General features: G+C 40.4%; 2 protein-coding genes and 1 non-coding gene across 7 annotated transcripts; 2 read left to right on the plus strand and 1 right to left on the minus strand.

The window, feature by feature from the left end:
- Positions 1-5,653: 5,653 nt before the first annotated feature.
- Positions 5,654-940,305, minus strand: CNTN5 (contactin 5). 5 transcript variants are annotated; one of them, XM_089512785.1, is made up of 27 exons: positions 940,234-940,263; positions 939,830-940,032; positions 666,437-666,569; positions 492,445-492,574; positions 346,472-346,696; positions 319,946-320,069; positions 313,823-313,998; positions 266,139-266,234; positions 224,983-225,186; positions 194,749-194,851; positions 178,266-178,447; positions 162,994-163,130; positions 160,352-160,481; positions 158,455-158,605; positions 91,709-91,836; positions 88,912-89,087; positions 78,893-78,970; positions 77,901-78,021; positions 62,459-62,617; positions 61,711-61,860; positions 40,508-40,578; positions 35,296-35,530; positions 25,497-25,606; positions 12,830-13,016; positions 12,243-12,355; positions 8,419-8,587; positions 5,654-6,180 (listed from the first exon to the last, which is right to left on the minus strand). In XM_089512785.1, the coding sequence occupies exons 4-27, from the start codon at positions 492,497-492,499 to the stop codon at positions 6,077-6,079; spliced, it is 3,384 nt and encodes a 1,127-aa protein (XP_089368911.1). In that variant the 5' UTR covers positions 492,500-492,574; positions 666,437-666,569; positions 939,830-940,032; positions 940,234-940,263; the 3' UTR covers positions 5,654-6,076. The 5 variants fall into 5 exon arrangements, with proteins under 5 accessions (XP_089368911.1, XP_089368912.1, XP_089368910.1 ...); XM_089512786.1 differs by having other exon boundaries at positions 61,711-61,854; positions 939,830-940,305; XM_089512784.1 differs by having other exon boundaries at positions 939,830-940,305.
- Positions 586,951-589,749, plus strand: LOC149320023 (uncharacterized). The gene is made up of 2 exons (XM_089512783.1): positions 586,951-587,943; positions 588,530-589,749. Exons 1-2 carry the CDS (start codon positions 587,908-587,910, stop codon positions 589,598-589,600), a joined length of 1,107 nt encoding a protein of 368 aa, XP_089368909.1. The 5' UTR covers positions 586,951-587,907; the 3' UTR covers positions 589,601-589,749.
- On the plus strand, positions 915,830-915,940 carry LOC149320024 (U6 spliceosomal RNA). The gene has a single exon (XR_016280348.1). It is a non-coding gene; the product is annotated as a U6 spliceosomal RNA (small nuclear RNA).
- Positions 940,306-1,153,433: the final 213,128 nt, after the last annotated feature.

Here is a 1,153,433-nt window from a genome sequence, read left to right on the forward strand (position 1 = left end):
AGCTCAGTATATATATATACAAACTTACATAGGAATAGGTCCTATAGGATTCTAGCAGTTGTTATTGTTATTATTTGGATTATGGCCAAGAACCAGTGGGACTGCTTGTAGAGCATTTATTTCTGCTGGTGGAAGATAATTACCCCATTGTTGTGTGTTTGTGTGTGAGAGAGGAATAAAAAACCCTTTGTCTTTCCTGGGTGTGCAAGGGTAACCAGATGACTCCCAGGCATAATTCCACCCCACAACACTGATTGATCATGATGGTATGCCTGGATGTATCCTGGCTGCCTTTGTGTTCGCAAGCAAGAAAAAGTAGCCTCTGCTCCCCATCTTCAGACGGGGTGAAAGTTTCTCCTTTTCTTGGTGCCGCCCCGATCCAAGGCAGCCCTATGAACAGTTTGTGTTGGAGGAAGGTGCAGAGCTGTTTTTGGGAGCCATGCAAGATTCATTGGACATCCAGCACAGAGACATTATGAAAGGAGGTATGATAAACCTCCATCCTCAATGCCTAAAAATGTACTGGAAGCTCTGCCAGAATAAATTGCTAACAGGATTCTAGTTGAAACTCCCATTATCCTCAATGCTGCCAGGAAAATTTTGGAAGTTTTAATATATGAAAAAAGCAAGTTTCCCACACTCAAAAAGACAGTTAGTCAGGAACTCGGAGAATATAAACACACAGGAGTTCCATTTGCTGATACTGCAATGCCCAGATATGTTTTATAGGGACTTTGGGGACTTTCACACTGTATAGATGGCATTAGATAAAGTGTTTTTAATAAGCCTTTCTCCTTAGCTGATTTGCTACCATTGCTCAAAATCCAATGAAAGGCAAGAAAGAAAGCATACAGGACTTTTGCAGGAAGTGGTAGGAATATTCACCTTGCTCTAATCTAATTAAATTTTAATGTCTTTTGAGGGGAAGAACCCAGCAACAGCCAGATGAAGAGGACATCCACAAACCATTTATTTCACGGATGTAGAAATATTAAAAGCATTCAAGATTGGGGCATACTGTGGCATCTTTGTACCTCACCTCTCTTACTATTGTTAGGACCCTGGTAGTAATGGCAGCAGAGAGGGTGCACTTGGAGTGGCCATGTATCCTGCCTTACAGCAGACAATACTCTTAAAGCGAAAGACTCCTAAGGGGAAAAAAGAGCAGGGGTACTGAGGATGCCAATATGAAGTTAGCACCTGGGAGCATACAGGTAGTCACCTGTTCTTGGGAAATAAATCTTTGCTAATTGTGTTCCCAAAAGAAATAGTGAGCAATTTTAACAGTTTTCTTCCCACTCTGAGAAAGTCCTTGTCAACTGTGCCATTTTGGAAGATTACTTCATCACAATTTAAGAGGGATATTGACAAGCTGGAATCTGTCCAGAGGACAACATAATGAAAGGTCCTGTAACTATGCCCTAAGAAGAGCACCTTAGGGAGCTGGGTATATTTAGTCGAGGGTAAAGAAGGTTAAGAGGTGATAACTCTGTTTAAATATTTGAAAGGGTGTCATATTGAAGATGGAGCAAGCTTGTTTTCTACTGCTTTAGAGACTAGGACACAGAACAGTGGATTCAAACTACAGGAAAAGAGATTCCACCTCAACATTAGGAAGAACTTCCTGACAGTAAGAGCTGATTGATAGTGGGACACACTCCCTCAGAGAATAGTGGAGTCTCCTTCTTTGAAGATTTTTAAACAGAGGCTGGTTAGGAGTGCTTTGATTGTGTCTTCCTGAATGGCAGGGGTTTGGACTAGGTGGCTCTTGTGGTCTCTTCAAGTCTAGGATTTTATTATTCTGTACTTGTTATTCTGGACTTTTCTGTACAAAACATCCATTTGGTTTCTTTGTGGGAATAGGAAACTGCCCTTTCTGCACAGAAAAGAAGGTTTATGTGCAGGAAATGCAGCTTTCTTCACAAGAAAGGCAGTTTTATATGCACACCCCCTCCCCCCACACACATATGGCTTCTTACATAGAAGCCGTGAATGGCAAAGATTCCCAGTATGGGAAAAATCTCACTTCGTCTTTATACTTGGGAAACATCTTCTTTAACGCTTGATAGAATATTTTCAAACATTCTTTCCATGTCTAACCTGGCCATACTCCTCCCCACTATGCTGTAATCTACTGTATACTTATTAAAAGTATAGTAACTGGCCTAAATCTTGATCTTCTTGGAAAGGCGGTATATAAATAATAATAATAATAATAATAATAATAATAATAATAATTGCTTTATCTCTATTAGACTAGACAGACAGAGCCAACAATTGAATGATAAGTCGATGCATCAATATATAGGCATAACTCACTGAGTGAATAGATCTATTGTAGTCATAACTCACGATAGGAAACAGGCTTTTCTAAATGCACATATCTGCCTTCTTTCTTGTTGGGTGGTGCATTTCCTCCTTTGAGTAATGGTGAAGTAGGTATGTGGTTGCTGATAATGTCACCAAGGTCCCAAGTCCTGAAAGTTGCTGAGTTTGCCAAACATCTGCAGGATGGTTTAGTCTGTTCATTGTATTCTAACCCAATGCATGACTTTACGAGATTGGCTGCAACAACTTCGTAAGTGGTAGAATGGGATGGATAAACAGTAGGAAGATTGGACACATCTAGGTTCCGGTACACATCATCACATTTCTTTGTATGTGTACCAGGAACCAGATTTGTCAGCACAGCTTTGGATTTGTGTTTGGAGGTTTCTGAATGTGGGATGTCAAATCATCACATGTGTATGAGTTTACAGCCAATGAAGAAGGGACAATCCTGCCATATCTTTGCTGGGCTATGACAATTATACTGTTTGTTTTCTGTTGTCAAGTGAAGGATTTTGCTCCTTGTCATTTTAAACTTGTATATTGTCTCTTTGTATACCATCACCCAGTGCACCTTGCAGCAATAAGATGGAATAACTTTAATTTGCATTTCATTCAAAGGACTTGGTAAACTTCTATTTATTTAGATATTTATTTTCAAAAAGAAGAGACTTAGAGGAAGCCTTTATCTTACCTCTAAAATCTGCAGCACTCAAGTTAGCCTTTGTACAATGGCCTAAGAAGTACAGTACTTAAATGATTTCCTCCCTTTCTAAGGGGTGATGTGCATATAAAAGTAAAATCAGGGGTTGACATAAAGCTAATTCTCTTTCATCTGCTTTTGAGAGTTGACCTTATTGGGTTTGACAGTGAAAGTATGAAGAGAAAACCTGATCTGAGCTTTCAGTGCATTTTTTTAAAAAAAAGGTAAGCATTCTTTCTTTGCTTAAGTGACTTCCCACCGTATTTGAGACATTCTCAGAAACAAGCAAAAACATATTTCTGAGTCAAAGAATCACAGTAGTTAGACCCAGTACTAGCAATTTACCAATACTCAGATGAAGCATGATTTCCTCAAGATATATACTATGGACCTGGGCAGGGCTAACCTAAGGCATTTAGTGAGCAGATAATGGTGCCCCTTTCTCCTGCCCTACCAAGTCAAGGTACATAATACCAAAGGAAGGTTAAGTTGTTCTGATATCTGAAGCCACAAATCTGGAATGTACCTTTCTCTCCTTTTCAGGAAACATACAATCATAACTTAAGTAACAATCTGCTGTCCTTTCATGACACTCAGCATCTCCCACCTGAGGCAGCTGCTTCATTTTGCTTAACAGTAGGGCCACCCCTGGCTTTTGGTATATTTCCTCTAACATACAATTTAAAATTGCATCCCTCAGTAAACCACACTCACCATATTAAAATGAACCAGCAAACAAAAAGAAAGACATTTTGGCTTGGGCACTCAAGTCATGAAAAGCCTTTAGAAAAAGAAACAGAATCTCTCTCTCTCTCTCTCTCTCTCTCTCTCTCTGTTAAAAACCGGGCATGTGTGGTACCACAAAAGAATTTATGCGATTAGACCTGGCAACCATGGTCCAAGCCATGGTAACTCAAGACATTTTGATACTTCTGGCAAAGGATAAGATGGTGTCATCTGCCATTTCATACACAAAAGCTGACTCTTACTGGCAGTTGAATCTTACTTCAGCACTGGACATGGGACAACATTGTTCACTTCACCTGAAAGTAGTATGTCAGTTTCACCAGAAGGTGGTAGATTCAGGGAAGGCTATCTATCACAGACCTCTCTGTTTGCTCCCTGTCCCTCAACACTGGCTATCTAAAGATGCTCCCTCACTCTGCCAAATGGTAGGGCTGGGCTTAGACTAGGCATTATAATGCGTATTTATGTAGAATAGGCATAATAATGCAGACATTAGTCTTCAGATGATGAACTGTGCTTATGAGCTCAATTGATACCTAATTGATAATTGATAGCTTAATACAGGGGTAGGCAACCTTTTTGAGCCAGGGGCTGGGTTGCTGTCCCTCAGACAACTGGGGGGCCGAAGCCAAAAAATAAATAATTAAATATTTTTTTAAAAAAATTTAAATAAATAAATAAACCAGGACAAATGTAGGACAAAATTTTCAAATGGTGGACACTTTTTAAAAAAAAGTGGAGGACACGCGAAAAAATTTGCTGATTTTTTAAAAAATGTTAATATAAATGCATGTTTCTGAGGCTTCTATAGACAATTGCCCCTGCGCACGAGAGGCCAAAGGCCCCGGCGGCAATCGGCGGCAGGACCGGGCTGGGGCCAGTCCCAAGGCCTTGCTGGGCCACATCCGGCCCGCGGGCCACAGGTTGCCTACCCCCTGGCTTAATACCTAATATAGTAACCAATGTGTTGTGACGTCTGGTTGGGAAATAAAAAGAATGATAGGGGAAGGGAGATGCTAAAGTAAAGGATAGAACTAGATGGACAAATGTAGAAATGAATGAAATAATTCACAACATTTCAGAGTAAAAACAAACAAGCACACACCTGAAAGTGGATCAAGTGTTGCACGTTGAGCTTGAAGATGAGATATGAATCTGGAAAGGCTAAACATTTAGATAGTGGGAAACACTGGAGTAGCTATTCCAGTAGGTTTTGGATGCAGAATTTGATTTATTCTGTATTTTGTTGACAACAATCTAGTCACCATGATCCTGTTCCAATCTTAATATGCTTTCTGATATCGTTTCATTTAATCACCAAATATAGACAGTACAGTACCATACAAAAATGGACTACAAAAATAAAGGTCTAAAGACTGAAAGCTGTTTGGGGATAACAGCTTTGTATCTTTGCATTCATTTTTTCCCCTTCCAGTTTGCACTTACTGGAGGGTATGTTGAAGTGTCCGATGATAGTTTCACTGCCATTTGCATTCTCAATCAGCTGTATTCTTGCTATTAAAAAATAAAACATTTCTCGCTCATTTATTAAGGTGGACAATAGCCGAGGCAAAACAACAGGGCTGACTTTTCTTCTCCATTCATGGCTTCAAATGTAACATGTAGTGACAAGTGGTTCATTATGCCCAGAAAATACAAACAGAAGAGATGAAAAACATCAGAAATTACCATATTTTTCCAACTTGATGTCGCATCTTCTTATTTTTTTTTTAAGACATTTGCTACAGTAATTGTGATGAAAAGTTTGTTATCCTGCTCTGTCAATTTGAAAAAGAAAGAAAGACGTATAAAAGAAGAGAGAAGATGGTGGTGACTCACTAGATTGCAAATATCTTTCAAATTTTCCTTTTCTTAAACAAAAATTCATAACAACTCAAATGAAATAGATGTACTGTACTAGACATCACAGTTCAAACTGCTAATGATACAAGACTGGTGTCAGCTAATATATAAACATATATTAAGGAAAGTAAATATAATTTGACAGGAATTTCATTTGTTCGTAAAAGTTCATTTCATACAATCTGCATATTTTCTGCTGGGCAATAAACATCCCCTCTCCCCCAAAGAGGACATGTAACAAAACTGAAGAGAAGAAACCTGATGAATTACTTTAGAATCCCACCCAACACTCTTCCTGGTGCATTGCAGGTATTTCCACAAGTCGTTGACGACTAGACCTTCTGCCTCCTCCGTAGACACAGGGTCTCATCCCTTGGTATTACTGGCCTATAGCAACTGAACAGATGAACGAGAAAAGGTCCACACAGTTCTTTTTCACCATGAGGTTGAAGGGACCATCAGTACCAAGAGAAATGTCATAGTTGATGAGGATGTGGAGAAAGCATGTAGGCTTGACTGAGAACTTGTGACTTTCCCCCCTGAAATGGTGAAAACCAAAGGTGAGCAGAAAGAACAAAATAGTCATTGTAGCACATGGGGCTCAGTGAATTTTAAAAAATGTAACGTTTGCTTTGGTTACAATAGGTCAGAATTTGTTTTCAGGTAGAATGTCTCTGCTAAGTCAAGGTGCAAAAATGCAAGTAACTTTCTAGTTTGCAAGAACTCCTGAGAGTAAATAACCTGTCTTGCTTTTCTATTTAATTTGAATGTCCTTTTTAATCTTATTAACCATTGATATTAGTTATAGTTAATCAATGCAAGCATAAGCAATGTACTGTGTCATTCTTTCTTTTTAAATTAGCACTTGTAAGATGGCCTGTTGGCTGGAGCTGCAGATCTGAACTGGCAAGGTAACATCCGTCCATTCTGAAATATTCTTTTTCTTACTCATGCATTCTTCACATTATTTGTTCCATTCCTGGTGCTACATCTGTGAGTGCCATTGCTTATGTACCCAAAACAGGTGCCAGAATTCTGTATCACCTTTTATTTAATTGACAGGGCTGAATAGACCGCCCCTAAGGGATGGTCTGCAGCTGCCCCTTTCAGCACCGGATTGGGGCCGCAGTAATTACATGCCGCAGCCCTGATTTGGCCTTTCTGCAATGCAGAAAAAAGCAGAGCTTTTTGCAGCTCCTTTCTGTGTCACGGAAAGGGCATCAAAGCCGTAGCTTTTCTGTGGCACTTTGGTGCTGTGTCATCTGGACTCAGCACCAGAGGAGCACCATGATGCCACCCACCATGTAATGGGGCATCATGCCAGCATGGGGGCAGAGTCGGGGTGCATGTCGTGCGGACACCATGCCCTCACTCTGCACCAATGCTGGCTTTTATGGCTGGTCTATTGAGGCCCTAACATTACATATACTTAGCTAAGTAGCAGAAACATTATGTAGAGAGATCTTGTACATGATTCATGTGTTGATTTATCAACTTTTATATTCTATTCTATATCATAACATCTCAGGGTAGCATGCAAACAAAATCTGTTTTAAACAATTTAAAACAGTAAGGAGTAATTTAAACAATTTGAAGTAGGTGAAAAGCATATACAATAATTTAACCAATATGGAACCATTTAAAACACGTTAAAGCAACATGCCTTTATGGATTCAGACAAGATTTTTAAAAATCTGTTTACTTCTACTTTTCTACAACAAAATGAGGCTCATTCCAAAGTAAATGTATTCAGTATCATAGTAGCAGACATAAACTCTACTTATTATTGCAGAGACAATGGTGCTATGATACGCATATTGGAAAAAAACTGAAACTAGACATATACATTTTCTTTCTTTCATGTTTAAACTAAGGATGCAAACAGTGTGTGTGTGTGTGTGTGTGTGTGTGTGTGTGTGTGTGTGTAAAAATTTTGGTGGGCAAGGCACTAGAAGACAACTTAATTGTATTTCACAAATGAAAGAATACACTTTGCTGGGAAGGGTGTATTATTTGGAGTGAGATCCCATTTAAGTCTGTGGTCCAAAATTCCCTAGCTATAACAGTAACTGGTACTTCATACCATTTTTTTGCCTTTACTTGTCCAAGAGAGGCATGGCCTTGGCCTGCATTGAGATCCCTCCAGACAACAGACAACATCTCTATAAAATGTAGACCTATGACTCCAATGCTGCCACTCTTCCTTCCTCCGCTGATGAAGAAGCCAGTGGAAAGCTTGCATTCCGCATTTTGTGCATTTTGACTGGCCAATATAGGTATCATTATTTTGTGGATATTGGATTTTGTTTTATTTAGAAATATAGTTTAGGCATCCAAAGGAAAGGGGCAGGCAAAGTTAATGATTTTCAGTGTCTCACTCTGTGCAACACTAGAAATTTGGGGATTGAAGGGACATTTCATTGGGGGAGCAGAATTTTAATTGGGGGTGAGGCAATGCCCTCATTTTGTCTGCCATGTAGCTACACCAGATCAGAGAATGGGTAGCTGTGTAGACTTCTCTAGTCCAATCTCTGAGCCAGCATCATACTGGAAGGACATAAGGAAGGTGACTCCATTACCTACCACCACTGTGAATGCCAGGTACATAGACTACGTTATTGAAATGAATGAATATCCCCTTGCAAAGATTTCTCCCAGCATGACATTGTTCAGTGTGATCCTGCAGTTGACAAACAATGCCAGATCATGTTGATATGAAAAGTCACTTTGGGGCAGGGTGATTAGCTCAACACTGTGCTTTCTTGTTAGATACTTACCTGAAAAAGATGGTACTCTGATCTGGGAGCTGGGTGTTCCATCCCCTCCTTCACTGACAGCACGGACTTCTATGATATAGACACCTACATCAGGGAGAAGCACCACTGCAGATGTTTTCTGTGTTTCAATGACTTGACTGTTGCTATGACCTTCTTGTCTAAACAGGACCTGTGAGTGACATGAATAGGTGTAGAATATATGACATCTTATGAATTTCTGATTTCCCCTCTGGGAAATGATAATTAAGGACTAAAGAAGTTATAATTCAGCTGAAAAAACACATTAGGGAGCAGGGCCTGCATCCCTATTAGCCTTTCCTTGTCTTTTTCAGATCCTTGTACAAGTCCCATCCTCCCTCTATCTTTGTTAATAAATACAATCTCTGAAGACCTTGGCAGGTTACCTTTGTGGTCTTCTCCTGGCTGCCAAACTGCAGCTTGATTCTCTATAATATATCCTTGATCTAGCATTTTGCTTATTCAGTTTAATATTAGGAGCATTACTGTTAATTTCCATGTTTTAAAAATGAAAATGAAAGACTGCTGGATAAAGATCTTATAGCACTCCCATTAAGTTATGCAAGATTAGAAATCATGAAATCATGAAAAACATTAGAAGATTTTTCAGCTCAAAAGTGGATAAATAATGTGTGGTCTATAGCAATATTGGAACAGCTAACATCTAAAATGTGATTAGCAGGAGGAGAATTTAAAGAAGACAATCTGAAGAGATTTGCAAGCCCTTTATTACTTCTGTTCCTCAAATGAACTCTGGACTTAAACCTCTACCTGATCAAAGTGTTCTCTGGAAAAGTATATTTTGTGTGTAAAGAATAATATACAATTCATTTGTCAGCACTTTGAAGATGAGTTAGATCCATGGTGGTAGATAGTGATATATATTTAGGCTTATTAACTAAAAAGGGAGGTGAGTGGGAGGAAGGGAGTGAGGAGAAGAGGAAATTGAGTGTTATAATTCAGAGATATAGCTGTGTTATTTTGAATCAGTATGCCATGTAGATGCAGCCTCAGTCTCAAAGGTGCTACAAGATCCTTTTGGATTGTTAAAATACAACTGTAAGTTAAAGAGTATTTGTAATGCTAAAATTATATTTATTTATTTATTTTTTAAAATAACCGCACCTTCATGTTACTTTGGCATCTCCTAATATAGGCTGAGCACTGAGTTGGGTTAAACTTGCTGTACTGAAGCCCCCAAAACAAGGGGTTCATAATTTATATAAGATATGAAAGAGAAAGCTCTATTTTACACACACACACACACACACGTAAAAGATAAAGGTAGTCCCTTGACATGAATGTCCAGTTGTAACTGACTGTAGGGGGAGGTGCTCATCTCCATTACTAAGCTGAAGAGCCGGCATTGTTTGAAGACTACTCTGGTGGTCGGGTAGACAGCTTGAGTGCACCAAATGCTGATACCTTCCTACTGAAGTGGTACCTATTCATCTACATGCATCGGCATGCTTTCGAACTGCTAGGTTGGCAGAAGCTGGGACTAGTGATGGGATCTCACCCCATCATGCAGCACTTGGGCCTCCAACTGCCAAGCTTCTGATCTTCCAGTCATCAGAATTGGCAACTTAACTACCAAGTCAACACGTGTGTGTGTGTGTGTGTGTTGCTGAGAACATAGAGACAGCCTACCCAATTCTAAGCAAGATATGAGAATATAATTCAGAATCGACCAAGAAGAAGGCACCATGTACAGAGCAATACCTAACTATACCTAATGTGACATCACCTCTGGGGGAGAAACTATTTGTTTATATGAACAAGGTGCACTAAGCATTTGTTATCCCATTGGACCAGATATGGCAGCTAATTAGACTAGGAAATATGTAAAACAAGCCAAGAAGGGAGAGAAGCCAAACTGCTTTGCAGCCTACCCTACATGAAAAAACAAACAAACCCTGTTTCTACCCCAGACATAGAATAATAGAATCATAGAGTTGCTTGTCTATGACTAATAAAGATGAACTTAACAGAGTTGGAATATACAATGAGGGCCATCCGGTTCATCCAGTCCCACTGCCATACAAGAAAACACTATCAAAGACATGTACTAAATTGGTAAGAGAAACAATTAGGCTATCTACCTATATATCTACATTGGTGTTTATGTAAATAGATATATTTCCCGTACGATTGTAATAGATGCCCATTATGAATGTTTATAATAGATATGTAATGAATGCGGCTAAATATCCCAGTGCTCAATGATATTAAAATGTTGGCTGCTTGTGTGTTCACAGATGTCTGTTTAGAGATGTATAGTTCCTCAACAGAAAAGCGTTCATTCTTTGGTGGATGTATGGTTGAGTTATATTATTTAAGATGGCAATACAGTGCACCCGCGTCATATGTGGGTGCGTTTTACATGGCTTCCAGCATATGCTGGAAGCCACGCCGGAAGGAAGTGAGCTGCACACCGGAAGAAAACAATGGCACGCGCTCCCCTGGCATGTGCCCTGTGCACTACTGCTGTGCCACCGTGGGTACAAGCCCATTCATTTGAATGGGGCTTGAGCATCCATTTTTTCTCTTATGCAGGTGTGTGTGTGTATGTGTGTCCGGAACGGATCCCCCGCGTAAGAGAAGGGACGACTCCATTCCTCAATGTGTGAACTACAGAGAAGTCTTCTGGAAAGAGGGAGCAATAAAGATTCAGTCCTTATGAAAGTGTAACATCTTGGGGACAAACAGACCAACAAAGCCAGCTTCCAGCCAGCTTAGGGGTGTGATATGCAGATGACGCATGCCCCCAAGACACCTGGAAGCCAGCTTCATGCTACCTGGTTGCCCACATGGTGCTTCCGGGTGCTCCGGTGGCATGCTGTTTACATGCTGCACACTACCAAAGCACCTGAAAGCCAGTTGCCATCTATGGCAGGGCAGAAAAGCTGGCTTTTTGCCCATGCATATGACTAAGAGAGAGAACTCATACATATACATTTTGGTGCAGTCCAACAGCCACTTTCAAATGACATTTTAAAGAGTAGCTCCTTCCTCACAGTGCCCAAAATATGAGAGGAAGCTGGATGTTATGAATGTGGATTGCTGAATATCTGCAGCTAAATCATAACAAATCTCAGTCTTTGCACAGTGTTATCATGGCTTTCACCACAGTCTGCCCCTACTATAGTGAAAATGTGATAGTGGTAATGGCATCAAATGGCATATATTGCCTAGTTTAAAATCCCTGGTCAACAATCACTTTATTTAAAACATGCCAGCTAAAGAGTAAATGTATTACATTTAATTTTAGCTCTCTTCATTCACTTCATTTAAAAATTGCTTTTGTCTGACTCCTTTTTTAAAAATAATCAAAATAGTTTTTTACTTTGGGGTAGAGGGGGTTGACACATTTAAGAAAATACCACTTGCTTCATTAGTGTTGCAGCCATGAGAGAATTGTGTCCCTGCAATACCCCAGCCCCATTCCTAAGGTTACTGTCAAAGATGTTAAAAGCCATCAACATGGTCCCTGGATTTTGCTAGCCATGGGGGGGTGGAGGTGGGAATGGGTGGAATAGAACCCCTGAAGATATGAAGAGGCAATTGTATTTACTGATAAAAGGTTTTATCTGTAACTGTTTTAATCTTTGAATTACAGTGCTGGGGAAAAGGCATAATGATGATGATAACGATGAACACACACATGGATTGAGGCCTATGGGTTTAGTACTCTGACTGTCAGTGCTCAAAGATTCTACTATAGACAGGATGAGTGCACAGCATAACAATGTATGAAAGGCATTCATGCTCCAGATAACAGGATGGTAAACATATGGCAAACTGACCTTGTATCCCATGACATCAGATTCATTTGCTAAAGGTCTAACAGGTTCCCATCCCAGGGACACATGGGAGCCATCTTGTATCCACATAATATTGCTTGGTGCTTGACTAGGAGCTGAGGAAAGGTTAAAAATAAAGAGATAAATACATGATACATTGTTTAGAAATACATTTTGGAAGGTTTTGAAAAAAGAAACAAAACAACCAAGGGGCAGTTTAATTTTTTATTAGGTTTATGTTCAATTGCCAACAGAGCTAGACAAAGTTCAGCTGTATAGCTTCTTGCTGAAAATGTGTCATTTTAATAGCTATTGGGCAGCCCTGCATCATTTAATCTCCATTTGCTGTTCTATGTCAAAAACATTTAGCCTTGTTTTCCAGAAAGCTAACCTTGCCTCTCATGAATGCCAAATGTTCTTGGTCACTTTTTAGGAATACAGATACTTTGAAGTGAGCTCATGAATCACAACAACACCACAGTCCTGTTTGTTATTCGTTACATATCTCAAGAAATGGGGAAAAGAGAAGAAAGAGAATGGAAACCTTTTTAGAGCTACACATATGAGGAGAACAGAAGTTGGGAACCTACGGGATTTCTTGGTAGCAGCACGAACGACATTGCTAGGTGGCCCGTACCCCGCTGAGTTGTACGCCTTTACTCTCAGGTGGTACAGTGTGTTGCCTTCTAGCCCTGTCAGAATGATGGATGACTCATTTCCTTCTGTCCTGGCCTTTTCAGCTGCTTCTTCTTGTTCCATATCTTTCCAGTAACCAACCTGCCAATGGAAGACTGTATGAATGATTGACCAGCACATTTGTGGGGTCCTCCCCTTAATTATGATCATTCATAATGTCTATACCATGTTTCAAAAACTCATCAAAATAACTTGTTTCCACCACCCTCACAAAAAACCTTTCAAATATTGTTGAAACCTGTGAAATAGTAGTATGCCCAGTGTCACTTGGCACTTGGAAAAAATATTATAGAATCATAGAGTTTGAAGGGAGCATAGACGCTATCAAGTCTAACCCTCTATCAACAGGAATGCACAAGTAAAGCATGCCAGAAAGATGGCCATCCAGCTTCTGTTTAAAGATCTCCAAAGATCCAGCACTCTTTGAAACAACCTGTTTCACTGTCAAACAGCTGTTGCAGTGAAAACATTCTTCAGGTTTAGTTGGAGCCTCTTGTCTGGTAATTTTAATTTATTGGTTAATATTATAGTGTCTGGATCAGCTGAAAACAATTTCCTTCTTCTATATGCCCCACAGGCATTTCATTATAATTATTATATTTCCTCAGTCTAGTGCCCTTCAGATATGCTGGACTACAACTCCCATAGCCCCCAAATCAATATACCCAACACATCTGGAGGGTGCTAGTATGAGGAAGGCTGGTAGAGTTTCTGCTGAAGAACTAGTTGCTCAGGATGGTTGTGGCAACTGAACTTATCTGTAAGGCCAAGACTACCAACAACCTTCTTTCTCTCCATTGGTTGCCTGGATGGGCAACTGAAGAAAGTCAAAACAATTGATTTGCTCAAGGGTCTTCAGCTGCTGATCCTTTATATAGATTAGTAGTATACTCAGAGGTCAAATTCCAAAATAAAAACAAAAAAAGTGAAAATAATTTTAACAAATAAAACAGGCAGTGGCCAGAATCTCAATCCTGTTTTTTTTTTTTAAGTTATTTCATATCCTGCAACATTTCAGATATGAAGACTGGGATACTTGTGGCCAAGCAACAGCAGAGTGTGATCAAGATGGCAAAAGTTCTTAATGAGTAAGAGCACACAAGCTAGGAGTGGATGCAGCAGTTTGCCTTTGTCTAAGCCTACTGGGTAGGAGAATATCTCACAGTTCCTTTACTGTTTGCTGAATTGAGTGCAAACTATTTTTGCCATTTGAACTCATGCGGGTTATAGACCGCCATTTCGGACGTCCTCAGGATGTCCCATTTTAAAAAGGGGGTGTCTCTTCTAGACGCCCCTTTCCCTATCACGGACTCAGTCCGTGACAAATGGCAGCGGCCATTCCACACGGCCGCCACTATGTTTATGTCTTGGACGCATAGCGTCCAGATGGGTCACAGCGGTTATGACGTCGTGGGTGCACCATGGGCGCCTCGCAACTTCATAACGGCGTCGCAGGAAGAAGCTCCATTTTGGAGCTTCTTTTTTGCTCCGTGAGGGAGTCGCGCAGTTTGTATGCGGCGACTCCCTCGTGGAGCAAAGAGCAGCACCGGCAGACCGCCACAAAGCGGCGGTTTGTAACGCCTCCCTGTCTGCAACAATTGAAATTAACTGAGGATAAAAACAGGCAAGTGGGAAAAGGAAAGAGAAACTGGGGCATTATAAAAGCTGCTGGGGGAAAAAAGGGATGGTAGAGGATTAACTGGAGCTGTCCCTGTAAAGTTGGGACAGTTGAAAACTATAGTATTTATTGATGTTAAACAATAATGACAGGGGGAGCTGCAATGTATTTAAAAGATGGGTTTAAAGGCTTTCAGGATGGAGGGAAGACTGGCCATAAGAAGAACAATCAGGGGAGTCTTGATGGGTTCAGAACCACCAAAACAGTGTGCCTCCCCTTGCACACTTCCCCAGGGCTACATTTTGTCCACCCCATCATAGACCTGCAATCACCTGGACTTGGGTCAGCCCTGGGTCTTCAATGATCCCAATGTGACACACACATATATATATATATAATGTTTTTTGAAACTCCCAAACCACATGTCTAAAGGCAATTCAGCTCCTCCCCACAATTCTAAAAAGGAATAAAATGTGTAGAAATGAGAACCGGATATAATTAGAACATCACTTCTAGTTTTGAAAAGAAATGGTGATATAGAACACATTTATTGGGAATAAACATAATTTTTGATGTGGAAAATTGGGAGAGAGGAGCATCAGTGGTGTTGAGGTCCCAACAAAACTTTCTGCTAACCCTAAAAATGTTTGTTTTTGGTCCATCTAACTTGTTGGCATCTAAATGTGACCAGCAGTATGACAGAAATTGAATATGGGATATTTTGTACATAAAGCACATGCTCTGTCACTATGTGTCAACTCTTTCTTGGGTTAGGCTGAAAGACAAAAACTGACTCAGTGTCATTCAGTGACCTTTCATGGGTTGGTGGAGAAATGAACCTGCAATCCAACTGCCATGCCATGCTGGCTTTTGTGCACTGCATTGCATTCTGAAATGTGCTAGTTTTGTTGTTTTTGTTACGTGTTTTTCTTTTCTGTTCAAAAATATGTTCAACTGAGGAAAAGGGGTTCACTCTGAAGTGGCGTTTCACATTTTCAGCCAGCTATCCACAGGGTGTTATACATTTGACATGCTGAAATGCAGAGCAACCCAGCTTTGGCAGTATGGGACACCATAGCGAGACTGGACAAGCAAGAATGAGTATTGATGAGAAGTCAAAACCACTTCAGAACACTTAAAGACAGCCCACCTCTGGTGGGTTTTCAAAGAAATTTACTATTCAGACCTAGCAAGCTTCAGCTGAATTCTGTGAGAAAGTGGCATGAGCAATATTTCCTTCCTTGGCGAGCACAGTACACAGCAAGGCAGCTCTTAGCCTGTGTAATGAATTGGAGATGACAGAACACCTGAGGAAACCTTGTAGTGGGTTAATAATACCCAAGCAGCATCGCTGGGAGACAGTGAGGAAACCTGAGGGTTTGGTTTGAGTTACTGTGATAGGAACAGGTTTCTGTCAAATATAATTCAGGAAGAACCCTCTCTGTGGAGTGGCTCCCTCCTCATTTCCACACAAAAGCCCAAATCGTTTTTGATGTTTACAAGTCTGTGGCAGTTGTTGCTTGCCTTTGCTGGGTTTTCCCAGTCTCTGGAGGTTGTAATAACAATGCATGAATACTGAACAGCTCCATACTTATGCTCTCAGTATAGCCACCATCTTCTTGCAAACACTGGTTTTCCAGGGAGCAGAAATACTTGAGCAAGTTTTTGGCACTGCACTTTCCAGAACGCCCCCCCCCCCCCCCCCAGGTAGTATAAGTTCTCTGTGGTCATTATTGTTTTTTTTTTTTAATGTTCAACAATAGGTCTGCCTTTGCACTTTCTTCCTTGATCTTTCTTAGTAGTTGTTCCATCATCATATTGCAGCTTCTCCCTCATTTTTTAGAATTTGGGGTTCATCTTCATATGGCTCTTCTTTCCATGTGTCCTTAAGTTGACTCAGGGCTGAAATAGATGGCTCAGATGGGGTGGCGTGAAACCGCCCTACCCGAAAATGGATTGGTGTGATGTCCTCGCTCTGTTTCTTCTATCCTGACCCCTCTGCAATGTAAATAAATACTCTTAGGGATGTCTTTCCAACTCTTCTCTTCTTGCCAGTCCTCTCTCAGCTCTGGCAGTTTAGATTAGCACCTTGCATAATTTCCCTATCAGAATGGAGAATGGAGCTCCTATAATAAAGCCTTTAGTTTGTTTCTCCAAGCATGCACTCTCTGTTAGTTTCCTACACAGAAAAAGCTGTTCTTTATACAAACACATGCAAAATTTGTGCAAAATAAATTTCGAACTGCAAAGATTTTCCTTAATTCAGAATTTTCCTTGTCTGAGACTGCTGTCATGCTGCAGAATTAATGCAATTTGACACCGCTTTAACTATCATGGCTCCATTCTATGGACTCTTGGGATTGGTAGTTTGTTGTGGCACCAGAGCTCTTTGACAGAGGAGGCTAAATATCTCACAACACTACAAATCCCAGATTTCCTTAGCATGATGCGGTATCAAGCTGTAGATGCAGCCTGAGTTTCCAATGCTCAAGAAGCACCTTTTTTTTCCTGACCATTTAAAAATATTTTCAAATATTCTTTCCATCCCTTATTCTTCACATGACTTTTGGAAACAGCCTCTGTTGCCTGCTTGTTCTCCTCTGTGCATTCCCGTTTGCACAAAAGGAGAAGAAGCGGGCACTCTGGCAGTTGGCTGCACAATGTTTTTGCTAAGAAGAAGTGTGTTGTAGTGCAACCAACCATGTAACTGCATGAGTGTAGACTAAATCATGCAAGCACGATATAGGAACTCAGCTGATTATTTTAGTGTTGAAGCTAAGTTTTAAAAAACCCAGTGAAATTCCTCTGATGAACAGAAGAACATTGAGGAGTCCTTCAAATCTACCACCTTTCCTTGGGACTCCTTGGACCATGTATGGGACAGTTGGTTTGCAGGGAGTTCTGGCTTGGGCAGTAGTACTCAGACCTTTTACCCTTGGGACCCCCTTTACATCTACATGTCGATGTTACCTCCCCACACTCAATGTAAAATATGAATAAAAATATTTTGTTTATTTAGTGTGCATATTTTCATTTGCATATTCACATACATTCATATTTTAACATTTTAAAGAAAATAACATTGTTCAAATCAGAACAGCTTTATTTAAGTAAATTCAATATTTAACTCAATGCATGTGTAAGCTTTACACATAAAAAGGTTTAGGAAGAGGAAGAGAAGGAGGGATCAGGGTCCCCTTGAGTAATTCTTATGCCCACCCTGCGGGTTCCACCCCACCATTTGAGACCCACTGGGCTATGGATTTAGAACCTCATTACTTGTTATTATTTTGGTTTCATTTATCTGCTAAGCTACTAAAGCAGTCTTATATAACATGGCCTGTTCTCCAAGATGTACAATGTGCATGGAATTTTGCCAGTGTCAGTCTATTTGCCTTTTTCTCTCATGTTCCTGGCCTCTTTGGAGGGCACTGCATTGATTCCAAGTTTATCCAGAGGCCTAGTGGTTCTGAAGGAACAGCTCATAATTATCTAGACAACATTTCCCCAGAGAACAAGACTTGCAGCTCAGTTGGACAAGAAGGTGCTGACATGATGGTTTACTAATCTACGCAGTAGCTCCTCACATAGAGACAATCTGCAGTTGCAAGCACTTTTTCAGGGAAAGTGGGGCAAATATGTGAACCTCCCTGTTCATGTTCCTACAGCTAAAGGACTCTTGTAGGCCTTGGCTTCCCAGGTAAATACAGTGGAAATAGGACAAATCAACATAATTAAGAAAATGCCAAGTATAAAATAAGGCATGTTATGCACCCATTAGAATGAGAACACAACATTTTAACCCTAGCCTTTAAAAGTCAAAGGACTTAGGAGGTTTTTTTAGAACTGGAGGACCAAAATCAGTATGCAGAAGGATCTTGTAGCACCTTTGAGATTTACTGAAAGAAAGAGTTAGCATGAGCTTTCGTAGGCTTCAGCCTACTTCTTCATGCTACCAACTTCCTTCCTTCAGTTAGTCTCAAATGTGCTACAAGATCCTTTTGCATACTGATTTTTCCAGACTAACATGGCTATATCTTTGGAGGACTGAAAGATGGCAGTGCTGGTAATCTTAAGGCTGGACTTCTGCAATGTGTAGTACATTGGGCTGCCTATATACCCAATTTGGAACCTTCAGTTAGTTCAATACATGGTGCTCAGACTGGTTACTGGTACATCTAAGGGTGACCATATTACACCAATATTAAAAAACACTCCACTGGCTGCCAATTAGTTTCCAAGCAAAGTATCAAATGTTGGTTATTATCTTTAAAGCTCTACATGGTTTGGGTCAGGATTACCTACAGGATCACCTTCTTCCATATAATCCACCCTGCACACTCAGGTCCTCTGGTAGACATCTACTTCAGTCACCCAAAATTAGGCTCGCTGCAACCCAGAAGACACTTTCTTCAGCTGCCCCCATACTGTGGAATGACCTGCTGGAAGAGATTTGTCAGCCTGAGATGCTGCCTGAGTTTAAATCAGCAGTAAAGACCAGTCTCTTCTGGTAGGCCTATCCAGATGGTGTTTAAATTAGGATTTTAAAGTATTTATTGGTAAATCTTAATATGTATTTGATTTATATGTTTTTATTTATAAAATCATGTATATGGTTTTATATGTGTTGGTTTTTGTTCCCTGTGCTGATCCACAGGGAAAGGCAGGTAAGAAATAACAACAAGGACTACTATTACTACTACTATTAAAAGGTAAATGTTTCCCCTTTGACATGATTGTCTAATTATGTCTGAGTATAGAGGGTGGTGCTCATCTCTGTTACTAAGCTGAGGGAACCAGTGTTGTCAAAGATGACTCTGTGGTCATATGGCAAGTATGACTAAATGATAAGGTGCATGGAATGATGTTACTTTCCCACCAACAAGGTACTTATTTATCTACTTGCACTTTTACATGCTTTCATACTGCTAGGTTAGAGGAATCTGGGACTAGTGACAGACACTCACTCCATCACATGGTACTTAGGTCTCAAACTGCCAACCTGCTGACCTTGTGGTCATCAGAGTCGGAGTCTTAACTGCTAAGCCACTGCATCCATATACTGCTGCTGCTGCTACTATTACTACTCTGTTATTTTACAGACAAGAACATTTTACATCTCTGTGTGGAGGAAGAAGGAGAAAGGAGGTGACCAAGAACTTAAACCAAGAATTAAAAGGAAAAGGAATCAAGTGCCCAAAGCTTCTTTGTTTTAAAGGATGTGTATCAAGCTTTTTACCAACAGTAATACAACCCATTAACAGCTAATACCAAAAAAACAAAACTGTACTGCAGTTGTTTAGTTTGGGTTGAGGAAGAGGGGAACAGAATTGAGAACATTAACTATAAGCTAGGAAATATACAAAGCAACCATACTGGACTAGAAGGGTGGGGACTGTGTGTCCCTTCCAATGTTGTGGGACTGCAATTCGCAGATTATTTTTGCCATTGGTTATACCAGATCCAGTGACTCCTGAGCCAGGAAATATTGAGACAATGTAGATTTTTTTTCTGTGCTGAACACTCCTTCTGGATGAGTCCTTGTGCACACTGTAGTTCATACCCTCCATCTGTCCTGATTTAGCAGAGACAGTCCAGATGTCTGTCACACCACTTTTTAAAACTGCTTTTAAAATGTCCCATGTTCTCTCGTCTTCTCACATTTCCCTTTGGTCCCCATCATAGTTAAATTGCTGCAAACTGAGTTCACATTGCAAATGCAATTTGCACTCAGTTAACTCAGCAGTGGGGAGAGGAGAAGAGGGGAGGGGAAAGGGTAGAGTCTTGGCCTTCTTTGTAGGCACAGGCAAAAGCAAACTGCTGCAGCCTCTTCTAGCGTGCATGCTTGTCTTCATAAATAACTTTTTTATTATTTAAATTATTACAAAAGCCATTATTGCAAAAAAACAAACAAAAAAAAAACCAAACCAAAAACAACCAACTAACAAACATACTATTAACTACAAATACCACTACATAAATGTGACATATAACACATGACATAGTCAGACTTGCAATACTTGTATATTAAGTATTGCAAGTCCATAAATACTGTAACTTTTGCCTTATTGACCACACTCTGATGTTGCTTGACCCACATCTCCTGCTTTTCATCTGTGAAATGTTGGAAGCTATGATAGTAATACATTTTTGGAAGGGTGGGAATTGGGAAGAAAAGAACCAGGTGGACTCTCCAGAGTATTGATAGATGCTGCTCTAAAGCAGCCTGCAGCATCAGCATCAGGGACCAGCAGCACACAGTAAAAACAACAAACAATTGCTTTAAAGACAGCTCCCTCAATCTGAGATTCTTCCACTAGGAACCTCTGTTGGAGCAATTTTTGTTGAGGCTATTTTTCCAGGACAGTGTTTACAACTATGCAAGTGAGAGTGCCACAGAAATCTTGCATTATAGATCTAGTTCTGTGTGAATTCCGCAACAAAACATGACTCTAAATGGCTAAAGTGTATAAGTACTGTGTTGTACACTTGTGTATAAGTATTAATATGAGTTGTAGATTAAACAGCTGCCTTGTAAATCTGTCTGAGCATTCCTGTGCTAGAAATGCAGGAATGCTCAGCAATTACAGAGTTAAAAATGATTTAGAGAGAGCAGCTGTGATAAGGTTAAGTAGTTTCCAGTGATCCAAAGTCTCATCACTTCTTATCCTCCTATCCTAACTACTCTGAGATGTAAACTGATCCTCTTATGGATTTTTCCAGCTTGCCCCTTGATTTCCTCACTTCTGCAAAAAGTCAAACTAGCTTAGTTTGGTGTTAGCTTAGCACCCTTATGAAGCTTTCCTGTCTTTAACAGAGTACTTACAATAAAGCCTGGGTTTGTTTCTTTAGCCACTGATGTCATGGCTCCTCAATATGAATTGTTAGCCACTGCACATATGCACTGTCTATCATTTTAAACACTCACAAAAATATATGCTACAGCAGTAGAGGATTTGCTGGGTGATTTAACCAACTTTCAAGGTTGGGAACCACAAAAGAAGTCAATTTTACGGGGGGGGGGGGGAAGCTGCCAACAGATAGGAAAAAAGAGCTAAGGTGAGGGGGTGTCACTGACAAACCTACATTAAGATCAGAAATAATGACAGTCTAGAACAATTTTTGCATAAAGCCTGAGCAATTCCACTGGCAATGCCATCTACCATCCAAGGATGCTTTTGAAACTAAGCAAATTGCTAGGACTGTTCCTCAGTTCAACATGCAGCAGACCCGCATTACCAAGTAGGTCATGGAAGATTTATCCCTCCTGTCACTTTTGTCAATAAAACAAAGCAGGAGACCATGGTGAAAGAAGAAGCGGGTGAGTTAACAAAACAAAACCTGAAAAGGAAATTGCCCAAGGCATAATATTATTGCAAAAAAGGGGGCAAGTTATCAAAGGCTAGGACCCTCATCTATCCTGGTCAGGTAGGGGTGCCAGAGTCTCCAGTTTTTGTGGGCCATCTCTAAGTGGGAATTGTTGTTATTGTTTTGTGCCTTCAAGTCATTTCTGACTTATGACAACACTAAGGTGAAGCTATCATGCAGATTTCTTGGCAAGTTTCTTTAGAGGTTTTTTTTTCCATTGTCATCCTCTAAGGCTGAGAGCATGTGACTTGCTCAAGATCACCCAGTGAGTTTCCATGGCCAAGCAGAGATTCGAACCGTGATCTCCAGAGATGTAGTCCAGCACTCAAACCACTACACCACACTGGCTCTCCATGTGGGAGACAAGGTTGTAAATTCTCCAGTTTTGGTGAGCTCAGCTCCAAGCAAAAGGAAAGGGCTTTGTGAAATCTCCAGCTCCATCAGTTTATTACAGTTTGCAAGACTTAACTGGTTTATTGCTGCAACTTGAAAAGAGTTCTGTGGGTCTCTGTTTACGTCATTAGCTTATTTCCTCCTTCCTTGTTATAATGCCAGGACTCACCCTCAACTATGCTTTGCATTCACCTTCTAGCTAGAAGAAAGTTCCTTATCCTATCTCTCTGTGTAGGCAAAACAGAATAATCCCCTCATTTCACCTTGATCTGGGAACAGCCCCTTTAGTAATACGTTTTATTTATAGACCGCTATTCTGCAATGATCATAGCGGTGTACAGTAAAAATTGCAATACAATACAATACAAAACACAAGGTGACAGTTAAAGGAGGGAGAAGTCTCGTCCTTCAGGCTGTCCCTGATGAGCTGGGTCTGCCTGATCGCTCACTCTGAGGCCAAGATGATAGTTAAAAGAGGGAGGAGCCTCTTCCTTCAGGCTGTCCCTGATGGAGCTGGGTCTGCCTGATCGCTCCCCCTCAGGCCAAGATGACAGTTTAGCTAAGATTTCTGTCATAATTTCCAAACAGGAAAACATTTTCTCTCTGCATGTGCGTGTGTTTGAATTACTACATAATGCTGAATGACATTACCATCCCTAGGTTTTAGCCTGGAACCTCAGGACTTGAAGCACTCTTGAACTAGTAACCCTAAAACCAGGGCAAAATTAGGCTCAGGGGTTATGTGTGATCCCCCAAGACACCTGGCTCATGATCTCTTGATCTCTCCAAACTTCCTAGACTACCTCCTTCTCCCCTTCTCTTTGCTAAATGTGGAGGAAGAGAAGATAAATTCCTGGAAGCCCTCAGATGTCTTTGGCCCGTTACAGACGGGCCTTAAAGTACGTGCTGAGCACGTACTAGGGTTAGGAAGCGGCGGTGCTTCCGCACCCCCCCCCCCAACCCTAGTACATGCTCAGCACATACAAAATGGTGGTGGCCGTTCCACACAGCCACCACCATGACTACGTCATGACCGTGCTGCCTCCAAATGAGGCAGCGCAGTTGTTACATAGTGGGGCTGCACGAGGGCGCTTAGTGCACCCTTTCCGCGGCCCCGGAAGGAGCTCCGTTTCGGAGCTCCTTCCAGGTTTGTGTCGCTGGGTGCAGCCTTTAGATGGCTGCGCCCAGCAACGCAAAGGAGAAAGGGGCCAAGTGGCCCCTTTCTCCTCCTCCCCACCACCATCGGGTGTCCTCGGGGCTTGAAGCCCCAAGGACACCCCTTTCCAGGCCTGTGGTGATCCCTGGGGGAATTAGCCCTGTGTGTGACTATTACTCCCAGGGAGTCCCCTTTTACTTTCCTTCTAGGACCCCTTGAGGTCCTGTTTCCGCTGCCACCACTCAGTGAATTTTCCAAACAACCTTCCCCCAAGCACACACTGAGACTTGCTAGGGATATCTAAATTCCTTCCTTGCTAGCTTACAGCACCCAGTAGACCGAGCTTAAGACGCGTGTCCAGGAGCAGAGAGAGCCAGCAGATACTTTTAAAGAAAGATATTTATTTTAAAGAAGTAGAACAGAATAGGAGGATATCATTCATGCAAGGCCTCCTTGCCTTGCAGGTCAGAAAACACAGTTACAAAGATGTTCATTTCAGGCAAGCTATTAGATAACATAAGAAAACCTAAGTGCACTAACTAACACATTCCCTATCTACTCACACAGTGATGGGATTTGCAGTCCGTGTTGAGTTTTTGGATGCAGAGAGCTGGCCCTCATGGCCTAGCTCTTTTGCTTGCCTCCGTGCAAGCACACAGCTGGTTTCCCCAAACAGACACAAAGATGGAGAACAAAAAAAGCATGGTCCTACAGGGTATTTTTAAAGTCCTCTCCTTGAACCTTCTTGAAAAGGCCGCTCTGGCACTGCTGATTGGCCAGGTGAGCCTTACATCAGCTATAGTGTAGCTGCTCATTAGCATGTGATGTCAGCTCTCATTAGCATGTACCTCCCCCCAGATTAACCCTTTGTGGTTCAGGGGAAGTCCTCAAATGACTGGAGGGCCCAGTCATCACAAGGCCGCGGGGAAGCGGCCTTTTGCCCCTTCCTCACGGCCCGGAAAGCGGTGGATCGGGGCCTCAGAGGCTGCCGTTGTGGCAGCTGAGGCCCTGATACACCAGGGAAAGGAGCGCCTACAGGCCATGCCCCCAACCCGGTGCAAATAGAACCAGCAAAACATGGCTCCTATTAGCGCCCTAGAACAGGCACCATAAGCGCCATGACATGGCCTTATGATGTCCCTTGTGCACAGCACCATTTCGGCACTACACGTGACGGACGTCATCAAGGTGTGTGCCATCTGGATGAGCGCATGCCATGATGGCACCCACAGTACGTGGTAAGGGCTTAGAGCGCGTGAATGCTCAGCTGTATCTGAGCCCTAGTTTGTGTGCAGGCCAGCATAAAGTTCTGATCTGTACACCCACTTGGTGACCATATAAGACAAAGACCTACATGAGACCAGCTCATCTACTGTCCTGCTCAGGTTTTCCAAACTCAGAGTCAGTGGCTTCTTTGATTGAATCAATCCATCTGTAACATGGCCTTCCTCTTTTGCTACTTCTTTCCACTTTACAAAGCATTCTTACCTTTTCTAGTGAATCATGTTGTATCATGAGATGTCCAAAGTAGGATAGCCACTGTTTAGCCATTATAGTTTATATCACAGTCATCAGTGGGGTGCAGTGATGTGCACCACACTGGATGACACCCCAGAAGGGAGTGTATCTCCAGTAGGATGATGCACCCAATGGGACTGGTGTGACTGCTGGACAAATGAGAAAGGGCCTCATCTCCCATTCCTAGTGACCTTGAACAGGTGCTCTGGAGGCCATAATACTGCCTCCCTCAGCAGCAGTTCCTGTAGGAGGGACATGCCTTCCATTCAGAGTCCAGTACAGAGTCCAACATGGGTGAGCAGCCACACGGGATCCTGAATGGGTGTTCCGAAGGCTGCAGTGCTGCTACTCCAACAGCAGTATGGTTAGGTGATGGCTAGCCAGCCAGCCAGCCAAGAAAGTAAGGTGAGTAAGGCAGTGGCGGGGGGGGGGGAGTGCAGGGCTGCCTGCCCCCCTCCTGACATTAGGTGACATCAATTGCAGAGAACCCAGTGGTTTATATTTATACCTCAAATCCTCGAGGTCTTCCGAGACTTTCTTTACTGTGTTTCCATGCAACAAGAATTTCTGATACAGACAATCCTGTAGCTTTAACATCAGTTGGAGCAGTGCTGGGTTCTGCAATAAAAAAAAAGAAGAAGAAGAATTGGAATAATAAAGTTCAGTTATAACAACTTGTACCTATCAAAAATACTAGAGTTGAATTTGTCAGAGACTTTCTCCTTAGGATAAAACTTCACAGTTGTCTTGCCTATCAGAAAAGTAATGCCACAGAAGTCATTATTTCCACTGTATTTCTTTATGTCTTCTCATCATGTTCCTATGTCGGATTCAACTTCTGTGAATCAGATGTTGTACATGTGGATGTTTCTCAGCATCTAGCAAAATGTGAAGCATTACGAAGGGTACAACATGAGTGAAGAGAACGTTGGCATGGTTGATAAAACATCCATACTGTGCTATTAAAAAAAATCCTCAAGCTGATGTACAACAAAATAAGCACATAATCCCCCTTGTAAACATAATGCACCTCACATGTATTTCAGCAGGTCAAGCTCTTTCATCCACTCAGTCATATGCAAAACTCACTTTCCAGATTTCCTTCCCCTCCTGCTAGCAGATTTTGGGCAGGAAATAATATGCAAAATAATACTATTTTTTTAAACAAGGCATGCTATTACAAACTGGTGCTAAAATGCATTATTGCTATAGTATAGATGTACCTTAACTTTCTTCTAAAAGGAAGCAATGAATAAATTTTAACAATTTTCTACCTGTTGCAAGAAGATCTTACAAAACCACAGTTTTAGAAGTCTATTGGTAACTTTGCACAGGAAATAGCATTTTATGTGCTGGAAATAGTGACTGGAATTCTGCTGGGGACACGTTGCTGTGTGAGACCTTACGTCAGCAGAAATTAGTATTGGGCAGTTTTCTAATGTCCATATCCAGTACAGGGCTACTGTTATGTTGAATGAAGTGACTGTTGAGCATTGGGAAAGATGCACAATGGGACCAATGTGCATCAGTCCAGTTGTGCACTGGTCTTGTTGTGCATCAGGACAGTGGCTAGGGAGTGCTGATGGGCATTGGTGAAACCTGATGTACATTAAAACATTCTTTCCAGTATCCAGTTATGCATGTTCACAATTCACTAACAGGGTTTCTTAGTGACTCTGCTATGAAGGCCACAGACTAGAACACTGGGGACCATGATTTGAACCCTGCTTTGGCTGTGGAAACCCACTGGGTGAACTTGGATGAGTCATACGTTATCAGCTTCAGAAAAACCCCTAGGTTTGCCTTAGGGCTGCCATATGTCGGAAACAACTTGAAGGCATACAACAACATATATAAAGTTACATAATGTAGACAGTGGTATAGGACTCCAGCCAACATTTCTGTATAAAAATATTATTTTCTACATAGAAAATGGTGAGTTTTGCATACAAAATGATGTGTGCAGAATAAGCCCCAAACTATTAATATATCGGTCAGCCCATGGTTCTTCTCAGCACTAAAAAAAAACATCCCAAAAATGTTTTTTTCCTTTTTACCATTTTGTGAATATTTTCCAATATTCTTTCCATCCTTTGTGTGTTTGTATTGGAGGCAAATACATCCTTTGTAGGTTCCAGGTTGCAAGTAAAAAATTCTAGAGAGACTAATTTTGTCATGGTTAATTAGTCACCAATGTAAGAAGGTGCCATATTTTCCTTTTGAATTCTGCTGGCAGTACACTGCTTGGATGGTGTGTACCAAAGACTCTTTGTGACCTTGGGCCAATGAAAAAGCAAGCACAAAGTTTCCCTTTGCCCAGTGATGGCCCCTATAAAAGGAATGTGAAATAAGAACTGGAATAGTAATTGAAATGCTGGAAAAATGACATAAAAACCTCAAAGTACCAGCTTTCAGTAGCACTGAAAAACATTTCCCAACATCTAGGCATGAGAAGAAGCTTTTCAAGGAAGTGTATGCACCAAATTTCTCCAACTCTTCTTTGTTGTATTGTTTTACTGTAACTTTACACAATAGTATTGCATCAAGAGTATTCTTGCATGATGTTTTAATAAAGCACTCCCCTGCTTTGGTACAACACTACACCAAAATCAACTGACTAAAACAAGACATCAAAAAAGTATCTTTATAAACATCACATTGCAATTACATTCATGTACTGCTTTTATCAATGTGTAACGTCAGTGATTTATCCCTCAATCCTTGTATTTGATCAGGGGAAATTTAGAAGTGTGTGGTACTGGGGAGGCTGGAGGGAACTAGCTACAGAATGTTCTGTGCATTGTGCTCTGTATAAATTCTGGAAATAAATATTGAAAACTCTCTCTGATCCTGTTACTTTTAAGCAACAGGAACAGATAATGCAGGGCCTCCAAATCTGACAGAAATTCAGGTAAAAATTAGTGAATACCTCAAATTGCTGATACCCACCACACCTAGATACAGATTATATTGTTCTATCTTTCTATCTATCTATCTATCTATCTATCTATCTATCTATCTATCTATCTATCTAACACTGTATCATATAGGTAGGATAATTTCTCCATCATAATAACTGATATTTTCAGCTCTAGCTGGAGATTTTGCAGCTCTTTTGATATCTGAGCATTTTCCATGGAGTTGATGGCGATAAAACTTAAGACCTTCTCCCTGAAAAGCATGTGTGCTTTACCATGTACTCTATGACGTGCTCTGCAGTCTTTTCCTCTTGTTTTCCCCATTTCCAGGAAGCCCAGGAGCTTCTCTAGATGGAATGTTACATCATGAGATCACCTGGCAATTTGAGAGTCTACAGACCCTTCCTTCTCATTACATCTCAGAGCATGTGAAGTAACTGTCTAGAATCGTGTTGGTAACACAAGCAGTCATGATGCTTGCTTATGTCTTTTTAGGATAACTGCAGAAGGAGCATCCAGCATGGTTTTTTGTGGGTTTTTCAGGCTATGTGGCCATGTTCTAGAAAGTTTTCTTCCTGATGTTTCGGCAGCATCTGTGGCTGGCAACTTCAGAGAATGCTTTCCCTGGAAAAAGTTGGGTGTATATATACTGTGTGAGACTGGGAGTGCAGGAGTGATTTGCATGTGTATTGTTGTGTGCTGATGGCCGGCCTCAGGCTGGGAGGCTAATGCAAAAGAGGATTAATGTCTGCTAATTGGTGATCATTACCTGCTGGGAAAGCCTCTGATTCTGAATGGTTTCCCATTTGTCAGGCAGCAAGCCAAGTCTTGGGCAGCATCTCTATACTGAGATACACAGAGCCATCCCAAGATATTTAGCTACCTGAGATGGAACAGCATAAGATACCTCAACCCACCCAGCCAATTTAAAGCACATAGTGCTCAATGCCAGTCTAATTATTTTACCAAAGGTATAAATCCCAGAAAAAACTTTACTATTAGTAAAAAATATAAGGATCATAGGTGCGAAAATTTTCTAGAACATGGCCACATAGCCCGAAAAACCCACAAAAAACCATGGATGCTGGGCATGAAAGCCTTCAACTTCAGCATCCAGCATCTTTTTTATACAGTGTCCTTAGGATGTGCAACACATCTTTCTGCCACTATGGCACTTTCTCCACAGCCATTTTGTGGGCAGGCAGGGCAGAGGGATAGCCAGATGTGTCCAGTTTCTGCAGCCAGGCATACAAAGACCATGGGATCATCCTAGACCTCCCAGATGTTCCTCTGGAGTACTAGGAAGAGGATCTTTTCTTCATTCATCTGGCTTCAGAGACACAGCCAGATGCTTCCTGGCCGTGCTCGGCTGGCTACTAGATGTGTGGGGTAACCTAGTGTCAGAAAGGTACATTGTGTATATGGCAAGAGAAGGTGGAAGAGGAACTACACCTGGTGGAACATTTTGCTTTGACTTTTAAGTCTCTCCCCATTTTCCTCCCTCCATGCTATTTGCAACCTTTTGGCTGATGAAGAAAGCTGAAAATCTTGAAAGGTTGCACACTTTTTTGTCACTTTGCACCTACTAGATGCATTGTCACAATATAGTTTTTAGATTTGGTTGCTTACAGCTGACATGCTTACTTCTCTTTTATTTACCCTGATGGCTCAGTGTCTCCTACCAGTTCTAGAATTTGAAAATGTTTGTTTTTTCATGACCAAAAATGAGCTCTCTTGTTTTGAGAGCATAAAATGAGAAATTTTCACAGTCAAAGAAATATTGTGCTTCAGAACTTGCTGGCCAACATGATTTTCTGTGCAGTAGGCATACCTTGTTTTCCGTTTTATGCATTATAAAGATTTGTGCATTGAAAGCCATTTCCTGAATTTTATATCAGTGAAGCAATTACCTTGTTGTCAGGGAAGATTGCAGTGGGACAAATAATTTGCGATCAATGCAAAATGTTGGGTGGCAGTTTTCTATAAATGTAAAAGTCATTTCTCTCTCATGGATCTCTATTGCTCAGGATGAAAAGTAAGCAATGAAAAATAAGTAGAAAAAATATAAATAGCCTATTTGCAATGTGAGAATAGAAATCAAGTATTTTTGTTTAATATGTGAAACGAATGTGTTTTTGTGTGTATGTGTGTGTATGATGCATGCAATTACGCACTAGGATTTTACTGATATTAGGCAATAAAATGCAAATTTTCAGGAAAAGGTTGGGGATGTACCATCTATGAATAAGCTAACATAATTTCCTGAACATTCATAGAGTTGAAATTGTCATTTTTATTGATTTGAACTGGGAAAGAGCATCAAATCTGTTATAATCCAAACTAGCCCCTAACTCAGTATGTTGTTGAACATTATTTGACTATGGCTAATACTAAGATTGATATTCATTTGGTTTTCCTATAATTGTTGCCAGGATTATGATCATAACCCTTTATTAATATTGCAGTGTCAACTTCCAACTATAAAATGCCTTTGCAGTACTGTGTGGGTAAAAAAGTCCCAGATCTATAAAAGCTCTTTTTATAACACTGAAAATATTTTGTGCCACATATCAACCACACTGTTTTCTCATTTGCAAAGCCAGCATCTTGGGTTCTATATTTAGTGTGCCATATATTAAATTTCGCAGTATCTAAAATCTAAATGAGTGTTCTGCATTCATTTAGTTAAAATGCATTTTTTTTAAAAAAAGGAATCGGTTGTTATTTGCTGTTGTTATTTGCTGTCAAGTTGGCTTTAACTTATGGTGACCCTATAAATAGGAGACCACCAAGAGACCTGGTCATTGATTGCCCTGCTCTGGTCCTGCAAAGTCAGGGTTGTGGCTTCCTTGATTGACTCAACTCTTCTGTAATGTAGTCTTCCCTTTCCCCCCTGCTTTCAATTTTGCCAAGCATTATTACTTTTTCCAGTGAATCATACCATTGGTGCACTTGTGATGTCTTGCCCGCGGTGCAAAACAAGGTTCTTTTCCCCCCGGAGGGAAGCTGTGCGGTTTGCCGGCGGCTGCTTTCCTCCAGAGGGAATTAGGCTGCCGGCAGGCCGCCCTTTTGGGGCGATCTGTCCTGCGCCTATAATTCTTATATTTTTTACTAATAGTAAAGTTTTTTCTGGGATTTACAACTTTGGTAAAATAATTAGACTGGCATTGAGAACTATGTGCTTTAAATTGGCTGGGTGGGTTGGGGTATCTTATGCTGTTCCATCTCAGGTAGCTAAATATCTTGGGATGGCTCTGTGTATCACAGTATAGAGATGCCGCCCAAGACTTGGCTTGCTGCCTGACAAATCTCTTTACACAGAATACTAATGAGATAAGGCTTTGTATATGTTCCACTGAAGAAGATGCTATCCTTTACTTCTGAAGATATTAATTATCTCCCCAATGTCTCTCTTACCATGGAGGTAGGAAATGGACAGGCTGATTGATAGAACAAGGGTTCTGTAAGATTAAAAGTTTTAAAAGGCATTTCCATGCTCATGAATATAAATGGCACATTTGTAATAACAGTGGCAGAGCAGCTGGAGTTTTCAAAATAATAGGGAGTGTCACAGGTATTGGTGGGAGGGAGTAGTGAATATGGATCAGCTTGCAAAATTCATTTGCATAACACAGACATTAGATAAGCCTTGGTTTGGGGGGGGTACCATTTTCATAACCTATCAACCAGGAATGTAACTGGTATGGATGAGTTGGATATGGATGGATAATCCATATAAGCCTGCTCTTGGAAAAGTCACTTTTTTGGATTACCACTCTCCCAGTCCTCCAATCACCATAGCTCTTGGCCATGGTGATTGGGGGATTCTGGGGACATTATCTCAACAGCCTGCTGTCCTGCCACAATTGCACTAATTTAACAATGGAAGCATACCAGTTTGGCATCATTTCTTATCATACTTTTTTTCATAACAGCGCTTTGGCAATCCATGGTCACATGATCTGTTTTCCTCACTGCCAAATGACACCTTCTGGAAGAAAGGGGGAGGAGGAACAAGTGATCCCAGCTGTCAAAAGCCTCCTGAAGCTGGCTGCTATGTAAATGTACATACAGCAGCCCTGTGCTTTGGGAGAAGTGTGTGTGTATGTGTGCAACAAGTGATCCCAGCTGCCAACTGCCTCCCAAAGCTAGCTGCTGTGTACACACACAAAGCAGTCCCTTTCTTTGGGTGGAAGAAGGAGGGGGAACAAGTGATCTTAGCTGCCAACTGTATCCTGAAGCTGTCTGTCATGTGAATGTGCATACAGCAGCCAGTTTTTGGAAGGCACTTCCAGCTGTGATAGTTGCAAGGAGAAGGAAGAGAGGAGAAAAATCGTGCCCACTCACACCACGTGATTGCCTGAGAAATGGAACTGCAGTAGAAGGGACCTACTGTATCAAGGCAGAAAATAGTATAGCAACAAGGCTGAGAGCCTATTGACAGCTTTTGTGCATCAATGAAAAGGTGCACAACAGTAACAAATGGAATGCAAAGCAGCTGCAGATGACATTGTGTGATAAGTACCAAACAAATGCACCTTTATTCTTGTCATGGCCAGCCAAGAAGAGGACTCAGAGGAGGTCTTGGCTCCTCAGGTGCAGGAGGTACCTGAGGCTGTGCCAGGCCCTAGTTCTGCCCTGCCAGCTCTGCTCTCCCAGTCTCAGTGGTTGTGGCTCAGCCAGACCTTAGCTCTGTTGGGTCTCCTCCAGAGGAGCCTGAGGCTCAGCAGCCCAGTCTTGCCCCAATGGAAGTGCCAGACTTAGGAGACTTAGAACAACAAAGCATGGCGATTCCTCCCTTTAGCCAAAGGAGAGCTGAAAGGGCATGCCTGCGGCATTCTAGGAGGCTTGCAGAGAAGCATTCTGCAGATAAGAAACAGCTGTGATAAAGGAGTGTTTCTGTGATTTAAGGCAGCTGGAAAACCCTGACCCTTTGTCAGAGTTTATTACAAGTTCAATGTACTGAATGCTGTTGGCTCTGGCCCCTCTGTTCTTGTTCCTGGACCGTGGCGTCCTAGATCTGTGACTACCCTTGAACCTACGACTTCAGTATGGACTCGGCAACTTACCCCTCTGGCATCCTCGACCTTGGACTGAACTGGCATTTGTGACTTCTAGAATCCTGACTCTGGCTTTGGTTTGTGGCTCACTCTATTCGGACAGAGGAAAGGTCTGTAAACTGTCTGTTGGCTGCCTAGCTTGTTATTTTCACTGTGCCATTGTTATCAGCATGTGTGAGGAGTCCTGGTGGCGCAGTGGTTAAATGCCTGGTTAAATGCCTGGTTAAATGCCTGTACTGCAGCCACTCACTCAAAACCATAAGATTGCGAGTTCGAGACCAGCAAAAGGGCTCAAGCTCGACTCAGGCTTGCATCCTTCCAAGGTCGCTAAAATGAGTACCCAGATTGTTGGGTGCAAATTAGATTACAGTTGTAAACCGCTTAGACACTGCTTAGGTGGTATGAAGCGGTATATAAATGAAGCTTGCTTGTTTTGTTTTTGGTTGAGTGTGTGCTGGCAGCATTCCCGGACAATTCTGTTAAAGCTGCTTTTTAGCCTCTTGTCATAAAGTCCTGGGAGTGATACTCCAGAAAAGGGCAATGCAGATGTTTCCCTCTACTGATGTGACCCTACCACTCTTCCCTTTGTGTCTGCCAAGCATTGTGCTTAACACCATGACCATCATTCACATGATAACATTGTTTGGGTGTTGGTCTGATGAGCTACAACCCTGAAATCTGGTACACAGGTAGTACAAAATATTATTTGAAGTCAATGCAGAGAGCCCTTGGCCCAGCACAGGCATCTCATCCAAACCCACAAAAATAATGCAGTTACGTGCCATTAGTTGAAACTGTTGCTGTTATTGTTGTGCCTTCAAATAGTTTCTGACTTATGGTGACTCTATTATGGGGTTTTCCTGGCAATTTTTTTCAGATGAGGTTTGCCATTGCCATCCTCTGAGGATAACAGAGTACGACTTGCCCATGGTCATCCAGTGGGTTTACATGGTCAAGCCGGGACAAGAAAAATGGTCTCCTCAGTCTTAGTCCAGCACCTAAACCACTATACCACATTGGCTCTAACACTTAACAAACATTTGTTAATACTTTCTGTTCTCTATGTATTTGGAAGTGGCTTAGCATTTTTCTAGGAAGGAAATTGGATCACCTGATATTCACAAAAGAAAGAGGAAGAGGAGCAGGAAGGGGAGAAAGAGGAGAAGGCGGAAGCTGTTACTGCTGTGTAGACCATAAGAAAAAGTTCAGAATCCATGCTACACTGGTATATTTATTAAGCCAACACAAGGGAACAAAAAAGTGTGTTAGCTTTCAAGTACTCTAGATATTTTCATCAGGCAAGACGTTGAAGAAAACAGAAAAAGTCAGGGGAGGGAAAAAGTGGCTAAAACCACTGAGGCTCCGTTTAGGTAGATATTTGCATGTAGAAGATCTAAAGTTAGCACCAACAATGTAGGAGGCAGACAGTCGGCCTCCAATGCAAAGGGAGATGGAGATGAATCTGAAATTAGATAGTTTCAACAAACTAAGTGCCAGAAACATCTGAAATTAGAATACTGTAAAAATAGCTGACCATAAACATAAATGAAGAGTATTCTATTCGCTATTAAATAAAGCTCTCCTGCATACTGTTAAGTTAGCAGAATATAAGCAGCCGTATAAGACTGCAAACCAATGAAATTAAGTGTACTTTGCAAAATGTCCTAAACAGAAGATTAGACATCACTTAAATTTTCTCTGCATGTTGAGATGATGTGAATAATTCATCATATGAGTTCAAGTTGTGATTATGGAAATATTTTGCAAACACAATTTCTGGTACTGTTTAGTTGATTATATTTTTTTGCAATAGATTCAAGGCTAGGCTACCTCCCCAAAACCTCTTGGCAGTTGCCAATTATTAAATGGGGTAGCATGACATAGTGATATATCCTTTCTCACGGAGAAGAAGAATGTCTGCAAACATTCTTTAAAAGGTAAAGATAGTCCCTTGACATAAATGTCTAGTTGTAACCAACTGTAGGGGACAAAGCTCACCTCTGTTAATAAGCCAAAGAGCCAGCGTTGCCTGAAGATGACTCCGTTGGTGATGTGGTCAGCATGATTGCACTGAAGTGGTACCTATTTATCTACTTGTATTTGCATGTTTTCAAACTGCTAGGTTGGCAGAAGCTGGGACTAGTGATGGGAGCTCACCCAATCATGCAGCACCCGGGCCTCAAACTGTCAACCTTCTGATTTTACAATCGTCAGAATTGGTGTGTTAACCATTAAGCCACCACATCCCACAAACAAGCTTTACATTTCTTTTTATATCTGATTAAGATTGTTTAAGATTAGATCCATGTTTAGTAAGATATACACTCACCTCCTTCAGCAGAGCAAATAACAACAATAGGGCTGAATGGACCATCTCCTTTGTTGTTGTAAACTCCAACTTTCACTTCAAATGGAGTCAGGGGAGGCACACTCTCATCTCTGTAGATGAACTTGGAGGCATCTGAAGAGGTGACCATTTTTTCCTTCCAGCCTCTGGTCCCATTTGGCCTGAAGGCTACAATGTAACCAAAGCCTTCTCCATTCTGAAACTCTTCAGAGACTGGCTAAAGAAAGACAGGTTCATTTATTGTCCTTTAGGTTTATTATGACTCAATGAAGGCAAAGGTAATTTGCCTGGTATCTTCCAACTCTATGATCTCCCAAATAATCTCACCTAGACCCAGGCTGCTGCCACATTGGATGACTAAAGCAGTCTGACACCATTTTAACTGTCATGACTCAATGCTATGGAGTTCTGGGATTAGTAGTTTGGTCAGAGCACCAGAGCTCTCTGACAGTGAAGGCTACATATCTCTCAAAACTATAAATCCCAGAATTCCATAGCAGTGAGTCATGACAGTTAAAATGGTGTCAAGCTACTTTAGTTCTGCAGTGTGACAGCAGCTGCAGTTCTCCAACTTTCACAGACAGCCGATGGGAAGATGAAATAGAGTTGTCCTCTGTTGTCCTTTTGGGGCAGGGAAGATGCATGATGATGGTTACGCTGATATGATTTCAGGCTTTGTGAAAGAAGAAAATATGTATGTGTGTGTGTTTGTGTGTGTATGCATGCATGCCTTTAAGTCACCTGTTGATAAATGGTGATCCCATGCATTGAATAGGGTTTTCTTAGGCGAAAAATGCTCAGAAGTGGTTTTGCTGGTTTCATTTTCTGAAAGATAGCCTAACGATACATCTGTATCATTTAGTATGTTTCTAGAAGAAGAAAATTATTTTTCTCCTTTTGAAAGCTTGTGCTGTTTTATTTTGAAAAATAAAGAAAATTTCCTTAAACACTGAACCCATACTATACTTTTGACTCACATTATCCTATTTGAATGGAAGAGTATATCCTACAAAATATATAACTGGACAACCATTTTCGCTGCCATTTCACTTATTTCAAATCTCTCTCTCTCTCTCTCTCTCTCTCTATTTAAAGGACACAAATCCTTGTCTGAGTATAAAATGGCATTCTGCTTTTTCAATGATGAAATTATGGTGAGATTTCCTGTAAGGACCATTATTCAAAAAGTCAAATAATTCCTGGCATATCAGTAATTATTTCCTGACCTTTTAAAAATTAGATTCCTATATATCACTCAAGTTAGGCATTCACTATTCACAGGCTGTGTCCTATTTCAAGGTAATTCTTAAAGACCCTGCAACACAGAGAACTAAGTAAAGCTTCACTGGCATCATTTGCAAGGTTTTTGAAAGGTTTAGGGCTGACTGAGAGTTACTATTTTTCAGTAGTGCCAGGGAGAATTTCCTTTGTATTCCAAATAACATGAACCAAGTGTGTGTGTGTGTGTGTGTGTGTGTGTGTCAGGATTACAGTGGAAGAAAGGATTAAGCAGAAGCTGGATGGCCATCTGTCAGGGATGCTTTGATTGAGAGTTCCTGCATGGCAGGGGGTTGGACCGGATGGCCCTTGTGGTCTCTTCCAACGCTATGACTCTATGATTAAAATCCCCTGCTTCCCTGCTACCATCCCTGTAGGGTTTCCCCCATTATTACTTTCCTGCTATTTGTTTTCATACAACTACTCAAAGCTAGACAGTATGAATGCCATGTTCATAGGGTTGCCAGATTGGAATCAAGGCTTCTATAACTTTAATCCATAGTGGTGCCCTCTTCCATATTAAACATTTATAGCAATGTGATTCCACTTTAACTGCCATGGTGGTATCCTATGAAATCGCAGGAATTCTAGTTTTGTGTGGCATTAGAACTTTAGCTTGGAATTCTATTTATCCCTCCATAAACTGCAACTTCCAGGTTCTCACAGGATGGATATGGCAGTTAAAGTGGGATCTCATGGTTAGATTGAATCTCCCTTATCCTAATTGCTTGGGACCAGAAGTGTTTTGAATTGTGGATTTTTTAAAATTTATTTTGGATTACCTGTTACACGATGATATATCTTGGAGATGAGACAAAAGTCTAAACATATAATACATTTATGTTTCATATACACCTTGTACATACAGCCTGACGGTAATTTTATATATTCTAAATAATTTTGTGCATGAAACAAAGTTTGCATACATTGACAATCGGAAAGCAAAGGTTTCTCACTCATCCATGAGAAAAGTTTTGGTTTTTGGAACATTTCAGATTTTGGCAATTCTGGATAAGGGAGACTTAACCTGTTGTGTGAAAGGGTCTGTGTCTCAGCAGAGGTATTACCACATATGATCTGAAACAGGAGGAGTTGGAGGAGGAAATTCTTTTGTATCTGAATTGTGTCAAAGTGTAACAATCTAGTTGAATGAAACCAGACCCAACCTCAACCACATACTGTAAATTTGGGCAGGAAGCAACAATGGAGGTTGCTTGTCTTATTTTCCAATGACTCTAGCTGGCTCAAAGAGTTACTGTTTTAGTTCTTATACACCAGAAAATTATTTTTTAAAAAAACTTGGAGAAAATGAATTCTGAGTTATTTTGTGATCCCAATGAGAATTCCCATGTTCAAATGAGTTTTGTATATATACAGAATAAAGTGTTTCCCTTCTAAACTTCCATATCCAGAAAACAAGGTAGGGAAGAGAAATAAAATCTGAAAAATAAATAAATAAATAAAAGTAAAACAAACATTTTTTATAATGTTGAATATTTCCTGACTTCAGTGAAATCCCATGTGCCACCAATGGAAGAGATTTTGATTCCTTCTGAATGGATTTAGCCAAGTGAGAATGAAACCACATTTTTTTGGCTTTGCCACATTGTAGTTCATCCAAAAGTGGCACTGGACAAAAAAGTATCCAAACAATATAAATAGATCTGTTGTGTTATTTTTTATTTCAGCTGCTTGTTTTTCTTTTTCAAAAAATTGTATTTGTGGACAGTGGCTGAGATCCAACATTAAGCAGCAGTTACACTCTGCCTATGTATGTCCATGTCTTCCTGGGCAAGTATAAAGTCCGTTCTGCTGCTGCTTACTTGTGGGAAGAGAGGGAGACTATTTAGATAAGGAACAAGCAGGAGGTCTTGCCTCACATGGGGAAAGAAAACAGAGTGTGCTCACAAATGGAGTGCATCCTTCTTTCCCTTCCCCTTGGAGCCCAGTCCAGCATATCTTCATTGTTTGAATTGCTTCTCTCTTTCTTGCCTCCCAACTAGTAAGTAAGGGCCGGAACAGACGAGCCAAAATAAAGCTGCTTCGGGTCACTTTGGAGGTATGCTGTTTAAATGACACACACATCTTAAGAGGCCAAAAGCTGCACCAAAGCTGCACTCCAGTCCTTAGCTTTATTTTGGCCTGTAGTTCGGGCCCTAAGTATCAACAGCCACTTTCAGGGAATGATGGCTATGGGCGAGGGAGGGTTTTAATGGAACACAAATTCTTGAAAGGAGGAATACAGACATATATGCAACAATTTGTTGTTCTAGTAGTTGTTATGTGCCTTAAAGTCAAGTAAGACTACTTATGCTGACTCTGCCATGAGGCTTATTTGGCAATATTTATTCAGAAGAGGTTTACCATTGTCTTCCTCTAAAGTTGAGAGTGCAACTGGCACAAGGTTACCAGTGGGTTTTCATGGCTGAGTGTGGATTAAAACCTTGTTCTCCCAAAGCAGTGGTATCAATGGGCAGGTGTCAAGACTGTGGACCACACTAGATGACACCCCACAAGACAGGTGACACTCTAGTGAGGCCCTCCTCCCACTGTGGTTGAAGGGTGAGCATGCCCCTCATGGCTTTGTTACTGGCCTGCCTCTCTCCCCAGGGAGAGAGCCAGGCTGTTGATGACACCACAAGGGATGAGCAGCAGGGGTAGGGAGTGATGCCATTGTCCCAGAGTCCTAGTCTAACACTCAAACCACTACACAATGTTAGCGCAAGCCACAATGACTTGTGCTGATTTCACTATGGGGATCATAGCCATTGCTGGAAGCTCTTCCAGTGATAACATTGCAGAATGCCTACATGGTACAACAAAATATTACTCTAGTGCAGTAGTCCCCAACTTTTGTCTTCCAGGTGTTTTGAAATTCAACTCGCGGGAGCACCAGCCAGCTTAACCAACAGTCTGGAATTCTGGGATCTGAAGTCCAAAACATCTGGAGGGGCAAAGGCTGGGAACTATTGTTCTAGAGAATGAAAGTCTGACATTCTGATGATTCTTCCCAAATCCAATAGACCCATTCAATCAATCAATGAATGGTGAATCAACACATAAGTAAATCCCTTGATTCAATGGGTCTATTCTGGCTAGGACTAACAACAGTATTAAGGCCAAAATGTTCCATTCTAGTGCATTAGAGTTAATATAATTTACATCACTGATTCTTATCTAGCATTGCTGTGTACTACTGTGAAAAATGAAGGAGGCATTCAGTGGTGAGTTGGTGAATAGGGGATTGGTGAATCTACTCTGGGTTTTTAAAGGAATTAACCAAGAAGATGAAGCTATTTTGTGTATATGGCTGTGCACCTTTAAAGTTTAGACTAAACCCCAAAGTAGATTTATCAATGCTCCACCATGGAAGCCACTAACTGCCAGTTCTGAACACCCTACTTGGAGCTGCCCAGTAATGTTGTCACCACTGTCAGACAAATCCATCAAGGATGCCCATTGAAGTTGTGGTGATCCAGCACAGAACACATTGCCAATACTCCTCTCCATCTTGGAACTCCAACTTAAAACTAGATTACGGACATTCAGTCCATGTAAAAGCTAGTGCGCATCAGGGTAGAGGAGGCAGGGGAAAAGGGATAGCTGGTTCCCTGAGCCCACTGATGCTCTTGAATCATGGCCATGCCAAGTTCAGATGACATACTGAACAAAGTGGAGGCAAAAACAAAATTAGTTTGAGATTCTGCCATGAACACTATGTTCCCCAAACAGCCAGTATGTTTTCTTCACTTTAAATTGTGACCCACAGGGAGATTTTAAACAGGCATTTAAAAATGATCTTTTGTATTCTTCTCATGACAGGCTTTGCTGTGGGGAAACCTCAGTGCAGACCTCCATAGCTTGCCCTCAAAGAAGTCAACATGAAACAAGGACTTTAATCAAAAGAATTCCTTACCTCCCATGCTATTACTAATTCATGCCGTCTTCCACTTCTGCCACTTACATTAGCAGGAGCTGTCTTTGGAACTGTGAACAAAAAGAGAAAGAGAGGGAGGGGAGAGGGAGAGAAAGAGAAAGAGAGATATGAGAGCATCCAAGTTAGTGAAGTTTCCCCAAAGTAAATCCTTTGTCAAGAAGTTGATGTGCCCTCGGCAAACCAGGTCAAAAATAAAAAGACAGACAGACAGATGTTGTTCCTGCTTCTGTTTCCAATTTTGTTTTGCAGACTGTGACAGTTAAAGCCATTAACTGCAAGAGCACAAAAAGAATGAAGTACAAGATGAATGGAATAAACAAAATATGTTATTTAAATACTGTTTTTGAGCATTTTGATTTTTTAAAAAATAGATTTGAAAAGATGATATCCTGTTCTATCACTTTTAAATGAATACCAAACTCAGTCAGCCAACAGCTGTGTCAAAAACATTGACTGCCAAGCCAAAGGAGGCTACAGTGGGCCATAAATATTAGATAAATCTCCTTTTTAACTCCTTCTGCCTGGAATCTTAAAAAAAAAAAAAAAACTGGAAAAATGGGGGGGGGGATCCATTATTCTATGCTGCCTGCATTTCAGACTTTCATCTTGTAATTTCATTCCTAAATTTGTGAAAAAAAGTATCATAAAAAAGTGGTTACATATGATAGTAATGGTTTGACACATGATCCTCTCCCTAACCAAGTCTATGCCATAGAAAAGCTTGATGTTAGTGGTGGAAAACAAAGCATACTAGGTCCAGGTATCAACTTCCTGATCTTGAGATCCTTGATGGACTGCCAAGAATGTTAAAAAAACTTCTCAAACCAAACCACACCCCAGAAGAACCTAGAAATGCAGGATGTTTTTAGACATTCAAGAATGCCAAGGGGTCAGCACCCTTGTGGCAAAACAGAGCACCCAGACAGAGTGGCGTCCCGGTGCCCCTTTTGGTGCCGGATCAGGGCACAGCAACCACATTCTGTGGCCCCCATCTGACAGTTTGCCACTCTAAAAGAAGCAGCAAAATGCTGATCCTTTTTAGAGAGGCAAAAAGCTGCCCTTGTGCCATGGCAGTGGCTTTTTGCTGATTCTTTGGCACAGCACGTCTAAATGGGGAGGAGTAGGGGCTGCTGGTGTGAGGTCACCACAACCCTACTCCAGCCCAATGCCAGCATTTAGTGGCAGTCTGTTTAGTCCCCTAATTAAGAGGGAGATTGCCACTCTGGAAGGTTTTCAAGGAGAAGTAAATCTGTTAGAAAACTGATTATGGTTTTGGTTATTTGTGGTTAAGAAAGTTTAGCAGCAGCACTCCACAGGTATTTGGCAAAAACAACTAGATCTCAGCTTCAGGTAAATAAACAGGATACATTGGTAGGTAAAAAGAAACTTACTTTATTGCTACATCTAGTTTCTACAAACTAACTAATCAGCAGAGAAAACTATACTTGGTAGAAGAGACTCTAGATCTGACTATCATGTGTGTAAGAAGAAAAAACATCTTTAGCAGCACAACCTGGTTTCTGCATCCATAGGGTTTTCTTAGGCAATGAATACTAAGAGGCCGTTTGGCCTTGACTTTCTCTGAAATACAGCCTACAGCACCTAGCATTTCTTGGCAGTCTCCCCTCCAAGTACTCACCAGGGCTGACCCTGCTTAGCTTCCAAGATCAGATTGGATCTGGTGCCTTCATGGTATTTAGGCTTCACCAGATCCTAAGTTTGTTATTACCAGTAACACCAAAAGATTCCTTTAGTACTCCTTTGGCTGATCACAGAGGTGTAGTGAAATACATTAAATCAGAGCACACTATTTACTCTCAGGTTCTTGAAAGAATTGCCTATCTCCTTGGTACATACAAGGCTTGTACCTTATTTATTTACCTGTCATTTCTATTGATTTAGAATACAGCCCCTCTTTGAAGTATCTAAGCCTATGGCCTTGTTTGTTACTTAGCTGGAAACCAGCACCTTTTTAGAGGTCTGTTGGCAATAGCCTTGTAGACTGAAGCCCTGCTTATATGAGTAAATGTTAAAAGAATAAAGCTGTCCAAAGAATGGATTTCCTTCTGCCCTAGACTGTAAAATACAGAGACATACAGTGAAACCTCTTGGATGGATAATCCTTGCAAAATAAATATGTCAACACAATATTTTTTCCTCTGCATTGCACCAAACCAACAACAACAACATACCATCAGAGAAGGCACACACCTAAATGAATAATTGTCCAATGAAGAAAACTATTAAAATAAGGCATTTCCCCACCTCCAGCCACTGGGACTGTATATTTGCAGCTTTCTTTGAAATGTCTTGTAATATTATGGAATATAGTTTTATACCAAGAACTATTTGCCCATAAGCTATGTTTATTACCACATAATTAGTACCTTGTTGCTAGTCTAGATATTAATTATGAGCACAGATACAGATACTGGCCAATAAATACAGAAATGGTGTAAAGAATCCAGGAAGAAGTAGTGAGTAGTGAGGCGAATAATTTCTCCCAGATCAAATAGTTAATGCCCTCACTTCTGAATGTAACATAAATGTAGCAAACCCGAGCTGCTTCTGATGAGCAAAATGAACAGATGGGCCTGTTACAGACAGCCAAAATAAAGCTGCTTCGAGTCACAGTGGAGGTATGGTGTTTCAATGATGCATGCATCCTAAGAGTCCAGAAGTCGCACCAAAGCCACGCTCCAGTCTGGAGTGTGGCTTTGGTGCGGCTTCTGGACTCTTAGGACGCATGCATCATTGAAACACCATACCTCCACTGTGACTCGAAGCAGCTTTATTTTGACTGTCTGTAACAGGCCTTAATTTACCATTCTGCTGATTTGTTGGGCATTATTCTGAGGAAAGCATGCCACTTGGTACAAATATATGCTGGAATCTTGTTGGTATCATATGCACTCAAAGTTCCCTTACACTTGTGGTTGTACTTTTTGGGTTATTGTACAAATTCAATTCACAGTTGCACAGATGGTGTTTCACAGGTGTAACTGTGCAATACAGGTGCACATTCTTGGATGGCACATAACTATTTGCTAGTGCCTAAGAAAGTATCACTTGATTCCTTAGAATTGTGGAGACAGCAATTGTTAAGTACCTGTTGCACAAGGAGGAAAGAACAAGCTCACTGACAGATACGCAGTGTTATTTGATAGAATGGTGAAGTAACACAACAACCATTTAACTACGGGGGTGAAAAGGTACGTGCAGCCATCATTTCTACATGTTGCATTATGCACACTTCAGATGAAAAAATTGTTTCTTATCTGAGGATAGGGAGTGAAATAATATTTGGAAATATTTGAAAAATGGTTGGAAAACATGTTTTTCAAGCTGTGAGAAACAGATGAGAAGAATCAGAGACTGATTCAAATTCTCACAGTTCAAGACTTATTCCGCACAAAATCCGAATGTGGTTGTTTTGCTCAGAAATCCACATCTTTGTCATAATAAACAGCCTTTCTGTGTTGGAAATAGTAATTCCAATAGTAATTTCAATAATAAAATGTCTATTCCTGCTCAAAAAATGCTGTTTTTTAAATGCACCTATGCATGAATCAGTATTTTCCATGCAGAAAAAACTGTTTTCTATGCAGGAAATGCGGATATCTGCACAAAACAACCATGTGTTTCTTTTTTTCCCCACACAGAATAAGTCCCAAATTATGAATAGCCTTTGAAGACTGGAGGTTTTGAAGACTTTCTCCCTGCAGGAAGAAAATTGTTGAAATTACTCATCACTTCTTTTGAAAGAAATTTAGTGAAGAATTGCTTCTCTGCTTAAGGACCCTTCTAGGAACAAATCTGGAGTACTCCAAGTGTGTTAATAATATACTGCTGAATAGAAGGGTTTCACAATGGATATGAGACATCAGGCAGTTCTGGGAACTATCAAATTTAAGTGATGAAGAGGTTTTTAATGGATTTTACTAGTGATGATAAGAATTTAATTGAAGCCAAGACTTTCATTGGAAGTATCCATTTTGCATCTCCCAAGACTTCTTGTGACTCAAGACATTCCTTGCTTTAGAAAGTAATACATTTATGAAAATACCTTCTAGAGAAATAAGCTATGTAAAGATTTTGAAAACATCTACTAAAAATACATCTACTTCATTAACTGTGGTATAACTATAATTAGATATCCCTACCACATCACTTTCTCCTCACAAGGACAACGACATTGTCAAACGATTCTAGAACTTCCTACTTTTTGGAAATGTAGGAAGCACTGAACTATATTTGAAAGATCCTTCAAACTACAGTTTGACAGGCTGAAAATGAGCTCACTTGTTCCCCTTGCATGCTGTGATTCCTTCCCAGATCTTGAGATTCATCCAAACTGTTGTTCTGTGTCTTCAAGTTGTTTATAACTTATGGAGACCTTAAGATGATCTTATGATGGGCAAGATTTGCCAATTTATTGGCAAAATTTGTTCAGAAGGTGTTTGCTTTTGCCTTCCTCTGAGGCTGAGAGAATGTTATTTGCCCAGGGTCACCCAGCGGGTTTCCATGGCCGAGTGGGGATTTGAACCCTGGTCTTCAGAGCTATAGTCCGGCATGCAAACCACTACATGATCCTAACTCAAACTACAGGTTGCTAATGCATCCTGTGGGTTTTCAGATAGGAGGGGCACCTCAAAGCCCTATCTCATCTCCACAAGCCTCCAAACTCTTGAAGGTACTCAACAATGCTTGATTTACTGATGTTTCTTTATTATAGTTTTTTGAAATATATATCATATTTTCCCACAAGAAAATAAGTGCTGGTAGCAGTAAACAAATATCATTAAAACCAAATTAAACCATTTGCTTAATTAAAAACAAATAAACCAATTAAACAAAACCATTAGAATCACTTGAAAGAGTTTAAAGGGTCAGAATGGAAAATTGTGCCTTCACAAACTTCTTCTCCTGCTCTTCATTCAGGTCACGGCCAAGTTTTTTCCTCCAGGCTCAAGTCAATGAGGAGCCATTGGCTGAAGGAGGACTGAGGCTCTAGGGAATAGTGTCAACTGGTAGGTCTTCCTGGCTCTCTTCTCATGCTGGACCCTCCCTGTGAGGATCTTACCATCTATTGCAATCCTCTTAGTCTCTGTATCAGCTGTCTAGGAAGTCTTGCTACCTTGCTGGTTGAGCTTTCTCCTTCTCCTGCTCATCCGCCCAGCCATTTCATTTTATTTTTACATATTCTTCCTTCCTTCCTACATGTTCCAGCTGGGAATCTGGAGAGAAGATCTTTGCTTGGACATACCCTAACTATCTTCCTAACCTTTCACTCCCTGAGTAGATCAGGAAGAAGTGAGATTCTTGAAAAAGGAGCATTGAACTAAGTGGTCTTCTGTTTCACTTTGTCTTTCTTTCCTTTTTTTTAAAAACTCTTCTACAAGAGATCTCTGCCCACCACCAACAACCCCTTCATACTAATTTCTGGTTTATTTGTTTTAGTCTTGTTTCCCTTCATCCACCTCCTTCCATGTTCATTTCTTTTCTCCTTCCTCTTTCCATCACAGCTGTGTCTGCCGCTACCTCCTATCCCTCACACTCTCTAGCCTAATTCTGGGTGTACATTACTTCCCTAAATTCTGGGTTTGTTTCCAGTCTCCTAAAATGTGCCATTGGTTTAATCTTCAACCAACAAGGCATGGGAAATCCTGATGCTTGATGGTAGATGATGCACCCAGATCAACAAACAGTGGTTTGCATCCTTTGTTAGACGCAGCTGAAAACTTGCTTCAGACCATGATTTCCAACTTTAGTTTGGATCATTGTAGTGTATTGTTTCAGTTTCAGATGTCACAGTAAAACAAGGCTGGGCTTTACTCCATGTGGCCTCCAAATGCTAGAGTGTGGACCCTGAAGTCTTCTGAAGCTCAAGACCCCCATTTTTAAAAACAGCTTTAGACAATTTTGTGTCCATATGCTCAAAATGGGTCAAAACCAAGGCTTTGCCCACTCCATGCCTCCAAGCCCACCATGTACTCCAAAACAACAAAAGCACAATCAACAGCAACAACAATGGCTTAAAATGGAACCAAGAGTGATATGACAATTTTGAATTTTGTTGGGTACGCCAGTTATGGCAGAGGTGAAAAATGCACCCAAAATGCTTTGCATTTTCTCATTCCCTAAAGTATGGTTGGCAATCAACAGGAAATTGGAATTAAGTCAGGCATGAAAGAAACAGATTAGGAAGAAATAATATACCGGCCTGTGTGGAGGTTTAGAAGGTTGTTGGAACTGAGCCAACAATATCTCTAGTTGAAACTACGTATTGGCTAATCTGTGTGTGGATGTACTTCTCAATTTTTTTAAAGCTCCACATTTACTGGAAAGGACATATTCAATTGCAACATGCTCATGCATGTTTATGTATATACAGAGCAAAGTGACTGCATAGGCAGTCTTTAATAAATGATTAAGAATGAGTGTTGTGTCCCTCTCTTGTTTTGTCTAAGGTCATGCAATGGTGTATCTCATGTGCTAAGACCTTTCTGATGTAATATAGCATTTGACTTTGAAATCTTGCTTTAATAACCTATGAGCACCAGTCTTAATCCAAATTGTACTGTGTTAAACACTGGCTTAAAGTATATGTGTTCTAGACCATCTTTTGCTAGTGGCATACTGTCTCTGACCTCGGTCAAGTCACACAATTCTTCCACTATGCTGTAGCCTGTCTTGGCAATTTATCACCTTCCAAGATATTATGTTCTCTAAACGTCAATATAGGTTTTATCAAGATCAGACAAGACAAGACCCTGAAGTAAAGAGCACCAAGTTTAAAGAGACTAATCTAGAGAGAAATGTGGAAAAATCTAGCATGCTGTGAGCATTCTCTGGGTCCCCTCCCTCTCTTGCCTGAATTGGATGGCACCCCTTCATGAAGAGGTCACCTTTTACCTAAAGAACTTGATGGAATACTCCTTCCACACTGGGATGGTGCTGGGGAATTCCACTGGCACTTCCCTTGCCAACCAGAGGGAAGAACTGGGCCAAACTATGGCATGTGAAAAACGAGTGCAAGAGAGGCAAAGTACTTTTAAAAGAATAGAAGCAACAGCAGCTTCATTTATATACTGCTTCATACTGCACTGAACATTCTCTAAGCAGTTTACAACTGTAAGCTAATTGGCCTCAACAAGCTAGGTACTCATTTTAGTGGCCTTAGAAGGATGCCAGGCTGAATCGACCCTTAGCCCCTGGCTGGGATGGAACTCACAACCTTGTGGCTTGTGTGTGAGTGGCTGCAGTACCAGCGTTTAACCACTGTGCCACCAGGGCTCCTTTATTCTGAGATCTCTCTTCATGAACAATCTTCTTGTTCTTCAGGCATGGATAGAATGTGTAAATTACAGAGCCAAATCCATTCAGCCAAACCAGGAAAATAAAATCAAAAGATCCTAACATCACTGACTGCTACCTTATCCTAATCTTATTCACAGATCAGATGTGATTTGTAGTCCTTGCTGTTTCTGGATGGCTGGAAGTTTGGACTAGTTGTCCAGCTCCACCAGGCTCCCAGTTCCAGAACTCCATGGTCTGCTTAGCGACAATCAGAGACAAAAGTAGAGCAAAAACATTGTGGTGCTTTCAGCTTTTTAAAACGTTTCCTCAGAACCATCTCAAAGGTTTGCACGTCTCCCCAACTGCCCATCTCATTGGACAGTTGCTATTTCATCACTTATGAGATGCTGCCTCTCCACACATTTTAACCTTTTTTTTCTGGGAAGAAGACTCTGATAAATGGAGGAACTCCCATTTATTACACACAGACCAAATATCAGTCGTTTTGCAAATGCTAAATGCTAAAGAGAAACAATGGTGGTTAGCATTTGGCTTCTACCTCTGAGCATCAACTGGTGAAGAGGGGGCTTAATGATGTAAGAACCCAGTGGCCTGGGAGTTGCCACTCTCATATTGTTTGTCATGGCAAGGACTGGGGGCAGGACAGGAAGCCTCAATTGGTTGGGGCCCTGGAAGAAATGTCCCTTCCAATCCAGTGGTAGTTACAGCCCTGGGAGACAATGGATTATATGGTGCTGGTTTTACACTATTGCATGGCACAAGATTACTTAGTCCAGCTATAGCCCTGGGAGGCATTGGATTGCATGATGCCGATCCTGATGGGCCAGCAACATCCTCCAGTGTGAGCTGCTTTGGGCACAGTTATGTGGAAAAGCAACATATAAATAAACAGTATGCAAAAGGATCTTTGAGACTAACTGTGCAAAAGAAGTTGTAGTATGAGCTTTGGTCTTGGTCTACTGAAGGAAATGCAAAATCTGTATGGTGATGAGGTGACACCATACTAGTGATCCACAAGTTTTGCATTTCCTTTGGTATTCATCCAGTCGATAAAGGTTTTCCCTGGTCAATCGTTCACTCCATGCATCTGAAGAAGTAGGTCAAGTCTATGAAAGCTCATGCTACACAGTTAACCTCAAAGATGCTGCAAGACCCCTTTGCATACTGATATTCCAGACTAACACAGCTATATCTCTCAGTTCTACCCCTATATAAATAAACAGATGACGATGAAGATAAGGATGGCCAGTGATGTCTGCAGTCTATATAGTCTAGCTGTCTGCTGTCTTTGCAACCCTTTCTTTATTTGTGTATGTAAATGTAATGTTAAGAGTGACATAGCATTAAACCCTATTCTTCATAGTGTTGGGTCTCAGTTAAGAAACTAGGTTTGTCAACACCTTGCTATAAATTCCAGAGGCATGGATGCAAATAAAACAAATAAACACCTTTGCAATTCAACCCATCACTGAATTTCTTTGTTGTCATATTCTTTCCTTTCCTTTTTTTAAAAAAGAGATTATTATATATATTTTTGGCAGCACACATCTAAGAAGCCAGTAAATGTTAAGTGAAAACCCTTTCACAGTATGAAAGGGCACCCTGTGAGTTCTCACCCTCCTAGGAACACATTTCACATCTCATCTCTTCTGGAATTAGATGTGAAAATGTGTCACGCTCTTTCAGAGGAGTCAGACCAAAATATTTCACACAAATGGAAAACAATAAGGGGAAATTTCAGGCTCTGGTTTGACACAACTTGTCGTGCTGCTCAGGTGTTTGTTCTGCTTCAGTGCTGAAGACGTTCTGATTCTCATTATTTCAAATACAGCCTTGTTTCACCTTATCATTCTTGGTGCTGCACTATGTGCAGGCCATGGCTGTTGTGCCATATTCTCCATTTCAAGACTTTCACCATGGGATCCATGTTGAGGAAAAACAGAAACCCTCTTTCAGATGTTCTTATGACTGTAAATGGGGGGGAGGGGGGAGACAGTGTTGCATTTGCATATTCATTATTAGAGAGAGGCATAGCTCTGTAGCAAGAGCCACTGTAGTTTTGTTGTTTGATAGTTGGATTAGGATTCAAAGAGACCAACATTCAAATTCCTGCTCAGCACTGGATAATCTTGGAAGCCATAGCCTCTCACACCTAGAGGTCAACAGTGGCATACCTTCCTTGAATAAACTTGCCAAAAAAACCCTGTGATGGGGTTGCCATAAGTTGACATCAACCTGAAAGCACATAACAACAAATAGTTCAGTCACAGACAGATGTTTAGCATGCAGATGATCTCAAGTCCATCCAATGGCATCTCCAAGCAGGACTAGGAATGGATCCTTTCTGGAACATAGGAAAGGCGGTTTTGAACAGGAGGACCAATGGTCTGATTGGGGCATGGCAAAACTACTTTTTTGGGACTTCCAAAATCCCCTAGCCAGCTTTCTATGCTCCTATCAAATTTCTAGACAGTAGTAGACAACTGAATTCTTGCAATATCCACAAGATGGCTGCTTTTCAAAAGTCTCTTATTAAGTCAGACCTCTAGGAATCTAAGCCCACCAGCACAACTCTGCCAGACTTTGACTATAGCTTTGTGCTGAAGGACCTAGAGATCATTAGTGATTGCTAGATATTGCTAGAGACTGCCAGAGAAAACACTTCTCTAGGTATTTGTAGGTCCTCCAGCAGGATTCTGTGGCAAACCTCTGGCAGATGTTGACCACAGAGTTGCACTGGAGGATCTAGAGATTCCTAGAGAGATGTTCTCTCAAGTGGAAGAAAATAGTGTTTTTTTATTTGTGGTTTTTCCACTTTCACTGGGGCCCTGTGACCCTAAGCCCAGCAAATGTATTGTTCTGTTGTATGCCTTCAAGTCATTTCTAACTTATGGCGACCTAAGGTAACCCTATCATGGATTTTTTATCAACAAGATTTGTTCAGAGGAGGTTTGCCATTGCCTTCCTGTGAGGCTGAAAGCATGTGACTTGGATTTTATGGCAGACCGGGAAATCGAACCCTGGTCTCCAGAGTTGTAGTCCAACATTTAAACCACTACTATGCCATGCTGGCTCTGGCCCACTGCATACTGAGACACATTTATAAAATTATATATACAGAACACTTCATAGTTGTTGTTATGAAGGCAGAAATATCAAAGATAGGGAATATCTCTCCATTTCGTTTTCTCTATTTCAATTAAGTGTGTGTGTGTGTGTGTGATATCTTAACATTCCAGTGGCATGGGCAATTTTCATGTCATTGGGGTGGTTAATGTATTACCCTGGGCTTTAGCCTGTACTTTGAAATAGGTATACAAGTTAGTGAGCTTGACCCCCCCCCCCCATGGGTGCAGTAATTTTGAATAACTAATTTAAAGTCTGAAATAAAATCTGGAGCAGCTTCACCTCCACACTGACGGGGAAGCCACCAGATGCCACAGTTTCCCCCTGAAGCTGGTGGATTCTTCGAAGTGAAACTGAAACGAATATCTTCCCTTTTTCAGCTGACCATAACATTATAGTCATGGAGAGGACTGTGTGACACTGTCTTAACGACAAGCACAGGTACTTAAGCCCTTAAAACTTTCCCCTCCAGTTGTTCCAGAGGTCAGAATTCTTTTCTTCAAGCAGATATTGAAACCCCAAATCCATCTTCCTTTTATGGACGCTCCCCATCTGGACCGCCATGTAGTGGCCAGTGGAGCATGGAGGATGGCTGAGGAGCATCTGGCAATGTGAGTATAACCAGACACGCCTCTGATTTTTTCCCCCATCAAACAACTGGTGACAGTCACATAGCAAGATGGTTCCTGTAAGACTTGTGTCCAGAAGTATATGTGTTCATATTTCCACCTTGGTCAGACTTTACAATAAATCTCCTTAGATGGCTTTGGTCTAGGTTATTTGAAAGACTATATATCCCTTTATGCATCCATTAGAAAGCTAAGATTGTCTGGAGAGGCTCTTCTCTCTGCCCTATCAGCCTCTCAGGCTCACTTGATGGGAAGAAGGGAGAGGTCCTACTCAGTGGCTGCTCCCAGGTTTTGGAACTTCCTTCCTAGAGAGTTCAGAATAGCTCCATCCCTGCTCTCCTTTTAGCTGCAGGTAAAAACATTATTGTGCTGCCAGGTTTTTTCAAATTCATGAGTTTTTAGATGCAGATGTTAAGGTCTTTAGTACATATAGTCTTTAATACATTTTAATATTTTAATGTGAAATATTTTTAACTTTTTGAATTGTTTAATTGGTTTTTAGACTTTATATTTACACTTTTAATACTTTTATATTGCTTTTGACTTGTACTGGTTAAAATATGTTGTTAGCCACCTTCAATCCCATACTGGGAGAAAGGTAGGATGTAAATAAATAAATAAACCCAATGCAGCAGCTTGGCTGATCACATTGTACTTACCTTTTATACAGGTGTCTCCCATCCATCCATCTCTTCCTTTTATTGTTGGGCTGGCAGGAATGTGTATTTAGAAAAGCATAGCACCCAATACGCTCTCAGCATTAGTTACATGTATATCTAAATTGTAGCCTTTTTAAAAAATCAGATGTTTGGAAATTCCTAGTTCAGAATACACTGAAAAAGAATGCATGTTCTTTTCAAACTTGGGGGTGGAGTAGAGGGAATGTTTTCCATTAATACCATTTTGACTCCTTACTCTTTAGCGATACTGGTAATTTCATAGGGTTTCATATTAGCTAAAATCAGTGTCTTTAACCAGGCAAAGTACAAAACAAGCTGGTTTGAAGGCCCTCATTATTCACTATTTTATTCTTTGGAAGATCTAATTTGGAATCAGGCCTTCTCTTCACCCTTCTTAATTCCTGCACACATGCTGCTACTGATAAATGTCACCAGCTTATTAGCTCATGGAATCCAGTGTGCATGCATGATTAGCAGGGTAAACTCTGATTCTACTCAATTTTGACTCTTACTTTCCCATGAATAGATAATGTAATTGATGCCGTGCCCCAAGGCTCCAAATGCCCAGCTGCTTTAGTGGAATGTCTTGCATGTTTAAATTCATGTTATTGGCTCTTTTAAAATGTAGGCCGGTAAAATATGTGTCAAAGCCAGAAAAGATGGGGATAGGGCAGCCTTTGCTAGAAAAATGAGGAGGTAGTTTGGAAAACTGTTTAATTTAGTGGTGAGACCATCACCATCACCATCACCCCCCCCCCCCCAGCTTTAACCAATAGTTCTTGGCTGTTTTAGTGATCTATTTTTAACCTATTGATTTGGAATATTCTTCTATTTTGCAGAATTATTATATGCTGCACTTTCTTCAAGGTGGCTGGTAGCTTCCATGTCAGGGGTGCAGTGCCTCCATTCTGGGTTTAATTCCAAGCTTTTCAAGGAGCTCTCCATAGTGCTGAATTCTATTCCCAAATAATTTCAGCACCTTGGACAGTTTCTTTAAAGTCTGAACAAAAAAGGCCCTACAGACATTATAATATTATAATATAACCATATATATATATATATATATATATATATATATATGAGAATGATAGCATGCTTTAAAGCTCTCATTTAACTCCTTCATAGCTCTGTTGTACCCTGTAAGGATGCCTTAAATACTACTATAAGCAAAGATGAAGATAATATGAGATAAGATGTTGATAAGAAGCTCTCTTTAAAACAGGCATCTTACTCCTGCTTTAGTCTTGGGGGGTGGGGGGAAGGAAGAATGGGAACTACAACTCTCCAAAACCTGTGAGTGTCATCTCACAGCTATGCCAAAGTTTCAGTTGAAAGGATGCCAGACCACTTTCTTTGTTTTTGTTTCACTATCCTTCCACCATCTAATTGTCATCAACAAAGCTACAACTTGTACAGTTATCCCTCCATATCTATGGATTCTGAAGCCATGGAATTATCCAACCATGGTTCAAAAATGTTCACACACACACACACACACACACACACACACATCCCAAAAGCAAACCTCAATTTTGCCATTATGTATAAGGGACACCATTTTACTGTCCCATTGTATATAATGGGACTTGAGCATCCACGGATTTTGGCATTCACAGGATGGTGGTGATGACATGCTCCTGGGACCAAATCACAGCAGATACCAATGACCCACTGCATTTTCTCAAATGACTTCATTTTATTTCAGTGTATCCTTTGAACATAAACTGAACAGGAGCTGAGTAGATCAGGATTTCCATAGGAAACCATGATCCCAAAGCACACACTGACATCTGCAGCAATTACGTATGATTGTGCAGTTATGGTTGCCCACCAACTAAAGGGGGGAGGGGACAACAAACATATCAACAATGGGATTCTGGAATGACGGATGACTTTAACGTCAGCATTGCAAAAACAAAAACAAACCCCAAAATAGATGGATAAGAAAATTGGCTGGGAACACACAGGGGGTAGGCAGAAAGTATTGGCTCACTCGCCTTTGCTTTTGTTTCTAATATGAGATGACATATGGAGAGCCTGGGGAGAAGGAAGGAGTGATCAGCAAATCCATTTAGTCTAGTATTAGCCTTGGTATTAACTAGGTATTCCACATGTCTTTGGGTATAGCTGTCCTTTCTATGGGAAAATCTTGTCATGTTCCAAAGGTCATTGTGACCTCTTAAGAACATGCCTCTTTCCAACTATAATGTGGGGTATGTTGAGTATGCTAACAATATAAGGATATAATTCTTCACCAGTTTTCTTCTCAAGGGAAGCAATGAGTAGCTTTACCAATTTTCTTCTCTCTGTGAGAAAGCAGGAAGCAAAAACTACATGTTTTTTGAAGCCTATCTGCAATTCACTACTTATTTTGTGCAACATTTGCATGCACTTGTTTTGTGTAGAAAAACACATTTTTATTTATTTATTTGCTCAGGAAGCAACATTTTCTACACATTTTCTATGTAAAAATGTTAGCTCGCATTCAGTATTGCAGTTATAGATTCATAACCTAGAGTTATGGAACCATAACTGGTCTGTGTTCAATAAGATAATGTAAACTTACTGTAAAAACATGGCAATACCACACCGGCCCACCTTAAGAGCTAGAAGTCAAACTGGACCAAAGAGGTCCATTCAGCTTCCATCTGAGGTGCTAGGCAGAGGATGTTTCCACCCCTCCTCCTGCCAGCAAGTAAAATCCAACGATCAGAATCAGGATTTCTATTGAAAATCTTTATTGCAGCATCACCCTCTGACAGGAGAGGGTGGGAATGTTGTACTTCTTGAGCCCAATACAGAAGCATAACAGATCTCCTTCACCTGATGCAGCTGCTGGCTTTTAAGGTGGGTGGGGTTGAGCCAGGATATGTTACTTTGGGCTGGTACAGACTGTCACAATACATTGCCTTCCTGGTGGTATGGGAGCATGGGTAGGGACAATACATGCCCTGAAGCTGCCCCAAAGCCGGCATCCCACTACCCTGCAGCTTTTTGGCGCTCCAGCACTGCAGTGTTTAGATGCTGTATGCCACAGGCGTGCCGAAAAGCTGTGGCGGAGGCAGAAAGGGCTGCTTTTTTCTGGTGCAAAAAGGAGTGGCATTTTGACGCTTCTTTTTGGGGCAGAAAAATGCCAGATCGAGGTTGCAGCATATCGTTGCTGTGGCCCCGATCTGACAATGATTGTTAGATTTTATAATTAAGTAGCTAATGTAGAATATTGATGACTATTTTCTGTGCATAAAATCCTGTTTCTTTCAAAGAAAATGCTGTTTTCTGTTCAAATAAAAGATCTGCTAATTTTCTGCAGAATATGTCCCCTATTACAGCTTTTTCTGTGAAGGAAACCCTTTTTATTTCTATGCAGAACATAATATTTTAGTTTAGAAATATTATTTTCTGTGGAGAAAATGCTGCTTTCTGTGAAAAACAACTAAATGCATTTTTTTTCACAGTGTAAATTGTGAAGATTATCATCATTCCAGGATTTTTCTAATCAGGGTTTCATGGTAACCAAAACACTTTTTAAAAAACCATCTCCTCCCAAATAATTTCAACTATATTTTGAAGTTAGACATTTTGGTCATCATACTACAAAGCTGTAGTGATCTTAGCTTCTTTTCAAAACAAAACAAAATGGTAAGAACAAATAAACAAAAACAATAACAACAAGACAAAAAGTCTTATCACATCTAAATAACAGCTTCTTATGGATTTTATAGGTCAAAATCAGCACTTTGAATTGTGCCTGGAAACAGACTAGGAATCTGAACTTTGGTCTTGGGAAAAGTTGGATTTATATTATACTGGTTGCATCTAGATGGATGGATGGGTGGCTAGCTGGCTGGACAGTTGGTTCATTGGCATGAGAGACAAGAAAATGGAAATGGGAAAATGGGAATGAGGTTTGTTAATTTTTGAAAAATTAATTTCATTTCATTGAGCCAGCTGTCAAAAGAGTAAAAACTGATGTGATAACCCACATGGGGGGTGAAACCTTAAAATACTCCATGCAGATCTGAATAATGGGAAGGGGAATACAGTATATGAAAAAAGATCAAATCAATAACCTGGACAAAGAGAAGCCCAGAGAAATAAAATAAATAACAGGTGCCAAAGAGTGCATTTTTTAAAATTACGGAGACAGAAGGATAACATAAGATCTTTTGTCTGCAAAACAACAGCCATGTGGGAGTAGAAATACCTATACAAAATTAGAGCAAACCAATGTCATGAAACTTTAAAAACCCAAGTTGGCGTGAAAATTATGTGCTTACAGCTTAAAACACATCTGGCCCATTAAAACACAGAACTTGCCCTTTAAAATGCAGGATATGCATTCCTAACTCCGAGAGAGAACATGGGCACTGGGACACAACCTATTACCTGAGGTAAGCTTCCTGCTCTGTGTCTGTGTCCTCCTTGATTTGTGCTGCCTGGCTAACTTGTTCAGTCTTTGCCTTTGATCGAACAACTACATATGGTGCCGAGGAGCCATCTACATCCTATGCTGGGTGGTAAAAGCTTTTCCAAACACGCTTTTCAGTGGAGGTACTCATGTATTTTTAATGTTGTTTTCCTTCTTTCCCATAAGACTGTAACAGAGCAAAGTACACAGATTACTCCCTTTGTTGGAAAGAATCTGAACCTCTGGGTAACTTACAGGTGCTATTTTAAAAGGAAAAGCAAAACAAAACAGAACAGGAAGAGCTCAGAGATGATTTTCAAGGAGCTTTCACCTAGTTTATATTTGCAAACAGCTGCTAAAAACTGATCAGCCCACTGACTAACTGGTAAAGCGGTCTTGGGGTTGTGGTAAATAGTGCAATGAAAACACTGGCCCAGTACATGGCAGCTGTGGATAAGGTGAAATTTCATGTTGGAGAACATTAGAAAAGGGCCAGAAATTAAACAGCACAGGCTGGGTATCTCTTATCTGAAATGTTTTGGACCAGAAGTTTGGGATTTCAGCATTTTTTTTCCCCTGGATTTTGGAATATTGCATATACATAAAGAGATATCTTGGAGATGGGAACCAAATCTAAACATGAAATTCATCTGTTTCATATACACACATAATATGAAGGTAATGTATACATCACATTCTCTTTTCTTGGGGATTGGAATGTATATTGAGTGTTTCCAATCTGTGGGCCATTTTTCTATTTTCCATATTTGTTGAAAGATTTTAGTTAGAAATGGAGTAGATCCTATCTCTGTTGCTTGAAACAGCTTTATTAGTATGCCACCTATTTCTGATAATTTATTTATCCCAAGTGCTTTGTGTCTTCCACTTCACTTTCTAAAATTATGGGTTCATCTTCAAATTGTTCTTTCTTGAATGGATCTGTCATCCTTTCATCTCTTTTATATAGTTCTTTAATGTATTCTTCCCCATCTTTTTTATTTCTTCCTGATCATACAATACCTCCCCCTGTATTTAGAACATCCCTACTCATGGTTTAAAATTCTCTGAATTCTTTGATCTTTTTGATCGTTATGTATGATTCTGAAAGATGGATAATGGAGAAAACTGACAGGGAGAAAATCAGCTCATTTGAAATATGGTACTATGGATACCACATATTCCTAAAAAATACAAACAAATAGATCTTAGAGCAAATCAAGCCAGGACTCTTACTAAAAGTAAAGATGTCTAAACTGAGGCTGTTGTATTTTGGACAAATAATGAGATGTGACTCATTGGAGAAGATGATAATGCATGATAAAATGGAAGGCAGTATGAAAAGAGGGAGTCCACACTATAGATGGATTTATTAGATCAAGGAAACCATAGAGTTCTGAGTTTGCAAGGTGTGATCTGGGGAGTTGATGGCCTGGACTTTAGGAGGTCTCTCATCCATGTGGTTGGCATAAGTTGAGATCAATTTGACAGTAAATCACAACAACAAGAAAGAGTGTTAGGCATGGATGAGAGACCAGAGTTTGCAAATCAGTACCCGCCAGCCTATTCTTTTTCCAGGTTTATTATGAAAGCTGAAATGACATATAAACTTATGAGCACTGTTTCAAACTCCATAATAGAAGTTTAGGCTATTTATATGTTACTATTTATATTCTGTTTTTCTTCTAAAGACAGGTAGTGAATGTATGGCACTGTAGGTGTTGGTGGTTCGCATCAACCTTATGCAGTGGCAAGAGATGATAGGACATGCAGTCCAACATTATCCTCAGCCTTGCTCTATAGAGCTCCAAGAAGTTTACATGAGCTTCCTAGGAGACCTTTCAAATTTAGACTTGCCTCATATCAGCAACAGAAATTCATCATGTGTGTTCATCAGATCATTGTCTGGGGTAGAAATGTGATAAACAACAATTTATACAACTAAATGATAACTAAACAAATGTAATTGCTACAGTATAATTGTGACAATATAATTGCAAAGCAAGCATAACAAAATAATGGAATGTTAGAAGCAATGTTAAAATGTGCCTCAGAAAGCATGAATACTGCAACAGTAATGAGTGGTTTTCTCATGGGGAAACCTCCACCACTCAGAAACATTTCCAGTAGTTTCTACATGGCAGGCATATCGTAAAAACCAGCCCTTAGTGACTAAAGCCTTGTTAATATGTCACACCAATAAGGAAGAGAGCCAGTATAGTGCTGCGTTTTAATTTACCAGGTGCGTAATTGTCCAAGAACCAGAGTAAAGCTAATTGAATGAAACCAACTGTTAAAATCTAATATAAATTTATTTAAGCTGTATTATTTAGAAACTGCCAACATGAGAACCAGTTTTTGAGGGGACTCCAGGTGTTTCCCCCAGACCATCTGGGGAGTTGATATATGTTACTTTGGAGTCTCACAAACCAGAGATCATTAAAAACATTATTTATTAATTCAAATATTTGTAGTCTGCTTTTCAGTCCTTTTATGGCCCCCTCAAAGGACAACTAACAAGGTAAATTAAAGCAATATATAGGAAAAGCTAAGCAATAAAAGCTATAGATGGAAAAATCAGCTTAAAACCTCTGGAAGAGAGGTGTTAAAACAGCCAGGGGCAGCTTAAAATGTTTCGCTGTCTGAGGAAAAAACAAATGATGTCCCCCCCATCAGTTCAAGTCAGGATGCTTATTCTAAGAAGGCAGAAAATCCCACAAATATATTTCCCTGTTCCTGGCAGTAAAACTAATTACTAATTACAAATTAGTAATTAAAAATTAAATACCTAACAATTTGCTGCGTTTTTGTGATGATCTAAAACCTGCTACTTTTGGCAGTGCCTAATGTTAGGACTGAAATCAACAATATGCAATATGATGCATTGACCTGCCTCAAGTAGTACCATGAGAGGAAAAGTAATATACAGTATTACAGATAGGGAATGTATGAGTCATGGGAAGCAAGTGGTCCCCAAGGCTTTTTTTGTGACCACCAAACCCCCTAATTCTGATTTTTCGAAAAATAAATCCTCAAAATGTCTCCAGCCCCTTCTAGGTCTGGACTATCTAAGGCTCAGAAGATTCTTCTTCCAAAATATGAAGTGATTTCTATTCTATTTCCTAGTCTGGGAAAATTTCACTCCTAGAACTGTCAGGATCTGAGTCCCTCACATTTCCTGTCATAGTTTATAGATATACGCTTTAAGGCTTACAGCATTTTAATACTGGATGATTGGCTATGTTGTCATGGATTAATGATGGTATTGGCAGCTACATTCCTTGGAGTGACTACGAAACTATGTGGGGAGTAGAGATTGCTCTGGGTGCTTCATGGCCAGTCCCATGAAAATGATACAGAGTTGGAAGGAGCGGCGACTCTGGGAATTAGGTAATACAAAATTATTTAGGTACATCAGCAAAAGTGGTGTAAGCCCACCTGACATTTGAATTCCTGGGTATTACACAGTCCACCCTTCATATCCAAGATGGATCTGTTCTGGACCCCCCCCCCCCCCCACTGCACACACAGAGAGAGAGAGAGAGAGAGAGAGAGAGAGACAGGACCTTGAGTCCCATTGTTCTCAAAGGCAGGTGCGACATGTGCATGGCCACTAATGTGGCCATGAACATATACTCCCATTGAAATCAATGGGTCTTGCTGTCCATGGATTCTTAAATCCATGGATAGTAAGCCAAAGGGTATCAAGAGTTCACTGTACCTACGTAACTGCTGTGCTTTAATCCTGACAACATATGTTGATTGTGCAGAACTTTAGTTTCTAAATAAAGTTTTCATGCTTTACTACTAAAGCTTAAATTTCTGAACTGAAGTGATCCCGTACATGGCAATTTTCAGGACTCCCTTCTACCCTAAACTGATGCAACATGCATTTGCCTGAGGAGAATCGTAAACAACGTGTGTGTTTTTTTGCCAGTTCTGGACTCAGCACCTTACTTCACAGAAAAATAAAAACATTTCTCTGAAGATGCCAGCAACAGATGCTGGCGAAACAGCAGGAAAAAACTCTTCTAGAACATGGCCACATAGCCCGAAAAACCCACGAAAAACCATGGATGCTGGCCATGAAAGCCTTCGACTTCACAATAAAATTAAAGTATCAATAAAATTAAAACCAGTTAAAATGTAACCTTTAACAAGAAAACAGTAAATAGACAATAGAGCTCATTTTGCAAGGCCCATTACCTCTGGACAATTCAGCTTGCCAGTACAACCAAGTCTTCATCTGTATGTAGAAAGACAGCAAGGCTAAACTCTTTAGAAGTAGAGTTATAAAGTCTGGGAGCAGCCACCAAGAAGGCCTTCTCCCATATTCCCATTGGATGTATCTCTGGAGGTGATGGGATATAGAGAAAGACTTCCCCAAAAGAACCGGGGGGGGGGGGATCCCAAACAAAAACAAGGAGGCATGCACAGTCCAACAGATAGCATGGATATGAGCATTATAGGCCATAACTAGCACTTGTAATTTGGTTAACAATTTGACTACAGCTCTTTAGACTTGGTAAAGAAAATTGCTTGTGTAAGGGATACTAAATAATCCCTACAATAACTCCTGTGAAATATTCCCAAAATTAAGATCCTACACTGGAGCTGAATGATATAAACCTCTATATGTGGAATTATGCATTAATTGAGCTGTGCAGCACAGAATTGCAGTGGCACAATTGAAGATGTCAAATGTACAACCAAATGCAAAATCAACTGTGGATACACATCAATGCACAAAACACATGCATGTGATTGTACATCCATGTGTAGTGCATATCCATAGTGCTGCATGTGCAACTCTTCTACAACCTTGGCCTGAATGTTGATGTTCTCCATTGTGCAAATATGTCCAGCTCCTTCTGTAGGAGAACATAAGCATGCATAAGACACCAACCAGATTCTGGCTAAAACTTCAGATAAGTTTAGCAAAGAAGAAACAATGAAAGGTGAAGGGTAATTCTAAAGTTTCACAGTTAGTTCAAATCTTTTGTTTGCAGCTGAAGTTCTTACCTGCTTCTTTTGTCCGGATCACTCTGGATGGTGCACTTGGATCTCCAGTTCCAATTTTGTTAGTTGCTACAACTCTAAATTCATATTCCACCCATGGGTTCAGTTCAACAGCCATAGCAGACTCCATGTCACCACTGATGTTTTCTGGAACTATAAACAGTGAGTAAATTTGAGTAACATTTTGAAGGCATGCCGTCCATGCACAGCGTATGATGATGGTGTCACGCATGCTTCACCTCCACATGGACCGGCATGTGTGTGACATCACTGCGCCACTGGAGGGCGTTTGCAGAGCCCTATCTGCAGTGCAGAAAGGAGCTCCGAAATGGAGCTCCTTTTGGGCACACGCTTCATTCCCGAGGCAACTAGACATCCCATGGCTGCGCCTGTCAGGGTGTCCGGGGGCATGCAGCCCCAAGCATACCCCTTTTCCAGGCCATGGGGAAGCGGCTTTTTGCTGCTTCTCCATGGCCTGGAAAAGCGCCGGATTGGGGCCACAGGGTCTGCTGGTATGGCTGCCCTGTCCCCAATCCTCCGTGGAAAGGGGTGGGTGCAGGCCGCCCCAAACGGGCGGTCTGTACCACACCTTAAATACTCATTAATTTTAAATGGGAATTAGAATTTTAAAAATTAAAATTTATTAAATTCTGTACATGATTACCTGGGAGTAGGCCCTATTAAAACCAAATAGATTTACTTCCAAGTATGTATGTGATGATTTAAGTTTTTTTTTTTTTAAAGTTCTTACCTGTTTTCACAGTTTGCCAGCCAAGAGAAAATGGACTTCGGGCTTGCAAGTTGTAGGAAGTTATGGGGCTGTGATTGTCAGCCCCAGGAGTCCATGAAAGTGTGGCTGTGGTCTCTGTGATCTCTTCGACAATCACAACTCCAGGAGGCCCTGGTGGACCTGACAGAGAGAGCGAGAGCGAGAGCGAGAGATTGAAACTAGAATGCATTACTTTTTAAATCCAATCTCTATGAATAGGATCATATCCATGTCTTCTGCCCATGAATACCAATTACGAACTGCTGATCTCTTTAGTCTTTATGACAGGTTGGTGGGCTGGCTGCCATTTCAGGAGGGCAGTGAATCCATTCTAGGTTTTGATCTGAATTTTAAAGCAGCTATTACTATTGTTATTGTGTGCCTTCAAATAGTTTCCAATTTATGATGACCTTGTCACTGGTTTTCTTGGCAAGAGGGGGCATTTGCTTTTGACTCCCTCTGAGGCAGAGAGTCTAAGGTCTGACTTGTCCAAAATCACCCAGTGGGTTTCCATGGCTGAGTGGGGATTCAAATCCAGATCTCTAGAGTCAAAGTCCAACACTCAAACCATGACATCACAAGGGCTATACAAAGCAGCTATACAAGGGTAGATATCCTACATTGCTTCAGCATAACATAAATATCTGCCAGCTGAGTTATGTTAGGTAACACTTCTATTGCATATCAACACAATGCAATGAATGTGGATCAATGGCCAGTCAATATGGCTTACAACCCATTATGAAATTGCAACACTGGATGTTCAGAGGAAATGTGCTTTAAAAATGCATAGTCACATACTGGAGGACGAAATTGGGGGAATACTTATCAAATTTGCAGATGACACCAAATTAGGAGGAATAGCTAATACTCCAGAGGACAGGATCAAGATTCAAAATGACCAGAACAGACTAGAAAACTGGGCCAAAGCTAACAAAATGAAATTCAACACAGAGAAATGTAAGGTACTGCACTTAGGGCAGAAAAATGAAAAGCACAGATATAGGATGGGGGACACCTGGCTGAATGAAACTACGTGTGAAAGGGATCTAGGAGTCCAAGTAGACCACAAGTTGAACATGAGTCAACAGTGTGATGTGGCAGCTAACAAGGCCAATGCGATTTTAGGCTGCATCAATTGAAGCATAGTGTCTAGATCCAGGGAAGTAATAGTGCCACTCTATTCTGCTTTGGTCAGGCCCCACCTGGAATACTGTGTCCAGTTCTGGGCACCACAATTCAAAAAGGACATTGACAAACTGGAGTGTGTCCAAAGGAGAGCGACTAAAATGGTGAAAGGTCTGGAAACCATGCCCTATGAGGAGCGACTTAGGGAGCTGGGGATATTTAGCCTGGAGAAAAGAAGGTTAAGAGGTGATATGATAGCCCTGTTTAAATATTTGAAGGGATGTCATATTGAGGAGGGAGCAAGCTTGTTTTCTGCTGCTCCAGAGACTAGGACCCGGAGCAATGGATGCAAGCTGCAGGAAAAGAGATTCCACCTCAACTTTAGGAGGAACTTCCTGACAGGAAGGGCTGTTCGACAGTGGAACAAACTCCCTCGTAGTGTAGTGGAGTCTCCTTCCTTAGAGGTCTTCAAACAGAGGCTGGATGGCCATCTGTCGGGGATGCTTTGATTGTGATTTCCTGCATGGCAGGGGTTTGGACTGGATGGCCCTTGTGGTCTCTTCCAACTCTACAATTCTATGATTCTATGATTTTAATGTGTTACTGCATGTGTAACAGCCTTGTTTCCATAACTGTACTTATCCTGCTGTCAGCTGGATATGACCATTGCACGGTTTCCAAAATAATCTGCTCTGCATGTGTAGCACAACTTCTCTCTGTATGAGACATTAACAGGAAGTTAACCCTTTAAAGCTGAGACTAGTCCATGGATGGGGAAGCCATCAAGCCACCAGTGCATTACACATTGTTATTGTTGTGTGCCTTAAGTCATTTGCTTTTCTCTGAGGCTGAGAGTGTGCAGTTTGTCCAAGGTCACCCAGTAGGTTTCCATGCTCAAGCTCAGATTCAAACACCCTGGTCCCCAGGATCATAGCAATGCTCAAAGCACTGCCCCATATCATCTCTTTCATCACAATTATAGTTTAAGTTTCTTGAAACATATTCCCCTACTCATTTATTTTTATGTTTTTCTTTGTGTCTACCCAATAACAAAAGCTCTGCATGGTACTTATATGATGAAATAACAAATGCAGTACATAATTAAAGAGCAATAAATCAATAACCAGCCCAGGAATACAATATAAAATGTATGAAAGCAATCCTTCCAGCACTTTAGAACTTCCTTTTAACACAGATCACTTTGAAATTGGACTGGAACAGGCAAATAACGGTAAATAGAAAACCATCCACACCCTTGCATATGTATTGACACAAACATTCACCGCAGTCATGACAAATGTAGCATGGCTAGATATGCCCTGCCTATATAAATTGGAATGAAGAGAGAGGGGGAGAAAACACATTATTAGATTTAATGTTCAGTTGTAAGGAGCCCTGGTGGCGCAGTGGTTAAATGCTTGTACTGCAGCCATTCACTCAAAACCATAAGGTTGCGAGTTCAAGACCAGCAAAAGGGCCCAAGCTTGACTCAGGCTTGCATCCTTCCGAGGTCGCTAAAATGAGTACCCAGACTGTTGGGGGCAAATTAGCTTACTTGCTAATTAGCTTACTTGCTGTTCACCGCTATGATCTTTGGAATAGCGGTATATAAATAAAAAACAAAAACAAAAAAATTAATCATTTACAGAGTCAGAGGAATGGTTGGTTAAGAAAGCTTTCAGTTTTCCTGCAGGCTTGTGTTATTCTTCTCTATCCCCAAGACAATAAAAACAAAAAAATTGAGAAGAGCTAATTCTGGGGAAATCTATAGTCTGCTCAACTGTGGGCTGGTTTGCTCATCAGAGGCAAGAACTGGCTATAACAATACGTGTAGTCAATGTTTTTAGAGGAAGCAATCTGAGCTCAGTGATCCAGTTGTGATGTAGTGGCTTGAGTGTTGGGATATGCTGGCTGTCTTGAATGGAGTTCTGTAATATAAATACAGGAGATCTGCATTCATTCATTCATTCATTCATTCATTCATCAATCAGTTTACATTCTTTCTAGAACATAGCCCGAAAAACTCACAAAAAACCATGGATGCCGGCCATGCAAGCCTTCGACTTCACATTACATTGTGCAGCTTACAAGGTTACAACTAAATACCTGATTTTTTTTTTTAAAAAAACCTGATTTAAAAATCAAATTGAATTAACAGTCATATTAAAATGCCAATAATTTAAAACAGTCTTAAATAATTGAATAATAATAGAAAATAAGAATAAAAGTGCAGCTTTCATTAAAAGACCCTGTGTGACCAAATTTAAATAAAATAAATAAAATTTAAAAATAATAAGTCCATTAACAATTACATGAAAAGTGTGATATGGATGGCATCATTCCTATGTGAAAAAGGTAGATGGTTGGTCCCAGTATGAAAGGAAGGTTTGAAATGCATTTTATACATCTTTTATTGGGGTAGGGAAATATGCCTTTTGGTTTATTAAGTAGAATACACTAGTGTCTTCTTTAGCTCTTATTAAGTTCAGGAAAAGTTCCCATAGCCTTGTGTCTAATATTTCATTGACTCACTCACTGAATAGGATATTCCCTTTAACCCTTTTTAAAGTTCTCCCAGCACTCAGGTTGTGTTTTGATCTTTTAAGTTCATCTGTGGTTGTATACAAGTTCTTTGTGCATGACATACATTATTTTCTGTGCTGCAAGCTGGATTTTCATTTCAATGTACTTTAAAAAAAAAATTTGGGGAGAAAAAGTAAAGCACATTCCAAACCAGATACAATCACAGTAGCTCCAATGAATATATTATTAAGAATTGTCTGGGTGAATTGACACACACACACACACACACACACACACACACACACATTTAATGATGCTAACTTTGTTGCCTTTCCAGCGCTTAAGACAAATTTAACAGTGGCAGAAATAGCCCCCAGATAAGATTTAATATCGAATAGGAGTGTCTGTAAGCTCCTGATACAAGATTCAAAGTTGAAAAATAAAACCAAGAGTTGAGTTTTTGTGCATTTTGATTTTTCCATGAAAAAGTCTCCCAGGAAATGCAATTCCTCAACTTCTATAACAAATATGGGCAAGTTAATCTATACACTGAGCTAAATTGTTAATGAACTATTACTTTTTTATTTTGGCTATTAATGCAAGACAGATCTTGGTTGTTCACTTAATGCTCACTTAATGCACTAAGTGAGGCTGCTCTTGAAAAGCATTTGGATACCACAGCTAATACAAACTGTGGCAGCGGTTGTCAAGTGTCTCTGTAACAGATCATATAATCACTGGTCTTACAGAAACTGTGTTGGCTACCAATTCTTTGAATAAGGGCAGGATGTAATATAAATGAATACATAAATATCCCTTGAAAGTTGCTCAGCTACAAAATAGAGTGAACATCCTCTAAATCAGTGACCTTCAACCTTCAGTCCGCCAAATGATTTGGACTTCCCCAAAAGTTCCAGACAGCATGACCAATGGTAAGAGATTCTGGTAGCTGAAATCCAAAATATCTGGAAGACCAAATATTGAGAAACACTGCTCTAAATCATGCAGTGACATTCTCTGATCTCCCTGTGACCCTCTGGACACTGTGAAATCATCACTGATAATTTGCTACTCCTCACCCATCCTCGAATAGTATACAGGCAATGTAGTCCATTTACTTATAAGGTGTAATGTTGCATACGACTTGCAATCATGCTTTTTGCATCTAGAGTCATCGGGCTTGTATTTTGTTCCTGTTTCCTAGTAATGGCATATTTAAATTAGTCCATAACTGTCCAATAAACTATGGGTTTCTATACTCTGAAACCCCTCCCCTTGCCCTGAAAGTCTGCTCCATAACCTGAATTTACAGGGAAGGGCAAGATTCTTCCCTTTCCTTTTCTTCCCACACCCCTTTTGCGTTAATAGACTACAAACTATTTACAACTCAGTTTGCAGCAGTTGAGCTAAGCTGATGACAAAGGGGGAAAGCAGGAGGAAAAACAAACTGGGTCATTTTAAAAACCAGTTTGAAAATGAAAGGAAATAGGTTTAATCAGCACTGTCCCTGCCAAATCAGAACAGGTGGAGGGTCTCAGCCATAATAAGAGTTCTTGCTAAATCAGACCAAAAGCCTATCTAGTCCAGTAACCTGTGTCTGATAGCTTATCATTTAGGTGAGAGAGTGCCAGAAAATACCAGAGGCAACAAAGTAATTTAGAAGGAAGGCAATGATAAACCACCACTGTACATTCCTTACTTAAGAAAACCCTATGAAATTCATGGGGTTGACATAAGTTGACAGATCACTTGAAGGAAGGAGAGCAGGTGGGTATCAGAGAAGTGCCTGTCTATATCCCTATATCCAGACAGAGAATGATGAAATCATCTGTTGAGACCTCCAAGAATCGGGGGCACTTGCAGATAAAACATGGGTTAAGGGTAAGACTCAGAGGGGAGATGCAACATACTTCTGCATGCTGAACTTTTATGCCAAAGCCCTGTCATGCAAGATCTCAGCTTCCATTGTTTATTTTTAGGGGTATTTTTGCCCCCAGTGTGGCTATTCAAGGGTTCCGGTTTCACTGTAACTGCCCACCTTGATTGAAAGTTTCACAGGCGGATTACTGGAATAAGATGGAAGCCTCCATGCAATGTACTTAGGGGAAAAATGAATGAGAGAGAGAGAGAGAGAGAGAAGGGGGGAAGAGACAAGTCAGAAACACACCTTAGAGACTGAACATTTAAGCAGAACAGTCTAAAGTCTGATCATTTGTTACAGAAGCACTGGCTTCTGGAGAGATTGTGGTGAGACAGCTCATAAGGCAGCTGGTCACATAAAGTGCAGTGGAGTCGCTTAGCAAAGCCAACTATCAGCTTGGTGCTAATGCGCCATGAGCTGAGTTTGCTAAGCAAATATAAGGAGCTTCAGTTTTAGACAGGGCTCCAATTCTAAAGTATACTTTGAGACAATCAGATAAGTAACTGTTCCATCTCCAGATATGACATGAAAGAAAAGTGTACTGGCTTAATACATTTCAGAACAAAAAATGAGAAACTCAGAGACTGTGAAGAGAGGAGCTTGGCAAGCCTGAGTAAAGGTAGCCAGTCACAGCCTTTGAGATGATATTGTGTGTGTGTGTGTGTGTGTGTGTGTTTAATATAAAACCAGGGGTTAAACTCCTAGTTAGGGCCAGTTAGAAATAGACATAAGGACAAGGACAAATAGGAAAGGATTAAATCTTGAAAAGATGAAACAGGGCCAGTCAGGAACATAGAAATGATAAAGGCTAGGGATTTTAATTTGGAAGCTGCTTTGTGTTCCAATTTGGGGGTAAGGATAGAAGGAAGATAATAATAATGAAAAGAAGATGATGAAAATGAAGGAGGAGGAGAAGGACAATAAACAATAAGTGAGAGAAGTAACTTTAATTTGATGGAACATGAGATGTGGAAAGAGTGAAGGGAGAATTGTAACTTGAGTTTTTTGTGGGTTTTTCAACCCTCTCACAAGTGCAGGAGTCCACCACATACCATGCAGCTGTGGACAAATCTATATGGAGACCCCAAATGCAGTGTGCAAATGCAAATCAAGGAACATGAGAGACACTGCAGACTGGGCCAGACAGAAAAATCATCAGCAGAACACATTATAAACCATCCTGGCATAAAATGCTATTTGAAAACACTGAATTTCTGGACCATGCCAGCAACTATTAGTTCAGAATGCACAGGGAAGCCACTGAAATTCACAAACACCTGGAGAACATCAACAGGAAAGAAGAAACCCTGAAAGTAAACAAAGTTTGGCTACCAATCCTGAAAAACACCAAAATCAAGACTCAGCACATGCAAATGAATATCACACAGGGTCAGGAGGTTTCCCAGCAGACAATGGATCACTAATTAAGCAGACACAAATCCTCCTCACATATCCTCTCACTCTGAGGCCTTGCCATCACCAACAGACCAACACACAGATTAACATGTAAATCACTTCCTCTCAAGCAAGGATCACACAGTGTATATACCCCACACACCTCCATGTCACCATTCTCTGAAGATGCCAGCCGTGAAAATCTTCGACTTCACAATTGTAACTTTGTTTTAAGTGAGATGCTACATTATACTGTGCATGTAGCCAGGATTAGGCCAAGATGTTTAACTTACTTATTGTACAATAAACCTTTTGTTGCTGCTATTGTATGTCTTCACATTGTTTAAATCTTCAATATTATTTTTATTTTCTACATCAGCATTTGGGTGTTTTAATTTAAGAATTAATAATGAACAGTCACTTACTATTACACTGACCCCAAAAACTCACACATACACTTGTCCACTATAAGTGTCACTTTGGAACCCAGTAACCAGATCCAGGAAAGGGTTTTAGAGGGAAAAGATCAGGATGAGTGATAGCAGCCCTATAGTTGGAGCTATGGGGCCAACCTGGATAGAGGGTGTGTCACAGAGACCCATCAGCCTCATGCTTTGATCTTTGGACAATCCAGATAAACACTCTGGTGTGTGATGTACAATTAGACTTCTCTTAGGTAAGACAACTAAGGGCAAGAACTAGGGGTACTCTTTATTTTTATAGTTCTTTGGGGGGTGGGTTCCAAATAATACTTGTGCATGTTTGAAACACTAATAAAAGAAAATTGACATTTTTACCATGGTGAATTCCTCATTAATTGTTTACAAACTAGTAATCAATATGGATAATTATAAACTAATCTCTGATTGATGTGAGTCGATGGGAGAAATTTCATTCACTGCCTGGTTAATGTGCATGAGCACAGAGGATTGGCTCAGCTGTATATCCTATGGTGATAGATCATCACAACTGAAGTTCTGAAGCCTCTAGAGGTCCATATATTCCCTATGCTAGTGTCAGAACTTCATATTCTGATTTGTCCTATATTAATGGATTTCTCCTTTATCTGTTTCATAGGGAATGAAATCGTAAATAGCAGAAAATGCAACGAGGCTTATCAGTTATATTTAAAAAGTAACCAAGCTAAAAAGAAATAACTAAATCCCACTGTATGATCACGCCAACTGAAATACACCAGAAGCAGCTGAGATTTTAAAATAAATAAAAGCTGGCAGGCACAGGTGCCAATCGGAAAGGAAAATGTGCTTTGGGATCAGAACCAAGAATTGGACTAATCATTCACTGACAGGGAGCAAGACTTGATTTGCCATCATAAAGTGAAATCTGACAAACAGAGGCAAACAGTTTTTCACAGTGTCATAAGCAAGTGTACTCTGTGTGAATACCTTGGTTCATTTGAATTAGGTCTGGGTTTTTTTCCCCCCTCTAGAAAAAAAAATCAGTTTGCACTAGGATTCAAAGAACATTAAGCACAGTGAGCAGCAATGTCACAACAGAAAATGATTTTTGAAAATATGGCTCATTCTTTGCAAGCTGTGAATGAAAAACTGACTGGTTGTATGGGAACATTAGAATGGCTGGGGAGTAGTTAAATGGTGGAATGGAGATTGCCAGTGTTTCATTTCTTTCCTTTCCTTTTTTTTTTTGGCAAGGATTCTGTGGCTTTAACATTTATGCAACAGGCAAAAATGCCTGGAACTGCTCCTCTTCTCAACAAATTTATGATGTAATTATTTCTTTCAAATCCCTCCTCAAAATCTACCTTTTCCTCAGGTCCAGGTCCAGATTCCAGTTTACTTCCTGGAAAAAAAGGTCTTTCTTGGACAAATAAATAAATAAATAAATAAATAGTTCATTCACCCCAACATGGCGAAATGGACCTCAACTCCTAGGCACTGGGGCATTTTTAGTATAATAATTCCTTTTTTCCCCATTTTATTTTCAAAAATGGTTTGGATACTGTGGTGGACCCTGGGGACCTAAAACAGCTTTAAAGAGGCACATGTTGCCCATGGAATACACTTTCCCCACCCTTGGCTTATTGGAATAAAATCTAAATTTGGGTAATGGAATGGTAGAATCTTTCTTTTTACTCCTTAGCATGCTTTCCGGATCTCAAGTCCTGGCCCCAAGTCTCAGGACTTAAACATTTTTCTCCAGTATTCAGAGCAAGGGGTATAAAGTGCATTGAACAAAAATATGTGCACAGGATATTTTCCTCTTGGTGTTTTTTTTTTACCTAAATAGTGTATTCTGTGCAAGTATGGTTTATGCATAATGTCTCATGCTCAATGGAACCAGTGTGATGTAGTCGTTTGAGTGCTGAAGTAGGACTCTGTAAGACCACAGTTGGATATGGATACCCACTGGGTGAGGTTGGTAAGGTCACACTTTCTCAGTCCGAGGAAGGCAATGGCAAACCCAACCTGAACAAAACCCAGTGATACAATCCTGCAATAGGTTCACCTTAGGGTCTATATAAGTCAGAAATGATTTGAAAGCAAACAAGAAACAACTCATACTTATTGACTTCACTAGTAGCTGTCTCCTGTGTCACATGAGGACATTTATAGGTCTCAGCCCTGAAACCTGAGGTTAGCTGAATTAATCCAGGTTATCCATGTGGTTAAAGATGTTACAGCCAGATCACCATCAAGGGCCTGGGATAGTCCTGACCTGGCAACCCTACTCCTTTTGCCACTTTCCACCCCTTCCTTTGTCATTTTTGTGTTGGATTTTAGATTGTAAGCATCTCAGGGCAAGGTATATTTTTCCAAATGTGATTTCATAGCATGTCATGGACAAGCTTTGTAACTCCCTCCCTAGGGAGGCCAGGATGGCTCCATCCCTGCTGTCCTTCCAGAGGCAGGTAAAGATGTTCTTGTGTTGGCAGGCCTTTGCAAATCGATAAGTTCTGGGAATGTTGTGCTAGTTAAATTTCAAAGGTTGTATTGTAACATTTGATTTTAACTCATAACTGTTTTAACTTTTAAAATGGTTTAATTGTTTTTCAAGTTTTATATTTATACATTTTAATGCTGTATGGTTTTTAAATTGTATTGTTTTAAATATGCTGTTCATCAGATTGAGTCCCTTTATTAGGAGAAAGGCCTAATATAATAAAGTAACAACAACACCATGAAAATTAAGGCACACTTCTTGCTTGCTTACAGTGGCCTATATCCTACTGTCAATCCCAATTAGGCAAAAGCCATTGAATCAATGGGATTTGTGAATTATTTACCTCTGATTCAATGGGTTTTGTCTATGTGTTCACTCAACATTCAACTTTAACCACCCTCTGCACAACCCTCAAATTGTTGGGACTAACCAGCAGGATTCAACCCATTAGGGTTTTAACTTAAAAGGAACAATTTCACTCCTTTTTCAGTGTTGATGATGATGATGATGGGAATTTTTAAATTGCTTTTCTAGAAATGCGTATAGCCCCACTCAATGGTGAAGGAGGAATATCATATGGTGCTGTCTGCTAGTATGTTTTATGCTCTGTTTTGAGTCTTGTGGCATTGAAGAAGTGTACAGGAGGAGACTGGTTTGTGCTTTCCATGCCTGAAATATATTTCACTGGCTCTTATAGGAATAGATATGCATAGAACTGAGCCGTGTTCTCCATGCCTGGAAGCTATTGCACATGAGCTTGCTAATGGAAAGGAAAGCCACTGTGCTGGACTTTACATAGTAAGTGGGAAAATGCAAAAATTGGAAACAATTACACCTGCCATAGTGCCATTTGGGCTTTCCACATCTCATATTCAGTCAGAAAATTCATTTTCCAGAGTGGAATTTGGGTCTCTGGGATGAAAAAGGTTCCCCATTTATGGATAATAAGATATGCCAGTTGCTATTTTGGGGGCTAATATTGCTGTTTGTTTTTCAATTTAAAACTGCAAAATATTTATTATTGTACGTGCACATTCTGCTTTTAGAGGACTCATATGTGGTTTCCCTCTGAGATAACAAACTAAGTCTAAACATGCTTACTTCATTAATGCTACAGCATCTGGTGTTCCCAGGACATTCACTTAACTCACTGCATAAATGTGTTAATGCTGGATTATTTTAATATTCTGGATTTCTACAAAATTGCTGCTTTACTTTCTTTAATGTGCTGTAAGTAGCCCCAAGGGCTTTTAAGGCCATGTAGTGAGAGTACAAATGTAAAATAAATAAATCTCTGTAAGCCAAAAGAAGTGCTATTTTACAACAAACCGAGTCTGATGGGCAATTTTGTCTGCATCAGACTTTGGCAGAGGTGATTTAACACTTGTGAAGCCAATATCATAACCAGTCTTTCACTTCCATGCCTCAAGAAGGAAAAAAGGAACATAATAAGCCCAAGATAATGTAAAACTGATTTATGTTCACAGTCTGTCATAATGTTCACTTTCAATAGAATGTTAACAGGGTGTTTAAACACAACACTTCTAATACTTAAAATCCTGTTTGAGTCCTACATTCAAATGCAGCATCCAGTGACGAAATCTCTTTAACAATAACAATTTGACTTTTGTTACAAAGGGTCAAGAAGAGAACTCAACACACAGCTTTAATTGTTTTGAAGGACCAATGCAAGTGTTGCCAAGTGAGAAGAATATTTCATGACTTTTAGGAACATTCTTGGGTCTTCAGACTTTTAAAGTTTACATTATCAAGGCCACTGCCCAGTCTCAAATCACTACATTTGAATTCTAAGAGAAAGACTTATACAAGGATTCTTATTTTAAAATCATTACTTTGAAAAAAATTCTTTATTCAGAAATACATTGTACAATCATATGAAACCTTTTATCCTGATGTTCCTGCACATCTCCAACTTTTTCTGGTGTAAAAAAAAAAGTGGGGGGAGACTAGCTCTACTTCATAGAAGAGCTACCCGAAAGGGCTTAGGATGTTATGAAAGGAATAGGAAATGCAAAAACCTCATTCCCCTGCTCCCAAGAAGCTCTACTTTAGTTACTTTTAAAGACAGCCTTAAAATAGATTTACAGCATCAAAATTTCACTGTGTATACTATATTGTGTATTATTGGTGGAAAGATAGTACAGTAGGCCCTTGGTATCCACTGGAGCTTGGTTCCAGGACTCCCCATGGATACCAAAATCTGTAGATACTCAAATTTCATTAAATACAATGGCATAGTAAAATGAGAATTCCTTATATAAAATGGCAACATCAAGGTTTGCTTCTTGGAGTGTGTGTGTGTGTAATATTTTCAAGTTGTGGATGGTTGACTCTGTGGACAAAGAATCTGTGAATATGGGGTACTGACTTTACAGAAATTTCAAAACCTGTATCCTTCTCAAAATTTAAGTGTATTTCTTATTTTCTATGCTCTAAACTGGATTTATGAACCCCAACATTCTCCTGAAAGTTTTTTATTACAAAAAGGATTCACCAAGTGAAAAAATGAATATTATATTTATATATTATAATGTATATTATTTATATATATTTCATGTCACCTTTGTTGCTTTGTTGCATCAAGTCAGCTTTGACTCATGGTGGTGCTGTGAAAGAGAGAGAACCCCTCCAATACACCTTGTCATGAAAAGCCCTGCTCAGGTCTTGCAAACTCAAGTTCATGGATTCCTTGATTGAATCAATCCAAATGTAATGCTACTTTCCTCTTTTCTTACCACGTTATTCAAAATTATTGTCTTTTCCATGTCATCACATGCCATTTCATCAGCTGTACAAAGTACAACAAAGTCAGTTTAATCATGTTCTCCTGGAGTTTGTAATACAGTGGAAAGGAGAAGCCAGGCATAGTCAGACAAGCATCCTAGACTTTAGGAGAGCGAATTTCAGTAAACTTAGAGAAGTATTGAGGGTGATTCCATGGTCAGAAATACTAAAAGATAAAGGAGTTCAGGACGGATGGGACTTTCCCAAAAGGGAGATACTGAAGGCACAATTTCAAACAGTTCCAGTGAAAAAGAAAAATGGGAGGTGTCTCAAGAAACCAGGATGGATGACTAAGGAACTTTCAACCGAGCTAAGTTTGAAACGGAACATGTATAAGAAATGGAAAAAGGGGGAAATCACGAAAAAGGAATTCAAAGAAATAGCAGGCATGTGTAGGGGTAAAGTCAGAAAAGCTAAAGCGCAGAATGAACTCAGGCTTGCTAGAGAGGTTAAGAACAATAAAAAGGGCTTTTTTGGATATGTCCGCAGCAAAAGGAAGTAGAAGGAAACGGTAGAGCCACTGCATGGAGAAGATGGCAAAATGCTAACAGAAGACAGAGAAAAGGCAGAATTACTCAACACCTTCTTTGCCTCAGTCTTCTCAGAAAAGGCAAAGGGTGCTCAACCTGAGGATAATGGAGCAGAGGACAGAATAGAGGAATTTCAGCACAGAATAAGTAAAGAGATAGTAGAGGAACACCTTGTTAATCTAAATGAATTTAAGTCTCCGGGACCAGATGAACTCCATCCAAGGGTATTAAAAGAACTGGCAAATGTAATATCGGAGCCATTGGCAATATTCTTTGAAAACTCCTGGAAAACAGGAGAGATCCCAGCAGACTGGAGGAGTGCAAACGTTGTCCCTATCTTCAAAAAGGGGGAAAAAGAGGATCCTAACAATTATCGTCCAGTTAGTCTGACATCAATACCAGGAAAGATTCTGGAGCAGATCATTAAACAGAGAGTCTGTGAACATCTAGAAGGCAATGCCATAATCACAAAAAGTCAACATGGGTTTCAGAGAAACAAGTCATGCCAGACAAATCTAATCTCTTTCTTTGATAAAATTACCAGCTTGGTAGATGAAGGGAATGCTGTGGATATAGTATATCTTGATTTCACTAAGGCGTTTGACAAGGTTTCCCATGACATTCTTGCAAACAAGCTTGTAAAATGTGAACTAGACAAAGTAACTATTAAATGGATCTGTAATTGGTTGACTGGCCAAACCCAAAGGGTGCTCAACAATGGCTCCTTTTCATCCTGGACAGAAGTGACCAGTGGGGTCCCACAGGGCTCTGTCCTGGGCCCAGTGCTATTCAACATCTTTATCAATGACCTGGATGACAGAATTGGGAGCATACTTATCAAATTTGCAGATGACACCAAATTAGGAGGAATAGCTAATACCCCAGAGGACAGGATCAAGATTCAAAATGACCTGAATAGACTAGAAAGCTGGGCCAAAGCTAACAAAATGAAATTCAACACGGAGAAATGTAAGGTATTGCACTTAGGAAGGAAAAATAAAATGCACAGATATAGGATGGGTGACACCTGGCTGAATGAAACTACATGTGAAAGGGATCTAGGAGTCCAAGTAGACCACAAGTTGAACATGAGTGAACAGTGTGATGCGACAGCTAAAAAGGCCAATGCAATTTTAGGCTGCATCAATAGAAGTATAGTGTCTAGATCAAGAGAAGTAATAGTGCCACTGTATTCTGGGGATGGGGATGTTTAGCCTGGAGAAGAGAAGGTTAAGAGGTGATATGATAGCCCTGTTTAAATATTTGAAAGGATGTCATATTGAAGAGGGAGCAAGCTTGTTTTCTGCTGCTCCAGAGAACAGGACCCGGAGCAATGGATGCAAGCTACAGGAAAAGAGATTCCACCTCAACTTTAGGAGGAACTTCCTGACAGTAAGGGCTGTTCGACAGTGGAATGCACTCCCTCGGAGGGTGATAGAGTCTCCTTCCTTGGAGGTCTTTAAACAGAGGCTGGATGGCCATCTGTCAGGGATGCTTTGATTTGGATTTCCTGCATGGCAGGGGTTTGGACTGGATGGCCCTTGCGGTCTCTTCCAACTCTACGATTCTATGATTCTATGATTTTTGCTTCTAGTTAGAAGCTTGATTTGCTTTATAGAATCAGAAATATTGTTGGCAAGGATGATCCTGACCCATTTGTACCTTATCCAGATATTTAAGAATCCTGCCCCTATCTCTTTGATGGGTTGTAGGTTAATCACAGAGGCTTTAAAAATAGTCAGAATTGCCCCCCCCCCCCCAATATGTTTGTTATGGTAAGTTGTTATGTACTTTCAATTTGTTTTCAGCTTATGGTATCCCTAAGAATAGATCTACCACAGGGCTTTTTTGGCACAATTTGTTTAGAAGGGGGTTGCCTTTGCCGTCCTCCAAGACTACAGGAATGTGACTTTCCCAAGGACATCCAGTGAGTTGCCACAGCTGAGCAGATTTGAACTCTAGTCTCCAGAGTCATAGTCCAACGCTTGAACTGCTACACACACTGTTTTGTGGACCACTGTAAACTTTCACTACGTGCTCTTGCTTTGCAAGATATTATCTTAAAAGAAAAATAACACAAATGATTTAACAAGGAAAATGAATCAAGTGGGATGCGTAGCTGCAAGGACCAAGGGAGGTATTAAAATTCCTTTGTATGATAATTTATGCTGATCATGTCCTCCATTATTAGCATACTCACCCCTAACAAGAAGTTCTGCCTCATCTGATATACTGTCTGCTGTGGTTTGTATCCTGCAGCCATATCTCCCAGCATGTATCAGAAGTATGTTCCTGATCATTAAATCTGCAGAGGATACTTGCTAGAAGAAAAAGAAGAAGAAGAGACAAAATAGCAGAACAACATTATAGATTTTTCATAGTAAAAATGGAGAAACAGTTTTGATTATTTTGGAAGTACTTACTCCAACCTACAATTTGGCAGAACACTGTCCCTGCTCAACCTCTGTGTTACAATAATCTCTGTGTCAATGATGAGTAAAATGAGTATGTGAAATTGCCCTCTGATGAGTAAAAAAAACTTGCTACATGGAGGCTACTACTTTCTACTGGAAGCAGCTCTTGGATCTCTTTGTTTTGCTCGCTATCTGCTAACTAGGGGTGTCAGGGATTGCATGTGGGTTGTTATACATATGAAACAAATGCTCTGTTGTTGCAGTGTACAGTCTGTCCAATATACTTTATACACAAACATGGAGTTTGATACCTCTTTAGCTGCTGTGGCTCTGTCCTAGAGGATACTTTGATTTGTAATTTGGTAAATTACTTAAAAATATTTGCTAGAGAACTTTACTGCACTCTCCTTAATATAGCACTACCTCTCTCTAGTAGAAAATTCTAAGTACCTGAACAAATTGCAAAACCCAGGATTCCAGAATGGAGCCATGGCAGTCAAAATGGTATCAAATTGCTGCAACTGTAGCAACTGTAGATGCATTGCCTATCAGAGGGAAAGCAACATGCCAACATGCATTGCCCCACAACCCACCAGGAGCCAAACCTCCACTTCCAAGATTAGGTGGCTGCTGTTGAGGAATTACAGTGGCATCCCCTTTCTGTTTGACTTCCAAGTAAGTAAACACCCCCAGAAAATTTCCCAGAAGGAATTAGGAGGTTATTTAGGCTCCCTTATATTTTCCTTTCCTTTCTCTTCTGAACTCTTGCAGGCCCCACCTTCAGGTCCTGAAGATGCTTTGCCTCCCCCCATGTCGTGCGCTTCAGTGACCCCATCTGAGAACGAGTGCCTGAAAGCTACAAAGATGCAAAATGTTAGAAAGTGGCTGGTGTATATTTAGAGCAGAATATGCTGAAATCTTGAGAACTAGGTAGAGAATTCAAAGACATAGCTGTGTTAGTCTGGAAAACCAGTATGCAAAAGGATTTTGTGGCATCTTCGAGACTAACTGAAAGAAAGAAGGTGGTAGCAGGAGCTTTCATACACTTGAATCTGCTTTGAGTTTACAAAAGCTCATGCTACCACCATCTTCATTTTAGTTAGTCTCAAAGGTGCTACAAGATCTATTTGCATATAGATAGAGAATATTAGTAGAAACCTGAGGTCTGCAGTCTTCTTGTGGTAAGCTTTCTGGGGGCCATTGTGCAGCAGATCCTGTACCCCCTCCCCCATAAAATGGCTCAGAACCCCCTTCCCAGTCATGAAAACATGCAAAAAACAAACAAACCACACACACGCCACCCCAAAAGCACAAGCATCCCTAGAACTATCTCCAATACTTCCTCCAATACTTCCATTTTCTTCTGCATTCTCTCAAAATGGCAACAAGATAGCATCTTCACTTCCTGTTATCATCTGGAGAAGGTCTGGAGAGGACAATGAAGGTGTTTGGACTACCTTGACTGTGTATGGCCCATGGGCATGCGTTGGAGAGGCAAAATTAGCCCCTAAGCCCATTCAATTGGCCATGCCTGCTGTAGAAGGAAAGTGAGTGGAGGCATGCCACAATCTCTCTTATCATGTGCACATCCACATTCACAGGCAGGAGGTGATTCTGTCACCTACAACATACAGTATCACACAAGTATTTCATTACTTGTATATCTTCCGTTTGCATTTTAATGTTGCTATGAACAAATTTATACGAAACATTTTTATACTGTTTTTCACTTAGAGTATTGGATGCTAACACCAGTGCATTACATAAAAAATAGTGGAGATAAGTGCATATTTTAATAGTCGGTTTTAACTATTTATATTGTCTAAATGACCTAATGACAGCAAAGGAACATCTTTATAATGTATTGTTTCATTACACACATAAATCCAAATACAAACATTCAAATACACATGTAGACCTACGTGTTATACCAAGCCATACAAGATTACAGCCAGTGATATTATTTTTTACAAGAGGAACCAGTTTTAATTCCATGAAATCTGCTCTGCTCTGCTGTGCAGTGAGCCTGAGTATGATTCTAGATTTTAAACCAAGTTATTGACTTTCTTTTTCATTGCATTGTATAAGTTTTGTTTTAAAGAGTATGCTAAAGCTCAGGCAGAATAAAAACAAAGTTATTTGCCTACTTTTAAAAATGTGGTTTGGCAGGTGAAAAACTATTCTTCTCAAATTGCTACCACATTTCTTAGCACTGCTGCACTTAATAAGGAATGACAATAACACATCACCCCATTCAGCATTTATGGGGGAATATGCTGGGGGCCCTCTTGCTGAATTGCATCCTCCTTTATATAATGCTTGCAATATCTCATTACTGTATTTTAAAGAGTTTTGGTAGTTTTGGTTTACTTGCTCTCATGCCTCTCTCACTCATTGTCTAGAATCCCTTGTATTAGTCCTTTGATGCTTCATCTGATGTTGAGCCACTGGTGTAATGGAACAGAATCTGGAGAAGTTCTGAAATTCTTCCCAAAATTATCAGTTTTCTACCTTTCAAAATTTGTTACACACAAAAGCACAAATTGCCTCAGAGGTTCACTCATTTTGCAAAGATGGCAAAACAGAGTCACATGTTTTTGTTGTGCAAAATTGCTGTTTTCTGTGCAAGACTTTTATTGTGCAAATGGCTGGTTTAGATGTAAAAAACAGAAATTTTGCACAACAAACACACACACATGGTTATTTGGAAATTATTCTAGAGCAGCTGATTACTTGGCTAAGTATAAGTTAAGCATACTTCATGAAATAGTGTCTCCTGCCCTCCCACTCCACTGACTTACTGGGCAGCAGCTGCTACAAGCAATACAGTGGGTTTGTTCTCTTGTCAAGCAGGATGCAGTAGACTGGTATTTCCATCTACTTCTCCATATGACACTAACAAACAGCTCTTACTGTCAGGAAATTCTTCCTTCTGTTACAGTGAAATCTCTTTTCTTTTAGTTTGAATCCATTGCTCCATGTCCTAGACTCTGGAGCAGCAGAAAACAAGCGTGATGATCCACCCTCAATATGAATTCCCTTCAAATATTTAAATGTGGCTATCATAATGAGAAGGCATGACTATTTTGAAAAGGAAAAAATATAAGGAGGGTTGAGGGCAATAGCAAGAGATGCAGACTGCATGCCAGATGGTTAGACTCAATCAGGGAGGTCATGGGCATAAAACTTTGAATGGACATGCCTCCATTTGTCAACATTCTTCTTAAATGGTGGTGCCCAGAACTCAGCACAGCATTCTAAGGGAGGTATGGCACATGAAGCTTAATAAAAGGCATTGAGCTATTTATCTAGTTAGTTCTATATTTTCTATTCTGCCTGATAGCAGCTCTTCAGAGTCACAAGGAGAAGATTTTCCCATCAGCTATGTGATTTTCCCTAACCCGTTTCTTAACCAGGGATTGAACCTGGAACCTTTTCATCCAAAGCAAGAGGTCTACTACTGAACCAGAGCCTGAACAAATTACTTTTCTACACTACTTTTTCTTGAACAAGCAATGTGTTTGCAGGGTCAATTAGAGACTGTTGGTATTTCTGTGTCAGGAAATGCAGAAGTTTGCACTCTGACTTTGGGCAGAAACAGACAGACCGACAGTTGCCTTAAGAATAGTTGACTGAAATTGCAGACAGATGTATTATTCTTAAGCAATCCACTGCAATTTCAGAGGCTGCCCTTTTTTTTTCCATTTAGGGTTTGGTTGCTTCCCAAATGTTCAGATTATATATTTGTATGCAAAGGAATATTACAAAGAAAATAGATTTGTAAATCTGTGCTGGCAGTGAGCCTGCACATGTGAGGATTAAAAGATTGTGGAGGAAAGAGCATGAAGAGAAACCCTGCCCCCAGCATATCCAGACATGTGGGCACATCTAAATATTTCCCTCATATTTGGAATGAAGGGCTCCATGGGATTGTGCACATGTTCAACTGAACTCTATTACAACTGCTGTCAGTAACTCGGAAAACTGTCTTGAGAATAGTAGCAATAGCTTAGAAGTTTCTAATATGTGGCATATATTCCTATCCCAAGGAAATAGACAATGAACACAGACAATTCCTGTATATTTCTGCCACTTGAGAAAATGAGATGAACCAATCCTGTTGTAAAAATGCTTTGACTGAGATCCTACGTCAAGAATTATAGAGGTGGAAGAGACCCCAAGGGCCATCAATTCCAACCCCCTGCCATGCAGGAACTCTCAATCAAAGCATACTGACAGATGGCCATCCAGCCTCTGCTTAAAGACCTCCAAAGAAGGAGACTCCACTACACTTCGAGAGAGTGTGTTCCACTGTTGAACAGCCCTTACTATCAGGACGTTCTTCCTAATGTTGAGGTGGAATCTCATTTCCTGTAGCTTGCATCCATTGTTCCGAGTCCTGTTCTCTGGAGCAGTAGAAAACAAGCTTGCTCCCTCCTCAACATGACATTATTATTATTATTATTATTATTATTATTATTATTATCTTTTATTTATAAAGCGCTGTAAATTCCTTCATGTATTTAAACAGGGCTATTAAACAGGGCTGTCAGGGATGCTTTGATTTGGATTTCCTGCATGGCAGGGGGTTGGACTGGATGGCCCTAGTGGTCTCTTCCAACTCTACGATTCTATGATTATATGATTATATCAACTCTTAACCTTCTCTTCTCCAGCTCCCTAAACCGTTCCTAATAGGGCATGGTTTCCAGACCCTTAACCATTTTAGTCACCCTCCTTTGACATGCTCCAGTTTCTCAATATTTTTTTAATTGTGGTGCCCAGAACTGGACACAGTATTCCAGGTGGGGCATGACCAAATCAGAATAGAGTAGCACTATTACTTCCTTTGATTTAGAGACTATGCTTCTATTTATGGAGCCTAAAATTGCATTGGTCTTTTTAGCTGCTGAATCACACTCTTGACTCATATTCAACTTGTGGTTTACTTGGATCCCTAGATTCTTTTCACACGTAGTCTCGTCCAGTCAGGTATCCCCATCCTATATTTGTGCATTTCCTTTTCCACTCAAACTGCAGTACCTTAAATTTCTCTGTATTGAATTTCATTTTTATGGCTATGGAATTAAATAATATTTTTTTCAGTGCCACATGGTTGGTGAATTGCATAACTGAATCTGCAAGTGAATGTGTACGAGTATCTTGCACGTGCATGTGCAAGGTGAAATGCATATCCACATTTGCAATGCATAAGGTGGATCTGCATGCACATGCACAACAGCACTGCACAGAACTTTTTTTCTGTAACCTTGAAATGAATGCAGATGTTCCACATTGGACAAAAATGTTCAACTACCTCTGTAGGGCAACCTATGTATGCGTTAAATACCAATAGGATTCTAGCCTTTGAATTCAAATAGACCTGTAACATCTCTTTATAGATCTTGGGGAATTTCAGCCTCTGAATAAATGTTGAACAAGTGTGTGAACATGCACATACATTTGATAGTGTACTGATAGCAAAATTCTTCCTTCTGTACATCAGACCTGAAGGATTTATTGACACTTGCCAATGTCAGAGTGCATGGTGGCAATGTGGGGGGCAGGGGCAGGGGGCAGAAAGGCATCAATTCCCATGTTTCCGTTGTAGAGTTTCTGATGTTCTTAGGTACTTCACAGCCCAGCTACTTCACTAGGACTCTGAAGATGGATGATGTGATGAATCACCGTATTTCACTTCAGTAAAGTGCCACCTTGGGGATGCAAAGTTTGCAGCTTGTCTAGTACAACAACGCTTATTAGCCATGAAATATAGAGTATTCAAGAAGATTAATGTTTTTGATATAAAGCCACCAATAGTTAAGGGGTAAGACCAAAATCACACCACATTTTCCTCAACCTCTGAGAATAATTTAGATTTAATGTGTGCTTTGTTGTTAAAGAAAAATAAAAATATCATATATACAGTGACTGTGTGGTGTTATTGCCTCAGTGCATTTAAAAATTGTAGCTGACACACTATGAGGGAGTTTGCAGCAATTGACTCCTAATGTGCTTCTCAGGAAAGGAAATGTGTATTCAATCTACATATGTAAAAGGCAGAGTGAGCTGGATGAATCATAGACTTCCAGGTGGTAGAGAGAAGAGCAACCTAACAGAATATGGTGGAATGCAGATATTCCAACAGTACAGAGTAAGAATACTTTTAGGTAAGATTTTCCAACTTGTGGCCTAGATGGGAAATGGTTGCCTATCATTCTTATGTTGCAGTCAGAGCACTAGTAAAGGTTCAGTTTGGGCTCTTTCCCCAGAATTGCAAAGACAGGGAAGTTATAGGTGTTTTGTGGGTTTTTAGGGCTGCTATGTGGCCATGTTCTAGAAGAGTTTATTCCAGATGTTTTGCCAGCATCTGTGGCTGCCATCTCCAGAGAATGTTGAGAGAAGTGAGTTCGGGGCCAATATTATCTTAGAGACATCCACTTTCAATATGCATGAAGATTTCTTCCAACTCTATGATTCTATGATTGCCCCCCTTTTTAGCCACTGTAGGGATTGTGATTCCCTCCCTCCCTCCACAGCATCCAAAAGTGTGCCAATTTACTATAAAGCCCCCCAAGATAGCCCTCATGGTCATTCTGTGCTTCAGAGTGAGAAGGTAGGATTAGAGAATCATCTTGCTATGTCCACATAGCAATAGCAATACCAAGTAGCAAGTGCATTTCTATACCACTTATCAGTGCACTTAAGCACTCCCTAAGTGGTTTACAATGTGTAAGCTAATTGCCCTCAACAAGCTGAGTACTAATTTTAGCAACCTCAGAAGGATGCCAGACTGAGTCAAACCTGGAGCCCCTGGCTGGGATTGAACTCACAACCTTGTGGCTTGTGAGTGAGTGGTTGCAGTGCCGGCATTTAATCACTGTGCTACCAGAGCTCCCTAGCCAGACACACAGTGCCAGGCACACAATGATGACATCACTGCTGAGATCCACAGGGGTCCTTCAGAGATCTCAGCACTTCTGTCATCATAATACTGGAGGTTGCCAGAAGATTCACTGATCCTGGCTATTTGTTGAGAAGCATGAAATGGACATGTGAGGTGGTTTCAAGGTCTTTACAGTAAGCTGGAAGGGTATATGTCTCAACATAGCATAGGTCTGCATGTGGATATTAATACCAGTAATACCACTAAGAGAATGTTGGCTTGAGACCCAGATATCTGGGAAGCCCCACTGTATCTCTTTCATCTTGATGGATCATAAGATTTATGGATTTGTTCTCTTGAAAGAAAATTATGCACAAATGTCTGAAGCAGATGGGACTGCACCAGGACCACACTGGCCCCTGTTGCACCAGGTCCATGATCAGTAGTCAATTTCAGGATGGTAAAAAATAAAAGTGATATTGCACGCACACACAAAGAGAGGGGGGGGGGGAGGAGAGAGAAACAAACAAATAGATAGATAGATAGATAGATAGATAGATAGATAGATAGATAGATAGACAGACAGACAGACAGACAAAGCCTATTAATCAAGGCAGTGCAATTTGTTATTTTTTGGATATCATGGGATAGATACATTTGTAAGAAATGACCATTCTTTACTTAGCTTCACTGTCTGAGATTATGGGTCCACAGAAATTAATCATGTTCCCCTCTGTACATTTTGAATCCTTGGTCTGTGTATTTGTTCTTTTTTATACAGACTACTTATGGTAAGTGTGGTGTTGCTAGAAAATACCTGATAAGACATTCTGACAGGGATTGCTGCATTCATGTTGTGTATTTGTTTCTTTCTCTCTTGTTGTTATTTTATAGCACTCCCTCCAAACACTTGTGCTGGAATTCATGATGTCTGTTGTGTGAAGTGTGAATACGACACTCTTCTGCATTAGTGCTGTCAAATTCCCAGGTCTGAGGATTTTCTCTCTATGTGTATACTTCTAAATGAAAAAGAATGTGGTCCTAAGTAACCAAGCATAGACCATACAGCTGAGGAAAACACACTAGTATATTGCAGTTGTATCTACTATTCATGTGATTTATGATTACCTACTGCCTAAAATTTATTTTAAAAAAGCTCCTTGTTACCTCATGTAAAAAAGGTACTGAGAAAACAAGCAAGCTAGAAACAAATATATCTGGCAGAAAAGTTCAGTCTAGCTTTCCCTATGAAATGCTATTTTCTATATGTAAGAATGTGAGACTCAAGGAGAAAAACTGTATTTTAAAGCTACAGGATGAGTACTGCTTATCTAGAATTCCAAAACCTAAATATTACAAAATTGTCCACATGGGTGGCTGAGAGAGTGACACCTTTGCTTTCTAATGGTTCAGTGTACACAAATGTTGTTTTATACAAAATTACCTTCAAGCTATGTGTATAAGGTATTTACAAAATATTGCTTTTTTCCTTCTCCATCTTTTTTAATGACTAATCTGAATGGACCTTGCTATCATTCATGCTATCCAACTTTTTTTTAGGTGTCTTCACTTCTTGATTTTTTAAAAAATATTTTTTTAAAATAAAATAAAATAGGAGTCAATCATTTGTCTTCCACACTTTCTTACATTAACATATTTTTTCCCATAGGACTCCTGCCTAGCAGATCTTCATACTTCTTTTATGCATTTGAACGATTGCTTGTCATAAACTTAAGTTTGTTTCTATCATATACATTCTAAAGTCACTTATTTACAATATACAACGGAGTTTATCGCACAGTCCCTAAAACGGGCCCAGTGAGTTCTCAATGTGAATGTGCGCAGGCGCACATGGAACAGGATGGGGCCAAGAACCCCATTTTATATTGCACGCTGGAACGCCACCTTTGCCACCGGGCAATCCAGTTGCGTTCCCGTTCCGTTCCAGAGAGCACCATTTCTGGGGACGCTTAGAAACAGTTCCCAGAAATGGCCCCCTCTGGAACAGAATGGGGACGCAACTGGAATGCCCGGTGGCAAAGGCAGTGTTCCAGTGTGCAATAAAATGGGGTTCTTGGCCCCATCCCATTCCGTGCATGCCCGCGCGCATTCACGTTTAGAACACACTGGGCCCGTTTTAGGGGCCATGCGATAAACGTCAATGTATTTCACCTTTTCATGATTTTAATAATAATAATAATAATAATAATAATAATAATGTTTATTTATATACCGCTTTTCCAAATTAGATCAAAGCGGTATACAACAGGAAGTACAATACAAAGTAAAAAAAAACCACCCATAACAGGCCTCTCTTCCCCTCAAGATGGTGGTCGGAAGGAGGGCTTTTTCTTCTTACAGGCAGGCAGTTGGAGCTTGCCTGCCTCTCTCGCCCCAAGATGGTGGCTGAAGGGAGGGCTATTTTGACTTTGGTGCTAAGTTGTAAGTCTTTACACTTTAGGAACTTATCTAGTTATTTCATAGCTGCCCTTCCTGTCCGTAGTATTCTTCTTATTTATTGGCTGCTGTCACCATTCTGATCAATGTTTGATCTCAAAGGTGCTACAAGATCCCTTTGCATACTAATTTTCCAGACTAACAAGGCTATGTCTTTGAATAATATGCATATATTATTAATACTGATTAATAAGTATTTATACAGTAGGAGCCCTGGTGGTGCAGTGGTTACATGCCTGTATTGCAGCTACTCACTCATAAACCATAAGGTTGTGAGTTTGATACCAGCCAGGGGCTCAGGGTTGACTCAGCCTGGCATCCTTCCAAGGTCGATAAAATGAGTCCCCAGCTTGTTGGGGGAAATTAGCTTACACATTGTAAACCACTTAGGAAGTGCTTAAGTGCACTTATAGAAATGTACTTGCTATTGCTATTACAGTGGACCCTTGCCTTACGTGGGACCCCCTCACGTAAGGCGAATTCCGCCTATATTTGAGCCCCGTTCACTTGAATGGGGCTTGTGCACACGATGGCGTGCACGCGCCACAGGTACATACCCATTCATCTGAATGGGATGCACTGTCACTTGTGCCCCATGTGCTCCCATGTGGCTTGAGTGTGTATGCTCAAAGCCGTGTACAGCGCACCTGTGTATAACATGGGCGCACTGTATACAGAACCATGCATGCTGTATGGCAGAATCAGGAAGTAATTAATAAGAAATAAGTGATTATATGTAATTAATTTTTTTTCATTTAAAAACTGGATTACATTATGACTATAAGCATACAAAACTTCATTCCCTTTGTGTCGTGTACTCATAAACTAGTGAAGAAGGCTTATGACATGGTTCAAGTCTGGTTCATGTCATCTCTTGTTCCGCTCTCTTGCACTCTTTTTTTTTGGGAGATGATATGGCAATGGTATGATGGATTGTAGGAGAATGTGTTTTGTACTAGAGGTCAGTTACTTGTAGGAACCAGGTTTTTCTAAAAATATCTAAAAGCAGTGATTGTAACTACTTTTGAGAAATAAGGAAGCAAAGTGTTACTTTAAATTTAAGCATAATTGCAGCTTACCATTGTGGAGCCCTTGGAACTTTAGTCAATTACTTTTTTAAAGTAACTTTCCAGCCTTTGAGTGTGAACTCATTATTTTTTTTGTAAAGGTATGGTCTGCATTCTCACTAGACTCATGAATGTCTCATCAACAGCCATAATGCAAGATTCATGGCTATTTCCTTCTTGACAAAAGCAAATATTCCATGCTTCAATTAACTCAAATGAGATACTTTATTCAGTGAGCTAACATTTCTTTCTTTTTTCTTTTCCTTTCCCCCTTGACTGTAATTACATTTCTTTCAGTCATGTTTAAACTTTGGCAGTGAAGCACAGACTTCTCTGGCAAACAGCTTTCTATTAGACATTTCATAGAAAATGGATTTTGGTGCTTACCGCCCTGATGCTTTCAAAGTGTCCTCCTTCTTTCTCAAAATCAATGGGCTGCCCGTTCAGAGTCCAGTGGAAAATGACATCTAAGGTGGGGTCATGAAGGGCTTTGCAGCTCAGGACAATGCTTTCTCCCACTGTTAGCTCAGTCTTCTTAGGGGACAGGTCTATTCTGGTAGGCTCTAAAGTGATAAAAGGAAACAACAATTACAACAGTAGTGTAACAGTTGTCTACATTAGGGTTGAGGAACATAGTTGACCCCTTTCTGTTTTCTTTCCACAGGCAACAGCCTTTTTATTTTGGTACACCTTTGGTATTTTAATGATGAAACGGAAAGGTGTTTTGAATGGGCTGTGCAGATAGCCTGTGATAAATGGGAGTTCCTTCCATTTATCAGAGCTTTCCTCTCAGATAACAAAGGGTTAAAATGTGTGAAGAGGTAGTGTTACAAGTTGATAAGATAGCATCACAGAGATGATGAGGTAGCAAATGTTCAATGAGATGAGCAGTTGGAGAGAAGCATGAACCTTTGAGGTGGTTCCAAGAATAGGTTTTTAAAAAGCTTGAAAGCATGATGGGGATTTGCTATATGTTTGTATCTGGCTCTCTCTCTAAACAGATGACAGAGTTCTGAAACAAAGGAACATCTGGAGTGGGGTCTGTATAGGGAAAAGCTGGTGGAAGTTGGACAATAGAATCCAGACTCCCAGCTATCCAGAAACACCAAGGACTACAAATCCCACCTGATCTGTGAGTAAAATCAGGAAAATGTACCAGTCAGTGGTGTTAGGATGTTTTGATCCTTTTCTTGGTTTGGCTGAAATGATTTTACTCTCTAACTTATACTTCCTATCTGTGACTGAAGGACATGAAAATTCTTCATGTAAAGAGATAACTTTATGCTATAGCATTTCCTTACTTAGAATAAAACCATTTTCTTTAAAAAAAAAATACTCTTCTTCTCTTGCACTCCTTTTCACATACTTTAGCTTGGCCCAGTTCTTCCCTGTGGTTGACAAGGGAAGTGCCAGTGTAATTCCCCAACAATGTCCTAATGCATTGCAAAGGTGGAAGGAGTCAATTATCAGAGAGAGGCAGTGAGTTATTTAAATAAAAGGTCTCTCAAGGGGTCCCATGCAGTTCAGGCAAGGAAGATAGGAGGACCCAGAGAATCCCTCACATAGCCATGTTTAAATATTTGAAGGGATGTCATACTGATGATGGAGCAAGATTATTTTCTGCTGTTCCAGAGACTAAGACATGAAGCAATGGATTCAAGCTACAAGAAAAGAGATTCCAAGTAGACATTAGGAGGTACCTCCTAACAGTAAGAGCTGTTTGACAGTGGAGCACACTCCCTCGGAGGGTGGTGGAGTCTTCTTCTTTGGAGGTTTTTAAACAGAGGTTGTCAGAAGTACTTTGGTTGTGTCTTCCTGCATGGCAGGAGGCTGGCCTGAATGGCCCTTGTGGTCTATTCCATCTCTATGATTGTATGATACTTTCACCTTTTAATGATTTATCTATGTGTTTTGAAGAACTGTGAACGATATGCTCTTAAAAACAGAACTGTCCTTTTCATTGTTTTTGAACTTTTATAAGTTAACACTGTATTAAATTTTCTATAAGCGTCTTTGCATCCCTTTTTGGGAGAAAGGTTGGGTATAAATTAAACAGATAAATAAATAAATAACCTGATTGTATGGTTCTTTAGATATTGTTGGAGTGCCGCAGCTTCCCTCTCCATTGGGAGTTGTTATTGTCATTATTACTGGCATTTATTTGTCACTTCTCAACCCACCAGAGCCCCCAGGGCGATGCACAATTGATAATAAAGTATGCTGGAATTTGGGAAAGTGAAGTGATGACTGCTTTTCTGTCTTAAGTGCAGTTAAATGCTGCCTGGGCACCCTTGCCCCTTCCTTGACCAATGAATGGCCATGTCCCTTAAAAGGTTAGAGAATCACAATCCTGCACCTTGAAGCAGGCTTGCACAATGGGAGCCATTGCCAAGAGGAGTACTGGACACTCCATTATGCAGTGAACTTAAAAAGACACATGCACTTTACTCCAGAACAAAATCTTGTATGTTACCAAAGGGATACTGTTGTGTTTTAGCACCGTATTACAATTCTCAGTGATGGTGGTTTTCATCAGGTGTGGCCAGCATGTGGCCCTTGGGTCACATGCAGCCTCTAAAGCCATTTTGAGGCCACAGGTGTTCCAAAATATTTGTTCTCCAACCCCTCTTGGGGCCATTGGTAGCATTTTCACAATATTTGTGCTGTCCCAGGCTATTTTAGGCCCAGGAGAAGATTTTTAAAATATATATATATCAGGAGGTTAACAGGGAATAACTTCCATTTGCTTCCTGTTGTGAAAACAACCCTTTCATGGGCCTAAAACAACCCTTTCATGTATCCCAGACCCATTTTTTTCTTGGGGAGATGTGGAGAGTGTGCCTCACTCTTGGGGAGCAAATGCAGACACATAGTTTTCCATGTTTGTCCACCCCTGGTATATATTAGGGGTTTTTTTTTTGTATTCTATTGATGACAGTTTTTTTTTGTTTTCATTCCTAAGTTACTTTGACACTGTTTTTGTGTGTGCATCCGGAGGGGATACATGTTTGATATTTGAAGTAATTCAAATTTTCATGTACATTAAAAAACAAAAATAAAAAACTACAAACCACAAATTGAGGCAGAACTGGGACAAAATGAACTCTTGCTTCCAGAAAAATGTAACTGTTATAGAAAGCCAAAATAAATAAATAAATAAATAAACTCACCCCCACAATCTTACCTTTAACAAACACAGAAGCTGTTATTTCTGCTGAACCAAATACATTTTCTCCTCGGCAGACATATTTTCCTTCATCAGATTTGGAGGCATTCAGGATTCGCAGGCTCCCATCTGGAAGAACAGTTATCCTGAAAATTATAAAAAAGGTTTTTATCCTGAAATAACATATGCAGAATTATCTCAAGTACAGACAATATCTGTAGAGTCTTTTCACCCTCAGAAATAGACTTGTGGATGTCGGCCCATTTCCTGAACAATGGTGTCACAATGCTGTTTTTAAATAAGCCTGAAATATTATCATTTTATTCCCTTGCCTTCTGCAGTACATTTTTTCCTGATTCCCAAAACAAGTGGATTTATCTTCAAAAACCTTCAAAAGGTAAAAATGTAAATGAGTTTCCAAAAAAAGAAGACACCTCTCTTTCAGGCTTGAAAAATGCAACTTTGTCATCAGAAGATGTTTTAATATTAAGTGCCAGCTGTTCCACTGGAATCTAACAGTGACCTTAAAACTCAAATCTAACAAAAAATTATATGAAGTAAACACAGATGGCGAAATAATTAATTATATATAGCCAAAAGATGATTTATAGTATATTCAATGCCAGTGTAGCATGGAGATGAAAATGAATTCTAGCTATGAATCCATATAATTTCCATTTCTTATAGTTCTGCCAGCACATTATGATGTCGGAGGCACTAAAATCCCACTCTTAAATATAAGAAATATAGGAACTGCACAGCTAGTCATGAAAATAGCAGCCCTGTATGGGATCCCTCTTCCATCACTCTAAAATACTTTGTGTATTTATTAATTATTTGCTTTATTTTTTCATCACATTTATATGTCAGCTTTCTCCCAATGTGGAACCTAAAGTGGATCATAAACAGTAAATCAAAATTAGCTAAAAACATAGCAATAAAATTAAAACATAGTTGAAATGGTGGACCAGAACAGGAGCTGAATCATCAAGATCTACCCACATCATGTTCCATCATCCAGGGACGTAGCCAAGGGGGAGGGGGTCCTTGGGGTTTGGACCCCCTTTTCATTAGAAAAATGAATGGTGTGTGCTGCTGCGCTGCTGCACCCAAGCCCCATTATAATAGTGGCACCTAGTCTGGACCCCCCCTTCCTAAAATCCTGCCTCCATCCCTGCAACATCCCAAAACCCAAACCAACCACCCATAGTCACCATGTCATTCTGTTTCACTGCCAAAAAAGCAGTTCATATTCTTTCTTTTTCCCTGTGTCTTCAGAACTGCAAATGAGGAACTATAGTAACTAAGGGTTCAGGGATGCCAAAAATCTTTGAGGTATAGTTTGGTAAGATTTTTTTAAAAAACTAATCCTGCTAGAAATTAAAACTTCTGTAACTGGTTTGTTGATATGTGCCAACAATACTCCTGCCTGCATTTTTAGAATCTCTTCAATAATGGGGCTATGGGGAGGGTTACAGTGAGCCTTTGCACATCAAACCACTGATACCTTATAACCACTATGTGGGGAAAGTGTGTGTGCGTGTGTGTGCGTGTGTGTGTGTGCCAATTGATTCAGAACAAGGCATATAGATGATATCCTCATTATCTTCACATAAGAACATGAAGCTGCCTTGTACCATGTCAGATTCTTAGCCCATTCAAGATGTTCTGCAGAATTACTTCCGAGCACTGCTCCTGATATTCTTGAAAAGGAGATTTAACTTGCCATGTTATGTATGCAAAACATATTATTCTTCCATTGAGCTATGGATCTTTCACTCAGTTTTGATCTGCAACAGTTTTGAGGGTAGCAACAGTCATTCATGCCTTCATGACCCTTAGATTAGATTATTGTAAAGTACTATAATGGAACCTAACACTCAAATGTATGCAACATGATTAAGCAGAATTGACTTGGTTGTCAACAGTTAGCATTCTTGTAATCCATCACTCACTCTCCTTTCACACCTATTTAGCTTATTCCATGAATTGCTTAGACCAGGGACCAAATTCACATTTCAAACAAATGGTGGCACATTTGTCATGACAATGAGACTCTCTTCAGCCAATAAGTCTTATAAAACAACAAAAGACATTTTTTAACCTTGATAACTGTCTAAATACTCTAAAGGCACAAGATCTTGTCTGGTCTTGAAAGCTAAGCAGGGTCAGCCCTGGTTAGTACTTGGATGAGAGACCACCAATGAACACCAGGTTCTGTAGGCTATATTTCAAAGGAAAGAACTGGCAAAAACCCCTCTGAGTATTCTCTGCTTAGAAATCCCTATGAAATTAATGGGGTCACTATAAGTTGACAGGTGACTTGAAGGCACATAAACACACTATGGCCCACTCCGTGACAAGTGGTCTTCCATAGGTCTCAAGTTTTGTTTCTAAAATCTCAGCGCCTAGGACATTCCTGCCCTGCCAACCCTAGGTACCATCACTCTAAATGCCCTGCTGCTAACAACTGCTGGGTGGACTTTAGGCATATATGGCACTTCACTGCTTTGCCTCCCCCTGCCACACTCCTGTAAAGGCTCACATTTTAGGCATTCTTTTGGATTTTGATTAATTATTAGTTTTACAGAGCACATTTAGCTGATTCCCATATGGGACCATGATAGCCAGAGATTTTGGGGTCGTGGACCAGCTCATGAACTGAGATATCGGTTCCACCTTAAGGTGGCAAGAGAGACTCTCTTAGCAGTTTACATACAGGTGGATGCCATATCATAACATTCCATTATGGCTCCTGGTGGATCTCATATCATGACATTCTGTTATGGTTCCTATTTGGCTCTATGGTGTAATTGCTCCATTTATGGTCGTGTGTCAAGCAGTGGCTGGCAAACAGGTTGCTTAGTGACTAGATCTTCACTGAACGCTGTACTAGCACCTTTGCAAGTTGTAAGCAATACATGCCAAAATACCAAAATTCATTGGATGCTCAAGTTGCATTGTGTAGTATAACATAGGAAAAATGTGTCCCTTATATATAACAGCAAAATCAGGGTTTGAATTTATACATGTTTGGAATATTTTCAAGCTGTGGATACTTGAATCTCTGGATAAAGTATCCATGAATATGGAGGTCTGACTTTATCTGTTGCTGGAGGGAGCACTGAGAATATGGAATGATTATAGAATCATAGAGTTGGAAGAGACAACAAGGGTCATCCAGTCCAACCCCCTGCCATGCAGGAACTCTCAATCAAAGCATCCCCGACAGATGGCCATCCAGCCTCTTTTTAAAGACCTCCAAAAAAGGAGACGCCACCACTCTTCGCGGGAGTGTGTTCCACTGTTGAACAGCTCTTACTGTCAAGAGGTTCCTTCTAATGTTTTGATGGAATCTCATTTCCTCTAGCTTGCATCCATTATTCCAGGTCCTGTTCAACAGCAGAAAACAAGTTTGCTCCATCCTCAATATGACATCCTTTCAATATTTAAACAAAGCTATCATAACTGTCTCTTCTCCAGGTTAAACATACCCAGCTCCCTAAGTCACTCCTCATAGTGCATGGTTTCCAGACCTTTCACCATTTTAGTCGCCCTCCTTTGGACACGCTCCAATTTCTCAACATCCTTTTTGAATTGTGGTGCCCAGAACTGGACACAGTATTCCAGGTGGGCCTGACTAAAGCAGAATAGAGTGGCACTATTATTTCCCTTGATCTAGACAATATACTTATATTGATGCAGCCTAGAATTGCATTGGCCTCTTTAGCTGCCACATCACACTTTTGACTCACGTTCAACCTGTGGTCTACTAGGACTGCTAGATCCCTTTCACATGTCATCTTGTTAAGCCATGTGTTCCGCATTCTATATCTTTGCCTTTTTTTTTTTTTTTTTTGCCCTACCTTACATTTCTCTCTGTTGACGTTCATTTTGTTAGTTTTGTCCCAGATTTCTAATCTATTAAGGTCATTTTGAGTTTTGATCCTGAAAAATAAAACAGCTACTATCAGTTTTTATCTAAAATACAAATAGCTCTAATCCTCTTTGTCTCTGAAACTTAGCTCAGTTAAAACTTAAATCAGTTGAAAGTTCTTTAGTCCTCCATCCTGGTTTCTTGAGACACTTCCCATTTTATCTCCTCATTTGAACAGTTTGAAACTGTGCCTTCAGTATCCTCCTTTTGAGAAACTCCCACCTGTCCTGAACTCCCTTCTCTTTTAGTATTCCTGATCATGGTTTCACCCCAGTATTTCCCTAAGTTTACAGAAATCAGCTTTCCTAAAGTCTAGAATACATGTCTGGCTATGCCTGGCTTCTCCTTTCCACTGTATAACAAACTCCAAGATAACATGTTTGCTCCCACCTAAGGATCTTGCCACTTGCACTCCATTAACCAGATCTAAAATAGCTGATCCCCTTGTTGCCTCTTCCACCTTTTGGACAATGATATTGTCTTCCAGGCAAGTGAGGAATTTGCTACACACTGAGGTTTTGCCTGAGTTTGACTTACAGCAAATAGTTGAAGTCATCCATTACTACTACATCTCTCCTTTTTGAGTGTGTGGTCACCTGTTCAAGAAAGGCATCATCCAATTCCTCAGTCTGACTTGGGGGTCTTTAGTAGATTCTCACAATAACATTCCTGTTGTTTCTCTCCCCTTTTATTTTTACTCAGATGCTCTCCATCTGGCTTCCAGGATTTAATTCCTGTATCTCTTCACAGGTGTAATGCTATTCCTCTTCCTTTCCTGTTTGACCTATTTCTCTTTAAAAGGTTATGCCTCTCTATTTCTACATTCCCAATGATGAGACTCATCCCACCAGGTTTCACTGATGCCTATTATATCATATTTGCTTTGCTGTGCTAGAAGTTCAAGTTCATCTTTTTATTTCCCCTGCTCTATGCATTAGTGTAGAGACATCTAAGATCATGTGTCCTCCCCACTTGTTGCCCATGTAAAGCTTTTTGCCTCCCACTGTTGGTTCTTGCACTATTTGCCTTGTTCCATCTATAACAGTTTGATTATTATCTCTAGTCTTTGTTGAACCCCTACCTTCCAAAATACTTTCTCCCTTTTTCACATAACTCAGTTTAAAGCTCCCCTGATCAAATTTTTCAGACTACTGACAAAAATGTATATGCCAACTGGCATGAAGTACAAACTATCCCATGCCAGCAGTCTCCCCTTATGGGACCGCAGCCCATGATCCAAGAATCCAAATAATTCTTGGTGGTACCATCTGAGGAGCCTGTTATTCGCATTCACTATTTTCCTCTCCCTTCCTGGACCATGTCCTTCAACTGGGAGAAGAGATGACATAACAACCTGTGCATCTAGCTCTTTCAGCTTCCTACCAAGAGCCTCATAATCCCATCTGATATTCTGAAAGCTGTACCTTGCAGTATGATTGGTTATCACACGGACCAAAAGAAAGGGTAATGTTCAATAGGCAGGGCTGTCAGTCTCATTGTTTCATCACAAATTTTTGCCCCAGGGAGCCAACACACCTCCTGAGACAGGCCCACAAACCACTGTTTTTGCACCCCTCAGCAAGGAGTACCCACCACCATTCTGTGCCTCCTCTGAGACATAGTAATGGCCATTCCTGTGTTGATTCTAACAAAGTCTCCTGCACTTTCTCTGAGGACTGGCCCTGCTGCTCTCCCTCATCATCCCTGACAAGGGATAGAGCTTCAAATCAATTCAGTAGTGGGAAGCTTGCATAACAATCCCCGGGGTCCCTAGTTCTCTGTGTAACATTCCTCCAACTGTCTATCTCCTATGTGACCTCCTCCCCAGAAACTTCCTGTGTGTGTTCCCTATCCAGGACATTCCATTCCATTCTGACTAGGAAAACTTCTTGCTCCCTAATATGCCTCCACCTGGTGGATCTTCTTTTTCAACAGAGTTGCCAACTTGCACTTGGTGCAGATGAAGTTCCCCACATCTGTTAGCAAGAAGACAAACATCCCACAACTGTTGCAGATGACTGCAGCAGCTCCCTTACTGTTCATACTTAGAAGTTTTAAGGAGGCACTGAAACAGGACTATGAGCTTCCCCCTCAAAAACTGCCTATTAAACACCCAAGTAAAAGGCCCCTTTTGGCCTGGCTTGTTCCCTAAGCTCTGTCATTGAGATCAAGAGACTGGGGCTATCACTATAGGGAGAGCTACTGGCTAAGGGGAGTGACTGCCTATATGCTTGTGTTATTTTAAAACTGACCTTGATTCTCACAGATGAAAAATTGAAATAATAATGAAGGAATTAATGTAGAACATTTTCAAAAAAAGGAAACTAGGGGATGGGGAAGACTATCCAATAAAAGACTTTCCATCAATCCCAAATCATCAAGCAGCTTACAGACGGGTTGGGTGGGGGAAATAATATCATCAACCGTTCTGTTCCTTATTTCTTCCTTTCCCCAGCTGACATCATCACTGGAGGTATGAAATTGGTTTGCGCTTAATGCTGGCGAGAGGGACTTTTGAGATGCAAAGCGGGTAGAGAAGCAGCATTGACTCATTTGCCCTGTGGCCTTTTCCAGTGTTCTGATCTGAGCAATCTGTCATTTCACATTAGCCTAGATACGGAACCTGTCAATATTCTTTAATGTAGATTATGTGGAATGAAGACAAGTATTTGTAAATAGTTTAAACCTTTATTTCTCCTTGAATGTCTCGTGAGCTCTCCGTCTCTTCCCCCTGTCTTTCATAATAGACTTTTAAGCCTCTAAATCTCAGAGGAGCTAGAGTAAGTTATTGCTTTGCTGGAAAGATTTTGGGTATCCAAGATACCAACCAACCATGTATGAATTTTTGATAGCCCTGAATGGAGATCTCCCTCCAATTCCAAATATTGCTGACCTAATTAGAAGGAACTTGAGTCTGGTTAAGTCCCATAGCTCTAAACAAAATTGCTAGGATCTCTCATAGGATGAACTGATTTTTCTCATCCCTATATTTAGAATAGATTATCTTGTAATGCTTCAGTGTAAAGCCATAAGGTCACCGTAATACTAAAAAGTAAAATCCTAAGACTCAACATTATAGCACCATAAATCACTTTCCTGCTTTCAGCCAAATGAAGGCTTCTGCTCTGGTAAAATTATTGGGTTTCATATCTTTGAATATGATCTGTTTTAAATCCACAAAGAAAATGTGGGATAATTGAATGATTAGTAGTTTTTGAACAGAAGTCTGAAAGGTTTTTTTTTTCTTTCTTTATTACTAGAAAAGTCCTTATACTGCATCCCACTAAAGCAACTTGAAGGATGGGTGCCAAAAATGGCAAATTTGTAACTGACTTCAGAAGAAGTAGGAATAAATATACCTTGTCTATGGCGTAAAATCAAGTTGATACTCATGACTGCCTTTTCCAAGCTGTAACTCCTGATTATCATTCTCCCTGAAGGTCTCAAGTAGATACCATCACATCAAGGGGCTTCCTGACAACACAAATCCAATCAGTCTCTTTTACACTACACTACAGCACTATACCACTTTATAGCACTATGATACCACTTTAGTTGCCATGGCTTCATCCTGTAGAAACCTGGGATTGTAGTTCCATAAGGTATTTAGAATTCTGCACCAAAGAGCAGAAGCATTTCATCAAACTACACATTCCTGGATTTCATAAGATTAGTCATGAGAGTTAGTGCATTGGCTTTGAAGCACCTTATCCCCAACGGGATAAAGGCACATTTAGATTTCAAAACGGATGTTATCACATTCACCCATGCCAGGGCGAATGCAACCTGTATACAGCCTGGTTCCCAGCCAGGCTTATCTTGCATATTTTTTTAAATGGGGGAATCCAGTTTTTGAAAACATGTAGAATACACCTGGCTGGTATCTGGGCTATATACAGGTTGCATTCGCCTTGGCATGGGTGAATGTGATAATACCCATTTTGAAAACTAAATGTGGCTTTATCCCTTTGAGAATAAGGTGCTTCAAAGCCAATGCACTAACTCTCATGACTAATCTTATGAAATACAGGAATGTGTAGTTTGATGGCACAGGCAAATATGATAGTATCTGTTTTGAAAATTAAATGTGCCTTTATCCCATCAGGGATAAGACACTTTAAAGCCAATGCACTAATCTCCAGAATTGACTTGAAGTGCTAGATTTCTAAAGTGTGAAAGGGATATTTGGCTCACACTATCTAAGTTTCTGTGTAAAAGGGCACTGAATTAAAAAAGTGAATTTAAAGGTACATAAAAATATTTACATGGGGAAATCCTAGTGAGATTTTTTAAAAAAAATTATATCTAAATTCTGTTCCAGTACTATTTCTATTAATTTTATACCACATTCTACTGCATGTACATTTGGAAGCTGATGGCTTCTACATTGTTCATTAGGTTCAGGGAACAATAGATTTAGGATCAAATACTCATTATCTTTCCACCTTTGTAAATCTCTTTTTGGATTCATGAATGACACAAGAGAAAATTAGTTCAGTCCCAATCTATATAATTGTACATACACACACTAATTACCATGGAACAGCTGTTTCTTCCTTTCTCCAGTTGTTAAACTAGGATCCAAAGTATTTATCCAATTTTAAGCATTAAATTAGAAAGTTAAAAAGGCAATATGTCAAACCAGTCTTCAACTCATGCCTTCTAAGTATCAAACGTCTGAACGAAAATGGAAACCTTTAACGTGATTAGCAAAGGTGTGAATGTGGGATCTATAACAAAATGTTGCAGTGCAGAACATTTCAGTTTAGAATATACTCTTCCAATCCCCTTCTTCATGTTTGCTTGGCCTTCCATTCCCACTGCATATGGTCAAGTTGCCATTAAGGGTTTTGGAGTCCCCTTGTGAAGACCTCTACAAACCTTGGTATTTTGTTCCCACTTCCTTATACATTTGATGGTGCCATTTTGTTTTTATATGGACTTATCCTCCATTCTGCACACTGAAATTAAAGGGAGTGAAGAACAGCTGTAGTATCTGTGTACCATTTTCTAGGGAACTGTGCAGGAAAGGGATGTTTACCCTCATGTCCTACTTGTGGGCTTCCCGTAAGCACCTGTTAGCCAGTATGGGATACAAGATAATGGATGAGATAGGACACTGCAACTCCCAGTGGTCTTAGTCAGCATAACCATTGATGAAGAACAATGAGAGTTATAGTCCAAAATATTTAGGGGTGAGCACATTGTACCAGCCGCAATACAGACAACAGGGTTTAACAAAAACATGACTGCTTTTGTACAGGCATTGACAGAGGTAGACAACTTCATCTAGTGTAATTCAGCACACCTTACTGAGTGCTGTGAAGATTTAGACCTGAAGACTGGACCCAGGCTATTGTCAATATGAAGGGCAAACTCTGTTTCAATTGCTATATCATTAACCTTGAGAAGTACATAATGAGGACAGGATTGACTTCTGTATTTTCTCCGTGAAGCATAACAGATTTTAATTTTGGTGAATGCGGTGAGAGTTTTGTTAACATTAGAGTTTCTAATTGACTATTTACCTGGAAAGTTTCTCTCTGCTTGGGGCAACAACGGTTGAGTTAAATCATTTTTATCATTAAAACGAGCCTTGTAATGCCGTCCGTTCAGATGGAACTTACTCCTTTGCATGGATATTTGATTTAGAGTTATGCTGTTGGAATATTAACTACAGGTAGCATTGTCAGTCTCTTGCTTGGCTGAATATTCTCTCTGTTTGGATGGCTGCATCACAATTCCTGGTAATGAGCTTGCATTGATGACAGGCAGAGGTGTCATTGAAATGTTGCCCAAAGCAAAGTTTGAAGTGAATTTGTGGATTCTTCATCAGCTGACATATTTGCCAAATTTCAGGGGAAGCTCAGAGGACTTAAAATGTAGAATACTGTAAAATACCTAGGTTCCACTATATGAATTAATATAAAATTTCCCCCAATTCTGCAATTTATAAGCATCATTGCATGTCACAGATAATACTATCACTTTCTGATTCAGTTCCAGCTAGAAATTTTGAAAAGATTCTACTTTAATATGACACTTTTTAATATTTTAAAAAGAACAACAGAATAGGTAAAGTTACTTTTGAACTAAAAACAGAGATGTCACCAATTGCAAGCCTGGCTACCTAGAGGTCTATAACTTCTCACCTCATTGCACTGGCAAATATTACAGCCTCAAATTCCTCTCTGACTCAGAAGCTCCTTCTACCTTTCCCCACCTCAACCACCCCCAAGCACAGTAACTCACAACCGGTCATTCAGACACACATATGCACACAGAGAATATGTTTCTGTTTGAGAATTTAAACAGAAATCTTAACTAAATGGGCTGTTCCCAAATCAAGGTGAACTTTGGGCATTAATCTTTCCTACTTATGGACTCAGGATAAAGAAATTTAATATAGCCTACTGGTTTCTAGCCAGAAGGTGGATGCAGCCCTGGTGCTACAATGACTGGAAGGAAGAAGGAAGCTAACTAAGTATATACATAGACTGCCCCATTCAGGACACTCTCTGTAAATTGCAGCAACAAAGACATGAAGCCTTGCAAATTTTAGCAAGCTGCTGCTATACTAACTGAGCTGGAGATTGGCAGACAGTCCTCTTCTCTTGTCTGAAGCGGTGTCCCTCAAAACTGGAGAATTGGCCTGCAGATGTTCCATGAACACTGGACACTTAGGGCCATGCCCTGAGATCTAGCAATCCTATTTCAAATGTAAACTTGTAAATATCAGCTCCAGTGATGAAATTTTGGGAAAGAATTTGGCGCAATCAACTTGTATTGGAAGATAGCCACCCATCACTCTTCTTGCCTCACAGACCTATTTGACATAAATCATCAAAAAATGTTTCCTTAGTTAAATGTATAATACTTCAAAGTCTATGGATTAGTTATAGACTTAACATGCGGTGAAAATGAGTTTCTAATACTTGCCTTGATTTGGTGGGAGGGTATAAAAAGGCATGGAGTAAGACTATTCACAATTAGAATTAATTTAGAGATTGATTGATTGATATCCATCCTTTTCTAGTTCTGGCACTCAGGACATCTTACTAAAAAAAGAGCTAAAAGTTTGCAGCATAGGAAAGTTAAAATACATATTTGTCCCTCCTCGTTTGCAAACTTGGCATTTGTGAATTTGGGTATTCATGAGGTCTTTCCTGACCCCTCCAATACCTGGAACATCTCATCCAGGCATCAGAGGGAACAGGAGAGACCCATGCAGGCCTTTCTCCTCCCCTCCGATGCCTTGAACAAGGTTATTCATGAAATGTTCACATTTGTGAAGGTCCTTTACCCCAAACCCTTGTGACTATGGACAGATGATTGTAATCAAACTGGCAATAGAATTAAAAGCAGTTAAAACATACTCATTAAAAAAGTTCTAGAATCTGGGAGCAGCCACCACAAAGGCTCTGTTTTTCCACTAGGCATACTTATGGGGTTGGTGGGACAGAGAAAAGGGCACACACATAGAAACAGAATCATAGCACTGTAGCATTGGAAAGGAACTCAAAGGCCATTTAGCCCAACCACATGCTGAAGCAGGAAATCCAAAATTAAAATAGGATCAAACAATTAGAGACTGTGAAAGGAATCCAAAGCGAGAATTTTCCAAATATATCAAGAATTCTGTGAAATTTAACTTCTGAGTAGATATGAACAGGATTGACTGTAAACGTATCTAGTCCTGAAGGAGTTTTTTTAATAATAGTTAAAAGGAAAGAGGAAGGTATGAGGTGATTATTTTGAGAGCAAGGGACATGATCAATCTACACAACCACAAGATCACCCTCAGAGGTGGATAGAAAAGGGACATTTGAGGCTCATGAAGTATTATAAGAGTAGCTACATTGGTTTTTAAAAGAATTTTCATTTTTTAACAATGAAAGCAATGGGGTATAGGTGGCATTATTTTCAGGAGAGGAAATGAGTGACCAATTTACACAGAGGAGTGTGTATGTTAGATAAAACAGCAACAGCATTTTCATAGCTGCACAGAAGCAAGCTACAGAACCCAACAGCAAGCTCTGACAGCATTGGTTTTTACATCTGTTGTTGTTTGTTTGTTGTTATTGTTTGCCTTCAAGTCATTTATGACTTATGGCAACCTTAAGGTGACTCTATCACTGGATTTTCTGTGTCACACAAAAATATTCCCCTAACCAGTTTACCAAGAAAACCGCATGGTCAGTTCACCTTAGGGTCACCATAAGTTGGAAACAACTTGAAAGCATACAACAACAACAACAACAACAACAACAACCAGTCTTCTGAAAATTGGCTTAGATGTAAGTGTGAGAAAATATATAGTTTAGGACATTTTTGAGCAAAACCTTTTTCCAATCCCCCCCCCCCCCCCCCAAAAAAAACCACATTTTCTGCATAGAATTCTTGTTTTCTGCAATGAAAACACAGTTTTATGTGTAAATGACTATGCTGAGTTTCTAGTCCAGAAAAGTTCTGAACTGTGAAGATGCTCAACATGTAGAATTGTCCATTTTCAATCACTGAATTAATATTTTTGAATATTCTTTTCATCCCTACTTCCAAGTTATCTTAATATTTTTGCTCATTATTATCTATGGCATTTGCTTTGCTGTTATTTGTTAGCTTGCTTAGATAATATATTAATTGCCAATAATTAGCACTCATTAGATTTTTTAAATAATGTTTTTACTTTTCCATTTCTCTTCCTATATCAGTCTTAAGTATACATTTTCAGTTTTTATTAAGTTAATTAATAAGTGTTAGATCAATCAATCAAATAAATCATGAGAATTTTAAATGCAAATACAATCTGATCCACATTTTCTTGTTCTTGTCATTGCTGATCCTGCCCGCTTTCCAATCCCTTTCCCACCCCCTTTGATATTCAAGGCACAGGTTAATAATCAGGCAGATAGTTCCCTCTCTGTTTAATCTTTTATGAGGGAGTTATAAATAAGTACTTCAAATTATATTGCAGAACCACCATCTTCCTCATGTTTCCTGTAATGTCCAGTTTAACCTTGGGCATTTAAACACCTTGAAAAAGAAGGAGGGAGCTGAAAAGTGACACTGTCAATCCCATGACACACTTTCTAGCTTGCGAAAACACTTTAGTCTGTCAAAAGCCAATAAAAGAAAAATAAACTGTATTAGGCCAATGTAATATACTAGAATCTCATTAGGCCCTTGACGCTGTCTGTTTCTTACTAAAATCTGTAGAGTTCATTTAAAATTCTGAGAAAGAATTGAGTTATCATGTGCTATGATTGGCAAAATGGCTAAGGCAACATCCATCTCCTTTTGCTAACACTACAAGGTAAATTATGGGTTGGCGACAGGGAAAAGGCAGTTAAAAAGACAGATGTGTCCTTTCTTGAGAACTTCATTGCTGCAAATATTAGGAGGTGAAAAGGGCATTAGTTCCTATGGGCAAGCTATCTATTGATTAGAAAATCTCTGGACTTTGTAAGGTGTAGTTTACCATGCAGGGGCTCTTGCACTTTAGTGATAACTTCAGATGTTCTGATGGTGAACTCTAATAATAGTTTCCCTAGCAAATCCTTTCCTTTTATTAAAAGACATATTTTGTAGCAACATCACTGAGGAAAGGAGAGAGAAGTGAGGACAGAGGTTACACAGCGAAAACCTTCAAAAATGCAATATAGCATTTCAAGGCATATTCAATGACCTCCCCCTCCCAAAAAAAGTAGTAGAAAGATTTTGTTGTTGTTGTGTGCCTTCAAGTTGCTTCTGACTTACAGCAACCCTAAAGCAACCCTATCATGGAAGTTGCTTGGCAAGATTTGTTCAAAGAAGGTTTGCCATCGCCTTCCCTCAAGGCTGAGAGATTCTGACTTGCTCAAGCTCAACCAGGGAATTGAACCCTGGTCCCCAGAGTTGTAGTCCAACACACAAACCATTTTGCCACTCTGGCTCTTCCAGTACAAGGTTACAGCTCTGTATTTTTTTTTAAAAAAAATGCAGCATATGTGTCAAAAGCAATACAGTACATTTGATACAGACAAGTTACTGGGGGAAATAACATCTATAGCCATATATATACACAAAACAGCATAAAATCCTATTATTCTGCCCCTTCTCCCCCCCCCCCCAAAGTCTCCCAGTACCCAAATGACTAGTAGCTCTAGATGATGTTTGTGCAAATGTTAACATGTGCATTTTTCTTTGTTAGTGTATGCTTTCTGTCCCTGTGGAATGCAGTGCAAGCCTGGAAATGTGGAGCTTTCTGGCCGTAAATTCCATCTGGGCCTGAATTTGCTTCCTGGAGTGCACATTAGGTAAATCCACAGACAAACTTCCTGACTATGTGCATTTCTCCCCATCACTGTTTCAAGCCTCACAAAATGTCCTTGTAAAGAAGGGTGTTAGGTAGGGATTTGGGAATTATGTGCACCTCCAGAACTTGTTAGACTGCAGCTTTCCTCACTGCAGCTTATGTGGATGGGAATGGTCGCCCAACAAAATACTTGGGAGGCTGAATTTCCCCATCTTAGTGTGCACTTACATTTTGAGGCTGGAATATCAATAGCAGCTTCATTTATATACCGGTTCATACTGAACTAAGTAGTCTCTAAGCGGTTTACAACTATAGCCTGAAGAAAGAGGCTTCTCCCTCCCTAACTGTCATCTTTCGGCCTCTGAGGGAGAGAGTAGGCTGGCCCAGTTCCATCAGGGGCTAGCCTGAAGAAGAAGAGCCCTCCCTCCGGTCAATCTGCCTTGGTCCAGGCCTCAGAGGGAGAGAAGAATGCTGGACCTGATTCCCTCCCCCCTCACCATTCCCTTCTCCTTTTGTGTCGTGTCTTTTAGATTGTAAGCCTGTGGGCAGGGAACTGTTATCCCCTCTATTGTAAACCGCTCGGATTCCCAGTGATTGGGCGGTATATAAATAAAACCTATTATTATTATTATTATTATTATTATTATTATTATTATTATTATTAGCTAATTGCCCCAACAATCTGGGTACTCATTTTAGTGACCTCCTCGGAAGAATGCAAGCCTGAGTTGAGCTTGAGCTAGGGACGTAGCCAGGATTTTGGGAAGGGGGGTCCAGATTAAGTGCCACCATTATAATGGGGCTTGGGTGCGGCGGTGTGGCGGCACGCACCATTCATTGTATCTAACGGAAGGGGGGGTCTGGACCCCCCGGACCCCCCCCCAGCTATGTCCCTGCTTGAGCCCTGGCTAGTATTGAACTTGCAACCTTATGGTTTTGAGTCAGTGGCTGCAGTACAGTCGGCCCTTCTTATACACGGATTTTTTATACACGGATTCAAGCATACACTGTTTGAAAATGTTCAAAAAAAGTATAAATTTCAAATATCAAACCTTGATTTTCCATTTTTTATAAGGGACATCATTATGCTATGTCATTATATTTAATGGGTCTTGAGCATACACGGATTTTGTTATACACGAGGGATCTTGGAACCAAACCCCAGCGTATAACAAGGGTCTACTGTACAAGCATTAACCACTGAGCCACCAGGGCTCGCGGGAAAGCTATGAATACTTATTTGGGAATCCATGTCACAGTAGAGGATGGGTTTTCTCGTTAAACATACATAGGCCCAGGCTACATGAATAAATTCCTACAGCAGCAATACTTTCATACAACTTTGGGTAGAACTGGGGGTATCTGTTTCAAAAGTTAAAATTCCTGATGAAAAAGAAAAGTGTCGTGCCAGCTCCTGCCATAGTGTTGCTTGTGATCCACATGTAGCCACTGGATCCCACTATTGTGGTCCTTGAAGTCTCCCCCCAACCCCATGAAACTCCTCAGTGGCATCCCTTTCGAAGGCTTTCATGGCCAGCATCCATGTTTTTTTGTGGGTTTTTCAGGCTATGTGGCCATTTCTAGAAAATTTTTCTTTCTGATGTTTTGCCAGCATCTGTGGCTGGCATCTTCAGAGAATGCTTTGCCTGGAAAAGGTTGGGTGTATATATACTATGTGAGCCTGGGAGTGCAGGAGTGATTTGCATGTGTATAGTTTTGTGCTGATGGCCAGTCTCCCAGCCTGATGGCAAAGGGATTGTTACAGAGCAACAATGGAAAACAGCTGTAGCTTTATATAATCTTATTGAACTAAAATGACTACCATGGGAAGCAGGTTCCTGGGACCATACAGGTGTCAGTCTGATATAACCAGAGCTTGAAAAAAAGAGAGAAGGCATGGAAGATTAATGTTTTATATGTCAATAGCTGCTAGCTAATTGTATGCATCAAGATGGAAAGAAAAAAACAATGCCAGATTTAAAAGACTGGATATTCAAATTGATTGACTTCATGGAAATAGATATATATCACAAATTTTGCATAAGAAATCTATAGAAAAATTAAAAAAGGACTGGAACCCTTTGATTTGTTACTCAGGCGGGTTACAGACCGCCATAAGGGGCATCTCTTCCAGACGCCCCTTACCCTGTTACGGACAGAGTCTGTAACAAATGGCGGCGGCCGTTCCACACGGCCGCCACCATTTTGACGTAACGGATGCTCTACGTCCGCACGTCACGGCCCAGAAGTGATGCCGTGAGTGCGCGCTTTGGCACTTGCAGCATCTCGTCTGGGTTGCTGGAAGGAGCATGATTTTTGCGCTCCTTCTTTGCAGCGCGGAGGAGTCGCGTGGTTTGGCTGCTGCGACTCCTACGCGCTGCAACCGGCAGCAGCCTGAGACCACCCCTTTTGGGCGGTCTGTAACGGGCCTTAGTAAACAAGTGGAGACAAAACTGGAAAAATGGTCTGGACTAATAAAATCTATAAAATGTATAGAAGTATAGGTATGAAAAACACCAATTTACAAATATGAATTTATGATGGTTTGGTTAAAATTATGTGGAATAATTCTTTTTATATTTGATAATTTACAGGGAGAAAAATTTATACGATAATTAATCAGGTAAACTTGAAAAGTAAGGAAGTTCTGTTTGAAAGGTGTTGGGTTTTTTACTGTTTAGAGCAGGAATTTATGTTTAGTTAGGTTGTATGTTTTGTCTTGTTGTATGTGCATTATGGATGTTATGATTTTATGTTTTATAATAAAAATTTAATTTAAAAAAGAAAAAAGAAAAAATTATATTTTCAGACTATAATTTCCAAAATGTCCTGGTGAGTTCTGTCCCTGGTTATGCTGGCTACAAAACTCTGGGAGCTGATCTTCAAATAATACCTTTTTCAAAGCTCTGGACTGGGCAGGACAATTTTTATATTTTTAGGAATTCACTGCAGGGGCATAGAGAATAGTGGATATAGGATTGCCGTTTCTATAGCAAACTGTATTTGCTGTCACATCTAGCTCTGTCCATAAAAATACAGAATGAGATATAAAACTTGTTCATATTGCCTCCCCCTGTCCTTCATAGTTACTCTTCTTATGACTAAAGTTTAACTTGATATTAAAAGGTGCCAGACTCATAAATCAGTATTTATGATAATCACTGTGTTATTAGCATACCTTTCAGACACTCAAATAAATACTGCAATATCTAAGGGAAAATATCAGACATGTAAACCTGCCCACCCCCACATTGTCACAACACAGCTTGTGATATTGAAGGTCAGTTGCATATAAAAAGAGTTTGATCTTGGCCACAAAGGAAAAGTTAATAGTGTGGTAAACTGACTTTAAAGAGGCTGCAAAATCCAGCCCACAAATACCAATGTGTATCATGTACTAATAAATAAAGTCTGATTTTTAAGAGAGGGAAAAAAACCCACAATCAATCTTCAGGACAACAGTATTGGTGTGAATAAATGCTTTATGTCCTTGTAATGCTATATATGTGTTTGTGGTGTGGTGCAAAACACATGTTAGTAATATGTCTTAAAAATAGAACACATACCCTCCATAATTTCATAGATGAAAATTGAGAAATGTGTTGCTGCACAACATCAGACAGTGGTCAAGATGGCAAAGCTATTAAGGAGGAAGAACACACAAGCTAGGAGAGGCTGCAGCAGTTTGCTTTTGCCTGAGCCAAATGGAATTCTGTCCCATCCTCCTCTCTCTCCCTGATATTTAATTTGCTGAGTGCAAACTACTTTGGCACTCTGAAGTCAGACTGCAGCAACTGAAGTAAGGTGATCATGAAGGGAGGAAGTGGAAAGGGGAGAGTAAAGCAGGGACTTTTAAAAAGCATCTGAAAATGTGGGAAGGCAGAGGATGAATCTGCACTGTCCCTGCCAAACTGGGATAGTTGGAGGCTTGACTTTGTTGCAGGTATAAACTCCTATCAATTGTTAGTTTGGCACAATGGGTAAGGAAACTGTGAAGAAGGGGCTGTTCATACTAGTTCAGTTCAGAAAGATAAGGAGAGCTGGAGAGGATGGGAGTTGCAATTAATAGGGCTAAGGACTAGTTCCATTTTATCTAGAATATGGTAGTGAGATTTTCATTTATACAAAACCTACAACTGTCCCAGTTTGGCAGCAAGATCCCTGACCTGCTCCTGTTACCTTGGCCTCCATTTTTGCACTACGGTGGCTATCTGCACTGGGCAGCCTGGCACATCCACCACCAATGTAGACCATTTGCTTATGAGGTCAGAATGAGGCATGCAAGTGACAGTAACATGTGGAGTACCTTATTCTGGCCTCAGAACAAGTGACCCACAGTGGTGGTGGATGCAGTGGGTAACCTGGTGGGACATCTATGCAGACTGTTGTGGGGCACAAACAGTGGGTTCTGGAACTTTCTGGAAGATCTAGAGCAACAGGTGAGTTTTTAACATCCGTATTAAGGCTGTTAAACCTTGCTTCTGATGTGGAACATGTCAAACATCATCTGGACTACCTGTACCAGAATTGAGGTTTGGGATGTGCGTTATCCAAACAGGATGATATGAGAAGCAGGAGAGGGGATGGGCTTCTTAGCTCATGCAGATAAGGTCTTATATAAAGACTCTATGCAAAGTAATTCCTGAAGACAGTAAATATGAAAGTTCTGCTTCATAAATATATGGAATATTCATAGTTGCCAGGACAGGTTCCATATTTGGAAAAAAAGTGGGACATAATCAAGTCAAATCAACCAACCAACCAATCAACCAACCAAGAGTCTCTCCTTTTGTGAGCTTAATAAAGTCCTAGTGTTTTTTCTCTTCAACAGAAACCCACAAGATCCATGGTTTTGAAACTGAAGTGTTTTTTGAAAGCACTTTGTGATATAGACAAAGCTGAGTACTCAGAGACAACAACAATGATAATGATGTTAACAGCAAAAACTTGTTCGAAGAAAATTAAAACAACTGTTCAGTAGAATATCATAACTCCCTTACATGATCTGAAGTGCTTTGGAATCACAGCCATAACATGTATCTTAAATTTGCTTGATAACTGAACTAGAAATATGGTAATTCAGCCCAGAAAGGAATGTGTCATTGCAATGAAGCAGGGACAATGTTAATGACCACTGATTAAAGAAACAGAAAAACAACACTAATCTTTTTATACGCTGCACTAATTAGAAAAGATGTGCCACTGAAAGACAAAGAAAACCAGCATAAATTCTTATCACCACTGTACAAATTATTTGCCCATGGTATATTCTGTAGCAGATGACAATGCACTTCTGCCATTTAAAAAATGTGGAAACATCTCCTAGTCCAGACCAAAGAAAGGATTGCTGTGACACAATGGCAACAAACAAACAAACAAAAAATGCTGAACCTAATAAATCACATACAGTAATGAAGCAAGAACTGAGGCTTATGGGACCAGCAGCCAATATATCTGACAAAGTGAAGGAAGCATCATTATCTGGAAACAATTAGTTAAGATATAAATGAGCCAAGCCAGAAATGAAAGATCATAAATCTAGAAGGCCCCAGGTGATAAAAACAATCCTATTAGCAACAAATACTGTGAACAAAAAATGAGAAGAGGCATGTGTAGATGTCACAGTAAGCCACAATTCATCACAATTTTGTTCACCATATATGAATTAGAGTAGACTATAGGAAGAACCTATGGTTTGCCCTGGGGTTTTTCCTTTGGCTTGCTGGAGAAGGGGATTCAATTAGAATGCACAAATGGAACACTTCTCACTAAAGACCTGATGAAAACATGGGAATTCTGTACAAAATGCCCACCAACTGAGGTCTAAAATTATAACACTGTGATTCCACTTTAACAGCCATACCAACATCCCATGGAAACGTGGGATTTACAGTGTAGAAGTGGGTATTTGGAATACACAGTCACAAACTTCTAGTGTCTTCCCAAACTACAAACTCAAGATGTTGTCACGGCAGTTAAAATGGAATCACAGGGCTTTAACTGTGAAGTGTAAAAAGCCCCTTAGTCAAAGCCAATGCTTTTTTTTTGGGGGGGGGGGGCTGGGGGCCATTTCAGTTGATCCATAGAAAACATCCTTGAACTTTGGATGGGGTGAGCATTTTAGTTATATGATCACTGTAATATTGAAAGAGTAGTTTCATGTAAAATGGTGGCTTCTGTTTTGTGAATAGACAAGGTGCAAGTTACGTGGCTCAGACAGTGTAAGTATAAGGTAATTGCAGGAATGAAGTATGCAAGTGAATTTCCTGTAGCTTTGCAGTAGAGCAGGACCAATTGGAGATTTAAGTCCAGACAGTTAGAGAAACATCTCATTATGCTCTCTTACTGTTTGGACTTACCAGATGAAGCACACATCTAAAGGGATATTTTTGACTGACCATAACTTGTAACAAGAAGAAACCAAGAAAAAAGATCTCAATGATAAGTGTACAGATCAAGGATACAATGCTGCTCATCTGTGTGCTTCTCTTAGGTGTAATGAAGGTTTTACCATTTGAAGTAAACCAAGGAGATAGGGAGAAAATGGGAGCGGGAGAGAGAAACTGGGGCACTTTAAAAACAGCTGAGAAAGTGGGATGACAGAAAATTAACTAGGATTGTTCCCACCAATTCATTTGGAAGATTTAGTGTGTTTATGCTTGTGTTGCTGTTTTGCCAGTGGTATTTTGGCTTCAGCTATCTTAGCACAATTATGGTGGCAACAGTGGGGAGAGGCCTTTGCTTGGTTCTTATAATGAAACCATGTGTAGCATGATCCCCATGTGGGGGGTTTAGATTGTAAACTTTAACACAGGGGGAGAGAGAGGTAACAAGTGAGTGAATGGGAGGATAAACAGCAAACAATATGTAGGTGTTTCAGGTTTAGATGTAAGCTTAATTGCTATGGAACATGGGAATGGTCCCAATGGACGCAGTGGACACAGCTAATGGTGTAGAACAGGGGGCCATTTTACTGTTAGCTTTCTCAGACATCTCAGGGTACATACATGCACAATATACATAAAGGCGCATGCATCTAAGCATTAAAAGAGGCTGGGAAACTGCAGTAAGTTCTCTTTAAACATCCAAAACAAATCAAACGAGGAGGATATTAACCATCTGGACATCAAAATAATAATAAAAAAGCTTTTCATCCTTCTAGGTTGTCATGTCTCTTCACGTCCACTGCTGGCAACAACTCCACACAGAGGAAATCTAAATCTGACTGTTGAGCAATCAACCGGACAGGCTATGATTGATAGGAGCGGAACCTACCCTTTATTAAATCTGCAGGTATCTAATTGCTAAGCTCAGTCAAGTAGCACTTTTTGCCCAGAACACAGTGCCAAGCATTTCTTCATTGCCAATGAAAGCTATTCACATTTAAGTGGCATGTGGCACTACCACCCATGTGGGAAAATTAGGGTGGTGATGAAGTGACTTACGGTTTAGTGTAATTGACTTTCCCTCCCCTTTTACTGTTCTCAGATTTACTATAAAGGTTAAATAAGATTCTGAAGTATTAGGGATGTCTGGTAGTTATCCTGTGCCATACTGTAATCTTATTATGTCTTTCAAGCTAAGCAGGCCTTGGTTAGGATGATATTTGGAAATGAGATATTCTTGCAGTGTCTAGTCCAGCCCATCACTTGATGAGTCTACCCCAGCGTGTATTAATGTCATTCATATGCAGAGTTATCAGGCTAGCCATTCAAAGATCTTTTGCAGCTATTTTGTCTCTCCTTCTTAATGAATTTTATAAGAAAAAAAAAGATGGAAGATGTGGGAAAATGAGGATTGTGCGTGAAATACAACACTGTGCAAAGCTCATATAAAACACATCTCTGTATCCACTAGTGTGTGCACTGCAGGGAACGGGCTGACTTTTGCTGGCACTGGAAGGAAAGGAGGCCAGACTGTAACCATCTGGTGTAGCATACTAGGTTGGAGATGAAGGGTCAGAGCATGGAAGCATGCTCTGCCTCCCTCACCTTCTCTTTTCAGTGATGACACTTGACCCACCCACCATCTTCAGTTCATTGTAAGGTTCTGCTGGTAACCCTGGGCTTGATAGGCATTTTGGCCCTCCTTATTTGCTGGAGTCAATCTAGCCTACGGTGAAACTTGAGGAACTTAAGAAATTGATCCAGGGTGTGGTTTCTAACTAGGCAGTCACTAGGCAGGTAGTGGAGAGGGAGAAAATTATAAGTATGATGAGCACCAGTAGGCACCCATTTGGTGAAGGGGAGGTCTCTGGATCGGCCTCTACTGGTCAGAGAACATGGGGTGGGAGTAGGAAAGGAGATCACCCTTGAGGTCTACCTGGGTATCCTTGCTTTACGTTGTGGGACTTGAGGAAGGGGGTTACTTAGGTGTGACCTTCCACCAAGCAATCCAGTTTGCAGACAACAAGGTCACTTTGGACCTAGGTGTCATGTCCAAAGATGGTTAAAGAGAAGGACAGAGAGGGACCCCTTTCCTCATAGGAATTCCACGCTGTATCTCCCCAGATTGCAGTTCATGTTTAAGGACTCAAAAATAATTAATTAACATGGCGCTATACAACCCAAAGCCTGGTGTCTGGTCTGCTTATTTTCTAAGTGGGTTAGCAATGAGACTGTTCCAGTCTTATCTGGAACAGTCCTCCAATTGACATTAATTGTATTAATAAAGAGAAGCCACAAGAAAGCTTGAACACTTTTGAAACAGAGGTTAGAAAAGTTAGTTTTTTGCACTAGAAACTCTCAGAATGCACCTACCAGTGACCATGTGAGTTAGCAGATTATGGATGTTGTACATAAGTTTTCCTAGGAACCATGTGAAAGGGAGAAGGCTAATATAACATTTATTCTCTTTCCATCAGTTGATTATTATTATTATTATTATTATTATTATTATTATTATTATTATTAACCTTTATTTATAAAGCGCTGTAAATTTACACAGCGCTATACATACAATCTTTTTAATTGGACGCTCAGGCTTACAATCTAAAAAGACACGACACAAAGGGAGTGGTGGTGGGGAAGGGGCCTCTCTAGTAGGATAATAAATATAAAATACATAGCAATACAGGAAATGATTCAATAAAACAGGCAACAAAAGAACATCAAATAGCAAGTGACACTTATGAAATGCCTGGGAACGCTGCCCTGAACAGGATGGTCTTCAACTCCGTTTTGAAGCTGGTTAAAGAAGTGATGGCTCTTGCTCACGGGGGAAGAACGTTCCAGGAGGGAGGGGCAGCAAGTGAAAAGGGGCGAATCCGAGATGGGGCAGAGGAAATCCTGGGCTGAGACAGCAGACCTTGACTACCTGAACGGAGGGCCCGAGTGGGAAGGTGAGGAGAAATAAGGTCTGATAAGTAAGGAGGGGCCAGTCCATGGAGGGCTTTAAATGTTGACAGCAGGAGCTTATATTGAATGCGGAAAGGGAGGGGGAGCCAGTGAAGGGATGCCAACACAGGAGAGATATGGTCAGAGCAGTGGGCGGATGTGATAATGCGTGCAGCTGAATGCTGGACAGAAATTAAGGGATGGAGGTGAGAAAGAGGAAGCCCTGCCAGAAGGATGTTACAGTAATCAAGTCGTGAGATCACTAAGGCATGGACTAGGATCTTGGCAGTAGAGGCGGAGAGATAAGGTCGGATTTTAGCAATATTATACCAAAAGAATCTACAAGCCTTGGCTGTGGTCTGGATCTGAGGGATACACGACAAAGAAGAATCAAAGATAAAACCAAGACTGCAGGCTTGCTGGACTGGTTGAATAGAAATGTTGTCCACAGAGACAGAAAAGGAGTGTTGAAGGGTGGGCTTAGGAGGAAAGACAATAAGCTCTGTCTTGGACATGTTGAGTTTCAAACGCCGATGGTGCATCCACTGCGAGACAGCTGTGAGACAAGACGAAACTTGCTGTTCAAGCCTTGGAGAAAGGTCAGGGGTGGAAAGATACAACTGGTTGTCATTGACATACAGATGGTAGGAAAAACCAAAAGAGCTGATGAGTTTTCCTAAGGACAGTGTGTAGAGAGAAAACAGAAGGGGACCCAGAACAGAGCCCTGAGGAACTCCAACATATAAGGGAACAGAGGACGAAGTCTGACCACCTGCAACCACTGCAAAAGATCTGCCAGACAAGTAAGATCTAAACCAGTCAAGAACAGAGTCTGAGAACCCAAGGTCAGAGAGTATGTCAATTAGGAGAAAGTGATCAACAGTGTCAAAGGCTGCAGACAAATCGAGAAGGATGAGAACAGAGTAAAGGCCATTAGCCTTGGCCGGTAAAAGGTCATTCGAGATCTTAGTGAGAGCTGTCTCTGTAGAATGCCTTGGGCGGCAACCAGACTGAAAGGGATCGAGGATGGAGTTGGCTTCAAGAAACTCAAGACAGCGAGAATAAACAACCCGTTCCAAAACCTTAGAAAGAAAGGGAAGAAGAGAAATTGGGCAATAGCTAGACAAACAGGAGGGGTCAAGAGAAGTTTTTTTCAGAATTGGGGAAATGAGAGCATGTTTGATGTCCGAAGGGAAGGAGCCTGTAGAGAGAGAGAGATTGAAGATATGGAGAAGCGAGGGCAGAAAAGAGGGAGCTATAGAAATTAGAAGACGAGTAGGAATTGGATCAAGAGAACAGGTTGCAGGTTTGGAAGAGTTCAGAAGTGTAGAGAGTTCATCCAAAGAGGCAGGAGAAAACACAGGCGGGATACAAACCGCCGCTTTGCGGCGCTTCCCCACCGGTGCCATTTGCTCCGCGCGGGAGCTGCAGCAGCCAAACCGCGCGGAGCAAAAAAGAAGCTCCATTTTGGAGCTTCTTCTTGCGGCGCACTGATGACGTCGCGAAGCGCCGCTGGCGCATTCGCGACGTCATAGGCGCCACGACATGTCTGGACGCTATGCGTCCAGTATGTAAAGATGGCAGCGCCCAGGTGGAAGGGGCACCGCCATCTTGTACGTATTGTATACGTACTAGGGTTAGGGGGGTGCGGAAGCACCACCCCTTCCTAACCCTAGTACCTATACAATACGTACTATATGGCGGTGTGTATCCCGCCACAGAAAATTTTTTAGGCGAGGGCAATAGAAGTTTATGAGCAAAAGAAGAATCGGGGGGGACTATCTCAGAGCGAATAGTGGTAATCTTAGAGATGAAATAATTAGCAAAGTCATTAGGAGAGAATGATGAAGAGGCAGGAGGAGAGGGAGGTTTAAGCAACGTGTTGAAGGTGGAGAATAATTGCTGCGGGCGCCTCTCATTGGCTTGATCTTAGATATGCAACTTTAGATGTGGTGAGACAGCAAAGTCCAAAGGCAGCTACCTTCCATTGTCCCTGGAACGTTAGCTGTGGGCAGTCTGTGGGATAAGCTCCTTTCTCATCATAGAATGATAACTTCAGGGTTTTCTCCAGGGATGCTTCTGTTTCACTTTCACCATTATGTGTATTACAAATTAATTCACTTAGCAAGTCAATCAAAATGAACATAATGCCTTCAGAGCTACTCTTCCATGAAGTAAAATCATAAAGATACTCCTACATGCTAGTTATGAGATGCACTAGAGAAACAACCAGCACATTTGTTCCCAAATCGCTGGTTTCTTGCTGCATGAGAAAGTACAGGTGGGATGTATCTTTTCAGTCCTTCTGCATTACAATTCCCATTGGCTTACACATCCTGGCCAATTTGGCCTCATCAACACCTTGCCTTCATCCATACAAAGGATGTGGTAGCAAAAATCCTCTGCAGTTAGGAGAACTCCATGACTGTTAGGCTCCACCAAGGCAGTTTCTGAGACTAAACTTATTTTATCTTATCATAAGCAGCAGTATTGCATGGTATGCCTTTGAACCCCTCTTTGAACTTTGGATTTTGCCAAGGGCTATCAGATTCACTGACCGGTGATACTGGGTTGATTTTGTACACCTTCATAGAAGCCACTGTCAATACACAGGGCCAGGATATAAAGGATTTAAGAAATGGTTTTTAAAAATCTTTTACACTATGTGAAGGATCAGCCATTTACCTCTCCTGTTTTTGATCTCCATGTAAATTGATTAAGCAGGGATCAAAGGGCCATCTCACCTAATGTTGGCCTACACTTTCTAATGCTTAGTGACTGGAATGAGTTGCAGAGGAACCAAATTCTTGTATTTAGCATTAAAATATCAATGTAAGATTGTATTTGTGATCCCTCTTTCCTCTCCCACAAACTGTTCATATGTATTCTACCTAGGAGGTCTGGATTTATTATTTATGAATTCAGTTCCTCCCACCACATAAAATATTAAGAGTAGTTATATATAGTACAGAGAGAATGGTCTGATTTTTATCCAGGGTACACTGTATAGTGTGGCTGAGCTCATTGGCAAAAGCTACCTATAGCTTAAGGGTTGAAATTATGCTGTTCAGTTTTACACTGCACCTTGAATAAAACTTTTTGGAAATATATATATATTTAGATAATTCTTTCTGGCTGGTAAATTATTAAACTGCTAAAATGAATTGACAGCACAAAGTAATGCTGGAGGGGTGGAAGGGGCCTATCTCATTCCTATTTTCAAGGTCACCCTAAAGCTATTTTTTTCAAGTTATAGGAAGTAGAAATGGATAGCAACAAACAAATCAAAACAACCTTTGAAGATGGACATTCCAAAATGACACTTCATTTGATCTTCCCACAACCACTTTTAATCACAGCTAAGGGTAAGAAATGACTGATTTGAAGCACCTTGTTTAGCTAGATGGGAAATCTCTCTCCTATTTTAGTCTATTTATAGTCTTTCTAATCCTGGGAGATCAGAGTGAGTAGAGGTAATTGTAAAACATCAAGAGTATATACAGCTAGCTAGGGCATACACAACATCTGTGGTAACTACTGAGCAAACTCCATTCTAAACAGGACTGGGGCACACTCTTTTTTATTTGTGCATATGTGTGTGAGGTATTGTGGGATGCTACACTAAACATGATGCCTCCATTCACACTTTTATATTAGACTGATAAGCTATAAATGTTTCATGCAACAGGTTAAATAGCAAAATCATTAAAGTATGTTTACTATATGTTACTGAACCAAATCTATTGAATAAATGTATGGGCTGGAATCCTGCTGGTGCCATACATGAGGGTAGGTTCTTTTATGTATGTGTTTTGGTTGTTGTGAAACAAATTTATTCAGTTCACACTGACAAAAGCAGAATTCTACAAGTTTAACCACTTTACATGGGCCTAAATTCTACTGTCAGCCTCAACTAGAAACAAGCCATTGAATTAACTGGATTGACCTATGTATTGATTCACCATTCTACAATTGATTCATTGGGACTATGAAGCTAACCCAGTAATTTTCAAAATGTGGAGCAGGACCCCAGGGAGGGGGGGGGCACAAGAGTTGATCAACAGGGGTACACATATTGGAGACCTTGATCTCTCCTCTTCCTCCTCCTCAAAAACTTGTTTTTCTCTTGGAGGGCAAAGAAAGGGAGGGAGGGTGCTTGGAGCCTCTGCCTGATAAGAAGGAGGAGGAGGAGAACTATTTCCTTATAAAATATTAAAATATGAACATTTTTGAATGTGTGAATGAAAATACTCACACTAAACAAATAAAATATTTTATTCACATAATATGTCAAGGAGGGGGCAGCATCCATATGTACATGTAAAGAGGGTTACATGGGTTAAAAGTCTGAGAACCACTGGACTAACCGATAAGATTCCACCCAAATTGTTGCACATAATTATTAGAGAATCCATGGCTTTCTTCACTGGGATTACAGAAACAAACACTGGGCATGACCCATTGTAAAACGGGAGAATAAACAGGCACATTGGTTGCATAATGTCAGTATGGAGAAAGGCTGAAGAATCGTAGTGGAACTATGAGTGTTGATTTATCCTGTGTTACATGCCTTCAAGTCATTTCTGACTTATGGTGTCCCTTGGGTGACTCCATTGCAGGGTTTTCTTGAAAGAATTTATTTGGTGGGGATTTCCCATTGCCATCCTCTGAGGTTGAATGTGACTTTCCCAATGTCATTCAGTGGGTTCCATACCCAAGTGGAGATTCAAACTGTCTAATTTTTTTAAAAAATTATAAGCTGCTCTGAGAGCCTTTGTGGCAGTAGAGCAGGGTATAAATATTCCAAATAAATAAATAAATAATAAACTCCCTGGACTCCAGAGTCCTAGTACAACATTCAAGCCACTACACCACACTGTCTCTTTGATTTACACCATGGAAACACAATGTAGGATCTGGCTCTGGGACAAAATTTTCATTTATCATGAGAATTCTATGACATACTATTTAAATACAGATGCCATAAATAGTACCATAGATTCCTACAGGCTAATAGTAAACCCATTGTGGATCCTTATCTGGCCAAAATGGCACCATCCAAACACAAGAGATATTTAGTATTGTTCAGTTTTACGTACACTTGTTTTTAAGTATTCTTTGTACCTTTTAATTGTGTCAAGAGGTATGCAGAAAAAGAAGTAGGTGGTACCTTGCCCCAGTGCCTCTTAAGAAATAAATCTATCCTATATAAACCACTCACATTTAGTGGGTTTTGGCTATTTTAATTTTTAAAATGAAACTAAATAATTTCTAGCCTGTGAGACTCTTTGGCTCTGCTCCCAATGTGAAGTGTGTTGAAAGGAACTACATTAATCTTAGTAATGTTTAATTATTCCATCAGCTTTAATTGAACTTAACAGCTAACCTTTACATGCAACAATGGAAGGGAGGAACACTGGGATATCAGCACATAATAGACAGGTGTAGATATTATAGGTCTACAGAGCTTTAACAGGCTGAGAAAATCCTTATTTTGTTCTCACAAGTGCAAATTAAAAAAAAAATCAGGGGTTTACTCTCTGCTGGTTGAGATTACAAGTGTTTTTACATACAAGCACACACACATATTCATCTTGGGAAAATATTGATTTTTTTTGTGCAAGACTAATATATTTTTCACTTTTGCTACTGGTTACAAAAGAGAGAGAGAGAGAGAGAGAGAGAGAGCAAAAATGGTAATCTTTTGGTTCTCATTTCAGGGCTTTTTTTGGATGAGGTGTAAAAAATCAGGTATTTCCAGTTTCTCTGTATTTCTATATATTGGTGTGAAAGTTGGACACTGAAGAAAAGAGGCAGGAAGGAAATAGATTCATGAGACATTTGGTGCTGAAGGAGAGCTCTACGGATATCATGGACTGCTAAAAAAGAAAACTAGTGGGTCAGAGAGCAAATCTAGTCTGAATTGTTCCCCAAAACCAAGGGGCGAAACAAATAGTAAAAAAGATCTGGCTTCCCAGTAGACTGGTAGTGTGGTGTTCAGCCAGCAGCATGCCCCCAGCCTGCTAGGAAGCTACATGGCCGATCACATGTGCATTGGATCCATAGCGTTTCGGAGCGCTCCTTTTTGCACCAGGAAAAGGCTGGGTTGGGAGCATGGTGTGCAGTTGCCACAGCCCCAACCTAGTGAGCAAAGGAGCAGCAAGAAGCCGCTTCTTTGGGGCGGGCTGTTTTGCCCCCAAGTTGACCAACTTGAGACTGTTGTACTATAGATATACCATGAGATGGTTGTGGCTCATTAGGAAAGACAAGAATGATTAAGTAGAAGGTAGCTGGAAAGAGGGGAGCAGTGTAGTGTAGGACTTGAGCGTTGGACTGTGAATCTAGAGACCAAAGTTCAAAGCTCTACTACCCACTGAGTGATCTTGGACAAGTCACACTCATAAGCTTCAAAGGAAGGCACAGAAAGGCTTTGAGCAACTCTTGCCAAGAAAACTGTTATAGGTTACCTGTAAGGTTGCCATAAATCAGAATTTATTTGAAAACACACAACAACAAGAAATTAGAAAGAGGAAGAACATAGTCCGGGTGGATTGATTCCATCAAGAAAGCCATGACCCTTACTTTGCAAGACCTGAGCAGGGCAGTTGATGCCTGGGGATCTTGAAGGTCCCTCATTCATCAGGTCATCATAAGCCAAAGTTGACTATGGCTGCTGCTATACTGCAGAATTAATATAGTTTGACACCACTTTATCTGATGTGAGTCCATCCTATAGAATCTTAGCATTTGTACTTTGCTGTGGCACCAGAGGTCTCTGAAAGAAAAGGGTAAACAGCTCACAAAACTCAACATCCCAGAATTCCATAGCATTGAGTAATGACAGTTAAAGCAGTGTCAAACTGCATTCATTCTGTAGTGTTGATGCAGCCATGATGACAAAAAAAACAACAACCCAAAAAAACCCCAGCAACAACAACAAAAAATCAGGTAGTGACAGGTGAAATAAAAAACCTCTCCTTGAGATCCAAAATGCCCTCCGCCAGTCAGTGGTCAATATCAGACTTCAGAGACCAAATCTCTGACCAAAGCAGCTTCCTATTTTTCTATTTCTGTTAAGGATAACATTGAATCCTTCCTTTTAAAAGAAAACTCCCAGAATCCCCTGGCCAGCATGGCTACAACCAGTTGCACTGGGGGATTCTGGTGGTTCTATATTTAAAAAGTAACTTTTGGAAGTGCTGCTGTCATCAGTGCTTGGCCCTATTTGAGCCACATGACAACCAGGGTGTACATACGGGCCATTAATATTGGCCTGGGGTGGAATGGGGGCATAGCATCCACATGGCCAGTGTGATGGCACACCCTCAGGCCAGTGTGATGGCACATGCTACATCACATGGCGGGTGGTTTCACAGCACTCCTCTGGCGCTGCGTCTAGATGACACAGCGCCAAAGGAGTGCTGAAAAGCCACAGTGCTGGAGACTATGGCGGGATACATACCGCCATTTAGTATGTATAGAATACGTACTAGGGTTAGGAAGGGGCGGTGCTTCCGCACCCCCCTAACCCTAGTACGTATTCTATACGTACAAGATGGAGGCGCCCCTTCCACATGGGCGCCGCCATCTTGACGTATTGGACGCTGAGCGTCCGTACGTGTCACAGGTGTTGTGACGTAGCGAGTGCGCCCCTGGCGCCTCGCTACGTCGCAAACGCGACACAAGAAGAAGCTCCATTTTGGAGCTTCTTTTTCGCTCCGCGCGGGAGTCGCACCATATGGAGGCTCCGGCTCCCCCGCGGACTAACCGGCGGCAGCGGCAGACCGCCGCAAAGCGGCGGTTTGTATCCCGCCTGAGGCTCCTTTTCCATGGTACAGCAAGGAACCACTTTTTGCGGCCGCTTTTTGCACTGCGGAAAGATGAGATTGAGACTGTGGTGTGTAGTTGCTGCAGCCCCAATCTGGCACTTAAAGAGGTGGCCTGTACAGCCCCAACTTTATTAGCTGAAAGTTCTGCAGGGCTGCAGCCTGCAAACAGATGGGGCGGTGTTGGTGGAGAGTGAATAAATTTTGGCTCTGTATTATCCCCCCCCCCCCCCCGTTACACTAAAGGTGATAATACTATCGTTACCTTTTATTTATTTGACACAAAATGAGATTAGGCGTTATCTGTAGTGTCTTGAAACATTTTCTCTTTGCACCATCAAGTGATGTCCCCCTTTACAGTCTCCTTGGCTGAAAATGATCTACTGGGGATGATTTATAGGCATATTTAAAGGTCAAGTCACCCCTTTTATATTTCAATGCAGGCAGGGCAAACCTCTTCTTCTTCTTTTTTGCCATTATAGATGTTTGCTATACCACAAGTGCATCAGGCTGTAATAGAATCCATCCCAATGAAACAGAAATTATATGCTTTGGGATCTGATAGCCTGTATCCACTTCAAGAGTGAATATCTGTTTCTGATATATTACAAATTAAACTGCCACTGGATTTGTTAGATTTTTTGACTCATAGCAATAAGACAGACCTGGGCTGAACTGATAAGAGGCATTATTTTTGTTCTATGTTCACCCTGCAAGACTCATGTTGCACTAAACTGCAGCCCAGGACATGGGTTTTAATTTGTTTTAGGGAAGATTGGAGGACTCCTAACTTTTCTCAATTGTCTTAATCTCTCTGTATTTTTCACACATAAAAACCAAGGGGCTGGTTGTTCAGTCACAGATAAAGGAGAAATAATGTGTTTCAGGAGAGGTTTGGGGGAAAGGATGGGTAATAAGAGATTGGGATTCAGTGAAACAGTAGCAAATAAGAGAGTGAAAGGAGAGCACTTTTGGAAATGAGAGATTTTGTATTTGAGGGAGAAATACTCTAATTTAGGCCATTTCAGCACAGCTATAAGCAGGAGTAACAATCTTTGAAATCCTCTGACAGGTGTGATAATAGCCAAATGCACAGGGGATTATTATGCTCCAGTTTTTCCCCATTCTTTCTCTGAATGGAAACAAAAATAGGGTCATTCTGCCACTTTCCCCATGTTGATTAGCCTTGGAAATAGCAGTCAGGCATTTGGAAACCATTGGAAACAGCAGTATTTTGCTCATGGTTTGCCCTCCAGGAAGGAAGAAGTAAGAGAAGTAGGGATATGTCAAATCCAGGGGAGGGAAAAGTGTACTCTGCAAACTGCATGGGGACCCGTAGTGCCCATTTTGCAACCCCAAAGCCTTCTGAGTTTCCCCACAACCTATGTGTGTGTCTTTGTGTCTTTAAGTTACCTGTTGACTTATGGCAAGCCTCTGTCATGAATTTCATAGGGTTTTCTTAGGCAAGAAATACTCAGACATGGTTTTATCAGTTCCTTCCTCTGAAATACTATTACTACTACTACTAAAACATTTTTATTTCTTACCCGCTTTCCCCTGAGGTGCATGGTGAGGTACAACATAGATTAAAACACATATAACTATTCATACCCATAGGTTAAAACACATAAACATAGTCCACATTAAAATCATCCAAACATAAAATTACAAAGATGCCAATTTAAAACCCATACTTTAAATTCATCTGGGCAGAGAGAGGTCTTTAATAATGTTTTCAATACAGACAGCATATAAAGCTGTTGAATCCATCTTAGAAGGTCATTCCACAGTCTAGGGGTAGCTGATGAAAAAGTCCCTTGGGTGACAGTTGCCAGTCTAGTCCTGGCAGATTGGAGTAAATGTCCCCCAAGGAAATGAGTGAATTATACAGGAGGGGATAATAGCAATAGCAAATACATTTCTATTCTGCTTATCAGTGAACTAGCATAGAATCATAAAATCATATAATCATAGAGCTGGAAGAGACCACAAGTGCCATTCAGTCCAAACCCCTGCCATGCAGCAACTCACAATCAAAGCACCCCCGACAGATGGTCACGCAGCCTCTGTTTAAAGACCTTCAAAGAAGGAGACTCCACCACACTCCAAGGGAGTGTGTTCTACAGTCGAACAGCTCTCCTAATGTTGAGGTGGAATCTGTTTTCCTGTAGCTTGCATCCATTGTTCTGGGTCCTATTCTCTGGAGCAGCAGAAAACAAGCTTATTCCATCACTCCCTAAGCAGTTTACAGTGTGTAAGCCAATTGCCCCCAACAAACTGGATACTCATTTTACTGACCTATGAAAAAATGGAAGGCTGAGCAAACCTTGGAGCCCTCCTCTAGGATTGGACTTACAGCATTGTGGCTGCAGTGCCAGCATTTAACTATTGCTCCACCAAGGATTGGGACAAGGGGAGATTTTAAAAATCAGTGGGTGGTGGCAGATCAGCTAGATAATCTCAAGGGGATCTCATCTCCTACTCAACAGCAGGCAGGTGCTATCCCTTTATAACATGCAAACCCATATTTGTTCTCCTTTAGAAGTAGCTGTTGAATGTCAAAATCAAAATATTAATTTCAGTTACTCATGTATTCCTTTGCAAAATTAACATATTCTTCCAATTCATATATTACATAATGGACATATTTCTGTCTTTATGAGGGTCCCCATCCAAAAATACAGGATTTTTTGGCACCACCATCAGTCTATATAAAAGGAAGAGCTTTCTAACTTTCAAATAGGGGACATCTCTTATAATATGGGATGCCTGTCAGGTCTATAAGGGGCAAGCTTTCTGGTCTTCAAATAAGAGACATCCCTTATAATAAGGAATACCTGTCAGCCCTAGCTGATATAGGGAGATAGAGGCTCAGAAGTACATTTGCACCACAGTTCAGTTGCACATGCTTAAATGGGGATGTAACTCATGAAGTGGACAGAAAACAAGGAATCTTGGAATACAGGTACAGCAAGAAGTATTTTGTTTTATTTCTTACCAGGAACAGTGGTTTATGTCCCTATATTGACACCCAGTTCTGTACTCAAACAGGTTAACCAGTCCTATAGTCAGGTATTAATTAACTTAACTTCTCTCTCATAATTCCCATGTTACACAATCAGAAGTTTAATGACCTACCTTACAAGGTGTTGCTAGAGTTGGCACATTTTAAATTGCTATAACAAGAGTTTCACAGGGAGAGACATAGTTTGGTATCACAGCACTTGCTTCCTGTGCAAAATGCCCTCGGTTCTAATCCTGCCATGTCCATTTGAAAGAAGCCCAGCTAACAAGGCTGATGAACACCCTTCAGTGCAAAGAAACAGTGCTTTGTTTTTGTTACATGCTTCTGAGTCATCTCTGACATACGATAACCCTATCTTAAGATTTTCTTGGAAGGTTTTACTCAGATGAAGTTTGCCATTACCTTCCTCTGTGGCTAAGTGTGTGTGACTAGCCCAAGATCACCCTATGAGTTCCATGACTGATAGGGAGTTGAGCTCTGATCTTTTGGAGTATCAAATCCCTAAATTAACCTGGTTCATAGGCACTATCTATGGTCCGTGACCTTTTGGCAATCTTAGCTGATAATACAAGGTTAGATCAACCAGAGCATGGAAAAGTTTCTTTCTTTCTTTCTTTCTTTCTTTCTTTCTTTCTTTTGGATTAAAAAAGAATCCCATGGGCTATTAGCTGCTGGATTCAGGGAGCTGCAGTTCAAAAAAGTAACTTTTCCAGGCTCTGAGATAGACTATCAGTTTGAATCATTATAGCCCAATTTTTATCTTTCTATCTCTAGAATAATGGAAATGGCAACTAAACAAGAATACTTGAATGCCCAGGTCTGATTGTGTCCTTTGGGTTGTCTGGATGCATGTGACAGAATGAGGGTGTCTGATTTCCCTTGAGTATAGACTCCTTGCGGTGAGAGCTCTGAAAATGTCATTTGCCTTGCTAGCACTATTTTGTCCATGAAAAATGAGCAGATAGGGCTCTGTGCAATCCATTATGCACCTGATGGAGCTGGAGGTTAGTGGGGAGGAATGCATGAATCGGGGGAAAGCAAAGAGAGAGGTGAGCATTTATGCACATAGCAGGCTTCTTTCCAGCAGTATAGCTAATGTGTAGGAAAGCCCTTAAGACCAGCTGGACTTTCTGAATGTTTGTAAGAAGGCAGAAGTGCCTGAGGGCAGTTCATGTCTAGGAAACCCACTGTCAGTACATGCCACATGTGAAGATAATGAAGCATAAGGAAATGATTTTGAGAGCTCAAGACATAAATTGCTGCTTCCACTAGAGAGCTTCGATGGAGAGGCAGAAATGCACAAGGGAGTAACAAGACTTGCACTCCAAGTAAAACACTTTACAGAGGGAGTTATAAAGAGAAGCCAATGAACGTTACTTGTGGCATATGATTATTTTGTCATCCTGCATGGTAGATGGAAATAGTGGCTAATAATATGCATCTTTATGCACAAGTAAACCATACTCTGTTAAATAGGCTTTACTGCTATGTTAGTATGCATAATATAGCAGGTAGGGATATGAAAATCTTTCAGTTTTGGTTTCATTCCACTTCTCCAAATCTCAACTATAGTTTCTTCTTATAAGATTATTTTTCAGGGCAAAGAATGCAATCATGTCCTTATTTTTATCTGGAAATGTTGAAGTGCCATTTGTAAAAAAAACAAACAAACAACATTGCACAATGAATACGTTACACAACACAAATGTTGCACAGAAAGCAGCAATGTTGAACAGAAGCACAGACCTATTTTTGTACAAGACTGATGGATTTTGAACATTGTTTTTTCTTGTACAAGATGTTTTTGTTGTGCAACATTTCTATTTTCTATGTAAAAAAGCAGTCTTGCATGACAGTAACTTTGCACAACAAAAATATTCTGAAGAAAGCAAGAGGCACAACAAAACAACATGTGGCTGCAGTTTCAGTCAGCCTGGTTTTCTTGTTCTGCTGTGTAACATTTAGGTTGTGCAACTTTCAAACTGATGAATACTCATTCCATCCCTAAGCTCTTGCTTTTTGAGAGAGAATGCAACACCATCATAAACAGGCCTTCCATCCAAGTGCTGGTCTTTAGATTTTCTGCCACAGAGGACCCTTTTCTTGCCGAGATTCAACTTAAATGTATTGGCCATTTCCAACCCCACTGGTATTTCTAGGTATCAGTTCACCATCTGCTTGGCCTTAACTAACTCAGGTAACAAATAGAACTTGGTGCCGTCAGTACACTGCTAACACCTTGGACCAAATCATCTTATGACCTCTTCCAGAAACTTCTCAAAAATCTGATTCCCCATTTCCCAGCTTCAAATAAATGGTTACAAATGCAAACGTGCACTTCCAGAAACTTCTAGAATAATACTATAGACCTGGGCTGACTGATCTGAAATGCTGCCATTTGACATAAAACTAAAGCACTACCCAAAGGGTAGCCACCCAGTCACTGTTTAAAGAATTCCCACCCTCTGAGGCAGTCTATTTCACTGTCAAATAACTCTTACAGTCAAGAGGGTCTTCCTGATGTTTAGGTGAAATATCTTTTCTTATCCTTGATTCTTGTTCCAATCTCTGGAGCAGGGGTGGAAAAAAAACTTGACCCATTTTCAACATTAGATCCCTTCAGGTATTTAAATATGGCTGTCGTGTCATTTCTCAGTCTTCTCTGTTGTATGTCAAACATACCCAGCCCCCTAGCTATCCATCAAAGTTTTTCACAGAATCATAGAGTTGAAAGAGATTACAAGGGCCATCAATTCCAGCCCTCCTGACATGCAGGAATACACAATCAAAGCACTCCCAAAGCACTCCATTGAAGAAGGAGACTCCACAGCTCTCCAAAGCAGCATATTCCATGTAAAACAGCTCTTACTGTCAGGAAGTCTTCCTAATGTTGAGGTGGAAAAAAGACCTTTCACCATTTTGGGTGTCCTCCTCTGGACATGCTCCAGCTTGTCAACATTTGGTTTCCAGACCTTTGAACATCTTAGTTGCCTTCTGCTAAGCATGTTTTTCAGCTTGTCAATATGTTTCTTGAACTTAGATTGTATGTCATAGGCAGGTTTACTCTTATCTATTTATTGTTTGTACAGCGCTGTGCAAATCTACAGCATTATATAAATAAATAAATAAATAATAACGGTGGTGCCCAGAACTGGAGACAGAGCAGGAACGCCATTCCAGGTGAATAGCTGCTTTTTAAATATCCCAGTTTCTCCCTCCTCCTCCTATTTTCCCCCTTCATCCTCAGCATACCTCTATTACTGTAAACTAGTTCAGTTTAGTTTGACTTTATTATGGTCATAGACCAGCACAGTTACTGCAAACTAAACTCAAACTGCAAAGGCAATTTGCATTCAATTAACTCAGTGGGCAGAGAGGACAGGAAGGGGCAGAATCTTGCCCTTCCCTGCAGACTCAGCCAAAGCAAAAGGCTACAGTCTTTCCTAGGTTTGTATATTCTTCCTCATTAATAACCTTTGGCATCTTGACCACACTCTGATGCTGCTTGTCCATCTGTGCCCTGGTTTTCATCTGTGGAATGTTGAATGGTATGAAAAAATATTGACTGGAACAACACTTCTGGTGCTGAAAAATCAATCTATGAAGTCTGGATGGGGTTGGGGTTCTCTCACCATTCTGTTTGGTATATCTGTTTCAGGCTTATATCAAAACTGTTACGCAGAAGTCCCCCAATATCACTTTCTGGGGAGAAAATTGATTCAGGTAGAAGCAGTTTTTCACTCCTTTAGCACTTAGGTGGGTATGGAAAATTCACTGCACACCTAGGAATTATTAATTACCATTAACCCAGAAAGTGAGCAAATTCCTTGTCCTTTATATGCACATAACTTCTGGTATTTGATATACCTGGAACTTTCAGTAGTGACAGTGAATACTGATGCTGTGTAACACAATCTCATTCATTTGCATGCCCTATTTTTTTCTTCTTACTGTGCATTAATGAGGAAGAAATTAAAAACGAAAACAGTACTCTTTCCACATCCTGTTGAAAAGAAAAACTCTGAAACATGATCCAAAGCATTGCATAATACAGATGCTAGGGATTCTACATCAATGCTAGATCAATTACAAGGCTGCAGGTGTTTAGGATTAACTCAAGGACAGATGAGAACATATTACATACTTAAAAGGCAAAGATGAAAAAGCATCTACAAAATTGGATGTTGCTTTTTAAACAACAACAGCAATGACAACAAAGGCATGGATGCTTAAGATTATAAATGACAGCACAGGTGGGGGAGTTGGTGAGTAAACATCCTAGCCAATTTACAAGTAATTGTAATACATAAAACATTTCTAGTTTTGGCAGAACTGTCATTCAGCACATTTCATTCAGAAGGATGGAAATGTTACTGCATGGAATCTATCAAGAAAATGATTACAAATTCAAGACCCTCGTTGTTATTATCACATAGGGCCAAAAACCCATATTGAGAAAATATTGCTAAAATATGTACATTACTGAAAGCACTGGATTTTATAATGAAAACTGGAATAGGGAAATGGGTCAGTATTGAGCTGGGATGGAAAGAAATTTTGTTAAACTTCACAGTCTTGACAAAAATACTATTTTTGTACTTTGAAAGACATGTTGCAAGAAGATGTCCATATCACCTATGCATTTGCACAGGACATGTTTGAGAAGTATGCATAAACAATCAACACGTGTTAAAATGCAAACAGCTGAAATGCATATACAGAAACACACCTTAGTCACTTGGGGAGAGTTGCATAATGCTGGATAAATTTGCACAAATAAATGCACACATTTGAAAAATGTTAAAATTGTGCAAATTTTACTGTGGGAAGAAAACACTGGGAAGAAAACACTAAGCCTTGCAACTCAATATGAAACAATGATGTGAAAAAAATGCAGGAGGGATTTGATAAAACTCCATAGAATCAAAACTGAGAGTTCTTCAGTACAGCTTTGTGGTCCCTTCCAGCTCCATGATTCTTTGAATGGGAAAGTAACACTGACCTACTGATTTGTTTGTGAGCCTCTCAAAGGCAACTGATTGTTCACCAAATGAACAGAGTGCTGTACTAGAAGTGCCTTTGATCTGATCCAGCATATCTTCTCTTATGTTCTTCTCACTGTTAGTAATGCAGAAGGAAGCTTCACATACTTTTTTTTACTTAGGATTACACTTAAAATTATAAAAAAAATGAACCAGAAAACATGCATTGAAAGCCCACCCACCCACCTTCACAGCTATGTCCCTAGGATCTGGAACACCCTTCCCGATGAGCTCCACTCCACCACCTCCCTGGATCTCTTTAAAAAGAGACTCAAGACCTTCTTGTTTCGGCAAGCCTTCCCCGATGTTCCTTGATATCATGCGACTCCCCCCTATATGTACTGTACTATCGACTGCACTCAGCTAGCTTGGATTTGATGTAATGGTTTTAATTTGTATAACTGTAATGTTTTTATTGAAGTTTTATTTATGTATTGCAATTTTTATTCTGTATTATCTACTCTGTCATTGCAATTTTTACCTGTACACCTCTTTGATCACTGCGGAAAAGCGGTTTATAAATAAAACTTATTATTATTATTATTATTATTATTATTATTATTATTATTATGTCTGATAGGAATGCAAGAGAGGGTTTTCTGAGTGGTTGCTCTCTGGCTTTGGGCCTTCTTCCACAGGGAAGCGATGATGGTGATGATGATGATTTATAATGCTTTTTCCACCGAAGAGCAGAACATCAAACATACACAATCAAGGACAGAGAGAATAAACATATTGCTATAAATATGCATAAAACCCCCAACATCCTACTTGCCACTTTCCATTTCAACCACCTGAGGCACATCTCAGCAGTTTAATCCAGCAATTCAAAGAGGAAGGGTCTTCAACTCCTTACAAAAACAGGTAAAATCTGCTTCCAACCAGAGAGCCAAAGGAAGACCATTCCACAAAAACGAATAGCACAAACCTGCATTTGTAAACACACCCTTCCACCTTCATAGTCATATTTTGTGGGAATGCAAGAGAGGGCCTTCTGAGTGGCTGCTGAAAGATGCTGAAAAGTTCACAACCTTGATAGAGTTGTGTGCATTGGTAGAACAGACAACAATGCTTTGCCTGTGGATCTTAAATTCCTAGATGGTGCATACCATGCTATCTGTGCCCCCAGGTACTGATTAGAGTGCAGAGCCCTAGCTACTTCAAAAGTCTGAGATGAGCCCTGGCCTGAACTGGTAGCCAGTGCAAGGTACTACTGGGGAAAGAAACATGTGAATATTTAATGGGATTTAGGACAACCTAGATGGGACTGTTCTGAATTAAAGCCAGAAGAAGAAGAGAACAAGAAGACAATCTTGCCAGTAGGCTATTGCAATAATCCAGGTGTGATATACCTGGACAAGCAGATGGGCAGTTTCAATGGTCAAGAACCTACAGATCATATGGATGCTCAAGAGACAGAAATTACACTGATTCTTTTCTTGCTGTCCATCTTTCAACTGCTGAAAACTTTTCTATTCTGAAAGGGTTTCTAATAGTGTGCTGTTTTCCTGCTATTTATCGTTTGTATTTTAATGGATTTATTTAAATGATTTTGCTTCTATAAATTGTTTAATTGCATCTTAACAATAACTTTTGGTAGAAAACTTTCTGTATTTTTAAAACTTATATCATTGTATGTTCCTCCATTTGTAGTCATTTTAATCAATTTTAGCAATCTCGAGCTGTAGTTTTGGTAACACTGTGTGATAGAAATGAACAAACAACACAAGTATTCTACTGGTCTAGTTGTAACTTCCTGCCAAAGATACACTTAAACTTGCAATATGTGAAATAACTCTGAGACCAAGTCCAGAGTACAGATCAGAATGTAAAATATAAAAAACATCCCCAAACATAAAAATATTAAATATTATGTAAATAACATTAAATATTATTACATATTAATTATTAATTATAATGAACACTGAATTACATATTAAAATTTTCAGTTAATGATGAAATAAAATTTTCCTTCTGTTTCTAGAGAAATAACAAAAGGAAGGGGCTGCTTTTCCCTTCTTTTTTAACATTTATGACTGAGTAAAAGAAATAGGGAAAAATTATAATGTTTACATAATTAAGCCTATATAGTGATTAATATTTTTTTTAAATAGTTGGAAGCAATTTTGTTTCCATTTCTTTATGCTCAGCGAAAAAAAGAACAAAGACCAATAAAAGAAATGGAGCTGATTTCTTTTAACTATTCTTATCTTCACTGGGGACCCAGCTTCATCCTATCCAAACCAATAATTTTTATCTTGGAAATTATCATTCACCTATATACTCAGTCATTTTAATTCCTGAAAAGAGAACGTTAGCCCAAGCACGTGCTCGGTAGTTAATATAATGTAACTATGCCAGAGGGACAATTAATTCAGGGGAAGACTGTTGATAGCTTAATCAAAGAAAACTGTGAAGTTACTACTATAGAGAAGAAGAACAAAAGAAAAGGAAGAGATAAATAAATCCATACAGTTCAACAGGGGGAATGAGTTGCAGAATTTGATGGAATGGGGATGGAAAAATCAGAGAAGGCAATCAAACAGCAGAAGGCTGAAAGGCCATCTCTCCCATAACTGCTTCATGGACTAGTAGCTTGACATTTCCTCTGCCTCTGGATTGCACCAGCTATTTAGCTGATGTATGCCTGTCAAGTTCCTTATGATTATCTATGTATCATGTGCTGCTCTTTCAGTCTCTCCCTGTACATATATTGTTCTGCTTTAGCTAGTACAAAGCTCACATGATTGGACTGATCAGAAAGAACTAGGTGGCTAAAAACAAAACCCTTATAAAGAACCTTATGTCAAAAGTTTATTGTACAGCAATATAGATTAGGATCTGCCCATAGCAACAAGGGTAGTTTGCAGATCTTCTAAACTTAGGGTTTCACTCCCAATAGTTTAGAAACTTCAGGCAAAACTGTAAGTAAAATGTGTGCACATACACATCACTGACATATCTGACCTTGTATATATCACTTTTCTCTCAGCATCAGTGTTACCAGCTTGTAAAATGCAAGTAATAACTAGTTACCTTTGACCAGAGTTTGTTTCACGCTACACAATTATAGCACTATAATTCCACTGAGGGAGTGTGTTCCACTGTCAAACAGCTCTTACTGTCAGGAAATTCCTCTTAATGTTGAGATGGAATTGCTTTGCCTCTCGTTTGAATCCATTGTTCTGGGTCCTATTCTCTGGAGCAGCAGAAAACAATCTTGCTCTGGCCTCAATTATGACACCCCTTCAAATTGGGGGTGGGAATAGAAAGGTGTAGGGTAATGAACTGAGCATCTGACAAAAGGAGACGGCTGCCAGGTTGGAATTCTGAAGAGCAGTATTCCACTTTGCATCATTTCCTTGCAGGTTCAGTTTGCCTTTAATAAAGGTCTAGGCAAGGGAATTTCAACAGGCATCACTTTTATAATAATTAATCCTGAGATGCTCTCTCAGAATAGGCAAATCATTTTAAAACACTTGATCTAGCAAATCTAGATCTGTTCATCTTGCATATTAAGCCAAAATCAATGATTATTTTGTAATGGAAGTTGGTTCATTGCTGCAAGCTGTGCTTGAAGTTGCTTTTGTTTTCCCATAATATGAACATTGTGCACTAAAGTGACATGAATAAAATGAGTCAAAATTGGTAAATAGCTCCCTTGAGTCTTACTCTGTTCATAAATCACAGTCTGTGAAGATGCACCAGAAGAATCAAAAGCAACAAGAGATGTATAATTAAATTTGAAGTCTTTTTGGATGCCATTTAATACATCAGCCTGCATCCTTCTTTTACCAGCTGTAAGAAATTGAGAGTCTAGATCATAATTTACAAATGAGATCAAGAGATTATTTTTTAAAGTTAAATAGCTAATGACACAGTCTTGTTTTTGTTTTTCTTCACAAACTATAATTATACAAAAATTTTAAGAGCTGCTTTATTGGATTACATCAAGGTCTGTCTATCTATCTATCTATCTATCTATCTATCTATCTATCTATCTATCTATCTATCTATCTAATTTATGTCCTGCATTTCTTCCACTATGGGATTCAATGTAAACAATTTAGATAGATGGACAGGCAGGCAGACAGACCCCTTATTTCTTACCATAGTCAGGCTTTTGCTCTCAACAGTGTTTGGAAATACTTTCCCCCCCATTGGAATTAGTCCAATTTGAAGAATTCCTCAGCCAGCATAGCCAGTGGATTCTGGGTACTGTAAGCCAAAAGTTTTGTTTTCTAGGCTCTTACTTCAAGGTTGGACTTTTGCTTTTGAAAGTCATCACCTGGATGCCAGACATGACATTTTTCTTCAAAATTCCCCCCCCCCCCCCCTAGAACCTAGAAGTCATTATCCGCTTATATTCGGAGGGTCTGGTATGGTCCCTGGAGGGTTTTGAGGCCTGATACACCACCCATAGACCCAGGGGGAGAATTGCCCACCTATGTATTAAAATGACTCTAATTGTACCTCTGTTAGCTCACTGTACAAAATATTAGACATCAGTGACTGGACTCTATTTACAGGCATGGTGATACATCTTCAATTGTGGCTGGTCACAATCCTCTGAGACATGTAGGGAAAATATCTGAATTTTATTATTCTTCAAGGAACCCAACTGCTTATGAGAGAGTCACATCATCCAGCTGTCCTGATTTGGTAGAACAGTCCTGATTAATCCTCTGTCATCTCAGTTTTTAAGCTTCTTTTGAAATGTCCCAGTTTCTCTCTCATCCCACTTTCCTCCTTTGTCCTCAGCTTAATTAAACTGCTGCAAACTGAGTTCACATTGCAAAAGTAGGGTTTCTTTTTAGGGGGGCAGTGGAGAAGAGGAGTGGAATCTTGCCCTTTCCTATGGACATAGGGTGCATCTACACCGTAAAATAAGTATAATAAAATTAAGTGATGTTTAAAAAAATGCAATTTGACACCACTTTACATCTTGTAACACCATCCTACGGATTTATAGTTTTACAAGGTCTTTAGCCTTGTCTGCCAATGAGTGCTGGTGCCTCACAAAACTTAGGCAGGTTACAGACCGCCGAAAAGCGGTGGTCTGCTGCCGCCACCGGTTGCATCATCCAGGAACTGCAGCAGCCAAACGGTGTGGTTCCCGGACGCTGCAAAGAAGGAGCGCAAAAATCATGCTCCTTCTTGCGCCTCGGAAGAGATGCCGCAAGTGCCAAAGCGTGCACTCGCGTCATCATTTCCAGGGCGCGATGTGCGGATGCAGCGTGTCTGCTACATCAAGATGGCGGTGGCCGTGTGGAATGGCCACCGCCATGTCATACGGACTCAGTCCGTACTAGGGTTTGGGGCATCTGGAAGAGACGGCCCTTTCTAACCATAGTACGTGCTGAGCACATACTTTCCTGCCTGTTTGTAACGGGCTTTAATATCCCAGGATTCTATAGCATGGAGCCATGGCAATTAAAGTGGTGTCAATACCAGGAAAGATTCTAGAGCAGATCATTAAACAGAGAGTCTGTGAACATCTAGAAGGCAATGCCATAATCACAAAAAGTCAACACGGGTTTCAGAGAAAGAAGTCATGCCAGACAAATCAAATCTCTTTCTTTGATAAAATTACTAGCTTGGTAGATGAAGGTAATGCTGTGGATATCGTATATCTTGATTTCAGTAAGGCTTTTGACAGGGTTCCCTATGACATTCTTGTTAACAAGCTTATAAAATGTTGGCTAGACAAGGCAACTGTTACATGGATTTGTAATTGGTTGACTGACCAAACGCAAAGGGTGCTGAACAATGGCACCTTTTCATCCTGGAGAGAAGTGACCAGTGGGGTCCCACAGGGCTCTGTCCTGGGCCCAGTGCTATTCAACATCTTTATCAATGACTTGGATGACAGAATTGGAAGCATTCTTATCAAATTTGCAGATGACACCAAATTAGGAGGAATAGCTAAAACTCCAGAGGACAGGATAAACATTCAAGATGACCTGAATAAACTAGAAAGTTGGGCCACAGCTAACAAAATGAACTTCAACAGGGAGAAATGCAAGGTACTGCACTTAGGGCGGAAAAATAAATGCACAGATATAGGATGGGAGACACATGGCTGAATGAGACTATGTGTGAAAGGGATCTGGGAGTCCAAGTAGACCACCAGCTGAACATGAGTGAACAGTGTGATGCGGCAGCTAAAAAGGCCAATGCAATTTTAGGTTGCATCAGTAAAAGTATCGTATCTAGATCAAGGGAAGTAATAGTGCCACTCTATTCTGCTTTGGTCAGGCCCCACCTAGAATGTTGTGTCCAGTTCTGGGCACCACAATTCAAAAAGGATGTTGAAAAATTGGAACGTGTCCAAAGGAGGGCAAGTAAAATGGTGTAAGTCTAGAAACCATGTCCTATGAGGAACGACTTAAGGAGCTGGGGATGTTTAGCCTGGAGAAGAGAAGGTTGAGAGGTGATATGATAGCCCTGTTTAAATACTTGAAGGGATGCCATACTGAGGAGGGAGCTGACTTGTTTTCACTTGCTCCAGAGACTAGGACCCGGAGCAATGGATGCAAGCTACAAGAAAAGAGATTCCACCTCAACATTAGGAAGAACTTCCTGACAGTAAGGGCTGTCCGACAGTGGAACACACTCCCTCGGAGTGTAGTGGAGTCTCCTTCCTTGGAGGTCTTTAAACAGAGGCTAGATGGCCATCTGTCAGAGATGATTTGATTTGGATTCCTGCATGGCAGGGGGTTGGATTAGATGGCCCTTGCGGTCTCTTCCAACTATTATTCTATGATGATTCTATGATTCTATGCATTTTTGGGCAAAAGCAAATGATTGTAGCCTCTCCTAGCTTGTGCCATCTTCCTTATTACTAACTTTTCCATCTTCATGATATTGTGATGCTACTTTGCCATATGTGTCCTGGTTTTCATCTGTGAAATGCTGGAGGGGATGGTTAATGACTAAATTTAAGGAGATGGTCTGCATTGTTAGCAGTGGGACACAGTCTCCACAATAGGGAAACAGACTGGACAGCTTTCTCCAATAGATTTGCCAACACTACTAATAAACCTGGCTCATTTACTCACAAACCAGCAATGGACTTGTTATGTAATTTTTACTTCCCTTTGAAGCCATTTGATCCTGTATCTAAAATTTAGCATGGGGTTACAGGGTTTTTTCAAAGATTGACTGATGCTCAATTCATTATATTTCCTCAAAGAAAAAGAAATGTACTAAGGGTTATGCCCATCATTTCCAAAGGGTTTCATTTTCTTTCTCTTTTTGAAATCTTGCTTTGTTTGAGAAGTTACTCAATCTTTAATAATAGGATGGACAGATACATTGCAGTTCTCTGCAATCTGCCTGACATTTTGGTCTTCTGTGACTGCAATTCTTTCTCTTTATATAATTAGATTGAGTCAATTCTCTGCTGAGATAGTGACAGCTTAGTGTCATCAACTTGTAGTTTTCCCAAGATTCAGTTCCCTGAAAACTCTTTTAATTGGTTTGGTAACTTCAGTGTATTGAGATTCTCTTGTGTAAAAAAAAAAAGGCAAAAAAAGGATGCTATTGATCAAAGTCCATCCTGTGCTACGTACAAAACTTCCAACCTATTGATGATGATATATACATACAATCTTCCTGAGCAGTCCTCTGAGTGTCATTAGAAATCTTGAACATTAATCCTCTCATTCTGTCACTCACCCAGCTGTGAGAATAAAAACCCATAGAACAAGATTTCTGAACATTCAGATCTGATATATTAGATAGCCATTGGGTTTTATGTCAACCTTTCGTCCTACAGATTTCTACTATTACAGAATACTCTCCCCCATGTTAAAGTACTGTGCCATTGCTACTACAATTATTTTTTCAGACTACTGTGCAGCTCAGTTATATGACAGCAGCTTCTATCAGATTCTAGTACAGTACAGATGTCTATTTGATAACTATATTTTCCCCAATTCTGGTAGTTGATCTTTATGCATCTCAGTAGAAACTGATCAAATATCAGAATGATCCCCACTTTCCCCACTTGGCTTTCAATCTTTCCAAAGGGGCCAACTCACATCATCTCATACAACTATACCAAAAATACATTTTCAGAGAATACTGGCAGAGAATGCAACTAAAAATATATTCCAATATAAATGGTCATGTTTGTCCATCCCTAATATCTTCCACAGACATGGAAGAATTAATTGGCAGGGCTGTAAATGAATGAAATGCAGCAAAACAGGGTAGCTCTTCTATTAATGTTATCCCTATACTCCAACTTAATGAATGTAATTAATCTTGGGGCTGAAAGATGAGTAGAAATTTTCTAAACTAAATAATTGAAATTGACCACTCTTAAATGTTGAATTATTCAGAATTACTGTGTGGACTAGGAGTAATACCAAAGCTACTTGTTACCCACCAGGTTTATTTGAAAGGAATTAGGAAGCTCCTTTAAAACATTTACAGACCATGTACAACTGATTAACACCTACTAACTAAGCAAGAAGACGGCAGGTGCATGTTCATATTCTCATACTATACAAGAAATATGCCTCTCTTTTTTGTATTTTGGTTCATTTTAATAAATAGTAAATGGGGCTATAAGGAATAGATCAGAATATCAAGCAAGCAAGAATAGATTAGAATAAGTACGTCTTCTCTCCAGTTTGATTTGCAGCCAAAAAAATCCCACTTCTCCACATCTGGAAAACAGCTTTTGAACCCATGCCAAGCTCCATTGTATAACTAGTAATATTTAAATGCACTGGGTTATGAATTGTTATCCTAACTCCATAAGCCCTCAACTGGTTTCAGGAAGCCCTTTTCTTTCTCAAATATATTTGCTATATGTTGCTTGGAGAAGTATCCTACTTGAGTATGTAACTTCATTGACTATCCATTTCCCAGTCCAGCAAAATAAGCAAATTATCGACAGTTTAATAGAGCTCTCCAAATAGCAGAAATCAAAGAGGGTTTTTAAAATTGTATATAGCAATTATTCCATAGTATTCTGCAGCAAGATGCTGGTATCATCTGGTAAACACACAGTCAATTGCACTTGTACAATTCTCTGCACCCTGGGATTCAGTCAGAAGCATGTGAATTGCTTCTCTTTAATATTATGTTTATGCAATGAAAATTCTTTCATTAACTATATTGGGAAAATTACTTCCGACAGAACAAGCAGCCCCATACTAAGAAAAAAATGATTTTTAATAAATAGGAATTCATAATTGGCAGTAGTTGCCAGGGGTTATAATTTTTTTACTTTCTCCAAGATATCCTATTACACACTAAGGGTTCTGTTAGCTATCCTGTTTGGACTTTGCCTTCCGGTATACTCATTTATCTGAGCATCACACAAAAATAAAACTTATGGCAGGAAGCAAAAATGTCCCAGGTGAAACCTTAAAGAATGAAAAACAATGAATTGGAAGAGAAGGATATTTGCTACCTGTGCTAATTTATCTGATCTTTGCTTTAATAGCAGCTAGGAGGCAAGGTATGAAGTTCTGCATCTTCTACTAGGTTTCAGTAAAGAGGGCTGCCTGACTTAACAAGCCGGCCGCATTGCCAGGAGGCAGGAAGCCACAAACGGGGGGGGGGGGGGGGAGAAGAGAAGGGTGGCACTTCCTCCTCTGGCACTGGAACTACAAGTCTCAGAGGGCGCCGGGACCAGAAGTGCCTCCCCATTGGTAGGAATCACAGGAAGGTGGGCCTGTGATTGGATGGGAGGATGGGATGGGAGGCTTTGAAGAAGGGCAAGAAGGAGGCCTATGACATGGTCTTCCACCAGTGGACATCCCAGAATGATTCTGAAAGATGAGACATCATTGAGAGTGACATCTGGTTACTGGAAGTCAGCCCCCCTGCTAGGCCCAGGGAGCCTCGAAGTGTGCAAGAAAAGGGGACCCTCGCAGGCTTGTCTGTTGGGAGTGCAACATGGGAAAATGCGTGCAATTTCAAACACTGTTGCAAGCTTTGCATGGGCCACCATGCCAAGCTGGCGTGTTCCCAACTGGCGGGCTCCCAGTAGCCCTTTTGGGCAGGATATCCCACCTTGGCAGCCTCTGGGAAAAGGGATGGAGCCTCTACCTCTGAGTGTTAGGGGCTCCAAAATGAGCATTCCATGGCTGCCCGGTCGCTGTTCAACATAGCTCCCATGCCGTGTCTGTCCTGAGACCCTGAGGTCCTAATCTCCCTTCTACAATGCCACCCCATAAAGGAAGCAGCCTCTCTCCTGGAAGAGGGCTTCACACAAGGTTTCAGGATTCTGGCGTCGGGTCCTTGCCTGGCGTCTGGTGCCAAGAACCTGAAATTGGCCTGCAACATGCCGCTGGTGCTCAAAGCAAAATTCCAAAGGACTGCGAAGACTGTCAGATGACAGGCCCCTTCCCTGCCCTTCTCATACGACCTCAAGGTGTCCCCCCTGGGTGTTGTGCCCAAGAAAGCTCCGGGGGAATATCACATTAGTTACCATCTATCCTACCCCTTGGGAAAATCTGTAAACGACGCCACCCCTCCTGGAGCTTTGCTCGGCCCGCTACACCTTCTTTGATCAGATTGGTCAGGTCATGCCGGTGGGGGGCCCTCCTCGCAAAATGTGATATCCAGTCGGCTTTTTGACTGCTGCCTGTCCACCCTGATGATTTCTACTTCTTGGGTTTCAAATTTGAGGACCAATGGTGCTTTGACAAAGCCAAGCTGATGGGCTGCTCTGTCTGATGCACTGCCTTTGAAGCCTTCAGCTCCTTCCTTGAATGGGAGGTAAAGCGCAGGGCCACATCCTGCCTGGTCACACACTGCCTAAATGATTTCTTATTCATAGGGAAGGTGGGGGGTGATGGTTGTGCCAAGCTTTTATCCACATTACAGAACTGCTGAGCTGGGTGTCCCTTTAGCAGCTGAGAAGACGGAGGGCCTGGCCACATCCCTGAAATATCTTGGAATCCAGCTGGACTCAGTGGTGAGTGTTTCACATCTGGTTTTTTGTGGGTTTTTTCACGTCTGCTGGAGGACAAGCTCCAGGCCCTCCATTCAAAATTACAAGCCACTCTCTGGCCTATAAGACATGCCAATTCAGTGAAATGCAATATTCTCTGCCTACATAGGAGCCTGTGGCTCACAAAGGAAGGAGACATGCTGGATTCCATTTTCAAAAAGTTGGAACAGGAAGTGTGAAAACTGAAAACTGGGTTCTCTTTGCATATTTATATTGGAAGTAGGACCCCAGTCCTTTCCTATTAAAGTGCAAAGCTTTGGCTCCATTCTTTAATAAGTACAAACAATAATGCTTTAAATGATACGTAATATTTTATTGAATTGATGGGAAATTTGTATCCATGTTATGGGGTAAAATTAAATAAAATGAGAAAGCATTTACTGAAACCAAACTGGAAGGATGGATAAGTGAACAAAAAGAAAGTGTCAGTCATGCATAGACTGTCACACACAGAGAGAGAACAAGAGTGAGCCAACAAGAGAGATTTTTTTTAAATAAGAAAAACATAATAACTATTCAAATTCCCATTACAAGCTTGTCAGAGGAAAAAATTAGTACATGATATGCTCATAGCTACAGACTGCTCAGAACATACTGGTGTGTGAAATCAGATTTAGGAGATTTTGCTTAAAAATCAGGAGGCAGGATCTGGGATATATATCTATAGTTGGCAAGATACCAATAGCAGTGTCAGGATTTGGCAGTGAAATTTTTGCCTGATTTTATTTATATTTCAAGTATATTTCATGCACACAAATAACTATTGACAATACCATGACTGGGCATAGTGAAGAGGTTTGATGTGTGATTTTAGCCATTATTCACAACTACATAAGAATGGAATATAATAGCTAACCATATATCTATAGTGGATTTCATCAGGAAGACATGAGAACAATGCCAATTTTTCACCATTGGGCCTATTAACTGGTATTCTGAGGCATGCTGTCTTTGACTATAAAGGAAGTTTGTTACAATCACAACTACTAGCTATTGACATCTGTATCTTCCCTGGTTTTATGTAGCACTGTTTTAAAGGTGTCCGAACTGACAGCCATCACTACATCTTGTGGCAATAAATTCTATAACTATGTGAAGAAATACCTCATTTTCTCTTACATGATTCAGCTTCTTTTGTTTGTTTCATGTTCTAACATTTTGAAGGAAGGGGAAACTGTCAGCAACTCATCTGAGCACTGTAGCCAATGCTGGCACACGGCAGAGTAAACTGGCAAATTCAGAAACGTGGTTCTCAGCTCCCAGTTGAGATAACAGCAGCTGGATGTCTTCCAGGAACTGAAGAAATGCAGGAACCTCCAGGGACTCTCAGCAACCGATGCCAGGCTTCTGCTGATAAACGACCAGACAAGCCAACTCTCCCGAAGTGCTTTATTTACAGTGCTATAATACAGATCACAAACGAATAGCAACTCCTACTACAAACCACAAAGCAATCACTGGAAGCCTCTGTGCTTATATAGCCTTCAGACCATGTGGTCTCCCAAACTCAGTGACTTCCTGTGTTACATTCTAAAGTGTCCCCCTGTGCAATCCAGCTAGATGTTTCATCATCCAGGCTTAGTGCATGCAGGCACCAGAGTGTCCTTGAGGCTATGAGCATCAGCTGTGCTTGATCAGCCTTGTCCTTCCAGTGCTGGATGCTCATGGTCAGACACACACACATCCAAGCATTTCCCAGTGTGCTGACTTTAACCCCTGACAGAAACAACCCTTACCTTTTATTCACTTTCTCAAAACCATTCATAATGCATATTATTTCATACTTCTATCGCTCACCTTCTTCTTAAATAGTCTCAGATGTAATAGCTTCACCATTCTTCATGTTTCCTGTCAATATAGCCTGTGAGTTGCTCTTTTACTTGTCATTCTACAAATAGTCTGCTATGTAATTTGTTTTCATAGAATCATAGAGTTGGAAGAGACCACAAGAACTATCTAGTCCAACCTCCTGCCATGCAGGAACTCACAATCAAAGCATCCCCAACAGATGGCCATCCAGCCTCTGTTAAAAGACTCCTAAGGAAGGAGACTCCACTATACTTGCTAGGCTGATTTTTCCTGTTTCATTATAAACATGGATATCACATTCTCAAAATTGTTACCCTTTCTGTTTGTTTTTGTAAATATTATCCATAGGGGACAACATATGTATACTGTTGGTTTAATCTGAACAAATCTTACTGGCAGTGTACACACAATTTATCTCCTCTCTAATGCTGAGTTACAAATGCACTTTACCAATCATGAGAGGATGGAAAAGCAAATTATATGGGACTGAAGTATGTACTCTGCCATGGAACAACTTATCAATATTTTTAAAGGACTATAAACTATCTCACAGTACTGCAAATTTTCTCTTGTGGTGGATCTAAAAGTTTTGGGAGAGGCATAGCTGGTGAAAACATCAAGCATACACCTCCTCATGTATCTCAAAATACCAAAGAAAGAGAGAAAGAGAGAGAAAGTTTAATTTAATGTTTATTAGGTCTAAGTATATACAAAGACAGAATCAAGGTCAGCTCCAGAAGTTGACCAACCTGGAAAAATATCCTTCCAGTAGAGGGTATATTTGTTAAATTAACCATGACACTAATCTTGGAGGGGATTGTTCATATCATAGAAGGCAGAATGATGATTCAAGATGACCATAACAGATTCAGTGCCATTGCTGCTCAAATAAGCATTCTGTCCTCCAAATGAATGTTTCCTTCAGTCATCAAATTTGTAGTACTGCAGTAACTAAAACTTCTGTGGAGCATTTAGAAATACAGTTTAGGCATTAATAAAAGGAGACAGGCAAAATTACGGAGAGAATGCAACCACAGCAAAGGTGTGGATGATTTTCAGTGCTATGCTAGAAATTTGTGGACTGAAGAAAGTTTTCATTGGAGGTAAGGGACAATCTTTATTAAAGGGCAATGCCTTCATTTTGCCCCACCTCCTAGCTTCACAATCGAACAGGGATAAATGTAAGATCAGAAAACTCTGAACCATAAACAGGATGGTTGACTTCTGACTTGAAGCCATACACAAGAAAGGATCTAGAGGCCTTGGCACATCTTAATCTAAACATGAATCAGTATTGTAGTACAGCAAATAAACAAAATACAATTCTAGGCTGATTCAACAAAATTAAATTGTCTAAATCAAGGCAAGTAAGGCAAGTAATAGTATCACTCCAATTCTGTTTTGCTCAAAATTCACCTGGAATACTATGGCCATATCTGGATATCACACTTTAAAAGAGGCTATTAAAAGGCTGGAATATTCAAGCAGCATGCGGACAGGTTGTGATAAAATTTTGGAAACTAAGCCGTATGAGGCATTGTTGAAGGAGCTAGATATGTTTCATCTGGAAAAGAGAAGACTGATGGGTGGTAAGATAGCCATTCTAAAATATTTGAATGACTGTCAAATGAGAGATGGAGAGAGCTTCTGCTGATCCAGATGGTAAGGCCCAAACCAATGCATTCAAATTACAAGAAAGTAAATATTGACTAAACATGCAGAAGAACTCCCATCATGGAAAGAGAGAAGAAAACCTTGGGGGATAAGATAGAATTTCGTTCACTGGAGGTTATTTAAAGTGAGATTGAATGTCCAACTGTCAGGGTCAAGAATACTTTAGCTGTGGATTTCTGTACTGGTGGGAGGTTATACAGCACGACTCTGTGGTCCTTCCAACTCTATGTCATCATATTGTCTCCTAGCAATGGGCTTATTGGTGGTTGTAGCATTGCTACCACAGTGGTAAACAATGTTGATTTGGCATTTAGTAGTTCCCAAGCAACGAGAGTACTGCTACAACAGACAGCAGATTTTGTCAAGCCTTTTTCACAACATGTCAATCTGGTTTCTCCAAGGCACTTCTGCTTTCGAGCTTCCACCCACTTGGTAAATCCAAAGAAAAAGGAATGAATAGTAGTATTTCCAACTAAACAAAAGGGAAATTCTTCTGGTTAAGAGTTGTTCAAGGGTTGATAGATTATTTGGGAAGGTGGTCACCTTCCTAAACAGATGTTTTGAAACAGATGTTGAGACTATCTGAAAGAAAGAAGTTGGTAGCATGAACTTCCATAGACCTAAGCCTACTTCCTCAGATGCATTTGTTGGAGTGGAAACCAGGGACAGACTCTCTCTCTCTCTCTCTCTCTCTCTCTATATATATATATATATACACACACACACACACACACACACACACACACACACACACACATGCCATAGATATATGAGAATGTCAATTCAAATTCAAAATCCTTTGTGCATGGAAATGAAGTTCTTCCTACGGAAGATACAATCCATCCACAAGCTTCCAGGAAACACCATCTTAACCACTATGGATGTGAAATCCCTGTAGACCAACATCCCACACAAGAATGGACTACAAGCCATCAGGATCATCATTCCAGATGGGAACTTATCAAACTTAGCCACCAAAGTCTGCCAGCTTGTTCTCACATACAATTACTTCACCTTTGGTAACAACATATACCTTCAAGTTTTTGTATATAATAATAATAATAATAATAATAATAATAATAATTTTTATTTATAGACCGCTATTCCGCAATGATCATAGCGGTGTACAGTAAAATTGTAACACAATACAAAAAATTGCAAGGCCTCTCTCCCCCTCAAGATGGTGGTTGGAGGAGGGCTCTTTGTCTTCCAGGCCAGGCCTCTCTCCCCCTCAAGATGGTGGTTGGAGGAGGGCTCTTTTTCTTCAGGCCTGGCCTCTCTCCCCCTCACATGCCTTCACATGCCACCACAAATGTGCCAATATCTTCATGGCCGACCTAGAACAATGCTTCCTCAACTCCTGAACCCAGAAACTGCTCCTCTACCTGAAGTACATTGACAATATCTTCATAATTTGGAGAAGACTCACTCAAGTCATTTCACCAGCATTTCACCAACTTCCACTCCACCATCAACCTCAGCCTGGAACTATCAACAGAACAAGTTCACTTTCTGGACACCACAGTTCAGCTACAAAATGGACATCTAAGCACCACTCTATATTGCATACACACTTACATGCCTCCAGTTTCCACCCTAAATACACCACCAGGCCAATAGTCTACAGCTGAGCCCTCTGATACAATCTCATCTGCTCAGACCCACAAGACAGGGATGCCAAACTCAAGGAATTATAACAAGCATTCCTCAAACTACAGTACCCACCACGTGAAGTGAGGGGAAAAAAACCAAATAAATAAGACAAGACTTGTACCCAGGACTGATCTAATATAGAACAGATCGAAGAGGGAAAACAACAAAACCCCACTAGTGGTCACATACAGCTCCGAACTGGGACAACTCAGGCACATCATCAATGAACTACAACCCATTCTGGACAATAATGCCACTCTTTCAAGGGCTCTTGTTGGCAGACCTTTACTCACCTACAGACAGCCTGTAAACTTCAAGCACGTCCTGTATTCACTTACAGGATGACACATGACACAGATGGGGACACAGGTACTAAGCCACAAACCAAGATGGGAATTTTGCCCACACATTTATCCAGGAAATGTCATCATAAGACGACAATATTAGGCGGACCTTCACGAGCTCATCCTCCAATGGGATTTATGGCATACTATGTCATCAATGCCCATCAGCACTCTACATCGGGAAAACAGGCCAGTCCCTGCACCAGAGGAAGAATAGACATATATCAGACATTAGGAATGGAAATGCACAAAAACTAGTGGCAGAACATTTCAATCTCCCTGGGCATTCCATCTCAGACCTCAGAAAACCAGTCATTGAACAAAAGAATTACAAAGGTAGATTGGACAGAGAAACAGCAGAACTGGAATTCATCCACAAACTGCAGTCCCTCACTACATACATTTCAACACTATGTGAGCCCATCCTCAGGGGGTATCCTATGCCCATCTATTCTCCCCACCTACAGGCTACTTTCCAAAGCCAAACTGGTCTTGCCATTTCATTTCTATACACAAAAGGTTTTGAATTTGAATTGACATTCTCACATACCTATGATGTATATATATCTGTCCCTGTTTCCACTCCACCAAATACATCTGAGGAAGTAGACTGTAGTCTACAAAAGCTCATGCTGCCAACTTCTTTCTTCCAGTTAGTCTCAAAGATGCTACAAGATCTCCCTACATACTGATTCAACAGACTAACATGGCTATATCTTTGAACTGAATTGAACAGTTAACCATATTGAAACAATTTAAAATACATTTTGAAGTAATTGAACAGTCCAATTGAAAACAATGCATATTTCACATTTCTAAATGCTTGTTTGAATATAAAAAAGTTTTCATCTGTCTGTTGAAGGACTGTAGAGATGGGGCCATTCTAGCCTCCCTGTGGAGAGAATGCCAAAGTCTAAAAGTAGCCATTAATAAGACCCCTCTCATGTTACCCCTAACTGTGGAGGTGATGGGACTAAGAAATTTGCCGCTTCTGTGGATCTCAGGGTCCAGGCAGACTTATACTGGGAGATATTGTGTGTCAGATAGATTGGGCCTAAGCCAGTATTTACCCAATGAAGATGAGGAGACAATATGAAATTGCCAATTTCAGTGCCAGAAAGTATACATTTAGTTCCTGATTTTGTTTTCCAGCAAAATGTTATCTAGCTGTATTGATTTTATCCATTATGCTTCCTTATTTGTATTGCTTAGAAATATTAGTAATTTACATAGAACAACATTGGGAGGTGCTCTAATTAAATCAAGGGAATCTGATCAAAATATAATCACTTTCCAAGCTGGTTCAGAATTTCACTGCAATTAGAGTAATAAAACCAATTAGTACAAACTGAAAAAGCGATGATATTACAATTCAATTGTTATCACAAATTCAAAGCTGACAGTGTTACCATTACTGCTCTCTAATTTATATCCAAATCCTTTCTTCCCATTACGGAACTGACACAGCTACATTAGACTACAATTTATGCAAAGTTGGTAGCAGGGGAGGGAATGAAAAGCAGCAACTACACAAATGTCACAGCATATTTTTCTTTTTGGATATCTTGTTATGGAATGTTTTTCCCCCTCCCTTCCCCTATCTATCCTCTGCAAATTGTCTTTCTGTTCCATGACAATTATTAAAGCAGTGCTTGGGGATGAGAAGACTGAGTTGGTATTGTGCCCTCAGAAGTTTAAATTCTGGCATATTTTAGATGCAAGTTTCTATTAAGGACAAACAATGCCAAAAGCAATGGTTTACAAGCTCTTACCTAAACATAAGCTATTAAGCAGATTAAGGATTTTGTAGGGACTGTGGAGTTCATAAAGCCAGCATGGCAAAGTGTTTTGAGATTTGGACTACAACTCTGGAGACCAGGATTCAATTCCCAGAGCAGTCATAAAACTCACTGGGTGAGCTTGGGAAGTCACATTGTCTCAGCCTCAGGGGAAGGCAATGGCAAACCTCCTATGAACAAATCTTGAAAAGAAACCCTCATGATAGGTTTGCCTTCGGGTCACCATAAGTCAGAAATGACTTGAAAGCACACAACAACAAAAACAACAATAACATGTTGTTCAGTGAGAGAAAACTGGGTAGCCATTTTTCACAACTGGGGCAACTGAGCCATAGTGACGTGGACCCATAAGCCACACATAAAGGAACCCAAAGTGTATCAAGGCTAGGACATGGCTGATATATGATATATGGAATAGTATGGCCTAGTCTTCTTGGAAAAGCCTCAAGACAAAACTAGTTGTTTGATATTTGGTGCTGAAGGAAGAAAGGAAGGAAAGAATTGGTCACAGACCTGGTGGTGCAGTAGTTAAATGCCAGTACTGCAGCCACAAGGTTGTGAGTTCAATCCCAGCCTCCATCCTTTTGTAGGTTGGTAAAATGAGTGCCCGGCTTGTTGGGGGCAATTAGCTTACAGATTGTAAACCACTTAGATAGTGCTGGATAAATGGTATAGAAATGTACATATAGATATTGGGGATAACATAGCCCCTCAGATGTTGTTAGATTATGATAGCAGTCCCTGTCTGTATAGACAATGGTGAGTTGCAATGGAGTTGCAAGCCAACATCTGAGGGATCATACTCTTCCCAGGCTAGAACAGGAAACAAATACTTGGAAAAAGGAGTGTGATAAGTATTCTATGACAGAATAGAGCTTCTTTGAAAATGATTAAAATTGCAAGAGAATGCATTAGAAGAGTATCTAAAGACTTCTTTATACAATACTTGTATAAAGTGCTTGAATGGGAGACCATCAGCAAATACCTAGGATATATTTTAGAGGAAAGCACTTGCAAAACTACCTCTGATTATTCCTTGCCTCAGACTCACCCTATGAAATTCATAGGGTCACCCTATGTTGACAGACAACTTGAAGGCATGAGTGCATGCACAGACACAAACAAACACATACACATACACACTTCTGCCTGATTATGAAGTGAGCTCCTCCCCGAAATTCTTTTTGACTCAGATGGTAATCTGAAAAAACATTGCCACATTTCTTCTTCTGTCCTTGGCAGCTTACATATTGCAATAGCATAACACGAGATCCCAGGGACAACTGGAAAGCTGACTCTTTTGTCTGGCTCTTTAGTTTCAAGCTGACCGAAAAGAAATGGTAGCTGATGTCTTCCATGTTGGTAGGTGGTGAACCCACTCTGTGTTCTAGTCCAAACTTTGAAAATACTGTATCCAAGATGGTCAACCCTTTCCCCACAGTGGTTTCAGCACTTTAGATATCTTCTAGGACTCATTTTACCTGAGATGCATACACAGAATGGACCGGGTACAATAATCCCCAAGACACATAATTTCCAGGCATGATAAATTTTTCTTCCAAAACCTGTTTTGGTCACCAGGGTGGGTAATGTAGATTAGGAAGCAAACAAGGGGAAATGCATCTTTGCTGGTTCTTCTGCCCTTTTCAGAAGCTTTTCATATCATTGACCAATGTATACTTTAGATTATCTGTCTGAGATGCATTTTGGAAGCAATATTCTACAGTGGCACTGATCCTTTATGGGCGATTTAAGAATGCATTGCTCTGAACTACTATTAGAGATCATGGTCTGTGGTGTCATTCAAGTTTTTCCTGGCCTTTCTTGCTATTGAATATTAAACTGCCAGGACAGCAGTGTTCTGAAATTTTATGGCATCAATATACAGAGAAGCTGTTTTGTTTCTAAATTAATGCAAGATTCCAGTAACACACAGCATAAGGATAAAACAAACTGAACCAAATTCAGACCAAATAGAGGTGATTCCAAGAAGTAAAAAGGAAAATCAGAGAACAGATTCAATTTGTGTCTGCCAGGGTTATATTTCATTTGAATAACTCATGGTCAGAGTTTGGGCTTCTCCTGGATTCATCCCTGAAACTAGATTACCAGATATTTTTTACAGTAAACTGGAATTCATTTGCAGGGTTAAACTATTCACCTATGCCCATTTGCTGCCCAACCCCAGAATTAATGAGACAAGAAACAAGATTAGGATTAAAACAGGGCCATTTATTGACCTATTTATTAATTTTTTAATGGAAATGCAACCAATTCAAGGAATAACCAAGTGTGGGAGAACTGCAGCTGGTGTCTTTCTTCAGACCACCTCTGCAGTTTATATGAATGATAACACTTGAGCCCTCAATGATAATCCAAAATCTGAGTTATTCGTTGTCTGGCCTGCATCAGGAAGTCCAACCCAAAAGTCCCTCTCTCAATCTGAGAAGATTAAAGAGGGGGTTTCTCTTTCAAGACAGACCTAAGGGCAATTTCTTCCTGCCATCTCCCAGGTCGCAAGGCCTAAAGAGGTGGTTCTAGAAATGTCCCTTCCACCCAAATGGTGTTTAAGGTGCTCACCTAAATATAATTCAATTATGTATGCCAAATTCAACTTTAAATTCACCAAATTATAATTTCAATATTTAAGACAAATCGTTCCTATTTAGACTCCACCCCAGCCAATTTCCCATATGCCAACTGGAAGTAGAATGGGATAGGTAAAAAAATAAAAATAAAACAGTGCAAAAGCGAAGAAATTCCTACCCGGCTCCTAAATGGCCAAGGAAATGTCACAGTACACCAGCAGCAGATGGATGGGTCAATGAAATAAATTATAATGAAGCATCGAGAGCGGCTGGAACCCAACCATTATTGAAATGTCTGATCTGGCCACAGTGACTCATGCCTTAGTTACATCGGTTCGAACTACTGTGGCATGTAATGATTTCATGACTCTGAAATGTGCTTGGTAACCTTGTGCTTGTGTATTGTTATTCTAAATTCACATAAATGCAAAATGGTTGCACTGCACTACCCTTCTACTTAATACTAGAGATGGAAAGAACAGTATGAAATACTCAAAAATGGTTTAAAACATGGGTTTTTTTTGGGTATTGAGAAATGAGAAGAACCCTTGTCTAATGAGAATCTTTGCACTTCAGAACTTATGCTGTGTAGAATTCACATGTGGCTGTTTTGTGTAGAAAACTACATTTTCTGCATTGAAAATAATATTTCAACATAGAGATATTCATTCTTACATAGGAAAAAACTGGGATTTGAGATTTGTTCTGTGTAAAATTTGCATATGGATACTTTGTATAGAAAACATCATTTTCTGTGCAGGAATAAACAGTTCTGCATTGAAATATTATTTTCCATGCAGAAAATGCTGTTTTCTGCGCAAAACAACCACACACAATTTTTGCAAAGAATAAGTCTTGAATTGTGAATAGATTTTGAAAATGGTGTGGTTTTTGAAGACTTTTTTTGCAGCAAGAAGAAAATTGTTGAAGTTATTCATTTCTCTGAGAAGAAATTGAGTTTATTTGAAAAGACACTTAGAGAAGAATTACATTCCTACCTCACTGGCTTAGAATGCTGCAATCAGATGGTTTTCTTAGGTATAGAAATATCTCACCTATTGTCTGAATGCTGGAGATGAACTTGAAATCACTTGTTATATAATTAAAACACAAATCTTGAAATGTACACAATCTAGTGTGATATTGTCACTCAATGTCAGAAAAGGTTAGCAAACTCAATTCAAACCATTTACTTTTTTTTTTTTACAAAAGTCACCATCTCTCTGAAATTACTTTTTTGTTAGCTAAAAGCAAACAATTAAAACATGTTTCCTTTTGCAGACTGAGCAAAGTAAGTAATAATAGAGTCTTAATAGGAATTCCCTTTGCTAGATTGGTTTCCTTTGCTAGAGAAAGGCATTTTGAATCTCATTCGGGAAAAATGTGGGATAGGAAAATGAATGAATGAATAAATGAATACATGAATAAATAAGTAAGTAAATAAATAAATACAGTGATCTAGACTCCAGAGAAAAGCAGTATAATCTACAAGTCCTAATATTCAATGATGGCTGGTGGTCTGATATCTACAGGGTTTTAAACTGAACTACAGTTGTCAAGGAGTTGGATTTGATGGCCCCTGTGGCCTCTTCAAACTCTACAATTCTATTCTTCAAAGCAATTTGCTTTGCTCTGAAGGTGCTTGACCCTGCTCCCTAAATAGGTTTAATACCTTGGATGGTTCCTTTAAAAAGCCAATGAAAACCCAGGGCACATTCATGTACCCCCTGACATTAGAGCTGCCAGCTGCCACTTCTTACAGCAGAAAGTAGTAAGGAGGTGTAAGAGAGTTAGCCTGTTATGGCTATAATAAAAGGAATTCCACAAGATTAAATCGATGTCATCTTTAAGTTCCATCCACTAGAATAGGAGTGGGGAAAGTGCGGCCCATGGATGATATACATTTCCTAATTCCTCACTGCATTTCCTCCCAAACCGGTAACCCACTTTATTTAGTCAGGTTGATATGGGGGGATTTTTACCCCCAATTCCCTTTTCTTGGCCCCAAATCAGTCAATAATAGACGGAATGTGATATAGCAATAGCAATAACATTTCTACACTGCTTATTAGTGTACTTAAGCACTTCCTAAGCAGTTTACAATGTGTAAGCTAATTGCTTCCAACAAAGTACTCATTTTAGTGACCTATGGAACAATGAAAGGCTGAGTGGACCCTGCAGCCCTGCCTGGGATTGAACTCACAACCTTGTGTCTGTGAATGGCTGCAGTACTCGCATTTAACCACTGCACCACCAGGGTTCCTGGCATAACATCACTACTTACTGGAATTTGGGGGCTTGGGGGTGAAAATTTCAGGTGCCCATTCCGGCATTAAAAGCTGGTGCAGGAATGTCAGCTACCATTTTGAAAAGTTCCTTTCTGGAATCGGGCTATGGAACAGTCTTCCGGAGGAGCTCTACCTTATCACCCCCCTGGAAACATTTAAAAAGAGGCTTAAAACCTTCCTCTTCTGTCAAGCCTTCCCCTCTGGAAAATGAAGTTGTGTATTTTGATCCCATCGACTCTCTGCCTCACCCTATTGAATGACTGTTTTAGATTTGTATAGTGTATATTGTGTTACAGGTTTTTATCTATTTTTATGATGTGTTTGTAACTGGTTTTAATTCTGTGTAAACCGCTTTGATTTTTTGGAGGGAGTCATCAGGCAGACCCAGCAACATCAGGGACTGCCTGAAGGAAGAGGCCCCTCCCTCCTAAACTGACATCTTGGCCTCAGAGGGAGTCATCAGGCAGACCCAGCAACATCAGGGACTGCCTGAAGGAAGAGGCCCCTCCCTCCTAAACTGACATCTTGGCCTCAGAGGGAGTCATCAGGCAGACCCAGCAACATCAGGGACTGCCTGAAGGAAGAGGCCCCTCCCTCCTAAACTGACATCTTGGCCTCAGAGGGAGCGATCAGGCAGACCCAGCAACATCAGGGACTGCCTGAAGGAAGAGGCCCCTCCCTCCTCAACTGTCATCTTGGCCTCAGAGGGAGCGATCAGGCAGACCCAGCAACATCAGGGACTGCCTGAAGGAAGAGGCCCCTCCCTCCTCAACTGTCATCTTGGCCTCAGAGGGAGCGATCAGGCAGACCCAGCAACATCAGGGACTGCCTGAAGGAAGAGGCCCCTCCCTCCTAAACTGACATCTTGGCCTCAGAGGGAGCGATCAGGCAGACCCAGCAACATCAGGGACTGCCTGAAGGAAGAGGCCCCTCCCTCCTCAACTGTCATCTTGGCCTCAGAGGGAGAGATCAGGCAGACCCAGCAACATCAGGGACTGCCTGAAGGAAGAGGCCCCTCCCTCCTCAACTGTCATCTTGGCCTCAGAGGGAGTCATCAGGCAGACCCAGCAACATCAGGGACTGCCTGAAGGAAGAGGCCCCTCCCTCCTAAACTGACATCTTGGCCTCAGAGGGAGCGATCAGGCAGACCCAGCAACATCAGGGACTGCCTGAAGGAAGAGGCCCCTCCCTCCTAAACTGACATCTTGGCCTCAGAGGGAGCGATCAGGCAGACCCAGCAACATCAGGGACTGCCTGAAGGAAGAGACCCCTCCCTCCTAAACTGTCATCTTGGCCTCAGAGGGAGCCATCAGGCAGACCCAGCAACATCAGGGACTGCCTGAAGGAAGAGGCCCCTCCCTCCTCAACTGTCATCTCGGCCTCAGAGGGAGAGATCAGGCAGACCCAGCAACATCAGGGACTGCCTGAAGGAAGAGGCCCCTCTCTCCTAAACTGACATCTCGGCCTCAGAGGGAGAGATCAGGCAGACCCAGCAACATCAGGGACTGCCTGAAGGAAGAGGCCCCTCCCTCCTAAACTGACATCTCGGCCTCAGAGGGAGCGATCAGGCAGACCCAGCAACATCAGGGACTGCCTGAAGGAAGAGGCCCCTCCCTCCTAAACTGACATCTCGGCCTCAGAGGGAGCGATCAGGCAGACCCAGCAACATCAGGGACTGCCTGAAGGAAGAGACTTCTCCCTCCTTTGTCACCTTGTATTTTGTATTGCATTATGATTTTTACTGTACACCGCTATGATCATTGCGGAATAGCGGTCTATAAATAAAACATATTATTAAACATATTATTATTATATAAATAAAATTTATTTTTATTATTATTATTATTATTATTATTATTATTATTATTATTATTATTACCACACACCTCTGATGACATGACATCCATCCCAGAAAGGGCTATAGCATCAGGATTTTTGGCTCCACTCCAACATGGTTTCCCACTAGATGCTATACCATATCCTCCTGCCATTCTGGTACCACTTGTTTTCCCCACTGATATTATCCAAGGGGACAGGAAAATACAATTTTATTTTAGCATATCAGCTTGAGGGCTTCCCATGGGTTTTTACCACTTTGTCTACCACACATATTTCTGTATTGCTCCCCTCTTGTTCTAATCACCCCAGCATGGAGCTATCTTTTAAAAATCATGTCATGCAGAAGTGATAAGCCCAATGCAGTCCCCTTTCGAACAGGAGAAACGCTCATACAACACTATGAGAGCCATGTGTCCATTCTCATTCCTGGCTTTAGAATGTCAAGAAAAAATAACAGGGGGAAAAATCACAACAGATCAACAGAGTCTAGGCTTGCAGCTTCTTTGCTACATTGGTCTCATTTCTCCAAGGTCAGTCAAAGCATGGGGTAAACAGAAAGAAGGTGTTTAACATGGTATATTTATCTCAAGGTCATCTTATAGAATTATTAGTGAAAGTGAAGACAGTGACAGTGAATTGCATTGGGGCATTCCTAGTATTAGAGGTCATACAGATAGCCACTCTGAATAATGAAATGGGCATTGATTAAAGAGAAGAGCTGCATCTTCCTGACCTAAGGGACCAAGAAGAACCATTCTTCATTTGTAGACCCCTCCTCTATTTGACAGCAGATGTGAATCACTGAACTTTGCCCTCACCTATATAGTTTCTGCTAGTCTATTAGTGACTTGTCATGTCATTTGACTTCATATTAATCTAACTGCTCCAAATTTTGCCTTAATTTTCTGATTCGGCTATTCCCAGATTTAGACACAGAGCTTTATATTCAAGAAAAGCACACAACTTGGTCCTTACATGAATGTGTGACTTCAGATGGCAGGTATGTATATGCGTGTGCCAAAATGATGTAGAGGTTTCAGTGTTGGATTAGGACACTGGGTTCGAATCCCCACTTGATCAGAGAAACCCACTGGGTGACCTTGGGCAGGTCACAGTCTCAAAGTCATAGTATAGCAATAGTAAACACCATCTGAAGAAACTTGCCAAGAAAACCATGTGACAGTTTTGCCTTAGGATCACCATAAGTCAGAAATGATTTGAAGGCAAACACCATACACACGTGTGTGTGTGTGTATTTGTATGGTGTGGTCCATATGTGAATGACTCCTCATTCAAACAAAATAAAAGAAACATCAAGCTCCCATTTGGATGATATACTGGTTACTATGTGTAGGTCAAGTGTTACAGGAGAAAGTAATCAAAAGTAAAACTTTTCTCTTCAATAAAACTGCAATACTATTTAAGATGAAGAATATCTTCTCACTGATTAACTTGAAAAACCTTTCAAATAAGTTTCTATATCAGGTTTCCTTCTAACATTTTAGCTGTCATTCAATATAATTTACCCACAGCTCTCCCACTACCAGTGGTGTGTGTATTCCATTCCCATATCTTTGAAGAGTTATTTTCTCAGAGACATTCCAGGAGAATTGATGGGGAGAGTCACTGTCCCATAGAGACAACAGGAAAACATGGAAGGATGAAGGCAGGGTTGTGGACCTTGAAGAGGATTGGGAAGTGAAACTGGGAGAGGGGGAGAATCAGCAGACAAGGTTGGACTGTGAATGGGGATTGGTAAATTGGAAAACCCAGCCTTATGGGGGGGACTGAAGGACATGACAACTATTTTGTGGTGATGTAGTTCTTAGGCAAGGAAGGCACATTCGAAACAACCCAGCAAAGGGGCTTTGTATTGCTGAGCAGGAGAATGATAAGAACTGCAGGGAAAAACTGAAGGCAGACAATAAAGAGGGAGTTAGGCCTGTTAGAGAAACAAAGAAACATTGGCTATTTTTCTTTCTCCTTGGCATGCTAAGATTTGTATATAGAGTGTGGCTGGCCTCAGACCTGAGGTTTTTGAGCATGCCTGGTTAATGACAAGATCCTTTACCTAAAAAGAAAAGCATTTAATTAACTTTCATAAACAATTTATATCCTGCATTCCTCCGTGAAACTAGGGTTGCCACCTACAGTTAATGATATACAGTGTACATTAGGATGCACTATAAAAATAGTAAAACATCACACATTTTCATCATTAATGCCTTGAACATTTAACACCAGCCACAGTCGATCAAAGGAGCTTGCCTGTTATCTCATCCTTGCAGGCCTACATGCAGTCAAAGTTAAACATTAATGAACCGACATCTGACCTTTTATTTTCTCTCAGTGCTTTGTCTCCTTTCTTCCATGAGATGGTTGGCTTGGGAGAGGCCTGGGGTTTGCATTCAACAGTCACTTCTTGTCCTTTGGTAATAATAATTGTTTTTTTCAGATGACTTGAGGGGAAAGTTGGAGCAGAAGCTGTTGAAAAGGGAAATATTTTAGTGACAGTGTTAAATATTTATTACTTCACAAACTGCCCACCATCAAACTTTTTTCTTTTTCTTTTTGCAGGGTTGGGTTGACAGTCCTTATGGAAGTGTTAATAATGTAAAATCCTATTGCCACTGAACAAAAACACATAGTAAACGAGAAAACAAACCAAAAGGACACACTACAATCCCTTTCTCTTCAATTAAATATCCCCACAACTTGTGCAAAGTATGATGGTTTAAATTATAAATTACATGAAAGGATTTCAGAATTAAAAGAGTGTTTAATACAAAAGAACTGGAGGAGGACTCACTCAAGTAGTGGACTAAAATGATAGTTTTGTAAATGTACTAGTCAGAACAGCTTGTTTCTTTCCTTTTCTGATCTGCCTGAGGTTGAGTGTGTTTCTTAAAGAAATCTTGCTTCTTTTCAATAGTTTTGTTTAACAAAAGCCTACACACATTAGAATCCAGTCTGGGGTCCACCAAGGTAATTTCTATATTGGGAGGTTAAAGAGATGTTGAATCAACCTTGAAAAAGAATGGGTGAGATGTTTCTCAGGTTTTTTAAAAATAAAAGTTACCAAAATGCACGTTTCTTCTCATTCAGAACTTGAGGATTTACACAGAAATAAAAGTGGGAAAAATAAAAAAGGGGCAGACTTATCCTTCAAGCCCAGAGCTTTCTGTGCTTAATGCTTTGAGTCTGAGTTTGAATCTCTGTGTATTCAACTGTGTTGGTGCTGGTGGTTGTCAACTCTTTTTCCCTGAGAGTTTCCTTAGCACTTGCCTAACCAACGGATTCAAAAGAAAAAAAAAGAAAACATGGTCTATATCCTGTTGTTTGTCTTGACTGAAGGGGAGTCATTGAATCAATTGGATTTACCTCAGTGTTGACTCTTCATTCAACAATTGCTTGAATGAATCTGCTGTAGGTGGGACTAACCAACAGCACTGCAGGTAACAAATACAGAAAAATGCACGCCCTGGAATTGATTTCATGGCTCTTTTCCCCCTAAGGCTGGTGAATGTAGGGTGTTCTAGAAATGACTTTGTTTTAGTTCAGGCTAGCTAGGCCAAAAGTCTCAACAAATAAGCAAATTTTCTGCCTTGTCCTACATAAGGAGAAAGGCAGGACATAAATCAAATAAATAAATAAATAAATGTTGAGGAACAAAGGATTTTCACTGCCCGCTACATCTTGCTACACCATATTACATTCTGTCTGATGCTTTCCTGATAAAGTAGAATTGGGTATAGACTGTGCATGAGAAATGAATTTGTTACTGACCTGCTTGATGATTAGAGATAAACAGCATAGTGGCTTTGAAGGTTTAGCTGAGTGGAAAGTTACTGTGATACATGTGAAATGTACGTGACTTTGAAACTTTTAGAAAAAAAACTGAATTAGAATGTGTGAGCCAAGAGCTTAGGCCTCTCATCCTGCACAGCAAAGTGTCTGTCGGAGTGTGAAAGAGAAATGCATTTCTTAGAATAAAGCTGAAACTTTGGTTCAACAGCATGGCCTCCCATTCAACAAATTGTGGGAGCATCTCCCTTGATAATCCAGATTTTTCTTTGTTTATTGTGGGCACAATCATAATCATTTCATTGTGACATCTTCTGGACAACATCTTTGTGGGCCAATACTGCCCTCTTTGTAGTAAAATTGAATCCATTTAATGTAAGAGTAAACCAACACAATAGTAAAATGGAAAGCTTGTTAAATACGCACCCAATATCCTTAACTCAGCACTGGTGTAAATGGCTCCATGCTTGTTTTCTGCTAGACATTGGTACATTCCAGCATCAGACTGATTCACACTGTGGATCATCAGTACACCATTAACCATCTCAATCCTGCTCTGTAATGGAATAGAAAAATAATTCTACAAAAGCAAACAAAACCAGGAAAATGTGTTTGTTTTCTAGCTTTAAATGAAAGTAGGAGGGGCCATGGTAACGAAGTTTGCATGCGTACATGAAATTGCCTTATTCAGCACAATGGTGATGACTTTTCCTTTAAGTTTTATTATTTTTTTTCTACTCTGTGCTAATGCTTAAATAATTTGAATGCTTAATTGCATATGCATACAATAGACATTGCCTGGGGCTATTCTTTTTTTTTTTTTTTTTTGCTCCAAACATGATTAGAATGCAATGAATAGATGAAATTCCACAGTTCCAAGTGCTAGAGCTTATGATTTGCAGCACTCAGACAATTAAGATGTGAATGCTGTATAGTTTGTGAAACAAGTTAAAGAAGTCCATGAGCCTGTATGGAAATCCATTGGAAAGGCATTAAAGCTCCCATTTCATTGGACAAACAAGCACCTAGTGTGTTCTGTTTGGTGGATAGTAAGGAACACAGGTCTGCAATAGACTGAACACACTTATTTTAGCTGTTGTCTGCTGCTACTTGCAGAATCCTTTTTATATGTGAATTTTCTTGCGTCATCAAGACACTCCATTGGGAAAAAATGATCAACCATTATCTCAGAATTTCAGTCTTCATTTCCAGTTTTTTAAACATGTAATTTTTTAAAAATTTCTCTGCCTTATTGTTTGAAAATATCTTCAAAAGTGTGCAAACTGGATTATTTCTGCACTGTGTTTTGGACCTAAGTATCTCTCCGGTCCTGATCCCCTCAAACCTGATAGGAATGTCATTTCGCTGTGCTCTTATTACTTACTGCTAGAATGAGGCTCCTTCTGCCCAAACAGGTGATGCCCAGTAAAGTAAATTAGAATAATAGAATCATAGAAATGTAGAGTTAGAAGCGACCACAAGTCCAACCCCCTGCCATGCAGGAACTCTCAATCAAAGTATCCTGGACAAAGTATCAAAGACCTCCAAGGAAGGAGACTCCACCACACTCCGAATTGATGGAGGATTTACGATCATGGAAACAGCTTCAAATTTGGAATTGAGTAGCAATCACGAATATGAAGCAGTTATCTAAATATACACTTCTGTAACAGTTTCATTTTCACAACAGCTACTTCATCACGATTGTGACAGTATTGCCATGATTGTAACTCCCCCAAATGTCATTTATCAGGCACTTATTGCATGAGGAGAAGGAGTTCCATTCAGCAGAGGATGGGTGAATGAGGTTTCTAACTGGTTTAGGGAGGTTGGGCCAGGAAGGTTACTTAGGGCCGAAACAGACCAGCCCAAAGGGGCGATGTGACACCATCCTTGAACGAGTCATGTAAGCACTGCGGCAACCACACGCCATGGCCCGCTCTGGCTTTTTTCTGGCAGAAAAAGAGGTGGGAAAATGCTGTTTCTTTTTGTGTCAGAAAAGGGCAACCTTTCTGTCATGGCACTCCTTCGGTGTGCTGCGTATGAATACCATGCTGCTGGAGGACTGCAATGCTGCTTGCTGTCTGGGTGGGTGGGCAGCAGGATGCAGGCTTTGGGGCAGCATTGGGGCATGCAATATCCATACACAATGCCCCTTGCCACTGGGAAGTCACCTTATTGTGCCGATCTGTATGGGCCCCTAGTAAAGTATATACTTAATTAAGTCGTTGATAGAGAGTACATGACAATCATTACATTTCTAGTGTGCACTGAATACGTATACTTCTGTTTATAAGCATTGGGCTGCTGAGACAGAATTTCAAATAATTTCTGTAGTCTGCTTTAAAAGAAGTTAGAAGTTCAATGTAATTTAGAAGTCTGCTCTAAAAGATTTTTAATAGTGGGATACAGACCACCCAAAACGGGCGGTCTCCCACCGCCATGGTTTGCTCCACGAGGGAGCTGCAGCCACCAAAGTGCATGGCTCCGTCACGGAGCAAAAAGAACATGCAAAAGTGGGTTCTTTCTGCGGCGCCTTTATGATGCCGCAATGCGCCAATGGCACACTTGTGGCATCACAAGGGGCACACGACATGCGGATGCTATGTGTCCATCACGTTGTAACGGTGATGCCCATGTAGACAGGGCGCCCCCATTTTGCCGCTGCTAGTACGTACTAGGCTAACCCTAGCACGTACTAGGGTTAGGGAGCGTGCAAATGGTGCGCGCGCCCTAACCCTAAAATAGCCACCGCCATGCTATATTTTGGTAGTGTGTATCCCGCCAATATTGTTTGAAATTCTGTTTCAGCAGCACAATCATAGTCAACCATTTGTATCCATTGATTCTACATCCATGGATTCAACTATCCATGGCTTGAAAATGCCCCCCCCCCCTACATTTTCCTTAAAAAGCAAACCTTGATTTTGCTACTTTATATAAGATGCACCATTTTACTATGCCATTATGTATAATGGGATTTGAGCATCCATGGATTTTTGGTATCCACTGGGAGTTCTGAAACCAAACAGTGGTCTGTGAACAAAATAAAACTATACTTCACTTACCTCTGGCCAGATAGTGGCTCCATTTTTTAGCCAGCGATAGGTAGGTCTTGGCTTTCCAGTAGCTTTACATTCCCATCGAAGCTGATCCCCACTGTCTAACTGGGTATCATTCAACCTCTCTGTCCAATGTGGGTATGCTGCCAAAAGCAACAAAAGAGGATCATAATGTTACTGAAGCATTTCACTTCTGTTGTAAGAGTTAATTTATGTGAGCAAATATTGTTGATAATTTAAAAAAATGCAGATGATGGTATTTTAAAAACCATTTTGCAAGCACTGATCTTGGAACAAATAGTCTACTAGATCTGACTTCAGCCAACTAAGAGCGGCTGAGTAGAACCAAATTACACATTGTAATTAGACACAAAGCTGAATAAGTCAGGTTGTTTTGGCTCTGGTCTGATATGACTGTGGATGAGGCTTTTTAGATGCTTTCAGGTGATAACATCATTGCTGCAAATGGATGATTATTTGAAGAAACATATTCTCTCATATTAGTTTGCCTAACCATTGAAATATTTAGGGAAGATCCTTTTTTCAGTCCCAGCATGGTCACAAGCATGTGTACAGGAATGCAAGAGATAATATTCTTGGAGGCTTGCTCTCATGTTCTGGAATCGACCACTCCTTTCCAAGGGAGGTTAGATTGCCATTCCATTGGCAGGTGAAGGCATTAAAAAAAATATTGGTTATGGAAAACCAATTGTACTGTTCTTATTTCTCGCCTTTTTAATGAACATGTTTTCAGTTGTTCTTAATTCTGTTGTTGTTAACTGACAACATGTCAACTTTGACTAAAGGCAACCCCATGAATGAGAGATCTCCAAGTCACTCTGTCATCAACAGCCCTGCTCAGGTCTTGCAATTTCAAGGCTGTGGCTTCCATGACTGAATCTATCCATCTGTAATGCAGTGTTCTTCTTTTCCTTCTGCCATTTGCATTACCAAGCATTATTGTCTTTTCTAGTGAGTCATATCTTTTCATGATATGGCCGAAGTACAACAATCTCATTTCAGTCAATATGGCTTCTAGGTAGAGTTCAGGCATGATTCTCTTTCAGACCCTTTTATTTGTATTTTTAGTAGTATCCTCAGAACTCTTCTAATGCACCACATCTCAAAGGAGTTAATTTTCTTCCTCTCAGCTTTCTTCACTGTCTAGCTTTCACAACCATACATAGAAATCAGAAATATGATGGCATGGACAATTCTAACTTTAGTATTCAGTAATATAGCTTTACATTCCAGGATCATGTCTGTTACCTTGTAGCTGCCCTTCCAAGTCCTAGGAGTTTATCACACGAAGGAGACTGGGAGTTTATCCCATGAATATCCTGAAAAAATAATGTAATTATGCAAAATGATTCCACACGGTGTTACACAAAACCTGCCATTAAAGTGGTCACAAAGAAGCATTAACGTATATCTTTTTACTTTCAGGATTTCAACGACAATGTATTTCCTATTTCACTTTATTTGCACAATTGCATGTGATAATCATTTGTGCAATTACTTGCCATTTTCGCTTTATTTGTGGGATGCCTTAAATGCACTTTAATTTCTTTTTAATGCCAAAATTAGCCCCAGTGTGATAAACTCATTAGACTTCTTCTGTATTCTGTACACATAATTTTTATAAACAATTCTATACATAATCGCATTATATTTTAATAATAAATCATTACATGTTTTTAGTAAAGGATCATTTTTGTCTCTGTTCTGAGGAAAAGGTGAGAATTATTATTATTATTATTATTATTATTATTATTTTATATCACATTTCCCCCCAAAATAAATATACAAAGTAGCTTATAAATTTAAAAAATTACAATGTGGAGTCGAAGGCTTTCAAGGCCAACATCCATAGTTTTTTGTAGATTTTTCAGGCTATGTGGCCATGTTCTAGAAGAGTTTCTTCCTGATATTTCACCAGCAGAGATGCCAGCCACAGATGCTGGTGAAACATCAGGAAGAAACTCTTCTAGAACATGGCCGCACAGGCCAAAACCCCCACAAAAAACTATTAAAAAATTACAGTTGAAAACATCAAAAAATGGACATTAAAATAGAATGAACAAAACAATGAACTTAAATTAGAATACATAACAATAAAGGAGAGCCTAGTAGAATATTAGTGCTGTAGATTTCAGGTTTGGAAGAGAACTTTCCCTCCTGTCTCTGATAGATAATGCTAATGGGTCCCATCTGTGTGGCTGGCAATGAGAATTCAACTTTTACACCCTGAAATTAAGAAAATGCCTGCTGAAACAAAGCAAAAGCTTATGTAGTTCAGCACTCTAATTCCCACTGTGGGCAAACAAAAGTCTTTTCAAAGCCCTAAACAGGAAATTAATCAGATACACTTTGGAATACCAGCAACTGGTATTCAGAAGCACATTGTTGCATCACCATGGAATCCCTTCAGTAAGCTAGGGCTCAACAGGGTTGATTAATCCATAACCTGGAGATTTATTTCCTACATAGACAAGGTGAGGAGCCATGTGCGCATACCTGTCTTTTGTTTTTCTTTTAAATAAACTCCAGGCCATGCAGGGCACACATGGCTTCTCTGACTACAAGCATCCAAGAAGCATCCTAGAAACTCTAATTTGATTTCCCCAAGGCATGCTGTGGAACTATAGCATTCAATTTCTGAATGCTTGTGCCTTTCAGAGAAGCTGGATATGTTCCCACGTGGCTTGGAAATAATAGTTCAAGATGAAAACAAAAGTCAAGTTTTTGTAGGGTGGGAAGGTTGCAGCTCTTGTTGGGTTATGAAAAGGGTATAGGGACACTTACTTTTAAATAGCAAACCTAATGCTGCTCTGAGCACATTAATATTGTGTAATAACCTAAGTTATAACAGCCATATAGTGAGCAATGTTTTGTTGCATATAAAGAGCAATGGAACAGATTATTTTTTTCTGAGTAATATTTTAAAACTGCACAAAATTCATAAGTGGCTGTTATGGTCAGGAAAGAGCATTCTCTTTGCAGGAAACGGCATTTTCTTTGTGGGAAATAACATTCCTGCATAAAAATATTAATTCATGCACTGAATATGCTGTTTTCTGTGCAGAAAATGCTGTTTTATATGCAAATCAGCCATGTGCAAATTTAATGCAATTACCTAATTTTAGCTTTTTTTTCTGTGCAGAAAACAACATTTATATGCAGGAATTAATATTTCCAAATTGAAATATTATTGTTCACTCAGAAAATGCTGTTTTTTTTTTGTTTGTTTGTTTTGCACAAATCCATGTTTGAATTTTGTGCAGAATAAGTCCCAAACTGTGAAGATTCCTGTCAGTGAAGGTTTCTTGACACTCAAAAAACCCCACATACTTTAACCACATTCCAAATATTTTTTACTATTCTTTACATCCCTAAAAACATGCAGGGGTAGCTGTGTTGGCCATTTAGTAAATTCAAACAAAAATCCTCCGATCAGTGATACCTTTATTGGCCAACCCAAACGCACAATATGCTCATTACAAGCTTTCCAAGTTCCTCTGGCTTCTTCATCAGGCAAGATGTTACATACCAGGCAGGTGAAAAATTAGAGATGTTAGTATGATGCCTGCATTTTGTTGTTTCTGTCATTAGTTAAGATGGTATGGAGAGGATATCTTTAGCAGGTTGGCCCTTTTTCCTATGGCCATGGCACAATTGTTGTTATTATTATTATTATTATTATTATTATTAATTTTTATTTATAAAGCGCTGTAAATTTACACAGTGCTGTACATACAATCTTTTTTAATTGGACGGTTCCCTGCCCTCAGGCTTACAATCTAAAAAGACATGACACAAAAGGAGAAGGGAGTGGTGGTGGGGAAGGGGATGAGGGTCAGCAGTTCGTCTCTACCTCCGAGGCCTGGATCAGGGGAGATGGACTGGAGGGAGGGCTTGGCTTCTTAATGGATGGTTAATCTTCTTACAGGGAGGCCTGTTGGAGCTAGCCTGCCTCTCTAGTAGGATAATACATATACAATGCACAGCAATATAGGAAATGATTCAAATAAAACAGACAACAAAAGAACATCAAATAGCAAGTGACAATTATGCAATGCCTGGGAATGCTTCTCTGAACAAATTGGACAAATTGGACAAAGTCCAGGAAATTTAAAGTGCATATCAACAAGGAATCCTCTTTTGCAATCCAATTTATCTCCATCCCTGTGAGGCCACAGGCCTCTTTGTAGACATCCCTAGCAAATCTTCCCACCACTATGAAATTATTTTTAAGGATAACATCCAGTACCTTGGAGTTCTCTTTTAAAGTTTGGACTAAAACCCAGAGAAGTTTCACTGTTCCACAGGAGACCACCAACTTCCACTGCTTTCCATTGTTGGAATTGTTCCTAGCTTTGAAAACTTATCATCCTAGGTCCAAATCCCATTCTTCAAACCAATACAAGGTTTTAGCAATAACAGCTGATGCTCTGGGCTGGAGGCATTAATAACTATTCTATAGATGCCAACTCCCAAGGAAAAAAGCCTTCTCAGATTAATAAGGCTTAACTCATTAATCCAAAGCACTGAAGAGGAAAGCTTTTAAATCTTTAAATCTGTTCTGTACAGCACTGCAGAGTATCAGGTGTCAATGGTCTTGACATCAAGGGATGCAGACTAATACATATGGCAGCGTTGGTTAGTAACTGAGAGTTAGCACAGTGAAGGATCTATTTTGGACAGAACAAAATCAATAAAGCACTTTAATAACAGCCCTTGCAGTGGACTGCATTTTAAAATAAATCTTATAATCCATTTGGTATTTGACCAGTCACCAATCAGAGTTTTGAGAAGCTGCAAGAAAGGAATAATAGTTCTGCCTGGCATGTTGGTTACAAAGAATATAAATCAAGGAGGTATTTAAGCTGCAATGCTATGTGCATATAGATGGAGCCACTGAATTGAGGAGGTTGACTTCTGAACAGATGTGCATAGGAACGCATCGGGGATGCATCAGATTGCCAGATAACCAGAGTACAAACTGAACACCCAACAGTGTGACCACAGTAAATTACTGTGATGGCTGGCATTTCATATTATTTTCATTTTAAATTTAATTTCATATATTTTAAACAATTTTTAATAATTTTAAAAAAATCAAAGTTATGCCTTGTGAATTGTAATGTTTTTAAACTTTGTAAGCCGCCTTGATCATATTTTGGAAAGGCGGGGTAAAAATAAAATTTATTATTATTATTATTATTATTATTATAAGAGACAGGCCTTGTCTATAAAATAGTCAAACCCAATAGGGAAGTGATAAATACAATACACAAAATTGTTGGTTGTCTATTACAAGTACATTAGTTGCATCCTTTACTTTGGTTGTTTGCATGACAACCAACACCAGCTAAAACTCCCATCTTCTAGATAATCTTTAAAAGGACAAGAATGTCTTTGCTCGAGGAATAGCTCTCAAGGCAAGCACAATAAAAATGCAAATAAAATATGCAATTATAATTAAAGTACAAAAATGAATCAGACAAATGAAATTAGCAGAACTCACAAGATGGGGGAAGGAATCCTGTGGCCCTCCTGATGTAGGATTATAAAACCCAGCATATCTCACTATTGGGTATGTTGGCTAGGGGCATTGAGATTTGCTGTCTAAAAATGTCTGTACCTACCTGAAGAAAGAGCAAACCACTGGGAATTGTGTAGGTAAGCTCCATACACCTAACACAGTGGGGGAAGATGGGAATTTTAATATGACAGTTAATATGGAAGTTTTAATATTTTTGGTCTTCTGTATAAAAGCAGTCTTATGTATCAGTCGGGGACCTCTCCCTGGCCCCCGGATATGGAACCTCAAGTCCCATTACTGTCAATGGACATGTGTAAAAGGCAATGCAATTCTAGGCTGCATCAATAAATGTATAATGTCTAGATCAAGGGAATAATAGTACCACTCTTTTCTTCGTTGGTCAGACCTTCCAGTTTTGCGCACCACAATTCAAAAAGGGTGTTGAGAAGCTGGAGCGTGTCCAGAAGACAATGACCAAAATAATGAAATATCTGGAAACTATGCCCTATGAGAAGAGACTTAGGGAGATGGGTATGTTTAGCCTGGAGAAGTGAAGGTTAAGTGGTAATATGATAGCCCTATTTAAATATTTGAAGGGATGTCACACTAAGATGGTTTGTTTTCTGTAGCTCCAGAAAACAGAATTTTGTTTGTATTATCCAAAATAATGTTGTAGTTGTTGACCATTTTCTCCACGAGCTGTCTCAAGAAAAGGTGAGATTGTTTTGTCTGTGTGTATGTGTATGTGTGTGTTTGCATTCCTACTTCTGACAGGTTTTTTCATCCCCACTCATTTGAGTGTCCACTCAGGAAAAATGAATGGAATACTATATAGGTACCCCAATACATCATGTTACTTTGCTGTTGGATTTATGCTTCTGTACTGTAATTTCAAGAACTCATTATTGCCACAACTAGCTGATGCATTTTGGGGTGAGGTATTTACTTGGTCACCAAACTGCCAAAACTTACCGTAGTTCTTTCAAAGACACTTGTAATTATTTAAATCTACACAAATGAAGTATTTAAGTATTTATTTCAAATTAATGTGCCTCCAAATGTGGGTGTAAATATGTGTTTTTTTCTTAAAATACTACATTTTGATTAAATTAGAGAAAAGCAAACTCCAGTGAATAGGAAAATTCTGGCCCGCATACTAGTCCCAAAGACCCAGATTGGTTCATCATCTTTCAGAATCAGCAAATACCCTGAAGAATCCATGCATGGAAGATCTCTCATAGGCTTTTCCTACTACAAAACAAAGTTTTGGGAGGGCTCTCTCTCAGTTCCATCACCATCACAGCCATATTTGGTGAGGACACAGGAGAGAGCCTTCTTGGTGGTAGCTCCCAGTTTGTAGAACTGCCTAAACACAGAAGGTTCTGTTGACCTGCTTTCCTTCTTCTTTGTGTTGGGAGGCAAAACCATTTTTATTTAGGCAAGATTTTGATTCTTAACCTGTTGTAGCACAGGGAGTATTTAATGTGTGTTGTGTATATGTTGTGCTTTTCTCTCCTTTTTTGTTTTAAATTGTTTTACCTTTATGTTTTCAACAAAAAAAATTGTTTTTCAAGTTTCATACAAATAGGTTTTTTTAAGCTGTATTTTGTTTAAGTGTGATGTAAAGAGTTTATGTTTTTTCAGATTATTTTAAGTAAACAGAAGGTAAATGTTACAGTTAGGTATAGAAAGAATATCCATAATTATTTGTTCCTAGTCAAAACAAAACAAAATGCAAGCCCAGCTTTCTGAACAGTTAGGAAACCTTGAAGATTATCACATATCGTTCTCAGAACGTTCCGAGTCGTAACGTTCTGGGAACGTCCCTGGAACGGATATTACCGCATGAGGAAAGTGGAACGTGATGAGAATGTGATGGGAACACATTTTACCGCACAGCGCATCCCTTTTTCTTGAGAACTTTTCCAGAACATTTTCCACGGAGGTCTGGCTTCCCTCTGCTTTAAGGGAGCTCCACGGAGGTACCTTAAAGCCGAGGGAAAGCAAACTGCCAGGGAGGGGACTGGGCCTAGGGCAGAGCCCCCTCCTCGGAGGCCTGGCTTCCCTCTGCTTTAAGGGAGCTCCATGGAGGTCCCTTAAAGCCAAGGGAAAGCAAGTTGTCAGGGAGGGGACTGGGCCAAGGGCAGAGCCCTAGCAGCCACTGCAGCTCTTTAAACCGGTTAGAAAAGAAGAGTCCTCTGCTGTCATCCCAATTCCCCTTTTTGGCAGCTTGTCACCCTTTTGCCTCCCGTGTGTGTGCATGTAATGTGTGCCTTCAGGTTGTGAGCTTCCCTCCTCACTTTAACTCTTGTCTGGCTCTTTGCTATGGAATTCTGGGAGTTGTTTGCTTGCTTTTGTGTGGTGCTCCAAATAGAGGAGCTTTTGTGGGTTCCCTCCTGGAGGGAAGGAGGATGCATCCCTGGCATCCCTGCCTCCTGCAGGCTGACAGCACAGGAGCCCTGCTGGACATGACACCAGAGGCCCCCACAGAAGCAGCCAGACCCTCTCCCTCTTGCTCTCTGCCCTGGTCCCCTCCTTCCCTTCCTTCTCTCTTTTTCCTCTGTTTTGCCCTCCTCCTTCACTCTCTTTCTTGCTGCTTATCCTTCCTTCTCTCTCCCTCTTTCCATTTTCTCCTTCCCTCTCTCTTTCTCTCCTTTCCTCTTCTCTCCCTTGTCCCACCTTCCCTCCCTTTTTCCTTCCTTCCCTCCCTCCTTCTTTCCCCCCTCACACACACACACACACACACACACACACACACACACACACACCTTCCCTCACTGCAGTCGCTCGCCTGCCTGCCTCCCTGCCTGTCATTCTTTCAGCCAATCAAGAGACAGAAGAATGAGAGAACGGATTTGAGAATGGATAAGAATACTGCACAGACCTCTTTTGGAACGTTCTCAGAACGTTACAGCTCTCTGGGAACACATTTAATCCGTCCCCTCCCTGGAACACATGTAGAACACATTTGGAACTTGATGGGAACCCGATGGGAACACATACGTGCGGTATACTTAAATGTGTTCCGTTCCCATCGGGTTCTCAGAACGTTCTCAGAACGCTGTGTGGTATTCTTCCTTGTCAGGAAGAATGATAGACCAGAGATAATTTTGCTCAGTTTTCCTCTTGGTAGGGGTTGCTTGCATGGGAAAGTCTGTATCTGATATAAGAAATCTGTTTTGTTCATCCAAATCCCATATGTTTTTCTCAGCAGAATTCCTGCACAATAATTTGGGATTTTCAAAAATGGGAATATTTGTTTTTACCCTCAGCAGGGAGAAAACTACCCAAAATTTTTGACCTTTTACTTGAGAACAAAACAGTCCATGATTTACATCCCCTGTTACAGTTACATTAAAAAAGATTGAGATTAGCACTCATTATGTTACAATAGTAATTCAATGTTGTTGTGCCATTATTATTAGAAAAAATGAATAAATCACCACTAACTGAAAAGCTACCAAAAGTTTCTTTTTGAACTTCAGTTCCAAGATTGGGGATTCTGGTGGGGCAATAATATAATAATGATAATGGTTAACAACAACAACAACAACAACAACAACAACTATTATTATTATTATTATTATTATTATTATTTCCCACTTTCCCCATGGATTGATTGGGGAATAACAACAGACTAACAAATATTGCCAGTTAAAACACAATTTCAAATAAACCATACATCAGTTTAAAAGAACAAACAAGACACATATGTATTAAAATAATATACATTTAAATCATTTAACATTTACAGTTTTTTTAAAAAAAATTGGATAGGCCTGGTCGAAAAGATTAGTCTTCAGTGCTGTTTTAAATTCAAATTCGTATTCAGCTGACTAAGTCCATATTCTAGAGACGGTTGCAGAAAGAGTCCTCTGACTGAAAGCTGCCAACCTAGTCCTGGCTGTCTGGAGTAACTGTCCACCAGAGGATCTGAGTGTACAGGATGATGGGAGAAGATGATCCTGTAATCTGGACTCAAACCATGTACCCACTGTGTTGTATTAAACAGGCCTGTAGTTTGATGTAATAAGATTCAAATTCTTAGCACACAAGATAGTGGAGATAATAACTGTGCAGAGTTTAAATGAATCCTTAGTAAGGCCCATCTATCTATGCCCTGAATGAGCTGGTTTTGCCCTACAATCTTCTGAAACACTGAGTTTAGTCTTAAGAGAATCTGAAAATAGTTTCTTGATGGGAGAGAATTTGAAAGATTGCAGTAACTGAAACAGTAACAACAAATCATTTCCCAGATGAAAACTGGGACACGTGCAGCCAAGCAGCAATACAATGTAGTTAAGATAGCAAAAGTTGTTTATGAGGAGGACCACACAAGACTGGAGAGGCTGCAGCAGTTTGCTTTTGCCTGGACTACTGGGAAAGGCAAGACACTACTTCCTCTTCTCCTTTCATTGAGTTAATTGGGTACAAACTACTTCTGCTGTTTGAATGTAGTTGGCAGCAATCAAAGCTGAAGGCAAAGGGGGAAAGTGGGAGGAAGAGAAATAAACTGGGGCAATTTTAAAACTCCTCAAAAAGTGGGACAACAGAGGATTTATTGGGATTGTCCCTGCTAAATTGAGACAGTTGGAGGGTATGAATCACAGGTAACTAAATTGACATTTGTGGGAAAAGTGCAGGCCACAAACTAGAAAGCAGGCAGGCAGCACGGGTATGGCAAAATCTAACACAAAGTGATTTTTGTCACTCGCAGGGCTGCATGTCAAGTCAAGCATCTGAGACAAATGGAGTGATTGCTTCCAGAGTGTCAGCTGTATCAGGCAATCATGGTACATCTGGTTGTCAGCAATAGATAAGATGGACTCAAATCAGCCTGTGATTGCATGAGAGCAGACAAACCACCTCTATGCATTCTGGGCATTCCCCAAAGCATCCATAGTTGAATTGGATCAAATTCAACTGACAAACTGAGCATGATGAAGAGAGAGAGAGACAGAAAATGCTAGTACCTCGGGATGAATGCAAAGCAGAGCTTTTCCCAGAATGACAGGCATAATCCCATAAACCATTCTGAAGCTGTCCAAGATGGTTGTTTACTTACAAATCAGTGAACCTACAGCAAGTAGAATCTGTAGCGTCCATGACAAGATTTATTCTGAGGCAACCCCCCTCCCCCATAAACTCCTCAAAGGATAGCACAGGCACTCAAAATATTGGTCAACACTACTGATCGCTTCTTTGCCATTGATCTAACATTAGCTTGGTAAAGAGAAATGTAATCTGGAAGGCTGCATATTCCCCATGTGAGCCTGCCTGGGTTTTATGGTCCTTAGGAAATTCCTTTCTGTTTCACTGGCATCAGAGTACCATTTCATAGCTGGTTACTCTGAGGTCCTGGAAAAACCGAGTGAAAAAAAAATTCACACTAGTTTCATATCTGAACTTCAATAAGCACAGGCCTAAGCTAGTTTCATATCTCTTCTTAAGGATGCAAAAGCATTTTTATTCAAAAAGGCTTTTGCTTTTCAAGCTGACTGGTTAGATGAAATGGATTTTATGCTCATGAGTTTTGCTAATACTCACCAAGATCTTATTTTTAGAATAGTGTAAATATATACCAGTGTCTTTTCACTATATTCCACAGTTAGCAGAACTATGACTTCTCTCAAATTGGAAACTATGGGACTGTACAGATGGATGGCATCCAGCCATCCCTTTAGTGGCTGGATTGGTGCCGCAGCAACCGCATGCTGTGGCACCAATCTGGCTTCCGGAGAGCGCAAAAAGGAGCCGCAAAAAGTGGCTCCTTTTTGTGTCTTCTAAAGGGCGTCATAGCTATGGCAGTGCTGCTTTCTGATGCCCTTTCGGTGCTGCATTGTCTAGATGCAGTGCCAGGGTTGCGTCATGATGCCGTGCACTGTCTAGAAAGGCGTGCGGCATCATGAGGTGATGGGGCGGAGTCACGGCATCCAGCATGTGAAGCTGCAACAAAAAGGACTCAGTTTAAGCCAACTCCTGGTTGACACAATTTGGGAATGTAGGCAGCAGCCTGCTATGGGAGTGGGCCATGTGGTTGCCACAGTCCTGGCCCAATCATGGCCTGATTGCAGCCTGGGTGGCCAGAGGCTGCTCCTTCCTGCCCACCTGCTTCACCTCTAAGATACAATTTGTCTTCTTTTCTGTAGCATTACACTACTGTTCAATTTATGATCAACAATATCCCCAAAATCCTTTTTATATGTATGGCTGAACCAAGTATCTCCATCTTGTACTTGTACATTTGGATTTTGTCACCTAAATGTATAATTCTGCCTTAGTTTCTGTTGAATTTCATTATATTAATTTCAAGCCAGTTTTCTAGCTTACCAAGGACTTTTTTCATTCTGTTCCTATCTTCCAATGTGTTAGCCATCCCTCCCAGTTTTGTATAATCTGTAAATTTGTTAAGAATTCCCTCCACCCCATCTTCGAAATCTGTGATTAAAATACTGAAGACTGTTAGCCTCAGGACAGAAACCTACAGCTCTCCATGTGATACCTCCTTCCAATTTGAAGCACAGCCACTGAAGATAACTCTTTGAGCATGGTTTTCCAATCAATTATGGATCCATGTGATGGTGTTTCAATATATTCCATATTTAGTCAATTTCCTAATCAAAATATTACAAGGAACCTTATCAAATGCTTTGCTGAAATCCAGATAAATGACATCTGCACAGTTCCCACCGTCTACTAAAATAGTAACCCATTTTTCATATATATATATATATATATATATATATATAATGGTTAGTTTATCAAGATTTGTTCCAACTAACTCTTTGTCAATCTTGATTTGCAATGCAGAGTTCTTGAAAAGGTCTCTGCAGCTACATGGAAGCACACAGTCATAAATTTTTGTGGTGTGGATAAAATAGACATTGGCCATTTCTGCCTTTTCACTGTAAGCATTTTATCATACTTGCTGAACAGTGGTCCCATCATTTCCTTCCTTACTCTTTTCCTTCAAACGTATTTGACAACCCCTTTGTGTTCATTCTTTCCTGCCTATCCAATCTCAGATCATTTAGAGTTTTTGCTTTCCTTACATTATTCCTGTATGCTTGGGCTTACAGTTGATTTGTACTTCCTTCCATTCTTTGTACATGTTCTTTTTTCTTTTCATTTCCTCCTTGAGCTTACTGTGCAGCCACATTGGCTCCCCTCCCCAGATGCTTCCCATTTTTCTTCTTCCATAGAATTGTTTGTGATTATTCTTTAAGCAGTTCCTTCTTCACGAAATCCCATTCATGCTAGGTGCCTTTTCCCTTTAGCATGTTTACTCATGGGATTCTGGGTATTTCACTGAGCTTGATAAAATCATCTTTACTGAAGCGAAAGGCTTTGTGCTTCTTTGGCCTGTTGAACAATCATGAATTCTAGCATTACATGGTTATTTCCCACTAAAGTACCAACTGCTTTGGTTCCAGTAACTGACCCCTCCTTATTGGTTAGGATCAAGTCCCCTTGTTTCTTCTTCCATCTTTTGAAAGAGAAAATTATCTACAAGGGACATTAGGAACTTGTCTAAAAGCTTTTGCTTAGCAGAGTTAGGCCCGGAACAGATGGGCCTTTGAGGCACCCTCGTCACACGCGAGGGTTACCTGGTGGGCGGAGCACCCACATGCCCGGCAACTATATCACATGACAAGGGTGTTGCAGCTGCAGCATGCCCACCAGACAGGGTGTGTAATGGTGATGTCGCAGCAGTGCCACTTCCAGATGGGGCAGCGCAGCTGCAACGTCATCACGACATCTCTCGAGCTTTGCGGTGTCGCAGCGATGTCACAAAAAGGAGCTGCTTCTGGGCATTATTTTTTGCTCCGCAGCAGCACCGCATAATTTGGTTGCTGTGACGCTCCTGCGGTGCAAAGAGAGGCTCCGGGGAGGTGCCTCTTTTTGGCGGTTTGTACCCACCATAGTCTCCCAGAAGATATCTGAATAATGGAAGTCCCCCATAACTACTTGAGATTTGTTTCAGAAAAGCACAATCCACCACCTTGTCTTGGTTTGGTGGCCTGTAGTTAAAACTCACAGTGCTGTTTTTATTTCTTTCTCCATTTATTTTGACCCAATGGTCCAGTTTGATCACTCACATTGATTCCTGTTCAAGTGAACTTGTCTTTGACATATAATGCTACTCTCCCTCCTATTCCTCCCCATCTGTTATTTTAAAACATAAGGGCCCGTTACAGATGGGCCTTAAAGTGCATGCTCTGTGTGTGCTAGGGTGCGCCCCCAACCCTAGCATGTGTGGAGCTCGCACTAAATGGCGGCAGCCGTTCCACACGGCCACCGCCATTACGATGTCACGATCGTGCGCCCAGCGATGCAGAGGAGAAAGGGGCCAAGCGGCCCCTTTCTCCTCCTCCCTGCCACCGCGGGGTGTCCTTGGGGCTTGAAGCCCCAAGGACACCCCTTTCCAGGCCTCGGGGAAGGGGCCTTTTGCCGCTTCCCTGTGGCATGGAAAGCGGCGGATTGGGGCCTCAGCGGCTGCCGCTCTGGCCACTGAGCCCCGATCCGGTGGGGAAAGGGGCGGGTGTAGGCTGCCGCTTTTCGGCGGTCTGTAACGCGCCATTATATTCTTCAGTTGCTATATTTCAATAATGGCAGTCATCCCACCAAGTCTCTGTTATATCTATAATACATACCTATACCTATAGAGTCATATTTACTTTCCTGCACTAGGATTGCAGGCTTGTCTTGTTTGTTTCTCAGACAGTGTGCATTGGTTTATAGACATCTAAAGTGTTTTTTCCTCTTCTTTTATTCTACTGTGAGCTTTACTGGGGCTCCCATTCTCTCCCTCAGCTTCTCCTCTAGAATTCACATTGTATTTAGTACTTGTTTTGGACAGATGTTTGAGCTATCAACTCCAACCTTCCCCACCCCCACCCCAGGATGTAATTTAAAGCCCTCTTGATCAGATTTGCCATTCTTTGTGAAGTCTAGCCCATCTGTAGCCAGCAGTCCTTTTCCTAAAAAGTGAAGACCATGGTCCCAGAAGCCAAACCATTCCCATCAACAGCATCCGTGTAGCCAGCTTTACAACTGCAGTATCTTCCTGTCCCTGTATGGTCCTCTTTTTTTTTCACTGGTAGAATTAACAAGAATACCAGCTGTGCCTCTAAACTGTCCATTTTCCTGTCCAGGGCTTCATAGTCCATGGCGATCTGCCCAAAGGCTGGCTTACAATACTTAAAACATAGTTTAAAAAATTCACAGCAGTTATTAAATTATCAAAAATTAAACTAGTCAAGACATAAATATAAAAACACAAAAACAACAAATAACAGCCCAGCACATTTTATATATAAGGCCTGTTTCATCTAAAAGAATCAAGCAATCAAGCAATTTTCAAAGGCCTCTCAGAATGATTTTTTTTTCTTTTGAGTGAGAAAGTATGGGAAGTCCCAGAGCCAGGGAGATCAATGAGAAGGCCCTCTCCCATGTTCCTATCAAATGCAAGTGTCAAGGGAGAGACAGAAGGGCCTTTCCAGAAGATCTCAAAACATGGACAGGTTCATATGGGAGAATATGGTCCTTCAAATAGTCTGGCATGCTACTGGTTGTGTTACAGGCTGTACCAATTAAAACAGCACTGGATTCCCTATTTGTGCATAGTCCAAAACAAGATGTCTGCAAGTTTCTGTCTGATCACATCAATTTGCAACTAGGAGTAAATACTGAGTAGTGTCACCACTTTCATGACATAAACTTCACAACATACTATATACTTGCAGCTGTCCTCGGAAGACATTTCTTCCCCGGGAATTTTCAGCCTTGCATTCATATGTCCCTGCATCTTCTAGTTGCACATTCGGGATTTCGAGGACGGCTTGGGACTTCCGCAGACGGGCTTTGCTCGGATTGGGGCCATTAACTTTCCTCCACGAGATTGTTGGAACAGGGCTGAAAGATTTAGTGAAGTCATAATTAGCACTTCCCTGCCATTAAGAATATAGATCCTGTTACCTGCTAATTTAAGTACTTAATCGTCTAAGCAGCAATAAAGTGTTATCACAATTAAGGCCCATGAACTGCTTGATATATTTCACTTTCAGCCAAGAGTATTTAATAAGTGGTTCATCTCTCAAGGACCGTTCCTGTCTATTGGAAAGAATGTTCAGTCTTTTCTGGGAATCAAGCCATGGGATTTCAGCCAAACATGGTACTTTTCAAGGGTTCAAAGACACCATGTTGCAGAGCTACAATGACAAACTGATGAAATAAAAACAATGTTTAATTTTTGAACTAAACCAGTATGCCACAGAATGGGGACTGCTCATTCAAATAATATGCTGCTGAGAGTGTGTCATCAAAGCCCACAACAAAACTTGCATTTTAGAAATATGGTGTAAGAATGAATGAATGAATGAATGAAAGAAAGAAATCCTAAATCTAGCTGTTAGGACAGCCTCCAAAATTTCACAAATGAAGAATGACACATGTGTGGCCAAGTAATTGTCTCAAGGTGGTCCAGATGACAAAAGTTATTAATGAGGAAGGACATACAACCTAGGAGAAGCTGCAGAGTTTTCTTTTCCCTGACCCTACTGGGAAGGGAACAATTCTGCCTCCTCATTTCCTCTGTTCCCTACTGAGCTCACTGAGTACAAATTACTTTTGCCCTGTGAACTCAATGTGCAACAACTGAAATAATGTGAGGACCAAAGGGACAGTGGGAGTAGGAGAGAGACTGGGGCATTTTAAAAGTAGATTAAAAAGCAGGATGGCAAAGGATTAATCAGGACTCTTCCTGTCAAATTGGAACAGTAGGAGATGATGTATTATAGAATCACAGAGTTGGAAGAGACTGCAAGGGCCATCCAGTTCAACCCCATTCTGCCATGCAGGAAATCTCAATCAAAGCATCCCCAACAGATAGCCATCCAGCCTCTGCTTGAAGACCTGTAAGGAATAAAGCACATTTAATCCCATCAATATCCTGCAAGAGCAGGATGATTTTCAGACCATGTCCCCTGACATCACCATTATTGGGACATTATCCCATGAATAAAGTGGCAAAATCACTCTGGTTTTTATTTTTGGAATTTTCCAGTGAATAAAAAGAGGTGCGATTTTGCTGCTTTATTCACGGGATAATGTCCTGCTAATGGAAATGTTGGGGGATGTCATCTGAAAATCATTCCACTCTTGTGGGATATTGACAGGATTAAATGTGCTTTATTCATGGGAGGAGGAGGAGGCTTGCCTCCCATGTGATAAAAACCTCAGTCTCCAGCTATAGCAGGAACAGGCAAATGTGGAAGACTGGGGGATCACATTACCGCCCCCCCCCCCCCAATAAATCTTGGTTGTACCAAGCACCGTACCTGCTTCCACAAATATCAAATTTCTGTTTCCAAATGCCCTCAAAGAGTCATAGGGTGGGGGCATGGGGGCATTCTAACCATGGTGATGGGCCTTCTAGTGCCACAGAAGGCATTGGTAGCAATTTTTGAATAATTGCATTGTTGTGATTTAAAAACAAAGTTTTATAATATTTATTAAAAAAAATGTTTGGGAAGCCTGGTTGTGCTCCATCTAGAGGTCATTTCAGAGCTTTTTGGGGCTATATATATAGGGCTGTGTCCTGGGCCCAGTGCTATTCAACATCTTTCTCAATGAATTGGAGGACAAAATTGGGGGCATACTTATCAAATTTGCAGATGACACCAAACTAGGGGGAGTAGCTAATACTCCAGAGGACAGGATCAAAATTCAAGATGACCTGAATAGACTAGAAAGCTGGGCCAAAGCTAACAAAATGAAATTCAACACAGAGAAAAGTAAGGTACTGCACTTACGGCGGAAAAATGAAATGCACAGATATAGGATAGGCGACACCTGGCTGAATGAAACTACATGTGAAAGGGATCAGGGAGTTCAAGCAGACCACAAGTTGAACAAGAGTCAACAGTGCAACGCAGCAGCTAAAAAGGCCAATGCAATTTTAGGCTGCATCAATAAAAGTATAGTGTCTAGATCAAGGGAAGTAATAGTGCCACTATATTAAGCTTTGGTCAGGTCCCACGTGTAATATTGTGTCCAGTTCTGGGCACCACAATTTCAAAAGGATGTGGAGAAACTGGAGCATGTCCAAAGGAGAGTGACTAAAATAGTGAAGGGTCTGGAAGCCATGCCCTACGAGGAACGACTTAGGGAGCTGGGTATGTTTAGCCTGGAGAAAAGAAGGTTAAGAGGTGATATGATAGCCCTGTTTAAATATTTGAAGGGATGTCATACTGAGGAGGGAACAAGCTTTGTTTTCTGCTGCTCCAGAGACTAGGACCTGGAACAATGGATGCAAGCAAAAGAGATTCCACCTCAACATTAGGAAGAACTTCCTGACAGTAAGGGCTGTCTGACAGTGGAACACACTCCTTCCTCGGAGTGTAGTGGAATCTCCCTCCTTGGAGGTCTTTAAACAGAGGCTGGATGGCCATCTGTCGGGGATGCTTTGATTTGGATTTCCTGCATGGCAGGGGGTTGGACTGGATGGCCCTTGCGATCTCTTCCAACTCTATTATTCTATGATTATAATATATATATATATATATATATATATATATATTCAATTTTATTGTGGCTACTAAGACACAATTTGCCCAACTCATGACCCAATCAATTGATTGTACTTAGGTAAATGTCAATTCACTGGTTCAGACTGATTTAGTGTGGTTTGTTGGGATTTAACAGTGGCATTTAGTCCAAAGATAGGAAATGCAAGATAGTTTACCACACACACAAATTAATTTGTCCCATCCTGATAATTCTAACCATCTCCTTTCATTTAGCCATTTTCTCCAAATCATCTTGTTACCTAAGTTTGGGGAAAATCATGCAAAACAAAAAGGAAGGAGTTCAGCAGTATTTGGAATATGCAGGAAATTTTGCTTTAACACAGTGTAATCTAAGGACTGACATCTAACACTGTATATACATTCATATTGGAGGTCAGAGTAATTCTCTTTTTCATTCTTTTCATTCTTCCATAGTACCTGCATTTCAGTTTAAATGGCAAAATTTCAAATTTATTTATTTGTTTGTTCATAATAACAAATGATGTGCAATTTAGGTTAATGCTATCAATGAATTTTGATTGCTTTAGAAATGTCTCACTTTCACAATTACCATTTTCAAAAGATTGTGCTGTACATTTACATAAGTGGAAAACTCAACAAATATTGCAAATAAATATCCTATTGAAAAGAGCTTCATTTAAAACCTTCTTATGGTAAAAGTAGTTTTCAAAGGGGCTATACAGACTGCCCCAAAGGGTTTATACAGCTGCCCCTTTATATCCACATGATGTAGCACCGAAGGGGTGTCATAAAGCCACACCACTGTGGCTATGGCACCCCTCGGAGGGTGCAAAAAGGAGCTGCTTTTTGAGGGTTCTTTTTGCACTCTTGGAGGCCAGATCAGGCTGTGGCAACCTCATGTTGCAGCCCTGATTCAGCCTCCAGAGAGTGCAAAAAGGACCCACAAAAAGTGGCTCCTTTTTGCCCCCTCCAAGGGGTGCCATAGTCACGGCAGCGTGGCTTTATGATGCCCTTTCGGTGCTGCATCATGTGGATGCAGCATTAGAGGGGCGTCATGATGACACGCACCGTGTGGGCCGGCACGTGTCAAAATGGCACCCTGGGTGCGAAGTTAGGATGTCCAGCATGCGGACAATGTGCCCTAACTTCGCCCACAGGCCGGCACAAACAGCCGGTCTGTATTGGGCCTAAGAATATTTTTCTTTTTCATTCTTTAAATATCGTATTCTTTTATTTAACTGCTAATGTATAATTGTTGTGTTCATTATTCTATTCTAGGTTAATATTCTATTATTATTTTTGATGAGCTGTTGGCAGTTGAGCTGGGTTGTTGTAAAGGCAACTTTATTTCAGGGTGGTGTTGACTGTAAAAATAAGGGTGACTGTTTTTTAATCTTGCTTGATGTCCCAGTTGATCTGTTTATGTTTTTTTTAAAAAATGTATCTGTTTTATTCACGTTATTGTTGACTGCTCTAGATGTTATTCTTACAGAGAAAGCCATTCTCTCATACCCCCTCACACCACCTCCTGGCAGACTCTTACATTGTAACATATACTACACATTGCATAAATGTACTTTGTTGTAGCTGCTGTTGTTGTTATGTGCCTTCAAGCTGTTTCTGACTTATGGTGAACCTATCACGGGATTTTCTGAGGCTGGGAGTGCCCAAGGTCACTCAGTGGGTTTCCGTTGTATAGCGGGGATTGAAATCCTGGCCTCCAGAGTCACAGTCCAGTGCTCAAACCACTATACAACACTAGTTTTCTACTAAACCTTACTATATCTAATAACTGCAGCAACATTATCTATGTAAGTTTAGAACATCACAGCAAACCACTTTCAGTCACAGATGACCATATAGGTAAGATGGTCTAATGATCTATCTCGGTAAAAGTACAATCTTATATTCCTATTTCACATGAAAGAAAGAACCTTTCTCTCACTATTTCAGGAGTTCTGAAAGTTTCTAAGCAATTTGACACTGCAAACTTTGAATAGATTTAACCAGACTTTTATCTTACTTTAATTGTATGCTGCATCAACTTTACAGCTATCAATTACAGCTGCGGAGATGCTGATTTTTTTTTTTAATGTCATTGCCTAGGCCATTAACAAGTCTCTTTCAAAATTTTACTTTTTTTGCCCCCTCTGATGATGAGGTAATAAGCCAATTTTTCAAGGAGAGTAAAATACTTTGGCTGTAAAGTTTTAATGATTTCAAAGGAAATTGCTCCCAAATTGCAAATCACTATTCAAAGGCAAGTTGTAGCTTGCTTTAATGAATCTTATTTTCCTTGCCGAAGTCATCAGTCACATGGATTTTATATCTCAAACGAATATATGTGTAGATACATATATTCAGATATTTCTCCTCTGTGACTTTGGAAGAAAATAAAAAGACTGTCTAAAAATGAAGAATACCATGGGAAGACTTTATTATTAAAAAGACACTTATTTATGTCCCCCTTTTAAAGTCTAAAATTTATTTTCCAGCGATGGAAGAGAAATTGCTGCTCCCTTTTGTTTTTGTTTTACTTTGGGGAAAATGAAAGGTAATATTTTTAGAAAAAGACATGTCACTCTGTCAGAACAAATTCTGGAAGATGAGGTGTGTCCCTTTTGAGAAACAAATTTATCTGAAATGTTCTAGGTCCTATCTGCACTTGCCAGGGGACTCTGGGGGTAACTCCCCCAACCATCTCCCATTACAGGGGCTTTCCATTCTAATGCTGGGTGGCTATTCACAGACGTATTCTGCTGAGCCACCCGTTACATCTGCCACTACTGTAGGTCGTGTTGCTTTGAGGTCAGAACAAGGCATCTGGCAATGATCACATACCTAGACTTAGAGCAAGACAAAAGGCCCTCTTTCCATCTTAACTGCTACTACCCTGGCCTTAGGAGAAAATCACACGGGAGGCTTACCATGTGTAAATTGCCATTAAATCATCAGAAATCATGCAAAATCCATAATCGGCGTTCACACCACTGCATGCTTCTCCCATCAGTAAATCATAGCGGAGGTGCCATTGCTTGCTTGTCCTCTCAGTAAAGTATTGTTGGAGCCACCATTTGGCAATAATAGAAGGTCCAGTTATTGCTAAATGGCAGCTCCAAGGACACTTTACTGATGGGACAAGCGAGTGACAATGCCTCCACTACAATTTACTGATGGGAGAAGTGCATGGCAGTGTAAATGAAATCATGGGCTTTGCACAATGTTGACTATTTAAAGGCAATTTACACACTGTAAGCCTTCCATGTGATTTTTTTCCCCAGAGGGAGAGAAGCATAGGGAAACACAGCTCCACCATGCCTAGGCCCAGAAGCAGATGGAAGATCCTTCCTTCATTCCAACTGCTACCACTCTGGCTCTGGAGGGAGAGAAGACCCTCCAGTATCTGCTAGACTTGATCCCCATTGCCATTCCCTTCTCCTTTTGTGTCATGTCTTTTTGGATTGTAAGCCTGAGGGTAGGGAATTGACAAATTAACAATCTCCAAGCTGCTCTGTGAGCCCTGGTGGCGTAGGGGTATAAATAGTCTCCATAAACTAAATAAATAATACTTGAAGATCTCATTCTGACCTCAGAGCAAGTGACTGAAGCAGCAGAAGAAGTGCCAGGAAGTAGAGCAGGACATGCTTCGAACAGTTGCCTGGCATCAGAATGGAGTGCTTCAGTTCTTCTGGGAAGATACAGACCAAACAGAGAGGAATTTTAATATGGTTTAAGAGGGGATATACTTTGGTTCTGGTGCTGAATGGGCTGGACATAGTCCAGTCAGTTCACACCAGAACCAGCATTTGCACCGTGCATTATCTAGTCTCCCTGCTGAGAAGATGGGAGGAGGCAGTTTTATTTCACCCATGGAGACAGGCTGTTATAGTGCTTCCATCCAAGAAAGAAGGCCATGGTAGGTCATGGTTACACACTTTCTGAATAATTTGGATCTGGGAAGAAGTGAGACTCTTCCCCATTCTTCTGCAAGTCCATGTGATGCCTTAAAAACTATAGATTATTTAAGCCCCAATCCAGTTGTTTGTCCCAGCTAAAGTAGACCTACTAAATCAATGGTGACTTGATAAATAAATGCTTATGTAAGTTTTGTTGATTTACTGAGTCTACCCTAGTTGGGAATAACTGTAGCAGAGGTGAGAAACATGCATCCCTCTGGATGTTGTTGGGTTGCAACTCATAGCTACATTACCCAGATTAGCCAATGGTCAGGAAGTTGCATTCCACCAACATATGGAATTATGTAAAATTTCCTACCCTTGAAGTGTGAGTTTTTAAAGGAATGAATCATCAGTTTTGAGAAGTTTCATAATGAATTACAGGAATGAATAGACATGATTGGGAGAAGGGCATTGTAACAGTAAAATCAGAGGGCGCATAGTATCTATGTGTGTGTTTTGCAGGGGGCGGGGAAGAGAGAAAGAAAGAAAGATGTTTCTTGTATATGTCAAAAGGTCTACCTAGAAGAGTCAAAAGGTCTACCTAGCCTACCATCCTGGTTCCCACAGTGTCTAAGCAGATTTTTATAGGAAGTCCAGAAGCAAGATATGGCAGTGTGCTCTCTCCCTCTGTTGATAAAGGTTTAACTGCCATGGCTCAATGCTATGGAATTCTGGGATTTATAGTTTATAGTGTTATAGTGAGATATTTAGCCTTCTCTGTCAGACAGCTCTCATGACACAACACAGTACGATTCCAAGAATTCCATAACATTGAGCCATGGTCATTAAAGTGGTGTCAAAACAGATTATTTCTGCAGTGAGGATGTACTCCGTTAGTCTGAGAGAGAGAAAGTGCCCCTGATTTTGTTGGAAGGAACAGCCATCATGACTCTTAGCCACTGATATCCTTAAGGTCCACGAAAGGGTTATCTTTTTTTTCTGTCCCAAATGACCTGTAAACAGGGTCAGAATGCTCTTGTAATGCTTAATTTAATTATCTTTGAAATTCCTAAAGGCTTCCTAACTCTGAGACTTCTAATTTTTTCCTTGATTCAGAATATATCCCTTTAACATGGCTGTTGTTATTTTGGCCTTGTGGTTAACCTCTTATCTTTCCTATTAGCTTCCACAAGATAGGAAAATGGACATCACACAATGTGCATGATCCTCTGGAAGCTTACATGTGTTGGCATTGGGGAAGGGAAGCCGCCTAATATTAGGTTTTTCTACTGCCTCAACAATGCATGGAGTCTCCTTAAGTTGCACCACAGTCATATTATTATTCATTAAACTATAACAGGAAAAAAAGATAAAATATCCTTGATCAAGCCTTTTTAATGCTAAAGCTTTTAACCATACAACATTTGTGATATTTTAATGTCATTTTAATACATGTTTGGTTTAATGCACTCAAACCTGTAGTTAAACCAGCATGAATCCCTTCCATCAAAACCAGAGCAACATTGAATTGAGATGGCAACTTTTTTCTCAAGCATCAAAATTCCCTTTGTTGCTAAGGGCACGTTTTGTGAGACGTGTGGCAAACGCTGATTTTTTTTAAAAAAGTTTTCATCCAAATTGAGCATTCATTCTCCATAGATAAACAGTAATAATGTCAGTCACATCTAAGCTAAGTTAAACAGACCTTCGTGGCCAGGTTCCAATTGGGGAAAAGCTGTAACTGCACTGCAGATTTAATACATTTTAACGCCACTTTAACTGCCATGTCTCAATGCTATGGAATTCTGGGTGTTAGACAGAATTATTTATGCAGTGCAGATACAGCCAATGATGCAACTCTCACTTGTGTGAGAGGATGGACGTTTTTAGATCTCAGAGAAGGAGGTATCCAATATCTCTGTAAAAGCATAGATGCACATTCATTCATTCTCTGCAGCTGCACTGGCTTCACTCTGTCAGTGTTATAGTTGTTTTAGGATTACAGGTTGAGCCTCCCTTGTGCAGAATTCCTAAATCCAAAATACTCCAAAAACCAACACTTTTTTCATGGGTGGCTGAGATGATGACATGTAGTCTTGATCAAGAATAACTTGATCTGTACTGGATATCACTCTTGTAGTAATGGAGAAAATGTAGGAATATAGTATTTGGTATCTATATTAAGCAGAGTATAGAAGGCCTAGAGCTTCAAAAAGAACATGGGCAACTGCTACTGAAATATCACATACCAGCTAGCAGTGATTTTGGAATTTACACCACTGGATGGAAATGAATGCATAGTAGATTACTATGCGAAGATAGGATACACAATCCTATTTGCACATTAATCTTTGTTCACTATGCCCATCTTATCTTCAGTCTTTCTGTCACTTGAGCTGTAAAATCATCTGCCCTGGATTTGACAGACACACATGGCACCTTTTCCAATTTAAGATTTTTTTTCCCCTGGGAGCCTGTGGTGATTGGCAGCTCCAAACACACACAATTAATAAATCATTAATCTGTAACTAAAAGCCCAGACTCGTCTAAGAAAGGTTTGCCAACTCTCTACCACAGAAAGTCTCTCAGGAATATTTGTCATTCTCACAATTACAATGGAACGGAGGCCGTCTGAGACATCTAGGGCTCAAAATCACAAGAAAAAACAAAATTATAGAGCCCTGGAGCAAATAGCATTTGGAAATTAGTGATAGCTCGCATTTGTTTATTTTCACTAAAATGCCGAACAATAAAGAGTTTCAGTTCCCTAATGATTGCCTGGTGAAAGGTAACAATAGAAACATTTGTAAATGCTAATAGGAGAGAGGGAGGTAAGGATCAGGAGGAATTGAAAACCTAAGAGAAGAAGGAATTTCATGCATGTTTACCTCCTGTCTGAGCCCCCAGGTTGCAGATAAAGCTTGAAATGCCATTCATCTAATTATTACAGAATGAAGTCAGAAGCATTTTGGCATACCCAGTTCCCAATTGTGTACTGGTGGCTGGAAAAGAGAGATAAGGACTGCAAGAACTAAACTATCTGTCTGTTTCACTAATAGTAGATGGATCCGACTTACTAGATAACCCGCCCAATGCTGAACAATAGAGGCTCTGAACTTGGCCATGAAGTAATCACAGTGTGACGCTGTGACAAAACTTGCAAGGAAGCTATTTTCTTTCATTGTCCTACTGACAAAGGAATGAACTTGTAAATCAAATGGAAGAGTCTCAAGGTGACTAGGCATGATATGGAGTTATATACAAAGCATGAAAAAAGTTATTTTGGGGGACTTCAACTGGCAGAATCCTCTAATCAGTATAGCAACCAACTATGCTGGCTGCGGGATTCTGGAAGCTATAACTCTCAAAGCTGTGGCTATATTGAATTTCTGTGAAGAAAGCAGGTCCCTAGGCATCTTGAGTTGCATCTGCACTGCAGCTATAATGCAGTTTGACACCACTTTAACTGCCATGGCTCAATGCTATGGGATTTGTAGTTTGTTATGGCACCAGAACTTTCTGACAGAGAAAGAGAAATAGATCACAAAACTACAGATACCAGAATTCTATAGTATTGAGCCATGGCAGTTAGTGGTGTCAAACCGCATCATTTCTGCAGTGCAGATGCAGCCCTGAAGAAAGGAAGAATCTCAAACTCTGATCAGGGGCTAGAGCTCAGAGATGAGCAGGGCTGATCTCAGGAAGACTACCTACCTGTTTTTTTTTTAAAGATGGTTCATTATCTACTTCTACATTCCTTTTCTCAGTAAGGTTACCAATAACAATGACAAAAGAACAATAAAATAAAATTTCAAAAGACTACTAAATAAATAACTATACTTAGATCACGGTGCAAAGCCCAGAACTGCAAACAGTATCAAAACTGCAAGGCAAAGTATTATGGATTAGTTCCATACTCAATCATACTTCGAGTAGGCCCACTGAAATCAATGGGACATAAGTTAGTCCTGGCTTACTAATGATCCATGAATTTCAATAAATGTATTTCAAATATGTCTATATCTGGATCCAGTCCATTGTTCTGAAGTTTGACATTTATTATACATTTATGTATGCATTTAATCAATTGATTTATAAACCACCCTTAGTCCACAAGTCATCCATGGGCAATTCATACACCATTTCAAAAGAACATATCCATTATTTAAAAAAATGACAATTACAAATTAAGAGGCAAAATAAAATCCTTTTCAAGCAGAAAAAAACAAAACAAAAAACACAATTATCAGAAAAATATGCTCCATGTTTACACTTACAATGTGTGCAAAATCAATGTTGCAATTTGATGCTAAAAACAAAACAGAGGCCTGTTACAGACTGCCAAAATAAAGCTGCTTTGGGTCTCTTTGGAGGTATGCTATTTAAATGATGCATGCATCCTAAGAATCCAGAAGCTGCACCAAACCTGCACTCCAGTGCTTAGGAATGAAGTGTGGCTTTCGAACAACCTCCGGACTCATAGGAGCCATGCATCATTTAAATAGCATACCTCTAAAGAGAATTGAAGCAGCTTTATTTTGGCAGTCTGTAACAGGCCAGAATTAGCACTGATTGTATCTGCTCACGGACACCATTCCAAAATCTGGGTGCCCTCACAAAGGAACTTCTTGTAGTAAATGCATAAAGTATTTCTCCTACAAATGGTTGGGGAGGGGAATAGTGTCTTATGAAGATTTCAATATATGAGTAGGACAATAGGAAGGGAGATGCTTGTTCAGATATTTTGGTTCTAAGTCATTTTAGGACTTTGCAGGTGACAACTAACACCTTGAATTCAACTTATATGCAAATACCTTAAGAAGTGGTGTAATGGGGTTTCACTGAATGAATCAGTGATTATCCTATTTGTTGAAATTTGTACAGGATGGAGCTTCTGGACTACTTTAAGGGTGAACGCATATAAAGTCAGTGGTAGCTGGTGCTCTCAAGTCATTGGGGTTTTGCCTGAACTTTAAAGGAGATATCCAAGGTACTGAACCTATTTTGGGATTAGGGTCCATTGCTGCGAACACCTCCCTTTTCCACTGAGGTAAAAAGCCACCAGGTTCCACTGTGTGTAATATATATTATCCAACCAGAATTGTTCCAGAAAATGGTACCTATAGTGTCTACAGTGTTTGGATAGCACTGTAGCCATTCACTACACCTTTGCCATTTTATTTTAAAGGTTCAAAAATGCATTTAAGTAATGTTCAACTTCTTTCCTGCATGAATCAAGCTGCCCTTCTCACTGTTTTATAGCACTTTGAGGAATCAATTCTTTTGTAAATCTTCCAAAGATTGATAATTATGCCTACTTGTTTGAGAGAATCATAGAGTTGGAAGAGACCACAAGAGGATTTGTAATATGTAATTACAGTGATATTATTTTCTTTATTTTCCTATTCATGGACACCTATTTATTGCTGCCCCAAAACAATAGTTCTCAGAGCAATATAGCAAATAACAAAGTGTACCTGTAAGATATTGGGAGTTCTCCTGAAATGAGCCTTGCTGTCCAGGTTTCAGCAGTAACCAGGAGTGCATTTGCACAGAAAAAACTAGTGTGTCAGCTGAACCCATTCCTTGAGACTTCAGGTCTGGCTATGGTGACATTTGCCTTCATTACATCCTGTTTGGACTGCTGTAACACACTCTACATGGGGCTGCCTTTGGAAACTTTAGCAGGTTCAAAATGCTGCGGCATAATGCTGACTAGGCCCAGTTATAGGGAGCATAAAACTCCCTTGTTAAAACAACTTCACTGACTGCAGAATTCAAAGTGCTGGTCATGACTTATAAAGCCCTATATGACTTAAGTCCAGACTATCTGAAAGATTGCATCATGATTGAATCTACCAGAGCTTTACGATCACCAGGGGAAGGCTTTTTTTTTTCCAGTGCTGCTACCATCACAGGCTTGTTTGGTGAGGACAAGAGACAAAGCCTTCACGGTGGCTGCTCCCACCTTCTGGAATTCCCTTCCATGGGAAGCTAGGCTGGCCCCCTCCCTCTTTTCCTTTCGCTGGAAGGCAAAGATGTTGTTTGTTCAAGCTGGATTATATAAATATAATCACTCTCATAGAGGCTTATTAGTGAGGTGTGTGCTGTCTTCATGGCTTTAAAAAACATAATTTTTATACTGTTGAAATGAAATGATTTTCATTGCTTTTAAATTTTAAATAAAATGTTAATTTTTAACCAATTTTATTTGTGGTCTCACTCTGGGAGGAGGGCGGTATATAAAAGAAAGAAAGAAACATGTTAGGTTTTAACACTGCTCAGTACACTTTAAAAGAAACCCCACACCTCACTGGAACTGCCTATTGTAGAAGGAGTTCAATAACAATGATCAAGATATCTTTCAGGGAAGCCTGTCAGCCATTCCTGTTTTTCTTAACAACCTCAAATAGGTTTCCAAAAAAAATCCAGGTTTTCTTGGTATCCAGTTTACAAGACTATTGGACTAGCAGATAGCTGTCACCATCATCCCAGAGGTATCTGATCTATATATCAATTTACTGAAGAACATTTCACCTTGCTGTTCAGCAAAAGCTCCCAATGTAGTGACAAGTAACAATGAGAACAATGAGAACAATGAAAGGGCACTAAGGATAATCAACAATTTTTAAAAGTAAAGCAATAAAGTAAATGCCACAGATGAATAACCAGTAAAAGGACTATGAGAATTAAAGGGTTTGTTGCTAAAATGACATATGATTTGCAACTTTGAGAGCCTCCAATTGCCCAAGGAATGCACTGAAAAATTGGGATGCCACCTCTAAAAAGGTAATCTTGGTGGTTGGAAGCTACCTAATTTTTGAAGATAGGAGATCAGAAATCTCAGTGTACAGCTAGCTATTTTCTGTGGACCTTTGGTATTGGCTGGGGTTTGGTTCCAGGAGATGGACACCAAAATCCATGGCTGCTCAAGTCCCATTGAATACAATGGTGTAATACGATTGTGTTCCTTATATGAAATGGCAAAATGAATGTTTGCTTTTTGAAATTTATATTTTTTAAAAAAATATTTTCAAGTCATAGTTGAATCCATAGATAAGGAATATGTGGATACTGTCATGGTTGAATCCATGGATGAGGAATCTGTGGATACTGTATGAGGGAAGTCAGTCTAATTGAAGAGCTTTGTTCATGAGTCATGACCCTTCAGAAATGCTCAAGTTCAGGTCTGGTCTGTTTCAGAGAACTCTGTTTCACTTTTCAGATCTCTCAAATCTGCCTGAATCAGCACAATTTGGTTCTGGATATGAGATTTCTCCAGATTTCTAATATTTTAAAATCCTTATTATTTTTTCATCATATATAATATTGTAGGGCAGTGAAATACTATTTCTCTGAATGTTTCTCTTTCTGCCCTTTATATTTGGTCTATAATTTAGTAATCGAGGGATGATGAATATGGTACTGTTTGAATTCATTTTATTCTATATTTTCTGTTTTATAATGCATGGATAGTTACCCGCCCCATATCCATAGGATATTATGGAACATAAATCCAAAATGTTTTATAATTTTATAATCAATGCAAGACATTTCATTTGCTTCTGCCTTAATGTTTTATCAATTTCCTCATGTGGGACACTGAATTATGTATTGATTTAGTGATCTTTCGTTACTAGTTCACCATCTTCCATCTGGAAAAGTTGTGAAGAAAATATATTTGTAAAGGATATATAGTTTTTATTAAACTTTTTACAACTGATATTTTGTCAGGTGAATGAATTTCACAGGGTTTATTAATTTCTGCATTCCCAGAACACTGAACTGGTCATTTGGCAAAGCATGCACAAAGTCTGATTTGTTTGAATGACATTTGAGGAAAGGGGTAAAAAAATAATATTAGATTGCTCTAGGTGTACAAGTGGTACTATAAAAAGTAAGAGGCAGCTTCTATACTAACGTCAGTGGGTATGGAACAGGGGAGGAGGAGGAGGAGGGGATAAGCATTCAGAGAACATGTTACTCCAATTCTGTACTGGTTAGAGTGATTGCCTTTTGTTTCTGAGCTCTATTTAATATGTCTTTAAATAGGTTTTTGATTAAATTGATTGCTAATTTGGGATGTAAATAAATTTTCCTATTTGGTCATCTCTGATAAAAAAGAGTGTGATTAATAGAATCTTTATATCCATTTTTGGTAAAAAAAAAATTATGAACCTCCACAAATTCCTCAGTATTCATGAAAAGAAATCATCATCATCATCATCATCATCATCATCATCATCATCATCATCATCATCAATTTATAGCCTGCCTTCAAGATGCCTGCAGCTATTCCATATGTGCATACCAGTGTACTGTACTATTTCTGAATACCAGTTTCTGGGAAATAACCGCGGGAGAAAGCTACTGTCATTATATCCGACAGACATCAGATTAGCTACTATCTTCTGGATGAGGTAGGACATTGGTTGGATCAAGTTGTGCCTTACTATGTTAGAAGAACCACCACAAGGTGGGAGGTGAATCTTTATTCAGGATTAGTGATGGAAAGCATCCCCTATTGCATTGGAGGTGGAGGGGACTCACTTATTTCTTCAGGTCAGGCTACAGGACACACATGACCTTTTTTTCCAACAGCATATCATCACTTGCTATTCCCGGCACCTAGTGCCAAAAGTGACCACCTCACTTTGCCTAGTACTAGAACAGATCTTATTAGAGGCTCATGTCTCTGACACATATACATACAAAGAGAGGAGAGAAAGAGATACTGGAAGGAGTGAGCTGTCTCTGCCCAATACATTAGGTATCACCTATTGTTATTACATTAAAGGAAAACAAAAGCAGGAATGACCAAATATTGAGAAGAAACTCTTCGGATACACAAAAATATGTTTTACTGAGCCAAGTACAGTCTTCCTTTTCCTCCCCCTTCTCCAGTAGTGGTCCATGATATTTTAGTGGTCCATGATATTCTGAGACCTCTTCTCCAGCGCCACAACCCAAATAAGTTTTTTTTGTCTTATGAGCTTTCTTCACTGTCCAGCTTTCACATGCATACACAGAAATGGGAAATACAATGGTATGGACAATCCTAACTTTAGTATTTAATGATATATCTTTACACTTGTCTAGCTCTTTCATAGCTACACTCCCGAGTCTTAGTCTTCTTCTGATTTCTCTACTGCCATCTCCACTATGATTGATGATTGAGCCCAAGTATGGAAAATCTTGAACTAATTCACTCTCTTCATCATCTCCTTTAAAATTACATAGCTCATCAGTGGCCATAATTGTGTTTTGCTGATGTTCAGCTGTAAGCCTGCCTTTGTGTTTTCTTCCATGACCTTCTTCAATAATATTTCCATGAGAATTTGTGCTATACTTTGGTTAAAGGAACCAATATTCCTGCAAGTTATTTCATACCAAAACTGACAAGATCCCTCATAGTTATCAGACCCTATGCATAGATTTCTCAACAATGACATTCAAAATATTGAGTTACATAACTTGGAAACCTTGAATTGGACCCAGACTTACTTACACATAAACAGACTCACTGAAATAAACGGGATTTCACATAGTCATTGAGGAAACCCTTCATTTGATAAACTACATGTATAATTGCTTCCTTACAGTCAATTCCCACAGTAGTTGATTTATATAAATTTAGTTTAAGGATCAAAGAAGGGAAGGCTTTGACTGAAAAAGTAAAACAAAAAACTGCTAAATAACGGAGCCCTCCCCCCATGCCATATTTTAATATCCGATTGTGTCTAATTATGGAAGAATATGTACTTACTTGCCCAGTGCAAAACATTCCATCTTAACTGTAGATCCCTTAGCAGCTGTAACTGTGTATGGAAAATGGACTTCAATTTTCGGCTCATATTCCCCCATCACACCTGGGAAATAAAGAATGGTCTTTAAAAATAAAATGGATGTCATTGTTGGTTTCCATGTGCAAAAAATTACTGTCAGAGCCCTGTGACACTGCTGTTAAACAATTAGATAGCAATGAGATTTATCATGGAAGGAAAAAATGTTATTGTTTGGGTCAAATATCATCTAGATATTTTTTCAATATAATCAAAGCAACGTTTTATCTTGAAAGAGTGGACAATTATGTCTCATGGTGTTGTACTTTAAGTCAATAGTACAAAAGACTGAGAAATGCACATTTTTATGAGGCATTAACCAAAAGTGAGCTAAATCTGTTGTTCTGATAACTGTCACAACAAAAACAGTAGTAACAATAGGCTTTCCCAATAATCAGAATAAAATATCTAGCTAATATCCACACCTATAACTCCCCTCCTTTTTTTGGGGGGGGGGGAAATAAATCAAGGAGTCTGAATTTGTCCCCAGGTTCAAACACCAGATGGAATAAAATTAGTTCGGATAAAGTTTAGCAAGATAACTCATGCATTTCTACACAGATAGTAGACAAGTAATAGTTTCTGGGCAGTCGAAGTATTCAATATTTTTTCCTAGCAAAATGTGTCCATATTCTATGGAGATGAGTGCTGTGGGGGAAAGGTGATGAACACTAATAATAATAATAATAATAATAATAATAATAATAATAATACATTTTATTTGTATTTCCCGCTTCTCCCAAGATCAAAGCGGGAGTCCAACAAAATATAAAACAGCATAAAGGTTATGCTGACTGTGGAGATGCACATATGTATGTGCATGACTTGACTATGTTATGTTTGACTCTTGTAAACTTGAGAACAGCTGGCTGATTCATTGCATGTGAGACAGGAATGGAGAGAATGGACAGGCAAGGAATTTTGAAGTTCAGGACTTATTCTGTGTAAAATTTACAGCAATGTTATCTCATGCACAGAAAAAGCTGTTTCTTGTGCAGAAAATGCTGTAATTGAGGACCTATTCAGTGCAAAATTCATACATAGGTGCTTTCCATAGAAAGTAACATTTTCTGCACATAAAATAATATTTCTATGCAGGAATATTATTTTCTGCATAGAAAATACTGTTTCCGGTACAGAAAATACTGCCCTTTTCCCTGCAAAACAACAAATTTTGCTAAGAATTAGTCCTTAATTGCCAATAGGCATTGAAAACTACATGGTTTTTGAAGATTTTCTTGCAGTGGTTAAAATCTGCTCCCTTTTTTGCTGGCACCACAACGGATTGAGCCGCAGAATGCGAATGCCACGGCCCCAATCCGGCTTTGTCAGGGATGGCTTCAAGCTGCCCCTTCAGGGCAGTCTGTTTCACCCCTTAGTGAAGGATTACATTTTAGTGTGAGTTAATCTGAAAATTCAGTTAATATGATGGTTCATTCACATTTACAAGCCATCACAGTATCAGAAGCCCCCCAGTATTTATTTTATTTCTTATTTTTTTACCTTGCGTTTATAGTGACACTGGCTATTGAAGAACATGAATATGGTTATGTCTTTCAAAGCTGTACCAGTAGTGGTGTGATCCTAGATTTATAAAGGATTTATGAAGATTTTTCTCAGGAAACCACAGCAGTGCTCAAACTGAGAGTGACAGGAGTTAGTAGGGCTCCTCATGGAGTTTGCAAGTTCACCCAATGAACAAACCTACCTAAATCATTAACCCTGTAGCTTTCAAAATATTACTCACAAGTCTGATCTGTAATTCAAGCAGCAAATGGCAATCACAGTTCTAGGCTGCAGGAATAATCCAGTTTGGCACCACTTCAATGTTAAGTAATTCTGAGAAATGTAGTTTTGTGAGACATTTAGCCTTCTTTGTCAGAGAGCTCTGGCACCACAACAAATTACAAACCCCAGGATTCCATAGTATTGAGCCATGACATTGAAAGTGGATTAATTCTGCAGGAAAGTGGATTAATTCATCCTGTGGTCACACAGAAGTATCCTGGGAGGCAGTTTCAGACACAAGGGCCACCAAGAGAGAAAACAAGTAGCTATGTTAGGGATCCAAGTTTAATTGTATATTGGATGGCTGGAGTGATAGAGCCAGATGAATGAAGATCACAGTTAGGGATGTGCAAGAATATAATAGTCAAGGAAAATTTTTGAAGATAAAAATGTGGAATGTGTATAAGATTCAGAAATGGATAGGAAACCAATACAGGGATTTTAAGAATCTCTGTGGTCAGCCATGAAAGAGGTGAATAATTTTGGCAGCATGTATTCATTTTCATTCAATAAATCTAGTTCAATATTCATGTGCATCAGTGAACTGTGAAGGAAGACTGAAGTTAACAGCTGTCTTTCTACATACGCAAAAGAAGATTGATGTCCTTGTCTCCCATTTTTTTAAAACAAGAATGCATTTTTTTTAAAAGAACAATTTTTGAAAAAGAATACTTGATCAGTTGTTACAATCCAGTAAGGGTGGTAAATACATGGAGAGAAATTCCTGCACACCTCTAGTGGCAGGGATATAGAAATATCCCTGCACAGACATACCTTGGTTCATCTTGGAAAGGGCTGGAAAGTGTTTTGCAAATATTCAGAAGATGCCAGCCACAGATGCTGGTGAAACGTCAGGAAGAAACTTTTCTGGAACATGGCCACATAACCCCAAAAAACCACAAAAAACTATTCAGAGGGGAATGTTTGCAAATCAAATCAACAATGGCTGAATTAATTTCTATAGGCAGATTTAAAATTGAGGCATGCCCCAAAATGTGTGTGTATGTGTTGTGTTCTGTGGACCCTGGCTCTTAAAGAGAATCACAATTTACCTAATGTTGTGGTTGTTGTGTGCCTTCAAATTATTTCCGATTTATGATGACCCTAAGGCGACCCTATTATTGGGTCTTCTACCTTATACTCATCCTCTTTGGGACATGCAGTTCAGTTCAGTTCATCTTTATTACAGTCATAGACCAGCACAAGGGACATACAGAAACCAGTAGAAATGCAGAGATCTCTACATTTTGTATAGAATGCTTGTAGGGGAATATTTGCAATATGTGTATGTGTGTGGTGATGAGGGTTGATTAACCCACTCACAACCCACCATATGATGACCATAATCAACAAATCATTCCCACAATAGGCAAATCTTGATGTCTGGAGGAAAGAGAACTAGTGTATGACAATCCAAAGTTGGGTGTGGCACTCATGGTAGCAGGCAAGGGTAAGAAGTAAACAAGGGGAAGGCAGCATGAGCAGCAGAGCTGAAAGGAAGAACAATAGGAGAGAGAGAAAGACAGAGTGGGCATGACAGAAGAGAAATGTCAAGAAAGGGGGAGCAATAAAAGAGTTTATAGTGGAAAGAAAGCTAGCATAGACTCAATGGCTACCAATGTAGAGGGAGGGAAAGAGAGAGAATTTATATTGAAGGGCAAGGAAGAGAGACATGGAATGCTGGGCTGAGGTTGTTACTAATGATTCTAATCTGAGTAAAGCTTGGTACTTTTGCTGCTGCTCCTGCTGCGTGCCTTCAAGTCATTTCTGGCTCATGGTGAACCTAAGGTGACTCTATGATGGGGTTTTCTTTGCAATTTTCTTCAGAGGGGTTTTGCCATTGCTGTCCTCTGAGGCTGAGAGAGTGTAACTTGGCCACCCAGTGGGTTTCATGGATGCTTAAGGACATCATTGTTTATAACTTTGTAAATGTAAATGTAAAAAGTACCCATGGATACTTTAAAAACCACTGACCTAAATATCAAGCAATATTTAATTTGCATTGTACAGAAGATTTTCAGTATATGCAAGGAACTGCATGTTCATGATTCATAATCTTCTCCCCAAGCACCATGTTCAATATCTACTGCTCAATTGCTCCAGGATGCAGTCTCTGTATTTTATCAAATTAGTCTTTCAGTGTTGAATTAAAGTAGTCTTTTTTCCATTGAATTTTCCAGGATTTCCTCTGGCAATCCCCAAGAAGTACCATGTGAAATCCCTGCTCTGCAGGTTTTAAACTGGTAAAAACTCCACTGATTCCACTTGACACCATGGAAGGAAAATGTTATACTCAGTCATCCCTACCCTTCAGCTAGATGTTGCTAATCAAACTACTCTACCTTAAAAGAATGTTAATATTGTATCCAGGGAAAGTGGGAAGGGACCATATAGTGAAAACATAAGCCCCTTATTACGTTAGAGCACAGTTTTGAAATCTATAGTACAGTCAGTCATCTGTAGCCGTGGATCCAATCAGCCATCATTTGAAGATATCCCCTCAACCAAAAAATTTTAAAAAGCAAAAGTTGATTTTGCCATTTTATATAATGGACAACATTTTATTACACCATTGTATATGGGATTTTTTGATATCCACAGGTACTTCACAGATTTTGACATCCAGGGGTAGTCTTGGAATTAAAAACCCCTGCAGATACCAAGGACCCATTGTAATAGGAGAAAGTAGAAAAGAAAGCTGCTTAATAATCTGAAATTAAATTTATGGCCAATACCATGGTGGTGCTGTGGTTAGAGCTGGTGTAAAATTTGGGAGAGACCCAGGTTTTAATCTCCACAGAATTATTAAACGTACAGTCAGCAATCAGTATCTGCAGACTTGACACTTGCGGATTCAATAATCCATGGATAGCAAGCCCACGTTCTCCCCAATGGCGGCATGTTCATGTAGCTGTGCTGCCATTAGGGACATCTCCCATTGTCCCTAATGGTGGCATGGCCATGTGCACACACATTGGGGACAACAGGGACTATCCCCAATGGTAGATCAGCCATATGCAAATGCTGCCACTGAAGTCCTGTTTTCCCTAATGGCGGTCCAGCCACATGCATGTGCCGCCATTGGAAATAAAAGAACTTGAACATCCGTAGATTTTAGTAACTGCAGGGGGGGGGCATCCAGAATGCATCCCCCAAAGATACTGAGGGCCGACTGTATTGAGTGACCTTGAGCCAGGGAATCTTACTCAGCCTGACCTAGCTCAAAAGGATAAAACTGGGGGCATGCTACATCCACATTTGCTCCTTTGAGCTCATTGAAGGAAATGTAGAATATATATGCAACTAGTCAGTTAAATAAACAAATAAACCTGGTGAGCTATCTTAACTGAATAATAGAATGAGTGCTTTGCATGCAGAAAGGATCTTCAATAGAATGCAGGGATACATGATCATTATGCCCCACAACCACATGCAGACTTATGGCTTAGAGCGGCCTACTGCTTGTGCAGTCTTCCTCAATAATAACTTTGTCATCTTGACCACATTCTGATGTTGCTTGTTCACACATGCTCCAGTTTTCATATGTGTCATGTTGCAGGGTATGTATCATCCTTGCACCATTTCCAGGACCCACTCTCTGTGACAACATAAGGGGGCATTCATAGTTTTCATGTTTTGAAATCTCAGAGATTGGGATACTCCTGACCTGATAACCCTAACACACACACACACACACACACACATGCATGAAGGAAGGATTCATTCATTCCTTCATTCATTCATGCAGATAGAAGCTGCAACAACATGTTGCAGCATATGGAGTTACTGTTGTTTTGTTTTATTCATTTATATCTCATGATTTTCCAATAATGGTGGGAGAAGAAGACCAGGAAGAAGAAGTAGAGCAGGGGTAGGCAACCTGCGGCCTGCGGGCCGGATGTGGCCCGGCAAGGCCTTGGGACCGGACCTAGCCTGGTCCTGCCGCCGATTGCTGCCGGGGCCTTTGGCCTCTCGTGCGCATGCGCAAGGGAGGCAATTGTCTATAGATGCCTCAGAAACATGCATTTATATTAACATTTTTTAAAAAATCAGCAAATTTTTTGCGTGTCCTCCACTTTTTTTAAAAAAGTGTCCATCATTTGATAATGTTGTCTTACATCTGTCCCGGTTTATTTAGTTATTTAATTTTTTAAAAAATTATTTAATTATTTATTTTTTGGCTTCGGCCCGAGGGACAGCAACCCGGCCCTCGTCTCAAAAAGGTTGCCTACCCCTGAAGTAGAGGAAAAAAACTTCATTGGATGTAGCTGAAGAAGAAGCAGGGGAAGAAGAAACAGAAGAAGAAGGAGGAGACTAAAAGAAGTAAAGGAAAAAGGAAGGAGAAAAGAAGGTAAAAGGGGGAAGAAAAGGGGAAAGAAAGAAACCCTTTGAACCATAGTTTGCTAATGTCAAGAAATAATTTCAACATACTGACCTGGAATGTAAAGGGCCTAAATGGTCCGATTAAAAGGAAAAAAGTATTTCATTATCTTGGGAAATTGAATTTGGATATAATTTGTCTTCAGGAGACGCATATAAAATCGAAAGATGTAAAACTTCTCAAAAATCCAAAATTTGGTGTTGAATATGTCTCTGTGACTGCTAAAGCTAAAAGAGTTGTGGCTATTTATATCAGTAAGAAGATTCAAAGTAAAGAATTATTTACAGATACAAATGGACATTATGTGGCTATAGAAGCGGAAATTCAGAAAAAGAAAGTTTTAGTGTTGGGAATCTATGCTCCGCAAAATAAAAAAAGGTAACTTTTTTCGATGACTACTTAAAGAGATACAAAAAGTGCCTTTGGACAACATTCTTTTCTTAGGGGATTTCAATGGGGTAGTCGACCCCAAAATGGATAAAAGCTCAAGCAAAAGAACTTTTGATTTACAAGGAAAACTTCCTAAATTGTTCTTTTCATTAATTGATCATTTGGAACTAGAAGATATATGGATACTTAAAAACCAAGATGCTTTTTTTTCAAACCACCATGCTTCCCACTCAAGAATAGATATGTGTTTTGCGACTAAGAGTCTGTGTAAAGAAATTAGTGATGCAAAAATTTTACCTAAGGTAATTTCAGACCATAATCCTTTAATGACATCTTTGAGAGGCCCTAAAAGAGAATACAATTGGCGACTCTTTGATTATCTCTTACAGAATAAAGAAATACTGGAAGAAACTAAAAAGACCCTTCAGTTTTATTTCAAAGAAAATAGCAATGATGATCTTGAGAAAGCTACAATATGGGCTGCATCAAAGGCAACAATGAGAGGATTCTTTATACAAAAACAAGCGGTCCTGAAAAGACACAGGGCAAAAATAATCCAATAATTAAATTAGAAAATAAGAATGAAAGAAAAAGAGCTTCAAAAAAAAATCTAATAAAAAGATACTATTAGAAATTGAAATCCTTAAACAACAAATTACACAAATATGGACAAATGAAATTGAACAAAAAATGAAAGCGGCTAGACTATGCTATTTTCAACAGGCTAATAAAGCAGGGAAATGGCTTGCTTTCAAACTTAGGAAAAGGGAGGAAATGTTGTCTATTACTAAAATAAAAGATGGCTCTAAAGTCATTACAGACCAAAAAGGAATTCAAAAAGTTTTTGAAGGATATTACAATGATTTATTTAAAAGTAAAGATACTAATATGAAAGACATAAAGGACTACTTGGATAAAACTAAGATTACGCCACTTGACGAACAACAGAAAAATGTGCTAAATCAACCAATTACAGTGCAAGAGATCAAAGATACTATAAGGACATTAAAATCTGGGAATGCACCGGGACTGGATGGATTCTCTGTCCTCTACTACAAAGAATTGGTTGATATAATAGCTGAATCCCTACAACAAACTATGAATTAAAGAGGATAAATTATCTCATACCTGGGACAAAGCTAATATAGTATTGATTCCTAAAGAAGGGCAAGATCATCTCAACCCAGGAAACTTCAGACCCATATCCCTCTTGAACGTGGACTATAAGATATTCACCACCATCTTAGCAAGAAGAATAAAGAAGATTCTGACCAAATGGATCCACCAAGATCAATGAGGGTTCCTACCAAAAAGGCAACTAAAAGACAATATTAGGCATGTTATAAATTTGTTAGAGCATTTTGAAGTCCATAACGAAAAGAAGTTAGCTCTTATTTTTTTAGACATTGAGAAGGCCTTCAATAATGTTCATTGGTCCTTTTTGCAATATACTTAAAAAAAATTAGATGTAGGCCCAGATTTTTTGAATTGGACAATGGCAATATATAAAAAACAGACAGCTAAAATCATTATTAATGGTGAAACAACAAAACTAATTGAGGTGCAAAAAGGAACACGACAAGGTTGCCCTTTGTCCCCATTATTGTTTATTCTTGTTATGGAGTTTTTGTTAGCTAATATCAGGGGAAATGATAACATAAGAGGGGTAAAAGTAAAAGGGTGTAAATTTAAAACCTGTGCGTTTGTTGACGATTTAGTAATATCGTTAAGCAACCCATTAGATGACATTTTCTTTGTTGTTAAAAGAATTTGAAAATTTCGAAAAAGTAGCAGGTTTAAAAATCAATAAGAACAAAACAATAATTATGACAAAAATATGAATTGTGTAGAGGAAACGGAATTGAGTGCACATTCGGGGCTACAAGTGCGGAAAAAAGTAAAATATTTAGGTACTGAATTGACAAAAAAGAATTTGGATTTATTTAATAATAATTACAACAAATGTTGGGCCAATCTAAAGAAAGATCTTCAAAGCTGGAAAGATCTCAAACTCTCAATATTAGGCAGGATTGCCACTGTTAAAATGGTAATCCGACCAAAAATATTATTCTTTTTCCAAACCATCCCTATTATCCAAAATAATTCGATTTTATCAAAATCACAAAAAGACATTATTTTTTTCATTTGGGATGGGAAAAAACCCAGAATTAGATTAAAATATTTGCCAGACTCCAGTGAAAGGGGGGACTTGCGCTACCAAACCTCAAGCTATATTATGATGCTTGTGTTATGATTTGGTTAAAAGACTGGTTGGAGTTAGAAAATATTGATTTGTTAAAACTGGAAGGTTCAAACTTGAGCTTTGGTTGGCATGTGTTTTTCTTCTATGAGAAAGTGAAAGGGAATAGAGACTTTAAAAATCACTTTATCAGAAATGCCATCTTTCAGATATGGAGAAAATATAAAAAATTAATTTGTTCAGGCATTCCATTATGGTGCTCTCCTCATGAGGCCTTACTAAGAACAGACCCAATAAGAAATGAAAAATGGTTGAGATATGCTGACTTGCTTAAAATTTAGGCAAGGGGATTGGATAATGAAATCAATGGAAGAGCTAAAAACAGAAGGGAAGATTGATCATTGGTTTTTATACTTTCAACTGCAAAATAGATTCAAAATAGATTAAAAAAAACCCAAGGGAATAAACTTTCTTAAATCTGAGCTGGAGAATATTTTGTGGGCAAAGAAAGGAGTAACAATATCGGCACTATATAAATGATTGCTAAAATATGATACGGAAAGTGAACAAGTCAAATCAAATATGATAGCTTGGGCACAAGACATAGGAAAACTGCTGGACTTTGATCAATGGGAAAAATCATGGACAATAAGAGTAAAATACACTCTATGTCAAGACATACAGGTGGTATCTGACACCAGTGAAATTATGTAAAATATATGGAAATTCCAGCAGCAAATGCTGGAAATGTAAAAAAGAAAAAGGGACAATATATCACCTTTGGTGGAAATGTAAGAAGGCAAAGAAGGTTTTGGTTTACCATATGGAAAACTATTAACAAAATATTGAATATAAAATTAGAGAACAAACCAGAAATATTTTTACTAAATATGATTGATGAGAGGTTGGAAAAGAGATACGGGCATGTGCTATTTTAAATGATTTGTTCAGCTAGAATGATATACGCAAAAGCTTGGAAAACCAAAATGTTCAGAGATTGAAAGAATGGTTTGTTAAGCTATATGAGATATTGGAATCAGACAAATTGACAAGGAAACTAAATTATGGAAAATCAGAGAAATTCTTAGAAGTATGGAAACAAGTATTCGATTTTTTTGAGGAAAAATGGGGTAAAATGACAGTCTTTTGAAGGAATGGTAAAATATGATTTATAGGTGCAGTTCTTTCTTATCTACCTCTTTATTGGTAGTTATTACAGTACTTCATAATATTTGCTCATCTTAATTAAGATGCAGTAAAATTCAGGTTATATGATAAATTTTGATGTTATGTACATATCAGTCAAAAGGCAATACCTACAAAAATTAGACTTCCTTTGAATTGCATAAAGTTTTCTTTTTGTCTCTTCTTTTTCCTTATATAAGGAAATAGATGTCAAAATTTAAACTAAGGAAGTGAGAAAATAATCAAGACAAAACACTATTACTGAACTTAGTAAATACAGGAAGGCTTTTTGTTGTATGAGAGATGGAATGGGTAAAGCTGAAATTGTATGTATGTAAGGTCCTTAAGTCTTTAAGTATTTATGTAATTTCTAAGTTCTGTATGTTATGTCCTTGTGTTTTGTAATTGTTTTTTAGAAAATAAATAAAAATTTTAAAAAATGGGTCCTAAGGTATCTTATGACATGTTAAAACACATCACAGATTTAAACTATAGAAAAACATGAATTTTTTTTAAAACAACGGTCACTTTAAAACAATTAATTTATAAAGTTAAAACCATTAAAATTGATTAAAATGTTGTATGCGAAACATAAACAGTACAACATTAAAAGTCCATCCAAGTTTTTAAAAGCCTGATAACATAAGAATATTTTGATTTGCTGGTGGTAGGAGAACAAGGAAGGGGTTACTGTGGTCTCTGCAGGGAGAGAGTTCCAAAGCCACCAATAAGGCCTTCTCCCTGGTTCCCACTGAGGGAACTATGAGCAAGTGATGGGGCAGAGACAAGAGCCTCTCCTGAAGATTTTAGAGATTTAGTGGGCTAAAATTTTTCTTCAGCTAGCCTTGACCCAAGCTTATGGGATTCGAGCCATTCATACCTTTTCCCATAATATTTCATTACAAATTTAATAGATTCCTGTCTGCTGCTCCTGCAACATACATACAGTATTCTTTCATAATGTAGCATTAGATTTGGGGGCTTTTGTGGTGGAGTTTGGTGGGTTTTTCTTTTTTTTTTTTCTTTTTTTTTCTTTTTTGGTATTTCTGCAAACTTTGAATCCTAAACCTAATTACTAGTCCCACACTGAATGACCCCACTGAATTAATTGCTAAATAATAAGCCAGGAGTTATGTAAATCCATTGATTGAAACAGATCTACTCTAGGAAGGACTATCAATTGAATTTAAGCCTGAAATTCCTCTACCACTGCTTCTGTATGTGGATGGTGCGTGCCATTTTGGCAATATATGGCACACATTGTAATTTTTATTCTTGTTGTTGTGCCCTCAAGTCATTTCTGACTTATGGCAACCCTCAGATGACTCACACAAGGTCACCTGGGGCGTTTCCATAGCCCAGCAGGGAGTCAAACCCTGATCTCCAGTCCTATTCCTATGCTCAAACAACTACTCTACCCTGCCTCTCAGCACATAACGGATGAATTATTCAAGATATTATTTTTACAGTTTTACATTTTTATACATGATCTTAAAAATACTTAAGGTATTTCATTCTTCTGATGAAGTTTGATCTTTCTTGTCTACCTATCAATTTGCTGTGTTTCAGTGCCCTAGTTTCTAAACAGGCTTTGAAAACCTCTTTGCCAGATGTCATGCTTTGACCAGGACCCTTGTTTGAGATGCTTTTCAACAATTAAAGTCTACAACCTGCTTTCATTGTGACTCCCTTGAAATTCTCATATGGCTGCATTTGTGAGACACAAAAGCCAAAGTCCACTTCATTCAGCTCTTTAAAGGGTCATAATGCAGGCCTATATTATGTTTCCCAAAGTTCACTCAGCTATAACAGACTGAGACAGAAAGCAGGATTGCTGTCACTGTCTCTGCTATCCAATTAAACAAAAATGAGCACTATAAAGGGAAAATGATGGTCTGCTAAGAATGACCCACATGTGTCATGCAAAATCCAACAGAGTGTGAACATCCCATCCTTTCCTTGATAGTAAAGACCAGACAAACTCAAAAGTTTTTTCTTCCTCCTTCATCTACAACCATTCCAAATGTCCATTATTTTACTGCCCATAGCAACAAAGTGCCCTTGTTACTCTGGAGTCATTCTGTCCTGAAGCCAAACAATTGTAGTTCATAATCAGGTTGTTCCAGCGGGCTGACATGTGACAGAAAATGACAAGTTGCTCCAAGCTGGACTCCATGTCATATGCCAGGACCATGGGGAAAGCTGTCAGACAGGTAATATACAGGGAAAGGCTTAGAGTTCGTGAAGAGAGAGGTAAATAAATATCTAGGTTTGGAAAGGCCACCATGCCTACTAAGGCAAAACAAGCTTATAGATTTGTCTTTGAGTAAGGAAAGAGACCTAATTTCACATTGCTGTCAGCCTAAAGGAGGAAGGAACAGAAATAGAGATTAGGGGACTGTTATGTCCTTTGACATCTGAGGATGCTTAAGATTTGCCCATGGGAAAAAAAATAACGCCCACAAGCAGGTATCCTCTTCTGTGCAATATGTGTTAATGAGCTGTCATATAATCATATATGCTCAAGGTCTTGTACAACCAGATAAATCTTTCAACAGATAATTAGCAGACAGAGTAACAAAACACCTGCACTTTCCACTGACAGCAGTAGTCAGTTTGTGTTGAATCAATAGTCAAGCGTAGCTTTGATTTCTCTAAATTATGTGAGCAATTGCTCAAGCAATCGCCCATACCTGGTTTCTTCCTCTGTAGGGGATGAGTTCAGAATTTATTATTGTACATCCTGGAGCCCTAAGTACTGATTTACAAAACAATGATCAAATGCAGACATTGCTTTATCTATAAATAAGGCTCTTACACCTAGTTGCAGCCAGCCACATAGAACTGACTCCATCAACTGTAATGGCCTGCCAGAAACTCTGTAAGCCTCCTTCTTTTTGCCATTTGCCTGGTAATGCGGGCGGGGGGGGGGGGGGTAACAGTAGTGGAAAGTGTGGGATGGGGTTGTCAAGCATCTGTCAGGCATTAGACCTGGCTTCTGTAGGTTTCAATATGGGATGATGCAGAAGAAGATGGCACAATTAAAATAAACTGTAATTAGCAAGAGAGTAATAGAACTGTAGTGTTGAATGATACCCAGCACTACAACACCCAACAGCCCTGGTGGTGCAATGGTTAAATGCCTGTACTGCAGCCACTCACTCAAAACCATAAGGTTGCGAGTTCAATACTGGCCAGAGGGCTCAAGCTTAACTCAGGCTTGCATCCTTTCAAAGTCGCTAAAATGAGTATCCAGTTTGTTGGGAGCAATTAGCTTACAGCCGTAAAATGCTTAGAGACTGCTTAGTTCAGTATGAAGTGTTATATAAATGAAGCTGCTGCTATTGCTATCCCAACAGTAATCAAGTCCAATACATTTGCATTGCAGGGAATCTGCATGCGAGAGATAGCAATTTAACCTTTATTTTAAAAATACGTGTGAAGGAAATTCCCAACACCATCCAAGCTAGTTTATTCTACTGTTGAACAGCTCCCACACTCATGAACATCTTCCTAATGTGTAGATAGAACCTCATTTCTTGCTATTTGCATCCTTTGGTTCATGCCATTTTCTCTGGAGTCACAGAAAACATTCTTAATTCTTCTTCTATGGCCCTTTTCACATGAGGGACTTACCACGTGGTAATCGTTGCCCAAACATTGCCCAAACATTCCAGAAGCATAGAGGTGGGATTGTCTGTAGTGCATCTGAAACATCACTGAAGTGCTCTCGTTGTTCTTCCATCCACAAATTATTTGCGGAGAAGCCATTTTTATAATAACAGAATCTTCCGTTATTACAAAAATGGCTTTTCCATGAACAATTGGCAAGAGAAGAACAGCGGAATGCCTCAATTACATTTCAGAAGCTCAATGGATGATCTCACCTTGGGCAAAGTTTGCACTACGATTACCTCGGGGTAAGTCCCTCGTGTGATAGAGTCCTATGTGTCAGCCCTTCGGGTAATTTAAACTGGCTATGATATCACATCTTCATCTTCTGTGTTCAGACGAGCTCCCTTAAGTAGTTCACATAGGGCAGAGTTGGGAATCATATGGTCTTCTAGACGTGTTGATCTGCAATTCGCAGCATCCCTCACAATTGGTTATGCTGGCTTGGGCTATTGGGAGTTGCAGTCCAACCTTTTCTGGAAGGGTGGGGAGTAACAGTACCATAAAATATAAACATTTGAAATAACCACACTTTGTTTTAATGAGACAACAAATGTTTTCAGCTCCTTAACTCCCCCCTTTCTTATCCTGGGAAAGTTGTCTGTAGTTTCTTTAATCAAAAACATTTTACTGCTTTCATTGGGTAACTGAGACCCACAACTTCATCCTAACAAACAGTGCTCTTTCTACTGCTTGTAAACACTTATTAAATAATTCTTCAGTATTTCTAAGGCAGTGTAAAAAGCAGTTAATGAAATGGTGCATGATCTATTATTTTCCCTGATGAAACTTTTTATCTCTTCAGATAGAATTTTAAATTGTTTTTGTAAGTCTGTGCAAAGTGAAATTGAATTGTATGGAATGACTGATTGTCAAGGACATCTGCACAAATGAGGTATTCATTTTATTCAGAATCCATTCAAGGATTTCTTGATGTTTTTATTTAATTTGCTTCCTATCAAGGAGATAAGTTTCCCTTTGAGGCAGAGCTCTGAGGAAATAAAAGATTAATATAAAGACAAGTGAATTCCTACACTCTTGCAGGATTTGACATAAAACTATAATATTATTCAGCTGCCTCAATGAAGATAAATATATAGACATGTTGTCTCAGAAGCCTTCTTGTCATAAGATGTCAAGTCCCAATGGTATTACCTACAATTGAGAATTTTAAATAGTAACCCATGAAATTTCAAATTCACAGGAAGGATTATTGTAATTGGATTGTTCTGAATTTAGTTCTTTTCATCTATGAGCATCTCCCCCTCCAATAATGCTTCTCCCCGACCATTTGGGCTGGGGAGGAGATTTTGCTGGCCTCTCATTAGAGACCAGCATGTTAAAGGAAAACAGCATGCTCTGCTGGCTGTTGGGAGAGGAGGGGGCGGGGTTTAGCTTGCTTGGGGCTTCCCTGCCCAAACTCCTCTCACTTGGCTTCAAACGCTGGAGCAGGAAGGAGGCCTCAGATGCCTGTTCCTGCCCAGCACTCCTGTGGCCAGCCTTGGAGAAGAGGGGCCTGAAAGCCGGCTTGATTCAGGATAAGCCAGCAGGAAGCCAGCTGGCCTGACTCTGGGAAGCCCTTGGCAGGACAAGAGATCTCTGGAGGCTAAGTGATGGGGCTGGGAAGGGGGCTTGGGTCCTTCTTCACAGCAGCCCTCAGTTGGGCCTCTGGGGGAATAAGAGAATATCCCCTTCAAGTTCTGTGCCTGCTACCTTCCTCCCCCTGTTAATAGTTTCAGTAGCAGCTATTTGGTTGGAGGCTTGGCAGCCATTTTGCATTGGCAGCCATTTCATATAGCTGCCTTGCAGCCTTGTTGTGGGAAGAAGGCCTGGGGCTCAGTGAGGAGGGTCCTTCCACTGCAGAGGGCCCCAACTTTACATAACAATCCTCAATCAGACCTATTCCACTGATACCTTAAAGGACTCAGATCCTGTCTGATGTTGGGAGCTAAGCAGTGTCTGCCCTGGTTAGTATTTGGGTGGGAGGCTGGCAGTGCTGCAGGCTATATTTCAGAGGAAAGAAGTGGCAATGCCACCTCTGAGTCTTATTTTAGGCTAAAAATGTTCATGCTAAGCTGGGTTTGCCCAGATGGCTTTTGTAGGGGAGTGTGCCCATAAACACAAGAGCAGCTGGTGTTTCATTCAGTGCTGGCTGCCTCCCTTGCTGCTGAGAAGTGTGGCAGCCATTTTCTATTGGCAGCCATTTTCTATAGCTGCATTTGCAGCCTTGTTCTGGGGAGGCCTGTGGCTCAGGGAGGGTGCTATGCATCTCCAGGGGCCCTAGTTTGGCATAACAATCTCTAATCAGTCATTTGGGAATAAAAGTTTTCATGCTAAGCTGGTGTTTAATTCATTCTATAACAGCATTCAGTGCTGGCTACCCTCCCTTGCTGATTTGGTTGAGGCTCAGTAGCCATTTTGTATTGGCAGCCAATTTATATAACTGCATTCCCAGACTTGTTTGGGGAGGTCTCTGGCTCAGTTGGGGGGTCAAACAACTATAGAGGGCCACAGATTGCCATAACAATCTGTAATCAGTCATTTTGGAATAAAATTTTCATGCTAAGCCAGGTTGGCCTGGACATTTTTTGGGAGGGAGTCTGCAAATAAATGCAAGGGCAGCTGGTGCTTAATTCCCTTTATAACAGCATTCTGTGCTGGCTACCCTCCATTACTATCAGTGTGGCAGCCATTTTTTATTATTATTATTATTTCCCCAGCCATTTATTATTGTCACATTGTCAGCCATGTTGAGAGGATGTCTGTGCTTCTACAAGGGGTGTCATACAATTTCAGGGGACCCCAGTTCCACATGTCAAGTGTTAATCAGCCATTTTCAAATTAATTTTTATGCTAAGCTGGGTCCAGTATGGATGATATTTGGAGGGGAGTCCACCGTTAAATACAAGGATGGCTGGTGACACAAACATATACATTCATTAATGTTGGGATGGGTGATATATTATGCAATTCAAGTTTGTTCTGTTCAGTATGGCCTTTGTTTTTTGGAGCACATCCTTATAATAGGAACTATCATTTACTCAGTTAAAGTAATTGCTAATAGCTCCAAAGAAAGGAATAGAGGGAGAAGGGCCCTGCCCCCAAAGAGGATGATAGTGATAAAGATATTCATTGGGATTCAGTGCTATCCAGGTTGCAGGCTTTGGAATCTGAGAGGGTGGAATATGTTCCAAATGCATCTTCTGGGCATATGTCAGCTGTGATGTTGGAACAAAAGAGATTATTTAACAAAGTTTGCTCTCGTCTTACTCCCCTTGAGCAGTTACAAGCCCAAGATGAGGGTTCTTCGCAGTCAATGTGTCAGGGGGCTTCCAGAGGGTGAGCGAACTACAGTGGATGGTAATGTTTCAGACATTTCACCAGGTGAGGAACTTGAGCAACAGTTTCTTTCATCACTGGTCACTTGACCACGGGGTCCAGGCCAGTTGCAGGCTGTATCACAGCCTAACCCCATATCTGGGACTTCCATGGCTACAGGGGTGCCATCTTCCCCTTCTGCTAGGCCTACACAAGGTGAGCGCTTGCATAGTGGACATCTGGTCCAGAAAACGCCTATTTTGTCTTCCTTTCATGGTTCAGAACCAACAAGCCAACAACAAAAACTGTTATGCTGGGAGTTTGGCTCACAGGGTGTCTGTAACCGAAAGCCCTGTAGGTTTAAGCATGAATGCTCATTGTGTGGAGGGAATGAATCCTTTAATAACTGCACCCTGATAAGGGGACAAATGGGACATAAGGACCAAGATACGAGAAAGGTAGGTGGCCCTGCCACCCCTGCTACAAAAGGGACCTAGCTCATTAGATGCTGATACCTTCTCTATCTGGCTGAAACGTTATCCCATCAGAGAGGCTGCATTGTTCTTGTTAAAAGGTTTTACTTATGGTTTGAAGATCCCCTTTTTGTGATATTTCGTCCCCCTTTCTGGCTCCTAACTTAAAATTAGTTAGGCAAATGGGAGACCTGGCATATAAATGATAATCAAGGAAGTTCCGAAGATAGGTTGATTGGACTCTTCCAGGTACCTCCTGTTCCAGACCTGTGGGTCTCTCCATTGGGATAGTCCCTAAGAAGACACTGGGGAAATTCCAGCTTTGACATCATCTTTCTTTTACCAAGAGAGACTGTGTTAAGGATGCCATTCCACACCAATTGGCTACTGTTAAATATATCTCTTTGGCACTTCCATGAGGGAAGTCAACAAATACGGATTGAAAGCAGAGTTGGCAAAATGTGATATTCAGCTTTTCTCCTGTTGCCAGTTCACCCAGGCAAATTTGATTGGTTAGGTTTTAGTTTTGGTGGTACATTTTATATGGATCTGACACTTCCTATGGGGTGCTGAATGTCTTGTTCAAATTTTCAAATGTTTAGCACATTTTTGAAATGGGTGTTTAAGACCAAATTGGGCTTAAAAGGGGTTATACATTATTTAGATGATTTCCTGTTCATGGGGGCATCTAGCTCTGGACAGTGTCTCCAATTACTACAGTGTTTTGAAACATTAGCTGGAGAGTTGGGGGTTCCTTTCTCACCAAAGTAAGACAGAGGGACATGCCAATAGTTTACCTTCCTAGGTAAAATTGTAGATATGGTTAACCAATGCTGGTAGAGGGTCAACTGCTTTGCTTCCCTTAGAAAGGCAACACTAAGGGAATTTCAAGAGCTCATTGGCCACTTTAATTTCAACTTTAGGGTTGTGGCCCCAGGTAGGGCCTTCTTAAGATGTCTCTGTGATGCCTTTGGTGGGATTTCACACCCTTACCATAGGACAAGGTTGATGCAAACTATCCACCATTTGATCTATTCTTAGATAAGTTCAGTGGTATAACCATTTGGAGAGAGGTTAAGAAGCTAGATGCCCAGCTACATATTTTCTGATAATACAGGTTCAATAGGCTTTCTAGTCCACTTTTTGAAAAGATGGTTTGCCCACAGGTGGCCTGTGCAATAATTAGAATCAGATATTACTTTAGACTTAACATTCTTGCAATTGTTCCCCATTTTAGTTGTCGTACATTTATGGACAAGCGAGTTGGCCAACTCTGGTGTGACAACATGGTGTTTGTACAAGTAGTGAGTTCACTGACCTCTAGATCACATAAAGTCATGAGATTAAAATGTGCATTCACATTGCATTGCTTGTCGCATAACATTCTCTTCGCAGCCTCCCTGGAATTGATAATGAGATTCCTGATTCTATTTCTTGTATGCAGATGGAGCGATTCAGGCAACTAGCTCCAGAGGTGGCAGATTCTCTACACCAGAGGTGGCAGATTCTCTACACCTGATGCTAACGGACATATGGAATATTGGCAGGGAAAATTAGTTCTGGCTTTGGGATTGTCATTGACGCCTGCATCAAAGAAAACCTGTGTTGGGGCGGCCAATGAATTTATGACAGTCCACAGATGCTCAGGGTTGGCTGACCGGTACCCTGTGTCTGTTATACATTTCTTACAGTTTTGTGTGTCCTTACATGATAAAGGATTAACAGTTTTGTCTAGACAGAACAGGCTTTCGGCTATAACCTTTTGGCTACAGCCATGGTACTTCAAGTGATTTTAGGATACATAAGCTACTGGAATGATGGTACAGGGAAGCTATAATAACTAAGGACCCACACAAGCTTCTGTCACCCAATACTTTAAAGGGTCTCAGTGTTATTTGGCCATCTCTATCCACTTCCTCTTATAAGGCAATGCTTTTCCATGCAGCCACACTAAATGCCTTTTTTGGCATGCTGAGGATAAGCGAGCTAGTGGTAGCTTCAAGACAAGATTTCTCCAATAAGGCCCTGTTATTTCAAGATGTTACTCTATCCGAGCAGTCTATTTTCCTTTTTATCCATTCCTCCAAATCAGACCAGGAAAAAAATGACAAGGTGCTGCAACTACTATCATTCAGTGATAAATAGCTCTGTCCTGTTAGAGCTTTAGACAAATTCCTACAAGTTAAAGGGCATACCCCTGGCCCTTTGTTATGCTATTTGGATGGGCTACCAATCACCAGGTTCCAGTTTTGTTCAGTTCCAGAAAGAATATTAAATTGTTTATGCTTTAACGGAGTTGTATTTGCCACATACTCCTTTTGTATAGGGGCTGCATCTACAGTGGCTGCCTTGGGCGTACATCAACGAGATATGCAGAGGATCGGTCGATGAAATCTCAGGTCTATGGGTCATGTTTGCGACCTCTGACTTATTGATGGTGTTTTTGTATGATCTGTTTCAGATGCAGTACACCCTGTGATGAGACACCATGTGTGGATCTGCGGACACATCATGGTGTTCTGTGTGGTCCGCCAAGCCAGGAGGTGCCATTTTGGAAGCCAGCTGGGGCTATCAGATAAGGCCATTGTTGAATGGAAAGAAAAACGTGTCCTGTGGTGGCACGGGCTACTGTCTTTGGCGAAGGCCAGTTTCTGCTCCCTCTTGTTTTGGAGATACATTTGGGAGGCAATGATTTGGTTTAAGCCATTCATGACATGCGGTGCATTCATGAGAGATGGCATTTTGTTATGCTGTTAGAGTCGGCAAAGCTGCCACACCAAGTTTGGGGCGGTGGAGGTGATCCACGCCTTTACAATAGGGCCTGTAAAAGGGCCAACAATAAGATCTGCAAGGCTATGAATGGAGGACTGGGTTTCTACCTGGTTCACGATGATATCATGTTGCTTAAGCCTGAGCTCTACTGAGCGGATGGCATCCACGTTTTTGAAGTGGGGAACCAGCTCTTTCTTCGAGATCTGCAAGCAGGGGTTTTGGCTGTTTGGCCAGCCTTGTGGGGGATAGGGGCTAAGCGGACGCTTGCCCCTTATCTGTGGCATAGGCGGGGGGAGATAGATGTTTCGGTGAACACCTCGGCACCCTCCTAAAGGGTGAAGCTAGGTCTCTGGAAATCACGTTTAGGTCTTGCGAGTAAACGTGAAGGGAAAGAGACTTGCCTTGGGGCTGGCTTGAGATTTAAACCCTCACTTAAGTCTGGCGAGTTAAGTGGGGGAGTCTTGGGTTGGCCTTCCGGATGCCGGCCGGGGAGCAACCCAAAGTATGGATTGCCCTTGGGGCACAGGTGTTTTCGCCCTTTGGAAGCTGGGGAATTGGTCTTGGAGCAGACCATCTGCCAGCTGTTCCTACACAAGGTTCTCCCCCCTGGTTTTTTGCAGTTCTCGAAGAAATAAGTTTAAATAAGTTGAGTTAAATAAAGTTGCCCATTGTATAACCCAGTTCTCTGTGTCTGGTCTCATTATTAATGAGTTGGTCAGCAATGCTTCTCCCCGACCATTTGGGCTGGGGAGGAGATTTTGCTGGCCTCTCATTAGAGACCAGCATGTTAAAGGAAAACAGCATGCTCTGCTGGCTGTTGGGAGAGGAGGGGGCGGGGTTTAGCTTGCTTGGGGCTTCCCTGCCCAAACTCCTCTCACTTGGCTTCAAACGCTGGCCCACCCTCCCACCTCGACATCAGTGTGAAAATTAATTCTGGTCGCCTCGGGGCCGGGTAGGAATTTTCTCCCCTTTCCAAGGGTTTTTTCGCCTACCCCACACTGTTGGTTGAGGACTTTGACAATTGGCATGGGTGTGGTCATAAATAGGTTCCACGCATAGGCGGGGGGAGATAGATGTTTCGGTGAACACCTCGGCACCCTCCTAAAGGGTGAAGCTAGGTCTCTGGAAATCACGTTTAGGTCTTGCGAGTAAACGTGAAGGGAAAGAGACTTGCCTTGGGGCTGGCTTGAGATTTAAACCCTCACTTAAGTCTGGCGAGTTAAGTGGGGGAGTCTTGGGTTGGCCTTCCGGATGCCGGCCGGGGAGCAACCCAAAGTATGGATTGCCCTTGGGGCACAGGTGTTTTCGCCCTTTGGAAGCTGGGGAATTGGTCTTGGAGCAGACCATCTGCCAGCTGTTCCTACACAAGGTTCTCCCCCCTGGTTTTTTGCAGTTCTCGAAGAAATAAGTTTAAATAAGTTGAGTTAAATAAAGTTGCCCATTGTATAACCCAGTTCTCTGTGTCTGGTCTCATTATTAATGAGTTGGTCAGCAAACAGCACAACCACATGTGTTCAAGTGATCTTCTCTCCTTAGTTTTTGTTATCAGTGCCAGTCAAGGGTATATAAAAACAGCCTGACTAATTTATTCTGTCTTTGATTATTATTATTATTATTATTTTCCAAACATGCTGTGAATTCATTCTTTCTCAACAAATGTCAGCAGAATAGAAAGGAGGCCAAGTCTCTTGGTAGATGGACATCTTCCCTCCTTTAGTGTTGGACTCTTGTTTGGTTCATCCTCAATTCTCCTTGGTTATCTTTTTCTTAGCCCCTCACTTCTTCAACATTTCCCTAAGCCGTTAGCTTCCTTCCATCTGTTGCAGATGGGTCTACAGTTTTGGGTCTACAGATCCTGGATGATAATTGACCACTGATTATGCTGTTTTAAGATAATGGGACTTGCAATCTAGCAACATCTGGGAAGTAAAACCTAGGAAAAGCTAATAATGTCTGGTGCCCTGTTAGTGACTAACACAAGTGTAAATTCCCCTAATGAAACAGATGGACCATTTTGTTAAATGCAGAAATTCATATTCAGTTGAAGTTTCAAAAGACAGTTGTATGTGCAGTGTCATAGTGCATATGTTGCAGTTGACTTTGTCTAACCCCTATCAGCATTGGTTTGGCCCAGTGCATGTGGAAGGAAGGCTCTGTGCTTGCTGGTTGAGTTTATTTGGAGAAAGAGAGTTGGAGCTGGAGAAGATTTGCAATTGCTAGGGCTAAGGAGTAGGCCCTTTTCACCTTAAATATTTTTTCAGTTACATATCTAGGAATGTAAAGAGTGAAAAGAAAACCCCAAAGACTTTAAAATCACCGTAAGTCAGAAACAACTGGAAGGCACACAACACTTCGGGAGTGAAATCTTGATAGTGTAATGTCTATATTCCATTTGCTTCTATTTTGTATTTTTATTTAGAGCTTTAAGATTGCACCAAATTTTGCTGAAATATTGAGCAGTGCAGGCAGAAAAGACCTGTAATCAAGTCCTGCATTGACACTTCCTTGGATGCATGGAACTTTGCAGACGGTGCATATGTGCCAAATTTTAATATATAATTTCTTATAATATTGTTAAAATGTTTATACAGGTTGAGTCACCCTTATCCAAAATGCTTAGGACAGATGTGTTCTTGATTCTGGATGGTTTTTTTTTTTTTTGTGGGGGGGTAATCTGAAATATTTGCATATACATTATAGGACATCTTGAAGATGGGATTTAAGTCTAAACTTGAAATTTATTTAAGTTTCATATATATCTTATACACATAGCCTGAAGATAATTTTAATTTAATTTAAATATTTCAAATAATTTTGTGCATGAAACAACATTTGTATACACTGAAACATCAGAAAACAAAAGTGTCACTATCTCAGCCATTCATGTGGATAATTTCTGATTTTGGAATATTTCAGTTTTCAAAATTCCAGTTAAGGGAGACTCAACCTCTACTGAAATATAAAGAGCATTTGTGTTTGCAATATTAAATTATAGATGACCACACAGAACCCAGAAAGAGGTGCATTTGTACATACAGATGCACATCATGCCTTGACTCCTGGACTGACATGAACATATTGTAACCACAAATTTGTGTTCTTTTCACCTTCCTTGTGCAGTGTTGCAACAAACTAATGCACAATTACCACATAATTCCAGAGTGTAAATTTACAATCCTTGATGAGGTATCTCAGTCATAGTTTTCTTCACTATCCCCTCTCCTCTTCCTTTTTAAAATCTTCAGTTTAAAAGGAATATTTTATTCTTTCTGGATGTACTCCCTTTACATAATGAATAAATATGTTCAGACTGTTCCTTGGTCATTATTTTAGTCTTTCCTTCAGTCCCCAGCTTTCCATGCCTTTTTTCTGTATTTAAAATTTGTATGGTATCACAGCAGCATAACCAATGGCTAATGAAGCCTCACAAACTGACAGGTTATCAGCCAAATTACCAAGAGCAAAGTGCTAAGGTTGCAGTTTCTTAGTTTTCCATGTTTTAAGGGGAAATATAATTCATATCTCTCTGTCATCCACACAGAAGCCCTGGATCCAGTATGATAATATAGATCATTAATGTAACATGGGGAAAAGCACATGGTGTGAGTTCATAAAAAGACATGCCTACCCCAAGTTTCGAAGCTAGCAAGACAAACAAAACCATTCAAGTGCCTATAACAAATCCAGGTAAACTATCACACTGTTCCTGATGAACAAGTTCTGTTCCACAAGCAAAGTTTTAGACAGACACCTCTCATTTTATGTGCATTGTCAACAGAATTTCATTTTAACATAGAAACCTCTTATAAATAAAATAAATAAATTGTTTATTTCTAGCCCGCCTTTCCATGAGATCAAGGCGGGTTACAACATCATAGAGCAACAAACGATAAATATCAACAATACAATATAAAACAAAATCAGAGATTAAAACAAGGAATTAAAAACACAGATTAAAAACCTTACAAAAACTAGCCAAAGTGCAGGTGCAAAAGGAGAGGGGGGGGGAGAAAAAGCGATTACAACTGGGGGAAAGCTTGTTCGAAGAGAAAGGTTTTGAGTCTCTTCCTGAATTGGTCGAGGGAGGGGGTCAAGCGGAGCTCTTCGGGAAGCGAATTCCATAACTGTGGGGCTGAGATAGAAAACGCCCTCTGTGCAGTTGTAGAGCGTTTCAAGGGTGGAACCCTCAGAAATTGCTTCCCGGTTGACCCGAGTGTGCGGGGCGGACTATATGGGGAGAGGCGGTCCTCCAAGTACCCTGGGCCCAAGCCATTTATGTCCTTCTTCAACTTGCATCAGCATGAGCAATGATGCTAAAACCATCCTGGACAGACATACAAGCTTTGATCCAGACAAACTGGAAGTCGTCTTAGCTTTACAGAAACTGCAGCAAAGAGTGGGGGAGTTCTAATTTGATTTGGTGTCCTTATCTCCAATAGCGGGAAAATCAACCTAATCAGAAAGACAATCTACTGTTATCATTAACTTTCCCTCCAGGGAATGTTTTAACTGCTAATATAATTTTAGATAAACACTGCTTTTCTTTTGAGAGTCAAACTATACAAAATGATGGACAGCTCTACCCTTCATAAAATAGACACAGGAACACAAGAAGCTGCTTTACACTAGAATGAGATCAATGGCCTGGTTGTGTTGACTTCAACTAGCAAGAACTCTCCACTGTTTCAATTTTCCCAGCTGTAGTTGGAGACATCAGGAATTATATCTGAAACCTTTTGAATTCGAAGCCACATGTTCTGTTACTACATTATAGACATTCCCAGAAACAATGGAATTCTGGTTCTTTACAGAAAAATTAGTGAAGATTTGGAAGGCAAGATATCATTTATAATTTGTATGTGTGTGTATAAAGGGTACAAAGAGCGCTGTGGCCTTTAGCTATGAAGGTCAAACTAGATCATCATTGTTGAAATGGGGACAATTTCCCCTCTGTCTCTGTAGTTCATTTGCTTGAATAAAAACCACTCACTCCTGAAGTTATTTGGGTAGGAAATTAAATACACATAGTTTTTCTGTTTGGTTTTTTTCCTAAGGGGGACAGTTTGTGGGAAGGTTTCATTGGAAAAATGGTGGGTGGTGGTGGTGGTGAAATCTCTCCATAATCCTGATTTCAATCTTCTAATATTAAAAGGTATGGACAGATGGCCACTCAACCTCTCCTTAAAAAACCTCCTACAAATGAAAGCCCGAAAACCTCCAAGTCGTCCATTCCACTGTCAAACCGTTCTTACCACCAAGAAGTCCTTCATGATAGTTAATTTGGAATCATCTTCCTTCCAGTTGAATCTGAGTCCTGCCATCTGGAGCAGCAGTAAACAAGATTCCTTCATCTCATTTCTATGTGACACCTCATGGACACTCACCATATTCTGACACACTCTATGACAAGTGTCTTTCTTAGTACATGTTCGTATGTTTCCTTCTCACTTATTTATTTATTTGCCATCCTGTCTTTCTCCTGGTACTGGAACTTAATGTGGCTCACAATATGATTGAAAAGGTTATGGGCAGAGTCCTATCTTACATATGTGTAAAGAATGTATGTCCAATGTGGAACATTTGCATTCATCTTAAGTTGCAGAAGTGGAGCTGCACATTTTGCACATTTTATTGTGCAATACTACCATGCTATAGAAGGATTACACAGCACAATAAATATCTAACTACAGTATCCTAGTGTAGTATAGCAGCCTACAATTTAGATGTAAGCTATTACTATGTGAAGATTCTTATATCCTGAGAAGATGCCATGACCTCTCCATAGACCATCTATAAACCAGAAACCTTCCATTTGAAGAATAAAGTGAAATGCCAGTTGCCTGACATTTCATTTTGTTCTTCGAAAGGCAGGATTCTGGTTTGCAGATGGTCTATAGATAAAGTCCTGGGACATCTTCTCAGGCTATAAGAACATTCTCATAGTATATGTGTATGAAAATATACGTTCTTTCAGAAATCATTCTCACTGTCTTAAAAAGAAAAGTGGGAGTTTGAGCCTGTCAATAGCAGGCAACTCTAGAACTGCAGAAAAGTCAAGCCTGGTAAAATTTGGATGGTACAAAATAAAAATGAACTACTAAGGCATAAAGAACAATAAGGACTTACTTCTTATACAGGATTCATGCTGTGCAAACATGAAAACCTTCCTGTCAGTAGTAATGAACAAGGATCAAGTTAATTCCAGGCTAAGCTCTGAATGAACATATACTGTATCAAATCAAATCATCTTTTCAAAGCCCGGACTTTGTAATGTTCTCACAGTGCTCAAATATTTATAAGCTACAGCAAGTATCTTACTGTGTTTGCATGTTTTATGGCTTTGTCTAATACCTTTTCTTACGAGTTTGAGTGTGTCGGTGCACATGCGTGCAAAGGATGCTCAACGGAGCTTCTGGAAACAGAACAACAACTGAAAATAATCCTATATCCCAATCCTAAATACATGTCCTTGAAATTAATTCCAAAATGAGTGCAATTAAGAAAGAGAATTATTCCAACCATCACACATCTACACATGCTAAATTTAAAATAAGCACCTGCTTGGCACACATACAGGTTTATTCCACGTCAAGCGATTTTGTCTATATAGGACAGAATTCTCCACACTGAGAGAGATCAATCCTCCAGTATCTCAGGCAGAAAGGTCTTTGCTATACACAAGACCAACAGTTTTAATAAGATGTTCAAGGTTTTCCTAGAATATGAGGTTGAAAGTTTTCATGGCCGGCATCCATAGTTTTTTGTGGGTTTTTTGGGCTATGTGACTATGTTCTAGAAGAGTTTATTCCTGATGTTTCGCCGGCATCTGTGGGTGGCATCTTTAGAGAATGCTGGCATGGAAGTGAGTGGGATACACACACACACACACACACACACACAGACGTAGAGTCACACAGCCAGGAATAAACTCTTCTAGAACATGGCCACATAGCCCAAAGAAATCCACAAAAACTATCTGCCCAGAATCCTTGGTTTTCCCTGATAACCCCTTGACCTCAGTTCAATCCATCATAACCCAGGGGTGACTTGTGGATCTGTTGCTGTGGTGGCAGCAAATCCACCCCACCATACCCGATGTGGGTTGTATGGTAGTGTAATCCAGTATCCTTAACACGATGCCCTGCTGTGTGACACAGAAAATGTGTTACAAATGGAGTGGTTACTATGTGGAATTCACTGGCATATCCCTAGCAGCCAAAAGTCCTGTTGTGAAAAAATACCAGAACTGTAATCTCTAGCTGTTGGTTTTGATGTTATATAGGGATTCATAGAATTCTTGCAAATTTTCTCACCTTCAGGGATAACATTTGTTTTTATATCTTATTTAAAATGGTCAACAGATATAAGCTTTTTTTACTCATGAACAATAACAAAAGAGATACAATTGGCCCACCTCTTCTACAGGCTTGCCTTTCACGGACTTGAGCTCATGCAGAAGGCAAGTCCCAATAGAAACAATGGGGCATACGCCTGTGACGCGCGCACCACAACACACCATGGGAGCGTGCCTCATTATCCTTAATGGGATTTGAGCTTATGCTCAATTCTCCTTACACGGGTGTGTATGTCTGGAATGGGTCCCTTGCGTAAGGGGTGGGGGTGACTGTACTGCCTTTTCATTAGTAAGAGTATTGTGCAAAACAAAATGTATTTTCCATAAATTCCAGTGTACATTTCACAAGACACTCCAATGCATTTTGTGCAAAGGAAATGTATTTTGCACAAAATCTTCATAAAATTTCTGCAACAACTCTTCTTGAAATGTAAGAAATTCATGTAAAAGGACCAACTAGGCAAAAAGATGTATCAGACACCTTGCGATGATGAAAGAAGTCTAATTTCAAGGACAGGTCATTGTAATCTTATGTATGTGGCTTATAATTGTTTGCAATATGCAGTGGCAACCTGTCTTCTGAAGTTAGTGAATTAATTGATAGCAGTTTTTATGAAGGCTTCCAAGCAGAAGGTGCTGGTTTTCATGTAGGAACATAAAAATTGGTGCAATGTGATCTAGTCGTGATCTAGACAAAATTAACTGCTTTTAAATTCCACTCTTAAAAGTGTTTTTGAACTCCTTGGAAAATGCATATATGGATCAATCATTCAGTAGTCTGCCAAATAATAAATTTTGTAGCTGAAATCTGAGTAGTCTTTCTTTTGTCTTTCTTGAAGAAAATCACTATATTTTAGGATGCAGCAGCACTGCTGTTAACAAAACCGATCTACTTATTTTATGCATCAGGATCATATTTCACCTTTGTATTATAAAGTACTGACAAGGGAGGTCAACAAAATAAAAATAAATCTGTTGAACTCTAATAAAGAAGCTATTAAAACAAAAGGGACACTACTGCAGATAAAGAAAACATTAGGGCCAACATGGAGCCAGTAAACAGCCTCAATTGTGTAGGAGGAGCATTATGTTCTGCCCACATGATATACTGGGGCTGTGGTCAACTTCATTGGCCCCCAATCAATTTCTGGACCAAATTAAATAACTGGTGATGACCAGAGCTTTTTAAATAATGTTACCCGTTGAATTTTCAAAAATTAATTTCTCACCACCAACACTAATAACTGAAGTAATTTAATTGGTGAAATTGCCATTGATTGACTTGTTATTTAAACTGTTACTTTTGAAGAAGATTCAAGGATTTACAGAGAACAGCACTGCAGTTTTTGTTGTTGACTGAACAGTCCTATTGTGTTACTAGTACCTTTATAGCAGGACATTTTCTACTGTACTTTCCAGTCTTCTTCAATTGCCCCCCAATTCAGGTATTCTTTTGCTGGATCTACTGTCTAGCAACAGTGCCATGTCATGCATTTCCCCTGAATGTAATCCTTCTGCTTAGGCTCCCTGTCTTACTGAATATTGCAGGAGAGAGGACATCAGTTTCAACAAATTCTAAAGTTCTAAAACTAATTAACTCATTAAAAATGAGATTACCTTCAGCATGAATCAGGAAATCTAGAAAAATTGAACTAGTTAACTTAAGAAGTTAATTGACTCATTATTCCCCTGCTCTCAGGTTGTCCTTTAAAGCTCTGAACAGAGAGTATCTAAAAGAACATGGCCTCCAGTATGTACCTGACTGTCCTCTTAAATCATCTTTAGAGACTTTTCTGCAGGTGTAACTGCAGAATAAAATTCAGTGGGTGGCTATGGGAGGACAGAGGGCTTTCCCAGTTATGGCATCCTTTTATCTAGGGATGCAAATCTTTTCTTATCTCATTATTATCCTGGACAACTATTTTTCTTATTTCATTTCTGAATGCAAGAATGCAAACCCTAAACAGTTTTTTCCCCAGCAGGTGAGAGTCCTATAATTTCTATGCATTGTCTGTCCCCCCCCCCCCCCCCACACACACACATTTTAGGACTTTTCTGTTACAATTTTGGAAAAGTTCTTGTTTCCAAAACTGAGGATTTGCACAAAAATGTTATGTATAAAAATCCATATATATATATTTACACATAATTGATTTATTTTGGCAAAAGAAAGAAAGAAAGAAAGGAAAAATGAAAACAATAATGACAAAATGTGTTGTTAAAAATATCACAGTGGTTGACAATATTACTGATTCAATATCAAGGCACAGTTTTATCTTTTTGGTGTCAGTTGGAGGCATTTCTTTTCTGTTTTGCATTGTAGAGCCAATGTCTTTCACTTTATAGAAAATGTTTTTGGCATCTGTAAAAACTGAAATGGCTTATTCTATTCCAAAATTAACATAATAGGCTCATACATTTACGTTCCCTTTGAGGTCCCTATACCATGTTGGTGCATTCTGGACCAACTGGAGTTTCTGGAGACTCATCAGAGGCCATCCCACTTTGGACATGTTGCAGTAGGCCATGATGTAACCAGAACCTCTATCACTGTTTCACTGTATAGCCATCCCTCTGTTCAAATACTCCTCAGTATATTTCAACAAGGATACAAAGGTTGCTTACCATCAGTTCGGAGTGTCAGTGGTGTGGGAGGGCTGAGGACTCTGGCATTGGTTACTGTGTTCTTCACCAGGCAGATATAGCTCCCTACATCCGATGGCTGTACTTTGGATATGTAGAGATTGCCTGTTTCCTGAGAAATGAAGCGCCGGCTGTCTTCTGCCACAAAGGAGGGGAACTCATTAAACACCCAGCTATAGATAATCTCTGAAAAATAAAAAGTGCAGTGGGTTTTCAAAAGGTGATTGTAAACCAACTGACATTGCTAATTGAAAAAAATGAAAGTGGGCCAAAGCCATTTTTTTTTTTTACAGGAGGATAGATTTTACCTGAACGTTAGAAGAAACATCTCTTTCCCTGAATGTCTTCAAAAAAGAGTCTGGACAGGTATCTGTTGGGAATGCTCTAGCTGGAGTTACTTCATTGAGTGTGTATATGGGGGGGGGGGGGGGGTTGGACTCAATGGCCCAACTATGATTCTTTTAGAAATCTAAGTCATCTATCAAAACTTTGCTGTGGCAAGCTGCATGTCTATTAGTGTAGAGGTAAACAACTTTTATGCCCCAGTAACTTGGACTACCAAAAAATAAAACAAAAAAGCAAAGTCGTTGGAACTCCACTCCTGGTTTTCAAAAATTAGTTTTAAATTTATATATATATAGGGAGGCCTCGAAACCAACTGATAAAAGTTCAGTCTGGGGTTTCTCGACATGTTAAGAGTCACAAAAACATCTTGGTGGACCTCAGTTTACTACCCCAATCTTAAGTCTATTACAGAGATATTGCTCCAATAAAGCCACCAAGCACCAGGTAACATGTTCAGAAAGAGAGAGTAATTTCCAGTGCTTGTCTTACAAAGTGTGACCTCAAAACATGAAGAAATGAAATGGCAAAGTGGACTGGAAATCACTTCTGGTTTCAATTTGTCTTGTTTTGTTTTTAAAATTGCAACCCAATGTAGCCTGTAGAAGGTGCAGGAAAGTGAAATGGCTCTCCACCATTCTTAGCTGACCACATTATTTCATAGGACCAAGAACATCTTCCATGGATAACTTGAAAAACTTTTTAGTGAACTATCAGGAACTTAAAAAAAATCTCACGCAGATATGAAGCTTCCTTTCAATTAATGAGAGTATTGATCGACCTATTTAAGCTATCTGTTTGCTAGAATTGTTAACAGTAGCTATCAAAGATTGCAAGCAATGGTTTTACTCATCCTAGATACCTGAAATACTTTACCCAGGGTACTTTTAACCAGATAAGTCAAGGACTGAACCGGGGACCATCTAAATACAAAACATGTACACGATCTCTGCTCTGTGGTCTTTTCCATGGCTCCCCTAAAGTTCATATATATATAAGTACAAAGTATTAATCCTTGTTTAGTATATTTTAAGTGCTCACATCATTTTGCTTCCATTATCCTGTTAATCCTTTCTAAAGGTTCATCCCCAAAAGGCAGGGGGAGGATTTGGGTGTATCTGTCCTATCTAATTGTTTTAAAGGCCCAGCCTACCTAATTATTCTTATACCAGGATCTTAGTATTTAAGAGTGACCTCTTGCAGATGATCCTTTAGAAAGGAGAAATTAGTAAATACAGTGGGCCCTTCTTTTATGCAAGGGATCCATTCGGGATCCTCCCCCCACGTAAAAGAAAAAACATGTAAGCTCAAGCCACACTAGAAGTAATGGGGCATGTGCCCACCATGCAGTGCTGTGCGGCACCACACATGCGCCACGGATGCACCATGGTTACTTCTTCTGGGGGCGAGAGCCTTTTTTCCAGTGCAGCTTCCAGTATATGCTGGAAGCCGCGTATGATGTGGGCACACTGTATCTCACCAAACAAGAAGGCCAATGAGGAAAGAGATGCAAATGTTTTGATGAATATTTAGACAGAGCTTTTTGAAGAATAAATTCAAAAACATACTGAAGCCATCCATATCTGAGCACCCACTACTGCTTCAGCATGTTGTAAATAAGAGCAATTGGTGAAATTTACAAACTGCAATAGGAAACTCTATGGCTAGGAACCTATGTGCCTGTCTTAGCATGAAATTCAACTGCAATCTGTTAACTGACAACTACAAAATCCCTAGTATCCCTTCTTCTGGTTCTTTTAGCTTTAAAATAGACTTGGACTGCACAAAGCTCTTGAAACAGATGATCCCTTCACATGACAGCCATCTGATAGAGCCTCAGACACATGGCTTCTCTAATATTTAACCTTTGACTTTTGTTACATTCTTAGTGGCTGACATTTTATTTGTGTTAAATTAACAGGAATCAATAACAATATATATTTTTTTTAAAAAATAGTTTACTCCATCTGTTAAAATAGGTAATATTTTGTCTTCTAAGAAACGCTAAGACATATTTGTCTTTTGACAGATGATTCATCCACAGAAGGAATATCAGGAAGAGAGGCAAGATTTTACCTGCCATTTCTCCTATATTTTCCATGTGCTCATTCTACATGATTTCCAATAATTGGAGAAGCATTTTCATCTTCACAAGTTATTATTTTAATACTTTTTGGTTCAGTAACACTAACAAATAAAAATAAAACTCACAAAAGTTCTAAATGCCTTTCACAAATTACAAATCTGTACTAGTAGTAGTAGTAGTAGTCGTAGTGTGCCTTCAAATAATTTCTGACTTGGGGCGACATTAAGGAGAACCTATCTTGGAATTTTATTGTCTAGATTGGTTCCAACGGGTTTTACTTTTGCCTTCCTCTGAGGCTGAAAGAGTATGACTTGATCAAGGTCACCCAGTGAGTTTCCATGGCTGAATGGTGATTCTAACCCTTGTCTCCCAGTGTGCTACTCCAGCAATCAGACCATTACATCATGCTTGCTCTGCTTATATACAAATACATTGATTGTTTTACCATGAATTCAACACATAGCAACCACATTGCAATATTAATGGTGCTATTCTGTGCATATCTGTATCATTGGGTTTGGTAGGGTTTACTCCCAGACAGAATTGCATAAAATCTGGTTGCATGCAATAGGAATATCCCTCTTTTTTAAAAAAATATTTTACAAAAGGTAAAACATCACCATTATACTTTAAAAACATGAGCTAAAATACAGATTTCCAAAACTGGGGCCTCATTCAAAACTCCAAAACAAAATCTCCTGTGGTGCTGTGGTGGAACATGAGCATGAGAATTGGAGTTAACATATTCTCGACAAGAGGTAACCACTTTTCCTTGAACTGAGTGCAGTTCCTTGCCTCAGAGGTAGTGATTGGAGAAACCCATGTTTTTCTCCTCGTTAATTGAGAGCTTGAGGAGAACTTTAAAAAAAATATATTCGTTCCACAAATCCCTCTTTCAAAGGGTGATTTCTTCTCTCCCTTTCAGCCAGCGAAATATTTTTCACAGATTTCTCTGAATGACAATAAAAGACAAGGCGAATAATTACGCTAATTACTTTGCATTTCAAACTCAATTACCATGTCAAAAGGAAGTTTGGCAGAGGTTTAAACAACATTCCTATGCTTAAAAACCCTGAAGGCACACACACAAAAGGGGGGAGGGGAATCCCAGTCTCAAAAAATAAACTGTGAAGCCCCAACAAGAAATGCTAGAGTTGAGGGGACTCAAGGACCATCCAGTCCAACCCCTTCTGCTAGGAAGTAACACATAGGAATACATGGCATACTAGAGGGCATGTAGTCTGACCCCTGTTCAACATCAGGATGACACTGGAAGATGGGACAAACTGAGGGTTTTCTTGGCATAAAGAGGAGTTTTGCCATGGGATGCCCCTGAAGCTGAGATAGTGTGACCCTCACAGATGAGAAGGGGAGGGGTCGGGTGCCAAGTGGCAATGCTCTTCTGCCAAACAGGAATCCTCAATTAGGAGCAGAGTAGGGTGTGATGGCAAGAATTCTGCCATGAATAAAACCTACCATGAAGGAATACTTAGGAGTTGGAGTTGAAGCTGAGAGGATGTGACTTGCCCAAGGTCAGCCAGTGAATTTCAAGGGTGAACTGGGAGGCTAGAGTCCTGATCCCAGCTCAGCCATGTAAATCCACAGGGTGACATTGGGTAAGTCACACTCTCTCACTCATGGATATTCTGCACTCTCCTTGCCAATTATTATTGTTGTTGTTGTTGTTGTTGTTGTTGCATCACCATGGGAGAGATGCAGAGTTGGAGTTGAAGCTGAGAGGATGTGACTTGCCCAAGGTCAGCCAGTGAATTTCTAGGGTGAACTGGGAGGCTAGAGTCCTGATCCCAGCTCAGCCATGTAAATCCACAGGGTGACATTGGGTAAGTCACACTCTCTTACTCATGGATATTCTGCACTCTCCTTGCCAATTATTGTTGTTATTGTTGTTGTTGTTGCATCACCATGGGAGAGGTGCAGAGTTGGAGTTGAAGCTGAGAGGATGTGACTTGCCCAAGGTCAGCCAGTGAATTTCTAGGGTGAACTGGGAGGCTAGAGTCCTGATCCCAGCTCAGCCATGTAAATCCACAGGGTGACATTGGGTAAGTCACACTCTCTCACTCATGGATATTCTGCACTCTCCTTGCCAATTTTTATTATTATTGTTGTTGTTGTTGTTGTTGCATCACCATGGGAGAGGTGCAGAGTTGGAGTTGAAGCTGAGAGGATGTGACTTGCCCAAGGTCAGCCAGTGAATTTCTAGGGTGAACTGGGAGGCTAGAGTCCTGGTCCCAGCTCAGCCATGTAAATCCACAGGGTGACATTGGGTAAGTCACACTCTCTCACTCATGGATATTCTGCACTCTCCTTGCCAATTATTATTATTATTGTTGTTGTTGCATCACCATGGGAGAGGTGCAGAGTTGGAGTTGAAGCTGAGAGGATGTGACTTGCCCAAGGTCAGCCAGTGAATTTCTAGGGTGAACTGGGAGGCTAGAGTCCTGATCCCAGCTCAGCCATGTAAATCCACAGGGTGACATTGGGTAAGTCACACTCTCTCACTCATGGATATTCTGCACTCTCCTTGCCAATTATTATTATTGTTGTTGTTGTTGCATCACCATGGGAGAGGTGCAGAGTTGGAGTTGAAGCTGAGATTAAGTGAAATAATAATAATAATTTATGCCCAGCTCTTCAGACAAATGGCTATCAGAGCAGTTTACAAGACCTTTCCTGGCCTGCTAAGTTTTGAGACTTGAATTTCTTGTCTTCTGTAAGAATTTGAATGTCAGAGCATGGCATAAAGGGTAGAAGGCCTCACCTTTTGTTCTCTTTTGTTTTTCAAACCAAAATCTGCCTGAGCAAAGTTGGAGTGAGAATCATCCCAATAAAAGAAATAGCCTCCAGGATGAATGGTAGCTTTTCTTACACAAAATATGCAAATAGTGGCCATCGAGAGTCAGATGAAGGATTCTTCTCTCCCTTTCATTTCGAAATGACTAACAATCAAAATTCTTACTCATTGATAGAGAACTGCTCAGAATTTCTTCTCTCTAAAATGTTATCGAAATTGTCGAATTAGGCATATTTCTCCTAATTTTCACATATTTAATTTTCGAATTTTGGAGAATATTCTTTACATCTCTACTCAGAGGTTCTCCTGGCATCATCTGCAAGCTTCTCCATTAACCATCCTTCCCGGAAGTTCATCCACCATCGATCCATGGACAGATTACCTGTTTTCCAGTTTCTGGCAAGGATTAATCTAGCTATAGAAACTGAAAAGGATATAATATCTTTATGATGGAGATATTTATTTTTTTAATTGAAATATTGACAAGAGAAGCAATTCCGGGGTGGGTTGAACCTTTTGCTTAGTGATATCTGACATCAATTGAACAATCTATGTCCAGAATTGTTGGACAATTGGGCACTCCAACCACATGTGTAGGTATGTACCTCTGCCCCACAACCCACAACAGGAATATCCCTCTTAACAAAGGAGATACAGATAGCCAAACACAGGTAGAAGTACTATACAGAGGAGAGCCAGCATAGTGTAATGTTTGAGGACTGGACTATGATTCTGGAGATCAAGATTCAAATCCTGCTTTGGCCATGTAAACTCACCTTGGGTGAGTCAGATTCTTTCAGCTTCAGAGAGTGGCAGTGGCAAACTCCCTCTGAAGAAAAATGCCAAGAAAATCCTATAAAATGATTTGAAGGCACATAACAACAAACTACGCAGGGTTTAGAAGCATGTTTAATAAGCATATAGGGAGGGGTGGTATGGTGGTCTCATAATCTCTGGCACTGTTTCTGTTAAGTTCCTACACATGGAGAGTAATTTTCTTAACTGGGAAGATTTCTGTTTCTGTTTCCATAAATGTGATCCACGTGATTTGCAGCCTTGTAAAATTACGTGTCCAAACTATATAGAGAGCCTCTAGAGATGCAGAAGGCTCTCCTCATCAGATCTGTCATCCTTCACAATTAGGAAGATGATGAAAATCAAAATTGAGGAGCCAAAGGTGTTCCCACTTTTCATTAGTTTATTCAACACACTTTTAAATGTCTGCATAGGTCTATAGAGATCAAACATCAGAGTCTTTAAACATAACATGCACAGTCTACCACAAGACATCATCACTCTGGAGAATTTACACATCTGGTTACTCAGAAGGAGAATAAATGTGCTCTAGCCCATAAGAATAACCAATGAAACAGAAGAATATGAGTCAGCTACCTATTATACAGGTTAAATCAGCATAGGTTAACCAACTAATCCTCTTATAAGCAAAAGCATTCCAATTCTGAACATTTAAGACCATTTGTATTCACTACGGTTTGGTCCCCTTTGCCTTTGCTTGACAGTCAAATATCAGATGTTAATCACAATATCAAAATCCATTTTAAAAAAAAATCAAGAAAATGCCAAACACACACTTTTCTCTCCTTTCAATTTCCTAATACATATACAAGAAAATCAACCGAGGAAGAGAGATGGATGAAGCTGCTTCAGTAGTTGAAAGAGTCCTCCTTCTGGCAGAGCTGACTTAGCAGGCATAGCTCCATCTCAATTTTTTATATTCCCTGCTCTTCACTTCCATTATCTCATCCTCATTTTCTCCCATTTCTCCCTCCTCCCCTCTGCTCTTCTACACTGCTGAACTTTTGACACCCAACATTAGCTCTGAGGCAGCCTGAATCTGCTGTCGGTTCTCTGACAATCTTGTCAGGGCTGGCTCTAAATGCAGAAATGTCAAGGTTAGCTCAGTAATAGAAAGTCATTGCTGCGGCTCCAAGACACAAAATGCTTTGCCGGTACAGTGAGTTCTGGGCTTTCAAGCTACTAATTGTCTGAGCTACTGTTTTCAGCCTGAGCAGCAGTACGAAGGCAGTAATCACAATTTGGTCTGATGATGCATTTATTTCTAATGTGTTAAAAATGCCTTATTGTCAAGTGAGTGTTAGAAATTTGAGGGGAATTAAGGTCACAAGGAATGGAAGCCTCTCTCTAATTTTTCAAACTTCCATTTTTTCCTTGGACCATTCAACTTTCTTTTGTCTTAATGATAAGTGTAAAATTAGGGTGCTAAAAGGTCTGAAAACCAAACACTATAAGGGATGGGTTAGGGTGCTGGGTCTGGTTAGCCTTGAGAAGAGAATGAGAAAACATGTGACAGCCATGTTCAGATATCAGATGACATGGCTATCCCATGGAGCAAACTTGTTCTCGTATGCTCTGGAAGTCAGGCCCAAGACCAACACATTCAAATTACAAGAAAGGAGATTCAGATTGAACATTAGGAAGAACATTCAGATGTAGGGGAACAGACTCCTTGGAAGGTGGTGGCCTCATCTTCATTGTGGCTTTCCAGAAAGAGGTTGGAAGGTCACCTCCAAGGATACTTAGCTTTGGACTCCAGTATTGTGAGGACATTGGACCAGATGGTCCTTAGGACTCTATCGTTTTATGCTTTCATGATAGCTAGGAATCCTTATAGGAGTCACTTCTTTGATACTGCATGCTTCTGTGATATCTCTCTGTACACTCTGAAAGCACATGATATATTGACATTCTTGAAGGTAAGCAGAACTAAATCTTGTCAGACTTCAATGGGACAACAGCTCAGAATGTCATGTAAAGTGCTTTTATCTACATAACAGAAGAAACAGGGGTGAAGAAAGAGAAGGAAATGTCACACACTTTTTTTGCTGTGCTTTGCTAGGAAATACCTAGTAAAGGATTTTCACTCATTTCTTTAATAGAGGTGTGGGAATTGTGCTGCCCTCCAGATATTTCTGTACAGTAACTCCCAGCAGCCCTTGCCAATGCACTCACCAGGAAAGCTAGGAGTTGCAGTGTCCAACAATATTGGTAAGGTTGCATGATTCCCACTCCTGCTTCAGGATAAAGAGAAAATAATGGCCTTTAAAGATGGTAATGCAGGCCTTTCAAGCAGACAAACAAAAATACCATGCACAGCAATGTGTGGACACATCATATAAATACATAATGCTCTACTTACAGCCAAGAGACCTGAATTACAGGAGGAACTCATTTATGGATTTCTTGAGCAGAAAAGGGGGGCGGGGAGAGAAGAGGTAAAAGGATAGATAAGGATAAAATCTTACCTGTTTATGCTTCACTGAACCCAGTGGGTATGAGGAAACTATAGGATTGGACCCTCAATAAAGAAACTTTTTCTTTCAAAGTGGTCTACCAACCTCACCTTCTCTCCTGATACTCATTTGGACTATACCAGATTTTCCTAGTTTACAAACCACTTACTGCCTTACATATCACTGCAGTTTCTCTTTCTTTCCTGCATCTATATTCTTTTCTTTAAAAAAATGTCTTGCTGGTCTTTACTCCCACTGTAGTCATTTGTTTAGCCATCCCATTACTTAACTTCACTTTCCTTTGTAGCTGGATTAAATCAAGCCTCATCTCTTAGACTAGGAGGCTTTGCAAACTGCCCCTAAGGGTCAGCCTTCAGCTGCCTTCAGCTGTGCCGGATCGGGGCTGAAGCAACCGCATGTTGCAGCCCCAATCTGGCCTTTCCAGGAAGTGAAAAGAGGCTGCAAAAAGGGGCCACAAAAAGCTGTTCCTTTTGGCACCCTAGAAAGGGCTTGATAACCATGGCGCTGGGGCTTTAAGGTGCTCTTTTGCTGCTGCGTCATATAAATGCAATGCCAGAGGAGCGCTGTGATGCTGCGCACCATGTGGAGCATCACACAGCATCATGCTGCCTTGGGGGCAGAATCCGATCCTGCATCATATGGATGCCATGCCCGGACCCCATCCCCAGGCGAGCCTTAATGACTGGTCTCCACAACCCCTAGGTAGCAATTCAGCAGAGAGAGGACAAAAGTCTAGGTCTTTCAGGATTTACATCTAGGTAGCCTCCTGGCACCTTCTAGGGCAGTGGCTTCCAAACCATTTCTGACTACCACTCCCTTTCATCTTGGGCAATGACCAAGTACTCCTCCCCACCGATGAGTATTTCCTGATATTGCGTCTACTGTTCTACTGCAAATTCACAATAACCAATCTCAGTTGTTGCTCCCTTTGCATCTGGTCACCCTGGGAGCAGCAACCGAGCAGCTGGCTGACCAGCAGCTGAGAATCCTCTCACCCATGCCACCCCTCCAGCAAAGTCCAGTGTGGGAAAGATGCCTCTCGGTCACTGCTCAGGTAGCTGCTTGGTTGTTGCTCTGAAGGCAACTAGGTTCTCTCTGGCAAGGAAGGAGTCTCAATCTTTCTTCGTTGGGGCAAAGAATGGTGCAATGTGTTGGGGGTTTACAGAGGCTACACAACCAGGACTGGAGACTGGCACAGACAGTGAAAGGGAGAAGTTTTAACTACAGGATCTGCTCCAAGGTCAAGCACCCTTTCCAAGAATCAACCTTAGATACTCCTCCCTCTTCTTCACCTAGTTGTCTTCCTCACATAGCTTCACACATACACAAACACTGCTTCTTCTCTTACCTCTTCTCTCAGCCTGTCCAATGAAAGAAAACAGGAGCAGCAGAGTCACTCCAACTTGCCAGCCATGTCCCAGCAAAACTCACAAAAGTTAAGCAGGGTCCCAAATTTCAGATCCCCTATTTCCCACCAGTTCTCCACCAATGTCACATGCTATAATTCCTTGCTCCATTCAGTCTGTCCCAAAATGGTACCATTATGAGTCACAGAAGAAATTTCCTGTGCCCAAGCCTCACAAGAGTTTCCCAACTGCCACTGCCACCACCAGTGAAAGAATCAGCCAAGGCTCATGTGGTGAAGAGTGAAAGAAACCACCACACTAAATGATCAGCAAGGCTCTACTGTGGTTTTAAGGGTCCCTGAAAAGAACCATAGAATCACAGAACCATAGAATCCTAGAGCTGGAAGAGACCACAAGGAACATCCACTCCAACCCCCTGCCATGCAGGAACTCTCAATCAAAGAAGTTTCATATACCCCTCATCCCCACCATGGTCCTGAAGGCTGCTGGTTCCCTTTGTCTTTCTTGCACAATAACACTTTACTCAAGGCCCCACTTCCCCCTCATTGTCCCCCTGGATCTTTCCACCACCCACTTTAGGAATTAATGTTCTAGGGCAGTCACCATACAACCCAGAATGGGCAGAATCGGAGAAATGGCCTTAGCCCCATTAAGTCTATGGTAGGGAGGGCTGTTCCCCCCTCTCCCCAATGATCTGGCAAAATCAGTAACTGAGTTACTATTGTACTTGAGATCCTGTAAATTATAATCAACACATTTTACCTATTCCCTGACTGGTTCCCCCCCCCCTTTTTTTTTTTTTTATTTTTTTTATTTTTTTTATTTTTTTTTTTGCATTGTCATAATGTGATCATGCCTCTTTTGGTTATAGTCATAAGTAATAATACAAATACTTTTATAGCAACAGAGGAATATTTTTTGAGAAAACATTTTTAATTAAAGGCACCTGTTCCTCATTCACATGGAGCATATTAAGACTCAGATAATTGGTATGGGTTGGAAGCAGTTTAATTTGTTTGAAATGTAGCCATCACTGGGCTTCACCAGTGACTGATGTAAAATCAAAGGTATTTAATCAGCAACCTGACAGCATGGCTTTTTAATAATTCATTCATTAATTAGAGTGATGGTTAAAGAATAGAGTCAGTGTGAACCAGTTCAGCAATTTTTTGGAAAACATGCTCTGTTTATATTTGCTGGTGGTTTGGGGTTCATTGGCATTCCACTGATGCAGTGTTTCTCACACTTTTGATACCTGATACAATCTCCTACATTCATACTGAGGGTATAATTCACTCATACACTGAAAAAAGTGTATCTTTCTTGATGTGTTCCAATACCAATTGGCAAGCATTCACTGTGAAAGTATGGGACAGCCTAATGGACAGTAAAGATGTGAACATTTATAACTGGAGATGGGGAGCCCTCCCTTTCCCTTTGGGACAATATATTCTGGTATCTTTGTTTTTTCCTCCAAAATGTGTACAATAATGCACTTGCTTTAAATTAAACAAGAGGATTTCCGGGACTCAATAGAACTAACCATCTTGGATGAGTACCACGCAGAGGAAGATGCTAGGGTGGAAGAGGTCACTTGCCAAACAGAGGAGGCAGACAGCTGGAGGAATGTCACAAAGAGAAGTAAGCCAAGAAGGAATTGTTCGGGGAGCTTGCAGCTAGAGAATCGATTCGAAGCTCTTTCCCTTATCAAGGAGGATGAAGAAGAGCAGCATGGACAGACTTCTGGGACAGAGCAGGGGAGCCTGAGAGTCCCACCCGAGGGAACAGTCGCTGCTAAGCCTCGGAGGAGGCGTGTGGTCGTAGTGGGGGACTCCTTGCTGAGGGTACAGAAGCAGTGATTTGTAGGCCTGACAAGATGTCTCGAGAGGTGTGTTGTCTTCCAGGTGCAAAGATCCGTGATGTGACAGAGAGGCTGACAAGACTGGTCAAGCCTACTGACCAATACCCCTTCCTTTTGGTCCACGTGGGAACTAATGATACTGCAAGACACAGCATTCAGAACATCAAAAGGGATTACGAGGCGCTTGGTAGGAAGCTGAAAGGAATGGATGTACAGGTTGTCATCTCGTCTCTTCTGCCAGTTGAAGGGCATGGTCCAGGAAGGGAGAGGAAAATAGCAGATGTGAACAACTGGCTTCGCAGATGGTGCCGCCGAGAAGGATTTGGATTCTTCGATCATGGGCTGCGGTTCCATGAGGAGGGACTTCTTGCAACAGACGGGTTGCATCTCACGCCAGTTGGAAGAAATGTTTTTGCCAACAGTCTCAAGAACTTGATCAGGAGAGCTTTAAACTGAGTTCCGAGGGGAAGGGAGACAATATTAAGGAAGGCGAAAGGGATGGCGAAAATAGTCAAACTGACATAGAGGAAACAAGGCAAACAGTGCAAGGACCCAGCAGTGGGAGGCAAAAAAACTTGCACAGGCAGCAAATAAAAGGGAACCATGGTCTGCGATGTCTCTACACTAATGCACAGAGCATGGGAAATAAGCAAGATGAACTCGAACTCCTAGTACAACAAAGCAAATATGATATAATAGGCATCACTGAAACCTGGTGGGATGAGTCTCATGATTGGAATGTGGAAATAGAGGGGTATAACCTTATTAAGAGAAATAGGCCAAACAGGAAAGGAGGAGGAATAGCACTATATGTCAGAGATATTTACACCAGTGAAGAGATCCTGGACATCAATCATGGAAGCCAGGTGGAGAGCATCTGGATAAGAATCAAAGGGGAGGGAAACAACAGGGGTGTTACGGTGGGAGTCTACTACAGACCCCCAAGTCAGACTGAGAAATTGGATGATATCTTTCTAGAACAGATGACCACACAGTCAGAAAAGAGAGATGTAGTAGTGATGGGCGACTTCAACTATCCTGATATTTGCTGGAAGTCAAACTCAGCAAAATCCTCAAGGTCTAGCAAATTCCTCACTTGCCTGGAAGACAATTTCATGGTCCAAAAGGTGGAAGAGGCAACAAGGGGGTCAGCTATTTTAGATCTGATCCTAACCAACAAGGATGACTTGGTTGATGGGGTGCAAGTGGTGGGATCCTTAGGTGGAAGCGACCATGTTCTCCTGGAGTTTGTTATACAATGGAGAGGAGAAGCCAGGCAGAGTCAGACACGCATCCTAGACTTTAGGAGAGCGGATTTCAGTAAACTTAGAGAAGTACTGAGGGCGATTCCATGGTCAGAAATACTAAAAGATAAAGGAGTTCAGGACGGATGGGACTTTCTCAAAAGGGAGATACTGAAGGCACAATTTCAAACAGTTCCAGTGAGAAAGAAAAACGGGAGGTGTCTCAAGAAACCAGGATGGATGACTAAGGAACTTTCAACCGAGCTAAGTTTGAAACGGAACATGTATAAGAAATGGAAAAAGGGGGAAATCACGAAAAAGGAATTCAAAGAAATAGCAGGCATGTGTAGGGGTAAAGTCAGAAAAGCTAAAGCGCAGAATGAACTCAGGCTTGCTAGAGAGGTTAAGAACAATAAAAAGAGCTTTTTTGGATATGTCCGCAGCAAGAGGAAGAAGAAGGAAACGGTAGGGCCACTGCGTGGAGAAGATGGCAAAATGCTAACAGGAGATAGAGAAAAGGCAGAATTACTCAACACCTTCTTTGCCTCAGTCTTCTCAGAAAAGGCAAAGGGTGCTCAACTTGAGGATAATGGAGCAGAGGACAGAATAGGGGAATTTCAGCACAGAATAAGTAAAGAGAAAGTAGAGGAACACCTTGTTAATCTAAATGAATTTAAGTCTCCAGGACCAGATGAACTCCATCCAAGGGTATTAAAAGAACTGGCAAACGTAATATCGGAGCCATTGGCAATCATATTTGAAAACTCCTGGAGAACAGGAGAGATCCCAGCAGACTGGAGGAGGGCAAACGTTGTCCCCATCTTCAAAAAGGGGAAAAAAGAGGATCCCAACAATTATCGTCCAGTTAGTCTGACATCAGTTCTAGGAAAGATTCTGGAGCAGATCATTAAACAGAGAGTCTGTGAACATCTAGAAGGCAATGCCATAATCACAAAAAGTCAACATGGGTTTCAGAGAAACAAGTCATGCCAGACAAATCTAATCTCTTTCTTTGACAAAATTACCAGCTTGGTAGATGAAGGGAATGCTGTGGATATAGTATATCTTGATTTCAGTAAGGCCTTTGACAAGGTTTCCCATGACATTCTTGCAAACAAGCTTGTAAAATGTGGGCTAGACAAAGGAACTGTTAAATGGATCTGTAATTGGTTGACCGGCTGAACCCAAAGGGTGCTCAACAATGGCTCCTTTTCATCCTGGAGAGAAGTGACCAGTGGGGTCCCACAGGGCTCTGTCCTGGGCCCAGTGCTATTCAACATCTTTATCAATGACCTGGATGACAGAATTGGGAGCATACTTATCAAATTTGCAGATGACACCAAATTAGGGGGAATAGCTAATACCCCAGAGGACAGGATCAAGATTCAAAATGACCTGAATAGACTAGAAAGCTGGGCCAAAGCTAACAAAATGAAATTCAACACAGAGAAATGTAAGGTATTGCACTTAGGAAGGAAAAATAAAATGCACAGATATAGGATGGGTGACACCTGGCTGAATGAAACTACGTGTGAAAGGGATCTAGGAGTCCAAGTAGACCACAAGTTGAACATGAGTGAACAGTGTGATGCGGCAGCTAAAAAGGCCAATGCTATTTTAGGCTGCATCAATAGAAGTATAGTGTCTAGATCAAGAGAAGTAATAGTGCCACTGTATTCTGCTTTGGTCAGGCCCCACCTAGAATATTGTGTCCAGTTCTGGGCGCCACAATTCAAAAAGGACATTGAGAAACTGGAGCGTGTCCAAAGGAGGGCGACAAAAATGGTGAAGGGTCTGGAGACCATGTCCTATGAGGAACGACTTAGGGAGCTGGGGATGTTTAGCCTGGAGAAAAGAAGGTTAAGAGGTGATATGATAGCCCTGTTTAAATATTTGAAAGGATGTCATATTGAGGAGGGAGCAAGCTTGTTTTCTGCTGCTCCAGAGAACAGGACCCGGAACAATGGATGCAAGCTACAGGAAAAGAGATTCCACCTGAACATTAGGAGGAACTTCCTGACAGTAAGGGCTGTTCGGCAGTGGAATGCACTTCCTCGGAAGGTGATAGAGTCTCCTTCCTTGGAGGTCTTTAAACAGAGGCTGGATGGCCATCTGTCAGGGATGCTTTGATTTGGATTTCCTGCATGGCAGGGGGTTGGACTGGATGGCCCTTGTGGTCTCTTCCAACTCTACAATTCTATGATTCTATGATTCTATGATTCTATGAAATTGTGTGGACACCACTGCCCCAAAATAATTTGTAAGCAGTGTTTTGAAAGCATGTGAAATATTCACATTTTAAATACTGCACTTCTAAAATGTGCACTATTGAGGGAGAGAAATGTGTACACAGAGGTATGACATTTAAAAATACAGAACAATCTGGGAAAGTTGAAATGAGACTAGTCTGTTGAACTTGGATTAACAAATTGAAAGATGATTCCTTGCCTATACTGCCTCTTGGTATCTTTTCCTTTGATTTACTCAGGGAGCCAGAATTCCTCCCAAATGGAAGTTGGTATTATGAATGAGGATGATTCTGGGGCCCCTTGCATCTTTTGGATACACTGTTCCTTTGGGAATTCTGGCCTCTTCCCTGAGGGTAATGTCATTGCCCATAAAATGTTCACACACTGGGGGAAATCACGGGGCCTTCCTACATCTCTTGTGGTTGAATCCAACATGGTGTCTTCCTTTTTTAATTTTTTTTTGTCCATTTAAACTGTCAGTTGCTTCATACAGTGCATGGAGAGAAATGGCATTGTTTTCCTTATATTAAAATAACAGACAACCAGAGTAAAACTGTGCAAATTAAGCACACTCCTCTCTTTATTATTATTATTATTATTATTATTATTATTATTAACCTTTATTTATAAAGCACTGTAAATTTACACAGCGCTGTACATACAATCTTTTTAATTGAACGGTTCCCTGCCCTCAGGCTTACAATCTAAAAAGACACGACACAAAGGGAGTGGTGGTGGGGAAGGGGCCTCTCCAGTAGGATAATACATATAAAATACATAGCATAACAGAAAATGATTCAATAAAACAGGCAACAAGAGAACATCAAATAGCAAGTGACAATTATGCAATGCCTGGGAACGCTGCCCTGAACAGGATGGTCTTCAACTCCGTTTTGAAGCTGGTTAAAGAAGTGATGGCTCTTGCTTGTGGGGGAAGAAGGTTCCAGGAGTGAGGGGCAGCGAGTGAAAAGGGGCGAATCCGAGATGGGGCAGAGGAAATCCTGGGCTGGGACAGCAGACCTTGACTACCAGAACGGAGGGCCCGAGTGGGAAGGTGAGGAGAAAGAAGGTCTGATAAGTAGGGAGGGGCCAGTCCATGGAGGGCTTTAAACGTGGACAACAGGAGCTTATACTGAATGCGGAGAGGGAGGGGGAGCCAGTGAAGGGATGCCAACACAGGAGAGATGTGGTCAGAGCGGTGGGTGGATGTGATAATGCATGCAGCTGAATGCTGGACAGAGATTAAAGGACGGAGGTGAGAAAGAGGAAGCCCAGCCAGGAGGACGTTACAGTAATCAAGTCGTGAGACCACTAGGGCATGGACCAGGATCTTGGCAGTAGAGGCGGAGAGATAAGGTCGGATTTTAGCGATATTGTACAAAAAGAATCGACAAGCCTTGGCTGTGGTCTGGATCTGAGGGATACACGACAGAGAAGAGTCAAAGATAAAACCAAGACTGCGAGCTTGCTGGACTGGTTGAATAGAAATGTTGTCCACAGAGACAGAAAAGGAGTGTTGAAGGGTGGGCTTAGGAGGAAAGACAAGAAGCTCCGTCTTGGACATGTTGAGCTTCAAACGCCGATGGCACATCCACTGCGAGATAGCTGTGAGGCAAGATGAAACTTGCTGTTCAAGCCTTGGAGAAAGGTCAGGGGCGGAAAGATACAACTGGGTGTCATCGGCATACAGATGGTAGGAAAAGCCAAAAGAGCTAATGAGTTTTCCTAAGGACAGTGTGTAGAGAGAAAACAGAAGGGGACCCAGAACAGAGCCCTGGGGAACTCCAACAGATAAGGGAACAGGAGAAGAAGTCTGGCCCCCTGCAACCACTGCAAAAGATCTGCCAGACAAGTAAGATCTAAACCAGTCGAGAACAGAGTCTGAGAACCCAAGGTCAGAAAGTATATCAACTAGAAGACAGTGATCAACAGTGGCAAAGGCTGCAGACAAATCGAGAAGGATGAGAACAGAGTAAAGGCCATTAGCCTTGGCCTGTAAAAGGTCATTCGAGATCTTGGTGAGAGCTGTCTCTGTAGAATGCCTTGGGCGGAAACCAGACTGAAAGGGATCAAGGATGGAGTTGTCTTCAAGAAACTCAAGACAGCGAGAATAAACAACCCATTCCAAAACCTTAGAAAGAAAGGGAAGAAGAGAAATCGAACGATAGCTAGACGAAGAGGAGGGGTGAAGGGAAGGTTTTTTCAGAATTGGGGAAATGAGAGCATGTTTGATGTCCGACGGGAAGGAGCCTGTAGAAAGAGAGAGATTGAAGATATGGAGAAGCGAGGGCAGAAAGGAGGGAGCTATAGAGATTAGAAGACGAGTAGGAATTGGATCAAGAGAGCAAGTTGCAGGTTTGGAAGAGTTCAGAAGTGAAGAGAGTTCATCCAAAGAGGCAGGAGGAAACACAGAAATTTTTTTAGGCGAGGGCGATTAGTGGGGTTTTCAGTGCAACAGCAATGCTGGGCATTAAAGGACAATTCCCAGTGCAAATAAGTAATTTCACTTTCTGTTACTTGTTTGACACAAACAATGGTGTGATCAATGTTTTTCTTAAGAGTAGAGTATGAGGTGCCCAGAAGTATTTTAAAGAGCTATTACACCATCAGCAATGCTAGAAACGGAAACTATGGAAGGCTAGGGGTGGCACAGTAGCTCCCCAGGACACATCTAGGACACATCCTAGAGGGCATTTTGGAGGAGAAATTTGTTGTAAAAAGATGCACTTTTGGAAAAAAAATCCCCCAAACCCTAAGAGATCACAGACAGGCCACAGCTTGCACTTTGCTCAGCCCTGAACCATCCCTGACACATTATCCATGGAAGGACATAGTACTGGTTACTAGAGATCTTTCTGTAATAGCTACAGCACCACTACTTCCATTCCATGAAGCAGGTGCCCTGCTGAAGAGTGGGAGAAATACAGTTTGAAGTTAAAAAGAAAACACTTCTGGACATCTCATATTGTTAGGTAGATGTGGGTAGATATGGAGGAGGCAGTTCTACTTTTTGTCCCTATGCACCAACCCCATAGGGCACTCCATCACATTTTGACATTCTGGAAGTAGCATTGTGTTCCTTTGGGCCAGACTTTTTTTTTCTTTATTTTGACAGAGCGAGGGGGGTTGTTGTTATTGAGAAATAAACGACCACCTTTTCACCTTGTGTGCCTTCAAGTCATTTCCAACTTATGGTGACCCTACGGTGGCCCTATCATTAGGTTTTCTTGGCAAAATTTGTTCAGAGGAGGTTTGCCATTGCCTTTCCTTGAGGCTAAGAATGTGTGATTCGCTCAAGGTTACAGTAGGTTTCATGGCCAACTGGAGAATTGAACCCTGGTCTCCAGAGTCATCGTTCAACACGCAAATCACTACACCATGATGGCTTCCAAATTTGCAGCTAGTTTTAGTTAATTTGGCTGCTTTTCAGGGGGAAAAATTGCCTGAAAAATCAATGGGATTTTTGTTTTTAAATTAAGGGAAGGGGAATTTGGATGTATTAGGCCTGTAATAATGGGGTGCAGGGACTGTGCACAGCCCATAGGCTTCACTTTGCACACCTTTGTATTATGGAAAGCAATGACAACACCATCCTTCATCCAAAATGAGTGACTGAAAGACAGGTTACTCATTTGCACTGTGGAAAGGACTTTTTTTTTCTCCAGATAAACATTGAAAGTAACTAGTTGCCAGTAACTTTATCGTCTGTAGTAAGATGTTTCCAAATTGTGCAATTGATTTTACTCCAGGGCTCACAATTTGCCAAATTTTCTCTGGGTGCTCCTCAGATCTAATCGGCCAAGTTCCACCTTTGGCTCCTTGTTGTGGCTTACCCCAGGGCACAGAGGTGGGAAAAGAATATAAGTGATTTTGAAACTAGAGGTTCAATAATCCTAATATAAAATATTTCACAGAATCTAGGCTACATCTGCACTGCAGAAATAATGCAGTTTGACATGGCTTTAACTGCCAAGGCTCAATGCTATGGAGTTCTGGGATTTGTAGTTTCATGAGGTATTCAGCCCTCTTGGTCAGAGATCTCTGGTAGTAGAACAAAGTATAAAGAGACTTTATTAACCAATGTAATGGCAAAATAATAATGTAAGAGATCAGTTTTGCCAATAGGCATAAAACGCTGGAAACTAGAAGTCCCAGGTGACATAGAAATGTACAAATACAGCTAAAACCAAACACGTTTCGACAATTGTCTTCTTTAGTGGAAAAAATATTATCTGTTAGCACTATAATCCATTGGAGTATCCAGGACACTGATTCCATTATATAATTTTTTTCATACTTCTACTGGATGACTCCAAGCTAATAATGATGATATAACAGATAATATTTTTTCCACTGAAGAAGCCAATTGTCGAAACGCATTTTCTGTTTTATCTGTATTTGTACATTTGTATGTAACCTAGGATTTCTAGTTTCCAGCATTTTATGCCTATTGGCAAAATAATAATAATAATAATAATAATAATAATAATATGTTTTATTTATAGACCGCTATTCCGTGATGATCATAGCGGTGCACTGTATTGTATCGTAATACAATACAAAATACAGTTAAAGGAGGGAGAAGTCTCGTCCTTCAGGCAGTCCAAGATGTTGCTGGGTCTGCCTGATGACTCCCTCTGAGGCCAAGATGACAGTTGAGGAGGGAGGGGCCTCTTCCTTCAGGCAGTCCCTGATGTTGCTGGGTCTGCCTGATGGCTCCCTCTGAGGCCGAGATGACAGTTGAGGAGGGAGGGGCCTCTTCCTTCAGGCAGTCCCTGATGTTGCTGGGTCTGCCTGATGGCTCCCTCTGAGGCCGAGATGACAGTTGAGGAGGGAGGGGCCTCTTCCTTCAGGCAGTCCCTGATGTTGCTGGGTCTGCCTGATGGCTCCCTCTGAGGCCGAGGTGACAGTTGAGGAGGGAGGGGCCTCTTCCTTCAGGCAGTCCCTGATGTTGCTGGGTCTGCCTGATGGCTCCCTCTGAGGCCGAGGTGACAGTTGAGGAGGGAGGGGCCTCTTCCTTCAGGCTGTCCCTGATGTTGCTGGGTCTGCCTGATGGCTCCCTCTGAGGCCGAGGTGACAGTTGAGGAGGGAGGGGCCTCTTCCTTCAGGCAGTCCCTGATGTTGCTGGGTCTGCCTGATGGCTCCCTCTGAGGCCGAGGTGACAGTTGAGGAGGGAGGGGCCTCTTCCTTCAGGCAGTCCCTGATGTTGCTGGGTCTGCCTGATGGCTCCCTCTGAGGCCGAGATGACAGTTGAGGAGGGAGGGGCCTCTTCCTTCAGGCTGTCCCTGATGTTGCTGGGTCTGCCTGATGGCTCCCTCTGAGGCCGAGGTGACAGTTGAGGAGGGAGGGGCCTCTTCCTTCAGGCAGTCCCTGATGTTGCTGGGTCTGCCTGATGGCTCCCTCTGAGGCCGAGATGACAGTTGAGGAGGGAGGGGCCTCTTCCTTCAGGCAGTCCAAGATGTTGCTGGTCTGCCTGATGGCTCCCTCTGAGGCAGAGATGACAGTTGAGGAGGGAGGGGCCTCTTCCTTCAGGCAGTCCCTGATGTTGCTGGGTCTGCCTGATGGCTCCCTCTGAGGCCGAGATGACAGTTGAGGAGGGAGGGGCCTCTTCCTTCAGACAGTCCCTGATGTTGCTGGGTCTGCCTGATGGCTCCCTCTGAGGCCCTTTGGAACACGCTGCCCATAGAGCTCCGCTCAGTCACCTCCCTGGCCCAATTCAAAAGGGAGCTGAAGACTCACCTGTTTAAAATCGCATTCCCCGATTGAGTCCTTATTGGCCCCCCCGCCGTAAAGGCCGCACAGGCAATGGTTGGCTAACCTGGGGGCATTTGTTGTTGTTTTATTTTTGTATTGCTTTGTAATTTTAAAACTGTTTTATTGGAATTGTATGTATGTATTTTAATGCTGTGAACCGCCCTGATCCTACGGAAGGGCGGTATACAAATAAAACATTTATTTTATTATTATTCCTTCAGGCAGTCCCTGATGTTGCTGGAATGGATCTCTTACATTATTATGTTATCTATATTTGTACAGACATTATTATTTTGCTATTGCATTGGTTAATGAAGCCTCTTTATACTTTGTTCTACTACCACTTTTCCCTAAACTTTTTTGTTTTACCAATTTGACCTTTTGGTTTAGGGAAACATATTTGTGTATTTATCAGAGACCTCTGGTGACACAACAAACTATGAATCCACGGATTCCATAGGATGGAGCCATGACAGTAAAAGCAGTGTCAAACAACATTATTTCTGCAGTGCAGATGTGGCCCTAGTCATTGTTAAGCATATTTACACCACACTGACTTCATCCAGAAAACTACGAATGTCTTTAATTCTCCAGAAAACTACGCATGTCTTTTAATTCTCCAGTCAAATAGATATGATACTAATACATTTTAATTTAGACTATGGTGGGATCATGTTCACTATTTGCATGCCATCTGACTCTGAATATTATGAACAAGATTTAATTGAATAATTTTCTAGTTTAGAAAGAGAAAAAGATGGATGAGACGAAGAAAGGATTCAAAGACGGTAGTCTGCAAGGCTTTAGGGGCAGAGGATGCACACACATCATCTATTTTATTTTTACACACACACACTGAAATTGCAACATACAGAGGTCAGAAATCAACTACAATTCATCTACCATTCACCACAGTATATTCTGAATATAACAGAAAAGAGGGAAAATCATGAATGGGAAAGATAGACATAAATTGGCATTCTCATGGGATGCTGTGATGGAGCTATTGTCTGCCAGTAAACCCTGCTATTTACAAAGTTTGGGTGTTGAAGTGATTAAGTCACCATGGTGACAGTGGAGCTGGCATTTCGTTTTATGAATAACCCACTATGTTTACCAAAATCCCCCCAGGAGTTCTATATCTAGTTTCTGAAGGTCACTTGGAAAGCCTTTCTAATGTTTGCACCTTACTTCTTTATATCATTATACTTTATTTCATTCACGTTTGCAGATCTGGAGGAACATCTAAACTTTTTGGTTGTTGTGTGACTTCAACTTGTTTCCGACCAATTGCAACCCTAAAGCGAACCTATCACAAAGTTTTCTTAGCAAGTCTTGTTCAAAAAAGGCTTGACATTGCCCTCCTCTGAAGCTGAGAGAGTGTGACTTGCTCAAGGTGGGTTTCTATGGCTGAGCAGGGAATGAATTCCAGGTCTCCAGAGTCCTAGTGAAACATTCAAGCTATTACAGGTACCTAATAATAAAAAGCAGCAAGGAAAAGATCAGATTTTCTCATGCGAAGTATCTCTAAGTAATCTAGAGTGATTCAGTTCTTCTCTTTGTTTCCTGAGCTGCTACAATTCGATCTTCCTCTCCTAATAGATAAATATTATAGGGCCATATCAGAACAGCATTGCCTTTGCTCCACAGTCTCATCTGAATTGAGATTTCCGAGTTGGTATTGATGATAACATGATAAAAAGATGTATTGGACACAGCTTGAATCAACTGTGAAGGTATTTTAGTGGTATCACTAGGAGGGGGAGTGCGGAGGACACCAGGTGATACCCTAAGGGGTGTGTGACACCACTGCTCCCCAAACACCTACCTTTTTGCAGAAACAGGCTGTGGCATTCATCTGCTTTGCTTTAAAATCCTTTAAGAGATAGTAGGAGTAGGGTGAAGCTCAGTGGGAAGACAAGAGAGGCCCCACATTTTTTTAATTAAAATTTCAAATTTCAAAATTTAATTAAAATAATTTTTTGATTTTTTAAAAAATATTCTTTTTAAATATTCTTTAAAAAAAAAAAGTTTAAAAACCCATAATATTTTAACGATAGCTGCACTACGTATAGGTAAATAGATTTAGATTGCGCATATGATATTGTAATTTGAATGTATAATTTTAATTTAGCTAGTTGTTTATGTCAGAACTATTAGCATTACATTCAGTGGTCTTTGGGAATTACGATTTACAAGTAACATTAATGCAAAAAAGCATTACTAAGGATTCTGTATGGTGTGAAATGAGAGAAGGAGGTCAATGGGGAATGACATCTCAAGTTACTGCACCAACCCTACTTACACCACTGCTAACAATGCACTATTTTGTTTACTTTTTACATTGTCTCTTAATGAATTTTAATAGTTTTAACTCTACATGTTGTTTAACTGTTTTTTTTCTCAAAAAGATTACACACAAAGAGATGCTTTTAATCAGCTATCAGATTAATTCGTACTGGTTTTAATAATTATTAAGCTGCCTTGAGTCCCATTGTTGGAGGGGGGGAAGGCAAGATATGACTGAGAAATGAAAGCCAGAGTGGTGCTGCAGTTTAAGTGCAGAACTAGGATTCTGGAGACCAAGTTTCAAATCCCAGGTGAGCTATGTAAACCCACTGGGTGACCTTGGGAAAGTGACACTCTCTTGCTGGAAAAAACCCCATGATAGATTCACCTTAGGGTTGCCATAAGTTAGAAACAACGTAAAGGCATACAACAACAAACAACAAACTATACAGAGTTTAGAAATGTTTTGAATAAGCATATACAGGTGGTATGGTAGTGCTATAAATCATGACAAATATGAGATCCTTAAAATGTACAAATCTTGAGGAAATTCATACATTTTTGTTGGTTTTTTGGGCTATGTGGCCATAGCCCCCAAAACCCACCAAAATGTATGAATGCCAACCATGAAAGCCTTCAACTTCACCTTGAGGAAATCAGTTATCTTTAAAGCATACACAACTCTACTTACAGTCTTTGGCACAGAGTAACTACCAATTCTATAAGTTCAATGACAGAGGCAGCCTTTTTCCTATCTCTCCCATATAGCCTTTATATAAATTGTGCATTTCCTTGTACAGCTGTGCTTTATCAACACTGCTCATTAATCCTCCATACAAATCTTTAATGAAAGCAATTAATTTGTTGCATTTGAATGGATCACATAGGAAGAAGCAATACTGTCTATTTATCACCTGGAAAAGAATTTCCTTTCCTTACTGTTCTGGAGGGGTTCAGTATCTCCCACATTCCTTCCTGCCTGAACAGAAATCCACAAACTTTGTATATGTCTTTGTTCAGGTTTAATTACTGTGATAAATCCTTAAACCTTTCCTTCTAACTGCTTTGCTCAGGGACTTACCGAAGATAAGGAAACAAGGTGGTCAGTTTGTGAAGATGAGCAGCACACTGGCAAATGTAAAGTGAACCACAAAATAGCTTTCCTCCTCATTTGTTAGCAGCCTTCTAAAGATGGTAAAGCAAACAATGCATGTATCAAATTGCCAGGAAAGGAAGAAAGAAAGGATATAAAAGCCTTGCAACTTTTATTTTAAGACCAAAAGGTATGATATAAAAGTTTTAATGCTAATGGATCTCCTACTAGGTGCCACTTTTTAAGACAAAAACTACTGTGTATTGAAAGGAAAGTGACACATCTGTAAAGTTTGTAATCACAAAGATACTCCTTCTCATCTCCACATCCATTCTTGCCCTAGTTCCATCAGGCTTTGCTTTTTTAAAGAATGAGATCCAGCTTACCGTTTTCTTTCTCTTATATTTTTTCAAGTTGCTTGAAAAGAAAATGCTGCACATTTTTAAACATTACACATTGATGGAAAACATTCCACCATTGACCGAAGAGAGTTAAAGTGCTGTTTTGCCCCATTTGATATGCAAGCATTTTTCTGTGAACACTTTACAAATGTTCACATTTTGGTGGGGATACATTCAGAGTCATCAATTCATCCAAGGCTTCTAAAGAAGAAACTGAGTCCATCCTGCAAATACTCTGCATACTGCAGACCAAGATAAGCCTGTCAATCTGGAGACCAAAACTGAATTCCTCATACATCATTAACCAAGACTGTGAATGATTTGGAAGCTGTTTCCTATGATGAATGGTTGAGAGAGTTGGATAATATTCTCATATAATGGAGAAAAGAAGATTAAGGGGAGACTTGATAGGTAGAAGCACCAAAACACACTGGCAGGTGGCAGGCTCTACTTCACTGGAGATATATGAGTAGAGTGACCATTTGATCAATCCTGGCATCTGTCATGGATGCTGCTAGGTTTTCACATTTTAAAATGTGCAGTTTTGTATGCACTTTATTTTCCAGAAATGCCCTATAGGCCTCACCAATGAATGAGGTGAGATAAACATTTTTTTACACCATATCTTGGGAGGTATGAAAATTATGAAACAAGACTTTTCATGGAAAAAGACAGTTTTCCTTTTTGAATAAAAATCTAAGATGTCTAGGTAGAATGATTTTTTTCCTCATCTTTACTTTGGAAAAGTTCCTTTCCCAAAGACGTTCTCAAAATAAGTCACTTGTATGATGGTCTCTGCGCACAGGTGCACGATCTCAAAAGACATGGCATAAGAGGAAGAGATGAAAGAAAGGAGGAAAAAACAACTAGGCATTATTCACACTACACCATAACCCACTTTAACAGAATATCCTATGGTGAGGCACTAGATTTCTATGGCTGAAATTTCTTAATGTCCTTCCCTAAACTGCCAATCCAAGGATTCCATGAGATGTTTCCAAGCTAGCTAAAATGGAATATAGTGCTACAATTGTGTAAATGGGCTCCTAGTCTCAGTTGGTGAAATTCCCCATTTGTTCATTTAATTTACAGTTGCCCATCCATTTTCACAGGCGATCTGTTCAGGATCCCCACACGTAAATGGAAAATCGCCGATATTAGAGTAGCTATTGAGTGCAATGGCGGCATGCTTCTGCGCATGCTGTGGGCACATGCCCCATTATGCCACCCTCCGTCTGCCCCTTGCATATTTCTGAGGGATACGGACGCCAAGTCCGCAAAAACAGAGGGGCGACTGTATATCTCTCCTTTCTCCCAAGTATGGGACTCAACATTGTTCACAATATGAGTTAAAAAAAATCAATGGACAATGCAAAAGGTAAAAACCATTAATCATATTAAATTGTATGTTTTTAGCTGATTCTTTTTGGCAGCCCCCTTGGCTCTCACTCCATTAGAAAGACAACATCTTAAATAAATAAATAATAAAAACTAATACAGTGTCTCCAATTTAAAAGACCTGCAATTGACAGTTAACATTCGAAGGCCTGAGAAAACAGAAGAGTCTTCACTTGCTAGCAGAAAAGGGACAGAGAGAGGGGGCCAACTTAGGCTGCTGCCACACTGCAGAATTAATGCAGTTTGATACTGCTTTAACTGTTTGACTCCATCCTATAGGATTCTGGGAGTTGTAGTTGTTGTAGCACCAGAGCTCTCTGACAGAGAAGACTAAATATCTCATAAAAATACAAATCCTGAAATAGCCATTACAGTTAAAGCGGAGTCAAAACTACATGAATTCTGCTGTGTAGATGTAGCCATAGCTTCCTGTGGGAGGGCATTCCACAGTCTGGAAGCAGCCATCTTGTTTCCTTCTACTATAGCTTGGTATAATGATGACCATAGAGATAAGAAACTTTATGGAGGTGGCCTTTTAGCAGTCCAGTGGACAATAATACCACCAAAATTTATCAGGCTGCTGTAAGGTTGCTGTAAGATTACTGAAATAATATAGGTGAATTTCTCTGAGCATTCCATATTTTTTTAAAAAAAGAAATGCTGCATAAGATATTGTTTAGTATCACTGTTTTTACTGTTGGGTGATACCCGGCAAATGACTTTTCGCTGACAGCAGTCTCAATATTTCACTTCCACATAATAAGCTGGAGCTTAGCCATGCTGCTTTTTCACATCATTCACTACCCGAAGGAAGCATGCATATTAATGCAAAGCTATCCAGTCTGAATAATTGGTGGTCGGCACTGCATTTGTCTGGGAGGGCAGAGTCCCAGATGCATCACAAATAGGCTAAAGAAAACCCTACCAATGAAAACACATTGAGGAGGAGAAGGCTGAACTCCTGCCTCCCAATTTGATGGTAACTTTTTTTGTGGTGGTGCTGATGGGGTGTGAGATTTAATTAAAACACTTTGGAATGAGGGTGGCAAGGTAGAATTAGCCAATTTATCAAAAGTTAGTCAACTGCCTAATGATGCCAATATGTCTGTTTAGCCAAGTGTTAGGCTAATAAATCCTTATCAATATAACTCCTACCCAGTTATCATTCATACAGTACCTGGCAGTGCAGAATCTGCAGCCCTCACCTGAACTTACATATACATAAAACACAGCGGAGTCCCTGTTATCTCGTACATCATGTAGAGCTGCTGGAAGCCCAGCAAACTGCCTCTATCCATCTTCCCCTTGTCAAATAATTGTTATTTAGAGATCATGCACAGCCATCTGTTGTCTTATTTTGAGTCTGAGGCTCTGTCCCATGATTACAATATCTCTTCAACCCCTTAGCAATAGAAGCCAATGTGACATTTAGTGTTCACATCATCAGAATATACATCAAAGAAAGAGGCAATGCTTTAACACTATTGCCTCCGTATTTATTTTTTAATGTATATATCACTTTCTGAAAGGTGAAATATCCTGTGCTCTCCTACATGGCACATGGGCCCCGGAAGGGGTGTAGCCACAGAAAGGGGAAACAGAGAGTGTTGCCTCCCCAAACAAAAAACTGCCCTTCCCTGATGAAATTTTCTTTTAGTCTCCAAATTTGTAACATTGTCTTAATTTAGGAGATTATCACATTAGCTTTGCTTCCAGGATAGACCCAGGATGTAACTTTCTTAAGGCTGATCTTATCGCATTCACCCATAGCCAGGCAGTATGCAGCCTGTATGCAACCCAGGCTTCTCTTGCAGCTTTTCAAGAACAGGATTTTCCCATTCTTGAAAAGATGTGGGACAAGCCTGGAGAAGCCCAGGTTGCATATGGGCTGCATACTGCCTGTCGATGCGTGAATGCGATAAGATCCACCTTAAGGAAGTTACATCCCAGGTCTATCCCAGCAGTGAAGCTAATGTAATAATAATAATAATAATAATAATAATAATAATAAGGATTTATCTATAGCTCACCCAATCACAAGGAATCAGGGCGGGTTACAACAATAAATAAACTATAAAGCAAATAAACAATAACAATACAATAACGAAGCAATTCACAATAGCAATAAATAGCAAAAAATACATAGCAATTCACAGCAGCAATAAAATTAACAGAGCAAATTATATTGCAATAAATGAACAAAACAAGTAAAATAGAAAATAATCCCCATTCTAAATCCCCCATCCCAATCCTAAAAACAATATAAACGATATACAATCTTAAAACATTACAATCTAGGACCATGGGGGGGGGGGGGCAGCTGGGCTCCTTTGCGTCCAGAGTCTCTTTGCTGGTCCCCGGTGTTTTCTGGGAGAGGCAGGTGATGGTTCTTGGGATGGCAAGGCAGCTTTTTAAAGTGCTGCTTGTCTGCCATGCCCTCAGCAGCTGTATGTCTGTACATATTTGTACATCTGTATATATTTGCTATGCCATATTAGAGTTATAGGATCATAGAGATGGAAGAGACCACAAGGGCCATCCAGTCCAACCCCCTGCCATGCAAGAACTCATAATCAAACCATACCTGGCAAATGGTGATCCAGCCTCTGTTTAAAGCCTCCAAAGAAGGAGACTGTACTCTCAAACATCTCTTACTGTCAAGATGTTCTTCCTAATGTTTGGGTGAAATATCTTTTCCTGTAGCTTGCATCCATTGTTATGGGTCCTGTTCTCTGGAGCAGCAGAAAGCAAGTTTGCTCTATCCTCAATATGGCACCCATTCAAATAATTAAAGAGAGCTATCATATCATTCTTGAACCTGCTTTCCCATTGATTATAGCAGATCTTACACATTTCAAATATAAGCATTTTTCTATGATGGATTTTTACATAATTCTGGGTACATTTTGTTTTCTATTGAAAACAGCATCCCAAGCTCAGAAATGTGTGGCTTTGCAAATTTGCATGTCAGTCTGCTTTCAGTTCTAGAAGTGTGAAATGGGTAATCTCACATTACAATGCAAGCTGAATAAATCTCTAATGTATTTTCACTCCACACTTCTTTTGAATAACAATGAACATAGGTACCTACTTACAAGTCAGGACCTTCATGGCTGATGGCAAAGCAGCATGGGAAACATGATATAAGGATACACATTTTATTAGGTGGATTAATCAGCTAAATCTTTTATCAAATAAATCAGCACGAGAAAATTAAGTGGTGGACCTATAAAATTAAAGTTTCAGAAATATTTAATGTCTTTCATTTCCTAGGTAAAAAAACAAATTCTTCAAGTGTCAGGAAAAGTAAATGGGAAGAATAATACATATGTGAGAATTTTGTGTATATTTTTTTTAGTAAAAATTGTTTTTTAAAATGTAAAACCCATTATTTTTTAAAAACATGTATGTTTCTAAAAGGAGATTTTTGTGTTTAGTTGCACAAAAATGTTGCAGGGTTTTATGCAAAAAATATTTTTCACACAAAAATAGATTTTAGAAAGATGTTTTTTTCTTCAAAAATCACATTTTTGAGCGAAACCCACCAATTTTGGACTTTTTACACAGATGTGTTTCTGAACAGTGTTTTTGGCATGAATTCTTATAGCCCTCCCCCTCATATTTTTGGTGCACCCTCCATATTTCTATACAGAATAATTTTCTGAAATACTTTGAGATACGGCAATGGAAAGATTCATTTCCCCCTACAGTAAAGGAAAAATAATAGAATTTTTTCATTGCCATATGTAAGGACTAAGTAGTTGAAGATTTACATAGAATCATAGAATGACAGAGTTGGAAAAGATCAGTCCAACTCCCTGTGTCAGGATTCTGCCAGATCCTATCATAAATAATGGCTTTCTGGGGTTTTGGTTGCTGTTTTTATTTTATATTGGTAACACATACAATCTATAAAATTATATTTAGAAATATTAGAGGTAGTAACAATTGAGGCTGGCATATAACAGAAGCTTGGTAGGTTAGCTGATGAAAGTTGTAGTGTTTTGGAGAAAAATAATTGCTTGGCTAAAGAATGCACAGACGTGTGTAGGAGAAAACGGATATTGAATTCCATCATGTTTAGTCTCATGGGAAAGCTGAAAGGGCCTAAAGTGAAAGTATATGAGAGGGGTGGGCAAACCAGATGGGGTTCAAGAGTGGTTTGACTTCTGAACAAATCATGGTAAAGCCCACAAATTTACAGGACAGGGCATTACTTATTCTATGATTACATTTGGAAATTATGTTAATTCTGTCTGCATACACCTTACAGTTAGCTTCTCTGGTCACTGAAATGAAGATGCGCTTTTTGAATACAGAAGATGGATGCCGTGAAGGAAGACACAATTAAAGCAGTCCCAACAGATGGCCATTCAACCTCTGTTTAAAGGAGGCTTCTCTACTTCTTCTATAGTCACAAAGAATTTAACCACAGAAAATAGTTTTCTTTTGCAAGAATGCCTTCTGTCATCCTTTCTCAGCCTCAGATTTAAATATACTCTTTAATTGTATCTTGAGAGAAGAAGATGGGGAAAGAACTGCATAAAAATGTAGCAACTTAGCTCCTAAATATAGAGAAATGTCTGATGACAGGCCTCATGCTATGGCTTAAGAACCATGCCTATATGAAAAATTATTAGTTTGATAATGAACTGTTCAGGAATTAATTTTCACAAGGCTGGAACGCAACAGATCAGAATGGGCAAATTATAAGTACCAAGGGTGCAATTAATTATCATATTGTCAGAAGAGCTCACACACTGGCCAGAAAAAAAAAAGCCAGCAACACCGAGAAACTTCTTGACATTGCTACAAAAGCAATAGTCCCTTATTAGAGAGTGGGAAAGTCGCATAATTGCTGTGAGTACATAGATATGTGTAGGTAATCGTTCTATCTTTAATCTGAACATTAACACATGTTTACAGCCATGCAACTTTCACACCTGATCCCAGTCATTAATGCTGTCACCATAGATTTATTCTCCCCTGAGTTATCCCTTTTGAAATCAATTATAGTTAGAGCTTAACAGTCTTCACCTTGCTATTCCTGGGCTAGTTAGGAAGATACTGTGAAGCAGTATGAACACGTTGCAATTATTAAATAGATGTGTTTTAAGAGGGTATGGTGGAAATATCCACCTGTCTGCTTGTTGATCTGTCTCTCTATCTGCAACCTGTGCATCCCTGATCTATTTCACTCCTTCTCTCATACACATTATATACATGTATGACTAAAGAAAAAAAGAAAAAGAAAGAAAGTGCCTATAAATCATAAACCACTGATATAGAAGAACAGCATTATCCCATCTGTAAAGTTGGAATGGACCAAAGAACATGTAGCCTAACTGCCTACCAATACAGTAATCCATATTTAAAGCATCCCTCGGTGATGGCCAGCCAATGTCTGTTTAAAATCCTCCAGGGAAGGAGGGCCTACCACTTCCCAATGTAGTTTATAACACAGCTGAACAGCTCTTACCATCAGAAAGTCCTAACACTGACTTTCTTTTCTTGTACTGTAACTTGCATCCATTGGTCTGGCTATCAGTTCTTTGGGTCTTTGGGTCAAGGTCTTTCCCATCTCCCACAATCATCCAACAGCAATGGTAGCAGATGTTGAATTCCACTTTCACAATCATGCACAATTTACACTTGCGTATGTCACCAATAGGATGCCACCCTTAGTTAGCCACGATGGGGGCAAACTTGCTTCCTTTATGGATGGAAAGGGCAAAGCACAGTTCTCCAGATGTTTCTGGTAAGCAAGCCTCATCAGCCCTAGCCAGTGGAAAGGCATATTGGGAGCTAGAATTTAAGATGATCTGGAAGGGCTACATGTTCTTGATCCATAACAAAGAGATTTTAGCATTGTCTTTCTCTCTCTACTTTGGCAATACCACAAGTATATTTCTGATTAAGAACACTTCTCTTCTGGCTCTCTTGGTAGATATAAAATAGTACTCCATGAGCAGGGAATATGCAAAACATATCCATCTTAAGTAAATTGGCTAACTTTAAGTTATAACCTGAACTATGGAGGTAATTTACAGCATGGTAGGCAAAGTGTGATCCTCCCATGCAGTTGGACTGTTACTCCCATCAGTGAGGAATGCTGGGAGTTGCAGTCCAACAAAGTCGGGTTGGTGTTGGTGGTGGCAGCTACACTTTGTCTTTACAGAATAGTTATATTCCCTAAACAGTCATTTCAACAACCTTATACTAGTGCTTGGAACGTTAAAAAGAATATGCTAAATGCATGCTAAATATTATGATCCTTAGGCTTTTGCAGCTGACAGCAGAGGACACTTCATCCTTGCTTTCCACCAGAGGAAATGTGCAAGTCCATCATCTTATGAAGGTGAACTGTTTGTTGATTTCCAATATGTGATCCCTAGTATCTCATGGGAAAGAACCTTACAGGAAACAGAGAAGCCCATGAGATTTTATGAGTCTCATACACAGGTCAATGAGGATGTTTCCATTAGTCTTTGACATATAAGATGGATGTTACTTGTATTATAAAGATCAAAAACAAATAATGGCCTCAAAATGAATGGTAATGCAAAATAGCAAAGCAGTTTTGGGTTAACATTCATAAATGTTTAAATGTAGATATGAAAATCCAAATTCCTTTCAAGCCAGAGGTCTTTTTGTTAGGTATGATCAGCAATGATCTTATTAAACAAAATGGTAAATTTTTATTCTATGCTTTAACATGTGCAAGAATAATCTACGCAAAGTTTTGGAAAAATTCAAAGGCACCATCAACAGAACAATGGCTAATCAAGCTATACGAGATGGCTGAAATGGACAAATTAACGTGCTGGATGAAAGACAAAACGGAAGATCATGTTCTCCAACATTGGGACAATTTCTATCAATTTTTAAAGAATAAATGGAAAAGCATTTTATGAACTGGAAAATTTACTTGGCAGATATATCAACTAAGTTAGCAAAAGAGGAAAATGGAAGGTCTGGAAACTACGTCTTTTTGAAAACAATTGTCTTGTTTGATTTTTTTTTCTTTTTTACCCTCTGTTACTCTTTAAAAAGAGACCAAAGAGACTCATGTATATATTTGACTTAGACAGTTTAAGCATGACTTGGAAAAAGAGGATAAGAAAAAAGGTATACTCAAAGTAATGTGAAAAAGTAGTTAGGCTTAGAAAATTGTAAGCAAAGGGGAATTTAATTAATTTGGTAATTGTTACTTAATATTTATACCCATCAGTACAAATTAAGGAAGACAATAATAGGTGAAAGAAACAATTAAAAAAATTTCTTTTAAGATTAACAAGAGATATATCATTTATTGAGTAAGTCACAGGAGGTTGGAAGAACTATAGAAATGAAGAAGGTTCATTTTCTTGTTATGTCCAGAAATAGAAGGTATAGAAACAGGTTTTATGTTATGATAACTGGAAAATGTATTGATAATGTATTTAAGTTTCGCCAACATTATGTAACCTATAAAAATTACAATAAAAAAATGAATGGTAATGTATAACATCTTGAGCAATCTGGAACAATAACTTAATATGGTCTATTTTCCTACAAATATAGGAGTGAGGCTTCTTGTATATTTATTTATCAGTTTAAGGCAGCCCTCACTAACCTGATTCCATCTAAGTATGTTGGATTACAGATTCTATCATTCCCAGTCTAGAAATCTAACTCATATTTGCAGTCTGAAATGGTACAGACTTGGACAGCCTTTCTCAAAATGATTTCCTCCAGATGTCCTGGACTGCAGTCCAGTCATCCACAGAAACATTAATTGGGGAGAGCTGACTTCAATTATGTTAATCCCACCCTTCATAGATATATATCCCAGGGCATTTCACAAAAAAGAAATTGCAATAAATGATAATGACATAATTATAGTACTCCCAAACACACTGAACTACACAATGAAACTGAAAACATGATTCAAATTCACCCCAATGCCAAAAGCAATTGAAGCAGAAGGACTGACCTGAAGTCCTAAAACCACTGGAAAAATCTTAAAGGCCCAAGATATGGTAGGTTAAGCTTACCAGGATCACTATTGTGTGTTTATTGAGAGAGAAATTATTGGTGAAGCTTACTTAAGTGCTTGCTAAATTCATTGCTAATATATGAAATATAAATTAAATTGGATATTTCCCTAATAGGAGCAACTAACTTGTCCACAGGGAGGAGAGGGGAAAAAATCCCTTCTTGTCATTATTATCTCACATACCAGCATATCTTGTAATTATTATCTCACATATACACATAAGGTGGATGTCTAAAAAAGTCAACAAAAGACATGACTGGGAGCAAAAAATTCTCATTGAATTTTTCAGTCTAATTCATTGTTCTCTTTCTCTTTATTCCATTCCCCCCTCCTATTTAAGCTGGCTGTTATGGCATCTGGAGTCATACTTGTCAATATTACTAATATCAGAACACACTACCATAATGCCCTAAAGGGGATTCCATGTTGGGGCTTCTCATTTTCACTGCCTTGAGTACAGGCTTAATTGGGCAAGCTCAGCTAGTTTTCTTCCATCGCAATGTTCATTATCCCCTAGGGGAAGAACCATCCTAGTGCATGAACCAGAATAGCTAAGGCCACCAAGTTTGCTCTTTGCTGGCAATACAGTCATCACTACTATGTCAGAGTGACAAGTGAGCAGAAAAGAGAAAGAGGACAAGTTCATGTGTTGCTAGAGATTTTGAAGAGAACTCAACATGGCTAAATAGCAGAACACAGAATTGGAGTAGGCTAGAGGTCATCTACTCTGCCACCACACTTGCTTCCTCTAGCCAAGGATAGGCTGCTTAACACACTCATCTATACTCTCACAATACATTTGTCTCTTCCAGATTAATCCTTAGTCTTTGTTATGGTTGTTAACCACCCTTGAGTCGATCTTGACTCTTGGCAATCCTGTGAATGAGACACTTCCAAGATTCCTTATCCTCCACTATTCTTCTAAGTTCTTGCAGATTCATACTCGTGCCTCCTTGAGTCCATCCATCTAATATGTGGTCTTTCTTTCTTTCTACTTCACTCCACCTTTCCTAGCATTATTGTCTTTTCTAATTGTTCATGCCTTCTCATGATGTGGCTAACGTATGACAGTCTCAATTTACTCATTTTTGCCTCCAGGGAAAAATTCAGGCTTGATCTGTTCTAGGACCTATCTATTTATTCTTTTTGTTGTCCATGTTATTTTTGTTCTTCAAGTTCAACAAGGAGTGGTCAGAAGTAATTTTACAGATAACAACAAGCACACTACCCAAAGTAATAAGAACACTTATTAATAAAGACACTTCAGTTAGTGGCAGTGGGTGGATACCTGTCACATATAATTAGTTCCAAGCATGGGGATTCAAAAGACCCATTGTGCTGTGGACTGGAGTATTGCCACAGTCATTGAGAGAATCATGCCAGTGAAAAGTGTGGCATTTTCAAGCATTGAACTCCAGGCTGTCATGAAGCTCTTGTTCCTGCAGAAGAAACCTCCAAAGGAAATCCATGAGTGTTTGACACAAGCATTGAGGGGCAAGTGCCCATCTTACTCAACTGTGAAGAAGTGGTGTGCCAACTTTCAGCATGGAGATTTTGAGACCAATGATGCAAGACCTTCAACAGTGTCATCTTCTGAAATTGTTGAGCATGTTCATGACCTGATTTTAGCAGATTGGCCAACCTCAACTAAAACAAATGCTGAGACATTGGAGATATCTCTGGGACACACCGGATTTATAATTTTCATGAGCAGTTGGCTTTGCAGAAGCTATCAGACAGGTGGGTGCCAAAATATTTGAAAGGTGACCAGAAGTGAAATTAAGGGGATACCTCTAAGTTGATTTTGCAGCATTTTCAGCAATCTAGTGATTTCACTGTCGATGAAACATCACTACATCACTATGATTCAAACAACAGTCCTTGCAGTGGCAGCACTCAGGTTCCCCATGGCCAAAGAAATTCAAGATTCGAAGGCCAGCAAGAAAGGTCATGGCCACAGTTTTTTGGGGGGATAAGGAAGGTATTTTGATGACTGGCTGGCTTCAGAAGGCCCAAACAGTTAATGCAGAATACTACTCAAACCTGCTAGAGGCAATGAAAGAAAAATGGTAAAGGATGCTGCTGAAAGGTGTTCTCTTTTTTCAGGGCAATGCACCTACTCACAGGGTTCACAAAATGATGGATTTTTTTTTTAAAAAAAAAAAGTGGGACCTGAATCAGACCATCCACCCTGCTCCCAGATCTTGCTCCATCTGAGTATTTCCTATTTCCAAACCATAAAAAGAGTTTGAAAAGAAGGAAATTTTGGAATGGCTCAGAGGTGATACAGCACTGGAGCAGTATTTCAATGACCAGGCATCATATTCTTTGTGTGTGTGTGTGTGTGTCATTGTGTGTGAAAAGATTAAAGAAACTAGATAAATGATATACTAAGTGCATCAAACTTTGAAGTGAATATGTGGAATAACATGTAAGTTTCATGCTCATGGTCATCCCCTTCTTGATCGGGCCAAAAATTTTTTAGCACCCCCATGTACTGAACTATCTAATCTGTCGGGCCTACAGAATACTCAGTTATTGAATATGCAGAACTGACTTAAACTGGACTTACATTGCTCCCCCAGAGAATCCTGGCAGTTGTAGTTCTGTGAAGAGGCTATCTCTACAGACTTAGCAAATAACAGTTTCCAACACTTCATTGCTACAGCAAAAGTGTATTTTACAACCACTTCATCCTCAGCTGTTCCAAGTTCAAAAAGAGCTCTCTTGGTGTCAGACTGTATCCCAACAGAAGAACAGCAGTGAAAGAGTATACCCTTCAACTGCCCTGATTTGGCAGGGACAGTCCCAATTAATTCTATATCATCTCACTTGTTCAACTGCTATGTCATCTTTCGGCCTCTGAGGGAGAGAGTAGGCTGGCCCAGTACCATCAGGGGCTAGCCTGAAGAAAGAGGCTCCTCCCTCCCTAACTGTCATCTTTCGGCCTCTGAGGGAGAGAGAAGGCTGGCCCAGTTCCATCAGGGGCTAGCCTGAAGAAAGAGGCTCCTCCTTCCCCAACTGTCATCTTTCGGCCTCTGAGGGAGAGAGTAGGCTGGCCCAGTACCATCAGGGGCTAGCCTGAAGAAAGAGGCTCCTCCCTCCCTAACTGTCATCTTTCGGCCTCTGAGAGAGAGAGTAGGCTGGCCCAGTTCCATCAGGGGCTAGCCTGAAGAAAGAGGCTCCTCCCTCCCTAACTGTCATCTTTCGGCCTCTGAGGGAGAGAGAAGGCTGGTCCAGTACCATCAGGGGCTAGCCTGAAGAAAGAGGCTCCTCCCTCCCTAACTGTCATCTTTCGGCCTCTGAGGGAGAGAGTAGGCTGGCCCAGTTCCATCAGGGGCTAGCCTGAAGAAGAAGAGCCCTCCCTCCGGTCCATCTGCCTTGGTCCAGGCCTCAGAGGGAGAGAAGAATGCTGGACCTGATTCCCTCCCTCCCTCACCATTCCCTTCTCCTTTTGTGTCGTGTCTTTTAGATTGTAAGCCTGTGGGCAGGGAACTATCTGTTATCCCCTCTATTGTAAACCGCTCAGATTCCCAGTGATTGGGCGGTATATAAATAAAACCTATTATCATTATTATTATTATTATTATTATTATTATTATTATTATTATTATGTCCCAGTTGTTCACTCCTCCTTTCACTTTCCGTTTTTGTCTTCACCTTACCTCAGTTTCTGCAAAGTGAGTTTAAAGTGCAAAAGCAAAGGCAAGGGGAGAAAAGGGACTGGGATATTGCCCTTGCCTGTAGATTCAGGCAAAAACAAACTGTTGCAATCTCTCCTAGCTTGTGTATACTTTCTCACTAATTGCTTTTGCCATCTTAACCATGATCTGGTTATGTGTCTCAGTTTTCATCTGTGAAATGTTGGAGGGTATGTGTCAGTGTATATATGTACTGTATATACACCATTGTATTAAGACAGTTCAGAATGTTTACAGTTCAAAATGCTGCATGGGAAGCAGCTGGAAATTTGAGGATCGATTTGTGACTCCCATAGCAATGGGTCTAGCAGCCACCCTTGGTTCCCAGGACAGCTAAGCTGCTACAAAATAATATACATTTGTATTACCCATAAGGGGCAGGGCTGTCAGACCATTGAACAGCCAACCATTTCAACTGAATCTTGAAAACTGAAAACAGCAGCAGTCCAAATTGCATAGAAGCAAAAAAACAACACATACCAATTGCTGCAAGGACAAGAAATAAAAAAAAAAATCCCCTTTCCACCTGGAAGGTCAGACCTTCAGACCTTAGTTTTGTAGGTAAATGGGAAAATCAATGACTCTTGTTGAAAAGTGTGCAAATATAAACAAAGGTTTCCCCTTCTCATTTAATTAGAACAGACTAAATTTATCACCGCTGTCAAATATGCAGCATAAGAGCCAATCAATAAAACTCAATTAAAGAGAACAAAAACAAAAACACAAACCCATATTATACCTCAAACAGATAAGTAAGCAAATTTCTATTTGATAATCATTTCTTCACAGGAGATATACTTAAAATGGAGTTCAATATCATAAGAGGTTGTGATAGTCAAACAGTATAGTCAAAACAGTACAATTTAAAAAACAGCAACACAAGCACATTAAAACAAGTATAAATATCAGTCTTAAAACAATTAAACAATGTAAAAGTTAAAACAATTACACATTAAATATATTAAACTATACTAAAAACGATATACAAATCTGACATCTGACTTGCACAGCATTTGACAGCCCAACCTTCATCAGTTTAAAAAGACTGGTGGCACAAAAATGTTTTTACCTGCTGTGGAAAGGAGAGCAGGGATAGGGCCATCCTGACCTCTGTAAGGAAGGAGTTAGAGCCTGGGAGCAGCTACTGACAATGCATGCTCCCTTATTCCCACTAAATGATCCTGAGAGGATGGTGGGACAGAGAGAAGGGCCTCCTTTGGTGGTCGCTAGACCTTTTCTCAGGGGTCGCCAGGTTGGGAATCCACCCTGCCTCCCCCCTCGCCTTCTCCCCGTGGGTGCCGGCACTGGCGTAGGCACCATGCAAGGAAAAAGGGACGGGGATGTGTCTGCCTCCTCTTGCCCTTCCCCCCCGCAGGTGCTGGCACTGGTGCAGGCTCCCGTGGGGAGACGGGAATGGGGCTCCTTCCTCCTCCTCTTTTTCCCGCGGCTGCCAGGCACCCGTGGGGAGAAGGGGACGGGGTCGGGGCTCCTTCCTCCTCCCCTTCTCTCCCTGGCTGCCAGACAACTGCGAGGAGAAGGGGACGGGGATGGGACTGCAAACCCCAGCAGCCTTTGTGGCCAGAAGTCCCACCCCTTCTCCCCTGGCAGCCTCCCTAATTGGTTGGGAGGCCAGGAAGGGGCAGGACTTCCGCCCGCAAAGGCCGCTGGGGCTTGTAGGTGGCCGAAAGTGCCACCCCTTCTTGGCCTCCCAACCAATCAGTGAGGCCGTGGGCGGGACTTTTGTCCACAATGGGGATCGTGGCCCAACAAAATTTGGGAACCGCTGGTCTAATGTTAGAGCCATCTCTAGATCTTCTTATCATTATTGCAGCTCTTGCTGATTTGCTATAAATCCTCCAAGATAATCGAAATCCTGATTTGCTTTTCCCCAGTCTTTCTCCCCAATCCTTCTTCTACTACTTTCTTCCTTTCTCCTCAGCTTACTTCAGCTGCTGCAAAATGAATTTAAAGGGCAAAAGTAGTTTGAATTCAGGTAGCTCAGAAGGAAAATGGAGGAGATGAGTGGTGGAATCTTGCCCTTCCCAGTAAGCTCAGGCTAAAACAAACTACTGCAGCTGCTCTTATCTTGTGTGTTCTACCTCATGGAATAGTTTTTGCCACCTTGAACACAAGTTGAGGTTACCTTTGTCCCAGTTTTGATCTGTCAAATGTTGCAGAGTATATGCCTATATAAGAAAAAGCAAAGTGTAGTGCTTTGAACATTTAATTAAAACTCTGGAGGTTAGGGTTTGAATTGCGGTTCTGCCATGGAGACCCACTGAGTGACTTGGACAAGTTGTATTCTCTCAGCCTCAGAGGAAGGGAAAGGCAAACCCCTTCTGAACAAATCTTGCCAAGAAAAGAGCTGCCATAGGTTGGAAAAGAATTGAAGACACACAACAGCAATGTGTTTATATGATTCCTGGAGTCATCTTACCAGGCCCAGAAACAGGCAAGCTTAATTCAATGAACTGTAGAGGCCACATCTATACATCATGTAAATACATTTGTGCTAGGCTACTCTATTAAATATATATATTGCTCCATACAACAATTCAAGATGTGATGGAAACAGCAGGGGGAAGACCCCAAGGACCCTTAGAATCTCCCCTTTAGATCTTCCTGTTTTGTGTAAGGAGGACAGGAATTGAACCAGTAAGAAGAAACCATGAAACAGGTATGATACAGTGGCTGGGTTGTGGGGGAATAGAGAGGTCTGTGCATTATTTTAACAGCCATGGGACAGTCCTATTCATCTAGACGCACCCTAGATCTGACCCTGTAATACTTTTTGTTTTAAAAGAGTGTACTGGGACTGGGAATAAAATGATTTCAAACAGAGCCTTCAAACAAATAAAGCTTATTATTATTGGTTTTTGCCTCTCATTCATGATTTTGTACGGCAGGGGGATCAATGACATTTGGAACAGTTTTGGAACTGAAAGAAATCACCTGCTATGATTTGAGAGGAAACTACTATGCCTTAACTGCTACTGCTGTTCCTATAGCTGGGAAAGAAAGGAAAGAAGGCATTAGAAACCTGGCTGCCATTCAGTGGCATTTAGAGTAGATGACCAACTTCTTTGGTAGCCGCTAATGGGTCTATTCTGTGCACAGACCAGCCTTTAATGAATTATGTTCAAGGCCAAACATGTTGAATGCATAAACAAGTAAGAGTTGCATATCAATACAAAATTTAACTGACTGTACCTGGTGAATGAAGTGGAGGAGAGCACATCAGAACTACGCCTTGACCTTCCCTCACCGACACGGCACTTCTTGTTCGGCCACTGAAATTCCCCAGGTCTGTTAACATAATACAGCAATTTAGATTCATGGAAAGCAAGTTCTTGATATTACTGTCTGTACTGATTTCTCTTCCCCGCCTTCCCTTCCACCCTCTCTCTTATGCTAAGAAGAAGAATGCTCATTTTTATTCCTGAAATTTAAAAGGAAATGTCCAGTCATTTTGCAGTACATCTGTTCTGGCTGATTTCAACTGGAACACAGAAATATTTTCCACCTTAGATCAACACCTTTTTTATTGCTCTGTATAGGATATGGAAATGGTATCGGCAAAAAGGCATTAGGCAATATACCCTTTTGTAACTGACATTTAATAGCTCTTTTATTCCCTTTTTACTATTTCCTGCTTATTGATTCTTCCTCAGTAAAAGTCATTTTGCACAGTGTAGAGAGATATAAAGAGGGAGAGGATGCATTGCATCTGATGTGCATCCTGTGTGAGGCTCTTGGGTGTTGTCAAGGGGATACTGGAAACAAGGTAATATTAAAATGTTCAGAATGTGATTAGTAGCACTGGATCTACTGGGAAATCTGTTCTATGATACCTAGATGGTATTGTATTAATATTATTAAATGCATCCACCCACCCCCACACACTAGCATGGTATAGAGGTTTGAGTGTTTGAGTGTTGGACTACAACTCTGGAGACCAGGGTTCAATTCCCAGCTCGGCCATGAAAACCCACCAGCTGACTTCAGGCAAGTCACACACATTCAGTCGCAGAAAAGCCATGTCTTTGGGCAAGTCACACACTCTGAGGCATGGTACAGACCACCATAAAGCTGATACTAGGGTTAGGGATCACGCACCATTCGCACGCTCTCTAACCCTAGTACAGGACTGTGCTGGCACATGGCAGCCTCCCATCTACACGGGGGCTGCTATGATGCTGGCTGTGCTGCTGAGCACCCAAACATGATGCACAGGAAATGGCATCATAACCACGCCACTTCCTGGTTGCGGTGCCACAAGAAAGGAGCTGCTCTAGGCAGCTCCTTTTTGTTGTGGTGCTGCAAGCTTCATTCCCACGTAGCAACCAGATGGCCACAGGAGCGAAGCCATGTCGGGGGGTCCTGGGGCATGAAGCCCCAAGGACACCCCTTTTCGGGACCACAGAGAAGTAGCATTTTTCTGCTTCTCCATGGTCCTGAAAAATGCCAGATTGGGGCCTTTGGGTTGCTGGTGAGGTTGCCCTGGCCCCAATCTGGCGAGGAAAGGGGTTGGTGCAGGTCGCCCCTGAAGGGGCGGTCTGTACCGCGCCTTAGTCTCAGGAGAAGGCAATTGGAAAACATTCTTTGAACAAATCTTGCCAAGAAAACCAAATGATAGGGTCGCCATATGTCAGAAATGATGAAAGCATTACCACCACCACCACCACCACCACCACACACACACACATTTGAGAGCCAGCATGATGTAGTGGTTTACGCATAAGATGAGGACTCTGTAGATTAGGATTTGATTCCCAATCAGTCCTGGAAACCACTGGATGAGCTTGGGCCAGTCACACAAACGTAATCCCAGAAAAACCCATGATAGTTTCACTTTAGGGTTGCCATGAGTCACAGATGACCTGAAGGCACACCACCACCACAATATATATGCATTTAATAATTGAGAGGATGGAGCAAAACAAAGAAGCTTTGTTTGATGAGTGGAATGATTGATAACACCAGTTTTAAAGGAATGGAGTGGGCTGCCAATATGCCTGTGTCTAAATTAAGGGAACTAGTGACAGCTTTTCAAGCCCTAAATGACTTGTCACCTTGAAAAGGTGTCTTTTTCTATATAGGCCTGCCTGAGGACTGAGTTCTGCTGGAGAAACCACTATGATGTAAGTGCAGGCCTTCTTTGCAGTGGCATCCCAGCCATGGAATGTCCTCCTCTGATATGGCATTTCCATGGCACAAAAAGCAGCTCCTTTTTGCACGGCGGAAAGGGCGCCCTAGCCCTGGCAGTGGTGGCTTTTTGCTGCTTCTTCAGCACAGTGTGACACCGCCCACTGTCTGGTCAGGTGGATGGCATGTGGACACATGCCCCCACTTCATGCTGAGGCTGGCTTATGCAGGTCTGTTGAGGCCCTGAGACTCCCAGAAGCATGGCTAGAGGATTCTGTGAGTTGCTTTAAAAAAACATACATTTTCAAAGTCCTGTAAGGAAAGATTTTCCCATCTTTGTAACAGATGCCAGCAGTGGCTTCCCTATCCTGGATGCATAGGCAAAGTTTTCATCCTTCCTTTTCTTGGAGACAGAAAAAGAGATGTGGATGACATATTTGCTAGCAGAATCAAGGCAAGAATTCCGGTTGAGGTGATCAGTCCCTTGCCACAATTCTGGTGGCAAAACCTTAATTCCATCTTACTCATTTCATTCTTTTCTACCTATTTTGGTTGCTGTTTCTCCCCACTGTCGACATTAAAGCAGTAATCTCTTCATGGCAGGACATTTGTGAAAAATTATTCAGTAAAGTGCTAGACACAGTGACTGTCAGTACTGGAAGCAAGAAAAAAAATAATGAAACAGGACTCTTTTGTATGTAAATAATTGTCAGTGAGTTGAAAACATTAGGCTGGTGCCGGTATCGGGGAACATATTTTTGAAAGAGACATAGGCAAATCTGTGGACTTTTTTGTGTGCTAAGTTGAAAGAGGTCAACAGCAGTAGGGCTCCATGTTTGTGTCTTTGTAAGGGGGAAAAAATAAACTGCCGAAATCATTAGAGTATTTAAGGATGAGAAAATTCAAGGCTCTTACTGTGTTTTACAAAGTATGTCTATGTAAGGCTTTGAGCTTGAATGTCACACAGAATGGGAGTGGGGATTATGATCACACAGATAATAACATTAGAAATAATGGGAGAGAAACAGGTTCTGTTTTATTTTTGATATCCACAATTCTGTGAGGCTTATTTCTCATTTAGGAGACAGTGGCTGGTAATTAAAATGTACATATACGTGTGGGGCTAACTGAGATATACAGATACAGCTGGCATACACTGGAAGCCGTGCTGGAAGAAGCAGCACTGCGCACAGGCAAGGCAATCGCATGTGTGCTGCATGCTACCGCGGGCACAAGCCCTATTCACTTGAATGGGGCTTGAGCATCTGTGTTTTTTTTCCCTTATGCAGGGTGGGTGGGAGGGTGGGTGGGGTGGGGTCCAGAATGTTTCCCCCATGTAAGGGAAGGAATGATTGTATTTCTGTACCTATGTGGCTTTTCTTTTGTCAGAACTTTAAGAAAGTTTTGGCAAGGAGACAGATCCATTTGGGGGAGAATGGCTCTGTGGCATACTTAGATGTCTCTAATATCCTTTGGCTTGGACATTGGACTTGTTTTATTGATGGGGGTATATTTCAGCAAGAGTCAGTGTGGTGTAGTGGTTTGAGCACTGGACTACAATTCTGGAGACCAGGGTTCAGTTTCATGCTTGGTCATGGAAGCCCACTGGGGCACCTTGGGCAAGTCACACATCCTCAGGCTCTGAAAATCCTGTGGTACAGGTGCCATAATAATAATAATAATAATAATAATTATTATTATTATTATTATTATTATTATTATTATTATTATTTCCTGCCTCTCCCTGCGGATCAAGGTGGAATTACATCAATAAAATAGTAAAATACAAGTATAAAAACGCAGATAATAAAACACTAACAATATAATTTTAAATTAAAAATCATCTGAACAACTAGAAACATCCAAAAACTTACCATTATAATCAGAGTAGAGTGTTTTATCTTAAAATCTCCTATAAGAGGTCAGGTGGGTAAGCCCGCTGGAAGAGATCCATCTTAAGAGCCTTCTTAAAGGCATCTAAGATGGTAATAAGACGGATTTCTTCCGGTAAGCTATTCCATAATTTGGGGGGTGCGGCCATATATGATCTATGAGAAGTTGTTGTTAGCCTGGACTTATGGTGTTCTAATAAATTCTTCCCTGATATTCTGAGAGTGTGGGGCAGATTGTGTAGGGACAGGTGTTCCTTCAAGTAACCCGGGCCCAAGCCATGTAGGGCTTTAAAGGTAATAAACAACACTTTGTACTGTGCCCAGTAGCTAATCGGCAGCCAGTGAGGTGATTTCAACACAGGTGTTATATGGTCCGGCCTCGGTGTTCTGGTGACCAGTCTGGCTGCTGCATTTTGAACCAATTGAAGCTTCCGAACTTGGTACAAGGGTAACCCCATGTAGAGCGCATTACAGAAATCCAAATGAGAGATTACCAGTGCATGTACCACTGCTACAAGGTCCTTCTTGTCCAGGTAGGAATGCAGTTGGTGTATCAACCGTAGTTGGTATCAAGCACTCCTGGCCATCGTATCTACTTGAGATGACAACTGTAGAGATGAATCCAGGAGTACTCCCAAACTCCCAAAAGCCTTAGGGTTGCCATAAGTCAGAAACAACTCAAAAGCACATAACAACAAAATATTTCTGTACCCATGTGGCTTTCCTTTTCTCACAATTTTGAGAAAGTTGACATCTCCTTAAGGGACCAGGCCCAGCTGAGAAACAGTGGAACCTACCTCCCAAGAGGGTTTCCATCGGTAGGTGGGTTATCCCATGTCTGGACCTGTGTTCATGCTAAACCAAGGCTATTTGGCTATAGGCAATAAAGGTATGGCCTTTATGTTCCAACAAAATGTTTCCCTGTGTCCTTTCACTGCTGCAGTGTGCAGTGTTCACACATGTACTAGAGTCCCAATCCATTATCTTTCTCTCTGGTCACTTGCTTCTAAAAAGGAGCTATATTCTTTGAACATGTCCAGTCAAAACAAACTGCTGCCAAGACAAACTTGGTTGCAATGCCTTCTCTATGTTTTTCACTGTGTTGCGAGCTGACCTTTATGAGGAAGTTTTTATTTTTAATTTTCAGTTTTGTTCATTTATAAAATAATGGAACCATATTCCTATTTCCTGTCCTCTCAAAGAACCATTAAGAACCCTTTCCATATTCCAAATGACAACAGTATAATATGAAAATGTGTAGTTTTCAATATCTGTTCCATCAATTATTCTCTTTGAGGGCATTTTCCAGAAAGAGAAACAACATCCAAAGGAAATTAATGACACCACTGTTGCTGTGTAATTGCATTCCTGAAAATGCGGTCAGTATTCACGGAGATGCCACAAGCTTCAACAATTCACAAAATTGCTCTCAAAATTGTTGTGGCTGACTGTAAATAAATTATAGATGATTATGAGTGAAAAGATGGAAATCTATTTTGCTGTTGTTATAAAACCAATTTGTGGAGTTGGAGGGTCTCCAGATACCATCTTTGTTAATTATTTGTTTTTTTAAAAATACAAGAAGTAAAAGCATGCAATAACAAGAATTTTCCCATGCCGTGACCTCCTGCAGGGAATTATCAACTTTTTATTGAATCATCTGCCCTGTTAATGGCTTCTGATCTGTAAACAAAGGGGGAGGGGGTCAAATGAGACTAGACAGGTGTTAATTGCAGAAATTAACAATAATTTAATTTTGTTCAACCAAACTTTGTGCACATCTTCCTGATTTTCTAGTTACTGAAACTCCACTCCACTCTACACTCCTACACACCACCACCACCACCTCCTTTTTTCCTGTTACAGTTGCTCCCATACTTGAGACTCAATATAGACTTGACTTGAAAGTATCTTGCATGCACTTACATGGACTTCAGGCTTGAAAGTAGTGACTTGACTTGAGCCTTGAAGCAAAATACTTGACTACGTCACTGTTAACTGTCATGATAGAATCCTATGGAATCCTGGGGTAGTGTAGCACAACCACTATGAAGCTACGTGGGTTTAGATTTATACCATGCAAGCAAGATGTTGGATTACAGTCCTAGTGTTCTACTATAGGTTGTGTTGTAATAGAGAAAGAAACAACTCTAGGGCTTCATTTGCACTGCAGACATAATCTAGTTTAACACCACTTTAACTGCCATGGCTCAATACTATAGAATTATGGGAATTGTAGTTTTGTGAGACATTTATTCTTCTCTGTCAGAGAGCTCTGGTGCCACAACAAACTGCAATGCCCAGGATTCCATAGCATTGAACCATGGCAATTTAAGTGGTGTTAAACTGGATTTCTGTAGTGCAGATGCAGCCTAAGATGTTTTCTGGTGTAAGGGTAGTGATGTAACATGTTGGCGAAATAGGGTAATTGGTGGTGAAAATTTACTAAAAATTTGTTTCAATCCAAAATTAAAATGGAAGTAAAAAAGTGTATAGGTTTGTGTTTACAGATTTGTTGAATAGCATTTCAATTCATTTTTTCTTAACATTTATCCTAATACATATGGATAAATGAAATTTGATTGTGGGAAGTAGCAAAATGCATCTGCCCATGCTTAATGATAACAATACTTCCATGATTTACTATAGTTTGTGAAATATTGGTATGGAGACAGTCAGAAGATAGAAGAAGATATTGGCATGGAGGCAGTCAGATGCAGAAGATAAGGAGAGCCTGGAAATATCTTTATTTCTGATTAGTTTGTCCTTCTGGCTAGTAGGTTAAGTGACACTTCTGTGCAAGATCATTTCAATGTCAAGTTCAAAGCCTAAATTTATTCTTCAGCCACCCAGAGATCTTTGTTAAAGTTCAATGAGACCTACAAGTTAAACTTATGCACTCAGAAATATGCAGCATTAAATCCAGTGGCATTTACTTCCAGTCACCTATGCACAGGATTGCAGTCATGCTTCCTAAAATTAACGGATAGCTTTGCATAGGGATTCATTGGGGTTACTATACATTTTTAAATTATTCCTCATTCCAGTCAAATACAATGTGATCTGGCTACACATGTTTCATAGGAGTTCAGGCTTTTTGCAAGGAGCCCCCTAACAAACTATTTCACATAATACACTTGCATGTACAGGTTTGTGTGTCTCTGCTTTTGCTGGAGTTTTTGGTATTAGCTCTTTTGAGTACAAATAACAGAAAAGCAGGATAACTATTCATCTAGTGTTATAACTTTGAATTCTCCATGGTCTATCTTTTGTAACTTAAGTCTGTTGTTGTTGTTATAGTTTTAATCTGCAGATCAGACAGGGCAACCAAATCTATTTTTTTTTTCTGAAAGCAATAATATTTAGTATCAAAAGCAATGCAAAGGGATATTGCCTTTAGGGACCAGGGAAAGAACTCTTGGCTGAGGTCAGCAGACTAGGAGATAGCAATTTGCTGAGTGAAAGTGGGAGTGTAAAACAGGTTGGAAGTGAGGAAATAATAAAACCTGTGAGACTGGTGTTGAAAAAATGAAAATATGTTTTGCTTTAAAGTGTGAGTGGCAAATGTGGTTGTCAGTGCTGCAAGAAACTTTTGGAGAAACCAGTGAAGTGAGGGAGCAAAGGCAAAACAAGCTGTGATTTTTTTTCCCTCTCACTTTTCCACCTACTTGTTGGCACAATTTAAAAGTGATGCTGGAAGAGGTTCTTCTTCTTCTTTTTTAAAAACACCTTTAAAGTACTAGTGTGTGGGTTCTAAATCATTTGGGTGAGATTTAAAGTTATTTATTTACCTTTAAAAATCATACACACACACACACACACAAGCTTGGTGTAGTGGTCTGAGCATTAGACTGTGACTCTAGAGATTGAGGTTTGGATCCTATTTAGCCACAGAAACCTACTAGGCAAGTCACACACTCTCAATCTCAGACAATGGCAAAGGAAAACCTCCTCTGAATAAATTTTGCCAAGAAACCCCCATGCATAGTTATAGGATGGGGGACACCTGGCTTAAGGAGACTACGTGTGAAAGGGATCAAGGAGTACTAGTCGATAACAAGTTGTACATGAGTCAACAGTGTGATGCGGCAGCTAAAAAGGCCAATATGATTTTAAGTTGCATCAATAGAAATATAGTATAGTATAGAAGTATAGTATCAAGGGAAGTAATAGTGCCACTCTATTCTGCTTTGGTCAGGCCTCATCTGAAATACTGTGTCCAGTTCTGGGGACCACAATTCAAAAAGGATGTTGACAAATTGGAGCATGTTCAGAGGAGGGCAACCAAAATGGTGAAGGTTCTGCATACCATGCCTCATGAGGAAATACTTAGGGAGCTGGGTCTGTTTAGCTTGGAAAAGAGATGGTTAAGGGGTGATATGATAGCCCTGTTTAAGTATTTGAAAGGGTGTCACATTGAGGATGGAGCAAGCTTGTTTTCTGCTGCCCTGGAGACTAGAACACGGAACAATGGATGTAAGCTCCAAGAAAAGAGATTCCACCTCAACATTAGGAAGAACGTCTTGACAGTAAGAGCTGTTCAACAGTGGAACGCACTCCCTCAGAGCGTGGTGGGGTCTCTTTCCTTGGAGGTCTTTAAGCAGCGGCTGGATGGCCATCTGTCGGGTATGCTTTGATTGTGATTTCCTGCATGGAAGGGGGTTGGAATGGATGGCCCTTGTGGTCTCTTCCAACTCTATGATTCTATGATAGGTTTGTTTTAGGATTGCAATAAATTGGAAATTATTTGAAGGCACACAGCAACAGCTTTAAAGTGTTGTTTAAAATTGTTAAGCTTTAAAGTAGCACAAAAACTCTTTGCTGTTTGGAACTGTGTCAGGTACTTCATACAATAGCATCTGTGAGCAATATACAAAACCAGATATAGAACAAAATAAGTCAAAATATGAAATCCAAAGTCAACATAAAGATAAAGGGACTCTGAGAGTAATTCGAGAAAAGATAAAAGAAATGGAGAGAGAAAGGATTAATGACTAATATCAATAAAGGGATATAAATTAAAGAAAGAACGAGCAAACGAATGAAAGAAAGAAAGAAAGCCACAAAGCCGTTCTGTGATTGCTTTCACATCACTGATATCATACAAAGAAGTGTCTACAAAATTGTTGTTGTTGTTGTTGTATGTATGTGCCTTCAAGTTGCCTATAGACTTATGGCTACGCCATGAATTTCATTGGATTTTCTTAGCCAAAAAAAAAAAAAAAAAAAAAATACTCAGAGATAGTTTGTGGCAATATAGCAAAATCCTATATCATCTTTAAACACAACTGTAGCATATACTTAGCTTAGTAACAGAGTTGCTAAGAAATGCTGTTAGTGAATTGTGAAGATATGTATCAGGACACCAGCATTGATGCTAATGGGCATTGGTCAGTAATGCAACAGTTGCCCCCTACTGGATACAGACTATAAATAACTGCCCAATTTTAATTCCTGCACACACAAGAGCACTTATGGAGATGCAATGCCAGCACAGGATTCTGGTCATTATTGTTGTTTACATAAGCAGCATCAGTGGAGATGGTGTTTCACAAAGTTAAACAAAAAAGACAACTAGCCATGCCAAGTCGGAAATAAAATGGGGTCTCTGCTTCTTTTTCTTAACATTTTATGCAAAGATTGACAAATAAAAACATTTAAAACACACACACATTGAGATAAGAGTCGGATAAAAAGTCTGAGAAGCACTGAATGCCCAACTGAAGTAGACAAGCAGAGCATACACTAATTCACTTTCAAAATGCCTTGACTTTTCAGTTTTATATAGCAATCAAGGTGATTTTTTCCTTTCTCAACACCAAAGTGACATCATTAAATTTAACAAAAATCAAACTGAAGGAGACTGTTGTGTAAAAAGAGCAGGAGAGGAAAAACATTTGTTCTTAGGAAGCATAATGAAAACAACTCTTGTTTCACTACATTCATTATGCATCAATTTATATGCACTGAATGCCAAACAGTTTAAGTGAGGGGCTACACCTGGGCATTTGCAAAATTATGTATAAAAACAAGTCCTGTAAAAATGTGCATTTATTTTATTAAACTCAATTACCACTGTAAAAGATTTGTTTCCAGTAAACAGTACAAGTCCTATTTGCAAGTGAGAATTAATTGCTATTCAGGTGCTTCCAGGCTGGAAAAGAAAATACTACACACAAGGGTGCAGGCAGGCTCAGCTTCCATTAGTCGCAGGAGGCTTTGCAGCATTAGCTCTAATCTAATCAAAATGGTTAATCATCTGTAAAACAAAGACTGCAGATTTAACACCTGTGATATGACACTGGGCAAAGCCTAAAGCACCAGTGATTTGCAGGAGAGTAGTTCAGGAGTCAGGGAAGATGGAAAGAAAGCAGAATACCATAACAAAGGCTTAAATGCTACTGTTAGCCCAAACTAAAGTAGAGCCATTAAAACAATTAGATCTATTTATATATTCACTCACCATCCAACAAGTGATTCAACTTGTGTACTGTAGTTGGGACTAACCAACAGCATTTCAGCCTAGGAGCACACAAAGCTAATTTATACCCAAGTCACTTTGGGTAATATATTTCCATATCCTTTAATTGTTCCAATTTAGCCGGGACCTCTTGCCTTCTGTGTAAGCTCAGGCAAAAGCAAACTGGTGCAGCCTCTCCTAGTTTATCATTCTTCCTAATCAATAACTTTTGCCATTTTAACTGCATGCTGCTGTCACTTGCTTACACATATCCTAATTTTCATTTCTGAAAAGTGAAGAGGATATGGTTTCTCTAGGATTCTCGGATATGGAATGTCGCCATCAGCTGCAATGATGTTAAATGGAGACTGGTGTCTAAATCAGGGATGTTCTGCATAAAGAGCGTGGGAATTGAGATATTATGTCAAGATGCCAGATCTATTGAGGACACATTAGCATGATAAAAGAGACATTAGCATTACAAAAGATAAGAACTGGCAGGCACTTGAACATTCATGGTAAGTAACACAGGGACAGTTTTCTGGCTCAGGTGCAACACTGGATATTGCTCCTCAAAGTTTCTTTCTTTCTTTCTTTCTTTTTTCAAAATAGGATCCTTGGTTTATTTAACAGCAAGTGGATGAATAACATCTGTGGTGTCATAGGAAACAGTTCAGCATACCTTTGCTGCTAGAGAGGGGGAGAGGGATGGAGGCAAGGAGTTGGAGAGGGAGTATAGAATTAGTTAAAGAAATTACCAGGTCCCCTGGGGCTGGCTAACAGATATTGTTGGACTATCATTTTGCATTTTATGAATAACAGCTTTCACATCCTTACTCTACAATTACCTCTCATGTGCTGCATCCACTGATCAGACAGCACAGTGTATATAGGCTAGTCTAGGAGGAATAAAAAGGGGGATATTTCAGTAGATTCTCTCACTCCCTCTAATCTTTTTGACAGCCATTTGTTGGTACCTCTGTGACCACTGATTTTAAGATAAATGGATAGCAAATGATGAGCATATGGCCACTGGGCAAAGTCTTTGTTTTACATTAGCACTAAAAAGAATGGAGAACACGTAGAAAACTATCTAGTAGTGGTACCCATATCAAGGAACCTAGGAAAACTCATATTTGGAAAAGTAGCCAGTAGATTTGGGAACCTAGACATCTGGGCCAAAATCCTACATGGAGTGGAAATCCACACCCAGAAGCACATTGTGATTTTTCTTTTAAAAAAGAAAAAGAAAAGCTCAAATGTCTTTCCAATGACTACCACTGAAATGTATGCTAAGAAAAGACTACATCTACTGTCTGAATGTTTTTTTTACCAGGAAAGGAATAAAGGGGATCACAGAAACAAAAAACTACTATAGCAACTACACAGAAGAAGCATTTTCAGTCCAATATTTACAGGAGAAAGATAGTGAGGATACTACTGTAAGCTGGGCAGCTTATTCATAGCTATAACACATTGTGGCACAGTAAATATTACAGCTGCATAAACACCAGGCTAAAGCAGTAATATGTGTTTGCCTATTTCTGCTTCCAAGATATTTTTAGAAGATGTATTCCTACAGTTAAAAAAAGTCAACATTCTTGCATACAGTCCATTCCAATCTACCTGCTTTTTTCTTTCAAACCACCAACATAGCCAGCCACCTCATCAAGGTTATACAGCTTGCCAGTATCATAGAATCATAGAGTTGGAAGAGAGCACAAGGTCCATCCAGTCCAACTCCCTGCCATGCAGGAACTCACAATCAAAGCATCCCTGACAGATGGCCATCCAGCCTCTGATTAAAGACCTCCAAAGAAGGAGATCCTACCACACTCTGAAGGAATGTGTTCCACTGTTGAAGAGCTCTCACTGTCAGGAAGTTTCTCCTAATGTTGAGGCGGAATATCTTTTCCTGCAGCTTGCATCCATTGCTCCATGTTCTTGTCTTGGGAGCAGCAGAAAACAAGCTTGCTCTGTCCTCAATGTGACACTCTTTTAAATACTTAAACAAGGCTATCATATCACCTCTTAACCGTCTCATTTCCAGGCTAAATTTACCCAGCTCCCTAAATCTTTCCTCATAAGGCATGGCAAAACGTCAGGAAGAATATTTTCTAGAACATGGCCACATACCCGAAAAACCCACAAAAAACCAATGAAATCACCACTTGAGGTCTGAATTGATGTAATACTGTAAATAGTTTAATTCTATTTTAATGTTCACTTTAGTAGGATGTGAACTACTTTGAGTCCAATTTTAGGAGGAAAGCAGATAATTCTTCTTCTTCCTCCTCCTCCTCCTGGAAGTTGTCTACCACTGCAGTAGATATTTTATGGCCAAAGCTGAGCCATATGTGAACCAAGAACTAGGAAGAAGGAATTGTAAGTAGAATCAAGATATCAGAGTAAAGGCATGAGGACCTGAGTGAGAGCAGAGGAGCTAGGTTTGAACTTTTAGAGGACCCCATTGGAACACATTAGATGAAGATCTGAGCCCAAATAGAAAACTGCTATAGCTCTTTCTATCCCAGAAAAATTTGGTGGGTGGAACAAGGATAGAGCCTGTTAATATTTCATTGCCAAGAGAGATGGTTCAATGTGCAGTCTAACAGTTCATAGAATCTTAGCATCAGGAGGTACCATCAGGACCACCACGCAGGAATATATAACTAAGGCCCATTCCGGACGGACGTATAGTACGTCCCCAGGACGTATTAGGGTTAGTAAGGGGCGTCACTTCCTGACACCCCTAACCCTAGTACAGACTGGGTCGTACAAAATGGTGGCGCCCGTTCTACATGGGCACCACCATTTTGACATCACGGACGTGGAGCATCAGGACGTCGCATGGTGGAAGTGATGCCACGAGTGCATGACTAGCACCTTGCGGCGCCACTTCCGGGGCGCAAAAAGAAGCGCCATTTTGGCGCTTCTTTTTTGCTGCGCCCGGGAACCACGCGGTTTGGTCACTGCAGTTCCCGGACACAGCAACCAGCGGCGGCGGCAGACCGCCGCTTTCAGGCGGTCTGTAACGCACCTAAATTACCCTTGAAAGATGTCCATCCAACTTCTGTTTAAAGGCTCCATCATCCTGCAAGGCAGTCTCTTCCATTTTTGAAGAGTTCTTATAGTAAAGTTGTTCTAATGTTTAGATGGCACATCTTTTCTTGTAATGTGGATCTTTTGGATCATTTTCTAGTTTCTAGAACAGCAATCAAAAGCATGTTTCATTTTCTATGTGACATCCCTTCAAACATTTAAAGGAAGCCATCATGACATCTCATTCTTCTCTTCTCCAAGCTAAACACACCCAACCCTCTAAGTCACTCCAGACCTTTAATCATCTTCATCATTCTTCTCTGGATACATTTGAGCTCATCATTATCCATCTTGAACTGTGGTACCCAAAACTGGACACTGTATTTCTGGTGAGCGGTGGCCAAGCAGTATAGAATGACAATACTGCTTCCCTTGATCTGGACACTATACTCCTTTTAATGCAGCTCAGTATTGAATTGGCCTTTTTGTCTGCCACATCACACAGTTGACTCATATTTAGCTTGTGGTCTACTAATACCCCTAGATCATTTTCATTACATAGGGCACTAATGTGCAGTATGAAAGGTTTCTACTCCTAGTCCTGGTAACTCCTGACACATCTTCATTCAGTAAAGCTGGAAATGCATTGCTATTCTAAGAAACAATACAATAAACTCCTGTGGACAATACTTGTGATTTTCAATGGAAATTCAACACTCCATTGATGATGGGTTGTCACTTCAGCTTGTAGCTTAGCTGACAAAGTGGTTGCATGTCAGTGCAAAAGAATGAATTTTGACAAGAAGGGTAGACCATAACATTCATATTCATATTTCCTGGAGAGTTCAAGAGAACATGTGCTGTGACATTCATAGTGAAAGGTCAGCTTCTGGCAGTTAAGACACCTTCTGCAGTATAGTTGGTTCACAGTGTAAGGTAAAAATACATAGTATCCCCTCCAGCCAAAAGGCATGTGCCTAGGTCCAGCTGTCACTGCATTTTCTGCTTCTGTGATCAGATATAATAAAGCTGTATAGTAATTCTGAATGGGTAGCTAACCTCCATAGAGTGCACAACAGCCGCCGACTTTCCAGGATGTGAGAATCAGGATCTTCCTGTCCAGTTATTAAAGTTGATTGTACTCATTTTCTTTTACATTTTCTGTTACATTTTCATTAACCAGAATTCAGTGTCACATTTACATTTTCAGAGACCAGAATTCAGTGTTACATTTAAAAATGTGTACCTGGAGTTATGTACACATGATGTTATGTATTCACATTTCCTTCATAGCCCCTACCTTACGAGCTACATATTGACCATGAACATCCCCCACTTACAGGGCAGCAGCCACTGTGATCAATTAAGTTCTGTTCCCCTAGAGCTTGAAAAGCAGCCTGCTCCTATTCCCACCCCTCTCACATGAGCAATGTCTGGTTCAATTGCAACAAGGATTCTGTTTCTGCCTGTTGCAATGGGGATCACTCACAGGAGGGGGTGCAAACAGCAGTCAGCTACATTATGAGCAACAGAGGAGCAGACCACTGATGATGATGACAACGACGATAACGATTTATACTCTGCTCTTTAGAAATGCTCTCAGAGCAGCTTACAAAATTGTTAATTAGATAGTTTCCAGCCCTCAGGCTTACAATCTAAAAAGACATGGCACAAAAGGAGAAGGGAATGGCAATGGAGAAGGGGATCAAGTCCAGTAGATTTCAGTGGCTGCGGCCTGCTAAGCAGAGAGAGATGGGGGATAACATGTGAATTCAATTGTAGTGCTTCTGCATACATAAAGAACATATAGGATGCTGGCCACTACTGTTGTTGCTGTTATAGAATCATAGAATCATTGAGTTGGAAGAGACCACAAGGGCTATCCAATCCAACCCCCTGCCACACAGGAACACACAGTCAAAGCTCTCTTGACATATGACCATCCAGCATCTGCTTAAAAACCTTGCTCCAAAGAAGGAGACTTCATCACACTCTGAGACAGAGTAGTCCACTGTTATTGTTGTTATTAATAATACTGTTGTTGTTGTTATTGTAAGGGGTGCTGAATGAAAGACAGGAGCCCTGGTGGCGCAGTGGGTAAATGCCTGTACTGCAGCCATTCACTCAAAACCACAAGGTTGCGAGTTCAAGACCAGCAAAAGGGCCCAAGCTTGACTCAGGCTTGCATCCTTCCGAGGTCGCTAAAATGAGTACCCAGACTGTTGGGGGTAAATTAGCTTACTTGCTAATTAGCTTATTTGCTGTTCACCGCTATGATCTTTGGAATAGCGGTATATAAATAAAACAAATTATTAATTATTATTATAAAACAGAATATATTTAAATGAAATGGTATTCATGCTGCTCTAAACTACTTAAAAAGAAGGAATATACATTATGGTCTGAATCCTATTTAGTACCCAATACAACTGTAGTACAACTACAGTAGACACACTGAATCAAAGGGATCTATCTATGTGTTGTCCCACCAAATCACATCTGATATAATGGGTCAAATCTAGTTGGGATTAACCAAGGGGATCTAAACTATACTCTTTCTTCCAAGAAGCCTGTGTGTTTTGCCTAAAGTTGGGACAGACCTGTGTAACAAGTAGATTTTTTATTTTCAGAAATGAGATCCCCAGCATTAGGTGTGCATTCAGTAATCCTGGATATAAAGCAAAGTCTGCATGACATCTAATTCAACTTGATCTTTTAAAGTCTCTGTCTCATCTTTCAATCCCTCTTAATACGCTCACCATACAGACACCATGGCTTCAATGCAGTCATCATTTTTCCTTCATTTTCCTCAACTTTTAATCCCTTTTATTCATTTATTTTTAAATATCTTCTATGATGAAAAGATCTGGAGAGATCAAAAACCTGTACACAGTGTTATACATATTTTTGTCACTAAAAAGTTTTGAGACATTGTTGTATAGCAGTTTGAATGTTGGACTAGGAGTTCAAATCCCTGCTCACCCATGCAAACAAACTGTGTGTCCTTGGCCAAGTCACACACTCTTAGCCTTAGAGGAAAGCAATGGTGAACTACTTTTAAACAAATCTTGCCAAGAAAATCTTGCCAAGAAAATCCTGTGATAGGTTTATCTTAGGTTTTCCAAAAGTCAAAAACAACTGAAGGCACACAACACTCACACAAAGCTTTTGCCTCACTGTGGATCCGACATTCTTCTTACAGACCGGTACAGTTTGCCCTGTCCGTATTTTTATTATTTACTTTCTTTGATTTATATCACCTGCTTCTCCCATGTATGGGCCACAGGACAATTTATAGTGAAATAATACAAATACCCAGTTTAAAACATGGCTTTAAAACACATTTATAAAAGAAAACTTAATACCCTATTTATTTTCTTATGTATTTATTGGTTGCTTTCCTAGCACTGGCGATAAGAAGAATATTGAGTACTTCAGAATGGGAGTGACTTAAGTGTGTGGTTCCACTTAAAATCAATGGATCAAGCAAATGTTTAAATTTGGCTTGATTGTGCATTGCATTTCATGGCACCACTGAATTCCATAAGCTATTGGCATAGTTATGGGGCCTGGAAGATCGAAGAGGCATAACTTCTTTATCAGATAGACGTGTACATCTATATGTTTATAGATGTAAATATAGATGTGTAAATAAATATAAACCAAACTTTCCTTCTTGTTTTGATTACGTGTGTGTGTGTGTGTGTGTGTGTGTGTGTGTGTGTGTTAACTGCCCCTGAGCTGGCCCCTATTCATGGTAACCCTGTGAATGAGACATCTTCAATCCCTTCTGTCCTCTGTTTAGGTCCTGTAAACTCAGGGTCATGACATTTCTGATTGAGTGCATCCATCTGGCATGAGTCTTCCTGTCTTCCTGCTGCCCTTGGAATATTGTCTTTTCAAGTGAGTCATGCCTTCTCATGATGTGGCCAAGGTACAACAGCCTCAGTTTCATCAACTTGGCTTCTAGGGAGTATTCAGGCTTGTCCATGGTATCCTCAGCACTCTTCTTCAGCATCACATCTCAAATGAATTTATTTTCTTTCTGTTGGCTTTCTTCACTGTCCAGCTGTCACATCAATCCATGGCGACAAGGAATACAATGGCTTGGACAATGCTGACTTTAGGGTTTAGTTATATATCTTTACACTTTAGGATCCTAATTAGTTCTTTCATGGCTGCCCTTCCTATTCCTAATCTTCTCCTTATTTCTTGACTGCAATCTCTGTTCTTATCAATATTTGATCCAAGGTACAGGAACTCTTTAACTATTTCAATTTTCTCATTATTTCAGTTGAATTTATGTAGATTTTCCATGGTCATTATTTTTGTTTCCTTATGTTCAACTATAAGCCTGCCTTTGCACTTTCTTCTTTGACCTTCCTTAATAATTGATCTAAGTCTATGATGCTTTCCGCTTGTAATATGGCGGGATCTGCATATCTTAGATTGTTGATGTTTCTTGCTCCAATCTTCACTCCTCCTCCTTCTCAGTCTAAACCTGCTCTTTTTAAGATATTTTCTGCATACAAGTTGAACATATAGGGTGATAATATGTAGCCTTGCTATTTTGCCATTTGGGAATCATTATTTGACTCACATCCATTGGTATCAAACCACTAAATATATGACACTATCATCATTTTTTTAAAGAAAAGTCTAGAATAGTTTAGATTTTTTGAATATGTAATATAAACAAAACTCCACTAGATTTTTTAAATATACTAAGGGCCCAACCAGACAGGCCAAAATAAAGCTGCTTTGGGTTACTTTGGAGGTATGCAGTTCAAATGATATGTGTGTCCTAAGAGGCTGGAAGCCATGCCAAAGCTACACTTTTGCACAGCTTCTGGCCTCTTAAGATGCATGTGTCATTTAAACAGCATACTTCCAAAGTGACCCAAAGCAGCTTTATTTTGGCCTGTCTGTTCGTCCCCTTTGATATCAAAAATACTAGCACAGGTTGAGCACCTACATTGTTTTGCATAGTGTACATATTTAATCTGTTAGACATATTATGAGATTATGTGACTCACCAGAAGAGATGATGATGTGGAAGTGGAAGGCAGTAGGAAAAGGGGAAAAATTACAAGTGGGTTGATTCAGTCAAAGAAGCCACAGCCCTGAGTGTGCAGAACCTGAACAAAGCAGTTGATAACTGGGGCTCTTGGAGGTCTCTCATTCATAGGGTTTCCCATAAGTCAGATAACAACAACAAAATATACACTCACATAGTTACATGCTGCTTGCACTACACCCCTTTCTGCTAAAAACATGACATTTCATGTCCCATTGTGCCTTGGAGAAGGCACAATGGCTATTTTTTCAATTACAATTGATCAAGTGGTACATTGAATGCACTGACAAATAATAAATAATAATAAATTTTATTTATATACCACTTTTCCAAAAAGATCACCATCCATAATGCATGTAAAGTGGTCACGTTTGTTGGACTCTTGTTTATGCAAACATGAGCTGAACATGTCCATTTTAAGCAGCAGCTTAAACAGCCAATATGATCTTAGGCTGCATCAATAGGAATGTAGTATCTATTATTATTATTATTATTATTATTATTATTATTATTATTATGTTTATTTATATCCTGCCTTCCTTCCAGTACAGGGACTCAAGGTGGCTAGATCAAGGGAAGAAATAGTACCATTCTATTATGCTTTGGTCAGATCTCACCTGGAATATTGTGTCCAGTTCTGGGCCTACAATTCAAAAAGGATATTCACAAATTGGATTATGCCCAGAGGACAGCAATTAAAATGGTGAAAGATCTGGAAACCACATCCTATGAGGTGTGGCTCAGGGAGCTGGATAATTTGGCCTGAGAAAGTTAAAGGATGACACAATATCCATGTTTAAATATTTGAGATGATGTCATACTGAGGATGGAACAATCTTATTTTCTGCTGCTCCAGAGATTAGGCCATGGAACAATTGATTCAAACTACAGGAAAAGAGATTCCACCTAAACATCAGAAAGAACTTTCTGATTGTGAGAGCTGTTTGACAGTGCAATACACGTCTTCAAAAGTGTGGTGGAGTCATCTTTTTTGTAGGTTTTTAAACAAAGGCTGGATGGACAACTATCATGAGTGCTTTGATTATGTCTTCCTGCCTGGCAGGGAGTTGGACTGGATGACCTTTGTGGTCTCTTCCAACTTTATGATTCTATGATTTCATGAATCAAAAAAGTGTAAGAAAAGTCAAATAAGTGTATGATCCCAACAGGATCAAACAGGATGATTCAAATAGCCACAGTATTTGAATCACCCAGTCTTAGTGACTCCATAGCACTTCTGGAAAGAAACATATGCTATTTTACTCTACCCGCCTGAAAGCTTAATCTCCATAGCAGTTCTTTGAATACAACATGTCTTCCAGACATTCAGTTCCACTTTGCCTTAATGCACACTTATGGGATGAGAATGATGAGGGTGACATTCATAAGAATCTCCATAATATATAACTTATGGCAAAAAATCAATGCGTGTTGTGCTTTCACCAAGTAAGCTCTGCAAAGAATCTGCATAAACAGTAAACAAGAGTTTTATAAATCAACTTTTAAGTGCTTAACCACATTTCCATTTCCAGCTGCATTTTAAAGAGTTGATGCAGAAACCTCATTTCCCCAACCATTATAATTCAAAACCTGAAACTTGTAAACCTTCTATTACAGTTCTTTTTCATAACACCTAGACTTAATGTATCAAACGTGTCGCTTTCTCACAGTTTGAGGTATCCATGGAGTATGAACAATGAAGGCAGCATTATTCACAGAGCATACTTTACTTTGAGGCAATATCTATAAAAAGGTAAATATACGACTCTTGTAATTACCTCAAACCAAAATTCTGCTGTCATATTGAATAAATCAGGGACACCTAAAGTTTCCCAAATGGAAGTTGGTGTTCTCTAGCTGCTGAAAACCGGATCTCTCTCTCTCTCTCTCTGTGTGTGTGTGTGTGTGTGTATTGGGTGGCAGGAATGAAACAAGTTCTAGTTTACCCAGAAATTCAGGGCTTGAGACAGAAATGGTTGAATAAATTCTTATAATGCAATAAATTAGAGTGAGCTGTAACATAATAATATCTTCCAGATGTATATAAATTTATTGCTAATAATGTGCATATTCTGCAGGTAGAAATGTGTTGTGAAGTATGTTTTCCTAGCGCAAATTAGCAGAACTTTGTTGAAAATTTCACAATTTAAATTCCAACCAGTGCAATTTGTATTGTTCACATGTGAACATTTTGTACAGAGTAATTTCCAAATTGTGAACAGGCTCCAAAAAATGCCACAAGAAGAAACTTGGTAAAATTACTTGTTGCTTCCTTTGAGAAGAAAAGTAGTGAAGAATTACATTGCTTGATTTCATCAACAGAAAACTCATTGCCCTTATTCTGGAAAATGCTAGTGCAAGACTGTGGTATCTGTAAGTCCACCAGGTATTGCAAGGTTCTGGTTTCTATTAGGTCCAGCCAGCCCATTAAGATGGATGACAAGAATAATAATTCTTCAACCTCAGGAGGGCTAGAGATTCCATAGGTCTGTACTCATGTTGTTCCTGGATGAATGAGCCTATTGAGAGTTCAACCCAAAATTGTGGATTTCAGTAATCCAAAGTCCTCCAGCTATTTTGGAACTTGGGTATGCTTGTTTAATGGATGTTGGCAGCAACTCACTTATCCAAAGAAGTAATTTCTGAATAAGATTTCATAGTTATGTGGTCAAGTATATTGAGCCAGGACTTCAGCATAAATTTGTAAACCACTTCCAGAAACAGAATGAGCAGTGTTTAGTTTAAAGATATTTGGAAATATTGAAGCTTCCAGGAACATTCTTCACGAATGCAAAGGAACACTTGTGTCACTCAGTTTTGCATTTGCTCTGAGTTTGAACTTCCAAGGAGTCACCTAAGATACCAAACCTGTTTTGGAGATAGAAATAAGTACTATGGATAGTACTTATGCTTTCAACGTGCAGACTATGCAACGTGCAGATAGTACTTATGCGTTCAATGTGCAGTCTATGCAATGTGCAGATAGTACTTACGCTTTCAATGTGCAGACTATGGCCCCTCGGATATATGGCCACCAACTTCCACTGCCACTACCCTGGTCACTAGAGTCATAGTCCATTTCTCAAAATGCCATACAACACAGCCACTGTTGATACCATGAACACAGAGAGAGTGCAGCTGTATGTGTTGGAAGAAATTCCAATGTTATTAAAAAAAATTAAACACATTAGAAGGAAAGGGAGCTATTTGACTTGGGACTGTGGTGCTGTGGTGCTGTGGGAGAATGGTTAACTCCTCCCTGTGCTCCATGTTTCCCTGGAGCATGGATAGGGCTCCCCTTCTTTTCCCTCTTTAAGACACAGACACCTAACAGTGGTTTTCCATGGCTGATCGGGCTGATCACGGCTGAACCTGAGGCCCTCTTCAGATGGGCCTTTGCGGCACCCCCGTCACGTGCTAGGGGTTGGCCGAGGGCACATCCCTAGCACATGATGTGGGCGTCAAAATGGCACACTGCAAATAGAACCCGCTTTTTGTGGGTTCGTTTTGCTGTGCGAGGGAGCCGCGCAGTTTGTCTGTAGTGGCTCCCTCGCGCAGCAAAACAAGGCGTGGATAGACCGCCCTTTTTGGGCGGTCTGTATCCCGTCCTAGTTTCCCAGTCCAACATTCAGAACTTTCCACCAGACTGGCTCTACCCTGCTCTGCAACTGCCATATTGTAAATATTGGCCTAAATCCTGGCCATTATGCTTTATCTGAGCAGTACCATGTTCTCCCATAACCCAGCAGCTGTCAAGCTCCCTGAGGAAGTGCTGTTGGTGCTGCTTATTGATGGGAAGAGGAGGGAGTAGTAATTCAGAAGAGAAAAATGAAGCTGTTCTTGGTTCTGAGGGAAAGGGACAAAAGAATGAACTCAATCTTGGAGCACCATTTATTTCTTTTCCCCTTGGAACTCCTGCATCTTCCTCCTATCTCTACCCTTTTCCTACCCCACCACCACTGTAAAGCAGCAATGGCTCTTCCAACTTCACAACTGCTGGTGGGAAATTTCAGGCAGGCCCATATGCCAATAAAAAAGAGACATGCAGACATGTTAGCCAGACGTATATCTGTACATCACCAACCTGATGCTTGCCTCTCTCTCTTGCCTACTCCCAAATAGAGTAGGGTCACTGAAGCAATTGGCGTTGTCTTACCATTCCATAATTGACCAGTGAGTCTACTCTGGCTGGGGCTGATAGAATTGCAGCCATTATGTAATCCAAGGACTTCATTTACTAGATGCTAATGTTCATCTAATTTATTAGGATTTCTGAAATAGTTTCACCCTTTCCCATTATATCTCAGTTAGCAGCTATCAGTCACAATTAAGATCTGGATGTAATATTCACTGAGATGGGGGAAACATCTTTGGCTCATTGTCTCAGTATTAATGGACTTAAGCAAAACACATCATTTTCAGATGTTTCTTTTTGCATTTGCTACCCCACAGATTATCTTTTCCATATTAATTTATATTTAATTCATAGCTGAATCATTTGCCACAGAGGCTATATATTTTCATTGACAAAAAGAATGAAAACAAGAGTATTTATATACAGTCATAAAAATAACCACATTAAAACAATTTACAGTAAGAGCTAATGTTTGTTGCTTTAAAAAAGAAAAAGTATGAGACAAACAAAAGTCTCTCAGTAAGCAAAAATGAGTATTATGCTCTGTCTTTTTAATGCTATGTCATACTGGTCTGTAAATAAATAACCTCACCTAAGTAAGAAGATTCCTGAGACTGATCTAGATATCTCAACTAGTCAAAACACAAATTATTGTGAAATCAAAGGCTTTCATGGCTGGCATCCATAGTTTTTTGTGGGTTTTTCGGGCTATGTGGCCATGTTCTAAAAGGGTTTCTTCCTGACATTTTGCCAGCATCTGTGGCTGGCATCTTCAGAGAAAGATATCAGCCACAGATGCTGGCGAAATGTCAGGAAGAAACCCTTCTAGAACATGGCCACATAGCCTGAAAAATCCACAAAAAACTATTGTATAGTTTAATTGATCTGCAAATAGCACATTTTTTTTCTGTTAAAGAAACAAGACAAGGCACTTTTTAATATCAGCATCAATTTGGAGCTTATTCTGTGCAAAAAAAAAAAAAAATCACATGTGGTTATTTTGCACAGGAAACAGCTTTTTCTTCACAGAAAATAATATTCCTGTGAAGAAATACAAATGCTGAAATCCTTTTCTTACACAGTAAACACTACTTTCTGCATAAAACAGTCATGTGAAAATTTGGGCAGAATAAATTCTGAACTGTGAAGATTCTTATCATTCAAGATTTTTCTTGACAGGTTTTCTCAAAATTATGTAAAAATACAACAACAGGTTTTCCAAACCTTCCTAACTTGCTCAAGGGGGAAAAACAGTTATGAAGAACAAAGAGAAGAAAGGAGAAAGACAAGGCATGTAACCTATAGCCAGGCCAAAGAGACAAGAATTCAAGAAATCCAAAGGCATAAAAGAGTTCACCAGGTTTTTGATCAGTTGTCTGCAACAAGAAATCTCCTCCACTTCTGGGAGATTTATAGCTGCCTGACATTACTTCATTTCTGGTTACTCAGTAATTCAGTGTCTGGTATTGAACCCTATTTGTTTATGTTTGGCTTGCTGTTGATACAAAGCAAAGAAATCTCTTCTCAGCATCCACCTGCTTTGGCTGAAAAGGAACTCACCCTCCAGAGAGGCTGCATTACCTGTGTCTGCTCTTGATGCTGGAGCCAGAGTTTTTTTCTGATCTAATTACCCTGAAATGGATTCTTCAGATCTCACAAAGTAAGTTATGAAAACATGTGAGCATAAGAAGCAGCATTTGAAAATTGTTCACTTCTCCATTCATTCTGTTGCCTCTATCGCATCAGGGATAAGGCACTTTAAAAAGAGTGTGCTAATCTCCAAGGTGGGATCCACAGGACTAACACATGATTCAGGGGATTTATGGAAACTGCAGCCGTCTCTTTGTCATTTCCCAGCATATGGGTTCAGGAGGGGAAATAATGAGACACTAAGCAAGCTACACAACTGTGGGATCCTTACTGCGGTGGCCTGGCAAACCTGTAGTCGATGAAGGGCTGTGGTCCATTTTATTCCATGTCAATAACTGTGTGTGTAGTTATTTCTCCATTCCTTCTCTTTATAGTAGCATAAGATACTAATGCATGAAAAAAATTTTCTTACTGCTGCAAAGACCTCTGACATGGTGTTGGGAAAAGGTCATAGTTTGTCTCATTGTCACAATGTCTTCTGCATAAATGCAGTACAAGAGCTCCTAAAGGAACTGCCTAAGCCCATCTGATAAGTACTTTAGAAACATTAGAAAGGCCAGAGGTTTGTGGCAGAGAACATGCTTTGCATGATCAAGAGCTACAGATAAATTTGTTCTTCATATATTTTGATACAAGTTGGCTCAATTTGTTTTGCTTGACTAATATGCAGAATATAGGTCTCACTAATGTCACAATCTATTTTACAGGTTTTCCATTCTTCAAGTTTCACAATGCATTTTGCAACACAAATACACATAAACACACACATTTGAGCTGCAAAGTGCATTGTGAAACTTGAAGAATGGAAAACCTGTAGGATGTGTGTGTCTGTGGATTAATGTGCAAATGGGACAGAGCAAATTTATGAATTTATTATTTGTTATTTATTTACATATTTCTAATTCACCTTTCTAAGTTATAGGGTAGAAAGCATGAAATAACCCCACTCCCAAAATTAATGACATTAGTAACAATACAGCCAGCCCTTTGCAGTTGTGGGGGATCTGTTCCAGACTCCCCCCCCCCATGGATAGAAAAAAAGATGGCACCTCGTTCCATTGTCTCCAATTGGTGGTGTGATATGTGTATGGCCACTAATGTAGCCATGTGCACATGCCTCCACTGAAAATAATGGGGCTTGCTGTCTGCAGATGCTTAGATCCACAGATGGCAAGACCCCACTGTATTTGAAATCAACCATATAAAATTAACATAAAATGAAATAACAACAACTGCTGATATTCTACATTGGGTAGTTAGTTTGTAACTAAGGCGCGTTACAAACCGCCATTTAGTACGTGCTCTGCGCGTACTAGGGTTAGGAAGGAGCGTGCTAGGGTTAGGAAGGGTCTTACCTTCCTAACCGTCCCCGTCCCTAGTACACGCAGAGTGCGTAGTAAATGGCAGCGCCTGTCCACATGGGCGCTGCCATCTTTACGTCTCGGATGCACAGCATCCGGATGTTGTGCAGCAGAAGTGACGCCGTGAGTGTGCGCCTCACGCCTCATGGCGCCACTTCCAGGTGCCAAAAAGAAGTGCCTCATGGGAAGCCTCACGGTCTGGCTGCTGGGGCTTCTCAGCGCAGCTAATGACGGTGGCGGCAGACCGCCCGCTTTTGGGCGGTCTGTAACGCGCCTAAGTAACATATCCTGTCCTGACTTTAAGAGCCAGTTAGATCAGGCAAAGGAGGTCCATTCAGCTTCCAATCAGGTCACAAGGATGATGTTTCCACAACCATCCAGCCAGCAAATGAATCAATGACAAAGACCTTGAAAGAGTCACTGCCTCTGATTGCCACAGTCTCAGTTACTGCTCGGAGAGGTGGAAGTGTCATTCTCTTTGTGTCCTGATTAGAAGCTGAATGGACCTCCTTCACCTATTTTAACTACTAGCTCTTAAGGTGGGCTGGGATAGCCCACACAAAGCCTTACAGTAAGACTCTGTGGTCTTACTGAATAAAATGCTGTTACCGATCCATAACTCTAGGGCCATTTTCACATGAGGCACTTGGGCACTGTAGTCCAAATGCTCCAGGAGCACAGAAGTAGGATTGCCAGTTGTACTTCTGAAGCATCACTGAAGTGTGTCTGCTGTTCTTCCATCAATTAATCATTTGCAGAGAAGACATTTTTGTAATAATGGGATCTTCGGTTATTACAAAAATTGCTTCTCCGCGAATGATTTGTTGACAGAAGAACAACGAAATGCCTCAATTACATTTTAGAAGTGTGACGGATGATCCCACTTCTGCACTTCTGGAATATTTGGGCAATGTTTGGGCTACAATTACTGCATGGTAAATGCCTTGTGTGAAAAGTTCCTAGGTTATGAACTCATAACTGCAATATTTAATACCAGTCAATATCATCATCATCATCACTGCATAGTAGGCAGAGCAAAAAAGCAGATCACATTAATAGGTCTGGCTTAATTAAAATGTCTTAGCAAATGAATACATTTTGATTGAAAAGACTCCAATGCCAGTGCAAGTTATGAGTCACATATGTGAAACTGAAATGGAGCAGAAACAGAATTAACTGCCCATTTCTAAAAGTAGCCCAGATTCTGTCAGGGTATGCCAGTTGTGACTAAGTTGTGACTGGATGAAAATGTAGAGCGGTCGCTTTCCAGCTTCAATTGATCTTGGATGAAACGGGTTTTCTAGACCCATTTCAAACCGGCTTCTGGGCGGGCTATGGAGTTGAGACTGCCATGGTCGCCTTAGTCAATGATCACCGTCTGGGCATGGACAGGGGTAGCGTGTCCCTGTTAGTGCTTTTGGACATCTCAGCGGCTTTTGATACCATTGACCATGGTATCCTTCTGGAATGCCTGAGGGAGTTGGGTGTCGGGGGCACTGTGCTCCCGTGGTTCCGTTCCTACCTCTTGGGTAGATTCCAGATGGTGGAGCTGGGGGATGTCTGCTCAGATAAGAGGGAACTGACATCTGGTGTCCCTCAAGGAGTTATTCTGTCCCCCATGCTATTTAACATTTACATGAAACCGCTGGGAGAGATCATCCGGAGATACGGGGCACAGGGTTATCAGTACGCTGATGACACCCAAATTTGTTTCTTTGTGTCTCCGACTGATGCAGTGACTAGGGATGGCTTCTCTCCTCTAAATGCCTGCTTGGAATCGGTAATGGGCTGGATGAGGGAAAACAAACTCAGTATGAATCCAGAGAAAACGGAGGTACTGGTGATATGTTCCCCGGGTCCGGGTGGTGAGATTTGCCATCCTGTCCTGAACGGGGTCACGCTCCCCTTGAAGGATTCAGTTCGCAGCTTGGGAGTGCCCCTGGACTCGTCGCTCCAGCTGTCATCTCAGGTGGATGTGGCGGTCAGGAGCGCTTGTTATTAGCTTCGGCTGATACGCCAGCTGCGCCCCTACCTGGACCGGAGGGACCTTGAAACTGTAGTACATGCTCTGGTAACCTCTCGATTGGATTTCTGCAATGTGCTCTACATGGGACAACCCTTGTACCAAACTCGGAAGGTACAGTTAGTGCAAAATATGGCAGCGAGACTGGTAGCTGGTGGTTCCAGGTCAGACCACATAACACCTATTTTGAAAGATCTTCATTGGCTGCCTATTTGCTTCCGGGCACAATACAAGGTGTTGGTTATGACCTATAAAGCCCTAAATGGCTTTTGGCCCAGGGTACTTGAAAGACTGCCTCTCCCCATATAATCCACCCCGCACACTCAGGTCGGCAGGGAAGAATCTGCTGGAGGTCCCAATTGCACGTTATGTGAGGACTTTGCAATGGGCCTTCTCTATCTCGGCCCCAAGAATATGGAATAATCTCCCAGACGAGCTCCGCTCCACCACATCTTTAGATACTTTTAAGAAGAACCTTAATACCCTTTTCTTCTCTAAAGCCTTTCCCCCATGAGATGTCATTATATGTTTCACCCCCTATGCTGACGACCTTGTAATGTTTATGGATTCCCCCACTCAGCTGGCCCTGTGTTGTTACTTTGACTGTTTTTAAATGTTGTTTTAAATATTTTTATAGTGGTGTATTTTTTATCTAAATTCTATATGCCGCTTTGATCAAAGTTGGAAAAGTGGGATAAAACTAAACTTTTATTATTATATTTATTAGTAAAGTGGCAGGTGAAGTCCATCATGGTAAGCCTGCACTGGTAATTAGTGATGCAATCAGGCAATTGGGCCAGGTGGTTATGATAGCCACTTAGCAGAGTATAACTGCTTTGGGAATCTCTTTGGTCCTTTGAGAGTGTATTGCTCTCCATGTTGCTGGAAAGTAAGTTTTCTCTCCTTGCTAGGGAGTTGTAGTACTGCTAGTATGCAAGAAGTTATGCTATGCCGATTTATTTTTGCATTGTATATATTTGTACTTAGCCACATTGCTTCTTTTTTGCTTTGCTTATTTTTGCCTTACACTCTGCTGAGTTAAGCTCTATTTTTGTTGACTCCATGACTCTGCTATGATGTTTTGCAATATACTCTAACAGATTCAACCCCTCTCTAGCCAAGATAAATAATACCAGATATGACAATTGTTAAAATATATTAAATTGTATTGAAAATGTTCAGATGTGTCAATGGTTAACTAAGGTTTAAAATGGTTCCTGTTGAAGGCCAGAAAGTCTAGCCCTGGAAGAGAAAGTCTTCAAGGACATTGCCTGAGACATAATATACACAAAATGTATTATTGTTATGGTCTTGTGTAGTATGGTGACTTCATGGGAAAGAGGTGTGTTCACTTGGTGGGAAGGTTGATCTTTTGAGAGAACAAAGACTGATGTTACATTCAAGCTTCTAGCATGGACTCTGAAAGAGAATAGATGTATAGTAGCCTGCTGTGGATGTGTAAATAGCAACAAAGTTAATAAACCCTCATTTGAGTGAAAAATCTGTGTGGAAGTTACTTTGATATTAAGTAGCTGAGAAGACTGCATCTGTTCCAGTTGGTACCAGTCCAGAACCACCGGTAACAAGAGACATCAACCATCCCAAAGATCTTTTTCTCTAACAACAATTCTTCACGAGATATGGTGACTCTCAGATCACACAACACTGGTCTAGATTGACTCACTATAAAACAGGTCCATTTGGTTAGTACTTCTCAGGAAAATAAACCTGAAACAGAATTTTTTCAGTTGCTCTACACTTGTCTTGGTATGATGCAGTGGCTTAGTGGTTAGGATGCCAGTTCTGATGATCAGAAGATCAGAAGGTTTGAGGCCCAAGTGCTGTATGATGGGATGAGCTCCTATCACTTGTCCCAGCTTCTGCCAACCTAACAGTTCAAAAGCATGCATATGCAAGTAGATAGATAGGTACCACTTCTCAGTGGGGAGGTAACAGCATTCGGTGCAGTCATGCTGGCCACATAACCACCAGAGCACTCCTTGGATAACGCTGGCTCTTTGGCTTAGAAACAGATGAGCACCGCCCCCTATAGTAGGTTACAACTAGACATTCATGTCAAGGGACTACCTTTACCTTTACCTTTTACACTTGTCTTGACATAATGGTTTAAGTGGCCTAAATCTTATTGTTAGCCCGAAGTAGAGTGGACCTGTCTGCTAAGTCAGTTTTCAGCAATTGATTCAATGGATCCACTCTAGTTCAGACTCAGAATTCTGGCCAATACAGATCTTCAGTTGAAGAACTGGGCCACTCTTTTTCCATGGCCACATCCTCTTTCTGTCTGTCTATCTGAACCTAGAAAAGCTGTCCTTGTGGACTACAGATCCTAGAATCCTTCAGCTTTAGCTTGCATGCCAAGAAACAAGGTTGGTTCTGGGATTATTTTAGTTATACAGTGGACCCTTGTTATACGCTTAGGTTTGGTTCCAAGATCCCCCATGGATAACAAAATCTGTGGGTGCTCAAGTCCCATTAAATGTAGTGACATAGCAAAGTGGTGTCCCTTATAAAAAATGGAAAATCAAGGTTTGATATTTGAAATTTATACTCTTTTTTTGAACATTTTCAAACTGTGGATGCTTGAATCAGTGTATAAAAAAATCATGCATAAGAAGGGCCGACTGTAGTTCAAAATGGTAACTCCTCCAAGTTCCAACAAAGACCACGTGTTACTCATTTGGCAGGAGATCCTTATGGCAACAGGAGCCACTAATGTCTTTGGGAACTTGGGTTCCATGGTGATAGATAAATTCTCATGCAACAGGAGCAGCTCCAGTAAAGAGTTCACATAAAATTGAGAGAGAAATAGGGATGTGGGGTCAAAGAACTGACCACTGCCCAGTATACAGGGACCTTTGATGTGAACCTTCTGTTTTCACTCCAATTGTCAGATTTGCATGAAAAGAGCCAAATAGGCTATGCTTTCCAAATATTAAAGTGACTTTAAAAAACTGTCTGCATTTGGTGACACATTTTTGAGATTTTCTAGTTTCACCAGGCTGGTGACCATGAGAATGTGCTGACTTTGAGGGGCAAAAAATCACATCTAGTTGGAACCTCATTTTACTCAACTCTGTTCATCCATATCTCAAATTCAATTTAGTATGAATTAGGGATGTTCAGAATGCCTGAAAACAAGGCCTTCAGTGACTGCATAGCAAACAACACACTCAGGGAGTGTGTGAGAGTGAAATTCCAGAGACTTCCTCTTAGGGATCTTAGGCATACAGTGAAGCTTCATGATAATTTCTATAGTCTAAAAAATATTTTCATAGCTGCTATGTCAATTTTCTTAAAGACAAACAGTTTAGAAAAGTATTGACTAACATCTGAGGTCACAATTAAGTCTTTTCTGTTTGGTTCACTCCAATGAAATACAATTCTCTCAGTCTATTTCTAACCTGTGCCACTTAATTCACTCCAAATGTATAATAATCTATGATTTTTAAAAGAAAGGCAATGTACCATTTTTTCTGTATTACTTTCTTCATTATATAGAAGTTAATTATCCCTTATCCAAAATGCTTGGGAACAGAAGTGTTTTGGATTGTTTTAGATTTTGGAATATCTATATTTGCATGTAGATACATAATGAGATGAAAACCAGCATGGTTTAATGGTCTGAGTGTTGGACTACAACTGTGAGAGCAAGGTTTGATTCCCAGCTTGGCCATGAAACCCACTGGGTGACCTTGGGCAAGCCACATGCTCTCAGCCTCAGAGGAAGGCACTGGCAAACATCCTCTGAACAAATCTTGCCAGGAATACCCCCTGATATGTTCATCCTAGAGTCCCCATAAATTGGAGATGACTTGAGGGCACACAACATATGCACACATAATTAGATATCTTGGAAATGAGACCGATGGCTAAACACAACATTAATTCAAAAAGGTTTGGTTTTCAGAATATTTTATATTTCAGAATTCTGGATAAGGAAGAATCAATCTGTACTTCTTTATATATGCTTTAAGTAATAAACATTTCCTCTCAAAATGTGCATTTGTAAAGTTTCTTCTTTTTTTCTTTCTTTCTTTTTTAATGGAGGTTGGTAGAAAAGAACTGCTCCAGGAGGTTTAGGAAGTGTTAAAACCAAAGGACAATCACATTTCTGTTTATGTTGCATGTTAGCCCATGAGGCACAGATCAAGTCAGTTTGAACTGGAATTATCATAGACTGGTAGTAAGAAGTAATAAGGCTAGCAAGGAATTGCATTCTTGTTATATCAGTTTATATACTGTACCACTCTCTGTAGCTAAAGGTACCTTGCAGCAATGTATAGCAAATATTTTTAAAAATTAATTAAAACTTATTAAAACAGCTGTCAATTATTTTAGTGAGACAGTGTGGTATGGTGCTTTAACCATTGGACTTAAACTCTGGAGATAAGGGTTGGAATCATGACCTAGCCACGGAAACCCATAGAGTGATCTTAGGCAAGTCACACTCTCTCAGCTTCAAGCAAACCCCTTCTGAACAAATGTTTTCAGGAAACTACCATGATAGCGTAGCCTTAGGGTTGCCATAAATAAAAAATGACTTGAAGGCACAAAATGACAAAACAGCAGCTGGAATCCTGTGGGTGCAATGGAAATTATTATTATTATTATTATTATTATTATTAAATGGTCAAATTCCCTTACATGTGTAGCACATCTCCTAAGGTGCTGAGGCACAGTCACTTGTGTGATGGATGTTATTTGGTTCATGGTTGCATATGTGGATTTCCACAAAGGTTACCATTTTATGTGAAATTAGACATCTTTGGATCTATAGGTGCTTCAGTCTACTGATTCACTGAGGTTGTAGAAACAGTTTCTGTGCATGTCCCATTGCACAATGGAAGAAGAAACAAGCACACTGGCAGATGTGCAATTACATCTTTCAGCAGAAAGATGATGCAGTGCAACTTCTGCATAATTACACAAGTTTAGATTTATATTACAGAAGTACAAAGTAGAACCTCAGCCTATTTAATATACAAATTAATTAAAACAATTATCAATTTAAAATGTGCTACTGATACTGAAATGTAATTCTCAAACTGGGCAGCACAGTTGGTTCAAGAAATCTTGATTGAAGATGTAGATTGTAGGTAAGCCTTCTGCAGTTCACATTTGTTACCTCCTGAATATCATGTAGGAGACCATTCCTAAAGTTGGGGGCCACAAGAGTGAAGGCCTGATTCTAGGTTATGGCTACCTCCACAATGACTTTACTGATCACATGGCTCCACACTAGGGAAAGCAAACTATCAGGTAACCTACTCCCAAGTTGTTTACATCTTTATATGTGAATAGTAAGACCAGGAACATGATTTGATACTAATAGGTAGCCAGTGTGTAATTGATATTCAGTGTATGATTGATATTCAACTTTCTAGCTGCCACATTCTACATAAGCTGTAGCTTGTGGGTCAAACACAAGGGTTGTCCAACATCAGGGGAATTATTAGAGGGGTTCTGGCAGTGTGCACTGCACTGGGTGACATTTCAGAGGGAGATGTCACCCAGTACATTGATGGGAAGGGGCTGCCTTCTGGGTCTGGTAACTGTGCTGGCTAGGTGGAAAGCAAGCCTCCTCCCTCTCCTGTTTACCCAGCAGCTTTTCCAGACTCAGAAAAGTCTTCAGGATGGCAGTAAAAGCCCACCCCCACCAGCAGCCATTGGTGAGACTGGGCTGCCTTTCAGGTCTGGTAGCTGGGCAGTCAAGTGTTGCTTTTGCCACCCAGCCAACAGTTCTGCCAGAAATGGGAAAGGCTGTTAAAGAGAGGATGAGGGTATTGAAAATAAGCCACACCAGCTGTCAAATATACTAGTATGCCACTGGCCAAGTGATTCCTGTCCAGGAAAAGAAAGGACTTGGAGTACCAATTAGATGACATTATTAAGAGTGATGTCTTGAGCCTCTAATGAAGTCAGGAACATTCACATACATGGGAATCACTCATCCATAGTCCTTATCTTCTTGGGGCTCAATTTACCCATATCCACAAAGCACTTCATCCAGACACCTCAACCTCACCACCTTCCTAGAGATTTTAAGCAGCATTAGGACAAGAGAGAACTTTGCAATATCTTTCTCTCTGGCTTTGCTTCACGAACGAAGATTCAGGAAGGACTCATCCCGTGCTTTGTACAAACACGTTGGTGACTAAAAAGGCCAATCCGGGACAAACAGGTCCGGTTGCAGAAAGCACAGTGGAAAGTCTCTTTGGGTGATGTTTCCGGGTTGTGGTTCTTTCTGTGTTGTTGTTTCTCTCCGAGACTCGTTCGCCGTGAGCTTTCGAAAAAGGCTGCAGCATCATGGATAGTGTGTCTCCATGCCTCCAGATGCAAGGCCAGGGCAGACCACTGTTGGTGATCAATTTGGCCAAGCCTGAGATGTTGTTTCAGGGAGTCCTTGTATCTCTTCTTTGGGGCACCCCTCTTACACTGACCCGTGGCGAGTTCACCATAGAATACTATTTTTGGGAGGCGATGGTCCTTCATCCTAGAAATGTGTCCTGCCCAGCGCAGCTGCGTCCTCAATAGCATGCCCTCAATGCTGGTGATCCCTGCTTGCTCAAGGACAGCAACATTCATCATACAGTCAGTCCAGTGTATGTTTAGAATTGTGCGTAAACAGCGCTGGTGAAAGCGTTCAAGGAGTCGGAGGTGTTGGCAATAGGTGACCCATGTTTCAGACCCGTAGAGGAGAATACACAGTACAATGGCTCTATACACACTGATTTTTGTGCTTCGCCTCAAGTGTTTGTTACTCCAGACTCTTTTGTGAAGCCTTCCGAATGCACTATATGCCTTTGCCAGTCTGTGATCGATCTCTTTATCAATCTTGGCGTCTGAGGAGATGATGCTTCCCAGGTAGGTGAACTGCTGGATGGACTTAAGCACAGATGTGCCTACGGTGATGTGGGGATGGTAGTGTTCTTCCAGAGGTGCCAGCTGGTAGAGAACTTCTGTTTTCTTCAGACTGACTTCCAGTCCAAAGAGCTCTGCAGCTCTTGAAAAACAGGATGTTAGGCACTGCAGAGCTGCTTCCGTATGGGCAACGAGGGCAGCATCGTCAGCAAAAAGCAGTTCACGGACTAGATAGTTTAGAGTCTTAGTGCGGGCCCTCAGGCAGCTTAAGTTAAACAGGCTACCATCAGTACGGTAGCGTATATAAATGCTGTCTTCTTCTTTGAGATCTGCTGTAGCCCTTTGGAGCATCATGCTGAAGAAGATTGTAAATAGAGTTGGAGCGAGAACACAGCCTTGTTTCACACCATTAGTTATTAGAAAGGGCTCTGAGAGAGCATCGCCATATCTGACTTGACCTTGCTGACCTTCATGTAGCAGGACTATCATTTTGAGGAATTTTTGGGGGGGGGGCATCCTTGTCGTTCCAGGATCTGCCACAGACCTTTTCTACTCACAGTGTCGAAGGCTTTGGTGAGGTCGACAAATGTTACATAGAGTCCTTTGTTCTGCTCTCTACATTTCTCTTGCAGTTGTCTAAGGGCAAATACCATGTCTGTAGTGCTCCTATTAGCTCTAAAGCCACATTGGCTTTCAGGGAGAAGTTCTTCTGCAATATCAGGGACTAATCTGTTCAGGAGTATCCTTGCAAGGATTTTTCCAGCAATGGAGAGCAGTGTTATACTTCGATAGTTTGAGCAATCCGATTTTGCTCCTTTTTTCTTGTACAATAACCACAGTGTTATCTCCTAGGGTACCTAGGCACAGTCATCTCCTCCCCCTCAAAACATTCTTGTACATAGGAACAGAAACACTGTGGAACATTAATAGCTCCCAGCCCTCAGCTCCCAGAGATGTTCCCTAAGAGTGTTGGGGGCAATGGCATCAAATACATCTAAGAAACCAAGTAGGATCAGCAGAGTTGCACTCCCTCTGTCTCTCTCCTACATGGATTCCAAACCAGACCTGAACCCATATTGAAATACAATGAAGTAATCAGTTCTCTAAGAATGAGTGCAACTGTACATCAACTATCTCAAGTGCCTTGCCCAGAAAAGACCTATTAGTGACCATAGTTGGTACTTATGGGACTGCATCTCCCTATATAATCCGCTCCTCACTCTTAGATCATTGGGTAAGAACCTATTGGAAATAGCAACCTTTAAATTTGTTGCTACTTCGCAAAGAGCATTCTCATCAACGGCTCTGAGACTTTGGAATAGTCTTCCTGAGGAGATCCGCTCAGCGACCTCGTTAGAAACATTTAGAAAAGCAGTTAAAACCAAGCTTTTTAGCTGAGCATACCCCACCTGATATGAATACCACCCTGATATGGATGACATGCCCTGTCTGTGTATGATCCCTGCCTTGCTTGTTATTGTCTGATGTTGGATATTTTATTGTTTTTTTCTGCTTTTAATTGAATTTTTATATGCTTTTATTTAGTATGTAACCCCATTTCGATCCACCGGGAGAGGCAGGGAAGCATAAATAAATTATTATTATTATTATTATTATTATTATTATTATTATTATTATTATTATATCCCTGGATTCAGGGATGACTTCAAGAGTACAAGCACCATATAGTATTGTGATTTACTGGAAGATGTGATAACAAATCAAACAACTCCAGCATATAATATTGTGATTTACTGGAATATATAATAGCAAATCAAACAACTTCAGCAGCTTGTAGATGTGAGGGAGACACTGATGTAAACCATCTGCTTACTTGACTGTCATGGAGCAGGTATGATATTGTCTGCTCTAATGTGTACCTGGTTGGCCTCATGGTTAATTTTATGCCAGTTATGATCTAGCCATCTGCTGGTTTGCTGAACTGCTTGGAATCTCCCAGAAAACCAAGGGGCAGCCCAGATTCCACAAAGCCATCACAAACACTCAGAGGTAACTCTACTGATTATATCATGTCAACAATCTCTTGTAATCAAGTTTTAGGGCTGAGTGGTTTGTACTAGAAACATCAGGGTTGAGTGGCTTGCACTAGAAACATGATACAGCCTTCTCAAGCTGAGTAATACACCTAGGAGGTGCACAACCTCAAAGTTGCAAAATTGGCAGTCAGAGGGTCTACATCTTTTCCAGACTGGCGAGGAGTAAACCTAGGATCCTATCTCATGGGGTAAAAAACCCAGCTTACCTTTCCCAAACTGAATTCTAATTTGGGAGGCAGCCAGGTTCTATCATATGTAAATCACCACTGAAATCACCATCCAGATCCAGCCTGGGTTGAAGCAATGCTCAGCTGGCCCCTTTTTGAAAATGGAAGCTTCCAACTTTACAAAATGGCCATCAAAGCATCTCCGGGGCAGTGATTTTGGTGGCAATTTACATAAGACCTAGCTGCCTCCCGAATTAGAATTTATTTCAGGAATGGTAAGCCGGGCTTTTTATTAAATAATAATAATTTTTATTTATTTATTTATATCCCGCTTTTTGCCAGGCAATCAAAGTGGCACACAACAAGTTAAAATGCATCCATATATACATAGTGCTCCCCTTAAAACAAGATTAAACCATATAAGATTAAAAACTACATATTAAAATCCAATTTATCCAAATAATCATCATCATGGGCAGAGCTCAATAGATGGGAAGTCTTATTCGTGGCCAAGTATTTTATTCTGGGAAGGCCTGCCAGAAGAGATCCATCTTAATGGCTTTTTAAAAGCTCTCTAGATTGGTAATTTGACGGATCTTGTCCAGCAGGCCATTCCATAAATTGGGAGTGGCTGCAGAAAATGTCCTCTGGGAGGTCACCGTCAACCTGGTCTTCAAGGGCTGTAGTAAATTCCTCCCAGAGGACCTGAGTATATGGGACAGATTGTATGAAAGCAGGCGATCCCTTGGATGGGTTGGGCCCAAGCCATATAGAGCTTTAAAGGTGATAACCAACACGTTGTACTGTGCCCCATGTGATACGGTCCCAAGTACCTCATCATTAGGAGCTGGTCTGATCAACAGTTTTGTTCTACTGAAAAGTTGCCCTTGACCTAAATCTGGACTCACTGAATCAATAAAATCTACATATGTGGTAAATTGTCATTCCATAAATAACTCAGGGTGTCTACTCTAGCTGGGACTAGCAATTAAATGTAGACTTTTGAACTCTTGTTTAAACTGCTTTTCCAAGTTTGTTTCTTCCATCTACTAGCATTCTTCTTTATTCCCACTTGGCAGGATCTCTATCGAATTTGGCTCATGTCATGGCAACTGGCAGACCTTGAAGATAATCAGGATTTATGAGACATGCAAGCATTCCAGTTCTCACATGTCAAATTTCATATTGTATAGACTCTGTATGGCAACCCAACACCACTTTGTCCAGCTCTCTAAACTGTTGGAAATCAGCTACTGCCTGATAAATTCAGATATGGTGGTCCTGCTAAGCATCACACAGTATAAACTGTTCACACAGATGGTACTACTAACATGAATTACCTGTATGGAACTGACTAATTGTTTATGTTTTGTCCATACAAGACTACAGAGTTTCACATTATGCATAGTCTTATTCTAGTGTATATATAGAATATATTTGCTCAAAGAAAGGAAGACAGGGCCCTCTGTATTGAAGCAGGAATATCAGATGGGTAGAGACATCTCAGTTGAAATTTACAATTGCAATGTGTTCCAACCTTTACTTTTGTGCATCTATCCAAGCATAATTATATCCAAATATAAAATTTCACTAATTTGTTCTAAAAGCATGTATTTTTGTTTACATATTGGCAATTAATATTAAAATTCTGGGAAATAAATGAATGACAAGAGGTTCTCTGTTGATTTCTGCTGTCAAGTAAATTAAGCTTTAATTGTTTACAGTCTTCAGCAAATACTCTGCTGTATATTTGCAAAAATAGTATTAGTTCTGGTATTCATCTCAACGCCTCTAAAAGTGGTTAGATCTCATATATCATCATCATCCTAATGAGCCTATTAAGACCAATCTTTCCAAGGACAGAAAAGACAAAGCAATCTTGGGCAGCTGATGTTGTTCATCCTATTTCCTAGGTTGCTGCTACACTGCAGAACTAATGCAATTTGACACTGCTGTAACTGTCATGGCTCCGTCCTACGGAATCCTGAGATTTACAGCTCGCTGTGGCACCAGATAGAGAAAGCTAAATTGCTCACATAACTACAAATTGCAATATTCCATAGCATTGAGCCATACAAGTGGTGTGTAACTGAATTAATTCTGCAGTGTAGATGCAGCCTCAGAATGGGTTTTAAAGAAAATTACTATTTACAATTTGATATACAGTACTGCTTTACATTTATATCAGAAGATAAGCATGCAGCAACAGATCAAGGACCTATCTGGTCCATAATCTGATTTCCTTTTCCCAGAAAGGGCTGCTGGTGCCTTTGGAGAGACCTAAGTAGGACAAGAATAGTCTTCCCTATTGTTGTTCTCAAGCAACAGGTACTCAGTGATTAACCTTGTGGTTTCACTTAAGAAGCACATCTCATATTTATACAGGGACATCTTCTCAGAAATTGTCTATTTTAAGACCATCTAGTTGGTAATGTAAGAGAAAAATGTTCAGGTTGGGTTTATATATATATGTATATATGTGTGTGTGTGTGTGTGTGCTTGTGTGTGTGTAAAAAAGGGATCTTGTAGCACCTTTGAAACTAACTGTACTAAAGAACTTATGGCATATGTTTTTGTAGACTTAGGGGTTGTACATACAGCCCCTTAGGGATGGCACAATGCCACTCCTTTTCTAGCTGGATTGGGGCCACGGCAACCTTGTATGACATTCTTGCAAACAAGCTTGTAAAATGTGGGCTAGACAAAGTAACTGTTACATGGATTTGTAACTGGTTGACCGGCCAAAGCCAAAGGGTGGTCAGCAATGGCTCCTTTTCATCCTGGAGGGAAGTGAACAGTGGGGTCCCACAGGGCTCTGTCCTGGGCCCAGTGTTATTCAGCATCTTTATCAGTGACCTGGATGACAGAATGGAGAGCATACTTATCAAATTTGCAGATGACACCAAATTAGGAGGAATAGCTAATACTCCAGAGGACAGGATCAACATTCAAAACGACCTGAATAGACTAGAAAGCTGGGCCAAAGCTAACAAAATGAAATTCAACACGGAGAAATGTAAGGTACTGCACTTAGGGCAGAAAAATGAAATGCACAGATATAGGATGGGGGACACCTGGATGAATTAAACTACATGTGAAAGGGATCTGGGAGACCAAGCAGACCACAAGTTGAACATGAGTGAACAGTGTGATGCCGCAGCTAAAAAGGCCAATGCAATTTTAGGCTGCATCAATAAAAGTATAGTGTTTAGATCAAGAGAAGTAGTAGTGCCACTGTATTCTGCTCTGGTCAGGCTCCACCTGGAATATTGTGTCCAGTTCTGGGCACCACAATTCAAAAGGGACATTGACAAACTGGAGCGTGTCCAGAGGAGGGTGACTAAAATGGTGAAGGGTCTGGAAACCATGCCCTATGAGGAACAACTCAGGGAGCTGGAGATGTTTAGCCTGGAGAAGAGAAGGTTAAGAGGTGATATGATAGCCCTGTTTAAATATTTGAAAGGATGTCATATTGAGGAGGGAGCAAGCTTGTTTTCTGCTGCTCCAGAGAACAGGACCCGGAACAAAGGATGCAAGCTACAGAAAAAGAGATTCCACCTCAATATTAGGAGGAACTTCCTGACAGTAAGGGTTGTTCGACAGTGGAACATACTCCCTTGGAGTGTAGTGGAGTCTTGTTCTATGGAGGCCTTTAAGCAGAGGCTAGATGGCCATCTGTTGGGAATGCTTTGGTTTGGATTTTCGGCATGGCAGGGGCTTGGACTGGATGGCCCGTGTGGTCTCTTCCAACTCTATGATTCTATGATTCTAATCTCACACCGCGGCTCCGATTTAATAAATAATAAAATAAATAAAATTTTTATTTATATACCGCCCTTCCAGCAGATCAGGGCGGTTTACAACAGGTTAAAAACAGTAGAAGAAACAATAAAACCATACAACAATTTCATCAAAGACAAAGACAAAAAAAGCCCCGGGTTAGCCAATCCCTTTGCCAGTGCTGAGGAAGGAGGCCTAAGGGACTTTAATCAGGGAATGCAATCCCAGACAGGAAGGTCTTTAGGTCCCGTCTGAATTGGGCCAGGGAGGTAGCTGAGCGGAGCTCTATGGGCAGTGTGTTCCAAAGGGCCGGGGCGGCGATGGAAAATGTCCTCCTAGTAGTGGAGACAAACCTCGCCCCGGGAACCCTAAGTAGTTGCTGCCCAGATGTTCTGAGGGTGCGGGGCGGAATGTATGGGGAGAGGCGGTCCTTCAGGTATCCTGGGCCCAAGCCATTTAGGGATTTATAGGTCATCACCAACGCCTTATATTGCGCCCGGAAGCGAATGGGCAGCCAATGGAGATCTTTTAGCACCGGTGTTATATGGCTGGCCCTGGAAGTACCAGTGACCAGCCTGGCTGCCATGTTCTGCACCATTTGTAGCTTCCGGGTTTGGTATAAGGGTTGCCCCATGTAGAGTACATTGCAGAAGTCCAGTCTCGAGGTTACCAGAGCATGTACCACCGTTTCAAGGTCCCTCTGGGCCAGGTATGGGCGCAGCTGGCGAATAAGCCGAAGCTGATGACAGGTGCTCTTGACCGTCGCATTCACCTGAGTAGTCAGGCGAAGGGACGAGTCAAAAAGCACCCCCAGACTGCGCACGGAGTCCTTCACAGGGAGCGTGACCCCGTTCAGGACAGGTGGAACCAGCGCCATTCCTGGACCAGGGGAACCTATCACGAGTACCTCCGTTTTCTCTGGATTCAGCTTGAGTCGGTTTTCCCTCATCCAGCCCATTACTGACTCCAGACAGGCCACGAGAGGAGAGACGCCATCCTCAGTCACTGCATCAGTCGGAGACATAGAGAAAATTATTTGGGTGTCATCAGCGTACTGATAACCCTGCGCCCCATGTCTCCGGATGATCTCTCCCAGCGGTTTCATGTAAATGTTAAATAGCATGGGAGACAGAATGGCTCCTTGAGGGACCCCAGTTTTAAGGGCCCTCTCATCGGAGCACACGTCTCCCAGCTGCACCATCTGGGACCTCCCAGAGAGGTAGGACCGGAACCACTGGAGCGCAGTGCCCCCGATTCCCACCTCTGCCAGGCGCCCCAGAAGGATACCATGGTCTATGGTATCGAAAGCCGCTGAGATGTCCAAGAGCACCAACAGGGACACGGGGGAAATCGGTGGCAATCGGCGGCAGGAGTGCTCGGGGGCCACTTGGAAGGCCTTGGCGGGCCGGATGCGGCCCACGGGCTGCAGGTTGCCTACCCCTGGTGTAGAGACATCGCAGACCACGGGTCCCTTTTACTTGCTGCTTGTGCAAGTTTTTTTGCCTCCCACTGTTGGGTCCTTGCACTTTTTTTCTTGTTTCCTCTATGTCTGTTTGACTATTTTCTTCAGCCCTTTCGCCTTCCTTAATATTGTCTCCTTTCCCCACGGAACTCAGTTTAAAGCCCTCCTGATCAAGTTCTTGAGACTGTTGGCAAAAACATTTCTTCCAACTGCTGTGAGATGCAACCCATCTGTTGCAAGAAGTCCCTCCTCATGGTACCGCAGCCCATGATCAAAGAATCCAAATCGTTCTCGGCGGCACCATCTGCGAAGCCAGGTGTTCACATCTGCTATTTTCCTGTCCCTTCCTGGACCGTGCCCACAATGAGATGCAACCCATCCATAGGATGCTATGCCCTGACTTCGCACCCTTGCCAGCCTTAATGGCCAGTGTGTACAGAGCCTTGATCTACTTCCTCAGATGCATGTTTGTATTTTAAAACAGGCTGCAGGTAGGAGTGTGTAGATAAAGGCTTGTATTCCACTGGTTAAACTCCATTAGAGTAGACCCACTGAATCAATTGTTCAATGGTGAATTGACTATTCTTCAAAATGCTGTTTTCTATGCAAATCACCTATGTGCAAATTTTGCCCAGAATAAGTCCCCAAGTACAGCATTTCCTGCATAGGAAATAGCATTTTCTGTGCAGGAAATAATATTTCTAGGTCGAAATTTCATTTTCTATGCAGAACATGCTGTTTCTATCCAGAAAATGGGATTTTCTATGCAAAATAACCACATGCAAATTTTGTGCAGAATGAATTCCAAACAGTCTTTCTGTTTACACTTTTAGGTGCAAAGCTAAAACCTATCCATTCCTACAGATTACTCCAGTTGAGCTATCCCTTTAAAAAAATTTAAAATCCCAAATGGATTAGAGCCATAGAATCAATTTGATTTACATGGTGACTCACTATTCAACCATTAAATCAATGGCCGCAAGCCAGCATATATGGAAAATGTGTGTTTTCCCCTAAAAACAAAGTAGGATGCAATAATTCTGACTAGACTTTCAAGATTCTATGGTCCAAATCCAAAAAGGGAGGCCGACAAATCAAAACGCATAAATACATCCACAGAATTATGTTCATATTGGCTCCTAGATAATAACTGTGTGCATTGATCAATGAAAATGGACACCTCCATCTGGAACCAATAGTCAGTGCACATAGAATTAGGAGGAGATTGGGTCCAATGCTTTTAGCCTTTTGCAGGTGGCAGTAAGCTCTCCAGTGAGCTGTCAAGAGTATTTCATGATGGAATATACCACAGGCAGGCTGTCACCCAATACCCTATTGATTTATTTATCTGTGTCATTGTGGGCTTCTTATCCTGTCTGTCAGGGGACAGTTATTATGTGTGCAACCATTGGTAAAAGGAGATATAAGCTATAGCTAATCGGTACTTGTCTTTCTGTATCCTAAATGGGAAAACAGATTGAGGGAGCAAGAAATGCCAAAGAAGATTAAAAAGAAGAAGCAGTAACAATCAGCTGAATTAAATTGGAAGAGGAAAGTTGCACTGAATTTTTTTTTTTTGAGATAGATTTGGAGAATATAAATGATACAGTCATGTTCAGATTTCAAACAGCAAGATAATCTCTGTAGAGATAAAGCATGTTTTATTGCATGAAAGAGAAGATCAATTGAATATGTGAGGGGAGAGATGTTCACAGAACAAATAACAAACAGAAGCCAAAGTGGTTCCAATCCAGTCCACTGACCACTTTCAGTGCATTTTCACATGCTATCTATATATTCAGATTCAACGTCCAATAGAACTACTCTATCCTACTTTATAGTACTAGGAATAGAAGACAACATGGTTTTCACAGATGTCTTCACTTTTTCCTACTGGCATTTTTAGGGATCCACTAAATAATGCACTCCATGTGCAAAAGTGGATATGGAATATTTTCATAAACACAGTACATAAATGCATAAAAGCAGGACATAGTTGTACTATTACTTCACTTGATCTAGACACTATACTTCTATTGATGCAGCCAAGAGTCCCCCATCTTATATCTGCGCATTTCATTTTTTTTCTCCCTAAGTGTAGGGATAAACATTTCTCCATGTTGAAATTAAATTTGTTAGTTTTGGCCCAGTTTACTGTTCCATTAAGATCATTTTGAATTTTGACCATGTCCTCTGGGGTATTAGCTACTCCTCCTAATTTATTGTCATCTGAAAATTTGATAAGCATGCCCTGAGTTCCTTCATCCAAGTCATTGATAAAGGCTGTTATTTTTTAACTACCATTGTTCTAAAACAGACTGCAGAAATAATCCAGTCTGAGATTGCTTTAACTGGCCTGGCTCAATGCCAGAGAATCCTGAGAACTATAGTGTTTGCGAGACATTTATCCTTCTCTGTCAGAGAGCTTTGGGGCCACAATAAACAACAATTCCCACGATTTCCTGACACTGAGCAAGGGCAGTTAAAGCAGTCTCAAACAGGATTATTTCTGCGGTGTGTTTTGGACCATTGTTATCTTTTAACTCCGAGCACAGACTTTCCTGTTGGGGATGCTTTAATTGCAAGTTCCTACATGGCAGGGAGTTGGACTGGATGGCCCTTGTGGTCTCTTGCAACTCTATAATTCTATAATGTTATGACTTCTAGGGCCCTGTCACACTACACAGCAGTTTATCAGACATGACCTCATCCTATGCTGCATAGAAGGAGTCGAAGGCTTTCATGGCCGGCATCCATAGGTTTTTTTGTGGGTTTTTCAGGCTATGTCGCCATGTTCCAGAAAAGTTTCTTCCTGATGTTTTGCCAGCATCTGTGGCTGGCATCTTCCAGGCATCTTCCTTCTAGAAGGAGTATTTAGGATTCTCAGCTAGAGAGCTCTAGCACTTCTCAAAATTACTAACCACAGGATTCCATAGGATGCAGCCACAGCAGTTAAAGGGGAAATCTATATTGGTCTTTAGCCTTTTCTGTCAAAGAGTGCTGGTGTCTCATAAAACTACAAAATTCCAGGATTCTAGAGGATGGAGCCATGACAAGTAATGTGGTGTCAAAGTGCATTATTTCTTCAGTGTAGATGCACCCTCAGACTAAAAGTTGGTGCAGATTAACCATTCCCTTGATTTTGGAGCCACCCGCCTCCACTGGGTTAGAGACTGGCTCAGAATTAATTGTGGGATGTGATTTACTCTACTGACTGCAGTCTTAATACCAAATAGCCTGGAAAGTACCCTGCTCTGTATTTAGACACACATAGTATCAGTTTGTTAGAGTAACTATGCTGAGACATTGGAACTCGCAATGGCACGGGGAAACTTGGGACCCCCTCCCCCTTCAAATTCATTTTTCATTTGATACAGATGGGAGAGAGTCTAAGCTTGTGATAGATTGCTAGAAGTTTTGAGGTTCTAAGCTCAGCAGGCTATGAGGGAAGCTGAAGATGTCACATTTCAGTTCAAATACCTTATCAGCATGGCAATAAGCTCAAATGGCACAGTGACAATTTTATACAGGGAATCGCTGCACATCATTACTGCATCTAGAGAGAACATTTGTTATTGCAAAGAGTTTTAGAACTGTGACAGATGATATTCCACATTACTTCTGTTTCCAAAAAAAAAAGCAAATGCTTGCACATGGATAAATTAATAGCAACATACTGGTTGAGAGAGGAAAGTAGAATGGCAAATGCATGTATGATAGGGAAGGAAAACTTGAGGGGGTTGAAATGACAAAAAGAACTTTTCAGGTGCTTGAAAGCTACAACATCCTCCTCAAGTCCCTTTATCATCCCCTGTCCAATTCTGGAAAAGACTTGAGGACTACCTCTGATCCCTTAACCCTCCCCAGTATACCATATCTTTCCCAGTATACCATCTCTACTAAGGACTGAAACAACATGCTGGCATCTGACTAGCATCTCCAATTGTTTTTTTTTCTTCTTCTTTCTTTTCTTTTCCCCTCTTTGGTTTGTAACATCTTGCCTGATGATGAAGCCCATGGAGATCTGAAAGCTTGCAAGAAATATATTGTGCATTTCAGTTGTCCAATAAAGGTATCACTGATGGATTTTTGTTTTCATTTATTTCCTGCCATCCTTCAATCTGTGAGGGCAGGCAGGCAGTCCATTGAAGAGGAGGATCATTGTGGGCTGTCTTCCAATAGCCATTACATGATGGTGATGTCTGAATCTTGTGAACCAGCAATCAGGATACAACTGGTGAGTCTGCCTGAATCTTCCCATTGCTATTGTGAGGAGTAAATAGACCCAAAAGAGGATTCTGGTAGGCTATAGCATCCTGATCCTTGTCCAGTTTCCTCTATCACCTTCCTTATATCATATTCTCATCTCCCAAGTTTTGCCTGACTCCCCCCCCCCCCCCCGATGTAATATGGGATGGCTGGGAAGAGAGCCAAGAGAGGATCCTGGAAGGCTACATCCTCCCAATTCTCACCTGGTTTTCCCACCCTATTATTGTTGTTTGGGGGTAGGCATGGGAAGACCCCTCATCCACTGCTGAAGACTCGCCTCCATCTCTGAAACCTCTTTGGAAACTACACTTTTTGAAAACATCTGTGAGAAAATTGCTTACATTATTTTTTTCTCCTCTATATGGAGAAATAATTTGACATAACACACCTCCAGTCATTGGCAATGCTACACTGGGGCCACTGTGATTTTTTGTTTGTTTGCAGGTGATACATTCCCATGGGAACTGCTTGCTCTCTTAAATTATCAAGCAAATCTCTTCTTTGTGTCCCATTACTACTATTGTCTTGGCGTAAGCAAGTGTCAGCACCAAAGCAATGAAGTCTCCACCCATAGACATCAGCCTGGTTCCTAGTTTGTGATGACCTTCTTAGCCCAAACTTTAATCTTAAAAACCCAGTGTTTATTCTCTGTGTTATAGTTTCATCATTCCACTGTTGTTACAGTACAAAATGATGTTTGTTCCTATAGTTCTTTAATATATGAATTTCTCTACCGCCAACATTAGCAAATCTAAAAGTACGAATGTGTGAGAAATCCAGTTATGGTTCAGGGTCTGGTGAGGCTGTTTTAGCCTACACTTTCTAGACTTTCTGAGGGATGACACAATTTGCACTTTGGAATATCCATGCCGATAGGCAATTGTGGACATTTCAACACACTTAGAAAGGTGCACACATTTCAAATGCATGAAAAATCTATTTTAAACGATGGGAGAATGTACTCCAGCAATGTACACATATTAAAATGTATACAGCCTTGCTGGTGTTTGAAAAATATAAGCAAAGAAAGGGATGGATCTCCTCTAAAACAAAACAAAACAAAACACAGATGGTACCATGCACAGATATGAGAAAGGATCCATGTATATGGGTCATAAGGATAACTATGGGCCATAAAGATGAATATGAATCATGAAGATATCAACTCTCATTGAAGGCATGATATTTTTCACACCAGGGATAAGAATTACATTACATGTCCTAGCTGTGATATGAAGTATGGAGGCTATTTCTAGCTTCTGTTGTGATAAAGAAAATGTGTAAAATGGGATCCCAAGTAACACCATCACATGTAGCAGAAGCTGCAGATGGATAATAGCAGACAAAATGGACCAGCCCATCATAATTCAGACTCTTTCTCATCATTCAGAATACAGTGGAATAAGTTCATTAGCCAGATCCAGACAATAAAAAGGCAGAATCAATTAATCATTTCTAAGAGAATCACTTCTAATAAGTAAATGTTACTTACATGCAAACTGAAGTGCAGCTTCTCTACTCAAAATGCTGCCAAACATGTTAGTAGTAATGCACTGATATTGTCCAGCATCCTTTGTTTCACTGGGATTATTGATGATAATACTCCCTTCTATCACACTGTAGCGGTAATCACTTTCAGTATCTATCTCTGTTCCATTTCGGAGCCATCTTAGGAGAAAAACAAAGAAAGCAGATTAATAATCGTCCTTTTCAAGAAAATACCAAAGATGAAAACAAAGCACTGATACAACAGTACGAATTTCATAATTCTGTGTGGGTGAAATATACAGATATGATGTGGACAATCCGCACGTGTTCGGAAACTATGCTGATGTAACTATGACCACAGAGCCAGGGTAGTAGGAAAAGCCTGATTTAAAAAGATTGTAGGTGGTGAGGGAAGGAGGAAAAAAACATTGTTGGTTGGGTGGAAGAACAGATTTCCTGCTCTTTGCAATTTATTTCTCCAAGTAATGGTTTCAAGGATCCAGGTGCTGTTCTTGGAGGGAAGATATTCTGGAAAGGATGGTCTTCAAACTAGTTTGACCAATGGCAAAGATCCAGGTCATCATTCCTCAAAGATCTTGCCTCTAATAATAATAATAATAATAATAATAATAATAATAATAATAATAATTTATTTCTATACCGCCCTTCTAAAAATAAGTGCGGTGTACAACAAGAAAATCCATACAATTAAACATATTAAAATACATTAAAACATTGCAATAAAAACAAGCAAACTCATGCCAGCTCAACCAGCTGACGATGGAGGGATGAGAAAATATACCGGGGGATAGAGTCAGGGGTAAGCCCGCTCGAAAAGATATGTTTTCAACCCCTTCTTAAATTGGGCCAGGGAGGTGGCCGAGCGGAGCTCAACGGGCAGTGAGTTCCAGAGGTTGGGGGCCAGTGTGGTAAAGGCCCTCCTGGTGGTAGTAACTAGTCTAGCCTTTGGAACTCTTAATAATTGCTGCCCAGTTGATCTGAGTGTGCGGGGCAGATTGTACGGAGAGAGGCGGTCCTCCAGGTACCCTGGGCCCAAGCCATTTAGGGCTTTATAGGTAATAACCAACACCTTGTATTGCGCCCGGAAGCGAATAGGTAGCCAATGAAGGTCTTTAAGCACAGGGGTTATATGACTGGCCCTGGAAGTACCAGTGACCAGTCGTGCTGCCATATTCTGCACTAGTTGCAGCTTCTGGGTATGGTACAAGGGTTGCCCCATGTAGAGCGCGTTACAGAAATCCAATCGAGAGGTTACCAGAGCGTGTACTACAGTTTCAAGGTCCCTCCGGTCCAGGTAGGGATGCAGCTGGCGTATCAGCCAAAGCTGATAGCAGGTGCTCTTGACCGTCGCATTCACCTGAGAAGTAAGATGGAGCGACGAGTCAATAAGCACCCCCAGACTGCGTACTGAGTCCTTCACAGGAAGCGTGATCCCGTTCAGGACAGGTGGAACCACCGCCATCCCCGGGCCGGGAGAACCTATCACAAGTACTTCCGTTTTCTCTGGATTCAGGCTGAGTCTGTTTTCCCTCATCCAGCCCATTACCGATTCCAGACAGGCCACGAGAGGAGAGATGCCATCCCTGGTCACTGCATCAGTCAGAGATATAGAGAAAATTATTTGGGTGTCATCAGCGTACTGATAACCCCGCGCCCCATGACTCCAGATGATCTCTCCCAGCGGTTTCATGTAAATGTTGAAAAGCATGGGAGACAGAATGGCTCCTTGAGGGACCCCAGATGTAAGGGCCCTCTTATCGGAGCGCACGTCCCCCAGCTGCACCATCTGGAACCTCCCGGAAAGGTAGGATCGGAACCACTGGAGCGCAGTGCCCCCGATTCCCACCCCTGCCAGGTGCTCCAGAAGGATACCATGGTCTAATAACCTCTACCCTCAAGAAATCAAACTTTGGAGAAATAGGCAACTCAGAGAACTAACAACCTTCTCTTTCCATCTCAGCCACTGTTGTTGTTGTTCCTGTTGTCTGCTTTCAAGTAATTTCCAACTTATGGTCAACCTAAGGTGAACCTATCATGGGGTTTTCTGGGCAAGATTTGCTCAGATGGGGTTTGCCTTTGCCTTCCTCTGAGAATGAGAGAGTATGACTTGCCCAAGGTCACTTAGTGGGTTTCCATGGCTGATTTCTAGAGTCTTAGTCTAACACTAAAACCACGACACCAGTGTTGCCACCACCACTTCCTCCTATGAATACAGAGAAAGTGCAACTACCTCTGTTGCCAGAAATTCCAATGCTATATTTTAATGTTAAACACAATTGAAAGAAGGGGGGCTATTTGACTCAAGACTGTGGTGCTGTGGGAGAAATGTTAACTCTTTCCTGTGCTCTGTTTCCCCCCAGTAGAACATCCTCCCTTCTTTTCTCTCTCTGAGGCTGCTGCCACACTGCAGAATTTGACACCACTTTAACTGTCATGGCTCCATCCTATGGAATCCTGATTTTTGTCTTTTGTGGTGGCACCAGAGCTCTCTGACAGAGAAGGCTAAATCACTCACAAAACTACAAATCCCATAATTCCATAGCATTGAACTATGGCAGTTAAAGCAGAGTCAAATGACTGTTGCATTTTGTACTAGCGGCAGTTTCTGAATCTTTCTTCAAGGACAGTCTTACATGAAGTGCACTGCGGTAGTCTAACCGGGAAGTTACCAGTGCATGAAGTATTGTGGCTAGGCTACCTCTGTCCAGGGAAAGTTGCAGCCAGTGCACCAATCCAAGCTGGTGCTAAGTCATCCAAGCCTCAGAGCCTACAGTGATAGATCTTGGAATATTCCCAAGTAATGTGGTTGCTTCTTCAGGAGGAGTACAAAAAGGCTACTATTCAATTCCCAGACCCAAGTTCCACCAGTCCACAAAGCCTCCATTATATTGGGATTCAGCTTCAATTTATTGGCCCTCATCCAGCCCAGCACATGTACAACCCCAGCTAACTGATGCATTTACTACTGCGGTAGTGTGCCTCAGTTCAGCATCTGAAGAGACTGATTACATGTCCTTTCTATACTACTTCCTCAATGGCTAGAGCCCATCTGAACATCCCTTTAAATGTGACCTTTTTCTAATGTCATGTAAGTGTCACATACACTTCCTATGGTGATGATTGATTGATATTGTTTATACACTCTTTTGAAGGGATTCAGGCAGGATCCATAGTGTTTTTTTTTTTAATACAGTCACAACAACCCAGTGATGTAGATTAGATTGATAAAAAGTGCATGGAACTCTATGTTCTCCCAGAAACCTCATGTTTAGAGATTTGCACCTAGGCTTTGCTGGTCCTTGTGGATCATCTTAGACATTGGGTGCATCTACCGTGTATAAATAATCCAATTTGACACTACTTCGCTCCATCCTATGGAATCCTGGGATGTATAGTTTTACAAAATCATTAGTCTTCTCTGACAAAGTGTGCTGGTACCTCACAAAGCTACAATCCCAGAATTCTGTAAGATGGAGTCATGGTGTCCTACATGATGTCTTTAAAGTAGTGTCAAACTGCATTAGATCTACAATGTGGATGAAAACATTATGTTCCACTGGGTTTCTAGCCTGGAAACTTTAGCATTAATTCTAACAGATTTACATAAAATTATCAAAGCCAATTAATTTTCTGACATTAAAATGCTAAGAACAATTTTAAAAGTGTTTGTTACATTAATTGTTAATAAGAACTGTTTATAGTTACATCATTAAATTAAAAAAAACATTTTAAAATTACTAAAAGTGGCCAACCATTCCCAATTACCTCATCCAAAATAATGACTTAAAATAGCACAAAATGTTAATTATTACTTGAAAAATTAATGTTGGTATTTAATGATTAAAATCTTGAATTTTAAATTCATTGCTGGGATTTTTAACATATTAGGGATGACAAATTAATTTTTAATAACGTGCTTCCTTACCCTGGTTAGGTAATACAGAGATCAATGCCTGTTTCTTCATCATAAACATGCTGGCAGAGGGGAAGAGACTATTGATGGTAAGATCCCTAGAGTTACATTGTCATTAGGATAAGTTTTAAATTAGTCCTCAAGTGGATTTTCTCTTTTTGCACACATTAACTGCAATGATTCCTGTTCCTATACAGAGCACTTATTGAGGGTTGTCACAAAAGAGGAAATACATCCCCCACCCTCCAAAAAAGGAGAGAAAAAAGAGGTGACAGTATTGTAACAAATGTGCAACTGCTAACATACACATATGAGGGGAAAATCTAAATCAAAATGCTGTGACATACATTCTGCATCGGAAGAAACAGACTTCTGAATTAGCTGAATAGATTTCCTTCGTCATCACAATGATCATGTAATACTACTTGCCTGATGAGGAAGAGATGCTGCCCTGCAGGTGAGAATTAACCTTCTGACTTGTGGAAGTGGGCAGAAGAAACTAGTTGATCTTTTATGTCTTTTAATTTTAAAAAAAAATCTGCAAAATTCTACATTTCCTCGCTTTCCACCTCCCTGAAATATTCTTTGATCCAATTATGCCCACTGTCATTATGAACTTTCGAAGGGCAGGGAGTATTCATGACAACATAATGTTAGGCCCAATGATCACAGATGCTATTTTATTTTAAAATTTGCTTGCACTTTCTCATATCATATTCTGATATTGTTCACAACTCTCCCAGAGATATCCTAAACCTTTCGAGATGATAGTGTTTTGTGGGTTTTTCAGGCTATGTAGCCAATTTGAGAAGAATTTCTTCCAGACGTTTTACCAGCATCTGTGGCTGGCATCTTGGATGCCAGCCACAGATGCTGGCGAAATGTCAGGAAGAAATTCTTCTCGAACATGGCCACATAGCCTGAAAAAACTACAAAAAAAAAATATGGATGCTGGCCATGAAAGCCTTCAACTTCACTTTCAAGATGAACTTAATTCAGTCTGAATGCAGAACTATATAGGAAATGAATGCCATCCTCTAGACTTTCTCCTCTAGGTGTGTGTATGTGTTGTGTGCCTTTAAGTCATTTCCAACTTATGGCAACCCTAAGGTGAACTTAGCATGGGTTTTTCTTGGCAAGATTTGTTCAGAGGAGGTTTGCCCTTGCCTTCCCTGGAGGCTGAGAGCATGTGATTTGCCTTAGGTCATAGCCAAGTGGGGAATCGAACCCTGGACTCCAGACTGAGTCATAGTTCAACACTCAAACCATTACAGCTGTCTCTCTAATTATCTTACATTAATTATATATTATGGGCAGAACTGTCAGTGTACGCATCCACCTCGACAGGCTCTGAACAGAGAAATTGTAAGGCAGTTTTGCTTCATTTTACACAGTTCTCAACATTAGGAATGTAATTCATCACTTATTTTCTTATCAGAGGAAGAGACAAGTAATTTTAGCATTTTTTTTCCATTCTAAGAAATATTTTTTTTAAAAAAATTACACAGTTTCAAAGCATATTCAAAATTTGGGACTTGTTTTGTACAACATTCGACGTGGTTGTTTTGCCCCAAAATAGCATCACCTGTGCAGAAAACAGAATTTTCAGCACATAAATATTTTCTACACAGAGACTGCTGTTTCCTGCACAGAAAAAGCTGTTTTGAGTGCAAATCAACCACATGTTAATTTTGTGGGGAATGTCCCCAATTGCAGTTTTTTCTGCACAGAAAATGTCTTTTTTTGCACAGAAAGTAATAATTCCATGCAGGAATATTATTTTCTTTACAAAAAAGCTGTTTCTTATGTAGAAAATGCTGTTTTCTGTGTAAAACTACCACATGTAAAACTACCATTTTATTTATTTATTTATTTATTTATTTATTTATTTATTTATTTATTTATATTCCATTTTTCTTCCTACTCAGAATCCTGAAATTCCATTATCCATTTTTAAAAAATGCATACAGAATATGCACATTAAAAAAAACTCCCCCAAACTGACATGTTAAAGGAAAATGCTTTCCAAATATGCATTTATTAGCAAAATGTGAGTGTGTTAGAAGAAATACGCACAAAAGATTTTTCACATTTCCCCCTGAAAAATCACAAATAGATGTGGAAACAAGAAAATTAGGATTGAAAACAGGAGAAACTGCTCCCAGTTTTGTCAATTTTGAGAATATCACCTACCTGTAGGATGGAACAGGATTTCCACGTGCTTGACAACTGAGGGCCACTTTCTTTTCATCTGAATCCACTGGAAAAATCACATTGTCAGGCTCCTGTATAAACACTGGCCCATAATCAACACTCTCTGTGAAGGGAGAAGTGGATGCCATTAGAAGTCACACTGAAAGTTTTGTATAGGTTCAGAGTAATAAACTTTTGGAGGAGCACAATCAACTTGTTTTTGGGCTAGTTCATATATGCATGTTCTCAGCTTGAATCCAGAGAAAACGGAAGTACTGGTGATAGGCTCCCCTGGTCCAGGTAAGGAAATTTTTCCACCTGTCCTGAATGGGGTCACGCTCCCCATGAAGGACTCTGCTCTCAGTCTGGGGGTGCTTCTGGACTCACCACTCCACCTAACATCTCAGGTGGATGCGGCGGTCAGGAGCACTTGTTATCAGCTTCGGCTGAGACGCCAGCTGCGTCCCTTCCTGGGCCGGGGGGACCTTGAAACCGTGGTACATGCTCTGGTAACCTCTTGGTTGGATTTCTGTAATGTGCTTTAAATGGGGCAACCCTTGTACCAAACTCGGAAGCTTCAATTAGTGCAGAATATGGCTGCTAGGCTGGTTACTGGATGTTCCAGGGCCAGCCATATAACACCAGTATTGAAAGATCTCCATTGGCTGCCTATCCGCTTCCGGGCTGAATACAAGGTGTTGATTATTACCTATAAAGCCCTAAATGGCTTGGGCCCAGGGTACTTGGAGGACCGCCTCTCCCCATACAGTCTGCTCCGCACTCTCAGGTCGGGTGGGAAACATCTTTTGAGAGTTCCAGATGCTCGATTTAGTTCATCTCGGAGGGCATTTTCAGTTTCAGCCCCTCAGCTCTGGAACTCTCTCCCCCATGAGCTCCGTACAGTCACCACCCTTGATGGTTTTAAGAAGAACCTGAAGACCTTTTTATTTCGCCAGGCTTTTTCCCCATGAGCCTGTTGTCATCTTTTCTCCCCTGGCAATGTAATTGGCAGATTCCATCTATCCAGCCATTTGTATGGGGTCGTTTTGTAGCGTTTTAATTGCTTTTAATTGTTAATTGTTGTATTTTTATGATATGATGTATGTTTTACTTGCTGTTGTACACCGCTGTGATCCCTGGAATAGCGGTATAGAAATAAATTAAATTATTATTATTAATTATTATTTCCTCATTCTATGGGACAGCAGCACTTGGTTACTGTAAAAGCCACACATCTGAATGGGCCTAGAAGTCATGCCTATCTTGGATTGCTATTTAGTCTGAGAAATCAGTAAACTTGGCATCCTCCTTATCAACTTTTAGTAGTGTCTGGAAGTACAAACCAACCAACCAACCAACCAACCAACCAACCAGTAAATGATGATTTTGATAACAGTACAAACAGTATAATGACCATGGAAGATATACATAAATCCAATCTAGATAATGAAGAAACTAAAACACTTAAAGACTTCCCATACTTGGATCAAACATTGAAGAGAACAGAGATTGGAGTCAAGCAATAAGAAAACTAGGAATGGGAAGGGAAACCCTGAAAGAATTAGACAAGACCCTAAAATGCAAATACAGTGGGCCCTTGGTATACGCGGGGGATCTGTTCCAGATCCCCCCGTGTATGCCAAAATCCGCATATACTCAAGTCTCATTTGTCCCCAATGGGGGCGCGCGTGCACACGCACCGCTATTGGGGACAAAAGTCCCTCTCCTCCCCTCCTCTTTCCCTCCCTCCCTCCTACCTATCTACCTACCCTCCCTCCCCCCCTTCCCCTCCCTGCTTACCTGCTCCGCCGCCGCGCCGCCATCTCCTCCGCTGCCGCCGTGGTTCAAGGGCCAGGTGCTGCTCATGGAGGCCCAGAGGCTTCCAGGCTGCAGTTGGCCCTTTTTCCGTGGTGGTGGCAAGGAGGATGAGGCCTAGCTTCGTCTTCCTCACCGCCGCCATGGTTCAAGGGCTGGGGGCAGCTTGGAGGCCCAGAGGCCTCCAGGCTGCCCCCGGCCCTTCGTCCGTGGCGGTGGGGAGGAAGATGGGGCCAGGGCTCATCCTCCTCGCCGCCACCGCTGTTCAAGGGCCAGCTGCACCTTGGAGGCCCAGAGGCCTCCAGGCTGCCCCTGGCCCTTCTTCCGCAGTGGCGGCAAGGAGGACAGGGCCAAGGCTCGTCCTCCTTGCTGCCGCCGTGGAAGAAGGGCCGGCTGCAGCTTGGAGGCCCAGAGGCTTCCAGGCTGCAGCTGGCCCTTCTTCCACGGCAGCGGGGAGGAGGATGGGGCCAGGGCTCATCCTCCTCGCCACCACCGCGGTTCAAGGGCCGGCTGCAGCTTGGAGGCCCAGAGGCCTCCAGGCTGTCCCCGGCCCTTCTTCCGCAGCGGTAGCGAGGAGGACAGGGCCAAGGCTCATCCTCCTTGCTGCCGCCGTGGAAGAAGGGCTAGCTGCAGCTTGGAGGCCCAGAGGCTTCCAGGCTACAGTTGGTCCTTTTTCCGTGGTGGTGGCAAGGAGGATGAGGCTTAGCTTCGTCTTCCTCACCGCCGCCACGGTTCAAGGGCTCGGGGCAGTTTGGAGGCGAAGAGGCCTCCAGGCTGCCCCCAGCCCTTCTTCTGCGGCAGCGGGGAGGACGGGGCCTAGCTTTGTCCTCCTCCTCCGCTGCCGTGATTCAAGGGCCAGGGGCAGCTTGGAGGCCCAGAGGCCTCCAGGCTGCAGCCGGCCCTTGTATGGCACTGGCGGCGGCAAGGAGGACGAGGCCAAGCTTCGTCCTCCTCGCCGGCACCACCGCAAAAGAGCCAGGTGCAGCCTGGAGGTCTCTTGGCCTCCACGAGCAGCACCTGGCCCTTGAACCATGGTGGCGGGGGAGGAGGCGGTGGTGCGGCGACGGAGCAGGTAAGCAGGGAGGGGAAAGGGGAGAGAGGGAGGTTAGGTAGATAGGTAGGAGGGAGGGAGGGAAAGAGGAGGGGAGGAGAGGGACTTTTGTCCCCAATGGCGGTGCGTGTGCACGTGCGCCGCCATTGGGGACAATTTCCCCAGATTTGCCATGCGCGTATGCTCAAATCCGCGCATGGCAAATCTGTGTATAAGGAGGGCCGACTGTATATACAACTGAGCATTGAAGTTAGAACCTCCTGAACTGTTATATTTCCCACCACTATGGTTGGATGTGAGAGCTGGACAGTGAACAAAGATGACAGAAAGAAATAAACTCATCCCATATGTGGTGCTGGAGAAGAGTGCTAAGGACACTGTGGACACAGCCAGAAAGACAAACAATTGGATTCTGCAATAGAATCATAGAATCATAGAATCATAGAATCATAGAGTTGGAAGAGACCGCAAGGGCCATCTAGTCCAACCCCCTGCCATGCAGGAAATCCAAATCAAAGCATCCCCAACAGATGGCCATCCAGCCTCTGTTTAAAGACCTCCAAGGAAGGAGACTCCACTACACTCCGAGGGAGTGTGTTCCACTGTCGAACAGCCCTTACTGTCAGGAAGTTCTTCCTAATGTTGAGGTGGAATCTCTTTTCCTGTAGCTTGCATCCATTGTTCCGGGTCCTGTTCTCTGGAGCAGCAGAAAACAAGCTTACTCTCTCCTCAATATGACATCCTTTCACATATTTAAACAGGGCTATCATAGATCAAGCCTGAACTCTCTCTGGAAGCCAAGATGACTAAACTGAGGCAGTTGTACTTTGGTCACATCATGAGAAGGCAGGACTCACTAGGAAAGATAAAGAGGGCAGCAGAAAGAGAGGAAGACTGTACACTAGATGGATAGACTCAATCAGAGAGGTCATGAATTTGCAGGATCTAAGCAGAGCAGTGAAAGATAAGGAGGCTTGGATATGCCTCATCCACAAGACTGCCAGGAGATGGGACAGACTTGAGGACAGTTAATAGCAAACAACAATAAACTCCAGATTTGGGGGGAAAAGACCTGAATGGGATGGGTGGGCCCACCTTCCTACTACTGTAACCAAGTACAGTGGTACCTCGGGATACGAAATACCCAGGTTACGAAATTTTCGGGATACGAAAAAATCCCATTGGAAAACATTGTTCCGGGTTACGAAAGTTTTTTCGGGTTACGAAAAAACTTTTGGTGCTTTTCGGCGCGATTTCACACGGAATCGCGGCTTTTCCCCATTAGCGCCTATGGGAATTCGGCTTGCGAAAGCCTTTCGGGTTACGAAATTGACAGCGGAACGAATTAATTTCGTAACCCGAGGCACCACTGTATGTAGTTACAGGGTATGGCAAAATAAAGAATTGCCTGCCCAAATAAGAATTCTGTTCCCCATGAGGAAATGTTCCTTCAGCCCCATTCCAAAGATTGAAGTGTTAAAAATTATGAATACAAAAAAGGAGTATGGCCAGGGCCACTGAGAGTGGCTAGTGACCCCTTACTAATGCCTTGGAAAATGACAAATGACAAGAACTTTGATGGTATGGGGTTAAAACTAGCTTGAATCCTGTTATTACTTATATGTAGAGAAGGCTCACTGAATAAATTGTCGAATAGCAAGAAACACATAGAATCCCACTGATTCAGTGGATCTCCTCTAGTGCAGACTGAAAACAGAATTCAGACTATTATCACTTACAGAACAAAGTATGTTAAAGTGAAATCTGCAGGGACCACTCCAAAAGCTAACTGCCCTGTTCATCTTACCTCATTTCAAGCTCAGTTCTTTTCAATAAGTATTGAAAAGTGTTTCATCAGCTTGCTGAATATCAGTTCTACACATCCTGAAAGTTCATGAGCAAGACTAAGTACATCATGTCTCCAAAATCTGCTCATCTTGCCAAAATGTGTGCTTTGTTTGAGAAAAAAATACACACAAAAGACTATGTACATTTTAGACATAGTAATAGCTTCAAAAAGGTATATTTGTATAATACACTACAGTCTGTGGCCGAGATCGTACATTGTATAGTGTAAAACTACAGTCTCATACTTACACAGTGGTTACACTACACTGTTCTTTTTGCTAAATACTGACATTATGCAATCAACTCATTGTGTATCTGCCAGTGTGTCTGCCTGTTCCCCATTGTATAATGGGGAAGAGACAGTAGTTGTTTCTCCAGTACCAGTGAACCAAATGTACAGTCGCCTTCTGTATCCATGGATTTTTTTATCCATGGATTCAAGCATCCACAGAACATACATATATGCCTTAGGAGAAGCAGAAACTAACCCTAACAGTGTCTGATATGGGTCCTGTCCTTTGATGATGGTGCACAACAAAAAGAATATGGTGTGGTACAGAGCACAAAAAGAGGCACCCAGGAGGCGCCTCTCCTTGCTCTGCAGCAGCGCCACAGCAACCAAATTGTGCAATGCTGCTGTGCAGCGCTGTTTGGACGCTGCGCTGCTGGGACGTCATAGCTGTGCGCACCGAGTAGATGGTGCTGCGCAGCTGCGACATCCTCATCATGTGCTAGGGTTGTGGAGCATGTGCACACGCTGCCCCGAGGCAACCCTAGCACATCGCCATGATGCCACAAAGGGCCCGTCTGTCCAGGGCTTATGACACTTAACTTACAAAAAATTAGAAAATAAGCAGTCAGGAAATGTGTATGAGTGTGTGTAACAAATATTAAAATATATAAATCTATTGAATTATTGAATGTTCAAATTAAAAAATACACAATGAAACACACACATAGAAGAACATGTGAAGGTCCCTAAAGCATAAATCAACAGTTGAAGCAAAAGAAATGACCAAAGATCTTGGTAGGTCTCTATTCAAGGAGAGACCATACACATTTTACCAGCAGTCTTCTTCGGTGACCAAGGAAATTCTTACATTTTTCAGTTAAAGAACTGAACTCCAGACAAAGGCTAACACATAAGTGTAGATTTGTACTGAATTAAAATGTGTCTTCTTCTTCACTGCGCACAAATTCTGTAAGAATTAATGCTGAGGAAAGAATTGAAAAATATGAGAATGTTATTGGCTACTGAGGAAAAGTGTTGCTCACTCTGTGTCTGGCTTTTACTTGAATAAGAAATGGCAAGACATTTGGCCATCTATTTTCCTTTATGTGAGACCCAGCATGGTATAGTGCTTCAGTGTTGGAATAAGACTCTGCAAACCAGGTTTCAAATCTCCACTTGACCATGAAAGCCCACTAGGTAACCTTTGGCAAGTCACATTCTTTCAGCCTCAAAGGAAAGCCAAGGCAAACCCCTCTGAACAAATCTTTCCAAGAAAACCCCATGATAGGTTTGCCTTAGGGCTGCCAAAAGTCAGAAATGACTTGAAGGCACACATACAGTTATGCTTTATGGATTTTCATCCATACTGCTGTTTAAAAGTTTAGACTGTTTTTTAAAAAACTTGGGTAATCAATTATTTAATAGATTTATTATTGTTAAATACTTATTACACACACACAATATCTTGGTGGAGCCCATTTTTCTTCTTGTGTGCCTTCAAGTTGCTTCCGACTTACAATGTGCCTATCATGCCTTAGAAGGTTTCTTCAGATGGAGTTTGCCATTACCATCCTCTGAGGCTGAGAGAGTGTTACTTGCCCAAGGTCACCCAGTGGGTTTACATGGCCCAGCCAGGATTTGAATCCTGGTCACCAGAGTCCTAGTTTTGACAGAGAATATATTAGAGGTTGGCACCATTGGGTAATTGATAAGGCCCAAGGTTTCTCATACTACAGGGAGTATTGCAGCTGTCTTTCTTTCTGTGGCTGTCACTTGTTCATCTATCCTAACCATACAGAGCAAGAATGGGGAACAGGAAATCAGTACAGTCCATGTCTGTGGCAGAACTGACAAGGTGCGTATCTATATATTGCCATTTTTACTTTCTCACAACGCGAATTTCCATGCTGGACAAAGCTTTGCCATTTTAATTTCTGCTTCTTACAACCTTTCTGAGAAACATATGGGAAGAGAGAGGAATGGTAACTGTAACTTCCTTGGAAGAAGATAAAGTTTTTAAAGCACTTTGCATAATCGCTGCTCCATATAAATGATAGAATAATTTGCCTCGTATCTTTTGGTTTCTAATTCCCGTGACACGAATGCTCTTAAACAAGCCGACGATTTTCATCTGCTAATTTGGAAGATTTTCACATGCACAAAAATACCCTTGTGCATAAGTTTGCATGATTGGGCTCTTCTGCTTCTCAGCAGACATAATGATTCAGATCAATCCTTGTCAATTTGGGTCCTCATAGGAGCATGAAGAGGTTGCTAGCAAATTACAGATATGAATATCAGCAATCTATCTACAGGAGACTCACAGGAAGACATCTGCAGATATTTATTTTTCATTACATTTCTACTCCACCCATCGTCAAAAGATAAGGGTGGCTTTACAACAGATGAAAACAGCACTGCCAGCAGAATAAATAGTAATTCCAAAAAGACATCCATATGAAAGATGCCACACCATGTCTTTAAAAGGATGAGGTTTCCACTGGCAGGCTGCTCAGAAATATACCGCATCATTTTTATTGGGGCTTGCTCCTTAATAAGCAACCCTAGGAATTCAGCCTCAACATTATTATTAGAACCGTACATCATGTTACTGACAGTGTAGAATCAAGTTCTCCATATTTACTGTGAGAATAACTGCAACTGCAAGCCCATGTTTGCTTACACAGATGTAAGTCCAATTGAACACAATGAAATTTACTCCCTGATAAGCACACATCAAAATTCAGCCTAAGTGATGACAGCAGTTATATTTTCTCACCCCAAAAAATTATTATAGACATAATCCCAAAAGTCTCTTGAAGGTTTCCAAAAAAGCATAAATTTGGTGTACTAGGAACAGTTACATAAACAGACATATTAGAGCACCCTTAAACTAGTTCATTGGATTTTGAGAAGGTAAAATATTTTTATAGCAAACACTAAGTATGTTCATTCTGAAGTTTTAAAAATATCAAATGTGAGTTCAATGTGATTTACTAGTATCAACTAAGTATGACTGATTTTGAACAAAGCTCAAAACTTTGCAGTGCTATAAAGGAAGAAGGGATTGTAACACATACTTGCTGTCTGTATGGACCAAATAATATGTCCTCCTCTCATCTTTTTGTTATGCAGTCCAGATGAAACATAGCCCAAACCCCTGTTCTGGTGAGATGATGGCTGGCTTGTTCAGCACCAAACCTTGGTATTTGTTAGTGTTAACTGTCCTCAAGTTGACTTTGAGTCATGGTGACCCTGTCGATGAATATCTCCAAGATTCTTTGTGCTCGACTGCCTTACTCAGATGCTGTAGGCTCAGGCCCATAGCCTCCCTGATCAAGGCTAACCATCTGGCTTGTGGCCTTCCTCTCTTTCTACTGCCCTCTACCTTTCCCAGCATTATTGCCTTTTCTAATTATTCATTTCCTTTCATGATGTGGCCAACGTATGACAGTTTCAATGTAGTTATCCTAGCTTCCAGGGACAATTCAGACTTGAACTGTTCTAGAATCCATTTGTTTGTCTTCTTGACCATCCATGGTATCTACAGCATTTTTCCCCAGCACCATATCATACCAACCTATGCCCTCCTCATAACAAATTTAGAAACCTCACCTTTGGCCCCAGATCTCCACGGATGATCCAGAGTCCACAGTTGCAATGTGGAGTGGCTGTTTACAATGCATCCTGCTATGCAGCTTCCTGTGGCTGCTGCCACAGAGAGTCACTTGCTTAGAGATCAGAATGGGGTGCTCAGCCATGTAATCTCACCTCATTCTAACTTCAGAGGGAGTAATGTCATGTGGCCTAGTAGAATGTGCATGTGAACAGCCACTGCCCATTGGTGCCCACAGGGAGGAGGGGAGGAGGAGGAGGCAGCCCCATCCCCATCCCTGTGCGGTGGAGGCACCTGCAGCTGTGGTGGCAGCTGCCATGTGGAGGAGGAGGAGGCGGCAGTCCAAAGGAGGCCTGGACGCATAGAGGAGGAGGAGCAGGGGCAAATCCCAACCTGGTGACCCACAAGAAAGGGTTGAGTGACTCCAAAAGAGGTCGCGACCCCCAGGTTGGGAGCCCCTGCCCTATAAGGAAGACCCAGTGATAGTTTCTTCAGTCCCAATGAATAAAGAAGTGCATTGAAGTTAATGACAAATAGTTACACACCATCTAGGAATGAACAGCTATGTGGCTGGAAATCCATTGGTTAGTCCCAATTAAACCAATTGTTGACTAATGAGCAAACCCACAGGCAAATGCAACCCATTTCATGACTCTACTGATATTTAGGTCCATGCAACATTTTTACATTTTTGGCATTCCACTGACAAGGATGTAGAAACAGTAGGAGTGGAAATCATGTAGACATGCAGATGCTGTTAAACAGTAACTCCCAGCCTTGATTAAGTTTGGCTATGCTGGTTGGGACCAATGAGACTTGCAGTCTAACAATGTCTGGAGTGCATTATATGTATCAAAGCTGTATCCCATTAAGGTGGGAGAGAAAAATTCTTTCAGAGATGTATACTAGCTATATCGCTATTATCAATTTGGTTCGTTGTTACATTTTGAACTAACTACTTGAAAAATTTGATTATGTGATTCTTTTAACATTATTACTGATTATCTTAGTAGCAATTACCCAAATATTTTTTTTAGCAAGAGGACAGAGCAAATGAGAAGGAGATGCTTCAGTGTGTGTATTATCATATTTTGACAATTTTTTATCCAAAGGCCACCAAAAGTAGAAGTATGTGAGAAATTCACCATGTTCTTATTTGAATATAAAATAACAAGTTCATAGTTCCTGAACCTTCACACAAATCAGTTATATGCAGACAATCATTTATACGCTAAATTTGGAGCTGTAGCAGATAATTTTTTAAGCAGTGCACCAACAATGGGCAGTTTATGAAAACATGTGCACAAAAAACAGGGGAATTACTTGCATTAGCAATTAGGAAAAGTGTCTACAGAAATGTGTATTTACAAGAAATGTACAATAAATTCTCGGCAAATTTTTATATAAAGATAGTAAGAAGATAAATCTGGTGTAGAAGTCTACAGAATGAATTGTGGGAATTTTTAAAAAGAAAATCCTGAGGAAGTACAGTCAGTGCTTCTTATACATGGATTTTTTTATACATGGATTCAAGCATCCATGGTTTGAAAATATTCAAAAAAAGTATAAATTTCTAATATCAAACTTTGATTTTCCATTTTTTATAAGGGACACCATTTTGCTATGTCATTATATTTAATGGGACTTGAGCATCCGCAGATTTTGTTATACATGGGGGATCTTGGAACCAAACCCCAGCGTATAACAAGGGTCCACTGTAATACTAAAGCAGTACAGGTTACATCTCCCTAATCTAGAATTCCCAAATCCAAAATATACCAAAAAATTGTCTACACGGGTGGCTGAGATAGTAACACCTTTGCTTTCTCATGGATCAATGTACACAAACTTGGTTTCATGCAGAAAATTGTAAAAAAAATGTGTATAAAATTACTTTCAGGCTATGTGCATATGGTTTATTTTTGACTCCCATCTTCAAGGTATCTTATGTATATGCAAATATTCCAAAATACTCTTCATCCAACAAAAAGCCCTCTTAAATAAAGAGAAAAAAAAATCTGGTCTCAAGCATTTCATATAAAGGTGACTCAACCTGTATTTCACTGTTAAAAACGCAATCAAAACAAAAGCCAGGATCTACAACCAACTTTTTTTTAAAAATCCATTCTCAGCACTATCTAGTTTGCAAATGCCCCACAGTACCAGCCCATCAAATGTATGGTCCCTCAGAATCCAAATCTCTCATCACTCCAAGTCCATCAGGTGTGAATCACATTGTATTACCTAACCTTACTATTAATATCAGTGCAAGAAAATAAAAGTGGGAAGAGAAATTAATAGGTTATGAAGAGTCATGACAAGGAAGCTGATACATAATAAATCAAAAGACTTCCCTTAACAAAGACAGATCTGTTGAGAAATAAATGTAGACAGGCATATGCCATCACTTACTACTGTAATTTCCCATGGGTAACATGTTCCCCACATTTTTCATCAAGACTCCTAGAAACACCTGTCAGTTTTCAAACTCCCCCAGTTTTGAAATTTAGCAACATTGGCGCCTGCTAGCATTCTATGTACAAATCAAACCCAGTCCAACCTGCATGTATTTCAGCAGGTCAGGTGCAGTTATCCACACTGTCTTTCACAGAGTGCTCTTCCTGGATTTTATTTTTTTACATGTATGGATTTAGAATGGAAAATAAAATACAAAATCATTTTTTCTACAAGGCACAATAATAATTGCTTAAAGCTATATCTACTTATGTGTCTTTGAATAAACAAAAACATGCCTCTTCTCTATTTGCTTTAATTTTTATCTATTTCATGATCACTTTCTTCCACATGCAGTTGTATCATTTTGGCTATTGTTTAATGAATGTATTAATTTATAGTTGTTTAAGTGGAGGTCTGCAAATGCACCCTTTTTCATGTAGATGTGAATGATCAGATGATACATAACAATTTGCTAGTGTCTTCCATGCACCATATAGTTCACTTCATGCACATTTCCCATTGATGGGACCATAAGCAAAAATGCTAGCAAATGCACAATTAGTTGCATTGTTACTATTCAGCAGAAAGGTGGAATAGTGCAGCTACCACTTAATTATGCCTGGCATTCTCTTAGTGACATAGACAAGTGTAAGTTTCATGTCTTCATAAAAACAATGCAAGTAAAATAGACCTATAATTATGGAGCCGTCACTGAGAAGACCATTTATTTATACCTGTCTGCTTAAATGGACTTTCTGGCATTACCATGAGCAGAACATTAATGGATTTAAAGGAGAAGTTGGATAGGAAATACTTTTCCATCCTCTAACCCCCCGCAGGCTACACCCTCTCCACTGACATTGCTCCCGAAAATGTCTATCCTTACTTGAGTCCCTCCCAAAATGGTGACCAGAAATGACATCACATCACTCTTGTTGCCACTTTGAGAAGAACGCTGAAACAAATAGAGATATTTGGAGGCATTAGGGGTGCTGGACCTTTTGGTGTGGACCTTTTTTGTGTTTTGCACATTCTTGAAGGCTTGCACATGATTTTCAGTTAAAAAATAGCAAAAATAAAAACAATTGGGAAGAGTTGTTAGTCTTTGGGAAAACTGATGGATTGTTTCAGGGGATTCAAAGTGGAATCCTGGGGCCACATGTGGCCTGTGAGCTGCATTTTGCTGACCCCTGCTGCCTTAAAAACAATGATCAGTATTCTGAATTGGTCCAAGAGAAGAAATCTGCACTGAATCTGTATTGTACCTTATGAAAAGAAGGAACACAAAATATAAATAGCTGGGATCTACAGCTCCCTGTATCTCTAAATGTGAAATAAATAAAATAAGAATAGTGGCAGGACTTTGGGAATTGACTGTTTGGGGAGAAATGGATTTTAAGAATTATGCTGCATTGTTTTTATATCTTGCTTTTTAGTAGATATATTTTAAAGTTGTTTTTAATTCTATTGATAGTTTCAGTTAACTTTCTGTATTTTTAAAGCCACCTTGAGTGTCAGAGCTGTGGAAAAGAGTAGGGTATCAATAAATAAAATAATAAAGGACAACATTCTGTATTAGTTATGTATAATCAACTAAATAATATCTACTGCCCCAACCATCCCAAACCAAACAGAAACATCATTCAACTATGCTACTATGACCAACGGAAAGGACCTCCTTCCTCCCATGCAGCTGATGCGCACTAAAGAAGGTCGGGAGAAGAATTACAATCATGGCAATAGTGTCAGAATCATAGAATCATGGAGTTGGAAGAGACTACAAGGGCCATCCAGTCCAACTTCCTGCCATGCAAGGACACAGAATCCAGTCTCTGCTTAAAAACCTCCAAAGGAGTGTGTTGTATTGTCAAACAGCTCTAGGAAGTTCTTTGTAATGTTGATCTGAAATTGCTTTTCCTGTAATTTGAATCCATTGCTCTGGCTCCTATTCTCTGGAGCAGCAGAAAACAAGCTTGCTCCATCCTCAACATGACAGTGCTTCAAATACTTAAAAAGGGCTATCATATCTTAACCTTCCCTTTTCCAGGCTAAACATACCCAGCTCCTTAAGTCTCTCCTCATAAGGCATGGTTTCCAAACTCTTCACCAATTTGGTCACCCTCCTCTGGCCATTAATAAAATACTATAATAATCTGACACTGATGGAGTTGAAAACAAGTTTCTGATTTAAAGAAGTGCATGTTCTTTTGATTTACTTAAGGAGAAAACTTTGCTAATATGACTCAAACAAATCATGTATTATCTGTTATTCAACACAATGTTTTCATTTTGGTACCCGTACTTTGCATGCTTGCTTTCAGTTTACAGTTTGCTTTGTATGTGCTTCATGTGAAGACTCTTCGGGGGTCTTTCAATTAACCTTCATTATTGTGGAAAGAGATGGTCTGATCTCTTAATCAGTTTTGAAATTCTCAGGATAATGCATATAGACAGCAATTTCAATCATATTAAGTTTGGTGTTTTAACATCTTTCTGAATGAAATATCTAAGATATATATTTTTTAAAAAAATACTATGGGATGCAAACAGTGTTATATAAGAGAACAAAAAAGAACAAAATCTTCCACCAAATGTTCTCTGGGAATGTTCTTTCATGCCAGTGCATTAGGAAAGATAGCTACCAGTCTCCAGTCTTTTACTCCAAGTATCAAGTCAAATCTCAAGTGTCTACTTTCATGTCTTAAAGTCAAGTCTTAAATCCTTGGAAGATACTTTCAAGTCAAGTCTCAACTCAAGTCACAAGTAAGGGAGCCCATTTTAACCGATTTGTAGTTTTGTAAGATATTTAGTCTTCTCTGTCAGAGGGCTCTGGAGCTACAACAAATTGCAAATCCCATGATTCTATATCATGGAGTCATAAGAATTAAGTGGTGTCAGACTTCATTAATGCTGCTGTGTGGCAGCAGCTTGAGAGAGGCTGGCCCAAGAATACTTAGCCCTGATATTTCTTGGCTTCATGTTGACATGAATGAATTAATCTGCCCCACATGTGTTCCTGCATGTTGGCATCCACTCTGTTATCCACAGTGTGGCTTTTCGATGGAAAATATACAAATACCTATTTTTGTACAGAAGATAAGCTAACCTGAAGCCACTTAAACACATTTTACATAGGCAAAAATGTGCCTTTTCTTCCTCCTCTTTTGTTATCATCCATCCCTCACTTTCAAAATTAACACAGTATTTTCCCTGTGTTTATTCATAAATATTTCCACAAATTTCAAAGGCAAAGGATCCTTCCTACCCAGTCACAGATTCTATTTTGACAAGGCAGTCATGTATCACACCCATCACCACAAGACAATCTGGAACAGAGAAAATCTGACGGATTTCACTAACAGCCCAACTTCTTCTACAGAACTCATTATCATGAGGGCTGGTGGAAGTATATATGTTCATTGCATGATATCTTATATCTGTGATCAAAGATCTGAATCAGAGCTGCAAATCTTTGTTAATTCCATTATTGCAGGCAAAAATGACTTAGAGGCCATACAGATGGCCAGGAAAGAGTGGCAAGACGTCACCCCTTTCTGCCCTGGATCAGTGCTGCAGCAAATGCATGCCGCAGCACCGTTCTGGTCTCCACAGAGCACAAAAAGGAGCCAGTTTTTCCAGTTCCTTTTTGTGCCCACAAAGGGATGCCATAGCTGCTGCCACACAGACTGATAATGCCCCTTTGGCTCAGCACCATCATGGCATGCACCATCTGAACAGACGCACGCCAAGATGGTGCTCGGGCAGTACAGTGAAGGCTTTGAGTGTGGGGACACTCGGCCCTCACCCTGCTCGCAGGATGGCACTTTTTGCCCATCTGTACTAGGCCTAAGTTTGCCATTTTTCTCCTTGCTGAAAGAAAGTTAGGGGAAACTGCACTTTTTGAAGACTATTTGCTGTTGGGGACTTATTCTGCACAAAAATAAAGCAGATGGTGAGGGTTTCTGCACACAATGCTGTTTTGTGTGCAAGGAATACTATTTTATGTGCAGGGAATGCATTTTCTACACAGAAATTTTATTTTCATCAAGAAGAATATTTAAAAAGTGCTTTTTCCCCATACAGAATAAGTCCTGAACTGTAATGATTTTTGCCTGTCTAGGGTATAATATATACTACAGAATTAATGCAGTTTGTCATTACTTTAACTGCCATGGCACAATGCTATGGAATCCTGGGATGTGTAGTCTTGTGAGGTATTTTGTCAAAGAGCTCTGGTGCCACAAAAAAGTACAAATTTCAGAATTCCATAGCATTGAGCCATGGCAATTAAAACAGTGCCAAACAGCATTATTTCTGCAGAGCAGATTAGATTTAGGATTGTCCTTGTCCCAACCATTCTTTGAATATTTTCCATTATTCTTTCCACCCCTAAATTGTTCACATTCTAGAAAGCAAATCTTTGCTGATCTCATTGTCAAATGAGAACAATTTAAAAAAAAGCTCCCTGCTGGATAAAATTACAAGAGTTTTTGCACATTTTTAAAATGAATTTGAGTTCCAGTGATGAGGAAAAGGTGAGGTATAAATAATTTTTGCACAAAATATGTGTGTAGATTTTCAAAGGTGATTTTTCAACAAAATACGTAAAGATATCCCTCTCCAACAAACAAACAAACAAACAAACAAACAAAAACAGTTTTTTGTACAAAATATTTTTTTTTGGGGGGGGTATGAAATCGTTCTGGCACAAATCCAACCTATTTTGTACATAAGAACAAAGTAATTTGAAGAGGGGGAAAAAAGAAGATGTTAGCCCTAGATTAATGGATCTTGCACATAACCCTAACAGATTTAGCCATTGTTGCTGGGGGAGATACTGGTCTTTTAAGTCTCTCACAGGAACAGAAACATCTTTTTTTCAATGGGCTGACATGGCTGATATCTTTTGCAATGGGCTGACATGTCAAGATGAGGGAAAACAAACGCAAGCTGAATCCTGAGAAAACAGAGCTACTTGTGATAGGTACCCCAAGTCCAGACAGGGAAATTTGCCATCCTATCCTTGATGGGATTAAGCTTCCCCTAAAGGATAAAGTTCACAGTTTGGGAGTACTCCTGGACTCATCTCTACAATTGTCATCTCATGTAGATGCGATGGCCAGGAGTGCTTGGTATCAGCTTTGGCTGATACGCCAACTGCGTCCCTGTCTGGACAGAAAGGACCTTGAAACTATAGTACATGCACTGGTAACCTCTCACTTGGATTTCTGTAATGTGCTCTACATGGGGCTTCCTTTGTACCAGGTTTGGAAGCTACAACTAGTTCAGAATGCTGCAGCCAGATTAATTACAGGTACCCCGAGATCAGACCATATAACACCTATACTAAAATCTCTTTACTGGCTGCCTATTAGCTTCCGGGCACAATACAAAGTGTTGGTCATTACCTATAAAGCCCTATATGGCTTGGGCCCGAGTTACTTGAGGGAGCACCTCTCCCTACATAATCTGCCCCACACCCTCAGAACAATGGGGAAATTTTTACTTGACTGCCCCAGGGTAAAATTAGCAGCAACTCACTGGAGGTCTTATACGACAACAGCCCCTACTCTCTGGAACTCTCTCCCAGAAAAGATCCGACTCTGTCCCACATTAGTAGCCTTTAAGAAGGCATTAAAAACTCACTTTTTTTTAGTAGCATACCCTCCCGATTCTGTTTAGATTAGGAACGTCCCCCCCATAACTGTTGGTTTTAATAGTTTGGATATGGCTCAGATTTTTATGAAATTGTATAAAACTGTGAATTGTAACTAGTGAGGTATTTTATTGTTCTGTACTGTGACATGTGTCACATACCCGCTACACTGTAAACCACTTTGATCTGTAGGAAAGGCGGTATATAAATAAAGTTTTTTTATTATTATTTATTTATTAAGATAGCTGTTCTCACCAAGGATGGAAAAAAATTGTGACTGTTCTGTACTTTCCTCCCTAATAGAACTTTCATATCACTTTTCAGCACCCCAAACACTTTTCCAGGTGTTTGAAGGCTCTTGTGCCAAACATCCTCAATGGAGTTCCTTCCTTGGTGAGTCTGTTTTGACCACCATTTGTCAGAACTGGCTATTACTCCTTTTCCTCTTTCTCATTTACTGCTGCCACTTGCTTGCCTTGACAGGCAGTCAGACAATGAGCAAATAGGGATTAACACCAAATGCTCCTTATTTTTCATCACCATTGTTTCACTGCCCAAGAAAGGGGTGGATGAGCCAGTGATGAAGATGACTAGTAAGTCCAACTAGCCTTAATCAATGGACCTCTGCTGAGATGTGACTCCTTAGAATAACAGAATCATAGCGTTGGAAGTGACCATAAAGGCCATCCAGTCCAACCTCCTGACATGCAGGAAAACACAAGCAAAGCATGCCCAACACATGTTCATCCAGCCTATGTTTAAAATCCCAATGAAGGAGACACCACCACACTTCAGGGCAGCGTGTTCCACTGTTGAACAGGTCTTTCTGTATGGCAGTTCTTCCTAATGTTTAGGTGGAATTCCTTTTTCTGCAATTTGAATCTATTGATTCATGTTTTAGTCTCTGGAGCAGCAGAAAATAAGCTAGCTGCATTTGCTATATGATACCTCTTCAGATATTTAAAGATGACTATCAGAGAGCCAGCATAATGTAGTGGTTTCAGTGCTGAACTAGGACACTTGAAACTAGGTTAAAACCCCTACCTGGCCATGGAAACCCACTGGGAGATCTGGGGCAAATCACACTCTCTCTGTCTTAGAGGAGGACAAGGGCAAACCTGCTCTCACCATATTTTGCCAAGAAAATCCCATGATTGCCATAAGTCAGAAATGACTTGAAGGCACATAACATTCCACCTCTCAGTTTTCTCTTCTCCAGGCTTAACATCCCCAGCTCCCTAAGTCGTTTTTCATAAGTCTTGGGTTCCAGATCTTTAATCATCTTTGTCATTTTACTCTGGATATGTCCCACTTTCACTATGGTATCCAGAAATGGACACAATATTCCAGGTGACGTCTGAACGAGTCTTACATGTAACTGGTGCTATCTCGTCCAGGAAGTAATTTGTTTTTGTACATAGGTTTTTTATGTTTGTTTATATAGTCATGGTTGTGAGGCTATTTTGATGGCAAGAGGAAACTGAATATTTATAACAGTTGACTGATCTGAGTGTTGTGTTTGGATAGGGCCTAGATATTTTAAAGAAATAAATAAGACAGTGTGAGCTGGACTAAGTTCTTAAGCATCTTCAAACCAAAGAGCTCATTTATCCCTTTGGATAATATATGAAGCAGGTAGATCAGGAGATGAGGAGGTTCTCATAAAAAATATGGCTCCTGTTATTAAAGTGGCATAACAGTTTGTATTTTAAACAAGCAAGTTGCACATTATGATTGTGATTTCAATGACTTTCATAAGTACCTGGTTCAGAATACAGATTCAACTAGTTAGTAATGTTTATATGTTTTATGATCCACATTTATTTCCCTGTGATGTTCTTTTACAGCTTAGAATGTAAATTCAGTACTTTCAGATTCACCTACATATGACGTGTGCAATATCTCAGCTGTTTGCAACATCCTCCTAGAGAAAGGATTGTTATCTAGTCTCTGTATCACAGAAAATCCAGAATCAGTGTATCACTGATCTGAATTACTGTATCACCCTTGATGAACCTGTAATCTATAGTTGAGATCTTATGGGGAGGACCTTCACTCTGTCCCACCATCCTCAGGAAAAGGTCCTCCCCATAAGATTTCAGGCTGGCTGCTCAGAGGGAAAGGATTCTATATGTGCTTCATATTTCTTCTTTTTCATTTTTAACTGCATTTAATTTTATTGATAGTTTAATTATAGTTTTAAATTTTGTACAGTGTACGTTTTTATAGCTACATTTGTTCTAAATATGGCCTTTGTCTGCGCAGACCAAAAGCCACCCCCTCCCCATTCTGGCATCATCCTGGTCAGATGACACACATCCCAAACCCAAGTTTTTGTGTGAGTAGTCTGGACAATGTCTGGCACTTTAAACACCAGAACCCCTGGGCATCAACAGGGGAAGTATGACCCTGCTGGTGCTCTTGGACATCTCAGCAGCCTTCGATACCATTGACCATGGTATTCTTCTGTAACGCCTGAGGGAGTTGGTATTGGGGGCACTGCACTCCAGTGGCTCTATTTCTACCTCTTGGGCAGATTCCAGATGGTGATGCTGGGGGACAGCTGACTTCTGGAATCCCTCAGGGTGCCATTCTGTCCCCCATGCTTTTCAATATTTACATGAAGCTGCTGGGAGAGTTCATCTGGAGATATGGGGCACCATATTATCAGTTATCAGTACGCTGATGACATCCAAATATGTTTCTCTACACCAAATATGTGTCACTGCTACAGTGACTAAGGATGGCATCTGTCCTCTGAATGCCTGCCTTGAGTTGGTAATGGGCTGAATGAGGGGAAACAAACTCAAGTTGAATCCAGAGAAAACAGAGGTACTTGAGATAGGAGCCTCAGGTCTGGGGAAGGAAATTTGTCAACCAGTCTTGGACGAGGTCACACTTCCCCTGAAGGACGAAGTTTGCAGTTTGGAAGTATTCCTGGATCTGTCTCTACAGTTGTCATCTCAAGTAGATGCGACGGCCAGAAGTGCTTGGTACCAACTTTGGTTGATATGCCAACTGCGTCCCTACCTGGACTGAAAGGACCTTGAAGCAGTGGTACATGCTCTGGTAATCGCTCGTCTTGATTTCTGTAATGCGCTCTACATGGGGCTACCATTGTACCAAGTTGGGAAGCTTCAATCAGTACAAAATATGGCAGCCAGATTGGTCACCGGCTCCTCAAGGTTTGACCATATAACACCAATTTTAAAGATCTTCATGGCTGCCAATTCACTTCCGGGTGCAATACAAGGTGTTGGTTATTACCTTTAAAGCCCTTCATGGCATGGGCCCAAGTTACTTACGGGAACGTGTCTCCCTATATAATCCGCCCCACATTCTCAGAACATCAGGGAAGAATTTGCTGGAACTAAAAACAACTAGACTAGTCTCAACTTCCCAAAGAACTTTTACCATAGCCGCTCTATGATTATGGAATAGTCTCCCAGAAGAGATCTGTCTTACTACCTCCTTGGAGACCTTTAAGAGAGCAGTTAAGGCGGATCTCTTCCGGCGAGCATACCCATCCGATTTTGTATAAGACACACAGATCCACCTCCTTGATAAGGATTGGAATATCTTTATCCCATTGTCGCTTTTTGATACCTTGTTTTTAACTGACAAGTCCTTATGTATTTTATTGTTATGCTTGTATTTGTATTTTTATATTAGGTTGTACTCCCGCCTTGACCCACCCAGGAGAGGCAGGAAAATATAAATAATTTTTTTATATTATTATTATTATTATTATTATTATTATTATTATTATTACAGCCTTAATCATAACCGGTCATTTTAAGGTTTTAGAGCTAGTTTTTTGTGGGTTTTTCAGGCTATGTGACCATGTTCTAGAAGAGTTTATTCCTGACATTTCACCAGCACCTGTGGCTGGCTTCTGCAGAGAATGCTGGCATGGAAGAGAGTGGGGTCTGTATATGTCTGTTACCCTGGGTTGGGAGGGGTGATTTCCATGTTAATCTGTGTATTGTTTTGTTGTTGAATGGCAAGGTCTCAAGGTGAAAGGATATGCAAAGAGGATTGGTGTTTGTTTAATTAGTTTTCTTTGTCTGCTGGGAAACCCCTGACCCTGGGTGGTTTTCGTTTGCATTTTGCTGGGTCTTAATTTTAGTGTTTTTCAGGACTGGTAGCCTAACTTTGTTTACTTTAAGGGCTTCTTCTTTCCTGTTGAATTTGTCCAGGTGTTTATTGAAATACAGCTTTTATGGATTTCAGTGGTTTCCTTGTGCGTTCTGACCTGATAGTTGTTGGCGTGGTCCAGAATTTCAGTGTTTTCAAATAGCATTGTGTGCACAGAATGATTTATAACATATTCTGCTATTGCTGATTTTTCTGGCTGACCTAGTCTGCAGTGTCCGGGAAAGCGGCCAAAGGGCTGATAAGGCAGCTAGTTCTCAAACAAACAAACCCCCTCCCAGCACAGCAAAGTCAGTGTAAGCTACACAGTCCTGGAGATTCACAGTAGTTCTACCAAAAGGGATTACCAAGAGAATTGTCAGACGGTCCGAGGTTCAGGGTAACAGATAGGCAGGTCCATAAAGCAGTCCAAGGTCAAGGTTTCCAGGTAGTCAAAACAAGAAGCCAGAGACAGAGTCTTTCCTCTAAAAGAGTCAGATATCCACTGGCAAAGAACCACACATGCTCCAGGTGCTTAAGAAGGCAAGGAGCCAGCCTTCAGCTGTGTCTGATTACGAACACGCTTCTGATAAAGCCTCCGAGATCTTCGAAGGCCCTCTCTTTCTGCTCGACACTCCTTGAAGGTAGGCACACTGCCCCGATCCTCCTCCATGTCCACAGCCTCGGCACCAGGCAAACTTGACTGCTGAACCTCTGGAGGGGCCACAGACTCTGCTCCAGCAGAACTAGGGCCAGCCTCTGGCTCCTCCATTACAGGTTCAAGCCCCAGGGGCTCTGGCTCCTCCATTACAGGTTCAGGTCCCAGGGGCTCTAGCTCATCCTCTGAGTCCTCCAAGCCGTCCTCCAGGCTGGGCATGACATGCAGTGTCTCTCATGTTCCTTGATTCATGTTTGAATACTGAGTTTGGTGGTCCCTATGTAGACTTGTCCACAGCTGAATGGTATGTGATAAACTCTTGCGGCTGTGAGAGCATCTCTCCTGTCCTTCACTGAGTGCAGCAATTGCTGGATTTTCTTGGTCAGTTTGTAAACCATTTGGAGGTTGTGTTTCCTCACCAGTTACTCTATTCTGTCTTTTTTTACATACTTTTTTTGTATGTAGGATGTATTTTTACATACATCAAAGGGGACAGAATAGGGAAACCTCAAACTGGAGAGAAAACACTTACAATTTTTGGTATCTTTATCATTTTATAGTACTTTCCTTGATCCATATGGAGGTTATAGTGTTCTGAGTGCTGAGTTTTTAAAATATATCTCTTGCTCCAGATCCTCCAGGACGATCCAGAGCACTTCATTCCCATATCATGGTGGCTGTCTGCATGGGCACCCCTACCTGGAGCATCTGCCACCACTGTGTGTTGCTTGTTTAGAGGTCAGAGTGAGGTTCCCAGCATGTGCTCATTGCTGGACACCTCATTCTGATCTTGAAAGTGAGTGACCCATGGTGGCATCAGACATACTATGTTCCCCAGCAGGTGGCCCATGGAGACAGTTGCTGCAGCTACTAGAGTACAGGAATGGAGGGCCAGGTAAGGAAGGGGTAGTTGGGACTGCTGTGGGACCAGGATACTCCAGGCCAGTGCAGACAAGGCCTGTGTAAGCCACCTTGAGATTCATACTGTGAAAACAAACAAAATGAACTTGTAGTCCATTTTTGTATGGGTGACTAATACTTGGGTAGCCATGTATCCTTCTTTGAAGAAGATGGCCCTTTGTTGGAAGGGCTAGTGGAGGGTCCTCTTCCTATAGAAGGTATTACTCTCTGTTTGAAATTCTGTTAAGTCCAGGAATCCTTCACACAATGTAGATATAGTACTATGATTCCATTTTAACTGACATGGTGGCATGCTATGGAATTTTGGGATTTGCAGTCTTGGCAAGACTATTTAAACTACACACACATCCTGTGGGAGAGATAGTGGCAGGCCCAGAGAGCTCTACTGCCTCACCAAACCAGAAACCCCAGGATTCTTGCAAAGGCAGTTAAAGTGGAATCAGGCAATGTGAGAGACACTAAAGTCTGCTTTAAATAGAGAGGCGAACAAGGAGACAGAACAAGAGTCTTGAAGCTGCCTATCCACAGTTAGTTTTTCGACAGCAAACTGAGCAGCTGCTTGGTCATATTCATCCTCATTATTGTGTGGTATATTGAAAAATATCACTTAAATATGAGTTATTATAAAGACATAGCTATGATAGTCTGAAAAATCAGTGTACAAAGGTATCCTTCTGCAGAATGAGTTATTACACTTATTTTTAAATTGGAATCTATACATAGTAGATATAGACTTCATGGTGATCCTCTCTTGGTGATGTCAAAATGGCTTCTGAAACTTATTTCCCTGTATCTATAAATATGAAGCTCTTTTTGTTATGAAGAAATTCTTATCCTGTCAGACTACTGGCTAAAGTAGGCAGGAGTGAAACGCTAACAAAAATCTTAACAAGTATTTTTAATCAATCTTTAAAAAAAAACCCCGACAACTTGGTACTGAAGATTTTTACTGCTCAATATTAGAGGCCATAATGTGGTCTTTATTTTGATGGTTTTTATATTGCATTTTATTATATTGTATAATATGATGAATGCCAACCTGGGAGGACAATTTGTCCTGAAAGGTGGTTTTGAAATATCTTTTCAATAAAGAAGTGCTGCTTTTTCTCTGTGGGAAGACATCAATGACAAAAATTGATAATAAATAAAAGTCTCCTTCCCTCCCTCTCTTGCTAATTCTTCTCCCTCCTTCTCTTCATAGAATCATAGGATTATACAGTTGGAAGATAGTCCAAAGGTCATCCAGTCCAACCCCCTGCCATGCAGGAAATCTCAATCAAAGCATACCCAAAAGATGGCCATCCAGCCTCTGTTTAAAGACCTCCAAGGAAGGAGACTCCACTACACTCCAAGGGAGTTTGTTCCATTGTCAAACAGCCCTTACTGCCAGGAAGTTCCTCCGAATGTTGAGGTGCAATCTCTTGTCCTGTCGCTTACATCCACTGTTCTGGGTCCTAGTCTCTGGAGCAGCAGAAAACAAGCTTGCTCCCTCCTCAATATGGCATCCCTTTAAGTATTTAAACAGGGCCATCATAGCACCACTTAACCTTCTCTTCTCCAGGTTAAACATCCCCAGCACCCTAAGTCGTTGCTCATAGGGCATGGTTTCCAGACCCTTCACTATATTAGTCTCTCTCTCTCTCTCTCTCTCTCTCTCTCACACACACACACACACACACACACACACACATCCTGTGAGTGGCAATCCCAAAGTTATCTTACAGCATGTGTGTCATCTCTGAAATCAGCTCCACTGAATTAAATAAGACTTACTCACAGGTGCAGCCAGCATGGTATAGTGGTTTGAGAGTTGGACTGCAATGCTGGAGACCAGGGTTTGGGGCATGGAAACCCAGTTGGTGACCTTGTAAGTGTCACACACTCTCAGCCCTGTGACAGGTTCACTTTCGAGTCACCGTAAGTCAGAAATGACTTGAAGGCACCCAAGAACAAAAGTGTGTATAGGGTTTTTAGCCTTGATGAGTGTCACACCCAAGTCATGCAGCATCATCAAAGCAAGATTAGTAAGCAAATACTCCCAAATATTTTGTAGATGAAAACCAAAACATGTGTTACCAACCAACATCAAAGTGTGGTCAAGAAGTATAAGTTATTAATGAGGATGAACACACAAGCTAGGAGAGGCTGAAGCAGTTTGCTTTTCCCTACTGAAAAGAACATGATTCTGTCCCTGTCTTTCCTCTCCATCCTGGTGAGTTAAGTGAGAGCAGGGAGATGTAGCCAGGATTTTGGGAAGGGGGGCAGACTAAGTGCCACCATTATAATGGGGCTTGGGCACGGCAGCACATACCATTCATTGTATCTAATGGAAGGGGGGGTCTGGATCCCACGGACCCTCCCCCCCCCCGGCTACGTCCCTGGCGAACGCAAACTACTTCTGCACTTTGCAGCAGTTGAAATAAACTGAGGATAGAGGGGGATAGTGAGAGAAGCAAAGTGTAACTAGGATAATTTAAAAGATGAAAAAGTGGGAAAACAGAGGATTAACTAGGATTGTGCCTGCTAAATCAGGAAGGTATGGTAAACATGATGACGTCTCATTAGTTATTCCATGCACCGAATGTACCATGATAAGTTCACTTTAGGATTTTCATAAGACAGAAACAGTTTGAAGGCACACAACAACAACAACAACAACAACAACAACAACAACAACAAGCATTGAATATAGTTGTTCACATTTAACATTCATTCAAATGGGAGTGTACTAAAGCCTGGAAATGGTAACTGAGAATGTCACCTATGAGCTCTCATTTTTTTGATTTTTGAAAAAAATAAAAATTTTGAAAATTTTGGAATGCAGTGGCTCAGCGGTTAAGATGCTGATTCTATTGATTGCAAGATCAGCAAGTCAACATTTCAAGACCCAACTGCCACATGATGGGATGAGCTCCCATCACTAGTCCCAGCTTCTGCCAACCTAGCAGTTTGAAAGCACGTATAAGTTAAAGTAGATAAATAGGTACCACTTTGTTGGGAAGATAACAGTGTTCTGTGCAGTCATGATGGCTGTATGATCACAGATTTGTCTTTGACAACGCTGGCTCTTTGTCTTAGTAATGGAGATGAGTACTATCCCCTACAGTCAGACATGGAAAGCTTTACCTTGACATTTTAAATATTTTGAATAAGATTTTGTTGGACAGGTGGAAAAAAAGATCTGCATAGTTTATGTAGTCTGAACATTTTTTTCCTAGTGGTGTAGAAATGATTTTTATTTTGTTCTACCACTAACCATTAATCAGATCCTACATCTCCAGCACGTGTGCTGAATTTTGAAATATGCTCAGTCCTATCAACTAATTAATTTTCAAAATAAAAATTCATTAAAAAGTTGAATATTAATTTTAAATTATTTCATTATTTCATTAATATTCACTAATCATTTAACCTCTGTTAAGTAAAATTATTTCAACTCTTCCCTTTTCTGGATTTAAACAATCTTCTCATTTATTTATGTTCATCATATAGTTATTTTTAAAGCAATTCTGCTAGAAATAATATCAAGACATTATTAAGGTTCATTAGAAAAAGGGGAAAATGTTAGGAGAGAAATTCATCTGAATAGCACATACTATTTATCATCTCAGAGAATTTTTACACTGGAAGAATACAAAGGTATACATTATAGGTATTATGGAAGCCTTCTTTCTATAAAGCATGTTTGATTGATGATAAAATTAGTTTGATAAATAGATCTTCACAGTTATAAACTACATGACTGTTGTTATGGAGTCAATTTGAAAAATATTGGAGCAATCGAGAAAGATATATCGCTTCCCCAAGCCCCACTGTCTTGAGTTTCACAGATACAGACATAAGTAATATAGATCAGGCTGTGTTCTAATGCAATTTCATTTCATATCTATTTTCTACAGTTATGTTTCCATGGCTTGAATAAGAAAAGAACTCCAGGAAATAAGCTGGAAGTGCTTATTTTAAAATTAATCTAAGATATTTACAGAAAAGTGACTCCCTATTGTTAGAAGAGGTTTGTGGAAATTTACTGGCAGATCCAGAAAGAAGTTTGAATATAATAACCCCTTTATGAAAATAACAGTTCCAGTGACCCATGTTTTCTTGATAGGAAAGGACTCCCAGGGGAAACCAAACATACCATCATGTTTGAAGGCCTCTGAGACATGATAGATATTTGTGGGTGAGTGATACTGTTGTGCTGCTGCTGCCATTGCTGCTCCATGCCAGCTTGGTGAGGAGATACTTCCAAAGGCAGGACTGCTTGAGCGTTGCCTGGTTCTGGAGGAGTAGGATGAGCTGAGAGACTTGAGTCGTAAGATAGCAGCATATGTGGTAGGGATCCCAGGAATGCCTTCAGAGGATTCTGTCAGAGGAAGGAGAAGAGAGGGATATATTTTGAGTTGAGGCAAGAAAAATTAAATTGTAAGATGCCATTTTTTCTTCTACAATGCAAAATTCAACATTTCTATTTCAAGGAAGATCATTGGTTCTTGGCCACAAGATGGTCAAGATGACTAAACTGAAACTGTCATACTTTGGACATATGAGAACACATGACACACTAGAAAAGACAATAATGGTAAGGCAGAAGGTAACAGGAAAAAAAAGAGGAAGAATATATTACAGGTGGATGAATTCAACCAAGAAAGTTGTGGCCCTGAGTTTGCAAGACCTGAACAGGGCTGGTGATCACAGAGTGACTTGGACATCTCTCATCCATGTGTGAGAGCATGTTTATGTGCCTTCAAATTACTTGTTAACTTACTGTGATCTCATGAATTTTATAGGGCTTTCTTAGACAAGAAATAATCAAAGTTCCCTCCTCTGAAATATGGTTTACAGCACCTGGTATGCATTTGTGGTACTCCATCCAAGTACTGTACTAACCAGGGCTGACCCTCCTTAGCTACCGATATTATACAGGATCTGATACCTTTAGATGATTTACATTCCCAGGGTCACCATAAGTCAAAGGTGACTTGACAGCAGTTAACAATAAAATATCAAGGTAAATATTTTCTACACTGACTGGCAGCCATTCTCCATGGTTTCAGAGAGGAGCTTTTCCAACTCTACCTAGAGATGGCTGGAACTGAACCTGTAGTAAGTAACCTGTAATATATATGCATACATTGTGTGTGTGTGTGTGTGTGTGTGTGTGTGCGTGCTGTAGGTATCGAGAGCAGTTGACAACAGCAACACAGTATATATGTATTCTACTACAAAGTTACATGCATTTTCCTACCTCTGTAGGAAAGACCCGTGAACACAGCAGTCACGTGAACTCTTTTTCACTCTCATTGGCCTGTTACAGACAGCCAAAATAAAGCTGCTTCGAGTCACAGTGGAGATATGGTGTTTCAATGATGCATGCGTCCTAAGAGTCCAGAAGCCACACCAAAGCCATGCTCCAGTCCTTAGGGCTGGAGCGTGGCTTTGGTGCGACCTCTGGACTCTTAGGACGCATGTATCATTGAAACACCATACCTCCACTGTGACTCGAAGCAGCTTTATTTTGGCTGTCTGTAACAGGCCATTAATTTTTGTCCTCTCTTTCTCACTCATTCTCTCACTCACACACACTCATACACACGTACATAAACTCCTGCTATTTCACTACACACTAAAAAACTCATATTCACACATGCATGACAGTTCATCCCATTGAAAATGTACAGCACTGGGCATTCAGATACCACACATACCATACATACTGTTGTTCTTGTCAATCAAAAATGCTTTTAGTATTTCAGAATCAAGTACATATTGACAAACTGTCAAACATGACAGGCAAATATTATCTTCGATCAGCTGCAGGAGGCAGGAAACTGCATTCTACCTGTAGCTATAAACTCAGTAGACATAGTGAGAAAATAGACAGGAATATTAGAAGCTGCTAAGTCAGCTTTATATGTCCACTAGTTTGGAACTGTCTTCATGGACTGGCAACAACTCCCTATGACTTCAAATAGAGGTCTCTTCCTTCTCTGCAAATGGGTTTCTTTAGCAATGGAAGTACATTTTGGCGATACAGAGAGAGGGTCAGATATATACTTCCCAGTTTGGAAGGCTGTGAATCACTGCAATCTAAATCAACTACATTCCAAATGTTAGCTCAGTTCTGCTTTTTGAGACCAAATGAGATCTTAAAAAAGGTATTGATGTACTGATTGTGGATATTTCTTCACATGTTTGCTATCTTTATGTGCTCCTCCTTTGCTGATGCTTCTGTGTGCCTTCAAGTTATATCTGATTTATGGGGACCCTCAAGTGAACATATCACTGAATATGCTTGGCAAGATTTGTTCAAATAGCATTTGCTAAGGCTGAGAGGGGGTGATTTGCCCAAGGCCACTCAGTGGGTCTGCATGGCTGAGTAGGGATTTGATCCCTAGTTTTTCACAGTCCATGTTCACACTCAGATTTCTATACCACACTGGATCTTGCTATGCACTTTCTAATTCACTCCAACGTATGACTATGCTGTCTTAGAGTTTTCTCAACAGGATTTCTTCAGAGGAGATATTGCCACTATGGCTTTCCTTTGAGTCTGAGAGTGTGCAACTTCTCCAAGGCTACCCAGTGAGTTTCCACGGCTGAATAGAGATTTGATTCATGATTTCTCAACACTGAAACCACTACGCCACACTGGCTCTGTACCTCCTTAATAGAAATTCAAAAGATTTATATTTGCCAAGACTTTTCTGACCTAGGAAAAGTAGTCAGTCTTTATTGTTACTTGCAGTTGCTGCTGCTGCCTTTTTGTCTGCCATTTTTTGGCAGAAGGATGAGGTCTAAAATATCTAAAACAAACGAACAAACATTTTACTATTTCCTTTCCATCTCCACCTTTCCAGTTCCAGATAAATTATAATGGTAGTGGTGGGGAGATGATTGGGCTGTTTAGAATTGGGAGCTCTTCCTAAAAAGTGAGCATGCTCAGAGCTTCCAATACTAATGAGATTTCTAGATCGTTGGCCAGAAGCAATAAAAAAGTATAAGGATGTTCAGGCTGTTCAGAACCAGGAATGTCACTTGACCAACCCCTCTGAAAGTCACTGTTTCACTTCCTCCAGGCTGATGACTTGGAAAGTTTGCTAGAGCATGAGAAACAAGAGGTCAAGAAACTGTTTGTTGTTGTCATGTGCCTTCAAGTAATTTCCGATTTATAGTAACTCTAAGGCAACACTATCATGGGATTTTCTTGGCAAGATTTGTTCAGGGGAGAATTGCCATTGCTTTCCCATGAGGCTGAAAGCATGTGACTTGTCCAAGGTCACCCAGTCTGTTAATGACCCAGCTGGGAATTGAACCCAGAGTGATAGGAATCATAAAATCTATCTGTTTCCATTTTTTTTTTAGTTTTTATGAACCTCGCCTGTCCCTTGTTCCTGTCCTTGTTTTGCTCAGGTTACAAGACTGTGTATTCTTCCTGTACTGAAATTTGTGATCTTTTAACCAATTGTTCCTATTTTACACATCTATTTGCCTCATTTATTCAACTTAGCTATGTATGTTTCTGTGTATTTTTCTCAACTGTGCACACTCTAGCCAATCCCATTTGAAAATATAAAGGCTGCAATCCAGCATTACCTCAGCATATTGTAAACAGCACCATGCAGCCTCCATGCAGAATAGCAACATTGCTCAACATAGTTCTTGCTTGCATAAAACACAACTGCATTTTACAATATGCAACCACAATGTTCAATGTGCAATTGCAGCATGGAAATGCAGCCCTGAACATTGCTGCATTTACAGATTCACGTCCAATGGCGCCAGCAAAATTTGTCTGTTGCACTACAATGAATAATTCATCACACGTGTAGTGTGACCTGCACAAGTGTATCTCACTAATAGGATACCAATCACACATTGTTTTATGTGCACTTACATTCTTGGGAAGGCATATTAGTATTTCAAATATGTGAATGCTCAAGGAGAGCTGGACATTTTCTTGCAGAGGTCTGACAAGCTCCAGACATGCCACTTTGATCTAGACTCTGTGACTCCAATGGATTTCCAAGGAAACTGGTGAACAAGAGTGGGCTGGAGGAACTTCACTGACCTAGGACTTTCCAAGCTATAAAAAATTCTTAGAAAAAAATACCTATATTTTCTAGAGAGTGGCTGTCCCCATCTCCCCACAAAAAACACTCAGAAAGACCCACAAGGCATAGGGGGTATTTTCTCTGCACTAAAAGGTGTTTGAAATAGTGACCTCCACATTTGTCTTTGGAATGTAAGGGAGTGATGTATGAACCCATGGACTTTGTGGTGTACAGAAAAGTGTGGGAATTGCAATTCCAGTATAAAAAAAAAAAAAAGGGGGGGGGGAGGATATGCTTCAGCCCTTTAATAAAATTCTGTCTGTTAATTGGATTTGGATTCTTTGTACTTTTTAAAAATACTCCCTACATTTGAAGTAGGTCGTGACACATGGCAAATAAAATAAAGCAAGCTTGGTTTTTAAAATGAGTTACAGTCATCCGTGGAACAGGAAAATACAACCTTCCATTTTAGCTCATGGTTTGATGAGCTTAAATTTATGGACCCAATAGACATGAACATCTGGTCAGGTTTGCATCCAAATTATCTCAGCCTGAACTCTTGAGAGGCTTTTGGGTTTTAAAAACCAGGCACTGTGCTATGTAACTATTATGCTCCAGTATGGATAAGCTGGTATTACAGTCAGGATTGCCTTTATTTCAGGATATGCTTTGCAACCAGCCATTTCTTTCCAAAGAGATGCAGAACAGGAAAATTGGGACTCATCCAGACTGACAATTAGCATCAATTCAAGCATCTTTGTTTAATGTCACAACATGCCATGTTAGGTTGAATTTCATTTTTGCACATCCACACACTTTTTACAATAACAACAACAAGTCTTTCCTTCTTCTGTCTTTATTATTAATTTAAAAATGAGTCCTATTTATTTTTAAATTAATAATTCTTCTAGAGCATTGTTGCTATATTTCTGAGCTGCAATGGTGGTATTGTTTAGCTGGACAAGATCACCCCTGAACATACACACCACACACACACACACACACACAGCATGACAATTTGTTTTTGTTGTTTTTTTGGCTCCCTAAACTGCAGTTGGAGTCAATTCAAACAATAATACCAACTTAGAATACCCTCAAAGATTACCACCATCTGAAAACTCCAACAAAAGAAAATTCACTCTTCCCTCTGTTTCCAGACCTGAACCTTGTGTGTTTTTGTGTGTTCAAGTCATTTCCAACTTATGGTGACCCTACGACAAACCTATCATGGGGTTTTCTTTAAAGATTTGTTCAGGGGAGGTTTGCCATTGCCTTCCCCTGAGGCTGAGAGCATGTGACTTGCCCAAGATCAACCAGAGGTTTCATGGCCATGCTGGGAATCGAGCCCTGGTCTGTCAGAATTCAGCATTCAAACCACTACACCATGCTGGCTCATAGATAAACTACTATTACTATAAAGAAGTCTCCCTTGAACAATTGCAATGTACCTTCTTGTAACTAAAGCCTATTGGATCTAGTCTTTGTTACAGGTTGCAGTTCTTGAAGAATGCTTTCCTTTTGTCTTCAGTTTTCTTTTCTCCATTTCAGTTTGCTGAGGAGCAAATTACCCATTGTGCTCAATGCAAGTCATGTGGCTATACAGCCAATTTTGCTTGCATTAGTTTCACGCACATGAGGAATGGCTTCCCCAGGAGCACATTGACACATCCCATGGAAGAAAGAAAAAAACCTGTCACCTGCAATGTGATATTTTTTACCCTGCATAAGAATGATTAGGGCAGTTTTTTGAAATGCATATACATTGGTTTTTCCCCACAATTTTCCCCACAAACAATAATGCATTTTGAGAGGGGGGAGGGGGGGAATCAAAGTCCTTTAGGCAACATATGATAATGCAGGTGTTCTTAAACTTCTTCCCCTCGTAGAAGAATGCAGACATTGCCCCCTCCCTCCCCACACACTGTTGTTGTCCTGTGCCTTCAAGTCATTTCTGATTTACGGCGACCAGAGGGTGAACCTATCATGGGGTTCTTTTGACAAGACTACTTCAGAGGAGGTTTGCCATTCCCTTTCCCTGTGGCTGAAAGTATGTGACTTGCCCAAAGTCATGCAGTAAGTTTCATGGCTGAGTGGGAAATCCAAACCTGGTCTCCAGAGCCATAGTTCAATTCTCAAACCACTACACCACACTGGCTCTCATGAACCATATATGAATTTTCAAAATGAAAAGCTCTTTTGGGATAAACTGAAAGCATCACAAGAGATGATGCTTCATGGTAACAATATAGAAATTTCATTTACAGTCCAAGGAAAATATTCTCGAACATCACATTAGGCAGTCTGGGTCCTGATCTGTCTCAGTCTAATTCTTCATTGGCTTCTCTACTTGATAGGGATTAATGTTAAGAATGCTGTTTTATTTAGTGGTGGCTGTTTTATGCCACCCATGAGGATTATGTGTTCCTGGTGAACTGTGCTCTTGTAAAACATATTTAGAAATTGTTAATCAATTATGTAGAAGCAAAGCTTCTTTGTTTTTGTTTACTTAGAGTCTGAAGTCCATATGCAGAAGTGTTAATAGACAGAAGAAACCCCTTTCCCCTGTAAGCTAAACCATTTTACCAAATCTCTTCTTTGAAGCATTTTAATCCTGTTTAACTGACTTCTTCCCACCCCATCCCACCCCACTCCATCCCAGGTAAAATAATCAGAAAACAGTCAGAGCCCTTTTCTTTATCCAAGTAGTTATCTTAATGTTCTTTGAAACATACTATGAACGATGCAGCAGAATAAAAATAAATGCTTTCTGTCTTGGAGGTGGGATGATTTGATGATATATAGACATCCTATAGGTTCTCTGTCAGAGCAGGCAAAGGCAAATAGAGATACACATTTTGGCCCAAATCCAACAGTTAGCCTGTGAGTCATTGAATCAACTGGATTTATTAACATGTTGGTTCACTTCCACAACTGATTCAATGAGTTAGTTGTGACCAATCAACAGGATTCCAACCTTTATAGACTCCCTTTTTTAAAAGTTAAATATATTGCAAAATTTAGGAAAGTGGGGAAACCTAAGCATGTTCATATGAAGGTCAGGTGGTGTAAAAATCTCCAAATATTCTTAACTTTAACCAATTGCTAACCCATAGGAGAATCTATCCTCTTATTCTATGACTAATACATTTGCAGGGACTTAAATACCCTAAAGGCATCAGATCTTGATCTTGAAAGTGAAGTAGCCTCATCCCCGGTTAGTAACTAGGTGGGAAACCACCAATGAATAACAGTTCCTATAGGAAATTTTCCAGAGGAAGGAACTGGCAAAACCTCTCTGAGTATTCCTTGCCTAAGAAAACCCTATGAAATTCATGGGGTTGCCCTAAGTCAAAAGGTGACTTGAGGGCACATATACACACAGTAGATTTACCCAGGAGTCTTTGGTGAGGGACAGTCATATTTAAAATAGATTTAAGGAGTTCATTATGTTTAGCCTGCAGAAAAAACAATTAAAGGGCAATATGAGAATGACCTCCAAATAAATGAATGGTTTTCACAAAGATGAGGAAGGAAACTGGTTGCCCCAGAGTAGTGGACCAAATCAATTATAATTTTAAATAAATAAATAAATTTAATTGTATAATTAGAAATAAATAAAGTGGATTTTAATTAAAGATAAGGAAGAAACACTTGAAGGTACAAAGAAATAGACTGCCATTTGTTGGAAACTTTTAAAGTCAAGTTCAAGCCATGCTATAACAGTAGAGTTCTTGCATCGGTAACCATTAGAACTGAATGGGGTGGGATGAGGATTTCTTTTCCATTTGATTATTATAGGAGCTCAGAAAATTGTGCTGCTTTCTCCCTATTTGGCATGAAAAGTGTAGTTGTTTTTTTAAAAGGAAAGTGAAGGAGTGAAGGAAACTATTGTGGCAGATGTATTTTGAGTGCTTAGGCTTTCTGATGAGTCCATAACCTTTAACAGTTACATAATATTTATATTATATTAATATAATGATCTATACACATACATATATTATGACAAACACATACAACATGGCCCTCTCCATGTTGAAAATAGTTGTAGTGAATTTAGCTGGAGAAAATTCAGAAGACACTTGCTTCATTTTATTTCTCAGAAATTTGACAAAATTTCTTCATGTTTATGGAAAGAACTTGAGGCTTTTAAAAAAGAACCTCAATGTGGAAGAAATAATGATAATAATAATAATAACAAAACAGACAGTCTTTGACTTTGGGTTTGTTGACAGTACCAAATAGGATTGCCAAACTACAAGAATATTTCAGCCAAGCACTGAAAGCTGAGGAACCCCCTATTAATGTCATTTATAATAGCACATTAAGTGATACGTTCATCATAGAATTGCTTTAACTCATAAATGACTTGAAGGTATACAACAATAACAACAGATCTGGAAGCCTAATTCTAAATCCACTGGCATACAGTATAGGAAAAAGCCATCATGGTATAGTAGTTTGAGCATTGGACTACAACTTGGGAGACCAGGGAAGGAATCCCAGCTTGGCTATGGAAACCTACTGGGTGACCTTGAAAACGCTACACATTCTCAGCCTCAACCCCCGCTGTGATAGGTTCACCTTAAGGTCACCATAAGTTGAAAACATCTTGAAGGCACACAACAAAAACAACAACAGTACAGGAACAACTCATCAACTGTAGTGCTAAATCAGTGATAGTAACACCACACTTTCTTGGCAGGAGGCACAGTTTCTTTGACGTATCTCCTGTTCACCTTCCCATTTTGCTACCAATGCTACTTTGGAAGACACATCTGAAAGCCCTGTTTATATCAATACAAGTCTGCAGAATTAGAAATAGAGAGGAAACAAGAAGGTATATTTTACTGGCCCCACTAGTCTATAAACATACTGCAAGTGAACTTTGAAAGCTACATGTTTTTTGTCATCTAAGCCATTGAAATATGTGTACCATTTTTATAGACTAGTGGGGCCAATAAAGCCAATAAAAGGGTATTTTTCTCGCTGTGTTTTCTCTTCTTCTTCCTGAAATGAAAAACATCAAACTATCATTGTTGATGAAATGTTGTGATTATTTTTGGAGAGTGACATCTTTGTGTGAGGTGTCGGTTGTAACAACTGGATATCCCTCTTATAGCTCTAGAGATATCTGCATGATTACAGATGTGATTGGGAATAAGGTACACTTCCTAAGAGCTGGAAGGCTGTAGGCAAAGAATTGGCTCTTTTTTTGCCAAGAAAACTGGCAGTGGCTGCTTCCTATGATTTCATTTCCTCAGAATCTCATTTCCCTCTTAAGATTTTTCTTCTTCTTCCTTTGACATATTTTTGCATCAGTTCCTGGACACTTCTGCCTTTTTGTTAATACTTCCTTTTCTATACTATCTATTACTCCATTTTTTCATCTATTGTCTTCTCTGTGGCCTTCCTTCAAGTGCTTTGACCTGGAGCATGCTGGCCTTTTCATCACTCATGGGTACAGCATTTACATCCACCACCACCAACAGAATATTACTGGCAACAATAGAGCCACTGCCACCAAAGTTCTTGCTCTCAACCAAATTTGAGCTTTAACTGCACCTAAATTCATTCTTTATTACTTGATTCTGATCATTCTGACACTTTTTGTCCCTACACATCAAGGTATGTGAATAGTCCATGCTCTTAACAAAAACTTAATCAATTGGTGGGATAAGGACTCACCCCTGCAATTCTTCCATATGAGTAGCAAACTGAATGTAGATTCTTTCGCAGCCAAAATGGCATCATTCACATACAAAATAATGTCACTTGCAGGGTTGAACCAATGAGATCTCAGTGTGTGTAACAAGCATAGAATATCAAGAGCCTAAATACCCTAAAAGCACCAGATCCTGTCTATTTTGGAAGCTAAGCAGGGTCAGCCCTGGTTAGTAACAGGATGGGAGGCCATCAATGAATATCAGGTACTGTAGGGTGTATTTCAGAGCAAGGAACTGGTAAAACCACCTTTGAGTAAAACCACCTCTCAGTATTCTTTGCCTAAGAAAACTCTATGAAATTTATGGGGTTGCCAGTCAACAGGTGGCTTGAAAGCACATACACACACACACACCAGCTTGCACAATGTCATAAAAAGAGGGAACAATGTTACAGGCCAGTGAATATTCTGTCAGCCTGTTGATTCAAATATTTACTTCCTGACCTTTATCCTATGATACAAGTTTTCTAGCTAAGATGGAAGTAGTTTAATCACTTGAAATGCATTTTGACCAACGTGATGTAGGGGTGAAATGTACAAATACTTAGTTTTTCAAATTAATTTTATAATCATGATCCTTTGGACTATTAATGCACCAAAGAAGATGTTTCATGAAGAAATACTTGACCAACCATTAAATCAGGGGTCAAGGTATTTTTTTAGACTTCCAGATGTTGTTGGACTGCACCTCCTAGCCATTCTTAACATTGACTATGCTGGGAGCAGCAGTTTAAGAATATCTGGAAGGTTGCACAATACCCACCTTTGTTTTAAACCTGTCTATGAGGCATCATATGCACAACAATGTGTGTGTGTGTGTGTGTGTGTGAGAGAGAGAGAGAGAGAGAGAGAGAGAGAGAGAGAGAGAGCTAGCAGATAGTTTAGATACCTAGCAATTAAGTGCAGATATACTATAATTTGATCTGAAGACATTTCATAGAGCACGTTTTTAAAGAAAAAAATCCAGCCACCGTATGAATATTTCCATCCTTTCTGGTGACTTTGTAATGAGTCAGACTCATTAAATTATTGATGGTAGCCTAGCTTTTCTGCACTTGCAGCTGCTCGGAGCTTGATAAGATCAGATTTAGACATAATTCACCAAAATAACACCATGGGCAATGCAAACTCATGGAAAATCTTCATGGTTTGAACTTTTGTTTTTCAGAGGAGCATTCAGATTCACTGAACGATCTAATTTAAAGTGTCAAAGATGAGAAATTTCTTAATATTATTCACAAGGAACATCAATTCTGGGTAGTCCTTGATCAAATCATTACATTTCATCAAGCCTGTAGCAGCACTGGGCATGGATGAAGCAGTGGCAAATGTTCAGACATCAGTAGCCTTAGGTCCAGAATAGAGCTTGGAAATGTTATGTTTCGGAATACAGCCATCACAAATATTAACTTATTTATGCCCTGCTTTTCCTCCAAAACTGGGACTCAAGCATGTCTACTAATCATGTTGGTCAGCAGGATGGTAGGAACTGCAATTTTAAAAAATAACTTTTCAAACCACATGTATAGACATTTGGAATTCATAGGATCAAATACCATTTTTCCTGCCAACCAAGGAGGCACAGGATGAATCTCATGGCTTGGAGTTTCAGTGCCCTGACATCCCCTGCTCCCAACTCCTCTGGCCTTGTCTTAAATAAAGCAAGTACCAGCATTTTCCATCTAATTTTTTTATCATCCGCTGAAGCATCTCTCTGGTGGGTTACAAACCGCCGCTTTGCGGCGGTCTCCTGGTGCTGCTGTTTGCTCCGCGAGGGAGTCGCAGCAGCCAAACCGTGCGACTCCCTCGCAGAGCAAAAAAGGAGCTCCAAAATGGAGCTCCTTCTTGCGGCGCGGCTATGATGCTGTGAAGCGCCGTTGGCGCACTCGCGGCATCATAGCTGCTGCGACACGTGTGGAAGCACAGCGTCCGCTATGTAAAAATGGTGGTGGCCGTCTGGAACGGCCGCCGTCATTTTTTACGCGCAGAGCGCATATTAGGGTTAGGAAGGTGCGGAAGCACCGCACCTCCCTAACCCTAGTACGTGCTCCGTGTGTACTTTAATGGCGGTGTGTAACCCGCCTCTGTGTTATTGGGGGAAATTAAAATGGTGCCAGCCAGCATGATTGTTGCCTGTCATTACTGCCAGATAAGTCTGCCAGGGTTCACCAACAGGAAGGAAGACCCAACAGTGGGCACCATGCCACCTTCAAAATGGTAAAAGTAAAACACACACACACACACACACACACACACACACAAACAGATAAGGGAAATGATAAACATTTTTAAAATCCCTATTTCTAAGATGGAATCCTCAACTTTTTCAATTCTTGCAGACACTCAACATTTCCACGATCCCAATAATCTACTTTTAGTCTGCCTTCTCTGTTTTTAGTGTGTCTCCTTAAAAAAAAAAACAGTGTGGCAGAGTGGTTTGAGCATTGGGCTATGACTTTGGAGAGCAGAGTTCAAATACCTGCTCAGTCATGAAAACCCAACTGGTTATAATACTCCATTGGGAAAGTCATAGTGTCTTAGCCTCAAAGGGAGACAATAGCAAACCTACTCTGAAGAAAACCCCATTATATGTTCACCTTAGGGTTTCCACAAATGACTTGAAGGCAAGCAACACACAAAACACACTTCTTTAGAGTGGCATCACCAGGATTGGTGTCATCTCAGTGTAGCTCATGGTGTAACTCACATGGACTCACCCCTCATGAACTACAAGGTGTGTGTGTGTGTGTGCAAGGGGGGCGGTTTCACTAGTGGGAATTGGGAGCTCACAGGGATGTCCACAACACCACACAGCCATTGCTGCCAATGCTTGGATTTTCCATATGCAAGAATGCACATCAGGCCACAGAGAAGGAAAAATCCCCTCATCTCCAGTCTTGATTTGCTGGAGCACCACTACTCATTGGGTGCCACCTTTGGGGACACATGACCTTGTGACCCTTGAGTACCCAAAACCATTTGTATGATAGGAAGCACTGTCCTCACTTTAAATCAGCATTGTTTGCCACCAGTGAATCAGAACTGCTATACATTTGGCACAGCCACCTCTCAAGTACAGAATTTCTGACTTCCTAGTTGCAAGTTGTGACTTTTAAGTGGCAGTTGGTCAGTGGCTAAGACTCAATGACATTTACTGGTTCTTTAATTAGAATGGAGTCTGGGTTATAATACTTGCAAATGTGACCTTCCCTTGTGTGGGCTGTTTCTTTTCTTCTTCTCCTAGCTAGCATGTTTAGTCAAATGTCACTAAAATTCTAAGATAGTTTTTTCTCCCCCATGTCACTTTTAATTATGTTGTTCCACAGGATGTGCCTATTTTGTTCTGTTAGCTTGACCTTTCCAAGACAAGCAAGTTCACTATACAAAGCACAAAGTTTGCCATTGTTACTACTCATTGGTTCTGATACTGAGCAATAAGATCCTACATTGTGCTTGTGTATCTAAATTTGCACACATGTAGTTTATGTGGTGGTTGTACTACCTCAATCTTATTGTGTACCCCAATGAGCAACAATCCACATAACAGCTCATGTTTATGTGAACCACATTCTGTAAGTATAATTATTTCACATGCAGTTATGAATATGTGGATGGTGCAAACTATCCGTTAGTGCCTTAAGTGTGTCACATAATTCACTGTTTTGCCAGAGACATCATTGCTCATTTTCAATTTCACAATGAGGCAAAAAGCAAGCCCTGGTTGTGCAAATGGTAATGAGCAATGGCTCTCTCTGAAAAAAACAGTGAATTATGTGATACACTGATGACACTAACAAATAGTTGTGCACCATCCATGTATGCATAACTGCAAGTGTAACACTTATACTTACAGAACATGGTTTACATCAACATGACCTGAACATGGCCATTGGGCAATAGCTAAAGAAAGTACAACCCACATGCATAAGGAACGTACACATGTCTATGACACCCACAGAATTCCAACCTGAGTTTATTTTCCCATCTTTAGTTACCACTATGCATTTTTGAACTAATTTTCAGTAAGATATTGACTTGGGCTTTCCTACTACATGAATGATATGTATTGCGGATGCCCAATTGGTGGTTTTTGGGTTGTTTTGTTTTGTTATTTTGGCAATCAGGTGTATTCAAGTTGAAAACAGTACACTGGTAAGAATCATCTGCATTTTAGGGATGGCTGGAACTGTCAAGTAAACCTCATGAAGGTTCTTGCTTGTCCACTGCTCAACTCATTTTGTCTTCTTTCTATAGGAGCTCCCATCCCCCTGCAGAGATATTTGCATGTATTTTTGTATGTATTTTTCAAATGAATGCATTTGGTTTGCATTTCTTTCCCCAGATAAAGACACGTTGGTATGTATGCATCCACTGGCTAAAGCAGGAGTGATTTTTTCTCTCCTAGGTCATAAAATGCTTTGCTTAAATTTGGGCACTATGCACCTTGACTTCCAAGGACAAGGGAAATTTGCTCTTCTGTCTCAGGCAGCATAATATCTGGGGTTGACTCTATTTTCAAGCTGACATAAGAAGACATTCAAATTCAGACCAGTTATTTTATGTAAAGAGCTACCCCAATGTGACAACTATCCCTATGCAACAGAAAGTCAACTCATTTGTTTTTAAAAAGCAAAGACATTAAATTTTGTTTATGAGCTAGCAGGGTAGGTGTTTAGTGGTGCTGTGGGGGAAAAAATAAAAGTAAAATAAAAGAGATGCTTTCACATATATTTGGCTAAATATTTGAATATGTTTATGCCAGAGATGTATCTCTTTTTACGGCAACCTGAAGTACTGCATTATAAAAATGAAATATAAAGCCCTATACTTGTACATATTATGAGGCAATGATTTTGTCTCAGTGTTCTAATGACAAGGAAAAACCACACGTATGCACTTCTTATGGTTTATGTTACTACCTGGAACCTTTTAGGCATGCTTGGGATTAGAAAAAAATTACTTCCATAACTCTTGGGTAGACATATAAATAGATGAATATGTTTTAAGACTCTGAACATGCTTTGTGAAAATAATTATCAGAAATCTGAACAACATGGTGGAATGAAGGGCTTAAAATAGACCAAAAAAAAAAAACCCATTCAGGCATAAAAAGATAACAGCTAAAATATTAAGGTGGGCATTATATAAGAGAAGGGCTGAGATCCTATGCTGTGTCTTATCAACTGCCATTGTTACCCAGTGGCTGTGCTGAATACCAAACCATTGTTTATCTGCTAGTGTGTCTGTTTATTGTCCCATTCAGCAACAGTGAATGATGTGGCTGTTTTTGCAATCTCAATCAAGAAAATGACACACTGAAGGCACTGAGGAATACTTACACACTATCCAAGAATTCAGAGACATAGCCATGTTAGTCCAGAATGTCAATATGCAATGGGATCTTGCAGCACCTTTGAGACTAACTGTGCAAAAAAAGTTGCATGGAGGAACTAGACCATGTCTACAAAAGCTCATGCTACAACATCTTTTGCACAGTTAGTCTCAAAGGTGCTGCAAGATCCATTTCATACCATCCAAGGATGTGCAGCAACATGGCTAGAACTATGTGGTTTAGTCCCAGCTACTCTACACCAATTCAATCAACTATTGAATGATGAGTTAACATATAGGTAAACCATATGTATAAAGAATGTAGGTGTAGATTCAATGGCTTTAATCTAGTCAAGTGTAACAGCAGCTCTTAGTGTATGCCTTCAAGTCACTGCCAACTTATGGTGACCCTAAAATAAACTTATCAAGGGGCTTTCTTAGCAAGAGGAACACGCTGGAAGATAAGAACAGAATTCAATATGACCTAGATAAACTAGAAAATTGAGACGAAATCAGTAAAATGAAATTCAGCAGAGACAAATACTATCCAGGAAAGCAGCCAAATGGCTGATAAGCCAGCTAGTTCTTAAACAAACAAATAAACCCCCAGATAGCAGAGACAGTGCAAGCAACACGGTCTTGGAGATTCAAAGCAGTATCAGCAGAAGGATTACCAAAAGAGTTATCAGACAGTCCGAGATTCAAGGTATCAGATAGGCAAGTCGATAAGGCAGTCCAAGGTCAAGGTTTCCTGATAATCAAGATAGTAGGCAATCTGGGAAACAAGGATTTGTTCCAAGAAGCCACAGGAGCCAGAGAATGAGTCTTTCTTCTAAAAAACGCAGATAACCACTGGCAAAGAGCCACACCTGCTCCAGCTGCCTAAATAGGCCAGCAGCAGGCCTTCAGGTGTGTCTGATCACAAACACGCTTCTGATAAAGCCTCTGGTGTGTTACAGAGCACCAAAAAGCAGCGCTCTGCCTGCGCCGTCATTAGCTGTGCCGAGAAGCCCCAGTGGTCAAACCGCGAGGCTTCCCGGTGCAGCTAAAAAGAAGCGCCAAAATGGGGTTTCTTCTTGCATTGCAGAAATGACGCGACGAGGCGCCAAATGGCTCACTCAACGTGTCATTCTCGTGATGCTATGTGCGGATGCTAAGCGTCTGGCACGTAAAAATGGCCGCGCCCATGTGTCTAGGGCGCAGCCATTTTTACGCCCTCATCATGTGCTGGGGTGAGGCCGGTATGGACGCTAGGTCCTCGGCCAACCCCTAGCACGTGACGGGGGCGCCACAAAGGCCCGTGCGGAATGGGCCTTTGTGATCTTCGAAGGCCCTCTCTTTTGGCTCGACTCTTCCCAGATCCTTCTCTATGTCCACAGCCTTGGCGCCAGGCAGACTTGGCTGCTGAACCTCTGGAGGGGCCACAGACTCTGCTCCAGTAGAGCTAGGGCCAGCCTCAGGCTCCCCAATTACAGGTTCAGGTCCCAGGGGCTCTGGCTCATCCTCTGAGTCCTCCGAATCATCCTCCAGGCTGGACATGACATATACAAAATTCTACCTGTAGGCCACAAAAATCTTAGAATGGGAGATACTTGGCTCAGCAGTGCTACAGGTGAATAGGACTTTAGGATTATTATTGATCATATGTCAAACATGAGCAAGTAGCATGATGTTGCAGCAAAGAAGGTAAATGTTATTTTAATCTGCATTAATGGAAGCATAGGCCCAAAACAGAAAAGCAGATGGGGGTGGCTTCCGGCCTCTCCAGGTGTTACCCTGCTCAAAAGGAGTGGGTTTTTGCTGCTTCTTTCTGGTTTTTTTTATCCATTTAAAACAGTAGCAGGAGGCACCCTCAGAGCCATGGCGTGTGTTCACTGCTGCTCCATCCTGCCTGTCTGTTTCATCCCATAGTTTCCAAATCAAGAGAAATAATAATCCCACTACGTTCTATGCTGGTCAAGCCTTAAACTGTCATTGTCCGGCCTCTGAGGGGGAGAGAAGGCTGGCCCAGTACCATCGGGCTAGCCTGAGGAAAGAGGCTCCTCCCTCCCTAACTGTCATCGTCCGGCCTCTGAGGGGGAGAGAAGGCTGGCCCAGTACCATCGGGCTAGCCTGAGGAAAGAGGCTCCTCCCTCCCTAACTGTCATCGTCCAGCCTCTGAGGGGGAGAGAAGGCTGGCCCAGTACCATCGGGCTAGCCTGAAGAAAGAGGCTCCTCCCTCCCTGTCATTGTCCTGACTCTGAGGGGGAGAAAAGGCTGGCCCAGTACCATCGGGCTAGCCTGAGGAAAGAGGCTCCTCCCTCCCTAACTGTCATCGTCCGGCCTCTGAGGGGGAGAGAAGGCTGGCCCAGTACCATCGGGCTAGCCTGAAGAAAGAGGCTCCTCCCTCCCTGTCATCGTCCGGACTCTGAGGGGGAGAGAAGGCTGGCCCAGTACCATCAGGGGCTAGCCTGAAGAAGAAGAGCCCTCCCTCCGGTCCATCTGCCTTGGTCCAGGCCTCAGAGGGAGAGAAGAATGCTGGACCTGATTCCCTCCCTCCCTCACCATTCCCTTCTCCTTTTGTGTCGTGTCTTTTAGATTGTAAGCCTGTGGGCAGGGAACTGTCTGTTATCCCCTCTATTGTAAACCGCTCGGATTCCCAGTGATTGGGCGGTATATAAATAAAACCTATTATTATTATTATTATTATTATTATTATTATTTGGAGTACTGCACTCAGTTCTGAGTGCCTTACTTTAAGAAGGAGATTGACAAGTTGGAGCAGGTTCAGGGAAAGTCAACAACAATGATAATATGAATGGGAAACAAAACATATGAGGAAAGGTTGAAGAAGCTAAGCTTGTTCAGCTTGGTGAAGATAAGACTAAGAGGCTGACATACTAGCACATCTATAGTATCTGAAGAGCTGTCACAGAGAGGATGGGGCAGTCCTGCCCCAGAGAGTATGTTCATGTCTAAGGGTCTAAGTTACAAGAAAGCATTAGACATTAGAAGGGATTTCTTGATAATAAGAGTGGTTCATCAGTGGAACCAATTGCCTAGAATGGTAGTGGGTTCTTCTTTGGACAGAAAGAGGCAAGACAACTACCAGCTGGGAATGATTTAGTTGGAGATCCTGCACTGAAGATAGACTTGATGGTTCATGAGGCCCCTTCCAATTCTATGATTCTATGGATCTAAGGAAGCCACAACCTTGAGTTTGCAAGACAAAAGCAGGGCTGTTGAAGACTGGGACTCTTGGGAGTCTCTCATTCATTAGGTCACCATACATCAAAGCCAACTTGATGTCAAATAGCAAAAACAAAGTATCTTTACAAGATGAAGAGGAAGTCCAGAAGGGAAAAAAAAGAAGATATGGCACATCTAGTGTAGCATTACAAACATGGTTTGAACATGCAGAAATTCAAAAGCAAATTTTAGAAGCTGAACAATCATACTATACACACACACACACACACCACTTTCCCCCCAAAACTTGGACTCATAGGCCTGGTACAAATTAGGAGAAAGGGGCGGCCAGAAGCCATCCCTTTCTCCTCCGGATCATTGCCACTGTGGCCGCAACAACGATCTGCTGAAAAAAGGAGCTCCGAAATGGAGTTATTTTCCCATGATGCCGCCAAGGCATCATTTGCGCCCTGGGGCATTGCGGTGACGTGTCTTGTGCGCTGCACCATTTGGACATGTTGGAAGCATGTGGTTGCTGTGTGCTCCTGAACCCTAGTATCAACAGCGCCATGCCACTTTCGGACCATGCGTACCAGGCCATAGTTATCTACATCAAAGTTACCTGCATCAAAATCTTTTACTTATGTGAGTATATCTTTATACTCATTTATGAGGATATATTCAATTTTACTTTCTGCAAGTGTGGAATGGAACAGACCACTGCAAAATGGCAGGCTGGGGCCACCCTGGAGCTAGTTGCTCCAGAGCCATGACAACCACACACCGTGGCCCCAATCCACCCTGAAGCCAGCCCAATTAGCAGTGGAAAAGATCCACTCCTGTGTAAAGTTGAAGGCTTTCATGGCTGGCGTCCATAGTTTTTTGTGGGTTTTTCGGGCTATGTGGCCATGTTCTAGCAGAGTTTCTTTCTGGCGAAACGTCAGAAAGAAACTCTGCTAGAACAAAACCCCACAAAAATCTAAAGATCCACTCCTATTTGGGCTGGTGAAAAGCCACCTTAAGTGGCCTGGATTCAACCCCAGGGTGGCTTCAAGCCACCCCAGTGGTGTGAGCCATGTAAACACTGTGCCCCCAGAGTGTCTTGAAGCCACCACCTATGTCTAGTTGGCCAGAGAGGCTTCCGGATGTCTTGGGGGCAAGTGGTTTCCAAATGCCACGCTCCCAAGCTGTACAGAAGCCGAGTTTACTGGCCTGTCTGTTTGTGCCTATTCTTACTCTTTAAGAGTTCTTTCCATCACATTTATGAAGAATTCTGTCAATTTTGGAATCTTCACATCAAAAGACAAAAGAGATGCTTTCCCATTCCTAGTGTAAGGTGACACAAACATTGCAAAGAGGAAAACAGTTAAACTCATGATCAGATATTTACAATGGTTACCTTGAATGCTGATCATTGTAGTTCAACTCGAGGTGGGATTATAAATTTCTGAAGAAATTATCATGACGAAAATATGGACATTCTATTTCCCCCCCTAAAATTCTGGCATTTTTTCAGTAATGCAAAATAATAAGAAGAACATATATGTGTTGGCTTGCAACCAGTTAGTGCTGAGCTTTTAAGATTTTCCATTAAAAAACATAGAGGAAACAAAAGAAGTGACTTGCTATAATAATTTAGACCCACCTACTTGGCATAGCCATGTTGTGCTCAGCTTTTCTTCTTTAAGCTGCTGTTCTTTTGCTCTGAAACCCACTACTGCTTGGTATTTGAGTAATATTCTATGCTGTGGTTTAGTGTCTGCTAAATATTTTACAACATTCTGTTCACCCTGGTGCTCATTGTTAAGACCTTTCTGTGGCTTACTCTTTCCCCTAGGAATCCCACAAATTAATCACTGGATGTGTTGTCAGCACTGCAGGAGCTGCTTGTAAACAGCATTTGCTAACACTTAATTAAACTAACCTTTTATTTGTGAAGGTTGAAATTCATTCCAATCCATGGGATCGACACTGAACAACATCCAACCCTGTTTATCCCAGGGATTTCTATAGACCCCTTATTCTTGGCACCTGTGTATACTAGAAGGCATCTAGTTCCATGCCCCGAGCTGGCTAATATAGATTTCCTAGCATTTAACTTGGAAAGAAGGAGATGACACAAATTCTCCAGCTACATCTGCTTCTGGAACTTAGTCAGTGTGAGCTTCAATACAAACTAACTGAATCAGTGTATCCCACATTCATATGTGGCTCTGATCAGGGACGTAGCCAAGAGGGGGGGTTCTTGGGGTCCGGACCCCCCCTTCCATTAGAAAAATGAATGGTGCATGCTGCTGTGCCGCTGCACCCAAGCCCCATTATAATGGTGGCACTTAGTCTGGATCCCCCCCCCCCCTTCCTAAAATCCTGGCTACATCCCTGCTCTGATCAGTGTTTGGTGGCTTCAGTACCAGTAGACTATGCAATCTACACCAGGTTTTAGTTAATTTAAAGTAGTTATCCACAAAATAGGCTCAGCACTTTGGGTAAATCCTTTATAGCCGCTCTAAAACTTGACGCATGTCACCAGGGACGGACACACCAGGCACCAATGTTTCAGATATTAGTTCTGTGCTCCCTTCATATTTCTCAGATATTCTGAGGTATTTCTTCCCTGGGGGGCGGGGGGATCAAGATCCACTTAAAAACTGTATTTGGAGACAACTTTGTTGTTGTTGTTGTTTTTAACTTTGTCATGGTCAATTTTATGCAAATTTAAAAATTAATCCACAGATTAACCTGAAAATAGAACAGGACAATATGTGGGTTGTACTGCACAGTGGCTTGGCCTTAGCAGAAACTGCTTCCACTTGCTTAGGTTGGTTCCCCTAATTTTTGCCAGACCTACTGTAGCCCTCAGCATCTATTGCAAAAGTCCTTAGAAAAGGTTGGATTAAAATGGTGGTGATAGTTACAGAAATGGGGGAAACTAAGACTATTGGAAAAAACTAATTAAAACTGGATGTTATGGCTTAAGTGAGCAAATCGAAGTGTTTCCCACTTAAGTGAAACCACCATGGATTACAACCTGCTGAGTCAAGATGATATTTAATGGACATTGACCTGGGATGCAATTCTTTGATAATTTCATTCTCAAAACAAGCAACAAGTAATTTCAGGAATTCTCTTCCCGCTGCAAGAAAGTTTTTGAAAACTGAGCAGTTTTTGAACACTATTCACATTTTCTGCATAGGAAACAGCTTTGAGGGGCAGAAGACAGCTTTTTCTGGCACGGAAAATAATGTGGTTTCCAGTGCATTGTTTCTTCAATAAATATATAAATAAGTAAACAAACAAATATACACACTTTGCATAGAATAAACCCTGAATGGCAAAGGTTCTCATCAGACCAGGGTTCCCTGGGTTTTCTGACACTCAAGAAACACATTTCTTGTTATGCGCTGACATTCTGCTATTGTAGAGTCTATGGGTTCATCTAAATGAAATGTCCATGGGTTCATCTAAACTTGCCACAGTACTTTGGGCTGCCCCTGGATTATTTTGGTCCAGAATCCACCCTGAATTTCTCCCTTACCCTGCTCACTTTCCCCAGTGATGAGAGGTTGTTGTTTTCCCACATGGTGCCCATTTGTCACCCAGTGCCACTGCTGAGGCCAGAATGAGGTGCCCAGCCATGCTTATAACCACACCTTCAGCACCAGGCAATGAATGGGAACTGTGAGTGAAAAGGTAGCTTCTGTCTTTCACTGACCCTAACCCCCCCCCCCCCCAAAAAAAAAAAAAAAAACCACAGCAAAAGCTGAGTTTTTAAAATGCAAGCTAGGAGTAGGAAACCCCTAATCGGATGTGGGTGTCATGAAGACAGTCCAGACCAGATTTGAGGTTTCGGTTCTGTGTCATGTAAGTAACACTCAGCAAACCCAGGGGAAACTCAGGCTAAAACACCCATGTAGACAAGGCCTATATCTACATGTACATCTAAGCATATATTTGAGCCCCTATGTCAATGCACCAGTAGACTGGAACAAAGAATAAAACATATATGGGCTGCAGTCCAACTAGTGACATATATTCAAGGTGTTGGTTATTAACTTTAAAGCCCTACAATGGCTTGGGCCCGAGTTACTTGTGGGAACGCCTCTCCCTACATAACCTGCCCCGCACTCTTAGAACATTGGGGAAGAATTTGTTGGAATTAGATACAACCAGACTAACTTTCACTTTCCAGAAAGCCTTTACTGCAGCTGCTCCAAAACTCTGGAACAGTCTCCTGGAAGAGATCCGTCTCACTACCTCCTTGGAGGCCTTTAAGAGGGCAGTTAAGACGGATCTCTTCCAGTGAGCTTACCCACCTGATCTCTTAGAAGACATATTCTTCTACCTCTTTGACCTAGATTGAAACATCTCTCTCCTCTTTCGCTTTGATAGTATCGTTTTAATTGTTACCTGTTTCTATATTTTATTGCATTATATTAATAATAATAATAATAATAATAAAATTTTATTTATATACCGCTATTCCAAATTCCAAATTCGATCACAGCGATGTACAACAAAAGTGATACAATATAACATTTAACAAACAAGTATCACCAACAACATGTTAAAAACATCCCAATGCAATTTAAAAAACTATAAAACATACAACCTCTTAAAACACACACACTGTTTTTATTGTTGTAATTTGTATTTGTATATTGTATATTGTGTTGGGTTGTAATCCTGCCTCAATCCACCTGGGAGAGGTGGGAAAATACAAATAAAATTTTATTTATTTATTTATTATTATTATTATTATTAGGTATAAATTCATTTTAAGGCTGTTTTTCTTTTGTTTGTCATTGCAGAGGTTGGAATTTTCTACCTCCCTCACACAGTGTCCCCAATCTTCTGAAAACCCAACTTTTTCAAGCTGCCTTCCCTCTTACACGGCCATGTAGTAACAGTGGAAAGCAGAGGCAGCTGAAAAGTGTCCAGCTATGTGACTATAACCAGATGCACAACGATGAAGGCATACTTTGGGAACTCTCCAGGTCAAAGAAGATTATGTCATCATTGTGCATCGGGTTATAGTCACATAGCCAGATGTTTCTCAGCCTTTCCCACTCTTTTCCATTCCTATATGGCTGTGGAGGTGGAAGGAAGATGAAAAAGATGGGCTTTCTAGGAAGAGAGACAGGACCCGACAGAAGTTACATCTCTTCAATGAGTCAGCCATTGGGTGAAGGGAACTTAAATATAGTCACCACAGAAAGCAATCTTGTAGCAACTTTGAGGCTAACTAGAAGATAGATGTTCATATCATGAGCTTCCATAGACTATCTGAGGAAGTAGGCTTAAGGTGATTAAAACTCATGCTACCTTCTTTCTTTTAGTTAGTCTCAAAAATGCTACAAGATCCCTTTGCATACTGATTTTCCAGACTAATATGGCTATGTCTTTAGATAGTCACCATGGTTAGTCCACCATGACGGTATCTAGGGATAGGATGACCCAACATGTTCCTCAGCAGAAGTAAATATGTAAGCTGGCATTATACCTAAGTTTGAAGATGCTGGCAATAGCAATAGCAAATGCATTTCTATACAGCTTATCCCTAAGTGGTTTACAACTCCTTAAGTGATTTACAACGTGTAAGCTATTTACCCCCAGCAAGCTGGGTACCCATTTTAGCAATCTCAGAAGGATGCTAGGCTGAGTCTACCCTGAGCCCCTGGCTGGGATTAAAACTTGTGGTTTATGAGTGACAGGCATTTAATCACTACAACACCAGGGCTCTTCCCTGGTGCACCTGAAAGTTTAAAGCCCTACATGGCTTGGGTCCAACCTATTTGAGGGATCGCCTGCTTCCATATAATCCACCCCACACTCTCAGGTTCTCTGGGAGGAATCTATTGCAGCCTTTAAAAACCAGACTAACTGCTACCTCCCAGAGGGCCTTCTCTGCAATTGCTCCCAAACTATGGAACGGCTTGCCAGACGAGATCCATCAAATTGCCAGCTTAGACAGCTTTTAAAAAGCTGTCAAGATGGATCTCTTCCGGCAGGCCTTTCCTGAATAAAGTGCCCGGCCACAGAATGACTGCCCCCACATCATGGATTACCCCACCGCTCTGTCCTTGTTATATTTTTATTGTGTTTTTAAATTGTGTTTTTAATAGATATTTTAATTGTACGTGTTCAATCCTGTTTTAAGGGTGGGAATTTGGGACATAATTTTGTAAATGTGGATTTTAATATGTTGTGTCACTTTGATTGTCTTGTAACAGAAAAGCGGGATATAAATAAAAGTATTATTATTTATTATTATTATTATTATATTACAAAAAGTGGCATTTCTCATAAATTCTATAACTTCTCTTCATCAAACGCATCTGAGAAAGTAGACTTAAGTCTATGAAAGTTCATGCTGTTAACTTATTTCTTTCAGTTAGTCTCAAAGGTGCTACAAGACTTCTCTACATATTTCTCTCCATCATATATAAAATCGGCCTTGAGTTTAAAGGGTTAATACATACATGCCCCTAAAAGGCCTGTTTCTTTTTTTAAAGTAGAAAAATCACTGGATGAGAAAGTTCAGCATTTGAAGTTATTAGTGACAAACATGAAATTTACCTAAGCTGCCGTGTAAATGTTTAAAAAGCTTTGCAACAGACAGGATGATGAACAAACAATTTTCTCTCTGTTTGTTTTGGGAGACAAATTCCACAGGACTCTCAGAAAACAGGACACACAAAAAAGGCCTTTTTTTAAGGCCAGCGTTGGAGTGGAGTAAAATACAAATAAATAATTTGTTTATGTAAGAAAACAGAGAATGAGATGGAGGACTTCAAATGTGGATTGATGACAAGAAAAGGCACAGAGAAAGTTACTCTTCAAGCTGCCTCTTAAACAAGCTGAATAGCACCATTTGGATTTAAGATTCCAAGGATGTGGGATAAAAGCCCCTTAATCTCAGGCAAGTCACTGCCAGCAGTTAATTATAATTCCAGTGTCTTAATTTTCATTATGTATATATTTATGGGATAATGCCAATAGAAAAAATGTGCGGCTGCTGGGATAACAGCATCAAACTGCTAAATAAATACTGCTGCCCACTGCCATCTCTTTAGCTCAGCAGGGAGTAAAGAAATACACCAATTATGGCTTTCTACACTCTTTATTGTTCTCTCCAACTGTGCGGAACAGCTCTTTGATTGATGCTCCACCCACCATGCTTCTTCCAATTAAAAGGAACTGATTATGCAGAGTCTGTGGAATTTTACTGACTTTAAACCATTTCAACTTTTTTTCCTTGTGGCCAACAGGCAAGGTTTCCGGATCTCTGTCTCTTGCTCATATATTATGTGCATTTCAATCCTCCCTCTGTCTCTGCAGCCTTGGAAGGCATGAAAGCAGGAGAGTTCTCTTCACATCGTGCAAAATGTCAAAAATACAATGGACTTGCAGCCAAAAGTTTGGCTGCTTATTTTAAACCAAACTGTAAAATCTAACACTTGTTAACTTTGGACTCTATATGGGCCTGTCTCTTTCTTCCTCCTGTTTTTCTAAACTAATTCCAATGGAACAGAACATTCTAATACAAATGGAGCCCCAGTGGTGTCACATCTCTGAGAAGACCCCTGCCATGGCCTGTGATGTTGTATGGGGACACTGGGCCACATGGCTGTTCCCAGGCAGTCCATTTTTGCCATTATGATGGGGATCATAAGGTGATGGAGGTCTTCTCAGCAGATGCAATGACAGAAGCAGGTATGGGGTGCAGGTTCATGGACAATGGTGGGTGGCACTTGCCCATTGCTGTGCTAGCGTAAGAACTGACCTGGGATGGGATCCAGGTCAGGACAGCATGGGCTTGGCCCATGCTATCTTACCTGTCTGCTTAGGGCCACAGTCTCAGCCCCAGAAAACTTTCTGATCTGGAGTTTTCCACCGTTAAGTTGGAAACAACTTGAAAGCATACAACAATAACAAAAACAACATAAATTAGGAGAGTGAAACCCATTTCTTTGCTGCCAATTCCAGCTCCAAAATCATTATTCATCATTGTTTGATGTTCTTTGTGTCTTATTTTGTAAACTTCAACTTGCTCTTGGATCATTCTTTTCGGCATCTCGCTGCTTGGCACTGGGTAATCCTTTTGTCCTCACACTCCAGATTTTCTTGACCACCCTTTTACTCTTGCTGACTCTCTGTAACAATGAACCTGCCTGGTTTCAATAGTTTGTCCATTGTTGTTCTCTTGTTTTTTCTCTTACACTTCCACTCTGAAATAGAACAACTCCCACCTTAATGTAAGTCTCCTTGAAATCAATCACTTGCTCTTCCATAGAACCTTCACCTCTGTGCTTTGCTCTGAGCAAATCATATTCAGTCTCTAAAGTCCCTCTTGCCTTCATTTTCCACTCAGGACTATGGATGATTTAGAATTTTGTTTTGGAACATGTTTGATCATGTACCCAAATTCACTAATTCCTCAGTATCCAAGACAGAAAGAATATGAAATTGTTTTCTTGGTGAAAACCAACACTGGGGGATATGTCTCAGAACACTGAGCAACTGAAATGTTTCCTTCTCAATGTAATGGTGAGACAAACTACACTGATGGTTCACATGTGGCCATTTACAATGTGATAGTGAACTCCATATAGTTAAGTTACAGTTAATAAATATACTTGTTGCTATTTTGTTTTAATAGCAGCCAGATAAGCAAAGTGTATTTTTAAATCGTACAAATCATACCAGCATGGAACCACTCCTCAAAGCTACTTCATACACTTCATGCAAATGAGTACAAATACTTAATAAAGAAATTTTCTGAAATGTTGGGAATAGGATATTTATTTTCCTCCCCATATATAGAAAAGACAAAACATCAGTACCAATTTATTTGAAATGATTTAAAATTTCAGGATTGACACATGGCAGTGAGATTATTATGATTAATATTTATTTATTTATGGGATTGTTGAGATGGTAAATAGGAAAAAATAGTGAAAAGAAGAGAAAGGACAATGAATCTAGAGTGCTGGATATCAGTTTTGAATTCTGAGCAGTGATAGTGAAGAACAGAGCTAAAGAAATAATATAGATGGTCAAGAGGTATCCAATTACACATAAAAAAAAACAACCGCAGCTTATAATGGGAAAATGTTGCCTACAGTAGCATTCACTAACCCTGATATATGGAACTAATGAGTAGAGTTTTTAACTATGTTTAATCTGCATATGATAGAGTAAAATATACCTGCACAGTATGGGTTGTGGAGTATTTTTAACCCCAAAAAGGGGTTTGCTGAAAAATGGCATGTTTTTTTTCTTTTCTTTTTTGTCCAAGTAAATTACATTGGCTGGGACAAAGAAAAAGAAATCTCAAGAAGAGAAAGGAATACATTTACTGGGACTATTTTCTTTCTTTCTGCAGCATTGTCATCTAAAGAGCCATAGATACATCCAATTGCTAGACATACTGCAGATTCATCTCTATGTGGTTTTTGCAACAAAACTTGAATCTTGGGGGCTAAAACGTCTGCTCCTAATGCATGAGGGTTAAAACAAAGTTTGATGTTGAATTGAAACAGAGAATTTTTATAAGATATGGAGAAAGGATTAGCAGTGAGTTTTGCCTAAAGCAAATCTTCAAGGCAAATATAGGATTCTCAGTGATACATCTAATGAATTTCAATGGATACAGAAAAAATTTCAGTAAAATGCATAGCATTTTGCAGAGGGGTTCAGCATATCTTCATCAAGGGGAAACACAACATTGAAGCACATTTGTGTATGCTCTCTGAATAGTGAAATTAAAAACCAGTAACTGCTTTTATTTGAATACATTGGCTAAATTGTTCCATGAAAGATTTCAAGATGTGTACACTGTAATAAAAGAGGTATCCTCAAAATCCCTATTTTATTTTATTATTTTATTATTTTTTAAAAAGGGAGAGATCTCATCTTTCAATTACACTTCATTTCCCATCTTGATACCTCCAAACCATACTCAAACATTCAACCTTTGGAATAGCTTTTGCTCATTTAATTTCAGTATGATAATCCAAATGAGAGATTCAGAAACCTAGGTTTTCCTTATCATTCTAAGGATGCTTGCAGTCATTCAAAATAATCCTTGAGGGAACTAGTTTCCCTTGAAACCTTATGATGTTTAATGGAATATATGATCACTGCTATTAGGGATAAGTGTGCATTTCATTTCAGTTGATTTTTTAAATAAAAAAATTACCAAATTCACAAATTTCTTCATATTTGAGATGGAAATAACTGGAAATATATTTTAATTAACGAAGCAATGGAAATCCCAAATGAGCAATTCCTCTGTCCAAACTCAGGGCTTCTTAGCTACTAGTAGTGCTTAAGTATTAATAGCCTGAATTTGAATTTCTTTGTATTCAAACCATCCTAAGGTTGAATTATGAGCGATAGCTCACTTTTCAGTGAGGTTTCCTATCTTTAACAGCCAGATGCCAGGCATCTGCAACATGATCCTGTCCACGTTGAGAACATCCTGGCCCATTAAATTTGGCTAGTGGCCAGATAGTTCTTTTACCTTATTTTTGAAGACTTAAGCAAACGTGAGGAAACTCAAGGTTTATAAAAATCCAATTTGAGAGAAAATGAAACTAACATGTTTTCCCATTCCTAATCAAATATCATTAGTAAGCCATAAATATCTAGGAAAGGTGGCTGGGAACTTCAACCACCTTTGTATCTCATGATATAATTGTGCATGTAACTCTGAAGAGCTAGCCTCATAATGCACAAAGCACAAACTTTTGGAAACTTTTTATTTGGAACGATGACTTCCATGTACCCCAAATACTGGTAGAGTGACTCTGGGTACTCCTTTCTGAAAAGATTATTTTCTCCCAAAGTTCTATGAAGGCAGAAGAGCCTAGTAAATGTTTTCTGGTTTGTATCATGTGGGAAGTAATTTGGATCTTATTTTTATATAGATGTTGAGAGGAACCTAAACCAGAGGTGTTTGGTGTCCCCTTTGATTGGTAAGGTGAAAGATACATAACTACTAGTGGGAACAGCTGAGATGACAGGAAAAACTGGAACAAAGAACATATTCATACACATATTGTGAGAAGGTATTGGAGACTCCCAGGCTACCTACCTCTTCGTCTGCCATTCTCCCAAACTGAGGAAGCTCTCAACTGTAGGGCTGAGCAGTAAATCAAGAAAAGGCAGACAGTTGTACTGAAGATCAATGAACAAGCATCAGGGAGACAGTAGAAGTTCAGCAAAGGCAAGGGAGTGGAACAACCCAACTACAAAAAGCAGCATTGTATCCATGAGGACGGAGGTGTTGGGAAGTAGAAGCAAGCAGCTTGTGGAAAGGGTTCTGGGTCTCTCCTTGGGGTGGTGGGCAATCTAGAAAGTAGGCCTAGGCAGGGGTAGGAAGAACAACTCATTATTCCCCTGGGAGGTACAATTTTGCCAAGGGAAAAGGAGAGGGCAAAAAGACCCAGGAGAGATGCTCAACAAGCTTACTCTGTAGCCACCAATGGGCTCTCCTACAACCTAAAGCTTCTTGGTCCATCTGAATGCTGGATTGCCCCCCACTGGCCTAAGATCTAAATCATGGTGGGGAAGGTGCAGCCCATGTGGCCCACAAGGTTATTTTGGGGGCCTCAAGAGGGCTTGCAATCCCCCCCCCCTCAAATGCCATGCAATACAATCTTAAATGGGTTAGACTATGACTCAGAAGACTAGGATTTGAATCCCTGCTCAGCAATATAAACCCACCTTGGGCAGATCATACCCTATCAGCCTCAGAAGAAGGCAAAGCCAAAATGCCTTGGAACAAATCTTTCCAAGAAAGCCCCATAATTACTGTCTCTATAAGCTGGAAATATCTTGAAGGCACAGAGTCACAAAAACAACAACAAACCCCTAGGAGATATTGTACATATTTGGGACAAAGGGTTAGAAAAAGATTGGTTGTGATGGTGAGGCGTACAGAGCTCTAAGGTTCTTTGAAGAGCCAGTATTGCCTGATGAACCCTTTGAGTTGTCCACTTGTGCTCAAAATAATACTGAAATAAAGCAACAATGAAGTGAGATGTCTAGGAGTACATTTATTGATTTTAATCTGCAAATTGGTATTTAGAGGGGTGGGGTTATTTTTTAGGTGAGGCTATTTCTATTAAAGCTTTTGGAAATTAATTTATGTTAATATAGATTTAAATGGTTTTAATGTTTGTAGCCTTTTATGTAATTTTAACTTGTTTCCATGGTTAATATGGTTTTTATCCTGATTAAGCTATTTATTGTTTTAATCTGGAATTGTGTCAGATTGTTTATTGTTTTATCTGTACACCATAACAATATAAATATTTTAATATAACAATATAAACATTTGCCTTTGTAAATATAGCACCGTAAATCATTCATACAAATCTCACTAAGTGAAGCTTAAGAAAGGAGGATTAAAAGACCTGAATGTCTGAGCTGGTTCTGGGAAACTATGTTTATTTCTGAGCCCTGCAAGACAATCAGCTGTTCTTCACAATGAGCCAAAGCAAATCCACAGCAAGCACTCTGCCAGAAAAGACGCTGAGGTAGACATGGCCTTTAAAGGTTAATCACTGCAATAATAATAGTGGGCCAGGTTACCAAGGGCACAAGAAGCAGTGAGTAAATCTCTTCCAAAATGTACAAAGGCACCGTAGCATGATTTTTATTTGCAAGTAGTGAAAGTACACAGCTTTGCAGATGGTAAGCACTCATTATTTCCATCCTCACACCAGTGCTCTCTGTCTTCACATATCCAAGCCCAGCTGTCTTCCTTACGTGCTCTCTCTCCCTCTCCATCCTGGTTCTCATTTGGACTGCAGCAAGTTCACTGGATTATATAACCCTGAGTTGCATCCTTATCTCGGTACTTTTCTAGTCTGCTTACCCCACTTTTTCTTTTTGCTGGTCTTTTTCTTCATGAGAAATTTCTGCCACTAGAAGCCAGGCCATCCAGTCTCAAAATCAGAGATCCTCGTACAAATGTATTCTTTAGTCCAGAGTTTTCCTTTAGAAGAGAATGTCAACTACCCACTTATAAAAGAGTAATGTAAGCTAAAGGCACTAGATCCTGTATGATCTTGGAACCTAAGCAAGGTCATCCCTGATTAGTACTTGAGTGGGAGACCACCAATGAATTCCATGTGCTGTGGGCTATATTTCAGAAGAAGGAACTGTCAAAACTACTTCTGAATATTCCTCAGCTAATAAAACCCTATGATATTCATGGGGTCATCATGAGTCAGCAGGTGACTTAAAGTCACATAGTGTCATCCCCCCCCCCCCTTCCCAAGTCCTTGGTCTGGAATTCAGCACAAATGCTTTTTTCAATGCCAAGATTTTATATAATCCCTATTATGAATTTTCCACAGCAGGTGCAAATCATCATTCTTATGTATGCACATTCAACCATCTGAGACATCTTTATGCTAGAGGCAAGAATCTCAAGGAACAGCTAATATTTGGTTTTCAGGTTTGACACTGAAACAAAGCACTCGTCCTTATATTTTGTGAAGCTGGGAAATAAGCCACAGCTCAACAGCTGTAGAGGATTTCAGTCAATAGCAGAGAAATGACATGCTTTGATAGGGAACTGAAATGCAGACCCACATGAAAAGCCTGTTCCCTTTTCTGCTTTGACTGATTTCCTCCCTCCACCATTTCTCTCCCAAGAACATTATGGTTGAAAAGGTTATTGGGCAGACAGCAGGCTTAATGGATGCTCACTGTTCACAGGAACTGTAACGGCTAGGTCTCTATAGATCTGAGAGGGACATTTCAAATATTATTTCACTTTATTTTAATTTTTTTTAACAGTTATGGGTTGTTCTATAGGTTGGGGCTTAAGATCTGTGAACAACAGAGTGATCAAAGCAGTGCTGCAGAGGAACTGCCTAGAGAAATTTTTATTTTCATCATTCACTACAGCTTCTTCCCAGCTTGCAGATATGTATTTCTTTGAGATGTTACTATAGTGTGAACCGGGAAGGCTTCCAGAGGCACTTTTGGGTGAATTTGAGGACTTGGCTGCAATGATAAATGCATGAAGTCTTTGCAAGGTTCATATCTGGTATGCTAAGACATCATTTATTCCCAGTATCCATCTAGGTCATTGGTCCAACTTGGTAAAATTCTGTTCTTTAATTGCTTTTGCCCATTCCACCCTCCACCACACTTAGGCCTGCCAGAATTGATTTCTTCTCTGTAACGAAATGTGCTTTGCTGTCTAAAGTTTGTTTTTAGAAATTGTATTAAATAACAGCAGTTGGAATGTTGTTGGTGTCATACCCATATGTTAGTTCCTTTATAGGAGCTCTGGTGATGCAGTTAAAAGCCCTGGTGGCACAGTGGTTAAATGCCTCTGCAGCCACTCACAAAACACAAGGTTGTGAGTTCAATACCAGCCAGAGGCTCAGGTTTGACTCAGCCTAGTATCCTTCTGAGGTCACTAAAATGAGTACCCAGCTTGTTGGAGGCAAATGGGTTACACATTGTAATCTGTTCAGAGAGTGTTTAAGTGCACTGATAAGCAGCATAGTACTTGTGATTGCTATTGCTTATGCATGTACTTATATGTTTTGGCCATTGTACATCAGCAGCATCAGTTTATGGGTTTCATAGCAAAGTTCCACAAGTGAAAGCATTCCACATACATTTATTCATTTTCAGATGATGCACAACTATTTTTATTGCCTTTAATGTACCACTTGAATCATTAGGATTGCAAAGACTGCCCTTGCTCTTTCCACGTTGCACAACTGCATGACAATAAGCAGGAAGATTAGCAGAGTGCAATGTTGCTGGTAGTGCAATGTTGGAGTAATGCAACCTCTACATGTGTTCATAATTATGATGTAGGATCTTAGCAACCTTTAATAGATATATGTAGCCTTAACATATAGCACCATTGGTTCAGTTTTGTTATTTTCATTTAGCAAACCGCAGTGTTATTATATACATAACTGAAATCCAATATTACTGCACACACACAAGGTGCACCTACACTGTAGAAATATTGTACTTTGATACCACTTTAAGTGCCATGGCAGTTAAACAGAAATCACAGACAGAATAGGCAAAGTGGTGAGGAAGCACAACCTTCAAATGGTTTACAAACCAACGAAGAAAATCTAGCAAATGCTTCGCTCAGCCAAGGACCAGAGAGACCCACTCACAGCCATAGGAGTTTACCGCATATCATGCAGCTGCGGAAAAGTCTACATAGGGACCACCAAACGCAGTGTGCAAACAAGAATCAAGGAACATGAGAGGCACTACAGACTGAGCCAGCCAGAAAAATCAGCAGTAGCAGAACATGCCACAAACCATCCTGGGTATAAAATACTGTTTGAAAACACTGAAGTTCTGGATCATGCCAACCACTACCATGTCAGGATGCACAGGGAAGCCATTGAAATCCACAAACGCCTGGACAATTTCAACTGGAAAGAAGAAACCCTTAAAGTGAACAAAATTTGGCTACCAGTCCTGAGGAATAGCAAAATAAGGACTCAGCAAATGCAAATGGAAAAACCATTAAGAGTCAGGGGCTTTCCCAGCAGATTATGATCACCAATTAGCAGACATTAATCCTGTTTGCATTAGCCTCCCAGCCTGAGGCCAGCCATCAACACAGAACAATACACATGCAAATCACTCCTGCATTCCCAGGCTCACACAGTATACACACACACACACACACACAATTTTTCCAGGTAAGCATTCTCTGAAGATGCCAGCCACAGATGCTGGCGAAATGTCAGGAAGGCCTGTTACAGACTGCCAAAATAAAGCTGCTTGGGGTCTCTTTGGAGGTATGCTATTTAAATGATGCATGGGTCCTAAGAGTCTGGAGGTCACGCCAAAGCCACACTGCATTCCTAAGCACTGGAGTGCAGCTTTGGTGCAGCTTCCGGATTCTTAGGATGCATGCATCATTTAAACAGCATTACCTCCAAAGAGACCCGAAGCAGCATTATTTTGGCAGTCTGTAACAGGCCGAAGAAACTTTTCTGGAACATGGCCACATAGCCCGAAAAACCCACAAAAACCTGTCCATATTCTAAACAGCATATTTGCTCTTATCAACATACTAACAAGATCTCCACTTCTCATCCCAGAGTGCAGGTAGGTTGTGAGAAAAGGGAGATAGCCCTTCATGTAACTGATTACACCAATTAAGCTTGGAGCCCAAATCAAAATATATGCTGAAAAACCACATATAGAGGAAATTTCAATTTCACCTAAAATGTTCAGTTTAGGCAATAGCAACATACTGTCGAAGGTAGCTCCAAAGCTGACACAGCTTGGAGATCTGGATAAAAGTCCTCAGTTGGGTCAGTTCATTATGTATCACTTCTTAAAGCAAAACTTCCTGCAGAGTCCTAATATAAGAAGTACTCACTCAGACCAAGTACAGCTTGAAGCAAATTAGCTTCCAAAAAGAGTTCATTTTGTTCTTTCCACCTTTATGCTTTTCAGAAATAAAAAAAATGAGATGAAGGAGACAAGATGCCATGTGATCAGTTCAAAAGAACGGCAACATGGTTCTCTGGTATCACATACAAATAAGAAACTAAGCTTTCGCTGTCACTTAAATACTCGTCAATGATCTTGTCACACATCAAAAACTTAAAATGAATGTTTGAAGCTGCCTTTTGAGTCATTATCACTGTATTTGCATTGAAAAAATATGAACAGTTCTTGTTTTATGTATTAATGGGAATTATGCACCTTTGGGCTGATTAGATAAAGAAGTCATATGTTGTTTCTTGTGAATAGTTCAGAAGAGATGTAACTTTTTAGCCTGATTAATACATTGTGGAGCAACAAAATGGCAGTCCAATGTGGAGAAATAGGCATGTTCTGCTCATAACATGGATCCAATGGTGCCATTCAACAAACATGGCCTTTTCTATATGTTCCTGAACTTGTATTTGTGGAGACCGAGACATTGAAGATTTAGCTCATAGTCTATTCAAGTGTGATTTGTACCAACAGGAAAGAGACCAGTATCTTTGTCCCTATATCAAACGATCAATGTTCTGGTATAGCCATGTTAGAACATCTTCCCTCATGAGTGGTCAAGATTCAAAAATATCTATTACCACAGCTCAGTTTCTATGTAAAGCCATACAGTTGAGAGCTAGATATATGGGGACAACTGAGGTCAACTGTAGAGGTGATGAGGAATTTTGATGTATAACTGATGTTCAATCTTTCTGTTTTATGTACTATCATTTTAAAGCTGTATCCCCCCCATTTTCCCCATTTTCATACTTTGAATCTTTTATATAGATTTTTATAATGAAGTTTTATAATTTTGTTTCATTTATGGGTTTTGTACCTAAATTGTATGGCATTCAGATGGTATCCGTACGGTATTTTATTCACATTTTAGATTTATTATATTTAGCTTTTTAAATTTCTACAGACCTTCTATAGAATTTTATAGCATGTTTTATCTGCTTTGTGTTATTTTGATATGGCTTAAGGGCTAATCAATAAACTATATATATATATATATATATATATATATATATATACCCTTCAAAATCCTTATATGCACTCAGACCTGCCAAAGCAGATCTTACTTTTTTAGACTCCAGCACCCAGTATGCTGCAGGTAGCATGATCATACATCATTGGCTGGGAGAGTTCAAACCTTATAGTCTAAAATAGTAATTTTTCCAAGCTGTAGTCCCATGGTGCTAGTGTACACTAAGAGAACATTGGATTTAATCCCATGTAGTCCCACAGTGGTGTATGACACAAGGGATACATTTGTACTATATATCTATTGTATTTCTATTGTTTTGTTTAAGCCAGTGGTACTCAAACATTTTACCCTTGGTCCTTTACACCTATATACAGATATAAATAAACATAGATGTATAAATAAATAATTTTGTTTATTTAGTGTGCATATTTTCATTCACACATTCATGTATATTCATATTTTAACATTTTATAAGGAAATAACATCATTTGAATTGGAATATTTTTATTTAAGCAATTTCAACATTTAACTTAATGCATTTGTGGATTTTACAGATAAAAAAATTGAGAGGAGGGTGAGAACCACTGATTTGAGCATTTTCTTAACTGATAACAATCACACAAGAAAAGACACAGCTTCAAACTCCCACTGTCCAGCAGAAGTATTCATCCCATTCTGCATTCTATTTTATATTGTTCCATGTTTTGTATCACACATTTCTATTTGACCCCCTTAAGGAAAAATATAGACTTTTAAAACTCCGGTTTCACATTACTTTGCTGTCTACAGTCAAGAAGGGAAGATTATTAATTTAACAAGGAAGAACACACAAGCTAGGAGACATTGAAACAGTTTGCTTTTGCCCAAGCATACTGGGAAAGGCAAGATTCTGCCCCCTCTTCTCCTTTCCTTTTAAGTTAATTGAGTGCAATTTACTTTTGCAACTCAGTTTTTAGTAAGTAACATTGGACTGAGAAGGAAGGAACTGGAGGGAAATGTGGCGTCTGGTGCACCGGGAAGATCTAGAGGAGGAAGGAAGGATGGAAAAGAAAGGTTAAACACTGGATTGAGAAGGTAGGACCTGGAAGCGAATGTGGTGTTTGGTGAGCAGAGAAGATCCTAAGCAAGAATGAAGGATGGAAGGGGAGGATTTAACATTGGATTGAGAAGGAAGGAACTGGAGGAAAATGTGGTGTTTGATGGGCAGAGAAGATCCAGAAGGAGAAGGAAGGATGGAAGAGAAGGGTTTAACATTGTACTGAGAAGTGAATCACTATACACACACACACACACACGTGCCTGGACATAGAGAGTGGAGCATTGGGGCGGTGCTTCTTTTAGGATCTTTCTGAGCTGTATTATTGTATTGAGCCATATATAATTTGACCCAGAATTTTAGGGTCAATTGTTAGGCATAATTTTTTTCAATTTATATTTGAGTATATATGGCAGTTTCTTTACAGATAAGTAAGGTAGAGTTTGGGGAATGTCACACATGAACCAGGACTTCAAATATTTCAGTGTTTTTCTTTGCCTCCAGTATTAGAGTAACACCAGAAACAAAATAGTCTTTAAAAATTGATCAAATGCACAATTAATGTGCATAGTGAAGTCGAAGGCTTTCATGGCCGGCATCTATAGTTTTTTGTGGTTTTTTTTGGGCTATGTGGCCATGTTCTAGTAGAGTTTCTTCCTGACATTTGCATAGTGTACCCAGTTCAATTCTTAGACAACATCTTCTAGAGATCAATCAACTGAAACTTTAGTTGACCAATCTACCGGTGGCGCAGGCAAATTTGGAAAGCTAGGGGGCTACATTAGCACCCTCAAGACCTTAGAGGCCTTCACTTTGCAATGCCCATTCCAACAAAAATCATTTTTGACCTTAAATGCCTTCTATGCATTGTATGTGTGTGGGATCAATACCATATTTTGGGCCCCCTTGGGCAATTTTAGGTCTAGGAGGGGTCTTTTTCTAGCAACAACAAGCGGCTGCTTTTTGCTCCTAAAAGTCTTCTAGGGGACATTGTGACCATGTTTCCCTGGGTCATTTAAGCCTGGGAAAGGCTTCCCCCCAAAAAACATGAAGTAAACAGAAAGTGGATGAAGGTTCCCAATGCCCCCCAGAGAGTATTTAGGGGCAAAATGGTTTTATTTTCTTCCCCAAAAAATATTTTTGACCTTTCAGAGGTTCTGGAGGTCACAAAACCAGTCCTATGAGCTTCCTGTGGGGAGCTGCCACCTATCATCTAGCAACTGAAGATTACAGCCCTATAACAACAACAACTACTACTACTACCACAAAAGTATTTTTGTTTCCCCAAGGTGGTTATTCAGCACCTATGAAAACTTCAAATAAGATTATTAATTTATCTTTCTCTGGCACATTTACTCACACATCATTTACAATTTTGTAAAAAAATTCTGTCTGACAGAATAAAGCAATATAAAGAAAATTATAGTTTGCCTTTTAAATGTCTCCTAAGGATTCGGTACTAAGCTATTAATATCAGTCTCTGGAACTGACATAGCTGCAGAAGCCATAGCAAAATAAAGGCTAAAAATAGACTTTTGACAGCCTCAAAATAGTGTACATTACCAAAAAAACATACCTTGTTCTTTTATTTTGATTCTGAGTAAATAAAAGTACAAGCTTAGTCAGTAGTGTGAAGAGAGATTTTCATTAAAATCTATGGAACAGCATCAAAGGGGAAATGAGAGAGAAAAGAAAAAAGAGGGGTAAAGAATACTACAAGCAAAGATATTTCCAGATTAGCCTTTGAAGCTCAAAAGATGGCTATAAAGGAAACTGTTTCCCAAAATGCTACCGTTTTATGACAGTCTCTAGCAAATCTTATGTGTTTCTCAGTATCAAATCCAAAATTTGTTTCTTCATTTTCCTTTATTGCTAGCAATCACATGCTTAATAGCTATAAATATGTTGAAGATTTAGCCTTCTCAGTGTACTTCTTTCTCATTTCCACAAACAGGAAACACATCTTGCACAAAAGGCATTGAAAACACTAGAGCTATAGGAAAAATTGCAAGTGGATAATAATTTGGAAGTTAAGCAAGGTCAGCCTTGTATCAAGTACATGGTCCACTTCAGTTCAGAGACACAAGCTTCAGTAAACAGAAAGCTTTATTCCAGAAACTAAAGGTGTTCTCAGCATGGCATTATTGCTGTGGGAAGGAAGCCACAACAACACAGAATTGGAGGAAAAGGCCACAACTTTATTAACAAACACCACAAGGGTAGAGTTGGCTCAAAGCATAAGGTCTGGACCTGGAAACATCAATCAACACCCCGGTTGATTGATGTAAGGTTGCTTGGTCACAACCAAGCATTGGGATGATGTAGGGGCAATGGAAATGCCCTCTCACATATATGCAACCAGTCAGTCACATATTCCAATAAGCCCCTAGTCAACTAGAGATGTTCACTTGATGTGGCCCCTGCAATGGCCACACTGCCTGTTCTCAGTGCTCCTGGGTCCAATGGACTCCCGATACACTGCTTCAGAGCCCTGGAAACCACACCCACCAGATCCAAAACCTATGCTTCTGCCCTAAAACAAAGTTGTGTCAAAAACACCCTAGCCAAGGGAGGGAGGATGGGAGAGCAGAGCTAAAATGGCACCGGATGGCATGCAACGTGACCTTAAATAGGCCCACCCACTAATAGGGGGCCTGGAAAGAGCGGAGGCACCGCCTCCCAGGCCCCTTCCACCAATAGGCTGCGCTCGGGGGTCTGAGTCAGCCAAACATGGCCTCATCCCTTTTGCAATGCAAGCTGGGACATGTAGTCCTAGCACCTAGTGCAAAAGAGCCACCCTTTCTGCCCCAGTAGCCAATGGCATGCTTTCTTCCCGGGCCAAAGGCTGCTGGGGCGAGAGAGACTTCTACAATTGCAGAGACTAGGTGGACTTCTGCCCCAGCAACAACACCGGCCTGGTAAGTCGAGCAGCGTCATTTGTGAGGACTGAAGCACAGGCTATAGTAAAAAGTAATTAGCAATTCAAAAAATTATGCATGCCTGCCACATTTTTCCACCCAGCATCACCACTTGTGTAGCATAGCCCATCATTCAGTATTACAAGCAAAACATATACATAACATATAACCAGCAATCATGGCAGAACCTATGACCCTGACACCCAGGTTAGTGCTTGGATGGGAGGCTGTCAACAAGTACCAGATGCTGTAGGCTATATTTCAAAGGAAAGCAATGGTAGTCCTTCCATCTTGACAGACTCTGCAATTCTATCCCAAAATTAGAGTAAGATTTGCCATGTTAATGGATTCATAGATGAAATAATGCCACAGTCAATTTTTGTGCAAATAGCTTTATTCATGCCACCCCCTCATTTGAATTAACAAAACATCTTCTTCACTTGTTCAAAACTCTTGAATGCAGAGTTATGTGTTCCTAGATTTTCAGTTGGCATTTGTATTGTAACTGTTACCTGCAGCTTCTTTAGAGTTAGTATTTGGGGGAAAGCAATGATAGAGGGGTTATTAATAACTTGAGCAGGGCATGCTGAATTATCTATTGAGTGTTAGGGGATTATCAGATGAATGACATCCCGTCCCTTTCTTATCATGTCCCCATCCTTCCGATGCAATCACAGGAAGAACTTTCAGGCAGGATCTGCGCTTATCCCGTCAGGGAGGCGTGAATGACAATTATTTTGCAAAAGTCTTTCAGATGAAGTTGTGCAAATCCCATCATTATCTCACCATTAACCTGTCATTAAAGTGACACTGGCTGGCATTTTGCATTAATGGAATTTTGTGTTAATGCAATGCCGCTTTAATGACAGGTTATTGGTGGGATTGGTGCTACAATTTGAAAGCCTTTCACGCCATCACAGTTACAGATGGGTTAAAGACAGGATTAGGATGGGGGAGTGATCCTGTCCCTATCTTGTCCCTGTGTGAAAATCTTCTGTAGTGAATTAGCTATAGCATTACCAGATAGATAGATATCTGGTCATTAGTAATGGGAACTTTTACTGTTTACCATAATGTCTATTAAAAAAAAACCACCAGTCAATTGATAAAAATTGATAAAGGATGAGGGTTGTTGTTGTTGATTATGTTGATGCTGTTCCTATTGTTGCAGCTGTTGAAGTCCATGAACTACCAACATATGCCTGCCTGAGATTTGCTAGAATAGCTCCTCTGTTCCCCCAAAATAAGATTAATACATTGAAAGAAGGCAAGAGAGAGGGTCCTCTCTGACATGGCAACCCATCTGTAGAATGTCCTCTGCCTGGAGGTCTGTTGCTGTCATTGTTAGTTTCATTCCAGCTTCTTTACTTTTTGAGTACACATATGCATGGTTTAAATCTGTTTTAACCTATTAAGTTGCTTAATATTTTTTGGCCTTTTTATCTTATCTTATGATTTTTAATCCAGAACCATTTTAAACTGTTCATATGGGGCTAAATCCCATTGTTAGTCCCAACTAGAGTAGACCTATTGACTCCACTGAATTTGCCTATGTGCTCATTCAAGGGTCTGATGGATTTATCCTACTTAGAATTTAGCAACAGGGTTCCACTCATCATTTGTCACCCTGAAATCCCACCAATTTGGAAAGGATGCTAATGTTTTGATAGATAAGCATTTGCCATATATACTTTGTCCAACCCACTGTTTCAGCATAACCACTATTTCAGACTTTGGGTGCATAATCTGCATTCATGTAAATAATTTCATTGTTCTGCAAAAGCCACTGGAATACTGTTTTAAGCAATAGAAGCAAGATTCAGTTTCAAAGTCCAAGGGGTTCTTTCTTTGCTTTTTCAACAGGTGTTGATGTTTTCACCTTCAAATGCATAATAATATTTAACATTGCAAGCAGAAAGACACCAGACAGTTCACCTCACATGCCTGAGATTAACTAATTAAATAACTAATTAACAAACATGGCAGGCATTTCCACGCAAAAAATCTACTAGCCGACAGTAGCAAATGTTGCATGAAGGACAAAGGAAGGAAGAAACCCCGCTGCAAATCAGGGGAACAGAGGAGAAAATCACAGGTGTTTGATTTGCAGTTTCAGCTGTTAAAGGGCTTGACACTGGGTTATCAGAGTCCCAGAATGGGAAAGGATAGCTGGCAAGACAGTTCAAGAACAACAGGCTCAGGTGCAAGATTTGTGGGCTCAGCTTTCAACAGAGGTGACAAAACTGGCAAGGGAAAGAGGTGAGAAGAAGAACAGAGTCATTGAGGGAAGTAGGGAAATGGCTAGATTGGCAATTGTGTTTATTTTTCACATGTAGTACAAGAACCTTTGGTCTTCTCACAATATCCATTTTAGAGGTATATCAAGCTTTTCTTTACTTTTTTTAAAAAAAATCAACACTGTTGCTGCCTCTCATGCCAACCCTTGCTGTTTTTCCATATGCTCAGTTGCATTTGCTCTCAGAAATCTCTTGCTACCCTTTCCTTTCCTTCTGCTTTCTCTGCTGTGCTACTGGCTTGTTGATTTTTTCCCCCTTTGTAAAGTCTCTGGATCAGTATTAGACTAAAGTGGAACTCTATTGACCCAGACACCTTGGGAAAGCATGTTTCCCTTGTGACAAGTCTCACTTTAAAGATTGCTCCCAGACACTTAAAAGCTTGGTATCACCTCACAAAGCTCTTTGAAGATTTATGACCAGGTCCCAGTTTGCATCTTCCTGAATACTATTGCAATAAACAGTGGACCCTTGTTATCTGCTGGGGTTTGGTTCCAGGAATCCCCGTGAATAGCAAAATCTATGTATGCTCAAGTCCCATTAAATACAATGGCATAGCAAAATGGTGTCCCTTATATAAAATGGGAAAATCAAGGTTTGATACTTGAAATCTATTCTTTTTAATATTTTCAAGTCATGGATGCTTGAATCCATGTATAACAAATCCGTGTATAAAGAGGGCTAACTGTATTCCACTTCCATGACTGTGTAATTAGGCTTAAAAAGCAGTGGCTTTAAGATTATTCTATCCGTGCACCTGAGGAAGTGGAACAGTATCCACAAAAGGCCGAGCTAAAATATAAATCAGTTAGTCTTAAAGTTGCTGTAAGGTTCCTTTCCTCCATTTTGCCCTTTTATGCTAAAGCAGACTGACACAGTTATTTCACTGAAAAATCTTCAGGTCTTGTGGCTTACATCAGCCAAAACAGGAGAATGTGTCTTGTATCTGATGTAGCCCAACATTTCATCGCAATGTATTCTTGATTTTGACACACACACACCCATTGACATCAGTGAGGATGAAGGAAATTAGCAGTGCTTCTCCAGAGTTTTGGATCCAATGGATTCACAGCAAGCTACTCCTCCCCATAACTCACAGAATTTTACATTTCAGGATTTTCTGCCTGCTACTGCAGTCAAAACAAACAAACAAACAAACAAACAAACAAAACCCTCAATCAGTGGGAACTTTACATCAATAGCTGGTGCCTCAACCTCAGCAACATTTCTCTGTCTTGTGGAAGGTCAGTGGAATCTGGTGGCTTCAATGTCACTAGGGTGATGAATCTTCTTCTTTAATATGAATTTTAAATGAGCTATCCAAAGGATGAAAAGTATATTCAGGATAGGGCCAGCAGGTTGGATGTGTTTCTTCAAAGCATGTAATACAATTTGGGCTGGATTCAGCGCCCTACTGATGGTGGAATGTTCAACCCACACTGACCAACACGCATATGAACCCCTCCACAGGTATCATCACTGTGGGGCCGCCTTGCACATTACAGATATAATTCTTCATGAAGTTTTTAATCAAAGGAAGCAATGAGTAAATTTAACAATTTTCTTCCCACCGGGAGAAAGCCTTTGAAAACCATGCACCTTTCAAAGCCTATTTGGAATTTGGGACTTATTTTGTGCAAAAATCCACAGAAAACTGGATTTTGAGAGGAAAACATGTTTTCTAGGCATATCAACCAGATGCAAAATGTCTTAAGAATGAATCCCCAACTGCAGCTTTTTCTGTGCATGAGACAGCCTTTTCTGTGTAGGAAATAGTTTTGTGCAGAAATGTTATTTCTTTTATGCAGAAAATGTGGCCTTCTGCATAAAACAACCACGTGCAGATTTTGTGCAAAATAGGTCCTGAATGGCAAAGATTCTCATCAGGCCATGATTCTTCTCACTAGGGTTTCTCAACACTGGAAAAATATGCATTTTGACCACCATCATCCCTCTTTAAATTATTGTTTCCATCCCTGTTGAACACCTAGCTATTTAGATAACAGTTGAAAATTACAAAAAATTATAACACAAAACTCTGTGGACAGGGCTTCTATACAATACACATAGAGATACACTGTTTCCCAAAACATTCCAGTAGGGAGTTGTTAGAATCATAGAATTGGAAGAAACCACAAGGGTGATCCAGTCCAACCCCCTGCCATGCAGGAACTCTAAATCAAAGCATCTCCGACAGATGGCCATCCAGTCTCTGCTTAAAGATCTCTAAGTAAGGAGATTCCACTACACTCCGAGGGAGTGTGTTCCACTGTCGAACAGCCCTTACTGTCAGGAAGTTCCTCCTAATGCTGAGGTGGAATCTCTTTTCCTGGAGCTTGCATCCATTGTGCCAGGTCCTGTTCTCTGGAGCAGCAGAAAACAGGTTGTTCCCTCCTCACTATGGCATCCCTTCAAATATTTAAACAGGGCTATCTTATCACCCCTTAACCATCTCTTTTCAAGGCTAACCATCCCCAGCTCCCTAAGTCTTTTCTCATAGGGCATGGTTTCCAGACCCTTCACCATTTTAGTCACCCTCCTTTGGACACACTCCATTTTCTCAACATCCTTTTTTAATTGGGACTGTGAAACTCAGGCATGGGGCCAAAGAATGAGATTTTACTTCCATAGCAACATTATCTCATCGTTCAGCACTTTACTTTTCTTTGAAAGAATAACTGGCAGCCATTCACTTGATTGACAGCAGCCTGTTTACTGCATTCCACTAATCTCAATGGGAACCAAACTGACTTCTCTCTGCATAGTCCCACGTTGGGTTTTATTTCTTCATTACACTGGAATGTGACAATGAGACAGGAGGCCAGGATTGGCAGCTCAATGTTTCTTTTTATTTAGATAATGCCTCCACTCTGCATAATTTCTACCCTGTTGCCTATTTCATTATACTTGATGCCTTAAATATGACTTGACAAGTGTATCATGTTAGTGTCTATAATTTGTACTGTTGTTGATTGTGCTCATTTTCAAGTTATCAATGTCTGTAGGGAAAGGCTATTTTTAACTCTCCTCCTTTGTACTTCTCCCCACTTCTCTCATAAATGCAGTTCAGATGAATAATTTCCACTAGGGATTGCAGTGGATGCTTCCTTATCTGCACTTATTTTTAGAAAACATCTAGCATTGGCTTGGCTGACATATTGAGTGCATTTGATCTAAAAGCTCTGAGATGGGAATGGCCACTTAATTAGACTCTGTGCAAACCACCAAAAGCAAGGTTGGACAACAAATTAACCGCAGTGGCTTCTTAAGCTATGGAAGCTTATCTCTCCATTTAGAATAAACATATTAAGATGTTTCATACACTTCACGTGTTTACTAGGAGACACCACCTGGTAAAACCTGGACTGGCAAGAAACTTCACAGTTCAGGATGTATTCTGCACAAAATTTAAAAGGGGATGTTTGTGCAAAACCAGCATTTTCTGCATGACAAACAGCCTTTTCTGCAAAGCAACTAATATTTCTGCATAGTACAGTGCTATTTATTGCTTGGAAATGCTATTTTACATCCAAGACCACCATGGGAAAATTTGCACATAATAAGTCCTGAATTAGACTGGAGGAGGGCAAACGTTGTCCCCATCTTCAAAAAGGGGAAAAAAGAGGATCCCAACAATTATCGTCCAGTTAGTCTGACATCAGTTCTAGGAAAGATTCTGGAGCAGATCATTAAACAGAGAGTTTGTGAACATCTAGAAGGCAATGCCATAATCACAAAAAGTCAACATGGGTTTCAGAGAAACAAGTCATGCCAGACAAATCTAATCTCTTTCTTTGACAAAATTACCAGCTTGGTAGATGAAGGGAATGCTGTGGATATAGTATATCTTGATTTCAGTAAGGCCTTTGACAAGGTTTCCCATGACATTCTTGCAAACAAGCTTGTAAAATGTGGGCTAGACAAAGGAACTGTTAAATGGATCTGTAATTGGTTGACCGGCCGAACCCAAAGGGTGCTCAACAATGGCTCCTTTTCATCCTGGAGAGAAGTGACCAGTGGGGTCCCACAGGGCTCTGTCCTGGGCCCAGTGCTATTCAACATCTTTATCAATGACCTGGATGACAGAATTGGGAGCATACTTATCAAATTTGCAGATGACACCAAATTAGGGGGAATAGCTAATACCCCAGAGGACAGGATCAAGATTCAAAATGACCTGAATAGACTAGAAAGCTGGGCCAAAGCTAACAAAATGAAATTCAACACAGAAAAATGTAAGGTATTGCACTTAGGGCGGAAAAATAAAATGCACAGATATAGGATGGGTGACACGTGGCTGAATGAAACTACGTGTGAAAGGGATCTAGGAGTCCAAGTAGACCACAAGTTGAACATGAGTGAACAGTGTGATGCGGCAGCTAAAAAGGCCAATGCTATTTTAGGCTGCATCAATAGAAGTATAGTGTCTAGATCAAGAGAAGTAATAGTGCCACTGTATTCTGCTTTGGTCAGGCCCCACCTAGAATATTGTGTCCAGTTCTGGGCGCCACAATTCAGAAAGGACATTGAGAAACTGGAGCGTGTCCAAAGGAGGGCGACAAAAATGGTGAAGGGTCTGGAGACCATGCCCTATGAGGAACGACTTAGGGAGCTGGGGATGTTTAGCCTGGAGAAAAGAAGGTTAAGAGGTGATATGATAGCCCTGTTTAAATATTTGAAAGGATGTCATATTGAGGAGGGAGCAAGCTTGTTTTCTGCTGCTCCAGAGAACAGGACCCGGAACAATGGATGCAAGCTACAGGAAAAGAGATTCTACCTGAACATTAGGAGGAACTTCCTGACAGTAAGGGTTGTTCAGCAGTGGAATGCACTTCCTCGGAAGGTGATAGAGTCTCCTTCCTTGGAGGTCTTTAAACAGAGGCTGGATGGCCATCTGTCAGGGATGCTTTGATTTGGATTTCCTGCATGGCAGGGGGTTGGACTGGATGGCCCTAGTGGTCTCTTCCAACTCTACGATTCTATGATTCTATGATTCTATGAATTGGAAATAAGCTTTCAAAACTTTGATTTCAAAGATTTTCTCACAAGAGGAAAAAAATTGCTAAAAATTGCTAATTTTATCTATTGCTTCCTACAACAAGAAAATTAGTGAAGAAGTACATCCATAGCCTGGACCTGTAAAATAACTTTTTGTGTGTGTATTTAAACTGCATTGTGCAAGGGCAAACCTCCTCTGGACACATTGAAAATATTTAAATACAAATTTTGAAATCATTATAAGAAATGAAACACATGACCTTGGGCAAATCACAGTCTCCAGGCCTCAGAGAAAGGTAAAGGCATAGCCCCAAAAAACAATTCTTGCCAAGAAAATCCTGCGATAGGTTAGGTTTTGCTTTAGGGTCGCTGTAAGTCAGAAATGACTTGAAGGCACATGACAACAACAACAATGCTGAATACTCCTAGGGCTATGGTGGCGAATACTCCTAGGGCTATGGTGGCATGTGTGCCCTCTCTGGCATGCAAATCTGTGTCTGAGGGCACATGGCCAAGGACGAAACCCCAGTGCAGTAGCGAGGGAGATGTGAAAAAGCAGCTCCTTGGGTGTGTGTGAGTGCAGAAGTGGTGCATTTTGGGTAATGTAGTCAATGGTAGCAATCCTCATTCCCATTTCACAGTGCACTCTGGGTAATGTACAGTCAGTTTCAAGGGAGGGTTGCTATTGCTAGCCTGAGGCTGAGAAAATGTGCCTTAGGGTGTATGTGTGTGTGCCTTCAAGTCGTTCCTGGTGACCCTAAGGTGAATCTATTATGGGGTTTTCTTGGCATGTTTCATAACGGGGGATTTGCTATTGCTAGCCTGAAACTGAGAGAGCATGCCTTGTGTGTGTGTGTGTGTGTGTGTGTGTGTATGCTTTCAGGTCACTGCTGGTGACCCTAAGGTGAAAGTATTATAGGGTTTCATTGGTAAGTTTTATCGGCGGGGGGGGGGGGGGTTGCTATTGCTAGCCTGAGGCTGAGAGAGTATACCTTGGGTTTTCCTTTATGGAAGTCCACCTCCTGGAAGTCTTGCCCCTGGAAGGCCCCCTCCCCCCTTAACATTGGGTGACACCTGGTGCAGGAACGCCACTGAGTTTCTACACTCAATTTGTACAAGTTTTGTAAACACTGTCCTACAGCTTGGGTAGTGCTGTTTTGACCATATAAGTAAATGGCATTCACTTCTGAACACTTGAAGCAGTGATAGCGGTAGAGAGAAAATCTATGAAAACATCTCAGTCCTCTAATTATATGGTTATGTCTTCACATGATCCTGTTATTGTAAAATGCACAGAATTACTTTGCCCTAGAGCAGGTTGTTCATCAGATTCCTGCATGAGGCATTTTTATAGGTTTGACTCCTTCCAACCCAGAGCCATGTATACACCATTGTCTTATGCATCAGCTTTCTTACTTTTACACAGATGTAAGAGCAAAATGGGGCTATGATTTTAGTTCAGCAAATACTTCTTTCATAGGTTTGGAAAGCATTATCCAATTGTCAATTTATGGTATAGCTTGTTCAGTCCCCGTTGGTTTTTAAAATATATAAAACAAAGTAAAGGGACAAAAGAAGAAAAGTCATTTATCCATTACACTAAAAAAAAAAAAAGATTTGTACACTACTTTTGAATGCACACCCTGCTTTTTCATCTTTGGCAGAGGCAGCATTTCAGAAGATACCAGAGAAGAGGTATTTATGGCAGGTGCATTACTACTTAGAAACTAATCTCACACACATGGCTGTTAACGTGAAATATGGATTTTAATAATCCCAGCTTGGTAAAAGATGTGAGCCTGCCTGGTGGGGATGTGATTAGCCATAGTCTGTAAAATTAATTGAGATGTACAGCACAAGATTACATCTAGAGAACTCCAAACCTGTCTGATTATGCAAGAGATTGCTTAGTTAAGGCTATATCTTTCCAGATATAAGAAGCAGATAAATTATGTCCTCTGTTTCAGTGAAGGATAAGCTTCTCTTGTTTTCAAGTCACAAAGAAGAGCAGAGAGGTGGAATGAAATCTCTGAACATCCAGCAACTGGAAGTTGTATTATATTAAACAGCAAGATAAGGCTCCCTCTATTAGACTGGTTTTGGAACTTATAAGAGCAGTGGTATCTGGTGGTTTCCATGTCAGTGTGGTGGTTAATTTGATCTGGGTTTAGCTGGAACTTTAAGACCAATATACTTCATTGTGTCTGGGGAGTATAAATTTGTAATCAACCATTACACAACAGTTGAGCTATAACACACATCTGCTGAATATTGATATTGTGGGACTGCTTCTATATCTGTGCATTTGTGTGTATGTTGTCCATGTGGGCAAAAGGGAATGCACAGATGATGTTTCTGAACACCCATTAAAAACAATAAAAGATATAAACACAACATCTATGAATATACAACTGTATTGCTGGAATCCTGCTGGGTAATCAACACCTGGAGTCGAGCCACTGAATCAGTTTTGGAATGTAAGTCAACAGTTAGGGAAACAAATTATTTATTTGTTTAAAAATATTTATTTCAAGGATTTATAACCTGTCTTTCTCCCACAATGGGATTCCAAGCAGGTTACAATATATTGTAATGGATTCAAATGGGTGTACTCTGTTTTGGATTAACATCTCCATGGGTAACGGTTACATTTGTGGAACTCTGTTGAATAGTGTTGTACAATGACCAAAAAAGTATAACCATGCATTAAGGAACGGAAAGCCAGCATAGTGTAGTGGTTTGAGCACTGGACTATGACTTGGAGGATAGGGTTGAAATCCCTGCTTGGTTATGGACACTCAAATGCACCATAAATTTTATGAATGGTACAGCATCAGAACAAACAATAAAAAATCATAAATTACCATAATCATCAATGAATTGAGAGTTAGGTTACTTCACTACTTAGTAACATCTTCTAATTATAATAAGCATGGTGTGGGGATTTCTACATTTAAAAACCAAAAAAACTTCCAACAAATGTTTGTTGTATTATAAAAAGTACAGTCTTAAATATGTGTATTTATGAGTCCCTTTTACATGTGAAATACACAGGATAAATGCAAATCAGTGGAGGGTAGCCTATGTTGGATGGTGCCTTACAAGTCAGTGGAGAATCCACCCTAGTATGAAATTAGCTATCCAAGTCTAATACTTATGGGAGGCAATAGGTAGCTCCTTTAATAATCAAACTAAATTCCAAAGACATGGAACCCACCAGTAACTATTTTTTAGATTGACACAGGATGGGGAGCACAGTATTCTCTAGCAATATCAGTTTTTCTAAATTTTGCCATGCAGTGCCCAAATCTGTTAATTAAAAATGGTACAGTTAGCCCTCCATATCCATGGATTCAACCATCCATGGCTTGAAAATATTCTTAAAAATATAAATTCCAAAAGCAAACCTTAATTTTGCCATTTTATGTAAGAGAAAACACTTTACTATGCCACTGTATATAATAGGACTTGAGCATCCACATATTTTTTGTATCCATGGATTGTCTTGGGAACAAGCCTCAGTAGATACCAAGGGCCCAATGAAGTTTACTTTAGTTCAGAAGTGAATTTCTTAAACACACACATACATTTTGTAAAAAAAAAAAAAAAAATGATGAACATGAGAAGGTTATAGCTCTGATTCAGAGGGATTTTTTTTTTTTTTTTGCAGTGTTTAACCCTTTTTCAAGGTGATATTTCAAGTCATTGCAATGTCTTGACAAGGGCTAGAACATTTTCAGCTGTTATTTTCACCTCTGTTGAGTTTTGGAAAGAACAGAAGTTTTAAAAGCATTCAACTTTCAATATTTGTCAGTGGGAATTCTGTACACGTGATAAACTTTGTTAAAAAGTATTGTAAGTCTTTTATTATATCTGCGACATATTTACTGGTCTCTGTGTGTCCCTATTCTACACTCACAAAACAAGAGAAGGATTTTAAAATCTGACATGTTTTATTTAGTCCCTTACTTGCCTGCAGAACTCTAAACAAACAGGGAGTGACAGAGAAAGAGTCCTATATCACCTTTAAGACTAACTGGTTTATTTACTGAAATGACTGGAAGAAATAAATCACTCAGCCTTAAGGATGCTACAACACTGTCTACTTTCCTCCCTGCTCCCTTTATTTTTATACTAAAACTCTGTTCATAGCATGGCTATTTATTTGAAAATCACCCTTCAGAAATGTATAGTTGTCATGCCACGGTAACTTTCTGGGAAAGGAATATAGCTAATTTGTATGCTTTCATATAGAGACCGAAATCTGCATAAATTTTCCATCTGGTGACAGATGCCATCACGCAGAGGCCACCTGCCCTGTGCAGCATTTCCTTCATGGGGATAAAACTCCTTGCATGCTAACAGGCATAATATGATAAGTACCCTCTCAGTTTCTAAACTCTTCTGGTCCATACCTGACAACTGCCATGCCTGTAATATAGATTTAAACTGATTTTGACTGACATCACCTTCTACCCAAAGAACTCCATGAACTGTAAGAGGGATCAAGGGAATTTCAAACAGGAGATTGTCACTGAACTATAGCTCCATCACTGAAGCCAAGACAGCTGAGTCACTTTTAGACCACCTCTTGTATAAACCCTCTTGTGGCAGATATGGGGATTTTGTGTCCTTATATATGTTGTCGAATTTTACTTACATCAGCTTTGAGAGTTGTCTGTGTCAGCTGGGGATGATGGAAGGTGGAATCCAATAACATCTCAAGGGCAACAGGGTTATTATATGGATTGACCAATCCCTTCTTCCTCAAGAATAAATTGCAAATGTGATTATGATATTATGATGAGCCAAGTTCTGTGCACATGGTACCCCCAAATATCTGAAAACTCTGACAGGCCCAGTATCAGCCCATGCAATCTTCAAAGATATCATAAACCCTTGGGAGTCAATGGTTGGTCCTTTTTAAGGAGGGTTGGGCAATTGTCATAAGTTTGGGAGGAGCCATCCCTTCCATTACCACCTGACTCCTAAAAACAAAAGTTACACACACCCCTAAAATAGCCTTAATGACCTCAAGGAATTAAAAGTCCTTTTGCCCTGTTTGGGAGCTGTCCTGTCCATTTTTGATCAGGAAACTTCTCTTTTCAAGAGGAAATGACCAAACAATTTCTAGATAGCTTTCTTTTAGGGGGGGGGGGGTCAAAAACATAGCAAAATTGCCCCAGGTGTCCAAAGGTGTGTTTATGTGGAATTTTTTATATATATATATATATATATATATATATATATATATATCCAGAAAATTCTTCTAATATGTTATTAGGGTTCCGTGTCCTTCTAGTGGAGAACAGAAGAAGACAAGGATATAGAAGAGCAACTATGAAGGAACTTGATAAGATCCTCAAGTATACAGATGTTTCAGTAAATATTAAAATCAGGATAATCCTTGCCATTGTATTTTCAATTTTTAAATATGGTTGTGAATGCAGGAATGTGAATAAAGCTGAAATTAAGAGACTATTTGTAATATTGTGCTGGAGGAAAGTTGAACAAAAATAAGAGCAAATTAAGTCTGAACTCTTATTAGAAGCCAGAATTATAAACTGAGGCTGTCATACTTTGGAAATATCATGAGATTATGTGACTCATTGGAAAAGATCATAAAGGCAGTAGGAAAAGAAGGAGACCTCAATACAAGTGGATTGATTCAATCAAGAAAGCCACAGTTCTACATTTAGAAGACATGAACAGGGCAGTTGAAGGCAAATAACACTGGGGGGCCTGGGGGCATTTGTGACTGGGATGTTCCATTTAACTTGTCCTGAGTATGATCAAATCCTAACATATACCTAAAGTATCTCTTTGGATCCCAGGCAATCCATTTGAGTGATTCACCTGCCTGTATCTGTGCAAGATATGTTGTCATCCCATTTTGAAAATTGTTTCCATAGCAGCAAGTCTGGAGATATGGAATGAAGATACTGTGGCATTCTTGCATGAGAATGTGGGAATGTGAGTTACACTGCAAACTCACAAAGGAGGAAAATTTCTTGAGCTTCAGTGAAGTAACTGAATTTGTCTGAAATAGTTGATGAGGGCACATTTGTTTGATTTAAATGATCAAAGATTGCCCTGTTCACTCTGTTCCATTTGGATGATTCTGAAAGCGTAAGATTTGTCAAGCATAACAAACCCTTGAGAAACTATGGTAATAATATTAATTATGATTACACTAAGAGATACTTCTGTTATTATAAAAATGTATTAACATTCATTATTGTCGTGAAGCAATGAAGAATCATTCTTGATTGGTGACCTGTAGAACATCCTCAACAGAAAGAAATTCTGCTCCATTTCTTTTTTAAAAAATATTTTCCTTCCATTATATGAAAATATTGTGGTGCTGTCTGGTAATTACATCCAATCTTTGCATTAAACAAATCACATGATTTCATAATCCCAGTTTGAAAACCCCACAGTCATGGATAATGACTAAATACTAAACAAGCAGGAAGTTTGAGGTTACTGTTATCAGATCTTTGGGACTGAGGTGGAGTGACAAAAACATGTATAATTGAAGCAGTTATATACAAAGGGTTCTTTTAGCACCTGTGAGACTGATACAAAGAAGCTGGTAACATGAGCTTTCACTATGCAAGTTTGTGCTATCAGCTTCTTTCTCTCAGTTAGTCTCAAAGGTGCTACGAGATCCTTTTGCATATTGATTTTCCAGACTAAGACAGCTGTGTCTTTGAAATCTACCACCACGAAGCAGTGGTAGATCATGATACTGAGGTGATGTTCAACAATACTTCATATCTGCTCCATGCTGTTTATGTCTGTGTTCTTGAATGCTGAGGATCACAGTGCGTAATTAAATTAATTGCAGATAATAATATGCATGCCTCCTGAAAGGGTGATTGTGAACTGCACTGGGAAGAAAACAACTGTATGGAAAGGATGAATATGTGATTCTGGCTTTCATAGATGAAAACAGAGGGAATGGTTTCAGGCATCCCGGTTATGGAAAGGAAATGGGATAAAAAAAAGTACAAACAGAAGTTGTAGTTTGTTAATAAAAACAGGAAAAAAATCATTCTTCCAGTTCATTATGACAAATGCATCACACAGTTAAGTTAATACATTTTGGCATTTTCAATGTTTCTGCAGTATAGCATGAGAGTTATGCCTTTATGGGGCTAATAGCAATATATTCAACTAAGTAGAGGTATTCAATTACCTCCATGCTGTGCTTTACATTGTTATTCAGGTAAAGCTGAGCATGGTTCTACTACTGCCTGCTGAAGCTTCAAGCTACAATCTAGGAACATGTTCACAGAACACTAAAGCAAACAAAAAGAAAACACACACACACACACATGCATTGGCTGCTAAGTGATCATGCTTGATAAATAAGATGTCAGATTTTGTTCAGTAATTCTGAGGAATTTTCATAAATGTGCTTGTCAAACAAACCTCCAGCATTCATATTTAATAAGCAGAGCAGCCACAATGGCAGGAGATGGGTAAGACTGGAGATGACAGAGATACATAAAACCTTGCAATGGTTTTGTAAATAATTACCAGACAAATGCTTTATTGTTGGTATAGTTGTGCAGATGGAGGGGACACACAAAGGCGCAAAGCAAAGCAAAGCAATATAACACATCCCAGTGAGGAAGAGTCTGCTAAGGACCCAGATGCTTACTGACAAATTGAAATTTCAAGAGAGTGTTGGATTACGACTCTGGAGACCAGGGTTCAAAATCCTGCTCAGCCATGGAAACCCACTGGGTGACCGTGAGCAAGTCACATTCTCTCAGCCTCATAGAAAGCAAAGGCAGACCTCTTCTAACCAAATGTTGCCAAGAAAAAGCTATGAAACATTCACCTTAGGGTCACCATAAATTGGAAATGACTTGAAGGCATGCACCAACAAGTCTCCCTTCTTACAGGTTCATTATTTTAAAACCTGGCATAGCTTAGGGAAGCCTTCATATGAAAGATAAATAATAAATAAATAAAATTTTTATTTATATACCGCCCTTCCATCAGATCAGGGCAGTTTACAGCAATTAAAATACAATAAACAATAAACATTAAAATCATACAACAAATACATGAAACATAAAAACAAAAGGCCCCAGGTTAGCCAGTCCCGTTGCCAGTGCGGCGGAGGAGGCCTATAGGACCTTATTCAGGGAATGCAATCCCAAACAGGAAGGTCTTTAAGTCCCGTCTAAATTGGGCCAGGGAGGTAGCAGAGCGGAGCTCTATGGGCAGCGTGTTCCAAAGGGCCGGGGCGGCGATGGAAAATGTCCTCCTGGTAGTGGAGACAAACCTCGCCCCGGGAACCCTAAGTAGTTGCTGCCCAGATATTCTGAGGGTGCGGGGCGGAATGTATGGGGAGAGGCAGTCCTTCAGGTATCCTGGGCCCAAGCCATTTAGGGCTTTATAGGTCATTACCAACACCTTATATTGCGCCCGGAAGCGAATGGGCAGCCAATGGAGATCTTTTAATACCGGTGTTATATGGCTGGCCCTGGATGTACCAGTGACCAGCCTGGCTGCCATGTTCTGCACCATTTGAAGCTTCCGGGTTTGGTATAAGGGTTGCCCCATGTACAGTACATTGCAGAAATCCAGTCTCGAGGTTACCAGGGCGTGTACCACAGTTTCAAGGTCCCTCTGGGCCAGGTATGGGCGCAGCTGGCGAATAAGCTGAAGCTGATGACAGGTGCTCTTGACCGTCGCATTCACCTGAGCAGTCAGGCGAAGGGACGAGTCAAGAAGCACCCCCAGACTGTGCACGGAGTCCTTCACAGGGAGCGTAACCCCGTTCAGGACAGGTGGAACCACCGCCATTCCTGGACCAGGGGAACCTATCACGAGTACCTCCGTTTTCTCTGGATTCAGCTTGAGTCGGTTTTCCCTCATCCAGCCCATTACTGACTCCAGACAGGCCACGAGAGGAGAGACGCCATCCTCAGTCACTGCATCAGTCGGAGACATAGAGAAGATTATTTGGGTGTCATCAGCGTACTGATAACCCCGCGCCCCATGTCTCCGGATGATCTCTCCCAGCGGTTTCATGTAAATGTTAAATAGCATGGGAGACAGAATGGCTCCTTGAGGGACCCCAGTTTTAAGGGCCCTCTCATCGGAGCACACGTCTCCCAGCTGCACCATCTGGGACCTCCCAGAGAGGTAGGACCGGAACCACTGGAGCGCAGTGCCCCCGATTCCCACCTCTGCCAGGCGCCCCAGAAGGATACCATGGTCTATGGTATCGAAAGCCGCTGAGATGTCCAAGAGCACCAACAGGGACACGCTTCCCCTGTCGATGCCCAGACGGAGATCATCGACCAAGGCGACCATGGCCATCTCAACCCCGTAACCCGCCCGAAAGCCAGTTTGAAATGGGTCCAGATAATCCGTTTCATCCAAGACCGCCTGAAGCTGGATTGCAACCGCCCTCTCGATCACCTTCCCCAAAAATGGCAGCAGTGAAACTGGCCGATAATTGTTATATACCAGGGGGTCGAGGGAGGGCTTTTTAATAAAGGTTTTACAATGGCCAATTTAAGGTCGGATGGAAATTGCCCTTCCCTCAAAGATGTATTAATAATCCGGCGTAACAATAAAGTTACGGCCGGTCCCCCCTGGGCTGCTAGCCACGAGGGACAGGGATTGAGAGAGCAGGTTGTCTTCCGAACACTTCCGAGGATCTTGTCCACATCATCGGTACTTACCAACTCAAACTGATCCAGTTTAATAAAGTCCACGGAGGCCCTGGATACCTCTACTCTAGGTTCTGCCAGAATGTCGGCGTTAAGACCTTCGCTTATCCGAGAAGTTTTATCCGCGAAGAAGTTATTAAATTGGTCGCAGCAGGCCTTAGAAGGTTCAAGGATCTGGTTCAGGGCAGGAGGGAGCTGAGTTAGCTCCCTGACTACCCTGAACAACTCTGCTGGACGCGACTCCGCGGACGCGATACGAGCACCATAGAACGAATTCTTTGCTGCTCGTATCGCCTCTCCGTAGTCCTCTAACAGTTGGGCTAGGAGAGTCTTGTCGTCTAAGCGAAGGTGTTTCCGCCAACGGTACTCTAGCCGTCGCAGCTTCCGCTTCCTTGCCCGGAGATCTTCCGTATACCAGGGCTTACGTTTGGAAGCGGGTCTGAGAGGGCGCTTGGGAGCGATACTGTGTATAGCCCTCGAGAGACTGGTATTCCAAATACCAGTCAGGGCATCAACAGAGTCGCTGTCACTTCCAACCATGTATCCCTCTAGGGCTTCCTGGAACCTTTTGGGTTCCATTAGCCTTCGAGGGTGGACCATCCTAATAGGTCCACCACCCCCGGGAGGGATCTGGGTAGAGACCTTGATTTTCGCCTCAACCAGGAAGTGATCCGTCCATGGCAGGGGGGAAATATTAGATATTTCCACCCACGGATTTTCCGCATCAGAACAGAAGACCAAATCGAGAGTATTACCCGCACAATGCGTAGGACCCAGAATCAGCTGGGACGGGCCCATGGCCGCCATGGTATCCATGAATTCGCGAGCTGCACCGGGTGGAACATAGCTGGCCGTGAGGGAGATGTTGAAGTCGCCCAGATGTCTTCAGCTATAAGACTGATTGCTGACAGAACTCTGACTAAAGGAGGGTTGGGGAATCTGTACCCTCCTCAATGTTTTTGGACTCCAATTCCCATCAGATGCACCTATCAGAATAAGTAGGAGAGCTCCTAATCACAATAGGGCGGCATCCCAAGGGACAGAAAGGTAATATAGTTTAATGTAACAATTAGGATTCAAGATCTACCCAATCAATTTTACCTTTCCTTTTCTTTTCTATTACCTGATGCTTTGTCATTGTAGGCATGCAGAAAATATAGACACTACAAAATTGGTTCAAAGCTAGATCTGTAACAGCCATTTAAAATGAAAACAGGCTTCAGAAAGCATGTTTCTCTGCAGAAGTATGCATTGTTTTTCTTTGTAGAAAGTACATTTTCCATGTAGAAAAAAACTTTCTGTGCAGAAATATATATTGATTTTATTTGAAGAAATATACATTTTCAGAAATAAGGGTGTTTCTCCTGTGTAGAAATACACTTTGTGTACAGAAATATATGTGCTTGTATGTTTCTATGCAAAAATGACTGCATGCATTTTTATGCAGAATTGAGGTTCATTTACCTGTGTCCTACCAGTGGGGGCAATACATTGTGGAAAATATATTCCCCTTAAACATTTTGATGTGTTTATTTAAAGAAATAAAAACTCAAAATGGTGATTACTTGAAAGACTGAAATGGTTTTGTTTGTGAAATGTTGGACAGCGTGATACAAGAGTGTGATAAGAAGAGGTAGGAAAAGTTATTGCTGGAATACAGCTCCCCAAATCCCTCATATTATCTTGTAAAAGGGTGTCATAAGAGATGTGCTTAAAAAAACCCCACACAGACACATCACTTTGCCAAGGTCTAGTAATGTTATTTCAACTCACATTTCATTGTTATATGTTGTAACAAATCTTTGTTTACATCTTCCCTCTTACTGCATGACATAATTTATGAATGAATCCTTTTCATTCCCCAAATGCACTTTGTTGTTGCATATACTTTTGCCTGCAACATCCTTTTTCACTCATCCTGACATTTCTCTGCCCTTTTAGTTATCCTTCAAATCTATTGCCACAGGGAACTCTTAACTCCTTCCTCTTTGATTATGCAAAGACAAAAAGGCAGAACTGTTTCCAAGTCCTTTTGTGTTTAGAATGTTTGGATTTGGGAATTGGGCTTTTTAGACAGCTGAAAACATCACAAGAGAAAGAAAGATTAGAGATGTGATCACATATATCAGATTACTCGGGCTAAAATTAACAACTCCTGTATAAGTATTTCTCAATCTCTAATCTAACATTTAGACACGGGATGGGTAACTTCGATATCCTTGGGGCCAATTTAATTTTTGCCCTGAGTCAAAGAGCTGAAACAAGCAGACTAAATTGTCTAGCCGTACAAGCTTCACAGAGCACATATATTAGGATGGTATAAGGTCACCTAGCATGTCTGATGGGGCTACAGGCCAAATGGCTTGCTGAAATACAACTTCAAGAGCCAATGTCCCCTTGATTTTGTAGAATAAAAGACAAAAACAATAACAGTTATATGCAACACAGAGATGCACTTTTTACTTCTTCCCTTACAAGTGAATTGAAACTATTTTTGTTAAATACAGTTTGTTTGAAATAGTTTGATAGGTCTACCAGGAGCTGATTAAAGTTCCTTTTGGTTGATCTGATTCATGGACTGCTAGATGGCCATTATTAATTTGGATACTATTTTTAACACTGTTCAGATGCAAATTCTGAAGATGATACATATATATTAGGTAAGCCTCTCCCTCTTTAACATCAATCTATCAATTCTTTATAATGGTCCATAATAAAGCATATAAAATTAATTACAGCATATAAAATTAACTAAAAGCAAAATGAACAATTAGTCAATCCGTACAGACAGAGCTTATTGCAAACACTTTCCCTTGTACAGAGGTTACCTGCTTTCTGATCCAAAGCACCTCAGACAAAAATTTGACAACCACCAGTCTTATGGGAAATCTTATCTTCTCCTAAGAATGTGACTTAGAACTGGGTGAATGTGATATGGTCAGCCATCATACCCCAGAGGACAGGATCAAAATTCAAAACGACCTGAATAGACTAGAAAGCTGGGCCAAAGCTAAAAAAATGAAATTCAACACAGAGAAATGTAAGGTACTGCACTTAGGGCGGAAAAATAAAATGCACAGATATAGGATGGGGGACACCTGGCTGAAAGAGACTACGTGTGAAAGGGATCTAAGAGTCCAAGCAGACCACAGAACATGAGTCAACAGTGTGATGCGACAGCTAAAAAGGCCAATGCAATTTTAGGCTGCATCAATAAAAGTATAGTGTCTAGATCAAGAGAAGTAATAGTGCCATTATATACTGCTTTGGTCAGACCCCACCTGGAATATTGTGTCCAGTTCTGGGCACCACAATTCAAAAAGGACATTGAGAAACTGGAGTGCGTCCAAAGGAGGGCAATTAAAATGGTGAAGGGTCTGAAAACTATGTCCTATGAGGAACGACTCAGGGAGCTGGAGATGTTTAGCCTGGAGAAGAGAAGGTTAGGAGGTGATATGATAGCCTTCTTTAAATATCTGAAGGGATGTCATATTGAGGGAGCAAGCTTATTTTCTGCTGCTCCAGAGAACAGGACCTGGGGCAATGGATGCAAGCTGCAAGAAAAGAGATTCTACCTCAATATTAGAAGGAACTTCCTGACAGTAAGGGCTGCTCGACAGTGGAACAAACTCCCTCGGAGAGTGGTGGAGTCTCCTTCCTTGGAGGTCTTTAATCAGGCTGGATGGCCATCTGTCAGGGATGCTTTGATTGAGTATTCTTGCATGACAGGGGATTGGACTGGATGGCCGTTGTGGTCTCTTCCAACTCTACTATTCTATGATTCTATGATCTGTATCCACACATTTTTTATCCAAAGATTCAAGCATCCACAGCTTGAAAATATTTTTAAAACCCATAAATTCCAAATTGCAAACCCTGATTTTTTGTGGGTTTTTTGGGCTATGTGGCCATGTTCTAGCAGAGTTTCTTTCTGATGTTCTCTGAAGATGCCAGCCACAGATGCTGGTGAAACGTCAGAAAGAAACTCTACTAGAACATGGCCACGTAGCCTGAAAAACCCACAAAAAACTATGGATGCTGGCCATGAAAGCCTTCGACTTTACATTGCAAAACTTGATTTTTCCATTTTATATAAGGGACACCATTTTGCTATGCCATTGTGTTTAATGGGACTTGAGCATCCACAGATTTTGTTATCCATGGGAGTTCCTGAAACCAAACCCAGCAATTACTAAGGGCCCACTGTAGATTTACCAATAATGGATTTATCCAGTGTTGTCAAGCCTGCTTGTAGAAACTGTACAGCAAAACAATGTTCTTCATGGATTCTATTTCCTGATTGCAGGAACATCGTCTTGCAATATAAAGGACACCAACAAATCTACCTTGGAACATTTTAGAGGGGAAAAGCATTACATCTGACCTTGGTAAAAAGACTATGATAATTATTCTTTCTTTAAGTATTTTAAAGTACTCAGCTGGATGAAAAGGTCCAATGTAATGTATGCTCAATGTGTTCAGTGAGCAAGATGAGTATGAACAGGCCCAAAGGTGACCTTCAACATATGTTCATCAAAATATCTGAAAACATTGTCCATGTGCTGCCCTCTCATAGCTACACAATGACTACTTCATACTGCCCTTTAGCTGAATGACAACAATGGTATATCTGCAAGTATGCTTAATTATTGGCCCAATGTGCAGCTGGGAACGCACAGGGGCTGTTTCTGCAATCCCACTGAAGACAGTGGTATGCTGAAGATACTTGACAAATAGTTATGTGTCATTCAAGAATGTGAAACTCCATGACTGCAACTTTGTTGATTAGCTCCAAATAGGTTACACACATCGAATCAAATGCTCAATGGTCAGTCACGATGGAGGTTATTACATGCAACTGATTTGATGACTGTGCTCTAGTTGGGACTATCAATAAGATTTATGTCAAGGTGAAATGGTTATACTTGGTGCGTTAAAGAGCACCCAAAAATGGCGCTCTGCCAGTGCTGCTGGCTGCTGCGTCCGGGAACCGCAGCGGACAAACTGCGCGATTCCTGGATGCAACAAAAAGAAGCCGCAAAAAGTGGCTTCTTTTTGCACCCCGGAAGTGGCGCCGCAAGTCGATAGTCGCGCACTCGCGGTGTCACTTCTGCCATGTGACGTGCGGATGCTAGGCGTCCGTGACGTCAAGAGGGCAGTGCCCGTGTAGAACGGGCGCCGCCAATTTGTACGTACTGAGAGTGTACTAGGATTAGGGGTGTCCGGAAAGGGCACCACTTTCTAACCCTAGTACACACTTGGCGTGTACTTTTGGCCTATGCGGAATGGGCCCTTGTGAAACTGAACATGCAACCAGGAACTGAATACATCAGTTTCACAACAGCCAAATAAATAAATAAAGGAAACAGTACAACTGCATGTGTAACAAAACTTACACAAATACATGACACTGACAAGATTCTGGCCTATATAAACTTTCATGACTTGGAACCACATTATCTGAAAGAACATTTCTTCCTTAGAGTCATAGCTGAGCCCTGCAATTCTCATTGAAGACCCTACTCTGACAGCCCTCCCATTCTATGGTAGGATAATTGACCAGGATTAGGAATGAGTGAATCTATCAGTTTCAACTTCTCTCATAGTCTTTTTTTTTAATGGAGAAGTTATATTTACATTATATGTAGAAATGTATGATATATTAAAAGCATTCTCATTAAATAAACATCAATTGATACATCCTTCCTTATTCAGGAGCCAGTATCTTCAGTAAAAGCTCCCCAGCTGTGATATAAACTTCAGAGATATCTGTCTAACATCTATTTTGTGCTCTTTTTCTGTTGCAGGCAAAACCATTTTTTTAAAAAAGTCTCAGGCTTCTAAATCCTTTGTACATTGTTTACTGTTATGTTGTGTTTGCAAGTAGTTTTACATCTGTGATAGTTTTAGATCTCCTTGTTTTGATGTTTCTTGTTTTAGCTTCTATTGCTTTAATGGATTGCTGTTTTATGGATTGGGCACCACTGTTTAAGAAGGATATTGACATGCTGGAAAGTATCCAGGGAAGGGTGATTGGGATGGTAAAGGGCATAGAAGCTAAGCCCCGTGAAGAATGGTTGAGGGATATGTGCATGTTTAATCTGAAGAAGAGGTGGATGAGAGGTGACATGCTAGACATTTTTAAATATCTGAAGGACTGCCATGTGAAAGGTGGATCATATTTTTCTTCTGTTGCTGCAGGAACCAAGGAAAACTATTCAAATTACAATAAATGAGATTCTATTTAAATATTAGGAAGACATTTTGAGTAGTGGGAGCTGTTCAATAATGGAACAGCCTATCTAATGATGATAGATTCTCTTTTGGAGGTTTTGTAACAGGGCTTGGATGGCAACCAAATCAGGGATCCTGAACTAGTAATGGATTGAACTGGATGACCATTGAAGTACGAACCAATTATTTGATTCTATGGGCCCAAACAGACAGGCCAAAATAAAGCTGCTTCAGGTCACTTTGGAGGTATGCTGTTTAAATGACACACGCATCTTAAGAGGCCAGAAACTGTGCCAAAGCTTCACTCCAGTCCTTAGGTCTGGAGTGTGGCTTTGGCATGGCTTCTGGCCTCTTAGGATGCATGCAGCATTTAAACAGCATATCTCCAAAGTAACCCAAAGCAGCTTTATTTTGGCCTGTCTGTTGGGACCTATGTCCCCTTTCAAAGCCTCTGCTGCTTTTAATGGATTATTGCTTGTTTTACTTTATTTTACTGTGTTGCTTTTGTTTTGATTTATGTGGATTTGGATTTCAATTTATGTTTTATTGTATGTCACTTTAAGTGCTATTAGCTACAGACTAACTAATCAATCTTAGAGCAGTAATATATAACATATTGATTTTACAAGGAAAGCTAACAATTCTTCCTATACAAAATGACTTCAGACGTTCATAGTCCTAAACTTTCCCATAAATGAACCTAAGGTATTTCTTAAAAAATGTATATATCTACCCTGCATATTAGGGTAAGTCATAAAGTTTGTTCAAGATATATTTCTGCTTAAGGCGAAGGAGCAAATTGTACCCTGTTCCACAAGATAAGGCATATAGTACCAATGACTAGTCAAATTATTTTGGCACCCATGACTTAAAATAATGAGAAAATGACTGTCCTTTTATGAAGCTATATACCATTTCATCTTTCACTTTGGAAGTAAAAGGTAAAGCCAATTAAAAAAAAAGATTGATCATATGTATATCTCATATAACTTATTGTCCTGGGCTTCTTTTTCAAACTTTTACATCACAATGAAATTTAATCTAGGGAAACAACCAAGTAAATAACTCAATAGAAATTCGATATCTTCTCTCAGGAAGAAATCCAGTAGTCCTTATTCAGGGGAAAAATCCAATGAATTTAAAGGGATGATTTATTTAAGAGTAGTTAAGTGTTACACACTTCACCTTTAATGAGGAGGTATGGAAAGGATAAATAAATAATGTGACAATTAATTATTGGGAGCTGAATATTTTGGCTTAGATAAAGATTTCAAGAACTTTTTGGAGATGCTTTTTTCAGCCTGGAGTGGTAGCAATGGGGGAAGGTTTAACCACTATGTCAAATACTCAACTTTGTTTGGAAAGAAGTAGTTTTACAATGTATTCCAATAAATGTTTACTAAGAGAAGCCCTGCTATATGCCTGTAAGTGTGTTTAAGATTATTGCCTTGGGCTGCAATGATGTGCATACTTAGCTGGGAGTGAACTATGGTGAATCCAGTGTGAGATTTATTTCTGAGTAGATATGCTTGGAGTAGTGGTTTGGACTGTGATTGTGGAGACCAGGGTTTGATTCCCAGCTCAGCCATAAAATCTAATGGGTGACCTTGGGCAAGTCACACTTTCTTAGCCTCAGAGGAAGGCAATGGCAAACCACCTCTGAACAAATCTTGCCACAAAAAATGAATGATAGGTTTGACTTGGGATCACCATAAATCAGAAATGACTTGTAGGCATACAAGAAGAAGAAGAAGAAGAAGAAGAAGAAGAAGAAGAAGAAGAAGAAGAAGATATGTTTAGGGCTTCATGGTTCATAGAATAATAGAAACTTCAAACCTGAAGGGACCTGAAAGACTATTCAGTCCAATCCTCTACCATGTAGTAATACAAATACAAATGATGCTCATTCAACCTCAGCTTAAAGAACTCCAAAAATAGAGTCCACTACCCTCTGATATACTGTTCTACAGTATATTCCACTGCAGAACAGCCCCCACAGAAAAAGTGCTTTCTAATGTTTAGATTGCATGTCTTTTATTGTAAGTTGAATCCATTGGCTCATGTTCTACTCTCTGGATTAGCAGAAAACAAGCAGTCTGTCTTCTACATGACATCCCTTCAAATATTTAAGGATAGTTATCATGTTACCTCTCAGTCTTCTGTTCTCCAAGTTAAACATATCCAACTGCCTATGGTCATTCTTCTTAAGGCTTGGTTCTCAAATCTGTAATCACCATAGTTCCTCTTCTCTAGACCCATTTCACTTTGTCAATATCCTTCTTGAATGGTGGTTCTCAGAACTGGATACAATATTCCAGGTGAGGTCTGACCAAAGCAGAAAAAGTAGCACTGATACTTCTCTCAACTGGAACACTATACTCACCTTGATACAACCCAGGAATGTATTGTCTTTTTGGCTGCAGCATCACAGTTCTAAATCATATTTAGCTTGCCATCAATTAAATCCCCTAGATCTTTTTAACATGTACTGATTCCAAGCAAAGTGTCACTCATCCCATATTTGTGCATTTTGTTATCCCTGCCTAAATATAGTATCTTACAAAAAAAAAAAAAAAAAAAAATTGCTGGCTTTGGCCCAATTCTTCAATCTGCCCAGGATATTTTGAATTTTGATCCTGTTCCCTATAACCCCAAATTATGTTCATCTGCAGATTAAATAAGCATGCCTTTTACTCCATCATCTAAATAATTTTAAAGATTTTAAACAACACTGGACTGAGGACAGAACCCTGAGGCATCCCAATAATCACTTCTCTCCAAAATGAAGAGCAACTTTTAAAGAGTACTATCTGTGTTTGGTTCATTAATCAATTATAGATCCACCTAACTTTAACACTGTTTCAGCTTGCCTGCAAGAATATCATAGGGGCCTTTGTCAGAGGCTTTACTAAAATCAAGATATTCTACAATCACAGCACTCATCTGATCTAGCAAGCCTATAATTCTATCAACTTAATAAAGAAAAAAGAATGATAAGAAATTAATACTGGATTTTTAGTAATCACAGCATTCCTATCAAAGGTGGTGTCTAGGCCAGAATATTCTTGGAGCAGCTTGGAGTTTGTTGGGACACCTCCGGGGCCCTCCACTGTGATGACAGGCAGGCTGTTTGCATATGTATCTTCCTGTGCCGCCCATTTCCACTGTCACACGGGTGACTCACTCTAAGGTTTGAATGAGATGCCCAGCCTGTGTCACTTGGATGGTTGGCTTGTTCTAACCTCAGAGCAAGTGATGTGTGGCAAGAGCAGCTGAACTGAGCAGCACAGTAAGGCACATTTTGAACATCCACCTGGCATCACAGCAGAGCTCTCCAGATGTTCCCAGATGATCTGGAGCAAACATTGCATTTTTAAAGTCTGTTTTGGATTTGGCACTGAGAAGGCCAGGCATCGGTTCAATTATTTGCATCAGACTAGAGGACTGACTCCTTTGTTGTCTGGACGTCCCAATGAGAGGATGAGAAGAGGCCATTTTATTTTGGAGTTTATCGCATTGTAAAAAAATGTGACTTATCTCTTTCTAATTGAAGTCTCTTCCAGGATGCAGCTGGGTTCTATCACACACATTTTGTTGCCAATGCCAGCTCCAAGCTGCATCCCACCTAAAACCCAGCTAGAATCCATGCTTCAATGGCTGTCAGCTGATTTGCACAGCCAGGAGTTTCATGACTTTGCAAATTGGTCAGCTGAGGGCGGATTCTAGCTCGATTTTAAATGGGATGCAGCCGGAAGGTGGTATCAGTGGCAAAGTGTGTGTGATAGAACCTGGCTGCATCCCAGAAGAGACTTCAGTTCAGAGGAAGTAAGTTGTGTTGTTTTGGGTTTTTTTTTAAAATGCAATAAACTCCTTGGTCTGTGGAGACAAGGCCTAACTGTCCACATACTGATTGTTTGATTATCTGTTCTAGAACCATTGCTGATATCAGCATCAATCTGACTGGCTGTTTAGGTCCTCTTTTTTCCCTATTCTGGGCTGTAGTTCCCTGCATGGTTTATTCTATTCTCACCAGCTAGAATAGAGGATGGGTGGTATTAAACAGTTCAACTTTCTGTCAATCCTGCTAGCATTTCACCATCTTTTCTCAGTAGTTAAACCAGCTTCCTCTTAGTTATGTCCAGGAGGCCGTTTTTACAGAATTCCATAATAGTGCAATGAAAAAGGGAAGAAATTGCCATTGGCAAGGAAACCTGCCTGTTCTCAAGCAACCCATTTCTTCATTGCCTGGTTGGGTCCTCAAAACTGGGGGAATCATATGTCACTCGTATTTTTCAAGCCAGTCTTCCCTGAACATTATTTCTAGAAATCTATTAGTGTCATACACACAATTCCATTGTGTTGACTACAGTGTTCTAGATGTTGTGCAATTGAGAAATGATTGCATAAGCACATGTATGTACACTTCTATGCACATGAGCATCTACATGTGTAATGGTATCACATGCAGAACTCCAGTTTTCACCCTTGCATTCTTTACTGGATGAAAATATCCAACCACTTCCATAGGGAAATGCACACATAAATAAGACATCAACAGAATTTTGGTTACTGAGATAATTTAAAGGTAAGATTGTGGTTTCAAATGTAACCATTTCACATGGACTAAAATTGCACTGTTAGTTCCAACAACAATAGAACCACTGAATTAATTGGATTTATCTAAATATTCTAACTTGCATGCCTATCTCAAGATCTGTCCCTGCTATCTAAAATAATAAAAGGATCCAGAAGCAGGTGGTAAAGAAGACCTTATTTTGCCAGAGAGCTGCTGCTGACCAGAGCAGATAACATTGGATATAGGCTCTTTATCAGGATAAGACAGTTTCATGTATTTAATTTCTTGCATCACTCTTTTACTAAGTCTTGAACAGTTGAATCAAATGATATAAATGACTGATGTGGGTTTATTTATTTATTTAAGACCCCATTTTTGTGACAACAAATGGCACTCAAGGCATCTAACAGTGGTAAAGCAAAGATATTTTTAAAAGAAAGTTAAAGATGCTATACTTAAAAAACTACCACCACAATAACCCCAATTTTTGCATCTCAGATAGTGGTCCTGTCAGAACATGACTTTGGACGAGACATTTAATTAAATTTAATTTAATCCACAGTTCCACTAGGAAAACACATTTCCCTAAAACACAACATTTTAAAGTAAGTGGAATGACATTAGTCTGAATCCTATTCTCACTCTCACCTGTAGCAGACCCAGTGAATCAATGGCGGGCTACAGACCGCCGCTTTACAGCGGTCTGCCGCCGCCGCTGCTTGCTCCGTGCGGGAGCCGTAGCAGTCACACTGCGCAGCTCCTGCGCGGAGCAAAAAAGGAGCTCCAAAATGGAGCTCCTTCTTGCGGCGCCTCTGTGATGTCGCGAGGCGCCGCTGGCACATTCACGACGTCATAGGCGCCGCGACATGTCTGGACGCTATGCTTCCGATACGTAAAGATGGCGGAGCCCGTATGAACAGGGCGCCGCCATCTTGTACGTATTCTATACGTACTAGGGTTAGGGGGGTGCAGAAGCACCGCCCCTTCCTAACCCTAGTACGCATAGAATACGTACTAAATGGCGGTGTGTAACCCGCCAATGAGATTTATCTACATGATGACTCAGCAGCCAGCAATTGATTCAATGGGTCTACTCTAAATGCAACTAACCAATATACTACTAGCTTCCAAAAGAGTAGGGAAGCAAGCCCAGAGTCTAAACTTACCAAATAACACCATTGACCTTAGCAGGCCTGCCACCCTAACCCTCCAACTCCTATTAGAGACATTTGAAAAGTATGAGACTCAACAGCTTCTCGAAAAAAGCAAAAGCAAGTGTGAAAAGAGCAGCCTGGCAATCAATCAGAAAAAGGGAAGGGAGAAAACTATGTATTCCAAATTATTACTAAGGGCCAGGTGAGAGGGGCTACATCTCTAGGCTGCAGATGTTGGCCTCGTCTGATAGCTCACTGATACATTACTTAAACTTTCTTTTTTCCTTGTCTGAGTTTTGCTTTCCAAATAAATGAATTGGAATAATTGCCTCCAACTATTTAAACCTCAAATCTTCCAGAGCTCCACAGTTAGACATGTCTTTGAAGTCATGGGAGTTCCATTCAAGAAGCAGCTGAAACTTCAGGCTACAGGGAAATACATTTGAAATCCAAAACAACTGCTTTAAAAATTAGAGCACTAAAGGCATTCCATTAGAAGCTTGCCTGACTCTTTGATTATGTAAAATGTTAGCTTTTGATGACTCATGTGGAGTAATCCACAATAACAGGCTGAGCAAAAGACTGGCATTAACATATAAGAAAATATGCAGATGCAAATCCTCATAATATTGGTGTCTTGAAGAGAGCCAAAACGAATTATAAGAAAACATTTGCATGGCTAAGGCTAACATCCTATACACACTTACTTGGGAGTAGATCCCTTTAAACACCATATAATTCTGGTACTGCAGCAAACCTGACAAGAACTAAATGTATACTATAGGCTTGAGCCAGCCAAAATCCAGTGTTTCAACACTATACATTTTAGAGATGTAATTTGTTGCTAATTTTCTTCTGAAAGGAAGCAGCAACTTGCAAGTACTTTTAGCAATTTTCTTCCTGCTGTAGGAAAGTCTTAGAAAACCAGGCAATTTTCACAGTCTCTTTGCAATTCAGAAGCTATTCTGCACAATATGTGCATGTGGTTGTTCAGCACAGAAAGCAGTGTTTCCTGCATGGAAAACACATCTTTTCAAGGATAGAAAATGTTATTTCTACACAGGAAACACTATTTCCTGTTCAGAAAATGCTGTTTTATGTGCAAAATAGCCATGTGCAAATTTTGTGCAGAACAAGTCCCAAATTGCAAGATTCTGATCAGTCCAGGATTCTTCCCACAGGTTTTTTTGAATAAAATATGCTTTCAATCCCTAATATATTTGAATGGGAAATCCATGCCCATCTATCTATCTATCTATCTATCTATCTATCTATCTATCTATCTATCTATCTTAAATACTTAACATTGGTTGAGCTGTAGCACCTAGTAATTGTGGGACATGGGCCAGATATAGGACTTTATCACATGAGCTTCAGCCTTATCCCAACTGTGTTATTAAAAGAGAATGAAAGCATACAGGTTTTGGAGCTTTTATTACCACACCTCTCTTCAATAGTGCAATGGGGCTTTTTGTGCCATCGATGGTCCCTGTGTTCTCTCTTTCTCATTCCCCCTGAATCTTGCCTCCCTGCCCTATATTCTACCAGCATGATTTTTGTTATTTTTTAAAAAATGTATTTGTAATGTAATTCTGGAGTTATGGAAATGTGATTTAGTTTTCTGTGTGTGTTTGGGAGGGGAGAAAATAGGATGCTTGGAATTAGTGACAGATAGGGAAAGGGTGGGGAGCGTATACTTACACCAATATCTGGACTTCTGTAGACTGTCACTATTACATATGTGGAGTAATGCAGCATGATTGGACACATATTGACAGGTTTTCCTATAAATGAAAATATGCCTTTTAACAAGACTTTAGAGGCCCAGCAACAATGTATTGGAGGCAATGTCATGTGATAGATCCTATTCTGTTGCTAAAACTATGATTTAGAACCCATGTATGATAAGTTTAGGTTCCTTTTCTGGGTACAAGCTTCTCTTACAGATAAATATGATGTGTAATCAAAGACAAAAGTGTGTGTGGAGGCAGGAACACCGTTACATGGAACTGAACTCTGGTTTGTAGTATAAGAAGCTGTTGCACTGGGACTTACTCCTGAGCTGATACACCTAGAACTAACTTGTGCTTTACCTGCTTGAAAGCAGTGATGCAAACCTGCTTATTTCACTCTGTCTTGCAACAGTGAATAGTTCCAAATACTTTCTCCCTGCTAGGTGAGATTACAAGACGTTTTGCATATTCTTCCCAAGGATGTTAAAGATTTTTTTTTGGGGGGTGTGTTACTGGGGTTTCTGTGCACCATTATGTTCTATGCAGGAAAAAAAGCACAATGCTCTATTTTTCACACAAAAATATGTATTGTACAAAAGCCAAGATTTTTTGCACAAATTTATCACATCACTTTGCATTAAATTGAAAGTTTGCACAGTGCAGAAGTGAAGTAACTCAATGTGGGAGGTAACAATTGCTCTTGCTAGTGTAGATAGTGTAGGTCTGTATATATAACAGAGGTGAAAAGGCTCATTTTTGAGCATAACTCCCCCAGAGGGGGAGGGCTTTGAAATAGAGAAGGAGATTCTCTTTAACTTCGGTGAGACCTAAGCCACCTAGGACTTTGTTATACACAAGGCACTCCACATGAGTTATAAAAAGATCCTTAGAAAGGTCAGAGGTTTAAAAATATTATTGTGCAAATGTTACACCTAGGACACAGATTAGGTGAGCTGGTTTCTTAGTAGCTTTCTCTCTTCTCTTACAAAATATTTGATTATCTTGGTATTTATGAAGATTTATTTATAATCTACATATGCTTATTTTACCCTATTTGGCATAATGTCCATTTGCAAACGAATGGGTTTAAAGCACCTGATATGGTAACATGGTTGAAAGTAGCAAGTTTGAAACTGTGAGCAGGATACATCTTAAATTAAATAACAAAATCAATACATTTCAACAAACCTAAGACGGAACTGAGAAAAAAGAAAAACATTTACTTCACTGGTAAATGCCTTGCTGGGAATATGATCATGGTTATTACTACATCACTCTCAGTCTAGTTCATGTAACAGTTTAGTGATTCTAACCTCTCCTTTTTGTGCTTTATTGAATTTCATGAGCCAAATGTTGACAGGTCTCAACTTCAATGGACTTACATATAGCTCAGTTCAGTCTAAGAGAATTGCAGAATACAGGGAAATGAAACTGTTTCTGTTGCTCTTATAAACTCAAATTGGAACAAAAGAGAGAACAAAGAAGATTTAATATTAATTCACCATCATGAACACATCTCATCCGCTGTGATTTTGGAAGCTAACTAGTGCTGGGACTGGTAGGAGCTTGGATGGGAGATACTAGTGACCATCAAAAATCTCAATGAAAAGCTAGGGAAGAATCATCCCTGAAACCCTAGAAAGCCACTTCCAATCAGAGTTAATATTTGGTTAAATGGACCAATAATCTATGGAAGTTATCACATGAGCCTGCTGTCTCACCACAATCTCTCTAGTTCAAGAATGGAAACATACTGATTTAGCAAAATTTCTTATCACATTTCTCCCCATGATAAGTCTTTGATTATCCATTCTGATATGATTCATTTTCTCCACTGCCAAATGTCACTTCCGGGGGGGGGGGGGCAAGCAATAGTGGCAGCCAACCATCTGCTAAAGCCAGCTGTTGTGTGAATGTGCACATGGCAGCCAGCTTCAGGAAGATGTTGGCTGCTGGGAGTTCATGGCTCTCACCAGCATCCTTCCATTTAGCTCTACACTTTGGAAAGAATTGGGGGGGGGGGGGGAACATAAGCGATCCCAGCTGCCAACTGGGGGGTCAAGTGTCTTGGCTGCCAAGACCTTCTTGCAGCCAGCTGCTGTTTGAATGTGCACACAGTGGCTGGCCTCAGGAAGGTACTGGCAATTGTGATGGAGAGAGGAACAGAATCATGGCCACTCACACTATATGGCTGACTGAGAAGTGGAACTGCAGTACAGTAATGGAATAGCAGCAAGATTGAGAGCCTATTGACAAGGTTTGCCTATGAAGTTTGCAGGATGGATATATACTAGCCCAAAACAGTTTTATTCTGTTAAATCTGCTTCTTAGCCTAACATGATAAAGTCCTATGTTCTTGTGTTCCCATGATTCATTGCAAATAAATAAGAGAGCAATCCTGTTTGTCCCTCATACAATTGACCATTAAATGTGAAGGTTTTCCACCTAAGTATCCATTTTACTGACCATGCATAACAACAGATAGATGACAGATTAGATTAGATTAGATTAAATAGATAGATAGATCAAAATAAACACTCCCCTTTCTGTATTATGATCCCAGACTATCCCGTTATATTATTTCTTTTATCCTAGTGATAAAAAACATGTGTAGAATGCTATCTGGTCTTGCATTAAGTAATATGTACACATTTAATTCAGAAAAAGTTATGGCTGAGTGCAGAAAATGATGTTAAGTGTCTAAATAATTTAACAATTTTTAATGCTCATAATTAGATACATTACAAACCCAATGAGGCTGTTGTTGCATATTATCAAGGATTTCAAACTGAGTGTACATGTGGCTAGTATACAGATATATAACATTTGCTATGTTGTGAAACTTAATACAATTAAAACTGTAATCTTCACAGTTTTCTCTGATAGCTTGGCTTTAAAAGTTCAGCTTTCTGGTTGTGGAAAAATTCATTTTTAGGAACACTCATTAAAAAGCTAGAAAATTCCAAACCCTTCTATATACACTTTTTAAAAAAATTACACCAATGACTTTATATCACAGCAAGGCAACAGTCAGTCTCTTTGAAGCTTCCATGTTGGATGAGTGGGTGTGAATCCACTCTGAGTTTTAGTCCAAACTTAAGGTTTAGTTTCATTTTTAAAGGAGCTATGCGAATGAGTAATCCCCTCCGCCCCACCTTAAAATAAGATTCAACAGAACGTCTTTCAAAACCGGAACTAAATCCTAGATCTTTCACTAAACTGTCATTTTTGATCGTAAGCAAAAAGATGTACACTGTTCACCTTATATTTGGAGCATAAAGTTCAATACGCCTCACACTTTGATGCTTAAAGAGACAGGGCTCCCTGCAGAGAATTCTAAGCAATGTTAAATATGAACTCAAGAAATTCATGTAAATCCTGAATGTAAAATGCTCATCAACTGGAGTGCCAAATAAATCAGCTTGCTTTGATCTACTTTAGAGTGAGATCACTGAGTAAGGATTTGGGAAATGATGGGGAGAGAGAATAGGAAATGCCACATGCACACACATGCAATGACATCTTGCATTTGCAAGGATTAAACAGAAGTAATATTTCTGTTATACCCATGTGCTGAGAAAGGATGGAACATGCTAGTAGGGGGCTTTTAATTTTGGATGAAATATGAATTCCATGAATTTGCAGATGGGAAGAAGGGGCTTTTATTCATTAGTAGCTGAGGATTTTCATGTCAGTGTGGCAGTGATTCTGTTCAAGGTTTTAGTGAAAATTTGGGGCTTCCTCTCACTATTTTGGTTTTAAATAACTCACCTTTTGCTCTGAGTTTTTGTATCTCTTTGCAGTGATGGCAGGGGCTGCATTTTCACTTGCAGTCCCTGTCAGCTGCCTGCCACAGCTACTGTGGGTTCAAGTCAGTGTGAAGTCAAGATGAGGTGATCAGGGTTGATAGTGTGTCTGGGTGCCTCTTTCTGACCTCAGCAGTGCCTCCAGGTGATGAGCTGGGATGGTGAGGGAAAGCAGCCTTCTATCATTTGCTGCAAGAGCTGAAAAGCTGCAGCAAAAGAGAGCATGTAAGGGCAAATCCCATATAATCCACCCCATACACTCAGATCTTCTGACAGGCATTTACTCCAGTCAGACAGGACTAGGTTGGCTACTGTTAGCCAGATGAATTTTTCTTCAGCCACCCCTAGACTGTGGAATGACATGCTGGAAGAGACTCGACAGCTACATATGCTGTCTGGATTTAAAATAGCATTGAAGCCTAATTTTCAAATTATGAATTTTAAATGATGAATGTTAGATGTGGATTGTTTTAATATGAGCACAATTTATTTGTCCTTTTAAGCTGATGGGTGTTTTAACCAATGTGTTTCAACTGATGTTTGTTAACTGAGGAGAGGCAGGTAAGATATTATTATTGTTATTTTTTTGTGTGTTTTTCAGGCTATGTGGCCATGTTCTAGAAGAGTTTATTCCTGACATTTCACCAGCATCTGGCATCTTCAGATAATGCTGACCTGGAAGTGTGTGTGTGTGTGTGTGTGTGCGCGCGTGCGCGCGCACACACACACACACACACACACACACACTGTGTGACCCTGTGTGACCCTGTGTAAGGAGGAATGACTCCCATGTTAATCTGTGTATGGTTCTGTTGTTGATGGCAGGGCCTCGGGGTGGGAGGGTATGCAAAAGAGGATTAGTGCCTGCTAATTAGTGATCATTGTCTGCTGGAAAAGCTCCTGACCCTGGGTGGTTTCTCATTTGCATTTGCTGAGTGCTGATTTTGCTATTTTGCAGGAATGGTAGCCAAACTTTGTTTACTTTAAGGGTTTCTTCTTTCCTTTTGAAATTGTCCAAGTGTTTGTGGCTTTCAGTGGCTTCCCTGTGCATTCTGACCTGACAGTTGTTGGCATGGTTCAGAATTTTGGTGTCTTCAAACCAGGGCCGGCGCTACCATATAGGCGACCTAGGAGGTCGCCTGGGACACAAAAAGGCCAGGGGCGCAATTTACGCCCCTCTGTGTGTGTGTGCGCATGCAGCCCCAGCCCAGCCCAGGGCACCCGCTGCCACAGAGGCCTGCCGGGTCCTGCTGCTGCCGCTGCCACCATTAGCGCCTGCACTGGCCGTTGCACTTTGTGCGCGGCCGCTCCTGTGGCCTTTGCGCTGTGCTGTACGCAGCGTGTGCAGCGCACAGCATGCCGCCTCCGCCATCGCCACCATGGCCTTTGGCGCAGCCAGGCCAGCAGCTTCCTGTTGCCCTGCGCGTACTTTCAGAGCTGTGCGCAGAGCTAAATAGGAGGAGTTTCTTCTCCTGGGGCTGGCTGGCCAATGGCTGGTGGCAGGGGGTGGGATGTTGGAGCTCCACTCTGCCCCCATTGGCCAGGCAGCCTAAAGAGGAGGAGCTCCTGCTCTGGTCCCCATGTGGGCCAGCCCGGGCCCGAGGAGGAGGAGAAAGGAGGAAGGAGGAGGAGGAAGAGGGAGGAGGAAGGAGGAAGGAGGAGGAGGAGGAAGGAGGGAGGAAGGAGGAAGAGGAAGAAGAAGAGTAGCAGGAGAAGAAGAGGGAGGAAGAGTAGCAGGAGGAGGAAGAGGAGGAGGCGAAAGAGGAAGAAGAAGAAGAGTAGCAGGAGGAGGAGGAAAAGGAGGATTTCCATTCCATTTGTACAGGTCTGCTTTGTTTTAACAATAATAGTGGTGATGATGATATCAGTCAGCTCTAGCATTATTAAAGTGTTAAAGTCATATAAAACAATATTGATTTTCCTGTGGGATAGCAGCCTGAATTAAAGTGGTGCAGATAATATTGTTGAGAGATATTTAGCCTTGTCTGCAGTTCCTCTGCTGCAATTGCAAACTATGAATTCCATAGCTCTAGCATTAATGTGTTAAAGTCGTATAAAACAATTTTGATTTTCCAGTGTGATAGCAGCCTGAATTAAAGTGGTGCAGGTAATGTTGCAGAGAGATATTTTTCTAGCCTTGTCTGTAGCTTCTGGTGCAATTGCAAATTACGAATTCCATAGCTCTAGCATTATTAAAGTGTGAAAGTCATATAAAACAATATTGATTTTCCAGTGGGATAGCAGCCTGAATTAAAGTGGTGCAAATAATTTTGTTGAGAGATATTTAGCCTTGTCTGCAGCTCCTCTTCTGCAATTGCAAACTACGAATTCCATAGCTTTGGCATTATGAAAGTGTTAAAGTCATATAAAACAATATTGTTTTTCCAGTGGGATAGCAGCCTGAATTAAATTGGTGCAAATAATGTTGTTGAGAGATATTTAGCCTTGTCTGTAGCCCCTCTGGTGCAATTGCAAACTACGAATTCCATAACTCTAGCATAAATGCATTAAAGTGGTATAAAACAACATTGATTCTCTTTTTTTATTTAGTATTTTTGAGATTTTACAAAAACAAAACAGATGAATCTACTTTCCATACATATACATACTTTTATATCTTAGTCATTTTTTGTTTTTTTTACAAAACCCCCTAAATATCCCCTCAGTGCACCCCACCCCCGGAGCCATTCCCGTCTTTATACTCCATCCAAAATTTTAACTCCTCCTGTGGAGGTAATTTCCCATCTTCTTTTCTTAGTATGTTTTCAATAAATTTTGTCCATATTTCATCAAAATCATTTCTTTTCCATAATCCTTTTTTTACTTTCAATTTACATGTTAATTTGTCATTAATTGCTAACTTCCAAACTTCTTTATACCAATCCTCCAATTTCACATTTATTTTTGTTTTCCAATTTCTTGGTATAATTAATCACACAACAGTAAACAAATTTGTTACAAGGTTTTTTCTTCTTTCCATTCTACTTCATTTTATATTGATAACAATACTATATTTGGTTTTCTATCTATCTTTATATTCATAACATTTTCTATCTCTAATATTTCTATTTCCCAATTTTTTTTTTACATATTTTCATTGCCACCACATATGTAGATATGATCCTACTTCCTGACAACCTCTCCAACAATATTTTGAATTCTCTTTATTTATATTATGTAGTCTCACTGGTGTCAAATACCATTTCCAAATCAATTTATAGTAATTTTCCTTAATTCGCACCGATAAATTTTTCAAATGTCTTTGTTCCCAAATCTTATTCCATTCATTATCACAAATTTTACATCCTAATTCATCTTCCCATATTTCTTTTAAAATAGTTTGATTTAATTTTTCCTTTTTATTGTTCATTAATATTTTATAAACTTTACTAGTTATACCTTTCATATTTTCATTTTCCTCCATTTCTTTTCCTTTCCGAAATATTTGTTCAAATTGTGTATATTTTCCTTTTTCTATATTTTTTCTTCCAATTTTTAAACCATTGTTCTATTTGCATAAAATGTAACCAAGACATATTTCTCCCCCTAAGTTTTTCATTTATATTTTCTTTTCCTATTTTTAATTCCATCCAATTTTCCATTTTATTTATTTTCCTTTCCTTTAATTCTTTATCTAATAAGTCTTTTAATTTTTTTGGGAAGGATTTTTCCATTATTATTGGTGTTATCATTGAGTTTTCATTCATTAATCCTTTTTTATATTTATTCCAAATTTCGAATATATTTTCCATAAATGGGTTTTCAATTTCTTTAATTTCTTTCCTACTAATTTCTTTAAAGAATATGGGAAGATGCCCCTTCCTACACAATCCGACCTGCACTTTGAGAGTTTCAGGAAAAAACGTTCTGGAAATACAAGCCACCGGATTATCTATAACCTCTCAAAGAACTTTCACTGCTTTTGCCCCTAAATTGTGGAATAGCCTGCTGGAAGAGATCCGTCTAACTACCGTCTTGGACACTTTCAGGAGGGCTGTCAAGACGGAGCTCTTCCGGCAGGCATACCCTCCTGATCCTGATTAAGACACCATGTTATCTGTCAGATTGATTCCTTGTAATTGACCACTGTAGCATGTTTTGAATTTTTACTGTTCCTGGATTGTGATTGTATTTTAAGTATTGTATTGGCCCCACCTGGAATATTGTGTCCAGTTCTGGGCGCCACAATTCAGAAAGGACATTGAGAAACTGGAGCGTGTCCAAAGGAGGGCGACAAAAATGGTGAAGGGTCTGGAAACCATGCCCTATGAGGAACGACTTAGGGAGCTGGGGATGTTTAGCCTGGAGAAAAGAAGGTTAAGAGGTGATATGATAGCCCTGTTTAAATATTTGAAAGGATGTCATATTGAGGAGGGAGCAAGCTTGTTTTCTGCTGCTCCAGAGAACAGGACCCGGAACAATGGATGCAAGCTACAGGAAAAGAGATTCCACCTGAACATTAGGAGGAGCTTCCTGACAGTAAGGGCTGTTCGGCAGTGGAATGCACTTCCTCGGAAGGTGATAGAGTCTCCTTCCTTGGAGGTCTTTAAACAGAGGCTGGATGGCCATCTGTCAGGGATGCTTTGATTTGGATTTCCTGCATGGCAGGGGGTTGGAATGGATGGCCCTAGTGGTCTCTTCCAACTCTACGATTCTATGATTCTATGATTCTATGATTCTATGATTCTATTTTACGGTATTGCATTTTATGATTGTATTTATGGTTTTATCAGGTTGTAAACCCGCCTCGATCTGAAGGGAGAGGCAGGGCAAAATAATTAAAACTTTTATTTATTTATTTATTTATTTATTTATTTATTTATTATTAAAGTGGTATAAAACAACATTGATTCTCCAGTGTGATAGCAGCCTGAATTAAAGTGATGCAGATAGTGCTATAAGATAATTAGCCTTCTCTGTTGTAGAGAATCAGATTTTCATCGAATCCTGGTCTCCAGAGTCATAGAATCATAGAATCATAGAATCGTAGAGTTGGAAGAGACCAAAGGGCCATCCAGTGCAACCCCATTCTGCCATGCAGGAAATCTCAAAGCATACTGAACAAGATGGCCATCCAGCCTCTGCTTAAAGACCTCCAAGGAGGGAGACTCCACCACTCTCTGAGGAAGGAGTGTGTTCCACTGTTGAACAGCTCTTACTGTCAGGAAGTTCCTCCTAGTCCAACACACAAAACACACAAAGCTATATCCCAACCTCCTATCCAGGAAGAATGTCAAAATGTTCTCCATTTTGAGCATGACTGAGAAACATGAATTTATATTGGTTTTTATTAATGTTTTTGGCTTTTAGTTGGTTGTGTTCTCCATTTTTTGAACATCCTACAATTTGTCCTACATTTTGTAGTACATCATGTCCTACATTTTCCCTACATTTTGAGGGGTTACGGGGAGGCGCCAAAATATTTCTCGCCTAGGGTGGCCAAATATCTAGAGCCGGCCCTGCTTCAAACAGCATTTTGTGCCCAGGATGGTTTATAATGTGTTTTGCTACTGCTGATTTTTCTGGCTAACCCAGTCGGCAGTGTCTCTCATATTCCTTGATTCGTGTTTGGATACTGTGTTTGGTGGTCCCTATGTAGACTTCTGGCAAGTGTAAACGCATCTTGAAACAATAAAATATTGGGCCTCTGTTATAATCTCTTGTCATACCAGAGATTACTGGTGGAAGGGGACTGGAAACATCATCATGTTGTGCCCCGATCACCAGCAGAACAGTCCTCCATTGCTTGCTACAGCTGTTAGATGTTAAGGTAGGTCTGATGGGCTGGATCAGGGGACAATATTTAGTTAAACACTCATAATTAGGTCATTGATCTAGTATCTCAGATGTAATATATAATATTCAATAGTATCTGCAAAAGGGATGTGAATCCAATGCTTGGCAATATAGATTGCTTCATCTCCTTCTCATGAGTTTCAGAGTGTAATGCAAACTTTTCCATCTGTTTATTTACAGCCCAAGTCTATTTTTCATGGATTTAAAAGCATAATGGAACACAATGCCTGCTAGCAGAGATGTGTAATCTATACACTATGATAAAAAACGGAAACCGTATAAGTCTTATGTCTCTACTTTTCAACTGAAAAGAATATTATATTATGTAGGGGCCAATAAACAAGGTTTTGTAGCACTTGTAACTTACAACATTCTGCTGATTTATCTTGTTTTTTGTCATAAAAATGAACTAAGCTTACAGTTGTCTCTTTTCTTTCATAGAAGAATATTTTAGGAGACAGAAAATATCTAGCTAAGATACTGTGTGACTATATTTTAAATACTTGTGTAGAAGAGTACAGTGAAATCCCTCTTTTTCAGTTATAGAATGGAAAGCAGTAGTTATAACTGGGAAAATCTATCTATTATCTTATTTTCAATATTTCAATATTTCTCAGTGGCAACTCCAAATTTCAGTTAAAAAATGTCAGAGAAATATTAGGATAACCATCTAATAGACAGTGTTGGCTGCACAATACATTTCTACACATACCTATGTTGAAATCATATGCACCTCAAAGTTCTTAAGATATCCCATGGGTTGCACCAGTCTTAAGATACTAGCAATTTTCCTCAGCAGAGGAGCTTAATAGACAGGAGGGATCATAGAATCATAGAGCTGGAAGAGACCACAAGGGCCACCCAAAACTGCTAAACATACCCAGGTCTCCAAGTCTCTCCTCATAGGGCATAGTTTCCAGACCTTTTACCATTTTGGTTGCCCTCCTGCTGTTGGAGACCACTGTTCTGTAGTTTCAGAAACCTCAACTGCAATTGTACCTTTGCTGAGGCTCTTAAGTAGGAGCATATCAGGGGTAGACTGATAAAGGCCTTAGTTGTTGTTTTTAATCAATGACACCCTATTGCCCATACATAACCTATAAACCCCCTCTCCCCACAAACATCCCATATGGCCTTTTGACACCCCCCCCCCCCAAGTGTGGAGAGATTTTCACATGAGGGAATATCAAACACAGTGCAGACTTCATCTTCAGTGAAAGGTGGGACAAAAATCTATCAGTTAACGTAATGTACAGATTATTGTTGTTCATAGAATCATAGAATCATAGAATCGTAGAGTTGGAAGAGACCACTAGGGCCATCCAGTCCAACCCCCTGCCATGCAGGAAATCCAAATCAAAGCATCCCTGACTTGTTGTTGTTGTTGTTGTTGTTGTTCTTCTTCTTCTTCTTCTTCTTCTTATTATTATTATTATTATTTTGCTATGAAGACTACCAATATTATTCCAATCAAAATTCAAGGTACTTGTGATATCTGAAGACCTAAATGGCTTGGGACCTTGACACTTGATGGAGCACTCCTCCCTATGCGTGTTTGCTTGAAGACTGAGATCTGCTGGGATGATGGCTTCTGTGTCCCAGCAGTGAGATCACTACAACATGTGAAGATGCATGAGAGGGACTTCTCAACTGTGGCACCCAAACTGTATAAAGCCCTTCCCTAGGACTGCCACCAATGCCAGTTTCATTTAGGCACCCATTAAAAACATTAATGTTTTCTAAAGCTTTTGGGACTCACTAATTTATCTAAAATGCTACTACGGGTTTGAAATTGGTTTTATCTTTTAGACCTGTTTTTTTTTTTAACTTGTTAGTCATAATTTTCATGATTTTAGTCTATTGAAATTATTGTTATTGTTTTATATTGTTTAATTTGTTTGCATTAATTTTACCTGTAAACTCTCATAATATCTTTTGATAGAGGACATGCTAAAAATAGTAATTAATTAAATTTGTTAAATAGTAATTAATTAATAGTAAAGGCTGGTTTAACAGGGCTATATACCCTAAAGTCACCAGATTCAATCTGACATTGGAAACTAAATCACTCCTGCTTAATAGTTGGATGGAAGACTGCCAATGAATACTGGGTACTAAAGGCTATATTTCACAGCAAAGAACTCCTAAAACTACCTCTAAGTAGTCTATGTCTGAGAAAGCCCTACAAATTTCTTGGGGTCACCATAAGTCAACAAGTGGCATGAAGGCAGAGAGAGGCAGGGGGGGGGGGGCGGGGAGAGGGAGAGAGACTGGTTTATCACCTAGATAAACTACTTTAAATTCCAGATTTTTTTTTTAGAAAAACAGTGAATTCACCATCCCTCTGACATTGGAGCCCCATCCTCCTTTGGCTCCTTGAGTGCTTTACTCATGTTTAGAATCATAGAATCATAGGCGCGTTACAGACCGCCCGTTTGGGGCGGCCTGTAGGCGCTCCTTTCCCCGCCGGATTGGGGCCTCAGCTGCCAGAACGGCAGCCTCCAAGGCCCCGATCTGCCGCTTTCCAGGTCACAGGTAAGCAAAAGGCCGCTTTCCCGCAGCCTGGAAAGGGGTGTCCTTGGGGCTTCATGCCCCAAGGACACCTGAGGGCAGCGGGGAGGAGGAGAAAGGGGCCGCTTGGCTCCTTTATCCCTTGCGTCGCTGGCACAGCTGTCAAAAGGCTGTGCCAGCAACACAAACCGTGGAAAGAACTCTGTTTCGGAGCTCCTTCATGCGCCGCGGAAAGGGCGCTCTATGCGCCCTCACGTGGTGCAAAGACGTCATGTCCACACTGCCCCGTTTGGAGGTGGTGCGTTCGTGATGTCGTAATGGCGGCCCCCGTGTGGAACGGGCACCGCCATTTTGTACGTCTTGGGGATGTATTAGGGTTAGGTGCATGCATAAGGCAAGCACTTGTTTGTAACGGGCCATAGAGTTGGAAGAGACCACAAGGGCCATTCAGTCCAACCCACTGCCATGCAGGAACTCTCAGTCAAAGCATCCCTGACAGATGGCCATCCAGCCTCTGTTTAAAGAACTCCAAGGAAGGAGACGCCATCACTCTCCGATTGTAAGGCTGTTTCTAATGTTCTAAGAAACTCTGTGCAAAACTGGGCTGTTCGGATAGCCCCCCCCCCCCTCCACTCCTTACTTTTCCGGCATGCAATCAATCCAAAAAGCCCTCCATCCACCCTGTCTGATGAGGAAATGGGATGTCTGCCCATGTGGGTGCAGCCAGGCACCCTATTTCCATGTCAGATGGGGCAACTGGGGGACTTCTCAGATGGATCACCTGTCACAAAGGTAAGGAGTGGACCCAGGTGTGTGAACATCTGTCCGTCCCTGCACCAACCCAGGGACTAACCTAGGTGAGCATTGGGGACAGGATAGCATGGCTCAGCCCATGCTATCCTGACCCATCTGCTCAGGCCCTAGATTGCATAGATCAGCTTATCAGGATAGCCCCTGCCATTTCTCAACCCCCCCCCATCAAAAAAATAAAATAAAAAAATGGGTCAATATCATTCACTCCTTGATGGAAACAAGTAGAAACAATCAGTCCCACTGACTGTATGTCTTTTAGAACAACAAATAACACCAACAAAAGAGTTACAGCTTGAGCATTCTGTAACCAAAATGCCTGGGATCAGTAGTGTTGGAATATTTGCATATGCATCAGATGTTGGAATATTTGCATATACATAATGAGATATCTTGGAAACGGAACCCAAGTCTAAACACAATATTGATTTATGTTTTGCATAGACCTTATACACATAACCAGAAGATAATTTTATAAATATTATTTTAATAATTGTATACATGAAACCAAGTTTGTGTACATGGAACCATCAGAAAGCAAAAGTGCCACTATCTCAGCCACTGATGTGGACAATCTGTAGTAGTTTTGGAGTATTTTAGATTTTGGATTTTCAAATAAGGGATATTCAACTGGTATATTTATTGCAAGGTTTAATTTCCATAGGCTTAATTTCAGATTACATTCTGTTTAATGAGCTCTTAGGAATGAGGAATTGATCCCATCATTATGTGTAGTCAATGGAATAATACAGAGCCCTTAACATGGTATGCTTCACTTTGATTGAAATTCTGTGTAAAACTCATGTAAATTCTTCATTGCCTGAGGGAACAAGTTTTGAACTGTTCTGCAAGTGCTGCCATTCCAAACATCTGTCACTTCTGAATTCAGCCAAGGTATTTAAATGTCCCTATTACTGCAGTAATTCAATGTTTTGAGTGGTAGGGAAATTTTATTATCTTTGTTTTACAGAGCATGGATCTGGTAGACACAAAAAGGAGTCTATAGAGCAGTGCCAAGATGACTACCACTTGGTTCTCCTGCTGCAGGCTGGATTTCCCACTAGGCCACTCCTGGTAGAAGCCAAGGGCAACATTTCACATGGATTATGCTTTCTTCTTCTTTTGCAATGGAAGCACATAGAAGAAAGTTAATAGCTTTGCAGTGGTTTCTGGAGATGTTGAGTGAGTGTGGGATGTTCTATGTGGTGATCAGATTCATTTTTCATTGCATTTCTCAGAATGTCACCAACATTCTCATCCTGTTTGTATCAAGTTCAGACATGCTTTGTCTCTTTGCAAAAAAACCTTTGTGATAACTAATTTAGTATGCACATTTCCTAATTTACAACTGAGGGTTAGAAACCTGATGTCACTTTTTCTTTATACATATGGTTGTACTTTTTGATCTATTCAAAAACATGTCATAGTGATTTGAGTGCTGGATTAGGACTCTAGGAGACCAGGTTTGAATCACGACTCAGCCTTTGACTCCTGCTGACTGACTTTAAGAAAGTCATACTATCTCTCAGGCTCAGAGGAAGGCAATGGAAATCCTTCTCTGAATATCAAGAACATTATATGGTAGCATCACCTTATGCCACAGTTAATTTGAAGACACATAAAAACAAGAGCAAACAGTCCAAGTAAGCAGAGTTCTATAAGTGAAACCATTTCACTTTGGTCTAAATCCTATTGTTGGTTTCAACTAGACCAGAGCAATTGGATAAAATGGGATTACCTACATGTTAATTCACCATTCAACAACTGATTCAAGTTAATACAAGTTGTTTAGGGTTATTTATTCATTCCTTTATTGGAGTATTTCTTCTCTGTTCTTCAACCAGAGAGGTCCCCAACTAACCCAGTTAGTTGGTTTGACAATTTCTTGCCTGAAGTCTTACAATCTAAATAAGGCATTACGCTCAAGGAAAGGGGGATGTTTGGGTGGTAAATAAACTCAGCAGTTCCTTGCTGTTCTCCTGAATCAGAGGAGATTATCACATGTGGACAGGATAAGGATGGGATTGCTCCCCTATCCTTATCCCATCTTTAACCCCAATGGCATAAAAGGCTTTCAAATTGTTGTGGTGATCCCATCATTAACTTCCATTAATCCCTCATTAAAGCAGCATTGTATTAATATGAACTTCCATTAATACAGAATGCTGGCCAATGACGAGTTAATGCCAGGGTAATGGTGGTATCGGCACAACTTCATCAGAAAGCGTTTAGTACCATCATGGTCATTCATGCTTCCCAGATGGGATAAACACAAATGGGTGTGAAAGTCCTTCCCATAATCATGCAGGAAGGGCGGGACAGTGATGAGACAGGGTTGGGACACCCCTCATGTGATAATCTCCAGAAACCACAGCAATGGCCTCTCACCAGTTTGGGCATGAGAGAGTTGTTCCTAGTTGTTTTTCTGTCCCTCAGAGGAAAGAGCAATGGCTCTTGGAAATGGAGGAAGGACCTCTCCCCATCCCTTGGGCCCGAGTGCTCTTCTCTCCCTCAGAGGCCTCAGCAATAGCAGCTGGAATATGGAGGAAGATGTTCTCACCATCTGCTGGGGCCTAGGCAATGTGAAGCTGTGTGTGGTGGTTCTCTCTTTGAGAGATCACGTTTTCTTAGCAGCAAACACCTCGGCCACTGCAGTTGTTGAAATGCGATTGAACAAGGCCTCTATCAGTAGCCTTGCATGTGGATTTTTCTCCATTAGGGATGGGTGAGAATTTTAGTTCAGTTCATTTTTTGATCAGAAGAACACAATAATACCATATATTGAATGGAAAGGGGGAGTCATGTATGTGAGAGGAACCAAAGTTGATAGATGTGTTCATTTGGGCCCAGGACTCAAATACTGAACCTGAATTCCTGTGTGTAATAAACTGTGGCCCGTTCCACACGGGCAAAAAGTACGTGCTCGGCACGTACTAGGGTTATGAAAGGGCGTCCTTTCTGGATGCCCTAACCTTAATACGTGCTGAGCATGTACAAAATGGTGGTGCCCTATACACATGGGCACTGCCATTTTGATGTGCTGGACGCTTAGCGTCTGCATGTCTCCCTGCACTTGCGACGTCACAAGTGTGCCATATGTGCACTCATGCATCGCAACAGCGATGCAAAAAGAAGCCACTTTTTGTGGCTTCTTTTTCCACCGCCAAGAACCCTCCCCGTTTAGAGGCTGAGGCTTCCCGGCGGTGGAAACGGAGGTGCCGGCAGACCGCCCTTTTTGGGGAGTCTGTAAAGCGCCTATGTTAGTGCTGAATTAGGGATGAACCCTTTTGTGTAAGAGATTCATTAGTCTTTAACATTCATTAGGGAAGGCAATGCTGTGATCTCTGAGCTTAGCATAGCTAAGGATGGAAACAGCATTTCATGTCAGTTTTTTTTTAAAAGGATTTACAAACATTTGTAAATTGTGTATTTAAAGCGAAGGAACTTGAGGATTACAAAAGTGAATGCAAGAGAAAGTCAAAGTAACATATTTACAATATCACCACCGTCTTTCCACCCTAACAGAGCTAACTGCAATAACCTAGGCTTGAGGTTATCAGAGATGGATCATTATGAGCAGGCTATTGTGGCACATGCGGGCACAGATGACATATCAGCCATAGCTGGTCAAAGGCACTCCAGGCCACCCACGCCACTTTGAGAAGGATTTAGAAGCATTCCTCAAATTATGTACTTCTTCTTCCAGGGCAACCACAACCCCATCCAGAACACACAATTGGCCTATTTCTCAATTCCATTGTTCAGCTACAGGTTGACTCTCCTTTATTAGGAATTCCAAAATCCAAAAAGCTCCAAAATCCAGAACATTTTTACATGGGTGGCTGTGATAGTGACACCTATGCTTTACGATGGCACGGTATACAAAGACTTTATTTCATGCACAAAATTATTAAAAATATTATATATGCAATTAATTCAGGCTATATGTATAAAATGTATACAAAACATAAATGAATTTAATGTTCAGACTGTGCTATCTCCAAGATAACTCATTATGTATATGCAAATATTCCAAAATCTCCCCCAAATTCAAAACATTCTGGTCCCAAGTTTCTTGCCAAACTGGGGCAGTTGCCGGGGGGGGGGGGTGTACTAATATTATAGGTAGGAATGGAATCACTGAAATACTGTACTATTCAATAGAGGTCACACATAGGGGATCAGGAGAGAGAATAAATAGAGCAAGATTGCACCTCCTATCCCTTCTATAGTAAAAGATAGCCATCAAGATGATGGATCACAACTGATTTGGTTCAAAAACCAGGCCTCAAACAAGGCTGGGTCTAGACAACCAAAATTTCCCTTGATTCCATCATGTGCTATTTATATGAGTGTGTAATCATTGCTAATGCATAATGAAAAGCAGTGAAGATATTTTTTATAATTCAAATCTGTAGTCTGACCAATATAATTTCTATGCTTCATTGGAAAGCAACAACTGCATTAAAGACCTCATGGGGAAAAGGCTGGCGTTTTTCTTGCATTGTTTGGTAATGTAGGGCAGTAAACTATTCCTGATAGTACTGTGGTCCAATTCTGTTAGACATCTCTTCCAGAAATATTGCTGCTTAATTGATATATAGCAGCAAGCAAGTCCAGAGTAGTGGTAAATGCAAACTCATTTTGGCTTTCTATTTTGCATATTCTGTAATCTATTTTCAACTCCAGTTTGGCTGACAGAAATCCAGAAGAGGTTGCATGTTGAGATAAAAGGAATATATAAACTGAATCACTTCATACACTCTGAAATCTTACACATTGTTTATGTCTTTTGTAACGGATCTATGCTTTTCTTACTCATTCCCTCCAGCTGTCCCAATCTGGTAGGGATAGCAGTGATTTGAATGTTCCACTATGACTCTGGAGACCAGGGTTTGAATCTTAGCTTGGCCATGAAACTTACTGGGTGACCTTGGGCAAGTCACATGCTCTCAGCCTCAGGGGAAGTCTATGCCAAACCTCCTCTGAACATATCTTGCCAAGATAACTCCATTATAGGTTTGCCTTAGTGTTGCCATGAGTAAAAAGGATTTGAAGGCACACAACAACAACAACAACAACAACAACAAACTGTGATTAATCCTCTGTTATCCCTTTCCCCCCAGTTGTTTTTAAAATACCCCAGTTTCTCTCTTTTCCATCCACTTTCCCCCTTTGTCCTCAGCTTACTTTAAGTGGTGTAAACTGAGTTCACTGTGCAAACATAGTGTGTACTCAACTCAGAAGGGGGGAAGGAGGAGAGGAGGGTATGGAATGTTATCCTTCCTTGTAGCCCCAGTCAAAAGCAAACTGCTGCAGCCTCTCCTGCCTAGACTGTATGTTCTTCCTCATCACTAAGGGTGGGTAACTGCAAGAGGGATGGGAGCCATTTCTCCTATGATCCCACCTTGCTTCACAGTCCCCAGAAGTGGTGTCCACTTGACTAAAGAGAAGCCAATTTGCATGCTTTTCTTCAAATGTGTGTGTGTGTGTGGGGGGGGGGGAATTGTAGGGAGCAAAGGAGGCTCTTTTTAGTAGCTTGGGTCATTGAGGGGTATTTTTCAATTGAACAGTTGACCAAATAATAATAATAAAAACCCTGGGGGCATTGGGGGCTTCTGGTGTCTAGTGTCCTGGGGGGCTGTGGGAGCCATACACACACAAAAGGATTCTTGAGTGCTCCATGAGCCCATGGGCCCTAGCGATATGAATTAGACACATCTTTGATTTGCCTGTTTGATTTGGTACAACAGAACTCTTTACTGTTATATTTCGTACAAGTGCACAGTGGGGACACTGCATGCAGCATCCTTTGATAGATGCAGTTCTTTCCTCATCCAGCTAGATACAGGGATAGGTAGTGATTCATTCACGTGTGTATATCATCTCTAGCTAGACTTGGGCACATACAATTTTTCCTCTTCTCTGTCAGAGGCCAGATCAATGGCTCTTGGAAATGGTGGAAGGACCTCTCACCAGCCTCTGGGGCCAAGATATTATGGAAATATGCCTAGCTGCACTTATGTCCCACAGGGGCCACAATGATGACAGTTGGAGTATGGAGGTATATAAAAAGTATTTAAATATACTTTTATAAATATGTGATTGGTAGGCTAAACACAACTGAGGCTCTCTCATCGCTTGAGTTTCTCCCTATTTTGTATGCAAATAAAGGAGTCACAAGTAGGACCACAGTTCTCCCCTTTAAAAGGTCTGCTTTGCCACACTCTTTCCTCCAAGTTATAAATATACCAAGATGCAATTTATCCCCACTAAAATAAACAAAATAAAACAAATGCTTTCAGCTGCAAATAATCCTTGCTCCAGGCAATGTATTGCCCAGATAGAAAAATCAATACTGAGAAATGGACTCAGCAAAAACAAATTAACTGTGCTAGTGGCTTGGACTTGTTCTGCAAACTTTTGTCCTGATGTTTTAAAATCTTGTCAGTCTTCTGCTTAAAATAAGCCAAAGGAAGAAGAAAGAAAGGGGAAATAAATGAGATTTGTTTAATAGCATCTTGCTCTCAGTTCTCAATAAAAATAACAGTTTTTTTAATATATAGAAAAATCAGATATTTATGGTGTGTCTGGTTGGGAGTGCTTCCAAAATTTCATCACTGGAGTTATGACTTTCCATTTATTACTGGTATTAACCAACATGAGACAGTTAATTCTGCTTATGTCTACTCCTTTCCTCCATCTTCTCTTTGCTTTCATGAAGTGGTAGACATTAAAACACTCACATAATGATATCCTCTTCAGGACATCTGGCAAATCAAGATGGAAGTAATGTTTCTTAAGATGAGAAGTTTGTTGTTGTGTGCCTTCAAGTAATTTCTGACTTATAGAAACTCTCAAATAAACCTATCATGTGGTTTTCTTGACAAGATTTATTCAGAGGCTTACTGAAGCTGGTAACATGTGACTTGCCCAAGGTCACTCAGTGGGTTTCATGGCCAAGTAAGAAATCAAACCCTGGTCTCCAGAGTCAAATGTTCAAACCACTATGCTATGCTGGTTCTAACAAAACTATCCCTTAAAACATGTTGGTTAGTCCCAAGTAGAAGAGGGCCACTTTCAGTGTGGGAAAAAATCAACTGGGAGTTTTCAGTCAAGGACAACAACAACAACAATAACAACAACCTGTCTCTCTCTATGTATCGAGGCAGGGAACAACAACAGATTAAACAAATAACATCAAAAGAGCATATAAAATCAAGGAATATTCAAATCAATCCATCAATATTTTAAAGTTCACAATTTAAAAATAATCTGAATGGGTTTGCTGGAGGACCAGGTCTTTACTGCCATTGTGAAAGCAGACAGATGTCTGCCTGACAAATCTCCTCTAGCAGGTCATAACACATGCTAGGGCTGCCAAAGAAAATGTCTTCTGGTTTATCAATCAGCATAATCTTGGCTGACCGAAGTTGGTGTTCCCCACAGGATGTGAGTGTCTGGGGCAGATAGTATGGGGAGAAGGTGATCCTGTAGGTAATCTGGATTCAAATTCTGTAGGTAATCTGGATTCAAGCCATGTAGGGCTTTAAAGGTAACAACGAACAACTATCAAAAGTAAGGTTGCTAGTTCAGTATTCATAGAATCATAGAATCGTAGAGTTGGAAGAGATCACAAGGGCCATCCAGTCCAACCCCCTGCCATGCAGGAACTCACAATCAAAGGATTCCCGACAGATGATCATCCAGCCTCTGCTTAAAGATCTCCAAGGAAGGAGACTCCACTATACTCCGAGGGCGTGTGTTGCACTGTCGAACAGCCCTTACTGTCAGGAGGTTCCTCCTAAAGTTGAGGTGGAATCTCTTTTCCTGTAGTTTGCATCCATTGTTCTAGGTCCTGTTCTCTGGAGCAGCAGAAAACAAGCTTGCTCCCTCCTCAATATGACATCCCTTCAAGTATTTAAACAGGGCTATCATATCACCTCTTAACCTTCTTTTCTCCAGGCTAAACATCCCCAACTCCCTAAGCCATTCCTCATAGGACATGGTTTCCAGACCCTTCATCATTTTAGTCACCCTCCTTTGGACACGCGCCAGTTTCTCAATGTCCTTTTTGAATTGTGGTGCCCAGAACGGGATACAATATTCCAGGTGGGGCCTGACCAGAGCAGAATACAATGGCACAATTACTTCTCTTGATCTAGACACTATACTTTTATTGATGCAGCCTAAAATTGCATTGGCCTTTTTAGCTGCCGCATCGCACTGTTGACTCATGTTCAACTTATTGTCTACTTGGACTCCTAGATCCCTTTCACATGTACTTTCATTCAGCCATGTGTTTCCCATCCTATATCTGTGCATTTCATTTTTCTGCCCTAAGTGCAGTACCTTACATTTCTCTCTGTTGAATTTCATTTTGTTAGCTTTGGGCCAGCTTTCTAGTCTATTCAGATCATTTTGAATGTTGATCCTGTCCTCTGGAGTATTAGCTATTCCTCCTAATTTGGTGTCATCTGCAAATTTGATAAGTATGCTCCCAATTCTGTCATCCAGGTCATTGATAAAGATGTTAAATAACACTGGGCCCAGGACAGAGCCCAGTGGAACCCCACTGGTCACTTCTCTCCAGGCTGAAAAAGAGCCATTGGTGAGCACCAATTACAGATCCATTTAACAGTTACTTTGCCTAGCCCACATTTTACAAGCTTGTTTGCAAGAATGTCATGGAAACCTTGTCAAAGGCCTTACTGAAATCAAGATATACTATATCCACAGCATTCCCTTCATCTACCAAGCTGGTAATTTTATCAAAGAAAGAGATCAGATTTGTCTGGCATGACTTGTTTCTCTGAAACCCATGTTGACTTTTTGTGATTATGGCATTGCCTTCTAGATGTTCACAAACTCTCTGTTTAATGATCTGCTCCAGAATCTTTCCTGGTATTGATGTCAGACTAACTGGATGATAATTGTTGGGATCCTCTTTTTCCCCCTTTTTGAAGATGGGGACAACATTTGCCCTCCTCCAGTCTGCTGGGATTTCTCCTGTTTTCCAAGAGTTTTCAAATATGATTGCCAATGGCCCCGATATTACATTTGCCAGTTCTTTTAGTACTCTTGGATGTAGTTCATCTGGTCCTGGAGACTTAAATTCATTTAGATTAACAAGGTATTCTTCTACTATCTCTTTACTTATTCTGTGCTGAAATTCCCCTATTCTGTCCTCTGCTCCATTATCCTCAGGTTGAGCACCCTTTGCCTTTTCTGAGAAGACTGAGACAAAGAAGGTGTTGAGTAATTCTGCCTTTTCTCTGTCTTCTGTTAGCATTTTGCCATCTTCTCCAAGCAGTGGCCCTACCGTTTCCTTCTTCTTCCTTTTGCTGCGGACATATCCAAAAAAGCCCTTTTTGTTGTTCTTAACCTCTCTAGCCAGCCTGAGTTCATTCTGCATTTTAGCTTTTCTGACTTTACCCCTACACATGCCTGCTATTTCTTTGAATTCCTCTTTTGTGATTTCCCCCTTTTTCCATTTCTTATACATGTTCCGTTTCAAACTCAGCTTGGTTGAAAGTTCCTTAGTCATCCATCCTGGTTTCTTGAGACACCTCCCATTTTTCTTTCTCACTGGAACTGTTTGAAATTGTGCCTTCAGTATCTGTCTTTTGAGAAACTCCCATCCGGCCTGAACTCCCTTCCGTTTTAGTATTTCTTTCCATGGGATCACCCTCAATATTTCTCTAAGTTTACTGAAATCGGCTCTCCTAAAGTCTAGAATGCATGTTTGACTATGCCTGGCTTCTCCTTTCTGTTGTATAACAAACTCCAGGAGAACATGGTCACTTCCACCTAATGATCCCACCACTTGCATCCCATTAACCAAGTCATCCTTGTTGGTTAGGATCAGATCCAAAATAGCTGACCTCCTTGTTTCCTCTTCCACCTTTTGGACCATGAAATACTCTTCCAAGCAAGTGAGGAATTTGCTAGACCTTGTGGATTTGGCTGAGTTTGACTTCCAGCAAATATCAGGGTAGTTGAAGTCGCCCATCACTACTACACCTCTCTTTTCTGACTGTGTGGTCATCTGTTCTAGAAAGATAGATCTACCAATCTAGTAATTTTATCAAAGAAAGAGATTAGATTTGTCTGGCATGACTTGTTTCTCTGAAACCCGTGTTGACTTTTTGTGATTCTGGCATTGCCATCTAGATGTTCACAGACTCTCTGTTTAATGGTCTGCTCTAGAATCTTTCCTGGTATTGATGTCAGACTAACTGGACAATAATTGCTGGGATCCTCTTTTTGAAGATAGGGACAACGTTTGCCCTCCTCCATTCTGCTGGGACTTCTCCTGTTCTCCAGGAGTTTTCAAAGATTATTGCCAATGGCTCCAATACTACATTTGCCAGTTTTTTTTTAATACCCTTGTTCCAGGCTCTGAGGTTTCTGGGCCAAAACCAGAGACCTAGGGTGCATCTGCACTCTAGAAATAATGCAACTTAACACCACTTACAATAATAATGCAATTTGACATCACTCTACAGCAGGGGTTCCTAACCTGGGGGTCAATGGACCCTTTCTCGGGGTCGTCAGGTTGGGACCCACCCCCCGCCTCCTCCTCCAAGCAGCCAGTCCTCCTCTGGCCTGCTGCTGCCACCACCACCTCCTCCTCCTCCACGGGGCCACCACTGCCATCGCATGGGGCTGGGGCTGCTGCCACCTTCTTTTCTTCCTATGTTTTTATGCGGCGGCGGCAGCCGCCATCACACAGAGCTAGGGCTGCCTCCTCCTCCTTGCCTCCCCTGTCACCATTGTGCGGGGCTGCCGCTGCCACTGCTGCCGTTGCCTCCTTCCCCTCCTCCTCCTGGCCACCGCCGCCATCGCGCAGGGCTGCTGCTGCCGCTGCCACCATCTCCTCCCCCTTCTCATCCACATGGCTGCTGACACTACTGCTATTTCAGTGGCAGTGGCAGGCCAGAGGAAGTCTGGCCAGCGCTGGATGAGGAGGAGGGGTGAGGAAGAGGAGGAGGCGGTGGCAGCGGCAGGCCAGAGGAGGCCTGGCCAGCACTGGAGGAGGAGTGAAGAAGAGGAGGAGGTGGCGGAGCTTCCAGCGGCTTTTGTGGCTAGAAGTCCACCCCTTCTTCCAGTCGTCGGCCTCCCTGATTGGTTGGGAGGCCAGGAAGGGGGGGACTTCTGGCCACAAAGGCTGCTGGGGCTTGTAGGCGGCTGGAAGTCTCGCCCCTTTCTGGCCTCCCAACCAATCAGGGGAGCCATTGAGTGGGATTTCCATCCGCAAGGGGGGTCATGGCCCAGCAAAGATTGGGAACTGCTGCTTTACAGAACTGGAATGTGTGGTTCAACAAGGTCTTGTTTGCCAAAGAATGCTGGCGTCTCACAAAACTCACAAATCCCAGGATTCTGTAGGCTGTAGCTATCACACTGCATTATTTCTACAGTGTTGATACACCTGTAACAGATGGCGGCTGGTGATGCCATTAAGAATTGTACATTTAGTACTCAACCACAACTGCTCACAGCTTGTCATTCAAATATATACAGAGAACATATTTTCCTGCTTGGAAATTAAACAGAAATCCTAGCTAAATGGGCTGTTTCCACAACAAGGTGAAATGAGGGATTATTCCTTCTTACTTCCTAAGAAAATCAAGATAAGCAACACTTAAATCTCACCTACAGTCAGCCCTTCTTATACACAGTTTGAAAACGTTAAAAAAAAAAGTATAAATTTCAAATACCAAACCTTGATTTTCCACTTTTTATAAGGGACACCATTTTGCTATTTCATTATATTTAATGGGACTTGAGCATACATGGAATTTGTTATCCACGGGGATCTTGGAACCAAACCCCAGCATATAACAAGGGTCCACTGTACTTGCTTTTAGCAGAGTGGAATGGAGGGTGAGTCTTGCTGCTAAAGAAACTGAAAGGGGAACAGAAGCTATTGGCTCTTTCAAGAGACTTTACATGTTGCACTAAGAAAACTCACTTGACATATTTTTGTCTGTTAGGATGAAACTAACTGAGTCAACATGGCATTGTGGTTTGAGTGTTGGCTTAGGACACTGGAAGACTAGGGTTCAACTCTCAACTTGGCCATGGAAACCCATTGGCTGACCTTGGGCATGTCACATTCGCTCAGCCTCAGAAGACCAAGACAACCTCCCCCTAAAAGGCTAGTTAGGCATAGCTCTGGGAACACGTGATGTGCAAAACCTACTGAAGCTTTGTTCACTGTCTAGACAGGAGACTCCATAGGTATTATTTTTCCTTGTCCCACCAGTGGGACCACTATGTGGACATGGGAGAAGACCTTATTTGCTGTGTCACCTTAGTTGTGAAATCCCCTCCCTTTGGAGACCTGACTTGGAGACTTCATTCTGGTGCCAAGCTAAAATGTGACTTTTCAGAAATGCCTTTGGAACCAAATGATCCCATCCAATACATATGTATATAAGGGTTTGTATTATTTTTATTCTATTAATATTTTTCATTTTGCAATACAGCCCTATAGACCCACAGATTCCTCACCCAGATTTATAAAAAATTATAAATTCCAAAGAGCAAACCTTGATTTTGCCATTTTATAGAAAGGACACAATTTTACTACACCATTGTATTTAATGGGACTTGAGCATCCATAGATTTTGGGATCCATGGTAAGTCCTAGAACCAAACCCCAGCAGATACCAGGGGCCTACTGTAGTTTAATAAATAATAATAATAATAATAATAATAATAATAATAATAATAATTTATACCCCGCCCAATCACAAGGAGTCTGGGCAGGTTACAGCAATTAAAATACATAGAAAATACAATAAAATTCAAAATATTGCCTTCCCATCCCAATATGAAAAGTACAAGTAAATAATCACAATTTAAAAACAATAAAATACAATAGTATGAAAATTAGGGAAAAATTGGTGGACAGAGCAACAAAAAGGAGGAGGAGCTAGCTTGGGAAGGCCTTTTAAAATGTTGAAAATAGTTTTATTGTTTTAAAAGTGATTCACTCTTACACTTTGAATTGTTCCAAATGATTTATCTTAAGCTGCACATAGATCTCATAATATGGGGGAGAATAAAAATACTGACTAGTAAATGCACCAGATGCCATTTGATCTTGGAAGCTAAGCAGGGTTAGTATTTGGATGGGAATCACCCTAGCTAGTATTTGGATGGGAGTCACCAAGGAACACCAGGTGAGCTAGGCCATATTTCAGCAGTTGGAACTGGCATGAACACTAGCAGCATCCCTTCTCTATTTCGAGTCAAGGCAAGAGAAAATGCAAATGTGTATGTTATTTTGACTATTGCTAATTTGTGCAATTATTGTGGTCAGTGATATTGATTCTAGCAGCATGCCTGAACAAATTAGCCTGGAGAAAACCACTCAAAAATCATTTTCTAATTATTATCTCCCTGTAAACAACTCATTCATCATGAATAATCAAGGCTTTAACATGGGTGTAAAAATACTTGTTCTCTTGGCATCCCAGATAACCTGAAAATTCCAGACAGGCAACCATGAAAGCCTTCAGAACTCTAGGATTTTATTGACATGTGAACTACCGTAAACAGTAGAATGTGCAGCTTCTTGAATGCTTCCCAAACACTCAAATGTTCAGTTTCTCAACTTATGAACCTGTCTGGGTTTTGAGATCTTCAGGTTCAGTTCCATCACCAAAGGTAGATTTGATGGAGACACTAGAGAAGAATGTCTTGGTGGCGGCTCCCAAGTTCTGGAAGTTCCTTCCTAATCCAGCTAGACACGTCTTCTCCATGGCAGCTGGTGAAGGCTTTTTGTTGTTGCTTTTTCAATCAGTCTCTGTAATGGGCTATTTATGGGGAGACAGCTGTTAATAATGTGCTGCATCGTCCACATCTGTTACATTTCAGGGATATATTTTTAAATTGTTTTTAATTCTATTGGTAGTTTAATTACTTTTAAACTTGTGTATGCTTTCAGGGATGTGAGGCTTTATCTGTAACTTAATTTTTGTAAGCCACCTTAGAAAATAATATGGTATAGATTTTTGAAAATGCATTAATCAGACATTAATCAAAGTGGGAGCTATTTTAGGAGCTTATTGCTTGGTTTATTAATTTTGTTGAACTTTTCCGGTTTAAATTTCAATTCGGGCTGCATCCTGGTCTTTCCAGAAAGGTTTTGCTACTGAATTTGGTGCCCGAATACAGCCCAGGTGCATTCCCACTTCCAGGAGTGTTCCGGTGGCCATTTTCTTAAGCTGGAAAACTCTGAGATCTGAAAAGAGTCGTGTGGAGTGCTCCTGGAAGCAGGGATGCACCCGGGCTGTGTTCGGGCAGCAAATTTGGCAGCAAAATCCTTCTGATGAGATCAGGATGCAGCCCAAGTTGAAATTTAAATTGGGAGATGTAAACTGAATTAATAAGCCAAGTAATAAGGTCCTTGGTATGTATATAACCAAAATGATTCTTGTGGCACATTGAAGACTAACAGATTTATTTTCAAAAGGAGTTTTGTACATTACAATCAACTTTCATCACTGTATATATCTCTGGGGTTCAAATATAGTGTTTTGTGCCATTATTCTTTTTTTAAAGGAATTAGAAAAAGCAAAGAAGAACATTTTGGTGCTAGTTCTTTCTGTAATATTATGTTGCCTTTTCATTTATTTAAAAGGTTTGGAACCATTCCAGCTATAAGTGAGAAGCCTCCTCTGTCTATGTGATGTGATTCCTTCCTTCACATACCTGCAATTTTTTTTAAAAAATTAACTTGTTAGTCCTAGCTAGTTATAGTCAATGTATGACTGGGGCTTAAATCCACTGGTCTACTCTACTTGAGATTAGCAATTCAGTTTGGCTCTCTTCAAGCGAGTGAATAGCTTTAACATGAAAAAAAGAAGCTACATGAAAATATTGTAATATATTTTCATGTTCATTTTGAAATTGATGGAATGGGCAAAATTCATTTGCTATTGCATTTGTAATGAGATCTGGTGTAATGTAGGGACTGAGCAGACAGGCCAGGATATTCTGGTCCCATTGCTCACCTGGGACCTGCTGCCACCCAGAGGTGTCACAGAGGGGTGCAGGGGGTACGGACTGCACCAGGTGACACCCTAAGGGGGAATGACACCACATTTCCTCAAACATCTGTATTTTAGCAGAAATGGACTGTGCCATTTGCTTGTATCCCTTTAAAATGCTGAAGAGATGATGTGAGTGGGGTGAGAGTCAGTGGCAGGAGAAGGGAGAGGCCCCAGGGGTTTTTTTAGTAATAAATTTTCAATATTTTTTTTATTTTAAAAAAGAAAACCTGAGGGCTCTCCTGGCTCCTTCTACTGAGCCTCACCTCACTCACACCATCTCTTCAGCATTTTAAAGAGGTATAAATGAATGTCACTGTCTGTTTCTTAATTTTTTTTATTAAAAAATCTTTAAAAACATCACATTTTACCAAATTTTCACTTTAACCACATGAAACTATGTATGTGTAACATTTATTCAGTGCATATGATATTGTAATTTAAAGGTGTAACATATATAGGTGTATAATAACTTTGCTAGTTTTTTATGTCACAATTATTACCATTACATTCAGTGATATATGGGAATTATGATTTATGAATAAATTAGTACAAAAAGCATTACTATGGTGTGGTATGGGAGAAGGAGGTCAAATGGGGGAGTGACATCATGAGTTATTGCACTGGGTAGCACCACCCCTAGTGATGCCACTGTGGCTGTATAAGGGGCTGTGTGGCCCTTAACTCTGTCCATCATTGCTGCAATTGAGTAGACCTCTGTTGCCACATCTGATGCAGAAATGGGGCACATGGCTGCAATCACATGGCCAGGCACCCCATTTTCACATCTAATACAGGGATGGGGGTCTACTAAGGAGTCCTGGTGGTGCAGTGGTTAAATGCCTGTACTGCAGCCATTCACTCGAAACCACAAGGTTGTGAGTTCAAGACCAGCAAAAGGGCCCAAGCTCGACTCCGGCTTGCATCCTTCTGAGGTCGCTAAAATGAGTACCCAGACTGTTGGCGGCAAATTAGCTTACTTGCTAATTAGCTTACTTGCTGTTCACCGCTATGATCTTTGGAATAGTGGTATATAAATAAAACAAATTATTAATTATTATTATTATTACTCACTTGCAGAAATGACAAACTGAGTTAAGGGGCATGCGGGCCATCTGATAAACCAGATTTTGCAAAAAGCTGCAGAAAATGAGGGGTTAAATTACTCTGCATTATGGCCCTTTTGCCCTGGGATCAGTCCTGGACCTTTGGATCGGCATCTGATCTGTCAGGATTGAGCCCATCCCCTGGGGTTCTGGCCTGTGTTGTCCAAACAGAATGACATGAAGCCAGGTGAACCTAGACCTTTTGTCCTGTGCAGACAACCCCACAATCACGTATCTTCCCACTGTCCCTATTTGGAAGGACAGTGTTGATTAATCTATTATTATCTCACTTTTTCATCTCTTTGTAAAATGTTTCCTTTTCTCTCTCCTCCTCTGAGGACCTTACTTTAGTTACTCCAAACTGAATTCAAAGTCAAGAAGCAGTCTCCATTCAGTTAACTCAGTTGGGAGGTGGTGTTGGAATCTTGCCATTCCCAGTTATCTCGGGCATATATTTTCTTCCTAATTAATACTTTTTACCTTCTTGACCATACTTGACTACACGTGTCCCAGTTTTCATCTGTGAAATGCTGGGGACTAGGAATATAGCTGTGGGGGGGGGGGGGGACATCTCTGCTTCATATCATACCATAGCCATGAACAAGGACTGAATGAAATGTCCCTTGTCTCATTTCACATTTTGAAGTGAAGTTCCTATTCAGTAATGAGCCTACCATTTCATTTGATCCTACTGTATCTGGGTCTGCATCTCATTTTCAAAATTGTGGCATTCCATGGTCACCAATTCCTTTGCTCAGAAACTATGCTCACCAGGTGCATACATAATCCCTTCTTAGGTGGGTCATCAATTTCATTACACTGGAGGGAAGAGTTCGTCATGAATTTCTTTGTCTATGAGAAGGGCAAATTGAGCTTTATGTACACAGCACATTAAAAGTGTGGTGCAAATCAAAATTATTTGATTGGACTAGAAGCAACAGGGAAGAATGGGTTAAATGTTTATTTAAAAACCTACCACTCTTCTTTACCAAGGAGTCTTTAGGTCAGTTTCTTTTTTAATTACCTCTTGGAATTATGCACCAGAACCAAAAGAGCTTGAAACAATAACACTTGCCCTTGCCAAGTAAGTTAATAAACACTGATTTAAGATTATTCATCTCTATTGAGAGATCAAGTAAATTTCTGTTAGATTTGTCAACAAATCTATCCATGAAAAAGTAACCAGATGGTTGGGGGAAATTAGCTTACAGTTATAAACAGCTTAGACACTGTTAGTTCAGTGTGAAGCAGTATATAAATGAAGCTGTTATTTATTATTATTTTTATTCCTCAAGAATACATGTATGTATATTTGGAAGGCCACTGCACTGAACAACATTGTCAGACACCTCAAGAAAAAAAATACACTTAATACACTGTATGAATGTGAAGCAATAAAGTTAATTTATTTCCAAAACATCAAGTTCCTTCTAAGTAAAGAGCCCACATGGGCACAATAAAGAAAGCAACATTAGAGGATCTTCAGCATGGTAAATAATTAAGAGATTGGTCAAGAGTTTAATATAAAGTCCCACATTGTCTGATCTGCAAATTACAAAGCCCTGTGAGTCCTCCTGCAGATACAAATAAATGTGCAGGAACACAGGAAATGACTGAAGTTAGAGCATTCATTCTGACACAGTAGTCTTTAACATTAAATATTAAATAAATACAGACTTGAAATGAAAGGATGTTTCCACTATGATCTAATTTATGCCCCTTATCACATCTGTGGTTTATACAAAATGTAACAAAGAAAATTTAACTAAAAGATGTTGGGTTTGTGGGAGAGATCCTAAAACAGAAGTCTGTGAAGCATTTCAGTAGTAGTAAATGCATAAAACTATATCTGGAATCCTTTTGGTTAGTTCCAAGTAGAATAAGTCCATTCAATCAACTGATGCATGGTAAGTCGACTAGTTTGTAAATCCATGTAAGTCAATGTATGCAGGTGGGTTAATAACAGGATTTACATCAATATTATAAGTAATATCACATGAAATCTCTGCAGTAATACAAAGCATGATAAGATAAATATGGGCCAGAAACAGATGGGATAAAAGAAGCAGCTTTCAGCTGCTTCATGAGTGTGCTGTTCATACTCCTTAGAAAAAGAAGAGCGTTTATCAGATTTTATCCCATGAATATTCTTCATTATTTGTTTTGGAAGAGAGGAAGTTTGAGACACTGTACAGGATTTGAAATGGTGGTCAGGCAGCTAATTCAGCTGCTGGTACTGATACATGCAGAAGAAATAACAATATATTAAAATAATCAAAGTTGGAAGGGGAAAAAACTGCTATGACCACTGGTAACTGTGGACTAGCCCCTTGATGGCAAGCTGTTGGAGTACTTCCCTTCCCCCTGGAGAAATTTCACAAAACAACTATCTCCAATTACTCAGTTGACACAGAGAGTGTCCAGTTTCAAGAGTCCATTTATGTTTTGCTCCAGGACTGGATGCCTTGCAATATTCATGTTCTTTTTTTTAAAATCAAAAGAAGCCTTTGTGTTTTACATCAGTGCTTCTCAGGCAGATCTGATCTGAGGGACTGGAAATTATTGTTTTTCAGTATGTTGAAGACAAGTGGTTGTGTCCATTGGGTAAAATTTTTCTTCCCCCCCCCCCCCCCCCGGAAACACGTCAGGGATTGGGAGCCAATAGCTCAAAGCCCCACATGGGTCCAAGGACCAATACTTTGAGTAGCACTGATTCACATCATTCCAAGTTTTGAAAGAAAGTTTTTTTAAAAATGTATTTTAAAATTCAAGCAAAAAATAAATAAATAAATAAATAAATAAATAATCAGTATATCCAACACTAGATTTTGATCTCAGTTCAATTTGAAGAATTTGCCCAACATTCAGGGTGGAAAGAACCTGATTTTCTTTTTAAGTGCCCCAATTTGTTCAGGGATTTGATTGTTAAGTCTTAGTTTGAATCTCTGTGTATTCTACCAAGGTTACAGAGAAGTAGAGTTGCCACGTTTTCTTTTTCAGTGGCTCCTCGTCTTTAAAACTTGTATGGTAGGCAAGTACAAAATGGTCCTTATCTATGCTGAAAATCTCTCTGCTTATTGAACTTGGCCAGTCTAAATCAAGGGAAATTACATTTTGGTTGGTTTTTGAAGCATTTGCCAAAATTTGCAAGTTTCAACATAATTCAGATGGAAAGGTTTTTAAAAAATCAAATGCAGGAGAAAGTGAAATGGTCAGATTTTTCAGTTCTTATTTGACACAACCACAACAATTCTGAAGATTTCTTTCTAGTTGTATTGCAACTTTTGTATTTCCTTTGGAACTCCCAACTGAGTATAATGCCTTGCCTTCCTCTCCTATTTCTCTGCAGGCAAAATCTACTGGAATCTCTACAGGCGTTTTGCAGAAAAGATAATGTCTTTCTTAGAGATTAAATTCAAAACTTTTTAGTATTCTGGATGGTTCACAGGAGAAGATGCTTTACAACAGATTGAAGCAGATGAGTCAAACAGGGCGACTAATGCAATGGGTAATACAATGTAGCTAGGAGCACAGTGAGTTCATAATGAGAGGAGAAATGTAAAATATCAGCCAATAAGAAGAACAAAGAGAACCTTGTAGTGTCTTTTTGTACCAGGACTGCTATTATTTGTCAGAATCAGTTATGCTGATACGAATAGTGTGATTCAAGGGGAATATTAAGAAAACCAGATGGATTTCTATACTCAGTAGAGTGGCAGAGTTGAGTATTCATGTGTGCATTGTATTCAGGTGGCATTCATATTCATAAACCAATAAACCAATCTTGATTACTGAATAGTCCTGTTATGATATATATGAAGACCCTTAGCGCATGAGAAAAGAAAGCTGGAATGGAATGGGAGAGTAGTGGCTTTCTCCATGCCTCTCTGCATGATGTTGAAGCATTTCCATTCTCTTCCTGAGGGAGGCACACTTTTATGATCAACTACTTTGGAAAGGAGAATGGAAGCAGTACATGGAAAGGCAAAAAGAAAGAAAAGAAAGGGGGAAAAAAGACTAAGATGAACATGCCAGGTAAGGACCATGCAAGTCCTGACCACTGTTCTATCACTCCCCACCCACACATGTGGCAAAAAACAGTTGAAGATGAAAACATCCTCTATTTGTGGAGTCACACCACACGACTGGGTAGCCTGCCTCAATCAACAAGGGAATACAATTTTGTGTGTGTGCAAATAAGGTGAAAATAATTGTCACTGTCACTGTGCAGATGTTTTGCTTGTAAAGTCTGAGCATGATCTAGCAAAAAGTAAGTGCTCTAGTATGTTTAACCTTTCCTTACTAAAACTGCAACAGCATTAGAAAATGTGTCCGTTGAGACAACTTGTACACAACAGTTTAATTAGCATGCAAATAACAAGCCCCAATGTCTATAATCAAATGAGCCAACTTCACTTTCCTTTGAAAGAACGATTGACCATATTTGATAGTAAAACGAAACATACAGGAGGAATAATTCTGCAAGCCATTTGCAAAGTATCATTTCTGAAATGAAATATCTGGATTTTTTCTGTGTATATAATCCAGTTGATAAATTGCACCCCAACTATATTAAATCTCTCTTTACTGTTTTGAAAATCCTAGGCTGGTATATGATGTATTTTACCCATAATATTTTTGCATCCCATTACAAATGCTAGGAAGCATCAAAGTATTATCAGTCTCCAGCCATACAGTTCAACTTTAATTTCATTAAAGCAAATTGATTGCACACTAGTTTACATTTAAGACAGCAGGGGCTGTAAATTTTATTCCAACTGAACAGAAAATATGATCTAACAAAACGGAGGGAAGACCACCTGCTGTTGTGAACATATGAGTTATTAAGTTAACTTACTATGTCTCAACTGGCATCCATAAAATAATTTCTGTTAACTATGCCTGAATTTTAAAAGCCACCATTAAAATGAAACAGTCTGTTGTAATTTGGCTAATGCAAATTACAAAGTGGAACCAGGCAATTGGACCAGTCCTATTGAGTGATAAAGCAATTGTCCAGAGTAAAAAGGACTGCATTTTCTTCCCCGCATCTTCACACAACATCTCGAACACAATATTCTTTGGGTTTGTAGGCAGGATTGCTACTTTGTTTTGTTTAGCATAATTTAACCTAATCTTTTGACTCTTTTTCAAGACTCATATACATTGCAGAATTATAGTCCTATTATTCCACTTGAATTGCCACAGTCCTGTCCTATGAAATCCTGGGACTGGCAGTTTAAGGAGGGGAATTTAGAATTCTCAGCCAGCATATTCCAGTGCCTCACCAAACTATAAATCCAAGAATTCCATAGGATGGAGCTATGACAATTAAAATGGAATAATAGCATTATAATTCAAAAAAGACTTAGAATGGATCTTCTTAGCCAAAGAGTTCTGCAAAGGGGGCTTGAGCTTTTGCCCCTAAATTTGAGTTGTCCCTGAGCAGTTCCACTGCAGAGGTATACTTTGCAGAGTTGTGTTTTATAGGTGAGAAACTGAGGCTGTGAATAGAAACAACAACAACAAAACCTCCATCCTCTTGTACCTCCTTAGAGTATAAGAGTGGCTATGAAAGATGGGTCTTTGGCTCTGACCCTCATTTGAAGTGGATCTTCAAAGCAGCTATATAAGAAAGCCACCAAGAATTACCTCCTCTGTTTGGTTATGTGTGTGTGTTTATGTGTTTTCCGCCTGCTTTGATAAGTTGCTGGAATAGTTTCAAATAAGAACCAAGTCAATTTCTGATGTTGGAGTAAATACATTGGGTCATATATTTTTTTAGCAACTCAAAAAGAGGCCAAAGGGTTTTTTTCTTGTCTCTTTTGTCTACTGCAACTGGCAGCAGCACTCCAAGTAATTGGGCTCAGGTTTTTGCAGCTCCTTCCCCAGATCTGAGAACATTTTAAATTGAAAAGGACAAATGATGACAGCAACAGGAGCAGTAGCAACAGCAGCAAAGAAGAGGAAGAGGAGGATTGACCTTGGGATCTTTTGCATTAACCTGCAGAGTTGTGTGTTTTACAGTATCATTTATTGTATTGCATTTGGCTTACACTGCAGTATGAATGCACATGATATGCAGACCCAGGTCCAGATGATGTGCAGATCCAAGTCCAGAAAGGAAATGGTGTATGAAAGGCAGATTGCATGCTTACACCTTTTTTGTTGGGCAACATTTGACTTTACTTTCCAAAACTGCAGGATATACTGTAGCTATTCTGCCAATGCTGGAATATACACAATAATGTTTGTTTGGTTTTGAAAATCACATGTGTCGTGTTTAAATGAACTCTTTCCTAAAGACAAACCTTCATAGGCTACAAATTAGTTTAGAGGTTTTTGTTTTGTTCACAATAGTTATTTTTATTTTATTTTATTTTTATCCTGCTTTTCTCCCAAAAAAGGACCCAAGGTGGTTCACAAAAGAAAAACACATTAAAACAACTTTTTAAAAAAGACTTAAAATAGCCTAATTAAAGCTGTAAAAAGTTACAATTTTTAAACATACAGAATTTAAAACATACAAAGGTTCGGACTGTGAGTGAGAGAATAGGCTGGCCCAGCTCCATCAGGGCTAGGCTGAAGAAGAAGAGCCCTCCCTCCAGTCCATCTGCCTTGGTCCAGGCCTCAGAGGGAGAGAAGAATGCTGGACCTGATCCTCTCCCTCCCTCACCATTCCCTTCTCCTTTTGTATCGTGTCTTTTTAGACTGTAAGCCTGAGGGCAGGGAACAGTCTATTATCCCCTCTGTTGTAAGCTGCCTGGATTCCCAGTGATTGGGCGGCATATAAATAAATCATATTATTATTATTATTATTAAAAATAATCCAAACCACCACCACCCCCCCAATAAAACCATGATTTTAAAAAGCTCATTGGAATAAAAATGTTTTTGCTTGCTGGCAAAAGGCCAGCAGGGTGGGGACCAGCCTAACCTCCCATGGAAGGGAATTCCAACGTCAGGCATTGAGAAGGCTCTCTCTCTCTCGTGTCCTCACCAAACAAGCCTGGGATGGTGGTGGGATCGAGAGAAAGGCTTCTCCTGAGGATCTTAGGGCTCTAGGTGGTTTGTATGGAGAGATAAAGTCTCTCAAAGAGTCTGGACGCAAGGCATGTAGGGCGTTATAGGTCATAACCAGCACTTTGAATTGTGTTTGGAAACGAACCAGTAGCCAGTGAAGCTGTTTCAATGGACGTTGTCACACAGGGGAAATTTGAAGGTCAATGCCGTGTAATCCCGGATGCAATCATGGGGTTTCACATTGTTGTGCATAATCAAAGTCAATGCTAGGTCAATTCGAACCCAATCCAGGGTCAACTGAGATATGTGTAAATTGGGGGAAATACAGAATTTACAAATCCTGTTCCACTCCAAAGTTGCGTTCAATTCGAATTTGGCAGGAATTTGACACATGTCTCAGTTGCCTTTGGACTGCCTTCAAATCAGACTACAATTCCGAAGCTCCTTTGCTGGCGACATTTTTTTCCTTCCTCTCTCCCTCCCTCCCATCCTCCAGATGTGGGGGGCTTTTCTCTCAGCCTCACAAAGTTCCTCTCAGAGTACTTTTGGAGCTGTTTTGGGGATGAAGCAGCCCTCCCTCCCCACAGAGACACAGACACACTGCCTCCCTCCTTCCTCCTCTCAGCCCTTTCTGTCTCTTTCCCTTTGGAAACTCATCCTCTCCAACTGGAGGGAAGGGATTAGCTCTCTCTTTTTCTCTCGTGACCCTGTCACAGGGTTTTCTTAGCAGGTTTATTCAGATGGGGTTTGCCATTGCCATTTTATGAGGAGGCTGAGAGAGTATGACTTGCACCAGGTCACCCAGTGAGATTCGATCCCTGCCTTCTACAGTCATAGTCCAATGCTCAAACCAAGTACAAGGTTGCTTTGGACTGGTTTTGAATTGGTGAATTGCCTAAATAACGTGAAATAAAGGGTAATGAATGGACAAATAACATGAAACAAGGCAAAACCACGGGAACTGTTGGCAAGCCCCGCCAGAAGTGTAAAAAGGTCACGATGCAATTCTGCCCGCACTGCATATGTGCAGGGATGCTAATTCAAATTTTAGACTATGAAGGGTACTCATATGATAATTTCTTTTGCATTCACACTACTTTGGCTTTGGGATGGGCGCTGTGTTTTTCTGTGGTGTGATAGCTATCCAGATACTTGTGTTCATTTCCGAATTGGCCCTGCTTTCTTTTCAGAGACATTCCTCCCATGTGATAACATCCAATAAGGAGTTATATGCTCCCTATAGCTGGCTCTGGTCAGCATTCTAGTTGTGGCGTTTTGGACCCGCTGAAGTTTCTGAATAGTTTCCAAAGGTAGCCCCACGTAAAGTGTGTTACAGTAGTCCAAATGGGATGTAACCAAGGCATGTGTCACTGTAGTCAGATCTGACATCTCAAGGAATGGGTGCAGCTGGTGGCAAATGCACTCAGAGTGGAGACCAGGAGTACACCCAAGCTGTGAGTGAGATTTCAGGGGGAGTGTAACCCCATCCAGCTCAGGCAAAGCCCCAATTCACTGATCTGCCTTACGACTGACCAGAAGCACCTCTGTCTTGTCTGCATGTATAGCGATAACCTGTATGTATAGCGATAACCTGTATGTATAGCAATTTAAAGAAGCTCTTTAAAAATGTGCTTTAAAAACATCTTTAAAATTTACAAATTTACTTGATTTTTTTAACTATTAAAACATACATATAGCATACAGTGTATGCAGAACTGATTAACCAGTATACCTGCATATTTAAAACAAAACATCTCTTTGCATTTCACCTCGTGGGATTTGGCAGCTAATCTAATAATTCCATCAGTACCTAAAAACCTTGAGATTAGAAATAGCAAAATCTAAGCAAAACCAATTAACAGAAATCTTTGCCACTTGGCATAATCATACTTCCTTAATCAAAAGACTGACTTCCAATTTCACTTTATTATTGCACCAAGATGACACAAGTTTCTGGTTTGCATGCTCAGGAGTTTGCCCTCAAGTATTAATCAACTTCAAGCAATCACTACTTTGAATGCTTAATAAAGATGTAGGCCTACATTTAGGTTTTGATCAAATTAAATATAGAAACATAAAAAGTGGCCTCTTAAAAAATAACACTTGTCTGGCCATTTTCAAATGGTCCAACCCTTTCACTCTCTTTTTCTGAGGCAGTTCATCCTTTTCAGTCTCTGCTCTTGATGAATCAATATCCCATACCTTCCAACTGTCCTGATTTTCCAGGGACAGTCCCAATTAATCCTCTGTTATCCCACTTTTTAAACTACTGTTATAGTATCCTGGTTTTAATCTCTTCCCACTGTCCTCAGTTTTGGAGATTTTTGCACTGCTTTTCTCCCAATCTGGGCAGGGGCTGAGACCAGACTGGGATCATGTGTTATTGCATAGCTCCATGCCCAGACTGGGAAGTCTCCCATTATTTTGCTAAGAATGAAAAAGTCCAGGTTTTTTTGGTAAGTATGGGAGAAGTCCTGATCTGGTACAGGATGCCTCTGATCTGGGCATGGAGCTGTGTGATAAGACACAATTGGGAAAAGACGGCCAGTGCAATAATCTCCTTACTTTTATTGCTGCAAATTCAGTTCCAAGTGCAAAAATAGTTTGCATTCATTTATCTCAGGAGAGGGCAGAATCATGCCCTTCCCAGTAGACTCTGGCAAAAGCAAACTGTGGCATCTTCTCCTACCATGTCTATTCTACCATATTAATAACTTTTGTCATCTTGACTACACTGTGATGTCTCTTGGTTACCTATAACATGTTGGAGGCTATAATATCCATATTTTCTTTTGGATCTGTCCAAATAAAAAATATCACTTTCTGTGCTGCTTGAAAGGACTGGGCTTGTTAAACTGAAGCCATCTTGTTTCTGGCTTAGATCCTTAAGTTTTTTGCTGGTTCTGCCTGCCTGAAAGTTGAAAGAAGATGACGGACCTGGAGTGGGAAACAGATGGCACAGCATACAGCAAGGGTGTCACTAGGAAGATGCTGGTTGTACTGGGTGATATTGAAGGTGTGAGGTGAAGTGCAGCTCAGTGAGTGGAGAAAGGAGATACTCACTCAGTCAGTATCAACAAGAAAGGGGAGTGTCTCCTTCTCTCCCAAGCCTCAAAGGTGTGTGTGTGTGTGGGGGGGGGTGAGCGAGGCTCAGTGGGTGGAGAAAGGAGATGCTCACCTCGTAGTCACTGTCAGTGCATGAGGCAAACACCTCCTTCTCTGCCTGCTGAGCCTTGATAGCCTCCCCTTTCTTTGCCTTCCTTTTCTGCCTCGACAGAAGCCATTCCAGATATAGAAGAGGCTGCTGTGTGGGTGGGAAAGGGAGGTGAGAAAAAGGATGCAATGAAGAGATGACAGCAGAAACATGGAGTTGCCACCACCACTGCTGCTGCTGCCCCTGATCATCTCTTTGTGGGTTGCTGGCACCTTGAAGAGACTGGCACTCGGCCGAAAGTGGCAGAAATATTATTCGTTTCATTTCATAATTATTACTGAAAATAATTTTGTTGGGGCGGGTGTATCTCCACCAGGTGCCAAATGTGCTAGGTATGCCACTGGCCTACAACATCTGGTATTTATTGGTGGTCTTCCATCTGAATACTAACCAGAGTTAATTCTGCTTAGCTTCCAGTGTCAGACAGGATCTCATGCCTAGAAGTATTTGATTGCTATTTGGTGTCCATCCAAGAGGATGATGTCACATCTGTGCGCCCGCTTGCAGCTCTGCAACCTGATGCTGCCCAGGTAATTCTGATGCTTTCTGGGCCACAGAATGACTATGGCAGTCTACCCTGATATATGATGTGGCTTCAGTATGAGTGCTGGGGGAAGAGAGACACATGCAACTATGTATTACATTCTGCAAGCACCATTTATCTTCACATCGTGTGAATGCAAAAGCACCTTCCCATTCATGTTCTCATGCACCTAGTTTTTCTATCTAAACGTTAGATAGAGGTATATTATTTTTGATTCTGAGGGCAATACACACACACAATGCCTAATAGGCAGGGCAGCATTTACTTCCAAAAAATTACCTGATCCCTCTACAAATTTGTTAAAGTTGGCACCCAGTTCCACTTCTTGCAAGTAGTACATTGCACAGGTTCCCTATGTATTCTGATAGGAAGTGCTTCCTGTTAAATTTACGTCTATCCCTCCATTTCACATTGTTCTGGGTTCTGCAACATAGGAGACTAGTGGAGGGGGGACTTTCCTATATCTGCTTTTTGTACACATTATTTTATACACACTGCATTACTGCAGTGTCACATTTTCCTAAGCTACAGGAAAAGAATTCCAAATTTGTATCTCTTCCTCCAAAAGGCCAATGTAGTTCCGTGTCACTGAATGTGCCACCCCCTCAGTGGTATCACTAGAGGGGTGCAGGGAGTATGGAGCACACTGGATGACACCCCAGAAGAGGGATAACACATGACTGAGTCCCCCCCCCCTACTTCTCACACAGCAGGGAGGGAGAGGCCCAAGGCACTCTTCCTCCCTGCCCGACACAGCTTTATCCTGATGTAAAACCATGTCAAGCAGGGAGATGAGGGTGTGTCCTTTTGGTCCCGCCTTCTGAAACCCCACTCCATAGCCCCACCCCCACATTGGGTGACACCCCAGTGGGACACCATTGCATCCCCCAAAAACCTGATCAAAATGTTATTCACCCATGCTCTGACCTCCAGCTGAATGGGAAGGCAGAATGGACCTGCTTCTGCCCAAAAAGCTGATATGTTGTAATGTAACCTGAAGGAGGAGTTATTATCATAGCACAATTGTGACTAAATAATGCTTGTGAATAGGGAACAGATACCTATATTTACTCATTCACAACTATTCTGTATTCATAATTGCTACTTAATCATGATTGTGTCTCTGTTGCCAAAGTTGTAACCTCTCCTCACTTTACTGAGCATCAGCTGCATGGGGAAAAGGAAGTCCATTCTGCTAGGGATCAGAGCATGGCGAATGATGTTTCCGTCAGCTCTGGGGGTGCGTGGGTGAGGGGAATTTACTTAATAAAATATATTTAACTACGTATCTCATATAGAATACTGGCCAATGTCTTTAAGAGTTCTGGCACTTCAAGAGGCCAAATTTCAGGGACCCCATACTGATTGTATCTAATGAATTGTACACTACTTTCAAGAATATATTGGCAGACCAGAAGAGGGCTTCAGGGCAAAAAAAAAAAAAGTATCATGATCAATTGATGTTAACTGGTTTTTCAAAAGAAGAGTATTGTGTGATTATATCCTTAGGCAAAGAAAAATACTGCTTTTACTGAACTATGGAGTAGACATATTTTAAAGATATTGGTGACTTTTAAAGTAAATCACAAATTTATTGTTATGTATGCCTCTCCTTTTTTATTTTAAACCCACAAACTTTCCATTAATAGCATGCTGGGAGAACTAGGAATGGGCTTTTTGTAATTTTACTGTTTCTCATTTCTTAACCATCAGGCAAACACCATGAATGCCATGATTAATTCTGTGTCTTTAGCAAAGCTTATCTCCTTAGAGACAGGCCGATAAATTATTTACAGTGCTATATATTTTGCACAGATGAGTAATATTTCTATTTGATATCTCTAAATACTAGCAGGACTGAACAGCTTCTGCAAATAAGCTGCTGATGTTACTCTTATTTCAAAGTATTATTGCTTTCCCGAAGCAATTTTTTAAAAAAGGAGCCTTCTTATTATGATTCAACATTTAAGATTTTTCCATCCCAGATATCTCACCGAGAGTCAGTGTGGTGTGGGGATTGGCACATTGGATCTGGAGAGCAGGTTCTCAATCCCCACTCAACCATGGAAACCTACTGGGTGATCTTATGGAAGTCACACTCTCTCTGCATCAGAGGAAGGCAATAGCAAAATTCCTCTGAACAAATCTTGCCAAGAAAACCCCATGATAGGGGTGTATTAAGGTCAACATAAGCCAAAAATGACTTGAAGGTAAGCATAACAACAAAGACATTTCACCACCACTACCAAGGCTTCTGGAGTGGGCTGTAATTTTTATTATACTCTAAACATGTTAAACAGTTTTTAATTAAAGTTTTAATTGGATTGATTGTTTACAAGTTTTTTTTAAAAAAAAGATTTGTATTTAGCTGTATTTTATTTCAACTTACATTGTTAGTTGCCTTTGAGCTTTGACTTATAGAATCATAGAATAGTAGAGTTGGAAGAGATCACAAGGGCCATCCAGGCCATGCAGGAACTCTCAATCAAAGCATCCCTGACAGATGGCCATCCAAAGCATCCCTGACAGATGGAAATATGGCCGTTAAAGTGGAACCATAGTGCTATAATTGTGAAGTGTGAAAGGGCCAATCAGGTTGCAGAGTGTACAAAGCAATATTGCCTGACAGTATTCAACAGTATTATGGGATATATCTCATTATGTACATATATGCAAATACGAGTATTCCTACTCCCCCCCCCAAAAAAAAAACCCCAAATCTCAAACACCTCTGATGTTATGCATCTTAAATATGGGAGACTCTGTAAGCTTCTAGAAATTTGGAATGGCTGTGTATAGCTTCCAGTGCCACTTTGATGCCCCAATGGCACTCTGGAGGGTGATAAAGTGAATACTCCCCTCCCACCACCACTATCCTCTAGGAGTTGATGTATTTTGCCATTCTTTTTTCCCCTGGACCATTTTACACTCAGGAGAGGCCTTTTTAAAAAAGTGAACAGGAATTAGTTTCCTATTGGGAAAAAAAAAAGACCTTTCCCGGGCTTAACAAATTGACAGAAATACTCCACACATAAGAAGGGAGGGGGGAATTCCCTATGTGGGGGGTATTGGGGGGGTGACCCTCCCAGATCTTCTGGGGCAGTGTAAGCCTCAAGCCTACCACAGACACCCCCCATTTACTTAATTCTTCTGATCCCATGCTCCATAGTGTGATTCATTGAAAGCTTGCTAAACAGGTGGTGGTGGTGGACTGGACTACAACTTCCTAGGTAGCATGAAAACTTCTCATGTTCTTATTGTTGTCTAGGCTTTTTGCCCAACAATTCAATTATTTCCTTAACTAGAGTAACAAAATTGAATAAATATGCATGCTATGTCATCACTTATGTACATTGATCATAGTTTCATAGAATCATAGAATCATAGAATCATAGAGTTGGAAGAGACCACTAGGGCCATCCAGTCCAACCCCCTGCCATGCAGGAAATCCAAATCAAAGCATCCCTGACAGATGGCCATCCAGCCTCTGTTTCATCCAGGAAGTTTACTGTAGTTGGGACAAATAGATTTAGGTCATTATCTTCATCTTAGGAAGGGGAAGCTATGTGCCAATAGGGTGCCTTTTTATAAATGGAGCAACAGTTCTGGTTATAAGTGGCCTAACCAGGTTCTATTGTGTATATGGGGTAGGCATTGACAGTAACAATCATGTAGTGCTGCAATATAATACAGTACAATTTTCTCAGTGGAACAAGTCAGTAAACTACTGAACAATATCCGTCTCTCCTGACGTCATGTAATCCGTCTCTATGCTTCATTATTCAGACGTACAGCCTACTGAGTTTAGTGAAGCCTATTCCCAATGGAGCAAGGATAAGACTGAACCCAGTCTCCCTGGGCACCTTGTAGTTTAGTAATTTAGGGAAGTAGGCTAGAAATCTATTGTAGTATTCTTGATATCCTTCCTAAACAATCCACGGTTTTTGAAATTGGGGTGGAATCCATGAATGCTAATCTGGTACAACTATCTACATTTTCCTGTAGAATTGAGTGTTATGGGTGGTCACCACCTTGAAACTGAAGAATGCAGTAGAGATGGAGCAAAATGGAACTTAAAGTAGGGACGGCATGAATATTCAAAAATACTGTTTTTCAAGTTTCAAGAAACTTGAATGAGAAGAATACTGGACTGATATAAATCTGTGCAGTTCAAGACTTACTCTGAATGAAATTCAGACATATTGCTTTTGCACATAAAACAGCATCCTAAATTCACATACAGAACAGTATCATGCATTGATTTACATTAATTTGCATAGAAAACAGCATTTACTGTGCAGGAAATAGCTTTTTCTGTACAGAAAATAATATTTTATTATTATTATTATTATTATTATTATTATTAAGCTTTATTTGTATAGCACTGTAAATTTACACAGCACTGTACATACAATTTTTTAATTAGACGGTTCCTTGCCCTCAGGCTTACAATCTAAGAAGACATGACACAAAAGGAGAAGAGAATGGTGGTGGGGAAGGGGATCAGGTCCTGGAGTTCATCTCTCCCTCTGAGGCCTGGACCAAGGCAGATGGACTGGAGGGAGGGCTCTGTTTCTTAAGGATAGGCCCGATGGCATTGGGGAGGCCAGATGGTATTGGCCCACCCTCTTAGGCTTTGAAACCTGTTCTTTTCAAAGACTTTAATGCAGCAGGATGAAAATTGTTAAAATGACTTGTTGGTCATTTTAAGAGTTCAAGGAAAAAATTAATAGAAAATTAAATTCCACCAGCTGGGGGTATAAAATATCATTAACAGTGACACTACCTCATCAAAAAACATTGTTCTTCAGGAGCAAAAATCTTATACAAATAAGAATAAAAATAACTGATAGCTGTCACCAGGTTGTGAATTATGGGAGAAGTATGATTTGAATGCTGATTATTTTATTTCTTCCATAAGAATCTGCCCTCTAGTTGGGATTAACAACAGACATTAGGCTACTGACTTTAGAAATGTCAGGTAGGATGTGATTCAGATTTACTACAGAACAATTAATAAAGTGTCCAGAACAAAAGAAAATATTCTGAATGTAAAGAAAATTGTAGCTCCATCAGATCCTAGCAAATATTTCATTTCAAGCAAGTAAGGACATTAGAATATATTTCAATTGTTATTGACTTTCCAGAGAAAGTAAATTTTCATTTTCATTTAATTGTCACTAATATAGTATTTTGCCCTTTGTGGAATTTCTTGATTATCTTGAGCAAATATGAAATATAAATAGCTGCCAACTAAGTACCTGCACCATGAGATAATGACTTTGATGAATGTCGCCATTTCATTTGCACAGAATAAATGTTAGACACTTCTAAATTCAGATAACGACAACATTTGGTTGGTTCATCAGTTTAAAAGTCTGTAATCGATTACAAACATATTACACAACACAACAAATAATTAAGAACTTTTTTTTAAATATAAAAATTAACAAAACTGGAGAATTCACGTTGGAAGTAACATAAAATCACAGAGTTGGAAGGGGACCTATGGGGCATCAGATATACACCTCAGCTCAGTGCAGGATCTTCAATGTGAATTTTCTTTTCTTTCCCTCACAAGGCAATTACCTCTTCCAAAAAGCATTAGAAATGTGTTTCTTTGTGTTTTTAGCTATACAGTCACCCCTTGGAACTCACAGGGAATCCATTCCAGACACACACACCTCGTGAGTTCCAAATCTCACGCGTATTCAAGCCCCATAGGCTTGAATGGGGTGCGTGTGTGCATGTAGGCTGTGCGCCCCATTAAGGTTAATGGTGGTTGCCCCTCCACAGATTTTCAAGTCCACTGACTTGGAGAAGCAACTGTATATCTGTGTGCATCTACACTAGATCAATCATTACACATGGCTGCTGATAGTGTCTTACATGTCAATGGTGGTGAATCTGTTCTGAATTATAAAGGCATTATCCAAGGTGATAAACCTTTTATTCCAAACATCCAATAGTTTGTTTAAAATTGTGACTTACATCACTGTCTTGCCCCACTGTCATGGAAGCCATCTGCCTCTATGGGTTGTCAAGTAACTACCATTCCATCATGACCATGGGCCACAAAAGAATAATATGTACTGCTTTGAGAAAGAGATTCACCATGGAAGCAATCCACAAATCTTTTCAACCAATCATACAACCTAGAATGATATTGCTTGGTTTTCAAAACAACAACCAATATTTGTCAAGGCAGTGCCTTATTTTTGGGAGGCCATACACAGCTCCCCAAAGTCCCTTTGGAGGGTGCTAGCTCTGTCGTTTTCTGATTAAAATCAAACTGGTTTGAGAACTCCTTCTCTGATTTAAACAGGTTCTGCTATGTGTGGTTTAAAATAGGTGTTTTGCACGATTCATGTTTTAAAAGCCAAAGTGGGATTAAGACCTCTGTCTAAAGGTATTGCAAGGTTTATGCTGGGTTTGGGTGGCAGCAGAAAGCCCCAAAAGCCATGTTGTGCAATATACATTATAAAATGCCTACACACACAGAGAGAGGGAGAGAGACAGAGACAGATAATTGTCTTGCTTTCTTATAGAATCCACAGGGACAATAATCTCCCATTTTCTGAAACGTGGTTAGGGATATGAGTATTGCCTAAGTTCTCTCCTGTAATTGTTTGACATTTCATAGCTCCTTAATTTTTTCACTTTCTGAATGTGGGCAGGAATTTTGGATTTTTGTGGCTGTTAAATCTATTGTTAACACTAGTGTATCAATTCATTTTTTTTCTTTAAACAAATTAAAATAACTACACAATTGCATAGTTTCACAAAATACAAATACAAATACAGGCTGGGGGACAGCTGCTCTCGTAAGAGGGAGCTGACATCTGGCGTCCCTCAGGGCGCCATTCTGTCCCCCATGCTATTTAATATTTACATGAAGCCGCTGGGAGAGATCATCCGGAGTCATGGAGCACGGTGTTATCAGTATGCTGATGACACCCAGATCTATCTCTCCATGCCGCTGACTGATACAGTGACTAAGGATGGCACCTCTCCTCTGGATGCTTGCCTAGGGTCAGTAATGGGCTGGATGAGGGAAAACAAACTCAGGTTGAATCCAGAGAAAACAGAGGTACTCGTGATAGGTACCCCAAGTCCAGGCAGAGAGATTTGCCATCCAGTCACACTTCCCTTAAAGGACAAAGTTCGCAGTTTGGGAGTACTCCTGGAATCATTCCTAGAGTTATCATCTCAAGTGGATGAGATGGCCAGGAGTGCTTTGTACCAGCTTTGGCTGATACGCCAACTGTGCCCCTCCTGGATCGAAAGGACCTTAAAACAGTAGTACACGCACTGGTAATCTCTCGTTTAGATTTCTGTAATGCACTCTACATGGGGCTACCTTTGTACCAAGTTCGGAAGCTTCAACTAGTTCAAAATGCAGCAGCCAGAGTGATCAATCCCGGTTTGGGCGGTGCTGTCCCGGTCCCGGCCCGGTTTGGCGCCCAAACCGGGACGGCCCCGCCCACCGCGGCCACCTCAGGCCCCGCGGCGGCTCCAAGGCCTTGCTGAGGCCTGGGAAGGCTCTCCGCGGTTGGAGCTCCAGCCGCGGAGACGCTCCCTCCCGGGCCCCAGCGAGGCTTTGGAGGCAGCTCCGCGGTCGGAGCTCCGGCCGCGGGGTCCTCAAGGCCTCCACGAGGCCAGGGAGGAGGAGGAGGCCGCTTCCCACCGCGGCGATCGCCGTGATGAGGGGCGGCCCCCGCCTCCTTCCCGGCCTGGGAGCCGGCCGAGGCTTCTTCCCAGGCCGGGAGGAGGAGCAGGCCGCTTCCCACCGCGGCGATCGCCGCGATGAGGAGCAGCCTCCGCCTCTTTCCCGGCCTGGGAGCCGGCCTAGGCTTCCTCCCAGGCCGAGAGGAGGAGGAGGAAGCCTGGCACCGCGGCGATCGCTGCGATGCCAGGCTTCCCCCCGCCCTTCTCGGCCTGGGAGCCGGCCTAGGCTCCCTCCCAGGCCGGGAGGAGGAGGAGGAAGCCTGGCACCGCGGCGATCGCCGCGATGCCAGGCTTCCCCCCCGCCCTTCTCGGCCTGGGAGCCGGCCTAGGCTCCCTCCCAGGTCGGGAGGAGGAGGAGGAAGCCTGGCACCGCGGCGATTGCCGCGATGCCAGGCTTCCCCCCGCCCTTCTCGGCCTGGGAGCCGGCCTAGGCTCCCTCCCAGGCCGGGAGGAGGAGGAGGAAGCCTGGCACCGAGGAGATCGCCGCGATGCCAGGCTTCCCCCCGCCCTTCTCGGCCTGGGAGCCAGCCTAGGCTCCCTCCCAGGCCGGGAGGAGGAGGAGGAAGCCTGGCACCGTGGCGATCGCCGCGATGCCAGGCTTCCCCCCGCCCTTCTCGGCCTGGGAGCCAGCCTAGGCTCCCTCCCAGGCCGGGAGGAGGAGGAGGAGGACAAGGTTTAAAAATCTAGGACTTTTTTTTTTTTAATTTCCTAGCCAGGAAATTAAAAAAAAAATGTCCTACATTTTCAAACCTTGTCCTACATTTGTCCCGGTTTCGAGGTCCTCCATTATGGCAACCCTACTTGGGCCCAAGTTACTTGAGGGAACGCCTCTCCTGACATAATCCGCTCCACACTCTCAGAACAAGTGGGAAGAATTTACTTGATCACCCTAAAGTGAGATTAACAACTACTCACCATAGAGCATATTCGGCAACGGCCCCTATACTCTGGAATAGCCTTCCGGAAGAACTTCAATTAATTTCCACCTTGCATGCCTTTAAGAAGGTGCTGAAAACTTACTTATTCCAGCAAGCATACCCCCCTGATCTCTTATAGATTGATGAACAACTCTATCTCTCAAACAGAAGTATACTCTGAGATGTTAATTTGAGAATTTATATTGTATTAACTGTTTTTATAATATCTGATTTTAGAGAATTGCTTTTAGAGAATTATGGTTTATATTGTGATTTTAACTTGGTCATTAGAACTATTGCTGTAATTGTATTATCTGACTGTAATCCCGCTTTGATCCATCGGGAGAGGCGGGAAAATATAAATAAAAATTTAAAAGATTTTTAAGACCCATTTTTAGTGTGGTTTTTTGAGGGAGGAAATGAAAGAACATGAATAGAAAAGGGAATACCCTGGCAAAATTCTAAAATTACATCTTTTGAGAATTTTATTTATTTATTTATTTAATATCTATGCCCCTTTTCTCCAAGAAAGGGATCCAAGGCAGTTTACAAGATAAAAACATCTAAAAAAACCCTTCACAATAAAAATTTAAAACAATTAAAATCCTTGATTTAAAACAATATACTGTAAAATTGACATTAAACATACCAAGTTAAAAATATTACTATATACCCCATATAAACCCTCGCCCTTGATAACACAGTAAAATGCTTGCTTGAATAAAAATGTTTTTGCTTGCTGGTGAAAAGCAAGCAGGGTAGAGGCCAGCCTAGTTTCTCATAGAAGGGAGTTCCAGAGACTTCCAGAGGATTCTAGTAAAGCAGAAACTCAGAATCTGGGAAAGCCTCTGGCAAATGCTAACACTGACTTTGGGAAGTCACAGTGCCTCAGCCTTAGAGGAAGGCAATGGCAAACCCCTTCTGAACAAGTCTGGCTAAGAAAACCCCATGGGTTGCCATAAGTTGGAAACAATTCAAAGGTACATAAATTTGCAATCACAGCAACTTGGTTAACTTGTTGTATAATGTATATCTGTGCCATAATGCAACAAATCCTTCCGTCATTTGTGTGGGAATGTTCTTTTGGATCACATTACAGACATCTAAAGTGCCAGATATGGCCTCTAAGCCTTATATTTTATGACCCTGATGTAAAGCTTCCCAATTCTGCCAAAGATATACACTGCTGAATAATATATTTTTTTCATACAAATGTAACCTTCATTGTATGGAGAAAATTACTATCATAATTTAGGACAGCTGATCTGTTACTTAAATTCAGAACTTTTGTGGGGTGGGGGTATCAATGAAACCAGGATTTATTATGCCGACAGAAGAAACCAGATTTATGAAAGTAATAATTTCCTACATATTTGCTACTCTTTCCTTTTTGGTTTGGAAATAATTAAATCTTATCATACTTTTTTTATTTCCATTATGTTGTACATTTAAAGACCTTGTCCAACAGCCCCAGGAGTCAAAAACAGGTTTTCTGTCTTTTTCTGTCTAAGCCAACTTTCGTGATTTAATAATCTATTTCAAATCTTTATTTAATATGACAGTGAGATGTTCTGTGGATTTGTCATTGCAACATTGTGTTTCTTAGTAATCTTAACTATTTGGAAGGAAAATGTACAGTATATACTGAAAACTTGTTGAACATACAAGTTACTTATGGGCACAGAAGCACGAATGCAGAAGATTACTTTGTTAATTTCAGTGCTAGGAGAAGGAGAGCTCAAGGAGAGTTGAGTTCCATGCTAATGTGACAATCTGGGGTTGTTTTTTTGTTTTTTTGTTTTTTGTCCATTGAAATTTCTATGCGTTTATTTATTAAACATTTAAACCTACCCTGTATCACAAGGTCTCTAAGTGACTTACAGGAAGTTCAGTTTAAACAATAAAGGTCATCCTCCTCCTCCTCCTCAATTCTATTCTGCTTTGGTCAAACCTCACCTGGAATACTGTATCCGGGTCTAGGCACCACAGTTCAAAAAGGATGTGGACAAGGAAGAGCATGTCCAGAGGAAAGTGACCAAAATGGTGAAAGGTAAAAAAAAAAACTATGTCCTATGAGGAGCAACTTAGGGAGCTGGGTATGTTTAGCCTGGAGAAGAAAGGCTTAAGAGGTGATATGATAGCTCTGTTTAAATATTTGAAAGTGTGTCATACTGTGAATTGAACAAATTTGTTTTGTGCAATGGGTTCAAATTACAAGAAAAGAGATTCTGCCTCAACATTAGGAAGAACTTCCTGACAGTAAGAGCTATTCAACAGGTGAACACACTCCCTTGGAGTGTGGTAGAGTCTCATTCTTTGGCCATCTGTTGGGGGATGCTTTTGATTGTGTATTCCTGCATGGCAAGGGTTTGGACTTGATGATTCTTCGAACTCTATGATTTTCAGTTATTGTAACCATTTGAAACCACATTAACCAGCTGAAGAATGAAAAACTGAAAAATCTTTAAAACTTTGAACAATCTAAGACTACACACTTATGCAGATTTCAGTTAAATCATTAGGTCCTAAAGCCTCTAATGTTATTGTTGTTAACAGCCCTGGAGTCTACCCTCATGCATGTGTATGAGATATCTGCAATATTCCCATCCTCCACTGCTGTGCATAGGTTCCGTAAATTCAAGCCTGTGGTCTCCTTGGTTGAGCCTATCCATCTGGCATGCAGTCTTCCTGTTTCTAGTACTTCCTATGTTTTTCAGCATTATTGTCTTTTCCAATGATTCATACCTCCTCAGAATGTGGCAGCCTAAATTTCTACAACTTGGAATCCAGTGAGAGTTCAGGCTTGATCTGTTCAGGGCCAATTTGTTTGTCCTTTTGGCCATCCAAGGTATCCTCAGCATTCTTCTCCAGCATCACATCTCAAATGAGTCTATCCTATTCTTACCTGCTTTCTTCACTGCCCAGCTCTCACATCTTTCCATGGTGATATACAATGGCTTGGATGATTCTAACTTTAGAGTTCAGTTGTATATCTTTAGGATCTTGTCTAGTTCTTGCTTAGATGCCCTCCCCATTCCTAGTCTTCTGATTTCTTGACTGCACTCTCCAGTCTGATCAATGGGGAATCTTGTAACTATTTTGATTTCCTCATTATCTAGGTTGAATTTATGTAGATATTCTGTGGCTATTATTTTGTTTTCTTTGTGTTCAGGAATAAAACTACCGTTGCACTTTCTTTTTTGACCTTCCTTAGTAATTGTTTCATATCTGTGATGTTTCATATATGTGAAAGCTCAAATAGTGTCACCATAAATCAGAATTGACTTGGAGGTGCTTAACAACAACAAAATCAACAGAGGTAAAACATTTCTTTAATGTTGTATAGTTGGCCCTCCATACTCATGGCTAGTGTGTGTGTGTATCTCTAAATAGCAAATCTTACTTTTGGCATTTTTATATAAGGGACACTATTTTACTACATATAATAGGACTTGAGTGTCCAACATTTTGTTGTCCATGTGGGTACTGGACAACAAATGGCCCACTGTACTGTAGTTGGGACTAAAAGTACATTTTAGGTTTATGTGAAGATTTGTACGCTTCTGGAACTAAGTTTACTAAATGATAGACTGAATACATCCATTCTTCAATGGCCACAGTTACATGTGTAAGGGACACAGTACACATGTGCATGTAACCAATAGATTTCTGGCTGTAAACTGTTAATCCTTTGGGGCTGTAGTCATCCTTCTACAAGCTCCTGCAGAGGCAGCAAGCTCCCCATTATGTTGCCATCACCACAGCAGACAGTGAGTTGCAAGTGGCACATTCAGCCTCCCAGTCTGATGTCTGTTTTCTAGAGTTTAGTGAATAGCATGTTTTCTGTGGCATTGAACCAGGAGAAAAAAGCTAGTTTATATGGCTGCTGCTACATTGTGTTCTGGGTGGGCAAAGGGCACATTAGAGTAAGTCTGTACAATAAGACATCTAAAAAGTCTGCTCTTTAAAAGGGAGGCTTTCTAGCCTGCACAGTCAGCTGTGTTGCAAAGAAGAGTTAAAAGCTTAGAAAGTATGCTCTCCAGCATTATCAAGGGTTTTCACACTACTGCACTTAATGGGGAGAAAGCCACCTATCAAAACACTCCAGTGAGCAGCAGAGTTACTAGACATGCTATTTTACAGAGCTACAGCTTTAGCACTGAGCAAGGATAAGAGCACTGCCCCCTGCCCAGAGCTCTAGGCCTGAACGATAAAAGCACACTGCATATGCTCCCAGATGGAGTGAAAGGTGAATGTTTTCTATCTAGTTTGTTTCTGTTGAAATTAGAATAATGTTTATTGGATCAAATATAACTTGGTCAAAGAAAAAATGTATTATTGTCAAGGATGTGTGTTGTAGGCTCACCAATCAGGCACAACCAAAGGGACCAGAGATTCCAATCATGTTGTCTAAAAGTGGTTCACTTGTTGTTAAGCAATTTCTGTCCATGCAGTTAATGTCCCTCAATGTATGCCTCCTCTCCCAGGCTGGCATGATGCTGCATGCTGCACCACATGGCGGTGGGCATCACAACACTACTCTGGCGCTGTGTATAGATGATGCAGTGCCAAAGGAACCACCGGCTATGGCACCCTTCCCACAGTACAGAAAGCAGCCCCTTTTTGTGGCTCCTTTTTACACAGTGGAAAAGCAAGATCAAGGCTGTGGCATGCAGTACTTGGCCCCGATCCGGTGCTAAAAGGGGCAGCTGCATCCCGCCTCTTAGGGGCAGTCTGTACAGCCCCTAACTCAGCAACTAGACTCTCCTATTTACTGGTATCCCTCCATATACAGATTTCTGCCCTGCAGATCGAAGTATCCACAGCTTGCAAATATTTTTTAAAAGATATAAATTCCAAAAAGCAAACCTTGATTTTGCTATTTTATATATATAATAGACACCATGTTACATTACATTAATGGGATTTGAGCATCCACGGATTTTGATATCTATGGAGGCCCTAGAAGCACTTAGGCAGGAAAAAAAATGAAAGATAGATATAGGATGGGGAACATCTGGCTTAACAAGACTACATGTGAAAGGGATCTAGGTGTCATAGCAGATCACAAGTTGAACCTGAGTCACTAGTGTGATGCAGCAGCTAAAAAAGCCAATGTGATTCTAGGCTGCATCAATAGAAGTATAGTGTCTAGATCAAGGAAAGTATGAGCCTTCAAATATTTAAGCAGGGCTATCATGTCACTCTCAACCTTCTCTTCTCCAGGCTAAACATACACAGCTCCCTAAGTTTCTCCTCATAAGGCATGATTTCCAGACTCCTCACAGTTTTGATTGCCTTCCTCTGGACACACTCCACATCCCTCTTTAACTGTGGTGCTCAAGACTGCACAGATTATTGCAGGTGTGTCCTGACCAAAGCAGAATAGAGTGGTACTATTACTTTCCCCATTCTAGACATTATACTCCTATCTATGCAGCTTAGTATCATATTTGTTTTTTTAGCTGCTGCATCATGCTGTTGACTCATGTTTAGCTTGTGGTCTACTATGGCGCTTAGAACCATGATTTAGAAGCAAAATGTCTTGAGTCAGCTCTGAATAAATATCCTGATGACTCGGGGTTCATGGAGGTCTCTTATATACAAACTGAATCCAGCTTGACAGCAAATGACAACAATAACTTTAATTGGTATGAATGATAATTGTAATTCTCTTCTTGAGAAAGATGTTTACCAGCCATTGAGCCTGAGACAGGTACTGCACTTACTAGGCTGTATAATCACAAGTATTCAGTTGTTTAGTCCATTGACTATAATGTTGGGTTTTATTATAGAAGGGTTTATAATACAGAGAGGATTTGTCATAACAGAAGTTGACAATAAAGACAACCATAGAACAGAACCAATGAAGTATTTCATGCAAAGCATACTCCAAACCAAATGCATCCCTTAGTCAAATATTTGCAAGCAATATTGAGAGGAGTACAGGTTGCTGAAAGTGAGCTCCTCGTCTCATTCTGCTTTTACCTCCAGTTCCTGCCACAAATTTTATTTCCTTATGCTTGCTGAGAGCACTATATTTACTTCTGTAAGGGAAGAAAGAAAGAGGTCGTTTTGTGGGAACTTTCAAGTTCCTGCCTTGCAAATTGATTTTTTGCCTCTGAGGGGAGAAAATAGGAATGGAAACTGTGTTGGGAATTAGGCCTTTAATGCCCAGTTCAAATATGTATTTAGATTCTAGACACATAGAGAGAGAGAGAGAGAGAGAGAGAGAGAGAGAGAGGAGGAAGGGAAAGAGGAAGCTGTTAATCACTAAAAACATGAATGGACAGAGAAAAGCCTGCATGTGACCCAATCCGTCACTTGCACCCTCCTAAGTCCACTGGACAACACAAAGCCCCTCCATTTAAGGGGGCAATTGGTGGGAACAATGTCCCTTTAAGACAGCATAAAATAGTTTATATGGCTGTAAATGAGATGTAACACCAGGTTTCAACCCTCAGTCATTACCATTGTATATAAGTGCTCTAAAGTTGGTGGGTTGTTTATATAGAGTAAATTCACTGTATATCAGACAGTGAATGTTGGAGAGAGTTACAGGAGAGTTTGTATATAACCTGTACATATTGAAACAAGTGATAAAAGCCTCCAAGGACTTTGGGAGAAAACAACTGTGTCTGTGCATCACTCAAGGTTGGTCTGTGCAATATTGCCAAATACTACTAACTGAGTTTGTGCTTCCACACTCTGTGTAAATAGCTACTGTTGAAGCCAAGCACCTCAGACAGTGCTGATAGTTGGCTTCTCTAGTGGGTCTAGTTTTTGTCTTTTTTGCTGCATGTCTGCAGTACACAGAAGAGAGCCAACATGAATTCCCTGAAAATTACCCAAAATGCATGAAAAAAGTTTGGCTTTTAGCCTTATTACACTACAAGGTTATAGTGCAACATTCTACTTTAACTGCCAGGGCAATATCCTATGGAATGCTGGGGTTTGTAGTTTAGGAAGGCTCAAAAGCTCTTTGGCTGAGAATTATAAATGCTCTTTTCTAAACTACAAATTCCAAGATTCCACAAGATGATGCCAACTTGAAGAAACATGCATGCTCATTTTTCTCACTTCCAATTTTGATTTAGCATTATAAGGTGTTAAAAACTTCTTCTTCTTCTTCTTCTTCTTATTATTATTATTATTATTATTATATAACTGCATAGTTCTAAAAGTGTGTTTGTCTAGTCTATGATGTTCTAGTCCTTCCAAATGGGCAAATGCCAGACAAGCAGCTGAAAATAATGCTAAATCAAAATTGGAAGTGAGAAAAATGAGCATGCATGTTTCTTCAAGTTGCCTGTTGACTTATGGCAACCTCATGAATTTCATAGGCCTATTTCTTAGGAAAGAAATACTCAGAAGTGGATTTTCCAGTTCCCTCCTCACAAATATAGTCTACAGCCGCTGGTATTCCTTTGCAGTCTCCCATCCAAGTACTAAACAAGACTGATCCTGCTTAGCTTCCAAGATCAGACAGGATCTGATGCCTTTAGGATATTTAAGCCCTAGTGACAAAAATACTGCTAAATAAAAATGATGTGCCCCACTGGAGCATGGGTAGCAGTGAAAATTGGCTCATTCCCACTGTACACCTTTCATTAAGAGCAATAATTGAAGGGCTGAAGTAGTTTTCAGACTGAACACAGGATGCTAACCAGTCACCAATGTAAAATAAATAAATAAATATATGCTTCTCCCTGCTTTGGAGTTACAGGTATATGACTTTGGCAAATACATTGAATGTGTTCAACCCATCTGCTGTCCATGTCATTACACCAACCAAGGGTCTATGGTGATGGGTGGTTCCATGCCAATAAGGTGCCAGATCCTATTCTGAGGACAGAGTTCAGCATCTTGAACAGTTTCTGGAAAGTATGGACTAAATTCCAGAGCAGATTCACTGCCGCATTCACATGGGTATCACTGGCCACCAAAATTAGGAGTGTCTGCAAGACTTCAGTTTTTTGAAGATGAAAGTATATTTGGAGCTATGTGTTTTTCTCCTCTGTGGTACTTAGGAAAATGAGACCTACAGTGCCTTAAGAAGAGATCAAGGGCAGTTTTTAGCAGCATGCTCCAGTGCTGAAGGAACAGGCTTTAAGCACAAACTAGTGGCTCCTTAGTGCTACCCTGAGCTTGAATGCTATCATTTACTGGATTGCACAGAGCTCAAAATGCTCCCTCCTATGGTTTGTTTCATCTGTACCAGTTCTGGAGAAATCCTGGCTGTGCTCAGGATAGTTTCCAGATGAGACTATAACTCTGTTTGGAAGCTTTGCTAAAATCTTACCGAGAAAGGCACAGGCAGCACTATAATAAAACTAAGGCTGCAATTCTAAACATATCACCTCCCTTTTTATCTTGTCCACCATTGACTTCCTTTATCTTTCTGTATTAATCCTAAGCTTCTTTGTGAATACAGTTTTCTCTGTGGTCTCATTCCCACTTCTTTCTTTTCCTTGGTTTCTCTGTACTCTTCTCCACATAATCTTCACATTCCTAATACTAACCTGCTGAGAACAATCTCTTATTTCCTATGGTATTGAAAATGAAATCCAAATATTTGTATCTTGAACAAATGATTATTTTTCTTTTCTTTTTTGGTTCTGTTGCTTCTCCTGCACTGATTGTGTGGTCAATGCCTTTGATCCTGTTATTCTGTGAGTGAGCATGAACACTGATAGCATTAGATGTATATAAGATGTGAAACTTCCATCCAAAGAAATGAAACTGTTCTCCTCTCAGTTCTCTTTTCCCTAACAGGCAAAGACCCTTTTTCCTTGCATTCAAATGCTCTACTGGAAATATACTGGCTGCTGGGGAGAGACTTTTAATGGATTGTCACTGTCATTTTTGCACTAATGTGTTTGTACACTGATTTTTTTAATTCAATAGTGTTCTACTATTATGATTTGTTTCATTATATTATCACTTTCATCTGCTTTTATCTCAGTTGTTCTTATCTATTTTCATCTTGTTCAGAGTTAAGTACCAAATCTGAAAGAAAGGCACAGTGTAAGTCAAATAAATTTTAATAAATTAAAAGATATTAAAATATAATTTCTTCTTATTTAAAATACCTTTCCTGTGTCCAATGTCACTTTCTTTTCTCAGTTCCTGCCCTTTATACCATTCCCTTCTCCTTTTATGTTTTGTCTTCTTAGATTGTAAGCCTGAGGGCAGGGAACCGTCTAATCAAAAGATTGTATGTACAGTGCTGTGTAAATTTACAGCGCTATATAAATAAAGCTTAATAATAATAATAATACAATTCTTTTCCAGTTAATATCCACTTTTAGCTCCTCTTTTCAGAGTTGCAAATATAATGCTCTCTATATGCCTTTCATTCAGATTCTGGTTCTATTAAATAGCTAAACAAATGAGAACCTGTTTCCGTCCTTTCTTCTTCCTCCTGTGTTAGTTCTCCTTATATTTTACATCCATGAGCATGGATTGTATTCAATTTTATCTCTGTGAAGCACCAGTAGCTTTGGGATTAATAAAAATGAAAAGTAATGATCTGGATGTATGTGATACCACCTCATTGCTAAAGCTAAGTGTGAGTGCCTGGGATACTCATGCATGCCACAACCTTGTATTGTGGATGAAAGGCAGGATTTTAATAAAGGAAAAAAAAAAGGGGGGGGGAGGGAGAATATGTAATTGAACAATAATAAATGCTTGGAAATCCTGTAGAATTCAATGGAATTCAGTTGTGTATGGTCAGGCTTAAACACACATTCTTTATCTTCTGTTTATTTATTTAATCAGGGCCAGCTCTAGGTATTTTGCCACCCTAGGCGAGAAATATTTTGGCACCCCCATCACACCTCATAATTATTTTCACCCCTTGATTTCTGCTGTTTCGTTTGTTAAAGCTAAACATGACATAAAACTTAGGTTCCCATCTCTTGTCAAAGTATTGAGAATTAGTCAAAAAGCCAATTAGGTTTTTACAGGTTGTTGTTGTTATTATTATTATTATTACGCTTAGGTTAAAGACTAAGTAGGTGAGACTAAGTAAGTGAGATGACTAGATTGGTTACAGTTGTGTTTGCTATTTAACTAATGTTCTTTGTATTTTATTGCATAGGTTGGAGTGTTTCGTCAATATAAGTAGTTTGTCTCCTTTTGTTAAAGTTTTAGCCTTCTGCTTTTATTGTCTCTGTAGCCTAATTTATTGCCTTTTATAGAACAACATTCTTTTTCTGATTTCTGATTACATAATGATAAAAGACATAGGATACGGGACGGCTGTGCACCCCCCCCCCATCCCCTAAGATAATTTAATAATAAATAGAGTACTTACCTAAACAACTAAAACTTCCTCTTTACTTAGTTTAAAACTTGTTGTAAGAATGCAACACAGTATTAAATGTACTAGCAAACATTCAAAATCAAACACTGAAACACTATTGCATAATCACTACCAAAAATGCAAAACACGAAAATAGACTAGTTCGTTTGTTGTAAACAGTAAAGACAATTGGCAACTGATGTTCTGTGTTGTGGCACCAAAGGTAAGGTGAGAAGAGAGAGGGCTGTTGACCTTGAAGTTACATTCAAGGCACATGCAGAAGGCGCATGATGTACTATGTGACCATATCAAGAACACGGGGGGGGGGCACATTTATGTTTTGGCCATTATACAAAGAAACCGTCATACGGTAGCTTGCTTTTACATCACTTGCTGTAATGAGTTTTCACTTTAATATTGTTTAATTACACAGAAAATTATACAAAAAAAGCTGCAAAGCTGCCCCTAAATTTTGCCGCTCTAGGCGGCTGCCTAGTTCACCTGTATTTAATTTTCTTCCAGGAGGGGATCCATTCTTAAAAAAAAAAAAATTAAATGTACTTAGTGGAAAATACTTTTCATTGGTATTTTACTTTTGTCTTTTCCAAAAGATTATTCCAATGAAACCCAAAAGGTCCCATTTCCAATCATAACTCAAAATGTTTTTTAAAGAAGTTATCCAACTAAAAAAAAGTTTTTTAGTATTCTAATATGGGGAAAAATAACATTGATCAAAGATTTGTTTTTGCCTAACCGCAATGTGTATATTCTATATATAGAAATGTATATTTATTATAAGGAACTGTTTTAACCAACACCACTGTTTGCTACATACCACAATACTAAGGAATTTCTCTCTTATCTTGAATGAAATAAATTTTCACTCGATATCCCTTGTTAAGAGAAGGGCACCATATAAAGGACAGTTCCTTTGTATACCTCAAAGGAAAACAGTAAGCAGTGGTCAAAGGGCAGATGAGAATTTCTTTGTTCTTGAATTAAACCATGCTTTCTCTACTGAGACTGTCAACAGGTTTTCTGTTCTATGCCCGCTGTGGTGGCTCTTTTTGTGGAGTGACTCATACCCCGTGGGGAGAAGGCAAAAAAGCAACAGACCAATGTCAAATTGAAACTGACAGGAAAGAAACTTAACTAAAAGTAAGGCATCCCTGCTAAAATGGCTGGACTGAATCCTATTGTTAGTACAGACTAGAATATTTTATTTAATTATTTATTTAACATATATGCTACCTCTCTCTCAGAAGGGGACCCAAGGCAATAGAGCAGAGCCACTGAATCAGATGGATTTACATACACGCTGACTCACAATTCAATGGGCTTATTCCAGCTGGAGTAACCAAGAGGAGTAATAAACAGAATGACAGCCTGTTTACTTCATAAATTCTGGGATACTGGACAGATTTGGGCCTTGGGGATTCTAAAATCATCTCACCTGATTGACACCTTTCAAACATATACGTAAATCAAAAGGTACTGATCTTTTAGGACTTGTTCACATGTTGCAAGACAATACTTTTGTCTTCTGGAGATATGTAAACAGCTGTCCTAGGCCATAGCCACATGGGCCAAATATCATGTTCCCCCCTTGTCCTCAAGGCAAGTGGTCCTTACAACTCAGGGCACAATCCCTGTTTCTGGTGTGAACTGTCTAGACAAGATCTGGCCACTTCATCACCAAACCCATAGTATACCTTGTTAAATCCATATTTTTAAAAGTAACCCTTTTCTCCAGTTCTTCCAGAGATTTTCAGAGATACGGTGGGCAGCTGTTTAGAACATGTTCCTCTATGCCATTTGCCATACCCACTCCCTCTGGGGTCAAAACAAGGTGCTCAGCAATGTGAGCAAGAATGGGTGCCTTGTTTTTGGCCCCAGAGGGAGCAACCCACAGCAACGAGTGTTACAGTAGAACATGTGTGAACAGCCACCTGCTGTTGTTCTGCAGTACCACGTAATGGGAGGATGGCAGGTCAGCTCCAGGGCCAGAATACTTTGAGGTGCTCCCACAGTATTCAGGCCCATGCGGAAACCACCCTAGTCAAGTCCTGATCTCTGAGTCAATGAGAAAGGAAGAATATGTGAAATATGTGTTTCTTGAGTGTGAAGAAATTTTGTCAAAAATTAGGATTGATAAGTAGTGGGACTTAATCTTTGCAAAATTCACATGTGATTATTTTGTACTGTAAGCAGCATTTTCTGCATAGGAAAGAGCATTTTCTGTGCAGAAAAATAATATTCAGGGGCAGAAAATGTTTTCTGTAAAAGCCACCATGTGCACATTTTGTGCAAAATAAGCTTGAACTGGTAATAGTCTTGCAGGATGAAGAAAATAATGAATATTGCATAGCTTTCCTTGAGAAGAAAATTAGTAAAGATTTATATCACTATAATGAAGAAGAGAGTAAGAAGCTGGCTAGAGTCATGCAGTAGGATTCTGGGTATTCCACTATCTTCCCTGTACACAGCATGAGACCAGAAGCTCAGTTTGCTTCAAGTGAAAGTCAGCATGCAATAGAACAGAGAGGTCTAGGTATAGATCTATTTCACAAACACAGGATCCTTCAGTTGGTAGGGTCCCTAAAGACCACCTAGTCCACCTGTATAGGAATCCACCATAAATAACCCTGAGGAGCAACCATCTAACCTTTGCATGCAAACCTTCAATGAAGGACTATCCACCACTGATGGTTTACCCACTGATAGTGGATAACATCTCTTATCAACAGAAAGTTCTTATGCTTCCTCCCTCATATATTTGGTGGGTTCAGGGAAGTTTTCCTACCAGGTATATTCAGTGAAACTTGGGCCCGTTACAGACCGCCCAAAAGGGGCGGTCTTGGGCCGCTGCCGGTTGCAGCGTGGAGTAGCCGCAGCAGCCAAACCGCGCGACTCCTCCGCGATGCAAAAAAGGAGTGTAGAAATCACACTTCTTCCGGCAACCCGGAAGAGCCGCCGCAAGTGCCAAAGCGCGCACTCGCGACGGCTCTTCTGGGTTTAGACGTCCGGACGCTGCGCGTCCATTACGTCAAGATGGCCGCGCCCGTCTGTATAGGGTGCCGCCATCTTGCCGTACGGAATACGCGCGAGGGGCAAGGCGCATCCGGAAGCGCCGCCCCTCGCGCGTATTCCTGGCGCAATGACGGCACTGCTTAGGCCCGTCTGTAAGGCACCTTGGACTCCTTTTTCATGAGGGGCATGAAAAGATACAGGGCAAGAACACTAAGTAAGTGGACAAGAAACAAACTGGAAAGAGATGGAAAGAATATTCAGAAAATGGTTGAACAGCATGTTTTTCAAGTGTCCAGAAACCTTGAGAAGAATTCTGGACTTTTTCCTCTGTAAAATTCACATGTGGTTGTTTTGTCCAGGAAACAGCATCTTCTGTGTGGAAAATAAGATTTCAGTGCAGAAATATTAATTCCTGCACAGAAAATGTTTTTTACATAGGAAAAAAGATGTAATTAGGGAAATTTTTTTCTGCATAAAATGTACACATGGTTAATTTGCATAGAAAACAGTATTTTTTGTTCAGGTATTAATATTTCTGCATTGAAATATTATTTTCCAGGCAAAAATGCTATTTTCTCCATAAAAAAACAATATGACAATCTAGTGCCAAACAAATCCACAATTAAAGCTTTTTCTTATCTGCACAGAAAACAATATTTCTTGCACAGAAATCAACATGTCTGCACTGAAAGCTTATTTTACACTCAGAAAATGCAGTTTCCTGTTCAAAAATTTTGTTTTCTTGGCAAAACAACCCTGTGCTAATTTTGCAAAGAATAAGTCCCAAATTGTGAATAGTCTTTGAAAATTGTTTGGTTTTTGTAGACTTCCTTGGAACAGGAAGAAAATTGTTGAAATTATTTGTTGCAACCTTTGAGAAGAAACTTTGTGAAGAATTACATCCCTAAAACTAAGACAAGTTGTTGGCTCTTGCAAATGATGGTGGACTTAATAAAAGTGGACAGAAGGTACAGAAAATTATTTTTTTAAAAAATGGCCTTCAGCTTATATGGGAGGGATAAATATTAGATGGGGTCTGGTTAATGACTTCTAGATCCTATAGGCAATGATTTTTTTTTTTTTTTAATCCTGGCAGAGATGGCAAGGAATCTGAATGATGCACATTGAGCAGCTTTTGGGAAGCTTTGAGAGGCACTCCTGTCAGTTGCACTTCAAGCTTTCAACTTGCCAGATGGAGAGGGAGGGATCTAATAAGAGAGTCGAAAGTTCTTTCTCCCACCAGCAGCTGCAGGTCAGAATAGCAGGCAGGGTGCTGAAACTTGCATTAGTTCTACATGTGTTCATCTCTTAAGGGCAATTTTTGTGCTGATTTATAAATGGTTTGACCGGCTGTTCCGTGAAGCCCTGCTGTTTCCGATTCCAGCTTCCAACTTTGGGGCCCAGAACAGATGCCTATACATGTGGCTTCTTGGTCTTAAGGAATTGTTGTGTTTAGTTAAAAGCCCTGAGTGAAATATAGGGCTGAGAGCAATATAAAACACATTTCTTTTTTCTTATTGGCTTTCGTGACACTCAATCCTGCACTTAATGCAGGACTTTCAATTGAAATGAACCTCTCTCTCTTTGCAGTGTTTTAAACTCACAGCTTACACCGGCATTCCTTTGGGCTGATGATGCAGCTTGTATTGTTATTTATTATTTTTTATTAATTTATTAAAATGTATTCATTTTTTTATTTCCCCCTCTTATTTGGGATGTCCATTTAAACACAGAAACACAGAAATGCACAGATATAGGATGGGGGACACATGTGAAAGAGATCTGGGAGTCCAAGCAGACCACAAGTTGAACATGAGTGAACAGTGCGATGCGGCAGCTAAAAAGACCAATGCAATTTTAGGCTGCATCATTAAAGGATAGTGTCTAGATCAAGAGAAGTAACAGTGCCACTGTATTCTGCTTTGGTCAGCCACCACCTGGAATATTCTGTCCAGTTCTGGGTACCACAATTTAAAAAGGATGTTGAGAAACTGGAGCGTGTCCAAACGAGGGTGACTAAAATGGTGAAAGGTCTGGAAACCATGTCCTATGAGGAACGACTCAGGGAGCTGGGGATGTTTAGCCCGGAGAAGAGAAGGTTAAGAGGTGATATGATAGCCCTGTTTAAATATTTGAAAGGAAGTCATATTGAAGAGGGAGCAAGCTTGTTTTCTGCTGCTCCAGAGAACAGGACCCGGAACAATGGATGCAAGCTACAGGAAAAGAGATTCCACTTCAACATTTGGAAGAACTTCCTGACAGTAAGGGCTGTTCGACAGTGGAACAAACTCCCTCAGAGTGTAGTGGAGTCTCCTTCCTTGGAGGTCTTTAAGCAGAGGCTAGATGGCCATCTGTCAGGGATGTTTTGATTTGGATTTCCTGCATGGCAGGGGGTTGGACTGGATGGCCCGTGCAGTCTCTTCCAACTCTACTATTCTATGATTCTAAGGTGTTCAGCCTTCTCTGCCAAAGCAAGCTACAAATCCCAGAATTTTGAAGGATGGAGACATGGCAATCAAAGTGGTGTCAAACTGCATTATTTCTACCGTATAGATGCACCCCAGGAATCTAATTCGTTGATAATTTCATTCTCAAAAGGAGCAATGAGTAATTTTAGCAAGTTTCTTACTTCGTGAAAAAGTCTTAAAAAACTGTATAGTTTTCAAAGACTATCTGCAGTTTGGGACTTATTATATGCAACCTCAGGTTTAGGAATGCATGAGAAATGCACTGGCATCACACCTTAAGATGAATGTACCATGTTCAAAATTCCAAGAAAAGAATGCAAAGCTAGATAATACTGGCAATTCAAAATTCATACACTTTGGAATTTGTGATATGATTTGCAACCAATATCATGTATTTAGAGAGAGGGAGGGGGTGGGAAAAGTCTGTTTGTGAAAGCCCACAAAGTTTTGTCAATGAGTGAATGTATGCACTTCAAAAATGTACAAGAAGATATTAATATATATTAAAGTCAATGTATATGAAAATATGAACGTATTTCTGTGTACGATCTATGTTAATCCAATATGGCCCTAAATCAGAATGAATGTGGTGCTATAAAAAGGAGAATAGTAATTTTAGCTTCACAATTTCTCACCTGCCTGCCTAGGTTCAAACTTCCACTGAGCCATGAAGGATTCACCCAAGACAATCACTTAAAACATGTATTCCATCTTGGGCAAAAGGAAGTAAAAATGTAACAAAAAGGAAGTAAACTGCTGGCCCTTTTTATGCTGAATACATGCTTTCCTCTCATGATGGAAAACCAGGTCAACAGTTAATGCCCACGTTCAAATCCTGTAAGCATGGTCAACAGTTATTGTCGAAATCTATTGCACTACTCTTGAAACAGAATGGAATAAAGAATACTGAAAGCTAAAACGCTAAAGCATCTGGCTTAGTGGACCATGTGAAACACAAATCAATAGGAGAAAGCATTTTCAGCAGCAAACATGCTTCAGTGACTGCAGTAACACAACACAGGTGTAATTGTAGAGCGATGCGATCAGACGTCAAAAGAGACAGAGCCCAAAAGTGCATTGTTAGAATTACAGCTTACCTTGACATCTAACGTGATCCCATCTGCCTTGAATTCAATTATCTATATATCTACAAGCTGGGATCTAATAGTTTAAGCTATACTGCAGCTTGGCACTCTCTAATGCAACAAAAACAGAGAACACAGCATGAAGTTAGATAGGGAGAGGAAACCTTGCTTCTTAATGATTGGGGTCACCAGGGGCAGAGATTGGTTTGGTCCCCACCCCAGGATTATTGATCTTTAATGTCCACCAACTAAATGAATGGCTGACAATGGCATTCTTTTCGTTGAGGTACATTAAAGAGTTGAACGTAAAAACAACTATCCTGAAAACAAAGCCCTCTTTCCAGCCCATCAGATGACAGGTATCTCTCAGGATTTGACAGCTTCCAATCATCTGTAAAATGTCCAAACCTGCCACCCACATATTCTTCCAGTGATATGGAAATTATGGTAGCATATATGTGGACATGTTAGCACATGTAATCTCCAGACATTCTAGTATGAATAAATTCAGGGGCAGGTGTGAGGAGTCAGGCAGTAAGAAACAGTTTGTTTTAGGAAGACTCCAATTGAATTGTTGGTAAAAACCAAGAATGAGGGAAGCCCGTCCTGTGGGCCAGAAGTAGCCACCAAACACCATTCTGCAGCCATCAAAACTCTCTCCTTCCCCTGAATCACATTCCAGAATTCTGGCTCAATTTTGGGAGGCTTTCCACCCACAAACCATTTTTGAACACCCCCAAACAGGTGACAATAGTGACTGGAAGTTGCATTCCGCCTCCCCCCCCCCCCCCCCCCCCCGACAGAGTTGTTGAGGATGGAATGCATAATTTAAAAGATGCCACAGCAATTATGCCATGGCAGGAGATTGCTGGAGGCGTGGCCAGAGTTGTTTGGGAAACTTCCACCCCCAGAGTCTCATTTTGGCTGGAGTGATCGACTCACCCTCCCGCCACTGGTGCAGTATGAAGTATCTTGGTCGCTTCTGGACTGGGTAGGAATTTTTTCCCTTTTCTACTGGCCTTTTCATCTACCCCATGCTGTTCCCAGTCGGAAATGGAAAATTGGCTAGGGTGGTGTCAAAGTAGGTTATCATTTGGTAGGAGTGGAGTGTGATTTTTAGTTTGGCAAGCATCTAGGATACCACTTGGGTGGAAGAGACATTTCTGGGACTACCTCTTTAGGTCTTGGGACCTGGGAGGTGGAAGAAAGAGATTGCCCTTAAGGTTGGTCTGCAAGATAAACCATCTCTTTAATCCTTGGGGATTGGGAGTGGGACTTTCTGGTTGCTCTTTCTGATGCAGGCCGGCCAGTGAGTAACCCAGTCTTTAGGTTCTCATTCAGGACTCAGTTGTGATCACCCAGGGGAAGCTGCAGATGTGGTCTGAGGAAGAGACCTATGGCTGCAGCTGCTCCCACACTAGGTTTTTCTCCTAGTTGCAGTAGTTGCAGTTCTTTTAAGCAATTAATAAATTGATCAAGTTAATAAATGGCCCATGTTTCAACCCATCTTTCTTATTCTTTTCTCATTATTTCTGGGTTGGTCAGCAAATGATATCTAGTCATGTCTTGTCATATTTTGGCCAACTTATGAACAATGACAAGAAAAAAAAGTTACTTTGAGGCTAAAACAGATAGATAGTTCTGTGAAGCTGCCTGGCTTTTAACATCTTTTAAGACCATTAAGATCACTAGCAGTGGCATGTTTGCTGAAGAAATGTGAGAAGGCTTTCCAAGTGACTTCTCCCATATTGTGAAATTCACTTCCATGAGAGATTGTGTAACTGCACTGTAGAAATAATGCATTTTGGGACCACTTTAACTGCCATGGCTCCATTCTACAGAATCCTGGGATCTGTAGTTTTGTGAGGCATCAGCTCTCTATGATAGAGAAGGCTAAAGACCTTGTAAAACTCAAAATCCTAGCATTCCATAGGCTGGAGTTATAGCTCTTAAAATGGTGTCAAACAGTGTTATTTCTATACCGTGGATGCATCATTGATTGGCCCCTTCCCTGTTATCTTTCTGCCAGCAGGCATAGACCTTTTCTATATGGGCAAGCTTTTATTTGTTTGCTCATTGGAGCAAATGGAATCATAAAATCGTAGAATAATAGAGTTGGAAGAGACCGCAAGGGCCATCCAGTCCAACCCCCTGCCATGCAGGAAATCTAAATCAAAGCATCCTCAACAGATGGCCATCCAGCCTCTGTTTAAAGACGTCCAAGGAGGGAGATTCCACTACACTCTGAGTGAGTGTGTTCCACTGTCAGACAGCATGGGATCTCTTTATCAGAAACCCCCTTCATTCATTTATTCATTCGGGGTTCTGTCATGATGAGTTAAAGAGTTTAGATTAAGTCATTTAAGTTAGTAATTAGTTACATGCACATTGATGATATGTACATACAACCTTTACTTGTGGTATGATGTGTTGGAATGTTTCAAGGCGGTATCTTAGGAGTGGTAGACTGTTTAAAGCTGCTGATCCTATCTAGTAGTGAATACACACACACACACACACACACACACACACACACATATATATATATTCTCATATATAAATATAAATCTTAGGGTGTGTTAGCAATATATGTATGTATTAAATAAAGGTATGTATCTGTAGGACTCAATTGGAAAGGCATCCTGGGAAGGAGTGGTGGCCACCATGGAATATGCTGTGGATGATCACGTACCAGGAACTGTCAGCTGAGAGCAGCAAGCAATTGGTGCCATTCAGGCAGCTTTATGATGGAGTGATGGTTAACAGACACCCTCTATTCTCGCATCCATAGATTTCTCAGGACAGAGGAGCTTAGAAACCAAATGGCACTTTGCATCCCCAGCTCCCCAAGTCGTTCCTCATAGGATATGATTTCCAGATCTTTCACCATTTTAGTCGCCCTCCTTTGGACACGCTCCAGTTTCTCAATGTCCTTTTTGAATTGTGGTGCCCAGAACTGGTCATAGTATTCCAGGTGGGGCCTGACCAGAGCAGAATATAGTGGCACTATTACTTCTCTTGATCTCGACACTATACTTTTATTGATGCAGCCTAAAATTGCATAGGCCTTTTTAGCTGTCGCAATGCATGGGGTATCTTATCTGCATTGTATTAGGTTCGAAATGTATTTTTACAGCTATTTTAATTTGTTTTTTAAACAGTTGTGGTTTAATTGCCTTTTTAATTTTTGCATTAACAGTTGTTAAATGTATTGTATTCACCACGAGAATGGTGTACCACAACTACTGTATAAAAATAGTATAATTGTACTCTAGCAAGCATAACATAGGATCTTGACCACAATTTTCATGGTAGAACATGCAGTAGGACCAGATACTGTATGGCTGTGAATGTTATGGGGGAGTATAGAGAGAAGGGCAAGAAAAAAATTCTTATGGCTATTGCCCCAGTCCAGTTCAATGCTTCGACAGCTTGTTTTTTTTTATCTAAAAATAGAAATAAAGGAAGACCTAATTATCTATCTCCCATGTCTTATGTATGTTACCCTCCATTATTTATAAGTCTAGGAAATGCCATATACTGTTATCAGCTGTTTCAATCCATACATTCCTTAAATGAGACTGCATCCTATTTGCATGTAAACCACAAAATAGTGAAAGATTAACATTGCAAAACAATATTGTGTGGTATTTGAAATTAAATGCTAAGCAGAATATTAGTCTGAAGAACATAAAACACCAAAAGCATTAGTGAATCATCCAATACTGCTATTTAAAACTGAATACCTGCTCTGCCTTTTTTGTTTTCAGTTAGTAACGGTTCCTGTGAGGTATTCACTGAGGTCTGTGTTATCCTTTTTAATTCATTGACTAGATCCTCAGGTTTATCACAGCTTTTCTAAAGAAGATGATTGTATAAAAATGTTTGCTTCAATATTATTGTGCCTTCTATTTAACATAATAGCATTTGCATTTCTTAAATTTTCAGGAGATAATTGCAGCAGTACCTGCTACCATTCGATTTGTGTTAGGCAGCATCTTGTGTTTAGCATCTTTATTAAAGTTAGGATGTACATGGAGGCGAGGTATGTTTTGCTAGGGTGCCTGGGTGTATGCACAGAGAAACATTCATAAATTGAATATGTCCATTGCACAGTGGCTGAAACAGTACAACCCCATGTGTCAGGGAAATACAGATGCACAACGCAACCCAGAGCCTGGCCTCTGTGTGTGCTTGTGTATGCCTATATACATATGGATGCATGTGTGCATGTGTACTGTGTTTATATATTATGTGCCTCTGTATGAGAAACAGTATAACTTGAAACATATTAGTTAATTCCAGCATTGAATCAATGGCTGAATAACAAATCCCATACACATAAGTAAATTCCATTGATTCAATGTTTTACACTAGTTGGAACTATCAATAAGATTAAGGAATACGTGTACATACATGTGCATGCCGCATTCAGGACTAAGTAGGGATGGAAACAGTTTTTCTTTAAAGAAAAATCAAACAATGGTAAGAATGTGGTTCTCAAATGCTGAGAAAACCTGATGAGAAGAATCTTAGACTAACTAGATGCAAAAACCTTACATGGTTATTTTACATACATGGTTGTTTTATACAGATAATACCACAGATACCATCTGTGTCCAAATCTGCATTTTCTGTGTAGAAAATAATATTTCTGTAAGGAGATACTTTTTTGCACAGAAAATGAAGCTACAGGTACAGAAAATGTTGTTTTCTGTGCAAAGGGGGAGCACATGTGAATTCTGTACACAATAAGTTCCAAACTGAAAAGTTTTCAAGATTTGTGCAGGTTTTGATCTTTGGGAAGAAAATTGCTAGTTACGTCTTGCTTCCTCTGAGAAGAAAATCCGTGAAGAATTACATTCTTAGCCCCAAGCTAGAACTGCATGTGGCCCTTATCACTGTAAAGGTTGAGTATCCTTAGAAAAGGGTTCTAATTTCATTTGCATTTCTGTGCTGCTCTGTTTTACCAAGTCTTAATCCTCCTTTCATTCCATTTTTTACAAGTCTAAATAAACAAAATAGTCCAACCAACACTGTGTGCAATTCTCACACCATTTTTACCAAATGTATATATTCATATTGTCGATTAAATAATAATATTAATATTCTTCTTATTTATTCTGTTGTCTTTGTTTTGTTACTATTACCACCATGTTATGAGTATAAAAAGTAATATTCCTCATGCATTACAGGACTCTGACTCTAGACCGAGAAGGATGGGAGGATCAGAGAACTACATTCATACAAATATGTCTCCATATAAATTACAGAGGTATAAGGTGTGTATAAGGTATTTTTGTGTTTTCAAAATCTTTGCTGAAATTACCCATTTTGCATCTCCCAACACTCATTTCAATATTAAATGCACCTTTCCCCAGAAATCTGCAGATCTGTGAGACTTATAGTTCATTTCATATGCATGAAATCTTGCATATATTTTAAAAACGTGAATGGCTAAAAAAGGTCTTCATGTGAAAAATAAGATGAAGCAAAATTTAGTCACTGTACACAAAACACATATACCAGGAATAAATGTACAATGCATGCATTTTCACATGGGAAGAAAAACATAAAGTCTCATAACCTGCTTTGAACAAAAAAAAAAAAAAAAAAAACCATAACCAAACAGGTAGGAAGGCAGGAGTTGGAGAAATGCAACAGATTCTTTTCACATCTCTAAAGTGAAGTGTGAGGAAAACTGACCTGAGTAAATCATCCAAGGCGAACCATGGAGGATATGATTTTTTAAAAAATCTTAAAGGTGCTTTTCAAACATCTCATGCATGACAGGGCTCCAAGGATTCCTCAACATGACCAGAGGGTGATAGGATTATTGAAGCACTTCATAGAACAATTGGTTTATCCCTTAGTCATTCACCACATTACTATCCTTTGCACTGCCTTGTTATGATATCAACATGAAAGGCGGAATATATATTTAACAGTTCAATAAGCAAACAAAATAGGACAATAAATTTCTATTTTGCATACAATTAGACAGTAGAATATAAACCTGCACCCTACTCTCTGGGACAGCATTTTAAATATTTAAAGAGTGCAAACATGTCACCCCACAGTCCTTTCTTCAGCAGGCTGAACATAACCAACTCCTTCAATCTGTTCTCGTATGCTTGGTTCTCCATACCGCTTATCATCCTTGTTGCCCTTTTTTGAACCTGCTCCAACTTGTCTATATCTGTTAAGAACTGTTTTTCTCCTAGGATTTATTAAACAAGTTTTCTACATTGCAAATCGTAAAACCTTATTCCAGAAAAACCATAGGTGTCAGTAGATGACACCTGCAGACAGAAGTGCTGTCATCCACCAATATTAACAATGTCCTACCCCATTAATTTACTGATTAAAACATACCAACCATCTCTTCCATATAAGCCTCATTCACCCAGCCCCCAAAACCATCTTGGTCTCATCTCTACTTTGTTTCCCACCAGCAGACACTGAAAAATTCCTCCCACACACATCTGCACATTCCAGCAGCAGGCAACAAGCATCCCTTTGAACTATCATCAATTATTTCCACTGCTACTGTGCCTCCCATCATTCTGATATCTCTATCATTCATATAATTCGTCTGCATATCTAAAACACTATAACAATCAGTTAAACATTCTTATATTTTACAACAATAACCATCAGTATGCCAGATTCTGACAATATCTTTCTTAAAAAGAGATGCTTAGAACCAAATGCAGTACTCCAGATGAGATCTTATTAGTGTAAAATATTGTGACACTATTGCTTCCCTTGTCTTGGAAACTATGGCAGGATACAGATGGGCAGGGGAAGACGTCTTGGAGGTGTATTCTGCTGAATACGGAGCCTCCAGACCGCCCGCCCCGGGGGCGTGGCTCAGGAGATGGGGCTTCCACACGGGGGGCAGTGAAGACGCCTCACCTGGGGCCTTTTCAGACCCGGAGTTTCCAAACCGCCGCCTCGGAGGACGTTGCAAAGAGAGAGGCAGCTTCCTCATGGGCGGCCAAAAACGGGGCTTTTTTTTTTCCTTTGCCGGCTGGCGGATGCGCAGCTGCGCAGCTGCAGCGCTAAGCAGCGGCGGCAGAAAGCCTATGGGCACATTTAAAGTGCCCAAGCCCTTTTAAAACTTTCCCCCCCGCTCTGCCCAAGAACAATGGTGGTCTCCTGCCAGCTGTTGATCAGCTGGTGTTGGCATCCTTGTCCGCTTGCACTTTGCCAGTGTCACCAGCATCATAGATGCCTCCTCTCCTTTGGTCCCCGCGCTCCTGCTGAATCTGCAATGCACAGCTACAGCTGTCTCCGCTACCACCGCTGTCCCCCTGCCATCCCCCATCACCTCCCTTGTATATATGTAAATATTTACAGTTTTAGCGTTTTTTATTGTTAGGTGAAAATGGCACAGGAATGTGTGTAGGGGTTCACTTTAAAGTCCAAACTTTCCAAGCAGCGCATGCGTACATGTTGCTCTAGGGTTAGGGTTAGGGTTAGGGTTAGGGTTACGAGTCTTAAAATGCTCTGCAGCTGTGCTGCAGCTTCCACACTTGCATGGCAGCTAACGCTGCAATTAAAGCCTGACTGCAAACTGCGCATGTTCCAGGACCCCGACTCATTATGTGACGCAGCAGACACGGAGCTTTTAAATGGGCAACTTAAATTAGCAGCGTAGCAATTCTGGCGTACCGGTGCAGCAGCTTACAGACGGAGCTGCGCAGCTGTGCATCAAATGGAAAAGAAGCGGAGAAAAGCAGCACCTTTTGAATGCCGCTTCTTCCCGCTTGGGGCGTGCGGGGGGCGTGTTCATGGCGGCATTCAGGTAAGGCCCGTCTGAAGGCTCTACCTTCATGACGTCATGAATACACCCCTTTTTGCCCGTCTGTATCCCGCCAATGGTTCTATTATTGGAGGCCAAAAATATTATTTGCCTTCTTTGCTGCAGAATCACACTGCTGGGTCATGTTGAACTCATAATCAACAATAATCCCCAAACCTTCTTCTCTTGCACTCCATCCTATACTTGCATATTTGGTTTTTGTGGCCTAAATGGGGACTTTTACATTTGTTTTTGGTGAATTTCATGCTATTATTTTGAATTTTCTAGTTTATCAAAGTCCTTTTGGATTCTGCCCCTATCTTGCAATGTGTTAGCTATCCCTCAGTTTTGCATCATGTACAAACTTGATAAGAATTTCCACCATCTACGTCATTGGGTTTTTATTTAAATTTAAGAAATTTATTTGAAGGTTGAAGAGTGATAGCCTCAGGACAGAGTGGCACTCCACTCGAGACCTCCTTCCAATTTGAAATGCAGCCAAAGATGACAACTCGATTAGCATAGTTTTCCAACCAATTATGGATTCATCTGATGGTGTTTCCATGTATATCATACTTACTCAATTTGTTAATCAAAATATCAAGGGGAACTTTATCAAATGTTTTGCTGAAATCCAGAAAAATGGCATCTACAGCATCCCCATCATACACTAAAATAACGACCCAACTGAGAGTTCATAGGCTTGTCCGTGTCACAGGCTCTGGAGCAATTTGGTGCATCTTCTATATGTCATGCTTTCAAATATTTAAAGAGGGTTATCATATCACCATTATCTATGCCATTGTATTTTATGTATGGTTGGGAAAGCTGGACAGTGAAGAAAGGTGACAGGAAAATAAATCATTTTATTAGAAATGCAGTGCTGGGGGAGAATAGTACAGGTGTCATGTTGTTGTTGTGTGCCAAACAACAAGAAATTGTGTCACCTCTGGGTCTGCTGTTCTCTGAGCTAAACATTCTCATGTTCCTAAGCTGTTCCTTATAGGATTTGGTTTTCAGGCCCTTTATTATCTTGGTTAATCTCTTCTGGGTATGTTTCAGCCTACTGAATGTTTAGGCCACAGGTGAGCAAAGTACAACCAAAAGTTTGCATGCAGACCCCCTCCCCCCAATTCCATTTTGTGGCCAGTAGGGTTTAAAAAAGAACTTTTTAAAAATAAAATAAAATAAATGTCTTCTAAAGCCTGTAGAGGTATTGTTAGCATTGCTGCTGGCAACCTCAGGCCATTTTAGATCCAGAGAAGCCCTTTTCTAAAATAGGAAGTGAGCAGTTGCTAAACTAAAATGCCTCTCTTGGGCTTAGAATACCCCCAGCCAGGCCAAAACCATGGCAAAATGCCTCCATGCCCATTGGAGAGTATTTAGGGGTATGTGTGGGCATATGTTTTGAAGTGGGGGGGGGGGGACACAATGGATGGGTGTAGCTCTCCAAGGTCTCCTGTGGAGCTAATGCAGCTCCTAGTCTTCTCACAATTGCCCACCCCTGTATAAATGCTAAGCAATGCCCTCAAGTACTTTTTTTAAAGCATCATATTCAGTGTGATATATATATATATATATATATATATATATATATATATATATATGCCATTGTCACTGCATATGATGCTTTAAAAAAGTACTTGAGGGCAGGGCTTAGCAGTTATACAGGGGTGGGCAATTGTGAGAAGACTAGGAGCTGCATTAGCCCCACAGGGGCTAACACACACACACACACACACACACACACACACACACACACTATCATCATCATTACAACCATCACCGCCACTACATCTTGCAACTCCTCCTAATTTCATTTTATTTCATTCATTCATTTATGTGTTGGCATGAAACCAATCTATTGACAGTTGACTACGAAACTAGACACCAAGATCTAGAACCTTACCGCACAGGGGCTCCATGGAATGGGATGAGAACAGAAAGGAAGGGACCGGGAACAAGTGGGGAATGAGTGGAGGATGCATTTTACTGCACTGAGAAGTCCCTCACTTGTTCCGTTCCCTTCCCTTCAATTCCCAGTCCGTCCCAGAGGATGCTATTGGGAAGGTTAAGATTTACCAAATGGTAAGAGCTGTTTGACATGGAATAGATTAAAAGATGGCAGACTCTCCATTGGTGGAGGTTTTTAAATGAAGATTAGACAGCCAAGGGGTGCTTAATGTGGATTCCTGCACTGGAGGGGGTGGGGGTGGGGATTGGGTTAGATGGTCATTGGAATCCCTTTCAACTATATATTCAGCTCTATAATGGAAAAAGAGTGACAAAGGTGGATGAGATATTATTATGGCTCAGCTATAGCTCTTAACTTAGGTGTCCTGTACTTGTGTGTCTATAGAGTTTGTTAAATGCACATTATCGTCGACGCTCTGACTTTGACAAGCAGCACTTGCTTTGCTTTCATGTTTTCCATTCTCTTTGAACATTCGTAAAACAATATCATTAAGAGTTTTGTTCTTACCTGTAAAACAGCTAGTGAGTGACAGCAAAAGCATCAGTCTCCATGACGACTGCATGGCTTGCCTCAAAGGTCTTCAGCTCCCCTTTGTACGATTGTTAGCAGCTCTGAGATTTCTTCATGAAAACACAGCCTGGGGAAGCAAAAGAAACAGCTCTTTGATAAATATTTCTTCTGCTTTTTCCTCCCTGATTACAATTTCTTATATCAGCTGTAAGTAAGAATGCTCTGCACAAAATAACAGAAATGGGGCTAGCATTTTGGAGGATGGCATTTGGGCAAAACACTGGGTGGTTCTTTTTCAGCAGGTAGGTGGAATAGAAAATGAAAGAATGAATGAAACCACTGTAACTTGCAAGTCAAAGAAGATGAAAACTGGGAGTCCTGGCCCACTGCAGATGAGGACCCCTGGCCCTCTCACATTTGCTAGGTTGCCAGAGTGAAAACTGGAGGGTGCTCCTGCATTTTTAATTATTGCACAGAAGAGAGAATTTTAGCAGGTGTTACTTGTTGCATGACAAGCAACAGTTGTTGAAATTCCCTCTTCTACACATTTATTAAATGTACAGGAACTGTCTCCAGTTTGTACTTTGGCAATCCTAACACTTGCCCAGTTTGCAAAGTGGCTCCCAGCAAAAGACAAACACTTGTATTTTGCCACTCTCACCAATACCCTCCAACATTTCACAGGGGGACACACTGCCAAAGAACATCAAAGTGTAGTCAAGATGACAAAAGTTGTCAATAAGGCAAAACACACAAGCTAGGAGAAGCTGCAACAGTTTGCTCTGAGTCTACTGAGAAGGGCAAGATTCTTTCTCCTTTCCTCATTTTTTGCCCTGTTCAGTTAAATTAGTGCAAATGACTTTTCCACCTTGTACTCAGCTTGCAGCAAGAAGAAAAAGCAAGAGAAAGAAACTGGAACATTTTAAAGGCAGCTGAAAAGGACAACAGGATTAACTGAGACTGTCCCTGCCAAATTGGGGAAATTGGAGGTATGCACACATATACATGTATCACATTGTCCTGCAAATATCTATGCATTATTATTCACAACTGAAATTTTGTAATGTACAACAAATGATTACATTTGTGAAAACCAAACTTGTTTTAAACTTGTCATTAAACAGTGCAACAAAATAAATCTCCACATTAGAGCGGTCTGTCTGTGTCTGTCTGTCTTTAATGAAAATAACATATTGACACACTTGTAAGAATTGAGCCCTGGTGGCGCAGTGGTTAAATGCGTGTACTGCAGCCTTTCACTCACAAACCAAAGGGTTGCGAGTTCAATACCAGCGAAGGCTCAGGCTTGACTCAGGCTTGCATCCTTCCGAGTCACTAAAACAATTATCCCGCTTGATGTGGGCAATTAGCTTACAGTTGTAAACTTCCATTTAAGAATTTATAGGTTTTGCATCACATACAGTGATGGAAAACCCTACAAATCCTTAGATGGAAGTCGCTGACATAATATGCTAGTTTAATGAAAAGTAGTAATGATTATTAATCCGTGGGTTTTTAAAAGAAAAAAACACACACAAGAAGCTCAGTCATGTATTACATATCAGAATATTTTGATATATAATAAATGACTGAGCTTCTTCAGCGACTCAATGAACACAGCAAATTAAAAAAAAATGCAAGTATATGCACCAAAATTAGAAAAAGTTGGTATGACTATATGTAATATATTATCTCCTTTCAGCAATGACAGTGAAAATGTAGAGAGCTAGGCAAATATCCTCATGTGTTCAAACTGCCAACAAAATGCCATTTGTCTATGAAAAATGAACCTGAGACTGTTCTGCACCCTTTATTCATTTCTGCTGAGCCCACCTGAGATGATAAAAAAAAAATCCGCTACCCACAAACACACTGAGGACATCCCCTTCCCCTAATTTATTGTTAGTTCTGTATATTTGAGATATCGTCAAGCATATTTAGCTAGTAGAATAGCCCAAGTGCTATAATTTCATTGAAAAAGATCTCTTGGGAAATCTCCAAGTTGCTAGCACAAGAACTGGTGTGCTGACTTAGAAATCTGTAAAATAATACTAAAAATATTGTAAAGGTGTCCCCTTTGTAATGTGCAAATGTTTGTTTTCTCTCTTCAAGCTGCTGGTTCAAATTGTTCAAGCCTGTCAGGCCACCTCTGTTTTTATATCCTCCTCTCTTGGCATTTCCTCATAGCTCTGAAATTCTTGCCAGTGCTACAATGGACATCCTCCCACACCACCTGTTTTTGCAGTCTTTTTTGGTATTTTCTCCAGCTTTTCCAGATATTTTCTAAATGTGGGTTTATTTTTGGAATGCATGAGAAAAGATGCATTAAGCAATTACTGTCTCCAGCATATTGTGCATTTTTCTGTTGTTCCCAGTATGTTTAACAAGGAAAGAGGCCTTCTTAGCATCCCATAAATGGTTAAGAAAAATGATAATAGGAAAATGACATGAACAGAAAACACAAACGGTACCCCATTTATGTCCCAACTTTATCAGTTGTCTATACTGTATTGTATGTGAGGCAACTGTGCCAAAACCTCTGATATGGTTCAGATGAGCTGCCCAGAATGTTCAGTCATTCAAGAAACAAACATCATTTGTAGTCCTGATTCTAGGTGGGGGGAGGCTGTTAGTTTGGCTGGGGATATGTAGCAAAAACAAAGGTATTTGGAAACACAGAGACTGAAAGACAATGTAGAGTGGACAATGGGATGAAAAAGGGGAACTTGAATGAGGATGGACAAGCAGTAAAGCTAGAAAAGGGGGAGGGGCAGATAAGACTTAGAATTGGTAGGGAATAACTAATGAGAGAAGTGTAAATGGAGGCCAGAGTATGGGTGCCCATACTCAGCTATGGTCTTAGATTATCCTTTATACCCACTGGATTTTCCCCATGGGCTATGAATGATGATTTTCAGTCAGAGTGGAAGTGGACAGTGCTGACTAAAATTTCACCTCTGGGTTTTTCTCCATACTTTCTGCCTAGCCTGGGATATGATCAGTTTAAAGGAATTATTAAGCAATGAGTAAGAGATATAGAGAGAGCCAATGTGACATTGTGGTTTGAGCACTAGACTACAAATCTGGACACCAGGGTTTGATTCCCAGCTTGGCCATGAAAACTCACTGGATGATCTTGGGGCAAATTGCATGCTCTCAGCCTCAAGGGAAGGCAAAGGCAAGCCTTCTCTGAACAAATCTTGCCCAAAATACCCCATGATACAAGGTTGTCATAAGTTGGAAATGACTTGAAGGCACACCACACACAATAGATATAGAATGGCAACTTGATTTAAGTAGTGCTTCAACTTTTATTGTCAGTGATTATAACAGGTATCTTTCCTCACCAATGTCATATTTTGCAAACTTAGAAATACCTAATCATCAGAGGGCATTTTTAGCAAGCTGTCATGCTCTTCCCTGTGATTCTGGGCAACTAGACACAATAGAGCATGTTTTACTGCAGTCCTTGTTCTATAGAGATATTCATTCTAGACTTATTTTACCTTTATTGCAGAAATGTCAAGGTTTGGGTTTTTTCTCTCTCTCTCCTTCTCTATTGCTCTCAGATACCAACTTTAACATAACATATAATGTAGCCAGATTTTGTGTGTCAGTGGTTAAAATACAGCAGACAACAGTTTCAGTGGGACACTAATATGACACTTGTCCACATGCATTGAGGCCATCTAACCTGAAGGGATGATTTTAAACATGTTTTAACCTTCCTTTTATACTGTACTTTTTATGTGTGCTTGTCTATGACCGTAATGAAGAAACTCAATTCAGTTCAATGAGAGAAGGGATCATAAGGAGAGAGATTCAAAATACTTAGTCAAAGGGTAGAAGAAACGGGTTAAGATGAAGGATGGTAGGTAGAAAGCTTAAAAGCAGGAATATGGGGAAATGATAGGTAATGAAAACAATGATTTTTTTTTAAATGTAAAGTTGTAAAGAAAGTAGGACCAAGGCAAAACTGCACAAATAGCATTGGGGCTGTCACATAATTCCTGTAGGAGGTCTCCTCTAATAGGAAAATGGAACTTAGATGGCAGGCAAGGTCAGAGCCAGAGATGACTTGTAGCCATGTCTTGAAGCCAAAGAAGGCTAGCAACACTACCTTGGAAGCAGAACCTGGCCCATTCCATGTGGACCCTGTGGAAGAGGTTGAGATACTGATCTGAACATTAAAGCACAGTAACAAAAGAGAAGGGCCTACTGTGGCACTTGTTGAAAAGGTCAGCTGGGCAAATGAATCCAGCTGTGCTGATTTACAGCTGGCTAGAGTTCCTGATCACTCATTTCCTGACCTTCAGACTGTCCCTTAGACTTATTCCTTTATTCAACACCTGCTTTGCTTTGGCCCGTTCTTGGACTCCTTTTGTGCTCAGAACCAGGACTGCATTGACAATGCTTCTATTGTTACAGAACCTCTGTGTTTGACTCTGGCCTAGTTTGGTTTGCCCTCTTCTTATCTTCCTAGTATATTTGCCAGAGCACTTGCTATAATGAAATAAGTAAGCAGGTCTGTACTACTGGCAGGAAGGAAGTCAGATGGTGAAGATTTCAAAGACTGGTGGTGTCAGGTCAGAATAGGTGGGTTGATTACTAACCCTGAAATTTAGGCGTTCAAATAGGAATTTTACTATCCACATGTGACATTTACTGTTATTGCAACCATGTGTTGTGCCAACTTCAGTGATGTAAGAAGGTTCCAAAAAGCTGGGAAAAAGTTGGTATTTAATTGCAGTACTCCTTTTTATCCATTAACAAATCCAGCTAAATGTCCTTCCCTAAATGTCCTTAGAGAGGCCAATTTATTCAGCTGATAAAACTGTAGGCTATACTACTTCAGGCATCAGGTGAAATGGAGAGAAGGATGTCACATGGATGAATAGTGCCCAGATAAAAGAGAGGGCTCTCACCTCTTCTCATTTGTGAGCTACTGATTTTATGTGTAGATATGTGTATAGGAAAAAAATTTGCAACATGAAACCCTACCATCCTTAGGAATGAGTACTTGACAATTCCCCAAACATTGCAAAAAATTAATGTTCCCAACTATTTGTGGAAAACTGACTGACTGGAATTCAAACAACACTTGGAAAGTTTCTGAAAATTGTGGGAATTTTTTTTGGTCGTTCTCAGCACAGCAAAACAGTAGAACCTTGTCAATTCTACACAGGCTTAAAAGCTACACAGTTGGAAGTCAGCACAACTCTCCAAGGCAAAGTGCAGCTATATGAACTAATGCTGTGCAATTTTTATAAGTGTCTGAAAGGTTCAACATTGAAAACAGGAGAACAGACGAACATTCATTGAATACTAACTCCCAAAGTTGTGCACATTAACTGTGAAAACTGCAACTATCTTCTTTCTTAATTTAGTCAATCCCCACCAAGGCTGTTCCTCTCCTGCCACCCCCTCCAATACTGCTCTTTCTTAGATTTTGTGGGTGGATGGGTACAAGTTGTCCCCTGGATACTCTGGACTCTGAGTCTGCACTCCCTTTCCTTCTTGACCTGTCTGCCAACTTAAATGTTTGGTAGGTAGCTGAGAAAGAGCAAAATGAAACAGCTGTGACTGGAGGCAGACCTACAAGCTCGACTCAGGCTTGCATCCTTCCGAGGTTGCTAAAATGAGTACCCAGACTGTTGGGGGCAAATTAGCTTACTTGCTAATTAGCTTACTTGCTGTTCACCGCTATGATCTTTGGAATAGTGGTATATAAATAAAACAAATTATTATTATTATTACAACAGTGCAACGAGTTCTTCAGAAAGTTGTAAAGTTCTGAGTTAAACTACATGAGTTTCTTGAAAATGTACAGTTTTTAAATGTTGTGGTGAATTCTCTGTCCTTTGCAAGAAGAAAATCCAAAGTGTTTTGACACTACAGAATACCTTTTCCTTTACATCTGCCAGGAAGTAGGAACATTGAGAATTTGCATTCCAAATCCACACTACATGTGTTATATTGATACCACTCTGTCATGGCTCCATTTTGTGTAATCCGGGGATGTGTATTTTTCTGAAGTACTTAGAATATGTGCCTTATTGAGCTAATGATGCAAAAAGTTCAATGGAGCAAAATAGAGAGTTCCAATAATATTTCACCAAGCTAGAAGCCATAGAATGCATCCATAACTGTTAAAATGGAATCAAAACAACTGTGCAGAGTGGATAAGTCTGTAAGTTTTATAAATCTATCCATTTCCTTCCTTGTTTTTAAAACAATATTTGCATGTCATCATCCTACTAGATTACATCTTGTGACACTAATTGTTTAACAATTAAGGTTAATAGCAGCAAATAAAGGTTAACTGACATAAATTCAGTGGAACAAAAAAATTGAAAATGCCAGACTGAAGAAAAGCATGTCGGTTTCTCAGGTTATTTCCTCCCTCCTTTTCTCTTTACCCTGGATCTCAAAGACAACGAGCAAGTCTACATGGCCCAAATGAACCGTTTTAGGAACCCTTTCTGTGACCTGTCTTCACAATGCAGGGCCAAAGCCCCGATTCAACTGCAGACTGTTTTCATGCCAGTTCCACATCAAATCCAGGCCATCTCTGCCTCAAACCATGTTACAAATGATTTAATGGAGGACTTGTAAACAGGATGCTGGGCAGGTGTTTACAAATGTGTCCTGCTGTGTCACCTATCATCACCTCTGCAGGTACAAGGCACTGCCTCTTAGGTCAAAACAAGGTAGCCAGCCATGTGATTGATTCTGGACACCATATTTTCAACCTCAGAGGGAGCGGCTCATACCAGCATTGCTCCAGAATGCAGAGACAACTGGACGAATTTGGGATAGCTCAGAGACCATAGAATCATAGAGTTGGAAGAGACCACAAGGGCCATCCAGTCCAACCCCCCTGCCATGTAGGAACTCTCAATCAAAGCATCCCCAACAGATGGCCATCCAGCCTCTGCTTAAAGACCTCCAAGGGAGGAGACTCCACCACTCTCCAAGGGAGTGTGTTCCACTGTTGAACAGCCCTTACAGTCAGGAACTTCCACCTAATGTTGAGGTGGAATCTCTTTTCCTTTAGCTTTCATCCATTCTGCCAGGTCCTGTTCTCTGGAGCAGCAGAAAACAAACCTGCTCCCTCCTCAATACGACATCCCTTCAAATATTTAAACAGGGCTATCATATCACCTCTTAACCTTCTCTGTTCCAGGCTAAACATATCCAGCTCCCTAAGTCATTCCTTATATGACATGTTTTCTAGGCCCTTCACCATTTTAGTCACCCTCCTTTGGACTTGCTGCAGCTTCCCAATATCCTTTTCGAATTGTGGTGCCCAGAACTGGACACAGTATTCCAGGTAGGTGCTGACCAAAGCAGAATACAGTGGCACTATTACTTCCCGAAATTCTCTGGGAACAGCCAGGAGAATTCTGCTCTGTGTATGCCTGGCCAACAAATTAAAAAATGTTAGGTGGACTTGTTGGTCAAATTTCATAACTGGAGAGCAACAGTATGCAAACCTTCAATGTTCATGTCACAACCATTTTACCATCTGGTTGGTCAAGTAAGGGGCGAAGTGGATGGATAGAAGGGGCACTGGAAGCCACCCCTTCTGAAGACAGATTGGGGCCATGGCAACCACATGCCATGGCCCCAATGTGCCTTGAAGCTACCCAAAGAAGGAGTGGCAAAGATTTGCTCCTTTTTTGATCAGCATTTTCCTATCCCGCCATGGCCCCGACAACATGTAGTGTGTAAATGCCGCATCTCCAGAGCATCATGAAGCTGCCTACATCTGGGCAGCTGGGTGGCTTCAATTGCAAGTTGCGAGTGTGTGGCATCTAAATGCCATGCTCCCAAGCTGGAGGGAAGACAGCTTTTAGAGCCGATCTCTACCGGCTCTATGTCTCTGTGTTGAAGAAATGGTAAATATCTATTAGTAAGCATTTTACTTAAGGGGGGGAAAAGCAAAATAATCTTGTTTGCAGAGTGCAGGGCAATTACTGGTTTTCTTCTTCAAAGTTTTGATTATGCAGCACAATCCGTACATGTTCAACCATAGCCATCAAAATTAGAAGTTTCCTCCCCATGACACTAAAGTATACAACTGGACAAACTTACCAGTGTCAGCCACTTAGAAGAGAAATGTGCTTTGAAAGTACACCTTGTCAGTCAAACACTGCCTTAATTGAGCTTTATACAGCACTTTTAGCTGAATAGCCTCTTCCCTTGCAAAGTATCAAACCTAGATATGAATTTTGCATATAAATCCATACCTTGACATATTAAATCAAGTCTACTTGGTACAACCTCATTGGCCTGATTGGTAGAGTAACAGAAACAGAAAACTTATGATGCTCCAAGGATATTAGGTTTTATGGATTTCTTTTGCATAATAATGAGATTTGAATAAGCTCTGAAACACCTTTCTTACTTCTTAAAAAGAGAGATGGCATCTCTCTCTCTTTCCCTTTAACAAAGTATCCCATTTTTATTCTTATCACTTTACATTGGAGTGTGGAACTTCATTGAATTGGTTCTTTTTTAGACAAGGAGAAGATAAAATTTGCCTGCTGGCAGCTGAAAAATCATCATCTGCAATTCAAATGCATTAAGTCATTTGAGACAAAGGCTTTGTGTGGGGAATTTAGCCCCTTTCCTATGTCATAGGTTATCTAAAAGGGCAAGTTGCAGTTCCCTTGTCTTGGCTAGTTGCTTTCTATCAAACTTTGTGATAATTTAGTCTCTCTCTGATGTAAAGTACACAGAAATCACAGGGAAACCTTTATATGGGAGTTAGTCTACTCCCACTTCCCTGAAATTTCTAAAATTTCTAGAGTATTGTTTATGTCCCCTCCTTGTTACAGTACAAGGAAACCTGGAGTCAGGACAATTCATCACCCCCAGTCCAGTGAACCAGCCTTCTGTATTTTGAATCACAAGAACTTTATTCCAGTAACTATAGGTGTAGGAAGACAGTTGCAGACAGAACTGTTATCATCCCCAAAGAGTAACACCATATTCACTTTTCCCATCCTAAAACTTGGCAGGCTTGGTTAGGATTCATCCATGAGTCAAAACATGTCAAAGTACCATCTTTCTTGTCCGAATCACTCAGCCCCCATTTAACACTTTGGATTTCCTTTTGTACATCTCTTCTTCTGTGAGAATCCACATCCCACACATACCTCTCCATTTCTACACCAGAAAATGATCTTTCCTGTAAATTATCAGCAAGATTCATTCTCAACACTATACCTATCATCATCCCCCATATCCACAATACTCCCAAGTTAATCTATTCTAAAATAATACCACCTATATCACTATATTAACAACTAATTACACACAACTCATGGCAGTTTCAATCAGATTCTGACAGATGGGAAGCATGCATAGCCAACACAGAGAGAATGCTGGGAGCTGAGGTCCAACAACACCCCAAAAGCTGCATGGATCTCACCCTTGGTCTAGTGGAAAGGCTGCCCCTGGTCATCGCAGCCTTTGGGAGGGAAGTAGTTATGACTGCTGTCTACATACATAATAGTAACAGTAGTTTACCAATACTTGAACATGAGCTGGGGTTTTCCATGGTCTGGCTGAAATGTTGGACAAAGATAAATTGCTGCTGCCTGAGGTGAATAACATAATAGTTAATTCTCATTCCACTTAAGGTGACTTCACAGGAATTGGAATCTTAAATAAATATTGGTGATAGGACTCCATCCTCTACTATGCTCTGGTAGTAGCAGACTAGATTAAGGGTGCAGAGCAAATTACCTTGAACATATAACTCTGGCTTTGTCTACACTGGTGAATTAATGCAGTTTGACAATGCTTTAACTGTCATGGCTCAATGCTCTGGAATTCTGGAATGTGCAGTTTTGTGAGAAATTTAGCCTTTTCTGCAAGAGAACTCTGGTGCCACAACCAACGACAAAGCCCAGATTCTATAGGATGCAGCCATGACAGTTAAAGCAGTCTCAAACTGTATTAATTCTACATTGCCGCAGAAGTCTAGTCCTCTAAAAGAGGGGAATGGCAGGGAAGTTATTTGGTTCTCATTCAAGGGGTGTTACATTGAGGATGGGGCAAGCTTGCTTTCTGCTGCTCCAGAGACTAGGACAATGGATGCAAGCTCCAGGGACAGAGATTCCACCTCAACATTGGGAAGAACTTCCTGACAGTAAGAGCTGTTTGACAGTGGAACACACTCCCTCAGAGAATGGTGGGGGCTCCTTCTTTGGAGGTCTTTACACAGAGGCTGGATGGCCATCTTTCGGGGTTGCTTTGATTGTGATTACCTGCATGGCAGAATGGGGTTGGACTGGATGGTCCTTGTGGTCTCTTCCAACTCTACAGTTCTATGATTCTATGAACAGTCTAAGCTTTTTGTCAGCCTTAGGGCTGCTCTGCATGATTTCCCATTTCAGGGGAAAAGCAGAATATAAATACTTAAACTGAAACATGATGCTATCACAATAACTGTTGTCCATGGCTAGATATTGCCAGGGGATGAGGAGGAAAAAGAATTCAGTGTCAGCTGTGCACCATTCATATGTTTACTTTCTTCTTTGGCTGCATCCCCACATTGCAGAAATAATCCAGTTTGACATGCCTTTATCTGACATGGGTCAGTGCTATGGAATTCTGAGAACTGTAGTTTTGTGAGACAGCCTCCTCTGTCAAAGAGTTCTGATGTCACAACAAACTACATTCCCCAGAATTCTATAGCACTGGACCACGGCAGTTAAAATGTTGTCAAACTGGATTATTTCTGCAATGTGGATGCAGCCCAGGTTTAGCTATGTATGATTTTAAGGAGCTAAAGAAATGTTTTGCACTGTTCATGTTTTAAAAATCAGTGTGGGATCAGAGTCCCAATTGGAAGGTAATTTCTGCAGTGCAGATGCATTAAGAGTTCAGGGTTTATATGAATTTCCTTCTGTATTTAATCACTCAACTGGTGAATTTTTGCCAGGAATTTAAGATTACCACTCAATGGGGAAACAGCAGCTATTATAGACACATTACGTGGGATGATTAAATTTCATATTGGGTTTCACTTTGCCAAAAATAGTATTTTCTATGTTCAAATGTTTTTCGCCTGTAAAAAAGATTAACCTCTTGTTCTGCTTTTTATATTTTTAAATTAAATTATGTTTTATAAATTACATTATTTAAAAAGATGTTGAGTGAGTATAGCACTTAAGTCTTTTGTCTATTTGAAATTTTTAAACAATTTTTTAAAAAAAATCTACCCATGAATATGCTTCAAATTAAGTTTAGATAAATAACTGGTGTTAGTGCAGTGTTATCTCTCTTTTCCATCCTTGCTGCACAAAACTGAGTTTGATTCAAGAGGTATTGGGGATTTATTTAATGTAAGTTCTTATATGTAAATGCATGTCACAGCTCGTATATCCCTTATGGGGATACACATACACAACCAGAGTATTAGTGGTACAAATTCTCACATGTTCATGCATGTATAAATGGAAAAATACATCAGATTTTTTAAATCTGTATTGAGTGAAGTTATAAGAATTTTGTGCATTTCTCAATGTTTCTTTCTTTTCTTTCCTTTTTTTTTTTTTTTTGCATTTTGAAAAAAATAGAAGAAAGAAGAAGGCTGGGGTTCTATTTGTTTTATATATATTTAGATGTTTTATATTTATATATATTTATATTTTATATTTAGATGTTCTTATGCATGATCCCTTTGTTGACCTTTAGTTAACATTTTTATTCAGGTCACAGTAGCATAAGCAGAATTCCATAAATATAATGATTGCATGTGTAGTTCTGATTTCTTGGATTGTGCATAATTATTTGTCACTGCTTTCAGTGTATAACTTTGTTCACTGGAGTGAGATTTCAGAAATAAACAATGCAGTTTCTTTCCCTTCTTTCACAATGAGGAAAGAGGCACAAAGATTTTCAGAAACACAGTTGGTTGCACCATACTGAAATTTATCGACAGGATTACGTAGTACAACTAACGCTCTATGGCCCAAAACACATTGCAGAAATAATCCAGTTTGAGACTGCCTTAACTCCCCTGGTTCAGTGCTAGGGAATCCTAGGAACTGTAGTTTATTGTGGCACCATTGCTCTCTGACAGAGAAGGCTTAATATCTCACAAAACTGCATTCCCTAGCATTGAGCCAGGGTAGTTAAAGCGGCCTCAGACTGGATTATTTCTGCAGTGTGTTTTGGATTTATGATATGAGTGTATATTGATAATGGCCTAAATATGCTAAAGGCACCAAATTCCATTTTATCTTGGAAGTTATGCAGGGTCAGCCCTGGTTAGTATTTATATATTTATTCTATTTATATGCTGCCTTTCTCTCAGAGTGGGATCCATAAAGAAATAATTTAAAGCTTATCTATTCCATTTTAAAACCAATTAAAATCATCACAATTAAAACAAAGTACAATTATTTAAAAACATACGAAAGTTAAAAAATAAATTAAGTAAATAGTCCTTGCATGGGAGACCGCCAATGAATACCACGTACTGTAGGTTATATTCCAGAGGAAGAAACCAGCAAAACTACCATTCAGTATTCCCTGCCTATGAAACATTTATGAATATGAAATTCATGGGGTCACTGTGAGTAGACAGATGACTTGAAGGCACTGGGGGTGCAAATCCTCCCACCAAAAAACCAAAAGAAAACAAATAATTGATGGTGGTCTCTCTCTAACAGCTTTCGTTATAGAAGATGAGAAAAATTGCAGATTTTTTTTTTTTTTGCATCCTGACACAGTATACACATTCACTTATTCATTACAAAGACCAGAACAGATTGAATAGTTTGCAATTATCTGATTGTGCTCTATGTAGATGAAATCATATGTAAATACAACTCTTGTCTGAGTGAATGTTTGCTTATGCAAGTTTGTTTTAAGCCCATTAGGCTATTGCACTGAATGAAATCATTATGCAGATTATCATCTGTGTATGTGCATTTATGTGTAGATGAGTAAATGCATAGTAATCTCATTGATAAAAGAGATGAAGTATAATACACCCACACACCTGTCACTCACTGATCCTTTTTGTTAAAAAAATTACCATAAGGGCTACTGCAGTAGAGCCATCATATTAGAATTTGCATGCAGCTTGGAAAAGTATAGGCATGCCTCAGTTAATGAAACAAATACATTTCTGGGCATTACATTTCTCACAAAAAAATCTGGACCAAAAGAAGAAATACCAGATAAACAATAAGCTTCTACACTACAAAATAGAATAGCAGATCAACACGTTTTAGCCATTTCTTTATTCAAAACAAACAATATACCCATGTGAAATGAAACAACCAGGTAAGCCTTGAATAAGAAAACAAAAACATTTTGAAACTTCTACAGACCACTTGAAGCCTTTTTTCCCAAAATGCATCCTGGAATGAATTTTAAATTCATCAGCCTCCATTTTTTATTATTTACATTCTAGTGGCCAAAATTATAAATCTATGTGTGTGGGGTTTTTTAAACTTCTTGAGATGATTGGAGAGGAGGAATTATCTGCTCTCCCTTTTGTTCCTTTGCTGTTTTATTTGTGAGTTTCATAGTTTTCTAGAGACTATGGAGATTATCGCACATAGAAAAATCGGTGAGAGAGAATCACAGAATCATAGAATAATAGAGTTGGAAGAGACCGCAAGGGCCGTCCAGTCCAAACCCCTGTCATGCCGGAAATTCAAATCAAAGCATCCCCGACAGATGGCTATCCAGCCTCTGTTTAAAGACCTCCAGGGAGGGAGATTCCACTACACTCTGAGGGAGTCTGTTCCACTGTCGAACAGCCCTTACTATCAGGAAGTTCTTCCTAATGTTGAGGTGGAATCTCTTTTGCTGTAGCTTGCACCCATTGTTCCAGGTCCTAGTCTCTGGAGCAGCAGAAAACAAGCTTGCTCCCTCCTCAATATGACATCCTTTCAAATATTTAAACAGGGCTATCATATCACCTCTTAACCGTCTCTTCTGCAGGCTAAACATCCCCAGCTCCCCAAGTCGTTCCTCATAGGATATGATTTCCAGATCCTTCACCATTTTAGTTGCTCTCCTTTGGAGATGCTCCAGTTTCTCAACGTCCTTTTTGAATTGTGGTGCCCAGAACTGGACACAGTATTCCAGGTGGGGCCTGACCAGAGCAGAATACAATGGCACAATTACTTCTCTTGGTCTAGACACTATACTTTTATTGATGCAGCCTAAAATTGCATTGGCCTTTTTAGCTGCTGTGTCGCACTGTTCACTCATGTTCAACTTGTGGTCTACTTGGACTCCCAGATCCCTATCACATGTAGTTTCATTCAGCTAGGTTTCGCCCATCCTATATCTATGCATTTCATTTTTCCACCCTAAATGCAGTACCTTACATTTCTCCGTGTTGAATTTCATTTTGTTAGCTTTGGCCCAGCTGTTTAGTCTATTTAGGTCATCTAGAATTTTGATCCTGTCCTCTGGGGTATTAGCTACTCCCCCTAGTTTGGTGTCATCTGCAAATTTGATAAGTATGCCCCCAATTTTGTCCCCTAAGTCATTGATAAAGATGTTGAATAGCACTGGGCCCAGGACAGACCCCTTTGGGACCCCACTGGTCACTTTTCTCCAGGATGAAAAGGAGCCGTTGTTGAGCACCCTTTGGCTTCAGTCAATTACAAATCCATGTAACAGTTGCCTTGTCTATCCCACATTTTACAAGCTTGTTTGCAGGAATGTCATGAGGAACTTTGTCAAAGGCCTTACTGACATCAAGATATACTATGTCCACAGCATTCCCTTCATCTAACAAGCTGGTAATTTTATCAAAAAAAGAGATCAGTTTTGTCTAGCATGACTTCTCTCTCTGAAACCCATGTTGACTTTTTGTGATTATGGTATTGCTTTTTAGATGTTCACAGACTCTCTGTTTATTGATCTACTCTAGAATCTTTCCTGGTATTGATGTTGGATGATAATTGTTGGGATCCTCCTTTTTCCCCTTTTTGAAGATGGGGACAATGTTTGCCTTCCTCCAGTCTGCTGGCACTTCTCCTGTTCTCCAGGAGTTCTCAAAGATTATTGCCAATGGCTCCGATATTACATTTGCTAGTTCTTTTAATATCCTTGGATGTAGTTTATCTCATCCTGGAGATTTAAATTCATTTAGATTAACAAGGTATTCCTCTACTATCTCTTTACTTATTCTCTGCTGAAATTCCCTTTTTCTGTCTTCTGCTCCATTTTCCTCAGCAAATATCAGGATAGTTAAAGTCACCCATCACTACTACGTATCTCCTTTCTGAGTGTGTGGTCAGCTGTTCTAGAAAGGCATATCCAATTCTTCAGTCTGACTTGGGGGTCTGTAGTAGACTCCCACAATAACATCCTTGTTGTTTCCCTCCCCTTTAATTTTTATCCAGATGCTCTGCACCTGGCTTCCAGGATTGATGTCCTGGATCTCTTCACTGGTATAAATATCTCTTACATATAGTGCTATTCCTCCTCCTTTCCTGTTTGGCCTATTTCTCTTAAAAAGGTTATACCCCTCTATTCCTACATTCCAATCATGAGACTCATCCCACCAGGTTTCAGTGACGCCTATTATATCATATTTGCTTTGTTGTACTAGGAGTTCAAGTTCAGCTTGCTTTTTTCCCATACTCTATGCATTAGTGTAGATACATTTAAGACCATGCGTTTTCTTTACTTGCTGTCTGTGCAAACATTTTTTCTCCCACTGTTGGGTCCTTGCACTGTTTGTCTTGTTCCCTCTATGACAGTTTGGTTATTTTCTCCATCCCTGTTGTCTCCCTCCCCCACATAACTTAGTTTAAAGCCCTCCTGATCAATTTCTTGAGACTGTTGACAAAAACGTTTCTGCCAACTGGTGTGAGATGCAACCCATCCCTTGCCAGAAGTCCTTCCTCATGGAACCTCAGTCCATGATCCAAGAATCCAAAGCGTTCTTGGCAGCACCATCTATGGAGCCAGTTGTTTACATCCGCTATTTTCTTCTCCCTTCCTGGACCACGCCCTTTGACTGGGAGAAGAGATGAGATGACAACCTGTGCATCCACCTCTTTCAACTTCCTACCCAAAGCCTCATAATCCCTTATGATATTCTGAAGGCTGTGCCTTGCAGTATCATTGGTCCCCACATGAACCAAAAGAAAGGGATAATGGTCAGTGGGCTTGACAAGTCTTGTCAGCCTCTCTGTCACATCACGGATCTTTGCCCCAGGGAGACAACACATCTGACACATCTTGTCAGGCCTGCAAACCACTGGTTCAGTACCTCTCAGCAAGGAGTCCCCCACGACCACCACATGCCTCCTCCGAGGCTTAGCAGTGACTGTTCCCTTTGGTGGTAAACCCAGGGTCCCCTGTTCTGTCCCTGAAGTCTGTCCCTGCTGCTCTTCCTCATCATCTCTGATAACAGACAGAGATTCAAATTGATTATGTAGCTGCAGTCTCCCAGAACATCCCCTGGTTTTCCTAGTTCTGTGTGTGACTTTCCTCCAACAATCTACTTCTGTAGTATGTGAAGTGACCTCCTCCTCCCCAACAACCTCCTCTGTGTGTTTCCCATTCAGGACCATCTGGTCCGTTCTGGTCAGGAAAACCTCTTGCTCCCTATGATGCTGAAGTGTAGCTACCTGGGCCTCCAGCTGCTGTAGGGACATGGGATCTAAAAGACAAAAATGGGTCTTGTTGCATTTATCCATGCCTGGGCTGTAGCAGCCTGTATCCACCCAGGGAGCCTGTCTACAACCTGTACTTCTCCCTCCACATTTTCAAGAAAGGGAAAATCCCATTCTTCAAAAAGTGGTGGGAGAAGTTGGGAAAATCCTATTCTTGAAAAAGCAGCAGGAGAAGTCGGGGTTGTAGACGGGCTCCCTGGGTGAATATGGGCTGCCTACAGCCTGGGCGTGGATAAATGTGATAAGACCTGTTTTTGTCTTTTAGATCCTGCATCTCTCCTGCTGTTTTTTGTGTGTGAGATACTCTCTCCTTGCATAGACCTGCAAATATTGCTGAGAGGGAGGGTACAGCTTTCATGGCCTCCATGAAGAGAGGCCAGATTGATATACATGTGGCACAGGGTGCCAAACTGTGTCCATGATGAGGGTGGAGCCAGAGGCTATTTAAGTCATGGTGGCCCCCTCTCAACCCCTCGTTGGTTCTTTGCTTTGTCTTGCAAATCACTCAAATCACACTTGAATTTCTCTGATCACTGTGGTGCCAGACAGGAATTTTGTCCTTTTCCCACCACCACTCCCATCTCATACTGTATCTGTGGGACTTTGATTATTGGCTTGGGGTGGTGTCTGGAAATTGGCTGCTATTGGCAGGTAGCAGGAGGAGAATATAAGAGTCTGAGGTACCCCTTGGCATCCTTTTCATGAAAGATATGGCTTTTGAACAGTTTATTTAGGTCCTGGTACCTGGGAGTGGAAAAGGAGTTCACCCTTGGGGTTGACTGAGGGGTTTACATTTTTTTTTTATAAGGTCTTGGGACTTGGGAGGGAGTGTCCTGGTTTGCTCTCCAGTAAGTGGCCAGCCGAGGAGCAACCCAATAATTGGACTGACCTCAGGGCTCAGCTGTTTCACCCAAAGGAAGGTTGAGGAGGTAATCAAGGGTTGACACCTGCCTCAATTGGATCCACATCAGGGTCCTTTAAGGTTCATTCAACCTAAACAGTATATAGATAAAATAAAGTGGCTCTAGTGAACCAGGTTTTCTGTGTCTCATCTCATTAGTTCATGGCTGGTCACCAAAAGAGCCTGTAACTTCCAACTCCATTATGCTGAACAATTATGCTGAGCTGGCAGGCCTATGGAGACAAAATAGATATTAAATGGAAGGGCTGTAAGCTCTGTCTGTTCTGGAAGTCAAAATAAATCCTTGATTGAAAATTATTTTCATTATGTGCATATTTGTACCAGGTTCTGGCTTGTGGATAGGGATATTCTAGCAAGAAAATCCAGCTTGAAATCTGGTGAACTGTACCAACAGTAGAGTCATCAATGGATATCCATCTATCTACCTATCTTCTGTCTGTCTGTCTATCTATCTATCTATCTATCTATCTATCTATCTATCTTTTTTCACCACCACTGCATTGTATGAAACATCTTTTATTTTTGGCTCCTTTACAGCCAGATACAACTGTTTCCATCATTATTTTTATTCTTGAATAGGGAAAAACATATTTATTGAAAGCAGTTTTGTGTCATTAATTTGAATGGTTAACAGCTTTCAGAAGATGGAGCTTTCTCTTTGTGCGAAATAATAACAACCCATTAGTACTTTTGTAATGAAATATATCAGCAATTTCAGCACCAGTCAAATCAAAGTGAAATTACACCATGCACACTGTAAACAGCAAGATGGCTTGCAGGATTGATTACTGCCCCAAGGGAGGAAATACATTTAGTTAGGATTTTACTAATAACATCCTTTTTGTAAAAAGGGGGATACAATGCCAATTTATTATTAAAAAGAAAATAAATTTTCCAGACGAAATGCAAAACTGTGTTGTAAGCCATCCAATATACCAGAATATATGAAAGAGTGCGCCTTCCTATTGAAATGATCTGTGAAGAGTTTCAAAGGAGCCTCTAAGGTAATAGTGCCAGGCCATAGAAGATTTAAAAAATGAAGACTATCAGGCCTCTAGACAAATCAGTTCCTTTGGGCTTTATTGCTCCTCTATAATCCAGCAGACGTTCCACTGGATGTAGAAGATGGAACAAGAAGTAGGAACACCCTATGGTTCATATAAGCAAACGAAGAGGCTATCCAGATTGGCCCAAAAGACTGGCCTGGGGGCAGAGCGTCTTGATAATGCATGCCTGACTCAACCCTCCAGGGCACCCTGATGCCACACACCACTCCAGGCAGTACATGGCATCATGATGCACCTCTGGTGCTGTGTCCAAATGACACAGTGCCAAAGAGGCACCATACAGCCATGCTGCTGTGACTATCGTGGCTTTTGGAGGGCGCAAAAAGGAACTGCATTTTGCGGCTCCTTTTTGCACCCTCCAGAGGCTGGATTGGGGCTGTGGTGTGAAGTTGCTGTGGCCTTCTTCAGGATTATATGTACATCCCCTAAGTAAGCAAAATAAGACCAAGAGTTTGAAAAAGTGCTGGTCTTTTCATGCTTAGGCAAAAAAACCCAAACAACAAAGAACAACCCAAATTTTATTGGATTTGATATTTTTAAGGGGTTTCTTGACACAGGTGAGAAGGCAGGTAGGCATCTCATCTGATTGATCAATCAAATGATTAATTATATTAATGGATTTTTGAAAAATCCATCAGATCCTTTCAGAATATACAACCTCCTAACTTACCTTTGAGTGGACAGACATTGGACATCTAATGGGGGGAGACATTGATGACAGCTTATCAAGGCACCTCAATCCCCTGAGTATGTAAAAGATATACGTAGTTTACACTTTTCTTGTTATGATAACTCCACTGGCTATTGGTATGTTTCTGGGCACAATTCAGTGTGCCACTATAAAGTCCTATATATCTTTGGTGAAGATTATCTGGTGGAAAGTATTTTCCCATTCAAGCCTGTCTAGGATTTGAAACATGGAAAACCCACTTTCTCTGTACTGCCACTCCTGAAAAATCAGGAGAAGGCTTTCTTGATGATGGCTTCTCTCAGATTCTGGAACTTCCTTCCTGGAAAGGATGGACTGGCTTTCTCCACAGTGTCCTTTTAGCAAAAAGTGAAGACTTATCACTGTTGTCGTTCTAAAAGGCCTTAGGGAACTTACTATTTATGGTTCACGACCTTTTACTAATTGTGCTGTGTTGTGTATGTTCTCTCTCTGACCTTTTAATGGATTATTTTAACAAATGTTTTTAATTCTAATTATGGTTTAATTATTTTTTAACTTTTCTACATTTTTGCTAGTGTCACTTTTTACTGTGTTTTAATTTTTGTAAACTGCATTGAGTCCCAGGTGGGAAACAAAACAAGAAAATAATTTGTTTTGGATTATGACTTTCATGATCCATCATGAATCCCTTTTGGATTTATAATCCAAAAATGTAACCTTCTCAAGATCTAGCATTGGCTGTGATAAGCATGAAGGAGGAGGTAGAGGAGGATATGGGTTGCATTGGCGCTGCAGACATAATCCAGTTTGACATCAGTTTAACTGTCATGGCTCAATGCTATGGAATTCTGGAAACTGTAGTTTTGTAACATATTTAGTCTTCTCTGTCAGAGTGATCTGGTGCCACAATTAAGTACAGTTCCCAGAATTCCATAGCACTGAGCCATGGCAGCGAAATTGGTGTCAACCTGGATTATTTCTGCAGTTCATATGCAGCATGGAGGAAGTGATAATGAAGCTTTATCTAAAGATAGCTTACTGCTTGTTAGGTTCCTGGATAGAATCCAAATAACTGATTGTCCAAAACCTTATTATGAAAGCAAAGAATTTTAAAACACACACACAATTGAAAAGAACTTAAAAAAAATAAAATATATATATAGATAAAAACTCATATCAGTGAAGGCATACAAAAATGTGGGGAAAAAGAAACTGTTACCAGAATTAAATTCAATTAAAACATATAATAATAATAATAATAATAATAATAAATTTTTATTTCTACCCCGCCCTTCCATAGATATGATCAGGGTGGCTTACAAAATTTAAAAACAGTACAATAGAAAATGAAAATTCAAATATGAAAGTTAAAAACATTACTACAAAAAACAGGAACAGTAAATCGATAACATATCCATTAAAAGTAGAGAACCATGAATGAAATGCAGCACATTCTTAAATGTCCTTATAACCAGTCTGTTCCCAACGGCCTGTTCCCAAAATCTTCACCTGCTGATGAAAGGACACCAAGCTGAAAGTCAGTTTAGCAGCACAGCCTGCCCAGGACATAGGAGGAATGCATCTAGATCCTTTGCCAATGAGATGAAAGGGATGCTATAAAGATCTGCGATTATAGCAGTAGTATTCTAGCAGCCTCAAAAAGAACCTTACTGAGCTTAAAATGCACAGTAATTTCAGCTTCTTCTAGTATCCCAGGAGCCAAGGGCCTTCTGGCTGAAAGACTAGAACAACTCTGTGTGTGTGTGTGTGTGTGTGTGTGTGTGGTGATGCCTATAGGCAATAACACACATTGGGAATTTTTCGTGTTTGATTCAATCTGCTTATAATTAAAAGTCTCAGAGAAGAGCAAGTTTCTGTTGCTAGAGTGGAATCTCAAAGAGATGCTCAAGAGAATTGCCCAGCTGTTTTGTGAGCCCTTTTTGTTTATACTGTTAAAATTCTGTTTAGCAACCTGTGAATTGTGCCAGATTCAACCCAGTGGAGACAGGATGCATTCCACCCACAAAGAAAGTGAAACACCAACAGTCACACTGCTAACAACTTCACTATATGAGGAAAAAATTGTAAGTAACACATCTAGAGATTTTGCCAGACTTCACACTTCTTCATTTTGGGATGTCGTTCTCTTTTAATGGTTGTCTTAAATATGAAATGAACAGAACGACCTCTGATTTTTCCTCTCTTTTATTTCCTCAATTGCTAGCCAAAGAAATCATTGCCTTCTTACCTATCTGTTAGCTTGTATTCTTCTTCCTCCAGTCTGTTTACATGGCTGTTGTTCTGAAAGCAGTAGATGTAAGATTAAGGGCCTTGACAGACCAGCCATAAAGGCCGGCATCGGGGTGGAGTAGGGCTGTGGCGCCTACATGACGCATGCCCCAACTCTGCCCCCATGCCAGCGTGATGCCGCACACCCTACCACACGGTGGGTGGCATCATGGCACTCCTCTAGTGCTGCGTCCAGATGTCACAGTGCCAAAGGAGCACAGTAAATCTGTGGCACTGGCAGCTATGGCTGTTCAGCCCCTAAGTCATCATCCTACCCACCTAGTGCTATCTTTCAGGCATTGGATAGGAAGTTTGCAAGGAGAAGGTGCTAATTGCATGGAGACTCTCTGTGCAATTTAAAACCTTGCCTAATAACAGAGGTGGGGAAAGTGGAGTCCTCAGACTACAAAAACCTGCTTTTGTAGTCCTTAAGAAGATCACTCCTTGTGGCTTTTAAACCATTATTAGAGTTAGGGAAAAAGCGGTTTTGGTGATACTTATTGCACAACACGGCCTCTGATCCATAGCTGCTGAAACTTCTTGAAGCAGTTACACTGATTTAAATATTGGTAATTTTGCCTGTTGCTAGTTTCCACTTGAATTAATGGATTAAATTCTTTATAAAAGTGTCACACTAAAGGATATTAACAATGCAACAAATGGACTGGTGTTCTAAGGATATATCTATCTATTTATTTTTATGGGAGTGTTTAATTGCACATTTTCTTTTAAGTTTCTAATTACAACCTCCTCTAATAATGATGGTTAGTTGTTTAAAGATAATTTTTATACTAAATGCATTTCATTATGATTAGCTAAACTGCAGACAGTTCACTAAGAAATTGTGTTAGGATATGAGGATGCATTAGAAATCACATTACCAATACAAGAAGAGGTCTGCTTAGAAAAAAGGAAAATTAATATAGCATTCCATGCAAAAGAAGAGTCTTTTCCATTTCTTTCGCAAATCTCATTTTATTAGAATTTAAATATTGGCCTCATAAAACATGGGATTAGAATGCTTTGATCAGAACTGTTTTTAACCATCTAGTTTATGTTTCACATTGGTAAAGTGCTCTACCATTTAAGAAGCTATAGTCCTAAGTACACATAAAAAATACAGTTCCGTTCTGGCCAGTAAATTATAGTTTGCAAATTAAAAATACCCCAATAGAAAGATGTTTGCATTCAAAGCCTGGAAAAATACTTTCTTAGGAAAATTCCCAATCCCTCAGCTGGTATAACCAATGCCAAGGCTGGCTGGAAAATTCTGGGAATTTTGGTTCAAGTAACCAACTTTTCTGAGCTTGCAGCTATTGTTTGAATTCTACATATTTTGACTTGCAGGCAAATAATACAAATGAGAATCCCATTGGTTTCCCATTAATGTGTAAGTTCCCTTATATATGAGGCTGTACAATTTTGACTACAGTGTAATGTTCATGTCATGGTTGTGTAAGTGGAGATCTGGAAATGTAACCATTTCACATGGGGTTCTGCATTCTTGGATGGTGTATATTTATTCATCATTGCTTTTAATGTATAATTTGATTCATTGGGATTGTAGCTACAGCAATTATGTCTTTCCTTTTGCACAGAGGCATTAATAAGCAGGCACACAATCACTTGCACAACATTGGTATTCAGCAGAAAGATGTTGTAGTACAACCACTGCATATTTACATTACACAAGAATGACATAAGACTTCAGCCAGAGATTTGAGGATTTGTATTTGTTAGAGAAAAAGATCTTTGGGATGGTTGATGTCTCGTGCTGCCAGTGGTTTGAACTGGTACCAACTGGAACAGATGCAGTCTTCTCTGCTACTCAGGACCAAAGTAACTTCAACACAGATTTTCACTCAAATGAGGGTTTATTGACTTTGTTGCTATTTACACTTTACAGCAGGCTACTATACATCTATTCTCTTTCAGAGTCCATGCTAGAAGCTCGAATGTGACATCAGTCTTTGTTCTCACACAAGATCAACTTTCCCACCAAGTGGACACACCTCTTTCCCATGAAGTCACCATACTACACAAGAGCATAACAATAATACATTTGTGTATATTATGTCTCAGCACATGTCCTTGAAGACTTGCTCTTCCAGGCCTAGACTTTCTGGCCTTCAACAGGAACCATTTTAAACTTTAGTTAACCATTGCCACATCTGAACATTTTCCATACAAGTTAGAAATATATTTTAACAAATTTCTCTACAAAATGATTTGTTTGCTTTTATTTATTTTATTTGTACGACACCTTTCTACCAGAGTGGGACCCAAGATGGCTCCCAGACAGTCAATAAAATCTAAAAACAATTAAAATCAACTAATTAAACAATGTAAAATCATTTAAAAATATACAACAATTAAAAAAATAAACATCCCAAGAAGAATTTCCTCTACTTACACATTAAAAACATCCCTAAACAGAAAGGTCTGCCTAGCCTCCTGTGGAAGGGAATTCCAGAGAGTGGGAGCAGCCACTGAGAAGGCTCTTTTGTGTCCTCACCAAGGCCACCTGTAATGGTGGCAGGACCAAGAAAAAGTTCTCCTTATGATTAGGGTTATGGCAGGCTCATATCAGGGGAAAGCCTGCATTTAAGCCATATAGGGCTTTATAGGTCATGACAAGCATTTTAAATTGTGCCTGGGAACAAACTGGTAGCTAGTGAAGCTGTTTTAACAAAAGAGTTATATTCTCTCTATAACTGCCCTCAGAGGCATTCTGCCTGCAGTGTTTTAGACCTGCTGGAATTTCCAGTTTCCAAAGTGTGCATTACAGTAGCCCAAATGGGATGTAATCAAGGTATGTGTTGTATGTGTAGCCAGATCTGATGTCTCAAGGTTCAGCTAGTGTATAGTTTTAGCTGTGCAAATGCACTCCTTCCTACTGCTGAAATATGTGCATCCAGGCCCAAAGCTGAAGCCAGGAGAACACCCAAGCTGCGAGTCTGAGATTTCAGGAAGAAAGTCCTTATTCCCTGATCTGCCTTTTGACTGACTAGAAGCATATCTGTCTTGTCTGGATTAAGTTTCAATTTATTTGCCCTCACCTCTGGATTAAGTTTCAATTTATTTGCCCTCACTATTACTGACAACAGACATTGGTTCAGTACTAAGAGAAGTTCCTTGTAATCGGAGGTGGAGTTGTGTTTTGTCAGCATATTGGTAACACCACACCTTTTAACTGCAGATGGCTCTCTCATGGATTCCATGTAGATGTTAAACAGCACAGAGGAACAAAACACCTGTGATTGTGTGTTCTCCATCTATTGTGTAGATTGGGATTTAGCTATAATGCTAACAGATGTATTCTTGGCTGCTTATACACAATATACTAGGTATTCAAATATGTATTTTGAAGGAAAACACACATTCAAATTCTTATTTGGAGAGAAAACACACATTTAAAATGGTACTGACAAGCTAGAGCTTTGAGGAAGATATAAAGGAGCCCATTCAAGCAGATCAAACTGCTGGAGGCCCACATTCAGATAAATACAGAAAAGGAATGGTATTATGTGTAAAAATGTGGAAAGTAATATACACCAGAAGTAAGCCGATTCACTGAGTGTCAGATGGTGGCTTCCATGTCATTGAGACGGTGGATTAAATTTAAAAGAGCTATCTAAAATACTGGATGTTGGCTCCAATCTAGGAAAACTCATAAAAGCTCACACTCAAACTAGAGGAAATTCACTCAACATGGAAGCAACCAGTGGATCTACCTATTCCTAAATTATACTACGTTCAATCAGATTTGTGTCCTCAGTGAGGTTGGAAAGTTTGAAATGGGATTAGACAAAGTCATGGAGGATGATGCTTTCAGGGGCGAATGTTCCCTCCATTAAGAGAGGCCTCTGTGTATTAAAAAGATAAGCTATCCATAGATTTAAAAACACTTAAGACAATTCCAGAAACACAAAAGATAAAAGTCAATAAGACAACATATCATTAAGAGCCCTTGCAGTCAGATCTGAAAAATCTGTTGAATTTCCATGTCCTAATATTAAGTTTTCCACACATCCACCAACTGTGTAGACATCCTAGATGCCTTTGTTGTTCCTGTAAGAGACTTTATTCATGTTGTCTCCCTACAGGACACAGCCATCCTGTATTAATTGCTGCCACCACAGATGTTGGTCTGAACTCAAGCTTTCCAATATGTAGAGTTCTCAGTCTATAATACATGGTTCATGGTCAGTGCTATAATCTGCTCCTGGTCCTGTTGTTGCAGGCAGAAAGATGCTTCTCTATCTTTAAATTATGTATTATGGTTTCTATATTGTTCGTCAAGTGATGTCCATGTACATAAGGAAGCCCTGGTGATGCAGTGGTTAAATGCAGATACTGCAGATACTCACTCACAAGCCACAAGGTTAAGAGTTCAATACCAGCCAGGGGTTCCAGGGTTGACTCAGCCTGGCATCCTTCTGAGGTCACTAAAATAAGTACCCAGCTTATTGGGGTCAATTATCTTACACAATGTAAACTGCTTAGAGACTGCTTAGTTTAGTATGAAGCAGTATAGAAATGTAGCTGCTAGTCATCTCTTCAGTTGCCTGAAGAATGTGTTTGTGATGAACAACCTGTTTGCTTGGCAAAATTCAGTGAGTTGCTTTCTTGCCTCATTTCTTGATCACAGGTCAAATTCTCTGAAAATCTTTGAGTCTGTTTCCCACTTTTGCAGTTCATTTGCCTATGATTATCAATGTGTCTTGTGTGATTAATGTCCGCCTGGACTCCAGCATAAAATCTTTCAATGTTGTTATTTTTGCAATGGCTGGATTCAAATTTGTCAAAGCTAAAATAGAAAATGTCACATAGGGGAGGGGGAGGGGGACACGGAGATAGTATGGCATAGTTTATGAGGCTAATAGAAAAAGAAGACAAGCTGGGATCAGTTTTGACTACAGGTCTTATAGCTGGAAGTGGGATTATGGGAGTTGTAGTCCAAAACTTTTCCAAGCTCTTATTCTCTCTCTTTGTCTACCCTGCTCTCATCAGTACATACTATAATGCATTGAACTCTGTGGAGTTACTGAGTCCAGCTATTGTGGACTACAAGTTCCAGCAGCCCCTAGCTGGTGTAGCCTCTGCTGAGGAATTCTGGGAGCTCCAGTCCAACACATCCAGGTCTTGGAAGCTATGCATGGTTATTACTTGTATCAGAGAGTGCCAGAGAATACCAGGTGCTGTAGGCTAGCTTTCAGAGGGAGGAACTAGAAAAATACATTTGAAGATTCTTTGTCTAAGAAAACACTAGGAAATGTACAGGCTCACCATAACTTGATGGATGGCATGAAGGTGCATGCACGTGTGCACATGCATACACACACACTTTATAATCTCTGCAGCCCCTGAAGCCAGATGGTTCATCTCTGACCCTAGCCTTCCAGAACAGTCTGGCCAGAGAGAGGAGAAGGAGAGGAGCTGCTGGGCAGCCATTTTGAGACCGTGTGCTTGTTGCTGAAGGGGCGGAGCTTCTGTGAGTCACATCTGTGAGTCACAAAGGGGCGGAGCTAGCAGACTAGCTTTATATAACACCTTCCAGAGCCTTCCAGAACAGTCCGGCCAGAGAGAGGAGAAGGAGAGGAGCTGCTGGGCAGCCATTTTGAGACCGTGTGCTTGTTGCTGAAGGGGCGGAGCGTCTGTGAGTCACATCTGTGAGTCACAAGGGGGTGGAGCTAGCAGACTAGCTTTATATAACACCTTCCAGAGCCTTCCAGAACAGTCCGGCCAGAGAGAGGAGAAGGAGAGGAGCTGCTGGGCAGCCATTTTGAGACCGTGTGCTTGTTGCTGAAGGGGCGGAGCTTCTGTGAGTCACATCTGTGAGTCACAAGGGGGCAGAGCTAGCAGACTAGCTTTATATAACACCTTCACTCTACTCAAGTGGCATCAGGTTAGAATCAGATATTGAAACAGAACCTTGCCTTTAAGTATAAGATAGCAGCCAGAACATTCCTTTAAAGTTGTATTCCCAGTAGACTGAACTCGCTTCCACAGACTGGTGAAAAAGGCCAAGTCATCAGGGGCCTTAACATTGGTTTTTACCAGAGAATTTTTTAAAGAGGAACCCCACAGTCCTGTTATAGTCATTACTAAAGACCTTGCAGTATGGACGGCGAGGGATCTGCTGCAGTCACCTGCAACTCTTGTGGAATGTTTGTCTTCTTGCCTACAGAAGTGGGGAACTTCACATGCACCAAGTGCAAGTTGGTAGCACTCTTGGAGGAGAAAGTGCAGCAGCTGGAGTCCAGAGTAGCTACACTTCAGCATATTAGGGAACAAGAGGATTTCCTGGACACAACAGAACTAACGATCTTGGATGAGTACCACGCAGAGGCAGATGCTAAGGTGGAGGAGGTCACTTCACATACACAGGAGGAAGACATCTGGAGGAATGTCAGAAAGAGAAGTAGGCCAAGAAGGGATTCTTCAGGGAGCTTGCAGCTAGAGAATCGATTCGAAGCTCTTTCCCTTATCAAGGAGGATGAAGAAGAGTGGCATGGACAGACTTCAGGGACAGAACAGGGGAGCCTGAGAGTCCCACCCGAGGGAACAGTCGCTGCTAAGCCTCGGAGGAGGCATGTGGTCATAGTGGGGGACTCCTTGCTGAGGGGTACAGAAGCAGTGATTTGTAGGCCTGACAAGATGTCTCGAGAGGTGTGTTGTCTTCCAGGTGCAAAGATCCATGATGTGACAGAGAGGCTGACAAGACTGGTCAAGCCTACTGACCAATACCCTTTCCTTTTGGTCCACGTGGGAACCAACGATACTGCAAGACACAGCCTGCAGAACATCAAAAGGGATTACGAGGCGCTTGGTAGGAAGCTAAAAGGAATGGATGTACAGGCTGTCATCTCGTCTCTTCTGCCAGTTGAAGGGCACGGTCCAGGAAGGGAGAGGAAAATAGCGGATGTGAACAACTGGCTCCGCAGATGGTGCCGCCGGGAAGGATTTGGATTCTTCGATCATGGGCTGTGGTTCCATGAAGAGGGACTTCTTGCAACAGATGGGTTGCATCTCACGCCAGTTGGAAGAAATGTTTTTGCTAACAGTCTCAAGAACTTGATCAGGAGGGCTTTAAACTGTGTTCCGTGGGGAAGGGAGACAATATTATGGAAGGTGAAAGGGATGGTGAAAGTAGTCAAACTGACATAGAGGAAACAAGAAAAAAAGTGCAAGGACCCAACAGTTGGAGGCAAAAAAACTTGCACAAGCAGCAAGTAAATGGGATGTCTGCGATGTCTCTACACTAATGCACAGAGCATGGGAAATAAGCAAGATGAACTCGAACTCCTAGTACAACAAAGCAAATATGATATAATAGGCATCACTGAAACCTGGTGGGATGAGTCTTATAATTGGAATGTGGAAATAGAGGGGTATAACCTTTTTAAGAGAAATAGGTCAAACAGGAAAGGAGGAGGAATAGCACTATATGTCAGAGACATTTACACCTGTGAAGAGATCCAGGACATCAATCATGGAAGCCAGGTGGAGAGCATCTGGATAAAAATTAAAGAGCAGGGAAACAACAAGAATGTTATGGTGGGAGTCTACTACAGACCCCCAAGTCAGACGGAAGAATTGGATGATGCCTTTCTAGAACAGATGACCACACACTCAGAAAGGAGAGATGTAGTAGTGATGGGCGACTTCAACTATCCTGATATTTGCTGGAAGTCAAACTCAGCAAAATCCTCAAGGTCTAGCAAATTCCTCACTTGCCTGGAAGACAATTTCATTGTCCAAAAGGTGGAAGAGGCAACAAGGGGGTCAGCTATTTTAGATCTGATCCTAACCAACATGGATGACTTGGTTAATGGGGTGCAAGTGGTGGGATCATTAGGTGGAAGTGACCATGTTCTCCTGGAGTTTGTTATACAATGGAAAGGAGAAGCCAGGCATAGTCAAACACACATTCTAGACTTTAGGAGAGCGGATTTCAGTAAACTTAGAGAAGTATTGAGGGCGATTCTATGGTCAGAAGTACTAAAAGATAAAGGAGTTCAGGACGGATGGGAATTTCTCAAAAGGGAGATACTGAAGGCACAATTTCAAACAGTTCCAGTGAGAAAGAAAACCAGGAAACCAGGATGGATGACTAAGGAACTTTCAACCGAGCTGAGTTTGAAATGGAACATGTACAAGAAATGGAAAAAGGGGGAAATCACAAAAAAGGAATTCAAAGAAATAGCAGGCATTTGTAGGGGTAAAGTCAGAAAAGCCAAAGCGCAGAATGAACTCAGGCTTGCTAGAAAGGTTAAAGACAACAAAAAGGGCTTTTTTGGATATGTCCGCAGCAAAAGTAAGAAGAAGGAAATGGTAGGGCCACTGCGTCGAGAGGATGGCAAAATGTTAACAGGGAACAGCGAAAAGGCAGAATTATTCAATACCTTCTTTGCCTCAGTCTTGTCAGAAAAGGCAAAGGGTGCTCAACCTGAGGATAATGGAGCAGAGGACAGAATAGGGGAATTTCAGCACAGAATAAGTAAAGAGATAGTAGAGGAATACCTTGTTAATCTAAATGAATTTAAGTCTCCAGGACCAGATGAACTACATCCAAGGGTACTAAAAGAACTGGCAAATGTAATATCGGAGCCATTGGTAATCATATTTGAAAACTCCTGGAGAACAGGAGAAATCCCAGCAGACAGGAGGAGGGCAAACGTTGTCCCCATCTTCAGAAAGGGAAAAAAAGACGATCCCAACAATTATCGTCCAGTTAGTCTGACATCAATCCCAGGAAAGATTCTGGAGCAGATCATTAAACAGAGAGTCTGTGAACATCTAGAAGGCAATGCCATAATCACAAAAATTCAACATGGGTTTCAGAGAAACAGGTCATGCCAGCCAAATCTAATCTCTTTCTTTGATAAAATTACCAGCTTGGTAGATGAAGGGAATGCTGTGGATATAGTATATCTTGATTTCAGTAAGGCGTTTGACAAGGTTTCCCATGACATTCTTGCACACAAGCTTGTAAAATGTGGGCTAGACAAGGTAACTGTTACATGGATTTGTAACTGGTTGGCCGGCCGAACCCAAAGGGTGCTCAACAATGGTTCCTTTTCATCCTGGAGAGAAGGGACCAGTGGGGTCCCACAGGGCTCTGTCCTGGGCCCAGTGTTATTCAACATCTTTATCAATGACCTGGATGACAGAATTGGGAGTATACTTATCAAATTTGCAGATGACACCAAATTAGGGGGAATAGCTAATACCCCAGAAGACAGGATCAAGATTCAAAATGACCTGAATAGACTAGAAAGCTGGGCCACAGCTAACAAAATGAAATTCAACACGGAGAAATGTAAGGTATTGCACTTAGGGCGGAAAAATAAAATGCACAAATATAGGATGGGGGACACCTGGCTGAATGAAACTACGTGTGAAAGGGATCTAAGAGTCCAAGTAGACCACAAGTTGAACATGAGTCAACAGTGTGATGTGGCAGCTAAAAAGGCCAATGCAATTTTAGGCTGCATCAATAAAAGTATAGTGTCTAGATCAAGAGAAGTAATAGTGCCACTGTATTCTGCTTTGGTCAGGCCCCACCTAGAATATTGTGTCCAGTTCTGGGCGCCACAATTCAGAAAGGACATTGAGAAACTGGAGTGTGTCCAAAGGAGGGCGACAAAAATGGTGAAGGGTCTGGAAACCATGTCCTATGAGGAACGACTTAGGGAGCTGGGGATGTTTAGCCTGGAGAAAAGAAGGTTAAGAGGTGATATGATAGCGCTGTTTAAATATTTGAAGGGATGTCATATTGAGGAGGGAACAAGCTTGTTTTCTTCTGCTCCAGAGAACAGAACCCGGAACAATGGATGCAAGCTGCAGGAAAAGAGATTCCACCTCATCATTAGGAGGAACTTCCTGACAGTAAGGGCTGTTCGACAGTGGAATGCACTCCCTCGGTGGGTGATAGAGTCTCCTTCCTTGGAGGTCTTTAAACAGAGGCTGGATGGCCATCTGTCAGGGATGCTTTGATTTGGATTTCCTGCATGGCAGGGGGTTGGACTGGATGGCCCTAGTGGTCTCTTCCAACTCTACGATTCTATGATTCAATGGCCTGTTACAGACTGCCCAAATAAAGCTGCTTCGGGTCTCTTTGGAGGTATGCTATTTAAATGATGCATGGGTCCTAAGAGTCCGAAGGTCGCACCAAAACCACACTCCATTCCTAAGTACTGGAGTGTACCTTTGGTGCAGCTTCCAGATTCTTAGGATGCATGCATCATTTAAACAGCATACCTCCAAAGAGACCCGAAGCAGCTTTATTTGGGCAGTCTGTAACAGGCCTATGATTCTATATCTGGCCTAAGGCACCAAAGGAGAAAGAAAGGGATGAGTCCTAGAGAGCATTGCTTACATTTTCTGCATTGCTATTCATCTACCCTATCACAGTGTCCTCTTCATATTAACATTTTGGTAGTACAGGAAGTGGGCTGCGTGCAGCCCAGTGCTAAACTACATGGGGACACTTGTGTTTCCCTAACTCTGATCCTGTGGCCCCTGGCCTGTCCAGTCTCTCCTGGCAGCACTTTTGTGGCCACAAGAAAGGGTGAGCTGCTCCTCTTAGAAGGCTTCAGGGGAAGCACTTTGCCTTTTAAATGGCTCACATCTCCCCTGCACTATTTAATGTGGCTGGCTCACAGACCTTTGAGCCCAGGAACATCACTCCAGCCTAGCTGTTTGAGAGGAAGGCATGCCTGTGAGAGAGGCACCTTTAAAAGGTGGCTCACAAGACCTTTGTGCCCAGGAACATCATTCCAGCCCAGCTGTGTGAGAGGGAGGCTTGCCTGTGGAAGAGGGACTGCCTTGCCCCATCCAACATCACCCCAGAACCTCAAAAGGCACCAGAGGATTCAGATGGAGGCTGATAATTTTGAATGTTTGACTAATTGCTTGTAATTATTTATTTTTTGTTTTATCATTGTTATATTTGGAGTTTTTGTTGTATATGTGAAGGGGGGAGGAGAATTATGTGTATTGTGTTGTATTGTATTAGAGTTGTATTATATTGTATTGCATTCCATTAGAGTTGCTTTTGCTATTATTATATAATGTTTGTGTGAGTAAAGGGACCATGTTCTCTTCTTGTTATTGTTTTATTGCTGTATTGCATTATTGTATTGTCTTTCTGTTATTTTGCTGCCAGGGGAATGTCGGGAATTGCCATCTAGATGACATGCCTTAATTATTACCATGTTGTGTATTTTAGATTTTGGATTTTGTATCTTTATTAGGCATTATGCCATGTTATGTACTTTGGATTGTGTTTGTTGTTTTCTTTATTATGTATTTCTGCTTTTTGTGTAATTATTTTATTCTTATTATGTATGTTATGCTACAGTTAGTGGGGAAGCTATATTTTTTGTATTCTTTGATACCTTTCTTTTGTAATCCGCTTTGATTCCACAAGGAAAAAGCGGAATATAAATAAATCTATTATTATTATTATTCCTTCCTCATTTGTTTTGGATTACAGCTCTCCTAATCCCACTTCTAGCTATAGGACTTGTAGTCAAAACTGATCCCCCCTTCTCTTCTTCTTTCTATCTTCCTCATAAACTATACCATGCTACCTCCCCGTCCCCTCCCCCTTGCTTGTGTGACATTTTCCAGTTTACCTTTGACAAATTTGAATCTAGTCATTGCAAAAACAACAACACATAAATTTATTAGCAGCATAGCTTTCTATGCCACTTACTAACCTCATTGAGTGCCTTCTGATCTGGGAGTTTCTTAGTTCATTTGGATTGTCTCATTGTAGGGTTTTCATGGGAAATACATTCAACAGTGGTTTCTCTGTGCCTCCTTCTTCACAGTACTAAAAGCACTATCTATGGTGGCACTGTTGTCTCAGAGAGATCCTCTGCCATGTCACACCCCACTACTATTGCTGCCCAGTAGCTGTTTGGCGCATTTAGTCTGTCTTCTCAGAAAAAGCCTGTCTGAAGTGGGAGTCCCTTTCACCAGCACTCCTACAGTCAGCAGAGCCTCTTACTTCACGGATCCCACAATTCCACAAGCACAATAAGGTCGTGCCACTGGTGGATTCTCAAGACTATGGAGAATGAATCAAACCTAATGCACTCTCCCTGTGTTTCAGAAAGTTAAGTGCTATCATCCACTCCATTGCTCACTGGTAACTCTTTCTGGATTTATCATTTTCATGCTAGTGGATTTTGACTTCATTTTCTAGAAGACACTTTAATACAACTGATTTATGTATATTTGTTTATGTAAAATATGTTTCACCTTTCTCTCTCTTTTACATCTCTTTTATCATTGCCCTTCACTTTCAAAAGTGATGCAATATTTCCATGGGTACATACACAAACAGTTCTGTAAATTTTGATAGCAAAGGATATTCCCTGCCCATCCATAGATGCTACTGAGAGAAGGTGATCTGCCATCTCTCTGGAATAAGGAAAATCTAGTGCCAATGGATTGTGTGGTCCATTTGCCACCATTTCTGCTTGACATGCTGAGACTGCCTATTTTGTCAAAAAATGAAAAAAAAATGTAAATATTTTGCGTGTTCATTAACCAACACACAAACAGCATTATCACCCACTATGTTGTTTTGCAAAAGAAATGCCATAGTGTCCTCATTACTTTCCACCTCTAAATAATGCACCACAGGTAACATTGTTAGTTTCAATGTGTTACTTCCAAGCTCTGTATCTTTCACAATAACATCATGTCTCATAATAACATTCAATGAGGATAAATGCAGCAGGAAGGTAGTAGCCGTCCCCATGCTGGTATACAGTGGCATGCTACTTCTGAGCAGAGGATTTCCTTGGTTTAGAGAGCAATTGATAAGAGACAAACCAAGGCTTTTGGAAGGCTTAATATACTTCACATCTGAATTTTAATAGGTTTTTTTTGTAAATTAAATCAGGCAAAAGCAAGGACAAAAGAACACTTTAGAAATGCTAATGTTACATTATCACAATGGCCTTGTGTCTAGCGTGCTGGTTTCCATTAAAATGAACAGGTGGTGCTTTAGAAATTTTGTTCTTTTCAGTTGCACACTGAAATAACAGTCCTCAATTCAGAGTATCGTAGGCTGTATTTCAGAGGATGGAACTGGCAAAACCACTTCTGAATATTCCTTGCCTAAGAAAACTCGATGAAATTCATGGGCTCACCATAAGTTGATAGGTGGCATGAAGGCATGCATGCAGTTAAAAAAGTAGTAATTTAGAAGTTAGTTAGACTAGTAAGTTATAAGAGTAGTTAGTTAGAAAATTAGTAATTTTTGCTGACCTGATCCTTGGTGGAAGGCAGCGAAGTGACATTTTCTGAAGTCTCATTGCCTTTCTACAAATCCCACTTGTGTTTTCTTTCTGTTCTTGGTTTACAATGAGTTATGAGATGTCTTTTTAGCTCTCACAAACTTTGTTTTTTAAAAATGTACACATTGTCCAAGCATTTTAGTGTACACATTTTGTATGCATTTTTCCCAAATGACTAAAGTATGTTTATGTGCATTTTTTTCAAAGCTGTGGATTTTTTTCATTTTTAAAATGTACAAATTCTTCTGTGCATGGTCTACTTCTCTAGAGGTTTTCTACATATTTGATTTCTCTATCGTATTCCCCAAACACCACTAATGTGCAGATTTCTGATCTTGTATGAACAGTAAGTCTTGTGAAGCAAAGGGATCTTGTAGCATCTTTGAAATGAAATCTTTGAGATGTATGAAAGAAGTTGTAGCATACATTTTTATAGACTTGATCTACTTCCTCAAGTATATGAGTGAAGTGTTGCCCAGGAAAGATCTATATAGTCAGATTATATGACTAGCCATAGAAACACAAAACTTGTGGGCATGGTTATGAGGTGACAAGTTCAGTTTTAACTATGGTTGTTGAAGTACAAAGGCAGGTAAAAAGATGTTACCAAAGGCCAGGGTGAGTGGGTGGCCATATGAATAGTGGAGGGAATTTTAGAATGGTCTGTGCAGGCTGGGAATCAGAAAGGAGATTTGATAAACTGAGTAAAAGTGTCCTGGTGAGGTAGGCTGTTTAATGGTGTTATTATATGGGCCTGAACAGACAGGCCAAAATAAAGCTGCTTCGGGTCACTTTGGAGGTATGCTGTTTAAATGAAACACACATCTTAAGAGGCCAGAAGCTGCACCAAAGCTGAACTCCAGTCATTAGTACTGGAGTGTGGCTTTGGTGCGGCTTCCCGCCTCTTAGGACGCATGCATAATTTAAATAGCATACCTCCAAAGTGACCCAAAGCAGCTTTATTTTGGCTTGTCTCTTCAGGCCCATAGGTTTAGTCTGCTGGTTTAAATTATACTCACATTCATGGGGACAACCCTTCAAATTCCTGGCATCCTGAATATGACAAGCATTGTGGATTTTAGTGCATTATTAACAAAAAGAGAAACAATTTTTCCGCATCCTTGAAATAAGCTTTTAGTCCCTTGGTCACAGTGTAGGTAGTTACATTATTTTCTAATGCCTGAGGATATAATGATAGAACATTCTTGCTATATACTGTAATTATTCTTTTTGGAGGGGAGAAATGGAGCAAGTAGATTGCACAGGCAAATTTTGCTATGCTCTAATTAGACAAAGGACAACGCATGCACTATGTTAGTAATATATTGTTTGACATTTTACAAACAAAGGTTCTAAAATATCTCTCATTATGCAAGACTCTGAAAAGTGCCCAATACAAGGTTATCTTTAAGGTGCCATTTTGCTCCATATAAACCTAATAGGATTAATAAAGCTGTATTTCATGACTGTTGGAAATACCAGTTAATCAATGCAGATTTTATGTATCTTTGGCAGCTCTGCAAGGTTGTGAAGGATTATCATGGAAAATTCTGGTGATAATGTATTGTAAGGATGATTACAGGATATCCTGTACTCAGTTAAAATGACTGAATCATTGTAAGGAGTCTGTTTTAGAGACAAAATTTAATTAGGTCTTCAAATATTGCATTTGTTCTTTCTTGAAACCCTCCACTAAGGAGCCATTCAAACACTGAATGAGAAGAAAAATTATTCCGGTTTTGCAGAAATGAAGAAATTGAACACCAGGGAGAACACTGAAAAGGGGTTTCTTATGATGAATGACACGATGGACAACTGAAGCCCCTGGGCAATTCTTGTAATAATTTCTATAAAAGTATTCATTTGGGTATCTGCAATTCTAAAATAGAATTAGGAAAAGAAATAAAAATAGAATGGAAACAACTCCATATGTTCTATATGGCTGTCACTTGCCATATCTTTTGGATTGGGCTTTCCTCTAAAATAGTACAAAAGCCTTTCTAGATATTGCAGTATCAGCATTTTGTTGCTGTATATCTGTCAGAAAAATGGTGTGAGCCATTTTTTCCTGCCTGTCTGTTCCACCCCACTTTCTTTATTTGATGGGATGAGATGCATCTTTTGCTTTTTTTAACCAGGCGAGTGCAGATTTGTGTACAAGTTTAAAGTGTATGCACTCCACCCATATTGACAAGAGCATATGTAAACATTGTTTTGTGCACATTTTCTAGGTGTACATTTCTAATGTGCAGACTTTATTTGTCTAGAGTTATTCATCAATATTATTATTATTATTATTATTAAACTTTATTTCTATAGCGCTGTAATTATACACAGCGCTGTACAAAGTCGGTAAAATTAGGAGTAAATAAAAGCCTGCCCAAGGCGTACATTCTAAGATAATAACAATTAAAAGAGGAATAGATAAAATTACCATATAGAAAGGAAAAAAACAGGTTAAAAACACCAAATATCAAACAAATCACATCACATCAAATATTGTCAGACAGCCAGATAACAATCACAAATTCCCTGAGAACGCTTCCCTAAACAATATGGTTTTCAGCTCAGCTTTAAAGCTGGTTAGGGAAGTGATGAGCCGTGCATGCAGAGGAAGAAGGTTCCAGGAATGAGGGGCAGCTAGAGAGAAGGGATGGATCCGGGATGGGGCAGAGGAGATCCTGGGTTGAGAGAGGAGATTTTGGCTACCAGAGCGGAGAGTGCGAGTAGGGATGTAGGGAGAGAGAAGATCAGTTAAATAAAGAGGGGCCAGCCCATGCAGGGCTTTAAAGGTGAGTAGCAAAAGTTTGTACCTGATGCGGAAAGGAAGAGGGAGCCAGTGAAGGGAAGACAACAGAGGGGAGACATGATCATAACGGCGAGCGAGTTAAATAATACGTGCAGCTGAATGCTGAACAGAAATTAATGGGTGGAGGTGAGAGAGAGGAAGCCCTGCCAGGAGGAGGTTACAGTAGTCTAATCGTGAGACCACTAGGGCATGGACCAGTGTCTTTGCGGTAGAAGCTGAGAGATATGGACGGATTTTGGCGATATTATAGAGAAAAAATCTACAGACTTTGGCTGTAGTCTGGATCTGTGGGATAAATGACAAAGAGGAGTCAAAGATGAAACCGAGACTGCGGGCTTCCTGGACCGGCTGGATCGAGATGTTATTGACGGAAATAGAAAAGGAATAGTGAAGGGTGGGCTTAGGAGGGAAAACAAGAAGCTCAGTCTTGGACATATTGAGCTTCAGACGCCGATGGTGCATCCAGTGGGAGACAGCTGTTAAACAGGATGACACTTGCTGCTCTAGCTCTGGTGAAAGATTAGGGGTGGAAAGGTACAGCTGGGTATCATCGGCGTAAAGATGGTAGGAGAAACCAAAAGAACTGATAAGTTTGCCAAGGGAGAGTGTGTATAAAGAGAAGAGAAGGGGACCCAAAACAGAGCCCTGAGGAACTCCAACAGATAAGGGGACAGAAGACGAGGTCTGACCACCCGAGACCACTGAAAAAGATCAATCTGACAAGTAAGATGTGAACCAATCGAGAGCAAGGCCCGAGAAACCAAGGTCAGAGAGTACATCTATTAGGAGACAGTGGTCCACGGTGTCGAAGGCCGCAGACAGATCGAGTAGGATAAGGATAGAATAAAGGCCATTCGCCTTGGCCCGCAAAAGATCATTTGAGATCTTAGTAAGGGCCGTCTCTGTGGAGTGCCGTGGGCGAAAACCAGACTGGAAGGGATCCAGAATGGAGTTGGTTTCAAGAAACTCAAGACAGTGTGAATAGACGACTCGTTCCAACACCTTGGAGAGAAAAGGAAGAAGAGAGATTGGATGATAGCTAGCCAAGGAAGAGGGGTCGAGAGAGGGTTTTTTCAGGATAGGGGAAACTAAGGCATGTTTGAAGACTGAGGGGAAGGAACCCGAAGAGAGAGAGAGATTAAAGATATAGAGGAGAGAGGGTAACAAAGAGGGGGCTATAGAGATTAGAAGACGAGAAGGAAGTGGGTCAAGAGAACAGGTGGTAGGTTTGGATGAGTTCAGCAGCGAAGAGAGTTCTTCCAAAGAAACAGGAGGAAACACAGAAAGTTTATTAGTAGGAGGGGCGAGGAGATTAGTGGTGGGAGCCAAATCAAGAAGAGTTAACTCAGAACGAATGGTAGTGATCTTTGTAATGAAGTAGTTGGCGAAGTCGGAGGGAGAAAATAGTGGAGAGACGGAGGGAGGAGAGGGTTTTAACAGTGTGTTGAAACAGGAGAACAAGCGCTGCAGGCGCCTCTCGTTGGCGCAGATCAATGATTTGAAGTAGTCTTGTTTTGCCATCGACAGGGCACGTGAAAAGGATAAAAGAACGAACTTAAAATGGATGAAGTCAGCCCACTCCCTGGACTTTCTCCAGAGACGTTCGGCTGCTCGGGAGCAGGACCGGAGAAATCTAACAGTGGGAGTGATCCAGGGCTGAGGCCTAGTCGTAGAGGAAGAGGAGGACACGCGCGTAGATAGTGGGGCAAAGCTGTCAAGAGTTGAGGAGAGAGTAGAATTCAGTAAAGACATAGCTGAATCAGCAGAGTCCCCAAGATTGAGACAAGCGAAGGATGAATCCAAGGACTGAGTGAGATGGTTAAGGTTAAGAGAATGAAGATCACGGAACTGGCGGAGGACGGTATGACGGGGAGGAGGAATGTAGGTAAGAGTAAAGGAAAGTAGGTGATGGTCAGATAGTGGGAAATCAGAAGCCAAGTAGTCAGACACGACACACTTGGAGGGGAGAACTAAGTCGAGACAGTGACCAAGGGAATGGGTTGGAGAGTTGGAATGGGGTTGGAGACCGAAGGAAGCTAAGAGAGAGCTGAAGCGAGAGGTTGAGGAATTCTGGGGATCGTCGAGGTGGATGTTAAAATCACCTAAAATCAGGGAGGGGACAGTATCCGAAAGAAAAAATGTCAACCAAGATTCAAAATCTGTGAAAAACTGAGACGCTGAACCAGGAGGACGATAGATGATGGCAACCCGAAGTTGCAGAGGAAAATAGAGTCTAATGGAGTGTAATTCAAATGAGGAGAAGGAATAGCTGGGGGGAGGAGAGAGAACCTGAAACTGGCAGGACTTTGATAATAAGATGCCGACCCCTCCTCCGCGACCCTCAGGGCGGCCAGTGTGGGTAAAAGAGAGACCGCCAAGAGAAAGGGCAGCAGAGGTAGCGGTATCGTGGGCCGGAAGCCAGGTTTCAGTGAGGGCAAGAAGATTAAATGATTGAGATAGAAAAAGATCATGGATTGCCGCTGCTTTTGGGGCAGCGGAGTGGCAATTCCAGAGAGCGCAAGAGAATGGGAGTTGGGAGATAGGGAGGGGGCGGATAGGGATGAGATAAGGAGAAGGAGAGGTGTGAGGAGCCATGGAGAAGAGAGGTTTGGGTGACAAACAGATGGCAGGAGAAAATGTAGAAAAGAGAAAAGCAGAAAAATAAAGATACAGTCCAACAGTGCTGGAAGGGATGGGGTGAGGATCCCAAGACATGAGGGAGTTGACAGAGGAGAAGGGTAGCTATGAGAGCTTCCAGATGTCTGAGGGGTTACTGCCCCGCCTCTCTCTCTGCTGAGCTGGAGCTGTTGCTGCTACTTCCAAGGAGTCCCAGAACAGTGGGAAAAGGGAGGGAAGGTCAGCATTCAGCAGAGGTTCCTCTCAGGAGGCAGGCTGGCTGGTGTTCACAAGGGAGGAGAAGGCTGAGACAGTGCCCTTTTAAGGGGAAAGGCAGGCCCCACCTCTCTCTCTGCTGAGCTGGAGATGCTGCTGCTGCTTCCAAGGAGTCCCAGAACAGTGGGAAGATGAGGATTCCAGAGCCCAAACTGCATTCTCACAATGAACAATCTGCAAAGTATGGATTGTGACAAGGCCAGAAAATTTATGATAAAAACTGGTTTCTTATGCTTTCCTAATCTCAACTTTTTTCTATGACAATTGAATCATCCATCTCAGTATATCTGTTTTTGTCATCTTCCTGGTGCGTCTACAGAAGAGTCCTTGCTTTTCTCCTTACTCCAGTGATTAAGTCAATAGACTAGATTGATAGATAGTTGTCCCAGCTGGAACTGGAACTAGATCTGCGGTTGTTATTACCTGCCTTCAAGTCGTCCCTTAACTCATTGCGAACCTATGGATGACCTTCTGTCTTCCACTATTCTGCTTAGGTCCTGTAAATTCATACCCATGAACTTCATAATTGAGTCTATCCATCAGGCATGTGGTCTGCCTCTCTTTCTACATCCCTCCACCTTTCATACCATTATTGTCTTTTTAAATGAGTAATGGCCTTTGATGATGTGGCCAAAGTACGTCGGTCTTAGTTTGATCATCCTGGCTTCCAGAGAAAGTTCCAGCTTGATCTGTTCAATGACCCATTTGTTTGCCTTTTTAGCTGTCCACAGTATCCTCAGCATGCTTCTCCAGCACCAAATCTCAAATGAATTTATTTTCTTCTTATCTGTTTTCTTCATTATCCAGTTCCTGCATTTATACATGGTGATGGGTATTACAATGGCTTGGACAATTCTAACTTTTGTGCTCAGTTGTGTATCTTTATTCTTTATTATCTTTTCTATTTTTTTCATAGCAGCCCTTCCTTAAAATAAACAAAGAATCAGCATCAGCAATGCCACCCCTATGCTTTGCTTGTGTACTGCTGAATTTCAGAGACATAGCAATGATGGAGAAAGCTCTGGTTTCACACAGCCACATCTACATTTTAACAAGATGGTTGAAGAGGATGGTCTGTCAGTCGCATCAGTTCCTGGAACAGAATCATGTGGCTGGAATAGTCCAGAAATAACTTTCTAGTAGGGCTACTATAATGCACTCTGTGTTGTACTTCCCTTGATAATGGTCCAGAATACTGTGGCTCAGGGGAAATGGAAAGGCTTTGTCAGTGGTGTCATCCCAGTTTTGGAAGTCCTTTCCATAACAGTTCCATTTTTCTCCACACTTTGGTCTCAACATCAGTTAAAACCATGTCTATGTATCCAGTCATTTAACCAAAAATGCAAGTGATTAAACTTTTCTTTTTCTTGTTGTTTGTATTGCATTGATGGGCTTGGAAAAAATATTTGTATTTTATTATTTGAGAAATTTCTAAATTCAGATTGGTGTAACTTTAGACTTGTGATTTTAGGTGCTGCTGATTTATGATTTCATGCAAAATTATTAAATACCCTGAGTTGTTCTGAGCAAAAGTTGTGTATAAGTCACATCATAGTATATCATAGAACATCAATAAAGGTGAGATCTATAGTAAAAATGTTGCAGTGTGAAATCCTTTTCCATGTTCAAGCCTGGACAAATTATGCCCTCTTCTAGGCTACTCCATTCTGTCTTCTTTGACTCTGTCATGCTATATAGTTAAAGCATGATCAGTCTATTTTAACCATCTACAATTCTTTGGACAGTCTACTTATAAAGTTTTCTTTTCCAAACTCATTGCTACAATAAAACTTTATGTCATTGTTTCTGGAGGTTGACAAGTCTCTATCCAGAAGGGCTGCCCATCTAATAACTATACAACTTCTAAAACATCCAGACACTTGGGAAGCAGTTCACAGAAGGCAATGAGCTACAAAGAGAAAGCAGACCTCAAACACCTTGTCATTTAAACTTTCCAGACATTTGTCCATATTTTCTCCTTTTTTTTTCTTTTGTAGAAAAGTTTCTTTGGCTACAGCCAATTGCTCTAGGCAATATGTTTTTAGCATTTTTCTCTTTCAGAAATGTCAAGCGTTGTGAAGTGAATGGCCATCAGGAGGTAAGAAAAAAAGAAGAAGATAATGTTGGTGATTTTTCTATAAATTCAAGAGAGAGGAACATCCTAAAAATAAAAAAATAAAAATCACTGTAGAACTCACCTATATGAGAGACAAATCCCAAAGCAGAAATGTCTGTTGTATTTTCAATGAGATGATAACAATAGATACAGGGAAAGACAGTCAAAGAGGACTGGTCATGTTGTTCAGTGATGCTATTGAGATTTGACACATGAAAAAAGCTTTGAATCTCTGTGATGTCTCCATTTACTCTCCGTGAGGGTGGAGTGGGGTGGGAGGTCTTGCTCAATATGAAAAGAAATAGATCCTAATTGGAAAAAAACATTATTAAAAAATGATCAAGTTCAAACTAAAATAGTATCATGTTTACCAGTCTGTTCACGAAGCAGCCAAGCAGATGTGACCTCAGCATTGACAATGAAATATCACTGTATTTGAGGTCCTGAGGACAGAGCACTGAATGGGGTGAAAAGAGAGCGAAACAGGTTATGTGACACACAGAGCTGTATCTTCCAATACTTCATTGCTTTTTCCTGGCTCCCCATACTTTTTTTTTTTGCTGACTCCCTGTTCGAAGTGGTTCCTAATGGTAGGGCCAGCCATAGGGCTGGTGGAGGGAGAAATGGTATTTGGACCATATGAACACAATACTGAAGAGTCCTGAATGGTTAATCCCAGAAAAGATGAATAAAAGCATAGTTGTTCCCTAAAAATAGATAAAAGTCACTCGTTGTATAGAAACAACACTATTAGAAGTAGCCCAATCATGGAAAAAAGGACAAACAAAAGCATTGTGCCTCACAACATGTATTAGTAAAGGGCTGCACATTAATTACTAAAGGTCTGCCGATGAGGCAGTAGAAGAAATGCAGCACAGAATAAGTAAAGAGGTAGTACAGGAATACCTGGTTAATCTAAATGAATTTAGATTTTGAGAGCCAGATGAACTACATCCATGGATATTAAAAGAACTGGCAGAAGTAATCTCAGCGCCACTGTCAATAATATTTGAGAATTCCTGGAGAACCGGAGAAGTCTCATAGGACTGGAGGAAGGCAAATATTGTCCCTGTCTTCAAAGGGGAGGAGGAGAACCTGAACAGTTACTATCCAGTTGACATCAATAGCAGGAAAGAGTCTAGAGCAGCTCATGAAACAGACAGTCTATCACCTTAGTGAGGAAGCCTTCTTCCACCCCAACTATGTTGTGCATTCCAACTAAGTTGTTAGCTCTGTAGAACAATGGAAGAGGAGGGGCGGGGAGAGGAACCATAACAGGTGAAAGCTTGTACAAACGTTGGGGAGTAGAAGTGGTTGAGTGTTATTGTTCTTTTTAAAAAGGAAATAAATCACAATTTCACAGGAACTAAATGCCCCTTGAAACTCTTCTCAATAGAAAGCTTTCAGGCAAGGCCATCTACTCAGTATGCCTTTTCAAAGAAAAATAACATTGCCACTAATGTACTAGTTGCAATCAATACAAATGCAGGCAGTATACCAACAAGGCCAAAACAATGTCTTTACTTTTTCAGCCTAGGAAGTGACCTACATATTTACAACCTGGTGAGACCTCAAAGAACATTCTGGGTTGTATCTAGGGATGTGAAATTCTGTCAGTTTTGTTTGCCTTGCCTTTTTCAGAATCCTACCAGTATATTTGCTCCATCTAAGTTCCAGAACAGGTTGAGACACTTACTTTCATTCTCACAGAGAAATACTTATTCTAATATTTATGTGTTTTAACACATTATTTTTCTTAATGTACCCAGGTTTCTTCTTGACTAAAGTTTTTTGCCATTTTCAAAATTACACATTTTAGCTGGGCACACTTGCTTGCATATAAATCAAAGAAGGAAAGAAAAAGAATCGGATATTTGTGGCTTGCTCCCAATGATGGAAGGCCAAATGCTTTATTTTCTTCCTCTCTTTATTGATTTATATATGTATTAAAGTGTTTATAACCTGGCATAAAGTTGAGACTGAGTCTCAGGGTGTACATATCTGAAAGGTTTTGCCCCATAGATTAGCCCAAAATGTCTCAGCCATGAAATATTTGTAGTGCCTTCTTCGAGGGCTGTTAAAATATAAAAAGGGACAATCCATATGTATTAATAATGATGAAAAATGCATTACTAATTGGTTGACCAGTCAAACCCAAAGGGAGAGAAGTGACCAGTGGGGGAGGAGACCCTGCACCATTTTAGTTGCCCTCCTTTGGACATGCTCCAGTTTCTCAAATTCCTTTTTGAATTGTGGTGCTCAGAACTGGGCACAATATTCCAGGTGGGGCCTGACCAAAGCAAAATATAGCAGCACTATTACTTCTCTTGATCTTGACACTATATTTTTATTGATGCAACCTAAAATTGCATTAGCCTTTTTAGCTGCCGCATCACACTGTTGACTCATGTTGAACCTGTGGTCGACTTGGACTCCTAGATCCCTTTCACACGTAGTCTAGTTCAGCCAGGTGTCCCCCATCCTATATCTGTGCATTTCATTTTTCCACCCTAAGTGCAGTACCTTACATTTCTCTCTGTTGAATTTCATTTTGTTAGCTTTGGCCCAGCTTTCTAATCTATCAAGGTCATTTTGAATCTTGATCCTGTCCTCTGGGGTATTAGCTATTCCTCCTAATTTGGTGTCATCTGCAAATTTGATAAGTATGCTCCCAATTCTGTCATCCAAGTCATTGATAAAGATATTGAATAACACTGGGTCCAAGACAGAGCCCTGTGGGACCCCACTGGTCACTTCTCTCCAGGATGAAAAGGAGCCATTGTTGAGCACCCTTTGGGTTCAGCCGGTCAACCAATTACAGATCCATTTAACAGTAACTTTGTCTAGCCCACATTTTACAAGCTTGTTTGCAAGAATGTCATGGGAAACCTTGTCAAACGCCTTACTGAAATCAAGATATACTATATCCACAGCATTCCTTTCATCTACCAAGCTGGTAATTTTATCAAAGAAAGAGATCAGATTTGTCTGGCATGACTTGTTTCTCTGAAACCCATGTTGACTTTTTGTGATTATGGCATTGCCTTCTAGATGTTCACAGACTCTCTGTTTAATGATCTGCTCCAGAATCTTTCCTGGGATTGATGTCAGATTAACTGGACGATAATTGTTGGGATCCTCTTTTTTCCCCTTTTTGAAGATGGGGACAATGTTTGCCCTCCTCCAGTCTGCTGGGATTTCTCCTGTTTTCCAGGAGTTTTCAAATATGATTGCCAATGCCTCCGATATTACATTTGCCAGTTCTTTTAGTACCCTTGGATGTAGTTCATCTGGTCCTGGAGACTTAAATTCATTTAGATTAACAAGGTATTCCTCAACTATTTCTTTACTTATTCTGTGCTGAAGTTTCCCTATTCTGTCCTCTGCTCCATTATCCTCAGGTTGAGCACCCTTTGCTTTTTCTGAGAAGACTGAGGCAAAGAAGGTGACTTAGGGAGCTGGGGATGTTTAGACTGGAGAATAGAAGGTTAAGAGGTGATATGATAGCTCTATTTAAATACTTGAAGGGGTGTCATATTGAGGAAGGAACAAGCTTGTTTTCTGCTGGTCCAGAGAACAGGACCCAGAACAAAGGATGCAAGTTACAGGGAAAGAGATTCCACCTCAACATTAGGAAGAACTTCCTGACAGTAAGGGCTGTTCAACAGTGGAACACACTCCCTCGGAGTGTAGTGGAATCTCCCTCTTTGGAAGTCTTTAAGCGGAATGTTGGGGGTTCTCCCTTCCTGCATGGCAAGGGAGTGGACTGGATGCCTTTGTGGTCTCTTCCAACTCTATGATGCTATGATTCTATGATTCATTGACTGAAAGAGTACAACCACTATATTTGGCATTGCACTGGTTAAATCTAGTCTTCTGATTTATTGACTGTAGTCTCCAGTCTCAGTAATTTCCGTTTCTTTATCCTCTCCTTTAAAGTTATGCCATCTCTTGTCATAACTTTTGTTTTCATAATGTTCAGTGATAACTCTGCCTTTGGACTTTCTTCTTTGTCTTTCTTCAATAGCCTCTGCTATCTTCTGCTATTAGCATGGAGTCATCTGAATATCTTAAATTGTTGGTGTTCCTGCCTCCAAATTTAACACTACCTTCCTCTAAATCTAATCCTTCTTTACCCATGATACATTCAGTGTACAAGTTAAACAGACAGGGTGATAAAATGCAGCCTTGCCTAACCCCCACCCCACACTTGTCAACTGGAAACCATTCTGTTTCTCCATGTTCAAATTGACAAAGAGGTCAGGCAAAGCTACAGCCCTCTTTATTCTGGAATATTTGTTTCAGAGTCTGCTGAATGACGCAGAACAACATGGGGAAGGGCATGAGGGCCAACAGAAAGGAATTACCAAAGCTTGTAAACATTTCCCTATTTTATCCCACCCCATACCAGTATTATATTTTAACTAACGTTGCCATTGCCTTCCTCTGAGCCTAAGAGAGAGTGACTTGCTCAAGGTCACTGGGTTTACATGGCCAAGGTGGGATTTGAACCCTGGTCTCCAGAGTCATTGTTCAGCGCTGAATCCACTACACTAAGCTGGCTTCTTCTTTGTGTTATACATACCCAGAAAGTAATTATGAACTTTCTTGTAACCACAAGCAAACTTTCTCTGTAAATATATACATAATCCTGACTCACTGAGCGATCACTTGGAACTACTGGAGTCCTAGGAAGTAATTGAGGAATCCATACAATAGAGGAGAAAGAAATACCAAATGTGTGGATAATAGGAAGAAATGTTTATCACCATGAAAGCAAGCATTTGAATATTATTTTTACTTTCAGAGTCAAGTGCCACAAAAAACAGCTTGACAGCTCATACTATTATGTGAACATAACTTTCTGAACAAAAGAATCTCCCCCAATATCCTTTCAATTGATTTTTTCCTTCAAGCAGATCAAATTGAAGCAAGATTAAGGATGGTATATATTGTTCCTTCTCCTTTGGAGGCATTTCTGATTTTTTTCACCCACCAGCTTTCGACTCTTTGTTTATATCCTTTGGAGTTCCTAAACAGAAATTGTAAATATTTTTGGATAGGAAAAGTTTACAAAATTGACTAACACTCCTGTGTGTCAAAATGTGTTTATGCCAAAAAGTGACTGTGAGGATTAACATTGTTGTACTCAAGCTTTTGCTTCTTCTCCTCATGACAAAGACAATCCAACCTGCTAGTGATGTTTTCCACATATACAAGTATCATCATCATCATCATCATCATGGTCCCTCCGCAAACCCTAAATTAAACTAACACAAGGGCTACATGAGGACTGTGAATACATAGCAGTTACAAATATGTAACTGTAGGTTACATATTAATAGCTACTCAACAGTATTCCAGCCAATTATAAAAAAAATACTAAAATTAAAACAAAATCCATTAAAGGACTATATGCAAACAACCAAGCAGCAGCACAACACCCCTTTAAAACCACAGTACAGTCAGTTTCAAAAAGCCGTACAATGTTTGTACTTGCTGAGGGAAGGAGAACAAGGAGGCAATCATGTTAACAACAACAGGGAGAGAGTTCCAATGTCTGGGAGCAGCCACCAGGAAGAACTTCTGTGTTCTCGCCAAATATGATTGAGAAGTTAGTGGTCCATAAAGAAGGGGTTCTCCTAACAATCTTAAGTGGTGCTTTGCACTGGACCAACCTAGAATATGCTCTGAGAGCAGCTCTGACATCAGACAACCTTGCATTATCTGGCAATCTCAGAGCAAGTAATTGATAAAGATGTTGAATAACACTGGGCCCAGGACAGAGCCCCATAGGACCCCACTGGTCACTTCTCTCCAGAATGAAAAGGAGCCATTGTTGAGCACCCTTCGGATTCGGTCAGTCAACCAATTACAAATCCATGTAACAGTTGCCTTGTCTAACACACATTTTACAAGCTTGTTTGCAAGAATGTCATTGGGAACCTTGTCAAAGGCCTTACTGAAATCAAGATATGCTATATTCACAGCATTCCCTTCATCTACAAATCTGGTAATTTTATCAAAAATAGAGATAAGATTTGTCTGGCATGACTTGTTTGTCTGAAACCCATGCTGACTTTCATGATTATGAAATTGCCTTCTAGATGTTCACAGACTCTCTTTAATGATCTGCTCCAAAATCTTTCCTGGTATTGATTTCAGACTTACTGGATGATAGTTGTTGGGATTCTCTTCCCCCCCCCCCCCTTTTGAAGATGGGGACAACGTTTGCCCTCCTCCAATCTTCTGGGACGTCTCCTGTTCTCCAGGAGTTCCCAAAGATTATTGTCAATGGCACTGATATTACATCTGCCAGTTCTTTTAATACTCTTGGATGTCATTCATCAGATCCCGGAGACTTATATTCATTTAGATTAACCAAGTATTCATGTACTATCTCTTTATTTTATTATTATTTATTATTCTTTGCTGAATTCCCCATATTCTGTCCTTTGTTCCATTATCCTCAGGTTGAGCATGCTTTGTCTTTTCTGAGAACACTGAGGATGCCTTGCTGCAAGGATGCCTTGCTGGTGGGGGGGAGGATATAGTATTTGGCCCATGAAGACACAACCTTAGAGCTCTAATGGGCTCATATAGCAAGATACAGGTCATTGAACAGCCTGGACTCAAGTCACATAATTGGATTCCAATTGGAACTAAGGAATTTATATAATAGTTGACCAGTATTGGTGCCAGAACACACCCCTGTCTGACTCCATTCTTGACTTGTACTTCTTTAGATACATGTCCTTGAAAGCTACATCTAACCCTCAAACGGTTGTTTTCGTGCAACTTAATAAGCAATAAAAGAAGGCGTTTATCAATCGTGCTGTTCATTAATTTATCCCACAATTTAACTCTGGAAATGGTGTCAAAAGCCAGTTTGAAATCTATAAAAGCTACATACAATGGTTGTCCTTTACTAGAATATTTCTCTGCTAGATGTTGCAATACCAAAGCGTGGTCTAGTACTGACCTTCCAGCCCTGAACCCTGCCTGCTCATCCTTCAGGATCCCCTCTGTTTCCAGCCAATCCATTAATTTGTCTTGCTAATTTGTCTTTCTGAGCAACCCCTCTTACCATCCCCCCAAGATAGCAAATAGACATATTAATGTACTATTATATGCCGATGATGCAGCGATTCTATCCCTGACTCCAATTGGCCTCAAAAGAGCTTTAAAGTCCTTAGCTACCTATTGTATGGAAGAAAACTTAATTATAAACTATACTAAAACTAAAATCCTTTCTTTCGCTAAACATCCAAAAATGAGAAAATGGAAGTTAGGAGAACAATCCATTGAACAGGTTAAATTGTTTAAATATCTGGGAATTGTATTTCAATCCACAGGGAGCAGAAAAGCTCACCTAGATTATGTTACTCGTAGTGGCCAAAGATCGACAAATGCTATCCAAAGGTACTTCTTCACTAAAGGAGCCCAGTTTATCCCAGCTGCAATTAAACTGTTTCTGGCTAAAGTAAAACAACAACTACTCTTCGGAGTGCAAATAGGACCCTATAAAGACCCTACCTTACTAGAACAAATTCAATCAAAGTTTCTAAGGAAAATATTTCAAGTAACTCGCAGTACACCAAACACAGTTATTAGAAGGGAAGCGGGAGTTAGTAAGCTGGAGACAAGTATGTGGATTAATGTTTTCACATACTGGCTCAAACTGAATAAAAACCCAGGAGGGCTGATTAAATTTGTCCTGGCTGATCCCTATAAATTCTCCTGGGAAACAGCAATAAACAAGAAATTGAACACATTGGGGCTTTCTAGGGATACTATTTTGAATCTAAACTTAGATATTGCAAAACTGACTATCAAACAAAGATTGTTGGACATTGAAGGCCAACTAGAGACTGCTGCTTTCCCCTGTTATATTGTAGCCAACAAACAAATTCGGGTTACTTCTCCTGCTGTGTACTTGTCCCTAATTACTCTCCCAAAATTTAGGAGAGCTTTTTCTTTGGCCCGGTTTAATGCCTTACCTACAGCAATGTTAGAAGGTAGGTTCAAAAGAGTGCCTTATAAATTCCGTCTTTGCCCATGTGATACTGGCGCAATTGAAACCATCGAACATGTTTTTTTATATTGTCAGTTTTATAAAGATATTCGACTCCAGCTGATTGCCCCCCTTTTGGAAAAATATCCTGGTCACTCTGATGCTTTTTATATTAGCAACTTATTAAATAGCCAGAAACCCGAAGTGATATTCAGGGTAGCAAAGTTTTGTTATATTATATGTGAACTCCGATCCCAAATGGTAAATGGGAATTAATATAGGCAAGTCTGTAAACCGGTTAGACTAGGAAACTCAGGTAAAGATCCTGGGAGGTTCTGAAGTATAGCCCTGGACTTGTCCGAGCCTAAGGTCGATAACAAGGAACGGGAATATAATACTTCAAATTATGGATATACTTGGTATTTACCAATAAAGTTGCTATTTTACTTGATTATGTCTTAAAATCTGTGGATAATATAGACATAAAGATTTTATGTAAAAGCACTGGAAACTAATGAAGCTAATCATGTGCAGTTTGTATGACTTTAAGAGAATGTCAGGAGAGATGGTGATTGCCTGGTTTATTTCAAAGTGGTAAGAGTTTTATCATGATTTTAAATGGTTGTATAAGTGACTGTTTATAACTGTGTACAGAAACCTATAAATTTCTACTGTGACTTTCTGTAATGGTATTTTGAGACTACTGGTCAATGACCGAATAAAATTTTACTACTACTACTACTGGATTCCAATTGGTTGCCATGCTTTTTGAAACATCTGTATTATCTACCTGTGTTTTCAAAGATATCTTTGGACAATCTGGGACAGATTATACAGAGAGATTAAAAGGTTGCAATTTTGTACAATCTTATAACATAAGACAGACAGACAGACAGACAGACAGACACTGACACTTTCTGGAGTCCTAACTTGAGTAGAACCTTTGATGCAATTGAGTGTTTCAAGACAGAAATATGAAGCCAGTGAATTTGCCAGCCATCTCTTTTTGCTGACTAGGCTGCTATATGTTGGACAATGTCATTTGCTGATACTACAGTAAACACCCACTGAACATTGAACCATTCCCATCACTTTCTGAAGATTATTATTTGTTGGATGGAGGGTACAATGACTGTAAGAAGCTGCTCTATACAACTAGACTTCAAACTATATTATACATACGCAACAAGGCACAACCACAGGTCTGTCTTTAAAAAGAAACAGCTGTATTATAGTCTCTATTGTTAGGATGTCAGCTGTCAAGACTGAAGTTCTGTATGTGTTTGAAATGTCACCATCTTCTTTATTCCATCTCTAAACATTTTAGCATCTGAGAAAAGCACCTGAGCAAACTGTCTTTCAGAAGGGTGTATTTTGTGATAACAGAAAGCATAGTGTTCAGTTATTTGACAGGTAAAAGCTATTTGCTTGATAGCAATCAAGAATTCATCTGTTTGTTCTTATTTCTTGACTGTATTGTACAGGACAGCTTTCTACTTAAAAACAAACAAACAAACTCACAGATATGCAATGCAACTTTACCTATGAATTTCAAAGCCTACTGTTATTATTATATCCCTTAAATCTGACTGGGGAAATCCAAAACCAAAGCTATTTTAACAAAATATTATCTTTATTAAAATGGGGAGGGGGCAATATTATTGTTGAAGTGCATGTCAAATTCTGTAGCATGTATGAGCTGTGTGAAACAAGCTATATCAACCATCCTGGGCTTTTGAAGGCTAAACTGAAATGTGTTGTCAGTAATGTGAAATACAAAATGCTATCTGGTTTCCTTCAAGGTTCTGTTCCAGCTTTTTTTTTCTCTTTTTTAAAAAAGACTCTTCCTATGAAGTTGTTGTGTATAATAAAGGAGAAACTCAAGTTTGCCGCTGTTATACTAAACCTTGAGATATCAGATTATATAGGTTATAGCACAGGATGATGTTTACACTTATCCTCACTTAAGTGAGTGGGAAGGCATGCCATAGAATCATAGAAGTATTGGAAGAGACCCAAGGGCCACTATGGGCCAAAACACACTGCAGAAATAATCTAGTTTGAGACCACTTTAACTGCCCTGGCTCAGTGCTAGGGAATCCTGGGAATTGTACTTTATTGTGAGATCAGAGCTCTCTCACAGAGAAGGCTAAAGGTCTCACAAAACTACGGTTCCCAGAATTCCCTGGTCTCTAGAGTCCATTTCGTACCTTAGTCCAATTCTCTGCCATGTAGGGATACCCAATAAAATCACTCCTGATATGCTGTGCTCCTGCATGAGGTATCCCTACAAAAGACACCACTGGAGGCTTGTTGGCATTTTCTAACATTTTGATTTTTTTACAGTTATATAGGTGGAACAAAGGTGACATTATATAGTATATCTGGTCCGATTCAAAACCCAATGATCCTGTGTCAGGTCTCTTTGTTGTTGTGTAACTTTAAGTTGTTTTCAACTTATGGTGGTGCTAAAGTGAACCTATCGTAGAGATTTCCTGGCAAGTTTCTTCAGAGGGGGTTTGTCATTGTCTTCTCCTGAGGATGAGAGCACATGACTCACCCATGTTCACCCAGCGGTTTATGTGGCTGAGATTAGATTCGAACCCTGGAACCTTACTGCACAGAATGCGATGAGAATGGAATGGAAGGGGCCTAGAATGAATGGGGATCGAGTGGGGGGTGCATTTTACTGCACACAGAAGTCCGTCACTCGTTTCGTTCCCTTCCGTTCCATTTCCAATCTGTCCCAGAGGGGGCAATTTTGGAGAACTGTTCAGAACAGTTCAGAACAGATGGATTGGGAATGGAATGGTAGGGAACAGAATGAGTGAGGGACTTCTGTGTGCAGTAAAATGCGTCACCCACTTGTTCTGTTTCCTTCCTGGCCCCTTTGGGACCGTTCTCATCATGTCCTAGGAGCCCTGTGCGGTAAGATCCCTGGTCTCTAGAGTCCTAGTCCAGTGCCCAAACCACTATGTCACACTGACTCATCAGATTTCTAGGAGCTACCAAAGGTTTGTATACATTAACATAGTGAGAGAAATATCACCAAAACACTTTTCTCAGTAAGGCAACATATTTCAGTACATCAAGACATCAATCATACATCAAGCAAATTAAGTATAATGTTCCACTCACACAGTTCTGTGTGTACACCACTTATATATCTTTTTTGGGAGGAAGCACAGCACAAGGGGCTATCATCTATCTCTTTGTGCACTGTCCACAACTCCTCTCCACTTCTGGGAACTGTAGCTTTGTGAGACATTTAGCCTTTTCTGTCAGAGAGTTCTAGTAACACAATAAACTACAATTCCCAGAATTCCCTAGCACTGAGCCAGGGCAGTTAAAGCGGTCTCAAACTGGATTATTTCTGCAGTGTGTTTTGGACCCAAGTAGCTGATCTGGCATTTTGGCCAACATTTCTCATTTTTACAAGTCCATGCAAAAGACAGCAGCTACTATAGTTTAGAAATCCAATTTGTGAAAATAGCATGATGATGATGATGATGCCATTGTGGTGCAGTGGTTTGAGTGTTGGACTACAACCTACAACTCAGAAGACAAGGGTTCAATTCCCAGCTTGGCCATGAAGCCCACTCAATAACCTTGGGCAAATCACATTATCTCAGCCTCAGGGAAAGGAAATGGAAAAACTCCTCAGCACAAATCTTGAGAGGAAAACCCCATGATAGAGTCTCCTTAGGGTTGCCATATGTCTGACGTGAAGGCACACAACAACAACAAACAAACATGTTCTCTCTGACTGACTGACTGACAAACATATTGCACATATAAAAACTATTTCAAGACTGAAATAAGGCATCTCACCAGCTCATCAGTGAGCAGAGAAACAAGTGGTCTCATTCTCAATTTCAACAATGAGACATAGGGCCTCAACAGATCAGCATGAAGAACTGGCCTCAGGGTGGAGTGGGGCACACACCGACCACCCAAACACTGCCCCCACACCACCCACCTGACCAGATGGCAGGCAGTGTCACGTGGCATCTTTGGCGCAGCATTTACATTAGCCTTTTCAGGAAAGAAGTGGCTAGGGCGCCCTTTCTGTGGAGCAATAAGGAGGAGTCTATTCAGCCCGATATATTCATTTACATTCCCTATTAAAGGCATAAAAACTTCCCAGTGTAGATTTTGTTGCATTTTACTCCATGAATTTTTTCCCCCAAACCTGGGACTTTTTTTGTGAAGTTATGCAAATTTGTCATTTTATTTTTTTTTTTTTAAAAAATAACATGTATTTTTGTACTCCCCTCATATACATTTCCCAATTATTAAAGTCTATGTGTGCACACATTTTTGCTATTCACACTTTTAAGGAAGTCATGGCTTCCTGTGAATTTTCTTTCCCTGAATTGCACTGCATTTCCACACCCTAAATATGCAGATTTTTGAAGGCAAAATGTACTTTCTATCACAGACGCTAAGGCAGCATGTAACAGATACTTTCATCATGCATTTTGAACCCAATTACATTCTTTTTAATCCCTAACCTTTCTTTGTTCATCTCACACATTCCAGCCTAAGTAGGTTATATCCTCCTTAGCTGGCAGAAAGGAGGGGGCCAAAAAGATAAGCCTTTTACCAAAATAGCTGTCATTTTTTAAAGGTGTCTCCAGCTATTTCCTTGTCATTGTGTGTCACTTATCTGTAATTCCCTTAATAAAGTATGTAACTGGCAATTTTGATAGGTCTGCTGCAGCCTCAAACTTTGGAAAAGTGCTTGGAAACTTCAGTTGGCCCCAAAACATGCAGCCAGATTGTTAACTGTAGCTACAACACCCTTGTAGCAACAGCTTCAATCGCTGTCAGTTTGTTTCCAAGGACATATTTTAAGTTCTGGTTATGATCTATTAAGCCCTAAACAGTTCAGGTCCAGAATAACTGAAAGGCTATTATTATATTGTATGACTGACTAGCGCTCTAGGTTCTCCAGAGGAGGTCCTTCTTGCAATCTCACAACCTTTAAAGAAATGTCTGGAGGGCCATCTCGATGGCTTCTCCCAGGCTTTTGAACTCCCTGTTTGAGGATGGTAGGATGTCTTCTTCTTTGTTGACCTGTCACAGGCATGTGAAAACTTTTCTGTTCTGAAGAGTTAAGATGTATTTTGATATAATCCATAGGCATCATTGTTTCCCTTCTTATCTCTCAAGATGGGATAAACAGTCCAGATATCTTTAAAGTGAGACAATTATAGCACTATAGCAATTTTCCTGCTATTTAGTTAGTTACCAGTATTTAGGTAGTTAAGGGGCTGTACAGACCAGCACTTTGTGCTGGCATGTAGTTGCAGTGAGGGCTGAGCTTCTGGGTGCTCCGAGTCCTTACTGCGCTGCCCGGGCACCATCTTGGCACACGCCCATTTACACGGCACACACCATGATGATGCTCATCGTGTGCAGTGCCCAAATGGTGCTGTGCACAAGGGGCATCATCATGGAGTGTGAGCGCACCTATGGCACCCTTTTGGGGATGCAAAAAGAACCCACCCAGAGCGGGTTCTTTTTGGTCCCTCCAAAGGCTGCGGCATGTGGTTGCCACAACTTCTTTCTGGAGCAAAAATTGGCGGTGTTTAGCTGCCCGTCTGCACATCCCCTTGCCATCTTTCTCCCAGAGTGGACCCCAAGGCAGGTCCCAGAAAGAGTCAATTAAAAAAACACACACACACAATTGAACAATATAATTTAAAAACAATTAAAATCATCACATAAAATAATTTAAAATTATTTAAAAGACAGAAAACAGTTTATAAAAGAGATAAAAATAAATGGACTGGAAGCGGTAATGGACTGGATGAGGGAAAAAAACCTCAAGATGAATCCAGACAAAACAGAGGTACTTGCAGTAGGGGCCCCCAAACTAGGTATTGGGTTACAACCTCCAGTCCTAGATGGGGTCATGCTCTCCTCAAAGTATTATGTTCACAATCTGGGGGTGCTCTTAGATCCCTCATTTCACATGACAAACCAGGTGAATGTGGCAGTCAGGAGCACCTGTTATCAGCTTCAGCTGATACACCAGATGCGCCCTTTCCTAGAAGTAAGGGACCTAGAAACTGTAGTACATGTACTGGTAACCTCATGATTTGATTTCTGTAATGCGCCCTACACGGAGCTACCCTTGTGCCTAGTCTGGAAACTTCAGTTAGTACAAAACATGGCAGCCAGGTTAATTACCGGAAATTCTAGGAGTGACCGGATAAAACCCATCCTAAAGTCACTCCACTGGCTGCCTATTAGTGTCTGGGCACAGTACAAGGTGTTGGTTATTACCTTTAAAGCTATACATGGCTTGGGTCCAACCTATTTAAGGGATCATCTACTTTCACACAATCCACCCCACACACTCCAGTCCTCTGGGAGGAATTTATGGCAGTCTTTAAAGACCAGATTAACTGCAACCTCCCAGAGGACCTTTTCTGCAACTGCTCCCAGACTATGGAATGGCCTGCTGGACAAGAGCCATCAAAGTACCAACTTAGACAACTTCAAAAAGTGATCAAGATGGCTCTCTTCTGGCAGGCCTCTCCTGAATAAATTGATTACCCCCTCACACCATGTATTTACTACTACTCTGCCTATGTTATCTTTATTATAAATTGATTTTAAAACTCTTGTAATTGTAAGATATTTAATTCCTTTTTTAAGGGGGGATATTGTAATTTTATGTATTATATTGTATGTGGACGTTTTAGTGTGAGCCGCTCTGATCGTCTTGCTACAGAAAAGTGGGATATAAATAAAAAAAATTACAAAGTTATAAAGTAAAGGCCTGTTTAAACAAAAAGGGTTCTGCTTGCCTGTCTGCAAAAGTGCCGAGCAGAGAGGGGACCAGTCTAGCCTCCCATGAAAGGGAGTTCCAAAGGGTGGGAGCAGCCACTGAAAAAGCTCTCTCCTGTGTCCTCACCAAGCAAGTCTATGATGGTGGCAGACTGAGAAAAAGCCTTTCCCTGTAGAACTTAAGACTCTGGCAGGTTTGTATGGGAGGGATTCGACAGCTAAACATATTGTGAATAAAAATATTATCAATGACCTATGTCTTCCAGCAGGTCTACCCAGTTGATTTTAAACTATGAACTATAAACTGGTATATTTTTAATTTTATAGCAGGATGATTTTAATGTGCAATGATCATCTTAATTCTACATTTATGTGTTTTAATCTAGGTGTTTAAATAGTTTCATGTTTAGTTATACGTCTAGCCCTCAGTATCCACAGATTTTTTATCCATGGATTCAAGCATCCATGTTTTAAAATTTTGAAAATATTAAAAAAAATAATATGAATTCCAAAATCAAACCTTGTTTTTGCCATTTTATATAAGGAACACTATTTCACTATGCTATTGTATTTAATGGAACTTGAGCATCCACAGATTTGGTATGGGGGGGAGGCTGAAACCAAACTCCAATGGATACCAAGGTCCCACTGTATATTGTATATTAATCTATGTTTTATGTCCTGTTTCGGGCCTTGGGGACAACAACAACAGCAATAACTTTCAGGTAGTTTGGATTTATGCCATGATAAAATCTTATGGAATCTGCGCATTTGTAGTTTGGTATTAGACGTGGTGGCATAGCAGTTAAGATGCCAGTTCTAGCAATCATAAGGTCAGAAATTTGGTAGTTTGAAGCCCAAGCGCCACGTGACAGAGTGAGCTCCCGTCACTAGCTCCAGCTTTTTCCAGCCTAGCAGTTTGCAAGTATGTAAAAATGCAAGTAGATAAATAAGTACTATTTTGGTGGGAATGTAACAGCATTCCATGCAGTCATGCTGGCCACATGACTACAGAATCATGTTCAGACAATGCTGGCTTTTCAGCTTATTAATGGAGATGAGCACCACCCTCTACAGTCAGTTATGATTATACATTCATGTCAAGTGGGAAATTTTACCTTTACTTAAGGCACTAGAGCAATTAGCTGAGAATTCTATATTCCCTTCCTTAAACTGCAATTCCCAGAATTATATGATTGACCCATGATAGTTAAAGTGGAATCATAGCACTATAACTGTGTAAGTGAAGGGCCACCAGGCCAGATCAACCTGAAGGAGAAGACATCAGCTAGGGAGAACTTCCACTGGACCAACAGGGGAAGCAAAGAAATAATGGCAGAACTAGGCAGAGAATTGCTGGCAGTTGTGGCCTCTTGGATCATTTTGTGGTACTAGTTTTAAAAACAATAAGCTCACTAGAGAAGGTCAGAAGGTTCAGAAAGTTATAGTAGCTAAAGGGAGGATCCTTTTTTCACTCTGTGGTTATCAGGTCAGCCTGGTTTCAATGTGAAAGAAGGAACATGAAGGGTATTTAGATGACTGATCTTGGTCTTTGCTTTCCAAGAGAACAGAACATGAAACAATGGATTCAATGGAAAGAAAAGCGATCCCACCTGAACATTAGGAAGAACTTACTGGAGCTGTATGGCTGTCTCTATATTATAACCATTAAATCAAATGTATTATATATTTTTTTTATTTCTCCCCATTATTTATCATGTTGTGGGTCACTCTGGATCCCAGTCTGGGAGAAAAACTAATTAAATAAATGAATATCAGTCTTATTTATTTATTTCCAGGATTTATATCCTGCCTTTCTCCACAGTGGGATTCAAGGCGGGTCTTGGGGCTGCCTCTGAAGAATCCCTAGGAACTTCAGTTGGTGGAACATAACATATTGAAATTAATAATAATAATAATTAATAATTTGTTTTATTTATATACCGCTATTCCAAAGATCATAGCGGTGAACAGCAAGTAAGCTAATTAGCAAGTAAGCTAATTTGCCCCCAACAGTCTGGGTACTCATTTTAGCGACCTCGGAAGGATGCAAGCCTGAGTCGAGCTTGGGCCCTTTTGCTGGTCTTGAACTCGCAACCTTGTGGTTTCGAGTGAATGGCTGCAGTACAGGCATTTAACCACTGTGCCACCAGGGCTCCTACACAGTATCGAGATCATACTATGCCCTATCTGTGTATGATCCCTGCCTTGTTTGTTGATGCTATTGTTACTGTATGATGTTGTATATTTTATTGTTTTTAGCTGCTTTTAATTGAATTTTTATGTAAACACTTTGTGCTTTTTTAGTCTGTAACCTCGCTTCGATCCACCGGGAGAGGCGGGGAAACAAATAAATATTATTATTATTATTATTATTATTATTATTATTATTATTATTATACCACTTTGATACTGAAAGACCTGTGGTGGTTGCCATTTACTTTCTGGATCCAACTGAAGGTGTTTAATTACAGTTTGAACAACTCTGAATCTGAGTCTATCTGTATTGTTATGATCATGTCTGGATGTTTAGGCCCTCTTGAAAATACCATCACCCCTGTAGACTCACTTAATAAGTATGTGAAGAGGGCTTTTCTTCCTGTGTTACTCCTAAATTATGGATTTTAGTCCATCCAAAATTGCCATTAATTCCACTGTGATGCTTTTAGAAAGCATATGAAGATACATAACTTCAAGGTGGAGTGGAATGCTGTTTTTTACAAACCCACCATATCAGTTGTTGAATGGTGAGTCAGCACATAGGCAAAACCAATTAACTGGATGGCTCTACTCCAGTAGAGACTAACAGTAGGATTAGGCTGTGGTCTTTAACTTGTTTCAGTGTTCAGTGAGTTCAATCATTTTACTGATTAAATTGTTTTGAAAAAATGATTGTAATAGTTTTACTCTTTGCTTCATTTTTAATTCTTTTCTTTTTAGCCACCCATTTTTAGTGAAAAGGTGGGGCAGATATGTAATGTCAATAAATATAATACACAGGGCAACTATGAGGCTACAGAATGTTTGACTTGGGGTGGGGGGGGGAGAGAAGAGATGGGGAGAAAGGATTGGTTTGAAGCTGCCCCTTCCGAAGATGGATTGTGGATGTGGCAACCACATGTTGCGGTCCCAATCTGCCTTGAACCTGGCCGAGAAAAAAGCAGATAAAATCAGCTCCTTTTTTGGCCGGGGAAAAACTGGTTTTGCCAGCCCTGCCACATCCCATGACAGCTTCATGATGTTCTAGTGACATGTGGTGTGTAAATGCCATGCTGCCCATGTCTGGACAGCAACCTGACTTCTGGGCAGCTTCAGGATGTTTTCATGACGTGCAGCATCTAAACATAGGTGGCAGCTTAAAAGGGTTAAAAGACAGCTTTAGATTTTTTGAAAGGACACAAAATACACAGATCATAACTGAACACAACATCAAGAACTGATTCAGTTTAAAAGACATGAAGATTAGATGAATAAAATGGCAGCAATAAGAAACTGATAAACACAGACAACTGTAAGTGTGCAGGCTAAATAAGTTGCCACAAAAATCCTAAAAATCACAGGCAGCTGACAAAAACACATACAGAAAGAGCTTTACAGAGTTATTGAGTGCTTTCACTGTAAGAGTTCTTCACAGGGAAATGATATTATGGTTTGGGTGGATAGAGGAGATAAGACAATCCTCTAAATTAGGTTGCAGATCCTTTAGGAAAGGTTTGTAGTATTGCTGTATCCTATGGGAGTGCCAAGCACTGTGTAAATAAAAGGTAAGTAGTAGCAGTAGAAGTAATTCATTCTGTAATCACCTCTCCAACCAAGAGGAAGAAGAATGCACTGAAAAACTATTTGTTACCTTACTAGTTTATTCAGGTAATGAGCTTTCCAAGGGAATGGCTTGCTATTGGCACAGAGTGGAGTGCTGTGAACTAGAGCAATCTTTGAGCGAATAATTATGTCTTTAGTAAGTGTGGAATCAAGTACACTTTTAATTGAAAAAGGCCATCAGAGAACCTCTGTTTTCTTTGCAAAGTTCCTTTTCCCCACATATTTAACCATTTGTTGTTGTTGTTATTGTGTGTCTTCAAGTTGTTTCCAAGTTAGAGACACCCTAAGGCAAACCTAAGCATGGGATTTTAATGTCAAGTTTCTTCAGGGGGGAGTTTTACCATTGCCATCTTCTGGGGCTGAATGTTGCCCAATATCACCTAGTGAGTTTATATGGCTGAGCTGGGATTTGAACCCTGGTTTCCAGAGTCATAATCCAACGTTCAGACTACTACATCATGCTTGCTCTCCCTTTCACATTTCTCTATAATAGCAATGGAGAATGCTAACTTGTCTGTGGCATCCATCATTTATCTAGAGATGAGCTTAGATTCCTCAACATTGGTCAGTGTTTTTAGTTGCTGGCCAAGTTAAAATTCCAAGAGGTAAAATAAGAGTACTAGACATAGATCTTCAGGAAATCATGGTAGATGTCTCAAAATTTGACAGAATTTTTGACTGCCATCCAAGTTGCAGTGGCCAGTTCATTTTTTTAAAATGCTTTCTGTAACCAAGAAAGCTGCTTTCTACAACCAAAAAAGTTGCCTGATACTCTTGCCATCATAAGTGTAGAGACAATCATTTTAAAGGTTCTCATTTTTGTGCCTAACAAAGGCAAGTCAGGAACTAACATACACATAGCACACACATTTTCTTGCTCTTAATAATATAGACTTTGTTATGTACCGTCAAATGATCTTTGAAAAAGTTAACCTCTCCTTTTAATTGCATGGGAATTGCTTGCCAAGTTTGTATGCTTTATATGCTCATCCACCACTTATGATTATTGGAAATGGTTTGTGTTATGCTGCCATTATTACATATTAAAAACAAAACAAACCTGAAGTCTTTCATTTTCAAGGAACAACCCTACAAATACAATTAGTAGTCAATCAAGTGCTTAAGCAATACATTAAAGAATGAAATATTTCTATCTTGTGAAACTAAGAATGGATCTTAAAGAAAGAATATTGTTCTGAGGGAAAGTCAAGTAACAGGTCATAACACGGGAATGAGTAGCATGCCAACTTAGCTAGTGCCCTGGTACACTATTTAGAGTGGGACGTGGCACTTTGTGCAGATGAAGAAGATACACTTTAGGAAAAAAGTGTTTACGTTCCAATAATCCACCTGGAACAGTGGCACCAGTAACATTGAATGTTCACCCATGATTTTTATACAAATACTGGGACAGCTCCCATGAGGAATCTGTCTAGAAGGTGGATATTGACATTTGTAATTGTGCATATAATGAATATTTCAGAGAGTGTATTCAAATGGTTGGTTTGTCTCCGTTCCAGAAAATTTTGTGAAATATATATGGCCTGTTACAGACTGCCAAAATAAAGCTGCTTCGGGTCTCTTTGGAGGTATGCTATTTAAATGATGCATGGGTCCTAAGAGTCCGGAGGTCGCGCCAAAGCCACACTTCATTCCTAAGCACTGGAGTGCAGCTTTGGTGCAGCTTCCGGATTCTTAGGGTGCATGCATCATTTAAACAGCATACCTCCAAAGAGACCCGAAGCAGCTTTATTTTGGCAGTCTGTAACAGGCCATAGAATAGTAAGTAGCAACTGACTGATGGCAACAACGATGATGACGATCATGATGATGCAAACTTGTTTCTTTGGTAGTAAACTTGTCCTCCCAACTTGGACAATAGGAGAGATAATACTATTCTTTTCAATTGCTCATTTGAAAATGTGCACTTGATTTTAATAAAGCACTTTCGAGATACTGAAAAGTGCAAAATAAGTTACACTGTTTAACAGCATCATTTGAGTAGTTCCACTGTGTACCTGAGACAGTTTTGCAGTTGCATCTCTTCAACACCTCTCCTACTCCACAGAACATGTTGAAAAGAAGGTGTGGGCTATATATGCAGTTTGCAATATGGCAAGCAAGTTTGCCATTTTTCAAGGGAAAAGTCAAATCCTCCAGTGGGCATCCCCAAGATCTGAAATAGGTGGGACCCAACATTTGTTGTTTGTTTACTCAACTGGTGTTGTTTGTTTATCACTACCAAGCTTGCAAACTACATCTAGGAATGCTTTCTCCCCCTCCCCCCCCACCTCCATCTCCCCAAGCCTCAACCCAGATTTCAAAGCCCTCCTTCCTCTGGTACAAGGTTATGATTGGAGTTTTCAAACAAAAGTCTTCCTTGAAAGGATGACTTGAAGGTCTCTCATTCATAGGGTCACCATATGTCAAACTCAATTTGATGGGAGTTAACGACAATGTAAAGACATTTGCACATCTGGATTTGGGTCTGTCTCAAGAGTCATCATCATCATCATCACCACACTATCACTGTCAAAGCAAGGGAGACTTGTTAGCATTAAAAGCACACAAAACACACTTTGGAAGGTGACAGTCTCTCGGCTTAAGAAACAGTGCCTGCATGCCTCTCAAGCTGACTCATATCATCATCATCATCATCATCATCTTCATCACCACCACACTATCATTGTCAAAGCAAGGGACTTGTTAGCATTAAAAGCACCCAAAATAAAAATTTAAAAAACCTTTAGGCCTCTGGCCACTCACCACCTCTTCCTTCCTCCTCTTCCTCCTCCTCCTCCTCCTTCTTCTCCTATCCCCTCCTCCTCTTCATTCTCCTCTTCCTCCTCCTCCTCTTCCTTCTTCTCCTCCCCCCTCCTCCTCTTCCCCCACCTCTTCCTCCTCCTCCTCCTCCTCCTTCTTCTCCTCCCCCTCCTCCTCTTCCTCCTCCTCCTCCTCCTCCTTCCCCCTCCTCCTCTTCCTTCTCCTCTTCCTCCTCTTCCTTCTTATCTTCCCCCTCCTCCTCTTCCTCCTCCTCCTCCTTCTTCTCTTCCCCCTCCTCCTCTTCCTCCTCCTCCTCTTCCTTCTTCTCCTCCCCCCTCCTCCTCTTCCTTCTCCTCTTCCTCCTCTTCCTTCTTCTCCTTCCCCTTCCTCCTCCTCCTCCTCCTCCTCCTCCTTCTTCTCCTCCCCCCTCCTCCTCTTCCTCCTCCTCCTCCCCCTTCCTCCATGGTAGGGTTGCCATAAGCGAAGATCCCCAAACCGGAACAAATGTAGGACAACATATCAAAATGTAGGACTTTTTTAAAGTCCTACATTTTGATATGTAGGCCTCGCCGGGGCCCGGGAGGGAGCATCTCCACGGCTGGAGCTCCGACCACAGAGAGCCCTCCCAGGCCTCAGTGAGGCCTTGGAGGACCCCACGGCCAGAGCTCCGACCGTGGATCTGCCTCCAAGGCCTCGCCAGGGCCCGGGCGGGGAGGCGGGCAGGGCAGCATGGGGCTTCCCCCTTTGCCTCCTCTGCCCCAGGCCGCACAGCCCTCCTCTTCCTCCTCTATGCGGTGGAGGAGGAGGAGGGCCGTGCAGCCTGTGGCAGAGGAGGAGGAGGAGGTGGCGGCGGCGGCGGCAGGACTGGGCTGGGGCCAGTCCTGCCGCCTCCACGGGCCGCATCTGGCCCATGGGCCGGGGGTTGCTGACCCCTGATGATGATGATATGAGTCAGCTTGAGAGGCATGCAGGCACTGTTTCAGAAGCCGAGAGACTGTCACCTTCCAAAGTGTGTTTTGGGTGCTTTTAATGCTAACAAGTCTCCCTTGTTTTGACAATGGTACTGTGATGATGATGATGATGATGATGATGATGATGATGATATGAGTCAGCTTGAGAGGAATGCAGGCACTGTTTCTTAAGCCGAGAGAGTGTCACCTTCCAAAGTGTGTTTTGGGTGCTTTTAATGCTAACAAGTCTCCCTTGTATTGACAGTGATGGTGTGGTGGTGGTGGTGATGATGATGATATGAGTCAGCTTGAGAGGCATGGACGCACTGTTTCTGAAGCCAAGAGAGTGTGACTTTCCAAAGTGCCCTTTCTGTGTGTTTTTGGTTCTTTAATGGTGATATTGATATCAGAAAGCCTCTGAGGCAAGGCCAATGTAAATTGCTGTGATTTTTACAAACTCATGCGCAGTGAAGAAAAACCAAAGTCCCTTGACCAAGTACACACTTCTGAGAAGTACACTTGGTGCAAGAATGGTGAAACCACCTTGACATGCTCAATATGCATGGCCATGTTAAACCATGCTAAGTGTTAAACGCAAGGGGTTTGGTTATGGAATGAGCCTCTGAAATATGCAAGAGGCCACGTTAAGTAAAGCCATGTGAAATGCACAAATGTGCTGTTGTGTGTGTTTTGGAATGCAGGTTGGGGGTGTTTGGCCAGAAAGGGACCGAGGAGGAGAGGGTGGGCACACGCCTCCTCCTCCCCATGGGGCTTCGGTGGAAGCTCCACCCCTGGCGTGCGGCTCCGCCCATGGAGGGTGGAAGCTCCACCCCCAGCATGCGGCCCTGCCCCCGGAGGGTGGAAGCTCTACCCCCCGGCTTCGGCCCCCCGAGTTGTCTGAGGGACAGCAACCCAGCCCCCGGCTCAAAAAGGTTGCCTGCCCCTGCTACACTGACATCTCATAAGAATAGATAAAATTCACTAATACAAATTATACAAAATCTGAACACAATCATTCAACAGGGTAAGGCAGAGAATCGATGAGAACGGGAATACACAGCTTCATTTTACAGGGGGGAAGACTTGACAAAAGAGGAAGGTTTTGAGCCTCTTTTTAAATGTTACCAGGGAGGTCACAAGATATGCCTGCTTATTGTCACATCATGTAATAGGGAATGAGCAGTACCTTTGTCTGTAGTTCCAGCACATTGAAAGTACTGATGAATAGTTATACACCATCCAAGAATATGCAACTGCCTGGATGAAATCCTGTTCGTTAGTTCCAAAGACAGAAGGCCCATTGAATCAAAGATTGATTGGTGAGTCAACAAATGAATAAATGGTGGAAGTCCACTTTTGCAACCATGAACGGAATACATCCAATGCTCAACAGCCAAAAAGAAAAAAAAAGTTCAACCACATATGTATGGGAACTTACATGGGTGTATGACACCAAGAACATTCTGCCCACTATATTTTGCTGAAGTCAAAATATATAAGATTGTCTACTTTACGTGCCATGACTAATTATGTTGAAATGGATTAGAAATGCTTAGTTGGCTGACATTCTATTTTTGACAACGCTTTATTGGGAGATAAAAAAAAAAAAACATATATTGTTGAAAAACAAAGCAGAAGAATTGCCAGCTGCTTTTGACCTTGGCTTCAGGGGAATGGTCAAAGGGGATAATGTCTAGGTGTTCCAAACAGATTAGCTTTCCTTTTCTGTTGCTAATTTCTCATAGCATTGAAGAGGATAGTGTGTTCCTAAATTTTGCAGGCACCTAGCTTTTAGCTCCCTCAGCCATGAAGTATTCATAAGCTTTCTGCTAACTTCAGATAAACAGCTACAACATGCAAGAGTCACAAAAGAAATTGTGTGCCAGTGCTTCCGACAGCAGCATTCCATAATTGAATCAAACACTTGCAGACGTCTCAATGGCTTTTCCTTTGTGCTAACATCTCCCAGGAAGTGATAATGGGTTTGAACTCCCTTTTGGCAAGCCGAGTGTAAACCAAGTTGGCGAACTTAAGCGTTGCACTGCTTTAAGTTTATGTGGGTGTCGGTAGTTTTAAAACAACAATTGTAATGTGGAAAGCTTGAAAGGTGCTATGGTACATTAGTTCAATGTGCTAGCAAACACAGCTTGTTTTATTTATGCGCCATTTGGGAAAACTGTATCAGTTTCTGGCCTCTAACTGTAGTTCTGGTGGGGTGAATTCTATGATTCTATTATAGCACATTTATCCTTGGTGGGCTTCTAGTTAATTAAACTACTGTAAGTAAAACTAACACCATGTCAGCTTCTGGAAAGGTAATTAGCCCACTGTTATCCTACATTTCAGTGCTATGTGTATGATGTAGCTTCTATGTCTAATAGTTTCTTCTATGTCTGATAGTAAGTTATTTTATTAGGGATGGGGAAAAAATTTCAGAGGAGACACAATTCTCAGAGAAATCATTTGCTGTGCACCAAGATGATCTATGAGACTTTGCCTCAGAAATTTACATATTTCTGAGGCTTGAGGGGCATTTTTGGGGTAAATTAATTATGCAAAAAATATGCATGCAACTATAATGATAAACGTCCATACCCATGTGTCTGTGTTTGCCTCTTGTATAGTTGTGAGACTGTGGATATTAAGACATCTGATTCCTAGGCTAATCTTATTTTTAAACAGGCTAATTCTTTACTCCTGTTTTTATGCAAAAACAGACAAGGTAGATTATCTTGCCTCTATCCAAATCTCTCTAAATAAATAAATGATGGAAACTGGCGTGGGGGGATATGTTTTAAAGTTCAGTTTCCATAAATGCAGCTCATATTCTAAAGGCATATATATATATTCCTAGTTGCCACTTAAAATTTGATGGAACTGATAGAGTTTGTTTAGGTTGCACCACTGGCCTATTTGACTTGTCAGCCTAAGTCCTGAGTGTTGAGAGACAGTTGAAATATTTCTTGTTCTTACTAACCATCTGTGTTTGAGTGTGTGTTTCCATGTATTGTGGTGGCCATGTGGCAGCAGGATGGCTGTGAGTTAAGGGCCAAGAAATCTGAACAATCATGTTATCCAACACAAGCTTGTTTACAATTAGAGATCTTCAACAGAGGCTCTGTTGCATGACCCAACCTTGCAAAGCTAGGCTGATGTGCACACATGAGAGAGCTTTCTCTATGGCAGCACCATGACTTCCCTGCCATGGAATTTGGCTGGCTCCACATGTTTTGAGCTTCAAGAGGGTAGCTAAAATTATGTTGTTCCCCATGCCTTTTGGTATTTGGACCTGCTCAGTCTGTTTTAATTATTTGTTTCTAAATTATTTTTAAGATCTATATTCAGATGGCATTAAAATGTTCTTAAAGAGCAAAAGAACTGTTTAAAACCATCTGAGGCCCGTTACAAACGGGGCTTTGTGGCGCCCCCGTCACGTGCTAGGGGTTGGCCGAGGACCTAGCATCCACACCGGCCTCACCCCTAGCACGTGACGGGGGCGTAAAAATGGCGGCGCCCTATACACACGGGCATCGCCATTTTTACATGCTGGACGCATAGCATCTGCATGTCATGCCCCGGATATGATGCCGTGAGTGCGCGAGTCGCACCTCATGGTGTCCCATCTGGGGTGCAAGAAGAAGTGCCATTTTGGGGCTTCTTTTTGCTCCACGAGGGAGCCGCACGGTTTGGCTGCTGCGGCTCCCTCGTGGGGCAACCAGCAGTGGCGCGAGACTGCCCATTTTGGGTGGTCTATAATGCGCCTGAATATAGGCTTTAAAAATAATTTTGAAATAATAATAATATTAATAATAATAATAATAATTTATTTATAGCCCACCCAATCACAAGGAATCCGGGCAGGTTACAACAGTAAAAATACATTAAAAATACAATAAAATTCAAAATTAATCCCTTCCCACCCACCCCCATCCCAATTATAAAACTATAGTATAGAATAATCACAATTTAAAAACACTAAAATACAATAGGATAAAAATTGGGGAAAATTGAGCAGATAGAGAGACATTGATCATGATCAAGTCATATTCATATTCGCATTCGGGGAGAGGAAACTAGGTTGGGAAGGCTTGCCAGAAGAGATCTGTCTTAAAAGCCTTCTTAAAGGCTGCAAGAGTAGAAATATGGCAGATTTTAATAAATAAACAATTAAAATAAGTTCTTAAAGAGTTACAATTTTCTTTTTTTTAAAGATGTAATGAAATGTATATATACACACACACGTTTAATACTTGATGGCTTTTTGGTTGAATATCTCTGTGCTGTTTAAAATGTTTTTACCAGCCGTGCATCACCTTGGGGGCCTTGGTAGGGTGGGTGGTGACACATAGATATTTTAAAGAAGGAAATAATGTTCTGTGTCACAAAGGACATTAGAAGTGCAACAAGGATGATAAAAAGTATAGAGAACAAAACATATGAGAAAATGATGAATGAGGTGGGCATGTTTAGCTTCGTGAAAAGAAGAGTGAGAGGTGCTGTTATCACCCTCTTTAAATATCTCAAGGACTAATACAGAGAGAAGGGGTCAGGCTTATTCTTTGTGGCCCCAGAGGCTAAAACCAGGTCTAATGGTTGAAGTTACAGGAGATGAACATTAGAAGGAGCTTCTTGACAATAAGAATGGTTTGGCAATGGAAACAATTGTCGAGAAAGGCGGTAGGGGTATTCTTCTATGGACATCTTCATAAAGAGGCTGGACAGCAATCTGTTGAGGATGCTTTAGCTGGAGATCCTGCACTTAGCAGGGTGTTGGAGTCAATGGTCCATGAGGCCCATCTAGATCTTTGATTCTATACTTCTCTTACTGTATTCTATATTTGGAAGTGTCTATTGAAATATTTTCCTAGTCCAACGCCAGTTCCAGAACCAGAGAAAATGAGAGCAGGCGTCTTGAGACTTCTCAGCCACAACAGACTGACAAACATAGTAAACCAGGTTAGACTCTTGCCCACTATGATGAGATATACTTTATTTCTATTTCAATCATAACAATTATTTATAATCGTTCATCTTCAAGGAACAAAAAAGAAAAAATGACATGGAAGGATATTCTACAACCAGGATGCCCTCCCCTCTTGTGGCTAACTGTCATATCTCATTCTACCTCCTACAAGTTACTCAGCATAATGTGCATTTAACCAAAGAGAGTGGAAGTGTGAAAACATTTCTGTGCACTTCTCCTCATCTGCTCAAATATGAGAGGCAATCTGTGGAGCAGAAGGAGATCACATATTCTCCATCTGTCCAAATTTGGCAGGAACGGACCCAATTAATCCTCTGTTGTTCACATTTTCATCTGCTTTTAATGTCCTAGTTCTTCCCTTTTGTCCTCAGCTTACTTCAGTTGCTGCAAACTAAGGGTCTATAAAGATGGGTGGCATTCAGCCACTCCTTTTCACCCCAGATTGGGGCCACAGCAACCACATGCAGCAGCACCAATCCAGTCCCTGGAGGAAGCAAAAAGAAGCCATGAAAAGCAATTTCTTCTTGCTCCCTGGAAGGAATGCCATTTGGGCACTGCACTGGAGGTGCATCATCATGGCATGCACTGTCTAGAAGGGCACATGTCAAATTGGTGCCTGGGTGGCATCATTAGGGCTTGGAGTGTGCGGACATCCCACCCACAGGCTGGCACAAAGTATAGCCCCTAAGTTCAAACTGCAAAAGTAATTCATACTCAGTTAATTCAGCAGGTGGGAGCAGAGCAGAGGGCAGAACCTTGCTAGCAGTCTCAAGCATAAGCAAACTGCTGCAGCCCCTGCTAGCTTGTGTATTTGCCCTTGTTAATAATCTTTGCCATTTTGACCACACTCTGATGTAACTTGGCTAAATGTGTCCCAGTTTTCACTAGTGATTTTTTCTGGGAGGGAAGGTTCTGAAAGCACAAAAGGGGCACTAGTGAGCAGAGCTGGGAAAATTTAATTTTTTGACTCCCAGAATTCCCCAGCACTATGATAATTGATGGAGTCTTGGGAATTGCAATTTAGAAAAAGTAAAAACTTGAAGCTCTGTTACTGATACTTAATGGCATCCTTTAGTGTCCAGGATGCCTGTGCTTTCCTGCAGGCACAGAATGGACCCGTGTTATAAGCTTATTTTGAGTTACTATTTTAACTGACCTTCAAACAATACAACTTATTAAATCCAGAATGGGGGAAAAACAAGTTTTCCATCCTCTCCATTAGGGAAAATGTGTAGCTGTTGCCCCAATTTGTGGCATACATTCTATTTTGGTATCACTCATTTCTGAGTCATAGAACTGTCAAACTTTTTGGTTAAGTGAAATGCACTCAAGGCTGGAATGTCAGCAAGAAGCATCAGAATAAAATCTCAACACATTGACATGAGATATCCCTTCTCATTAACTGCCTTGTTCAGGGAAAAATAATAATCAAAGTGTCTGTCCTTATTCCAAGTATGATACAGTGGGAATAAATATTAATAGATGTTCCAATGTGTTTTGCTATTAAGTGGCAGAGGAGGGAAAAAAGTTCTACTGCTTGACAAAGAGAGAAGGTAAATGACTCATTGATTTCAAAAGAAATGAGCGGTGAAGCCAGGTAAAACAAAACAAAGCCAAACAAAAGCACTTCACCATTTTGTTAAGGTGGACTAACTTAATCTTGAGAACTTCAATACAAGTGACTTGTAGGGTTGCCAGATCTCAGAATCTGGATCCGAGTGTCCAGCTTTCATAAATCATCTCCAGCTGGGAGACAAGAATGCAAATTCTCTAATTTTGATGGTGTCAGTTCACACCCAGAGGAAAGGCCTGTGTGCAGATCTCCAGATTAGATAGTACAGCAGCAGTTTGCAACAATGTGCACAGCTTAATTCATTCATTGTTGCAAAAGACTCTCCAGGTGGGTCTATCTATTTACTTGCCATCTTTCTCCCTTCTCGGCCACTTTGATGCTAGGGTTCACCCTCTACTCTGCTCTGCATCCACCTTCTATCTAGAAGGGGCTAGAGTAAATGTTCCTTTGCCTATCTCCTTAAGCAGATAAAGAATAATCCCTCATTTCACTTTAGGATTTCTGTGTTAATTTCCAAACATAAAAATATATTCTCTCTCTATCCCTCTCTCTCTCTCTCTTTCTCTTTCTCTCTCAGAATGACCAATTGTGAGTGGGTATGATTGGTTCTTAATGTACAATGCTTAATGACATCATCAACAACCATGTCTAGGGAGTTTTATTGCCTAGCTAAAAAAAGTGACTTGCCACTGCCGAATTGAATTCTAATTTGGAATACATCCTGATATTATCTCATGCATTTTGCTGCCAACCTGGGTAACTTCTGGCTAGAATCTGAGCTCAGTTGGCCTCTTTTGTAGGCAGCATGGTCAGTAGCCATACTGACTGAGGGATTTGTGGATTTGTAATCTAACAAGTAACTTTTACAACTTGTGTACACAGCTACCACTATTAAGGATTGGTATGGCCAACAAAATGGTAGGCTTGGTTTTGAAACTGAGTTTCAAACATAGGACAGGAGAAAAAGTATTTTACTGGGGGCAGAGTTTAGAAAAATCTCTTTTGGAATTCTCCATCAAGCACGGTCACTAAGCAAAGTTGGGGGGGAGGGGAGAAGCAAAGAAAGCCATACATTTTAAACATTGATTCCCCCCCCCTCCCCGATAAATATAGTTGAAAGTCAGATGAATTATTTTTTATTGCCTGTCAAAATCTTGGAGTGCTAGAGAGCTCTGCCAAAGGGAAGTATTATTCCAAATGATCAAGATTGGTTAAATCCACCCAACCTCACCCCCCCCCCCCCCCACACACACACAAGTTTCTAAATCCAAGTCAGAAACAGTATATTCAGAAAAGCCAGTTGAAACCTATAGGATTTGAAGTGCCTCTGGAAAAAAAGGTGAAGCTCATGCTTAGCAAAGACTTCAGAAAGGAAGTCACAAGCCAAAGGATACCTTTGTAGGTGCTCATTGAGCCTAGACTTGGCACATAGGTGGAATCCTCAAAGCAGCTTTACTTTCATTGTTCTAAGGCACAGTAAAGAAGCAAATGGTTGAAGTCATTTTGTTACTGGTCTTCAGCCAGAAAACCTTAAAAAGTCATATCATTAGAAAGCTGCCTTAGTAACTTATGCATGCATGTGTGCATGAATGAATTCGTTTGCTCATTTAATTATCCTTTACGGACTCAACTGCCTCTGTCTGCATATGGCAGTTAAAGATGTACATATGCCTCTATTGGAAAAGTAGATACATACTAGAGACTTTGAAGAAAATCATGCCATTGGTGAGGTTTTGCTTGAGCATAGCAAATCAGCCAGGAACTTCTGAACCTTATGAGAGGTCTTGCCTCAAATCCAAGTCTGAGGGCTTATCCAAAATGGCAATTTTCCCATTTCCCCCACATCTTTTAATATTGTTTCTTGCAGCTCCCTTAGCTGCAACTCTCTTTTGAAATTGCTGTTGTTATTGTTCTTAGGAAAGTAGGTGTCAAGTTGGGTTGGAAACCAAGTCCAGAAATCAGGCTTCAGTAGTTAAAACTGACCAAATTTTTATTCAGTAACTATGGCGTAGTACAGACTATGGAAAAGGGGTGGTCTGCAGCCGCCCCTTTTCTTGCTGGGTTGGAGGCAGCACACTGGCAGCCCCTGCAGCTCCAACACAGCGCTATTTCAGGCCACGGAGAAGCGACAAATGCCGCTTCCCCGTGGCATGGAAAAGGGGTGCTCTTGGGGCTTCATGCCCCAGGACACCTCGACAGCTGCAGCCAGAAGAGAAAGGGGGCTCTTTCTCCTTGGCACTATTCTGCAGCTGTTTGGTGGCTGTGGGAATGAGGCGTGCACCAGAAGGAGCTCCGTTTTGGAGCTCCTTCTCACACTACAGTTAGGCTGCCATAAGTGGCCTGGGGCAGCCTGAACACGTCACGCTCGGGCTGCGCCATTTCTGCATGGCCGTGACCACACACTCCGTATGTGCTAGTGTTAGGGACTGTGCGGTTGCCGTAATCCTAGCATGGCGCCAGCACGCCGCATCGGGCCCATCTGTATCAGGCCTAGAGATCCAGTCCAGAGACTTCATTGTCAGAACTAAACCACAAGTGTTAAATCTGCCAACTTAAACTAGACACAGTTTCAAACTCAAGGCAGTTTCAATTCTCGTTTGTTATGATTAATAAACCTGTCTCTCCCTTGTCATTCCCACACCACCCCTTCTTTTTTCTTGCAGCCAGGTGCTTTTCACAGGAACAACCTGGAACAAGTTAAACAGATACCTGTCTCCCTTCCAGAGTTATCTCATCACCTGTGGCTGAAATTATCATGCCTCTGCAATACTGTTCTACTGCATAACACATGACCCAACCTACCAGCTATTTTATGTCAGGATAGTTGCATGTGCAACTCCCAAAAAAGGAAGAAAACCAAACATATTTATTCTTATCCTCTTTGTTCCCTTCCCCAGGCCTACCCCTTTTTCCCTCCTCACCCCTTACATGCTTCCTCTTAAGCTTCTTAATTTTTAAAACTCTATCTGAAATGTTAAACTGGTTGTATCCTGTGTTCTGCAGCAGTGCTACTTACAGTGATGGTTCATGGACTGGTGCCAGTCTATGGTCCATCCCTGCCAGTATAATGCAAGATTCTATGAAATAAATAGCTGTGAGTCACCTTGTGTCCCTTTCTGGGAGAAAGGCAGCATAGAAATGAAATGACTGACAACTGACTGACTGACTGACTGACTGACTGACTGACTGACTGAATAAATAAAGTCAGTAGGCAGAAATATAGAGGGGAAAATGCTGATCCCCCAAATCTGATAAACTGAGAAGCACTGCTATAAAAGAGGCAAACCTCTATCGCAATAGTCATTATGTGACCTCTAGCAGAGCAAAACTTCCAGTGACATCTCCACCTCTTCCCTTGTCCAGGCTTGTACCTTCTGATATTTAAACGTATTGATTTAGTGCTAATGCTCCAGAGAGAGTATTTTTTAAAGAATTTTAAAAAAAGGATGACACAGGTACAGGGCATCAGTGTATTGGTGTGCAAGTGATACATTGACAACCACAGTCATGAAGGCCGCCCCATACATCTCCCCTTCACCCCATGGGCCCAATGTTGTGTATATTGTAATTACATCCATTAGAGTTGTCGCATTTTCATTTTCTTTCTTTCTTTTCTTTTTACTTTGCTGCAGCCCCACACTAGAGCTGGGATGCTTATATGCAGGCATGAGGATGCACATTTTCCCAGCTTCTTTTTGCTCTGGAGTGAGACTACATTTCAGTTTCCATCCATTTTTGAGGCATGTGTCATATAAATGCCCAGCTTTCAAAGTAGGTGGAAGCCACTTTATTTTGCCTGTCTGCTTCACCCCTAATATTTCTTGGCACCATTAAGCAGAATAAGCCATCCCCACTCTTGTTTGTTCTGCAGTGGCACAAAGGACGGAACTGCATTGGGGACATTTCCCTTAGTAGAGGCTTATTTGTTACTGGAGTAGAAAATTATCCAACAATATTAGGTCATCGTGCAAATTATTTTCTCGACATATTATGGTTCCAGATGCTGTTTTCCTTCACGTTTTATGTCTGTTTCTTTCTTGTCATTGTGCTTGCATTGTTTTCACTTGGAAAGAACAATAGTAATATTTTTAGGACACATAAAATATTTTGGTTACATCTTTTGCAGAAAAAGAAGTCTGTTAGAAATTCAAAACAAACATTCCACCTCATGTGAACATGGACCTCTGTGTGTTTGTGTACTGTGCAATACCTGTCACAAACACTTTACAGATGTGGGACATTTTTATCCCTTAAATGTACTGGAATTCTCACGATCAAAAAATAAACAGAAGTCACTCAGTGCAGTATTTTTATACATCTGGTTAAGAGGCTTAATAAAATTTCACAATTTCACAAATGATTGGTGAGGATAGTTATTTATTAGTTCCCCACCTATTTTTTGGCATAGTTTCTAAAATGCTATCCTTCTAATGCCACGAGACTGGTCTTCGCAAAATGTACTTCTGGACTGCTGACATAGAATTCTATTTTGGGATTTCCTTGAAAGTTGATTTGCTTATTCAGCCATATTTTTTCAGAGGAGTGAAGCATGAGGTCTACAGCAACCTGTTAATTTGATCTTCATTCTACTGCACAGTATAGACCTGGGTAAAATGAGGTTTTGGAGAGAACAAGACTTCCAAGTGGTGTCTTGAAAGCTTGCCTGGTGACAGTGCTTCTAGGAACCCTATACTACTGGATCTAGCTACCCTTTAAATTTCCCGTAATGTTCCAGAATTAGGACAGGGCCAGATATGTGAGAAATCAAAAGGGTGGGTGGACTCAGCCATGAAGTTGGGTCTTTTGAGGTCATGTCAGCTTTTGAGTTATGGTGACTCTATGAATGAGAGACTTCTAAGACACCTTGCTATTATCATGCAGTGTTACGATTCTGCAGGCAACTGTACTGTGGCCTTTTCCTTTTCCTACAGTCTCTCACTTTGCCAAGCATTATTGCATTTCTTAATGAGACATGCCATCTCATAATCTGTTCAAAGTAGAATAACCTCAATGTAGTCATTTTGGCTTCTAGTAAAACAAACAAAACAAAACAACTCCCCCCCCCCCAAAAAAAAAACCCAGAAAAATGGGTGTCTAGATTCAGAGGCTGGACAGATGGGGGAAAGGGATGCACAGAGGCCTCCCTTTTCTCCTCTGGATCATTGTCACAGCAACTGCATGAGCGCAACAATGATCTGCTTCAAAAAGGAGCTGTGAAATGCAGCTCCTTTCCGTGTCGCTGCCAAGGTGCCATTAGTGTCCTGGAGCAGCATGGTGATGTCTCTTGTGCACTGTGCCATTTGGATGTGGCACACAAGGCACATCATTGGCACGTACACCATGTGAATGCACATGCCCCAAAATGGTGCCTGGAAAGCATGGAGCGTGCGGACGCTCTGCTCTCCTGAGCCCTAATTTCGGCCCCAGGCTACCACAAAGCGGTGATCTGTACTGGGCCTACTTTTCAATGGTTGTCCCTGCCAGATCACAATGTTCCTTGCAGCTCTCCAACAGATTCTCATACTGGTAATGAAGTAGAAAATAAAATTTTATGTCTGAATGGTCCTTCCCCAGTGACTTTGACTGCTCCAGATTTTTGACATGTTGAAAGTACAGTACAGACCCATTCATATTCCTGTTACTCTTAACATGGGCTTCATTGTTCATGGTCAATGAGATTTTTTGTTTGTTTGCCTGGTCGGTAATTTAAGTGATGAGCTTTGTTTTGCTTGTTGATTCTTGATGTCATAGATGGACACTGATGCTGCACAGCAAGTTACAGACTCCCCCCCCCCCCCAAAAAAAAATCAGTTTCTTTGCTAGAAGATGATCTCTGTCATAACATTAAATTAAAGCTGCCATTTGAAGTCTCCTTAATCCCATAGTGAGAAAAAAATGACAGGAAGGTTTCAAGTAAGAACTGGAGATTGATTCAGATACTTTTATGCTTAAGAGACCAATCCGTTCTCATAATAATCTCCTTTTCTCTTTGTGATGTGCATAAAAGGTGCCCATAATATTTAAAAGCATGTTTCTCTTTTGGAGATTTAAATCTCATTTAGATTACATTTCATTATTTAAAAGGTAGACTGGTTGGCTATACATATGATAGGTAAAGGCAGATTCTGTGAAAGAAGTATTAACATAAAAGTTAGAATTTTTTATAAATTAAACAAATCATTTTCTTGTTAGCTACCAGCTGGTGAATTGTACTGCTTTGTAAATCCAGACCAGTGGGGCCACTTCTACTGTTAGGAAGAGTTTGGCAGCCAACTCAGAATGTAGATTCTGGGATTAGATTAACCATAAAATATATTATGATTGGGAATGAACAGACAGGGAAGGAGAGATGTGCCTGTGGGATTTTATATGTTATATGTGTCCAGGTACTAAGTTGTGACTGGATGAGAATCTAGTGAGCAGACAGGTGTAGACCATGGTAATGAGCTAAGTAGACCAGGTGATTGTATTAACTAATTAGAAAGGTATAATTGCCTGGTGGATCTACTGGGTTTTGGGAGCATTCATTGAATCTTGCTCTCCATGCTGCTGTATCATATTGTTTTGCTTCAGTTTTTTGAGGCTTCTATTAAGTAAAGTTTTTGTTAAATTTCCTCAAACCTCTGCTGTCATTTTTTGCTATTATACTCACACCCCAACAATATGCCCAGGTAAACTGGCCAACTTTGGGTATATGAGTACCTGAACTGCAGGATTCTATGAGCTGGATTAATAGGTGCCATATACTAACCCATCTCAGGCAGGAAAATATTCCAGCTCTGTGAAGCCAGTGTGGTATATGATTTGAGTGTTGGACTAGGACTCTGAAAAACAAGGGTTTGAATCACCTCTCAGTCATAGAAACCCACTGGGTGGGCAAGTCACTTTCTCAACCTCAGAGAAAGGCAATGGACAGCCACCTCTGAACAAATCTTGCCAAGAAAATCCTGGGGTAGGTTTATCTTAGGGTCACCATAAAACATACAGCAACAACCAACCAGTTATGCAAACATTTTATTGATAAATCTTCCTTGCCTTGTTTGAAGAACTGAAGTGGTATATAAGAGTTTCTTTTTAAAGCTTGGGAAATTATTATGGGGTCTTCAGTTCCTAACATTGCCCTACTAGCATGGCCTATCTAAAAAAAGAAAGTAGCTTTTTCTAAGTGCTACATCTTTTATTTCTTCCAAAAGGCACAAATTTACTTCAACAGATCTTCTTTTTGCAGAACACGGCAGGTATATTGCTTCCTTCAGAGGATTTAAGGAAATTGTTTTCAGCTTTGTAGCAACTGAGTAAAACTAAGTATGAATTTTGTTACAGGGATGAACACAATGGAAACTATAAAGCTAAAGCATTATGTGTGCAATGCTGACCTAACTGACTGCAGGGGGAGAAGCAGAGATGGAAAGTGCTTTGTAGGATATCATAGCCAGCTAACATGCTGAGTTGGCATGGGGTGAAGAGGCCACTATAGACTTCACCATCTCTCACAGATTTTGAAACTGGTTATGAACAACACTTGCTGAAGAAAGCCACAGTGCAGCTTGTTCTATTCTCTCTTTCTTTTGTTTAGAGTTGTGTGAAGAATGTCATATTTATGTGGTTTAAGTGTGCCAGATTACATTTATTTATGTAACTACAGAGAAAATTCATATTTTAGATAGCATTGTAAGGAGGAGAAAAAAAATCACACATGGAGTGAAATCTTTCCTATATCCACAATGTCCTTCTGAGTATAGTAGAGGTGAAGGGAGCATGGTTCTTTGTCCTTCCTTCCTATTCCTTTTAAATAATAGTTTAGGTAACTGCCACTATAAGCAATATGAAGGGGAAATATTTAAGCAGAGATAATATACTTTTTCCTCTGTGTTGAGGCATCTTCAGGTACTGGGAGGAATTTTGATCCTGAGCATCCAAAGGCTGGCCTTCGTCTCCCCAGTTGTAACCTTTCTTGATACTCCACCTTCAACACTGGATATATGCATTTCAGAAAGTAGACCAAGGAGCAAAACAGACTGGCAGTAAGTGCCTGGTTGGGGACAGCATCTGAGTGTGGCATTTGGATGCTGCATGCTCTGACCCTGCCTCCATGCTGCCAGGAAGCCACATGGCTAACCATGTGTGTGGTGGCTTTATGGCATTTTGGCGGTGCTGCCAAAATGCCAAAAAGCCATGGTGGCAGCAAGGGCACCTTATTTCTACCCCCAAAAGGAGTGACATTTTCCATGGGGGGGGGGGACTGGATCTGGGCTGCAATGTGCAGTTGCTGTGGCCCTGATCTGGCAATTAAAGTGGCCAAGTAGAGTCACCCCTTTACAGTTGTGTGTTTCAGCCCCAAGCCTACAGAGGTTTATGCTATAACTTCTTCTGCACAGGAAATCGTGCCTTATGAAGAAAGTCTTAGGCATCTGGGTATGTTTAGCCTGGAAAAGAGATGGATAAGGGGTGATATAATAGCCCTGTTTAAATCTTTGAAGGGATGTCATATTGAGGGAGCAAGCTTGTTTTCTGCTACTCCAGAGAACAGGACCCAGAAGAATGGATGCAAGCTATAGGAAAAGAGATTCCACCTAAACATTAGGAGGAACCTCCTGTCAGTAAGGGTTGTTCAGCAATGGAACACATTTCCTCAGAGAATGGTGGAGTCTTTAAACAGAGGCTGGATGCCAATCTGTTGAGTATACTTTGATTGAGAGTTCCTGCATGGCAGGGGGTTGGACTAGATGGTCCTTGTGGTCTCTTCCAACACTATGATTCTATGATTCACACTGGCTTGTTGTTCTAGTGTTTATTTGTTATTAAATTGACTTTGACTTATGGTAAGGGTAGGAATAAAAGACCTCCATGAGCACAAGTCATGAACAGCCTTGCTCAAGTTTTTAAAACCTGGGGCCATTGAATCAATCTAGCTTTACTGTGATCTTCTATGTCCCTACTGTTTTTGTTCTTATTGAGCATTATCACCATTTCTCTCATCTCATGATATGTCCAAAGACTCCAAGGATGGGAACCTTCCATAAGAAGGAACAAGAAGAAAGACTTCATAGTTGAAATGCTGCTGGCTACTCCCAACTAAAGCAGACCCATCAAATCAATTGTTGAGTAGTGAATCAACACATTGATTAAATGACTCTACTCTTGTTAGGATTAACTTCCCATGACTCCTTGCAGAAGTCCTAACTGGCAATTTAGATATTAAAAAGTAATAAGAAGAAATGGGATGCAAATGTAGGAGCATTGCAAACAGATCACTGCAAGCACACTGTAAACCTAAACCACAAATGGTGTACCAGAAATGCATTGTCCTTAATGCAAATAAATAATAAACTTATAGTTAAGATAAATCTACTAATAGAATTAGTATTCATAAGGTTCATTGTCAAATGAACTTTGCTACGCAAGATTAGTTTCCCACAAAATGAAGGGTTTAGGTATGTTGCTCAAGGCACTAATTTGCCCTAAAGATTGACAATAAGACTTTCTATTTGTAATTAATTTATTTAAGTTGAAAACACTCTACTAATCTTTATTGCAGATTCAGTGTTAATTAATCCTGGTAATACACCAAGCTGATTCAAGTTTTCACAGATGGAAATCTACAACCCTCAAATTTATCAAGACCAAATTGTGTGGATCAAAACAATTCCGGGGGGGGGGGGGAGGGGGGAGGGTCAGTTTTTTTTATCAGGGGTGCAGAAGCCTCCAACATTGTGAAAGTACCCTCCATACCCTTAGAGGTCAATTTGGGGCATTTAGGAACAAAATTCATTTTAGGGGGGAAATCATTTTTTAACCTCAGAAATGATCCTGTGGGCCACATGGGGCCCATGGCCGCACATTGCCCATGTCTGATATATGAGATGGGAAGACTTTGAGATTTTAAAAAAATGGAAATATGCAAGATAGTAATATCCATAAATCTACTAACTATTCAGGGCATTGATGTACTACAATGATTCCCAAACTCTGGTCCTCTTGGTGTTTTGGACTTCAGCTCCCACAAACCCCAACTATCTTGGCCAATGGTCTGGGATTCTGGAACCTGTTTACTCTCATCATTAATAAGGAATCTACTTACTTGTCATGGCCAGCCACGAGGAGGACTCGGAAGACGACGAGGAGGACTTGGCTCCTCAGGTGCATGAGGAACCTGAGGCTGTGCCCAGTTCTGCCCTGCCAGGTACCAGCTCTGCTCTCCCAGCCCCAGTGGATTTGGCTTAGCCAGACCATAGCTCTGTGGGATCTCCTCCAGTGGAGCCTGGGGCTCAGCAGCCCAGCTTTGCCCCAGAAGAAGTGCCAGACTTTGGGAGACATAGGCCCTTTACAGATGGGCACCCTAGCACGTACTCCATACATACTAGGATTGCCCAGGGGTGTCTCTTTCAGACGCCCCCAACCCTAGTACGTACAGGGTACATACAAAATGGCAGCACCCATTCTACATGGGTGCCGCCATTAGGACATCATGGCTGTACCGCCTCCAAACAGAGCAGTGCGGATGTGATGTCCTGGTGCTGCAGAAGGGTGCCTACGGTGCCCTTTCCATGGTACCATTTTGGAGCTCCTTCTGGGTTTTGTGTCGCTGGCACAGCCTTTACATGGCTGTGCCAGCAACACAAAGGAGAAAGGGGCCAAGTGGCCCCTTTCTCCTTTTCCCCACCATGTTGGGGTGTCCTTGGGGCATGGAAAAGTGGCGAATTGGGGCCTCAGGGCTGCAGCTGTGGCAGCTGAGGCCCCGATCCGTTGGGGAAAGGGGCGGGTACAGGCTGCCCCAAAGGGGCAGTCTCTAAACCGCCTTAGAGCAGCAGAGCAATGAGGTTCCTCCCTTTAGCCAGAGAAGATCAGAAAGGGTGTGCCTTTGCCATTTCAAGAGGCTTGCAGAGAAACACTCATTAGGCAAGCAGCAGCTAGGTTAAGGGAGTTAGATATAAGTCACGTGGGAGACACTGAACTATTGTCAGAGACTATCTGTTCTATTAAGCAACACTGCTGGACCTGACTTGTAGACTCTGGACTGCCTTGGAATCCTTGACCTCGGACCGGAAACTTGACCAACCCTCTGGTACCCTTGACCTCGGACTGGACTGGTATTGTGGCTCTCTGTAATCCTGAACCTTGGACTGGCTAGTGGCTTATTCTATTGGACAACGTTTGTGCTCTGAGGAGGAATTGCTGCTGGCAGCTTGGCATCTTTATCTCATATCAGCCATGTGAGTATCTGTGTTGGAAGCATTCCCGGACATTATTGTTACCTCACCTGATAATGTGGAAAGCAATTAAAAAAAAGTACTTTGACATCATATGTGCAAGCCTACATAAAATGGCAACCTGGACCTTGATTTAGCAGTCAAATGTACATTTTAGAAGTACAAACAATAAGAAATGATTGTGAGGGACCATTTTGAAAATACTGGAATGGATGATTTTATTGCCCAAATATCATTTTAATGTCTTCATAGTATTATCACTACAACTGATACTGCTGATAGCACTGCAATTTCTATTGAACTCCAACAGTGTAGTGCAACAGGAATTTCAGATAATATGTACAGGTTACAAATTTGGGTTGCTGTTTTTAAATCTATGTTAATTGCTACACTTATTCATTGAAGTTAGTTAAGGGAATGCATAATTTCAATGCCTTAAAGGCCCTTTTATATTTTCCAGCCCCCTGTGAGCAATAAAATTACCCACATTTTGTAGGCCATTCCAAAGCAATATTAGAAACAACAGGATTCTGTGTGTGTTATATTGAATAGAAACATGACACTTGCTAACATAGGAATTAAAAAGAACTGAAAGAAGCAAAGGACATTTTTACAGAGGAGAGAATGCAAGCATTTTAGTCTGAATTCATGTTTATTATATTATTATTATTATTATTATTATTATTTATTCATTAGATTTATATCCCACCTTTCTTCCAAAATGGGATCCAATAATTACAGTAATTAGAATAACTTAAAAAGGATACAACTAAAACATTAATTAGAAAAGTTAGAAAAAATTAAATAATACTAGTATTAAAACTTAGTTAAAAACACAGCATTGTGTTTTTATAAAATATTCTATATTACCTTTTAAGGTAAAACCTGGTCAAGGATGAAATATAAAATATAAAATAAAGTTCACAAAAACAGCAGGATAGCATAGGTCATGGGAAATTCTTTTTAAAAAGAATGAATGACAAGCTGAAGCCAATAAATGAGAAGTGGTAGGATGATGATGTTAGTTTACGCTCACATCACCATAACCATTCCTCAGTTATGGAAAAAGTGTCTTCCCCGGTTCTGCCAGTAAAAAAACTCTGATTTATAAAATAGACATCTGTGCCATTCTTTTAAAAGTAAGTTGAGAACATCTAAGCCTTTGAGAACCATTTTTTAAAAATGTTATTACAGTTATTACAAGATCTAGACTTAAGATCATGCAGTTATTACAAAATCCAGACCCTACAATAAACCAAGTATGTCCATCTCACATCTATCAAACATATCAGGTTGATGCACTTGAGACATAAGTAGTTTATTTGGAATGCATTTCTACAGCATATGTTCTGAGGCAGAATCCTGAACATATGGTGTGGAAATGCATTCCAAATAAACTATTTATGTCTCAAGCACATCAACCTGATATGTTTGATAGATGTGAGATGGACATACTTGGTTGATCTTAAGTCTGGATTGTGAAATAATTGCATGGTTGGATGCATACATCTTTTTCTCCCTCCTTCTCCCTACTGCAATAATATCTGTTATTGCAAAATGTATCATCCAGTGCTTCAATTAATAGGAAGAGTATCTTCTATACATGTTGTAATCCCCCCTGGAACCTATCTCTTTGAAAGTATATATGGGCATGGTTGAGCTAAAAGGGGGGTGGGGTGGGGAAATGAATGCCCTTCCAACCAGGAGCCACAACTTGCCTTAAACTATTCGTGAAGAAGAATTTCGTTGGACAATGAAACCTCTTTTCACATCTCTTTGGACTCACTTAAAGAATAAGCTGCTCACTTTGAATTTTTTTATATTTTCAAATCTTATATTAGTGCATGAGCCCTACTGTCAAAAATTATGGATTGGTACAAAGTTTGTTTGTTTGAATTATAATAACTTTATTATGGCCAATTGGCCAGCACAATTACAAAATTCCAGTTTAAAACACAACATAGGTTCATGTACAGGCAGATTGGAGAGTATAAACAAATGACGGTCTATGAAAAGTAAGGATAAAAAGCAAGGATAGGACTGCATGATCAGGCAAACACACAACAATGAGTAGGCTGCCATCACCTCGCAAACAACTCTATCATATTGTGTAATAGAGCACCACATTCAAGACATATAAGTTCAAATTTATTTCTCATTTTTCTCCCCAAATAGGATTCAAGGTGGCTTGATTCCTATGGCTGAATGTGATCTTATGCAAAATCTATACCTCAGTAATTTGAAAATAGGTAGTGACCTTGCAGTTCTAATTGTCTTATGTTTATTTTATGATGCTGAATTTGGTGCCCAGTTCTCAGTTGCACTTGCATCAAATTGTTTCATGAATAGCTTAGATAGTTTATTTCACCCTACTCCAACATTTAAGAATGATAATACCCAATATCACATAACTCCATTAGGAGAAGATTCTCCTTTTCCAAATATATAATCATCTGGGGCTTTTTTTTTGGTGGTAGCTTTTTTGTTCTTTCTTTTCTCCCTTTTGTCCCAAATTGATCAAAGTGCAATGACTTGTAGAACATAGTCAAGGGAAGTGTAGTGGACTGTTCACCATTCCTTTCAAAAAGTCTTGTAGAAATTCTTTCCACAGCTTCTTTAAATCAGAGTAGCTTTTATTTGAGCTTTAGTTTGTCAGCAATGTTTTGGCACAAATCTTCAGCCATACTATGGACTAGCATTTTAAAAAACCCTAATCATTGTTGGATTTTCCTTCATGGACCCGTCTTTATCCTGAGTCCAAGAAATGAGTTTTCACCACATCAACTTCATTAGAGCAGAGGTGGGCAAAAGCATGAAATGGCAGGAAAGAGTTTTCCTCCCCAGACTTCACTATGGGCTACACGCCACAAGTCCCAAACACCTCAGTTTTCTCCTGCAGTTCCTCTCAAAATGGATCCAGGAAGTCACCATTTTGAGAACTGCAGAGGGGAACAGAGTTATTTGGGGAGTAGTATGAGGTTTGAGAGGGCTTGTGTTTTCATGTGTTTGTGAGACTTTCTGCCTGAAGAAGAAGAGCCCTCCCTCTAGTCCATCTGCCTTGGTCCAGGCATCAGAGGGAGAGAAGAACCACTGGACTTCATCCCTTTCCCCACCACCATTCTCTTCTCCTTTTGTGTCATGTCTTTTAGATTGTAAGCCTGAGGGCAGGGAAATGTCTTATTAAAAATAATAATTGTAAGCTGTTCTGATAGCCATTAGGGCTGAAGGGCAGGATATAAATACCATAATAAATAAAAAATGGTGTGGGGACAAAAGTTTCCCCAAAATCACATTGATCATTATTATTTTTTAAGTGGAAGAACTGGTATAGGGTTTCAAGGGGCCACAAAACTGGAGTCCAGATGTGTGAAGAATGTTGGTTGCACTTTGCCCACACTTGCATTACAGCTTTATCCATGTACTTATCTAGTCTGATACTATGTTGTCCTCAAAGATGTGGCTGATAGAGCTTTCAGACATAACTCCTTTTTCTCTCCATCTGTCCAAGTGCTTTTCTAAAGTGGAGGGAATATTACAAATGGCACGCAGTGCCCCCATTGTTAGGATAACATTAATGTCGTGGGATTCCCCCCACCATGCTTTTCTATCTGGCTTTTGCACACAGAGCTTGATCAAACACTACCATAATGCTCTACAAATGTATTTCTCTTTCAGTCAGCTCAGTCTGGGTTATAGCTTCTGAAACAATTGACAGCTTAGTTGGTGGTACTCTGATTATGGGAAAGGAAGTAATGCCATCCTCTGAAAAGTTAACAGGGTCTCTAGCACAACATGTAAAACTTTCCCACTATCAAATATTCTAGTCCTCTGTTTTCAACAGTACTGTGAACATCTAAAGCCAACAGCTCTCACTTACCATATATGAAACTTCATGTTCATACTTCATAACGTCTTTGACTATTAAAGGATGAGGTCCAACTCATTCCCCAGAATGATAAATAAATACTATGGAACACTTCTGTTAAATTGTTCTTTGCTTGTTTGGGGAGGTTGTAGGGATCATATTGCAAGCATATGTTTGATAATGGAACACAATGAAGAATTTCAGAAGGAATTCAACCTGTGCTTTATAGATTACAGAAAGGCCTTTGACTGTGTGACTCAAGAAATTAAAGCTTGCTCTAAAAGAAATAGGAGTACAACAACATTTCATTGTCCTGATGCATAACTAATATTCTGGATAAGAGGCAACTGCCAGGGAACAATATGGAGGAAAAGAGTGGTTTCCAATCGGCAAAGGGGGGGAGGGTCAGACAAATCATGCTATCTGTATAATTTATATGCAGAATATATGATATGGAAAGTGGGATTACACTAAGAGGAGGTAGGTGTGAAGATTTGGGGAAGGTACAACAACAATCTAAGATATTGACTATTTATGAAAGCTAAGGCAGAAAGCGCCAAATCAGGGTTATAGGTCAATATTAAGGAGACAAAAAGAAAAAGAAAAAAAGGATCACTGATGAGTTACATAGATCCAATCCACACTGGAGAAATAATCTACTTTGACACTGGTTTAACTGCCCTGGATCAATGCTAGGGAATTCTGCAATTCTGTAATTTTGTGAGATATTTAGCCTTCTCTGTCAGAAAATCAGAAGATGAAACCTTGTATAGGCAGACCTAGAGGAACTAGATAATATCCTCAAATGTAAAAAAAAAAAAAAATAATAATCATGAAATACAAAAGTCAGAATCATCCATGCCATAGTATTTCCAATTTCTACATATAGTTGTGAAAGCTGGACAGTGATGGAAGCTCTCACTGGAAGTGAAGATAGATAAACGGAGGCTATCATACTTTGGACATACAGTGGACCCTTGTTATACACTGGGGTTTGGTTCCAAGATCCACTGTGTGCAACAAAATCCATGTATGCTCAAGTCCCGTTAAATATAATGACATAGCAAAATGGTGTCCCTTATAAAAAATGGAAAATCAAGGTTTGATATTTGAAATTTATACTTTTTTGAACATTTTCAAACTGTGTATGCTTGAACCCATGTATAAAATATCTGTGTATAAGAAGGGCTGACTGTACTATGAGACAACATGGCTCATGGAGGGTGGGGAACACAATAATGCTTGGTTTTTCATACACATGTATTTGGTATCTCACACTTCTTTCTGCAATTTCAGGCTAATAGAACTGGGAGCCAACTTCATCATAATAAATTATACATAAGACAAGAGATAGCTGCAAACTTACCACCCTTTTTCTAATTACTAAGATATAGATCTTGCAAAAAAAAAATCTATCTTATTCACCAAACTCAGTACCAAGCTCAGCCCTTCCTCATGCGCCATATACAGCACACTGGAAAAATAAAATGTGCATGAAACAGTGGACACTGACATGCAAACTGTCAGAGTGTCAAGGGTAATAATAATAATAACTTTATTACGGCCATTTGGCCAGCACAATAGAGTGTCAAGGGTTAAAACACAGCACACAGGGAAATGCTTGATGTGTGTGTGTTTGACCATGAGCATTCAGCAGAAGGACAAGGTTGATTAGCACAGCTGATGCGTATTGGCTGAAGGACACTTTGGTGTCTAAGTGCACGTAGCCATGGATGATGAAACAATGTGTCTGGATTACACAGGGGACACATGACATGGTTACACACCTGAACTCACTGGGTTTGGGAGACCACATGGTCTGGAGTCTATATAAACCCAGGGGTTTAAAGTGATAGCTTGTGGGATTGTAGTAGGAGTTGGTTTGGAGTTTTGGAGATCTGTATTTGTATTATAGCAGTGTGAATAAAGAGCACTTCGGGAGACTTGGCTTCTCTGGTGGTTTATCAGTAGAAGCCTTGCATCGGTTTGCTGAGTGTCCCCGGAGGTTCCTGCATTGCTTCAGTTCCTGGAAGACATCCAGCTGCTGTTATCTCAACTGCCTTTGGAACCACGGTTCTGCTTCTAAAATTGCTAGCTCTGCTCAAAGGTCTGATTTAACCACAGGACTCGTTTGAGTTGCTGACAGTGGGTGTTGGACCCCAGCGGTTGTGCCGACACAAATATAATAATAATAATAATAATAATAATAATAATAATAATAATAATAGTTTATTTATATCCTGCCCCTTGAGGTCAATCGGGGCAGCTAACAACGATAAAATACAATACATTGTAGATCAAAATTCTCTCCCCCCCTTAAAAATTATTAAATCAATTATAATTAAAACCAACTAATTAAACAACATTAACACATACACATTATTACAAGACAAAAACAAAACAGAACAAAACAAATAAAACAGTAAACTACAGTAGCATTTCCAAGGAGGACCTTGGGGACTCTCATAAGAACAGGGTTCCTGAGGCCAGGGTTATCTATCCCGGAAAGGCCTGCTGGAAGAGATCCATCTTGACAGCCTTTTTAAAGCTGTGTAAAGATGTCAATTGACGGATCTCGTCCGGCAGGTCGTTCCACAATCTGGGGGCGACAACAGAAAAAGCCCTCTGGGAGGTAGCCGAAAACCTAGCTCTTTGAGGCTACAGCAAATTCCACCCAGAGGACCGGAGTGTGCGGGGAGGATTATATGGGAGGAGGCGGTCCCTGAGATGGTTTGGACCCAAGCCATTTAGGGCTTTAAAGGTGATAACCAACACCTTGTACTGGCCCCAGAAACTAATAGGCAGCCAGTAAACCACTAAAATGAACACCATGGAAAAACAATGCACATGAAAATCTTCTAGTTAGTGGGGAAGATGCATAGAATAGGTAAAAGGTATAAATAATTGCATGCATGGGGGGGGGGGGGCAGGCACAAATATCCATACCTAAAAAACCTCAAACAAACAAACAAACAAACAACAAAGAAAATGTATGTAGGAATTAAAGAAATGCAATGAAGTTAAGACTGGAGCTGCATCCACACTTCAGGAACAATCTGGTTTGACACCACTTTAACTGCTGTGACTTAATGCTATGGAATGTGCAGCCAAAGAGACATTGACTTCTCTACCCCCTCTCCCCACACATTTCCTCCCCCCCCCCCCCCCCCCGATTTGAGTGCTGGTCTGGAGTGAATTAGTATCAGCTAGACAAGTAGCAGTTAATGAAATGGAGGAGGGACAGCTAAATTCACAACATAGAGACATATTGTGCCCCAGCCCCCATATTTACTATATATTGCTGGGAAAAGTGGAAAAGTAGCCAAGGGGCAGTTGATACCAGTGGCATCCTTGAGGCTCAATAGCATCTGGTTTGAGGCTTAGTCTCCATTGGCCTCTCTCAGTTCAGTAGTAATCAAAACATGAAACGGTTCATCAGCTAAAATAAAAAAAAGAAATACTAAGATGGTTAAAAGGTCTACTGGATGCTGCTGCTGGCACTATTGCTGCAATCCTCTTTTTCAGATTATAGCAAGGAAGAGCCTTCCTTCCTTTCCCAAGGGCCAGTGGAAAATAATGAACTTGTTCCAGCGATACAAATGGCCATTAATTATAAAGTCACATAAGTACAATCATAGGCTACACATGGCATCCACTAAACTGTGAAGATTACAGCAGAATAATGCAAAACATTACAGTGGGCAAATGAGCACTGGCTTGCTTTGGATCGATGAAAACTACCAGGAATTGCTTGTTTCTGTGCCGTAATAGTTGCTGATATAACGTACTGTTAAAAAAAGGAGGCACTGGAGAACTGAAGCAAACAATTACAATGGAGCTGCTCCAAACCTCCTCAGAAATTGTGACCAGTTTATCAGGGTTTCTTCTGTGATATTTTGATGCTTTATTTGTGTATTTAGTTGATCTGTCATACACACATGTACACTTTTCTATCTTCCTCTCTGGGTAAATGCTTACAAGGCAACCTACAGATCAAAAGCACAGAGCCAATATATTTTAAAAATGAACAATTAATATTGCAGTGGCAAGGTGTATCCTTGTTGTATTCCATTGAAGGCCACTGCAGTTCAACAGAAACTATAACACATACACACACACACAACACCCTATAATAAGATGAAGAAAAAGGCAAGTACAGGTACAGCAGTTATACTGACAATCCTTTAAAATTAACAATTAAGAACTTTAAAAATCTCTAATGAAATAGCTATTTAATTTCCTGGGGGCTACAGAATAACACTACCGTATATAAGGTTGATTATCTACCTATAATTGCCACACTATATTCTGTGGTGTAATGTTGCTGTAGAATGAAGACAAATTTAAAGACAAAGCCAGCAAAAACATTATTTTCAATAAAATGCTGAGTTTAAGACCTGCTTGAATATCACTAGTGGGTCCACCTTGAAAAGACCTTGGAACTCAGCTATTCAGTCAAATAAAACAAAATAGCGAAGGGGTCATAGATACCTCCTGGGGGAGTGAAACCCACAGATATGGAGCCTCAAGAAAACAAATCATCTCCCAGCAGAATATTTATTTTTAGTTCTTCTGGAGGGTAGAAATGTAGAAGGGTCACTGCGCTGGAAGGGACATATGATTTCCCATCCACTTCTAGTTCTTTTTTTCAGTTGGCAGTTGGTCTTTAAGGGCCATGGGTGGGAGAAAATATGGTATATAAAGGTACAAGGGCAGATATAATATGGTCCTTTCAGTGACAGAAATAGTTGTATTTACAAAAAATCTGGCCAGAACAGATATGAGGATACACACACACACACCATGCAATTATCTCAGTCTGGCAAAGGCAAACTTGATTAATCCTCTGTCATCCCACTTTTACAGCTATTTTTAAAATGTCCCAGTTTCTCTCTTGTCCTCCCACTTTCCCCCTTGAGCCTCAGCTTACTTCAGTTGATAAAAGCTGAGTTCAAAGTGTAAAAATAGCTTGCACTCAAATAACTCAGCAGGAATGAGAGCAGCAGAGTCTGGCCCAGCCTCCTCACGCATGTCTCCTAATGTGGACTCCTTCAGCTAGGGTATGAAAACCTGGGAATGGGAAGGGCAGCTATGAAAGAACTGGACAAGATACTGAAGAGCAAAAACATACAACTAAGCACTAAAGTCAGAATTGATCAGGCCACTGTAGTCTCAGTTACCATGTATGAATGTAAGTGTTGGACAGTGAAGGAAGCAGACAGAAAAAAATCAACTCAATCAAAATGTGGTGCTGGACAAAAGTACTTAGAATACCATGGACAGCCAAGAAGACAAACAAACAGTCCTTGAACAGATCAGACCAGATCTCTCCTGGGAAGCTAAGGTAATCAAGTTGAGACTATCATGCTTCAGCCACATAATGAGAAGGCATGGATCACTAGAAAAAAAACAATAATACTAGAAAAGGTAGAGGGTGGAAGAAAGAGAGGAAGACCACGGATCAGACAGATAGGCTCAATCAGGGGGGTTATGGGCAAAGGCCTGCAGGATCTGGGCAAGGCAGTGGAGGATAGGGATTCTTGGAGATGTCTCATCCACAGGGTCACCATCTGTCAGAGTTGACTCAAAGGCAGCTAACAATGACAACAATGAAAACCTGACAAACGTCTGCTACTTCTTGAGGCAGACTTTCCCACTGTCAAGCAGTGCTTTCTATTAGAACATTACCATGAGGTTTAGCATTGCAATTTCCACCTATTGGTTCCAAGTCTGCATATTTATACATACCACAAAAGTGTACCAGGAGACTGATCCATCTTGCTTTAGCATTCCTGCCCATCTATTTTTGCAGAATATCTTTTTAAAATCATTCAAAATGGATCAAACTAATTTGATGAACCAGGCGTGGGGTGAGCATTCAAAATGAATGCCACCTAGAAGATCGGTTCTATGGGCTGTTGATTGAAAGAATCTTTCTTTCAGAGAGATACATCCACTAATAGTCATATACATGCTTCTTTATAATAATGCAAATAACAGAATACAAAAACTAGAAAGTTGTAAGTTATGCCTAGGCCTTCCCTGAAAGATCAGCCAACTTATCCAGTGACTAAACCAGCTAATGAAAATATTTTTGGACAAGAACATAATGTACAAACACCATTAACCACATTTGTCATCCATCAAACCATGCAAAAAGTGTGTGCTCTCCAAGGAGCAAGTTTACCATTTGGCCAAACATTCTCTTAGGTTTACAAATGCACAGTAATCAGGCTTTTGTGGGAGAGAATCAACAGTCATTAGCATTTCATTGTGATCTCTGCTGAGGCTAAGTTTCTCACATTATTATCAGAGTGTACACAGGGCTTCCTATGTTTGGAACATTCTGTATTTCCAACCCAAAGCTATTAAACAGCCCACAGCATCGCTCTTAGTGGCATGATTGTTCAGAGTCATTTTGACTCTTCCATTTCTTCCCCAGTCTGTCTGCGAAAATAAGCAATGTAATATTTTTTTCTGCTCTTTTGGTGATTATGTAAATGCACCTGATCTTGACAGAGAGGCTCAAATCTATATTTCTGTATTTCTTCTGATGTGTAGTTTTGTGAATAGGTGCTGACAGGACTATTTTCCTAGATCCATTTTCATGTATTTATATACATACTTGGAAATGACAGCAACCCATCTCATTCGCTGCATTGGGCATGTGTATTGTTTAATCTACAAAATGTAAGGCTGTGTGATGCTGCCAGAGAGGGAAAAAATCTGAGGGATCATCAGGTGGCATTTTCCATTCACCTTCTGTAAAAACAAGGGGCTAAAAGTGACCTGGCGTTCACACCAGGCACTGAATAAAGCAGAAGGAAAGGCAGAAATTATTTTTGACTACTTTAATGAACAATTAAAAACAGGTTACCTTCCACAAAAAATGCTTTGGTTATTTTTGTACTACCCATCAATTTTTGAAAGATAAAAGGTACTAATCTGAACTGAACTTAGGTAGAAATATATGTCCAAGTTAAGTTAAAACATGCAAAGGGATATGTGATGGAAACAGTTTTTAACAGATTTATTTCAATTCCAAACAAATAAACAAAAGAAAAAAAAAAGGGGGGGAATAGTGCTCTATAACCAGTATTCTGATATATCCATTTATATTTAATATCTCATTTTTTATATAGGTGGTAGATAAGTATATCTATTAGAAATGACAACACTCTTTGGGAAAGGCATCCCTCTAAATCAGCTGTTTAATTATAAATTTGCCTGAAAAACAATTCCAGACTCCGCCATCACTTGAAATGGAAATGCATATTACTTTGGGCCAGTCCTACCATTAGACAAAGGAAGACAGCAACTGTGGACTCCAGCTGTTGGAGGGCAAAGTTGTATATCCACAAGGTCTATCCTGGGACTCTTAAACTAACCATGTTCCTCAGGTTCAATGTAAGATAGTTAACTGCTGGTCCAAATGGCTTCTGTAAATGGAGAGACTTCCGGTGTGGGAGGCAACGGAGAAGGACGCGGGGGAGAGAATCTCTCCACCCTAACCTTCACAACAGCGGTTCTGGATGGAACGGGGCCACTATCTACCCGTCCATATTCTTCTTGGGATGGAAGAATAACCTGGCAACCCAAAGGGGGGTCCAAAGAAAGTCTAACAAGACAAGAACTTTGGCCGCAGGGTTGTGGTCTCCCGCTGTTGCATCCGCATTTTGCTACGGAGGTGCTGCCTTCCACGCTAAAAAGAGTTTCAACGATAAAGCTAAAGTAAGCGTTTATAATTTACATTTGGACTATCTACTTGAATATTCCTAAAGTATCCATGGTGAAAGAAATAGCTAACAAAAGAAATAAAAAGAATTACAGGACTTTACTTAAGTTTTGGTGAGGACCCCTTGTTTTCATCTGCCTCTGTAGCGCTGGACTACAATTCCCAGAAACCTTTGCGGACTGCATTGCCCATAAGGGAGACTTAATTCAGAAAGAAATAGCCAACGAAAGAAATAAAAAGAATTACAGGACTTTATTTAAGTTTTGGTGAGGACCCCTTGTCTTCATCTGCCTCTAAGATTTATCATCTCTGATATTGGAAACACCAGAGTGGAAAGAGCAGCCTGGGAAGCGCTGGACTACAATTCCCAGAAACCTTTGCGGACTGCATTGCCCATAAGGGAGACTTAATTCAGAAAGAAATAGCCAACGAAAGAAATAAAAAGAATTACAGGACTTTATTTAAGTTTTGGTGAGGACCCCTTGTCTTCATCTGCCTCTAAGATTTATCATCTCTGATATTGGAAACACCAGAGTGGAAAGAGCAGCCTGGGAAGCGCTGGACTACAATTCCCAGAAACCTTTGCGGACTGCATTGCCCTTAAGGGAGAACCAACTTGGAAAGAGAATTTGCGCATGCTCAGGGGAGTTTAAATCAGGGGTGAATGTTTGAGAAACTAAGCGGAGACGGATAAAACAGAGTGTGGAGAGGAGAGAGACGCGCAAGCGGCATTTGCAAGGTGTGGGCATAGTTGGGGTAAGCCAAAGTGAGAAGAAATTATTGGAAAGGACATTCACAAGCTTTAAGAGGAGAGGCTTGGGGAAGAGACTAAGAAAATTGGGCTGACCTGCATAAAGTTGATAAGACAACCATATAAAGAGCTAAAAGAAAAGTGTTTGGAGCTGTAGTGAGGGAAAAGACAAGGAAGAAGAGTGATATACATTGGGACATACTTTACCTTAATATATATAAGAAAACATATGGAAACAAGAGAATCAAAGAGAAGAAAAGAAAGAGTAAGAGATTGTTACTTTGTTTAAATTTATATGTATTCTTTTTTCTCTCTCCCCCTACATAATAGAACATTGAATAAGAATAACTATAATTGTGAGGTTCAGCTGATCCAAAATCTAAAAACAATATCCCTTGACTACCTGATAGTCTGAGTGAACTTATAGGTGTGTGTGGGTTTCTTCCTTTCTTTCCTTTTTCTTTTCTTTTTTTTTTCCCTCTCTTTCTCTCTCTTTCTTTCTTTCTCTCTCTCTTCTCTTTTCCATTTCCCTTTTCTCTCTCCTTTTATCGTTAAACTTTTCAATTTGACCTTTCTCCTTCCTTTAAAGTAATACTGTAGTTGTATAAAAATAATAATAGGTGTCAACGGTTTTTTAAATAAGAGGAACTTAATTGGAAAAAATTTAAATAGATAAAAATATTCTTGTTCTATACATAATCCTGGTGTACAAAGAAAGGTGAAATGGCTGTGTAAGACATAAGAAAGTTGGTTATTATATAGAAGTATTTTCTGGTTTATTGGTTAATGAATGTTAATATATTTGTATATCCAATTGATGCTGAGTTAATTTAACTGTAAACATTGAGCAGGAGGAACAACAAATAAGAACAGAAAAAATGGCAAAAATAAGCAAAGGGACAACACAATCTCAACTACTGCTTACGACACAAAGAAGAGGATCTATGGAAGATTCCATTAAGATAATTGACCCAAACATTCGAATATTAGATGAAATAAGGAAACTACAACAAGAAATGAAGGAAGCAAGGATGGAAACTAAAGAGGACATTAGGACTGCATGTGCTGAACTAAGAGAGGAAATAAAGGACACTCGAGCGGAAATCAGAAAAGACGTTAAAAAAGAACTAGAAATCATAGGGAAAAAAATGGATAAGTTAACAACTGATCTCAATAAAACACAGAAAGAAGTTGAACAAATAAAAGAAAGAACTAATATACTAGAAAAGTCCTCCAAAGAATTAAACAAACAACAAGAAGAACAAATACGCATGGAATGGAATAATGAATTAAGATACCGGGAAAAATGTATTAAATTAAGAGGACTAACAGAAAAAAGTAAAGAAGATTTGTACGAGAGACTTATTCCGGCTTTGGCAAGATATGTTGACATAACTCCGGAGGAAATGGAAATGGAAATAGACAAAATGTTTCGGATAAATTCTCCTCAAAATAAAGACAGAAACGTTTCAAGGGATGTTGCGATATGTTTTGCTAGAACTAAAGTAAGAGATAGATTTATTCAACAAAGCTATGAAAATAAGCTTTGGATAGAAGATATGGAGATAAAGATCTTTAAAGACATACCACCACAAATCATGATGAACAGACGGAAATATAAACCCTTGACACATCTTTTGAAAAATATTAATATTGATTTCAAATGGGATAGAATTGAAGGACTATCTTTTTTTTACCAGCAAAGAAGATACAAAATAGATACGATAGATAAAGCCAATGAAATAGAGATGAAGTTAAGAAAAGACTACAAAGAGAATGGAGGAAAAAGAGATTACCCAACAAAGGAATGGAGAGCTAGTAAAAATAATGGTACAAACAAGGAAAAGACAGTTAAAGAATTAGAAAGATTTGATCCATTGGAAAGAACAGAAACAGAAACAGATCTTCTTAACTGGAACTAAGAATAAAAAACAGAAAGTTTTTGATTTTTTTTCTTTCCTTTTTTCTCTCCTTACACTTAATTATAAGCTATATAGAAATTTACATAAAAAATAAATAAATAAAAAAGAAAACTTTTTCTTTACAAAAGGGGTGGAAGGGGTGGAACAACAAAAACAACAACAATAAAAAACAACAAAAACATTTTATTAAACAATAAGCAAATAATCAAGCAAAATGTCAACTAAAATATTATCTTGGAACGTAAAAGGAATAAATTCCAAATATAAAAGGAATATAATCTTTCACCAACTAGAAAAAACAAAAAGTGACATCATATGCATTCAAGAAACCAAAATCAAAAAGGAAGAAGTAAAATATTTAAGAAACCCAAAATTAGGCGCATGCTATGCATCAACAGCAAATAAGAAGAAAAAAGGAGTAGCGCTATATGTTAATAAGAAATACGAATCTAAAGAAATATTTTGTGACATTAATGGAACTTATATAGCAGTAGAAATAAGACTGAGGAATCTTATATTTTTAGCAATAGGAATCTATGCACCACATGAGAACAAAGAGATCTATTTCACCAATTTATATAAGAAGATCCAGGAACTTAAATATGATAACATCCTGCTATTGGGAGATTTTAACGCGGTTATAAATCCTAAAATTGATAGAAAAGCTAATACAGGAAGAAATATAAAAAAAACGCAAGGGAAACTGCCAAAGATCTTCTTTCAAATGATGGACGAGGTAGGTTTAGTTGATGTGTGGAGGCATAAATATGGTCAAACAAGAGAATATACTTTCTTTTCGGAAGTGCACAATGCTTTCTCAAGGATAGACCTATTTTTAGCAACCAAAAATTTACTCCCGCTGATACAAACAATGGAAATTCTTACAAAGCCCATCTCTGATCACAATCCCATAGAAATAAAAATTCAAGAACGAAAAATAGATTTTTCTTGGCGATTGAACACTGATTTATTAAATAATGAAAAAGTAATAACTAGAGTGAAAGAAGAATTAAAATGGTATTTTAAGGAAAATACATTAGACAATCTCCCAATGAAGACGATATGGGATGCGAGTAAAGCAGTGGTGAGGGGAATTTTAATGAAAATAAATATAGAACAAAGAAAGAAAAATAAACAGGAAGAATTAGAGTTACAAAGTAGACTTCAAAGAAAGGAAAGAGAATGGAAGGAGAAAGGAGATAAAAAACTGAAACTGGAAGTACAGATCTTACAGGAAAAAGTTAAAGCAATGACAATTAAAGAGATCTCCGCAAAAATGAAAATGATAAGACAGAAGAATTTCGAAAGTGGAAACAAAGCAGGAAAACTATTGGCACAAAAAATAAAAAAGCATAAAGAGAAGAAAATAATTAATGAAATAAGATATAATGACAAATATTACACAACACAAAGTGAGATTATAGAAAAATTTGTAAAATATTATGAAGAGTTATATGATGACAAGATAGAAATAGAAAATAAAGAGAATAAAATTGAAGCATATTTGAAGAAGCAAAATATTAAGTCAATTAAAGAGATACAAAAGCAGAATCTAAACAAAGAATTTTCCAGTAATGAAATAATAGAAGCCATTCAGAAACAGAAACTAGGAAAAGCACCAGGACCTGATGGTTTATCCTCATTATATTATAAAAAATTTAAAGAAGAACTTGTGGAACCACTTAAAAATACATTTAATGAAATTAAGACTTATGGTATACCAGATACATGGAGAGAAGCTTTAATAATAGTCATCCCTAAGGGAGAGAAAGATCTTGTTGAAATAAAAAATTACAGACCTATTTCATTAACAAATGTTGATTATAAAATTTTTACAGCAATAGTGGCAGAACGTCTTAAGAAAATTTTGAATGATTATATACATCATGATCAAAATGGATTCCTGCCGAGAAGACAAGGCTATAGTAATATAAGGACACTTATTAACATTTTGGAATATTATGAACAACATAATGAAAAAAAATTAGCTTGTATATCACTGGACGCGGAAAAAGCCTTTGATCGGGTGGATTGGGAATTTCTATTTCAAGTTATTCAAAAAATCAATATGGGTGAAGATTTCTTAAAGTGGATAGGTGCAATTTATAAAGACCAAAAAGCAAAATTATTAATCAATGAAGAGAAATCCAAATGTTTTAGTATTAAAAGGGGTACAAGGCAGGGGTGCCCCTTGTCCCCTTTACTCTTTATCCTATTGATTGAAGTTTTGGCCAATAGAATTAGGGAGGAGAAAGGAATTGAAGGGGTTAAAATCAAAAACTTTGTTTATAAACTAAAAATTTTTGCAGACGATATTATTGTTTTTCTAAATGATCCTTTGGAAAGCATTGATATATTAAATCAAGTCGTAAATGAGTTTGGATCTTTAGCAGGATTTAAAATAAATTCGGAAAAAACTATGATACTCTGTAAGAACATGCGCAAGGAAGAAGAAAAACAACTAAGGGAAAGATCAGGATTTGGTATAAAGACTAAGATTAAATATCTAGGAATCTATTTTTCCAACAGAAATATCGAATTGTTTCAAAACAACTATGTAAAAATATGGGAAGAGATAAAAAAAGATTTAAGAAAATGGTCGAAATATAACTTATCTTTTTTAGGAAGAATTGACCTGATCAAAATGAATGTATTGCCAAGGTTGATGTACCTATTTTCTAACATTCCAATTATGACTAATGATAAATACTTTGATATATGGCAAAGAGAATTAACAAGATTTCTATGGCAGGGTAAGAAAACAAGAATAAAATGGAAATTGCTAACAGAAGATAAATTAAAAGGGGGGTGTAATTTACCAAACCTTAGATTATATTATTATGCTGTTTGTTTAAAGTGGCTAGAAGAGTGGTGTACTTTAAAAAATGATGCCTTGTTGAATATAGAAGGTTATGCTTTGAATATGGGTATACATGCATATTTATGGTATAATACACCTAAGAAGGATAGCATATTTAATCAACACATCATCAGAAGAGCAATACTTAAAGTTTGGTTAAAAATTAAACATCAATTTTATAATAGTATTCCCTCCTGGGTATCATTACAGGAAGCATATTATAGCAGAACTAAAAGCAAGGATCATGCATGGTTAAGATATGCAGATATAATAACTAAAGACACTACGGGGAAATATACCATGAAATCAATGGAAGAAATTAGCAAGAGAAGTAACATACAGGATTGGTTTTTATATACCCAACTAAGAAATCGCTTTATGGAGGATAATAAATCACCAGGATTGACTACAATAGGTAATGAAATAGATGAGATCATAATGGATAAGCAGGGAAAACATATATCTAAATATTATAAAGTGCTAAAACAAAGAGATTTAGAAAATGAAACCATTAAACATTGTATGGTAAGGTGGGCGCAGGACATTAAGAGCACAATTACTCTGGAAGAATGGGAAAAGGCTTGGAAAGAAACAAATAAATTTACTTTGTGCCAAAACTACAAAGAAAATTATATCAAAATGATGCATAGATGGTACCTTTCTCCAGACTTGATTAACCATATATATAAAACAGGAAATAATAATTGTTGGAAGTGTGGGAAACCAGAAGGGAGTTTAATACATATGTGGTGGTTATGTGTGAAAGCAAAGGATTTTTGGAAAAGAATCCTAGAAACAATGCAAAATATCTTAGGTATAAATATAACTTTAGATCCAAAATTGTTTCTTTTAAACATAACTCAAAGCATAAAAAATACAAAATCTTATAGAATCATTTTGTATATGGTATCCTGCGCAAGAATGTTATACGCTAAATATTGGAAAGATGTAAATATTCCATCTAATGCAGAATGGCTAATCAAGTTATATGAGGCAAAAAATATGGACATACTCTCTGCCTCATTGAAAGGAAGCTCAGAAGAAACTATGAAGGAAGAATGGGTATGTTTGGATATATATGAAAATAAGGGCAACATAATTAATCTATAAATAATCACTGGTTGAGAAGTAAAGATATGTCAAGATGATTATCCATGTGAAATTTTTTTCTTTTTTGTTTGAAACAAGAGGAATAAACTTTTAGCTTATAGTTTAGATATTTCCAAATGTAAAGGAAGGTGGGATAGGAAGAGTGATAAGAGTAGTAATAGCCTTGTAGAGAGTTTAGTTTTATGTGGTATGTTTATCAGACTAAATGAGTTGGTGGAATATCTAATGTAGTAAATGTATTATATGTTGTATGGTTAATGGTATATGTAATTGTAAATTTAAATGTTTATTTGTTTTGTTTTGTTTTGTTTTGTTTTTTTGTCATGTGTATTTGTTCGTTTTTAATTGTAATAAAGAAAAAAAATGTTAAAAAAAAACAAAAAACAAATGGCTTCTGTAAATGGAATGAAAAGAGGGTACCACCTCATCTTTTGCCTCAAGCAGCATAATATCTAATTTTTACTCATGTGTGGTTAGTGCTGAAAATTCACCATGTGTATTAGCATCATAACACTGTACATTTATTTCCCTCTATCAGCAGCAGCCAATGATTTTGTAGTGCAAGAGTTCAAGATGTCAGGGATGATGGGAGTTGTAGCTCTTCACCTCTGGCTCTAACTCACCACCTTGTTATGCAGCGGAGCTGTTCAGCTTTGATCAGTGATTAGTGCTTTTCTTCCAAAGCAGCAGAGTTTCAGAGAATAGGCTGAAGACCCTGACAAACTCTCCAAGCCTTCTCACTCTTCTTCGTGAGATGTCTTCAAACTTCTCCAGGATCCTGCTGGCTCTTGTATCTTCACTCAAGACACCAGACAACTCAGTAGTCTTATATAAAAGATCTACTTTATTCTACTATATACAAATACTATATGCCCTACAAATCACAATCTCTACAATCTCCAATACTCCAACTATATCTCCAAACTACCCACAAAATACATTGGCAAACATAGCAATTATTATAGCCATTGTTAAACACCACCCACTAGTCAGTTTCCACCCAGTGGGCGTGTACATCCATTTTGATTGGTTCTCATAGTTCAACCCATACTTAAGAATTTCATCATTTCACCTTGTACACTTAATGAATCTCAGGTGTTTCCAATTGTACATTCTATAATTCTGTCCTTGACATTCAAGACTTCTAAATTACATTAGCTTTTTCACCTGTGTAACTTCTTAATTGCTCTTGCTTAGTCACTGTGACTTTCACATACATGTTTTATTTCTTCTACTGTATGTCCCATGTTGCATTTTCCTTAACATGTTCCTCAGGTTCAATGTAAGATAGTTAACTGCTGGTCCAAATGGCTTCTGTAAATGGAATGAAAAGAGGGTACCACCTCATCTTTTGCCTCAAGCAGCATATCTAATTTTTACTCATGTGTTGTTAGTGCTGAAAATTCACCATGTGTATTAGCATCATAACACTGTACATTTATTTCCCTCTATCAGCAGCAGCCAGTGATTTTGTAGTGCAAGAGTTCAAGAACATATTACTATGTGATACCATGGATGTGAACAGGCGAGATGTGAATAAGACTCATTTTGCTAGTTGGAAAAGATGGCAAGAGCGCAACAGACTAGTCTGAGGACTAGTATCACACCACAATGTGTGTGTGTTTCCTGAGCTACACAGAGCATTTCTGCAACAGTTCATTTTGGTTGGAATGAAACATGTAAGAAGTTGACTTGGGTGGGATACACACCGCCATATAGTACGTATTGTATACATACTAGGGTTAGGAAGGGCCGGTGCTTCCGCATCCCCCTAACCCTAGTACGTATACAATACGTACAAGATGGCGGCGCCCCTTCCACATGGGCGCTGCCATCTTTATGTACTGGACGCATAGCGTCCAGACGTGTCGCGGTGCCTATGACGTCGCGAATGCGCCAGCGGCGCCTCGCGACATCATCAGTGCACCGCGAAAAGAAGCTCCGAAATGGAGCTTCTTTTTTGCTCTGCGCGGGAGCCGCGCGGTTTGGCTGCTGCAGCTCCTGCGCGGAGCAAATGGCGCCGGAGGGGGAATGCCACAAAGCGGCGGTTTGTATCCCGCCTTGGAAACACGTAAGAAGCTGAACTGGATCCCAGCTTGTCTTCAGTGTATGTTCATAAACTATACCAAAGTGCCTTTCCCCTCCCACGTGTGACATTTTTTGTTTTATGGTTGATAAATTTGAATTCAGTCATTTGCAAAAGCAACAACACACAATTTCCACATCTCATTGTTAACATGTATGTACTAGTATCCCTTTATTTATTATGGTCTAAGATGGCCCCAAAAAGCACCAGTCAAGCTAGACCACAGAAACCTACTGGGAGAACACGCCACACTCTCTCAGGCTCTGGGGAAGGCAATGACAAACCCCCTCTGAACAAATCTTTGCAAGAAAACCCTGAAATGGGTTTGCCTTAGTGTTGCTATAAGTCTTAAATAATTTCAAGGTACACAACAATAACAACAAAGCTAGATACGTGGAAGAGACAGACTTAATTGTACCTGTGCTATTTAACTGCTCAGCTTAGTACTGAAGCAATAAAGCCATAAAACCACTCAGAACATTGATTTTCAAATGGAAATCCCTCCCCCAATTGGAAGGGGTGACCTCTGTCCAATAGGAGAGATGAAACATTTTAATTTTCTCATACTTCACATGTGAAAGGAAGAGTAAATGCATTTCCTGCCCTTCTCCAGGGATGAGAAGAATTATGATAGCAATTTGCATCCCTATATAGTGTAACTACCTCTATACCCTGCACTGAGCCTTGAAGATGTTGCAAGGCCCTTCCATTCGTAGGGAGGGGGGAGTGGGAGGATTGCATCTGGCTATGTCCCCTGTAGTGAGACGTAAAGTGATCACATCATTCTCTGAGGTGTGCCATGGTCCTCCAGAGGTCCTCCAGATGTTGTAATCATTTCCTGTTTGGCTACAGGGATATATTAAGATGTTTCTGTGATATCTCCCACTCTACATCAGGTACAGATGGCTGTGGAAAGGGGCTTCAGCAAGTCTAAGATATGTTTGGGTGGGCTTTGGCCACAGGAGAGGTAAGAAGGGAATGCCAACCTCTGCGGCAACCAATAATAGATATATATGCTGGTGTAAGGTTAATATACACCTGGACACCTCACTAAAAGGATACCAATACAAGTTCCCTACTGCAGACTATTTTGTGTTAACATTTTCAAGTCAAAAATGCATGCCAGTTTCCAACACAAATGAGATGAATACATGGCATACTCATACATTTTGAGATCAATATGTAACAGGAACCATTCAATAGTGAGATATGCATTTTCAGACCAAGGAGAACCAATAGCACCCAAGAAAAAGAAATGAATTTCCTATCATTTCATTACCATTGGATTTCAGTGCCTTTGCATTGGTGAAGACATCTGCTCTAGGTACAGAGGCCTGAGATGTATACAAACACACAATAATGTAGTGTTGTGTGTGTGGTCAGTGTGAGGAGAAGGCAAATATCCCTGGGGAACATTCCCTGAAGTATGTTTCCCTAGTGTTTCAGGCAGGTCACTGAAAATGTGAAGTTCTCTACTGCCTGAATAATCAGGAAAATGAGAATTATACCATGCCAGGTCAAAACTACCTGTTACACAGGTTAGACATTAATCTTGGCATGGAAGGTAACAACTGTAGCTCATATGGTGCCACTACCTGCTTGGGGGATTTAAAAAACATATTTGTTGCTAGAGGTCTGCCACCAGTTATATGGTAATAAAACTTTAAGACAAAGCAAACAGCAGTGGAAGGTGTAGAGTTGGTCTTTTCCCCATGACAGTGAAGATGCTGACCACTATTGTGGCCAGAAGAAAGCCTTAATGAACGAGGAGGGGCAGGTCACGAACAGTTTATTTGCCAAGTAAATCTTTGTAGCATGTTTCTCTAAACAGCTAATGAAAATTCAGCATGAGGTCTCAAGCTGAGGGCATGAAAACAACATGAGATCTTTACAGCCAGGTCCAATTGGACTGCAAATGGCTGTGTTTTTATTTGAGACATAAAACTGAATGGGGTACAATTTGGTGCATAATATTTTTAAAGCCCCCTGAACACGGAGAGATAGGAAACAAACAAATAAACAGCAGTAGCATGCCTACTTGAATTTGTGTTTGGAGGAGCAATTTACCAAACATTCCAAATGAAGCAATACATTTTTAAAAAAATGTTATGAAGAATTATGCCTCAGCTTTTTTCTTATTGCCAAAGTCATTTATGTATTAGGCTCAGACCAGCTTTGGTATAGCAAAACAACAGCATTGTAGGTTGTTACAGCAGAGAAACATTGGGGGGGGGGGGGATGGAATATAACACCCCCAATTCTTTACCATCATATTCCTACCAATTCTCCTGATTTGTTGGAGATAGCCCCAAGTAATACCCCATTGTCTCACTTTTTCAGTTGCAGTTAAAATATTCCGGTTTCTATCTCATCCTCCCACTTTCCACCTTTTCCTCAGATTGCTTAAATTGAGGCAAATTGAATTCAAAATTAAAAAGTAGTTTGTTAACGTAACATGGTGGGTGGAGGTAGGAGGACAGAATCTTGTCTTCCAAATATAGGTGTGGTACAGACCTGCCCCAAAGGGGCGGGTCTGTGGTGCCTCTTTTCGCTCCAAATTGGGGGCAGGGCAGCCTCACTGGCAGCCCTGCAGTCCCAATCCAGAGTTTTTCCGGACCACAGAGAAGCGGCAAAATGCCGCTTCTGAGTGGCGTGGAAAAGGGGTGTCCTTGGGGCTTCAGGTCCCTGGACACCCCGGAGCCAGAGCCATGGGAGAAAGGGGCCGCCTGGCCCCTTTCTTCCCGACATCATTCCCACAGGTGTTTGGTTGCTCTGGGAACAATGCGCGCATCCAAATGGAGCTCCGTTTTGGAGCTCCTTCCCGCGCCGCAGCCAGGCTACCATAAGCAGCCTGGGGTGGTGCAGAGACATCACTCAAACACCACACTGTTTGGAAGCGGTGTGTGTGTGATGTCATCATGGCGGCCCCTGTGTGGACGGGAGGCTGCCATGATTATGCTGCTGCCATATACTATAGTTGCGGGGCGTGCAGTCGCTCTGCCCTCACGCAACCCTAGTATGTAGCCAGGCCGACTGTGCCATATTCAGCATACACCAGGATGGCTTAAGCCTCTCCTAGCTTGTGAGGTCTTCCTTATTAATAACTTTTACACTGATGACCATAGTCTGATGTTCCTTCACTGCACACGTCCCAGTTTTCATATGTGAAATGTTGGAAGGTATGGTAAGTTCCATGCAATTCATGGGAGCTGTATACAAAAAACCCTGAAGGGTTGACTGTGTCTGGTCATCTGCTTCAGACTGTACCCTGGGAAATACCTATTACGTTTGCAATCTTTCAATAACTTACAATTATTATTATTATTATTATTATTATTATTATTATTATTATTATTTCTATCCAGCTTCCCTCCCAAGACTGGGACTCTAAAAAACAATGTGAGCAAATTCCATGAAACTCAGTGAATTTATTTCTGATATGGATAGGTTTTTAATAAAAGCATTCAATTTAATTTAATGTACAGTTTTGAAAATTTGGCTGGAATCCTGCATGACACAATGTGACATAGCAGTTCCACATGTGGAACTATGTTATAGGTGACCATTCAATGTCCCCACACCCCAGATTTATCATTCAGTGCAATGATGTCTCCCCTCGATACTTTCTTCACCAGGCCGAACATGCCCAGTTCTCTTAACATTTCCTCCTGTACATCTAGCTTCTCAGTTCAGACAATATCACATATTTTCAGGATGGTGTTTCCCCTCCTCAATGAGTGAAGTTGGGTGTTGTCTGTAAGAAAGACAGAAACTTTATTGGGTGAAAGAGCACATTATTCTCCAGTCATTTCAGAGAAACATTTGGGGTCTTCACAGCTCACTTCTTCTTTTTTCTTCTTGCATGCTTTAATGAGCCACCAGAGTTATCCTCTGGGACAGAAACCTCAGAACTTTGCTGGTGTTTCTAGCCTGTTGTGCTCTTTGCTTCTGAATCCTGAAGATTTATACTAATTCAGGGAGTCACATTGCCAGTGTCAAGAGCTGCCTTTCCAATAAATCCTTTCAAACTGGTACATAAATTTATTCAGATTTTCACAAAGGCACAGCTGGATTCAAGTGATTTCTAATGCCGTTGTTGAAGAAAACTGACCCACCAAGATGGCTAAGCTCCAGCCTCTAGGGATTCCTACTAACCTGATGAGCAGAGTTTATTTTTATCCTGGCATTACTTACTGGATTTAAATCAACACAGTTAGCAACCAAGAGCTTAGCTCCATCCAACTCTGTCACTGTTTTCCTCACACAACTATGTGTCTGCAGAGAAGTTTTGTTTGCATGGAGGTTTTCCAAGCTAGCAAGATCCTGGTTTTTACAGTATCCTGGTTCGCACAGTCTCCAAATGAAAATGGGTCTCTTCTATCCACATTTGTTGTTTGTCACTTCAGCAAGAGAGCAATAGACCCTCCTCAGATAACTTGATTTCTACCCAGTAGATATGTGGAAAACAAAACATATAAAGAGCTGGGCATGCTCAGTTTGGTAAAGAGAAGACTGAAGGAGTGTCACAGAGAAGATGGGATAGACTTGTTCTTTGCTTCTCCACAAGGTAGAATCAGATCAAATTGTTTGAAGATACAGGAGGGGTAGATTTCAATTGAACATCAGAAGCAACATTTTGGAGGTAAGTGTGGTTTGGCAATGAATAAAAATAACCTGAAGAGGGGGTGTGATCTCTTTCTCTGGATTTCTTCAAAAAGAGGCTGGATAGAAACCTTCTGGAAATGTTTCTGCTGGAGTTCCTGCATTGAACAAAGGCTGATCTTGATGACCTACGAGGCACCTTCTAACCATGATCCTATGGCTCTATGAAATAATGTCTCAAAAGAGCTCAAATTATATGAAACACAGCCTGCTGACTTTGAAGCAGTCTTAAAATTGGCTAGAGAACCTTGACTCATTTTTTCTGTTACTATTAGCCACAAAAAACAGAGACTTTTCTGTGGTTGCTTCTTCTTTATCAAATGTACTTAATTGCTAACTTTCCATTGCTAACTTTCCAATGAGTTTTAAAAACCTGGGACTCATTCATATTAGATAATTATAGCACTATTATTCCACTATACCTGCTATGGTTCTAACCTGTGTAATTGCATGGGGTAAGAAGAGATTGCTCTTATCCTTATCCCATCCTTATCGTATCTGTGCTTATCCTGTCCTTCTCCCGTTAGTGGTGTCTGTCATTGTATTAACAGGAGTTTCCATTAATACAAAGTGGCAGGGCCATGCCACTTCAGTGATGAGATAAGGGCAGGATGAGCACAATGTTGTTTGATAATCTTATCATGATCACATGACAATCACAACTGAAGGATGGGATCAGGGCAGACATCTGATAATCTTTGTGCAATTGTGCCAAAAGGACAGGGTAAGAATGGGAGTGTTCCATCTTTTAACCTGTGTGATGATCTCTGTAGTTTATGGAGGGACACTTAGGGGAATTAACATGGGCAGCTCCATGCTCCTGTTTTTGCCTCTCGTCGGTGTGCCAGCACGGCATCAACGTGCTCCCTAAAAAGGAGCCATCTAGGGGGCTTCTTTTTAGAGGTGTCATAAGTGCTGCAATGCAGCACCATGATACCTCTTCCAGCTAGAGCCGTTTTGGCAGGTGGACACCCATGCATCACAATGCCACACCGTGTGGACAGGGCCATGTCAAGATGGCACACTGGTGCCGATTGAAGGGCTGGGCACATATGGACACCCAGCCCTATGGAGCCCTAATATCAGCCCCAGGCCAGCGCAGAGTGCCAGTCTATACTAGGCCTTAGAATTCTCAGCCAGAGGGCTCCAATGCCTCACTAAACCACAAACCCCAGGATTCTATAGGAAGGAACCATGGCAGTTAAAGTGGAACAATAGTGCCATAATTCTCTAGTGTGAAGATTACTGCCCTACTCTATTATAGTGCTGCTGTTCCACTTTTACTGCTCTGGCTGCCTCCTGTTGCATATTGAGGCCTCACTGAACTACAAACCCTGGAATACAACAGGAGGCAGCCAGAGCAGTAAAAGTGGAATAGCAGCACTATAAGAGGGCAGTGTGGTAATGTGGCATGTCTCCGGTTGTTCCAGGTTGCTTATAATTAAACAGAGGACCAGCTTTTACATTGTGTGTTCTGTCTGTCTGTCTGTCTGTCTATTATTTCAACAACATCCTTTTACTTTAAGGAGCAGGATAAAAATATTTCATGTAGATGAGTAAGCAGGGAAATAGGCTGCTGTATGCTGCCCATTCATTACAAAGCCTGCCCAGAGAATTGCACCCGTTGTGCTCATTTTTATTAATATCATGTTTCACAAGGGGAAACTAACATGAAAGAATACAATTAGACCCACCATTGTTTAGATGAGAGGAGAGGCCATTGACACCGAGATATCATTTTATTTTAACACCAGGTTATCTGCATTGTGGATCTCCATTTACAAGAGCCCTGCGCAGGATAGATTATTAGCACAGTTGCAAGTCATCTTTCTAGGTTCTACTGTTTCCGCATTTCTGTTTGTGCTTTCAAACTCACTCTCACACATACATACAGGTCTTCTTCTTTTTTCCTAACTCTCACCATGATTTCTGCCTCTCAGTGCCTTGATTGTTCTGATGACCTCAATCAAAAGGCAATTACCCAGTGAGGGCGGAAGGTAATTATTCTCATCAAGGAGAGATTGAATGCACCTGAATAGACAGCTGCGGTTCTTCCAGGGATTACATTAGGATGCTGGAAATTGCCTTTGCTAATTTGTGATGCATGTCAAATTTATGATAAAAGGCTAGTTTGTTTGCAGGACAACCCTGCACCCCAGCAGCATGGCAATCTCCCTTCTCAGCCATCCACGCCTCCAATTGAGAGAGCAGCATGGGTGCCAGGTTGTTGCTTTGATCTTGTACTTTGACATATCTCTGCACGCTGCCACAGTCAACACCAGAGACGACGTCAAAAACAATAAAGGAGGAAGCAAGGAATGACTCTCCACACTCACTATACACATTACAATTTTTTTTAAAAAATGCAGGAAAAAATAGGGATTATAACTGAAGAAAGCTAGTTCTGAAAGGATCAGAAAGGAAGGCCAACACATCAAATTAATTCATCAAGTACAACTCAGCAAATTAAATTTTTTATTTATTTAAATATTATTTAAAATATTTCTGCATTTCCTCCTTAGATGAGGAACAAATAAAAAAGAAACAATTAAAATGATACAAAGACACCACCCCCCAAAAAAAATCAAAAACACATTAAAATACTCACTCCTGAGTTTGAAAAACTCTTAGAATTTAAATACAATCTTAGAATACAGTTTTGGAACAGTTAAAGCAGCCATTTCCAAACACTGCATTTTAGAAGTTTGTGTCAGCATTTCCCAAGACTTCATTTATCACACACACCATTATACAGTGCACCTGCGTTATATGTGGCTTCCAACATACACTGGAAGCCCGTGCTGGAAGAAGCCTTGATGCGCCAGGAAGAGGTAATTACTTTTAATGGGGCTCTAGCATACTTTTTTTCCCTTACATGGGGGGGGGGGGTCCACGTAGGGAAAGGGCACACTGTACTTTAGGAGGGGGTTCAGTGTATTGAGAATAGTTCCTGTGTTTTGATATATGTCTGGGATGGATGGGCATCACAACTGAGATTTTTTGGATTCTAAGGATATGTCCCATCAAGTCTGACCCTATCAACAAATTAGTTGAAGCAATAATCTCAGGAAGAAGATTCTGGAAGAAGGCAGCAAGATATTGGAGGACACAAAATTAGAGAACACAGCCTGCCCTGTGCAACTAAGTTACTCCATTGTTTTCAGCTGCAGTGCAGAATGCTATCTTGTTACTAGGGGTGAAAAATGTTTTAAATATAATGCTGGTTAGCCATTATGCATAGAATGGATAAGAAGCATCAACAAAATGCATTGAGTTGGCCTTATGTTCCAATGCTAAGTGATGGTGATACCGCAACATTTCCTGAACAGACTAAGGGGGGGATACAGATGGGCGACTCCATGCCACCCATTTTTGCCCCTCGTTGGTGTTGTGCCAGCCACACAGTGTGGCACTGACGTGCTCCCTAAAAAGGAGCTGCATGACTACAACGCTTCCGGCAAGTGCCACCATTGCATACCCCATGTGGATGGAGGCACAACAAAATGGCACACAGGTGCCAAAGTAGGGCTAGACGTGTATAGACGCCCAGCACTACGGAGCCCTAAAATCAGCTCTAGGCTGGCGCAAAGCACCAGTCTGTACCGGCCCTAACTTTGTAGGGAGCATGTTATATGTTGGAATATTCAAATGTGTGACACCCTTCTCTGACTTTCTATAAAGTATTACTGGCCAGTAGCATCCTTTGGGCATTCTACAATTCATTATGAAATCTATATGTATAGGGTGGGCAACTACATAGGGGCCAGTTAGCTCCTCAGACTCTCCTCCCCTATGGGACACTCCATCTGATACCAAGCCTAAATACCTGTTTTCCTCCACTTTCTCTCTCAAAATGGTGATAGGAAGTGATGTTATGTCACTTTCCGTTTGTCATATTGAGAGAAGCTGCAAAGAAAATGAAGGTATTTGGAGGAAATACAAGGATTTGGGAAATTTGGGGGTGGGGTGGAGCAGGAGTATTTTCTCATGTTTATACACATTTTGGAGGTCTTCTTTGTGGTTTTGGTTCAAGCATTGCTTGAAAACAGCAGGTTGTTTTTTTTTAAATAAAGATCTGGGGCTTTAGGGGAAATGCTAGGGGCTACAAAAGTCGGGCCCATGGGCTCCAATTTGCCCACCCCTGCTCTACCTTAGTCATGACTGAATATAAGATTTCCAAACTCTTTATTTTTTTTCCCCTTGTTGTGAAAAAAACGTGCAATGAGAAGGTAGGGGAAGAGAACTGCCACCACAGTCTTCTCTGTAGGATTTGTAGCTCTTAATAATAAGGGAGAACTCTGACTTTTTTGTCCCTCTATAACTAGTTGGAGTTTTTCTAATATTAGGTTGTAAAAGCACAGGGCACATCTCCACATACTCATTGCTTTTCTAATAATAAACAGGAACTAACAACTCTAAGTGTCTTCCGGAGAAGTGGGTGAGAGATGGATATAATGAACACACAGAGGGGAGAGATTTTAAAGCCAGTGTGTGGCAGTGGTAGGCACCAAACCAATTATGCAAATAATGTTCACATCACTCATATGCTGTTTTGCAGATCAGCAAGTGCCATAAAGTGCCTTCTAATGAGAACTTTTGCTGATTGTTACCATGGGAAGAGAGTCCCGAGGCATTTCTTTGAAAATAAGGTGTGGGTTTTAAAAATGTTCGTAACTCTCCTTCATATTCAGCAAAACTACAGTTCTGAAAATCTACAGACTAAAGACTCAGGAGACTAATCATATTGCCAGGGCCACCCCAAAACATTTTCCTTCCTGGGGGAAAGAACAAAATGGTGCCCAGCCCATTCCATGGGCAAAAGCAGAGTTCAGATAAGTTAAAACTAACATACTTACATGTAAGAAAGTTAAGTTTCAAAAAAAAGCATCACATGTGCAGGGACGTAGACAAGGGAGGGGCCGGACCCCCCTTCCATTAGATACAATGAATTGTGCACGCTGCTGCGCCGCAGTGCCCAAGCCCCATTATAATGGTGGCACTTAGTCTGGAACCCCACCCCCTTCCTAAAAATCTGGCTATGTCCCTGACACGTGGGAGCAAAGGTATTTTATTGGGAGGATATAATTTTTCAATTATTTTTTTCTCATGTTGTTGTCGCATGCCTTCTGGCTTACAGTGACCCTAAGGTGAATCTATAATAGGATTTTCTTGGCAAGATATGTTTGGAGGGGCTTTGCTGCCATTGCCTTCCTCTGAGGCTGAGAGAGTGTGACTTGCCCAGTGTCACCCAGTGTTTCTGATTGTAGAATCAGAGATTGTTCATGGGAGGAAAAATCATCAGTCTTCTCCATATTGATTGGCAGGAGAACAAGCCCTGTCTCTTGCAGCACCTGATCCCAGTGAGAGCCTCAGTAAGTCAGGATGGGAGAGTGGTCAAGGTAGTATGCTTAACTAAGTAAATGATCTAGAATTTGGGTCAACATTCAAAGGTCAAGAGTCAAATATTACCTCAAAACTAGCAAGTGGATAGTATTTTGCTTATCACCTGAGTGCAATAGGAGAGTTTGGAGCAGTGGTTCTTAACCTGTTTGATGGAAGGCACTATCAGGGCTCCCCTCCATGTACGATGGACCATATTTGTGCCCATTGACTACCAATTTTTTCTTTTCTTTTTCCAGAAAATTCAGCATGGACTTGCAGCCAATAGCTCAAGGACCAGCATATGTTCAGGGACCATCACTTGGAATCACATGGGTTTAGAGGGTTAATTAGGAATATATGTCTATTAGCCTGGTCCAGATTCATTCAATAAGTTTCATGGTGAATGGGGATTTGAAGCTGGGTCTTCTTAGTTCCTGACACTCAAAAGACTATACCTTATCACTTCACTATAAGAAAAGAAATCATTTTTCTCTTCCATTTCTGATTCATTTTGTCTACTTCATGACAAAGTAGCCCAGATTAAGAATTAGACTGTCGCTGCTGTTGAGTTGCAGACAATTCTCACAGAAAAGTTGACTAATAACCTGAAATAACATTTCTTGCAGATGCCAGTCAGGGATGTGAGGAAGGTGTTTCAATGATCTTGTCAGAATACTTTCTGCTTCCCCTCAAAATCCCCGCCAAGTTTTGCTTGGGTAGGAGTTTCTAGTCCCTTCTTTGATTTTAAGCAAAATTCAGTGACAACTTGTCCCAGCAGGCATTATTTCTGTGTTCTCATTTGGCCCAGGAGAGATGCATTCAGATTTTTAACAGTACTCCAAATCACTGAAACATATTTCCACCTAGAAGGGGGAAATGATTCACAGACTAGAAAGCAAGCATGAAAAACAAAGTAGGTTGATTTCACCTCTTTGGAAAAATAGGGGAAGCAATATCACGGGAGCAAAATAAATGCTTCTGTTGAAGTCCTCAACAAACAAGCTTCATTTATATACCGCTTCATACCGCCTAAGCAGCATCTAAGCGGTTTACAACTGTAAGCTAATTTGCCCCCAACAATCTGGGTACTCATTTTAGCGACCTTGGAAGGATGCAAACCTGAGTCAAGCTTGAGTCCTTTTGCTGGTCTTGAACTCACAACCTTGTGGTTTTGAGTGAGTGGCTGCAGTACAGGCATTTAACCACTCTGCCACCAGGGTGCTACACATACTAAGAAGAGCTGCCTTTAGCATGGTGATCACCTGGCTTCTCTAGGAGTTTTTTCTATCATCATCAGGCAATTTATCACTTCAATGCCTTCCTAAATATTCTCAATTTTGACACCTCAGATTTTGTATTGATCATTTTATAGCATTATGATATTTCTCGAATATAAAGATATAAAGATAACACAAGGAGACAAATATCATACAGGACTTCAGTGCTGGCTTGGCTATTTTGACATGTCCTCTGCTGTGAGAAGCTAAAGAAATCTTGTATTTTTCCTTTCAAGGAACCCCATAAAGGGTTCTTGTTCAAACTGGGTCTTTCTGGCACAGAGCAGAAGAATTTACTTTGTGTATTGCTTGGCTTGTGCCCTTATGGTCCTTGTTCAGCAGCTGGTTATAATCAAATTATGGCTGGCAACTACATAGAATGGATCCATTCAATTGACTGATGAATGGTGAGCCAACATGCAGATAAATCTAATGGATACACTGGGTCTACAGTCAGGACTAAAATTGGATTTACACATCTCTCACACTAACAGAGTGAAACAGAAATAACCATATAAACTATAGGAAATGATTTTGCATATTTCGGAGTCAGAACTCCAATGCTTCATAGCACACCTAGTTGTCCACATCTTATCTTAGTACATTTGATACGCATAGATTCAATGAACAAGGAAGTAATCCCATATCTGAAAAATGTAATGTGCTGATCTGGACCTCAGTGGCCATTCTTCTTAATTGAACTTCTAGGAAGATGACCTTTGATGAGGGAAGATCCCCTCAGATCTTTCAAGCCTCAGTAGGACAGGCATGCTTCAACTTTCTTGCTTAGTAGATAAAATCTTTGAACAGATTTCAAGGACAGCTTGAGAGAGGACATTGTATTAATCTAGCCTGAGGGTATGGGAAGCACTGGTGGATTTGTGCCCATAAAAAAAAAAAAGGTCAGACTGCATGTTTGAATACTTCCAGAGTGAAAATAGCCATATAAAAGTGATGTTTCAAGCCTTTCATTATGAAATATAACAATAATGGCTTTAATATTAACTGAAAATACCAGGGACATAATTTTTAGTAGAAAGACAGAAAGGTAATTAACTATGATTCTATGATTCTTTAATTTACTTTTTCTCTGCAACCAGTAACAAGCTGTGGGAGCTCAGGTCCATATCACCAAGAAAAAAAATGCAGATACTGTAAGTAGGAATAACCAAACAGATGAATATAACAAGAAGATGTCAGAAGTTACTTTTTTGGATGATAATATTCAGAAGTCCCTAGCCACTATTAGAGTGGCCACTTATACAGTATATCCTCCAAAATAGGACCTGCATCACCAAACAGAAAAGAGAAAAAAAGATACCAGTCTCCATAAATTACATATGGTGTATTATATATACAGGTACAAAATTAGAAATGATGTCTATAATGTCATCCAATCTCAGTCAATAGACAAAGCCTGTGACCAGGTAATTTGCCTGCTGAGTCTGCTCTCTGGGTGCTAACCTTTGGCTCAGCAATATCAGTATGTCTGTTTTCTTGAACTGGGCAGTTCATGATATAGAGAACACCTTTAGAAACAACACTCTTCTCTGGCTGCTCACCAAGGAGAGGACAATCATTTCTCTTGATTGTGGGATTCTTGTAATTGTAGCCCATTTGATCCTCCACATTTGCGGCTTTGACTTTTGCAAATTTGATTATTCATGATTTGATTAAAATGCTCTTTCTAGCAATCGCTAGGTCCTCCAGTATGACTATACCAGACGTTAACCATAGAGTCACACTGTATGACCTAGAGTTTATAGAGAAAACATTTCTCTAGACAGTTTTAGGTCCCCCAGCATAGTTTAGTGGTCAACTTTCAGTGAATGTGGACCTCAGGATTGCACTGGAGAACCTATAGATTCCTAGAGAGGTGTTTTCTCAAGATAAACAAAATAGTGGTTTTTTAATTTCTTTTTTTTATTATTTCACAGGTGCCTTGGGCTCCTAATCCCAGCAAATGTGGAGGGGCCACATTCTGTATAAAGAAATAACTTTTCCAGACTGCAAACATGCATTAGTTTTATTGTTGTTTGGGTTTGCACTTTGGGTTTTCAGAAGAATGAGCTTTTGTACGATACTTATGTTACACCAAACATCAGTAATAGGCTGAAATAATCAAATCTGGATCCAAAGCACATAGTGTACTTGATAAATGTAAGCCTGGGGATTTATTTACACATTGACCCTGATCTGAAATCAGTGAAATATCTGGGCAATGTGCACCAAACAGCTTTGAGAAACCCATCATTTTAATTACTGACAAGGCCTTCAGATTGGCCCTCAGAGGCTGGTGAGAGACCCTCCTTTCAGATTCTAACTGCCATTACTCTGATCACAGAGGGATGAGAAAAGTGTACAGAATCTGCTGAACATACCACCCTCCCTGATGCTTCCATCCCTTTTGCCTTATGTGTCATGTTTTATTTAGACTGACAGCCTGAGTACAAGGAACTCCACGACTTAAATATTGGTAAGTTGTTCTGGGAGCTTTTGGAGCTAAGAGTGAAGTCTATTTTAAATAAATGAATAATTAGTAAAAATGGCACACATTTCTGTACAAAACCATACAGAATTAGTAATAAAATGTGGTACACATTTCTGTACAAAAATGTAGAGATTATGTGCACTTTGCCCCTTCAAATGCACACATTTTGCATGTGATTTTTCTATGCACTAGGGTATTTGTGTGTGTAGGTAAGCATATGCATTTCCCCCCATCATATCCCCAAATATGAATGTCAAACCCATGTATCTGGTTCCCCAACTTGCTTTTCAAGTCCACTGAAAGGTAGCTTATGAAGCCCTCCTTGGTACAGAAGGCACAGGAAGAAGTGGAGAAATAGGTTGGCAAGCTCACTTTACTACTTGATATAAAAGGAAACTGTGCCTTAACTAGATGTACCACTATGCATTACAAAAGACTAAAAGTGACAATTGTTATGAAATAGCATATATATATATATAATTATAAAAATAATTAGAGCCTGTGTGGTGTAGTGGTTTAAGCATATGACTAGGACTCTGGAGAACAGGGTTCAAAATCCCTGCTCAGCCATGGAAATCCACTGGGTGACCTTCAGCAAGTCACATTCTTTCAGTCCTAGAGGAAGGCAATGGCAATACTCCTCTGAACAAATTTGCCAAGAAAACTCTGTGATAGATTCACCTTAGGGTCACCATAAGTCAGAATTGAATTGAAGGCACACAACACCAACAGCAACACCAACTTTCAAAATATTAAGTCTTTGAAAGAAAAACACCCAGTATCTTGTTGCAATTGCAAAGAAGGACCTGTAGGTCATTCCTCTTATTTATTTCAAGATCTCCTCTTTCATCAGTACTATCATATTTGAAAGAGAAATTCCTTTCTGAAACCATTGCTCTGTAATGTTCAACTATTGTCATTGAGCAATTGCCACATTCAAAAGGAATGTGAACAATCTCCTGTCAGAAGGTTACACTGCAGGACAAAGAACTTAATAAAAACAGCTGAAGAGGGGAGAAAAAGAGTGCTTTTAAGATTTTCCTCTATTTAAAATAGGAGTGCCCTATGGTTTTGTAAAAATATTTAGCCCCATTCACCCTTACACCACTGGGTTCAAGTATAGCCTGGATGAAATATTACAAAAGAGTATAGTGGAGAACTGTGGTGACTTCTGTGACATGAAATAGTTTTGAGAAAGAAGGCTGAATTTCTGACAGAATTAATATGGTCATCATTTTCCCCATTCCTCAGTTACTTCTCTATCAAGTTCACACTTCATAGTACATAGAAAACAGCCTTGCTGGTCCATTTAGCCCAGTGTTGTCATCTCTGGCTGGCTGGCTGGCAGTAGCAGCTTTCAAGGGTTTGGGGCTGAATTTCTTCCTAACTCTACCAAGAGAGCCCTGATATCAATTCAAATCATAGAATCATAGAGTTGGAAGGGGCTCCCAAGGCCATCAGATCTAACCTTTACTTAGTGCAGCCACAGAGGCAGCTGTTCAGCCTCTATTCTGCCATTCAAGCATTAAAATTAGGCACAATGCTGTGTTGATTCTGAACTCAGATAGTGGGTGCATCTAAACTGTAGAAATAATGCTGTTTGGCTTCTCTTTAACTGTAGCTTCAAAAGGGCTGTCAAGCCGGATCTTTTCTGACAGGCCTTCCCTGAATGATCCACCTGGTATTCCTTGATACAGACCATCACAAAGAACACTCAAACTGCCCATCCCCTTGTCTCTGACTGGCTTAATTATTAATCTATTTTAAATGTTTAATTGTTTCAATTGCTGATTGTTTAATAATATTTTAGTGTGGTAAGGTTGGGAAGAGGGAATTAACAGGATGTAACTGTATGTTGTATTTTATCTGATGTTGTGAGCTGCCTTGATCCTACGGGAAAGGTGGCATATAAATACATCATCATCATCATCATCATCATCATCATCATCATCATGGGTCCACCCTGCAGAATCCTGGGATCTATAGTTTTGTGAGGCACCAACACTCTTGCAGAGAATGCCGAAGACCTTATAAAACTTCAAGCCCCAGGATTCCATAGGATGGAGCTACAGCACTTAACGTGGTATCAAACTGCATTATTTATACAGTGTAAATGCACCCACTATCAGGTTTGTTTAGGTTAGTTTGTGCATTAATTTGCTTTTGAAAGACCAAATATGGACAGAGAAGCATGGCATGAAATTGGTTCTTTGGAATGTGAAATCTCTAAAGCAGTCCTCTCTGATCAGCAGGTGAGGACAATGCAAGTTGCATTTGAATCTATAACTTTCTGCTTGAGATTTAAGTTACCAAAAAACATTACTTTTATTGGTTTGCCCACTGATATCCCAACAAATGTGTCAAAATTCACTTCCCATCATCCCCAGCCAATGTGCAGAATGGTGGAAGCAGCTGTTTATCGGTGTTGGAAGGACCATAGCTTCATTGCTCCTGCTATAGATATTTAAAAGTGTGATCTTATGCATGTTTACTCAGAAACAAGTCATGCTCCACCAGGCTTATCAGGAATTATAATATGTTTAGAGTTTCAACAGACAACCAAAAAGATAAAAGGAGTGGTTAAAATAACAATAATATACTTTTTAAAAACTTATATTCGCAAGTAAAATATTTGCAGCAGCTAAAGCATTCACCCTTAAGAATTCATCACATTAATTTTACCATAGCTCCATCTTGATTGTTGGGATATAAACTGTGACCATTTGTGTTCCAAATGAGAAAACACAGAGACAGCTCTAATCAGTTGCATTACTTTCAACATATAATTTTTCCTATAACTTCTCCCAAAGTAACTTGTTACAGGTATCTACATGATTTCCAGCTTCTGAGTTCTGGGACCCATTTACACGACAGACATATAGCAGTATGATTCTGCTTTAGTTGCCATAGAATCAGGATCCTTTGGATTAGCAGTTTAGGGAGGGTTATTTAGAATTCTCAGCCAGAAAGCTCCAATGCCTCACCAAATTACAAAATCAAAGATCCTACGGGATGGAACCACGGAGGTTTAAGTGGAATAATAGATCTATAACTGTGAAGTATGAATGGACCCCTGGTGAAGATAGGTCATCTCAAGTATAAGTGAGATATTAAGGATTTTCCAATCTATGTTAAAAATGGATGAAGAGGCTTATAGTCTTTAACTGAGCAACATATGGGGTGTGGGTTAATACTGACTCTCATTCTGAGATAATGGTGGGATATAAAGGCAATAAATAAAAAATAAAAAATTCTTTTACATGCATTGGCAGTCATCCATCTTGACTGCTCAGTGCCCACAGCTTCTTTTTGACCAAGTTAAGTACATTTTCAGTACTTGATGTGAATGTCAATGTGTATGCACAATTATTGATGTTCATGCACTTTTGCCAGTCTGATTTCATTAAACTGATTCCATTTAATTAACCCCATCATATATCCAAATACTGTGTTGTTTGTTTGTTTGTGCTGTCAACAGAAATAATGCAGTCCAAAACACTTTAATTGCCACAACTCAATGCTGTGGAATTCTGGGATTTGTAGTTTAGTGAGACATTTAGCCTTCCTTATCAGAGAGCTCTGGTGCCACAACAAATAAACAAATGAACTACAAATCTCAGAATTCCATATCACTGAGCCATGACAGTTAAAGTATTGCCAAACTGGATTATTTCTGCAGTGCAGATGGAGCTATTGTTATTTACAGATACATAACAACAACATTTTATTTATTTTCCAACTCTCTGGGGTACAATATGTTCAAATACAAAACACAGTTTAAAAAAAGAAAAAGAAAAAAGAAATTCATACCACAAAGAGCTAAAATACAATCCTATAAAACCATTAAGATACATTCATATGAGTACATGTCTTTAAAATATATGAAAATATACAAATGCCTTTTCTGCAGTATTATGATTCACAGTGGATTACAGAAATTAAAACAGGTACTGATAAAACTACATAAGAATAAAACCATACATTTTAAAAAATGATTATAATTAGATACCTAACACAATAAAAAGCATAGCCATCTGCATACCTTAAGGAAACCATCTGAACAAACAAACAAACAAACAAAACAAACAAGTTTCATTTATATGCCGCTTCATACTGCCTAAGCGGTTTACAGTGTCTAAGCAGTTTACAAACTATAAGCTAATTTGTCCCCAACAATCTGGGTACTCATTTTAGTGACCTCAGAAGGATGCAAGCCTGAGTCGAGCTTGAGCCCTTTTGCTGGTCTTGACCTCGCAACCTTATGGTTTTGAATGAGTGGCTGCAGTACAGGCATTTAACCACTGCGCCACCAGGGCTCCTGAACCAGTTGTGTGCAGGGAATTCCAACTCTTATTTCCACTCTTTGATCAGTAACAACAGTGCGGAGACTGATCGACACCCTCACAGGTCAGTGTGCCATGGGATTGGGATCCCTCAAGACCCAGATGCCAGCTGAAGAAATGCTCCGGGGGCTCACAGTGTGGGTGTGGGAAAACCAGAGAAATTCATGCAGAGTGAAATCCTGGGAAACATTATATTAGAGTGTGGCCATTCTTTTGACTTCTTCTAGACCATGGAGGGTACAGAATTTATTGTAAGAATTGATTTTATTTCAGAAAACCAGGCTGACACATTTTAGTTAGGGAATATATGTTTAACTTTCTTTAGAGACTGTTGGGCAAAAGAGACTAAGATTTCACACTGAGAGATGATACTTAACTTAATATTCTGTTCTATTTCTCCTCCTGTATGATTCAAGTATTGTTCCCGCCCTCCGGCACATACTGCTGTTTAGTCACTGTGGAATATCAAAGGGTTGTGGAGGAACATCCAGGTATGTCCTAACAACTGGATACAGAATGGCAAGAAGTTTTTCTGAACCTTCCCAAGTAACCTGCAGAGGTCCCAGGGGGTGGCATCATCATTGTATGTCTTGCTAAGGGACATAGCTGTATGCTCCTCTGCCACTCTCTGCCCACCAACAGCCACTAAATGTGGTAGGGGTGCCTGCCTCCTGAACAAATAACTGGTGTGTTTGGGGAGCTAGGGGGCTCATTGTATGAGGGAGGTGGTGAATTCCTAAAATATTTCTATAACAATAAAAAGGGCTTTTTGGGTATTTCATAGCAAAAGGAGGAAGAAGGAAATGGTGGGGCCGTTGGGTGGAGGAGATGGAGAAATTCTAACAGGGGACAGAGAAAAGGCAGAATTACTCAACACTTTATTTGCGTCAGTCTTCTCACAAAAGGCAAAGGGTGCTCAACTTGAGGAGAATGGAGCAGAAGACAAAATAGGGAAAATTCAGCACAGAATAAGTAAAGAGGTAGTACAGGAACACCTGGTTAATCTAAATGAATTTAAGTCTCCAGGACCAGATGAACTACATCCAAGGAACTGGCGAATGGAATCTCAGAGGCACTGGCAATAATCTTTGAGAACTCCTGGAGAACAGGAGAAATCCCAGCAGACTGGAGGAGGGCAAACATTGTCCCCCATAGTTTTTTGTGGGTTTTTCGGGCTATGTGGCCATGTTCTATAAGAGTTTATTCCTGACATTTTGCCAGAATCTGTGGCTGGCATCTTCAGAGAAATGTGAGGAATAAACTCTTATAGAACATGGCCACAAAGCCTGAAAAAACCCACAAAAAACTATGGATGCCAGCCATGAAAGCCTGCAACTTCACATTGCCCCCCATCTTCAAAAATGGGAAAAGAGGATCCCAGCAACTAATTTCCAGTTAGTTTGACATCAATACGAGGAAAGATTCTAAAACAGCTCATTAAACAGAGAGTCTGTCAATATTTATCTGGACCCATTTCAAACTGGCTTCAGGGCAGGATATGGAGTGGAGACAGCCATGGTCGCCTTAATTGATGACCTCTGTCTGGGCACAGACAGGGAAAGTGTAACCCTGTTAGTGCTCTTGGACATCTCAGCGGCTTTCGATACCATTGAACATGGTATCCTTCTGGAGCACCTGAGGGAGTTGGGTATAGGGGGCACTGTGCTGCAGTGGGCAGGTTCCAGATGGTGAGGCTGGGGGACAATTGTTCTTCTAGAAAAGAGCTTACATCTGGCATCCCTCAAGGTGCCATTCTGTCCCCCATGCTATTTAACATTTACATGAAACCACTGGGAGAGATCATCTGGAAACATGGGGCACAGGGTTATCAGTACGCTGATGACACCCAAATATGTTTCTCTATGTCTCTGACTGCTACAGTGACTAAGGATAACTTCTTTGAAGGGATGTCATACAAAGGGGGGAGCCATCTTGTTTTCTGCTGCTTCAAAGACATGGAGCAATGGATTCAAAGAGAGAAAGAGATTCCTCCAAAACAGAAGGAAGAACTTCCTGATGGTAAGAACAGTTTGACATTGGAAGATGCTGTCTTGGAGAGTGGTGGCATCTCCTTATTTGGGCAGCAAATAAATGAATGTAGTGGAGGCTGACAGCTCAAATGTCACAGGGTGGTGAACACATTTGGATTTAAGTAGTTGTTGCTGTGTGCCCTCAAGTAATTTCTGACTTACAGTGAACCTATCATGTCGTTTTCTTGCAAAGACTTGTTCAGAGGGGGCTTCCCTTTACCTTCCCCCAAGGATGGGAGAGTGTGACTTGCCCAAGGTCACCCAGTATGTTTATATGGCTGACCTGGGATTTGAACTCTCGTCTCCCAGTGTCCTAGTCCAATGCTCAGATCTCTACAACACACTGGCTATCCAAGGTTATCCAAGGTGCTAAACCTGTTTAGGGGATAGAATTCAGTTCATTCAATAGTGCTTTTAAATTTCAGAGTAAAATTTTAAATGCATTTAACCCAACACACATATACACACAACTGCCATCAGCTCTCACTGACTGCATCCAAAAAAAGTCCAGGGAGTTACTGGATGTACAGATTATTAGACATGAAGGAATGCTATATGCACTCAGTTATCCTGGAATTAGAAGACATGACAAGGAATATGTCCACCCAAATTGCAGACAGTACATTTACAAGATTAGTTTACCTTTTCAAGATAGCCTTGCATTTTCCAGACTATTTAGGGCTAGCAGTAATTAGATAAAAAGGTATTGAGTAATTATCTTGTTCTAAATGTCTTTTAATTTCTAAGACGATCAAAAGACTGAGGGTTGTGTGAGATATTTTATACATTGCCTGTAAAATTATTTTTAAAGGAAAATAAATCTTTCAGCAGTGTACAAAGCACACCCCTTACCAACTTCTTGTTATATTGATTAGTTTTACTAATCCTCAGATGGCACACCACAAAATAAATAAAATTCAACATCTCATTCAAGCAAGTTATTCAAAAAGAATATCAATAAACTAATTTTAAGAAGTGTTTCCTTCATATAGAACAGCCTTATCTGGTGCAGCAATCCGACTGGAATAATCTGGAATTATGAAAGTTAGTAATCTAGAATTTAGACTTCACAGCAAGCATGGTACTTGGCAAGATGTTCAATCCACCATGATATCAGCAAGCTCCAGATATAACTGTGTAAAATATAAGCCTGTACCTCTAACATTTGTCACTTTTCTTCTGCATTTTTCACATTTTTCCTTGGCGAAAGAAGCCAGTGAAGCTTTGAAAGCTTCAATGATGTCAGCCAGTGAAGCTTGGAAAGCATGATGCCATTTATTTATTTATTGAATTTACATCCCGTCTTTCTTTGAAGATGGGATTCAAGGTGGCTTACAATAATTTTTAAAAAGATAAAATATTAATTTAAAACAGTTAACATTTTTAGTTGGTCCGATAAAGGTATCACTGTTTTATGTCTTTGGCATTTTGTTGTGGATTTTGTAGTTTGTTGCATTTTGCTGTATGGTCAACATGGCTACCCCTGAATTAGTTATATGATTATTGGTATCCAAAAAAAGCACATTCAATAGCTGATTAGCCTGTGAAAGTGAACTGCAGGCTGGAACAATTACAAGCAGGAAGGAAATGCCACTCAGAAACAGAACCGGTCATTTCTTTATGTACGGTGGACAAGCCTTATTATATGTAACAAACACCTTATCATTGCAGTTGAACATAGACTTCTATAGTTGTCCATATACCCCTGACCAGTAATGAGATTTTCAGGAGAAATTCTTAAGGGAGGAACTGGAATGTGATGAGACTACTCAAACTAGATTTCCTACCTGGTTGATCAAGAACCAACAGTCCTATGGGGCCCCTGATTTGGGAACTTGTTGTGAAAAGTATCTTTGGCTCTCATTGCTGATTCTGAATGTAGGTTTACATTAACCAATCAGGGAACACTTGTGACATCTTGGAGCAGTAGTCATCTTGTGAAGAAAATGCTGTCTTCCATTTCACATCTTAAAATGTGTATTCAAATATTCAAAAAACAATGCAAGGGTAGCCCTGTCAATCATGAAAAAAATATGCATTATGTTGTTGTGTGCCTTCAAGTTGACTCAGTCTTATGGCAACCCTATCCTAGAGCTTTTTGGCTCTAGGATAGGGATTTATTCAGAGGAGGTTTGACATTACCGTCCTCTTAGGCTGTGAGAACAGAATCTGAACCAAGCTCAGCCACTTGGTTTCCCTGGACGAATGAATCTGCAAACCCTGGTTTCCTGGAGTCCTACTCCAACACTCAGATCACTACATCATACAAGCACTGCAGTGATACTTTTTTCATCATAAAAGATGGTTCAAAATGCAGTGGAAGAAATGTAATGGTGTATAATCTCAGGTATGCATCTTTCTTGATGAATTTGCTTGAGGTGGTCTTGATGGAAGGTCTATGCAGGCAGAAAAGATGGGTCACAAATCATGGCCATGGGATGAACAGGAATGAAAGCAGTAAAATGTCTGTTTTGCCACCAACAAAACATCCTCTTTTTAGAACTGGGGCTGTCTTTATCTTATGTGAGCCCTGAGGTTACTTTGTAGTCAGTGTTCAGTGTTTTAGGAAACGTCTCTACTGTCCTATATTGAGATAAATACTGTATAGGTGTTGTAACAGGCAAAGCATGTCAATAGGCAAAGCACGTCAAATTAAGACTTCAGTATTTTAGGTTGGAGGGAACAGTTCTCAGAAAAATAAGTCCCAGTATTAGATGAATTTCACTTAAAGGACTTTGTGGTTTAAGAGAACAGTTCTGAAGTTCTGTTTATCACTAAGACTTTCTAGATATCAGCAATGTTTATTAAACCACTCATGGATTAAAACTGCAAGTGGAAGCAACAACACTGAATACCAGTCCAAACCACTACATTTGTGTCCCCCAAATGAAAAACAGGTAAGGATGCAAGCACACACATAAATTTAATTCTGGTTATTGACAATAAACCATAGACTAGAATTTTACAGTACTTCATTTACTTTCAGTTTTAATGACTATCAAGAAGTCAGCTCAGGTCCACATTATTTGCAAGACCATGGCCGGTTACAAACCGGCAGTTTAGTGCGTGACAAGCACGCACTAGGGTTACAAAAGGGCGGTGCTTCTGCACCGCCCTAACCCTAGTGCGTGCCCGTCACGCACTAAACGGTGGCGGCCCTTCCATACAGCCGCCGCCGTCAGGACATGACAGCCGCGCCACCTCTAGACGGGGTGGCGCGGACGTGACGTCCTTGCTCCGCGCCAGGGCGCTTAGTGTGCCCTGAACACGGAGCAGGAAGGAGCTCCGTTTTGGAGCCCCTTCCTGGTTTAGTCTGCTGGGCGCAGCCTTCAGACGGCTGCACCCAGCGGACTAAAAGAGAAAGGGGCCAAGCGGCCCCTTTCTCTTCTCCCCGCCGCCACGGGGTGTCCTTGGGGCTTGAAGCCCCAGGGACACCCCTTTTCAGGCTGCGGGGAAGCGGCATTTTGCTGCTTCCCCGCAGCCCGAAAAGCGGCGGATCGGGGCCTCAGCCCTTTTGCTGGTATTGAACTTGTAACCTTATGGTTTTGAGTGAGTGGCTGCAGTACAGTCATTTAACCACTGCACCACTTTCCTCTAGCTGTAGAATGGAAGCCTGGCAGCTCCAGGCACCCAATCCAAATGGTCACTCTTTAACCATGGAGGGGTTGAAGTAATGGGAGAGATCCTTTGTGCTGTCACATGCAGGTTGCAATCCAACACCCCATCAGCATAGCATAAACATACATATATAGAGATATTACATAAGCTCTGAAGTACAGAACATTACACAACATATGACAATGGCTGGGTACTATTGAACAATGTGAAACGTATAATATATGATGCACAATCTCAATGCACAATGTGTCATTTGCAAGTGCAATACAAGCACAACATGTGACTAAAGCATGGAGTACACAGTGCACCATTGCAATGCATAAATACAAGGTAAAGAGGAACATGATATCTGTGTAATTCCCTTTCCACTGAATATAGTTCTTGCACATAATGGCAGGATAGTATCCCTTATGCATCCATATATTCTTAACTAGATGCCAGTCACAGTGTGAACACACATACAGTGAAATATATGAACCTCATCTATGTTAAGATATTACTGGGTGTTGTTGTGTGTATGGGTGGGGTGGGGGTTGTAATTTTTATATTTGCTTTCAAAGGGATAGATAGATAGATAGATAGATAGATAGATAGATAGATAGATAGATAGATAGATAGCTCTACTGTGTTTTGTACTTTAGAATTTTGTTGTAGGAATGTTTTTAACTACAGTTACATTATAATTGCCATAAATGGATACATTGGTACACTCCAAGGTCCCAACTTCTTTTCAGGTCCAGTACAAGAATGATAGCTAATGCCTTGTCAGTGGTGATGTTTGAATTCTCTTGTCCTATGTAGAGAATTATTATTCATTAAAATCCTTTATTTTTACTCTTGGCCTCCCAGCCCCTTTTTAATATTATTTTTACCTATTCAAGTTCCTTCACATGCTATGTAACAATCATCATCATCATCATCATCATCATCATCCTTTATTTATAAAGTGCTGTAAATTTACACAATTAAATTAAATTTTTTAAGCTCAGAGAAGGTAAATTCTCTCTCTTTTTTAACAGGCTTGATTTTCTTCCTTGGAATTCCCTCTCCACAGCACACAAGCGTACACAGTAGGAAACCTATTAACATTTCCTACAAATGGATGTCTGTCTGTCAACTTGACAATTTTATAGTACTCAAATATTTATTATCTCCAAAATTCAGAGCATCTCCTTTTTTTGTTCTCTCCCTCTCTTGTCACTAGGCAACCATATTTTCCATTTTCCTCTCCCTCTTCTTTATGCAAAATGTGCCCAGGACAAAAAAGACTTAGATGTAAAAAATATTCTTGCAGGAAGTTATTTTGACAGGAGGTAAAAACTTCCTTCATCAAAGAGGAACGGCACCTTGTCACTCAGTTCTAATTACAATCTTGTATCTGTCACTGCAAAGAGATGACAATTCCCTGTAGTGATGTCATACAATGACATTTACAAAATGACACTAGTCTTGGCCAAGGCTCCATATTTGCCAAGACTAGTCAGTGTCATCTGTACTCACACATGCCGGCTATGGCGATTTAAAATCATGATTATTCTCTTCTGACTCAGAGAAAATATGTAATGGTCTTGTCATATTAATATTTGTCTGAGCTATATCTTCTTAGTGGTGCATTTTTTAAAAAGCCATCTTGTGCTTTAACTGAAATAACAGCTAAAATATAAACCTGGAATAACAGCTAAACAAATCGCCCATATAGTCAATTCTACTGGCTGTCCACCTTTTGTGTATTAGGTCCTTCCAGTCACTCAGTCCAAGAATTGGGAATCTCTTCCCTACAACATCATAGATGTTTCTAAAAGTCCCCAGGAAGGACATGTGTATGTCCTTAATAGTATATTTGAAAATAGAATGCTTGGAAATAATTTATGTTGTTTAGGGTTGCCAGTTTTGATCATGTCCATGCAGGAGATGAAGGTACAAATTCTCCAGTTTTGGTGGGCTGCTCTTTGGTCAAGAAAAAGGGATGTGTACAAACCTCCAGCTCACATTACTGAGCAGTGACTTTTTGTTATCTATGAGGATCTATGTATTTACTTACATTCCTTAATCTTCCCTCCCAGTCCTGTTGCAGCAAGACTCACCTTTGGTTATTGTCACACTACAGAGATATTATGAAGTATCCACACTCCAGAAATAATGCAGTTTACACTACTTTAACTGCTATGACTCAGTGCTAAGGAATTACAGGATTTGTAGTTTGGTGAGGCACCAGACCTTTTTGACAAGGAAGGCTAAATATTCACAGAACTATAAATCCCAGCATTTCATAGCACTGAGCCATAGCAGTTAAAGTAGTATAAGCTGCATTATTTCAGGAGTGTGGATACACCTCATGACTCTGCTCTGTATCTACCTTCTGACTAAAACCAGTAGGCTAGATTAAATGTTCCTTATCGTATCTCCCAAAGTAAGTCAGAAGGAACAATTTCCCTCTTTCACCTTGATCTGAAAACTGCCTCTTTACCTAAGGTTCTGAACAGACAGGCCAAAGTAAAGCTTCTTCAGGTCATTTTTTAAGTGTGCTGTTTAAATGACATACACATCTTATAAGAGTCCAGAAGCTGCGCCAAAGCTGCGCTCCAATCCTTAGGACTGGATCATGGCTTTGGCACAGCTTCCGGCCTTTTAGGATGCATGCATCATTTAAACAGTGCACTTCCAAAGTGATCTGAAGCAGCTTTAATTTGGCCTGTCTGTTTGGGCCCAAAATTTTCTGTTTTATTTCCAAACAGAACATTTGTTCTCTCTGTCTGTGTGTGTGTGCATTTGAATGACAAGCTCTGAGCAACTGCAACAGGTACAGAATGCATATGCTTAATGACATCACCATGGACTCTCCCTAACTCTCAGATTTTGACTCCAAAAATTTAGGGTAGTGAATACCCCAGAGAACAGGGTCAAAATTCAAAATTCAAAATAGATTGGAAAGCTGGTCCAAAACTAACAAAATCAATTTCATCAGGAAGGAATATAAGATACTGCACTTAGGCAGAAAGAAATGAAATGCATAGAAATCAGATGGGGAACACTTTGCTTAACCCCAGTATCATTATTATTATTATTATTATTATTAACCTTTATTTATGAAGCGCTGTAAATTTACACAGTGATGTACATGCAATCTTTTTAGATAAACGGTTCCCTGCCCTCGGGCTTACAATCTAAAAAGACATGACACAGAAGGAGAAGGGAGTGGTGGTGGGAAAGGGGAAGAGGTCCAGCAGTTCCTCTCTACCTCCGAGGCCTGGACCAAGGCAGATGGACTGGAGGGAGAGCTTGGCTTCAAAATGGAAGGTTAATCTTCATCCAGGGAAAATACATACTCTCAAGTAGGATAATACATATACAATACATAGCAATACAGGAAATGGTTCGATAAACAGGCAACAAAAGAACATCAGATAGTAAGCGACAATTATACAATGCCTGGGAAGGCTTCTCTGAACAGGATGGTTTTCAACTCCGTTTTGAAGCTAGTTAAAGAAGTGATGGCTCTTGCTTGTGGGGGAAGAAGGTTCCAGGAGTGAGGGGCAGCAAGTGAAAAGGGGCGAATCCAGGATGGGGCAGAGGAAATCCTGGGCTGAGACAGGAACCCTTGACTACCAGAACGGAGGGCCCGAGTGGGAAGGTACATGAGAAAGGGATCGACACTGTTGTGGCACTTTAAAAGGCCAATGTGATTCTAGGCTTCATCAACAGAAGCATAGTGCCTAGATTGAGAGAGGTAATAGTGTGCTGAATAAGTCTCAAACTGTGAACAGTCTTTGAAAACTGTACAGTTTTTGAAAACTTTCTCATAACAAGAAGAAAATGGCTAAAATTACTTAGGCAGGTTACAGACCGCCTGTTTGGGGCAGGCTGCACCCACCCCATTCCCCGGGGTATCGGGGCCTTAGCGTCCAGAGAGGCAGCCGCTGAGGCCCAGATCCGCCGCTTTCCAGGCTGCAGGGAAGTGGCAAAAGGCCCATTCCCCACAGCCTGGAAAGGGGTGTCCTTGGGGCTTGAAGCCCCAAGGACACCCCACGGCGGCGGGGAGGAGGAGAAAGGGGCCGCTTGGCCCCTTTCTCCTTTGGTCCGCTGGGCGCAGCCATGTGAAGGCTGCGCCCAGCGGACCAAACCAGGAAGGAGCTCTGAAACGGAGCTCCTTCCTGCTCCGCGCTAAGGGCGCACTAAGCGCCCTGGCACGGAGTGAGGATGTCACATCCGCGCCGCCCCGTATAGAGGCGGCGCGGTCGTGATGTCCTCAAGGCTGCGGCCTTGTGGAACGGCCGCCAGCATTTTGTGCGCGCAGAGCGTGCACTAGGGTTACGGGGGTGCGGAAGCACTGCCCCTTTTTAACCCTAGTACGCGCTCCGCACGTACTTTCCAACCCGTTTGTAACAGGCCTTACTGTATATATGCAAATATAAGTCGCCCTCTTGTATAAGTCCAGGGCAGGTTTTTTGGCCAGAATTATGGATTTCGATGTGACCTGTGGATAAGTTGAGGGTAAAACATAGGGGTGTGTAACAAATGATCTAAAGGGTGAGGCAAAGGAAAACAATGCCAAAGAACTTGCAAAATTCCAGAAGATGTAACTGTTTGTGCTCACACTGAATGAGACAGATTTCACTCTTTCCGAACAGATTACACTCTTGCTTTTCTTCAGAGGATGGTTCCTATATATATGGATAAACTGAATCAGGTGTTTCAGTTTATTTTTAAAAAAATTCTAGATGTATACATAAGTATATACAGTATTGTGGTTTTGTTTTGTTGAGAAGAAAATGAGTGAAGAATAACATCCCCTATTCTGCATATGCAATGCCTTTGGTATACAAAGCTCATTCTTTTTTCCTTGGAGTAACTTGACTACAAGCAATTCAGTATGTTTCCTCCACATTACCTTATAAGATAAAACTCTGTTCCTTATCAAGTTAATAACAACATGACTATTCTATGCCCATTTAAGAAAGCTAGAAACACAACCATATAGCTTGTCCAGCTGGATTGCACTAAGCAATAAAATCATTTTTCTTTCTGTAGGATTTGGCCTGTTGTTATTTCTTTCTATGGGACTGTCAAGGCTATCAGGTTCACTTAGTTAATATGCTTTTATGAATATTATGTGGATTTGTTAGGTAATGTGGCCCAGGTCCAGATGGATGTGAATTCATTTACAATAAAGTAAGTGAAAGTGCAGATAGCTATGAAATTGAGAAAACATTAATTGAAGGATTTCCCCCTCTGCACAATATGTGTTATAAAAACATTGTGAATACAACAGAATCAGGGTCATTGGTGTACATGTATTGACAATGTGACTGACAAAAAGGAGAGTTCATTACTTTGTAATGATGATTTAAGGAAGGAATATAAATATGAGACATTGATTCCCCAACCCTACCCCATTACCTATGAAGACAAATCATTCAGGCTGTGCTAAATGCCACTTAGCTATTATAATTATAATTTTTTTTTAAAAAAACTATCATGTTGATTAAAACTTGATTTATTACACAAAATGTTGCTGTAGCAAGAGTGACCCACTTGATCTTATTCTCATTTAAACAATCAGCAACTAACACTGGAAGTGTAGCTTTGAATTGTGTGATTCTAAGTATATCTACTCAGAAGTAGGAATTGATGAGAAATATGTTTCAGTTGATTCTTAATAGGAAAGTGCCCAATGCACACCTTCCAAAGCCAAATGTAGATGGAAATGCAATCTGTGATCAACTGTTTCTACAAGTTTGCACTGTGATTCTTACAAGAAGAAGAATGAATTTGAAATATGCATAGGTTTGAAAAGTCCCCACTAACACACTAGGAGGAAAGGGCTACATTTCAAAACTGCACACAATTAATGCACACATTTGAAAAACACCTACGGAAAGAAGCACACATTTTCATACAGAAAAGCAAGCAAATCAACATTGCAATCCAATAAAAAACAATGCCACACACTATATTGTTATAGTGTTATTGCTGACCAACTCATTGAATAACGAGACCAGACACAGAGAACTGGGTTGCAAAATGGGCAACTTTATTAAAACTCAACCTATTTAATTTTATTTCTTTGAGAACTGCAAGCCCAGGGGGGAGAACCTTGTATAGGAACAGCTGGCGGATGGTCTGCTGCAAGACCAATTCCCCAGCTGCCAAAGGACGAAAGCACCTGAGCCCCAAGGGCAATCCATAATTTGGGTTGCTCCCCGGCCGGCCCTCATTCGGAAGGCCAACCCAAGACTCCCCCACTTAACTCTCAAGACTTAAGTGAGGGTTTAAATCTCAGGCCAGCCCCAAGGCAAGTCTCTATCCCTTCATGTTTAGTCTCAAGATGTAAACCTCTGCTCCAGAGACCCACCTTCACCCTTTAGGAGGATGCCGAGGTGTTCACTGAAATGTCTATCTCCCCCCGCCTATGCCATGAAGCCTATTTATGGCCACACCCTAAGCCAATTGTCCAATTTCCCAATTAACAGTGTAGGGTAGGCAAAAAACCCTTGGAAAAACAAGGGCAAAAATTCCAACCTGGCCCCAAAGCGACCAGAATGAATCTCACACTGTTGTCAAGGTGGGAGGGTGCATCAGCGATCAAGGGAGGTGACAGGGAGAGCAGGCAGGAGAGCCTTAAGCAGGCTAAGCCCCACTCACTCCCTGCTAACAGCTGCAGAAGTGTGCCATCTTTATTTAAATTTCTGGTCTCTCCAATGAGAGGCCAGAAAAGCCTTCTCCCTGGCCCAATAGGTCAGGAGAAGTATTATTCCACTTTTACTGCCATGGCTGTTTTCACTGGAATCCTGGTGTTTGCAGTTTAGAGAGGGGCATTTAGAATGATCAGAGTGCTCTTAGGCCCCACTAAACAGCAAAGCCCAGAATTGCACAGGAGGCAGCCATAGCAGTAAAGCAATGGAATAATAGTGCCATAACAGTGTAGTGTGGTATCAGTTGTAAAAAGCTTTGAAGTAAAAATTGTAGAATACCAATGAGCTTCAACTTTACAGATGCTTACATCCTTGCTAGATGTGAGTCATCCTGAGTTTTTTAAAAAACCTGTTCTTAGAAATTTTCTACTCAGATTGTGGCTATGAAATTACTCACACATTTTCTGTTCATGCAATCATGTTTTATTTATTTTTTTAAAAAATCAATTCACTGTATTATTAGTTGGGTGCATCCCGTATTACATGAGAAGATCTCTGTTTGCACAGTGGGAGAATTTCTTTTCTTCTTCCTCTAGGGAACATCTTCCATCCCCAAATCTTCTCCAGGTGGGGGATAAGTAAGATGCAACAATGGAAGGGAACGTCACTCCTCCAGTGGTGTCAATTGGCTAACAAAAGGGCATTATTGAATATAATCCCTTATTTTGTTGTGCTATTATTTTGGTATTTTGTTCCCCTCCCCTTTTAAATATCAATTTCAGTATCACCTTTTCCTTTGAGAGTCAGATTTTATAGCTTTTCACTGCACTGGTAAAAGGCAATCAATGTCAGAAACAAATCCGTTTCTTGAATACTCTGGGGACTCCAGAAGCTCTTTTCATTGATTGTTTGTTTCCAAAGAATACTATCCATGGCATTGTCCTCTGTTTTCTCTAGGAACAGAGACTGGACAAGTGATGCAAACCTCTGCATCTGCTCTAGGGATATAATTCTTCACTAATTGTGTTCTTGAAGGGACCAATGTATATAATTTGAACAATGCCTTTTTCACCTCAAGAAACTGGAGGGCTTTTAAAGACTATTCACAGTTAAGATGTTCTGCAGACATTTTCACATGTTTGTCTTTGCACAAAAACAGCATTTTCTGTGCAGGAAATGCTTATTTCTGTTCTCCAAAAAAGCTACATGTGCACAAATTTGGCATACAATAAGTCTTGAAATGTGAAGATATGAAGATTCTCATCAGAATCTTTGATCTGGAGGAAAGGCGGTATACAAATAAAAGTTTTATTATTTATTTTATATCAGTTTGGCATTCCCTTATTCAGGATTCCCCAAAGCATGTTTTGTTCACTTGTGTGCCCAATATTCTTTCCATCACTAACTCACTCCCTATGCCTTATCTATTTCCTCCTCCTCACAATGAACTCATCCATTTGGAGCTTCTAGTTTCTAGGAACAAGTAATTATTTTAAACAAACATTTGCAATTCTCCAACAATTGATTCATACTGTTCTTGCTTGTGCTCAGTTTGGATATCCCTTCTTGGGGTGGAACCACAAATTAGTTGGAATTGTGTGATTTACTGCAGGATATCCACTGTTCAATATCTGTTATCTGTAGTTCAAAAGATCAGGTAGCAAGTGTTGAGACACCCTTCTTGGCCACAAAAACTCAGCGAACTCAGAGACTGAAAATGATGTCTCAGGTAAATGGTTTCTTAACTAAGACCTTCAATTCAAATTTGGCTGATGGTTCCTCACATCTGACTTTCTTTCAATCAGAGAATCACTTCATTCACATGCATTATGTTACATACATGAAAGGTAGTAATGTTATATCCCACTCATGAAAAACAGCAATATCCCTGTAATTTTCTTCACTGTTTTCCCTCTAAAGCCTGAATACGCTGCAATACAATATGATGCAATATTCCCAAGAGTTCTTCTCTACCTCAGTCTGACAACATAGTGAGCACTACCTTGATAACTTGTTCTGCAGTGGCAGCATCACAAATTTCAGGGACTCTAGAAAATGTAGTTTTTGGTGAAGAGGAGATTCCCTAGGAAGCTCTTGTTCCCAAGTTCTTTATGCTTGAACACATAGGCCTGAATTTTAGTAATAGCCCCAGAAGGACTAAACTCTTTGAATCAATGGGATTTCACTATTTGTTGACTGAATATTCACCAATTTATTCAGTAGGAATGCCATAGTTGGAAAAACCTACAATAGTAATCATGAGGTCAAGCAAAGTGTAGTAGTTTGGGTGTTGGGCTAGGATTGTGGAGACCCAGGGTTCAGATTCTTGCTCGGCCATGGAAACCCACTAATGATGCTTTTTCAGTCTCAGAAGAAGGGAAAAGCAACCCCCTCTCAATAAATCTTGCCAAGAAACCCCTGTTATAGGGTTTGCCTTAGGGTCTCCATAAGTCAGAAATAACTTCATCACAAACAACAACAATCAGGTAATAGTTTCTAGGGTGAATAAGATCCATTCTAAAGATTCCAGAACTTTGGAAAAAGGGAGGCTTTCAGGGTAGCCTTGAGCTAGGCTTCTTCATCAATACTATGTACATATGAAGGGAAGAGGACAGTAGGGTAAGTTCAAGAATTAACAAATTTGAGGTCCCTTGTGAGGTGGTGATAGAGTGTGTGGACAGGCATTCTTATCCATTTGTACTCTTCTTAATAATGTAGTCATGAGATGACGATGATGATGATGATGATGTGTCATCAAAGTCACATTGCTATTGCACAACAGGAAGAATGTCACCATTCCACCAGGCAACAGATGGATATAAGAAAAGTAGTGCTGTAGTCAGTCCTCCTGAGAAGATAGTTGAATTGAACTTTGCTTGTCTCTAGCTGTTGTTCATCAGCAATTTCACAATGTTGAGGAGCATCATCCCTTTACAAACCTGTGCCTGGGTTTTCATAGTGGAAAGGGATTTTATAGCACCTTTGAAACTAACCAAAAGAAAGAAGCTGGTAGCATGAGCTTTCATAGACTTCAATCTACTTCCTCAGATGCATGGGCTTTCATGTTTGCCTTTTCCATCAAGGAATATGAAGTTCTGTAGGCTACAATGCAATGGAAGGCAACAACAAACCATCTCTTGAATACTCCTTGCCTAAGAAAACTCTGTGAAATACATGAGGTCATCATATGTCAGTGGGCAACTTAAAGTCTGAGGGCAGGAACAATCTTATTTATTTCTCAGATTTTAGTTGATTTGCAAGATTTAGACAGAGTCTTTTCAGTGATAAGCAGGATAGAAATGGATTAAATAAATAAATAAATAAATAAATAAATAAATAAATAAATAAATAACTTCCTCAATGTTAAAAACTATATGTTGAGCAGAAATTCTGCAGATGATTTCTAACATGAACCTTGATGGAGAAAGCTCTTTGAAAACTTGAATGTTGTTTTAGTTATTCAAAGAACAGGACTTCTACCAGAAATACAGTGGCTACCCTAGCAGATGGGCTTTTGAACATCATTTCCTTTGGAACATGTGAAACCCAGACTCCCCATCTGCAGTGAATTCATATAATTGCACTGCCAATTCTTTTACTGTCTCTCTCGAGTGAGCTCTGAGCAGCCATTAGGAAGAAAAGTTCAATTTAAAAATGAAGAAAACCTAATTATTTGCTTTTGTCAACTCCTGCTACATTAAAAAAAGGCTTTTAGTGAAATAGTAATTCAGCTAATCTGAGCAGCTTCTGAACAATGCTCTTTGCTCCCCTCTGCTCTTGCTCACATTAACCCAATTGTGTTGGAATACCAAATACACATTTATATTAGCTGAATTTTAATTAGGCTTTATTAGTTTTTAAAAGGTAATCTAAGCCCAAAAGGGATTGACATTAGCCATGTGCCGACCTCCTGAAGTTAATGGAAGATTTGTGAATGGAGACGGTGCTCTTTCTGTGTCATGAAAGGTTGTATAATGCATGCAAAAATGCTCCTGCTAACTCAAAATGGTGTTTCTCTACAAAGAGAAACAACATTTTTTTCTGTTCCATTCTGGTGAAAAAGCTGAATGATCTTTAGAATGCTAACACATGCTCTCTTCTTTTGTATTATCCTGTTAAGGAAATCCAACTGGAAACATTTTCCAGTGCCATTTCTTTTAAATACCTTGGCTTGCACATCCTGTAATGTGCTCGCCAGGTTTTCATTGGCAGTAGCACCATTTTATAATATATGGGATATGAATTTGGGAAGGACAGGGACAATGACAGGGAAAATCTGTTGTTTTAACATCTTCATTTAAAAATAAATAAATCTCAGGCTCTAGATTCAATGTAAAATTTACCAGTTTGGCCAAAATCTTCAAAACTCAATTTAAAATAAATTTCTCCCCCATTTATTCCAGCCAAACATATTCAACTTTTCCTAGCAAGTAGGAGACCATTTTGTAACTTCATGACATGCAGGTGTTCTTGATGGGGAGCCTCATAGTTTAAAAGGAGATGGAAGCTCACATTCAGTGCTACTAGTACTGTTAAAGATACAGCAACTGGACCCCTTGTTAAGTACAAATCTTTGGGCCTAGACAAATTGCTCAGTTTAGCATTCTTGTCCATTTGAATTTCTAAAAATTCAAATTCATTCTATTATGTTGGTGATAAAACCTGAAGTGAACATCCCAGCTATCCTTAGACTGAGGCCCTGTACAAAAGGGCAGGATCGGTGCCGCAGCAAACAGACATCACGGCACCAATCCGGCCTCGATAGAGCACAAACAGGAGTTTTTCTAGCTCCTTTTTGTGCCTGCAAAACAGCACCATTAGCACTATTTGGGAACTGTGCCAAAATGATGTCATCATGGTGCATTCCATATGAACGGCCACACACCAAGATGGCGCCCGGGCAGCATGGTGAGGGCTTTGAGCGCAGGACCTTTTGCCCATCTCTACCAGGCCTTAATCTGGAATAAATGTACAGAGGATTGCTCTATCTGGATCCAAACCATGATCATCTTACAGTTAATACTAGTTTTACCCAGAAACCTTCTAGCTATGAGACTACCTATTTCTCTCCCACACTTTGAGTATGTGTCTTCTTAGGGATCTATATGTTTTGCACAATGTTAAAACTGCTCTTCACCACTCTCCCTGCCTGCAGTGGAACCTTCCTCAGAAGGAGAGAGTCAGCAACAGTTTCAAAAGCTGTTTCATATCTCAGAAGGAGAGAGCCAGCAACAGCTTTTTTTTCTTTTCTGTTTTTGTCATTGTCACATCTTCTCCTGTAGATCACTGGGTAGTGAATCCATTCCTTCTCATGCCCCCACACATTTCTCTTAACTTGATCCGCATTTGGCCTCTTCCTATTTCCCAGCTTCCATTCTTCTGTTCACTCTGAGACTGTCACTCTGCTACCCCTAAAGCAGCAGCAATTCGTGACCTTTTTCTCTCTAAATCATTTAATCTTCTTGCTCTTACAGAAACTTGGCTCCGCTGCCCTTTCTTTTGGTGGTCTCTCTTTCACCCACACTACCCACCCTGAGAGTCGAGGAGGAGGGGTTGGTATATTACTGTCTAATTCCTGCCAGTTTCAAGTTCTCTCTTTTCCCCTCAGCTATCGTTTCTCTTCATTTGAATTTCATTCTATTAGACTCTTTTTTTCTTTTACAGCTCCGAGTTGCAGTTATCTATTGCCCTCCTGGTTCTGCTACCCAGTTCCTCTCAGACTTTGAGTCATGGCTGACATTTTTCTTTCAGACAAAGTCCCCACTTTGATCCTAGGTGATTTTAATATCCACTTTGACGATTCCAAGAATCCTATAACGTGTCGCTTTAGCTCTCTCTTAGCTTCTTATGGCCTTCAACCACATTCCAACTCTTCAACTCATTCTATCGGTCACTGTCTTGACCTAGTTCTTGGTGCTGCAAAGTGTGTCATTTCTGAATACAGTACCTGGCATTTGATTTTCTATTATCTGATCATCATTTAATTTATTTTATTCTTACAGTGCGCCCGCGTCATACGCGGATACACTGAAAGCCACATGGGGAGAAAGGGGAGGCGCATCCCATAGGGACGAATGGGGCACGTGGCTGAGGGGCGCATGCGCCACCGTGCTGCCGCCGTGCCACCACATGCACAAACCTCATTCATTTAAATGGGGCTTGAGCATACTCATTATTTGTTTTACGCAGGAGAGTTTGGAACGGATCCCCACTTAAACAAAGGGTGCACTGTACTTATACTCCACCTCCTCGTCTATGACTAGGCCTCAGCTCTGGCTTACCCCCATTATTAAGTTTCTCCGGTCCTGCTCTTGAGTGGCCGAATGCCTTTGGAAAAAGTCCAGGGAGTCGGCTTTATTCATTACAAATTTGTTCTTTTTTCCTTTTCACATGCCCTGTCCATGGCAAAACAGAATTATTATAAATCATTGATCTGCGCCAATGAGAGGTGCCTGCAGCATTTGTTCTCCAACTTCAACACTTTGCTTAAACCTCCCTCTCCTCCTATCTCTTCATCATTCTCTTATTGATTTCACTATTTCATCTCAAAGATTACCACTATTCACTCTGAGATAGTACCTCCCGATTTTTCTTCTACTATTAATCGTCTATCACTCTCTCCTAAAAATAATTCTGTGTTTCCTCCTGTTTCTTTGGATGAACTCTCTGCACTGCTGAACTCTTCCAAACTTGCAACTTGTTCTCTTGATCAATTCCTACTCGTCTTCTAATTTCTATAGCTCCTTCTTTTCTGCCCTTGCTTCTCTATACTTTAATCTCTCTCTCTCTCTCTGGGTTTTTCCCGTACAGTCTTTAAACATGCTTTAGTTTCCCCTATTCTGAAAAAGCCTTCTCTTGACCCCTCTTCTTTGTCTAACTATCACCCAATTTCTCTTCTTCCTTTTCTATGGCCTGTTACAGACAGCCAAAATAAAGCTGCTTCGAGTCACAGTGGAGGTATGGTGTTTCAATGATGCATGCATCCTAAGAGTCCAGAAGCCACACCAAAGCCATGCTCCAGTCCTTTCTCCGGGCCTTGAACAGCAAGTTTCATCTTGTCTTACAGCTGTCTCTCAGTGGATGCGCCATCGATGCTTGAAGCTCAATGTGTCCAAAACAGAGCTTCTCATTTTCCCACCTAAGTCTACTGTTCAATACTCCTTTTATGTTTCTGTTGATGACATTTCTATTGGACCAGTCCAGGAAGCCCGTAGTCTTGGTTTTATTTTTGATTCTTCTCTGTCGTATATCCCCCAGATCCAGACCACGGCTAAGGCATGTAGATTCTTTTTATACAATATTGCCAAAATCTGACAATTTCTCTGTGCCTCTACTGCCAAGATTCTAGTCCATGTGCTAATGGTATCATGACTTGATTTCTGTAACATCCTTCTGGTAGGGCTTCCTCTTTCTCACCTCCATCCTTTAATTTCTGTCCAGCATTCAGCTGCATGCATTATTATATCTGCCCACTGCTCCAACCATATCTCTCCTTTGTTGTTATCCCTTCACTGGCTCCCCCTCCTTTTCCGTATTCAGTATAAGCTCCTGTTATTGACTTTTAAAGCCATGCGTGGGTTGGCCCCTCCTTATTTATCAGACCTTCTTTCTACTCACCTTCCCACTCATGCCCTCTGTTCTGGTAGTCACGGTCTTCTGTCTCAGCCTAGGATTTTCACTGCCCCATCCCAGATTCATCCCTTTCCACTTGTTGCCCCTCACTCCTGGAATCTCCTTACTCCATGAGCATGGGTCATCACTTCTTGAACCAGTTTCAAAACTGAGTTGAAGACCATCCTGTTCAGAGAAGCGTTTCCAGGCATTGTGTGACTAACATTTGTTGTTTGACGTTTTTAATTTGTTGCCTGCCTTACTTTATTGAACCCTTTCCTGTATTGTTAATGTATTATTTATATGTATTATGCTAATATTTCTTAGATTGTACAACATGGGCAGGTTTATCTATTTTATTGTTTGTATGTACAGCACTGTGTAAATCTACAGTGCTATATAAATAAAGCATAATAATAATAATAATAATAATAATAATAATAATATATTCCCCCGTGTGTGTGTGTGTGTGTGTGTGTGTGTGTATCCAATGAGTTTTAGGATTAAAAGTTAAATGTATTTCACATCTTTTCACATACATGTTTTACAGAGATACCAGAAAAGAATATGAGTAACGGTATATGTGATTGCTTCAGTTGCAGGTTCTCCTTTAATCTTCAATCAGTTTAGGGTTTTAACTGGAAAGGACATTTCAGCTATGCATTTCCCTTTTCTCTTATCCTCTGTTATCTTTATACACACAGAGAGAGATATATTCTTTTGGCTCTCATATCACAATTTAGCTGCATAGGTTTTGCTTCATTTTACTGGGCTTTGAACTCAACATCACTGATTTCAGCAACAAGTTGCTATCTCTTTTAATTTTTTTTTTTTTTTGTCACTGCATCCAAAGGATGAATCTTTATACTGATTTATCAATATTCAAGGGGTATTGGTCTGTGTTTCTGATCCCATTTACACTTACTTTCAGTATGAGTTCATTAATTTTCAATTCTGAATAAAAACCCTCTCTTGAATCACCCCTCTCTTGAATATTCAACTCCATTTTAGTACCTTTTGACTCAGGTTGCATCTGCACAGCTGAAATAATGCAGTTTGACACACTGTAACTGTGGTAGTTCTATCCTATGGAATCCTGGGATTTGTAATCAGGTGGAGAAGGATAAATATCTCACAAAACTGCAAAACCCAGAATTCCATAGCATTGCCTCATGGCAGTTAAAGTGATGTCAAGTTCCATTATTTCTGCAGTGCAGATACAGCCTCAATCCCTATCTAGTTTCCTCTTGGTGAGCGCTTGAGAAGACTTGAGAACGCTAAAACTTGGATCTAAATCAAAGCTAAAATATTGCCCTGTCCACTCTTGCCATTTGTTAGAGTTGTTACTTTACACAAATCAGCTGAAACTGCCTTATTTAGGCCTTGGGTAGATCAGGTGTTATTGAGTCTGACTGATGGTGATGCTCCAAGGCTTCAGGAAGAGATCATTCCCAAGTTTGCTAGTATCCTTTAATAATCTCTTACACTTGTTTGGGGAAACTAAAATGGGAAGGAAGTGGATCCTTCTGTCCACAACCTTCCAGAGGCCAAGTGATGCCAGGGACCATTATCTGGAGGTTTCCTCCTATGGTCTACATCTTTGTTCATCTCCACATATAGCTACTGCATTTGTTTTAAAATTTCTAAGGGTATTTTTACCTCATTTCACAATAACTGTTTGGCAGCCACCAGGTATGGTAAAGGAGAAGAAAGAGGAAGCAGAAGAAGAAACCAGAGTTCGGGAATAATAAAAATGCAACAAAAAGTTATCTGTAATAAGTTACCATGCATAGCAAAGACAGAACAAATTTGAATTTTAAAAATAACAGAACAAAATGAGAATAATGTTTTCTAGTAACTTTTAAGTAAGTTTTCAATGGCATTAAAAGGTATTTTGGGAGGCATTTGGTAGGAATTTTGCCAAGTTTTGTTACTCTGTTATCAATCTTAATGTGTGTGCCCCTCCCAACACAGAGATACATGGACACAAGATTGGAAAGTAATATTAAATTAATGAGCAGTACATTGGTTTTCAAACATTATTACATTTTAGACATAATAACAAACAGGAGGGATAACTTCCTTTTTAAATGTGACTTCCTAATTCCTGAGGAAAAAAACACTGATGAAAGTTTAATGACAAAGTTCTTTTATTTCCCAAATAGAGGATTCTTGGAGGAGGAGGTCAGTTTCCAAGCACAGGAGGTAGACATTTGGAGGAATGTGACTCTCAGAAGTAGAAGGACCAGTGAGTTTGGAGCTGTAGAAGTAGTTCACACCTCCCACATTTATCAGTGATGACAAAGAAGAGGAAAAAGTGCAATTGTGCCACTCTGCAGAGAATGCACAGGTGACCTTGAGAGACTGAGCATGTGGAATAGCCCCTGCCAATCCTCAGAGAAGACATGTGGTATGGGACTCCCTGCAGAGGGGAAGCAGTGGTTGGCAGGCCTGACAGGGTCTCTCAAGAGGTGTGCTGTCTTCCTGTGGCAAAAAAACCATGATATAATCAAGAGGTTGACAATACTCATCAAGCCTATTGACTATTACTCCTTCCTTTTGATCGATGTGGTAACCAATGGCACTTCAAGGCATATGAGAATATCATAAGGGATTTTGAGGTTCTGGGAAGGAAGCTGAAGGACCTTGATGCACAGGTTGTCATTTCATTTCTCCCCCTCATTTAGTCTCTTCTCCCAGTTGAAGGGCATGACCCAGCAAGGGAGAGAATAATAGTGGAGGTGAACAACTGGATCTGGAGATGGTATTGCCGAAAACTATTTGGCTTCTTGCACCATGGTCTATGGTTTCATGAAGATGGCCTTCTGACGAAGGACTAACGACAGTTGTTAGGAGAGTTTTGTTAAGAATATCACAAGAGTCTCACAAATCTGAATAGTACAATAGTACTATTGAATAGTAGAAGAATCCAACAGTGGATAGAGAAAAAATTCAATAAGCAGCTGGGAGAATGGTCCGTGGTCTGAGCTGCCACTATACTAATGCAGAGAGCATTAGAAATCAACAAGATGAACTTGAATCCTTAACAAAACAAAACAAATATGATAGATATCACTGAAACCTGGTGGGATGAGTCTTGTGATTGGAATGTAGTAATAGAGGGGTATGACCTATTTCAGAGAAATAGATCTAACAAGAAAGGAGTAGTAGCAGCATTATACTTCAAGTTTGCACCTGTGAGGAGATCCACAAATTAATCCTGGAAACCAAGTTGAGAGGATCCTGGTAAAAATTAAGGGAGACAGAAACAATAAGGATGTGATTGTAGGGGCCAACCACAAAGCCATAAGCCAGAATAAAGACTTGAACCATGCCTTTTTGGAACAAATGACCACACACTCCTCAGAAAGGAAAGATATGGTAGTAACAAGAGATTTCGACTGTCCTGTTATTTACTGGAAGTCAAACTGTGCCAAGAGTATAAGATTGTCAAAATTTTCATTTCCCTTGCAGACAATTTCATTGTCCAGAAGGTGAAAGAGGCAACAAGAGGATTAGCTATTTTGGGTCTGATCCAAATGAAGAGTGATGACATAGTTAATGGGGTGGAGGTGGCAAGATCCTTAGGTGGGTGTGACCATGTTCTTATGGCATTTGTTTCACAGCGGAAAGGGAAAGTCAATGATAGTCAGGCATGCATTCCAGATGTTAAGAAAGCTGATCTCAATAATCTTAGGAAACACTGGGTATGGTCCTATGATCAGGAATACTAAAAGAGATGGGGGGTTCATGATGGTGGAAGTTTTTTAAAACTGAAATATTTTCACAGTATCCAACAGTTCCATCAAAGAGGAAAAATTGAAGGCATCTAAAAAACCCAAGATGGGTGTCTTTAAAATTTTCAACAAACCTAAGTTTGAAAAGGGGCATGTAAAAGAAATGGAGAAGAGGGAAAATCACCAGACAGTAATTCAAAAAATTGCCAGCTGGTGAAGGAGAACATCAGAAAAGCTAAAATGCAGAATGAATTCATACTTGCTGGAGAAGTTAAAAACAATTGAAAGGGCTTTTTTGTTTTTGTTGTTACATGCACATTAAAAGGAAGAACAAGGAAATAGAGTAGGGAGTTGGACTGGATGGTTCTTGTTGTTTGTTTCAACTCTTTGATTCTATGATTTGAGTATTTCTAGAGAAATTCTTCCATACTTTTTACCACATAGTAGATAATGAGTCTATCTCTGTGTTCAATTTCTATTCACTTTAGTAGGTTCCTAGATACTAAGGAGACAGGAAAACATGCAAGTCAGTGTGCTTGTTGGATTATGATAAACAATTGCTCCATACTATTGATTTGTCCTCCTGAAGACCGTGTTTACATAACATTGACATAATAAAAGATGAAAGGCATGAAGGGGCAATGGTGCATGACTGTCACATTTGTTAACATTAACTAGCAACTCTGTTGACTTGTGAGATGACTTATGACAGGTGGTTAATGGTAAACTTAATAAGATGTTCCACACAGTGTCTAAAATACCATTAAAATAGCTTGGAATTCAGAATGCAATCTCTTAACCGTCACATTGAGAATATTACCTATGTTTGTGCAAATTTCAAACAATTTGCCATTTTCCCAGTGACAAAATACTTCACTGCACATTACCAGACAGAATAACTGTGGTCATTGTTATGACTTGCGTCACCTACTAAAGTGGATGGAAATTGACTCAAGAAACGAACACTGATTATTTGGGATAGAACAAAATTGCTTTATCTGCAAAAGGCCACAGTAATTCCTATCCACCCACCCCCAGTACTTAGACCAAGCCATCCCAGATTTTCTACTTGAGCTTATGTGTTTGTTATATTTATATACCACAGTTCGTCCAAGGATTTGAAGAAGGGATCACTTTCAACCATCAACGTGTACACATATTGTTTCCATATTATAGTCTTATGACCTAGGCTAGCCTGAAAGACAATGTTTGACGTAAGGTGTTCCAAAGAATATAATGACCAAGTGGGGATTTGAACCCGGTTCTATTGATAACCCATATAACTCTCCAGTCTCACCAGTAATATTGCCACCTCCTTGGATGTCCAATTAAATTATCATAAATGTCATCCATTCATATCTAGTAATCAGGATGACCTGATTTATAACACCCTTCCTTCTCCTCATTCAAGTCCAATCTATGTCCAGTCTCCTTTTCCCCTCATCCTCTTTTCTTGGCATTCCAATGTGATCATTGTCTATACATTAAAAAAAACCTATATGCATTCCCACATTGATTGAATTATGTTCTTGCAGTGTTTCTGCAAATTTGACATTTGTGCATTTTCCTATTAGTAGATTTCTCCCCATTCCTGACTATAGCCATCTGTCTAAGTGAGGATTCCAGAGTATAAACTGTGTACATTGCACACACAGTCCAAAAAGTTGGTAAAGAAGAGGTGGGCAACTGTGAATGGACAGGACCCACATTTTCCAAACCCCTCCCCACAAGCCACACCTTCTCCCACATGGTAAGCAGAAGTATGTCAATTTTCCTCTGCAGCCCCTCTTAAAATGGTCACTGGAATTGATGCTGCATCACTTCTTGTGATCTGCATCACATCTTGTTTCCATTTTGAAACAGAAAGCAGAGGTATTTGGAGTTACTACAGGGTTCTGATGTGCTTATGCTGGTGGGATCATTTTCACATGTTTTCATATATTTTGGGGGTTTCTGTGTGATCTGAAGATGAAAATTGTCTGAAAATCAAGCTGAATTTTTGAGGGGACTGGTGGGAGTGTGTCAATGGACTGGTGGGGGGCTCCAGGGGGCACAGAAGTGGGGTTTAATGGTGCATTGGACCTACAGACTACTGTATTGTGGCCTGTAAAGTATAAGCTTGGATTTACATTTGAGTCCTCAGACATCCTGTCTGCTAATAAATCAGTTACCTTGATACATGCTTGTTAGAGATATTTGCAATGATGTGTAATTGCAAAATAGCATATTGCTATTTAAAGAGTTCCAGTGTGCTTGCTGTTTTCCTGATTACTTTCCCCCATAAAGTTCTAATACCACCTAAATTCATGGTAGATTTGGATCAAGCGGTATATAGCCTGCTATCACAGAGACTGATATTGCCATCTTCCTGAAAGTAAGAGATATAGACATTGTCAGAGCAGCAAGAGCAGAGCACAGAGGAAACAAAACATTCTACTATTTTGATATTCTTTAAGTAGACTTATAGGTCCTCATTATACTGTATGTGTTTACAATATCATCAGACCTGGCCAACTGGGGAAAAAATTATCATGGCCAAGGATTGACAGGGGAAATATCTTTATTAGCATCTACATATATCACTTCAAATATTTCATCCCTGCTCCCTGCCCCCATGACTGTGTGATGAGGTTCTGAGAAGCTCCTTTATGGATAATGTAAAACATCTTGTAAGCATGCATTACCTCAATCACATTTTGCAGTCCTTCCAGAACCTCCTGATACTTTCTGTAAAAGTTCTAGTCAAAGCATTTCTCCCTTAATAAAGTGTTACATAATACATACATCTGGACATTTTTTTAAAAAAAATGTGAACATGAATGCTTCCAACCTGTGGTGAACCTGCCCTATGCACCAATATATAGCATTTACCTTTTGAACCACCACTGAATGTTGTTTTTATTTACCTGGAAACTCAGTCTTGTGATTGGTGAACATAGACCCAGCCAGGGGTATGACTATGAAGTTGTGGAGGCGGGTCATAGTGGGTGATATCCGATGGAGGGGGTGACACCATTGCTCCTCAAATGTCTGTCTGTAGGCAGAAGTGGGCTGTGGTGTTCACCTCCATCCCTTTAAAACCCTGGAGCTCAGCAGAAAAGAAGGTGTGAGTGGAGTGATACTCAGTGGACGGAGAATGGAGATGACACAAATTTTTATAATTTTTAAACTCTTTTTAAATTTTCCTTAAAAACATCACATCTTACCAAATGTTCACTTTAATCATATGAAACTATGTAAATGTAAATACATTTACATGATACTGTAATTTATGATATTGTAATTTAAAGGTATAATTATATTGTAATTTAAAGGTATAATTGCCCGTTGTTTATATCACAACTAATGCCACTGCATTCAGTGAATATATAGGTACAGTGGACCCTTGTTATATGCTGGGGTTTGGTTCCAAGATCCCCCGTGGATAACAAAATCTGTGGATGCTCAAGTCCCATTAAAGATAATGACATAGCAAAATGGTGTCCCTTATTAAAAATGGAAAGTCAAGGTTTGATATTTGAAATGTATACTTTTCTGAACATTTTCAAACCATGGATGCTTGAATCTGTGTATAAAGATCTGTGTACAAGAAGGGCTAACTGTATTACGATTTATGAGTAACACTGGTGGGGGGAAGCATTAATAAAGATTCCTTATGGGAGGAGGTCAATGGGAAGGGGTAATGGCACCAGGTGACACCAAATCTAGTGACTCCACTGGACCCAGCTTGTTTGCCATGAGCATAGGGACAAAATGCACAAACTTCTTCAAGGGTTTTCTGATTGCTGTAATGCACCAAAAAAGCTTACTGATCCTTTTATGTTGTAAGACCCAAAAGAGGATGAAAAAACTGCAGGCATTAAAGCCAAAGACAGCAAAGATTCAAAGGTCACTGAAGCTCTTGAGTCTTGCTAATCATTTGGATATGCTTCCTAAGCTTTCCATTCAGTGTATCACAGACTCACACTTCTCAGGTCTAAGCCTTAACAGAGATTACAAGATCACATGGAGAAGTGTTGGTTTGCCCAGGACAAAGAATAAAACACCTGAAAGAGACAGAATGCTACACGGAAGTCCTGCCTATGTATAGCCGTGTGTGTCTTGGGATTAATACAGCTATATATAAGAGTCAATGTGCTATAGTGGTTTGAGTGTTGGGCTAGGAGAGAAGCCTCACTCAGTCATGGAAACCCATTGGTTGGTCTTGTGCAACTCATACTTTCTCAGCCTCAGAAGAAGGCAATGATACCCTCTCCCCAAAAATATTGCCAAGAAAACTCTACAAAAGGTTTGTTTTAGGGTCACCTTAAATCAAAAATTATTTGAAGGCACATAATAACAACAACAATATAAGATGAATGAAAACACTATTTTGAGTTTGCTATATGTTGCCACTAAAGAGTCTAGGAGTTGGTAAAAACAGAGTAAAACAAACCAAATTATTAATGTATAGCTCTCAGTGCATGTTCCTTAATGGTCAGAACTGGGCCAGCTGCATTTTTTGTTTAGGAAATTGAAACACAACAACTCAGAATTTCCTAACTGTATTATCTTTTCCAATGCTTCATGATGTGGCCAAAGTATAACAGCGTCAATTTAATCTTCTTGACTTCCAGGAAGAATTAAGGCTTGATCTGTTCATGGATCCATTTGTTTGTCTTTTGGACTATCCACAGTATTCTCAACTCTCTTCTTCAGCACCACATCTCAAATTAGTTTATTTTCTTCTTCTGCTTTCACTACTTTCTTCTATTTGTACATGGTGATTGGTTATGGGGAATACAATGGATTGGATGATTCTAACTTTAGGGCTCAGTTGTTTATCTTTATTTTTAGACTCTTGCCTCATTCTTTCATCACTGCCCTTGCCATTCCTCTTCTGTACTCTTCTGATTTCTTGACTGCAGTATCCATTCTGATCGATGTTTGAGCAAAGGTATGGGAAATCTTTTGTTCTTTATTGTCTAGGTTGAATTTATGTAGATCCTCCATGGTCATAATTTTTGTTTTCTGTCTGTGTATGAGAGAAATATTCTAAAAAGCAAGAAGTAATGGATAACAAGTACACAGTGGTTCCAGGTAGGTCTAATTCCAGTGCATCTACTCTGGGTTTCAGTTTGAATATGAAAGGATCTATCTGAGATGCTGAACTATTTTGGTGATAGAATTCAACCTCTTGGACATCTCTTTACATTTCAGACCACAACCCAGTGTGGATTCACTGACATCAGAGTGTCTCGCTGACATCAGAGCCATGAGCTACAATTGGAAAAATGGAAAGTGTCATCAAAAATAAAAGATACAAATATGTAGTTATGAGATCCAAAATAATCTTGTAGTACCTCTCTGGGCATCTAATGCAGGGCAATGTATGATCAAAATGGCATGACTTATGAAGGCTTGTTTAAAGGGTTGCAGGTTAGCGGAAGGTAGAATTTAGGAATGCACTTTTCTGGGTTGCAGCTGAAAGAATTTCCCAACCAGTATAACTACCAGCCATTCTAGATAGGACATTCTGGGAGTTGTCATCCAAATCTTAGCAGTTCCAAGCTTTGGAGGAAGCTGGATGTTAGTAGCTGTATCTTACTGAAACCCCCTCAGGTCTTAAAAAAAACCCAATGCCATTTGAGCACAGTTACCAATGTAAGCTAAATCATTGATACTTAAATAAATATTTCCATAAAATAAAATATGGCCCTGGTTCAGCCTCATGGTCCTACCTCATTATTGTCAGATTCTGACTACAATTTCATTGGCCTTGTAGCTTACTCCTTTGCCAAACCTAACAACTTAAAATGCCTAAATATTTAATCTCATTATAATGCCACTGACAGTCTCTACCAGTCCATATCACTCTTTAGCACCATACGTGATACTAATAAGATCACCTATTACAGTGATTACAGGACTTTGAAGTCTGAACATTTTCCCTAAATGCCTTCAGTACATCTTTTAATTTTTACATCCCTCTGACCTTTGCAAAATTAAAAGAGCATGGTAATGTGCTCAATTTAGATATAGAACTAATTTCATTAAACTTCTTATGAAACTTAGGCATTTTATTAGATAGGTAACAAAAAAAATTACTGAATTTCCAGCCATTGCAGGACCAACATATAGGAACCAATTATATTCTTACCATCATATCATAACAAATACTGATCCTATAGCAAGGTATTTGGTCAATCTTTCCTGGGGAAATTTGATATTTTTAAGCAGCCAAGTCTGCTATCAAAAACAGAAGGCAAATATAGGTTTTTCATGTGATTTTCTTTAAAGATGGCACTTCTCTATTCCAAAGCACCCCGTTTTTGAAGTATTTCTTTAAACTCAAGTCTTGTTTAAATATAAGTAAATATATGAAAGCTAAATAATTATCAAATAATCATAACAAGAGAGAGAGAGCAGTTGCCTGTCCAGTCCTGAATACCTAACTCTGCTGAGTCACTAAAGGCACCAGATCCCATCTGATTTTGGAAGCTAAACACAGTTGGTTCTGGTTAGTACTTGGAAGGGAGGTCATCAATGAATACCAGGTGCTGTGGGCTATATTTCAGAAGAAGAAACTGGAAAAACCTCTGAGTATTCCTTGCCTAAGAAAATTCTATGATGTTCATGGGGTGGCCATAGGCTGACAGGCAACCTGAAGGCACACACATACACACATCCCTGACTCTGAGCTGTGGCATAAATCATTTGATCCCATTGCTAAGATCAGATGTGTATTTCCACTACAGTGAAAGTAATGGTCTAAAACAAACAAACAAACAAACAAACAAAAGCTTCATTTCTATACCGCTTAATACTGAACTATCAGTGTCTACGCGGTTTACAACTGTAAGCTATTTGCCCCCAACAAGCTGGGTACTCATTTTAGTGACCTCGGAAGAATGCAAGCCTGAGTCAAGCTTGAGCCCTTTTTCTGGTATTGAACTCACAACCTTATGGTTTTGAGTGAGTGGCTGCAGTACAGGCATTTAATCACTGCGCCACCAGGGCCCATCTAGAATCCCACTGGTGTCAGACACAGATGTAATGTCTAGTTATGGCCATGTATGCACTCTGGCAAATTGTGGAAAGAGATACCCAGTATTTCCTTGTGTTAGATGCTCATCCCAGGGGCACAATAGGCTCTACCCTCTGTTCATTCTCCTGCCTACTGACTGTAGGCATCTGGCCAGTCATGTTCTGGCTGCTGTTGAGCCACTGGGAAAAAGAAGCAGGCTTATGCTAGAGTTCTTAACTCTTTCTCAGGTGTATAATGTAAGTGAGAGCCAGTGTGGCATAATGGTTTGACTACTGGATGATGACTCTAGAAACCACGGTTTGATTCCAAGCTCGGTCATGTAAATTCATTGGGTGACCTTGTGTGAGTCACACTCTTTCAGCCCCAAGGGAAGACAATGGCAGACTGCCTCTGAACAAATCTTGCCAAGAAAACTCTAAAATAGGGTCACCTTAAGGTCACCATAAGTTGGAAAGTGACTTGAAAGCACACAACAGCAACAAGCACACACACAGCAAGCATAAAATGACAGACTGATTGACTATAAAGACACTCATTCATGTAACAAGGAAACAGTTACATTCGTTCCTCCCACTCCCCTTTTAAAAAAGTTTTGTGCATTTCACAGACATATACAAAAAATTCTCCATAGGATTCCTCCTCCTCCTGATCTCATCTTTCAGGGAGAGGGGGAAAAATCTTGCATTGGCTGTTTGCCACATGGAATACCCAGCCTGGAGCTACCTCTATCAGTGCGGGTCAGGGCCGCGGCAACTGCATGCCATGGCCTCGATCTCCCGTGGCTCCTTTTTGCACCCTGGAAAGGGCACCATTGCTGCTGGTGTGCGGCTTTACTGTGCTCCTTTGGCATTGTGTCATGTTAATGCAGTGTCAGAGGAGCGCTGTGACACCACATGCCGTGTCATCACGCCAGCCTGGGAGCAGAGTCAGGGTGTGCATCATGTGGATGCCACACCCCAACTCCACCCCCAGGGTAGTCTTAATGGCCGGTCTGTCAAGCCCCTATATTCCTATTGGCTTGTGATGTTCAGGAAGGAGCAAGAACTGGAATTATGTATAAAACAGAAGCTTAAAGGGTAGGGACAGAGACATGGCAGTGCATGGTCTGAGCAAAGTAGTCTCTTCTACACCATGTCAAGAAGATGTGTCCTTCTAGTCATTCTATGAGATACCACTAAGTACAGTTATGGTGGCAGTGGAGAGGCTTTGCAGCATCATTGCAAACCAGGCCCAGGTTCTAGGGAGAATGTGAACCAACTTTTAATAAACCTGTAAAGTATTTTCAAGAGATCCAAAGACACTCTAGGCACTCCTTGTTTCAAAAGAAACCAGCTTGCTGTGGATTTTATAAGCCTCTTTCACTAGAAGCTTACAAGCTGTCAGAAAGTGGGGGTACATGCTAAAGAAAAGCAAGTCCCTTCATTTAGAAGGAGGGAGAGAAGCCCAGTCATTGAAAAAAGACATAAACACTCTTATCTTGAGGATGTGGTAATAACTGAATGGAGACGATCAAGACAACTGGTACTTGTTTATACTCCGAGCTAGGCATGCATATCCATACCTGTGCAGTATGCAGAAATATAATTCTTTCCCTAGCTGCAACAACACTCTGTAGTTAAGTAGTTAATACTGTATCCTTGTCAAAAATAAAAATAAAAATCTGATATTGAACCCAACACACACATTCCTGGGGAGATTAGAGGGGTAGAGCTGGGGAAATGAGACATAGAGGTTGCAGGACTAGCAGTAGCTCTCAGATCCCCCTTACTTGTGTGTGTTCTTCATTTGGCACTTTAATATCTAAGAACATGTATACAATTTTTTGACATGGTTGCATTATTCTACATAATGTATTGTTTTAGGAAATTTAGTAATGAGAGAATCATTCTGGCTGTTCTGGCTATTTCATGTTTACTTGAAGTGTGTTTTGCCTAAGCTGATCATGTCCTCTATAGACCTTGGAGGTGCATTTTAACAACAATGCAAGAACGATTATTATCACTGATCTCATTAATGTTAATTGGAGTTGCATCATGACTAACTCTAGGCATGCTGTTCTGAAAAACATAGCCCTTAGCTACTGCATAGCTTCTACGAAGGCACATGCCAGACCTTTTTATGTTAGCTGTTTGTGCATAAAATAAGGGCTGCCATTAAGTATCTTCTGAGGTGAATGTGTGTGGGTTGCATTTTCCCCAGTACACAGTTCCAGTTAATGCTACTGGAAATATTTAATTGACAAGCCTAGCCTCAGAAAGATTTGTTTTCAATTTACATTAACACCCCTTCTAAAATCATCTTTTGAATTCCTAGAAGTAACACATTTAAAATATATCTGATTTTTTTTTTAATGCTATAGTATGAGCCAGCATGCTAATTTGAGCGCTGGACTGTGAATCTGGAGACCAGGTTTGATTTTCTGGTTGGCCATGAAACCTACTGTGTGACCTTTGGAAAGTCACATGCTCTCAGCCTCAGGGGAAGGCAGTGGTAAACCTCTCCTGAACAAATTGTGTCAAGAAAACCCCATGATAGGTTCTTAGGGTTGCCATGAAGGAACACAACAACAACAACATCACCCTTACACAGTTAAACTATGATCAAAGAGGTGAAAATACAAGAGTTGCATCATGAGCAAAGCTCACAATTGAGTACAAGGTTCTCCTAAGGAAAAAAATTCAAGGAATTTTAAGTGAAAAGGGGATTGCATAGATTACAAAATGTCTTATGCGGCATGGAAAATGGCAGTGAAAACATGTTTCAAAAATCAATTGATTGCCGTCAAATTCTGACTTAAATCAAAATCAGAAACAAAGGTCCAAAACACACTGCAGAAATAGTCCAGTTTGCAACAGCTTTAACTGCCCTGGCTCAGTGCTAGAGGATCCTGGAAATTGTAGTTTATTGTTGAACCAGAGCTCTTTGACAGAGCTAAATGTCTCACAAAGGTGCACATTCCAAAATTCCCTAGCATTTAACCAGGGCATTTTAAAGTAGTCTTAAAGTGGATTATTTCTGTGGTGTGTTTTGGAGCAAAGTTAGAGAATGATGGACATGTTGTTTGTGTCCTTGTGATTAACTAGGCTATCCTCTTGTGTTTGTTTACCTAAACAAGAAGAAAGAAATTTAAATAAATAAATACATTAGTTTTAGACATTTTATGAAAATCACAGAAAACAAAGATCTAATCCACACTGCAGAAATAAAGCAGTTTGATACTGCTTTAACTGCCATGACCCAATGCTATGGAATTCTAGGATTTGAAGTTCTGTGAGATATTTAGCCTTCTTTGTCAGAGAGCTCTGTTGACACAACAAACTACATAGGATGGAACGATGGCAGTTAAATTGGTGTCAAACTGCATTATTATTTTTGCAGTCGCTCACCATAACAAGACAGGAGAACTTTGAAACATTTTTAAAAACTATCATGCAGGTGTCATGGGTTGGATAGCCTTCTGAATATAATTTTCATTTCTACCAGTGAAATACACAGGGGCTTATCACACAGCTTTTATAAAGCAATTTACCTCTCCCGAATTCAGGCCTAATTCGGATGGCATCCTGGTCCTATCACATGGCTTTTGTTGCCACCATGCGAGTACAGACTGGCTGCAGCTCATATCCCTTCAGCAGCGATTTTTTTCAAAGTCAGGAGTTTTCTGGCTTTGAAAAATGGCATGTTAAGGAACCTGGTCTGCAGCCAGGCCGTACTCTCATGGTGGATTTGGCAACAAAAGCCATGTAATAGAACCAGGATGCAGCCTGAATTAGGCTTGAATTCAGGAGCAGTAAGTCATGTTATATAGTGGTGCAATAAGCCCCACAGAGCTACGAAAAATACCCAAGAAAGAGCAAAAATGAATAGACTGGTGGAATTTATTAAAAGGGAAAGATTCAAAATGCTGTCATTGATCTCTCTGTTAACGATGCTGAAGGATGAATCTGATAAATATTTGGAAAAGTTTGAAGGACAAATCTATCCAGGGGGCATATTATTGAAGGTGATGTTTGGCAACTGTTTCTAAGTCAGGCTAAACAACAGGAATCATTTGGAGATACTGATATATGATGTCTCTAGAATTCCCATCAGTGGATACTAAGGAGGAGATATGGTGAAGGAGGATAACACAAACTAGCAAAACTGATTCCAGTCTCGTATGCTTTTGTATGTGAGCTAATCTGGTCCCTTTGGGTGTTCAGGCATTTTCTAAGGTGAAGTAACTTTCCCTATGAATCTAAAACCACCAAAGCCAGAACTGAGGTCTAAATTGCATCTTGGGATCAACACAAACTCAGATATCAGGTATTCAGAATTCTATCTTTTTTCTAGAATGACACCTGTCCATCAAGAGCTGGCTAACTCTAACTAGCTGCCTAGCTTTAATCTATTTATCTACATATGTATAGCTAACATTTCTCTTTCTCAAGACAGAATCATTTCATCCTATCCTGAAGAGTATTTTTCAAATGCTCTCTGTGTGGGTAGATATTTGCTGAATATTTGAAATTTGGCTTGAGCTTTCTTGACATCCTGGATTCTGCAGAAACAGTGATCAACAGTTGACAGTATCCAAGATCTGGCATTCAGTAGCAGTCAAAATCTACATGAAGTAGATGTCAACAACTGACAACAGCAGACATGTAGCAATCAGTATTTCACAGCATCTGCCAGCTGACTTACAAAAGAACTTAGTATGTTTTTTTTTCCAATTAACAGTCTTCATTGCTTTGAACATCAGTCCTATGGACATATTATGCTATAGGTTTGCTAAATTTTCAAAACTATAGTGGGCCTTTGGTATCCACTGGGGTTTGTTCCAGCCTCCCCCCCCCCCCCCCCCACCCTTTGGATACCAAATTCCATGGATGCTCGTCTGATTATATACAATGGCATAATAATATGGTATCCCTTATATAAAATGGCAATGTTTTGCTTTTGGGATTATATATATATATATATATATATATATATATATATATATATTCAAGACATGGAGAGTTGAATCTGTGGATGCAGAAGGCTGACTGTATAAGGGACAGCCAAAATCCGTTATGCGTACCCTAGGGTTGACAGTTGAGAAGTGGTTATTAACAAGGTGATATACCAAATAAAGATATTCTGTTTTAACGGTCCCTGCTTTTCCCTAGTCCTACAATTTGAATGTTGCCTGTATTTTCAATACATGGGCTATCTCTCAGTAAATATAAATCTGCCTAAAATATATTTGCTTAGTTAAATTATTGCTTCTGTCCTCCCTCATTGTATGGAGAGAGAGGAAAACAGTCACTGGGTGGAGGCTTTCAAGGAGTAGGGACTAGGAGTTGCAGATATATGGCTGACCCATAAAGAAAGTGCAGAGGTAACTTGGTCCCCCTCTTCAACATCACACCATTTATCATGGCTCTGTGGAGTTGTCCTTCTATTACTCACATGGAGAATCTTCATCCTCTGGAATTCTTCCTTCCAGTTACAGTTCTTTCACACTTCACATTTAGCTTGGTGGGGTCAGAGGTCTGTCCCCCCCCCCCCCCACCAACTCAATATTAGGTCTCATCAATTGCCATACAGTATCTGCAGGGCAGCCATGATAGCACTACAAAATCCAGTCTGTGCCTCCACCAATATGAAATATATGATGTCATTTAAAGAAGTCTCCCTCTGCAACTCCACTGCCCAAAATCAACATCTGAAGCAACAAGATTCAGGATTCCTTTCATGCCCGGTAAATGGTAAATTTCAAGTGACCTATAAACAGGCAACAGAATCCAAAAAAAAAACACTTCTGGCAATGACAGATGGACAATGAACTTAATTCTTGTCCAGTAGATAGTATAATAATGGGAGAACAGTTTGATCCTATGCTGAAACAGAGTAGTACCAAGATGTAAAGGTCCTCACATGTTAGTCGTTGCAGGATGAAATTTCTGGTTGCTGGAGTCCTGCCACCAAAGTCTTTGCAGGACCAGGCCTGAGCTGCCAGAGTCCTGCAAGGACTTCACATAGATAACACATCACATGCAATAAGTGTGCATGAGAAACAAGCTTTTTTCAATGGAAATGAAAAGTAGCCACTTTGTCTACAACATCAAGTCCAGGAACTTTATCGCACAGGCACTAAAACTGGCCCGTTGTGTTCCAAAAGGGGTGTGTGACAAGAACCGGATGGGACAAAAAGCACATCTTACCGCACTGGGGAATGCTGCCGCCGAACGTTCCCGTCGTGTTCCACATCCATCCCAGAGGGGGTCATTTTTTGAGAACGCTTTTGAATAGTTCTCAAAGAACGCCCCCTCTGGGATGAATGTAGAATGCAGTGGAAATGTCTGGCGGCATTCCCCTGTGTGGTAAGTTGCATTCTTCATCCCATCCCATTCTCATCATGTCTCCTTTTTGGAACGCGATGGGCCCGTTCTAGGGCCCGTACAATAAAGTTCTAGGATTAACATCCTCTGAATTCAGTTTCCTGGACAGCTGAGGAGACTCTGTGCAATGTCTACTGAAGATCACAGGAGGGCTTCCTCAAGCAAAGAATACTGTCCCCTTCCAATCTGTATTTACCACTTGTTGGTTTTAACCTTTTAAGTACACTACCATGCTCTAACAAGGAACTAAAACACAATAATGACTAAATAACTTTGGTGTTTTGTTTTTTTTAAAAAACACACAGCTGGAAAATGTAAAATGTATTGGCTCTTTAGCACTGTTCTTCATTTAATTAATTAGCATGCTTCAGGAATTAATATGTTAATGCTTAAATTGAACTTAATCAATCAAGTTCAAAAATAAATTTAATTAGGTTGCCCCTTTTCATTATAAAACTTGTCAACTTAATTTAGAAGATTGTTGTTTTTAAATAATGAGTTCCTACCTCAGGCAGTAGAGCCAAGCTGGCATAGTCGTTTGAGCACTGGACTGTAACTCTGGAGAAGAGGGTTCAAATCCCAGCTCGACCATATAAACTCACTGAGTGACCTTGGGCCAGTGACTCTCTCTCTGTCTCAGAGAATGGCAATGGCAAACCCCCTCTGAAGAAACTTGCCAAGAAAACCTCATGCCTTAGGGCTGCCATGTCAGAAATGACTTGAAGGTACACAACAACAACAACCTCTATCAGTCTTCCATTCAACTACTAACTAGGCCCAACCCTGCTTACCTTTTGAAATAAGACAAGATTGTGTGTAGTCAGGGAAGTGTGGTAGAATATATCAACTGAACAACAGTTCAGCAGGAGGTAAAGAATACTATGAGAAATGGGTGATGTAACATTGATTTAATCCCTTGCTTGGCTTCTGTGAGAGAATACCGATACAATGACAATCCTGACAGCCACAATAAGTCTAGGCAGGAAATATGTAGCTACCCAGAGATCCTTAATGCTGATGCTAAGACTAGCTGTTAAGGTTAACAGTTCAGAACTAGGCAAGAAACAGAATGATATGACATTGAGAGTGCCTTTCAGCTCTACCATTCCACATTACATAATGCCTGTATCGAGAAATGAATGCATCAACCTCTCCCACTTGAGAAAGAGTGAGAGATGATAGGGAATAGGGTGAGCAAAACCCATCCTCTTCAGCAAATGACTTCCATATTTCTGCATTTTGCTCAAGTGGAAATGAAATGAAGAAAAAAGAAAGGACAGTTTTGGAATCTGAGAAAAAGATAAATCATGTCCCTAAACTATACAGTAATGTACCAGTACTGTAGGTTAGGAGTCTAAATGAAGTATAGTATGATGTGCAGGTTGACTTCCTACTAGTTGGCCTGACCTTTATATCACAGGATATCCAAGTGGAATACAAAAATAAGAATATCTTATCATCTTCACTTTTTTTGTGTGTGTGAATACTTATACTTACTCTTCATAGCCTAGGAGCAGGTACATGCTCTTCCCTTTTTAATATACACTTTAGTGTTTTTTTCCCCTTGAAGTGGATGCTCCACATAGAAATGTGATTGGTGCATACTCCACTTCTGGGTATTGGGTGAAGTTGGCCTCACAACTTCCTCAGATATAATTGCAACTACTTCAGCTGTAATTTTAGTTATTGCAAACTCCAGTTCTGCCAACCTGTTGCAAATTCTATGGGGGATTTTTCTAATTCGTTACATTTTTCTCCCTTCCCAACAAGTAACATGGAATAGATATGGTGCTCTTGCTAACAATCTCTTCTCACACCAACCTTATGAGAATGTTAGGTGGAGAGAGTGTGTCTGGCCAAAGACTGGCCAGTGACTTTGAAAAAGTGAGAGTTAGAAACTAGTCTAATTCCATATTTATCTGTGTGCTGTACTGATTGACACAATATACTTGCTCTTCAATGGCACTCACATTTGTTAAGAATAACTTTGGATTGGCTCTTACTGGGAAACTCTGAAATGAAGAAAGAAAAATTGTTACCAATGCCTGTGTAATTAATTGTATTGGTGACATTAATTTTGAAGAAGCTTGGAGTAAAGAAGAAGAAATGTCTAAAGGCCAACTAATAGAATGATTGCATCATCATGCCACATTCTTATTCAGCTGTGGTGAACATAGCACTGAACCTGAGCCCTGTATGTAAAACCTTTGAGTTTGTAACCTTAAAACCAAATTTCCTCAAAGATCTATGTTTTTATAAAGGGAATAACAATTCTAAGTCCTACTTGCCAAGACAGGTAACTCACCTGGAGAGAATTAATGGAAGGATGACAGAAGACTCCAGGCTGCATGTCTATGGCCAGAATTTTACTAGTACATTAGACTAATGGATGTACTTTTACCAGGGTTGATGAGAGAGGCTGACAGAGTCTATCATTCAAATACCTTAATTCAAATACCCCAGTGCCTTCAGAGCTGCTGCTTTGACCACGGTCTTTTGCCTCTTGCTACCACGCCTACACTGACACAGTTATGCTGATATATTACACCAGTTTTGGTCTATGACTTTATGGTGCTCCACCTCTGTGAAAGGTTTACAGCCTGGCAACGGTAAGCCAACCAAGGTTTGGCAGGACAAAGAACTCCCTCAAGTTAATTATTTGTGTTTTGGAATCTGTATATGGTGCTGGAAGGAGAAGAGCCAAATGTCCATTTGTCTTGCCCCCAGTTTACAACATTTCACATGTATATTGTCTCTCCATAGATAAGTATGGCATAGGAGGAGGAAGAAACTCAAATTTTGCCATCTTCTCCACGCAGTGGCCCTACCATTTCCTTCTTCTTCCTTTTGCTGTGGACATACCCAAAAAATCTCTTTTTATTCTTTTTAACCACTCTAGCAAGCCTGAGCTCATGCTGCGCTTTAGCTTTTCTGACTTTACCCCTACACATGCCTGCTATTTCTTTGAATTCCTTTTCTGTGATTTCCCCCTTTTTCCATTTCTTGTACATGTTCCATTTCAAACTTAGCTTGGTTGAAAGTTCCTTAGTCATCCATCCTGGTTTCTTGGGAGGAGCAGAGGACAGAATCGGGGAATTTCAGCACAGAATGAGTAAAGAGATAGTAGAGGAATACCTTGTTAATCTAAATGAATTTAAGTCTCCAGGACCAGATGAACTGCATCCAAGAGTACTAAAAGAACTGGCAAATGTAATTTCGGAGCCATTGGCAATCATATTTGAAAACTCCTGGAAAACAGGAGAAATCCCAGCAGACTAGAGGAGGGCAAACGTTGTCCCCATCTTCAAAAGGGGGAAAAAAGAGGATCCCAGCAATTACCATCCAGTTAGTCTGACATCAATACCAGGAAAGATTCTGGAGCAGATCATTAAACAGAGAGTCTGTGAACATCTAGAAAGCAATGCCATAATCACAAAAAGCCAACATGGGTTTCAGAGAAACAAGTCATGCCAGACAAATCTGATCTCTTTCTTTGATAAAATTACCAGCTTGGTAGATGAAGGGAATGCTGTGGATATAGTATATCTTGATTTCAGTAAGGCCTTTGACAAGGTTTCCATGACATTCTTGCAAACAAGCTTGTAAAATGTGGGCTAGACAAAGTAACTGTTACATGGATTTGTAATTGGTTGACTGGCCAAACCCAAAGGGTGCTCAACAATGGCACCTTTTCATCCTGGAGAGAAGTGAACAGTGGGGTCCCACAGGGCTCTGTCCTGGGCCCAGTGTTATTCAACATCTTTATCAATGACCTGGATGACAGAATTGGGAACATACTTATCAAATTTGCAGATGACACCAAATTAGGAGGAATAGCTAATACTCCAGAGGACAGGATCAACATTCAAAATGATCTGAATAGGCTAGAAAGCTGGGCCAAAGCTAACAAAATGAAATTCAACACAGAGAAATGTAAGGTACTGCACTTAGGGCGGAAAAATGAAATGCACAGATATAGGGTGGGGGACACCTGGCTGAATGAAAGTACATGTGAAAGGGATCTGGGAGTCCAAGTAGACCACAAGTTGAACATGAGTCAACAGTGTGATGGGGCAGCTAAAAAGGCCAATGCAATTTTAGGCTGCATCAATAAAAGTATAGTGTCTAGATCAAGAGAAGTAATAATGCCACTGTATTCTGCTCTGGTCAGGCCCCACCTGGAATATTGTGTCCAGTTCTGGGCACCACAATTAAAAAGGATGTTGAGAAACTGGAGCATGTCCAGAGGAGGGCGACTAACATGGTGAAAGTTCTGGAAACAATGTCCTATGAGGAACGACTCAGGGAGCTGGGGATGTTTAGCCTGGAGAAGAGAAGGTTAAGAGGTGATATGATAGCCCTGTTTAAATATTTGAAAGGATGTCACATTGAGGAGGGAGCAAGCTTGTTTTCTGCTGCTCCAGAGAACAGGACCCGGAACAATGGATGCAAGCTACAGGAAAAGGGATTCCACCTCAACATTAGGAAGAACTTCCTGACAGTAAGGGCTGTTCGACAGTGGAACACACTCCCTCGGAGTGTAGTGGAGTCTCCTTCCTTGGAGGTCTTTAAGCAGAGGCTAGATGGCCATCTATTGGGGATGCTTTGATTGGATTTATTATTATTATTATTATTATTATTATTATTATTATTAACCTTTATTTATAAAGCACTGTAAATTTACACAGCGCTGTACATACAATCTTTTTAATTGGACAGTTCCCTGCCCTCAGGCTTACAATCTAGAAAGACATGACACAGAGGGAGTGGGGGGGGGGGAAGGGGCATCTCTAGTAGGATAATACATATAAAATACATAGCAATACAGGAAATGATTCAATAAAACAGGCAACAAGAGAACATCAAATAGCAAGTGACAATTATGCAATGCCTGGGAACGCTGCCCTGAACAGAATGGTCTTCAACTCCATTTTGAGGCTGGTTAAAGAAGTGATGGCTCTTGCTCGCGGGGGAAGAAGGTTCCAGGCGTGAGGGGCAGCGAGTGAAAAGGGGCGAATCCGGGATGGGGCAGAGGAAATCCAGGGCTGTGACAGCAGGCCCTGACTACCAGAACGGAGGGCCCTAGTGGGAAGGTGAGGTTGGACTGGATGGCTCGTGCAGTCTCTTCCAACTCTATGATTCTATGATTCTATGAAATATTATCATCATTTGGAGGAAAGGGTTTCCTTTGTCTGCTTAGAAGTGGGGGCATAAGGGGATGACGAAACTGGAATCTTGGAAATTTGATGTGACTGGACAGGGTTTCCTCTGCTTGTTTAAGTGAAGAGTGAGCAATTAGTCTTATTATTTGGAAGGGAAGGGTTTCTCTAATCTGAAAGAAGTTACCTGTGATTAGATACTTTAAATCTCTTTAAAATTGTTGATGGGTTGTGTAAAATTGATTACTCTGTGGCTACTTCAGATATATCTGGGTGTATCCGCTAGGTCTCCAATAAATGCCCCCCCCCCATTGACATCTGTTAAAATTTACATAATGAGTCCAGAAATTCAACTCTGGTATAAATCAAGACTCACCTGCACCTGTCTCTAATGAACTCTGTTCTCCTCCATTTAATCAGTTAATGTTTCCTGAGCTAAAACTAGATAGATTCCTTGTCTGTATGTTGAACTGAGAAACAAAAAATGCAAAAATCACTCAATGAATTTGGCCTTTGGGGGACTCTCTCTGATTCAACAAGGAGGAAAATGTTAGGAAGAATAGTTAGGTGGATAAAATGTTAATTTCTAACTTTTTTTCTTTGCATTTTAGGAAAAAGAAAAGCTAAGTAGGAGACAAGGGGATCATAGTGAAACTAGTAGAAATTACCTACTAATCACAGTTTGTCTTGTGATATAGTAGGTTATCCTTTTATTCAGGTAATAAGGATAGAAAGAATATTTGAAAAATATTCAAAAACTGGTTGAAACAGTGGTTGCTCAAGTGCTGGGAAACACTGATGAGAAGAATCCTAGACGGATAAGAATCTTTTCAGGTTTGGACTCATTCTGTGTTTAAAAAATACATATTTTTCACAGAGAACAACATTTTTTTGTACTGGAAAATACTCTTTTCTTTGCACAAAGTTTGTTTTCTATGCAAACATGTTATTTCCTGTACCAAAATGCTGTTTTCTGTTCAGAGAAACTGCATACGTTTTTAACAAAGTGTGCATTTTTTAAAATTATTATTTCCTCACAATGAGAAACAATTATAAAATTATTAGTTCTCACCTGTGAGAATGAAATTTTTGAAGATTTACAACCCTTGGAAGTGCTTAAGGAGAAGCTGGATAGCCCTCCATCAAGTATTCCAAAGCCTGTATTGAGCATGGGACTGAACTAGACAATCTCAGAGGTCCCTTCCAAGTCTACAAATCACATAAAACATAATGATGAAAGTGCCATCTTAAAATATGAGATGATTTACCCTTAGCTAATATGAAAAGATAAACAAATTGGTCTTAGCAATTGGATCTGTATGAGACATTCATGTTCAGATATAGTATGCTTCTAAATATCACTTCTTAGAGACCAAATTGTCAATGAAATAAATTCTATGACTCTATGATTCCTTCACCTGAAATAACCCTAATATATCATGGTGGCAGGAGTAAGCACTGCACTATGTAATTTGGATGTAGAATTTCAGTCAGAGTTGTTCAAGTTTTCAGAAAAAATATTAGAAACCTTATCACCCTGTAAACACCTGAGCTTGACTGGTTTTTAGGAAGCTAAGCCAAGTTAAGAAGATTACCTGGGAAGTCCACTGTCAGTCAGAATTGCCAATACTGGTGTAGATGAACATGAAATGTAAGTGGCTTCCTATGCTCCTAAATATCTATGACATATGTTGTATCATGTTGGAATTTGCATGTTTAATCATTTCCTTTTTACAAGACATCTCCATGTCAAAATCGTTTCTGCATATAAATTCTAAACATGGATGCTAGACCCTCTTCTCATGTTTTGGAATACAATGCCCACAACTCCATACCATTGTTCATCTGTTTTGGGTTAATGGGAATTGTAAGCTAAATCTGAAGGTCCAAAAGTTCTGCACCCAATATTTTTTTCCCAAAGTCAAACCTGAATAAAAATGGAAAGAAAAATCCTATGAGATCTTAAAGTATCACCCCCAACACATACACATAATAGGTTGGGCATCATTGGGTGTTAATAAAGAGGTATTAAGTATTTCTCCCAGAACAGACAGTTTATTTTCAGTCCCCTGGGTCAGTATACTTTACCTGTCCCTAAAAGCATTTCCTCACTCCAATTGAAGCTGGCTTTGTGTGGAAAGAATTTTTGGCATGTCACCAAACAGGTCAGCATGGACAGTGTAATGTGACAATCTGTTATCATTAAATGTGTTGGGAAAGTCTCTCAAGGTACATGAGAGAATTAAATGACCTGGAAAACTCAGTCTGTGGGAAAGTCTATTGTACTCATCTTCATCATTTCCAGCTCTACGCATCACAGCACCAGTGGAACAATGTGATTTGCTGAGGTGACAGATACTAAGGTCATCCTCCTCCCTTTCAGCTTTCTCTCAAGCCGTCTAAGGATCTCTAGTTAATTCACTCAGTATCCTTCCAAGTGCACCTGTCTTAATTCTCTCTATGTGTGTTGTTTTAGGAAGGGAAAATAAAAACAGTATGAACAGTAGAGAAATAAGGTAATCTATCTTGGCAGTCAGCATTCCATGGCCACTGACCATGCTCAGTCCTCACTGGCCTGTTCTTCTTTATAATTTCCCTTAAATTTGGGGGAGAGGGTAATTGTTCCCTCACTCTTATGAGATCTCCCTCTTGAATGTAAATGGTGGGATTTTGTATAAATAAGCAATAACATGGATGGCTCTTGGATCAAGATGTGATACCATCTACTCAACATTTTGGTGGAGCAAGCCCTGTCTCCTCCACACCAGTGTGTTCCAAGAGCCTTGATTGCAAAATGGTGGGGGTTATGTATATGTGTGTGTAAGAGAGAGAGAGAGAGAGAAGGAAAGAAAAAAAGTTGGAGAGAATTGTGCAAGAAGTTGCACAATTGTTTTCATTAAAAAAAATCCCTAAATGTGAAAAATGTCATGATGGCTGACCATTTTCTTGATGAGATGTTTTGTTATGTCAGGGCACCTTGTCTCATTCCAGAACTGGATATACGGTACACTCGTCCCTCCACATTCATTGGGTTTAGGTGCAGTGGACCTCCGCCCCCATGAATGTAGAAAAACCACAAATAACAAAAACACTATGTTTTAACTTGACAGAACACCTCTCTAGGCATTTCTTGGTCCTCCAGTGCAACTCTGTGGTCAAAATTTGCCAGACATTGACCATAGAATTGTGCTGGAGGAGCTACAAATGCCCAGTGGAGTGTTCTCTCTAGAAATCTCTAGGTCCTTCAGGGTTTCTTTTGGTTAAACTTAACCTTAGAGTTATGCTGGAGGACCTAGCTATTCCTAGAAAGAACATATTAATAAAATCCATGAATAATCAAATCCACAAGAGTCAAAGCCTCAAATGTGTAGGAATGAATGTAGCTCCAGGCCTTTCCCAGTGTTCTTTCAGTGCTGGACACTCATATACAGTTGTCCCTCGATATCTGCGTTTTTGCCACCAATGGATTTGAGTATCTGTGGATGGCAAGCCCACGTTGTCCCCATTGGCAGTGTGTGCACATGGCTGTGCTGCCATTGAGGACAACAGGACTTCAGGTGAAGTCTCATTGTCACTAATTAGAGCATAGCTGCATCCATGTGCCACCACTGAAGTCTTGTTGTCCCTAATGATGGCACAGATAGATACACACGCCACTATTGGGGACAATGAACCTTGAGCCTCTGAAGATTTTGGTATTTGTGGAGAGATCCAGAATGGATCCCCCATGGATACCAAGGGCTGACTATACATTACTGCTTTAGCATAAGCTTTATTGGTGCTACAGCAGATGATACACAACAGAGGCACATTCCAGCTCTTTTACTGTCAGAGTCCAGTACTCCTCACGATCTAAACTAGAATTGGGGCCCCAAGCAAATTTTACTCAGATTTATCCCTTGGCCAAAACTCAAATTCCTCATTGCTTGGTCTGGGATACATTCCCTCAAGCTAAGGCCAATGGATGGTGAGTTCCCAAGAGTATATAGTGCAGAATCAAACGAAGAATTCAAAGTTTATTTGTGTGATCCATCTCTCCTCTGATATCTATGAGAACTATACAAGCCTGTTATCAACAACAAGCAAACAAACAAAATATCACTCCTCTACCTGTTTCCCATCCTTCATATCTTTTCCCAGCCCTGACTGTGAAGTGAATGCAAAAAAGTATCAACCAGGTTAATTCTTTCACACGACTAGACAGCTCTTAATGTTTGGCTATCATGCTAACAAGGACTCTAAATACCATCTATAGACTGAGGGCCAGCTCACTGCATACCTTTAATTGATAGGTAGTGTTTTGATATGTCAGAATATTTGTGACAAGATATTGTGAGAAAATTTATGAGCATGCTTTAGCTTTGACCAGACCCCAAATATAGGGCAACATTCAGCCCTAGGGCAGTGTTAAATGATGACCTTCCTATCTGGTGCAATTGAAAAAAAATAGTAAACATACAGAGAAATCAATACATGAGAAGAGTATGGGGATCATGACTCCTATATTTCTGCCCTGATGGAAGGACAGGAGCAAGTCTTTGCAAATTCTATATTCCTCTGATCACAATGATAGAATCAGTATTAACTTATCTGAGAATCAAAGACACTGATTTTTCTATTTAGTCTCTCTTTTAGAAAAAAAGATAAAAAATTGTCTCTCCTATCAGTTCTAGTAGATTTTACATCTAGCAAAAACCAAGCATCAGATTAGGTTTTTGGCTCAGTAGGTCATGGGAGTCCTGTCATTTGTATAATGTGGATAAATTTAGAGAAGCTGGCACTTGGCCTGCCATCTGAACTCTTTCCCTGAGTCAAGACCAGTAGTTGATGCTGGAGTGAGGAGTCAAAATATGTCAGCCACAAAATTGCAGCTGGGTGCTCTTACAGAATGGATTACCCTTCCATCAAATCGCCCTCCCCCCAACACAAAAATTCATCATTGAGTTTAAATAGCTTGAATGCTTTTTAAGTGGTCATGAAATGACAGATCAGGTGCAACAAGATGAATGAGACTGGAGAGTATTTAAAGTGACATTGCAAATCCACTCTAATCGGGTTCATCAGTTCTAATTCACTTGTGTCTGTTTTGGAGTGGTCTGTCTATCTCATTTATTTCAATAGCTCTTTGGCCCTCCAATATAATTCTCAATTAGTTGGGCCAGCAGGTAAAGTGTTTGACATTGCCATGAATGAACTATATTCTTCTCAATATGTTCATGCAGGTACAAAAAATACACTTTTTAACAAGGCTCCTTCCTTGCTGAAACTGAGATCTCTAGTTTATTAGCAGGTCAACAACAACAAAAAGAGAGAAAAACATCTCTAAAATTAATTAGTGATGTTTGGAACTACACAGATATAATTCACTCTTCAGGTAAATGATGGAGCAAAGCAGCTAACAGAATGTTTGCTCCTTCATCCCCTTTCGCACTTCTATAATAAAATTTAATTGGATAGTCATCATCCATCTGGATAATGAGCCTGAGACCCAAAAGTCTCCTATTTACAGCTGTTGCTCTACCTTTGTTTGCAGTTGGTTGCCAGCAAGCTTTTAAAGAAAATAGGCTCATTTTTTACTAACAGGAACGTTTTATACTTATTTGTAGTAGTAGTGTGCAAGATCTCTCCCCTCCCTGTTTCTTTATTCCATTCATGTTCCCCATTAAAAACCTTTGCTGGCTTCCTTTTCAATATTTATGAGATCGTAAGCCAGGCTTACAATCTTGTAACTGTTGGAATTTACATTTACGGTTGTTAACAACCAAACATGACCCCCAAAACCTACCTCTTAAGAGAGGCAGCAGCCATACCAAAGAATTTCTGCAGCACTGCAGAGTGAGACACTTGGGAATGATTTCTGGAGAGCTCTTCCAGTCATGGAGCATGTTGAAAGAAGCAGCTGTGGCAGGATCTTGGACAATCTCTCCAGCTGCCTGGTTCAATAAGTCCCATGACTGGGATAGCATTGGAGTTGTCATTTCCCAGCTCCCTGATTTGTAGCATCTCAGAAACCTCTCAGATGGGGCACTGTCTGATTTAAGAGGAAGGTTTTTGCAGGGCCGCAGAAGTATCTATGATGACGGAGTTCAATTGTTGTAACTATATTTGTGGATGGAGCTAAACCTTGTTTTGTTTTGTATTCATTTGTTAAAATTACCTTCCTTTTCACTACTTAAATTACTCATGTTTTATTTATTGTTGATATATTGAATAACTTGCCCTTTTAATATATTGAATCCGTATCTTTTTTAAAATTGTATTTTGGCCAGCCCTCACCTGGAATACTGCATCCAGTTCTGGGTACCACAATTCAAAAAAGATGTTGACAATCTGGAGCATGTCCAGAGGAGGGCAACAAAAATGGTGAATGGTCTGCAGAGCAAATCAACCAGCTGAGCGCAGCTGGGAGCTGGGATTTAGCCGGGAAGCAGTCTCCCAGCAGCATCGGCGGAATTTTCCTTGTGATAATACCTGACTGCATCCCATAAGTGACTTTATCCTGCCAGGGGTAAGTTACTTTTTGAGTGGTGGTGATGGTGATAAACTATTAGGACATGAAGCAATGGAGTCAAGATAAGGAAAAGAGATTCCACCTCAACATTAGGAAGAACTTCCTGACAGTAAGAGCTGTTCAACAGTGGAACACACTCCCCCAGAGTGTGGTGGAATCTCTTTCTTTGGAGGTTTTTAAACAGAGACTGGATGGTCCTCTGTCCAGGGTGCTTTGAGTGTGGATTCCTGCATGGCAGGGAGTTGGATTGGATGGCCCTTGAGGTCTCTTTCAGCTTTATGATTCTATGGTAAATACTTTCCATCAAATGTATGAAGACACAGGTCAATTTTGGAAACTAATTTTACCATCTGTTTTTAACAGATTTTTGAAACTGTTGAAAATTCTGTAGATAGTTTAGTTTGAAATAACTGTTGAAATATATTCTACATTTCCCTGTTTTTGCCTTTAATTTAATCTGTATAGATTTTAATATTTTGTCAGCCATCTAGCATTGCAGTGTTAGGGAAAAGGTGGGATATAAATGAAGGCAATAAATAAAAATTAGAAAGGTATGGAAAAGTTGAACTGCATGGGATCCCATTTGATACATTTCTTATTCACTGTGAAATATATGACACAATTTTGATACATGACAATGCTAGCAGGGGAAAAACATAAACAGAAGTTTTATTCATAGCTAGGATAGCCAATATCAGTATTACCAAAGGCTAGTATTGTCTGCCAAGAGACAGCATAGCGTAGTGGTTGGAGTGTTGGACTAAAACTCTAAACATCAAGGTTTGATTCCCTGCTTGGACATGGAAACCCACTGTGTGACCCTGGGTGAGATGCACACTCTTAGTCCCATAAACCCCCATGAGAGGTTTGCCTTAGGGTAACCATAAATCAGAAACAACTTGAATCCACACAAAAACAGTATCTTCCGCACCAAAGATATTGCATAAGTGTCTCCCAGGGAATATTGGAGTTCCTTCGTTATGAGATCAGTAATAGTGGACAAACATTTCTTGCAAGTTTGCATTCCAGCTAGATATGTAACTAATACTTGCAAATTCTCATGTTCCTCATAGGTGGGAAAAAAATGTCAGACATAGCTACATTTTTTTCAGGATGCGGGAGAGCAAAACACACTTTTTATTTTAATTTTCCTCACAAAAGCATTCTATTTTGGAAAAAAAAATACAACAGCCAAGTATATTCCAGATAGCATACACATGTGTGCATTTCCCTATGGAAATGCTTGGGCTGATACGGAACACGTGCATAAAGAAGGATAATCTCTCACTTGGCAAGGTTTCTATCAAGAAAAGCCATCATGACATGTCAAGGATCTTCCAAGTGATAGGTCTCATTTTCTATGCAAGATGGATACAACAATCACTTTTCCCATTATGTTTCCTTCTATTTGCACAAATGTCTCTGTTCTGAATTAGTACCTTTTGCTTTGTATAGCTCAACACACACACACACACAGCAAGTAAAATGGCAGGGTTGACAGTTAAAAAGCAAACAAAAAAGATTAAAACAACCTATTCAATGCTACTATCCCCTAATAGCCCAGAATGATGGGATATTTTCTACAACAGAATGATGATCTATGACAAATTTATTTGGATTCCCAAGCACACCAGTCAGTTTAGAATAGACTGCCACCAGAAAGCTTTAAAACCACTTCTTTAGGTGAATTTTAAATTTCATACCGTGATTAAAATGTAAGTTTGCAACCATTCAAATAAAAATCACAATGAAGATTGTGTGGAAACTTGTCAGGGATGTTTAGCTGTGTCTGGCAATGGATTAGATAACCTTTGATGACCCTTCCAGATTTGTGAATCTGTTTTCCTTGCATGGCCTGGATCTACCACCCCTTACGCTCCCAGGGAAGTATAGTAATGCATTTCTTTGTTTTCTAGAACCACATATCCTCTTTGGTATCTCTCCATCAACCTTGCCTCTAGAGGAAATTGGTTTCATTTGCCACCCTCTGTAAATAGAAGCACCATCAAGTTGTCAGTTAGCTACAGAGAAATTACCAGCGAAGGTGAAATTAACAAAGTCTAAATGAAATTGACATGACTGCAGTTACAATGATGAGGGATCACACTGAGAACTATGTCCCTTTAGTAATTAAGGCTGCACACAGCATACCAATACCAATGTGAGAAAGTGTGTGTGTGTGTGTGTAAGACACCTTACAATCCATCTAATTAATCTGGTTAGAGAGGGGGAGGAGCAAGTGCCCCATTTATAGCTTTAAAAGCGAAACTAGGTGGGCAATTAATTAAGTAACCTGCTGAGAAGGCAAGGCATGCGGACAGGAACACAATTAGTGCATCTTCCAATTTATCACACATGCACACTTCTTATGAATCAACACCACATGAAATGGCATGGGTAGGTTAACAAAAATGAGCCCCAGACATTTTTATTGGAAAGTAAGATTCTTCTCTTCAGGTGGAACAAGGTATTAGGGGTTGTATATATAGCTCCTAAGAGACAGCAGGACACCGCCCCTTTTCTAGCCAGATCAGAGCCGTGGCAACCTCATACTGTGGCCTCGATCTGACCTTTCATTTTTCTGTCCTCGAAAGGGCACCATAGCTTCATTACCACAGCTATACAGTGCTTCTTCAGCACTGTGTCATATGGATGCAGAGCCAGGGGAGCACCATGACACTGTGTGCCATATGGAGCGGTGTGCAGTTTCTGGGCACCCTGGGGGATGGAGTTGGGGCGTGCGTCCTTGGACATGATGCCCCTATTCTGCCCACAGGCTGGCCTTTCAGGATGGTTTGAACAGTCCTATTGCCATGACTGATTCCAATGAGGATAGTATTGTTCTGCCAGCACAGATGATTATTCCAAACTGTTATGGACCTTAGTGGTATTAGATTTGCTTATCACTGGGGAAACATAAAATTGAGCAGATTCTTGCACAAGATGAACAGAAGATGAACGAACACCAGAAGGTGGACTGGATTGGTTTTATTTTATTTGACATAGGCTGTTTATACACTGTAAAATTAATGGAGTTTAGCAAAGCTTTAACCACCATGGCTCAATGCTATGTAGTTCTGGGATTTGTAGTTTTGTGAGATAGCTTTCATAGGCTATATCCACGACAGTTAAAATGTTGTCAAAGTGCATTGATTCTGCCATATGACAGCAGCCTTATATTCCAACTTTATTCCAGAAATGGAACTCAGAGTGGTTCACAACAAAATTAAAATGGGTGCAGGCACCGATAATAAAAAAGTTAGAATACTAAAACACAAGAATACAAATTTTATTATTAATAGAATACTGAGTAAAAAACAAATTGAAAGCACAATTTTTTATAACTACTGCATCAGTCCATTAAAAACCCCTTTCAGAAAAGGGAATGAATTGCCAAAATGTCTGGAGAAGCTACCAGGAAATCTCTTTTCCTTGTGTCCCCAACAAACACACCTATGGGGTTGATGGGATCAAAAGAATGACATCACCTGGACATCTCAGATCCTGTTCAAACTCATGTGGAAGAGTAAGGTCCCGGTCTCAATGAAACTTCTTGTGGCACTGCAGTATGGTCATTGTGATGCTTCTTCCAACAAATAGCACAACCAATTTCCAGCAGTGGGCTACACAATAGTTTTGACTGACTGGTTTGCACAAGTATTTTTGCAATGAAAAATCAAATAAGCATAAGAGCATGAGAAGAGGCATGTTGGGTCAGACCAAAGGCCTATTTAATGCAACATTGTGTTGATGCAAGGGCAAACTGGGTGCATATGCAAAATTCCTCCAAGTATCCCTTGATTTTATATATGGAGTTGCACATAGAAAAGGGAATTAATGGGATGATGAAATCCAAATTATGCTTGAAAGCACTTTATATCAGATCTATCACAATTCATGCAGTCCTCTAAAATGTAAATTAAAACTTATCTTACCTATTTGTTGGTTTCTGAGCTAGGAATAAGTGTCTTTTGAAATGGATGCAATTGCAGAAAAATAGTCCTTAATGATTGTGAACGAGAGAGGGGGCGATGTGTTCAGTCAAGGACAGAATCCTTTCAGAATAATCTGTTGAACAGAAAATAGTTGAAATCATTATTAGTATTCTTATTCCTTTTATTCTTATTTTACTGCAGACACTGGAATATTTCCATGGCACTCTTCATCCTCCTTGCATCTTCATAACCTGGTCCCAAATTACCCAATGAGTTTAATGGTTCAGTCAGATCTAGAAGGCAGATCTCCAAATCACAGTTGAACCTGCTAACCAACTACAAACAAGCAGGCTCCCTGTTACACCAATAAATGTTCAATAAAGGTCCAACTGGTTTCTCTAGGGAAACTGATGAATGCATAACAAACCAACAAAAATCTTTCTGTTTATTGTGTTATAGATCTAATGTTGTTGACATAAATGATACTGATACTAAATTCTGCAGTTGTATTTTTGCTCAAGTAGGAACATGAGGGATTTGTATAGGTCAAATGATTATAGTAGGTTGTTATAAGATTTAGGACCTCAGGGTGCTGCTAATGTGAGGTGGACAGGTTCTGAAGGTCCACAAATTTTCAATACATAAATGAAAATTAACAAAAATGATGCAAAGGCCAGGTTTTGTTTTGTAAAATCCCTTTGGACAAATAGACAGAAAATAATGCATGTGGTAAATCTTGTTTTAAACAAGAATCACCACTTCTGGGGGCTTCCAAGAAAGTGAATTCTTTCTCTTTCTTTTGCCATTTTTGGATTGTCTGGGAGAGAAAGTGGGGATGTGAAGGTTTGACTGTGGACAGCACAAAAGGGTTAGGGCCACATACAGCCAGTGAGGTATGTGATTTTCTCCCATTTATTCTGACTGTAAACACAAAAAGAAGTGTTCTGATTTTAAACAATCAAGGGATTAGGTTTGAGCAAGTTTTGCTCAGACATGCCTCTGAGCGCTACATAAATTGTTGACCATCTGCCAAATAACCAGTACAATGGGACGATGAATATTTATTTATTTATTTTCTGATATCCCACCTTTCTCCCAGTATTAGGACTCAAGGCACCAAATAGTTCTTCATTTGACCAGGTGAAAGATGGTAGGAGCTATGCATGCATTTTTGAAGGCAGATCCAAATGAGATTTCCTACATGTCCAAGAATGACACTGATAAACTGGAATGCATCCAGAAGAGGGCATGTAAAATGATCACAGGTCTGGAAACCAAGTCCTGTGAGAAATTGTTTAGGGAGCTGGAGATGTTTAGCCTGGAGAAGAAGGAGAAGCGACATGACAGTGACCTTTAAATATCTGAAGAGATGTCATGCAAAGGTGGAGCAAGCCTGTTTCCTGATCCTCCCAAGTCTAGAACATGAATAATTGGTTTCAAATTACAAGAATAGAGATTGCACCTAAACATAAGTAACTCCTTCTCTATAGCTGATGTTTTACAGTGGACAGACTGCCCTGAAACGTTATGAACTCACCTTGTTTGAAAGTTTTTAGACTGAGGCTGGATGGCCATCTTTTGGGAATACTTTTGTTCTGAACTCCTGCATGGCAGGGGACTCGATCAGATGGCCCTTGTGGTCCCTTTCAAGTCTATACTGATTCTATACTGATTCACCATTCAGTAATTGATTTACTGGGTCTTCTGTAGCTGAGAGCAACCAAAGCAACCAATAGGATTGTTGATACAACCAAAAGAAATTCAAATCAGGGTGCACTCTAGAAGCACATATAAATATACATACAAAATTTACTGTCCACCCTCTCTGTTTCACAGCTCTCCTCCTTCTGTTTGATTTTCGTTGATTCCTCTCCTGCACTACAGAATACTCACACCGTATGCTAACTTGTGAGAAAGGTTCTGGATGTTTGTGCACTCAAAAGACAATTTGAATGAGACATCGGCACCTCCAAACATACCATCACTATTTCAAGAACATTCAGATTTCTGAGTGGTTAATGTTGTGCCATATGATTTTAAAGCAAAACTGTAAATTTTGACTTCCATGACATCCATTCCTTTTTTTTTTTTTTAATGGACAGTTCATAATCAAAGCTCTTTCCTTCTCCCAGATTATCTATGGAATAGAAGACACCACCCCAGAATGGGAAATCTCAAGAGTGTGCAAAAATAAATTTTGGGTGAGCCAAATATTTTCTAAATTAAATTTATTTTTTGTGTACATAAAATTCCTATTGCTATGTTTTATCATATTTTCTGTAAATTATAGACTGGGCTTTCTTTCTTTTTTATCCTGGAGAAACCCTTGAATTAATTTTCAGGTCTCATGGAACCTCTGAATACAAATTATTATATCTAGTTTTCATTTTCTTTTGTTTCAATCACAATCTTTTTTTGAACCTTTAGAAACCACCTGTTGATTCCTATAGTTCCAGGGAAACCTGGTTGAGGAACTCTCCTCTAGACAATGCATTGGATGGAAAAAATATTTGTAACATCTATAAAAATTATTATTCTGCATTCTTGGTATTTCATCTTGCAGCGACAGAAGATCCAGCAAGGCCCTGTACTTGAAACATGCTATATTGTTCCACCACCATTTTATACTAATGGGAAAGTTGCAGTTAATACACAAAAAAGTGGAGTTTTCTCACCTTATGTTTCACTCACAATACAGTGTGTGTGTGTGTGTGTATAATATATTAGAAGAAGAAATCAATCATTTCTTCCAGGCGCTACAATTTAATTTGAAGGTAAAGGTATTCTCACTATGATTTGAAAATGAAAGAGCAGCAACACATCAGGTTTCTTGTTCTGGGAAGTATTCTTTCCACCTGATAAGCAGCAAACTCAACAGGATCACTCTTCTAATGAGATCTGTTCTTAGCCGGAATAATCCCATTAATGTATTAGAAAGTCACAATGAGATGGTTTCTGGGTATTACTCAAAATGGAAACATAAAGGTTTTCTGTGTTGGTGGATTGGCCTCATAACCCCTCACCAGAACTTGAAAATCCCAGTTTTGAAATTTACCATCAGCATATTTTAATTGCTGTGTTGTGCTTACAATACAAAATAACAACATTATGGTTTATATATCACAATATCTCCCCTGGCAGGCACACAATAAAATTTTGAATAAGGGATTGGAAAGTCAAGAAGGTATGATGAAGAAAGTAGCATAAAATGAAACATAAAAAGAATATAGGGAGCCCTGGTGGCGCAGTGGTTAAATGCCTGTACTGCAGCCATTCACTCGAAACCACAAGGTTGCGAGTTCAAGACCAGCAAAAGGGCCCAAGCTCGACTCAGGCTTGCATCCTTTCGAGGTTGCTAAAATGAGTACCCAGACTGTTGGAGGCAAATTAGCTTACTTGCTAATTAGCTTACTTGCTGTTCACCGCTATGATCTTTGGAATAGCGGTATATAAATAAAACAAATTATTATTATTATTATTATTATTATTATTATTATTATATTCTAACAGGGCTGCTTCAAGATGTCTTACCAGTTGCTTCTTACTTCAGGACTGGCATCCTTTACCCACAACTAAGAAAGCAGTTTGAAGGCTTAGGATATTTCTATCTTCTGACAGAGGAGAACATCTACAGGGTTTAGGAGAGAAGTAGGATTTGTAGTTTGGGAGGTACCAACACTCTTTGGCAGAGAAGGCTAAGACTTTGTAAAACTACAAATCCCAGGATGCTATAGGCTAGAGCTACAGTACTTAAAGTGGTGTCAAACTACATTATTTCTACTGTGTAGATGCACCCTACAATGGATATGAAATAAAATCAATTAATGGGTAAGGGAGATTCTACTTCACTGGATACCACCAAGCAGATGCTGGAGACCCAAGGGTTAGGGATGCTGTAGTTCTGGTTTCCCTGCACCAATCAGGGATTGAACCAATAATAATAATAATAATAATAATAATAATAATAATAATAATTTTTATTTGTATACCGTTTTCCCCTAGATCAAAACAGTTTACAGACTATAAAACTATTAAAAACATCTCATAAAAATAGATAAAAACAAGTAATACAATTATATAAAACACAATCATTCACAGGGTAAGGCAGAGAATCGATGGCATCAAGAGTGCTCAACTTCATTCCTCGGGGGGGGGGGGGTGTGAAGGCTTGACAAAAAAGAAAGGTTTTAAGCTTCTTTTTAAATGTTTCTAGGGGGGTCATGTGACGGAGCTCCTTGGGGAGACTGTTCCAAATCCATGGGACCACCACTGAAAAGGCCATCTGGGATGTGGAGACATATTTGGAAGATGGAATCTCCAACAGATTCTTCCTGGATGTTCTGAGTGTGCAGGGCGGATTGCGTGGGGAGATGTGGTCCCTCAAGTAACTTGGGCCCAAGCCATGTAGGGCTTTATAGGTAATAACCAACACCTTGTATTGCGCTCGGAAGCGAATGGGCAGCCAGTGAAGATTTTTCAGAATAGGTGTTATGTGGTGCAAGGTCCCCTTCCACACCACAGTTCTGTTACAAGAGGTTATTCTTGTTGCACTCAACAGAGTATGTCTTGTCTAATTTGCCTCAATGCAGTAATCAGGGAATGCAAGGAATCTGGTTGGGGGATTTGTTTTACTGTTTTACACACTAAACAAGAAATAACCTTGTTACCATTGCCCTATCACACATTTCCCAACACAGCTAGTATCCTGTCAGGCTCTCACTTCACTTTAGCCTGCCACCACAAAACAAAATTTCACTGAATTACTGAATCTGTCTGTCTGTCTGTCTGTCTGTCTGTCTGTCTCAGAGCAAAAGGAAGGGAATCAAAAGAGAAATGGTTGGCTTCAGCTTCTTTTCCCTGTAGGACTTCTGAACAATTTCTACCATAGGATCAGGCTATTCCATTTCTGTGCATTGGAGGTTTCTATTACTGGCAGTCCTCTACTGGTACAGAACACTTACTCTAAAAATAAAAAAGAAATAGTTGATAACTAGGCTTGGATACAAGATGGATTCCCATAACTTTAATCCTGAACAGATTGTGGAAAAAGAAAAGGTACTATAAAACTCTGCCAAACAAGAGAAAGGTGTATGTCACCCTCTTACCTTTCAAAACTCCAACTTTCAGCCGTGACTTTCCCCACCCAACATGGCTATTGTCTTGAAGAAGAGGATTCAGAAGGGCCATAGGCTGGTGATTCCCCAAATCCCACTCCCTATTGCTCTCCAAGAGGGAGGCAAAAAACATTTTTAGAAGGGGGAAGTTACAGCTGAAAGTTGGCATTTAGAAGATAAGAGAGGGTATCTATCTTCATCCAACTTGACAAATCCAATGTGTCAATCATATCCAATCTGGCAAACCTGCCTCTTAAAGACCCAGTTCCATTGATTTAGGTTAACTTAGCCCTTGGAGTCATCTCAGTACTTTGGTCCTGTAAATACAGGCTAGAATCCTGTTGGTGACACATGACAGCATAAGTATCCATCCATCCATCCTAGGGTGCATCTACACAGTTTGACACCACTTTAAGTATGCTAATACTTGTCCTTTTAAAACACTGTGCAAGGATCATGTTTTTCTCTGAATTATGTGGATCTTAGACCACTTAGATTGTAAACCTGAGGGTGGATACAAATGTGCAAATCTTTCAGTCCCAAATTCACTTTTTTTCACTTAAATCCATAATTTCCTTCCTCTCTCAGTTTCAAGACTCCGCATCACTTTGAGATGTTATGATTCCCCACCACCACCATGTAAGCATTTATTTGCACATTTTACCTAATATATTTGTTTCATCAACTGATGGAAATGAGTTTGTACATATTTTTCTATTGTTTACATTTTTAGCCATGCTTGTTTTAAATTATGCACATTGTTTTGGGTACACATCATTGCTCCTGGAACTCCGCATAACCCTCGACAAGGTCTGTCTCTATTCACAGTAAGTCTCAGGAGGTACAAAGAACTTGCTTAAGCTTGTCAAACCCAACAATATTCTTTTCTATCCCTAATTCTCTTTATTTTTTGTCAGCTGCTAAAGCCATGAGGGAAGGCCTACATACTCTAAAGACACCAGATCCTGTCTGATCTTGGAAGATAAGCAGGCTCAGCCCTGGGTAGTACTTGGGTGGGAGACTGCCAATAAATACCAGGTGCTGGAGGCTACGTTTCAGAGGAAGGAACTGGCAAAACCACTTGAGAGTATTTCTCACCTAAGAAAACCCGGTTAAATTCCTGGGGTCACCATAAGTTGAGAGGTGACTTAAAGGTACATGCATACACAGACACTTGGGGAAGAATGGGGCACAATCTCTTTGTGTTTCAATAGGTCAGATGCACTTGGGCCCTTTCACATGACACAGTTTTAGTGCTATGCTTTAATTACTGCCATTGTGATATGCTATGGAATCCTGAGATATACAGCTTAGGGAGTTATATTTAAGATCCAGAGAGCTCTAGTGTCTTCTGTTGCTTTGTTGTGTGCTTTCGAGTCATTTCCCACTTATGGCAGTCCTAAGGTCAACCTATGAGTTTTATTGGCAAGTTTGTTCAGAAGGGGTTTGCCATTGCCAGCTTCTGAGGCTGAGAGAGTGCGACTTGCCCAAGGTCACCCAGTGGGTTTGTGGATGAGTTGGCAGTTGAATCCTGGTCTCTAGAGTGCTAGTCCAACTCTTAAACCATTATGCCAAGTCACTACACTGCCAAACTACAAATCACAGGATTCCATAGGATAAAGCCATGACAGTTAAAGGTGAAATTATAGCACTACACTTTGTAGCTTGTCTGTGGAAAGCAATTTCCAGATTCTTTTTTCATGCTAGTGTATTGTTGTAGAAAATACAATAACATGAAAAATAATGCATATTTTTTCTATAAATACCATAATACTTTAGATAGCCATGCTGCCCATAAATATATATTTTATCATTGTTATTGTGCGCCTTCAAGTTGACTTATCGTGACTCTAAGGTGAATCTATCATGGAGTTTTCTTGGCAACATTAGTTCAGAAGGGGCTTGCTTTTGTCTTCTATTGAGACTGAGGGGCTAAACAGACTGCCTCAAAGGAACAGCGTGATGCTGTCCCTTTCCTAGCTGGATCGGGGCTGTGGCAACCATCTGGCCTTTCCAGGGCACCATAGCTGTGCTGCCACAGCTTTGCAACACTCCTTAGGTGCTGCGATGTATGGATGCAGCACTGAAGGAGCCCATGATGCTGTGTGCAGCATCATGGCACCCTGGGTGCAGAGTCAGGTCCTGTGTCATTTGGATGCGGCATCCCAACTCTGCCCCAGGTTGGCCTTAATGGCCAGTCTGAAGAGGGCTGAGAGAATATGGCTTACCCAAGGTCACATAGTGGGTTTCTAAGGCTGAGTGTGGATTTGAACCCTGGTCATGTGAGCCAGTGTGAGCATTGGACTACAATTCTGGAGACCAGGGAACCTTACCGCACAGGGCTCCTGGGATGGCCTGAGAAAGTTCCAAAAGGGGCCAGGAAGGGAACTGAATGAGTGGGGGATGCATTTTACTGCACACAAGAAAGTCCCTCACTCGTTCCGTTCCTCTCTCTTCGATTCCCATTCCATTCCAGAGGAAGCGATTTTTGAGAACTGTTCAGAACAGTTCAGAACAGTTCTCAAAAATCGTGTCCTCTGGAATGGAATGGAATGGAAATGGAAGGGAATAGAAGGGAACAGAATGAGTGAGGGACTTCTGTGTGCAATAAAATGCATCCCCCACTCATTCCACACTCGTTCCAGGCCCCTTCTGTTCTGTTCTCAGGCCATTCCGCTGAGAACTTGTGTGGCAAGGTCCCAGGGTTTGATTCCTGGCTCATCCATGAAAACCACTGGGTGACCTTGGAGAAGTCACACTGCCTTAGCTTCAGGGGAAGGCAAAGGCAAACCTCCTCTGAACAAATGATGCCAAAAAAAAATCCAACAATAAGTTTGCCTTAAGGTCGCCATAAGTCAGAAATCACATGACACAACACTCACTCTGGAGTTATACCCCTATACTCAATCCAAGATGCCACAATGATTTGTTTTGTCACTAGCTCTTTCAAAAATGTTCTTTGGGGAATTCAACCTGCATTCTCTAACCATTCCAAGCATGTACAAATCACACAGTGTAATTGCCGGTTAGGAAAGATGAAATCTGTAGCTTAACACATTAAGAAAGTGCAAGTTGAGGAAGTATAATATCTAACACCCAGTCCAATTACATTCTGCCACTGGTCTCCCACATGTCTTTTCCCCCTTCCCCCAGAGTCCTGTTCACTCATCTTCAAATGCACCATGGATTGTTTAAGTAACAGCAGCATAAAAACTGCAAAATTATTTTCAAATCTCTTCTCATAATGCCCTTTCAAATAACGATGGTACTTGTTACCTTTAAAAAAGCTAATCCTTTTACCTTATTTTTGTAACAATGTTATGAGTTTGTTGCAAAAAAGGTAACTTGTTGCAACAACAACAATAATAATAATTTATGTTCCACTCTTTCCCCAAAACTGAGATTCAGAGCAGTTTACAAGATTAAAACAGTACAATAACTCTTTTAGTTTAATCTATTTTCTACCAAATGACACATTTTTTTAAAAAAAAATATCTTCTTATGCCAACACAAAGCACCAACACAAAAAGTAAGCACCAAAAATATGCTGTCATATGATAAAATAGAATATAGTTTTTTTAAAAAAACTATCTCAAAAATAAAATAGTTTTTCATCAGAGTAAAAATAGGTTTCTTTTCCCTTTTCTTCATTTCCAGTTAATAATACTGTATCTTCATTTAAAAAATAAAGTATCAGGGACCCTATAACAAAACTTTCCAATATTTTGGTTGAAAACAAGTCACCTAATTATATGACGGCTTGAATCCTGTTGATTTGTCTAAAATACAGTCACTTCATTGACTCATTTGTGGAATGGTGAACCAAAATATTGGTTTGTCCCATTCATTCATTTAGTCTAATCTACTTGGAATTAGCAACAGAATTCAGGCCAATGAGTGTAATACAGTCATGATCCAGGACTGCTTCGGATATTGGAGTACAATGCATGCTTACAGGATGTCACTGAAGTGGAGGGTGTACATCTGATCCCTTGTGTTTCAAAGAATATTCAACCTTAAGAATGGCCATTAGAATGTGAACCAAGAATTTAAAAGCTTCCTTAGGAAGGATCATAGAATTGTACAGTTGGAAGAGACCTCAAGGACCATCAACTTCAACCCTGTACTATACAGAAAGGCACAATCAAAGCACCTGGAGTAGCCATCTTTGGAGCAACAGAAAACAAGCTTGCTCCATTCTGAATATGACATCGCTTCAAATATTTAAGAAGGATATCGTATCAGCTCCCCAAGTCGCTCCTCATAGGACATGGTTTCCAGACTTTTCACCATTTTGGTTGCCCTCATTTGGACACTCTCCAGCTTGTTAACATCCTTCTTGACTTCTGGTGTCTAGAATTGGACACGGTATTCCAAGTGCAGTTTGACCAAAGCAGAATACAGAGTCACTATTACTTCCCTCAATCTACATGCTACACTTAAGTAATGCAGCCTTGAATTGCTCTGGATGTTCAACAATGATGTACGGATGGCCTCTTTTTACAATGCTTTAAAAATGACGTATCTGTGCATAATCCAAGATATCTATATGACCAACAAGATTCTGACTATGTACACATTAAGAAAAAAAGTACCGTATTTTCCGGCGTACAAGACAACATTTTGACCCAATAAAATTGGGTCAAAAGTCAGGGGTCGTCTAGTACGCCGGGTTGAGCCCGGCAGCCCCGCGGCTGGGAGGGTGCATGCTCTCGGGGCTGCCGGCTTCTCAGGCCTCTGGAGGCCTGGGAAGCCGGCAGCCTCGCACCAGCTTCTAAGGGGCCTTCGGAGGCCCCTCAGAAGCTGGCGCGTGCACCCCGGGGCCGCCGACCTCTCAGGCCTTCGGAGGCCACTCAGAAGCTGGCGTGCATGCTCTGGGGCCTCCAGCCTCTCAGGCCTCCGGAGGCCTGGGAAGCCAGCAGCCTCACGCCGGCTTCTAAGGGGCCTTTGGAGGCCCCTCAGAAGCCGGCGCCTGCGCTCCGGGGCCGCTGGCCTCTCAGGCCTCCGGAGGCCTGCAGATCCGGCAGCCTTGCGCCGGCTTCTAAGGGGCCTTCGGAGGCCCCTCAGAAGCTGGCACCCACGCTCCGGGGCTGCCGGCCTCTCAGGCCTCTGGAGGTCTCCAGTTCAGGCAGCCTCACACCGGCTTCTAAGGGGCCTTCGGAGGCCCCTCAGAAGCCGGTGCCTACGTTCCGGGGCCGCCGGCCTCTCGGGCCTCCAGAGGCCTGGGAAGCCGGCAGCCTTGCGCCGGCTTCTAAGGGGCCTTCGGAGGCCCCCCAGATGCCGGTGATCACGCTCTGGGGCCGCTGGCCTCTCAGGCCTCTGGAGGCCTGGGAAGCCAGCAGCCTCGAACCGGCTTCTAAGGGGCCTTCGGAGGCCCCTTGAAGCTGGCACATGCGTGCACGGCTGGCTGCCGGACTACTCAGGAGGAGGGTAGCCTTATATGGTGAGTATAGGCTAAACCCTAGATTTTTATTGTAAAAGTTGGGGGTCGTCTTATACACCGGAAAATATGGTATATGTTAGGAAAAAAATATGTTCAAAGCCTACAACGTTGCATTTAAAATTGGTATATTATGGTAAACTGCAAGCAAATTGTGTACCAAAAATGTATTTTAAGGAAAGCTGCATAAAAATGGTTTTTAGAAAAAGAATTTGCAGAATGAAGTAATTTATGGCAACTGGATTAGCTGTATGCAGATTCATGTTTCCTGAATTTTGTTTTCAACATGTTTTACAGAGCCAACAAGCTTGTTTCACTTAAAAAGAAATCTGGACATGATAGGTATGTGTTTGTTTACAGCTGTCTTGTCAAAAATCTGTTGACAGTTGTTTGGCAGCCCAGAAATTGCTTACAAGTTCCCTAAGACTTCAACAAAATATTTTTTTAATCTTTACAGAAAGTCAGAATTACTTAATAATTTTTTGTGAAACTTTTGTGCACAAAGTTCACTCCATTCAATCTTGCCCTTGTGAACATAACATCATTTTCATATAAATGACTTTAAAAGGTGTTACAGTGCTCAGGTAGCAATAAATTAGAGCAGAATGAGCATTCATGGCTAGAGCTTAGTATATCTGACACTCCTCCTCATCCCCCATCCTCTTTACAAATGCTTTCAAATGATTTTACCTGTGCTATATATCAAATAAAGTGTTGAAGTGAAGTTAGTAAGCATGTTAATAAATATGCTGATTGCTTCCGGAAGAAAACATATGATGGATATGATGGGCAATCAAGATTATTGCACTTCTACATATTTTTCCCTTCAGTGTTGCTTAAGGTCAACACAAGGTAGTTTTACTATGGGTCAAAACTAAACTCGGCTAATATTTTGCCTGGCAATATGTGAGGAAAAGGTAGAATGGGGCACACTTTTGCGTGTACTTAGTAGGGACAGTTCCAGTTCATTGTCTGCCATCCCACTTTTTCAGCTGCTTTTAGAATGTTCCAGTTTCTTTCTCCTCCTCCCACTGACCCTTTGTTCTCAATATATTTCCATTATTGCAATCTAAGTTCAAAGTAGAAAAAAAGTCATTTGTACACAATTAACACAGCAGGGAAAAGAAGAGGAGTCATCCAGCCCAACCCCCTGGCATGCAGGAATATGCAATTGAAGCCCTCCCAACAGATAAAAACCTACAAATATGAAGATTCTGCCACATTACACTACATACACCATACTTTGAGGAGGCATTTTCTACTGCTTTTACTATCAAGACATCCTAAAGTTTAGGTGGAATCTCTTTTCCTGAAGTTTGAATCCATGTCCTAGTCTCTGGAGCAGCAAAAAAACAAGCTTGATCCATCCTCAATATGACATCCCTTCAAATATTTAAATATTGCTACAATGTCTCCTCTTAACCCTCTCTTCCCCTTGCTCCCTAAGCTGCCTCTCACAAGGCCTGTTTTCAAGACTTTTCACCATTTTGGTCACCATCTTCTGGACACTCTCCAGCTTGGGATATTAACAAGCTGCAGTATGTCCAGGGGAGGGCAACCATAATGGTGAAAGGTCTAGAAACAACAAAAATAACAAAAGCTTTTGCCACCCTGACTACAAGTGAAGTTGCTTGGGCATATGTGGTAAAGTTTTCATCTTTGAAATGCTGGAGGTGAAAAGTCTCAAATTTTGAAACTCCGGGGAGGCCAGGATGGCTTCTACTTTGCTCTCCTTCCTCTGGCAAGTAAAAACATGTTGCCTCCATCAGCATTAGAGGAATGGATTGTTAATGGTTTTTAATCGTGTATGTGCTTTTGTTGATGGTCTTAGCTCTCCAGAATATTTGTTTTTAAATAGAGTTTAAATTTATATTTATATATTAATACCATATCATACAGCATCAATTGTATTTTATATTGATGTTTTTGTATAGTTTTTAATCTGTATTGTTTTTAATAAATTGTAAGGTACCTTGAGTCCCATTATTGGGAGAAACGTAGAGTATAAATGAGCAACAACAGAAATAACTCTGTTTCTGCAGTCTTATAACCACAGAGGTGGAAGGCACAGCAAGGGGTATCTAGTACAACTTCCTGCCTTGCATGAATAAACAGCTAAAGTACTCTTCAGAGATGACCACCCAAAGTCTGTTTAAAGATCTTTAGTGAAAGATGTCTTGAATAGAATACAGGCATTCTGTATCAGATGAAAGTGTTGAGAGGGAACCTAACATGGCTTTGCATGTGCTAACCCACTGACACCCAAAATGTTTCCATCTGTGCTATTTCTGTATTTTTGCTAGGGAAATTCTTCCAAAAGAACAAGTTGGCACTGTGAAAGTTGCATGGTATATTTTGTTCCCTATGATACCAAAAGAAAGGAGAATAGGTTATGTAGCAATGAGTGGAGAATGATTGTTTACCTTGTGGATGAAAAGCTGATGCCTCCAAGTCAAAACTTCTATTGAATTTGTTAGTATCATGGAATTTCCCAGCACTCTACAACAATGACTTGCCAAACTATACGAGAATGTAAGGGCTCAGGGTACTCATTCTATTCAGATTCTGGTCTGTCAGTGTGGGGGACAAAATTGCATTTTTTCTCTACAAAGTCAGACTCAAGATTTACCAACATGGCCTGCTAATCTTTCCTAGTGTAACTGAAAAGGGCGTTCTCCCTTGTTTCCAATAGACAATACCCTCCAACATTTCACAGGTGAAAACTTTACCACATATGACCAAGCAACATCAGTTGTACTGAAGCTGGTAATCAGTTGTAAACAAGGTAAAAAAAAAGTCATTGTTGTTTCCAGACCTTTCACCATATTGGTAGCCCTCTTCTGGACATGGTCTAGCTTGTCAGTATTTCAGGCTAGAGTGTGTCCAGAAGAAGGTGACCAAAATGGTGAAAGGTCTCAAAGCCATGCCCTATGAGAAGCCGCTTAGGAAGCAGGGTATGTTTAGCCTGCAGAAGAGAAGGTTGAGAGGTGACATTATAGTCATATTTAAATATTGTAGTAATGTTTAAATAATTCAATTCCCAACTGTTTCTATAGAGGAATGTGTATATATATATATATTAAGACATCAACAGGATTCCAGCCAATATTTTAACTTTGCAAACATGTTTTTCCCTCAAAAGATGGTACCAAATGTTATATCTTTCTCCATTTTTGGACATAAAAATACACACATGCAGTTACACTTCAGTCTAACTATCTTATCTCCTATTTCTCCCCTCCTTCTCTTTTTCTTTCTCTTTCTTGCCTTCCCTCTCTGTCTCTCCATCCATCTTTTCCTGCCTCACTCTCCTCTGCCGTACACACCCTCTCACACACAAAAAACCAGTCTACCAGTTGGAGTGAACTGCAGTTGGTGTGATTCAATATGGAACAAAACTGCCTTGGCCAATATGGCCACCTGTGGTAAAATGGGTCCAGTTTAAATAAACCACTCAGCTTTTATCTTCTGATACTGACCCAAGTCATTCCATAGACAGACACAAAACCTGATTCTCTCATTATCACTTTGTGTAAGTTAGAGAGAGAACTGGGCAAGGTCCTCCAAATTATGCTTGCAGACAAGCCAATAAGGTGTTGGCTAAATGATACTATTGTTTGATAGATTTCTAGCTGGTTGATGGACCAAACCTTAAGAGTGTGTCAATGGTTTCTAATCACTGTGGGCAGAAGTAAACATTGGGGTACTTCACAGTGCTGGGCCCAGTTTTGTTCAACATCTAACTTGGATGACAGAATAGAGGGTAAATTTGCAAAAGACACCAAATTGGGAGGAACAGCTAACATCTTAGAAGCAAAAGAAGAATAGAAGATTACCCCAACAAACTGGCAAGATGGGGCTAAACAAACAAAATAAATGTCAACATGGATAAATGTAAGGCACCAGATTTAAGCAGAGTTTAAGGACATTCACAAGCTTTAATGTGTATCTTTAGTCTGGAGAGGAAAAGATTGAAAGATGTCATTATCACCTTACTGAATAATGGAAGGGAGGTCATGTAGATGATGGAGCCTACTTGCTTTCTGGAGCTTCAGAGAAAAAGACCCAAACTAATGAATTCAAGTTAAAAGAAATGAAATATTTCCTGAACATTAGGAAGAAAATACAGAAGCAGCAGCATGATGTATTGGTTTGAGTGCTGGACTGTGACTCTGGAGATCAGGGTCCAATTCCCCCCTTGCCACCCCTTGGGAGAGTGACACACTCACAGCCCCAGAACGCCCCATGATAGGTTTGCCTTTGGGTCACCTTAAGTTGGAAATGACTTGAAGGCACGCAACACAGTGGAGTAGACTACTTCAGGTTTTGAGGTTGATGTCATGGCCAGCCAAGATCAGCTCTCGGAGGATGAGGAGGAGGATGAGCAGAGCAAGGGCTGATTGAGGCAACGCCAGGTGCTGTTCCTGCCCTGCCAGGTCCCAGCTGTGATCCTCCAGCCCCAGAGGAGGAGATTCAACCAGGTCCTAGTGCCGAAGAGAGGCCTTCTATGGTACCACTGCCTAGTGGGGACTCTGGGGACGAAGCTTGCATGCAGGTGCCTTCTTTCAAAGAGAGAAGAGCCGAGAGTGCTTGCAGGCGCAGATCACAGAGAATTGCCGAGAGGCAATTAGCCAACCAGCCTCAGGTGGCACGAGGGAGAGTTTCCCTTACTTAAGTGGGAGAGAGACTAATGCTGGTTGCTAGAGTTTATTGCATGATCTCTCGGCGTGATTGCTGCTAGCACTAGCTCCTAGTATCTGGATTCTTTGTTACCTTGACCTTGGACCGGACTTCGTTATCTCTTGGCTGTTTGACCTTGGACTGTTTGACCAACGTTGTTTCTCGGTATCCTGACTTCGGCTTGACTCTCGGAACGTTTGGACTTCTGGAATTCTGAACTCGGCTTGTTTTCTCGGACTGCTCTCAGACTGATTCCTTGCAAGGTCTGCTTTACTTTCACTTCCACTGTGCTAAGGCTCTGTTATCGGCTACTGTCAAGTGTCTGCTGGCAGCATTCCCGGACAGTTAGGTGGCTACATCAAAGGCATAGTTTATCCTGAACTGAATTACAATGGTCCATGGTTTCCCTTCCAACTCTTTCATTCTCGGTTCATTTATGCACTTAGAATCATAGAATCATAGAGTTGGAAGAGATCACAAGGGCCATCCAGTCCAACCCCCTGCCATGCAGGAAATCCAAATCGAAGCATCCCCAACAGATGGCCATCTAGCCTATGCTTAAAGACCTCCAAGGAAGGAGACTCCACTACACTCCGGGGGAGTTTGTTCCACTGTCGAACAGCCCTTACTGTTAGGAAGTTCTTCCTAATGTTGAGGTGGAATCTTTTTTCCTGTAGCTTGCATCCATTGTTCCGGGTCCTGTTCTCTGGAGCAGCAGAAAACAAGCTTGCTCCCTCCTCAATGTGACATCCTTTCAAATATTTAAACAGGGCTATCATATCACCTCTTAACCTTCTCTTCTCCAGACTAAACATCCCCAGCTCCCTGAGTCGTTCCTCATAGGGCAAGGTTTCCAGACCTTTCACCATTTTAGTCGCCCTCCTCTGGACACGCTCCAGTTTCTCAATGTCCTTTTTGAATTGTGGTGCCCAGAACTGGACACAATATTCCAGGTGGGGCCTGACCAGAGCAGAATACAGTGGCACTATTACTTCTCTTGATCTAGACACTATACTTTTATTTTATTATATTTATGAAAACACATTTTACTAGAGTGCATTTTCCTGTTTACTAAAGCAGGTTTGTGCACATCTTTTTTTAACATTTTGAATTATGTACTTTTCAATCGGAAAAAAAGAAAGGAGGAAAAACAGCTTCCACTCATGGAAAATCAAAATGACAGGAAACCAAAAGATATATATAAATGTCTGCTAATAGTCTTACAGAGCATGAATTGGATTCATTTTTTTTTAAAAAAAAATCAGTTAATACAAATTCCTTCTTTATCCCTTCATGAGATTAAAATGCTGATGCTTCCTTTTAAACTAAGGGAAAACTTTGCTGCCCTAAGATTTTAAAAGGTGATAATCAAAATAAATTAATTCTCAACACTTCAGTAGGTCTTCAGCAGATATTTGTTAGATTTGTTTGACTGCATATACACACACACACACACACACACACACACACACACACACTTACCTTACTCTACTTTAAAAACCTGATATACTTAATAGAAGTCTTATCTGTTAGCCTAGCAGTTTTCTCTCTTAGAAAAGAAAAGAAAAAAAGGGAAAAAAGAAAGAAATCAATGCTTAGACTTGAGGGCACCAGCTTGGTCATTGAGATCAATATTAGAAAAAAAATATAGCTTGCAAAGACCCTTGGCCTCCTATTGATTTAGATAAGGAGCTGATAGTGAACTGAATAATGATCACCCAACTAGGGCTCTCACAGCTCATGGATATCAATGTTCCTAGTGTATGAATTTTGAATAATGCAAATGTAGGAGAGCCTTGCTAGACAGCAATACATGCAAGACAGTGAAGCTGTTAGCCATACACTCTCAAATCCTAAAAGTCCAGTTTAGACTATCATCTACTCATTCATTTCTGTTCTGTGTCACAAACTTTACAAGTTTGTTCCAGCAAATTGGCAAGTTTTGCAAAGTCTGAAAAGTTGTACGTATAGATGTTGAAACATGTTGGATTTTTATTGTATTGAGGGTTTCCCCCTTTTTAGAAGCTGATATTTAGCCATTTGCTTTTAACAATGCAGAGTCATATCAACTGGCATTCTCAGTTTGGATACTTTTATAACTATTATAATACTCTCAGGTGGGATACTTGTATAACTATTATAGATGAGTGGGTTTCCTCTATTGCGTAATTGTTAAATATGTCTACCCTGTGCTATGTAGAGAGATCCTGCAGCATTTTTGAAACTAACTGAAAGAAGTTGGCAGCATGAGATTTTGTAAACTTAAATAATTAATAATAATAATAATAATAATAATAATTTGTTTTATTTATATACCGCTATTCCAAAGATCATAGCGGTGAACAGCAAGTAAGCTAATTAGCAAGTAAGCTAATTTGCCCCCAACAGTCTGGGTACTCATTTTAGCGACCTCAGAAGGATGCAAGCCTGAGTCAAGCTTGGGCCCTTTTGCTGGTCTTGAACTCGCAACCTTGTGGTTTTGAGTGTGGCTGCAGTACAGGCATTTAACCACTGCGCCACCAGGGCTCCTGAATCTGAGGAAGAAGACTTACATTTATGAAAGCTCATGCTGCCAATGTTTTTCAGTTAGTCTCAAAGGTGCTACAAGATTTCTCTACATACTGATTCTACAGACTAATATGGCTATAGCAAGTAGCAATAGCAAGTACATTTCTATACTACTTATCAGTGCCCTTAAACACTTCCTAAGTGGTTTACAATGTGTAAGCTAATTGTTCCCAACAAGCTGGGTACTCTTTTTGGTGACCTGGAGAAGGATGCAAGGCTGAGTTGACCCTGGAGCCCTGCAGGATTGAACTCACAATCTTATGGCTGTAAGAAGGTGCAGCGCCAGCATTTAACCACTGCACCACCATGGCTCCTTATAGCTTTGAATTCTACCATCCTGCACTATGTGCTTGTTCCCTTTGGAATATACTGTACCATGCCCTCAACTGCTATTGCTAATTGTACCAAATTGTCAGGGACAGTACTGATTAATTCCTTGTCATACCACTTTTTCAGCAGCTTTTAAAGTGTCCCAGATTCTCTCTCTTCTTTCCAGTTTTCCTCTTTGTCCTCCACTTACTTCAATTGCTACACACTGAGTTCAGAGTGCAAAACCAATTTGCACTCAGTTAACTCATCCTGGGGAATGAATCCATTCTTCCTAGGAAGCACAGGCAAAAGCAAACTGCTGCAGCATCTCCTAGTTTGTGTGTTCCTTCTCATTAACCTTTGCGATTTTGACCACATTATGTTATTGACAATGGCCCGTTCTGCACGGGCCTTTGCAGCGCCCCTGTCACGTGCTAGGGGTTGGCCGAGGACCTAGTGTCCATACTGGCCTCACCCCTAGCACGTGATGGGGGAGTAAAAATGGCCACGCCCTATACACATGGGTGCAGCCATTTTTACGTGCCGGACGCTTAGCGTCTGCACATAGCATCACAAGAATGATGCGTCAAGTGCGCCATTGGCGCCTCGTTGCATCATTTCCGCAATGCAAGAAGAAGCTCCATTTTGGCGCTTCTTTTTAGCTGCGCTGGGAAGCCTCGCAGTTTGGCCGCTGGGGCCTCTTGGCACAGCTAATGACAGCGCAGGCAGAGCGCCGCTTTTCGGCACTCTGTAACGCACCAATAGCAACATATGATTAATTGGGATTGTCCCTTCCAAACTGGATCAATTGGAGGACATCTGATAGCTTCTACACAAGTTTTCAGTACTACTTGGAACGATTTGTAAATTTAGTTCCCATTGATTCTGGCATTCCCAGATGCTGTCTGGCATGTGCAGATCCATGAAGAGTCATTGGGAGCCTTAGGGAATATATTCCTTTTAAATGGATCCAAAGTCTTTATAATTCCTGAATAGTTTAAGGGGTGGTGATTGTTTTAACATTAACTATAGAATGAATCCTGCTTGCACAATCATCACTTGATTCCTGAAAATTCATTGCCATTCATTTGCAACCCTTTTCCTCACCTGCTTTTTCCCCTTAGTATGAATAAATCATTGCAGCAGATGGTAGGAGATTATCAATAAAAGGCGTTGTTAGCCTCAGTATAAATCCACTACATTCAGTCAACATGCTTTGCTTAGCCACCTGCTCATTTATTACACTCAGAACAACACTTGGCTGTTTAAAGATTTTTTTCCCCTCTCTATATGCTGGTGTTGCAAAGTAAACTAATTTTAAAAGTAAGGCAAAGCTGGTAGTGTGAAAGCCACAAACCTTTCATGGGACTGATGTCTATTTTCAGTGGAATGTGTAGCCAAATCATCACTTTTTAACTGATTGTTTCAAAAAGTTTATAGAACATTTTATCTTTTGCATGCAACTATTAAAGAAAGAACAGCTGTGAATTATTACTTGGTACATTACAGTAAATAAACTAGTACGATGTTTTTCCAAACCAGTCTCTCTCTCTCTCTTTAAATGTAGGAGGATTAACTATTGGCAGGAACAAATCACTGAATATTTCACATAAGTATGATTGCTTATTAATTAATATGATTGTAGATGGGCCAAGCGAGTTTGGTGCCAACACATTCATGAAAGTGTGTGTTTGTATGCCACATACTGGTCATGAGACACACAGTTTGATCTATCATACAAAAATTAAAATATGATTAAACTATCAATAGAATTAATAGAGCCAGCATGGTGTTGTGGGCTGAGTGTTGGACTAGGGACTTTATAACATTATCCTGCTGTGTCACTTCAGTCGTGTTAGTGAAAGGAAATGGAAACATGCTGGTTTGGGAACATTCCTTATCATACTTCTCTTCAACAGCTGAAAGTGCTGCTTTGGTGATCTATGATCTCATGCTCTGCCCTCCACATGGTCTCCATAATCCTACCTTCTTGTCCTATGCTCTGACCAACATGTCTTTTGGTGGCGGTGATGGCAGTGGCAGTGGTTATTATTACTACAATTGGCAATACAATGAAATAAAAAAAGGAAAGGGGGGAGAAAAAAAAAGAAACGGAAAGGAAAACAGCCTGCTTGGGAATAGCAAGGTGGAGCGGGAAGGGGGAAAGGCAGCAAATTATGTCCACTGATACTACATGACTGCTGATATTGAAAATGGAGGAGAAGGAGCCTATTGCATGGGAGGCAGAGGTGGAAAAGCAGTAATAATGGGAGCCACTGATGCATGTTCCCATCAATAAAAAGGCAGATTCCACCAATGCTAGAAATACAAAGCAGCAGTAGGAGAGGCAGGATGTTGTGTGATAAGTACCTGCCAAATACACTATTATCCTGCTGAAACTCTGTTTTGTTAGCTCATGCAATAAAGTCTTAGGACTCCCTGAGATCTAGGTTCAAATCCTTGCTGGGCCATAGAAATCCTCTGTGTGATCTTGGACAACTTTCACTCTTTCAGCCTCAGAGGAAGGCAATTGCAAACCTCCCTCTGAAGAATTCTTGCCAATGAAAAATCCCATGAACATCGTAAGTCAGAATCATATTAAAAGCAATGAAAAGCATGCCCACTAAAAAAGAAAAGCAACAAATATATACAAGGCAGCATATTGGCTTTTTCCCATGATTAATCAGTCTTCTAATGCTTACTGAACCAAATAAGTCAGCCCCTTCCTATGGAAGATTAACAAAAAGGGAACAAAGGTTTCTTTCTCAGCTTTCTAGGACCAGAGTTTCTGAGCTTTCACTGAAAAGACCACCAGATGTGATGGTGGAAGAAAATTTATTATCTCTTCAGTTTATTTTATTTAAAGCATTTATTTGTAACCTTTCAACCTACCAAGCTATGTTTAAAGTATAAAAACATTTAACAAACCATTAAAGGAAAACGTGAAATCAGCATGGGTTGGAAATAGAAAGATTTGTCCTTCTCTACTTTAAAAGAACAACAGAGTGGTTTGCAGTTTGTTATCACGTCACTGTAACAAAGCCCTTCATCAAGTATTTGGCATCTAACAAGCACTTAAAATGAAGCGCTATGATTTTGCCACTAAGTATATTCAAATACAGCGTAAATATGCTTTAATGATAATATAATCTTACAAAGTGCTGATGAATACCTAACAATTACTTACAGTCATCAAGCTGTCTAATTATGAATAATCATTTGACTCTCTTCCTCTCTCTTACATATTAATTCTCATGATTTTGATAAGAGCATATAAAGGATATGGACAGAGATCTGTTTGATTTAACCATTCAGGTAATAGCTGTTGAAAGCTATACTCTAGAGGAAAACATCAAAGAGCAATGATGCCAGTCACACTGGTAAAACTTGGCAACTAGAGCATGTTTAGTAAAGGAAATAGTTATTGTATATGGAGTTGGGAGGTTTGAGTTTTGGTTTCAATGCTGCCAGTTATGGGAACCTGTGAAACAGTGTCCATCTGAAAATATTACACTTATTATCTCATGTGAGTGAAGTTCAAAGGAAGAGAGATTAATGCAGATACGATTATTATGATTTCCACTTTGGTTTCACCTTTCACCAAAATCATAGCACTCAAGGCAACTTTTTAAAAAATCATCAAATAGAAATCAAATAATAAAACCATTGAAATCATCCCAGCAGTCAAGAGTCTATGAAAATCAAAAGCTAAACATCAAAGATAAAGAGGCCAGCTTGAAGAAATATATCCAGCAATAGCTTGTGGTTCCACGTCAGTGGAATGATGAATTATATTCCCAAATATATTCAGCACTTTGAAAAACTCTCATTGTTGTTATTGTTCAATTTTATTCTACCTTTTATTCAATATTGGGATGAAAGACAGATTGGAAAAATTAAAACAAACACAGTTTAAAATATTTTAGAATAACTGAAATAAATATATATTAAAATTATTATTAAAATGTAATTAAATTATCTCTAAAATTAAAACTGTTTGGAAAAAATCCATTAAAAGATGAAACAGAGCACCATTAAAAGACCTTGCAGTCAGATCCTAAAGGCCTGTGGGAATATATAAGTTTTTACTTACTGATCAAATAACAGCAAAAAGAAAGTCATCCTAGGGCAGGATTTCAAAAACCCACTGAGAAGGACCTCTTCCCCTATTTATACCAAACATGCCTTGGAAAGTAATAGGACTAAGAGCAGGGCCTCACTCAAAGATATCAGGCCCTGGACATGCCTAGAGTCAATCCATACAGGATTTATAAGTCATAGCCAGCAGAGGTGTCATTAGGAGAGTGTGAGGGAGTAGACTGGTATACCCACCGGGAGTGGTACAGTACTAGGTGGGTGAAAAAGGGTGTTGCCCAGTAGCTGCACGAGACCCTAAACAGGCCCTCTGGAAGCACCAGTGCCACCACTCCCCACTCAGCTGTGGCAGCTGCTGGGAGGCTGGTGTCTTCAGGATCAGGCATAGCTGCCCTTGGATTAGCCATGCCAGACCCTGAAGACCTTTTTTTGGAAGGTGCATTTACAGGGACATGGCTTCCCTTCCAGGGGGGCATGGCCTTCTGGGGTGGCATGTGCCAGACCCTGAAGCCTTTTCCAGGGCAGTGGTGATGCCTTCAGGGTCCACCATGGCTATTCTTAGATCAATTGCACCACGCTGAAGGCCTTTCCAGCCAGGAGGAAAGGGGGTAGCAATGCCTTCACAACCCACTCTGGATATTCTTGGAGCAGCTGCACATCCCTGAAGGCCTTGCTTGGGGGAGGGGTTGGTGATCCCTTCAGGTTTAACTGTGGCTATTCTTGGAGTAGCTACATCACCCTGAAGGCCTTTCTGGGGGAGCCTCAGCAACACCACTGATAACCAGCATTTTGAATTGAATTTTGCTTCAATTCAGCAATGCTGATATACCCTATATCTCTCTATTTAGGAACAACTTGGAAGGATGCATCTCCAGCCAGAGATATACACCTGGAAAGATAGCCGAATATTAAAAAAAACATTTTCGACAACAGAACACATTCAAGCCAACTGAAATTAACATGGCCTTAGTTTGTGTGGACATTGGTTTTTCTGTGATTAACTACCTTTGAACAGCAGACTGAAGACCTTAACCACCGAATCTTGATTGTGTAAACAAGCTGTTAAAAAGGCAAAATATCTTACAAAGGGACACCATTAATTAGGAAAAATCACACTTCTCTCTGAGAGAGAAAAGCCTCCTGCTGCTGCACATAATAATGCCTACTGTTACTAAAATTAAAAAAGGAAACCCAGTGGGAACCAATCTTTTGTCCCTGCTTAAAAAAAAACAAACCAAAAAAACACAACAGCAGTGTTTGTGCAATTAATGAAGCTTATGCATAAAGTCAGTTGCAATTTATCAAATGTGTCTCTCCAACTGTAGTTTCAATTGTACAATCACAAGCCTGTAAAGACTTGGGTAAAAACCAAGGTTGTGTTCAATTGTGTGCATTCAGCTCAAAAATATTAATAAATATAACTTCTCTGGGGGAGGAAATCCTTCTAGTTTTCTCTTTTGGGAGGGATGGATCAGTTGATTTCTGGGCCACGTCAATTACACACAGGTTCATTAATAAGTCCATTCTGCCCTATTTATGTCCTAGTCTTAGATTTGGTTTAAATCTTTATGCTCTAAGAGAAACTTAGAGCCCATACAGACAGTCCAAAATAAAGCTGTTTCAGGTCACTTTGGAGGTATGCTGTTTAAACGATGCATGCATTCTAAGACGCCAGAAGCCACGCCAAAGCCATGCTCTAGTCCTAATAACTGGAGGGCAGCTTTGGTGTAACTTGACCTCTTAAGATGCATGTGTCATTTAAATAGCATACCTCCAAAGTGACCCGAAGCAGCTTTATTTGGGCCTGTCTGTACGGGCCCTTAGATTGGCTGTCATTGTGCTTGTATAGTAGTAAATCCATGTTAATTTAGAAACAAGGGGCTAACATTACACCACTCTTCTGCTAAAAACTAAATTTTGCCACTGTGTATATAGCTATCTCTAAATACCCTAAAAGCAGGAGATCTTACCTGATCCTGGAAGCTAAGCAAGGTCAAATTTGCCTAGTACTTGGATGGGAGACTACTAATGAAAACTAGGTGTGGTGATTGTAATTCAGAGGAAGAAACTGGAAAAACCATCCTAATTATTCCTTGCCTAAGAATTATTCCATGCTATGAAATTCATGGGTGTACAGTAAATCAACAGGTGACTTGAAGGTATACACACAAAATTTTGTAGTTGCCAATGTGCCTGCTTATTTTCCTACTATGCAACTGAGAATGCATAGAGGCTGTTTCTGCATCGCAATGAAGAACATGGTTTACTGAAAACACTGAAGCATAGTTATGCATCATCCAAGACTATACAACTACATGGCTAGAATCCTATTGGTTTGTTGCAACTAGAGTAGCGTCATTGTTGAATGGTGAGTTGACTCATAAATTCAGTTGACTCAATGGTTCGTTCTTGTTAAACTAACAACAGAATATAAAACCATGTGAAATACTAAATGTATGGGATTCCGTTGATACAACCATGAACTGCATTTCTCTATTGCATGGCAGCCAAAAGAATACAACTGCATGTGTAAGGAAACTCTAATCATAGAATTGGCAGAGACCACAGGGGCCATCCAGTCAAACCCCTTGCCATGTAGGAAATCACAATCAAAGCATCCCTAATAGATGGTCATCCAGCCTCTGTCTAAAGACATCTAAGGAAGGTGACTCCACTACACTCTGAGGAAGAGTGTTCCACTGTCGAACTGTCCTTACTGTCAAGAAGTTCCTCCTAATGTTGAGGTGGAATCTCTTTTCCTGGAGCTTGCATCCATTGTTCTGGGTCCTAGTCTCTGGAGCAGCAGAAAACAAGCTTGCTCCCTCCTTAGAGAAGACACTCTCCCTTGTTCCCATGAACTGAACCAGGAAACGTGATGGGACAGACAAAATAATCTCTCCCAAAGATCTTAGAGCTCTAATGGTCTCATAAACTGAGATATGGTAATTCAAACAGCCTGGGCTGAAGCAGTATACAGCTTTATAGGTCACCAACAACATTTTTTTTACTCCAAGGTAACCATGCGAGGCCCACATTGACTGGCCCAACCATATGTTTTGCAAGCATAAACCTTTACTCAATTTATTTGTTCAGTATATCTCATCACTTTGTCATGAAATAAAAACAGCAAGAAACTTGCATTTAACAATTGATTCCATCTACTGCATTTTCAGCCTACACTGCAGAATTAATGCAGTTTGACACTGCTTTAACTGACATGGATTTTAATTGTTCTGGGATTCGTAGATTTCTCAGCCATGTAAACCCACTGGGTGACCTTGGGCAAGTCACACACTGCCAGCCTCAAGAGGATGGCAATGGCAAACCCCTTCTGAAGAAACTTGCCAAGACCCTATGATAGGTTCAGTGCCTTAAGTCCACCATGAGTTGGAAATGACTTAAAGGCATACACCACCACCAAGATATTTTGCCATCTTTATCAGAATGCATTGATGCCACAACAAACTATAAATCCCAGGTTTCCAGAGGAGGTAGCAAAGACAGTTAAAGTGGTGTCAAACTGCATTAATATTGCAGTGTGGCAGCAACCCCAGTGTACATATGTGCGGGTATACACACACATACACACTAAAATTTAAAATAACATGTAGTTCTGGTTTAAGACTCATAATATGTCCAATACAACCCAGTGGTTTTTAAAAGTAATATATAATGACTATTTCTGCCTTGTTCTACACAGAAAATTAAGCATGACCTCATTTTAAAAGGCCCAGTCAGCAGAACAATGTTTTTATGTTGTAGCTAAATGGCAATAAAATTACATTATGTTGGTGCTGATCACAGTGGACTTTACATTTTTTAAAAAAGAAAAACCCTTTGCCCTCTCTATTTTAACTATGCATATATTTATAATTGTCTTCATGCAGGAAGATAACCTTGAGGTAATGGTCTTTACTCCTTCTAAAGGCAATCTTAAGAGACAAAATCTAACAAAATCATAGCGTGGAAATGTTAAATTTTGATTAAAACTCCCAGATTCCTCCAGTCACTGGTCATTGCAGCTGGGAAGTTTTAGAAGTTATAGCCCCAAAAAAGTAACTTTTCAAAATTTTGGGTGTACATCTGAAACAGGTTTACTAACCAATATTTTTGGAGGTGGGAACTGCTGCCAAACCCAGCAGGATATATAGTTTAATAAACAGTAGTTAAAACTTCAGTGGTTAAAACTCTGAAAAAAAAACTTAATTAAGAAACTATAGATCCAGTCCAGTGATGTTTATTTTTAGAACTGATTAGCAAGTGTTAAAATAGGCTAACAGGCTAATTAAGCTGCATACAATTTCAAATTTAAAACAGGCTTAATTTGTTATAAATTTCTATATTATATAATTTGTTATAAACACATTTTTCCTTTCTTTCCAAAGCCGTCACTTTTCTTTGTTGTTACTTGCTCACAGAATTAACCTTGAATAGACTTGGCTCATGTTTTCCTTCATTCCAGTATTATCTCTGTATCTGTGTCTGGGATCAGGACAACTTAGCAATACCATTAGTACTACATATCCCATCACACACATTAGTACTGTATACCCCATCAACATTTTATGGCTGGAAGGTTGCCTATGCAACTCCTGCCATCAACAAAGAATCAGAGATGGTCAATATCATCTGGTTCAGCCCCTTCAATGTAAAAATGCACATCTAATGCATATTTGAAAAATTCCAAAACAAATGCAAAAAAGGGAGGCAAAGAGAGGAAACCTGGAGGCATCTATTCCTGAAGCCAGTCTACTGCATACTGAGCATGTCAGAGCATAGAAAGATTTTTTAAAAACTTATTTAATATAATACTGGGAAATTAATCTGAAAGAGGTTATTGAGAAAGCGACTCACTGTCTCATTGTGTTTCTTATTTCTTCATTTAATAGATTGTGCTACTTTAGGCAGGGGAGAGGCATATTACTGATAAGAGATGGACATCAAAGTTGAGAAATTCCTATCAAAATGTCTCCAAAATGCGCAGACTCTTAAAGAAGCTAAATGAATACTGTACAAAGGAAATGTTAATAGTCAGTCACTCTAAAACCAAAGTTGTGGGTTTTGGTAAAAAAAAAAAAAAACCTTCATAGGTGGAGCCTGGAGGCAAAATCTATTGATCAACAATCCTATTACAACTACTTGGGTTTAAGATTTCAATCTAATTTGTCATGGAAAACTCATTTTGTTGCTACTAAGCTAAAATCACCCCTCTCTATAAATTCCCTGTTGAAATTTCATAGACTTCAAAGAGGTCACTTAGTAGCACCTACGATCGAAGTTTATCAAAGAAAAATTGGCCCATTACAAATGGGCCTAAAAGTGCACGCTCCGTGCGTGCTAGGGTTAGAAAGGGGCGTCCTTTCCGGACGCCTCCAACCCTAACACGCGCAGAGCACGCACAAAATGGTGGCGGCCGTTCCACACGGCTGCCGCCATTATGACGTCACGACCACGCCGCCTCCAAATGAGGCGGCACGGATGTGATGTCCTTGCACCGCATGAGGGTGCTTAGCGCACTTTTTATGCAGCGCAAGAAGGAGCTCCATTTTGGAGCTCCTTCTTGGCTTTGCATCGCTGGGTGCAGCCTTCAGACGGCTGTGCCAGCGACGCGGAGGAGAAAGGGCCAAGCGGCCCCTTTCTCCTCCTCCCCGCTGCCGCGGGGTGTCCTTAGGGCTTGAAGCCCCAAGGACACCCCTTTCCAGGCTGCGGGAAAAGGGCCTTTTACAGCTTCCCTGCGGCCTGGAAAGCGGCGGATTGGGGCCTCAGCGGCTGCCGCCCTAGCCACTGAGGCCCCGATACACTGGGGAAAGGGGCGGGTACAGGCTGCCACTTTTCGGCAGTCTGTAACCCGCCATTGTTCCTCAGTTATTATATGGAGCAGAAATTTGGGGATACAAGAGTGTCTCAAATTTGGAAATTGTTCAGAACTTATTTCTAAGATCCCTGTTGGCTGTCCCTAAGTGTACCCCTGTTTCTTTTTTCAGAGCAGAAACAGGCCAAACTACTCTTCTAGCTGGTACACATACTGTTCTTGCCTTCTACTGGTTAAAGTTGTTATCCATGAGTGATTTTAGGCTCCCCAAAAAGTGTTTTTTTAGAAGAAATATCACTTAATTCTCCAAAATCCTGGGTATCTATAGTTAGAACAATATTACAGAGCTATGAGATTAATGTGGACTCACTTGCATATTATGCCACCCATAGAGTCAAGCAACTGATTAAAGCGAAAATTTATCTTGCTTCCAAATGGGCTGATCTTCTTTCACTTTCAAGCTTTTCTTTTTCTCCTTGGTACAAATTGTACAAGACTTCATTTGGGTTAGAGTATTACTTTATTAATCTTACTTTGGCCCCTGCTAGAAAAGCATTTACTGCTCTAAGGTTCCAATGTATGCCTTCTGCCTGTTTGACGGGCAGATATAATAACACTCCTGTCCATCTAAGACTATGTATCTGCAAAACTGGGGAAGTGGAGAATACAGAACATTACCTTCTACACTGCCCTCTCTATATATCTCCTAGACAAAGGTTTCTTGATTGTATTTTGAAATACCTTTCCCGTAGATCTTGCTTTCAGCAGACTTGTGTCCTTTTGGCTGGCAACAATGCATTTGTTACTTCTATGGTAGCAAAATTTGGTTTAGCTGCTAGCAAGATTAGGATTACTGTATTTTCCGGTGTACAAGACGACTTTTTAGCCCAGGAAAATCTTCCCCAAAGTCAGGGGCCGTCTTGTACGCCGGATAGTGCTGGGTCCTAAAGAGAGCCCTTGGCAGGAAAGCCTTCTCCCAAAGGCAAAGGAGCGTCCTCCTCCGTTCCTTCCTTCCTTTGCTTTTCCCCCTTCCTTCCTTCCTTCCTTCCTTCCTTCATTCCCTCCCTCCCTTCCCTATTTCTTCCTTTTCTTCTCTTCCTTCCTTCCTTGCTCCGTCCCTCCCCTCCCTCTCCTGTTCTCCTTTTTCCAGGGGCCCTGACTCTGAGAGCGAGGCTGGCTACAACCAGATTGAGGACAGTGGTCGCCCCCCCCCCCACCCTCACAAACTACAATTCCCAGGATTCCCTGGTTTTTCAAAGGAATAATAATAACAACAACAACAACAATAATAATAATAATTGCCTCCACACTTCCAGATCCCAGCCCCAGAGAATGAGTCTACAGTATATCAGTGTTGCCAATTTAAGTCCACTTCTGCTGGTGCATTTGGATTTAATAATGATAACAATAATGGTGATGATGATAGAGATAGATCTTGTAGCACCTTTGAGACTCACTGAAAGAAACGTTGGCAGCTTTCCTAGACTTAAGCGTACTTCCTCAGATGCATGGGAATTGTAGTTCATTGTGGCACTAGAGCTCTTTCTCACAAAACTACAATTCCAACTGGATTATTTCTGCAGTGTGTCTTGGATCCAACTCAGGCTGCATCTTCACTCCAGAGACAATCCAGTTTCATACCGTTTTAACTGCCATGGCCCAGTGCTATGAAATCATGGGAATTGTAGTTTGTTGTCACACCAAAATTTGCTGTGAGAGGAGGTTAAATGTCTCAGAAAACTAGAATTCCCAGGATTCCATAGCACTGAGCCAGGGCAGTTAAAGGGGTGTCAAACTGGATTATTTCTGCAGTGCAGTTGCACCCTAACACGTTTTGATTTGGCACAAAGCTTCCTGGGCTTTGATTCCAATAGGAGCCACTTGAACTACATACAGAATCCCTGGGATTTGTAGTTTGGAGCAGCGCCCCCCCCCCGCATTCTTTGGGCAGAGAAGGCAAAAGACCTTATAAAACTACAAATCCTAGGATTTCAATAGGATGGAGCAGCAGCTCTTAAAGTGGTGTCAAACTGCATTAATTCTAAAGTGTAGATGCACCAAAAGGAAGGGCGGGAGGAGTTTTCGAGGCAGGTGAAATAATGTTGTGTATGCTGTTATTTCAAATGTGGAACACATTCCTTCCTCAGAGTGTAGTGGAGTCTCCCTCCTCTTCCCCGTCTTTTCTTCTTTCTCCTTCTCCTTTTTTCTCCTCCCCCCCTTTCTCCTCTGTTGCTGCTGCTGCTATTGTTATTGTGTGCCTTCAGCTCCTTTCTGACTTATCGTGGAAGAGAGGGGTAGTCTTATACGGTGAGTATATCCCAAACACTCTATTTTAAGTTGTAAAGTTCGGGGTCGTCTTATATGCCCAGTCATCTTATACGCCGGAATATATGGTAGCTTTCTTGATCAGAATGACGGCTAGATCCATTCAAGTTTTATGGTTTTATTATTTTATCATTTATGATGTATTATTGGTTTTTTGTTGATGGATCTCTTTTATTAACTTTACCATGTTGTTTTTGGTGATTTTTATGCTTTGGTGTTTTTATGGGAGGTCTGAGTGTCACATGGGAGCTACACCTGAAAATAATATTGGGGGGGGGGGGAATGGTAGGAAAATTCATTTTTTAAGTGTTGAGAAACCCTAATGAGAAGAAGGCAGGACTGATGAGAATCTTTGCACTTCAGGACTAAGGGTGTATTGACAATATAAAAATAATGTAGCTTGAGACCACTTCATATTCTGTAGCTGCATTCTATGGAATGCTGGGATTTATGATTTTACAAGGTCAAAATAACAAATCTCAAGATTCTGTTGGACAGAGTCATGGCATTTAAACTGATGTCAAACTTCATTACTTCTATGATGTAGATGCTCCGTAAAGCTGTAAAGACTGCAGAATCAATGCACTTTGACACTGCTTTAACTTTTATGGCTCATAAAAGTAGAATCCTGGGATTTGTAGTTTTGTGAGAGATTTAGCCTTCTCTATCAGAGAACTCTGGTGCCATAACAAAGTACAGATCTCATGATTCCATAGGATGGAGCAATGAGAATTAAAGTGATATCAAACAGCAGTAATTCTGCATCGTGCAGCAGTCTTATTCTGCAACAAAATTTTGCATGTAGTTATTTTGTCCAGAAAATAGCATTTTCTGCAAATAATATTTCTATGCAGAAATATTATTTCTATGTAGAAATATTAGCTCCCACACAAAACAAGTAACTGTTTTCTACATATAAGATGCTTGAATTAGAGGTTTATTCTGTATAAAAATTGCATGCAGTTGATTGACATAGAACACAACATTTTCTGCACACAAAATTACACTTTTCTGCTCAGGAAATTATATTATTTTCTGCAGGAAAAGAAAGCTTTTTCATGCATGGAAAATATTTTTGGGCAAAATAACTACATGCAAATATGAGCCAAAATAAGTCCTGAATGGCAAATAGACTTAAAATACTGTTTCTTTTGAATACTTTTTCTCAGCTGGAAGAAAATTGCTAAAGTTACTTATTGCTTCTTTCAAGAAGAAACTTAGTGAAGATGGTACTTCTGATAGCAGTCTCTCCAGGACAAATGCAGCCTGTGAGGTGCACAATTTTCCCCAACACACCAATAAAGTAGCTCCATTCTCACTTTTTATATTACTTTTGAAATGTAACAATATTGCATCCATTGTTGCCCTTTAAATGTAATGAGGAAACTATATTTGTTACACAAAGAAATCATCTCTGTTCCCACTAGTTGCATCACTTTTGAAATGCCATGACTGTTGGTTGCTCCCATGTTAATGGAATGATGAATCCAAGCTGGGATTTAATCTAAACTTTAACGAAGAGAGAAAGGAGACAAGTACTATGCATTATTAGATCAACTGTTTGATCTCCTAAAAATCCCTATGCATTTCATCTTATATAGAAGCAGGCCTTATTCAAGTTTGCTGAACAACAACAAAAAAATCACTTGAGTTGTTTGCAACATTGTCAAAAAGGCTGAGCCATAATGTATTAGTCTTTTGGAAAGTGTTGTTGACAATTCTGGTGATTTTTGTTGGATGCCCTTGAAAAAGGCCTGCTTCTGTATAGGTCAAAACATGTAAAGGTTTTTTTTAAGGAGAATCAACAGTTGACCATCTAATAGCACATAGAAAGTGTCTCCTTTCTGCTTTCCTGTATTCTTTCTACTAAAATTTAAAGAAACAAACCAAGAACTCAATGCTATGGAATTCTGGGGACTGTAGTTTGTTGTAGCACCAGAGCTCTCTGATGGGGAAGGAAAAACTATCTCACAAAACTACACTTCCCATAATCCCATTGCATTTATCCATGGCACTTAAAGTGGTGTCAACCTGGATTATTTCAGCAGTACAGATGCAGCCCACTGCACTACTATTTTGAGGAGAGGGGTTTAATTCTTGTTTTTTTTTTCTACAGTCTGAATGTAGCCTTGGATAGCTCCTTTAGAGTGCAAACTAAAAGCCAGAAGAGATTCACCAGCTCACTTGTGGAAGCCACTGAACACCACCTTTAAAATGTAACTTTGGCCTGTTACAGACAGGCCTTTTAGTACAGAGTCAGTCCATACTAGGGTTAGTAAAGTGCAGTGCTTCTGCACCCCCCTAACCCTAGTACGGACTGAGTCCATACAAAATGGTGGCGTCCCATCTACATGGGGGCCGCCATGACGACGTCATGACCGCGCCACCTCTATACGGGGCGGCATGGACTTGACGTCGTCGCTCCACGCGAGGGCGCTTAGTGCGCCCTTTGCGCGGAGCAGGAAGGAGCTTCGTTTTGGAGCTCCTTCCTGGTTTGCAGCGCTGCTTTCCATTGCTGGGCGCAGCCTTCAGACGGCTGCACCCAGCAACGCAAGGGAGAAAGGGGCCAAGCGGCCCCTTTCTCCTCCTCCCAAGGACACCCCTTTCCAGGCTGCGGGGAAGCGGCCTTTTGCCATTTCCCCGTGGCCTGGAAAGTGGCGGATCGGGGCCTCAGCGGCTGCCGTTCTGGCCACTGAGGCCCCAATACCCTGGGGAAAGGAGCGGATACAGGCCACCGCTTTTCGGCGGTCTGTAACACACCTTTGTTCTGCCTATCATTGACCCAGAGTAACTCATTAATGCTGAATATGTTACTTGTATCTGATTACATCTAAGGTTTGCCAATAGCTCCAGAATATTAAATGGGACAAAAAATTCTGGGACATGGAGCAGGATGGGAGGAGTGGCAGGCTCCAGTTGAGCTCTTTGCAGCTTATAATACCTTGAAGAAAAGTATGGCTGGGTAGCAGACATCCTACAGAGAAATCCTCTTCAAGGCAGTGAAAACACACTGCAATATTTTATTACAGTCCCTGTTTGTATAGTCTACTGCCTATATAGGAAGAGAATCTTCTTAAGCATAGACATATATAGAGTTACCAAATTGCTAAACCAAGAGTTATAGCCAGGGTTATTTTCCTTTCTCTTATAATCAGTAGGTTACCTCTCTGGGGGAATTACTCCTTCTCACATACAAGGTCAGCAAGTGATCTTTGTGCTAAAACCTGAGCAGAAAAGGAATTATGAATTTATGGCTTGCAGTTGCCCCTATCAGTCCAGAGTCTCAAGGTTTAAACTATAGAAGATGGCTATGGAGAAAGAACTGCTAATGCATTTCTGAGAAGAGGTTGTGTGTGCCACAAGCTTAATTTCAATGGATACTGTGCTCTGCTTTTGTATCTTTTTCAGATACCATGCCTCTGTAACCACATACCTGCAGAGAGCATTCTTCAACATCAACACACTATTTTCATTGCCTTGTCAAGGCTGTTTCACCTCAATAGCCTAGATTTCAAAACTACAGGCCTATGAAAACATATTGTGTATCAGGATGGAATATTTTAGTTCCTGAGGGTCACATTTTATTGCAAAATATGCACAGACCTAGCCCTACAGTGTAGGTATTCTGAACATGGACACTGATGACCATCATTCAACATCATTAATGAATTATAACCTAAATTTATGGATCCATAACTGCTCTATATTTAGTAGGACTATATATTCCTACTGTTGTTGTTGTGTGTTTTCAAGTCATTTCCAACTTATGGTGACCCTAAAGTGATCCTATCATAGTTTTTTCTTGGCAAGATTTGTTCAGAAAAGGTTTGTCATTGCCTTCCCCTGAGGCTGAGAGCATGTGATTTGCCTAAAGTCACTCAATGGGTTTCATGGCCAAGCTGGGATCTTGTCCAGGAAAGCAGCCAAAGGGCTGATAAGGCAGCTAGTTCTCAAACAAACAAACAAACCCCCTCCCAGCACAGCAAAGTCAGTGTAAACTACACAGTCCTGGAGATTCACAGTAGTTCTACCAAAAGGGATTACCAAGAGAATTGTCAGACGGTCCGAGGTTCAGGGCAACAGATAGGCAGGTCGATAAAGCAGTCCAAGGTCAAGGTTTCCGGGTAGTCAAGACAAGAAGCCAAAGGAGCAAGAGACAGAGTCTTTCCTCTAAAAGAGTCAGATATCCACTGGCAAGGAACCACACATGCTCCAGGTGCTTAAGAAGGCAAGGAGCCGGCCTTCAGCTGTGTCTGATTACGAAGACGCTTCTGATAAAGCCTCCGAGATCTTCGAAGGCCCTCTCTTTCTGCTCGACGCTCATTGAAGGTAGGCACACTGCCCAGATCCTCCTCCATGTCCACAGCCTCGGCACCAGGCAAACTTGACTGCTGAATCTCTGGAGGGGCCACAGACTCTGCTCCAGCAGAACTTGGGTCAGCCTCTGGCTCCTCCATTACAGGTTCAAGCCCCAGGGGCTCTGGCTCCTCCATTACAGGTTCAGGTCCCAGGGGCTCTACTTCATCCTCTGAGTCCTCCAAGCCGTCCTCCAGGCTGGGCATGACAGATCTGAACCCTGGTCTTCAAGCATCATAGGCCAACACTCAAGCCATTACACCATGATGGATAATAATAATAACAATCAAAGTGGTTTACAACACTATATTATTATTATTATTATTATTATTATTATTATTATTATTATTATTATTATTATTGAGCAACACTGAAGCCATTACACCATGCTGGATCCCCAGTCTACTTTAGTAGACTTTACCTGGTGAGGTTAAAGAGGTCTGTTCACCTGGCAATCAGTATCTGCTGGGATTTGATTCCAAGCCCCTCCCCCCATGGATACCAAAAACCATGGATGCTCAAGCCTTATTGTGTACCATGTCATAGTAAAATGTTGTCTCTTATAGTGTTTGGAGTTGTACAACACCCATATGTTCAGGCACCTTGCTTAAAAAGAAAGGACAAGGGCTCAAATGTAGGTGGGCAGATGCTCCTGTAACAGGCACAGAAGCAAGGTTAATACAGTGGTCCCTTGTTATCCGCTGTGATTTGGTTACACGACACCCCCCCCCCCCCCCGTGGATACCAGAATCTGGGGGTGCTTAAGTCCCATTAAATACAATGTTTAGTAAAATAGTTTCCCTTGTATAAAATGGAAAAAATTTAGATTTGCTTATTGAATTTATTTGTTTTTATAGTATTTTCAAGCTGTGGGTGCTTGGATCCATGGATAAAGAATATGTGGATACAGAGGGCCGACTGTATTAAAAGAACATCATGCTATAAATGATAAATTAATGTCTACTAGGATTTGTCCATAGCCCTCCAAATTCTGCTAGTTCCCATCAAAAACGCACATACACATGCACACACACACACAGAATCATAGAGTTGGAAGAGATCACAAGGGCCATCCAGTTCAACCCTTGCCATGCAGGAACTCTCAATCAAAGCATCCCTGACAGTTGGCCATCCAGTCTCTGTTTAAAGACTTCCACGGAGGAAGACTCCACCATTCCACCATCAAACAGCCCTTACTGTCAGGAAGTTCCTCCTAATGTTGAGGTGGAATCTCTTTTCCTGGAGCTTGCATCCATTTTTCTGAGTTCTAGTCTCTGGAGCAGCAGAAAACAAACTGGCTCCCTCCTCAGTATGACATCCCTTCAAATATTTAAACAGGGCTATCATATCATCTCTTAACCTTCTCTTCTCAAGGCTAAACATCCCCAGCCCTCTGAGTCTTTCCTCATAGGGTTGGACTAGATGCCCCTTGTGGCCTTTTCCAACTCAATGATTCTATGACCACTCAGTTCACAGCTGAGTAGAGTTCCACAGGTGTAACTGTTTCATATGTGCTTTCTTGGATGGTGAAATAACTGTTTGTTGATGCCTTCAATGTACTGGTATGGTGAGAAAGTCACTGGATATACCCCATTGTGCAATGGGACAACAGGCATTCACATTAGCAGATTATGCAAGTTGTATTGAAATGTGGAAATCTTAGAATTGGAAGGGATCATGATGGTCATCCAGTCCAATGCTCTGTCATGCATGAATACACAACTAAAACACTCCTGAAAAATGGCAATCCAACCTCTGCCTAAAGACCTCCAAAGACAGAATCTACTACTATCAATGTGTCAGCTTGGTGTACTGGTTTGAGTGTTGGAACTCTAACTTTGGAGACCCGGGTTCAAATCCCAGCTCAGTCCCAATCCACTGGGTCACATTCTCTCACCCTCAGAAGATAGCAATGGCAAACCCCCTCCGATCAAATCTTGCAGAGAGAACGCCATGATAGGTTTGCCTTAGGTTGGAAACAAGTTGCTCCGAGGAAGTCTATCCCATTGTCTAACAGCTTTTATAATAATAATAAAAAAAGGTTCCTCCTCAAGTTTAGATGTAATTTCATTTCAATTTGACTCCATATATAATATATTACAGGAGAAGGAAAGGGGTGGGGGACTGTTTCCCAGCACTGCATTTAACCAATGCAATGTTTGGAGGAATGAACCATATGTGAATTTTAGATGAAGCAATAAGAAATACATTTAAATGGATGGAAATAAGGCCCTTATTATAAGCTAGCAATATTCCCCTGGGTTGTTTAAAACAAGGGGGCCTGGAATACAGCCCAGGAGTTACATTTCCATGTGCTTGAGAAGGCACAGTGCAGATGACAGGGCTGAGTTTGAAAACTCTAAGTTGGCTCTGTTTGGGAACATGCAGGCATTTTATTCACAGGGCAAAGGAAGGAAGCCAGAGGCTTTGAATACAAAACATTTTTGCTAGGCACATAATGAATCTATCAAAATCACCTGTTCCAGCAGCTGTTAATCCAGTCTTTAGGCTGGAGAAAGGGCAATGAGCAAAAGCAATTGAGCATACAAAGCAAAGCTCTCTCTTGTGTTTATGACTCATACAATACAGTATATTGTTTATATTTCCTTTACTTCCTTTCAACCTCTTGAAGAGTTATTAATAGTTATGGGTTAACTATATAAGCTACAGAAATTCTCATTATATTTAGAAGTAGAGCTCGGAAGTTATTTCTGTAGGGCTTTATGGAGTGCACAGTAGTTTATATGAATCCATTTAGCCATGCAGCTAGAAGTGAGAAGTAGGGATGGAAATTGTCACTAATTATCTTTGTAAATGGAAGTGCTTTTTTATTTCAAGTTTTGTCCCAGCTTGGCCAGACTGGGTGAGTTTTGACACATTTTTGTATGGCTGTCAGCATTGCTCATTTGGGGGGGGGGGGATGTTTGCATAAACATATTGGCCAGTATCCTGTATCAGCTACTTAGTTTATTCAATTAAGTATGCTTAGTTACATATACTAAGCTCAGTATACTTGGACTCCTGCATCCCCTCCTTCACCAGCCATCAGCTATATAGAGAGAAGGTTTCTTCTGCCTGTGGATGGAGCACAACTGAATGTTGTTTCCATTAGGTTTACTGGGGTCAGGCCAGGAGTATTTACTAGTAACAGCTGATACATAATTCCAGACATTGTTTCTGTGCAAAGCCGATGTTTCTGCACAAACACCCTGTTTTCATTACAAAAATGTTGCATTTTATAAAAGCAAAAGCAATGTTTTAATGCAAATTATTTTTTTACACACACACATCCTGAAATTGGACAGATCTGGTGGCAGTTGAGCATAATAATAATACAGGGTCCTTTAATGTGTAAAAACATGCTTTCTCATTCATGAGAAGAAAAAAAATCTGTGAACATTTTCTTTGCCTTCCTGGTGAGAATTCAGAATGACAAACATATTCAAACATCTGTTCTAAGCAATCCTGAATAGAATGAATATTCAGACTTCAAGAAGAAGAAACAATGAGGGAAAGGAACTCTTGAATGCTGTAAAGCCCTGATGAAGCGAATTCTAGATCCTTTTTTGTTAGTTCCCCAAAGCTGCTTCCACACAGCATAAATAATCCAGGTTGACACCACTGTAACTGCCATGGCACAATGCTATGGAATTCTGGGAACTGAAGTTTGTTGTGGCACCAGAGCTCTCTTGACAGAGAAGGTAAATGTCTTACAAAACAACACTTCACAAAATTCCATGGCAATTAAAATGATGTCAACCTGGATTATTTCTATAGTGCAGATGCAACCCAAGTCTTCACATAGATTCAGAGGACTATCCCTCTCGCACGCACAGTTTCCCTGTCCTTTGTGGTGGCTAAGGAAGAGCAGGAGAAGCCAAAGACCATCATCTGGCTATATCTGGAAAGCCAATGCATAAAAATGCAGACATCTTCCTGGTAGATTTCTTTAAGAAGTGATGGAGTATGATATCATCAAACACTGAATACTGCAATATAGCCAGATTACATTATTTTTCTCCTCAATTCAAAAAAGCTGTTGCCAACTCTTGAATTCTCAAAGATTACTCAATGTTTGGGGCTTATTTGGGGCCGGAGTACAAAAAGGGCATGTTTTGTTCAGAAAACGGCATTATCTGCACAGAAAATGGGTTTTGTGCAAACAAAACCCATTTTCTGCTCAGACATTTGAGCTTCTGCACAGAAAAATGTTGTTTTCTATGTAGAAATATTGCTTCCCCACAGGAAATGATAGCCAAGAACATCAGGCCCAAAGCTATGATGTGATGGCTATGCTTATCCTCTGGATCTTGCTCCACCCACAACCATCCACCTTAAAATCCAGGCACCTATACAATAGGATGGAGTTCTGCAGGGATACTGTCACAGCTGCTGGCTGGAATAAAGCTACTCCATCCCCATCAGGTCCCACCAAGACACCTGTTTTGGGGGTGTTTTTGGGGTCTTTGCAGCTGTGACAACAGTGGATGGCATGATGACAAATGTCAATACTAACGGTTACTAGCATATGACATCATAACTGCCCAACAGAATACCATCCAATGTTATCTTCTGTAGAAAACTTGTATAGTGTGAATAAAATGCCTTTTTGCCCCCCTAACAGGTCTGTAGTTTCTGTTCAAACAGTGGCTGTGTGTAAAGCAAGAATCATTTCCCCTTTCTCTTCCTCCATCTCTCTCACCTTGATCCTTTCCTCATGCCTTCTTACATTATCCTTATTGAAGGAATAAAGAAAAAAATAACCGAGTTTGCTAGGAAGTGGACCATACTGGTAGCAGAAGAAGATGGCTTTCCTAAACTTCTTGATATTTTAAAGCTGGGCTTTTATGTGAGGGGAAAAAAAGAAAGCCTCTCTCTAAATATATCATGCTGATTAAAAGGAAAGTTGCTTTGAATCTCTTTTGTTTTCTAATTATCCTTGCCAATCTCTTACAAACTTCAAAGCTAAGCAGCAACAAAATCAACTATTGCTACCTCCATTAAGTACTTAGATTGAATATGTTGATGGTTTTCTGCTACAGGAAAAAAAGATTCCAGCTTATGTGGACAATGCTTGAAGACAGTGTCAGGAGAATGTGAGACTGTGGAAGAGATGTGAAGAAATTGCAAGGGTGTCAAGCTTCTAATTGAAACTGTGCATGGTAAGACAGCTCCTCAAGCATTCTTCTACCCCCATGAAAGATTTCAACTCTAGCACAAAACTGGGAGACCAAGGGTGGGTCTACACTGGCCAGAATATTCTACACTGCTCCTACAGTATTCTGGCCTTAGAGATGTCTCAAATCCACACACACACACACCCCAGTTACCACCACATGCTGGAGTGACACTGGGTGGCTATCTACACGGGTCCCATTGTCCTATCTGACATCACCAAGTGTTAAAAATGAGGCACCCGTCATCAATTACATAGCTGGTACCTTGTGTCTTCAGAGGGAGTGACTCACGCCAGCAGCAGTGACACAATCTGGGTACTGGCTGAGAGAGTTGTGACTTGCCCAAAGTCACCCAGTGGATTTCATGTCTGAGCTGGGAATCAAAGGCCCGTTACAGATGGCCCGTTACAGACTGAGTCCGTACGAAATGACGGCGGCCGTTCCACACGGCTGCCGCCATCTTGACGTAGTGGATGCTCTGCGTCCGCACGTCGTGCCCCGGAAATGATGCCGCGAGTGTGCACTTCGGCACTTGTGGCATTTCTTCCGGGTCGCAGGAAGGAGCGCGATTTTTACGCTCCTTCTTTGCAGTGCCCGGGAACTGCGCCGTTTGGCTGCTGCAGTTCCTGGATGTTGCAACCGGCGGCGGCAGCAGACCGCCGCTTTTCGGCGGTCTGTAACCCACCACACCCTGGTCTCCAGAGTCATAGTCCAACACTCAAACCACTACATCATGCTGTGGTGTCCCTAATTTCAGGTAGCCATTATTATTCCCGAGAAGGCTCGATGGCAATGGTTGTCTTACTCTTTCTTGGTGCTTGGTCATTTTAGAACACTGCTAAGTAATAATTCCTGAAGAGGCTTAACTGCACAGGATTTTGGTGGTCTAGCCCAGTCGTAGAGGGATCTCAAGCTTATTCCCCCATTCTGAGATCCATGCATCCCATGCAAAAGTGAGAGATTCAGAACATGCAGGTCCTTCTTAACATAGACCACACTATGAAACTCTCTGATACATCAAATAGTGATGACTGCTGTCTCGAATGGCTCAAAGGTAGAATCTATCAAACTGACAGAGGATGAGACCATCAATGGCTATACTGTACATAACCTTCAGTACCAGAGTCACTATATATTCAAGACTATATCACACTACATTGTTGTAGCAATATTATACCACTTTAACTTCTACCACTGCCTCCTGTGGAATCCTGGGATTTGCTGCTTATGGAGGATCATTTAGAATTCTCATCCATCTTAAGCCATGCTAAGCCACAAATCCCAGAATGCCACAGGAGACAGTCATAGCATTTAAAGCAGAATAATAGTGGTATAATAGTGTAGTGTGATATTAGCCAGCATTGCTAGGGAGAGCCAGGTGGAGGGTTCAGTTACATTCACATCTTGTTGGCTGGCTTCCTTTGCACAGATCATTGGCTACCTTGTGAACAAAAAAATTGTTTGGATTAGCTAGGCCTCTCGTCTAATCAGGTATGGATCTCCTTTGGTTTTCAATGTTTACATTATAGCTTTCATTTTCAGTGAAGTTTAATTTGATTAGACTGACATTTTCTTTGTAATTTAAAGCATGTGGATTGGCCTCAGTAAACAGTATTGAGCTATACTAACAGCAAGATTGGGAATGTAAGCTAACTTCCTAGGGATTTGTAGGTAAGTCTGACAAGAGCTGCAAGCAATTGTATTCTCTCTCTCTACACACACACACACACAGAGAGAGAGAGAGAGAGAGAGAGAGAGAGAGAGTCTTGAGCATGATAGTTTAACAACCATGATGGGAATGACTGCTGGGGGCGAGTTTGAATGATATATTTATTGTTACGTGGCCAAACTGCGAAGGCTCTCTTTTTGTCCTGACTTCTCCTGTGCTGCTGTGAGAGGGTGCTGATAGAGGCAAAGACAAACAGCCAGTAATCGATAATATTTCATATTACAAGAAAAAACAGCCCTTTTCAAATGAAAAAAAATCTTCCTCTTGCAGCACAAGCAAAAGCCAAGGGCACCATACAAGACTAATGGGAGCTCCTAACATCTGTGACATACTACCAACAGTGTCTCTTGTGGCACTTCTTTAATGGCCAAACATCATTCCCTGCTGAGCATTGTTTGGAAAGTGAGAAGGCCTCTTGCCTTTGCAAGGAAGCAAAAATTATTATTTCTTACCTTGATTGATGACAATCATTGCAGTTTGGGACTCATCCATAAAATTTGCAAATAAAAAACCCACAACATATTCTGCACTGAAAACAGTATTCTTGTGCAGAAATATTATTATTTTTGTGAAGAAAATTATGTATCTGCTCAGAAGATGCTGTTCCCTATGTAAAATTAATGCAAACTTTATGCAGAATAAATCCAGAACTAGGTTGTTTTTTCCACGAGAAACAACACTCTCAGCATAAAAAATAATATTTTCGTGCGGAATAATATTCCTGTACAGAAATAGTATTTTATGTACAAAAAATGCTACTTCCTATGCAAAAATGCTTTTGCCCCATAGAAATAAATGTGAATTTAGTGCAGAATAAGTCCCAAACTGCAAATAGTCTAAGGCAACTGTGCAGTTTTCAAAGACTTTCTTGTAGATAAACGACGATACCTAAAATTACTTTTTGACTCCTTTGAGAAGAAAATTACTAAAGAATTATAGCTCAGAAAGAGAGAGGGACTAACCCAAGGCCAACCAGGGTCACTTTCACATTTATAGTATTATGATGCCTTGTATCTGTGGAATCCTGGGATCTGTATTTGGGTGAGGCATTTAGAATTCTCTAGAGGTGTGGCTGCGACGGCTCCCTTACGGAGCAAACGGCGGCGGCGGCAGACCGCCTCAAAGTGGCGGTCTATAACCCGCCCAGATCTCAGAAAATGAAAGTGTCAAACAGGAAAATACTCTGATCAGTATTTCTCAGTGAATCCAGTATCATCACATGCAGTGTGAAAGGTTCAGCAGTGCATTTTATATTCAGAAATCGTACCATAGCTTTATAAAGCCATCTTCCAGTTTTCTGTTCATCTAATACTTAGTTGGGGGGGGGGGGGGCATTTCTTGTGAACATCTACAAAAAGCACCCCATTTTTATTACTATAGGTGGAAAGCAGCAAATAGAAGAAAGTGTTTTATTTATTCAGAGCAAGGCCAGGATGAACTGACTTCATTCTGAAATGGCTGAATGAGATTGACACATAACCAAATCTGACTGGCTACCTTGTCTCATGAAGTCAATGCATTCTGAATGTGATCCATTATTTGTTGGGAATTGGGAAAAATAAGATAAGAAGCTGCTTCTTCCCCCACCCCCCAAGAAAAATGGCACTATGGCACATGCTGAGTGAGATACTAAAAGCCATGAACAAATTAGGGCTGCCACCTTGTCAGTCATATATGCATGCATATATTGTGCTACAAATGCAGGAAGAGTTATTTAACAGAGCACAACAGTACACCCTGTCACAGCAGTGGAAATGGAGTTGTGCACACAACAATATTGTGAATCATGACTGTGTACTGCAGTTGCCCATTGCTTGTTGTTCACTGCAATTGCAAACTGCATTTTGCACAATGTGTTTACACATCACAGTTGTATGCTGCTCACTGCACAATAACACTTGATCATTCACATGTGTTACACACTGCTGCTATTCACTAAGGGGGATACATGGTGCTGGAGTAGGGTACAGTGGGCCCTTGGTATCTGCTGGGGTTTGGTTCCAGAAATCCCCCATGGATACCAAAATCCATGGATGCTCAAGTACCATTAAATACAATGGATAGTAAAATGGTATTCCTTATATAAAATGGCAAAATCAAGGCTTGCTTTTGGAAATGTATATGTTTGAAATTGTTGATAAATAATCAGTGGATATGGAGGACTAACTGCATCTCTACATGTGGATGCTTATCCATTGCTGCCTCTTATCCTCCCTGCCTGTTTTATTCAGTATTGAATAGCAAAATAAAGAAATAAGTCATTCATTCCAACAAGAATCATTTTGCATGTCAAAATGATATAATTATAGAAACTTTCACTCATCCTGGACACTGATGAGAAGACCTGATTCAGGTGGCAATATATCTCCATATGTAGGACTAAGTTGCCTTGTGTAACACATGCCCTTGCAATATACAAGCCCACCCTCCTATCATAATAGCTGAAGCAGTGAGAGGTTTTAATGTTAGAAGTTTAATGAGCTGAAGAAAGATTAAACTTAAAACTCTTCTAGGATTTTAAAAATGGGAAGGGTGAGAAACTGGAAAAAAAAGATTCCATCTAAACTAAAACCTACTATAAGAACTGTTTGAAAGTGGAATATTCCTCTAGAGGAGTCTCAGGAGGATCTCCTTCTTTGTAGATCTTTAAATAGACATTAGATCACCTCTGTTTGAAGAATGTTTAGTTGTGTATTTCTGCATGGCAGGGGGATGGGACTTCAGAACTCTTGTGGCCCATTCCAATTCTGAGATTCTGTTTTCACCACCGGAAGGTACCCCCACAAAATAGGTTGATTCCTTTGGATAGTTCGTTTAAATTCAGACTAAAACCCAAATGCAGATTTGCTAGCTCCCTCATATGAAAGCTTCCAACCTCCAGTTTGACCCTCTTTAACAGTCAATATTATGACAAGAATTAAAGCTTGCTTTGTTACAAGTTGCTTTTTAATGTGTGTTTGAAGAAGATTCCATGTTTTGGCCAACTGCATGGTCATCTGGATAGCAGTTAAGTAATCCAAGTTTAGTGCGATTTAGCAAATTAAGTTTAGCGTGAATTAGTTTTAGTCCTCGATGAGATGCACAAAGCTATCTTCAAATTATCCATTTGGCAGCCTCAATTTTATTCAATTTATCATCAGATACCTTGGCTCTTAACTCTGCAATGAGCTGAAGGACAGAGTTTTTTTTAACATTTGCCCATTATATTCAGTGTGCAGTCCCAAAACTGACAATATATCACATTGATTCCTGTTTTAGGAATATGGTGTAGCATGACAAAATTCAGTAGCTTAGGTTGCACTGTTTTTATAGGCATAGATTTGGGATTTGGTTAAAATTAACCAAATTGAATCTCATATACTAGCTTTGTAAAACAGCAAAGTAAATAAGTCTCAACTTATTATTTATAATAAAGCAATCAATAAAACAATATACTATATTTTCAAATGAATGTTTTTAGGATGGCTCTGTTGATTTCTTAGTAATGTGAAGCTTTATTAAAGAAGACACTTATTTTACTACATTTCAATAAGTGGGTGAAATTCTTTCTAGGGAGTAAATAACCATAGCACCCTGAACACACATGGGGTTCAGCTCACCACCATTAAAAGGTAGTGCCACGTTGCCCCTGGAAGCCCTGAGTTGGGGACGCGGCAACCACATACCATGCCCCCAACCTGACAGTTCCAGGGTGCAAAAAGAAGCTGCAAAAAATGGCTTCTTTTTGTGCTAAGGAAAGGGCACATTAGCCTCCACCACTGTGGCTTTCTGTGGCTCTTTGGCCTGACGTGTGGTTTTGGTTGGGTGGTGTGACGCAGGCATTAGATATGTTGTTTAATAACTTTTTAAGGGGGGAGGGAAATATATTGTTTTTATGCTATATGTTATTTTAATGTTGTAAACCGCCCAGATTGGTTCGCCACAGGGCGGTAGATAAATAAAAATTTATTATAAATTTATTATGACTCCAGCATGGGGGCGGGTAGTGTGCAGTCACCACACCCCCACTCTGCCCTCACGCCAGCATATTTTGCCGGTTTGTTGAGGGCCATTACTTGTGTGGGAGCCAAACTGCAACCTCCAGGCAAGGCTAGGACATAATCCTGGCTCAAACTCTGGCAAGCCATTGCCAATCCAAGTTAATAACAGAAATGTAATTCTTCAGTAAATTTCTTCTCAGAGGTAGCAATGAGTAATTTCAGGAATTTTTTTTCCTGCTGTGAGAAAGTCTTTGAAAACCACACAGTTTTCATAGGCTATTCACAATTCATGACTTACTCTGAGAAAAAAATTCCATGCAAGCTACTGACACACTGCAGAATTAATGCAGTTTGAAAATGCTTTAACTTTCATGGATCTATCATATGTAATCTGGGGATTTGTAGCTTGTGGTGGTGCAAGAACTCTAACAGAGAAGGCCAAAATCCCACAAAACTACAAATCTCCAAATTTCATAACACTGAACTATGGCGACAAATCAGAATCAAACTGCATTAATTCTGCACTCTGGATGCTGTTGTGGTTATTTTATGTAGACATAAGAATTTTCTGCATAGGAAATTGCAGTTTCTGTGAAAAGAAATATTAACTACAGAAAATGCCATAATAGGGATTTTATTCTGTATAAATTTTATTTGCATAGAAAACACGATTTTCCATGCAGGAATTAATATTTCACCATTTAAATACCATTTTCCATGCAGAAAAGGTTTTTTCCTACACAGAAAATGCTGATTTTTTGGGCTATGTGGCCATGTTGTAGAAGAGTTGGTTTCTTCATTTTCTCTAATGATAGCAGCCACAGATGCTGGTGAAACATCAGTGCAAGATGGCAACAGGAAGGGAGGGGTGTGCACCACTCTATAGGGCTTGCTCACAGGTTTCTGGGGGAGTGAATCCCTCCCAGCCTTGTTTTTTCCCATCTCTGGAACTAACAGACATATCAGGAGGCTTGAGGGGAGCAGAGGGGGGGAAGCCTCTGCCTCGCAGGGACAGAGAGTTTGTTGGAGAACTGGAGAGCTGAATAGAACACCCTCAAGGGGAATGAAGCCAAGATTGATAAAAGCGAGGATGGAAGGACTTATGCAGCAGAGAATAGAGAAGAGACGTGGTCATCAGGGGACAGGGAGGGAAGATAAAGAGGTTACAGCTGTGTGGGAGATGGAAATGACATTGAGAAAGGCAAGGAGGAAAGGCTGCTAATGACAGGAGCAGGAGAGGGAAAGCAAACAACTGGGAAAGAAAGTGACTTGAAGGTGAATTCTTCTCAAGGAAAGGTGGTCAGGTTGAGGGAGCTGAGACCCGGGAAGGGGGCATGTAAGAAGGCTGCTGGGATTGAGGGAGAGATTAACCTCTCAGCCTCACAGAACCTGAACAGTTGCAGCTGGGGCTCTACTGAGATTGGGACTGTAGCCAATTTAGGGAAAGATAACCCTGTGGGTTGGAGGTCTCCCTCATTTTACCCAGGGATTCCAGAGAGAGTGTCTAAGGGAAGAGGTTTCTGTCGTAAAAGAAAAACATGAATGCGAAACTATGGAAAAACCCTTAAGACCCTATGGAAAATAAGAAACCTAGGGAGGAGATGCCTGAATAGGGAGGCAGAGAGCCTCCTCTGATAAACCTGTGGGTTTCAGGAAACTGGAGTAGGTGATCTAAGCCTTGTATTTTCTTTTGGGAATTTTTGAAGTGATCTTTTGGTTAATAAAACTTCCTTTATAATTCCTTGAATAGTCCTTGGCTCTTCACTCCAATCGGATGGATACTCAAGGGCAGACAGGCCTGATCCCACCCTCAAAAACAAACATGGCCACATAGCCCAAAAAGCCCACAAAAAGCTAAGGATACCAGCCGTAAAAGCCTTTGAATTCACAAAATGCTGTTTGCTGTGCAACACAATTACATGTGAATTTTGCAGGAGTAAATCCTGAACTGGGAAGATTCTCCTGAACTGGAACACATTGTGGAAGATGAAATCTTGTCTTTGTTATAGCTTTATAAACAAAGACTAAATGGACACCTACCACAGACAATGTAGAGTCAATATCTTGAATAGGCAAGAGGTAGGATTAGATAACTTATGTGATTCCATCCAACTTAGTTTTCCCCCTTCAAACAATCTTAACTAAAATACCATAAATTATGTCCCTACCTCCTACTTATTTTATCCTATGTGTCATATGTCCAGGTAAGACCTACACAGATTTGAACCTATACTGAGGTCAGAAAGCTCATGAACTCAATATACAGTACAATGATGTTTGAAACCTGTCATACATGGAGGTTATTTTAAGAATATCAAGAAAGGACCTTTCTTGATGCCCTTGATATATGAGCTTTCTCTGATAATGGTGTTAATTGAGCCCCTTGATTTAATCATAGGAATCCTTATGGGACCCAGAGAGTGAGATTGTCTTTGTGAGGGCATATGAATTAGTTTGCTGGATCAGAGTTCACCTAATCCTGTGTTATGTTGTGAGCAGTCAGATGCCCTGGGGAGTTTGAAAAGATGACATGATGATATTAATATGCCACCAGGCATGTGAGGAGAAAGAAGTTAAGGCAATAATATCTGCTATATTTTGAATATTTTAAAACAAATATCATAAGATTTTTTTTTGAAAGTATGATCACAAAGAAAGGACAAGGAAGGAAAGAAAAGGGAGAGGGAGAGAAAACAGAAGATATGAGCTTAAACATTAATGTAAGCTGACCATATTTCTCACTAAATCTGAAATATCCCAAAATTTACTGCTAATTATCACTTCCGTATATACTAATGGTTGCTACATTATTATTACCTATATTTCAAGAGCATGATTTTTCTGTGAAAAACTGGGATGGAGAGATCATCTTCCTTGCAGGTATATTTGAAAGGAGGGAGTGAAGTTTGCTTTAACAAAATAGAGATTGCTTTGCCTGCCTTTTTGTGAAATTCCATATAAAAGGATGTTCAAATCACCACAGGCCAACTGCACCTACAACAGGATGGAACATGTTCTGTTACGGGAGAGAATACACACCACCTGCAAAGAACTGGCCAACACAGACAAGGCACTGCTTCCACCCCACCTCAGCATCAGCCAAAAGATGAACACCCAAGACTGGGACAAAATTGACAGCCTCGCCTACAGGAAAATGGAAAAAGATATGGCAGATCACACCGAAAGACAAAAACAAAAATTCAACAAATGCCATAAAAACCAGCCAAAACCCGCACTGGATACATCACAGACCATCATCAATCTCACACAGTAGAAACTTTCAAATGAGGAAACATCCATCCTGGCCAAAGGAGGGAACTTTGCAGTAACCACCACCAGAATCTCTGTTGAGGACATCATTGCCCAGGTTGAATCCGCCCTCCACCATCTCCCAGAGGATGAAGCAGAAGAAATAAGAGGGGAAACAGCAAGGATTCTGTGCAAGGCAAAACCACCTCCCAGCAACATAATCAAAAAAGAAAGAAAAGCCATCAAGGACTTCAATTTGGATCCAGATATCATTATTCTCCCAGCAGACAAAGGCAATGCCACAGTAATCATGGATACAGAACAATACAAACAAAAAATCAAGGAACTCCTAGATCCTACCATATACAAAAAGCTGAAACAAGTCCCAACCAGCAAAATCACCAGAAAAATGAACACCCTAGTCAAAAACTACTCAATTCAGCCAACTACAAGACAAAGTTTGTGCAAATCTGAGGCTCGCCCAACAAGACTTTATGGACTTCCCAAGATCCACAAGGATTCCATTCCACTCTGACCCATAGTGAGTGCTATTGGATCCCCCACATATGACTTGGCCAAGTTTCTGGCCACACAATTACAAACCCATATAGGGCAGAACCCCCACTACATCAAGGACTCAGCTCACTTCATAGGAAAAATCAATAACCTTGAACTAAAACCTGGAGACATATTAATCAGCTTTGATGTGGCCTCCCTGTTCACCAAAGTCCCCATAATGGACACCATGACACTCATCCAACAGATTTTTCCAGAAGACATCACAGCCCTGTTCAAACATTGTCTCATCACAAGCTATTTCCAGTGGGACAATGGATTCTACGAACAGAGAGGTGGGGTAGCATTGGGAAGCCCTCTAAGCCCTGTGATAGCAAACTTTTACATGGAACACTTTGAAAAGCAAGCCCTGGAAACAGCACCGAAAAAGCCCACAACTTGGTTCTGATAGGTGGATGACAATTTCACCATCTGGAGCCATGGAGAAGAAGATTTGGCTGTATTCCTGAACCATCTGAACAACACCCACCCCAGCATCCAATTCACTATGGAAAAAGAAAAGAAAGGAACAGTGCCATTTTTGGATGTCCTAGTCATCCGCAAACTGAACCAATGTTTGGGTCACATATTATACCGAAAACCCACACATACAGACCGATACCTGCACAATCCTCTCTTGCATTAGCCTCCCAGCCTCAGGCCTGCCATCAGCAACAGAAAAATACACATGCAAATCACTCCTGCATTCCCAGGCTCACACAGTATATATATACCCAATTTTTCCAGGCAAGCATTCTCTGAAGATGCCAGCCACAGATGCTGGCAAAATGTCAGGAAGAACTCTTCTAGAACATGGCCACATAGCCTGAAAAACCCACAAAAATCTATTTTCCACTATTGTCTTTGTCACATCTTGATTGTTCAAGAATATGTTTTGATGAGATGACCAAGCCCCAAATGGATACACCTTCATCCTGGATATTTCATTCAATTCCCCATTATTTTCTGTGTCTTTCCCAATTGGTTGTTCAGAATTCTGTGTGTACTGAGCATGCTATACTAAATGATTCTTCTGTAATGTCTTTCTAAGATGCCAGCCAAAGATGCTGGCAAAATGTCAGAAATAAACTCTTGCTGAACATGGTCACATAGCCTGACAAACCCACAAAAAACTATTTTGGAGTATCTTTGTATATGTTGGGTCCTGCCCAAAACCTATTCACATATCTCATAAAGGATCTAGAAGACTTAGTAGACCACAAGCTGAACATGAGTTAGTGTGAGGAAGCAACTAAAAAAGCTAATGCATTTCTAGGCTGCATCAACAGGTGTATGATATTGTATCTAGATGGAGGGAAGTAATATTACCATTTTATTCTGCGTTGGTCAGACCTCACCTGGAATACTGTCTTCTGGTCCCCACAATTCACCTGGAATACTATGTTCTGGGCACCACAATTCAAGAAGCACATTGACAAATTGGAATGTGTCCAGAGGAGGGTGACCAAAATGGTGAAAGGTCTAGGAACCATGGCCTATGACAGTGGTGGTGAACCTATGGCATGTGTGCCAGAGGTGGTACTCAGAGCCCTCTCTGTGGCATGTGTGCCATCACTCCAGCACAGAGTTTGCCAGAGTTTACTGGAAAGTCAGAGAGACACAGCACTTTGTGATAAATAAATGGGTTTTGGGTTGCAGTTTGGGCACTCAGCCTCTAAAAGGTTTGTCATCACTGGCCTATGATGAGCTGGGTATGTTTAGCATGGGAAAGAGAAGCTTAAGAAGGGGCATGATAGCCATGTTTAAAGGGGTGTCTTATTGAGGAAGCTTTTTTTTCCTGCTCCAGAGACTAGCACGAAGCAATGGATTCAAGCTACAGGAAAAGAGATTCCATGTAAACATTAGGAAGAACTTCCTGATGGTAAGAGCTGTATGACAGTGAAAGATGTCAGGGATGATGGGAGTTGTAGCTCTTCACCTCTGGCTTTAACTCACCACCTTGTTATGCAGCGGAGCTGACCAGCTTTGGTCAGTGGTTAATGCTTTTCTTCAAAGCAGCAAAGTTTCAGAGAATAGGCTGAAGACCCTGACAAACTCTCCAAGCCTTCTCACTCTTCTTCCTCAGATGTCTCCAAACTTCTCCAGGATCCAGCTGGCTCTTGTATCTTCACTCAAGACACCAGACAACTCAGTAGTCTTATATAAAAGATCTACTTTATTCTACTATATACAAATACTATATGCCCTACAAATCACAATCTCTACAATCTCCAATACTCCACAATATCTCCAAACTAACTCCAACTACCCAACAAAAAAACATTGGCAAACATTGCAATTATTATAGCCATTGTTAATCACCACCCATTAGTCAGTTTCCACCCAGTGGGTGTGTACACTCATTTTGATTGGTTCACATAGTTCAACCCACACTTAAGACCAACCCAAATATTTCATCATTTTCCCTTGTACACTTAATGAATTTCAGGTGTTTCCAATTGCACATTCTATAATTCTGTCCTTGACTTTCAAGACTTCTAAATTACATTAGCTTTTTCACCTGTGTAGCTTCTTAATTGCTCTTGCTTAGTCATTGTGACTTTCACATACATATTTTATTTCTATTACTGTATGTCCCATGTTGCATTTTCCTTAACAAAAGAAACTGCATCAAAGAGTGGTGAAGTCTCCTTAGTTTGAGGTTTTCATACAGAAGCTGGATGGCCATCTGTCGGGTTGGTTGTTTTCCTGCATATCACAGGTTGGATTGCAGGACCGTTGTGATCTCTTCCAACTCTATGATTCTATGATTCTTCATCTCCCTCTTGTATGTATATGGTGTTGTATAAGCTACACCACTCAATGCTTGAAGTTTAAAACTAGGAGATAGACTTTTGCATCATTGTCAACATGCATGAGAGGTCTCTGTCCTGAAGAACAGACAGTGTAAATATAGATAGTGGCTGAGATAACAAAAGGGAGGGGAGAGATGAGCAAATTAGGTTGCACATACTTAGCTTTTGTTTCAGCTGGGGCTAAGGATTAAGGGGTTAAGCCAAAATCTTTAATGAAGCTTGCAAAGCATTTTAAAGTTGCCGGTAGGGGTTGTATTTGGAGTATAACTATGCCCCATCTAGTTAAATCCTGTTAATCTAATCTCAGAATGCTTAAATTTGAAATCCTATGGGAATGCACTCTTTAGGGGATTAGCCCCACTAAACTAAGCAGGATTTATTCCATTATCCATGGTTAGACTATGACAGTCAGAGAGAAGTGAAACACAGAGCACTTTTCACATATATTTTTATGCTCTGAAATGAAGCTCCCTCCTTTTGCTGATATTTTGGGTTTTGTCTTTCAAGAGAACTGCAAAAAACAAAAAACAAACAAACAAACAAAAACCCCCACATAGAATTGTAGAGTTGGAAGAGACCAAAAGGGCCATCCAGTCCAACCCCCTGCCATGTAGGAACTCTCAATCAAAGCATCCCCGACAGACGTCCATCCAGCCTCTATTTAAAGACCTCTAAGGAATGAGACTCCACTACACTCGGAGGGAGTGTGTTCCACTGTCGGACAGCCCTTACTGTCAGGAAGTTCCTCCTAATGTTGAGGTGGGATCTCTTTTTCTGTAGCTTGCATCTGTTGTTCCAGGTCTTGTTCTCTGGAGCAGCAGAAAACAAGCTTGCTCCCTCAACATGACATCCCTTCAAATATTTAAACAGGGCTATCATATCACCCCTTAACCTTCTCTTCTCCAGGCTGAACATCCCCACCTCCCTAAGTCATTCCTCATAGGGCATAGTTTCCAGACCCTTCACCATTTTAGTCGCCCTCCGTTGGACACGCTCCAGTTTCTCAATGTCCTTGTTGAATTGTGGTGCCCAGAACTGGACACAATATTCCAGGTGGGGCCTGACCAGAGCAGAATAGAGTGACACTGTTACTTCCCTTGATCTAGACACTATACTTCTATTGATGTAGCCTAAAATTGCATTGGCCTTTTTAGCTGCCGCATCACACTGTTGACTCATGTTTAACTTGTGGTCTACTTGGACTCCTAGATCCCTTTCACATGTAGTCTCCTTAAGCCAGGTGTCCTCCATCCTATATCTATGCATTTTGTTTTTTCTGCCCTAAATGCAGTATCTTACATTTTTCTGTGTGGAATATTTGTTGAGTAAGACTGTACAGATTTTTACAAATGATGTGAATTTTTCACAATTTGGGTGTGTGTGTATATATATATATATATATATATGCGCAAAAAAACAAATCATTTGCATAGAAAGCACTGGACTTTCTGTCAAATATAGGCTTTATTTGTCATGGAATACAGAGGAATTCAGCAGATGTATTCATGATGACCCCCCCCCTGCATTACCTGTTATCTCACTGGGGTCCCTTTTTATGGGCATTCAATGGCTGGAAAGAATGGGTGGAGAATAGGGGACAGCCAGTCAGGTCTTTTCCTGCAGATGATTTTTTTAAAATTTGGTTTGTAGCTGCAGGAATAGAGCTGAGTGGTTCCCTTGCTGTCACCCTGTTCTCTATCCCCTGACTGCTGAATGGCTGTGAAGACTGGCATCCAAAAAGAAAACAGGTAGGGCAGGCATGTATGCAGGGAGGAGGAAAACATAGCTCACCCTAGGGAAAAGCACATTAAAGAATGATAGTGCTACTATTCCACTTTAGAGCCAGCTTGATGTAGTGGCTTGAATGTTGGGCGAAAATTCTAGAGACTCTGGCCATGGAATCCACTGGGTGAGCTTGGGCAAGTAACATTTTTCCAGCCCTTAGGGAAAGGCAATTGCAAACCTCCTCTGAACAATGTCTTGCAGGGCTTATGAGGTCTAGGATTTGCAATTTAGGGAGAGGCAAGCAGAATTCTCAGTCAGAACACTCTATAGCCTCACCAAACTACAAATCCCAGCATTCCACAAGATGGAACCATGGCAGTTAAAGTGGCACTGTAATTCTGCAGAGTGAACGGGTGCCTGGTGGAACTTTACAATCTGCCAGTATGATGCAGGATCTCAGCACTAATGGTTTTGTGCAAATAGATCTAAAATGGAAATTAGAAAAAAAAATCTTATGTTATTTGCCCTGGGAGTGAAGCTTTAATTGCTTTTTATGGTAGCTCCCACTTCACATGTATAGCATTTTCAGGTATATGAGACTTTCATTGAGATCGTGAGATTGACAGATGTTCAATACAGAATTGCACATACAACAAAGAGGATCAAAAACAGAGATCAAACAGAGATCAGAAACAAGAAAAGAATAGAGCACAAATGAATTACTCCCAAAGCATTTTGATTCTGTTTCTCAAGGGAAATCTAAAGACAATGAGATAAAATTCTTCCATCTGAAGGAAAAAAATTGCATATTCTAATAAAGCCAATTACCCCAAATGACAAAGATATGACACAAAATTCTAAAAAATACCCACATCAACAATATTAAACTATGTCAAAGAAATTCTGATTCAGAGTGCAAATATGAAATTCTGCTTTTTAAAATATATATGGAATTTACATATTAAAATATATGTAATTCTCCTTTTTAAAAAGCTGAGCAGTGAAATCCTATCTCTGTCACAGTTCTCTGAGGCTTTCAAAACCTTCTGCCAGGGGTTGCATATGCACCTTGCCTGACATAAAATGCTGGGAAATTGGTGTTACAGGTTGTACAGTAGAAAAGGCTATTGCTGATATATTGTGGTCACAAGCACAGGTGTTGAGATATCAACTAGAGGGAGGTAAGCATAAGTCAAGCCTGTTCAAGTATATCAAAAGGGTTTCGTTGTAATAACAGAAAAGGGGCAGCATGGGAACTAGAGGTAGAAAATATGTTTATTAATTGTAACAAATAAGAATTAGGCCTTCTAGGAATGTGAAACTGTATGCAGTTTAATTAAGCAATTTTAACACTTTGCTGGTTGGTTCCAACAATGCATGTCACTGGTTTGGATCCATAGTTTTTTTTAATAAAGGATCACTTCTCAGGAAAAGATTAATTGTTTATATAAACTGAATATATATAACATCTCTTATCTCATTGGGCAGATATGTCAGCTGGAAGCTCTGGTGCCACAAGATGCTATAGTTCCCAGAATTCCATAGAATGGAACCATGACAGTTAAAGTGGTGCCATTCCAGATTATTTCTGCAGTGCAGAAACAGCCTCAGTCTCCAATACCCTCTCACACTGATCATGCAATGTAATGGAATGAAAGTCTACATTTTTCCACTGCTATTCAACATCTTTATCAATGACTTGGATGAAAGAATAGAGTGCATGCTTATCAAATTTGCAGATGACACCAAATTAGGTGGAGTAGCTAATACCCCAGAGGACAGAATCAAAATTCAAAGATGACCTTATTTTATTTTTTTATTTATTAGATTAGAAAGCTGTGCCAAAGCTAACAAAATTAATTTCAACATGGAGGAATGTAAGGTACTGCACTTAGGACAGAAAGCACTGCACATATATAGGATAGGGGACATCTGGCTTAACAAGACTACATGTGAAATGGATCTAGGAGTCCTACTAGTAGACCACAAGTTGAACATGAGTCAACAATGTGATGCGGCAGCTAAATAGGCCAGTGCAATTTTAGGCTGCATCAACAGACGTATAGAACAAAAGAAGTAATAGTGCCACTTTATTCTGCTTTGGTCAGGCCTCACCTGGAATACTGTGTCCAGTTCTGGGCACCATAAATCATAAAGGATGTTGACAAGCTGGAGTGTGTCCAGAGGAGGAACACCAAAATGGAGAAGGGTCTGGAAACCATGCCTTATGAGAAAAGACTTAGGGAGATGGGTATGTTTAGCCTGGAGGAGAGATGGTTAAGAGGTGATATGAAGGGTTGTCACACTGAGGATGGAGCAAGCTTGTTTTCTACTGTTGCAGAGACTAGAACACAGAGCAATGGATGCAAACTACAGGAAAAGAGATTCCACCTCAACATTAGGAGGACCTTCTTGACAGTAAGAGCTGTTTGACAGTGGAACACACTATCTCAGAGTGTGGTGGAGTCTCCTTCTTTGGATCTCTTTAAACAGAGGCTGTATGGTCATCTGTTCAGGTTGCTTTGAGTGTGATTTCCTGCATGGCAGTCGATTGGACTATATGGCCCTTGTGGTCTCTTCCAACTTTATTTTTCCATGATTCTATTCACATTGATATGTCTATGTGCCTCTCTAAGAGGAGTATGTATGCTAATATACAGTATTTATGACTGCATATAATATGTCTGAGAGCCAGCATGGCATAGCGGTTTGATTGCTGGACTATGACTCTGGAGACCAGGATTTGATTCCCAGCTTGGCCCTGATATCCACTGCAAATCTTGTCATGAAACCCCATGATAGGTTTGCCTTAGTGTTGCCATAAGTCGTAAATTACTTGAAGGCACACAACAACAACAACAACAACAATATAATTGCTTAATAAAACTAACAGGCAGCTGCTCATTCTCTCATAGAAATAGACTGAGATTTCAGTACTTAAGAATGCTTAAAGGGAGGATTGATATTAACTCTTTTTGTCTACTTTTTACTGTGGTCACAAGTTGGACATCCAGATAGATACAGATTGTCTGACAAATGGCAAAGGACCCTCTGTCTAAAGTTACAGAAGTGGGAAAGCATACCTGTTTCATTCAGTTTCTTATTCTGCAAACTTGCCATTAAAATAAGTAGGGCTTACTCCTGAATAAGAGAGAATAGCATCTGAGCCCAGACAGGCAGTAGTTCATCTTAGCCAAATGTGGTGTCATCTTCTTAAAGCTTCCCATACTAACAATAGGCAACAAAATCGATCATTATGGTGTTATCCAGAGTTAAACCATCAGTTAAAATGACATTTGTTTCCATATCATTACAAGGATTTGCATATCAGCCACAAATAAGACACTTGAAAACCCTACAATCTGAAAATTAGTTTACAGTCAGCTTCTCATTTAAAATTCATGTCTGCGTATGAAAAGTTATGTTTATCGTGCCTTCAGATTTGGCTTTTAGATATTAAAATTAGAAAATGTAGCAGAGAGCAGAAGCAATCCATCATCTAGAGTATTTGGCTGATACCTACAACAAGGTAAGAGAGAAAGGAACACATTTACTCCTACTTTTATTCAGTGAGCTACTTTTTTGTCTCTCCAAGATATCTTGTTGGAAGAGATGTTACTGGAGACAACTGGAAGAGCAAAGTGACTGTTGAACCCAGCTGAGCCACTAAAGAAGGCCTTGCCTTCTGAGGTAGCCAGATGGAATGGCAGGTATTAGTCATTCACTTATTTTTGGTTACTAGTAATCAAAGTTATTATATTAACAGCAGCAAGACTAATTATAGCAAGAAAATGGACAGTTCAGGGAAATCTGCAAATACAAGATTAGTATAAAGAGGTATGGCAAATGGCAATTGATGATGATGATAAGTTAGCATGTGAAATTAAGGTTAACAAAGGAATAATGTAGAGGAATGACTTTGAAGAAATATGTAAGATATTTGTACAAAAGGTTCAAGTAAAAGAGGAAGGTGGTTTACCTCCACAGGAACAGTTACAATTTTGGAGGGTAGAATAACGTGCAGATATTAGGTTCTGATGATGAGGACCACTTGATTATAAAGATAGGTTAATTAGCGATAAATCAATAGTATTACACTTTAGTGGACTTATGATTAGTATATGTCAAAAAGGAGATAGAAATAAGAATGAAGATATCAACAATAATTTCATGTGGTTTTTCTAATTATTGTTTAGTTAATATTAAATGGTTTAATATGAATAAGATTCAGATAAGAATGGATAGTTAATGTGATTTATTACATATTGTATGTGGAATACTATGTATAGCGGCTCAGGAGGGCGGCAGCCGTAACTACTTTGTTGCGCCGCATAATTAATTCATCTTTCAGGGAAGGGCGATTTCCATCCAGCTTGAAATTGGCCATTGTAAAACCGCTGTTAAAAAAGCCCTCCCTGGACCCCCTGATTCGATGTAATTATCGGCCTGTCTGGCTGCTGCCTTTTTTGGGGAAGGTGATCGAGAGGGCGGTTGCCATTCAACTTCAATCGGTCTTGGATGATACTGATTTTCTAGACCCATTTCAAACTGGCTTCTGGGCGGGCTATGGAGTCGAGACTGCCATGGTCACCCTAGTCGATGATCTCCGTCTGGGCATGGACAGGGGTAGCGTGTCCCTGTTAGTGCTCTTAGACATCTCAGCGGCTTTTGATACCATTGACCATGGTATCCTTCTGGAACGCCTGAGGGAGTTAGGTATTGGGGGCACTGCGCTCCAGTGGTTCCGTTCCTACCTCTCGGGCAGATTCCAGATGGTGCAGCTAGGGGACGTGTGCTCCGATAAGAGGGCACTTACATCTGGTGTCCCTCAAGGAGCCATTTTGTCCCCCATGCTATTCAACATTTACATGAAACCACTGGGAGAGATCATCCGGAGACATGGGGTCCGGTGTTATCAGTACGCTGATGACGCCCAAATATGCTTCTCTGTATCTCTGACTGATACAGTGACCATGGATGGCATCTCCCCTCTAGAAGCCTGTCTGGAGTCAGTAATGGGCTGGATGAGGGAAAACAGACTCATCTTGAATCCAGGGAAAACGGAAGTACTCGTGATAGATTCCCCGGGCCCGGGGAAAGATATTTGTCCACCTGTCCTGAACGGGGTCACGCTCCCCCTGAAAGACTCCGTTCACAGTCTGGGGGTGCTTCTGGACTCGTCGCTCCATCTTACATCTCAGGTGGATGCGACAGTCAGGAGCACTTGTTATCAGCTTCGGCTGATACGCCAGCTGCGACACTTCCTGGGCTGGGAGGACCTTGAAACGGTGGTACATGCTCTGGTGACTTCTCGATTGGATTTCTGTAACGCGCTCTACATGGGGCAACCCTTGTACCAAACCCAGAAGCTTCAATTAGTGCAGAACATGGCAGCAAGGTTGGTCACTGGATGTTCCAGGACCAGCTATATAATACCTGTCCTACAAGATCTACATTGGCTGCCCATTTGCTTCCGGGCGCAATACAAGTTGGTTATTACTTATAAAGCCCTAAATGGCTTGGGCCCAGGGTACTTGGAGGACCGCCTCTCCCCATATAATCCGCCCCACCCTCTCAGGTCGGCCGGGAAGCAACTGTTGAGGGTTCCAGATACAAAGTATTCTGTGACTGCACAGAGGGCGTTCTCTATCTCGGCCCCGCAGCTTTGGAACTCTCTTCCCGGTGAGCTCCGCTCGACTACCTCCTTTGACCTATTTAAGAAGAGGTTAAAAACCTTCCTCTTCCAACAGGCTTTCCCCCAGATGTTGTAAGATCTGCTCTCTCCCCGTTGCACTCGCTGCACCAGCACTTTAAGCTAGTTTTTGTATGGTTTTAATCTTCTTATTTTAATTTTGTTTTTAATAGTTTATATATTGATGCTTATACGTATTATTTGATTTCTTTAGGGAAAGAAGGCTTAAATGTATTGGACAAAGCAATAAAGAATCACGGAAACATAAATGGCCAATTGTGATTAAGAAAGTTGAAAAAATGGAGTACAGTGAGTTAAAACAAATTACTGTAATTAATGATATATTCCATATATCCTAGGATGATTGTTACATTAATGGAATGTAAGCCTCTGTGTGGCTTTTTGGCTTCTCTTCACTTTATTCTCACAACAACCTTATAAGGTAGGTTAGTTCAAGTGTGACAGGCCAGGGGTCATCCATTCATTTCTGTGGCTGCATGTGATTAGAACATGCATCTCCTCAATCTCACTCCAAGAGGCTGTACACACAGGCCTAAAGGCCCATTTTCTCCTCTGCCTGGTGTCATCCTATGTGAATGATACAGGTAAACAGCCCTGGGCCAGGAATGAATAGACCAGATGCCATTCTGGCAGATCAGGCCTGACCCTGGCCCAGACAACCTTTAGCCCAATGTTAATAAAATGGCTATTTGTGGTAGAGTTTCCCAGAAACTCAGCTACAACAGCCAGTACAGCAGGTGGATTTGTGCCTCCTTAACTGCCACCACCATTGCCGTCCTCTTTCAAGACCAGTCATGGCCTGTGATGTTGGCCATGCGGATGAAGCCAGGCACCCCATTTCTGCCTTTAGGGCTGTAGCAAGGGCTTTCAATGAGGGCTATGAAGATTTTCACATCAGCTGTTACCGTGGCGTAAGTGCTGATAAAACTCCGATAAAACATCAGGGAAGTGTGCATGTATGAAAGCCTGATGCATTTCTGAAACGTCAGGTAATCACCCCCTTGCCACTAGTGTCCTTGAATAGTTCATGAACCAGTAATTTCCTATGAACAGAAACTTTGCGTTCATAGGAAACTGTTGCTCCACAAACAATTCAAAGATGCTAGAGGTGAGTGGATGAGTCCCTGACGTTTCAGAAGCATGTCAGGCTTCCACACACACACACTTCCCTGATGTTTTACCGGTGTTTGACCAGCGCTTACCCCATGGTAAGTTTCTAGAGCAGTAGTCCCCAAACTTTGCTCCTTCAGATGTTTTGGACTTCAGCTCCCAGAATTTCTGACTGTTGGCAACCCAATCTGGGGATTCTGGGAGCTGAAGCCTAAAGCACCTGGAGAACCAAATTTTGAGAACCACTGCTCTAGAGCATGGTAAACAGCCACTCGAGGGAGTGGTTTCTGGGATTGTCATCAGTCCCAGTTTGAGCTTTCAGAGACCTCAGTAGAACAGACCATGTTGATCGCTCCCAAGTGAACTTGAAGTGAACCAGGTCATATCTAATTTCTCAAAACTGATATTTTGAACCTTTTTAACTTTTCTAACCTACCAAGGATGGGTTTTTATATGGGTTCTGTATGACTTTCCAGTGAAGAGCCTGCTCAGTCCTTTAATCTATCATTAACTTCTCTATGGCGGGTTATAGACCGCCCATTTGGGGCGGGCTGCACCTGTCCCTTTCCCTGGTGTATCGGGGTCTCAGAGTCTAGAACGGCAGCCGCTGAGGCCCCGATCCGCCGCTTTTCAGGCTGCGGGAAAGCAGCAAAACGCCGCTTCCCCGCAGCCTGAAAAGGGGTGTCCCTGGGGCTTCAAGCCCCAAGGACACCACGCTGCTTGGCCCCTTTCTCCATTGCTTCGCTGGGCGCAGCCATCTGAAGACTGCGCCCAGCGAAGCAAAGCGCCGCCGCAAACCAGGAAGGAGCTCCGAAACGGAGCTCCTTCCTGGTCTGCGGAAAGGGCGCCCTAGGCGCCCTGACGCGGAGTGAGGACATCACATCCGTGCCACCCCGTGTAGAGGCGGCGCGGCCGTGACATCCTCATGACGGCAGCTGTCTGGAACGGCCGCCGTCATTTTTTACGTGCAGAGCGCGTATTAGGGTTAGGGAGGTGCGGAAGCACCGTACCTCCCTAACCCTAGTACGCGCTCCGTGCGTACCTTCATGGCGGTTGTCCTCCCAAAGTTGTCCTCCCTTCACTCTCTTTATCTCTCTCATCCACACAAGCACACACATATTATGCTGGAGAGGCTTTTTGCCTAAGGCATGAATTGGGCCCCTTTTGTATATCTGCTTCTTGACAGCTGGACCACACAGCTTCAATGCCAACAAATAGCAAGTCATTGAAACAAGCCAAGGCCCAATGCAATTGGACACTAATTCATTTGCTAATGATCAACATCAGCCATAAGGGGCAGCCACCAGCGGTTTTCATGTCCATTCATGAAAGGAGAGAAGAAGCCTATTGAAATGTTTTAATTGTTGTGATAGGAATGGATTTGCTTTTATCAGATCAATATTACTTTGACCAAGAATCAATTAAACTGACAAGGCTGCTGCTATTGAAGCAAGAAGGGATTGTAATTAAATTCCATCTGAAAGAGATTGTGTATAGCAAAATAAGAGAAGGCACATGCAAAGGAGCAAGCTCTTTAGCTGGGGGATGAATAACATGGTTAGGATGAAGCCTTAAATTAAAACATCGAAGCCGTGTGATTTCAAGGAGAACATGGCAGTGCACAGAAATAAACCTTTTAGGTGAATTGTCTTCTATTGTGCCCCAAGCAAAGAACTGGATGCACACAACTGAGTATGCAAAAGCATTGCTTTGCTTTCATTGCTTTAAAAATACTCCAGCCATACAGAAACAGAAAAGAATGTCACAGACTTGAGTCAGGCACCAGACTGGAACTAGTGAGTTATCATAGATTGTGTGAGACACTCAGGTCTCCATAATCTTTTATTTTATTTTATTCAGACTTATTTCTTTTCCATTGTCTAAGCTGGGGCAGGCATAGCATGGCCTGTAGATTTCCTGAGGCTCCCAGACTCTACTTTTATGACGTTGAAGCCCCTAAACTCCCTCCCTCCATTTTAAAATAAAAATGTAGCTTGATTTTCATATCCCTCCCCCAAACCATTCAGAAAGCCTTGGAATCTATGAAAACATGCACAAAGACCCCCACCAGCACCAGTATTGCTCCCATATTCCTCTGTTTTCTGCTGCAGTCCCTCTCAAAATGCTGACTGGGGCGGGTTACAGACCGCCGGCGCCATTTGCTCCATGAGGGAGCCGCAGCAGCCACACCGTGCGGCTCCCACGCGGAGCAAAAAAGAAGCCTCTATGACGTCGTGAGGCGCCTGGGGCGGACTCGCGACGTCATAGACGCTGCGTGACGTCCGGATGCACAGCGTCCGATACGTAAAGATGGCAGCGCCCGTACGAACAGGGCGCCGCCATCTTGTACGTATTCTATACGGACTAGGGTTAGAGGGGTGCGGAAGCAGTGCCCCTTCCTAACCCTAGTACGTATAGAATACGTACTAAATGGCGGTGTGTAACCCGCCTGGAAGAGACACAATCTATGATTCCACACCCTGCAACTGTCCCAATTTGGCAGAAACAGTTATAATTAATCCTCTGTCATCCCACTTTTTCAACTATTCATAACATGTCCCTGCTTCTCTCTCCTCCTCCCACTTTGCACATTTGTGCTTCAGCTTACTTCAGTTGCTGTAAGCTGAGTTCAAAGTGCTAAACTAGTTTGTACTCAGTCAACTCAGCAAGGGGAGAGGTGAGAAGGATAGAATCATGCCCTTCCCTTTAAACTCAGGCAAATGTCTACTGCTGCACCCTCTCCTAGCTTGTGTTTTTCCCCTTAATAACATTTGCCATCTTGACCACATTCTTGTGTTGCTTGGCTATATGTGTCCTGGTTTTCATCTTTGTAATGTTGGGGGGTATGTACTTCACCCAGTATGATCGGTACTTATTGATAGTAGCTCTCCAGGCTTTCTGACAGGATTTTCTTGTAGCTTTATGTAGAGATGTTGAGAAATTAACCTCAGCCATTTTTTGTGCAAAGCATGTACTCTGCCACTGAGCAATGGTCCCAACCCTAGTGGGTGGCTCACATAATATAATACTCAGTTGAAAAGAAAGACAAATGAATTATCAGTCTATTAAGACAGAGACAGAAGATTGAAAATAGGGACTGATATGCCAACAGAGCTAAAATTAGCAGTTAGGCATGTCAAATTCCTGCAAGTAGGCCATGAGACAGGACCTGGGTGCTACAACAGTTAAGTCCCTCTGCAGCATTCCAACTGTAGGTACAAACATGTTTCTATACTGCTCCTTATCACTGAACTAGCACTCCCTAAGCAGTTTACAATGTGCAAGCCAATCACCTCCAACAAGCTGGCTACTCGTTTTACTGACCTACAAAAGGATTGAAGGCTGAAGTGGCAATGCTGTGGCCACAGTACTAGCATTTAACTACTGTGACACCAGGGCTGTTGGCAGTTGTGTATTGCTTCTTGGTAAGGGGTTGGACTTTGTGGTCCTTGTGATCTCTTCCAACTCCAAGATTCTTCGTTATTCGTTAACTCAGAGGAAGGTTCATATGTGAGCATCTTTTATGTAGTACAGTCGTAGAATCATAGAACAGAATCATAGAATTATGTAATTGGAAGAGACTTCAAGGGCTACCAAGTTCAAAATGCTACAGTGCAGGAATACACAATCAAAGTCTCCCCCCAACAGATGGCCATCCAGCCTCTTTTTAAAAACCTCAAAAGAAGAAGACTCCACCACTCTCAGATGCAATGTATTCCACTGTCGGACACCTCTTACTGTCAGGAAGTTCTTCCAAAGGGTTGGATGGAATCTTTTGCTGTAGTTTGAATCCATTGGTCCAGATCTTATTCTCTGGAGCCACAAAAAACAAACCTGCTCCATCTTCAGTTTGACATCCTTTCAAATATTTAAATATGGCTATCATATCACCTCTTTACCTTCTCTCCTCCAGGTTAAACATATTCAGCTCTCTAAGTCACTCCTCATAGGACATGGTTTCCAGACCCTTCCCCATTTTGGTCGCCCTCCTGTGGACACACTCCAGCTTGTCAACATCCTTTTTGAACTGTGGTGCCCAGAACTGAATGCAGTATTTCAAGTGAGACCTGACCAAAACAGAATAGTGATATTATTCTCAGTGTGGACACTATATGTCTGTTGGTGAAGCCTAGAGTTGCATTGTCTTTTTTTTACTATCACATCACTCTGTTGACCCATGGTTAACTTGTTCTCTACTAGGGTGTCTAGATCACTTTCACATGTACTGTTGTTAAGTCAGATGTCATCCATTGTATATCTGTGCATGTAATATTTCTGCCTATATATAGTACGTTACATTTTACCCTGTTGAAATTCATTTTGATAGTTTCAGCCCAAGTTTCTAATCTGCTTTTTGAATTTTGATCCTGTCCTCTGGTGTATTAGCTACTCATCCTAATTTGAAGTCATCTTCATGTTTGATAAGCAATTGGTAACATTTGATAAGCAACTGGCCGACAGGGACATAGCCAGGATTTTAGGAAGGGGGGAGGTCCAGACTAAGTGCCACCATTATAATGGGGCTTGGGTGTGGCAGCACAGCAGCACGTACCATTCATTTTTCTAATGGAAGGGGGGAGTCCGGACCCCAAGAACCCCCCCCCCGGCTATGTCCCTGTGGCCAATCAGCGAGATATGAATCCACCTAACAATACAATCCGTATATTTCAATGAAAGTGGAAGCTAACTTAAATTTTAATAGTCACCTAAATTAACCATCAGGCTACCACATTGTGAACCAGTTAAAGCAGGGGTAGGCAACCTGTGGCCCGCGGGCCAGATGCGGCCCGGCGAGGCCTTGGGACTGGCCCCAGCCCAGTCCTGCCGCCGATTGCCGCTGGGGCCTTTGGGGGGCAATTGTCTATATAAGCCTCAGAAACATGCATTTATATTAACATTTTTTTTAAAATCAGCAAATTTTTTCGCATGTCCTCCATTTTTTAAAAAAAGTGTCTTCCATTTGAAAATTTTGTCCTACATTTGTCCTGGTTTATTTATATATTTAATTTTTTTAAAAAATATTTAATTATTTATTTTTTGGCTTCGGCCCCCCAGTTGTCTGAGGGACAGCAACCCGGCCCCCGGCTCAAAAAGATTGCCTACCCCTGAGTTAAAGTCTGCTATTCTGTTTCATCTATGCAGCCACTTTAGTTACATAATTAAGTAATGTGAACCAGCTTGCCCCTTCATCCCCACTTACTGGGCATCTGCCACTGTGAATGACAGAGGTCTGTTCTCATGTCAGGAAGCAACTGAATGATGATTCCACCTCTTCTGTGAGTGTCCTGTGAGTGCAACACTTAGAAGCAGCATCCCTGTCGCAATTCCCATTTGTGCCAAGGAAACACTTATTGGAAAAGGTACAGGAACATCAGTCTTCTATTTTTTGATGGACAGAGGAACACACTCTTGTTGTCTACACTTATTACAGGAGATTACAGGAGACTGAAGGACTTTAACAGTTCCTCCATATTTCCTAAAATAGTGAATATGTAGTGATTGTGAATATGAACCAGTTATGAATGTGTAGCTCCCAGATTACACATTTATAATTGCCTTAGTGAATTTTGGCTGAAGTTTCAGAAATTCTTCAAAAAGAGATCCACTTAAAATTCACAACAGCATTTAAGTCACTCTTGTTTGAAAGTCAGGATGTATAATATTTATTCCTGTGACTGGTGGCATCCATATCTGAAAATGTAGGCACATGCTGAAAAACAGGGGCAGTGAAAATCAATAATATTTTGGATTTTAGAAATTAAAGCCTAAGTGCAAATCATTTACAATGGAGCCACTTGAATATATACGCATAGACAGGATTTGTTGCACGGTGGAGGATTAGTACTGATCCTGGTATTTTCTTCTTCTTTTTTCAAAACCCCACAGCTAAATTATGGACAGAAAGAAAACAATACCATCCACATATCTGCCTGGAATGAAACTGCAGGGAGGTTGCTATATCAGCCAGTGAAGGAAATTGCAGTATGGAATCAAGGCAGCAATTTGCTGGTGATGGAAATGAAGAAGAACTCTTCAAGCAAGAAGCAGAGGACACAAGACCTTTCCACATATTGCAATCGTTCCAGTCCTGTTGCCTGCAGCTGCTCTCACCCAGGTCTCCCAGTGCAATGTCTATTCTAGTTCTTTTGTCCCTCTGGCTCTATTGCTCACTGAGGCAAGTAATTAGAGTACCAAATAATAGAGCCAAGTTTCCAAATTAACTTTCAATATGGTTGTCTCATTGCCAGTGGCTAAAACAATGATAACAATGGGGGGAGATCCATATTCTTCCTTGCTAAAATAGAAATCGGAAGCAATGATTCAGTAAGAACCAGCTGTGCCTTCCTTATTCTAAAAGTAACCCCCCCCCTTCTTTTTCTGCTATTGATACTCAAGTCACCACAATCTGTAGAACACCAATGGGGTCCTCCAAATATTTTGTCCTACATATCCCATCATGCCCTACAATATGGCTAATAGGGAAGGATTTTGGAAGTTGTATAGCAACACATCTAGAGAGCCAAAGATTCCACTCTGCTGCTGTATGGCAGAGGATAAAACTGTGTTAAATAAGGGAACTTTAAAACAAATTAATGCAAGGAGACACTAAACTGAAATGTGTTTGTTAGTCTTAACTACAGTGGAGACACACTGAATCAACTCTTGAATAGTCAATCAACAAACAGGTAAATATTATGGAATCAGTGGTACTACTCTACTTGGGATTAAGTTAGTATTTGTATCACTAACACCATTGTGAGATGAAAGGCTTTGGAGATGAACCAATTTCAAGGAAAATTTGAACATTTTTGTGAGTGATTCTTGCACAATTCTATAAAACTTGCACAATTCTATAAAACCTTGTCATAAAAGTAGTAATATTGAATGCCCTTTCTGTGTCTTCATGACAAATTAGCTTGTTTTGATGGAAATGAAGTGAATGGGATATACATTCAAAACATTTTAAAAATAAGCCATATCTAGAGGAGAGTGATTAGGGTCCTGGAGGATGCTATGAGGAAAAATTTTCAAGGGACATTTCTCATATTTTCTTATTATATTTGAAGCTTATTTCCATGGATATTGTTAGTCTGTGGTCCTTCTCACTCCACTGCAAAAATTCAGCAAAGTGGAGATTTCATATAACTGAATTTCAGTTTGCATATTGGTATACAAATGGGGTGTGTTTGAATTATTATGCTAACCAAATGAATTTCTCCCATATCCTTAAGTTTGCTTTTGTATTGTTTTAATCTGTTGCAAACCATCTGGAGAACAGTATGAGATGTAAAGTTTTTTTAAAAGAAAATCTTGTTCTTCCCTTAATCTTATTTTATTACTCCTAAAATTTAACTCCTGCCCCTTTAAATTTTACCCTTATTAGTTATTTCAGTATAAAGTTAGAAATATCCAGTTTTAACATTAGTAGCATGATACCAGGGATGGTTTCATTTGATGTTAATGGTGTGTGATGGATCTGCAAAGGGCACTTGTTTCTTCTTACTCTACTGGATTATTGTCAGATCTCGTATTTGTCAAGACTAAATTTTATGCCATGATTTTGAAAGTTCAAATCCATTTGTGTGTTCATTCAGCTCTTTGAATGTTTTTAAAGAAATAATTTAAATTGAATAAACTGTGTTAGCTATGGGCCATTGCACCATTCATCATGTAAAGTATCCCAAATAAGAACTATAAATATGACAAAAATGTCCATGATAAAAATCTACATAAATGCAAAGCATTCATCAGGAAGAATATTAAAATGCATATCAGAAAAAATTGAAATAAATTTAGTTCAGTGTTGCCAACTTCTGTTGAATGAATTTATTTATTCTTTTTGTAACAACCACATTTTAGAAGATTTTAACTAATGTATTTCCTAAAATTTACCAGATCTCAAAGTATCAAATATGATCTTGAGCAAAACAGGAAAATATAAGAATGGCAGTGCATTTATCAAGTAATTAGGCTACATAATTATACAGTATAATTTGGATTCAGTTAACATGGACATGAGAATCACTATCTGCTAATGGAGTTTTAGGACGACAAAAACTGTACTGCAGTACATCTACAAAGACAAACATCAGTGCATATACCCAAACATCTGACTTGAGACAATCTATTTGTGATATATTGAAAAAAAGATGACCAACTAATAAAGAAAGAACTTTGAATCAATAAGTGAAAAATGTAGGCTGAAATTCATTAAGAGACTCATGTCTTCATGTGTGGGCTGGAATTGCAATATCTGTATTCAGAAAATGGTTGCCATAGCATTACTACGAAAGGAAGCCAACTAAGTAACCAATGTAACAGGATCAATGTGCACCATGATTCAGGTACATTGGGACCAAACTGATGCACAATGGAACCCATGCACAATGGGGCCGATGCACTTTGGGATCTCCTGATGTGCATTGAAACATTGGCCAGAGAATGCTAATACACATTAGCAGAACCCAATGCATATCAGGACACTCTTGACAATGCTCTGCTATGTAGATAAGTACATTGGGCCCTTGGTATCCACAGGGGGTGGTTCCAGGACACTCTGCAGATATCAAAATCTCTGGGTGCTCAAGTCCAATTAAATACAGTGGCACAATAAAATGATGTCCCTTATATAAAATGGCAAAAATCAAGATTTGATTTTTGGAAATTATATATTTTTAAGCTGTGGAAGGTTGAATCTGCAGATAAAAAGTCTGAGAATAGGGAGAGCTGACTGTATGTTTAAAATTATATAATGTAGACTGTAATATGCAATTACAGCCATATTCTTTGAAACACAGAAAGCAGTCTTCATCCAATAGGTTTTATATATGACTGCATTTCATCATTCCGTACTACATCAACTCCTACTAAAGCAAGAACAGAGTTCTGCTGGACTCTAGAGATATCACTGTTCCAAGCTGAGACATAAAGGATATCTGGAAAGCTTAATCTGAGTCCATGCTATGTTATGAAAAAAAAAAATCTCTGCAAGAATGACAGAGAAGGAAAACCCTGCAAAGTTATGGGCTGAAGTTGTGTGGTTGTGCAGAGTTAGCCTACATGCAAAGCATCAACAACATGAACCTAGGAAGTTTAGAATATCATCTCAAAAATGGTGTGAAACAAACATACGGAAAAGAACAGTAGCAGAACATATGCTTTGTACATCTCTCAATAGGGCCTGGAAAGTGTGCCTTGCTGCATCAGAGGATGCACTGAAGAAACTAAAAATAAACAAACAAACAAAAACCTGGAGAACAAGTGTCAATCAATTGTTGAGAACACACACCACCCACCCACCCACCCACCCACACACACTGATTTCTTGAGCTTCAACATCCAGAAGCCCCAGTCACATGGAGATTGCATGAGTTGTAACCCAAAATATTTGGACAGACAAAAGGCCCCTGTTCTAGCATGGACAATAATAAACTAGAAAATGAGGGGTGTTGTTCTGTACAGTATATGGCAATTTCCTATGTTTCTAATGAGCCCCTGTTGACAGAGATGTGCCCAGCTCCATCATCTGAACAAAAGGTTGAGACATAAAGAAGTTGTCCCTCTTTCGTCAGTCACTGGTTTCAAAGGTGTATAGATAACCAGCCTACTCCTGGCCCTCATATTGTGACAATCGACATTTGGAGACAGGTGCTGTCCCACAAAGGAAAGACTATGAGGAGGAATCTTCTAGGTCAAAGGAACAGCAAAGCTATTTCTTCAAGGTGTGTAAAAGAAGGGATATCTCCTAGGGCCCTATTGCCCCCCCCCCCTGTAGTCTCTGGGGAGGCAACTGTTCTAACCCTCTAACAATAGGTACATCTTCCCTATTCTCAAAATTATCAGTCCCAGCTTCTGATAAAAAGGGGTTTGAGTCCTGGGCAACATTTTATCTATGCATAAACTAAGTGAACTATGATTACAGACCTCAGGCTCATAAATACAAGCAGCACAAACCAGAACAAAAATAATTTTAAAATGAGCTAGGTTTTGGAATATACTGTGGCAATAGCTTTGGCAATAATATGGAGGCTTGTAAAGTTGATGTGTCTCAGTAGTCCTGGGCCTGATAGTTTACAGGTCTGATAGATACAGAAGACCTTGCATGATATGTAAATTTTGTTCGAAAATGCCAGTAGTTTAGTATTTCAATACTCAGCTGGGCTACCAATAGAATCCTTACGTGCTTCCTAGGGTTTGTCTACACGATTACAATACTCCTCATTCTATTTGAATAGAATGTGATCTCTCCATATGTCATTCCACAGAATTCTTACCTTTTGCAGGGAGGTGGTGAAAAAGCTCCTCAAACCCCACAGAAAATGGAATCCTGGTTTTTACTGTGAGGATGTGCATAATCAAACATGTGGCCATCCACACTTTGCATGACTGCACATTTTTTGCAGTGCAAAGGTGCATGGATTTGCACATGAAAGTGAAGCCAATTAAGTGTTGCTGAAAATGTGTGAAAATCCACAGCAATTCATCTAATACACTTGCATGTAAACTAGCCCCTAGTTGGAAAATCAGTTCTGTATCCATTTGATATGCAAAGCCAGCATGTAGCATTAACACACAGGGAGCCTAGATGACAATTTTCACTGCAACAGACCACAGAATTCGAGCAGACAGCATATGAGGATCGTGGGGAAATGTCTCCTAGAATATTTCACAATGTCACAGAGTTTAAAATGAGCAGGAAAATGTGCACATGATTTATGGGCACCTAGGATGATTTCACTTCTTGTCTCCAAGGACAGGAGAGCAAGATCATGAAGTGTCTTAACGGTTAGAGTGACTCAGATCTTAATTCACAAAGAGGACATTTGTTCTTAAACAGTGGAAAACGTATGTATAGAAACTGATGGAGTTATTCACATGGGCCATAAATATTCTAAATCACAGGATTTTTTCACATGGGGAAAATTGGAAGGTTAAACGAACGTTAATCTGGGGTCATCCATGAAATTTCAAACAATATCGCAGGCAATCCAAAGGCAATCCAAACGGATTCATGAGTCATCCCAAGAATAGCTATATTCGGGAAAACATCGAATTTATAACTTCTATTTCACTGCAATTTTGCTGTCAATTCACATTTGTGTAAATATGAAATCCACCTCCAGCTCGGCCATGGGACTCTGTCCATTACAAACAGACTACAATTCCCATGATCTTTGGTTGTGATTTTTCTTGCTGTACACTCTGAAAAGAAAGCAGCTGTTTCGGAGGAAAGATGGAAGCAGGGAAAAGTGAAGGCAAATCCCCTCTGAAGAAATCTTGCCCAGAAAACCCCATGATAGGGTCTGGTATAAGTCTGAAATGACTTGAAGACACATAGCAACAACATAAAAACTCAGGTGGGTTACAAACCGCCATAAAGTATGCGCTCCGTGCGTACTAGGGTTAGGAAGGGCTGTATTAGGGTTAGGAAGGGTCTTACCTTCCTCACGGCCCTTCTTCCTAGTACGCGCGGAGCGCGTCCTTAATGGCAGCGCCCATCCAAATGGGCGCCGCCATTTTGACGTCTTGGACGCATAGTGTCCAGACATGTCGTGGCGGAAGTGACGGCACGAGGGCACGCTTTGCCCCTCATGGTGCCACTTCCGCGTTTTGAAAAGGAGCGCCATTTTGGAGCTCTTTTTTCGCTGCGCCGGGAAGCCTCGCGGTCTGGCTGCTGGGGCTTCCCTCCGCAGTGAATGGCGGCGGTGGGCAAATGGCCGCTTGAGGGCGGTCTGTAACCCGCCTCAGTAACTCAGTTTAATGCTCTGACAGGAAATGTTAGAAACAGACTACAATTCCTGTTATCCTTTGTTGCAATTTTCCTTCCAGTACTCCCAGGATACCAAAAGGAAAGCAGTTGTTTTCAAAGGAATTAGAGATTGGGGAGAAGGTAAAGATGGCTGAGCATGTCTCTTGCCTCTTCCTTATTACTGTCCACCTCTAACTGGGGGGGGGGGGTGTTCCCTTGGGACCAGTACTGTAAAATCTTCCAGATGTAATTCTTTTCTCCCTGCGCAGGTGCAAACACGTTAATTTGCAATAAAAAGCCGATCGGTATGTACTCATGTGATGAATTCATTTGCATTCACACTGCTTCCTCTTTCGAATGGATGCTGGTTTCATCTTTGCGTGTGATGAGCTAATAATTTTGTGCATTTTCACATTGGCCCCACTTTCTTCTTCTTTCGGAATGGTGATGCATTCCTCCATGTGAAAATGTCCACAGTATCTTATGAGTCTCTCTTGCAATATTCCTATGAAATTACATTGGTGGTATGCACAATGAGTCTCTTCTATACCTTGAGAGCAGCCACAGTCTTTATGAAGTGGTTTAAGGTTTTGAACCAGGGGCTTTAGCAGAAGAACTCAAAACATTTCCTTCTTTGCAATAACCTGGTGGAAGAAGGAGTTTCTAACATGCATTGTAATGCCACCCTTGCAGATACTGCAGATCCCAACTCAGCATCGATCAGGTGTCAATGTATGACATTTGGACTGCAATCTGTTTGCATAAAGCAGACAGCTTTTCTTCATTCTGAGGAAGTTATCATCCATGCACAAATCGTTCTTGGTCTACATATAGCCTGCATCCATTTGCCTTCACCTAGTGGAACACTGCTATGAAAACCTTCTAGGAAAGCATTATGTTTTGGAGGCTTTCCAGGATAACAACTACAGATTGGGAGAGGGGAATGGCCTGGTAAGTCACAATGCATTGCACAATGCATATGGCTAATGGACTTTTGTCTTGGTGGATAACTATTTACACAGGCTAGCTTTAACACTCTTGTCATATTTAGACCAAACTTTGCCTTTTAATCTGGACATGTGAGTTGGGTAGATATCTATATGAGCATAAGAGAACAATAAAAATGCAGGTATAGCTCAGCCAATAAAACCTCTGACAACAAAACACCTCTTTACAAAGGTATTTTTATGTTTGTCCAGCTCCCTTTTCCTTCTCTTTTACTGTGGAAGTTGTTTTGTTGTAAATTGGCATTGGGAGGCTGGTGAAGAAGGGTGTTCCTGAGCATGTGTGAAAAGTAAAACAGAGAAAAGAACAGATAAGATTGCCTGACCAGCTACATCGAGCATGTTAACAAACATATCTGTAAATCTATAAGCCTGGTCACCGAAAGGAAAATCATGAGGAAACTGGAGGCTGGTGAAAGAGAAAAAAAATCATCCCTGTCTTATTGTTGTGTACCTCCAAGTCATATTTTACTGATGGTTGCCCTAAGCTGGACCTACCATATTGTTTTCTTGGCAAGTTTCTTCAGAAGGGTTATGCCATTGACATACTTTAGAACTGTGACTTGTCCAAGGTCACTCAGTGTGTTTCATCGCTGACCTGGGAATCGAACCCTGGTCTCCAGAGTTGTAGTCTAACTCTCAGACCACTATACCATACTGATTCTCCCTAGAAGGATCAAAATGTTTTTGGTGATTTATCCAAACCACAACATTTTTTTTAGTTTTAAAAAAAACAATGCATACTGAAACAAGTTGAACTGATCTTCTTCTTTTTTATGTAGAAACCTATCCCTTTTCTTTCCAAGTTATGACTGCCTCTGCTACCAACATTTCTGTTATAGAAGTAATACCTAAGAACACAGTTAACTTTGTTAACGATATATCCCTGTAAATTATTTCTCTGGCCTGATATAATATCAGCAAACATGCATGTCAAGCTGACATTGTTTTACCTTTGGTATGTTTTAAATGTTGTACTATCTATCTATCTATCTATCTATCTATCTATCTATCTATCTAGTTACGTCCTTCCTCCATCTGTTCAGACAAGAAGTGATCACAATGCATATAACTAAGAGATATCCATGGATTCATAAGAGATTTTTTCTTTATGTTTCAACGTACCTCACTAAAGAAAATTAGAAAACCAATCAGTAAAACTTAAAAAAAGGGAAGGACATAAGAACTACAGTAAGACCTCCATATCCACAGATGCTGCATCCATAGAGTCAACCAGCCATAGCTTAAATATATATATATATATATTAAAAATTCCAAAAAGAAAACCTGGATTTTGCCATTTTTATATAAGGAACATCATTTTACTGTGCCATTATACATGATGGGACTTAAGTATCCACAGAATTTGGTATCCACAGTGTGTGTGTGTGTGTGTGTGTGTGTGTGTGTGTGTGTGGTGTCCTGGAACCAAACGCTGATGGATACCAAGGGCCCATTGTCTTGTCCTTCAGAGCTAGTTTATACTAATTGTGGCCCCACATGACTGGGAGGACATGAGCTTGTTTCTTGGATATGTGAATTTGGTATTTCTGAAGCTTGGGAGCTCCCTCCATTCATTTCTTTCTCTTCCTCTCCCATCTTTTTCTGGAACCTCATTCCCACTCTCTTTTAGTCTCCTTCCATCTCAGGTCACCCTCAAAAAATACCTAAACTGACCATTGCAGACAGTGGTGGCTGATGGCTCCCATGTTAATAGGATGGTGAATCCATGGTTGGTTTTTGTCTGAACCTCAACAGAGCTATTTGGGGAACAGAGCTCAGCATCTTGAATGGCTTTTTTACAGTTTGGACTACAACGTGAAACCTTTGAGCTTCCTAAAAGCAGATTCCCAGCCCCATGGACAAGGGAATCCATATTTGTAACTGTCTGCAGAGTTCTTTGGAAATTAGACGGCCCATTTCATGAAATTTTAATCTCTGCGTCAGCAGAAGCAATAATGCAGGGCATGACTCATGCAGTCAGAAAGCGAGGCTATTTCTGTGACCTGAGGCCACCTCTTGGATTCCCCTGGATCTGCCCAGCCCTGGCTAGAAAAGAAAAGAGAACTGCCTTCCCATGCTAAACATGTCCTGTAATGCCAGTCTATGCCCTCAGTCCTGCTCTGTTCAGAATACTGACAGATGAGAGCATTTCTCCTTCTCTGAATTCCATATTAACAAAGGAGGTTTACCATCCCCATGTCTGAATGAAACCCATGATATTCACATGGCAAGACATCACTTGACTGTGTCTGCTGTCATCACGATTGGCATTGTATGTGTCAAGGAACAAACTCATACTTTTGAGTAAATTTTCCTGTGTGCCAATCAGCTCATTTCTACAATTTAGGGAGACACCTTGTTTAGGATCCTCTTGCCTCCTCTTTCCCCCTCTGTGTAAAAATGAGAAAGAGCATTGAGTGAACACCACCAGTGACTCCTTGTGCTATTGCATTGTTAACCTTTACAAGAGAATTTGGTGTAGCAGATCACATCTTTAGAGTTCTCCACTGCACCTGCTTATTAACAGGGATTGTACAGCAGTATACCATGAGGGAAAGATTCCAGTTAGCTTTCAGAATGCTCAAGAGATTTGCATTTTAATGACTGCCTTGTTGCAAGAAAATGCTTACTTCATTTTAACACAGTTTTTTTAAAAGTGAAGAAGATTGCTTGCTTAAGTTTACTAGCAATTTCCATGACACTGACAGAGGTTTTAAAAACATTAAACCCCACTGAGGTGCACAAAACCCCCTGCAAATAAAGGTGAAATAAATAGATGTTAACTTCTTTTGTCCAAACATGATCTGGTTAGCTTTTTATGGAGGGCTTTGGATTTAACAAGCTAGATCTTGGTATTTTGTAGGACCTTTACAAACTACTGTAGCTGTAGGATTAGAAGTACATAACTAAGAACACTATTTTGGTGAATTAATGTAAGGACCCATACTATGTCCCCAATTCCATTGTTTGTTATAATAGTATAATATCAGTAAGTTTTTTGTTACTTTCCCCAAATGTGTGCATACATTTAAGCTGTGTGGATTAATTGAACATATCCTCCCATTAGCATAGAAGATGCAATGACCATCCAGTCCAACCCCCTGCCATGCAGGGAATCTAAATCAAAGCATCCCTGACAGATGTCCATCCAGCCTCTGTTTAAAGACCTCTAAGAAAGGTGACTCCACTACACTCCGACGGAGTTTCTTCCACTGTTGAATAGCCCTTACTGTCAGGAAGTTCTTCCTAATGTTTAGGTGGAATCTCTTTTCCTGGAGCTTGCATCCATTGCTCGGGGTCCTGTTCTCTGGAGCAGCAGAAAACAAGCTTGCTCCCTCCTCAATATGCCATACCTTCAAGTATTTAAACAGGGCTGTCATATCACCTCTTAACATTCTCTTCTCCAGGCTAAATATCCCCAGCTCCTTGAGTCTTTCCTCATAGGGTTGGACTAGATGGCATGGTTTCCAGACCCTTCACCATTTTGGTTGCCGTCCTTTGCACACGCTCCAGTTTCTCAACATCCTTTTTAAATTGTGGTGCCCAGAACTGTAACTGTAGCTTAAGCAAGGTTTTCTGTGCCTTTGAAATGTGCACATCTTTCTATGTGCATTTTTACAGCTGTGTACATTTTATATATCCACAGACATTCATCAGCATGAAGATTACAGAGGTAAAACTGCCTCTGACCAACCCACCAAAAGTCTGCGAATTGCCAATACAAACTAGTTGAGCTGTGAGATTTGTTTGGATCCCCAAGATCCCCTTAGTATTGATGATCTAAAAATTGATAGAATCACAGAATCTTAGAGTTGGAAGGAGCCACAAGGGCCATGTAATTGACACCCTGCCATGAAGGAATACACAGCTTATGCTCTCCTGACAGATTCCCATTCAACCTCATTTTAAAAACTTTTACAGATGGAGTGTCAACTACATCCAAGGGAGTTTATTCCACTGCCAAACAATCCTAATGGTACAGGAGGCTCTTCCTAATGTTTAGGTGGAATATCTTTTCTTGTAATTTGAATATATTGGTTCTAGTTGTAACCTCTGAAGCAGCATAAAAGAAGCTCCTCCATTTTTGGCATGACATCCTTTCAGATATGTCACCTCTCGGATTGCTCTTCTCAGGGATAAGCATAGCCAGATTCCTCAGTCATTCCTCATAACACTGAGTTTCAAGACTTTTGCTCATCTTAATTTTCTTTCTGTGGATGTGTTGCAACCTGTCAATATCTTTCCAGAACTGTGGTGCCCAGAACTGGATAAAATATTCCAGGTGGAGTCTGAACAAAGCAGAATAGAATGGCACTATTATGTCCCTTGTTGCAGATACTACACTCCTAGAATTGCATTGACTGTTTCAGCTGCTCCATAACACTGTTGACTCATGTTTAGGACTTTATCACACCGCTTCTGGTGCCTGACTTACCTCTTCCAAATTTGAGCCAAATTTGGAATTTACATTGATTTTATCACTAAGACTTTCCCCTCAAAACGGCTTCCTGTTATCTCTAGTGTTGAATTCAGGCCCCATAAGTCACTTTGGCAGCCATTTTTTCCAATTCCAAAGATTCCAGTTTGGAAAAAATTGTCACCAAAGTGACTTACAGGGCCCAAATTCAACACTGGAGGCAACAGGAAACCATTTGGGGGGGGGGGGGAGTCCATGTGATAAAATCAGCATAACTTCTGAATTTGGCTCAGATTCAGAAGAGGTAAGTCAGGCACTGGAGGTGGTGCGATAAAGTCCTTTGTGGTTTTTTGTGGTTTTTTCGGGCTATGTGGCCATGTTCTAGAAAATTTTCTTCCTGACGTTTCGCCAGTATCTGTGGCTGGCATCTTCAGAGAATGCTTTGCCTGGCATTCTCTGAAGATGCCAGCCACAGATGCTGGCGAAACATCAGGAGGAAAATTTTCTAGAACATGGCCACATAGCCCCCAAAAAACAGAAAAAACCATGGATGCCGGACATGAAAGCCTTCGACTTCCTTTGTTTGTATTCTGCTAAGGGGGCTTGTTTTCTGCTGCTCCAGAGACTAGGACCCGGAGCAATTGATGCAAGCTACAGGAAAAGAGATTCCATCTCAACATTAGGAAGAACTTCCTGACAGTAAGGGCTGTTCGACAGTGGAACACACTCCTTCCTCGGAGTGTAGTGGAGTCTCCTTCCTTGGAGGTCTTTAAGCAGAGGCTGGATGGCCATCTGTTTGGGATGCTTTGACTGAGAGTTCCTGCATGGCAGTGGGTTGGACTGGATGGCCCTTGTGGTCTCTTCCAACTCTATGATTCTATGATTCTAAGACTCTTAGATCCTTTCCACATGTAGTGCTTTCTGCCTATATGTAGTGCCTTTTATCCCTATTGAAACTCATTTTGTTAGTTTTGGCCTAGCTTTCCAAACTCTCAAAGTCATTTTAAATTCTGATTCTGTCTGCTGTGGTATCAACTGCTCTTGTCCCCAATTTGGTGCCATCTGTAAATCTGATAAGCATGCCCTTTCTGCTAAAAATGGCAACTTTATGTGGAAATAATGTTATTTGTACACCCCCCTGTGTTCCCATGATATGAAGTGGGATAAAAAAAGTTTAATGAAACAAATATATCTCAAGCAAAACCTGGGAGTTTATCACTTGTCCCCCACAATAATATTAATGGAGGAAAATACATAAGTATCAGTTTGAGATCACTCCCAACCACACATCCCTCCATTAGCATGACCAGACTATTGCTGTTCCATTGCACTCTCTTCCACTCTCATTCTCAACCCTGTCACTCTACCCAGCATTACTTGCATTTGTGTGTCAAGAGGGTGTTTTCTATTTTAGATTTAAAACACAGTTGTGGAGTTATGTGAATGTAGTTTTAAAAAAGAAAAGGAGACGTTAAAAAAAAGCTATTCTAGAATATCTAACAGGAGTGGGGAGAAGAAAGGGGGAGACATTGATACCATGTGACTGCACAATGGTGGAACTGCTGTAGAAGTAACCTACTGCACCTGTGGGCTAGTGCTATACCAAAACTACTGGGATTTTATTGATGAACTTTTATATCTATGGCAAGGTGTGGCCTAACCACACTTCAAGGACAAGGCCACAATGAGGGGGACACAATATCATGTGACAGGTATGGCCAAAGACATTATTATCTAAGTCCTATGGTGACTTAAAAGGCACATGTGAAGTTTGGCAAACATGGCAGATGAAGTGGCCCTTGCTATCTTTCTATAAATAGACAATCCTATCCTAACAATGTCAGTACTATATAGAACTATCTCCAGTGGGGATGCTGGAAACTTGTTTTTCAAACAAGGTGCAGTTTCTTGGATCGAACTACAATACAAAAACATCAAATTGATGTTCAGGGCCTCCAGATTGATGTGCAAGGCCAAAAGAAGGCCTTGTACATCAGATGGACATTTTAATGTGTCAGTCAAGAGCTTCACCTGTAACCTTATTGGCCAGAAGAAAAAGGACCCCCCCCACACACACACACAACTGTTAATACCTTTTGGAAACCAAGATGATTGTATTTATCACATCCCATTCTGCTTGATTTAACAGTATAATTATTTTACTTCAATATGAGGCTAGTTTTACATCCTTCCCAATTACAACATAATGTTCCCTCTGTTTGATTGTATTTGTTTCATGTGCAATCCGCTCTGTGAAGCAAACACACATGACTGAATACTACAGCATACTGAGATAAGGTAACATAGCCAGAGGGTGCTTGCAATATTCAGTACTTAGACCTACACACCATTCTCTCTGTCTCTCTGCCTCAAGGGATTTCCACAGAAAATGTGGATAACATTGTGCAGAAGCTATGAAGGGCAGTAAAGAGCTGAAGGCAGTTACATTAGGCAGTTTATCTCAGAGAGTACTTCACTGAGTCCCTTTAAAACAACAGTGTGAGAGAGTTCTCAGCAGTTTCTTTGGTAGCTCTCTCTGTAGAAAGAAATGTCTTATACAATAGATGATGCATTTGTTCCTTCCACTCTGTCGGTTCCCTATTACATTTCCCCATAGATTTCCCCTGCACTTCAGGTACAGAAATGTAATGTCCAGTATAACTGGGATATTGTGCATTTTTCAGTTAAGTTAGTCTGCTTGGTTCAAGTCCTTGAAAATAACAACATGACTCTATGGAAAGTTATAAAGAAAAGTAATAAGAGGACCTCTTCACAGTGTTTATTGACTTGTGAAATACACATTAAAAACAAAATGCCTCAGTATGAGTTCGGGTTTTCAAGGAGAGTTAAGAAATGGCAAAAGAAGAAGGGTAGTATATCCCTGTGTACATTTACTCAGACATAAGTCAGAATAATATGGCTTGCACTCAGTGAGGTGTGCACAGGTTTGCAGGTTTAGGGATATTTGACCTTGAGCCAGAAACATGTTGGAACATGAGCCAGAAATATGGTGTAGTGGTTTCCATGTTGGATTAGGATTCTGGGAGAGCAGGGTTCATGTCCAGTCTTGGAGACTGAAACTGACTAGCTGGTCTTGGGCAAGACACGCTCTCTCGTTCTCAGGGGAAGACAATAGCAACCCCCCTCTGAACAATTATTTTTGAGAAAACCCTGAGATAGGTTTACCTTAGTGTCTTCATAAGTTGGAAACAATTGGAAGACATGAAACAAAACAGTGCAGCCACTGAATCAATTTAATTTATGTATGTGTTGACTGGCCATTCAGCAACTACAGATACAGAAAAAGAGATTCCACATTAATATTAGGAAGAATTTCCTGATGGTAAGAGCTGTTTGACAGTGAAACACACTTCCTCAGAATGTGGTGGAGTGTCCTAGACTGCAGCCAGCACACACAGACACACGCCAATAAGAATGGCTTAGCACAGCAAGTGAAAGCAGAACACAGACCTTGCAAGGAATAAACGTGAGAGCAGTCTGAAAAGCCAAGCCAAAGTCAGGATACTAGAAGTTAGAGTCATCAAATCAGTCCAGGGTCAAAGCAGCAAGAACATAACAAGGTTCCAGTCCATTCCAAGGTCAAAGCAACAGGGAGTCAAGATACAAGGAGCCAGTGCCAGCAGCAATCACACCAAGGAATCATGCAATAAACTCTGGCACTGACAGGAGGCCTCTCTACAGCTTAAGTAAGGGAAACTCTCCCCTGTGCCACCTGAGGCTGGTTTGCTAATTGCCTCTCTGCAATCCTCCTGGATCTGCGCCTGCAAGCACTCTCAGCCCTTCTCTGTTTGTAAGTAGGCACATCCAGGCAAGCTTCCTCCCCAGGGTCGCCACTAGGCTGTTGCACCACAGGAGGCCTCTCACTAGCACTAGGACCTGGTTGGGCCTCCTCCTCTGGGGCTGGGAGATCACAGCTGAGACCTGGCAGAGCAGGATTATCACCTGGTGTAGCCTCAATTAGCTCTTGCTCTGGAGGAGGCTTGTCCTCCTCGAGCTGTTCTTGGCTGGCCATGACATGGAGTCTCCATCCTTGGACGTATTTTAACAGAGGCTTGATGTCCATCTGTTCAGAATGCTTTGAATTTTGTGTTTCTGCATGGCAGGTGATTGGAGTGGATGGCCCTTGTGGTCTCTTCCAACTCTATGATTCTATGAACTCATTGAATAAATCTATGCTAATAAAGATTAACTAGGAGGATTCCAGACAATATAAACATAATAATATTTTAGAGTCCCACCTATAGTTTAATGGAAATCTAACATCATGGACACACTGTAGTATATGTGCAATTGATATTCCTTCCCATCTCCTTCCCCCTACAGACCATTTCTGAAAGTCAGCTCTGAAGATTTGGAATGCAGTGGGGATGGACAACTGTTGCCTCCCAAGTTCACCAGTTCCAGCTGTAGATGCGTGTTTATGTATTCCTTCAAGTCACATGTCAATTTATGGCAACCTTTCATAAAGTTTTCATAGGCAAGTAATACTCAGAGGATGGTTGGCCATTGCCTTCTTCTGAAATATAGCCTACAGCACCTGGTAGGATATTTCCCCATGTATTTATTCATTTATTCTGCATGGGTAATGATTTATATGAGAGCTAGAAAGCTGAGCACTATTGAATGAATAACAAATAATAATAATAATAATAATAATAATAATAATAATAATAATAATAATAATAATTGTCTGGTTGACCCCTAAGTGTTCCCACCCCAGCAACTTCCTCCTTGACTTTGGTCCAGTCCTTGATTTTGACATGGAAGCTATATGAACCAACCCTATGTACACTGAAGTATGGAGAGATATTCAAGTATTTGTATACACTCTGAGAGAACAACAAAGAAGAGTTAATGCATTTTCCAACTCATTAGCTTTTTCTTTTGTCCCTTTTTCTGGTGCACAGTGAAATGAGTTATTTTCACTATGGATGACTTTGTATGCCAAAGGTTTATTGCTGTGCTTTCGCAGATTAATACAGAAACTTGGCAATGTATCCATTGCAAACCATGAAAGTTCAGTTAATGTAGCCTCAGATCCAAAGTGCTCTTTGTTTAATATTATCCGGCAGCAGGAACCACTCATTAGCATCACTTGGGCTTTTTTGGCATGGTTGATTCTGATGTATCACACTTCAAATTACACTAGGCAAGATTTTGGGGAGACGTGAAACAGCTACTTACCTCTTCAACCAGGGCCCTGATTCTGTTCTGTAGACTTTTTGACATTGGACAAAGTTTAAGAATTTTGCTGCCAGCATAAGAACACCGAACTTGCAATCTTGATGGAAACCACACTTTAGCAGCAGTTTATTGTTGATGCAAATTTGATAGCCTCATGTCTCAGGTATACGACCCTTGAAAAAATCTTTTTACTTTCACACCCCCCCCCCCCCCCATTGAAGCAAGGACTAAGATGTTTAACTACATTTTTAAAATATTCAGCTGATGTTCCTCTTGTGCTTTCTAATGAAGCCTACTTACACATATTTTTTCTGTGAGTCCATGTGATTTTACTTGATGGTGGGTGGTGGCTCCAATGTTAGCGGGATGATTTTAGTTACCTAAGGTGCTACTTTGGGAACAGGTTCCTTGAAAGTTCAGATTAAAACCCAGAGCTCATTCACTACTCCACTGTCATGTAAGTGACTAGCCGTCACTGATGTTATAAAGGATGTATCTTCTCAAAGGAAGCAACAAGTAATTGAAGCAATTTTCTTTCCACTACAAGGAAGTCTTCTAAAACCACACAGTTTTCAAAATCTATTTGAGATCTGGGACTTATCTGTGAAAATTTGCATGCAGCTTGTTTTCTGCAGGAAACAGATTTTTCTGTGCACAAATTTTTCTTTTCTGTGTGGAAAAAAACCCTGTCTCCTATGCAGAAAATGCCCCCCTCTTCCAAATTGATCACATGTGAAATTCACACAGATTATAGCATATTCCACACAGGAAAAGTTTCTCTACAAACAATAATATTTCTGCATCTCTGCTTTTTCCTGTGTGGGAATGGCTGTTTTATTCATAAAATAACCATACATAATTTTTGTACAGAATAAGTTCAAAACTGCAAAGATTTTGGTCTCTATTTTTGAACATCTTGACCATTTCTTAATTTTTAAAAAAATATTTATTCCATCCCTACACATTAGTCTGTTTCCACATCAATCTGTTGTGGTTTTTATAAAAAAAGAAAAGAAAAAAAGACACCTTTCAAAATGCATATTGAAATACATCGAATGCAGCTTAAATACACATTTTCCCTCAAAATACACCTTTCTGTTCTTGCAAGGATGAATTTTCTCTCAGAGCACATGTCTGGATACTTTTGAACTATATTGTAATATCCAGAGAAGTATACCCTTCTCATAGATGGCTATGCTGAGATGTGTCCAAAAATTGTGAATTGGGTTATGCCATAAAATCAAGAGAAAAATTCATGTTCTTCAAGCGTTCATCAGCCAGACATGGAGAGAATGGGTCCAGAAATTCATAACAACATCATGCAAGGAAATCCAAAATCCAGTTTGGCAATCTTTCCCCTTACCTATTTCAATAAAGATTTTCTAGCATGAAAATTATTGCATAAATTCAATTTATGGAGGCTTCTTGATATATTTAAAAAGACAGAAACCTGGCTGAATGTTCAATGCAAAACAGTGGATTCTGGGAACTGTGTTTTCTTTAAGGTCTTTAACAACTGTCTCTCATTGTTGCTACTCCTATTCTTAATAATAAATAATAATAAAAAATATTTTTATCCTGCTTTTTGGCAAGCAACCAAAGCAGCGTACAACAGACTAAAATACATCCATATATACACAATACCCCCCTTAAAACAAAATTAAACAATATAAAACTAAAACTAACATTTTAAAATCCAGACAAAACCATGGGCAGAGTTTGATAAATGGGAAGACTTATTCGTGGCCAAGTACTTTATTCTGGGAAGGCCTGCCAGAAGAGATCTGTTTCAATGGCTTTTTTAAAGCTCTCTAGATCGATAATTTGACGGATCTTGTCCAGCAGGCCATTCCATAAATTGGGAGCGGCTGCAGAAAATGTCCTCTGGGAGGTCGCTGTCAATCTGGTCTTTAAGGGCTGTAATAAATTCCTCCCAGAAAGAAAGTAAGGTGGAAAGGAATCTTCATATGGGCTGGGGAGTAGTGGGCATGGCTTGCTGATGGAAAGAAGGTGCAGGGTTTCCTGTTCCAAGTTTCCATATTCAGAACACTCAGGGGACAACATTCAGATGATGGAAAGTGTAATTTCTCAGAAGCTTTACCATTTTTCCTTTTATGAATGCTTCACTTGGCCACAGAAGTCAATGTAGATTTCATTTAAGCCATGCCATGACATTTCTCTCTACTATCTGATTTCCCCCTGCTCAAATTTATCTAATACTTTTAATATTTCCTCTCTATTCCCAGAGAGGCCGTTCAGTGAATCTGGAAATAAAGCTTGTATGACTTTAAACTGTGGCTTGTAAATCCTACTTTCTGCTCTTATGATCCAGCCCATTTCAAACAAATGCTCTCTTATCTTTCATTTCACAGGCTAGGAGCAGTGAACTGAAGAAACCATTTTAAAAATGGTCATTATCCCCCAATTCTGGTGCATAGTTAGTACATTTGGAGCTAACAGGCCAGCATAGTATTTTCAGCTCTGGATGCTGGGCACCTAAGATTAGATGAAATTATTCAAGTACAAAATATTCAGAAAGAAAGATCAAGACTGTCTGGAGGAGATCTGAGCATAATCTTCAAAGCCTCTGCAACTCCCATCTTTTAAGCCATCGTCATAAACTCATTAAACATAGCTGCTACTTTTTAAAGCATGGGAGCAGGTCATTTTCTTTGTTTTGATCATAGAGTATGGTGACAGCTGGGGCTAACCAGACTAATGATGATAGCGGTAAATGTGTGCTCAAGCCACAACTGTAGATCCTGCCCTGTAAAGCAGCCTTGGCATGCAGGAATCTGCACAATTCACCTGTAGGTCCAAAACAAAACAAACAAACAGGCTTCATTTATATACCGCTTCATACTGCTTAAGCAATGTCTAAGCAGTTTACAACTGTAAGCTAATTTGCCCCCAACAATCTGGGTACTCATTTTAGTGACCTCGGAAGGATACAAGCCTGAGTCAAGCTTGAGCCCTTTTGCTGGTCTTGAAGGCGGGTTACACACCGCCATTTAGTACGTAATGAATACGTACTAGGGTTAGGAAGGGGCGGTGCTTCCGCACCCCCCTAACCCTAGTACGTATTCTGTACGTACAATATGGTGGCGGCTGTTCCACATGGCCACTGCCATATTTACGTATCGGACGCTGTGCGTCCGCACGTGTCACGGCGTCTATGACGTCGCGAGTGTGCCCCTGAGCAGAGTTCCACAGCTGAGCAGAGTTTTGAACCCTGGCCTCCTAGCCCAACGCTCAAATCACTATACCACACTATTTCTCAAAATTTCTATATGTGGGCAACCATAAAGTCATATGCCTTTCAGATATATGAACCTGTTGTTGTTGTTGTTGTTGTTGCTGTTGTTGTGTGCCTTCAAGTCATTTCTGAATTATGGCAACCCTAAGGGTAGTTCCTTGGGGAACTAGTTTGGTTTGGCCCCTTGCATACCTCCTTTAATGAGACTAACACCTGTTTTCAGCGGAGGCTGGTGACAGCTATGCCAACAAGGTGGTGCTATCCAAAGTGCTGAATCTATTTTAAATGTTTGTTTTAAATAGACTAAAACCTGGCTGAGATTCACAGTATCAATAAAATGAGATCCACCAGTTGTCATTGTTTTCAGCGAGGATTTATGTAATTATAAGTCTGTGACAGTGTGGTGCAATCATCCGAGTGCTCTACTATGATTCTGTACAGTAGGTTTTCAATCCCTGGTTGGGCATGGTATCCCACTTAGTGATTTTAATTGTCATACTCTCTCAGCTTCAGAGGAAGGCAAAAGCAACTCTCCTCTGAATGAATTTTGCCAAGAAAACTCAGTGATAGGCTCACCTTAGGGTCACTGTAAGTTGGAATCAACTTGAAAGCATGTAGCAACAGCAAACCCTGTGTAGTCACACTCATGCTATAAGAAGAGAAAAAGGAGTTATCTTGATCTACCTCCCTTGAGGATATCTGCAACACACCAAGAAACAATTTTCCATCATAAGAAATAAAGTGAAGCACCATTGTTAAGCAACAATGCAAAATCAACTTTTATTTTTATCCCTTTTAATGTGACATTCAAAGCCACATCTCTTCACAACAGAGAATCAACTTAAGGTAAACAAGGGAAGTGTCCATTTGACATTTCCCTGCTATTATTCTTATGAAGAGCCAAGTGGCTGATTTTTGTTTTGTTATTTTTTAAATTTTATGTATCACCACAACATCTACTTTTTCTCCTAAGTAATATTTTCCTATCTTGAAATGCCACCATATGCTGTTCCCGTACGGTTCAGCCTCAGCCTGATTAGCAGTCAAAGAAAGTTGCAGGGTTCAAAAGTTTCATACAGTGGCAGAAGATACTTTGCTCTCTGGCCTCTTCTTTTTGTGTGGGGATGGAGGGAACATTTTGATGTGATGAAGCTACAGCAGAGACTCTGGCCCCTATTATCTAACAGCATCATCTCACTTCTAATGAAAAACAAGTCTTTCATTGATTTCTGGTTTGTGTTTCTCAAGTTGTGGTGAACAAATAGCAATAAAAAAATCTGTAGAAATAGTTTTGAGGTAGGTGTGTGTGTGTGTGTGTGTGTGTGTGTGTGTATGTATGTAAAATGCATGAAGAGGAAGACTGCATAGTGTAGTGGTTTGAGTGTTGGACTACAACTCTGGAAAACTAGGGTTGCCATATGTCAAAAACAACTTAAAAGCACACAACAACAAACAATGGGGAGGAGGAATATACCCCACAAATAAGATCCTACATGCATGCATGTGTATTTCTGCTTTCTCCACAACCTGGTAGCTGTCAAACATTGGGAGGGTCTGCTGTTGTATAGCAGTAGCAAGGAGAAGGAAGGGGAGGCAGTTCAAACTGTTGGTCTCAACTCAGTTGGGGAGGAAAAAATAGGATGAATTTTCAAATAGAATGCATCCATCTTTTTCTTCCCCGACAGATCAAAGCAGCCAGCTTTTATGGTCTGAATTGCCTCCTTCTCCCTCCCCTCCCCACAAGAGCTCCCCAGAGATTTTGACAGCTGGCATGCAGTTGCTTGATTTGGAATAGAACACAAGGCAAATGAATAGCCTTTTACTCCCCATTCAGAAGGAGACTTATGTGTATGTAAACTGCCCTTACATACATGTAAGTCATAAACCATGAAATCATAAAGCCATGAAAGACCTAGAAAAGATCCTAAAGAGTAAAGATATACAACTGAGCACTAAAGTTAGGATTGTCAAAGCTATTCCCCATCACTATGTATAGATGTGAGATTGCTCAGTTTTTGCTCTCCTTCTACTGGCAAGTAAAAACATTTCATGCCACTTTTAGAAATGAACTGGGAAATGGGCTTTTAATGGTGTGCTATACTCTTTTATGGTGTGTACATAGTTCATATGTTTGAACTGTGTAAAGTGTCTGTCATTTAAATAACTTCCATATTTATATTTTATTGCAATATTTGTAAATTTTATCTCTGTTATTTTTAATGAATTAAATATAAGCTGCTTAATAAATATAGAGAACCATTAACCAACCAACTGGAACTAACCCCCCTTCTCCACTTCTGGTCACATTCTCACACTAGATGTAAGAACTCTTGTGAAAGCGGACAATTTCTCAATACGCTGACTTGATATATTGCAACAACAAATACTGTATTCTTCATATCCATTTTCAGATGTATATTACCAAAAATAATATCCTTATTTAGTCATACAATGCAATCATATCCATTTTTTTCTCATATGTAAATCCCACTATGTTTAGTGAAGATTTTGTTAGATAAATGTTTATAGAACTGTGGCTCTGGACTGGTAAACAGAAATGGATGTTTGAGCTTGGTGAAATGGTTAAAAAAACACCATGAAGAAATCACTGATATTTAGGGCCAGGCAATGTTTCTTCCACATTCAGAATTTGCAAATGTTAGTAAATTTTGATTTTTAAAAATGAACTGGAAGAAATTCAATCAATCAACCAGACAACCCATCACTTCATTTACATCCTGCCTTTTCCCCAAGGCCGGGATTCAATGTTGTTTACAAGATGAAAAGAAATATAAAGTAAAATCACCTGTGGCTAAAGACAAATAAAAATGATGATTAAAATAGTATTAAACTGTCTGTAGAATTAAAGCTGTTTAAAACACTGATTTAAAAACAGAATAAAAGCAGCACAGGTTTAAAAAAAAACTTAAAAGAGGGTGTTTGCTGCTGATGGGATGGGGTTTCTGTAAGTCACTTCTGTGAGTCACTTGGGGGGGGGGGGGGTGCAGCTAGCAGCCTAGCTCTTTATAGCTGCTGCCAGAGGTGCACACCGAATGCTGTGTGAATTTTTGCAGTCAAATAACACAGCGTACAGAGCAGAAGGAGAGCTGGGAACTGTGTTTGAAGTGTCCTTTATGTGGGAGACTTTCTGAGAGGAAAGCCCACATTCCTGTTTTTGTGCCTACTTAAGCCTTCTCAGTATGCACACTGAGGGCCTGAACAGACAAGCTAAAATAAAGCTACTTTGGGTCACTTTGGAGGTAAGCTGTTTAAATGATGCAGGTGTCCTAAGAGGCTGGAAACCACAGTAAAGCCATACTCCAGTCCTAAGGACTGGAGTGTGGCTTTGGTGCAGCTTCTGGCTTCTTAAGATGTGTGCAATCATTTAAACAGCATGCCTCCAAAGTGATCCAAAGCAGCTTTATTTTGGCCTGTCTGTTCAGGCCCTGAGTCACCTGCAATACTTGTGGGATGTTTTTCTTCTTGCCTATGAATGTAGGGAACTTCACCTGCACCAAGTGCAAGTCAGTAGCCCTGTTGGAAGAGAAGGTCCAGCAGCTGGAGCCCTGGGTATCTTACACTTCAGCATATTAAGGTTTTTCTGGACATTTGATTTTTTACTTTTGTGGACATTATTTGAAAAGTAAAACTGTATGTCTCAAATGCTATTCATTTTGGAAAGAACTTGTGGAAAGATCAGCTGCTTAATTACCCTTGAAAGCTACTAATAAAGAATGGTGATGATCCCATTCTCCCAGGGGAAAGTACATTTCACCTTGTATTGGTCATTCCATTTATTGGTAAAATAAATAGAAACATTTGCTCCTTATTCAGACCTTTAGCTACCAAAATTGTACCTTTTAGAACTATATGTGAAATAAAATATTTGAAATAGACAGCTATTCTTTTTAAGGTCACCATCTCCACCCTGTACATCTACTGTAATCCTGGTCATCAAAAGCAAACATACATCCTTACAATGTCTTTAAAAGATCGTTCAGAAAAGGGGAACATTCCATGAAAGGTAAGTTGTGGGGATACCGTCAGAGCTGTTTCTGATTTTGGCATTCCAAGTGACATAGGCTGATATCTTGTTCAGTATTTGTGATGTTGTAAGCTGGACATACAACAACATACATTTTGGAATTCATGATTATGGTCCTTGTACCATTGCAACTAAAGAGGGTGCTTTCCTCAAGCCAATTAATTTCTAAAGTTTGTACAAAACACAGTTTGCTATATCTTTCATGTGCTTTTTATTTGTGTCCCTCCCCCCACCCCCATGCCCTCATGTTACCACAATCTGGGTACTTATTGGCTAAGCATAGCAGAATTACACCAAGCTGCTCTTATGCTTTGATCCAGCTATTTGGGAGGTATAGAAGTCAGAACCAGAATCTTAAGTTGTTTTCCTATGAAAGCAGAAAACATAATGTGCTTTTGAAACAGCCACTTTTTGCCAATAAGGATTCAAAACAAAAATCTTTCTATTTTTGGAATTATTATTTGATCATTTAAGCCCATGTATTCCCTTATACACCCATATTATTCTTGGATAAATATTAATATGGATGAAATATTAATAGAGGTTGCACCAGAGGTTGCAAGGGATAAACAGATTGTAAGGATTAAAGGAATAATTAATTAAAGGACTAATTAAAGAAGAGACAAGGTATGACATATACATATTAGAGTGGCCACAAGGAAACAAGAGACATTAACAAGTACTGGATTACAAATGGACAGGGGTGTTGTTTTTTTCAGAAAAAGAAGCAAAGGAGTAATCCTGTTATTTCAAGATGCTGTACAAATGCAGCAGAGAAGAAAGTTCTGCTAATGTGCATAAGCAGAATTACAGGCTGTCAGACATTAAAGATGGAAGAGGCCAGCTTGGTAGCAGTGTAAGCAGTTCCATGGTTTGCCTGTAAGCAGTTTCCTAGTATATCCTGAAGGCCAATCTATGGTCATCATTGCAATAGGTGGGACAGAAGCTCCAAAGTTTTATGTTGAAAAGGACGGAAAATCAAACCCTGATCTCCAGAGTCGTAGCCCAATGCTCAAACCACTACACCACGCCGGCTTTTACATCACCACAAATATTGAATAGGATGCCAGTTGTTCATCTATCACATCCAGTAAGTGTTTTATTCACTTGAAAACACATGTAAGAATAGTTGGCTGATGACAAGAAGCTTCATTTGGAAAGGAGAGAGGCTGGAACAAATGTACATAATAACATTTCATGTGTTTTAATACTATTCACCATTTAATACTTGGTAACAGGAATATATACGTTCCAAGCAACTAAACTCATCATATTTGTGGCTTCGGTGAATACCTCAAAGGAGATAAATTTTGCAGGCAGGTGCGGTGCAATTAATAAGAATAATTAAGTACCACTCAAATTCTTTCCCCCCACTGAGTATTTAGAAAGTATTGGTCTTTAATAGTAATTGTTTGGTTTGGGAAAGAAATGCAACTGTATACAAAAGAGAAAAGGATATATAACACATTGCATTACAAACCCCCCCCCCCCATTATAAAATAAATAAATAAATTATAAATGAGGCTGAATCTTTCCAACGGCTATCTCGGGAATATACGATATTTCTACCTGTAAGTGTCTCTATTTTGTTCTGTAAGCAGCTTAATTATTTAATTTGAAGTTTACCCTGCCTGGAAGTCACATGAGGTTAAAGCTTGTTTTGCAAATTTCCCTGGGGGATGAAACCTGGTACATATCCTAGAGTAATAGTTGCATAAGATGCTGTATTTATTATCACTTTTACTATCCTGAGTCGCAACGTGTAATAGTTTGAATACATTCTATCAAATCTATAAAGAATTTGTGATTGTATCATACATTCCACTAAGGCTACAACCCAATCAGAGAATATTTTAATGGATATGTGAAGTTGTAGTCAAGCACAGGATTTGTTCCCTTTGCCTGAATGCCAGGGGAGTGCTATGTATAAAAACCCAGTGCATACAATGAATGTTGCCACAATAAACCATGCATGACTATCACTAACATTAATCAGTGTTGGTATCTGGGTCAAATACTGTAATATGTATCCATTAGAAAGAAAAAGATGGAGCACAAGCAATGAGGTCATAAAGGGCCAGGTTTATTTAACTGTTTGCAGATTGCAACGTAGTGGGCCCATCCTTAGTGTGAACTATGGCTGAAACAAGTAGAAAACTCCCTTTCACCCTCCTCTCTCACAACTGGGAAAACAACCTCAGCCTCAGTGTCAGGACATATGTTGTTATTGTCCTATTTATTTCTATCTTGCCTTTTCCCCACTTAGGGGCTCAAAACACATTTTTAAAACATATTATTAAAAATCCACAAGATCCACAAAATTAAAATGAGATTAAACAATCAAACAATTAAAACCAGATTAAAATAAGTATCATTAAACATACACACACAAACATAGCACAACAACTATCAAGATCCAGTGAGTAATTTTGGTGGGGCAAGCATTATATGAGTAAGTGTGGCAGTATGGTTTGAGTGTTCGGCTACAACCCAGGAGATTAGGGTTTGATTCCCAGCTCAGCCATGAAACCTACTGGGTGACCTGGTGCAGGTCACATGCTCTTAGCCTTGGGAGAAGGCAATGGCAAACCTCCTCTGAACAAGTATTGCCTAGAAATCCTCATAATATGTTCACCTTAGAGTCATAATATGTTGGAAACAACTTGAAAGCACACACCACACACAGATATGCATAAGTCTTATATAGGTGTAACCTGTGGTGCAGAAATAATGCAGTTTGACACCACTTTAATAGCCATGTATTTGGCTATCTGGTATTTGTAGTTTTGTGATATATTTAGCCTGGTATCACAGCAAACTACAAATCCTAGGATTCCATGACATTGAACCATGGCAGTTAAAGCAGTGTCAAATGGCATTAATTCTGTAGTGCAGATTAGACCACGGTGAATCATCAAATACCTGTCTGAACAGAAAAAAATCTTTACTTCTGTGAAAAGAAAATAGGGACGGTGCCAGCTTAACTTCTTTGGAATGGGAGTTCCAGAGTCTGAGGGCAGTTAACCAGAACCCCCCCCCGCCCCCCCCCCACACACACATATTCACGCCAGAAGTACCTTTGAGGTAGAACACAGAGAAGAGATGTATCACTGGTGAGCCATCAGAGCAAAGATAGGAATCTCAGGCCCAATAGTCTCCCAATATTTCAAGAGGCCTGGCTTGCTCTCAAAGACTTCTTCTTTTCTCAACAATGTCTCCCAAATAACCTAAGGTGCCATTTTGAGGAATTGCCCTTTACTACAAAGGTTCCCTCTGGATCTGGATGCACCAATACAGTGTATTTGTTCTATTTTTGACACTGTGCTTCGTCAATCAGTGTTGAGCAGGGGGAAAATGATGAGCCATATTTTCTGCAAAATAATACACTATCATCATCATCATCAACAACAACAACATTTGATCCTTTGACATCCTGTATTTTCTCCAGAAGCAGGATTCAACATAGCTTACAAAAGTTAATACAGATGCATAACAATATGCAGATTAAAAACATTAAAAATGTTGTGATTAAAAATCTCATGAAACTAGCTGTAAATGCTAAACCACTTAAAACATATTGATTAAAAATTATGAAATCAGCAGACCAACACCCTGTTTAAAGCCTTTGCAGTCACTGATCTGTAGCCACCAAAAAGCAAACCAAGCTCCAAAATTCCTACCTGGCCCCAAAGAAAAACTTGAAGCCTGCATTGACTGTATAGGCGTCTGTTCACAGTACAAAATTGCAATTTATGGATAGGATTTACAGTTTACTAAGAATTACATGCCAAAAAGTTTTGTATTGCAATGCCTCTGGCTAGAGGACGGAGGTGTGAGCTAATACTCAATCTTACAAAATTTTGAAATAATTCAGCACACACTCCATCTGGGCTCAGTGCAGATGACTTGGCCATGCGATAATCTCCACAGTTTGGTCCATCAAAGAAATGGGGCAGATAAAATTACCAGGTCAACACAAACACAGCAAACGTAATAGTTCTAGGTGTGGATGACTTTGAATGTCTATTGTTCTGCAATACTAGAAGCACAACTGTTAGGAACATTTCATAAAGGGGCATAATTTATTTTGCCCCTGTGTAGCTACAACTCTGAGATTCTAAATGCCTTAAAGGCATGGGATCCCCTCTGATCTTGGAAGCTAAGCAGGGTCAGCCTTGGTTAGTATAGCTCAGTACCACTTATCTGAAAATCCAAAAGTTTCCAAAATCAAAAACTATTTTCACGAGTGGCTGCATAAAAAAATTGTATAAAGTTACCTTCAGGTTATGTCTATAAGGTATATATGAAACATAAATGAATTTCATGTTCAGGCTTGGGTTTCATCTCCAAGATATCTAATTATGTACAGTCAGCCCTGCATATCCATGTATTCTTTATTCATGGATTCAATCAGCCACATCTTGAAATTATTAAAACACACACACACAGTTTCCAAAAAGCAAATCTTGAGTTTGCCATTCTATATAAGGGAAAACATTTTTATTACACTATTGCATTTAATAGCAAGTTAAGGAATGTTGTATCATCTTTGAGACTAACTGAAAGAAAGAAGCTTGTAGCATGAGCTTTCGTAGAATTGAGCCTACCATGCATCTGAGAAAGTACACTCAAATCTATGAAAGCTAATATCACTACTACTGCTACTACTACTACTACTAATATTTATTTGTATTTCCCACTTCTCTCTACGGATCGAGGTGGGATTACAACACAAGATACAATACCAAAAAATAAACAAACAAAAACAAACAAACAGTAAATCATTACATTAATCCCTAGGCCCTCCCACCCTTATGATAATAAAATTTCAAAATAGTTAAAACAATTACATAATACACATGCTACCTGCTTCTTTCTTTCAGTTAGTCTCAAAGGTTCTACAAGATCCCTTGATATGGTGATTATCCAAGTTAGCATAGCTATGCCTTTGAATTGTATTCAATGGGACTTGAGCATCCACAAATTTTGGTAGGCATGGGGGGTCCTGGAACTAAATCCTAGTGGATACTAAGGGCCCACTGTATATGCAAGTATTCCAAGCTCTGAAAAAATCTGATATCCAAAAAACTTTTAGCCCCTAGCATTTCAGATAAGGAAGACTCAACCTGTACTTGGATGGAAGATTGCCAACAAATACCAGATGCTGTAGACTATATTTCAGAGGAAGGAAAATATATTCCTTACCTAAGAAAACCCTATGAAATTCATGAGTTTACCATAAGTCAACAATGATCTTGAAGGCACATACACACACAGCTGCACCCCTGAATCGTACTACTATTATAATCTAGTATAAAAGCACCGCAAGAGAGGAAGGAGGAACAAAGTCAGCAATGGGATGATGTGGATAATCCCTAATTCTGGCATCATCAAGGACATGATGCTTCCTGGCTGCCAAGAGAGATACAGGTTTGGAGCATACAAAGCATTAAACATTGCCTGAAGCTTTCCCTGAAAGACAATTGGCTCATCACAAGTGATGTTCTCATACTATTGAGCACTTACAACATGACCCAGAATGCCATTGCACGTGCTTCAATGTGGGTTTTTTCCCTCCAGTGGTAGATAGTTCGAATATTATTGTGGAGTTAGAAACTACAATACAATCTCTCTCTCTCTCTCTCTCTCTTACTCACTCACACACACACACACACATTACAGGGACAAGCTAAAAACAGAGTGATCATTAATGTCAGAGAAGTTTATTTGCCTTCGTTATGCCGACACCATGGTACATAACACACCTCCTACTCTACTAGGAGTAATAATAAAAACTGCCTACTTTAGAAACATGAATTCCTCCAACGTGCCCCAGGGGAACAGCCCTTCAAGATTTCCTGACTACTTCTAAATGTTTAGATTTGTACTTGTGTGTTCTGAGTAACAATTATTTAACTTCGCTGCCATCTTAGCCTATTGCCTCACCATCACACCCTGACATTTCAAGTAAGTTGCTATATCAGTTTTTTATCATTCAGGACCATGAATTATTGATCGGAGTATTTTGCTTCTGAGCAGCAGAACTGCTCACCAAGGTACTAATGCAAGTGGCTAATAAAGAAAAGGAAAAAATAAAATGTCTTTATGTGGCTTTAAAAGTTATATCATAAAGGTCTATCATTTCCTGCAGTGGGGCTAGCATTTGGAGCATAATGCATCCTTGGTTCCATTTCCAAATTTTGCAATCTACTTCGCATCATTATTCAGATTAAGACCCATGTATTTGTATAAATATTGGCAAGCTCTTCTTCAAATATCCTTTCATTACAGTTGCTTCCTCTGAAACACCAGTTTGAAGCTACAATATGGAAAAAAAAATCATAGATTAGCACTTGCAGAATGAACGTGCATGGGCTGCTTTTTGCAGTTTCAAGATGTGATTCAGTCTTGTCGGTTACCTATCTTAAAGGGATATTATCTTGTGTTGTAGCCGGGAATGCATATTGGAAAATGTGTCATGTTTCACTTTCTCCTACATTTTTTCTAAGAAAAAGAATTTCAACTTCCTTCCTTCTCTGATATAAAGACATCTGCTAATTTGGGTAGATGCTTTGAAAAAATGAACTGAAATGTAATTCTCTCTCATGTACACGAAATTCAGTAGATGTAGATTTTTTCCAGCAAGGACAGCACCATGTTGTATCTTTGAATTAAAGATGAGTATCTTATCAGAGGAAAAGAAGTGGCTATTTTAATTCAGCACTAAAACCAATGAATGTAGGGATGTAAACCCAGATTTTTATGAGGCACGTACCCAAAGCATTGAGCCTGTGGGTTTAGTTTTTCCCATATTTGCTTTTAAAATATTCAGTTCTTCTTCCAAAAGGTTAAGAAATTTGCAAATTTGGATGATTCTTATCAAAACTAATCTGATTTACATGAGTATTATTCTTGTTTTTGTTATTGTTATTAACATGCTGTCCAACTTTTCAATTGAGAAGATGTTTGAGAAAAACCAACACATATTGCCAATAACATTAACTTAAACAATCAGGGTCACCAACAAACATCAAAGAGATTTTGTTGCCACTTCCACAGAGAGCAAACCCTACAAGGTAGACATTTTAAGACATTGTAACCAGAAGATTTGTAAAAATAAATGCACCAAACTTCAGCCACTTGTTATGTACTTCACATCTTTTCTAAAATGAGCATGAGTGAGAATGGAGCATAGCTCTGAAAGGAGAACAGTCTAGAAGGAATACAGGGAAAAGTACTCTCTCAAAGGTCCAGGCAGGTCTACATAATAATAGCCAAAATCCTGTATCAGAGATGTAGTTACAAATACTTAACTATTTATCATCTCCTGACCCAACTCCACCAACATATCTTAACAGCCAGAAGCTGCACTGAATGATGGAGGTGCTGCTGGTGATTGAGGTGGAACAGGATGATGTTTCCAGCAACTTCCCACAAGCAGAGGGATGAGGCACTGCACCAGGAGTTCTGCTTCTGATTGTTGCACCACAGACTGCTAGTGAGAAGGGAACTGGAAATGCAGCCAGTTGCTCCCCAGAACAGAAAAGACTTCTGTTGCTCAGTACAGCTGGTAGCTGTTAAGGGAGAGTTGGGAGCATTTGCAATCCTGGCAACAGTACCACATTATAGGGCTAGTTTTAGGGAGCATACAACTCCCTTGTTGGAAAAGCTTCACTGGCTACCAGTTCATTTCCAAGCACAATTCAAAGTGCTGGTCATGACCTATAAAGCCCTGTACAGCTTAGGCCTAGATTATCTGAAATACTATATCTCCCCATACAAACATGTTAGAGTCTTAGGATTTACAGGGGAAGGCTTTCTCTTGGTTCTGCCACCATCACAGGCTCATCTGGTGACAACGTGAGAGATAGTTTTTCAGTGATTCCTCCCACCCTCTGGAAGTCCCTCAGGCCCCCTCCCTGCTTTCCTTTTGCCAGTAAAGATCTTTTTGTTTAAGCATGCTTTTAATATGTAGGTTGGTGTGTGCATTCAAATTGTTTCCAACTTATTGTGACCCCATTATGGGGTTTTCTGAGGATGAGAGCATATGACTTGCCCAATGTCACCCAGTGAGTTTCAATAGGTGAGCAGGGAATCGAACCCTGGTTTTATATTTTAAAAAAAAAAACAAAAACTTTTGAATGTTCTTAAATGGTTTCATATTTTAATGCATGGATTTTTAATTGTTTTGAAATGTTTATTAAGGTTTTTGAAATCTTCCTTCGAGAAGCAGCTTGGGTCCTACTCTGGGAGAAAGACGGCATTCAGATAAAATAAATAAATAATAAATATTAAATAAAATGAATATGGAACTATTACAAATGCACATGTCTAGCTGACACACCCGTAACTGCTCAACAGGATGTCATTATTACCAACAAGGCCTCTCTGAAGATCTTAACACCTAAATAGTTTCTTAGCAAGTGAGATGGTCCTCTGGGTAGCCACAGCACCAGTCATTTTTTATCTTTGAGCGTTAAAACCCAAACCCTGAATTGAGCTGAGAATACAGAAAGAGAACAGAGCAGAGTTGATCAACATGAAAAACTGACATGGACAGAAAATAACCTGTCCATCCCTACATGGAAATGGGAATTGGTTGCCCGCAAGCCTTGCATTTAAAAAATAAAATAAGGAAAGCAGTAAATAAAGTGGTGACAGCAAAAGAACAGTGGCACTTGGCAACTTTATTGCATAAAGACTAAAGGCCATCTCAGGTCACCTTTCAGTGGAGCACTTCTCTGGTGAGGTGGAACACAGTTAATGCTCAAAAAAGAGCAAGTACCTGCTGAGCTGCCCATTTCCTCCAAATTCCTGACATGACACCTGCTTTTGTGGAAAAATTTCCCTTCACAACAAGCTGATCTATGTCTCAGACTGTTCTATGTGCTGGAATTCTATGCTCCCCAGAGATGCATGAGCAAAAACGAATGCAGAACAATATCCCAGCCATCCCCATCATGCCCCCTTTGTGTCTAAAGGTCATTGTTAGAGATGGAGAATAAGGCCAAAGTAGAATGGGGTCACCATAATTCAACTTGAAGGCATATATGCACAGAACCTTGGTCTCATGAAGTAATTCTTAGGTAATCTAAATAGCCACCATAATTCTTAACAATTGCTATTTTTCAAGGGAATTGTATATTTTCCATTTTCTGTGGTTCTTTTCCTCTCCTCATTGTAATATGTTTTACAGAAAGGAGTCATTTGAAGTCCAACTGAGCTCAAACACTGGTACATACAGAGCAATGGCCCCAGAAATGATTTTCCTGAACAAATGGTATATATGCTAATCATATGTAAATACCTAACACTATGTAGAATAGAAACGGGGTGGGATTAGTGGAAGAGAAAGAGATCACCTACTGAATGAATTCATGTAGCCCAAAGGTACTGTATTAATGCCTCCTTGCAATTTACTTATGTTCTACAGAATCTTATTTTTTTTTGGGGGGGGGGTATAAAAAGTAATGGAAAGTCCTTCATAAATGTTTAGGCACTGTTATGTGGAATCTATTCCACTCTTGGGATTCTCAATATAACTCTGAATGTACATCCAGATGTTGTGAGCTTCTTCACTTATTTCTGGAATAAAAAGACTGAGCTAGAAAGCACTATTATTTAACTGGGTCTGGTAGAAATCCCATTTCAGCCATGAATTCACTTACAAGGGGGCAAGATGTGGCCATGGCTGCCCCAGTAAGAATTCTGCCCTTGAAATGAAATTTTCGTTCTGATCCCCAATTTCTAGCATTGTAGAAAGTACAACATTGAAATTAGAAGGTTGGATGATAAGATAAAATAAAGGAATAAATGGTGAAACCTCCTTGTGGAAATGTCTTGTTCTTGCTTTTTTGGTTTTTTTGTACTTTGTTTCATTGCATTGATTATTATAATCTCAGCCTCTCTTTACCTCTGAACAGTTGCATTCAGGATTTTGATCCTATTTCAGTCACCTTTCAGTTTACTTCTCAACTTTCACTCACACACCTTAGTATTGTAATATTTTGTAGTTGTGTATCCTCAAGTAATTTCTCACTCCTGCCCCCATACTTTTGAAAGGTTGTAGGTTGATCACAAAAGCTTTTAAAGTAGTCAGAACTGTCTTATCCCTCTCCCATGTATTTGTCATGCTGTTATATGCCTTCAAGTCATTTCTAACTTATGACATCCCTAAAATTACTCTATCACATTGTTTTATTGGCAAATTTTGTTTAGAGGAGGTTTGCCTTTGCCTTCCTCTGAGGCAGAGAGAATGACTTCCCCAAGTGGGCTTTCATGGCTGAGTGGGGATTCAAACACTTGTCTCAGGAGTCATAGTCCAGTGCTAAAATAATTAACCATGTTGGCTCACTGCAATATTTATGTGTTCTATTTCTTGATTCTTAAGGTCATCAGCATAGACTCTAGCCTTCCAGGAACATGCAATACCACCACCTCAGAAAAGTAGTTTCCATAGTGGTAGAATTCAAAGATATAGTTGTGGTATAGTTTATGCATTGATATTGTGTTTTTAATATGTTATACTGTTTAATACTGTCTTAAGGGGGGGAGGGATAAAGTGTTTTTAATTGTCATATTTTATATTTTACTGTTGTTAACCGCCCGGATTGGTTTGCCAGAGGGCGGTATACAAATAAATATTATTATTATTATTATTATTATTATTAGTCTGTAGAATCAGTATGTAGAGAGCTCTTACAGCACCTGTTAGTGGCAAAGATGCTACAAAAGACAAACAAATGGGTAATTGAACAGAGAAAGCCAAAAAGTTCATTGGAAGCCAAGATGATAAAACTGAAGATGTCATACTTTGGCTATATCACAAAAAGGCATGGCTTATTAGAAAAGACAATAATGCTAGGAAAGGTAGAGGAAAGGAGAAAGAGTGGTAGGCCACATGCTAGATGGATGGACTCAGTTAAATAAGGCATGGACATGAAGTTACAGGATCAAAGTAGAGCAGTGGAGGACAGGGAGTATTGGAGGTGTTTTATCTACATGGTCTCCATGGGCAAGAACTACTCACAGGCAGTTAGCAGCAACATTTTTTTAAAAAAAATAACCTTTTGCAGCTCTGGCCATTGCAACATATTTCAGGGGTGCTGGAAAGAATAATTTTTTGCAACAGAGTGAGGAGAGTAACATAAAATTCACCAGCATTCTTCCAAGCTTTTAATTGTTGATGGCCACCATCTATAACTTCAACTTGCATCAAAGTCATCAACTTGCACACCATAGTCCCTATCCTAACTAGCCATTTTCTTTATCCTTGCATTTGCCTATATTTGGCTTTTCTGCTCTCTTCCCATTTTCTCACAATTTCCCTACACCTCTTAAGGTTCTCGTTGCTAACAGGGATGCCTTCCTCAACCACTCTGGCACCTATGCCTATTTTTATACCTAATGCATTCGCACATAAAATACTGACACTGAAAATGGGAGTGGGAGGTGATATCTAGACCACCAGCACCACTGAAGTGAAATCTGCTCCTTTTTTATCCCTAATTTGAGCATACTCCCTCTGCACCCACAGAAAGGTAACCCATTAGTTAACCTTACCATGGAAAATGCTTCTCTGTAATAATTACTACAATCATAATTATTACATTCAACTGGCAGTTAATCCCTCTGGTATTAATTTAGCTCCAGTGTAAGCAGATACATTGTTAGCGTTCATCTCGCTGCACTTAGCATATTACAAAAGATTAAGGTCTGAGTGGCAAAAATTGAGATATTTCAAACCAGTACAGCAAGGATGTCATAAATCCAGCTTGACTAAAGCATGCTTTTGTCCATCACACAGAAACAAGCCTCACCTTACATTTTTCCAGTAATGAAGGAGATAAATCAGACAAAGGAAACTTACTCCTCAATGCTGAATTTTGTTTATGCCCTCTCCTTTGTTTGTTTGTTTATTTGTTTCCCTGAATCTTTCTTTAGGCAGCTAACAAAGTTCAGTTTTCTATGGAAATGGCATCAGGAAATATTACAGCTAAAACCTTGCCATCTAGAAAGCTGGTGTGTATGTGTATACATGTATGATGTATATAGTGCTTCAACAGCATATTAAATTGCTTTAAAAAGTGATCAAGTTAATTAACCGTATGCAATTTCTCAGATTTAATTAAGATCACTCCACAGCTTTTGAAAGATCATTATTGCTATTAATAAGGACCTCGCTTCAACCACTGAAAACCAAAACAAATTAATTGACTTCATTGATTCAATATCCCTATACAGAGCACTGCTTTTGTCTGCTTGCTTTTCAAAATGGGGCATTTTCTGTGAAATTAGGGATTTAAACAGCCATATGTCCAATAGAGTTATGGTTTTAAAAAAGGCTGTGAGAACTGTAATCCCAGTCAACTAAGGGCTTGGTTTGTAGGAGAGGAAGTAGGAAGAGTAAGATTAGAATGATATCCTATATACTAAGAGCTATTTCCAACATTATTTCCTATACAGCTAAATTCTGTCGACAAGCATAGATTCAGAAGGATCTGTGAACCCAAGTATGTAGAAATAGAAAATTAATAAAATGTAGAAATAAAAAAAATCAGAGAGGATTCCCAAAATGCCCCAAGAAAGACTGAGCATTCTCATTAATCACAGAATGCTGGCTGACCTTGGAGAGGTAGGATCAAAAATGAAGGGGTAAAAATAGTGGAATAGAGTATCCTACACAGGAGCACCACACACACAGCCACATTTTACTGGAAGTCCCACTGGATGTTGCTATTACAAAATGAGATTGCATTCAGAAGAACATTTGTAAAACTCACATCAGTGTGCATGTTTAAAGGACTGGGTTGCTTTACAGGGAAGTCATAAGAAAGGCTATCAGGCAAATCTAGGCAGGTATTGGAGTCCTCAGTGCCTCAGTGCCAAGCCTGAACAGACACTGTCAATGATGACATAAATTCATTCTTGAGTTTCACATCTTGCCTCTTTCAGACTAAGGAGAACTATGTTGCTCAACTCCCTTTCCCCCAATGATGGAACTAGCAGTGCTGATAAGGAAAAAGAAGTAATCACACCTTTCAGTAGAAATATTTCAGTTATTATCCTTTACCTACCTGATCATCATCTAAGGAAGCAAAAGAAAGACATCAATGCTCCTTCTCAGAAGAGAACACTTGCGGTTGGCAATGGAGTATCACACTGTCTCTGCATGGATATGTTTTGGTACTGTGATACAATTATTTCACTGCTAGTGATTACTTCAATCTTTTGGTGAGTTAATCCCCTTGTGTATTAATTTATTTCCACTGTCTGATCAGTGCAGTTTCTGGCTTCACCCCTTTGAGAATGGTTCCGATAATTATTTCACAACGTTAAAATGAACTAAGGTTCTCTCTCTCAAATCAGTTTAGTGTTGCCTGTCTATAATGCCCCAAGACAAAATGGATCAAGGATGATTATGCATTGCAAACCTGTGCAAATTTACCCATGAGTAAGAGGCACTAGACATAGTGACAACACCAGGGATTTTATGAGATTTACTTCAGAGCGAGCATGCTTTGTACAGTGAGTCTCCTTAACTTCCTAGACAATTCATCAAGAAAGCCACGGAGTCCAATAACTTTAACAATCTCATGATAGTGAACACACAAAAATATTTCTGGAATATTTAAATTTTCAGGATCATCCAGGCCAACCATATTTCCAGGTTTCATTGTGCAAGTTGGACAGTGAAGGAAGCTGACAAGAAGAAAATCAACTCATTTGAAATGTGGTGCTCAAATATGGATACAATTGGCTACTAAAAAGACAAATGATTAGGTGTTAGAACAAATCAAGCCTGAATTTTCACTGGAAGAGAAGATGATTAAATTGAGAGTGTTTTACTTTATATATACCATGAGACAATGTCACTCATTGTCTGTTAAAGTGAAAAAGAGGGAGCCCACACTGCAAGTGAATTTATTCCATCAAAGGAAGTGCCATTCCTGAGTTTGTAAGACCTGAGCAGGGCAGCTGATGACCAGAATCTTGGAGGCCTTCCATTCATAGGAATACCGTAAGTCAAAGTTGCCTTGATGTTGAACAACAACAACATTTACTTTTGCATGCTTCAACTTTACCCAGACACTTTACTGTATTTGTCTATTTGAGGATGAATCAAAACACTCTTGAGGTTCACCCTGATTTCCATTTAGGTGCTCATCAATAGTCCAAGGTCAAGGAAGATTACTCCACTTCTTGCCCAGAAGCTTGGATAAGGCTTCCTCTGATCCCTATCTATGCTGTGCCATGTATACTGACTGGAGGAGTAGCAAAAGAGCAAAATAAGCTACTGTGCAGATTAAATAGTGCTGCCACCCTTTCCTGATCTCTGAAGCATAGGATAAAGCTCAGATCTACACTCTGTTATCTTGCATAACAAAACAATATATTGACCATTCTAGATATGAAGGTGGCAATGAATCAAATGTGGGGAGTTGGTTTTCTCTTGATTTTAAAAATCAGAAGCAGGGAGGGACCCCAACTATGCTGAATGGAAGCATTTTGATTCATTAAAAAAAACACCTCACCATCAACAGCAATGATCGTAATTGAAATATTTTGGAAAAGTGCAGAGTGCAATTTAAATTACATAGGGAGAATGAAGGCTGATGGGTCGTTGTTGTGTGAAAGTTTTCTTCTGAACAACACAGCTTGGAAAATTACTATTAAAATGTAATTATTTCAAGTTATACCTCTAAGGCTTCCTAAAATGAATTGTTCTTGTGTGTTTTCAAGTTGTTTCCAACTTAGGGTGACCCTAAGATGAACCTATCATGGGGTTTACTTGACAAAATTTGTTTAGAGGGGGTTTGACTTCAGCTGAGAGAGTGTGACTTGTCCAATGTCACCCAGCGTGTTTCCATAGCTGAGCAGGGATTTGAACACTGGTCTCCAGAGCTGTAGTCCAATGCTCAAACTACACTTGCTCTAAATGAGCTACCATTATATTTATAATCATAGAATCATAGACTCATGGAATCATAGAGTTGGAAGAGACCACAAGGGCCATCCAGTCCAACCCCCTGCCATGCAGGAACTCTCAATCAAAACATACCTGACAGATGGCCATCCAAGAGCAGCTCGAAGAGGAGGAGGATGAGCCTCCTCCAGAGCAAGAGCTAATTGAGGCTACACCAGGTGGTAATCCTGCTCTGCCAGGTCCCAGCTGTGCTCTCCCAGCCCCAGAGGAGGAGGCCTAACCAGGTCCTAGTGCTAGTGAGATGCCTCCTGTGGTGCAACAGCCTAGTAGTGACTCTGGGGAGGAAGCTTGCCTGGATGTGCCTACTTACAAAGAGAGAAGGGCTGAGAGTGCTTGCAGGCGCAGATCCAAGAGGATTGCAGAGAGGCAATTAGCCAACCAGCCTCAGGTGGCACGGGGGAGAGTTTCCCTTACTTAAGCTGTAGAGAGGCCTCCTCTCAGTGCTAGAGTTTATTGCATGATCCCTTGGTGTGATTGCTGCTGGCACTGGCTCCTTGTATCTTGACTCCTTGTTGCTTTGACCTCAGACTGGACCCTTGTTATCTTCTGGCTGCTTTGATCTTGGAATGCTTTGACTACTCTGACTCCTGGTATCCTGACTTCGGCTTGGCTTTAGGACTGCTCTGACTTCTGGTATCCTGACTTCAGCTTGGCTTCTCAGACTGCTCTCATGCTTACTACTTGCAAGGTCTGTGTCCTGCTTCCACTTGCTGGGCTAAGCCATTCTTATCGGTGTGTGTCTGTGTGTGCTGGCCGCAGTCCAGGACAAAGACTTCCAAAGAAGGAGAGTCCACCACTCTCCAAGGAAGGAGTGTGTTCCACTGTCAAACAGCTCTTACTGTTAGGAAGTTCCTCCTAATGATGAGGTGGAATCTCTTTTCTGCAGCTTACATTTACATTTAATAACACAATGGGGTGATAATTTGTTGGATCTGAGAGATCTTTATCTGGCTTGGGAATTAAAGCAGTATTAGAGTCTTTCCAGGAATCAGGAATGTTACCTTCTAGTATCCCATCCATCCCTTTTAATAATTGTTGTTCTATCTGAACAGATAATACCATATTGAATAGATAAAATTTGCACAATTAAGCCAATTGCAAATAAACAGTATGCATGTAGTGTCCAGCTGCTACTCTGATGTGCACAGCAAAAGTCAAATAAATTCACTTCTGAGAAAGAATCTGGAAATATGCATGCAAGCTAAGGGACACATTTTCTTCCACCCTAGTATATGCTGAGATATGAGTAGCTCCTCCAGGCAGCATGGGGATCTGTTTTCTCTGGCAAGAACTGTACTTGTCAAACACTTATTTCTATAACCAGAAAATCAAGGATGAATAGCATGCATCAAAAATTTTCAGGTAGTCACTCATAAGACAAGCAATAACTACACTTTTTCAGACAAAGTAAACTCCAGTTCATTCCAATATTTGGCAATGACAGGTCCAGCATGGTTTGGGTGAAATGAAGCAAGCACAGAGTAAACTACCATTCTGTAAGAAGCACACAACTGAATGTTAGCCACATCTTGTCTGTCAACTGAACATGCCACAGGCTATTAATTTTCTGTAAAAGGCTAGGGCACAACCCAGAGAGTGTTTGCATTGCTACGGCTCAGAAATTCCTTTCAAATCACCACTTTTTAGCCCAGTTTATGTCTGGAACACATTTTATTTTTTACATTAGGGCATCTGTGGCACACATGCACAAACACAAGCTGACCCACAAGCGCTGCCTTTGACAGCTGCTGTCAAAATGTACTCTCCATGAAATCTGATGCATGCTGCTTTCATAATTAACAATACAATCCTATCTATCATTTTATTTTATTTACACCCTGTCTTTCTCCCAGCATGGGACCCAAAGCAGCTTACAACAAATTAAAAACAAAATACGGCTAAAATTTTGTTAATACAAAAGTTTTTAAAAATTAAAAAAGAGAAACAATTCTCTTACAAACATAATGGCCCATATTCTACATCACCTACTTAGTTATAACTAAGTAGAATTTCCTGGCTCCATCCCTGACATCTTCTTGACCAGGCAGCAGACACACTGAGAGATGGAGGTCAGTTCTGCTAGTAATCAGGGTGCTAGGAGAATGATATTTTCACCATTCTAATGCCAGCAAGCAAGGACGTGACAGTCAAAAGCAGGAACCCTGTCACAACTCCTTGTCATAACTTTGCTTGCTGGCAGAAGGGAGCTGCAAATATCATGTAGATGAAAGAATCTGAAGGGGAGAAGTGAAATCTGTATGATTCTCCTACTCCGTGAAAGCATAAAAAATATGTGAACCGGCATCATGTGCTTCTGCAATCTGAGAATCAATTAAACTATCAAGTTTCTAGTCATCATGGTGCAGGAAATGTCTAATGAAATCTCTGAAATCTGTCATTCTCATCTCAAAAAAGTAGAATACATGATAGAACCAAAACAAACATAATAAAATGGGCACTGGCTTCCCAATGTATAAGATGCAGGATATCAGTTTTCTTGGCTTAAAATTTGTTTAACATTGTACACTCTGATATTTTTCACAGCAGACTCCTTATAACTCTGACGGTCTGTTCTTTCACCTGAAGAACGTGGGTTTTCATTCCCACTTAAAGAATATCTAGTGCAGATCCATCATTCTGAATGTGAATGCCACTCACAGATTGTGACCTTCAAGATGCTCAAAATGTCTGCTGTGTTGTCTTCTCCAGGAAAGAAGTAGGCCTACTTAAGCATCCATCTTTTATGTTTAGATAAAAGGGCAATGAAGAAAAATGAGGATGAGCACACAATCTCTACTCCATTCATGGTCATTCTCTTCACTCCACATGCATTACTACAATAACAGCCCTTGAGCAAATACTTCCTTGGCAAGAAGCCTATTTAGTACACTTCCATTTTGAAATGTCCTTTCTTATAGTGCTTTTGTAATCCATGGCAAGAGCACATGCATAAGGTCACCAAGGGGGGAAATGGACATAAAAAGGCAACAACAACACCTGCATTCAGTTCAAGGGGTGGAAGCAAGGTTTTACATGTGGCTCCACTGGGTATGCAGATGAACGTGGAAGTGAATTTCATGGATGTCATTTGATTGTCTACTCTGTTGCACATTTGATGCCTTGGTTGTATTGAGCAACATTGGCATACAACACAAGGGTTGCAGAGCCCAGTTAATGTTGATGTTGGATCTCAGCCCATGCCATATTTTTGATGACTGAATTGCGTGGATTTTTCTCTGTCAAAAAGAATACAGTTAGGCAAAGTATATGCACTCCAACATTCCACAGATGGCATCATAAAATCATAGAGTTGGAAGAGACCACAAGGACCATCCAATCTAGCCCCTTGCCATGCAGGAAGACAATAAAAGCACTCCCAACAGATGGCCATCCAGCCTCTGTTTAAAAACCTCCAAAGAACGAGATTCCTCCACACTTTAAGGCAGCGTATTCCACTGTCAAACAACTCTTACTGTCAGGAGGTGCTTCCTAATGTTTAGGTGGAAACTGGGACACATGTTGCCAAAATGGCACTAGTTATTAATGAGGAAGAACAAAGGAGGTTGGACTGGATGGTTCTTGTGGTCTCTTCCAACTCTATGATTCTATGAAACAAGCTAGGAGAGGCTCTGGCAGTTTGGTTTTGTCTGCATCTAAAAGGAAGGGCAAGATTTTTCTCCCTTCTCACTTCTCCTACCTACTGAGTGAATTGAGTGCCAACTACTTGTCCTCTTTGAAGTCAGTTTGCAGCATTTGAGGCAAGCTAGATGAAAAGGAGAAAGTGGGAAGAGGAAAGAAACAGGAATATCTGAAAAAATGGAATGACTGAAGAGTGACAAGGATTATCTTTGCCAAATCAGAGCAACTGGGTGATATGAAAGTGTGGCATTTGCACTACATACAGCCTATGGTCCATTTCCCTAGCTAGCTAGTGCCCCTCCTTGGGGAAAAAATTGCTGGCAAATAGTTTACCAAACACACACCTGAAACTTCTCAAATAGCCATTTGGGGCTATTTTCATGAGAACCTGTTTTAGGACATGTTTTCTGTTTCAAAACAGAAGTGATACCCAGTCCTGGGTGGGGGAAGCCTTCTTCAGTATAAAACAGACTTGACCCATGCAGAAAATGTTCCAAAATAGTAAAAATAAAAAAGAAAGAAAAAAAAAGGTTTCTAAGGAATATGAATTGTTGGCCAAAAATATTTTATGTGCATGCTGGGAGGCATGGTAAGTATGGGATTGGTGTCCTGGGAAGGTGATTGAAACCTATATCCTATTGTTAATCCAGACAAGATTAGAGCCATTGAATTAAGTGGGTTTGTGTAAATGTTGATTCAGCATTCAACAATTGATTCAATGGACCTAATCCTACTAGACTATGAACAGATTTGGGGCCTAGAAGGTACATGTTTCCTATTTCTTGTATGAAGCAATCAATGTACAAGCATACACCTAAGCATTCATTTATATTGTTGGTTTTATCATTTCGGGGTCTGTCATAAAAAACAAAACAAAACAAACCCTTGCACAGCTGAAAGTGCTGCAAAGTGCTGAAATTGTTGCAAGATCCCTTTGCATTCTGATATTCCAGATTAACATGGCTATGTCTCTGAATTATACCCCCTTGGGCACAGACATTTGGCCCATGTATCTAGTCCAGCCTGTGAAGTTTTAAAAACCAGCTCAAGGATGTCTAGACACATCAAATAAAGGAATTTAGAGGTTAAACAGACTACCCCTTTGAAGGGGCCCGTTGCAGGGGGTTCAGTGCCAGATTGGGGCTGCGACAACTAATGCTGCGGCCCTGATCTGGCATTTCCGTGGTGTAAAAAGGAGCTGCATAAAGCAGCACCTTTTTGTGCCACAGAAAGGCACTTTCTGGTGCTCCTCTTGCCGCTGCATCATCTGGAAGCAGTGCCAGTGACATTTGTAGTTTCTGCTTAATGGACAGAAGGGTCCTTAATCCTTAAACAGGCCATAACTACAATGAAAGAGACTCATCATGATGAAGTGGTTTGAGTATCAGAGTATGTAGATTACTGCACTACACTCTTATAGTGCTGCAACTTCACTTTTATTGCTCTGGCTACCTTGTGTTGCATTCTGAGGTTTGTAGTTCAGTGAGGCCTAAGCTCTCTGGCTGATAATTCTAAATGCTTCTTCCTCAACTGCAAATTGCAGCATGCATTAGGAGGCAGACAGTGCAGTTAAAGTGAGATAGCAGCACTATAAGAGTGTAGTGTGGTAATTTCTTATGAGTTTAAAGACTGGGGTCTGCAATCCCTGCTCCTCCTTGGAAACTCAACTGAGTGACCTTGGACAAATCACACAGCCTCAAAGGAAGGCAAAGACAAACCTCCTCTGAAGAAACCTTGCCAAGAAAACCCCAGCCTTAGGGTCACCATAAGTCAGAAATGTCTTGAAGGCACACAACAAGATCAAAGAACTATAAAAATACATGGCTTTTTCTTGTATTGCTGGATAATCTTTTCCCTGCTAGCACCTGGGACCAGAACTATAACAGTAATCTCTGTAAAAATAGAAGCTCATTTCTTCACAGAGTGGGAAATACATTACAGTTGGGGGAACAAGATCCCTGCGAATGTAGAAAATCCACAATTAAGGTGAGCCCTTCCCACTTCTCCTCCATGCCTAGGACAGATGGCTCAGGCATGGGTAGGGCCAGGAGAGAGCTCACAAATAACCAAATTTGCAAATGTCAAGTTCACGAATATGGAGGGACCACTGTATTACATCTTGGAACATGTGAATCTCTGTGAAGGATCTTAGCTTTCTTTAAGATACCTTTGCTTCAGATTTTAATTCATGGGGTGTTTGAAATCCCTCTATATAACTGTCAGAAGCAATTCATTGGTACTCATCATTCTCATCCCCAGCCTTAAACATGAGATTCCAAAGTTACCTTAAATTTTGCTTGAGTATAAAGTTAAATTTTGCTTGAGTTAAAAAAGTTAAAAACTTTTAGAGCCAAATTCATCAGGAAATAGAAGGGATGTTAAACGCTAAAATAAAATTCGAGTCAAATTTTTTTCTATTGGGAATGTTGAGCGATGCAAAATTGGAGAATAAATACGGAAAAATTATATTCTATATGGTAACAGCTGCAAGAATGGTAATAGCAAAAAATTGGAAAAGTAAAGCTGATTTGTTACTAAAAGATTGGTATATAAAAGTAAACAATATGATAGAATCAGACAAATTCACAAATATGTTAAGAGAAGGAAATGAAAAAAGATGGAAAGATGCCTGGGCACCTATTATTGAATATATAGAAGAAAACAACAACAACAAAGAAAACACTTCACTTAATGTAAAAAGGAATGGATATGAATTTATAATATATGAAAACTATATTGGTGGAAATAGTCTACGTGAGTGTACAACAATCAGACAATATAAGTTCTTTGTAGTATGTAAATACAATCAATACTATACAAGGGAAATAAACTATTGGGAAATATAGAGTGTACAAATGAAGGAATAATTTATAGGATACAGGAAAATGGATACATTTAAATATTTAATATAATAAATCACAATACTGTGATGCTTTATTATGATAGAATAATAATGCATAGTACATCGGTTAAAAAGAAAAGGATGTAAAACTTCACTGAAAAAGGTGAAACAAAACTGGAAAGTACATAAAAAACAGATTTCTTCAGTTTGAAGGATGGGAAGTGATTTTAAGTGTTTATGTTTATGTATGTTAGAAAGGTATGTTTTTGTTTATATGTTTAGATAGTGTATTTGTATGTTGTATATATATATGTTTTGTTGAATTTTAACTAATAAAATCTTTAAAAAATTTGCTTGAGTATAAATTCATGACATGTTAGAGATACTTGGAATTCAACAGAGAAATTTCAGAAGTCTCATCCAAAAATATTTTAAAGCTTCCCTTAGAAGTTCTCAGATGTTCAGAGAAATCACCCATCTAGGGACCTCCAATTTCTACAAAAATTTGGTGGCAACTCAATAACTTTTAATGAAACACAATAAATTGCCTTTCAGTGTAGCTTTCTTGGCATGTTACCATCAGAACCTCACTTCAGCATGTTGCATTTCCTTGACTTCACACTTTCTGCTTCTCTTCTAGTCAATGCTCATTAGCATGCATTGATATGCTAAAACTTTCAGAAATCTTAGGCCATGATTGATGTAGACTATTGACTATATTTAAATTATGAATGTACCTGCTGCCCCAGGAAACTGGTTAACAACTTATTTCAGGAGTTGATCCCAAAGTGCGCTAGCACTTGAAAGAATCAAATAAGGCAGCAGAGCAATATTGGATTTTGTACAGGAACCTGTGAGCTTAATATGTCTACAAAGGATTGTGGTGGAGGGGTTGGAGGCAGTCTGCATAGTAAAAATATAACATTGGAGTTGAGGGATGGTATCTCTGTTATGACCATAGCAGAAACAGAGGGGTGAAGCAGATGAGTGGCAAAGAGCAGCTTCTGGGTGCTCCAGCCATGATTGGCCTTCAATCAACCCGGGACCATGGTGACATGGCCCGCCCTCAAAGCAGGCATTTGCCACGGTTACAAATGGGCTGCCAGCCATAGTGGTTTTTTACTAGTCTTTTTTCCTGCAGCTTTGGGCTGCCTTTGATGGCCTTGGAGTGACTTACAGACAATTGGGGGGGGGGGGTCATCTGAACACCATGCCCCTGAAGCAGACAGAAGCTGCTTCTTTTGGCCTGTCTGTTTAGGGCCAAAAATGCTAGGAAAGGTGGAAGGCAGAAAAATGAAAGGAAGACAGTGCACCAGATGGACAGACTCAATCAGGGAGGTCATGGGCCTGAATTTACAACTCCTAAGCAGAGCAGTGGAGAATAAGGGGGGTTCAGATATCTCATCCACAGGATCGCCATGGGTTGAGGTTGACTTGAGGGCAACTAACAAAAATCACTTAGGGGCTATACAGACAGCCCCTAAGGGGCAGCAGGACTCTGTCCTTTTCTTGCCAAATTGGGACCATGGCAACCACATGCTGCGTCCCTGATCTGGCCTTTACATGGCACAAAAGGGCACCATAACAATGGTGCCATGGCTTTTCAGTGCTCCTTTGGCGCAGTGTATGGACTCGCTGCACCAAGACAGTGCCATGATGCCTCCTGCTGTGTGGTGGGGTGTGCTGCATCATGCCGACATGGGAGTGGAGTCAGGGCACATGTGGTTGCCATGCCCCCACTCTCTCGATGCCAGCATTTATCGCTGGTCTGTTCAGAGCCTTAGTTACATGTTGCACTATGATTTTAAAAAATGCATTTCTTGTCACATTTCCTAGAGTCAGCAGCTCCCACAATCAATGATAATGGAAAAGAAGCTTGCTCCGTAATGTGTTGATTCTGTCATATTCCATTCAGAAATGAATAGAAAGGCAAGCCTGATTGCATGTGGAGTGTTTTGAATAAAGGACCTTGTTGAGGTTCTTCTGGACAAGACATAGGATCTGGGAAAGTGTAGACATACAGATACATGGGTAGGGGATATGAGACCAGAATTTAATATAAGCTAGAAAAAATTAAGAGGTGAAATGATAGCCCATGTTTAAATATTCAAAGAGGTGTCATATTTAGAATGGAGCAAGCTTTTTTTCTGCAACTCTGAGGACTAAGACCCAGAGCAATAAATGCATGCCATAGGAAAAGAGATTCCATTCAACATTAGGAAAATCCTCCTGACAATAAGAGCTGTTCCACAATGGAACACACTCCCTCAGAGTATGGTGGAGTCTTCTTCTTTGGAGTTTTTAAACAGACACTGGATGGTCACGTGTTGGGAGTGCTTTGATTCTATGATGTTGATCGCACTGTTCCTCCTGGGTCCATTCTGAGAACAGAACGGAAGGAGTAGGAACGAGTGCGGAACGAGTGGGGGATGGATTTTACTGCACACTTCAGTCCCTCATTCATTCTGTTCCCCCTCTCTTCTGTTCTCAAAAAGTGTTCCCTCTGGAACAGAATGGGAACAGAAGAGAGGGGGAACAGAACAAGTGAGGGTCTGGAGTGTGTGGTAAAATCCGTCCCCCACTCATTCCATTTCCTGCCAGACCATTCTGAGAATGGCCCACAAGCGCAGTGTGATAAACTTCTATGTTCCTGCATGGCAGGGTATTGGACTGGATGGCCCTTGTGGTCTCTCCCAACTCTGTGATTTCATGATTCTATTATTCTAGTCCTATTCTGTAAACAAGCAAACAAACAAATAAAGAAACAAACATAAAACAGTGGATTTGATTGGCCATGGACTTGGTTATGTTGTTCTGTGTTGTTGCTTACCCTGTGCTACATGGGGGTGCCTTAAGAATAAAAGGTGCATTTTTGAAATAGATCAATGATATTTGGAGGGCAATGTGAGCAGAAATGACTGCAGTAAGCACATGAGAGTACTTTAGGATTACAACTTCATGAAAACGAAGAATATCATTGAGTTCTGAAGCTCTTTGATGCCTAAGCCAATCCTACAACCTGCAATGACTTCCATGTCAATGGGGTGGTGTATCTTATATTAATTTTTCAGGAGCTAAGGTACTGAATGTATTTTGGGTGTATGGTTCACCACCTTGAATAGTGTCTTTAAATTCAGTTCACCATCCCATTGAGGAGGAAACCACCAGATGACACTGCCCACACCACAAACTCTAAGACATGGGAGGGAGAGCCTCCCTTACTAGCTAAAGATATGGTTTACACGTATGGAACCAGGAAAGACTTGGGCTTAAAGTAAACTGCAGAAATAATCCAGTTCAAGACCACTTTAACTGTCCTGGTTCAGTGCTAGAGTATTCTGAGAATTGTAGTTTATTGTGGCACCAGAGCTCTCTGACAGAAAAAGCTAAATATCTCACAAATCTATATTTCCCCAGAATTCCCTAGCATTGAGCCAGGGCAGTTAAAGCAATCTCAAAATGGATTGTTTCTGCAATGTGTTTTGGACTTTATTCTTTTCCAGTGCCTTCTCATGGTCTTGACTTCCAAGGATAGTTCACGCTTGATCTGTACTGAGACCCATTTGTTTGTAGTTTTGGCCATCCACGGTATGCTCAGCACTCTTCACCACAACTCTGAGTTGATTTTCTTTTCATCTGCTTTCTCCACTGTCCAGCTCTTACATGTATGCATGGTGTTGGGGAATACAGTGGATGAGTGATTTTAACTTGAGTGCTCAGTTGTATATCTTTACTTTTTAGGATCTTGTCTAGTTCTTTCATCACTGTCCTTCCCATTCCTCGTCTTCTTTTTGTGTCTTGGCTGCCGTCTCTGTTCTGCTCAGTGTGATGCTTTGGGTGAATCAGATTGCTAGATTGCTATAGTATGAACCATCTGTATGTCTCCAATAATGTTTTCATTGTATGATACAAGTGGTGAGATATTCTTCAGTCATAAGAAAGGGAGTAACCTGCATCCTTTTCCTTTTCACAGAAAGTCAGACTAAGGGTGTGTGCCATTAAGGCTGGCCTGGGAGTGGAGTTGGGGTGGGGTGCCCCGACTCTGCCCTCAGGTCGGCGTGACACTGTGTGCTGCACTACATGGCGCATAGTGTTATGGTGCTTCTCTGGTGCTGCCAAAGGAGTGCTGAAAAGCTGCAGTGCTGGGAGCTATTGCCCTCCTTTTTTCGCTGCAGAAAAGTGAGACTGGGGTTGTGACATGTAGTTGCTGCAGCCCCAATCTGGCTCTAAAAGGGGCAGTCTGTACAGCTCATCTTATGCTCCTTTTCATATTTATGCTGTAGATAGAAAGTATAAGGAACACAAGAGACACTGCAGACTGGGCCAGCCAGAAAAATCAGCAGTAGCAGAACATGCCACAAACCATCCTGGGTACAAAATACTGTTTGAAAACACTGAAATTCTGGACCATGCCAACCACTACCATGTCAGGATGCACAGGGAAGCCATTGAAATCCACAAACACCTGGACAATTTCAACAGGAAAGAGGAAACCCTTAAAGTAAACAAGGTTTGGCTACCAGTCCTGAAGAAAACTCAACAAATGCAAATGATGTTGTTTCAGGGAGTCCTTGTATCTCTTCTTTGGGGCGCCCCTCTTACACTGACCTGTGGCGAGTTCACAAAAGAGTATTATTTTTGGGAGGTGATGGCCCTCCATCCTAGAAATGTGTCCTGCCCAACGCAGCTGCGTTCTCAATAGCATGGTCTCAATGCTGGTGATCCCTGCTTGCTCAAGGACAGCAACATTCATCACATAGTCAGTCCAGTGTATATTTAGAATTGTGCATAAACAGCGCTGATGAAAGCGTTCGAGGAGTCGTAGGTGTTGGCGATAGGTGACCCATGTTTCAGACCCATAAAGAAGAATAGACAGTACAATGGCTCTATACGCATTGATTTTGGCGCTTCGCCTCAAGTGTTTGTTACTCCAGACTCTTTTGTGAAGCCTTCCAAATGCACTATATGCCTTTGCTAATCTGTCATCAATCTCTTTATCAATCTTGGCATCTGAGGAGATGAAGCTTCTCAGATAGGTGAACTGCTGGATGGACTTAAGAACAGATTTGCCTACAGTGATGTGGGGATGGTAGTGTTCTTCCTGAGGTGCAGGCTGGTAGAAAACTTCCATTTTCTTCAGACTGGACTTCCAGCCCAAAGAGCTCTGCAACTGTAGCAAAACAAGACATTAGGCAGTGCAGAGCTGCTTCCGTATGGGCAGCACTGTCAGCAAAAAGCAGCTCACAGACTAGATAGTTTAGAGTCTTAGCACAAGCCCTCAGCCGGCTTAAGTTAAACAGGCTAGCATCAATACGGTAGCATATATAAATGCCGTCTTCTTCTTCAAGATCTGCCGTAGCCCTTTGAAGTATCATGCTGAAGAAGATTGTAAATAGAGTTGGAGTGAGAACACCACCTTGTTTCACTCCATTAGTTATTAGAAAGGGCTCTGAAAGAGCATAGCCATATCTGACTTGACCTTGCTGGCCTTCTTGTAGCAGGATAATCATTTTAAGGAATTTAGGGGGACATCCTAGTCGTTCCAGTATCTGCCACATACCTTTTCTACTCACAGTGTTGAAGGCTTTGGTGAGGTTGACACATTACATAGAGTCCTTTATTCTGTTCTCAACATTTCTCTTGCAGTTGTCTAAGGGCAAGTACCATATCTATAGTGCTCCTATTAGCTCTAAAGCCACATTGGCTTTCAGGAAGAAGTTCTTCTGCAATAGCAGGAACTAATCTGTTCAGGAGTATCCTTGCAAGAATTTTTCCAGCAGTGGAGAGCAGTGTTATACCTCGATAGTTTGAGCAATTGGATTTTGCTCCTTTTTTCTTATACAGGGTGATGATGACTGCATCTCGGAGATCTGATGGCAGTTTGCCTTTTTCCCAGCAACTCACAAGGAGCTCATGGAGTTTAGCATGGGGTACACCTGCTAGTATGCAGCTAAACAAGGAGCAGCCTTCACTCTCTAGATCTCCAGTATATTCATGGAAGTCTGCAGACATAAATCTGCTTCTTCTCTCCTGGTTAAGTAGCCAGATGAGGCTGGGGCACTGACTGCTGAGGGGCTGCCATCTTCCTCTTCTCCTCAGCCTAGATTTCTCCTCCCAATGCTTCCCTCTCCCAGCTTCCCCTGTAGTCAGTGATACCTCCTCCCATCCCACCAGGGAATGAAACTGCCATTTGGCAAATGGGTTGGAGAATGATGTGTTGTTGTTTTTAATTAACAAAAGCCTTATAGCTAAGATCTACTCTTTTTTTTTCAATTTTCAAGAAAAGACATCTCAGAAATTTGTCAACCTCATGAGGTTTCTTTGTTTTGTTTGTCCTGCATGGAATTAAAAAGTCCAGTACTTTTTATTTGCTATTTTGTTTATTTCTTTTAGACGTGTGTGTGTGTGTATTCCCCACCACATGGAAACCTCCATGGGATACTAGCTTGTGTGGAGGTTTCTGTACATACAACAATGTGCATAGAGGGTTCCCCCCATTCTGGGAATGTTGGTACTATATGTGCAGTTGACTCCAAGAGGATGACAACAATGTCCAGTATCTGGTGGGCAAATCTACTTGATGTGGCCTCCCTTCTGATGTATATTCCAGTATACACTTTCAAAGATGCTGGAATAGGACTAAGTGGATGCACTGATGGCCCAGATTCATGTATTAATGGGAAAGGGGGCATGTCTGTCTTTGATCCACTGTAGGCAGAGCAGCATATACACCACTGGACCGTGTGATCCACTTCCCATTATGTAGCTTTAATGGCTATGGGAAATATCTTGAGATGTATGGTAATGAAGCCAAGCTTTTGAGAGATTATTTTAGACCTCTGAATATACTCATCATGACACTGCTTCCCCCATCTCCTCTGCAAAATGGTCTATCACAAGAGAATGTAATTTCAACCTGACATCAAGATTTTATTCATTAGCTTCCATTGTACAATCAAGTCACACTTTTGATGAAGCATAAGGTGTGTTTACACACTTAACAAAGAAGCCTGATAGATGCAAATTGAAGGATCCTTTCACTAATGGTGCCTAAATGACTGTATTACTGTTATGAGCATGCACAATAAATTTTCTGGGCTCCAAAAAATTCAACAGCAAGTGGGAATCGTTCATCAATACCTCATTGACAGTAGGTCCCTTAGAACTTTATGCAATTTCTTTTTAAAAATAACAATATTGTTAATAATAATAATAATAATAATAATCGCAAAGCAAAGGTAAAGAGCCACAGTGGGGTACTGATCCTGCCCCTAGACCTCTCTATGTGAAATGCAATTATGGCTGATTGCTTCCACTCTACTTCTGCCCCAGTGATGCTATCCAAAGTACTGAGCACATTTAGGAGAATATGACTTAGCACTCTGGATAGCTCATTTATACAGGCTAAAACCTCCACCATATTCACTGTCCTACTAACATGCAAGCCACCATCAACTACTGGTTGGATGACACAGATATTAAACCAGCAGCAGCCCTTTGAAAAGTTTCTTTTCTGGATACTATATGGTTGAAAAACATGTTTTCAGATGCTGAGAAATCCTGACAATAAGATTTTTGGATAGATGGGAATCTTCACAGTTCAGGACTTATTCAGTACAAAATGTGAACATGGTTGCTTTGTGTAGACAACAGCATTTTCATGAATCATAGAATCATAGAATCATCCAGTCCAACCCCCTGCCATGCAAGAAATCCCAATCAAAGCATCCCTGGCCATCCAGGAAACATCATTAGCTCCATTGAAAATAATATTTCAGAATTATTAATTCCTGCACAGATAATATTTTCTGTGCAGAAAAAAAAAGCTGCAATTAAGGATTTCTCCTGCATAAAAATTGCATATAGTTGATTTGCATAGAAAACAGCACTTATTGAAATGTTTATTTTCCTTGCAGAAAGTGCCCTTTCCTGCACAGGGAATGCTGTTTTCTATGCAAAACAATCATGTGTGAATTTTGCATGGAATAAGTCCTGAACTGAGAACAAATTTAGTGAAGAATTATATCCCTACCTGTTCTTCAAATCAACAAACCAGCGGCCATGATTCTGAGAGCTGTAGACAAAGAAGTAATATTTCCAAGCTCTGGCTAACATGAAAAAAGCCATTAGATGTGCATTCTTTAAAATACTCATTGTTTTATATTATTTTTGCCTGTAGTTTATTACATAGTGCTGTTTTAGGATATATATAGATATAGATATATAGATAGATAGATAGACATAGACATAGACATAGATATAGATATAGATATAGATATAGATATAGATATAGATATATAAACAGTATGGTATATTCTCATTTTGCCAGAGGAGCAAATGGTGTTAAGCATGCGCTGTTTCCTAAAATGCTGTTTTCTGCACAAGTGTGCATTCCATGTGCACATTTTTCAACCTTTTCTTTAATATTTTCAAAACCTTTTTCCATCAGTAGTTGAGTAATGTTTCATGTTTTAGGGATGTTGTGAGGAAGAATATGAATAAAATTAAATATCTTTTATACGACTACACGTCCATTCAAGGAAATGTAATTTCTGGCTCCTTTGAAAGGGACTATTGAGTTTGGTTGCTGCCACTAGTTGTAGTGGGGCAGTGAATCCATACTAGGTTGTAGTTTGAACTTTGGAGGAACTAGTCAAAGTACAGAACCTTATTCCCAAAAGAAGGAGATAGTTCCTTTCACATCAAAACTAAAAAAACTAGCATAGATCCATCATACCACTGCCATAGAAGTTTCTGGTTGTCATTGAGTACCACTTGTTTTGGTTTTTTTTAACACAATGGTATGAGATTGGGACAATATATATTCCCCAAATCTCATACCATTGTGTTAAAAAACAAGTGGTACTCAATGGCACCCAGCCAGCCAGCCATATACACCAACACACTTTTCTCACACACATCTAAGGGTGTTTTGTTACCACTCTTTACCTTCCAACAGCAGCTACCTGAAGGAGCAGCCTCATTATGCCGAATGATAGGGCTGGCTCTGCTAATTTTGCCCAATGCCAGGACTAGTAGATCTATGCAGAAACAGTAGGAGAGAAAAGAAATGGATGGGCAGTTAAGAGATTTGTCTAGAGAAGCCCAGTGGTTCCCAAACTGTAGTCCTCTAGGTGTTTTGGATTTCAACTTCAAGAAGCACAAGCCAAGTTGGCAAACAGCTAGGAATTCTGGAAGCTGAAGTCCAAAACATCTGGAGGCCCAGAGTCTAGGAACCACTGAGCTAATATAGTGTCTCTACTACTGCTTTATACTTTTTAATAACTCTTACATGTAGGAACAAGAGATGCGTGAGAAATTCATTAGGCACATATTTTGATGGGGAAATACTAGGAACAGATGGATCTGTCAATCTAATGTGAGATTGACAGAGATTGAGATTGCTGGTTTTTGTAAAGATCAAACTTGTTCTGTTCTATTCCTGTACAAGATTATATTTTTTAAAAAAATAAATAAATAAACTGACTTGAGAAAGGTGATAATTTCATTCCACCGTATATTTTTAAAAGCATTATCAAATTTCATCTTTCTGGGATTAAAAAACAAACAAACTCCACAACTCTGGCAAGTTTATAAAATAAAATGAGATTGGGTGTTTTCTAGTATAGGCAATGCTACTACTTTTTCTCCTTTCGCTGTTCCATCATCTCTTTGCCACTTCCCAGTTTTCAATTAATTATACCTCTAGGAACAATCCCCCCTTATTTTTATTGTTGTTTTTATACTAATGCGTTAATTTACAATGCACAATCACATTAGTGATTGATTTATTGTAAAAAAAATCACCCTTTAATTGTATGTGTTGCTTGTGCCTCCATATGTCTAGAAGAGGAAGTGCCAAATCCTTCCTGCCAAGCACAGTCAATAGCTTGTTTCAGGTCAACCAAATAATTTAGACGGCTTTGCTTTCTTGAGTCTGCTAGGTTTGCCTGATTGCACATATGCCATATTTGGATCCTGAAATATGAATGTGAGTCTGGGTAATGAAGTGGCTGGGGGGACAATCAGGATTCAAAACTTATATCTGCTACAAATGTACCAGATTGAAAAAAGACTATGTGAGGGAGAGATGGAGAAGGCAGGTGTGGGAGTAGAATGAAGGAAGGGGTTGAAAACCTGGGTGAGATCCAATAAACTGAAATAGAAACTAAGGGTGCATCTAAGATGCAGAAATAATGCACTTTGACACCACTTTTAAGTGCTGTAGTTCTATCCTATGGAATCCCAGGATTTGTAGTTTTACAACGTCTTTAGCCCTCTCTGCCAAAGAGTGCTGGTGACTCACCAAACTGTAGAGCCCAGGATACTGTAGGATGGAGCCATGGCAGTAAAAGCTGTATCAAATTTCATTATTTCTACAATGTAGATGCAGCCTAAATCATGGAAGGACAGAGACAATGAAGGTAGATTGTTTCAATGCCCAGGGAATGGCTGTTTAATCTGCACTGGGCAGGTTTGCACACCCCTAGAACGAACAGGTAGGAAGGTAAAAGAAATCCATGTTAACTAAGATTTAACCAATAATTTACTCCAATTCATGATCTGTGAGAATCTGATCAAAAGCACATGTGTCCCTTTTGCTTTCCTGTCACTGGAACAAAATTTCTTTTCCTTTTCAATTCATTTGGAAGTAATTGCACATAACTAATAAGGTGGCAAGTGAGAGTGTGGTAGAATGGATTGCGTGTTGAACCTGGACATTATGAGGCCAGGGTTCAAATCCACCACCACCCCTTGGAAATCCACTGGGTCTTCTTGAACAAGTCACTCTCTCAGCCTCAGAGAAGGACAATGGCAAACAACAAACATAACAACAAGGTGGATGCACATAGCTCCAACAGGCTTGTTCCCAAAGAGAACTGCACAACAGTAGTTGGCTGAAAGCTGTTAGTTTGATATTAAACCTAGTCGGTTTTTTGGTGTGTTTTTTTTAACCTCAAACAGGATATGTCCAAAGCCAAAGAAATATTGAAACAATAGTTGTTGGACATCAAATGACAAATGATTTCTCTATAATAAGCAAATTTAGCCCTTGGTTTAACCATAATTCATGTAGGTCTCTTGATTTCACACAAAAAGAAAGAGTGATGGTGTTGAAGTTATAGGCCTACATTTTATATAGATATTGTCTCTGCTGCAGTTCCGTTGTTTTAGAGAGATTTCAATGCAGGTTGAAGCTACACCATTCTTTGTCTCAGTTTCAACATAACCAAGAGAGGTATAGTCTTGGACTTCATTGAGATCCCTCCAATGAGCACAAGCAGAGACAAGAACTATATAAAATATAGGCCTGTGACTCCAATACTGTCATTCTTTCTTCCTCCTGTATGATTTTTTCATATATTTGAACTGATGAAGAAGCCAGTGGAGCTTTGAAATCTTTCATTATGCATTTTGGCCAACCAATAAAGATATCACTTTTTTGTGGATATGGGATTTTGTTTTCTTTTATCTCCAAATGAACACATGTGCCACGTAAGGATTTTTTTTAATATGGTGCGTTACATACTGCCGGATTGCGGCGGTCTCCCGCCGCCGCCACTTGCAGTGTCTGTGAGCCACAGCGGCCAAACTGCGCGGCTCCCGGATGCTCTGAGGAAGGAGCGTGAAAATCACACTCCTTCCTGGGCCCCAGAAAAGACATCACGAGGCGCTAGTCGCGCACTTGCGGTGTCACTTCTGGGGCGTGACGTGCAGACGCACAGCGTCCACTACATCAAAATGGCGGCGGCTGTTAGATAGCCTGGAAGATAGCCTGGACCCTGGATAGCCTTGGGTCCAGGCTATCTATCAGAAACAATTTGCTAGACTAAGTATAAATGGTGAGATAACAGAAGTATTCAATGTTTGCAAAGGGACGAGACAGGGGTGTCCACTGTCCCCCCTTCTTTTTGTATTAGTAATGGAAACATTTTTGCAAAACTTGAGAAAAAATACAAAAATAAAAGGCATTAAGATTAAAGGGACAGAACATAAAGTGAAAGCTTTTGCCGATGACTTGTTAGTCATTATTAGCAATCCAATAAATGATTCTAAAGAATTATTAAGAGAATTTAAAACTTTTGAATCAATATCAGGCCTGAAAATAAACAGTGAAAAAACAGCAATAATAGTTAAAAATTTAAGTGCAACTCAAGGAAAAGAACTAGAGCGGACTACGGGTTTTAAAATAAATAGTAAAGTTAGATATTTGGGCATTTGTGTTTCCAACAAGAACTCTGAATTATTTCCTAATAATTACGAAAAACTGTGGCAAAAAGTTAAAAAAGATTTGATATCTTGGAACAACTTGGATCTATCTTTTTTGGGAAGAATAGAAGTATTAAAAATGAACGTTCTCCCCAAATTTTTGTTTCTTTTTCAATCTATTCCGATTATTAAAAATGATAAACCCTTTCTAGAATGGCAAAAGAGCCTTCAAAAATTTGTTTGGGAAGGGAAAAAGGCCAGAGTTAAAATGAAATATTTACAAGATGCCAAAGAAAGAGGTGGTCTTGCTCTACCAAATCTTAAGCTTTACTTTGAGGCAACTTGTCTAACATGGATAAAAGATTGGGTAACTCTAAAGGATAAGGATATGTTAAGTTTAGAAAGTACGAACCTACGATTTGGCTGGCATGCGTATCTCTTTTATGATAAAGAGAGAGTGAACCTAGATTTTAATAATCATGTTTTGAGATATCCTCTTTTGAAAGTATGGAAAAAATACAAGAAAAGAATTAGCACCGAAAATCCCCTTTGGGTTTCCCCACATGAAGCTTTCTTTAAATTCAATATTATGGAAGAGGGAAATTGGTTGCTATATGAGGATTTAGTACAAATGGGCAGTTCTGGATATGAGATATTACCTCAGGAGAAATTGATTGAAAAAAATAGAAATATTACGTGGTTTTTCTACAGACAGTTAAGGGAACGCTTGATAATGGACAAGAGACAAGTCGGCATTAGTAAGCCAGATTCAGATTTAGAACGCGAAATCATGTCAAACAAGAAATCCCCTCTGTCTAGATTTTACAAATGTATTTTGAAATATTATATGGAGGAGGAGATTATAAAGGACAATATGATCAAATGGTCTCAAAATTTTGGTTTCCCTATACAATTAGAACAATGGGAATATACATGGAATAGAAGACTAAAATATACATGCAGTCAAAGTGTGAAGGAGAATTATTATAAAATCTTCTTCCGCTGGTATTTGACCCCAAAAACGATTAGTAAAATTTATGGGAATTGTAGTGACCTATGTTGGAAATGTGAATTGGTCCAAGGTACATTATATCATATGTGGTGGACGTGTAAAAAAGCAATGCAATTTTGGAAAATGATTTATTTTGAAATTAAGAAGTTAATCTCTGTTTCGCTTAAGTTTTCTCCTGAAATCTTTCTGCTTAATATAATTTATTTGGAAATTGGAAAAAAAATTGGTAAAACTTTATTTTACATGGTATCAGCAGCAAGAATAGTCTACGCCCAGAGATGGAAGCTAAAAGAAGTCCCAACGAAGGAAGACTGGAGACTTAAACTCATGGACATGATGGAAATGGATAAGCTTTCCAGAGGTCTAAGAAATGAACCATCAAATTTCTTTTTAGAAGACTGGGAGAAAGTGCTTAAATATTTTCAAGACTCTTGAGGAGAGACAGCAAATTTAATATGAGATAAAAAATTTTTTCGTGTGTTTGCAAAGAAACTTGATTAATTATATATATTACATATATTAATTATATAAATTAGTCACGAATTGGGAAATATCCTAATAATGTTGAATTGTAATGACTCCAAGTTACGAGCTTCGAAATTAATTAGAATGATTAGATTAGGATGAAGAATATAAGATTGCCTATGTGACTACTTTTTGAAGATTGATACCGTAATACAATTGTAAAGGTCTGATAAATCGAGCCTAGTATTTCATTTTAGATAATTAGAGTAACAGGTTTTGAATATAAGGGTTCTGATGATAGGGAAGTAGTGAATGAAGTTTGAATGGAAGGGACGGGGGAGGGAAGGGGATCGGGTATGATAGGTGGGAGGAAGTGAAGGGGGGAGTAATATAAGTTGGAATTTCTATAAGATTATTGTACTCTTTTACTTCATGTATGATTGTTATGAATTTTATTTGTTTTTTTTTGTTTTTGTTTAAAAACATTAATAAACATATTCAAAGTAAAAATGGCGGCGGCTGTGTGGAACGGCCGCCGCCATTTGTTACAAACTCTGTCCGTAATAGGAGTAGACGCCTCTTTTTCAAACTTCTAGACGCCCCTTTTTCAAACTGGGACGTCCTGAGGACGTCCGAAATGGCAGTCGGTAACCCACCTATGTTTCTTTTCTTTATCTCAAGGTTTTGCAAATAGTGCTGTTCCCTCTGCTTGCTTTGCTCTTTTTATACCTCTCTCTTCCTCCCTCCCTCTCTCTCTCTCTGTCTGTCTTCTATGTTTCAGATACTTTATTTATGTTGGCATAATAATCAACTATACCTCAAAAAATCTTCCTCCTCCTCCTCCTCCTTACTGTTATGTTTCCTTTTTCTTAAAACAACAACATTCCCCTTGGTGGCCCATTATATTATGAAGCAGTGTAGTCTTTTTTCTTCTTGTTATCTTTTTTTTTCCTAGTCAGAAAAGGCACACAAAGGGTGTAAAAGACTTTCAAAGAAATGTCATAAGCAGAACAACTTATGTTTCCCCCCAGTTTGTCTATTGAATGCCATAACTATAGCTGAGTTTATGGCTTAAATTGTAACTGTTTTTTACTGTTTTAGATGTGTGTAAAGACTAGAGAATCTGCTGCAGGACATATGGGCCAAGATCCAGTGCAACCATATTAGCCATATTGGTGGTCTAGGTGATTGTACCTCCTCCTACTTAACCTTTCCCCTTTCCTCCTCAAATGCAGCTAGAGGTTCCCAGTGGTGGTAGAGTGCTTTGCTTTGTCTTTAAATAGAGCTTGCAAAGGGCATCTTTCAGGAGTTGTGTATTTTAGTTGTTTATTTCTGCACAGAAAAAGGGATGACCCTTGTGTTCTCAGCCAACCCTAAGGCGGCATCTGCAGTGCAGAAATAATGTAGTTTAACACCACTCTAAATGCCACAGCTCAATCTGGAATTCTATGATTTGCAGTTTGTTGGGCTAACAGAGCTCTCTGACAGAGAAAGCTAAATATCTCATAGAACAGGGGTAGGCAACCTGCGGCCCGCGGGCCAGATGCGGCCAGGCAAGGCCTTGGGACCGGCCCCAGCCCGGTCCTGCCGCCGATTGCCGCCGGGGCCTTTGGGGGGCATTTGTCTATAGAAACCTCAGAAACATGCATTTATATTAACATTTTTTAAAAAATCAGCAAATTTTTTCGCGTGTCCTCCATTTTTTTTTAAAAAAAGTGTCTTTCATTTGAAAATTTTGTCCTACATTTGTCCTGGTTTATTTATATATTTAATTTTAAAAAATTATTTAATTATTTATTTTTTGGCTTCGGCCTCCCAATTGTCTGAGGGACAGCAACCCGGCCTCTGGCTTAAAAAGGTTGCCTACCCCTGTCATAGAACTACAAATCCCAGAAACCCATAACATTGAGCCATGACAGTTAATGTGGTATCAAACATCATTACTTCTGCAGTGCAGTATGAGATCAGCAGAAGGCTAGATACCAGGGGACAAACTGACCACAACAATGAAAAAATGTTCGATCTCGAATATTTGATACCTTGCAGGAGCAATCCCAACTAATAAATCCAACCAGTGAGGCTACCACTCCCTCCTCAAAGGTTTATGGGCAATTGTGCCATGATGCCATGACATCAGATGTCTGAAGTGTTGAGCCTGGGCAGCTGGCATAAAAGCTAGCTCTGCTCTGGCTCTGGCCTTGCTAGGTGTCTATGGCCCGGTACAGATGGGCCAAAAGCAGCATGGCGCCACCGATACTAGGGTTCAGGAGCACACAGAAAACATACACTCCCAAACCCTAGTATGTACGGGTCCATGACGCAAGTGCTGCGCAGCATCCTTATGTTGCTGTGCTGTGCTTGCCTCATTTATGTGCCACAGTGTGCTAATGGCTTTTAATAAATTTTAGCAGGTTATTGTTGGAGCGGAGGGAGCCTGCGCAGTTTGGTTGCTGAGGGCTCCTTCCTGAGGAAAAACGTGCAACTCTGGACCACCATTTTGGGGTAGTCTGTCAAGCCTCTATAACACCATTTACCATCTTAATGCTAGTGCTTTAATAACCAGTGCTACGTATTCATCTGTTTATTCAAGCCATTAGCAATCTGCCCATCTTTTTTTTTTGTAAAAAGGAACAGAAAGGGGGGAAAAGGGAATGGAGAAAAGAAAAAAGGGTGGGTTAAAAAGATACATATAGAGAATTCCACTGACCATTTACTGTATTTCGACTAAGTCCCATGGTAACCGTGGAGGATTTTAATGTTTAAAGCCCCAAGTTGAATTGTGTGTGAGAGAGGGTGTCTGTGTATGTGTTTGGGTTGGAGGAATAATTGTGAATGCAAGTTTTACATCCTGCTGTGAGACAATGTGGAGTTTTATCTTAAAGGATTTTGTCACTTTTTTAATATAGATCTTCCACATTTCTTCTTTTCTGGGAAACTAAAGGGCATGCATTATTTACAGCCTAGCTTTCCTCCCCAATTACTTTTCTTTACTATCTCATTTTATGTAAATATTTCTTTTTATATGGTGATGCTGAGTGGTTTAAAGGCATTGAAGGGAAAGCAGAAACAGCTCTGTATAAAGAGCTCTAAAAGGAGAAATGGAAAGCCCAAGTTATCTATTTGTCATACAACGACACAAGTTTATTAGGAGTGATAGCAATATAGCTATTTCGTGCTCTTGAGGGGAGGGGATTTTAATGCACTTTGTTTTGTTTTATGCAAAACACACATTCTGTGAAATATTCTACAAAAAATATCAAGGTGCCATTATGAAAATGGAATGGAAAATGGGAATAAAGCAATATTACTATTGCCTAGAAAGATGATATGATCTGGTGTGTGTGTGTGTGTGTGTAAGGTATTTCTTGTGTTTTTGTTTATCTTCAGCTGCAGAAATAATCCAGTTTAACACTACTTTATCTGCCATAACTGAGTGCTACAGAATTCTGGAAACTGTAGTTTTGTGGGACATGTAGCCTTATTTATCCAACAACTGGTGCCATGATGAACTACAGTTCCCAGAATTCCATAGGATTCAGCCATAGCAATTAATATGGTGCTGGACTGGATTATTTCTGCAGTGCAGATGCAGATTTTAAGTCATTTCCCAAGAAAATCCTATCACAGGTTTTCCTTGGCAAGATTTGTTCAGTGCAGGTTTGCTCTTGCCTTCCTCTGAAGCTGAATGGAGATTTGTACCCTGGTCTCCAGAGTTGTAGTCCAAAGCTCAAACTACTTCACCACCCTGACTTTCAGGTAGTTTTCTATTGTAATTTTATCCCTCAACAAAAACATACCTTAATAAACTAGGACACTGCTCTTGGAATTTATATAGTTTTTCAAAGGACTGAGCAGGTAGAAGGCTCCACTGGGGACCAGAGAAACAGATCAAGGATGCACCTTTCCCAGACTGGTTTAGAATTTGTGAGTTTGGTCTGTGATTATGTGGGTCTCATGACAACAGTTTCTCAGTCATGTCTGTTACTGGAGAGAGCAGAAGGCAAGGGCAGTGGAAGAGAAATGACTTGAAGGCACACAATAACTAATTTAAAAAGCCAGATGTAATTATAGGCTGCACCAACAGGAGCTTAGGGTTACTCTTTTCTGTTCAGACATCATCTGGAATTCTGTGTCTGTTTCTGGGTACCACAATTGAAGGAAGGTATTGACAACCTGGAACAAGCCCAGAGAAGAGCAACCAAGATGATCATAGGTCTGGAAACCAAGCCTTAAGATGAACAACTTAGGGAGATGGGTTTGTTTAGCTTGGAGGAGGGAATACTGGGAGGTGACATGATAGCCATATTTAAGTAAGTAAAGGAATGTCGTGAAAAAGATGAAAGAAGCTCGTTTTCTTTTACTCCACGCTCTCCTTCTTTGGAAGTCTTTAAGCAGAAGTTGGCTAGGCATCTTTCATGGAAGTGTATTTCTTCATGGCAGAGGGTTGGAATACATGGTCCTTGCATGGTTCCATCTCTAAGATTCTATGATTCTATAAACTGTATTTCCTCAAAGCCATGACAAATAAGATAGCAAAAAAGCTTGGGCAATATAATTCACAGTTTATATAATCATATCCAAAACATTTTTAAAGCTTTCTTCAGACAAATGCAAATGTAATTTTTATTACAAGTCTTAAAAAAAAATTGGATTAGGTTCAGGGGTGGAGAAAATTAAAAGTGAAACCCATTCGCAGCAATCATATACAAATCTTGGCATGTAAACGGAAAGAGGTGCTAAGTCATGTGTCTCAGACTTGTAATTCTTAAAAATAATACTGATACACTCTTTGCCTGGAGCTCAGAAAGGTTAGTGGGGTTTGGCAGTATAGATTTTGGGGATCGGAAAACTTTCATAAGTGTAATTATCCATATGCTTTCCCTTTGCACACATTAGTGGGTGAAAGATGCAAGCAAAATAGTAGCTGTCTCAAGTCCTATTGATAAATTGATAAATTTGGGTGGGAATCATGTGGCCTTACAGATGGTGTTGGATTTCACCTGCCAGTATCATCATAATCCTTGTTGATTAAAGCTTTGTTGGCTGGAAGTCTGAGTCCAACCACATCTAGAGAGCCACATGATTCCCATTCTTTGTTAGTCCTGACTATCTTGATAATAATAATAATAATAATAATAATAATAATAATAATAATAATAGCTTGATTTATATACCGCTTTTCCAGCATGATCAAAGCGGTTCACATAATATCAAATATATCACAAGTACAAAAGAATAAAACAACTGTTAAAAACATCATATAAACAATCTTAAATATCTTAATCGCAGGCCAGACATCTAAGGTAACTTCTGAGAGGGGATAATTTTCTTTAAGAAGAGTCAGGAGGGTATGCTAAATGGAAGAGATGAGTTTTCAGGAGTTTCTTGATACTGATGTCTCTAAGTATGGCTAAACAAGAACCCCATGTGTAGTAACAAGTCATATGACCCTCATTTTCAAACTAGGTGCTCAAGCCCATGAACTGCCAGATCCCTTGTAAATGAGAAGGCTTGTTTGGGTCCACTCCATGGAAGGGGATGCTCAGGAAATCTGTCTGGACAAAATCTATTTGTATAAACCAGAATTAGGCAAGATGCACTCCTCCAGATATTGGCTTACAAATTTCATCAGCTGTAGCCAGCAAAGACATTGGTCAGGAATGCTGGGAAGTGTCGTCCAACAACATATGAAGGACCACTTTGGAACAGGCTGAAGAATGTATGCATGTTTTGCTTTTGAGCCTGCATACAAACCAAAAAAAATTAATTTTTGTAATGCAGTTTCCCACTATGGATACATGTGTGTGTTTGTGTGTGCACAGAGAGGCATATATATATATAGAGAGAGAGAGAGATAAACAGACAGACAGAGAGCAGATGTAGAAGAGAGAGAGGTGTTTTGGAGAAAATTCCAGACAATGTGTGCATTAGTGAATGTGGCTTGCAAAAATAAACATCCAAGGAGAGAGGTTCACTATGACCTGTAAAAAAAATAATTCCTTTGTTGTTGTTCTTATGATGGAGAAAAATTCAAAGTCAGAAATGAAGCATACTGAACTTAAGACTGGGAAAATGAGATCAAGAAAGTAAGTAAAAAAAAAAAAAAAAAAAAAAAAACTATGAGAAGCCAAATTGTACAGATTTGCCTATCCTTCATGAAAAGAGAGTAAAATATTTTATTGGATCTAACTGAATTGTTCATGGGAGAAATGTGAAGAAAAAGTGAAGCTTCTGCTGTGCAGGTAATGAAGCAAGGACATAACAGAGAGCTAGGGGGAGGTGGGTTCAGTGACACAATGTGCAAATAGGTACCCCAACTTTATCTGCTGCTAATATCTTACTTGTTAGGACAAGGACTGGCAGCAGATGTTAAGGCTGGATGCATTGGCTGGAAGCCTGTAACAAAGTTCACCTGCTTACTTTTGGTCTAAATTCAAGGTGCTGGCAATGACATCAAAATCCCTAAATAGTTTGGGATCTTGATACTTGAAGGCTTGCTTCTCCTTATATATACTTCCCAAGAACTGAGATCTGTTGGATCAGGCTCTGAGGTCTCCTCTGTGTCCCAAGTGGTGGCAATAACAAGTGGGAGGACATGGAGAGGGCTTTCTTGACTGTGGTGCCCCAACTGTGGAATGTCTCTCAGAAGCCCAATAGGTGCTAGAATTGGTTTCTTTCCAACATTAAGCCAAAATACGGTGTTTTATTAAACTCTTTCTGGACTAATTTCGTTCAAAGTGTACATGTGCATGGTTGTAAATTGTTGTAGCTTTTAGCAGTCACTTTAACTTCTGCTTTGTTTAATATACTTTTATCTTGCATAAATTAGTTATGGTTTTAATTTGAAAGTGTTTTCAATTGTTTATATTATATGCCACCCTGAGATCTCATGTTAAATAGTGGGATAGAAATATTTTCATAGGTAGGCAGATAGACAGATAGCTATGCCACTGGAATTAAGTATTTCTCTTGATGGAAAGAACGGGCATAAACAATCACGTTTTGTGGGCCAAGTAAGAAGGTTGGAGGGAGCAGGAGAAGAGGAAAAGCATGTTACAGATGGAGTGACTCAATCAAAGAAACCACAACCCTGAGCTTCCAAGACCTGAGCAAGGCTTTCAATAACAGGGTCTCTTGGAGGTCTCTCATTTATAGGGCTCCATAATTCAAAGATGACATGGTGACATGTAACTACACAAACAACAGAAATTCTACATTGAGCTTTTACTGCTTGCTGTGATGATGTACTGTACTTGAAACACTTTCTCAGCCTCTATATTTCATTTCTAAATAACCAGTTATGTGATAAACCTTCCTTTCCTGTAAATGTTTCTCTGGACTTCCTTTGGTTTTACAAAGAAGGGGGGAACAATGCATGGGCCGCTTATTTCAAATAGATGAAGCAGCTGGAAGAAAGGTAGGCATCCGCTCAGATATGCACCCAATACCACTGCTTGTGTAGGATATATTTCTTTCCCCATTCTCTGGTTCTCCGCTTTACATAATGATGCTTGGCCGTTGAGCCTTGGGATATTTTCCTAGGCTTTTAAGCCACGATTTAAAAGTAGAGAAGATAAGAGCTTTGGAACCTATTTGATGTTTTATGTTTATTCAGTGAAGTTGCTGCCAGTCTCCTTTAATCATATTTGCCTTGTCTAATGTGTTTATCGGTTGATAGGTACAGAAACCATAAAGAAAAGAAGAAAAACCCTTTACTGCCCCCAGAATCTCTCTCCTGCCTCCTCTTTTCTTCTCATCTCTTCAGAAAGAAAAATCTTTTGTTCATTTTACTTTTGAGATTCTGTTTGTGCGCTGTCATTATATTGTATTTTCAAATGTATTTTTGGACTGCCAAACAAGCCAAGTCAAAACCTTGTGGTGCTTTACAATCATAAAGTATATACGCTGCAATAAAAAAAACCACAGCAACTCTGAGATAATTGATCTTATTAACTTATACGCTGGGGTTTGGTTCCAAGATCTCCTGTGTATAACAAAATCTGTAGATGTTCAAGTCCCATTAAATATAATGACATAGCAAAATGGTGTCCCTTATAAAAAATGAAAACCAAGGTTTGATATTTGAAATTTATACTTTTGGGGAACATTTTCAAATTGTGGATGCTTGAATCCATGTAAAAAAAAATCCATGTATAAGAAGGGCCGACTGTATATACCCCACTTACTTCCATGCCAGCATTCTCTGAAGATGCCAGCCACAGATGCTGGTGAATCACCAGGAACAAACTCTTCTAGAATATGGCCACATAGCCTGGAAAACCCTTACACACACACACACACACACACAAAACAATGTGGAGGTTTTTTTTTGTATCCCTAAAAGGCAGAGATGTAAATGTTGATTTGTTGCCTATCATCTTGTCTTTCCTTTGGATTTTGCTATGAAATTTTGTGTGTGTGTGTGGGGGGGGGGGGGGGGAGGAATGTATGAAAATTCATGAATAACTGTTAACATATTTATTTACAACATTTACCTAAATGTATACATTTTCCCCTCTAAATAAGCATATTTGGACATTTTTGTGAGTGTGTGTTTTTTTTAAAAAAAGAAACTGTGTACAGCTTTAGTTATTTGAATTTTAAATGGTCACAAAAGGGCTGTATAAATCCTAGATGCACTGAGTTGATCCTGTACTGATCCTAGAAGCACTGGGTTGGGGATGCAGCAACCGCATGCTATGCCCTCAGCCCGGTGCAAAAAGAACCGGCAAAAAGCAGGTTCTTTTTCTGCCCTGGAAAGGCCATCATAGCCATGGCGGCATGGCTTTTTGATGCCCTTTTGGCACTGCACCATCTAGAAGGGTGTGTGGTGTCATGGCACAAAGAGGGAGGAGCCACAGCATCCAGCATGTGGACGCTGTGCCATGGCTCTGCCTACAGGCCAGCACAAAGTACTGGTTTGTATTGCCCCTTAGTTTTGTGTACATCTCCTTTCTCTTCAGTATCCTGTGAGCCTCATAAAGGAGTGAATTCATGAGTCAAATAATAATTCTTTTATAAGCGAATCCTGAGTAGAAGTTTGAGGAGTATGCTAATTGCAAATTTTCTCATCCACAAAGAGGAAAGCAAAAAGGTTACTGTATTTCAGCCTTGGGGAATCATGGGCAGCTATGAACCCAGCTTGTTATGATTTTGCCATTGACTACAGAAGAAAAAGGTGTCCTCCTGGACCTCTTGGGAGTCTTCAAGAGGTAAAGGAAAGTGATATTATCTCTTACAGACAGGTTAAAGGGGAAAAAAGATGGCTGGCTGCTCCTTATTCTCCTCCCATAATCCCTTGAATAGTTGTGGGACATGCCCAGGCTTCAGACAATTAGGTCAGGTGTACCATGTGTGTGTGAGAGAGAGACACCGAATTATATTTGGCACAACTCTAAGGTCCACCAATGCAATGCAGGAGCTTGGCCAATATTCACATGAGCTATCTTTTAGAAAAGATGAGGAAGAAGTGAAACTCTGGGATTTATTGTTTCAGGGTGTTGAAAATGTCTAGAAATAGTGGCTTCCTAGAGAGTTGCTTTGCTTGGCCTTTGCTTTCTCAATGGGAAAAGATACTTGGGGAAATATCACCTCATTGACCAGATAAAAGGCAGGATGTTTGGGAGGGGGTGGACTGCATGGGTATGGCTGGTAGGCTTAATTAAACCCATGGGCTGGAACCCTCCAATTTATGTTATAGCAAGAGAAACCATGGGTCCATCTAGCCCGTCTCTGTTTAAATTTCTCTGCAAATATACATAAGTGTTTAGATTTAGAGCCTTTCCTATCCTATCCAGAGAAGCCAATAATTTAATTTTTGATCTTTGTATGCTAATCATATGCTATTCTAATACATTACAAGTCTTCCCAGGTGCATTTGAAAGAATGTTAAGGCACTCCTGTGATGTTAAATTAAAATGGAAACATGTCAGTAACCAGAACAGATGCTTCAGGATCGGTATTGTAAATAGTTTTTAATTTGTTTTCAACAGGAATCTTGGAATATTTTGGATCAGTTGAGATTCTCAGAGATTTTTTTTCACCCAGATGCGACTGTACAAAAGAATACATTGGTTAATATTTTTTGCAATTGTAGTCTCTAAGGACTCTAGTCTCATTTAATGAAATATCTATATCCACAAAGCTACCAGTGAGATCCCGCTTGCCCTGCACATAAGCTTATACAAGTATATAGAAGAAACACCCTGCATGAAGTAATTGGGGGTAAATAATGGAAATCCCAAGCTGTTCAAAATTACCAGTACGCCAACCATCATTTGCTCACTGAACAGCTCATTAGCAAACAATTTTAATAATAATATCATACACAGCGGAAATGGCAATTTTGCATTTGTGGAAATTATGCTGCAATCTGGTAAGATATCATGGAAAATGTCCAGCAACCATTTTATTCACAAGAAAGAAGCTCTGTGGTTTCTACTGTGGGCAGGAAATGTGTGGCCCTCTAGATATTGTTGCAAAACAACTTCCATCTGCTCCAGGTTAAATTATATGAGGTTTGTTAGCAAGAGATTGTGTATGACTGGGTTCAAACTGAACACTTTGAAAAAAATAGAATTTTACTTAGATATGGAGACATATATAACAAATGGGTAGGCACAGCTACACATTGCTTAGTGGAATAGCACTTAACTCCTTCTTTGCAATGGAGACAGATGTTAAAAAGAAATAGCCAAGCCACTGGTAACTGTTTCTGACCCTCCATATGTTGTTTGATCTAGAATTTCCATCACCTCTAAACCATCATAGACAATAATGAAGGCTTAAAGGAAATGTATTTCATAAACTATGAACCATTTGCCCATCCATACTCTAAGTTCTTCTCGGTTGTCTGTGTGCTTTGGCTACTGGGGAGAGTCATTGTCTGTCTCAATAACTGGCATGTTCCCTGTCCTTCTGTCTCCTTCTGTTTGTGTCACAGTCTGAAACTGAGTCCCAGAAACTAGGCATGACATCCTGTCCTTCAGTTTCACTCTCTGTGCCAGTGATCATGGGAATGAGGCATGACGGGAACATTGGAAGCTGCCTTAGATACATCCATCTAGTAGTCCATCTAACCCAACACTGTCAACTGTACCAGTCAGGGGCTGAAGTTTAAACCTAGATCTTCTGTCATATGCTACATGTGCATACCCTTCTGCCTGGGTAATGAGAGATCTCACAGTTCCTATTTCTTACCCAGTGTCCAGTTATACTGGCTTATACTGAGTAAACACATTGGTTAATATTCCATACTGTTGTCACTTCTATCTGGCAGTAAGTCTTAAAGATTTCAGGCAGGATTCTGTCCTAGTCCTAGCTGAAGATTTCTGATGTTTTCAAGTGGTCTTTAATATGAGTCCTAACAAATCATATTTCTGCTTAGCTTCTGAAATCAGATTTAATTAGGTGCATTAAGAATCGAATGGTACCTGGAGTTTTTTATGATCTATCGTGTCTTAATTTAATTTCTTTGCATAATTCTGCCAGTGCCTCATGACTAATCTTTGTCTTCGCTGTATCTTCTTTCAACAACTGGCGTGTTTATCTGGACATGATTGTTTTAATCATATTTTAGCGTTGTTTTTTAAGGTAAATTTGTTAGCTATTTTAGGCCCTATACAGACAGGCCAAAATAAAGCTGCTTCAGGTCACTTTGGAGGTATGGTGTTTCAATGATGCATGAGTCCTAAGAGTCTGGAAGCTGCACCAAAGCTGCACTCCAGTCCTTAGGACTAGAGCGCGGCTTTGGTGTGGCTTCTGGACTCTTAGGACACATGTATCATTTAAACAGCATACCTCCAACGTGACTCGAAGCAGCTTTATTTTGGCCTGTCTGTATCAGGCCTATTAGTTATATTGTAAAATAGCATTGTTGCTATTTGTTTATTACTATTCAATTGTTTATTACTGTTTAGATGTGTGTTGGAACATTGGTATCCATGGAAAAAACACTAAACCAGGGCCAACAGAGGTTAAAGAAAGGCAAATCTCTGCTAAATAAACCTGGGCCAATCAGGTCAATCCAAGCTGAACTGATATTAACAAAGATGCATGCTGATATTTTTGGGGTGGTGGTGGTGGAAGAGAATGATTGCCTACAGATGACAATATGAGAAACCGCATTTAGACATAACTATTTCCATGCCTGTGAAAACTGACTTAAAAACACTAGATAAGAGGTGTGCTGTAATGAAATTTGTTCCTCTAAATAGAGAGCCAATAAGAGAGCCACTATGTGGCATAGTGGTTTGAATGTTGGATTAGGATCCTGGGAGACAGGGTTCACATCCCTGAACAATCTTGGAAACCTACTGGGTGACCTTGGGCAAGTCATATTCTCTCAGCCTTAGAGGAAGGCAAGGGAAAACCCCCTCTGAAGAAATGTGCCAAGAAAGCCCTATGGGTGCTATAAGTCAGAAATGAGTTGAAGGCACACAACAACAAATTTCCCAAATGCTTTTTTCCCTTGCGAAAAAAGGGTTCAATTATTCTACCTTCTTCTCAAACTGAGCATCGCAAGGTGCTGTAGAATTTCCCTGGATTTTCTTTCATTGCTATTTCTAAATTTACCATATTATTGTTATGTGTATAAAGAGTTATGCTTTCTTTGCTTCTTGTTCATTGCTTTACAGCAGCTGCCCATGTGGAAAGGAAAATTTCCAATGGAGGGTGTCCTCCACACTCTTAACTAAACAGTGGGAAGCTGAGGTGGCTACAGATGGCTAGAGAGATGACTGGAATCTCAGTGTTCCTAAAATGCTTCTTGAAGAACATCCGACACATTTCTAGCCATGCACAATTAAAATAAATACAAGAATCCCACACCTGATTGAGATTTTTTTCTATTTTTTTTAAATAAAGTAATTTATTTTCTATCAAGCTGAATTAGAGCATAAAGAAAATATGTAAAGGGTGATTTTTTTGTACAACATTACTAATATGATGCATGATATTTTAATGATGGTATATCAGTATAAAATATGGATTCAGTACCTTTGGAGGTTGGAGGCAATGGCTTATCTGAGGGTTTTTTAATAGACATTTTACTAAGTGCCAGATTTGATTGGAAAAGGATATAATTTTGATTTAATTCAAATGTTAATTACTCAATAATATTGAAGAAAAATCACCTTGAGTACTTAAGCTTATTAACTATGAAAAAGTAATAAAGAAGTCTGCTTATTAAGAGACTTAATTGAATGCATAGCTTGGTGCCAAGGCTAACATTCTTCTTCTACAGAGCAACAGCCCTCTGAGAAAATATTGCCCAGGACACTTTGCTCTTTTACTAGACCATTTAACCATCATAATCTCAATGAGACCGAATATGATTCCATTCAGTGAGGATAAGAGTTTTTAATTGCATTCTAAGGAAACTAACCAAATTCTGGAAATCATTCAGCCTCCATTTCATTAGGTTTACCAACATCCCACTGGGATTTTCTTTCCATCTATGCCTTTTTTGGGTTGTCAGATTTGTGGAAGGGTTTCTCGCATTTAACAAATTGTGCATATTTTGGTATATGCTTTCCCTAAAATACAAAATTGACACATTTTCTTAAGATATATATTTTATGTGTGTCCCCCCCCCCCACATTGAATAAAGGACATTTTGGTGCAATTATAAGTGCATATGTGCATGTCAAAATGCAAAACTGAAGCTGAGTGCATTAATGTTTGCATAGTTTGAAAATGGAGCAAAGGGATTTGCCACTTACAAGTTCTTTCCAAAGATGGGGAATCAAAAGATTTAGCCTGTTTTCCTAGACAGTATCAGAGAACACAGATTGGATGAATTCATATTTGAGTTGTTATAAATTCTCATCTTGACCTAATTTGGACATGCCAGCATAAAATATGGAAAACAATTGTCTTTTGGATTCTTCACTTCTTACACTAAATGCATACATATCAATGGAATGGACCTGAAGCACATGTGAGAACCACACTCTCTCATCTACACACATTGCAGTAACCTGTGGTTATTAAGACGTTATTTGGAATATAAAACTCATCATTCCTCATGTGTTGGTTATGACTAGTAAGAGAAAGAGTCTAACAACAACTGGAAGTTCACAGATTCACCCTCTCTGTGATAGACATCACCAGCCTGTTGCATTCCTAACCCATTAATCTACAGCAGATGCAGAAACTATGTGGAGATGGAAGAATATTTGAAAATATTCCCTCCAAACAGATTTTTAAAAATATGTTTCCTAAATTCAGAAAATAATGTTGGGGAAAATCCTGAACAGACAAAGATCTTTGCTGTTTGGGACTAATTCTGTAAAAAAACAAACCAAACAAACCCAATCATGTGTATTCAGGTAACAATCTTTGCTTCATAGAACCATAGAATAATAGATTTGGAAGAGATCGCAAGAGCCATCCAGTCCAACCCCCTGCCATGCAGGAACTCTCAATCAAAGCATCCCCAACAGATTGCCATCCAGCTTCTGTTTAAAGACCTCTAAGGAAGGAGACTCCACTACACTCCAAGGGAGTTTGTTCCACTGTTGAACAGCCCTTACTGGCAGGAAGTTCCTCCTAATGTTGAGGTGGAATCTTTTTTCCTGTAGCTTACATCCATTGCTCCAGGTCCTAGTCTCTGGAGCAGCAGAAGAAAATATAATTTATGGTATTTTCTGTATATAAAATCATGTGCAAATTTTGCACAGAATAAGTCCCAAACTGTGATGTCGTTGGAAAATGCATGATTTTCAATGACTTTTTCACAGAAGCAAGAAGATGTCTAGAATTACTTGATGCCTCCTTTGAGAATGGAATTATGAAAGAAATACATTACCAGCATTCTTCACCATTAACTATGCTGGGCAGTGCAACTGAAACTTGCAATCCAGCAATGTTTGGAAGTCCTCATGATTCCCACCTCAGTTCTAAAATTAAACAGTTCAAAACAGCTGCTTGCACCATGTCAAAGAGATGGGATTATTGGAACCATTTTCAGTAACACTGCAAAATAATCGCAAAGCAAGACACATGGACATTCAAAAGGGATTCATGTACTGTAGTACACTGGCAGCTAAATGATGGGTGTTGCCTGAAACAGTAAAACCTTTCAGATTTATAATACCCTTGGAGTTCCTAAGAAAGGAAACAAAGAGGAAATTGAAATATTGATTTTTCTATTCCTTCCCCTGTCCCCCTCTCCATTTTTCCCAAACACCTATAAAAGTGAAGGTTGTGAGATAGCACTTTGGTTTTTCCATACCACAAAAGGCCCTTTTGAGGAGACTTAATATGACAAAGAGATTGAAAAATACAGATTCTGAGGCAAGGAAGTATTCCGCAGAGGACTGCAAAAAACAACAAAATAGTGGAAGTCTCCCTTGAAATCCTTCTTTCATCCAGAAGCCTTTCATCTTGAAATTTTAAGCATAGCCTTGGCATCTTGCCTGCCACAATTTTAATGCCTGCTGCCACTCTTCAAACGCAAGGCATCCGGACGTTTTTGCTATTCATTCCAAATATACACCACCAATACTGGCATGCAAAACAGGATTGGGCAGGGAGAGACAACTGGGTTTTCAGTGTAAAAGAGGACACACATCCCTCAGCAAAGAAGCCTTTCATGATTAGGGAAGGAAATAATGTTTTTTTAAATGTTCAGAAATATGTTTCTTATGTATCAAGAACCTCTGTTGAAAATGGTATATTGATAAGAATCTTTACAGTTCAGGACTGACTCTATTCAAAATTCATGTGTGGTTGTTTTGTTGTGGAAAATTCAATTTTCTGTGGGAAAATGCCATGTGTGAATTTTGCACAGAATAAGTCTCAAAATAGTCCTCAAGATCTGCACAATTTTAAAAGACTTCCTGGCAGTGAGAAGAAAATTGCTCAAATAACTTGCTGTTTCCTTTGATAACAAAATTAGCCAAAAATTGCTTCCCTACTCATCATGACACAAACCAAGAAGATTAGCCTTTGAACCTAAAAGAAAGATTCCTAAACCTATCTTTTACTGATAGAGAGAAATCAAATTAGGATGGGGCCATGAAGAGCATAAATATTTTGATGTTTCATTCAAAACAATAATTCATTCATATGTATTTCTATCCTGCTTTTACCCCCCCCCCCAGAGTTCAACATGGCATATATAGTCCTTTACTCTATTATGTTTATCACACTATGCTCTTAAAGAGGTACTATTCCAGTGTGACTCCTCTAGCTGCCTCCTGTTGCATGCTGGGATTGGCAGTTTTAAGGAGGGGTATTTAGAATTCTCAGGCAGAGAAGTTCAGCTCCTTAAAACTGCCAATCCCAGCATGCAACAGGAGGCTGCTAGAGGAGTCACACTGGAATATTACCTCTTTAAGAGCATAGTGTGATAAACATCTATGTTTATCCTCCAAAGAGCCCATAAAGGTAAGATAAGTTAATATATAGTGACTGGTCCAATGGGCTTCACGACCAAGTAAAGATTTGAACCTACCTCCCTCCAATCCTGAATTAAAATACTGACTTACTGAGAAGTATTTTCTACTCCACAAATGCAAATCCAACCTGCTGCTATTCAAAGGATCCCACAAACCATACATAAAATGATGGAAAGCTTGTAAAGGAGTTAGGAGATAGCATTTAAACTTGACAGCATCTAAAGTCAGCTGGAAGTGCACACTCTCCAACAGATGAAGCCAGGACTGGTGTGGCCTAGTGACATCAGAGTCATAAAAGTTATTAAAGAGGAAAAACATGCAAGCAAAATGAGGTTGCAGCAGTTTGCTTCTCCCTGAGCTGTCTAAGGGCAAGATTCTGCCCACTCCTCTCCTCCCTGTTGAGGAATGTAAACTACTTTGCACTTTGAACTCAGTTTGTAGCAAGAGAAGTAAGCTGAAATGGAGGAAAGTGGTAGGAGGAGAGAGAAACTGGGGCATTTTTTAAAAATGCTGAACAAATGGGACAACAAAGTATTAAACAGGTCTGTCCTGGCCAAATCAGGACAATTGTATTTGACAGAGGCTGCAGCAAGCAGGAAATCTCTGAGAGCATGCTGCTCTCCATAATCTTACCTGGAAGGATGTGAACATTTAAAGTAAAGGATACAATAAAAATATGGTAATGAAATCTCCCCCCCCCCCCCCAAAATACATGCTAAAATCTAATAGCTACTCTCAAATTCAAACTCAGAGTAACAATGCCATTTTGATTCAACAGGGTTTAATCTTGATTTAAGTAGGAACACAACTGATGCCTAAGAGGAACTATGACAGAAAGTATGGGTTTTTTTTCATTTTCAAAAGACTATCTTTTTTAAAGTTGAAAGAAAAGAGAAAGAACATACTAAATACTTTACCCAACTGCTCTTTTTTAAAAAATGTATTATTAAAACCTTTTCCATGTTTCAATTTTTGTCCCAGTGAGTGCAAAGCAAATGGGACAAAGGCAAAGGATTTTAATTAGACACACATTCACACACAAAGAGACATAACTAATAAAAATTAATTGTACAGAATATTATTTTATGTCTTATTTCCATCTTTTAAATATAGCGGGCTGCCTGTATTTAATATCTGGGTCTAAGTCCAATGGTGAGTCCCACTTAGGCCCTAAACAGATGGACCAGCAAAGCACAGGCTCAGGGCAGGCTTTCTTGGCCCAGGTACTAACCCAGATTGGTTTCCAGGCTGACACAGGCAGGAGCAGGTGTTTTCATATCTGTCTTTCTCCCTAAGGGGAATATGTGTGAGCATGTATGTGAATGCATATCATAGGCGGTGTACAGACTGCCCCGATCCGCCACTTTTTCAGGCCACAAGTGGCAAAAGGCCCCAAGGACACCCCGACAGTGGCGGGGAACAAGAGAAAGGGGCCACTTGGCCCCTTTCTCCTTTGTGTCACTGGCGCAGCTGTGTAAAGGCTGCGCCAGTGACACAAACAAAGGAAGGAGCTCCATTTCGGAGCTCCTTCCAGAGCAACTGAAAGGGCACCAAGACGTCATGTCTGCGCTGCCCCATGTGGAGGCGGTGCGGCCATGACATCGTAATGGCAGCGCCCATGTGAACAGGATGTCACTATCTAAAAGAGATGCCCCCAGGCAACCCTAGTATGTACAGAGTACATACAAAATGGCCCATCTATACAGGGCCATAAATACTTTAGCTTAAAAGAGTACCCAAAGAATCTGTCCAATTTCCATAGAAAAGTCCTGAAATTTCAAGACTTAAGAATGCTTGAGTGAAATGCTGATACTAACTTGGTCCGTCTGGTTTAAACATCATCATGAGTTGGCTACTTAGATGACCAGATTTATTTATTAAGATCATTTATATTCCATCATTCAGCCAAAATGTAAATCTGAAATGTGAAAGTGCCCTGCCCTCAGGTTTACAGTTTAAATAAGATATGATACATAAGGAAAAGGTGATGGCAGTGGCAGTGGCATCCCCACTTGGAGTATCTCTCAGTCCAGGAAGGTGGGGCTTCTGGGGAGCAGAGCTTCTGGAAGTGGGCCCAAAAGGACATGCACCCACACACACCTTGCTGCTGCAGTGCATGGAATGGTGTTGGGGCAGTGAGGTGGTGGGTTCGCTTGGCCTTCTCAGCAGACCTCCTGGCCTTCTGAGTGGAAAGAAGTCACCCTCCCCCCACCTTCTCAGCCCATCCTTGCCATGGTCATGTGGGACCTGGAAGGCAGCAAAGCCTTTCATGGCCTGCATGGTCGCCCAGGACTGAAAAAGCAACCACCTTCACCCCGTTTTCTGAGTCCTGTGTGGCCATGGCCATGTGGGACCCAAAAGACAGCCATTTGCTTCCCCCCCCCCCAAGGTGTACTACCCCACTCTGGGGTGTCACTCGGTGCATTTTCCACCACCACACTCCCTTTTGATGCTACTGGCAGTGGAGTAGGATATTTAAGTCCAGCAAATGCCGGGTGCTCTTTCTGTCCCAAGCCAGAACAATGAATTGAGGGAGGGCTTCTAACCAGTTTCTGGGGTCAAGACACGATGGAGCTCTGCCTGGCTACTTTTCTCTCCCTCTAAATGACAGTTGCAACACGGAAGGAGGGCCTCTTATCCACCACAGGATCCAAAGTACAATGGAACTACATCTGCCTACTTTTCTTTCCCTCTCAGGTCAGAACAATGACAGCTGGAACATAGAGGAAGGTCCTCTTTCCTACCACTGGAGCCAAGGCACAATGGAACTATGTCTTGCTGTTCTTTTCTCCCTCTCAGGCCAGAGCACTAACAGTTGCAACATGAAGAGCGAGCTTATCATCAGCCACAAGAGCCAAGTTGCAATGGAGCTTTGCTTGGCTGCTCTTGATATTTTTCAACAGGAACCCACTTGAAGATAGCTAGTTATGCTCCTGAGGCTGCCCTGCTACACCCATTAACCTGAGACTAAGCTCTATTAAAGTCAATAGGGCGGGTTATAGACCGCCGCTTTGAGGCGGTCTGCCGCCGCCGCCGCTTGCTCCGTAAGGGAGCCGTCGCAGCCAAACCGCACGGCTCTGTTACGGAGCAAAAAAGAAGCTCCAAAATGGAGCTTCTTCTTGTGGCACCCTAATGACATTGCGAGGCGCCAGGGGCGCATTCGTGACATCATTAGCGCCGCGACACGTTTGGACACACAGCGTCCAATACGTAAAGATGGCGGCGCCCGTATGAACAGGGCGCTGCCATCTTGTACGTATTCTATACGTACTAGGGTTAGGGGGGTGCGGAAGCACCGCCCCTTCCTAACCCTAGTACATATAGAATACATACTAAATGGCGGTCTGTAACCCGCCTAGGACTTATTTCTCTATGCAGACATACACAGCATTGCACTGCAGGCTAATTACATCATCTCTGTTGTAACATGTGAGTATCCAGACCCAGGCTACTCCTCAGAGTTTTCACAAAGTATCATCTACCAGGGAGTGGCCAATTTTAGCATCAGTTGACTGATGGTTCAAATCTCCACTCACCCAAAAGCATCAGACAAAACCATCACACCAAGAAAGAGTAAGATATTTCTTGGTTAATAGCCGAAAGGAGCAAGGGGGCCTATAAACTCTTTAGAATATGAGGAATGCAATTTTAGGCTGCATCAATAGAAGTATAGTGTCAAGATCAAGAGAAGTGAGCGTGTCCAAAGGAGGGCGACTAAAATGGTGAAGGGTCTGGAAACCATGCCCTATGAGGAAAGACTTAGGGAGCTGGGGATGTTTAGCCTGGAGAAGAGAAGGTTAAGAGGTGATATGATAGCCCTGTTAAAATACTTGAAGGGATGTCATATTGAGGAGGGAGCAAGCTTGTTTTCTGCTGTTCCAGAGACTAGGACCTGGAGCAATGGATGCAAGCTCCAGGAAAAGAGATTCCCCTCAACATGAGGAGGAACATTCTGACAGTAAGGGCTGTTCGACAGTGGAACAAACTCCCTCAGAGTGTAGTGGAGTCTCCTTCCTTGGAGGTCTTTAAACAGAGGCTGGATGGCCATCTGTCGGGGATGCTTTGATTTAGATTTCCTGCATGGCAGGGTGTTGGACTGGATGGCCCTTGCAGTCTCTTTCAACTGAAGAATTCTATGATTCTATGCACAAACATGTAAAGGAGGGGAAAAGAAAATTTTAACAGTCTAGAAAACAGATGATGGAGAGTGAACAAACTCAGTTGCACCATAGATACCTCTGCTTGACCCTAACAGCTGGGCCTAAGAGCAGGAGGAGAAATGGGGAGGGAGAAGCAAGCAGTTCTTTGGGACCTCAATGATCTTTTAGCTTGGTTATTAAAATAATCCACGTTTTATGACGGCATGGGAAAGAAAAATAAGAGTCTTGGTAGTAGAGAACAGGTGTGGATAAAATATGGTCCTCCAGTTGTTAATGGACAATAACTTCATTAGCCCTAGCATAGATAAAAGTGAGAAATGTTAGGAGTTTCAGTCCAGCAATATCCAGAAAGCCACAATTAGCTTCTCCTGCTATATACACCAGCAGCATTTCTCCTAAGTTTATACTGAATCCTAGAAAGATGCAGTTAATCACTGGATATATTATATAAAAGTGGTTAACTTAACTTAAAAATACATCTCAAGAGCAAAATGTTTTGGCTTCTGCCTTCTTCAGTTGCCAATGACAAAACTGGGCTGCATACTAGGTGGCAGTTTAAAACACTTTGTTATCAGCACTCTTCGTGGATGATGGTATTATCTTCTAAGTGGAAGCCATGTGGTATTAGAGTTTTTAGTCTATATTTAGAGGATAATACCAACATCCACTGAATAATGCTGATCATGTAGAATTATAAACTGCCACCTAATATGCAGCCTGGTTTCAACTTTGAAGACAAGAACTGAAATGATATGCATTTCTAAGTTCTCTTTGTTAATGTAAACAAAGAGAACTTAAAAATGTATATTTATGTGTGTATGTATATACACACACAAACAAACACAGACACACACACACACACACACAGAGGGGGGGATAGGGAGCAAAAATGACCAGAAACTTCTCTGATATCTACCTGTTGGGGCACTACAATCTCCATCTGAGATCCTCTTTCAAGAATCCCCATCAAATGTGGTGAAGTGGGTAGCCACAGGAGAGAAAGGGCCTTGTTGAATGTTCTCCCTGATAGATTCATTGATGTCCTTATCACATTACACTATTATAGTTCTATTATCCACTTGTAACTGCCATGGCAAAATCCTGGGGAATTTTGGGGTGTGTAGTTTGATTAGGGAAAGCCAGCATGGTGTCGTGATTTGAACTCTCGACTATGACTCTGGAGAACAGGGTTTGAATCCCCACTCAACCATGAAACCCCCCTGGGCAAGTCCCTGCTGCTGGTTTTAGCTGGGTTTTATATGTTGTCGTTTTATTTTGTTTTAAATGTTGCTTATTTTATCATGATTTCATTGTGCATTATCTGTACTTGCTGTTTATGGTTTAAGATTTATATTTTATATTTTTAATCTTTTAATTTTAAAGTACTCTTCTAGAAAGTGTCTCATAGTTTGAAATTACAATAAAACAAATAAACAAGCTTAGCTATACCTATCCTGCTGCTGGTTTTGTTTACAGGTGCATCCTCATTGTAGAAATAATGCAGTTTAATGCACAATAACTATCATGGCTCCATCCTGGGACATGTAGTTTTGTGAGGCACCAAGACTGTTTGGCAGGGAAGGCTAAAGACCTTGTAAAACTACAAATCCAAGGACTTCATAGGATGGATCTGCAGCACTTAAAGTGGTATCAATCTGCATTATTTCTACAGTGTAGATGCATTATATACTCTATACAGAAAAGAACCACCTTCAGAGATTGCATGTTCCTGTTGCTGAATAGCTGTTACCTTCAGTCAGCACTGGAAATGCCATCAAATCTGCTATGAAAGCCTCTGGAAATGCATTTTTCCTCTTCCAAAGAAGTGACATTCTTGTGATGTCAAATTGCTGTATTTCAATGGAATTTATGAGTGCATGGGTATATCCACTACTTTTAAAATTTGTAGAGGTTTTGATGATTCTATGATTCTATGTATATGCTTCTTGACAACATGGTGTTACTTTTGGAAGGCATGGATGGGGGAGGGGAGATGAGAGAGATGGGGGGGGGGAGAAGGAGTAGTTTTTTCTCCCTATACAAATATGTATAGGCAGATTTTTAAAAATATTTATTTATTTAATAATTTCATTTATATGCTGCCTTTCTCCCCGAAGGGACCCAAGGCAGCTCACAGATTTAAAAACATTACAACAAAAATATAAAACAGTTAAAATAATTTAAACAGGATAAAATTACATTTAAAATATAACAAGTTAAAAAGCAATACATATGCTCAATATAAAAAATCCTGTGGCATGTTATTAGTGTTGCACTGATGTGTCCAGTAGAAAAATGAGTATTACTTGGTGTACTGTTTTCTAGCCAAAAATCTAGCATGAAAGGAGGGGCAGGGATTCAAAAATAGCACTTTGCAGACCACAGAGCAGATGATGGTACCTGACCCATTGAAACACTTGGGGCCAATTATTTTGGAATTGTTAACATCACAAGTTAAGATGGGCAAACAGAAAAGGTAAGGATGTGGCTCTGAAGCAGGGAGGGTTCTAGAGGGTGGAGGTTTCTGCTGCTATTTGTACCATGCAGTCCACTTTCTTATGTGTGCAAATTCAAGAGTAGCAGAATTTTTGGTACAGCTGCAACTACTAGGTCAGGTCAGGTTTGGCAACCCTAGGTCAGGACTACCCCAGACTCTGATATTTCAGGACTAAAACCTATGATCTTGTGATGCCCCTTGTGATCTGACCAAGGGTGATGGACTAGATTATCACACTACACTCTTATAATAATAAATAAATAATAAAAATTTTATTTATATACCGCCCTTCCAACAGATCAGGGCGGTTAACAAGTTAAAAACAATAATAAAAACATCAATACATACAATACAGACATCCCAAATTAAATAAAAAACAGAAAAGCCCCGAATTAGCCCATCCCTTGCCAGTGAAGAGGAAGGAGGCCCATTGGACTTTAGTCGGGGAATGCAATACAAAAAAGGAAGGTCTTTAGATCCCTTTTAAATTGGGCCAGGGAGGTGGCCGAGCGGAGCTCTATGGGCAGCGTATTCCAGAGGGCCGGGGCGGCGATGGAGAATGTCTTCCTAGTAGTGGAGACAAGCCTAGCCCCGGGAACCCTAAGTAATTGCTGCCCAGATGTTCTGAAGGTGCGGGACGGAATGTATGGGGAGAGGCGGTCCTTCAGGTATCCTGGGCCCAAGTCATTTAGGGCTTTAGAGGTCATCACCAACACCTTATATTGTGCCTGGAAGCGAATCGGCAGCCAATGCAGATCTTTTAACACCGGTGTAATGTGGCTGGCCCTGGAGGTACCAGTGACCAGCCTGGCTGCCATATTTTGTACCATTTGTAGCTTCCGGGTTTGGTATAAGGGTTGCCCCATGTAGAGTGCGTTGCAGAAATCCAGTCTCGAGGTTACCAGAGCATGTACCACTGTTTCAAGGTCCCTCTGGGCCAGGTATGGGCGCAGCTGGCGAATAAGCCGAAGCTGATGACAGGTGCTCTTGACCGTCGCATTCACCTGAGCAGTCAGGTGAAGGGACGAGTCAAGAAGCACCCCCAGACTGCGCACGGAGTCCTTCGCAGGGAGCGTGACCCCGTTCAGGACAGGTGGAACCACCGCCATTCCTGGGCCAGGGGAACCTATCACGAGTACCTCCGTTTTCTCTGGATTCAGCTTGAGTCGGTTTTCCCTCATCCAGCCCATTACTGACTCCAGACAGGCCACGAGAGGAGAGACGCCATCCTCAGTCACTGCATCAGTCGGAGACATAGAGAAGATTATTTGGGTGTCATCAGCGTACTGATAACCCCGCGCCCCATGTCTCCGGATGATCTCTCCCAGCGGTTTCATGTAAATGTTAAATAGCATGGGAGACAGAATGGCTCCTTGAGGGACCCCAGTTTTAAGGGCCCTCTCATCGGAGCACACATCTCCCAGCTGCACCATCTGGGACCTCCCAGAGAGGTAGGACCGGAACCACTGAAGCGCAGTGCCCCCGATTCCCACCTCTGCCAGGCGCCCCAGAAGGATACCATGGTCTATGGTATCGAAAGCCGCTGAGATGTCCAAAAGCACCAACAGGGACACGCTTCCCCTGTCGATGCCCAGACGGAGATCATCGACCAAGGCGACCATGGCCGTCTCAACCCCGTAACCCGCCCGAAAGCCAGTTTGAAATGGGTCCAGATAATCTGTTTCATCCAAGACCGCCTGAAGCTGGATTGCAACCGCCCTCTCGATCACCTTCCCCAAGAATGGCAGCAGTGAAACTGGCCGATAATTATTATGTACCAGGGGGTCAAGGGAGGGCTTTTTTAATAAAGGTTTTACAATGGCCAATTTAAGAGCAGATGGAAATTGCCCTTCCCTCAAGGATGTATTAATAATACGGCGTAACAATAAAGTCACAGCCGGTCCCCCCTGGGCCGCTAGCCACGAGGGGCAGGGATCGAGAGAGCAGGTTGTCTTCTGAACACGGTACTTACCAACTCAAACCGATCCAGTTTAACAAAGTCCACGGAGGCTCTGGATGCCTCTACCCTAGGTTCTGCTTGAATGTCGGCGTTAAGACCTTCGTTTATCCGAGAGATTTTATCCGCGAAGAAGTTATTAAATTGGTCACAGCAGGCCTTAGAAGGTTCAAGGATCTGGTTCAGGGCAGGAGGGAGCTGAGTTAGCTCCCTGACTACCCTGAACAACTCTGCTGGACGCGACTCCGCGGACGCGATACGAGCACCATAGAACGAGTTCTTAGCTGCTCGTATCGCCTCTCCGTAGTCCTCTAACAGTTGGTCTAGGAGAGTCTTGTCGTCTAAGCAAAGGTGTTTCCGCCAACGGTACTCTAGCCGTCGCAGCTCCCGCTTCCTTGCCCAGAGATCTTCCATATACCAGGGCTTACGTTTGGAAGCGGGTCTGAGAGGGCGCTTGGGAGCGATGCTGTGTATAGCCCTCGAGAGACCGGTATTCCAAATACCAGTCAGGGCGTCAACAGAGTCGCCGTCACTTCCAACCATGTATCCCTCTAGTGCTTCCTGGAACCTTTTGGGTTCCATCAGCCTTCGAGGGTGGACCATTCTAATAGGTCCGCCACCCCCGGGAGGGATCTGGGTAGCGACCTTGATTTTTGCCTCTACCAGGAAGTGATCCGTCCATGGCAGGGGGGAAATATTTGTTATTTCCACCCACGGATTTTCCGCATCCGAACAGAAGACCAGATCGAGAGTATTACCCGCACAATGCGTAGGACCCAAGATCAGCTGGGACAGGCCCATGGCCGCCATGGTATCCATGAATTCACGAGCTGCACTGGGTGGAACATAGCTGGCCGTGAGGGAGATGTTGAAGTCGCCCAGGACAAGTAGTCTGGGCGTCTCCAGCATCAGTTCAGCGACCAGCTGTGTCAGCTCGTTAAGGGAGTCCATTAGCGCACGGGGTGGCCGATACACCAACAGAATAGCACTACTATCCCACTTCAACTGCTCTGGCTGACTCCTATTGTATTGTGGAGTTTGTAGTTCATTGAGGAGTTAAGTGCTCTCTGGCTGAGAATTTTAAATGCCCCTCCATCAACTTCAAATCCCAGAATGCAACAGGAGGTAGCCAGAGCAGTTAAAGTGGAATAGCAGCACTATAAGAGTGTAGTGCAGTAATCTAGATCATAAAAATGATGAAACAAGGAGCAGCCTCTGGTGATGTCCTTCAGCATGATACATGAAGCATCGATCAAAGTTGCATGGAGTATGTCATTTAGTTACACACACAAAAAAAAGTCAAGGCTGGGATCTTGTTGATTATTCCCAACCAACCCAGTAGACCTCTTGGATCAACTGTTTGATAGTGAGTCAACATATAGGGATTCAAGAAACTGCAAATGGATAAAAAATACATTTCTATGCTGGGCCTCTACTTTTCTAATCTGTGTCTCTACTTTTCCAAATCCCTTTGCCCCACTAGCAGCAGTCAGAGGTTCTTCTGACTTTCCGGGCCATTGGAGACAAACAGGTACCTGCAAAATCTTCAGCAGCAGAGAATCTATTAATGCAATGTTTTGAAGAGATAAAAACAAAAGTCCTGATAGCACTGGCAACATTTTTTTTCTATGCTGAAACAAATGTCAACCTTGACACTTAAAAAGGGGAGCCTGGAGACATTTTGTTTGTCTTTTACTATAATGTTTATCCTGCTCCATCACAAAAAGAACTCACAGTGAGCTTTTGGTTTTTGAATATTTGTATTTCTCCCTCAGTTTTTAAACTAAACTGTTTTGTTAATATGTTTGTTGAAAGGTGGGCATGTAATACAACAATGGGCATTGCTAGAGGCCACATTTACCACATTATCTGCATAGGACACTTCTTACAAGTTGTTTCCCATCAGGGAGTGGAGTTGTAAAGTATAGAAAAAAGGAGAATTTCCTGGATTCTTTCAGCCAGCATGGCCACTGCTGCTGCAGCTTAATGAGAGCTATGTTGACTTCTGTTGTGTTGCACATACAAGTAACTTATTAGTTTCATGTACAGTTGCAGGGGGCACTGTGGTGTAGCCTCGAGCTAGTCTACTCATAAGTGTATTACGAAAATCGCTGCAGATTTTCACATATTTGCATTGATGCTTAATTATTTTCACTTTCCTGCCATGTGAATCCATATGAAGCGGATGGATGGTCATACATTCAATAATGTGCATATTCATGGATGATCACGGATACTCTGGTTAAAACCACAATTCCTTGAGGTGAGCAGTATTACCCTTTTCTCCCTCCTCCTCTGCTCTTTGTAAAAACATTCCAGCTGGAAACAGCAGAGTTTAAGGGGTTCCCTTCCTACTTGCAAAAAGCTCAAATTCTTTCAAATTGTGTGTGGAGGGATGGCATTCTATTCAGTTAGAATGAGAAGCATTTTAATAATGTAGACAAGCCCTAAAAATGGCAAAGGAATAGCACAGCATTTAAGTGCTGGTTCATCCTGTAACTTCTGATAAGTTTTCTAGATTTGAAGATACCATTTTAACTGCAATGGGGGAATCCAAAAAAAGAGTGAGCCAAAGGACTGGGACTTAACTCTTTGAGATTTCTATTTCTAACAAAAATAAACTTTAAAAAAATGGGACTCCATTTGGCATGTTTTATCTTTATTTAGCTTACACATTGTAAACCATTTAGGGAATGCTTAAGTGTGGTATAAAAATGTATTTACTATTGTTATTGCTATTGAGTCAACCTCAGCTCATGGTGACCCTTGTGGAGGAGACATCTCCAAGACTCCCTGTCTTCCATTTCTCTGCTTAAGTCTTGTAGAGTCCTGTCCATGAGCTACCTGATTAAATCTATACATCTTATATTTGGTTTTCCTCTCTTTCTACTCCCTTCAAGCTTTCCCAGCATTATCATCTTTTCCAATGAGTCATGCCTTCTTATGATGTGGCCAAAATACGACTGCCTCAATTTGATCATCTTGGCTTCTAGGGAGAATTCAAGCTTGATCTGTTTGAGGACCCATTTGTCTTTTGGGCTGTCCATGGTATTCTAAGCACATCTCAAATGAGTTGTTTTTCTTTTTATCCAATTTCTTCACTGTCCAGATCTCATATCCATACATAGTTATGGGGAATACCATGGCTTGGGTGCTTCTAACTTTAGTACTCAGTTATATATCTTTGCTCTTTAATATCTTGTCTAATACTTTCATCACTGCCCTTCCCATTCCTAGTCTTCTTGTATCTTGACTGCAGTCTCCCTTTGGATCATTGTTTGATCCAAGGTACAAACAATCTTTACCTAAAAAATTGCCTAATGTAGCAGCCCAGAGGTTTCTTAAGATACTTAATGTTCTCTGCCTAAGAAAGGGGTGGGTACAGCATAGAGACAGCCTAGATCTCAAAGAAGGTTTCTTTTTGCATTCCTAAATTTTATTTCCTGGACTTTATTACTCTTTGTCTCTCAGATCCCACATGGCTAAAATGGATTAGTGGGTTTTGGCCACATTGATATGCCTCCATACCCTGTGACTGAATCTTCCTGTATGATTTTTAACACTTTTATCTGATGAAGAGTCCAGTGGAGTTTTGACAGCTTACATCAAGTATTTTGTGCACTTTGCTGTATGACCAACATGGCTATCCCTGGATAAGTTTTGTGTTTTGTTGTGGGTGTTGAGATGATGAAAAGGTGGAGGAAAAGAGTGTATATTTTCCATCACAAAATTTGCAACACAAAAAAAAGGCATTTTTCAAAAACTGTACCAGGCTGGCTTGGTGACTTTGGGAGTTGCACTCCAAAAATATGTTTTTTCTGACTCTCTGCTCAGAGAAAAAAAGGAATAGGGACCTAAAATAGGGTTATTCTGAAACTGTAGTCCAAAAACTGAATCTTCCCAAGCATTGAATGTAGGAAAGAACTTTTCCCCAAGCTTTGGAAAATATTATAGTAAATTTCTCTGTATTACTCTTAAAACGGCCATGTTGACTTTAGGATTTTGGATTACTGCTGATTATCTGAATGGTCTTGTATAAAGGTTTTTAGTCAGTTAATAAGCAGAGATTAAAGCCCATTTCGAAAAGTTTCTCTTATAAATAGCAGGAAATTCTTAGCACAATCAAATGTAGATCTTGTGGTCAGTTAGATAGCAGAGTTTAATGTTCATTTCAAAATTGTTCTTTAATAAAGCAGGACAATCACAGGGAGGGCTTTTGCCAAACCTCAGAGAGAAATGTAGGCGTTCTGCTTTTCTCCTCAATTTCATGTTTCATTTCTTTTCCCTGCTTTGTCAAATATCTGGTTAGCATTTCACCACCTTTCCCATCATTATGTAATCAACCCACTTCAGTGGTAATGACTCTGTGATAAAAGACAACTCAAGATGGAATGCAATTTGTGACTGCTGTTATTGTTAGTCTTATTTTCCCTTGAACTTCACTCATACTCATGCTAAATGAAGGCTAGTTTCAACATTTTCCATTACATCAAGAGAACGCTTTCATGGTTTCATCTTCTCAACTTGCAAGTCCACCAATTGAAGGAGTGGTGGTGGGGGTATTAATTGAGGTGCTTGACACAAGAACCCTGCAATAAATACGGAGTTGCTTTTTGAAAACATTTTCATGGTCAAATGTTGTATGCATTGGTATGGTGGACAACAACCATCCTGTAGAGGCGAAATTTAAAATGAACTGAATTCTGCTTAATTCCTTTGAGTGTTTTGCTAAGCTGATGGGCTGATACTACCTTCTAGTATATTCGGTGAGGTTTGCTGATTTATTCTGTACTGTGCATGTGACAATGAAATCTCTGTTTGTCAAAGCTGATGCATGCATAGGAAACAAAGCTGTCAGTGTTTAGGATAAGAACATAAGAACAGATCTCTTGGGTGAGACCAGGACATCAACATGTCTGGGATTCTGTTCATAATAGAATAAATAGTCCAACATTCTGTTCACACAGTGCCCAGCTAGATGCAATGGGAAGCTCACTATCCAGGACATTAGTACAACTGCAACCTGGGCCTTGTATTCCTTGACAAGTGGCATACTCTAGTATTGGAGGTAGTATCCATCATGACTAACAGTCATTATTAGTCCAACCTTCCATGAATTTATCTAATCCTATTTTAAAGCTCTCCATGTTGAGCTAAACCAAAGCATTACCAGTGCCTCTTGTAGTATTGTGCTTCTAAATGAGAAGCAAGGTTAAGAAGGCACAGCAGGCAATATCATTAAACAACAACAACATTGGTTCAAACTAACCAAATGTATCTATATGTAACTAACCAACACTGCCATGGTCGCCTTAGTCGATGATCTCCGTCTGGGCATGGACAGGGGAAGCGTGTCCCTGTTAGTGCTTTTGGACATCTCAGCAGCTTTCGATACCATTGACCATGGTATCCTTCTGGAACGCCTGAGGGAATTAGGTATTGGGGGCACTGCGCTCCAGTGGTTCCGTTCCTACCTCTCAGGTAGATTCCAGAAGGTGCAGCTGGGGGACGTTTGCTCCGATAAGAGGGCGCTTACATCTGGCGTCCCTCAAGGAGCGATTCTGTCCCCCATGCTATTTAACATTTACATGAAACCGCTGGGAGAGATCATCCGGAGATATGGGGCGCGGGATTATCAGTACGCTGATGACACCCAAATTTGTTTCTCTGTGTCTCCGACTGATGCAGTGACTAGGGATGGCATCTCTCCTCTAAATGCTTGCTTGGAGTTGGTAATGGGCTGGATGAGGGAAAACAAACTCAGTCTGAATCCAGAGAAAACGGAGGTACTGGTGATAGGTTCCCCGGGTCCGGGTGGTGAGATTTGCCATCCTGTCCTGAACGGGGTCATGCTCCCCTTGAAGGACTCGGTTCGCAGCTTGGGAGTGCTCCTGGACTCGTCACTCCAGTTGTCATCTCAGGTGGATGCGGCGGTCAGGAGCGCTTGTTATCAGCTTCGGCTGATACGCCAGCTGCGCCCCTACCTGGACCGAAGGGACCTTGAAACCGTAGTACATGCTCTGGTAACCTCTCGATTGGATTTCTGCAATGCGCTGTACATGGGACAACCCTTGTACCAAACCCGGAAGCTACAGCTAGTGCAAAATATGGCAGCGAGATTGGTCGCTCGTGGTTCCAGACCACATAACACCTATTTTGAAAGACCTTCATTGGCTGCCTATTTGCTTCCAGGCTCAATACAAGGTGTTGGTTATCACCTATAAAGCCCTAAATGGCTTGGGCCCAGGGTACTTGGAAGACCACCTCTCCCCATATAATCCGCCCCGCCCGCTCAGGTCAGCAGGGAAGAATCTGCTAGAGGTTCCAACTGCACATCATGCAAGGACCTCGCTACAGGCCTTTTCCATCTCGGCCCCAAGACTATGGAATAATCTTCCAGCTGAGCTCCACTCCACCACATCTTTAGATACTTTTAAAAAGAACCTTAAGACCTTTTTCTTTTCTCAAGCCTTCCCCCCATGAGATGTTAGTTTAAGTTCCACCCCCTCGGTTTGACGACCTTGTGATGTCTATGGATTTCCCCATTCAGCTGAACCTGTTCTTTTTATTGTTATTGTGATTGTTTTTAGATACTGTTTTAACTGTTTTTATCTTGATGTATTTTTCACTTAAACTTGTACGCCGCTTTGATCAAAAATTGGAAAAGCGGGATATAAATAAACTATTTATTATTTATTATAGAGTAGAAGCAGAAGGCAAGATCATTAAAACAACAACAACAACAACAACGGTTTAAATTAACCAAATGTATCTATTCCTACAGAGTAGAAATAGATATGACTACCATGTCTGGAAGCATCCATTTTCCCACCAGACCTGGACTTCCCTCCATGATTTCACACCCTCTTTTTAAATAAAATTTTAATAAAACTGAGGACAATTTTTTTAAAAGCAGTCCTGGCATCCTGTACATCCTAGGTTTTCCAGCATGAAAATTGGAGATGGTCCCTGTATCTTTAATGGTTGTGTAGAAGTGGGATTTCAACCTGGTATTTTTTGTCACCCAACCAAGTAGCAAGCAAAACCTACTGAAATTCTTTCTTCAATATAAAGATACAGGACCTTTCTCCAGTTTACAATCTGGCAACCCTATGATCAATGGGAGGCAATTGTACCATATTTTGGGAAAGGGGTGGACTGTTTTAGGCCCAGGAGAAACATGTTTTCCAAACAGGAAGTTACAAGAGGCTATTTCCAGTATTGGAAAAATCTCCCCTTCAACCTATAAAGCAAACTTTGGTCTTCTCAACACTTGGCAATATTACCTGTGTGACCACTAGAAGACATTTACCAGTTTAAAAATGGTAAAAGGTCGTGGGGGGGGGGGGGCGTTGTTTTGCTTTTAGTGAGGGCAGCATGCTTTCCATCTATTCTGATTTGAGAGAAACAGTCCCAAGTAATCCCTTGCCATTCCACTTCTTTAGCTGATTTTAAAATGCCCCAGTTTCTCTCTGTTCCTGCCACTTTCCCTCTTTGCCCTCAGTTTATTTCAGTCAGTGCAAACTGAGTTTAAAATGCAAAAGTAGTTTGCATTTAACTCAGAAGACAAGAGTCTTACCCTACCCAGTAGATTCACGCAAAAGCAAACTGCTCCTACCGCTCCTAGGTTGTGTGTTTTTCATCATTAAAAACTTTTACCATTGTGACCACATTCCAATGTTGCTTGGCCTCATGTCTCCTGATTTTTATCTGAAGTCATGGAGGATATGGAGGAGGGATGTGTGCTGTGAGTCCAGAGAGGGGTGCATGTCTATGGGCTGCATTTCACCTGCTGCTGTTATAGCTCTTCAGCTAGCTTTTGTAAGAGAATGCTGACATCAATGTAATTCAAGCTTTAATGAAAACCCATTACTTTTATTTCATTACCAATAATACTGTATTTTATGTACGGTTACAAGAACACCTAAATGTTCACAGGAAAAATTAGACTGGATTTAAATACGAGATAATCACAACTGCATGACTCTAATATGACTGTATTAAATGACTGTAATAAACAAAGGTATTTTATATACTTGGAAAACAAAGTATTACCTTCTTGATAATATATCAAATATCCTTGGCCAACAGTCTATGTGCAGAAAACTTCATGTTTGTAACAGGTGATGCTTCTCTCTTGATGTATGGAAAGCAGCAAGTATGCCAGATCATTTCAACTTTTTCAGCGACACGTACCCTTATTGCCATTTCCATATATCCATAAAATGTCACCTACATCTACGCAGTTAAACCAAACTTGTGTGGCTCATATTTCAATTGAAGCTTTGAGTCCTATGAACATTAAGGGGCTGTTCAGATATGGACCCACACCTGTTTCAGCCAGATCGGGGCCACAGCAACAGCATGCCATGGTCCTGATCTGACCTTTCTAGAGTGTGAAAAGGAGCCACAAAAAGTGGCTCCTTTTTCTGCCCTGGAATGGGTGCCATAGCAGCATTGCTATGACTTGGTGGTGCTCCTCTGGTGCTGTTTTGTATGGACGAAGTGCTGGAGGAGCACCATAACACTGTGCGTGGTGTGGAGCGGCATGCAGTGTCATGGTGCCCTGACACCATGACACTGCACGATGCACCGACTCCCTCCACAGGCCAGGCCTAAAGCTGCATCCACATTGCAGAAATAATCTAGTCTGATACCACTGCATTCAACACTGAGACTGGTAGTTGAGGTTTTGGTGGTGACCAGGAGTACATTTGCACATTTAAAGCTAGTGAACCAACTAGATCTGTTCCTGGAGAAGTTAGATCTGGTCACAGTAATACATGCCTTGCTTAAATCCCATTTGGGATATTGTAATGGGTTCAATGTAGGGCTGCCTTTGGAAAGTGCTCAGATACTTCAGTTGGTCCAAAGAACTACAGTCAGATTGCCACCTTAGAGCATAAGCATCCCTTGTTACAACAGCTACACCAGCTACTGGTCTGTTTCCAGGCACGGTTTGAAGTACTGGAGATGACCAATAAAAGCTTGGCTCCAGGTTATTTGAAGGAGTGTGTCTCCCTTTATAAACCCATTAGAATTTTAGGATCATCTGGAGAGGCCCTTCTCACTGTCCAACAACTTTCTCAGGCTGTTTTTGTGTCACCAGTCTCTTATAAAATAAATGGGTGTGCTTTTAATGATATGTTATACTTTTTTGTTTTATGGCCCATATAATCTTTTAATGATTTTGATTGATTTAACGTTTAATATTTTTATAGACTCATAGAATCGTAGTTGAAAGAGATCACAAGGGCTACCCTGTCCAACCCCCTACCAGGCAGAAAGACACAATCAGAGCACCATTACTTAAGATGGCCATCCAGCCTCTAAAATCTCCAAAAAAGGAGACTCCACCACACTCCTGATCAATTGTTTAATTACTTTTTACATAACTTTATTTTTATATTTTTATCATTTTTTGTATAGCTTTTAACCTATATTCTTTTAGATATGCTGTTAGATGCCTTGAGTCTCATTGTTGGGAGGAAGGTGAGATATAAATGAATATAATAATAATAGTAATAGTAATAGTAATAATAATAATAATAATAATAATAATAATAATCCCTTCCTAATTATCCAGCTGAGAGACAGCATGGTGTTGTGGATAGAGTGTTGGACTACAACTCTGGAGACCAAGGTTAAATTCCCCTTTAGGACTTGAAACCCACTGTGTGACCTTGGATGAGTCAACATAAATCAGAAAGGGCTTGAAGACATGCAGCAACAACAACAATTACCCAGCTATGCACTAGGTATGTAAAATAAAAAGGAAATACTGTCATGAAGTTTTTCATATTTCAAGATTTTTTGCTCAAGAAAGAAAGAGAAAAAAAAGAAAGAAGGAAGGAAGTGTTTATTTTTGCACAATAAACAAAATGTTGTGAAGCAAATACACTGAGAAATACACTTTCTGTGCAAAACTGTGGGATTTCTTTTGTTGTAAAAACCACACATTTATTACACATTTCTCCCTCAAGAAATGTCCTGAATTGTGAAACACACTTTTTAAAATCTATAAAATCTCTCATAATCCCACCCATCAGGGATTACTTTTTTTAAAAAAAAAAAATGTTTGTTATTATATGCAAGAAGGAAAGAAGTGAAGATTTGCATTTCTGCTATGTCCACACTGCACCATGTCACATAATTACAATTGTACATTACTTCATGCTAGCAGGATGCTTTCAGGAATTCAACATAGACCCTTTTCCTGCTCGAACAGGGCCACTGTTCAAACACAGAACTACAATTTTTAAAAATAAACAAACTCTCTTTTATATTATATGTCTCGATCATTTGCACCTAATAAAAAAGAAGCAAATAAATAAGCACATTATATTTAATAGTATTAAACAGGGAGCTTTGTTTACACTGACATTAATGGTTTGGAAGCTATGCTTCAGAAATTATTTTTTCCCTGCACCCTTTTTGCATAAATTACACTGTGTAATGATTTCTGGAAAAAAAATTAACATATAAATATGGTAGCATTTAACTGAGACTCTCTGCTGTGTATAAAATGTAATGTCTCATCAAGATTTTATTTGAGAATTAAAAGCTAGCTCTGCTACTATTTCAATCCTGTGGCAGAATTTCCTCAATAGCTATTTTGTGTTCAGTTAACAATGTAAAACCATGGCTTTTTGGCAGACAAATGGTTCTGTACTGGAATCCTTAATAGAAGTAATGTAAAAGGGGTTGTAACAAAGAAAAAGAAGGTTGTAATTCCCTAAGAAGTTCTCCAGAGTATGACCTATTCAAATGATTATTCCTATCTCCCCTGATTTCATCCCAAGGCTTTCTGAAGCAGGACGAAGCATGTTACTTTCTCATGTACCAGAAATCAGAACACAGAAAAGCTTACATTTTCAGAGTTCAGCTCCCAGGTGGGTTATTTTTCCAACCTCTGCCCTCCAAATGTTTGTATCACTTCTCCTGGCCAATAACTCCTTGAGGGCATCCTTTTTGAAAAGGCATACTTGCATGAAATGTCATTTGTTTAGGTCCAGGTAGCACATTTGGTGTCCAAAATCTAGGAGTTACCATGTATAGCATATATATCATATAAATCAAAAGGATTTATGCCCAAAAACTGACCTTAAAATCATGGGTCAACATATATGGGTCAATACAGTAATACCACTTAGAAATGTCCTTAAAAAAGCACCAAGAACTGTCAGGCAGGAGAGAGAGTGTGTGAGAGAGAGGAGGGGGGGGGAGGCAATTGCTTTTCCAATCCAATGTTCAAGTCTTCTCTCCCCACCAAGCCCTGCATTTAAATTCACTTCTTTTTCACCAAACCCCTCATTTAAATCTTCCTTTTTCCCTTCCCAGTCCAATGTTAAAAGCTCTCCTTCTACACCAGTAGTGTCAAAGTCAGAGCATACATGGTGGATGAAAAGCTTTTCTTTCCCACCATGCCAGGGGAGTGGTCTAGGTTTTATCAGTTTTGGGGGAACACAGGTAGAAGGGTACTGGTGCACTCATCTTTCACTTGTTGATTTCTGAGAAGTAACTAACTAGTTGGCCACTATGGGGAAATGAATTGTGGATTAGACATAACTTTGGTCATATCCAGTGTTGGTCTTCTTTGAGATATTAGCGCTGAATAAGAATTCTTAAGATGCCATTGCTATTATTTGCCATCAAGTCAACTTGGAATTATGGCAACCCTATGGATTAGAGACCGAGAGCCCTGGTCATCAATTGTCTTGCTCAAGTCTAAAGCTTCCTAAAAAGGCATTATTGGGGGGTCATCTACACAGGCCCAATATGCTAGGTTGCTTCCAGAGTATTTGGGCCCCAGAGCTGCACTGGATTTCCCTTGTTATCTCTGCACTCTGCAAAGATGCCAGGTGGTTGTCTTACACATGTACCCCTGCAGCTGCTAGATTGAGCAGCTCCCTTTGAGATCAGAAATGAGGTGCCCAGCATCAATGACATGGCTGGGCACCGCATTGTGACCTTAGAGTGAATGACTTGCACCAGCTGCATGAGTAGATAGCTGTCCAGCATTGCTATCGAGTGCTATGGATTTTCCTGCAAAATGTAAGTTTTTTAAACTATTGTAAGCAGGACAATAGGGCAGATTTGGTGAAGAACTAGTCTTACATTGTGAAGACAGTCTGCACTTGAATTGGGGATTTGATCCTGCATTGTGGAGACAGGTCATCATAAGAATGGGGGGGGGGCACTATATTTGGCTCATGTTGACACATGCTCTTATATTGCAATTATAAGTTAACAAGGAATAATATTGCTTCTTTTGTAATGTAATGGCCATTGTGTAATTACTTTTATAGTCAGCGAGGTGTGTGTTCTCATTCAATGTTACTGTAATGACAATCAAGTCAGCTTATCACAGAGGAGATGGAGCAGAAGAGAAATATCACACATTCAGCTGCACACTCATGCTGGTCCATGTTCTACAGCCTTGTGGGCATGTTGCTAGGAGTGAGATAGGCAGGAGGAGACTGTTATTTATCACGTGTTTTGTACACAAATCTTGCAGCATTGAGGGTTTCTTTTTAAAACAACAACAAGAAGAAATTAAATGCAATGACAGCTATTTTATGAATGGGAACACAAAGAGTTAATTTTAAAATGTAGCTATAATAGCAACTTGCTACTTTCTTTGAGTGTTCCAACTAATTACAATGGGCCTTTCCCATTTGCAGAGTTTTGGTTATGGGGACCCCCATGGAAATCAAATCATGAAATCAAAAAATCATGAGTTCCAGCCCTCTTTAGTCAATGGGTGGAGACCTGTGCATGCCAATGACAGTGGAACTGTGGGTGTGTATCATCATTGGCTAATATGGGGAGGGGCAATCCACAGGAGCTTCAATTCATGGATGGCTAACTCATCATTATGGGGGGGGGGGGGCTCACTGTATTTTTCAAAGTAACTCTCATCAATCTTAGCAAGCATAAGTGGTGGTGATGAAAGTGCAGTCAGTGATTAGTAGGAGCACAAATTTCCCAGATTTTCTCTTTGATTTATCTAGGACAGTCACTTTTATTAAAGTGTAGCCCAGGGATGTGTTTTGAATGTACTGCATCAGGGGTGACCAAATTTGGTGAGCTGATTTACCTCCTACAACCACAAACCATGCAGCTGAAGATAGACTGGCAAAATCTGTCTGGAAATCATGGCATCAAAATTCAGTAGCAACCAGATGAAGGTCCTTTAGAACACATAGGAAACACCTGTTTTAAAACACTTCTTTCTGAGCCAAGATGAAAAGAACTGTTATTTTTATTCAGAAATGTATTAAATTACTTGCATCTTCAGGTTTCTTGACCTTTAAGATTGCTTACATGTAAATTGTGAAAGCTTATTTGAATTTCCTTTGGAGAAGTAGGGGGGAGAATGGTTTTCATTTATAATACAAACACACAATTCAATTCAAAGCTCAGACGCTCAGCACATGCTTCCCTCTAAACAGAAGGTGTTAATACAGCTATCTCACGCTATCTTACTTAACCAATGAAGGAGCAATTATATCCTTATCTTTAAGCTCACTGAATGGATGGAATATCTTCACACTAGTCTATCTACTTCCCCAGGCACCTTAATTTTCTACCTTAATTCTTATTTAGTACCTAATTTGTATTCACATTTAGTATCTTAATTCTGTAAGAAAAAAAAACCTTTTGTCTCACGGACTTTTTGTCAGTTTCACTTATAAATGTAGGATTTGGAAGCTATTATACAGTGGGGCCTTGGTATCTGTTGGAGTTTGATTCCAGGACCCCCCATGGATACCAAACTACACAGATGCTCAAGTCACATTGTGTACAATAGTGACGTAAAATGGTGTCTCTTCTATAAAATAGCAACAACATCAAGGTTTGTTTTTTGGAATACTTTTGTTGAGGGGGTAGTTTAAGCTGTGGATAGTTGAATCTGTGGATGCAGAAGCCATGGATACAGAGGGCCAATTGTAATTAAAAAGCACAGAATTATTTTTCTGTAATTTTTCTGTAATGCTATTCTATAAATCATCTTAAAGTGGCATACACTGGATAAAATGTTAATGTATCACTAAAGTATCATCTCAACCCTCCATAAACCCTGCTGCTTTATAATGGTGTGAATCACCCAGGATTCTTGGAAGTAATGTCAGTGAAACACAATACAAAATACTCCAAAAACTATACCTTTTTTCCCATGGGTGGCTTAGATAAGTGACTCCTTTGCTTTCTGGTGGTTCAACATACACAAATTTTGTTTCATGCAGAACATTTTTTTTTTAAAAAAAGGGTATGAAAATATATTCTATCACACTGCACTGTGACAGCACTATTATTCCACTTTATCTGCTGGGATTGCTTCTTGTGGAATTCTAGGGTTTGTAGTTTAATCAGGCCTATGAACGATCTGACTGAGAATTCTGAATCCTCCTCCTGAAACTGCAAATCCCAGGATTCCACAGGATGCAGCCACAGCACTTAAAATGGAATAATAGAGTTATAACAGTGTAGTGCATTCAAGGTGAGAACATAAATGAAACAAATGAATTTTGTGTTTAGACTTGGGTCACATTGCCAAGATATCTCATGATGGATGTATATGCAAATACAGGCATTCCAAAATCCAAAAAAATTCAAAATTAAAAACACTTCTGATGCCAAGTTTTTTGGATATGGGAGACTCAACCTGTACTGGTTTCTGGAACCCAAGGATTTAGCACTGTAGTTCACTCTTCCACTTTCAAAGCCCTCTTCTGTACACAACCTGAATTTAAAATTATTGTAATAATATGACCTCAAGGAAACATCTGTGTGAGCAATTTGGGAGAGGCACCCCAGCTGTTGTTTCATTATAGCACATGGAGAAAAATGCTGTAGGGTTTCTCCAGCTGTAGTCCCATGTTAATAGTGTATGTCTTTGGAGTCAAATTGCTCCATTATCTCTTTGCTAGAGCAAAATGGCTTTTGCTATCCTGCAAAATGGGGCAGAAGGAGAGCTTTAAAAATTAAAAATGTATGTATGCATACTAAATAGAATACAATGTAAAAGTGCTGGAGGTGCCCCCCCCCCCAAAAAAAAACCCTCTGCATATTATAAATGCCAGACTACAAGTATAACTCAAGCCTGGGCCAAGAAAAACTAGATTATTATTATTATTAACCTTTATTTATGAAGCGCTGTAAATTTACACAGCACTGTACATACAGTCTTTTAGTTAGACGATTCCCTGCCCTCGGGCTTACGATCTAAAAAGACATGACACAGAAGGAGAAGGGAGTGGTGGAGGGAAAGGGTAAGAGGTCCAGCAGTTCCTCTCTACCTCTGAGGCCTGGACCAAGGCAGATGGACTGGAGGGAGGGCGAGGCTTCATAATGGATGGTTAATCATTTTCCAGGGAAAATACATACTCTCAAGTAGGATAATACATATACAGTACATAGCAATACAGGAAATAGATGAAACTGAAATTGCAATGCAGTTAATTTTATTTTAAGTAGCTATGCATAAGCAAAGCAGAAAGATAGCCCATTAAATTTTGATTTATTTGTTACAATTGTTCTCTTGCAGTGAGATCACTGACATATATAGGGTCCTCCTTATGCTTTATCTTCACAACAACCTTGTGAGATAGAGCAGGGTGAGGTAATCCAGTGGATGTAATGGCTTAATTACTTGATCCTGTAGCAGAATGGGATCAAAGAGCAGTTAGGTAAAGACACCATGAACTCTTCAGCTGTTCTTGCAATTTAATCTACACTGTGACAATATTTTCACCTAAAATCTTGTTTGGCATGAAAAATTTTTAAAGACATGCGCATACACAATCAAATCTATTCTAGGAGCAGACAACTAGACTCAATAGGAGGACAGCAAAAAGGGGGAAAAAGAAGTGTGTTAAATATTAAGAGGAAAGATTTGAAATGAACTGAGAGACATACCCATGTTAGTCTGGAATACCAGTACACAAAGGAATCTTGTAGCACCTTTGAAAATTGTATGAAAGAAGTTGTAGCATGAGATTTTTTTTAGACTCAGTCCTATAAAGGTCCTTCTTGAGCATTAGTTCACTCCATGTATCTGAGGAACTAGACCAAGGGGCAAAACAGATGGCTCCAATGGAGCCACCCCATTTAAGATTGGGGCCATGGAAAACAAATGTGTGACCGCAATCCAGGTACCTTTCACCCCAAATAGGAGTGGAGAAAATCTGCTTCTATTCGGAGCAGAAAAAGCCACCCCTTTGCCTCTGGAGCTGACTTTTCATTGGCTCCGGGGCATGTGGCATCTAAACACCATGCACCAAAGTGAGTGAAAAGCCAGCTGAAGCTGTCAGTCTGTTCCAGACCCAAGTCTCCAAAAGCTTTTGCTACAATTTCTTTCTCCCAGTTACTCCCAAAGGTGCTGCAATATCCCTTTGCATTTTGCAATAAATTGGTTAGATGTAACTAGAGGTAGAGGAGATGGCCTTGATAGCATGGAGCAACACAGCAATCATGATTCTGTTTAAAGAAGGAATTTGAAAGCGAGAAATGTACCTTCAGCTGTCTGATCATACACCAAGCATATAGGGATGTAAATCTCTGCTCATTTCATTCTCACATGCCAGAATACAGAAGGTGAAATGCCTTATTCATTTATTTATATCCTGTCTTTCTCCCAAATGTGGGACTCAAGGTGGCTTACAATTTAAAAAAGAACAATAGAGCTAAAACATAGAAAAATTAAAATGCAATTAAACTAGTCATAGCATTAAAACAATTCAAACTTACAGTTAAAAGGATAAAATTGCAAATATGGAAAGATATTTAAAACAGCTCAATTAAAAAATATATAGCACCCTTACTCCATTCTTTAAAAAACTACCTGTTTTAAAGTCTGTTGGAATGTAAATGCCTTCTCCCTTCTGAGTAAGACTATAAGAGATTTAGTGCGTTTTCCTGTGTTTTTAAAATTTTGGGGCTCATTTGTGAATGGTGTTTATCACACTATACTCTTATAGTGCTACTATTCCACTTTGACTGCTCTAGCTGCCTCCTGTTGCATTCTGGGATTTGCAGTTTTAAGGAGGGGTATTTAGAATTCTCAGGCAGAGAACTTCTCTGCCTGAGAATTCTAAATATCCCTCCTTAAAACTGCCAATACCAGAATGCAACAGGAGGCAGCTAGAGGAGTCAAAGTGGAATAGTAGCACTATAAGAGTATAGTGTGATAAACATCAATAATTCATTTGTGCAAAATCCATTGGTTTTGAGCAAAAAAGAGAGAAAAATGCTTTTTGTGCAGAAAGCAATGCTTTCACCCAAAGGGGACTGCTTTCTTTAGAAGAGACACTGATTTCTACGTGAAAACAATGTTTTGTCCAAAAAACAAAAACAAAAAAACCAACAACCCCTATTTGAGCAAAATGTGCAAAATGTTTTTGCAAAAGTTTTTCAAACTGAAAAATATTATGGAGGTTAAGCTTCCATTTTAGCAGGGTGTCTTGAAGTGGCAAGGATGATAATATTTTCAACTACCTCAGTTAGCAAACTAGATGTGTTCTTCAGCATTGCATCTTTAATAGAACTTTTCATATCAGAAGCAGGAGTAACATGGATAAAAGAGAGATAGGTTTCTGATCCACAAAAAAACAAACAAACAAAAACAAACAGCAATTCAGTGTTTTCTGGCATTGAAAACTAACGACGTGAGAGTGAGCATGGTGTAATGGTTTGAGTATTTGAGCAACTCTGGAAACCAAGGCTCAGATCGCTGCCCAGTTATGGAAACCCTACTCAATAAACTTAGGGAAGTCACTTTCTCTCAGCCTCAGAGCAAGGCAAAGGCAATATACTCCACTGAACAAATCATGCCAAGAAAACTCTGTGTTAGTTACTCTTTAGGTCTGCCATAAATTGAAAACAACTTGCAGACACAAAGCAACAAGATGCATGTTTTTTGAAAGACAACCAGGAAGCCTTCTAAAGACTACCTGAATGTTTCTTCCAAAACACATCCAGTTTTCTTTCATGAAACTTTATGTTTTCTTTCATGAGTGTTCACTTTTCTTATGATCTTCATTTTGCTGAACAAACTTACAAATCTATGCTTCCCCCCCCCCCCCAATGCATTGAGGGTAGCTGATATGGCAGTCTTATCTGCTTTCCTCTTATCTCTCTGTTTTGCTGTTTACGCATGCTCAATAAGTGATGCCAAAGGCAACAGTGTCTGCCCTAGGCACACACAAAAGTACAATAGCATCGCCTAAAACAGATTCTCATCCTTTTCCAGCTCAAGCTTTATTGCATTGTATATTGCTGCAACTCAGCACCAAAAGCCTGTGTTTCTCCAACCCTCCTTCACCATCTCTCAAAAATGATGCTGCTAAAAACCTTCTAGCAAGATAAAGGACAAGAAGGAAAGCAAGTGTAGAAAGTCTCTGTGAAAAGGAGCTCCTTTGCCAGAGCCTTTCTTAACTCAGGTATGTCTGCAAACTTTAAACCCCTTCTGTACAAAATTGGCAGGCTTTTGTCTGACCTGGTATTCAGTTCATCTGGTTTTGTTCATATATTGACTTAGGTGTCTGCAGTGTTTCCTCCCTACAAATGCACATAGAATGTCTGCGTTCTTGGATTGTATGTAATAAAACTCTAAGCTGATACTATGAGGATATATGTATTTCCCCTGAAGGCAAAGAACTTTCATCCATCACTTACTTTTCCTGTATTGTTAAAGACCAGTGTCCCTTAGAGGGTCCTTCTCTGCCACCCTTCCCCATTCCTGTTGTACTCCTCTCTGCATTGTGCTTGCTTAGTGAGTGAAGCACTTGGCAGACACTAAGAGCCTGTAACAGATTCCTCCTGACAAGTGCATTAGAACTAAGTGGCCCAAGATTAGGAAGCCTAATGGAACTGACAAAGTCATCACCACCAGTCTCCATGGCAAAGAGGTCAAGGAACATTTTGAAACAGCTGGAAAACATGCATAGAAAAAAAGGAAAGAAAAAGAAACCCCAACCATCTTGTTTTCTTTTACAGGAGAAAACTGCAAATTTCCTTCAGTAGCCCGTTAAAACTAATGTCTTAGAATACATAAGCAAGGAATGTTCTTCATTAGCTATTTAAAACTAACTTCTTTGATGCTGCTTTCACTATCATGACACTATGCTATGTAATTGTTGTGGCACCAGCACTCTCTGACAGGGAAGGCTAAATATCTGATAAAACTACAGTTCCCAGAATACCATAGCATTGTGCCATGGCAGTTACATTGGTGTCAAACCGGATTATTTCTGCAATACGGATGCAACCTTAATGTGCAACAGCAGACAATAATTATGGAAGCACCAGAACAAAGACACACATTGGACAGTGTTTGGGTTCTTAATTAATTCATTTTATATTTTCCATTGTTTAAAATATGTATGATTTTAAATATGTATTGTTTTTATTAAGTTCCAGTAATTGGTGCTATTTGCTTAATCTCTTGTTGTTCCCTGCCTCAGCCCTTAGGGAGAAGCTTGTAAGAAATAAATATTGGACAGTATTCTGTATCAGCTACTTAGTTAAGAATACTTAATTAAGTAATCTCTCCTGGCCCAACCTTCTCAAATCTGAAAGTAGCATCTTTTATCAATGCTCCGATTGCTGGCAGAAACTTATCCCCATGCAACTGATATCCAGCTACATGGATAATGATTGTGACTATGGAACAAATACAAATGTAACAGATGTTACAGATGTATAAATCTAGATAACTGTTCTATATTCATAATCACTACAGTTAGCCCTCTATATCGTTGGGCTAGTCATCCATGGAATGAAACATTCATAGATGACTCTGCCGTCTGCCTCATTGCCTTCAATAGCGGTGCATGCATAGAGCCACATCAATGCAGCCACATGCATGGCAGTGTCCATTGATGCTAATGAGACTTCAGGTACCACATTATTTGGTATGTACAAAGTGGCTGGAATTGAACCACCACTGAAACGGAGGGTCAACTATATTTAGCCATGATTGTGACACTATTGCCACAACTGTAACTCTCCCCACAACTTACTTTACTGGAAATCAAGGGCATGGGGGCGGAGGTCCTATACTAAATGTATACTAAATTAAGCCATGTATACTAAATTAAATTAAATGTATACTACATTAAATGACTGTAAACTAAATGAAATATACTAAGGGGCAAAACAGACCACCCTGAAGGAGCGGCTTCTGGGCACTTCTTTGAGCATTGGATTGGGACCATGGCAACTGTGTACCGCGGCCCCAATCTGGCATTTTCCTGGTGCAAAAAGAAATGGCAGAAAGTTTTTTTCTTTTTATTGCTGGGAAAAAGATGCCTTTGCTGCCATGGCGGTGGCTTTTTCATGTTTCAGCAGCATGAGCCATCTAAGCGCCATGCTATCAAAACATTGCAATGTTGCCACCATGTAGTCACTCGGGCTGCTTCCTGGCAGCTTCCTGGCAGCTTCCTGGCAGCTTGAGAGCATACTGTATGTCATGTGTACGCCACACCCCCAGCCCACCGGGACGCAGATTCTTTTTGCTGGTCTGTGCAGCCCCTAAGTAACTTAAGTATAAATATAGCCATAGGTCCAAAACACACTGCAGAAGTAAGCCAGTTTGAGACAGCTTTACCTGCCCTGACTCAGTGCTAGGGAATTCTGAGAACTGTAGCTTATTATGACATCAGGGCTCTCTAACAGAGAAGGCTAAATGTCTCACAAAAATACATTTCTCAGAATTCCCTAGCACTGAGTCAGGGCAGTTAAAGCGGTCTCAAACTGAATGATTGCTACAGTGTGTTTTGGACCTTAGTTCAGTATACTAACTACTCAGTTACTTAACTAAGTTCCAAGGCACACTGCAGAAATAATCCTGTTTGAGGCTGCTTTAACTGTTCTGTTTCAATGGTAGGGAATTCTGGGATTTGAAGTTTTGTGAGACCTTTAGCCTTCTCTGTCAGAGAGATCTGGTGCCACAATAAACTACAGTTCCCAGGATTCCCTAGCACCGAGCCAGGGAAGTTAAAGTCTTTAACATGTTGCTGGAAACCTCTCTGCAAAGTCCTGTTGACCATATCCTGTGAGGTGTGCTTTGTTAACCAACATTATGGGAAAGTATATTCTACACCCTAAACTACAACCATATATATATATAACCACCCACAGCTAGATTCAGATTATTGTCTATTCTCTCCAATATATTAATCAGCATTTCCACTTTGATTTACCCAAATACTGTCCCGAGTTCAGTATTTTCTTTCATGAGGAGAGCCACATCCTTTAGCTTTTTCTAGCCAGGACAAAAGGATGCTGCAGATGGTGATTTCTGATGCAGCTGAGTTTATATTAAAGGTTCTTTTGATGGTTGCAGACTTCAGGAATCTTTTGTCAATGTTATTATAACAGTCCAGTGACTGGAAGACATAATAGAGGTCTATTCCAGAGGTCTCTAATGACTGTAATGCATGGCCATAATAATTTTGCTCATGGTACAATGCCATTTTAAATATGTTTTAAGCTACTTAAAGTTCAAAATCAATCTGTTAATGTGACATTTTGCTGTTCATTCTCCTAAATGGAGTCATAGCAAATTTGTCATGCAGCCAGCAAAAAGGACAGACCAGCTGATATCCTAGCATGGTCTATCTGACACTGCTAACAGCTTTCTGTCATTGAAATGTCCATGCATTTCTCCTAATAAAAAGTGAGATAAATAAGACTCATTTAATGACTAGTGAGGATGCTGGAGGATATAGCCATGGAATTTGGTGGCTTCCAGGTCTCTAGGGCAAGGGATCTGCTCCTAGTTTTAATCTGACTTTCACAGAAATTATTTCAGGTGTTGATCTTGTCCACAAATAGATGCATGGAAGCCACAAGCTGCTACTGGAAAAAAAAGAGCTCCACCCCAGAAAGAGAAAGACAAGAAGAAAGGGCACCTCTTCAAACTAAAAGGCATGTTTTCAAGGCAAAGGATATGCAATCATAGAGTCTTAGAGCTGGAAGGTACCACAAGTGGCATCTCGTGCAACCCCACATCATGCAGGAATACATAACTAAAGAACTCTGAAAGATGCCTATTCAGCCTCTGTTTAAGGGCCTCCAAGGTGGAGACTCCACCACTCTCCAAAGCAGTCTGTTCCACAGTTGAACAGCTCTTACAGCAAATAAAAGTTCCTCCTCATGTTAGGTGAATTTCATTTCTTGTAATTTAAATCCATTAGTTCATGTTTTAGTCAATCATTAGTTCTGTTCCTTCCTGGAGGGGCGAACTCAGAAGGTGGTACTGGGGGACTCCTGTTCGACCCCTTGGCCATTGACCTGTGGTGTCCCTCAAGGTTCTGTGTTGTCCCCTATGCTGTTTAACATATACATGAAACCACTGGGAGAGGTTGTCCGGAATTTTGGGGTGCGATGTCATCAATATGCAGATGACACTCAACTCTACTACTCCTTCCCACCTCAATCCAAGGAAGCAGTCCTGGTTCTAAACCAGTGCCTGTCTTCAGTAATGGACTGGATGAGAGCAAACAAGTTGAAACTTAATCCAGACAAGACAGAGGTGCTCCTGGTCAGTCAGAAGGCAGATCAGGGAATAGGGATCCAGCCTGTGTTAGATGGAGTCACACTCCCCCTGAAGACACAGGTTTGCAGTTTGTGAGTAATCTTGGACTCAGCTTTAAACTTGGAGGCCCAGGTCTCTGCTGTGACCAGGAGTGCTATCGCACATTTAAAACTTGTGCGCCAACTGCGCCCGTTCCTTGAGAAGCCAGATCTGGCCACGGTGGTACATGTCTTGGTTACATCCCATTTGGACTACTGTAATGGGCTCTACATAGGACTGCCTTTGAAAAGTGTTCGGAAAATTCAACTGGTTCAAAGAGCTGCTGCCAGGCTGTTAACAGGCGCGGATTACAGAGCCCATACAACTCCCCTGTTGAAACAGCTTCATTGGTTGCCGGGCACAATTCAAGGTACTGGTTATATCCTACAAAGCCCTACATGGCTCAGGTCCACATTATTTGGCAGACCATTTCTCCTGGTATGAACCTGCCTGGACTCTGAGATCCTCTGGAGAAGCCCTTCTCTCCATCCCAACACCTTCACAAACACGTTTGGTGGGGACACGAGAGAGGGCCTTCTTGGTGGCTGCCCCTAGACTCTGGAACTCCCTGCCCAGGGAGATAAGAACGGCTGCCTCCTTGATGGCTTTCTGACGGCAGGTGAAGACCTACCTGTTCAAACAGGCATTTAAGGAATCACTATAAGAACAGGCAGGAATGTTGGACTAGTTTAATCATTCTGTTTAATGCATGTCATTTATCTATTTATTTTTTAAATGTTTTAATTGTACTTTTTGTTTGTTTGTTTGTTTTTTAATTGCTGTGAAGCCGCTCTGAGTCCTAGTCCTGGGAAAAGAGCGGGATATAAATAAATAAATAAATAAATAAATAAATAAATATAAAAATAAAAATAAAAATAAAAATAAAAATAAATTTTTTAAGTCTCTGGAGCAGCAGAATCAAGAATCTCCTTCCTCTACATGATATCCATTTGGATATTTAAAGATAGTAATTGTGCCGCCTCTCAATTTTTGCATCTCCAAGCTAAACATACCTTGCCCCAAACTGGCTGCTGTACACCGCTGCCACACTGCAGAATTAATGCAGTTTGACCCTGCTTTAACTGTCATGGCTCCATCTTATGGAAGAATATGCAAGAATTTTTAGTTTGCCTTGTATGTGCTTGTCAAAATAACCACAGAACACCGACATGGGAGAAAGGCCACAACTTTATTAAACCATTGGTAGGGTTGGCACAAAGCATAAGGTCAAGATCTGTGCAATCAAACAACCCGTTGTTGTTTGATTATCCAAAGCCGGGTCCCTACCCGGTGCTTGGGATGACCTAGGGGCTAAGAAACACCGCTTGAGCGCAAACCATGCCTTGCGTTCCCCAATTCACAAAGCCCCTAGTCACCGGGAGGCGCACCTGTGTTCTGGCCCCCGCAATGGCCAGACGCCTTCACTCATCGCCCCCGGGTACCTTGTGACTCCCAAACCAGAACTCCACAGCCCTGGTACCACCAACGTTCAGATCCTGGCCTATGCTGCCGAACAGTTGTGACAAAAAAACACCTGAAACAGTGGTGGGTGGGCGAGAGAAGCTCAAGGCTATCTCCCCTCCAGGCTTGGCTCCGCACTGCTCGAAGCCAAGCGCCGACTGAGGCGGAGAGGCCTCCGAGCAGCAATATATACTGCTCGGCCCCTCCCCTCTGCGTCATTTTGCGGGGCCCCGCCCCCAAGGCTGAGCCCACCAATGGGCAGCCTTGGAGGACCGGAAGCCCCGCACCAGCAAGCCCGGCTCCCAGAGCGTCCCCGGGCCGGAAGGGCCGCCCCTTCCGGCCCCAATAGCCAATCGGGAGCCGGGCAAGCCCCAGAGCACTCTGGGGCTTGTAGTTTTGCCGCTCTACAGCGGCAAAGCAGTCTGCCCCGCGAACTGGGCGACTGCATTTTGTTGTGGCACCAGAGCTAACAGAGAAGGCTAAGTATCTTGCAAAATAATTGCATTAGGGTGAATACAGTTGGCCTATGGATTCAACCATCCACAGCTTGAACATACTCAAAAACACATATAAATTCCAAAAGCAAACCTTGATTGTGCCATTTTATATAAGGGACACCAATTTACAGTACTATTATTTTTAATGGGTACTAAGGACCCACTGTATTTTTAATGGAAGTATTCTTTTCACGCCTTCCAAACCTGAATCCACACCAGCAAAATAATCAAAATCCAGTGTGCAGTACTATTTTACTCAGATTCCACCCCATTTGCACCACATTTACTTGTAAAACTCTGTACTCAAATTGTATTGATTGTCACACATCCCCTCCCCCCTGGCAAATTCAAATTAGTACAGATGGGTGTTTTTTCTAATGTACTTTTTCCTTTCCCAACATGCACAAATCTATCAACCAATAGCCTTTCTTGTTTTTTGTGAATCTTAACACCCACCTTGTACTTTTATCTGACGGCTCTCCCATCCAACCCTCTTCCTCCTTCACACCCAAGTGAGTAAGCAAAGGAACTTTAAATGTCTCCCTGCACATGCAGAAGAAGGAGGATGAAAATAATAAAATGTATCTTCTCTTGCTTCCCTTTTCACTCTGAATTAATTGAATTAAGATTGGTTTCTACAGAACAAGCTCCTCCTTCTTGTTGGTGGATGCTTGGGCAGCACTACTTCTCTCCCCTCTCCATTCTCCACTCCCTCTTTCTCACTGCTTATGATGGTCAGGACTTTTCAGAAGAAGAGAATGCAACCCCTTTACTTTGATGTGAGATGGAAACAAACTTTTGATTTGAATCTGTGCCTGTAAGAGAACAGGGGCTGGAGGTGTTCCTTTGGCAGAACCACTGCAAAAGTGCAAATAATGGCAATACACTTGCTGGATGGCAGATGCCAACCAATAATCTCCCATTACCACACCAGTCTGAGATGACACATGTTGGGGAAAAAACCCAGGAGAAAAACATTTTTTCCCTGAAAACTGAAGAGTAAAAAATGAGTTTTTCTAAATCTCATTAAAGCCTTAAAAATTGCTTTCATTCTAAAAACACTTGTATGGCATGTGTTCCGAGAGCACCAGAATTCAGGTGGGTACAGATTTTTTTTGGCTAGTGTGGATCCAGCCCAAGACAGGGAATGTGAGAACTCTACACATCTGGCAAAACCTGCAGTGCATTTCAGAGAAATAAACCATACTTTGGTATACAACTTTAAAATGTGAACAATTAAAATGCATGTAATACAATATCTGCATACCACTTAAATACATTTTATTACAAGACATGCACAAGCAAACTTCAGGCACTGAGGGAAATGCAAACAAACTTGCACACATAAGGCAAAATGTGTTTTTTAAAAAAGCACAAATGAATTTCCATGCAGGAAGAAAACATCCTGATGCAATGAGAGAATAGAGTAGGAATGCAGGTGGGATTCAGAGAAACATGGGGCCCAAACAGACAGGCCAAAATAAAGCTGTTTTGCTTCACTTTGGAGGTATCCTGTTGGACACTCGCATCTTAAGAGGCCAGAAGCTGCGCCAAAGCTGTGTTCCAGTCTTTAGGATTGGAGTGTGGCTTTGGCGTGGCTTTTGGACTCTTAGGATGCATGTATCATTTAAACAGCATACCTCCAAAGTGACCCAAAGCAGCTTTATTTTGGCCTGTCTGGGCCCACGTTCAAATCAAGAGTGAGAGTTTTTCCCTTTTTAATATTAAACAATACATGAGGAAGTTTTTCATCTTTTCATACCTATTAGGTTGAATAACTCAGGGGTGATAGCTAATGTTTTATTCCAGTTAAGCAATGATACATACAGTAATAAAACAGTGAAGCTATTAGAGAGGCTATGACTTTCCCTTTCAAACTGGGAGCACTGATGAAGCTATTTTGCCACAGGTGCTCATCTGGGTCAGTCCCTGGGTCGGTGCAAGGACAGGCATGTACTTACACATCTTTCCTTCACCAACCCAGGGCCCACTACCAGTGCTCACTCCTTACTTTGCTGTGCCATTGCCCCTATTGAGAAGCTCCCTGTCAACACATATGATGCAGTGTGTTAGACTATCCATTTTTATTGCATCATACAGTTTTAACAACTAATCCTCTTTATTTGCAACATGTTCAGATTCCCATTTCTGTGCTAAAGTTATCCTTGCCATGGTGGCCATGTAAAAAAGTATTTCCAAGGGAGGTGTAATCTAAACAATCAGTTTTCCCAAGATGTGGTCTATATAACAGCAGCAGTAATGTTGTATTTTCTATTTATATCATGGCATGGGGCACATGTGTCCCTTGGATACCACTTTTGTGGGTACTGAAGCCCCAAATCTTCCCCACTCTCCCTATTTAAAAAAAAATCAGTGTGATTTTAAGGCAATTTTTGCCCCACAATTACATACAAAGCATCCCAAACACATAAAAACATGAGGAAATACCTTCACCCCAACACCCTCCAGCATCCCAGAACCTTATACCTCCCCCAAATGCCTCTTTTTTTCTCTGCAGTCCCTCTCAAAATGCCATCTGGAAGAGACATAACATCACTTCATGTCAATATTTTGAGAAGGACTACAAAGAAAAATTAAGGTGTTTAGGTTTGCTTGCGGGGGGGAGTGCAACCCATAAGAAATCTGAAGAAGCATTGGTCCATGGTGCCCATTCAGTTGCCTATTCCTGAATTGCTTGGTCAAGAAGACAGTAAATGTGAGAATAACATCATCTATATAGAACAGAAGATGGAATGTCAGTGTTTTTGTCAGCTGCAGGTACTCCATGACATGAAGAAAAGGAAATAACAACACACCAGACTGGCATAATCTCTTTGCAAATACATTTGACTATTAACATTTTATTGCATTAGAAACACAGAGATATTTGCAGAACAGTCTCATTGTCCTGTTAATTCTTAGCAAGATCAGCATAGTTGTGAGGCAGATTACTTCTTTTTTGGCAACTGAGAATCCATTGGCTGGTAATGACAATGCATATGAGCCTTGTAAACAGATTTGGAACATTTCGATGATGAGGTATGGTTATAAAATGATGCATATTATATATGTGGTTTTTTTTAAAAAAAAAAACCCATTAGCATCAACAAAGCTAAATAAAGAGAAATATGCACATTTAGCAAGTATAGATCTACAGACTCCAACAAAGCCATACAGCATAATTATTAATGTTCATTCTGGATTACTGTCAGCCAATCCACACTATTTCCATATAATGACTCCCAAAAAGACAGCTGCCTCCAGATTTTATTATATTAAACAGTATAAAAATAATTTAAATACAATAATACAGAAATAAATACTTGTTTTGGCATCCAACATCCAACATTACTCCTGATTAACCTACCCATTGCAATGACACCTAAAATGTTGCTCCTTAGCTCTGAACCTAGTATCTGTCTATTAGAGAGTAATCATTGGAGAAGGAAATGGGAAGGAAAACCAGGAAAAGAAACAAAAAGGAAAGTTGTTTCTGTCAAGTCCTGCCTTCCTGTTCACAAAAGGACCTGCAAGATGCTATAGCATAAAGCTTGAAACCATCTGTGCATGCAAAGGAGAATAGTACCTAAAGGAAATTATGGCCCTGTACGGTTGGTAAGTCAGGCGGTGGCCTAATTTCCTCCAGAGGGAAGCCGCAGCTGCCAAACCACGTGGCTTCACTCCGGAAGAAAAAGAACCTGGAAAAAATGGGTTCTTTTTCTGCCGCCATAGTTACGTCGCAAGTGTGCCAATGTGCACTCATGAAATAACTGGCACTGCATGACATGTGGACACTATGAAGATTATCGCATATCGTTCTCAGAACGTTCCGAGTCGTAACGTTCTGGGAACGTTCCTGGAACGGATATTACCACATGAGGAAAGTGGAACGTGATGAGAAAACGTGATGGGAACACATTTTACCACACAGCGCATCCCTTTTTCTTGAGAACGTTCCCATAACATTTTCCACGGAGGTCCCTTCAAGCCGAGGGAAAGCAAGCTACCAGGGAGGGGACTGGGCCCAGGGCAGAGCCCGCTCCTCGGAGGCCTGGCTTCCCTCCGCTTTAAGGGAGCTCCACGGAGGTCCCTTCAAGTGGAGGGAAAGCAAGCTGCCAGGGAGGGGACTGGGCCAAGGGCAGAGTCCCCTCCTTGGAGGCCTGGCTTCCCTCTGCTTTAAGGGAGCTCCACGGAGGTCCCTTAAAGCCAAGGGAAAGCAAGCTACCAGGGAGGGGACTGGGCCAAGGGCAGAGCCCCGGCAGCCATTACAGCTCTTTAAACCGGTTAGAAAAGAAGAGTCCTCTGCTGTCATCACAAATCCCCTTTTTGGCAGCTTGTCACCCTTTTGCCTCCTGTGTGTGTGCATGTAATGTGTGCCTTCAGGTTGTGAGCTTCCCTCCCCGCTTTAACTCTTGTCTGGCTCTTTGCTATGGAATTCTCAGAGTTGTTTGCTTGCTTTTGTGTGGTGCTCCAAACAGAGGAGCTTTTGTGGGTTCCCTCCTGGAGGGAAGGAGGCGCTCCACGGAGGTCCCTTCAAGCCGGGAAAGCAAGCTGCCAAGCTGCCAGGGAGGGGACTGGGCCAAGGGCAGAGCCCCGGCAGCCATTGCAACTCTTTAAACCAGTTAGAAAAGAAGAGTCCTCTGCTGTCATCCCAATTCCCCTTTTTGGCAGCTTGTCACCTTTTTGCCTCCTGTGTGTGTGCATGTAATGTGTGCCTTCAGGTTGTGAGCTTCCCTCCTCGCTTTAACTCTTGTCTGGTTCTTTGCTATGGAATTCTGGGAGTTATTTGCTTGCTTTTGTGGGGTGCTCCAAACAAAGGAGCTTTTGTGGGTTCCCTCCTGGAGGAAACCAGGATGCATCCCTGGCATCCCTGCCTCCTGCATGCTGACAGCACAGGAGCCCCGCTGGACATGACACCAGAGGCCCCCACAGAAGCAACCAGACCCTCTCCCTCTTGCTCTCTGCCCTGGTCCCCTCCTTCCCTTCCTTCTCTCTGTTTTGCCCTCCTCCTTCACTCTCTTTCTCGCTGCTTATCCTTCCTTCTCTCTCCCTCTTTCCATTTTCTCCTTCCCTCTCTCTTTCTCTCTTTCCCTCCTTTCCTCTTCTCTCCCTTGTCCCACCTTTCCTCCCTTTTTCCTTCCTTCCTTCCCTCCCTCCTTCTTTCCCTCCTCACACACACGCACACACACACACACACCTTCCTCACTGCAGTCGCTCGCCTCCCTGCCTACCTGCCTGTCATTCTTTCAGCCAATCAGGAGACAGAAGAATGAGAGAACGGATTTGAGAACGGATAAGAATACTGCACAGACCTCTTTTGGAATGTTCTCAGAATGTTACAACTCACTGGGAACACATTTAATCTGTCCCCTCCCTGGAACACATGTAGAAGACATTTGGAACTTGATGGGAACCCAATGGGAACACATATGTGCGGTATACTTAAATATGTTCAGTTCCCATCGGGTTCTCAGAACGTTCTCAGAACGCTGTGCGGTATTCTTCTATGTGTCCATTACGTCATAATGGCGGCACCTGTGTACATGGGGTGCCGACATTATAGCACTGCCAGTGCATGCTAGGGTTAGGGACCGTGTGGTTGCTGCGTGGTCCCTAACTCTAGTTGCACCACTGCCACGTCTGTCCCAGGCCATTGTGATTCCTATTTGACTAAAAATATTTCCAATATTTGGGGTCTAGTGCAGAACCTGGAAACATTACTTTTGGGGGGAGGGGCAGTGGTGTGGGAATATGGGAGTTGTAATCCAAACAATAACTTCTCTAACTGTGTAGTGGTTTAAATATTGTACCATGACTCTGGAGACCAGGGTTCAATTTCCAGCTTGGCTATGAATCCCATTGGATGACCCTGAGCAAATCACACTTTCTCAGCCTCAGAGCTGAGACAGCAATGGCAAACCTCCTCTGAACAAATTGTGCCAAGAAAACCCCATGACAGGTTTGCCTTGGGGTTTCCATAAGTGGGAAATGACTTAAATGGGGGGCACTAAAGGTTTTTGTGGAAAGTGCTGGAAAGATATATAAGATGGCACGAATATATAAGAACTATTAAGTAATACTACTTACCGATGAGAAGATAGAGAGATTTAAAATAAAAAAGGATTGTGATACTGGAGTTATCAAGAAATACTATTTTTGTAAGGAAACACAAGCAAAGAAAGTAATAAGCACACAAGATGTATGTTATATGATGGAAGTTTATTTGTTTTTGTTTTTTAATCTGGAAAATACAACACCCTTTATGTAGCAATTGGTTAGTGAAGATACAAAAGCTGCCTGGCTGTTATTGTAGATGATATACTGTAAGAAATAAAATTTATTAAATAAAAATATAAGTAGGAAATGACTTGAAGACACACAACAACAACAACAACAACAACTACTACTACTACATCTGTTTTTGTAAAACATCAGTATTGGATGACAGCAATGTTCTCTGTTCAGGTCTGTCTTTAAGCCAGGATCCCATTCACACTACAATATTATAACTATTATTCCACTCTAACTGACATGGTTCGATGGCATGGATGCCTGGGATTTGTAGCTTGGTGACAATAATTTTAAATGCCCCTTCCTAATTTGGAAATCCCAGGATGCCATAGGACAAAATTATGGCTGTTAAAGTGGAATGATATTCCTGTTCTTCTTTTGTGTGAATGAACCTCGAGTCTGGAAATTGTAGCTCATGAACTAGAAAGGACTCTGGCTCTTGCAGGGAGCCATCTCATTTTAACAAGTAAAATCTTTGCTGAAAGAACTGTGTTGTTTCCTTATTTGCTACTAGGTCAGCTATAAATATTTCTTTACAATCATCTCTCCTTCAAGCTAAGCATATCCAACTCCCTCAAATGTACCTAATACAACTTGGTTTCCAGACCCTTTACCATCTGGCTGAACTTTTCTGGACATACTCTAACTTGATAATCTCCTTCTTTTGCAGTCCCAGGCAAAAAGTCTGAACAGGTTTGCCAACCTCCAAAATGTAGGGTGTGATATATGTTTGTGCATTTCTGTTTGGAATAAGCTATTGCTTGTTAAATTTTGAATGCTTATCCCATTAGAAACATTTTGATCAAGACAATGAGCCTCAGGATCATTATGTACCAAATCTCATCTATGATTTCAGATTGTTATTGGCTTTTTGAGTGGGGATTTGTTTTCTTTTTAAAGCTCTTGGAAAATTTACTCTAGAAACATGGTGACTGCCAGTAATATTATTATCTCTTATTATGAAATGAAATGAAATTATTACATTATCTTCCTCTCTGCAATAAAGGCTGACCATGGAATTCTGCCGAGTGCTTACAAAAGATCTGTAACGGAATTTGTGATAGCTGCATTTGGCAAATGGAGCAGAATATATTTTATATCTACTCTGCAACCTTACATGAAATGAATCAGTCACAGTTCACAACATTATAGAAGCAAGCCTGTTTCATTTTTTGAACATCAATCCAGATATGTGCATGCTAACAGAAATGAAATTAGCTCATCCTGTTTCCAAGAAGTTGCTGGTGGTACCTCAGCTAAAAGCCAAAGTGAAATAAAATGATTATAATTTAAAAAAAAAAAAAAAAAAAAGTAGTTATCCGGAGATTAGTCAACACAATATGCAGAACTCTCCCATCTGTGCTAATTTTGGCTAATGAAAAATGTTGAATATATTGTCCAAATAGAACTGAGTTAGTAGTCCTGATTTGGAACAAGAATGGTGCACTTTGAGTAGTTGGGCAGATGGCAGCAATGTCAACAAGGGCAACTTCTCCTGTGATCAGCTGCAGTGATGAGAGAAGCTAATCCTGCCAGAAGTCACCTTTTTACAAATGTGATGGGACCCCTAAATGCCCAGCTGAAGTAGAGATGTCGATTCAGCTTGTCCTTGATAAGAATTTGCTCAAATTCACAAATGTCCTCATAGTAATATATGATTTATTCTTCTTGTTGTTAATGATTATTTTATAGAATTTATATCCCACCGTTCTCCTGTGATGAGTTTCAAGATGGCTTATAATATTTTTTAAAAGACCAACCCAAAATATTAATTTGCAATGTTATTTTATTTGCCATATTTTTTTAAAAAATGATTAAAAAGTCAAAAACATTTAAAACATAATTACCAATTTAAAAAAGATTAAAAATACAGCACACCACTTCACATGCATACACACTAATGCTCCATAATTATATTTCAAAAATCTGCCTAAATAAAAACATTTTCAACTGCCAGAGGAAAGAAAGCCAGGATGGAGCCTACTGAATTTCCAGTGAAAGGGATTTCCACAGCCTGAAAGCAGACACTGGAATTTCTTCTCCTGAGTCCTTACCAAATGTACCTGCAAAGGTGGTAAATGTGAGAGAAAACCCTGCAGATCTTAAAACTCAGGTTGGCTTATATGATGAGATACTGTCTTTCATGATAATGATAATGTAGATGATATTGGCTGGCATCCTGTTAGATATTTAAGACATCACAAACTCACAATTATTTAAAGGTGGATGGCATTGATGTTTAATTCTGAGATTCTCAGAAGGGGAGAAGAGACATAGCTACATCTTTAAGACTATTGTACAAAGGTTGCTGGGAGCATGGATGTTGAGTAATGGTCCTTATATGTCCCAGTAAACAACATGTCATTGGGAAACATGTTTAGGAAAGCATTATGCATCTGGCCACATTGAACAATGGGAGTTCCCATTGTGGAACGGGATATCTGCATGGTGCCCCTCATGGTTGTTTTGCATAGAAAACAGCATTTTCTGTGCAGGAATTAATATTTCTGTGTTCGAATATTATTTTCTCTGCAGTTAATCCAATTTCTTCATAGAAAATGTTGTAATTAGGGATTAGTTCTACATAAAATTAGTACACAATTGATTTCTATAGAAAATAGCATTTGTGGTGCAGAAAACAGCATTTTCTGTATTGCTGCATTAAAATATTATGACCTTGTGTAAGAAATACTGTTCCACTTTCTGATCACTGTATAATTGTATTGTATTGCTGTATGAAGATGAGCTAGTTTTAATATAATTCTTTTTATTATATTTTATTGGTGTGTTCTTGTATGTATTTTATGGGTTGTAATTCCGCCTCGATCCATTCGGGAGAGGTGGGAAAATATAAATATATTATTATTATTATTATTATTATTATTATTATTATTATTATTATCCTTTGTCTTATCAAAATCCATTGTTTCAGTAGTTATAATTCTGTAGATAATTTAATCACATTTTAGCAATACCTTGGTGTGTATCTTTATTGGTTTACACGTTTTTATCTGTATCTGTTTTAATTCCTTTTAGCCACTTTGAGGCCTGGATTCAAGAAAAAAAGTGGGATAAATGGAGGAGCAAGAAGAGAAGCAGTTCAGTTTCGAATCTGCCAACTTTAAGAACTAGGATAGGACTGAGAAAGTATTTTAGATTTTATTTATTCACTTTCATTTCATATTTAACCATGAAAGGATGTCATATTGAGGAGGGAGGAAGCTTGTTTTCTGCTGCTCCAGAGAACAGGACCCGGAACAATGGATGCAAGCTACAGGAAAAGAGATTCCACCTGAACATTAGGAGGAACTTCCTGACAGTAAGGGCTGTTCGACAGTGGAATGCACTTCCTCGGAAGGTGATAGAGTCTCCTTCCTTGGAGGTCTTTAAACAGAGGCTGGATGGCCATCTGTCGGGGATGCTTTGATTTGGATTTCCTGCATGGCAGGGGGTTGGACTGGATGGCCCTAGTGGTCTCTTCCAACTCTACGATTCTATGATTCTATGATTCTATGATTTCTTAGTTACTTAACAAGCTGTATTTCAATCTCTGGACTTCTCAAAACGTGACAGGATCCATACAACACAGCTCAAAAGCATTATTTTTGTACCCTTTGGAAACGTACGTTGGCATAAATGCCATTAAGCAAGTGTTTGCAGTTTCTGGGATATAACAAGTATATCTAAATGTTGCTAGCAACTCCAACAGTTTTTTTCTTTAGTGTGCTGGGAAACTACTATGTAATTCTGAGTCAGAGTTTCTGATATAAGCATTTAATTAAGAAAGACATAATCTTACCAGAAAACCTTCACTAAGAGTCAGAGGGAGAAAAGGCAGTTAAACTAACTTTCAGAGTATATGGTGATCAAAGAAAAGAATGCATTTCTTTTCTTGACGTGAGTGACCTTTCTACAGAGAAAGGTTAATTTGAGGCTAGAAATACATTTGCTGAGTGATATGTAAATTAAATCAGTGATATGAATTCTAGCATCTCTTCTTAAAATCCATCAAATCTTACAGGTGAATTAATAATACATGAACTCCTCTCCCTCCCTCCCTCTCCCTCTCATATCTTTCCACCAAGGTACACTTTCCCCAACCTGGTGTATAACAAATTTGTGGACTACAACTCCATTAACCCCAGCCAGCATTGACCAGACTCTCTTGAAATGATGTTTTTTTTTAGTCCAACACACATCACAAGTACCAGGTTTGAGATGAGATGCACATAATAATAATAATAATAATAATAATAATAATAATAATAATAATAAACCAATCTACAAGGAATTTTCTCATCTCCCAGGAGAGAAGGGACCCTTTTGTTATAACTTTGGTTTTGGATCTGTTTAATTTCTGGTTATGACCCATAAGGCCCTAAACAACTGGGACCCAGTCTGAAGGACGTACCTTACTCTGTGAGCCTATCCAGTTTCTATGAGTTTAGGGGAGTACACAATCCTACCTTCTATCCAAAATGTGCCATTTGTTTCCTTTCTTTTGACAAACATCTGATGGATATATAGACTGAAGATCTTGTACACATGGAATTTCAAAGTTCTCAGTCATGCAATGTGTCTCCATGAGTAGAAAATACTTCCCAAAGAAGCAGTTACTAGAACACAGATAATTCCAGAGAGTTTTGTTTTCTACTTCATAACAGTCTTGCAGTCCAACTGAAAGAAAATCTGCTTGGATTTCTAGAAGGATCAAAGGATTATTCTTCTTTGGAAGATGGAGCTATAACATTTTCAGATGAATCAGCAAAGAAGGAAATTGAACACCATGTAAGAATAGGGGGATGCAAAATGGAGATCCACATAACGATATATGAACCAGTATGGCATAGCAATTTGATTATTGGACTAGAATTCCAGGTGAACAAAGTTTAAATCCCTACTCAGCCACTGATCTTGTGCTGCTCACACTCTTTCAGCAGTAGAGAAAAGCAATGCCATATCTCCTCTGAATAAATTTTGTCAAGAAAATGGTGTGGTAGGGTTGCATAGGTCAGATATTACTTGAAGGCACATAACAACAACAAATATAGGGATGTAAGGTTACAGGGAGCACATGGCTCCCTTGTTAAAACAGCTCCACTGTTTTCCAGCCTGTTTGCAAGCACATTTCAAGTACTGGTTTTGAAACTCTGGTCCAGTATTATTAGTTCTGACTGGCAGCAGCTCTCTGTGGTTTCAGCCAGGATTCTTTCTTAGCTTTACTTGGCCATTTCTGGTATTCCCATGTGATCTTCAATATAAATACTAACTAGGTTTAGCACATACAAGACTGGGTATGTTTACAATGATATGGAGGATATTAGCACCAGGCAACTGGAAACTGATGGTATCTGTATATGTAAGTCTTGTCTACCTGGATATAGAAGGATGTGCAATGCAAGGAACAAAAGGGAAAATTCAAGCATTTTCCTGGTTCTCTTGTATCATCCTGTATGGGAATGTACCATCTCTGAAATGCATAGGATTTCAAGTGCCCACTAACAACTTTCTGGTATTGGTACCACTGCTGCATGAAGATTTTAACTTACAGTATGGGTACACTGGATCACTTGTTCTTTCCATGTACATTCTGAAATGGCAAAGCTCCATCAGACACTTGTGATATGTGCAACTCTAGTTCACTTGCTAATGCATACATAAAAATAATACAACCTGGATGTTGTTATTTTCTTTGGCTGGAGGGTTTATCACAGCTACTGCTTTCTCAACACAGCCTTTTCATCAGATCGCTTTCTTTTATAATTTTCCTCTTTTACAAACGTGAATAAATGCACCAGGGATCGATACAGACTGTATTATATTTGGAAAGGTTTATCATTAAAAACACTCCATCAAGTAGGCAGCCTGTAATAAAGAGTGTACATTCCAAATACATTTTCCAGACAATTTCACTGCCTTTCTACTCATTTGGATACCTGGTATTGATTGCTGTGTGTTTAAAGGAAGGAGAGAAAAACAACATACACAACAGTATCTACATGCCAATGTGGTATTTGCACTTCTGGGTTTGGCTATGGTTTTATGAGCATACTTTGTTAATTTTGCTTTAAGGACAGGTTGATGGTTCATGTGCAGGACTGCACATTTTCTGCCCAATAATCCTTCTATTTCATCATAATTTATTATAGCTGCAATTGGGAAAAACTAGCTTCACACTCAGTTTCAGTTTCTGGTACTTATGAGAAGAATTTGGAAAAGAAATCTTGTTTCAAATCCTGCCAGTCAGTGCCAACAATACTAGCTAGACAGACCACTGGTTTAACATACTATAAGGAATTTTCCTAGCTTCTTAGTTTTGCCTCTGAACAGTGGTTAGCATGCTCTTGGATATGCTTTCTTATTCATTTCAATTGGGAGACCTAGCCAATACACATAAAACAATGGACAATGGACATCTCCGCTGGAAAATAGGGATTGGGAAAATATTCAAAAAATATTTGAAAAATGGTTAGAAGCACATATCTCAAGTTTCAGGAAACTAGGATGAGGAGAAACGTCAACTAACAAGATTTTTCTTGGTTCAGGAGTTATTCTGTGCAAAATTTGTATGTGGGGTCTTTTGCTCAGAAAATGACACACATATCATTATCTGTGCAAAAAATGTTTTCCTACATAATATTTATATGGAGACATGATTTTCTGTACAGGAAATGCTGTTTCCTACACAAATGTTTGTTTTTAATAGGAGTGCAATGCACAAATTTTGCATAGAATAAGTCTTGAATTGTGAACAGTCTTTAAAATGTGTACCATTTTCAAATATCTTCCAGATTACTTAGTTAAGCAACACTGATTCTGATAAGAACAACTGCTGTTAAAATTTTTATTTTAAAGGAGAACAAGAAGTGTTTTCCCTAATAATAATTGGGAAATCCTGAAACATGTATTCTGATAGTTTCGGAGGGATACATGATCAAGCTATATTTAAATGTCTTTTAAAACTTTACCAGATCTGAATAATTAATGGTAGGCGATAATAGGAGCTGCAATCCAGTATCTAGAGCAGGATTCACAACTGGGATGCAAGATGGAATTTTTGTCACTGTGTGACAAAGAGTAGTTTTTGTTGTTTAGTGATGGGTCACAAGTCATCCTTCAATTTTTTTTCTGAATAAATGAGAAATTAATTACTCAGTTGAAAATTTCATTTTATGCACAGAGTTAAAAGCTTATTTTTAAAGTACAGTTTGTCCACCTGTAGTATTATGTGTGGTTGAATTTGTGGTTCAAAAAACAGAATTTAGATGTTTTTATGATGACTTAAAATGTGCTATTACTTTTGAAGGGGATGTAAACACTAATAAAACATTTCCTAGGGCTGGGGGCACAGAAAAGTTGGGAGCCACTGACTTAGAGGGTCCTGCATTGGCTACCTCTGCTCTAAATGATTGGTTACATATGGTTTCAACATGGGCCTAAAACATACTGCAGAAATAATCCAGTTAGAGACCACTTTAACTACCCTGGCTCAGTGCTAGAAAATCCTGGGAATTGTAGTTGATTGTGGCACCAGAGCTCACTGACAGAGAAGGCTAAATGGCTCTCAAAACTACAGTTCCCAGAATTCCCTGGCATTGAGCCAAGGTAGATAAAGTGGTCTCAAACTGGATTATTTCTGCAATGCGTTTTGGACCAAAGTTTCCTTTCTACCTAAAAAGTATTTAGGACTATACCTAATTAGCTTCAGTGGTCTTTGTTTCCTATGTCATCAGACCACCCTCTAAGCCAGTTCTGTACAAGGTGTTCTCCACAAAACCAAACACATCAGTCATACATGAAGCTTGCTGTTCTCTCAAAAGGAGCAACCACCAGCTGCTGATGTTCTGCATAGGATCACAAAAAACAATACAGTGGTCAGGTTCACACTGCCTGTGTACAAACTGAGGCAACTGCCTCAGGCAGTAGATGTTGTGGTGTATTGGTGACAGCAGCCTCTCATCTTTTTCTCCTGGACTCCAAATCAGTAGACTACAATTTTCAGAATTCTGTAGACTGCAGCTTTGGCAGTGAAAAGTTGTAACAAACCACTTTTTTGTATAGTTTAGAAATTTAAGGTCAACCTGCCAATTTAAGTCCGTCTGTTTTCTATATACAAGCCAAAATCATTATGTGCCCCCCCCTCCCCAGATTCTGTTGAAGTGTAGTAGGTGAAGAGATTCCACTTAAACATGAGGAAGACTTTCCTGCCAGTAAGAGCTGTTTGACAGTGGAATACACTGCCTTTGAATGTGATGAAATCTCCTTCTTTGGAGGTTTTTAAACAGAGGCTGGATGACCATCTGCCGAATGTGATTTGAGTGTGTCTTTCTCCATGGCAGGGGGTTGGACTGGTTGCCCTTGTGGTCTCTTCTAATGCAGATGATCCTATGAGTCATTATAAGTGTTGTTTTACAAAATTCCTATTAATTTTAACAATTGGATTTAGGCTAAATATTGTGGAGAAGACACTTTCTTGTCCTCCTGAAGTAGCTAAATGTCTCAGGCAGGCCCTGAATATTCTGAAACACTAGGATGCAACTCTTCTGGTGGATGACAATGGCTTTGTACAGGGAGGTGTAACTCATCTTGTTGGCATTTATCAAATCACTATGTTAGGTCACCACTTAGCTAATTTCTCATTCAAATACAGTGGACTGAATTTGTATCTGCAGAGAGCATTCAGCTGTGAGCATTTTTGGCTCTTCTTTCTTGTAAGTAGTGAAGTCTGTGCATTGAACTGGATAATGTTTTCATGGAAGATTTTTTTTTTTAAAAGAACCTTGTCTAATGGAGAAACCCAAGCTCCTTCTATTCCAAGCTTTGTCATCATGAACAAAGAAAATTGCCATTAATTTAAGATGCTGGCCTCTTCTTCTTCTTCTTCTTCTTCTTCTTCTTCTTCTTTTTAATATTATGACAAAATGAATTGGCTGGGCCGAGAGAGTTCATTAAGCAGTTATACCCCTTCTTCCTCTAGGTGCCTTGTCTTTTGGTGCAGAATCCATAAAAAAATTAAACACACACACACACACTCAAAAAATACCCAACCAGTTACTTTAGCAAGATGACAGCATGAATAAGTAATAAGACACCAACTTTCTTCATGTGTACTGGCTGCCTCAATTCACAGGGTTTATCATCTGTGACTCATGAATAGAGTTGCCAGGACAGGGTTTTTGTTGTATTAATATTTGGCAGATCCTCAGTCAGGAAGACATAGCAATAGCAATAGCAAGTACATTTTATACCACTTATCAGTGCACTTAAGCCCTCCCAAAATGGTTTACAATGTATAAGCTAATTGCCACCACCAAAGATGAGTACTCATTTTTGTGACCTCTGAAAGATGCAAACCTGAGTCAAGCTTGAGCACTTGGCTGGTATTGAACACACAACCTTGCAGTTTGTGAGTGAGTGGCTGCAGTACAGGCATTTTAACCACTGCGCTACCAGTCCCACTACCATAAAGTGTTGTCAGACAGAACTACAGCACCTCTTCTCCCTTAGCTTCCCCGAACCCATCTTTAGCCCTTTCATGTGTATTTGCTGGCCAGTGGAAAGAGGAAGGATGACAGATAAATGCCCTATTCCATTATTGTAGCTGAATCACAGCAACAATCTCCTTAGGGTCCTGAGGAATTTGTAGTAGGCAACATCTTTCCTCCTGCTTTTGTCCCTCAACAACCATAGTTAAAACTGAACTTGTAATCTCATCATCATACCTGCAAGTTTTGCATTTCTATGGCTATTCATACAGTCTGATCATAAAGTCCTTCCTGGGCATCAATTCACTACATGCATCTGAGGAAGTAGACCAAGGGCAACCAGAATTCACAGGCCATAATACTCCAGGCTGCTCTTCCTATTACCTTCATTTTTCACAGTAGTGCCATGTGGCTGTCTATGTAATGCCTTGCTGTGTTGCCCAGCACCAGTACTGCTGGTGTTGGTTGCTCCCTCTTAGGTCAAAAACTATTTGTCCAGCATTAATCATATTGCTGGGTGCCTTGTGACCTCAGAGGGAATGACTCACACTAGTGGTATTGTTCCAGAGTGCTGGAAAATCCAGAGCAAAAGGTAAGTTTGTTTTAATGGTTTAAAGCAGGAATTGCCTGGATTCGGTGCTGAACTTGCCTTCCTACATGGTAACAGTCCACACATAAACTGGGGCTTTGGCCAAGCACCTTAGTCAGTTTCAAAGGGTGCTATAAGATTACTTTCATATAACCTACTATGAACTATTGTTTACTACATTCTACGGTGCTACATGTTGTTATTTGCCATTAAGTCAATTTTGTCTTTTGCTGACCCTATAAATGAGAGACCTCCAGAACCCTGGTCATCAACTGCCCTGCTCAGGTCTTGCAAACACAGGGGTGTGACTACCCTGATTAAATCAATCCATTTGGACTGTGGTCTCCCTTCTTCTACTACTGCCTTCCATTTTACCAAGCATTTTGAAATGACCTGTCTCGTCACACAATATGTCCAAAGGACAACAACCATAATTTAGCCATTCTGGCTTCTACAAAGACTTCAATGATGGGGTGAGCTCCCAACACTAGTCCTAGTTTCTGCCAATGTAGCAGTTTAAAAGCATGCAAATGCAAGTAGATAAATAGGTACCACAGTGGGAAGGTAAATAGCATTCTGTGCAGTCATACTGGCCACATGATCACAGAGTAGTCTCTGACAACGCTGGTTCTTCGGCTTAGTAACAGAGATGAGCACCGCCCCCTATGGTCAGACATGACTTGGCAACCTTGTCAATGGGTGATACCTTTACTTTTAAGCTGAATAGAAATACAAATAAACTTTAGATATACTAACTGATGGAGCTGCCATTTGAGGAACAATTGCTGTGCTTTAAAGAGATATGCAATAGATCTTACCATAATCAAGTAAACTGTAACCAAGTGATCACCTGGGCACCAGCTCAGTCTGTTATGCAGGTGATTTTGCTGCTTCCCCTCTTAAGATGATCTTCAAACTACACTTTAATTGGATGGATGGCCCACTGAATAGAGCACACATTCAAATGGATGTCCTCTGGCAGCCCATTATATGGAAGATTGCCTTCTGCAAAATTGGAGACAGGCCCACCCTTCCAATTTGATCCAAAGTCTGACATTTTAATCTTGCACTTCACTGCACACACAGTCTTCCAACCCATCTCATGGTTCCTGCCAACCATTCCTTCTTTATGAATTATGCCTTCTTTATGTTGGAGAAATATTCCTTTAAACAATTGTGAAAATATTTTTGATCAATGAATGGCATCATATCCTGTGGGACTGCCATAGAATGCTAAGTCAGAGCACATGGCATGCAAACTTACTGCAGAGGTTGCATCCTGCTGTGTGGCACCAGATTTTGACTCATAACCAACATAGTATATAAGTGGTCCAGGAGAGAGAACATAGGTGGATTGAAGTTGGAGTGTTGATGTACAACAGACAGAGAAGTTGATGAAAGTCAGAGAAGAGAGTTTGTAAATATTTGTATTATATTGCAGCTCAAGATAAAGAACCTCCAAGGATGTGGGTGAAATAACTAGTGTCTGTGAGTTATTTTTCAGTGTGGAAAGTGGTCAACGCATTGCCAATACCTATATTGGAACTTTTGCTTTCGTACTCTGCTGTTATTGTTGAGGTACATCTGGGTGCATCACACTCAGATTGCACTGAAAGTTGGCTTGTGAATGGGCTGAGTTTAGAGAGAGCCAGCACTTTATGAATCTTCAATATATCTCTTGTAGTAAGTGAGTGTGTTTGTTGGTCTGTCTGTCTTCTCAATAGGTTTCATACAATGAAACATAGACCCCCTCAAAGTTATATTAATTAATTTAGTTCATGAAAAACTGTCTTGAGACTGCAGTATAACATTGTATGACTATTGAATCATTAGGACAGTCTGGAACCGATTTTAAGGCTCGGGATTGTGGAGAGACCACATGCTCCCGAGCCCCATCGCTTGGTGGCGGTACCATCATGGCATGGCCTCATCCAGATGGGGCCACCATGATGATGCAAGTGCGGTGCAGCGTCCACATGTCACGATGCCTCACTTGCATCATTGACATGCAACAGTGCACCAGTGTTGCACTCATGGCATTTGCTGCGTGACCAAAAAGAACCCACTTTTAGCCGGTTCTTTTTGGTGCAGAGGGAGGTCGCATGCTTTGGCTGCTGTGGCATCCTTCAGGAGCAAAAATGGGCACCTCCAGCCCATCTGTCGAGCCCCTAAATGGTAGGCAGTAGATTTTCCAAGAGAAAAGTCTCCCTGACTTCTGGAGTTGTCCATAATCCTTAACCTATTTTGGGTATAGGGTTTAGTATTCTGGATAGCACCTTGTAAGTTCAAACTAAAGCCTGGAGTTAACTCACTGCCCCATTGGAGATTATCACAGAGGGATAAGAAACAGGAGAAAAGCGCTATGCTCTCACCATGTTTGAACAATCGCAGGAAGGTTTTCACACAATGTCATGCACATACCGTACTTGTCCCATCATCAAAGCGTCATTAATGACAAAAAAGTGTTAATGGCTTGCCAATAATGCTTCATTAGCACTATCGTGAACGTGTGAAAGACAGTCACATTTCAATAGCGCCATTGAGAATTGTCATTAAACCTTCTGGAAATAAACTGAATCCCAAGGTCCTGTAGTGTGCCATTCGGCAGAATCACATCCTGTGTCACATTCGTGAGTTCCTTAGGATAGAGAGATTACCAGGTTTTTTTTTTTCTCCTATCACAACTCCTTCTTTTGACATGTGGAATGTAAAAGTGCTATTTACCATTTGGGAATCGTTAATGCCCCTTTATTGTGACACTGTATGAAAGTAAGTGTTGCAATGTTGCCATTGTATCATTCTTGCTAAATAATGTTAGAATAGCATTATTAAAGTGTAAATAGTCCTTGTGTGATAATCTCCAATGACATGGAACCAGCCATCATTGTATGCAAACAAATGAATTTCCGTGCCCCTAACTCTGTTCTTACTCCTCTATATGCATCTGGACCACTGAGAATGAGGAGAAAGATTTCCTGATGAGATGCATTGCTGTAAAAAGAAACTTGAATGAAATAAATGCCAAAAATATTGTAAGCACATAGGTACAAAGTTCTGACACATGTAAGACCAACCCATCACTTTCTTATGTTCTCAAAAGGTGGGCTTTGTTTTGAAGCTCTACAGGTGGTGGCCCTTTTCTTGGGAGCTTTGAAGACCAAGCGTCTTAATGTCACAATCTCCTGAAAGCTCTCCACTTTAGCTAAGAGTACTATTTCTGTAACTATCCTAAGACTACCCCATTTGTGAACCTTTGTCCCTTCCAGTTTCCCTGTTTGCTGCAGGCGTTGTCTGTTGAAACTCAGCCTTCTCCGACTCCCAATTATTTGTAACACCCACAGCTGGGCCTGCACAAAAATATATACCATGTTGCAAGTCCATCTGTTCAGAGGGAGTGATCTGTAACTGCTCAATTTGGACAAAAGCTGCTTTATCACTGCAGAGCTCCTAAATAGAACTCTGAAATAACGATGCTCAGTTTCCACATTTAGATCCCAGGGAGATAACGTCCGTCTAGACAGATGGATATCTGGACTGTGAAAGCAAGGACAGCCGAGAGGAGAGTGGATGAGGTTAGCAAGCACTGTACCTTCATTACAGCCTCTTGTCTGAGACTTTCACTCCCAAAGAAATGGTGATTACTGACTGCCTACCATACTCTTGGGAGGTAGGGGAGGTTGAGGGGACAAGATGTGAAACCTAAGCAAATAATGTGCCCTGGAAGCAAAAGCAAATAAAAATGCAAAGATGTCCTGCTAGACAGATATAATGTCCCATTGGTTCTTGTTAGAGGCATGTAATTAGGGGAGTATTCATGGCTCTTCTTCTTTTTCCCCTTCATTATTATTATTATTATTATTATTATTATTATTATGTTATCTTACTGTCTCCAGAATTATGTACTGATTCATTTATTTGTATGAAAATGTATATCCTGCCCCCCCCCCCCCCGGTGCTTATGTCCAATCTGAAAAGGTAAGAGCAATTAAAACCAAGCATGAAATTATTTTTTCAAAAAATGAAAAAAGAGATAGGTGCAGGAGATAACACCATCAATGTGTAGCAGCAGGAACTTCCCCCAAAACTTAAGAGGTATACAGAAATCACAATATGTCTGTTTATTTTTAGGGAAGTTTCATTTTGAAGAAATATTCTAACCTGGGTCTAGTCATGGCAACTCCTTGAATGTGCATTGTGCTGATAAGAGATGAGAAATTAGGAACATTTGAAATTCAAGTTGGGATCAAGAGATGGGATCAAGTTGAGATCCACAGCAAAATAAATAAATAAATAAATAAATAAATAAATAATCCAGATCCAGATTAAGAGAGGCTTCCAGAAGAGCTCTCTTTGCAACCAGTTATGTTTTGCTCCTTCTGAATAATACATTTGCTGGGAAATTGGCAAAGAGGAGATTAGCTGGAAAGAAGTGTTCAGTGTTAGTAGAAAGCTAATAAAATGTGATGGTTAGCATGTTGGATTAGGATGAAGGGAAAATGGGTTCAGATTCTCCTACAGGTATGAAGTTTACTGGGTGAAATTGAATTAGTCAAATTTCTGGCCAAATCTACTTCACAGCATTGCATTTTAGACAGAATGTGCAGGCTAAGAGAATCTTGTACAACAGGGATGCAAGGCAGGATAAAGAAAGCACTGGGGAAGTCAATACAGATATCCAATGTTATGTGTGCATTCATCAAATATTTCAGCACATGTAGACTGGATTATACTCAGCACATCTTTTAAAGGGAGAATGTTGAAGAGAATTGTACAACTCTGACACTTTTTCATAATTGCTTTACCTGGGGTGAACAAGCTTTTATTTTTGCCTGATATGCAACTACATCAGCAGAATCACATATAACCACTTTAGTGTCTGCACTGTTCAACAGTGCTGACGTTTCCACGACATCTGATATCAGAATTCTGTATTTGACACTTTGTTGTCCTTGTGTGCCTTCAAGTTGTGTCTAACTTATGGTAACCCTAAGGCAAACCTTTCATGGTTAGTTTCTCTATCTCTCCTTCTTAGCATTTATTCAGAGGAGACTTGCCACTGCCTTACTCTTGGGGCAAGAGTGTGACTTGCCCAAGGTCACCCAGTGGGTTTCCATGGTTGAGCAGGGATGTGAACCCTAGTCTTCCAGAGTCAAGCCCAACAGTCAAACGACTACACCACATTGACTCTACTTATATAGAATGAATGAGAATATGGAAATATTTATATATGGAGTTTTTCCATATTAAATATTTAGATATTTTATCCCTGTCAAACCACAATATTCAGGATTATAAGATTTAGTGCTTCACATTCATTAATATTATATCCTGGTAGTATTTGTTAATTGAGATGCATGATGTTTAGTATTTGGCAGCTGACACACAATGACATTGTACTCTTGATGGTCAACATGCAATAGTAATGTGATGCAAAGCAAATGCAATACACAAATGTTATTCTAAAGCCCTTTTAAACATTTAAAAATAATCTTGAGAGGGCACACTTGGGACTGGAGAAGTAGTTGATGGAGAGAGGCATTTGAAGTGGGGTGGGAGTTTGAACCAAAAAATGGGAAAACGGGTTAACACTCCATTCAACTGTATTTTCTCAAAGTGACTTTTCCAAATTAATTATGCTGTTATGCTACTGTTACACATATCAGCATGCAGGTCAGACATATATGTGATAGCTAATGTGCAATGGCATTAATATTTCACAGCAGTTCCTGTTAACACAATTCAGTGTTTGGATTGGAACAAACTCATACAAGATACGACTGGCAAAACTGGATACTGAAGCTTCAATGAAGTCCTATTGTGTGGGTAAAAAGATATTATGGGGGGATGACTTTATTTCCAGCAAAAACATTATGGCAACATTACATAAAAATAAAGGATGCATCCCTTGTTGATCATTGCCTGAATCCCTAGATTCTCAAACTACAGTTGCCAAAACACTTACAAGTCAACATTGAAAACAGTGGTAACTTGCTTTTGCTATAGGAAAATGATCATAACTGTGTCCATGAGGAATGTCATGGGGAAGCTGTTCACTGATCCTTTTCCAAGGAAACATATAGACACACATCCATCAAAAATGTGTTTCAAATGTCTGCTAGGCCAGTTATGTCATTATAGCATGTAATCAAGAAAATCTTACACACACACACACACACACACACACACACCTCTTCCTGGGTAGTAAACTTAAAATTAAATAGAATGTGAAAATCTGGGTTTTTAAGAGTAAATTGTTATAAAATTTGATATAAAGTCCCAAAATCAATTCATTGCCAGAGAAATCCGCAAAACTAGAAGACGCCACTTACTATGAAGACTATCACATGGGGAAAATCAGGGGATTAAAAAGGCATTTTCCTGGGAAAGTTGTGTGATTGCGGTGAAGATTTTCCGATAATGTTGTGATCTAAGAGGAAATAGCTTGGGGAAAAAACAGGAATGCTCCAGCAACAAACCGTTCACGGGGAAATCCTGGTTCTTCCCGGGTTAAGTCCTCTTAGATCACAGTGTTATCTGAAAATCTTTGCAGCAATCGCATGACTTTCCCAGGAAAATGCCTTTTTAATCCCCTAATTCCCCCCACCCTGGTGTGACAGTCTCCTATGTTCTTCATTCCTTTTTCTTTTCTCTATTTTATATATTCATTCATTCATTCATTCATTTAATTTATATCCCATCTTTCTCCCAACATGGGATGCAAGGTAGTCCATGACCATTTAAAAACACAGTATGCCTAAAGGCACCCATCTAATCTTGGAAGCAAAACAGGATCAGCTTTATTTAGTATATAGGTGGGAGACTACCAATGAATACCAGGTGCTGTAGGCTTTTCAGAGGAAGAAACTTTCAAACCCACCTCTGAGCATTACTTGCTTAAGAAGATTTTATGAAATTCATAGAGTCATCATATATTGACAGGCAACTTGAATTCACATACACACATACACAGCTAAATCACTGTTAGGGCTCACACTTCTCATCTGTGAGGTTTGGTTTTGGAGGAGGCCCACAGATGGGAAAAAACCTACACTGAAGACTCATTATAGTAAATGGGCAGCAACATTTGTGTGGTTGTTTCAGCACGGCTACATTATTGACAATAATTGGCAGTAATAGAATGGGACAATCTGTGAACGCTAGAGCTCCCTGATGGCTAGTCCACTGATTCAGTGGGCCCACTGTAATGCAAAAGTCAAAATGAAACTAAACCAAACTCCTATTTTTTAAAAAAAGTTAGAAATACAAGCTAAAACCAATTTTAAAAACACATCTGAAACATAACAAAATCGAAACACAACACCACTCAACAAAATTAAAAGCTTCATCTTCTGCAACATATTAAAAACCAAATGCCTCCCCCCCTTTTTTAAAAAGTCTTTAGCTGCCAGTGGAAAAAACAGCAGGAAGGTTGCCAACTAGTAGGCAGGAAAAATAGCAGGAAGTTTGCCAACTCCTTTCTCTTGACTGTTTTTGTTACCATATTTAAAATTGCATCCTTATATGCTAATAAGCTCCACTGTACTCAATCGGCCTTGCAACTGAGTCAAAACACAATGATTCATAAAGTTCATGATTCTCATTGTGAAACACCTTGGTGTAACACGGGAGGGGGGAGCATGTAAGTGCAGTACATCAATAAATTTCTAAATAAAGAAAGTGGTAAATATGGAGCAGATGGGTTGCATGAATGAATGCTCCTCCCAATCACGAGGTGGGTACTTTGCATATCACCCATGCTTAGAATGAATTCAGGCAAAGATAAAGTCCAAATCTATTCAGATATGCCTCAGTTAATGAGGTAGATAAATTCTTGGCCATTACATTAAAAGAAAATTTAGTATCAGAGGCAGAAATAACAGGGCAAGAACAAGAAATTGTTCCTATACCATAAAAAAAGAAGAGCACTTCAACATATTACAGCAAACTTATTATCTGAAAATTAATAATACAGTGGTATGAAATAAAACAAGTAGATAATGTAAGCTCTACATAAGTCAGCAAGAAACATTTAAATGGTCTACAGATCACTTGAAAGCTTCTTCCAAAATGCATCCAGGAATGAGAATGTTGTTTGTTTTGTTTTGTTTTGTTTTCTTTGTCATTTATCTTATGATTGATATGTTGGTGGCCAAACTTACAAATCTATGTACTGTGTGTAGGTCTTTTCCTTTCTCCCTGAACATGTTGAGGGGTAGATGATGAGGCAGGCCTATCTGCTCTTCCCTTTTCTATCCACTTTTCTGTTCACATATGTTCCTACCTATTGTAGTCAGGCACCCACAGCTATGACAGGGGTGTCATTGGAATGTGGTGTGTGTGTGTGTGGACCATATCGATTGACACCTCATGGGGGGGGTGTCATCTGGTGGAGCTCTTGGGGAACTGAGTGATTGTGGCACCAGAAAAATGGAGGACAGGCCTCCACAAACACCACAACCACCACTGCTCCTCTCTTTGAAATGCAGTGGTCCTCTGAGGAAATGAGCAACAGCAGAGATGGTGAGAAAATGGAGGCCTGAGTCTTCCAGCCCCTGTTCTTGTTGCTTGTCTCTTCAGGGCCTGTGCCCCCCTAAAGATACAAATGGTGGTGACAACAGGAACATAGAGGACTCAATCCTAAACCACTATGCCCCACCTCTGCTTCTCTCTTTTGTTCTTTTTTGTTCCGATCTAAGAGCGAGTGACCCATGGCAGCACCAAGTGGGACACATTGTAAAGAGCCACTTTGCATCACAATGGAGGGATCTGGATCTTCCAGGAAGATCCAGAGCAAAATGTTAATTATTTTTAAAATAGTGTAAGTGGGGGGGAGGTATATGGCAGTTTTTGTGTTGAACTAACCTGTTGTCACCCAGAGGCACCCAGCCATACAATCTATGTTAGGCACCTCATTCTTAACTTAGAGAAAAGGACTGGTGGTGGTGGTACTGGATGGCACAGCAGGATGTGAATAGCCATCCAACATCTCAATGAAGTGCTCAGGTAATACAGGGATATCGAAGTAGCTCTGGGCCAGAAAATTCTGGGCTGACCTTGGAGTTATTCTGGTCTGTGTAGACCCAGCCTAAAACACAATTGGCAATCTCATTCTGTTTTGCATATGGGGTGGGGTGGAACTCCACTTTCTCCTTTGCTTTGGGCAAAAAATGTCTTGGATCAGTATCATGATCTATTCCTTCCATTCAAAGGGGGGGGGGGGATGCAGAGAAAGAAGCAGCAAATACTTCTAGAAATTTAAGTGTTATTTTTGCAGGGAATAGTTTATAGTGGAAAAACATTCTAAATATGTTACTCCCCATCTGTAGCCTGAAGCTACAAAATCTGAGAAACTTCAGAACTTAATTCTGCTATAAGGCTAAATTTGCCCCACAATAGTAGACATTCTGGTGAATTTAACTCTGTTGGTTAAGATTATTCTTACAAAGTATGATGAAATCATTAATTTTGATGTAATAATAACACATGTAGGATGCAATACCAGTGCTTTCTTTTTTCCTCCTCCTCCTCCTCCTTCTTTTGGATGACAATCCCCAAAACCCCACAACTAGGGATAGGTAGCTGGAAGATTCTGGGAAATGAAATCCAAAAAGGTAACTCCTATGGTCACATGCAGTCTTGTACCCATATGGATTCAGTGGGACTTTTTGGTGGACACTTATAACTTGTCTAAATTTGATAACAGAAAGTAGCTGTTCAAATATTGTTGGACTGCATCCCTCATTGGCTAGGCTGCCAAGGGCTGCTGAGAGTTGAAGTGTTTGGCTAGTCCCAGTGTGGCCGCTGAAAAAAGCAGGAAATTATTAATATACCTACTTCACCACAGTGTGGGAGAGTGTAAGCAGGTTAAAAAGCATGGACAGACAACATCAAGAACTCTGTTGTTCCTCCTTTTTATGGTTCTCTATTTTTCAACTAAGGTTCTTTCATACTACACAATCATAGTATTATGATCAGGATGACCAGACAGCCTCCTTTTCCAGGACATATCTTACATTTCAGCCTTCTGTCCAGGAGAAATAACATAAATTTTTTTAAAAAAAATTATTTATATTTTCCAGTCTCTCCTGGGTGGATCGAGGCAGGATTACAGCCTAGTTAAAAAATACAAGCATACAAGCTGTCTTATACAAGATCAGGTGGGTATGCTCGCCGGAAGAGATTGGTCTTAACTGCCCTCTTAAAGGTCTCTAAGGAGGTAGTAAGATGGATCTATTCTGGGAGACTATTCTACAATCTTGGAGTGGCTATGGTAAAAGCTCTTTGGGAAGTTGAGGCTAGTCTAGTTGTTTTTAATTCCAGCAAATTCTTCCCCAGTGCAGGGTGGATTATGTAGGGAGATACGTTCCCGTAAGGGCCCAAGCCATGTAGGGCTTTAAAGGTAATAACCATCTTTGCGCTCAGAAGCAAATTAGCAGCCAGTGAAGATCTTTTAAGATTGATGTTATATGGTCAAGCCTTGAGGAGCCGGTGACAAATCTGGCTGCCATATTTTGTACTAACTGAAGCTTCCCAACTTGGTGCAAGGGTAGCCCCATGTAGAGCACGTTACAGAAATCAAGATGAGAGATTACTAGAGCATGTACCACTGCTTCAAGGTCCTTTCAGTCCAGATAGGTAGTTGATGTATCAACCGAAGTTGGTAACATACACTTCTGGCCGTCGCATCTACTCGAGATGACAACTGTAGAGACAGATCCAGGAGTACTCCCAAACTGCAAACTTCATCCTTCAGGGGAAATGTGACCTTGTCCAGGACAGGTTGCCAAATTTCCTTCCCCAGACCAGATGTCAACTCTCTCTTAGCTGTCCCCTAGCATTACCATCTGGAATCTGCCCGAGAGGTAGGAACGGAGCCACTACAAAGCAGTGCCACCAATACCTAGCTCCCTCAGGCATTCCAGAAGGATACCATGGTCAATGGTATTGAAGGCCGCTGAGATGTCCAAGAGCACCAGCAGGATCACACTTCCCCTGTCCATGCCCAGACAGATATCATCGACTAAGGCAACCATGACCAACTCAACTCTGTATCCCACCCTAAAGCCAGTTTGAAATGGGTCCAGATAATCAGCTTCATCCAAGATAGCCTGGATTTGGAAGGCAACTGCCCTCTCAATCATTTTGCATAGGACTGGTAGAAGGGAGAAGGTCTGTAATTATTTCTCACCAGGGGGCTGAGAGAGGGCTTTTTAAAGAGCGGTTTAACCACTGCTAATTTTAATTTTGATGGAAATTTACCCTCCCTGAAGGATGTGTTGATTATAGATTGTAATAATGTATTTACAGCATCCCCACCTTGGGTGATCAGCCATGATGGGCAAGGATTGAGAGGGCACATTGTCCTCCTTACCATTTCAAGAAGCTTGTCCACTTCATCGGTATTTACAAACTCAAATTGATCCAGTTTAATACAGTCCACAGAGTCTCTGGACATCTCTCTAATTGTTCTAATTGTTCCAGATCAGCTCTTATCTGAGAGATTTTATTTGAGCTCTTATCTGAGAGATTTGTCCTCCATTTATATGTATATGAGTGTTTGAATTTATATGTATATGAGTGTTTTGAGCTTTTATTTGGGCATACTCTACATTTGTCTTGAGTGCCCTACATTTTGCGGTGCCTTCTCCTCCTTTGCGGTTAGACATCTAGTCACTCTGACTATGGACCTTACCACACAGGCTCCAGGCATGGGACGAGATCGGTCCAAAAGGGGCCGGGAAGGGAACGGAATGAGTGGGGGGCATTTTTTACTGCACACAGGAAGCCCCTCACTTGTTCCCTTCCATTCCATTCCCAATCTATCCCAGAGGAGGCGATTTCTGAGAACTGTTCTGAACAGTTCTCTAAAATTGCCTCCTCTGGGACGGATTGGGAATGGAAAGAAAGGGAATGGAATGGAATGGAATGGGGACTTCTGTGTGCAGTAAAATGCATCTCCCACTCATTCCCCACTCGCTCCCAGCCCCTTTTGTTCCGTTCTCATCCCATGCCTGGAGCCCCTGTGGTAAGATCCTATGATTCCTCTTGAATGGCCATGATTCCCTCCTATAGAATCCTGTAGTTTAGGGAGAGGTATTTAGACTTCTCAGCCAGAGATCTCTAATGCCTCACCCAATCGCCATCCACAGGGCTCCATAAGATGCAGCCATGGCAGTTCAAATGGAATCATAGCTCTATTGTGTAGTGTGAAAGGGCCCCAAACTTGGAGTCCTAATAGCTTTTAAACAGAGGACACTTTCAAACACAGAACTTTTCATGGCCAGGAATCTCCTGATATCTAGGCATACTCTCCATGGTTTGTGCAAAAATACTGCTAAGAAACAATTAAGATTTCATCCACACTGTAGAAATAAAGCAGCATTTTAACTGTCATAGCTCAGTGCTATGAAATTCTGAGATCTGTAATTTATTGTGTCACCAGAGCTGTCTGACAGAGAAAACTAAATAGCTCACAAAACCACAGATCCCAGAATCCCACAGTCTTAGCCATGACATTTAAAGTGGTAACAAACTGCATTATTTCTGCAGTGCAGGAGTAGCCTCAGTCATATGTAAATATCTCCCAATTATCCCAGTCCAATGGCAAGTATCTTTCTTTTGTTTATAATGGCAGCATAGTGTTCCAACAAAAGAATGTAAAGGAAAAGTCTTTAAACAAAATGTCCCCACCCTGCACTACCACCACCTAGGCATCTTTGCAGCAAGGAGGTATTTCAGAAGCTGCTGTTTTTGTGTGTATTTGAAGTTCTCAGTTCACCAATTATCAAGCAAGATGATCAAGGTTTATACAACCCATGGGAATCCCAACTCCTTTGCAAAGGTCAGTAGTTGGGTAGCAGTATGGCTGTGGGGACAGAAAGCTCCATTCCCCAGGGGAAACGTTTATTTTTCTTTCTCAGGAAAAATATATATATTTAGTGTTTGGAATTTATGGGAGAATTATTTTTTATGGATTTTCTGTGGCCTTAATCTGTTGGGAAAAAAAATTCTTGAGAAGATCACAGTATGTGTAATTGGGGGCAGGCATCTGTGAAATGTTTGGCAGCCTCTGCTTTCCCAGAAATATACAAAATTACACTTTTTTCATTTTCATCTTATGCAAAGGGAAGTTCTGATTAACACGATATGAAAGCCAGAATTTCCTCAAAGGCTGCATCCACACTGCAGAAATAATCCCATTGGACACCATTTTAACTGCCATGGCTCAGTGCTATGGAATCTTGGGAATTGTAGTTTTGTGCAACATTCAGCCTTCTCTGTCAGAGTATTGGTGTACCACAAACTATAATTCTCAGGATTCTATAACATGGAGCTATATCAGTTAAAGTGGTGTCAAACTGCATTATTTCTGCAGTGTAGATACAAGCAACCTCAGTATAATTCACTGGTCATTCAGAAGGATTCACCATAATTCTCCTGCATGTATGTGCAATTTAGAGTATGTTTTTTATTTATTTGCTGGTTAGAGCTATAGCATGTATTTCCTCTAATGGTGGCATGCATGGCTCTTTTCTTCCACACGTTATCCTCACAATGACATTGCTAGGTAGGGGAAGCTGAGAGTGTGACTAGCCCAGTGGTTTCATGCCTCGGTGAGGACTTGAATCTTGATCTCTAAAATCTCACCCCAACACTCCAACCACCATTCCACATTGAGTTGCCTGATAAAAATGAATGGTGAGGGTAGATGGGTCTTGAATCATCTGTGCACTAAAGCCTGAATGCCACTGTTTCCCAGTTCACTATGATTAATTTATATCTTTGGTTACCCGAAATAAAAACAGATGGGGGAAATTGTACTTAGGATGTCCCTTTCCAAATATCTCTCTTCTGTGTTGTTCTCACAGTTAATAGGCATTTGCATGAAAGGATTATTCTTCTCATTGTTGGGGGTAAAAGGGAAGTGGAGGGAGAAAGAGCAAGAGCACTAGTTTGTTGTAAGAGCAACATCTAAAGTGAAAATTGGTGGAGAGTGCTCCAATTAGTGCCTGGAAGAATCTAGGAAGAAACTATGTGGTAAAAATAGCTTTAAAAACATCCCGGCATGTCCCTGCGGGCTATTGAAGAACTAATTAATGGAACCCAGCTATCAACCAATCCATGTACAAATCTCTACATGGTCCAGAAAACAGCAAAAGACATTAATGAGCTTTTTGTTTAAGACTGGGAATAGAGGGTCAGTAGGCAAGAATTGGGCACCGGATAACTTTGTGTTTGATCTAGCTACAGCCGATACTTGTTACTTGTGGGGTGTTTTTGTCTTTCTTTCTTTTAACGTACAAGATATGGCACACTCACAACCAGCCTGGTTCATGGTCTACTTTCCGCACACATCTAGTCTGTGCAGAGAACCTATATGGCTGTGAGTCATTAGGAGACATCAAGACTCAGGATCCTATCATTCCTCCCTCTTATACTCCCATGCATTCCTATTATTTCATTGTCTTTGAAGAAACCCAGCTTCAAGGAAATGTGAGCAGATGTGGGAAAGAAGTAAAGAGCTTTCTCTATCTCTGCTCCTAGGAACTGGAACATCCTCCCCTAGAAGCTCCGCTCCACCCCCTCTCTAGATCTCTTCAAAAAGAGACTTAAGACCTTTCTGTTTGAGCAAGCTTTCCCTGATGTCTCTAATAACATCTGACTAACCCCCCCCCCCAATATGAATGTATTACTGTCCACATTTGCTAGTTGGATTTGGATTTGTTATACTGTGTATACTGTGAAGGTTTTATTGGTAATTTGTAATGTTTTATTGAAGTTTTATTGTATTGCAATTTTTATTCTCATGTCTTCCTGTTATTGCAATTCATGTTGTACACCGCTTTGATCATTGGAAAAGCGGTTAACAAATAAATTTTATTATTATTATTATTATTATTATTATTAAAGCTAATTTGGAGGAATTTTTTAAAGCTTGCATGCCATTTTGCTCCTTTAGGTGGAACATCAACTGCTCCACTCCCCCAGTATCCAAACTGTCCATATTAAAGTGGGCCCTCTACAGTCACTGGGGTTAGGGGCATAAGATCCCCACGAAAGTGGAAAAACCACAAATAAAAAACCTTAAAAAACCATAACCTGAGAGAACAGGTTCTCAGGAATCCCTACAGGTTCTCTAGGACTCGCTAGGTCTTCCAGAGCAATTCTATGGTTAACATCAGCTGGAACCTGATCATAGACCCATGCTGGAAGACCTAAAAGTCTAGAAAAGTGTTTTCTCCAGGAATCTCCAGGACCTCCAGTGTGATGTATCTATGGTCAACGTCCATCAGAGTCACACTGGAGGACTTAGAGATTGCTAGAGATATCCTCTCAATTAAACCCACAAATAATCAAATCCACAAAAGTCAAAGCTACAACTGTGAATGGTTGACTGTATTTTAACACATGAAGAAGAAAATCTCACAAGTATTTTTCCCCTAGGAATAATAAAATTGCTAAATTTGCTGCTCTTTTATGACACCCAAAATCAGCTTCCTGGGGCTGTTGTCTCATTTGGCCTGATGTTACTGGCTTTCTGCAAAATGCAAAATGAGCTGAACATTGACTGTCATCACTTGCAGCAATTTCAAGGCCTAGTTGCTTCCCTGGGGAGTAAACATTTCAACAGCCATTGAAAGAAAGGAGGATAATGACTTGGAGGTAGAGTGAGACCTTATAGAGGTTCAAGAAAGAAGAATTCCATTAGCAAAGGAAGGGATTTTTTTTTTTAAAAAAGTATTTCTTATGTCGTTTTCCTGCAGTGAATGTTATGCAGGAATGTGAAAGGTTTGGCCTGTAGCTACCCACCTTGGACCCCCAATGTACCCCATTTTTTCCAGAGAGAGAGAGAGAGAGAGAGAGAGAGAGAGGAGGAGGAGGAGGAGGAGGAGGAGGAGGAGGAGAAGAAGAAGAAGAAGAAGAAGAAGAAGAAGAAGAAGAAGAAGAAGAAGAAGAAGAAGAAGAAGAAGAAGATACCATGCACAGGACCCCCATCACCATCCTCCAGCAGTTATGGAATAGCAACTTTGTCTGGTTCATAATTCCTCCAATTTGTTTTAGGTTAATCCCAGTCTTTTGCAAGAAAAGATGTCATGGAGGTCTCAATGGACACTGCAGTGGACCATAGTTTGCATGACTGAGGATAACTCTCATACTGCAGATCTTAAATAATTTAATAATAAATCAACTAAGGTTTTTATGTAGGTATGTCTGTCTTTCAGAGCAGTTATTGGACCTCACCTAACCCTTGTACTGTGACTAGAATCCTGTTGGTTAGTTTCAGCTTGAAGAGACCCATTCAAGCAACTCTTGAATAGTGAGACAATCGGTGAGTAAATCCCATGGATTCAACTGATTTACTACATTACTTCAGTGTCCCTATTTGGCAGAGACAGTCCCAGTTAATTCTCTGCTATCCTATTTTTTCAGTTGATTTTGAAATGCCTTGTTTTATTTCTCCTCCTCCTCCTCCTCCTCCTCTATTCCTCCTTTGTCTGCCACTTGCTTCAATTCAAAATGCAAAGATAGTTTTCACTAATTTATATTACATGGGGGAGAACAGGAGACAGGATCTTGCCCTTCTGTGTAGGCTCAGACAAAAGCAAACTACTCCACTGCCTCGTAGCTTGTGTGTTATTTCTCACTGGTAATGTTGACCACACTCTGCTGATGCATGGCCCCATATCTTCTGGTTTTCATTTGTGAAATATTGGAGGGTATGCTAGCAACACACGTCAGACCTGACCATGGCTCCACCTCCATTATTCCTGGTTCTCCTTCAGCATCTACCTCTCTGCTTCTGCTGGTTTCACTTTGAAGGCCTAGGCCCAGTACATACCGGCCCTGAAGGACGCCCTCATCACGTGTGAGGGGCGCCCCGCCCACACGCCCCTTGCACATGACTAGGGCATCCTTGCTGCATGGTGCTGAATAGATGGTGTGCACAGCGATGACATCACTGCTGCGCAGCATCCAAATGGAGCTGTGGAGCAGTGATGTGCTCGTGCCGCCACAAGCTATTTGCAGCGGCACAAAAAGGAGCTACTTTTTGGTGGTCCTTTTTTCGCGTAGAAGCACTGTGCAATTTGGTTGCTGCGGTGCTACTACGCAGTAATGAGAGGCAGCTCCCAGCCGCCTCTTCCTGATGCTCTGTACCACGCCTTAGACATATCATTACAACACCTTCCTACTGTATATACTCGACTATAAGTCAACCTCATGTATAAGTTGAGGGTAGGTTTTTGGGGCCAAAATTATGGATTTTGATATGACCTGAGTATAAGTCAAGGGTAAAATTTAGGAGCATGAGACAAAGGATCTAAAGAACAAAGCAAGAAAAACAATGCCAAACAACTTACAAATTTCCAGCAGGCAAAACTCTTTGTGCTCATCGCAAAGACTGGATGGATGAGAGAATAGATCAGTGCTTCCAGGACAGATTATGTTCTAGCTTTTCATGGTTCCTTTTAAAATAAGAGTTAAAGTACAGTACTTACATTCACCCATGGATAAGTCAACTCAGGTTATGGAAGTCAATTTTTTGACTAAAATTTCTAGACATATACATGAGTATATACAGTGGTTTGTCCACAAATCCAGACTGGATCTACCAGTAAATCCTGAACTACCTTCTAACTATCCTGTTCTAAGTGATGCCAAGTTTAAACAATGTTGTTGTTATTGTTGTTGCCATCGTCATTTTTCCTGGACTGTGATAAAATTACATTTAGTTGCTTTGGAAATCAAAATACCTTTAATTGTTTCCCACAAAATGAAACAAGAACCAACAGATGCTCATGGAAGCCATCTTAAATCCATCCACCCTAGCTGTTGCACACAATCTCATTACTGTAACATATATTCATAACTCTTAGTCCTATGAACACTGCTGCTTTCTCAGCATCACAACTATACAGATAAATGCTTTCCAATGCCCCTTCCTTCCTACACTTAGGCATGTGAACTCTCTTAATCTCTGCGGGATTGGGTGTGTAACTAATTTAAGATCAAATACTTCAGAGAGTTTATATTAAGTGTAAAGGGAGATTTCTTTTTTATTTCTTCTCCACAGCTTAAGTTTTCTCTCAATGCTTATTTACTCCATAAACCCCATATTCATAAAGGCAAAGACTGGTGTACAGTTAAAAATAATGGTGTTTTGCACTGAATATCAGTAAAGCTGTTCCCAGTAAATGAAACACAATTTGAGGAAGGTCTGCTATCATAATCCCTAACAAGTATTAAATTGGCCTCTTTGGGAAGGGGGCGGAGGGTTTGGAAAAGCTACAAGAATATGACTTAGTAGAATTAAGCATTCCACTTACAAATGGTAAAAGCAATTTTAGCACAATATGGTTAACTAAAAGCCTCTTAACAGGTGCAGTCAGCTCTAAACACATAACAATAATTTCAGCTTTTCCTCCTTGTCATGAAACGCAAACACATCTCATGACGTAAATGTTGCTCTACTGCGATGTTTCAGCATATTTTTTTGCACATTCTTTCAAATGACAGAAGACTTGTTAAATAAATAAAATGAGGGACAATAAATTCCATTTTCTTACATTTAAATTGACATACACATTTAACAGCTGCTTTTAAGAATGGAAACAACTGATCCAATGAGGTTGCCAATTCAGTATCTGTGACTCACCCATGCTTTTCATCCTTGCTCTGGATTTTGATCAGTTTATTCACTTTATAGTGTCCTTAGGTACAAGGAAAGGATTACCAAATATCATTCTTATGGAGCTTCTTAGGGATCCCAGGACCTACAGGTGACTTTTGTTCTGGGTATCCCTTCAAATGTGTTTTCCTTTAGTGTTCCAAAGGGAGGGGGTATTGGGAAAATACCAATTATCAAATGGAACTATGGGAAATTTAAATGGTGATTGTCCAAGATCTTCCATTGTAATTTCCCACAATTCTCTGGAGCAATGCTATGTCAAGGCAAGATGACAAAATTACAGCTCCTACAACTGTTGTTCAATAGAAATGGAAATTTTCAATTATTTTCCCCCTCACATGCAAGGATAAATGCGTTTTGAAGTTTTCTCCCCACTGAAGAAGAAAATTAAAATTTTCTCTCCGTATTCACAGACTGTGAAGTGTTACAGAAAATCATTTTGCAAAATTGTTTTCATAAACATATATGATTTTCTGGTACAGAATTGGTGGGTTTTGGAGAACAGTGGTGTCTTTTTTAAAAAAAATAGTGGGTTTTATACAAACATCCTTTCTACCCAAAGCCCTACTGTCTCCAGAAATGTGTGTGTGCGCGTGCACGTGCAAAGTTTATAGTTTTCACACAAGTGCTCATTCATGAGAAAGGAAAAACATACACGACCCTTCTTCCTGTGAACATCTCCAAAGCATTCCATGTTTCAACCCACCCCAACTTAGGGGCAAAACAGATAGGCTAGAAAAGCCAGCATTGGGGTAGAGTGGGGGCATGGCAACTGCACACCACATGCCCCGATTCTGCCCGATACTGTCATACCATGCACTCAACCACATGGCGGGGGCATAACAGTGCTCCTTTGGCGCAGCATTTATACATGCTGCACCAAAGAAATGCCAAAAAGCCACCATCGTCACTATGGCAAGGGTGGCTTTTTCCCAGCTCTAAAAGTATTATGCCATTCTTTTTAGGACTGGTAAAGTGCCAGATCAGGGCACAGCGTTCAGTTACTGCAGCCCTGATCCGACATTGAAAGGGACAATTGGAAGCCACTCCTTTGGGGCTGTCTGTCAAGCCCCAGAAACTGATCAGTATTGCTTTACCTCTAGTTTTAAAAGATCTTGACTCCTCCATAGTATGTACAGCTTCAATGTTCCAGTGTGGGCCTGCTGTTATTTCTGTATTTCTTGTTCCCTGTACATGGATGAACAAGATCTGCATGGATTTTTTCATACAGTGCAATTGAACATGAGTGCTATGTTCCATCTAGTTTAAGGCACTGATAAAGCAAGGCTTCTACATGAAGCTTTCTAGATGTATTAAGCTGAATGCAAACAAGACTAGTGGCAAAGTAGAGGGATCTAGAGTCAAGCACACACAGGGTGAGAGGAATGGGGTGACTGTGCACGATCCCATTTTCACCACTTCAAGTATGCTTCCAAATATCTGAAGAGGGCTTATGGAGAGCACATGTCAACCTGGGAAAACTGGATGGAGACCAAACCAGAAATGGATGGAAGAGAAGGTAGGGATGAGGGAGAATTTCATTTGATGTGAAGTCGAAGGCTTTCATGGCCAGCCTTCATAGTTCTTTGTGGGTTTTTCAGGCTATGTTGCCATGTTTGAGAAGAGTTTATTTTTGACGTTTCGCCAGCATCTGTGGCTGGCATCTTCAGAGATGCCAGCCACAAATGCTGGCGAAACGTCAAGAATAACTCTTCTAGAACATGGCCACATATCACCCCAAAAAACCACAAAAAACTAATCTCATCTGATCTTTGTATGTCACTCTTCTTGGAGGAATAGGTGAATTTTACCGTACTTTGGACTCCACACTTTTAACTACACAATATTTCACTTAAAAGGTGTGTACAAAAAAGTTTGTATTAAAATAATTATACAAATGTGTATTTAAGGAAAAGTGTTTATATTCAGGAGAAATGGTGTACAAAATTCTTATGTTAGAGGAAAATCATATCCAAAATTGAATGCTAGTTTGAATTAGGGCTTGAATTAGGAATGTAATTTTTCATTAAATTTCTTCTCGAAGGAAGTAACATTTAATTTTAGCCATTTTCTTCTTTCTACAAGAAAGTATTTGAAAACAGAATATTCACAATTTGGGACTTATTTTGTACAAAATTTGCATGTAGTTGTTTTGTATAGAAAACCATCTTTTCTGCACCAGAAATGATATTTCCAACACAGAAAAAGCTATGTTTAGCACAGAGGAACCTGTTTCTGTGCAAAACAACTATGTGTGAATTTGTACAGAATAAATCCCAGACTGTGGGGTTCTCATCAGGTCACTATTTTTTTTTTGGTCAGGATTTTGTGATATTCAATAAATATTTATAAATATTATTTTCAACCCTATACAGAACATAGGAGAGCAGACTTAAGGGATCCCTTGTGTCATTTACTAGACCCCCAAATCCAACAACATGACTCAGGTGCAAAAGACATATACTAATAATGAAGTAACATAAACATTAGCATATCTTCATGCTGAATACTGGAAAAGAACTGAATCTGCAGTTGTTCCATACAAAAATTTATTTTGGGTTACTCTACAATTTCCTGGAAAAAATTCAAGAAGATCACCAGTATGACTTGGGGAGGATGGGTTCGTTTGATTGTTCTTAGTGTTAAACAAGCAGAAGTTAAATATCCTTACTAATCTATTATAAATCATCCACCACCTACCAATAGAATCCAATTTACTTTCTGTTCAATGCTGAAAGGGAGACAGCACGGGACAGGAGGTGGAACAGGAAGAAAGAGAAAAACAACTGAAGGGCCAGATGAATGGTAAAAGAGAGAGATTGGCAGTGCATATGCAACACAAAAAATTGTTAGGATAGAAAATAGGTAGCAGAATAAATTGGAACATAATGGGAGGGGAGCATAAGAGAGAGTTTCCCATAGTCTGATGATTTAATTGCTGGAATGAGAAGTGTGTGCATGCACATGCAGAGAGGACTGCGGGCAATGGAACGCACTAGCAAACTTACTAGCTCTCGGCCTCTGGTCATATTTTGTCAGGCACAAAAGTTTTGCTGCGAGACCTGCCTCTTGGGGTGCTACTTTATATTTGTTTCAATTTGTACATTACAGCTGGACACACTCACACATGCACAGAGGGACAACAGAACAATCCTAACAAGCCAGCATCTTTCAGCTTCTGGAAGAAATTAATTTTTACCCTCAGGCATGTGACAGATGACTGGGTGAACTGAATATAATAAAGGGTTCTGGTTTGAGTTAATAAAAAACAGCAACTACAACTGGCATTCTTCCTTGAGTCTCCTGAGTGTGAAAGCGGAGTAAATTATGGACATCATTTCAACCATCTCTCAGCATTGCTTCTATCTTCCTTGAAACATCTATTTGGATTATCTTTCTTTCCTTTCAAATTAGCATGATCAAATCTGTGGAAGATCGGGTTGGGGGAAGGATTTAAACAAAGCAAGCAAGCAAACAGAAACAGGTAACCTCTGGAGAATGGAGGGGGAAAATGTGCCTTCATACCATACAAATGACAAAAAAGATTCTCCAGGAAAAAAATAAACTCTTGAAGGTAACAAAAGAAACAGCCCCTCCAATTCTTTGGTAGAGTAAAAATTCACATCTTGTACATGTTCTTTCTCTGGATGCAAAATTTAGTAGGCATTGTTTACACCTGTAGGTGTGCAGCTTGGTTTTTGCTGTTGCTGGTATATAATTAGGAGATTACATCTGGAATGAATACAGCATCAGGTGCAATCAAGTTCTCCAGTCATCCTAAATCTGACTCTCCTATTCTCAACCTATGCATTGTCATTAGACAATAATCCATACAACTGCTTAGAAAACAGGTGTCCTAAGGAAGCTCCTGCTAAGGGATTGTAGAAAGAAGGCAGCGTGTATGTATGCACCTGCATCACTCACAGAGAATGACTTGATAAATATTAGAAACTGCTGCTCTTGACTGTGGATTGGAAAGAAAATTCCCGAAGCTAAAGTGTAGTACTCTTTAACTTAAAAATTCTGATTTCCAGAGTGCTGCATTTGCATTTTAGTTTTTGCACACCTAGAGAGCTTTTGCTTTGCCATCAAAATAAAAGCTCCAATGCAAAGGAATGACTTACATTGGCAAAGGATTTGTTTCATGTACTGAAAGTCCCTGGTTCAGTCCCTGGTATCTCCAGTGTTGAGACAGACTCTATTTTAGGAGAGAAAAAATGCTTCTGGCCAGTATTGAGAAAAGTAAGCTAGATACAGTGCTAGTTTTCCTCCCTGTCATTTTGTTTTTTATCTGAGCTGCCTTGGATCCTTTTTGGGAGAAAAGTGGCATACAAATGAAATAAAACAAACAAACACTGTAATTAGAGTTTGGGGAAAAGTCTGATGCCTTGTAAGGTCTAACATAAGTGTAAGACAGCAATCTGGACAACTAGTATAGAGTTAAAAGGGACCACAAAGGCCCTTTAATCCAACCCACTGCCAGGCACAAATGATCTACCAAAACACTACCAAAAGATGGCCATCTGATTTCTCTTTATTTCCAAAGAAGGAAAGTTCACCACTCTCCAAGGTAGTCTATTCTACTTTCAGACAGTTTTTACATTAAATAAGTTCTGTGTAATGTTTATGGGGAATCTCTTTTCCTGACATTTGATTCCCTTGGTTCATATTCCAGTCTCTGGAGCAGCAGAAAACAAGCTCACTTCATCTTTTACATGACGTCCCTTCAGCTATTTAAAGATGCTTATCACTACCAATCTGCTCCTTGGATTTTAAACTACAAAGGAAGGAAATGTGCTTTAAAACCTAGCCACACAACAGCATGTAGGGATTTCACTGAGATCTGTGGGAGTGGTAACATTATCCAGGGTTTTCTTATTTGGAATATGGCACTGGAATTTGGAATGAATTTAATGAATGATGCCATCTGACATCATCCAGACTGGGAGGAAGTGAAAAGGCAGACCAAACTCCATCAGGCCTAGCCAGAAGAAGAGCCCTCCCTCCATTCCATCTGTCATCATCCGACCTGGGATGGAGTGAAAAGGCAGGCCCTACTCCATCAGGGCTAGCCAGAGCAAGAAGAAGAGCCCCCCTCCAGTCCATCTGCCATGCTCCAGGCCTCAGAGGAAGAGAAGAACCACTGGACTTGATCCCTTTCCCCACCACCATTCTCTTCTCTTTTTGTGTCATGTCTTTTTAGACTGTATGCCTGAGGGCAAGGAACTATCTGAATAACTATCTGTAAGCTGCTCTGAGAGCCTTTAGGGCTGCAGAGCGGGGTATAAATACTGTAAATAAGTAAATAAATCATGAGCCATATTCTTACTTCAGCTGAAATATTATATTATGCCATGAAGTTGTACAGTGGTTGCACCACAATACTCTTCTGATTGTGCGCCTGCTTGTTGTCCCATTGTGCAGTGGGGAATGAACACAGGCTGTTTCTGCAATCCCAGCAAATGAAATATACATTTCATTCATAGTTACACACCACCCAAGAACACAGAATCACAGAATCATAGAGTTGGAACAGTTGGAAGAGACCATAAGGCCTATCCTGTCTAACCCCCTGCCATGCAAGAATCATAGAGTTCGAAGAGCCCACAAGGGCCATCCAGTCCAACCCCCTGCCATGCAGGTAATCTCAATTAAAGCATCCCCGACAGATGGCCATCCAGCCTCTGCTTGAAGACCTTCAAGGAGGGAGACTCCACCACACCCTATGGGAGTATGTTCTACTGTCAAACAACCCTTACTGTCAGGAAGCTCCTCCTAATGTTGAGCTGGAATCTCTTTTCCTGTAGCTTGAATCCATTGCTCCCTGTCTTAGGGGTTGTGCACACCAGCCATTAAGGCTGGCCTGAGGGTGGAGTTGGGGGCGTGGCATCAACTCCACCCTCAGGGCAGAGTTATGTTGCGCACCACTCCACATGGCACACAGTGTCACAGCACTCCTCTGGCAATGCATCCACACAATGCAATGCTGAAGAAGTGCCTTAAAGCCAGGGCTATCATGGCCTTTCCAGGGCGCAAAAAGAAGCTGCTTTTTGTGGCTCTTTTTTGTGCCCTGGAAAGGCCAGATGTGGGCCATGGCATGTGGTTGCCATGGCCTTGATCTGGCGCAGCTGGAGGTTGCTGGAGGCTGCCCCTTAGGGGTGGTCTGCACAGCCTCTTAGTCCCTTCAGCAGGAGCAAAGAAGCTTCCTTTATCATCCCTACAAATATTTAAACAAGGCTATCATGTAACCCCATAATCTTCTCTTGTCCAGACTAAACATACCCAGCTCCCCAAGCTGCTCCTCACAGGGCATGGTTTCCACATCTTTCACCACTTTGGTTGTGTTAAAGTCTATTAATGCCCACTCAGTTTCCCTTTTCTTTTTTTTCTCTGTCTAGCTGGAGAAATTTTAGTAACTTCAACATTGGGAATATGGTGAAGGAGGGCTGGACAAACAGTCTTTCAGTGTCATGTTTGAGCAATGTGTCTGCACACTGCAATGCAATACAGCTTGAGCTGGGAAAGAGTAGTATTCTATTCTAGCATATTTTAAAGTAGCTATGTGTGCCTTCTTACAAAAGACAGGGTGAAGAGCAGCTGCCTCCAAAATCCCTTACTGAGCATGCATGAGAAACAAACAGAAGAAAGGGTAATGTGGGGAAGCTTGTGTTACCAGCTACATTAGCATTAAAAAAAAAAGCCATAGATTGAAGATTTGGCCACCAAAATGGAAAGTGAAAGAAAAGTGGAGGCTAGTGAAAGGAAAACATAATCTTTGGATGCATTTTGGAAGATGCCTTAAAGTGGTTTCAAGAAGGTTCAAAATGTTTTTGTTTATTTATGAAAGTCTTACCTGACCTGGTTGTTTTATTTGACATACATATATGTCAGCATGGTAAAGTGGTTTGAGCATTGGTTTAAAGCTGAATTCAGGTGACATCCTGGTCTTATCAGACATTGTTTGTCGCCGAATCTGCAGCCCAAATACAGACTGGGCCCATCCATGCTTCCAGAACCACTCCTCCTGGCTCTTTGCAGATCCAGCTGTTTTCTGACTTAAGAAAATGGCTGGTGGAGCGGCTCTGGAAGTGAGGATAGACCTGAGCTGTATTCAGGCAGCAGAATCATTGACTAAAACATCTGATAAGATCAGGATGCTGTCTGAATTCAGCTTTAAACTGGATAGAGGTAAATCATTTTAATAACCAATGTGATAAGCCTCTACTTTTTCTTTTCCATTATAACAGCTAAGCATACCAAAAGGTGCTATTCAGTTTTATTTTTTATTTTTAGTTTAAAATACAGGACTTTGTCAGAAAGATAATTAGTGTGAGGGGGAAGATTCCCCCCTTATGTGGGGCCAGCATCTAATTAAAAGGGAAAGATATCACTTAGAAAAGCAGGATGGAGAAAATTAAATTATCAGAGTTTGAGCAGGGAGACCTGCCTTACAGGGCTGTTGGGAGACAGAAGGGAAGAATAAAAATGCATATCATGCATGTACAACTGTGGAGTTTTGTAATCTAAAGTCCTAGATTGAAACCTGCTGGGAAGTTGAGGGAAACAAAGATTCCCAATATTGTTTAAAGAAAACTTAAAACAAATTTTTATTGATGTGATGTGGGAGAAGTTGCAGATGTTGCTCAAGAGATGAATAATTCATATTGCTGAAGTATCAGAGAAGGTAATTTTCAGTGTTCTCCTATACCTAAGTGGATAGCTACTCAAAACAGATATTGTTTATTCTGGGTCCTGTGTGTTTTGATTTCTGTGAGTGAGTGTGTATGCCACACCACTCAGGTAGCAAAATTCTATATTGTGCATTTTTGTGACATATCCTGTTCATCGAACAGAATACAAATGCCTTTAAAGCCTGGAGAGGCAAATACGGAAACTAGGAACATTGTCCCTGTCACTGTACCTTTGCCATGTTGGGATTTCATCCTAACTTACATTCTCAAAAGCATTTCTTTTCACAATTTGAATTAGTTAGATTTCCCAATGAGGATATGTATATGTCCTGCATAGGGCCAGCACTACCATTAACTAGGGTGAAGCAGCCACCTGAGGAAGCTGACAGTGTCAAGGACAGGGGTGTCACAAGGGGGTGTAGGGGAATGTGGTCTCTACCAGGTGACACCCTAAGGGGGGTGACATTACTGCTCCACAAGCATTTGCCTTTTGGAATAAATGGGCTGTGGTGTTCACCAATGTCCATTTAAAAGACTGGAACTCAGTGGAAAAGATGGGGTGAGGCTCAGTGAGAGGAAAAAGGAAGGGTTTCAGATTCCCCCCCCCCCACAAAAAAAAGTTTAAAAATATTTTTTTATTTTTCTTTAAAAATCATGTTAACAAAATTTCACTTTAACCACATGACACTATATACATGTAAATACATTTAGGATGTGTGTATGACATTGTAGTTTAAAGGTATAACTTCAATTTTGCTAGTTGTTTATGTCACAGCTATTGCCATTACATTCAGTGATACATGGAAATTATGATTTATGAGTAACATTAGTATAAAAGACAGTACTGAGGATTCTGTATGGGAGGAGGTCAATGGTAACCATGAGTTACCAGACCAGGTAATGCCATTGGTAAAGCAATCAATTTGTTATTTAATTGATTAATATGGCACTTTTTACTGTTGAAGAAAGATACCTGTGGTTGGTTGGTTGTGTTTTTTGTTTTGTTCGGTTTTAATGAAAGCCAAACCTTTAAAACTTTCTACTATCCTAAGATTTGTATGGGCACCATTTGCTGATATACTTCCCATAGAAGAATGGTTTTGGCTAGACCTCCTGTGCATCACACAGCGATAGGCCTTGATCAACACAGTTTCTGCAAAGGTCAGTCCCATCTCAATTGTACTGTTTTTAATGCTGTGAAGCCACTCTGAGTTCCAGTCCTGGGAAAAGAGCAGGATACAAATAAATATAATAAATAATAAATAAATAAATCTCACAAACACTTTAGAGTTCTTTGAAAGTGCCAGTAAACAGGTGGACAGGAGTGACCCAGTCAATATTATATATTTGGACATCTAAAAGGCTCAACTATAACACCAAAGGTTAACAGTTAAAGGATAAGAGAAGCTCGCATTATGGAATTCAAAAAGGCCAAATGACTGGAAACAAAGAATAGGAATAAGCAGTGAGTTCTTGGACTAGAGGGATGTGAGCTGCAGGATCCTTCAGAGATCTACAAGGCTTTTTAACTTATTCATAAACACTCTGGAATTAGGACTATAGTGGCCAAGTTTGTTTATGACACTACATTCTTTAAGATGCTGAGAACTAAATTAAATTGTGAAGAGCGCCAAAGGACCTCTCTAAACTAGGAAAATAGGTTCTGATCTAGTTGTTATTTGCCCTTGTTTCTATCTCGCAGCCTATCATCCCACTCTGATATAAGACTAGTAGAAATGTTTTCAATCTAGGAAGATTTTTGACTCATTTTTGCAAGCTTGCCTTTAGATTTGGTTGGCTTTTTACCACTATGAGTGTCAGAGCTTTCCCCTTAACAATCCCGGCTGTTGTACTTTGGTGAGGGTGACAAAGCTACTTTTCTTGGGGTTAATTGAGTGAAGTGTTATTAAACCAGTAAAATGCAGATTTACCCCAAGAGTGATTTTGAATGCCTCTCACTAGTGGCCTTTTTGAAATGCAAATCTGAAAATTATTCTCTATGCATTATATTGTATCTGAAGTTGAAAAGAGGAAATGATTTTTAAAAGACTGTATTGCAAGTCACACCAACAAAAAAAGGAGATTTTTAGGCTACAGTCCCATTGATTTTTTAAAAGTGTTTAGTGGTAGCTAGAGGTTTGTTTTTTTAATCAGTTTGGCTAGTTCTGTGATTGCTGTGTGTGTGTGTATGCGTGTGTGTATTCCTCCACAAAGACAGGAAAAGCATTAGTTTTATGCAGAGATATTTTTCACAGATTACAAAAAACTGGAGCAAAAAAGTACTCACCTTGTTCCCACAAAGTGTTTAGAAATTTCATAGGAAATAAAGAGATCTCGGAAGGGTTTCATCAGAACTGACATTTCTTAATGTCTCTATTGAAATGTAAATTCCATTATGCTGAAGCCTAGGTTTAGTTATTTAGGCCTGGTAAAAACGGGCCAAAAGTGGCATGGCACCGCCAATTCTAGGGTTCGGGAGCACACAGCAACCGCACGCTCCCAAACTCTAGTACGTACAGACACCACCATTTTGGTGTGTGCACATTCAGACAGCATGCATATCAATGATATGTCTTGTGTGATGTATCCAAACGACGTGGTGCACAAGATACATCACCGTGATGCCCCAGGGTGCAAACAGCACCTTGGCAGCATCATGGGAAGGAGCTCCATTACAGAGCTACTTTCTGCAGCAGATTGTTGTCATGGGTGTGTGGTTGCCATGGCAATGATCCGGAGGAGAAAGGGACGGCCTTTAGCCACCCCTTTTTTTTATTCTGTACCGGGACTAAGTTACTTAAATAAACCCAGAGTTGGTATGTTAGAGAAGTGCTACAGGATTCCTTTATACTGTTTTATGTTGAAACAGAATAACATGGCTATGCCTTGCACCACGATATCAAGCTAATATCCTAACCTGGTTTATTCAGAAACAATGGTTTGTGTAGTATCTGTATGGAGAGGAAAAGGGAACCTGTAGTTATTACTATGAACTGAAGTTTTATATTTCCTCCTAAAAGAGAAAAGTCATAAAGGATCTTTATAGACTGGCCTCAAAGGCCAGCCTGGGAGCAGAGTTGGGGTGTAGCATCCTGATGACGCATACCTGACTCCATGCTCCCCCATGGTGCCTTGATGCCCTGCACTGCTCCAGATGGTGCACGGTGTCATGATGCACCTCTGGCATTGCTTTCAAATGACACAGCACCAAAGGGGTGCCAGATAGCTGTGCCACTGCAGCTATGGCACCCTTTCAAGGATGCAAAAAGAAGCTGCTTTTTGTGGCTTGTCGTTGCACAGATTGGGGCCATGTCATGAGGTTGTCACAGCCCTGATCCGGCTAGGAAAGGAGCAGCTGTAGGCTAGCCCTTTGGGGTGGTCTGTAAACCTGAAAGTGACCAAAAGAGCTAAATGAAGCAATGCCATGTTGAAGAAAATGTAAGTTCCTTGTGATTTCAAATTAAACTAATGATATCTAAAACATTCTGAATGCCTTTTTGAGCTCAACAGCTGCTGCTGCTGCTGCTGCTGCTGCTGCATTTTAGTGTAATAATTTTAGGAGATTATCTCACACCAAAAAAAAAAGTGTCTCATCCCTGATGGGTTTTATCACACTCAAAAATGCCACTGCTGCCACTGAGTAACTGCAACCCGCATGCAGCCCGGCCGATTTTCAAAGACGGGAAGCTCCCATCTTTGAAAATCATTTGGCTAAGTGCAGCTGGGACCCAGGCTGCATGAGGGTTGCAGTTGCCCAGGAGCAGTGGTGGCATTTTTGAGTGTGATAAAACCCATTTGCAATCCAAAATGCAACTGTATCCCCTTGGGGATAGGAAGCATTTTTTTAGTGTACGATAATCTCTGTACTTAATTGCTTTTTGTTGTGGTACCATGGGCTAACAAGCCAGAGTTTAACCAGCACTGGGTCATCAAATAAATATCTACTATCAGGCTCCATTCATGAACCTTAAAAATCCCCTTTATTCCTTTCATGGGAGAGAAAGGGATGAAAGGGAGCTTAACATGGCCCATATCTATAACAACCAACCATGCTTTGTTCTTATATCTAGTATGCCTTATCAATGGGTTTAGTAGAAATATAGGTGCTCTATAGAATCATAAAATTGGAAGAGACTGCAAAGGCCATCCAGTCCAGTTCCTTGATCTGCATAAAAACACAATAAAAGCACTTCTGACAGATGGCCAACCAACCTCTGTTTAAAAACCTCCAAAGAAGGAGACTCCATCAAAGAAGGAGACTCCATCACCCTCTGAGGCAGTGTTTTCCATTGTGGAATGACTCTTACTGTCAGGAAGTTATTCCTAAACTTTAGGTGGAATCTCTTTTCCTGTAGTTTGAATCCATTGTCCGTGTTGTAATTTCTGAAGCGGCAGAAAACAAGCTTGCTCCATCCTCAATATGACATCCCTTCAAATATTTAAATATAACTATCATGTCACTTCTTAACCTTCTTTTCATCCCCAGGCTAAATATACCCAGCTCGCTAAGATGATCCTGACAGGGCAGGGCTTCCATATCTTTCATTATTTTGTTTGCTCTCTTTTGAATACACCCATATTAAAAATTATGTGAGGGACATCTTCCCCAAATGGTACTTCCCCAACATTAGAAGATAAAAGGAGTATATTAGACTTGTCTAAGACAAAGAGTGGCTTAAAAATCAGGAATAGCTGCTAAAGAAGGAACAGATGAGAGGAACAGAACATAAAGAAAATATATTTCAATCTAGATAAGAGTTTACAAAGGAAAAGATTCAGACAGAAGCATTCTCAGAAAAAACAAAAACAAAAACTGAGTAGTAGAATTAGACTGGTCAAAGGGGAACTTTAAAAAGACACTCTGGAAAAGGATCTTGTAGCACCTTTGAGACTAACTGTGAAAACAAAGTTGTAGCATAAGCTTTCATAGATAAAGGCTGCATCTGTACCACAGAAATAATCCAGGCTGACACTGCTTTAACTGCCTTGGCCAAAAGCTAAAGAATTCTGGGAATTGTAGTTTGTTGTAGCACTAGAGCTCTCTGACAGAAAAGGCTGAATGTCCCACAAAGCTACACTTTCCAGAATTCCATAGCACTAAGCCATGGCAGTTAAAGTGGGGTCAACCAGGATTATTTCTGCAGTGCAGATGCAGCCTATGTTCTAATTCCAGTGCTAAATCGGTGTTGGTGTTGGTGTTTTTAAGTAATGACAGTTGGAAGGTATTTGCTTTTGTGTCAGAGGGGAAGCTTCTACATATCAAGGCATTTTAAAGGAATATGTGTGTTATTCTGCTTGAGATGTATGGCACATTTGCTGTCACACAAATTAAAACTATATCTCTTTCAATGATGAATGTATCACCTTATGCCTGAAGTCATATAGGAGAGGGGGTTGGGAAGGGACCATTTAGTATTTTATTGTAATGTATTTTTACTGTTGTAACCCACCCAGATTCCTAATGATTGGGCGGGCAATAAATAAATTATTATTATTATTATTATTATTATTATTAGGATAGATTTCCTTGCTCGGGAGAACAACAGTATCCTCAGGTTCAGCAATTTACTTACAGTATGGCTAAAATCTTTGAGAAATTCCTATTAAAAATGAACTCCATCAAAATTAGAGAACCAGATTGGTGTAGTAGTTTGATCATTGGACTATAACTCTCGAGACCAGGGTTACATTTCCCACTCAGCCATGGAAATCCACTGAGCCACACACTCTCAGCCCCAGAAAAACCCATAAGTGGTAAAAGAACTGATTTCCCCAAATGTGGGAAACTCAACTGCATAATTTGTGGCACACACCATCAAAAACATAATAAAAAAAAATCTCATGCATCCCTGTTCTTGCCCAAGAGTAATTCATAACCTGAAGCTCACACTGGAGGCAACCGGTAATAGCATTTTAAGTGGTGCCACAAGAATGTTGGTTTCTTTGTTTGTTTTAGACTAGCCTAGAACTTTTTACACCAATTTTTTCTCATGAATATGACATGTCCTGTGGATAGAGAACCAGTACTGTGGCAATAATTTATGAAATTAACTGCTCAATTTTGCATTGCATTCAAATCTTCAAAGAGATTGTTTCAGGAAAATCCTCTTTCCCCAAACTGAATTGTGAAATCACTCAGTCTTCGGCCCCATTCATACTGGTCTAAAAGACCTGGAAGGAACTGGGCTGATCCGGATGCCCCTCCCCCGAATCGCTCCGTTACCAAGTGCCCACTACAAATTTGAAATCGAATGCATTTTGACCTGCAAATTCAGAAATCGAATGCATTCAAGTCTGCTGGTGAGGTGGCTGCTGCCAATCAAGCTATCGTCATGGTGACGTTTGCAGGGCATCGGGGAAAGTGTCCTCCCTTTTTAAAGAGCCAGGCACAGGGGTTTCAGCGGCTGAAGCAGGGAGAGAGATGCCTCTCTCTCTCTCTCTCTCTTTTTTTATAAACCTGTGGGCTTTTGGGTCAGATCTGCCCCTGTCCCAGGCAAAGGATGGGATTGCCATGCATTTTTTTTTTGCTTTTAAAAGCAACATTTTAGCTTTCCTTTTCCTCACCAAAAAAATTGTTTAAAAATGTAACATTGATTGTGAGGTCTTTTGCAACATTATTGTAGCTTCCTCCTCTGCTGAACTCTTTTCTCCTGCTTACACTTTGCCATTGCCTTCCACTGAGGCTGAGAGAGAGTGACCTCATGGGATCAATTGGGAATTTCCCTACATCCCAGGCATGTCACCCCCCCCCCCCAAATGCGCATAGATTGTCAAAAGAGGGTGCTTCTCCTGCATCCATTTCCCTACATCCCAGGCATTTCACCCCCCCAAAAAATGCGCATAGATTGTCAAAAGAGGGTGCTTCTCCTGCATCCATTTCCCTACATCCCAGGCATGTCACCCCCCCAAAAATGCGCATAGATTGTCAAAAGAGGGTGCTTCTCCTGCATCCATTTCCCTACATCCCAGGCATGTCACCCCCCCCAAAAAATGCACATAGATTGTCAAAAGAGGGTGCTTCTCCTGCATCCATTTCCCTACATCCCAGGAATGTCACCCCCCCAAAAATGCGCATAGATTGTCAAAAGAGGCTGCTTGAAAGGGGGGGGGTTGTTGCTTTGATTGGGGGTTGGACTGGATGTCCCTTGGGGATCCCTTCCAGCCTTGGGATCGTGAGGGAGAAGAGCAATGGGGAGGCTGCGGGAGCGGGAAGTAGACCACCCCCCCTTTTCCCTCTGACACACACACACACACACACACAGAGAGAGAGAGAGAGAGAGAGAGAGAGAGAGAGGCATCTCTCTCCCTGCTTCAGCTGCTGGAGGCCTGCTGCTGCCTGGCCAGCGACCCTCCTCCTCCTCCTCCTCCCGCCATCCCCTGGCTGCCAGGCTGGCTCTCGGGGGAGCCCCTCTCTGGGTGCCAGGCTCCAGGCTGGAAGCGGCTGCCTCCGTGGGCATGCAATGTGCCCTCCTGGGGTTGGCCAAGTCCCCCAGCAAGAGAGGCGGCCTTGAATGGCCCCGGAGGGAGCAGGGGCCAGCAGGACAGCAGGAGGAGGAGGAAGAGGAGGAGGAGGAGGAGGAGGAGGAGAGCATTCCCTTCCTCCCGGCGCCAGGAGCCCTGCCTGCTCCTTGCCCAGCAGCAGCCCTTCTTCCCAGGGCTCTTTCCTCTTCCCCCTCCCCTCTGATGAGGGGAGGAAATGCCTTGCCCTTTGCCCACCCTCTGACCTAAATCCCTCCCTCAATTTGCCTCGATCGTGATCGAGGCCAAGTTCTCATTCCCAGGACCCGGGGTTTTTAAAAAGAAACGGTATTTGCGCCGATTTAAAAAACACCGCGCTAGGGGCCATTTACCACGGAACGGGTGTGCAAGCCTCGGATTCGCTTGTGTGAGATTCGGGGTGAGTATGAACTTCACGTGATTGAATCGGTTTCAGAACCGATTCTTTTGGTAGTGTGAATGAGCCCTTCATTTTACAGAGTTTCTTCAAGTCCCACCTTCATCTCCATTGCCTTGTTTCATATTGCAAGACTTTGAGTATTCCTCCCACACTGAAATATACCTCATTTTTACACCTTTCTCCTAATTTGTGTACTTACTTGACTCATTTATTTAATTTAGAACATGTTTCCACATAAACAAAAATGTGTTCATCTATATTTTCCCCCAATTGTGCATATTTTACAACTAATTCTTTTAATACATGCCTTGTTTTGCAAATATTATATACCTCAAAAATGCACTGTAAGCTTTGAAAATGTGGTAATGCTTGAGGTTTCTGCTGCAAGTCTCAAGAAATGTGAAAACGATACTTTCGTCGAGACTCTTGAGTCCAACAAAACTTTGTTCACCCCTGCCAAATTGATATGTGATGCATTTTATGAACTTCTCCGTTTTTTCTCTCTCTCCATCCCTCCATCCCTCTCTCTCAGTAATATATATTAATACAAGTAAACTGCACAACACTAGAAGAACGTCACTTTTATAAATGAAACAAATAAAAAATTTCTTTTCCTACCTAGTTTCCAAAAAGGTGAGGTAGCACCCATTTGGTTTCACTAATGTGAGTCCATGAATTTATTATCCCTGCTTGAATATAAAACCTATAAAGGGAAACCAGAAATCCTATAAACAAACCCTCACCCTATCCATTTTTCCAGTGACAATTCTCAATTTCCAATTTATGTAGAAATGGGGCAAATATGCCCAGCTTGCAAAACACAACCATATTTCAAATTTTCGATCTATTTTTTCAAATCTGTGAGAGAATATTTTTCTTTTTATCCCCCCCCCCGCCCAATTCCCATGTAGCAATTCATTGTGAATACACTAATAATATTTCCTGTTCACCATGACAGTCTCATGAAAGAGAGAGAATGAACTGGCATATCTATAATTCAGAAACACAGTAAAACTAGGCTCCCTTACTAAAAGATTTTTTTAGTCTTCTTGCTGTTTAGAATACATCTTTACTGTAGTTTTCATTTTGCCCAGAGGGTTTTGCAGTCACTGTACAACCGTGATCATAAACCCTAGTAAATCAAAATGTTGATATTAGTTTATAAATAAAATTGAAGGTGACCCCCAACCAGTAAGAAGCATCATTCTCCATGCATCACTTCCACTGGAGTTCAAAAAGGATATGAGCTGGGAAGAATTCACTTCATGGTCATGCCCAAGGGACTGATTGCTAAAACTGGTGCTAAATTTATAATTTGCCCAGTACCCTTAATATGTTTTTCCTCCACTGTATGTTTTATAAGCAATGCCTTCTATAAGTGAAATTCAAACTGGATAGCATTAAAGCTGAATTTTACAATTCTGTCATTCCTATATACCAAACAAGTGTGGTAGATTCAGGGTAATGTTCTGCTGTTGGGACTCTTTCAAGGCCACATGGACTACTAAAAATACTTTCCCCCCAAATCAAAACAAAAGAGCCTACTTTTAGTTTTGTAAAGCAGGTATTTTTTGATGTTGAGCAGGACATGGGTGGAGGAGATCCTGAAACTTATTTTTAAAACTGAAAAAAAAAAATCATTGGGAAGGTGAGTTCCTACTTGAAGGGGAAATCCCCCCCATTCTGCTAAACACACATAATTATTTATACCCCTGTACCCCTACAATAGAGCACAGCATATGGTAGTAGAATATTTAAAAGTAGTGGTAACTTCCTAGGTTTGGAAGCTTCTTTCTCAGGTTCAATAGCTTCCTAGGTCACCTTGCACACACCAAGATCCATTCAGGCCCACTTTCTCTCACTGATAAAAGACAGTTTCTGATGGTTAGTTGGGAGGGGGGGGGGGATCATAATGATTTTTTTGAAGCAAAACCCATAGGGAACATTCACCTTTCCTTCTCAGCAAAATTATGTATGTGATTCTGCTGGGAAGCAAACTGCACATTCCTGCATGCTATGATTCCTAGCAGAATCACTTGAGGTAGTGTCTCTAGGGACCCTCATGATGTGACCAAAGTACAACAGTCTTAACTTCATCATCCTTACTTCTAGGGAGATCTCAGGCTTGATCTGTTCAAGGACCCATTTATTTGTCTTTTTAGTTGTCCACAGTATCCTCAGCACTCTTCTCCAGCACCACATCTCAAATGAATTTATTCTCTTCCTATCTTCTTTCTTGACTGTCCAGCTCACATATCTGTATATGGTGATGGAGAAGACAATAGGTTGGACTATCCTCACTAAAGTTCAGAGTTAAGTCTTTGCACTTAAGGATTTGTCCACTTTTGTTATCCAATATGGTGTTCTGTTACCCAATATGAAACAGGGATGGGGAAAATAATTCTGCTGAGATTGGGAGAAATAAGAAATTTGTAATTTGAGCAAATGTGGAGAAAGCAATATGTTTGACATTAAGTACAAAAGAAAATGCTAATTTTGGAGGAGGAGAAACTTTGAATAGTAAGATGTGGACTGAGCATGCTCAGTAGACATAAACTGATAGATAAAGGAAGAGAACAATGAGTCATTCGGAAGAATGGATGGGAGTGAAGTATTCTTGAGGAAAGGTTGAGTGGCTGGGACCCAGAAACAAACATTTGCTGTGGGAATAAAGCCACCCAATAAGACAACAACACAGAATTGGAGGGAAAGGCCACAACCGCAAAGGTGAGGGTTGGCCCAAAGCATAAGGTCTGGATCTGGAAACATCAATCAACTCCCCGTGTGATTGATGTAAGGTTGATTGGCCACAACCAAGCATCAGGATGATGTAGGGGCAATAGAAACTCCCTCTTGTATATATGCAACTGATCAGTCGCATATTCCAATAAGCCCCTAGTCACTGGGAAATGTTCACTCAGTGTGGCCCCCGCAATGGCCACACTGCCTGCCCTCAGTGCTCCTGGGTCCAATGGACTCCCGATCTAGTGCTACGGAGCACTAGAACACCTGTCAGATCCAGGATCTATGCCGCTGCACTAAAACAAAGTTGTGACAAAAACACCCTAGCCAAGGGAGGGTGGGTGGGAGAGCAGAGCTAAAATGGTGCCAGATGGTGCGTGATGCGGCCTTAAATAGGCCTGTCCACCAATAGGTTGTGCTTGGGGGACCAAGCCAGCCAATCATGGCCTCTTCCCTTTTGCAATGGAAGCTGGGACATATAGTCTCAGCACCCAGTGCAAAAGAGCTGCTCTTTCAGCCCCAGCAACAAATGGCAGGCTTTCTTGCCGCCCCAAAGGCTGCTGGGGTGAAACAGGCCTCTGCAATTGAGACTAGGGCGCCTTCCGCCCCAGCAACAATGCCGGCCCGGTAAGTCAGGAGGCGTCATTTTTCACTGCAACATTTTGTTGCAGTTCACACTTCTTGAACTTGCTTTCCATTGTTTCTCCACATAACCACCTGCATGGTGAAACTGAGGGTGTATCTACACTATAGAAATAATGCAGTTTGACACCACTTTAAATGTTGTAGGTCCATTGTATGGAATCCTGGGTTTTGTAGTTTTAAAAGGTTTTTTTTTAACCTTCTCTGCCCAAGAGTGCTAGTGCCTCACAAAACTATAATTCCCAGAATTCTATAGGTTGGCGTCATGACAGTAAAAGTGCTGTCAAGCTACATTATTTCTATAGTATAGATGCACCCTGAGATACAATAAGGTCGATTTTAGCTACAAAATATGAATATAGCACTCCCTGAGGTTGCTAGATTACTAGACCATGGAAACTGACACAAAGTATAATGTAGCCTCTATGGGACAATGATTTCATCTCAGGACAGAAATGCATCACTATCCTGATGACATTTTATGATGATAAAGCATCGTTCATTCATTCTTTCATTCATTCACATTGGCATCAACTCTCCAGTGTGTGTGTGTGTGTTTCATAGAGGCTTTTATCAGTCTGTTTCCAGAGCATCTTGAAATTGTCAGAGATTGAACTTCAACCTTTCTGCACAACAGGCACATGCTGAGCAATGCCTCTTTTACTTAAAAGTCCAGGCTCCCAAATTTACAGGATTATCCACTATACTTAGCTGTTTACTCTTCCTTTTCCCGATTCCCATCTTGATGCATGGCACTCAGTCTTGATTTGGTTTAAATGCAGAATGAAAAACATACATCCGTCCTCTTGCCAGCTGTGAATTAATTACCACAGGCAGTGAAACACTCGTGCACCATTTCCCCCCTTCTCTTGTTTGTTTTCCGACCAGAACTTGCCTTCATACAAGCACGGGCCTTTCAACAATGGTCCATTCCTCCTCATTGTTAGGGCCAGTGTGATTCATGCCCTGGAGCTCTCTCCTTTCAAATTCGCCAGCAGGCTTGGAATATTCTTTGCCCTGGGGTTACATTCCTTCAAACTGATCATCAGAGCTTGAATAGATGTTGCCTCTGGGTTGTCTCCTCTCTGATTCAATTCCACGATCCACATACCTGCTGCTCTCAGATGCTCACCTTTCAGATTCAATACTGGAGTCCAAAACTATGCCAGCTTCTAAGCTATGTCTCATTATTCTGCTTGCTTACTTCATGCATCAAGGAAGACATGGGAAGTTTTGCTGAGCAGGATAACCTGCTGTTTCTGCCACCCCTAATACTCCTCTTCTTTGGCTTCTTGGTGGCGCAGTGGTTAAATGCCTGTACTGCAGCCATGCACTCAAAACCACAAGGTTGCGAGTTCAAGACCAGCAAAAGGGCCCAAGCTCGACTCAGGCTTGCATCCTTCTGAGGTCGCTAAAATGAGTACCCAGACTGTTGGGGGCAAATTAGCTTACTTGCTAATTAGCTTACTTGCTGTTCACCGCTATGATCTTTGGAATAGCGGTATATAAATAAAACTTATTATTATTATTATTATTATTATTATTATTAAATGCTGCTTCTCATTTTCACATTCTGAATGCTGGCAAATGAAAACCAACAAGAAGGCTTGTGACACCTTAAAGACTAGCAGATTTTGTGAAGTCGAAGGCTTTCATGGCCGGCATCCATAGTTTTTTGTGGGTTTTTTGGGCTATGTGGCCATGTTCTAGAAGAGTTTATTCCTGACGTTTCGCCAGCATCTGTGGCTGGTATCTTCAGAGAATGCTGGCATGGAAGAGAGTTGGGTGTGTGTGTGTATGTGTGTGTATGTGTGTGTGTGTGTGTGGGTAGACAGGAATGATTTCCATGTTAATCTGTGTATTGTTTTGTTGCTGATGGCAAGGATGGAAGGATATGCAAAGAGGAGTAGTGTCTCTTCAATTAGTGATCATTGTCTGCTGGGAAAACCCCTGACCCTGGGTGGTTTTTTATTTGCATTTGCTGAGTCCTGATTGTGCTGTTTTTCAGGACTGGTAGCCAAATTTTGTTCACTTTAAGGGTTTTGCTATGAAACGAAGAAGCTGGATCCATACTGATTGGAGAATCTGGTATTGACAAAAATGCCTCTAAAACCTTGGAAGTAACTAGGTTTCTGAAGATGCCAGCCACAGCTTCTGGCAAAACCTCAGGGATAAACTCTTCTAGAACACAGCCTCATAGCCTGAAAAAACCACAAAAAATTATGGATGCGGGCCGTGAAAGCCTTGGACTTCACATAGGTCAAAATAACTTGAAATTAATTCTTTCTTCCAATAAGGAAAACTTGACTAAATAGCATTGTTGCCTAAATCCGATTGTTAGTCCTATCTCGTGAAGAGCTATTGAATCTGTAAGATTTACTTATGTGTTGATTTATCAGTTTATCAGACTTATCAGTTCCACTTGTGTGCTTTCAAGTATGTTCTGACTTATGAGGGGAGGGGACACCACTTCTCCTCACACACCTACTTTTGGCAGAAATGGGCTGTGGCATTCATCTGCTTCCGTTTAAATTGCTTTAAGAGATAGTGAGGGTGGGGTGAAGCTCAGTGGGAAAAGAAAAGAGAGTGGCCAAATTTTTTAAAAATTAAAATTTCAAATTTATTTATTTATTTTTCTTTAAAAAGTATTTTTTAAATTTTTAATTCTTTTAAAAATTTCTTTGTAAACATCACATTTTAACTAAATCTTCACTATGCATATGTAAATACATTTAGGTTGTGCATATGATATTGTAATTTGAAGGTATGATTGTAATTTTGTAAGTTGTTTATGCCACAGCTATTAGCATTACATTCAGTGGTGTATAGGAATTATTATTTATGAGTAACATTAGTGCAAAGAAACATTACTAAGGATTATGTATGGTGTGAAATGGGAGGAGGTCAATGGAGAGATGACACCATGAGTTCCTGCATTGGGTGACACCAACCCTAGGGATGCCACTGGGATAGATAAACCCTTAATGACACCTGAAGTGGGTCATAGTCCACAAAAATGTATGTGAAGGTATGTGAAGGTATCATTAGTCATGTGTTGTCTTAAAATAAATTGTGATTGCAGTTAACTACCTTTGGGGGGGCCTTGGAACTACAATTGTAACATTGCTTTTTAAAATTAAAATTACAAGCACTGAAATCTTGTGTGCATGATAACTGAGTGGAATTGTATCATCATTGAGAATTTTGTTTCTAAAACATTGGAATTCTAGAATCCATAGCTTTTTTGATATTGTTATTGAGGATAGAAAGAACTTTTTAAACAACTCAATTGGCAATGAAAATGAAACAGACAGTTTCAATGACTCAGCCCAAGGATTTGAGTGTACTCACCTCCAAAAAGCCTAGGATAGAATCCATGTGTATTCTTTAATTATATTTGTGTCGAATTAGTGTTTTCCTGTCTTCATTTTGAGAGGCTCTCATTATTAACACTTAAATATCAGGCATGTCACCTGCAGGCAGAGAACAGCTGTAGCTTTTACATTTGGCTAGGGCAAATAGGAAGAAATTTTGCTTTGGTTCATTTTTGAATAATTTCCTAGAATTCACAAATCTCCATATCTAAGATGGAAAAAAACCCAAGGCTTTTAAAAAAATGCAGGAGAAATAGAAATAGACAGATTTCCCTATCCTTAGGCAAGACATCTTCCATGAGATCTTCTGACTGGCACAGTTAACTTTTTTACCTTATTTATTTATGTTATTTATATCCAACATGGCATTCAAAGTGGCTCACAGGAGAGGTTAAAGCAAAGAAAAGCAAAACTTTTAAAATGATGCTATAAAGGATTTAAAAACAATTAATCATCCCTGTAGCTTTGGACGTATCCACACTGCAGAAATAAAGAAGTTTGACACCACTTTGTCATGGCTCCATGGTAATTCCATCCTTTTGGAATCCTTGGATTTGTAGTTTGTTGAAGTAGTCAGTCTGGTCTGTCAGAGATCTGTCATCCCTAACTAAACTTTTTGAGGCTGAGAGAGCATGACTTGCCTCAGGTCACTAATGTGTTCCCATAGCTAAGTGGGGATTCAAACCCTGGTGTCTCAGTGTCTTGATCCATACTCAGACCACTAAACTACACCGTCCCCTCATATTACAGTGGGGCCTTTAAAAGACTCTGTTAACACCAAGACTGCATCCACACAGCAGAAATTATCCAGTTTCATTGCCACTGCTCAATGCTATAGAATTCTAAGATCTGTGGTTTTGTGAGATATTTAGCCTTCTTGGTCAGAGAGCTCTCATGCTACAACAAAATACAATTCCCAGCATTCCATAGCATTGAGCCATGGAAGGTAAAGTGGTGTCAAGCTAGATTATTTCTGCAGTGTGGATGCAGGCCAATAGTGTCTTTTAAAAAAAAAAGTCACTGCAAATGTGGGAGGAGGAAAGGAATCCTTCTCCTCTAGCTCTGATCATGCACAATAGATGAGGGCAGCAGGTAAACATGTAGATAAGATGGGTACTTCCCACAGGCCAGAACTATTTCATAAACCAGAAATTCACCACCCTGGTTTTAGTATCGGCAGCCATTTTTTTTTCCTGGCAGAGCTATGATCTGAAATCTGTTTTTTCTCTGCCCCAGATCTGAGAAATGATTTTGCAGGAAATACCATCACGACGTCACTCCTGAACAATGATTCTAACCGCTACTGTAGTCTTCACGGCTTTGGTGCAAAATGCTTTGCAGATAAAGCACATTGTTTAATTAATACTGGAACACCTGCTTCCTACCACTCCATTTTGATCTACAGAACTTAATTAAAACTTATTAGATTCACAATGCATTTTTTGTCCTGTAATGTAGCATTGATTGCAAAGGCAGAGGAATTCACTGATGCTTTGGGTGAGTGGAGTCAGAATGTCTGGCTGTTAGATGATAGCAACAGCATTTCAGATAGTAAACAGATGCTGGAATAATTCATCAATACGCATAAAAAATCTGCTTGCCGGGATCTGAAACCAGTCTTTTGAAGCAGTAGCAATTTAGCTAGAGCTTCCATGGAGAGAAATTAACAAATGGGTAGCCTGCCATGATGGAATTTAGCATTAAGCAAAATATTGGGCAGTTGGGTGCCTACAAAAGAAGGACAAACCTGAGAATTCCAAGGAAAAAGGAGGCCAAATTCCTGTCAGATGTAACCATGATGGTGGAACTACATGTGATAACATAATAATAATAATAATAATAATAATAATAATACATTTTATTTGTGTTTCCCCGCCTCTCCCATAGGATCGAAGCAGGGTTACAGACTAATTAAAAACCATTACACAATCTCATAAAAACAGGATAAATAAACTCCAATATAAAATTCTACAAACTCTATGGACAACATACAGCAGGGTAAAGCAGGGAATCAATCACATCGAAAATACTATTCATTCTACAGAGGGGAAGGCTTGGCAAAAGAGAAAGGTTTTAAGTCTCTTTTTAAATGATTCCAGGGGGGTCATAAGGCGGAGCTCCTCAGGAAGACTATTCCAGATTCACGGGGCTACTACAGAAAAAGCCCTCTGGGATGTGGAGACATATGCATCAATTGTCAGGGATGATGGGAGTTGTTGCACTTCACCTCAGGCTGTAACTCACCACCAAGTTAATGAAGCTGAGCTGACCAGTTTTGGCCAGTGGTTATTGCTTTCTTCCAAAGCAGCAGAGTTTCTCAGAATAAGCTGAAGACCCTGACAAACCTCTTCAGGCTTTCTCACTCTTCTTCTTCTGATGTCTCCAACACCATCAGGATTTGCTGACTCTTGTTGTTTTCACTTAAGACACCAAACAACTTTGTAGTCTTAAAAACAAAAGTACTATTTTATTCTACTATACACTATATACAGTTACAATTCTTGCTCTCAGAATATGCCCAACTATCCTACCACAATTCTACCAATCAACCACAACAATCCACAACAACCAGCCTCACATTAACAAAACTGGCAATTATTGTAGCTATTGTTAGGTGCCGCCCACTGGGTGTGTACATTCACATGATTGGTTGACTTTATTCACCCCAGACTCAAGTCCAACCCATGAATATGATCTGATTATCTTGTCCATGAAACAAGTCTCAGGTGTTGCCAATATTCATTCCAAAATTTGTCCTTGGCTCCCAAGACTTCCAAATTAGATCACCTTTTATACCTGTGTGATTTCTCTGTCTATACATGCTTAGTCATTTTGCTTCTAACATACATATTTTATTTCTATAACTGCATATCCCATGTTGCATTTCTTGACATCAATGTGCCTTCAAGTCGCCTGCCGACTTATGGCAATTCCATTAACTTTGTAGGGTTTTCTTAGGCAAGAAATACTCAGAGGTGGATTTGTCAACTCTTTCCTTTGAGATACAGCCAGGCCTCATATCCACGGATTCTGCATCCATGGATTCAACAGGGCTGGATTAACCATCAGGCAAAATAAGCATGTGCTTAGGGTATCAAGGGAAGGGAAGCACAACAGAACTTTATAAAGCTGAACTTTATAATGCTGAACTTCACAAAATAATTGTAGATAATATTGAGTGTGTCTATCCAAATGTAGACATTTGCTTTCATATATTTTTAGCACTAATGGTCACAAATTGCTCAGCTGAGCATTCATTGTCTCAGTTGAAGTATATTAAAAACCCCAACAGAACAACTATGCAATAAGGCAGACTGGGTGCCTTATTTCTATTAAGTATAGAAGCAGATGTGTTATGGAAGATTAGTTTTGAGGATCTGAACAAAGACTGCAATTAGACAAAGTAGAAGAAAAATTTTCAAACATAAATGAAAGAAATTGTACAAAAATTAACATTATTTTCTATCTTACTGTAGGTGTTGGTTCATTTCACAATATAATTTTTTATTTTACAGTTTATTATTGTGTGTATTTTGAATTAACTACATATGGCAGCACCAAAATCTTTTAAGAGCTTAGGGCCTCTAAATGTCTTAATCTGGCCATGGGATTCAATCATGGCCTGATTTTTTTTTGAAGGATTCTAAAAAGCAAGCCTTATATAGAGGACACCATTTTACTATGCCATTGCACACAATGTGCCTTAAAACCCACAGATTTCAGTATTCATGGGGTGTCCTGAAACAAAATCTGAGCAGATACCAAGGGACCACTGTATAGCTTACAGACTTGGTTTTCACTGGTTGTCTCCCATCTAAGTGCTAACCAGAGCCAACCCTGCTTAGCTTCCACGATCAGGCCCAAAAAACTAGCTTGACAACCTGGCAGGGAAACCCAAGGGTACTGGGAAATTTCATCTGTAGCACTCTCCTGGTTATAGGACATGTCAAGAACAGACAGCTGGAGGGACTCCTCAGGGTCCTGAAACAATTGCTTGTTTCAATGTGCTCTGCAAACAGAAGAGTGCTGCATTTCCTTGTGGCTCAATCTGCAGTGCCTTGGAAACCCTTTGATTGGGGCACTGCCAGGCTGAAAAACTGGATAAATGTGAATCCCCAACATTTATGGGATCATGTGTTCAACTTATGATCTTGTAACTACTGAAGAGAATGCCCACTAGAGAGTTTTGATAGACCTAGGCGCGTTACAGATCGCCAAAAAGTGGCGGCCTGCACCCACCCCTTTCCCCGCCGGATCGGGGCCTCAGCAGCCAGAGCGGCAGTCACTGAGGCCCTGATCCGCTGCTTTCCAGGCCGCAGGAAAGTGGCAAAAGGCCACTTCCCCGAGGTCTGGAAAAGGGTGTCCTTGGGGCTTCAAGCCCCAAGGACACCCAGCGGCAGTGGGGAGGAGGAGAAAGGGGCCACTTGGCCCCTTTCTCCCCTGCGTCGCTGGGCGCAGCCATCTAAAGGCTGTGCCCAGCGACGCAAACCTGGAAGGAGCTCTGAAACGGAGCTCCTTCCGGGGCCGCAGAAAGGGCACACTAAGCGCCCTCGCGCGGCCCCACTATGTAACAACCGCAGCGCCTCGTTTGGAGGCAGCGCGGTTGTGACGTAGTCATGGTGGCGGCCGTGTGGAACGGCCACTGCCATTTTGTATGTGCTGAGCACGTACTAGGGTTGGGGGGGGTGCAGAAGCGTCGCTGCTTCCTAACCCTAGTACGTGCTCAGCACGTACTTTAAGGCCCGTCTGTAACGGGCCCTAGAAAGCTTTCTGAGGGGAATTCTCCACATCCCAACATTTGCAAGGGCTGCCACTTTCCTGATGGTTTGTTTCTACTGGTAGCTGATGGATGCCATTTTTAAAACAGATTTCAACAGAGAGAAAAAAAAGCACAGGCTTCCTTCCAGGTCCTGCACAGCAATGGCCACACAGGACTCAGAAGGCTGGGGGTGGGTGGGTGGTGGGTGGGTGGTGGGTGGGAGATGGCTGCTTTCTGGGCACCATTCTATGTGCCAAGGCAGCAAGATGTGGGAGTGCCCTTTTGTCCCTAACCCAGAAGCCCCACTTCCCCACACCATGTGGCACCCTAGGCAGGGACACTACTGGATGGTGTACTCGTTGATGTTTCAGTGTTCTGGTATTATTATTATTATTATTATTATTATTATTATTATTATTATTTTACATCTTATGCCTTAGGGGTCTGTGGCAACAAAACATATTTAAAGAGGGTCCTTGGTAAAGAATAGGTTAAAAACCATTGGCTTATAGCATATCTGAGGTAGCCATGTTGGCCATATAGCAAAGTACAATTACATCCCAAATCCACAAAACAGCAATACTGTATTGGCCTGCCAAAATGCTCAAAATACATGATGCAAGCTTTTAGAAGCTCAACTGGCTTCTTCATCAGGCAAAGGTGTTAACAATCAAACAGGAGAAAGAAGGAAAACATGGCAATGTTGGAGTCATACGCCTACATTTTATCTAGATGTTGTTAGAGTTGTTTTTATTTAAGACGATATGGAGGGGTATTTGTGTAGGCAGAGATCATTTCTCTTCCTTAGCTATGTGGACTCTGAGAGAAGAAGAGTAAACTCCAGGAAATAAAATTTAAAGTTCATTAGCAATTGCCAAAAGAGAGGAACAGATTTGCCGACAATGTGTGTATACAATTTAATATGGATAGGTACAAATTTAGAAATCGCTTTTACTTAAATAGAAATGTATGCCAATATTCTATATCAGTTACTTGGTTACAAATGCATGACTAAATAACATCTCCTGGCCTGATCCACCCCCACAACTCACCTTAACAGCTAGGAGAAAGAGCAAGTGAATGGTACCTGTTCAGTTGCCAATTATGGCAGAAGGAGGAGGATGTTTCCAGTCCCCTCCTGCCAGCAAATGAGACTGTAGTGAGGAATTGTGATAGAGAACCTTCTTTTAATTGTTGCAGCATCACTCGATGATGGGAGGAGGTTGGAAAGGTCATCATCCTTGCATCCTAATTGACAGGTGAACAGACCTCCTTTGCTCTGTGGCTGTTGGGTGTTAAGGTGGGCTGGGGGAATTTTGTTCCATGTAGCAACAGTGTCATAATCATAGTGATTACCTACATAGTGTCACCTACATAGCCACCAAATACATCTGAGGAAGTAGATTTACATCTATAATAGTTCACGCTGCCAATTTCTTTCAGTTAGTCTCAAAGGTGCTACAAGATCTCTCTACATACTGATTCTACAGACTAACACAGTGACATAGTGTTGGTTCACCTTAGTATTGCCATAAGATGGAAACAAATTGAAGTGCACAACAACAGCAAAGCGTTATTGAATATTGAACAGTTACTGATCCTTAACTCTAAGTTACAAATCTATAACTGCTAGGCAGAAAGACAGCCATAATATCCAAGACCCAGTAGTAACGCTGGCAGTGCAATGCTCTGGCAGTGTTAGGTATCCTAGGTTTCCATGTTTCCTGGTTATACAACGCAACATGATGGCACAATGGTTCACCCACATGGCCAAATAATGGCAAAGGTGGTAAAAATATCCTTCAGAACCATGCACCTGCAGTTGGGCAGCCTGGAGAAAAAGAAGAAGCACCATCTTCCTGGATCTTCAGTATTACATTCTACACATTACATTGGAGGTACAGGACGGTGACAACACTCCCTTTTTTTCCAGCTGTCCCACTGCAACCAAGATGGAGCCCAGTTGGCTCCTTGCTCCATCAGCTGCTAATTGGTCATAGGAATGCATTCTAGCACCATCGTGATATGTTGCACCAGTGAATGGGAACATTGAGCAAGGAGGTAGTGGATATCTCTTTCTGAAACGGCCATCATAGTGCACATCCTCTACCTCATCATCATCATTTTAATTCATTTATATCTCCCTGTTCTTCCAATAATAAGACTCAAGGCAGCTTTTTAAAACAATACATGTTTTTAAAAAACTATACAAAACTTTGATAAAAGTTAATTAAAAGCAATTAAACAATTTATAATGTTAAAACATTAAACATTAAAATTCATTGGAAAGATTATGCAAACCATAAAAATGCACAGCATATCATTAAAAGCCCAGTTCATTCAATTTCTAAAAGCCTAGTAGCACAAAAATGTTTTCATTTAGACATGCAAGTTCAAGAAAGGGTCATGTTGGTGTATGAGAGCTAGTGTGATCTTGTGGTTTGAGCATTGGACTATGGAGATTGTCGCACTGCTTTTTCACGATCTGGGCATGGTCTGAGACTGGGCTGGGACCAACATGTTATCGCACACCTCTGGGCCCAGATCATTATCATCCTGTAGCTGATTGGAAGGTCTCCCATTATTTTGCTAAGAATGGAAAAGAAGAATTTTTACTTCAGTACGGGAGATATCCCGATCTGGCATGGGATGATAACAATCTGGGCACGGAGCTGTGCAATAAGATATGGTCCCAGCCTGGTCTCAGACTATGCCCAGATCAGGAAAAGACAGCTGGTGCGATAATCTCACATGACTCTGGAGACCAGGGTATGATTCTGTGCTTGGCCACGGAAACCCACTGGGTGACCTTGGGTCAGTCACACACTGCCCTAGAAAACCCTTTGAAAGGTTCACCATAGGGTCTCCATAGGTTGGAAATAGCTTTAGGAAAAAAACAATATTGGTGTATGCAACAGGAGTGTGGCCAATATATCTTGTCATAGTAGGCATGACTGTATGTCTGCTTTGTCCTCTGTCATGGGGTAGCTCTTGATTGATGCGCAAAGTCATGATCTTGGTCTCCCTTCTTATGGTCCTTTATATTTGCATCAGTCCAAAGAGAGGACTGTCCCTTCAAAAAGAGGACTGTCCTTGTAAAGGAGGAAACATGGTAACAATAAATCCTTGCCATCCCTCTTTATGTGTCCGTTGCTCTCTGTCTGGCTTTCTTCTATACTAAGAAATCTCTTCTGTATAGGGTTATAATAAGACAAAATAAGCACAGGCTGATGGCTCTGATGATAGTGAGGCAGTGAATCTGCTTCATGTTTTTGTCTAACTCCAAAGGAAATATCCAAGATTCTGAATGTGCATTGGGAGAAGGGTTCAAACTAAAGTTTGATCTAAAGTCCAGAGCAGATTCATTCTCCTCCCCTCCCCCACCAACATCATAGACACCAGCTTTCCTGGCTAAAGTCCTGCTGATGTACGATGCTGATATCACTCTGCTGGTGTATGTGTGGCCAGCAGGAGTTAAGACATCACAAGCACAGTAACTGTCAAGGAAATAGGGAGAAACAGGTTGCTTGGAGCTGGTAGATTTTTTTCTGCCTTCCCTCACCCCTGTTGTATCACCCTGGAAAAATGCAACCACTACCATAAAGCACCAACCAGGCTCTGGTTTGAAATGTCCAATGGAGATATTTGGAGACTGCAGCTTTTCATCAGCCTCATTAGAGGTGTTCTCTTAGTGTAGCTCAGAGTCTCCAGATGTAGTTTGGAGTCTTTATCCTCCCTGCTTTCTCCATTAATATTCATTTGCAGTGAGAAAGATGAACTCAGTGTACAACTAGAAACAATGGAACTGTGCTTTTTTGATATTGTTTTTCCATTATCAATTTAGATGTCTTATGTATGCTCTACACAGGGTAAATTAACCTCAGTCGCTGCTGCCTTTTAAAAAACTCTCTGTGTAGCCAACATCTGGCAATTTATTGGGCTCACATTGCCTTTTTGTGTGGAGGTTTTGACCTGTTGTTTTCCTTCCTCATCTGATTCCAGAAGTCTCACATATTTGCAGGTGGACAAAACTGCTTTTGCATGCTGCCCATACATTTCCATTAGCCCAGCATGGCGGTAATGTGGCTTTTATCATGTAGACTCCATCCTCAACAATGCAGAGTGAATGGATAATGCATAATGATTCAGATCAAAATGACTCCACTCCAAACCCCATTGCACAATGCTTGCTATGAAGAATAGGAGTGCAGTCCTTTTTTTGACCTCATGTCAATCAGTGGATATGTTGAAACAAACAACCCAATTACTCTGAATGTAGCTGCATGGAGATATAAATGAGACAGTGTTTGCACTGGCTTACTGATAGCATGGCTGCTCACTAGGTTTCTAATATTGTGCGATTCATACTATTCAAGGTTGCTGAACAGTCATAGTGTTGCCTTCCTCTCTCTCTCTCTCTCTCTCTCTCTCTCTCTCTGCCTTACTCTAAAGTGCCTTGGCATAAACTGTTCTTAGTTAGAAACTGTTTTAGGGAGAACTTACAGACAGTAAGAGCTGTTCGACCATGGAATATGCTGTGCCAGAGTGTGGTGGAGCCTCCTTCTTTGAAGTTTTTTTTTTAAAAAGAGAAGCTGAATGTCCATGGCGGGATATAAACGGGCAGGGGAAGACGTCTTGGAGGTGTATTCTGCTGAATACGGAGCCTCCAGACCGCCCGCCCCGGGAGCGTGGCTCAGGAGATGGGGCTTCCACATGGGGGGCAGTGAAGACGCCTCACCTGGGGCCGTTTCTGACCCGCAGTTTCCAAACCACCGCCTCGGAGGACACTGCAAAGAGAGAGGCAGCTTCCTCACGGGCGGCCAAAAACGGGGCTTTTTTTTTCCTTTGCCGGCTGGCGGATGCGCAGCTGCGCAGCTGCAGCGCTAGGCAGCGGCGGCAGAAAGCCTATGGGCACATTTAAAGTGCCCAAGCCCCTTTAAAACTTTTTTCCCCGCTCTGCCCAAGAACAATGGTGGTCTCCTGCCAGCTGGTGATCAGCTGGTGTTGGCATCCTTGTCCGCTTGCACTTTGCCAGTGTCACCAGCATCATGGATGCCTCCTCTCCTTTGGTCCCCGCGCTCTTGCTGAATCTGCAATGCACAGCCACAGCTGTCGCCGCTGCCACCGCTGTCCCCCTGCCATCCCCCATCACCTCCCTTGTACATATGTAAATATTTACAGTTTTAGCGGTTTTTATTGTTAGGTGAAAATGGCACAGGAATGTGTGTAGGGGCTCACTTTAAAGTCCAAACTTTCCAAGCAGCGCATGCGTACATGTTGCTCTAGGGTTAGGGTTAGGGTTAGGGTTAGGGTTAGGGTTAGGGTTACGAGTCTTAAAATGCGCTGCAGCTGTGCTGCAGCTTCCACACCTGCATGGCAGCTGACGCTGCAATTAAAGCCTGACTGCAAACTGCGCATGTTCCAGGACCCCGACTCATTATGCGATGCAGCTGACTCAGAGCTTTTAAATGGGCAACTTAAATTAGCGGCGTAGCAATTCTGACGTACCGGTGCAGCAGCTTACAGACGGAGCTGCACAGCTGCGCATCAAACGGAAAAGAAGCGGAGAAAAGCAGCACCTTTTTAATGCCGCCTCTTCCCGCTTGGTGCGTGCGGGGGGCGTGTTCATGGCGGCATTCAGGTAAGGCCCGTCTGAAGGCTCTACCTTCATGACGTCATGAATACACCCCTTTTTGCCCGTCTGTATCCTGCCCATCTGTCAGGGGTGCTTTGATTGTGTATTCCTGCATGGCAGGGGGTTGGGCTGGATGGCCAAAGTGATTCTATTTTTCTACTTAAGGGCTGTTGTTAAGGTTGTGCTGGCAAGGACAGAATGGAGCACAGCAAATCAAGCTGTATGGACTAAACCTTGTTGCAGACTTCAACTAGGGCCATGTCTGCATGGGCCAAATAAAACATCTTCCCACTATTCCCCCACCAATGATGACACAGGACCAAATTCTCAGTTGTGGTGCAAGCTGTTCAGACAACATTGGGGCAGTTCAACACTGAACCCACTGTAACAACCATTAAAAGGTTTTTAAAGCCTCATTTAACTTTAAACCGTTCTTTCCAGATCTTCCCTGAAGATCCTGAGCCCCCCCCCAAGTGATGCTGAGTAGCTGTTTACAATGCATCCTGCTGTGTCACCTGACATTCTGAGTGTCTTGCTGTGGCAGTGGAAGCACTGTGTGTGTGGCACAGTAGGATGCATGTGTGCAGAGCCACCCAGAACCCAATGGAGGGCCCCACATAACAATCGATGTTGGGGCAGCTTTGGGGCCAGAATACTCTGGGTTGCTCTTGGGATTTTCTGGCCTGTGTGGATCCAGCCCAGGTAAGGTCTATTGAATCAATGGAACATACCTTGATTTATGTAACATTTGTCGACCTCACCAAAGCCTTTGACACTGTGAGTAGAAAAGGTCTGTGGCAGATCCTGCAATGACTAGGATGCCCCCCAAATTCCTTAAAATGATTATCCTGCTACATGAAGGCCAGCAAGGTCAAGTCAAATATGGCGACGCTCTCTCGGAGCCCTTTCTAATAACTAATGGTGTGAAACAAGGTTGTGTTCTCGCTCCAACTCTATTTACAATCTTCTTCGGCATGATGCTCCAAAGGGCTACGGCAGATCTCGAAGAAGAAAGCATTTATATACGCTACTGTACCAGTGGTAGCTTGTTTAACTTAAGCCGCACTGAGACTCTAAACTATCTAGTCCATGAGATGCTTTTTGCTGAGGATGCTGCCCTTGTTGCCCATACGGAAGCAGCTCTGAAGCGCCTGACATCTTGTTTTGCTACAGCTGCAGAGCTCTTTGGGCTGGAAGTCAGTCTGAAGAAAACAGAAGTTCTCTACCAGCTTGCACCACAGGAAGAACACTACCATCCGCACACCACTGTAGGCAAATCTGTGCTTAAATCCACCCAGTAGTTCACCTACCTGGGAAGCATCATCTCCTCAGACGCCAAGATTGATAAAGAGATCGATCACAGACTAGCAAAGGCATATAGCGCATTCAGAAGGCTTGACAAAAGAGTCTGGAGTAACAAACACCTGAGGCGAAGCACAAAAATCAGTGTGTATATACTGTCTATTCTCTTTTATGGGTATGAAACATAGGTCACCTATTGCCACCACCTACGACTCCTCGAACACTTTCATCAGCGCTGTTTACGCACAATTCTAAATATGCATTGACTATGTGACAAATGTTGCTGTCCTTGAACAAGCACGGATCACTAGCATTGAGGCCATTCTATTTAGGATGCAGCTGCACTGGGCAGGACACGTTTCTAGGATGAAGGACCATCGCCTCCCAAAAATAGTATTCTACGGTGAACTTGCCACGGGTCAGCGTAAGAAGGGCGCCCCAAAGAAGATATACAAGGACTCCCTGAAACAACATCTCAGGGTCGGCCAAATCGATCACCAACAATGGTCCGCCCTGGCCTCGCATCGAGAGGCATGGAGAAACACTATCTACAATGCTGCAGCCTTTTCTGAAAGCTCAAACTGAACAAGTCTCGAAGAGAAACGACAATGCAGAAAGAACCACAACCCAGAAATATCACTCAAGGAGACTTTCTGCTGTGCTTTCTGCAACCGGACTTGTTTATCTAGGATTGGTCTTTTTAGTCATCAACGCACTTGTAGAAAGCATGGGATGAGTCTTCGTTCGCGAAGAAAAGCCAGAGAGACCTTGATTTACCAAGTTCCCAAAGATCCCAATGGTCTACTCTAGCTGGCACTTAAACCTATGTTTCCATCTGAGTGTACACCAAAGTAGAAGCCCTTCATTTGCTTCCACTGGTGAACTTTTATTAATCGTACAAAAAGTGGCAGGATAAACCTGGGTTGCAGACAGAATGCAGATGGTTGAATGCAGTAAGACCCATCTTTAAACTCTTGTTTATCCCATCAGGAAAGCGACAAGATAAAAGCCTGTGTGATAATCTCCATAGCCTTTTTTTAATTGTTCAAACATCAACAGAATTTATGAAAAACAAAATATGTGCATTTAATTCTATGGGACACCATAGCTGGGGTGCATGGATAAAAAGTGAAGGTGTAGATAAAATTAGATACTCTGGATTCATGTTCTAGTTTCCAAAAAATAACTACACTCGTCCTTCCACATCTGTGGCTTTGACTTTTGTGGCTTTGGTTATTCACAGATTTTATTAATATGTTCTCTAGGAATATCTAGGTCCTCATGTGCAACTCTTTGATCAACTTTAACCAAAAGTTGCACTGAAGGACCTAGAGATTATTAGAGAGGACATTCCACAAGACATTTGTAGCTCCTCCAGTGCAATCCTATGGTCAATGTCTGGCAGATGTTGACCACATAGTTGCACTGAAGGACCTAAAATTTCCTAAAGATGTGTTCTCTCAAATATAAAAAACATAGTGTTTTTGTTATTTGTGCTTTTTCCACATTCATGGGAGTTCCTGTGCCCCTAACCCCAAGAAATATGGAGGGATGAGTGTAGTTCTTTTTTAAAATGGTATGTTATGCTTTCCAGGCACATGGTTGCATATTCAACACAATTTGGGATGTGAAAACACAACACAACTAGGTTGCTACGACATCCTGAATAATCTGGCTAAATACACTATTTGAAACAGAAATGCCATATAACAACTGGCCATAGGGTTAGCTCTGAATATGCAGGTGGTTCAAGGAAATGAAACCTTCCATAGTTCTAAAAGTAATGGACAGCTACTCACATGCTAAAATTAGAAACACTAGGTATTTCTAATCTAACTAGAATCCAACTAGAATTAAAAACACCTTTGAGACTAAATGTGCAAAAGACGTATAAGCAGGAGCTTTCAAGTCTACAACAGCTCAGCTACAACTTTTTTGCACAGTTAGGGATTAGTGGATTGGGGCCAATTGTGGCCCCAAATCACTGTAGAGCCAGCCAAAATAGGCGTGGAAAAGATCTGCTCCTATTTGGGCTGGCAAAAAGCTGGCTTTTTGAGCCCTGCCGCAGCCCCAAGCCACAACCCCAAGCACTCTGGCGGCATGCGATGTGTCAACACCAAACCCCTGGAGCGTCGTGAAGCCAGCCATGTCTGCTAGAAATGTGGGGACTAAAGGAAAATTTCATGGAGGAGGCAGAATTCTTAAGGGGGAGAGATGCCAAATAGTCATATTAACTGCTGGGGGTGGTGGTGGTTTCTACTTTTCTCTGTGAGCTGCTCGTCCCTAAGCTTCACCCTAATATGAATCTTCCCAGTAGAAATGTATTGAATGCTAAAGTGAATTCAGGCTTTGTTAACTCAGATTGCTAATTATGAAGATAACCTCTATATGCCTTTCGATAATGCCTGCTACCATCTGGGAGATGCCATTTTACAAAATGGCTGTATTTATGTTACGTTTTAGCATGGAAACTGGTATACATCATGAATTCTGCTAAACACTCATTTACCATGAAAGCACTGACTTCTTTAGATATAGGATCAAAAGGTCTTGCTTGACATCAGATCATGTCCTTCTGTGGTGTGATATCCCCTCCTACCCTGCTACTCTGAAACATTGATTCATATGTAGCAAATCTAATTAGGACTTTGACATTGTGCAGGAAAAACAGGCAGAACAGTAGAACCTTAATGGCCAGCATGTGAAAATATGCAGAGAAGGGAATGAGAAGACAAAAAGGCTTTAGATAATTAGGCAAATTTGCTTGAGATATTTACCTCTGGTTGAGCCAGATAAGGTATTTATTTAATTGTACAGACTTCAGAAAATGAAGCTGCTTTGTATCAGCTCCCTCTCCTGTTTGATTTTTCTCTATACAGTAATGCCTTTGTAAACTGTTCTTTCTTTTTCCTGCTTAGATCCACCATAACAATGAGAGTTCTAGGTGGGAAAGGGTTAAAATAATGGTACTTTTTGCTAATCTGCTTGATTTTTTTGTAGGACTGTAGCTGTTACCAAAGCTCGGTTATCATTGATTGGTCACTTCAATCAAAACATATTAATATTTAAAGTGGCACCATACCATTCATAAAGCAAGACCTAAAGTGTTTGTTTACTCTGCACTAATTATTGTAGTCAAAGCAGGCAGACTCAAGGGCCTACATTATTCATTAAAGATCCAAAAATGAACTTATTCCTGGATATGTTCTTTCTTTGCTGGGAAGAGCCTCACAGGATGGAATACACATCTTTATAACGAGATAGAATGTTGTTGTTTTTTCAAAGATGACAGGAAGAAAAATAAATCTGTTAAACCCAGTTTAAACAAATGCACATAGGCTGCAAAGTCATTATATTATACCTCTATTTATAGTGGAAAGATTTACATGTTTTGTCTCACAAAGACATGGAAATGGGTGATCCCATTTCATGGTTTGTCATAAAAGAGTGGGATTTGGCTACTTATTTAAATTCTTATGACTGGATTTTTACTGCCAGGTAAGGCAGAATTGTGTCAGATGTTTTTTCTGCCTCAGGTCCAATAATAGCTTGACTGAACTAGGGGTCTATTAGGGATGTAAAATAGATTCAACAGTTCCCTCATCATCAAGGAAGAAGGTATTTTCTATCAGGATTAGCAAGGGTGGAAATGTAGATGCTGCAAGATTTTTAATGTTTCTGGGCAAAATTCAACCACATTGAACCATTGGGATTAAAGGGTTACACAAAAAAATTAACTTTAGGCATAGGAAAGTTCTGTTCTGTATGCTTTCTGTGCTGCAAAGACATTTCCTTCATAGACCCAAAAATACACTTTCCTATACAAAAAACATTTAAAAATTATGCAGAGTGAATCCCATATTGTGAACAGCCCACTGAAACAGTACAGTTTTCAATGATTATTTTTTGTTATGTTTAACTTTACTTTTATTTTATTTTATTGCAAAAGGGAGAAAATTGAGTTCTTTCTTTTATTGGATTTCACAACAAAATTAAGAAAGATTTACATCCTGAGCAGCACAAGGGAAGTTTAGATCAAGGAAGGTAGCAGTGCCACTATATTCTGTTTTGGTGATACTTCACCTGGAGTACTGTGTCCATTTCTGGGCAACAGAGATCAAGAAGGATATTGATAAGGTGGAACATGTTAAGAGGTGGGTGACTAAGATGTTAAAGGGTCTTGAAACCAAGGCTTGTGAACAGTGGCTTCACTATGTGTGACTCCCCAGAAGAGGGATGACACCTGGCCAAGTGCAGTATATGTCATTTTACCCATGTGTAGAGCAGCATATGGCAGTGAGGTGAGTGGGTATGCCAATTTTGCTCCACTCCCCAAAAGTCCCATCCCAACACCAAGGCCTGTTACAGACTGCCAAAATAAAGCTGCTTCGGGCCTCTTTGGAGGTATGCTATTTAAATGATGCATGGGTCCTAAGAGTCCGGAGGTCGCGCCAATGCCACACTCCATTCCTAAGCACTGGAGTGCAGCTTTGATGCAGCTTCCAGATTCTTAGGATGCGTGCATCATTTAAACAGCATACCTCCAAAGAGACCCGAAGCAGTTTTATTTTGGCAGTCTGTAACAGGCCCACGTGACACCCCAGGCAGTGATGCCACTGCCTGTGAGGAACCATTTAGGGAGCTGAGTAGCTTGGAAAAGAGAAAATTGTGAGACAATACAATAACTACATTTAAATACCTAAAAGGAACTCATGGGGTAAACATGCTTTCTCCAACTCCAGAGATTTGTCAGTGGGCTCAAATTACAAGACAAGATATTCCACCTAAACATTAAGAAGAATCTCTTTACTCTTAGAACTGTTCAATGGTGGTATAGATTTGCCCTAAGTGATTGTAGACACTATAGTTTTTTGTGGGTTTTTTGGGCACTGTGGCCATGTTATAGAAGAGTTTATTCTTGACATTTCGCTGGCATCTTCAGAGACTGCTGACCTGGAAGAGAGTGGATATATATATACTGTGTGATCCTGGGTAAGGAGGAGTGATTCTCATGTTAATCTGTGTATTGTTCTTTTGTTCATGGCAGGGCATCAGGGTAGGAGGCTATGTAAAAGAGGATCATTGTCTGCTGGGAAAGCCCCTGACCCTGGGTGGTTTCTCATTTGCATTTGCTGAGTGCTGATTTTGCTGTTATGCACTCCCACCCTGAGGCAGCACATATACTAAAATTGGAACAATACAGAGAAGATTAGCATGGACTCTGTGCAAGGATGACACGCAAATTCGTGAATCTTTCCATAAAAAAAATAATAGAAAGAATTCTGCCTCTGTAAATTAATTCAAGTAACTGAGATAATTACAATTCCCCTGGTTCATAGTTACACAACTTATGGCAACCCTAAGGTGAACCTATGATGGAGGTTTTTTGGGGCAAGATTTGTTTAAAGGAGGTTTGCCCTGAACCTGACAACATGTGACTTGCCCAAGGTCACTCAGTGTGTTTCATGGCCAAGGAGGAAACTGAACCCTGGTCTCCAGAGTCATAATCCAACACTCAAAACATTATGCCACGATGGTTCTCAGATCTGTCCATCCATAGATGACACAGAGAAAGATGGACCAACAGCTTCATACATTAGGAAGAAGCTTTCTATTGCAGATTACCAGGATCAAAGCAAAGTCTTGCAGGTATTGGAATGCAAATGTAAATGAAGAAAATATTAGGTAAGGAATCTAATGAAAAAATGGGGTTAAATAAGACAAAACCACTCATCTTCTATTAACACTCGTGGAATCCCTAAATGTACCCTGCTGCTATTGTATCTTTTCAAAAGAGCCTGGTACCCAATTATAAAGCTGTATGGGGAAAGTTCTCTGTCAGCAGAACCAGCAGGGGGAGGGAAAAATAATCCACATTTTTGCACATTTGCGAAAGAACAAAAGACACAGAAGAGAAGAAGTGATTGTTGCTGCACATGGACACTTATGAAGCTAAAAGGGGGGTAATTTACTGCTGCTCAGATGCTTTCTAGCATAACCAGAAGCTACATGGGACCAAATTGAAAAACTCTTTCTAATGACTCATTTAGATACTTGGGAGACGCATTTCCCAGATGAGGTATTATTTGCAATAAGAAGTCACTCCCTAGGTTGAAGCCACTGAGGCAATTCAACCCACATAGATAGGGGCAGGAACTCTTTAAATTCAAACTAATTGGTGGCTGAGTATCCCACTGTCAATAGGACAGTTCTCTTCTTGCTGGCATCCACTTTTATAAGGACTGTTCAGACCAAGCCTGGGATAGACACGAAGCACTTTAAGAAGGGAGAGCAGAGATCTTCAAATTACTTATCAGTTTATAGCAACTGAACAGTAAGACACACAGGCCCTCTGATTACAATCTATTATAGAAAGATGAATTATATCTCTATATAAACATTTACTGAATACTTCCAAACGTGCATTCATGTGGACAAATGAACATATGCAACTAGGCATTCCCTTTTAATTCTGGAGTTGTGTATGTGTGTGTGTGTGTGGGGGGGGGGGGGCTTTTTGCTTATTGAAACTTTTCCATGCTGTTTTACCTGATTTCCAGTCAGTCAAGGTGGGTACATAACATCTGACCTGGTTTGTCCATCTCTGATGGGGAAAAAAACCCTAAAAATTCTGTGACTCCTTTTCACCATAATCCAGTGAGGCTATTTTCATCCTAAACTGGACTAGAGAAGATCAAACAAGAAGTCAAACCTAAACCAGACAAGACAGAAGTGTTTCTAGTAAGTCAAAGAACAGATCAGGGGAAAGGGATTCATATTCTATTTGATGGAGCCGCATTCCCCCTGAAGATGTAGGTACTCAACTTGGGTGTATTCCTCATTCAATCCTGAACATGGAAGCTCCTGTTTCAGTTGTGGCCAGGAGTGCATTTGTAGTTAAAAGCTCTTGCACCAACTGTGTCCATCCCTTGCGATATCAATCCTGGCCACAGTGACACATATCTTAAGCTCAGTACAGACTGGCACTTTGCGCCAGCATGGGGCCAAAAGTAGGTATCGGAAGAGCAGAGCATCCACATGCTCCTGAGCCCTACTGCATGTCGTGGATGCCATCTTGGCATGCTGCTGTTTACACAGGGTATGCAATGACATATCCATATGGCACAGCACCCAAACAGCACGGCACCATGCAGACATCATCATTGTGCATGAGCACGCCAATGGCATTCCGCGCATGGTGGAAAAAGAACCCGCCAGGATCATTTTTTTAAGCCTCACGAAGGCCACAACATTTGGTTTTAGCCTCAATCCACAGTAGAAAGAGGCAGCATCTGGCCGCCACTTTCTGTCCATCTGTACCCCCCTAGTTGTGTACTACAGCGGGCCCTTGGTATTCACTGGGGTTTGGTTCCAGAACCACCATGGATACCAAAACCTGTGGATGCTCAAGTCCCATTAAATACAATGTCAATTAAAATGGTATCCCTTTTATAAAAGGCAAATCAAGGGTTGTCTATGGGAATTTCTATATTTTAAAAGTATTTTCAAGTCATGAATGTTTGAATCCATGGATAAAAAATCTGTGGATAAGGAGGGCTGACTGTATTACTGTTAGCACACTCTACATGGAGCTGCCTTTGAAGAGTGCTTGGAAACTTCAGCTGGTCCAAACAACCGCAGCCAGATTGCTGGGTTCAACTTCCACCAAAGAAGAAGGCTGCAACAAAGAATGATGATAGAAGTCCTGCTTCTGATGGTCACAGCCCCACTTGCTGGTAACATAATCCACCTGCATTCTGATCAACAGCTGGAAATACTTCCTTTGCCCAGTGTGAGTTTGGGAGGGTATTTATGTAAATGGCAAAAGGGCCATAAGTATGGCTTTGTAGGGATAGTGAATCTGAAGCAGTTACAGATGCATAACTCTAAGTTATGTATATTTATTGTTAATTCATCACATTGTTTTTTTTATTTATTTGATTTGTATGCAGAATGTCTCCCAAATGAGACTCAAAGCAGCTTACAATATAAGTTAATATAAGTTAAAAGAAAATAGCTAAAACAAAAGATTAAAAATATATTAAACCAGAGAATAGGACCTGGAACAATGGATGCAAGCTCCAAAAAGAGAGGGGCTCGACAGATGGGCAGCTCCATGCCAGCCATCTTTTACCTGAGTCGGTGCTGCAGCAGCCGAATGCCGCAGCACAAATGAGCTGCCAAAAAGAAGCTGCATAGAGTGGCTTCTTTTTTTGCGGTGCAGCAAAGGGGAAAGGATGCTGCCATGATGGCACTTCCTGCCAGTGACGTCTGGACGCTATGCAGCATATGAGTCGTCATGGCAGCCCCCATGTGGACAAGAGGCCGCCATTATGGTGGCACCGTTCTGTATTATGGTTCGGGAGTGTGTGGTTGCTCCGTTCTCCTGAACCCTAGTTTTGGCACCAGAGATTCCATCTAAACATTAGGAGGAACTGCCTGACAGAAAGAGCTGTTTGATAGTGGAACACACTCTTGCAGAGAGTGGTGGAATCTCCTTCCTTGGAAGTCTTTAAAGAGAGGCTGAAGAGCCACCTGTTAGGATTGCATTGTTTGAGAGTTCCTTCGTGACAGGAAGTTGGACTGGTTGGCCCCTGTGGTCTTTTCCAACTCTATGATTCTATGATTATGCTTTTATGGTTATGATGCGAACTACTTCATTTCAATAGAAGAACAGATTTGCTTTTCTTAACGTTCTGTCTGGGCATGGCACCTACATGCATAATGAGAGTGGTAAATTACCATTAGGTCCAGGTGCAGGTAATTACTCACTCTCACACACAACCTTGCACAGAAAACATAAATGTTGCACACACACACACAAAGCCTCATGTGTCTATTTTCTGTGCAAGATTACTTCTTCTTTTTTGCACAAGTTTTCTTTAGCATAAGATTTTTATTGCAGAAGATTGCCGGGGAGGGGTTTGTATAGAAAACAGTAATGTTGCACAAAAATAAAACACATGTAGCAGCCTGAAAGCAATGTTTTGCAAGCAATATTTCTCATCCAAAAAAACACATTTTACTATTCTATAAACGCATGTAGAATAATTTCCAGAAACAAGTTGGGATGTGCGAATGCTGGACAGAACCTGCAAAATTTTCACCACTATTTTATTCTTCCCGACTCAGTTTCCTGAGTGTCAGGAAATCTATAGTGCTGGATAATATTTCCATCACTACCCTAGGCTCACTGAAGTTGCCCATCCCTGCTGTACCCCTGCCACAAGAGGGCATGAAAAGAAATTGGCCACAAATCGTGGTGCCTCCCAACCAACCAACCACAAAATGAGATGATTCCTCTAAGAAACCAACCAACCAATAAAGAAAAATAAAACAAACTGAAAATCTGAGGAAGTAATGACACACTGTAATTTGCCTTACTTCACTACCTGCTCACTGCTTATTTTTAGCCCCCATAAACTGCTGTGATGTCTTATTTCAGTGGCAAGAATAATATAAAAATAAGATGAAGTGTAGCTTTTGAAAAAGGGAGGAGAAAAGACCTCTCACTCACACACCAAATATTCTGGACTGGCTTATTATTCTAAGTTCAAAAGATTTGCTGATTGGAAGGTGGATGTGTTATATAAATAATAAGAGAAAACTGTTGGCTGGAAGCCATTCGCTAGCTGCAATTCAAATTCACCACTCACCTAAGCAGGAATAACTCCATTGATTTCAGTGGAGTTGCTCTTGCATTATGTGAGCTGCAAAGCTGGTTCTTTCTGTGTTTGTTGTTGTTGTTCTCCTTTCCCCTTGCCCTAGTAATAGCCTATCAATCGCACTGTAGGTTTGTTCTAATTATAACGGAGCCATCCTGGGAGAATGGATGATCACCTCAGCTGTACGAAATAGAAACTTTGTGAAAATGTAGCAGCTGAAATAAAGACACAGAAAGAGAAAGTGGCAAAGAACAGAAGCTACCAACTGTCAAGGAAATGAAATGATGGGGACTTGAAAGGATCAGACCTGACGTTTCGTGAATGACAGGCCAGGTTAGCTTGGAAATGGTTGTTTACACACAAGGAGAAATGTGTGAAAAGACACCAGATCACTGAGCAAGGAAATCTTGCAATGAAAGCTATTTACACTCTGCGGTAGCCCAATCCACAGTCCTATTTAATGGAAGCACCACAATTGTAACTCAGTTTAGTACAAGCCTTTTCATTTAAATTATAGAGACATCTACATGATGCAGATCAAGGGTCTGAAACTGGTGTGATCAGTGGTGTAGCTGAGCCATGGTTTGCAATGGTTCAAAGCCAGTGGAGCTTTACAAGCTTGCAGCATGTATTTTGTGTGTTTTGGTTGTAAGATATCACATTTTAGCTGTATCGGGAGTAACTTTTAGAGAGCCCCTCAAACTTTACCATTTGAAGTTTCTACCTCCAACAAAGGTAAAGCATTTTTCTTTAAAATTTGGACTACATTTGTCATGTTTTACCAAAACTAATTTTTCCCCGATGCATAAACATGCAGGGCTTCCTTATAAATTCAGTTCTCCCTACTTAACTAAGGATCTTGTGGTTTCATATAGGACTGAGGCAATTTGGATCTCAAAAGAAGCATCTTTTTTTGTCTTGCTAATGAAACTTATTTTTTCCCCTTGAAGTAACCACATGGCCAGAAGGAGGAGGGAGCAGCCTTCATAAATATCCTTCCAACAACATCTGAACTGAGAACAACAATATCTTCAAACTGCAGGCTTGTGACTAACATCACCATAAGTTTTCCCCCCCGCCTGTATGCTTTTTAACATATTTGTCTTATGAAAAAGCCAGTGGAGCTTTAAAAGTTTGCAACATGTATTTTGTGTATTTTGGATACACATTAGCTTTACAAAACTCATGTACCTATACAGGTGAAAAGTGGTATAAATTGTGTTAGATCAATACAGATATTTGATTTTTGGAATCTCTATGGGGCTGTTAACTATGGGAGACATCCCTAGGGCCCCTTCACATCATACAGTCATAGTGCTATGATTCTGCTTTCCACAGCTGCATCCAATGATGTTAGTGTTCGCGATTTGTCAAAACACTAGAGATTTCCAGCAAAGAATTCGAAATACCCCTCCCAAAACTGTCAATCAGATATCACCATTACATTAGAGTTAAAATGGAATCATACTGCTCTAGTTGTATAATGTGAAAAGAGCCCTTGTGTAGGTCTACATTTCAAAATACACCATTGACATAAAGAGGGACATGGAAATAGATGTGCCCAAGCAAATGGAGCACCATGAAGAGTAAGTCCAGTGGTGCTGGGGCCCCTTCAGATTTAAATGTTTGCATAACTGTATGGACCCTTATGTCCTTGAAGCAAACACAGGAAAGGAAAAACCTAAATGCTATATGCCCCTTTGAAGACATGTGTCAAAAAGCAAATGCCCATTTACCCATTAAATAAATATAAAGGTCTAATAAATAAATAAATAGGCACCACTAACAAGTATGGCAGAGCTAGGGATGGGAGATAGAGAAAAAAAGCTACAATGGTAATGTAGTAGTCTTTTCACAACTAATGCACATAGACAAATGGTGATCATGGTTTATTATACACACTGTTAAATGACTTGTTTTTCTTTGTCTTATTCAAGATAGTTCTATTCACAGAGTGAATGACTGGAGGAGATGAACATCAGAGAATAAAGTTCCAGTTTCAAGTAATGTCAAATCCTCTTTCTACAGTGTATTTCACTGCTGAATGCTTAAATATAGCATTCAGAGAGCCAGTGTGATATAGAGATTTGAGTACTGGCCTACAAGTCTGAAAAGCAGGGTTTGAATCCCTGCTCAGCCTTGGAAATCCACTGGGTGACCTTGGGCAAGTCACGCTCTCTCAGCCTCAAAGGAAGATAATGATAAACCTCCTCTGAGCAAAGCATGCCAATAAAACTCTTTGATGGGTTCACCTTAGGGTCACCATAGGTCAGAAATAATATCAAGGCACACAACAACAACAATTCTTCAAGTAGTACTTAAAAAGAGGTACCATAGCCAATGTGGGGTATTGAGTATTAAGATTACGGCTCTGAAGGCCAGGGTTTGAATCCTGGCTTGGCCATGTAAACCCACTGGGTGGCATTAGGCAGGTCATACTCTCTCAGCCTCTGAGGTTTTCAATGGCAAACCACCTCTGGAAAAACTTGTCAAAAAACCCCCATGATAGGTTCACTTTAGGGTCATTGTAAGTCAGAAATTACTTGAAGGCACACAATAACAACGACAACAAGCCTTGTTTGGGATATTTTTGTGGTTAACCTAGACCTGGAACATCTAATTTCTAATTTCTTTTGAGCTCTGAAACTCACTGTGTGATTTTGAGTTCTGACCTATCATGAGATGGCATAACTCATTAGAAAAGGCAATAATCCTTGGTAAAATTGAAAGCATTAGGAAAAGAGGAAGACCACATTACAGGTGTATTGAATCAGACAAAGAAGCCACGCCTCAGAGTTTGAAAGACCTGAGCAAGGCTGTTAATAACAAGGTTTCTCTGTTCACAGGGCTTCCTTAAGTCAAAGCTGACTTGACAAAAAATAGCAACAACAATCAAATACAGGGTTGGTATTAAGAGCAAAATATAAACTTGATTAATGAGGACTGAGTAACACATTCTTTGAAACTGTTTTCTTAAAGAATGTGTTACTTAATCCTGGAAAAACCTGCATGTTATTTTATTCTTTCTTTTTACTACTACTTCTTTTGAACTCAGTAGAGGCATATGCAACTGATAAGACTCCACATGGAGTACTGAACTCAGTATGGCACACCACAGTTGAAAATAGCTGCAAGAGATTCAGAATAATACTACTAAAGATAGTAGATAAAGGCTCTCAGGGATAGAGAGAGAGAGAAAGAGAGAAAATAGGTGTGCTTTTTCCTAGAGGAATGGAGATTAAGATGGATAATATCCAATCGTTTGCGATTGTTCTATGTCCCTTGAAAGATTTTCTGTTGCTATCATGAGCCTGAGAACAACATTTCACAAGATGCTGGAGGAGAGATGGATGAAGAATGGAAGAAAAAAGAGATGAGAACACAAGGATGGAAAATAAATTTTCTGGGTTCACATAAAATAACATTATCCTTCCAAGACCTGTGGTGCATTTCAATAATGGGGAAAACACACAGAAACATTTATACATTTGAAAAATCTTCAGAAGTAAAAACCATGTATTTGAAACATTAAGAAGCTGCACTGTTTATTCACTGTTCCTTACGTGCATAAACATGTGCATAAACATGTATAGATTAGGAAAAATACTCTTTAAAAACCATAAATTTCTATGCGGGAAGGGGGCAAAAAAACTGACATAGAACTGCGACAAAATATGGATGCCCAAGGGATTTAGAGCCAGGCAAAGGAAATGAAACTGACACTTTCACCTCCCTAAGGACACATGCTATGGAGTTGTGGTAAGAAAAATAGAATTTGCATTGAAATTTCATTTGGCACATGATCTTTGTGGCAAGCCTGCAAGAGCTGGGGGATATGTGGGCATTTCTGAAAATTCATCAAGATTATATAAGTGGGGATCCCAATGGTCACCCTATCTTACCTAGAGCAATGGGTTTCAAAACTGTAAGGCTAATTCAAATATCTTAAATCTAAATAAAAACAATCCAGTGAGCTAATAAAGCTGGGAGGTCTTCCAAACCAGTGCTTCTTAAGCTGAATGATGTGGGAGACCAGCATTCCCCCCCCCTAGTGTACCACAGACCATTGCCATATTTGTGCCCATTTGATACACTTCCCTTCCTTCCAAAAAACACCCCAGGGATCAGCATAGCTTGGGGACTGGCACCAGCTCAGGGACTACCATTACGGACTGTACAGATGGGCACACTCTAATTTCAGCTTGCATGCATACCCTCCAACCAGGGACATAGCCAGGATTTTAGGAAAGGGGGGTCCAGACTAAGTGCCACCATTATAATGGGGCTTGGGTGCAGCGGTGCAGCGGCACACACCATTCATTTTTCTAATGGAAGGGGGGGGTCCGGACCCCAAGACCCCCCCCCCCCCTTGGCTACGTCCCTGCTCCAACTGCCCTGTTTTGGTAGGGACAGTCATGATTAATCCTCTTTCATTTCACATTTTCAGCTGCTTTAAAAATGCCTCAGTTTCCCTCTCCTTTTCCCACTTTCTCCCTTTGTCCTTTGCTTACTTTCATTGCTGCAAACTGAGTTCAACTTGCAAAAGTAGTTGGCACTCAATTCAGCACAAGGGGAGAAGAAAGGAGAGAGCAGAATCCTGCCCTTTTCTTTAGGCTCAACAAAATCAAACTATCTCAGCCTCTCCTGAGTGTGCCTAAGGTAGTCATGATGGGTAATGACTGATGAGGATTTTGTTTTCAGTATATTAGTATATTATTTTAGTTTTTAGTATTTTAGCATTTTATAATGTTATGTTTTATCATTTCATTTTCAATTTTATATGTTTCAGATTCTGCCCTTTGGAAGTTAAGGAAGTTGCAGCCCAAACTATAATTTTCAAAGCTCTGTTCTTGGCTCGACAATAAGTGTGAAATAACAATATCTATGAACCCACCCACATGTTACTTTCGTACTCATGGGCTTAGAAGTGTGTTTTAAGATGTCACAAAACAGATGCATCCATATAGATGCCAGTAAGCATGAATCAGCCCTTTGTTTTGCTTTGTTGGTTTTTAAAATTGCAGGTGGCTCCTGTCAAACATTTATAAATTGTCCATCTGCTCATTTTTTTTTTTTTACTGCTGATGTATATCATCCCAACATATTATTTTCTGCATCTATGAAAGAGTAAGTATTTCTGAGGAATTTATGATACATAAGAAGATGGCATATTGAGACAGATGCATTCTTACCACCTACCTAGATTACCTTCTGATCCTTTGGGAATTATTCGTTTTTGAGAGAATTGTATTCCTACAAAGGCACGTAGGAGTTCCTTTTATTTAAAACTGCATCAAAGTTTGATGGACTCTTCAGGCATAATTATATGAAATGAATGAGGCTTGACCACATTCCATACTACAGCTTAACTGTGAAGAAATCATGATCAAGTTGCAAGTCCTTGTGCAGAAAGGCACATGATGAAATATCAGTCTAACCTGAAACATTATGATCTACATTGCTCTCTTATATGAAAGAGAGACACAACACTGGGCAAAAAACAGAGGCAATTTTATTACAACTGCCATCAAACCTCTGTTTAAAGAACTCCAAAGAGGGAGAGTCCATCACTTTTCAAGGCAGTCTATGCAATTCTTGAACAGCTCTTACAATAAATGGGTATTTTCTTTTGGGTGATATGCATCCTCTTTTCTGGGTGATGCCATCTTAGCTTTAGGCAGGATTTAAATAGGTTGACATTTTCATTCCAGGTTGCTGTTCATCATAACAATGCTTTTGAAAGCTTATCAATGAGAGGCATGTTTTATACATGTAGGGTCATCCTGCTCATTCCAAGGGCTATCACTGTTCTCTGTGTGTACATGAATGTATTTCAGGTGCCAGTTACTTGGGAGGGGAGTATTTGAGGAGATGACTGCGAAAGTGGATGAAGACAGTCAATGGGGCCTTACTTCCCCCACTGATGCGGCAGCTAAAAAGGCCAATGCAATTTTAGGCTGCATCAATAAAAGTATAGTGTCTAGATCAAGAGAAGTAATAGTGCCACTGTATTCTGCTTTGGTCAGGCCCCACCTAGAATATTGTGTCCAGTTCTGGGCGCCACAATTCAGAAAGGACATTGAGAAACTGGAGCGTGTCCAAAGGAGGGCGACCAAAATGGTGAAGGGTCTGGAAACCATGTCCTATGAGGAACGACTTAGGGAGCTGGGGATGTTTAGCCTGGAGAAAAGAAGGTTAAGAGGTTAAGAGGAGGGAACAAGTTTGTTTTCTGCTGCTTCAGAGAACAGAACCCGGAACAATGGATGCAAGCTACAGGAAAAGAGATTCCACCTCAACATTAGGAGGAACTTCCTGACAGTAAGGGCTGTTCGACAGTGGAATGCACTCCCTCGGAGGGTGATAGAGTCTCCTTCCTTGGAGGTCTTTAAACAGAGGCTGGATGGCCATCTGTCAGGGATGCTTTGATTTGGATTTCCTGCATGGCAAGGGGTTGGACTGGATGGCCCTAGTGGACTCTTCCAACTCTATGATTCTATGATTCTATGATTCTAAACATTTCTGGGATATTAAATAATATGAAGGAATGCCATGTCTTAGCTTTAGGCCTTCCGCCTGCTTTTTTCTGCAGTCTTCAGTGGTTGCAAGAATTTGTTGTTGTTAACTGCCCTCGAGTTGACCTCAGCTCATGATGACCCTGTGAATGAGACATCTTCAAGATCCCTTGTCTTCCACTGTTCTGCCTAAGTCTTGTAGATTCATGCCCATGACCTCCCTTATTCAGTCTACCCATCTGCAATGTGGTTTTCCTCTCTTTCTACTACCCTCAACCTTTCCTAGCATTATTATCTTTTCTAATGAGTTGTGCCTTCCCATGATGTGGCCAAAAGTATGACAGCCTCAATTTGATCATCTTGGCTTCTAGGGATATTTCAGGCTTGATTTGTTCAATGGCCCATTTGTTTATCTTTTTGGCTGTCCATGTATACACCAATCCTATTATGCACTGCTACAGTAAAAAAAAAAAGTTCTTCGTGGCTTACGGCATTCAATGTTCAGCTGTTATGGAGTGCATAGGACCTGGCAAGTGTGTCTTTTACATTATTAAAAATTGTGGGCTGCCTCTGCATAGCCTTCATAGGCATAAAAAACAGTTTTGCTCTTTCTGTGTGTTATATCTTTGAAACACGTTTTGCATATGCTTCATAAACTCAGAAAGGTATATTCAATCACAGTCTTGACTGTTTTAATAATTTGTCTATGTGCTACCTGATTTACTTGTGTGCAGAGTTCCAAGTAGTGTGTGCAATAGCATCCTTCTCACTAGTTGGATGCATTCGACAATGTCTTAATCCATTGTCGGTGACAACCTAATTTCCTGTATGGAGATGAATTGTGAAGTCATGAACAGTGGACCATGGCATCAATTAATGACCCAAAGAGTCAGCAACTGATAAAGCAAGACAATCTTTGGGCGAGGTAATCAATCAGTTATAATATGTAATAAGCTACTGAAAGAAAGGAAGGAAGGAAAAACAGAAGTGTCTACACTTGTCACTGAATGCAATATTGTTCAGAACTGTGGCAGTGATCAAAATAAGAGTGGAACTGTTCTCATCAAGGCAGTGCAGGGAGATTTTTGTTTTTGTTGTTTCATGAACACCTTCATCAGCATCAACAAGCACCTCACTACCATCACTAGAATACTGTTTCAGTGAATCAGCCAGAGAGTTTTGAAAATTTTGAGTTACTCAGAAAACACTGTCCTCTTTTGAATTGGCTTTGTTTGCCATTGATGATCTTGTCGTCTTTGTTGTTGTTGAGTGCTTTCACATCATTTTTTACTTATGTTGACCCTAAGGCAAAACTATCATGGGGTTTGGGGTTTTTTTTGGCAAGTTTCTTCAGAAGAGGATTGTCATTGCCTTCCTCTGAAGCTGAGAGTATGCCACTTGCCCAAGGTCACCCAGTGGGTTTATATGGCCAAGCTGGGATTCAAGCTAGGAACCCTGGTAGCACAGTGGTTAAATGCTGGTACTGCAGCCATTCACAGCCACAAGGTTGTGAGTTTGATCCCAGGCAGGGCTCCAGGGTCCTCTCAGCCTTGCATCCTTCTGTAGGTTGCTAAAATGAGTACCCAGCTTGTTGAGGATAATTAGCTTACACATTGTTAACCACTTAAGAAGTACTTAAGTGCACTAATGCCAGTACTGCAGCCACAAGGTTGTGAGTTTGAACCCAGGGGCTCTAAGGTTGATTCAGCCTTCCATCCATTTGTTGGTTGGTAAAATGAGTACCCAGCTTGTTGGGGGCAATTAGCTTACAGAATGTAAGTTCTGAGTTCACTGATAAGCGGTATAGAAATATATATGCTCTTGTTATTGCTGTTTGGAAGGAGAAAGACATAGGGATTTTAGGCCAAAAATGCATGTTTCATAAAAGAAGTGGGATGAAGCAGGCCATGGATAAACAAAGCAAGTCCTAAGGGTGATAAAGGAATGAACCTAAAGAAGGAGTGAGGAACCTCTAGCGCAGCAGATATTTGACTGATGTCCACTCGACAAAGACACAAAGGACAGTGGGAGCTGCAGTCCAAACTATCTGAAGGTTAAATATAACCTGCCCTTGCTCTAGGATTAGAGCAAAACCTTATAAAGTAACAATGGGTACAAATGAAATGGAAGTGTTTGGGGAGTCTGGATGGGTAACAATTAAGATTGTCACTTCCTTATCACCAAAAATTAAAAAATGCATCACCCAAAGAAGGCACCAGTCTGCCTCTGCTAATTTATATGCATGCACTCAAATTTAGAAACATATCCTGCAATTCAAAGAGAAATGCAATACACTCGCCATAATGGAGAAGACTATGATCAGGTGACCTGCTTTTCTGATCTCCAGATACAACTGCAACATCTCTACTACTTGACCTTTTCCTGTCTTTCAGTGTTTAACCTGGACTTGATATAGCTCTTCATAGAAAGGTGACTTTCATGTCGGTGGGGCAATATATGTGTTGAAGTGTCTTAGTTCAAACTTTAAAGGAACCATTCAAGACACAGAACCTATTTTAAGTATAGGGTTCGACTCCTGGAAAGTTCTCAGCATAAAACCTGGAGCAGACACCTCAGTCATCACTCAACAGAAGATGCCTTCAAATAGAGGACTGTTCTCAAGCAGTCTCTCAAGGAGACAAATATCCTGGCTAAAGTGGGACACCTGGGATTGCTAAAGTACATTGTATTCATGGTATGGAATTATCATCAGTCCTTCTGTGTTTGTTTATGCAGTATAACAGCCTCGAGACATCAGTCCTTCCCTCCCCCCTAGAAAAAAACAAAGCCAGGGCTAAATTAGAAATAAATGGCTGGGTGTGGGGGAGAAAAGACTAAGCTGCAAATCCTGGTGACAGATGTATGCATTGCTGGGCAGAGCTGCAGTCTTTTGATGCCTGATACAAGGACATCTAGGATTTTGTGATGCAGGAGAGCATCTAGGATTTCTGCTAAGTGCACAGGGATGTGTTACCAAGGGGCAGACAGGAGGAGATGGGACAGATAGTGGGAGAGGAGAAGGCAAGGAGAAATGATGGGGTAGAGGCAAAGGAGGAGCAGCACATAGCTGGAGGAAGAAGAGAAGGGAAAGATTGAGAGGAGGGCACTTGGGCTCAATATGGTGCTTCTTGAAAAGGGGAGGGAGGGAAGGAAGGAGATAGAAGTAAATGTGAAGTGTGACATGGAATGATGATAGTGGGACCCTGCACCTTTCCCTCAAGGCTAAGGGTGAAATATATCTGTCAGTGCACCACTTATTGTCTGCACCATGGGCTGACCCATTCTTGGTACTGCTTTGGACATATCATGGGCAAAATCTTTTCTAATGAGTCATATTGTCTCATGCTATGTCCAGATCAGTGACAATATGACTCATTAGAAAAGATAATAATCCTTAGAAAAATAGAATGCAGGAAAAGAAGACTGAGACACAGGTGGATTGACTCAATCAAAATAAGCCCCGAGTTTGCAAGACCTGACTAAGACTGTTAATACCAGGACCTCTTGAAGATCTCTCATCCATTGGGTCACCATAAGTTGAAGCCAACTTGACAACCATTAACAACATTAAAAACTGCTTCTGATATGGTTTAAGATACAAAGCAAGGAGCATATTGTTTTTCACTTCCTTTGCTGTGGCACCCAATATAATTTCTCTGGCTGGCTTACCCAGAAGCAGTTTCTTTCCATCTCTTTTTGTGTCCCCCCTCACCACTCCTGACAGATGCAACAGTAATAGCAAAATCTACCAGCAGCCTTTGGAGCTTAAATAACATATTTGGTTCATTTCAGGTTTGAGTTTTATGTCACTATTCTAGCACTGTTCAGGTCCATTTCCTGCTGGAACCTGTTTGTAGGATAAAAAACAAAAGAAATATAAGATTGAAAACAACAGCTATGTCTTCCTGTAAGAGCTTCTTAAAGGCCAAAAGGAGATATTCTTTACTGGGCACAGATGAAATTGGTATTACGATTAGTCCTCTTGATACTTCAACTGAAAGAATGAACACTGCATTCTTGTTTATCATGCATGCCCTGACAACACATTTCAGTTTTTGAATTCTGGTCATCCGTAAGTTTATAGTCAGTTTTTTAAACAGAAGTTCTGCATTGGAAGATGCACTCTATAAAAAAATAGGGGTGGGTTAAAAGTGGACACACAGAGTCCCAAAATCATCATTCAGTATAAAGTTTGTTGCCATTCCTAAAACTGCCACCACAGTCAGCTAATTCATCTGTGACCATCATATACAAAAAGACATTAGTCAAAGACTGTTGATTCTGCACTGATTTTTTTGTCTTTGTAGGATTTGAACATCTCTCAGATTCATTTTGTGTTTCTCTTAATCTCTCCTGCAGTTTCTTCCCATCTTTGTCTTGTACCAGGTTGTGAGACTTTCCTTTTGCTTCCCCAAACTGAAATTATGTTAATGTGTTTTTGCTAATGTACACATTTTGTCACATTGTGTGTGTGTGTATTCAATTACATACATTTTAACATATTCCCTTTTTTGTCAATGGTTTATCTTTCCTAAAATGCTCTGTAAGCATCACAGATATGCAAATGATCAAGGGAAATGCATTTCAGCTTTGAAGAAATCAGGTCTCAAGTGGTACAAAAGGACTATATTCAAGGAGACTGCTGAATCCAACAACACCATAACAGCAAAAATAACTATGTGTCAGCAGTGATGGATTAATCATCCCTGTAAAGCAGGGCAAGGGGACCTGTGATCTTCCAGATGTTGTTTGACTCTAATTTCCATCTGCCCCAGCCAGCTTCACCAGTAGTGAAGAATAATGGAAGTAATAGTCCATCATCTAAAACAGTGGTTCTAAACTGTTTGATCCTCCAGATGATTTGAACTGCATCTCCCAGAAGTCCTAGTCAGTATGGCCAGCACTCAAGAAGTCTGGGAGCTGACATTCAAAACTTCTGGAGGATAAAAGGTTGAGAACCATTGATCTAGCAGGGTTCAGATATTCAAACCCTGAGCTAAAGTATGCTATAGAAAGCACCATTCAGTGGAATTTTCTTTTTGCTTATCCCTACTTACACCATGGCTAAGATCCTGCATCTGACATATAGCTATGATGTTGTAGTTAAACTCCATTTCCCAGTCCAATGCCCTAAAACATACATTAAAAGCCAGTTGGCCATACCAAGAGAAAGGCTGCAGATCCAGCAAGCAGAGAAGTGATGTGTCCACCCCACATCATAATTCCTGGACTAATATGAAGACAAAAAAACAGCTATACACTTGTCCCTCCCTTTTTGCGGACTTGGAATCCACTGTCTCACTCTTTGCAGCAAGGACAAGCAGGGAGGGATAAAATGGTGGCACACACACAATTATTTTCAATGGGACTTGAATATTTGTGAGTTGCTATTTTCACGGGGGGGGGGGGGGGTTGGAGCAGATCCCCTGTGAATTGGAAGGGGCTATGGTATTTCCATTTCTGCACTTCTAACACTGTAATTAATCAGCTCAAAAATCACAAGCAAAGCTGCATATACCAGAGATGGTGCTCCCAACATTAATTAATTAATTCAATTTAAACCTGTCTTTCTCCCACCAAGGAACCCATGGTGCCTTACAAATTTCAAAATAAAAGTTTAACTAAAAGTATTATTACAAACATTCTTTTAAAAAAAAAACATTTAAACATTAGTTCGATTTTAAAAAAAAAAATCATTAGGATTAGAAACATCCGGTTTTATGCCATCAGAAAAGCATGTTGTCCTGCTACTTTCCAAATGTGATGGCCTTTCTTTGTTTCTAATTGTAACATTGTGGATCACAGAATCTCATACTTTAAAAAAACATTGCCAGTGCCTCAGAACTTTGCCTTAGTCAGTATTTAACTTCTTCTTCTTGTTGTTGTTGTTGTTTTAAAAAACCCACATAGATTTCATCCACACTCCAGAAATAATCCACCTTGACACCACTTTAACCGCCATAGCTCAATGCTATGGAATTCTGGGACCTGTGAAAAAAGTAACAGCCTCCAGCCTACTCTTATCAATGCAAGCTGTTCAAAGAATGAAATGCTCTAGGAATCCCGCTGCTTCCAATAATCCTCTTTCCTGTTCTGAAGCAACCTTGCTAGAAGACTTTTGGAACAACAACCTGATGAAGCGATTGAGAAACTATCTGCAGAAGGAAAGCGACCATATGCCCAGAATCCTCTCAGTAGTGCAAAGCTAGCAGCAACCAACTGGACACTGTGAGCGATAGAAGAAATTAAAAATTCAATTTCTCCAGCCCTGGCAGCTTTCAAGGAGTTGTTTGTATTTTAAAACTACAAGAAGTGGCACGAGTTATCTAGGCTTTTTCAGAAACTGACAGAAAATGTAACATGCAAGCTGTTTGCCTGAGCATATGGAGGGCACAACACAACAGTGGGAAATTATACAGTGCATTCAGAGGAATGGAAAAATCTCCTGGAAGCTGGAACCAAGCAGACAACTACATTCAGAACTATTTTAGTAGACACATACATATAAACCATTCAGCAGTAACAGTTTGGTCATCACAGCTGTGATTCAGAGGGATCTTAGCAAACACAAAAATTAGAGTCACTAAAAATAGTGATGCATTTCAATCTTGGTCTGTGACAAGCTGTGTTTGAGAATGCCAGGCCAAATGATCAAATATGGACCAAAAGATATATTGAATACGCCTTAAAATCTGGCTATTTTGTTTCTAGTCGATTCACTTCTAGGTTCATTTGAGGTGAGTTGGAGATAGAACACTTACCTTCAGCTATTAACAAATCATTCTCTTTGGTACCGAAATGAGGGCCAAAATTATCCTATATTAATTGCTAATATGACTAACTTGTAGCCTGTTCATAAGCATCTTTACAAAGATTGACGTCCCACTGAGTTCAGTGAGATTTATTCCCATGTAGGTGTGTACAATGTTCTTGCAACAATCAGATGTGCTTGTAAGTATGTTCTGCTAAATCAGAGACATCAAATGCACTGGGGGACAACTCCCCAGCGCTCCCCCTGGTGGGTCACATCATGACATTTCCGTGTGCCAGAGGTAATATCACATCACTTCCAGCTTTAGCTGTCACTTGGCATTTTATTTGTTTCAGGGTTTAGAGAGACAGATTGAGGACTTTGGGTGGGGAAGAAAAATGGCACATTTCTGGTTGGATTGGGGTGCATCACCTGACATTTTTATAAACGGGCAGCAGTATCTGAAAGCTCTACTTTGTGGTCTTAAGGGCTGCATGTGGCTTGTGGGCCACAGTTTGCTGACCCCGACTCTAAATGTGCTCTAAACTTGCATAGGAATAAAATCTCCCAGCCCAGCTCTGTCCAAGTCGTTCCGTGCCTTCCACTCATTTCCATCTTATGGCAAGCCTAAGGCAAACCTATCATAGATTTTTCTTGGCAAAATTTGTTGAGAAGGGGTTTGTCTTTGCCTCCCTCTGAGGCTGAAAGAGTGTATATTGCCTAAAATCACCCAGTGGGTTCCTATGACTGAGTGGGGATTTATATTCTCTAGAGTCCTAGTACAATGGCCAAACCACTACACCATGCCGGCTCTCTAGTTCTGCCCTTAGTTTCTATGAAATATGTCTTACTGAACTTAATAGGCATTACTGATGAGTATGTGTGCAGACAATTACATAGTTTTTGTTCAAGGTGATGAAGATTTGCTCCAAAGTTTCACTGTTCCACAAGGTTTACGCTCAAAATACATTGCACATATGACTTAATCCTTTACTTTGTCAAATGTGGGCAGTTTCATACACTACATGGCAGCAAACCCAGGTCTGCATCAAAGATACTGAAAATGAGAGGGATCTACAGCCAACACCAGCTCTCTGAAGAATCTACCTAAATTTTGCAGAACATACATACTAGCAGACATATTTTAAACTTTTAGAAGAATATTCGAACAGTGCAAAAGATACACCTTAAACAGTAAGTCTGAAGTGCCTGAAAATTTTGCGGGGTTTGTGTGTGTGTGTGTGGGGGGGGTCTTCTATTCCTTCCTCTCTTTTTAAAAATATAATTAGACAATGATTTCAATACAAGACACCAAACAAAAGAATAGCAACTTAGTCCATTAACATAAAGAAAGGTGTTCTCCACAGAGAACTCTTTACCCTTTACTGACCCCCACTGGTCCCTGGGTCTTTTCTGAACCTATTCCAAATGCAATCTAGCTTTCCTCTACAGAATCAATAGTTTTCTGGGAATACCAAACAGAGAGATTGGGGAGTTGAGGAATGTAAGCCAAATAAATCAAACTACTGATTATCCAGTAGGCTCTTATGTCAGCAACCTAATCAGAGGACTCTAGAAAATATACACATTTTGACCTTCATTTTATAGTGCCAACTGAATCCCTCATGCTTCATGTTCCTTAGTCCTTTCTCTTTATATTTTGTACACATGCTTCTTTTACCCTAACAGCTGCATTATATTTATCTGAACTATTCTCCATAGGTCCCTTGATCTTTTCTTAAAGGTTAGGCTATCTTTACTAGGGAAACTCTTCTTAGCTTCCTTTCAAATTCCAAGTAATACCTTTCTGTGTCTCTGTCTCTCTTTCTGCTATTACTTTTCATTTCCAAAATACGTGTATGCATGTGCATGTGTGTGTGCATATGGGTTTAAATAGTCCACCTATTTTTATGCCACGGGTTTCTTTTCTGCCCTATTTTGAAGATCCAGAGCAACTAGTATAATAGCTTTCTCAACTAAGAAAGGGGTGTGCTGTTGTAAAATTTTGAGAATTTCTTAAAGTTGCAATGATTTTAATACAAGAAACCAAATAAAAGATTATCACCTTAGTCTGTTAACACAGAGAAAGGTGTGGACTCCCTCAAATATAGCCAAACAGGAGGAAAGTAGAAATCCTCTGCTGGATGGGCGCATATATATATATATATATATATATATATATACGTTGAAAAGGTATAGCCAATATCTAATTCCCATTCCAAGGGTAATGTCGCACACAGCATGGCAACATGACATGGCAACAACCCAACACAGTTATGGGTGTAATAACACATTGAGGTTTGTGGGTGGTTTGCATACTGTTCATACACAAAAGAGAATATGGATAGGGATACTTGTTTTCAGTGTGTGAAACTGCCACAGTGATGGAGACTTTAACAGATCCTGTGAAGGAACTTGGTGTCTTACAACAATGTTACATGCAGTTGAACATCTTATCAGATGCCAACTGGATGCCCAGAGGAAGCCTGCAAGTGAAAGATGAAAGCAGTAACTCTCCCTTTGTTATTTCCTGGAGAAGCATGCCACTTCGGATCCTTCAAAATCCATACAGCCATAGAATCATAAAGTTAGATGAGACCACAAGGACCTTCCCATGCAGGAATGCACAATCAAAGCATTACCAACAGATGACTGTCCAGCATCTGTTTAAAAACATTCAATGAAGGAGACTCCACCACACTTTGAGGGAATGTGTTCCACTGTTGAACAGTAGGAAAAGAATCCATATAGCTAAGTATGACAAGAAAAGGATTCTCCTCTACAAATCTGTTTAATCCTCTTTTAGAACTGTCTATTAACCAGATGTTGTGCAAGCTATATTTCAGGGGAAGGAACTGGCAAAACCATGGCTGAGTATTACTTGCCTTAGAAAACTCTGTGGAATTCATGGGGTTGTCATAAACTAACAGGTCATTGAAAACACATACACACATTTTAGCTAGTGGCCATCACCACACATCTGGCAGAACACTCCATAAATTCATTTTAGATTGTATGAAGGCATAGTTTCTCAATCAAGACTGAACAGGAAACTGAGTTTCAGTCTTTAACACCACACCCATTTCACTACCCAACTTCACAGAAGGAAGATTGCAACTGGGAGATCAACCTGGACTGTAAGGCAATGAACAAGAATTTAAAGTAAACTTCATTCTTTAAGTCCATTCGATGCCAAGACCATATCAGGCTTTCACAACCCCTATGTTGTATTTATTCTAAAAGAACTCTCTTTTATTGGTTACAGAAGTCTAATATAAAAACATCTTGGGGTAGCCATAGCAAATCCAAAAAGATTCAAACAATGATGTCTAATATATACGTTTATGTCAGATTAACCTACATTCTCATATATGAATGCATTACTAATTCTTATGAAATCTTGAAGGCAGATGAAAGTCTCATAAACCCAGTTTATGATCATGATAGAATCTTTCAAACTCAAAGAATACATTTCCCAGTTAAAATGGACTGAAAACACCTGCTGGAGTTTGCCTTTGCTGCTATCTCCTACTCTTCCCTTAATTTCCATTTCATCACAGTCCCTTCCACTGACGGAATGCTGAATGAACTCCATTTGGGATGGGGACGTGATATGTTAGGATCACCATGTGAATGGTTTGAGCTATAGAAATAATACAAGTGGATCAATGCGAAAATCCCTGCCCATACCTCAATGGCATAATTCATGAAACAAAAGGTATTGGGCTTATTAGTTACCAGTTTATTGTTATTCCCAGTCCATTTGAGTGACCTTACCCACTTGTATCCCATGCTCCTGAAACATACATTATATCTTCACGTTTCATGTAATCAGGTAGTTAGTAGATATTTCCTGTGCCTTTAAAAAAAAAAAAAAGTACTGGGAGCTCTTTCATCCACTGTGCTCTTGACTGTCATAACTTTTATGATCGTGCTTATTCAATCACACAGTGAAACTGAAATTGGCAGACTGAGCCCCGGTATTTAAGAATTTGATTTTCCCCTCCCTCTTTTGGAACACTCTTTGTTCGCTTATCAATCATGCTTCCTTCCCATTTAGAACTTTTGCTATTTTAGACTATATACTTTCTACTCCCATATATGCACTGAAGTTTGTTCACTCTCTCACAGGTGAGCAATCCAATGCTTAGAGGAACAACATTTCAGGAAGAATAGTCAGTCCAACTCCAAAGCATTCAAACAAAAGAGAGCACACCCTTTTAAAATGTATATAAAGGAGTGAGTATTTCTGATTGTTTTGGCTGTTCACAGACACATTGTGGAAGCAACATCGTACATGAAAATAGACATAATGAAGCCCTGATAGGATATGTTTTGAAAAATAAAATATTCCAAGGCACCTTCAAGGATCTTCATTGTGGAACATCAAAGTAGTGGTGATGCTTATGCCTCCCCGCCCTGCTTTCCCTATTCACTTCTCCAATGGGCATTTTCTGACTCAAAATCACCCTCCCACCTACTTTTGTTTTTTTTCAGGGTTCCAGAGATATGTTGCTTTCATCAGCTAGATCTCCCAATGATACCCATAACAGCTAAACACAGCCAGAAATGATGCATTTCTCCATAGCTGCTGCCCAAAGATTGTCTGATTATTTATTGTGACTCAGTGTTTCCACCTCACAGAAAGCAGCAGAGATCTCTGAGTTTTGCTAATCTCGGTGCTGAATCAAAGTACATTGGACACTTCCCAGTTTGATGTAAAGGTTTTTAGAGGCTTTTAAACTTCTCTTTGGTATATGGTAGATGAATATTGAAAATGCGTGTGTGAGTCAGAGAGAGAGAGAGAGAGTGGAGGACAGATAACATTAGTACTAGTAGAGCGTACAATAGTTGTGTGCATGAGATAGAGAAATGGAAAGTATGGGGAAGGAGGGAAAAAGAGGAATTTATATTAGTAGAGCTATCTGTATTTAAGTGAGTGGAGTTAAGAAGGGAAAAAAATGTTGCCCTACCACCAGTCTTCAACTAGCCAATTTCCAAAAGTTTATCAAGGAGAGAAAACTTTTAAGGAGTGGCCCCAAAGTAGGCACTGTGTGTAAATAATACGTAAGGTGTGAGAACCCGCACAACTTTTGTACTCATTGTACAAGGGATCCCGAACCGGGGCAAATCTGAACAGCCAAAGCACAGATAAAACCGAGTTTCTGCTATGGCACAATAGTAACAATATTTGCAATAAGGTGCATTACCAGCTCATCTTCCACCCCAAAGTGAACATCCCACGAATATCCTCTTATCTCCAGATCCTGACAACGGAAGTATGGAGCTGGCGTATTTTAAAAGAGGCTGCCAGCTTTGTTCACACCCACCCCCTCCCCAGCCAAAAAAAAGAAGTCATAACAGAATGACATTTAAACTCTCTACTTGGCTGATACACTGCCATACTAAACCCAGTTCTGTACTTCTCCAGGGTTACTGGGATCACAGATGATACTTGAGGGGTGCCATCCATAACCTATCACAGCATCTGGATTTTAGTGTTCAAGCATCTGGACTTCAGTGTTCATTTTCTCCTCTCTCTGTCTTTTTTTCCTTCCCCAACCTCAGGGCCAGAAAAGGAGAACTAGAAACATGCCAGTCTCTGCATCTCTTTTTCTTTCTTTCTTTCTCTCCCTCCCTTCTTCCTTTGCTCTTACCTCCCTTTGGAGCAACACTCCAGTTAGCCCAAGGGAGTGCCTTGAATCAATCTATCTATCTATCTATCTATCTATCTATCTATCTATCTATCTATCTGATTCCTCTTCACCTTGTCCACAGTTCAGGCATGGGAAACCTTTTCTCCCCCCCCCCCCCCCACTGCAATCCCAAACAGCTTCAACTTTCAGCAAAAGCAGCAAACCCCAGCTGAGCATCCAAGCCCCTGCTAATTTCTGTTGTTGTTGTTGTTATCATTATTTGGAGACATAATCAGAAAGCAACTGGAGAAAGAAGCTGAACCCCTGGACCTCACGATGTTAGAACACTTTCATCCAAAAGGAGCCAAGTGGCCAGAATAAGAATATAAAACCATCAGTTTCTCTTTCTTTTTTTCAGAAAGGGAAAAGGAAAATAAAACCATCACTTTCTTTTTCTTTCCTGAAAAGGAAAGGGAGAATAAAACCACCCCTTTCTCTTCTTTTTTTCTGAAAGAGAAAGGGAAAATCAAACCATCACTTCCTCTCTGTTTTCTTTCTCTCTAAAAAGGGAAAGGGAACATTGCTACTTACCCCAGCTTGGAGTCGCCTCTTCTCTCTCTCTCTGCCTGGTCGACAGTTCCCAGCCTTTTCCCCTTCGCCAGCCTGTATTATTCTTATTCTTTTGGAGAGATGGCATCCAAGTCGCTTTCTGGGGTTGGGGGGGGGGTCCTTGCCAGCCCTTGCTTGGAGTTTCTTCCCTCGATCTCTTACGATGCTGCTTCTTCTCTTTCTCCCTGGAGGATCGGAAGGCTCAGATCCAGAGAATTGGGAAGGAGGAGGGCAGGGGAAGCAAGAGAGAAGAAGGGCATGATCTCTCCTCCTTTCAAAAGCCCAAGCTTTTGGAGGCTGAGCGGAGGAGCCTGGCAGCTGGGCTGCCTGGCTCTCTAGCGCTGGCACGCTGGGGCTGCTTGGTGGACATTTCCCCCCTTACCCACCTTTCCAAGGCTTTCTTGCTCTCTCTTTTCTTTCCCCCAGATTGGGATGATATTGGGGGAGATCAGCGCAAAGACCTCCTCTGGCTGGTGATGCTCTGGCCACGGCGCGCTCTCTCCGCCAATGCCTTCCTTGCTTCTCGCTTGGCCGCCGCCTCTGAGTGGCGGAGGGTCCCTCTGGCAAGATCAGCGCCTCTCAGGCTGGCGGGCTGCATCCGCACTGCGGAGCTAACCCGCCTCCATCCCGCTTTCACTGCCCTGGCTCAAGGGGATGGGATCCTGGCAAGGTTGGGGCACCAGAGCTTCCCAGGATCCTCTAGCACTAAGCCAGGGCAGTTGAAGAGGTCTCCGACTGGATTATTTCTGCAGTGTATGCTGGGGTGCTAGCATTCACACTGGGGAAATAATCCGGTTTGACACCCCTTTAACTGTCCTGGCTCAAGATGATGGAATTCTGGGAATTGTAGTTGTGGTGGCCCCAGAGTGGGGGGCCACCACAAACTACAATTCCCAGAATTCCATCGCCTTGAGCCAGAACAGTTAAAGCGGTTTCAAACCGGATCATTTCCCCATCGTGAATGCACAGTCGCCAAGCCCGGCTGACTACTTTTCTTCCTTTGCGGCCGCACTAGGAAGTGACCTGGCTCGATCCCACTTTCACCACTCTGGCTCAAGACCTGCAGTTTCCAGGCTTTTCCTTTGCCAGCCTTTTTGTTTTGGAGAGATGGCATCCAAGTCCCTTTTTGGGGTGTCCTTGCGAGCTGCCTCACACTTTGTCCTCATTCCCAAAATTCCATCACTTTGACCCATTGCATTTAAAGTGGGATCAAACTGGGTTATTTCCTCATTGCGGCTGCCTCACACTCTGTCCTCATTCCCAAAACTGAATCAGGGTGACCAGATATCCTCATTTCCCAGGACCGATCCCAGACGTTTGAACCTTCCCTCCACTTGGAATTCCAAAATGTCTTCCCTTTTGGGCATGACTAAGAAGCATGGACTGATATTTCTATGAGGGTTTTTAGCTTTTCATTTGGTCATGTCCTACATTTCAACCTTCTGTTTAGGAGGAATCCCAAAATGTCCTCCCTTTTCAACATGACTAAAAAAAGCATGGATTTATATTTACAGGAGTGTTCTCAGCTTTTATTTTGGGGGATGTCCTCCATTTTTTGTGCTTTGTCCTCCTTTGCAGTCTGGGTGACCAGACATCTTCCTTGACCAGACATTTCAACCTTCTCTCCTGAAAAAATTGCAAAATGTCATCCTTTTTAAGCATGACTAAGAAGCATGGGTTTATATTTATGTTGGGTTTTGTAGTTCTTCTTTTAGAATGTCCTACATTTTTCTGAAATGGTCTCCATGTTGTCCTCCTTGATGGTAAGGATGTCTGGTCACCTTGGATTCAATGGATAGATCACAGAGCTGCAGGAGCTTGACTCCCAAGGAAATCTGAATAGGCTCTCATGGAGCAGTGCCAAGTGCTTGTTGTTGTTGTTGTTGTTGTTGTTGTTGTTGTGTGCCTTCAAGTATTTTCCAACTTATGGTGACCCTATCATGGGGTTTTCTTGGCAGGTTCCTTCAGAGAGGGGTTTGCCATTGCCATCCTCTGAAGCAGAGAGAGTAGGACTTGCCCAAGGTCACCCAGTGGGTTCCCATGGCCAAGGCAAGATTTGAACCCTGGTCTCCAGAGTCCTAGTCCAACACTCAAACTCCTGCAAACTCTTACAGATGCTGGCTGTCAATCTCATGGGCATCTGCCTGGAAATAATTTGAGATCCTTCACATATCTATCCTGCATAAGTAGTGCAGTTTGAGACCACTTCTAACTGCCATGGCTCCATCCTACAGAATCCTGGGATCTGAAATTTTGTGAGGCACCAGCAGTCTTAAACAGGGAAAGCTCAAGACCTTGTAAAACTACACATCTCAGAATTCTATAGGATGGGGCTGCAGCACACAAAGCAGTGTAAAACTGCATTAGTTCTACAGTGTAGATGCACTGCAAAAACAAGTTGCATTCAATGCAGGGGACTTTGTTGTTGGCGTTGTGGGCCTTCAAGTCATTTCTGACTTACGGCCACTCAAAGACAAACCTATCACAGGGATTTCTTGGCAAGGTTTGTTTGTCATTGCCTTCTGAGGCTGAGAGAGTGTGACTTGCCCAAGGTCACTCAGTGGGTTTGCATGACCCAGAAGGGATTTGAGCCTGGATCTACAGAATTGTAGTCCAGCAGTCAAACCACTATGCCATACTAGCTCTCTTCAGTGGGCTTGACTCCTGAGTAAATCAAAATAATCACTGGGCAGTCTCAAGCAGAGTGCAAATGTTCAGTCGCTCAGAAGTGAGTCTTACTGCAGTCAATAGAGTAAATTAAGTAAATCCCAGCAGTCCCACAAGGCAATCTTATGCATGGTTACTTGGAAGTAAGAAAAGATTCAAAGTCTAGCACTCAAGAACAGGTCCCATGGAGTTCAGTGGACTTTCCTGCCAAGTAAATTGGAAGTCAATAAGCATGGGTCTTATTGGCTATTTCGAACTGGAGTAGACCCACTGAATGAAATGAGGAATGGTGAATTCACTCTTGCCTAAATCTCATTATTTCTACTCTAGTCTGGACCCACAAGAGCATTCCGGCTATCAAACCTACTTATTCTACTCCCAACTAAATCAGTAACTATGAGATGCAATTATATATAAGTAAACACATAACAGGGCAAGGTAACACAAGATTTCTTGGAAGTACATCCCACTTGGGATTCAATAGATTTGTTTCCAAATAAATCAGGACAGACTTGCAGGGCAATATGTACTTGGAGGTAACTCTTACATTCAAGGGCTTATACTACAAAGTAAGAATGCATAAGACTGCAGCAGTAGCATCTTCATTTGGAATTGTACTCCATTGCATACCCAACTTTTTATCTCCTCCCCCCCCCCCCATGCTATCTATATGTACCTATTTATAGAAGCAGATATAAAGAGGATATAAATTTGGATTGGTAGATATTTTCTCTCACACACACAGAGAGAGAGAGAGAGAGAGAGAAAGAGAGAGAGAGAGAAAGTTTAAATGTCTCATATTTCACTGAGAAAAGCTCACAATTTCACTGCCTTTTGCTCTTCTTTGTTATTTTGGTCATTTCTTTTTGTTTGAACAACAGAATGAGAACCTGCTTCAGCTCAGCTCCTGAAATACTTGACAACCCAACCTCAAGCATATCTACTTTGAAGGTTTAAGCTGAACCTTAAATATGTCCAGTCAGAAGAAAAATCCCATTGGTTTCAACAGGCTGCAAATCTTAGTAACCTCATGGAAGCCATAATCCTCAAGAGATGCGTCAGTGAGGGGATGTGTGCCTAAACCTTATTGATTTCTGCTAGGATTTGGCTGTTGCAGGCAATGAACCTGAGTGACATCAGTATGCATGCATGAGATTGCGGCCCTGAATAAATATGTGGCTTTGATTATATGCATAGTGCCTTTGTCTGAATCCTAAATCTTTCTCTCACACATGCACACACAAAGGGAAGGCTTTCTAAGGTATAGGGTACAGCTTTGCCAACAAAACAAAACAAAACAAAAACAAGGTCTATGTTGGTGCATCTAGGGTTGAGGATAAGGACTAAATTTCAGAGCCCCCAGTCAAGGAGGAAAAGATCATTACAACATACACCTAGTATCAGCATCTGGAATAGAATGAACTGATGCTGGCCAGCACAGCATATTTTCTAGCATTTTTAACACACACACACACACACACACACACACACAAAATTGGGGCTAGTCATGCACATGACTGCAGAATTATTTTCGATTTTCACTTTAAAAATATGGTATTATTTTCTACAACAAAGTGGTGTAGTCTAGGAGTAGACACCATCTATATTGCATCAGGATAGTCAACCCAAACTAGATTTTACAGGGTTTTTGCACTGAGCTATCCACGGTCCTGAACCTAATTTACAATGCTCCTGTGAACCCCAGATGTTTTGTTTTTGTTTATCTTCAAGTTGTTTCTTACTTATCACAACTCTGAGTTTTCTGAGGATGAGAGAGTGTGACTTGCCCAAGGTCATCCAGTGGGTTTCCATGACTGAACAGGGATTCGAACCCTGGTCTCCAAAGTCATTGTCCAATGTTCAAACTACTATTCCACACTGGCTCCTAGAGTAGATCCTATAAAAATCAGCATGAATTCATAGTCCCAATGAAGTGGAGCCAATGGTCATTGCTGATGCACACTCACAAGTAAAAATGATTAGCATCAAGGTGAGGGAAGAACACTCCATTTTACTCCAGCATTTGTGATGCTCAAATGAGTTCAAAATGTGAAGCCACATCTTTTATAACATTTTAAAGGGGCACACGCAAACACCGAGTCCATTTCTGCCAAAAGGCAGGTGTTTGAGGAGCAGTGGTGTCTCCTCCCTTAGGGTGTCACCTGGTGTGGTCCACACCCCTATAATGATGCCACTGTATGAAACTATGGCTTACTTCAAAATATGGCAAACACAACCTATTGTATTTGAGTATCCTCTTTCTCATTCTGGTCAGTGAGACATTTGCTCCAAACTTGACAACTTATGACATCACTTTTTTAAGGTCTTATGTGGAGGCCAGGGTCAGGGCCAGCGGTCAGGTTCCTATTTCTTTTCCTGTTCAATAACCATCATCCCAATCCTTATGTTCTCGGCTCCAATGTCTGATCTAAACATGCAATCTGGAAAGAACAGATTGGGAAAATGCAGAAGTGGCCCCAAGGGGACATGCTTCAGGTGACTGACAGATCATTTTTCTAAAGCATCCCTCTGTTTTAATGAACATTGTCCTGAAGCCTACTGGTTAGTCCCTGCTACAATAAACCCATTGAAACACTTGTCAAATCATGAGTCAGAATAACAGATAAACCTCAAGGGTTTTATAAATATACTCTAAATGGAGCTAGCAATAGAATCTAGGCTATATCTTAAGGGGGCAGGGATAAGACCATCAAGTCTTGCATCAAAAATGACCTTACTCCATCACTGTTTGAAATAGAGGCTGGGATAGCTGTCTCCCAGTTCTTACTACATGCATGTGGAAGATCAAAAATTCCTACCTAACAAGGTTAGGGATCATCTGGTTGTCTGGACAGTATCTCTTAGGTTTTCATCTGCACCCCTCCTTCTTTAGCTGCTAATATCATTGAAAAAAGGGGGATGAGAGAAAAGGCAGCAGAAACATCTGCAGCAGCATCAAACACAACCAGATCATTACTAATTGGGTTTTCATAGGACTCTTCTCCTCACTCTGAAACACAGTGTTTTAGCATGAAAACAATGGATTCTTTTAGAGCTCACTTTTCTCTCTAGCATGCAGGCTACAAGCACATTTCCATCCATTCTTCCATTCCCCATTTTATTTCCTAAATCACATTGTTTGTCCCAACTAGAGTAAACCCTTTCAATGAAGGGGCATTACATTAGTGTTGACCTGTCAATTTCCCATTGATCATATGGGTCAACTGTATAGTCGGTCCTCCACATTTTTAGCTTTGACTTCGGTGGATTTGATTATTTGCCATTTTGATTAATATATTCTCTCTAGGAGAAAACACTTCTCTAGGCATTTGTAGGTTCTCTAGCATGATTCTGTGATCAACCTCTGGCAGACATTGACCATAGAATTGAACTGGAGGGTCAGGAAATTCCTGGAGAGGTGTTTTCTTAGGTAAAAAGAATAGGGGGGGGGGGGTTATTTGCGGTTTTTCCATATTCACGGGGGTCCTTCACCCCTAACCCCAGCGAACATGGAGAGACCACTGTTGTTGGAATCAACAATTGGATTTGGGCCAGATTTGACAAGTGGGAGTGACAAAATGTCCTATTCACTGGGGATACCAGCAAACTGCTCCATAATTAGATATACTTCTGCTTCTATCCATCCCACAGTGCCCCTATCCCTCTGGATGGCAGATTGAGTCTCATTGATCTATGGCAGCAAATGTGATCTTCCTCCCTCAAATTTCTATAGTTAGTGAAACATAATTCTTTTGTCAATTTTGGTGTTTGGTGTGTTGGAAGTGGGAGGATTCTCACTCAAGTCTTGGAATGTCTTTCTAGTATCTATATGTGGCTGAGCCTCACAAATGCTAAAGATTCCATTTTCAGCTCCCTTATGCTTCCCTTGATGTTTCACTGAGTTTAATTGGCACAGGATGAGTCACATGCAACTGTCCCAGAATGTAACTCCAAGCACTTTGCTTTATCTTGCAGCTTTTCTCTTAATTAAAGTTAGGCTTCTTCCAGTGTTCGGCAGCTCTTTTCCTCTTTCCTTCTCTTTCTGTCACACACAGTCTTTCCCATATATATGTGTGTGTGTATATATATATATATATATATATTCCTCCCTTTTCCAGTATATAGGCTTCTAATAACTACCTTGAGGAGCTAGGTTAATTTTAAACCCTTCCCCACAAAAAAATCACCCATAAGACATCTTCCTTTAACATTTCATGTTTCTGCATCCTGTCCTCCCTATTTTTCATTTTGTGCCTCAGTAATAGTATTTTCCCCTAGCTGCTGGCTACAGCCTGGGATGGCAGAGAGATCCTACACTGATAGGAGATAGATGCTCTGTTTGATTGACTCGATGGGACTCTGTCAGAATGCGAGACCAGAACCCTGGACAATCAACCAGTCAGCTTGATTAGGAATCAACAGCACTTTATTAATAGCTCCAGAATCAGCAATTCCACATCATTCAGCTTCTTAGCTGAGACTGACCCCTCCCCACAAAAGCAATAGCTAAATTCCCCATGCTTGTCTACTCCTCCCCCAGCCAAAAGCCCGTGCAGGAAAATACCCACCTCTTTCTCACCGTTATTCATCCCCCACCACTTCCCCCTCAACTTCTATTCCCCTATGCTAAAGGCTGCATTCCAAGCCTCTGAAAGAAAGGCCTTCAAGGCCACAAGATAACCACCACCTGGCACTGCTCAGCCCTAACAAGCTCTATCTACATTCCCCTAGCCAAAGCATAGCCAAAGCATATCCCAACCCCCATCATCCCCACAAACCCCAAAGAACATATCTGATAGAATACAAAAGGATTCTAACAGACTCGCTCCAGAAAATGAGGGATCCAATTCTAAAGACCACACTAAGCACTTTCTATGAAATCAATGGATACTGAGCAACAAAAAAGAAAGAATCACAGGGTAGCATCTGCCTTCTCCCCTTGCATATTCTTTCTAGGTAGGTTCAGGTTTGAGTCTTGCTTTAACCAAGTTCAAGTACCCAGAGTCTATGAACTGTGATTAGAAGGAAGCAAGGTTTTGGTATCAGCAAGCTGCATTGTCAGTAGTAAGAGATAAAGCAGATGTCATGCAGTCAAAAGGTCAAGAATGTTAAGGAACAAAGCTAGAAGTTCAGCAGTTATCTATAGTTGAGTTGTTAAGTACATTGGACTCTTCTCATCCATGGGGGTTCAGTTCCTCCCTCATCTTACAGATGGAAAAAACTTGGAAGGCCATACTCCATATCATTCAATGGCCACGAAATGCATACAGATATGTTAGCACGTCCATGTGCATGCAATGCTATTGAATAATATGGGCCATGGCAATCCATTGGTAGTCAAATCCTGACAATATGAAGGGTCCACTGTATTAAAGCAGTCACAAATCCATCAGGAACAATGAAGCCATGCAAGCTGCTGAGAGCCAGGGATGGTGTTGTTCTCCACAATGAGCTGGTGGTCTTATTTGTCTTTTACGTGAGATGTCTGGCCGACACCCAGGTGTAAAATCATGAGATTTTACATGTCTGGCCAACACCCAGATCTCTGACTTTATTTAATGACAGCGCCCTTCAGCTGTGCTCTTCCCAAGGCCCTTATTGTAGCCTTATCCTGCCTTTGAGAGGAAGATTCTAGGCCAGATGCCTGGGACTCGTAAGCCTCTTCTTCTGCTTTAAGTGACCTCTTGAATGAGGGCTTGGCCAGGCATTTGCAGAGTTTCTTCACCTGATACTGCTTTTTCTTTGGAAGAAGAACTCTCAAGGGGGGGTATGACAGGTTGGCTGATTGCTCCCATGTCAGTGGGGTAGTATGTCCACACTGGATTTTTATCTAGACTTCAAGACACTACCCCAGGCACTGTCATTAAAACAGGTCCAGAACTTTGGAAATATCTTCACCTGGTACAGGTTCAGTGCTCCTCTGCCATTGGCCCCATGGGCACATTAAATAAATACAAATAAATAAATTGTATGTCTGAACACAGTGAAACAAGTCATTCAGAAGAAGAGCTCAGATTAGCTTTCTGAGACCATGCTGGGTGGCAATGATAGGATTTCTAGTTCAACACTCTGTGGAATGCTAATTTGGGGGAAGGGTATCCTAGATGCAGAGGATCTCCATCTGATTGGATCTTCATATATTCACACCAGCTGGAGGCATCACAAAGAGTCCATTTTTGCAGAAGAATAATCAAACATAAGAAACAATGGGTACTTCTAAAAACTTGTATTCCACTCCCACTTAAAAGATGTTGTGAAAATATCCCATCCTTTCTTGATGGATGGATTTTCTTTGGCAAGAAAAAGACATAGAAGAAACAAAGGGAAATCATGAGCAGTCTGGAAAAAAAAATCAAGCTCCCGGCAACCTTCAGTGAACAGGGTATTCCAAGACCATGATAAAGGTACAGTTTAGAAGCACCTCATCTTTGCTCAGGGTCACATTCCCTATTCTGTGTTTCTTTTCCTAATTAAAAAAAAAACCCGCTTTTGCATCAAAAATTCTCAAAATGTCTTGTTAGATTTTTGTGGGCATGAGTTGCTGACATTGACATTCTTCAGAAAACAGTTACCTCTGCAGAGATGCTAAGACCTGAGCAGGCCAGTTGATCAACAGGGCTTCTACAAGCCTGTCATTCATAGGGTCACTATAAACCAACAAATAATAACAAAAATGCCACTATTTGATGTAAATCTATGGAAGACAAAAACTTTACAGGACATTCCAATGCCTCTTTACTCAGAAGTAAATTCCACTCTGTCCAGTGATGGAAAAGCACATAAGCTTGTACGCTAAATTGCAGTGTATGTATATGCATTTGTGTGTGTGTGTGTGTGTGTGCACATTTGCATTCACTTTCATACTTAATATTACAAGCATATATTGCTTTCCTTCCATTTGGATAAAATGAGGTTGACAAGGCAGACATTAGATTTAAAACGAGTCTCTTGTGTTTTCTGGCTTACGTACACAACATTACATGTACACATAAGTAGCATAAGAGCCAACATAAGATGACACTGGTGTCATGTGTGCAAACAGCCTTATTCAGAACAGTCCTAGACTCTTCTTATAGGCATAAACTGGAACAATCTTCAATGTCTCTGAACTAAGCACTGGTTGAATTGCAAACCTTGATGTATTAACTGTATGATTGTTGTCTAGTTGCTTGTCTTTGAGGTTTCACTTTGCTTCAGTGACTCCACTTCAGTGGTTCATGCGCTCTTTGAAGCTAGGAACTCATGAACCAAAATAATCGCTGTCACTGTGCTCTTCCTTGCTATTCTCAGACGGTTTCTACATGGTCCCCAGAAAAGTATTCTTTCTGTTTATTGCACACAGTTGACCAACATTTTGCCCTCTTCAAGTATCTGTGTTTTGGCATAGCAATTTTATCAAATTTGTGTACAGCAGCTGACAGTGGATTTGTGCAGATGCGAATCTGTAGTACAAATTATCGACAAAAGACTGAGCCTTGTCATATGTCACATTCATTACATCTTTTTTTAAAAAAAGCTATATACAAGTGGGACTTGCAGAAAAATGTGTCTGAATGGAGTGTGTCAGCCAGAAGTAAAGCTATGGGAGGGGAGCAAAATGAGGACGTGCCCTCCCAATAAGATTTCTCTTCTTGCCAATGAAAGCTTCCTTTCTGCATCTATAGCTCTTGTGCCAGTCATTTGTCATATTTTCTTTCACTCTCACCAGTTTTCCATTCTTTCCCCCCAATAATCAGAAAGCATTTCATCCCCACTGAGCATCCTTTGCCCTCTGTTTTGATTACTTAGTGTTAAATACTTGTAAGAATTAGGAAATATGCTATGCTACATAACATGTTCTTGTGAGCTACCAATATATCCTCTGCCCTTTTCAGTGAGAATTCTCAAATGTGTGAGAACAAACTGTGTGTAAATGTGCAATAGCACAAATGTGGAAGCTAATATAGCTATATAAAATAATAACCCTTTTTGCTTTGAGTTTTAAATGATCAGAAGCATCAGATACGTAATCTTTTTGTTTCTGATCCATTAGCCAATCTTTCTATGTTTGCTTTCTGTTTGTGCTTTGTTCCACAAAGGTGAGGGGGGGAGGGAAGGGGAGGGGAGGCAGTAGTTTTACAAAGTGATATTTCCCCACAAATTATGGAAACTCAATGGGAAAAAAAGTGTTTCTTATCTTGTACTTGCTGGAGGCTGGCAATTTCTTAGCAAGCTGTCTTGATATAACAAGACAGCCTCTTTCATTGAGATTAAGAAATTTTAGAAATATACTTCACATCACTATTTCTTAGGGATTTTCCCCACTAAATAATATTGGCTGGCATTCTGTTCTGCAGTTACTGATTCATAAGTTATGGATGCCTGATTGCTCTGTTTTCAGTTATGCTACAGAGTCATGATTGTGGCACTATTGCCATGATCATAAATACTATTCATACTAGCCCATGTTAATACCAGCAGCTACATCGAGCAAAGGAGGACTGTTTAGCTGCTGACTGGGATGGCTGTTGTTGTTGTTCTTGTTCTTGTTCTTGTTCTTGTTGTGTGCCTTCAAGTCCTTTCCAACTTATGGTGACCCTGGCAAGGCTGAAACAATCAGAACTGTCACAATTTCTTCTCACAGACTCACTTGCTGGTGATAAGAAGCTGGAAATGTCACCCTCCTTGTGCCTGATCAGCAGCTGTGCAAACCTCCATTACTTGACGTGGCCGCTGGCTGTGAAGGTGTGTTTGTGGGGGGGAGGGAGGTTTGACCTGGAGTTGCATATAGAATTATAGAATCATGAAGGAGACCCCAAAGGCTATCCAGTCTAACCTTCTGCCATTCAGAAATAAACAATCAAATCACTCCCAATAGATGGTCATCCAGGCTCTGTTTAAAAAAACCCAAAGAGTGTGACTCCACCATACACCAAAGAAGAGTACTCCAATGTTGAACAACTCTTACTATCAAAAGGTTCTTCCTCATATTTAGGTGGAATCTCTTTTCCTGTAGTTTGAATCCATTGCTCCGTGTTTTAGTCTCTGAAGGAGGAGAAAACAAGCTTACTCTCTCCTCAATATGTTGTTATTAACTGCCCCTGAGTTGACCTTAACTCATGGTGACCCTGTGGATGACACTTCTCCAAGTCCCCTGTCCATCACTTCTCTGCTCAGACCCTGCAGGCTCAGGCCTGTGACCTCTTTGATTGACTCCATCCATCTGGTCTCCCTCTCTTTCTGCTACTTTCTAAATTTCCCAGCATAATTGTCTGTTCGAATGACTTATGCCTTCTCATCATGTGGCCAAAATATGACAGTCTCAGTTTAGTCATCCTAGGCCTGTTACAGACTGCCAAAATAAAGCTGCTTCGGGTCTCTTTGGAAGTATGCTATTTAAATGATGCATGGGTCCTAAGAGTCCGGAGGTCGCGCCAAAGCCACACTCCATTCCTAAGCACTGGAGTGCAGCTTTGGTGCAGCTTCCGGACTCTTAGGACGCATGCATCATTTAAATAGCATACCTCCAAAGAGACCCGAAGTAGCTTTATTTTGGCAGTCTGTAACAGGCCCTAATTTCCAGAAAGAGTTCAGGCTTGATCTGTTCAAGAACCCATTTGTTTGTCCTCTTGGCTATCCATGGGATCCTCCACACTCTTCTCTAACACCACATCTCAAATGAATTTATTTTCTTTTTATCTGCTTTCTCCATTGTCCAGCTCTTCCATCCATACCTGGTCATGGATGGATGATGCTAACTTTAGTACTCAATTGTGTATCTTTACTCTCTAGGATCTTGTCTAGGTTTTTTTTCATCGCTGTCCTTCCCATTCCTAGGCCAGTTACAGACCGGCACTTGGGACGTCCTGGCTCTAATACGGACTCTGTCTGTACAATATGGCGCCGGCCGTTCCACATGGCTGGCACCATCTTTACGTATCGGACGCTGTGCGTCCGAATGTGTTGCGGTGCTAATGACGTCGCGAGTGCGCCAGTGGCGCCTTGCGACGTCATTAGGGCGCTGCAGAAAGAAGCTCCATTTTGGAGTTTCTTTTTTGCTCCGCAAGGGAGCCACGCGGTGTGGCTGCGACGGCTCCCTTACGGAGCAAATGGCGGCGGCGGCAGACCGCCTCAAAGTGGCGGTCTATAACCCGCCCTAGTCTTCTTTTATTTCTTGACTGTAGTCTCTGTTCTGATCAATGTGATCTAAGTGATGCTTTGGGTTAATCAGATTGCTAGCGCTTTCCAGTGTGAACCATCTGCATGTCTCTGAGAATGTTTCCATTCCATACTTTCAGTGAATGATACAAGTGGTGAGATATTCTGCAGCCACAAGAAAGGCCTCCGGGGGATAAATGTGGCCCACTAGCCTCCCACAATTGCTAAGTTCTGGTTCATACCCTGTTTAACAATCCAAACTAAACTCAATTTTGTTCTAGATTAAATCACATTTATTCAAATTAAGCCAAACTTTCAGTGTATGCAGTTAAGATCACAGCATTTACTGTCTTCCATAAATGTGGGTTAGAGGTGTTCCAGATGCATTACATTTTTTGAAAATGATGTTGCAATGTGACATATCTAAGGCTCTCTTCATTGACTCAGTTCACAATATGTTATCATCTGGTCATTATTCCAGTGTTACTAGGTTACATATCAGCATTTAATCAGGAGCCAGAAATAGTGGCTGAATTAATTCTAATCTCATGAATAACTCATGAGCCTTCATTTCTCAATATTTTTACTGTCAATGTTAAAGCCAGAAAGACTTTTGCTAATAAATGGGATTAAAAACATGCGCACACACATACACACACACACACACACACAAAGCCCTGAGTGCTATTATTTATGACAACAGAGAAGAATTAATAGTGAAGATTTGACTTCTAATGCTTTGTAGTTAGTTTTTTAAAACAATAAGTGATACATTGTTAACATGTAAATGGAAGTCTTGGATCCATTCAAGGCAGCATTTTTCTGGCAATACTACAAACATAAATCAGAATTTCTGTTAGCAGTTGCTTTGATGTAAGTAGCAAAATTGCTATTTAGATAAATGGATAAGAGTTATGTGGATGAGAGTTGTGCTTTAGCCAGTGAGCTCTTCTAATGTTTCTTTCTCAATAATAGTTGCTACATTACAGGATCAGTATGGTGGCTCCATCCCTATGGATATCCTGCATAATGTACCAGCTACAGCTGATCCAGAGAGATCAAAAGGTAAAGGCCAACAACATGGCTACTTTCTATATTAGTGGCCTACCCATTAGCATAAGAAGTAATGTATCCTATAAGAGCTTCCACAATCAATGTTACCACGGATATATTCAGTACCATTGTGTTATTGGTAAAGTCACCACCAGCATTATGGAGTTTTGTCCAGGAAACATTCCACCCAGGGATTGGCAAAATGCAGCCCTTGAACTGCATGTGCTTTTGTGTGGCCCATTACACTATGTGGGCTCTATTTCAGACTGGTCTTTGGAAACTACAGCTCATACTACAGAATGCCTCTCTCTGCATAATCCTCACCGCACACTCAGGACAACAGGTAAATTATTACTCGATCATCCTAAGGTGAGATTGGCGACTACCCAGCAAAGGGCTTTTACAGCTGTAGCGCCTTCTCTCTGGAATGCTTTACCAGATGAGATCCGCCTTAGTGGAATGGTGGAAGCCTTTAAAAAGGCACTAAAAACCTACTTCTTCCTTCAAGCGTACCCTCCTAACTCCTTGTAATAAGTTTTCCCCCACAATTGTTTATGTTGTATATATACCGGAATCTTAATAATTGCCGAATTGTATGTTGTAAATATTTGATTTTAGACTGTAAGCTATTTTAATATTTCCCAAATTTTTAAATATGTCATTGCTTGTTATGTATTTATCTTACATGTTGTACACCGCTTTGATCTTGGGAAAAGCGGTCAATAAATAAACAATTTATTATTATTATTATTAATTATACATAATGCAGCTATTTGGCCACTGTTCACTGCTGTTTGCTGGTGTTCATTCTTTGCTCATATCCTACACTGAACCTGCATGGTGTAAGCCTATGTCCACATAATTACATGGCAGTTGTACATCTTCTTCCTTTTACTGAATATCAACATTGTGCAACCAGTTGCTTACTCAACTTTCCACCTGCTTATTATCTACTGTGCAATGGGGAATAGGGAGGCAGTGGGATGTAGTGGTCTGACTGCTGACCTAGGACTCTGGGAGCCTGGGGTTTGGATCTCTTCTCAGCCATGGAAACCTCCTTGGTGGTCTTGGGCAAATCACACTTTCTCAGCCTTAGATGAAGACAAAGACAAACCTCTAAATAAATCTTGCCTAGAAAACCCTATGAGAGGTTGACCTTAAGTCAGTGTGAACTGGAAGATGCACCACAACAGCAACAAAAAAGAATGGAGAATGCAAAGAGGCTGTTCCTGGTACATTGAAGGCACTGGCGAATAGTTATGCACCATCCAAGAAGGCATAGTTGCATGTCTGGAATCCTTTTGTTAGCTTAACTAGAACAGACTCATTCAGACATTGAATGGTAAAGACATTATGTCCATAAATCCAAATCTACTTCCATGACCATGAACTGAATATATCCATTACACAATGGCTAAAAAAAAAAAAAGGACAGCCACGTGTGTAAGACAACTTACACAGGTATATGAAACCAACATAATTCTGGTCCTTCACTGAATTTCCTAACCCAAGTCTCTATTTGCTACTGGCCCAAGTTCACTGTGGTATTCTGAGAGCATTTCTGATGGCTACGCAGGGCTTGGAGGTCTACTTGGAGTCCCTCAGGAGTAAGTATTGCCTTCCATCCTATGGATTGCCCTTCCAGTTGAGGGAGGCTTTTATGTATTCTATCTGTTGTTGTTGTTGTTGTGTCTTTATGTCATTTCTGACTTATGGTGAACCTATCATAGGGTTTTCTTGGCAAGATTTGTTCAAAAGTGGTTTGTCTTTGTCTTTCCCTGTGGCTGAGAGAATGTAACTTGACCAAAATCACTGTGTGGGTTTGCATGGCTGAGTGGGGATTTAAACCCTGGTCTCCAGAGTTATTGTACAACACACAGACCACTCAGACCACTCTCTCCCTTTCATTTCCTACTGAAGACCCTTCTTTTCACATCAGCTTTTCCCCAAGTTACTGTTTTCAACATTCCTGGTAGTCAGTTATTTTTATTAATACATGTATTTGGGCTGGTGCTAGCTTTTGTATTTGCCTGTTTTAACCTGTTGTACACCACACTAAAATAATAATAATAATTATTATTATTATTATTATTGTTGTTGTTGGTAAGAAACAGAGAACTTATTTATTTATATAGAATTTACTTATAAATAAATAAATAAATAAATATTAATAAATAATGCTTGTTTTGTATTGCCTGCTTCATAAACACAAGACCTCACCTAATATGTAAGCACAGATCACAATTTTCAAATTATACCCCCTCATCCCTGCATTCTGCGATGGAGGGGAAAGGTCTATTAGTGCTACTAAAGATAATAAATTATATCCAGATTTTGCATAATATATCAATTGCTATCAAGTGCAGTGCTATCAATTGCAATGTAGTCGATCTGAGGCCTGTGCTGTAACAGGATTATATTATATTGTGTGTGTTTTCATCTTTTCCCACTGCTGTGTTCAATATTTCTATGCTATGAAACTAAAATAATGGAGGCCTGTGCCTTGTGAAATGACAGAAGTGCAGTTGTCAGTTTCCTTGTTTGCCTAGAAAATGCACTTTACAGACAGAACTTTTAACTTTTAGCTGTTGCTAATTCCTTTATTCATTTGTCTGGTTCATCTTGCCAGTCTGGCAGGTGCACTGTAATCAGAATGCTTAATATGCATTTATTAGCAGCAACAAACAGTTTAAGTGAAATGGGTCAGCATCTTTCTACTCCTGTTATGAAATTCCTATCTTTTGTTTGGCTGTCAATGTGCTTATCTGATTCAGTTGTGTAACCAGCTTTGTGTAAAAGGCATAATCTCTTTATCGCAGTGTCCCCAGTGGGCATGCAGACAGATGCAGCACATCTGTAGCATTTCCACTGCTTCTTTGCTTGCACTGCACTTGGTTGCAAATATTATTATTATTATTTTTGCTTTTCTCATAGCCCCCCCCCCCCCCCCCCCGATATACTCTTCTCATTTTCAGTAACAAAAAACATTAGTCTGGTCTAAAGAAAGCTGTAGCTGTAGGTTTATTTGGGATTGTCATTAGCTACGATTTTTTTTTTTACAATACATAGTAGTAGTGGTAGTAACAAGATGATGATGATGATGCCTTATTGATTTGTAGATTCTTGGATAAAATCCAAATCACTGTCAGCAACATCTGATAGACCATATAATTGACAGATAATAATCATAACTATTTGCATCATAGCCTTCTTGCAAACAATGCACTATAACACATAGATATGTTCTCGTTTTTATCCTAGTGAGAATGTTGGGTATGAAACATACATTTTCTCTCTAAATACTTAATGCTGTGGGCTGAATCCAGTGCTATTTTGTGTAATTTCATTAGTGATTTTCAACCTGCTGTAACAAAGTCTTCAAAACCAGTGCAGTGCATGACTTATTCTGCACAAAATGTTCATGTGTGTTATTATTGTTTTGACCAAAAAGCAGGATTTTATGGACAAGAAACAACATTTCCTTTTTCTTTTTTTTCCCCTCTGGAAAATGCTGGTTGGCATGTTGTTGTTGTTGTTGTTGTTGTTGTTGTTGTGTGCCATGAAGTCATTTCCAGCTTATGGAGACCCTAAGGTAAACCTGTCACTGGTTTGTTTGTTTGTTTGTTTGTTTGTTTTTTTGGCAAGTTCCTTCAGAGGAGTTTTCCATTGCCATCCTCTGAGACTGAGAGAGTGTGACTTGCCCAAGGTCACTCACTGGGTTTACATGACAGAGTTGGAATTTGAACCCTGATCTCTAGAGTCATTGCCCAGTGCTGAAACCATTACACTACACTTGTTCCTACTCTAGCCGATATTCTGTTCAATAATTACAAGTTTGTAAACTGGATTTATGATTTGTAATTTTGAAGTTTCAGGTTAACAGTCGTTCATGAATGAATGTCACCCCAAAACCAAGGCTAGAATTCTATATGCACTACTTAGTTAATTGCCTTAGTTTTGGATAGGATTTGGGGGAACTGAGAGGGTACACATGAGAAATGTTAGTTTGAAACTGAGTTGTTACCATGTACTATGTGTGGGACAAGTATATCACTAGTTGTTTATTTGTTACATAATAAATTTACTAATTAAGAAAGAAAATGGTTCATACATTGAATCCACTTAGAAACACAGCCTCTGTCCAGTATAGAGCTCACAAGTACCAGATCTAGGGAAGGATCTGGAAAGTTTAAGGGCAAGGTGAGTGACAGGAGCCCAAGGGATGACCAAGGATAGAGGTTCTGTTATAAGCAGTTTCTGGGGAAGTAAATACATGATAAGTGCATTCACATCTAAGATGTGGATTATATGACTCAGTAGGCATCAGAACTGAATAGAAATTAACAAATCTATGCTAAAGCTAAATGACCGATGAAGGAAAGGAGGAAGATTGGTTGGCAAGAGATAAATCCAGAATTTGAAAGAGTTACTATTTTTTAATTAGAACTCACAGATCCCCCAACCAGCATGCCAAATGGTAATGCCAGATGGGACTGTAGGATTTGTTGTAGATAAAAAAGAAAACATTTCCCAAGTTCTAGTTAATTCATAAGGCAGGGATTGGGAGGAAGTGAGAAAAGGATGACCAGACAGTAAAGTACTGAGTACACCAAAATTTCTGCATTGAGAATGAAAATAGATGCAATGCACAGTTAGAAATGCAGACTTCCAATGCATTTTGTTTCAAGACAAATGTGGTAGATTTACCAGTTGAGTGCAGAGTTACAGAACTATTAGTATTGGGAGACTGAAGTCTGCCAATTGTCATCTTGAATTTTGCATACTTGCAATTATTATTATTATTATTATTATTATTATTATTATTTTACAAAATAGTAAAGGCATAAGAATACAGTAAATAATTATGTTTATAATAATATATTGACAAAGTAAATCAGTTAACAATGTGAATACCATAAAGATAGTGACAAAATAGTAAATGAGATACTATAAAATTGTTTAAATCATAAAGTAAAAATATCAAAGAAAGGGGAAATTTATAAGACTGTATTGAATGGATGCAAAGATGGCTATATTGTAGGACACTTCTGGTTGGTAGTTCTGTGTGGGTCTTGACTATACTGGAGCCGTGGTGGCCCCCATCCTTTGTGTATAGTCACTTCAGGGGAACTTAGTCCTTTCTACAGTCTTCAGAAAACTCTACAGACTTTTACTTCGTAATGGAACTGACATGGCATGAGTGGAGAAGTGGGAAAAGTAGGGTGTCTGTGGATAGAGACTTGATGGATCTTTCCTTCTGTACAAAGAATGGCCAGATTTTTTATGATCTTAACATATGAAACCTTTAGCTTCAAATATGGATGCTACTGGTAGTGGATTGACATGATCCAATAGGAGTATGTCAAGGTGGCATGATCTACTGTTTCACATCTTAATTTGCTCTCTGTCTTGCCTGCCTCAACTACAGCTTATGATGACAAACGTTTGGAACACCTGGGGTAAGCAGAAAGAGAGGACATGCCATGAGGGAGAAATGAAAAGCAGCAGGGAAAACACTAAGGAGACACAGAAAGGGACACCATCTGCAGTTCCCAAAGTATGGGATCCAGTTAGCTAACTGAAACGTGGGTGAAATTGTGTAGCAGGAGGTAGCAAAGAGCTTGTTCCATCTAGGACTTATTTGCAGGACTACAGGCCATTGGGCAGATTACAGCAATCACTGCAGGAACGCTAATTTAATGTGTTGCTTTAAATGTGACGGAGGTCTTCATCTGATTGCCACTACTGAAGCAAGAGTCGACCTCTGCTCCAAGTCAGCTTTTATCCACAGAGGGCTGGCCTTACCATTAATATGACCAAGACAGCTAGTGGTACCATGGGAAGACAGGAGGAGGAGTGAAGTGTTGAAGGACAGAGTTGTATTCACCACAGAATCTGATGTAAACTTTAAAATCCAGATTACTAATTGCAGTATAAAGCATGAGACTGTCCAATTTGGATGCCTCAAAGTTGAAATAAAACTCATCCGTCGTGGCTTCTTTATGTTGAACTGGCTGAGGGGGTGAAGTCTGGTTCCTTTTCCTGAAACAATAATATTACATGAGCTGGCCTTTTATCTATAGACTAATAATGGAACATTTAAAATTCATCATTTACATTCACAATTTAAAAATCATCTGGATAAGCCTGCTTGCTGGAAAAGATTAGTCTTCAGTGCTGCTCTCTTTCTTCAGGAAGCAAAATGTGTCAAAACAGCCCTACAATCCAGTGAATCATATCAACCCACTAGATTGTGGGTTTTTCAGGCTATATGGCCATGTTCTAGAAGAGTTTATTCCTGACATTTCACCAGCGGAGAAGATGCCAGCCATAGATGCAGGCAAAACCTCAGGAATAAACTCTTCTAGAACATGGCCACATAGCCTGAAAAACCCACAACAAACTATGGATGCTGGCCATGAAAGCCTTCAACTTCCCACTAGATCTTCCTTCCTAGGATGAAATTGCCAGAATGTTAAGGTCCTCAGGTCCACTCAGGTCTTCTGGCAGTCATTCAGTCAACCAGGGCTAGGTTGCCAACTGTCAACCAGAGGACTTATTCTTCAGCCACCCCTAGATGGTGGTATGACCTGCTGGAAAAGCTGGATATGCTACCCAAATTTAAAACTGCACCGAAGACTAGTCTCTTCCACAAAGTTTATCCTGATAAATTGTGAATGTAAATGATGAATTTTAAATGTGGATTGTTTTAGAATGTGTGTGTCTCATTTGTCCTTTAAAACTGTTGCATGATTTAATTAAGGTGTTTTAATTGATGTTGTATATTGTTTATTTGCTGTGTTCCCCATGGGGGGGAGGGTCAATCCATGGGAAGAGATGGCTAAGAAATCCTCCTCCTCCTCCTCCTCCTCCTCCTCATCATCATCATCATCATCTCTCTAGCACTGGCTATGCTGATAGGGACCTCCTGTAATTCAAAAAGTGCTTTTCCCCCTGAATTCTCAAGTGTGTTCCTAGCTGTTCCTGATCACTGAAGGACAATGACCTAAGTGCCTTGGTTAGTCCCAACTTTTAAACAATTAGCCTTTCAACCAATTGAATTTTCCTGTGCATCGATTCCCCATTCAGCAATTAATTGAAAAGGTCTACTCTAGTTGGGACTAATCAACAGGATTTCAGTCAATGATTTCCTTCATCCTAGAATGAAGGACTGGCAGAGACAAGTGGAAAGAGAGAAAGGAAAAAAGGACCAAGAGTTCCTATGGGCAAGCACAGATAGTTGTTTTTCATCCCTCCATCAATCAAATGGCTTTTACAGTGGAAGACTAGTTCACTGGTGATTTGATCAATTGCAATAGATTTTAAGCTCTACAAATGCTAGTAGGTGGCAAAACCTGGTCTGTTGTCAAGAGAAGACACACACATGCATGTGCACACACTGAACTATGACTGTGGTTTCTGGCCCATAGACTTTGATAAATGGCTTAAACTCTGGGTCATACTCTGACATCTGGCAAGTCTAATTGCAGAACTGCTATTTTAGGATGTCACATATTCTCCTAGTCCATTGAGCTCCTGGTAGGCAGTAATTTGTGATGTCTGAAAGCACCCGGAATGTCAGCTCCCTAATCGCTTTCACTTTAAATCAGCTAAGGAAATAAATAAAAAACAAACAAATATGCAGGGTTATTTTCTTTTCCTTTTTGTTATTTTACTTACCCATTCATTTTTGCAGAGCTGATGGATTTTCATAAAGTCTGCAGAAAGGATGTGTTGGGCAGTCTTTTGGCGAATAGAGCTAAAAGCTTAATTCTAGCCCTGTGATCATTTTGTACTCAGAGAATGGTGCTGTATAATTGTTGTGCTGCATATAGCTTGTAAGTTCAGGAGTGTGTGTGTGTGTGTGGGGGGGGGAGGGATTCTAACCCCGTCATGCACACACACAAAAAATATCCTTATTCTAGCTCATTCATTTACCTCTGGTAATAATAATAATAATAATAATAATAATAATAATAATAAATTTATTTATATACCACTTTTCCTTAGATCAAAGCAGTTTACAGACCAATAAAACTGTTACAACATCTCATAAAATAGATAAAATGCAAAATACAAATGATATAAAATCTAAAAAACAATCATTCAAGAGAGTAAGGCAGAGAGTCAATGGGATTGGGAGTGCACAACTTCATTTTTCAGCGGGGAAGGCTAGACAGAAGAGGAAGGCTTTAAGCCTCTTTTTAAATGTTTCCAGGGGGGTCACAAGACGTAGCTCCTCGGGAAGACCATTCCAGATTTGTGGGGCCACCATTGAAAAGGCCATCTGGGATGTAACAACATATTTGGAAGATGGAATTTCCAACAGGTTCTTCCTGGATGTCCTAAGTGTGCGGGGCGGATTATATGGGGAGATGCAGTCCCTCAAATAACTCAGGCCCAAGCCATGTAGGGCTTTATAGGTGATAACCAACACCTTGTATTGCGCTCGGAAGCGAATAGGCAGCCAGTGAAGATCTTTCAGAATAGGTATTATATGGTCAAACCTGGATGCTCTGGTGACCAATCTGGCTGCAATATTTTGTACTAGCTGAAGCTTCCGGGCTTGGTACAAGGGTAGCCCCATGTAGAGCGCATTACAGAAATCTAGATGAGAGGTTACCAGAGCATGTACCATGGTTTCAAGGTCCTTTTGGCCCAGGAAGGGTCACAGTTGGCGTATCAACCGAAGTTGATAGCAAGCACTTCTGACCGTCGCATCCACTTGAGATGTCAACTGCAGAGACGAGTCCAGAAGTATGTTTGTTTGTTTGTTTATTTATTTATTTATTTATTTATTTAGGTATTTATATCCCGCCCTCCAGCCCTAATGGCTCTCAGGGTGGCTTACAATTGTTATTTTTAATCAGACAGTTCCCTGCCCTCAGGCTTACAATCTAAAAGACACGACACAAAAGGAAAAGGGAATGGTGGAGGGAAAGGGGATGAGGTCCAGTGGTTCTTCTGTCCCTCTGAGGCCTGGACCAAGGCAGATGAAGTACTCGTAAACTGCGAACTTCGTCCTTCAGGGGAAGTGTGACCCCGTTCAGGACAGGTGGATAAATTTCCTTCCCCGGGCCTGGGGAACCTATCATAAGTACTTCCGTGGATTCAGACTGAGTTTGTTTTCCCTCATCCAGCCCATTACTGAGTCCAGGCAGGCATTTAGAGGAGAGACACCATCCTTAGTCACTGCATCAGTCGGAGACACAGAGAAGCATATTTGGGTGTCATCAGCATATTGATAACACCATGCCCCATGCCTCCGGATGGTCTCTCCCAGCGGTTTCATGTAAATGTTAAACAAAGTGGAGGACAAATAGCTCCCTGAGGGACACCAGATGTCAATTCCCTCTTAGAGGAGCATGTGTCCCCCAACTGCACCATCTGGAATCTGCCAAAGAGGTAGGAATGGAACCACTGGAGCGCAGTGCCCCCGATACCCAGCTCCCTCAGGCATTCCAGGAGGATACCGTGGCTGATGGTATCGAAAGCCACTGAGATATCCAATAGCACCAATAAGGCCACATTTCCCCTGTCGATGCCCAGACGGAGATCATCGACTAAGGCGACCATGAAAGTCTCAACTCCATATCCCACTCTGAAGCCAGTTTGAAATGGGTCCAGATAATCGGTTTCATCCAAGACAGACTGGGAGGGAGCAGCAGGGAGGGACCTGTTATAATAGGACTAAATAGAAAGATATTATCACTGATGGGACTTGCATGGAGGGTTGATGTAAAGAAGAAAATGCAGATAGGATATGATTTATAAATATTGTGCTGCCCAAAGCAGTGAACCAAATGCTACACACACACACACACACACACACACTTTTAGCAATTTTTTCCTCACTGCAAGAAAGTCATCTAAAATGGTGCAGTTTTCACAGATTTTGCATTTTGGGACTTAGTGTGTGCAAAATTTACATTGAGTGGTTTTGTACAGAAAGCAGAATTTCTGGGACTAATTCTACACAAATTGCATACCCTTTGTTTTGTGCCAAAAAAAAAAAAAAAAAAAAAGCAATTCTTTGTACAGCAGACAACATTTTCTTTACCAAAAATAATATTTCTACTCAAAAATATTCTTTTCTGTGCATAAAGTGTTCATTTCATGTGCAGAGAATGCTATTTTCTGGGGGGAAAACAACCACAACCTAGTCCACATAGCAAAACCTGTTGGACTGGCAGCTGAATTTTTCTTTGAGTACTGACTAATGGATGCTGTCATTTACCACAACTGAGGATGTGAGGAAGATTTTTGCTGGGTGGAGAGTAGTGATGGTTGTTTTGTACACATAACTTTATCTGATGGAGGGGAACAGCCATGTGCTCACATGGAACAGTCAGGAGGCTGCCATTGCTGCTCCTCCAGCATCTGCAGCCTGAGGTGATTGTTTTACTCTGTTTAATGGTAGGGCTGGTTCTGTGAATAACACCTTGCTTAGAAGCAGTGTTACCCAAAAAGCTGGGGTCTAGAAAGAGCACCCCCAAAATTTATATTTTTAGAGGAATTTTAATCGCTCAAGTAAAATACCTCAGCTGGGGCAAGAGTCAGCCTTGGGATCAACCCAGTGTATATTGGTTCAAAATCACACAGAACTCCAGGTTTTGTAGTTTTATTAAGGAAATATTCAACACAAGCACAAGCACACACTCATGCACACAGCAGGAAACTCATATGAAGCAGGTTTTCCTGAATTGTGCCATTGTGAACAGAACAATGTCATGTTTGAATGCTAACCCCAAATATTTCCTGGTACGCATGATTTTAAAGCATTTTTATGTGCTGCCTTGGGTCCAATATAGGAGAAAAAGCAACGTAAAAAAAATGAAATACATAGAAAACTAGTATGTCAGGAAAATGGCTTTTTTAAAATCCTGCAATGATGAGCCCTGCCCTGATTGGAGGAGTCAAATTGCCTTCATTCTGAAGTAGTCTGGTCCAGAAGCAACCCTTACTTGTCCATGTGCTCCAGTAATGTGAGTTTGGAAGTCATCCCAAATATGTATATTGTGCCTGCTTCTCATACTACGCTGAAAACCAGCAATAGCAATAGCAATAGCAGCTATAGCTTTATTAGTTAGAAAATCTAGATCAGATGACAACATCAGGGAGGGTGGGATATACCTTGTGTGCTATGCAGAGAGAAATGAGATAATGTATAGACATATGCCCTGTCTGCACCAGTCAGAATACACTGGATGTACTCTGAGGTATTCTGACCCTGGAGTTGCCCCAATGCTACCCCCCCCCCATTTTTGGGGGCTCTTTGTTCTGGTGCCAAGTGGCTGTTCACACACACTTCCCACAATGCCCACCCCCCACTGCTGCAGTGAATTGCTCACTTCTGAGATCAGAACAAAGTGCCCAGCACCTGTCACAGGACATGGCACTTCATTATGACTTCAAAGTGAGTGACTCTCAGCAGTGGTAATGCTGCATTATGTGTAAATTAGGTATAGGCACACAATGCATTTACATTGGAATACAGAGCTGCTAGAGTAAAAACTGGAGTGGGCGTCTGTACTTCTGTTGGTTGCATAGAAGAGGGAATTTCAGCAGGTGTAGCTTGCTACCTGATGGCATGACAAGTGGCACCTGCTGAAAATCCCACTTCTACACACCCATTAAAGGTAAGTGGATACCAGACGTATCTGTGAATGTGGTTGGATTAAGAGAAAAAGGTAAAGAGCCCTCTCAGCTTTATATCTGATAATCCCAAACAGAAGTATTTCTAGAGTAAACCCAAGATCTCTTGCATCCTTCCTCACTCACCATGAATGTCCCCTGAACCATTCCAAACTGATCTTGCATACCAGTGGGCCTCCCACAAATGCATGCTGGCATCCTTAGCCCCTTACCATATGTAAAAGCCTTAGAGCACAAAGAGGAGGCTCAACATAGCCCAAAGATACAGTGGAAAGAACACAGGCAGATAAAAATCTTGGAAACAGCCCATGGGCTGCTCTCAGGAAGGAGTATAAATAGAGGGACAGAGCACTGTTTGGCATGAGTTTCATTTTACCCTAAGACATTTATCAGCCAAGGAGGCTGAAGGAGACTGTTATGAGGTGCAGTTAAAATGTACCCAAGATAAGGAAGAGATATTGATTGTACCCTGAGAGTTTAAGAGTCGCAGATGCTAGGGGGCTGTATAAACAGCGGCCCAATCTGGGCTTTCCAGGGTGTTAAAAGGAGCTGCAAAAAACATCTCCTTTTTGCACCCTGGAAAGGAGGCCATAACTGTGGTGCCGCAGCTTGGCCACGCTCCTTTGGCACTGCGTCATATGGACACAGCGCCGGAGGAACACCATGATGCCGTGCTCCATGTGGAGCAGCATGTGACATCATGGTAGCCTGGGGGTGGCTGACCCAATGGCCGGTCTGAACAGGGCTTAGGATAGGCTGCTGTGAGGGGCAGTTGGAAAAGGGTTTTTAGCTACCTGAGATAGGGATGAGGAAAGTTCTTAATTCAATTGTTATGATGGTATCCTGCGGGAGATATAGTACTTGATGACTAGTGGAGTCACAGATAACCAGAAAGGTTAAAAGATACAAAAGATAGATAAAAGTTCTGTGAGAACTTAGACTGTAAAAAAATATTTATAAGGCTATTAAGAAACAATTATAAAGTTAAGCAAAAGAAACTGTTAAACCATGTAATTAATAAAGTATTTATACATCATATCCATCTTGAATGCCATCCACTGAGAAAGATACTGTATTCAACCTGATTTGTAAATAAATGTCCTTTTGTTTGTTCAACAAGCAGTTATCTGAAGTGCTTAAAGAAACATATTCAAAATGCTACAAATACTTTTATTAGTTGAGACACATCAGAGAGCAGGTGTGTAGCTATCAATTAACAGTTGGTGTCAAACTGTTGGGATTTTGATAAACCAGAGGGCGGGCATCTAGAAAGAGTTCTAGTGTAAGTGTCACTAGATGTGAGAATTGAGGTTGAATGGCGCATCACAAATTAGGCGGGAAACTGGTGGAATAGTTGCCATCCCGTGACATATTGGTGGCAGCGATGGGATCAAAAATACCCATTGTATTGCCATTAGAGAAAAGTAGTTGGGTGAGTGATTCTCGCCTTCACATATTTGTGGCAGCGGTGGCACAGAGTTAAAAGGAGTGAAGGGTTTTTAAGAGATTTCAGCAGTGCCACATTTTCACCTTCACAGATACCCTCAGGCTATGCTTGCCCATAGCTTGTCTGCTCCAAGGCATCTGGTGCAGCAAGAGGGTCACTGTCATCTATGGTCACTTTCAAGTGAATATCCTTGGGAAGAAAATAGAACTATTTAATAGGGATTTGGAATTGTAATAGCATGGGTGAAATTCAAATGCTCTGAACAAGGATATTAACAACCACAATGAAGACTAGGAAAGAATTTTGCTGCTGTCCTTTTGCTGCCAAAACAGCACACCAGGTAGATAAGGATGATTCCTCTGGCCATTTCTGCAGAAAGCAGTCACTTTTCCTGATGGAATTCAACTCAGACCTGTTACCATCTGAGACTTGTTCTTGGAAATACCCTTGAAAAGTTATAATAGTAGAATAATGGAGGCAGGAGGCATTTTGACAGCTAACTAAGCTGTGCATTAACTTTGATATGATGGGGCCTTTGGAGCAGTTATCCAGCTATGGGTTTTATTTTCTTTCAAGACTTATCAAGGATAGTCAGCTTGGAGAAAGAGTTTATAGCTAAGCACCAAAGGCAATAACTTGATACCATAGGCAGCAAGGTGGGTTCCATGCCTCCAAATTTTAGGATGAGGTGCTCAGACCACAAGCTAATACTCTTTTGTGCTATCATATTCTTGTGTCTCACAAAAGTAGTGTCTGCTCTTGAAGGTCGTTTTAGATATTATACTTTTTCAGTACAAGATCCCACCCCCTCTATCTGCATGTAATTGTATTTCCATAGAATTGATGCAACTGATGTGCTGACCTGTTCAGTCCTTAATGCAAGGTGCAATTGTTGTTCAACTTTCAAATGAGGGTGAAACAATATATTGGATTCTATATTACAACTTCCTAGGCTGTAAACCAAAGCTGGATTTCATGCAACAGCTTCCAAGTGCAGATCAGAGATAAATAGAAGCTTGAGGGCAGATGAAGAACTCACACAGATCTCATTGAGCCCATAGTCTTGGAAGCATCCCTATCCTTACATTAGAGGGAGAGATTAGGCCTAAAAAATTAGGCTAGAGGCAAGGAATTAGATCTACTCAGAAGCCCGTCCCCACTGGACACTGGAAGATCCTTGTAAAGCTTCTCCTGAGAGCAGCAGACAAGACTCGACCCCATAATACATTTCTAGAAGGAGAACACATTAGGCAATGGGCTTGGGCTGGGTGGGTGAGGTCTACTTGGAGCCCTGTACCTGATGTACATCAGAGGAACCTTCTAAAGCTTTTGAAAAGATTGGGAAGGATCCTTCCTCCTCAAGCCCATTGCCTAACACATTTGCCTTTCCTTCTCAGAAACGTTATGAATGTGTTACGTCACTGGGCCAAGGCCAGCAAATGGGTTGCTAAAAAATAAAATTGCAAGATGAGCCAGGTCGAATCAGTGTGTAATTTATTGCAGAATCCAGTCCATGTTGAGACACTAAAGTGACTTGAGAGTCCAAGTCAACTGACTCGAGTCTACTTCACTGGTATGTTTGGCACAGAAAATAGTCATTTCTGCACAGAAAATAATATGCTGCACCTAAAAAATATGCAGATTTTGCATAGAATATGTCCTCAACTGTGGATAGTCTTCAGAAACCATGTAGTTTTCAAAAACTGCCTTGCAGAGGGAAGGCAACTGATAAAACTACTTGTTTCGTTGAAACTAAAATTAGAGCACTGGTCTGTCACTGCAAATGGAGGCCCTGTGTTGATCTTTTACAGTGGTTCCCAACCTTCCTAATGCCGCGACCCTTTAATACAGTTCCTCATGTTGTGGTGACCCAAAACCATGAAATTATTTTCGTTGCTACTTCATAACTGTAATTAAATAGGTGTTTTCTAATGGTCTTAGGCGACCCCCATGAAAAGGTCATTCAACCCCCAAAGGGGTCCCGATCCACAGGTTGGGAACCACTGATCTATTATATAGGAATTTCACCTCTTGATATTGCTGAACAAGATCCTTGTGGACTTGTGGATTTCAGGCCATTCTGTCAGCTGTTTTAGTGGCCATTCTTGATCTGGGGGAGGCAGAGCTCTGCCTAAAAGCTTCACTACCCTTTCAGCCAATGTGTTGTGTTGTAAGTAAATGTGAAAATCAGTACCAGACGCCAGCTTATACAAGTGTGTAAAATGTCCAGCCATTGATGCAGAACTAGTTACACCCTTTATGAGATTGGGAGAGAAAATATAACATTAAGTTGTACTAGAAATCATGGAAGAAAGGGGTTGATTGGACCATGTGGAGTTATTATTTTTGGCAGCATTCCTGTGCAATCCTACTATCTCTGGTGGCTGGGATATGATGAATCCCATGGACTTTCAATGTCAGTTACAGTGCAGCTGTTGAATGGGTGACTTTATACTTAGAGCATAATGATCTTTATCTTTAGTTGATGATCACATTATTCAGCATGTAGGCTGACATGGGAAAGACAAAGACTGTTAAGTAACCAGAACATTGAAAAATCAACAGCTCCGCCCACACAGTCAATGTTGTGGAAGCATCTCTTCATTTTAAGTAAAATAAAATAAAACCCAGAACAAAACAGAAAAAGAAAAAAGAAATCTGGAAATAAAAGCTGACCACATATCTCTTTAATGGTTTGCTTCCATATACAATAGAGAAGAGGCCTGTTTTAGTTTTTTAAGCACCTCATTGAAACTATTTGAAGTTTCATTCATTTCCATTGGAAAATGGCACACATCACTTGAAATCAAAGGGTCTCAAGTCTGTTCAAACTGGGATAATATCCTTCACGACATTGCTTGACATGGTAGTAAAAATATGAGCTATCAGCTCCTGCCTGTTAGTTTTTTTTTCCCACTGTAAAACTGATAGATGGCTGCAGATGTAAAACAAAAACAAAAAACAAAACAAAAACCAAATGTGCTTCAAAAGGTTTTACAGTTGCCCCTTCAAGTCTGCGGACTTGAAATCCACAGACTTGAAAATCTGCGGAGGGGCGACCACCATTTACCCCAATGGGGTGCGGGCCCATGGTGAGCCCCCTGCATGCATACGCCCCATTCAAGACTATGGGATTTGAAAATATGCATGAATTCTGAAACTTGTGTGGGATCTGGAACAGATTCCCCATGAGTTTCAAGGGGTGACTGTACATTTAGCTCTGTGTCAGCACACTCTGTGATCCCAAGAACACACACACACCTCAACCACTTTTAGCAAAGTTGAAACATAAGCAAAAGGCCCTTTCCTGCAGATGCTTTGTGAAGCTTAGCAATTTAGCCTAGGTTTCCTCTTGTAAGAACTGAATGCCTGGGTAGAATGGGTATTGTTTCAATCTTTGCTAAGTTAAAATAGGCCCTATGTCAAAAATTAGTTTCCAGTCACTACTCCAGAGTAACTTTTTCCAACCTGGTACCTCCTTTTCCCCCCCACCCCGCATATGTTTATTTCAGTTATATTTACATAACAGTATGTAAAACCAAATCAATTTAAGGAAAATAAACAAACATACAGTCTTGCAATCTCCATTATGTAACACTTTATCTCTTACTCTTATTTTCCCATATTTCAAAAACCCTTTTCCAATTTTCATCATATTTCTGTATGGATCTTTCATTTCTTGACATAGAAATCCTATCTAATATAGCTAATTCAATTAATTTCACACTCCATTCCTCTGATGTTGGAATAGTTGGGGATCTCCAATATTTGGCATACAACACTCTAGCAGTTGTTATCATATACAGTAAGACGCTCAACTCGTCTTGCACTAAATTATCAGATATTGCATCTGTTATATTTAGCAAAAATAATTCGGGATTCAATGGTATATTCTTTTTTAGTGTGAGTGTTATATTTTTATGTACCTGTTTCCAGAACTTTTTAACACTTTTGCAGTGCCACCAAACATGATACAAAGAACTACCCTTCTGTTTACAGCAGTTTGAATTATTATGTTTACCTATTTTTGCAAGTCTGGTTGGGGTCAAGTACCACCTACAAACACTTTGTAATAATTTTCTTTCAGATCATTACATGTAGTAAAACACAGGTTCTTTTTCCAAACTGTTTCCCAACTGGTCAAAGGGATTTCCTTTCCAATATTTTGGGACCATTTTATCATGTTTGTTTTTACTGTTTCTTCTATCATTTCCATGCTTAATAAAAATTGCTAGAGTTTTTTAATCATCTTTTTCCTACTCCCCTTTATAATTTTATCAAATTCTGTCTCATTTGGTTCTATACCATCTTTAGCTAAGTCTCTTTTCCAGTCCTCCCTGATTTGCCAATACGTGAACGGATTAATTTGGGGATCCAATTCCAATATTTCCTCTTTCAATTTTAAATCATCAGCTTGAGCAGATTTTTTTAAAGATATCATCATATCTCAACCACTTAGTTGTTATCTTTCTTTCTTTTTTATGGAATGCCTCTTGTGAGGAAGTCTGGGGAGTCATCTATACAGATATTTCTTATATTTATTCCAAACATTCAATAGGGCATTCCTGATCAAATGTTGTTTAAATTCTTCTAGGGAAAATTGCCATGATTCAGATGAACATTCTCCCACGAATGCTATTTCTGTTTCAGAATTTACCAATAATAACTAATAAGACCTCTTTCAAAGCATGGGATAGTGATATTTCTAAATGTTTGTGGAAAGGAAAGAAACCTAGGATAAAATTTAAGGTAATGCAGGATAGCAAAGACAGAGGTGGGTTGGGCTTACCCAATCTAGAGTTGTATCACAATGCATGTGCGTTAACCTGGATTAAAGACTGGATCTCTCTAGAAGACGATAAAATGTTACATTTGGAAAATTGTGGTTCAAGCCTAGGATGCCATGCGTATATATGTTATGGAATTGACAAGAGAAAAAAAGAATTTAAACAACCTGGTACCTTCTGACTGTGTCAGATTACAGTCTTCATCATCTTCAGCCAGCATGCCCAATGACTCGGACCTTGCTGGCTGGAGATAATGAGGCTTGTAGTTCACCAGATCTGAAGGTTGCTTCTGGCTGCTACAGAGGAAGGAATGCAATACCTGTCTTTTTTTGTCTGGGAAAACATTTTTGCCTGTCTGGGGCTGTTGCTACACTGCAGAACTGATGCAGTTTGACACTGCTTTAACTGCTGCCACTCAATGCTGTGGAATCCTTGCATTTGTAGTTTGTTGTGGTATGGTACCAGAGCTCTCTGACAGAGAAGGCAAAATATCTCACAAAACTACAAATCCCAGAATTCCATAGCATTGAGCCATGACAGTTAAAGTGATATCAAACTGTGTTACTTTTGTAGTGCTTATGCAGCCTGGGTTCACACCACCTCATTTAAGCCTGGTAGATTAGCATTGGATATAGGCAGAGCCAAAAGAAGGTGTAGGTACAGATAAAATTTGGTTTAGCACAAAAGAAGGAGGGGGCATTCTGTTTCCAGGGAGAGCACAAGATTCCTCATTGAGTCTTGCAGCTGGGGAACAGAGCAGGATGAATGAAATCCTGACTAGAATAGTCAGACCAATTGAATCAGTGGGATTAATTTATGTGTTGACTTACCATTCAACCCTTGATTCACTTGGTCTACTCTAGTTGGGACTAGTCAATAGAATTAAGCCAAATATTAATAACCTGTAGACTAACCAGTTGAAGGATGTGGCCTGAGCAGAGTCTGGAGGTCTAGCATGAGAGGCTTGGACCAGAGGTCTAAGGTTCACTGTCCCTGACATAAATTACTGTGTGTTATCTCTAAAAGCATAAAGCTGAAGGATTCTGGGAACCATAGTCCAAAAAAAAAAAAATTAACTCCAGGTTTTGATGTATGAAATCTATTGCATGAATACATTTCAAGCTGGGTTCAGGCTTGACTGGGGGACAAAAACAGCCTTGGTTGTCTTATGGTGTATCTACACAGTAGAAATACCACAGATGGCACACCTTTAAGTGATTTGCTCCATCCTAGGGAATCCTGGGTTTTTTAGTCTTCTCTACCAAAGAGTGCTGGTGCCTCACAAACTACAGATTTTAGGATTCTGTAGGATGGAGCCATGGTAGTTAAAGTGGTGTTGAACAGTATTATTTCTATAGTGTAGATGAAGTCAACAGTGGATACAACACACTGAGAAGCAGGAGTGCATTCCTGTTGGTTCTGCTGGATCTTCCAGTGACATTCACTACCATCTATCATGGTGTTATACTGAACCTCTGGGCTGATATGGCGTGTAGGGACACTGTTTTGTTATTGATGGGGGACTGTTTTTCAGTCTTATGTCCATTATTCTGTGGAGTTTCACGAACCTCAATACTTTCTTCATGCAATTTAACATCCATATGAAGCTGGAGTTTGTGAGGACTGGGAGACACAATTGTGCTGATGTGCTGAAGAAGTGAATGCGGTGAATATACTGATACTCAGTCTGGACAAGACAGAGGTTCTGTTGGCCAGCAAGGAAGCCAGTCTGGGATTACAAAGGTACCCTATTTTAGATAGGGTTATACTCCCTATGAAAGTTCAAGATATCACTTTTGGATGGCCATGAGGCAGGAGTGGGCAGATTTGGCCATAGTATTGCACACTTTAATTGCCTCCCAATGAGACTATTTAATTACATTCTATATTGGGTATCTTCAAAATTGTTTCAAAGCTATAGCTAGCATAAAATGTAATGGCCAGGCTGTTGTTAGATGTGTGCTTTAGAGATCACACATCACTGGTCTTGTTTGAACTTGCACTGGCTTACATTTTGTTTCCATGTTCTATCTGAAGTGCTGATTTTGACCTCCAAATCTCTTAATGGTTTGGGGACAGGATAGCTGAAAGATTGTCTCTTCCTGTATGAGCCTGCCTAGAATTTGAGATCTATAACTGAGCTGTAATTGAGATCCCAGGCCCTGTCTGCACAAGACAAACAAACTAGCCTCCTGCATCCTCTCAACAGTGAGTCATGATGACACAGGGCCTAATCCCCAAGTCTGGTGTGAACCATCTGGAAGATGCCCAGCCCATTCAGTGTCACACCTGTGATATGCCCCTTTAATAATTTTTTTTAAAAAGTCTTCAGATCTGGAAGCCTAAGGACAATCCCCCCTGTACCAAAGCCTAACAAATTAAGCTACACGGAAAAAAGAATCCACCTCAACATTAGGAGAAATGTCCTGACAGTAAGGGCTGTTTGACAGTGGAACACACTCCCTCGGAGTGTAGTGGAGTCTCCCTTCTTGGAAGTTTTTAAACAGAGGCTGGATGGCCCTCTGTCGGGGATGCTTTGATTGAGATTTCCTGCATGGCAGGGGGTTGGACTGGATGGCCCTTGTGGTCTCTTCCAATTCTATGATTCTATGATTCTATGAAAACTTTGAAGGGCAGGCTGCTGTGGGCCTATTAGGCCCATTAAAGGATTTGGCTACCCTGGGTTTACTACATATGGGCCTGCATACTAACTATAAGACACGAAAAGCCAGCCAGACATTCAGCATCACAGGGCTGCCTTGGACTCAAGAGGGGAGGGGTGCAGTGCTACCACCAGCAGGCTAGGAGGCCTCTGGGCAGCAGTGAGAGGACTCAGACCAAATTATGTGCCAACCCATTGCTCTTGTTAAAGCTGGTGAGCTGTCTCACTGTGATTTGTCCCACTTGGCCCCACCATGTGAAACTAAGGCGGGGTACAGACCGGCCTGCACCCGCCCCTTTCCCCTATGGATCGGGGCCTGAGCTGCCACAGCAGCAGCCCCTGAGGCCCCGATCCGCCACTTTTCCTGGCCTCAGTAAAGCTGCGGGGGGATGAGAGAGAAAGGGGTATCGCTGGCTGTGTAAAGGCCGCACCAGAGATACACAGCATGAAAGGAGCTCCGTTTTGGAGCTCCTTTGGGCGCCGCTGAAAGGGCACCACAAGCACCCTTCAGCAGCACCAAGACGTAACTGCTGTGCCGTGCCATTTGGATGCGACGCGGCTGTTAATGTCAAAATGGTGGTGCCCATGTAGACAGGGCACTGCCATTTTTACGTACTCAGTACGTACTAGGGTTAGGGAGCGTCTAAAAAGGACACTCCCGGGCAACCCTAGCATGTTCTGAGTAAATGCTTAATGGCCCATCTGGACAGGGCCAATGCTGCTCCTTTCCATGTCAAAGTCTGCCTCGACCTCTCCACACTTGCAACCTCCCCATCCAAGCACCTGGCAAGAAAGAAGCTGAGCCAGGGATGAGTGAGACTTATGTGGCCTCTGGCTCCACTCCCTAATGTCATCACAAAACAATAACTCACCTGTTCCTCCCTTTTCTGGGGGCACGCAAATCTCTCCTGATTCTGCAGGCCATAGAGATGAGGTAGTGAAGTGGTAACTGCTTGCAAAAAGTGAGGTTTGTTCAAGCTGCCTAACTCCTGGGCAGCTCCTATTCTAGGAAGTTTACATGGAAGAATAAATTGGTAACAACTGTTCACCATGACCTTGATATAAATTCTGACTATTTTTCTATGAGTGTTCTAAGGAAACTGCTCTTTGCTGCACTGAGTAGCTCAGTGATCTGTTATGCACTGGCAGAAAGCAGAATTGAATTCAGAGTGCCAGAACTGAATCGGATGCACTACAAGCAATTAAAATAACACAAATCAACATTCCCCAGCTTACCTGCCTGCCTATGGGGATTACATTCAGCATTTGACTTTTCCCTTTGATGTTTCGCCCTGTCTATTATATATGCTGAAAGAATGGTGAACTTGTAACTGCTTAAGGAGCAGCAGAGCTAAAGATAACAGGAGTGAAGCATGAATGCACAGAGTGTGGTTACTGCAGAGTTGCAGAGTAGGGCTTCTGCATTCTACAAAAGGTCATGGCTTACTAGAAGACTCTTCTTGTATAATTTTTCAGAGTTTTTAGATGGTCCCTTTTTATTTTGCTCAATTATATCTATATGCCCTTGAATGTTAGCTATATTTTTTCCATCTGCTTATAAGAAATTGAAAACCTCCATCCTTTGCTCATAGATATTCATTTGTCTGATTTATATGATTCCAGTGTTCCTGGTTCAGAAATTTCTGAAGTCTGATTCTAAGTAAGTATGTACAGGCTATAGGTAACATATAAATGTGGGCTGGAATACAGTATGGGCTTTGCATCTACATAAGTTGACTTACATCTACAGGAAATAGATCTAAGCAGTTTCATGACATCAGTATTCAGCAAGAGTTTTCTGTGGTGTTAAGAGATTCTGAAAAGTGACCATTTAGAATTCTCAGTCAGAGAGCTCTTAGGCTCACTGAACTACAAGCCTCATAATGCAACAGGAGGCAGCCAGAGCAGTTAAAGTAGAATAGAGGCACTATAAGAGGGTAGTGTGGTAATGTGGGAACTTTCAAACCACGGTGCCACACTGGCTCTCTGATATGATTTCATAGAGCTCCTAAAGAAGGTTTTAAAAGAAATGTGTTGGGCTTTTCTATCAATAAACAGTCATCTTCTCAGCATCTTAAGACTGACCAGTCTATATAAATAATACTGATCTAGGTGGAGCAATGGTCTAAGTCTTTATTAATTAGGTACCTATGTTCTAATGACTTCAAACTATACAAGAAAACATTCTAGAAGGCCAACATATTTGGGGCAATCCATGCAAAATGAGGATACAGACAGAAATTATGTCAGTCCAGTTATGTTTGACCACTGTCCTACCCATTCTCTTGAGTGGAGCTCTGGACCACTGGTCCTGGTGTCATGACACCTCTATAGTGTCATGGCAGAATAAACCGTTCTGCTTATTACATACTCCAGTCAGGAGAATGGGTAGGACAGTGCTCAAAACATATATGGGCCAGCTTCATTTCTGCCTGTCTTCTCATTCTGCATGGATTGACTCAAATATGTTAACCTTTTAGAATGCTTTCTTGTGCAGTTTAAGGTCACAAAACAACATGATCTATTCTTTCTATCATCTCATTTAACAAGTCTTATTTTCTCATATCCCTTGATTTTTCATCTATAAAACAATCCCATCCCCTCATATTCAGAGCTGGGGTGGGGGGTGGTTTGCTTTTTGTTTTTCCTTGAATCCCTTCATGGATGAGGACTACCCCAGGAAGGCAATCAGTGCTATGTCAGCAAAAATACATATAGAATCAATGCACTAAAGTATGTGAAACACTCAAAAAGTATGATAATGGGGCTATATAAATGCCAAAGATGCATTTTATATAGCACCCAGCATTTGGGGGGAGAATTAGGTGAGGTAGGGAATCTAAAAATAAAATAAAAATGGACTAAAATTTGTGTATAATGTTTGCATCAGAACAAGGGTAAGTGCTTTGACAGTAAAGTATGTTTCCAATTTTTATGCAGTATAATGGGAGAGTAAAACTTTAGTGCTGTAATGCTTTGTTCAGGGAAGAAATTTATATCTGTGCTATAGGTTCAATGAAATTGAACTTGTGATCACTAGCCACCAGACTGTTCAATCATGTGCTTCTTTGTGGATAAAAGAATTGAAAGGAAACAGTAATATTCTGGTTGAAGGTTTGCTGGCTCCACAGGGCTGGTTTAAAAAAAAGGTTCCCAAACCTTTTATTTTCTTAGCAAGAGCCTGTATCCTAACAGCACTATAAACTCACAAAATAGCTTTTCCAAAGCATTTGGCTCTACTGTCATCATAAAAGGATTCAAAACGCCGATACACAAATCTTCCTTTAATGTGCATTTCCTAAACTGCATAATTATATTTTTACTGTACTTGGTGCTATTTTAAATGTCATTTTGCTATGGTAAACACACACACACACACACACACACACACAGGTTCAAATCACAATAGTTGTTCAATGCTATTTTTACTACATGTCTGTTAAACTACAGCTTTTCAACCTGTCACTTTCTGGAGTTTCCCTCGTGTCCTATTATACCTGCCATCAAATAAGAGAGTTCATGAGGGATGTGTGTAACCCTTGGGAGATTTTAGTCTTCCCAAAACAGTTTTGCTTCTGCTCAAATTCTATAGACATTTAGCCACAATTCACCTCATGAATTCAACTAGGAATTTTCCTTTTAAAAAGTGGCAATTTATGGATCTGTCTGTTCAGCACAACATGTATAATCTACAAGGACACCTCCAGTTTGCCATAAATCCTATCAGGCCACACCTTCTCTTGGCCACATATCCTTTCTTGTTCCTTCATCAAGGTGAAGAAGACTGGTTCCTTCTTTCTTATTTTAATATACAGTCATCCCTCCATATTTGCGGCTTTAATATTTGCGGATTTGATTATTCACAGATTTCATTAATATGTTCTCTCTAGGACTGTCTAGGTCCTCCAGTGCAACTCTGTGGTCAACTTTAAAAGTTGCACTGAAAGACCATTTGTAGCTACTCCAGTGGCATTCTATGGTCAGTGTATGTTGGACATTGACCACAGAGTTGCACTGGAGGACCTAGAGATTTCCAGAGAGGTGTCCTCTCAGGTAAAAACAGTGTTTTTGTTATTTGCGGTTTTTCCATATTCACGGGGGACTTGTTCCCCTAACCCTGGTGAATATGGAGAGACAACTGTATATTTTTCTCTTTGTGGTATCATCATTAAGTAAAATACAATATCAAAGTACACAATCATACTATAGAGAACAAAAGTGTTGAATGTGTTTCCTCATGTGGGGCTGTCCACAGGAGTCAAAAGGCCTGTGTTCCCCTGTGCCTTGTGTCATCCTGTTCAGACAATACAGGCCAATGCTGCCATGCTGGGATCAGGCAGACCAGATGCCAATCCAGCAGTCCCAGTTTGATCCTGGCACAAAGGGGCTTTTTGTTGTTGTTAAACACCCTCGAGTCAATCTCAATTCATGATGACCTTGTAGATGAGGCATCTCCAAGACTCCCTGTCCTGTACTGCTCTACTTAATTCCTGCAAAGTCATACCTGTGACCTCCTCAATAGAGTCCATCCATCTAGCATATGCCCTTCTGTTCTTTCTACTTCCCTCCACTGGCCTAGCATTATTGTTTTTTCCAATGAGTCATGCCTTCTAATGATGTGTCCTAAGTACAACCACCTCAATTTAGCCATCTTGGCTTCCAGGGAGAGTTCTGGCTTGATCTACTCTAGCACACTCCCTTCCTTCCTTCCTTCCTTCCTTCCTTCCTTCCTTCCTTCTTTTTTTTTGGGGGGGGGGGAGTCTTCTTGGCTGCCCACAGAATCCTCAGCACTCTTCTCCAGCATCACATCTTGAATGAATTGATTTTCTTCCTATCTTGTTTCTTAATTGTTCAGCTCTCACATCTATACATGACAATAGGGAATACAATGGCTTGTATATGCTCAGTTCTATATCTTTGCATTTTAGGATCTTTTCTAGTTCATAGCTGCACTCCCCATTCATAATCTTCTTCTGATTTCCTGGCTGCAGTCCCCATTCTTATCAATGTTTGATCCCAGATATGAGAACCTTTTTACTATTTCAATTTCTTGATTGTCTCAGTTGAATTTATGTAGATTCTCCATAGTCATTATTTTTGTTTTCTTTATGTTCAATACCAAGCCTGCATTTGCACTTTCTTCTTTGATCTTTCTTAGAAGTTGTTCCAGGTCTATGAAGTTTTTTGGTAGTATTACAGTGTCATCTGCATATCTTAAATTGTTGATATTCCTCCCTCCTGTTTTCATTCCTCCTTCTCCTATGTCCAAGCCTGCTTTTCTTACAATATAAGTTGAACAGGTAGTGTGATATGATGCAGCCTTGTCTGACCCCTTTGCCAATTGGGGACCATGCTGTTTCTCTATGTTCTATTCTGACAGTAGCCTCTTGTCCTGAGTACAGATTCCTCATCAGGACAATCAAATTTGTTGGCACTCCCATGTCTTTACAGACACTCCATAACCTTTCATGATCTATGCAGTCAAAGGCTTTGCTTAGTTCATAAAGCACATGCTGATTCTTGGAAATCAACTGCACCCCCTGGCAAAATGGATGGCCCCTCATGCTTGTTACATCCCTCTGTGATTGCCATTAGTAAGAAGAACCCTGTCAGGGTGTCTGATATGAAAATGGAAATGGAGTGCATAGGTGCAGCCAGGCTCTCCATTTCCACGAGAGATGTAGTGATAATGGTGAAAGAAGTCAAGGGATGCAGTGGCAGGTGGGCATGTAAACACTCGTCCATTCTTGTGCCAGCCTGGGAACCAACCTGGGTTAGGATCAGGTTAGGATAGCATAGCTTGGCCTGTGCTACTCTGGCCAATTTGCCCAGTCCCACTACAATAAGATGTCAGGACCTGAACGCCCTTGGAAGTCCAACATTATCTTCCCCCAATATATTCGATAAAATAGTTCTAAATTATTACAAAACTGAATTTCTTGTTCTTTGCTTATGGTGTTTGGATATTATTAGTTAATGTTCCAGTCAAAGCTAATTCGCCCACCTTATTATACCAGGCTGTCACAGATATCCCCTTTAAATCCTTCCAAAATCAACCTAGCAGCTACGAGTGAACAACCAATTTAAAAGTTTATGAGGTGCATGTGCATGGTCTCCCTGAAAGAAACCCAGGAGGGCCAACTTTGGAGTCTTTGTAGAATGATGGATAGTGCTATTATTTATTTCAGAAAAGACTACATCCTGGATTGGTCTTTTCTTTCATCAGCAACTTGCTGGAGTTTCTGACTGGTGCACTGAGGAAAGGGCTCTATTTGCTCAGAGCATAGAGAGAAAAAAATGCAATGATTTTGTGTGTGTGTGTGTGTGAGAGAGAGAGAGAGAGAGAGAGAGAGAGAGACTGTGAAGAACTGTGCTGGAGAGGAGATAGAGCAAAAGAAAGAGAGAAGGAGGGAGAGGGAAAGAGTATAGAAAATACTGGCGGGATACATACCGCCATTTAGTACGTATAGAATACGTACTAGGGTTAGGAAGGGGCGGTGCTTCCGCACCCCCCTAACCCTAGTACGTATCCTATACGTACAAGATGGCGGCGCCCCTTCCACATGGGCGCCGCCATCTTTGCGTATCGGACGCTGAGCGTCCGTACACGTCGCGCCGCTTGTGACGTAGTGAGCGCGCCCCTGGCGCCTCGCTACGTCGCAAATGCGACGGTAAAAGAAGCTCCATTTTGGAGCTTCTTTTTCGGTCCGCGCGGGAGTCGGGCCGTCTGAAGGCTCCGGCTCCCCCGCGGACCTACTGGCGGCGGCGGCAGACCGCCGCAAAGCGGCGGTCTGTACCCCGCCACTATTCTGACCACACTCAGTTTTGACCTTGGCTTTGCTGACTGTAAAGAATACTTTTAAAAAATCCTTCTTCATTGACAATGTGTGTCTCAGCACATCATGGCACTCCTATTGCAAAAATGGACGATTAGCAGGAGATTATTTATTTATTTGCATTTTGAGTTTTTTGGTGAAAAGCTCATTTGTGCTGTGAAGCAATGTGTGAATTTGCACAAAACCCAACATGTTTTACACTGAAAGCAGTGGATTTTGCAGCACAATTAAAACAAAGCTTTATATGTCTGTAACTGTTGACATGAGAGCCAGTGTGGCACAGTGGTTTGAATGTTGAACTATGACTCTGGAGACCAGGATTTGATTCCCTGTTTGGTCATGAAACCCACTGGGTGACCTTGGACAAGTCACATGCTCTCAGCCTCAGGGGAAGGCAGTGGCAAACCCCCTCTGAACAAATCTTGCCATGATAGGTTCACCTTAGAGTCACCATAAGTCAGAAATGACTTGAAGGCACACAACAAGAAGAAGATTATACAGAACATATGTTACTCTAAGATTCAAAAGTTCCCTCTCTCTTATAATCCTTATCCCTAGCCAGTATGGGGGTGGGCAAGAAAAGAGGGAGATACAGAAGTGGTGCTGAGAAGTGGAGCCAAAGCTATTTAAGTCTGACCTTCTTTCTCTTCAGGTCTTTTTTTCTATAGCAGCTCCCTTTCTGCCCCCCTCTCAATTCTGTGCAAGGCTAGCTGGCCATCCTAGGAGGCCAAAGAGGAATTTTTGACTCTTCTGTGCAAATGCGAAGGGAAGGGAAGGGAAGGGGGTTTGACCTACTCTGCAGATGTTAATCAGTATTTGGCTTAAGTTTTTCTGAGAGCTGTAAATAGGTCAATTGGTCACAAGTGGCCAGGGGTGTGCAGGTGCTTGAGATTAGGTGCACCTTGACATGCTCCTGGAGGCTCCTTTTTAGAGATTGGCTAGGTCAGAGATCTTCACTGTAGCACTGTGGGACCCATGCACAAGATGTGGCTGGATCTTTATGGTCTGTTTGAGCTGTGAGGCAGTGCTTCTTGGAAGAAAATTCTCCACACTTTATGGTCCGGCTGGGGAACAGGAATGGAAGCATTATTTTGTTCCTTTTCCTATACTGGGAGAATTTATCCTAATCTTTCAGGCTTTAAATCTCTAACTTGGGGTAGGATGCCACTACTCACAAGTTTCCTTCTGCTGATCTTTCTCACTGGATTTAATAAACAGTTCAACCAGATCTTTGTGTCAGCTTTATTTCCTATCTGGAGTTTATCACACTAGAGAAATCTCAATGAAAAACAGGATTTAAACTAGATTTAATTTTTTAAAAAAACCCGCAAATGTGGGAAGTTTATCACACCAAATTCCTGCAAGGATAAAATAACGTGAAGTTAAAGTGAAAGCAAAAGGGAGAAAAATAGCAGCTTTTTACTTTTGGGAAGTTCCAAAAGTAAAAAGTTGCCATTTTTCTCCCCTTTGCCTTCACTTAACTTCACGTTATTTCACTTTAACAGTGACGTCATCTGATAAAGTTCCTGTGATTTTTTTCTAATTTAAATCTAGTTTAAATCCCATTTCTCAGCAGGATTTTGCTAGTGTGATAAACTCCTCTCTATAGTCTAAGATTCAAAGATATAGCTGTGTTAGTCTGTAGAATCAGTATCTGTGTATCAGAGGAAATAGACTTAAGTCTACGGAAGCTCATGCCAACTCCTTTAGAATCATAGGCGGGTTACAAACTGCCGGGTTGCAGCGCTCTCCCTCCGCCACCTTTAAACGGCGCGGCTCCCAGACACTGCAGAGAAGGAGCGCGGAAATCGAGCTCCTTCTCAGGCCCCGGAAGAGGTGCCGCAAGTGCCAAAGGGTGCACTCGCGGCGTCACTTCTGGGGCGCCACGTGTGGATGCAGAGCATCCGTTATGTCAAAATGGCGGTGCCCGTATGAACAGGGCGCCGCCATTTTGTACGGACTAAGTCCGTGATAGGGCAAGGGGCTTCTAGAAGAGACGCCCCTTTTCCAAACTAGGACGTCCTCAGGACATCCCTAATGGCGGTTTGTAACCCACCATAGAGTTGGAAGAGTCACCAGGGCCAACCAATCCAACCCCCTGCCATGCAGGAAATATCAATCAAAGCATCCTTGACAGCTATCTAGCCTCTGCTTAAAGACCTCTAAGGAAGGAGACTCCACTTACACTCTGAGGGAGTTTGTTTCACTGTCAAACAGCCCTTATTGCAAGGAAGTTCCTCCGAATGTTGAGGTGCAATCTCTTTTCCTGTAGTTTGCATCCATTGTTCCAGGTCCTGGGGGGCGTTCCCACTTGGCAGATAAAACGGATTATATTGGCGCGATTCTGATTCGGATTATGTTCTGGGAATAATTCGAATTTTTTCCATCGTTTCCATTACCAAAAGGGGCAAATTACCTCGATTCATTTAGACCCTGTTTTCATTCCCATTTATTTTAAATCACTTTATTTTAAAGCGGATTAACTTGCTCCCTGTTCCCATTTGTGACCACAAGCTGTCAATCAAGTGCGTAGGCTTCAGACATCACAAGCCTAGGGTTTTTTTTATTTTTAGGGCAGCCAATGAAAATTGGCTGCATCCAAGGCTCTTCTGTTGTGTCTCTCCAGATTAGAAGGAGGCTTGGCAAATCGGATCAAGGAGGAGAAGGCAGCAGGCTTCATTATTGGGGAGAGAATCTTTGGGGAAGAGAGAAGATAAGACTCGATCCCCCACCCCGTCAGATCCCTGGGCGTCCAGGCTCTCCTTTCCCCAAAATCGCTTTGCCTCCCCCATTGCTCCCTGGGCTGTCTGGGGGGCGATCAAGCAGGGATGTCCTGCAAAGCCCATCCCATAGTTCCTCTGGAAGGAGCCTCCTTTCCCCAAAATTGCTTTGACTCCTCCATTGCTCCCTGGGTTGTCTGGGGGGCAATCAAGCAGGGATGTCCTGCAAAGCCCATCTCCTGCTCAGGCACTCAGGCAGAGGTGAAAAAAGAAAAAAATAATAGTTTAAAATGGTGTTCAATGGCTCTTCTCACACATCGGTCTATGAATGAGGAGCAGAGGGGAGGTTGCAATCCACCAGGGGAAAGTCTATGCGAATTTAAGAAAATGGCGCTGGCAATGCAGAAAGAGACCAAGGAGGGTGACACCCCCAGGCCAGCCCCTTGAGCGCTGCTCCTCCCATCTCCAGGTTCCCGCATCAGACACCCTTGTCGTTCCCATTCGGATACAGCGAATCATACCCTGCTTTCAAAAATAACCCGCTTTATAACCTACTATTTTTTTAAACTGGTTTATAGGCGTCTAATATGAATTATACAATATAATTTGATTATTGCAGTGGAAATGATTCTGGGGCATTGAGGAACTAATTCGGGCATCAGTGGGAATGACACCTCTTAATTCGCTTCATGATCCGCTTTATAGGCAAGTGGGAACACCCTCCCAGTCTCTGGAGCAGCAGAAAACAAGCTAGCTTCCTCCTCAATATGACATCCCTTTGGCAGGGGGTTAGATTGGATGGCCCTTGTGGTCTCTTCCAACTGTATGATTCTATGATTCTTCTCCAGGCTACATCCCCAGCTCCCTAAGTCGTTCCTCATAGGGCATGGTTTCCAGACCCTTCACCATTTTAGTCACCCTCCTTTGCACATGTTCCAGTTTTTCAACATCCTTTTTGAATTGTGGTGCTCAGAACTGGACACAGTATTCCAGGTGGGGCCTGACCAAAGCAGAATACAGTGGCACTATTAATTCCCTTTCTCTCAGTTAGTCTCAAAGGTGCTACAAGATCTCTTACATTCTGCACCCTAGGTTTTAATTTGAACATCAGCAACACACTAAAACCACACACATGCTTGGCTCTGAAGTCAACTAAATGGCATTGACCATGTTGCTGTCTTTCAGCTCAATATTGCACAGAACTTTGGGAAAGTTACAAAATTCCCAGGGTCCTTCAGGCAGCCTGGACCATAGAAAAGTAATCTTTCGGATCTCTGGTATTAAACAATGGAGTTGCAACAAGAAATTATGACACAGAAAGAATATGCCCTGATCTGAACTTTGGGGTTAATGTAGAAATAAGATTTTAAAAACAGTTGGAGAGATAGAGAAAGAATTCCATCACAGTCATGGGGTATCTGGACAGCCTTGGTTTCCCACCTGAAAAATAGGAATAATAATAACCTTTCTCCCTTGTTTGTTGTAAAGATGAATGGTGTAACTTGTTTCCCCAAACTGTACCTTCTCTAATAGATATTTCAATTATTAAGGACTAGATGAAGAAGTAGCTGAAGTGAACCAGAGTATAAGAAGTTACACTTGCCTCCAGCATTGTTTCTCTATGATTAAAAAGAAGTGGACAAGAAAGGAAAGGAAGATCACTTTTAAGGAGTCTCCAACAGGAGACCAAGAGAAGATAAGAAATGCTTCAGAGCTAGTGGCTCTATGGTTTTGGAAGCCTTCTCTTTTGACCTCTTAATCTGATCAAGACCAGACTGTAAATGTATAAAGAACTTTTCAAGAAACTGCAGTTTAAAAGGAACATATGGAAGACATGAAATAATACAAGTGAATATCTAATAATTGTGAGAAGGAAGTCAGAAAAGCTAAAGCTCACAATGAGCTCAAGCTTCCTAGGGAAGTTAAAAATAATTGGCAAGGATTTTGTTCATGAACAAGGAGATGGTAGGGCCACTGCTTGGAGAAGATAGTGCAATGTCAACCAGGGACAGAGAAACAGCAGCACTGCTCAACTCAAACTCTGCCTTAGTCTTCCCCCAGAAGGAAAACAGTGGTCAGCTAGTGCAAGTACAACAAATGAGACAGCAGGGGAACTGTAGCCAAGAATAGGTAAAGCAGTGGTACAGGAATATCTAGCTGCTCAAAATGAATTCATATCTCCAGGGGAAGATGCATTGCATCCAAGGATACAAAAAGAACCCAACATAATTTCAAATTTCTAATCTCAAAACCACTGTGGACAATCTTTGAGAATTCCTGGAGAACAACAGAAGTCCCAGCAGACTGGAGGAGCACATGTACCAGTAGTTTCCATCTGTAAAAGGGGAGAGGGAAAAAGAAGACTTAAGCAATGACTGATAAGTCAGTTTTATGTCAATACTAGGAAAGTTTCTAGAACAGTTAATAAACACCCAGTCTATGAGAGCCAGCATGGTACAGTAGTTTGAACACTGGACTATGACTCTGGAGACCAAGGTTTGAATACTTCCTCAGCCATGCATGATCTTGAACAAGCCACACTCTCAGCCTCTGAGGAAAGCAAAAGCAAACCCCATCTGAAGAAATCTTGCTATGAAAACCCTGTAATAGGGTTGTCATAAGTGAGAAACACGAGGTTTATTTTTCATTTTTGATTATATATGTTTGATGTTCCACCCTTTGGTGGAAAGGGTGTTATAAATAAATGTTAATGTGGTTGTTGTTGTTGTTGTTGTTGTTAGAAATGACTTGAAGGCACACAATAACACAAACTATGATCACTAAGAAAGGAATGCTGTTATTACTAAATGCTGGCATGAGTTTCTCAAAAATAGACTATTGCCATTTCTATTTTGATAGGCTTACAAGTTTGGTAGATCAAGGGGATGTTGTGTGATCTTGATTTCAATAAGGCTTCTTAAAAGGTTCCCATCAAATTTTTGCAGGCAATGTGAACTAGATGTTGGGGCATAGGGAGACGCACTGTGTCCATTACGACCACATGCAGCGTTGTTCCACGCAGGCAGGATGCCACAAAAAGGCTCTTGGAGAGAAGTCTGCAAAGGCTTTGGGCTGCAAGAAAAAATTCCTCCCATGCAGGCTTCAGCCTTGAGCTCCCAGCTTCAAGAAATAACACAGCTGGACAGCAAGGCTCTCTTTAACACAAGGGCTTTAATCACTTGTTGCAAGCTATATACAAGAATGCACAGAGTACCAGACAGCCGTCTTGGATACTCACAGCCATATATACAAACAAAGTGCTTCACCAACTACTGACCACAACAACCCAACAACAGAGACAGCCACCTTCTCGCTTATATAGGTGGTCTTCTGTGAAGTCATGTGACATCCATGCCACCAATGAAACCTGGCTGGTTTCATCCCCAGTACCTGTTGCATCATATTGTATCCCATGTTGCACCCCGGACTGATTTCACCTACTGTGCATGTTGCATCAGATGTCCAATGATGCACAGCTCCCAAATGCTGACTCTCACACACCTGCCACTTGAACTGTAGTAACCTCTGCTCCAGTTCTTTCTAGTGGCCACATCCATGTCATTTCCAGGCCAAGTGTGCCACATGGTCCTAACACTAGACTCCTCCAGTCTTAGAAGGATTTGTAACCCATGGTCCCACTTACTTCTGGAGAAACATTGCTAGTAGGGTATCCCAGTGTTGTTCAGCATCTTTATGACTTGGATAATAGAATGGAGGACCTGCTTGTAAAATTTGCAGCTAATATCCCAGAGGATAGAATCACAATTCAAAATTACTTTGACAGATTTAAAAGTTGGCCATAGCTAACAATATATATTTCAATAGGGATAAATGCAAGGTTCTACATTAGGCAGGAAAAATGAAATGCATAAATATCAAATGGGTGACAATAGGCTTCACAACAGTATATGTAAAAAAGATCTAGGGATCTTAGTAGACTACAAGCTACGTATTAGTCACTGGTATGATGCAATGGGGAAATATAGCCAATGCAATTTTAGAGCGCATCAACAGACTGAGGAAGTTATAGTCCTGCTCTATTCTTTGCTTAGACCTTACTTGGAATACTGTGTCCAGTTCTGGGCACCAATCAAAAAAGGATATTCACAAACTAAAGTGTATTCACAGGAGAGCAACCAAGACACTAAGAGCTCTGGAAACCACATTCTATGAGGAATGTCATGGAGAGCTGGTTATTCTTAGCTTGGGAAAGAGAAGACTGAGAGGTGACGTGATCGCCATCTTTAAATATTTTTAAAGACATATCATGTAAAAGATAGTTCAAGGTAATTTTCTGCTGCTCCTGAGATTAAGACGTGAGCCAGGGCAGTGGCAGCTGGGATAGAAGGAGAGCCTTACTATCATTGAATAGTAAAATTATGATTATCTGTGGTACTGTAGTTCAGGTTCTTATGCATGGTTGTGAAAGCTGGAGAATGAAGAAAGCTGATTGGAAAAAATCACTTCATTTGAAATGTGGTTCTGGCAAAGAATTCTTCAGATACCATGTAAGGCTAAAAAGACAAATAAAATGGTACCTAGAGCAAATCAGTCTTGAACTCTCCGTGGAAGCCAAGATAACTAAGGAGAAACTATCATGCTTTGGCCATAGCATAAAACCTGACTCACTAGAAAAGACAATAATGCTTGGTAAGATACAAGGCAGTAGGCAAAACGGAAGACCGCCTTCCAGATAGATAGACTCAGTCAAGGAAGCCATGGCTATGACTCTGCAAGAGCTGAGCAAGGCTGTTGATAATCGGGTAACATGAAGGCCTCTCATCCATGGGGTTAATGCCAACAAGGGCCACACTACATGCACATTCTGGCATGGTGTCTCACAACCAAACCCACAGTTGATTTCTAAACAAGCATTGACAGGAAGGGGACAGGGAGCACAATGCTGGTTATATCAAAGCCAGTCCGGTTACTCTTTGGTGTCTCCAAATACTTTCCATGCATGGGAACAGTTTGGAGTGTACAAACAAGTGCTGGGAAAATATAGTCATCATAACAGGACTGTCCTCATGATAATGAATTTATTAAATTGTGGTGTTTTTTAAAAGACAACAAAACTACAGTTGACTTAATTATATATCTTCCAGAATAAACATGGAAATAAATGAACTTTATATTAGAAATCTGTACATTTAGATACACGTTTTCAGTGACAGCTGGCAGCACCCAGGTCAGTGGGCTGGTGAATCGGCTCTTGGTTTTAGTCCAGACTTAAATGGAGCTTTCCAAGATGCCAAAGCCACCACCATTTAGAGACTGAGTGCTCAACTCAACGGCATTCCTGCACCAGGTGTTACTTGGTGCAGGGGGATGGGACTTCTGGGGACGATTGGGACTTCTGGGACAGGACTTCCCCAGAGACAGAGATGTCCAGGGGTGAGACTTCCCCAGAGACAGTAAAAGACAAGGGAGGGTGGGGAAAGAGAAAGAAGAGGTGCGCTCCTATTTCCCCACCCTCCTGTACCTTTAACTGTCTCTGTGTGCCCTCAGAGATGATTTTGTGTGCCAGAGAGGGCACACATGCCATAGGTTCACCACCATGTTGACAGGACAAGGTGGAAATGCATAAAATCAAACCTGATAAATTTGTTCATGCCTACTTGCCATGCTGAGTCTCTTGTTCACTAAGCTTTCTACCCCAGAAATTCCTATGGTATTCCATTTATAATAGTTATGATGATAATACAGATTCATAATCCTGTTGCCTCTATTGCCAAAAAGCAAAGACTACACAAATACATATATGTACATACTGTGGTTGCTGTTCACGTACATGTCAACAGGGAATTGAATCTTCAGGTTTTAAGCCAACTTTAAAGACGATATTCAAGGCTTGCTTTGAAGCTAATATTGACACACACATCTATATACAAAAATCCAAATTCTATTGATAGTTTCAACTGGAATATACTTATTGACTCAATGAGATTTAGTGTTGCCTCACTGTTCACCAAGTGATTCAATAAGTCTACTCTTGTTGGATTCAGGCTAGAATCCTTAAATATCAGTAGGATGGTGAATTCAACATTTGCTTTAGACATTTAAAGAAGATATGGCAAGTGCTGAACCCTATCCCTAATAGATTCAGTACCCTGGACAGTGTCTTTAAATACAGATAAAATACACTTCTTCCTAACATGTAAGCCTCTAGTTCAGTGATTTCTAACATTTGGTCCTCTATTTATGTTTTGGACTTCAGATCCCAGAAGTACCAGTCAACTTGGCCAAAAAGGATTATGGGAGCTGAAGTCCAAAATATCTGGAGGATCAAACCTTGGTAATGACTGTTCTAGCTGACTTTCTCTGTGTGTGTGTGTGTGTGTGTGTGTATCTGGGCTTGAGCGTATCCACATAGGAAATGACCAAGGCACTCAATAAATATATGCCATAACTAGGTGCCATTTGTGCAACTTAAATTCTCAATGGTGCTTTCATGTCTTTTAAAAAACAGCTAATAACATGAATAAATCAGGACAGCTGACACATTAATTGCCTAAAGGCCTGCAGCTCATACAGCATACCCCCATTTGTCAGTGGATTGGCCGGAGTGGCTGTGTCATGCATGCAACGGATAATTGCCTTCCACATCCCTAAGGGTAATGTGGCACTAAGCCAGCCTGTTGAGCTGCTCCTATTTAGATACAAGCTTCTGGTGAACTAAGCAATTAGTTGAATTTAACATATTTTGTTTTGTTTCTATGAGCAAGGTGAAACTGAACAACCTTTTAAATAAGAACCCATCATCTACCATGTATGTGCTACCCTGTTACTAATGCCAGCATTTTATACAGTTTTCTATGCATTCTTCAGTAATAGGTGATGCCAACAGAGCTGGGAAAGTTACATTTCAAAACAGTTAACTTTATATTTCCAACCCTCTGGCAGTTGATTAACCACATCATTACAATTTTGAAAAAGCAAGTCCTTGCTTTCCCTTTTTAATTATTTTTTTCAAATTGACATCTGAGTACTAGAAGCTACACTCTCCTCCCATCATTTTCTCTGTTTCTTAGAACACATGAAAGAGCACAAGATAACAACTCTTGAACCACTGTGCTCTCTCCTCCCACCATTTAGTGAGGCCACAGCCCTATAAACAATAGAAGTAATTTAACAATTACAGTTATGCTGCACAAATGCTAGAATCTTTCTTAGCATAAAGAATGGTTGTAAATAAATGCATTCTTTATGCATTTATTTTCAATAGTACTGAAATGTCATATTGTTATTACAGGGAAATGAAAACAATTGTAAGTAATTAGTAATTTACAACAGGTTACTTTAGTAACATTTTGCAATTCCCTTTCTCTTTCTCTGGGGCTGAGAGTATGTGACTTGCTCAAAGCCATCCAGGGGGTTTCCATGTCTGAGTGCAGATTCATACCCTAGTCTTCCAGAGCCCTAATCTAACACTCAAATCATGACTTCATTCTGTCTCCCTTCCAAACTTGTTATCAGAGGTTTAATACAGAGCTGAGATTCAGCCATTATTGATACTCTGCCTATCATCCCTTTCGGCATTTGCTAAGGCGCCAGCACTAGTTTTCTGTTATACATCCTCTATGTGGCTGCCCAGCCACCACTTAATATTTCCCACAGTGCTCCTGAATGGATATTCAGAAACATTGTGAGAGGATTAAAATAGCAGTTTTCCAGCTCCCCATTGGTAGTACCAAGTAAGCCTGATCCCACAGAAAAGTGTATGATATAGGCTAGACACTTAGGCCCGGTACAGACGGACCTCGTGGCATGTCTTGATGACGTGCTAGGATTGCCTTGGGGCATCGCTTACAGATGCCCCACAACCCTAGCACGTATTCCATACGTCAAAATGGTGGTGCCCTGTACAGATGGGCACTGCCATTTTGACGTGACAGATGCTTAGTGTCCACACGTTGTGGTGTCATTATGATGTCTGGTGCACTGCAGCATCATAATGGTGCTGCAAGAAGAACCCGCTTTTTGCGGGTTCTTTTTGCTCCATGGGAAAGTCCCGCAGTCTGGAAGCTGCAGCTTCCCCGCGGAGCAAAACCAGGCACCAGGAGACCACCCTTTTGGGGTGCTCTGTACCGGGCCTCAGTTTGGTCACCATTTGCTAAACTTACGCCACAAAATGGGTTTTGGAGACAGATAAACCATAAGGTCTAAAATAGAGTAGGCATGGTCTTAGTTTTGGTATAAATCAAATCAGTAAGTGTGACAACTTGTTTTCTCAGTCATGCTTGTGGTGACTACTTAGGGGTGTCAACTTATTATTGTTCTAATTAGTAGAATAACAAAGATTCCCTTCTATATTCTCATGCTTAATAAAAACACTATAGTCTAAAGGTGCATTTACACTGTAAAATAATGCAGTTTGATACCACTTTCAGTGCTGTAGCTCCATCCTAAGGAATCCTGGGATTTGTAATTTTTCAAGGCTATTGGCTTTCTCTGCCAAAGAGTGCTGGTGCCTCACAAAACCGAAAATTCCTGAATTTCATAGGATGGAGCCATAGCAGTTAAAGTGGGGTCAAACTGCATTATTTTGACAGTGTAGCTGCACCCCAAATCTTTCTTTAGGCCTTCATCAGAGTAGATCTATCAAATTAATGGGATTTATCTATGTATTGACTTATCATTCAACAATTGATTCAATGGATCTCTTCAAGATGGGATTAAACAATTGATTTCAAGGTTATAGTATATAAAGCACCAGAGACCTGCCTTGTACACAGCATCTCATGTGTTTATTAATATATAATAACAAACTATCTATAACAAAATTAAATATATAAAAAAGTATGTAAACCGATGAAACAATGAATTGTGTGCCTTTCTGCAGTTCACTTCATCTGCTTCCAATAAGATAGCTATTCATACATACCAATGAGTAAGTTAATTGCAGCTGATAGAAATTAATCTATGTTTTCAGTCTTTAGCATTTTGACCTGGGTCTGCAATAGTTTTTTCATTATATGTTTATATACACTGTCTTATGTATATATATTTATAATTTATTCTTGCTCCTTCATAAATTATAATGCATCTTTTACATATCAGATTATAGCCTGGGCTGTCTCCCATTTTGTTGTCTGGTATTCATCTCTTAGAGAGCCAACACGATGTAATGGTTTGAGCATCGGACTACGGTCCTGGAGACCAGGGTTTGATTCCCTGTTCAGCCATGGAAATCCACTGGGTGACCTCAGCTGAGTCACACACTCTTGGCCTCAGAAAATCCTGTTATAGGTTCTTATGGTAGCCATAAGCCAGAAATCACTTGAAGGCACCCAGCAAAAAAACAAAACTATCCATTCATTGGACCCCTTAATTTTGGCGTCATACAGCTCTCTCTGTCTCTCTCTCTCTCTCTGTCTCTGTCTCTGTCTCTGTCTCTCTCTCTCTCTCTCTTTATGGACAAACTCCTTAACATGAAAAGCTTCATAGCAGCTAACGTACAATATGCTGGAAGCAGATGGAGCTATCAAAATTGGCAAGTGGAAGAGGAGAGAATTTCTTCTTAGTTCCTTTTTGAAGGATTTACCAACTTTCACATTAGGCTTATGTATGGGCAGGCACCTATTTTGAACCAGTGGAGAAGGCAGAAGCTGAAATGTTTTGCTCATGCATTTATAAAGTTCTGAATGTTAAGTCGAAGGCTTTCATAGCCCACATCCATAGTTTTTTGTGGGGTTTTGTGGGTTTTTCGGGCTATGTGGTCATATTCTAGCAGAGTTTCTTCCTGACGTTTCGCCAGCATCTGTGGCTGGCATCTTCAGAGAATGCTTGCCTGGAAAAAGTTGGGTGTATATATACGGTGTGAGCCTGGGAATGCAGGAGTGATTTGCATGTGTATTGTTCTCTTGCTGATGGCAGGCCTCAGACTGGGAGGCTAATGCGAACGAGGATTAGTGTCTGCTAATTGGTGATCATTATCTGCTGGGAAAGCCCCTGACTCTGAGTGGTTTCCCATTTGCATTTGCCGAGTCCACATTTTGCTATTCTTCAAGAGTGGTAGCCAAATTTTGTTCACTTTAAGGGTTTCTTCTTTCTGGTTGAAATTATCCAGATGTTTGTGGATTTCAATAGCTTCCTTGTGCATCCTGACATGGTAGTGGTTGGCATGGTCCAGAATTTCAGTGTTTTCAAACAGTATTTTATGCCCAGGATGGTTTGTGGCATGTTCTGCTACTGCTGATTTTTCTGGCTGGCCCAGTCTGCAGTGTCTCTCGTGTTCCTTGATTCTAGTTTGCACACTGTGGCGGGTTATAGACTGCCCATTTGGGGCGGGCTGCACCCGCCCCTTTCCCCAGTGTATCGGGGCCTCAGCTGCAAGAATGGCAGCCGCTGAGGCCCCGATCCGCCACTTTTCAGGCTGCAGGGAAGCAGGAAAACGCCGCTTCCCCGCAGCCTGAAAAGGGGTGTCCCTGGGGCTTCAAGCCCCAAGGACACCCCGCGGCGGTGGGGAAAAGGAGAAAGGGGCCGCTTGGTCCCTTTCTCCATTGCTTTGCTGGGTGCAGCCATCTGAAGGCTGCGCCCAGTGAAGTAAAGCACCGCCGCAAACCAGGAAGGAACTCCGAAACAGAGTTCCTTCCTGGTCCGCGGAAAGGGCGCCCTAGGCACCCTGGCGCAGACCGACGATGTCACGTCTGCCCTGCCCCGTGTAGAGGCGGCGCGGTCGTGACGTCGTCATGGCGGCCCCCTTATGGAAGGGGAGCCACCATTTTGTACGGACTCAGTCCGTACTAGGGTTAGGGGGGTGCGGAAGCACCGCACCTTCCTAACCCTAGTACGGACTGAGTCCGTACTTTAATGGCAGTCTGTAACCCGCCTGTGTTTGGTGGTCCCTATGTAGATGTGTCCGCAGCTGCATGGTATGCGGTAAACTCCTGCGGCTGTGACAGGGTCTCTCTGGTCCTTGGCTGAGCAAAGCATTTACTGGATTTTCTTCATCAGTTTGTAAACCATTTGAAGGTTGTGCTTCCTTACCACTTTGCCTATTCTGTCTGTGACTCCTTTGATGTATGGTAAAAATACTTTCCCTTTTGGTGGCTGCTTGTCTTCACATCTCTGGGTTTTCCTGGGCCTGACAGCCCTTTTGAATGTTCATCTCTCCCTCTCTCTTTGTGGCCAAGATCCTATATGTTTCAGCATAGTGTAGGAGTTCTGAATATAGGAATGGGGTACAGAGTACCACCTTAAGGACTCATTGTTGTGCTGAGCTAGCTATTACACTGCTGGTGGAGGTTGAGGGGGGGGGGGGAGACACACACACAGAAATTTAATAATTATTCTGGTGTGTACGTATAGCCATATACAGGCCGAGGGGTCCTTCTGTAGAGATCTGGTATGATCCCTCAGAGGCCTCTCTGGATTATGTCACCAGTCTGCATCTGGTTATGGGAACATCTACAGTTCCCTTCACTTTCCATGACAAATGGAGTGGCAGAGGGCAGGAGCTACTGAAATGCAGCAGTGAGTCCTGTGTGGGGCTTTAGTTGTGGTAGGGTGTGGAAAAGAATATCAAGTTCCTTCAAGTTCCTTCAGTGTAAAGTGGACCTATGCCTTCATATGTAACTAGCAGGAAGTTAACCTATGTATGTTTGCATGTGTGTACAATACATACTATGTACTCTCTGTGTGTGTGTGTGCGCGTGCACGCACGTGCACACAGACAAGTGCATGCGCATGCAACTTTGTAACACTTTTCACACTAACAATGTGAAAGAAGTTGTAGCACAAGCTTTCGTAGATGTGGTCTATTTTCCTAAATGCATGAAGTGAACTTGTTCCTGGGAAGGACATTTATAAGCAGATTGTATGAACAGCCATAGAAATACAAAATGTGTGGGCATAGTCTTTGTCCCTCAATGACCATAGTTAAAACCTCACCATCATACCTACAAGTTTTGCATTTCTATGGCTATTCATATGGAGGGGATTTGGAATCCTGAAGAAAAGGCCCTACATACCATTATTTTTCCACATCTCGGGCTATTTCACAGTACATAATTATAACACTATGATTCCACCTTAATTACAATGATTCCATCCTATGGAATCCTAGGATTTGCAATTCAGTGAGGGATATACAACTGAGATTACAGTCAGAATCATCTGAGCCATGGTATTCCCGACCACCATTTACAGATGTGAGAGCTGGGCAGTGAAGAAAGCGGAAGGAAAGAAAACCAATTCATTTGATATGTGGTGCTGGAGAAGAGTGTTGAGGACACTATGGATGGACAAAGAGACAAACAAATTAGTCCTTTGTGAAGTCGAAGGCTTTCATGGCTGGCATCCATATTTTTTGTGGGTTTTTCAGGCTGTTCTAGAACATGGCCACATAGCCCGAAAAACCCCCACACACACCCTATAAATTAGTCCATAAATAGATCAAGGCTGAACTCTCCCTAGAAGCCAAGACGACAAAACTGAGATTGCCATACTGTGACCACATCATGAGAAGGCATGACTCATTAGAAAATACAATAATGTTAGAAAAAGTGAGAGGCAGAAGAAAGAGAGGGAAACAACATGCTTGTTGGCTGGACTCATTTAGGGAGGTCAGGGGGCTGAACCTGCAGAACCTAAGCAGAGAGGTGAAAGGGATTTCTTGGAGATGTCTCATCCACAGGTTGCCATGAATTGTGATTGATTCAAGGACCGTTAATAACAACAAACAAATGGCATTTAGAATTCTCATCCAGAGAGCTATAGTGCCACACCAAACAACACACCCTGGGATACCACTGGAAGCAAACATGGAAGTTAAAGTAAAATCATACTGCTATAATGGTAGAGAGTGAAAGGTCCCTAGACTAAGTGATAGCAACAGTTCCTTCCAACTCTATTTTTGATTCCAAGCTATAATTTGATAGCACAGCCATAAAGTTATCTCAAATAAATCTTGCACTATGCTTAGTCCAAAAGAATCAGAAAGAGACGTTTTTGTCTCTTCTTTTTCTTGGCAACATTAATTATGCCATACAAAGGAGAAGATTAACAGGGATGAGACACAATCCCCTAAGAACGTCTTCGCTACAGCCTGCCATTAATTTTAAGCATGAAGCTGTACAGTAGGCTGGTTTGGGTGGATTGTATTTCCTTGTTTTTCAGTGTGCCACAATAATCCTTTGATATCAGAACTGGTAAGAAAATAATGCAGGTCAAGAAAAAGCAATATATTTTAGACTTTTTTTTATCCAAGTGAAGTGATTATCATTACCAGCAGGTAATTTATTACTAATTACTCAATTACATAATTATGTACCACTAGTAATAAGAATCTTCCCTTACGGCGCTTTTTGTCAAGTTATAATTGTAAGAATAATTATTTAATTCCAATTTTTATTAATTCAGGTAATTCTTCATGAGACACATTTTAGACCTCAAGTGATTTTTCTTTTCTTAGGCTTTTTTTTTCTCCTACAGAAGAAAATAAGAAAGTCATAAATTATCAGCAGCATTTTAATGTTCAGTTAGGTTTAATTGTGCATTCATATTAAATGCTGGATAATTTTAAATCTGAAAATTTGTATATGATAAATCAGATAATTATTAAATGTTTTACACTTTGATAGACGTCCCATGTGCCAACCTGATATCTGTACATTTGAAATATATTTTGGATTGATGTGAGTTTGAACAGAGTCTCTCCCTCATGATCTCCAGAAATACTCCAGTTCTGAAATCCTGTTGATGCCTTACATATTTATAAGTTTTCTTGCACATGTAGTTTTACCTTTCATCTGAGTGTTCAGTTCATGTTTGTGCATGCAAAGTTTCACAAGAGTAGTTCTTTCATGTGGACAAAAATTCTAATGTTAGTCCCAACAAGAGTAGAGGCATTGAATCTATTGAATTTACCTATATATTGGCTCCCCAGTTAACAATGATTGAATAGGACAATCTATTTGGGGCTAGCCAACAGGATTTCAGCCATGCAGTTATGAATTCTTGGATGGTGCATAACCAGCCATTGTGCTTTCACCATTGTATAATTGTGAGAATAAGCAGTCACATTGGCAGATGCACACTTGGTTAAACAATATCAGTGTTCAGCAGAAGGGTGGTATAGCATAGCTACTGTCTAACCTTGTGAGTATTAATTTACACTGTCCAAGCACAATGTTGTTTCTTGGTCCATAAACAATGCATAAATAATCCAAAGCCATCTAATAACTTTCCTGAGAATCTATGTAGGAAGCAGGCTGCAACCTCATATCTGGGACCAATACTGCAGAACATGAGATTATGTGACTTTCCAGAAGTTATTATTATTATTAACCTTTATTTATAAAGCGCTGTAAATTTACACAGCACTGTACATACAATCTTTTTAATTGGACGGTTCCCTGCCCTCAGGCTTACAATCTAAAAAGACACGACACAAAGGGAGTGGTGGTGGGGAAGGGGCCTCTCTAGTAGGATAATACATATAAAATACATAGCAATACAGGAAATGATTCAATAAAACAGTTACTGAGCTACAATCTTGAGTATTCCATACCCTTCTTTATGCCAACTGGGGATGCTGGGACTTGCAGTCCAGCAATAACTGAGGGTCATATAACCCCTAAATCTGATGTAAAAGTAACCTTAGAGGTACAGGCATACATCCAACAGTACACCCCAAGAATAATTCATAACTTCAGACAGCAGTGTTAATCTGTGTTCAAACTGGATATATATATATTTACATTTTCAACAGAAACAGATCTTTTGTAAATGTAATGAGGAAGTGATTCATCAGAAAAAGATGATAATGTCCTCCTGGAAATTCATGTCCTGAATGGAGGACGTGTGGTGGTGACAGTGGGATTAGGGGAGAAAGAAACAACATCACCAATTGGGAACCCTGGGACTACCTGAGACTAGTCGAGTTGCATTGTCACTTTCCAATCAGAAATGTGGGGGCTTCTAACCTCAATTCAAACTGAAAAAAGATACTCAGATTGTCAGAGCACTTGCATCAGCTGGTCATCAGCTGTGGAATCTACCTTCTTCAGACCAATTTAGGGACTTGTCTGTATGGACAAACTACCCTGAATTCCTCCCAGATTTTTTGTTTGTTTGTTTGTTTTGCAGCAATGATGGCTTCTGCCTTCACTCACAGTCTTTGCAAACCACCTGTTGACACCAATATGGGTGCGACTGTCTTCACTCTACAGTCAGAAGAAGGCACCCAGCATTGATATCAGGGCTGGGCACATTGTTCTGACCTCAGCAGTGGTGCCAGGTGATGAACTGGACCACATGAGAAGGCAACCACCTGGTTTTTGCTGCAAGAGCTGAAAATCTGCAACAAAAAAGAGCAGGTAAAGTATGAATTGGATTAGGAGTTGGAATTCAGGATGAAAATACTCTGTGGGCATCTTGCAGTCTTCTGGCAATTGATGACAAGCTCTAGATTTCTTCACCTTGAAGGAAAGGTTTCTGGATCAGGCCCAGATCTTGGAAGAGCTACCTTTGGGGAATATAGCTCTCAGAATCCCCCAAGTCAGCATAGCCACTATCCATGACAATTCAATATTTATTAGTTTTCAGCTACCTGTGCTGATCTAGTGATGTCTTATGTGTGCAGGAAGATCCAGAAACAGAAGGACATTTCTGCACTGACTTTTTGTTTTTTATTTTCATAGCTTTGGAGTTGCCAATTAAAGTGGAGAAATGGTGACAATAGCAAAAACAGTTATTGAGACTTGCATTTTAATTTTGATCTACCTGCAATAATGGTAGTTCTATTAATTTAAGTGGTGTAGATTTTAATAAACCTTCCCTCCCCCCAACTGTTTTATAGTCATTGGAATTGATAGTGTATGTTATTTAGCTGATTAGAATGCAAACATTTTAAACTTCTAGGGTCCAAAGTGGCCAGGTCTTTTGCTTCAGATGAGCAAAACCTTCTAGCACAGCAGTTTATGCACCTAAATATAATTCAGAAATCTATGCTCTGCTCTCAAAATAATAATCTCCTGTTGTGTTTGTTTTTCTTTTTCTTTTGCACTTACAGTATAATTCTATATGTATCCACTCAGAATGAGGTCACTTTAATTCAATAGTACTTATTTCCAAGTAAGTGAGTACTGGACTGCAGCCATAATATGTTGAATGTGTGGACTTGATGTTGCCAAAAATCAGCACATAGCACATAGCAACAAGTTGTCTTCAGTTATGTGAAGTAGTCACTTTGCTAGTGCTCAGAATTTCAGGTGTGGTTTAGTCAGTTTTTGGAGAGAAGAGATCTTGGCAACATCATGTAAATCACTATTTATCTATTTATTTTAATTTATATCCCATCTTCCTTCCAGCATAGGATTCAAGGTGGTTTACAAGAAGTTAAAACAAAATACAGGTATAAAATTTTGAAAGAATGTTGGGCTACAAATAGACATAGGCCGGAAATCTATGGGCCCAAACAGAAAGCTGCTTCAGGTCACTTTGGAGGTATGCTGTTTAAATGATGCATGTGTCCTAAGAGGCTGGAAGCTGCACCAAAGACACGCTCCAGTCCTAAGGCCTGGAGCACAGCTTTGGCGCAGTTTCTGGCCTCTTAAGATGTGTGTGTCATTTAAACAGCATACCTCCAAAGTTGCTTGAAGCAGCTTTATTTTGGCCTGTCTGTTTGGGTCCTATATTTACTTATATGGGAGTAAGTCATGATGGATTCATCCAAAAATTTTCAATAGACATCCAAATGAATCAGCAGTATGGTGACAAAAATGAACTTCTAAGCTACAACCGCAGAACTATACCATCTGGATCAAGGAGATTGCATGAGTCAAATCTCATCTGAAGTACAGTGGGCCCTCCCTTTACGCGGGGATCCGTTTCGGATCCTTCTGCATAAGAGGAAATCCACATGTGCTGGAGCCCCATTGCAAGTAATGTCCAGATTCCTGAGTAGGATGACCAAGGTGATTTAGAACCCCAAACCTATGAAGAATAGTTAGATATGCTTAACCTGGAGGATAGAAGATCCAAAGGTGATATGACAGCCATCTTTAAATATCTGAAGGATTATCATGTGGAAAGTGAATCAAGCCTGTTTTTTTAATTTATATCCCATCTTCCTTCCAGCATAGGATTCAAGGTGGTTTACAAGAAGTTAAAACAAAATACAGGTATAAAATTTTGAAAGAATGTTGGGCTACAAATAGACATAGGCCGGAAATCTATGGGCCTAAACAGAAAGCTGCTTCAGGTCACTTTGGAGGTATGCTGTTTAAATGAAATTGTGTACTCTTGTTTAAGGGGCTTTTTAGTCAACAGTTGAATGGCTACCTCTCATGATACTTTAGCTGTGGATCCTGCTCTGTTAGAGGGTTGGAATAAATGTTCCTTAAAGACTTTTTGAACATAGTGATATAGTGAAGTCATTTTAAATTTTTATTTGCCATTCTAGGGATGTGCTTCTTGAAGAATGTACCAAGTAATTTTAGCAATTTTCTTCCTGCTGAGAGGTGGTCTCTGAAAAATGCAGTTTTCAAAGACTATTTGCAGTTGAGGCCTTATCCTGCACAATATTTTTGGACAGAAAAAAAGCAAGAAATTGAAGACTCCTGAGAGCCATTAGGGCTGAAGGGCGGGATATAAATACCTAAATAAATAAATAAATACTTTCATCAATCAAAAAGTCTGTTGTATCTGTGTATGTGTTTGTGGGATGTAAAGAACAGTTTCAAGTTTTCATATATGAAAGAATGGACAAATTGCAAGATGCAAGCACTTTTTCCCACCATTACCAGCGATATCAAAAAAGTGAGGGGGGTTTTTTGTGTGTGCAAAATATGCTGGTTTTGTATACAACCAATGAATATTTCATAAATATCATTTTATATCAAAATACATCATCTACTTTTTTCCCATTGTTACAATTTGTTTTCACAAAAGAAGAAGGGGGAGAAATGTTCAGTTTCATGGGGAAATGTTCAAATTCTAATAACTTCATCGACAGGAAGAAAATTTTAAGAGTGTTTGTTTTGGTTTCTCATGTGTGTAAATGAAATAAGGTATGATTTACAACCCCAGTGGATTGATAAAAACCACGATATGAAATGTTTGTATTAAAATACACACAAATTTACAAGTAGAAAATAAAAGACTTACAACATAGTATGGAATTTTGTTAGATTCCGAGAAATGCTGTGGCAAAAAACAAAACAAAACAAAAAAACTGTCAGATTTTCTCATCCATCATCCTGTCATTATCAGAAACCAAGAACCAAAGAAAGTAAATACACTGTGCCTTTCCCATTAACAGTGGTTCAATTCCAGGGGCCCATATTAGTCATGTGTGCACCCATGTCAATGATATGCTTATGCCCATATTGGTGCAGCTGTGTGCACTTGCCCCATTGACTAATATGGGGTGGGTCAATCTGCAGGACCTCCAGTCCTCAGATGGCTAGCCCAGTGATACAGTGTGCACAACATATTTATAGTATATTCTTGTGATATTGTAATATCTGTGTAGCAAATGATCTCTATTTTTGTTACAAAGCAATTATGCATGAAAAAATGATTTAACTAAATGTAAGACAACAGAACCCATGACATGAACTTTATCGCATGGGGTTTAAACCGTTCCCCAGCGCGTTCTAACGGGGGGGGGGGGGCGCGGGGGCGCGCACGGAATGTGATGAGCACGGGATGAGGCCCAGAACACGACTTTACCGCACAGGGGAACACCGTCGCTGCCGCGTGTTCCCATCATGTTCCAATTTGGTTCCAGAGGGCGCCATTTCTGGGAACTGTTTCAAAGTATCCCATTTATTTATTTGCATACATTCCAATCTATGTAATTTTAGTCATGGCCCTTTATTAGTGTACACTTCAAGAATGAAGATAAAGCATTTGATGCTCATCATTTCCTCATGATGCAAATGAATAGTCATGTTGTCTGCAAACTGGATAAATTTTGAAAACATGCTTGGTTCGGTGTGAATATCTTTTGTGTCCCTATTCAGGATCAATCCTGAATTGGGATTTTTGTGTTGAAGACAGAAAGAATAGTAGTTATTCATTTATAGTTCTTATTTAGCAGAAGCATAGGCTTCTGAAGTGGCAAACAATGCAAAAATAGGCTAAATACATACAAGGCAATAAAAGGAAACAATAAAATGAGTCAAACAAAACAGCCTGAAGCAGTACTCCAATAAAGCAGTTCACAAAGAAGCATATCAACTCCAGTAGAAGAAATTATACAAATCCTGCAACAACTACAGTAGTAATAGAGATGATGATGATGATGATGATGATGATGATGATGATGATGATGATGATGATGATGATGATGATGGCAGTCTCCTGAAACTAGGCAGAGAGGAAGCATATCCATTCTCCCCTAAATTATTATAAAGGTATTAGATTTAATCTATTTATTTGTATGTTGCCCAGCAAGTCTGTGTGTTAACACAGGAATACAATTATAAACCATAAAATAAATTAATCAAACAGATTCTAGATTTAACAGACAAGCACCAGGAGGTGGGGAGGAAGCTCTTCATCAGTCACCCAAAAGACCACAAAGAAGATAATAATAATAAAAATAAAATAAAACTGTTATTTATATCCCGCTTTTCTGTGACAGGACAATCAAAGCGGCTACAACATGTTAAAATCCACATTTACAAATTTATGTCCCAAATTCCCCCCCTTAAAACAGGATTAAACAAATTACAATTAAAACATCTATTAAAAACACAATAAAATACAGCGAGGACAGAGCGATGGGCTGATACATGATGCACGGGGCAGTCATTCTGTGGCCGGGCACTTTTATTCAGGAAAGGCCTGCCGGAAGAGATCCGCCTTGACAGCTTTTTTAAATGTCAGACAAACCTCTTTGAGAAGAATTCCCACAGTGAAATTGCTGTCATCAACCATTTTACCAGCCTGATCTCACTTGGTGGAAACACCTAGATATGAAGATGATGTCAAGACTCAGATAGGTGCTGTACAGGTAAGAGAAATCAATCCTCAAAAGTAGCCTATGGCCCATTCATTATGGAGAATTATAGTACTATTATTCCACTTTAACTGTCATGTTACCATCACATGGAATCCTGAGATCTGGAGTTTAGGGAAGAACATTCAGATTTCTCAACCAGAGGATTCTAGTGGATCACCAGACTACCAGTCTCAGAATTCCACAGGCTGACACCAGAATATTTAAAGTTGAATAATAGTGCTATAATTCTGTGGTTTGCATGGACCTCTGATCTAAAGTTCTTTAGATTGCCAGTCCACCATTAGACTGCTAGCCATTTTGATTGCTACATCAACATTAGAGAGTGAGCTAACTTCTTCTCCAAGGTTTCACATAACACTATAGTTTTAAGTGAAACACTACAGCAACCATGGCTTAGTGGTTATTGTGTTGGGCTAAGAGTGCGGAGACCTGAGTTCTTATCTTCCTTTGGCCATAAAACCATCAGGGTGTTTATGAGCCAGGCACCATCTCTGGGACTTCATCCACACTGCAGAAATAATCCAGTTTGACACCACTTTAATGGTCATGGTTCATTGCTATGGAATTCTGGGAATTGTAGTTTGTTGTAAGCTACAGTTCCCAGAATTCCATAGCATTGAGTCATGACAGTTAAGGTAGTGTCAGACCAGATTCTTTCTGCAGTGTGGATGCAGCCTAAGTCTAACCAACTTCCTAGGGTTATTTTAAGGATAAAATTAGGAAGGAGAACTGCTTATGTTTCTCCTTGAACTGCATGGCAGAAGAGAGTATATGAAAGCAAGCCTTTTCAAGACTGTTTTTACTCTCCATGGGATTTCTCAGCCTGACCACAGCACAGTTCTCCATACTGCTTTGGAATTTTGCCTCAGGAGAAATGCAAGGACCAGTCTCCTTCCTTTTCTCTCCACTACTCATATTCTGCCACAAAATATACTGTAGAGGCATCTGCCTTTGAAATAAATTATGTCACACTCCAACTCCAGCTATACCTTTGCTGTGTGCATTTCAGCAACCTCTTCCATAGTGAATTATGTGTCTTTTCATCACATGCTATGAAGCACTTTCAGCAACTTTGTGGTTAGAAAATGTTGAATGGAAATGAATTGCATTTTGCTGTTTTAGCCTAAAGCAGGTGTTTGACTAGGTGGTGCTTCCATTTCCTCTGTTCTCTATACTTAGCTGTCATCTTTTTAAACAAACAAACAAACAAACCCACAGACGTTTCATTTGAGTCCATGTACTTATATGCACGTTTTAATGTTATTTATCAATCTAACAGATACAGCAATTCATCTGTTGCATTCCATTTTTTAAAGCAGCGCTGTGTTTATACAAAAATAAAAACAGACATGAGCATAATAGAGAAACACAGCATCTCTTGTGACATGGATTAAATCCTACATTAAAACAAGACCAAGTTATTGAACTGAAAAAGATGTTTTGCAGATGAGCAGAATAGTTCATAACATTAAACAATCAGTATGCAGCACTACCAGTAAGGTAGTTAGGAAGACAGAGCTGCTTTTGAGAAATAATGAATTGCATTCTGTATCAAACATAGCAGAAGGTGTATAACGTTTTCTAGACCTCCTAATCACATAATTTACTCTGATATTACCAAGTAAACATTTTGCACAAACCCACCTGGACATATTCAGGACTCTTATTTTCTTATTCAAATGTGGAGCTTGAAAAACCAGGGAAAGTGAGAACTTAAGCTGCAACATTTCTTTTCTTTTCTTTTTTTAAGAAAATTACATATATTTTTTATTTAATGCTAAGACAAAAACCATACAAAAGTCATATGAGATTTTTAAAAAGGATGCAATTGCAAACACAATATACCAAATGAAAAAGAAATCATAACTCCAATCTGCACACATAACACTAAACTAAACTAAAATTATCCCCCCAACCCCTCCATGACCTAGAACTCCTTCCCCCTCAATAAAACCATAACAATTAATACGATTAATGCAAACCCAATTAAGACAAAAAACACAAACTAAATTGGACTTCCCACTTCTCAAACCTAGGAATATGAATGCTCAATAAGTATATAATTTGCATGGTTTCAACTGAGATAAACCTTGCCCTATGCTCCAAAGATTATTCTGCATTAGGTCGGGTCTGTCAAAAGAGTAGAGTTGCCACTGTATTTCCTCTTCAGTGATATTTTTAGATAAATGTGGATGTTCTTGCTCAGGTGAATGAGATATGAAATATCCTGAAAGAATAAAAAAAGATTAAGTTATCCTACAACTTTATGGACACTTGTTACTGTTGTTGTGTGCCTCCAAGTCATTTCCGATTTATAAGCAACCCTAAGGCAAATCTATCATGGGATTTTCCTGGCAACATGTGTTCAGAGGAAGCTTGCCATTACTTTCCCCTGAGGCTGAGAACATGTGACCTGTCCAAGGTCACCGAGTGGATTTCAAGGCTGAGCAGAGAACAGAACCCTGGTTTCTAGAGTCATAGTCCAACGCTCAGACTACTATGCGATGCCTGCACTTACTAGAAAGTAAGTCCTATTGAAATTAGTAGCATTTAATGCTGAACAAAGTATAGGATTATACTGTAAGTCTAGCAAAATTTCACTGTGGAGTAGGTTAAGAAATGATTTGCTAGAGCATCTCTTATCTGACATAACGTTTGTGATTTGGCCAGCAAGTGAATTATATCTGTTTCAAAACTTTTTATATTATTATTTATGTTAGGGTAATACCCTTCCTAGAGCCAGCGTGGTATGAACATTAGAATATATCTCTGGAAACCAGACTTTGATTCCCTGGTCAGCCAACATGTGACCTTGGATGTGTCACGTACTCTGAGCCCTAGAAAATCCTCTGATAGGTTCACCTAAGGGTTGCCATAAGTCAGAAGTACTTGAAGGCACACAACAACAATGCCCTGATTCTAAGCTAGGGTAACAGATTTAAATATTATCCAGAAGTCATTCCAACACAACTAAGGGTATCTCCAATACTCCTGCCAGCAGTTCACCACCTACTCACAGCTTCATCAGCTGTTATGTCAGATTAATGATTGGAAATAATAGGAGTATCTAAACATATTTAATGTTCAAACAGCCCTGCAGAGAAGTAGGTGGTGCACATTACAGATGCTTTCCATGTCACAGCATGGAACTTGGCAATATGCTTTTTATGATCAGCAGGGTAATATCCAAATTGGTTAAATATGCTCACTTCACTTTAACTTCACAAATTCTGCCATTGGCCCCACTCCTTGGACCTACCCATATTGGAATGTACCCCCTGAGATCTTGTCTACCTTAGAATTTATCCTCTGTGTCAGAACAGCTTCTCCACATACTGGCAGCTGGAGTTTTCTATGTCAGTGGGTGGTGGATCCAGTTCAAATATTAGTTTGACTTTTGAAGGAGCTGTCCAAAGTAGCTCATAATAAAACCCAGAGTGCCCCAATGGTATGAAAGTCAACAACTGACACAATTTCCTTGAGAACATAAGAAAAGCCTTGCTACATCAGATCTACACTTGTGTCCAGCATTCTATTCGCACTGTAACCAGCAGATCAAAAACTTTAATCCAATTCTCCTCTCTGATGCCCCTGGTTTGGTCAGTGACATGTAACTCTGAATCTCTGTACCTATAACTCTCAAACTCTTAAACTCACAGTTCCACAAAGACATCATGACCCATCAACTGGCCACTTTTGCTCCAGTATGCATCACTTTACATATACTTGCTTCCAGTGAACTTGATTTGTCATGTTGCTTTTGATGCCATTTTGTTGTCTGTGTAGGCGAGAGGAAGGCAAAGCTGATGTGACAGAACCACATGCAACCACTTTGCACGTTGTTTGGAATGAACCCGTAATGGAATGGGTTCATATGCCCAGAGGCAAAATAAAATAGGACACAGTTACCTTTATTACAGGAACAGAAGAGAGAATTTCAGCTATCATTGAGTAATATAGTTGTAAATGGGATTTATACATGACAGTTTTTGATCCTGCTCATTGGTTGTGCTGTGTACAATTATGCCAGTACATCAAAGCTGCAATTTACTCTACCATTGTAGAACCAGTGCCACAATTTACGGTATGGCTCAGTACCCTCCCATTGCTCAGTAGTTGGTTCATCTTCTCACCCACCAAAAAGGACTGTACCTATTGGTTGCCTTAGACAGAGCCACTGCTTTCACAACCATTTACATTAGGTTGAACAACTTCACAGGGAACAATGGTCAATTTTCACACCGAACATCAGAAATGAAATCATAATACTTTAATCACCATTTTAGGTTACTTTTGCCTCAGAACTGCCATGGGGAGGTGGTGAGTTTGGGAGGTTAATGGGAAAGCTAAATCATTACATTTGGAGGGGGCAACTCCACCACCACCTTTTTTTTTGGGGGGGGGGAGGGGGGTGGCAATTTTTTCTATTTTTGGATTTTAAACATCACCTCAAAATTGGCCCAGAAATAAAACTGAATGGAGGGCTTCAGAAACTATTGGAATCCTACCAAGGAGCTTTAGCAAGGTATACAATTGGGGGATGCATCCCATGGGCCACATTTTCTCTTGTATTAAATCAATATAACAGGGCTCAAACAAAGCTAAAGAGAATACTACCCTTGTGCAATCTTCAAGAAAGGACATTTCCATGTGTAAACAGACACAATAGGATCCTGGACCTCTTCCCATCTCCATTTCCTTCTTCTCATCCCTGCACAATCATTTCACTCTCCTAGATTTTCAATTTTTATTAAAGTATTTAAAATACCAACCCTCCTAACCTCTTCCCATTTGAAACTCTAGCATGAAAATAGCCTGTAAAGCTGTACCAGCCTGCCTTTCATGAGGCACATATCACAAATCTTCTGAAAGAGTTGCAAAACTTGGCCTATTTTGCTGCTTCAGAAGCAGGTGCATGATTCTCTTTGTTTCACATTGAGCCACACCTGTGCATGTCACAGTGAATCCAGCCTAGTAGTCACAAAAGGGAAATTTTCTGTATGGAATTGATCTCAGTCAAAGCTTTGCTCTCTATCTGTTTCAACAAGAAATTCTAAAATGAATAACAAAAAGTGTCATTCTACTAAAAGGGAAGATTCCTATTGAATTTGGCCTGTATAAATGACCCAGTTTTTGTTCACCAGGTTTTTTTTCCCCAGTGTAAACTTAACAAAATTGACAAATTGATTCATAATAGGATTGAGATAACTTGAGATATAAAAATTTGGATACGGGAGAAAGTAAAGTTGAAACATTCATTCATCCCTAGGAGCCAAACCTATTCAATTGTTCAGGCTTATATGAAGCCACCCAGATGCTGACTGCACCCTTGGTGCATGGGTGATGATGGCTAGGGCTTATGGCAGATGCACTCCAACAACATCTGGAAAGTCACATGATTATAATTCCTGACCTAAGCTCGGTTGCTAGTTGTAATCACAGTAGGCAAATCAAATCAATGAGAACTTGGTAAGTCAGCATTTGTATGACTCCTATTGATTCTATAGGTCTATTCTCTAATGGGAATTGCAATTAGTCCATTAAGTACAACATAAATTTGGGAAACCTATGCAGCACAAACTAGGATGTTGTCTTTCTTTCCCCTGCCTGCTTTGCTGTGGTATATGTCTACATGTTCTATAAATCATTCAGTTTTATTGAATCTGAATTCTGGGTTGTAGTTCCATAGGGACACAACACATGTTTCTTTTTTTAGACATCTGAGGGAGACCTTTTCTCTTCTTTCAAGTAAACTCTTCCTTGTTAAACTTCTCTTAACACAGAAAGGAAAAGGAAATTGAACTCTCCTAGTGTAGCTTACTTTATGGAAGAGAAGATGGGATCATATTGTTTTGAGACTTTGGACTTTATCACACCATGCTGCTAAAATGCCAAAACTGTGTTAGTGCAGGAAATGTAAACATAGCAGTTTGGGAACAGTCATTTTCGCACAGCTCTTCAAAAGTGCCATGGTGCTGCTATAGTCCTAGTCTTTGTCTTTTGCACACCAGCCTTCATAACCCTGCTTTCCTGATGGATACCCTCCCTGTTATTCCTTTTCATCTGCATTTTTAATTTTTTTCCTGATAAGCAGTCACAGCAATTGATTAAGTAAAAAGAAAATAAAAGAAATGGGGGGACACCCTTATTGGGAATAGTGAGGCGTAGGAAGAGGGCAGTTTAATCATGCCCACTAGCACCATGTGACAGCTTGCATATTGGAACTGTAGAAGGAATTTATCACATGTGAATCAATAATGAAAAAACAGAATGATTGGGAGGCATTGACAGGTTTTGCCCGTCAATGAAAAGGATTACTCCAGGAATGGATGAAAGACATAGTAGCTACAAGACAGACGTGACGTTGTATAATAAGGTACAGCCACAGATGCTACTATCCTGCTGTAATTCCACTTGGGCAGCCAGGTGTGATAAAGTTCTTCATTGTTCATTACATTTTTTAAAATCTAGATTCTTAGATGGCTTTCTGATTCAGAGTCATTAATTTTTCAAAAGTGAGTTTCATCATGAGCTGGAGCTAATTCTCCCACAGTGAAAGATGCAATATGTCCAATGATTTCCCTTTCTGTATAACCTGTAAAGCTGAAGGAACCCTCTCAAGGCAACAAGAATTTCATAAACACATATTGCTGTCATGAAAATCAATAACTCTCTGTTCCAAAAAAAAAAAGTTGCATTCTAACTAAAAGAATAGAGATTTTTCATGCCACCTATTCACATTCTCCTACGCATGATTTTCTTTTCAAACTCTCAGGTTCTTTCCTTTCTAAATGTATCATTTACAAATATTGGCTAATATTTTAAAAACAAACTGCAATGAAATCCTGCCCCATTTGTACTGGCCAATTTCCCAGTACAGCTCTTCCCAGTGCAGAGAGGAACATGTAGTGCCTGTCTATAATGTAAAGTGTTAAGTAAGTGTTAATGTAATGTGAATCCTGCTGCAGATAAAATAAACCAGCATTAAGTTTGAGCAGTTTTGTGTAGTGGTTTGAGTTTGGATTACAATTCTGAAGACCGGAGTTCAATTCCCCAGTCAGCCACTGGATGGCTATGGGCAAGTTACATGTTCTCAGCCTCAGAGGAAGGAAATGACAAACCTCCTCTGAACAAATCTTGCCCCATGATACATTTGACAGTGTCACTATAATTTGGAAATGACCTGAAGGCACACAATAACAATTTGAAAGTTGAGCAACAGATAAAAGAATCTGTCCGTTTCAGTTTTTCAATTCAATTTTTTTTAAAAAATCCTCAATCATTTTCCATCCTGATCATGAAGATATTTGCAAATTCATTTATCAAGTTGGTATGCTGAATCACAATGATGTATAGAAATGGAAAAAACATTCTGTTACTTCCTTATGCCTTGAACTAACTAACTAACTAACTAAATAAATAAATAAATAAATAAATGTTTCCCAGCAGCTGGGAAAATGCATCTGGATGAAGACATTGGTGCAATTTTCTACCAATATTCAAGTGTCCTAGAATTATGACAAGTATTACAACCATCATCTGGTGCAATTCTCTCTACATCCTATTTCACCTGACAACTTTATGTGAATTGTTCCAGGTAAATGATATGGCACAGAAATCATGTGTTAGGTTTTTTGATGCTAAAATTTTTTTTCTTTGCAAAAAACATGGGGCTTTGTGCCAAAAAGAGAGTGTACTGCTCTGCCGAATAATTTTCATGGAACACTTTGGATGCCCTATGACTACATGCAACACATGTTCATCGAGACAGATTAGTGTAAGGCAAACAGCCATAGATAAGTCAATCCAGTCCAGGTCATGCATGGGTAACCCAAGAATATGAAGGGAGGTGCAGGAGCAAGCCTTCTACCATTGCAGAGATTATTCCACATTCCAGATAGCCAAAAATTTTTTTTAAAAAAGATGCAACAAGGAGTCAAAAAATGTAGACAATTCTGGGCCAAGAATTCCAGGAAACTCAGGAACACTGATAGCAATAGCAATATAGCAATAGCAAGAACTTTTCTATACCACTTATTAGTGCACTTAAGCACTCCCTAAGTGGTTTACAACATGTAAACTAATTGCCTCCAACAAGGTGGGTAATCATTTTAGTAACCTACGGAAGGATGCTAGGCTGAGTCAATCCTAAGTCCCTGGCTCATATTAACTCACAACCATGTGGTTTGTGAGTGAGTGGCTGTAGTATATACATCTAACCACTGTGCCACCATGAGAAGTCACAGAGGTTGAACAGTTGCAAACAATGAGGGCTCCCAGAAGCTCCTGGGAGACTTAATGGTGGCTGTCTCTGCATGTCAGGTGCTTGAGTTTCTATATTAACAGTTGTTGATTTCTATAGGCTTCTCTTTCTCTCTTTGCCAGACCTCAACAGTCAGGAATGTCTCCTCAGTCTCTGTTAAATCCTTCAGAAGAGAGAACCCCTAAGGCAATTCAAGTGCCAGCTGCTCAGAGATTCAGAGAGGGATCTGTCATCTGGAACCAGAAGCTCCTCACAGTCCACCTCTTCTTTGTCAGATTCCTCAGATTCCAGAAAGTGAGTTATGATACTGGAATATTGGAATACCAGAAGAATACGGTGGACAAATTTTCATTTTCTCCCACTGTGGGGAGAAAACTACAACAATTATTTGTGGAGGATCATGGAGGAGGATTTGTGGAGGTAATAGTGGAGGGTTTATATCCCTAATAATGGAACGGTCAATTGAAAATCAATCTAGAGAAGACATAGACACACTGTAATATATGGTTCCTCGGTCCAGGTAGGTGAGATACAAGCAGTTCTAGAAGAGAACACACTCCCCTTGAAGGAGCAAGTGGGGAGTCTGACTACTCTCATGGATCCAACATCAGTACTGGATGTCTAAGTGGATGCAAGTAACCCCCTCAACCTGACCTCATACACGAAAAGGCTGGAATCTTCTTGATATTTCACAATAAGCAAGCACTTTGACAGATCTGCAATTCAGACAGTGAGACAACGGTGTAAGTACTTAAGTATAGATTTACACTGCACAAAGTGTAGGATCTCAGCCACAATGCCTCCTAAATGCATTGTTGAACTCTGTATGGCAGCTCTTTTGTGAATCTTGCTGATGAATTGCTGTCGCTGCTGTTGTTTATAGCAGCAAGCAACAGGAACTTCAGGAGAGATCTCCATTTTTCTTTGGTCTCAAAAAGTCATTTTCTTCCATTGTTGAATGCCTTTGAATGCCATGTTTATCAGTAAACAAGGATATGACTCTACAACATTCTTCAGGATGCAAGATGAAGAATAATTTCCCCTCTTCTGTTAGGTCATATATACCTATGATGTTGATTCAAAGATTAATTAGAAGATAGTCGCCCTTTTTAGCCTACTTGCAGGTTGCTATCAAAAATATCTTGGTGATGTTACTGTTTGTATAACCAACAACCAAGAAACATATTGTTGTATGGTTCCCATTTCTGTAAATAGCTAAATAAAAAAAATTTTTTTTAATTTTTTAAAAAAGAATGTCTGAAATTGCATGTTTTCCTTGGATAAGCGTACATGAGAAACTTGATGGGCTGAAGACCCATAGAATCAATTACCACTGCTCAACAACTGATTCAATAGATGGACTCTAATGTAGGTCTAATTTGAACTACTATACAGAAATAATGTAATTTGTCACTGCTTTAACTGCCATTATTTAATGCTATGGTATTCTGGGATTTGTAATTTTGTAAGATATTTGGTAGTTTTGTGAGATAGTTTTGTCAGAGAGCTGTGGTGCCATAACAAACTACATATCCTAAAATTCCCTAGCATTGAACTATGGTAGTTAAAGTGTGATCAAACTATATTTTCTGCAATTCAATTGCAGACTGAGACTATAACTGGATTCATATCATGGTTGGGGATTTTTTTAAAGTCATAATCTGCTTTTTATGTATAGTAGATCAAGAGAGAGAGGGGTCATCAGCTAGTCCAGGAGTCATTCAACAAGTCACTAGTACAGATAAACAAAGCCAGTAAGAAGTAAAATGGTGGTAAATCTCAGTTGTAGCCAGTCAAAGGTCAGGACTGCTAATCATCAAGGAGGAGGATTATTTTTGTGGCTTCCCAGGACTTCCAGGTGACTTCCTGTTTAAAACAAAGAGGTCTCCTCTAAGTCTAAAACAGCTTTGAGAGGGCCAAAACATGGTGATGTAGCTCCCTATTCCTCCATGGGGTGTTGAGTTGAATATAGAGCAAGACATTTTGAATTTTGTTGGACAGGCCCTGGAACAAGCCTGTCACATTCTAAAAGGAGATGTGACGAACACGGGAGGTGGTATAGAACACTGTTTACCACACAGGAAAAATGCTGCTGCTGCCAACAAACATTCCCATCATATTCTGGATGTATTCCAGAGGGGGCGATTTTCAGGAATGCTTGAGAAGCGTTCCTGAAAATTGTCCCTTGGGGAACACATCTGGAATGCGATGGGAATGTCCAGCGGCAGCAGCGGTGGTCTCCCTGTGCAGTGAGATGCGTTCTATGCCGCCTCCCATGCTCATCACGTCCCCTTTTAGAACACGACAGGCCCATTGCAGGGCCTGTCCGATAAAGTTCTTTGTGTCATTCCCTGGTTCCTTGGTGGGGAAGAATGCAGCTCCTTCACCCCAAACAGCTTCCCACTCCTGTTTTACAAAGTTGATCAGAAATAACCCCTTTCTGGAAATAAGACTGAGAGTTGATATGATCTCGATGATTAAACAGATGTGAGCGAAACGTCAGAAATAAGCCCAAAAACCCACAAGAAAAACTATGGATGCCGGCTATGAAAGCCTTTGACTTCACATCTGAGGATGTATTATGTACAAGATGGATCAAGCTTTTTCTCTGCTGCTCCAGAGACTAGAACACAAACCAATGGATTCAAATTAAAAACAAGAGACTCCACATAAACATTAGAAAGAACTTTTTCTTTTTACTGTAAGTGCTGTTCAAGCGTGGAATAGGCTGCTTCAGGGGTGCAGCTACTGATTCTTCTTCTATGGAGGTCTTTAAACAGAGACAGCACCTGTCAGGAGTGCTGTCATTGTGGACCCCTCTAACTATAAGATTCTATGATATTAGGAGTCTTGCTATGTCCAGCAAGAAGGGCTTATTTCCCCAAACTGTGCTGAAAAATCGGGAAAATAAGTCAAAAGAACATATGTGGGAGAGAGATGCTTTTACCAAATGGTGTCTTCTTGATTTAGAAGATTATCACACCTGCAAATCTCTCTGGGATAGACGCAGGATTGAAAAGACAAAACCGGATGTTATCACACGCAGCTAAGACAGGGCAAGTGCAACCTGTCTGCAGCCTGGACCCCAGCTGTGCTTATCCAAACTCCAAAACTGGAGTTTGCTATTTTTGAAAAGCTCATGGATAAGCACGGCTGGGGTCTAAACTGCAAATAGGTTGCACTACCCTAGCCTTGGCTGCATGCGATAACCCCTGGTTTTGACTTTTCAATCCCACATCTATCCCAGTGGGATTTGCAAGTGCGACAATCTCCTTACTGGCTCTGTTTTATAAATGTTCAAATCTCCCTCTTTACTCATCCAACAATAGATCAAGTATTTATGCTTTTACAATCATTCACAAAAGATATTTATATAATATGTGATGGTTTCTTGGAACATTGCACATACATTTTATTTTTAGCTACATAAGAGAGACCTTCCTCCCACTTTGAAATGAACTTATGGGGGGGGGGGGGAGGTTGGTGAAATTTCTTCTCTTAGAACTGCGAAAGGAAAGTGCGGCCCATCCAGTATAGCTAACTTGGTAGAAATCTTTCAGACTTGGAAAAGTTATTATTTATTTATTTATTCCCAGGATTTCTATCTTGCCTTTCTCCCACAGTGTGATTCAAGGGGGGTTGTTTTTGGACTATCATTACCAAAATTGTTGTCTGAGGATTCTGTTCAGTAGTGCTCAACTTTGGAGTTGCAGTTGAAGAACATATTTCCATTTTCGGATGAAAATGTCCATTTGCAGCTTTGAGACTCAAATTTGCTATAAAGTGATGTCCATCTCAGTTATTGTATTGTTTTTTAAGTATGTTTTATGTTTTTAATTCCAAACTGTTTAATTGTATTTTAAGGGGTGGGTGGGTTGAGGGTTTGGAGTGTATATTTTAACTTTGTAAGCCACCTGATTGCTTTTTGTAGAGAGGCGGGATATAAATAAATTTTATTATTATATTATTATTATCTCCCGTGAAAGTGAAAAAACTACTTTTTTTTAATTTGAGAGAAACATCTCTCTAGGAATCTCTAGGTACTCCATCACAACTCTGTGGCCAACTTCTGGCAGAGGTTGGCCATAGAATTGCACTGGAGGACCTACAAATGCCTAGAGAAATATTTTATCTAGGAATCGCTAGGTCTTCCAGTGTGACTCTGTGGTCAGCTTCTTGTCGAGTTGCACCTAGAAATTCCATTGTTGTTGTTGTTGTTATTCACCCTCAAGTCGATCTTGACCCACGATGACCCTGTAGATGAGACATCTCCAAGACTCTCTATGCTCCACTGCTCTGCTCAGGTCCTGCAAATTCATTTCCATGACCTCCTTAATAGAGTCCATCCATCTAGTATGTGGTTTTCCTCTCTTTCTGCTTTACTCCACCTTTCCTAGCATTATTATTATTTTCAGTGAATCATACCTCCTCATGATGTGGCCAAAGTATGACAGCCTCAGCCTTGTCATCTTGGCTTCCAGAGAGATTTCTGGTTTGATCTGCTCTAGGACCCATTTGTTTGACTTCTTGGCTGTCCGTGGTAACCTCAGCACTCCTCTCAAGTACCACATCTCAAATGAATTAATTCTCTGCCTATCTGCTTTCTTAACTGTCCAGCTCTCACATCCATACATGGTAATAGGGAATACAATGGCTTGTATAATTCTAACTTTCATGCTCAGTTGTATGTCTTTACATTTTTGGATATTTTCTAGTTCTCTCATATCTGCCCTCCACATTCTTAGTCTCCTTATGATTTCTTGACTGCAGTCCCCAGTCTGATCAATATTTGATCCCAGGTATGAAAATTCTTTTACTATTTCTATTTCCTCATTGTCTATGTTGAATCTGTGTAAATTTTCTGTGGTCATTATTTTTGTTTTCTTTATGATCAACAATAAGCCTGCCTTTGCACTTTCTTCCTTGATCTTCTTTAATAGTTGTTTCAAGTTTGAGATGTTTTCAGCTAGTAGTATGGTGTCATCTGCATATCTTAGATTGTTGATATTCCTTCCTCCTATTTTTACTCCTTTTTCTTCCGTGTCCAATCCTGCTTTTCGTATAATATGTTCTGTGTACAAGTTGAACAGATAGGGTGAAAGGATGCAGTCTGGTCTGACCCCTTTGCGAATTGGGAAACCTTCTATTTCTCCATGTTCTGTCCTGACAGTGGACTCCTGTCCTGAGTAAAGATTCCTCATTAGGGCTATCAAATTCCTAGAAATTCCTAGAGAGAACACATTGATAAAATCTGTGAATAATCAAATCCGCAAAAGTAAAATTCACAAACGTGGAGGGCCAGCTATGCACTCACGGGGGCCATGTTGGCCACACAGCAGAATACCTTTTAAAAAAATTAACAACAAAATCTTTTGGGGCCCATTAAAAACCACAAAATATATTTTGCAAGCTTTCAAAGCTCCACTAACGTCCTTGGCTGCTTCCACACTGCAATATTGATGCAGTTTGACACCATTTTAACTGTCATGGCTCTATCCTATGGAATCCTAGGATTTGTAGTTTATCGTGGCACCAGAGTTCTGTGATGGAAATATCTCACAAAAGTACAAATCCCAGAATCCCATAGCCATGGCAGTTAAAGTGGTGTCAAACCGCATTAATTCTACAGTGCAGATAACAGCCCCAATCAGAGAAAGGTGATAAAAATCACAAAAATGATGATGTTAGAGACATAGACATATATTTTGTATGAACATGTTCTGTTGTCAGTTAAGCTGGTCTAGAGTAGTGTTTCCCAAATGCTGGTCCTCCAGATGCTTTGGACTTTAATTCCCAGAAAGCTTAGCCATTTTGGCCAACAATTGGGAATTCTTGGAGCTGAAGTCAAAAACATCTGAAGGACCAAACTTTGGGAACCACTGGTCTAGAGGAATATCAATGGAGGTAGAGGCCACTTCCCTTTTTGGTCCCCTTTGCCTAATGAAGAAGCCAATGGAGCTTCAAAAGCTTGCATGATGCTATAATTATCAAGCTGCATTGTGATACATTTGCAGTTTGAAGCTTGATCCCCAAAGATAGGAGGTTTCAGTAGCATTTCATTGTATTATTGTGAGAACAAACTTTAATGGAAAACACAGATAAGCAAGTGAAACTGAGGATGGCCTATAAATAAGAGAAAGGAGGAAAGTGAGAGGGGGGAAAATCCTTGCCCAAGAGTCCAAAGCAGAACTCACTGAATACATAAAGAAATGCCTCTAGACAATCACGACAGCAGCAATATTTCATTTTAATTTATTTGAGAGAATGAGACCGGAGCCTGAAAAAATGGGACAATCACGTTTCATTGTCAGACAACTAAATTTGAAGTTTTAGCTGCCGGTGAACGGCCAATCCAAACCTTTCCCCAGCCCGATCTGTCATTTCAGAGTTACAAGGAAGGTTGAAGGAGGGGGGTGCAGACTCAGAAGACACAGAATTGAGATGGAAGATTAGGAAAAGGAAAGGCTTATCTAAAGCTTTCAGAAGTCTTTAAATTCTTCCCTTACCATAATGGAACAGAAGGAGAAAATGAAGGGTTAGAGAAACAAATGTTGCAGCTATTTCTGGCATGCATTTTGCAGTGTTTCTAACAGAACTGTTCTCTTACAGTTCTTTGAATTAAGTCCTAGTGTTAATCCCAAATAGAGCATGCTTATTGAACCAATGGTCTTTAAGAATGAGTTGATTTATCAGTCAACAGCCAATTCTATGGGTCTAATCAACAGGAGTTAGGCCTCCCTCACTCCCTTTTAAGGGTCACAAGCTGTAATTAATGTTATAGGAATGAAACAGATATGGTCATAAGGTTGTGATGGTTATCTTGCTCTACTCAACTATGCTTCACATCTATAGGTGTGGGGACTATAATTCCCATCATCCTCAACCAAAAGACAGGATGGCTGGTTCTGATGGATAAATGTTCATTCCTGCTCTTCAGCCTCAACTAAAAGGCAGGGTGGGTGAGGCTGATGGATATATGTTATGGTCATTCCTGTTAATGAGGAAGATTCTGGGTGTGGTAGTGAAAAAAGTAACTTTTCCAAGTTTTGAAAATTTAAGTAAGGTATGTTGCACTGGATGATGGGTATGTATGTGTGTGGTGGTAGTAGGGGGAGAATGACTGGATTGTTTCCTTACAAAGATAGAATTTGCAGCCTCTAAGCTACAAAACACTATAGATTACAATCCTCATATCTGTGAGGGATACATTACCAAACTTACCGTGGATAGCGAAAATCATGGATAATAGTGAACCCTGTATTTCCAGAAGAAGTTGACCATAGAATCACATTGACCTCCACACGCCTAGAGAGGTATTCTCTTGAGACATCGGGGTCTTTCAGCACAACTCTATGGTAAACTACCATTGGACACTGACCATAGAGTCATACTGGAAGATGCCTGGCAACCTCCATATTTTTTTCAGAAACAGGTAGGTGAAACTGCAGGTACCAATCCCATGGATACAGGGGTGATCTTGTACCTCCAAATGCCAGCTGTAGGGATCAAGAACAGAAGATCACTGTTTGTAACTACACTCTTCATATGAAGTTGTTGGGCATCAGAAGCATCTGTTTGCCTACTTTTGGAAACAGGATGCTGAGCTAGATGGGCGATGACCTAATGCAAGAACCTTTTCCAGTGATGAAACTTTTCCAGTGATGACTGGTGGCTTTCCAAGTTTCATTTCAAACTTTAAAGGTGTTTCCAAAATTCCAAATTCCAAATTAGTTCAGCACCTTGATAGATCCTGTTAAATTCAGATCAAAACCCAAAGTTGATTTACTGGCCCCACTAACATGGAAGTGACCAGCTGCTGCTGCTTTTCTTCTTTGCTTCTGAAGTGTCCTATAGCTGTGTTTGTCAAAGTGGAGTTTTTCTTAGAGAAAAAAAAATGCTTTCTAGTCTAATGAACACTAATTGGCTACATTAGGCAGAAGTAAGTGCAAACTTATCAGTATTAATAATGCTTTGTGATTTCTGTTTCAATAGCAGTGTTTTTCCTTTTGGAACTGTGGGCTATTAGCTTAAATTATCAGCAGAAGGACTGTAGGTCACAGGAATTGCCCTATCTTTTGCCAGACTTGGATAAATCATATTCAGCCATTAAGGCCAGAAAATACAGGCAGCAGGTCTTATAATGTATAATCAAAAAATAGCCAACAGATTGATCTGTGTTGCAGGTTTAGATCACAGAATATTAACCTTGTTTGTTTTCACATAGCAAATGAAATAATACAAAATTCCCTCCATACTGAAAAGTGGCATAATTGGCAAGTTTGACCTTGCAGAGATGGTATACATTTTTCAGATTGATTTCTGAGCATTTCTATAAACACACCAAATTTGAAAACAGTTACCTTGTTTATGGTTGCAAGTCTTCTCTAATCTCATTTGTGCAGGCAAGAACAAATAATTTTACCCTTTTTTCCTTTTCATGAGAAAGTCACAAAAAAACTGCAAAGTTTCTGATGACTATTCATAATTCTGGACTTATGTTGCCCCCCAAAATGCACAATTTTGAAACTGAAAGCTGAAAATGGCTTCTTCTCCTGATGGCTTCCTCTGAATATCAGCAGCACCCAACTCAGGAGAAGCCAATACAACTCTTTGTCTCTTCCAGCAACAGATGGATCAAAACAGCATATACCACTATCTTGCCAACTACAAGGTTAGAGAATAGTTTCTTTTATAATCATTATTGGAGGCTGGGAAGCAACCACTGCACCTGCATTCTGGTTCTTGTGATGCTGCATACTAACATTGTTTCCTGTTGTAAATATTTCATTTAAACATGCTGCAGAGCTCTGCTATTTCTGAAAAAAAAATATGCTGGAATCTTTCAGACCTTTGGCATTTAAAGTCTTTAGAATTTTCTTTTAAGAAGCCATGTTAGTAATTCAACAAACATACTAGCTAGAGAGTCCAGAGAATTGTTTTGTTGATTTATCCTTAGCAAGAAATTGCTTCTTGAGTACTCTAACTAGGATGATCACTTGTGCAAAAAAATAAAACAGGTTAACAAAAAAGAGGTCAGGAATAGGAATACATTTTGCATCCCCTAATTTGTATGCATATGTGAAGACTGAGGAATAAGTATAGTAATTTAAACAGAAATACTTCACACCAAGTACAGAGTGGCATGAGGTTTTATGTGTGGCAGCTCAGTCTATTGTCCACTTGTTAACTGTGGATGGGCAACTTGAAAGTACACAGTTAAATATTTTCTTTTAACGCGAGTGATGGGATAATGCTTTCCACTACATATGAGGCAACAGGCTAATCCTGACAGTGCAAGACAGGTTGTATTGCATACATATTTCTGTCATCCAGCCATGCCTGTCTCCAAGCACATGTTGCTACTTCCTACTGTCTAATGGTAGGGCCAACCTTGATTGTAATTCTTTAGCTTTGAACTGGACTTGGAAAAGAACAATCCTTCAAACAACATTCCTTACAAAGCAGGATATGCATCCATCTCATTACAACAGTCAGAACATCACGAGAGAGTATTAATCAGAAATTGCCTACTTCCGTTAAATCCTGTAATTGCAGATTTGGGAGGTACTGCAAGGTCCATTTAGTTTAACTCCCTACCAGACAGAAATGCACAACTAAAGCACTCCCACAAGATGACCTTCTATCTTTTGTTTAAAGACCTTCAGTGAAGGAGACTCTATTACCCTATGAGTTTATTCCAAGGCTGAACAGCTCTTACCATCAAGAAGTACCTTTATTTGGTGGAATCTCTTTTGTTGTATTTTATGGTACAGTTCTCTGGAGCTGCAGAAAACAAACTCTCCCCATTCTCTACATGATATCCCTTAATGTATTTAAGTTTTGGTATCATATCATCTCTCATTTCAAGTTAAACACATCCAGCTTCTCATGTTAGAATCATAGAATCATAGAATTAGAAGAGACTGCAAGGGCCATCCAGTCTAACCCCCTGCCATGCAGGAAATCCAAATCAAAGCATCCCCGACAGATGGCCATCCAGCCTCTGCTTAAAGACCTCCAAAGAAGGAGACCCCACTACACTCCAAGGGAGTGTGTTCCACTGTCGAACAGCCCTTACTGTCTGGAAGTTCCTCCTAATGTTGAGGTGGAATCTCTTTTCCTGTAGCTTGCATCCATTGTTCCGGGTCCTGTTCTCTGGAGCAGCAGAAAACAAGCTTGCTCCCTCCTCAATATGACATCCCTTCAAGTATTTAAACAGGGCTATCATATCACCTCTTAACCTTCTCTTCTCCAGGCTGAACATCCCCAGCTCCCTGAGACATTCCTCATAGGGCAAGATTTCCAGACCTTTCACCATTTTAGTCGCCCTCCTCTGGACACGCTCCAGTTTCTCAATGTCCTTTTTGAATTGTGGTGCCCAGAACTGGACACAATATTCTGACCAGAGCAGAATACAGTGGCACTATTACTTCTCTTGATCTAGACACTATACTTTTATTGATGCAGCCTAAAATTGCATTGGCCTTTTTAGATGCCGCATCGCACTGTTGACTCATGTTTAACTTGTAGTCTACTTGGACTCCAAGATCCCTTTCACATGTAGTCTCATTCAGCCAGGTGTCCCCCATCCTAAATGTTGGTGATGTGGTACAGACAATGCCTCCCTCTCTCATATGACAAAGATGTGTTCATTTGTCGTCTTCTTTTTTGGTTGGAAGCATTACAAGGTATCTGATTTGTTTTGTAGAAATCTTTGATAATTGTAGACACACTTCCCCCTGCTGAGACCTGGAATATCATTAATGGTCAACAAGTCTGGATCCTGTGTGCTCCTACTGTTGACAAACTACTTGTACTACAAAGTTGAAAATATAACATTTTCCATCTATTGTTCAATGGGCAGAGTAGGGCTTCAGCTACTTGTCAACATGCATTTTATAGATGACAAGTTTAAGTATATACATTTTTGGAAATATGCCCAGTTTGTATTAATGTATATCTGTATCCCATGTTCATATGTTTTGCGTTCCTTTCCCCTCTTTTTTGCTTCTTTCCCCCTTTCCTTGCAATCATACTTGAAAAATAATCAAATAAAAATATTTTTTAAATAGTTGTAGGAAAAGATGTCCCCTCTTCTCCTAAAACCTGTTTTCCTATCCTACATTTTTCCTTTAAGCTGCTATGCAGTAGGGAGAAAGATTCATGTATTATATGCATATCCACATGTATGCATGAATGTTTGATTTGCAATGTGAGCTTCTGGGGGCAGCTTTAGATTAGGAAAATGATGCACAACAAAACACCCCTAGCACTTCTAATGCAATAAAAAGCAGAGTCATCCTGAGCTACATTCATGGTTTTTCAGAAACACATCTGCAGATTACATCTCACATCTACTGCTTCACATCTGTTTTAATGTGAGATACCCTTTAGGGAAAGGCTGTCGTTTACTGATAGAACACATCTGCTGTGTACAGAAAATCCTAGCTTCAGTCTCTGATATCTCTAAGTAAGGCTGAGAAAGACTTACCTGTACAGTTGGAGTGTGGCTGCATCCTCGTAAAGTCCATCAAGTAATAGTACAATGTTAACAGTACAATTGTACAATAACTATAGATCATAAAAAACTATGGATGGCTTTTAAAGATATTGCCATGCCACAACATTTGATTATCCTGACATATAATCTGTATGCAGGAGAAGAGACTACCATTAGGACAGAATGTGGAGAAATGGAATATTTTCCAGTTGGCAAGGGGGCCAGGTAAGGCTGTATGTTATCACCCTGTTTAATTTGTATGCTGAACATATATCTAAAGTAGGATTAGGCTTGGTGGAAGGAGACATGAAAACTGGAGGAAGGAAGACCAACAGTTTAAAATATTCAGATGATACCATACTGCTAGCAGAAAATACAAAAGGCTTGGAACAATTACTGAAGAAATTTAAGGAAGAAAGTGCAAAGGCAGCACCCATAGTTTTTTTGTGGGTTTTTGTGGCTATGCGGCCATGTTCTAAAAAGCGTTTTATCCTAATGTTTCACCAGTAGCTGTGGCTGGCATCTTCAGAGAATGCTGTCATGGAAGAGAGTGGGGTATATATACTGGTTGGTTGAGAGGAAGTGATTGTCTAGAATCTCTGATGCATGTACTCAATTTTTCCATGAAAGCTATATTCCAAAGTTTATTTAACCAATATGAAATTGTAAGGTCCTCATAGTCTTTTAAACCCTTGCTAGTACCATCACAGCTGCCAAGAAGAGGTAGGCATTTTTGTAAAAAAAATAAAATATCACAAGTCCTCATTTTCTCCCATTAAACAGATTCTAGAGTGTTTAGCAACACAGTGGGATTGCTTGTCGATCTGTGATTTTAGAAATTTTGTCAAAAACTAAGTTCCAGTATTGATTTATAGCAGAACAAAGTCATCATACATGAAGATATGTTCCTATTTCTTATTTATCTTTCCAATGTGTGACAACCATAACCCGATAATTTGGCTGAGGTCCATGGAGTATAGTATCATCTACACTACATTTAGCACATGTTCCTTAGTATCTATAAATGCTAATCAAAATCATCCTTCAGACCAGATTTTATTCCACCCATTCTCTTTTATAGAAATGTTCAAGTCTCTTTCCCATACTAACCTAGCACCTCTGCTACTATCAGCAGTATAATGAGATCTTGGCAAAATTACCTTTTTGGATTACAGGTTTTGGAATCCACTAGCCAGATTGGTTCAAAAAGACAATTTTGCCATATTCTGGTATGTTTCTGTGCACACCTGTGAATTATGTATGTACACACACAACCACACACACCCCACATCTACAATGGTGTGTGATTACCATTCTGCTTGCTATTACCCATGACAAATGTGTTTAATCACCAAAGTAAATGAAACCAACTTTGCTGCTGTCAGCCTTCATCCACAATGCAGACAAGAGAAATGTTGCTTATAACATTTCTTTTCTTTTCATTGCATTGTGTGTGTCACCCCCTCACATTTAAATTTTTGGTAGAATGGAATTAAGCTTCCCTTATTTCTTGTTAACTGCCTTCAAGTTAACCTCAACTCACAGCAACCCTGTGAATGTGACACCTCCAAGACACCCAGTCTTCAACAGCTCTGCTCAGGTCTTGCAGGCACAGGGCCGTGTCCGCCTTGAGTAAGTCTATCTATTTGTTATGTGGTTTTCCTTTCTTCCTACTGCCTTCTACCTTTCCTACCATTATCATCTTTAGCTTTCTTTTAATTTTTGAAATAAGTGGTTTATGGTCTGTGCCACAGTCTGTGACTTATCTCATTTTTGTCATGAAAATAGTACTTCTCCATCTTCTGTTCCCAGTTATGTAGTCTATCTGATATTCTTCCATTAAAATGTCATTCTGGAAACACAAGCAAAGCAAAACATAACAGTGCAGAGTATCTGAAGGACTTAGTCTTCTCATCTGATCATCTCTGAGTTCTGACATTTATGTGTGTGTTTGTGTGTGTTTGGGGGGAGGATATCTTAAGCTCACCGCCCTTGCAGTACATTTAGTGGGATCCCAAAAGAGGGTCTTCTTTGGTAGCTCCCAGGCTCTGGAACTCCATCAAGTCTTCTTTGCTGCCCATTTGTTGAAGACCTTTTAAAGCTAACAGGCTTTTTAGAAATGTTTCAGAAGAAAAAAGCTTTTCTTAATACAATGTACTGGTGTATCTTCTGCTTTTTAATTGATATATTTTAATTGGTTCTAAATTTATAGTCAGTTTAACCATAATCTTTTGTACAGGTTTATCTATATTTTTAAACTATGGATAGAAAGAATTAGAAAATATCCTTAAAATGGTCAATATGGTTTTCTTGAGTGTCAAGAAAACCCTGAAAAGAAATTTCTAGATGGCTAAGAATCTTAACAGTTCAAGATTTATTCTCTGTGAAAAAGGCACATGGCTTTTTTGATCTGCTTTCTGCACAGGACAGGTTTTTTATTTTTAGGGGAATTGTTATTTTATGCCCAGAAATTGATGCTTTCTCCAGGTTGCAATCTGGATATTTAGGGAAATATAGTGAAGCAGATACTGAAATATATGTTAGTAGAGAAAAACAGAAAAAATGATTTGAAAATTGAAAAAGTGAATGTTATAGAATGAGAATAAGTAGATGATATAGGAACATAGATATGTATGTATGTATATTAATGTGTGTATGTTTATACAGCAACAATAAAAAAATAAAAAATAAAAAATGATTCAGCCAGTAACGAGCATCAAGTAAACTGTGAGCAGCATGTGTCCCATCAACTTGAGTAAGTTCCCTGAGAAACAAAGCACACAGGGCACACATGCCTTATTTTTAAGTCAACTCCCACTTCCAGTATGCTACTGGAAGCACATTTCAGCTTGAAATAAAGATGCATACTTCTGTGTTGGAGATTTTAGTGTTAAATATTGTATATTTGTAATATGGATTTTTATGAGATGTGTTGTACTTGGTTTTATGTTCTTGGTTTTATCGACTGTAAACCGCTTTGATCTTGGGAAAAGCGGTATACAAATAAAATGTATTATTATTATTATTATTATTATTATTATTATTATTTCACCTTGTTTTAAAGTGAAATGTTTGATGGGCTGGATTGCCATGGCTGCATGACAAAATTGGGAGGCAAAGTAATATAAATGGCAAGATAGCATTGATATAGGTATGGTAAGGTGCAGGAGTGATTTGAGACCCTGGCCAGAATCCTTCATCACAGTGTACATTGTGCAACTTTACATATACTTTACATGCACTTAGAGAGGGGCAAAGAAACCCTGTTAGTGAATTGTGAAGATGTGTAACAGGACACTGGTAGGAGGTGTGCTGAAGCCAAGCCCTCCCTCCAGTCCATCTGCCTTGGTCAAGGCCTCGGAGGTAGAGAGGAACTGCTGGACCTCTTACCCTTTCCCTCCACCACTCCCTTCTCCTTCTGTGTCATGTCTTTTTAGATTGTAAGCCTGAGGGCAGGGAACCGTCTAACTAAAAAGATTGCATGTACAGCACTGTGTAAATTTACAGCGCTTCATAAATAAAGGTTAATAATAATAATAATAATGATGATGATGCACAATGGGACTGATGCACCACAGTCCCTACACAGTACCATAACAACAGTCCTTTACTGGATGCAGACATTACAGAAATGCCCAATTCTAATAAGGAAGCCCACCTACAAAAATGCTGGTCCCCAACCAGATTCTGGCCGCCATCTCTAGAATATGCCCACCCACCCTGCAATCTATATCTATATACCTAAATCTATATATCTAAATCTATATCTGTATCATCTCCTTCCTTCCCAGGGATCCTCTGCTTTTCAGATGGAGAGCGCCAGACTGGTATGCAGGTCATTAAGAATTTTGTATACTTGCATGTATTTTATTACTAAACAGTAAAAATACAGAAAACAGTGAAGAATAATACTACCACTAGCACTTAACAATTGACTGCTATGTAGACAATGACAAAATAATGGATGGAATGTTATAAAATTGTTTAAAGTGTAAAATTAATATACCACGGAAAAGAGAATGTATATGATACATTAAGTGAATGCAAAGATGCTATAAACTACAACACTTTTGATCGGTACATTCTTGGATGCTCAACTACACAGGAGTCCTTATTGTCCTGATCATTAATATGTGATCATTTTATGGAAGAGCTCAGTCCCCCCAGATTTACTTTGTGGCAGCTCAAGCCCTCCTGCTGTCCTGTTCTGGATTCTCCTCCCTCCCTTCCCCATTCTGAAATTTCAACAAAAACACTTTTTTGTTTGTTTAAAGTGACTTCAGGCATTTTTAACCAACATGATGATTATTTGCTCAGCAGTTCACCAAAGGTCTGTTTGAATGTGGCAGCATTACAGAAGGTCATATTTTCTCACAGATGAATTGCTCTTGAACAATTCTCCTTTTTATTGGACAGAAATAAGCTTCTCATCTATGTCAGGCACGTAAGGAGTTCTTATTTCTCTCCATACCTATTATCTTATTTTATTTTTCCCCTTCCCTATCTGTATTTTTGTTTTGTCGGTTTTGTAGGTTGTTGTTCTTTTTAACAAGCACATTGCTTCATGTGTTGGAATTTCCTTGATAATCTTCTGTCATTGCCTTTAACACCAATAAAGATCTTGGTCTTTGCTGAAATGTTTATCACTACTATCACTACTATTGACAGACTATCCAAACATATTTTTAAAGTGAGAGTAAATCTAAATATCTAATTGCTAACACAATTAGGGGATAAAAGTGATTGCTAACACAACTCTGCATTTTTCTCCATCTGTCATAACACCATAAACATTGCAACCAGTGTTCAAGAAATTCAGGACAGACAATAGGAAGTACTTCTTCAGATAGTGCTTTGTCAACCTATGAAATCTGGTGCAATAAAATGTAGTGACAGTCACTTACTTTGATAACTATAAAAGAGGATCATAGTTATCTTCCATTATTTTTTCTGTCAATTGTTGTTAGTTATGATGGCTACATCCAATCTCACAGAAGTCTCTCGCTTACTGGGGTACTATGATTGTTCTCACACTGGTTAGATTCCCAAAAACATTTGGTTGACATTATGGGAAACAGGGTACTGGAAGAGGTGGGCTTTTGGTATGAAGTAGCACAAATATGCGGTGACATAGTGGTTAAGATGCCAATTCTGGCGATCAGAAGATTGGAAGATTGGCAGTTCGAGGTCTGGGTGCCGCACAATGGGGTGAGCTCCTGTCACTAGTCCCAGCTTCTGCCAACCTAGCAGTTCAAAAGCATCCAAGTGTAAGTACAGTTCAAAAAAAGTATAAATTTCAAATATCAAACCTTGATTTTCCATTTTTTATAAAGGACACCATTTTGTTATTTCATTATATTTAATGGGACTTGAGCGTCCACGGACTTTGTTATCCATGGGGGATCTTGGAACCAAACCCCAGCATATAACAAGGGTCCACTGTAGATGAATAGGTACCACTTCTCAATGGGAAGGTAACAGAGTTTGATGCAGTCATGCTGGACACATGACCACCAGAGCAGTTCACAGACAATGCTGGCTCTTTGGCTTAATAATGAAGATAAGCACCACACCCTACAATGGGTTACAACTAGACATTCATGTCAAGGGACTATCTTTACCTTTATCTTTAGCACAAAGAAACTGTCCCTCTTTCACTGGCACACACACACACACAGAGAAAGAGTTACATATGCCAGAGGTAGGAAAATGTGACTCCTAGATTAGGGTGGAATGCAGGTCATAAACCATATGTGGCCCCTGGTCTTCTGTTTTGTTGTCCCCTAAGGGATCCTAGAGACCCCACAAGCCTGCAGGAACACCCCCCCCCCTTTCAAAAAGGAAAACATCTTGAAAATACCTGGAAAAGACATACATACATACCTAAACCTCCACACAACATGGAAAGTTGGGTTGCTTCACACCTGCTACTACCACATGACACTTCCCCTTATGATAATCAGCCATATTTGGTGTGATTTCCAGAAATGGGAGTGACATTGAATTTGATTGCATGGGCCCTAGAAGGGACCTGTTGCATTCCAAAAAGGGGGCATGATGAGAACGGGATGGGGCTAAGAACAGATCTTATCACACAGAGGAACACTGCCGCTGCCACCAGACATTCCCATCATGTTCTACATCCATCCCAGAGGGGGCAATTTTTGAGAACTATTCAAAAGCATTCTCAAAAAACACCCCCTTTGGAACGGATGTAGAACGCAATGGGAACGTCCACCAGCAGTGGTGGTGTTCCCCTGTGCGGTAAGATCCATTCTTAGCTCCATCGCGTTCTCGTCACACACCCTTTTTGGAATGCGGCAGCCTATTCTAGGGCCCATGCAATAAAGTTCATTCAATCAATTCCAGTCATGCCAAATGTAACTGTTTGACCTATAGAAGCTCATCTGGATTGAAAATGGTACCCACCTCCTCTGCAGTTGTCCACCCTAATCTAGGTGTCATTAAACTACAGCTCCCATCATACACAGCCTCCATAGTCAATGGTGTGTGATCATTGAAGCTGAAGTCAAATATCTGGAGGACCAAACATTCCCCACACCAGATTATATGCCAATAGCTAACTCAGAGATTTTTTTAAAAAAAAACAAACCCAAATGTATCAAATTTGTGATTTGCAAGACTATTAACAAAACATGGACATCTCTTTCAGTGTTCTATATCTGGAAATCATGCATACTAGGTTTTTAAAATATGTTTCCTTCTTTTTTTTTCTGTCTGTCTGTCTGTCTGTCTATCTATCTATCTATCTATCTATCTATGAATATGCAAGTAAATACACAGAACTAAAATGTGTAAATCTGAAGATATGCTTTTAGCACCATGGGAAAATTCATCAACAGAATATGTTAAGAAAACGGTAAAAAATACAAAAGTTTGGAAAAGTGCAGGTCAGAATATGCATATCTATGTAGCAAGGAAGAGAAATATCTTGCTGTCCAGTATAGAAATTGGATGGGACAAGAATGCTAATTATTCACAGTATCTTCATAGCTTTTAGACAGGTGCTTTAATATTACATGGAGAGAAAAGTATCCTGAGATCACTTGGAGAGTCAATGAAAAGATTTCTATTGGAGGAATTTGAGTGTGGGTGAATCTATGGTGTTTAATAAGAAGTACAAAGAGCATATATGATCATAAGGACACAGCACACATTATATTTTTTCCTCAAGTTAACACAACAGACTGTATTCCATATTTACTTTAATATTTCACTTCTTTCTCTATAAATGGAAGGAAGGATGAGCTTAAATTTCAAAAATCATGGCAGCTGAAGTGCTGTCAATCAGGATTATTTCTGCAGTGAAGATGCAGCCCTGGATAGTTATTCCATGAATTTCAAAACAGTGCTCTTCTTACTTTGCAGAGAAAGGATGAAACTGGTTCTGTGAATGGTTTATGCAGGCCTTGGGAAACTACACACTACAACTGCCTATATGGGTCAGCATGGCCAAACATATGTAGCATCACTACTTAAGCATTTGGCCACCATTTGTTAATAAGGCCCTAGCTCTTCTTCCTTTACAAGGAGAGTGAAATATGTTCAAGGTTACCGTTGGAACCAGGGCCTAAATCTTAGAGAATACAAAATTTTGTGGCTTCAAACAAAAAATAAATAAAAGGCCAAAATGTTGCTCTAAATAAATCACAAACAAGAACAGCAGATACTTTCAGCATGATAATGAGTCACCCTCATTTCCCTTCAAACACTTTCATTTATAGATGAGGAAAAGCGGATTTAAAACGTATACATTCTATCCTCCAGAGATTAATTAATGCTCAAGTATCTAAGATCAGCTCCTTGGTATCTGTTCCTGGGAACACCTGTTGTTGCTAAGGTGAACTGTTCCTGCATCTATTAACTCATAAGATGCAAGAGCAGGAATTTGTCTTTGTCCTATAATATCCAGGCTTTATTTCATGGCAGCTATGTAGATATCTAAATACCTAGATATAAATACAGTTAGATACCCACATACCCACACACATACACTGGTTGCTCATGTATCTCTCCTCTCTGGTAAATGTTCTCAAGCATTTGATGTTACACCAGATGACTTCTGATGTATGATGTGGGGAAACGAACAAAGAGCTTCCTCCACTATTTCTTGCATAACATGACAACAAATATTTATTGAATGCAACACATGAGCAGTATATGAAAGACCCTAGAGTCAATGTTGTCATTTGTGTCTTGGGCTGGGATTCTGGGACATTAGAGCTCAAATGCCCCCTTAGCTATGGAAACCTGCAGGTGACCTTGGGCAAGTCACAGACTCTCAGCCTCAGAGGAAGGCAATGACAACACTCCTCTGGCCAAAACTTGCCAAGGAAACCCCATGGTAGGTTTGCCTTAGGGCTGCTATGTGTTGGAAATGAAGGCACACTACAACAACAGACAATGCTATTCTCTATGCAAATGAACCATGTGTAAATTTTAGACAGACTAAATTCCCAATCACAGTGTTTTCTGTGCTGAAAACCATATTTCTGCATTGAAATATTATTTTCCATGCAGAAAAGGCTGATTTCTAAACAAAACAGCCTCATGGGATATTTTTCACAAAATAAATCTTGAATTGTGAATAGCCTTTGAAAACTGTGTGGTTTTTGAAGACTTTCTTGCAGCAGGAAGAGAATTGCTGAAATTATTTGTGGCTAACCTCAAGAAGAAACTTAGGTGCAGGACAGACCACCCCAAAAAGGTGGCCTGCCAGTGGCTTTTTCCCTCTGGAGGGACACCACAGCCGGAAAAACCGGATCCTTTCTGTGCTGCTGGAAGGATGTAACGAGTGAGCCAATGGTGCACTCCATATGTATGTGACACACAGCAACGTGCGGATGCCGCGTGTCAGTTATGTCACAATGGCTGTATGGACAGGATGCTGCCATTATAGCACCACCACACCGTGCTAGGGTTAGGGACCATGTTGTTGTGCCAGCACAACGCAATTGGGCCGTCTGTTTTGTCCCTGTGTAAAGAATTGCATCCCTAAACCACAATGAAGATTCTTACCTTTTCATGCCAGGAAAAAAGACCCTGCAAATGGAAAAGAAGCAATCTGAATATACAAACTACTAGATATTTAATTGTAAACAAGGTGGAATGCAATTGGTATTTTTCATTTTCTTTTGCTTTTCTACTACTATGTGAATCCCCTTGAATCCAATAGGATTGCTCACGGATAAGTTTGGATAGATTGTAGCCTAATTCATTTGCACTGTGAATGCAAACACAGGTTTATTAAAATCAGTGTCAAAAAGTAGCTTTGGAATTATCCTCTCCTGAAATGAGCTGACTTGCACTTTCCAAACAAAAGAGTCACTGTCTAGGCTTGTCATCCCGTCTTTTACAATATGTATGAATTCTATAGAACATATGATCCATTGCTCTTTCTCCCCCCTCCACTTTGGAGATTACAATTAATTTAAGAGGAACCAGAGTTTTACAGCACTGACAATATTCATTTGCTTGTATCATGGCATTTATTCTTCAGCGAATGCTAATTATGGCTATTAATATTATTCATATTCACTTAGTCATTACACACATATTGTCTCCAAGGCTAAAGAAGAAATAGTAGCACTTCACAGAGTACTTCTGGAGAGTTTATGTTAATTCCTGAGAACTGAAGTTCAAGAAGGATTGGGGAAGGGCCATAATTTAGGGATGTAAGCCTTTGAACATTTCATCCTTACAAGTAGGAGCAAATTATTACAGTAGTTTTCTCCCCACTGCAGGAGAAAATGGATATTCCTTCCCAGTATTCTCCCCAGGTTCAGACATCTCTAAGTGTTGCAGAGGAAATATTCTGCAGAGAAAAATATGTGGTTTATTTTGGGAGGGGGAGCACTTTCTGGCATCCTGTTAGTCAGTTATGATGGCATTAGACTTAGTATATTGTAACTGCTTTATGTTATCGTTTGTGATTCCAGTATTATTGACATGGCCACAAATGACCCTGAAAACCACTGTAAAACCCAGACAGTCATCCTGAGTGATGAATGTCTGTGCTGCTGGCAAGTGAGGTGCTGCACAATGATGTAACCAGGAAGGGGCTGGTGTGAACTCATGGAGCCATATTTGGAAATGTTGTTGATTGTATATTAAACTTTGAGTTAAGTAGCTACTGGGAGGGAAGACAGAATACAGTGTTGAAGTGAATGTTCATTGGTGGAATGTTTGAGAAGATTTGCATGAGGCTGATACATGACAATTCGTGAATGACAATTGGAAGTTCAGGTAGCCTAGGGTTTGAAAAAGTACAGTTAAAAAAAGAGTTGGAGGGGGATTTGAGTGGGTCGAGGGTTGGATTGAATGAAGGGAGTTTGAATTGAGTGATGGGTAAGGGTCTGTGTTAACTCGAGATAAATGTGAGAGACAGAGTGTGGTGTTTTAAATGTAAGAAATAAATAATCTGCTGTGTTATGTTTAACTTCTGTAAATAGAGATTTTATTCATGTTTTTACATACTTTTGGCTTCCAGAATTGCTATCTGTTAGATAACTTGGATTCAGATGATGTGTCTGTGGTGGCAGCATTGAATATAGAAGGGCAGTACTCTTTGAAGACAGAAGTTACATAAATCCACATATGTACCTTGGGAGCATTTAGATGGTCCCCAAAGTTGGTGTCACACAGGTGAGACAGGAGGACGCCCTTACATTATGGCAGAGGTAATAATAATAATAATAATAATAATAATAATAATAATAATAATAATAATATAGTTTATTTGTAACCCGCTTTTCCAAAATTTTGATCAAAGTGGCGAACAATTCTATATAAAAAATATTCCAATAAAATCAATTAAAAACAGCATTAAAAACAACACAATGATACTAACAAAAGGCCAGATAGAAGGGGAAGTCGATATATACATTCCTGGGTCATCAATGAAGAGGGGTAAAGGAAAAAATGATTTTGCACGGTGGGAAGGCTTGGGAAAAGAAATACATCTTCAGGATCTTTTTAAAAAGAGCTGAAGATGTGGTAGAGCGGAGCTCATCTGGGAGACTATTCCAAGATCTGGGGGCCATGATAGAGAATGCCCTCTGTGAGGTCCTCACATAGCGTGTCGCTGGGACCTCCAACAATTTCATCCCTGTTGACCTGAGTGTGCAGGGCGGATTATATAGGGAGAGGCAGTCCTCCAAGTATCCTGGGCCCAAGCCATTTAGGGCTTTATAGGTCATTACCAACACCTTGTATTGAGCCCGAAAGCGAATAGGCAGCCAATGAAGATCTTTCAAGATAGGTGTTATATGGTCAGACCTGGAACAACCAGTGACCAATCTCGCTGCCATATTCTGCACTAACTGTAGCTTCCAGGTTTGGTACAAGGGTTGCCCCATGTAGAGCGCATTGCAGAAATCCAATCGAGAGGTTACCAGAGCATGTACTACAGTTTCAAGGTCCCTCCGGTCCAGGTAGGGACGCAGCTGGTGTATCAGCCAAAGCTGATAACAAGCGCTCCTGACCGTCGCATCCACCTGAGATGTCAGCTGGAGTGACGAGTCCAGGAGCACTCCCAAGCTGCAGACCGAGTCCTTCAAGGGGAGCGTGACTCCATTTAGGACCGGGTGGCAAATCTCACCACCCAGACCCGGGGAACCTATCACCAGTACTTCCGTTTTCTCTGGATTCACACTGAGTTTGTTTTCCCTCATCCAACCCATTACCGACTCCAAGCAGGCATTTAGAGGAGAGATGCCATCCCTAGTTACTGCATCAGTCGGGGACACAGAGAAGCATATTGGGTGTCATCAGCGTACTGATAACACCGCGCCCCGTGTCTCCTGATGATCTCTCCCAGCGGTTTCATGTAAATGTTAAATAGCATGGGGGACAGAATCGCTCCTTGAGGGACGCCAGATGTAAGTGCCCTCTTATCGGAGCAAACATCCCCCAGCTGCACCATCTGGAATCTACTCGAGAGGTAGGAACGGAACCACTGGAGTACAGTGCCTCTGATACCTAACTCCCCCAGGCATTCCAGAAGGATACCATGGTCAATGGTATCGAAAGCCGCTGAGATGTCCAAAAGCACTAACAGGGACATGCTTCCCCTGTCGATGCCCAGACGGAGATCATCAACTAAGGCGACCATGGCAGTCTCAACTCCATAGCCCGCCCGGAAGCCAGTTTGAAATGGGTCCATAAAATCCGTTTCAGCCAAGATCGATTGAAGCTGGAAGGCGACCGCTCTCTCGATCACCTTCCCCAAAAATAGCAGCAGCGATATAGGCCGGTAGTTATTATAAGTCAGGGGGTCTAAGGAGGGTTTTTTTAGCAGGGGTTTAACCACTGCTAATTTTAATTTAGATGGAAATTGTCCCTCTCTTCGAGATGTATTAATTATGCAGTGCAACTTAGTTAGCACCGCATCCCCCCCAAACCACCAGCCATGAGGGACAGGGATCGAGGGAGCATGTCGTCCTCCTAACACTCTGAAGGATCTTGTCCACTTTCCCGGTACTAACAAACTCAAAGTGATCCAGTATAACAGGGGCCATGGAAGCTCTGGACACCTCTCTAATAGATTCTGAAGAAATACTGGCGTTGAGATCAGCCCTTAGATTGGGGCCACAATATGCAGCAAGCAAAGGGGCAGCAGCAAGCCACCCTTACCTACCATTTCTTTTGTCCCTGAGTCTTTGAGACCTGGACAGAATGGAAGAAATATTCATCTTAGTTTATATCAAGCATGACTGACCATTTCAAGTTGGAAAAGAAAGCAGAGGTTTATTTGCCTGGACTTTTTGGATTCTGGAATGAATACAAAGACAGATAAATGGTTGCTGTGGTGACAAGGTCTTGGTGAAACTAAGACAACAGAACACTATGGAGAATGCGCCAAGCTTGACACTGTGGATGTCTTCAATGGTTATATGCTTCTGTGTATTCTTTTTTTTCCCTTTGAAATTTTATTCATTTTTTTTAAAAAAAAACAAAGATTAACATGACAAAAGTAGAACAGAACAAAAAACATTGTCAATCGTTACATTAGGATATGAGTTATGTTTTTATGGTTTTGAAATGCAAAGCAAATCCCTTTGTAATTATTTGTTCTGCTGAATTAATCCTTTCCAGATGGACCCACGGGTCAGTGGAATATAGCATCCTTCCTTATTATCTTGATTTACATAAGAAATAAATGAGAACCATGTAAATTCAAATATATTATCTTTCTGTTATTTTGCTGGTCTTACCTACCATGTTAGACGTCCTGATAGTGTTAAATCCCCCCCCCCCCAAAAAAAAACGTATACCATAGACGTAAGCTAGGAATTGCAGGATTCTTCCAATTGCTAGCAGTTACCTCCCTGGCTGTTAATAACAGAAAGGAAAGGAAATATTAATGTATTATTTTTCTTATTTGAACCCCTAAAAAAACAAGTTATATGTCTTCTGGCCAAATTGCATAAAGTAGCTGCTAATACTGTAAACTTTAATTAGATGGCTGGTGGAAGATTAAAGGAAAATGTAATATTTTACAGAGGACTGTTGTTATTGTGTGCCTTCAAGTTGTTTCTGACATGGAGGCCTAAAGGTAGCCTTATGACAAAGGTGGGTTTTTTGGTAAGATTTGTTCAAAGGAGGTGTGCCTCCTTCTTCCTCTGAGGCTGAGAGAATATGACTAGCCCAAAGTAACCAGTTGTGTTTTCAGGGCTGAGTGGAGATTCAAACCCTGCTCTCCAAATTTGTAGTCTAACTCTCAAACCATTACAGTACACTGGTTCTTAAAGAAGGTTAATTCACATGTTGCAAGTCCTGCACATGAAAAATAGCTTCATTTCATGTTTATTGTTAAACTAATACAATCTAATCATTATATTGGCTACGATCTGCACATTTTTCACTCTCCTTCAGCAGCTGCCAAGTTTGGGGGTGGGTGTTTCTTCAGGATGAGATAGAAAAGTATCAACCTTACCAGGGAAACAGCTTGTTGTAGCGTTTTGTGCATTGGACTACGGTGAGCAGGATCCAAAACCTTGCTCAGCCATGGAAACCCACTGGGTTATCTTGGCAAGTCATTCTGCCTCTATCTCAGCCTCAGTGGGCGGCAAAGGTAAACTCGCTCTGAACAAAGCTTGTCAAGAAAATCCCATGATAGTTTCACCTTAGGGTCACCATAAATCAGAAGTGACTTAAAGGCACCCAGCTAGTAAGTATTTCTACACTTAATTGTTATGCCCTCTGGCCCTTATAGGAAGAGTGGGTCATCAAAGTAGTATTTTACACAGTGTTGTTGATGGCATAGTTTACCAGTGAGGCACAATCAAGAATTTTGTTCCACAGACATTTACTGGTAAACCCATGACACATTTCCAAAATTCCAGCCTTCCATCTCTTTCATCATTTACAGGGTCATGAAAGAAAAGAGGAATTCCAAGGTATATTTACTTTTTATCAGAATCAGCTGCATGGAGGAGAGTAAGTCAGCACAGGATTCAGTTTCCTCCAATTAACAGGTCTCTGCTGGATCAAGCCATAGGAGGAGACAGTGCAGAATCAGCTTCCAGAGGACAACTCTCTATGGCATACCCTCCAACATTTCACAGATAAAAATCAAAGGCACATGTGGCCAAGCAATGTCAGAATGTGGTCAAGATGGTAAGTTTTTAATGAATTAGCTCACACAAGGTAGGGAGAGGCTGCAACAGTTTGCTTTACCCTGAGCCTACTGAAAAGGGCATACTTCTATTACCCTCTATCCTCACTGAGTTCAATACAACCAACTTTTGCACCTCAATTTGCAGCAACTTAAGTAAGCTGAGGATTAAGGGGGGAAAGCAGCAGGAGGAAGAGAAAGAAACTGAGCCTTTTAAAACCAGCTGAAAAGTGGAGTGGCAGAGGATTAATCAGAACTTTTGCTATTGGGTGGAATGGAGAGGCTCAGCAGGAGTCTCTGAATTGCACTCTTTCCATGCATAGCAGGTAGGTAAATTCAAGCACAGAGGAGAAACTATCCCCAGCACTGGAGGATGAAGGAGCTAGGCAAGCTGGAGCTCCATGAAGGAAGATGCTAAACCCTAGGGAAGACCTGCTGAAGAGCTCTTTCTTGATCAACTCTCCCTGAGAAGGCCTTTACCTCCTGGATAGATGAGCTTCTGGCCATCTTTTGTTTCTCTGCTTTTGCCTCTTTCAAGAGCAGTCTTCCAAGTTTGTGACAAACCTAGTGAATGGATCACTGCCACCTCCTCCCCAGCCTAGGGAGAGGCCTGAACTTTTATACATATGTTGCCTCTTTCCCAGCTGCTGAGTCTGCAGCATATCTTGCAGCCAGATAACTGATCAACTTCCCAACTGTGAGAATTCTCCTTTTTACTGGCCAGCATAGCAACCAGCAGACTCCACAGTTTGGTGGAGGCAGGAAGAGAAGAGATTAGAGCTGGGCAAGTTCAGCTTGGTGAAAACAGGATGAGATGTGACATATTTGTATTCTTTAAATACCTCAAGGTCTGCCACAGACAGGAGAGGGCAGGCCTGTTCTTGGCTGCCCCAGATGGCAGAACCAGGTCTAATGATCTGAAGTTATTGGAGGGAATATTTTGATTAAAGATTAGAATGAACTTTTTGACAGGAAGAGCAATTTAGCAATGGACCCAATTGCCTAGAGAGGTGGTGAGGTCTCCATTTCTGGATGTCTTCAAAAAGAGGCCGGACAGCTACCAGCTGGGGATGCTGGAGATCCTGCCTTAAGCATGGGGTTGAACAAAAAGGCCCATGGGTCCGCTTCCAACTCGATTATTCTGTGGTAAGGCAATGGTCCCTGATACTACTATGGATATATTATAATTATTATATTATATTATATATTATATACTAAAGAATTTGATGTTTTTAATTTTTTGCCTGCTTTACTTTATTGAACCCTTCCTGTATTGTTATGTATTATTTATATGTATTATGCTATTGTTTCTTAGATTGTATGCCATGGGCAGGTTTACTTTATCTATTTTATTGTTTGTATGTACAGTACATAAATCTACAACACTATATAAATAAAGCATAATAATAATAATAATAATAATAATAATAATAATAATAATAATAATAATATCTAATTCAACTTCCATGTATAATCTCCAGCTAAAGCACATTATGGCTGGCAGCTTCCATGACATTAATTCACTGTGGGTCTTATTCCAGAATTTAAAGTAGCAAGACAAGGTACTGAACCTATGCTGAAAATAGACATCATCGTCCTGGCTATCACTTTTACAGTCTGGAATGGAATCCAGAGCAGATTTCATCACACCACTGGCTTGGTAGCTGCTAGACACCACTGATAGGTCCTCTGCATGTGCTCTTCTTTCTAGAAGTACTTGACTGGAGTATCTTGAGCAGTCTTGGTAATAGAAAACTTAAATTCCATTTTTAATGAGTTTATGCATTATTCAAGTGTCCTTGAGCAAAACCCGCAACTTCAAATAGGTTATTTTGGACACAAAATTCCCTTTAAACACTAAAGTTAAGGACGTAAGAAACATTTACTTGGTAAGCCATATCCATGTCTTCTAAGCTAGAGCCATAAACAGTTGGGCAGCACTAACACTTATTTAATTTTTGTTACATTTGTACCTCTCCTCCTCCTCTTCGCCCCAATAGAATTCAATGGCAGGAAATCTTATACAGATGGACCTAGATCTATTTAGCTTTGCCAGAGCTGCTGCATCTCGTAATTTCACTGAATGCCTTGGGTCTGCTAGGACAGACAGCCATTTTAAAAGAGAATTAAGATAAACTCCTCCCCTCCCCCCTGCAAATAGATTAAGTGCATTTATAGTTTACAAATTCCATTCGACAATATGCTGGAATAGATAGATAGCCTAACCTATCACTCACATTTAGAGTGTCCACTTTAATAATTCTTCCCCAGCAACCATTACTATGGAATGATGGTGGGAGATAAAAGGGGGGGGAGGGGAACTGGCCATAACATCTATTGATTTCTGTCACACTTCCAAAGGAGAGGGAATGTTATGTGGATTGTGTCCACTTCTTCCACCTTTCAAAACAATGGTTGTGGGACTTTCAGTTGATACATTTACTACACTAATTACACTTTAAAATGCATTTGTTGTCTCTAGGCCATCACAAATTCACTAGTGAATTGTTTATAATGGGGGGAGGGGGAGAGGACATGTATTTCTTCTCAATGCTCAGCAGCTGCCAGAATAAATCTTTTTTAAAAAAAGAGAAGGGGGAGAACACACATTTGAAGTGTCAAATGCATTTAAAATGAGATGTTCAGAAATTTAAAAACAACATCACTACCATTTCAGGCTGGATTTGGAAGTCCTCTGTCCTATTCAGAATGCATGATAATAAATCAGTGCCTTTTGAATCTCCCTTCATGCTCAAGGCTAAGGAGAGACTAGCACTTTGGTCTCTCTTCATGCACTAAGTGGCCCGGGTCTTTGTCACTTTCTGAAATTATTCATTCTGGCTCAGCTGTGCCTCTTCGCAAGAGCAGCTGGCATACAAAACATTCAGGGGCTGGTTGAAGAAGCTTCTGCTTGACAGCTGATTAGGACCACAAAATACAGCAGTGATGTCAGTTACAGTGTATGTGCTAAATGGTCCCCAAATTCACAAACAATGCATTTAATACATATGGGATGACTTCACAGTTATACCTGTATGGCTGAGATTACTTTATGAAGCTTGGAACTGGACGATTTATTTGGTGCTGCTCAGTTAAATGGTGGTGGTCTAGAGAATACCAGGAGCATTTCTGTCAATGCACACTTAGCATTCCAAACCTTAGAAAGCAGGTCAGATAAGCTTTGTCAATCAGATCATCTAAAAAGAAAAGGTGTGAAGCTAGGTGTAGTCTGAGAAACTGTTTATTCTGTACATCTGTCTGCCCCTATGAAACTCATGAAAGTAAAGAGTATGTCCAGAGGAATGCAACCAAAATGTTGAAATGTCTGGGAACCATGCTTATGAGGAGCTGCTTGGGGAGTTGGGTATAGAGAAGAGAAGATTAAGAAGTGGCATGAGAGCCATATTACCCAGCTGTCTTATTCCCTTGGCTGGACCTCATCTATCTTCTCTGTACCTGCTCCCTGACAGCATGGGTTTCTCATTCCATCCATTTGACTCCTTCCAACTCTGCTGATTGTTCCTACTTCTTCCCCACTTTCCTCTCTCCTTCTTCCTTTCACACCTTGCATCTGCCTCTCCTTTAAGTTTCCTGCCATTGCTCCACTCTTCTTGATCCTCTCTGGTCATGTCATCCCCAGGTGCCACAGCCACAGTCTGCAGCTAGTTTCTTGTTCCCTGTGTCCATTTGAATAAGTTTCCTGCAGTATCATGCTCCCTGTTGCTTCTTTCTTTCTGTGATACCTTTTGATACGGTGATAAGCAATTTTGTTTTTTTCTTCCTTTCTTTCAGAGCCAATTTTGCATGACGAATTTTAGCACATTTTGACAAACATAAATATTTTAAAACTATGGTTACTAACCTGGTGTACCAACTATTGAAAAGGTCTAACCTTGAGTGGGTGGAGAGCAATCAACTTGTCCTGTTTAGCTGGCTGTGCATGTGTGTTGTACAAATTGCACAAAGCATGACAAAAAATGCTTAGCGCCATGGTTTAAAAATGGAGGTTATACATATCAGAAGACTTGAAGAAACATTGACTGGGTGCTTTGCTATGACAAGACAAACCTGTCTTAGCCATACATTTGGGATGGAAAGAATATTCAAAATATATATTCAAATATTTATATATTTTTAATGGTGAAAAATGGGTTTTTTGAGTGCAGAGAGCATCCTGATGAACAGAATCCTAGGCTGGTGAAAATCTTTGCAGTTTGGAATGTATCCTGCACAGATAATGCATTTGTGATTTTCATGCAGAAAACAAGGGAGAAATTTCTTCACATCCGTAGCATAAGCCTATCACAACTCCATTAAGATGGCTTCCACATGTAACCATATTCAGTCTTCTGAAAAGGAACTTCCAAGCTTTGGGAATACATAACAAATTACAGTGTTTCTGAAACTGTTCTCTTGGCAGAGATTCATCTGCATTCCTCTTCCATGCTGATTTCCTCATACATCCACACTCAGAGTCACATGTCCCTGCCTTGATATAATTAGAACACTGCTGCAGTGTTCTCCATCATCAAAATCATTTGTAATATGTAGTCTTGGTATAATGGGGATTTTGGACCCCATGAAAACCAATTATTCATTCCTAATGACTACAACCAGTCATTAGAGAGTCTTTCTCTTCCCTTTCCAATGTGGCTATTTTTGGCCTCAGTCTAGCCTCAGCCTCTCCACAGTGTAATGTAAATATCCATATGTAGATGTACACTACACTGAGCCATACACCACCACCCTGACATACGTAAAGCCTTGAAGCTGTCTGACACAGCAATTCCATGTTTCACATAAGCAGGTAAAATCAAGATTTGGCTACCATGTCTCATAGCTAGACACACAATTGATGACATCAGCACCAAGATCCATCAGGGTCCTCCAGTGGTCTTGACACTTCTTTACTCATTGTGCATCTGGCAGTGAGGGACTTGCCAGATGCTTCTCTGATCCTGCCTGTTTGTTGTGAAGTATGAGGTGGCTGTACTAGGTGGCCCTGCACCTTTGCAATAAGTTAGGAGGGGAGCTTTAGGAGCTATGCAGGCAGGAAGGGAAAAAAAATCAACATAGCATCCAGAAAGAGACAGATACTTAGATGTGAGAATGTCCCTACCTGAATTCTGCCCTTTGTCTCCTTTACCATGTTTTCAAGACCTTATGTTGGATGGACCAAATATTCCATTTTTACAGGTGTTTGTGTCTTCCCTCACAAAGTATGATTCTTTTAAAATCTCTCACATTCTGTGAGACAAGTTCCTCCTTTGGACCACTAAAAAGGACAATATGGCTATTAAAAAGAGCTATGGCAAATAAAGTCTCTGTTTCAAGTTAGATTTAAGTGCAAGGTCTTTCTGTTTGTGTGAAGGGTTAGATAACTTGGAATTAGGGTGTGCAGTTGTTTTTATCTCCTTTAAAAATAATCCAGCTCATTGCCCCTGTTTCCCTTGCTGTTCCTCAAATTTGACATATCCCCACCAGCCAGGGATCATGTCATGAACAGCGTGGTTGTTACAACAGTATGTTAACAGATAGATGTAAGCATAGGGATGGATCTATATAACGGATGTGACTTAGGGCAAGCAAGAGAGCCAGGAGATCCCACAGACCATCTGGGAGTGAGGGAGAGGGAGTTTGCTACTTAGCATCTGCATAGCCCATCTGTCACCTCTTCCTTCACCCAGGAACTCCTGCACCACCACAGAGGAAGATATTTCTTTGCAGGCCTGAGGCCCAGCCAGCAGCTCCCAGCAACAATCCAACCAAATAGAGGCAAAAAACTTCTTGAAAACATATGGTGATGCAATAAAGGCAGCAAAAAAAGGCTTTTTAAACTAAAACTATTGAAACTGCACAGAACTGCTCAGCTAAGCTGTTTTGAGTGATTAAGAATCTATTATGATCTGGTTCTGAGGAGAATGTAAGCCAATCAACAGCTTGCTGTGAAGAATTCACTCACTGTTTTGCTGATAAAATCGCTTGGATTCACTCTGACTTAGACGTCAGAGTTGATACGGTGTCGGTGGATGTAACTTTGGCTCCTGCTTGTCCAGTATTGATAGATACATTTCAATTTGTGCAACCTGATGATGTGGACAGGATTCTTGGATTGATGAGAGCCACTACATGTATACCAGACCCTTGCCCTTCCTGGCTTATTAAACAGGCCAGAGGAGAACTGGTGGAGTGGGTAAGGGAAGTGATGAATGCCTCTTTACAGCAAGGCAGGGTGCCAACATGTCTAAAAGAGGCTGTGATAAGACCTCTATTGAAAACAACAACAACAACCTTTCCTGGATCCTACTGTACTAGATAATTACGGGGCAGTCTCCAATCTTCCATTTTTGGGCAAGGTGCTGAAGCGGTGTGGTGGCTTCCCAACTCCAGGCATTCCTGGATGAAACTGATTACTTAGGTCCATGTTAGTATGGTTTTAGGCTTGGTTATGTGACAGAAACAGTTTTGGTCACTTTGGTAGATGATCTATGCAAAGAACTGGACAGGAAGAGTGTGTCCCTGTTGGTTTTTCTGGACCTCTCAGTGGCTTACGATGCCATCAACCATGGTATCCTTCTAAGTCACCTCTCTGGGATGGGGTTTGGAGGTACTGTTCTACAGTGACTCCGCTCTTTCCTGAAGGGGTGCTCTTACAAGGTTGTGCTGGGGGATACCTGTTCAACTCCTTGGCCATTAGCCTGTGGGATCCCTCAGGGCTCAATCCTGTCCCCTATGCTTTTTAATATCTATATTAAACCGCTGGGAGAGATCATCTGGAGTTTTGGAGTAAGGTGTCACCTGTATGCTGATGATACCCAGCTCTATCACGCCTTTCCACCTAATTTGAAGGAAGCTGTTTATGTCCTGAACCAGTGTCTGGCCGCTGTAATGGACTGGCTGAGGGCAAACAAATTGAAGCTTAATCCAGACAAGACAGAGGTGCTCCTGTTCAGTCAAAAGACAGATCTGGGAACAGGGATTGAGCCTGTATTAGATGGGGTTACACTTCTCCTGAAAACTCAGGTTCATAGTTTGGGAGTAGTTCTGGATTAAGCTTCAATTTGTTTGCCCTCAGCCAGTCCATTATAGCAGCCTTTTCAGTGGCTGTTCCCAAACTCGAACTCCCTCCCTAGGGAGGCCAGGATGGCTCCATCCCTGCTGTCCTTCCTGTGGCAGGTAAAGACGTTTTTATGCTGCCAGGCTTTCGCAAGAGATGGATGCTGTTTTGTTTTTATTTTAAAGAGTTTTAAACTTTAAATTTTAATAAAGTAATGTTTTTAATTGTTTCAGTTGTTTAATTGTTTGTAAACTTGTATTTTGCATATTTTATAGTGTTTTAATTTGGACTGTTTTAGATTTGTTAGCCCTGTACTGAGAGGAAAGCAGGATATAAATGAACATAATAAACATCATCATCATCATCATCATCATCATCATGTAATTTATATGTCAGAATGGTCAGGAATATTTGCTCTCCTAATTTTATGAAAGTGCTACACTGGAATCTGTAGTTCTAAGGTTGTTTCAACCACTATACAGTTCAGACAGGGAGTTACTATTGGCACTATAGTTCAGCATGTACACAAAGCAGAATTAGACTCAGAGGAGAGGTGTCAAAAATGGAGGAAAGAATATCAACAATTTAAGATATGCAGATGACACCATACTACTAGAAGAAGATAAGGAAAACCTGGAACAATTGCTGAAGAAAGTCAAGTGATGATTATTATGTTTATTATGTTTATTTCTTACCCATTTCTAACACACACACAGAGAGAGGGGGGGGGAGAGAGAGAGGTCAAAAACATACTCCGGGAATAATCCAGTTTGAGACTGCTTTAATTGCCCTGGCTCAGTTCTAAGGAATCCTGGGAATTATTGTTTATTGTGGCACCAGAGCTCTCTGACAGGCTAAATGTGTCACAACATTACAGTTCCCACAATTCCCTAGCATTGAGCCAGGGCAGTTAAGCAGTCTCAAACTGGATTATTTCTGCAGTGTGTTTTGGACCTGAGAGAGAGAGAGAGATTCCTTGGCTCTGGCCTGACCTAAGATGGCTCCTCATCAAGGAAAGCCCAGATGGCACTGTCAACAGACCCCCATCAGCACCACCCAAGAAATCCCAGAGGTTCTACTGGCCCATCTTCAGAAGAGAAGCTGGAAAGACCTACAGAAGGGGTTCACATGTATCACATACATAGTCTGTAGAGCTTTAACCTATGCAGTTAGAGAGGGAGGCTTAACCAACTTCCAGCCTACAAAGCACCAGTGCTGAAAATATTCATGTGCATGCAGCCACCCAAAGATGGAGCATTAATCCCAACATCTTAAGGAACAATGCTCATCAAGAATGAAAGGCTTCACAGTAGTAGTAAGCACCTGAAACCTGGAGTAAGCAGTTTCAGGTTTATGGGAAACTGGTCTCTATTTGTTCTCATATAAGCTCTGTTTATTTTTATTTTTTACTGGAAAAGCAAGGACATTGCCAAATTTGGCAGCCCCTGGGCTGCTTTAGGTACAGCCCTCCCCCTTTTTTTTAGCAATAGAAAGATTATGGTTGACGTCTTGTTTTTATTTTTTTTTAAATTTAAAAGCCTTTGCAGGGCCTAAAAAGGGCTCCGATGGACCCTTGTATGTGCGGGTTATTTTGAACAAACTTTTTTTTGTCAATAATTTGTTTGATGATGAGGGAGATTGCTGACGAGTCCTGCAAGCCTTGAAAACATCGTGGGGACATATTTTCTTCACCCCATCCTAAACTATACCTGCAGAACTAGCATTGTCTACCTCTAAATAAACTACTATTTAAACTATACCTAGCCTTCTGGATTGCCTGGAGACACAACAACATTTGCAACATTGTGGGCGACTAGTAGCAAAAGTTCAGCTCAGCCTCTGTTCCAGGACCCAAAGACCTGTCCTAAGCAAGATGGGAGCTCTGAGGCATCACTTTTTGTGGGCCACAGCCAGGCCTTGTTCTTGTCAGCTATTTTCATATATTTTTTCTACTTATTGAGGGCAGAGATGGGAAAGTCTGTCAGTTTCACTTTCTCCGATATTTAGATTTGACAAATGGTAAAAAATTTAGTTCCAAGATGAACTGTAACAAAATTCTTACACCATCCTGAGGGAGTTGGGCATATTTATCCAGTTCAGTTTTTCTCAAATTTTGTAAATTTGGTTAAATTTCTGCCTACTGGTGAGCTGGAATACAACAAAATACAAAATACAAATCCAAATTATTGGCCAACCAAAAATGCACAAAATATATCATGCAAGCTTCTGAAGCTTCACTGGCTTCTTCATTAAACAAACATGTTAAAAATCATAAAAGAAAATTGATGATGCTTAGAGTCACAAACAATGGCATTGCCAGGGTTGGCATCACTTGTTGCAGTAACTCATGGTGTCACCACCCCCATTGACTTCCTCCTATACCACACCATACAGAATTCCTAGTCAAGGTTGTTTTTTTTGTTTTTGTTTTTTTGGTATTAATGTTACCCACAAATCATAATTTCCATATGTTACTGAACGTATGGCAATAGTTGCAACATAAAAAACTGACACAATTAAAATTATACTTTTAAATTACAGCATACTCGTGTTATAGGCGTGCGCGTTATATGTGGCTTCCAGAATACACTGGAAGCTGTGCTGGGAAAACTCCTCTCACACCCAGAAGAAGTAATGGGGGCAAACCCACAGCGCACACACAATCCCCATTACTTCTAATGGGACTCAAGCATACACATTTTTTCCCTTATGCAGGGTGGGGGGTCCAGAACGGATCCTTGCATAAGGGAAAGTACATCACATGCATAGCCTAAGTACATAGACATAGCTTCATGTACTGCAAATGAAAATTTGGTAAAATGTGGTGTGATGTTTGGTAAAATGTGATGTTTTTAAAGGAATACTTTAAAAATAACATTAAAAATTGAAATGTGAAATTTTAATTTAAAAAACTACAACCTGGGAATTCTCTTTTCTCTTCACACTGAACACTACCCCATTCACCCCATCTCTTCAGCATTTTAATGGGACACAGGCAAATGCCACAGACCTTTTCTGCCCAAAAGCAGATGTCTGAGGAGCATTGGGGTCACCCAACCTTAGAGTATCATCTGGTGCATTCTACACACCCTGCACCCTCTTAGTGACACCACTGGTCACAAGTATATCTTTTGTCTCTGATGTGAGGTCTGTTTTCAGTTGAGATGGTCTGGAGGATCTCAAAGCAGGCAAAGGCCACTCCCTTTCTTGGACATGTGGGGGTAGGGCCAAAGGGCAATAAAAACAGGTAATAAAAGGGATGCAATGGGTCAAGTGGTTAAGACGCTAACTGTTGGCAGGTTGGCAGTTCGAGGCCCAGGTGCCAAATGATGAGGCGAGCTCACATCACTAGTCCCAGCTTCTGCCAACCTAGCTGTTTGAAAGCATGCAAATGCAAGTAGATAAATAGGTATTATTTCTCAGTGGGAAGGTAACAGAGGTTGTGGAGTCATGCTGGACACATGACCACCAGAGTAGGACAGCACTGGTTCTTCGGCTTAGAAAAGGAGTTGAGCACCACCCCCTACAGTTGGTTATGACTAGACATTCATGTCAAGGGACTACCTTTACCATTTACCTTTAATAAAATTTCATCTCCATTAGCAACAGAAAAGTAAATTTCCTTGAGATCCAGGCTGACTCTGTCCTGAGGTGGAATGAAATCCCCACCCAACCCTACCTGAGGGAGAATTGAATGCCCATCCACAAACTCAAGGCAAACACAGTGGAAAGTGATGGTCCTTGGTAATGTCTTTGGATATTATGGCTCCTGAAAAGCAGCTCAATGCCATATATGGGAGACTGTTGGGTGCCCATTATATGACACTCTGAGGATAAATTTATAAATTTAATCAAACTATCAAACAGTGTTTTAATTTACTCAAAGAAAAGAGATTTTCTGTAACAAACAGAAGCAAAGGTCAGATGTCCTTCATTTGCTAAAACATTTTACTAAAACAATACAGGAAGACCATGAAAGCATTAAAACATTATGAACTTTATCGCACGGGCCCTAGAATGGGTCCGTCGCATTCCAAAAAGGGGGCGTGACAAGAATGAGATGGGGCTAAGAACGGATCTTACTACACAGAGGAACCCCACTGCTGCCACTGGACGTTTCTATCGCATTCTACATGAGTCCCAGAGGGGATGATTTTTGAGAATGCTTTTGAACAGTTCCCAAAAATTGCTCCCTCTGGGACGGATGTAGAACATGATGGGAATGTCTGGCGGCAGTGGCGGCATTCCTCTGTGCAGTAAGTTCTTAGCCCCATCCCGTTCCCATCATGCCCCCCTTTTGGAACGCGACGGGCCCGTTTTAGGGCCTGTGCAATAAAGTTTTAAGGCTTACTAGTTAGCAGGAACAATATGGCATTTGTAACTTCATTCAGATTTGCCCTTTGCCTTCACAAAATTTGGCAACATTACTTTCTTTGGATTACAAGCATCCACAGCCAGCCTGGCTTCTGGCTCTGCTGCCCAGGGAACTCTGGGAAATGAAATGAAAAAGGAAACTGCTTCAGAGTAGCTGGGAGCATAAAGCAAGAATTTCACTACGAACAGTATGCTTATGTGAATATAAGATATCTCTATTGGAATGCAAACTATTTTGAAATAGCCTGGTTTTGAGTTTTAAGAGCTTTTAGTTTTAAAAAAGACCTGCACCTCATATAGATAAAAGCTTCTAGACCTGGTATATGGATTAATATATCCGCTTACCTCTTTAAATCTTCCTCAGGTGTACTACTATAGGTCATGAAGAGTGCCTGGACTTTTCAGATTGACTGCTACATCACTGCAAATAAGTTACTGCTCTGCTTGGCAAGTTCCTAGTCCCACTTGCCTGTTGGTAGTCAGCAAGGATTTAAAAACAAACAACCAGAAACAACCAACCAAAAAAACAATCTCTTTCACCTTAAGCCTTTCCTCATCCAGGCAGAATGCAGTTTTCCAAAAGTCTTATTTATTCTGCTTGCTACTTTGGCTCCCCAGGGTTCTCTCTCTTCTCGCAGGCTGACAAACAGATAAAGAAAGTCTGAGCTCAGATGCACAGTAGGAGCTCTCTGAAAAGTCATCTGGCTAGTGGGATGTGAGAACATGCCCTTCTGCTAAGTCTGTTTGGCTCTGGAGAGGCTTCTGTGAGTTTACATGGTGACACAACTCACCATGTACAAACTCTGAAATGTGTTTAAAAATAAAAGATTTAATTGCACTTGGCATTTCGGAGCCTGCTGCTGCAGGCGGTTCCCCCTCACTACAGAGTGATATCTGCAGTGACACTGGTAGAGCAAGAAGTTCAGTGCCAGAGACTGAAAAAGAAAGCAAAAGTGGGTCCATTGGCTTTGTTGCTTTTATTTTTTCCAATTAGAATTGACCATTCCAACAGACACTTTCATCACAGATGAAATACTTAGAAAGCTAGCCAGAACTTTTTAAATATGCAATGGCTCTGTTCCTGCCTCCTAGTTCTTATATGACAAAGAATACAAAGAGCTGTTAGGCATCTTTCAAAGCTTGGGGAAGTTACCTTTTTTCCACACTGAGTGCTACATTCTTGGAGCAGTCATCCAAAAAAGTAATTTCCCAAAATCTGGATATTTAGAATATATATTATAAATATTATATGCCTAACCTACTGGGTGACCTTGAGCAAGTCTTGTGTTCTCAGCCTTGGCAAACCTGCTGTGAACAAATCTTCCCAAGAAAACCCCATGATAGGTTCACCTTAGAGTCACCACAAGTCGGAAATGACTTGAAGGCACACAAAAACAACAAAACATATACTCTACCACAGAGAGAGGCTGAGGACTTCACCTCTTAAGAATTCTAACCCAAAGGAGTTTTCTTCTCTTCCTGATTTTTTAGCATTACACAGAGTGAGCCATTGGAAATCATTCAGATCTTAGAACACTTAAATTTTCTGTGTTTGCATTCAGTTAGTATCTTTGTGATGTTGTCATGTACCTTCATGTCATTTCTGACCTATGGCAACCCGAAAGTGGGGTTTTCTTGCCAATATTAGTTCATGTTTGCCATCTTCTGAAACTGGAGAGTGTTACGTGCCCAAGGTTAACCAGTGGGTTTCCACGGCTGAGTAGGGATTCAATTCCTAGTCACAAGAATCATAGTCCAATGCTCAAACCACTAAGCCATGCTGGCTGTCTTTGCCTGCCCCTTTTCGTTGGATTTGTTGTTGTACTTTCAAGACATTTCTGACTTATGGCCATCCTAAGGCAAACTTATCATTAGGTTTTGTTGGCAAGTTTTATTCAGAGGAGGTTTGCTATTGCCTTCCTGTGAGGCTGGGAGCATGTGATTTGGCCAAAGTCACCCAGTGGGTTTCATGGCTGAGATAGGAATCAAATCCTGGTCTCCAAAATCATAGTCCAACAATCAAACCACTACACCATGCTGGCTCTCATTTTCTTTGGATGCTTAAATAATATTTCTAGATGCTTAACTGAAATTTTAAATTACTGATATGTTCTTTTTTTTTAAATAATCTTTATGAAATTTTAATGTATAAAAAAGAGAAAGTCAAACACATTTCTATTCAATATGATCATACATTGTTCCTTTACTCTTCTCTCCCCCTCCCCCCCTCCCCCCTTTATTGTTCTTTGTGTTGCTGAGCTCTTAGCTACAATTTTTAATTCCTCATAAAATCAGTCAAGTATTAACTCTTTATCTCTTATTTATCCTTACTCTTATGCTTAATTACTAAGACTATATTTTTCATACATCCTCTTTTTTCTTGTTTTAACAAACCGAGTATTATCCCTTCACCTTTACTTAATACATGTTCTACATATTCACTATATACTTATCTATTTTTGCTTGGTTATTTTTCTCTTGTCAGATTGGTATATTTGCAGCAGCCTTATCCAAGTAGCGCTCCCTTCTTCTTCTTCTTTCTCATTTAATGCCATTGTTAATTTGTCCATTTCCCATACACCTAAACTTTTTTCTAGCCAGATCTCTATATCCGGTGCCTCTTTGCTTTTCCATTGCTTTGCTAATACTATCCTTGCTACCGTAATCAAATATAATATGGTCTTCTTTTCTTTTCTTAGTTCTTTATTTTCGATTATATTCAGCAGGCACATTTCTGGGAGTAATGGAAATTCCATTTGGGTTATTTTCATTAAAATCCTATGCACTTTAATCCAAAAATTTTTTGTTACAGGACATGTCCACCACATATGGTAAAAGCTACCTATACCTTTTTCACACTTCCAGCACAGTGCTTTGTCCTTTTTATATATTTTTGCTATTCTACTCGGGGTAAGATACCATCTATGTATCATTTTGTAATAGTTTTCTTTGATATCCATGCATAATGTAAACTTGAGATCTTTCCCCCATGCTTTTTCCCAACTTTCTAATTGAATATTATGACCTATGTTTTGTGCCCATTTTACCATTCCTTGTTTTATATGATTTTGTTCTAGTTCCAACTTTAAAATTTTTTTATAGAATTTTGCTATCTTTTTTCCTTTCCCATCTTCTAATATTATATCTAATTCTGTTTTTTTGTCCGTTATGCCATATTGATTCACATCTATTCGATATCGTTCCCTTAACTGATAATACAAAAACCACGATATATTATAACCCTCCGCATTTAAATTTTCCTTTGTTTTCATAATTGTTTTCCCTTCCTCCCATTTCAATAAGTCTTTATACTTTAGCCATGCCTTACCCTCTATTTTCCCTCTTTGAAAAAGTGCCTCATGTGGGGAGGTCCAATCTGGTAGTTGGCTATAAATTTTTTCTTTATATATTTTCCATACCCTCCATAATGATCTTCTTATAATGTGATCTTTGAACTCTTTATTTAATTCCACCCTATCTAACCATATATAAGCATGCCAACCATATCTCAGATTGAATCCTTCTAATTTTAATGTTTTTTCATCTTTCAACTCTATCCAAGTCCTTATCCACTCCATACAGCATGCATAAAAATACAATTTAAAATCTGGCATTCCTAGTCCTCCTCTTTCCTTAGCATCTGTCAAGGTTTCCCATTTGATTCTCGCTTTCCTTCCTGCCCAAATGAACTTTCTTAAATCTTTCTCCCATTCACTGAATACTTTATTGTTGACTATAATTGGTATATTTTGAAATAGAAATAAGATTTTTGGTAATACACTCATTTTCACAATCGCTATTCTCCCTAATAAAGATAATTGTAGCTTCGACCATTTTTCCAGATTCTTTTTTATATCTTGCCAATTTGTTTTATAATTGTTGTCAAATAATTCACTATTTTTTTTCGTAATCTGAATTCCCAAATATTTAACCTTTTTCTGTATTTGTATTCCTGATTTTCCCTGTAATTCTTTTTGTTTGCTTTCCTTAATATTAAATGCAATTATTGCTGACTTTTCTTTATTAATTTTTAGTCCTGCTAAATTTCCAAATTCACTTATTATTTCCAAAATTCTAATAATGTTTTCAACTGGATTTTCTACTATTACCATTACATCATCTGCGAACGCCCGAATCCTTATTTCCTCTCCTTTAATCCTAGCTCCTTGTATCCTTTCTTCCTGCCTTATTCTGTTACATAATATTTCTAGACACATTATAAATAAAAGGGGTGACAATGGACAACCCTGTCTTGTACCTTTATTAATTATAAATTCTTTTGTTTTAACATTATTTATTATAATTTTTGCTTTTTGTTCTTTATATATCTCCTCTATCCATGACTGAACGTTGATCCCAAAATCCAATTTTTTTAACAATTTTATCAAGAAAACCCAGTTCAAATTATCAAAGGCCTTTTCTGCATCCAAAAATAGCATAGCTGCTTCCTTTCCTGGTTTTTTTTCATAATATTCTATCAAATTTAATATTATCCTTATGTTTTGCTTTGCCTGTCTATTTGGTAGAAAGCCACATTGATCTTCCTTTATCCAATCCTTTAATACTTTTTTAATTCTTTCTGCCATTATAATTGTAAATATTTTATAATCAACATTGAGTAACGAAATAGGCCTATAGTTTTGAGGATATCTCAAATCTTTCCCTTCTTTAGGGATCAAAGTTATGTTTGCCTCTTTCCAAGTGTTTGGTATTCCCTCTACCAGTATTTTATTAAAAACTCTTTCCATTGGTTCTAACAATTCCTCTTCAAATATCTTATAATATTCTAAAGTGTACCCATCAGGACCGGGTGCCTTCCCTTTTTTCCCTTTTTTTATCGCTTCCCTGATCTCCTTTTTCGTGATCTCTTGATTTATACTTTTCTTTATTCCTTCATCTAATTCTATTCTCTCTATTTTCTCTATATATTTCTCTAATTTCCTGAGTTTTCCTTGGCCATATTCCCTTTCCCCGTACAGTTCTTTATAGTATTCATAAAATATCTCTTATTTTTGTTTGTTCTGTTGTGATTCCTTGATCTCCTAATATTTCAACAATTTGCCTAGCCTCTTTCATTTTTTTAACTTTATAAGCTAAAAATTTGCCTACTTTATTCCCTTGTTCAAATTGCCTTTGTTTTATAAATTTCATTTTTTTACTTACCTCATCTACCATATTTACCTCTAATTGTTTCTTTAATACTTTTAATTTTTTCCCTAATTTCGCATTTCCTGGCTTCTCTATTATTCTTTTTTCTATACCTTGTATCTCATCTGAAATTTTTTTGACCTCCTCTTTGTTTCTCCTGTCTCTCTCACTTTTTTTCTTTATTAAAAGTCCTCTAATTACATCCTTATGTGTGTCCCATATAATTTTCATACTGGTATCTTTTTCAATGTTTTCTAAAAAAAAGTATTTCATTTGCTCTTTTAATTCTTTTATAGGTTCTTTATTTTTAATAGTGTATTATCCAATCTCCAGTTATATTCTTTTCCTTTTTGTTCTAATTCTAACCATATTTGGTTATGATCTGAATTCTTGTTTGTTTTTATTTTAACCTCTGTTACTTCTCTCATCATTTCTGTTGATATAAAAAACATATCTATCCTAGACGCAGAGCTGTGCGGAATTGAAAAAAAGGTATGGTCTTTAAGTTCCTTATTTTTGGTTCTCCAAGGGTTCAATAGGGATAGTATATCTAACATATCGAAAAAGTTCTCTGGTAGTTTTCCTTGGTTCTCTGCTATCTTTTTATTTGACATTCTATCTAATTTTGGATTTACTACCCCATTCCAATCTCCCAAAAAAATATGGTATTCATATTCCAAATTTGTTATTCTCTTTAATAGACTTTTATAAAATTTTGCTTTTTTTTCCTTTGGGCCATATATTCCCACTATCAACGTCTGTTTCCCATTAACCATTGCTTCTATTCCGACATATCTGCCCTCCTCATCGTTTAGCACTTTTTTTATCGGGATTTTATTTTTGATATATATAGCTACTCCATTTCTTTTCCTTGTGCCTGCTGATATAACCACCTCCCCCAATTTTGGATTTCTTAAATATTTTTCATCTTTTTTCTTTATTCTCGTCTCTTGGATGCTGCAAATATCCCATTTCTGTTTTTCTAATTCATGAAATATTTTTTTCCTTTTGTAACTCGAGTTCATTCCTTTTATGTTCCATGAAAGGAACTTCATTTTTGTTATTATTTGACTTTCTTCTTGTTGTTGTTATTTTCTTCTTGCTCCTTCTTTCGGACTTCTTATCCCTTCTTACTCCTTCCCTTCTTCCCACTCCTTCCTTTCTTCAATTGTAATTTCTGTGTTGTCTCCTAGACTCCTTAATTCCTCTTCCCATTCCAGATCTGCTCCCCCTGTTGCTCCTGCAGGGAGATCCTCATCTTCTACTCCATCTTTCTCTCCGTCTTCCTTTTCTTCTTTCTTTTTCTTTTCTTTCTCTTCTTTTTCCTTTTGCATTTGATTCTGCTCCTGTTCTTCTCTTCTTCTTTCAGCCTCTAAGTCTTTGTCCAGTTTTGCTTCTTCCTTGAACCATCTGTTGTAGAATATTTTCGCCTTTTCCACTGTGTCTATTTTATAGTGTCTCTGCCTCCACATGAAGGAAATTCCCTCCAATGGCTCCCATTTATATCTTATGTTCTTTATTTGTAGCGCTCTTGTTAGGTTTGAGTAATCTCTTCTCCTCCTCAAAATGTCACCAGGTATGTCCTTAAAGATTTGAACCTCATTCCCATCTACAGTAATTTTCTTTTTATAGCTTTCCTGAATTATTCTATCTTTCACTCTCTCTCGTGTGAAATAAACCACAATGTCCCGTGGCAAGTTTCTATTTTTGGCTGCAACTGAATTTATCCTGAAGATCTTATCCACGGTCAGATCTAGAAGTTCTGGTTGACATTCTATCAGATTTGCTAGCACTAGAACTACTTTGTCATATAAATTCTCATTGTATCTTTCTTTCAGGCCTCTTATTTTAATGCATTTTCTTCTTTCTTTCATATCTTTTATTTTATTTTGTTCTTTTTCTTGTGCTTGTACTTGAGATAGTTCTTGCGTCACTCTCTCTAATTCCTCAGTTTTCATTTCCAGCTTAGTCACTTTCTTCTTAATTCCTTTCATGTCTTCCGATAATTCTGCCATTGTGTTTTTCAATTCCTCCATATCTTTCTTGAAATCTGCCCTTAGTTCGTCTCTAGAGTCTTTGATTTCTTGTCTTATGTTTGTCTCTATTTTTTGTATCGCCTCTAATATCTTCCGATTAGGGTCTGTTGTTTTAAGTTCCACTGAAGCTCTTCGCGGTATCATCTGTCTTGCTTCTACACCTTGTATCATCTTTTTCTCTTTCTCTTTTTCTTGTCCTCTAGTCATCATTTTAAATTCCTCTTATTCCAGTTGTCGATGCTATTATACCTCTTCGCCACCACGTGTCGCTCTATTTCTTATTTCTTTTAAATTCTCTTCTGTTTCCTTATTTCTATTTCCCGGTGTAGTTATACCTCCTCGCCACTAGATGTCGTTTCCTTTTTCCCTACTGTTAGCTCTTTACCGGGACCTTCTTGCCTCCTCTCTTTTCTCTCGCACTTCCTGTTCCTGTCCCTTCACTTCCCTTCCCCACATGTGGCGCCTGACCTTGAAAACGCTGAACAGTAAGTTTTTAGTCCTGTTATCCACTGCCTCTCTTCCCAGTCCCAAATCGTCTTCTTCTCCTCCTGGTCCACTGTCGTCTTCTTCTCCTCCTGGTCCGCTGTCGTCTTCTTCACCTCCTGGTCCGCTGTCGTCTTCTTCTCGTCCTGGTCCGCTGTCGTCTTCTTCTCCTCCTGGTCCGCTGTCGTCTTCTTCTCCTCCTGGTCCGCTGTCGTCTTCTTCTCGTCCTGGTCCTCTGTCGTCTTCTTCTCGTCCTGGTCCGCTGTCGTCTTCTTCTCGTCCTGGTCTGCTGTCGTCTTCTTCTCCTCCTGGTCCGCTGTCCCCTTCCTCTCCTCCGTATCTGCTTCTCCTTTACTCTATCTTCTCATCTGTACCCACCGTCTTCCCTCCTCTCCCTTCCTCCGAACTAGCAGGCAGGTTGCTTCACTCCTCGGTTTGTAATTCCCTTTCTGGTAACACACGTTTCCTTCTTATTATTATTTTATAGTCTTAAATTAACTTTCTCTTATTCCAACGCTCCTCCTCTCTGCCTCCGATAAAGTATATTTGATGAGGATCTCAATCTACAGCAACAGCTTCTTTCCTCTCACTCTTATTCTTCCTTCTTTCTCCCCCTAAAAACTGGGCTGGCGGGGCTTTGCTTGCGCCCTGCTTATAGTCACGGTTTGCCCTCGTCCTCCTTTCCCCCACCGATCCCCCACAAGGAGCCCTTTTAGTGGCTCCTTCTGCAAAATCTAGTGGTTCCTGGAGCGATTTTCCCCACAGAAGACACTATAAGCGGTTACTGCTTCTTGCCCGCTACCGCAAGTTGCAGCTTTCACTCCGCCATCTTTCCCGGAAGTCAAATTACTGATATGTTCTGAATGAAGGAAAATTCATTTTGGGGGACAGAATTCTTATTTGGAAGAAAAAAGCCATCATGCCCTCCCCTAGTGCTGCATCCTTGAAAAATCATACACCATGCTTACATAATGGAAATCCATACTCATATTGTTACACAATGGTTATGCTGAAAATGGATTATGGAAGTAGTATGCCTGCCGATGTGTATGCTCATTGTCCATTATGTAATGGGGAACACATACTGGCTGTTTCTATAATCCTAGTGAATGAAAGTAGTATACGGAAGAGGTAGATAAATAGTTACAGTCCAAGAATTCAGAGTTACATGGCTGCTATTCACAGCTGTGTGGTTAATATTCTATCAGAAGTAGGCTGGTAATTCCATCTTGAATTGAAGCAGCTGTTGAATGGTGAATCAACTCCTAGGTAAATCCAATTAATTCAGTGATGCACTCTAGTTGGGGCTAGTGTCTTTAGGTTTTCAAAACAGCAATAAAAGAGTGTCAAAATTCCTGACATGAAAAGCTGTCAAGCAGGAAGTAACCTTTTAAAATTTCCTGTTCTACCAAAATACCTACTGAAAGTGTTTGTTTCAATTAACTTAGTCATGTTTTTCTCAATAAAATTAAAATGGTGTCCATACTCATACAATTTTCTCTTTATAAAGGGCCGACATCCTGAAATATAGGATTTTTTTTAAGGGGGGGGGACATATTGTAATCTCTATAAAAGGAAAAGTTTTCGGATGCTTAAAAACGGGACATCACCGTTTAATAAGGGACACTTGCCAGTCGCGTAAGGGGCAAGCTTTCCAATTGCCAAATAAGGGGCATCCTGACAACCCTAGTTCGACTAAGAATGGTCGTCAGGCCAATGCAAACTGATTTCACATGTGGCATGCCACTTACACATTCCTGAAATGAATACATCCATTGCACAATGGCCAACCCCCCCCCCCCCCCCAACATGTAAGGAAACTAGGGATATAATTCTTCACTAAGGCTGCATCCTTAGTTTGACACCACTTTAACTGTCATGGCTTAGTGTGGAGCTCTGGTACACCAACAAACTACAGTTCCCAGAATTCCATAGCACTGAGCCATGGGAGTTAACATGATGTTGAACTGGGTTATTTCTTTTTTTTTTTTAATTAAATTTTATTAATTAAAACATCATAAAATAACACACATTCAACCACTGTTCATTATTAAATAATTCCACAATACAATACAATAAACAATACAGGTGGAAAGCAAAAACAAAAGTAAAATTCCTCTTTGATTCAACTCCTCATAAAACATATTCAAGTTACAAGGATGTTGAGAAACTGGAGCGTGTCCAAAGGAGGGCAACTAAAATGGTGAAAGGTCTGGAAACCATGCCCTATGAGGAACGCCTTAGGGAGCTGGGGGTGTTTAGCCTGGAGAAGAGAAGGTTAAGAGGTGATATGATAGCCCTGTTTAAATATTTGAAAGGATGTCATATTGAGGAGAGAGCAAGCTTGTTTTCTGCTGCTCCAGAGAACAGGACCCGGAACAATGGATGCAAGCTACAGGAAAAGATATTCCACCTCAACAGTAGGAAGAACTTCCTGACAGTAAGGGCTGTTCGACATGGGAACACACTCCCTCGGAGTGTAGTGGAGTCTCCTTCCTTGGAGGTCTTTAAGCAGAGGCTAGATGGCCATCTGTTGGGGATGCTTTGATCTGGATTTCCTGCATGGCAGGGGGTTGGACTGGATGGCCCGTGCGGTCTCTTCCAATTCTATGATTCTACATTAAATCTATTTTTCCACACTCATCAAATAACCTTGTATTATTATATATCAAAACTAATAATCATTCATCAACCTTCCATTCATCTATTTTCCTTACTATCTACCTTCCCTTCTATTTTCTTCTCCTCTTCCCATTTTTCTTTCCTCATCTTCCTTTCTAACACCTTGCAGTAATTCCATTTCCCGTTCCTTCCACACTCTATTCCTCCTTTATATTCTCTCTCCCTTGTACTTCCTTCCCTCTTATAAACTAGATTATTTCTGTAGTCCAGATGCAGCCTGAGTTTCTTCTTGAAGTGCAGGGAGTAATTTCAGCATTTTTCTTCCCACTTATTTGAAAACTACATAGGATTTTTTTTTGAAGACTATTCATAATTCTGAACTTATTTCATGAAAAAAAAATCCCACATGGTTGTTTTGTGCAGCAATCAGCATTTTTTGGAAAGGAAAGAGGCTTTTCTGCATGGAAAACAATATTGCAATGCAGAAATATTAAGTCCTATACAGAAAACACTGCAAGATAGGATTTATTCTGCATGAACTTCAGACATGGTTGATTTGCAGAGAATACAACCCAAAACAGGTGTGGATAAATCCACATAATAAAGACATAAGCTGCTTGGAATTTGGATCCATGGTTTTACATTTACAATATCATGTAATTCAGCTGAAGAAGCTTGTGCTGCTGAAGCAGAAAGAATAACTCTTAGGACCTTCCATCCTGCTGGTATCTTGTCTTTACCCTTCTGTGATGGTCTTATCTTGGCCCTTGGGCTTATTTCTAATGGCTGTAACTCTTTATTATTTCTACAAAGCATTCGGCTAGAGTCTTATCTCTCCAATTGGGTATATATCTGCAAATGTGTCTGTAAACAAGGTTTTATTTCTACAAAACATTTTTGAAGTCTGAAATTATTGTTGGCATTTTAACTGTCCTTTCCACATGGTTTTTGAGACCTTTCATGAATTTGTCTGTGAATTAACTGATGTAGTAAAATTTGATTTATGAATTTTATCAATTGATGTTTTCATGAATTGAATGATTGATTCAATATTTCTGTTGTATGTATACATGTATATAAATAGTTTGTTGAGGTCTTATCCACACTATGTGCTGTTACCATTTTACAAAGTGTTTTTGAGGCTCACGCTTATCATTAGCAATTAAATTTTCCTTTCTGTCTGACTATTGAAGTATTTTTTCATTATTTTATTCATCTCGTGTTGATTTAACATTTTTCATGTAATACATGTAATTATAGAAACAGTTTGTTATTAACTGAGAGAGTCAATACACTCCATATGTTAGTCATAACTGTAGCTATCCAGAATGCTGAACCTTAACTCCAAAATAGGTAACTGGTAAGCACTTGCTCAAAAGTGTGCTATGGGCCGACAGAGCTAGTGGGGATTTTTGCTCCACAAGCATGAGATTGGATTGTGGCCTGCCTGAGTGTCCCATGGGCAAAGATACAACAAAGAATGGGTGCCTGGCTTCTGAACCTACTGTGACATCTGTTTGGCCACAATAAGAGGATAAGCAGATCATTAGACACACACAGAAAGCAAACTCTTTATGTTCTTGTATACCTCTCTCAGTGCCAGTGTTGCAATTCAAATGATGCAACATGAGAAAAATTCTGATGGAAATAGATTTTGATCACAGTCACTTAAAAGAGTAACTAGCTTTGAAATGTCTGCAGATTCACTGAAGGAATCATGATAATCAAATGTAACTGTGCCATTTCATCTGCATGTTAATTCAATTGATTTTATTCAGCACCCCAGTCTATATATGGTAATATGGAATGTCTAGGAAATGGGAAAGGACAGATTAAAGAAACAAAATCAATTTTTTTTTTAATTAAATTTTATTAATTAAAACATCATAAAATAACACACATTCGACTTCCTGGTTGGGAGTGGCAGCTCGGCAGACGTGTTCTTCAGAGGCTCTGAGGAACAGTCTCTCCACCGGCGCTTCCCTGCATGCAGAGACCATCGCAAAACAGGGAAAACTCCAGGTACGGCAGTGCTCTGGACGAAGGAGCTCAGCAGTCCCCTAGAAAGCCCCTTCCCCCACTCCAAAGCGAAGGCTTTGAGATGTGTGTGAGAGAGGAGGGCGAGAGAAGGAGACTTGAAGCACCAGCGTCTGTGTGGGATGAGCCACAAGCGGCTCTTAGAGCTTGCCTCCCTTCTTTTTAACAAGCAGCATTAAGATAAGGGAAAGAAGACAAAATTGCTCAGTTACTGAACTGCCTTAATTGTCTTCAGTAAAATCTCCAAAATGGAAGAAAATCACATTATTATTTAGCAAATTGATGAAATAGACTGAAACACTGAGAGTCTGGCAAACTCATTTGATTTATTAAGAAGCAGGAATTGGCTGGAGGTAAAAGAAAGGCATTTGAAAGTCTGATAAAATATCAAAACTTTATAATATTTATATGTGTATTTGTATGTGACTCAATTTGGAGAAAGTTACAAGCTCTCTCAAAGACTTTAAAAAGATACTAAGTAAATAAGAAAGGATTTGGCAACAACGGCAGTTGCTTGACCTACTTACCACTTTTTTCTTTCCCTTGCTTGTTAACTCAAGTGAAGCTAAACCAAGCTCAGCTGAAGCCAAATAGAGAGAGGCCAAGCTACAATAACAGTGCGTGCAGACCTTTAAAAACTGCACAGTGAGGATTTGTTTTTCCTCTCTTGTTTTTCTCTTTATGAAGCTGACAGTGATAAGAGATGCTGTCATTTCGGCTCCTCTAAAAAAGAACTAAAGTGAGAAGCTGTACTTCAAGAGAGAGAGTAAAAGGAGAAAGAAAGAGAAAAGGAAAGAAAGTAAACAACTGCAAGATAAAGGGCAGAACACGAATTGACATCTGGTGATTAAGCATCCCTTGAAGTGAAGAGTGTGAATATAAAGGAGACGGATAGAAGAGTAGGAAACAGAACAGTAGGATCCAGAGCTTAAATTAAACTTCCAGGAGGGAGAAAGAGAAATTAAATAGAAGAAAGTAAATATAAACAAACAGATAAAGTTAAAGAGAAGACCCAAGGGGAAGAATGAAAGAGAAAGATCTCTAACATCTCTAAATAAGACAGAATAAAATAGAGATTCCAGGAGAAAAAGAGATAGTCAATTTGGAGTAGTTAAGGCAGTGCTTTGGAGGAGAAGTAAAATTCTGTGGAGAAGAATTAGGTATAGGGCTAAGGGAAACACCAAGATACAGGAAGAGATAGAACGAAGTGAAGCTTGAATCGGCTTGAAGCTTGAACGAAGTGAAGCTATAGAGAGGGCTCTAGAATAGAATTGAGATTCAGGAGATTTAAGAGATATGAAGGAAATATAAAAGATTTTTAGAAGCCCAGACACAGAGGAAAGTTTAGCAAACACTAAAGAATAGCAAAGAGAGTTAGAAAACTTCAGCAAGAGGCTAGGTACTAAAGATTGCTCCCCGCAGACGACCTAGCTTAGGTTAGAGTTAGACCCTTTTGTGTTTTGTTTTGTCTTTTGTTTTTTCTCTCTTTCCTCTCCTCTTTCCCCCCTTTTCTCCTCCTACAGGGATTATAAAGAACATCGAAGAACGAACCCATATGATCACAGTAAAGTGACATCAAGACAACACAATAATATAATAGATACATTAGAATCGACTATAAGATTAAGAAGATAAAAATGAACACTAGGAAAACCAAGATAGAATCAAGCCAACAGAGAAGACCTTCTTTTGGATCTGGCAGCTCAGAACAGACAGCTTTACTGGAGGAACTAAAAACACTTTACTATGAAATAAAGGAAGACATGAAGGCGATGAAGAGAGACATGAATGCTATGAGAAAAGAAATAAAACAAGAAATACGTCAGGAGATAAGAGCAGAATTAAAAGACATCAAGGACTCCATAGGAAAAGTGGAGGAAGATATATCTCGGATGGGGAAAAATATGGATAAGTTAGAGGACAAGACGGAAAAGATAAACAAAAAAGTCAGTGATTTCGAAAAGAATTATGAGAGAGATCTCGATGAAAGAGCACTGCAAGATCTAAAACAACGGGAAAACTGTATCAAAATTAGAGGTTTAAAGGAGAAAGACAACGAGGACCTATATGAATACCTGACACCGACATTAGCAGAATATGTAGGAATTGAGTTAGACAGTTTTGAGATCGAAATCAGTAAGATGTTCCGCGTTAACTCTAAAATTGCAAAACAAAAAAGGCTCCCGAGAGACGTTGTTGTATATTTTACAAGGAAAAAAATGAGAGACCAGATCATTCAATTAAACTATGAACAAAGTCTTGAAATGGATGGGGAGGAACTTGTTATTTTGAAAGATGTCCCTTTGAGAATCTTGAGAAAACGGAATGAGTATAAACCATTGGTGGAGCTACTGAGAAATAACGACATTCCCTATAGATGGGATAGACTAGAGGGGGTGATATTCAGATATAAATTGGAGACGTTTAGGATCAATTCTACACTGAAAATGAAAGACTTTTTGAGAAAATATAAGAAGGAATTGGAGAAAAGAACAGACAATGAGGAAAGGGAAAAACAGAAGGTGAAAACGGGAGAAACACCGGATTCAGAACTTTGCAATGAAGAAGAACATAAGGAAGAAGTCAATGAAAAAGATCCAGAAGGAATTCAAACCTAAGGTAAGAAAGCAATTAAGAACAGAACTATCGATAATGCATAGTCTGAAAATATTAACTTGGAACGTAAGGGGCCTGAACTCCCCACAAAAACGGGGAAGAGTGAACCATTTTTTACTAAAACAAAAAACAGATGTGGCTTGCCTTCAAGAAACACATATTAAGGGAAAAGATGTGCGACTCTTGAAAAATAGTAAATTAGGTAATGAATTCATTTCAGTTAATGTTAAAAGAAAAAACGGTATAGTGATGTATGTCAATAATAAATACAAGGCAAAAATGATATTCAAAGATGATGATGGGAGGTATTTAGGGGTTGAGGTAATATTTCCTAGTGGACCTTGTTTGCTGGTTGGGATATACGCACCTCTGGATCATAAAGAACAGTTTTTCAATATGTTAAATGAAGAACTCTGTAAAACTAACTATGGAAAAATCATGATATTGGGAGACTGGAATGGAGTTGTGAATCCAGAGCTGGATAGGAAATCTGATAAAAAGATAAAAAAGACTCAAGGCAAGTTACCGAAATCCTTTGATAAACTCATTGAAGAACAAGCACTTCTGGATATCTGGAGATATAAATACCACAATTCTAGAGACTTTTCTTTCTATTCTGACCGCCATAGGTCTTTCTCTAGAATAGACATGATGTTCGCTACAAAAGCTATATGTAAAGATGTTCACAAAATGGACATTAAACCAAGGACTATATCCGATCATAGTCCTATATTGGCAGTATTAAGAATAGGGAAAGCGGACTTCTCTTGGAAATTGAACTTAAACTTGCTACAGAAGGAAGAAATAGTGGAAAGAGGAAGACAAGCTTTGAAATATTTCTTTGAAGAAAACTTAAAAGAAGATATACCAGTAACCACGGTTTGGGACACCTCTAAAGCTTTCATAAGAGGCTTCTTTATACAACAGAACTCCATATATAAAAGGAAAAAGAAAGAAAAGCTAACTAATTTATGTAATACATTGCACCAAAAAGAGAAGGAACAGCAAAGTAATCTCAAGAGTAAAGTCATTAGAAAAGAAATCAATACAATTAAAAAACAAATTGAGATACTAGAGAATGAAGAAATACAGAACAAAATAAGATATATGAAACAGGCACATTTTGAACACGCTAATAAACCAGGTCGATGGCTAGCTTACAGATTGAAAAAACAAAGAGAAAGAAATATAATATCGGAAATCGAAACTAAAGATTCAAAAATAATAACGGATCTAAAAGGAATCAAAAAAGAGTTTCTAAATTTTTATTCATCTCTTTATAAAGAAAATCCTGATCAAGATGAGGATCTAGAGAAATTCCTTAAAAAAACTAACTTACAAAGCTTCAGCGCTAAACAAAAAGAGATACTCAACGCTCCTATAACCACGGCAGAAGTCACTGAAGCGATTAGAAAAGGCAAAAAGGGAAAATCCCCAGGACCGGATGGCTTCCCAATAGAATTTTATCAAACTTTTGAAGATCAAATAATCCTCCCCCTGAAGTCGACTATGAACGCACTGGGTAGGCACAAACTCCCTGAAACATGGCAACATGCTAATATCACACTTATCTTAAAAGAAAACAAGGATCCCAGGAACATCAAAAATTATAGACCTATATCCCTCCTTAATTCCGATTACAAGATCTTCACCACAATACTGGCTGATAGATTTAAAAAAGTCCTATCAGACTGGATAGGAAAAGAACAAGCGGGCTTTTTACCAACAAGGCATATTAAGGATAATACAAGAATCATCATAGACACTCTCGAATATTTTGAACAACATAATGAGAAGGAGTTGGCACTTGTCTTCATAGATTTCGAGAAGGCCTTTGACAACGTAAAGTGGAAAACAATTTTTAAAATGTTGGAATATGTCGAGGCTGGTTTCCGAATTCAGGAATGGATTCGAGAAATTTACAACAATCAGAGGGCTAGGCTGCTAATAAACAACACCAAGTCTGATGAGTTTGTAATAAATAAAGGAACGCGGCAAGGATGCCCGCTATCCCCACTTTTGTTTATCTTTGTACTTGAGACTCTAAATCAGCTTGTAAGAGGAGAAACGCAGATCAAAGGTATAAAGATCAAAAAAGAAGAGTACAAGATGAGATGCTTCGCAGACGATGTAGTCTATATTTTGGAAAATCCTTGCGATAGCATAAAGCCTTTGTTATATATTCTAGCTGATTTTGAAAAGAATTCTGGATTAAAGATTAACAAAGATAAAACCAACATGATTACTAAAAACCTGAAGGGAAAAGACATAGAAAATCTAGAACATATATCAGGATTTAAGGTGGTAGAGAGTGTAAAATATTTGGGGATTGTGTTAACAAGCAAAAACATCGACCTATACAAGAATAATTATGTTAAAATGTGGGGAGATATTAAGAAAGATTTAGAGAAATGGGCAAATATTCAACTTTCATGGTTTGGAAGAATATCTGTTATTCAGATGTGTGTTTTGCCAAAAATTCTTTTCCTGTTCCAGACGATTCCCATCTTGCATTCTTTCAAACCACTTGATAAATGGCAGAGCGTTATTATGGGATTTGTCTGGAACAGGAAGAAAGCCAGAATTAGTAAAAAAACAATGTGCGATAAAAAGTCTAGAGGAGGTCTGGGGGTGCCTGACTTAAAATCTTATTATTTTGCTGCGGCTTTATGGTGGCTTACTGAGTGGATAACTCTAGAAGATGTACACCTACTAAATTTAGAGGGAGAGAATCTCAGATTTGGGTTCCATGCTTACTTATTTTACTCTAAAGACAAGGTGCATAGAGCATGTAAACATCATGTGTTGAGAAAAGCTCTACTAAAAGTTTGGGAAAGATGGAAAAGCAGACTCAGTAACCAGATTTTACAATGTTGTTCCCCGCATGAAGCCTTCTTTAATAGAGAAGCCATTCCCAAAAAAAAATGGCTTAGATACTCAGATTTAATAAAAGTCCAGCAAGGAGTCTTGATGTTTAACACTCAAGAAGAACTGAACCAATCAGGGAGTAACTGCCATTGGTACCTATTTAGACAACTTAAAGAGAGATGGAAGCTCGATATGGCAGATGTGGGAATAGCAAAAGAAAAAACAGCCTGGGAAGAACTAATTAACAAAGTGAATAGGAAGGCAATTGCGAAATTTTATGAGCTGATCCTTTCATGGAATACTGAAGAAGAGCCTATTAAACATAGTATGATCAAATGGGCTCAAAATGTGGGTCATAATATTTTGTATAAAAACTGGGAATACATCTGGAACAGGGGGCTGAAATATACTGCTAATCAGGACCTGAAAGAAAATGTATTCAAAATGGTTTACAGATGGCATCTTTCCCCTCATAAAATCTCTCTGATCTATAAGAAAGTTAGTCCTATATGTTGGAAATGTCAAAAAACCACAGGAACTTACTACCATATGTGGTGGACCTGTGAGATTGCAAAAAAATATTGGATATGTGTATATGAAATAATTGTGAAAGAGTTTAAAATTTCAATTCCTTTCTCCCCGGAAGTGTGTTTATTAGGGATGTTTGAAGACACTGCACCTGTGAGATACCGAAGATTATTATTCTACCTATTTACATGTGCAAGAATTGTCTTTGCTAGCTTCTGGAAACAGAACTCCGCCCCTTCAATAGAGAAATGGTTAATGAAAACTCTCGAAATGGCGGAGTTGGATAGAATGACCTCTTGGATCAAAGGGAAAAGTGAAGAACAAGTAATAGAACAATGGTTACCATTTAAGGACTATATTAAGAGAAGATGGCAAAATATTTTGCTAGTCTGATTAAAAATCACGCACCATTGGAAGATGGGACTAAATAAGCATTCCCATATCTAAGTTGCTCTGGAAGCAGAATATATTCTTCCTTGGAAGTTAACTAGTGTAATAGAAGAGATTTTTACCCCTCTCTTTCCTTTTGCCGCTTTTATTTAATATATGAATTATGGAAACAAATATACTTTGTTAAAACTAGAAGCTTTATTGTAAATACAAAGGAGCTATCTGTTTATGTTGGAGGGGGAGACATATGGAAAGTCATTTAGAATTTACATATTGTATAAGATAGAGAGGAGTTTGCATAGCAACAGTCTATTTAAACAAAATTATAACTAAACTATAGTGAGGCGCCCCAAAAAGAGACGAGAAAACATAAAGGTACACTCTTCTTAGAATTACACCTAGGGAAGTTTCATACCCACCCTTTGTTTGGAGATCAATGTCTTAAAGGGAAAATGGAAATAAGACATAACATAAGAATCCAATACTGGAAGATGAAGTTAACTGAGTAATAGGAAGCACCTTTATGTTAAATGTTATTTTAGTCATGTCAAGGAACTATTTGTTTTGTCAATGTGAAATATGATGTTTGTATATAAGGTTACGCGTTTCAATGTATAATGTGTACAATGTTGTATGAATGTTTTTGTGTTTGTTTGAAAATGAAAATAAAAATTAAAAAAAAAAAAATAAAATAAAATAACACACATTCAACCACTGTTCATTATTAAATAATTCCACAATACAATACAATAAACAATACAGGTGGAAAGCAAAAACAAAAGTAAAATTCCTCTTTGATTCAACTCCTCATAAAACATATTCAAGTTACAAGGATGTTGAGAAACTGGAGCGTGTCCAAAGGAGGGCAACTAAAATGGTGAAAGGTCTGGAAACCATGCCCTATGAGGAACGCCTTAGGGAGCTGGGGGTGTTTAGCCTGGAGAAGAGAAGGTTAAGAGGTGATATGATAGCCCTGTTTAAATATTTGAAAGGATGTCATATTGAGGAGAGAGCAAGCTTGTTTTCTGCTGCTCCAGAGAACAGGACCCGGAACAATGGATGCAAGCTACAGGAAAAGATATTCCACCTCAACAGTAGGAAGAACTTCCTGACAGTAAGGGCTGTTCGACATGGGAACACACTCCCTCGGAGTGTAGTGGAGTCTCCTTCCTTGGAGGTCTTTAAGCAGAGGCTAGATGGCCATCTGTTGGGGATGCTTTGATCTGGATTTCCTGCATGGCAGGGGGTTGGACTGGATGGCCCGTGCGGTCTCTTCCAATTCTATGATTCTACATTAAATCTATTTTTCCACACTCATCAAATAACCTTGTATTATTATATATCAAAACTAATAATCATTCATCAACCTTCCATTCATCTATTTTCCTTACTATCTACCTTCCCTTCTATTTTCTTCTCCTCTTCCCATTTTTCTTTCCTCATCTTCCTTTCTAACACCTTGCAGTAATTCCATTTCCCGTTCCTTCCACACTCTATTCCTCCTTTATATTCTCTCTCCCTTGTACTTCCTTCCCTCTTATAAACTAGATTATTTCTGTAGTCCAGATGCAGCCTGAGTTTCTTCTTGAAGTGCAGGGAGTAATTTCAGCATTTTTCTTCCCACTTATTTGAAAACTACATAGGATTTTTTTTTGAAGACTATTCATAATTCTGAACTTATTTCATGAAAAAAAAATCCCACATGGTTGTTTTGTGCAGCAATCAGCATTTTTTGGAAAGGAAAGAGGCTTTTCTGCATGGAAAACAATATTGCAATGCAGAAATATTAAGTCCTATACAGAAAACACTGCAAGATAGGATTTATTCTGCATGAACTTCAGACATGGTTGATTTGCAGAGAATACAACCCAAAACAGGTGTGGATAAATCCACATAATAAAGACATAAGCTGCTTGGAATTTGGATCCATGGTTTTACATTTACAATATCATGTAATTCAGCTGAAGAAGCTTGTGCTGCTGAAGCAGAAAGAATAACTCTTAGGACCTTCCATCCTGCTGGTATCTTGTCTTTACCCTTCTGTGATGGTCTTATCTTGGCCCTTGGGCTTATTTCTAATGGCTGTAACTCTTTATTATTTCTACAAAGCATTCGGCTAGAGTCTTATCTCTCCAATTGGGTATATATCTGCAAATGTGTCTGTAAACAAGGTTTTATTTCTACAAAACATTTTTGAAGTCTGAAATTATTGTTGGCATTTTAACTGTCCTTTCCACATGGTTTTTGAGACCTTTCATGAATTTGTCTGTGAATTAACTGATGTAGTAAAATTTGATTTATGAATTTTATCAATTGATGTTTTCATGAATTGAATGATTGATTCAATATTTCTGTTGTATGTATACATGTATATAAATAGTTTGTTGAGGTCTTATCCACACTATGTGCTGTTACCATTTTACAAAGTGTTTTTGAGGCTCACGCTTATCATTAGCAATTAAATTTTCCTTTCTGTCTGACTATTGAAGTATTTTTTCATTATTTTATTCATCTCGTGTTGATTTAACATTTTTCATGTAATACATGTAATTATAGAAACAGTTTGTTATTAACTGAGAGAGTCAATACACTCCATATGTTAGTCATAACTGTAGCTATCCAGAATGCTGAACCTTAACTCCAAAATAGGTAACTGGTAAGCACTTGCTCAAAAGTGTGCTATGGGCCGACAGAGCTAGTGGGGATTTTTGCTCCACAAGCATGAGATTGGATTGTGGCCTGCCTGAGTGTCCCATGGGCAAAGATACAACAAAGAATGGGTGCCTGGCTTCTGAACCTACTGTGACATCTGTTTGGCCACAATAAGAGGATAAGCAGATCATTAGACACACACAGAAAGCAAACTCTTTATGTTCTTGTATACCTCTCTCAGTGCCAGTGTTGCAATTCAAATGATGCAACATGAGAAAAATTCTGATGGAAATAGATTTTGATCACAGTCACTTAAAAGAGTAACTAGCTTTGAAATGTCTGCAGATTCACTGAAGGAATCATGATAAGCAAATGTAACTGTGCCATTTCATCTGCATGTTAATTCAATTGATTTTATTCAGCACCCCAGTCTATATATGGTAATATGGAATGTCTAGGAAATGGGAAAGGACAGATTAAAGAAACAAAATCAATAACTTCTGCCTGTGAATTTGCCATTGTTCAACAAATGAGAGGGGCAGAGGTGAATGAGCTGAAAAATTCTTCTTCAGCCAGAATGGGTGAAAAGAGGCATTGAAAGATCTTTGAGAAAGATAGATTTAATGTGGAAGGAGTGAAGGAGAGGGAGAACACACACACAGTGCTTACTTCTTTCAACTTCTGGAAATATTTTACTCACCAGTCAGTTGTAGTTCAGGGGATAAATTCTCATTCACTTGGGTAAGAACTTTATTTTTCCAAGAGTCAAACTTTTCTGCAATATCACCAGAGATAGAAATTTTGGCGGATTCCTATATCATATGTTACTTAACATGACTTTACATATACTTAGCTAAGTAGCAGAGACACTAAGAAACCTTGTTAGTGAATTGAGAAGATGTGTACTAGGACATGTGTAAGAGTCCTCAATGTACACTGGGATCTATGTGCACTGGTATGTGATGCATGTCAGTGCATGATGTGCATCATTGTGTGGTGTACGTCAAACACTGCCAGATTTCCCAGTATTCCCAAAATTTTGTTTTTGTGCATGGATGTTTGGGGGGAATGTGGTTCAGCATTTTGGGTAGTTCCTTTAATGTTTGGACTGCACAACCCACAGTGGGTTCCTTGTTTCAACAATAGGGAACCCATTAGACATCATTGGCCATATCAACCATAGAAATGAGGTCTCTAGAAGATTACCCACAAGAGAGGGGAAGCCAATGAATAAATGACCACCCAACCTGTAGAATGATTCACTCTGCAATGCTTCTTTCTATTTTTGTTGCTGTCATCCCATGATGTAATAATGCCAGGGCTTGAACAAGGGGGCCTCCAAAATCTTTATGTTTTTGCCTGGGACATGAAACCTAGCAATTAAAATTTGCACAACCACTAAATATTAAAGATATCCGGCCTCCCCATGAATAAAATATATACCATAAAGAACTGTTCTACATGCAAGGGAACCCCCAGTTTCCAAATTAAGAAGTTTTGTTGAAATTAAGGATAAAGGATGGGGGGGGGGGGGTTGAACAGTTTATTTTTTTTACAGACTACAATAGATAGTCTTTTCATTTCTTTTTCTGCACAAGTTATTTTGTTCAGCAGGGGGAAAGTTTCATATGAACTCTACAAATGAGAGACCTGCCAGAGCACCAATCATCATCTATCTACTCAGGTCTTCCAAAGTCAGGGTTGTGGCTTCCTTAATAGAATCTATCCACATGTAGTGCAGTCTTCCACTTTACAACATTATATTTTTTTCTAATGAGTCACATCATTTCATGATAGGTCCAAAGCCCCAGTTTGGCCATCTTCATGTGTAATGAGAATGGCCTTGACAAGGAGAAGAAAAATTCTCCAAGCAGACAAAAGGCCCAAACAGATGGCCTTAAAGGGGCAGCGTGACACTGCCCCTTTGAGCACCAGATTGGGGCCATGGCATCCGCAGACCAGGACCCAGTAAAGCTATTTGCTGGCTCAAAAAGAGGTGGCAATATGCCGTTTCTTTTTGAGCTGGCAAAAGGGTGCCCTTTCAGCTGCCACAGCAGCTTTACAACACTCATGTGGCATGTAGAGAATAAACACTGTGCCACTGGAGCGTCGCAATGCTGCCTGCCATCTGGGCAGGTGGGCAGTGTGATGCCAGCTTGGGAACAGCATCAGGGCATGCATCATCTAAACACCATACCTCCAAGCCAGCACTTGGAGGAAACAACTTATAGGCAAGGAACATCTGGTAAGATCAGGTGCTAATGCTTTTCCAACTGAGGAAGATCATCATATGTACATGATGAAGTAGACTGAGTCTACAAAAGTTTATGCTACCAACTTCTTTCTCTGTTTCATAGGTGCTACAGAATTCATTTGCACTTTTTTATGTAGATGCAGACTAGCATAGCTATGTCTTTGAATACTATCATTATCATCATGATATTTACTCCTGTGCTGCATTTCTGCAGGATTACATCCAAAGCAACTCACAGCATGTCAAAATAACAGCAACATAAATATTCAAAACAATATTCAAAGGGATCTTGTAGCACCTTTGAGACTAAATGTGTGAAAGAAGTTTTAGCACAGCTTTTCATATATATTTGGCTCTCCTTATCCACAGATTTTTTATTCACGGATTCAAGCATCCATGGTTTGAAAATGTTTTTTAAAGTATAAATTCCATATAGCAAAGCTTGACTTTTTATATTTTATATAAGGGACACCATTTTACTATGCCATTGTAAATGGGACTTGAACATCCATGGATTTTGTTATCCACAGGAGATTCTGGAACTAAACTCCAGCAGATAACAAGGACCCACTGTACAGTCAGCCCTCTTTATCCATGAATTTTTTATCTACAGATTCAAGCATCCATGCTTTGAAATTTTCCAAAAATGTATAAATTCCAAATAGCAAATCTTGTTTTTCCATTTTATATAAGGGGCACTATTTTACTATGGCATTGCATTTAACAGGACTTGAGCATCCATGCATTTTGTTATCCATGGGAGCATGATAAAACGGAATCCCTTGTATAAAATGGCAAAATCAAGGTTTGCGTTTGGAAATTTATAAAATTTAAAAATATTTTCATGCCATGGATCTTTGAATCTGTGGATAACAAATCCGTGGACATCAAGGGCTGACTGTATTAATTTTACCTACTTGCAGATACTTGCAGGAGGAGGGTAAATTGTTTTCCCCATCCGTTATCACCCCTAACTATGAGTAATCTTACAAGCATAATGTATACATAGAGGTGCCCAAAATGTTTCCAGTGTCACTTATTCCTAAGTAAATGTGCATAACATAGATTGTCAGCAATCTTTATTACTTATGAGAGGGCTCAGTAATAATGTTCTTACTATTTCTTAATGTTTGGACATTCAGTACACTTCTGATTGATAATGCATGAGAAGGTTCAATTACGTAAGAGTCTTGATTATTCAATTTTGCCAGATCATACTTGGGGGGGGGGGTGTGTGTGTCAGTTACTAGCCTGCTACCCATCTTCTGATGTCCATGGCATTGGTGGCATTGCAGAAGCAGGAATAAAATCATTGTGGGCACCATGGTGACAGGGGAGGGAGAAGCTGGCAAACAGCTTTCTATCAATCCCAATGGCTTTCTCTTCCATTCCTTCCTCTCCACTGCAGCTACTCATCACTACAAAAAGTGCCTAACACTCACAAAATGTTTCACTACTGTAAGTTACAGAGGAGATTCCAGCTCATGTTTGTAACTGAGTCTTGCTTGAATGATTACTGCACTTTTTAAAAGTTCCTTGCTGCTTATTCAGTTGACTTAATACCAATCCATCCCTTGCAGTGAGTTTTAGCAGATTCTAATTCCAGTTATGAAAGCAATGAAATATATAATAACAGGAAATATTTGAAAGAAGTACCTCATTCCTAGCACTACTTGCCTCCAAAGGATAATAAAAAGAACGCTTGGTGGGAAAATGTAAACTTAGCTGGTGAATCTAATGCACTTCAACACAGGCAAATGTGCAGTAAGTAATAAGCTTTGTTCATAGTGATAGGATGTGGTGATGCTGCTAAATTAGACGATTTAAAAAAACAGACACACTTATAGAGTATACAAATGGAACATGAACATGACTGGTAGATTACTATGATGCATGGAGTGTGAATTAACATTAGCTGTATATGCACTTTTCTCTAGAGATGTAATTCTTCAGCAATTTTCTTCTTGAAGGAAACAAGAATTTTAGCAATTTTCTCTCCACTGTGATAAATTTTTTGAAAACTATGTGAGCATCTTGCACAGAAACTAATTTCTTTTGTCTGCACCAGAAACAGCTTTTTCTGCAGAGAAAATAATATTTTTGTGTAAAATATTATTTTCTGTGTTGAAAATGCTGTTTCCTGTACAGAAAAAGCTGTTTTTTTCAGAAACCTTCCATATGCCATTTTTGCACAGAGTGAATCCTGAATGTTGAGTATTCTGTCTAGTCAGTCTGGGATTCTTTTCACAGCATTTTGCAATACTAAAAAACATGGGGGTTTTTTTGGTTTGTTTTTTTAAACCGAGTATTTCTAAAAAAAACCATTCAATTTCTACTCTCCACTTTTAGAATAAATGCATCATTGATTATTAGGTATGGAGGAAGTAATCAGCTTTGTCTGCTTGTGACTTCACCAGGAAAAAGATGAGACAAGTGTATTCTGTTAACCGAGGTGATGACTATATTTAAAAAGGATCTGCCACAATTGTAGAACTGCATAGGTGAATTGCATTAGTGAATTCAAAAACAACTCTCATTTATTGAAGATACCTGATGACTATTCCCTCCCCAATTAATAATAATAATAATAAATTTTATTTTTACCCCGCCTTTCCAAAATATGATCAAGGCGGCTTACAAAATTTAAAACATTACAATACAGGATAAAAATTCAATATAAAAGTTAAAACATTACTACAAAGAACAGTAACAGGAAATCAATAAAATACACATGTCAAGGGCAAAGAGAAGGAGAAAATTAATTTACATCAGTCCGGGGTCGAAAGGGAAAAAAAAGAGGGCAGGAAAATAAACAGACAATCTAACTAAGGTGGGAAGGCCAACCGAAATAGATACGTTTTCAAGTTTTTCTTGAAAACAGCTAGTGAGGCAGCGGAGCGAAGCTCTACAGGGAGCTTGTTCCAAAGCGAAGGGGCAGCAATAGCAAAAGCCCTCTGTGAGGTCCGTACAAGGTTAGACCTAGGGACCTCCAATAAGTTAGTCCCGGAAGTTCTGAGTGTGCGGGGCGGATTATATGGGGAGAGGCGGTCCTCCAAGTACCCTGGGCCCAAGCCATTTAGGGCTTTATAGGTCAAAACCAACACCTTGTATTGAGCTCGGAAGCGAATAGGCAGCCAGTGAAGGTCTTTTAAAATAGGTGTTATGTGGTCCGACCTGGAACTACCAGCGACCAGTCTAGCTGCCATATTCTGCACCAATTGCAGCTTCCGGGTTTGGTACAAGGGTTGCCCCATGTAGAGCGCATTGCAGAAATCCAATCGAGAGGTTACCAAAGCATGTACAACAGATTCAAGGTCCTTTCGGTCCAGGTAGGGGCACAGCTGGCGTATCAGCTGAAGCTGATAACTGTGACACATTCTCAGTCTTTTCTGTGTCATTCTTCCTGTTAGGAAGAAATGTAAATTCTGACTTGGTTTACCTTTGCAAGGATGTGATGAGAAGACATGACATCCTCATCACAAGACTGCAAGATGTTCTTTGTCATTCAGAAAGAGAGAGTTTGTGCATTTTCAAGCCTAGTTTTTGCACATGTACATAATGGAACCCTCTGTACGAGGTGCAGAATGGAAAAAGGTGATAACTCCTGCTTTGCTGTAGGATCTACTAAACCTATCACCATTAGATGGGATGTTGGTGACTTCAATTTTCCTGTCCTTTTCTGATTGCTCTGTGTGTTTAGCTTTACCAAGCTGGAGGATTGTTTTTGTGCAGAAAACAGAGTTTTGCAGAAAGTGTATCTTGCAATACTTTGCAGAACGACCTGACTCCAACAGTTTTTAGTCTTGATCTTACATTGGAAGAGAGTTTTGGGAGGGGGGCATAGTGGACTCCAAGTTCAGAAAAGCAGACTTCAGTTATTAAAACCTAGGTCCTGTACACACTGGTTATTAAGGCCAGCATAGGGGCGGAGTCGGGGCATAGCGTCCTCACAATACATGCCCGACTCCACCCCCCAGGGTGCCCTGATGCTGCGTGCTGCTCCACATAGTGCATAGCATCATGGCACACCTCCGGTGCTTTATCCATACAATGCTGCACCGAAGGAGCATCACATAGCTGTGGCAATTATCTATGGTGCCCTTTTGAGGGTGCAAAAAGGAGCAGCTTTTTGCGGCTCCTTTTCACACCCTGGAAAGGCCAGATCAGAGCCGCAGCATGAGGTTGCCGCACTCCCAATTTGACATGAAAAGGGTGGCTGCAGGCCACCCCTTAGGGGCATTCTGTAGAGGCCCTTAGTAAATCTTTATTCTTTAGGAACATCCATCCCAGAGATGTTCATTGTCAGAACTAAACAGCAAACCCTGACATTGCCTAGTTAAACTGTATGTTATTTCAAACTCACAATGAGCTCAGTTCTCATTCCTTATAATTAGTAAACACATTTTCCCCTCTAATTCCCAAATCACTTTTTTTTGCAGCCACATAAATTTCCACGTGGAACAACCTTGAACAGGTTCAACTCAAGCCTGCCTCCTCTCTGCCTTATCTCCCCACCTGTGCTTGAGATCTATAGAGGATAGATTTATGGAGGTCAGATGCATATGCAACTCCTGACAAGTGTTGTGGTTTGGGCATTGGACTATAGATTAGATATTGCCATATAGATTAGAAACAATGGTATCCTACCCCTCCCAATACTATGTCAATCCAGATTCCTATTATCCCTCTCAAACCAGTTTCTGCCACCTTCCAAATTTTCCTCTAACCGTCCTTCCAATTTCCCCTCTTTGCATATCATCTGTAATTTTTATACCCTCAATATTTTTTTCCATGAAAGGAGAACTCTTGCCAGCAGCTTCTGAACCTCCAGGAATCAATTCTATTTTTAAGCTTGTTGTACAGCATAAGTGCCAATTTCTTTACAGTTTCACACTTTATTTCCTTCAGAACTCTCCAAAGAATTTCACCAGTCTTGGTGATTTACTGCTAGGGAGTCTCTTGAGTTGCTCAGAAACTTTGTCATGGGGGACTTTGGTCTCTGTAAAGGCTGCACATGTAAAAAAAAAAAAAAAATAGCCTAGGAAAAGATTTTTTCCCAACAATTCATGGTGGTGAAGACCTATCAAAAATTCATTCCGTGTGTTCTGCTGCTTCTCTAGTCCCCTAAATTGTCACAAACATCATGGTTTATCAAAAAGGCATGCAATTGCACAAGCCTCAGAGGTCTAATACTGTTAGAAAATTCAGGATATAGTTGGAAGATAGCTATTTTTGCTAGCCTAGTGATGCTAAAGAGGCATGGGTCTCAACAGTGTTTGGATGAGAGACCACCTAGGAACATCATGTATGCCCTCTTAAATTGTACTGAAGAATATTTATTAATCTGTCTTTACTTATTTATTTTATTCATAGCTTGCTCTTCTCCCAGCACACCTTACAAGAGGCTAAAACAAGATGAGCTAATAAAAAGTTTAAATAAAATTAAACAAATCATCACATTAAAACTCCATTCATATAAAACAGAACAATAGCATTTTAAATTAGCAAACACATACACGTACATCATAAAATGTTCCCTTTAACCAATTAATCCTTAAATGACTATTTGAATAAGAGTCTTTGCCCTGCCAGTGAGAAGAGAGCAGAGGGGGGGGGGGGGGCTACTCAATTATCTTCCCATGGAATTTTCTTTAAGGTTTACAGATGGGGAAACATTTAGGTTTGCATCTTTTTCAATTGTTAAAGGAGCAGGAGCCTTTGTGTGTAGAACTAGTAAATAAATAGAGTCATGGGGTTTTACAAAACACATTGTAATTAATTAATTTATGTTTCATATATACCTTATATACATAGCCTGAAGGTGATTTGTACAATCTTTTAAAATAATTTTTCCATGAAACAAAGTTTGTGTACACTGATCATCAGAAAGCAAAGGTTTCAATATCTCAGCCAGTCATACAAAAATATGGTTTTTGTAATACAGTGTGCCTGCACCATATGTGGGCTTGCCGTATGCGGATTTGGCCTTACGCATATAGCAAGCTGCGGAGGACAAAACTGTGCAGGCACCACAGGCGCCCGTGCAGCACTGTGTATGGGAACACACCACCATAGCAAATAAAGGCATTTAACCTTATACAGTTTTTCCCGTACAAGGGGGGGGGAGGGGGCGGAACAGATCCCCCGCATATAAGAAAGGGCCACTGTATTTCAGATTTCAGAATTCCAGATAAGGGAGACTCAACCTGTAGCTCCATAAAAATTCAAAGGATGGTTTACATGGTGACAAGTTACAAATATGAAGTTATTTGCAATTAATCCCTTTGCCCCAGTAATGAATGTATATTGACATTATACATTGCATGACATTATTACTGGAACTGAGTGAGGGATTAGCTTCACTCCTTGTTTAGAAGAAACAACTTGCCAAGGCAAAGCATCCCCATCTTTTTTTTCATACCACTGTAAATTTAATGTTGTAATTTAAACTTGAATACTACAAAAATGTATGCCCATTAAGGGTAAACACATTATATGCCTGGGAAAGTGTAGGTGGACTTCATCTACTCTTCACCTCCACAATGGGGTTCGTTGACACTTTATGTTTGTCATGCTGTCTCATGAAAGAGCTTTTTCAAAATAGGAAATATGAGAAGAATGTTTAAATTATGTTTTATTCATATTAGAAATGTCACACTGCACTTTAGTATTTATTAGGCATGTCATATTGCACTTAAACTTGAAGAAGACTGGAGTGAAGGCTACATGCAGCCCTTTTATTTATTTGTCACTTTTTCTGCCCAAAAAAAAAGTGTTCCCTTTTTTGGTTCCTTCATAGAGGTAGCCTTCAACTGAGAGAAAGAACAATTGCCCGAAGACTGAGGTGTAATTATTACAGTTCTATGAATTTCTCTGTCTCAGATGCATAGAGCAACATGGGGAGAAAATAGGTTAAAGTTGACCTCTTTCAGCCTATTGGTATTTTGGAAAGGTCTCTATGGGTCTATTGCAGTAGTAAGTAAGTCTAAGAAAGAAAAGGTGGGATGCAAGAGCAGAGGCTTATCTTAGCTTTATGATCTTACTGTGAATAATTGACTCTTGAGAGGGAGATGCCAACCTTTTTATAAATGGGTGAGAAGCCACAAATATAAGCTGGAAAGACCAAATGATGTTTTCACAGAGGGGGGGTAAGACTCCAGGGAACCCCGAAAGAGCCAAATTCCAAACCTGGGACTAAGATTCCCAACCACTAAAACAGATGAATGTTCATCCAGGCACTTAGCTTGGTGAAGAGAAGACTGAGATACCCCATCTTTAAATATCTCAAGAGCTGTCATACAGAAGATGTTGCAAACTTGTTTTCGGTATTCCAGAGGGTAAGACCATTGAATAAAAATTACAAGAAAGAAGAATCCAATTAAACATATGGAAGAATTTCCTGATGGTAAGCGGTGTTCAGTAGTGATACAGGTTGTCTCTGAAGGTGGTGTTCTCTCCTTTGTTGTAGACTTTTATACAAAAGTTAAATTCCTACCCCTTAGGAATTTTTTACTGTTAAGATTTCTGCACTAGCACTGGGTTGATTAGATGGCTGTTGGATCCCTTTCAACTATTATTATTTGATACATATCATTTAGTTCATTGTTGCTTTCAGCCTTAAATCCACTGGAAGTCCACAGCCATTCTAGGTGGTTGAGAATTTTGTTTGCTTTACATTTCAGAGGGAGCCATCAGGCAGACCCAGCAACATCAGGGACTGTCTGAAGGAAGAGGCCCCTCCCTCCTCAACTGTCATCTCGGCCTCAGAGGGAGCCATCAGGCAGACCAGCAACATCTTGGACTGCCTGAAGGAAGAGGCCCCTCCCTCCTCAACTGTCATCTTGGCCTCAGAGGGAGTCATCAGGCAGACCCAGCAACATCAGGGACTGCCTGAAGGAAGAGGCCCCTCCCTCCTCAACTGTCATCTCGGCCTCAGAGGGAGTCATCAAGCAGACCCAGCAACATCAGGGACTGCCTGAAGGAAGAGGCCCCTCCCTCCTCCACTGTCATCTTGGCCTCAGAGGGAGCCATCAGGCAGACCCAGCAACATCAGGGACTGTCTGAAGGAAGAGGCCCCTCCCTCCTCAACTGTCATCTCAGCCTCAGAGGGAGTCATCAGGCAGACCCAGCAACATCAGGGACTGCCTGAAGGAAGAGGCCCCTCCCTCCTCAACTGTCATCTTGGCCTCAGAGGGAGCCATCAGGCAGACCCAGCAACATCAGGGACTGTCTGAAGGAAGAGGCCCCTCCCTCCTCAACTGTCATCTTGGCCTCAGAGGGAGCGATCAGGCAGACCCAGCAACATCAGGGACTGCCTGAAGGACGAGACTTCTCCCTCCTTTGTCACCTTGTATTTGTATTGCATTAAGATTTTTACTGTACACCGCTATGATCATTGCGGAATAGCGGTCTATAAATAAAACATATTATTATTATTATTATTAATAGGAAATTTAAACCATGCTCCAGTTTCTTCATAAATGTGATGGACAGATTTTCTCCTCATTTGTCCTTGAAGTAACAATGTGTCATTTTAGCAATTGTCTTCTAACTTCAAGAAAATATTTGAAAATTGCACTGTTTTTGAAAACTATTTCTGCTTTGAGACTTATTCTTTGCAAAGTGTGTGTGTGTGTATCTGTATGTTTTGCACCAAAATCAGAATTATTTTGCACAGAAACAATAATTTCTGTACAGAACTGCTGTAGTTGGGGACTTATTCTGCACAAAACTCACTTTTTTGCACAGAGAAAAATTGTACACAGGAAATACAATTTTCAGCACAAAAAAAGGTATTCTGCTCTGGAGATTGCCCACTAGAAAAACTTGCTGGGTGCCGCTGGGTAAGTCAACACTCTCAGTTCTAGAAAAACCCATGACAGGTTCATCTTAGGGTCACCATAAATTGGAAATGGCACACAACAAGAACAAGGAAAAGAAGAAAAGGATGAGGAGTAAGAAAGTAAAGGATATGAGGAGAACAAAGAGAGGCAGAAGCAGAAGTACTCTATCCTAGGATTTTCTTGGCCAAATTGATGCAGAGGGTGTTTGCCTTTGCCCCCTTTTTGGCCAAGAATGTGTGAAATGTTGAGGGTCACGCAGTAGATTTCAACGGCTAGGCAGGGATTTAAACCTCATTGTCTCAGAGTCCTAGGCTATGATTCAATTGTTATACCACCCTGGTTCTCAAATTACTATACCACCCTGGCTCTCTACTATAACTAATACTAGTGTTTTTGCTTCTTTTTTATTTTCTATGTATAAAACAGGTTGAAAGCACTAAACTGGGTAGCAGGAACATTGCTTTCAGGGGAGTGAAGGAGAGCTTACTTTAGCTATCCCTCCTGCTCTACTTTGAAGTTGTTTGTACAAAACCTTCCCCTATGGCTTTTCTTCTTTGGCCTTCTTGCTACAGCATTCAAGAGCCAGCCTACACAACTTCACAGCAAGGGCCATGGTGTCAGATCGCATGAGATCAGACAGAAGAAACAATTCAAAGAGCATTTCATGGATTGTCAATTAGAATCAGCTGCCACTAAACTAACTAGCAAAGACAACCTAATTAGCAATTCTTTGAACTGTACAAAAGTGGTCTTACTGGGTGCAAATGAAATTCATTTGACACAGTCAGTTAAAAGGTGACAAGACCTTCTTGTATTTTCAATATATGAAACACAATGCAGCAAAACAAAATCCTTGACAACTCTGGTGCAGTTGGGATAAAGTACAGAGCAATTTGCTGAAGCCAAGAAAGAAAGAAAGAAAGAAAGAAAGAAAGAAAAGCACAGGTGGAGACATGAAAATGAAGGGAAAGAGGACATTTGATTCACTGTGTGCATTAATAAATGAAAAATATTAATGTTGGGATCAATCCCATTTATTAAGGATGCATTTGTTTATATAGGAAACAGTGAATATTTTGCCCTTCTGACTTACTGTGGGCACAAACAGACAGGCCAAAATAAAGCTGCTTCAGGTCACTTTGGAGGTATGCTGTTTAAATGACAAACACATCTTAAGAGGCCAGAAGCTGCACCAAAGCTGTGCTCCAATCCTTAGGACTGGAGCATGGTTTCCAGCTTCTTTGGAAGCATGCATCATTCAAACAGCATACCTCCAAAATGACTCAAAGCAGCTTTATTTTGACTTGTCTGTTTGGGCCCTGTGACACTCACAATGCATAATTCATACAAGCACTGGCCCAGTGGTTAAGGTCTGATGGAGAGCTCTCCTGTGTTCCATCAATCAGGACAAATGGGAGCACAGTGGAGAGGGCCTTCCCCATTATGGCACCCCATTTATGTGGAATACCTTCTCTTTTGTGGCCCAGTGGGTGCCAAAATTTCAGTTATTCAGGTATCAAGTGAAAACATAGTTTTTTTGTGGGTTTGTCAGGCTATGTGGCTATGTTCTAGAAAATTTTCTTCCTGCTGTTTTGCCAGCATCTGTGGTTGGCATCTTCAGAGAATGCTTTGCCTGGAAAAAGTTGGGTGTATATATACTGTGTGAGCCTAGGAATGCAGGTGTGATTTGCCTGTGTATGTTCTGTGCTGATGGCCGGCCTCAGACTGGGAGGCTAATGCAAAAGAGGATTAATGTCTGCTAATTGGTGATCATTATCTGCTGGGAAAGCCCCTGCCTCTGAATGGTTTCCCATTTGCATTTGCTGAGTCCTTATTTTGCTATTCCTCCAACTATAGCAATAGCTATTTGTGAAAGAAAGGAGAACCCTACTGGTTTAAATTTTGTTTTAAACTCTTTTAATACATCTTTTTAAACTATTAATTTGTTTAATATGTTTTAGTCTTTGGAGTCATCATAGTATTTCTATTGTTATTACAGTAATACAGTAATAGTATCACAGGATCCCTGGTGGCGCAGTGGTTAAATGGCAGTACTGCAACGACTCACTCCCAAACCACAAGGTTCTGAGCTCAATCCCAGTCAGGGGCTCAGGGTCAACTCAGTCTTACATCCTTCTGGGGTCACTAAAATGATTACCCAACTTGTTGGGGGCAATTAGCTTACAGTTGTAAACTGCTTAGAGACTGCTTAGTGCAGTATAAGCACTATATAAATGAAGCTGCTATTGCTATTGCTATTGTTCAAATTTGTCATATTGGATTTCTTGTAGCTGCCATGAGATCACTGGATAGAAAGTGGGATACAAATAGCAAATCAATCAATCAATCAATCAAGTGGACCAAAAGTGATGGGGACTAGAGCCCTTCAAGATCTGGAAGGATAGTAATTCATCACCCTTCATTTATTTAAATGTATCATCATTGTCAAACCCTATTCCAAAGGGCATGTTAGATGAGTAAACATAGCCTAGGGCAAAAATCTACAATAAACAGGATTAGAGCTTAAATATATGTGGACTGAAATCCAATGTCATGCTTGTGAAGTGTGAATCTACACTCATATATAGGTATACATTAGTAACAAAGTAGATGTGTTCCTGAGTATTACTTTTTAAACAGACTATTTGGTATCAGAAGCAGAAGTAGCATGGAAAAAATAGGGATCAATCCATACACTACAAAAAACAAGAGCAATTTGGTTTCAGAAGACTTCTTGTCCAAAACTAGCAATTTGTATTTGTGAAATGAAACAACCAGGTTGAGTGAACCTTGCAGAAGTAAACAGAAAATATTTTGAATCTCCCAGAGAGTTTTCAAAGCTTTCCCCAAAAAATAAATTTAGGGATGACCCCCCCCCCCCCCCATTGACTTCACTTTTCTCAGAATGTCCAGGTTGATATGCTGAAATGCCACCGCTGTCATGGCCAGCCAAGATCAGGTCTCAGAGGATGAGGAGGAGGATGGGGCTCCTCCAGAGCAAGAACTAATTGAGGCTACACCAGGTGCTAATCCTGCTCTGCCAGAATCCAGCCCTGATCTCCCAGCCCCAGAGGAGGAGGCTCAGCCAGGTCCTAGTGCTGATGGGATTCCTCTGGTGGCACAGCAGCCTAGTGGTGACTCTGGGGAGGAACCAGGCCTGGAGGTTCCCTCTTTTAAACAACGCAGGGCTGAGAGGAAGATTGCAGAGAGGCAATTAGCAAATCAGCCTCAGGTGGCACAGGGGAGAGTTTCCCTTACTTAAGAAACAGGGAGACCTCAATTCAATGCCAGAGTTTATTGCATGATCCTTTGGTGTGATTGCTGCTGGCACTGGCTCTGTGTATCCTGACTCCTTGTTGCCTTAACTCTTGACCTTGGAATGGAATGGACTCTTGCTACCTTTTGCTGCCCTGACCCTGGACTGGACTGGACTGGACTGACTACGCTGACCTCTGTTTTCCTGACGTCGGCTCTGGTTTTTGGCTTGCTCTTTAACTCGGACTCCTTGCAAGGTTTGTGGACTGCCTCCAATTGCTGTGCTAAGCCATTCTTATCGGCGTTGTTTGGGTGTGCTGGCCGCAGTCCAGAACAACCGCATCTCAGTCACCAGATACTGTCAAGCATCCAACGTTTTTACACATTTAAACAGCAAACAGTATGTGTGGTTGGTTCACCAAATCAAAGGAACAGACTTCTCAACACTGAGCACTCTTTGGTATTAATTCCCACTGCATTTTTTATCATAAGCACTCAGATCTGAAATAATACTGCATGTCAACCATCTAATACTGTCAAACATTTAAATGCTATTAATATTATACATGATTGGTTCATCATCTCTGAAGAACGGAACTCCTGAAAACTCATTTCAGTGCTTGTACCCACTGTATGTAATTTATTATATGCAACCCAAATATTGCTGCATGTGCAGTATTCTGAAACACTGCTGCATGTTTTTGGGGCAATCATCAATTGGTCCATCAGCTATCACCTTTCTTGGACAGGAGTAAATTACCCACAGAAGTCCATGCCCCAGTAACTTCCCAGTTAGACTACAATAATGCACTCTATGTAGGGCTTGCTTTAAAGATTCAGAAACTGCAGCTAGTACAGAACTCAGTAGTTAGACTTCTGACTGAAACACTATTCAGAAACCATGTAATTTCAATTCTAAAGGAATTGCACTGGCTGCCAATGTGCTGCCAGTCTGAATTCAAGGTGCTGGTGCTAACATTTAGACATCTAAACAGTTTTGGATCTTGATACTAAAGAGATGCTCCTCTCTATATATATATGTGTGTGTGTGTGTGTATCAGTATGCTGATGACACCCAAACAGTCTTCTCTATGTCTCCGACTGATGCAGTGACCGGGGATGACATCTCTCCTCTCGTGGCCTGTCTGGAGTCGGTAATGGGCTGGATGAGGGAAAACAGACTCAGCCTGAATCCAGAGAAAACGGAGGTGCTCGTGATAGGTTCTCCTGGCCCGGGGATGGCGGTGGTTCCACCTGTCCTGAACGGGATCACGCTTCCTGTGAAGGACTCGGTACTCAGTCTGGGGGTGCTCCTTGATTCGTCGCTCCACCTCACATCTCAGGTGGATGCGACGGTCAGGAGCACCTGTTATCAACTTCGGCTGATATGCCAGCTGCATCCCTACCTGGGCCAGAGGGACCTTGAAACTGTAGTACACGCTCTGGTAACCTCTCGCTTGGATTTCTGCAACACGCTCTACTTGGGGCAACCCTTGTACCATACCCGGAAGCTGCAATTAGTGCAGAATATGGCAGCCCGACTGGTCACTGGCACGTCCAGGGCCAGTCATATAACACCAGTGCTTAAAGATCTGCACTGGCTGCCTATTCGCTTCCGGGCGCAATACAAGGTGTTGGTTATTACCTATAAAGCCCTAAATGGCTTGGGCCCAGGGTACCTAGAGGACCGCCTCTCTCCGTACAATCCACCCCGCACACTCAGAACATCTGGGCAGCAACTGTTAAGGGTTCCAGAGGTCAGATTAGTTTCCACCTCTAGGAGGGCCTTTACCACCTTAGCCCCCAACCTCTGGAACTCCCTGCCCATTGAGCTCCACTCGGCCACCTCCCTGGCCCAGTTTAAAAAGGGGTTGAAGACCTTTTTATTCAAGCAGGCCTACCCCTGATGTCCGCCCCGAACACTTCCCCCCTCTTCTTTTCGTCAGCAATGGCAAGCTGGCTGGAGCTGTTTTATTGTTGTTTTAATTGAATGTGTTTTTATTCTATTGTTTGTATTATTGTATTGTTAAAATGTTGTACACCGCCCTGATTTTTAGAAGAGCGGTATAGAAATAAAGCTTTTATTTTAATATATATATATATATATATATATATATATATATATGCGCCTGCCTGTCAATACCCTTTATATCCCACCCCCAGGAAAAAAATAAGTTATGGGAGAACATAGGAGAGGCCTCTCTCTATGGTGGCACCACAGTTGTGGAATACCCTCCCCCTGGAGGCCAGATTGGCAGCAATATTGATATCATTTTGGTGCAAAGTCAAAACTTGTTTGTTTGTTTGTTTATTAAAACCCTTTAAGCCTTTTTTATTTTACCCAGGCTGCACATGTGCTGTGGTTGCACTATTTTAAATTGCTTCCACCAGTTTTCAATTTCTGTTTTAATTTATAAACTATTTAATAAATTTTTAAACTTTTAAAATTATTTATTGCTTTAAATTGATTTTACTGTAAACCACTCTGAGTTTATCAGATATAGAGTGGGATACGAATATCATAATAAATACAATTAATGTCACTATCAAATACTGGCAAGTGTTAAATGCTGCTTCATATTAACCATCAAATAAGTCTGATATGGTTTGCCATATTCATTTAGCATAGCTCTTTTCAAGTTCAGACCAAAAACTGGAGATGATTCTATATCCCACCCACATAGCCACCTCTAGATGCCTATGCATTGTTGTTCACTTTAAAAGTTACATTTCAAAGTCTTTTCTCTTTCTATCAGATAGCCAACAGTTTACAAACTGCCACATTATTGTGAAGTTGAAGGCTTTCACAGCTGACATCCATTGTTTTTTGTGGGTTTTTCGGGCTATGTGGCCATGTTCTAGAAGAGTTTATTTCTGATGCTTCACCAGCATCTGTGGCTGGCATCTTGTGAGAAGTGGCTGGAATCTTCTGAAGATGCCAGCCACAGATGCTGGTGAAATGTCAGGAATAAATTTTTCTACAACATGGCCACATAGACCAAAACCCCCACAAAAAACTATGCCATGTTATTGCCTCTGTTTTACCATAGGGGCTTGGCTATCCTGTCCCAGTGATGCTGCTTGTCTTACCTTGGGGGCTTTCTATTCTTATCCAAAGGTCCAAGGCAATTTGTGTGTGTGTGTGTGTTCAGAAGACAAGGGTAATGCATACAATGATGTTTTAAAGGCAAAGGCTTATATAGCACATTTGTGTTTCTAATGAAGGAGGGAGGGAGGGAGGGAGGGAGATAGTTGATCTGCTTGTTAATATGGGGTCCTAGGAACATTCCTTAAGCAACCCCATGTATCGTATTTTACAAGGCATGGCCAGAAGAGACAGCCATCTATTTGAATCAATAACCATCAAAGAGCAGCTGTTTGACTGAGCCAGAATCTTCTTGTTCAGAACATATAAATAAATAATCCCATGGGAACTTAAAAAAAAAAAAAAAACCCACAACTATTTTGTTGATGTTTAGATCTAATGTCTAGCCTCTGATCCTTCTATATCTCTTGCCACCTGGTGGCAGCTTGGGATCATTGTCATTGATTGCTCTGTTAATGTACAGGTTAGAGTGCTGTTATAATTCAGCAAGAAAGTATTTCTCTACAGCCTTTCTCAATGCCAGTGAATAATACCTGAGACTGATCTGTGCTGGGACTTTATTCCTTTAATGCAGAGGTGGGGCTCACATGGCCATTCAAGTATTCATGGAATACAGCTCTCAACATCCCTCACAATTGGCTAAGATAGTTAAGATGACTGGAGGGCCACTCAATTCCCACCACCATAAGAACTTATTGAGATCAGACCAGTGATCCATTGTATTCAACATGCTGTTCTCTTAGAGTAGCAATAAGAGGCTTCCTTAAAGCTCATAAAGCAGAGAAAAAGTGGCAAGATTGCTAACCATGGTGCTGAATGATAGCTGCTAAATTCTGAGTCAGCCCTTCAGTCCCCTTCAAGTCCTGAGCATGACATAGTACATAGTAAGCCCTCAAATTTATCCACAAATTTACCACTTCAAAATATTCAAAACAAATATTAATTCCAAAAAGCAATTCTTGATTTGTCCATTTTATATAAGGGACACCATTTTACTACACCATTGTATTTAATGGACTTCAGCATCGCCAGATTTTGGTATCCATGAGGTTCCCTGGGACTAAACTCCAGCGGATACCAAAGGTCTCCTGTACATCAAGTCAGATCCCAATCTCCAACCATTAATGGAAACTGTGATAGATCAGGATATCAGAGGCCAACACAACATCTCAGAGCAAGGACTAGATTCTATACCTTAATTATGCTCTCAGCTCTCACTAAGATTTCGAATGACCTTTTACAGGCCAAGGCTAATGGCCTTTACTCTGTTCTCATCCTTCTTGATTTGTCTGCAGCCTTTGACACTGTTGATCACTGTCTTCTAGTTGATATACTCTCTGACCTTGGGTTCTCAGACTCTGTTCTCGACTGGTTTAGATCTTACTTGTCTGGCAGATCTTTTGCAGTAGTTGCAGGGGGCCAGACTTCTTCTCCTGTTCCCTTATCTGTTGGAGTTCCCCAGGGCTCTGTTCTGGGTCCCCTTCTGTTTTCTCTCTACACACTGTCCTTAGGAAAACTCATTAGCGCTCTTGGCTTTTCCTAGCATCTGTGTGCCGATGACACCCAGCTGTATCTTTCCACCCCTGACCTTTCTCCAAGGCTTGACCAGCAAGTTTCTTCTTGCCTCACAGTTGTCTCGCAGTGGATGCACCATCGGCGTTTGAAGCTCAACATGTCCAAGACTGAGCTTCTTGTCTTTCCTCCTAAGCCCACCCTTCAACATTCCTTTTCTGTCTCTGTGGACAACATTTCTATTCAACCCGTCCAGCAAGCCCGCAGTCTTGGTTTTATCTTTGACTCTTCTCTGTTGTGTATCTCTCAGATCCAGACCACAGCCAAGGCTTGTAGATTCTTTTTGTACAATATTGCCAAAATCCGACCATATCTCTCCTCCTCTACTGCCAAGATCCTGGTCCATGCCCTAGTGATCTCACGACTTGATTACTGTAACGTCCTCCTGGCTGGGCTTCCTCTTTCTCACCTCCGTCCTTTAATCCTGTTCAGCATTCAGCTGCACGCATTATCACTTCCACCCACTGCGCTGACCACATCTCTCCTGTGTTGGCATCCCTTCACTGGCTCCCCCTCCCTTTCCGCATTCAGTAAAAGCTCCTGCTGTTGACATTTAAAGCCCTCCATGGACTGGCCCCTCCTTACTTATCAGACCTTCTTTCTCCTCACCTTCCCACCAGGGCCCTCCGTTCTGGTAGTCAAGATCTGCTGTCTCAGCCCAGGATTTCCTCTGCCCCATCCTGGATTCGCCCCTTTTCACTTGCTGCCCCTCACTCCTGGAACCTTCCTCCCCCACAAGCAAGAGCCATCACTTCTTTAACTAGCTTCAAAATGGAGTTGAAAACCATCCTGTTCAGAGAAGCCTTCCCAGGCATTGCATAATTGTTGCTTACTATTTGATGTTCTTTTGGTGCCTGTTTATCAAACCATTTCAAGAACACCTGTTATCAGCTTCGGCTTATTCGCCAGCTGCACCCATACCTGGCCCAGAGGGACCTTGAAACGGTGGTACATGCTCTGGTAACCTCTAGATTGGATTTCTGCAATGTGCTCTACATGGGGCAACCCTTATACCATACCCGGAAGCTACAGTTGGTACAAAATATGGCAGCCAGGCTGATCACTGGTACTTCCAGGGCCAGCCACATTACACCTGTGCTAAAAGACCTGCATTGGTTGCCTATTTGCTTCCGGGCGCAGTATAAGGTGTTGGTGATTACCTATAAAGCCCTATATGGCTTGGGCCCAGGATACCTGAAGGACCGCCTCTCCCCATACAATCCGCCCCGCACCCTCAGAACTTCTGGGCAGCAACTACTTAGGGTTCCAGGGGCTAGACGTATTCCATCGCTGCCCCGGCCCTTTGGAACACGCTGCCCACAGAGCTCCGCTCGGCCACCTCCCTGGCTCAATACAGAAGGGATTTGAAAACCTTCTTATTCCAAGCTGCATTCCCCGAGTGAAGCTCCAGTTGGCCTGCCTCCCTCTTCTGTTAACATGATGGATGGCTGATGGGTTTTTTAATTTGTTTTTAATATGTGTATTATGCTTGTATATGCTTTGTACTTTATTGTATTGATTTCATGTGCTGTTCACCGCCCTGATCACTGGAAGAGCGGTATATAAATAAAAATTTTATTATTTATTATTATTATTATTATTTCCTGTATTGCTATGTACTGTATATGCATTATCCTACTTGAGAGTATGTATTTTCCCTGGAAGATTAACCATCCATTATGAACCCAAGCCCTCCCTCCAGTCCATCTGCCTTGGTCCAGGCCTTGGAGGTAGAGAGGAACTGCTGGACCTCTTACCCTTTCCCTCCACCACTCCCTTCTCCTTCTGTGTCATGTCTTTTTAGATTGTAAGCCCGAGGGCAGGGATCCATCTAGCTAAAAAGACTGCATGTACAGTGCTGTGTAAATTTACAGCGCTTCATAAATAAAGGTTAATAATAATAATAATAATAATAATATGCACCATGCAAATTTACTGCTGAGATTAAATGAAAATTTCTCCACACTTTAAGCTCCTTTCTCATGTGTTGTCCCTTTAGCTGTATTTTCTTTTACAAAATCAACCTCCCCTAGATGTTTTATAATATTCTTGTATGGGATGCATCCCAGCTCCTTATCTCTTGGCTTGACTTTTCTTCAATTTTTCCCAATCCATTTCCCTATGCCACTCTGACAGATGTGGCCCTTGAGATGGAAAAGATTGGGCACTACTAACATGAAAGCAAGTGTAGCATGGTACGATCAAGATGGAACTCCAAATTAAGTAATTTTCAACCATTGGTTTGGCTGAGGGTTTGGACTTCCACTTGTAGAAACTTCAGGCAGCATGGCAAATGGATAAAGGTTCTGAGATCTGATGTTCCAAATATGTGAACAGCTAGAGGCTGCAAACAAGTGTGCTAGAAGACCTTCATGTAATCAGGATTTTGAAGCCTCATGCAGTAGTAATGGCTGAGATTACATCATACTTGCACAGTGTAAATCTATGTTTTATTAAATACTGATATTGCTTAAATACATTGTGCATCAGCAAATGTGCCTTTTTGTGTGTCCAATCGTGCAATGAGGGACAGAATAGCATTTCCCCCCTGCCAATCCAGTGAAGAAAGTGATATATTGAAAGTACTTACAAATAGCTTCAGAACCCTCTACTGCATGGCTAGAATCCTGTTGATTAATCCCCACTAGGGTAGACCCATTCAATCAATCAGTGAATGGTGAATCAACATGAAGGTAAATCCAATTGACTCAATGGCTCTGTTTTAGATAGAACTAGGAACACAATTTAGGGCCTGGTGAAATTGTTAGTTGGGGAACTCTGCTTACACAACCATCAACTAATTATGACTGGGATCTTGTTTGAGACATATGAATGTGTTCCCCCGTGAACAAGAGCCATCACTTCTTTAACCAGCTTCAAAACGGAGTTGATGACCTTCCTGTTCAGAGAAGCGTTCCCAGGCCTTGCATAATTCTTGTTGCCTCCCTGGATGAAGATTAACCATCCATTATGAAGCCAAACCCTCCCTCCAGTCCACCTGCCTTGGTCCAGGCCTTGGAGGTAGAGAGGAACTGCTGGACCTCATCCCCTTCCCCACCACTACTCCCTTCTCCTTTTGTGTGGTGTCTTTTTAAATTGTAAGCCTGAGGGCAGGGAACCGTCTAATTAAAAAGACTGTGTGTACAGCGCTGTGTAAATTTACAGTGCTTTATAAATAAAGGTCAATAATAATAATTATGCATGCACATGGCTTTTTATGGGTACTGTGAGATCGGTATTGCCTTTCTCCTTCCACAGCACCCAAAGCTCCCTGACTTTCTGGCGCTGTCCTCCACCCCATCGTTCCATGGAAAGTGGGCAGGAACACAGAAGTATCTGGTTACAACCTCATACACAGAGACAAAATAGTGGCATCAGGGCTGAGATCCGCAGACATCCTCTGGAAGTGTCAGTCCTGCTATAATCATTTTGCTTTTGGTTAGAGGAACATAGCCATATGATTCTGTGTTCCTGCTCACTTCCAGTTAAAAATGAAATGGCTGTACAGCATTCTTCAGAGGCTGTTTAGTAAGGTGAGGATCAGGCTAGCATTGGTCTTCATGCACACCTACTACACTATACTGAGCAATATAGATTTTTTCTATGTCTGTTGTACTATGGATCCCAAAATTAAAACCATATGTGCAAGGGAACCATATGTGCAAGGGAACAAAGGTATGACACCCAGGGAATTCTGACCAAAAATTCCCCTTGATAGGCTGTTTTAAAAATTACTAAGATCATGCAAACATCAGGAAAGCCCTGTAAAATTGCTTTGCCACATTTTAAAATCTGTTTGTTTTGGGAATAGAAATGCAAAGATCTGTAAAGGATGCAATGCTGCCTGACAAGAGCAATCTGTGCAGGCAAAAATATTCCTCTAAGACATTGGATCAACGTAAATAATTCTTACAAGAATACCTGATGCATAAACTTTGGTCAAAAAGAAATCCAAAGAGCTGCAATTTCTTATAAGTCTAAAGACATTTGGGGAGTAGGCAAAGCCAGCCACACAGATGAACTCCTTATGTGGGCAGGTGAAGTGTTACATGAATTTAAGACCAATCTGGTCCAGACTCTTACTCCTTACAGTGGCCAAACAGATGCTTCCAGGAAGCCGCAAGCAGGACACTGAGTTATAGGAACTCAAGAAATACTCTTCATATATTGAGAGGTCCTGTGCACAATGCCTTCTTGGCCCCTTTTCAGAATCTAATGCTCCTCCCTTTAATAAATGTAGCAATATTGTACCCACCAGGAACTCTCTTTGATTGCATGGGAGTACCAGAGTATTCTGTTCTCAGCCAAGCCCAATCATGAGACAGAGACATTCGCAACCTCATGCACCCAATTATGTATTATTAATTAACTTCCAATCTGAATTTAATTTGGTTGTGATGGCCTTTAAATCTTCAAATGAACTGGGACCTTGATACTTGAAGGAGTGCATCTCCCTATGTATATGCTTGCCCAAGGTCTGATATGTGTCCCACTAGTGAAGGCAATATGAAGAGAGAAGGACATGGGAAAGACCTTTCTTGGCTATGGCTCCCCATTTGTGGGAATGCCTGTTGGCACCAACATTGGTTTATTTTCAGTGTTAGGCCAAATTGTGGCTGTTTGTTAAAGTCTTTGGGATCTAATTTACTTTCAGGCATGTGCATAGTTTTGATTCTTTCAGCCTTTCAAAACTCTTAACTTGTTCAGATTGTTTAATATGATTTCAACTTGTTTGACTAATAAATAATAATAAATAAAACTTTTATGTATACTCTGCTTTTTTTAAAACCATCAAAACGGCTTACAACAATAAAAATACAACCATATATACAAAGTATCCCCCCTTAAAAAGGAATTAAACATTACAAGATTAAAATTACATAAACAATTAAAACCAATATGGTGGGCAGAGTCATCACATATTTGTTGGGGAATCACCACATAGCCGAGCAATTTATTGTGGAAATGCTTGCCGGAAGAGATCCATCTTGATAGCTTTCTTGAAGCTGTCTAAATTAGTAATTTCACGGATCTCGTGCGGCAGACAATTCCACAGACTGGGAGCGGTTGCAGAAAAGGTCTTCTGGATGGTCACAGTCAATCTGGTCTTTCTAGACTGCAGTAAATTACTCCCAGAGGACAGGATGGATTATATGGACATGGCGATCCCTTAGATAAGCTGGACCCAAGCCATGTAGGGCTTTAAAGGTAATAACCAACACCTTGTACTGTGCCCAAAAACTAATAGGTAGCCTAGATGTTCCGGTAATCAACCTGGCTGCCATATTCTCTACCAGTTGCAGTTTTCAGACTAGGCACAAGGGTAGCCCTATGTAGAAAGCATTGCAAAAATCAAGTCTTGAGGTTACCAGTGGATGTACTACTTTATTGGCTTTAAATTTGGAATTGTTTAAATTTGTTATATCATTTTGTCTTTGTTGCCCTGAGATCTCATGATAAAAGGGAAGAAAATCAATCAATCACTCAGTCATTCAATCATCTTCTTGTCTTTCCTTCTAAGTCCACCCTTCAACACTCCTTTTCCATCTCTGTGGACAACATTTCTATTCAACCAGTCCAGCAAGCTCGCAGTCTTGGTTTTATCTTTGATTCTTCACTGTTGTGTATCCCTCAGATCCAGACCACAGCCAAGGCTTGTAGATTTTTTTTGTACAATATTGCTAAAATCCGACCTTATCTTTCCGCCTCTACTGCCAAGATCCTGGTTCATGCCCTAGTGGTCTCACGACTCGATTACTGTAACATCCTGCTGGCTGGGCTTCCTCTTTCTCACCTCCGTCCTTTAATTTCTGTCCAGCATTCAGCTGCACGCATTATTACATCCGCCCACCGCTCTGACCACATCTCTCCTGTGTTGGCATCCCTTCACTGGCTCCCCCTCCCTTTCCGCATTCAGTATAAGCTCCTGCTGTCGACATTTAAAGCTCTCCATTGGCTGGCCCCTCCTTACTTATCAGACCTTATTTCTCCTCACTTTCCCACTAGGGCCCTCCGTTCTGGTAGTCAAGGTCTGCTGTCCCAGCCCAGGATTTCCTCTGCCCCATCTCGGATTCGCCCTTTTTCACTTGCTGCCCCTCACTCCTGGAACTTTCTTCCCCCGCGAACAAGAGCCATCACTTCTTTAACCAGCTTCAAAACGGAGCTGAAGACCATCTTGTTCAGAGAAGCGTTCCCAGGCATTGCATAATTGTCACTTGCTATTTGATGTTCTTTTGTTGTCTGTTTTATTGAATCATTTCCTGTATTGCTATGTATTTTATATGTATTATCCTACTAGAAAGGCCCCCTCCCCACCACCACTCCCTTCTCCTTTTGTGTCGTGTCTTTCTAGACTGTAAGCCTGAGGGCAGGGAACCGTCCAATTAAAAAGATTGCATGTACAGCGCTGTGTAAATTTACAGTGCTTTATAAATAAAGGTTAATAATAATAATAATAATAATAATAATAATAATAATAATAATAATATAATAATAATAATAATAATAATAATAATAATCTTTTCCATGAAACCATTCCTGTCCTCTAGGGGATAGAAGTGTTTTGGCGACAGTCAAGGTTGCTTCCATTCTTCTGCTCTTTCCTCCTGCTCTCCTTTCATAAGCCATGTTTTTCCCTATCTATTTCCTCTTCCTTCTGCAATCTTGCTTCATCATTTTTTTTTTCAAGATCTATCCTCCTTTCCTGGGGTTTCTCCCTGCCACTCTGTTCCTTCTTATTGCCTGGATTCAGAGTTGGTAACCTTTCAGGTTTACCTGTTTCAACTAAAACTCCTGAAATGGTAGTCCAAACAATAACTTGGCCAAGCTGTATACCCTTCCACTTTCCTTTCCTGCTCTCTTAGTTGTATGTTTGTATGTAGGATTCAAATGTCAAACAAATAAGAAAACTTCCTTATTTGGCCACCTAAAACAAGATCTTTTGTTTCTTTTATGAAAGCCAACATGGTACAGTTGTTGGAGTGTTGGAGTAGGAGTCCAGCTGACCAGATTTGGAATCTTTGTTCATCCATGGAATTCTACTGGGTGACCTTGGACAAGTCACACTCTCCCAGCCTCAGAGAAAGGTGAAAGTAAAATGCCTCTGAACCAAGAAAACCCAATGATCAGTTTGCCTTAGGGTCACCATAAGTTGGGAGTAACTTGAAGGTATACAACAACACAAAACAAGATCACTTTTCCAAAGTATTTCCAAAGCATTAGTTATTTGTTTGTTTGCTCCAGCTGTGGCCCTGTTCTCTCATGGAACTATACACAGTCATATGTCCTTCCCCCAACTACTCTTATACTGCTCTATTAGTTCTGTTTTTATTTTGATTGGTTTTTAATAGCTCTTCTTAGTATTTGTTGCTTGAGTTGCTCCAAGAATGATTGGATCAACATATTTTTGAAATAAATAAATAAATGCATATTTAAACAAACAGGTCTGTTTCCATGATGGCAGCTGTCACTGGTTTAGCCAGCATCCTGAACTGGCAGCCCAGTCTGCAGAATCTCATTTCTGAAGCTGATTTCCTTCCCACCCCATGACACACCAAAGGATAATCTGCTCTTTCATTTACTTTAATATCCACTAGCTACCTATTTATCTCCTTGACATGATTAAAATTGGCCAGGGCATCTCTCAGTAGACAGCATTGGTGAATTATATACACACAGGGCTCTTTTCAGTGGAGGCAAAAGTTCACCTCCTAAAATGTAAAGCATGTTCCTGATTTTCTTAAGTGCTGACCTTACACTTGATTCTAGGGCATGTTCGGGGTGCTCCAAGCTCCCAAATGTATGGCAGTGAGTTTAACTTGCTATATTTAAAAATGATAATGGCTGACTTCATGCATTTAGGAGTGCTGCTTGGTCGAGATGGGAGTGGCCCACTGACCTCCAGAGGTGTTGGACCATGATTCCTTTTATCCCTTGTGAATGAGGGGTATTGCAGCCCAACATAGTTGGATTTTACCAGGTTGGGTAATGGTGGTATATTCTGACTTGAAAAAAAGGAAATACTTTCTTAGTTTACAGCCTAATGCTATTCATCTTTACTCAGAAATAAGAAGAAAGTTTTCCATTAAACAAGTTCTGGTGAGTTCTAATGTTAACATCTGGAAGAGACCCCAGGACTTCTTTCAAAGCATCTGCCTAAGGGACAAATGGAAAGTTTTGCTCTCTTTGTTTACTACAGCTATAAAATTCAGACTCACAGATAGTTGGGTGTACGAGTGCATCTACAAATACATAACAAGTAATGGCTTAGGCTTAATCTGTTTTCATTATATCTCAACCCATTAAAAAGCTGAGAGAATACATTATATATCATGTGATCAATAAAGTGAAATGACTTGCATTTCAATATTTAGAATTTATTCCTACACAAGGCCATAAAATATTTTGCAACTTCAGATTTTAAAATCATGATCTGACAATTCCACTGCAACTTGCATCATAACGTGTTTTGTACCTCAATGAAAAGTTTAATCTTCTGCAAGCACCCAGAGAAAAGAAATTCTAATCCCCTCATGCTTATAAAAAAAATGTTTTTGTAATCCAATTGTGGGATCAAACAGACCCTAGTGAAGTCATTGTTTTGCTTTTTCCTGCATGCATTGAATGAGTTGTGGGATATTTTCTAACCCCATTTCTCCACCCCTAACTTTGTGAAAGGGACTGATCTTAGGGGTGGGGATTTCAGGGATGGTCCACATTTCAGAAAGAGGAAGGATCTGGGATGGCCAGATTTGATGCGGAGATCTTACAGTCTGCATCTGGCTCACTGAGCAGGAAGTTTGCATTTCTGACCTAGAGCTTTGTTCAATCATCTATTTTACAAAGAAGGAGTGTGCATGTGTTTAGGGCAAGTAGGAACAGTGGAGGAAGGGATTACAGCATTGGTGGTCTTCCTCTCCAACCTATGGGTATACTTCCCTATAGAATAAAGAGCTGTGATCAAGTATGGAATACAGCAAATCTTTTGCAAACTCTTTCCACCATATCTTTGAATTTCTGTCTCAGTTGGCAATGTAACATCTGTCCTGATCCACATGAAGATACAGCCGACCAGGGCTATATAATGCATCAAAAATATTATCAATAAGGATGTACTGCTTCACTGTTTCTTCTCAAAGGTAGCAACAAATAATTTCAACAATTTTCTTCCCATCGCAAGAACGTACTTGAAAACTACAACTAATGATGCTGCCCAACTTACCAGGCTGGCATTGCTGCTCGGGTGGAAGGCGCCCTAGTCTCCACAATTGCGGAGGCCTCTCTTGCCCCAGCAGCCTTTGGGCCAGCAGGAAGGCCCCCCATTGGTTGCTGGGTCGGAAAGGGTGGTTCTTTTGCATTGGGTTCTGTAACTAAATGTCCCAGCTTGCATTGCAAAAGGGAAGAGGCCATGATTGGCTGGCTCGGAACCCCGAGTGCAGTCTATTGGAGGAAGAGGCCGCTCTTTCCAGGCCCCTTATTGGTGGCTACATCACACACCAGCCGGCCCCACTTTAGCTCTGCTCTCCCACCCTCTCTCCCTTGGCTAGGGTGTTTTTGTCACAACTTTGTTTTAGGGTGGCAGCATAGGTCCTGGATCTGGTGGGCGTGGTTTCCTGGGCTCCATAGCACTGGGTTGGGAGTCCATTGGACCCGGGAGCACTGAGGGCAGGCGGTCTGGCCATTGCAGGGGCCACATTGAGTGAACATCACCCGGTGACTAGGGGCTTATTGGAATATGTGACTGACCAGTTGTATATATACGAGAGGGCGTTTCTGTTTCCCCTACATCATCCCGATGCTTGGTTGTGACCAAGCAACCTTACATCAATCAACTGATTGATGTTTCTAGATCCAGACCTTACACTTTGAGCCAACCCTACACTTTGTTAATAAAGTTGTGGCCTTTTCTTCCAGTTCTGTGTTGTTGTCTTATTGGGCGGCTTCCTTCCTACAGCAATTTAAAACAGCACAGTTTTGTAGATGTTTTGTAGCTTTGGACTTATTCTGTGCAAAAGAAAGCCTGTGATTTTTCTCCAAAGAAAACATATTTTTGAAAACTACAGTTTTCAAAGATGACTAACATCTTGAGATTTATTCTTAGAAAATTGGCACTTGGTTATTTTCTGAAGAAAACAGAATTTTCTGCACAGGAAACAGCATTTTCTGAGCAGGAATTCATACATCTGCCTTGTTATATTATTTTCTATTCTGTTTCTTGCAAAGAAATGCTGTTTTCTGTGAAAAACAATCACATGAATTTTGCACGGAATAAGTACTGAACTGCAAAGATTCTAATCAGGCCAGAATTCTTCCTGTCAGTATTTCTCAACATTCAAAGAAATGGAGAAAAAACAGGACCACTGAGAAACAAGATGGAATTCCTAGAATGCTTAGGAGAACTCTGATATTTACAAAAGTATATCTAAGGGATAGTCTCTGTGCTATATTCAGTCCAATCAGTAATCATGAAATATTAAACATAGGCCCGTTCCGCACGGGCAAAAAGTACGCACTCTGCGTATACTAAGGTTAGAAAGGGGCATCACTTCCTGACACCCCTAACCCTAATATGCGCAGAGTGCATAGAAAATGGTGGCGCCCTATACAGATGGGTGCCGCCATGACTACGTCAGGACCGCACTGCCTCCAAACGAGGTGGCGTGGAAGTGACATAGTCCAGCCGCGCAAAAGCACCTGATGTGCTCTTTTGGCGGCGTAGGAAGGAGCTCCATTTCGGAGCTCCTTCCAGGATTTGTGTCACTGGCGCAGCCTCTACACGGCTGCGCCAGTGACTCAACTGAGAAAGGGGCCGAGCGGCTCCTTTCTCTTGGTCCCTGCCATCGCCGGGTGTCCTTGGGGCTTGAAGCCCCAAGGACACCCATTTCCAGGCCATGGGGAAGCAGCCTTTTGCCGCTGCCCTGCAGCCTGGAAAGCAGGCAGCTTCTGAGGCCCAGATCCATCGGGGAAAGGGCCAGTTACAGGCCGCCCCAAACAGGCGGTCTGTAACACGCCATAGTTTCTTTTTTTTTTAAATTTATATTTTTTAAAGTATAACAATTCTTACATCGATTGTACTTTTTCCATTTCTTCAAGATATATACAATAAACATATAATTCACATGTATGCAACTCCTTATTTCCAGTTGACATTTATACCTTCTTCTTTTTCTTGAATAAAACCTCCATCCTTTGGAAACTTACTTTCATATTGACCTTTGAATTTGTTAATCTTTAAACCATAACTCAAATTTTAACCAATTCCTTCACCTTTTCTAGTTTATATTAATTTCTGTTGATTTATCCCAATATAATCATATGTTTTTTCCAATTTTGCCAATTGTTTGGTTATTTATCTCTAAACTATATCCACTTGCTGACCCGTCATTTTTTCTGACTCAGAGTATTCCCTTCTTGATGTCTATTATAATATTCCGTTATCTAACTCTGCTGCGTGTGTGTGTGTGTGTGTGTGTGTGTGTGTGTGTGTGTGTGTGTGTGTATATATATATATATATATATATATATATATATATTTCCAAGTTTATCCCATGTTTTCTATATTCATTCAATTCAATATTGACTTAGGCTATTTACAAGAAATTTCTTCATCTATTACATACCGATATTTTTCCATCTTAAGATCTGTTTCCCTTTTTGGAGAATTCTTATTTACTTTCACAGAGGAATGCTAGTATACATTCTTATTATATACTTTTCATAAAACAAATTTCCATTTGGTTTTCACAAATTTATAAAAGTTTTCCCAACTCAATTGTACTTCTTCTTCTGTTTTGTCTTTCATCCATGCTGTTAATCTGTCCGTCTCGGCTATCTTGTAAAGCTTGATAATCCATGTTTCTATGGATGGTATTTTCGTATTCTTCCAGAGTTTCGCGTATGTTATTCTTACACAGGTTAGAGCATAAAATATAAATCTACCATTTGATTTAACCATATCTTTATCCACCATGCCCAACAGAAACACCTCTGGAGTGAACGGAATCTCAAGTTTTAACTCTATTCTCAAGCATTTGTATATTCTAGTCCAGTATTGTTTGGCTAACCTACACGTCCACCACATATGAAAATAGATTCCAGTTTCCTTTCTACATTTCCAGCAAATAGAATTTACATTTTTATACATGTAAGATAATTTTTTGGGAGTGAGGTGCTATCTATATACCATTTTGTAGATGTTCTCTTTTATTTCTTGTGAAGTTGTATATTTTAAATCTTTCGACCAGACTTTAACCCAATTTTCGTAGTTTAGGTTGTGGCCTACATTATTAGCCCATTTTATCATGGTATGTCTGATTATTTCTTCTTCTGTGTCCCATTCTTGCAACATTTTGTAATAATTAGAGATCAATTTTGTTTTCCCTTTTAATATAATCTCTTCCCATTGTGTCTTTTGATTTTCTATCCCCTTTAGTTTTTTATCAATTTTCCATCTTTCGTATAATTGTCGATGCAGATACCAATGACATTTTATGCCTTTTTCTCTTAGTTCTGCCTGGGATTTTATTACAGTTTCACCTTCAGAGTTAGTTGTCAATAAATCTGGGTAATATAACCAATTAGGTTTTCCTATCCCTTCCCTGCCATAGAAGGCTTCATGAGGGGAACAACATTGTGGGATATTTTTACAAAGTCTTGTTTTCACCTTTTCCCATACAGACAATAGAGCTCTTTTTACAGTGTGGTTTCTGAATTCCTTATGTATCTTATATTTATCGTAAAAGACATAACCATGCCAGCCATATCTCATATCCCCTCCTTCAATTGCTAAAGTTTTTTCATCGTTCAACAATACCCAAGTAGATAGCCAATTTAAAACAGATGCAAAGTAATATAATTTCAAATTCGGTAGGCTCAGGCCTCCTCTACTTTTACAATCGCACATGATCTTTTGGTTAATTCTGGCCCTCTTCCCTCCCCAAATGAACTTTAAGATGTCTGTCTGCCAATCTTTTAAGGGTTTAAATGAATGTAACACCGGAATGGTCTGGAATAGGAACATGATTTTGGGTAATACATTCATTTGTATTACTGCGATCTTTCCAAGGAATGATAACTGTAAATTCTCCCATCTCTTTAAGTCTGCTTTAATTTCCTTCCATACCTTATTGTAATTATTATGGTAAAGATCGGTGTTTTTGTTTGTTAGTTTAATTCCCAAGTATTTTACTTCTTTCTCTAGACCGAAACCACTTTCCCTCAATAATTTTTGTTCCTCTTTTCTATCTATGTTCTTTGTCATCATTACGGTTTTGCTTTTATTAACCTTTAGGCCAGATACCTACTCAAAGTCTTTCAACACATTCACCAAGGGTTTAATTCCTTTCTCTGGATCTTCTAATATATTGTCCGCAAATGATCTTAATTTAAATTCGAACTTTTTGATCTTAACACCTTGGATTTCTTTCTTACTTCTTACTGTATTACCAAGGGCTTCCAAAACAAAAATAAACAGGAGAGGGGACAACGGACATCCCTGTCTCGTACCTTTAGTTATACAAAATTCTTCCGTTTTCCCTTGGTTGATAATCAATCTGGCCTTTTAGTTATTATAGATTTCTCGAATCCATCTTATGAATACTGAGCCTGCTTCGACCTTTTCTAACATAGTGAACATAGTATCCCAACAAACATTGTCGAAAGCTTTTTCCCGGTCAGTAAAAATTAAAGCTAATTTTTTTTCATCATGGCTCTCAAAATGCTCTAATACGTCCATTATAATCCTCGTGTTGTCTTTAATCTGCCTCTGCGGTAAAAATCCTGATTGGTCTTCGTGGATCCAGCTTTTCAATATCTTCTTCAATCTTTCAGCGAGTATTATTGCAAATATTTTGTAGTCTGAGTTCAGCAGTGAAATTGGGTGATAATTCTTCATATCTAAAGGGTAACACGCCATAGTTTCAAAAAGAGAAATGGATGTAAATCTCCTTAAGGGTCGAGATCTTCAAAAATTTTGGTCTTGCTTCTTTACCATTTTTCTCCATAGTTCAAGAAAGCTATTTAAAAGAGCACAGTTTTGAAGAAGACTTGCAGTTTAGGACTTATTCTATGTAAAAGAATGCATGTGTTTTTTCCTCCAAAGAAAATGGCATTTTTGTGCAGCGAATACTTATGTGCAGAAACAAGTTTATTTTTGGAACAGAAAATGCTGTTTTCTGTACGGGAAGCTTGCTTTCTGCATAGAAAATATTTATGTGTTTATTCAGCTTATTCATTCATGTTCCATTTTTCTCTCAGCAATGAAACTCAAGGTAGCTAACAGCAAATATAATTTACTGCACACACATAAATACTCTACATGCATTTTCTATACAGCAAAAATCCAGAACTACAAAGATTCTTGCTTACCCAGAATTCTCCTAAGCAGATTTTCTAAGCAATCAACAAACATACATTTCAATCAGTTTTCAAAAATATTTTGAATAGTGGCCACAGTTTTGTATCATGCATTTAGTTTACTTAACAAAGTAACTTTCTTGGCCTGACTCCCCACCCCACCCCAAACCTGATAGAAACACCATTCATACATGCTCTGATCAGCATCAGACTGGATCTTCTTCTCCCCAGGCAGCTGATGTCCAGTAAAGTTGGTTGGGTGGGTGTTTACAATTGTGGCAATAGCTTGGAAAGGTCGAAGGCTTTCATGGCCGGCATCCATAGTTTTTTGTGGGTTTTCCAGGCAAGCATTCTTTGAAGATGCCAGCCACAGATGCTGGCGAAACGGCAGGAAGAAAATCTTCTAGAACATGGCTACATAGCTCAAAAAACCCACAAAAAACGAATCTTGGAAGGGTATATCTTGAAAAATTGACTGAAGGATGCTAGGAGATGCCATTCCAAACAAGCAATTTTTCTGAACTTTGGTTGGGGGAAAGATATGCACAGGATAAATCTGTGGCTTCTGAGTTCAAGAGATTAGTCCATTCCCAGATTTAGTCCAAACTTTAAAAGAGGTATTAAAGAGTGGCAGGTTACAAACCGCCATTAAAGTACGGACTCAGTCCGTACTAGGGTTAGGAAGGTGCGGTGCTTCTGCACCCCCCTAACCCTAGTACGGACTGAGTCCGTACAAAATGGTGGCTCCCCTTCCACAAGGGGGCCGCCATGACGACATCATGACCGCGCCGCCTCTACACGGGGCGGTGTGGACGTGACGTCGTCGGTCCACGCCAGGGCGCCTAGGGCACCCTTTCCGTGGACCAGGAAGGAGCTCCGTTTCGGAGCTCCTTCCTGGTTTGCGGCAGCGCTTTGCTTCGCTGGGCGCAACCTTCAGACGGCTGCACCCAGCGAAGCAATGGAGAAAGGGGTTCTCCTTCTCCCTGCCACCGCGGGGTGTCCTTGAGGCTTGAAGCCCCAGGGACACCCCTTTTCAGGCTGCGGGGAAGCGGCGTTTTGCTGCTTCCCCGCAGTCTGAAAAGTGGCGGATTGGGGCCTCAGCGGCTGCCATTCTGGCAGCTGAGGCCCCGATACACCGGGGAAAGGGGTGGGTGCAGCCCGCCCCAAATGGGCGGTCTATAACCCGCCACTGTGACTATCTTTTGGTAATAAGGTTTAGCACATTGGATAGCTCCTTTAAGTTAGGGGTAAAGCAAGATTGGATTCATTGCTCCACTTACATGGTAACCAGCATCCACCATTGGGTATACAACTATGCCTTCTTGCTTGTCTCACCTTTAACTGAAACAGGCCAGACTGTTTCATAATGCAAGAACACCTAAGTAAGAGCCTGAGAAATGGACAGTAGACTATTTCTACTGTGGGAAAAATACAGAGAAAAATGTATGAATATGGAAGTTCCCATTCTCCTGCCTTGAGGAACAACAGCCGTTTCACTCTGATATTTCTAGTGGCGATGCTACCCAGATGGCATCAGTTTATCTACTGGACAGTGATTGTATGTAAACCAATGCTTACAACTTGCTGTACTAGCAGGAACAGTTAAAACGAAGGCCAATGTTTATGCACGCCATTGCTGAATTTCAAAGCTGTACCCTCCAGCATACACTACAAACCCATCTCCGGCACAGCAGGGACAATTATACGTGAGTGCTAAGCTTCTCTTTCTGGAGGGAATACTGGGAGAACAGTGCTCATTAAAATGAATGAGCACCTGTTGCCAGTGGAGTGGGAAGGTTGGTGAAAAGTGGAAGGTCTTCTGTACACTCTCCTCTTTTCAGCAACAGGCCGAGGTAAAGTGGACTGTGTGTGATTCCAAAGCATATTAATGAGAATGGTTTGTGTAATCCTATTAACCAAAGCTATGCACTGAAGATATATTCACAGTATCCTCACAAAGAAATGAGAACTAAGTCTTGCGGGTTAATCAAATAACTAGAACTTGAGAACTTAGACCAAAATTCTGGAGCAGACTTACAGATGGAATTAGGCATTTGTAACAAATCTGTATTCATTCTCTGTTGTTGTTGTTGTCATTGTTGTTGTTGTGTGTTTCCAAGCAATTTTTTTAAGGCAAACCTATCACAGGTTTTTCTTGGCAAGTTTCTTTAGAGGGGGTTTGTCATTGCTGTCCTCTATGGCTGGGAGAGTATGATTTACCCAAGGTCACCCAGTGGGATTTTTTTTAATACTCTATTTGAACCTTGGTCTCCAGAGTCACAGTGCTCAAACCACTACACCATGCTGGCTCTCTAGTATTTAGTCACAATCATGGCACTATTTCTTTATGACTTAGGGAGCTGGGTATGTTTAGTCTGGAGAAGAGACAGTAAAGAGTGATATGATAGCCCTGTTTCAATATTGGAAATGGTGTCATACTGAGGATAAAACAAGCTTGTTTTCTGCTGTTCCAGAGAACAGGACCCGGAGCAATGGATTCAAGCTACAGGAAAAGAGATTCCACCTCAACATTAGAAGGAACATCCTGACAGTAAGGGCTGTTTGACAGTGGAACACACTCCCTCAGAGTGTAGTGGAGTCTCCTTCCTTGGAGGTCATTAAACAGAGGCTGGATGGTGCTTTGATTGTGAGTTCCTGCATGTTAGGGGGGTTGGACTGAATGGCCCTTGTAGTTTCTTCCATCTCTATGATTCCATGTACTCTCCCTGCCAGGTCTACTTTACTTGTCATAAACTGTGTGAGAGAAGAGGGTCCATTGTGCCTGCTTGTGATTGGGGTGGATGTGAATCACAGTCCTACCTCTGCTTCCACCAGCCAGTGAGGTTGTGGGACAGGAATCCAGTCGTATTTCCTTGTCTTAGCCTGGTGTCTGGTGAGGTGGATGGAAACATCATCTAACCATGTGTGAATCTCAGAACAGAACCACTTCTCTTCAGATTGTTGATGCCTGGTAAACTAGCTTTAAGAGGGTCAGGCAAGAAAGGCTATCTATGCAACTAAGGTAGATACCTACCTAAGTAGCACATATAGAATTCTGCTCATTCCTTTTGGGAGTACAATTTCCAGAATCCCACAGCCAAAATGGCCACATTCTGGCTGGAGGATCCTGGAATTGTAGTTCAGAACAAATAATTTGTCTAACTCTTTCAACCATTACTAGTAATCAAGAAAACAGAACAAAAGCAGGCATTGTGCAGGTAGTGGTTATTAGTGTAAACTAAATGTAAATCTTTAATGGAAATTCAGTATGAAAAATAAACATTTAAGAATAAAAAGTGTTGGAAAATGTGGTGGTATAAGGTCTGTTCTTACGTTAGGTAGAGTGAGGCAACCACATCAGGTGCTGTATGATAGGGACAGTGTTGTTCAAGTGTTATCTCTCCTCATTTCTCTGCTGTGATATATTCCATCACAATCTCTCACCATGCACACACACAATTTTGGTGATGTACGTTTTAATGCTTATTGTCATATAACAGTGATCTTCTAGGTGCTTCTTGAAATGGAAGGGTAGGGTATAAATAATTTAATAAATACACCATCAATAATAAAATAAATGTATGTCTTTGCTTTACCACAGGGAGATGTGATTTTAAAAAATGGATAGAAGTCCAGATTGCAACCTAGGTAGAATTTACATTTAGTAATTACATTTTGGAAAGCCACTGACATTTACTTTGATTAAAGTTACAGGCATATGTGTGTGAATTTTTAGAATTGGGAACTGTGCTCAGAAGCAGGTGCTGTGCACACAGTTCGTCTTCCAGATCCTGTTTTGGGAGATTTCATGTCATGAATGAAGCTCATTTTAAGAACTAATAATTTTCCCAATCATCAATAAAAAGAATTAGTACTCTGCCCTCAATCATGTCAAACAGCAGATAGGAGCATGTGCTAGTCCCAGGAAAAAGCTGGCCTGGGGGCTATGTTTATCAAAGCCAAAGATAATGGGAATAAACTTTATGCAAAATAAACTATGCAAAAGAATTATTCAATGAAAAACCTCATCAGACATTTCCAGTGGTGTATGGACAAATTTTGAAATGCAGGCATTCAATATTATAGTCATTAGGGTTATGCCCCCAGCATGAATCCAAGAATGGAGGCAGATTGGTGGATACACCATTCTGGCAGTTTTCACCTTCACCGGGAGCAGGTCTTTTGCAAAGCTAATGGGTCTTAATTATCTGTTCAACCCCATGACACTATATTTTGCATCACAGCAATAGTTGTTCATAATAATAAATTATTTCTATAAAAGGGCTAGTCCCCATCCCACCACTTGATAAATTCAGAGGAGACTGGGATGCCTGAGGGGATAGTAGATGATGCCAACACAGAAGGTGACAGGGATGTTGCTATGGCAGGGAGCAAAATGACAATTTTGTCTCCCATAAAAATCCCACCCCCCCCATGAAATTTTAATTCAGTCCCCAAATTTAGCATTGCAGAGTCAGAGGCTGAAAATTCTTCACACCTACCTAGAATTGTTGTGTTCACATTCCCTTGGCAACTTTACCTGCCTCTTTTCTTTATCAGTTTGCTGGTGAGACTCCAATTTCAATAGCACATTCTTTTAAATGTGATATTCCTGCTGTCGTTGTTGTTATTGTTTTGATTCAAGTTTGTTCTAAGTCTCAATGAAGCAATATGTCTTCATTTTGATTTGTAGAATTAGATTTTCAAGTAGTTCATTATTCCATTTTCTAGAAGATATCCATCCAAAGATGGGTGGACATTTTGAGGAGGAGAAATTATTTTTTTTGTTATTTATAAAGAAAATAAATGCTTACCAATATCCAAGAGAAAATAATGTTGATTTTGGTTATCCATTTGCAATGTTTAATCTGTAAATTAATTTCCCTGTTAGAGCTGGTTTCCAGACCTTAAATAACAAGATATCATGCTTTATCCTTCCAGAGTTTTCTATTTTGATGAATTTATAATCTTATCAAGTTGATCTCTTTTGCAATGAGTGCTCTGTGGAGTAACTGTGCATTTTCTCTAACAGATATCAACAATATTATTACAGTTTTACAATATGTTATATTCTGAATTATCATTTCAGAAAGCCATGTGATTACTGTTTTCCAGAGTACTTGTACTTTGGGGCTGTCTGCCCACATGTGTCATAATGTACCTTGGGACCGGTGTCCCCTCCAATATTGCCATGGAATTTCTTTATTATTTTGGCTAATTTTACTAAGTTTTTTGTTTGCTAAAGAATATGGATACATCATTTGCTATGTTATATTGTTAAGAACACAACTCTCTCTCTCTCTCTCTCTCTCTCTCTCTCTCTCTTTGGAAATGCTTTTTTTTATTTGCATAGATCTGTATGTTCTTGTAGAGCGGAACCCCACACAAACGGCTATGTCTGAAACCAGTTGTCATCTGGCAGGGTCAGAACCAGATCTCATCACTTTTTTTATTTAAAATATTAATCAAATTAAAATATTTACATTTATAACAATTAACTATAACAAGATATAACCATGTTCATCAATGACATCAACAAATAGATTTTAAAAATATATTTTTAAGAAATATATATCTTTCATTTGTTATCTATTGCTTTCATCCATAGATTACCATGCAATGTAAGTTTTCCTTATAGTTCTATGTGGTTAATAAAGGCCATCCACATAGTCTCAAAAGAATCAACATGAAGTCCTGGTGGCCCAGTGGTTAAATGCCTGTACTGCAGCTCCTCACTCACAAGCCACAAGATTGTGAGTTCAATACCAGCCAGGGGCTCAAGCTTGACTCAGGCTTGCATCCTTCCAAGGTTGCTAAAATAAGAACCCAGCTTGTTCGGGGCAATTGGCTTACACATAGTAAACCGCTTAAGGAATGCGTAAGTGCACTGATACGCAGTACAGAAATGTACTTGCTATTGCTATTGCTATTTGTTCTTCACCTGTCTAATTTCTATGCGAGTTTCTCTAATTTCCATACTAGGTTGTACCAGTCATTGAAAGATATCATTAATTCACAGTGACCACTCTTGGCAAAAATTCAAGAAGAAATTAAGATTGTTACCTCTCAAAATATTAATTTGGATATGAGGCTGTTCTGTTATGAACAAATCACTATACCAGTAGAGATATTTCCAGCAAAAAAGCATATCTTTTCTTTTGGTGGTAGAGAAACAGGTCAGTCCCACATCCATTTCCCTAAATGTTTATTAAATACCTTCTCTAAGATCCATTTATATATTAATGAGACTCATCCTTTGGATAAATCAGATTTATTAAAGCAAGGTTTCCCAAAATAATAATAATAATAATAATAATAATAATAATAATAATATTTATTTGTATACCGCCCTATGGCAAACCAATCCGGGCGGTTGACAATATATAAAATATAACAATTAAAAACACTTTATCCCTCCCCCCCTTAAGACAGTATTAAACAGTATAACATATTAAAAACACAATATCAAAGCATAAAAACAATTTAAAACTAAAAACCCTGATATCCCTCTGTTGATCCTCAACCATCACTAATATGTGGCCACGGGAGGAATGAGGGAATCAGGGGACCTGGGCCGGGATGGTTAATCTGGAAAGGCCTGCCGGAAGAGATCCGTCTTGACCGCTTTTTTAAAGCTGTCTAATGATGTTATCTGATGGATCTCATTCGGCAGGTCGTTCCAGAGTTTGGGGGCGACAGCAGAGAACGCCCTCTGGGAGGTCGCCGCAAGCCTAGATTTTAGAGGCTGCAAAATCTGTAAGGGGATGCATATTCTTACAGTCCTTGCTTGATTTGGTGGTAAATGATAATGTTTGCATGATTTGAAGCCATTTTGGTGTTTCCTCTTGAAGTTTATTTCTCAGTTTTATTATTGTAATTGGTTTAATTGGTTAAACAAAAGTGTTATTCAGTATATTCTCTTCTCTTTCCATAATTTAAGTCTGAACTGTTTACTGCCTTCTATAAATCTGGGTAGATTAGAATAAAACAGTGGAGGGGTGGGAGCTAGAATTTTGTATCCAAGGTTGTTAAAATAGTTCTGCAAAAAGGGATTTTGCACTTGGGTGATTGACTTTTTTATTTTGTGAGAGATATAATACAGCTTCATCTTGAGTTGTACTTATTTTCATTTTTATCCACTGAGCACATTTATAGAGACTGCCTAAGTCAAAATATCGTTAGATATAAATTTAACTGTGGAATTAGCCAACCACCCTATTCAAAGTCTGTCAGCATTTTGGTATTTTATTAATTCTATTTCCTTCCACATCAACTACAGGTGGTGTATGTGCATGCATGCGCACACAATGATGTTCTAGTTTGTGTTTCTGTGGGGAAAATAACTAAATGTGGTTATTATGAACATTTTGATGAGGGCAATCCTTTCTAATAGAGTAAGATTAAGGGATTTTCCTGCATTTTTAGTGAAGGAGGGTTTTAAAATATTTTTTATGAAGTAATTGCTTCAAATTCGAAGCAGTTACTTCATAGCCAATATAGCTAAAGGCCATCATCATTGTATTTCATGAAGTGCATAATTTTTTCCCTGCCATTTTTGTGTAATCATCCCATCTTCATTTCCATCATACTCTCAATCTGGTGACATAAAATGATGTGACATCACTTCTTGACACCATTTTGAAAGGGAACCATTTATTTAGGCTTTCTGGGGAAGGCATCATAATTACTACTACATTAAAAGCCAAAATCATAAAAACTACCAACAGTATAATCCCAGATGTGGCTACTCAGAAGTAACACTAATCGCATTTGGTGGAATTTACTTCCAGGTGACTATGCTTTGGAATATGACATACTGTCCAACATTGCACAAATTTAATTTAAACTGGAACAAATAGGGCCAATCAACATCAGAGTGTGGGATGGAAAAAGTTAATAATGAAGAACAAATTATGGAAGAGTGCAGCAGTTTCCATCTGCTTGAGCCTATTGAGAAGGCAAAGATTCTCCTCTTTCTTTTCATTGTCTGAGTTAACAGTGCAAATTACTACATTTAAATGTAGGATGCAGGAATTCAAATAAGCTGAGGACAAAGTGGGTAAATGGAGGAGGAGAGAGAAACTGGGACATTTTAAACGTAGCTGAAAAAGTGAGGTGACAGAGGATTAATTGGGGCTGTCCTTGCCGAATTAGGACAGCTGGAGGGTATGTGATGATAGCCTAAGAGAGCAAAATCAGAGTAGTACTTGCTGGACTTCTGTGCTGACAGCAATCTAAGCCATTGGACAAGGTAATCAAAGTATGCTTAAAACTGTACGGAGGGGCTCCAGTTCTTCCACAGTGGTGTAGCAAAGAGTCTACTTACAATGATCAGAGCTTGAAGAAGATCTCCTTTTGGACTAGAATTCCCAGAATCCCCCAGCCAGAATATCCAGTGGCAAAGTTCATTGTGGAATCTTGGGAGCTGTAATCCAAAAAGGGAACTTTTTGAAGTTCAGAGAGATCTTCCTGCAGTCATGGAAACCAGACAAATTGTGGTTTCTTTTCTGTCAGTCTTAGTTGTATGTGTGTGCGGGGGGGACCTTATTGAGGGGAAAAACCTTATCAAGGAAAAAACTGAAAGGACCATAAACTGAAGAATAATGGGGTATATATATGTACACATACATATGCCACATTCAGGTCCAGAGTCATAGATGATTGAAAGTCCAATAATGTAAAGAAGATTAAACTTGGAAAAGAAAGTGAACGGGAAACCATATGAATAGCAAAGGAACAGGTGTTCAATATATCTTTTTTACTGTAAGCCTGTTGCATTTTGATTTTTATCTTTCAATACTGTATGTATGTAAAAGACAAGATGGGGAATTGCATTGAGAAATAATCCTGTCACAAGGCATCATATAATGTGTAGCATTTATTAATCCCAGTGACAGTCATTATGCTTGCTTTGTTGTTATGTTTTCCCTCATATGTTTACAAAGTACAGTGTCATACACCCCCCCCAAAAAAAAATTAAAATAAAAAATCTGTGATAGGAGGAGAAACTTGTCCAATTCCAAAGACTTTCTGAGACCTGAAATAGCAGCCACTTCATCAGATTTCAGATCATGAGGAAGCAAAGTAGGCTTGCTCCTTCTTCTGTATGACATTATTTCAAATATTTAAACATGGCTGTCATATCACCTTTTAACCTTCTGCTTCCCAGACTAAACATACCCAGCTACCTAAGTCACTTCTCTTAGGGCATGATTTCTGAACATATTCCAGCTTCTTGAATTGTGGTGCCCAGAACTGGACACAGTATTCTAGGTGAGGTCTGATCAAAGCAGAATAAACGAACACTGCTAATTCCCTTAGGGGAATATCACACGAGGCACTTACCCTGCTGGAATTGTTGCCCAAATGCTTCAGAAGGTGGGATAGCTGGTTGTGCTTCTGAAGCATCACTGAAGTACGTCCCAGCATGCTTTCTACCAGCTAATAAATAGCTATTTAGGGGGTACCTTGCTGATGTTGTTGTTATGTGCCTTTAATTCATTTCTGACTTATGATAACCATAAGGGCAAACCCATCATGAGGTTTTCTATGCAAGATTTGTTCAGAGGGGGTTTGTCTTTGCCTTCCTCTGAGGCTGATGGAATGTGGCTTGCCCAAGGTCATTGCATGGGTTTCCATGACCAAGTGGAAATGTGAATCTTGGAAATGATCCAATGATCAAACCACTACACCATGTTGTTTTTTTTGGGTTGTGGCTGCACCAGCTAAAACTTTGATTTGAGGGGTGAATGTGGCTTTGGGAGGACAGGAGGTGCCATAATTCAAGCTGACAATGCTTTCCACTACGTTGCCATGGTCAAATATCCTTTAAATGTTCAAGCAAAAGGAGACCTTTCCCAGATTCAATCTGTCAATCCTTTTGTGAACAGAGGAGCAGTAAAGGTTGTGGTAGGAGGAGTTCTTCTCTTAGTCTACATAGAAACTCGAACCAGATATTAGAAGAACCATATGTCTCAAATCAAGAAGAATAACTGTAACATAAAGTAGGCCTTACTTCAATCACACACACACACACACACACACACACACACACCCCTATATAGAGCAGGATGTGTCCCAACTGTGCACCATCAAATGAACAACAACAAAAAAATTTCCAGATACTTATGGTTGTCTACAAGCAACATAGTACATGGTCTGGTCTAGATGACACCCTGGGACTTTTAGTACATGTGGATTGTCAAACATCTGATGGCCCACACTATGAAGTTTGTGGGGTGCTCTTGGGGAACAAATTCTATGTTTGGCTGCTATTTTGGCCTCAACCACATGAGTTTTATATCACGGGATGTGTCCACTGCTGTGAAGGTACCCCATACATTCCCCTTATTTACTGTGACCATAATCAGGTGCTCATCCTATCAGGCCTCCCTTTCTGGCAGTTTATTGAGGGACTCTGAAGACTTTCTTTTTCATGTTGCTAAGCGTTTTCTTGGGTTTTTTTTTTTTTTTTTTTTTTTTTTTGGTAAGCTGGGTCATTATATTTTAAACCAACGATATTTTATTTATAGCTTGTTTTATATATTGTACTGTACAGTTTTTAATATTTATTTTGTAACCTGCCTTGTGAGACAAGGTGGGGTATAAATATTTAAAGGTGAGCAAATAATTTTGGACTCATTGTCTCTGTTTTGACAGCTAAGGTGATTTGGGAGATACTAAATATGGAAGAAATGTAAACTGCTAAAATGTCATTTCCTTAGTTCTGAGTGTCATAGAGAGAAAGAGCTAGTCATGTCATGTTGAACTGATGAGAAATTAGGATATTTAACTTTTTAAAAAACAACCTTCTACCTTCTTGGTTAATTGCCTGTGATGGATCATGAGCAGCATTCTGGAAACAACCAGAAGAACTATGGGACAAGCTAGTTGTCAAGACCAAAAAGCAGCCAAGGAAATAGGTACATACTGGACCTAGGGAAAACCTTCCTGTAGTTAAGTGACATCATGTCAGCTTTGACACTCCGTCATATTCAGAGAAGTTTCCTTCAGCACCACATATCAAACGAGGTGATATTTCCCCTTTCACTTTTCTTCACTATTCACAGACACACACAAATGGACACACATGTTTTTTTTTTTAAAAAAATCTAAAATTGATCCTGTGGATTGATCACACCTGTTTTGATGACCAGACTCCTAACTCTAATCTATGTGTATATATATTTTCATATGTCATGGATAAACACTTCTCTTAATTAAGCAGATTTTCCCAAATTTCAAAGTTAACCATCCCATGCTACATCAATATAGTAAAGAAAGAAACTAGAAGACTCAACTGGCCAGGAACATAGAGACCTGAACATGGAGGAAAAATCATATTAACTCCTCATTGGAGTATCATCTCACAATTTCCTATAAACTGTTCACAACAATCCAATATCCAGTCTAGCAGAATTGATCCAGTCCAGATCCTGAAAATATTTCACAGAAATTTCCACCTCAGTTACAGAAGTTGCTAAGCTTGTGGCTATCTATATAGGGCAGTAACCCAGGGATCCTAAAAAAAAAAAATCTAACCAATCAGGGTGGTGTATCATTTGATATGTGGAGAAGAGCCCCAAGCAATGAATTATGGCTAGCCATGATTGCACAGCAATTCATATTCTAAGAATTAAAAGAATCCTTTATTCCGTTGGAGCAATGTTGGGACAGTATACTTGCACTATATGTTATTTTCTGTTGTAAAAAATGTTCATACTCCAAGGCTGGAAAGATAAGCTTTCAACATCCATTGTTCAGTGATATGGTCAATTTACATCAATGTAAATGCTTAGTAGTTGCTGTTAAGATGTGCCTTTATGCCTACCTCTAAAATAATGTGTTTTGTTCTTCTAGTATGTTGGGGGTGATGGTGGGGAGATGAGAAGGATGGTAATCCACTGGTTTAGTAAAAAAGAACACCCTGGCTTTCCTGATATGATCTTTTGTTGATATATTTTTAAAGAAAGTTATTTACAAAATGTGAAGTTGAAGGCTTTCATGGCTAGCATCCATAGATTTTTGTGGGTTTTGGGGGCTATGTGGCCATGTTCTAGAAGACTTTATTCCTGATGTTTCATCAGCATCTGTAGCTGGCATCATTAGAGAATGCTGGCATGGAAGAGTGTGGGGTGTATACACACACACACACACTGTGTGGGGTAGGGAGGAGTGATTTGCATGTCCTGAAAAACAGCAAAGTGAAGACTCAGCAAATGCAAATGAGAAACCACTGAGGGTCAGGGATTTCCCAGCAGACAATGATCACTAATTATGCAGACACTAATCCTCTTTGCATATCCTCCCACCCTCATGTCTTGCCATCAACAACAGAACAATACATAGATTAACATGCAAATCACTCCTCCCAACAGGAGGAGTCACACAGTATATATACCCCACTCTCTTCCATGCAAGCATTCTCTCAAAATGCCAGCCACAAATGCTAGTGAAATGTCAGGAATAAACTCTTCCAGAACATGGCCACATAGCCCAAAAAACCCACAAAAATATAATGTACCAAACATTTTTTTTAAGTAATGGAAGAAAATGTGGATGGTTGAGGTGAGCAGATCTTAAATACATGCAAGTTCTTATGTCATATTTAACAATATTTCTTGACAGGGTTAGATATAAGCTGAAATTTATTTATTTTTTTTATGGGCCAAATCAGTGATTCCCAAACTATGGTCTTCTGGGCAATTTGGACTGCAATTCCCTGAAGCTCCAACCAGCTTGGCCAACAGTCAGAAATTCTGGGAGCTGAAGTCCAAAACATCTGGAGGACAACATTTGGGAGCCACTGGTCTAAATCCACTTCCTAAGGGTTGCCATGTGTTCTTTATTTTAAGAGGTGTACCTTATTTGAAATCAGGAAAGCTTTTTGCTTGTAGGGCTGACAGCTGTCCCTTATTATAAATGATGCTCCCTATTTGAAAGTTGGATAGAGTCCTTCATTGACAAATCATGTAATTTATGAATATGGACAATATGTTATTATTACATGTAAATCTATGGCTAGGTTTACTGAAATCAATGTCTTCAGCATTTGGTATTTAAGTAGAACAGAATCTTGTTAATAGTTCCTTCCAGACTGTCAACCCTACATGTCTGGAATTTCAGCAATATCTTGTAGCTATTCCGAAAACCTGGCAAAATTATTTGTTAGTTCCAATTGAAGTAGATCCAATGAATCAACAGAATTATGCAGTATTTAATATGTATTATCCTTAACTATATGTATTATCCATAAGTACTGACCTGCCATTCAGGGATTGATTTAAAAGGTCTGAATTACTTAGACCTAGTCTTTGAATTTAGCTCAATACCTTTGGTACATTTGAGTGCTTTGACTATGTATTCCTGCATGGTAGTGGGGGTGATTGGGCTGGATTCCCTTGTGACATTTTCCAATTTTATGATTGTAAAATTTATCATTGTGGAAACACCAGATGAAAAAAAAGATTTAGTGGAACACAGTTCTGAGACCTTATGGACTGTGGCCCCATTCACACTATGAAAATAATCCAGGATGAATCCAGGTTGAATCCTTGTTGTTCATACATGTCCTGAATATACCTGAAATACTTTTTTTTTTTTTTTGGGGGGGGGGGGGGTGGCAAAAAAATTTTAAACTGTGATATTTGATGCTGGATTGTTCCCTGAGTTTTCCTGAAAGATAGGCATCCATCTGCATCTTTGTCAGTGTGTATAAGCTTCCAAATCAATTTGGGTCGCCCTGTATCATTTAGGAGAATGGAGGCAGCTCCATTTTATCATGAAATGATGGCATGTCTGAATAACAAAGATGTTACAATGACTCAAAGACATTTGTGAACCCAAAACAAAATGGGAACAGCAAACTTGATATGCATCAATATGATGATCTGCATATCTTTGGGGGGGAAATGAGTGTGAATCCCCCTATGTAAGAGCTATTCCTATGTATGCCAACGGTGAATTTTTCCCTATTCCTGTTGAATAAAACAAGAAGAGTTTGGTTATACACTTTTCATTTTGGCTTTAGTTAGATGATCCTCCCCCCCCCCCCCTTCTTCTCTTTTTAAAGGAGAGTTATTTAATTGAAAGGGTTGGGTTCTCTTCCAACTCAGCAACTTCAAAAAGACTGCCTGCAGAGATAGAGTAGTTTGCATTTAAACTGACATTATGAATGCTGTTCAAGGCTTTAGGCTCTCAGTGGGTTCTAAATCCTGGTGTATATCTTGATTTATTTAAAATTACGTAAAGATAAAATATTGAGGAGTAAGAGGCCCTAATTGTCCCCTCCTGGCTCCTTCTCTCCTCCACTGCCCAGACTGCCTTCTTCCTCCCCAGAATTTTGGCTGAATACAAATAGTATTCTGTCAATCTGTCATATCTCTAATGTACTGAGCTCAGGTAAACCTTTCTTTTCTGTCCCCATATTTTCATATGCTATGTTTTTTAATATATATATATATATATATATATATATATATATATATATATAATCATCTTTTGTGCATACACATTTCTATGGAATTTCCCATTGATTCAAGTATGTTTATGAATATTTTCCACCTTAGAATCTTTCAAATTGTACTTTAAAAAACACCTGTATGTTAATTTTGTGGGTTTAACACAAAAGGTAGCCAGGGTGGGTTAATGGTTTGGGTGTTAGACCAGGGCCCTCGATACCTGCATTTGAATCCCTGTTTGGCCATGGAAATCTACTGGGTGATTTTCTGCAAATCACGCTCTCTCCACCTCAGAGAAATACAAGGACAAACCACCTCAAAACAAATTCTGCTAAAAAAACCATGTGGTAGGTTCACCTTAGGGTCTCCATAGTCAGAAATAACTTTAAAGCAACAACAAAAACAACAACACAGAAAGGCAACTATAATTAATAGACATCATTGAAACCTGGTGGTATGAGTCTTATGACTGGAATATAGTTTATTTCAAAGAAATAGATTAACAGGTAAGAAGGAGAAAAAGCACTATATGTCAAGAATGTGTACACCTGTAAGGACATCCATAACTTAAAGCATGGAAAACAGGATGAAAATTTTGGAGCAAAAAAATTAAAGGAGAGGGGAAACAAGAGTGACATCACTGTAGGGGTCTACTTTAGGCAGCCCACCCTCGAAAACCCAGACTGAAGACTTGGATTATACCTTTCTAGATGAAACAGGACCCGGAACAATGGATGCAAGCTACAGGAAAAGAGATTCCACCTCAACATTAGGAAGAACTTCCTGACACTAAGGTCTGTTCGACAGTGGAACAAACTCCCTCGGAATGTAGTGGAGTCTCCTTCCTTGGAGGTCTTTAAGCAGAGGCTAGATGGCCATCTGTTGGGGATGCTTTGATTTGGATTTCCTGCATGGCAGGGCGTTGGACTGGATGGCCCGTGCGGTCTCTTCCAACTCTATGATTCTATGATTCTATGATTCTATGAAAAGACAAAACATTTTAAAAGGAGAGCTATAATAGCAATGAATGATTTCAGTCACCATGGGACTATTTCCAGAACCAAGCCAACAGGGATGAATGGGGAAATAGGATGGAAGCAGTGGGCTCCTTAGGTAGGCGTGACTATTTTCTCCTTGGATTTTTTCATACAGAAGAAAGGAAGCAAAATGTAATCAGAAGTATGATCATTCAGTGAGATCCCATGGTCAGAAATGCTCAAAGGGAAGCGAAGGTATTGAAGGAAGAAGTGCAAACAATTCCAGTGAGGAAGAAAAGTGTGCAAAAAATCCAAGGTGAGTATATAAATACTTTTCAGATGAGCTGAGACTTAAAAGAGGCATGCAAAAGAAATTGACGATGGAAATTGCAAAAGATGAATTACACACACACACACACACACACACAGAAACCGTAATTAGTTTTCACACTATAGCAATTGCACAAATAAAGCAAATTTGTGAATGAAGTTAAAATGAATTCACAATATTTTCCCATGAATGCCTAAATGCTGGATCATATCTCTTTCTTATCAGATTAATAGTGGATTTCACATGACATTGTGTGAAATTTAATCACAAATTACACTTAATTTGCACAATAAACACAGGATTTACCCCTTTTAAACTTCCAGTTGTCCCTGTGTGATACACTCCTTAGCAATATTAAAAATAGCACATAGGAGCATTCTTTTACTATGTTTTTTGAACATGGAAATTGTGGGGACAGTAGGTGGTAAAATGTTCACAGGGGATAATGGAGCTGCTCAACAGCTTATTTGCCTTGGTCTTCTTATAAAAGTAAAACACTGCTCTGGCAAGTAAAAACAGAACAAATGAAAACTACATTCCAGAATAGATAAAGGGGTAGTACAAGAATGCCTAGTTACTCCAAATGTATTCAGGTCTCCAGAGCCAGATGGACTGCATCCAAGGCTACTAAACAAATTTGTAGATGTCTACAATTTCAATTTCAAGAGGGATAAATGTAATTGCAATACAAGCGAGGAAATGTGCAGATTTCTAATACCCATTTTTTTCCAGTTCTGGGAAGTGCAAACTGGGTTATCACTCATTAAAATGCAAATCTGATAAATTTCTTATACATCCCTAGAGAAATCATTAGTATATGAGCTGGTGGTGCATTGTATTAGAGGCTATGGAGAAATCACACCAATGAAAGAAACTGATATCCTGGAGGGATATTCAGTCAGCATCACTGCCTGTTTTTTGTTTGTTTTTTAAAAACACCTGAGTTTTGTTGGCATATATCTATGCCAACAATGGGGTATATATTTATTCAACCAATCAACCAACCATATGATCAGTCAGTTACATTGAATGTTAAGCAATCACTTGATATACAAGCATGTATGAAACAACCAACCCAAAGAGTATGAATTATAAGACAAGATATCGTTGGCTGCATTCTCACCTCAGTGGGAGATAAGCAGTTAGGTAAGGTATCATGTGTTGGATTCAATGGTCTCATTCTACTGATTGTAGAATGTTGGGGGCAAATTAGCTTACTTGCTAATTAGCTTACTTGCTGTTCACCGCTATGATCTTTGGAATAGCGGTATATAAATAAAACAAATTATTATTATTATTATTATTCCCGTATTTTCCAGCGTATAAGACAACTGGGCTTATAAGACGACCCCCAACTTTTCCAGTTAAAATATAGAGTTTGGGATATACTTGCCATATAAGACTACCCCTCCTCCAATGCAAACCAAATAAAATTTTTAAAAAACATCAGATTTGATTTCAATATGGTAATTTTAATTCAAATGCTTATGACATGCAGGTACTTAGCAGGAAAACTTGTTGTATACAAAGCCTGCTTGGATTGGTCAGCTCTCCCTGCCTGCCCTCCCTGTAACAGGGAGTCTCCAAGACTATCAGAGTGGTATTGCAAACACGGCTCTTTTTTCCATACCCCGGGCTTCCCAGATGCCCTTCAGTTACATACGCGGCAACTGCAAATTCTCCAGTCCAGCTCAGAAGTTTCAGCACCTGCCCTATAAGATGACACCCGGCGTATAAGACGACCCCTGACTTTTGAGAAGCTTTTCCCGGGTTAAAAAGTAGTCTTATACGCCAGAAAATACAGTATTTGTATCTGTAAACTTCTTACAGTACATGTCTTGTCTCTAAAATTTGTTCCACAGTACTTGGAAACATTCCAGAGCAATTTTCAGCTGATGCAGTGGGAGGGGTGGTCACAGTGTAGAGTTCCTGTACCTTGTACTGGATTTAGCCACATAGATAGACAGACAGACAGACAGACAGACAGACAGACATAGAATATGCATCAAGTTCCATCCACAAGTTGTCAGTGCGGTTAATATGTTGTTGCAAGCATTTCTAAGAAACAGTATGAGAATTCTCTCATTCTCTGAAGATGACAGCCACAGATGCTGGCGAAATGTCAAGAAAAAATATTAAGCATTATAATGATTGGCATCCTGTTGGTGTTTTATTTTTTTTTAATTTTTTTATAAACTCAACAGGAACACTTTTAATCCAATTTACATTTTGCACATAGCAGCACAGGACGATGCATTGAAAGACAAGAGAGACCATTCAAGAGCAATATGTGAACAGAGACTTTAAAAAAGCAGAGTTTTAATTTGACTGCGTGCATTCGTATTTCAGAAGTCCAAAAGGAGCTTAACGTTACATGGTGAGGGCCTGAAAACCAGTTACTTCCCTTTCTCATTGCAAGACTTTAAAAAGATGCTCAACAAAATGTCAATAATTTAAATACACAGTGCCACAACCAAGAAGTTGAGGAGTGGGGGAGATTCCTTTAAGTCCTGTGCTGGCCAGGGAAAGAACTGGGTTCAGATTTCCAGGTAGAGGATGTAAAATAGGTACACAAGGGTGTTGGGGAGGGAAGGACTTCAGTACAAACACCAAGGCTGCTGAGACACATGACATGGCTGACCTCATTTCACTGCCCCATTTCTCGGCCTCCAATGCTATCCAGAATCCCTGTAATGTTCACATGGGAAGAGTATACACGAATGGCCAGATGGAAGCACCTGATGTCCGTCCATGGGAAGGTGAAAGGCCCCAATTTGGTGCCCATCCTCCATCTTGAAAGGGCCCATGGCAAAAGGCAGCCACCACTAGATGGATTCTGCTTACGGACTTTCTCCAGGGCCTTGTGGTCAAGGGTGCGCTGCTGACACACCACCAACAGGGCAAAGATGGCCACCACACTCAGCATGACCCCCTCAAATTTCCAGAAGAGGTGGGTCTCCATCTCAGTAGAACGGCAACTCTTCTTGGAAGCACTACAGTTGATCTGCTCAATAAAGCCAGTCACACTGCTTTCTGGCATCGTTTTAGTTTGAAAACTCGTGCACGGGGCACACTGCAGTGTCACCACGAAGTCCTCAGTCTGCCAGCATGGAGTAGTCCCCAACGAAGTAGCTTGGCTTTTCCCCTCATTCTCAAAAGCCACCTCAGCCAACCCGCTGAAGTTTGTAGCCATTATCTCCAAAAAGGCAGCCATAGCCAGGCACCATCTTGGGCCCATGTTCCATCCTGTTGGTGTTTTAAACACATGCTGGGTGCTCATACTGAGTTCATACTTGTGCAAGCAGACTTCCACAAGTGTCACCATTGCACATGCTATTTCACATTCTTGGATTCCATTCAATGCACCATTTAATTCACTGAGATTGCAAAGATGCCCATTGCAAATCCCACATTTCACAATGGGGAAATAATAAAGCACATTTTCAAGTACATGGTTACACAGTGTCAATACCCAGCAAAAGGGTGGTGTACCACAGCTATTACTTAATTATATGAGTATGGATTTACACAACACGTAGACAAGTAGAATGTAGGATTTCTCCTCTTGAGATTTCCAGAAGGCCAAATTCTCAGTCAGGAATGGTTCATCAGGGCCTATTAAATAGTCTTGTATATGTTTGTACCACTTTTTGTTTGGTACCAGATTTGAATACATGGATTATGCAAGTAATTGTGCTTGTTTCTTGTCCCATTGTATAATGGAAATGCATGGTGGCTACTTCTGCAATTCCAAGAAATCAAGGGGTGTGTTGACCACACTAACAAATAATTACACAACTTTCAAGAATATGCAATGGCTGGAATCCTATTAGTTAGTCCCAGCTAGAATACAGTGGATCCTTGTTATATGCTGGGGTTTGGTTCCAAGATCCCCCGTGTATAATAAAATCTGTATATGCTCAAGTCCCATTAAATATAATGACATAGCAAAATGGTATCCCTTATAAAAAATGGAAAATCAGGGTTTGATATTTGAAATTTATACTTTTTTGAACATTTTCAAACCGTGTATGCTTGAATCCGTGTATAAAAAAATTCGTGTATAAGAAGGGCCGACTGTGCAACCATTCAATCAACTGTTGATTGGTGAGCCATTATATAGATAAATCTGACTGATTCAATGGCTCTGTTCAGTGTGGGACTAACAACTGGATCTAAGATCATATAAAATGATTATACATGTGGGAGTCCACTTCTGCAACTATGAACTAAACAGGATTCCACGAACAGGATTCTAGCCATTTATTGCATCATTATTGCTTGCTGGGTTTTATCTATGCAGCTGTAGAATATCCCTTCCTAATCATGAATCACCCCAGTTCTGGGGGGAGGAGACAACACCTTTAGATATATGTTATCCCAGCATTTTTCTTCTTCAGAAATGAAGCACTATTGTTCAAGCATGACTTTATTTTAAGAAAAGCCCAAGAGTAAGATGATTGCTTATGACAACCAGGTTATCAGATGATGGTTCCATAATTAGTAGTACATTAATTGCCTTTTCCCTGACTTGATTATCTTCCTCTTTTGAAATTCAAGACCCTATCTTCATTTGTTGTATGATATCTTTGTGCCGGTATAATTTTTTTTTAAAAAAACTTGATCTCATCATCTTTTCTTCCTTTGATTAATCTGTCCCTGTGTCATTTCAATAAAAGGAACAAGGTTTTCATACACATGAGCAACCTTATTTGGGCATCACTTTTCTATTTCATAACTGATCATGACTTTACAATTTGACGATCTTAATTGATAATTCCCTTTGTGTTTCTTGTATGCTTTGCATCTGAAAGAAGAAGACAAGTGAGCACACAGCCCAGTCTTAAATACTCTGGAAGTCTACCAGATATGGAACAGAAGATTCACTCCAAGTCCTCCCCCTAAATATGAGTGGAAAATCCATCTGAAGACTGTTTGTCTCAGCAAGTAGGGTGGTCAGGTGAAATAAGGGACAGGGCCTCTGTAACTTTAATTGTTGAATGTAAGACAGAATATCAGTAAGGGGCTCGACAGACAGCCCCTAAGGAGTGGCCTGCAGCCACCCCTTTTAGCACCAGATTGGAGCTGCAGCAACTACATGCTGTGGCCCTGATCTCTGCTTTCTGTGGCACAAAAAGGAGACACAAAAAGCAGCTCCTTTTCGTGCTCTGGAAAGGGCACCATAGCCACCGGCACATGGATTTTCCATGCTCCTTTGGCGTTGTGTCAAAAATAGTGCTAAAGAAAATGTGGTGCATTGCACAATGTCACATCAGCCTAGGGGCAGAGTCAGGGCATGCAACTCATGGGAACACCACACTCCAACTCCACCCCCAGGATGGTTTTAATGGCTGGTCTGTACAGGCCCCAAGTGTTGCTTTTTAAGGCTGCTGAACTTCCATTTCTTACCCAACTATTAAAGTTACAGGAGCCCTGTGCTTTATTTCACCTGGCAACTCTACTGAGTCGAACTACATGGCCAAACAGTAACATAAATGGCTACTAAGCAGACTGGGAGATGATGAAAAAAATTAATAATAATAATAATAGTAATAATAATTCCCCTCCTCTCTATTTCGGATTGAGGCGGGGTTACAACCTGATAAAAACATACAATTACATTCAATAAAATCCATAGTACATCATCTCAACAGTAATAATGTTAATTAAGACTAGTTTATCATAATACAGGAATTTTATAACGGTGGAATTTTACAGAATCATCATTAAAACTAAAGGATGGGTCCTAAACATGGTCGGATGGATAGGCCCACCAGAAGAGCTCTGTCTTCACTGCCTTCTTGAAAGTGTCCAAGGTGGTAATGAGATAGATCTCTTCTGACAGGCCATTCCGTAGTTTAGGGGCAGCAGCAGTAAAAGTTCTTTGGAAAGTCATAGACAATCTAGTCGTTTGTATTTCCAGTAAGTTCTTCCTGGATGTCCTGAGAGTGCAAGGCTGATTATATAGGGAGAGGCGTTCCCTCAAGTAACTTGGGCCCAAGCCATATAGAGCTTTAAAGGTGATAACCAACACCTTGTACTGTGTCTGGAAGCTAATCAGCAGCCAGTGAATTGATTTTAATACAGGTGTTATGTGGTCGAACCTGGAAGTACCAGTGACCAATCTGGCTGCCATATTTTGAACCAGTTGAAGCTTCCGAACTTGGCACAAGGGTAGCCTCATGTAGAGTGCATTACAGAAATCAAGATGAGAGGTTACCAGTGCATGTACCACTGCTTCAAGGTCCCTCTGGTCCAGGCAAGGTTACAACTGCCGTATCAACCAAAGTTGATAGCAAGCATTCCTAACCGTCGCATCTACTTGAGATGACAACTGTAGTGACGAGTCCAGGAGTACTCCGAAGCTGTGAACTTCGTCCCTTATGGGAAGTGTGATCCCATCCAGGACTGGTTGACAAATTTCCCTGCCCAGGCCAGGGGTTCCTATCACTAGTATAGTGCATTATTTCAACAGTGTAGATGCACCCTCAGACACCCCAGTTGCATGGGACAGAATGCTTTGGCAGAAGCCTAGATTATTCTGGCCATAAAGCTGCCCTAGTGTCCTCTAGTTACCTGGGCACTCTAAAGCAATGCTGGGCTGCTGTTAGCATGAGCGTCCCACTGTGGTACCCACCACCACTGGTGCTGCAAAGTTCCTCTTCCTGAGGCTGAAAATGAGGTGGTAAACATTGACCACATACCTAGGTGCCTTGCTCTTATTTTATAAGGAGTGACTCACACCAACAGTGGCAGCAGGCAGCACAGTGGGAAGTGTTGTAAACAACCACCTGCAAAGACATTTGCAAAGATCTGGAGCAAAATATGAGTTTTAATATTCTGTGTTGAGGGTGGTATACCACAGGTTTGGTGCTGAACTTGCCATACATCACCTGAATAGTTTGCATCAGAACAGATGGACCCTGCATTGTCCAGACTGATTGCTATGAGGACAGGGAGAGGACATGTTATCTGGCCTGTGCAAATGTAACATCAATGGCCAGGGGAAAGGAGGGAACAGCCTAGAATCATTTGGCTGTGTTTTTGCAAATGTAAGTTTGAAGAAAATATCATCATCCCAGACCTCTGGAGAACCCCCAGGAAGTTGTCTTTGCATAATTTTTGGATTAGTAATTTACCAGCTGTTGTAGACTAAAAAATAAATTTTCCAAACTCTGGACTCAGGCCTAAATCTGTCCCCAACCATGTAGTTTAGAACACAACACAAACATTAAAACGGGCAAGAAACGAAAGGTAGTGCATGGACCAAGCTGGGACACCTCTTCCAGTATTATTTGGCCAATGTCCATGAGCTGCCATAGTAAGAGACACAGGGAGATGAACCAACTGTTGCATACTTTTGGATTAGGAAGTAATTGTTTCTGATAGTACAGTGATTTCTTCCCCTAATTGTTTCTTTCCTTATAGGAGATTCTCCAGTTTTTGCTGATGAATAAAACTCAATAGCTTTCTCACATAATAAAGGCAACATATCAGATGGTAGGAAAGGAGCAATATCAGCAGTATAATGTAGTTTAGAACTTAATTGTACTTCTAAATCAAGAATTAGTTACAGAGAAAAATATTGAATTTTCCCTTAGCCTTTGTGCTTTGAGAATTAAAGCAACAAAAGAAATATTCTCCCCATTTTATTCCAAAGATTTAACCGATATTTGTCAGAGGAAGTGATTTCACAAGGAAGGCTGGGCATTGAGAAATACATACAATGAGCATGCAGTCACATGCAGTCAATGGGAAAAGAAATATTGAATTCATGTGCTTATTAGACAGTCAAAATAACCAAATGATTTTGCCCGCACAAGTATCCAAATTTAGGGGGCACAGAGGCATACATAGCCTTCCTTCTAGTACAAGGTGGGTGGTATCAGGGGGTGAGGATCATTTTTCTTCCTTGGGCCCACCCAGCAGGGCACTCCATTGCATTTCAGCACACACAAAATGACACAATTCTCATTATTGCCCATTATTGTCATATTGTTGACACTTCCTGCTGAGCTGGTTCAACTGAAGTTATTCCAGTTAAGAGTTTTTATTGTTATTATTTTGTATTGATGGGAGGGAGGGTAGAAGGGTGGGGATTTTCAGGGACTGTTTTGTTATTATTTTCTGTGACTTTTGTATTTGAAATTTTCCTTGCTGTTACCTGCCTCAATCCTCAAACGGGAGAGGTGGAATACAAATGGATAAAATTATTATTATTATTATTATTATTATTATTATTATTATTATTATGTCACTTCTAGAGGTCATTCTGGCCATTTCGTGGCCAATCATTTGGAGAGGGGCATTAGGAGAATCAAACTGCTACATTTTTTGTAAGTTTGGATGATTTGGGTCTATTTGAAGCCCAAAAATTGGTCAGTTTTTAAACAGTAGGGTTTAAGGGCTTTGGCGGCTTCTAGTGGTCCCTGAATTTAAAACAACATTGAAGACCAGTCTCTTCCAGAAGTCTGATTGTTTTAATATGAATTGGTTTAATATGAATTGGGTTTATACTGTATGTTCTTTTAAAATGATATTATGTGTATTAACTGGTTTATACATTTTAACTGATGTTATGAATTGCATTTTAATCTGTTGCTGTTTTCCACCTCAGTCCATGGGTCATCATTATCATCATCATCTTGAATGGCAAATATTTTATAGAATGTAACAGGGACAGTCTCTTTACCCAGTGGATTGATGGTCTTCCATTAAATGTAAGGGATAAGGGAAAAACAGGATTGGGAAAGTACACTGTAAAGGGGTGGATATCAATCAAATGGAGCTTTATGGAATATCACTGAAAGCTGGAGAAGATCAGACATTTCATCACTGGCATAAATATCCACTCTCGCCCATTTTTGCTTGAACTCTGTGTGGCAAATACCCCAGGACAACAATCCCTTTAATTCATAATGAAGACAACAGCAAAATGAAATCCAATTAATTACTTTCAGCTCCCACAAAACTGACTAATTCACTCTATTGAGTTGGTAGGGATTTCCCCCCCCCCCCCATGCTTTCTCTGTCATTCTTCATCATTAGAGATGGAAAGAAGAGAGGGTAAGAAATGGTTGTTTCAGCACATTTTAAGTAGACCGCTTTTTGATCTCTTATAAATCACTGTGAAAATGTACAGCTAAATGTGCAAACAAGTGATTGATACTGGCATAAGGGAAAGATATTGCTCAAATGTTATCCAAAACAGTTTCACTACCCTACTCTAGAGCAGCCTAGTATATTAAGAGGCATCTTCTGATAAAGCACTGTAGCGCAGCATTGCTAATTCCCCACAGCTCCTCCAAAAATGAGCTGGGGGGAGGGAATCTCTCTTTGAAAGATGATCCTGGAATCAGCAACTTCTCCATCCAAACTGAAAGCATTACACTGGTAGTAGTTAAAAGAAATGAATGGTAAGACAGCAGGAAGTTGCATATGAATAACTATCTTTCATTGGACCCTATTATAGGAGGAACTGGATGTAGCTGTTCTCCCCTTTAGTCCATACCTCCAACTGTCCTGATATAGCAGGAACAGTCCTGGCTGGTCCACTATTTCAGCTGCTTTTAAAACGTCCTGTTTTTTCTCCCTCCCCTCCATTTTCCCTCTGATTACTTACTTCAGTTACTACGAACTGAGTTCAAAGCGGAAAACTGGTTTGTACTCGATTAACTCAACAAGGGAGAAGAGGGAGCAGAATCCTGCCCTTCCCAGTAGATGCAAACAAAAACAAACTGCTGTAGCTTGGAATTCATCCACAAACTACAATCCAGCACTAAGGGATTGAACAAAGACACTGGCTTCCTGACTCACTACACACACTTCTACACTATCTGACCCCATCCTCATGGGGTGCCCCACATTCATCTATTTCCCTCACCACAGGCTAGTCCCATTGTAAAACTCTCTCTGCAGTTTCTTATGCCTTTGTGCACTAATGACCATTGTTAAAGCTGGATCTGCAACTTCATTTCTATACAGGAAGGATTTGTAATTTGAATTGACATCCTCACATGCCAATGGCATATATATGTCTGTGCCTGGCTTCCACTCCACCAAATGCACCTGAGGAAGTAGAGGGAAGTCTACGAAAGCTTATGCTGCCAGTTTTTTTCTTTCAGTTGGTCTCAGAGGTGCTACAAGATATCTCTATGTATTGATTCTACAGACCAACATGGCTATATCTTTGAATTCTAGCTTGCATGTTATTCTTGTTTAGTAATTTTTGCAGTCTTGACTAGGGATGCGGCAATCATTCATTGCTGTTAAATATACAGATTTTTTGCTTTGTTTTGTTTTCTTGGCCCCTTTTAGTTTGTATTTACAAACCTAGAAATTTCCCACCTTCTTGGTCAGATGTGACACTTTTCAAATAGTTCATTTCATTTTCAAATGAACTAATGGGGCAGGAACGTCCATTTGAAATTTAATGTTCTGAATGTTTTATTGCTTTATTGCTTCAGTACTAAGTTGGATAGTGAAACAGGGAAGCAACAGAGTCTGTCTCTCACATGGGTCTAGCTTTGTTGTTGTTGTGTACCTTCAAGTCATTTCCTACTTGTGTTGTGTATGAGATGGGAAGATGGAGACAAACTGAAGATCTGAGCAGTGAATGAACAGGAGTGCCACAGCTGCTGCTTTAAAGTGGGCGGCTGGTGGCAAAAAGTTTAAGTTTTTAGAGGTTTTCATATTTTGGATTTCAGTATTTAGGATGCTCAACCTGTATAGCAGCCAAATTAGAGGATGTAATGTGCCAAATCAAAACTGGGCCCTTTCCCCAAGAAGCCAGACCAAGCCTCAGCCATCCAAGTTGGAATCACTTCCAGATTATAATAAGCTTACATCAGTCTGCTTTTGAAGACAGTCCAGAAAGTGCAACTGGTCCAGAATATGGCTTCCATGGTAGTCATTGGAGCAGCTTATCAGACGGCTGTATGAACACAGAGCTGTAAACATCAGAACTATTAAGTAAATGTATTTGATTTTCAGTGATCATGGATGAAATGGACTGCAATTTCCAAAGTCGTCACACAGACAAATTGTAAATATTAATGTTGTTGTTGTCTGCCTTCAAGTTATTTCTGACTTATGGTGACCCTCTCAAGGGGTTTTCTTGGCAAATTTCTTCACAGGGAGTTTGCCATTGCCATCCTCTGACGCCGAGAGAGTGTGACTTACCCAAGGTCACCCAGTAGGTTTACATGGCTGAGCCAGGAATTGAACCCTGGTCGCCAGAATCACAGTCCAACACTCAAACCACTACACCACATTGGTGCTAATATTAATATTAAATTTTAAATTTCAGTTAACCTTAAAATACATATATTGTTATTTTGTTTTTGCATTAATTCATGGCCCATCTCATCCCCAGAAAAACTCAAGATTACCAAATTTCAGCTCTCTCTTTCCTTTAGAGTAGTTTAGGGAGAGGTTTCTGATATAATCTCCGAAATATGAAGAGTGCTAAGAAGTATCCCTATTAGAACTAGACTGCTGGTGCACACAAAGAAATGAAGTCCCTGTGACAACAGGCAACTTTGTGTTGCAAGAGGACCTTTTGCCAATTCTGCTCCTGCACATACTGCTACTAGTACCAGTGCCATCTGGATCTCCTGGCACAAATGCCCATTAGTACATATGCAGTACTGAACTGAACTATGACAACACACAGATTGTATGGTTCTATTAAGTGTTGGTGCACAGCTGATGTTCAACCAGTTCTTGAATCTGTGGAGGTTGAATGAAAAAGAAACCCACATGGTAGCTCATGCAATCAACAGAAGCATGTGGAAAAGCTTTTTATGGACTATACCACCACACTGGGGGAGCTCCACACTTATTTAAAAATGAAACAGCATCAAGCAAAAACAACAACACCTTACTGATGCAGAGCACAGTTGTGAGAATAATCCAGATTGTCAAGTAAATGCTTTCTACAAAGTCCATAACATTTTGCAGTGGAAAATAAATAAGGATGGTTTCTATATGCATTCTTTTGAAGAAATATTATGTGCCTGGGGAAATCACCAGTGAGAGTAATACATTAGGTATAGACATTGGAGAGGGCATTCTCTGCTGTGGCACCCCAGTTTTGGAATGTGAACCAGATTGATGTTTACTTACATCCATTTCAGTACCAAACTAGCATGTGAATTTTACCATGGATTTTTTTCTTGCTTTGAAACTGTATATGTACATGGTTTTAAACTGTGCAATCAATTTAAATTATTTTATATATTTACTCTAAATTGTTTTAAATTGTGCTTGCTATATCATACTCTTTGATTCATTTTTTGGTTGTGCATGGGATCCAATGATATTAGGTTGATATAAATTTATACACACACACACACACACACACACACACACACACTCCTGAGAGTCAGCATAGCATAGACGTTTGGATGTTGGACTATGACTCTGGAGACCAGGGTTTGATTACCAACTCAGCCATGAAACCCACTGGGTAGCCTTGGGCAAGTCACATGCTATCAGCCTCAGGGGAAGGCAATGATAACCCTCCTCTGAACAAATCTTGCCAAGAAAAACCCATGAGAGGTTCACTTAGGATTACCATAAGTTGGAAATGACTTGAAGGCACACAACATGCGCGCACACACACAAACACACTCATTAAGGTATGTTTTTGAAGCTTATGTGGTTATTATTTGAATGAAACTTTTCAAGGAAAAATAAATTTTCACTTGAGCTGAGTCTCTATGATTGTTTACCTGACAGTGGGTAGTGCAATTATAACTTCAACCCCCAGATGTTGGTGGTTAAGACTGGGCATAAGTCTATTTTGCCTTGAGAAATCCTCTTCTTCTAGCAGTAATGTTCTTCTGCCAAGAGAATGCTCTTCTACTGGTTGGTCCAAAAGATTTGTTGACAGAGCAGTCTACCAGAAGAACTGCTCAGCTGGCAAAAAATCCAAAGAGGTGGCGGGCAAAAGGTGGGGTAACAGAGGGGCTGGGGCTATGCATGAATCTCAACTCTCACATCGGAGGCACATAACCATAACACTGGTACAAAGTTCAACTTCAGCTCTGCTGAGCCGTGGCTGTCTTGGCTGGTTAGGATTTTGCTCTTAGGATGCGGTTCTTTTTTTCTGGGTAGATTGTGCATTGGCTGTAGAGATCAGGGTTTGATTCCCCACTTGAACATAAAAAAACCCACTGGGTGGCAAAGTCACACTCTCAGCCTCAGAGGATGGCAATGTCAAGCTCCCTCTGAAGAAACTTGCCAAGAAAACTCTATGGAGTTTATCACACGGGGGAAAAAGCGTCATGCTCATTTTTTTTCTGTTACCATCGCGCAATTACGCACTTGCACAATAATAATAATAATAATAATAATAATATAAAATTTATTTATATCCCGCTTCTCTACAAAATGCAATCGAGGCGGCTTACAAGATTAAGATATACAGACCAAACCCTCAACCCACCCACCCCCTTAAAATACAATTAAACAATGTAGAATTTAAACATAAAACATATTTAAAAACAATACAATAACTGTGGTGAAGTCAGAGGTCAGCAATTAGATTTTTCTTCTGTTAGCCAGAGAACGATTCAGGAGAGGCCTGCTGGAAGAGATCCATCTTTATAGCTTTTTAAAAGCTATTTAGAGTGGTAATGTGATGGATCTCGTCTGGCAGGCCATTCCACAATCTGGGAGCAACAGCTGAGAAGGTCCTCTGGGAGGTCATAGATAGCCTTGTTTTACAAGGATGTAACAAATTTTTCCCCGAGGATCTAAGTGTGCAGGGAGGATTATGTGGAAGGAGGTGGTTCCGAAGATAGGTTGGATCCAAGCCATTGAGGGCTTTAAAGGTGATCACCAACACCTTGTACTGGGCCCAGAAACTGATGGGCAGCCAGTGGACTGATCCTAAGATCGGTGTTATATGGTCTCTTCTGGATGTACCAGAGAAAAATCTGGCTGCCATGTTCTGAACTAATTGAAGTTTCCAGACAATGAAACAGTAATGAGAGATGATCACACCTAAACCAAAAACAATGCAGTTCCACTTTAATTACAGAAGAATAGTGCTTTTAGTGTACATAGCTGAAGCGTTATGGTTCCATTTTTGTAGTCTCTGCACAGGCGCAGAAGAGATATCCTGGCGGTTCTCCCCTCCCCCCAACCGTCATTGCTGTTATTTCAAATAGCAAGCTGGAAATGAAACCGCAATTGCAGAAATGTGCAATTACGCAAATGTAGTGCTTTGTAAGTACACACTTGTGGTAATAACATTTAGATTGCACTTTTGAGATGTTATAATGATTTAAATTGTTAATACAATCTGACGGGAACATGATACTTTGATAACTTGTGGGCAACATGATCATCCCGATGTTGTGTGATCATCTTCTTCACAATTTCACAATGGTAACAGGAAAAAAAATGGGAGCATGACGCTTCCTCCCCTGTGTGATAAACTCCTATGATGGGTTCGCCTTAGGGTTGCCATAAGTAAAAAATGACTTGGAGGCACACAGCAACAAGATGTGAAAAAGGCTGTGCTGTTAATTCTGAGGGGTACCTTAACCTTATGAAGATATTATCTGAAAATACAGAATTCAATGTGGAATCAGGGACAGGACAACTATGTTTAGCTCCTCTCCCAGTATCTTGCTCTTAACACAAGCAGCAATCTCTCCTCTTCAAAGTGCATTCTATGGGCTGAGGCAGACAGGCAGGAAAAAACAGCTCAATCCTGGGTTTTCTGAAAGTGGATCAAAACTCTGCTGTCCACATGGCCTGCTCCCAAGGTGGTTTGAACACCCACAGGCTGTCTGCACCATGCAGCACCAAGCCTCACTGTGTGGTTATTTTTCTTTTGTTACCTCCCCACCACGCATGTGTACTATTGCACAAAGATACTGTCTGCAACCTCCACTTACCTCCCTCTTCCTGCCCAGCTGCCATTCCATTAGATGTCTATCCATATGTGTGGCCTGGCCACACAGTTGCATGTGTGATGAACCACTTGTACATTGCATCGGTCCATCAGTGTGCCCAATAACACATTGGCAAAGCACAATCATGGAGGGCCCTCATACATGCCCCTTTCACCCCTTGTTGGATTCTCTAGTTTCTGCTTGTTGTAATTACATTCATTGCATTATTGGCAACTGCGTTTTTGCTTTGCCGCAGTCCTGTACTGGCAATGCACTGTTTATATGCTGGTGCAATTATGCAGATTTTCCACCTTTAGTTAGAGTATCCCACCTTCTATTTGCTCCAGTTTTATCCCCAGAGTGCAGCTTCCTTTTGATTTCCACCTGCTTTTGTTTTGTGCATCCTCAAAACCTTCAAAGCAGTTAGAGGCTGCTTTATTTGTCCAGTGAGAACTATGCCCATGAGAAACCAATAACGTGGGGGAGGGGCATTTCTAGGTGCTTAAAGAACACAAGGCAAGCTATTCCTGAATAAATTATTTGCTAAGAAGAGAACAGGCCAGTTAACATGAGCGGATATCTGTAACAGCAGTTCTATGTTCAGCATTGCATCAAGTTTTCTTCAACAATCTCTCCCACAATGAGAATATATAATATTCAGGCTGACTTGAACCAGAGTATTTCTCATTTGTGAGAATCTAATTCCTGTTACAAATCAATATCTGTTAACAAGGCAGGGTTTATAGAAGTCTTCTGCACATTCAACAATATACAGGCTGTTTTGTTTTGTTTTGTTTCTTTTTTACAAAAGGGAATAGCTACACAAGAAACAATATCAGGGTCAATGTATTGAGGTACTGAGCAATATTACCATAAGCAGAACGGAGCTGCGTGGTTACACTTACTTTTATTATGTATGCTGAATTCATTTCAGACACTTGGAAAGAAAAACTATAAGCAAAATGATAATATCTGTATTATCCTCCTATAGGTTATACACACAACAAATAGAGCAAAATAACCCTAATCTTGAGTGTTGCAATTTGCGAGAAAAACTCTTGTCGTTTCCAGTATTTCCTGAGGTTTGTTTTGTTTTGTTTTTCAGCTTGGTGTTAGCAGGTGTGGTGCAGAACTGGAATCTTTTTGTGCAGGCAAGTTATTTATCTTTCCAAAATAGCCTTTGTTAGAAGACGAGGATGAAGTCTAGAGACCATTTCAAAACAATATTAGTCATCTCAGTATACTTTGTCAGCCAGATAAAAACACAAATCGGCTTGAGGTTATTTTAAGAGCGCCTGCTTTCCCTAGCTGTTTCATTTTTGATAAGGCAGTTCAGGCTTATACACACACACACACACACACACACATATACAAAAACACATTGTGCTAGCATTTTGTGTTAGACAGAAAGTGTGTGTATGAATGCACAAGCATTTGAGATCTATGTATATTAACCCAACCTGTGGATAGTTAGATAAAAGTCTTGAAGAGACTTGACAGACTCAGCTCTTCCTAGGTAGCCATTAGTGGCAAAAGATATCAAAAACTGGGTTGTTATTCTTCACTAACTTTCTTCTTGAAGGAATCTACAAGTAATTTTAGAAAAAAAATTCTGCTACAAGAAAGTCTTCTACACAATTTTTGAATCCTATTCAAAATTCAGGAATTATTTTGTGCAAAATTCATATGTGGTTGTTTTGCACTCACGCAAGAAGCAGAATTTTCTGTGCAGAGAATATTTTCAACATAGATATATTGTTTTCTAGACAAAAAAAAAATGCTATTTTTTGTGCAGAAAATTCTGTTTTCAATGCAAATCATGTGAATAAGCCCCCAATTACAGCATTTTCTGCATAGGAAACAACTTTTTTGACATAGCCGTGTGAGAATATATTTTTTTAAGTTTTAAACTGCAAATATTTCCATCACTCCAGGATTCTTCTTACCTCATCCTTCAGAAAAACATGTTTTCCCATGATTTTAAAATATTTTCAAGTACTGTTTCCATCTTGGACAGTTCATAATAAGGAAGAATGACTATAACAATTTTTAAGTGGCTACATCAAAGAAAGGAGAGAGATTCTGCACCTTTAATTGCTTTGTTAGAAGGTGGATTGTAGTGGGATGGTTGCCAGCAAAGCAACAGCTGCTGAATTCCCTCTGATACACCGTTAGTAAAACTGCCGTCTTTTGCATCTGACATCTCTAATTAGATTCTTCAGATGTCAAGGACCACTGCAACCCTGTCAGAGGTTTTTCATTCAGCCTGGCTTTGCTTCCCATAGCCCCCTTTAACCAGAACTAGATAGTAATACACTAACTGAATTGAGGGACTGGGAGGGAAAGAAAAATGTAGTTCCACCACAAGAAATATCCCTAGAAGGGGAGATGCATCCAATCTTCTCTACCAAAAGTTTGGATTATAGAAGCTTGAAGAAATTTTGAGTCCATATTGAGCTTGTCTAGTGAAGTCAAAGCCTTGGAACATGGGACATCTCTGACAAGTAACTATAACAAAGGTTGATGGGTGGGGAGGGAGTCCTGAGGCTGCCCATGCCCTCTGGACCTACCTACCTACCTACCTACCTACCTACCTACCTACCTACCTATCTATTTATTTATTTCTATGCTGCCTTCTTTTTTTTTTCCAGAAAGGGGCCCAAGGTGGCTCACAGGTAAAATTGGTGTGTGTTTTTTTTTAAATGACAATAACATTTTTAAAGAAAATTAGAAACATCTAGCTAAAAACAGTATACAACGACATAAAACATACAAAAGTTTTTAAAAAATGATATCTCTGAAGCACACACCCCATATTAAAAGCCTGCTTGAATAAAAATATATTTGGGGTTATTCAAATGGTCAAAATAATCCAGATAGAATATGGGTTGAATCTTTCTTGTTCACATGCATTTTGAATGTATCCAATTAGGTTGAGGGGGGGCTGCCACAAAACAACAATATTTAGCCCAAGATATTCATTGCCAGATTTGTTTCCTGAGTTTTTAAAAAAAGATGTGAATAGAACTGGGATAAACTGGGGTAAAACTGCATGCCTTGAAATATGCTTAAAATATATTTGCATCACCAATTTCTTTTTTATTCGAGTGCTGACACGTGCAAGCAACCGAACTCACAGAGATGCACATGATGCGGTTCCATAGTGTGATCAACCAACCCAGAATGTATGACTGAGATTATTTGCATAGTTGCACTAAAAATAAAGTGTGAATGATCTCTAAGTCTGACAGCAAAAGCAAAGCAGGGAAGCGGCCAGCCTAGCCTCACAACCCTGCACTTCTTTCATTCCCTAAGTCTACTTTACTATTAGCATCTAGCATTCCACCTAAATATTAGGAAGAAGCTATTGATTGTTAAGAACTGTTTAACAGTGGAATAGACCTGATAGGGTAATATTTCTCCCTACACTACTACACCAAAAACTTTTTAAAAATACATCTGTAAAATGATTCTCAGGTCTCTAGGGTCAATGAAGGAGAACTTTGCCAAATTTTGTCCTCTAAATGTCCTCCTGAACAAAACAGAGGTGGCTGGACATCAAGGCATGTAAAAGGGCCTCTGAGCCTGAAAAAAGATTTTTGGGAAAGGACCTGGCAATAAGTCTTCCTTGGCCTTTAGAGGGAGGAAGAGAGTATATCATCACCATGACTAGCAGCAGCATCATTTTTATTTATATCACACCTTTTCTGCAGAACAGAACATACAAATGTCAATAATAAGAAGCAGCTTATAGACAGTGCATTTAAGAACAGCACAATTAAACAACAGAACATTCTACTAAAATAAATTTCTTTAAAAGTATCTTTAATTCTCAAATGCCTTTTAGATCTTTTTTTTTTAAAATAAAAACTTTTCTGGATAATGGTAAAAATAGCAACGAGGAAGCCATTCTAACCTCCCTAGGAAGAGGGTCTAGACATCAAGGGCACCATCAAGAAAGACCTGTTGGGTAGGTATGGAGGTGTAGGGGTGAGATACACCTTTAGAAAGGCTTCCTTGACTGCATTTGACTCACACATCACCCTATACCCACCTCTTTGCTAGGGGCATGGATAGTGGCATTTCAAAATGGCCTGAGATAAAACAACAACTAGATTGCTAGGCACCATCTCAACAACTGGTGTGGCTTTATCTCCACCAACTTGACATTCTGAATAGGAATGGATAAACCTGTTATTTTTACTTTTTTTTTTAAAAAAAAAAAAGTCTTATCCAAAACAGAGCAAACAACATTCTCAATCATCTGTCCTAGCTAAATTCCATGAGCTCCGCTATTTCCAGCATGGAGGACCAAATTACAGCTGCTTGCCATGTGATTCATAAAGGTGAAATCACACAACCAGGTAACAAGCAACATCTCCTGAAATGCCCTTTTCAGTTTAATCCCATGCAATGACATGGAACAATGTAAGGGTATTGCGAAGGATGCAAATGCTGGCCACACTACTCACACAGATGTTCCTACTACTGACAGTGACAAAAGGGGTTGAAAATACTTCCCTTTTTTGGCGAGGGAACAGAATCAGTGCTACCATACACTTCAGCTGTTTTGATTTGGCAGTGACATCCTTAATCTTCAACTTATTCACCTTCTTTTAAAATGTCCTACTTTCTTCTGCTCCCACTTTCTCTTGTTGTCCTGAGGTTACTTCAATTGCTTCAAACTGACCTCAAAATACAAAAGCACTTTGCACTCAATTAACTCATCTGGGATAAGAGAAGATGGGGGAGAATCTTGCCCTTCCCATTAGGGCCCTGAAAAAGCAAACTACTGCAGCCTCTCCTAGCTTGTCTATTCCTCCTCATTAAGAAATGTTGTCATCTTGAACACACTCTGATGTTGCTTGGCTACATGTGTACTGGTTTTCAGCTGGGAAATGCTGAAAGTTATCTCTATTGGCACTGTTGTGATGTGCAGTACTGCTGAGAAGCAATTGGAAAACTTTTCTTTCCCCCGGAGAAATCTGATGGGATGGTTCTACTTCCACGTCTAATTCCCCACACTTGGATAGATAACAGGCACAGAATATCCAAAATATGATAAACAACACACCAAACATACAATGTACACAGCTCTACTTAAAATGTACTTATGCTATTTCAGCTAGGAATGAGGAATGAGTGTCAAAGCCCAAGCCAAAGCAGACAAGCCCAAACCTGAGAAGATGGCTTGGAGGTAAGAACTGAATGAAATGTGGCAGCAATTCATTAGATCTAATGATCAGAGAATTGGAATGGGACTTGAGAGATCCAGGTTTTACTCCCCACTGAGCCAATGAGTAGCCTTGGGCCAACCACTTTCTCTCAGCATGACCTACTTTGCAGGCTTGTTGTGATGATAAAGTGAAGAGCTGTGTATGCCACCTTGAGCTCATTGGTGCGAAATTATTGTCATCTGCTTTCAAGTCATTTAAATTTCATGGCAACCCTAAGGCTAACCTTTCATAGGATTTTCTTGGCAAGATTTTTTTTCAGAGGTAGTCTGCTATTGGCTTTCTCTGAGACAGAAATTATTATTATTATTATTATTATTATTATTATTATTATTATTATTAACCTTTATTTATAAAGCTCTGTAAATTTACACAGCGCTGTACATACAATCTTTTTAATTGGACGGTTCCCTGCCCTCAGGCTTACAATCTAAGAGTGTGACTTGCCTAAGGTCATCCATTAGGTTTCCATGGACAAACAGGGATTTGTACTCTGGCTTCCCAGAGTTCTAGTCCTACACTCAAACCACTACATCACACTAAATGTAACTAAATAGGGAAGAATAATATTTTCTGAAAGGGAGTTTAAAAAAAAGGGGGGAAAAGGAGAATGAGAATCATTTAAAAAGATTGATGTGGACTAAATAGTGCTGGGGTTAAATGTAAGGTTGAAGGTACCTGCAGTTCTCTTCATACAAAGATTTCCATTTGCAGCTCTCACTATTGTTTCTTGGCTTGGAAAAAGGCACAATGAGAGCAACCCCTGTAAACCATCCTTGCAGGACACTTTCTCCTTATGCTGGGTAGAGTATTAGAAGAATGTCACAAATCATTGCTCAAAGCCAAGACAATATCCAAGGAAGGCAGGGACTCTAGTCAAGGTTAGAGCCAATGGGGAGAAGTTCAAAAATGAAAATTCAGTGTCATCAAATGCTTTGGGAGTAAGGCTATTTAAATATTGCCCAGAGCTAATGCCACTGTTGGAGTCTGCTTGTAATGAGTGATAGTATGCTGATAAGAAACGTTCAGGAAGGGAGATTTTACTGGATTTAACAATGTACTTTGCAGGGGGAAAATCACTTTGAAATGTCAGCCACTGTAAAATGCAGTTGCTCACCTCCTTGCTTCTGTTGTGTATTCAGAGGGCATCTTTCATCCATGTGCCAGCAATTTTTAATTGGATTTTGCTGGGAGAGGGGGGTTGAGATGCTTTCTGATCTAAACATTGCTAATTTTTATATCTTGTTTCTCTAACTCAAACTGAATCTACACAAGAGGCGTATACCATCTCCTCAGAGTAGTATCCATACCCCAGTCTGACCCCTTTACTGAAACACACACTTTGTAAAATCTAAACTGAAATCAGTTTGGAGAGCTACATGAAACCCACATTACATAGCTGCATGGGTACAAGGGGATGTTTCTATTATGTGCATATGTTGCCTGTATTGGTTTATGTCTGGTTACATGACCACAGCAGCTGGTTTTTGTTTTATTCCCTCAGTGCATGTGCATATTCACTTATTTGCTTAATCAAATACCCTTTGTTCCCCTTTATTCTGACTGCCTGCCTGCATTCCTGGAAAGTGAAGCCCATAAGTGAAGGAGAGGTGAAATACCAAACTTTAAATCCCCCCTCCCATCCAAAAGCCAAACCCTTCTGTGGCAGGAACAATCAGGTGACCTAGGGGACCATCTGATGTGGTGATCACCCATCAACCCAACCCCACCATTCCCCATACCCACCCTTGAATCCACTGGGATCCCAATTTAGGAGTCATACCACACATTTTGAAAACCCAGTTCTTCCCTCTCGCCATTGAACAGCAGAGTAATGTGGAGGTTTCTTTCAATCATCTTAAAGCTCTCAGACATTGAAAAGAAGTGTTTTCACATAACAAAGAGAGGATCCTTGTGTGTTCCAACAGGAGGGGATGTTGAATTGCAGCCCAGCACTAGCAATAGTGCCACTCTATTCTGCTTTGATCAGGCCTCACCTGGAATTCTATGTCCAATTCTGGCCACCACAATTCAAAAAAAGATGTTGACAAGTTGGAGCGTGTCCAGAGCAGGGACATCAAAACGGTGAAGAATCTGGAAACCATGTCTTATTAGGAGAGACTTAGGGAGCTGGGTATGTTTAGCCTGGAGAAGAGAAGGTTAAGAGGTGATATGACAGCCCTGTATAAATATTTGAAGGGTTGTCATATTGAGGAGGGAACAAGATTGTTTTCTGCTGCTCCAGGGAACAAGACTGCTCCAGGGAACAAGACTGCTCCAGGGAACAATGGATACAAGCTACAGGAAAAGAGAGTCCACCTGAACATTATGAGGAACTTTTTGACAGTAAGGGCTGTTCGACAATGGAACACACTCCTTCCTCAGAGTGTAGTGGAGTCTCCTTCCTTGGAGGTCTTTAAACAGAGGCTGGATGGCCATCTATCAGGGATGCTTTAGATTTAGATTTAGATTTTCTGCATGGCAGGGGGTTGGACTGGATGGCCCTTGGGATCTCTTCCAACTCTATGATTCTATAATTCCAAGAAATAAAAAATATGAAAAAGGAGAGCATTTGCCATTCAAACCATAGCACTGCATCAGTAAACCACACCCTGTTTGGGGGCTGTTCTTTTTTATTATTGTTATTTTAAACCACCTTTGGAAGATCCCATCTACATATACAAAACGCTGCTGAAAACAACTTCCCTACAGAATGGAATGAGGGGATATGACGGCAACACAACCAGGAAAATCCAGCAAAATTATAGAATTATATTGTGAGAACTCTCAGTTCTTTGAGACTTATCTGGAATAGCCCATTATTAGGTTTGTATTGTTACTTTCAACAATAGGATTTTCAAGCACAAAAAATGAATTTAGTAGTGCAGCTTTATCGCAGTATCTGTTGAACAAATGGAAACTCTAATAAATAAGCAAAATAAGGTTTTCTCAGATCTCATTTACTGTTAGTTATAAATTATGAAATGATCCCCCCTTTACCATGTTACTAATTAAGATGAGATGACCAGCTGATCAAACAATTTGTTGAGATGCCATCTCTGCTCTAATAGTAGATGGATAAACATATATTTTTCTTGTTTTTGTTTATGTTAAAAACCTGAGCAATGTTTGATTTCATGTTTCCATTAAGTAATGCTTTACAGATGCTAAATTACAGTGGAAAGCTGAGGACAGGCACGTGATATCCTCATAAATGTCAAATGAATGCTTTATGATTGGTGCTATTACAGCAAATACCAAACAATTTCATTATAATTAGTGCTATTACAATGAATACCAGAGGACATCATGATAATTAGCCATACTACACTGAATAGGAAATAAGCTCAAAATGAAGGACTGTGCAAGTTTTTCTAAGGAAATGCTAAGTCAGATGATTTTGTGTGTGTGTATGAGAGAGAGAAAATGTCATCTTAGGCAACTGAAGAGGAATGATCATCTTGATTTTGACCTTCTGCATCAAATGTCTACCATGAACTACCTCAGTGATAACCATAAACTACATGCTGCTACCATGGCCCAAAACCCTCCAGACTTCTCTTTCTTTGGACAAAAGAAAGGATGGATTATCTCCTGGAAATCTTCCTGTGTAGCCATTCACTGTTTAAACAGTTTACAGGGACCACTTAAACTCAGAGGTTTATCGCACGGCCCCTAAAACATGCCCAGTGTGTTCTAAATGTGTGTGTGCGTGCATGCTCACGGAATGGGATGGGGCCCAGAACCACATTTTATCGCACGCTGGAACACTGCCTTTGCTGCCGGGCGTTCCAGTTGCATCTCTGTTCCGTTCCAGAGGGCGCCATTTCTGGGAACTGTTTCTTAGCGTCCCCAGAAATGGCAACCTCTGGAACAGAACGGGGATGCAACTGGAACACCCAGCAGCAAAGGCGGCGTTCCAGTGTGCGATAAAATAGGGGGTTTGGCCCCATTCGTGCGTGTTCACGTTTAGAACTCGTTTTAGGGCCAGTGCGATAAACTCCCCTGTGGTGTCATTGTGGTTGGTGTCACCTGGTGTGGGTGCCTGAAAGGGACTACCCAGCAGGTGCATCAGTCTCACCAGGTGTACACCGCCTCTTTGGAATGTCACGCAATGCTGTCCGCACCCCCCACATGCCCCTAATGAAGCCCTGCCTAAATGTCTTCATGTTAAGATTACTCATTGCTCAAAACCATAAATCGACTTGTGACCATTTCTGGGGGGAAAACCCTCAATTTTGGAGGCATTTTGGTTAACAGAATTTAACTTTTAAATTTGCTTCCCAGACCTACCACAGTGGCTTTTGCTTAAAAAAATGCCAAGAGAGAGAGAGAGATAGGTGGGGAAAACACCAAGGATTTGCTCCTTGAGTTGGTCCTGGGCATTTTGGTGTCTGAGGCAAAAGGACAAGAAAGTGCCCTCCCCTTTATATGCAGAATTGCCAGCTGGACTGGCTGTTGTTGTGTGCCTTCAAGTCGTTTCCATGTTATGATGATCATAAGATAAACCTATAATAGGGTTTTGTGGGGCAGAGAATGTGTGGCATGCCCAAGGTCACCCAGTGAGTTTCCATGGCTAAAAAAGGAATTGAACCATGGACTCTAAAGTTGTAGTCCTATACTCAAATGACTACATCACACTAATCCTCTAGTAAATTTCATATTGAGATTGGCAGTTAGCTCCCATCTTCCACTTTACTTGCAGGCTGAAGGCTAGCTTAGTGGGAAGCCATGCGATCTCATTGTCCAACATCTTGCTGCTACTCCCTGTCCCATAGTATCTTCTGCCTGAGATGGCTCCCTCACTCTGCCTTGCATAGGATCAGCCATACTCTTCTGTACCAACTAAATTCTCATCTCTCTTCACATCAAATGCCCTGTTGGAGTAGAGCTCTGAGAGCAAAAGCAATAGCAAGTACATTTCTATACTACTTATCAGTGCACTTAAGCACTCCCTAAGCAGTTTACAACATATAAGCTAATTGCCCCGAAGCTGGATACTCAATTTTAATGACTTCAGAAGATGCAAGGCTGAATTGACCCTAAGTCCCTGGCTGGTATTGAACTCACAACCTTGTGGTTTGTGAGTGAGTGGCTGCAGTACAGGCATTTAACCACTTCACCACCAGGCCACAACAAACTACAGTTCCCAGAATTCCATAGCATTGAGCCAAGGTAGTTAAAGTGGTATCAAACCAGATTATAACTGCAGTGCCGATGTAGCCCTAGATAGGCTAGAGTGGCATCCTCCTTGCTATCTTTCTCCAAGCAGGTGAAGACCTTTTTGTTTTTGGATCAATTACTTTGGGGAAGAGGCTTCACATAATTTAGTACTTTATTTCCAACTTTCTTTTTAATGGTTTATATTTTTGTTTAAAAAAACAGGTTTTAATTCTCTAGTAGTTCAATTACATTTTAAAGTTTTGTATGTTGTTAATTTTTGCTATATCTGTTTTAATGGTTTTAAGCTGCATTGAGTGCTGATCTGCGGGAAAGGCAGGATATAAATAGATATTACTATCATTATCATCATCTATGCCACAATTTGACAATATGTTGTGTAAAGAACTTTTATCTGTCCTGAATCTTCCTACCATTCAGCGTCAAATGTATGAGCCCTTTGAGATGTAAAAGAAGAACTTGGCCCTCACTGGTTTCTCCATATCCTGAATCATTTAATAAAGATCTGTCATCTCTCCTCTTATTTGTCTTTCATTCTAAGCTAAAAAGTGCTAAACACTATAATCTTACCTTGTAGAGGAAAATAGCAATAAATCATAATGTACTTTGGCTTTTGAACCCAGGAGTGTCTCCTCTGCCTGTTTTTAACTGTCTGTGGTTTTTAAAACTACTTTAAAGATTTGTTTTATTCTGTTTTAACTGTACTTATTCATGTCCTTTAATGGTTTAAATGCTCTTATTCATTGTACATAATCAGGGAAGGGGGGCCTGCTGAGTTGAGTGGAGGTAGATAAATGCTATAAATAGATAGAGAGCCAGCATAATGTAGTAGTTTGATTATGGGACTTTGACTCTGGAAGACCAGGGTTCAAATTCCCACTTGGCCATGGCAACTCAGTAGGCAAATCACATTTTCTCAATCACAGAGGAAGGCAATGGCAACCCCCCTGTGAACAAATCCTGCAGACAAATCCCCATGATAGGGTCTCCTTAGGATAACCATAAGTTGGACGCAACTTGAAGGCATGCCACAATGGCATAAATAAATACTGTAACATATAATTCCTTTTAAAATATATTCTGGAGTCATGTTGGGCAGTCACCAATGAGCATCCTACATTTATGTATTCATAAAGCCCTAAATGGCTTAGGCCCAGAGTACTTGGACGACCGCCTCTCCCCATACAATCCGCCCCGCACACTCAGATCAGGTGGGAAAAATCTTCTGAGCGTTCCCAAGACTAGATTTGTATCAACGGCGCAAAGGGCATTTTCTGTTGCGGCCCCACAATCTTGGAACGCTCTCCCTGAAGAGCTCCGCTTAGCCCCCTCCCTGGAGTCGTTCAAGAAGAACCTGAAGACTCATTTATTCTGTCAAGCCTTCCCTCACGTGTCCTGATTGTTTTCCCCTATGTATCGTGGATTATATTGTATTGTATTTTTAGATTGATTAGTAATTTTTGACTGTTTTTATGATGGATTTTAATGATGTATAACTATGTTTGGTTTTATCTGGGGTATCTTTTATTGTTAAACTTGTTTTCTTTTGTTCTTTTGTTTTTTAATTTGTATTGTATTGTATCTGTACTGTTTGTAAACCGCCGTGATCGTAGGAACGGCGGTATAGAAATAAAATTTCAATCAATCAATCAATAATGCTACATATTCACAATCTCTATGTAGCCCCCAAACTGTTAGACCATGAAAGGTTCCCAAACCCAATGTATTCGCAAGCAGCCACTGGGACTGATGGAGGTCTGCTGCCCATCGAGAAGTACTTGCTTTATGTTCCCACCCCCTGCTGTGCAGATGTAGCCTTGGTTTCCTACAAACCTTTGCAAGAGGAATTTGGAATGGGATCCTTTCTGTCTGTCATGCCAGAGATTGCTCAAGGAAGAGGGTTGGAAAGTCAGCCAGCCTCTTCTCAATTGACAAGGGGATGGACCCTCATCAATCCCATTGATTGCTTACCAATAATTGGGGTTTGGAGAAGGTCTGGCTCGAATCCACTACTAGTTATGCTGCTACATAATACATAACGCTCATGCAGAATTGCTCTGAATATAAACAAAAAATCCTCTCAATAGTGCCAACTCCATCATTACCAAGGCTAGCAGAGACAGATAAATATTGCTAATTTTATCCAAACTGTTCCTGTTCCACTTGTATTTCCTCACATATTTTTCCTCCTAAGAGGAACATCCACATTTATCTTGAAATGTAATTTTAGGAGAACATCCATGGTAACCTCAGTCCCAAGAGTACTTTAAAAACCTTTGTAGAGTTTTTGGCTCATTTGCCCTCAGCTATAATAAATGTCAATCCCAAATGTTAATATTAAACCGTCATTGTGTAACTGATAGGTTAATTGTGCCGAGCCTTCATTGCCTATTCCATGGGGGGCTATTTTATTTAGCGACATACATTTTAAATTAGCAGGGCTGTAAATTAAGGGATCATTTGTTTATCTTTAGAGAGTTTGGTTCTGTAATAGGAAATAGAAATAAACATTAACACTGACTTTTCTTTATAACAATGAATGGTAGGACTTTTGTAACATAGAGTTGGGATAAAATGGAATAAAAAGGCTATCTAATCAACCCCGGCAATTTAGAAACAAACAACTAAAGCAGTCACGAAAGATGGTCATTCAACATCTCTTTTAAAGACCTCCAAAGAAGGAGAATGCATCACTTCGGAGACAGTCATTAGGAGTAGATATTCAAGAAATTGGAAAAAGATGAAGACTTGGAAGGGTATCTATGAAGGAACTAGATACGATATTGAAATGTAAAGATATATCATTAAATAACAAAGTCAGGATCATCCATGCATGGGGTGACAAAACATACCGGAAAAGATGATAATGCTCAGCAAAGTTGAAGGCAGCATGGAAAAATGGAAGAAAATATTATAAATTGAGTGATTAAAAATGAAGCCATAGGTCTTTGCAAGACCTTAGTAAGGCTGTAAGATGGAGGCCTCTAATTCATAGGAATGCCATCAGTTAAAAATGATTTTATGGCAAATAACAAGAGCAGACTGACTGGTGCTTTTTGACTTTTGTTAAAAAAAAGTAAAATAAGATTTTACCTAGATTTTCATTCTTTTTTATGTAAATAACTTTGAGTGCCTTGCCAAGAGGCTGTTAATTAACTGACTCATTAACTAACTGACTGCTGAATGTTGAATGTGCACATAGGTAAATTCTGTTGATTCACTAGGGCTGCATTCACACTGTGGAAATAATCAAGCTTGACATCACTTTAACCATCATGGCACAATCTATGGAATTGTGGGATTTTTAGTTTTGTGAGGTATTGACTATTCTCTATCAGAGAGCTTTGGTGCCACAGTGAAATACAAATCCCAGAATTCCATAACATTGAGCATTTAAATTAGTGTCAACCTGGATTATTTCTGTTGTGCAGATGTTGCTTTGCTTTGTTGCAAGCAGGAATAACAATAGGAGTCAGGCCAATATTTTTTAGTTTTTTTTCTGGGCCAAGGGAACAGTGAAATATCTAAAGCAACTAGTGGTTTGCAAAAAAGGGAAGGGTAGAAATGCCTTGAGGTGTAAATACATAGATTTGTCAAATAGCTGCCTGGTTGATTTCCCCCCCCCCCCCCAGCATAGCAGGAAGAGTAAAGTTAGAGATAGATCCATCTATCCAGCCATCTGCACAAGGTGATTATAAGTGCACAAGGTGTTTTGTACATTCAAAATGTGCTCATGATGTCAGATACTCATTATTATTATTGTTGTTGTTATTATTATTACAGAATGTTCTGTAAGCCTAGAAAAATACTGATATATATTTTACCACAAATTGCATTTAATGCTATAGTCAGTTAAAAGAGGTGTTCAGTCAGGTCAATCCATTAAAAAAAGATCCTAAATGGAATGAATTTCTCAGAAATCCCTGTTTAGGAAGGCTGAAACATTTTCTGGAAGTATTCTCACCATAAATTCAGCTTTTTCATTTTGTTTCCCGCCACTGAAATTATGGAATCTTGTCTTCCTAGGAATATTGTCATGGGTGAGCTCATCCAGACACAGAATATGAAGTGATGGGAAGATGTGATGAGGATATGTAGGGCCCGTACAGACAGGCCAAAATAAAGCTCCTTTGGGTCACTTTGGAGGTATGCTGTTTAAATGATGCATGCCTCCTAAGAGTCTGGAAGCCACGCAAAAGCCTTAGGACTGGAGTGTGGTTTTGGCATGGCTTCCAGACTCTTAGGAGGCATGCATCATTTAAACAGCATACCTCCAAAGTGACTAGAAGCAGCTTTATTTTGGCCTGTCTGTACGGGACCCAAGTTACTGATATCCAGCTCTGTGCTAATATCATTATAGACAAATTACTTGGGAAGAACTGCCCCCAATCTCAATGAATGAAGCTGATACTTTTTGAAACATTTTTCCTCAAAACCTTTTTATTGGAGTTTCAGGTACAGTACAGTTTATTCATGACAACCATATACAAGTTATAGCCATTAAATTACAAAAAATGATTAAAAACTTTTAAAACCTTTACAATCACAGCTAGCTTTATAACATATAAAGCAAAATGTCTGTGCTAAAATTACAAAAATGTTTCATACTAAACACATCACAATGTTATGTAATCCATTCAAATTAGTATAATCTGTTTATTGCAGATTCCCATGCAGGCCTTTATCTTCAAAATCTAATCTAAGGGGGATACAGACAGGCAGACTGGGGTGGCCAGATGCCGTCCCTTTCTGCTCTGGATGGAGACCGCACCAACCAAAAGGCATGGCCTCTGGGGGGCCTAAAAAGTACCCGCTTTTTAGGGTTCTTTTTGCACCACACACGAAGTGCCATGAACACCCTAATGCACAACAATGACATCCATGCAGCACAGCACTGTTTGGGTGCTGCACTGCAACCATGGCTCCTGCACAATGATTGTAGGGCAGGGCACGTATGGACGCCCAATCCTACAAAACCCTAAAACAAGCCCGAGACCAGCACAAAGCACTGGTCTGTACTGGGCCTCAGTTTAGCTGCTTTCATAGTGAATCTAGCATTGTTAAACATAACAGACTTATCTGTATTAGCTAACAAGTGATTTTCTCCAGATCATTTTGGTTAGCTATAAGTTCTAAACTTCTCTTCAGAAAATTATTTCTTGTGCTTTTATATATCCTATAATGTACACATATAGCTGACAGTATATGGTGCCTTCAATATCCCCACTTCCCCAAATGCAATCACGCTGCTCCTTGGGGAACTTATTATATTTCCCTTCAATGTAATTGGTTTTCATTGTCTGGAATCATAGAACTATAAAAGCCCTACAAAGAAGAGGTTGAGTTATATCTGATAAATGTTTTTCCTCCCTAAAAGTTACTTTTACAAAAGGGAAATGAGAAGAGAACTTTGAAGTTCTAATGGCATCAATATCCTGCAAAGCATAATACTTTTGCATTCTTTCTTTGATGAGTTTCCTACTGTGCTGTATATCAACAGATTTTAGAACTGTAGGGTCCAGGCCAAATTTCATCAAATTTGCCTCATAGCACAAGTTACCAATTCATTGACTGAATACTTCAATTTTACATAATAAAGAAATGATGCATATAAAAGGAAATAAGATATTGGCATTAATCCAACTTCTGCACACATATAGCTGACAGGTACGTCTGATGGAAGGCCCAATATTTCTCTTACAAATTTATTCTGTAAGACCTCTAATTTATTTGTCTTAATATCTTCCCCTACGTCTGCTCCTTATGTAATTTGTGATATGACATTTGCCACAAAAACCCTTACAGCTGGAACAACTGCATTTCCACCTTTCACTCTAGCAAATTTTAAGAAAGATCTTTGTGCCTTCAAATTTATAGCTGTCAAGTGAGCCATTTTGGGAAAAGCAAATCCCTAAATAATTTGATTGCTGAACCTGTTCCAGGTGAAACTCATTCAATACCCATCTAGATATTCAATATCCTCCATATTTAGGACCAGCTTTTGTGTTGCTATCATATATTCATCACCTATTCTTGCATTAAAATCTCCCATTACGATAATTGGGCAGAAGGAAAACTGTCGGTTTATTTCTTCCAACTGAGACTCTAAGACCTCCCATTTAATAGCATTATAATATTTTGAGCCTCTTAGGGGAATGTACACATTGATGTGTATCATTTTAACCCCATTTGAATGGATCAGGAGAATGATTTGTAAATATGGTGAATGAACTTCTATTGTTTGAATTTCAATATTCAAATTAGTGGACACACCAAAAGCAAGACCACAGCCCCTTTTTTCTTTATTTTGATTCTTTTTTGCTGATACTGAGAATATTTGAAACCCTTCTAACTCAATATTTTGGTTCCACATTTCTTGTGGACCAAATATATGAAACTGGAACAAGTACTCTATAAAGCCCAAGTCCCTCCTCTTATTCCCCCAACCAGAAATGTTCCAGGACATTAAATTAAGTGGTTCAACTGAGTATTCTGATTGCAACTTGTGACCTATATCTGACGAGGAATTATTAATTATATGCCCATTTACTCCAAGTCAGTTCCCTAAGGACAGAAATTTCCTTCCAGTATCCAAACTTGCTTTTAAGAACAGCACAACTAGTTTCCCTCAGTGGACTTATAAGCAGGATAAACTTTTATTTATCTTTGGCATTTTGTTTGCTTCAGTTGATTGTTAGGATGTGTTCATCCTCTAACTCTATATTTCTATTGAGTATTGTTTCCCTCCTATATAATATAACTTGTCCATCTAGGGACATTTTAGTAATGTTTAAGTCAGGGTATAATGTGCCAAGTTTATATATTGATTCCTCTTATTTGGAGCAATTAGTATTTAAGTATTCTTGTCCTTGTTCTAGTAATGGTTTTAACTGAGTTTGTAACTGTGGTGCAGAAGAAGGAGGTTGATCAGATTCCATTTGACTGTGAACACTTGTTAAATTTGTTGTTCCATCTTGAATATCAACTTGATCAGCCCAGGTTTTCTGATGTATTCTATCACTTTGCAGACATATGTTTAAAAGACTAAATTGCAGCATTTTCAGATTATTAATGATTACTAGCTGCTCCTCTTTCGGAAGGGCACCAAAAGATGTCACCAAGGCAGCTACTCCTTTGAATTCTTCAGTCTGCTTCTGCAAAGCCTATGTTTCAATTTCCGTTTAGTTGCAATTTCTCAAGATTTCTAACTGTAGGGTATTTAATTTATCAAAAATTGCATATTTCTTTTCAGTAGTTAGATCAGTAATGGAAGTACCGCTTGCTGCTTCCTTGTTCTTTCATAATGTTTCTGCCATAAATTGTTCCAAAGCAGACAAAGAAATCTCATTGCATTTCAGCTCTATCTTTTGTGAGCCTGCTTTCTAAATCCCACGATTGTCTCTTTATTTGACTAATTTCTTTGTCTAAGGGCATTTGGTTGCTCCATTCGCATGTAATGTTTGTGTTATCTGTTTAGTATGGGATCCCACTGGCTGTTGCAACCCAACCTTGGCATTGGGGTTGGGGGTAGATAATCATAGGATTCAGCTGCTTAAAGTAACATTTAACTTCATTTAATTTAATTGGGCTCTAGAATTTAAGATATTGTTTGCCACTTGTGAGTTGATAACATGCTATTTTTGCTCTTGCATTGTAATAGTTATAGAATAGATATTTCACTACTACAATATCCTCACTAACAATAGAGTTTACCTTGGCCCATTTCAAAGTTTCTATCAAATGAGTCTTATGCTCCAACTTTAGGATAGTTGCAGAGGACTACTTGATTCTACATTAATGTAAGGGAGAATGATTGATCATCCTAATTCTGCTTATTTTTAACCTGATTTTGGTCCTGACTAGTTGTCTCTTTCTTCACCAAATGGGCCTGTTGAAATACGAAATCTTGTATGACATCTAGACCACTGAGATCTTTCTGAGTGGGTGGAAGATCTGGGAGTT

Source organism: Sceloporus occidentalis, unplaced genomic scaffold (genome assembly GCF_023333645.1).
Source record: "Sceloporus occidentalis isolate IW3139 unplaced genomic scaffold, rSceOcc1.0.p SCAF_2, whole genome shotgun sequence".
NCBI lineage: Eukaryota > Metazoa > Chordata > Lepidosauria > Squamata > Phrynosomatidae > Sceloporus > Sceloporus occidentalis.

Excerpts from the sequence above, each read along its gene's own strand:
- CNTN5 (XM_089512784.1), bottom strand. The coding sequence starts at position 492,499 with ATGCAGTCGTCATGGAGACTGATGCTTTTGCTGTCACTCACTAGCTGT. Across the intron at positions 266,235-313,822 it reads AGCTGCACTTCAGTTTGCAT|ACCTGGGGAATTTCAGTGGC; the intron begins GTAAGTAACATT and ends TTATGTTAACAG. Across the intron at positions 40,579-61,710 it reads GATCCGGACAAAAGAAGCAG|TTCCAAAGACAGCTCCTGCT; the intron begins GTAAGAACTTCA and ends TTTTGTTCACAG.
- LOC149320023 (XM_089512783.1), top strand. The coding sequence starts at position 587,908 with ATGGAAACAAGAGAATCAAAGAGAAGAAAAGAAAGA. Across the intron at positions 587,944-588,529 it reads CAAAGAGAAGAAAAGAAAGA|GAGGAACAACAAATAAGAAC; the intron begins GTAAGAGATTGT and ends AACATTGAGCAG.